Here is a 1153433-nt window from a genome sequence, read left to right as displayed (position 1 = left end):
TTAAACATATTAGAATAGTAAAAGAGGATTGTTCGTGAAATAGTATATTTGCTCTTGATTTATAACTTTTTCATACGGAAAAAAATAAAATATTATTCAAGTTTTAAACTTTGCACTCTGCAAATATGTTGCCCTCTGGGCAATGGGACTAATGTGAAATGTGGACTATTGTGGACTAATGGGAAATGCTGCACTGTTAGCGGCGCTGAAAACTTACGATTCGATTCTAATATCGAATGATTTCGATATCTTTATGTCGCTACGTAACCACCCTGGGTGCTAATGGGAGCTTAGTTGGACTTGAATTGAAAGTAGAACCATTCACCTAAGCGACCACGAAACTATGGATTCGATACTAATATCGACCCGTTTCTAGCATTTTTGATATGTATCCAGACAGTACTCTTTTTCCAGACTGTAAGAAATATAGTTAAAATTGCTCTAGATATATCAAAATTATGTTGAAATACACACATAAATCCACTTTTATATTCTGTATAAATAGAGAGTGAGCGAGCGAGCGAGCGAGAGAGGGCGACTGAAGGCATCACCACTTCCACATTGCAAAAGCATATATTAGGAATTGAATTGAAAATCTATGTAAAGACTTTCTGCTGTGGCATGCTTCATAAGGACAATTCCAGTCTGCTCACGTGACCTTTGGGGTTCATGAATTTTTTTGTGAGCGTTCCGACTTTGGATTCTCTGTTTATACCTTCTGTTTATGCATCGAATAACTTTTCAAGAACATAAATGACATTCTGTATTATGAATGTTGAGAATTACCCTCTATATGACAAATAGCTGCAAATAAATACACTACATGATTTATTTATTGCTATTGAACGAGTTTCTTAAGTTGTATTTACATCCTCATATATAATACCGACCTACTGTGAAAATTATCTCAGATGTTATATTTTAAACATAATAATTACTATGTTCTGCAATGATTATGTTATATATATACAACTTATGTATTCTAATGTAATTATTTTATATAATTTTTCATGCATTGCGGAAATATAATTTTAAAAAAAAGACTAATCTAGACGGGATTCGAACTCTCAACCTTATGATTTGAAATCCGACAGCTTACCAATGAGCTAGCACAAGGACTTCTAGAACTATGCTTCTAGCGATGTATAACGGATCTCAAGATAATTATGACATTCATATCCATTACAAACGCTGTTTCTGTTCTACTTTGACTTTTATTTTAGTACTCAGGCGATAATTATGTTCTATTTCTTAACTTTGAGCATTCTTTTACATATGGAAAGATTCTTTAACGTATTTAAATGTTCCATTACGTATGGAGAGCTAAATGACAAACAAGCATGTGCTGACATTAAAAAAAAAAAAGGTTTCGAAATATTGTATCATTAAGTATTTCAATCAATGTTGCTTTTTTAAACACTTGGTAACAAGTCTTATTATATTTAAAAGAAGAAAAACAAATCTGCAAACTTTTTCCCGATTGCAAAGGCTGGCTTGGAGGTTCGAACCTGGCTTACTTTTTCCCGAAGATACCCGAAGCTGGACTTAGAAAATTATTGCCTCAAAACACCAGTAAAGAATGCGCTCAACCTTTTTGAGACAAGGTGTACAATGTTCCATGAAAATCGGACATATAAGGAGAGTTATGGTTAACATCCATATATCCATATTAGGTAGTGTAAATACTTTTTTTTTACTATGTACAAAGCAAAGGTATTACTTCTACTAACTTTCCAAATCTTCTAGCATTTACTAACAAATGTCGATACCACTTCTTTTTTGCTGTCAACCTTTAATTCACATCCACTAAACAGGAACCTTCCTCTATCTCAAAATCTATTTCAATAACGAAAGCCACATCTAACTTTACTATACATCTAAAGTAGCAATGGTCATACTTGGACCTTCAACTTAGAATATCCTCAGCACAAACTAGAATATACAGACCGCAAACTCAGCAAAAAACTGGAAACTTGGTGACAGTAGCGCCTCTAACACGCGACGACGGAACTAACCAATCGATCTGACGTCACCTATGTAGAAATTTCGAAAGTAACCACAGAATAGATTTTCCCTCCTTTAGCTCCATTTGGGGAACGGCTTTTTCTGTTGACATACTTTGCGGAACTTAGATATTTTCAAAGTGAACTCTTTTAAAAAAAATTGTATTAATTAAAAAAGGCTGGAAAGGGACGTCCAGTCCAGAGACAGTACAAGAAAAAGTGAACGCTTATTTGATCTTTCTGCACTACATCTAACACTGAGATGCGAAGCAGACTAAAACAATCCGCCGGTTATTATGACAATTCATGACGTCACGTTCCAAGACCGATGGCAGCGCCATCCACACACGACGACACTGATCCCGTCCACCGAGAGCGTTGATTGGTTCTTTCTCTGTGCAAACGATCCAAACTGATTTCAATAGCGCATATCTGTATATATTCCAGTCGATGGCCCTCAATCCCTTTTGCCTCATATCCAACATACTAAACACTTCAACCACTTGTCTTCTCTACTCTTGTGAGGAATAATAATTATTGGAAGTCGCCAAGCCAACTTATTGCTAAAAGCCAAGTCGATTTATTGATAAAAATTGTTATAATGTAAAATTGATTTTTCTAAATGGCCCGTTTAAGATGGACGAATGGCCGGTTAAAAGTAGATTTGCTTCTTATTATTTAATATTATTTTAGGAGATAAGCGACGCCATGACGCCAAACATAATTAAAGTGTGCTAAATGTCTTCATAATTATATGAAACTATAAATTGATCTAAAGTAAAATTGATTAAAATTAAAATAGTAATAAAAAAATTAGAGCAAAGCTCTCTTATATAAGCTTGTTGGTCGCCATCTTGATTCTTCCCTTCAGCTACTTATAGTTCTATTCCAACATCAAGACCTATACACATTATTTGTATTACATACCAGTGCCATACCATGGAAAATCAGCGCCCAGGGCGAGAGTATACGACGGCACCCCCATACATACATTCCAATGTAATTTTTCCTTTCTTTTGCCCCTTTTTCTCCCGATTTTTCGCCCCCTTACTTCGGCGCCCGGGGCCGTCGCTCCGCTCGTCCCCCCACTGCACGGCCCTGTTTCATACTAACATCACTATTTTGTTCTTACAATTTCCCAGCACTTTGTTCGATACTTATAAACAATGCCCAAGCGTAACTCACTAAACCCTAATATTCCATAGTTTAGTTCTTTTTATTTCTCTGTTTAAATAAAGAGTTTTTGTGTTTTATACGTTCATACCCAAAACCAAAGTTATAAGATACAGACCCAACTATTAACATGGAATCTAAAACAACGATCAGGGCTTGAATCTGGCGCAGATGACGGATACGCAGACCATCAGGCAAGATCAGTGCTCACTGTATAGGTCATTCCTTGCTTCACTACCTCAGCTGCAAGAAATCTGAATCGTAGGGCCATATCACCAGCCCCGGCATGTTATCATAAACTGGAGTGAATTTACGATCTTCTCTTTAACTAATGTCAACTCAAAGCAATACCAGTTAAACTATTGAAGAAACAAAATACAGTACTATATTTTCGTAAAAGAAAATAGCACATCTTACCAATTTTTGTCTATTCTTCTAACCGGAAGAAAGCAAATACTCCCATATCGAGTTCTTAAAGTTGTAGGGATGATCTTGAAACCCAGTATGTCTTCTTAAGAAGCCTAATCACTGCGAAATTAAAATACTGCTAATTTTAAAATAATTATGTGATATCTTCAAATAGATAAAAGATAATCGAAACGTGGAACAAGAGTGCCCCAGACAATATTATTTTGCATGTGGTACCGTTATCACGAGTCATCTAGTAACTTTCCGTTTGTACTATTTATAAACGCGAAAATAAATGCCGATTTTCTAAATGGCTGAAAATCGAAAGTAGATAAGTGAGTCGTGATAACGGTGTCACATGTAAAATAATATTGTCTAGCGAGCATCTTGTTCCACTTTTCGATTATATTTTATCTATTTGAAGGTATTACATAGGTACTGTAAAATTAGCGGTATTTTAATTTCGCCGTGATGGAGCCTCTACAGAAGTCATCGTCAAGCATTTTTTTTTTCTTTCAGTTGTTGAAAGGTAGAGATAATTTACCATTCATTCATTTTTCATTGATTTCATTGCTAAGTTGTAAGAATTATGGGAAGGCCTGAACAAATTGTACGCTATATTGCATCAAAATCGAATATTTTTCGAAAGTTATTTTTGATCATCCTTTTAAACTGTATGTCAAGAATGAAAGAGTGAATTTGCCCCCCTCTCATTTGAAAACGTAGTTACACGATAATTTTCGTAATACAGAGACTCACACTGTAACCAATAACCGTGAAAATAAGTGCCTCCTACCATAAAAAATATACGGTTTACCGTTTTTCTAAAATAATGGTAGGAGACCGTTTTCCTGTCAGATGCTTGTGTCGGGCATGCGCATTGGGGAGAAAAAGCACATGTTCGAAGCGAGGACTGATGGCGCGTAGGTTCGGATGTGTTGTGCTTTGTTTTGTTTTGTTTCTTTCTTTTGTTTGTTTAGTGTGTGGTTTTCTGGTGTGATATATACAATAGGCCTACCACTGTTGAAGATATCCTGGAAATTCAACATTAAGCAAGGTAATGTATGGGAAAGCATCATGTTAATATTTGAACTTTGTTCGGTGACAAACAAAACTTTAGTTGGCTATCGTGGCAAGCAGATCGCTCTAAAGTGCAACGATTCGAAACCAAGAAGCTGCTGGATGTATAAAGTCTTATGATAATGTAGCCAACTACGAGTGGTTTGTGAAGCTAGAATTAGAATCACAATGTTGAAATACTTAAAAAAAAAAAAAAAAAAAAAAAAAAAAAAAACTTTTAGGAAAAGTGTTTCGTAGTTTACCGTAACAGCATTACATAAATTGTGTTGCATCAAGTGGAAATATCATGTTACAGAAACAAAAGTATACTGTCACTCATGTGTGCCCGAAGGAGGTGCAGGGGGTCGCTCCTCTAGCTAGTGAAAACGTATTAAATTTCTTAATACAAATAAAAAATATCAGGGTATATAGTAACCAGGGAGTTGAGTCCCCTAAAATTTTAATCGGGCGCCCATGCTGTCATTATTTTTTCTGGATAAATAAATTATTAGATTTGAAACATATTTATGTAAATGTTTTTATCTTTATTTTTGTTCTGAGTACCTATAATCTGTTCTGGTGTCTTGTTAATACATTTGAGCGTTTAATAGTCTAAATATGCAAAAGTTCGATACTCTGGAAGTTGGGTGACTTTTTTTTTTTTTTTTTTTTGCATTGATGCCACTGTTTCATAATTATGCAAACACGTACTTATTAATTTGAGATAGTGGATACTGGATACTGTAGGCAGTGTTGTGAGAAGTCATATGGTTTTACACTTGTTTAGTCGTACTTCTGGTCATTCTAAGCTATGTTGTCGAGTGCCTGCTTGGTTATCTGAAACCGTAATAATGCGACTAATCGAATGAATCGCTGATTAGAATATTTGAGGTCTATTAGTCTACTGGTACTCATAGCGAAAATACATGCAATAAAGCTAGTCTTAACACTGTAACAGAATATCGATTTATGAATATCTTAAAAGGGCATGGATTTTTGTTCCAACTACATCTTCAAAGCGTGCGAAAACTCAGCTATAAAATTCAAGTTTTTTTTTTTTTGTATGTGATATCGAATCCTCTTTTGGTGTTTTGTTCAATACATGACAAAATTAGTAATTTTGAAAAGAAAAAGCAATGTATGTTCAAGATGATATCAGAACAAGGGTTCGATATTACAAACTAATTAATTTCAACTTTTATTCTTATGGATATTATGCACGTCGTAGGTGCAACGCTTCTTTCGTTCACTTTTGTTTTCTTTAATTAAGTAGTCTTTAACAGCAGTGGACCAGTGTGCACTCTAGTTGCATCCATCCAGCAAAAATTATTGCTAGCCAGTGTGTGTACTGATACAGTTTCCAGCAACTCGATGAAAATTGGGTCATTGACCAGCAAGAATTCCTACTGGATCTAGCAAGAGGGCACAGGTGTGTTATTACCGTAAATCTTGTACAGTAATAACACACCTGTGCTTTTTTTTAAAAAAAAACGACCCCTAAATATTACGGTAAATTACCGTAAAATATACGGTACCAAATTTGTTTCTAAACACGGTCAATATTATTTTGCTTCTAAATATACGGTCTGCCGTTTTTATGAAAAAACGGTGGTCCGTAAAATTTAGGGTAATCGGATGGCAGCGAGAGTTGACGGTAATCGGTCAGTAAATTTAAGGCGAAATTTTTTACAGTGCACTTTAATATTCGGCCACCCCATATTCTTGTCATTTATGTCAAAGGACGCATTAATGTAAATACATAGGAATTGGTAAGCGATGACAGGGAACAACTATCATGTCTCGTGTATTATTCCGTAATGTGTAAAAATTGTAAATGCAAACTATGCCTAACTAACCCCTATGTTTCTACAAAGTGCCTTCATATCATGCCACTTTAATATTCGGCCACTAAAGTGACTTGATGATCTTACTGCTGTATCTCCAGTTTACAGAACAATATGATTGGGAGAAGGAACGTCGTATGTAGAACTCATTTCTCGTCTTCGTGTTAGAAAGTGTAAATGAGTATTGGCTTCGCAGTATAACACTTCCAATGGAGCGAAAAAGTTGTAACACAACGTTTGAGCAGCGTCAGCTGGTCATTTTTCGTCATAAAAGGGGAATTCCAATAGGTATATTGCCCGTCTTTTGAATATACCACGAAGTACAGTCGGTGATATTTTGCGACGTTATAAGAACGAACACAGGATAGAATCCGTGAAGTAGGAGGGTCGGCCTAGCAAGCTAAATGAACGAGACAAACGTGTGATTGTGAGAAAAGTTAAGAAAAACCCAAAGTTAAATGCACCGAAGATTGCAGCGGAATGGTTGTAAAGGTGTGGAAAGGATGTACACCTAGACACTGTTCGGAAAGTACTGAGACACGAAGATATCGCGGAAAGGTAGCTAGAAAGAAACCATTTGTCAACAAAGTGAGCAGAAAGAAACGGCTTCAGTTCGCTAAAATCAATGTGCAAAAGGAATCAGAATGATGGAATGACGTTATTTTAGCTGAGGAAAGCAAATTCAACATTTTAAAGTCAGATAGCAGGGTTCCAGTGTGGCGAAAGGCAAATGAAGAACTAAGGAAACTGAATTTACAAACAACAGTCAAATATGTTGATGGTAACATAATTGTTTGGGGGTGCATATCTGCTGTCAGTGTGGATGAACTCAGGTTTATAAATGCTAAAATGACAAAAGAACAATACCTGAGCATTCTAAAAGAGACTTTACACAAGAGTGCAGACAAATTTGGAATCCGCGAGACTTTTAAATTTTATCAGGACAAGGACCCAAAACATAAGGCGTATGTTGTACGTGAGTGGCTCCTGCACAACTGCCCCAAAGTCATCGAAACTTCACCACAAAGTCCGGACCTCAATCCCATTGAAAATTTGTGGGATGAACTCGACGCTAGAGTTCGGAAAGTGGCGGTAACATTAAAGTAGGAACTTAGGAGAAGTTTAACAGAAGAATGGGCTAATATTGATCCTGAATATACCGCAAAAATAACTGGAAATGTGCAAAATCACTTGAAGGAGGTGTTACGCAATAAAGGGTACCCAACTAGGTATTAAAACCTTTTCCTTGCATCGAAGAAGGCGACAGGAAGGTTCCACATTACGTGGTGGCCGAATATTAAAGTGATTGTAATTTTTGTGTTTAAGAAATGTTCTGATTTTTGTACGTTAGAGTTACAATTTTATAGTTTAATTTTTGTAAAAAGTTGCAGAAAATATAGAGGTTTCTCATAGCATAAACAACATTATCACTCTACTTTACTGTAGTTCATAATATAAGATAAAACGCCAATACAATGTGGTGGCCGAATATTAAAGTGAGTCTCTGTATATAATTTTGATGTAATATGGCGCATATTTTTATTGAGGCTTCTCTATCATTCACTGTGTGATATTAACAACAGTCATTTGTGGAAGCGTCAATTCCTTCTTCCCTTAGTTAAACACTATTTATCTTCTGCAATAAAATTTATAAATGTGTACAAGATCAGATTTTTCCTCGGTTCCCTTGTGTACTGAAGTAATATTTTTCTGACAACGTAATTGTATTAGTGCTTGCATGTGGTTACAGCCGCTCGAAGACCCCTCAGCTCTTAATTGCACCATATAACTCTATTTTCGCACTATCTAGTGTTTTAATTAAAAAGCCATTATTTGGTGACTCAAGATGGAGGCCTATGAAATTGCTGATGTCGGTATTTAGAAAAAAGGAAGAAAGAAAAAGAAATCTTAAAAAAACAATATGAAGTTGGAGGTGGTTGAAATTTTCCTGCCATCGAAGATTCCTATTTCCACATCACAAGACAAGCCATATTGATCCTTATTGATTTCTACTTGCTAGGATCTAAGGAACAAACAACTGTCGAGAAATCACCCTTAACCCTCTGCGACTTCTTCTCTCTCTCTCTCTCTCTCTCTCTCTGTGTCTGTCTCTCTCTCTCTCTGTCTCTCTTTCAAAACACACACATATACACACTATATATATGGGGTGATTCAGGAGGAATGTCACATTTTGTGAGGTGATTCTACACGTGAAAATAAACCGAAAAATCCTATGAACATGTGTACGATTTTCAATCGTTACGGAACTGGAGCGAGTTGAAGACTACATACATCCATGAATGATTATGAAGATAAATGTGAATATTACTTACCGAAGTGCTGTGTAGGCGGTGTGGTGGACAGAATAATGGTTAGACACATGACTGATCCATCCTATAGGATGTGTGGGGTTCAACAAATGGCAGCACTGTGACGTCGCATCGAGGTAACACCTGCAAGCGTATCCAGTGTGCAATCGTAGGTTGGATCAGCGAGCAGTCGTGAGGCCGTATGCGTGTCGTGGTTGAGTGTTGTTTAATTAAGTAAGTCCACTGTATCCGTAAATACCAACATGCCGCATAGGTTCATACATGCAGAATACGCAGACATGTTGTTTGTGTACGAATACTGTAATGGCAGTGCCGGTGCGGCTGTGACAGAATACCAGAGACGTTTCCCTGATCGACGAACCTCCTGTGTCAGGGTAGTTCCCAGGGTTTTTCAAACATTACGTGAACCCGGAACACTACCCAGTGTATACGTAACATCAGAGAGGACGTCCAGTCAGTTGAGGAAAGGGAAGACACTATTGCAATGGTACAACGGAGTCCTACCACCAGTATACGTCGCTTAGCCGTCAGCTCGATATAGAGATCTGCACGGGCTCGAGCCGACATAGCATATATCACTTCGGGCCTTTTCGGGCCTAACTTTGTAAATATACTGCACAACGATATATATAGCACCGTTATTTCTGGAGAACTTTTAAAGCACAACTACGAAATTAAATCTCTTATTGCTGTAATTAAAAATACAATTTTACGTTAATTATTAAGTTTCTGTAATTCGGGCTCATTTGATTATCACATGAACTCGGGCCGGGCTCGAGCCTAAATGTTAAAACATACTTCGGACTCGGATCGGGCCTCACATGCTAAATTCACGGGCCGGACCAGGCCCGGACTAAAAATTCTGGCCCATGCAGACCTCTAGCTCGATATTCCACAAACGCGAGTGTGGTGTACATTATATTCTGAGGGCTTATACGAATTCCATGTGCAACCCGTGCAACATCTGCATCTAGGTGACACAATAAGCAGACAATTTTGTGAATGGTTGGTTGTATACAGAGATGTCGTGCAATACACCTTATTTACAGATTAGGCTACATTTACACGCGATGGTATCATGAACATCCGCAATTCTCATACATGGGCGAAGGAGAACCTACATGATACTATAGGGAAAGAAAATTTCAAGTTAGGTTCTCAGTGAACGTCTGGTGTGGTACGATTGATGACCTGGTGATAAAGACTTGTGTTCCTGCCGAATCGCATGACAGCCGCAGAATACGCACACTTCCTGATAGAAGACCTACCTGCACGTTTGGAAGACGTAACATCAGAGCAACGACGGGACACTATTATTTGCTGCACAAGAATCACATGTCATTGTAATTTAATTTATTTTAACTTCATGAGGGCGTTTGGCTAATTCCGGGTGGTAAGTCCTCCCGGAAGTGTATCTGGAAGAAACAATGCAAGGGGATCATTTTGTTCAGATCTAACGATTAATATATATCTTTTTTTTTTGGGGGGGGGGGATATTTCTTCGCGCTAAACTTGTAAGACTATCGCTTTTGTGAGGTTTAAAACAAACATGAAAACAGAAATTGACATGCAGGTTTTGGGAAAAATTCGAGAGAGAGGAGGTGAATGTTCGCAAAGGGTTCTCAAAATATTGTAGAGGTCAGTGCCACCTGCATCCCGGGATGGTTTGATAAAAAGGAAAAAAAAGTTGTCACTGAATAAGTAGCAATTCGTACCTCGTATTTCATACTAATACCTGGGGGCGCGGTGGCGTTCACCTCCGGTGCTTGGGGTCCCTGGTTCGATCCCAGCTCGCGCCGTGTGGACTTTGTGGTGGACAAACACCATGCTCATGGGTTTTCTAGGGGTTCTCCCGTTTCCTCCCACTTTCTTCATTCTACCATTTCATTCATTTCTCATCATCACCGTCTCCTTTAGCCTAGCCGGCATAATCGTGGGACGTAAAACTTAAAGATTTCATTTCATTTTTTTTCATACTAATACCAAAATAAAAAAAAAGTGCTTCTACTTTTAAATGTTGAATTATATATGACATTCTCTACCACTCAAGGAGGAACACCAGTGAAAAGTTCAAGGATCGACTCGATCTCCGTGTAATGTATAAAAAGTGATTCGTTCACAATGTTGGCGACCGATCGTGACGTCAGTTTTCGCTGATAATCCGCCTGATCACGTGCTCACGTGGCTGCTTGTTTGCCCTCCGCTCTTCTATGACGTCAGACGTGTACAGTCTGAAAAAAAATGGTCCTTTATATATTTTTCACACTGTCTGGAATATAACGTTACTTCCCTTCTTACGAAGAGGAGAAATTTGGCGAGGTTATGCTATTGAAAAATTGCACGTCAGAAGAAAAAATAAAAGAAGAAATAAAAAATCAGACCGGTACGTAAATGAAAAGAATCTTCTAAATTGATTACTTCTTACCAGATATCAGGATATATGCAAGATTTAGGACGCAGGTTGAAGGATAATTTTTCATTGAAAATGGCGCAATCGAAATTTAATTAATATATGTATACCATAATGATGTTTTTTAAAAAAAAACGGCAAAAAGTTCCGAAACAATAAAAATTTGTGTACAAAGCATGATACCTTTATTTCGTCAAAATCAACCTCGGTTTCCTTTACTATTACTTTCAGGAAGCAGTAGCTCAGTGGTGAAGTGTTCATCTCTGGCACGTGGGGTCCCTGGTTCGACCTCAGCTCGTACCAAGTAGCTTTGGGTGAGGGTTTCTCTGATTCTCCCGTTTTCTTTCACTTTCTTTATTCTACCATTTTATTCTTTTCTCATCATCACCGGCTGCTACGCGGCATAACCACGCGACACAAAACTGAAAAATTTTATTTCTACTACTATTTTGGGGGGGTAGGGAGGGTAGGGATTGAACCCAAGCTGTGATGGCTACAGGGATGAACCGGCGAGAAATTTCCTTCGGAACTCAGATAGTCCTCCTGGGCTTATCCGTGCTTGACGTAAGATTACGGATATTATCGCAGTACTACTTTTACCCCGATTTATTGAAAATCCTTGTGAGGAAATATTCTTAAATCAACACTCTGTGGAAACAGTTGCGGGGAGATGGGCAATGTGGTTATTAGATTCTAAGAGCGCACTGAGGAAAAAATGTATGTATCGTAATCGTACGTAAAAATGTAAGTTACATTTGTAAATTCTGTAGTTTTTGGACTTAGTGTACAACCTAATATAACATCCTGTAGCAAACTTATAACTGAAAACATATGTTTAGTACGTACTTTCCGTATAAGTGTTCCGAATAAACGTTCTTTCCGTACGAAAGAACTGTATATAGACGGTCAGATGGACATATATAATATATAGCTGGCGTATGTAAAATACAGATCTATGTAATATAAGCAGGCCCGTGTTTATATATTGTGCGTCCCTGTGCTCTAAATAATTTGCCGCTCCCGCACAACGTTATATTTCAAACAAGGATACAAGTCGTGATTTGGTAAACATAGTAGCTCTTGTTGAGTAGCAGACCCGCAACCAGAGGGGGGCTAGGAGGGGCCTGCCACCCTAAACTTTTCATGGGCCCTCCACACCTTAACACAAAATGCTATTATTAATACAAAAAACACAATTTAGCTATTTGTAAGAGAATTTTTAATGACTTGGCCCCCCTAACATATTCATGTCCCTCCCCCCCCCCGAAATCTCTCTGGCTGGTTGCAGGCCTGATGAATAGTAGTTTAGGTATCACAAGTTACAAAAGTTACAACGTAATTTTAAATGGCCTAATTCTCTCAATGATGCCTACGATGTGGTATTCTGCCCGAAGGTAGGTGACCATTGGTGGACGTCACTGTAAGACATCAATAACTATTGGTGATAACTGATAAGAAAAATAATTTTTACATTATTCATCGTCAGTAATGGTTTTTATCATATATTAATAACACAATAAGCTGTCTATCTGACTGTAGCGCTTTTCAACTCGAGAACCATAAGAGAAACATGAAATTTTAATATGTTTTAAAGCTCTCAGAGAAATGATCCAAATGACCTGTTCCAGGTATCTAGGTCATACCTGAGCTGAGATATGGGGTGCAAAGTCCAGATAAGAATAACATGGGGGCATTTTAAAAATAATCAAAAACGACCTATATTAGAGTTGGATAGGCTACATAGTTTTTGGGGTCGCTGAGATGAATAGTAACAGTTTTAATCCAATCCAACTTCAAGGTCATACTCCACTCTTCAGGGAGGTGGCGAGATTTTAAAAGGAATTGAAAACGGAAGATATTAGTGTTGAATTCATAGTTTTCGAGGTCGCTGAGTTTAACGGTATCAGTTTTCATGGTGTTTATCTTCACCCCTTGGGGTGGTATTAGGAGAGAATGAACTAATAAAAATAATCAGACAATCTAGCTAATTAGTAACTACTGCAATTAAAGCGAATTAAACACATTAACATATTTTATCGCGCTTGCGCGGGACTCTGCGGGTTGCTACTTTTAAATATTACTTTATTGTGAATCTTTAAAAAATCTGCCGTCTAAATTCTGCCGCCCGATGTGCTCGAGCACAGAATAGCACTTACCTAAATGCGGGCCCGAATATAAGGAAGATTGTTTAGATGTCATGCATCCTGCAGCGACATGATGGAGCATCTAAGCAGGAAAAAAGCAGTACATGTTTATCATATGGATAACATACGCTCCGTACAGATTTCCGTAGTAAACATACTTCTCGTTCAACTCAACCTTAAGTTGGTGGGCAAACATGGAAATTTTAAAAACTTTTCTCTCCGTTGGGAGAGCTGTTTTATACTTTGATAAGGTCTCTTCTTCGTAACTGCATCTAGATATTGTGTCCTTGGACCTGCTCTTCCTGGTTTTCCTTCTGCCTTTCCCTCTTATCAACACGGTAAGCCAATCGGAGCGCCGAATAAGATGGCCAAGCATGCTGTTCCTTCTTTTTCCTATTATCTTCATGACCTGTCCTCCTTCATTAGCTTCCTTTAATACGTCTTCATTCCTTTTCCTTTCGCTCCGTGATATGTGCAGCATTCTGCGCCAACACTACATTTCAAATGCTTCCAGCTTGGTTCAGCTTCTCTCAATGTCTATGTCTCTGATCCGTAAAACGCCACGCTCCATCCAGGGTCTTAATAAATCGTTTACGAACGTCCAACGACATATTTCTTGATGTTAGCAGTCCTCTTCTCCTATTAAATGCTTGTTTAGCCTGCTCTATTCTGGAACTTACGTCTTTTTCACTTCTTCGTCCGAGGATATTAGACTTCCTAAATAGATAAACGTCTTAACGTCTTCGATTTTCTCTCGATCTAGCCATACGATTTCCTCTTTCTGTCCTGCTCTTGTGCACTTAATCACTTTGGTTTTCTTCTTATTTATCTTCATTTTGCCTGTTTTTCGCAGTTTATCGTTCAAGTTTGAAAGCACTTCCTGTAATCCTTTTCGTTCTCCGCTATCAGTGCTATGTCATCAGTAAACCTTATTGTGCTGAAAACCTGACCATTTACTTTTACGCCTTTCTTGTTTTTATCAAAGAATTCTTTCATGACCTCTCCTATATAGACGTTGAACAGGAGAGGTGAAAGTCCATACCCTTGCTTTACTCCTTTACTTATTCCTGCTTCCTTCTGCTCTCTTTAACAGCTGTCTGGTTCCTGTAAAGCTGGTATATTATTCTTGTCTCTGTAATCTACTTTCAGATTCTTCAACGCTCTGAACATGATATTCTAATCTACGTTGTCAAAAGCTTTCTCTATATCTACAAATGCTACCACAGTTGATTTGTTTATTCTGATGTGCTGTTCCATGATCAACCGTAGACTCAGTATTGCTTCCCTTGTTCCCCTCTTTTCTCCTGAATCCAAACTGGTCCTCTGATAGCCGTTCTTCGATTTTCCCTTCTATTCGTTGTGCGATAATTTTATACAGTATTTTTGATGCATAGGAAAGCAATCTTAACGCTTTGTTGAAGCGAGTAGGCTTCAAGCGACTAGGCTTTTGTTGCCCATTGGTCCAGGGAGAGGGCGAATACTAAGAAAAGATGGGCAGTGCGAATGGAACATTTTATCATTTCTGAGGGAAATTTTATTTAAGTTCCTAATATCACTGGCTCACAATTGCTACCCACTGCTTAATGCTCACTTTGTTAATGTCTATAAGTCAATTTGCCATTCGTCAACATTTTCGTTTCTAGCCTGAGTCTTTTATTTATTTATTTATTTATAATGACGTTTGTTTTCACTTTTCAATAGAACTTTGTTTTTTTTTATGTAATAATAATGGCCGACGATAAGAAATTAAGTGGAGCATTTTATCGGAAAAGAAAGCTACAAAACTTGAAAGAAGATGAGAGGCAAGCGAAGGCTCTAAAAAGTTCCTTTGGACTTCTGGACAAAATTTTGGAAGTGATAATCATGCGAATATTGAGGTGGGTGAGTTTTCAATACAAGTTACTGCTAACTTGGCATCTACGAGTCAACAAACTCTTGTTAAATTAAAATAGAATGGATAGGGGCTATTTGAGTGAAATTTAATGTATTCAAAATTTGTTTGAATAGAATTAATTTTCACGTAGTATATGCGTATATAACTGGAAAGGGTAACTGTAATCGAAAGGTGATTAGGATTATAAATAACTTTTTTCTTCAGTGTTACCTTCCTTGCTTTGGTAGCTGCGAAAGTCTCAACTATAATATTTCCGAATGGATGCTATTTCATTTTTGATAGAAAGAATGGCCAGATTCGTGAGTCTTTCTTGACTCGTTGTGAAGCGCAAGTATGATTTTATCAGCTTCGTTTTCCTGAAAGAGCTTTCACATGATGTGACAGATACGAGCAGTAAAAATCTGAAGAGCGGTAGCCAAACTTTTGTAAACTTCAAGACTCATTGAAGATACATATTTCGGTATGCCTTGTCGGGAAAGGTCAAGTTGTTCTCTAGCTTTCTGAGCACACTTAGTGAACGGATTATATCCTTACAATCCTGAAATAATTCTACGTCATGCAGATCATTCGAGTAGAACAAAGCCAAATCAGAGCAACATGCTTTTAGTCTTTCCTCCCTCTCATCATCTAGCTACTGCACAAAGTTGGCCATAGAACACAAGAATCCAAATCTGTCTTTCAGGTTATGCATCTGAGTAAAATGGTCATACATTTTTGTCCCTCTCCTTCTCTTGTTTTCTTATTGGATGTTTTCTTCATTCTAAATTTGTGGGCTGAAGTGTAAATTTATACGCCAAAGAGCAAGAGCAAAAATGGGGGAAACCAGCTAAGCAAAGGGATTTTGCTCGCTGAAAATTCGACTTGTAAAGCACAAAAGAAAAAAAGACAGAAGGAAAACAAGTGAATTAGCGACTATAGCTTATGCACCAAAGACTTTTTAGTTAGCAACAGAATCCTAGTACCATAATAAAGCATTATGTACGTTGATCCCTTATTTCTACCCTTCTTTTGAACTGATAAATGAATAAACAACTAAATAGTGATATTTTAGGAAGCAGGCTAGTAAACGGGACCCCATTATTTGGATCATAAGACCTTACAATGTAAGCAACACAATATACTTCGACCTTTTATTATAGTTTAATCCACACTCAGCTTTTTTCTTTAAATTTATCTGAGGTTATTGAATGTAGTGAAACTTTTATTTTATTCATATTTTAATCCACTACCTTTTTCCTTTATTTTTTGGGGGGGAAGCCTAACAGAGTGAAACTTTTATTTTATTTATTTTTCACCTACATTCAGTTTTTTTTTTTTTAATTTGTTGGGGGCCCAAGAGAATGAAACGTTTATTATTACTTCACTTATATTCAGCCTTTTCCTTTAAATTTCTTTGGGGGCCCTCAAGAGGGTGAAACGTCTACTTTATCTATTTTTCACCTATATTCAGAATTTTTTTTCTTTTAAATTTCTTTGGAAACCTCCAAGATAATGAACTTTTATTTTCTTTATTTTTAATCTACATTGTTTCTTCTTTAAATTTCTTTGCGGGTTACGAAGAGAGTGGGCCCGAGCCATAGCTTGTTCAGCTTATACGGAAATCCGGCACTGATTAGCTTTAATAGACATATATTTCTGTTGTTTCATCCGTTATTTGGTGTAATATTGATTGACAATTAATTGCGTTTACTTTTAGGGAAGGTGTGGATTATAAACTTTGACGGCTCATGCTAACAAGGTTCCTTAGCAATTAATTGTATCTTTTACCTACCGTCGGGGGCCCTCACACAGTGGGACCCGGGGCGGGGGAACCGCTCGCCCCGCCCTTACGCCGCCACTGGTCGGATAATTATCTTCTTGAACGAAATAATCCGCTTACGCAGCCTATAACACCAGACGATATCACTACAAGTCTACAAAAGAAACGCAATACTGCACCTGGCTTTGACTGCATCACATATGTACTTATCAAGCATGCGCCTCCTTCTTTTCTTCCATTCCTCAGCCAACTTTATACTTTCATCCTTCGTACTGGTTTCTTTCCACTTGATTGGAAATACTCAAAGGTGCTTCTATTTCCTAAGCCCCAAAAACACCCATCAGATGTTCAGTCGTATCGACCAATTCATTTAACTAGCTGCCTCTGTAAAATCTTGGAGCGGATTCTTGTTCGTCGACTCCATGACCATATCCGACGTTACAATCTTCTGCCTATCCATCAAGCTGCTTTCCGGCCTCATTTCAGTACTATAGATCAGTTATTACGGCCGTTTATAACCAATATAACCGGGGTTTTCCTTCTTGTTTAGTCACTTTTGATCTCGAGAAAGCATTTGATAAAGTTTGGCATCCTGGGCTTATTTATAAACTACATCAATATATATTACCTCTTTCCTATATACGCTTGATCAATTCCTTCTTAACAGGACGTCTGGCATACATATCCAGAAACAGCACTCTTTCCCATCCAATCTTCTTACACTCTGGAGTTCCTCAAGGTTCGTCTTTGTCACCTCTCCTCTATCTCTTATACGTGGATAATCTCAGATTACCAGCGAACATTCAAATTTATCAAGTTGCTGACGACACAGCTTTTCTCTCAACAGCCTGTACTATTCAGCAAATTAAACGGCTTATGCAACTTGCTATTGATAAATTTGTCGACTGGTGTAATATATGGATACTAAGTATTAACTCTGCGAAGACACAATCACTTGTATTTTTAGCACCAGGACAACGCTCCAGTGTACGTAACCCGACTTTGCTACCACTCCATGTAGAGCATACTCCAGTTCCGGTTCATACGACTCTGACTTACCTTGGTATCGTCTTTGACAGTAAACTATCTTGGATCCCACATCTTAAGAAGGTTGTCACCCAGGCTCAAAATAGACTTAATTTGCTGAAACGGCTAGTTGGCACAAGGTGGGGCTTACACCATCTACGGTACTACATACCTACAAAGCCTTCATGCGAAGTACCTTAACTTATGGTCACACGGCTTGGGTCTCTGCATCTGATAAATATTATAAAAAATTGTGTATCATGGAGAGACATGCCTTACGATTAGCGTATAGAATCAGGCTACCAAGTCCAACTAGGCTCCTGTACAATCTTATTGATTTTCCGTCCTTACTTCAACACTTGGAGCAGCTTCGAATCCGGTACATTACTACTCGGTTTGAGTTACATCATACTATGCTACTGGACATCATACGCTACGATAGAGACAACGATGCACCACCACGATACATCGACTCTCCGCTGTAACATTATATGACTCTATATCACCTCCAATTGGATCCTACCACTAGAGACCCCGAGATATTTGCCATATATCACCCACGTCATCTATCACCTCATGTTTATCCATCATAAGCACAGTGATTACCAACTAATATGGGCCTCCCCTGTCTACATCAGTTCCTGAATGGCCCCAGGAACAGAAGATAACTGCATCTGTCTACTAACCTAACCTCGTGATGTGGCATCTACTGCAATTCATTCATTATCATTTCATCATATTGTCCTTTCAGTTGCTATGTTATGTATTCCTTTTATATTCCTTTTATGCACCTATTACCTTTTGTTATTATTATTAGTTTAATTATCATTCCCCTGGTTAATAATTATCAGTCTTAAATTTATGGTATAAATGAATAAAGAAAAATTCCATAGACCCAATATAATATTACGGAGTCCAAAATGTTCATGAATCACTCCCCCGAAGAAACGGCAAAACTCTCTAACTGGGTAAACGAAAAAAAAAAAAAAAAAAAAAAAAGCGTTTTTAAACCTTTCGGAGCATTTTAATAGATACTTGTTATTAAATTTAATTACTCCTTGTAAGAACTCACTAAATCGCATACCATATATTTTAATACAATAAACCAGTGTACAGAATATATTTAAAACACAATTATTGTCTCTAAATGTAACTTTATTTTTAGTTTGACAATATATATACATACGTACAATAATTCACTGGGCAAAACTACATTGTAATGTACAAGAGAAGAAAAAGTATAAACCAAACCTGTTTTAATATGTTTTAATTCAAAAGAAAAAAGTGATATATAAGATATGCGCTCTTGGGTACATAGCTTAAAACTCAAAGTCTTATCTTGCACCTCCAACTTCCGCTCCTGTTCAGGTTATGCACCACGCAGTTCTACATGATATTTCAGTTCTCCCTGGAACCATTCTCAAGCGCAGGTATGACCTGTATCGGATTGGCCAAGTTGAGGGACCTTGGCGCGGGTCCTTAAAGGCCCCCCCATATACTGTCTTTATAGCTCCCCAGAGGCTTTCCAGAGGAGAACCTGGAGAGGGGAGATGGGTAGTATAAATGAACGGTGTATTATAGGGAGCTAGCTTGTTTACCAGCGGGGTCTGAGGTAGAGGGGGGAAAATTTCAACATTCTTTCTGCCTGACTCTTGCGACACTCCCTTACCTCCTTCTATATGTCAGCGTTGCTAGGGATAGAAAATTGTCACGTGAATGTCATTCTGAAGAGTTAGTGTGAGTTGGTTATTTGTTGAGTGCTGTTGTGGTTGCGGTTTTATTGCTTATTAGTCATTTGACAATAGCTTCACAGCGTAAGAGAGGGCAAACTATACACAGCGAAGCTAGAGAAGTAATAAGGAAGGTCATAGTGCAGTGCAACGAAGAAGCGAGGGAGAAAAAACTGAAGCATTTGTTATCACAACTTAATTTACGTGTGTCCACGTATACAGGGATCTTTGTTTAATGTGTCCAAGTATACAGGGATCTCTGTTCAAAATGTGATAAACATACAGAAAGAGGGACTGGACGATGGTGAATCATCACTCACCACTCCAGGTAAAAAAAAAAAAAAAAACGACCTAAAGCGGAACAGTATAACTTCCATTGTGATGAATTTGACAGGTGCGTTATACGTGATATTATACAAGACCTCTATTTGCGGAAGAAAATTATTCCAAGTGTACCAAAGTTATTGTCAGTCATCAAACAAAAAATTGATTTCCCGTGGAAGGTTCACACTTTACGACGGTTGCTTCACAGTATGGGGTTTCAATGGAAAAGATGTAAGAGTAATAGGAAGATTCTCATCGAATGTCCAAATATTGTGAATTGGAGGGGAAGGTATTTGAGGGCCATTAGAAATTACAGGTCACAAAACAGAAATATCGTTTACATAGACGAAAGTTGGGTAGACAACAATCTGACGTTTGCGAAATGCCGGCAGAGTGAAACTTTGCACGGTGTGTCTTCAAACCCAAGTTCTTCGAACAGGTTAATTTTAGTGGATGCTGGAGCAAGTAGTGGGTTTATTGATGGGGCAAGTTTAACTTTTAGAGCAGGAAGGACTTCTGGGAACTACCACGGACAAATGAACTCACTTAATTTTGAGAAATGGGTTACGGAAAAACTTGTCCCGAATCTTCCTAAAGAAAGTGTCATTGTTCTTGGTAATGCTACCTACAACAACATACAAATTAACAAGCCACCATCAAAGTACGCTGTAAAACAGGAGATGATAAACTGGCTTCAAGACATCCAAGTTCCCTTTTCCCAAAATATGAAGAAGTTTGAACTACATCAGCTGACAGAACAACATAAGCCATAGGAGAAAGTATATCGCATTGATGAATTATTGAAGATCAATGGTCATACCGTACTTCGTCTTCCGCCTTACATGTGTGAACTTAATATCATCGAACTAGTTTGGGCAAAAATCAAAAGAATTGTTTGGGAAAATAATCCAACAGGGGATTTGCCTTTGACTAGATTGGAGGAAGTGACCAGAGATGCTCTGAAATCTGTGACACCGGAGGATTGGGAGGAGTACAACAAACACGTGATTAGAATGAAGCAGCAGTTCTGGGAGAAAGATGGATTAATAGAGGATACCATAGATAATTTTGTAATTGGACTTGGTGGTATTGACAGTGATGATGATGATGATATAAGCGAAGAGGGCGAGAATTCGTTTTCAGATTCTGAACTAGCTCAGCGCATATCTGATAGTGATGATTAAGAGACCGGATGTTAGACAAAATGCCTATTCTTTAGTATTAAAAATATAATCAAAAATAATGTTTTGAAGTTTAAATGGGAGGTTATAGTTTCAATGTAAGCCAATTTTATTTTGCCTATTTCGGCCATTCCTGCCTAATTAATTGCTTTTAGTACCTAATGTTGCCTATTTTATGAATTTTCTTCAAAATAAGACTTTATTGGGAGAAAGTATATAATTTAGAATTTCAAGAAAGGATTCTGCCTCTTCCGAGAAATATAAGTGTTGTTTATAGTGACAAGATGACGTAAAACTTTGGACTGATAAAATGCTGTAAAAGTTTGGACTGCTGTGTGTACTGATAAATATATAAAATTTGGACTGTTATGTATAATGAAAAAGTGCAGTAGAGAATGTAAACCTATTTACCAAATATACACGGAATATATGTCAAGCTTCGTTTTCATATATACAGTAAAAGAAGATATTAACAGGTATGTTTCTATATTCTTTGAACATTATCTATGACTGGAATTTATTTTTTAATTGTATTGAGTATTTATCTTCATTATTTTGAGTTACATTTTAGTGCCTATTTAGTAAATTTTAAGTGCCTATTTCCCTACCTGATTTTCAGGTTTTTAATGCCTAAACATCTGGTCTCTAGTGATAATGATTAATCGAACGTAAACATAACACATACCGGTATATTTTTCATTGCACTTATAAACTGTTAAGTGTTAATAGGAAATTATGTATGTAATTTATTTATTTCAAGTGTTATATATAAGCTCTGTGATTAGGTTGTAAATAGATGTATTATACAAAGACAATGCTATTTTAGAGCCAACAAAATATCTTTGAAAGAGCGAAATATTCTTAGATATTATTATTAATAAGAATTAAAAATATTTATTATTATTATTTATTATTATTATTATTAATAATAATAATAAGAATTAACGCTCTAAACGAGCTTAGAAGCTTCTAAATTAGGACCTACACTTTTTCTTGCATAAAGTGGGATTTGAACCATTCCATTCAGCTGTCCCCAGCGGAATTGACCCCTTTATGTTGGAATCGGAGACTAAAATGCTAGACCACTCCGCCACGCGGGTGGTTATAAAATATAGAAGTAAGTAATATGCAAAATGTACCCAAATACGGTAACTGCTTATGCAAATTTGTAAATGACGAGTAAAAAAAATCTTTCGATAGAGATTGCGTGATTTGCATAAACTCTTTGAATTGAGTACTAGGTGAATTTTTTGACAACGAATTGGCAACCCTGCCCAGGACCGTCGAGAGACCATTTCGTGGTAACGGAGGTAGGGCACCTGACTATCAACTCTGAATTCCTCAGCCTCGCATTACAGAGTGGCTAATTGAGAAAGCGTTTTTGATGCGTTACCCTCTGTAGCGAACGCGGCCAAGGTGGCTATTCAGTAATTTTACTTTTGCCAGAGTTGTAAATCATAGTGTGAGCCAGTCAGGGTTCCCGGGTCTTTTTGCCAGGTCCAGGTCGTCTATACTAGCAGAGTTCCAATACTCTGCACAAACCATCTTCCAAGCAGCTGTTTCTTCCAAGCAGTTGCCCTTGCCTGGCAACACGTCTTTCCTTTTTGTCCTTTCTTTTGAAATCTTTTAAACAGCAGGCAGTCTATTGTTCTGAAACGCACCAAATACGCTCGAGCTGACGTTTTCTCCGCGTTCTGTTTCTTTCGCGTTTGAGATTAGCCACCTACATTTAAATAAATGGTCATCGTATTCCAAGCATACGCATGAGCAATAAATACGCTTTGCGATCGCCTCAAGTAGCCGGGTACTTAAAGCCAGCTCCCTAAAATATGCATGAGACAACAGGTGAAAGCGAATAAGCGCACGGGGCCAATATGGACTAGAGGGGGGGAGGTCTTTGCAAAGTACGAAGTTTTCCTGGCTGACGGGACCGTACTGATATGAGCAAGGGAAGCTCGAGAAGATTTCTTTCGGAAAGACGAACTTGCGATCGCGAAAATTCGACCAAGGCCTACAGGTCCAGCGCCTCGTGATCCCTGTGGGGGCCCTCGGGCCAAGTAGCCAACGTGGCCAGTCCAGCACTGGTGTCACTCAAATCGGAATCTATTTATTATTACAATCTATATCATTCCACAACCTGTAAATAGAAAAATTGGCACCGAGTAGTCTGTGGTACACACTTGTCAATTCTCTTCAACACTTCTGAATTTTTATGCACACAAACTTGTTGTCTAAACTTCTTTTACTACTTCCTTATGTTCAGCCGCTGTCAGTTGCTTTAACCTGTTTTAGGGCTTGCAAACTTGCAGAATCAATATCACTTAACCCCTTATGCACTCAGAGCGCTAAAATTGTCAACTGATTTATTTTTTTATACTTGAAAACTCTTATGTACAATATTTATACTTGAGCATTTACACCTTTGTTCCTATAATTAACCATCTTACCCCAGTTGATCAGAATTTTAACATTCTTGTTTTATTATGTATTTGTTTGTTTTGTTTTCTAATACTGCACTAATTGTAAATTCCTTTTCTTTTATTCCAGAAAACGACATTTTGTGGAATAAAAGAAAACGGAATTACCAACAGTGCAGCTATTAAAAAACAAAACACAAAATTAAAAAGATAACAAAAGAAAACACGACGGCTGTAGTTCAAATCGTAGCAGCACTCTAGGGAATGAATTAGAACGGTCCAGCCCTACCTACTTTCCTTAAAAAAACGCATTTTCTTTCATCCATTTCGATTTTTTTAAGTTGTGTATTAATTATTGGGAAAATAATATAAAGCTAGAGAGCACGGTGGTTTAATGGTACAATGTTCACCTCTAATGTGAAGGGTCCCTTATTTGATCCCAAGTCATCTGAGTTTGTAGTGGACAACATCCTGTATATGTGGTTTTTTTTCGAGGTTTTTCCGTCTCCTTCCACATTCAAGTTCCACTATACTTCCGTAATCATTCTCTTTCATTACTCATCTACCTCCTTTAGCCTAAAGGGCATAACCATGAGACGTTAAAGATTTTTCATTTTAATATAAAGCTAATCTGACATTAATAAAGTAAATTAAAACTTACTTAAAATACCCTGTCAATCAACATGCTTTACTCAGTTTGACATTTCCGCCCCCAAAACAAAATTCTCGCTTTATTACTGGTATTAAGGGCACTATGTGATTTTCTGGTAGAAGTTCTCTTAACTAAGTGAAAAATTAGATACGTCATTCTGATGATCAGTGAATAAACCGAAAAAATGAAATGATATCTTTGAGTTTTACGTCCCACGGATATGCCGGTTAGGCTAAAGGAGACGGTAATGATGAGAAATGTATGAAATAGTGGAATGAAGAAAGTGGGAGGAAACTGGAGAACCCCGAAGAAACCCACGCACACGGTGTTTGTCCACCACAAAGTTTACTTGGCAGGGGCTTGGATCGAACCCGGGACCCCAAGCACCAGAGGTGAACGCTCTACCATTGAGCCACTGCGGCCCCAGTGAATAAACCGACTGCAATACACAACTGATAGCTAATAGGTTGAAACTTAACATAGACACAAAGGTCCAATACCAGCACTCCTTCTCAAGTACACAGAAAATATACAACACTACGTTGTTGGGATTCAAGATTCATTTCTATGAAGTAAATAAAAACATTCGCGAAAAGCCTTAGTTTCTCATGGAAGATAAATATTTATTTCTCCTGTAAAAGCTTTCTTTACCTTTAAATGATTTTCCATCCCATATTCTGTGCATACTTTAAAAGGCTTTTATAGGTAATGTACTGTACTTCTTCACGAATACAAGTACAAAATTGGCAGAAGTTTTCACTCTGATCCACGGAAGCCTAACGGTTAGTAATTCCAACTAGAATCACCCGGGCAGAAATGGTTAACAGTTCGAATTTACGGACGGCTCAACCATTTCGCCAAATATACTTAACTGCTGCAAGGCTACAACAGGAATCCAAACTCCGATCGTGTACGTATTAATAGTTACCTTCGTTTGGCATAAAGTTCATCGAATCAGAGTATGATCTATTGCGTTCTGCCGCCTTGAGCTCTTTCACAATTGAAGACCTAGGAGAATAAAGAGAAGTCAAATTCCTCAAGTTTATCAATGGTAAGTTTCAAGTTTGGAACCCGATAACATTTAACCAGACGAATAATACCTGAGGTGTGACTTACAGAACAGAGAGTACATTACTTTTTCTTGAACAAATCAGAAAGAGGGAGTTATACAAAGGAGGTGGAACATACGTGAATATTTTGATCCAAACTTCTACTGTAACAGAAGAAGAAGAAGGAGGAGGAGGAGGAGGTAAATCCGCGTACCACTATTGTTTCTTCTAGTCAATTTCGTCGACACTTCATGCACTGTTGTTAAGTTTTCATTCGCTATGATCAGTATGACTGACTTCCGATTCTTGCGAGCCAAACACTTTTAATACTGAAGATTGCACAGTTCTTTCTTCATCTTGTCGGTTTACACTTTATATCCCACAAACTACATCACTCAGATTACATACATATTGTCTGCTATTTTTTACGTTATCGTTTGACTTTGTCTCTCTTTTTCCCCAGCGTTCTTTTTAGCATGTTGCTTTCTTTGTTGAAATACCCTTTGGTTCCAATTGAATTATAGTTCTCTAGGATAAAGCCGTCAACTGGGGTTAGGGTTGCAAATCACTGAACCCAAAAATCCGTTCTTCTCCTCTCTGGCTTCACAGCTAGTTGAAATTTTGCGTCTCTTTTAAATCCCGAGACTATATAACCTACATTTAAAGGTGGAATCCGAACCACTGCAATGCGTTCAAATTTTTCAAGGTTCTCCCCCGGAAATCCAACCTAGAACCCAGCGAAAAACAAGCGTGCCTAGCCACTAGAGCAGCGAGGAGGGCTGACCGGATTTGAGTTTACAATAAGGTACTAACAATGTCTGTATTCATATACAAGGTTACAATACTCCGGTATACAAAGCCATTCATTGACAAGAGAGTTAAATATGTATCTGTATATTGCTTTTGAAATGCCGCTCTCTAGTCCTTCTTTAGAAAAAGTAAGTCGGAGACTTTTATCTAAATCATCACTAGATTGAGGCACCTGGCACAACACATTTTCCTTATCTTTAAGTCGCTTTTCTCGAATAGCTTTCTTCGTTTCTCGCAGTATCCACAACAAATCTTCGCCTGGGTTATCCGTTAGCTTACTACACAGCTCCTGGACGAACCAAGAACCTAAAGAGACGGGAAAAAACAAAACTTGTAGAAATAAATACAATAATATTACAAAAACCGAGCCTTAAATTTGATGTAGTACTTATACACTGGAGATAAAAATATTACGTACTTAATCTTGTATTCGAAGAGAAAAAGCGATGCTACATTGTTAACAAGTTTGTTATTTTAAGATGAAGCCTGGGCAGGCGAGTTAGTCATTTCAGAAAGATTTTTAAATATTTCTTCTTATATTACAACACACAAAGTTAATCTCTTACGCCTACAGAAAATAGGTCTAATATAGCGTGTACAGGGTGTCTACTAAAATTTCAAAATGAAATCTCGTGACTTTTTCGTGATCTTTTCTTTACCAAGCCATAAAATTTTTAACATTCTCAAGAGCGAATTTGGATGCGAATTAGGCTGAATTTTCATGCATGTGATACAAGCGTGCTTTGCTTGCGATTTGGTAGTTTCTAAAGCCAACCATAGACATTTCTGGTGGTGAATTTTCACGTTTTATAGAACAAAATGTTCCAGTCTATACTTATATTTGTACAGGGGAAAAAAAAGTGACCCAAAAGCTAAATTTCGTGACTTTTTCTTGACTTTCATGACCGTTTTCTAATTTCGTTGACTTTTTCGGGACTTTCGTGACCGATAGACACCCTGGTGTAAATATTACCCAACCTTCAAGAAAGTGAAACACCTCAGTCACTTATAACGTATTTAGCATAAGGCTATGTTTAGGGAGAAAGACTTCAAGGAATGAAAGCGTTAACAATTATGCAGCGCAGTTGATGATCCTAATGAAGTTACCAGAGTGCAATGAGAATTTACAGTGATTCTTTTTCTCCTCGGATAAAAGGTAAAATGTTATTTCCAGAAGTAAATATGCATCAAATAACCACTATTAGCATACAGTTCTTATGTTTCAGCGTAGCGCCGAACAACATAACTCTGAACATATACCAGATTAGTGTAAGCCAGTGGCGGCTCTTAAGGTTAAGCAGATGGATAATATACGAGGAGTGATCGGAAAGTAAGGTTACAAAACCTGCAGTGAAACATGTATATATTATTTAATACAGCCAATAGATAGTACATGCATTAGGTTATTTTTCAACGTAGTCTCCATATTAGTTGAGGGACTTGTCGCATCGTGTGATGAGTGAAGATTCCCTCCTAGTAAAAAAAATCTTGTTCTTGGCGTGCTCAGCCACGTTGTCACAAAGTGTTTCACCTTCTCGTCTGAAGCGAAGCGAAGCGGCTGCCTCCTAGTAGGGATGGCCACATTTTTTCGAAAACAAATAACGAAAAACGAAAAACGAAAAATTTTTCGAAAAACGAAAAACGAAATTTTTTTTGAAAAACGAAAAATTTTTCGAAAAAACGAAAAGCGAAAAACGAAAAATGAAATTTCCGAAAATCGAAAAACAGATTTTTCGAAAAAGGCCATCCCTACCTCCTAGATGCCCCTTTAAGTGCGGGAACAGATCAAAGTCGCTTGGAGCGTGATCCGGGTTGTAGGACGGGTGGTCGATGGTGTCCCAGCGAAACTGCTTTTAACAGTGTGATGGTCTTCTTGCTGCGCTCCTCATCGGTGACGTTTTCTCTACCAGCTGCAAACTTTCGACACCATTCTGCAACATGCTAACGAGACATTACAGTCTCTCCGTAAACCTCTACCTACTGCCGGTGAATTTCAGCCGCGGTTACATGTTTCGCCCACAGAAATCTTATAACTGAGCAGACTTACTTCATGAAAGCAGTTTTCGAAACGAGTCGCCATTTGTGTTTCTCTACAACTAGCGCCGTAGGTGGCGGGTGGCTGAAACTCTGCATAGTTGCCAACTCCATGTATTAAAATTACCGCACAAGCCTCATTCCTCCGTAACAGACGAAACTCCAGAAATGTCGGAATTGTAATCTTAGTTTCTGATCCTTTCTCGTAAAGAAAATAATCTTTACCTAAAATACTGACTCTTGTATATGCCCTTCTGGAGCTGTACGAAGCATTCTTCCCTTAGCTTGCACAACAAAATTTAAATTATTACCAATGTGACTGTCCTAAAAGATTCGAAAATGTTACATGTACACTCACAGCTGAAAGCCTCTTGAAATTACATATGAAAGTCCAATAACCATTTACAAAACTGTACCCTCATAAATCAGTTTTACGTGACAAAAGGTTATAGCACATAACATAAATTTACGGCTGTTTCCAGTGGCGTATTTAGGATTTTGTTTGGGAGGCTATACACAACACGGGGAAGCAGAGGGGGCAACTGCCCACCTGAGTTTGAGAATTAAATATATTTTAATAGATTGTCTACTAATATACTAGAGAAAAAACGTGAAACTCGTATGTCGGTGGAGGATCTTATTCCCCCCCTAGGGCAACTCTGAAATGACGCTCCTGCAAACACACGTTAAATATTTGTAATCTCGTTTCAACTTAACTGATTTCGTTTTAGAAAAAATGGAAATATTCAGTTTTATCTGTGTACGCTTTTCTCTGAAAGAAAATGCTGATAAGTTGAAGTTGAAATATACTGATTGCAGTTTTAATGGCAAGAATTGCCAACTGGTGAATCTTAAGTGATATGATACACAAATTTAGCAGTGAATCTAACCTTTTATTCTATTCATAGAAGAAAAAAAGAAGCATCCTCTTGGCCTACCTTATTTCTCGGGCTACTTATTTTCCCTCTTGATTTTCTTTAATTCAAACATTTACCTTTCTTTATAACTAAACGATGTAAATAAAGTCCCGTTTTATTGATACCCGTGCAAGTTGGTGTGGAACACCAGTTTCGCTTATCAGCTCCTCTTAGTTTCGGTGTCACTGACAATGGACGACTTGAATCACAACTAACAACGGTTGAAAATATGATAGGAGAAACGAAAGAAAGTATCAACTAAGAAAAAGAAACAGAAGAGTAGGATGGACGAAAGAAAGAAAAAAAAAAAGAATGTAGTTCTTACAACTAACAAATTTATTTCGGAGGGGCTTGAGCCCGATAGCTCCCTTCTAAATACGCTACTGGCGGTTTCACCAATTAAATTAACTAATTAGGCCTGTTTCGTTTAAAACTTAATTTAGTATTTTCTAATACAATTCTTAAATCATCGACCTAGTATCATATAAATATACATAAAATATGAACATTTACTTAAGTATTTTCATTACATAAATCAACAATAACCAATAAATTTAAACAGTCATTCAAATGGTCTGAACCTTCAATATGAGGTAGCGCAGTTGTAACTGAAATGAAATCTTTGAGTTTTACGTCCAACGGTTATGTCGTGTGGGCTAAAGGAGATGGTAATGATGAGAGATGAATGAAATGGTGGAATGAAGAGTGGGAGGAAACGGGAGAACCTCGAGGAAACCTACACACACGGAGTTCGTCCATCACAAAGCCCACTTGGCGCGAGCTGGGATCGAACCACGAATCTCACGCACCAGAGATGAGCGCTCTACCACTGAGCCACCGCGGCCCTCTGCGCTTGTAATTAAAATGAAGGGTAAGGGGAAAAAACAAAGAATGTCCATGTGTGTGCTTTATCGGGTACTTTGTCCTATCTGTTGGTGACTTTTGGTTCTATTTGACTGTATATGTATGCATGCGTAGATGTAAAAGTATCCATGTAAAAAAAAAAAAAGGACAAAAGATTTGACTAACCCTATACTTTTTTACGTGGTTTTCAATATTAAAGGGCCATTTTCTCGAAAATACAGTTTTGAGACATTCCTTCTTTTTTCCCCTTACCCTTCAATATAAATATATTGGATCACCCCGTAAAGCTGTTGCTTTAGGTAATATGGTTATGCAAAAGCCTATTCTTAAACTAAAAAAAAAAAAAAAGACATTGAAGTGTTAGAGCAGTGTTCAAATAAAAATAATACTTGGCTTTTCAGTGAAAAAAAAATATATTGGCCCATCTCTCAAGAATTCATACGAAAGAGAGCAGTATGCGTTTATAGTCGCATAAGCACTGCAACTACATCCAGTACCACTGAGAATAGGGTCATATTTATTAACACGAAGAAGCAAATTTATATCTACATCACTTATATCTTGTAATATTGGTGATAAGTGGTTGCAGTCGCTTGACTCAATTCTTTTGTTCGCTTATGAGTAGACTTCGGATCGATATGCACTAAAATACGGCAAAATATGCATGCAAATATGCGCTAAAAATCACGAAAATATGCACTGAAAATATGCAAATATGCACTAAAAATTGTAAATATGCAGCAATCAAAAGCTAAAATTAAATGAGGAATTTTATCTTTAGAGAATAAAGCTGTATTACTTGAACTACATGTATTTGTGTATAACTATGATGCATTCATGTTACAATATACAACTATGCAGTTTTCGGTGTTTTCTAGCGAAAACTTGCATTTACGGTGTTTTCTAGCGAAAACTTGCATTTATCAGTTAAAACATTAGTGTACATCGAAAATGATCCTTCCGTGTCACGGGTCGTTAAGGGACAGTATTTCAAAGAAGCAATGTTACTTGCTGTTAAATCTGAAGTTCGTGCGTCGTTGTTCCCAGGAACACTTTAGTCACATTAGACAAGAATTTTATGCCAGAATTTTTCGCGTCTATTGAATGTGTGTTTCGAAGAAATGCTTGTCCGATTGGTCTTGGGGGCGTCTGCTTCGTTATTGAATCAAACAGCTTAAATGCACTGCAAAGTCCTAATCATCGCTCTTCTAATCTCGTTATGAACTGAAATGAGTATTGATAAACGCAAGGTCGCTTTAATGTTTTCAGCTCCGCAAGCGTCCAAAGCTTCTTAAATAAATTTGGTTTCTTTGGGTTCAAATAGCTCACAACAGTCAGTATGTGAAATTAAAATACTTCTACTTTATATACATATATACAGGCGCGGATCCAAGGGGAGGGCTATAGGGGCTATAGCCCCCCCTTGACGCTCAGATATACACTGGATAAAATGGGCTTCAATCCTGCTTTACACTAGATAAAGCGGCAAACTACGGTTAGCCCCTCCCTTGATCATATCCTGGATCCGCCACTGCATATATATATATATATACAGGCGGGCCCCCATTGACGCTTAGGTATAAACTGGATAAAATGTATTTCAATCTGCTTTACACTGGATAAAGCTGTAAACTATGGTTTAGCCCCTCCCTTGATCATATCCTGGATCCGCCATTGTTTTACAAATAATGCGCCAAGTATCGGTGAATAAAGAATAAATATACTCAGAAAAGTAAATAAACATTTCTGGCATAAGCACATAATAAAACCTGCCTAACGAAATTGAACAGGACTCGAAAATATTTCCGTTAAAGGTTTCAAAGATAATCAAGATAGTTCTATGCTTAGAAAGATAAATAAGATACATACATATAATGGACATAGTGAGATAAAATAAAATGTTGAATATAGGCCTAACGTATTCAATTATATTATTTTTTTTATGATTCGAATTAATACACATAAAACTTACAGTAAACAAACAAACAAAAACAGCCTACATACGGTTTCAAAGGCCAAGACAAAAAGTAGTTGCTATGCCCTTTTCAGCGCTCCTCCCTCTACTTTTGGCTCCCTTTTGATCTATTGTATATATTAGAGCAGCTAGAGAACGCGTTATTGGTATTTGGAGATAACTATGTAAATTGTACTTCGTTCAAAATCTCGCACGGTATCTTAGATTTTTTTCTGGGGGTAGCAAGCATTAATACGCGTATTTGGGTCCCCTACAAGAAGTTGCTTTTCTAATTCTTGGGCCCCCTCTTTCCATTTTTCTTTTACTCTTTATGGACCCCTCGGAGTCTGTGGGCCCTCCCGCACGACAAGGTCTGCGGGGCCATTAGTTAAGCCCCTGGGCCCGTTCCGTACATAAATTAGTTAAGTAGACAATATTGACAAATCTCAAAGCCATACGAATAAATATTATTTCTAGGGTCCCTAATTGTAGACATTTCTTACTGAAATGGGCCCACGACTCATTTTTGTTTTTTTTACCTTTTGTGTGTTGTTTTGTTTATGTAATGTAGTAAACTTGTTTGATGCTTTATTTATAATTTCATATTCGTATCGTATATAGAGTAAGAAAATTTTGTCTCAAAATGGGCCCCCTCGAACGGCGGGGAGCTTTCCTGGAGGGGCAGTTTTCCCCCTTCCCCCCACAAGTTACGGCCCTGCTAGGACCTTACATGGTGGTGGACTAAAGAGTAAATGTGTAGGGTAACAAGTAAAGTAAGACCTTTACAGACAACATAGTTCATATACTTAACTTCTTAGAGAATGTCTAAAAAAAATTTTAAACATTGCATTACGGAACTTGAAAATTTCCGTTAAAAAGTGTATTTTAACATCCGTTGTTCTTAACACAGGTTTCTCCTAATCAAGAGAATTTAACACATTTTATTTTACCTTTAAATTAAATGGGATCGTGAAATATTTCCGTTTAAAATAAATTTCCGTTGAATAAGGGGCCTATTGAAGGCAATTTTTACTGTATTAAAAGCCTTTGTTAAAAACCCTTACGTTCTTGTTTAAAAGAAAATAAATCCACTTGAAATTACTTTTTGTATCCAATTTTCTTCTACCGTAACATTGTTCGTCTCAAACAGCAATAATTTACAATGTATAATATGGATACTTTAAATAGAATAAAGTGATTTGAGCAAGGAATAAATGGGAAGAAGGTGAAGTTATCGAAAACATAACAGAAGACTTAGTAGGGAATTTACGTTTCGAGAGACAGAGGTGTGTATGAAAGCAACACAAGCTTACATTTTAATACTCTCATATTTAGAGCACATTTTTAAAAAGGTTGTTTATTTCTTCCCGAAATACATTTTTCAACGGTTTCTTTGGGATGAAGTCTTCAAGTATGCAAAAAGAAAGCTACATCTAGGCTGTTTCATAGTTGCATTAACTTCTTACCAGACTTGAAACTGAAAATATAAGAAGGAAAAAAAAAAAGCGTTGCTAAGGTTTGAACTTTTGCTGTCGAACAAAATAGAAATGTCCTTTTATGAAACAAACTTACTTTGAAAGTATTATTTGGTCCAGGAATTAATTCGTGCGGGTGGACAAGAGATGGCGCAACGAACGGAGCGTCCCACAGTTCCGTGTATCCACACATGTGTTGCAAACCCCTGTCATCGCGTATCGTTCGTAGTATAGGGCAGTGGATTAAAGCGTCAACAACACCAGTTTGTAGTTAAGTGAACATGGCGCAATTTGTGCCTGATAAAGTGTTTTTGCGGGGTGTCCTGCTGCATTACTTTAACATGCAGAAAAGTGCGACTGAAAGTCATCGTATTTTGGTGGAAGTGTATGGTGACCATGCTCTAGCTGAGCGAACGTGTCAGAAGTGGTTTGCACGGTTTAGAAGTGGTGATTTTGGCTTGGCAGACCAAGAGCGAGCTGGACAGCCAAAAAAATTTCAAGACGAAGAATTGACAGCATTGCTCGAGCAGGATTCGTGTCAAACGCAGGAACAACTTGCAGCAGCATTAGGCGTTGATCAAACAACAGTCTCCAAACGCTTGAAAGCCATGGGAATGATTCAAAAGATGTCACATTGGGTTCCACATGAATTGAAAGACAGAGACGTTAAAAGACGAAAATCCATTTGCGAATTGCTGCTTCAACGACAGCGCAGAAAGGGGTTTCTGCATCGAATTATTACGGGTGATGAGAAGTGGATCCATTACGAGAACCCTAAACGAAAAAAGGCCTGGGTGAAACCAGGTGAACCAGGTCCATCACAACCAAAACGAGATATTCACTGTGCAAAGGTTATGCTGTGCATATGGTGGGATATGAAATGTGTGGTGTACTATGAGCTGCTGCAACCGGGTGAAACTATGAATGGAGAACGTTATCGACGACAATTAATGCGTTTGAAGCAAGCTCTGGCCAGAACACGACCAGAATGGGAGAACAGGCATGATAAACTTATTGTTCAACATGATAACGCTCGCCCACATGTCGCAAAACCGGTCAAAACCTATTTAGAAATTGTCGGATGGGAAGTTTTACCCCACCCGCTGTATTCACCAGACGTTGCTCCTTCGGACTACTACTTGTTCGATTTGATGAACAACGATTTGATTGGACAGCGGTTTACTTCTTCAGAAGATATCGAAACATGGGTCTCTGACTGGATCGCTTCCAAGGATGAGGACTTCTTTCGCCACGGAATCCGTACATTGCCTGACAGATGGGCGAAAGTGGTGGCTAGCGATGGACAATATTTTTCTTAAGGTATTTATGTATTTTGTGTTTGTACTACAGCTTCAATGTGTGCGTACCAACCGCACGAATTAATTCCTAGACCAAATACTTGTTTGCAAAATATATTTTCATCTTGAATTGTTGACGCCTGTCAACTTTAATTCATTGCTTCAGAAGATAACTTCTAGAAGATTTTTCGGCCCCATTTAGTTGTAGTGCGACACCTTTGTCCATTTTTTGTCAATTTTTGCCAATTTTTGTCCACCGAAAAAAACATTTGTACTATTTAAATTAACAAAAGAAGGCCATTTACGAATTTCGATCACTTCGACCACTTGTAGTGCGACATCATCAAATTTGAATTTTAGCTAGCTCAGGAATTTTGTCCACCCATGAAAACAATTGTATCATTTAAATTAACAAAGGAAGACTATTTAAAAGTTTCGACCACTTCGATCACCTGTAGTGAGACATCTTCAAAATTGAATTTTAACTAGTTAACAAGGAACGGACATGAAAGTGCCATTCGGACATCCGAATCAACCCTAGTTTATTCGGTAAACATAAAGATATGTTCATGCACAAAAAATTACGTGCCATAGACAAAGGAGTAAGTCCCTGTGGCCCATTAACCCTGTTGGTATAAAGAAAATCGAAGTGAAATAGCTATTGCATCAACACTATTCATTGGAAAACGATTTTTTATAGTTCATTCTCTTCAGCATAAGACAAGCTTTCCAGAGGTGCAATGTATTGGGGCCCATAATGCATTTGAACAGGTGAGAGAATATTGCGGAAATCCCCTCCAGAAATCCCTCCCATCAACTTTGGACCCCTCTGGAGTGGCCCCGGATAAAAGTAGACAATCTAAATGTATCTCGAAAAATAGTATAGGGAATAAGAAATGTGTGTACCACGTTTTGTATTGATAGACAGAATAGGTATGAGGGAGAAGTGTGTATTGTTATACTTGTATACTTGTATAATTCGATCACATGTAGTGCGACATTTTCAAATTTGAATTTTAACTAGCTGAGAATGTTGTCCACCCAAGGAAAAAATGTACCATTCAAATAAACGAGAGAGGGCCATTTAAATTTTCGGCCACTTCGATAACCTGTAGTGCGACATCCTCAAATTTGAATTTTAACTAGCTCAGAATTTTTTCCATGTTTGTCTACCCAAGAAAAAAAAATTGTACCATTCAAATAAACTAGGGAGGTCCATTTCAAAATTTCAGCCACTTTGATCACCCATAGTGCGACATTTTCAAATTTGAATTTTAATTAGCTCAGAATTTTGCCCAATTTCCTTACATTTTTATACCATAAAAAAATGCATCTTCAAAACAAAAGAGGGACATTTCAAAACGTTGGCCGCGTCAATAATCAGTAGTGTGACATCTTTAAATTGGAATTCTAACTAGTTTAGAATTTTCCCTATTTTTTGTAGATTTTTGTACCATCAAGATAGCTGAAATTCGAATTTGAAAATGTCTCACTACAAGTAATTTCAGTGGCCAAATTTTAAATGACCGTCCCTGGTTTATTTCAATGGTTCAGAATTTATTCTTAGTGATACAAAAATGTTTTAAAATTCGACACAATTCTGAGCTAATTAAAATTTCAATTTTAAAATGTCACACTACAGGTGATTGAAGTGGCCGAAATTTTGAAATGGTCCTCCCTCATTTATTTGAATAGTACAAATTTCTTTCCTGGGTGAACAAAAATTGGACAAAATTCTGAGCTAGTTAAAATTCGAATTTGAAGATGTCGCACTACAACTAAATGGACCCAGATTTTTCTTTTGGCATGCCACAAGACCACACAATTTCAAATCCACACACACACACACCACAGTAGCAACTTCTGAGATGGATGACATGGAATTTTGTTGTGGGTGATTTGACACCGTTATTTATATCTTCTTCCAAAAAGGTGACAGTCACGCATCATTGCCAGGAGGATGAATCACTCACCCTTTCGTTATTCTCCTTTCACATGACCTTGGAAGATATTCTAAACCGACAACAATCAACCATTTTAAGATCTTGACTCTATATTAGAAGCTTGAAATTCCATTTATGAGGAAAATTGTTGGACGTTAAAAACTATCAATTTGATCGTTCCTTTAGATATGCATTTATATGCAGTAACGACATAAACATGCACTAACCTCTGAAATATGCAAATATATGCACTATAAAACTCTGCTATTTTACCCCAAAACGCCTGAAACGGATTTCTGTTTAAAGAGCATATCAATATCACATCCGGAAAAAAACATGCAAATATGCAAAAATCCGAAGTCTACTTATGAGTAAGAGATGGAGGAGAGGGACGAAAGAGGTGAATGAATGGTTTACAAAGCACAAAAACAAACAAATATGTACTTAATGGTATATATATATATATATATATATATTCTATACAAACGCGTGAAACGAATGGTATATTTTAAAGTCTAGTACAAAGAAGAACAACGGTGTAAATTTATTTACAATTATAAAATGTTTTAACGACTAATAAGTTTGTGAGAAAGAGTATAGATTTAGAATACGGAAATACATTTAGGAAATCACGAATAAAATCAATCTAGGGAAAATTATTTCTAAAAGCGCCATATCTCTAAGTGATAAGGTAGAAATAAAAATAATTAATATAAACGTCATCATCATGTAATACACCACAAGAAGCAATTAGACGCAATATAAACTCCCTAACGTGCAAATTGACAAACTGTCGGCACAAGGAAAACGGTAAAAACACATGATTTTTTAAAAAGAAAAAAAAACTTTTGTTAATTCTATTGGGACATCTACTTTCCTTATTTCCACTCTTGATAACGGAAATGAACAATATTAATGTCTACAACATTACAAAAGAAAGGAGAAAAAAGCAAGCGTTTGGAAATTTTCAATCCGGACCATCAGTGGATATATTCTCTATCCAGTCAGATCTTTTCGTATATTCCCTATCAACTAAAAAAAAAAAAAAAAAAAAAAAAAAAAAAAAAAAAAAAGTACAGTAACAAAACATTCAATTATGAATGGTTCAGCATATATTCTAAACAACTGTTAAACATTAACCCTGTTCACGTATGCAATGCTATGATACTTATATTAATGAATCAAAAAAAAAAATTCAGAATTATTTAAGGTTAATAAGGATAATATCTGATTATGAACAAGATGAGTTTATTTGTTTTGTCTTTTTTTCTTTTTCTATCTCTCTGTTTTATAGTTTCATTGATTAGACATATTTAAAAAGTAACATAGGCTTAAACATTTCATTCACTCTAATGTTTGCAATTCCGAAATATTTCATCACGGTTTTCGCTTTGCATTTAGGTCCTTTAGGTATTTAGGCTACTTGTTGTTTAGAAAATAAAAGGCTATCACCATGGCAACAAAAAAAGTGTGACGTCACACTATTTCAGTCTATTCGAACTGTTTTCACGAGAGCAGCGTGAGTGTTTTTTAAGGTGTTCCGAGTTCACTTCTAATCCTCGTGTAAAACCTTAAGTACTATGCATTGTTATCTTACTAGATTGCAAGTGTACGTAGAGAATGTGGTAGTGCTTTCGTTTTAAGAGATGAGACTGTTAGAAGTAGATTAAGGTTCATATGAAACAAGAAGGAATAAGCTTTTACAGGCTCGGATTGGCCAGGGCAGGAGGGCAGGGATCCCTGCTGAGGCACTCTCTAGTGATATTTTATATATTATATATATAGAATTCTCGCAGATATAGGAATACAAATAGAAACTGGATCCAGTTGGCTAAGGATAGAAGTCAGTGGAGAGCTTTTCTGAACGCGGCATTGAACCTCCGGGTTCCATAGGCCATAGTTTGTAGTTAGTTAGTTATATATGAATACTGAATAACATGGAAAGTAAGATAAAAACATGTCTGCTATGTTTGATCATAATTACTCGTAATTTGTTCCATTCCCAGAGTTTGGTAGCCCCCAGCATTGAATGTAGTCTTGGGCTCCCATTATTGGAATGAAACTAACAGTATTATAAAGTCTTGTTTGGGCCTTTCGTTTGTGGCCTAGTGAGAATATATTTCAACAATATGAAGAATGGTGCCCCAGCATCATATTGTTTAAATGTGTATTGGGGTCCCATGAATGCTGAAATGAGACTGACTTTTATAAAGCTCTGCTGGGGCCCTCTGTTAGTCATTTGAAAAGTTATTACAACCCCATAAAGAAACAGAACAAGTCCCTACCCTGGGACCCCATTATCATGTGTAAATGAAGCTGATAGCTTTACGAAGAAAAGACACCCCTTCCCCATCGCATCTTCATCCCTCAATGTGAGGCTCCTACATGCTACATGGGAAGGAAAGATGGGGCCCTCCAAGTGAGGCTCTTGCCGAGCCCTATATACCCATGTCCGAGACTGAGCTTTTAGTATCCAAGAAATTAATACAACAAATCCTGTAATGTACGTACTACCAGGACTAAAGACAAGAACGTAGCGACTTTTAATGATTTGGAATGGAATTACTTCCACAGCAGAGTCATCAAATATCAGCGCTTTGGTAGCAGTTGGACGCTCAGTAGAGTATTGGGGAGTCATCCTACTATCCCATCTACTATAGCAGATGGAAGCCTTGTCAAAGAAAAATGGATAGGCCAGTTCAACTGGAAACGATTACAAAACTTAAAAAGATATATCCTTAGTAAATAAAGCGTACCTTTGTCTTGATGCCTCATTGATGCAAATCCTTCAGTTGTAGATCTGAAAACTAAGAAATCACTGTATTCCGGATACCCTGCTTCTCTGCTTCCACCTGATTTTCTGTGCAAGCCATCAGACACAAGCTGATTGTCCGTACGTACTGCAAGAAATAATGTTGTTAACTTTGTAGGTTCCCTAAAATACTCTAAAAGCTACAAGTATGTACTGCATATGTCTATACTAAGCTCAATGAATATCTTACATATACTCTTCCAATTAACTTGAATTTTATCAATTATCGAATGGCTGAAGTCGCCGGCATCGGATTTCTACACAGAAGGTCTACAAAAGCTTTGTCAAAAATATCTGGAGCTTCATCCTAACTATGTAGAAATATTTTTAAGGTATCTAATTGTATAGAATCAACAATAAATTTGTTTCCTTATATTTTCACCTTTACAATAACCAAACTTAAAAAAAAAAAAAAAAAAAAAAAAAAAGCCATGCAGATCCACGACCAAGCAGCACTGGAACAATTTCCCTAATCCCTAAACGACAACCACTATTTCACGTTGTCCTTTTCTAACCATAATCACCTTCCTTGGTGAGGACGCCACATAAACGTCTCTAGACCGATCTATACATTAAACAGTCTGCAGTATCTCTACTTCAAAAGCTCTCAGCCTCACCACATCAAACGTGTTGTACCATATGCCGTCACCATTTGGGGATCTGTCCTTTAACAGCTTCTCTCATTAGTACCCTCCAACCGGGATTTAGCTCTCAATCTTATTGACTGATTGAGAGTTTAATTGATTGAGACGTCAGCGGGGAGGCTGTCTGTTTCCGTCATGATCCTTCAATCTTATAAACAAATACCATCCCAGTTTCCATTCCCCCCCCAAAAAAAAAAAAAAAAAAAAAATCCATCTTGCTTATCTCGTACTCACCCCACATGAAACCACAAAGGTTTTCTCAACTTAACCTAAAACTGTTTTCTGAAGATAACACACACTTTCTATTACTCCAATAGCTGCGATTCTTTCAACTTCATTTACATTCTTCAAGCGGTCCCATCATCCCAGCTTCTATGTTAGCGAAAGTCTTAATTTCTATTTCAATCCGCATTACTAACTAATCCTTCAGCAGCACCCAAGTTTCCCACCTACTTATCCCATACAGAGATGGCCATTTTTTGTAATCGGTGCTCACTCGAGCTAATGTTCTGGCTCGCTATCCATTTATAGAACTCGCATTCACACAAGTTATTTTTCTCTTTTCTTTTCTTTGTTTTGCTCTATCTCCCCACCTTCAATCTGTTCTATAGTGGAGGGCACAAAAACAGGTTTTTCGGTTTCAAGTTTTTACGAAGCCCAAAACCAGTTGTTTAAAACTTACGAAAAAAACTGTTTTACAAAATATGTTCGGTTTTCTATCAAAAACTGGTTTCTGTTTGAAAACTGAACCAGTTTTTGAAAAACCGAAACCAGTTTTGATGAATAATTAAACCAATTTTGGAGAAAACCAAAATTTCAGTTTTCAGTTTTTGTAGAACCGATTTCTAATTAAAAAAAAAAAAAAAAAAAAAGTTTTGTCCAATCCTTCTGTCTACACTATCGTGTGAATCTGCAGTAAGGCCTGCCTGGAGGCTTCATAGCTGCTGTACTCTTGTTCAATTGTTTCTTGATTTTTCTTCCTAATTCCTTCCCTCCGCTATCTGATGAAGCGTTTGGCGAAAGCACTTATAGTGTAGTTTCTAAATGTTTGGGATTATGTCCCCTCTATCCTCTGATAAATAATTAATTTTCTATTTTATATGAAAAAGATGTATCCCAAATAGGGACTGGAAAACTAATTACTTACCAGAAAACGAATATTTTATTTGTTTTTTGGAGAATTCCTTCTCTACTTTAGATTCACATTCGTATTTCCGTTTGCCAGTCATTAGACTTCAGACTGTGAAATATCTACGATTTGTTGCGGCTTCTCTAATCTTCAAAAGCTTAATGTAATGCTTTAACAAAGGTTCACTTTTAAATTCTGTTAACATAACCAACTTAATTTATAAACAAGGGGGCCGCGGTGGTTCAATGGTAGAGCGTTCGTCTCTGATGACTGGGGTTTCTGGTTCGATCCCAACTGGCGCCAAGTAAACTTTGTAATGGACAAACATTGTGTGCGTGAATTTCCTCAGGATTCTTCCGTTTCCTCCCACTTTTTTCATTCCACCATTTCACTCATTTCTCATCATCACCGTCTCCTTTAGCCTTTAGCATAACGTGGGACGTAAAACTAGATTATTTCATTTTATTTTTTATTATAAATATACAGTATAGAATGAGGATAGGATAAAAAAAATCTGAAGTTACCCTAATGGGGACTCGGTTCCCAGCTAGCAGAGTTGCGGTGTAGGAAATAAAATACACTATTCGTGTCGCCACTAGTTCAATTGATTTTAATAACTTCTCCGCAAAAGTAGAAATTCGGGTCCTCGCCAGTACCGCGTCCAGATTTTTTCTTTCATTTCATCTGTATTTAAAAAGAAATCTAACTCTGAAGCTTAAGAAATCTAAAGGTTTATCACTGTAGGAACAAAACTCGACACAGGATCCTATCTATACCAAGTAAATCCTATGAACATTATTACTTCTCCCCTAAGATCTGTCTTTATATTTCTTTATAACTGCACGTTCCGCCCATTTTAGATTATCTCGGTTTTATTGTCCGTAAAACTGAAAAAAAAAATTGATAAAAGCATATGTGTAGAGTGTGACGTCGTATAGATATGAGGTATGGACACTAGAAGATTAATGAAGAGCGGAAGATTTAGAAATTTGATGCTATAGAAGCATGTAACTTCATCCATCTTGACTCTGGAATTATTACTTAAATAATTAATACTTTTCTGTCCAGAGTATATACTTAATTATTAAAAGTAAAATAAGTCATAACAATTTCAATAAGTTAACGTTACCTTCATCAGACGTTAACTACATAAAGAAAAGCAAAATAGAAAAGGAAAAAAGGAAAGGAAGGAGAAAAGAGAAAAAGAAAGAGCAGGAGAAAATGGCCCGGGATACAGAATAGTGGAGAAAATACAGAGATGCCGAAGATCTTATTAAGAAAAGGAAGTGTGAACACATACAGAAAAGGAGAACCTAGAATTCTTGAAGTGGTTAAGAAAATTAGAGATACGAAGAAAAACATAAATGAAGATGAAGGAGTAGTGTATGAAGTGAAAATGAAGATGAAGGAGTAGTGTACGAAGTGAAGTGTGAAAATTGTAGTATGATATACAATGGAGAAACAGCAATAAGCTTTAAAAAAAGAATAAAACAACATTGGGACGATATGGGACTTAAATGAGAGGATAACGCTACACACAAACATGTGAAAGAAACAGGACATGATATAGATTGTGAAGGGGTTCATGGTCTAGAAAAGAGAATAGAACAATAATAAGAAACTGGAAAGAAGTACGAATGATTAAGAGAGGAAGAAGTGAAAGATTAATGAACTGGGCAAATGGACTTCAAATATATGAACTATAAGATAGATTGTTAGAAAGAATGGGAGGATAAAAATCATGGATATATTAAAAAAAAAAAGTTATACTAAAAATTTAAAATGAAACAGTAGATTATAACAATACCTGATTGTTGCAAGTATGTTTGTTGAAAATTAGATGGGTGGATAAAAAATGTTGGAAAAGATAGAAGAAAATTAGAATTATACTGGAAACTATTCCGAAAAGAGGAAATGAGATGACTATACACATTATGAAGCATATCTAGAGGAAGACCAGGATTGAAATATACGGACCAAATAATAAACATACAGGGAAGAAACCAATTAATACATTGCTTGCCCAAGCAGGAGATTAGTGACGTTAATAACTGATCTCTCCACAAGGAAAATAAGACAGAGAAAGAAGGGACAAAAGAAAAAAGAAAAAAAAAGTTAATAAATAAACTAATCGGAAATCTTCAGTGGAGTAATTCCGAGCTCTGGGAGGACATTCTCTTTTGGACTACACCCTGAACTCACTACTGATTTACAATGACTGGATGGTATCTGGTATATATTTACTTCTCAAGTCCCCGCATCCTCTAACAGGTGTCCTACTATTTCGGACAGATACAATTCTCTGACTTTTTCAGGCTTCCCAGACCAACTGAGAAAATTTTCTGCATTGTATTTTAGTGAAATGTAGAACACGAATTAGCACTTAACATAGCATTTTTCCATTAGTAAATATTTTAAAAAAATAAAATAAAATAAATAAATAAATAAATAAATAAATGATTCCGGGAATGCTGTAGTCTATGAATAACGTAATTACTCTTGAATTAAAAAAAAAAAAAAAAATTGAAATAAATTTTGGTTTTTCATATTTCGCCGTAATTTCCCTTTACCCACCCTCTTGTGTACAGATGAAACACAGTAACATAAACTTTCATTTAGTGATTAAGCTGAAAAATATTCATATAAAGGAAATTCAAAAATTAAACCAAATCCAGTGCTTTTGATTCTTTTCGCATTGTTGCAATCTTGTGGACACAAATGATATATTTAACGAGGAGATCAGGGAGTACTAGGTCCAAATACAAGGAACGTCACTCTCCTTCCATACGTTCCTGCCATATAATGACTTCTGCTGCAGCAGAACATTAATTTGAAAGATTTTAATTATATTTTACTATTCTAGTTATAAAATTTAATTACTGAATATTTTCCCATATCAATCTATCTAAACTTTCAGAAAATTTAGAAAATTCCTTGGCTTTTCCAAAAATTGGAAATTCCCTGAATTTTCTAAGATTCCCACGTTTTCCAGGCTAGTAGACACGATGTCCAACTTTTACCATTCATTCGTTAGTTCATCGATTCCCTATGGATGGATGTAAGGATGACTATTCAATTCACAAAAAATATGTTCTGTGGGTGTCGGACATAATGTCAAACATAGAGAATCGCACGTTCTTCGAACCATTCCAGAGCTAAAATCTCGTCTAAGCTCAGAATGAAACTACTACGGAAGCTCTAATATACAAAATTTTAAATAAATATTAGGTAATATACTATTTTCATAGTTTCATCTTTCTAATGTAGGATACATACGCCTGATGCACTTATTTTACACTTAATTGTAAAAAAGATACACTAGAAGATCCAGACATTAGTACTCTTCAAAAAACCAACTAAGTAAATTAGTATACGTATATAAAAGCAATGTTTCTTCTCTTAACGACGTACAAATAAGACATTTTAGAGCTGTACAAAAATTTTATGTGCATGTTACGTACAGCGGAAGCGCTACAAGTGTTACACATAAACGAAAAGGAAGTTACCTATCATGTATGTATATTGAACATCAAGCACGGTGTATTACAAGTTCGATCATTTTGCTCGGCCACGCAATAGCAGAAACCAATTGTAGACTGATTATAAATTCCGTGCTAAGTGCCAAAATGAAAATATTGAGCAAAAACCCCATATTTTACGTTACAACTAATGGGACATACACCCACGCGCATTCTTTCGGGGATTATTTGAACTACTTCCGCAATGAATATTATTCCCTGTTCAGCGTAAGCTCTGTATCCTTCCGCTTGTCACAAATACGATTAGCTAGTGATGTATCACTCCCCGCGGGAAGGAGCAAATTATACACGTGCATTTTGACAATACTGTCTCGTGTTGTCCAGCAGCAGCAGAAAAGAAAGAAAAAATCGAAAGATTAAAAAAAAAAAAAAATAGTATCTGAATTTCGCTCGTAAATAATTGTTGCTTAGTGAGTAAAGGTTTCCCTTGTTGGTGTTTCACCACAACACTCGCGGAACCGGGTTCATCCTAGCCCACTGGCGGATCCACGTGGGGGGCGGAGGGGGCGATCGCCCCCCCCAAAGGTGTTTTTTTTTTTTTTTTACTTTCAGCATTTATTGTTTAGAAATATAAATATGGTCTTTTCCCGACCGATCCAATCTGTGTGAAAAGCCTAGCAGAGTCTAATCAAAATGTGTGGTACTTAATAGTACTTAAAGTTGAATCTGAACCATTATAGTGCGTTCGATGCATATTTACTGGGAATCAAACCATAGAACCTCATGCGTCAAAGATCAAAGGTAGTTTTGCTAGCTACTAGATCAACAAAGAGAGCAGTGACTTGGGATTCAACACGGAAACATTAGGAAGGGATCAGGTATTCATTGTGACTTTTAAAGGCATTTCATCTTTCCTTGTGAAATAACATAAGCTAGCTGTTATTGTAATTCATACCTTTACGGTATATAAAAGACGAAGTCCTGAGTGAATAAATAATCTTCGCACAGGCCAAACCGCTTAAGCTAGAAACTTGAAATTCGGACAATAGAAAAGATTTGTGACGTAGGGTATCACTAAGAAATGATTTTTTTGGAAATTCGAAGAAAGGAAGGGGCAATGGAGTGGAAATTATTTTAATAAAGTGGCCATCTCTCCGAATCCCTTAAGGTTAGGGACTTGAAATTTGATATTTGGATTTCTCATTTAAAATTATTTGACACGCGTTTCAAGGTTTTTTGATATTTTAATAAAATGGGGAGAAAAGGAGGTGGAAAGAAAAGGGACGGGGATTACAATTATTATAATATGATATCACTAACTAAGAATCTTTGAAGGTTAGAAACATGGAATTAGCCAAAAACAAGAAAGGACGTAGATTTGATTTTGTGCTGTAATTTCTACAGAGATGGACTACAAGGTGACTAAGACCGTTCTGTGAATTTACACCCGTTGTGGTTTTTGCCCATAATTATTTTCAACGTGTGGGTACTCCCCGAAAGTCATGAGTCTGTGTCTACAGTTGAACTCCTTGGATGTATCTGAATCGCAAAGTGAATCAAGAAAGATGAACGAACTTTTCTAAATTTTTAAATGAAACAAAAGGGCACAACTACAATCGAAAAAAAAATGTGTGTGTGTATAGTATATTTTTAATAAACAGTTATATATTATGCATATGATATTTGTTTTGTTTGTTTAACGTTTCACGGTTGTGCCAGGACGGCTAAAGGAGACGTGGACTAATTATAATGGAATCCGAATCACTTTTTTTTCGTTTAACTGTACTCCCACCAGGAATCGAACCCGGGACCACGTGCACCAAAGGTAAGCGTGTTAGCCTTTAGGCCAAACGGAGTTCATATTATATCTGAGATGAAAGAAAACCAAGTTATACGTACTTTATTCTCCATTGGTAATTTCGTTTAATGGTGAAATTTTTCAATATTAAATTTTAATTTGCATTTTTTCAAATATCTGATATTGTCAAATAATATCACCAGTCGGTATGTTAAAAGAAGTATGGTTTGTGCGCAGTAATGAACGGAAACATCATTTTGATTTTACATTTCTGATCTTTCGTTCATTTTATTGTAGGCTTTGCTAATCTTTCAGAGGGTTTCATTTTTTTACTATTTATGTGTTATAATGGCTTATATTGTGATTCTATATAATTTTAATTCATATTTTAATTCATGTAAAATTTATACACATTTCGTGCTAGATTGACAAATTTTTTGTTGCGTTTGTATAAGAGAACACTTAGTATTGATATTTTTGTTATTACATTATTTACAGTACTTTATTGAATAAATTATTCACTTACCTTCGTAGTAACTAGCAATTTATATGGTTAAGGAGTGCTGCAATATATTATATTTATATAGGATTTATATTTACAATTCATTTCTTTATATGTTACTGCTGTTATTTGACTTCAAACCGTCGCTCTGGGTTCCTGTTAGTAGTACAATAGTGTTTAAATGCAGTGAGGATTAGTATTATGCATTCGGAAGTGTACCTATTTCATTCTCCTGTACTTGGTCTGTGCCCTTGTGTGAGCAGGCTAGTTCTTTTAAGGGAGAAACCATAACATTCTTTTGTCGGGGAAAAACCACGAAATTCGTGTTCGGGGCAATCGCCAAGAGGAATAATCATGGTGCCATTAATACATCATTGGAGTTCAGTTTGAATATTATATTTTTTCTTTACAATTTTCAATCTGCTGAATTATATCCTGATATAAATAGAAATGAAAGCAATATGTAAAGATTGCTAACCTATGTTTTGGCCCACTTAGAACACTGTGTATCATACACTACTGAACATCACTTTATAATTAATTATTGTATTATTTTTAAGCTACCAAGAAATGTATAAAAATATCATAATGTCTTTCGTAATTTGTTATCATTTTGTATTATTCTTTATACTTGTATACTGTTATCTATTTCTGCATAGACCGATTTCTTTCTTTTTTTTTCAACTGTTGTCCCGCAATTGTTATTCAAAATATAAATGATTTGACCAAATTGTACACTCTTTCGTTAAAATGAATTCCATCGTCAATACAATATTTTGTTTTGTACAAGTACTGTGGAAGACAGCGCATCTGATACATGGCTATGACTATCTCTGAAGTTAATCATGACACCGCCACACCTCCGAAACGGAAGTGCATATTTAATTTAAATCTACGGAAAGAATATACTTTCATTTAAAGAAAACTTACAAATTCGGGTCCCAAATGAAATCTGGGAATCAGGTTTACATAGGCACGTAGCCAGGATTTCATGAAGGGAAGGGGGTCCGTGACATGAAATACTGTGGTCATCACACTAGGGGCTAGATCATTCTAAACTATTTTACTGTAACATATATTGGTTCGTTTATCCAGGATTTCGTAACAGGGGGGGGGGGGGGTAAGGGGAGCGAGACATAAAATTCTGAAGGCCCAAAAGCTCGATCAATCTAAACTACTATTAACAAATATTGGTTAGTTAGGACAATAAAATGAGGATATGTTGGTAAGTATTTTAATAACAAACTATGAAGAAATCTCGAGTAAAATAAAAAACGTATTGAAAAAGATTTTACAATATTTACATTCTGCCTCTTGTAAAGTATTTTAATATATGCGTTCCTTCCTCTGTTGAATCAACTGTTAACAACTTTTTTCCACATGAAATTTTGTTTTTATTATTCCGTCAACTACTGTCTGTTCCAAATGACAGGTTAAAGGAGCAATAGAAAATTGTTTTTGAAAGAACATGTTTGATACTGCAAGGATGCGATGACGAAAAATTATAATAAAAAAAATGTCCACGCTGTTACACAACGGCACTATGCTTTCGGAAACTTGAAATCTCCCTGACTAGTAGCAGAAATTCTGAGAAGTCCGTAATTTTTCTAGAAATTTCAAATTCCCTGACTCTTCCAGGTTATCTCGCCTAGCTCGCCACCATGTATTGTAAGTAATACAAATCTCCTCAAAAGAAAGAGTAACCAAAAGCTTGCTGTAGCTTTTTATTTTTAACGCTAATCCTTCTTTTTCTCATTTCATTTTGTTTCATCCTTCCTTAATTTTTTTCATTTCTAGTCTCGAAGGGAGATCCGGATCCCCCGGACCCCCCTGGCTACGTGCCTCGGTTTACACCCCCCCTACAGCCCCGGATTCATTAGCGTCCCATTCTTGCAAATTAAAATTATAGTAATTTTACACTCATTTTCCAGAAAGCAAACCGCCCCCTCCAAACGATCCTTCTGGATCCGCTAGTGTCCTAGCCATTTTTCAAACTTTAAAAGCAGAACACCCGTCCACAGTTGAGTTGGCACCATAATTACTGCGCATGCTTAGTGTTTATTTCTATTGTTTCATTAGCCACACTCGATTGCAGTATTATTAGATAATCCGTGTTATATTTTTGTCATTTATAATAATATAGTAGTTTTATATGAAGCTTCATAGCAAAAGTAATAATCAAATCATATGAACTATTTTGCGGAGGAGTACAAGCGTCGGTAGGACAACAGCAAATCAGCGAGATTTAGTTTCACGTGGCTTTGTTTATCGCAATTTAGAGCTTACGCCGAACAATGTTTAGATACCCCTTTTTCACTGAGTAGTGTTAGGCACATAAGATACATTTTTACGTTAAAGCGAACTTTTCCATTTTTAGCACTTAGCACGGATTTTATATTCTGCCTACAATTTATGCTGTGTTCTTTAGCAGGTTGTATGTGTATATATAGTAGACTAGTGCTATTGAACCATTTTTCCTCGCGTACCCGTAGACACAGTTCATCATCCAATTGTGTACCCCCTGAAGTTGTTTAAAAGAAATCAAATCGAAATGAACTTATTAAACTTAATACACATGTTCTATGATTAAAAAGGGGGACAAATAGAGATCCAACATAAGGACAATCACTGTGCCAATCAAAAGATTATTTACAGGGGGATAAAGTACACATTCGAAAAAATGAACATGGGAAATTTCAAAACATATGGGAGACATTCAATTCTACTGAAGGGATTTTACCGTCATCCTCCCTGATAATTGCACACTGAGAACAATGTTAAAAAATCAAAAAGTAAAAGTAACTTCAGAATTTAACTACACGTATTTTCATCACTATGATCATTCAATAAATGTTGGGAATATGCTTATTTTGTAGGATTACGTACCCCTAGAAACATCTTTGCGTACCCCCGGTTGAATAGCATTGTAGTAGACAACAGAGCATCTTCGCAGGTATGAATTTATTTGAATTTTGCTACGTGATAGCATCACTGGACAAGCACTATCGTGTTACGAATTATTATTATTTTAGAAAAGGTAATGGTGGGGAGAAAAAATGTAACCTTGATTAATAGGCTGCCTTTATAACCTGAACGAAAAGAAAAAGAGAACCAACAGTGGGAGAGATAATGCCGTAACATCAGACTTGAAGATTTCAGTAATTAAGCCTGTTTTCTATAATCTAAGATTTTATAATACATACTCTTAATATACCTTGTTCATTGACTCCTCCATATAGTGTTGTAAATAGAAAAAAAACCGTTCGTATTTTTTCAGAAATGTACGTTTTTTTTTAGAAAAAATACACTGCCTCTCGTTTTTTTCTAAATTTCGTTTTTTTTCAAATAGTCATTTGTAATGCATCTTACGTCTATTTAAGTATGAAATATTTTATGTAGGTGTAATCACCGTAAAATGCAACATAAATTAAACGCTAGATACTGATACGCTGCAAATATTTTACAATTTACATGAATACCATACCTACTAACAATTCGGGTTTCAGCAGTTTTCATCAATATCAACTAAGAAATAAAAGTAGAAATGAAATTTTGTTTTTTCGTGAAAGCAGGCCTTTAATAAATACGAAAATAATGTCACGAACAGTATAAAATTCAAATAACTTGTCTAAAGGTAAAAACTAATACTAATTTGCCTAATAGTATTTTTCTAACTCTCATATATAAATAATTTGTCGACTAGATATATATATGATATGCAGAGCTGGCTCTACCATATATGCAACACGTGCATTTGCGTGGAGCGGCAAGTTTGGAGGGTACGGCAAAATCTGTCATAAGTATATTATTTAAATTAGATATTTCTTGTTGGAAACAGACTTCACGGTGATCGTAGTTACATTTACTAAGCTGACCTTTTTGAATACTACATTCATAAATTATGTGTAGGTTGCATTAGTTTAAGATCACATGGACAACGCTCAAGCAAATGGTCCAATAAATCCAAGCATACATTGCTTGATTGTTGTCAAATGCAAGAATTCAATTCTCGAATAGTAGCGAATATCTGTTTCATTTAGTAAGTTATTACAGTTTTGATATGACAACTAGTCATGTTTTTATCAGAAACAAGTTCCTTATAATTGAAGATAGAAACAAGTTAAAAAAAAAAAAAAAAAATAACAGATGTAGAAGAAAAATCACGAAATAAAGATGAAAGAGCTAGTTGCACTGGAATTGCAAACTGATACATTGAGATTGAAGCTCGATATTGAATTCTATAAAAAGGATTACCATCTTTCCTCTGCAGGTGTGTTTGCTTTATCTTTCACTAACATAATAGATTAATATTGAAAGAAAAAGCAGACACAACGGGATTGCGTTTTTAGTAAATATTTAAGCCTTTCTGAGTGCAACTGCACTTACCCTCCCCTTCGTTGTTCATGCTGGAGTACCATACTTAAAATCATAACTTTTAAGATTTGTTCTTTCTGGAGAAAGGGGGAGGCGGTAAATTATGCCATTGCACGGGGCGACAAATTGCCTAGGGTCGGCTCTGATGATATGTATATACAAAACATGAATATAGGATGACACAATTTGAAGTAGTGCAGGGTGTTTCAAAATTAATATTAGGGTTTTGAAACTTTGTAGTATCTATTACAATTAACTTACAATTATAAATATTATATCAAATGGAAGAGCAACTCAAACAGTTTTGTACGCACGCATGCACATGCATTGTTTCTTCTGTCTGGCGTTAGAAAGAGGAAGTAGCAAAGATAGAGACTAGAGAGCAGAAAGCTTTTTGTGTTTTAATAAAGACTGAATCTGTAGTTACAGTGCAACCGTCTCTGTGAAGAATATTAAGGAGACGCTTGCAACTACGTCCTTATCGTTTGCAGTTGTTACAGGTCTAAAGCCTACAGATTACGGTTTATGTGCCAATTTCGCAGTGAAATATTGCTGCATAGCAATGAAGATTTCCTGGATAGTGTCGTCTTCAGTGATAAATCGATATTTCACCTAAGAGCTAATGTGAACGCTCATAATGTTTGTACCTGGCGGTCAGCAAATCCTCAGGAGATGGTACAGTTGAAACGAGATTCCCCTAAATTGAATGTGTTTTGTGCCATATGACGGAAAGTTTATGGGCCTTTCTCGCCTATCGACTAGATGTGCGTCGTGTGGCGAATGAATCTCACATCGAACACTTGTAGCAAAGACTGTTTGAGGTGCTCTTTTACTTGATGCATTGCTTATAATTAGAAAAATGTAATGTAAATGTAATAAAAATGTAATCTGTAATGTAATGTACGTAAAATGTAATAAGTACTACGAAGACTTAAAACCCTGATATTCATTTTGAAACACCCTGCATTTCTCACCAACAGTGTTGGAACTAAGATGTAAAAAGGAGAGAAAATTTTCCTTATAAAGTTATTGTTTACAACAACGATATTATTATTAGTCGAGACTATAACTACAACAACAACAACACGGATTAGTAGTCAAAAAATGTAATCAAATACACTCGGTGGCCCAGTTGGCCAAAGTGGCACACACGGGTGTGTCAGTTTTTTAATCCGCTCCTGTGTGGACACTAATTAAGATATCGGGAAATTATTCTTGCCAAATATGGTTGGACCATAGTTTATCATATTAATTTCATTTTCTTCTGGTGTCGAATTTCCTTCTCAAATTTCACCCCAGTCAAAAATTCGAGAATTTTCTAATTTCGAATTTCCTTTACTTCTTTTTTTTTTCTGTAGCTTCCTTCGTTAAAGAAAGACCTCCTTAAGACTTGCCCGGTAGATACCTCGGATGCATACCTAACTGTTGACATCAATTGGACTGGCCTGCGCGCAGTGTTGCCAGTTAGGGAAATTAAAATTTCCCTAAATTTGGGCAAAAACTTCGAAATTTTTGTTTATAAATCAGTAACCTATACTTCCGAGTGCAAGTCAACTTACGCCAATCGAACATTTGTCCTTACTTACCAAACCCAAGTACAGATCGTTACAATGGGGTAATTAGGGGGCGCACGAAAAATTCGTATTTAGGTTCTAACCCTTGATTTCTCTAGTTTTTCCCTACTTTTCTGTTTACCGTAATATATTTTTGGTAATTAGAAGCTTTGTTCCTTAAATATCGCCATAATACTTGTAGGATATATTAGTGATGTGCCAATGTTTAATTTAAGATAGTTTGCGTCTGTCTGATAGCATGTTGCCAGCCACAGAAATTTTTAATTCCAGATTTTAGGGGGAAATTTTGGGAAAATTATGTGTTTTGTCTCTATTATTTCCCTCTTGTTGGCTATATCGGAACAAACGTACCAGTATATGAAAGTATCGTCTTTGCCCTACACAACGCACTATAGAAAGTTTCAATAGGATAATTAGGGGAAGTACAGTTGAGGTTTACAGTAGACTTTGTTCTGTAATTAGAAAGATAACTTGTGATTTTTTTAAAGGTAGAATGAGATATTTTTATTGACATGCTTACTTTATTAGATATCATCACAATACTTGTAGGATATATTAGAGGGATACCAAAGTTTATTTTAAGATAGTTTATGTCTGTCTGATAGCAGTGTTGCTAGCTACAAAAAATTTTAATTCCAGTTTTTAGGGTCAAATTTTGGAAAAAAATCCCTTTTTTCTATTATTTCCCTCTTGTTGGCTACATTCGAACAAACGTACCAGTGTCTAAAAAGCCTCGTCCTTAGCCTACACAGCGCACCATAAAAAGTTTCACTAGAATAATTAGGGGAAGCACAATTGAGGTTTATAATAAACTATGTTCTGGAAATGGTAAGAACATGGTAAATTTTTAAGGTAGAATGAGATATTTTTTTAAAAAAATTATGCTTACTTTTTAGATATTGCCATGATACTTGTAGGATATATTCTTGGAGTACTAAGGTTTATTTTCAGATAGTTTTCGTCTGTCTGATGGCAGTATTTCCAGCCAAAACAATTAATTCCGATTTTAGGAGAAAAATTCGGAAAATTTCTCTTTTCCCCTCTATTATTACCCTCTTGCTAGCTACATTAAAACAAGCGTACCACTATCTGAAAGCTTCCTCCTTGCCCTACAGAACGCACCATAAAAAGTTTCAATGGGATAATTATAGAAGCTGTAGCTCCGACATATCTGTTGATTTTTGCTTCTGAGGGGTAAAAAGTGTCAAAATTTCATGTGTATGATGACAGAGAATTTTTTTCTTTTCCTCTTTGAATGGATGCCAGCGAGTTCAGGATTTCACTATACCTTGTCAACATACCAAAGAAATTTTTAGGTGACTTGAACCCATATAGCAGCAGTGGTGCTAGATACAAAAAATTTTGAAATTCGGTTAGGGAATTTTTTGTAAATTTTCACCCTTACTTTTCCCTCAATAATTTCCCACCCGTTGGCAACACTGCAATGCAACTTACACCAAAACATAGCCACATCCATTTTCTAAAAAACAAGGCCTTAACCATATCAATCGAATGAATGGTGTTTGAGCAATAAGTCACTAACTGAAAATGTAGGAAAACGCCAAAAATGATTTGTAAGTTACGAGGGCTTCGACTCAAGTTCTGTTGATTATTTTAATAATCTGCAGCATAAATCAATAAATAATAGTTGCCAGAAAAAAAACAGACATTTGAAAAAAAAACATGAAAAAGAACGGTTTTTTTTATTGAAAAAAAAACTTCACAGAAAAAAAAACCGTTTTTTTTACAACACTACCTCCATATATCACAAAAAGAGGACCAATCACAGCGTTAATCGCGAAACGAGACTACCTAATATTCCGAATGCTTTGTGCATTAATCTACAATTCTGCGATGTATGTATGTAGGTTTCCCACTTATTTGGTAAGCACGAATTCCCTGACTTTTCCAAGTTTTTCAGATCACGATTTACAAGTTTCCAGGTTTATAAAATATAATGTTAAAAAAACAACTATAGTTTCCCCAACCATCGGTTTCTACGAGGCGCACACCAAAAATACGTGCCGTTTTGTTCTTTTTTTTTTTTTCATTTCAGGAAAGCACCTGCGACATCAGAGACCTTCATCCTTCGTCTCTAAGTAGTGCAGGTTTTGTTCACTAGGTGGCAGCAGTTTAGTCAGCTGAACGAAGACTGTGTTTCTAATAGTGCCAGGGGATATGGAATTTTTCGGTTCAAGAGCAACGGGTAATTGTGAAATTCCTCACTGCAGTTGGATGTTGTGCTGCTGATATAAACCGTCAATTGAAGGGTGTGTGTGTCATGATAGTGCTCTTGCAGAAAACATTGTTAGTAAATGGGTGCGTTGAGTTCAAAGCAGGGCGAACGAGTAAGAAAATGAGGAGAGGTTGGACGTCAAAAACAGCATCAATTGACGGTAACATTGCCCGTGTTGAAAATTTCATCATGGAAGATAGGCGTGTTACCCTGCAGGAGACTTGTGATACACTGGGGCTAACAATAAGAACAGCAGAAAGAATAATTACAAACAAACTTGGTCTAAGGACAGTTTCTACTCGCTGGGATCCACGAATGCTTAATGACGATCAAAACAAGGCAAGGGTTCGATCAAATATTGCAAATCTGACACGCTTCAGAAAACAGGTATGCAATTCTTGGAAAGTGCTGTGACTATGAATGAATCACAGATTCCATTATTCAAAATCAGAAACAAAAAGGCATTCGATGCAGTAGAAACACACATTCTTCCCCCTCCCCCTCCAAAAAAATTGTAAGGTAGCATCCAATGAGAAGGTGCTGTGATACTGTCCTCGGAGTGATATTGTCCCACCCTGTTCTGAAGGGTCATACAATAACAGGTGAGTATTTTCGTACACTTTTGGATACAGACTTTTGCCAAAATTGACTGAGAAACGACCAGAAATGGGAAATACCAATTTCATCCTCCACATGGACAATGCACCACCACAACGTGCTAATGATATGGCCTCATTCTTCGCTGACCACGATATTGAACTTCTGCCACACCCACCCTACTCACCAAATTTAGCCCCCAGTGACTTCTGGTTGCTCCTAAACCTCAAGGATTCTCTTTGTAGGTGTCATCTTCCAATAGATTATCCCTGGAAAGTGTTATTTTCCGATGTCTGAAATGTACCCCCAAAGATATTTATCCCACATACACAAAATGGACGGGGGGATGACAATTGTGAAGAGACAATTGTGGACAATCAATAAACAGAGGGAGTTTGTTAAAAGTAGACACAGGTTAGTTCCCTGTATTTCCTTGTTCTTGGAAATTAGAACGAAACGCACGTATTTTTTGGTGTGAATCTCATATATACAGTGTGAATGAGTGTTGATGTAACTAGAGGTTTTTGCAAAACAAATTTAACCCCTACCTAAAAGCCGGATAAGGCAAAAAGAAAAATGAGTTCTACGAATTCATAAACTATATACGTACTTACCTTGCTCAAACGTTAATTCTTGTTCCTCGTCTTTGCGTGGAAAAGCTATGAAGTCAATAGATTTGATGTTTGTTTCCAAGCTAGCTGCACCATCGGGTTGAACTCCATCTGGTTGAACTTCAACACATACAGCTGAAAACAGATAAAACTGATTAACAAAGTGTGCTGTATAAAAACACGATAGTTACTAGGATATACATAATTTTGGAGAAATAAAATTTCCAATTTTGCCTGGTTTTCCAAACCAAAATGTCAATAATTACGATCTGATCTCCCTTGCAAACAGACTGATTAATATTCACTAAAGAAAGTTAGTGTATATGGCTAATTAAACGTTAAGTTCGTAAAGTGAGGCTGTGTCTTAACTGCTAAAATATAAGACACAAATCAATTGCACGTTTACCGTACTGCGTTAACGAGAGAAATGGAACTTGTCTTCTTAAAGTTCTCGATCTGATCTTTCACATTCTATTTCTTTTAAGACAACATATATTACACCTTTTTCTTTAACATTTTAACAACCACGTCATGAAGTTTCATCGGAACTGTTCTGATTCAAATATAGATAAACAAAAAAGAAAACGAACTAATGGTTTGGGACAGAAATTAATTCATGAATAATGGTTCGTAATAATAATACGAGGAAAGGCCAAAAGCTTCTTACCCTCACAATGATAGAGACACGCTAGGAATCCTCAATTTGGTCCACAGACGCGTCCTTCTCTGAATACGCATCTCATATTGCCGTACACATGACGCATCTGACGATCAATCCGTTAATACCACCACTAAAGTCTACGAAGTTGGAGACAAACCAGGTTTCCTCCGCATTAATTATCTCATCATTCGCCCCCCTCCCTTATTTTTCTTGATATTTTGGGCGAGAAAGTAACTGGATGGAGCCGGAACATAGGTAAAAGAATCGTAGCCTCAATAGCGCACAAAAGTAAGTCTTTCTGCTGCTCGGTGCATTATCCACTAAAAGCAACATACCTTGTCTCTTTTCTTTGATAAGATCCCGTAACTTTCGCAGCAGTTTATTATTATTATTATTATTATTATTATTATTATTATTATTATTATTATTATTATTTTTATTTATTTAAAGTCAAGATCATATCTTTATGGTCCAAATGGACAGACAACATGAGCTTCCTGGAGGAAATGCTGCATTTTAGCCTTTTTAAGCGGGAAACGAAGTATCTTTTCACATTTTACTCATTTCTTCGGTTTCAGAGACAAATAGGTGCATCTAGCATTCATCCGTAGTCACCAATCTGTTTACGAAAGCATCCTTGTCCTTGTGGTACAAGTTCAAAAATGCTTTGTATACATTACACACGTTGCTGATTTTGAAAAGATGTCAATAGCCTGATCATACCGGAAGATATCCTAACTATATTGATTTAAAATAAAGGGTACTTCCGGTTGACGTAGGAAGTTGAAATTTGACAATATTGTAGCTTTCCGGGACTAACCCACAGGAATATTGCCAAAAGGGAATATTTTTAATTTGTAAGAGGTCAACAGGGGGGGGGGGGATGAAGAAATTCTCCAATTTTTTTTTCTTTACCTATAATCTCGTAGGTATTTGGAATAAAAACTTGAACTTCGGCATGCTTGTACGTTTGCTATAGGATTTATTTAACAAAATCACTAAAAGTAAAAATTTTCAACTTTAGAGGGGTTTTATGGGGAACTGAAAAATCTCACCCATGTTATTTATATGGAAGACCTTTTACACCCCAAAATTATTGGGTATTTTCTATAGGGCTACAATGACGAAATTTGACATGATCGTAGCTTTTCAAGACTAACCGACAGGATAATTGCCAAAAGTGAATATTTTTAATTTTTAGGAAATCTAAAGGGACGATAAAGAAATTCCCCATGTTACTTAAATAGGCTATTTTTGGACCTATTATCCCAAAATTTAGGTACTTGAAATTGGAATAAAAACTTGAAATTCGGTATGCTTGTACGTTTTCATTAGCGTTGCGTAAGTAAATCGCGTAAGTAAATCACCAAAAATAAAAATTTCCAACTTTACAGTGGTTTTATAGAGGACTCAAAAATATTTCCCATGTTATTTGTATGGGACATCTTCTACACTCAAAAATGTTTAGGCACTTTCGGCAGGATCACAACGACGAAATTTGGCATCATTATAGCCTTCCAGTACTAACCCACAGGAAAATTGCCAAAAGTGAATATTTTTAGTTTTTAAGGGATCTCAAGGGGAGATGAAGAAATTCCCATGTTATTTAAATGGGCGTCTTCTTTGGATTCTCATGTTATTTAAATGGACGTCTTCTTTGGATTCTCATGTTATTTAGATGGGAGTTTTCTGGAGATACAAAATCTTATCTTTTAGATAACTGAATTAGGAATAGAAGCTTGAAACTCCGTAGAATTGTGGGTTTAAAAGGAACAAGACCGCAGGCCGAACAAGCGCGGGGGACTGTGGGCGGAGCCCCCAACTAGCCGAAGGCTAATGTATATACATATATAATAAGATACAGAATCATGTCAACTCTGGATTTTCATCCAATCAATTACTCTTCTTTTTAGACACGATCAACACATACTGACAATACTTTTTATCTTTGAAAGAATTATTTGTTATTATTTATGGATTATTCGTTATTATTCATATTTTTTAAATTTAATTGGTAGGGAAAAAATTCAAACATCTGAAAGTAAATTTCAACGATTCTTTTATTTAGGAGTCGGGGAGCTTATGAGCCAAATCACGGCGAACTCCACTGATGGCGGGAACCTTCCCTCCACTCGTCGAGAATCGTGTGACGTCTTCCAACTTGACTTTCACACGGCGAGTGAAGTTAACCGTGACTTACAGCATGAGGCAGCACGGAAATACAGGAGGTTTTTTCAATATTTTTTCTTGTTGATATTTTGTTGTAGAGAAGAGTATGGATTGGCGCTATGATTCTATTATTTGTACTTTATTATTTCACACTTTGTAACACATAGAAATAATGCTTTGAAAACGTTAACAAATTATTTAACATTATCATAACAAATTTTTATATAAAATAGAAACCGTGTACGTATCTTTGCAGATTTACTTGAGTGTTTTCAGCTTCCTTGTTGTGTCTCCTGCCTTCACTGACAAAAAGTCATTGCGTTTTTTCTTGTAGTTGGATAATAAGATGTTGCTCAACACACCAATAAATTTACTTGCGATTTTGCTCACTTCACAACCACAAACACTACATTTATCTGCAAAAATTGCGCTAGTAGCCTCGTCTGCATTAATTCTCCTAACTATTAAACTACATAACAGTTTGTGTTGCTTCTCACAAGTTTGAAGGAAGGAATGTTCATAGTTTTGGGACACAAGCGAACTCATTATCTTGAAAGCAGTTTTCCCAACACTTAGAAGAAAATCGGATGGAACTGATCATCCTCCTCGGTTGATGTTTTCAAAGTACCCGTCGCGTTGTTTTTCTTCAACAACAAGCTCTGAACACTGCGCGCAAGTTAATCTTGTATTAAGTTTAAATGCTGCGTATCCACAAACATATAGCAGTGCCGACTGATCAACTTCTTGTACTTCAACAGCATCAATGTCTTTATATGAATCGTTTATAATCTTGTCTGTATCTTCCAGTTCTTCACAAAAGACGTCGCTAATCAACTTAATGGAATCAAAATTCAGCTTTATCATACCATATTTTGCAGACTTTATTTCCAGCACATTCTTCGCTCTGGTTTTTCTTTCGGCTTCTAATATTTGGATGACGTTAACATTATAATTTCCCCCGCTAAATTGTCTGTACATCCTAAAACGTTTTTCTAACTTATCTGTTTGAAATTTCCCAGGTAAGACATAGTTTGCTTTCAAAATTGTCAAAGAAAAACTTTATTATACTTAAAAGACATTTCGTGCTCTGAATTAAAGCTTTCCCTGTATCATTGGTCAAAGAGCCTCCCCTCAGATGTGCACATTGTTTCAACCAATTACTGACCCATGTGATCAAATAATCAAGGAATTGCAATCGATCATCATCAACAGAGCAAAATGGATAAGCAAATTTAATTCTACGAAAACCACAACCACTACTTTTTGTGTTCACAATGGACCACCATTTCCAAATAATGTCAATGAACTCTGCTGTATCTTGAAAACCGAAGGTAGTCATTGCTGCCCTAGTGCTTTTATCGAACACATTTAATGCAAATGATACCTGCTGCTCTCCAGATTAGTACGACACACCGTTTTATAGTTTAATTTAAACCCTTTCTTCAAAATGTTATCTTTTTCATTCTTATAAACTGTTCTCAGATTATTAAATTCAGCCCTCTTCAAAGATTCTACATTACAGGTTTCAGTTTTAGATGGAAACTCAGGAAACATGGAAGTCTTACAATGGTCCTTCTGGTTTATCCAATTGTTTCTAACATTCTTTAGTATATGAACAGTGTCATACATATAGTAGGTTGGGTGGTCAATATTTGGGACGAACAAAGTGCATTCATCGTCTGAATCTTCAGCTAATATTGAAAACATATTCTGATTGATCTTGTTATTGTCAGAAATAACACATAACACTTTAAAATTGCATTTTTCTAACATACATATAACTCGTTTAGTAATATCGGCCATTTGTGATCCTGAGATTGTTTTTACTGGGTGTAAAGAGACTACATGTTCAAAGGAAGAGAATGCGGAAGATACCAAATAAGTTAAAACAGTCTTAGCTTCTGTAAGATCATCATGATTCTGTGCAAAACCAGTTATGTTTCCAGACCTGTAGTCTATTCCCTCATGAACATATATTTCGTTCAATTGTAAAATAACCCATCTTTCTAATTCCGTTAATGTTTTCCCGATAGTCTTCATGAAATTGTTCTCGCTTTTGGAATTTGGAGAAATGTGCAATGACGCTGTGAGTCTTTGCAAATATTTAGGATGCAGTAATGTTAGAAGTTTGTTTGCTCTTAAAGCTTCATAACACTTTCTAGATCGCATGTAAATTACGAAAGCCGTGAGAATCATGCGAGGGTAGTAGTTTTTCTTCGAACTGAAAAGCAAGGAAATTTGTTCCGATAAAAATTCCAATCGTTCGGCTAGAGTTTCGCCATCTTTTAATAAAGTGTCTTTTAAATTTTGAATCTTGGATTTTAAACCTTTTACCACTAATTCTATAGAAGGAAGTTCACTTTTGTCAAGGAAATTATTCATTATTTGCTTCAAAGAGCTCCATTTCTTAAACAACAACTCCGATCCAAGAATACCACCTAATTCTTGATAACTAATTGGATTATCATTCAAATATGCAGAAACCTTTAAATCCCTTTTTATGTTTAAATAAAACTCAATTGTCATAGAAATGAAATTTACAGCGTACACAACAAGTTTATCATTCAAGATTTTGTACCCATCAGCATTACTTTCGTACTGCAGCTTTGACAGCTTGTTACCAATTCCCTCCACTAATTGTTCGTAAGTTAATATTGTATCTTCTATTGACTGTTTTCTTAAGACCTCGTTTTCAGCTAATTGTTTTCTTTCTTCAATTACTAAAGCTCTGTTATCGGGATGTTTTCTTTTTAAAGATTTTTTTTTTTTAAGATATGAAGGAAGACTACTAAAAATAGTCGGCACAGACCCAGCTTTCAAACGTGGTTTGTCATATACAAAATGCTGCAACTCACCTTTGGAATCAACGTAAGAAATTTCACGTAAAATGCTGTCAGCTTCAAAATGTTTGACACACACAACACTTGACACGGAAGGACTCCAGTTTTTTCGTGGAATATTACGGACCCACACTTCACGTAACGCATCCTCTTTAGGAAATGAAAAACACGACACGTATTCACAAACAACGCCTTTTATAGAGTAATTACTTTTGCAGCCAGAACACAACATCTTCCCGGTATTTTTGGAGTGGTCAGTGAACCAAATATATCTGATCCCTGCCCGCGTGACTTATGCTGCTCGACCGGTGACGTGACACCTCCCTCTACCAAGGTTCCCGCCTTCAGTGGAGTTCGCCATGGCCAAATCAATCATGTCGAGATTCTACTTTTGTTTAAATTTTCAAAGCAAGTAGTCTTCTATACAACTGGATAATCGAATATACAAGGTTGCTCAAAAGTAGGAATGCCCTGCCTTGATCAAGTATAACATTCTAGTTCATGAGTTTATTTGCTTCGGCTTTTCCGAACTTAAGAAATGTCATAACACATTAAGAACAAATAATAAAGAAACTAAGTTTACCTGATGGATAACAATAAAAGATGATATAAAATGCGATGAGCTGATCAGAACGGTACTGTGTACTTACTTTTGGGCCACCCTGTATAGAGTATTCATATAATCAAAATTTAGTATGCATTTACAGTGTGTAAGTATTACGTATAGTGTCGATTGTAATTAATATATGTATTATTTGCAACAAATTGTTATGGACTATTGGGAAAACACACACATACAGCATTAGCAGTGGAGCAGATTCGGACAAAGAAAAAAAGAAAAAGAAAGAAAAAAGATAGTAGAACCAGTGATATGCTGATCACATGCAGTGGCGTACGCAGAATTTCGTTTTGTTTTAGAACAAGCATGATTTTTGTAATTATATCTTAATAAAGCAAATGTTTAGTTTTCGTTATCATCTTCCTCAACCGGCGTTTAAATTCCAAAACTCCCCATGTTATTTAAACTTTTTAGTCCTTCAGAATTTCACGCCAAGGAATTTAGTTTTTATTTTCACTTAAAAACTATAGTCAAGGATGGTAATTTTAACCTTAAAACAGAGTAATAAGATTGCATAATCGTTACAAGCTAGTAATATCAATCAAAAGTCAATTTCCTTAGCTTTCCAAAGAGTGTACCTTCTCGCAGCTTCACTACTAAAGGTTTTTATAGCTCGTTGTTACGTATTATACATTCTTTTATTTTTGCTAACATCTGAAAAAACTTATTACATCTATGGAACTAAACAATTTTGCCATAAATGAAGGCTATCTCTGGACTCTACACAACGTATTGTTCAAATCAAATAGCGTTGATACTAAACGCTTTTGTAAAATTTGAAGTTTTAAAATAGAATGACCCTTCCCAATTCCGATAATAAGATAAGAAATCTATATAATGACCCTTCCCAATTCCGATAATAAGATAAGAAATCTATATAATGACCCTTCCCAATTCCGATAATAAGATAAGAAATCTATATAATCATATATGCAAATTTTACACAAGACACATCTATTTACCTATCAGCTGCGGAAACTATTGAGTCTCCCGTCAGCAAGTAAACAAAATTTTTTTAAGATGTCAATACAGGTAACATAACTTACCTCGCTGCATACGTAAGCTATGGCACGCTTGAATGAAGATTAACTTTGGTTTAGCACAAAATTTTTCCTGTGCAAATCCTTCCTTCACTGTATTTATATCAACTTCTTCCCATTTACTACTATATATTGCATCTGAAATGTATTTACAATTTTTTTTTAAAAAAAGGAAACAAAACAATTTAACAATTATGGAGTTTCTAGTAATTTATCTATTTATGGTATACACCTGATAGATTTGACTGTTTGACACTGTAAGAACTCGAACTGTCTTCTATCTGAAAAAAAAATAAGTATGCTGTTAAAATTCGAATAGTGAACAATAATTTGAATAACGAATAATTATTCGAACACACGGTGGCTTTGTGGTGGACAAACACCGTGTTTGGGGTTTTCTCGGGGTTCTCCCACTTTCTTCATTCCTGTATTGCATTCATTTCTCATCACCGTCTCCGTTAGCTTAGCCGGCATAACTGTGGGACGTAAAACTGAAATATTTCCTCTCATTTCATTCCATTTCAATAACTCGAACAATTGTTCGATAACGAAATAATTATTCGAATATTCGTAATTTTAACAGCGCTAATTTTAAGTAGCATTGTAATCGTAATTACTTTTGGTATTCATGTTATCCTTAATTCTAACTTTCAACTACCATCCCTCATTCCAGCCTCTAAAAATTCGATTTTTTTTTTTTTTTTTTTTAAATAGCCACAATCAAACCTCTGCTCTACAAGCTTAAGAGACCTCATCACGGCGAAATTAAAAATTGCTAATTTTACAGTAATTATGTGATATCATGCAAAATAATATTGTCTAGCGCACTCTTGTTCCACATTTTGATTATCTACGTATTTGAAGATATCACATAATTACTGTAAAACTAGCTGTATTTTAATTTTGCGGTGATTAAGCCTCTTAATACTTTCGCGTAGGCAATATTCAGCAATTGGAATAGAAATCGTCTTCAAAGAAAAGTCAGATAAGACATGTAGTAATGGAGTTACTCTTTAGTCTAATACATTACATACTTCATTGTTATAGAAGTGCTGTCTTATCTTGTCTGAGTTCAGTCCATTTACTTAACGTAGCTAAATGACACCACTGTTAGTAAAACACAGGTAGGATGGCTTGTTTTTAGTTTGGTTTAAGAGGACATTTGCAAGACTGGAAAACAGGTAGTTGGAAACTGGGGAAAAAATAGCTTTAGGGAATGATGCACGCAAGACTCGAGTACTTATTAATGAGGACTACGGATAATATGCATGTAATAACTGCATACTTATACATTTGGATTAGGGATACAATGTGTACACCACCTATTTAATAACTAGGTTTAGGAATGTTATCAGTCGCAGCCCCACAGGCAAAAGGGAAGTCACATTTGCAGTGGTGACGAAACTGGCTTTATCCCACCCCACCTCCTTCTGGCTTTGAGGCGTCCAGTGACTTTTCACCTTAAAGATACTCTTTAAATTCTAATGTGATACACAAATATTACAGAAAAAAAAATAATGAATTTGACATTTCATAATTATACACTGAGTATATCTCTTACGCACAGATATACTGAACTTAATTTTAATTACTTTATTCAAACTATTCAAGAAGTGATTGGCAACACTGCTTTACGTAGTTCTTTCACTTGAATTTCTCTTCAATTCTGTAACAATCATTCGGATACATATTCATTAACATACATACTTATTAGAAGTGTAATTTGAAATGAATACAAAAAACTACGTAATGTGAAAATTTAACTAACTTTACATCTCATATATTTATACTTATTAATTTCTACAATAGGGACACGATAATATTTTTTTCATGGTGTATTGATATTGAATTATGCATTCGGTTTTGATAGCTTTCAAAGCAAACGTGTAATCATTAACCATTCATTTTCAGCATTAAGACATTGACCGACTGTTTAAGAGCCTGACTTGTTTCTTTTGAAGGAGTGTTGTAAGTGAAAGGAAATAATGAAATGCTACCTGACACGATCATAGATAATGTTATTCTACAACAGAAAATATGAAACGTGAAGAATTTTCAGTGTTGGCATCTACAGAAATTACAATGTTGCCAGAATAACATTTCCCCCAAAATCTAAGTTAAGGTAGCGACTAGAGGAACGAACTCAACTGCACTTTATTACGTATCATGTTGTGTTGGAATCTTGTGAACTACTTTTTAAATAATACTTGTATTTCGTTTGTAATAAAATAGTTTTAACATACAGTTATTAAAATTAATTAATAATGTTATTTAAGTAGTAGTTCACATCATACCAACACAACATGATACGTAATCAAATACAGTTGAGTTCGTTCCTCTAGTTGTTGCCTTAACTTAGATTTTGGGGGAAATGTAATTCTGGCAACTCTGTTATTTCTATGGATTGCAACACTGAAAATTCACCAGGTTCATATTTTCTGTTGTAGAATAACACTTTCTATGATTGTTCCTTTCACTTATGAAAAAAAAAAAAGCACAAGTAAAATGGTAAATTTTGTATTATTTTTAGTATGTCACGCTCTTAAACCTACCTTGCATGAGTTGACAATTGACTATTCTCTACTTATTGTTATTATTACTTATTAGAGCTGCAAGTGTAACATATTAATTTGAATTACAAGTGTAACACTCACTTGTTCGTCTGTAGTTTTACATATTTGCTTTCATAGTAACATTTCAGAGGTAAATCAATTTAAAATGCAGTTTAAGAATATTCATCCGTTTCTTAAACGCTTGAAAAAAAAAGTTACGTAAACATACATCAGGTGTTCTTAAGCTCTGAAATTGTAAAGCACATAAACAAACTTTTTTTTATATTATTATTATTATTGTTATTATTATTATTTCTTTCATAACAATTAGAATATGAGCATCGCAAAGCAAATAATTTTTCGAACCTACTGCGGAGTCCTCTCGTTCTTGAAACAACATGTGTTACGTTTTTTTTTTTTTTTTTTTTTTCTGGGAGAAGCAGAACAAACTTACAACGATAACGTTTGTGTATATCCAGCTTTAGGGCAAAAAGTGCTTTTAAACGTTACATTAGCTAGAAGAAAAGAAAAAATATAAAGTTTAAAATATACTGATTAATATCGATTTGTTTGTTGATTATTTCAAGTTTGTATGTTCATTTTTTGTAACTTACTGATCGTTATGGCAACGAATCACGGTACCTATGTACTTGTTTATTTATTATAATGAAGAGGTAACAAATCAGAAGACCGAGCTACAAGGTTGCATATAAAGTTTGCTGTTGTCTATAAGATAAATATTTATAATACAATATATTGAATACTAAAGCTACACCAGTCAATGTTTACTCATTTATACAGTAAATAGCGTAGAATAGTATGAATATTATTTCATGCGTGAAATTAACGAACTGAGCCAATATCAGGTTATAAACTCCTCTATTTCCATCGTGTGGAGCACGCTAAGCGGAGCATTCAGTTCCGTCTGGCGCAAGAAGATAGACAGCGAAGTTTCAGTCATTGAAAAAAAAAAAGTGATAGCATTGTACGCAAGAACAACGCCAAGCCAGAACACATTATAACCGTCACCAGGTTATAGAAGCATTTTTGTGGACGCTCTGTATATTTTGGAAAGACAGTAATTATTTTTTTTTTTCGATTTTTTTTCGACTTCTTTCTTCGGTGGGAATTGCTTCTTCCCCACGTAATTGAACAAAGAAGTCTTTCATCGTTTTCTCATATATATATTTATATAGATAGATAGATAGATAGATAGATAGATAGATAGATAGATAGATAGATACATAGATACATAGATAGATATATCTAAAACGTTACTTTGTGGTGAGAACATTTTAGTAAGCGACCAAGCTTCTCAGTGTTTCTCTCTGACTTATTAATATGCAAAAACTACGTTCTATGGTTATTTGGAACTGAATTAAGTGTATCCTCCAATCATTTATGGAAATACTGCGAGCGACCCAGAGCACACACCAGGTGTCTTGAGCACCAGGGCGACGCCAGCCACATCGCTTTAGTAGTTCGTTATCTGAATGTTCCCATAGTCAATTTATCGCAATGTCTTGTGCGTCGTGGCCAGTGGACTAAAATTAATGTCAATTTTTTTTTTTTATGTTCTATTTGCGTGTACATACAGGCGATTTAACTTGAGTGCTTTTGAGAATGAACTGCCAACATTGATCAGTCGATCAGTGCAGCTCGTATCTCGGACCTCGAAGTTCGATGAGTCTTACTCCGGAATTGTGAATACCAACCACGCACATTGCATCGGGCATAATGTTGTGCTAAGGGGCATACGTTATTTAGCTAGCCCCAATCAGTGAAATCCAAGATTCACACACCTTGTGCGTATAAGTTATAAACGCGCCCTCCAACATTATCACTCCACTTTGGAGACTACCTATTTTTACTGAGGGTTAACGTCGACATTTGAGAATTGTTTGGAGCAGCAACTATATTACTTCGTGGGATTATCCAGGCGACATTTCCCCAGTACTAATCCCCCAAGTGATTTAGTGGTGTGAGAAAAGCATATCTAGTGGAATCATAATCATAATCTTTTCTAGTGATATATAAAAGTGATAAAGGACTATAGTATAATGAAAAAGCAAAGTGTGATTTTATTAATGAAAATAATTATACATATTCAGTGTTGAGTGTTGTGAATGTTTTTCTAATTTGTTATTTTTTTAAAATAGTATTTTAATAAATAAGAAGTGGCACTTAATCCAGTGTGTTTTTGTTGTATGTATGAACGATGTTTATGTGCGTTGTGGTCTGAGTTACCGTCTGATCGTCCGTGAGGTTTCCGAGACGAGACATCCGAACCTCTCGGTGCCTAATGCTCATCTCGTTATTGAGACCGGCGGGCAATTCAGAAACGATTCTGTAATCCCTTTTTGGAGATGCCCTTCCATGTCTTATCCAGGTAAGTCTAGATCTCCGGAAAACACTCATTGGCAGGACAACGGAGAACAGACCCCGGAAAGCAGTTACCTAAATAAATTAACGCACGAACAGCGACTGGACCAGGCGATTACAAATACATTGATGCCCGAATAGCGACTCGATACCTGGTCGATTACAACATGAACATATAGGGTTAACATGATACATCATGACTTACGCTATACTGCAAAATATCTATGGAAATTAATGAGGTTGCACACTCCATATGAAATTAACTTTTATTATTTTTAGTTATAAAAATGACACTTATAAAACCAATTTCCATACGTATATAATTAATCACAACACAAGCTTCCAACACAAGTGAAATGAAATTTTACTTAACATCCCACAGTTATGTTTTTTAGGCTAAAGGAGATGAATGATTAATGAAAGTGAATGATTGTGAACTAAATCTTTTGTGTTCTGCCATCAAGAAACGAACCCGGGACCACGTAAGACGCGCCAACCATTAGATCAGTAGTGAGGATTTCTAGCAAGGTATATGATTACGTCTGGAAAATACATGTAAATTAAAAATTAGTTTAAAACTTTTATATATAATATAACTTAAGACAGAAAGGTCTATCTTTTCGAATTTTATAATATCGGAACACTAGCATTACTGTTACTAATTTGTAAAGACTTTTTTACCAGCCCCCGTAAAACTGATAAAACCATCGCCTCTCTAACCTCAATCTGGCTAGTTTCACTGCACACAAGCATACCCCATCTACATCCTCCAATTGGATCAAAATTTGCACCAGATGTGTGTCTATAGAGGAAATACTGATCTCAGTTTGAGGGTTCCATCACACCGGTTACCATCGAGGAAATAACGCGAAGAGCTCCATAGTCATCAGACAAAATGAGAAGTGAGTTGGGTGCGAATCCGTTGTGTGGATCACAATCTATGTCTAATATGTCAAGTCCATCAGTGGTGTGGCAGAGCGTTCCCATAGTAGATGTGATCCCACGACACACCTGGGCAGAAGAATCGCTCGAAACGCCCTAAGTGACAGGACGGCGAATACTAGTGCAAATCAAAGTCTGCATAGTTCTTCATGTAAGTGTTGCTTTTGTACTATTAGCTCTCATCCAGAGCCGTATTTATGCATGAGCCAACATAGGTTATGTTCAGTGGCGGTAAGTTTTGAAGGGTGGGAAATTTTCACGGACCAGTTTCATTTTCATATTCCAGCTCTCAAAATTTCATAAATTTATTATACACGGACATATGGACATGATAAGGGACTTCTACAGTTGTAAATACCCATGTAAGAATCTGTTTCGCTAGAAAAAGATAATGAATATTACTTTGAAACTAAATTGTTAACTATATTTTTCTTCCACTGTTCACTATCAGAATTAGTATTTTCAACGCCTGTCAACCCAACCCCCAGTATAGGAAATGTAAGAGTGTTTCATTGTTGTGACTAGGGGTGCTCAAAGATAGGTTTAAGGGCGCAAATTATACACTCATGAGTTTTTTCTGGGGGGAGGGGATATAACTGTCCACTGAAAAATGACACTGTCGAACTTTAATTACACCATAAATATGTTTTTAAGAAAACTGAATTGAATAAAATTTAGTCTATAAAGCAAGTTATCTTAGATTATACCATAATGATGCTTTTTATGAACGCTAAATTGAATAAAATTTAGTCTAGAAAGCAATTTGGAGACTGCGTCCAAGCACTTTGCGAGGAAGGTGCTAGTTGTGTCAAAGTTGATATTATTACTCTTGAGCATAGCACTTTGAATATTCTAGCTCGTTAAGTGTAAGCTTACAAACAGTTATCCAGATGTGACTGATAATTCTCTCTTGTACAAATTTAGTAGCTGAGTATAGAAAACAAGTATTACTCTTCAATCAATCAATCAATAAATAAATAAATAAATAAATAAATAAATAAATAAATAAATAAATAAATAAATAAATAAAAACAAAGAAGAAAAGAAAAGAAAAAAGAGCAAAAATTACTTAATGTGTCTAATGCTTATCACTTTCACTTAAATATTGATTATTCATTTCACTACTTCATATTGACAAGGAACATACTTTTAATGTCTCGGAACGACAAAAATGTTAATAAGGTCCTGCTCATACCCCTCACCGACAAGAACGCCTTCGCTGTGTCAGAAAAAACTACAATGTCGAGGCGATGGTATTCAGCGATAAGTTGTTTCTGTTTCTGACACGGTAACGGGCATCTGTATGTCCACAGACATGCAGATGAAAGGAAAAATTCAGCGTACTCACATTTGCCATACAGAACATTCTGCTTGCTTCATGATCTTCGTTCAGGGAAGCATGGCTAGTAAGTCATACATGCGTGACTTTGTTAACCTTATCGTCTAGCTTTATTTGGAAACTTTACGGGACCCCATTCCATTAGGGCAACTCAGCGTGTTGTACTCGATATACGCCTTCTACACTGACTTCTAGGTCTCTGAATCTAATCACCATCAAGCACGTGTAGCACGTAGTAGAACGGCACCTGTACACCAATCGAACTCCGGAACGACCATCGGCCAGCTACAATTTATCACTCCATGCTCTACAGTGAGCATGGAATATAATCCTTAGACATTCAACATCTGTACGATCGGCTACCTAACCGAAGAGATGCTTATATTGCCGCTCGGAATGGTTACACGTGCCGGTAAGGTGAAGTATGTTTTCGAATACCCTGTATAACATGTTCGGGATGTCCCCACGGGTCTTAGGTTGGGTGGTATTGATCCACACCTTCCATCACATGTGTGGCATATAAACACAGCCGATTGTTCCGCTGAAAGACAAGTGTTATATGTGAACACAAGATCTGGATGAGGACGACAGATGTGGTTTATAAGCCCCATTTGCGCTTGTGAAGTAAGTCATTCAATATCCAATCATAGACTTGGATTCCCTTTAGCGCGTCGGGGGGCGCGGTGGCTCAGTGGTAGAGCGTTCACCTCCGGTGCTTGAGGTCCCTGGTTCGATCCCAGCTCGCGCCGTGTGAACTTTTGATGGACAAACACCGTACTTGAGGTTCTCCCGTTTCCTCCCACTTTCTTCATTCCACCATTTCATTCATTCCTCATCATCACCGTCTCCTTTAGCCTAACCGGCATAACCGTGGGACGTAATAAAGATTTCATTTCATTTTTTTCCCTTTAGCGCGTCCAACTTTTCGTCTCCGAAGAAAGACTGATAGCCATTCCTAAAGGGCTAATGCGTTTCCACCAGTTTGTGTGTTACATAAGCAACAAACGTACAATATATTATCATATATATGTATACTTACGCATGAGGAGAATACTTAAAAGAGAAAACAAGAAACGAAATATACCTACCTTCTACTCCATGTGACAAAAGACACAGAACAAAATATGAATACTTATTTCCATCTATTCTTTCCGGAATCCTTAGAATCTCTTCTTCCGTAGCATTTTCTATGATCTTAATTTCACATCCTAACATAGTGAACGTCTCATCAAGTGTATCTCGGTCAATATCAGTGCCAAATCGGTTTACCCATTTCCTTATCTCAGCCGGTGAATTAATATTAACCGGTACTCCACTCCCATTACTGGATTTAACTAACTCCTGAAATACAAACAGCATCAGAATTTAAACTAGGAAAGAAAAAAAAGAAATGTTTAATATTACAGATAATAATTTGTATTTAGAAAGTACCTAAAAATATACTAACTGATACAATGAGATGCATATGTACTAACAGTAAATAAAAATTTTTATACGTTAAAACATCCGAAAGACAAAACCTACATACGGTTTCGAGGCACGTAGAGAGTTTTCAAGAGATAATTAGAGAAATACTTCTCATCTACATATAATGAAAACAGCGTGTATATTCTGCTATAACTAGATTATCAGAAATTCTACTTGTTGGGTTTTATGTATTTTAGTAACTTTTTCTTTAAGTTAGTTATTATTGGAACATAAGATCTGGTAACACTGAAAAGAGAGAAGTAGGTGTGTGTGTTCGATGGCGGTGTGCAAGGCCATGAAAGCGGACTTGTGGCGGCACCGAATTGTTTTGTGCAAAATTGAAGCTAATTGTAACATCATTTCAAATATAGTCCACATTTTTTATATAATGACTTCTGTCATTTAGAACCAAAAACCAGAGCGAAACATGATCCATATCGGGCCTGATCTTGTAATGTGGGGTGTAGTGAAGAATGAACTCGTCCAGTCTTTGTTTGCGGAATGGCGGGAGAGTGATTGTTTTAGTGACTGTGGTGTAGTTTGACTTCTTGTAGCGGCAAACATAAATACATTGGTGTTTGTGTAAAATTAGGTGTCAACATGGAAAAGTTACGTGCGATGAAAACAGTAATAAAACGCGGAATTACATAGTTAAAGAACAAGGTTGGTGATACGTCATTAAGCCAAGTAGCCATTCAGTGCTACATTGACAAAGCTAAAGAACTTACTGCTGAATGTAAAGAATTATTCATAGAATTTGCAGTCATAGCTAAAGAAGAAGAACTTGCAGCTTTGGAAAATGAGATCAGTGAAATGAAGGAGACTTTAGACCAAATTAGTGAAACGTTACTAGAGTGAAAGGCTAGTTCGCAACAGCATTCTCAGAATAATTCAAGTAGTTCACTCCCCATTCTGAAGTGCGGTTACCGAAGTTGGACTTGCCCAAATTCAATTGTGTATTAAGAGAATGGACAACATTTAGTGATTTATTCATAGCAGCAGTGCACAAAAACTCTGCGCAAAAACTGCAGTATTTAAAATCATCAGTAGATGGTGAGGTTAGCATATTAATTCATAAAATTAGCATTTCACATGCAATTATACCAATGCTTGAGACGTTTTAGTTCAACGTTATGACAACAAACGTATGCTAGTGAATAACGCAATTGGACGGCTGCTGAGTCAAGAAAGGGTGGACAAAGAATCCAGTGTGCAATTAAGGAAGTTACTCGATACAACAAATGAATGTGTGCGTGCTTTAAAGGTTTTAAAAATTCCAGTTGAAGCTTGGGATGCAATATTAGACTATATTGTGGTGGACAAGCTGGATTCCAAGACATGAGAATCGTGGAAATTGTCATTGGAAGGATAGGAGATGACAACATTGACTGAACTCTCAAATCATCTCGAGAAAAGATCCAGAGCATTATTAGCACAAGAAGCAGCTTCGTCTATCCCCTCTCCCAAAGTGAAAGGCAGTACAACAGGAAAACAGCAGTTTTAACACAAGAAATCCACCAGTTCGTTTCATACTGAATATACGTTTTTATATAACGACTTCTGTCGTTTAAAACCTAAAACCAGAGCGAAACACTACTTAACGGAGATAGAGCAGAAAATTAAGAAAATATAAATAAAAATATTAATACATTGGCAGTGTGTATTAATAAATGAGTTATTGGGAAAGTACTTGAGAACAAAATCTTGAGGCGAATATTCGAACCCAAGAGGGACGGGAACAGGAATGACGGAAACTTCATAACGAGGAAATAGCACTATTTATACGGTTTACCAAAAAACGTTCAAGTTATCAAATCTAGAAGACTCAGGTGGACAGATCATGCAGCTAGAATGAAAAGAAAGCAGAAATGCTTTCAAAAATTTTAACTGGAAACCCAGTCGGAAAAAGACCATTAGGAAGATCTAGGCACAGATGGGAGAACAATATTGAGATGGATTTCGCTGATACAGGAATACAAAGTAGAAACTGGATTCAGTTGGCTGAAAACAGAAGTCAATGGAGAGCTTTTATGAATGCGGCACAAAGTTCCCCCGAGAATTATAAGACGTAGAGTGATTGGGAAAAGACAAAAGAATGAACGAACTATTTTCAAACATTACAGAAAGGCTGCAAACGGAAATAGTTTCATAATATTGGAAATGGTTTCATACATTATTTAAATGGCTATGGTCCATATAGAATATACTTAAAAAGAATTGGGTTAACTGCTGTAGAGTCATGCTCATGTGGGAAGTTATTGCAAATACCTGAACATTTAGTCCTATTTCTGTAACTCTTTAAGTTTAAACTAACAATACACGAATTAAGGAGCATACTGCACAGTAAAATATTCTTTGAAAATAATTAAGACGAAGAAAATACTAATGAGATGAATGGAATACATATTACCAATAAATTTCTGTATTCCTAAGGAAATACCATCTAATATTTCAGAAGCTTCATCGAGCTTCCATTATCAAGGACAGTTGAGGCTCGTAACATATCCAGAAAAAAGGTCTTCACACGCTTAAAGCTTCGTCTTCAGTGGATATCTTCAATTTTTTAAGTCTTATATTAAACTGGCAACTTCTTTAGATAGCTTCCTTTATTTTTGGGAGGTCACCCTGTGTATACATTTCCCTCTTTGTTGATCAATTAAGCTTAGAGTAAGTGCACTTAACACTAAAAGATCATACCCAGTGTTGCCTTAAAAAAAAAAAAAAAAAATTCCAAACCGCTTTTCGGCTTACATTCGAGAGAAAATTGTCCTCCTTTTGGACTTGGAATAGCAGAATGAAAGTTCCACCCACTTCACTCCAACAAAAATAGTATATTCGCTTATTCGGAAATCACGACTGTTCCGTTTCATTATGAAGTTGGGTGGTCCGGTCAGTAAATTTCTTAAATTGGGATACTCCCGCCTTAGCCACCAGGAAGATTTCCCGTTATTGCTTTGCATGTAAAATTTTACGGTCAACGTATCATAATCAGTACACCAAAAGTTGGCCCAAAACGCTAAAAGTGAGGTATTAAATTACAAATTTAGTATGTACGTATCATTTAATAAAATTACAACTGAAAGTTCAATCCAAGCTAATGTTGGAAGCTACGTAGGCAGTCGATAAATTTTGCCAATGTCTTTCAACATATTTAAGGAATCTTGGTTTCTTTATAAAACAACAGGCATTCAGGTAAGAAGAAATATATAATTTGGTTTCGTTTCGTATGTTGAGGCTTAACATCCTTATGTAATACCGAGGTTATCAGGGAGAAGACTTTCTTTTAAATTGACATCCGAATCGCTACTTGGTTTACACTTGAAAGAAGGGTTATGGTTCGACCGAGAATTGAACATGGGACGCCTTGATTAAAAGGTGAAAAGGATATAAAACTAATACAGATGGTTTGATATGTGGAAAGCCACCATGAAGTTCACACGATTTAAAGCATTTTTTTTTTTTTTTTAACATTTGGTTTAAACCACCTTAATTTGAACCAGCCAACCCTAATCATACTATTACAATTTATTCTCTTGAATATAAATGGAAGTAATTCTGTACAGATCTTTACAAATCCTTCGGTCTCCCACCTCATGTGCTATGGAACTGGTACAATATGAATTCCATAGAGTTTTATTTTTACTGATAAATGCACTTAATCTTAGTTTAATTCAAAAAATTGGGAAACGTACACAGGGTAGCCCCCCAAAATGAGGTAAGCTGTCGAAAGAAGTTACCAGGTTAAAAATCAGACACACTATTTTAGAAGAAATTGAGGATGTCCACGCAGTACGAAGCTTTAAGCAAGTGAAGACCTTTTCCTATGTTATAAGCCTCTAAGGTCCTTGATAACAGGAACTTAATCTAAAATCCTATATTATCAATGGACTCAACTTTATTTTTGTCACCAAAGTGTATTTGGAAAGTGTTAAAACTACATTTTTAATCTAATTTTATTTAAATTTAACCTCTAGAAAAGTTATAATTATTCTTTTCACTATCGGGAACTTCAAACTTGAAAAAATCACAACTGAATAAAGAAAACTCAAACCAACCAACAAACAGACAAACAAACAAAAAACTCACTGGACCACCAAGATCTGCCGATGTTGCCCCCTTCCGCCCTTCCTCTTATGAGCGTTTCTGCTAGGCAGAGACCTTTAAGTAGAATAAGAGGGTGGGAGATCCCTGCACTCTCGCTAAATCCAGTCGTCAAAACTTTTTTTTTTTTTCATTCATTCATTTATTGTTATTACTAAGATAGTGTTAGTAATAATTAGGGCCCGGACGTTAAGGAAAAATCCTCTTTTTTACGATGCCCGAAGACGAGGCTTAAAATAATATATTATATTTATTTTGTGTCATTGTAGGCCACAAAATAGTGGATTTTATAAGTTCTTTTTTGCCTTTTTCGGCGTTTTTTTATTGGTCGCTTTAAAGTTTTTTATAAGTCTTAACGTCTTTTTTTAGACTTCATCTTTCGACAATAAATTTATTGGCCATTAACACCCATTAGAACCCGCCCTACCTCCTAAATCACTATAATAAAATGTAAACCATAGGTTATAACCAGGAAAGGGACAACAAATCTCTGCCAAGGTGAACATTTTGAAAGGAGCTGCTCCAATAAAAGGCCAAATAAAATTTATTTTCGTACATCTTGCTAGTCAAGGCTGCCGAATTCACGTCCGGCAAAGACATAATTTTGTTCTTTATCTACAATTTAAAGCATAAAATATTCAATTTTTTTTTATTAAACGCGAACGGATACACAGATCAATTATAATTTCAGAGTGTTACTGCCCAATGTGATGTCCTGGCCTTCTCCAAACGTGTCCGGCTTCTAGTTTCCTTCAAAAGGGTTCAAAATGTAGGATTTAACTTGGACAACAGGAACAATATAACAAAAATGCAAATTGAACGACAAAGCAAAGCATCTCCTTGATGAAGTTTCTTTCAGCTGTATATTGTATAGTACCAGAAGCTTGAATTTTTTGAGTATTACATTCATTAAATATATAATTCTAAGTAACTTGGGTCTTATTTTTACGTCCTTTTTTCCATATTTTTAGGGCTTTTTATAAGCCCTTTTTTGGGTAATTTTTAGGTCTTCAACTTGCGAGCCCTAGTAATAATACAGCAACAATGTTTAAAATTTTAAATTCATATTTGAAATTCTGAAGCACAGAAAAGTGAGTGTTACCAATTAGTAAGTTGTCATGAACCATGTAAGCATCTGTCAAAAAAAAAATCTTTCAGTTTTATGTCCCATGGTTATGCCAGCTAGGCTAAAGGACATGGTGATGATGAGAAATGAATGAAACGGTGGAATGAAGAAAGTGGGAAGAAACGGGAGAACCCCGAGAAAACCCACGCACACGGTGTTTGTTCACTTGGCGCGAGCTGGGATCGAACTAAGGACCTCATGCACCAGAGGTGAACGCTCTATAACTGAGCCACCCTGGCCCCCTCCAAGAAATTGAAGATCTTAGATTAGTCAAAAGATTATTTTCTCAGAAAGACATTGTTCCCGAGCACTACATAGGACATTTAATGGACTGTATTGTACACAGGAACTTGCGATCAATTTCTGTTACTGTATATGACATTTGTAATGGGTCATGTGAAATCAACCAAGCCCAAAATCTCATGGTGTCAAATTTCGATGAAACTTGGTGTACATGTAGGACCCTATGAGAGATGATCATGCACCAAATTGTAGTCCTGTACCTCCTGTAGTTACAGAGTACTGGGTGGTAAAAATGGACAAATTTGATGTTATTTGTAGAATCTTGTTAGCTTCAATTGGTCATATCTCCCGTAAATATTGAGCTAGAGAGAAAAATAATATACTATTTTGAAGAGGAAAGAATAGGCTACAAGATATGTAAGGAACATTTATTTGAAAATCAAATATCATTTTGCGGGAAATCCCGGGAAAATTTTGGATCAGTGATATCTCAGAAAGTGCCCATTTGATTTCCTTGAAATTAGTTACCAAGCAAGCCCCATATGTCTGGCATAAATGTGCAAATGTCAACTTGGGCCAAAAATGGACCTGGAATCTACATTGATTTTCGTGTGACCACGCCGGAAGAGACACCTGGGGTGTCAATGTGGCAACTTGCCAATTTGTCAATACTGAAGTGAAGTAAGGTATAAGAAATATTTAGATATTACTGACCTGCTGGAAGTGATCAAAAGTCAGTGGTGCCTGTGTTGAAGCAGTCGACTGGCTTCTTTCATCTCTTTGTTGCTGAGCGTATATGTACGGCCAGTTGCAGTTATGGGATCAACAGGAGAGATGATGTCACAATCAGGCAGTGGGAGCACATCTGGTATATCTGGATATACAAAGGAAGGTGCTGATCCACAAGACCTCAGAAAACACAACTTTACTGTTTTATGTGTCTCATCAACTTCCAGAACATAAGCAAGCCACCAGAAGCTACCATAGGTGCACGTAACAAAGATCCTGATTCTATCGATGGTAATGCCAGCTTGTGAGCCATCGCTGCAATTGCTAACTCTTCATTAAAGTCTGGTTTAGAAGAATATTGCCTCATTGCGACCTTTCGATGAGACACAGGAACCACAGAGTGAAATTTACGGGTTCCAGAAATCTGTCGAACTGCATCAAATCTGTCCTTTAGGAAGGTGGCTTCCTCTTTATGTTCCCCCTCTGTGCAGTACACATTTAGAAGCCTTGAATCCTTGCTGTTATTCGTGGCCTAGTTGTACAATTAGCATGGAGTCATGATCTGATTTGTTACAGACTTTGAAGGCTTGCTTTTACACCATTCCTTTTCAGTGCACTTCCAACACCATCACAACTCCCTTGCAATATGTAATTGCAAAGAAATGCCATTCACATACCACACCATAGTCGTGGGAATGCAAACAAATATTAATAAAGTTTTTCGGGTCCTTGTATTGAGATGCAGCTCCATCAGAGAAGTAATACACTTTTGATACATTGTGAAACTTGTCGTTCAGGATTTCACATATTTAGGTCAATGCATTGTACTACGATTGGTAATGAAGTGTGCACGGGATTACTGAATCACAGATTGCACCCGAAAAACATTGCTGCTAGATCAGTTACGCCTTACTTTACCAGTACTGACAAACTGGCAAGTTGCCACATTGGCACCCCAGGTGTCTCTCCCGATGTGGTCACACGAAAATCACTGTAGACTCCAGACCCATTCTTGACCCAAGTTGACATTTGGCACATTTATGTTGGATATATGGGGCTACCGTGGTATCTAATTTCAAGGATATCAAATGGGCACTTTCTGAGATATCACACTGATCCAAAATTTTCTCGCGACTTCCCGGAAAATGATATTTGATTTTCAAATAAATGTTCCTGACATATCTTATAGCCTATTCTTTTCTCTTCAAAATGGTATATTATTTTTCTCTCTAGCTCAATATTTACGGGAGATATGACCAATTGAGACTAACAAGGTTCTATAAAAAAACATCAAATTTGTCCATTTTTTTACCACAATGTACTCTGAAGCTACAGGGGATACAGAGCTAAAATTTGGTGAATGATCATCTCTCATAAGGTCCTATATGTACATCAAGTTTCATCAGATTCTGAGACGACGTTTTTTTTTTTTTTTTCCCTGAAAATTTGGTTGAATTCACATGGAATGGCTCTAATTAAATCTATGGTGTCTCTATTAAATCTATATGCATTAAATAATACTTCCAGTTATCACGTACAGACATATAATGCAATATAAATAGAACAATTTTAAGATAATCTAAACCTTTCATTAATTCAACACCCCTCTCTTTTAAGAAATTGTCGGATTAGCGTATTTTTAAGTTCCTCGAAATGATTGCAAATATATATGAGGTGTTCCGGGTAGTACGGGTGAACTCTTAACATATTGAGTGAATGTTGAGTTTGTCCTAACTACCCGGAACACCTCATATAATGCAGGGCCTTAGAGGTAAGTAATTACAATCTAGAGTATACAGGATGAATCTGATGCCCTGAGGTTTATCACTGGCAAAGTCTGAGATCTGCAGTGATGAACCTTCAAACTCCTTGAGCTATTAAGTTGATGATGATATAAACTGATACCTATTACCCACGAGAAGCACTGGATGGTCCGTTATCAACATGCAATTGGATGAAATGTAGTCAATATATCGATTCCCTTTATTAAAAGCAGACTTTCAGTTAGTCTCACAACGTAGTGCTTTACGACAAAACAACTAACTAACTAACTCTATGGCCTATGGAACACGGAGGGTTAATGCCGCGTTCACAACATCTCTCCATTGACTTCTGTCCTTAGTCGACTGGATTCAGTTTCTACTTTAATTCCTATCTCTGCGAGATCCATCTTAATATTGTCCCCCCCCCCCCAATCTGCGCCTTGGTCTTCCTAATGATCGTTTTCCGATTGGTCTTCCAGTCAAGACTTTAAAAGCGTTCCTACTTTCTTCCATCCTGGCTACATGACCTGCTCATCTGAGCCTCCTAGATTTGATGACCCTAACAATGTCTGGTAAACAGTATAAATTATGTAGTTCCTCGTTATGAAGTTTCCATCATTCCCCATTCCCGTTTCTCTTGGGTCCGAATATTCGTCTCCGGATGCTATTATCAAATACCTTCAGTCTACGTTCTTCCCTCAGAGTAAGCGTTGCAACTATACACAACAACAGGCATGATTATCGTTATATATATCTTAAGCTTCAAATTCCTCGACAGAATTCGCGAAGACAAAAGATTTTGAACTGAATAATAACACGAATTCCCTGCTTTTAGTCGAAATTTAATTTCTTCGTGAATGACAAATCAACTGTCTGTCAATCAAAATTAAATCAAATTTCATAAATAAAACTTACTATAAAAATATCTCTGTCAAAATTCTTTTGGTTTACGATCACACACAATCCTGGTTTGTTTCCATTCACAGTATTATATTGAGCCAATGCTCCACGCAAAGCAGGACGTCCTTTGTCATTTGTTTTTGTCATTTCTTCTAAAACCAATGTCAGGGCACTGAATCCCATGTTTTTTAAATGTTGAATAATAGGATTTAACTGAATGTTTCCCGACAATGAAATAAGCTTAATATTATGCCAGTACAGCAGATTCATTTCCAACTGCTTATTTTTCCAATAGTGAACATCATTGTTGCTGGTAGAAGATAAGTCGTTGCAAACAAGCTCCAGCAACTTGCTCGTGTCACTCTTCGTTAGTGATTCACTTATGATGTACAAAGCCTTTTTCACTGGGTTAATATATTTAGCTTTGTCCGGGGCATCACAATTCAAGAAACTTCTTAATCTTTGGTCTTTATGGTCATAACCGAGCTTCTTAACCTCTCGGTTATTCTGAATTATAAGAAGTGCCTCTAACAACATTTTTTCCCACTGTTTGGGCTTTTCCTCGCTATACCAGTGCCATAGGAGGTCATTCTTACATGAATCTCCCCAAAAGGTTTTCAACGAACGATAAGCTTTATTGTCATTCTTGTAGAGTAAAAACACAAGAGAAACTTTATCCATATCACTTAATCTACTCGCTATGTCACGAAGTTTGGCTAAAACTTGTGCCTCATTACTGTTAAGGGATGCAAATGAATCCACATGATATGCACTGTTATTCATTGTTGTATTTTCAAGTGTGTGTCTTGATAACTTGAAGAATCAGAACATGCAGCCCTGTAACGAAAATGAGAAAAGCATTAGTACATATTTTCACAATCAGAGAACAATTAACAAACTGATACATTTCGTACATTCCGTGCAGCAATAATAAAGTTTATTTAATAAATAAATAAATAAACTATGTTAAATTTTAGGTAGTAATAAAAATAGCATGAGTACAGCTAGAAAGAAACACATTCACTTGAAGTAACGAGGCTACAACATTTCGTTTCTCAGCAAGAACGCAAATAGAAATAGGACCTAACGTTATGATAAAAACAGGCACTTGAACCTAATTCCTTTAAAAGTTGCCTGTTAAACTGCTCTTTTCTCTAAAGTATTCGATTAATATTTCTTTTCCGTATTTTTGTGTTACTAAGTGCATGTACTAACTACATGCTGTTAGCTGTTGTACCAAGCAGTCTAAAATATAGTAAGCCCTTTGCACACGAGATGGCGTTACTGTAGTGTTGTTATATGCCCCAATTTCCGAGATCATACCGGAATTGACATCTGCGTCCCGGCGTCAAGAAAATACATTCTGGGAAACGCATAAATCTCTGATTCTCGGCAAACAAGAGAAAAATATTTTTTCTTAACTTCTTTCTTTTCTTTTTTCTTTAATAATTTCACTTTATGGATATAGAAACACAAAAACACAGGAAACACAAAAGGGTGAAATAAACTAACAAATCCATACCAATATTTATTATATTGTCAGTATTTCTCTTTGCATTCGTCTCGAGATCAGAAATTGACATTTAAAGTTTGTTTTATGTTATAATAGCACCTTCCACGGATTTCCTTTGAATTTCTGGAGCCGCTGTGTCTGATAAGTATACACATGTTTACGTTTAGAAGATTGAAACAGCAAACACCTTGATTAGATTTCCAATGATATCGGAAATGCAAAAATTGAAAACATTCAAAAACTTTGATAAAAAGAAAACTAGGAGAGAGAAATTTAATACTTTGTGTTGTCACATGTTCTACAACGAACTTGTATTTTACCTTTATTTATTTATTTATTTCAGCAGTTCTGTAGTCAGTAGGTGCGGAATGGTGATTGTTAACATAGTTATAAGTGTTGTTCCCTGGAGTCTGTAGCGTGAGAGTCCTATGAGTAATAACTAAATAATGTTTGTATTCGTTCATTTATATCAATACATCGCGTTTTCTGAGGTTAAATACTTTTATCTTTCTTACATCAGCGCAAGGAAGTGAATAATGTAACTCTGACCCTTTCATTTCGCGTATTTCAAAGATGAAAGGATATGTCTCGCGGTTTCACTTTCGAAATATAGCATCCCTACTTTCCTGCCCCAAATGTCAGGACATTCGAATCAAAGTGGGTCAGTTCCCAACGTCATTTGATAGATGATGGTTGAGGCTAATAGTTGTGGAAAACAGTGTAGCAATTATTATAATCACACATAAGGTACTGCACCGTGAAACCGAGTTAACTTTCAGCAAAACTGTGCTACATTTTTACAATTTTGTTTCGATAAAGGTGTAAATGCTACGCAGGTCTATAAAGAAATTTGTGCTGTTTATGGGCAAGATACATTATTAAAAGTAACAGTCAAAAGTTGGTTCAGTCGTTTTTGTTCTGGAAATTTCGAAGTCCTAGGTTTTCCTTATAGTCGGCAACCAATCACAGCAAAAATGGACAAGAGATGAGCAGAGCAGAGTGAAAAGGGAATGAACTGAATCAAATAAAACGCGGTGTCTATGTTACGTCACTGTTGCCAGAATCAAGGTTCAATGCAGGTTTGTATTTATGAATAAAAAACGATTCTTTATTTTTTTATTTTTTTTTTTTTTGGTTGGTTTTTGTTTTTGCTGAACCTATTACCTTAACCTGTTTTATATTGTGTGAATGTTGTTTTAAATGAAGCGCCAAACCCCCAACACGCCTTCTTGGGACTTTTTTTTTAATTGTCTAACGTGTATCTTAACACGCGTGTTAATATTGCGTTTCGTTTGGACGCGGTAAATACCTGGCTTATTTAATGGATCAACAAAATAGCTTTTAAATCCAGTGAGATATTTTTGTAGACTTTTGGGGTGAATACTTGAGGCAGATATGTTATGCTTTGCAAGTATACGTTGAATTTTTGTTGATAGTTGTGGAAAATAAGGAATTACCGTTGTGGAAAATAAGGTTTTTGACTCTTTGGAAGTTACCGTTTTGGGGACTTGCAACGATCTACGTGTTTGATTAAACCATTTTTGTAAAATACATAGCTTATAACCGTTTTCTTGTCCTATTTTATATAAAAACTGTATTTCTTCATTGAGATCTTTTTGACGGTCACAAATTAATAATGCTCTGCGAAAGAAATTCTTCCAAATATTGGCCTTGCACAGTGGCGGATGAGCTGACTGTTGATGTATGTAAGTAGTGCCTGCATTAGGTTTTCGATATACTTTTGTTATAAATTTATTATGTGCTCGGGTAATTAATATCTAATATATTTAAATGTATCCTGCTGTAAAATAGAAGTTTCAATCAGGTTTAAAACAATATTGGACAATATTGGGGATAATGTGTTACCCATGGCTAAGCCATCATTCTGAGAGAAGTAATGATCTTCAAATTGGAATATATTGGTTGTTAAACAAACCTCAAGTAATTGTAATAAAAAATTAGTTTCATATGTAGATGTGCCATTTTGTAATAACCAGGATTTGCGCCATTTTGTATTAAACTTTTTAAAGTCATGCAAGATTCACTCTATTTCTCCAAACTTTTTAAAATGGAAAGTATTTGATTTTAATCAGTCTTTACGCAATATTGTTTACAATGCACAGATAGAGCACTAAATCAGATTATTAGGTTAAAATACCTTTTAGTAAATAGGCTCAATAATGACTGCTATCAAATGTAGATGTCTTTTAACTTTTCGTACTGACCCGTTATACGCACATATTTTACAGAACAGATTACATGTTAGACTACGAATGGAGTACAAAATTAAACTTGCACGCTTAAAAAAGAAAATCATTCGTCTAGGTGGTACTCTTGTTTTCAATAAACGCAAACCAACAAAAATAGATTCTGATTCACCTGTAGAATTATTTGTTAATCTTGCCGATATTGATATACATAAGAAATTCTATCAGATTTTCAGGTTAGGTTTAAAATTTAGTTACCTTCCGCTTTCCATTCCATTGGAGGAGATAATTTGTTCAGTAGAAAAAGCCATAGACCTTGCACCTGATATTCATTTCACGCAATCTATTAGAAATGAATGCTTGGCTAATATCAATACTTTTTTTATACTCGCACAAAAAGGTAGGTCCACATCCAAAATCCAGATATGTACAAGGGCTTATTACGCAATTTAGAAAATTTCTTAATAAACACGAAATCTGGTGTTTAAAGGCTGATAAAGGAAACCAATATGTCGTTATGTTAAAACAAAGATATGCTTCCGGTATTTTAAAAATAGCAGAAAAATGTAATTTTGTTTCATTTCCCCGTAATCCATTGCCACAGGTTATTAAGACGGTACAGTCGACAATTGATTCTTCTCCACTTTTAACTGACATCGAAAAAGATATGATTAAAATACATGCACCTAGTCTTCCCAATATTTATGGTCTTCCGAAGGTGCACAAGCCTGACATTCCCCTTCGCCCGATCATATCAGGTTTCAATCATCCAGTTTATTTACTATCTAAATGGTTATATAAAAACTTAATAGTTACAATAGTGGTTTCAAATATGTTGTGAAAAACAGTCTGGACGTTAAACAACAATTGTCATCATTTGTAAATGGCAATACCATTTTACTTCCATAGACGTTGTTGGTATGTATCCGTCCATATCACTGGAACTTACTATCAATAGCACTCGATCCTGGTTATTACAAAATGGCGCATCTACATATGAAACTAATTTTTTATTACAATTACTTGAAGTTTGTTTAACAACCAATATATTCCAATTTGAAGATCATTACTTCTCTCAGAATGATGGCTTAGCCATGGGTAACACATTATCCCCAATATTGTCCAATATTGTTTTAAATCAAATTGAAACTTCTATTTTACAGCAGGATACATTTAAATATATTAGATATTGATTACCCGAGCACATAATAAATCTATAACAAAAGTATATCGAAAACCTAAAGCAGGCACTACTTACATACATCAACAGTCAGCTCATCCGCCACTCTACAAGGCCAATATTTGGAAGAATTTCTTTCGAGGAGCATTATTAATTTGTGACCGTCAAAAAGATCTTAATGAAGAATTACAGTTTATATAAAATAGGACAAGAAAACGGTTATAAGCTATGTATTTTACAAAAATGGTTTAATCAAACACGTAGATCGTTGCAAGTCCCCAAAACGGTAACTTCCAAAGAGTCAAAAATTTGGATTGGAATTCCTTATTTTCCACAACTATCAACAAAAATTCAACGTATTCTTGCAAAGCATAACATATCTGCTTCAAGTGTTCCCCCCAAAAGTTTACAAAATCATCTCACTGGATTTAAAAGCTATTTTGTTGATCCATTAAATAAGCCAGGTATTTACCGCGTCCAAACGAAACGCAATATTAACATGTGTGTTAAGGTGCACGTTAGACAATTTAAAAAAAAGTCCCAAGAAGGCATGTTGGGTTTGGCGCTTCATTTAAAACAACATTCACACAATATAAAACAGGTTAAGGTAATAGGTTCAGCAAAAAAAAAAAAAAAAAAAAAAAAAAAAAAAAAAAGGGAAATTAACTTTATTCATAAATACAAACCTGCATTGAACCTTGATACTGGCAACACTGAACGAACATGGGTACCTACCTTTTATGCATACTTTGAATCTGGCAACAGTGACGTAACACAGACACTGCGTTCTCTTTGATTCAGTTCATTCCTTTTCCACTCTGCTGTGCTCATTTCAGAATCCATTTTGTACGTTACTTTTATTTAGTGGTATGTATTCCTTGTTTTACTCCTTTTATCTCCTTTCCCTTTTAATCCTTTTCATCTTGCCACTGGGGAAGAAACCAGCTGTGAGTTCCGAAACTCGTCAAAAATGTGTTTAAACTTTCCAAGGGAGGATTCATTGGTAAGTAGCCAATTTTTTGTTAATTTAATAAATTTTAGTTTAGTTGATCATCATCTTACAAATGTCCATCGACGGGAACGCAAGTGTAACGCTCGGAAACTGCATGAAAGGCGTCTGACAAATCAAAGTTAGTGATGCGTTGTTACATTGGACAAGGCGTGGTATATCTTTTCGGTTACGGCAAACCAAGATCCATCATATACACATACAAAGGCACGAAATGGATGCAAGTATGGAAAGAGCCTTTCCTGAAAGGATACACGGTGTTTCTCGGCTACTGTCACGGCAACTGAAGATTCGCAAGAAACATCTCCTCGAAATACCATCAGAAGAAGATCCTGGGGCCGATCTAGGAGCAAGAGAACTATCAGAAATGTACGGAAACGAGATCAACATGATCAGCATCCATCAAGATAAAGTTTCATTATATACCTCACTATCATCCCTCGCATTCCATTAGGATACGAAAAAGGCTACTGGAATACAAGCCATACCTTTCAACGAAATACCTGTAAAGTCTCCAGACTCAGTTTAATAAATCTGGACTGCTTAAAAGGCCTTTGGGCAAAAGACGTGTGAGAACTGTGAGAGGAATTGAACAAGAACTCCCCTAGTTGTTCTCCAACGTTCCCGGGCCATCGTTCGGCAACAGGGGAGACACATGGAATACTGCAGGACCTGACACATGAATTTTCGTAAATTTGGTAAGTACAATTTGATCATACATATATACGGAACAGCCTCTGTAATTTACAACATATTCCTTAGGTTCCATGCGTAATTAAGCGTACTGAAGTTTACTAATCTTCCAGTCTCAGGTCGAAGTGCCATTATAGAGAGAATACAGGAAAAGATACACAATATTTATACAGTGTCCGAAGAACCGAAAAGAAAGCTAAGCAAATGTAGATAAATGATTAGATAACAAAAACACTAGTAATACAACTGACGAAAGGTACCAACAAACTAATCATTCGTAATTGTTGAACACGATAAATTCAATAAGTTGCTGTACATTTTACGAACAGCTTATCTTCCCGCGACAGGAGCTGATATTGGTGGCTCTTTACCAAAAACGTTGTCTTCACAAGAAAAAAGTAAATGTTTAGAAAAACTTGAAAGTAAAACTTTCAGCATTGGTCTTGATGGGGAGGGAGGAGGGGAGTCAAATATTCATAAACTTATAAGGTGTGTAAATCAGAACGGCTACAAAAAAAAAAAAAAAAAAAAAAAATCACAAAAGAAAATTCCCTGACTTTCCAGAATATTTTTAGAAATTTTCCCTGATAAGACTATGTAATTAGTCAAACAGGCTCTCCCACGTTGAAAGAAAAACAAGACCACGGAAACATAACAATGATACATATACCGTACCGTATGTATATATTTATCCCTAACGAGAAAAATACATAATATAACAACAAATACAACGTATTTTATTATAAAATTACAGAACACTGTCACACTTACTTAATAAAAATTCCTACACAAACCAAAAAATTAAAAGTTTTCCCTGAAACTAGATGGTAGCTTTAATCATATGATGAAAGTTTCGTCAAATATGAAAGGAAGAAGTCCCAGTGAAATACTTATGAAAAAAAAAAAAAAGTAGATGCATGTACATAAAAGTGACTTCGGTAGCGACATATCTTTAGGAAAAAAGCAATAGTATTAAATGCGGTGATCAATTTCGTTTCTTTAAATGATTTATTTTCTCATCCATCAATATTGTGGACATATTCCCATTATTTTAATCTTATTAGCTTTAACCTCGTTTAGAATTATCTTCTTTACTTTCTTGTCTTAGGTTCCTTTTTGTTTCTTTGTCTATTCCTCTCGTCGTTGATTTATTGCCTCTGTAATACAAGTATGAGCATTTCGTGTATAAGAGATTTGCATGGATTTGCTCCAGTATAGTTTCTTAAGACCACCAGAAGCATCTACTGAAACATACACAAGTCTGCATGCTACTAAAGTACTTTTAAATTATTTGCTACACATTTCGCATTAAGTGGCCCCGCGTAGCGTAGTCGCGAACGCTCTCGCCTTCGCTGCGAGCGGTCCCGGGTTCGATTCCCAGTGTGGGCACTCGGTCTAAAAAAGTGTAAAAAGCTTTTTCATGCCAGCTATCCTGAATGAGGTGTTCCTGGGTTTTCTTCATTCACGCCAGGCATGCCGAGATGGTACCTAACACATAGGTCCCAGGCCACTTCCTTCCTTCCCTTTCCCCGGATAGTGTGCTCGCTGTGCTCTGAGACGTCATTCCTCATATGTGACGGGTTTACATGGCCATAGATGCCGAAAGCCCAGAAATATAAATGCTAACATTCCGCATTCATTGAAAATCCTCTTCCTAGATTTGAATGTCCATGAGAAAAAATCAAGACCATTTTAACAAAACTTCTTAAATCATCGTAGACAAGAATTCAAATTCTTTAGCCAAAAGTCATCTAAACGCTGACCAGTTCTAGAATACTGAATCATAATTGTCTTACAATTTGGATTCGAACAAAAAATATCACTGAGCTCATCACAACTCTATCTGCCCTATTACCACCTAACCAATTATTTTTAACTAGTTTAACTAAAAGAGACGTCATGCGATTCACTCGAACATCAGATTTTTGATTTTCCAGAAACATTAGGATCCAAACACAAAAGAGCTTTAGTCAATTTACACTTTCAGATGACTTCTCCATAAGTTTAAGAACAAATTTCTGCAGGCACTTTCCGTAATTTCGAAGAAAACTTAACTTGTTCAAACTTCTTGGTTGACATTTTGTCGGCACTGGATATACCACCAATGTCAACGTTTCTTTCACAGAAAAGTTTTCTTCGTTTTTCGCATTAACTCGTATACATGAACTCGAAGACCGAAAAAACTTCTGATTTTACACATTTTTGCATTACTTTAAAAAAAAAAAAAAAAAAAAAAAAAAAATTAACAAAAAATTGGCTACTTACCAATGAATCCTTCCTTGGAAAGTTTAAACACTTTTTTGACGTTTCGGAACTCACAGCTGGTTCCTTCCTCAGTGGCAAGGTGAAAAGGATTAAAGCGAAAAGGGGATAAAAGGAATAACACAAAGGAATACATACCACTAAAATCAAGTAACGTACAAAATGGATCCAGAAATGAGCAGAACAGAGTGAAAAAGGAATGAACTGAATCAAAGAAAACGCGATGTCTATGTTACGTCACTGTTGCCAGATTCAAAGTATGCATCAAAGGTAGGTATCCATGTTCGACCAGTATCAAGGTTCAATGCAAGTTTGTTTTTATGAATAAAGAACGATTCTTTATTTTTATTTTTTTTTTTTTTAACCTATTACCTTAATCTGTTTTATATGGTGTGAATGTTGTTTTAAATGAAGCGCCAAACCCGACATGCCTTCTCCTTGAGACTTTTTTGATTGTCTAACATGTTCTTTAACACGCGTGTTAATATTGCGTTTCGTTTGGCCAATATATGAGGAGTCACATTCGCATTGGGCGTGGTAGATACCAGACTTACTTAACGGATCAACAAAGTAGCTTTTAAATCCAGTGAGATGTTTTTGTAAACTTTTGGGTGGAATACTTGAAGCAGATATGTTATGCTTTGCAAGTATACGTTGATTTTTCGTTGATAGTTGTGGAAAATAGGGAATTCCAATCTAAGTTTTTAACTCTTTGGAAGTTACCGTTTTGGGGACTTGCAATGATCTACGTGTTTGATTAAACCATTTTTGTAAAATACACAGCTTATAACCGTTTTCTTGTCCTATTTTATATAAAATTGTATTTCTTCATTGAGATATTTTTGACGGTCACAAATTAATAATGCTCTACGAAAGAAGTTCGTCCAAATATTGGCCTTGTACAGTGGCGGATGAGCTGACTGTTGATGTACGTAAGTAATGCCTGCATTAGGTTTTCGATATACTTTTGTTATATATTTATTATGTGATCGGGTAATCAATGAGTCTAAAAATGGAAGACAGTTATCAGATTCGCGTTCAAGGGCGAACTTCAGCCTAGGATGCTGATTGTTGAATTGTTCAAATATTTGTTAAGTGTATTTTCGTCACGAACAAGTAGTAGAATGTCATCAGCATAACGGTAATATCTAATATATTTAAAACTTCTCACAGAATGATGGCCTAGCCTAGGGTAACACATTACCCCCAATATTGTCCAACATTGTTTTAAATCAGATTGAAATTTCTATTTTACGGCAAGATACTTTGTAAAGAAATGAACTGAAGAGAACGTAGGTCTGAAGTTTAATATGGAAAGATTCCTATTTCTGAAAGAAGTAATTTTAAAAATGTATGTTTAGGAACAAGCAATTTATCTTCCGACATGCTAGACACGATCTGCAAACTTTCTTATCATTCCTGACACCTTGAATGTACAGCAGTTGATACGGATAAATGTCAATGGATCTCTGAGCAACACTATTATTTTCAAGCTAACACAGGAAAAAACTGGAATGGATGTAAATGTGTCAAATGTGTCTATTGAAGGTAGTTTTAATTGGTGTTATAAATTATTATCCCTGTAAGTTCAGCCATCCTATGTCTCCAAAGATGGCTCAGATTAAATAAACTCAATGATCTACAAATTTAAGAATTAACCAAAATGTTCGATGTATGCTTATTGAATAATTTCATTACACTTGAGGACTATATCTATTCACAAAAAGAAGGATTAGCCACTGGGAAGTGTCTTATCGTTGGAACTCACAAATATAGTGTTAAACCATTTCAAGACTAACATTTTAGAAAACACTGAACTAAAATGCATTACGTGCTTTCGTTTCGCAGATGACAAAACTGAAGATCAGCTTAATCATCTAGGCAAATTAGATGGTATTCACACTAGGATAAAATTAACAATTGAAAACGAAAGCAATTTTCTTTTTTACATTATTTTTTTTACAGAAAATTCAATGAATCCCAATCTAAAGTACACAGGAAACCTTTAGCAAGCAATATATTCATAAAAAGGAATCCACGGCACTAGCGGAAGACAAAAGCTAACGTAGACTATGGTTTAACATGTTTAATAAGGATTTTAGATTGGTAACTCTTCAGGAAAATTTGAAAGAACTAATTGGAGTTTTAAAGCTAAGGTTTATCAATGGGTATAGTTCAGTTACGATGGTAATATATGAACAAAAACCACGCTATATTATAACTATGAAGGAAAATAGGTCAGGAAAAATTCGTAAACAAGACATCTCCCAGTGGGTTTCATTTCCTTTCTATCCGAGGATATCACACTAACTGAAGGAAATAGGAAAAAAATTCTTTTAAGTTCGTTTTAAGCAGGGTTGGACCCACCTGAAAAAACCCACTTTAAAACCCACCTGGCCTATTTGACCTATTTGTTAGTATATTATTGGTACAACTAAGGTGATCACATTGTAAGTGATTTTTATCAAATTTTAGACTTTCCTTGGGCGAATTAGAGGCTTTCACGTTAAGGTATACAACAACATTCAACATAACACCTTTATAAAGTTCTGAATAAATAAAAAAACTCACCAAATGAATTTAAAAAAAAAAAAAAATTAGCTTGAGATAGATATAGAACAAATTAATGTATGGATTATGCTTATAGCCTATTTGAAGCAAAATAAGCAGTTTTGTACTTTAGAAAATATTTTCCGTGAATAGTGTGCTCGTCGACTCGGCGACACCGAGGGACATTATGCTCATATGTTTGACGGGTTTAAGGTCATAGGTGCCGGTACTAATAGTGCATATGTAAATGCATTAGTAAAACTATTAGTATTATTTCTTACCTTTGATGCAAAACACATGTTTCTTCAACTAAAATTTGGTTTTCCAACAATAACGGTTTAGTTCAGTCATTAGTTGCTACTCTTCAAATAAGCATTCCGTAGAATCAACACTAGCAAAAGCGTAAAAATTCTTGTCAAATTTAAGAAGCTTAATGCTCGGGGTTCCGAAGACTATGTAACGCTTACTATTTCAAGTGCTGAGTTCAAATTTCCGTACTAGTGGAAGTTTTGATGTAAACGCCGTGAAAGAAGTGCTCGGGAAATCCCCGAGTTAAACGCAGAAGGATCGGAAATGAGTTTATTCAACAATAAAACTATTTAATTTACGCTTAAGCCTGCCATATGTCCCGTAAAAAACGGTACAGTCCCGTTTTTTCACCCGTGTCCCGCGTCCCCGTAAATTTAGTCGGGACAGGAAAATGTCCCGTATTTTAACTCCGTTCCATTTCTGCTACCAATATCAACTTATTCGAAAAGTGAAAAACAAAAAATTCTGACATTGGCTGGGAATCCTGTAATTAGTGCATGAACAGTACGCTGTTGCATGTAAGTTTCGAGGAAGTTATTACACCACCCTGTTCGACTTGATAGCGAGCGAAAGTTTAATGCTACTTTTTTCATTGCACTTGATGGAAACTCGGATACTCTCCGGGACATTAAAAATAAATAAATAAATAAATAAAAAAAAGGGGGGGAGGTTGAGTATTTCTACATTTACAAACACAGGGAAGATGACTGACCTTTTCTCCAGCAATACATTAGATAAGTTAACGAGAGTTATAACCTTTTCCAGAGGCTAGAAGCACAGAATTGTGCTTCGGTCCAGGTCTTAGAAAAATGTAAATCTGGTCCTGACAATTACACACGACATAAGGAGAAAAATTAGCTTTTCATCAGATTAAACTGACGAACGTAATTTTGGCAAATACAGCCATGTAAATAAATATTGCTAAACGCGCGAAGAATATTGAAGGTAGATTGTACCACTAATTTAAATAATTTGCATATTGTTTTCCTGTAAAGCATTTTTATAGCACATCTTAAGTTTTTAGGCATCTTCAGTCTGTACAATTAATTGCAGCGTACGAACAGAGAAAAGCAGCTGCTACTTAGTGAACTTTCGCTTATTATATTATTTAAAAAAAAAATGAAATCTTTTAGTTTTAGTCTCACGGTTATGCCTGCTATGCTCAAAGTGACGGTGATGATGAGAAATGAATGAAATGACGGAATGAAGAAAGTGGGAGGAAACGTGAAAATCCCGAGAAAACCCACGCACAAGATGTTCGTCCACCACAAAGCTCACTTGACGCAAGCTGAGATCGAACTAGGAACCCCATGCACAAAAGGTGAACGCTCTACCACTGAGCCACCGCGGCGTATTATACTTTTGTTCATAACCATACTACAGTTCATTGCATTGTGTTGGAAAGTTGAGGGAGGGGGGATCTGAGGTGTCCCGTATTCTCATGGAGAAAATATGGCAGATTTATTTACGCTTTAAGATGTTAATTTCATATAAGACATTTTGAAATATTTATTTATTTCATACAACATGAATTGTGTCTTTATTTTAAATTAATAGACCCCTTTTGGTATTCATATTTGGCGAACGTCAGTCAGGCTTCTGGATGGCTTGATCTACATTTGTTCGTTTGTCTGCCGAGCTCCTTCATGGCTATGCGGTTAGTGTACGCGTCTTCGGCATGAGATCCGGGTTGCTTTCCAGAGGGAGCTCATGTGTTTCGGATTCCACATCAATCAGTAGGTATCATCTCATATAGCCTCGCTGCTGAAAGGGATGTTAAACACAAAATCAACTCAACTCGTTTGTCTGCCTTTACCACACACACTACAGGGTACAACTTTCGGCCTTTTAAGTTAAAATTTTCAGAGTACAAGCACGAGCCACTCTAAATTTCCTGTATAGATTTTGGCAGCAGACCAACGTAAAATATCAAAATGGCGGCCATTTTTTCAAAACAGCGAGTATCCACGCTACGAAGCGCAATTTTCAGTCTTTTAAGTTGAAATTTTGACGGTGGAAGCACGAGATATGCTAAATTTGCTGTATAAATTTTATCGGCGATCGAATGTGAAATTTCAAAATGGCGGCCATTTTTTTAAACAGCATTGAGTAGAGAATTGTTGCAACTTGTGACAATGACAATCTTGAAATATACATCATATTTTAACACTTTTACCCCAAAGACATTGAAAAAAACCGATTAAACCCGAAAATACCCGAAAAACCCATATGGGCCTAGATGGGTTGGGTTTTTTTCAAAAAAGCCCGGGTTTTTTCAAACCCTGGTTTTAAGCCCCCAGAAACTTAGAGAAATCTTTAAGTCAATACAAAAAATTATTTTGTGGACACAATTAGCCTAAGTGGTATGTATCAGGCTTATTGCGCTTGTGACGCTTTCTATATTGGAATGATGACAAGAGCCACTACGAAGCACACTAGAGAGTCTCGCGAGAACAAAGAAGCTGTTTCGGGCCTATTTGAACACCTTCAAACTACAAAACATTCAGTACGAAAGGTAAAGATGTTACGTCGGGCCACCAAAAACACCGAAAGGAACGTATTTTAAAACTTATTAGGACTAAAAAACTCACTTCTAAATACCGGAAAGGGAAATCTTGAAAAGGACTGGGATACGATTATTACAAATTACATTAATAAAAACAAAATATAAGACTGATACTTTTCAAAACATACAGGAACACAAATTGCGGGTTAAATTTGTATATAAATTGGCAACAGTGTTAAATATGGGAACATTGCACATACAAGGATTTAAACTTACGCAGTGTTGGAAAACAAGGAATGCAAAAGAACACAAGACTACACATTAATAAAATATTAAAAAAAAAAGTATAGAATAGTGACATTTAGGGTTAGTATACTCACTATTACAATATTAAGAGTTTGTGCGTATTTTCACACCACTGTTTGTTATAACATAAACATATAAATTACAAGATAGAGGATATTCTTAAGTCTTAAGCCAGAAGAAGAGTAGAAGAACACTGGAAATATTTAGATTAGTTTTTGATATATATTACAAAGCGTTTCATGTGCTCAATTACCTATTTCCGACAACGAAAACTATCGCAAAAGTAAACTAATTTTCCACACCAGAAAGCGAACAGAGAACAGGCCATTTCTGAGGGAACATCATTTACACGGGTGAAAGAAGTCAATCATTGCAAATGCGTAGTTTCACGATTCTTGAAGATGCCTTACTGTTATTGATAAGCAGAAGCTTGTTACTTAAGATTTACACTTAACGTTAAATTATCAATTTAACATCCTGCAAACGAGAAAGTGGTTAGTGAGTTAATAACGTAAGAATGAAAATAATGTGAATGGGGGAGGAAACGGGAGAACTCTGAGAAAATACACTCATTTGGTATTTATTTATTTATTTATTTATTACAAAACCCACATCGCGCACCCATGATTTGAACGTGGGAACTTTACTGCCATAAGTGAGAGCTCTACCGACTAGACCACAGAATTTGTGTTTATAAGTCATGAGTATCCATCAGCAGGGTTAAAGGTGTGAATTACGCGGTCATGAGACTTTCTGCGAGCACAATTTTTCATTGAAAATGACGCAATCGAGCTTTAATTATACCATAATGATACTTTTAAGAACGGCAAAAGGTTCTGATTCTGAATTAAATTTACTCTTCAAAGCAAGTTATTTTGGTTTTGTCACAATCATTTCCGATCTTTTCAATTTTTTATTTATTTATTGATTTTTATTTATTTATTTATTTATGTTTTATTTTTTATTTATTTATTTATTTATTTATTTTGCTTTTTCATTTTTTATTTTTTAAGGGAGAATGAATTATAAATTTAGGAGAGGGATTGTATTTAAGCACTTGAGAAGGGATGAATACTTCTGGTTTAAATTAGCATCACCATGCGAAAGTATTTCACATCCACATAACACCTTAAACATGATTGATTACTTAGATAAGTCTCCTTCATTCAATGTAACACGTGAAAATGAACCGTCAGCATGAAAGTGCCTGTCTGCTTTCCTTACTTCCACCAAAACAGAAGGATTTTGGTGAAAAACAAAATAGAGAACAGCAACATATAAACATGACGAAGATCCCATTTACGGTTATTTTCAACAGTAAAGGAATGAAAACGTATGTAAGAAATGCATATCATGAAACTTTGTTACTTCCACAGTGTACTGGAAATAAATTAATAAAATTACTATTTTAGGACTATCTGAATCGCAAATTCTAACAGCCCCACTTTTATTTTCTTTCAGTTCACTGCGAATTGCCATATAAAGAAATCCAGAATTTGTTACGTAATTTTGAAGAGGGGTGTCAGCACGGGAGTTCCCATGCGTAATACACTCTTCAAACCTCAGATCAGTTCTTGTGGCCCCCTATAAAAATTTGCATTCCCGTTACCAAAAAATAAATAAATAAAAACTCACACGTTTGGTACGAAAGAATCTGGTTTTATAAAACTGGAGAATGATTACATACGTAACTACAAATTTATAATTGATAGATGAAATGAAATCTTCAAGTCCCACGATTATGCCGGCTAGGCTAAAGGAGACGGTGATGATGAGAAATGAATGAAATGAAGAAAGTGGTAGGAAACAGGAGAACTCTTAGAAAATCAACACACACGGTATTTGTCCAGTACAAAGGTCGCTTGGCGCGAGCTGGGATCGAACCAAAGACCCTACGCACCAGAGGTGAACGCTCTACCACTGAGTCATCATGGCCCCCAGCAATTGACATATATTGTATTATAAGCACAAAAGTAGGAAGTGCACTTTGATAGGTGTAGATGTATCTCATATTTAAGGATCCAGGGTCTGCAAAAATTAGCACGGCTATCCACTGAATATTGATCCAATGCATATGCTGATCTACAACTTTATCAGCAATTTTCATCAACGCATAAGCACTTCAGATATAAATATCCTACGAATTAAAATACATTACAATGAAAACACAGAAGCTCGAATACGAGCATCCAAATGCCAAAATCGCTTCATTTGAGCGATAAGTTAAGTTCACTTAATGCAGAACAAAAAACTCCAATAAAATCGAAACTAATGCAAACGAGACTGAGAGAGAAAATTGAATTACATGTGCCTCGAAAATGAATTTGCCTTTGCATTGTTATCCCCTTGATGTCTGTGGGTGATTCACTAATATATTCCACTACTCAAGCGAAAAACAAAAGAATGTCCACAGTTACAGAACATAAGTTTGTTGTACAAATAATAATAATAATAATAATAATAATAATAATAATAATAATAATAATAATAATAATAATAATAATAATAATAACTGCATCTGAAACTGTCATAAAATTTTCGTTTTTAAATGTCTTTAAATTTAATTGTTAGCAAATATAAATTCCCTAATTCTTAGCAAAATTTTGTATTTCCCGAATTTCTAAAATTTCTTGACATTTCCTGGTTTTTCAGGTTTGTCACCACCTTGGCAATTATTTGTTGTGATATGGAATAGTTTCTCTATAAAAACAGAATATACAGCAGGGTACTCGCACATTTCGGAAAATCTTTATGAGTTAGCAGAAAAACCTATTCACAAAATAGCCTTCTGACTAATAGTGGAATATGTGGTAAAAATGTGAAGAGAGAAAGAAAAGAAAAAACTAAGGATCGGAGGATCTTGAAGCTCTTACATAAGGATGTTCTATTTATTTCTTTCATTTGCTGTCTATAGATACTGCAACACAAATTGTGAAAGAACAAGTTATTTCCATAATTAAAAATATTTTAGAAACAATCACCTTGTAGCATCTAAATACGGCAAAGAAGATGGTCATTCATTTCATATTCCCACACAAGTACGCTAAAACACAATATTGGACTTCCTAAATACGTATTTCAAATTTTGGCGACGACACGTTAAGATCGTCGGTCGAAAACAAGACAAAACGATACAATAGAAAGTAAATAACTTAAATGTTAAAAGGAATTCAGAACAATGGTTCAAGTTCTCAAGCCGATCTCTGTTGTTCTTAAAATAATTCAAAAAAATGAAATATGTACGTGTCTTTACGAAGCGTTAAAAGACAAGACTGCACGACGAGGACATTATTTATATTAAAAAAAAAAAAAAGAAAAAAAAAGAAAGTAAGATAATAGCAAACATTAACGCTGACCGATTTCTTGGCCTGCCCTTTGAATCCCAAACAGCAATCATTCAATTTAAATGAAGAAAATGATTTAACCTTGAAATTCGCAGAAAAAGTTTCTGGTACTTCTTTCGTGTGTGAGTGTGTGTGTGTGTGTAAGAGAGAGAGAGAGAGAGAGAGAATTGAGTTTCAAGCAAAGCCTTCCCTAGCGTGGTATTCACTGACGAAGATTAACAAGATGTATCAGCTATTCAAGAATGGATATCACCAGAATATATGCTTGACAGTAGTGTATAAAAAGATTATGCAATTATTTACGGTTTCTGTTTAGCTTAAAAGTTGAAATAATATTTTCCTCTTTGGGTTTAGTACAACCTAATATAAATGAAACCATTAAGGCACTGAAAGGGTCCCTTTCAAGCATCTTAATCAATACACAAGAAGGTATATTTTTAAATATTTTGTTTATTAACTGAATATAATTTATATGTAGATCATAACTCTCTCATAATGAATATATCAGCATTTCTTGCTTTAAAATTGTAAAATAATTCAACTAAACTTGCATATCACATGAACTGCACATGAACACAAAATATTTGATTTCAAATTAGGCTACGTTGGGTACGACGATGATGATAACATGCAATATGTAAGATTTCTAGTAATTGGTAGAAGTTTCACATATTACGTAGGCAGAGTTACGAACGAACAGCCTTTATTTTCTAATCAAGAATGATCATTTGTTTCTTTCTTCTCTTCTCAAATATAGCTTTCAATTTTCTGACTGCCTATTACAATGTTCCAATTACGGTGAAAAGGCTAGGTACATGAATTACCACGATATGTACAAAAAATTGTAATCATTGAATGTTAAATAGATTTAGCTTTCTCTGTAAGTTTCCTGTACAATATGAAATTATTAAATCCAGTAAAATGTCGAAATTCTTGGCCCATGCACTTTATATATTTAGTTTAAACTTGCATAATTAAAATTCTGCCATCACGTAGTAAGATATAAGTTTTAGACTTACAGTCAATGAGCTTCCCAGAACAGTCAGAAATACTGTACTATATTTCTGTTTTATGTAAAATTAATTTGTTTAAAATCGACCAATCATGATATGACCATGTTGCCTTTGACCAACAAGTTCCTTGCTCACGATATAAAATAGATTCGCGAGAAAGCATCTAATTTCGCGAATTTTAAGAAACTTTCTAATTGCAACAAAACAACCATCTGCGAAAAAGAATTTTGTTGCTTTCCTCATTCGATATATTGGTATATCTCAGAAATTGTCAGTTAAACCTCCTTCACTAGAGACGACTTGTACAAACAAAAACTAAAAATAAATAAATTAAACTAAGCAATCAAAAACCAATCTACAATTAACAATTTACAGTACGTAATGAACACATACGATACAGAAATTAAAATAAAACTGACCTTCAAGCACTCAATATTATTGTTTGTTGTCTGAAAATAAAATACAAACTTACGGTGATATCTCATACAGCAATTACGCAGCATCCATTACACTAGACTTTTCAAACCGAAAATTCATCACTAATTACAATAAAGGCTACGACTTGAAAATTATGTGTACTGTGAACATTATATTACTCCCATTTGGACATGTAAACTTCAGATCACCTTAAAAGAAAAATTGTCCTCTAATATCTCAGAAAATTGTGTTCTATTAGCTAAAGTATTGGCTAAAATTGTATCCTATCAGCTAATATCCATTTTTAAAAAGTATATTAGGCCTATCGGTAAAATTGATGCCAACTCCCTGGCCACCGGGGAACACAGCTTCTCGTGAAATCAGTGACGTCAAACAGTGATGAGCCTGATCCGAGGAAAGATGGATGCCGGTTCGCACTCACTAGATGGTGTTGGTATTGTGATGTCCACCTAGCACTGTGAGGGCAACTGGAGAGCTACTTGAAAGAAAGAAGTCGCGAACTCTGATCTATAAGGACAACATTAACAGCGAGAGAGACTGATATAGTGACCACACATTTCCCCACAGGCAGTAGTACCACAAGCCGCCTGTACGCCCTGGTCCCCTAAGGGCTGTTACACCAAGAGTCTAATTTACTCACACCGAGTGACTATAAACTTAAATTAAATGCAAGTTTTAATAAAATTATTTGTGAAACTCAGGACGTGCTCCCTTACTTCACAACACAACAACTTAGTCTAGGAATAGTGGCCATCCCAGCGCCCTAACCATCCATGGTATCATCCTGCCTCCGTACGCTTTTGCTTCAGGGTTTGCCCAAGTGGGCCTAGCCCAAAAAACCCGGTGGTATTTTTCGGGTTGGACCCACCTGAAAAAAAAAAAACACTTTAAAACCCACCTGGGTTTTTGACCTATTTGTTAGTATATTATTGATACAACTAAGGTGATCACATTGTAAGTGATTTTTTATCAGATTTTAGACTTTCCTTGGGCGAATTAGAGGCTTTCACGTTAAGGTATACAACAACATTCAACATAACACCTTTATAAAGTTCTGAATGCACTAAATGAATTAAAAAAAAAAAAAAAAACTTAGCTTAAGATAGTTATAGAACAAATTAATGTATTGCTTATGCTTATAGCCTATTTCAAGTAAAATAAGCAATTTTGTACTTTAGAAAATATTTTCCGTGAATAGTGTGCTCATCGACTCGGCGACACCGAGGGACATTATGTTCATATGTTTGACGGGTTTAAGGTCATAGGTGCCGGTACTAATAGTACATATGTAAATGCATTAGTAAAACTATTAGTATTATTTCTTACCTTTGATGCAAAACACATGTTTCTTCAACTAAAATTTGGTTTTCCAACAATAACGGTTTAGTTCAGTCATTAGTTGCTACTCTTCAAATAAGCATTCTGTAGAATCAACACTAGCAAACGCGTAAAAATTCTTGTCAAATTTAAGAAGCTTAATGCTCGGGGTTCCGAAGACTATGTAACGCTTACTATTTCAAGTGCTGAGTTCAAATTTCCGTACTAGTGGAAGTTTTGATGTAAACGCCGTGAAAGAAGTGCTCGGGAAATCCCCGAGTTAAACGCAGAAGGATCGGAAATGAGTTTATTCAACAATAAAACTATTTAATTTACGCTTAAGCCTGCCATATGTCCCGTAAAAAACGGTACAGTCCCGTTTTTTCACCCGAGTGTCCCGCGTCCCCGTAAATTTAGTCGGGACAGGAAAATGTCCCGTATTTTAACTCCGTTCCATTTCTGCTACCAATATCAACTTATTCGAAAAGTGAAAAACAAAAAATTCTGACATTGGCTGGGAATCCTGTAATTAGTGCATGAACAGTACGCTGTTGCATGTAAGTTTCGAGGAAGTTATTACACCACCCTGTTCGACTTGATAGCGAGCGAAAGTTTAATGCTACTTTTTTCATTGCACTTGATGGAAACTCGGATACTCTCCGGGACATTAAAAAAAAATAAATAAATAAATAAATAAATAAATAAAGGGGGGGAGGTTGAGTATTTCTACATTTACAAACACAGGGAAGATGACTGACCTTTTCTCCAGCAATACATTAGATAAGTTAACGAGAGTTATAACCTTTTCCAGAGGCTAGAAGCACAGAATTGTGCTTCGGTCCAGGTCTTAGAAAAATGTAAATCTGGTCCTGACAATTACACACGACATAAGGAGAAAAATTAGCTTTTCATCAGATTAAACTGACGAACGTAATTTTGGCAAATACAGCCATGTAAATAAATATTGCTAAACGCGCGAAGAATATTGAAGGTAGATTGTACCACTAATTTAAATAATTTGCATATTGTTTTCCTGTAAAGCATTTTTATAGCACATCTTAAGTTTTTAGGCATCTTCAGTCTGTACAATTAATTGCAGCGTACGAACAGAGAAAAGCAGCTGCTGCTTAGTGAACTTTCGCTTATTATATTATTTAAAAAAAAAATGAAATCTTTTAGTTTTAGTCTCACGGTTATGCCTGCTATGCTCAAAGTGACGGTGATGATGAGAAATGAATGAAATGACGGAATGAAGAAAGTGGGAGGAAACGTGAAAATCCCGAGAAAACCCACGCACAAGATGTTCGTCCACCACAAAGCTCACTTGACGCAAGCTGAGATCGAACTAGGAACCCCATGCACAAAAGGTGAACGCTCTACCACTGAGCCACCGCGGCGTATTATACTTTTGTTCATAACCATACTACAGTTCATTGCATTGTGTTGGAAAGTTGAGGGAGGGGGGATCTGAGGTGTCCCGTATTCTCATGGAGAAAATATGGCAGATTTATTTACGCTTTAAGATGTTAATTTCATATAAGACATTTTGAAATATTTATTTATTTCATACAACATGAATTGTGTCTTTATTTTAAATTAATAGACCCCTTTTGGTATTCATATTTGGCGAACGTCAGTCAGGCTTCTGGATGGCTTGATCTACATTTGTTCGTTTGTCTGCCGAGCTCCTTCATGGCTATGCGGTTAGTGTACGCGTCTTCGGCATGAGATCCGGGTTGCTTTCCAGAGGGAGCTCATGTGTTTCGGATTCCACATCAATCAGTAGGTATCATCTCATATAGCCTCGCTGCTGAAAGGGATGTTAAACACAAAATCAACTCAACTCGTTTGTCTGCCTTTACCACACACACTACAGGGTACAACTTTCGGCCTTTTAAGTTAAAATTTTCAGAGTACAAGCACGAGCCACTCTAAATTTCCTGTATAGATTTTGGCAGCAGACCAACGTAAAATATCAAAATGGCGGCCATTTTTTCAAAACAGCGAGTATCCACGCTACGAAGCGCAATTTTCAGTCTTTTAAGTTGAAATTTTGACGGTGGAAGCACGAGATATGCTAAATTTGCTGTATAAATTTTATCGGCGATCGAATGTGAAATTTCAAAATGGCGGCCATTTTTTTAAAACAGCATTGAGTAGAGAATTGTTGCAACTTGTGACAATGACAATCTTGAAATATAAATCATATTTTAACACTTTTACCCCAAAGACATTGAAAAAAACCGATTAAACCCGAAAAACCCATATGGGCCTAGATGGGTTGGGTTTTTTCAAAAAAGCCCGGGTTTTTTCAAACCCTGGTTTTAAGCCCCCAGAAACTTAGAGAAATCTTTAAGTCAATACAAAAAATTATTTTGTGGACACAATTAGCCTAAGTGGTATGTATCAGGCTTATTGCGCTTGTGACGCTTTCTATATTGGAATGATGACAAGAGCCACTACGAAGCACACTAGAGAGTCTCGCGAGAACAAAGAAGCTGTTTCGGGCCTATTTGAACACCTTCAAACTGCAAAACATTCAGTACGAAAGGTAAAGATGTTACGTCGGGCCACCAAAAACACCGAAAGGAACGTATTTTAAAACTTATTAGGACTAAAAAACTCACTTCTAAATACCGGAAAGGGAAATCTTGAAAAGGACTGGGATACGATTATTACAAATTACATTAATAAAAACAAAATATAAGACTGATACTTTTCAAAACATACAGGAACACAAATTGCGGGTTAAATTTGTATATAAATTGGCAACAGTGTTAAATATGGGAACATTGCACATACAAGGATTTAAACTTACGCAGTGTTGGAAAACAAGGAATGCAAAAGAACACAAGACTACACATTAATAAAATATTAAAAAAAAAAGTATAGAATAGTGACATTTAGGGTTAGTATACTCACTATTACAATATTAAGAGTTTGTGCGTATTTTCACACCACTGTTTGTTATAACATAAACATATAAATTACAAGATAGAGGATATTCTTAAGTCTTAAGCCAGAAGAAGAGTAGAAGAACACTGGAAATATTTAGATTAGTTTTTGATATATATTACAAAGCGTTTCATGTGCTCAATTACCTATTTCCGACAACGAAAACTATCGCAAAAGTAAACTAATTTTCCACACCAGAAAGCGAACAGAGAACAGGCCATTTCTGAGGGAACATCATTTACACGGGTGAAAGAAGTCAATCATTGCAAATGCGTAGTTTCACGATTCTTGAAGATGCCTTACTGTTATTGATAAGCAGAAGCTTGTTGCTTAAGATTTACACTTAACGTTAAATTATCAATTTAACATCCTGCAAACGAGAAAGTGGTTAGTGAGTTAATAACGTAAGAATGAAAATAATGTGAATGGGGGAGGAAACGGGAGAACTCTGAGAAAATACACTCATTTGGTATTTATTTATTTATTTATTTATTACAAAACCCACATCGCGCACCCATGATTTGAACGTGGGAACTTTACTGCCATAAGTGAGAGCTCTACCGACTAGACCACAGAATTTGTGTTTATAAGTCATGAGTATCCATCAGCAGGGTTAAAGGTGTGAATTACGCGGTCATGAGACTTTCTGCGAGCACAATTTTTCATTGAAAATGACGCAATCGAGCTTTAATTATACCATAATGATACTTTTAAGAACGGCCAAAGGTTCTGATTCTGAATTAAATTTACTCTTCAAAGCAAGTTATTTTGGTTTTGTCACAATCATTTCCGATCTTTTCAATTTTTTATTTATTTATTGATTTTTATTTATTTATTTATTTATGTTTTATTTTTTATTTATTTATTTATTTATTTTTGCTTTTTCATTTTTTATTTTTTTAAGGGAGAAAGAATTATAAATTTAGGAGACGGATTGTATTTAAGCACTTGAGAAGGGATGAATACTTCTGGTTTAAATTAGCATCACCATGCGAAAGTATTTCACATCCACATAACACCTTAAACATGATTGATTACTTAGATAAGTCTCCTTCATTCAATGTAACACGTGAAAATGAACCGTCAGCATGAAAGTGCCTGTCTGCTTTCCTTACTTCCACCAAAACAGAAGGATTTTGGTGAAAAACAAAATAGAGAACAGCAACATATAAACATGACGAAGATCCCATTTACGGTTATTTTCAACAGTAAAGGAATGAAAACGTATGTAAGAAATGCATATCATGAAACTTTGTTACTTCCACAGTGTACTGGAAATAAATTAATAAAATTACTATTTTAGGACTATCTGAATCGCAAATTCTAACAGCCCCACTTTTATTTTCTTTCAGTTCACTGCGAATTGCTATATAAAGAAATCCAGAATTTGTTACGTAATTTTGAAGAGGGGTGTCAGCACGGGAGTTCCCATGCGTAATACACCCTTCAAACCTCAGATCAGTTCTTGTGGCCCCCTATAAAAATTTGCATTCCCGTTACCAAAAAATAAATAAATAAAAACTCACACGTTTGGTACGAAAGAATCTGGTTTTATAAAACTGGAGAATGATTACATACGTAACTACAAATTTATAATTGATAGATGAAATGAAATCTTCAAGTCCCACGATTATGCCGGCTAGGCTAAAGGAGACGATGATGATGAGAAATGAATGAAATGAAGAAAGTGGTAGGAAACGGGAGAACTCTTAGAAAATCAACACACACGGTATTTGTCCAGTACAAAGGTCGCTTGGCGCGAGCTGGGATCGAACCAAGGACCCTACGCACCAGAGGTGAACGCTCTACCACTGAGTCATCATGGCCCCCAGCAATTGACATATATTGTATTATAAGCACAAAAGTAGGAAGTGCACTTTGATAGGTGTAGATGTATCTCATATTTAAGGATCCAGGGTCTGCAAAAATTAGCACGGCTATCCACTGAATATTGATCCAATGCATATGCTGATCTACAACTTTATCAGCAATTTTCATCAACGCATAAGCACTTCAGATATAAATATCCTACGAATTAAAATACATTACAATGAAAACACAGAAGCTCGAATACGAGCATCCAAATGCCAAAATCGCTTCATTTGAGCGATAAGTTAAGTTCACTTAATGCAGAACAAAAAACTCCAATAAAATCGAAACTAATGCAAACGAGACTGAGAGAGAAAATTGAATTACATGTGCCTCGAAAATGAATTTGCCTTTGCATTGTTATCCCCTTGATGTCTGTGGGTGATTCACTAATATATTCCACTACTCAAGCGAAAAACAAAAGAATGTCCACAGTTACAGAACATAAGTTTGTTGTACAAATAATAATAATAATAATAATAATAATAATAATAATAATAATAATAATAATAATAATAATAATAATAATAATAACTGCATCTGAAACTGTCATAAAATTTTCGTTTTTAAATGTCTTTAAATTTAATTGTTAGCAAATATAAATTCCCTGATTCTTAGCAAAATTTTGTATTTCCCGAATTTCTAAAATTCCTTGACATTTCCTGGTTTTTCAGGTTTGTCACCACCTTGGCAATTATTTGTTGTGATATGGAATAGTTTCTCTATAAAAACAGAATATACAGCAGGGTACTCGCACATTTCGGAAAATCTTTATGAGTTAGCAGAAAAACCTATTCACAAAATAGCCTTCTGACTAATAGTGGAATATGTGGTAAAAATGTGAAGAGAGAAAGAAAAGAAAAAACTAAGGATCGGAGGATCTTGAAGCTCTTACATAAGGATGTTCTATTTATTTCTTTCATTTGCTGTCTACAGATACTGCAACACAAATTGTGAAAGAACAAGTTATTTCCATAATTAAAAATATTTTAGAAACAATCACCTTGTAGCATCTAAATACGGCAAAGAAGATGGTCATTCATTTCATATTCCCACACAAGTACGCTGAAACACAATATTGGACTTCCTAAATACGTATTTCAAATTTTGGCGACGACACGTTAAGATCGTCGATCGAAAACAAGACAAAACGATACAATAGAAAGTAAATAACTTAAATGTTAAAAGGAATTCAGAACAATGGTTCAAATTCTCAAGCCGATCTCTGTTGTTCTTAAAATAATTCAAAAAAATGAAATATGTACGTGTCTTTACGAAGCGTTAAAAGACAAGACTGCACGACGAGGACATTATTTATATTTAAAAAAAAAAGAAAAAGAAAAAAAAAAGAAAGTAAGATAATAGCAAACATTAACGCTGACCGATTTCTTGGCCTGCCCTTTGAATCCCAAACAGCAATCATTTAATTTAAATGAAGAAAATGATTTAACCTTGAAATTCGCAGAAAAAGTTTCTGGTACTTCTTTCGTGTGTGAGTGTGCGTGTGTGTGTGAGAGAGAGAGAGAGAGAATTGAGTTTCAAGCAAAGCCTTCCCTAGCGTGGTATTCACTGACGAAGATTAACAAGATGTATCAGCTATTCAAGGATGGATATCACCAGAATATATGCTTGACAGTAGTGTATAAAAAGATTATGCAATTATTTACGGTTTCTGTTTAGCTTAAAAGTTGAAATAATATTTTCCTCTTTGGGTTTAGTACAACCTAATATAAATGAAACCATTAAGGCACTGAAAGGGTCCCTTTCAAGCATCTTAATCAATACACAAGAAGGTATATTTTTAAATATTTTGTTTATTAACTGAATATAATTTATATGTAGATCATAACTCTCTCATAATGAATATATCAGCATTTCTTGCTTTAAAATTGTAAAATAATTCAACTAAACTTGCATATCACATGAACTGCACATGAACACAAAATATTTGATTTCAAATTAGGCTACGTTGGGTACGACGATGATGATAACATGCAATATGTAAGATTTCTAGTAATTGGTAGAAGTTTCACATATTACGTAGGCAGAGTTACGAACGAACAGCCTTTATTTTCTAATCAAGAATGATCATTTGTTTCTTTCTTCTCTTCTCAAATATAGCTTTCAATTTTCTGACTGCCTATTACAATGTTCCAATTACGGTGAAAAGGCTAGCTACATGAATTACCACGACATGTACAAAAAATTGTAATCATTGAATGTTAAATAGATTTAGCTTTCTCTGTAAGTTTCCTGTACAATATGAAATTATTAAATCCAGTAAAATGTCGAAATTCTTGGCCCATGCACTTTATATATTTAGTTTAAACTTGCATAATTAAAATTCTGCCATCACGTAGTAAGATATAAGTTTTAGACTTACAGTCAATGAGCTTCCCAGAACAGTCAGAAATACTGTACTATATTTCTGTTTTATGTAAAATTAATTTGTTTAAAATCGACCAATCATGATATGACCATGTTGCCTTTGACCAACAAGTTCCTTGCTCACGATATAAAATAGATTCGCGAGAAAGCATCTAATTTCGCGAATTTTAAGAAACTTTCTAATTGCAACAAAACAACCATCTGCGGTAACGATTACCTTACTTTTTATCTTAAAAAGAATTTTGTTGCTTTCCTCATTCGATATATTGGTATATCTCAGAAATTGTCAGTTAAACCTCCTTCACTAGAGACGACTTGTACAAACAAAAACTAAAAATAAATAAATTAAACTAAGCAATCAAAAACCAATCTACAATTAACAATTTACAGTACGTAATGAACACATACGATACAGAAATTAAAATAAAACTGACCTTCTAGCACTCAATATTATTGTTTGTTGTCTGAAAATAAAATACAAATTTACGGTGATATCTCATACAGCAATTACGCAGCATCCATTACACTAGATTTTTCAAACCGAAAATTCATCACTAATTACAATAAAGGCTACGACTTGAAAATTATGTGTACTGTGAACATTATATTACTCCCATTTGGACATGTAAACTTCAGATCACCTTAAAAGAAAAATTGTCCTCTAATATCTCAGAAAATTGTGTTCTATTAGCTAAAGTATTGGCTAAAATTGTATCCTATCAGCTAATATCCATTTTTAAAAAGTATATTAGGCCTATCGGTAAAATTGATGGCAACTCTCTGGCCACCGGGGAACACAGCTTCTCGTGAAATCAGCGACGTCAAACAGTGATGAGCCTGATCCGAGGAAAGATGGATGCCGGTTCGCACTCACTAGATGGTGTTGGTATTGTGATGTCCACCTAGCACTGTGAGGGCAACTGGAGAGCTACTTGAAAGAAAGAAGTCGCGAACTCTGATCTATAAGGACAGCATTAACAGCGAGAGAGACTGATATAGTGACCACACATTTCCCCACAGGCAGTAGTACCACAAGCCGCCTGTACGCCCTGGTCCCCTAAGGGCTGTTACACCAAGAGTCTAATTTACTCACACCGAGTGACTATAAACTTAAATTAAATGCAAGTTTTAATAAAATTATTTGTGAAACTCAGGACGTGCTCCCTTACTTCACAACACAACAACTTAGTCTAGGAATAGTGGCCATCCCAGCGCCCTAACCATCCATGGTATCATCCTGCCTCCGTACGCTTTTGCTTCAGGGTTTGCCCAAGTGGGCCTAGCCCAAAAAACCCGGTGTTTTTTTTCGGGTTGGACCCACCTGAAAAAAAAAACACTTTAAAACCCACCTGGGTTTTTGACCTATTTGTTAGTATATTATTGATACAACTAAGGTGATCACATTGTAAGTGATTTTTTATCAGATTTTAGACTTTCCTTGGGCGAATTAGAGGCTTTCACGTTAAGGTATACAACAACATTCAACATAACACATTTATAAAGTTCTGAATGCACTAAATGAATTAAAAAAAAAAAAAAAAAACTTAGCTTAAGATAGTTATAGAACAAATTAATGTATTGCTTATGCTTATAGCCTATTTCAAGTAAAATAAGCAATTTTGTACTTTAGAAAATATTTTCCGTGAATAGTGTGCTCGTCGACTCGGCGACACCGAGGGACATTATGCTCATATGTTTGACGGGTTTAAGGTCATAGGTGCCGGTACTAATAGTACATATGTAAATGCATTAGTAAAACTATTAGTATTATTTCTTACCTTTGATGCAAAACACATGTTTCTTCAACTAAAATTTGGTTTTCCAACAATAACGGTTTAGTTCAGTCATTAGTTGCTACTCTTCAAATAAGCATTCTGTAGAATCAACACTAGCAAAAGCGTAAAAATTCTTGTCAAATTTAAGAAGCTTAATGCTCGGGGTTCCGAAGACTATGTAACGCTTACTATTTCAAGTGCTGAGTTCAAATTTCCGTACTAGTGGAAGTTTTGATGTACACGCCGTGAAAGAAGTGCTCGGGAAATTCCCTAATTAAACGCAGAAGGATCGGAAATGAATACAACAATAAAACTATTTATTTTACATATTTTACACTTAAGCCTGCCATACTCCTGCAAAAAACGAGTGTGTCCCGTTTTTTGGCCCGAGTGTCCCGCGTCCCCGTAAATTTAGTCGGGACAGGAAAATGTCCCGTATTTTAACTCCGTTCGATTTCTGCTATCAACATCAGCTTATTCGAAAAGTGAAAAACAAAAAATTCTGACATTGGCTGGGAATCCTATAATTAGTGAATGAACAGTACGCTGTTGCATGTAACAGTTTCGAGGAAGTTATAACACCACCCTGTTCGACTTGATAGCGAACGAAATTTGCAATGCTTAGAAAAATGTAAATCCGGTCCTGACAAATACACACGACACAAGGAGAAAAATCAGCTTTTCATTAGATTAAACTGACGAATGTAATTTTGGCAGATACAGCCATGTAAATAAATATTGCTAAACGCGCGAAAAATATTGGTAGTAGATTTTACCACTGATTTAAATAATTTGCATATTGTTTTCCTGTAAAGCATTTTTATAGCACATCGTAAGTTTTTGGGCATCCTCAGTCTATACAATTATACGTTATATAATTTATACGTTACGTTTCATTCCTTAGGTAAAGTTAATTTTAGGGAAACACAACCACAACGTAGTGACTGTTGTATATAAAACTATTATTCGTGCTAAAAACATGCACTAACCTGTGCTGGGTAGTAACTACAAGCGAGATTTCTATCTATCCCGGTTAAGGACAAGGCGAAGTTGGTGGGGCCGAGAGGTATAAAATATGCACAACCTGTGGTCACTAAAAGTACACTATGTACTACAATCATATAAGAATTAAGAGTTGCGTAAATAAAATTTTTGGGTTTTAAAAATACACCCTATCTTCTGAGCAAGATACGCAAACAGTGGAGATATACATGTAAGCAAAGATAAATGTGAAAAACCCGAACCACTGTCTGCTAGCTGGTCACCACAAACAAAACTTTTACCTATTCCCATTCAGAGCAGGCTCAAGGTGGTGAACTCGCGAGGGGACTGCGTTGGTAAGGAGCAAACGCAAAGTGATCGTCGGTATCCGCGTATAACCAAGTGAAAAAAAAAAAAAAAAAAAAAACCGTTAACAACCTGTGCTACGTTATCATTCTAGGCTAGCTTTGGAGCAGACGATACAGAAGTTTCCTTATGGAAGAATGCATAAACGGTGTTGACTTATGTTGTGACGTTATAAATCTGTATGTAGTTGGTGGATATCATACTAGTAAAGGTTCATAACAGGTTTTTAGTGCGTTTGTATCAATTTTTACATAAAAGCGCTGCATTTATAATCATACTTGTTAAGTTCTACTAAAATTAGTGCAGATTAAGAATATATTCTCCACATTTTGGAAAATTTACAGATAAAATTTGTTAATTCCGAAAGAAATAATCACACACCACGAATTTCTTTATATAGACTGCCAATTAGTAACACATATAAACCATGTATTTTTGTTTATAAGTCTAGTGCTATTAGTATAAAACTAGGCCTCTTACAAGTTATACAACGGTTGAATTAAGGGGTTATGTTTAGATTTGGGGGCCAAATTGAATTAAGGGGTTATGTTTAGATTTGGGGGCCAAAACTATGTAAAATATAAACAGAAGACATACAGGAGAAATGAGTTAATGTAACATAAGGCTAATTGATTCGTGTATAATATATGTAAACCTAACCTAACTAAACTTAATCTAATGTGAACACAAAAAACAGAAAAATACATGTTTTTATTGCCCTATGATAACCTAATTAAAAAAAAAAAAAAAAAAAAAAAAAAGGATGGCCCTTCAAAACTAAACATATGCCGAATTAATTATTTTAAATATGAAAGAGAAGAGGATTGATTGTATTAGGTATTAATTTCCGCCAACGAAGTAGCGCTGCACAGCGTACAAAACATGATTTTATGTTTATAAGTGTAGCGTTTCTAGTGTGACACAATTTAGGGACTCGTATTGGTTCGAAACCTACATTACGGTACATGTAAATGCAATATACAATCATAACCAAACCTAGCCTATTGCACTCTTTTATCCTGTGACCTAATTTTTCTACCCATCTAATTTAATTAACCTAAACTCACCTACCCTACTAACCTAGTTCTTAATTGTAATAACAACATAGTATAGGTTATGCAAGTTTATCACATGACTAATAGTTTTTATGGCAATTTAGTTTGTTAGCATATTATCAATCAGTAAACAATTATTCGGGCATGCCGCCACGAAGATTAGTGTCAAGAGTATTATTTACAGCATGAATAGCGACAAGGTGCCGCATGGCTTTGTGGTTGACTGTCCACCTTTAATTCGTGGGGTCACTCGTTCGATCCCAGAGCGCGTCAAATGAGCTTTGTAGTAGACAAACAACGTATGCGTGGATTTTGTCAGAACTCTTCTGTTTTCTCCCACTCCACCCCCCATTATCATACATCTTATTATCACCATCTCCCTTAGCTTCCATGTAATAACGTGAGATGCAAACTTAAAAAAGAACAGTGATGAAAAGTGGCATCCACATATCTAATCCGTACATTAAACGGAGGAATGCTACACCCCGTAGAAAAAAAAAAAAAACGTTTCTTAACACTACAAAGAACAGATTTAGTAAAAAAGACAGTATCCATGCAATGAACTCATATTTGGACCCGTATTGTAAAAATGAAATCTTTTAGTTTTACGCCCCATGCCGACTAGGCTAAAGGAGACGGTGATGGCAATAAATAGGTGCTGGTGTAGTTTTGGAACACCACAGTTTGGAAGATTTAAAGGTAAAATTCAATACCCTGCACGATAAGACATCAAATACAAAGTAATACACCTGTATTTTAGGTTTACAAGTGCAGGGTTAATAGTGTAAAATCAATACAAGTTCTTTACAACGGATTAAAAAGTAAGTGCATATGAAAAATGGTCCTATTAGATGCCATTTTGCACCAGCGGTATATTTCTGCACACTATACAGAACGTGTGCTTTATGTATACAAGTTAGGAGTTACTAGTATGAAACCATGTCAAGTGCCATTGAAACTCGTATCATAAAACCCGTTTTTTGACTACCCTCGCTTACGCGCATACACAACATCGCCGACGTGCCTACTCTCTTCGGACACATCCCCGCTCTGCCAAACGGTCTCACCAGCTTCGCCCTGCCCTTACTCAGTTAGAGACCATTTGTGCTTTTTATTGGTTACCTACCATAGATTGTTTTTCGTTTTTGGACTAGCTTTTGGCTTCACTCGAGCAGACGGCTCTACCAAAAACAAAATTTATAGGTAAAATACGATGTCACTTTTCGTAAAAGAAGAGGAGTGTGAATATAAGTAATTTCAATCAGTGGATATCATATTGAAATATATTTTGAATGGTAGTGAACGTATTCTAAGTGTAACTAGTTACTGAAGCGGAAGAATACAAGACAACGAAGAAGGTGGAAATAAACGGCGGGAATGTTCTGTTCATGTTAGCAATGGACGTTTGCGATGGATGTAATGCTAATATACGGTTCTATTATAAAAAATTGAGCGATAAAGAACGTAATATTATAAAGTTTTTGCAGCGTCATAGCATGTTGAAACGTAATTATTAACTGTGCAAAGTGTGGAAAAGAAGTAAAATTTCAGAGGAGAGGCAATACGTAAACTTTTTACTGTTGTAAAGGTAAGAAAGGAAGTGTAACACACCTGTATCAGCTGTAAAAGGTACTTTTTTTTTAAGGATCGAAGTTAACTGTAGAGATAATATTGGCATTTATAATACATTGGAGCATTTTGCCATATCCAAGATATGAAATAGTAGGAAATGAACTGGATATAACCTCATCAACTGCTAGTGACTGGACCTCGCATTGTAGGGAAGTGTGTGTGGACTGGCCATTTCGAAATTCGCAGGTATGTATTTTTCCACTATCCTCGTTTATGCGTATCCCCCACCGTCGCTGACGCGACTGCTCCCTACGGAGGCACCCCGTCATTCCGCTCGGCCCCTCTGCTGCGCTCCTGCCCTGACTCGGTTAGATAACATTCGTGCTTTAAGTGGCCACCTAGCACAAGTTGGTTCGTAGTTTATACATTAGCTCATCATTTAGTGTATGCTCTGCAAGAAACCGCAAAATGCAATAAATGTGTGAAAATTTGGTAGATCCCTCTGCTCGAGTAATGCCCTAGATTTTAAGCCACATATTTGGAAGCCGTATTTAAACGCAAATCGTAAAAAAAAAAAAAAAAAAAAAAAAAATCATGAATTTTAGGAATTATTTCAGCTGGCTTCCTTGAATTTCATATATGCCAAGTGAGAAATTTTCATGTCGCCCAATGAAAATCTTATAGGAGACAATTTTGCAACAATTCTTTCTAGTGGTGCGCCAAAAGTAAATCAATACGGAGCAATGATAGAATGAATCAAGTGGGAGAAAAAGGGAGAAGCCCGAGGAAACCCACGCGCTGGACTCGTATTGTAAATCTGCACAAAGATTTCGATTCCCCCCCCCCCTTTTTTTTTATTTAAGTTACACTGAAAACATTTGTGTTTATTAATATTGCATACGTCTCTCTTTCATTTTAGAAATTGGAAGTTCATGGAAGTACATAGTACAGTGAGCATACAGGAGACAATTTTTAAAGAGGAACCTATTTGTGTACATTACTTTCTGATAACAGCTCGTCAATTTGGACGTCTTTCATTACTATATGTAAAATAAGGGTGTAATTAGTATAAAAACAAAATCTATAGTAAATTACTGCACTTACCAAATTCCTTGTCATGCAACTCCACCCTGATCGTGTAAGTCGGGGAAATATTATCAGTGTGCGCAGTACATGAAGTGTGCACATAAATGTTACTAACCATATTTTCGATTTCCAAATAATGATCATTGTTCATTTTTTTTTTTAATCTATACAATTCAAATTGTTTGTCGTATGCAAGTTCTGATTGTCAGTGTCACTATATTACAAATTATAACTAAATTTATTGGGATAAAATACTATCTTCTAATACCATAAAACTCTAATTTAATTGGAAAATACCTATTTTTTTCTAGCCACTCTTGCACAAGCAAGCCAGAGAGGAAAGGCAAGTGGAGAACATTAAGCATTATCATTTCAAATTATTACAAGTGGAGAACATTGAGTATTAACATTAGCATTTTAAATTATTGATCCTTTCAGTAAGATCTTCGTATATTATTTTCGGAAAAGCTGTGAGCATTCGTACGTGCAGCTCTGAATTTAGTCGCACAGTATGACGTTTCTGCATCTGCACGAAAATAAGTACGAAAGTTTCCAAACATCTTTATTTATTACGCTAGACCCTAGCCATAGGAGCTACATATGTGGATCTGATTGGTTGAGGTTATCCTTTTCTCGCCACGTAGCATATATATAGCAGAAATCAAACGTTTGCTGGAGTCGGTCCTTGTGACCGAGCGCGCTAATGCACGAGCTAGTAATAATAACCGCTTTTGACGTGGGTTTAAACCAGGCCTAAAGTCTTTTTTTACTTTAAAATAATCATAACACTTTTTTCATTAAAATAAGATGAAAATAATACTCAAAAAAGTGATTTACTTACGTTACACGTTCAGTTTTGCTATACGAATCCATAATATAAGTAGTAGTAGTAGTAGTAGTAGTAGTAGTAGAAGAAGAAGAAGAAGAAGAAGAAGAAGTAGGAGGAGGAGAAGGAAGAGGAGTAGGAATGCGTTAGAAGCCCCGCAGGGCTAGTTTTGTTCCACCTTGACCCCATGATATAAATTTAACCTGAGCTGAATCTTCAATTTTCTTCTTCTTCAATTTCAACAAAGTGACAATTTCCTTCTATTACTATGATACACAATACATGCACCAAAACATTTGGATAATCGCAAACTGCAACCAATCTGAAACGTTGTTTAGTTCCTACGGCTAGGGTAGAGCGTGAAAAAATATGCGTTTCCTATTTGGATCAGCAGTATTGGAAGCTCACCAAAACATTAGCAAGTGCTACCAAGCTGTGAGAAAACAGCATGCATAACGACATTAGGCTAAATAAACGGCCAAAAAATTTTCTTATGTTCTCAAATTTCCTGCATGTGTACTACAGATTCACAATATTAAAATATGTTCGTGTAAGTTGCTCTATGGTTTGTTGAGCTTTATAAGATAATAGAGTTCAGTCTTATACATGTAGTCAGTGAAAAGCATTTTATTTTTGAGAATCCAATTTTCATCCTACCCGTTGTGGTATGAAGCGTTGTCAATCAACAAGACAGAGTTAGGGGGCAAATTTGAGAAAAGCTGTTCTTTGATCCAGCCATTGTAATTTGTGGCAATCATTACTCTGTGATAGTCGTTGGTTTGATTGGACTTGAATATCTGCAGAGCATTGCCTTTATCACTGCCTATATGCACAATAATAAGGTATTGTCCCGCAATGCCTTATTATTGTGCCAACATCTAACGCTGTCCCTTGGATGTTGGAGCTTTGAGACCCTGTATGCTACTGCACACCATGCTTTGTGCGTTGTGTGATAACTGTGTAGGCCTATATATGTTTCGTCAGTGTAAACAATGGGAAACTTTCGAGACGGAATCGGGTGATGACTCGCAAATAAGCAATTCGTGCACACTACGGATATCAGTCCTTTCAATAACAAGTTGCTTATCAGTTTGTGACTTTTCCATCGAAATCCGAGTTTTTTTTTTTTTTTAGTTTTTAACAAACTGGGCTCATATCCCTTGTATATTTTCCCGCAATTTTACAAGAACAGACTTCAGTGTAAAATACACACGCTTTTACCCGCTTACTCAGATCCTCACTTCGCTTTTCTCAGACAAATACTGCCTACAGCATTTTTCACTGTGCACAACTCGTCACGTGACAGAATTTCTTCTCCCATGTTCCGACTCTCTGACTAGCTTCTCGCCAGAAGTCACAGCTATTTCGAAAATAATCTGCCTATACGAAAAATATGGGAGGTGGACTGATTCGCGAGGTAAATTTCCTGTGTCACCTCCTCTTTAGGGCACCTCTAAAATCTAATAACGAAAATAAGAAGATAAATTTTCCGCAAGTAATTCCATTAGACTAGTGTTCTGGATTAATAGTTACACAAAATAATTTGCGAACCTTCTAATCATTATTGGTAATAACGTTCAAGGTACGTATAAGATTGGTTAATGGAATAGAGTAATAACGTACTAAACGTTAACACTACTGTACACACGCATTATTTCTCCGCGAGATATATTCGTTCTCAATCGTAGGGGATCATGTGTTTGTTGTACAGGATCAAATAAAAAATACGTGTGCGGTTTCCGTATAATTTCCTCGAAGACGCCAACGAGTTGTTTGCTTTCACGAGGCATAATTTGTCTCGCAAAATATCCAATTTGAAACTTACCACGAGTATTCTTAAATACCACCTTATAATGTGCATTTTAACTAATATCTCGAACATCCGCCTTTTTGGAAATAAATTTTGAACAATAAATATTACGGTTAATTTCTTATCGTGAGCGTACTTTGTAAATAATTTGGCCACATCGTCATTTGTTTCTGGCATTAAATCATCTAATATGAGTAACGAATTTTCACTTATATAAAAAGTAATTATTTCCGGTAATCCTTTCCAAAAACGTATTTTTGCATCAACGTCCAAGTTTGGTATGACTGCGCCATAAACCAGACGATTTCTTTAAAGAAAACATTAAACATATCATGATTAATCAATTGACAAAGTGAGTTTTACCAGCACGTGAAGGACCTGCGACGAAAATAGTGGAGGGGTGTTGAAAACGTAACACCTTCGTTGCAAATGACACCATGTGATAGAATCTCTGTTTTTTATTCCCAAAAAAACGAGTATGTGGACAATCAATTATGAGATATATAGCCATACGGAACAGTAACACTTTTTGATACGATAGTCACTATGTCAGCGTCTATTTGTCTGCATTTACTGGTCGTCATTCGATGTGTCTTTCGTTCTCTTCGAGAAAAGATGCGCAAATCTGGTTTCCGAACAATTTTGAATGGCATTTCAATTACAGTTTCTTCCCGATTCCCCCTCACTGAATCATAAAATCTATCAAAATTAATTTTATCACTCGTTCTGTGATTTAATGTTATTCCACGAACTTTGTATACATATTTCATTTCCCCGCTAAAATTGCGTAAAGCGTAGGCATGATTCTTTGCACCTAATGCTATTACTTTACGTATTTCCCAACTCTCGGGAACATCATTTGTTAACCCACCCAAATAAGAACTTAATTTTAATGGAAGTTGTTCATCTTTTCTTTGTATAAACATGATACTGTCTGTATCGCAATAGATTACATTCTGCTGTCCAACACTTGTTAGTAGGTCATACAACCACAGTCGTGCCCATGATGTTATGAGTGCCGCTAGGGCAACGTTTGAGAATGTCAATGGGATGTTTTTACTCTCACAGTCTTTATATTGGATAATTAGATGATTTTCACCAACTGCTATTACAGCTTGAATTTCATATTTTGGATCTGTTAAAATTTTCAAAAAATCCTCTGCTGTGTCAACAATTGTGCACTGAGGCATGACTGTTCTTTAACCCCATTTTCCGTACAGCGAATTCAAAAACAGTTTCGCTGTACTTCCCAATTCTATATTGTATTCTATGTTTACATAATTTAACTGTATCCCCTCATGCCTGAAATATTCTTCAATATATTCTTCCTGCTCTTCTTTTGTATTGCATCGCCAGGAAAGCCTCAAGATTCTTGTTTCATTTGTAAAAAGCATTTCATGTATGAGCCAAACAATCCTTCACAAACACCTCTTTCCGGGACTAATAAATCAAATTCCTATATTTCTTGAATTTCAATTAGATCATACTCATTCTCTAATGCTTTGTGTAATTCGGGGTACATAACTTACCGGTAACGATACGTTCAATATCTATGTGCGTACATTCGTCATCATTTTGTTCGTCCATGCACGATTTACATAATCCAAAGGTATCCCTTCCGAAACATAAGGGACGATTGGGAAATATAAATCGGAGGGTGGAAGACCCCTGCACTTTACAAGCTCATGAATGTTTCGCACATTTGGGAAAATTAGGGCCATTGTGTACTTAGGTGCATTCACAGGCATGCCTGGTTTACACATTGTTGAGAGGTATAACGAAGTAACATCCAGATAGCAGACGTATTCGTCCTCTGCACAGTCTACATATAACTTAAAATTTTCTTCTGCCTCCTTGATACGCAGACTTCGGAACGAGAGGATCACGAATATGTTTGCACTGTTGTTCGAGGATATCATGTATATTTTTATCACGCTATACCATTGCATCCCATTGACATTCCCAGATTTCTATTAAATTATAACCTTTTTCAGATAGTTGCTGCAGTGCACTGTTTGTTCGTATCTCTTCTTAAAAGTGTTGTACGCGCCATTTTCTTTGCGTAAAATGTTATTTCTATTATCTTCAAGCACAATTTACAAGCATGCCAGTAACATCCCATAAACTAGTATATAGTGTTTGTTTTGCGTTAAAACCATCGACTTTATGTCTCCCAAATCGTTCCTCCAACGCATTATTCGATGTAACAATAAATCTCTTTGTTAACTGTTCCATATATTTCAACCACTTTAATGCTTTAATACTCTGTTATTGAGTAAGTTGAAATACGTTTCGAGGAATAACTGCAATTATGTTTTCGATCAAATGATGACACCGGTACGTCAACATTCCTAGACGGCGATCGTTGTGCTAGAAATAAAACATTCAATGCCATTCGTTTTCTCTTTAATCATGGGGGTAAATTTAATCACTACCTAGGCCACATACGCACATCGATCCAGCAGTACTCCAACAAATCTTTCTGAAAATCAAAAATATCACCACCCCGTACTCGCTCTACATGCCACAGCATTAGTTCTGCGCTCTCTGCCGTAAAACGCCAGTCAGGGTCATAATAATGCAATGCCGGCCATTCTCCGACAATTTTGATGTTCCTCTGTATTAAAGAGGTATAGAAAATCACCCTTTTCCAATTCATCATTCAATCGTAATGTTTTCGGTAATCTGGATAATTTTATACCATGATAAAGAAATGTGTCGCGAAAATAAAATCGATTAGTGATACTAATTTGAAATATCGTTAAGCACACTGCATAAGCACATAAGGAACATATTTTTTGCTTCTCAATAAGTGTCAGAACACAAAATAAACCATCATATCGCGAATTATTGTGAGAAAGTTCCACAATGATCTGATACTCTGGCCTTTCGATAAGTACATGTTCAATAAACGCCTCCATGGTTGTAAAAGAAAACATACGGTTCCCGGTTATTTTATCTCCGCACTTAAAACACAAACTTTCTACTCCAGCATTTATGCAGTGGAAACATACATTTAAACAACAACACAAATTTACGGCATGCTCCCGTTCATCTTTCTCATTTGGTGCTAAAAGCATTGTTTCCACATCTAATATGATGCACACAAACCGTTCAGTGCGTTTTAGGTTACACTTTTAACGAAACATCGATGTCCAACAGTCACGTGCACCTTACAAAGACTGCAATAGTAGTCGCCGCATACATGCGGTGATTTTCTTTTTCACATATCGTACGCCACATGAGTTACATATTTTCACGTAATCACATGTGGATTTCTTAACATTATTCAGTGCTAAATGATGATTAAAACAAGTGCCTTCAGCAAGTTCCTATTACATTGTGTGCAATGTACTAGTTTCGTATTGTTTTCCTTAATATGAAAATGTTCACAGTACGAACATCTCATCAGACATTGATGAGTCGCACGTGTTGCATAAAGTCCTTCCAAGCACGAAAAGCAGAAGTTTCTCCTGGCCATAAATGAATTGATATTCTTAATTGGTTGGAAATGGCCGACAGTATCCCATCTTTGATACAATATCTTCTTCTCCGTACTTATTCCTGGGTAGCGTACCGCAGGTGTTCTTCAATCATCCGGTAGTTCATATACTACAATTTGGTAATACTTTTTCAATAAATAATTTTGAAAAGCAACTACATCTTCCAAATCAAATCTGTTTCCGCTAAACGTACATTTTTGCGTCCTTACATAATTTCTCTGCTTTATTCTGCCATGTTTTTCGCATAGGCGGGGTCATATTATGTAAAGCCTGCTTACTTTCTTCATGTCAATATACTGTGGATTTTGGCTGGCAAAAGAAATCGCTAACATTTGTGGCCACTTCATGATACTCATGTCTGCATACTTTCTTACTACTGCGCACTTAGGTACACCCTGTCCGTGTAATCCGTTGACTATGTCAAACCGAATTTCTATTTGATACCCTAAAAGAAATGATTCGTTGCTATTTAGTACGTTCTCCACCGTTCTAAGAACCACATCGGAATTCAAGTCTTGACGTTTTCGCCAACAAACAAACACTTTCTTATTCAGAAGATCTCTGTCGGAATTTATCCTTAGTAGTAGTCCCCGACGTTCGCCCGAATGACTCATCCTCACTCTCTTTTACGACCAGGATTTTTGAACTTCGTTCCCTTTTACGGCTAAGATGAATGCTTTGGTACCTCGATTCTGATTGGCTGAGAGAGATCACGTGACGTTAGGCCCCGCCCACGCGGGAAATTCAAATTTTCCAGGTCACGTGGTATGACGTCATGAGTCACCCTGCGGGGAAATCCCTCACCAGGGATTTTTGAAATTTGTTCCCTTTTACGGGTAAGATGTGTGTTTCTGATTGGTTGACAGCTGTCACATGATCTTAGACCCTGCGATATTTGAAAATTCGTTCCCTTTTACGGGTAACATAAATCCTTTGGTACCACGATGCTGATTGGCTGATAGAGGTCACGTGATCTTAGGCTCAGGGATTTTTTAAAATTCGTTCCCTTTTATGGGTAAGATGAGTGGTTTGGTACCTTGAATTTGATTGGTTGATAGCGGTCACATGATCTTAGACCCTGGGATTTTGAAATTTGGGTATCCTCTTTGATGAGTACTTTGGTACTACGATACTGATTGGCTGATAGAGGTTACATGATCTTAGACCCGCTACACGGTGAACAGGTCGCATGGTATGACGTCATGTTTTACCCTTGCGGGGAAATCCATCACTAATTCGTTTCCTTTTACGGGTAAGATAAGTGCTTTGGTACCTTGATTCTGATTGGATGATAGAGATCACGTGATTTTAGGTCCTAGGATTTTTGAAATTTCTGGGATTAAAAATTTCGAACTAAAATAATTGAAACAAAATTTTGTCGAACTAAAACATTTTTTAAAAACAAAAGTTTCGAACTAAAGATGTAAATCACATCTAAAAATTTTCAAATCAAACTTTTATCGAACTAAACTTTTAAAATTTTCGAACTAGAAATTTAAACCAAGTTTTAGAAAAATCCTAAGAAATGTTTCTCCAGGAATCGAACTCAGGTCTTTCAAACCAAAGATGTGTATGCTAACCGCTTAGCTATGAATGAATTCGGTTTTAATCGTGCTTGGTGGGTTTCGAACCATGGTTCTTGAAAATGTTAAATTTAACGTCCCCAGCGAAAAACGATGGTGATGAGAAATGATAGGACGAAACAGGAGAAAACATGTTCCCTTTTAGAGGTACAAAATTGTCAAATTATAAACGTAAGCAATACGTTGTACCACGTGTTTGGTCTTTTGGCCCAATTTATCCTCTTGGATGAGGCCCTATTACCTTATATAGTTATATGGACGTATACAGTTGTTCATTACCTTTCATAAGATATGGGTATATTTGTGCACCCCTTTAAATTTGGGTGGAGTACTTTGGCCCACCCCCTTCAAGTTTGGAAATTGCCCAATTTAAACATTTGGTATAATAGTATAGGACCCTAATATATATTATGATATCCCTTTTAGGGGCACAAAATTACCAAATTTTACTACAACCACGTATTTGGTATTTTGGCTCATTTTATCACCTTGGATGAGGACCTATTACCTTATATGGTTATATGGTCATGTATAGGGGTCTATTCCCTATCATAAGACATAGGTACATTTGTGCACCCCTTGAAATTTTTGGGAATGGTACCTTGGCCCACCCCTTAAGTTTTAGAAATTGCCCACTTTAAACATTTGGTATAATAGTACTGGACCCTAATATATATTACTATAAATTTGGGTGGTCCACCTCGTTCCCTTTTAGGGGTCATTTTGTTCCGCTTTAGGGGTGAACATGGATACCGTACATGTGTTGCAATCGTCCCGAGTTCGATTCTTGGTGCTAGTTTCAGGAAAATGTTGAATTTAACGTCTCCGCAAAACGATGATGATGAGAAGTGATAGGACGAAACATGAACTTACTTGATTGAGGATTGAAGCAGGGACCTCACACATTAGTGACAAACGCGGATGGGATGATGTGATTTTGGACCTCTCGTTTCCGTTCATGGATTAAATAAAAAGATGACTCTTTGCTTAAATCTGATTAGTTCCTTGTTCGAGCGATTTTTAAACGCTCTGCGTTTGTTGATCAGTAAGCGCTTCATTGATGGAAACAATGTTGCCAGATTTTGAAAATCTAAACTGCTCCGATTCTTTTTCGAAACGGTTCCGCTGAGTGCAACAATTTTCAAAACTAAAAATTTTGAAAACTAAAAATTTTCAAACTTAAAAAATTAAACTTTTCAAAAAAAATTTTCGAACTAAAAAATTTCAAATAAAAAATTTAAACAAAAATTTTCAAACTAAAAGATTTCAAATAAAATTTTGAAACAAATTTTGAAAAATCTAAAATTTTTAAAACTAAAAAATAAAATCAAACTTTCTGGAACGAAATTTTTTAAACTTAAAATTTTCGAACTCGAACCGAATTTGAAAACTAAAAAACTTTTCGAACCAAGTTTTCAAACAATTTTTTTTCGAACTCAGAAAGTTTCAAACTTAAAACTTGCAAATCAAAATTTCAAACTAAAAAGTTTTCGATCTAAAATTTTGAACTAAAAATATTCGAACTCAAAGTTCTCACTAAAAATTTTCGAACTCAGAAAGTTTTAAAATCAAAATTTGAAACTCAAGTTTCGAATTAAAAATATTTTCGAACCACAATTATCAAACTCAAACTTTTCGAAAATCTTAACAGAGATTGAAAGTGATCACTCGTTTCGCGAGCCGTAACTTTTAGTAATGTAACATAGTTTACGGTTTAAGATTTATATTGTCTTGAGAACGATTGAGTTCGTTTATGTAATGAACCCGTTGGCCAGCCATAGCCTGATTTCACATCGTAGCTCATGAAAGCAATCTTGTTGTAGTTGTGTAACCGTGACCATTTTTTTTTCTGGACATAGCCTGTACGATCACCAGGAATGAAATACTACTTAGTTTAGCGATCATTAAGACGTGAAATAAGATGAAATCTGAACCATCAAATGTTAAGACATCCTGCGATAGAACAAACAAAAATATATGTTTCCTTACCTGGAGTCGAACCCCGGATCGATTAGAACTTTAAGAAAGGGACATATTTCGTTTAGCACAGCGATTCATATCTTATGAGCTGGGAACTCGGACCTCAAAATCGACGTCTGCTTAGTTGTTAAAAGCAATGAACCAATTTTCCATTGACATTGCCAAACACTTTAAAATATTAAGTCAGCTTCTGTCATATTGAAATTGCATTAAAAAAAATCATATGCGAAGGCGAAGATGACGAAAGAGAGGAGCGACTTCTTGCACAAGTTTCGTAACGAAATGAATTTCATTACTTCAGTATCATAGTTTCTTTGTCATAGATGAAGAATGCAGAATTTGCAGTTTTTCTTTATAACATCATTCAGCTCTGTCATATTGCATTCTCTCTCTTTAAATTGTGTTACTGTTGCGTAGTTACTAAGATATCAGTCCCGTGCTTGTAACATTGAACTTGTCTTTTACTGCAATAGTGATTACCGTGTTACCTAGTGATGCTATAATGTTGCATTGAATCCAATTTTTCTGGTGCAAGAGGTTTTCAGTTCGATTCCTTTAGAGTGCTTCCCGTCGTTCTTATAGGATTATCATGTTACTTATTTCATGAAAGATCGTGCTAGTAGTGAATGATGCTACATTGAATTCAATTTACTATGGTGGAAGAGCTTCCCTCATAAGATTGTAAATGAAGAAAGAAAAAAAAACTGTTACGACACCATGGTTCGGCTTTCCTTGTGTAAAAGAAATGAACGATTTATCGTTTTGATCTCATATTTTTTTGTACCGTGGTGCTGTAATTCGAGTGATTTGTATTAAATAACATTCACAAGAAAGATCGATTCCGGCTGGAAAACATTTTCATAAAAGTGAACAAGTGCATCTAATGCGAAAAGGATTCTAGTTTGATCCTGCTGACGTTCACTATTTTAAGTGGAGTTTTTATACGATAAAAGTACTGCACGAACAGTCTGTGCCTACTGCTAAAACTGAATTACATTTTCATTGAAATCAACATAAGTAATATAATTGTATTTAAAAATGTAATCAGTATGTACTGTAATAAACAACATTGTGTGTTTGTGTGTGTGTGTGTGTGTGCGTGATGTTAGTCTAAACAACAGTCTTTTTCATGAATGGTTTTTAAATTATTGTTGTGGTATTTGCTCTTCGAGAAAAAGCTGAGGCCTGCAAAATGATCTTCCTCAACTCAGTGACCTTGCTTGTTTCATGTTAAGTGTATCATTATCTGTTTTACGTCGTGATGACTCAATGACAGAGGTGTGTAAGGTCGCTGGTTCGATCTTAGCTAACGTCAAGTTGCTTTGTAGTGAACAAAAAGCCGTGTGCGTGAGTTTTCTCTGGGTTCTCCCCACTATATTTAATCCATCATTACATTTATTTCTCATCATCATCGTCTTCTTTAGCCTAGTTAACATAAGCGTAAGACGTAAAACTCAAAGATTTAATTTCATTTCTCTGAATTACCACGAGTGTTTTTTGTTCTCTTGACAGTATCGAGGACGTAAATCTTGTGTTCCTAGACTGCATAAGACGTGAACGATAAAATCTGAACCACCATAAATGTTTTATGTTGACTTAACAATATCGAGGCTGTATAGGACGTGGACCTACAGTTCAAAGTGAAATGCGAATCATCATAAATGTAGCTATAAACACCAAATATTTGTTTCTATTTTACGAATATCTACTGCAAATTCTGCATTCTTCATCTATGACAAAGAAACTATGATACTGAAGTAATGAAATTCATTTCGTTACGAAACTTGTGCAAGAAGTCGCTCCTCTCTTTCGTCATCTTCGCCTTCGCATATGATTTTTTTTAATGCAATTTCAATATGACAGAAGCTGACTTAATATTTTAAAGTGTTTGGCAATGTCAATGGAAAATTGGTTCATTGCTTTTAACAACTAAGCAGACGTCGATTTTGAGGTCCGAGTTCCCAGCTCATAAGATATGAATCGCTGTGCTAAACGAAATATGTCCCTTTCTTAAAGTTCTAATCGATCCGGGGTTCGACTCCAGGTAAGGAAACATATATTTTTGTTTGTTCTATCGCAGGATGTCTTAACATTTGATGGTTCAGATTTCATCTTATTTCACGTCTTAATGATCGCTAAACTAAGTAGTATTTCATTCCTGGTGATCGTACAGGCTATGTCCAGAAAAAAAAATGGTCACGGTTACACAACTACAACAAGATTGCTTTCATGAGCTACGATGTGAAATCAGGCTATGGCTGGCCAACGGGTTCATTACATAAACGAACTCAATCGTTCTCAAGACAATATAAATCTTAAACCGTAAACTATGTTACATTACTAAAAGTTACGGCTCGCGAAACGAGTGATCACTTTCAATCTCTGTTAAGATTTTCGAAAAGTTTGAGTTTGATAATTGTGGTTCGAAAATATTTTTAATTCGAAACTTGAGTTTCAAATTTTGATTTTAAAACTTTCTGAGTTCGAAAATTTTTAGTGAGAACTTTGAGTTCGAATTTTTTTAGTTCAAAATTTTAGATCGAAAACTTTTTAGTTTGAAATTTTGATTTGCAAGTTTTAAGTTTGAAACTTTCTGAGTTCGAAAAAAAATTGTTTGAAAACTTGGTTCGAAAAGTTTTTTAGTTTTCAAATTCGGTTCGAGTTCGAAAATTTTAAGTTTAAAAAATTTCGTTCCAGAAAGTTTGATTTTATTTTTTAGTTTTAAAAATTTTAGATTTTTCAAAATTTGTTTCAAAATTTTATTTGAAATCTTTTAGTTTGAAAATTTTTGTTTAAATTTTTTATTTGAAATTTTTTAGTTCGAAAATTTTTTTTGAAAAGTTTAATTTTTTAAGTTTGAAAATTTTTAGTTTTCAAAATTTTTAGTTTTGAAAATTGTTGCACTCAGCGGAACCGTTTCGAAAAAGAATCGGAGCAGTTTAGATTTTCAAAATCTGGCAACATTGTTTCCATCAATGAAGCGCTTACTGATCAACAAACGCAGAGCGTTTAAAAATCGCTCGAACAAGGAACTAATCAGATTTAAGCAAAGAGTCATCTTTTTATTTAATCCATGAACGGAAACGAGAGGTCCAAAATCACATCATCCCATCCGCGTTTGTCACTAATGTGTGAGGTCCCTGCTTCAATCCTCAATCAAGTAAGTTCATGTTTCGTCCTATCACTTCTCATCATCATCGTTTTGCGGAGACGTTAAATTCAACATTTTCCTGAAACTAGCACCAAGAATCGAACTCGGGACGATTGCAACACATGTACGGTATCCATGTTCACCCCTAAAGCGGAACAAAATGACCCCTAAAAGGGAACGAGGTGGACCACCCAAATTTATAGTAATATATATTAGGGTCCAGTACTATTATACCAAATGTTTAAAGTGGGCAATTTCTAAAACTTAAGGGGTGGGCCAAGGTACCATTCCCAAAAATTTCAAGGGGTGCACAAATGTACCTATGTCTTATGATAGGGAATAGACCCCTATACATGACCATATAACCATATAAGGTAATAGGTCCTCATCCAAGGTGATAAAATGAGCCAAAATACCAAATACGTGGTTGTAGTAAAATTTGGTAATTTTGTGCCCCTAAAAGGGATATCATAATATATATTAGGGTCCTATACTATTATACCAAATGTTTAAATTGGGCAATTTCCAAACTTGAAGGGGGTGGGCCAAAGTACTCCACCCAAATTTAAAGGGGTGCACAAATATACCCATATCTTATGAAAGGTAATGAACAACTGTATACGTCCATATAACTATATAAGGTAATAGGGCCTCATCCAAGAGGATAAATTGGGCCAAAAGACCAAACACGTGGTACAACGTATTGCTTACGTTTATAATTTGACAATTTTGTACCTCTAAAAGGGAACATGTTTTCTCCTGTTTCGTCCTATCATTTCTCATCACCATCGTTTTTCGCTGGGGACGTTAAATTTAACATTTTCAAGAACCATGGTTCGAAACCCACCAAGCACGATTAAAACCGAATTCATTCATAGCTAAGCGGTTAGCATACACATCTTTGGTTTGAAAGACCTGAGTTCGATTCCTGGAGAAACATTTCTTAGGATTTTTCTAAAACTTGGTTTAAATTTCTAGTTCGAAAATTTTAAAAGTTTAGTTCGATAAAAGTTTGATTTGAAAATTTTTAGATGTGATTTACATCTTTAGTTCGAAACTTTTGTTTTTAAAAAATGTTTTAGTTCGACAAAATTTTGTTTCAATTATTTTAGTTCGAAATTTTTTTTGGGTTCGAAAATTTTTTGTTTGAAACTTTTTTGTTTCAAAATTTTTAGTTCGAAAATTTTTTGTTTGAAAATTTTTGTTTAAAATTTTTTAGTTTTGAAATTTTTTTAGTTCGAAAAAATTTTTAGTTTAAAATTTCTTGCACTCTGCGGAACCGTTTCGAAAAGAATCGGAGCAGTTTAGGTAAGAAAAAATCTGGCAACACTGTTTCCATTAATGAATCGCTTACTGAGCAATAAATCGCTTAAACTCACAACAATGTGTTATAGGAAATCTACAAGAGACAAGAATGGGCCCCTTTTTCACCATTGTTCACTTGAGAGACATAGGCTACTAATTCAAGAACAGGATCTCCATACGTAAACATATAAGGTCTCTCCATCAAGGTAAGAAAGCTTGTAATCATCTTATCTGTCAAAGAGAACGATAATATTTAATGTAAACTTCAGTACAATATCATGATACCAAAAAATGTTATTTAAGAGGAGGTTGAACCCTTCATGGGAACTTTAAGGTACCAAAAAGGATAACCATAAAAGAGAACAAAATTCTAAAATCCCGGTCGAGGGTGATCACTGTCATAGCACTCTGAATTTCTAGCATTGGGGTGAGGGAAAGATTATGTGACTTCTATCCTCCAATCAAAATTGAGGTACCAAAACATTCATCTTATCCATAAAATGAAACAAATGAGTGAGGGGTATTCCCATGTAATCTGTTCACCGTGTGATGGGTCTAAAATCATGTGACTTCTATCTTCCAATCAGTATCGTAATACCAAACCCAGAGCCTAAGATCACGTGACCTCTATCAACCCATCAGCATCGTGGTACCAAAGCATTTATGTTATCCATAAAAGGGAACGAATTTCAAATATCCCAGGGTCTAAGATCACGTAACATCTGTCAACCAATCAGAATCATGTATCAGAGCACTCATCTTACCCGTAAAAGGGAACGAATTTTTTTTAAATCCCAGAAATTTCAAAAATCCTAGGACCTAAAATCACGTGATCTCTATCATCCAATCAGAATCAAGGTACCAAAGCACTTATCTTACCCGTAAAAGGAAACGAATTAGTGATGGATTTCCCCGCAAGGGTAAAACATGACGTCATACCATGCGACCTGTTCACCGTGTAGCGGGTCTAAGATCATGTAACCTCTATCAGCCAATCAGTATCGTAGTACCAAAGTACTCATCAAAGAGGATACCCAAATTTCAAAATCCCAGGGTCTAAGATCATGTGACCGCTATCAACCAATCAAATTCAAGGTACCAAACCACTCATCTTACCCATAAAAGGGAACGAATTTTAAAAAATCCCTGAGCCTAAGATCACGTGACCTCTATCAGCCAATCAGCATCGTGGTACCAAAGGATTTATGTTACCCGTAAAAGGGAACGAATTTTCAAATATCGCAGGGTCTAAGATCATGTGACAGCTGTCAACCAATCAGAAACACACATCTTACCCGTAAAAGGGAACAAATTTCAAAAATCCCTGGTGAGGGATTTCCCCGCAGGGTGACTCATGACGTCATACCACGTGACCTGGAAAATTTGAATTTCCCGCGTGGGCGGGGCCTAACGTCACGTGATCTCTCTCAGCCAATCAGAATCGAGGTACCAAAGCATTCATCTTAGCCGTAAAAGGGAACGAAGTTCAAAAATCCTGGTCGTAAAAGAGAGTGAGGATGAGTCATTCGGGCGAACGTCGGGGACTACTACTTCCTTAAACCTACAAAATGGTGGGTTCGTGTATCTTTCAGAACGGTAGAGAGCGCGTAATCCATCATGCACGTAATATAATCCATGGGATTTGTTGTTACATGTTGCACCGTTCGTTTTACAACAATTTCAACCCCTTTCATATTAAATGTGGGAACTCTTTCAAATTTCCCCCCACAATTTCAAACATATTACACTCTGTTTCATTCCCTCCATGCCATAGCAATGGGGGGTGCTGAGAAGTTGTGGACCGCATATCTTCTGCAAAATATGAATTATTCAGGCGATCCATACGCGCATTTTCTTCCTCAATTACTTGCAATTTCTACCAGAACATCTCTGTAAAGTCAGTTTCGTTATTTCTTTCGGAATTTTGAATTTCTAATGGTTCGTCCAAATTAATTTCATCTAATAGTGCCCAATCAATATGTAATGAGTCATCATCATTATGTACGGATTGAGCATTTTACCGATTTCCCGTAAATGAAAAAACTTAGATACACTTTTATCACTAGCACGTTCTGTCTCTACTCGGAGGCCATATGATTTAAATATGACATAAATGCCGCATCATACAATCGTTCTTCACGGAAGAAACCGTGATTAAAGAATTTTATAATGTCAGCTGGTGAGCACACATTATTCAATACGTGTTGATTATTGTTAAAAATATAAGTACAATAGCGATAGTAGATCACTTACGATTTCGGGAGACCCAATGTACCCTGCCGATTCCAGATCAACTACCTGCTTCCATGTATGTAAGAGACGATCAGCACTATCTAAGCCTCTTAGTCTTCCCTCGAAAATTGCTTCGTCAACATCGTTAACATCTTCAAGGTAAAACTCCATTTCTCTAAAATACAAGACGAGAAGTGCAATCAATATATGTATACAATGAATAAAAACCTGAAAACGAACGAAATTTTGAAAATAATAATAATAATAATAATAATAATAATAATAATAATAATAATAATAATAATAATAATACCGAATGTTAGTTTATCTCTTGTTTAATTAATGACCCAGTTGTCGCTCTCTGCTTTTTTCTCGCTTCTATCAGTTTCTGTTTGCTTCAGCACCTAAAAGAACGAAAAACAACAAATGCAATTTGTTGCTTACCATCTACGACTTCAAATTACAAAAAATATAATATTCTGAGTAGCACTAACGTTCCCATCCATATTGACTTTGCATGTGAGAGCGACAAATTCGATTCCTGGCGTAGATTCTGCTGACTCCCTGTCCAATATAAGTTTGTTCTTTATAATTACAAATAAGTAAAAAGTTCACACTGCAAGTGAAAAACTTTAGCGTACGGTTCTCTATGTGAAAGAGCCCTGGTTCAATCCCCACTGAGTCTGCAGACTCCCAGTTCAATATAAGTTTGTTCTTACACAGTAAAGTTTATAACATTTATAAGTGAAAAGTTCACTGAACAAAAGAATTAGCGTACGGTTCTCCACCTAAGAAAACCTTGGTTCGATTCACGGTAAACCTGTTAACTATCTGTTCAATATAAGTTTGTTCTTGCGCAGTAAAGTTTATCCCATTTATAAGTGAAAACTCCGCAGTGCAAGCAAAAGTTTTGGCGTACGGTTTTCCCCATGGGTGTATTCTGGTTCGAGTCCCGGTGCAATGAATAATGTTGATTCCCTGTAGCCTCTATATTATATTACACTATAACTTTGTTAATTTATAATTACATATAAGTACACCGAGTGATATGGTATTCGATGCCGGAAAATCCGCAATCAATTCCCGGTAAAAGCAAACACTTCCGTCCCCTTATACTCCCGACAATTACAATATATTTTACATGTATTTCATTTACAATGTCACTTCCTATATAAAAATGAACAAGTATAAAATAAGAAAACTACAAAGTTAGTACTTACCAATCTTCCAGTGTCTGCTAGTAGTAAACTAATCTCTTCTTTCAAAAGTTAACACTTGTTCTTCATACGTTCTTCTTCGTAAGCGCACAGATCATGCAAATCATTTATATAACTCTAATAACCTTGAGAGCAACCTCGAAAATTCTAGAATCTTCTTTCAACTTAGTTTTCCCCATTCCAACGACCAACAAACATCCGCTGCCATGCTGAGAAAGCGATGCGAGATGTCATGCATATAAATTCAACAAAAATATATTAACTTCTTGAACGTACGTGATCTGCATATTTTATTTCTAAATGGAATTTATATTCTGTTTGTCAAATTAGCATTTCTTAACCATTCTAACAGCGGAAGTCATTCATTATACGTCAAACACATTATTCATTTTTCACAAAGCAATATCCACCCTTCTTAATATATGCTAAGAATCTACACAGAAAAATAATTATGAACTATCAACATATTTCAGTATCCAACAGAGCCGCTTCTTTTGTTTTCATTCTAACATCATAATTCAATGTGTTCAACAACTTAGTGTGTCTATAGAATATGTACAACGGATGTATAACTCATTCATATCGTTCTTTTGTTTGCAAAGTGTCATATCTCTAAAAATTCATTTTTAAGTTCAGACCAGCCCCGAATTCCCGTTCAGGAGCTCTATACTGCTCTTTAATAGTCATATCTAAGTTCCTAAATATAACTCTGGAGTAAGCAGTTTGATATTTGTCGTATCTCAATTCTAGAGAATTAAATTTATCTCGAACTGCCGTAACTCAAGATACGACAGTTTGCAAAAAGAATATGGTAAGTTTCTATTGTTCACACAGAGTCGTATCTCAAAGGACTTTCTATTTGTGTGCAAGTGTGTTCACCTTAATGCGTAATTTCTTTTAATATGTTGTTTAAGCTACCAGGAAATATTTATGTGCCTTCACAACTGGTCCCTGTGATCAAGCTAGCTCGTTGAGATCAGCCTTTTGAGGTAGTCGAATTACGGCATTGTGACTTCCTTAACTTCAAGTAGCTCTTCAAAGAACTTAGAATTCTACAAATTCAAGAATCCGAGATGGAAGTAATACTAATGACGTAAACTGGAAGAACATGATGAACATGAGTTTTGAAGAGGTCATCGACGACCAGCGACGCAACTACGCTAGTTTGGCTAGTTTTCGTCCGGGACAAGAACTCGCCTTAGCGCCTCTCCCTGACCAACGAAATCAAGACGCTCCTCGACTATACCTGATATTGGCATCACACAGTAATTCTCCTATTCCATTTTTTTCTTGAAATGGTAAAGCTTGATTTCAAAATTGCAGTCTTAATTGGCTACATTTACATATTATTTTATGTGACATTTCCAATTCCTCAAAGGTGTTACAAATAGGAGTAAACACATTTCTGTAATTTGATTTTTTCTCAAATACAATTCAATTAATTATATTTAGGCTTGATTGTAAAAAGTGTATTATTATAATTATGTAATAAAATATGTTAGAATATAACAATTTATAACGTGTGTGTGTCGTGTTAATGTATCGCCAAATTAAAAATCCATATCACCAACTTAGTTAACAAAACAATGGAATTATATAAGCACATACTGAAATACAACTCCCGTGACATACATTCGAATGAAATTTATTAGTAATGATTATAAGGATTATATCCAAAGCTAAATGCTACAAGTATTTTCCTTCTACACTTATGATTCAGGTTATTTATAAAAACGTAAATTTATCACCAAATTAGGTTCCTTTACCCTACTCACATTTATATACCACCGTTTAACTACTATAGCTAGGCATTAGCTGAGACAGCAACGTGGTCAATAACGTGCAACAGCGCAAATTCAACTAATAGGTATCTAATTTTTCAGATCTCAACATTAAAAAATACTGAAACAAGAATTGAACTAGTATCGAGCATGTTAATTATAGTGTTCATTGCGAATAGGATTATTCAACAAATAAAGTTTTTATTGTAATATACAAAACTAATAAGTATTGTGAATTTGTATTGTATCTAGTTAATCATAAATACTGTCACAAAGTTTGGAGTGGCACTGTACGCATCCGGAGTGGCACAATGCTGCCATCTGTATATAAAGCGGAAGATGCATGTAATGTGTGTTTGACTGTTCATGACATACGTTGATATTGTACTGAGTTCTGATGGAGTGGGGCGATTTCGAAAATCATGTAGCAGTAATTGCACTACACGAGGTCGGGAAGACAGCAAATGAGATTTTCAACCTCCTAAAACCCCTACAAATCAGCAAGAGATTCGTGTATCGCTCCACACAACGATACACCGAGATTGGAACGGGAGCTGACCGCGCAAGGAGTGGCAGACCACGAACGGTACGAACCCCGCAGGTCCAGAAAGCAGTCGCAGCAAGAATTCGAAGAAATCCTGTTCGAACACAAAGTGTGATTGCTGCTGAGATGAATCATCAGCAGAAATTCCATGTCTCGTGTGCTCAGGATTGACCTACATCTACGGGCGTATAAGAGGCGGACTGGTCACTTTCTGAGCCAAACATTAATGTCGCAGAGGTCCTTAAATCAAAGAGACTGTTGCAGCATTACGCCAACAATCTGCACAGAAAGATTCTGTTCACTGGACGAAAAGGTGTTCACAATTGAGCAGGCCTACAGTGCCCAGAATGACCGTGTGTTTGCCACGTCATCTACTGCAGCTGCTGAGGCAGCTCCAAGAGTTCAGAGGGCACATCATCCTGCCTCAGTGATGGTTTCGTGGGGAGTGAGCTACTCAGGCACAATCCAGCTGCATTTTTGCGAAAAAGGTGTTAAAACATCTGCTAAGGTGTACCAGGACACAGTGCTAACACCTATAGTGAAACCACTGTCTCCTACCATGTTCCCTGGAGAAAGGCGAACCTTCCAGCAGGATTCCGCTCCAGGCCACAAAGCGAAAACAAACCAGGACTGACTGGCACCGAACGTTCCCGACTTCATTTCCACCGCTGATTAACCTTCTAGCAGCCAGGACCTTAGCACTTTCGATCCTGGACAATTTCAGCTTTAATTTTCCCCTTGTCCTGGGGTTTTTTGAGAGTTAGAAAAAATTGCTGAAAACTTAATTATCCAGATAGAAAAATGAAATTTGGTTTCTTGAAAGAATAACCATTTGTCATGTAGAACAAAATTTAAATGCTTTGTGCACAGGAGGGTAGTGTGATGATGTTATACTTTTAAAGGACATTTTGCTAATCTTCCAATATACGTGTAACGTGGAATAATGTCATTCTTTTAAACCATACATAAAATATCCAAATGGAGCTAGGTTTGGATAGCGGAATGCTGAATACGTGCTAACAAAATAACATTCAACTGGGGAAGAGTAATGTCTCTGCAAAGAGAAAATATAAAGTTTTTTTTTTTTCAAAGCACCCTCGAGAGGTTTCTTTGCAATTCGTTGAGATGCGTACCTGTTCTTTTCATTTACGATACCTAGCATCATAGTCAAAAAATAAAGAAAAGAAATCAATGAGATATGCATGAACAGTAAGTGCTTGGGAGAGATTGAAACCGAGGCCGTGTCCAAAAGTGCATAGTGCACACTTCGAGGATGCACACTCGAAGTCTACAAATGGAGTGCACACTAAATAGTGTACACTTCGTAAAATTAGCTTTTGATCAGCACTTGGTTACAGCGCCTCGTTGTGGTGGAATATGGAAAATTGATGACAAAAGAAGGGAGAATTTCGCGTGCTAGAAAAAATTAGCATGCTTTTTTTTTCTTTAAATGAATGACTTTCCAGTTATATTAAAGATAAATAAAGCGTACAGATTGACTATATGGGGTAACCATAAAGTGATTTAAGAGTTTTTTTCATGTATGCCAACAGCTTCAGCTTTGCCGTGCCTGCAAATATTTGTCATTTTGGGTATTTCACGCGCAGATTAACAAGAGCGGAGCTTAAATGCAATACATATATAATATATGTGTGCGTTGTCTTATGTGCACAATAAACTCGTAACAGCATAAAAAACACTAAAATATTGGCGATATTCTACTTTATTAGGCATGCTTGCGGAGGGAATATTTAATAATCTCCCGAAAGAAGAGTAGCACTGGTGATTAGGGCGCTGAAGACACTTTTGCGAATTAGTTTAGGAATTTTATTGCAACTGAAAATAGGCAACGTACAAGAGCGTTAGGACACCGAGGGGAGCGGTATTTACAATAATGTAGCACAAAACTACTTTGGGAGAGGGTTGATACTGAGTATATTTGCTTCCTGTACGGTAGATTACACAACAATGACAGTATAATTATTGTAGTTCTACTGTATTCTTTCAGTTCAGGCATACTGATTGAACTCTTTCTACCATATTGCGCTAATATTGAAGTTCCTTAGATGTTATTCTTTCTCTGTGAATTTATTGATTTTACCTGGAAATCATCGAAATAGTGTCTCCGTATTCTTAATCTACAGCAAAAGTTAACACATAGAAGGATGACAAGGAAAGAAATGGTAAAGTTGAACAACATGAGGACCAAAATTACAGGAAAAAGCTATTATGTCGCTATGAAATACCAATTTATAAGGATAATGCATACTCAGGGCGGATAACCCTAATTAAAGTAGTATGGTAAAAATAACAAAAAAAGTGAGATTACTATCTTATAAGCGTGCTTGAATGGAGTTCTGTATATTGTATACACTTCAACATTTACGTGCATTTTACTACGCTTTCGGCGCCCTACATCTTCTTGAAATATACTCTCCTACATGCTTCCCACTGCGAAAATGGTTATTCAGTAACGAAACAAATCCCCTGCCCCAAATATAAACGTAAAATAAACTACTAAAAATATAATAAGAATTTTATGAAAATTAAGAGACGGTTTTATGAAAAAATACAGTATGTAATGTAATGGCTCTCATTGTTCAACTATACGGAAGAAATTATTTGTTCATAATCTTTTAATACTGGGTACAGTAATGGGATTATATGAATTAAGAGGAAGGCAAGTCTTTACTTTGGACATTTCTTTCAATGAATCGTTCAATGAACCGATTCGTAACGAAGACGGAAAAGAAAGTGCTCTGCGGGGTTCCAACCAGCCTTCACTCGCTAACACTCGCTCGTCAATATTATGTGAATTAAATATTATACTTTGGTACAAAAAGGAACCAACCTAGCTACTACCTTATATACAGTATATGGGTGAAGAGGCAAGTTCTTAAAACCGGAACCGAGAGATCAAATCGCTAAACCGAAGAATAAAAAAAAATGAAATGGCCATAGTAAAGACTTACCAGGAGTAATTTGTGAAATCTTTGATAAATGTGGAGAAAGGAATTTTTGATCTGTATTTCACTTTTCGGTACCTGTCAAAAAATACACAATGTACGGTAATTGGTATATTACAGTCTCTCTCAAGTGCAAGGAAATATGGTATCGTTGAAAGGAATTCGTTTAGAATCAAAACTATAAAATTAGGCTTATGTGTCTATGAATTAACATTTGCGGCTGCGGCTGTAGCTGTAACTATAGAGAAATGAATAATCTATGTATACTATGCTAGAACTTAATATATTCATACACCATTAAAATTTGTAATTTACGTGCAAATAGCCGCATTACCGATAGTGCAACTATTTCAATTAAGCTACATAAACCATGTAATATTTAAGCACAAATGTCTTTATAGCATTATTAAAGAAACTATTTGTTTGTTTTCCCTATACTATTTTAAATTCTATTGCATACTCAAAGAACATAACGTAAATACATTTGTTATTTGCGTAATATTTTTATATTCGACTTGTAAAAGCACTAACTTGTATGTTTATCAAGTAAATTATTATAAAATCAGTCCACAAATATATTTACTTAAACAAAAATATTAAGAATATGCCTATTAAATTGTATTAGGTCATTCTACGAGAAATCGCCATATTAAGCACACAAGTATACTAACGTAGTGTACATCCTCGCACACTACGCACTATGCACTCGCACACTTGTGAACTTGGACCTTTTGACGCACACTAGGTGACGTCACTTCCGGAAATAAGCGTACTTCAAATGTGCACTTGTATCTTTTGGACACGGCCCGAGAATTGCACAAAATTCAGGTCATTAAGATGCTGCTAATTTTCCGTCCATTCTAATTCTTCATCTGTATTGCGAGTCGTTTTCCTTTCTTTACTGGAGGCAAAATCATTTCTTCCATTCGCTTATCAATAACAAATTTCGTCAGAAAAATAATCTGCTTGTTTTTCGTACGTAACAGTGTCCGGAATCATTTATTATCTCAACAATTTCCTCTTTCGACAGGTGTGACAGTTGCTAACGCTATGTACTAGAAACATGTAACTCCATTGAATGCGAAAGAACAATACGCTCAAGATAAAACCTCGCAGCAAACTCATCCTTCCTTCTTTAGCTTAGAGAGAAAGAGGAGCAAAATGCATCGCACTTGTTATGAAAGAAGAGAAAACCTAGTTGGCTCCTAAAATAATTTATTTATTTTGTTCTTCTTCCAAAATAGGTTTATGACATGTTTTCCTGGACACACGATATAATAAATTCTACACGACAATAGGACACATATAAACAAGAGAAATAAAGTGTGCATGAAACACTGAAACATAAACAAGAAAATAGAGAACATGTCAAAATAATTCTTCCTCTAATTTCTTAGTCTTGCCCAAGCGAAAACAAAACAACACTCAATACTGATGTGTTGATCAATCGTTACAGTTCTCGTAAACCACGTGCTTATATGCAACCACGTGATTTCTGCAGGACTGTGCTACCAGAATATGATAGACAAGGGGGAACATTTCGAAAAATGATTCGTGTGTCAGGTGTACAACATATCAATGTAAAACATGACCAAAATAACTTAATAATACCTTGGTGTTAATACTCTCTGTTATTCACATCCAAACTTGTGAGAGTATTTATGATATAACTAAGTATATGAAAATAAAAAATAGCGTATTCTTAAGAGTTATAACCTGAAAAAAAAAATCAAAATTAACCCAGAGAGTAGCATGTCGCCTAATTTGAAATTTTAGTAGCGAGGGTACTTAAAAAATCGCTCAATCTGCTACTTGTGGCCCAATCTGGCAACACTTTTGTTTATATTGCTGACGAAGAACAGCGAGCAGTGATGCCAACCTGTGGAAAAAATGCCATATCGTGGGAGTTTTTGACCTTTTCTCGGAAAGGGAAAATAAGCAGCATATTATATGAAGGATAAGGGGAAAAAGAAGGAATGTCACAAAAGTGCATTTTCGAGAAAACGGCGTTTTAATATTGAAAACCGCGTAAAAAGAATAGGGTTAGTCAAATCTTTTGCTTTTTTTACATGGACATTTCTACGCATGCACAGCATATACAGTAAAATAGCATATACAGCATATACAATAAAATAGTACCATAGAATCACCACCAAATGGTACAAAGCACTCGATAAAGCACACACATGGACATTCTTGTTTTTTCCCCTCACCCTTCATATGGGATTTTTCGATAGGGTGACCAGATTTTTTTTAATCCAAAAGAGTATATCGAAAAAAAATTAACAGTAAATATGAAGACAAGATGAATTACAGTATTTTATCCAATGCACATGAAAATGAGTTAAATACTTAAAACAGTTTTACTCACCATCATTCATACTTCTGCGACAATCTTGCTTTCTTGAGTAAGTTAATGTCATCCTTTATTGCCAGTCTGAACTCTTCACAGGTCATGCTTATGTTGAACTTCACTTTCATCACTTGTTCCAGTGTCGACACTGCGAGTTGACTTTTTCCTCACTCCAGTAAGTGTTAATAGCACTGAAGAGCCTCTCACAATCAACGTTAGTGCTCGGTAAAGTAAACAAGAGTTGCACGAGTGGCACAATCACTTTTAAATTTGACCCAGCCCGCACTAAAACTTTGTACACTATTTTCCATTTGCCCATCACTGTCTGTCTTTTCTCTCCCCATTGTTCAAGGTGTTCTTTAACACATCTTAATATTGCACAGTAAGTGTCAAAAATATCATTATCACTGAATTCCAACGAACTGCTCACATGTTTTACCTGTTCATAGAAATATGCAAACGACTCCTGAAATTCTTCATAGGTAACTGATGTGTCAAGTAGTAAATGTTTCATCTTGTTTACTTCTCCGAAAAAACGTTGCTACCACATCTTTATGTTATCACTTCAAAGTAAAACCTTCTTGACACTGAGTAGGCATATTCCTCTTTTATATTCCCTTCTTTTACAAGTTTCGTAAGTAAATTTCTAGCAGAAAACGAAAAAAAGTTTTGTTCAATTCTATCTTTGTATTTCCTCAGAAGTTCAAAATATTCAACAGAAACTTCAGTCGCAGTTATATCCTCCCTCTCAGGGGCGGATCCAGGACCGACTTCTGGGGGGGGGCGGTGGGTTGTCATACTGCTACTTTTAAGGGCTCCAAACTTTGGGATGGATTTTATTTATATATATAAAATAAGAAAGTTTCCTCTTCTGGTGGGGGGTCGCCCCTATCGCCCCCCCTGGATCCGCCCCTGCTCCCTCTCAATTTTGTAATTGCTTCAGTGAACAAGCTTAGCTGAGCATGCAGGAAATACAGCCACAACTCACTTGTTTCGTCTCGAAAAAAAATGACTATAGCTATTGGAGCATTTTCATCACTCAAAAAGTACCCCTTAAGTGGTTCATACTGACGTATAATTTTTTCTACACACGGAAGCAGAGACAAGAATCTCGTCTTTGAGTGATACAAAAGTCCCTCATAATGACAGCCAATGAACTCACAAAAGTTTTTCAAACTTTCTGTCCTTACAGTAAAAATACTGAAATGGTTGTATATTTTAAAAACCAAATTCTCAATATCGATCGGTATTACTCTCGAACACGCCACAGAAATTCCATTGTGAAGGATATGAGCCCCACACCCGATAGGCAAAACATTTTTCTTCAACCTGCACTCTAGTTCACTATGCACATTTCCTGTTGTTTTATTTTTTATGCTTCCAAAATTTACAGGTGCATTATCAGCTACAAAACCGATGACCTTATTTTCCAAACAAAACTGACGTAATGGACGCATTAATACGTTCGACACAGTTTCCGAAGTTTGATTTGATAGCGTATGCTATGAATTTTTAGAAGACATGCATTTACATTAATATCAGTATCTACTTCACAGTACCGCACTAAAACAGGCATGAATTTGGTTGCTTTACGATTGGAAGCATCACAAGCAACAACAACGAAAGGAGCCATTTTAACACTATTACTTAAAATATTTTCTGACCACACTCCCACCACATTTGTTAACAAAGCCTCCGTTTTCGTTCTCGCATATGCAAATTTTTTATTCACTGTTGATTTCAAAAGTTTGCTAGTGCAGTCCATGCTTCTAAAAGAGTGGTTATGTTTAACATTATGGTATGACCACACAAGTTCTAGTCGAATTAAATCTTGCTCTTCTGAGGATTCTGTGGTGAAAAAACTATCCAACTTACCTGCTTCGGAAGTTGATGAGTATTCAGTGTGCGACTTAGATTTTATATGTTGTTCTATATCATATTTTCCTTTATTTTTTTTAAAATAGAGAACTCGTTCTTACATACCGTGCACCATGCTTTGTAAACATCGTTACTGCGGGCCCTTTTAATGCAAGGATAGCTTATTTCAAACGCTTGATTATACTGACATTTTCCTCGAGACATTGTTAATAAATACATCCTTCTAATCTTCGAATAATTGATTGAGTGTACGTACGCACGTTAATTAGAATAATAATCACTGCGCGATTCCCATTACCAAGAACTGACTCACTTTGAAGGGAAAACAAAACCCCGTGCCATGAACTGTAGGAATACCAGATATAAATTCCGAAAATATAAATCATTCCAGGTACTCAATCAATTTAATTAACAATTTAATAATTAAAACGTTGAAAGTTTGGATAAATCTATCACTTTAATTTTGCCGTCTTTACTATAGTTTTAGTAGTAACTAATAAAAACAGTTTAGTTATTATTTTTTTTCTTTTGGGAAAATGCATTAAACGTTAAATGAAATTGAAAATACCACAAAAGAGTATAATTCGATATTTTTAGGAAGAAAAAAGAGTATAGAGTATATGAACCTCGAAAAGAGTATAATACTCTTAAAAAGAGTATGTCTGGTCACCCTATTTTTCGAGAAGTTAGAAATTTACGGCTTATTCATTTAGATATTCTAAAAAGTGACTAGCACAAAAAAAATAATTTTTAATATTACAGCATACTTTCAATTAGTGTAACGTGGGAAATTTACACGTAAAATAGGATTTTTGTCTCTCGACATGGGATTTCATATTGTTTCAGGTTGGCATCACTGAGAGCTAGTGGTGTGGTGGTCCCGTGAGGAGGTCCGTGGAAAGCCGGTGTGAATAGTAGAGAAGGCGATATTTGCAATTTAACGTAACTACAACATTTTGTATTGAACGAAGATACAGAATAGAGAAAGGTATGATTTGAATGTAATTGAACATTAGTCACGAAAAAATTAATTCCATGAATATGTTTAAAAATTGTTGGTGCATTAGATTTGTTCGGCGCATGTCTAACCTTTGCCCTTGTACACATAACTATAATTAACTCAAAACAGGGTTATAGTTAAGGAGCCGTACTTCCCATTTAGGGAAGGACGAGAAACGCCATATTTTCAGGAGTTATTCATTGACTATCTAGGATGTTAAAAAGTAGGTAATAGACTGAGTTCTTGCCCTTGTACTTAGGGTGTTTAGGTAGTGCAACAGTAAGATGTATCCTCGTGCACGGGAGATGAGAAGTAGCTGTTCTTAACTATTACCCAAAACAGGGCCTATGTTTAGCAGAAGGGGTCCAGCTCTTTTCTCTAAAAAATGTTACAATTTTGGTAATTTCTGCTCACATTCGGTTAGTTTGGGGTAGGGTTGGTTAGTTTAAGTTAGGTTTGGCTAGTTTAGGTTACGTTAGGTTAGTTTAGTTTGTTATATTAGTGTAAGAATCCCGCATAATTTTCCAAAAAATGATAGAATTTCGCTTATTTCTACTAATATTACGTTACTTTAGGTTAGTTCAGGTTAGCTTACGTTGGCTTATGTTAGGTTAGATTTGGTTACGTCTAAGTACTTGTATCACTCATTTCTCCTGTAAATTTTGCGTTTTTTACGTGCTTCTGGACCCCTTGTACTAAACATACCCCCAAAACAGTATTAATGACAGCATTATGTAAGATGTGGATACGACCTTTTCACTATAACAGGTTCTGGCGGCGAGTGACTTGCATATATTGACGCTTCTAATCTCCTTTCAAGACAATGTAGCAAATCAGTGTTTAGATAATCTGCATTACTTGAGAAGACGGTTCTACCTGTTTGACACATTACATATATATTCAGGTTAGGTGAGAACTTGGTATTTCTTTTAGCAAAGCATCCACTAAACGAGAAGCTCCATTACTACTTGCAGATTGACTTCAGGAGGGCTCAGTATAAATAAAATGTTGACGTGTGGCATAAAAACTACAGTGCATAAAACGCTAGTCAACTTGTGCTTGGTGTCCACTAAGGGCCACGAATGTTATCAAACCGAGTCAGAGCAGGAGCGCAGCATAGGGGTTCGAGCGGAAGCGAAGAGGTTCGTTCGTACGGAACAGGCGCGTCAGCGACGTTGGATGTAGGCATAAACGAGCACAGTAATTACTTATATCACACTCTCATTCGTTCACTAAAAATGTTTCACATCGTATTTTCCTGAAGTTTTCTATTTGATCTGCTCGAGTGATCCCAAGTAATCTTACAATTTATATATTCGGCAATACCAATTTTAATTGCTAATCATTTCCCCCTAAAAATAACTACTACGAATTTACTAGTCTTCTTTACAATCAAAATGTATTGACTATTCTCCACTGTACTTCCTCATTTTTCACCGGAAAAGGGCTACTCTCGCACCTAGCAACTAACAAACACAATTTCATAACGCTTTCCATATATAGGAAGGGCATTACTGCTGTATCGCCGGACCACACGAAAATCAAAATTAAAAGAAAAGGAACTGTAAGTCTTATTTACTTTCTCCTTTAAAGTACTAGGTTGTGAACCTGGTTCACTTGGTAGTGATTATTGCTTGAAATACAGTGTAGTCATAGGCCTATGACATAAAAGTATTTATGTACCGTTAGCACTTTCTCATCGGTACCGGATACCGATACTGAAACGGCCGATACCTTTGGACACATTTCTTATATATTGTCAGGAATTTTCAGAATAATGAAATAATAAACATTGTAATAGCTTATATTGGATATAAGGCCAAAATTTGACAGACAAAAAGCAGAATTTCATATTAGGTTCAACACACACACACATACACAAATATTTCCACTAAATTTATCCAGTTCACATAAAATGAAGTGAAAAGCAGCAAGTACTTATATAGTGTAAACTTCATTCTGAGTCAGTGATTGATATTGACTGATAATGTACTTTGATAGTTACATTGTATTACTAGTCTGTATTACATACATATAATGCAAATGGATACTGCCGTAACAAATTTTTATTGTTTACTAAAATTATGCGGGAAACCGGGTGTTGCTGCGTATACTATTAAAAAATAAGAGTTATTTCAGCGAAATCGAAAACGATGAAACTATTAACTTTAAAACTAATTGATTTTAACCAGTAAGTAGGAGAAAATAATGACAGGGTGAGCGTCTTGTGGGTTGCTTCCATAGCATTTTCTTTTTAATCGAAACCTCTGTCTCGTTTGGGATTCAAATTACGGGTCTGGTATCGTGACCATGGACACCCGAAGGGGTATCGCAGGGTGAGACTCCCCTGGCTCACGAAAATGTGTACGTACTATAGCAAACCACGTATATTAAATACCAGACATAATATAGCAACCATGGAATGGGTTCCCCTAGAAAAGTTTCTTCTTGCGCCCATGATAGTGACTGAGGACCTTTGGCTTACCTTCGTCACTATTTTGGCATCGAGGTACTAGAAATATCAGTTAAATACGAGTAGTGCAAATCAAAGGCGTACACATGCATAAAGAAATTACTTTAAAAAGAAACCAATGAAACATAAGTGTCACTGTTTATATTAAACAAATTGAAAATCGTTGGTAAATATCGGCGTCCATTTGCCGATACCGATATATTGGTACATCCCTAAAAAAGAAACTAGATCATAAAACACAAACCAATTTGTCCTACGTGGACACTAAAAAGCACGAATGCTATATAACCGAGCGCAAGAAGGAAATGGTGGCCTAGCAGTAGCGAGAGGGTGCGTCCGTAGAGAGCGGGCGTGTCAGCGGCGGTGGGTATACGCATAAACGAGGATAGTGGAAAAACACTTCTTCATAAAATGCATGTCTTGTGTTATCCACACTTTTTGGGGAGATACTAAATTCCATCCAAAGAAGTACCACAATGTACTAAATTAAGTTTCGTTAGATGTTCCTCTTGTTTTCTGTAGTTTCAATTCGCTTCTACACTTGAGCCATTCCATGTGAAATCGAGCAAATTTTCAAGAGAAAAGACCTCGTCGTCTCAGAATTTGGTGAAACTTGGTGTACATGAAGATCCCTATGAGAGATGTTCATGCACCAAATTCTAGCCCTGTACCCCATGTAGTTTCAGAGTACAGGATGGTAAAAATTGGCAAATTTGATGTTTATGTAGAACTTCGTTAGCTTCAATTGGTTATTTCTCCCGTAAATATTGAACCAGAGTGATTAATAATATACCATTTTGAAGAGGAAAGAATAGGCTGCAAGATATGTCAGGAACATTTATTTGAAAATCAAATATCATTTTGCGGGAAATACCGGGAAAATTTTGGATCAGTGATATCTCAGAAAGTGCCCATTTGATTTCCTTGAAATTAGATACCAAGGTAGCCCCCATATGTGTGGCGTAAATGTGCCGAATGTCAACTTGGGCCAAGAATTGTACTGGAGCCTACAGCGATTTTCGTGTGACCATGTCGGGTGAGACCTGAAGTGACAATTTGCCAGTACTGGTCAGTAAGGTGTTACTGACCTAGCAGCAATGTTTTTTGTTGTGCAATCTTTAATTCGGTAATCCTGTGGAATGTTTGGAACATTCCATTATCAATCGTAGTACATTGCATTGACCTAAATATGCGAACATTCTGGAAGGTTCTCGAATCATCTGGAACATTCTAGAATGTTCTAGAAACGTCTAGAACATTTTGGAAGGATTGTTATCTGTATAAAAGCAGAGAACATTGACACTGCATGCCAGTAAGCTCTTAGCTTAAGGTTGGACAAGTCTAGCTGCAAGTGCCAATATAGTGTTCAAGCTTAGCTAGTGAGATCACAGTGAGTATACAGCAGATTACCGAGTTCAGTAGTGGAAAGTCCCGTGAGCCAGGTGCAGCATTACCTGTAACTGTGTGCAGTCTCCGTAGATGATTTCACTATGTCAGCGATGACACGCCTCTACAGTGCCAATCCATTTGGTAGTCATAGCAGTAAGGTGAGGGTTGGACTTTGAAGTTCATTTTTTCATGTTTTCGGCAGCCTATAACTCCGAAAGGAGTATTTGTGCACCCAGGTTAGTTTATACTTTTTGTCTTATCTTGGTGTCACGAATCACCTCCCAGACGTTGTCGGTGTTGTTTCGAAACACTATATATATATATATATATATATATATAAATCAGTGCTTCTGTTCATTCGTTAGTTTGGAAAATAATGTGTGTTCAAAATGTTTATCAATTCCAATCCAACAAAGAATTACATTGTTGTTGTTCGTTCAAGTTTAGTATCTCTTTTTAACGTTGAGACTATATAATATGTGCCAGGGTGGATTGATTTAAATCAGTCTGATTTAAATCACGATTTTAATCAAGATTTAAATCACTTGATTTTTTCAATAAAAATCGTTGATTTAAATCAAATTCCGAAATGAATTAATTTAAAGTGAAAGTAAGTAAAATCCCATTTTTGTTCTGTTATTTCGATTATGGAAGATAATCATAATACAATGAGACTCAAATGTATGTAAGCACAGTATGAAAACGAGTATCATGTAGAGAACGATCAGGGAAAATCCCGTTTGAACGGGTAACGGGTGAACCCTGCTTTCTTCTCTTTGTAACACAAGGTTTTAAAATTTCTATTCCAAAGGGGAAATCACCATGGACATTTAAGATGAAAACTCATTTAAGATGTCCACGTCTATTTGTTTGTTTCCAGATAATAGGGCCGTATTTAGAGGGGTCCGATCCCCTCTCCGAAACAAAAAAAAAAAAATAGATTTTAAAATTTTGGGCGAAATTTATGTACTAAATACATAGGAGTTCCTCGGGATCGTAATACGACAAATTTTGGATGCATTAAAATATCGAATAATACTTTTGATAAAGTGGATACTTGACCCCATTGCAGAACATGCCGCGGTCTGCGATGTGATCGCAGAAAATTTGTCGTGCCCGTGCAGGAAAAATTGTCAGAGGAAATAGCCAACAGAAAAGTATAAAAACGTGCCTGCTATGTACAGATGTCTTAAATGCACGGACAACTCGCATTTTAACTGTTTTTCACGTCACATAAAGCATATTTTTAACAATCACAAGTGTTTCTTCTTCTGGAACTGATCATCTTGATTTTTTTATTTTGGAATTCCTGTAGAAAATTTTTGACTTACAAAAACTCATCGCATAAAGACAAAGAAAGTTCTGCCATCGGCTAATATATAGGATCAGAAAACTATATTCTCGAAGAAATTAAATATAGACTAAAAGCAGGGAATTCGTGTTATTATTCAGTTCAAAATCTCTTATCGTCGCGAATTCTGTCGAGGAATTTCAAGCTTTAAAATATATAAAACGATAATTATGCCTGTTATGCTGTATGGTTGTGAAACATGGTCGCTTACGCTGAGGGAAGAACGCAGACTGAAAGTATTTGAGAATAAAATCCTGAAACGAATATTCGGAACCAAAAGGAACGGTAATGAGGAATGGCGAAATCTTCATGATGAGGAACTGCATAATTTATACCGTTCACCAAAACATTGTTAGGGTCATCAAATCTTGGAGGCTCAGGTGGGCAGAGCATGTAGCGAGAGTGGAAGAAAGTAGGAACGTTTTCAGTTTTAACTGGAAGTACAATCGGAAAACGACCATTAGGAAGACCTAGGCGCACATGGGAGGACAATATTAAGATGGATCTCGCAGAAATAAGAATACAAAATAGAAACTGGATTCAGTTGACTAAGGATAAAAGTCAGGAGAGCTTTTGTGAACATGGCATTGAACTTCCTATAGGTCATAGAGTGAGTTAATTAATTTTAGGCGAAATTTATATACTTTATATTAATTAATTTTAGGCGAAATTTATATACTTTATATGTATTTCGTGCCGCTAGCTAGTTCCAATTGCTTAAAAATATGCCCCTGCCAAATACCAGTAACTTTCGTGAAAAGAAAAGTGTCATTTGATATACATTGCTGTACTTTTTCCTTAATGCTTAAGAAACATTGTTTGGGATTGAAATAGGTTAACGATTGGGAATTAATTCAAAATTAAAACCCCATACTTTCACTTAAATGGCATAATTAACATTTAATACTAATTCCTAATGTTTTTTTCTTCAGTTCACGACTTGCATTATGCAAAGAAAAAGGTTTGATTTAAATCAAAAAAATCAACAAAAATGATTTTTTTGAAAAAAAATCATTATTTTTTTACACCCTGATATGCGCACCTACAGTTTAGATGGGATCCGAACCACCATAATACGTTCAAAGAACGACATGCATGAGACTTCAAATCTCTAATAGTATCACTGAGTATAATTTCATTTTCCACTAGAGTCCTTAAAAATTTTATTTCTATCATTCAGATTACAGAGTGTCTATCGGTCACAAAAGTCACGAAATCAGAAAACGGTCATAAAAGTCACGAAATTTAGCTTTTCGGTCACTTTTTTTTTCTGTACAAATATAAGTGGAAACCGGAAAATTTTGTTCTATGAGACGTCAAAATTCACCGCCAAAAATTTCCATAGTCCGCTTTAGACGCTACCAAATCGCTCGCATATCACGGTCCTATCGCATGCATTATAATAAGGCCTAACTCCTACCCAGGTTCTCTCTTGAGATTGTCCTTCAGATAGCATCATTGAGCAGTAATGATGCAAATCGCATCGCATCGCAGAAACCACTTGCTAGTAACCAATTTATTCAACTGTGAAAAGATACCAAGTTTTTATCGCCGTGGGGAAGAGCCTTTGACAGTAGATAAGGTAAAGATAAGTGCTAAAGAATATAGGTACTGTTACTAGTTTTTGAATGTTATGGTTTGGTAAAGAAAGGGTCACGAAAAAGATTTTATTTTAGAATTTTAGTAGATGCTCTGGATTAGCAGCGTTTCTCTGCTCCTGTAAATATTAATAATAGATACGTAGCAGGAATAGTTTCTAAAGGATCCTGGAACAAAAACCTATCTTCTGCACCACTACAACCACTGCTGTATAATCCTTAATATTATGCATTTATATTGAGGGGTGTGAGAGATGTCGAACCTCGTGATAGTGGTCCTTACAACCTCAATTCATTTATGGCTCTTCCTTCAGATCAACAATGTTTAGAACATGATGTTTAAAAGAAATGCGTATGCTCGATGCATTGATTGAATGTATTTTATTTTCTTTCACGCTTACCAAAGAGCCAGAACAGACCCTGCATTGTGTGACGTATTTGGAATATGGATCATGTTTCAAAATATTCTTCTTTTCTCATATAAAGTACATTTGTGGAATCACTTACGTAGTGTACGCTTCTTTTCGAAGGTGGGTGATTTTTTTTCTTTTTTCTTAAAAAAAAATCTCAAACCTACAAATGTCATACTTCCGCTGTCTATAAGTAAATGAATCATGTCTCTTAACAAATTTCACGAATACGTTTTTTTCAGTTTGTTTGTTATCGTAACAACAGTACTGACCTGAATAAAGTAACTCTTAGACACAAGTTTATATCCAGATGATTATTAAGTTCATTATACTACATATAGAATTTTTTCTCATTAAATTTGGAAAATAAACCATTGTGTGTATGACATATATTCAAATGAAATGCGATTAAGACATTAGAGTTCGAGTATGGCTTGGGATAATTCTTTCCGTAAAATCATTTTTGTTATATAGGATATCATAACATACTGCAAAGGTCTGGGGGGAGGAAGGGGTATAAAGTAAGCAAGGAAGGGCATGCCTGAAGTGGAGCGATTTGGGGCTGAACACTGTGGCGTAACTAAAGTCTTGGAGGGCCCTCTCGCAGAGAGCGTGGAGCGGGGCCCCTTCTCTACGTCCTACTTCACGATTTGGGAGCCCCTGATGGCTTGAGGGCCCCGCAATGCGGGGTCTGCGGGGCCCTTATTTACGCCCCTGGCTGAACACTTAGTATAGTTGTGATATGGCATCTTTGCCAATGAAATTTCGACAAATTTTTTGTCCGAAAATTGATTTCCTGTAAAGGTATAAATTTTTTGGCGTTGATCAAAAATTGTAAAGAACTTTAGGAGGTATTAAAGAACTCTTATTTAAAATACAAGAAATAGCAGTGGTGAGATCAAGTGTGCTAACCACACATCACCTCACTAAAAACTCTCTTGCGGGCTAGACCACTTCGTGGGGCATGGCATCATGTATTTGTTAGACAACACAGTTTTTGATTCTGTCTGGTAGCTTGAAAACTCATACACGTGAGATATACTTAAGTTGAGTCAAAGTTCAACAATGTATTTTGATTACTGGTTGTTGGGTTATCTATATGATAACAAGATACTGAAGGTTCAGAAGGGGCATCGGAAGTTCAGCTTGACCTTGTTCTGTTATTTTATTATATTTTTAAGTAAAGAAAAATATGTGAACCTTGTTTGAATAGTTAATTAAAAATCTATGTTATTTCTTTTTACTATTAATGTACACATTTAATGTCAGCAATTGGTTCGTAAGTGATTAGAATATAAAACTTTTATATATATATATATATATATATATATATATATATACAGGGTTTTCATAAAGTCTGGACGGATTTAATTCGCTCATAATTTACATAAAAATGCTCATATTGAAATCAAATAAAGTGCAAACGGTAGCGGAAGGATTAAATTTTTACCTGTAATCTGCACCAGCTCAGTTCATTCACCGCCACACCTCCAACTGGGCGCCATTTACGTCCACACATTCGCGTAGGCGGCGCTGGAATCCACTCACAGCGTTCCGCCGTGTTTGATCCGAAATGCCAGCCACAGACGCCCTGATTTTGTCCTTTAAGTTCTCCAAACCACTTGGCTTCTTTGCATAAACTTCCGTTTTCACATGACCCCAAAGCCAGAAGTCGCAGGGGGTAAGGTCGGGTAAAACAACAATGGATGGAATTTGGTAAGAAATTGACCCTTGCCCTTCCTCTCCCTCTCTCAACGTCTTTAGAGTTGTCGCTTATCTAACAGTGTTGACAACTAAAAATTTAATCCTTCCGCTACCGTTTGCACTTTATTTGATTTCATTATGAACATTTTTATGAAAATTATAAGCAAATTAAATCCGTCCAGACTTTATGAAAACCCTGTGTATATATATATAACTATATTATCTTTTTTATAACTCTACAGGGTGTTTTAAAACAACACCGACAACGTTTGGGAGGTGATTCCTGACACCAAGATAAGACAACGTGGGTGCACAAACGCTTCCTTTCGGAGTTATAGGCTGCCGAAAACGTGAAAAAACGAACTTTAAAGGCCCATAGCTTCAGAACTATGGGACCTACCGCAATCGAGTCAAAACTTCACTTAGGAACTACTATGTGTCCTATCCAAATATCCAAGCTTCAGAATCCTGCGGTAATTTCGTAACCATTTTTATAGAGGTAGTTGGTGATACTTCCAATTAAATGCCCGTAGAAAAATTGTTGCGTGAATACCTTAGAATTCTGAAACATGTATTTTTCGATAACGCACATATTAGCTCCTAAGTGAAGTCCTGACCCAACTACGGTAGGTCTCATAGTTTGGGAGCTATGGACATTTTGGGTTCATGTTTTCGGCAGCCTATAACCCCGAAAGGAAGTATTTGTGCTCCCGGGATGGTCTGTACTTTTTGCCTTATCTTGGTGTCAAGAATCACTTCCCAAACGTTGTCGGTGTTGTTTTGAAACACCCTGTATATACTTGTAGAACACAGAAATATCGTACATTATTTTCAAAAAGAGGCATTACTCTATTTACTGATAGATGTTATGAGATGCATCTTAAGTAAATAAAATGACAAAGCTTATTTTTGCACCTGTAATTCTGTTCTTGTATTTTGTTAATATTTCTATTTGCTCTGGAGTAATATTCGCATTTTTTTCCTCTTTCTCTCAGGCTGGAATCCCTATAATACCAAAATCTGAACATTTTTCTGGTCAAATTTTTGGTACTAATAGAAAAAATTATTGAAATACGAATAGAGATTTGTACATAGTTCTAAATATTTAAATTTCATTTAGTACAGGAAGTAAGTATACATGCTTTCATAGTGACAAGTAAAACTGAACATCAAGAAATAACATTTGATTTCAAATCTGTTACTGGAAATAGCAGTTCTTATTCGTGTGTTAGTGGACGGATAATAATGGAATATGAAGTGCACAGTGAATGTTTCAAAAAATCTAATGGAGTCGGGGAATTCGGAGTTCATTTTCTTCAAAGGATTTATATAAGCAGACAACGGTAGTATTATACGAGTTCCAGCCTGCAAATAATAAATAATAATAATAATAATAAATAAATAAATAAAAATAAAGTTAAAGAAATAAAAAGAAAAAAATGGGCGAGTCGAAATATCAACATAAATTAACAGAAGAGGATCACTTGTGCAAAAGTAAGTTTTGTCATTTTATTAAAGGAAACGGTCGTTTACAATGCAGCTGTAATGAAACGTTATCGTGCCCGAACTTACTATGTTTACATAAAATTGTATTTTCATTTATGCTTAATTATACTTCTAATTTTTTTTCCACCTTGAAATTCAATCCTGCAAACTAATTTATAATTATACGTTACAGATTGATTCAAAATATACATTGTTCATAAAATTCTGAGGCTTTCAATTGTTTGCATCAAATTCTGAAAATGTACAAGTTTGTGTAATTAAAAGGAGTGAAGGAAATATTTGAGAGCTCTTTTCCTTCGCTATGTAAGATTCTAATGTAGAAATAATTTAGTTCTCATGTGAAGGTAACGTTATATGGAATGTATAAACACACATTTTCATCTGTGGATGTTAGATTAAACTGATAAAAGTTCTTTTGAGATGAGCAGTACCTTCAACAAGTTTTATTAAACAATTTTGGTAAACACCACAATTTTTTATTAGCATATCTCTAATTTTGTAGGCCTGTATAATGTAGTCTATATAATGAATAGCATTATAATGATGTGAAATGTACTCACTTATGGCGTATTCAATGTGAAATTATTACATATTAAATATAATGGTTGTTCAACCATCACGATTTTTTAAAAATATTTTCACCAAACGTTACCTTACTACTGGTGTACTAAGAAAGATTTTTTTTTTTTCATTTGCCGTCACATTGGATTTAGACTCATTTTTCTTCATTCCTGCGTGTGAAAACTAAGGTTTGCAACAGTTATTGAGTTTTTTTTTTTTTTTTTTTTTGTAAAACAATAAAACCCAAAAAAATCCACTTCCAAAGATATACTTCAAAACTTAGATTGAAATAATAAACTTAATGTGATTTTAGGTAAAATACTTTGTTCATCCGTGTTTCTTAGTACATGCCTATGAAATGAAATGAAATCTTTCAGTTTTACGTTCCATGGTATATTTCTAGAATTGGCTTAAAATATGTATTTATTAAGAGACCATCATCAGAATAGAATACCAATGAAATACTTTTTTTTTTTTAACCTATAATTTCATATTTTAGGTACTTAAAATTGGAATTAGGTAACAGCTATGAATTAGGTATGCTTCTACGTTTCCGTTAGTGTTAATCAAGTAAATCATCAAAAATAAAAATTTCCATGTTTAGAGTGGTTTTATGGAGAACTGAAAAATCTTTCTCATGTTATTTATATGGGACATCTTCTACACCCCAAAATTATTGGGCACTTCGGGACAAACTCACAGAAAAATTGCCAAAGGTGAATATTTTTGATTTTTAAGGGATCTAAAGGAGGAATGAAGAAATTCTCCATGTTATTAAAACGGACCTTTTTTGGGGGGGAGGGGGGGAGACCTATAATCTCATATTTTAGGTGCTTGGAATTGGAATAAAAACGTGAAATTCACTAAACTTGTACGTTTTCGTTAGCATTACCCAAGAAAATCACCAAAAATAAAAATTTCCAACTTTAGAGTGTTTTTATGGGGAACTGAGAAATCTTTCTCATGTTATTTATATGGGACATCTTCTACACGCCAAAATGTTTAGGCACTTCCGGCAGGATTAGAATAATGAACTTTGGTACGATTCTGACCTTCTTTGACTAACTTACAGGAAAATTGCCAAAAGTGAATATTTTTAGTTTTTAAGGGGTCTAAAGAGCGATGAAGAAATTCCCATGTTATTTAATTGGGTGTTTTCTTGGGAGACAAAATATTATTTTTAGGTACTTGAAATAGGAAAATAAACTTGAAATTCGGTAGGATTGTGAGTTCAAGAAGTGCGAAGCAGTAGGCCGAACAAACAAGGGGGTCTGGAAGCAGAGCTCCCAGCTAGCCTAAAGCTAGTCTATTTATATAAAAAGTGAAAAGGATCTTGTTTGTAATCGCATCAGAGGAAAACGGTTAAATCATTTGGAATGAAGTTTTGGATATAATTATCACCTATCTCGAACTGGGTTTTTAATCGTATTACTTTTGATTAAAATGCGTATTCTAAGGGGGAGAGTGGAGGGTCAAAATCTAAGCGAAAAATTGAGTATTTCACGATACTGCCAAGTTAGGAAGATGAAACTTAGTATATAAAACTCCTTATTTAAAAGTAAGTGAAACCTTGCTCCATGGTTTTGGAGAATTCTCATTTTAAGGGAGGAAGTAGGACATTCTCTATGATTTCTTTCTTTACATTAAAAGCGATGATGCCTGTTTCTAAACGCAAAACTGTTAAATAAATCGAAATGAATTTTTGAACATTATTAATGCATACCTTGAGCACTTTTTTTTATGTTAGTTTATTCAAGGGCGTATCCTAAGAAGATTCAAAATTTATGTAAAAAAATATAGTATATCAAAGCCCACCAAGTTAGGAAGATGTAACTCGGTACACATAAACTTCTTATAAAAAATAAGTGGGCACATGTTCAAGCATTTTTGAACATTTTCATTTTAAGAGGAAAGTGGAAATCCTTTCTCCATTGAAAGCGATGATCCCTGTTGTGATCGCATCACGTAAAACTGTTGAATAGTTTGAAGTGAGTTTGGAACATAGTATCTACTTTGAGTTGTTTTTTTTTAATTTATTTATTTATTATTATTATGTTACTTTGATTAACCCTTTGGGGATCTTATCGTACATTTTGTACGATACGCATTTTTCATCGTACATTGCGTTATTTCTCTTCTATTTGAGCTTTTTCGTCCGTTTTTTTTTTTTTTTTTTTTTTTTTTTTTTTTTTTTTTTTTTTTTTTTCAAGTCCAGATACATTGTAGAAGACATTACGTATGGTTTCAGACCGTCCTGCGTCCAGACATAGGAGGTGATGACGTCATAATTTTGAAATAGAAATTTTCCCTTATGAAGCCTATGTTCATTATTTTTTGACGGGCTTATTTTTTCACGTAGAAGATTGAAATTTTGCACAAATATTCAGTCCACCGAGTAGTATTTACCAGATTTTTTGTTCTGATGTCAGTGCTAAAACAGGGGGGGACCAGAGGGGCAAAGGGTTGAAAAAAGGGATATTTTTACCCAAAAACTCCCGTTTTTCAGGATTTTTCCGCCTCACATACATGATGGGGACACGTGAGTCATACCGTCTGAAAGGCAGTTCCATTCTGAAGAGAATGACGGTCGAATCATTATCCTAGGGTAATTAGGGACGTCTCAGGGATTTTTTGAAAAATATACTTCTATATAGGGAAAAATGGGACATGGTGGGTATATATATATATATATATTTTTTTTTTTTTTTTGGTGGGCTTACTTTTGTACCTAGAAGATTGAAACTGTGCATACATATTCAGCCCACCTAGTAGTATTTCTCAGATTTTTTTCAGATCTCTGCATTAAAACAAGGGGGGTCCAGAAGGGGAAAAAATTGAAAAAAGGGATTTTTAGACAAAAATCCCGTTTTTCATGATTTTCCCGCCTCACATACATGATAGAGACACGTGAGTCATACTGTCTGAAAGGCCGTTCCATTCTGAAGAGAATGACGGTCGAATTATTATTCTAGGGTAATTAGGGACGTCTCAGTAAATTTTTTTCAAAATATATTTCTGTATAGGGTAACATGGGGAATTTTCTGATTTTTTTTTTTTTTTTGGCGGGCTTATTTTTGCACCTAGAAGATTGAAATTGTGCACAAACATTCAGTTCACCGAGTAGCATTTAACAGATTTTTTTTTCAGATTTCTGCGTTAAAACAGGGGGATCCAGAGGGGCTAAAAGTTGAAAAAAAAAAGAAATTTAGACCAAAAAAATCCTTTTTTTCTGAAATTTCCCGCCTTAGATACATGATGGAGACATGTGAATGGTACCGCCTGAAAGGCAGTTCTATTCAGAAGAGAATATGTGCTACACATGTCCCTAGGGTAATTAGGGATGTGTCAGGAAATATTTTCCCTGAGATCATAGTGTTTTGTGGTAATTTGGGGAATTGTGGGAATTTTTGATAAAATTTCTCCCGCCCTTACTATTCAAGATAGAAACTTGAAATTTGGTACACGCATTTAGTTTACCAAGTACTATTTATCAGATTTTTTAGAGGTCTCTACGTTCACAAAGGGGAGGGCCAGGGGGGCCCAAAGTTGGACAAAAAATATTTCCCCCTCAAAATTTTCCCTTCGACATCAATTTTCCCTCTCCTGGTATATGGTATGGGCATGCAAGTGGTACCATTTGAAAGCCAGCTCTATTCTGAAGAGAATGAGGTATGAACCATGATCCTAGCATAAATAGTGACGATGCAGTAGCTGCTTAACTGAAAGTCTAAAAAATAGTCCAAAAAGCCAAGATCTAAAGGGTTAAACGGTTCATTCTAGTTGAAGTAGAAGAGGTCGAAAATTTCAGACAAAATTACAATATTTCATGAGTTCGCCAAGTTAAGAAGATGAAATTCGTTATATAAACTCATTAAAAATAAGAGGACACTTCACTCACTGTTTTTGAACATTTCCATTTTAAGGGAAGAAGAAGAGTTTTTTTTTTTTTTTTTTTTTTTTTTTCATTTTCATTTTCGCGTCACGGGGAAATGGCTGAACAGTTTGAAATGAGTTTTTGAACATAGTGGCTATCTCAAATTGGGGTTTTATCATGTAACTTTTACTTAAAGTCGTATCCTAAGGGAGAAAGGTATTCAAAGTTCATGTCGATAATAAAATACCTTAGTTTATTATTATTATTATTACGGTATCATTGATTTGCGTATCCAACAGAGGAGAGGAGGCTCAGACATTTTCTTTGAACCTAATTCTCTCTATGTAAAGAACAGACATTTCAGCTAGTCTGAAGTAAAAATTCTACATTCCCTTTGTTTTTGTAGTACATACTTGCGTATTAGTGTAAAGAAATAATAAAATATATTTCTCTGTGTGTCAGTTAATTACAAATCGAGAACGCTTCACTTAAAAAAAAAAATTACGAAAGATATACCTCTATTTTCTCAATACTAATTGCAATCAGATCGTGAAACTCTCGAATCTTTCTTCTGTGTTTGGTGGAGTGTGTGACATATAGTACAATTGTCGTATGTTACAAAGGTCTTTTAATCGTAAAATCTATTCGAAGAAAGTAAAGTAGAAATGGAAAGAAAAAAAATCAATTTTCAGTATTTCAGTTTACATTCAGAATTCAAATCCCTGAGCCAGACGTCTTGACTGAAGATTCCTTTAATTTTCTCAAAACACGCCAGGCGAATACTGGGATAGTAACATTTCAAAAATAATATCCATTCAATAGAGGTTTTTTACATTTCTGGCTCCTGAATTTAAGGCATTATCCCAGTATTTGCCTGGTGTGTTTTGAGGGAAACTAAGAGAATATTCAGTCTGGCTCACAAATTTGAATTTTGAGTGTAATAAGGGGATTCTAGTCCTATATTTTATAGAATATATTACATATATATTCTTATAATATAGGTGCCAGACGTGTGTTACCATGGCCTTACAAGGGAATTCCATAGTAGAACATGAATGCTTAAATGGTATTTTAAGTAGGAATGTGGCTTTAAATATACGTACAAAATTTATGAAAACCCAATATTGCCCAATAAATCCCACTGGGCTTGACTTTTTTTTTTTTTTTTTTTTTTTAATCCTTCGGTTTTACACAACTCTGGTTTGCAATAGTATAGGTAAACAGGCTGATGCACAGGTACTACCAGAGATATAAAGTTGCGGTTTGTACACCTTGTCTCAAAAAGGTTGAGCGCATTCTTTATTGGTGTTTTGAGGCAAAAATTTTCTAAGTCCAGCTTCGGGTATCTTCGGGAAAAAGTAAGCCAGGTTCGAACCTCCAAGCCAGCCTTTGCAATCGGGAAAAAGTTTGCAGATGTGTTTTTCTTCTTTTAAATATAATAAGACTTGTTACCAAGTGTTTAAAAAAGCAACATTGATTGAAATACTTAATGATACAATATTTCGAAACCTTGCACATGCTTGTTTGTCATTTAGCTCTCTATACGTAATGGAGCATTTAAATACGTTAAAGAATCTTTCCATATGTAAAAGAATGCTCAAAGTTAAGAAATAGAACATAATTATCGCCTGAGTACTAAAATAAAAGTCAAAGTAGAACAGAAACAGCGTTTGTCATGGATATGAATGTCATAATTATCTTGAGATCCGTTATACATCGCTAGAAGCTTAGTTCTAGAAGTCCTTGTGTTAGCTCATTGGTAAGCTGTTGGATTTCAAACTATAAGGTTGTGAGTTCGAATCCCATCTGGGTCAATACTTTTTTTTAAATTATATTTTCCTCAATGCATGAAAAATTATATAAAATAATTATATTAAAATACATAAGTTGTTTATATATAACATAACAATTGCAGAACATAGTAATTATTATGTTTAAAATATAACATCTGAGATAATTTTCACAGTAGGTCGGTATTATATATGAGGATGTAAATACAAGTTAAGAAACTCGTTCAATAGCAATAAATAAATCATGTAGTGTATTTATTTGCAGCTATTTGTCATATAGAGAGTAATTCTCAACATTCATAATATAGAATGTCATTTATGTTCTTGAAAAGTTATTCGATGCATAAACAGAGGGTATAAACAGAGAATCCAAAGTCGGAACGCTCGCAAAAAAATTCATGAACCCCAAAGGTCACGTGAGCAGACTGGAATTGTCCTTATGAAGCATGCCACAGCAGAAAGTCTTTACATAGATTTTCAATTCAATTCCTGATATATGCTTTTGCAATGTGGAAGTTGTGATGCCTTGAGTCGCCCTCTCTCGCTCGCTCGCTCGCTCACTCTCTCTCTATTTATACAGAATATAAAAGTGGATTTATGTGTGTGTTTCAACATAATTCTGATATATCTAGAGCAATTTTAACTATATTTCTTACAGTCTGGAAAAAGAGTACTGTCGGGATACATATCAAAAATGCTAGAAACGGGTCGATATTATTATTGAATCCATAGTTTCGTGGTCGCTTAGGTGAATAGCTCTACTTTCAATTCAAGTCCAATTAAGCTCCCATTAGCACCCAGGGTGGTTACGTAGCGACATAAAGATATCGAAATCAACCGATATTAGAATCGAATCATAAGTTTTCAGCGCCGCTAACAGTGCAGCATTTCCCATTAGTCCACATTAGTTCCATTGCCTAGAGGGCAACATATTTGCAGAGTGCAAATTTTAAAACTTGAATAATATTTTAATTTTTTCCCTATGAAAAAGTTAAAAATCATGAGCAAATATACTATTTCACGAACAATCCTCTTTTACTATTCTAATATGTTTAATAATAGCGTAAGAAATGTAATAGTAATTCAGAACATGTTTCACAGTTGTTATTTTTTCTTACATAGTTGTAGCTGTAGCATGTAGTGAGTGGAATTTAACTGTAATAAATTCACTAATTAACCATATTCGAATTAAGTTTTATTTTTAAGTTCGGAATGAAGAGGCGGAGAAATATGGAGTTATTGGGGGCACCGAGCTTTTCTACATTTTATTTTCAAGATCTCCATTTTTCTTTTGTCATTTGTTCCTAATAAAAAAAGTTCAGTCACTTTTGGATTGTCATAGGATAGTAGGAGTTGGATTTTGGGATGCAGCCTGTGAGATTCTAGAGGAGCTAACTGCTTGAAAAAATATTTTTGAATCATCTGTAACATATGAAATAAGGATATGTATCATAAAAAATTGAAAGTAACTATGTCTGCGTAATCATCACGGTCAAATTGCAAAGTCAAATGAATTGACGTTTGGTATATAATCAGGCTCCAATCCCAACTGGGAAGTTGTCATACGCGTGTCACTTTCATTATAATACATATCCTTAGGGGGAGTAGAAGTCCGAATTTTTGCGAAAAATTTAGTATCTCACAAGCCGTTCAACTGAGAGCTGAAATTCAGCATATAACTCTTTATTAAAAATAAAGAGAATATGCCCTGGCATTTTTTTAAATTGTCTTTTATGAGCGGGGGGACGGGGGTGCATTTTCTATATATTGGAAATTGGTAGTGGGTTGATTTGTAAAAATAATCGAAAACGATTGATATTAGTTGAGAAAAAAATTGAGTAATGCAAACTAAAGTTCTTTTTGAATTTTATACCCACTGCTTTCTATTTATAATTGGTGAAGCTGGTGTTTAATATATGGAGCGTTCCGAGCATAAGGCAATCAAGCCATAAAGTTAGAGAAAAATGGCCATAAAATTTGTATTCTAAACTTAATTACATGGGCATTTCCAATTAGTACGGCATGCTTAATTATATAGAAAATTAGTTTCTCTCTCTCTCTCTCTCTCTCTCTCTTTTTTTTTTTTTTTTTTTTTTTACGTTGGTCTACTTTTCCTTGATTCGAAACTTTTAAATTTCACCCTATTTTCTACTGAAATGTGTCTGTAAGGCAACGAAGAAATAATTACATATGGTAAATTTAAATTCATTTTAATTCGGAAGATGAGAAACACTTTGCCATTATATATCGTAAAGGTCAGACCCACCAGTATTGTAACAAAGAGGTGCTTGAGCCAATGATGGTAGAAATTCAAACTCCGATAAGTGATAATTTCACAGTCTTGTTTTATTACAAGTGTAATCTCTTTAGTCAATGGAGAGGAGGACGTGGGTCATCGGTCAGAGTTGATGTCGATGGGTTTTGGTGGGTCGGAGTTGGTCGCAATGGTTCAGAGTGGTTCATAGTTGGTGGTGGGTCACAGTGGATCACGATGGTTGATGGGTCAGAGTGGGCAAATGGGTCATTTGGGTGGTGGGTCATAGTGGGTCATGGTGGGTCGTGGATCAAATTTTCATTGACCCACACCATCTCTGGTTAAAATTGTACTAAAGATAAGAGGCACCGAAGATGCATGTCGGCTATTATGCTCAAATTTTGCGCATGGATAGTACTCCACCAGAAAGCAATAAATCTGAAACGGTTCACGGTATGACCTCCTAGAACTCGAGATGTAGGGGTTTGTCTGATTGGCTAAATTAAGACGTAAATGATTTATCCTTCAACAACCAAGCTTTTTATGATCGTTTCCGTGGGGAAGTCAGAAGAACACGTGCCTAGTAATCGTAATATTGATAGTTCGCGTCCACCCCGGGGTATTTGTTTTGTGTTTTTTTGTTTCACCTAAATATAAACAAATCACACATATAGGCATTTTAACATATTTTGGGAGAGTAATTTTGTGGTTCGTTGGCGTTTCATCGCGTCTCTGCCGCTGGTAGTAAAGTTTTCAATATGGAACTTGGTCCATCACGGATCGTCGCTGCGGGGCCACCAATTTCTGGCGAGAGGTTAATAGTTGACCATCTGTAGTCCACCGACGCTTACAGCTTAGGGTAATGAACGATGTCCTTGCCTTGTAAACTTCATGACTACCGACGTCGGCAGTCAACTAGCTTTTAGTATTCCTTTACTAACCATCTATCGTTCATGTTTGTACACGGTGTTGTCATAATAATAATAATAATAATAATAATAATAATAATTATTATTATTATTATTATTATTATTATTATTATTATTATTATTATTATTATTATTATTATTTGTAGTAACAGTAGTATAATTGATGATAGAATAATTATTGTCTATGTATTGTCTAGGTAGGACTACACACAGGATTTGGCTCGTTTTGGTTCGACTTGACTCCGAGTCGAGTTGGAAGATATTTTTCGCGCCGAGTCCAAGAGTAGACCTCAAAGATGTCTGTTTCGAGTCGAGTCGAGTTTCAAAGAAAAGTCGTTCGTGCCCATCCCTACTAATGAGAGCTTAATCGGAGTTAAGCGAAATTGAAGGTCTCATTATTTATCTAAGCGACCCCGAAAACTATGAATCTAATATCGATCATTTTCTAGCAATCTTTAATATGTATCCCCCTCCCATTCACCATAGGTAACCCGACAGCACTCTTTTTGAAACTATAAGAAATGTGGTTAAAATTACTCTAGGCCAGTGGTTCTCAATCTAATTCCTATCACGATCCCCTTTTATCACACGCTCTTGCCAGCGACCCTTTTATAATTTGTTTTATAATAAGCTTGTGTGGGATTTTTAACATACCTATTTCTATAATAGTAGAATCCATTTTTTTTTTTTGTTTATAGTGAACAGTGCCATGGAAAATCATTGCCTGGGGCGAGAGTATAGTACGATGTCACCGTATATATGAGTGACGTCGACAGACTAGCTACGAAGCGCCACCATGGTTGGCACGAAGCTCAATAACATTTTCAAAATAAACCCTACCTTTCCTTAATTTTGAGCACATTTTATTACGTTTTTCCTTCTATTTTACACATGTGCACATGCACTTTCCTAACTTGAGTAACACACTTCCTCCGAAATGTGTGGCCCCTCTTTTCGGCGCCCGGCACTGACAGTGGATACAGTAACTGTAATATCTATATTCCCAACGACGAAGGTGCTGGTTCAAGATGGATGTTAAACTCCTTCATTGAAGAGGCCATTAACGTATCCGATCTAAGCCCACAACTTCTTGACCAAATAATAGAATGATCATGCGACAAGTCTTTGCAACTGGTTTTCTGTAACGAAGACTTGGACAAGTTCTGCCTGATGAGGAGAGAAGAATATCTTGGTCTGGTAATTGCTGCTTTAAAAGTAATAATTCCATTTGCTATATCATACTTGTGCGAAAGTGTTTTTTTTTTTATGGTAAACATTAAAACAAAGATAAGAAATCGCTTATCAGTTGAAAACGGCTTGATAATATTCGTCATGAAGATTGAACCGGGCATTGCTGCACTAGTGAAATTACACCATGCTTAGGTATCTCATTAGGTTTTAATTTTAATTGTATTTCAATGTGCAGGTTTTGTTTCATGTGTATTTTTCTAGTATTTCTATATACAGTTCTCATTAGTTTTATATCATACCTCTTTGATTTAAATTCATTTTTAAACAACTCTACTAACTAACTAACTCTATAGCCTATGGAACCCGGAGGTTCAATGCCGCGTTCACAAAAGCTCTACACTGACTTCTATCCTTAGCCAATTGGATCCAGTTTCTACTTTGTATTCTTATCTCAGCGAGATCCATCTTAATATTGTCCTCCCATCTGCCCCTAGGTCTTCCTAATGGTCGTTTTCCGTTCGGTCTTCCAGTCAAGACTTTCAAAGCGTTTCTACTTTCTTCCATTCTAGCTACCTGACCTGCCCACCTAAGCCTCCTAGACTTGACGACCCTAACAATGTTGGGTAACCGTATAAATTATGTAGTTCCTCGTTATGAAGTTTCCGCCATTCCCCATTCCCGTTCCTCTTGGGTCCGAATATTCGTCTAAGGATCTTGTTCTCAAATACTTTCAGTCTATGTTCTTCCCTCAGAGTAAGCGACCATGTTTCGCAACCATACAGAACAACAGGCATGATTATCGTTTTGTATATTTTAAGCTTCAAATTTCTCGACAGAATTCGCGACGACAAGAGACTTTGAACCGAATAGTAACACGAATTCTACACCCTTTGAAAATGTCCAGTAGACTTATTTTTTATTGTTCTTTACAGTGTGTATAAAAAATAAAAGTATGTTTATCAGAACAAAATTAAAAATAATATTTAAAAATAATTTCTGGTATTAGATTCTAACTATATTTGTCTCTTCCGTCTATCTTCGCGATCCCCTAGGGGCCGCGACTCCCAGGTTGAGAAACCCTGCTCTAGGGATACATGAGTTATGATGGAACATACATACATACACTTTTATATGTATAAATGCAGATAAGAGAGAGTTGAGAGAGAGCGATTAAGGAATTACCGCTCTCAATCTCTTCCCTTTACTTTTGCGATTCGTGAATTTCTTATGTGACAGTTTGGGGCTAGCTAGTTTTTTGTCTTGAACCACGATCCGATTTTCGATATGCTCTACCTAAATGCTGTAATGCGAATATTGAGAAGTTATCTGCGATGAAAGTAGCTGCAAATAAATGCATTACATAACTTATTTATTGCTATTACACGATTTTTTAAATTTGTATTCAATATTCACACATAACACACCGACGTTCTGTGAATACCTCAGATGTTATATTTTAAAGATAAGAATTACTTATGTTGTGAAATGACATGAATATATATATTCAACTGATATATACAACTGATGATATGAATATATATATTCAACTCATATATACAACTGATGATATGAAAATATATATACAACTGATGAATTGTAATGTAACTATTTTACATACTTTTCATGCATTGAGGAAAGTAGAATATCATAAAGGAATCTCACCTGAACGGGTATCGAACTCACGATTTAAACGCTCGGTGGTGTACCACTGAGCTAATATGACCGCTTTTCGGAAGCTGCTTCTGAAATATAACTGAGCTCATACGTAAATGCTCTTTTCCGTATGGAAATCACAATGACGAAACGAGAGTGTGAATACATAGTCTCGAAATATTGTATCATTAAGTATTTCAATCAATGTTACTTTTTTCTACACTTTATACCATTTCAACATGTCTTATTATATTTAACAGAAGGAAAAACATATCTGTACATCTTTTCCCGATTACTAAGGTTGGCTTTGGAGGTTCGAACCAGCAGCTTTAGTTTACTGTTTTCCGAAGACACTCGAAGTTGGACTTCGAAAGTGTTCGTCTCAAAACAGCTATAATCATATCGCTCAATCTGTTTGGTATATGGTATATGTTTTTATACGTGTAAAGTCAGTATAACAATTCATTCTTTAAACAGCTTTTCGTATATATTAATATTCCTTTATAAAAACTGTTTTTATTATTATTATTACGGCGCACCATTTTCAGATTTCTTTCGCGAGTCGTTGACCAAGTCGTTCGCCACCAGCGTTGCCAGACTCACAGCTCGGAATTATTCCAAAACCTGATCGAACTTATGCTAGATTCGGTCAAATTATGCTAGATCCTCATAATTACTAATTCAGGAGTTTAAAAAAAAAAAAAAAAACAAAGTTGAGATACGATAACGTAACTTCAAATACACAGAGAGCAAGAATGCATGGATAGAACTCAATACTTCACGCACCAAAATTTTAACTCAACTAAATTACTGCAGTCGTTGCCAAACTCAATGGCGTATATATCGTATAAATGAATGCAAAGTTTTTGTTTACATATTTTGAAAGAAAATTACTTCGCAGCATAAGCGGAGTTGGGAATCGTCTGCTGGGGGAGGGGCAGATTTTTGGTCGGTCTCGGAGCTGTCATTTCAGGAATAAATATGATCATGAAGTCAGAAGTAAAGATGGTGAAGTTGTCAAAAAGTTGGGGGGAGAATGGCCCCCATAGCTCCGCCCATGCCTCGGAGTTAAAGGATTAGAAAACCCTGGGTGGAGCCACAAAAAAAAAAAAAAAGCCCAAAGCCGTTCCGAACTTACTTAGGAAAATAAGACTGCCTGTATGGTTTACCGAGTGTATGAATCAATGGAAGAGGATACATTTCTGCCGTTCTTTTTCTTCCCACGACCAACTTCTCCAGGTTTTACGGCTTTTTGATAACTTGCTGAAATTGTGCTAGATTTGGGCAGGATGCTAAAAGCAAGATGCTAGGTGCTAGAGACATGCAAATTATGCTAGATCTAGCATCATTATGCTAGATCTGGCAACGCTGTTCCCCACAATAGGCGTGTCGTGCAAGTAACCAATCACACGTCAGGTACTAGCTTTTACCTATTGCTTTCTTCTCACAGCTCAGAACATTGGTAACTATGGATAGACGTACAGCAGTAATTACTTTATGGGAGTTGGAAGGTTATTCTGCAACTGCAGCTAGCAGGCGAGTAGGTGTCCCGGCCTCTACAGGAAGGCAATGAATTCGGAAATATGGTGCTACAGGTCAGACTGGTAATTTACGATCTCCTGGTCGTCCGCATGTGTCAACCAAAGCCCAAGATGCGAGATTAGTAAATGAAGCCCGGTTAGACCCACTAAGGACGTCTAGACAGATAAGGGAAGCTTCTCTCTTTCCTGGTAGTAAGCATACAGCTCTGCGAAGGCTTCGTCATGCTGGGTTACGTGGCCGTGTTGCTGCCGTGAAGGAAAAACTCTCAGACGACCACAAAATTTACCGTCTCGCGTTTGCACAGGCGAATGTGGGTCTCAATTGGGAAAACGTAGTTTTCTCAGATGAATCCATATTCACAACATCAAAGGAGGGACGCCGTTTCGTGTATCGTCCGAGAGGCACCCGATATGACCATGGATATGTGGCTGCTTGCAATCGCAGTGGCCATGTATCTATTTTATGTTGGGGTTGGATTTCCAGTCGCGGAGCAGGACAGCTTCATAGAATTGAAGGACATCTGGACAATGCTCAGTACTTAGACATTATCAGTAATATCAAGGTGCCATCTGTTTCAGCCTGATGGTGTAATTCAGTTCCAGCAATACCAGTCGCCAATACATAATTCCCGTGTGGTTCAGGAATGGTTCGCAGGGCACCCTGAGATTGATTTAATCGACTGGCCGCCTCGTGGAGCAGACCTCAATCTCATGGAAAATATGTGAGCAGAAGTGAAGCGTACTCTAAGGGAAAGTTGGCCTGAGGCAGATCCACCAAGAACTCAGGATGACCTGTGGCATCTTGTTTCCGAAGCATGGCTGGAGGTAGGGGAAGGAGATAGATTTGTCACCCATGTAATAGATTCCATGCCCAGAAGAATGGAGCGTGTAATAAATTCAGAAGGGTCTTGGACACAATATTAATGACCCCGCCTTAACTCCCGAAAACAGCCCTTTTCAGGGCTACCTAAACGCTTCTGAAAATATTTCTAGAAGTAAACCACTCCTTGTATCCGATTTCTGTGCAATCCTACTAACAAAAGAATGATAATTAGCTGTAGGCTTTGAACTCAAGACCTCTTCAGTGGCAAGTCCGTACTCTACCAGTGAGCTAACATGAACACGCAAACCTAACCTGAAGAAATACGACTTTCAATTTCTGGTATTCGATGACAATGATGCTCATATACTTTGCAAATGTTGTATTCAACTTGGGATATTCTGCAACACACACACACACATAAACAAAGCGAAAGAGAGAGAGAGAGAGAGAGAGAGAGAGAGAGAGAGAGATGAATACACAAAAGCATATTCAACGTATTCGAATGAGACTCTAAGTAACGACATTCCGTTCTAAAGAGAATTTGTGTTTCTTCCCGTGACGTTAAGGGGATCGGGAAAAGCTATGTGTCTTGAAGCAGGATACGACTTTGGATACTCTGTTTATACACTTTCTATATCCGTAGGAATATACTGTATTTCACGAATATAAATAACATACTGTAATGAGAATATTGAGAAGTTAAATCTGTATGACAAATAGCTGCAAATAAATACACTACATAACTTATTTATTGCTATTAAACGATTTTCCTAACGTGTATTTAACATTCTCATATATAATAACGACCTACTGTGAAAATTATCTCAGATGTTATATTTTAAACATAATAATTACTATGTTCTGCAATTATTATGTTATATATAAACAACTTATGTATTTTAATATAATTATTTTATATAATTTTTCATGCATTGCGGAAAATATAATTTTAAAAAAGTATTGATCCAGATGGGATTCGAACTCACAACCTTATAATTTGAAATCCAACAGCTTACCAATGAGCTAACACAAGGACTTCTAGAACTAAGCTTCTAGCGATGTATAACGGATCTCAAGATAATTATGACATTCATATCCATGACAAACGCTGTTTCTGTTCTACTTTGACTTTTATTTTAGTACTCAGGCGATAATTATGTTCTATTTCTTAACTTTGAGCATTCTTTTACATATGGAAAGATTCTTTAACGTATTTAAATGCTCCATTACGTATAGAGAGCTAAATGACAAACAAGCATGTGCAAGGTTTCGAAATATTGTATCATTAAGTATTTCAATCAATGTTGCTTTTTTAAACACTTGGTAACAAGTCTTATTATATTTAAAAGAAGAAAAACACATCTGCAAACTTTTTCCCGATTGCAAAGGCTGGCTTGGAGGTTCGAACCTGGCTTACTTTTTCCCGAAGATACCCGAAGCTGGACTTAGAAAATTTTTGCCTCAAAACACCAATAAAGAATGCGCTCAACCTTTTTGAGACAAGGTGTACTACTTTAAAACAGAGATATTGGTCTTTCATGAAACATACATAAAGGCAGGTTGATGTTTTGGTTAAAGGGATTTTGAGGATCTCGAATGCAGCCATCAAAAGTACAGAATTTACCAATTTTGAAACACTGTAAAAACAGAAGTACTTGAAATAATAGGATGGTATTTTCAGCACAAGAACTATGGCTAAAAGGTTACTAAGCTGTGCCCTTGGGTTTAAAATTAAAATCTTACTTTGTTGCCCTAACTCCCAATTGTGTTTTAAGTCATTATCCTTACAATATTTCAGTCCTCTTTGGAAACATCTTCAAGTGCAGACGTGATGCTAGCCGAAAATCTATATGTGCAAACAAACCTGTTGCCTCAGAAGTGGTGAACAGAATTGACAAAAGCGTTCCACAGAATACTTGGTGCCGATTTTTCTATTTACGGGTTTTGAATGATATAATAATGTATTAAAAAAATAGATCACGTCTGCACTTGAAGATGATTCCAGAGAGAGTTGAAATATTGTGAGGATAATGACTTAAACATGGATGAAAGTTTGGGGTACAAGGTGAGATTTTGACTTATAGTTAAGATGATTTTCAGAAACTGTTAAATATGGCTGGAGTTGAAAGTATCTCAATTTTATTTTCGTAATGGAAGTGAACGATTAGTGGAATTAAAGTGTAGTAGTACACAGGAGAACTCAGGGACAGTGTGTTGTCCATCATGAATTCTCAAGACCAAGGATCAAACCAGGGACCTCTTGCACCAGGTGAGCGCTCTGTCAGTGAACCACCATGCTGCCGTGCTGAGTACATATGTAGATTGTTGTTTGTACTGTAAATATTTGCTTCATGTAACTAATATTCGTAATCAATGTGTGTTTTCTACTTTCAGATGCCGGAGATAACAGAGGTATCAAGTAACAGATGTTTTGGAGGCTACCAAAAAGTGTTCTCACATGAGAGGTACTCATTATACGTTATTTTAAGATTTCACGACGCAAATTCAACATTTCTGTCTATAGTTTTGAAGTAGTATGTCGTGTATTTTTAATTCTAAACCGACAATCGCGTAAATGGTCTTATTGCTAGCCTCCTCAGCGTTCCTTCCCGCCAAGTGAACTTTGTGGTGGACAAACACCGTGTGCGAGGGTTTTCTCGGGGTTCTCCCGTTTCCTACCACTTTCTTCATTCCACCATTTCATTCATCCCTCGTCATCACCGTCTCCTTTAGCCTAACCGCCATAACCGTGGGACGTAAAACTTCAAGATTTCATTTTTCCTCAGCGTTCCTGAAATACCGAAATTCAGTACGTGAAAACATCCAATTTACCATAAAAGCAGAAAAAGGTCAGCGTTTCCGTTCGTGAACGTTTTAGTTTACAAGTCAGAAGGTGACAAATTTGAACATAGGTTTACAGGAAACCAATGCACAGAGATTTATATGTCAACCCCAGTTCACATCATCATCCGGGTCATGAATAAGCCGTTCTTTGAACATTTATCCATAGACCACTTCGGATCTGTGATGAAAGGCACATCAATACTGAAGTTTGCCTCATCAAACAAACGCTGTAAAACAATGTTATAGTGCAACACAAGTCAATAGAACAAATCAACATCATCATCAACAAATATAGTCAAAAATCAGCACAGGATAAGAACAGCAGCCTGGGACTAGAAAAAGATTAAGTAAATTCCAAAATAGCGATCTTACTATATGTTCAAGGGACGAGTAACAGAATTGTAAAAGTACTGAAGAAATACAACATAAAACCAGCAGCAAAATACAGAACAAACTGCGAACAGCAAAAGATCGAACAATTCACAGGTTGCCCGGAGTTAACAAAATCGGTTGTGTATTGGTTAAACAGGTAGAATCTCACAAACCAGGATAAATTAACACATTTCAGATTTAAAGAAGCGTGAAATTGAAAGATTCAGTGTGGTCGAACAGTCCATCCAACAGTGTTGTTATTATTATTATTATTATTATTATTATTATTATTATTCCTTTTGGCAGGTCCTGGGACTAATGAGAGGGTTTTTTTTCTTTCAATTTCAGATTTGGGCCTGGAAATGTTTCTTCCACGTTTTTCGATCTTTAGCTTCCTCTTTTAACTCCCAATATTCCATTTTTCAAATCAAGAGTTGTGTTCTTCCTACTCTTCGCTTTCCTTCCATCTTTCCTTCTATGGTGGTATGAAGAAGACAATTTCTTCGCAAGATGTGTTTAATCCAGTTGGCCTTCCTACGACGGATGCTGACTTGAAATGTCCTCTTCTCTACTATCCGTTTTTAAACATCTTCATTTGTTCCTCACCACATTTCGAAGCTACCAAATACAATTTGACAATACGGAAGTACTCTATAAGTGCAGTGATTACCCTTAAAGGATAATTAATGAAGCTATTAAAAACATCCCAACAACTTCAATAGCGAATCGAGATATCAGCTGAACTCTATCTAGAACACTCTTTTCAGAGGCATCCCGGAAGCCAATCAGATGACGCATCAAATACCAGTCTGTAAAATTTGCCTACAGGTCCAATCAATCAAAGGGCACCAAACGGTAGTGACCACATACATATACCAGTCCCAGTTTTCCACCTTTATACTGATCCTGAGGAGGGTAACAATAAGAACAGCGAAACGATCGTCAAAATGTTTAAAGAACAGCAAAAAAATGATGATGCATTTCCTGAAAACTATACCAAAGAGAAAAGATGTACTTATTGTTTAGTTTGAATTTCTATTGCAAGCAAGTTTCTCGTCTAAGTAACTGAGTTAGATGCGTATTCTTTAAGATTGGAAAGAGATCGCTAATACACCAAATATTTCACCAAGTAATTAGCCAGAGACATTTTAGTATTGCTCAGGGAGATATACCAGAATTGTTAGCCGTAACGAAACAACAGGTAGTCGACTGGTGCCAAATTATATGTCGAAGTTAATAGAGAGATTAGTGTTTCTTTATGGTTATTTTTAGTGTGATTTACTTTTTACCTAACTATACAAGCGAAGGAAACAGTGAATTAATTTTTAACATTTGTTGCAAGAGATCGTATGCTATATGATGGAGTTAATGCAGATATGACCAAAATATTTCACTTTCCAAATACCATTGCATCATTTTGTACAGTGGTTATTTATATATGAAGGAATTGAAAACCTCCAGGAGACATTTAGAGGTTATGAACCCCGTGGTGACGTCATCAAAATGGTTGCCATGTTGAGAGACATAGATCCACTTAAATGATCATATCTCCATGAAATTTTGACGTTTCATTACACCATTTCTAAGATCTTGAACTAGGCTACAAAAAAAAATTCAGTATTTTTTTTAAACATAAGCGATTGAGAAGTTATTCAGGCGAAAATTTGGAAGTAGGTAGTGTATTTGTGAGCATTTCAGAAAAACGCTCTCTAAAACGATTTTAACGACAGTTTTTGCAACATTTGCGCAACGTGTATTTTTAGAGAGTAGACCCTGCTGAACATGAATTGGAATGTTTCCAAATATAATTTGGCTCTCGTCTGATTGAAATCCAATCTAGCGGCCAAAGTGGATGCTGCATAAATTTGGTTGTGAAAATAGGTACAAATATTTTCTTTTGATATATCATTTCCTATATTTTCGGGGTCAATAAATCCATCTGTGACCTCCGAATTACAATCCGACCACTAGAAGTGGCTCGAACTACCATGAAAGCCAAGATGGTGGCCCAATTCAATGAGAAGTAAAAGTGCTGTATATTAGAGTGTAAGGTAGCGTTTTCTTGTTTTCGGATAAGTATAGTACGTCCGCTATCCTGGTATACAGTTGCTGTCCGATGCCGACACCCCGCGGGTGGTGTAGGATGTCACCAAACTCAGTATGGGGGCTTATTTATGGTTGGTCGAAGGTAAGTCAGTGAGGATGACAGATCTGTTGTTGCCACATTTTCCCTTTTGTATTATTTCTAGAGGTCTTTTTCTTAAAATAAATAAAAAAAAAAACATTAAAACATAATACCTAAGAGTTTTTATACGAGGAAACGGTTGCAAAACTGCTAATATATAGAGAAGTGATTAGCGATTGATAATAATAATTATTATCCATATTTAAGTATTACGTTTGTCCTACAGATTCCCTAAGTAGGTTTTAAATGAGCACATATGATTCTTTTATTAACTAGTGAAACCGTAATGACTTTAAGGAACAAGCAATTGGAATTGTGCAAAACCAGGAAATTAACCTTCATAATTATAACAAAAGCACAATAACATGAATTCACGCAGATGTTCATTTCTAATTTATATTTCAGCCAAATGCTACTGCAATTTTTTTATTTTATATTTTTTCATTAGTTCCTAGAGTTTTTCCTAGTGTTGCTTTAATTCTACGTCTTTCCTACACGGCTAATTAAGCGTAATTTATTGTTAGGATATATAGTATTAGACTAGTGTTGCTCCCGAGATGAGAAATATCTTATAAATTCGAGACGAGATTAGAAATATGACCTTTCTCGTCTCATATTCGAGACTAGAATCGAGACGAGACGATAAATTTCACGAGTCTGGCTGGCACCTCTAGTTTATCCCAGTCTTAGTTCTCAAATTTTGTTTTATTGATACATGAATCATAACATAAAATCATAAGTTGATAGAATGATTGTACGAACACAGTATAGAACATTTATCATTTTTATAAAGAGACGCAAGTCTTACGCCATATACTCCAATGATAAATATGGTTTGAGTGTTACTCTACTGGATGTAATAGAGGAATAATATCAAAGAAAGAACCTGTTCCTGAGTCCATATATATAAAACATTTCTCGCTATTCCTTACTGTTTTTGTTCAGTGGCGAAATGTTGAAACCAAAAATCGTTAATTTGGATCATTTCCAGTTTGAATACAGGATTAAGGAAGGGTATAGAATCTATTCTTGGGACGCTGAATAGATTGCAAAAGAAGTGCTTCTCAATATCTTTTCCAGTTCTTGCTCTATGAAAATTATTATTGAAACCTGAAATACTATAGATTGAACTACTTCAGATTTCGATAGACTGTTGCAGGTTGCGATTATATATATATACTCCTGAGATCATGAATCGATTGCAGAAGAATGTTCCTCGCTGTCTTTTACTATTTTTGTTCTATGGCGATAAATATTGAAACCCGAAATGATTATTTTTAATTACTTCTGCTTTGAATAGAGGGTTAATGGAGAAGCAAGGACCTACTTCTGCGGTGCTGAATCGATTGCAAAATCCGCATCTCGATATCTCCTATTGTTTTGACTGTGACAACTGACGACAGACGAATGGACGGACAAACCCGTTCTGTAAGACTTCCGACACTTATGTATAGCATAGTTTGAAAATCTAAAAAATCAGGTCATAAATTTTGTATGTGAATTTACAAAATGAAACGAGACGAGGACATCTTTTTCGAAACTAGAGGAAAAAAATTCTTCGAGAAGAGACGAGATGTGACTTACATAATTGAGATAAGGAAACCCTATTTCTCGTGTCGACTCGTGAACGCCACTATATCAGACGTATTTCTTATTATATTGGTAATAGTATTCGAACTGTGTTACACAATAGGCTTCAGTGTTTATCAAGATTGGAGAGTGCGTCTATTACAGTACGTTCATTAGGTTTTCCTACAGTCAATAGTTGCTGTTTATATAACGCTTATATTCTATTGATATAGTATATAATCAGTGTTCAAGGGAGACATTTATGCTTATTGTGTTACATTGCTCTAGTTTCCAGGAAATTGTTTACTTTATCTGAGTTACGGGGAAGTAAAAGAAAAGTGTGTTGTGATTTGTATTTTAATAAATGACCAAAAAAAAAAAAAGGAAGAAGGAAAAATAGTCACTGACCATCCCTTTCTTGACAATTTGAAAAGACATAAGGCAACGTCATAGAAGCATTGATGGACCGGTTTTACCAGCGGGAGAGTTGTCCGCTGACGTTATTTGAGTGCTGTTTTGCGGTTTTTGGGTAAAAGGGACCATGCCTTTGAGTTTCTCAAACTGTATAAGAGGATAGTGAACAGAGTATACCTCCGAAGAATTTCAGATAAATGCTTACCCAGATAAGTAGGGAGGAAAGGAAAATGGTGCTTGACACCTACTACTTTGACCTATTACTATAATCTCTCTTTTAATTCCTCGCCTCTCTCAGTTGAAGCGTTCCCTCCTTTTTTTAAGTGTCTGAGACTGTTTTCACAGTTTTCTAGTAATTTTATTTATGAAAGAACAAGAGAGAGAGATTATTTTCAACGAAATTAACATTATTGTTCATCTTGAGAGTGGGTGAAAAATAACTAGATATTAAAAAACTTATAAATTCTGTAATATTGATTGCTATTGATTGGAAAAAACATGTGTATATCCTTCGTTAATAAGAAAACAAAAGAATACGTTTATCTCAGCACCTGTGTTGTTAACCAGCTTCCTCAGAAGGCCAGGAATACAATTGATACTTTTCTGAAGGAAGTGAATTTGGAATGTTTGTAATAACTTCTTGAATTCCTCCACTGAGCAAGGTTTGGATTTGTACACCTCTTCCTTAGTGCAGCCTTGCCTTACCTCCTTCACCTCCAAAAATGTGAGATCTGATCTTCTTGCAGGCCAGTAGCGATCTGAGCTCGCTTAGAAACAGATAAGCCGTCCACAATGTTTGTTTACATTCCGCATGCTGTTTCCAGCGATCAACGGTTGAATTAAGTAAAGCAGGCAGTGTGAAATCTTAATGTAATACTTTATATTATGTCACTGTTTCCAACTGAAATCAATAATATAATTTTTATAGAGTATTTATAGAGACGGTTCATATTTTTCAACCACCGGTATTTTGTTGCTTATGTTATCGCATACAAAGATCTGATTTTAAAGATTCTTATTATGAAACTCAAATATGAACCGTCTTAGATTAAGTACTGACCTTGCATCCAAAATATTATTTCTTCTTATTATATAATTTCGAAGTAACTTCTCTCTTGCTTTTACTACATTTCTTAATTATTCATGCATATGTGGGACATTCTTGAAATATCAGAACACAGAATCTGCCAGAAAATCATTATCATTTAGCTTGTAGATGTTTACTTATGGACTTATGTTCTTGAAAACTGAGGTTTAAACTACTTAAGTGGTGTAGAAACAACTAGTTATAGAAAGAGCTATGTTCTTTTAACATAACGTGGCATAATGAGTGTTACTTACATAAAAACATTTTCCCCTATCCACACTTAGCATGCTGAAAAACATAACAAAATTTCATATTATTATCCTGTTAATTTTCGGAATTAAAATTTAAAAAAGAAAAGAAAATCTATGTTCAAATATCAGTATCCTATAACGTCCATTAGCAAGTGTGAACCATCTTACCTTATATTACGAAGTAGTTGAACTTCAATCACACAGTTTCAGTGTGCACAGACACCTTTGTCATTGACTTCTAAATGTGCTAAAGAGAAGACTTATATGAAAGTTTCTGCTTTCGTTTGGAATCTTCATATATGTCTTCAATTTATCAGTTATCGATAACGGTGCCAGTGCACACCGAAACTGTGATTGAAGTTTAACAGCTTCGTAATATAAGGTAAGACGGTTCATATTTGAGTTTCCCAGTAACTTAGTTTATTTTTCGTGTATTGTAAGTTTAGTTGTCTGTTTTTGACCGAAGTTGTAATCATAGAATAGCAGACAACAGTAAAATTTATCATTGTCCATTAGGTCCTGTGGGGGAGGGGTATTTCTTTCCTTTCGTCTTACGTTGGAAGGAAAATCCCGTCCACTACTGCCAATACTTGATTGATAGATGTTTATTTGTATTTTTTAAATTTTATTTATTTTATTTTATTTTTTAACTTTATTTTTCAGCAAAGAACTAAAATGTAAAATGAACTTCGCAGTTTATCTGCCACCACAGGCAGAGGATCAAAAAGTTCCTGTCATCTACTGGTTGTCTGGTCTTACATGTACGGAACAAAACTTTATTCAGAAAGCTGGAGCGCAACGCTATGCTGCAGAGAATGGCGTAATGATCGTTGGCCCAGATACAAGTCCACGTAAGTTTTCTGTTTAGTGGATTTTTGTTTCACACAGTAAGGGAGTGATGATTGGGTGGAATGCTGTTTTTTTACTATTTGTGAAGGTCTTATATAAAAGATTTCATATCGATCTACTAATTAGTATATTATATGGAATAAAGCGGTATTCAAGATTTTTTTTTTTTTTCACGTTGTAATTTGACCAGGCAGTAAGCATACACTTATATACTTGAACGGAGAAATCAGACAACTATTTTAAATACACAGGTCTTTGTGTTTTGTAGTACATTTTTAAATACTAGACTGCTTTCAAGTCCAAATTTTGATATGTTCTGTTTTTTCGTTATAAAAAAGTGGTGAAGAAATTTACGTTCTATGGATTACCTTTTAATACAGCAACATCATGTGACCTATTAATGATATATATATATATATATATATATATATATATATATATATATATATATATATATAGATAGATAGATAGATAGATAGATAGATAGATAGATAGATAGGGTGTCTCATAAGTCCGCTTTACATAGGCCATCTCGGTAATTATTGAAGATACAAAAAAAAATTATAAGAGCAGTGTTATTGGAAAGTATATGTTTTCAATCTAAAATGTTGGAATTTTCGGAATTAGACAAACCGTTTGGGATCTACACTGGTATAGCGCCCAATGGTAAAGAAAAATGCTACGTTGCCATGTTTTTGTTGGACAACAATGAAAAAAAGGCTGTGTGGTTTGAAGTATCCTGGATCAAGGAAAATAGAAGGGATGGCCACAATGAAGGATATGAAGAAGGATCACACGCAACGTCTACCCAAGGCAGTGGCGTGATAATCAGAACGGGAGGGACAGGTACCAAAAAGAAATTGAATTGAATTTATTCACGGCAAACTGGTATTAATTGCTTAGAAATGTCAACGAGATGAGATAAGAGGACAATTGAATAAAATTAGAAAGGGCCTAAGTGCCAAAACTCAAAAACCAGAGAAAAGTCGATAAACATGAGTTATCGTCATACAAGTTAAACGGGAACTGAGACCATGTGGGTACTTTCAAACAGAAGCAGCAACTTTTAAGCTATAAACTCTTTACAAACTTATTCTGCTTGGTACTAAGACAACTTTGAACGATACAGTTCAATTATACTTATTGCGACACTTAGATCCTGTCTCATTTTTCAATTGTCTCGTCCAGAAACAGATGCGCCAGTTTCATAACGAGTTGAAACAAGACAGACAAGTTTCTCGTACCCAGCCGCTGGTGTAGGGATAGCGTGCCTGCCTGCCACACTGCATTTGGGTCGGTCCAACTTGGCACGAAACCTGCTCTGACAGGCTATACTGACTAAGGTTTCTCCTGATTCTTGTTCTTCTGGGTGCATGCCGGGATCGTCCTTCTTTCACGCCAGGCCACTTCCTTTTCCAGTTCTAGACTCACCTAAAGGGTTGATGTGACCTTGGAGTAGAGGCCTGATCTCTCCTTGTGTTATTTCCTTAAACAAACAAGTTTCTCGGCTAGTGAGTATCATTATTTATTTGCAGGTCTCGGCTCGGCTCGTAAACTTGTTGTTGCGTCATCTCATTTCGTTGAACGATTGTCTTGTGTCGTATAAGAATTTTCGAAACGAGAAGAGACACGAGAATGTTCTGGTCTCGTGAGCAATACTACTTACGGTATGTTATTGGAAAGGGATTAAAAATGTAGAAGCCATAGCTATTTGAGATGTACCACCCCAGCATTTGTCTGACGGGTGACACTGGCACACTATCCTTCTTCCTTTGGCAAGTGAATGACATCAAGAGAATGCAAGTCATGCAAGGGGTACCAGTGCTCGTCATCTACTTGTTAAATAAATGAAGGAACATAAAAAGGGCACTGATTCAAAAAAACACTGTTACGTAATTTTAAAGGAGACTGAATTCACCTCAGCGTCTACGGACACGAGAGCGCTTAAAAGTGAACCAATGTCCTGACCGAGGTTTGAACCATTACCGCATGAATAGCCTTTATCATAATCGGACGCCTTATCGACTGAGCTACAGCGAACTGTATAGGAGCTGAGAAATAGTCGAAATGAAATAAATTAAGAAAGGAAAAGGAAATGCCTGAATTGGGACACAGTAAATATTCGAATGTCCGCTATTTCATGGGAAATTCCGTTGAAGGTAGACATAGGTAGGAGGGGAGGAATCAGTCAAATATTGCAGAAAGCGCCGCTGAGTGATTTTCGTAAATGAGCATAGTACCATGATACGCCTATCTTGCCTGAGTGACAGTGTCTCACGTAATCAAGCACGAGCAACACGCCCCTCATCTTTCACTTCCCGTTTAGTTCTGTTTGTGCCGTTGGGTTTTGTTTGTTGCATTCAAGTGGAGTGTTTAATTTGGGGTCCGTACGTCTCCGTGTGTATGAAGAATAGTGACTTTGTATTCACCTGCAAATAAAGTGGAAATGGTCCATCACGTATAAGGCTTGAGTATACATGAGGCTGCGGAACAGTTTCATTACCACCATCCACTCTCCCATTGTCATCACATACTATGATTGACAAGTTATTGACACGCTTCTAGGATACTGGCAGTGTCTTGGGCCGACCTCTCTCTGGCAGACCGCAATTCGCAAGCGACGATGGCAAATTATGTGATGTTCTAGCTAAAGTTACGTGCAGTCCAACGCGATCGATACAAAAGGTGGCTTAAGAAAGAAATACTAGCAGAGTGTATGTCCAAAGAATTCTGCTCAAGCATAATTTTCATCCCTTCAAGGTGCATGAGTTGTATGGAGATGATGCAGACCGACGACATAAATTCTGTGAATAGTTTACACGCACACAACATAAACAACCGGCTAACATCATGATTTCCGACGAGGTCACATTTCATCTTAATGGAACTGTTAACAAACATAACTACTTATATTGGGCAAACAGCAGCTCTCATGTTGCCGAAGTTTCCCATAATCAAGTTGACTCTCGTACAAATGCATTACTTACCATGTGCAATTCACGGTAATGTTCTGGTGGGTTCTGTGTTCCTAGAGGTGAGATAACAGGTGAAACCTATCAAAACCTGCTACAAGCAATACGTAGTGGAACCTTATTTGGACAACTTGCCTCTCGCAAACCACCAGCTCATTTACTGCCAACACGAAGCACGGTGCATCACCTCACTTCAGTGTCAATATTCGACAATGGATGGATGCAGCAGTTCGTGGACATCGGATCGGGCATCGACGTCTTATGGAATGGCCACAAAGGTCGCCTGATTTAACACTTTTTTGTGGGGCCACTTAAAATCCATTGTTTACAGGGATCGCCCGCGTACAATTGCTGCTCTACAACAAAATATTCGCTAGGCGTGCGCTGCTATTACCACTGAGACTGCAACGGGTTAGGGCCAGTTTGCGACATTGTATGACAATTTGAGAAATGAAAAAATGAAATCTTTGAGTTTTACGTCCCACGGTTATGCCGGTTAGACTAAAGGAGACGGTGATAATGAGATATGAGTGAAATGGTGGAATGAAGAAAGTGGGAGGAAACGGGAGAACCCCGAGAAAACCCACGAGCACGGTGTTTGTCCACCACAAAGTTCACTTGGCAGGGGCTGGGATCGAACCCGGGACCCCAAGCACCAGAGGTGAACGCTCTACCACAGCCACCGCGCCCCCCTGTATGACAATTTGTGAACAACAAGATGGACATTACTTCGAACATCTACACTGAGCACAGTTGCAGCATTGTTTTATCTGTTTCAGGACCTTCTAACAGGTAGATGAGTAGAAGTGAATAGGTGCGGTATCCCTTGTGTGAGAGTCGCAGTCCTTTCTCCTCATATAATTCGTTTGTCAAAGGAACAAGATTGGTATGTCATTGTTGTCCATCAGACGAATGTTGGGATGCCGATAAACTTTATGTATTTATTTTATTTAATTGTTCAAGGGAATGACACAAGAAGAGATTGGGCCTCCACTCCGAGATTACATCGCCCCTTTAGGTGAGTCTAGGACTGGAGAAGGAAGCAGCTCTGTCCTGAGACAAGGGACCATCCTCGCATGCACCCGGGGAACTGAGGAAAATCAGGAAAAACCTTAGTCAGGATCTCCCGTCGAAGCAGGGTTCGTGCTTACGGTTTGGCCTACCCAAATGCCGTGTGGCAGATAAGCACTCTACCCCTACACCAGCGGCTGAGTACGAGATAATTAATCTGTCTCGTTTGAACTCGTGTGGAAACGTGGCGATACTGGCGCTTCTGTTTCAAGACAAGACAACAATTGAATAATGAGACAGGATCTAAGTGCCGCAACAAATAGAATTGAATTGTATCATTCAAAGTTGTCTTATTACCGAGCAGAATACATTTGTAAAGAGTTCATAGCATAAAAGTTGCTGTTTCTGTTTTAAAGCACTCACATGGTCTCAGTACGCATTTAACTTGTATTGCTGTAAGTCACGTTTATCGACTTTTCTCTGGTTTTTGACTTTCGGAAAATAGGACCGTTCTAATTTTATTCAATTGTCCTCTTATCTCATCTCGTTGACATTTCTAAGCAATTAATACCAGTTTGCCGTGAATAAATTCAATACAATTTCTTTCTGGTACCTGCCCCCTTTCCCGTTCTGTTTGTCACGGCACTGCCTTGGATAGACGTTGCATGTGATCCTTCTTCATATCCTTCTTGTGGCCGTCCCTTCATTCTCCTTGATCCAGGATACTTCAAACCACACACACTTTTCTCCATTGTTGTCCAACAAAGACGGCAACGTTGTATTTTTCTTTACTATTGGGCGCCATACCAGTGTAGAGCTCAAACGGTTGGTCCTATTCCGAAAATTCCAACATTTTAGATTGAAAACATATACTTTCCAATAACATTGCTCTCTTATCATTTTTTCATATCTTCAATACTTACCGAACTGGCCTGTGTGTATATATATAATCACAGGCAGTGGCATATTTAGGGAGGACTATCGGCAAGCTCTCCTCCCGTCGAAAATAAATTCGTTAGTTTTTCGCATTTCACGTAGAACCATAATCGTTCTTAATCTTTTCTAAGAATTTCATTGACTTTCCATTTTCTTAGACTCTTTGTTCGGAAATAATACTCTATTTATCAGATTTCATTTCATGAAAGAACTGTTTTTTTTTCTTTCTTTCTTTCTTTCGTCCATTCTATTCTTCTGTTTCTTAGTTGTTATTTTCTTTCGTCTCTTCTACAGGGTGTCTATCGGTCACGAATGTCACGAAAAAGTCACGAAATCAGAAAACGGTCATGAAAGTCACGAAAAAGTCACGAAATTTAGCTTTTGGGTCACGATTTTTTTAACTACAAATGTAAGTAGATTTGAAAATTTCGTTCTATAAAACGTGAAAATTTACCACCAAAATGTCTATGGTCGGCTTTAGACGCTACCAAATCGCAAGCAAAGTACGTTTCTATCGCATGGATGAAAATTCGGCCTAATTCGCACCCAAATTTGCTCTTGAAAATGTTAGGAAATTCTATGATTTGGTGAAGAAAAGGTCACGAAATTTCATTTTGGAATTTTAGTAGACACCCTGTTCTATCATACTTTCGACGATTTTCTTTTACTTTCTTCTTTTTTAGTTTAACGTCTCACGATTATGCCCTTTAGGCTAAAGAAAACAGATTATTGCTTGAATGTATCTTTGATTTTAAATTAGGGGGCACGGTAACTAAGTGGTAGAGCGCTTACCTTTGATGCATGGTGTCCATCATTCGATTCCCGGGCAAGTAAGTTTGTGGTGGATAACATCGTGTCCGTGGGTTTTACGGGGGTACTCCCGTTTCCTCCCACATTCCCGTTCCAACAATTATTCCATCATCATTTACTTGCCTTAATTATAGTATTCCTTAGCTTAGAGGGTATAATCGTGCGTCGTTGAACTGAACTATTTTCATTTTTTCAATGTTCAAGAAAAATCGAAACACCCGCCCGCCATATATAAAATGTACAATATCATAGAATTTTGAATGCACAGAATAGGTCAGCAGCTGAAATTCGCCGTCGAATTATACAGATCATGAGAGCCTCAATGGTACAGAGATGAATGCGATTGTTTAACGAAGCATGAACCATGTAGTAGGACATCGTCACAGGCGGCATCATTCTTCGATATAAGGATACAAAATATAGTCCCTCGTTGTGTTAAACATCTTAACAGGGATCGCAAATGTGTTGAAACTTAGTCGAAGGACTATACTTCAATGAACTTTTGTGTGTTCTGTCCCATTACATTTTTGTTTTAATTGGCCAATGAAACTTGCTTTCTGGATGACCCCTGACTTCTTCTTCTTCTTCTTCTTCTTCTTATTATTATTATTATTATTATTATTATTATTATTATTATTATTATTATTATTATTATTATTATTTTGGTTGTTAAAGGTGGCTGCAATATAGAAGGTGAAGAGGACAGTTGGGATTTTGGAACGGGAGCTGGATTCTATGTAGATGCAACGCAAGAGAAATGGAAGCAAAATTACCGAATGTATTCGTACGTTACGAAGGAGCTTCCAACTGTTATTAATTCAAATTTTCCAGCGCTACCAGATAGACAGTCCATTATGGGACATAGGTAAGTTGATGTTTCCGTAAACGCAATACCCAGTCAGTGTTTAAAAAAAAAAAAAATCAATGTTTATCTTAACACAAACGATTTCAAGGCGAAGCTTCTCCTTCTTCAGTTTGTAGTATTTCACTAAGCTCCCAGACTTACATGTATTTTCCACTCTGTAAAAAAACATAGCTTGAATAAAAATAACCATATAACATTTTATTCCATACTTTCAAGTAATGTAGGACGAAAAAGTTCAAATTGTACATCTTGAAGAGCCGGTACCAGGTAGAACAGTGTTTAATTACTGTTTTATTACTGGAAGGTACGAAGACAAGGACTATTATTATTATTATTATTATTATTATTATTATTATTATTATTATTATTATTATTATTATTATTATTATTATTATTATTATTATTATTATTATTATTGAAATACATACTTAGTATTCATCTAATCGTGCGAACCTAACCGAAGCCTGAAGAAAATGTATGAATGGTTGTTTGAAGCACCGGGCCATAATTGCATTACTTAGAAGGAAGACTCTGTGAGATTCCAATTGTAATACTGTGAATATACCCTGTTGCTCCGTAGTCTGTCGTATTCTGGAAACTTAAATTTTAAATTGGAATGAAAGATTTATTGATTTAATTCAATTTTAAATACCAAACTTTCAGTTGTTGTTGTATCAAGACAGTGAAGAATTTATAAAATCTGTTAATTCATTCAACAACTGTTGTAAACTTAAGAAATAAAACAACAAATGAAGTCCTTTCTTTGCTGCTGCACTCCACAAGATACGAGCACGCAGTCCTCTTAAGTTATTGTACAATCCGCGGCAAAAAACCTGCAACATGAGCATATAAGTTTATTGTGAAATGACGAGGTCTTTTGCTCCAAAATAAGTGTGTACGGGAGGAGGCCGAGGTTTATACTGGCGTGATTCGTTCCATTTAGTCGTTATGCTCATTCCCTGTGCTGTTAGGCGTAGTTTCACAATAAACTTACAACCTCATGTTGCAGGTTTTTTGCCGCGAATTGTACATTATGACGTCACTTCCTTCACTCAAACATAACGAGCTGTTTCAAAGAATCGGAAGGATTATGTGACCTGTCGACGGACACCTTATTTTTGGGTTGTGTTCGGGAGAAAGTGGCAATCTCCGGGTTGAAGTGCAAAAGAAGGACTACATCGAAGTTCACCGTGGCTAAAACGAACCTAATGCAATGTGTGCGTAAAGAACGAAGTTTACCCACGCCATCCTACCAACCATAGCACCTTGCCGATGACTCTAGCAGTTGCTAGTTTGAATTACATTGTGATGAATCCATGCAACTAGATAAGCTACCAATTTTGTAAGCCATTCGTCCAGCCGAAACTCGGGACATCTCCGACTAATGTCAACAAGGAACCTCAAGGAGGGACTAGGAGTTAGCTCATTTCGAAGAGGTACTTTGCCTCGAAAACCTGTCCTTAAGCGAATTCCTTCTTTCTCATCCTTTCTTATCCTTTCACCATTCTAATTTGTTTTTATATATTTTCTAAGACTAATGTTTTGTTTAAACATATTTCCCAGTACCAGCTAGAAGTCTTAGGCAAGAGTTCATCAGTTCAGTTACTGCCTCCAAACATCCCCTTGCATTAAGTATAATTGAGTCTTGAAGGCTAACAACCCCAGACATGCGCAATACATTTCCAGGGTATGGCTTTGGGTGGTATTGTGTCGCACACCGTGCCACATCTTTCAAGTGTACGAGGGGATTAAAAATCCGAAAATTGTATTATTTTTATGTAAGCAAGGAAAACTACAGTGGAAGTGACGCATTGCAATGAAATGGTCAAATAATGGGGAGATGGAATACCGGGATCCTGAATTTGGAATCTGAACATGAAGGAGCCGAGAATGCAGTGCCAGAAAGGGAAGTGATTATGTATTTTAGGAATCACAATAGTGAGGTTATTATAATTATTAGACTTGTAGCATACCATCATCGAATACTTCTGGCTACACTTGTGTCTGCGTGATAGATTCTTTTTTAATTTTAATAATATACAGGGTTTTTACAAATGATTCATCGGGTATTGTTTGAATGTATTTCACAAAGTATTACATACAAAATAGTGATTGATACATCATTTGAAAAAGCACATTTTTAAGTTTCTTACACATCATTACAAATGTTCTGTGCGCGCTCCTCGTGTTATGCGGTAGTCAAGCTCAGCTCATACACGTTCGAGCATGTCCCTGTCAATGTTTGCTAGCGCAGCAGTGATGCGATCCTTGAGTTCAGCCAATGTTGTCGGCAAAGGTGGTACGTACACATTGTCTTTCACATATCCCCACAGAAAAAAAAAATCACAAACTGTAAGATCGGGAGATCTTGGGGGCCACCTTAAGAGCACATTGCCCAACCCACCAGTTCGCCATTTTGCAAGCTGTTATTACCCTGCCACCTGGCGAGTCACAACGGAACGTGTAATGACATAAACAAAACTTTAAAGTATGCTCTTTCGATTTGTTAGTACAAATAGGTGGGCATTAAATATTTGAAGTTATAAGACTTTAAAATCTGATGAATCATTTGTAATAACCTTGTACTTTTACGCCTAATATGATATATACAAAGAGTGTATTATCCCCACGTTAACACCATCTGAATGCATTTCTGTTCCATTCAGCTATTTTTTTCGTCTTTGTTCTCCATACTTACAGTCCAAACTATTATAGTTTTTCTGCTTCGTTCTTTCTTTTATCCTCGTGAGACACAAGACTCCATACGAAACGTTTTATGATTCCGTTCCTTAATTCTTCGATTAAGATCAGACAATATGCAACATACTCAAGAATTTTAACAATCATTTCCGTGCACTTTCAAGCTTTCGACTTTCCTCTAGAGTCTTGTTCACAGAGGATAAAAATACAAACTAAAGTGATTAAAAACATCAAAGTAAATATAAAGAAACGGACTAAATCTACTTACTTTGACGGGCTCAAGTTGTGTGTTTGCACTTCACTGCCATTTGATGTGTGACAGGCAGCAATCAACAATGTGTGTCTGCACTGCTTGAACCTTCTGAGTTCATTCCTTCTTATTTCCTTTATGCTTTTATCACTTGTACCCCTATTGTATTCTATATTTTACCCTACTTCCAACAAGGCTCTAGAGGAGAGAGGTGAAAGCTTGAAGGTACAATCCGCGGCAAAAAACCTGCAACATGAGGATGTAAGTTTATTGTGAAACTACGCCTAACAGCACAGGGAATGAACATAACGTCTAAGTGGAACGAATCACGCCAGGATAAGCCTCGGCCTCCTCCCGTGCACAGTTATTTTGGAGCAAAAGATTTCGTCATTTCACAATAAACTTATATGCTCATGTTGCAGGTTTTTTGCCGCGGATTGTACAAGGAATTTTCACAAATCCAAATTTAAAGTAAATAAAATGATTCAACCAAATAACAAGTACATAGATAAATAAAAATACTGGGAATCGTGGGACATTCAATTCAAAATAGTAATATTTGAAAAAGTACTGGACCAAATACAATTTAGCAAAGACCATAACTTTATAGTTTGCAAGACCGTATAATTATCTGTAACTCTTCGGTAACTGTCTCAAACATCCACACTCAAATAACAAAGTAATTTGAAGGGTGATGGGGAAAAGTTGAGGCAAAGAGTGGTGCGAAAAGGTTCGTATTCATGTACTACAATAAAAAAAAGGATTACTCTGTTAATTTATAACTATGGAGCTAGTGTATGTTTGTGACTTTCTTATTTCGCTATCCGTACAAGTTATTAACTTTAAAGTCGCAGCTTTATGGTCAAGTCGATTATATCACTGAGTTTGTTATATGCCGAAAAATTGTATTAGATATTAAAAAAAAAGGTGGCCAGAAAGTCCTTTTACAGCTCCAGTGTACTCCTTGAAATTCCAAGTTCTTCAGAATACTTTCTGGTCAACTTGCTGGGTGAACGCAACACGGATGTACTAACTTCTGCAATTATTTCCTTGAGGAGGATCAGAACAAGAGGCATCCAAAACACTTCCCAGTCAAAAAGCTTTCTGACCAAAGTCTGACGACTTAGTGGCTTCTTACCGAATATTTCACGAAACCTATCCATTACGTGTAGTATATTTTCGTTGTTGTGCTTCCATAAACGGACACTTGCACACTTGCCAGTAAACGCTCCTCCAAAGTGAAGTCACTGGTGTATCTGCTATTGTTCACTAAACACGGAAAGGTGAGATAATAAACTGGTCAACGCATTCACGTGGCAATTAACGTGAGGAGCACTATTGCCATATCAGTGATCAGGATGAAATGTTCAAATTTTAAATATCTTAACATCTTACATTATTACCCGCATTTAGTTCAGATGTAAATGGACTTTCAGGCCACCCTGTAGTATCAATACTTACAGCACATGCTAAACCAAAATGGCACGGATATAAGTTTGAATTTGCCTATTATAAATTTAAATTTTAAACAGTTTAAATTGTTATGAATAATTAACTGTATTGGAGCCAGACATATTACACTTTATTTTCATGTTATAAAATTGGCTATAATATAAACATTAAATAGTAAAGTTTGTATTAAATATAAATATGAGTCTTAAACTCTAGCTTATCCGACTTATCAGTACTTATCCGGTTGTCATGTTGTTAGTGTGTCATTTTTGCTCCGTTTGTGAATTTAGTGAGATGATAGAGAATATCTTTGTGGAATAATAGTTGGAAGGATATTTTAATCATGTAGATTTAGAGCACTACAAGGGGATAAATACAACATAGTGGAAATATGTAATTTTTCTTTCTATGTTTAATATTGATTAGGCAGTCTTGTATGAATTAGCGTTACATACTATTTTAAGCGGTTTTTTGTAAATATGTAGATCTCCTTGTAAGTGTTTCGCACGCTTTCTAAATGCTAAGGTAAGTAACCTCTCGAAGTCCACCGTCAACAGCACTGTCCTCATTATAACTAATTAAATTGAGGAGTTTGAAATTGAGTAAGGGTAAAAGGGTTTGAGGATGTGTTTGTTGAAAATGTCCATCGCTGTTTTTGGGGACTTCATAGTGTAGTTGTTAAAGCGTTGAATTCACGTCCGCGTGGTCCTGGGTTCGATTTTCGGCCGGTGCATCTAGTTTTCGGCGTCCATCCAGCATCAAGAGGCAAGCTGGGAGTCGCGTGAATTAAAGACGTGAGAACCACTAGGTCCAGAACGCTCTTGATACTGCTGTTAGAGATAGAGCGACGTAACGCACTGACCATGTGTCCATTGTTTGGCTGGGCGCAGTTCAGGCAGTCGCGAGCAGATAGCGTTGGTGCACCTTAGGCCCAAAAAGGGTTATCATGCCAGTGGTAAGTAGTCCATCGCTATTTAGGTGAAACTAGAATAAGCAAGCCATATTTCTATACGTATAATCCTTCAGATCATTTTTAAGTACCTTACTGAACTAAGCTTTGCTGTGTATTCAGCCAAAAGTAAGTTTTCATTATTGATGCGTCATGTCTCATAGTCGTTTTAAATTTCACTTTTCTAGGCGCTCTCTACCTACCACTTGCGAACTCTTGTGTTTCCATAATAAAAACATACTGATAGTGCACTAAAGAGCATCATCGAACCCGAAATTCACTCACAGTTTATCAGTGTTTGCGTTTGCAATGGCCTTATCGTGTATGTGAATCGTGGCATAAGTATATTCTTAATTTGGCATAAGTCAAATTTTCAGTATGTTTTTAGCTAGGAATTACGACTGTAGAACTGTTACTAAGAAAGTATTCTTGGCGCAAATTGTACACCCATTTCATTTGTAGGCGGTTAGTTCTGTAATCTAAGTAATCTTTGTAACAAAATGCTGTTTACAAAAGCAGACCGTTTAATCGTCGAATTGAGAATCGCTTAAACGTTGAGTTTCGTTTGTCAGTGGCATGACAATAAAAATATATAAAATATCAACGTATTTTAGATCTGGCGACGAAGCGCGTACTTCTGTAATTCAAGGAGAGTTTTCTTTTTATGTAATTATTTATTTACATAGTACAAGATTTCACGCTGCCCACACATTTAACTGAATTATAGAAGATGGTCGTAACTTCTAAAAGGTTGAAAAATAGTATTAAAGAGACTGTTTCTGAATGTGCACGATTGGAATGTGCGAAAAGGTAGTAAAAAGTATAAAAATTCTCACAATATAACAATTAGTATAGTTACAAATGAAGACTAACAAATTAATTGATATACTTACAGTATGGGTGGACATGGTGCTTTGATATGTGCTTTAAAGAATCCAGGCAAGTACTTGTCTGTATCAGCATTCGCCCCTATTTGTCATCCGACAAGCTGTGCGTGGGGAAAGAAGGCTTTTGGAGGATACTTGGGAACTGAGAACCCTGATGGCTGGAAGGACTATGATGCTACGGAACTAGTCAAGAAATACAACGGACCTCCTCTGGAAATATTAATTGATCAGGTAAAAACTTTCAATATTTCACGATAGGATGTAATTTCCTAAAGTAGTTTCATATATATTGTCGCATGCCATATGTAATAGTTTCCCTAAGAGACTAGCATCTGACATAGTCGGTTTTTGGCGTGCACACTGTATAAATCTAACTTAAGGCCATTAGTAATTTAATTTTCAGTAATTTCAGTTCATAGCGCATCATGAAGAATTTCTACTCATAGACAGAAGATAAATATGTAGTTTATTCCGAATAACATAAAATAATGTAAATGTAATCCTTATGTTCCCAATTGCACTTTGTTTTTTAATCTTTAGTGTGTAAATTCGAGTAGTTTAGAGTTCATTTCGTAGATTTAATGTTCAGATTATATGACTGAGTAGGTGGGAGACGTATAACTCTATGGCCTATAGAACCCAGAGGTTCAATGCCACATTCACAAAAGCTCTCCATTGACTTCTTTAGTCAACTGGATTCAGTTTCTACTTTGTATTTTTATCCTGTGAGATCCATCTTAATATTGTCCTCCCATCTGCGCCTATATTTTCTTAGTGGCTGTTTTCCAATTGGATTTCCAGTTAAAACTTTGTAAGTGTTCCTACTTCCTTCCAATTTGGCTTCATGACCTGCCCACCTGAGCGTCCTAGATTTGATGGTCGTAACACTCTTTGGTAAACGGTATAAATTAGGTAGGTCCTCGTTATAAAGCTTCTCCCATTCCCATTCTTTTTGGATGTGAATACTCGCCTCAGGATTTTATTCGTAAATACTTGTAGTGTACGTTCTTCTTTTAGAATAAGTTACTATGTTTTGTAACCATACAGCACAACGGGTATGATTGTCGTTTTATATATTTTAAGCTTCAAATTCCTTAACTGGATTCGCGAAGACAAGATTTTCAGCTGAATAATAACACGAATTCCTTGTTTTCAGTCTGCATATAATTTCTTCATGAATAGGTTTCGATCTGTTAATATTAATCCTAGATATTTGAAAGTATACACTTTATCAAAAGTATTATTTGATATTTTAACGCATCCATAATTCGCCGTATTACGATCCCGGTGCACTTCCATGTATTTAGTTTCTCTGCATTTACTTCTAAATCCATGTCCCTGCAAGCGTTTAATAAGACCTCAGCATTTCTTTCTATTCTCCTATGATCCCCTATTAAATTTACATCATCATCATCAGCGTATGCCATAACAGCGTGAATACCATTCAGTTCTAGGTCCTGGTTGCTGTCTTTGACTTTCCTTATAGCGTACTCCAGGACAAAGTTTAATAATAATGGCGACAACGCATCGTCTTGTTTCAGGTCAATCTCGACGTGAAAGCTCGTAGACAAGAAATTTCCCAACCGAACTTTGCTTTGGGATGCATTTAAATATATATTAATTAATCTAAGTACCTTTTTCGGTATTCCAAATTCTGTAAAAATGATGTACATTGTTTCCCTTCAAACCGACTCGTAGGTCTTTCTAAAATAGCTTATAATTGATGTACCGGAGTATTGTGTTTTCATTTCTTTTCGAGTATTTGTCGAACGGTAAATATATGGTCGATAGTTGATCGATTTCGTCTAAATCCGCACTGATAATCACCAATAATTTCATCTGTGTATGAGGTCAATCTTGATAACAATGTTTGAGAGGATTTTATAGCATATTGACAGAAGAGAAATGCCTCGTCAGTTTTGTCCCTTTCTTGTGAATTGGAACAATGATTGATTCTTTTAACACTTGTAGCAATTCCTTCTTGTTCCAGATAAGGAGAATGATTTTATTTATCTTGTTCAGCAATTTTTCCCCTCCAGCTGAAATTAACTCAGCCGGCATTTCGTCTACACCCGAACTTTAATTTCTTTATAGCGATATCTACTTCTATTCGGTTAGGTTCTGGAATATAATGGTTTTGCTGTGTGCATTTCCCTTTCTCCACGAACATTGGTTTTTGACTGCTTGTTAAGCAAATCGTCAAAGAAATCTTTACATCTATTTAAGATGCTGTCTGTATCAATGAGAACTCTTCCGTCGGCTTTCTTTAATATATAAGCGCAAGGTTGATATCCTTTCTTAAATTTGTTGATCCCCTTATACATGTCCCGAATGTTTTTGTTTTTACTATTATCTTCAAAATCCTTAATTTTAGCTTTCAAAAATCGCGTTTCTTTGTTCTGATGGTTTTCGAAGTTTTCCACCTGATGATTGCGAAATTTTGTGTAGTTATTTCATTTTGTAGCCAACGCAATTTCGCCTGTTCTCTCTTCTCTGTTAGTTTAATGCATTTCTGGTCGAACCATGGTTTGTTCCTACGTATTTCCGCGTTCCCCAGTTTTTCTTTTGCTAAAATTTTAATGGTATCTCTGATGTTAATCCAAGTATCCTCAACATTAGTGCACTCCGAATCTTCTAACACCGAGAATCTGTTCGAAACTTCAATCTGGTATTCCCTTCTTACCTGGCTCTCCTCTAATTTTTCAGATGGTGAATATTTCCTTTATTCAACGATAATCTCCCTCTCATTGTGCCTGCTACCAGTAGTGATCAGTGTCACAGTCAGGTGACACGAACATCAGTTATGCTAGATTGTCTTCTATCTACTAAAACATGATCAATTTGATTGTGTTTTTCCATCTGGTGAGGCCCAAGTACATTTATGAACGTCGCGATGTGGGAATTTTTGTACTCTTCACAACGTTTTTGGATGTTGGAAAGTTCACGAGTCTAACACCGTTGTCATTACTTTCCTTATCCATACTTTTGTTCCCTATAATCGGTTTTGAAATATCCTCTCGTCCTCCTTCGCATTGAAATCCCCTAATAGAATTTTCATATGGTATCGTGGAAGTTCCATATCTTCGTAAAAACTGTCTTTTATATCGTTATCTTTATCTTCTGTTGAGGCGTGTACATTTAAAACAATAATATTAGACCACTTAACCTTAAGAGTAATAAAAGAATGTCTATCATTAACAAACTGAACTCGTTAATTCCTAATATTATTCGTTTGTGAGCGAAAAACCCTGTTCCTAATTGGTGATTTTTATTTCCTTCCCCGTAAAAGAACATAAAATTTCCGTCCACCCCCACCCCACCCAACTTCCTGAACTTCTACTAGGTCCGTCCTATATTTCTCTAATTCAGTCGTTACGGATTTTAACGCGCGTGCCGTATTAAGATTTATAATATTCCATGTTCCAAATCTCATGTTCATTTTATTTTGGTGAGATCGTTCTAATTTATCAGTCCTGGTCCGATGTTGGTCCTGGTGAATGTTTTTGAACAGTTATTTATTTATTTATTTATTTATTACAAGAAGAGGTTGTTAGCCTCACACCAAACCCTAAGCTGGAGGACCACTCCTTGTTGTCTGTCCGCGACTGCTTATTCAATATATTCGCAGCTAACCTCTATATCTAGAGGTCTTCTCGATCCGCAACCTGAGGGCGCGCCATGCTGTGGTGACAGAAACCCACATTTCACGGTTTCTGTTCCAGAACACTGTTCCGTACGCATCCCAGCTGAAGGTGTTAGTTTTTTGCTGTCATGATGTTTCTACTGCATTGATTGCTGCTTCCTCATCGGATCATGATAGTGGAGCCAGGTCTCATCCAGTAACAAGCCTAGGCATGAAATCTTCGGGATTATGATGTTGCAGAAGCTCCCTACACACGACTTTGTTTTTGCTCTGCAGACAAAAGTTTTGGAACCAATCTTCTACTGATCTTCCCCAATTGTAAGTAGTTGTGCACGATGCGCTGCAGGGTTTTTCTGGTTAGTCTTGTGGCAGCCTCCATTTCAGAGAATGTAATACATTTGTTTTCTCGAATGGTCCTCTTTACCGCGGTAATGATGACTGATGTTATCACTGTCACTTTGTTCCAGAACTGCTTCTCTTTTTTGTCGAGATGCTATCTAATTTTCAGCCTTCTTCCCAGTTGTTCATTGTTTCCAGCGACGGTGCATATTCTCCACAGTCTGCCACAAATCGCGTGTGGATTTCAGCAGCGTCCATGCCCTCTTTTCACAGGAACCAGAATCACTTTTAATGTTGTCCGTTAGTTGCGTTCACAGAGTTGCAAGAAATGGGCTGCAGATGGCGCTGCTGTTGTCTGAGTTGCCAGTGACGGTCTCAGCTGATAGAGGTCCTAGATGCCTGTGACTGCCTTGCTAATTTCTGTGGTCCATTGCACCTCAACGAGAAAAAAAATGTGAATCATTATATTACGCCCACCATATATGTATGTGCTTTGTTAGAAGGGTGGATGCGGCCGCCCTAGCTTTTCAGTATATAAAGAACGAGATGCTTCGCTCTAGGAACATTTTTTTGTAGAATTTTGAGAGGCAATTAGGTTTCTTCTTTTGGGTTCCGTGTAAGGGATGGGGCTCTCTGATACAGCAAACAGTCAAAGGATGACCAGTTTTCAGTAGGATGCTTGTAACATAGGATGGTTTAGGTGAATGGACAAGTGAGTCCATTGGAATTATTTTAACGTTTCCCTTCAAGAAACGCCTTTCTGACTTAAAGAAAGAACTGTATGTTTCTACCTTGGTAGGTGTAGCCTTATATACTTGTTTTAGCTAAGATGATTTTGAAATGTTCGTATTAACGTCTATTCTGGATGTTACATTTTTATATAGATTCTGGTCTTGGATGAGATCAGAGGTTAGATCTCTTGCTTTGGAATCCCGGGATCCCTTTGATGTCTAGACGTTTGAAGCCAGACGGATCGAGTTCGAGTTTTGGTTCCACTCTCAAGTAGGAGAGGACTGGACCAGATTGTTGCTGTTTTTACTTTTGTGTCTGGATCTTGAATGGAGATCATACAGTCTTATTTTTGAAGCTATACGTAATACTGGCACACTTTATCCTTGTAAATATTAGATTACTTAGAATTGTTTTATGGTGTGTTGACTGTATTCCAGCATCACGCGAGTAGGAGTAGGCCAGGTGTCCTACACATGAAGATACATTTTAAGAAATTAATTACATTCACAACGCTTGTAAATGAATGTGTCTAGTGATGTCTACAGAACCTTGATCTTAGAGAAATTTAGTATTGAATTAGAGAAAGAACTTTTAGAAACCTTATTTAGGCGCATAAGGAGATATGGAAATATTGAGCGCAGGATAACAATAAAAGCAAAGTTTCCATGCTTTCTGCTTTAAAGATATTTATTAAGAGGAATTGATGAGTTTATTTGATTTAATGACAGATATGAACTTTGAACCTGCTAATTTGTAAGAATTCCATAGACTCTTATACTAGAAGTTTAAGGATTCCTTGTGGGTCAATAAGGGATGTTTGATGGCCTTCACACAGAGCCAGAATATTCCATTGCTCTGATTCACCTCTTTTAATGAGTTGGTTTTGAGTTTAACGTCCCTTTCAGCAGTGTGTCTATACGAGACGGGACCTACTGATTAACGTGGAATCCTAACCATATGAGCTCCCGTCGGCAATCGAACCCGGATCTCCCACACCAAAGGTGCGTATGCTAACCGCTTGCCACGAAGGAGCTCGATTTACCTCTTTTAATTAAGTGCAATATGCAATTTGGATGAGTACTGATATTAGGTACTATTGAATGTGTTTTATTCTCTATCTTTCTTGGAAGTAAGTTAAAGGAATAAGGGAAAAAAGGGATAGGAACTAATATTCAGAATAAGGATATTTATAAGAGATAACACTATTTTTGTTAGAGCATAGTGATGGCTAGTTCAGTAGACTTTTTTATTTATTTATTTATTTTAGATATATTGCACCACTAATGTTTATTATGTGTCCTGGGATTCCTGTTTTGATGCTTTGTTTCCTTTTTATAATTGGGATACTAGGAAAACAAGCAGTCTGTATGTCACCCTATCCTGGAATGTTATATAACATTGCTTAATTGATTTGTAATGTTGGTTGCAGACATACAAGAGGAACAACGAGAATTCCTTACAATAAACTACTAGTGTCATTGTGTCACTAGTAAACAATCACGCTGATAGATGTCACTACTTGCGAGATGTGTACAACAGTCCTTGAATAATTCACAGAGTAAACTAAAAAGTGCATGACTGGACCAGGACTCAAACCCAAGATCTTCGGCATACCATGCCGATGCGTTAACCACTACGCTACCCAGTCCACTCCCAGAACAGCCACTTTCCCAGTCTTCTGTGTTCTTCCATTCAGACCACATGGCTTGTACCACAACTTAGCTGTTATGCTTGGGCAATCCAGTGTCCATGGTCAGAATACCGTTAATGGTTGTATTATAATTATAGTAATAAAGGGAGGAAACAACTGATTGAAAAATTACGTAAAAATATGGCATGGAGTTTGGGGGTAGTTAGTGCGCAAACACAATCAATCAATTTTAATCTGAGTATGTAGCGGACTGAAGACTTGGGCGCAATAACTAGTTATTTCAGTAACCACTCCCATTCCATTCATCTGTCTGACACTAACTAAAGAATGCTGACTCGTAAAGATTTTTTACATGATTTTTACTTTAGTCGTTTTTTTCAACAAGACACTAATGTCAAAGCCACTGTTTTAACAATTGGTTACTACTCAAAACTTGAACATAAGAATTTTACATGAACAAAACAATAGAAGACTTTAATTATTTACAATTTGAAATCCTGCATGTTGCAAGTCTTCGTTCCACTTCACTTTAGTTGCCGATTACACACCGACAAACTACTTCAATTTTGATCTATAAGCATAACCAGAAAATTGAGTTACCTGTTCAATTTAATAGTAGGAGTCTCCGGATACATAAAAGTGTTGATTTAAAATGACAATGCAAACCGACATACAAGACCAAATTATTACCTTAAAGCGTAGTTTGTTTTTTCCTCGGGTATATTTCGCTTGCACAAATGCTGGGAACATCTTCGCAACTCCATTTTTTAGAAGTTTTAATTAATACTACCTTGTTACATCTTGGCTACAATAAATTTCTGGAAGGTGACCCGAGGATGTTTGTAGCATTTGTGCAAAACAAATTATAACCGAAAAAAGGAAATTACGTTATTCCTTTAGGAAATACAGTAAACCCTCCATTTAACAGAATAATTAGGGTAAAAAAATGTCCGTAAAGTCGCGAATTGTTATGAGCAGTGCTTAAAATAGGATATTACATGGAAATTGAATGTGAAATGTAAATGTAAAATATTTAATACTATATTAATAATGATAATTAAAAAAAAAAAAATCATTGCAACTGTGTATTTAGAAGGAGAAAAAATACCTCAAGCTTCTTTTAGTTGTTTTTCCGTTGAATGTTCTTTCGTAATAATCAAAGATCTAATCTGCTTGAAATGTTCATAATAAACCAACACACTCTGATCTAAAAATCTGTCTAGCATGTGATGATGTCCATATGGACTCTTGCTTCTGATAATTACAACCAGACACGATTGATTCTACTTCATCATCAGCTTCATTCTCATCATCCTCCTTTATACCATTTTCTACTATCTCTTCCTGGCTAATAGTTTGGTAGCTTGGATCACCCTTGTCCATGTTTTGCACTGTTCAGTAGCAACTACTTCTGTACGGCTACCGTTGATTCGAGCTCCGTTAAATCGTCGGTTTACTGTAATTTGATTCTTTCCTTTTCAAGCATAGAGTATGGGTAAAAATGCATTCATTGACGTAGTATGGCAAGAAGTAACGAGGGACGTTTTTAAAGTAAGGTTCGTTTTATATTTAAAAAGAAAAAAAAAACTATTAAACATTTCGAGTATATTATACTTTTATGAGATTCTACAGCTACTTTTCAGTTAATTTCCGGTCATGTTGAAACATTCGTCTTATCGAGAGACAAATTCTTGCAAACTCAAGTCATAAAAGTTTTCCGCCTAAGAGGCCAACTTTTTTCAATACAATTTTGTAGAGGACAGGACGTGTTGCTTGCGAAAAATTGTCGAAAAGCATGAAAATGGTGAGTCGTCTGTTTTCACAAATCATGCTCTCTGCCGCACATACAAGAGGGATAGCTCGAACCAGTTCACCATCACCATTCTTTTGTCCTTCCTTAACCCTTTCAGATCCAATGTCCATTCCAATGGATATTTACTTTATCATGTTATTTCTATTTTTGTACTGGTATAGTTGAGAACATTTGGTACCGTAGGTACTAGATTTTACTATTAATTGTTTACAACTTGCCATGTGATGATTCCCTTTTCGATTCTCTAAAATAGAGAAATATTTCCTTCAACGATTAAAATAAAATCAAGTCTGGAAGTGTTAAACAGTCTGAGCCATGAACTTTGATCCAAACATTATGATAGATAGCATACATCTCGCAGATTTGGCGATAAATTTTTGCCAGTGTCACATTTTTTGGAGTCAGGAATCAAATTACAGATCTTATTTTACAGGTGACAGACCGCTTGATCATATTGTACTCTTCCATCACTCACTACAAAATTCTCACGCTGCCGACAATATTCCAAATGTCGTCTATTTACACGCAAAGAATGCCGGGAGACACTGTGCATACGCGAAATTACGAATGCTCGCGCTTTACTTAGATATTGCCAAACGGACCTTATTTTAAAAGCGTCTATCCTAACGAACTGCTTTGTATCCTGTATTCAGTTTTATATATACTGTATATATATAAAGTAATATATTCTTTTTTAGGGCAAGGAAGATCAGTTTCTGAAGGATGGACAGCTTCTGCCAAATGACTTTGTGACTGCGTGTGCTGATGCTAAGATGCCAGTGATTTTACAAATGCAGGAAGGATATGACCACAGTTACTACTTTATTGCTTCTTTCATAGGAAAGCACATAGAACACCATATGAGATACTTGAAAGCTTAAATGAATTAAGTGCCAATACTAAGAACAAACAAAAAAAAAAAAAATGTATATTTTTGTATACAAACAATTGGTTATTAAAGTTGAAATTATTTGCAAATCATAAATCTGGTATTAATAAACTGTTAGCTTCCAAGGGAATTTTAAGAGTATCACAAACATAGGATGTGTAATTCTATTTTTCAGCGAAGCGGAATTACCTCTAGAAATAGAAAGGAAAACGATATTGTTTGTGGTCACATCACGTGAAAACTGTTGAACCGGTTGAAATTAATTTTAAAACAAAATACTTACGTCGAACTGATTGATCCCCATCCACTTTTAAGGGATTGGGAGGGGACAGATTCTTAAAATTAATTACGTAATAGGATGCATACGTAGCGTTAATTTCTCGTCGACATTTTGGGTGCTTTAATTAGTATAATTTCAATTTTTAATTTACAATTTCAGTAGCTTTTTTTTTTTTTCTCATTCGAAAAATGAAAATGAAATCTTTGAGTTTTACGTCCTACGTTATGCCGGTTAGGATAAAGGAGACGGTGATGATGAGAAATGAATGAAATGGTGGAATGAAGAAAGTGGGAGGAAACGGGAGAACCCCGAGGAAACCCACGCACACGGTGTTTGTCCACCACAAAGTTCACTTGGCGGGAGCAGAGTTGAACCCGGGACCCCATCGCTCTACCACTGAGCCACCGCGGCCCCTTTTCCTCATTCGAATTAACATTGTCTGTCTCATCACGGGGGGAAAAGGCTGAATTTTTGAACATAGTACGTAAATCGAATTGAGTTTTTTCGGATCAAAAGATCCAATATATTTCAATAAAAAAATGTTCTTCGACGCCTTACATCTGGAGAACTACATATAGTGTAGCCAAACCCAAACTATCACTTAACTCAGTATGATGTGCTTATTCTGTAGAAAATACGAAAACTCAATTTAGGTGCCGTTCAAAAATTTTGTGGCCCCTGATCCAAAAACATTATTGGCCAAGATCGCAATCTTTTGATACATGTTTTTGGATCATTCTTAAAATTCTTGTTATTATGTTACTTTGAAAAGTATCCTGGGGTTACTTTCGAAAAAAAAAAAAAAAAAAAAAAAAACACTATACCCTTTCAAATTAATATTTGAACATAGCACTTGAAATGCCCGTTCTTTCACGGGAAGATTTGGTTTATGAAAAAAGTATACTTAAACTCCCTTAGAATTTATATTTGAATCTAAATAAAATGATATAAATAATCCAACTAGACTCAAATGCTATGTTCAAACATTTATACATGAACTTTTCAGAAAAATTCAGACCGTTCTCGCGAAAATAAAAACCTTGCGCATATTTGGGACTCAAGTATACCAATAATTTCGATCAAGTATTATATTTGCTACGTTCATTCGTAATGTGCATAATTCTAAATACATTATATAATCATTAGGTTCGTCATTCGGAGAAGTGCAAGGAAATACTATTTCATTTTTTAACTTCCCACAAAAAGCAAAGTTATCGTTAGGAAATTAGGAAGGAGAGTTTGCAATTTACAATCCAAAGTAATAAATGGTATTTTTCATCTATGCAGTAGCGGTTACAGTTCATAATTTCGTATCAAAATGGCATAAGTAATTTAAAACTTTGAGTGATAGTTACCTTGAACGACTATGTGAGTTTGAAAACAGTGCATATTTTCGTTTTTAATTTTCAGTTTAGCTGGAAGAGTAAGTATGCAGTTGAATGTGTCATTTAAAGACGGGAAACATTCCAGTTTTTGTTAAAATGATGCATTATAGCTAATATCTACATATTCAAAAGACGCATCCATTAGGTAATAAGCTATACAACCATTAGGTGTTGAGAAGTATTGTATGGCATAATAAAGTTAAAACATATATAAGGGCAGCAGGAAGTTCGTTTTTATTTCCTCAAAATCAGCTAAACGGAATGTTTCCCTTCTTCAAATGATACGTTCAGTTTTAAGTGGGAAACTACATTCTTTGTATGTTCATTACTTGTGGTAGTGCAGAATGGTATCAAACGTCAGGAAATGTGAATAAAAATCACAGTAATAACTTCTAAGTCACTGGGGAAGACAGGAGGCTTTGTCGAAACTGTTTGACATTAGTTTATGGAAACTTATTTAATAGTTCCTGGTTACTAAGTATTAGATATTATGAGTCATTTTATTTCATTAAGTAGTTATAAACACTACAACGTCCTCATTGTTACTACTCCTGTTCTCGTGGAAAGGAAAGCCAGTCACAAGACAGAATCAATGAAAATACGCAAAATTGCAGTGTAGTCTCTCTCTTTCATGTCCTCGTACGTATTAGTGTGTTCAACAATGTCTGTTACATTAATTTGAATGAAAGGTGTGTTTTGTGGCGTAACAATAAAATTCGTCCAGAAGATACTTTAAAAAAATCATGATCAGAAAACAAATAAAACATGAACGTAGCACAACATCGGTACTACAAACAAATTGTAACATTCAAAACAAGAAAAGACAGAAGAAACGGTATCACAGAACATGAAATCTGTCTTAAAATGCTTCGGGATTCAGTTTGTTTCTCTTCTTCACTGAATGATTTTGTTTCTTCTTCTGTATGCATAAAAAAAGAACGAGTTCGAACTTGGACATGTGCGTTTGTAGGAAGAATTGACAAAATCAGTTTGCTTTGCGAATCTGTTCGCCATATTATCAATCCTAACATAATTTAAATCAGAAAGTTGCAGCACTACTCCCAGAAGGCTACAGTCGGTCCAGTCACTGAGTGGCGCGTGGTCTGCGCGAGGGCTGAAGCCAAGGGGGAGGGGACTGCCCCTAAATTTTCCTTGACCCCCAGACCACAATGCGTCATTATGTTAATACAAAATTTGTGCCACGCTAACAGAAATGTCTGGAGGTTCATGGTAACTACGTCGAAAAATAGCCAAGGTATGTACTTGTATATCAATCACAATAAATTTCTTCTATCATTTTCTTGTTTTTTAAAACAATATCGTCCTTTTTTTTATTTTTTTACATGCGTTTCATGCCATTAACAACTCTATAATATGGTGTAAGTTATTTTTCTAGATAAGTCGTTTTCTTCTAGAAAAATATAAAAAGATTTACTCTTAGGAGGTAAGTTTTTTTTTTTAGACAATTCTCAAAACCGACTGAGACAATTTTGTTTATATTTCATGAATAAATATTTCATTAACAGCCATAGAATACAGCATAAGTCATTTTTGAAACAAATCTACGAAGGGTAGATTAGTCTTGGAGGTGAATTGTTTACGGACGAGTTTTCAGAAAGTAGTAGTTTATTCTTGAGGACGATTTTCTCAAGAACTGAAATGATTTTGTTTTTTATTTTAAAATATCATATTTCGTTAACAACACTATAATGTGATATTATAGAGGAGCCAGCAAGAGAAGGTCTCTGACAGCTCGCAGTGACTTTGCCACTACTCATGTGTCAAAGCTTTTTTCGGCACATCTATAGGGGTAATTTAATTAATGGTGCAAGACTGACCGTGGTTGGTAACATTAATACCAGAGTAAGGGCTGCATTTTCCCTCCGTATATGGTAAGAAACTTCAGAGACCATCTCTTGTTGGCCCTGCTATAGCAGTTTCATCCGAACGTACTCCACGTGGGGTAGTTTCGGTGGCGTATTTAGGATTTTGTTTCGGGGGGGAGGTATGCACAACACGTGAATAAGCACTTATATTTTTTTTTTCCTTTTGAGTGCTGACAAATTTTAACGAAATTGTGCTATACCAAATTTATTTCGGAAGAGGGGTGCTTGAGCCCGATAGGCCCCCTCCCCAAATACGCCACTAGTTTACTCTTTAAGTGAGTTTTATTCAAACTATTTTTCTCAAAAATTACTCAGCCAATTTTGTTCATATTTCATATATAAATAGCAGTAATCCAAAATTTCTACTGGAGCTCTTCCTTCTGAGAAAAACAAGGAGAATTCTATTTTTGGGGTGAAAATTTTCGGGCGATTTCATCAAAAACTACTGAAGCCATTTTGTTTACATTTTATATAAATAAATACTTATGCCCCCTCTAACCTTCAATATACTTCAGTACAAGCTGGACTCCTAGCTGCTCGAAGAGCAAAAGAAAAAAGGAATAAATATAGCAATCTACTCGATAACTATTGCTTCGTTGCAATAGCAATTGAGTCTAGCGGTTCTTGGGAAGAAGGCAGCCTCAAATTTATAAATGAAATCGGCCACCGTCTATCAATTAAATCAGGTGATACTTGAGCAAAATCTTTCCTGATTTAACGCATTAGCATAGCCATTCAACGTGGGAACGTGTCGGCTATTATGGGAACGTTACCCACCGGTAAAGAGCTAGAAGAGGTCTTTCTTCTGTGATTGCAGAGCAGGGAGGTTTTGAGTAAAAACAAATCATTGGTGCAACAATTTATGTAACAACCGAGCAAGGAGTATGGAGAGACAGCTCACAGTCCATAAGTTTATATGAAAAATTACGGCAGAACGCTGTACCCTACATAACATGACCTGTTGGAGCCATTGAAAGCAGAAGATTGAGTATTACCTGCCAAACAATATGGAAACACGCCAGCTGTGGTTTCTTGCAAAATATCTCCGATCATGTTAAACGGGTAACAATTCGAGGAGTCATGTATGTTAGGACGCTTTCTGAGGCCAGCTAAGCGAAACAAGAGACACGTAGAACAGGCGAATAAGAAAGTAAAGAGACAGAGAAGAGTTTAAGCGTTCTTGATGTTAGTAAAATTGTAAATCATGAAACATTTTGCAAAAAGTTGTAAATATCTTATTGTTACATTATATGTTAAATTTAATAAATACTTGATTAACAACTCTATGATGTGGTGTAAACTTTTTTATTTTCTGGAGATATCCACAGGGATAGTTTATTCTTACGGGTACGGTTTTCTCAAATAGCTCAGCCGATTTTGTTCATGTTTCACAAGTAACCGTATAAAAAGAAAATTAATAGTTCCATTCTACTAAAACGCTGAACTATTTACAATAAATAAAATTCCATTATAGGAAGCCTCTCAAGCATCCACCCTTATGCCCTAATGAACCACTACCACTGAAGACTTGTTCATACCTTTCAACTATTCACCCATCACCCAATAGACCTCGGTATGCTTGCTACAAACAGGACAGACACACACCTTGCAAACTATCTCCGGGAATTGATCAATGACGCTGCAGATAGTCATGTCAATATATAACGAAGACATTACTGTACACTTTGATTTGGACGAGGAAGTCATGCCATCACCGACTCTGGAGAAGTGGATGAAACTTACGAGGAATATGTGTGAAGGAGAACATGTGGGCCCTTCAGTGATATGAGTTTTGTTGGTGAGTCTGTTGAAGAGGAATAAAAGAGGAAAGCAGTTGAATTATGGAAGACTGGAAAAGAGATTGTCGTTACAATACGTTATGCAACATTACAAGAGAGTAACGTCCCGAAGACAGTCGTACCATTGGGAAAAGCAAGTCTCTTCAGGTGGAACACGCAAAGACAATTGCGTGAAGTGTCGCTCGTCATGCTACAGAGCTTTCAAACCGCAGTAGGTGCACATTTACAGCTACATGACGTAGATCTGCAGCGGTGGGCTTTCCAGGGAAGTCAGGAGTATAACCTCATTCACGGCTTCATTTACGGCCTCAAAACGTGGTTGTAGGCATTTAAGCAGGAGCACAATATTGTTCCACGTAGTGACCAAACTTACAGCACAGCTGTTTTCCAACATTAGCCAACGTGTATCTCTAACGGTATAACTAGTTATGGGCTTAACAGGTGTATATATATATATATATATATATATATATATATATAAAGTATGTCCTACTTTTGATTCCTTTAATCACTGCAGTAGTTTCAAGCAAATTGTTTTGTGCGTCGCTAGTTATGGCCTTGCTAAAAGATGTCATATTGCCCTATGTTTGCATTTTAGGGTGATGTTTACCCCCTTTCGCCCCCCACGCTGACCGACATAAAAGAACACGTATGTCTTATTTTTGATTCCTTTATTCACTCCAGGAATTTCCAGCAAATTTGCACTGTGCGTTGAGGTTATGGCATTGCTAAAATGTGTCATATTGCCCTATGTTCGCACTGTAGGAGGGTGTTTACCCCTTTCATCCTCCACGTTGGCCGATATAAAAAATACCTATGTCCTACTTTTGATTCCTTTGTTTACTCCAGTAGTTTCAAGCAAATTTGTGCGTTGCTAGTTATAGCCTTGCTAAAAGATGTCATATTGCCCTATGTTTGCATTTTAGAGGGTGTTTACCCCTTTCATCGCCCACGTTGGACGATATAAAGAAAAATGCAGGTCAAAGAACTCTTTATTCTAAATGATAATTTCACCTAAAAATAAAAAGATAAAAGTTCCTACTTTGATCCGATTATCGGTAAATATGATCACACGCAACCGAAAGCTGCAGAGGTGGTCAGAAATACAACGCAGGTAGGTTGTATAATTTCTGAGAAGTCTCTCCGAACAATAGGATAATGGCGGTTTGTTTCCTTCTGCATAAAAGGTTAACAATTTAACTAGTACGGAATATACCCTAGCCTAATGCACGGGTGATGAAAAGTAGAAGCTGTTTCAGCAAAGGGGGGCAAGTAGATGAATAAGCAATGCAACCATAGTCTAAGTTGAACCGAACACTATTGCAATAGAAAAATACGGTTAGCACAGGGGCGGATCCAGGACGGACTTCTGGGGGGGGGGGAAGTCGGTAGTAATACTGCTACTTAGAGCTACTTTTAAGAGCTCCAAACTTTTTATGGATGGTTTTATTTATATATAAAATTGTATATAAATTATATATAATTATATATATTATATATAATTATATATATTATATATAATTATATAATATATATAATTACATATAAAATTATATATATAGAGAGAAAATTTCCTCTTCTTGGGGGGAGCGATCGCCCCCCCCCCCTGGATCCGCCCCTGGGTTAGCATCCCAGATATGATGGAAAAGTACACGAAGCAAGTTCCGAGGATGGAGACAAGAGTACTTAGTATTCCGAATGAGTGGTGTCAACGTTAAGAAACGACCAAATGTAAAATCAAATGAGTGAAAACAGCTGCAGGTTATTAAAAAATAATGTATTTTTCTATAAGAAACCAACAATGGATATTTTCAAATCATTGCATGAAAACAACGTAAGTATGCTACACTATATTACAATGTGTTAAATTGAATATGTAACATTATTCAATGAATGCATACATATAATTTATATGCATTCACTTTTTGGTTTCAACCTTACACAAATTCTGAGAGAAGTGTGATAAAGTAAATTCCGTATATAAGAGAAGGAAATTTCACTTATTATAATTTTAACAAAAAGTATGCAACGTATATAGTAACAATATCAGGACGAAATCAGATACGCTTAAGGGTGCCCATGTTGTGGTTTCCAAGGGAGGGAAGTATAAGCGACATTTCAAATGTAGTCTCAAATTTTGCGGTAACTATTCTAAAATATCTATTGGGTTTTCGATCTTCCGAAGCACAATTTCCTCTAAAGGGGGGGGGGGCAATCGCCCCACCTTGCACCCCCTGATGGGCGCCCTTGGATATGCTAATCTGTATTCGACAAGGAGAAGTCATTAAAAACAAACAAGATTCATAGAACTTCTTCGCAGTTAAATGTTAACGTTTTTGTCTTTTGTGATAAGAAGTAGAATTTGGTTTCGGTTGAAGAATTTATTATCTATCTATTAAAATGCTACAATAGCAATTAAAAGCGCCCGAGCTCCAACGTATAACTATGGCTTTCAAATCTTTTATTTACGGTTATGTGTGATTTCACGTTTAACAGAGACAAACATTTTAAGTACGAGTACTTTGAATAAATCAGTTAACTAGATCTTTTTCATAAAGTTTATGATATAAAATTGTTGTTCAAAGCCTCTGTATTTTAATAAGCCTTCTCCAAAATCAATGTACATGAATTGTGCTTCCATCTTCCGAGTTCTTTTAAACTGTATGTTGTGGAAATTTATATGTTTGTGGCCAATCCTTTCGACAATGAGATCTCGGAAACTATAGACTCTAGAAAGATGACGTTTTCACTGATCGACTGGAAATTTTGCGTAGATTGTCCAGTTCTAATTGAATATTTTAAAAACATGGCCGTTATTTCTTTATTACATTTTTTAGGGTACGCATGGAAGCGTTAAAATTTTAAAAAAAAAAACTAAAGCACCATATCCTACGCGTTATGCCTTCCAACACCACGCTGTTGTATATAGGGGTTGCATATGTCTCAGGCGTTTATTTCATGACCAAATAATAATGAAAAAGGCACGATAACCGTTTCTCCAATTTAACCAGTAAGATGAATCTTTATTTTTGGAGTGATTTGCCCAATGAACACCATATATAACTGCGATTATAATTAATTGCGTATGTAATGTATTTGCTTATTACATACTTCGTGCAAGAAGAAAGAAAACACTGGTCATGCATGAATTAGAAACTCCAACCGGAAGTAGGCTGAAATCTTGCAAGCGGTGCGAAATATTCAGGTCCCCTTTATGATACGCCTTGCCGATTTTTTTTTTTAAATCAAGACTTTTTTCACTTGTGTGTGTAAAGGGACATGTACAGATGTGAGGAATGAGAAGGATATTTATGCTCATATGCGAATGATGCGCTGTGTAGAAAGCGCAGGTTCAGCTAGTTAAATATATAATTGTAGAATATATTGTACTTAGTGTAATATATGAATTTGGAAAGTTATCCTTTATTCTGAATAGAAGCGTTAAAGTCAATCCTTGATGCTACATAGGAAAGTTGAAGTCAGTCCTTGATGCTGAATAGGAATGTAAAAGTCAATACATGATGCTGAATAGGAACGTTCAAGTCAGCGAAGAAACTTCGATGTAGCTTTGACTCTTCCATCAACCAAACGGAGTTTCCATCAGCACCTTTCTACAAGTAAACAGCTAACAAAATGAATCTTCAATCAACAAAATAGAGATTAAAATATCAAAATGACAAGCTACAAGGGCGCCGATTTCTCTGTAAATTTGGGGGGGGGGGGAATTCAGATACAAAAGGTATATATATGAAGATTTCAAGACAAATTGCACTCAAATTATGCCAAATATTGTATATTCATAAATACAATAGGGGGACCCACATGAGCTTTTGGGGGGCCGGGCCCTCTTGACCCCTCCAGGATCGGCGCCCTTGCCAAGCTATACTCTTATCTCAACGTTGGGAGATTTTTCTCCAACATAACTCGAAAGTCCGACTGAAGAGTAATAAAACAAATAGACACCTCACGGAGAAGTCTTGCACCTCACGTGAATATTATTTACGTGTTACCCCTAAAACAGAAAATAATTATGCAAAACTTCTTCATAGAAATTCTCACTCTGAATGATTTTGTATCGGCAATTTTTTCATTCGTAACAGTAAAAGGTAAGAAGCTATGATTAAAAGTTATCTATTTCTGTGTTATAATGCATTTTATTTTAGAAGAACGTCTCGTTTACAAAGAACTCTTGCAAATCATTTACTAACAATAAGTTTGAAAAGATCGTGTAATGAGTTCCTGTCACCACGCATGGCGCGTCCTCAGGTTGCGGATCGAGGAGAAGGCCTCTAGACATAACGGTTAGCTGCGAATATACTTACAAGGAACAGACATTAACGTGTCATCCGGACATCCTAATCAAACCAAGTCCACTCCATAAACAACAAAAAAATGAGGTGCAATGGACAACGGAGTAAATCCTGGGACCCATTAACCCTGTTATTATAAAGAAAATGGTCGATTCGCAGTGAAATAGCTATTGCATCAACGCTGTTCATTGGAAAGTCATGGTTTATAGTTCATTCTCTTCAGCATAACGTATTTGAACAGGGAAATGCCGGAAAATTTCCTTCAGAAATCCCTTCCATCAAATTTGGCCCCCTCTGGAATGGCCCCAGGTAATAGCACACAATCCAAACGAATCTCGAAAAATACTATAGGGGATAAAAAAAAAAAAAAAAAACAATGGGACAATTCTCATACAGATAGCATTTTGAAGAGATGGAAAGATTTATTTGACGATTTGCTTAATACGTAGCCAAAAACTAATGTTCTAGAGCCTAACTGAACAGAAGTAGAAATCGGTATAAAGAAGTTAAAGAAACACAAATCTCAAGTGTAGACGACACTCCGGCTGAGTTAATTTTAGCTGGAGGCGAAAAATTGTGGAACAAATTACACAAACTAATTTTTCTTATCGGGAACAAGGAGGAATTGCCACAAGAGTGGAAAGAATCCATCATTGTTCCAATTCACAAGAAAGGCGACAAAACTGACTATAATGATTATCGAGGCATTTCTCTTCTGTCAAAATCCTATAAAATCCTTTCAAACATTCTATTAGGAAGATTGACCCATACGCAACTGAAATTATTGGAGATTATCCGTGCAAATTTAGGTGAAATCGATCAACTTTCGACCAAATATTTACCATTCGACAAATACTCGAAAAGAAATGAAAATACAATACTCCGGTACATCAATTATATTTTAGAGAGAAATGCGACTCGGTTAGAAGGGAAACATTGTACATTTTTACAGAATTTTTAATACCGTAAAAGCTAGTTAGATTAATTAAGATGTATTTAAAGTTTGAGTAGGAAAATTCTTGTCCACTAGCTTTCACGTCGAGAACGATCTGAAACAAAGAGATGCGTTGTCGCCATTATTATTAAACTTTGTTCTGGAATACACTGTATGGAAAATCAAAGACAGGAACTAGGGCCTAGAGCTGAATAATAATAACCAGATTATGGCGTACGCTGATGATGTAAATATAGGCCTAATAGGGGATGATAGACGAACAATAGAAAAAAATGCAGAGATCTTATTAAACGTCTGCAGGAACATGGGTTTAGAAGTTAAAGTAGAGAAAACTAAATACATGGAATTTCGTCAGGACCATAATACTGCATATTATGGCTGTGTTAAAATATTAAATAATACTTTCGACAAAATGGATACTTTCAAATATCTAGGATCAATATTAACAGACGAAACCCATGTTCACGAAGAAATTAAATGTCAAGTAAAAGCAGGGAATTCGTTCTATTATTCAGTTCAAAATCTCTTATCGTCGCGAATTCTGTCGAGGAATTTGAAGCTTAAAATATATAAAACGATAATCATGTATAAAAAGATAATCTGTTGTGCGGTATGTATGCTTACTCTGAGGGAAGAGCATAGACTGAAAGTACTTCAGAACAAGATGGTGAGAGGAATATTCAGATGCAAGAAAAACAGAAATGGGGAATGGCGGAAACTTCATAACGAGGAACTGCTCGTAAGTCATCAGGCCTTTTGCAGAGTCATTTTGACGTATCATTAAAGCCATACTAAGCAGGCATGTAGTATGGCTTTAATCCCCGAAATTTTCTTAAAGATAAAAAATAAGAAGAGGTAAAACACTAATAAAAGAAAGTAGGGTAAGATAAATTAAGAAAAGAAAAAAAACAGATACATTCTAAATATTAAACTTAGACATTTAAGGGTCAGTTTTCAGTACCTACCTATGGCCTACTTTGAGTTACTATCTGGCATACCAACATACTAGACATGGTCTAGAATATTACCTTGAATAAGGCTATGGTTGATTCCTTCCCTTTTCCCTATCTCGCCCTGGACCAAAGATGCTTGAGAAACGTAAAAATAAATATTTCTCCATATATGAAGGGTAAGGGGAAAAAACAAGGAATGTCCATGTATGTGCTTTTTCTTGTGCTTTGTCCTATCTGTTGGTAACTCTTGGTACTATTTGACTGTATATGCCTTGCATACGTAGAGGTAAAAATGTCCATGTAAAAAGGGGCAAAAGATGTAACTAACCCTATTCTTCTTACGCGGTTTTCAATATTAAATCGCAGTTTTCTCGAAAATGCAGTTTTGTGACATTCCTTCTTTTTTCCCCTTACCCTTCATATGAGATAATCATTTTCCACATAAAACAATGTTTCTTTTTTAATTTTATTATTATTATTATTATTATTATTATTATTATTATTATTATTATTATTATTATTATTATTATTATTATTATTATTATTATTATTATTATTATTATTTTAGAAAGAATATTTGACAACTTACTAGTTACGAGGAAGTCTAGCAGAACTAGGAATAGTGTAGCTTTTTCTTCTTTTTTGCAAGTAAAAGAGGATATCCTTAATAGTAGAAAGACGAGCGGCAAATTGTAAAAATAGTCTCATCAACTATCGGAACTGCTTTTATTGTCGAAATTTTTGTTTCCCGTTTTAAAAAGTAGACGGCTCCTTTTGTAAAAGAAGAAAGAGCTGAAAACTAAGTCTGGACTTCAAGAGGGAGAACACGAAAATGCCTCTCATCTGGTTTCGTTTCGCTAGTGAACATGAACTTTAACCCTTTGGGGAACCTATGGTACAATTTGTACCATATGCACTTTTCATGGTACATTGCGTTATTTTTCTTCTATTTGAGCTTTTTCGTCCGGTTTTTTTTTCCAAGTCCAGGGGCCTTGTAGAAGACATTACGTATGGTTTCAGACCGTCCTGCGTCCAGACATAGGAGGTGATGACGTCATAAGTCAAAAATTTATTTTCTAAGCCTATGTTCAATATTTTTTGGCGGGCTTATTTTCTACGTAGAAGATTGAAATTTTTCACAAACATTCAGTTCACCGAGTAGTATTTACCAGATTTTTTGTTCTGATGTCAGTGCCAAAACAGGGGGGAACCAGAGGAGAAAAGGGGTAAAAATAGGGATTTTTTACCCCCAAAATCCCGTTTCTCGTCATTTTCCCGCCTCACATATAAGATAGGACCACGTGAGTCATGCCGTCTGAAAGGCCGTTCTATTCTGAAGAGAATGACGGTCGAATTATTATTCTAGGGTAATTAGGGACGTCTCAGGGATTTTTTGAAAAATTTACTTCTATATAGGGAAATATGGGACATTGTCGGTATATATATTTTTTGGCGGGCTTATTTTTGAACGTAGAAGATTGAAATTTTGCACAAACATTCAGTCCACCGAGTACTATTTACCAGATTTTTTGTTCCGATGTCAGTGCTAAAACAGGGGGGGGAACCAGAGGGGCAAAGGGGTAAAAATAGGGATTTTTTACCCCAAAAATCCCGTTTTTCGTCATTTTCCCGCCAAAAAAACATGATAGGACCACGTTAGTCATACCGTCTGAAAGGCCGTTCCATTCTGAAGAGAACGACGGTCGAATTATTATTCTAGGGTAATTAGGGCCGTCTCAGTGAATTTTTATCCAAATATACTTCTGTATAGGGTAAAAGTGGGGCAAAGTAGGGACATTTTCTCTGGCAGGCCTATTTTTTCACGTAGAAGATTGAAATTTTGCACAAACATTCAGTCCACCGAGTAGTATTTACCAGAAGTTTTTTTCCGATTTCTGCGTAAAAACAGGGGGGGTCCAGAGGGACAAAGTTGAAAAAAGGGAAATTTTGCCCCCAAAAATCCCTTTTGTCAGGAATTTCCCGCCTTAGATACATGATGGAGACATATGAATGGTACCGCCTGAAAGACAGTTCTATTCTGAAGAGAATGATTGGCGGATTATAGTCCTAGGGTAATTAGGGATGTCTCAGAAATTTTTTTCCCTGAGATCATAGTGTTTTATGGTATTTTGGGGCACTGTGGGAATTTTTGTTAAAAATTCTCCCGCCCTTACTATTCAAGATAGAAACTTGAAATTTGGCCCACACATTCAGTATACTAAGTACTATTTCTCAGATTTTTTTAGATGGCTACGATCACACAGGGGGGGGGGGCCAGGGGGGGCCAAAGTTCGAGAAAAAAAATTTCCCTCCGAAATTTTCACTTTGACATTTTTTCCCCGCTTCTGGTATATGGTATGAGCACGCAAGTGGTATCATTTGAAAGCCAGCTCTATTCTGAAGAGAATGAGGTATGAACCATGATCCTAGGATAAATAGTGACGATACAGTAGCTGCTTGACTGAAAGTCTAAAAAATAGCCCAAAAAGCCAGGATCCCCAAAGGGTTAAAGGAAACAAAGCGATAGTTGTAGGAAATGAGAAATTATTAGTATAATTAAAGGAATGTGCCGGTCCAAGTCTACTCCTGTTGGTATTTTGTGCAACTGGACAAGTGGATGTTTCCCATCATTTCTTCAGGAAGTATTTAGTATATAATAATAATAATAATAATAATAATAATAATAATAATAATAATAATAATAATAATAATAATAATAATAATAATAATAATAATAATAATATTATTATTATTATTATTATTATTATTATTATTATTATTATTATTATTATTATTATTATAAGAATGTACTTTCAGCAAATATTAACTATTTCATTGCCATCTTCATTAACAAATTTTAGGAATCCAAAGTGTTTTACCACTTACAAATGTTTTTTTTAAATTATTTTCTTAAAATAAATCACCCAAAATTCATTGCAATATGTTTTATAATGAATTCTGTTTTTTCTAATAACAATAGAATACGGTTAGATAATAATAATAGCATGTAAAATTTTAGTCAGATAGTTTATTTCAAAGGCGAATAAGAATGCTGTTTCCTACGTGATGTAACTTGCGCCTTAACAATACGTACTGTTTTTTTTTTTTTGCCAGTGTTGCCAATTTGGGGGAAAGTCCCTAAATCTAGGGAATTCGCCATCCAGGATAGTGACAAAAACAACTTGTCCTAAAATAAGTACTATTAGCTCGAATCATTTCAGATATATATATTTTTTTCCTTTTGCTTATTTCAATCAGTGCAGATGTCGACGAGCTGGAAAAGTACATAACATTTATCTCTATATTACCACTTTGGTTGCTGTTATCTCTTACCTTCTGACGGGGATCAACTCCAGCTTTTAATGTCCTTTAGTTTACAGAGCTTTCGTTTAGAGGCATAAATGATACATTACCGATATTATCTGTAGAAGCGTGAGTATAATGAAGTAAGATTTTTTCTAGACCTTTAATTTTGTTCTTTTTTCTAAACTCATTTTTGATTTCGTTGAAGCAAAATTGAAGACTTTGAAAAAAAAAAAAAAAAAAAAAAACGTTAAGTCCAAAAAGTGAAAGTGTAGAGGAGATAGCTTCACAAGGATTTCTCTTCATCCGATTTTCTTCAAACTTGGCACATATATACTGGACCAAAAATAAATCGACCCGTATTTTTCCCCTTTCTTTCGGAAAATAGGTTAAGGGGGCAAAGGGCCCCCTTGATTAAAAGGGACACCTTAAAGAAACGAAACTCTGCCGATGCAAAGATTACTTCAAAGTAGGAAATACGGATTTTGCCATTTTTGCGAGAAACGGGTTGCAGGGGGCAATAGCCCTCTTCGAAATGACAAAAGGACTCCGCACAATCCTTATGGAAATTGGATATCAGTGGAATTTCTTGAAACCGTGATATGTTGTGGATGTTGTGTTATTAAGAAAAGTCTCAATGGACACAACCACAAATCACTGACCGTATGGTCACTACAGGGAAACTTTTTTGAAAACAGCCGAAGATAACGACATTTTGGATCTCGGTAAAAGTTACTAAAACCGTGATATGTTGTAGACATTGTGATCCTGAGAAAAAGTCTGAATGGGAATATCCACCAATCACTGACCATTTGGCCACTACAGGGCCACTTTTTTGAAAGCAACCGAAGATAGTGATATTCTGGATTTCGATGAAAATGACTAACACTGTGATATGTTGCAGATGATGTGATCTTGAGAAAAAGTCTCAATAGGTACAACCACAATCACTGACTAGCCACTACAGGGTCTGTTTTTTGCAAACAGAAGGTAACGGTATTCTGGATTTCGGTGGAATTGCCTGAAACCGTGATGTTGTGACCCTGAGGAAAAGTTTTAATGGGCGCAACTACCACTCACTGATCGTTTGGCCACTACAAGGCCACTTTTATGAAAGTAACCGAAGATAGTGATGTTCTAGATTTCGGTGAAAATGACTGAAACTATATGTTTTAGATATTGTGATCCTGAGAAAAGTTCTTAAGGGGCATAACCACTAATCAGTGACCATTTGGCCACTTCGAGGCCACCTTTTTGAAAGCAGTCGAGCCGAAGATAGTGATATTCTGGATTTCAGTGAAAATGATCGAAACCGTGAGATGATGTAGATATTGTCATCCTGAGAAAAAGACTCAATGGACACAACCACAAATCACTAATCGTTTGGTCACAACAGGGCTTCTTTCTTGAAAACAGCCGAGTATAACGATGCTCTGGATTTCGGTAAGATTGACTAAAACTAAGATATGTTGAAGATCTCATCATGAGAAAAAGTCTTAATAGACACAACCATCGAATTATGATCGTTTGGTTACTACAGGTCCAGATTTTATAAATAAGTCGGGTATAACGATATTTTTTATTTCGGTGTAAATGAATGAAACTTTTATGTTGTAGATGTCATGATCCGGAGAAACATTGTCTAGGGCTTTCCAGTGTTTTTCTTTGTTCCGCAAGATGAACATCTGAAAGTTGTCTGTGCTTAAATGATGTTGGCAACTACTCTTCCCATCCCTTTTTTCGCGTTGTGGGATCGGACTTTTCAGGGTTTTATACAATTCTACCAAAATCTCAGAGTATCCTTACCTTCTGATGTTTTTTTTTTTAAAGTGGCCAAACGGTTAGTGATTTGTGGTTGTGCCCATTGAGAGTTTTTCTCAGATACACCATATCTACAACATAATACGGTTTTAAGCAATTCCACTGAATTCCAATTTCCATAAGGATTGTGCGGAATCCTTTGCCATTTCGAAGGGAGCCCTTTTCTCGCAAAAACGACAAAACCCGTATTTCCTACTTTGAACTCATCTTTGCATTGGCAGAGTTTCCTTTTTTTTAATGTGGCCCTTTTAATCAAGGGAACTCTTTTTTGAAAAGGGGCCCTTTGCCCCCTCAATCTATTTTTCGAAAGAAACAAAAAAAAAAATACATGTCGATTTATTTTCGGTCTAGTATATACGTGCCAAGTTTGAAGAAAATCGGATGAAAAGAAACACTTGTGAAGCTATCTCCTCTACACTTTCACTCTTTGGACTTAACTTGTTTTTGCCCCAAAGTCTTCAATTGATCATAAAGTTAAAAATATTTAAAAGTGAAATTATTGTTAGTTATATATGAGTCTTTCATATACGTTCATGTAAATAGTACTATAGCTTGAATTGATCACGTATTTGAAAGAGGCAAAATTCCACAATATATATATATATATATATATATATATATATATATATATATATATATATATATATATATATATATATAGCGACTTTTCACCCAAAATTGGAGCCATTTCATCTCCTATTTAGCGACTTTTTGTAACAACTTTTGGCAACACTGTTTTTTGCTGAATATTCGGAGGGGAGTCCTGTGAACTCTCTCGCACTAAGGAGACATGTAAATTCCAGCAATTAATAACTGGTAGACAAACGGATCCACTATATGGCGCAAACAATACATTGAGACTTTTCTCGAACATTCCTGAAAATACAAGAGCTACCTCTAGAAAAAGTTTGTTTGAAGCAGTATAAAATGCGGTTCCCTTAGCTCTTCACTAGTGATTCAAAAGAAGAAGTGAAGTAATGTTTTTTTTTTAAAGAAGAGCGTACGTCCCCTGTGCCTATGCATTATCTGCCCATAAAATGAAGAGAATAGATAGTTTCTTTAAACCAGTGTCGAAGAAAATAGCTACAGATGAAAGTGAAGACAGTAAGAAAGAAAGAGAAACAGAGATTGTTGTGTGTGAAGTCGTTGTTAGTGATTCAACGGTAAAATCCAAGGATCTTATAAAATAGAGGATCTGCCCTTACAACAAAATCTTGAAGCCATACGTCACAGTTTCACCACCCCTACTCTGCCCACTCCGCCCAATAAGACTGCAATATTTTGAGCCAACAATCATGGCGGAAGCAAAAGTAGCCAATCAGACGATGGCGGAAGCAAAAGTAGCCAATCAGACGATGGCGAAAACAAGTAGCCAATCAGACTTGACGATGCTCGTTTTTTTTTTGGCTTCATTAATTTAATAGGATAAAGATACATATCGGCAGATCCTCTATTTTATATAAGTAAAAAAGTTTGTAAACAGAACGCTGCAGCCTAGCTACTGCGCACCTAATCCTACATTTCCCCACTCCCTTCTCCGCGACGATGATGTTTTGTAGTGTTGCAATCTGCAGGGAGCGGAATGGTCTGAGGATTTCCTACGACATTTGAGTGTAAAAGCTGTATATTGACTGTGCCAGTTCGTACCAATGAAAAAATAATAATAAAAACAGAAATTTTCCTTTCAGAAGGCGTGAAGGGATCGCCCCGTCGGAAAGCTCACTGCTTACAGTGTATCCATGAGGTAGTCTGCACGGGCCCGGCCCGTGAATTAATAATATGAGGCCCGACCCGAGTTAAAAATATGTTTTAGCATTTAGGCCAGGCCCCATGTGATAATCAAATGAGCCCCAAATACGCCCGAATTACAAAAACTTAACAATTAAGACAAAAGTGTATTTTTTTATTTGCAACAATTAAATGTTTAATTTTGCAGTTTAAAAGCTTTCATGATTCAGAGACTACAAGGAAATAAAGGATATCCTTTACATTTAGTTAACTATGAATTCTCTTAAAAATAGAAGTCATTATATAAATTCTCATATAATATAAACTGACATTGTCTTGAAGAAAAAACCAAGACACGTTGTTCCCAATGCTCTTGTTCCTTTAATTCAGTGTAAGAAGCAGTATTTTCACTCAAACAAGCTAAGCATATTTATTTCTGTTACTTTTAGTTTTTTTCTCTCTCTCTCTATTACACAGCTTTTCTCTCAATTGCACAGTGATTTTAAGTGTGGGCGTCTCAAGTTACAAAGGACCCCGCACTTTTCTTATGGAAAGTGGCTTTCGGCTAATGTTGTTGAAACTTCGCTGGTTGATAGTTCTTAACATGTGGATCAAAAGTCTCAATGGGCACAAAGACCGAAATCCACTCCTTCCCCCCAAAAACCGCCTCCAAGTAGCTGGGGGGATTAAACTGATTTCAGCATGTAAAACAATTTGTTGTTTTAATCAACTCAACTAGGAGCCCAAACAACCACATGTTAGACTATCAAGCTACCCCACTTGACACCGCCCTTTGCCCCCCACATACACCCCCCCGCGAATTACCTTACGGATGTTCCATATTACTGTAGTTTATAGTTGCGCGTATGTGTTGAAATACCTACAGTTTTGGTCTCACCGACGATATAATGGGTTTCACGTATCGCTGATTACGAATCTGAGGTGAGAGTTCTAGAATTCAAGATGGAGGATCAATATGGCGGATCAAAAACACGAAACTCCTGAATGTAGCCACAAATAGCTGTTTACTAGGGTATTTTGGGTCGTTGGTTACGAATCTGAGGTCAAAATTCTTGAATTTAAGATTGCAGATTCAATATGGTGGATAAAAACGTCGAAGCCACAAATCGTAGTAGACTAGAGTGGTTTTAGATCGCTGTTTAAGTACGCAACATTCCTTGATACTTCAGCCACCATGTAGAATTATTCTGCACCCTTGCCCTTTACCAAAACCCACCACAGACATCTTAATGCTGAACGGTGTTAAAATAATACATCAATTATCTGTTCATTATTTTCATCATTTCGGTTTGCAGCATGTAATGTGGTACTTAGCAATGAGTCATCGGGATATCTAATATTCTGTAAATGTCGTGCATGGCCTAAATACCACAAGACACTTGCAACGTGCGCATATGTACCTAATGTACGAGCACCGCTTTGACATGTACAGTTGTAACCTTGAATAACATTTTGATCATAATCCTGGCCATTGTGTTAGTAGACAGAGGATACCGCGATGCAATTCCTTTACTGGAATTTTTAGGAATTGATCATAGAATGCCCGCACTCCTACTACCACGTGAAAGACAACTATCAACAGAAGATGCGAATACTTCTCGACTAGTTACTAAAAGTCGATGGATAGTCGAGGCAAGAAACCGGCATCTAAGATCTGTTTTTAAGTTTCTAGCACAAACGTTGAATCTGCAACATGCAAAGAAACTGAATAGTTTCTATCGCATAGCTGGAGCTATTTTGAACAGATACCATGCCGTTATTTTCATGCAAGATGCAACCATTGAATTAGCTAGTTTCTTTGCATGTTGCAGATTCAACGCTTGTGCTAGAAACTCATGCCGAACGTAGTTAAAGCAAGAGTGGAGGTAGATAATCTTATTAGAAGGGTACCGCTGAATGATCAAGGCCTAACTGATTTCTCTGTACTTAACTTAAACTACTTACGAGATTTCACTGTAGGCACATATCAAGTAGATCTCTCATCCTCTTACGTCCAAGATAAACTAATACGAGATAAGGATGAGCAATTCCAGCTTGACGAAAACGTAACTGAACCGGGATTCCTGCGCATACGTCTCTACTCAAGGTTCCGCAATGCAACTAAGCATCAAAGTTTCATAGCATATGTAGCCAATGATGAAGATGACCAGGATTATGATCAAAATGTTATTCAAGGTTACTACTGTACATGTCAAAGCGGTGCTCGTACATTAGGTACATGTGCGCACGTTGCAAGTGTCTTGTGGTATTTAGGCCATGCACGACATTTACAGAATATTAGATATCCCGATGACTCATTGCTAAGTACCACATTACATGCTGCAAACCGAAATGATGAAAATAATGAACAGATAATTGATGAATTATTTTAACACCGTTCAGCATTAAGATATCTGTGGTGGGTTTTGGTAAAGGGCAAGGGTGCAGAATAATTCTACATGGTGGCTGAAGTATCAAGGAATGTTGCGTACTTAAACAGCGATCTAAAACCACTCTAGTCTACTACGATTTGTGGCTTCGACGTTTTTATCCACCATATTGGATCTGCAATCTTAAATTCAAGAATTTTGACCTCAGATTCGTAACCAACGACCCAAAATACCCTAGTAAACAGCTATTTGTGGCTACATTCAGGAGTTTCGTGTTTTTGATCCGCCATATTGATCCTCCATCTTGAATTCTAGAACTCTCACCTCAGATTCGTAATCAGCGATACGTGAAACCCATTATATCGTCGGTGAGACCAAAACTGTAGGTATTTCAACACATACGCGCAACTATAAACTACAGTAATATGGAACATCCGTAAGGTAATTCGCGGGGGGGTGTATGTGGGGGGCAAAGGGCGGTGTCAAGTGGGGTAGCTTGATAGTCTAACATGTGGTTGTTTGGGCTCCTTGTTGAGTTGATTAAAACAACAAATTGTTTTACATGCTGAAATCAGTTCAATCCCCTCAGCTAATTGGAGGCGGTTTTTGGGGGGGAAGGAATGGATTTCGGTCTTTGTGTCCATTGAGACTTTTGATCCACATGTTAAGAACTATCAACCAGCGAAGTTTCAACAACATTAGCCGAAAGCCACTTTCCATAAGAAAAGTGCGGGGTCCTTTAGGTGTGCGTAAAAAGTTCTCCAGAAAATATCGTTGTATTATGTCCAGAGAAATATTATTGTTTATTTAAAAATTTACGGCCCGGGCCCAGCCCTAGGCCCGAGCTCGTGCAGACCTCTACCATGAGGTTGCTTACCTACTAAAAAAAAAAAAAAAAAAAAAGTAAGATTCGGACTTTAAACATTTTAGCAGGTGATATTTGTTATAACATAAGTTTGCTGAGTTAGTATCACTGGAACTTACAAAGCCAGACCAGTGGAAGGAAGAGTAGTGGGGAGGACGGCGGAATACGAAGTGCTCCGCAGCGATCTGCGCATCTTGGTTTGAAACTTGTCGAGTTATAACATCCTTGGTAAAATCTGTCTGTGATTGAAGCCGAAGTGGTAATAGAGAAAACTGTATCTGAGAAACGGTGTGAAGTGTACGCAACGATAAGTAAAAATACAGAAGCTGTAGTGAGTGTTAATTTCCCAGACATCGGCGAAGTTTCGGACTATGTCTTTAATTCGAATCCAACAAATCCCCCACTGACAGATCAACAAAGAAAAAATGTGTTGACTAATGTGCTTGTACCTGATACATCTTTCATTTTCCCGACTCGCTGTTATGGAAAAAAGAAATTGCGTTTTCAGAAAGACTGGATGATAAAAGGGGAATGGCTAGTATTTTCTCCTGTGAAATGTGGAGCCCACTGTAAATACTGTGTCATATTCTCGTCAGAATATGCAGGAAAAGGCCTGCATCAGAAATTTGGAAGTTTGGTATCAAAACCTTTCGACAATTGGAAAGGCGCAACTGAAAGATTTAGAGAACATTCTAGTCGAAATTCCATCAGTTTTCAACATTGGCAGCAGAAAATCTTCTAAAGATCATGACTCAAAAATAGAGGATGTTGCTACGCAACTGAGTGAACAAAGAAGAAAGGGGGGGGGGGCAGAGCGGCTTTGAGAGCTTTAGTGGAAACTGTAATTTTCTGTGAACAGGAGTTGCCTTTACGAGGTGACAAAGACAGTGGTCCCTTATCTCTAGAAAAATCGCTTCATAAGGATGGGAAATTTCGGGCATTGTTGCGATTTAGAGCACCTTATGATGAAACTTTGCTAAAACATGTAATAAACAGTCCCAAGAATGCAACTTACTTAAGTCCTGAAATTCAAAATGAGATAATAGAAGTTTGTGGAAAGCTCATACATCAACAAATAGTAAATCGAATAAATCAAAACAAATATTTCGCCATTTTAGGAGATGAAGCATTGGATGAAGCTGAATTTGGCACTTTCTCATTCTTTATCAGTTCCTAACGTGAGAAACGCCATCAGTGTTGTGAAGGAAGTGTGCAATCTCTTTAGCTTTAGCGAAGGAAAAACTGAAAGTAAATATAGAAAAAACTTACATCAAAGAGCAAGAAAAAACGACTCGTCAGTATTGTGAGACAAGATTCACACAACGTCACGACTCATTGAATGTATTTTGAGAGCTGTTTGAACCAATAGTTGTGACCTTGAGAGATTTATCTATGACCCACCGAACTGTGGCACAAACTGCGTCGACACTTTTGGCTGCTATAGGGAAAGGTTATTTTTTGGTGTCCATGGAAACGTGTGAGCTGATTTTTAGTTTTATTTATCGGTCTAGTTTTATCATTATCGGCCTATCTTCAAAATCCGAACCTTGATTTGGCATCTGCTGTTCAATATGCTGAACAAGTAACAAAGAGACTGGAAAAAGTGCGAGAAAATGCTGACTCACAGCTCGTGCTGTTTTCAAATCTTGTTCCAAATTAGTAAAGGAAATATTCGGAAGGGAAATCCAGGCCCCTCGGGTGATTGGCGAACAAATGAGAAGGTGAAATCCACAAAGCTGTTCTCCAGAAGAGTATTTTAGAAGATCAATATTTTTTTTACCATGTTTTGATGATTTAATCTCTGGACTCAAAGAAAGATTTTCTGATAACAAAGATATATTATCTTCTCTAGAGATTCTGTTTCCAAAAAATGCTGATGAAAGAAAGCTGCAAGACTTTTCAAATATTGAATTCTATTGGGTAACTTTTGTTTCTGAACCTGTCATCAAAGCAGAGTACAGCCTATGGTGTGAAAATTGGCGAGCAGAACCAAACAAACCTCTCGATATAATGGATGTATTGGATGCATATGATCCAGCCTTCTTTGCGTCAATCAGCAAGCTGTTCCGAATTTTCGCTTGCTTGCCCGTTTCAACAGCATCAGTAGAAAGATCCTTTTCTTCATTGAAAAAAATCAAATCATATCTCCGAAACAAGATGGGTGGTGAACGACTTACAGGACTTGCATTGTTATCCGTTCATTCCCAGTTATCGCCTGATGTTGAAAAGGTGATTGATGTGATGGCTAGCAGTGGACAGAGGAAAATACTTCTTTAACTCTACTACTATTGTAATCTTTTGAGTAACACTAAATATCAGGGGGTTACCTGAGACGTTCAAGTGCATTTAAATATATATATATATATATATATATATATATATATATATATATATATATATATATATATATATATATATATATATATATATATATATATATATATATATATATATATATATATATATATTGATTTACATTTTCACAGTATTATATTTTGTAGTACTTAGTTTCATACATATTAGACTCTAATTGGTGAATGTATGGTTTATAAAATAGTAAAAAAAAAAAAATATATATACACTGTTTTTAATGCAGAATAAAGCTCTTTGTGCAGTTAATTTATGAATTATATATACAGTGAAACCTGTCTATGTTGGCCACCATCGGTTCCATCGAAAAGTGGCCAACTTATAGAAATAAGTGTGATTTGTGTATTTTTAGAATAGGATTTCTAGTATTACTTGATTGTAAAATTTTAATAAGCAGTGGCACGACAGCTACTTATAAATAACGTATATAGAGTAATCATAAAAATATACAGTACTAGAAAATATTACTATAGTACACCCTGCATTCCAAAAGAAACCGAACGTTTAAAAAAAAAACAAAAGAGCAATGTACATTTGGGAACAAATCATTTTTATTAATCAATGTATTCCCCTTCTGCATCGATACACATATTTGCACGCTCCAACAAGTTGTCAAACGACTTCTCCATGTCCTTTATTGGAATGGTCTTTAGGACGGCGGTCGTCGCCTTCTCAATGGCATCAGTCGATGCGTGCCACTTTCCTTTCATCGCCAAATGCAGTTTCGGGAAGAGATAGAAATCGCACGGAGCGAGATCTGGTGAATAGGGCGGATGATGCAACCGAATAATGTGATTTTTGACCAAAAATTCAGTTACAAGTCGCGAACGATGTGATGGTGCATTATCGTCCAAAAGAGTCCAACTGCCGATTTCGCGATATTCGGGCCGAATACGACGAATTTTTGCCAGCAAACGCTTCATGACGCCCAAGTAAAACTCTCCAGTGACTGTCTGCCCGGGCTGAACAAATTCTTTGTGGATAATTCCTTTTGAATCGTAAAAACAAATCAGCATCACCTTAACTTTTGACTTCACCAAGCGACTTTTTTTGGGTGTTCCTTCATCCGGCGCTCTCCATTCAGCACTTTGCCGCTTTGTTTCGGGCTCATATTCAAAACACAACGTCTCGTCACCAGTTACAATCGATTTCAAGAAGTTTCGATCCTGCCGAGCACTTTTAACGATGTCTGCAATGCGCAATTCGATCAACTTTTTGGTCTTCGATGAGTTTGTGTGGTACAAACCGCGAATTAACCTTCTTAAGGCCCAAAACTTCGGTCAAAATGCGGTATGCGGTTGTTTGAGGAATGCCTAATTCCATTTCAATAACTTTCACCGACGATTTTTTGTTATGTTTGATGAATTCACGCACTTTTTCGATGTTTTCTTCCGATAATCCGGTTCTGGGACGGCCTGATCTTTCGTCATCATCCAGCGTCTCTCTACCCGATTTGAATCTTCTGAACCACTCGTAAACTTGCGTACGGGATAGACACTCATCACCATATGCATTTTGTAGCATTTGGTGCGTTTCACTAAAAGTTTTACCCAGTTTAACACAAAACTCAATTGCAGCTCGTTGTTTGAAACTCATTTTCCGACCGATGTACACAACACACTGACAGTTGAAACGCAATAACTTTGTTGCCGTGCATCCAAATGTCATGACATTTATACTAGTTGTCAATGAGGGACTACGCCATCTACCGGTAAAATATTACAACAGATGGCACTAGTGGTACTATTTGTTTTCAAAAGTTCGGTTTCTTTTGGAATGGCGGGTGTATTGCGAAGTAACTGTGTATTGGAAGTGGAGTGACTGTGTATTAGAAGTAACTGTAAATTTAATTCATTAAATTCGATTATTATTAAATCACTTTATTAACGAAAGAATCATGAACTCTTGAAAACTTATAGAAAGAAAACTTTGATTACAACTGTACATTCTCAGACAGTTTTTGTAAACGCATATTTGTTAATAAACTCGACTAGTTTCCTGATTGCCTTTCCGCATACCTTCACGCATAGCCTGATACTTCCCGATTCATTGAACTCCAAAGTCATCATTCTTCAGCCACACAAAACCAAGAGGAACACAACAACAAGGGGTATTCGACACACGATTAGGATAGGTGCAGGATCGACGAGAGAAGCGGATCGCACCGTTGGAGGACCACCGACTCCAAGTCAAGAGTACCATTCTGTTGGTTTATCACCGTAGACTTATTAAGCTTCAGCAGACTAGTAGAATGAAGGTGTAGGAGGACATCATCGTAAAGACGTATTATCGACGCCCCTTGCAGATCAACAGGATAGAGATCCAGATGTTGACTGTCTCCAGCTTATCCAGGCTCTTCCAGGGGAAAACCATTCATCGTTCCAGATGACTAGGACGACGCCAGCTTCATTGGATTTGTCAGGCTAGTGCTCATCCTTTATCTTTTAATCTAACCTTTCTCTCTCTCTCTCACCTATTCCCTACTAGTCATTTTTCAAATTAGAAGCATTTGAATTTCATTAAATTCAACCACAATTTTACAGTTAAGTACCGTGTTGTGCATCAGTCCCATCCCCATTTGGTTGCATTTATTTATTACGTATTCTGAGCTATAACTGATGACACAGCACCGGCTCAGTATGCAAGAGCGCCGATTTCTCTGTAAATTTGGGGAGGGGCCCATTCAGGTGCAGAAGGTATATATATATATATATATATATATATATATATATATATATATATATATATATATATATATATATATATATATATATATATATATATATATATATATATATATATGAAGATTTTAAGACAAATTGCACTCAAATTATACCAAATATTATATACTCATAAATAAAATATGGACCACATGAGCTTTGGGGGTCCCGGGCCCTCTCGGTCCCCCCCAGGATCGGTGCTCTTGATAGTATGTTTAATATATATGCATACTTTCTCTTCCTGAATACTAGTCTGGTACATTGGATTATCCGGATTGAAAACACCATAACACAAACAACCATGAAATAGAAGTGTATGTACGCAGTTTATTGAAATTGATAGTATAGCACACTGAGTTATTCAGATTGTAAACAAGAAAAGCTAAGTTATAAATTGAGAAATTCATATGCAATTTATATAACTTCTTTTCAGTTGTTACTGAATGGTGGTTCATTCTAGACGTGCTTGTTTTATTCTTTTTGGCAGATATTCACATTCTAATATTGTAGTTAACTACCTCTTGTTAATGAGCTAGAAGTGTTTCCCTCCGAGCAAAAGATGTTTTGAGAAAATCTTGAGGGAATTCGTATCTCAAAACCTTCGCTACCTTTTGACATGCAGTCAGGTGCCAATAAATGACAATTGAGCTTTAACCTTCAGAATTTTCCGGAACTACTAAGGCTTCCCACTGATGAAAGGAGCCGATATAGCTAATGATTTTACCAAAACAGACAGGGTAAACAAATACGTACAACCATTTCCTGATTTCCTGTACGTGCTTTTTCTTATTCACATATTCCTTCACCACCCTTTTATGAGGGTAGTGTTCTGGCCATTGATCTCCAAGAACAAATCGTGCGAATCTATGTTTCTTTGTGTCCAGTCACAAATACAGAACATCTGCCTCTCATATGGGAATTCGAAAGAGTTAAGAAAAATAACAAAACTGTATTTTGCGTGGCCAAGATACGCAGGTAAACTTATCATTATCATCATAGGGTAAACATTGCTTCAGTGTGGCCAACTTCCAAGATAGACAGGTGGCCAACTTATAGAGTAGTAAGTAACGAATGTCTTATGGGAAAATGCAGGTTCAAGAAGAACTAGGCCAAGGATAAGCAGGTGGCCAACTTAGAGAGGTGGCCAAGTTGACATGTTTCACTGTGTATATATATATTGGGCCTTATGCACAGTCGTCCTGACGCGTGATTAGTGTCATACTAGAAAGTTCGACTATAGTGGTTTTCAAAGCTAAACCAAGTTTTCTTATCAGCAGTAAAACTGTCATATGGTTGTTAGCGGTCACGTGCTGTTTGTCAACCAGTTGGATGTTGCCAGTATTACAAAAGCTTAGCCGCTCTCCCTGTTGCCAGGGTAAACAATGAAGTCTCGAACTATTCTTTCTGAGTGTTGCAAACCAATAAGCAGATACATAAAACCAGAATAAGCATTTAAAATAGGGATAAAATACGTATAGGTCATTCAACAAGTAATTTTCTCTCCTATTAATATAATAATAATAATAATATGATAGTTTTTACGTCCGAGCCGTTTCGGGCTACTGTGCATTTTCGGTAATGCTCGGAAAATAGAATAGATCCTGGACCGCACGTTGGACCGATATTGTATTTTTACCCGTATGAATCGGGTTTGCCCGATTGAACCGTATGAATAGGGATGACCTGATAATCCCGTGTGTCATTATTGTAAATGATGTGTTGTTTCACTTTATTATCATAACACAAATGGTTCTAATTATCATGTACGAACTCATAACGAGTCTATCGGTTCAAACGGTCCAAATAGGTCAAACACGGGTCAAACGGGTTTATCAGGTCTAAGGATCGAGTAAACCAAACGCAATGGGTATCGGGCGGGTACAGGTTACCCGAAAAGTTCAAGCACTAATTATAGGTTAAAGTCAATACTTAAGAGCTCTAATTGTTTGCATTCACTTTTTTTTTTTAGTTAACCGACCAACGAACTTGCGGATACATAAATATAAATGCTCAAATCTAAATTATTGCATTATATTATTGCAATGAGCATCAACGTGATTTACTATTAGGAGTTACCCGTGATGCACTAATGTTAGTCTTTTATAAATAGCATTATTATTATTATTATTATTATTATTATTATTATTATTATTATTATTATTATTCGACAGACCATCTGTCTATAATGACAATTTAAAACTTTTTTCTTTAAAAAAAGAAATGATTAAAACCATTCTATTAAGTACCTAAATCCTCACATGTATTAATGTATGCAGGTTAATATAGGATAACCAAATCGTCTACTAGAAAAAACGGGACACCTTTTATTTCTTGATAGGTTGCTCCCCTAAATATATTTTTAAGTCTCTCTGTCCTCTCTCTCTCTCTTTTTGAATCTTTTTTGTTCTAAGACCTATTGAAAAGGTTGTGGAATTAATTAGATAAGTAAGTATCAGCAGCTAACAAAAAATGAAATATTTGAAAACATTACTAAAAATATATGAAGGCTCAAATGTGTCACCGACAGGATTTATAATTACTCTCAGCTTCGGATTCCAACTCCTTTTATTTGCATTTTCTTACTTTTAAACATTATTTCATTTACAACTAGTTTTCTTTTTTACTTTCATTTTTATAGTTCTGTACCTTTATTCCCCTTTCGTAGTATGTTACATCTTAGTCAAATCACGGAAACACTGTACTGTACTGTTGACAGCGCCTCAATCTTCTACCGCAGAAAAAAGAGAGTAAAAACAGGTTACATTTGTTCTCCATAAGACTTTCAGCCCCTTGTACTTCGTCTGCGGAGTAGGGAGGCCTAAGAGGGAAATCAATGGAACCACTACATCCAATACCGCAAATGTCGTAATGACGTTGCTCAGCAATTAGACATATCCAATATACACAAACCTTAGAAAATAATATAAATTAGGAAATTTTAGCGATTCGAAAGGTTTTTTTGTACCCAATGTTAGTAAATACGGAACATTTTGGCGTCCCGGGAGAATTTATCGGGACACCGGAAATGGTAGTGAAAAAACGGGACAATCCCGTTTTTACGGGACGGTTGGTCACCCTAGGTTAATATCTGAGTAATACTTCTATCATTATTAATTTCCTGTGTATAGTATCCTAATTTGTAGTTTGTCCAGTTTTTATACACGTGAAGAATCAGATTAGAAAGAAACTGATCAATTATATATTGACCTGTATAACTATATCTTAAAGTTAGAAATAATATACTTACAAGCAGAGCAGATAAACAGACAGAATTTTTATTAAGCCTATTACTAATATTACATATTATTATTAGCAATAATAATAATGATAACTAAATTCCTAGTGCAACAGCCTTTACAAGGCCTGGACTTATGGCACTCATTTCTGTGGGGTAATGTGTTTAGAAATCTGCACGGACTCGGGCTACTATGATAACCGTAATGGGGTTAGCCATACTGAGAGCTTTATACAGTTCTACCTGAGTTGGTGCGGCAACGCCGAAATCTAGTTACAATGAAGGATTTATGGTAGGGACAAGTAAACCCTTAGTACTAGGCTAGTCGACAAAGCGTTACCCCCCACAGTGAACGCGGCCTAAGTGGCTACACGGTAATTTTAGTTTCACCAAAGTTGTAAATCATACTATGAGCCAGTCAGGGTTTCCAGGTCTTTTCTTTTCATTTCCCGCGCCAGAAGTGGTAGACCTGGATTCGATTCTAGGCAGGAGCTTATGTGGTTAGGGTCCCACGTTTAGCTGTAGTTCACGTCTGATGTAGCCTCGCTGATATAGTCGAAAGAGACGAAGCAAGAGGCATTTTTTTTAAAGATATCCTCTGTATCGAAAACAAATATTAGACCACAATCAATAAATTCCATTTACACTACTTTATACTTTACTAGCTATGCACGTGCCTTTGGAGAATGGGGTTCCGGATTCGAATCCTGTGGGAAATAATTGAAAAGTTTCAGCGCATAAAGGTAGTTTAGATTCCACCTTAAACTGTAGGTTTACATCTTGTATAGCTTCGGTGCTGAAAGGACCGCTAAATTCCAAGCCACCAAGTATAAAATTTACATCATGATATTTTTAACCAATTCTCTGGTTTAATCTTTTAATTTTTTTCCCTTTCATGATTTTGGCTTCTTCTGAAATTCCTACTCTCTACCAATTTTAGCACCTTATTTTCAGTTTCAGAACAAAGTTGATAAAACACGAGCAGTTACAGTTAAAATAAATAAATAAAATAAAATAAAATAAACATATCTTTCCCAGGAATATTTCTAAGCTGCATGGAATGAAATGTCTGGAAACTGAAACATTATGTGTTTGTTTTACAAAACTAAGTTTCGAAATAATTTGGCAACGTAGTTTTTCGGTCATTTCAAAGACTGGAAAGAGAATAAGATGTATTGAATCCCAATTTAAAATTATGGTCTTTGCTGTTTAAAACATTTTCGATATACCTAAGTACCAAACTATTAGAGGTGGCATTTTCCGCCTTTCTACTGTGCACACATCTATGGCTTAGACCATCTAAGGGCAATTGTTTCATCATCCACCCCATAAAATAACGCATAGGCGACCCTGGCCCTTTCGGACTGTTGCGCCTTAAGGTTTGGTATATATTAGGTATATTGGAAGTTGGCACAACTTTAACAAAGTATTTATTATTATTATTATTATTATTATTATTATTATTATTATTATTATTATTATTATTATTATTATTATTATTATTATTATTATTATTATTATTATTCATAGTGAACATCAATTTGGCTCGATGTAGCTCTACTTAACAGTATTAAATGAAATCATAAAATAAAAATATTCTTACCTTCTTCATTCTGAGAATTCCGTTCCATTCCCTCCCAGTCTGGAACAAATATCGCAGCCACTTCTCTCCACATTTTTATTTTTAAGTCACGATTCATGTAGTTCGGATCTCTTAAATCATATAGGCATGGCCTATATGATTTTTCGATTATAAACGCCTCTGTGTTAAACACACTAACCATGACTGGATATGTACACAGGACACGTTTTCAAACACAACTGAAAATTTCTCTTTGTGATTACACTTGTGGTTATCTGTTTGGGGGTGGAGTTCGAGCTTTTGAGATAGAGGCTCAAATTCAAGTTATTTCGTTGTTTCATCTTTTGCCTAAAGCCAAATATTTTGCTTATAGATTACCATGGCACCAGCAAACTGTCAATCAAGTGTATCACGAGAAATCACCCTATTGTGTTACATAGATTTTTCTGTGATTAGCTAATTTTTCGGAATTTCCTTCTATTTTTGTGAATTTTCTTTTGTTATACACACACATACATTATAATAGCAGAGTTCCAATCTCTGCACAAAGCGTCTTCCAAGCAGCTGTTTCTTGCTACAATCCCCTTGCCTGGCAACACGTCTTTCCTTTCTGTCATTCCTTTTGAAATCTTTTAAACAGCAGGCGGTCTATTGTTCCGACCCGCACCAAATACGCTGGAGCCGGCGTTTTCTCAGCAATTTTATTGCTTTCGCGTTCATGTTTAGCCGCTCAGATTTAAATACATGGTCAGCGTATTTCAAACTTACGCATGAGCAATAAATGCGCTTTGCGATCGCTACAAATAGCCGGGGTCTTAGATCTTGACCTTCGAGGAAAAAATTGGTTGTTTTGTCGCGATGTATAACATATGTTTCCTGCAGTAGTCAGGCCTTTAGTATAACGCTAATCATACGTCAAAACGACTGTGCATAAGGCCCATTCCTTTTAACTTGATTGCCCCCTCCCCGAAAAAATTCTGGCTACGTGCTTGTGCTTGATACTAAGGATTTGATTAACGCACGGCTATCAGAAATGTACTCAGAATCTCTGTTTAACACGTAGTAGTTAAATAAGTTAATCACATGTAACTAATTAATTCAGAGCAGAGGGTATCCTGATTTAGTCACGGTTTAACACAATAAACACAATATGAGAATACAAAAGCAATTAATTACTTGTCTTCCTTACCTTTCACCTCATTGGGCTCTTTATGAAGTAGCTATGAAGCCGAGTCCTCTACAATTTCAGAACTGTTTCTTAAAGTGAACAGTGAGAGATGAGTAGAAAATTTCTAGTTTTCTGAGGGGTACATACAACTGATCGATAAATTATCTTCCCTTATAATTACAACATAATCCTTCTATTGTCGCTAATATTATAATTGACTTCTACTCATTCCCCGCAAGTATAGCCCTCAGAAACGAGTAAGTTAATTATAATTAGATTTCGTAACTATTTATTGGTCGTTTTGATTTCAAACCACAAAGAAAACATGTCAAATTTCGTATTGTATATACTTTAATTTTTACAGACTACGCATGCGCATGCAGACTAGATTTTCGTAGCTGCCACCCACATTTATTTTTCTCATTCGATATATTGGGGTTAGATTACTTAATCATGCCCAAATCAACTTATTAGGTTAAATCCAAGCAGACTGAATACTAAAAAGTATACTATCCTTAGTACATAGCTAATGCGACACTAGCTAATCGTGTGACTAACACTTGTTTAACAAATTATCTCTGAATACCGCCCATTAAGTCTAGGAGGCTCAGGTGGGCAATTGCTCGTGTAGCCAGCAGGGGCGGATCCGGGGGGGCAATCTTCCCCTCCCCAAAAGAGGAGAATTTCTTATTTTATATATAAATAAAACCCAACCCAGAATTTGGAACTCTTAAAAGTAGCTCTAAGTGGTAGTACTACAACCCACCGCCCCCCCCAGAAGTCCGTCCTGGATCCGCACTGGTAGCCAAAATGGAAGAAAGTAGGTAGGCTTTCAAAGTTTCAACTGGAAGTCCAATTGGAAAACGATCATTAGGAAGACCAGGAGCAGATGGGAGGACAATATTAAGATGGATCTAACAGAAATAGGAATACAACGTAGAAACTGGATCCAGTTGGCTAAGAACAAAAGTCAATGGAGAACTTTTGTATGTATAGCATTGAACCTCCGGGTTCCATAAGCCATAGAGTTAATTAGGTTTTAAATAGTTACGTTCTAAAAGATCTCAATATTGTAAACGTTATAGCATGGTCTAAAATCTATAGGATGCTCACACAATCACTGAAAAGTCAATATTGAATTCCAATAAAACAGCTGATATACAGAAAAGAATTATATTTCTGGGCTTTCGGTATTTATAGCCATGCTAACTCGCCACATATGACGGGTGACGTCTCTCGGCGAAGACACTACCCTGGGAATTATGGAGGAAGAAACAAAACAGCTTGTTTCCATTATGTCAGGTATCATACCGATATTTGCCTGGTGTGAATGAGGAAAACCGTACTTAAGAGAGTTGATCTGAAAAAAAAAAGTTTTGTACTTTTTCGACCAAGCGTCCACACTGGGAATCGAACCCGGGACCGTTCACACAAAGGCGTGAGCGTTAATGACTACGCTACGCGGAATATCGAGCAAAAAATTGATTATGCGAAATGCGACGACCCTCTTCTCTCCTGACAGGATACCTCGTCAGACTTAGCTAACCTTACTTTATGAGAAAGGAAAATAATGCTAACGTACGGTTTACTTGTACTCCCGATATATTTAATTCTATTTCCCACTATATCTAACGGGGGATAGAACTGTGTGACGCCAACTCTGCGAGGAATTTTTACTTAACTCATACAGTTTATTACTGGTATTTCTTAAGATATAGCACGCTATTGTTACCGTTTTCGAGTTCAAACAATTCTCTTAATAAACATTGTATTTATTAGATTCATAAGATTGCAGTGAAACAAATTAGTGTTGTATATTTTGTCTTTCTCCATTTGATTCTCCCCATATCTCAAGAAAGATAGAAAAAAGACAAAAAATATTGTTTATTTGATATTGTTACTTTCCTTGCAGGTTTCTTTCGTATGAATCATTTAGAGAGATTGAGTTACGAGAGACGTAGATACCACATCTGATAGAAACGGAAGACCTTGCAAGTAACTTACTCACAAGCCATACACCAAATGATTTTGCTTGTATATAATTAATGAGTTAGTGGAGTGCGATTGAAACGTCTGACTGACGCGTGTCACTTAGCAAAAGAAAACAAAGCAAAAAAAGACAGGCAAACTAAAACCTAGACTCCTAGAAACCTAGTTAGTCACAGTAGTCGCCGAATGCAGCTATATAATTTTGCCATCGCTTAAGGAAATATTAGATTCCATTATAAAGGAAGTCTGGGGGATGAATAGATTCCATTATAAAGGAAGTCTCGAGTTGAATTGACTTTGAGTTTAACGTACCTTTCATCAGCGAGGCTATATGAGACGGAACCTGCTGATTAACGTGGGAGTTTGAACTACATGAGCTCCTGCCGGGAATCGGACCCGGGTCTCCCATGACAAAAGCACGTACGCTAACCACTTAGCCACGAAGAGGCTCAAAGGAAGTCTAGAGTACGATTAGATTCCATTATAAAAGAAGTCTGAAGTATGAGTAGATTCAGTTATAAAGGAAGTCTGGATTATGATTAGGTTCCATTATAACGGAAGTCTGGAGTACGATTAAATTCCATTATAAAGGAAGTCTGCAGTACGATTAGATTTCATTATAAAGGAAGTCTGGAGGCAACGCTGCAACTCACAATGAGTCTACGCTGTCCTCCGAATGACATGGGGGGCGTGTATTGTCGTCGAACGCAAGAACGACATGTTTGCTTACCATTGCTGGATGCTTGCGAACATGTTTATTAGAGTGCATGTTATATAATTCAGAACTACAGTACAACCTTCTGTAGTGATGTTTCCTCTGATGGAGAAAGACGTGATGAACCATCATATACCCACTTTCTTTGATTGGAAGGTAGTTTCGAAAACCGTCTTGGAGGTTGATAGTGATCCAACAACAATTTCCTTAACTTACTACAATTGTTGCAGCAATTCCATTTTCCATAAAAGTGAAATTCCAATGCGAGAAACCTTCTCGATTATACCGGGAGGGGGAATTTACAAGACAACCGTACGGTAAATATTTACTATTCGAGTCTGAATGCATTGTTGATATTTTCCGCGGCTAGATGTTCAGCATATTCCAGTTTGAACACGTATAGGAAAATCATTGACAATTGTGTGTTCTCCGTGATGAACTTTCACAGGCATTGTTCAACAACTTGCTGCTTCCTAACTGACTGATCACATTGACTGATCACACAGTCTGCTTATCTTAAACTTGTACGGAGTTTGTGAGTTGTATGCATTATGTCAGTTCATTCATTAAAAGCGTTACACGGAGTGGTGTTATACAAAACAAAGAATTGGACATTTCTATCACACCAATCAAATACATGTATTTGAGTATAAGTAATAATTAAATTAATGCGTTTAGAATAAACAGTAGGCTATATAGATATATCTTTGGTGCTTACAGAGTTATGTCAACTTGGTTTGAAAATTAATGTTTGTTTCTAACCAATTTTATTTATATATCGTGTGCTTGTGCTTATTAACTAAATACTATTAATCGATTCTCTAGTTTACCTGCCACCTAGGTCAGAGAATGTGCTTAGATGATGTATATGACAAGGCAAGTAGATAAAGCAGTGAAATGATTATAAAACTACAATACTGTTACCGTATATACAAGGTGTTTCAAAACAACACCGACAACGTTTGGGAGGTGATTCATGACACCAAGATAAGACAAAAAGTATAGACCATCCGGGGTGCATGAGTGCTTCCTTTCGCAGTTATAGGCTGACGAAAATATGAAAAAATGAACTTTAAAGGCCCATAGCTCCAAAACTATGGGACCTACCGTAGTCGGGTTCTATAAAAATTGCTTTGTGAGTACCTTAGGACTCTGAAACATGTATTTTTGGATAGGGCACATTCTAGTTCCTAAGTGAAGTCTTGACCCGACCACGGTAGATCCCATAGTTTTAGAGCTATGGACCTTTAAAGTTCATTTTTTCAAGTTTTCGGCAGCTTATAATTCTGAAAGGAAGCATTTACCCAGGATGGTCTATACTTTTTGTCTTATCTTGGTGTCAGGAGTCATCTCCAAACGTTGTCGGTGTTGTTTTGAAACACCTTGTATATACCAGCTGAACCTGTGCTCTCTACACAGCACATCATTCACATATGAGCATGAATCTCCTTGTCATTCTTCACATCATCCGTACATATTCCTTTACGGACTTACGTGAAAGAAATCTTGATAAAAATCGGCAAGGTATGTGACACTATATGATATATATACATGAAACATCTTGCCTTCCTAAGCAAAACCTGAAGTGACCAGGTGCTCCTCCAGGAATGCATTAAGTGTAAAGCACATAACGTTTCTCACGTATGACCTCTGCAAATTATCATGCTTTCTAATGCATTATGATGCGGTAATAGAATTGTTATATAGACAATATTTTTCGTGTTATACAAACTAACTACCAGTGGGAGTCAAATACTCTCCCGTTCTCCACACATCACATTATTCACTTAAGAATCACTGTTTTAGGAAATAAGGTTTAGATTAATTAATAGTGTAAGGTTTCCTGTCAGAAACCTCTAATATATATATATATATATATATATATATATATATATATATATATATATATATATATATATATATATATATATATATATATATATATATATATATATGCGTGTCTACGACTCTTCTAGCATAGCATTTTTTCGCAGCAGTTTCTTCATCGACAATTAACAAACTGAGTCAGACAATACTGAAAAGAATCAGTTCCTTTTTAATCACAAAAGGAGGTTCCGAAAAAAAAAATCTATCTTAGTTCAAGGGTTAAGAGGGAATGGACATATTTGCGCCCATCCATAAAAATAAAACACATGAATTGCCATAGTCTGTTTTGAATCATTCACAGTCGTTCCCAATAAGATTAACTACAGCAGGAAATCTCTGGTTAATACCACCCATTTCTAGCCGCAATTGGCATCAAAGTGACGATAAGTTAATTTCGATAAATGATTAGCAGGTAGTTCCTAAACCTGCAAGTTAAACATAGAAAAAGAAATGGGGAATAAAAATAAAGATATTCCTTCGTTGTTTTGGTTTCATTCAGATGAAAAATATTTGAGGAAAAATTGTTAACAGAAGAAAGTGGAAAACAAGAGTAAAGACTTGTAGCATGATACTACGTCACAGCAATGTCTGATGTTTGATAAGTTAGAGTAGTTCAGAAGATTTGCTTGAGTTAGACATGATTAGGGTGTTAAAATAAGAGTTTACTTTGCAATTGCAAATTGTCGGAATACTTTTACAAAAGTGATTAAAGCGGAAAAAAGACAATTATGTTAATTTTGGTGAGGAAAATATGCAAACAAAGAAACCAAAAAAACAACGAAGAAAATTCTAAACAAGATATTAATTCAGAAAAAGACTCGGAAAATGTTTTAGAAAAGTGGCTAGAACGAAAAAAGGACGAAAATGGTGTTAAGAAAATGTGCAAAAACACCAATCGAGAAACAACAAAGAAATATCGAATATAGCAGTACTTTAGAAAAATATGTAAATATTCTTCTTCTTCTTCTTCTTATTATTATTATTATTATTATTAATGATAGTAATAATAATAAAACTGATCTTTTCGGCGCAACAAACGCAGGGTTGCCATATTTTAAAATTAGAAAAGGGGGGATTGTAAACCATAAGTACTGATGTGAGCTTGTGAATTTCAAATACTGATTTGGGATCCTTCGGACTATTTTTTTTAGTGATTTCTTTATTGAGTAACGCTTCCAATGTACATTTCTAACGGAACTAAAGTAAAGCAAATTTTGTTTTTGCCCTTAATGTTTTATTAAGTTCAACAAACGTGAGTCTCGAATTGTAAAGTAAGTATTACAGTACGATATCTATAATTGTAAGATATCTGTATGGTAAGTTTTCAACAACAAAAATAACATATGGCAGATATTGTTCATACGGTTTTCTCTCTAAGAAACACACAATAATATCTAAATTTTTATCATAAGAAAGGTAAAACATATTTAGGAGTCTTGGTCCATCTCTTATAAAATTTCTAATCACTTTTAAAGATTGCTACTTGAAATCGTACTAACGTACAATATGACCACGATTTCACAATGTATGGAATACAGCATAAACATTTTAAAAAGAAAAAATATTAATAATAAATCAAAGCTAAACAAAATGCTAAGGATACCGTAAGTCAATTTGCAATCATTTCTGAATATATAAAGAATACTAGTACACATAGAGTAGGTAAGAACAGACTTGTTCAGCTGAACTGGACAAAATGATTATCAAAGAAATACGCACCCATAAGATCACACATTAGTATTCATGGATTGAATCAAAATGTGTATGATTATGCCTCTTTTTTAAACATATTTTTCACTCTTTATAACTTTCTTTTTAAAAAATCTTGATTGCATGACATTACAAAATTCTACGCATGATACGTCTTTCATATTGTATCTTGTGTTTTCTCCAATTCAAAAAAAAAAAGTGTTTTTTCGTGATTAAGAGATGATTAAGCGGGGAACGAATATAGGATCTGAAAATAGGGTGGTACCCGCTAAAATCGGGCAATATGGCAACCATATAAAAACGCATATATCAACACTAGCCCCCCAAACGAAAATCCTGGCTACGCCATTGATTAACGGTCTCGAGTACTGCCTGTATCATCCTTGTTTTAAGTCTCTGATTTCTGTGAAGCTATTTTTCTGTTTTCTTTGAAATAAGCTAGATTTTATTTTACTGACTTCTTCCGTAAATCTAGTTCTCTGAAAATAACTTCCAGTTCCATAATTCTCTGGAAAAAATTACTTCATGCACAAATTTCATATCACTTATAGACTATTAAATTTGGTTAATACATATTATAATAATGTGTCTCAGAATTTAAGGAACATTAAGACGAAGGAACATTTAGATAGATTTGAAGAAGAAATCAGTAAAATCAATTTTTTAAACTTCCAATTAATTTCTAAGAAGAAAAAAGTTCTCTGTAAAAAAATGGTCTAAAAAACGAAGATAATACAGGTGTTCAACATTTAATCAGTTATCAAAACTAAATATAAGAGTGACTCTAAATGTCAGACATTCTTTGTTGCTATTTGTATCATATATGTACCAAAATTAATGTACAAGGGGCATGACGAGAGGCTTTTGGTACTGAAATTCAAATAGCGTTGCCGTATTGAAACGTATCACGTGTAAAATTGTATGTACCCTTTAGTGGTAGAAGGTATAACTGCAAGGTTGTAGATTTGTTTATTGGATGCAATGATCTTTTATTATTTTAAGGACGCTTAACGCAGCTTTCAGTCATGCACTAAGCTGCAACAAAAAGTTCGAAAGTATCCAAACTTTTAATTCAGAGTCATTACAAGTATTCAATCTTTATGGTTATGCCCCGGAAATGAAGCAGCAATCCACAATGGAAGCCTACATCCTCTCCAAGGCCGAAAAAAGCTCGACAAGTTCGAACTAACATCAAGTCGATGTGATCATTTTTTTCGACATCCGAGGAATTGTGCATAAGGAATTTGCTGCACCTGTCAGAATGTCAACGGGAAGTTTTGCTGCGAGATTTTCAAGAGATTGACAGAAGATGTATGGCTCAAACGGCCAGAGTCGTAGCAAACGAAAGACTAGTTGCTGACACATGACAAGCACCCACGCACACCTCGCTCGTTGTGAGGGAATTCCTGGCCAAAAACAATATGGCGTTGAAAGGGCGACATTTTGAGTCCATTGAACACACCCAAGTGGAGTTACCCAAGAGTTCATAACACCTTTCACCCAGCGGATTTCCAGGGGTGCTTCCAAAAGTGTAAACGCTGAAATCATTGCATACATGCCGGAGGAGAAAACTTTGAAGATGACGGAGGTCCTCAGCGAATCACACTACGCACGGAATTGGGGAAAAAGAAAGGCAGGAGCTTGTTTCCATTATGTTAGGTACCTTATCGACATTTGCCCGGTGTGAATGAGGAAAGCGGTACTAAGGAGATCTGATCTGAAAAATATATATATACTTATATACTTTTCCGACTGAGTATCCTCACTGGGAATCAAATCCGGGACTGTTCACACCAAAGGCGTAAGCGTTAGTGCTACAATACGGCGGATATATAGAAAAAAAATGATAGTGCGAAATGCGACGAACCTCTTCCTCCTCTGGCAGGACACTTTGTTGCATTTGGCTAACCTTACTTTATGAGAAAGAAAACAATGATAGCGTAGAATTTACTTGTACCCCCGACATATTTAACTTTATTCTCCACTATAACAATGAATAGAGCTGAGTGATGCCAACTCTGCGCGGAAATTTTACTTAACTGATACAGTTTATTACTGGTATTTTGTTACCATATAGAGCTTATTATTATCGCTTTCGAGTTTAAACAATTCACTTGATAAACATTGTACTTACTAGATTCATATGATTCCAATGAAAGAAATTATTATATATTCTGTGTCTTTCCAATTTAATTTTCCCCATATCTCAAGAAAAATGGAAAACAGACAAAAATCATTGTTTATTTGATATTATTTCCTTGCAGTTCTCTCTCGTATGAATTATTTAGAGGATAGATACAACATCTGATTGAGACGGCAGATCTTGCAAGCAAGTAAGTTACTTTAAACTTACTCACAAGCCATACAACAAATGATTTTGCTTCTATATGACTAGTAGGTTAGTGGAGTGCGATTGAAACGTCTGACTGTCGAGTGTCACTTAACAAACCAAAAAAGACAGAAAAACTAGAACACCTAGTTAGTCACAGACAGTAGTCGCCTTTGCCATATCTCAAAGAACGATTAGATTCCATTATAAAGGAAGCCTGGAGGATGATTAGATTCATTATAAACGAAGTCTGGAGGACGATTAGATTCAATTATAAAGGAAGTTTGGAGGCAACGCTATAACTCATGAGGAGTCTGCGCCGTCCTCCGAGCGACATGTTGGCGTGTATTATCGTGTAATGTGAGAACATGTTTGTTGACTATTGCTGGCTACTTGCGAACAAGTTCACAGTAAATGTCATAAAATTCAAAACTACAAGCGTCTATAGTGGTGTTTCCTCTGATGGAGAAAGACATGAGTGACCATCATATATCTCTACTCAACAATTTCTTCGATTGGAAAAGTGGTTTTGAAACCGTTCTGGAGTTTGATCGCGATCCAACCACTGTTCTACACACTTACAATTGATATAACAATTCCGTTTTTCATAAAAAGTGAAATCCCAGTACAGGAAACTTTGATCCGTGACAAAAGTTTACAAAACAACGATACGGTGTGTTTATTTACTATTCGAGCCTACATCCATTGTTGGTAGAAGTTCAGCATATTCCAGTTTGAACCCGTATAGGAAAATCACTGACAATTGTATGTTCTCCGTGATGAACTTTCAGAGGCATTGTTCAACAACTTGGTGTTTCGTAACAGACCGATCACACAGTCTGCTTACCTTAAACTTGTACGGGGTTTGTGAGTTGTATGCATTACGTCAGACCATTCATTGGAAGCGTTACACAGACTGGTGTTATACAAGACGAACAATTGGACATTTCTATCACATCAATCAAATATTTAAGTAATAATTACATTAATACGTTTAGAATAAACAATGGGCTATATACAGGGGTGCCCACAGAGGGGGGCTATGACGCAAAGTGCATCATTGAAATATTGGGGGGGTTAAAATCTATATAAATATGTTTGAGGGGGTGTAAAAGTTAATTGAAAAGATTTTTTCATGGAAGAACACCTACGGATAGACAATTGGGGGGTGCGTCATGGACATAAGGGGGGTGGGCACCACTGCTATATAGATATATCTTTGGTACAGTACTTACAGAGTTATGTCGACTTGTTTTGAAAATTAATATCGTGTGCTTGAACTTATTAATTAAATACTATTAATCGTTTCTCTAGTTTACCTGCCACCTTGGTCAGAGAATGTGCTTAGACGATATATATGACGAGGCAAGTTAATAAAGCAGTGAAATGATTATACAGCTACGTACAATACTGCTACCATATTATATATATATATATATATATATATATATATATATATATATATATATATATATATATACTAGCTGAACCTGTGCTCTCTGCACAGCGCATGATTCACATGAGCATGAATATCCTTGTCATTCTTCACAACATCCGTACATGTCCCTTTACAGACTCAAGTGAAAGATGTCGATAAAAATTGGCAAGGGAAGTGAAACTATATGATGTATATACATGAAATATCTTGGCTTCCCAAGCAAAACCTGAAGTGACGCTCCTCCAGGAATGCATTAAGTCTACAGCAAATAACGTCTTTCATGTATGACCTATAGACAATGTATTTCTTCTTATTCAGATTAACTATCAATGGGAGTTAAATACCCTCCTGTTCTCCACACATCACGTTACTCAATTAAGAATCACTGTTTTAGGAAATAAGGTTTAGATTAATTAATAGAGTGAGCTACCCTGCCAGAAACATCGACAAAAAGTATATGTAGGCGTATCTACAACCCTTCAAGCCTTCAACTCTTCAAACTTAGTATTTTATCACTGCAATTTCTTCATCGATAATTAACAGAGAATCGCTGTTTTACGAAATAACGTTTAGATTAGTTAATAGTATGACGTTCCAGGTCCAGAAACCTCTACAAAGAGTAAATATAGACATATCTTCAACATCAAAGCTTCAACTCTTCAAGCATAGCATTTCATCACTGAAGTTCATTTATTGAGGATTAACAGAGAATCACTGTTCTAGGAAAAAAGGTTTAAATTAATTGACACTGTAAGATTTCTCTCCCAGAAACCTCTACAAAAAGTATATATAGGCGTATCTACAACCCTTCAAGCATAGCATTTTATCACTGAAATTTATTTATTAAGAATTAACAGAGAATCACTGTTTTAGGAAATAAGGTTTAGATTAATTAATAGTGTAATGTTCTCTGCCAGAAACCTCTACAAAAAGTATATGTAGGCGTATCTAGAACTCCTCCATCATCAAAGTAGTGATGAGCGCAGGAATCTTGGTCTTGTAGTTTTTGCAAGAGTCTTGCGTGCAAGACCAATACCAAGACAAGACCAGGGATCCCGATGCAAGAACACGACCATACCTGTAAGACGAAGATCAAACCAAGACTTGCGAAAAGTCTTGCACAAGTACCGGTACTACTTGAATTCTTTTATAGAATGTAAATGGGGACAATAATTACATCTTTCACTTGGAGTTTTTGGCTTTACTAAAAATGCCACTGGAATGAATGTTTTTAGTAGTTTATGCAATACATGTGAGTCGATCTGCCCCTGTAGCATATAGGTACAGTATATCGTTGTCTGAATCGGTTGTTCGTGTTTTCGGTAGTTATTACTCGTTTTAAAGCCATACAGGTCATTCTAATCAGTTTGTTGCACACAAAGAAATGTGTCATTGGTGCTAGATTACGATGCATTCCTGCGTTTTTTAAACAATGAGGATTACTTATCGGGAAATCAGACACTATTCTATATGTGTGTTACCTGGAGGAAACTTAAACCTTTAACCTTCGAGCTGGTAAAGTTTTGTCGGCTCATCCTGGGATAAATATAGGAAAAGAGGGATTTGCTTTTCACCCTTCAGTTGCTTTTCCTCAGGCAATCTGCTGACGAAACGCCACAAACGTCCAGTAATAAGAAATTTACAAAATAAAAAAAACGCAAGTGGGGAGCGCAAAAAGTAAATTTCATGCGTACTTCGAAGGTGAAGGAAATGGGGAGCATCCCTATGGGTTATGCAAATTATGCAAAATATCGGAGAATAAAGTGACAATAAAAATGAAAAACAAACAATACAGGGCTGAAAAATACAACTTTTATCAGTGCATAAGAACGAAGCGCAGGAACTATTTCCATTAAAGTAGCATGAAACTCGAAATATTCCAGATTTCTTTAAACTTGGTTTGATTATAATCAATAATATATTAATTTTCCAACATTGCTAAACATATCATCATCATTATCATAGCTATTCTACCATTATTGGCAGGTCACTTGCTGGAACTGAGAAGCTTCGATGCACGGTGGTTCAGCTAGTTTCTTTGTCTTAACACAGCAATTTTCTGTTTTATTAATAGCTTCCTTCAATAGTCTCCTTCGCCTCTCCTTCCCTTTCCTTCCACCAGTCTCTCATAATAGTTCCTCCTCAACCAATCGCCCAACAACTTCCCTCCTTCCCCTCTGAATTAAATCTAAAATTCTTGTTTTCTCCCCTACTACTACTATTTCTAACACATCTGGAAATCTAACTGTTCATCAAAATGTTGCAAAAATAGTAGCGTCAGTGTGTCATGAAAATGTTTTCTGCGTGATAGATAGCGGATCTTCAATAAATTTGGTTAGCCGACCATTTTCGAATAAACTTAAGGAAAAATGTAACTCAAAATCGGTCTGTTAACGTTTCAATTTCTGGAAATGACAATTAAGGAATTAATGCAAATATTTTTTGTGAAACGTAAAAAAAATGTGGACTTGTTTGCAGTTGTGGATCTAATCGAATTTAACCTGTTAATTGCTACACTTTCCTTCACGGACACCAAATTATGTAGACTATGCGAAGAAATTGGTACATTTTCTTCAAGAAAATATTGCAGTAAATTTAATATACTCCGAGATGTCTTGTGAAAGCAACTTCTGTGTCCCAGTTTTCAATTTCAGGAATGGCCAGGAAGGACCCTTGTCAAAATGCTCAACCGGCAGTGGTCTTCATGGGAGACACAATCCTAAATTTCAAAATGAATTTCATTGCGGAAGTCTAGCAGGAGAGCTGCGGATGCTGATGTGGGAGGAAATTGAGGTTGTCTCAGATCGTTGGTTGTTTTCTATGCAGAAGCTGGTTCCAGTGGAGTAGGTCAACAGGGTGTTCCGTCTACGTCCAAGCAAGCTGTTGAGAGTTTCCTCCTCCTCTGGTTCAGATGGAGAATGAGGAAAAAGGTAAAGTTGATATATTAACAAACTTGTACGCACCAAAACTTGAAGTTTATGTTGAGAATCTTATTTCTAGGTATCCTGATGTCATTACAGACAGGTTGGAAAAATTAAAGATAAGAAATTGAAATTCAGTTAGAAGATAAGTCCTTCGGTAATTCAACAATATTCTTTTGCTAAACATAAATTACAAGAACTAGAAAAATTCATGAACAAAGTGATAGATAGGGGTCTGGTAGAGGAAGTACATTGTTCGCCATATTTCTTAGTAGTTAATAATGATAAAACGGCTCGTAATTAATTACCCGCAGGTGAATATGAAAGTAATGGTTGCAGGGTTTTCAACTCCTAATGTAGAAGCGTCAATAGCTAATATAGGGTGTCAAGATCTACTCAAAGCTGGATTTAAAAATGATATTAATTAAAAATGCTAAAGAATCACAAAAGTATACGGTATTTGCCACTCCTACCAGGCTCTTAGCATTTAGAACTATGCCTATGGGTTTTGTAATTCTGGGTTTGCGCTAACTAGAGTACTCAATAAGATTATATATATCAGATTCAAATAATCACCAATTAAATCCTTATATATATAAAGGGTATAATTGATGATTATTTGAATCTTTTTATGGATGATATTTGTATTTACAGAAATGATATTGAAACACAAAGTTCTTGAAAAGGTTTTTGCTAGATTAAAGGAATAAATATTTCACCTAGGAAAACATTTTTGTTCAAAAGAAAAATAAAGTATCCGGGGTATGAATTTGAGGATAGTAATATAAGAATAGATCTTAAGAGAGTAGAAATAATTAAAAATATCTAAACCCAGGAACAGAAGAGCATTGGCTAGGATAATTGGTTTTGTTTCCTATTATTTAAAATTTATTCCTGGATATTCAGAATATTTGGTCCCTTTGTATAAATTAAAATCCGAAAAGGTTCCTTTTGACTAGGGTAAAAATGATTTATTTTGTAATATTAAAGAAGCCATTTTGGAATACGTGATTTTAGAAGTTCCAGATTTTAGAGAACCATTTCTAATTCATTGCGATAGTAACTGTAAAAATTACAGCGCTATTTTATCACAATATGATGATAAAGGTAAACTACTGTCAGTTTATTTTTGGTCTAAAGCAATACCAGAGAGTCAATGATCAAAAAAAGACATTTGAACTAGAGGCTAGAGCCCTTTGTCTAGCACTTTTTAAATTTGATATGTATTTATTTTTTAAAAAATACTGTTTTCTCAGATAATTCCAGCCTCACATTGATTTTACGCAACCACAAGCATCAGCGCAAATATTGGTACCTTATTGAACGTATAAGTACAAGTTTGACGTAATTTATTTGCGCTCGCGCCATAACCCCCTCGAAGTTTTAAGTCGTATTTATCAGTATACAGAGTTTACTTCTCCATCTGAAAATATAGATGAAATTGAGTAATTTGAAAGCAGAGGTTCATGTATCTATCTTTAGTTTGTGGCAAGAGCCGTTGGTAAATGAACGAGAACAAAAGTATCAACGAGAAGATTCTAAATTAATAGAAATGATAGAAAAGTGTGAAACTGTTAGAAATTTTTCTTAGAAATAATGTTTTGTTAAAACAGACTAAAGATCGGGTTAATAAAGGTTCAAGAAATGTTGTTCCGAAATCAATGATTAAAACAGTAATTAAATATCATCATGATGAAGTAGTGGGGGAAGGTAACAGTGAAACTTCTTGCACGATAGCCAAGCTGGCGGCAAAGTTTACATGGACAAACATGATCCAAGATATAAGAAATTATGTCCATAATGCCGTATTTATTAAAATCCAATGATAGAAATACTCCTAAATATGGAGAGTATTATTCGAGATAAGTCACTTATCCATATCATACTTATTATTTGGACACCTTAGGCCCACTTCCTAGCAGCAAAAGATTTAAATATATCCTTGTACTAGTTCATGCTGCTAAAGTTGTCCATGATCAAGGACATTTCATGTCAAGTACCTTTAAGAACTTCCTTTTTAGTAGAGGCATACAGAATGTCACAACATCTAGTTATCCACCTATTTCTAACTTGGTGGAAAGACAGAATAAAGTTATTCGTCTCATTTTGCGATCATATATTAATCAGAATCAAACTAAGTGGGTTGACTATTCGTCAAGTTCAGTATACCATGAATATCAGGATAAATTCTGAAACTAGGAAGACACCTAGTGAAGTTTTCTTGGGAAGAAAAATGTTCAATCCCTTAGACGTTATTTGGATGTTAGATTTAGGCATTGTTGAATCCTCTACTAATAAGGAAGAGTTTAGTAAAACTATAACAGCAAATATAGAAAAGGCGTGGCTTACAAAAGAAAAGTTGTATAATAAAAAAAGAGTTCCTTATACTCTTCCTGTTGGAGACCCTGTTCTTGTAAAAATAATAATGAAAGTTTCATTGGATAAGAAGTTCAACTCGAAACTAGCCTTGCAATACTCGGGGCCGTTTCGTATTCTAAGCTTCCCTACTAAAAATACTGTCTGGTTGAAAACCGAAAATCTGTTGAAAAACCGACCAAGAAATTAAAGCGTCATGTAGTGTTTGTTAAAAAGTTCTATCCTCCCAGGACTTCAGATGATGGAGTTAATTGAAAATTAAGGTTAAAATTGTAAAGAAATAATCATTTTTATAAAGATAATGAGTTTCGTAAGTCAAAATAGAGAACCTGTATATAAAGTGTATATATAAGTAGTCCAGTTCCAAAACGGCTCTTGTCTATTTACTGCAAATCCCAGAAAACTTACAAAAATGTAGGATCTGAATGTTTTGTAGAACTGGAAAAACTTCAGTGTTCATGTGAAAAAGTTAAACATCGTCAAATATTTCCAGTTCTTCAAGACGCATCGATCCTGGTTTTTCTTTGTTTTCTGGGATTTGATGTAAATGGACAAGAGCAGTTTTGGAACTGGACGACTTATATTGCTACATATTTTTGTGTAATTTTTTGTCAGAAAACAGTTTGTCGTTTTGTACATTATGCAGGATTGTCTTGTGTTCAAGATATGCCATGTTCTCAACGATTATCATGTTGTAACCAGTCGTATTGTCCTTGTTGTCTGCATGTAAATTCAAAGAGCAAACGAAGAGATCAACATTGGAGATCCCCTGATAAATGGATTGTTAAAGAATGCCTCAATGTGAAGAGAAGAATAAATATTTATAAAAACTTGTCCAGGCCTAGGAAAACACCAAGTAAGAAAATTCAATTCTTTTCATATTTGACTGATTACTAAAAAAGCATGAACTTTAAATTTTTGATCAACTCAAATTCACAAAGTGAAGAACTTTAAAATTGTATTTAATGGGGGAGGCACATTAATGTGTAACGTGAATTTTCGTTCCAGCATGATTGTAACAGTAACTGCTCGCCTTCATTAATTGGTTCGCGTTTTTAACACCAGGGTTAGCTGTTTTGGCCTTGACTATCTCGTCACTGATTACTTCGCAGTCTGCTGGCTGAATTGTAAACTTCGAGTAGCGTCTGTTTACAACTCAGTTGGTGTGACAGGTAAGGATAGGGAAGATTAGCTTTTTCCTTTTCCTTTAGAAATTACTTTAAAATGAGTTAAATTCAGCGGTGGTATTCAGCCTGTTCCGACCGGCTCGCTAGAACCGGTTGTTAAATATTTCGAGCTCGCAGAACCGTTTGTTATAACCAGACAAAGTAAATTTTACCGAGTTATACCCAGGAACAGTAAATTTTAGTTTAACTATTTTTGTTTGTAAAAATACTCACAGCTAAAGGGTTAAACAAATGATTCCGCAGAACAAAGTATAAGCGGTTTAAGTTTATTTCTTAATCTCAAATGCTCAGATATCAAGAACGAAAACTGGGATCACATGAGTTTAGTGATGAGGGTGATTTTCGTATATTTGAAACGCATACACATTATCAACACTTGCTGATCCATGCTATATTAAGGCCTTTCCAATACTTTTTGACAACCATCTGTTGGGTAATTTGTTTCCTAGATATTTGCAGTAGTACCTAATTTTGTCAAACCATCTTGTATTAGAATGCTGTGTAGGTCACTTCTTGTCACTTGTGATATCCAGTGAAAAAATTGCTTTTATCTACCTTGTACGGTTTGTTTCCTAAGAGAATTTTATATCTATTTATCTACCTATCCATCTACTCGCTCTCTCTCTTTCTCTCTCTCTCTCTCTCTCTGTGTATATAATTTGTTGTTACCCTTGGTGAGACGTGAATTTACCTCACAGACTATGTTAAAGGGTCTTTTCTAGTAAGATAGTGAAATCGGCCCTTGATCCAATTTGGGTCGCTATTGACCCAAAACGTTACCCTTGACCTAAAAATACCTTAAAAAAATTGAACCTCTACCTTCTCCCTTACCGAATTATCGTATCATACATGCTCAAAATTGAATATTTTTAATTTTGGTGTGGGTGGTCGAAAAATTTCGAAAGTTTCGCAGATGATAGATACTATCTAGATGTAAATGTGCATTATTTTTTCAAAACAATGATTTGCGTATTTTCTTTTTTTCTTTTCTTTTCTTTTTTCTTTGCATGTTGAAAATTTCAAAAATTTGTAGAAAAAAATTTTAGTGGGGACACGTTACTGAGTTTTTAGTTAAAAAAACTGTTATACCTTTAGGTACAACATATATTTTTTCGGAGCCTAAAAGTGATGGCAACATTGTTAGAAAGAAGTAAAATTGAAAACAAACGTGTTTTCGCACAGTTTTTCCACCATTTTAGGGCCCTTAAAGTGAGATCCCCTTCAAACAATCCTTTGCCAAAGTTCACAATTTTCCTTTCTCTTGCGTCCTTTCTGCTTCTGTCGTTTTTCGGCTGCTTCGATTGTGTCAATTTCGGAACAGAAACACCAAACATATCTCCGTAACTGTGTTTCCACTTCAACCGACTTTTGCACGACAAAGTTACACACAGCTCGCGGTAGAAAGCGCCAGTGTGTGCGGTCAGTGAAGCAAGGACTGAATAGATACGAGGATCCGACGTAAGGTATATGTAACTTTGTTGTGCAAGAGTCGGTTGAAGTGGAAACACTGTAACGGAGATATATTTGTTGTTTCTATTCCGAAATGGACACAATCAAAGCAGCCGAAGAACGACAGATGCGGAAGGGATGCAAGAGAAAGGAAAATTTTGAACTCTGGCAAAGGATTGTTTGAAGGGGCCCTCACCTTGAGGGCCCTAAAATGGCAGAAAAACTATGCGAAAAATGTTTGTTTCCAGTTTTATTTCTTTTTTGACAATGTTGCCATCATTTTCAGGCCCCGGAAAATATATGTTGTACCTAAAGGTATAACAATTTTTTAACTAAAAAATCAGGAACGTGTCGCCCCCCAATTGTTTCTACATTTTTTTTTCAAATTTTCAACACGTAAAAAAAATAAAGAAAATACGCATTGATGGTTTTGAAAAAATGCACATTTACATCTAGATAGTATCTTCAGTCTGCGAAACTTTCAAAATTTTTCACCAACTCCACCAAAATTTAAAAATATTCAATTTTGAGCATGTATGATACGATAATTCGGTAAGGGGAGGGGGTATGGGGTCAAATTTTTTCAGGTAGTTTTAGGTCAAGGGTAACCTTTTGGGTTAATAGCAACCCAATTTGGATCAAGGGCCGATTTCACTATCTTACTAGGAATGACAATTTCGTGCCATTTCATAAGGCCTATTGACGCCAAGGACCGAAGCATGTTCTTCTGCCAGTGCGCAGATAGTTTCCCAAAGGGTACATGATTAGGGCCTGCTTCCGGTACAGGAGCAAATGCGTCTCCGAAAAGTGGAGAAAGACGACAAAATTACCGCTGCGTACTACCAGACTCGTGTTCTGACAGAAACTTACTGAAATTCCAGTATTGTACAAACAAGGCGTGAACCAGGTTAAACTGTATCAAGAGAAGGCATCCAGCCACACGGCGAAAACACCGATGGAATTCTATCAACGTATGGAATAAGAAACTGGAATTTCGGCGATTCCCTTCTCTGACATCCCTGTCAAAGAGTCCAGATGACAGCCCAATGGACTATTGTGCTTTCGGACTCCTCAAGCGGCACCTATCCCATCGTCTAGTCTGCACCGCCCGAGGAAAGAGATGCGATACCTATGGTCCAGCTGCAACGCAGTCTCCTCAAATGCAAACTTCGATGCCGGGCAATAGCCAGTAGAGGTGGCCTGCAGATCGAACACAACCGGTGGTGGAAACACAGCACTTCCTAGGTAAATTGCACATTCAAATTTGGCTCAATATAAATGAATCGACCTCTGTAATACAATTAGGAATGATAATTTTCGGATATAAGGTTTAATTTTATTTAAGCAGAATAGTGTTGTTTGTCAGAGATATACGTAGTTGTTTATAATCGCATTGTTTTTTAAGAAACTTATGGGATCAGCAACTTCAAACTTGTAACGTGTCTCTGTATAATTATGGTTATCATGTTTTAAATTTCACGGTACACTATATGTCATGGAATTTACAAGAGTTGAAATGAAAGGTATCTTCTAAATTTGGCCTTACCATGTGTTTTATCTATTTTCATAGGCAATGACATGAAGTATCACATGCGCTTTATATAATAATGGGTAAAAAAAGTATACCTGTTATAAATAGGTTATAGCAGTTTAATTTATTTGCAAATAATACACCTAGTTGTTAATTATTGAACTTGAAAATCAATTTATTAACTAAAACAAATCCTTACATCACATATTTTCTTTCACATATTTTCAACAATATGCACTCAAAACAAATACGTATGATTACGTTTTAAAATCATATTCGAACTCGAAAACAACAAAGTTTTAAATTAGTAAGTTAAATACTTTTTTTTCTTCATTTGCAGGAAAATACTCTTAATCTTCAGTGTATTCAAATGGTTCTGGAGGCTCAGGTTCATCATCCTCTTGAGTTTTAGGACCGAGAGCTGCAAAGGAAAGTTTTCCATATTAATAGGAAGTTAATCTATATATACATTAAGAAAAACTGAGAATAAAGAATTTAATATTATATATTAATATTAATTTAAGTTACAATTTAATCATTAATTTAACTTACAATACCACCTCTATTGAAAGTTAATAAAAATCTAGTGAAACCATTACTTCACTATTGACAAACTCCCTCTCTCAAAGAATCACTTTTCAGAGGTGAATAGTTCTATATAGAATTGAATTTTTGTTTTTCATGTATACCTGAAACACTACTATTTAAGTAATGGCTACATTATACAGAATTAGTTAACTGGTTAGAATCTAGAAAGATCTACTATCAAAAGAATTGCTATTTCTGAGGCCAAAGTGTATTTTGGCTGTTTTCCAACTTGAATTGATTTCTTTTTCTATAATTTCACTACAAATGGCCATGATATCAACATTATCTGGAAATGTTTCCTGCTAAAATTATTAATTTTTTGTGTATTGTTTTCTACGATATTAGGTAATAAAATGAAAACGTCACATTTTCGACAACAATAATTGATATTATATATAGATGCATGCATGTGTGTGGCTGTATAACCAGTGTTCATGCACAATTAAACAGAAGTTAAAGAAGATACCCTACAATTTTTACATAGAGACTTTCAGTTGAACAGGTACAATAATTTAAGCCTTCAATTTTCAAAAACTTTAAGACTATCTAATTTCCTTCCTCTCGCAATAGTAACTTAGAGAAAAACTACACGTGCTCAGGATAAATATTGTCACAAAACTACACAAAGGACACTAACATAAGCTTCAATTATTATCCAGTCAATGTCACAATCTTGTTTTCGTCAAATTGTGATATTGGTATTTCAGATTCTAGCTTCCGATTTTATAACATCAAACAACTTATATTTCATATAAATAGGAATTCCCCCTCAAGGAGCGTTACTTCTTCCTTATTTTCCCCATAGCAGTAAAGCTAAACAACCTATGCAAAATCTTTTTCGAAAAATTCTCAATTTTATAAGTTTTCTTGTTCAAAGTTACATTAACCAAACTTAGAATTTAGGCAATACGTTTAATTCATAACAATAGTAATATTGAATACTACAAGACTGGAGAAGAAAATTGATAATATCGATATTCAAAAAAGGAAATAGGCGGAAGTGCAACAACTACAGAGTAGTGACCCTGATGCTGCAGACACGTCGAAAGAATGATAAAAGAGAAGGAAGGTGGATTTAAAAAAGAAGGAGCAGAGTGGACGTATTTTGCAGTGAGACAACTGATATGGAAATGCGAATATGGAAAGGTGATTCTAGTATGCATAGATTTAGAGAATGCGTATAACAGAATACGTAGAAGTGGAATGTGGAAAGCAATGACAAGGATGGTAAAAGCAGTATATGGAGACGAGAGCTGCGTGAGAATAAAGGAAGGAAAAGACTGACTGGTTTGAAGTAAGAACGGAACTGAGGCAAGGAAGTGTGGGAAAAGGAGAAAGGACGTGGCTATACTCGGATGACATTATGCTGATTCGAGAAAGCAGAGGAAGAAGTACGGTCAAGAGGGATAAGTGGAATAATAAACTGGAAGAATGAGACCTTAAGATAAGCAGGGGAAAAAAGCAAGGTAATGACGATAAGTAGGAAGAAGACGAGTTAGAAGCAAATATAGGAGGTTAAAAATTAAGAGTAGTAAGTGAGTATAACTATCTGAAAAGTATAACAGACAGAGAAGGAGAGAATGGGAGAAGAATACAGCAGACATAAGGGCTGTACGGCGTAAGAGACATGCGGAACGTAATGCAAGAAGGTCGTGTATATAAGTATGTATTGGGTTGGCAACTAAGTTCCCGCCGTTCTTTTTAAATTGGAAAAATCTGTATGATATTAAATACTTTTGGCACGAAGTTGCACATCATTCGAAAGAGAATATATTGTTCTACCTAAATATATGTTTCGTTGTTACTATGATACACTTTCTTGTTATTTACAGATCATTAACATGGAATGTTAAGTTGAGAATAATGAGTATTTTCGACACCACCTCCTTTTTGCCTTTAATCAAGGTTCTAAGGCCGCAGAAGCTGCTCGCAAAATTTGTGCTGTGTGTGGAGTGGGTGCTATAGCTGAAAGAAACGCACGTGATTGCTATGCAAAGTTCAAAAAAAGGATATTTTGAGCTCAAAGACGCACCTCGTTCTGGCTGTCCAGTTGAGTTCGATGAAGAGCGATTGAACCACCTTTTGCATGAAAATCCGCGTCAAACAACAAGGGAACTGGCAGAGACAATGGATTGCTCCCACACTACTGTAGAGAAGCATCTTCACTCGATTGGCAAAGTTCAGAAGTGTGGAGCATGGCTGCCTCACACTAAGTGTCACCAACAAAAATCAACGAGCCACAATCTCCGCTGGTTTGCTTGCTCGTCACTGTGCAACCCATGGACACAAGGAACGATTTCTTCAGCGAATCGTTACTGGCGATGAAAAATGGTGCCTCTACATGAATGTGAAGCAGCGTAAGGAATGGCGTAGCCCCGGTAAACAAGCGACTCCACGCGCGAAACAGGACGTTCATCCGCGTAAAACGATGTTGTGCGTATGGTCGGACTAGGAAGGAATTCTCCATTTCGAATTGCTTGAAAGGATTGCGTATGGTGGGACTTCGAAGGTATTGAAAAACTTGTTGAACGTTGTAAACAACAAAGGAGAATACATTCTTGATTAACTACTTGTATATGCTTATTGAAAAATAACCTTTTAACTAACATTATTCAAAACGGCGGGAACTTAGTTGCCAACCCAATATATACCAATCCTCACATACGAATCGGAGACCCGGACAATGACGGGAAAAGACCGCAGAATACAGCCAGAAGAAATGAAATTTCTGAGAGGAATAGAAGGAAAAAGGAAAAGAGGTAGACTAAGAAATGATAAAATAAGGGGGGGAGGTGATAATGTAAAGTGTAGAAGAACGAATTGGAAGGAGACAGTACGATGGTTCACTAAAGTGAAAAGAATGGAGATGCAAAGGATAATACGAAAAGAGTTAGAAACCAAAGAAAAGGGAAGAACACCGAACAAAAGGCTACGAAAGACATGGCTGCTGAAAGCGAAGGCACGCATAGGAGAAAGAGCGAGATGGTAGGTTGTGATCCAGACGGCAGCCGGAAAAGAGAAAGAAAAAGAAGAACACTGAATCAAATTAACTAACCTGCAACTGGTTCTACCAACTCCTCTTGGGCTCCTTGTTTCGTGTGTTGCATCATGATGATTCCGCCAATTGTGATGTCCTTTAAGGGCTTGTAATTACTCTCATCTGTTAGACGAATCACCTTCAGCTATAAAATAAAAGAAAACAATGGTTTTAGTGTACACGATTCAATGAAGATCACTACAGGTTCTACAAACAATTAAAATTACCTAAATTTGCTTACGTTCATTGCTGGTCTATAATACGCTAATTATCCTAACGCTATTAAATACTACAGAGAAGCATGTGCTTAACGAAATCCCATGAAGCCATACTTCATTTCTGATTCTGCTTAATATAAATTACAAGGGGGACTTGAACAATATTGTAAACTAGTCGGGCCAGATAGGTATTGTAGCTGCTGTCTTTGGCCACTTACATAGGGTCGATGTTCCTGATAAGTCATCTCCATAAAGCCTTGCCCAAGAAATCTTCCCCTATTAGGTTTTTCTTCCTGGCGTCATTCCTAATCACGTCTATTTCTTTCTTTCTTAACCTCCCTCTACTCTCTTCACATCCATTTCCATAGGAATCACTCTTCTGACAACATAGCTGTTTGTTTCTCTCATTAGATGGCCATACCACTGTAGTCATTTTTATTGGATCTTCTTAGATATCTCTACAATCTTGGTTGTTTCCCTTACTTTTTCATTCCTCACTGTCTCTTCTTGTTATCCCACACATCTAACGTAGCATTCTCATTTCAGTAACATTTAACCTCTTCATATGCTTTACTGGCCATGTTCCTGCCAGGGGCGAATCCAGGGAGGCGACCGCACCCCCAGAAGAGGAAACTCTTATTTTATAAATGTATATATATATATAAAACCCATCCCAAAGTTTGGAGCCCTTAAAAGTAGCAGTATGACAACCCACCGCCCCTTCCGCCAGAAGTCGGTCCTGGATCCGCCCCTGATTCCTGCTGGCATGGGTAAATCATTCCTGTCCTATATACTGTTTCGTAAACCACCCCTTAATTATTTTACCGTGATTCTGCGGTCTCACAGAGTGCCAAATACTTTTTTCTAATTTCGCCATCCTTTTTGCAGTCTGTAAGTTATTTTCACGTCCAAATCACCATGCTTGATAACATACGAACCTAAATATTTAAAATTCTTTACTTCATTCAATCTTTCTTCTTATAACCTTACTTCCTCATTTTCTTCTTTGTTAAACTTGAGATATTAGTTTTCTTTCTACTGTTTTTAAGCCTCTACCTTCCAAGACTTTCTTCAACTTTCTATTTTCCTCACAGCTTCTTCCTTGTTTGTATTACATAGCACAATATCATCGGCAAAAATCATACACCAGAGAGCTTCGTCTCTCGCATCTTCAGTTATAACATCCATGACAATGTTGAAGAGGTACGGCTTAAGGCTGAACCTTAGTGTAATCCATCCCGAACAGGCATTTGGCGTGCTAATCGCCCCACTACTCGTAGCTTTTGTATCCGTATCTTGGATTATTTTTATGTATTTCTCTGGCACTGCTTTTCTCTTCAGACATCTTCACACTTCCTGACATGGTACTTTATCGTAAGCCTTTCCCAAATCAATAGATGCAACAATCCCTTTTGTTTTTTCCGATGCTTTTCCATAGTTCGTCTTAGCATAAAAATTGCGTCCGTTCCTGGTATAGAAGCAAATTATTCTTCTATTGATGTTTCCTCCTTAATAAATTTTCATAAAATCTTTATCGTATGTGACATTAGTACACAGTCCATTTTGTTTAGTATTTTATATTTATTACATTTCCTTTGTTATAATTATTACGCTGCATTGAACTAGATACACTGACCATTATGTATACGATTTTATATACGTATTTCTAGGCATTACCGGCATCTATTGTCTTAAGCTTGTCACGTATGCAGGATGACGTCCTTCAGCGAGCACACTATCTGCGGAAAGGAGAAATCGGTCTGGGACCTATATGGAAGAGGTCCATCGAGGCATTCGCCTGGTGTGAATGAGGAAAACCTCACTCAGGATGGCTAGCCTGACAAAGCTGTTACACCTTTTCGACCGAGTGTCACCACCGGGAATCGAACCCGGGACTGTAGCCGACTTAAATAGAAAATTAAAGTAATAAATGTTTGGAAATATAATTCTCACTGAATACACAGAATGTCAACAGAAAAATACTATTAATTGCACACTGATTTCGCAAACTTAATAAACGAATAACTGAATGAAATAGTTTCTACAAGTTCGAGGATCACAACGGATAATAGGTGTTGGAAACAGAGGTTTCTTCCTACTTTATGTCTATCCGTTAAGGTTTGTCTACCTACTGTGTATTTACATATATTTTATAGAAGGTTCCTGCAACAATAAATGTCGACAAAAAAGGAAAATCAACCAGACATAATTGCACAATGTAGGCACAAAACAATTTATATTATTCAGGGTGAGAATATTCTTCTTTGAACAGGTTCAGCTTAATTCAACTATTAAACAGAATTTCATATGATAATTCACGGAACCATAAAGATTTTCTACAAACAACAGTTTCCATTACGAATACGTTTTATTGTTTTTAACAGTTTGTAAAAAAGATTGATCTTTTCATCTACATCTATTAACGAAGATCATACCAGAATTACTCATTTGGCTTACCGAGTCTTTAAGATCTTATAGAACTGTCAGTTGAACAATTAACAGATTTTTTACACATCTTTTCGATTTGCATATATTTAGTATTATATTAACATCTAAATTTTCCACTTCAGATGGACTGGAGTGAGGACGGTCAAAAGACGAAATTTCTACACTCCTTTCTTTGCTTTGTAGACATGGGTAACGGGTATCAAGTAAACTAAGTGAAATCTTTATTTTATGCCATAACTATAAAAGAACTCCAATGATTAGTGTGGAAAGAAATCGGGAAATCCACGGATACAATCATCACATCCTCACATGGAACAGGGCCAAACGTAAGATATGTCACATTGGAGGTGTTTTAGTACTACTTATACTACCCTTATAGTAATTACTATTTCTCCCCTATTTAAATGCAAAATCGAAACAGGTGTCAGCAAAGAATCTCTCAGTGAACAATGTTAACAACTTAGGAAAAACAAAAGTAAAATACAAGCGCTAAAAATTAGTATTCGCTGTCGTCGTGACACACACAGTAGTAATTTGTAGTTAACTTTTCTTTAACGTTTTATGATTCGACTATGTGCAGATGTGTGCTGACGTCATTTTATGTATCATACACACACGTTAAGAGTTAGTTTACTCGATCATTTATTTTTAGTACAAATTTTGTAGAAATTCTATAGAAAATGTCAACTATGTGATAAATACATAAGAAAACCTTCACAATTTGCGCCTCATATTAAAACTTAAAGGACAATACAGGGTATATTCTAGAAGTCCCGCAGCATAAACAAGATTACAGTATTTGTTCTGTGTTTTTCATTGAGTTCCACACGTATTTGTCAATTACAAACAGTTGAGCACACGGGGAACATAATCTGAGTCAATTACTTCGCACACGTTCTTGATCCTTTCGATTTTCTTCAAAAATCGTTTTACGATGATATGGAATTGTTGTTGTTCGAGATGGCGACGACTGAACACTCTGGCAATATCTGGTGTGAGTAATCTTAACACTCACAAAACCAAGGATGTTATAAAATAGAGGATCTGCCCATACGTATCTTCAACATATGAACTCAAGGAAGCCAGAAAACAACCGAGCATTGTCTGAGCTGGCACGTCTGATTGGCTACTCTCGTTTCCACCATGATAGTTGGCTCGAAATATTGCGATCTTAGTGGCGCGGAGTGGGCAGAGTAGGTGTGACAAAGCTGTGACGTATGGCTTCACGATTTTGTTGTATGGGCAGATCCTCTATTTTATAACATCCTTGCACAAAACAGTATTATTTCTACACGTTCGTTCTGCGATAACATCATTCACTACAACAAAAGAACTTTTTTTTTTTTTTTTTTAACATTTTGTTTATGATGCAGAAATACGTATTGTATCGTAATATGGGAAGTTGGGTAATTCAGTCAGTTTGCACTTGTTCACCCAAACCGATTCTTAAATTTCTTAGGTGACCAGAACCGGTTGTTAAAGTAGTCTTTCTACTTCTAGATCCAGTACTTACGAAAAAAAAAATCTCCAGTGCTATTTTAAGAATCAATATACAAAGTACGAATGCTGTATGACTTAATCCTAGTTACTGTTAAGTATACTAGTATCACTGGAATAAATTATACCAATATAAAAAAATACATAATAATATATATCATACAATGATCATATTAATACTGTCAACTTACTATACTAATCATAGAACCAAGTGTTAAATACTAATCACAGAACCAGTTATTGGAAACTATTGTTAAATATTACTCATACATTATAATGATTCGAATGCCACCATTAAGTACTGGGGATCCGAAATGTTAAATACAACAGAAGTCGAAGGAAACAATTAACTGTTAATTTCATAACACGAATACAGAAGTAATGAAATCATGAAGAAGAAATAGTAGCTTACTTACAAAAAAAAAAAAAAAAAAAAAAAAAAAAAAAAAAAAAAAAAAAAATTAAAACCTACTCCCAAAACATCCAAATGCCCTGTTATCTCTAAGACTTACTTGTTGCTTCATAACCCTCGCTGGGTTGCTCAGAATTTCGAAGTTAGGCTCATCCTTTTCTTCTTCTTTCTTCTTATCTGCTTTCTTATCTTTCTCGTCCTTCTCTTTTTCTTTCTCTTTTGATTCCTTCTCATCTTTATCCTTATCCTTATCTTTTGATTCTTTTTCTTTGTCCTTCTTTTCCTTATCTTTATCCTTACTTTCTTCCTTTGGTTCATCCTACGAAAAAAAAAATATCAAATGAAATTCGGAATTAGCTTAATATTGACAACCAAAATTTAAATTTAGTTATTAACTGTACTTACAAGCAATGATGTAATTCACCCGGTTCGGCCGAATTGGTTACGATTTTTCAAGTTTTCATAACCGTCTGTTAACATTGTCTAACTCTAAATCCAGTAGTTACGAAAATTAATTCTCTAGAGCCTTTCTGATTCAAGTGTGCCCTCGGAAAATATGTGACACACACTTGGGCCTCACCACCGCCGCCCTTTTAAGGAAGAAACCTTTCCTTTGCTTTGGAGAAAGAAGTGAATGGCTTCGGTTGTGTTGTCAATTTGTCATTCAGACGTTTGGTCTTGGCGAATGAAGATCGTAGGCTACTTAGAATAGCTGCTAACAAGATAGTGCACAGAGGAGCCCGTGAAATAATTCGGAATATTTTAAAGTAGCAACTCTGTCCGTATACAATTACTGAATAATCTCGGCCACAGCAACTTGTCTCGCTTTTGAGGGAGGTGCGGGAAAAGACATTAATAGCAGCGCAACCAGGGGCACACTTGAAATAAAGAGGCTCTAACACTATTTTTGAGAATGAATATACAAAATGCCAATGTAAACATGCTACATGACTTAATCCTAGTTACTATTACATAATCATACAGTAATGCTTAGACAATTTACAATACTGTGTGCCTACTATAGAAGCAGCTAAACGAATTGAATGACCACTGCCTATAGGCTGGGTTCGATTGACAATTTAATCTGGATAATGGCAATACTCTGAAAAGAACGCAGTTTCCAAAGTATTCCCTTTATACTCCGCTCTAATATCATATGAATATTAGAAGGGTCAGCAAATTAACAGTTACGAAACTCTCTGAATGATTTCCTTGGCTTTCTCAGTCTGAACATTTGTGTTAAATTATTTGTTGACATAATACAGGTTAATGTTGAAATGTGCTCGAAATTTGAATGATTCTTTATAGTTTATAGCAATCATCTATCCTTTACATGTTCTCCTGACAATAAATTTCAGAAAATTATCTTAATTTTGGCATAGGATTCAATAACGTCAGTTATTCACTATGTTAAAAAAAAAAAAAAAACTCTTATCGCTGCGATTAAAAGAAGAAAACAAAAGGAATGAAGGTCAGGAAATAATTACTTACAAAAATGGAAGTTAGAAAATAATTTCCAGTCAGACAATTCAATTAGTGGACGTTTTATTTGTTACTTACAAATTACAGCTCTTCTTTACTCACCCCACTTTTTATTTATTTATTTATTTTACAGTGCGGTCAAGTTTAGCCTCAATTTTATCTCCCCATAAACTTGCCCGAACGTGATTGCAATCGATGAAATTGGGGCTCCAAGGCAATGCTTTATTGGCCGCATTCTTTTGGCAAATAATGTAAGACAATGAACAATATCAAAAAGATAGAAAGTTAACCAGATAGCATCTACAAAACGCTATTATATGAACTAATAATTATTTTCCAGGTCTTTTTTATGGTGTACAAATTTGGGTGCTTAACAATTATGCTCTATAAGAAAATGTTTCTAAACGGTCTAAAATTAATAAGACAAAAGATAAACAAAAACTATGAAAATAATTTGAGAATAAAACGGTGGATGGGATGATTGAGGCTAGGACAAATGTAGAAATCTGAGCAAAGAAAGTAGAATAAAAAGTTAGTTTTTAGTCTTTAGGTAGAGTTACTAACGAAAGTATGAAATATAAACGATAAATAAAAAGCAACGTGAGAAATGATGAAATATCTTTAAGATGATTGTGGTGGTGGTGATGAAAAGCACACCACGTGTGTCACTGAATGAAGAGCTATAAAAGGGAGTTAAATGCTGAGTATTGCATTCTACGGAGCAGAAACATGGACACTACCAAAAGTAAACAAAAAATACTGTACTTAAGTTCTCTGACATTTGTACGTTGAGGAGAATGGAAAAACTTAGCTGATTGGAACGATAAACCATTAAAGGGCATCAGGAATAATAGGAGTGAAAGAACATATGTTAGGACATAGTTGGAGAAGTTGCACTTTAAGTAACGTTATAGAAGGTATGATGGAAAACAAACAAGCAGGACAGAGAAATGTAAAATTAATGGATACTATTAATGATATAATTCCTACATCAAGACGAGGTTTCCTAAGGATCACAGTATATATAAACTTCGTAGCAAGTGATCTACGAGTGATGGAAAAAAATTATAATTATACTGCTAGGAATACTATGATTAATTGTACTGGTAGAGGTAGAAACCCGATCCGCTAGTTCAAGTAGCTTCCCACTTATCTCACGATTTTGAGTAAATTTAGTTGATGTCTACAACTTTTTCATTCTAGTCGCCCCTCTCAATTTTTAATGTCAGAGACGTCCATGATATACAATATTGATTACTAGTGATGGTGACAATTTACGCTTTATTAAGTACTAGGACATTACGATAATCAATAACCTTACCGAATCATGAATAATATTCCTAATATCCTATAAGCTATAACATTCTACGTATGTGTTTGGAATACACTAAGAATACCCATTCCTACGGGTCATGCAGAGAATTTGTAAAATTTCGTATCTCCAGATGAATTACATTAGACATTTTTGGTGGCCCAAATACGCCAAACTGTTGATACTGACGGAAGCTGATAAACTAAAAATGTATATTATAGGAACAAAACAAAAAGGAAAATACTAAACCACTAATACGAAAATCGAATTCATGATTTAAATAGCCTAGTTGTAAATACTTTTTTCTGCGAGTAGTGATTTGTATATGTTTTGTATATGTATGTATGTATTAGTTGTTTACTATTTTCCTGTTTGCATTACCCTATGGTATTTACCTTCCTACAGTATTTACTTTACATAATCATTCCACTCCCGCTGACGTCAGCAGTTTGGCTGCTAAAAATATCTAAACCACTGAAGAACTTTCAAATGTAATCCACCTACAGAATTATCGAAAGTATGTAATTTTGCATTAAGAATAGACTAATGCTCTCATAAATACGTTTTTATATATATGGGATGTTATTTGACATATAAGTTTCTTCATTTAGGAATGAAAAAGGTGTGTCCAGCAATTTTTTGCTACAAGACTCAACTCTGTCTAGATTATATTGATATATATTGCCATGACGTTGCAATTACAATTAGCTCGTGCTCTCACATTATCAATTTACGAAAAAAAAGTTAGTCTGCTAATGTATTTGAAGATAAATCAAATTGGTTTGGAAGTCTCGGGTTCCAACTCCCCCCTTTTTCCTTGTAGCTACACACACAACTTGGAAACTTGTTCGGGCATATGCAGGTCCATATTCAGGTAAGTGCTATTCTGTGCTCGAGCACAGGGCGGAAGAATTTAGGGGCGGCAAAATTTTGGATTTTTTTTCGAAGATTCACAATAAAGTAATATTTAAAACTAGTAGTCCCGTGCAAGCGCGAGAAAATATGTTAATGTGTTTAATTCGTTCTAATTACAATAGTTACTAATTAGCTAGCTTATCTGATTATTTTTAAAAAATCATCCTCTCCCACCCTCACCCCAAGGGGAGGATGAATTTGAACACCATGAAAACTGATACTGTTGAACTCAACGACTTCGAAAACTATTAATTCAATACTAATATCTGTCGTTTTCGATTACTTTTAAAATCTCGCCCCCTCCTTGAGAGTGGAGTATGACCTTGAATCTGAATTGGATTAAAACTTTCATTATTCATCTCAGCGACTCCAAAATTATAATTCAACTCTTAGTATTGGTAGTTTTCGATTTTTTAAAAATGCTCCATGTTATTCTTATGGGGACTTTCCACCCCATATCTCAGCTGAAGTGTGACGTACGGACTTGGAAGAGCTCATTTAGATAATTTGTCTGAGAGCTTTGAGACATATTACAATTTCATGTTTCTATCTAATATGGTTCTCGAGTTGAAAACCGTTACAGACAGACTGCTTATTGTATTATTAAACCATTACTGACAGAGAATAATGTAAACAATTATTTTTCTTATCAGTTATCACCAATAATTATCTGTTTTTTAATTCCTTATTTTACTATTACAATGATATGAGTAAATATTTAAGAAATTCAATCATAAGACAAGTGAAATTATGAAATATAAAAATGATATAACGGTTGATTAAGAATCAATAGAATACATTTTGTCCGGACAGTAAATCAATCCGATATTGAGAGAATGGGTAGGTGGTTAAAGCTCGTTGTCTTGTAATCAAGGAATCCCGAGTTCGATTTCTGATGGGGGGACAAGTGGTTCGGAACCCAAATTAAGCTCTAGGTCCCGTCCTCAGTACATCATCATCATCCTATGGAAGGCAATGGCAAACTACCATGAGTTCACCTTGCCCAGGGACCTTCGGATCAAACATCTACCTTCGGGCAGAATACCACATCATAATCATCACTGACAGAATTAGGCCATTTAAAATTACACTGTAACTTTTGTAACTTGTAATACCTAAACTACTACTCAACAAGAGCTGGTATGTCTGCAAAATTACGACTTGTTTCCTTGTTTGAGACATAGGTTTGTACGGGGGTACGGCAAATTATTTAGAGCACAGGGGCGCACAATATATAAATACGGGCCTGGGCGTATGAGAATTATTTAGCTCTCTATACGGATCTTCCGTAGCAGCTTTTCTACAATAGGAATCTTACATACTAGAGAAAAAAGGCTACTGCATGTTTTTTTTTTTTAATCTATCTTTTATGAACTATTCACAAACAACTAACTATAATTAATTTAGATTTCACGTCTTACCACGTCCATCTTTTCCTCTCGTCGAACGTCTCGTCGCTTAGATCTGGCAGCAATACTAAGAACAGCAGTGGTCACCTTTTCTCGTTCTTCTCGCTTCTTCTCCTCCAAAGGCGCAGGGTAGGCGAACGTAGAGGGCTTGGCGTTGCTCTTGAATTCCAACTTCGGCATCTAAAACAAAGGGCAAAATAGCATTTACTAAATAAAAAAGTAACTAAAATTTACATACTTTATGAATATATCTTGCACGCAGATGATTATTGGTTCAGAAGTACGTAATAAGAAACGGAGTGTTTCAAAAAGTATGTTTTATACAACTTTAGTTAACTTTCATCGAAATATTCTTAGTACGACGTGCAATAAAATTAGTTTTTTTTTGTTTCTTTTTTAAAAAAATAGTCATTTTCATTTGAGAGTCGCTAAATAAGGTTACGAAAAGCGGGTGAAATACTGATTGCATTGCATGATGCAAGAACGAGAATATTGACAGAGCATTGGAAAATAATCAGAGGCCTTCTAAATGTAAACATAGGAAAGAAACAAATGTTAGTGGTACGATAAACCAAAGAGGAGTATTAGGAAAAAGAAATAATACTGAAGTTAGAAAGACGAACTGGTTATGACGTACTTTATCAAGAAAATTTTGTTCTAAAGAATTAGATGGAAGGTATGAAAGAAGAAGAAAATAAGAGGAAGAAAAGAAGAAAATTGTATTCTAAAGTATGTGATAGAAGACAAATATACTACAATTGCTGGATGTATGACAATAGATAACTACTTAAGCATTTTTTTTTTTTAAACAGACACTCCCCTCGATCTCTATTATGACTCGTACATTGCAAATTTTGATACATAGTGCACATTGCGAAGGAGGGGGAAAGACACCTCTAGTGTTTTACACTAACGAAAAATATTAGTAAAGACACATTATTAAAACAAAAAAAGTTCAAAGTTTAATCTGGAAATATATCAAAGAGGTTTTGTATGCATGTTTATAACTTTACAAGATACTTGAAGCTAATTTATTGCAGTTATCCTAGCTAGAAATAAAAACTCATTAGAAGTACATGCCCATTAGAAAAAAAAAATAATGATAAAGAAAGGATATATTCATCATTTTCTCATGAGTAAGTTAATCTTACAGCTTTGTTAAAAAAAAGTAGCGATAATGGCTGCTATTAAAATCACTGGTTCTTTATGGTGGTCATGCAGATCTAAAATGAATACGTAAAAAGTCGCTGTATGTAGCAAAGAGTAGGTTTCAAAGGCAAGCAAACGATCTTTTTTGGCTGGGTGAATATATATTTCTTCATTACGAAGAAATATAAACAAACTTAATGGCTAATTTTACACGTTAAAACTGACACTTATAAAAAGGAGGCAAGAGGAGGGAGAACATTTTAAAACATGAAAATGATGCAGTTAAAAACAGATCTTGAGATTGATTTACCAGCTTGTTGGTTATAAAATGGAAATAAAAGTTTTTGTTACTTCTGCTCCTATCTTGAGCTTTACATTGTACGAAAAAATCTAACATAGACATAACTAACGAAACTATTAATGAGTAACATATATTGTCCTCCCGAGATCTTTTATTGTGGGGTGTTCTGTAGACAAAATTAAAATAAGGACGCTACAAAACTCAGGTTTGAGATAAGTAAGGTTTAATTAGGAACAATCTGTGGAGAAATGACCACATATAAATTGCACTAGAAATAAGTAAACTTTACGAGACTTAATTTTAAAAGAATACCAATACGATATGAAAAATCTGGTAGTTCGACTAATAAAGACACAAACGCCGACCTTCTAATTGCTGGACAAATGTTATACCACTTAGTTACCTTTCGGTCTCTCTCCTCACCAAACCATAAAAATTACTTTTTTTAAAAAAAAACAACATTCATCAACTTCAACACAAGCGTCAAACACAGAATAAAAAAGTGCTACGAAGTAGAAAATAAAAGCTTAAAAAGTAAAAATAATAAAAGCTTAAAAAGTAGAAAATAAAGCTTAAAAAGTAGAAAATAGTAAATGCTTAAGTAGAAAATAAAAGCTTACAAAGCAGAAAACAACAAAATCTTTAAAAGCAGAAAATGAGGAAAGCTCTTCTTCTTCTTCTACTACTACTACTACTACTACTACTAATAATAATAATAATAATAATAATAATAACTAGGAGTGCAATGGATGTACCCGATTGCAATGAAATGAGCTGAGCGAGCTTAAACTACGTAATCATTCCTCGCCATTATGCAATAATAAATGTCATTTTTAATTGTTGACAAAAAATCGCGTGAAAACTTTTTCCCCATGTTAAGTCTATGAAAGTGTTTTTCGGTCATTATTCCTCGATGGTACATCGGATTTTTGATTTCGACCTATGTTGTCACTCAGCACGACATACTCTATCAGCGTGCTAAGTTTGGTTGAGATCGGCCAAACGATCTAGGAGGAAGCGTTTTTCGGTCGTTATTCCTCGATGGTACATCGGATTTATGATTTCGACCTATGTTGTCACTCAGCACGACATACTCTATCAGCGTGCTAAGTTTGGTTGAGATCGGCCAAACGATCTAGGAGGAAGCGTTTTTCGGTCATTATTCCTCGATGATACATCGGATTTTTGATTTCGACCTATGTTGTCACTCAGCACGACATACTCTATCAGCGTGCTAAGTTTGGTTGAGATCGGCCAAACGATCTAGGAGGAAGCGTTTTTCGGTCATTATTCCTCGATGGTACATCGGATTTTTGATTTCGACCTATGTTCTCACTCAGCACGACATACTCTATCAGCGTGCTAAGTTTGGTTGAAATCGGCCAAACGGTGTAGGAGGAGTTCGCGGACAACCAAACGGCTAACCCGAGTATAAGAGCTTCGCTTCGCTCAGCTCAATAATAGTAGAGGAAATAATTTATATTATTATTATTAACAAAAACTTGTGAAGTCTGTTCCAAGCTAATTATTGCCTGATATTAAATTAATTTCGATGATAATTTTATGATGCATTCATTTGTTTGGCTTTGCGTATAGACTTCATTTTTTTTAAACAGATAATGGTAATGAACTATTTCCTGATTTTAAGTGAATTATTATTTTCTGCTTTCTATCGTTTTGTTAATTTCGGTCAATATTATATATATATATATATATATATATATATATATATATATATATATATATATATATATATATATATATATATATATATATATATATATATATATATGAAGTTTTCTGCGTTTTAGTATGTTTTAGAAGTCGGTTATTTTTCTTTTAAGTTTATTCAATGTTTCCACTTTTTCGTTACCCCAGCAGTTTCTACACACAGTGTGAAGACCATCAGCTGTTTATAGGAGTTTCCAATGAGTGTCATCAGATTCTGATAAAATTTATATGAAACCCGCGAAAACGCATACTCTTTGAGACTAAAGAAAAATAATCAAAATCGTATATTTATGCGTGAATATAAACACAAGGAAGTTGGTTAATTATGATATTAACACTGTCAGCACTTGAAGACAGCTCATTATATCATCAATACCCTGATCTCATTGGCCGCACATTTAATAGCTTCCATATACTACTGATCTAAGCTTATTTAACAAAAACTAATCCGCTTCAACTTGGAACGAAGGGGTCTGTGTCAAATATAAAAGTAGGAGGGGAGAAAATAGAACAAGTGAATAGTTTTCGATATCTGGGTAGTATTCTTAGTAATAACATGAAGTGCGAACGTGAAATAAAAGCAAGGATAGGAATGGCGAAAGAAGCCTTTAGGAGGAAGAAAATTCTGTTTTGTGGGACCTTGAATAAAGAGTTGAGAAAAAGACTCATAAAATGCTTCGTGTGGAGTGTTGTACTGTATGGCGCGGAAACGTGGACATTACGTAAAGGTGATGAAAATCGACTGGAAGCCTTCGAAATGTGGGTGTGAAGAAGAATGGAAAAAATTAGTTGGGTCGAGCGGAAAACGAATGAGAGAGTGTTAGAAATGGTGGGTGAGAAAAGAACACTTTTAGATATGATTAGGAAGAGGAAGAGTAACTGGTTGGGACATTGCCTAAGAAGAGATTGTATCATGAGGGATGATGTAGAGGGTATGGTGTCGGGAAAGAGAGGCAGAATACCTATGATGATGATGAATCCGCTTCAATACATTCATTAACTGTTCTTTCTCAGTCACCCGTTTCATATTTTTCCTTCTGTGATGTCTTCTATCACAGTCTTCAGAATATATGTTCTCAATGCCCTAGTCCAGAGACTCTCAAACCATGCATCAGGACAATATTTGGTGGGTCGTGAAGTTATCGCATTAAACTTTCAAGTTACTTTAAGAGCTTTACAACATGCCATTAGGAATACTCCATTATCATATTAAAAAAAAAAAAAAAAAGAATCCAAATAGCTTGTGATAACTTAGACATGCTAAACCAAAGTAGACACGAGATAATTTCGAAGACTGTTACGGTACTGGTGATGAGACATCCATATCATTTTATGACTACATTTGTCAGAAAACCGTGTACATATTCATGGAAATGATGTAACAATAAGTGTGATAAACAAAAAGAACTGAAGGAAGTCATGTACGCTGTTCTTTCGTAGTACTGTCTATTGCATGGATATGCAACTCGCAACAGGGATGGGCCAATCACAGAGTACTTACTGGCATCGAGGGCCTCATCGTACACTAACATCACTACGGATGGCGACATTTTTTTTTTTTTTCGAAAAACGGTTAATTTTCGTAAAACCAACTGAATTCATTTCATTTGTTAGAACTTCCAAACTACACTATACTATGCATACGTATAGAAAGTCTTACACAATGGTTATGTTCATCTGTCTGTCTATCCATCCGTTCGTCTGTCGACAGGCGTCAGAGAAAGCAGTATGAAATATCGAGAAGAGCAGTTTTGCAACACGAATAGATTCATTTAACCCATTTGACTTTTATTTAATCTAGAAGTGGTAGAAATCTATCGCTTTCTGTTACATTGTTGATCACCACAAAACACAAACGGTAATATATAGAGACCCAGAATCAATCCAGTGTCCCAAGAACATATTAAATGTTCGCCCTTATTACACTTCCAGCTTAAGCTATCAGAGTGTCTATGGAGTTTTATTTTCAAAATTCTAGTATATTTCCAGCATATTCAGTATAACTATCAGCAACATTCCCGTACCTAATACAATGATTTTTTTTAAAAGTTCTTTAGGAATAATCACTTTCTCGATTTCAGGTTTGTAATTGTTTTACCATCAAAAGAATATTTTATTTTTAATAAATTTAGTTACTCTTGATTTTTTTAAATATAACTTTTTAACATTTTAAAAAGGGCCTCCCAACTCCCCTCACAGCTCTCCACTCTACCCATTGCTTTAAATGTCTAATTACAAAATTAACACAACTCTTGCTTTGGAAAAATTTACAATCTTAATGGATACAAAATTGTTTCTAACACTATTAAAACAATTACAAAAAAAAAAAAAAAAAAAACATTGTTGACAAATTATGTTTCATGATTTTTCCTGTACGTGAATTAAAATTCCAGTGTATTTCCAGTACCAAAATTAAATTCCAGTATAATTCAAGTATTTCCAATATTAGTAGACACCCTGGCTATGCATAAGTGTCGGAAGTCTTATAGAACAGCTTTGTCCGTCCGTCCGTCTGTCGACTGGTATCAGAGCAAAAACAGTAACAGATATTGAGAAGCCGTTTCTTGCAGTCGATTCAGAGCCCCTCAAAGAGGTTTTGTCTTCTCCATTCAAGCCGGAAGTGATTTAAATACCCTTTTCTGCTTTCAACTTCTATCGCTATAGAACGAAAAGGGTAATAGATAGCGAAAAGCGATTTATTACAAACAATTTAGCGTCTTAACACAACATATAACCATCCAAAACCAGAAATTGTTTACATTTACTATTACAGTATTTCCGGTTTCAATACTGAATTACATAAAGCAAAAACAGTAAGAGATATCGAGATGTAGATTTTTGCAATCGATTCAACTTCCAAAACATAGCTCTATTTTTTCTATTAATCCTCTATTCAAATCGGAAGTTCTTCAAATTAACCATTTTCGGTTTCAACATTAATTGATATAGAACAAACAGTAATAGATACCCTCAAGATTTTTTTTTTCGATCGAATCGATACAGCATCTCAAGAGCATATCATTACAACCAACAATACTATCGAAACCGAAAGTAGCTGAATTTACTAGTACAGTGAAACCTCTACTAACGGACACCTCTATAAAGCGGACACCTCCCATAACGGACATAGTTTGTAATCCCCAAAAACTGTAATAGAAAAAAACATATTGGAAAACCCTCTCTAAAGCGGACACTCTCTAGTACGGACACGGACAGTCTTTCTTGTCTTTTATAGGTATTATTTACCTCCGCATTACGGACACTTTCTCTAGAAACAAGTTGAAAAGTGCAGTAAAAATACACTTTTAGTAATTCATACGTATGTCACCAAGGAAGAACATGTGGGTGTCACAACATTTTGCCTCCTCAACTGTCTGTTCAGCAACCCCGAGGAAGGGTCTCTGTTTCACAACACCCTTATATCATTTGCTTGCATTCCACTCCCACCCAACCTGCTTCAGAAACAAAAGTGATTGACAATTGCCCACTGTTTGGAATGACACATCATTCTACCGTCCCACTGGAGTCTCTAACCAAACAGAAGACAAGTTTGGTATTTTTGACCACGGGTCTTTTTATAAAAGTCATTGCTGGACTGCAATTAACTCACAGATTAAAGCAACACACCGAAAACGTAGTAAGTAGCGATAAATGTAAAGGGCAGAGAACTATAACATCTTATTCCCATGTTGTGCCTCCAATTGAATGGCGCAAGATAATGCAGGTACAGTAACATTTTGGTAATATTCATAAATACGAGATTCATGCAAAAAAAATTTTCTAATTGCATATTACCTTGTTTATTAATTTATGTAAGAAAATATTGAAATCTCTCTAAGGCGGACACCTCTCTATAGCGGACAATTTTTGATTCCCCACGGCTGTCCGCTTTACAGAGGTTTCACTGTATATTGGTTTCAATATTGATTTTTATAAAGCGAAAACTAAGAGAAATCGTGCTGCGGTTTTTCGCGATCGACTAAGCGTCCTAAGAACAAGTTCTACCATTGACCTCTATTCACACCAGAAGTGGTTCAAATTAACGATTACAAGTTTCAACATTTAGCGTCACAAAACAAAATTGTTCATTGATAGGAGAAGTGGTTCTCCTACAATCGATTCAGTGTCTCAAGAGGATATACCATTACAATTTGCAACATTTCACAAAGGCAGAAGCGGTTGAAGTTCATTACTATTTTTGATTTTATAGGTAATACTAATTTCCATAGAGTAAAATTGGTGAGAGATATCGAGATGTTTTTTTCAAATTAACCATTTCCACTTTTAACATTTGTCGCGATAAAACAAAAATTGTAATGGCTAGCGACAACCTATTTTCTGCAATCGATTCAGGGTTTTAAGAGATTATATTTCCATAACCTGCACCACTCTTCTGAAACCGGAAATACTTGAAATTTACTCAAACAAAAACTATAGAAGATATCGAGAAGAGGTTTTCTGTAATCGATTCAGCGTTCTAAGAATAGATTCCATCTCCTCCCTTAATCCTCTATTCAAGCCGGAAGAGGTTTAAATTAGCCATTCCTGCTTTCAATCTTGAGCGACATAGAACAAAAATGGTAAGAGGTAGCTAATAATGGCTTTTTGATACAGATTCAGCATCCGAGGAACAGATTCTACCTTTGATCTTATTGCAACCAGGAGTTTTAGTTGTGCTACTTGTTAGTTTGAGTATTCAATTCGCATAGATTGGAAGTCAACCGTAATTTTACACTGTGAAACGAAACTTATTGTTAAACAAGTTCTCGACTAAAACAAAAGGGGGAGATCACAACTCCCGGTTTCAGTATTGATCACCATAGAATAAGCATGGTAATAGCGACAAGCATGAATTCAGTACCTTGGGAATACACTATCTCTAAGTTTTATACTCTGGTAGAAATTTACTACCACTTCTAATTTCAAAATGATAAGAGATAACGAGATATAATTTTTGATATGAATCCACGATCCGAAGACTGTTATCTCGATCTGTATCCCTCTATGTAAACCGGAAATGGTGAGCAACTACCATTTCCAGTTTCATAGTAAAGAAAACACGATAGCCGGAAGCAGTTTTTGATATGGATTCTGTATCACAATGGTAATTTCTATCTCTAAGTTTAATGCAACCGAAAGTGATAAATACTTACTAAATCACCGGTTACAATATTGATTCTCATAGAACGAGAGAGATACTAAGAAGCGACAAACGTTTCTTTCAAATACACAACTTCATAATCCCAAGAAAGGATTTCAAGCCCTGCCCACTGGTCTAGTAGTTAGCGCGTATTCTTTTGATGCACAGGGTTCCGAGTGGGGAAAGCACTGAACTGTTACGGTGGTTCGGATTCCACTTTAAAATGTAGGTCCACGTCTTGTACAGTCTCGCTTGATACTGAAAACAGACGCTAAACTTCAACAAACCACCAAATAAAAAAAATCATCTTAGTAGTATTCTTCTACTGAAATTAGTAGCAGTAAAAACCAATACGAAAACGAAGACCCACCTGTTTAAAATTTGAATTCTCGTTTGATGAGATTATTGTAGTTAGATACTTAGTTCTCTGTCCTACCGTATGTAAAACATCTTTAGAACAAATCAACCAACTTGTTTCGGATACTGAGTTAGTTATAGAAAATAACAGAAATGCGGGGATCTTAGTGAAGAGTCTTTAGTGAGTAGAGGAGTCTGTACATCAATATTTCGTGCTGAGCTCGCACGCGTACCAGCCTCGTCAAAGTCTATGACCAATGACCATATAAACTTTTTCCAATATCGGATCAGTTTAACGCGTTTTAATGAAATTCCTTGATTTTATTAAGTTCAAACCCAAATTTTCTGGACAATATTTTGAGAACCAAAAGCTCATATTTCATAATATTAACCATGTATACTAAACGCGTTAAAGTGTACAACTGTACAAATTTAAGTCACGATTAAATTACTTCTGTCGATAATGTGCGTTATATCGACGGAAATCCTTTTGTTATTTAATGATCAAACCTAATTTTGATAGTCAATAACTCAAATGTTTGCTCACCTTAATATTACGTATACAAAGGTAACCAAAAAAAAAAAAAAAAAAAGTTCTGTCGCTTTTTCTGGAGGTCTGTGCTCCATTGGCCCTCACACCGCGAGTTCAATGAGAATGGAGATAAGGTGAAATCAGTTGTTGGTGTAGGAATATACAACATACTACCTGGTTGTCGCAGTTCAGTTACACCGTGAACTTGCGTAAGGACAGAGTGAACATGGGACCTCCACAGAACGTCATAAGGGCGTGCATGATGTACGAGTTCAAACTGGCGTCAAACGCCGCTGCAGCAGGGCAGAAGATATGCCAGGCCTTTGGTGAGGGTGTCGTGGCTACTCTGACAGTGCAGCGGTGGTTTAACAAAATTAAGGACGGTGAAGAAACACTCGAAGACTTATCACGTGCCGGAAGACCAACACATGTACAAAATCAAGATCTTCAGGCAGCAATTGAGGCGAAAGGAACTGGGACTATAATTCAGTGTGAGTGGAGAAACCATTTTGCAGCACTTCCATCAACTTGGGAAGCCCTACAAGTTGGGTTGATCGGTCCCACATGATTTGACTCCGGGCCAGAATGCAACGCGAGCAAACACCTGTTTCTTTGCTATCTCGTCTGAGGAAGGGGCCATTTCTGAACAGGGTGTTGACATGTGATACAAAGTGGATCCTGTATGAAGCTCCACGGCGCCGTCATAATTGGTTAGCATCTCACAAACCGATTCCAAAACAGACGAAACCAGCACTGCACCAGAAGAAGGTCTTCTGAGTGTTTGATGGACTATTGCGGCATTGTGTATCGGGAACTGCTACCAGCTGGTCAGAGAATTAATGTAACTGTATTGTCAGCAGTTGAACCGTGTTCAAGAAAAACTCAAAACTCTGGAGCCAGCATTTCTGAATCGCAAAGAGGTCCTCCTGTTACAGGACAACGCTAACAAGTAAGTCCCACGTGGCTAGGATAACCCGGGACACCATTTACATCTTGGATGGGAAAAACTATTACATCCGCCATACTCCCCGGACACTGCACCGTCCGATTATCACCTGTCCCATTCCTTGGACAATCACCTTAGAGAACGCCAGTTCAAATCCCTACTAGAGGTGCAAAATGCAGTTGATACCTTCTTCGCTTCACGACACACCAAGTTTACCGCGATGTTATACATGGCCTTCCAAAATGTTGGCTGAAGTTCGTCGATGCTGATGGAGACTATTTTTGATCTTCCAGGTATGTCTTAGGTTACATACCGATGTTTGAAGGTGTTGGGTGAAAAAGCGACAGATCTTTCTTGGTTGCCCTTATAGTTACTAAGCTCGTCAAGATCTACCACCTTGCCAAGTTTGTTAAAAATTGGATGAGTTCCATCTTTCGCGCTTTAATGAAATTTCTTGATTTCACTTATTTCAAACCTAACATTGATAACTAATAGCTCAAGAACAAAAAGTCTATACACCATAATATTTTATACTGAGCTTCCATGCATACCAAGCTTGTCAATATTTACGATCCTACAAACTTTCGTCAAGATCATTTGAGTTTAATCAAATGCGTCTTAGCGAAATTTCTTGATATCACTAACTTAAAACACAAATTTGATTAGCAATAACTCTGGAACCAAAGTCCCAAACACCATAATATTTAATATGCGTACTCAATACATCGCGGTTCATAACCATATTAATTTTAGTAGTGACTGGATGAGTTTCGTCAATAGTAGGCATCATACACTATCCTTTCATTAAATCCAAATCCAAGGGGGCACGGTGGCTAAGCGGTAGAACGCTTACCTCTTGTGTATGGGGTCCCCGGCCAAGTAAGTTCGTGGCAGACAACATCGTGTCCGTGGGTTTCCTCGTGGTACTCCCGTTTCCTCTCACATTATCATTCCGCTAATATTCGAAAATTTTTCGAAAAATGAAAAATCATCGAGAAACTAAGAACCATCGCAAAACAAAAAAACATCGAAAAACGGATTTTTTTTTTGAAAAACAGAAAACGAAAAATGAAATTTCCGAAAAAAGTCATCCGTAAATATCATAGGGACACCAAATCTGTTACAACTGTAACCAACATATTTACTTACTAAAGAAGATTTTTAAAAAACTGTTTATTTATTACTTTAATGGCAAACTTGATCCTTTATGTTCTGGACTTGTCTCTCAATGTTTGGTGGTACACTGGATGTTCCAGCGAGAAGAATATTTTCAAGGTAGTCAATAGTTATCCAGGAAAAAAAATGAGTTCAGTTTAAGGGACTACGTAAGAAATATATTTTTAATAATGGCTCAGGTGGGCCGGATGAAAGAATTCAATGGGCCGGAAGTGAGCCGTGGGCCGGCTGTTGCACATGGCTGGTCTATTGCCTACTTTAGCATAATCTGCTTCGATTCCTATGTTTACAAAACGACAGTGAAGAAAACGCATTCTTCCGTATTTATTCTTAAAAGCTTTCTAGTAAAGTGATCAAAAACTATAAATTTAATAATAATAAAACTTAAATTAACAAATTTAGACATGAATAATAAATGATTAATCTTAACGTGTCAGATTTATAATCCTGAAATGGACAATGCTTGCAACATTGAGTGCGCTACAAAAGCAACAGATTGTTACGGCTAACTCGTATGCAACGGTAAACCTGAAAATTCGACGTTTACTTTTCCATCATGGCAATGCTCCTTCTCACCCCGCGAAGTAAACAGTTTTTAGAAGCAATCATGTTAAAGTAACTGACCATTCCTCACACTCACCTATTTTGCATATATAATTGTATTTAATTAATTAATACTCTTAAAATACATTTGAGAAGACAACAGCTTCATCCATTGGATTTTTAAAGACAATTTACCGAACTCTTGGAAACTGCAACGATTAGTTTTTCAATAGTATTCTCAGAGAACAATGGTCTGGGCTTTTGACGTGTTGAAAGAGATTTCGTAAATGCATTACAAGAGACGCATAGTTTGAGGGTGTTAAAAAAAAATAATGGGAGTTATTCCCGTATCAAATACATTTCGCTATTAGCGCAGTATCTTTCACTCTTCCTATTATACTACTGAATACGGAAGGAGAATAAAATGAAACGTGCTAAGACAGCTTAGCAACTATAATATTGTACAGCAAGTAAGTTCACATATAAACATTTCTTATCGTTGTTATACAAAAGTTTCGCGAAGTTTTTCTTCACAGCACAGGAGAAAATTTGTTCACGATGAAAAATAAAAAGCAATTTAACTTCTTTTTCTGCTGTGCTTTCCTTGATCTTTGTGCAAACTTATGAAAATCTGAGAACGGGATGCATTATCTCTACACAAGAACTTAAGCAGCATAGAAATGCAGCGAAAGCCTAGATGAAACAGCGACTACGAAGAGAAAGAGACTTACAGTATCGAACGTGAGGAAACTTCCTGACAGCCTACTCAAAGCCTTTTATTAACAGCGTACACGTCTCTCTAGTATTTCATCTAACGGTAAGAAGGGGCGGAGGTAGGGATATCTAGTCAACAGAACTATTAACACCTCCGCTGACTCTCAGATATCAACGCTTCAAGAATTCACTCAGTCCTAGAACCAACAGCATTAGAGAGAGGAAAGGACTCATGAAGTCAGATATTGCACTTTAAGTAATTCATTTTCAACGCACACTGAGAACTACTTGCATCCAATCTTATTACCAGAGAGGTTCTAAAGAGGCACCTAACAATTAAATGAAATAATTTAAATTTTATATCCATATACAGGGTGTTGGGAAACAAAACTGACGAATTTTGCGAAAGGATTCCCCACATAAAAGCATGAAATAAAATTATAGACCAAAGTGGGTGCATAAATGCATGATTTCTGAATATAGCCCGCCAAAAATTTATCGGAAGGCATAGACAGCCAGATAATTATGCTCCTAAAGACATGCACGACACGGTGGAAATATAACCCTCTGTTATTTGGTTCTCAGCATCAATGCCAGAAACAATAGATAAACCACGAACGAAACTTCAAGATACACTGTACTTTTAATTCTACTTTTTAATACCAGATTGATTACGATTTGATCTACTTTTGAGCGTAAAGCTGCAAGGAGAAAATGGTTTACTTCATTTCGAATTACACAACGCTGTCAAGCAATTCGTAAGGATTCTCTTGTTTATCAGCTTTTCCTGCTCGAAAAGTAAAATCATATTTACTGCACGAACAGTTAAATGATAGATGAATACGTAAGAGCTTATAAAGCTGTCCAGTATTGATACTAGACTCTACCGTACCGTCGCTTATTCTTGTTTGTCTATACTGAAACAGTGTTTCCCAGTATCAGGGAGTTTAGAAATTGCCAAAACTAAAAATACCAGTAACATTGTGGAATCCTATTTAACACAAGGTGGTCGAATTCACATCACAAAGTTCGAACACACACACTACCGCTCCAAAGTTTACGAACATTCCGGATTTGAATTACAATCTGCAGCAGATGTGGACCTATTATTTTGGGAAGAGAACTCTGCCACCATGTGCAGAAACACTCTTGTCTAAATCATAAAATTTGGTGACAGTTGGATCGGGATTTGAGAGAGACTGCAGAGATACTACAGTAAAAAGTACTAATTTATCACTACAAGGTAGACTCCCTACTGAATACAAGAATTAAGGTATTAAGTGAGTTTTGTGCCTTTAGCTAGTAGCTCGTGAAAATGTGGGATGTGAGTTCCCTCAAGAGCGTGCTCTTCTCATGATTGCAACCAAATTTTAAACATTGCTAGTGTAACATTATCAATCTGTGCTCGAGTTTGATTTCTCTAAGGCTGCCCATGAGACAAAAGCTGACAAGGGAACCTTCCGAAAATGATAGTTGCAGTGAAAGATATGGCCTGTGCCAATTGAAAGAGCTGTAACAGAGATGAGCATTCCCAAAAAATTAGCTGCCCATAGCAATAGGTTCAAGAAATATAAGGGGTGGAAGTTCGGGAAACAGCAAGGTTGGACAAGGGGGAAAAGTGCAAATTCCACAAAAAAAGGCGGGCACGGCAAAATACAATGCTGACAAGTGATGTATAGAAAGAGACTTGCCACAATAGGGAACAAATGGAGGCCACCAGTGGGGTTAACAGTGTTGTCAACTGCAATGAAAAGTACATGTTTTGCAAAGAACACTATATGAAGTGAGTGCAATATTCAGTGTCAACCTGTCATGTAGAACATAAGATATGACGTGTATAATCGGTGGTACAATCTAACAAAAGAAAATAGAAAAACAGAAGTACGAAAAATACTGAAAAGACGAAGTTGGCCATAATGCGCCACATTTGATCACGAGCTGTGCATATTAGAATGAACAAAACAAGAAGCACCAAATTTGCAGGAAACCGACGTACCTAGAGTCGAAAAGAAAAACGAGTTCCAAAGTTGGCAGCACTGGCCATTAACATCCAGACAAGTCTAATATAGTTAGACCACTCGCTTCACAAAAAGAAAATTCCGGCAACAGGCATCACCCGGAATGTATCAATGCTAGAGTGATTGAGGCAATGCCAAGTCGGGGAACATGAAATGGTTGGGTTGAGCCAACAACCTATAATAGAAGTAAACATACAGAAGGAATATACAGGGTGTCCCACCAAACTTTGTGACCTGAAAGATTCGAGAAACGAACAAAAATGTGACGGATCCAGTTGTGCAGGAATGTACCAATGTCAGGGGATGATAAATCTGTAAGAAGCAAGTGCCCCCAGGATCCCCATCATAGGGCCCCAGGAGCCAACTTCAAACTTTCAGATGGCAACAGGGGCCGAGTGGTACCTCTCTCGATAGATCATGGAATGTGCAACAACCCATATAGGAAACATTTGCTATATGAAGCATGTTTTTCAAAATGGCCGCCACAAATATATGTTGTGTCTTAACATGGCATCGAACATTGTGATCTCAAATTGCTGCGAAGCGAAAAGAGATGTTGCAAATCCAATTGCACAGGAATGTACTCATGTCGAGGGCCAAGAAAACTTTGTAAGAAGCAAGTCCCCAGGGTCCGCATCATAAGGCTCGAGGGGTCAACCGCAACATTTCAAATGGGAACAGGGGGCGGATGATATTTCTCTGGATAGATACAACACCGCCTATAAGAAACATTTGCCATGTGAAGCACGGGTTTCAAAATGGCCGCCAAAAATGCACGTTGTTCTTGTCACCGAGCAGATGTTTTTGGAGGCCATTTTGAAATCTCATATAGTAAATATTTCTGATATGTGTTGTTGCATATTCCATGATTTATCGAAAGAAATATAACTCGACCGATGGTGCTATTTGAAAGTTTGAAGTTGGTCCCTGGGACCCTATGATGGGGGACTTGGGGGCACTTGCGTCTCACAGAAGTTTCTCGCCCGCTGACATGGATACATTCCTGCACAACTGGATGTGTCACATTTTTTTCGCTTTGAAACTATTTCAGTCGCAGAGTTAGGTGGGACACACTGAATACATCATATAGGCGGTGATAGTACTGCAGCCAGCAACACACAGCAGATCAAGCCTTTGATTATGTTTACTTTCTACTGGTGTGGATATGTGGTAGAAAGACCACCAAAGGTTCCGACACCTCTAGAGTACTGTTTTGAGACATTCACAGGCGATCATTGTACCATGTATGACGGATTGGCAGTATTCCACTGTGCTCGCTGCAAATGTATCTTCTGTTTGGACCATTGTCTCATCGAACAATTGCACGTACAATGTGGACGAGCATGTACAAATGATGCGAAGGTTAATGGCTCTTGTCGGAATTTTCTTTTTGTGAAGCGAGTGGCCTAACTATATTAAAATTGTCTGGATTTTCATGGCCAGTGCTGCTAACTTTGGAACTCGTTTTTCTTTTTGACTCTAGGTACGTCGGTTTCCTGCATAGTTGGTGCTTCTTGTTTTGTTCATTCTAATATGCACAGCTCGTGATCAAATGTGGCGCATTATGGCCAACTTCGTCTTTTCAGTATTTTTCGTACTTCTGTTTTTTCTATTTTCTTTTGTTAGATTGTACCACTGATTTTACACGTCATATCTTATGTTCTACATGACACTAAATATTGCACTCACTACATATAGTGCTCTTTGCAAAACATGTACTTTTCATTGCAGTTGACAACACTGTTAACCCCACTGGTGGCCTTCATTTGTTCCCTATTGTGGCAAGTCTCTTTCTATACATCACTTGTCAGCATTGTATTTTGCCGTGCCCCCCTTTTTTGCGGAATTTGCACTTTTTCCCCTTGTCCAATCTTGCTGTTTCCCGAACTTCCACCCCTTATATTTCTTGAACCTATTGCTATGGGCAGCTAATTTTTTGGGAATGCTCATCTCTGTTACAGCTCTTTCAATTGGCATAGGCCACATCTTTCACTGCAACTATCATTTTCGGAAGGTTCCCTTGTGAGACTATTGTTTCGAGAAGTGTTGTGAAAGTGTGTGTGTTTCTACTGGAAGAGTTATGTCTCTACTTATGTGTACTAAAGTTGCCTACATGACAAGAGTTGTGGCTGTCTCCTCTCTAAAAGGTATCATGAAAGTGATGTCTTGTTTCGGAGAGTGTGGGTTGCCTACGTGATAAGAGTTGTGGCTCTCTCCCGTCTATAGTTTAGAAGGTATAACGTCGGCCTCCCGCGCTTGGACCTGCTCGTCACTGAAGGTGTGGTGAGAGGGTAGCCAATCACCACCAACCGCCTACTGCGCTCAGCGAGCCACGAGTAACTAAGGTGTCACTTCTCATAAACGTCACCACAACTTTTCGTGGGAAGCCAACTACGTTATCCCTTCCGTACTTTATGAAAGTCTATCTGTTTCTATTGGAAGACATCTCTCTCGTCACGAAAATTTTGTCTAGTGTCGTGTGCGACTCTATAGATTCTCCGTAAAGATAGTTTCCACCAGTATGCGAAAATAAAGTTAACGCTATCTAACAAATGTCTACAATGTACATACAAGCTCTGGTTTAACAGCACACGAAAGATAGCAGGTAGTCAGACGACTGCATATTGTTGGGTCATCCAGTCAACGTGGAAAGCACTGAGAATAGAAACTCTGGACCATATGTACAAAAAATCCCATACTAACCATTTGGCTACAGTTATAATATCAAGTTTTAATACCATGAAAGCATGAGAACGGGTTGAACTAGCTGCAATTAATACTGTAATGATTTTCAGTGCTGTGCTTCTGACAAGCAGACAGGACATTAAATAAATAAAAGTTTATACAGAAATTACGATAATTAAGATATCAGAATCAACCAACACAAATAAAACACAGCTGACTACTCAATAATTACTATTAAAATATTACTTAATAATTACTGTACCAAATACAAACTCATTTAGGCCAAAGTATTAATTTCAACAAACTTTACACGAATAAACTAGGGCTTTACCATTAAAGCAAGAGTGCATGTGCAACGGAAGAGGGGAATGATTTTATCTTAGTTTTGTTCTAAAAATCCAATTTATTTGCAGTTCTCTCCTAATTAAATGACAGCGTGGTCCCAATTACAATAATTAACTTCAAAAGCAATGAATGAGAAACTTATGAACTGTGATATCAACTCAACTTTAAATTGAATCTACTTATCTGAATCTATTTTCTCCTACACTGAGCTGTCATTAAAGACTTTTTTTAAATGACTTTAAAATCAATTAAATCTCGTAGCATAACGAAATAATTGTTAAATTTAAACTTGTTCCACTAGGAAATGTCACCTACCCTTCTCAGTGGCGTAGATTTAGGTAACATCTCATATAGTTGAGGAATCTAAAAATTAGTACATAAGACATAATTCAAAGTCTTGATGGAACAAACATTTGGGACAATTTCTAGGTTTTAAGGGAACGGAGTAGGAAGAAGGGAGCAATTTCTATAATATTTTAACTTCAGATTTTATGGTCATAAAATGTCCAATGTGAGAATTCCGTCTAACCTTTTGAAGTGAATTTTTAAACATGCCTACAAATAGGTGGGACGGCGTGAGTTTTTATCATTTGATTGAAGTACGTGCACTATGGAGGGAAAGAAGCTGTGCAAAGAACGGGCGTACATATAGACCTAGATATACACACCCAAGAGAATCTTGGGTTTTAACGCCCGCCCCCTTGTTCAAGATATTAAGAATAAATAAACATTTACCATATAAAAAACGTACATGGAAATCCTAAAACGATATGAACTTGGAAGATTGAATTTTCCCTAGGAAATTTCTCGTACGCCACTGTATTTGATACTTTAACACCTTGACTGCCACCATATCTGTTGACGTCATCACATCTGTACCACAGTGATAATTTGTAATACTTTGTTTTCGTCTTTGTTTTAGCCGCATAAATGTATAATTTTCTTTGTGTATGGTTTTTGCATATACGGCATATGCGGCATGGACATTAAATTTTGACTTCAACGCCATATGTATGTAATTACATACACACTTATAGAACGAACGCGAAAAAAAGTGCAATATACTGTTTATGTATGGAAAATCATGCACGTGGCACTGCACTGAAGAGATGTGTGTATGGAATTACAAACAGATGGCAGTCTATGTGTTAAGGTTTATAATTATTAAAGCTCGTTTACCAGCCACATGAGCGCTATTAAAGCCAAACATCGCAGCGAGCAACATCAGTGTGTGTTGCAGATAAAAAGATTAGTTTCTTGCCAAGTATTCATGCGCACACAATTTCAGTTTTGTATTGTATTCAGCTTCCAAAAGTTTAACTAACACAATTAACAGATACGTGCTGAGTTAGAATTGATAAAAACTGAATTGTCATCGAAGGGAAGTATAAATGTGAAATGAATTTTATATTTTATATATATATATATATATATATATATATATATATATATATATATATATATATATATAGAGAGAGAGAGAGAGAGAGAGAGAGAGAGAGAGAGAGAGCATAGGAGTAAGATGAAAACATGCTGCAACTATATAAATGGTGAAAACAACTTACATTTAATGAAAGGAGGGGAAAGGACGATGTAGGAGACCAAGTGTTGGCAGTGTACTCGTAGTCATTGATCCAACAGTAGTATGCCTGCAAGACCATCCCGTACAATATTGATATTTACAGGGTTTGTTCGTAAAGTAATGAGACTGGCCGCTGCGCGCTCCCCTGTAGGGTGCTTTTGGTGGGGAGTCGAAGCTAAGCAACGCACCGTAGTGCAGTGACGTCCGAGCTCTGACGCAGTGAGGATTACGCGTGGCGGAAAACTTTTTTTTTTTGAGTTTTTGTCATGGCAGAAAACGAAAAATTGAGCATTCGCTGGAGCAGCGCTACGCGATTAAATTTTGCTTTCACCTGGACAAAACTACTTCCAAGACGTTTGACTTGGTCAAGGAGGTTTACAAAGACGCTCTGTGAAGGACCCAGGTATTCCGGTGGTTTAGTGAGTTCAAGAACGGCGAGACCGTCGAAGATCTGGAGCGATCTGGACCCTTCAACGAGTGGTTTAGGTAAAAATGTGGCCAAAGTGAAAAATTAGTGGACTCTGATCGTGAAACATGAAACTCCGTGAGTGTCGAAACATGAAAAGGTCGCCGCTTCGACAATGTTGCCATTATCCAACGGGATGTTACAGAATCTCTGAAAGAGGTTATGGCAGACTTCCAGGGAGCCTTTGCAACGTGGGAATCGCGTTGGCAGCGGTGTATCGACGCCCAAGGAGACTATTTTGAAGGATCTTAACAATATGTACAGACTGGATCAATAAATTGTTTTTAGAAGACTCGGTCTCATTACTTTACGGAAAAACCCTGTATATTTGCCTGTCACCATTATCTCTTGATGATGACGTCAGGTTTTCTCTCAGCTCCTTCCTTTTCTTCGTAGTTTACTGAGAAGGAGAAATAAACTGTGACATCACAGAACATTCAGTTGGGAATAACTGACTTACAGCGTTAATTGGTATGCATAATAATAGGGACTGAGAACTTACCTTGAGTTGCGCATTAAGTCCAATTAAGCAAGTTGGTGTGAAAGCCAGAGCAAGGCAATGAGACAATGGGAACCAGTACCAATACTGAGTAAATACCAGAACGCCTACCACTGACAGCATTGAGGTATGCCCAGTGCGGGACTGAAGAGTTACTGTCACATTTCTACCGCCTGAAATAGAAAAAAAAATCCTTGTTAGAACGTCTTTCATACAATGGCCAACAAAACAGAACTACTAAAATCGTCACTCACATGCTACAGACTATGAACTTCGTCAGATCTAATGATTTCTACCTTCATTCTGCTGAAACTGAAATAGGCAAGCGGAGGAAAATTGTTTGCAAGCGATACGTTCCTTGTACTGGCTGCGAGATGCGTAAGAACGGAGCATGGAACTTGTAAGTATCTAAAGATGAAACTATTTAATTTTCAATTCTACAAAAATGAATTTAAAAAAAATAAAAACACTTTTATCAACTATATATGGGTTTTACGACCTACGGTTTTGCCCTCCAAGTTAAAGGAGACGGACGATAAATTAAAATGAATAATTATGAAATAACTGGTACAATAAAAATATGAAAACAAACGTGAAAACCCCAAGAGGGACTTCTCGCATCAGAAATGAGGATTTTGGTGCTGACCCAGCATCGTTGCGGTTGATTTGAATCAGAAGTAGTAAAATGCATGCCATATAAAGAAAAGCTGGAAATTATGCTAGCAGTCGTCGGTGCAACAACCATAAATCACTCGAATGAAAACGTGGGTTATTTCGTCGTACAATGCCGTTCACTGTTGCCTCGGTTCCTGCGGTTGCACTTATAGTCTTCACAGTGGCATAAATAAAGGATTGCAGGCCCCTGCCAAACTTTTACCCTGGCCTTTACTATAAACCTGGATCTTTTGTTGAAATATGTGTTGATCAAAAGGGTGAAATGAGATCAGAGACAAATCTAAAAGTAGGCCTAATTAAAATGTTCTTTGTTGAACTCTAATGAGAAAGTTAAGTAAGTAAGAGAGAGAGTGTGTGTGTGTGTGTGTGTGTGTGAGAGAGAGAGAGAGAGTACTCAGTATGTTAAATAAACATTTCCTATAAGACAACACGTAAGAGCTTGTAACTTTGAATAACCTCAAGCACGTGTTAGAACGGAAATCAAATTATCTTGTGTTGAAAACTTATCTTCATTAATTTCTGTAAATATTACGGAAAGTTTCGTTCAAGTTCCTTAGCTCCACTTTGTCGTTACTCCCGGAGAAGCCTTTATGAAAGAAGTTGCTGAAATGTCTTTAATTGGCCAAGAATTCTTCCGAAATTACTTTCTAACAAGAAATAGTTGGCTTCCATCACAAACAAGAATGGAACATTATATAAGAACTAATTTGAGGCCAGTTATTGCAGCCTGTTCAGTAAAAAAGTAAAGAGTTGTTCCCGTATCCAAGGAATCCAGACAATGATACTTATACATGTCTCTGTACCATTTCTTCTTCTTTAATGGCTTCGCCTAAAAGATATTTCACGCAAATAAAACATGTAATGATTTTTTTTTTTTTTTTTTTTGCAACAAGTCGAAAACACCTTCCCGGTAAACACCCTTCTTTAAGAAAATTTTCTATTATGTATGTGCTGATGGACACATTACGTGCTACATTTAAATTTAGACCTATGCCAATGCGGCGGTAGATTCTTAGCGTCGCGGTAGTATTATTACCTGAAGGACACCCATGCTGAATTCATCTACAATAAATGGAGTAGTCAAACAAAGTCCTGGGAGACGCAAGCAGTTCTTCCAGTAGTTAGCGCGGCAACCGATTAACGGTTCGAAACAATGCACGAACTCATTACGGTCAGCGCTAACGAGTGATATTTTCTTGTATAGTGTATTTGCCATGGTCCTAAAAAGTTAATTTTTATTCAAGTATTCTTATTATTCGTTAATACTTTACCTTACAATTCAGTGCATTGACTGTTAAAATCATTTGAGTTTGTGGTACCAAGAACGAATTAATCCAGTTTCTATTATTTTAAAAGAGAGAAAGAGAAAGAGAGAGAGAGAGAGAGAGAGAGAGAGAGAGAGAGAGAGAGAGAGAGAGAGAGAGAGAGAGGAGAGAAAATCTTGCCTTGGAACTCGAACAGGAAAAGGCCCCATCATGGCGAAATTGAAATACTGCTAATTTTACAGTAATTATGTGATATTTTCAAATACTATCTTTCTAATTTCATGAATATAATCGAGGAATATTTAAAATATGCAAGAACATGCGAACTGGTACATTATTACCCAATTCTCTTTAATTTGTCTAAGTTATTAGCAGCAATAATTCACTCATTTCTTGCGGCGACATTTTTTTCATAGTCTTGACTTCGATAAAGTTAGTTTATATTTTATATATATAGAAAGCGACAGAAATAAGAAGAAATCTATATAGTTACCCGAAAGAAACCCGGATTTTAATGCAAATGCAAAAAACTTAGTCTAATTAATTTTAGGCATTTAGGCTATAATATAGGCAACAGAGTGAAATAAGCAAAACAGGAAAATTAATGTTTCTAGCACACACCTTCTAAATGAGCTTTTCATTTTGGGCATATATCTAATTATGATTAGGAATTAGATTTCTAGGCTGTCGGCATTTAAGGACATTTACCCCGTCACGTATATGAGGGATGACGTCCCTCGGCGATTACAGTATCTGATGAAAGGGAAGCAAGCGGCCTGTGACCTGTATGTTACGTAGCGTTGCGGTATTTCCCTGATATGAGTGAGGAAAACCCAGGAAAACCTCAGCCAGGGTGGGGCTGGTCTGAAAAAGCTTTTACACTGTTTCGATCGAGTGTCCCCACTGGCAACGAACTCGGGACCGCTCACATAAAGACGAATCATACATCTAATAAATAGGCATTTTGCCAAACATCCGGTCTCCACATAAAACATTTATTTTCTAAATAAAGATTACTGTTTAATGAGGAAGTGAATGTGATTTGTGTTTACTTATACTTTGACTTAAGGTACCAAAAATATTTGTTTACACGAATGAATTATGTATGCAATTTACATACGAACAGAGTTAAATTTTACAAAAGAAGTTTGCCGCAACAATTACATCTATAGATATTACTTTAATGCTAGTTCATGATGTCACGTAACTGTATAATAGCTACGGGAATAGATACGTACGCTTCTCTAACAGTTTTAATACTTGTAGTGAGAGCTTTGGACAGTAATACTCTAGTCACTGAAGCAAGCAGTCGAGTAGGAGTAAGGGAGAGAACGCTTAGAAAATCCTAATTACAGTTTCTACCAACGCACGAATCAACTCCTCCGAAAATGAGATCAAGGCATAATCCACGAGTTTATCCGTTAACTGAGACTCAAGTACGGTGATAATACGCTGTAAAGACCTGCTCTTCATCTCTTTAAATGCGGAGCTTTTAATGAAAACGTCCGAACTCTGCCCATAGAATATGGTACATAGTTACCGCTTTTGCATTTAACGCTTACATTAAAACGCAACGAAACAATAAATAAGCACTTCGTTGATCTTGAAATAACAAAATCTGCTCCCACTAACTATTTTTAACAAAAGATAGGGAAAATAAATATTTCTATGAAAGGTCGTTTTCTCACTTGTATTTCTAGCATGAGAAACTCTCACCTTTAAAGCTGAATCTAATCTAACGCTAACTCGTTCAAAATACAAAAGATTAGTAATATTTGTAGATAGAAATTTTTAGCACCAAAGAAGTTAAGAGTATGAAAATAAATATTTGTAGAAAGGTATGAAACGGAAGATCATAATATACCACTGTACAGAGATTTTCCTTTGCATTAATGGTTGATAGAAAATAGAAAGAAATCCAGTTTAACAATTACTCGAATTCACTTATGACGCAACTTTCACAAAGACCTCCACACAGTCAAGCAGACAGCTGGATAATTTTGTAGTCACAACATATCTGTTTCCATCGCTGCTATTTCTTGGTTCTTAAACCATCGTAGTTTTCTAACTTTTGATTCAAATAATTTTCTAACTAGGTCTGAACTTCGAAAGTTCTGTGTTTCAAACGAGAGTCAATGCGAGACTATGTTTGACTATATTGGTATCCAAATTTATGCCATTATAAATAACCCAACACCATCCCTATCGAAATTTGAATTTTAACTAAATATCAAAAGCACGTTTTCCTTTCATTTGTCAGGTCCTGTTAGCCTAGACATATTGTAGCCTATTGACCGAGTTGGGCGAAGGTCTGTTGCTAGTCGGACATAAAGACTTTTGAGCAAATACATTTATGGTGTCTTTGAGAAACAGTCATTTAAAATCGGCACTGAAATCTGGATTGCCATACGTTAAGACAATTACACAATACATGGGTGTACTGTTGGATTGCACAACAGGATGGGGGAAATTAGTAAGTGCTTGTTACGTCATCATTTTGCGGTTATGTTTAGATATTACTCAAAGTACTTTCGACATCACTTCACTAAGTGTGTTGTTAGTTTCACGGCAATGTTTCATAGAGTTGATCTTAAGTTTCGCCCAATTTTGCACCTCAAAAGTCATTGCATAATATAAGAGTAAGTGTTAATGTTTAACTCTGTACCTAAAAAAAAAAAGCTACTAGGAACACAATTCTTTAATGAAATATTTTAATATAAGTTTGGGTTTTCATATTTCCAATAATGATAATCTCAAGCAACCGTTTAAAAATAATAATGAAAACAATGCTTTTATATAAAGTGCATAGGATAGGAAAAAATGAAGAAATGGGACAAAGATTAAAAGCATTGGGACTAAGACTACTAGCATGTGAGGTCTTTCTATGAGGATTAAAGTTTTATGGATTTTAGAGACGTCACTTACATATTAATATTAAACCATGCCCAATGCTTTCAGTCCTAGTTCCATTTCTTTATTTTAAGCAACAAATATAATTTTACTGCATTTTATAAAACCATTGTTTGAAAGTTTTTTTTTTTCAGTTACTACTTACATTTCAGTTTTTATTCAATATGATGTAATTTTCAAACTTCCTTACCTTGAAAATATACAGGATTTTAGTCTAAAAGCGAATTAATGAAGTAGATTCTAGTTTTGAATTAATGGCGACATATAATATAAGAATCTCGAACCAAAGTGAACTACTCTGACATTCATTGTAGTATTGCTTAATTAATTGACGTTGCCTATGCATGTACGCAAACTAAGTACACTTAATAACGTACTTAATTTTACATTAAAACGATAAGCTCGAGCGAAAAAAGTTGTTTTCTCATCGGGTTTACAAGAAAAATTTAAGGTGCAAGATTTGATTCAAACAGAAAATAACCTAATAAAAGCATTGTAAACTAATAATAATAGTAATCATCTGGGTTTAAGCACTGTACTTACAACTGATCACTTACGGAATTTATTTCAAAGATTAAATTAACAATGAGATAAGCTTACAGTGAAAGTATTTCCGAAATAACTACTTTGCATTACAATATTTCCCATTATACAAACTTTGCTTTCTATAAACTTAAATTTGACTTAAACTACTCGCTGAACAAAACAATATGTTTATTGTAAAAAATATTATCGTGTAATACAGGGTGCGGCACGTAAAACCGGCCCGTAAAGCGAACACATAAAATGAAATGTAATGTATTGAATATGACTACTCACCTTCACAGCAGGTGCTGAAAGTGTCCTCCGCCCACTTCAACACACATGTGAGCACGATTGAGGAGATTCATATATACCCTTCTCATCATGCAAGGGTGCCTGGTGGATTGCGTGTGGATTTTCTGTCGACCAATACCGGTTGTTTTGGGAATTTACGTACCCAGACAGGTGGAACCACGCCTCGTCACTCATGATGAGCATTACTGGATCCAAGAAACCACTGGCAACATTGCTCAACAGCCATGAACAGAAATGCACCCTCTTCTGCAGGTCAGGCTCCTTCAGTTCTTGCACAACACTTATCCGGTACGGTTTTAACTTCAGTCCCCTTAAAACACGTCTGCAACTTCTCTCACTCGCACGAACCTGTTGACTCAATCTCCTGGTTGACTTTCGAGGACTTCTTGTTATTATCTCCTCCACCTGCATCTTTAATTCAGGTGTGCAGACATATGGTCGTCTGTTCCTGGGAGCATTTTGAACCGATCCTGTACGCCGCCATTTTTTCAATCAATTCCTGAATGGTGCTTTTTGCTGGCACAGAACGTCCTGGAAATTTCTCCCGAAACAAATTCTTTGTTTTCACAAAAGATCCAGTGAGAATGAACCCTTCAACAATGGCAACACGCTCGGGTATCGAATACGGCATTATCACACACTGACACTCACCCAGCCTAACACAACGAGGCCTTTTTCTCAACTGGTTTCGACAAGTTTCACTGGCTGCGGCTGCACGTGACTGCTGCAGGTCACGTAAGTCGACCCGACCTCGACACGCCATCTCTTGGTAAAAAGGTAGATTATTTAAGTGTTGCCAAAAACACAATATACCAGAATATTACGACGGTTTTACGTGCCGCACCCTGTAGTTTCGCCAACTATTCACTTGGCTTCATCAGACACTATCTTATATGATAATATTTGACGAAGTCAAGTGGATAGTTTGCGAAACTGCTACATATTAATAATTTTTACAATAAACTATTTTGGTATTTTAATAGTAAAAGTATTCGTTTAATTAGTTTCTAACATTTGAAAAAATAACTTATTCTTTCCATTACAGCACTGATACGATCTGACTCAAATTTAATCTTACAGAAAGAAGTTTTACACTATCATTTTTCAATCTGTTTTGTTCCTCGGACGCAATTAACTAAAGACCATAACGATCCGAATACTTAAAATGTCTTACCTGCATCAATAATACCCTGGGCAAGAATAGCACCAAATTTGGCCATAACATCTTCATGTTTGTCCACCACTACTTTAGAATATAAGGCTCGGAAATCCTTCACCTGCAAAATAACGAAAACAATTTACTGAGTCAAGAGATTCAAATTATATCTTGGAAACAACAATCATGGCTTCAAGCCGCTTACAATCAAACAGTGATTGGTCGGTTGGAGTTTAGGAACCCATTCACCACATAAGAAGTGGATCTACAGTTTAAGGTGATGTGTCCAAATCTCAATGATCTCCCACCGGAAATCGAATCCAGGACCCCCATGCACCAAAGGAGAAGGCGCACTAACCACTAGACCAGCGTGAAGACTGTATCAATGTATGTAATTCTATAGAGAACACAAAGTACTAGTGTATGAACTAAACAATATTTTTGAAATAGTTTTTTTTTTGTTCTTTCGTAGTTTGTCAGCTACTTCAATGAAATCACAATTTAATTGAAGACTTACTCTTTCAAAGCGAGGACTATATTGACAACACAAACTGTTCCACTAAGTATTATTTTCTAAATTCTACATAATTATGTAAATAACTTTTTAAGATTATATGCACTTTCGCAAAATTAAAAAAAAAAAAATTGAAAAAGTGATAAGCACACAAACATCGAAGTTGAAAAAGGTATAACCTCTAAAAGTCAGCAAAATATTGCCTCGTCAATTATCAGTTCATCTTCCCTATCTTATTTGACTGTTTTAGTCGCAACTTGTGAGATTTGCTGTATGTTAGTCAGAATGTTCCAAATTTCCCCACATTTTATTATTTATTTTACCTGATATTAGTATTGCCTCGCCTCGAATTTCGAGACGAGATGAGATAAACATTTTCGAGACTAGAAAGTTTTAAGTCTCATCTCGCCTCGTGAGCATCCCTATAGCTATGTGGACAACCTGTCTGTGGGTTTTATTGAAATTCTTTCAATTTTCTCCACTCCTCTAATTCTTCCGCAATACTCCTTATTTCTAATTGTCATTCCAAGCCCTGCATGCAATAGGGCATAACAGGGCGTAAATAGATTTTAATATTATTGAAAATCCACAAACAAGTTATGTAGAAAAATAATCATATCATAATATAATTAAAAAATTGTCAGTCACAATTATAAGTGGACTCTGAATCACAGAACTTACTGTTAATTGAAAATCCTGCACGTCGCTATTTAGTGTGGACATTTTTTATTTCTATTGACAGCTTTTCGAATACTTTGAACAACAAAATTTTAAATTTACAGGAAATATGGAAAAAAATACCGAAATTTTCCCACATTCTAATTCGTATTAATGAACTTCTATAGGATTAACTACGATAAGAATCATAAGCACGATAAAATAAAAATACCTGTAAAATATCAGTGAATAAACTTACAGTAATAGTGCTTTCAATATTCTAAAATGCGGGTAATAATAAGTGTGTCAGATGAACGATGGCAGACGAAATCAAAAATATCATATATGGAAATGTTAGGAATTACAGTAAGACCAATCATCATCTCATCTATAGTTATTATCACTCAACTGGAACTGGATCAATGCAAAACATCTTTTAACGAACTTTCAAAAATCACTAATTCTAGAGACCTGTCACATGGTCAAGTTCTTTGGAGAAACCTTTTTCCAATAATCTACATTTGTCAGACACGAGCGTCAGGTTATTAAGTTAAAACAGATATAAACCGAGATACAGCAATAATAAGTTCCATGTGCACACCACGAATAGGAGTTTGGTTAGAATGAGGTGACATTTTCTCAATTAATATTGAAACTGGACGTGGTAGTAGATTTCTATTACTTCCAGATATAAGAGAAAGGTTAGAGTGGAGATGGAATACTGCTTAATTGATTGCAGAAAATCACTTCTTGCTGTCTACTACCGTTTTCACTCTACAAAGATCAACGTTAAAAGGGGAAGTGGTTGATTTCTTTCATTTCAGGTTTGAATTGACGGTTACGAGAGAAGTTGGTACCTATCTTTAGAGTGCTAAATCGAATATCCCCATCAACGAATCTACTCCGGAATTATTGGATTTCTACCACTCCTAGTGGATAGATCACCCCCATCAACGACCACTATTCCTGGAATGCTTGATTTCTACCACTTTCAGTGGTAGATCACCCCCATCAACGAACTCTATTCCTGGAATGTTTGATTTCTACCACTTTCAGTGGTAGATCACCCCCATCAACGAACTCTATTCTGGAAATGTTTGATTTTTACTGTTTCCACAGGATAGATCACCCCCATCAACGAACTCTATTCCTGGAAACGTTTGATTTCTACAGACCACCCTCATCAACGAACTCTATTCCTGGAAACGTTTGATTTCTACAGACCACCCTCATCAACGAACTCTATTCCTGGAAATGTTTGATTTCAACCATTTCCAGTAGATAGATCATTCCACTAACGAACTCTATTCCTGGAAACGTTTGATTTCTACAGACCACCCTCATCAACGAACTCTATTCCTGGAAATGTTTGATTTCAACCATTTCCAGTAGATAGATCATTCCACCAACGAACTCTATTCCTGGAAACGTTTGATTTCTACAGATCACCCTCATCAACGAACTCTATTCCTGGAAACGTTTGATTTCTACAGACCACCCTCATCAACGAACTCTATTCCTGGAAATGTTTGATTTCAACCATTTCCAGTAGATAGATCATTCCACCAACGAACTCTATTCCTGGAAACGTTTGATTTCTACAGACCACCCTCATCAACGAACTTTATTCCTGGAAATGTTTGATTTCAACCATTTCCAGTAGATAGATCACCCCATCAACGAACACTATTCCTGGAAATGTTTGATTTCAACCACTTCCAGTGGATAGCTCACCCCCATCAACGAACACTATTCCTGGAATGTTTGATTTCAACCATTTCCAGTAGATAGATCATTCCACCAACGAACTCTATTCCTGGAAACGTTTGATTTCTACAGACCACCCTCATCAACGAACTCTATTCCTGGAAATGTTTGATTTCAACCATTTCCAGTAGATAGATCACCCTCATCAACGAACACTATTCCTGGAATGTTTGATTTCAACCATTTCCAGTAGATAGATCACCCCCACCAACGAACTCTATTCCTGGAAATGTTTGATTTCTACAGACCACCCTCATCAACGAACTCTATTCCTAACTTCTACATCCTTACTAAAATTGACCCACCATGAAGTTCTTGAGGATTCTTTGTACCCCAGACGGGCGGATACAAGGATAGACATGGTTTTGTCTCCAGGACGACGGATACACGGACAAACATTGTAAATATATTTCTATAAAAGAGTTTTGGTAAATCAAACTACTACTTCTTCTTAATAATAATAATAGTAGTAATAGTATCCAATCTTTAGCTCATATCTTTACGTAAATTCATTAAAATAATTGTCATATACAATAATATTCGCTTAAAAATAATTAATAGAGCTCGTAAACTGAGACGAAGTGGTTCATTATATTTTCATCGTAACACATCCAAAATTTGTGAATTGTCACCAACAGACTACAACATTTTTATGGTCTAATTATATCAGAAACTTACACTAGAACAAAACTGAGATAAATTAATCCCGTGAGCGCAAAGACTTCTACATTTCATTACATACGAGTAATGTTTTAATCCCACGAATACCAAAATGATTTTAAAGAACACATAATAAATATTGCAAAAGTATTTTATATCAAATTTTAATTTAAAATAATTGGCTTCACTAATCTTTAATTAATAATTATTAAGTTACTTGTGTATCCATTACGTCCTTTCCTCCTTTTTTTTCCCCCTGAGAATCCTCCCACTGGCTCAATTAACTTTTTTTTTTCTTTAACGTTTGTACTACCATTATTTAGTCGAACGCACCAATACGGATTGGTATCTCAATCCTTCAATTCCAAAAATACCAAGAAAAAAAAAATACGGATTCAGAGCCAACATAGCTCCTACATATATTTTACACTGTAAAATTAAGATCGCATGTTCGTTATATCGTACTTGGATAATTTCTATGTATAACTGAATGAAGATACGTCATAGTTTGGTACATTCGTCTGTGAAGTTCCTCTAGTTTATGAATGGTTCCAATATAAAACAATGTATTAAAGAAACAAGTGTTACATGACGGTAGAATTACGAACTATAGGGATTCAATATTCAGCTGTTTCGAGGATAAAGTCAGAGATAGAACCTATTCTTAAAACGATGAATCAATAATATCATTATATATATATAGGTATATATAGGGTCGGATCCATAATTTTCTGAGGGGGTGCACCAATAACTACCAGCACATTTGAATTAGATTTGAATTCTTTTGAATGCTATTCGGCATCTGTGATGTGAATGAGGAATCGCCCTGGAAATGCTAAGTGTCTGCTCTAGGTGGATTCTTTTCTTTCAACTTTTAGAAAATTGACTTTGCAAAACTTCCCTTTGTTTCAAGCCGAAACGGAAACAACACAACAGAAATTTTCTGAAAGTGGTCCTGTTTTCACTGCTAGCTTCTCACTTTAGGTAATGTTTTTTTACAACGAAGCGGGAGAGGGGCGCATGCACCTTTGCATCCCCCTAAATCCGGCCATATATATATATATAACCTCTCCCTCGGTTTACAGGTCTCTTGCGGGTTTTATTTTATGGGAATAAATTCTGAAGCCGAAAGCTGTAGTGGATTTCTAATTTCTGGCATCAATAATAGAATAGCAGCTGAGATACAATCTAATCTATTATTAAAACCATGAATCCACGTTTAAAAAAAAAGAAGAAAAGTATTCTGGCTGTCTTTTAGTGTCATCCTCTATGATATTCATTTCTAACTGAATGCTTTACGACATCACAGTTGCTGTTTTCCTCAGTAAACCATATGCAGAAGTAGGAAGAAAACCCTCGCGTGGAAAAACAGCAATGATGACATGCAAACAAGAACATCGATAGATTTGTCAATGGTTTTGAAGACATACTACACGTGGATTCATGGCTACGCAATAAACTGCCAATGCTTGCTTTATTCCATTCTCGTACTCCACCCCTCCCCTCCTTTGCTCTAGTGTTTTTTCTTATCTTTTGACTATAAAAGCATGCTCCTACGTCATACATCGGACAGTTGGTAATGACTGCTCTATGGAAATCAATATCGAAATCGGAAATGGTAGAAGGTTTCTACCGCTTCCGATTTTATTAGACATATGCATTTCAGAGGAGAGAGAGAGCATAGGACAAGATGAGACCTATTTTTGAAAATGCTGCATACATGTACGAGTTGCGTGATAATATTCGGCAGAAGCTGACGGTAGATGTGCTTCTTCATCAAACAATGCCCTTAGCCTAGTCATCGCAATGACAACTATTTGCGATTACGGCTACAGATTGGTCCCTCATATTCCATATCTTTCCAAAGCTCAAAAAGAAGTTAGAAGGATTCATTTTGACACTATATGATGACATCATGCATGCCGTAGATGCAATTTTACACTCCTTCGACAAATCATTTTTTACTAGCGGCATTAACTTACGTGAACATTATCATCATCATCATCATCATCATAGGTATTCTGCCTTTACTGGCAGGTCACTTGTAGCAGCTGAGAAGCTTCCATGCTCCACGGTCCTCCGCTAACGTCTTCGTCTTTACGTATGATCTTTCTGTTTTTATATCATCCATTAATTGTAGTCTCCTTAACCCTCTCCCTCTGTTTCCTGCCACCATATCCTCTAGGACGCCTCTCATGATACAATTTCTTCTTAGGCAATGTCCCAACCAGTTCCTCTTCCTAATAATATCTAAAAGTGTTCTTTCTCCCCCATCATTTCTAACACCCTCTTATTCGTTTTCCGTTCCACCCAACTAATTCTTTTCATGCTTCTCCACACCCACATTTCGGAGGCTTCCAGTCGTTTTCATTACTTTTACGTAATCTCCTCGTTTCCGCCCCATACAGTACAACACTCCACACAAAGCATTTTATGAGTCTTTTTCTCAACTCTTTATTCAAGGTCCCACAAAACAGACTTTTCTTCCTTCTAAAGGCTTCTTTCGCCATTCCTATCCTTGCTTTTATTTCACGCTCGCACTTAATGTCATTAGTAAGAATACTACCCAGATATCGAAAGCTATTCACTTGTTCTATTTTATCCTCTCCCACTTTTATATCTGACACAGACCTCTTCGTTCCAATCACCATGGCTTTTGTCTAACATTTATTTTCATCCCATATTCTTCAAAGCCTATCAACAGGTTTTCTAACATTTTATTGATTTCCCTTTCAGATTCTGCAACAAGTGCCATATCGTCTGCAAATCTTATGCATCTAATCATTCTACCTCCTACCGAAATGCCGAAATACTTGAACATAGATGGGTAAAATGTGTTGACTAATCAGGAAACTATACTGAAAACTAATACTATCCATAAACTCTCTTCTGCTGCTTCCTTTATAGTTATCTATCTATCTATCTATCTATCTATCTATATCTATAATATATATATATATATATATATATATATATATATATATATATATATATATATATATATTTGAGAAAATTTGAAGATTTAAGAACCATAAAGCAAAACAAAACAATAAGCTATTAATCTTCAACACTGAAGATATATCCTTCCGCTTTTACATTAAAATATGATGACACACTGTCAAGGTCATAATACTGTTTAAGAAGACCGCAAATACGTACTGCAACCACATACAATACTACGAGGGAAATATATACTGCACTCCTTATGCTATAGACCACCTTTGAGGTTACTTCCAAAGCACATTTGTTGAGGACAACACCGAGACATTAATGTCATGTGCATGTGCTAGACATTTGTCATTCTTAATCAAGTCTTGCAGTAACGCAGAAGTAGCCACGCAACTTTTTTCAAGTTGTCTTAACAATATATGACCATGGGAAAGCACAATATGTGGCGGTAGTCGTACAACAGAAACGACTAAAATAAAACACGTAAACTTGCTGTACAAATACGGATAATATGGGTGGTGTATGTTCGAGGTAGGGAAGGAAAGTAAAAATGAAATGAAATCTTTAAGCTTCACGTCCCACGGTTATGCCGGTTAGGCTAAAGGAGATGGTGAAGATGAGAAATGAATGAAATGGTGGAATGAAAGAAGTGGGAGGAAACGGGAGAACCCCGAGAAAACCCACGAGCACGATGTTTGTCCACCACAAAGTCCACAAGGCGCGAGCTGGGATCGAACCAGGGACCCTAAGCAACGGAGGTGAACGCTCCACCGCTCTCCCCCTTGTTATCTCCCTCCTTTAGGCATACTTGCAATAATCTGTTCATTGTCGGAAAGCTTACTTCCTTACCTTTCGAATGAGTTATAATTTTCGTCTTTACATCACTTACAGGTGTGCTATACGCAATTAACTGAAACTCAATACATTTCTGGGGTTGCAAAAGATCCTTCCTACCTATGTCGGAAACCAGGGGAACAGACCATATGTTTACATAAACTTTTAGGTCTAGTATGACCTCCCCTAGCACTTTCTAAAATATATGTATTTTCTCACCGGACACTACTATATATATATAGGCCCGTAGCCAGCCCAAAAATGTAGGGGGGGGGGCCCGATCCAACAATATGATAGTTCATCACCATATTATAGTTCTTTTGCAAGCCTACTGTAAAACTTTTAAGGGGCCAGCAAAACTTTAGGGGGGCCCGGCCCCCCTCGACCCCCCTGGATACGGGCCTATATATATATAATGTGTGTGTGTGTTTTCTTGACCTGTCGATGGTGCATCTCGAAATGTCATTTGTAACTCCAAATTTAATTGTAAATTTACGTATAAATTGTGCATACGTAGAGTAAGTTTTTGATAAACGCCTCCATTTCTTTTATAGCTCAAATAACTATCATTGTTCCAGTTAATTTACTTCACAAAAAAATTATCCACTTGACATTGGTATTGTTTAGTAGACAGTAATTAAACGTTGGAACTACACTTCCTTGTACAATTCATTTCCAGTGACTTTTCAACTTGAAAATGCGAAACAACTATTCACTTTAAAACTTAACCAATTACAATCACATCAAGCATAATAAACAGTATTAGTTAACAAAACCTAATTTTCACTAACGTTCATTGTTTCCCTCTATTACTTTTTTCTTTGTAACTATTCTCTCTTCTCTGGAATTATCTTGACTTTTAAATCAAACTTCTGCGAAATTAGCTGAGTAATCGAAATTCGATACTGATATAAACTATACTGAGTCATGCAACAGACAATGAAGTTTGGAGGTTTCAATGGCCGTCAATTAATTTGTCAAAATAATCAGAGAGCGATGTCCAAACAATCGATTTTATTGATTTCCTTTTTTATCATTATTATTATCATCATCATCTCATCCTATCACGACTAATCTGATTACGTGAGCTAATTAAAACATATAAATCTTCTTTTGTCCATCTAAATAAAAAGCTACTAACATTTGCTGAAACAAAAAAGGAAATTCTAAAACTGACATTTCTGTTCTTCCTCTACTTAAATGGATTTCCGTTCATGCTTTCCGCGTAGTTCATCAAAGTTCAATTGTTGATGGGAGTACGTATTACTTACGATCCAAAACTTCTATTGCATAATATGGATAAAGAATCTCGATTTAACATGGACCATTAACGCTTTTCATTACATGTATCTGGGCTATGAAGATTTTTTTGAAAAAAAAAAAAATGACGTTCAGTGTAAACGACAGATACGTGAAATGAAAAAGAAATAAAATATTTCGGTTTAAAGTCCCACGTTTATACCTCTTTAGGCTAAAAGGGACGGATGATTAAGGCAAGTAAATGATGATGGAAGAACTGGTGCAATGAGAAAGTTGGGGGAAATGGGGGAACCCCGGGAAAACACACTGATACAATGTTGACCACCATAAACCTAGCCGGGAATCGAGCCAGGGATCCAATGCATCAGGGATAAGCTATCTACCATTAATCCACCGTGCCCTCCTAAGGCAGATACGCATATTAATGCAGCTGTACCAATGGAAGCTTCAAAAGGCATATTAAAATGGACAAGTTTTGCCGATAGATGTCACAACAGTCTTTGTATCTCTCTCATGTATTTTTTTACCTTTCACGAAAATTCAAGATTTCTCTTACAAATTTCAACTTGGAGATTTCAAATTTTTAGAGAAGGAACTTCATAACCTATCGAAGGCAACAATCCGTGCCGATTTTTTATTTAAAATTTTCTTCATTGTTGAAATGGCTTGTTTATTGAAAGGGATATCCAAACCTTTAACAATATAACTCTTTCAACAATGAAGAAAATTCAAAATAAGAAATCGGCACGGATTGTTGCCTTCGATAGGTTATGAAGTTCCTTCTCCAAAAGTTTGAAGTCTCTAGGTCGAAATTTGTAAGAGAAATTGTAAATTTTTGTGAAAGGTAAAAAATACATGACAGAGATGCGAAGACTGTAGTGACATCTATTGGCAAAACTTGTTTCTTTACACCAACCTTAAGGCAAGTAAATGAGGGAAAAATCGGTGGACTGAGAAATTTGGAGGAAACGGGAGTACCCTGAGAAAACCCACGGACACGATGATGTCCACCACAAACTTATTTGGCCGGGATCGAACCAGGAACACCACGCACTAGAGGTAAGCACTCTACCACTGAGCCACCGTGCCCCCAAGGGCATATTGAAGTTATAATTTATATATTAATAACTGATTTCCGTATGGAGTTTGATTAATATTTTATAATTTAGTAATATAATAATCTTCCGTGCCAAAAGGGCGTACGCTAACCAACAGCGACGACAAAGTTACTGAGAAACTATAGTTCTTTTTAAATGGTTGTATCAAAAGTCAGATATAATCAATGTACGTGTATTTTGTACAAGCAATTTCACAACACAAAATTCTTACGATCTCAAAAATTGAGGGGGATGTAAAAATAATATATAAGCAAGTAATAGTCTCACATGTACACAACGTGGAGGAGTTAGGTAGAATATTGTAATATCCTATGTGATGTCGTAAACAAGCAATTCTACGCATCAATGTTTACAAACACCACCACATGGTTCAGCAAGAGGATCTCCCACCAGAGGGACCTATAATCACATGCAGACGACGGCTTCTGGCCCCTCCCACGGAGCAGAAGACGACACCGGAGCAGCACCACCACCACCGCCACCCAAAGGACCCTATAAATTGGATGGACGAAGGCAACTCGACACTAGTTTTCTGGTGACCCTCCTACTGTCTGCTTCGGGACTTTAGGAGTAACCTAACCCCAGGGCCTCTAGTCTGCTTCGGGACTACGCCTATCCTTTCTCCTGGCTTAGCCTGCTTCGGGGCTCTGACTGGGAATCCCAACCTCAGCCTCTTTGCCTGCTTTGGGGCTCTGTTGGCCATCTAACCTACCCACTGCTTGCTTCGGAGCTTTAGGCACCTAAAATCCACTCCTCTTTGCCTGCTTCGGGGCTCTGCTGGAAATCCTGTCTGCGACCTTACGGTCAAAGACCACCTATAACTCATCTTGATTCTAGAGAGATCAATTACTATAGTATTTTGTAAAAATACTTTTATAAAGGAAAAGTTTTATAATAAAACTGGTAGTGGGAGTCGATTCCGGACGCTCTTTTTATTAAATGCTCTACCCAAAATCCTATATGAGACAAATTTTACAATATTTAAAGTTGACTGAATAATATGAAATTAACATGACGTCTACGTATACATACTTGGGTTATATACTGTATATCAATGAGCAGTTCACCTGTAATAACCAATGATAGAATTTTTGGTGAGTATACGCTAAAACAGTTTTCAAACCTGTAGCGTATACATAGCGTTTACTCAACAGCGGCGAATTTCAAGTTCCCATGCTGATTTTTACAACAGTATCTCTCCATCCCTCTTTTGACCGCATTTGCGGGATTGCAATGTCTTAACATCCACTGTGTCTGTTCTTTGTTCCCAATACTATGGCTAATATGAAATGGATGTCAGGCAATGTAAGAATGAGGAAGTTCACCTTGGGAACAAGGAATCGAGTACTAACAATGTACAGTATTTGGAACTGTGGCAATTAAGACTCCACGTGGAGTTGACAAGCCACCGTCAATTATTTGAAATGAGCATTCTGGTCGGATATTTAGTTATGTTTTCGGAAGTGTTTTCCGAAAGATCCCTCCGACAATGACTTATTTATGACACAAACCATCATACTTAGAAGGCGGCATTTATATACGAACCGCAGTTCCATTGAAGAAACGAACTATAGTCACGCTCTATATGATAAAGGAAACGGATGGTTAATGAAAATATTATAAAAAAATTGGATAATAAGAATGTGGGACGAAACGCGAGAACCCCGAGAAAGCCCAAGGACATGATGTTGTCCACCACAAATTCACGTAACCCAGGATTGAACCAGGGACCCGTCGCACCATAGGTGAGAGATCTACTGCTAAACCACCGCATAAAGAACGTAACATCATAGGTTTGACCAGTAATGCTACAACTGAAAATAAGACACGACTTTATAATTTGACTTACGTAACGCTGTTCAAATCCAAATGGTAGCGTTACTAGAGGATTCCATTGTGAAGGCTAGTAACCAGCCGTGTAATAGATTTGTCCTTTTTTGCAATATAGAAATTATGACCTTGTCATATTGTCACTTGGGTTAAGCAACCGTGGATATGTGAAAACCCACTTGGTCATTATTGTGTTTGCTATAGAAGTGATCAGAAATGCTGATAACATTTGTATGAAATCTTAGAACCGCTACCACCTTTCAATGCAAATGAAGTTTCCCGCTGAATATTGTATATACACACATGTACTCGCACTTTGTTAAGTAACATATTTTCAAACAGGTTTTATTATTAGGAATATCCAGCTGGGACTTAAATTGAATATTATACGTTATTACAGACTGTAAAACACTTTCCCTTTCATCACAGCTGTCAACACAAGGGAACATTTAGCCATGTACCTCATCTCCACTACAATCCTTTGAACATCACTCTTTCCTCCTAGCACATGTGTTAGTTATAAAATTTACACAGGAATTAATGTAATTAAAAACAATAATTCACCAATTAAAAAGGCTTTAATTACAGTGTAAAGAAACAATTTTCACTTTTGCAGTATTTAAAACATGAACAAACAAGTTGTTTATACTTTTTTGTCAACACTGCTAAATTAATTCAAAATTACCTTTAAAATACTAGTAATTTGCTAAGTTATTCTAGTTAGAACGAATAATGTAGAAAGAGTCTACCAACACTGCCTATCTCATGCATAGGTCTACATGTTAGTCTGACGTCCCTCAAAGTTCACCCTTCACATCCGAACTGGCCCTCACTAAGGTTGGGAACGAGACAAAACAGAATTTTCGAGACGCGACAGCCTGAAGTCTCGTCTCATGCGAAACACCAGTCCACATTCTCCGCTCACCTTCATTCTCCACTTTCAAGCTAGCCCTTCACTCTTGGAGGATATAGTGGCTCAAGACCAAATGCTTCTCTTTGGTGTGAGGGGGATTCTAGTTTCGTTTGAATATTCCAGCATATAAAACAGTGACGACCAAGTTCTTTGCACTATACGGCCACAACTCTTGTTCAATTTTGAGGAACCAATTTGGGAACACTTTTGCAATTGTGATAGGGAAACAAAACGGAAGTACTAACTCATGCAACTGTACAAAAATGAGATCTTATAGTTTAACGTCTCACTATTATACCATTTAGACTAAGGGAGACGATGATTAAAGCAAATGAATTATTATGGAATTAGAAGAATGAGAAAGTGGAAGGAAATGGGAATACCCCGAGAAAATCCACGGACACGATGTTGTCCACCACTATCTCACTTGGCCGGGATCGAACCAAGGATCCCATGCACTAGAGGTAAGCGTTCTACCACTTTTTTAAAAGTTAATTGATTCACCGAACAAGTAACAGTAACTTAATTTCCTTATTTTACTATATTTTTACTTCACTGTACAGTCTACAATTTTTCCACTAACTTTCTTAACGACAGGGATACGAACACAAACATCGAGGACAGTTAAAATTTCAAAGGCTCTCTCACCGGTGATCGAACCTAGGACCCCGTACACTAAAGGCGCACGTGCTAGCCACTAGACCAGCGGGGAGGGCACCACTGAGGAACCGTGCTCCTATCTCATGCAGCGTTGTTTCCGGTTTCCGCGGATTTTGAAAAAGAAATGGCAATCTCGGTTTCCCTAAATCTTCTACAAGAGGTTAAAGAACGGGAATCAAAGTTTTAAAATAAGCAGAAAAAATTCGATTACACAAATTATAAGAAATAGAACAAAATGATCATGTGCAATCTTGTTCCTCATAAAAGGTTACATCTAATCACACATAGCGAGTATTAGAGCGCACATGTTGAAATCGGAAGTGGACGGGGAACCAGTGACCCTACAATAAAGTCTATTATGAATTACTAAAGAACAAGAATTGGTTCCTCAGTACATCACCATATTTATTTATTATATTTATTTTTTTTTTTTAACATTTAGGATTTAGGATTTTAGATTTTTGAGCTTTCGGCATCGAAGGCCATTTCGCCCGTCACGTACATGAGGGATGACGTCTCTCGGCGAGCACACTATCCGGGGAAAGGGAAGGAAGGAAGCGGCCTTAGAAGTTAGGTACCACACCGGCATTTTCTTGGTGTGAATGAGGAAAACCCAGGAAAACCTCATTAAGGATGGCTGGCTGAAAGATTTTTCACTTTTTCCACCGAATGCCTCCACCGGGAATCGACCCCGACTGCTCATACAGAAGGCGAGAGCGTTAGCAGCTACGCTAAGTGGGTCCACTATTTTTAACATGTTTTGTTTATTTATTGTATTTTTTTTATCATTGAGAGTGCAACGTGAAAGAAAAAACAAAAACATTATTCAGAGCCCCACCTCTGGTTTCCAGTAAATTCCCAAGTAAACGCTGTGCCATCCATTGTACATTTTGTTTTTTAAATCTATATAGACTTTTATAGTCATGTACATCAGAGTCTCTTCGAACTTTGTACACTTTTCTTCTTTGCTACAAATTCATGAATTCAGCCACTTCGACCCACTCTAACACACTGTGAAACAAGTAAACTAGGTACTGAGGTGGTTCACAAAATTTGGAGATTAATCTCAGCTAGTTGAGATTATACTCAACTTTATGCATACGAAAAGTGAGAAATCACAGTTTGATTCATCAGTTCCGAGTATTTAGTCAGGTACCTGAGATTAAACTCAAATGACGTCACGTTGTCTTGCTTTTTATGCAAACAACCTTGAGATTAATCTCAAAATCTTGAGCAAAGAGTAAGATCTCACTTTTATGCATATCATCCATTGTCTTAACTCACTTACCGAACTCGTCTTTGATTTCGCACTGTCAGGGAGAGAGCGAAGGCAGCCTTCGGAGGTCAAGCATGTTTTGTTCAACGGAGGGGTTGAGAACAAACACAAAATGAAATGAAATATTTGTTTTACGTTCCACGATTATACCGGCTAGGCTAAAGGAGATTGTGTGGTGATGATAAATGGATTGAATGGTGGAAGGAATAAAGTGTGAGGAAACGGGAGAACCCCGAGAAAACCCACGTACATGGTGTTTCTCCACCACAAAGTTCACTTGCCGTAGTTTGTGATCGAACCAGGGATCCCACGCACCAGAGGTGAACTGAAAGCAATGTGCTATCTCCACAAGCGACCAAAATTCAGATAATGATAATTTATCACTACTGTATATCTTAAAAGACACATATTGGTAGTGGTATATTGATAGTTGTATATTGGTCTTCTGTATTCGCCGTATTAGGTTCCGCTTTTAAGATAAATCTGTTCTGTCCACATATCACAAATAATAATACATTTGAACATTTTTGCCGAGTTACACGTTAATAATATGGTACGTCAATTCTTATTACAACGATATGCCTAAAGGAACACGATCCTTACCAATTTAATGCTGGTAATTAACAGCCTTCTGGCTTAAAATGAAACACTAGACACAGATGTCGAGCTTAAGAATGATTTCTTTGCTTCATCATTGATATAGTGTTGTGTACCTGATTAAACTGTGAATGTAAAATGAAATAAAATCTTTCTGTTTAACAACCCACGATTATTCTCTTTAGGCTAAGGGAGACTATGATTAAGGTAAGTGAATGATGAAGGAAGAATTGGTGGAATAAGAAAGTGGGAGGAAACGGGAGTACTCCGAGAAAACCTAGGGACACGATGTTGTGCACCATAAATTTACTTGGCCGGGGACTGAACCAAGGACCCCACGCACCAGAGATAAGCGCTTTACCACTGAGTCACCGTGCCTCTCACGCATGTGAATCTAATGTGTTAGGACCGCGGTGGCTCAGTAGTAGAGCGTTCACCTCTGGTGCATGGGGCTTTGGTTTGCGCCAAGTGAGCTTTGAGATGGACAAACACCGTGTGTGAGAGTTTTTCTCGGGGTTACCCCGTTTCCGTTCACTTTCTTCATTCCATCACTTCATTCATTTCTTATCATCACCGTCTCCTTTAACCTAGCCGGCATAATTGTGGAACGTAAAACAAAACAGAAGGTTTCTTTTTTCTTATTTTTTATTTATTTATTTAACAATCACCAGATACAGCTCAGAAGCCATTTTACACTGGATATCTAACAATAGCAATAACAATGGAAAGAATTCGAGGAGGTATCGGACAGGGCCTGTTTAATAGGTACCATCCCGGCATTTGCCTGGTAGGACTGAGGGAAACCCTGGAAAACCTCAATCAGGATGGTCGGCAGCGGGATTCGAACGCACGACCTCCCGAATGCGAAGCCAACGCTCTACCACTTGAGCTACTTCGCTCGGTATTTTTTGTAATGTGTTGGCAAGGACATAATTTTCTCTCATACTGACTCCTTATGGCACTTCTGGATAGCTTCTTTTTTCGAACCTCAGATGTCGATGAATCGAGTTTGTTGGAATCACTACTTTTCCAGTCAAACTTACGTTTTTGAGTTGGTGCTACTCTCAACATAACTCAAAGGTAAAGGAATGTCAAGGTAGATTATGTAAGAAGTATCTTTTCAATATAACGATCAGATGGGCTGGATGAAAGGGTTCCGTGAGCCAGGACTAGCCCGGGAGGCTGACTGTTGCCCATGGCTAATATACATCGGCTACGGCGTTTTTTTTTTTTTGTTTTTTTTTAAACCTCCTTTGGCTCCACCCGGCAACATTTCGTTGTTCCTCCATTACACACACTCCATTTCTATTCATATTATCTTGACTGATTACTCACACTCTAATTACCCTTCAGTAACAACAACAATAATATATATATATATATATATATATATATATATATATATATATATATATATATATATATATATATATATAAAACCTAGTTTTGAACCATGGATACCTCTGCAATTATTATTATTATTATTATTATTATTATTATTATTATTATTACAATACAAAGTTACAGAACTTCGCATTACTTTAATTTAGTAATAATAGCTTCTAGGACAATTTTCACAATTTATACAAAAAAAAAAAAATGATGATGATGATGGTGGTGTGTGAATGTTTAACAGGAGTTCGCATAATTAACTTTCAGAATGCTTCTCCTACGACTTGTATAAAATGCTCACAGCAAGCGCTCACTCATTTAACTTTTTAAAAATAATGAAAACATTTAAATAATGACATTTTCCACGTTTACTAACCTTTAGAATTTATTCAACGGCTTCTGTATGTTCAACAGAAATTTCAACGGAGACAGCCGACTTTTAAGACAATCACAACACTCAAATTTGGCCGCAGAGAAGTTGGAAGACGAAAGTTTAACACCCAACGAAACACTCATTCCGCAGCCATTGAGGTTAGACGGAGAAAATGAAAAGTTCTAGTTTGCTTTTGTCGACCGGAACAATAGTTGTAGTTGCAAGTTTAATGAAGGTCGCCACTGAGAAAACGAACAAAATATACATGAGAACAGTTATAAAGCAATTTTGGATATGACAATGGGTTATTATTTTTTTAAGTGATAAAATAGCTTGTTAAAAACTTCGCTTAACAGATGCTGTTCTGGGATAGGGACACCATCTTTTTTGTACGTGGCACAGTACTGAAATGTCGTCCGTATGCTCAATACTGAACAACAACAAATAAATAAAAACGAAAAATTTGGAAAGAGGATTGTATCTACAAAATGCAAATAAACGAAATGATGTTTCTAGATAGGCCTGTCTGTCTCCTCCTCTCTTCCTAAGAAAGGAATGAAACTTTCTTCTTATACTTTCTAATTTAAGAATTTCATACTTTCTCGATTTACAGTAATTTTCAGCTTCCTTCACGTTATTTCCGAAAAACAAAGCGAACAGAGTTTGATGTCCCTTACCAGCGATGACGCTATTTGAGCTGGAGAGACATATAGAGAATGATCTCCACATAAACACAGTATAATCCTAATAGATTAGAAATTGCAATTTTTCAGCATGGATATTAAAGACTGTCTTGCGTATATTTGACTATGCGATTCGTTTCCCTTGCACCGCAGATTGTTACTCGCCTGAATTGGTCACCCACGCCCGTCAATGTAGTCTGTTTCCGTTATCTCGCTGGATCGAAAATCCCATCCAAACAGACGCTTTCTGGGCATCATAGACGCACACACTTGTATGACCAACATGCATGGAAGATTTGTTTCATCATGCATGTTGGACTAATTTTTTGCCCACACACGTACCAACTTGCTGTCCACCTAACGACCTTCGCATTACGGAGGAAACAGTCACGTGATTTCTTCCGCTGCCTTAATTGGCGGACATAAATATAAAACAACCAACTTACATGAACGAGCAGATACACGGTAAACATGCATGAAGAACGGCAAAACCATCATGCATCTTTATCTTTATAGAACATTCTGAAAACTTTCAACATGCATGAACGAGGCCATACACGATCAACTTGCCTGTGGTTTTATAACTTTTCATGCATGTTGGAAGACTTCTTCATGCATGTGTCTGCGTGTATGGGCCCCTGATGAGAACGTTATACAGGGTGTTTCAAAACAACACCGACAACGTTTAGGTGATTCCTGACACGGAGATAAAACAAAAAGTATAGACAAACCTGGGTGTACAAATGCTTCCTTTCGGAGTTATAGGCTGCCGAAAACATGAAAAAATGAACTTTAAAGGTCCATAGCTTCAAAACTATGGGACCTACCGTAGTCGGGTCAAGGTTTCACTTAGGAACTAGTATATGCCCTATCCAAATATTCATGTTTCCGAATCCTGAGGTACTCACACAACAATTTTTATAGAGGAAGCTACATGCATATAATTTGAAGTACTCACCGACTACCTCTATAAAAACTGTTGTTGAATTACAGCAGGATTCTGAAACATGGATATTTGGATAGAGCACATACTAATTCCTAAGTGAAACCTTGACCCGACTACGGTAGGTCCCATAGTTTTGCAGCTATGGACCTTTAAAGTTTTTTTTTTCTGTTTTCGGCAGCCTATAACTCCGAAAGAAAGCATTTGCGCGCCCAGGTTAGTCTATGCTTTTTGTCCTATCTTGGTGTCAGGAATCACCTCCCAAACGTTGTCGGTGTTGTTTTGAAAACACCCTGCATAACTTTTCCCTGTGTTTGTGTTTTCTTGATGGGTTAAAAATGACGCTAAAACTGAACTGCTTTTCGGGGGGTTGTGTTCTAACACTTTACTACGCAAAGTTTAGTATTTCAATGACCAGAAAGCAGTGTACAAGCAAGGGTTATGCCACTAGCTCGACTTCGATCAAGAACATGGATCAGCAATATGATTCCGTGGCTCCAGCGTTCGGTTCTCGAACGAAGGAAACGAGAACATTGCCGTGCACACAATGAACCACAGACTAGAATACATACAGACGAGCAACTTCCTATATGCGCTATTGAAATCAGTTTGGATCGTCTGCACAGCGAAAGAACCAATCAACGCTCTCGGTGGACGGGATCAGGGTCGTAGTGTGTGGATGGCGCTGCCATCGGTCTTCGAACGTGACGTCATGGGTTACCATAGTAACCGGCGAATTGTTTTCGTCTGCTTCGCATCTCAGTGTTAGATGTATTGCAGAACGATGAGGCAAGCTAATGTTTACTTTTTCTTGTACTGTCTCTGGACTGGACGTCCCATTCCAGCTTTTTTATATTAATAGAATTTTCTTCCTTAAAGAGTTCACTTTGAAAGCAGTGTTTACACTAAGAACACCCCTGATAGATTTACATTCTAAATGAAGGAAATAACTGATTTCATCCTTATCACGTATATTTAATGTGACATACAATCGATTATTTCCTCCAGTTATCAGATATAGCAGTGAAATTAAACCGTTTATCCATAAAATAATCTGATTACTACTATCCAATATTACGATTGTGTAACAAAATGGAAGAAAGATAAGAAAAAGAAAAATAATCTAGTCTGTGGTTACTTTCAAAATTTCCACGTAGGTGACCACATCGACTAGTTAGTTCCATCGTCGTGTGTTAGAAGTGCTACTGTCGCCAAGTTTTCAGTTTTTCGCTGGGTTTGCGGTCTGTATATTCTAGTCTGTGCAATGAACCAGCAGCATGCAAGGAAAACGTCGCAGAATGGCTATATACCGAAGAGACCTCACGATTGAGGTCGAGGTTTAAGTCGCGGTCGTTACCTCGATGTCTAGGTCTACACTGACGTGAGAAAAAAAAATGTAGGTGGCGTACTTAGAAAGGTAGGTTAGATACGTATTTCCTGTAGTTTTTGGACTTAACGTACAGCAGACGTATAACTGAAAACGCATGTTTTATAATACTTTCCGTATAAGTGTATCATCTATACGTACTTTCCGCATGAAACAATATAGGCGGTCAGGATCTCACATACAAAGGGACGTATATAACATAGCTGAACAATGTAACATAAGTATATCCATGTGATATACGGAAAACTGTTAGATGTCAGACATCCTGCAACGACATGATGTAACACTTAAGGGCAGTGTGTACGTGGCATATGGATAACTAATGCTCCATGCTGATTTCTGTAGTAAGCAAGAGGATTCTGTATATTTGTACAATATACCGATGTCCGGAGAACGGATTTTTCTCAGTGTAGATGGATGAAGGGCGCACATAACGAGGAGGTCGTACCCTCGCTGTAAGTTCTCACTTTGAGTAGAAACATTACTGTGACATTACTGTGTGAAATTATTCCGTCAGTGCATCACAATCATTGCGAAACCGGATTTTGAAATTGAAAGGACCAAACAGTTTATAAATTGGGATGGACGCGAGACGAGATATAAGAAATGCCAAAGTCTCATCTCTGGTTTCGCAAAAATATTCGAGTCTAATAGCTTGTCCATCTCTATAAATAAATCAAAGACTTTTACATTATTTTTTTCAATTTTATGAGAAGAAATGCCCTCCTTCAGCACTCAGGCGAGAAATCATTTCCGAGTAAAATTAAAAACCAAGTATGTCTTCAGGTTTCGAGGTGGAGTGGTATTAACTTCAGTAGGGTAAGTTTCGTTACTGAAATTCCATTATTCGACGTTTCCTTTCTATGGATACGTGCCTGTCTTTACAGGTATTTCTTTACCTTATATCTGTAACGAATTTAGAAGAAACCCTTTTTTATTAATCTCGGAATTGAGGGGGGAGGCGTGGAGGTTTTTTTCAGGATAGATATGATTAACAGCAGCTTCTTTTTTTCTTTAGAAATTCCACAATTTACGAACTTCAGCCCGAAAGCCCCCTCCCTGTAACCGCCACGGCCTTATATAATAAGGTACAGTATAATTCTCAAATAAATATGAATAACTTGTCTGACATTCCCATTTCAGTGCTATTTTCTTCCATTCTCTATTTAAAACGTGTCTACTATGATCTTGATTGTTTCTTATCCCATATAGCTGGAACATTCTCAGTAGTTTTATTAATGTCTTTCATAATCAAATTTAATAGTGCAGCAAAACCTTTTGAGCATACACACACACAATCCTCTGCAGACGAAATTCGAAACAAACGAAGACTTTATTCCGTGCAGCGCTTCAGGGAGATCCAATAAGAACACGAACCACAGCGATGCTTCCGCTGAACATCGATGTAAAAACTCACTTGTTTATCATCACGACCACTAATTCATCCTCGCGGTCGACCTCTAGGTCGCGATGTAGTGTACATCTTCGATATGCGCTTACCCATTTGAATCCATGTATTTATGCCTGTATCGAGGGTGCGACCACGACTTAACCCTCGACCTCGATCACGAGGTCTCTTCGGTATGTTCCTACCTTAAGATATTCCACTGGACAGAGGGTACAAATTATTCTAACTTAAAATTTGAGAAACACAGTTCTAGAGATATTGTAGAGGACTAAAACAGACGACACCCACACGGATATTTAGTATACCACGGAACGGCTGCGTACGTGATTACCAAATTCTGAAAAACTGGTATTGTGGACGAAGGGGGACGTACTGATGGTTAGAGACTGTCAGCAATGAGGACATGGTGCCGACGGTAGAATTACTTGCAGAGAGGTGTACCTGAATCGCAGACGAGTTAGGAATATACCATACCATTGTAGTTCAGCTGCTCTGTGCAATCGGTAAGGTGTCATAATTGGACTCATGTGCATCACATGAGTTACACTGGCCAGTAAGGATCGCGTTTCGAGGAGTCCAGTTTCGTGAGGATATGGAATAGCCGGGGAAGATTCCTGCATCCGAATGTCACTTCTGATGAACAAATCGATCGACTACGACAATTGAAACCAATCGAACAAAGTGACTGATCGTGATGAATGAACACGTTGTTTCCCAAAACCTCCACTCCACACTCAGAAGCTGTTGATGATGATGCGCAACGTTACAGTGCTGAACTCCATTAATGCACCATTACAATGTTTACAATTATCCAGCAATAGTCACCAATGGTGATACTGAAAAAAGAGCTCTTAGCTTTCCCCTTCTTTTTTGAGGTTTACCCTTGCACCGCCCCTGTTCTACATCACTGGTGCACTATATTAGAATCTAAGGATGAAAATAAGTAATGATTTTTTTAAAAAATCTGATCTTGATCCGACACTTCGTTCTCGACCAATGGCTCTTTTACCGGTCTTTGATCCGACATTCTGTTCTCGAGTTACGGCTGATTTTGTATTGTTTCGAAAAAATTTCGACACCATAGAAACGAAAGCAAGTATTTCTGCAACTAGGTTAGTCTATACTTTTTGTCTTATTACGGTGTCAGGAATCACCTTTGAAAAGATTCTGAAGTTTTCTGCACACCCTATATTGCATATACGGTATATCTTAAAGCGAAAAATAATAATCTAAAAGGTTGAGTGATAAACAGTGACACTATTTATCACGTTGTTTTCTCCGTCATGTGACCTCTTGTTCAATTTAACAACTGTCCATGTCACTTTGATGCTTGAGAAGAGAGTTTGGAACAACGTTAGACTTAAGCTAAATGGAACACACCACAACCAAGAGGGAATCTGTATTCATGTAATTTTTAAAGCACATCATGGAAGTAGCCCTTCGACAGATTACTTAATGGGAACTGCTACATGTGGAGCACAGGATGCGAAAGCGAACAGACAACATATTACTAGTATCAGAAAGTGTCAATGGCCACACGCTTATTTATTATTCATTGCAACAGCATTTGAGGATTGAAACATTTTCGTGATCTATATTGTCCTTACAACTTTAACTACAACGAACTTTTCTATTATCTAAGTTCATACATGACCCATTTTTCATCCAAACAGATGCGGCACGACGAAGTGCTCAAAAGCGACAGTTTGATGGCCTGCGGTTATGCCTTTTAGGCTAAACAAGGTTGGTAACAAATGCGGCTGAGTGATAGACAAATTAATGGAATGATAATGGTAAAACGCTCTCCTGTGGTGTAAAGAGTCCCTGATTCGACCATAGACAATGTGAATGTGTGATGGACAATCTCTTCTTCGTGGATTTTGTTGTGCTCTCTCGATTATTCCCATTATTATGTCATCATGTTCCCAGTTCGAGAATATAATTACTGTTGTGATAAGGAGATTACTAATTACATTATTATTATTATTATTATTATTATTATTATTATTTAGTAGTAGTAGTAGTATTATGATGAATATTCCGCCTGTCGGAAAATCCTGGGACTAATAAGATTTGTTTTCTCTTCTTTCTTAGGTTTTGGTCTGCAAATACGTATTTCTTCCAGGTTTCTCGATTTCAGCTTCCTCTTTCAATTCCCAATATTTTCTTCTATTTTTCAAATCATCGATTGGTTGTGTCTTTCCTACTCCTCTCTTTCCTTTTATCTCTCCTTCTATGGCATTATAAAGATAAGTTCTTTGCAAGGTGTGTCCAATCCAATTGGCCTTCTTACGAAGACTGGTTAGTCATTATACCTACTTGAATAGGTATAAGTCTACTTTTTAACAGTAGCATGCAAGACACACCGCCAATGAAATATAATAATCTGTATGAGAAAGAAGTATCTAGTCCTGATTTTTTTTTGGGGGGGGGGGGGACGAACTTCTTTCCCGAAAAGGACTCTGGAGCTGTACGGGAGATATTTCTTGGTGTGAGATAATTGTGGGAAAATTGGTTTCCAATTTTATCAGAAAATATATGTTGCGGCACAACGAAAACAACTGTTGATCAATACTATTCATGCAGACTAATCTTGACTCAACTTCATTCATTCCATATCCTAGCTTTCCTCGCTGGTCTAGTGGCTAGTGCGTGCGTCTTTGATGCACGTAGTCTCTCGGGTTCAAGTCACAAAAAATTAATTTCACACACATCTATGTTCATTAATCATTCGTCTCTCTAGCCCAGAGGGAATAACTATACGACATTAAACTAAAAAAAATCATTATTATTATTATTCTTATTTTTATTAATACAGGTATAATATGGTAATGATAATATAGGTTGTTCAGTCTACATTTGGCCAATTTCGACTTACCTAAAAATTTAGAAGAATCCATGGCGCCAGGTCCGTAAGTGTTCGATGTCTTTCCCTTGGTTTCTAACAATAGCTCGACAGCGTAATTTCCACTGTAATAAGTTTCTCTGAAGAACTGGGAGGGGAATCTTGTCCCATTCCCTTTGCACAGCTTTCCAAAGTCCTTCCTCAGTTGTCACACGCCGTTTTCCCAAAACCCACTTCAGCAATCCAAATCCACAATAATCCATAGGAATTGCATCTGGACATTTAACAGGTACCTCATTGAAAGTTACCACCTGTATACCACTTGCCTCCTCCATCTCCCTGTAGAATGCGAGGGAAGATCGTGAGATATGTGATGAGGCCTTGTCCATGTGAATGTGCACCAGATTGCCGTTATTTCCGTACATTGTTGGAATCTCATGCTCGTAGATCGGCCGCATGATCTGCTCCTGAAAATACTGCGAATTTATTTTGCAGTTCTTCGCCATCCTACGAATCTTCAGTTTACCTCGGTAACAGTAGCCAGTAACGACCATGAACTCTTTTGGGAAGGATTCTTTACAGACACGGACCCACCTTCTGAAGTTCTTGGCGCCTTTCTCTTGGTACATGATGGCTCTCGGTTTGCCGCAGTCGGAAAGGTAAATCCATGCTTCATCGAGCGTTACGACGTACATCCACCTTTGTTTTGCCAGATGCCGTTCGTACAGCTTCCGGGCGTTACACTTTCGTTCCTTTTGATGGGTATCCGTGAGAAGATGGCCGCGAGCTTTCATGACTTTTTCCAGCTTGAGTTGGGGTAACGTCCGGCTCACAGTCCCCAAAGACACGTCAAGACTATTAGCCATACACCTTTGTGTTGGCGGATTTTCTTGCATTGCCATTTTGCGAAGTTTCCTCTGCATGGTGGAGGTGGCCTTGGTGCATTTCCGCTTCCTAGGCAACTTCGTTGGTGATCCAAATGGTGGAGCTCCGTTTCCCTTGTACTTTTTAATAACATTTTTTATTCCACTTAAACTGATGTTGCAACCATTCTTCTTGCACTGTTTTCTAATGACAGAAACACTAAAGTGGGCGTCATAAAGAGCCGCAACATAGCCTTCCCAAAACCGGCTTAGTTTGGGCGGCATTTTGGTCACCGAGGGGAAACCCGCACACTTGGAAACAAATTTAACACAACACACAACAATGGTCCTGTTTTGTGCGTTATTGTCATCCGCGCGGGAAAACAACTCCGTTTCCACGAAGCCACTGCACAACACTGCAGGACGCCACGAGCCAGGTCGGGTGAGTCCATTCTGCCCGGGAGGGGGAAGGAACGAAATCGGCCAAACGTAGGCTGAACAACTTCTGTATTAATAATGAATACATGTAGATAATCTGAAGACCAGGGCCGTAACTTGTAGGGGAACAGGAGGGGCAACTGCTCACCCCTCAGGGAAGCTCCCAACCGTTCGAGGGGGGCTCATTTTAAGACAACATTTTCTTACTCCATATACGATAGAACATTAAATTATAAATGAAGCAGGCACGTAGCCAGGATTTCGCAATAGGGGGGGTCCGGACGAAATACTGTGGTTGTCACACCAGGGGCTCGATCATTTTAAACTATTTTACTGGCAACATATATTCGTTCGTTTAGCAGGATTTCGTAATTGGGGGGGGGGGGTGCTGACATGAAATATTGTGGTTACACACCAGGAGATCAATGAATCTAAACTATTTTACTGGCAACATATTCATATTGGTTTGTTAGGATAATAAAATGAGGATATGTTAGTAATTATTTTAATAAAAATCTATAAAGAAATCTTGAGTAAGAATACAAAAAATGTTGAAAAAGATATAGTCTACCGAGGTCATTCGAACTCGGTTCTACTTGTCTTCCTTCTTCTTCTTTTTCTTATCTTCGTTTAATGCCGTCAAGGATAATAACGAAATCTCTTTCGGGAGTAAAGACATACTATAAAATGGATTAGTGTTGCCGCGAAATTCAAAATGGCACATATTATTGTTGATTCTGGGCATTTCTTAAGTTCTTCCTGAGAGTCTATCTTATCCAACCGATTTGTTGATCGTCATTTGTAGTTCATAGGATTAGCATGGAGATAGATGGAATTCGGAATGCTCCATTACAATAATATTCATTTTTAACTTGACTCATCCGTTTCTTCCACACAAAGCTCCTCATAAGAAAGAGTAACCAAACGCTTTCTGTAGCTTTATATTTTTGACGATGATTCATCTTTTTCTCGTTTCTTTTTGTTTCATCCTTCATTAAAATTTTTAATTTCTGGATCCGAAGGGGGGTCCGGACCCCCCGGACCCACCCCTTGGCTACGTGCCTGAATGAAGCAACAAACAGGTTCACTACATTACATAAACGAAACAGCACACAAAAGGTAAATAAAACAAAAGTGAGTTGTGGGCCTATTTCAGTAAAAAATGTCTACTATTAGGGGCCCTAGAAATAATATTTATTTGTATGGCTCTGAGATTTGTCAATATTGTCCCTTAACTTGTCATGTATGGAACGGGCCCAGGGGCGTAACTAACGGCCCCGCAGATCTTGCCGTGCGAGAGGGCCCACAGGCTCCGGGGGCCCATAAAGAGTAAAAGAAAGATGGAAAGGGCCCAAAAATTAGAAAAACAACTTTTCTACGGAGCCCAAATACGCGTATTAATTCTTGCCCCCCCCCCCAAAAAAAAGACTAAGTAATGGCGCTGCTGAAGACCTAATTGAAAGTACCCGATACAAGAACAGGTAGTCAATAAATGGTTGTGAGACTCCTATGTAGACAGCGAGGACTTAAGAAATCATGCATCACACCTGTTCTTAAGTGGATGGTTTCCTTCCTCACTGATTACAAACTTCCTTCTGGGAACAAGAGCTAATTGAACACTGGAACAAATAAAGTATACTTATTGTATAAGACAATCCTATCAATGCCTGGCACATGTTGATTTCACTGCAACCAACAAGAACCCGTAGAATAAAGTAGTCATGATAACTACAAACATTTTTTCTTTAAAATATAAAGAACACTGATTAATATTATTATATGTACCTGTATGTATATTTGTAGAAAAGCGGAACTCGACTAATAATTAGCCGGAAAAAACTGAAGGAAATCTTACCTTGGGACATAATGCTTCTGTTTGTTGCACAAGAATCATAGCTGAGGCGATGAGTGCTCCCTGGCGAACGAAATTCACAGGATCATTCGTCATTGGATCAAGCAATGCAATAGCTTCCTGTAAAATAAATAAATAAATAAATAATATAGTTAACAGTTGCGCATAATGAAAGAAAGAAAGTTAAACAGATTAAATATTGCGATTATTCAATATCAAAATTTAGTATACGATGGTGCATTGTAAAGTTCGTACCGAAGCAATTATTTTGTTTGTATACATTGCCTGCGTATCTATATCCGTTGGTAGATTCTAGTCATTGTGTAAATTCCATTTCTTTATTGTTTCAAGTAAGGAGTTTGTAAGGTACTAAGTCATCAGAACTGACGGAAATTTATGACATGAAGAAAATCGAGCATCGAGCTGTCATTAAGTACCTGCATAAAAAGGGTTTAACAACACAGAAAATTCATCTGAACATGGTAGAGGCATTAAGAGTCTTCATCCCGGCGAAATTAAAATACCGCTAATTTTACAGTAATTGTGTAATATCTTCAAATAGATAAAAGAAAATCGAAATGTGGAACAAGGGCGCCCTAGACAATATTATTTTACATGAGAAACCGTTATCACGACTTACTTATCTGCTTTCGATTTCGAGCCATTTTGAAATTCGGCATTTATTTTCGCGTTTCTAAACGGCTGAAAACGGAAAGCTACTAGGTGACTTGCGGTAACGGTACCTCATGCAAAATAATATTGTCTAGGGCGCTCTTGCTCCATATTTCAACTATCTTTTATCTATTTGAAGATATCACATAATTACTGTAAAATTAGCTGTATTTTAATTTCGCCGGGATGAAGACTCTTAAGAGATTCTGCGCCCCTGTATTCCGTAGTGAAAAAGTGGGCAGCTGAATTTAAGCGTGGGAGAAACAGCATTGAAGATGACAGCCGCAGTGGCAGGTCTTCATCGACCCCTACAAAAAATGTTAGTCAAATTTGTGACCTGATTTTGAATGACCGCAGAATTAAAATCCGAGATATACTTAACCGAGACTGTGGGTTTTTCCTATGAGCGAGCATACGACATTATCGTAAACAAATGAGGGTTTTCTAAGGTGTACGCGAGATGGGTATCCAAATTGCTTTCAGTTGAACACAAACGCAATCGACTCACCCCTTCCCATGATTATTTGGAACTGTTTAAAAGTGATCCGGCGGAATTTATTTGCAGATTTGTGACTAAGCACGAGACATGGGTACACCATCATGCACCGGAATCAAAACAGCAAACGAAACAATGAAAATGACCTGGATCTCCTGTCTCAAAAAGCAAGGCAAGCAAGTTTTGTGAAGAAACAAGGTTATGGCATCAATGTTTTGGGATACTAGGGGCATTATCCTGATTGATTTCTTGGAAAAGGGAAAGACTGTCGATTGAGAATGCTACAACACCCTACTGTGACGTTTGCATGAGGAAATCAGAATTAAAAACCCAAAAATGATGCGAAGAAAGGTGTTCTTTCACCAGGAAAATGTACGCGTTCCCACATCCCTTGCACCTATGGCAGAAATTCATTCTTGTGGGTTCGAACTGTTTCCGCACCCGCCCTATTCGCCTGATCTGGTCCTCTCGGACTTTCACTTGTTTAGAAATCTGATTTTTTTTGTTTTTTAAGGAGGGGGTCAGGAATTTTTTTTCGGATGCAGAGGTGAAAAGTGCTATACTCGAATATTTTGCAGGGCTCGAGGAATCATTTTTTAAAAGTGGTAACAGAAGCGTTACCGGAGAGGTGGCGTAGAAAACGTGGGGATTACGTGGAAAAATATTTTCTAATTTGGTAGGTTAGGTCACCAACTTTACATCCACCTTCCCTGCATTACTACATGGATTGAAACAAAAGAAAAAAATCAGACAAATGTACAAGATAATTTGCGTATTTCAACACCTGTTTAAAACTGGGTGATTACATTATATAGGATAGTGATTTGTTAACTTTATAATTAATACACGAATCAGACGTTTACTTCGCAAATGATGGCCTGGCTTCGGTCTCCAGTAGAGGCGAGATTTCCAAGGAATCGCCTAGTCTCTGTCAAAATCAGGAAATCCTGACAGAAAAAATGGTAGATAAGTGGCAGACAATAGTATTGACAATATTCTGTCCGTGGGTTTTGTGTGTGTATTCACCTTGTTCCTAGCACATTATCATTCAACCAATTTTTTCATACTCACCCACTTTCATTACTCATCCGTCTCCTTTAGCCTAATCCGTAAGCAGACACAGTGAAGTATAACGTACACTCATGTCCAAAATGATTGTCACATATCTATAACTGTCTTCTTGTAATATAATTTGATAATGATTTTGCAGGGTACTTTTAATACTGATACTATATGTATAATTGGGAAATGTATATTTGTGGTAAATTTCATAAGAAAAGAATTATAAATACGAAAATTATAATGAGTAAAACAAAATGTTGCTAAATGAACAAGAAAGTTTTATTTTCGTTTTATTGTTCTTATTTACTGCTCTTTTGACATGAAATTTGCCACATACATGTCTTTGCCGATTATACACATACTAACATTATAAGAAATATCGGATGAATTTGTTATCAAATTATATTCCTACAATAACACATTTATAGATATTCGACAATCATTTTGAACATGAGTGTACACCCACTGTTAGTCTTTACAATGTGCTAACATTGTTTATTTAGGGTTTCAACTGTCACTCGAGGTATTTGTTCATTGTTCTTTGTCAAGTGAGCTTATGCAGTCGAATGTGTTTCATACACATTCAAGTAGAAAATATTTTTGTTTATTTCAAGTGGATGTGAACTGGGAACATAATGACATTACATGAAAATGTCACTAATTTGAAAGTTACAAGAAATTCATTGCAGCTGACAATCCTGGGTTTATCAGTATCATTAGACATTAATATTTAAGTAATATGCTGTATATTATAATACTAATGTGCATCAACATTATGTTAAAATACTACTGTAGTTCAAAAATCCTCATAATACATAGAATTCTCTGGCAACCCTAAATACTGGACATATTTTATGTACGACAGTACGTATGATTACTATTATTGCATTACTAGTTTATAAATGGTTTGCATGCGATTGCTACCCTACACGGAAATAAACACGTGGGGTATGATATTCTCAATGCGCCTACTGATGTTAAGCAAATTGACGCGCCTGCTTAAGGACTAAAGGGCATAATTCGCTCTCACTTCCTATTTATGAAACGAAAACCTCAACTAGAGCGTTAATTGAAACTCAACAACTTATAATTATTAGAAAGCAATAACTGAGGCAAGGGCGAAAGCGAAAGAGCATCCTGGACGCTATGCTTCCTAGCTGCACCACTGCTTTGAGTGAGGAGGCACACCGCAAGTTTCAAAATGGTTCGTCTGTGCATCAGCTGCCTTTTATCCACCTCCTCTTCACCTCTTTTCAAAGTGCTGCCAGAGTCAAGGCAGAGAGAGAGAAGGGAATGGGGAACGTTCTGGAATCGATTTGTACTTGTGAAGGGAACCGGTACCCAAGCGAAGGGAGGCAGAAAGGTCATAAGGGAAACCGAGAACTCCATGACTCCAGGCAAACGCTCCAACAGGAAGATGCAAATTTCAAAGGAATAGTGAGATTCGTTCCAAACTTTTTTTTTCACTGTATAACGTTGCAAATCAACTGATACATGAGAGAAAACACTTCATTTCTTTGGCAAATGTGTTCCTTTTCTTTTATTAAAAGAAACAAACGAAGAACTCGGATGACGATCAACACCGAAATCAGGAGCTTAAAAGGGTGTAAAAAAAATGACAGATGGTATGTTGATGTGACATATCATCAGACGAGTTAGATTAGTTGGTTGGACTTTGGCGTCCCTTTTCAGTCCTAAGGCTACACGAGACGTGGACCTATAGTTTGATATCAAATCAGAACCATCGTAATCAGTTTAAATTTCAAGGTCCTCTCACCGGGAATCGAACCCGGAAGCCTGTACACAAAAGACGTGCGGAGGACTCACGGGAGTTCGGATTAAACTATTGTGGCCAGTATTCAAAATGCTGAATTGGGCAATATCACAACTTCCATTAATGCACAACAAGATTATTTTCTTTAGTTTAACGTTGCTTTTCAGCAAGACTATGAAACTCTGACTTACAGGTTAACGTGTGATCCGACCCGCATCAAGCTCCAACTGGGAACCGAACCTAGCTCTGCAGCATCAAAGACAGTATGCTAACCACTTAGCCACAATACTTTTCAACTCAATCGAAGAGCCTTTGGACAGGCGTTGACAACAAATCTTGTTCATATTTTTAGGTTATAACGTCTGCGGATAATGAACAAACAAGCTTCGTAATCTTGCTTGTTACATAACTCTCAGTCAAAATATAAATGCAAATTTGCGCAGCTCTTACTCTTTCCTGATTTTAATGTGGGCTAAAATAGTAATAACAATCATCGTAAGTATCCTGCTCTTACTCGCAGGTCACTTGTCGCAACCGAGAAACTTCCATGCTCCACGGTCCTCCGGTAACCTCTTCGTCTTCACGTACGATTTTTCTACTTTTATATAATCCATTAATTGTAGCCTCCTTCGCTCCTTTCCCCTCTATCCTTCCTAGGATAGGTGCTGACTGCCACAGCCAATTATTGGTGCTGACTGCCACGACTGTCGCTGATTGCAAATATGAAGGTGCTGACTGCCACGACGGCGTGCTGACTGCCACGAGCCTGGGAGAAACTGTATTTTGAAAGAGAGGAATTAATCCCTCATACTAAATTTATGATTATTAATTAATTTAGTAGGGATTAATTTAGTAATCATCACAGCAAATCTATATGGCATCCTATAAGTAAAAAAGTTGCTCACTAAGTGGAACAACATACACTTGGATGTTTATAAAGGGATTGTTTTTTCTGTTATATGTACAATTTGCACATTTCATTGTTTATATTAATTGTTTTATTGTATTATTTAATGGATATGATGGTCTGAAGCCAGCTGACAAGGGAAGTTTGGGAGAAGCACTCGCCTGCAGAGAAATAAGCATGCCATTTGAAGGACCAATTCATGCTGATTACGACAGGTAATAAAACTCCTGTACGTTGAGAACTGTTCGAGATATTCAGCTTGGAAATTTGTATGAGAAAATGAGTGGATGCACGTTTCAATGCGTTAAGTATTCTCACCCATGGCGAAGCCTCATGGTTTGAACTTGCTATTGCGTGATCACTGGGGTCCATTCACAGACAAATTGTCCATTACAAGTTGCATGACGGATGGCAAAGACCTAATGGTTGAGAAGATACCAAGAATTGCACACGATTTGTGCAACCATTTGATGTGTTTTGATTCCGATCAATCAAAGATTATGGCAGGAGATTTGTATATACATAGTATGAATCTTCTTTATCTGGACGTTATAATGTACCAACGAAACAATCAAATAAAGTTCGTGTCCATACGAATCACTTCCGATCACCGCGATACATGGGATTGTTTCAGTTTGAGTTCTGCAAGGCAGGTTACGAACAAATTATAGGCCTATAACTTTTGAATCCACCTGTCGAATTTGCTTTTTGCTTTGGTTCTGCGAACTGTTCTCTTGACGGATGTAACACAATTGCACATATAAAATGTTCATGGTGCAAGGGAGTATTTTGCCTGCGTCATTTCTTCATAAAACAGAAGAACAACAGTGATCAATTTTCATCTCTAACCTATGATTATTGTGAACAATGTAATGACTAATTGTATCTAACAAACCCGTTAGTTATTGCGAAACACTTTTTTCTGTTACTTCCGATAGCTTTCAATTCGTATGTCAATATTCGTTACAAATTATGTTGTACTTAACGCGTATAAATGCGTATATCCTCATTTTCTCATATAAACTTCCAAGTTGAATATCTCGAACCGTTCTCAACCGTACAGGAATTTTATTAGCTTGTTATAATCAGCATGAATTGGGACTTCAAATGGCATGCTTAGTTTCTCTGCAGGCAAGTGCTTTCTCCTGAACTTCTCTTGTGAGGTACAACCAGCAGTGCTTTTTTGATGGAACTTTCAAGAGCTGCTCGAAACAATTTGCACAGCTGTACACAGTTCATAGAGAGTTCTACTGAGAACACATAAATCGTACCAATTTTATACGCACCGCTCTCTGACAAAACTGAAAGTACACTCATGTCCAAAATTATTGTCGTATAACTGTCTTCTTGTACTAAGAATATAATTTGATAATTTTGCAGAGTACTTTTAATACTTATATTATGTGTATAATCAGGAAATTTATATTTGTGATAAATTTCATAGGAAAAGAATTATAAATACGAAACTCATAATAAGTAAAACAAAATGTAACTAAATGGACAAGAAAATTTTATTTTCGTTTTATTGTTCTTATTTACTGCTCTTTTGACATGAAATTTACCACATACCTGTCTTTTCCGATTATACACATACTAACATTATAAGAAATACCGGGCGAATTCGTTATCAAATTATATTACTAGAACAACATATTTATAATCATGTGATAATAATTTTGGACATGAATATACATACAGAGACCTGTTTACCTTTGTTAGGTGTTGGTCTGAACAACACGATCCTAAGGATCATCTAGTTTCTTTAATGCTTCTTGGCGTCCGGTAATATTACGTCTAGCAACTTTCTCTCAGGCTCGTGGCAGTCAGCACGCCATCGTGGTAGTCAGCACCTTGATATTGGCAATCAGCGCCAGTCGTGGCAATCAGCACCAATAATTGGCTGTGGCAGTCAGCACCTCACCCTTTCCTACCACCTATCATCTAGCACGTCTCTCATGATACAATTTCTTCTTAGGCAATGTCCCAACCAGTTTCTCTTCCTCTTCTTAATAACATCTGAAACTGTTCTTTCCTCCCCCATCAATTTGTTTAAAATAAAAATACTCACAAGTCCTCGAAACTAGATATTTCCAATGTTTGCCGATTGCTTGTTTTTTCTCTAGTAGATGTTCAGCACAAAATTTTACAGGAAATCGGCAATTCCAACACTACAAGATTTTCGTAAACATCTATAAGAACTTGAAAGCCCTTACAATAGTCTATATCCTAAGATATAACGTTAGAAGTTTCCCCAAAGTCTCTAACTGGTCTTTTCTTCTTTACACAATAACTACCGACTTTAATACATCCAACACTGGGAATCATTAGCCTCCTTTTTCGTTCCACTAAATACATTCTACATATTACTCAGAATACAGTTTCTTTGCAAATAATTCATGACTACCTCATTTTCATCTCACTAACAAAGTGTGTCTGGGTTCAATATCCGCTGGGAAGAATTTTCGACGCTAATGCAACACGCGAGATAATTGAAGAACCACTGGTCCAGAAAACCTAAGGCAGTCTCTCATCACATCACCATAACTTTGCATCTGAATGAATTCTGGCTGTTAATGTTACTTCCTTGTTTTAGTTTTTAATGTCCCCAGTACGCAGCCAAAGTCCACTGGGAAGGAGCTTTTGACCTTTTTAAGATTGGGACACTTCCATTCCACTCATAGCTATCTTTCTTGGTATTGCAATTTTTCACAAACAGCAGTGTATATTAAATGTTTCTTATATAACGAACATACCATGTAGTTATTATTTTATCTTCTAATTCCAGAGTACAGCAATTTTAAAATTTAGAAGTCTTAATTAAATTTACGGACGTCTGCTTCGATATATTTGTAAAATGCTTGTTAACATCTGTGTGTACATAAAAACATCAATAAATGTGCATTATGCATCGTTCCACATCAACTGAATATCGCTTTGTGTAATGCCTCGTCCCTACTTAAAATGGAAAACAAAAATTCTGTTGGATATGATTAGGTCATCACGAGTTAATCAAGTTCGTTTAGCCTGAGCTCATTAACCGTATGTGAAAAAATAATTATTTTTCTCGTTATTATTATATAATTTATTTTTTGTTCCCAATTGCAGATGTCCACCTTAATTACAATTTCGTTTGTCAATATATTGATTTCTCTTTTTGAAACATACTTTTACGTTTGTATTTCACTCCACGTTTTCAATGCCACCGTTCTTGACATATTCGGTTGCTCGTTAACAATAAACCAGTGACATCGTGTTCGTGAGTTTTCTCGAGGTAACCCCATTTCCTTCCATATCGTCATTCCACCAATTATTCCATTATTTACTTGCCTTTATCATCCCTCTCCCTTAGACTAAAGGACATCATCACGGGACGTTACGCTGAAAGAGTTCATTTTAGTAAAATCAGTGGTTAATTTTATTCAGCCAACTAAAACAACACTTCGGTTCCGTTACTATTTTCGAAGATGCAGTGATCCTATGTACGACATGGCTACTTGCAACAATGTTGACTAGCGATTCTGAAGTCTGGAAAGGTCACAATTCAACATCATGCGTCGCATAGGCGCACTATGTGGTAGGGTCCACAGAGTCCGAATCCGGACACTACCAAAACTTCGTAAAAAAATGTTTTCCGTCCCCGGTTATGCCAGCTAGGCTAAAGGAGACGGTAATGATGAGAAATGAATGCAAGAGTGGAATGAATAAAGTGGGAGGAAACGGGAGAACTCCGTGAAAATAGCCCCACACAGTGTTTGATCATCACAAAGCTCACTTGGAGCGAGCTGGGATCGAACCAAGTACCCCATACACCAGAGATGAAACCCTACTGATTGAGTTTTCTGTAGAACTACATCTCCCGAATCCTGAAGTATAGTTCTCTCTTTACTTCTGGTAGATCTATAGAAGAATCTTTCTGCTTTTAAGACGAATTTATTTACCTTACCTACCCACCCTAATTAAAGAATTTAGGTAGATATTCTTTTCAAATGCTTTTCCTATTTAGAGGAACACACGAAATAGGAGTGAGGATAGAGTTTGATTTAATGAGTCAATACATTTAGAAATTAAGGTGGGCAGTGGCAAGGGCGCCGATTCTGGGGGCCAAGGGGGCCCGGGTCCCCCCAAAGCTCATGTGGGCTCCCATGTATTTTTATGAACATGAATTTTTATACGCATTTGTTATTGTTATACGTATTGTAATATATATTTTTTATGAATGCCCCCCCCCCAAAGTTACAGAGAAATCGGCGCCCTTGGGCAGAGAGGACGCTTTTATGAAGGCTAACCCTTCTGTCTACCACAGGCCCTATTAATTAGAGACTTCTTAAACTTAGAGAGATCTTAAGAGAATTTAGAGAGGAGAATACAATGTAAGTAACTCTCATTCATTTACTTTAAAGTTTTACACAGAATTAATCTATTTTTCTGAATAAAAGATTATTAGAGGTAAATTGTTCGTTATGATTTTATATGCAAAGTAAGAACCTGAAGTTTTACAAAACCTACTAATGAAGTTATTAAGTTTGTGTGTAAAAAAAGAAAAGTAATGAAAATTAGTAATGAAACAATTACTACTTCTTACATAGCCTGAATATATAATTTTTATACATTCTGTTCTTAAAGTGTGTTTGTCAGATTTCTTGGTCCAATAGAGACTGTTATAATCTGTACGCACAGACCAGAGAAAACTCTATATTATATAGAGCCTAGGAAAGTAATAAGCTTTTCCTTAAATAAATTTCTTTTGACTATATACATATATAAGTTATAATGTGTGTGTGTTGTGGATTATTTAGATAAGCATTTATTGCAACTTAAGAACATTTTAAAGAATTCTTATCGAAAACTTCGATCATATTGTTTCTACTGTAAAATCTTCTATATAGCATGGAATTACTTAGTGACTTTTATGGGTACTACTTCATGAATTGTCCTCCGTTCCATTTGGGTCTCCTCTGGGGATTCTATCAAGAGATCATCCTCCTGAAAACACTATCAACGGTACGAGAGCTATTTTCTCCAGAGACCTCAATAAGGAAAAAAAAAAAAAAAAAGAATTGTTTTCTCAACTTTCATTTTCGAGGAAATCATCGATCGATACTACATTAAAAAGTAAAATACATCAATTGGATACGGAAACACTAGGAGCCTTGTTTTCTTGGATACCTGATCGGATCACTTTAAGTCAAATTTTATGTTCTTAATGTAGGCCTATTAGTAAAACGTGGGTCAGAAATGACTTATTTACTAGTCAAGTTGAACGTTCAAACGTTCTTGCTTTGCAGCTGAAAGACCCTGAGCTGGATTGATTACTGGATTAATGGATATTTAATAGAGACGATAGCGTCACTTTAAAGTCAATGGCCGGCATATTCTGCACTTTAAATATTTAAAATGAAAATCCTAAAAGAAGTGAAGTTCAAGTATTCGTCAAGATAATAAAACATGAAAACCCTAACAGAATAAGTAATGAAATTTAGAATGTATAACTAGAAAATAAGCAGAAATAATCGCAATAATAGTCAGATAAAACAGGAAAAATTAAAAAGAAAACTTCACGGCACTTTAAGAGTCTTCATCCCGGCGAAATTAAAATATCGCTAATTTTACAGTAATTATGTGATATCTTCAAATAGATAAAAGATAATTGAAATTTGGAACAAGAGCACCCTAGACAATATTATTTTGCGTGAGGTACCTTTATCACAAGTCACTTAGTGGCTTTATGTTTTCAGCTGTTTAGAAACGCGAAAATAAATGCCGATTTTCAAAATGGATCGAAATCGAAATCAGATAAGTGAGTCGTGATAACGGTTTCTCATGTAAAATGATATTGTCTAGGGCGCTCTTGTTCCACATTTCGATGATCGTTTATCTATTTGGTGGGGTGCTGACTGCCACAGCCAATTATTGGTGCTGATTGCCACGACTGGCGCTAATTGCCAATATCAAGGTGCTGACTGCCACGATGGCGTGCTGACTGCCACGAACCTGAGAGAAAGTTGCTAGGCGTAACATTACCGGACGCCAAGAAGCATGAAAGAAACTAGATGATCCTTAGGATCGTGTTGTTCAGACCAACACCTAACAAAGGTAAACAGGTCTCTGTATGTACACTCATGTCCAAAATTATTGTCACACGATTATAAATATGTTGTTCTAGTAATATAATTTGATAACGAAGTCGCCCGGTATTTCTTATAATGTTAGTATGTGTATAATCAGCAAAGACATGTATGTGGTAAATTTCATGTCAAAAGAGCAGTAAATAAGAACAATAAAACGAAAATAAAATTTTCTTGTCCATTTAGTTACATTTTATTTTACTCATTATGATTTTCGTATTTATAATTCTTTTCCTATGAAATCTATCACAAATATAAATTTCCTGATTATACACATAATATAAGTTTTAAAAGTACTCTGCAAAATTATCAAATTATATTCTTACAAGAAGATAGTTATAGATATGCGACAATAATTTTTGACATGAGTGTACTTTTAGTTTTGTCAGGGAGCGGTGCGTACAAAATTGGTACGATTTATGTATTCTCACTTGAACTCCCTATGTCAGAATGAACTGTGTACAGCTGCGCAAATTGTTTCGAGCAGCTCTTGAAAGTTCCATCAAAAAAGCACTGCTGGCTGTACCTCACAAGAGAAGTTCAGGAGAAAGCACTCGCCTGCAGAGAAACTAAGCATGCCATTTGAAGTCCCAATTTATGTTGATTATAACAAGCTAATAAAATTCCTGTACGGTTGAGAACGGTTCGAGATATTCAACTTGGAAGTTTATATGAGAAAATGAGGATATGCGCATTTATACGCGAGTACAACATAATTAGTAACGAATATTGACATACGAATTGAAAGCTATCGGAAGTAACAGAAAAAAAGTGTTTCGCAATAACTAACGGGTTTGTTAGATACAATTGGTCATTACATTGTTCACAATAATCATAGGTTAGAGATAAAAATTGATCACTGTTGTTCTTCTGTTTTATGAAGAAATGACGCAGGCAAAATACTCCCTTGCACCATGAACATTTTATATGTGCAATTGTGTTGCATCCGGCAAGAGAACAGTTCGCAGAACTAAAGCAAAAAGCAAATTCGACAAGTAATTCAAAAGTTATAGGCCTCCTTGCAGAACGCAAACTGAAACAATCCTATGTATCGCGGTGATCGGAAGTGATTCGTATGGACACGAACTTTATTTGATTGTTTCGTTGGTACATTATAACGTCCAGATGAAGAAGATTCATATTATGTACAAATCTCCTGCTATAATCTTTGATTGATCGGAATCAAAACACATCAAATGGTTGCACAAATCGTGTGCAATTCTTTGGTATCTACTCAACCATTAGGTCTTTGTCATCCGTCATGCAACTTGTAATGGACAATTTGTCTGTGAATGGACCCCAGTGATCAAGCAATAGCAATTTCAAACCATCAGGCTTCGCCATGGGTGAGAATACTTAACGTATTGAAACGTGCGTCCACTCATTTTCTCATATAAATTTCCAAGCTGAATATCTCGAACAGTTCTCAACGTACAGGAGTTTTATTACCTGTTGTAATCAGCATGAATTGGTCCTTCAAATGACATGCCTATTTCTCTGCAGGCGAGTGCTTCTCCCAAACTTCCCTTGTCAGCTGGCTTCAGACCATCATATCCATTAAATAATACAATAAAACAATTAATATAAACAATGAAATGTGCAAATTGTACATATAACAGAAAAGACAATCCCTTTATAAACATCCAAGTGTATGTCATTCCACTTAGTGAACAACTTTGTAACTTATAGGATGCCACATAGATTTGCTGTGATGATTACTAAATTAATCCCTACTAAATTAATTAATTAATCATAAATTTAGTGTGAGGGATTAATTCCTCTCTTTCCAAATACAGTTCCTCCCAGGCTCGTGGCAGTCAGCACCTTCATATCTGCAATCAGCGACAGTCGTGGCAGTCAGCACCAATAATTGGCTGTGGCAGTCAGCACCCGTGGCAGTCAGCACCTATCCATCTATTTGAAGGTATCACATAATTACTGTAAAATTAGCGGTATTTTAATTTCGCCGGGATGAAGACTCTTAACTATTCCAATCTCATAAACCAGTGGGCGGCAAACTGTGAAGCCTCTGAGCTGCCGTACCGTTTTTACTACTACGACAACCAAAAGAACTACCAACTTTAAAAAATCTTACATTTGTTTATTACCTATACATTTACATATCTAGTAAATATGAAATCAAGTAAATGTCTAGTATACACATAATATATGCGTATATAATCAACTGTGAGATGAAGCTGACAGTGGCAGTTGCGCGGGAGAAACAAGCAGTTGTCGTCAGCGCCCCCTGTCGTTAGTGTCCGCTCAGTGGAGGAATCAAGGTTAGCTAACCGGAGCGTTAACGCGATCTATCGAAAATGTCCCCGAGAACTACTAGTAGCTCGCAAACGACAGTTTGGCAATCGCTGTCATAAACAAAGGTGAGAATACGGTCACTAGAGACTGCATTAATCCCTAAAACCTCATCAAGATTTTTAAGTAGTCCTAAACATTCTTTAAGATTTCTCGATTGGAATCCAGAGGCTAGAAAGTATATGCTTTTCCAGCATTTTCTCCTGAGTTTACGCAAGAATGGTACTTCTAAACTGGAACACTTTTGTTTTCTCTCTCTCTCTCTTTTCAAAAGTATTTCGGGTTTCACTTTAAATGTTTCCAATGTAAAATGCGCTGACAGTAGTATCCAGAACACTGTTAATGAACAGATGCTTTCATCGGAAATTGTGTATTTAAACTGAACTAATTTTGATACAATGTAATTCAAACACTTTTAGACAATACAGCATGGTAGTCATATCTGCTGTATGTAAAACTCGAGTAAAATGTGGCTATAACCAAGGGCACCGATTTCTCTGTAACTTGGAAGGGGGGGGGGGCATTCAGATGTGTGTTTGGTTGCAGAGAATAGTCTAAGAAGGCATATATGAGGATTTTAAGACAAATTGAATTCAAATTATGCAAAATATTGTATATTCATGAAAAATACATATAACAGTGCATATAACAATAAAAAGTACATATTCATAAAAATACATGGACTCCACATTAACATTGGGGGGCCCGGGCTCCCCAGCCCCCAGAATCGGCGCTCTTGGCTGTAACGGATGTCAGTATAACGAAATGTTCAAAATTGCGAAATTATTTTTAGTCCTCTTACCTTTCCCTTATTTCACAAATGATGAGACATTTTATTTTAACGAGTTTAGAACTTTCGGTATAACGAATGAAAGTTTGATCTCTTTTGCCTACATATAAATTTACTGTTCAAAAGAGAATTGAAAGTAATCCTGTTCCTCAGATAATACAATAAATGTATGCGATCGGTTGAGAAGAACAACGATTTGAAAGAAATCAACAACCGTTATTCCACTAAATGGTACGAATTTTCCAACAATCTTTGGGCATCTTCCAATGCAAGAAGTGACATTCTTGGATAATACACTGAGATTATTGGTTAAGAAGGAGCGCGAAGTTTAAAATGAACCAATAAACGTACCGATTTTATGTCTCTGCATTACCATTTCGTTTATTCAAGTTACATCTTGCACTTTCGCATCACGTGTTCATTTTTGTGATGGGCAAAAAGGTTTACTTCGTTCAACAGTTCACTCACTGAAATAAATTCGTTAATTTGAATTCTTCAGCGGTTCATTTATTTTTTTACAGTCGGGAGAGGAACTGCGAATTTGAAACCTGAGTTCTTGAAAACTGATTTATTTGATTGTAAGAAAGTTTTACTATAACAAATCAAGTTCGGAGGTCCCCAAAATTTCTGTTATAGTGGTAGTTTACTGTATTAATGTTGCTAATATAGAGATTTATACAACGAAATTCCCTATGAATATCATTTTAACCTTTAGTGCAGGAGTTTCGGGTTATATTCTCGAGAACATGCTTACATCCCATATAGATCCACGTCTCATATAGCTTCGATGCTGAAATTTCATGTAAAATACCAATTTCTATTGGAAAATATATTGTGTTTCTTGAATTTTATGTTACAAGGCTATTCCCTTTAAGGAGGGAACTACGAGAAATGAATGTTAATAATGCAAAGTAAAGGGACAATATGTAACGACAACGCATTGATCGGGATTCGAACCCAAGAGGGAAAGATCTTTTAAACCCTAGCCTAATTCCTTAGATCACCGACCATGAAGCCGACACAATGGATTCTGAGATATTACAAGGAAATCAGTTCAGGAAAATTAACAAAAGCTTTCAACAGTGTTGTGGAGAAAATTATCAGTTTCCATTTGAGAGAGTTAAAAGCGTCATAATCTATCGAACAGAACACTTACATCGTGAGACAGCTCTCGTAAGACCTACAACAAATCAATACAAGCAGTTAAAATGAACAAGAGAATTACCAGTACCCAAATAGCAAACACTTAAATGTAGGATTTCAACTTAAGTTAACATCAGTAGTAAATATATATTCAGTATAGCTTAATGGGGAGAACGAGGGGCAGAGAAGCAATGGAATAGGATATTCCCTTAATGGGTTAACGCAGTTTTAGAGGAAATCACAATCTCCCGTCACTCCAAGGAACACGAGAAAACCACAACCGCAGCTGCGGCTGCAACAGAGAACATAAATATACCTCGTAAAAAACTAATAGCACGACATTAAATAGAGGACGTAAAAAAATTCGCGACGCTTGAGCGAAAATTCAATATCGGATAATGGTTACAGAGTTACAAATGAGTCAAACATTGCCGCATTAACACAAACAGAAAAAAGAAATCATGAAAACTCAATCACAATTTATTCAAAGAAATGCATACAGAAGTTGATAACCAAAGGAAATTGTTGAAAAGCGAATCCAAACATTTTGCGACTTTACTTAGGAAATTACCATTTCACACACGAAGACTAGCAGAAGGAAACTACACCAGTTATATATAAGCAGTCCTCTAATGTTGAAATATTCCTAATCTTTCTTTAACAAGCTTTCCTCTAGCGCTGAAGACTTAGGAAATATCTATAATGCATAGATTGTTATTGATGATCACTGTTAAGGATTCTGATATCACAAACACGTAACTAGCCAGAAATTGAGAGAATTTTATGCATTACGTCCTTTAGCTGAAGTTTTCATCTTAAGTTTACCTGGCTTAGCTAGCACCTTCAGTACGGTTCATCCACTAGTTTGTGGTCCTCCCTAGTTTTTCTGCCCCTATACGTTCTATTATGTCCCTTGTACACATTTTTTCACAAATTTGTTCTAATCATTATGTTTTCTTTTTTCCATCATAGTCTACTATTGTTCTTTGATTCAGCAATTTCCATTGTGCTAAATGTACACGTATTTCTGTAACCTATATTTATTTATCGCTGAACAAAACATATGTTTAACTGTTTTATACCAAACCGGTATTTCTAGCTTATTCACGATTTTTGAGAAAAGGATCTGTAAAGAATGTGGCTAGATACAAGTAGGCCCTACTGCAACAAATAAATAGCTCAAACTTTTAATTCTTCCAGTATTTTTCTTCAGGATTTTTCTTGTATTAAAACTCTTTCCTCAGTATGTTTTTAAAGTCTGATGTCCCATGGTTATGCACTGAGACTAACAAAGGAAGTTCGGGAGAAAGCACTCACCTGCAGAGAAACTAAGCATGCCATTTGAAAGATCAATTCATGCTGAATACAACAAGCTAATAACATTCCTGTACGGTTGAGAACTTTTCACGAAATTCAACGTTAAATGCACGATTGCGCTTTCTAGCGACCTATCATTATTATGCAGTTTTGATGGTTTGAACTTGCTACTACTTGATCAATGGGGTCCATTCACAGACGAATTGTCCATTACAAGTTGGATGACAGATGGCAAAGACGTAATAGTTGAGATTATACCAAAGAACTGCACACAACTTGTAAAACCATTTGATGTGGTTAGATTCAGACCAATCAAAGACTATGGCAGGAGATTTGTAGAATACACAGTATGAAACTTCTTCATCCGCACGTTATGATGTACCAAGGAAATAATCAAATAAAGTTTGTGTCCATGCTAATGAATCAGTTCCGATCGCCGCGATACATTGGATTGTTTCCGTTTGCGTTGCACAAGGCAGGCTACCGAACAAATTATATACCTTTCGAATCACCTGTCGAATTTGCTTTTCACTTTGCTTATGCGAACTGTTCTCTTGACGGATGCAACGCAATTGCACATATAAAATTTTTATGGTGCAAGGAAGTCTTTTGCCTGAGTCATTTCTTCATAGTACAGAACAACAACAGTGATTAATTTTCATGTCCAATCTGTCATTATTGTGAACAGTATAATGACTAATTTTAACTAACAAACCCGTTAATTATTGCAAAACAGTTTTTTTCTCTTACCTCCGATAGATTTCAATTCGTATGTCAATATTTGTTGCTAATATTATACTTAACGTGTTTAAAATGCGCATATACTCATTTTTTTTAAATATAAACTTCCAAGTTGAATATCTCGAACAGTTCTCAACCGTACATAAATTTTATTAGCTTGTTGTAATCAGCATGAATTGGGCCTTCAAATGCAATGCTTAGTTTCTCTGTAGGCGAGTGCTTTCTCCCGAACTTTTCTTGTAAGGGAGACTGAGATGATGGGATAGATGATAATGGTTAAATAAGGAAAGTAGGAGAAAACGAGAGAACCCCGAAATCCACAGAGGTCAGTGGGCCTTTCTTGGGGTTCTCCAGTTTCCTCCCACATTCTCTTTCCATCAACTTCTTTCTTAGTTATCCACTTTCATTAATTGTCGTTTCCTTTAGCCTACAGAGCACATCAGTCAGAGATAAAACTGAAATATTTCATTTTATGAAGAACAATTACTATTGATTAAGCTACTAGCATGTAAATAAAAACATCCTTAGGAAATTACGTTTTAATGCAATCTAATTTACATGTATATCTGTATACTTCGTACTACACGAGTTAATTTTTCGGCACCTACCACATTTAACTTAAATACGTGAAGTCGAAACTACAGGCCATGTATCATAACTGCAGAGCTACAGCCAGAATATTCCTTAAATATTAAATGTAACACGTTTCCAAAGCAAGTTCCTCCTCAATTTAGTTGATTATATCTTCCCATGTGCAATATCTTCGAAAACAAATAAATAAATAAATAAACCATGTAATTTAGCTTCCAGTCCTGGTCTCCAATCCGTTTAGTCCTTTTATGTCTTAAGATAAATAAAAAAAACTAAGCTTGCGAAAGAAATTTCCAGACGGAAACTTGGAGCAAAATATAAAACAGATATTGATGCTTCACAAACAGTTCCTTTTACACATACTCTTTCTGTTGTATATATCATAAAATCAACAATCAAGGAAGATGTTTCTTTATTGTTTACTGATAAAACACTGACTCTTCCGGAATATAAGAAAAGGAAATAGTAAGAACATAAAGTGGAAACATGACAAACGATGTAAAGCAATACCCAACATAGTTAAAACGCAATTGCAGATATTAGAAATTTATGCAAATAAAAACCATAGTATGAATATTAACACTCTCAAGAGTAAACTCCCTTTTGGATTCTTCCCAGGGAAATAAATTACACCATATAATGGCTGTTACTCATATATCCATATACAGGGAGAATTAGAGGGCCGCGGTGGCTCAGTGGTAGAGCGTTCACCTCTGGTGCATGGGGGTCTCTGGTTTGATCCCTGCTCGCGTCAAGTGAACTTTGTGGTGGACAAACGAACGTGGTTAGCATAGCCGGCATACCCGTGGTGGGACGTAAAACTCAAAGATTTCATTTCATTACATGAAGGATCATTTATCTTGATACGCCCTTGTAACTTTTAAACTAATGGATACAAAAACGCTGAAATTTCGTTTGCTGTAATGCTAATAGCAGCAGGGGGACGTTGTTTGACATGCTCTTCAATACCACTAGATTAACAGTGTTGCCAACCCAACAGTTTTATTTTGTGAAATAGCACTATGTCAGATTAATACATATTTTAAATCTACGTGTAAATCGAAAACTTACAATTCTACACTTATTATGAACTAAGGATGCTACAGTATCACAAACATCGAAAAACAAGCTATTTTTGAAGTGTTCTATAACAGTAATTACGTAAGTGATGGATGGAGTAATGCAATTTTGAGTTAATACCGGTACTTCATATGATTTCGTGTGATCTACCGAACGCTTCCCCTTCTCATCAACTCACTGTCTCAGGAATGAATCCTCCGTCGACTATTGTTCTTACAACAATCAGCAGATCTCGTAACATTAAAATCAAATAAGATTCCATCGTTAACGTCAAAACGCAAATTTTGAGATATGCTTGTTGGCTATTTCAACGACAATATTTGTAATGTACCACGAGCTTGTGTTTATAAACAATCACACGTGATCCTGCTTATAAACAACAACCCCATATACCGTGTTTACTCGCATAATAGTCGCACCTTAAGTTTGAAGTAAAAACATTCGCTACAAAAATTTCCCCGCATAAAAGTTGCACGAGTCCGAGCAAAAGAGCTTTTTGTGTTTATAGATACGTAACATCGTTACCTATCTCTCAACAGAGATCAGGCATTTACTCCCACCCTCCATTCTGTGCGCCTCCTCCACGTATAACTCATCTCAGTATCGCAGAAGTTTACAACAATCTCGTCTGCTCTGGCATTCCTTCGTATTGCTTCGAGGGTTTCAAACATCTGGTTGTTATTCCAAAAAGCATTTCTGACTGGCGGAGAGCCTCTGGTGCCAAAGCGATACAAACTACCTTCGTTGCTACGCAACTTTCAGTTCATTGATGTTCATCATTACGGTAGCTGGAAGGGAGCGTAGCCTGGCCATTGCGTGTTCGAATGCAACTTACGGGAGCGGAGGCTATATTTTTATTTTTTTTTTATGTTGGCAATGCTATATGTATCAAAATTCGAGTTTTGATCGTACTGATAATTGAATGACAGCTTTCCTCGCGTAATAGTCGCAGTTGGATTTTCACATTAAAAAAATTGGTACAAAAGTGCGACTATTACGCGAGTAAGAGTACTACACTTCATGTTGGATTACTACAAGAAGCAGACGACGGATCACCAGCACCGCCTACAAAATCACATGACGACATGGGAGCAGAAGTGCCACCGCCGTCCGGAACGCCTATATAAGGAATAGGGATGCGCTCGAGTCGAGACATGTCTCGAATCTCGACTCGACTCGAATTCGAGTCGAGACACACTTTGTAAAATTCGAGACGAGTCGAGACAAACGTATTTCTCGACTCGAATTTTCGAGTCGAGACACGAGTCGAGTCGAGACGGCTCTTAAAAATCTCGACTCGACTCGAATGTCTCGAAAATCTTTCTATAATTTTTAATATTATTTTGAAACAGCCTTCTCGACTCGAATTCCAATTCCAGCTTTTATACCTTCAGAAAGGTACAGAACGCATAAAATTAATAGTTAATCTTTAAAGATCAAGATTTAATTTTCAGCTCAATTCAGTTAATTAGAACTAATAGTTAATGTCGTTGTATTTGGTTGTACTGCAAATATAATAATAATAATAATAATAATAATTGATTATCTAGTTTGTATAAAACTATTATCCGTAGTCTAAATCTAGTTTGTATAAAACTATTGCGATAAAGTGAACTTCATAAATTCTCTGAATGAGCAGTTGGTAGTCTATAGTAATTTAGCATAGTTATAATTATTGTGTTTTCGTTCCCATGAACGCAATAGGGTTACGTAACTTCTGGATTAGTCGCTTGCACAACTATTCTGAGGCTTTACTTTGTTGCAGCTTATCACGAGCTACGGATAATATATAATGTAACATTTGTTGTAAATCACATATTATGATACGAAACTATTTTACATAGTATATCTTATCTAATATAAATAAAATAAAGATTTGTTTGTGTGTTTGTCTGTCTGTTTGTGTGCGACCTGCGGACCAGACGAGTGGACCGAGAGTTCCCAAAATTTGGTCACGGGTACCTTAGTCCAGGCCCCAGATCAAGACGAAGCGTTTTTTTTTAATTTCGAACCAGGGGGGTCTCGGGGGGGGGACGTTTACTGGGACCGACCTGGGGACCAGACAAGTTGACCGAGAGTTACCGAATTTTGGTCACGGATACCTTGGTCCAGGTCCCAGTCTAAGGCGAAGCGTTTTTGTCAAAATTGGAACCAGGGGGTCTCAGGGGGGCGTTTAGCGAGACATGTAGCAAAAGTAATCCAAATTGATCGACATTAGTGTCAAAACCATAATTTTCACGGTCGCTGAGATCAATGGTGACACTTCCATCAGCGATGGCTTGCAAATTCAGCTACTACTGTATGCGGGCCGGGTGTCAGCGGGTGAGGAATACCGAGACATGTATAAATAGCCCATATTGATTGATACTAGTGTCAAATCCATAGTTTTCGCGGTCACTGAAATGAATGGTGATACTTCCACAGGTGTTGACTTCCAAATACAGCCCCCATGCGAAGAATGGGTATATTAAGCTAGTATTACAATAAATGGACTGCTTGGATGCCAAGAACTAGTACAGATAAGTATCATTCACTTCTATGAATAGGTATTTTTTAAAAGGATTTTTGTAAACACTAAGTTATAAAACAATGAACTACATACAGTAGTTATGGTTTTGGTTCCCAACATGGATTGTTCATGAGATATTGAACTCCAACTTTCACTCCTGGAAAATTTCAATTTTGGAGTTAGGCCACTAGGCATCAAAGCAGTTCACTGTAAGATAAATACATTCCGCACATTAGTAACATAGTTGTTCAGGGGCCTTCGATTTCCATCCTCTCAAATGAAAGCTGAACGATTGCTTGATACATGCTGACTATATAGGAGAAATAGTGTATTAAGTTTTCGAGCTTTGGTGCGTATCCGTATTTACACTCTGATATAACTTTAAGTTCACACTCAAATCGAGCTAATTGTTTAATGCATTTCGAAAGCTTTTGTTTTTGTGCAGCTCATTAAGGAAAATCTATTTCATAATCTTAACATTTATGTACTAGGAAACTATGAACGTAAAGTGGACTCGACCTAGCCCCGTGGCCGCTGTGACTCAGTGGCACAGCTCTCACCCTTGGTGTGTGAGGACTCTGATTCTATGTGTGTGTGTGAACTCCGCGGCTAGTGTACGCGTCTTTGCCGTGGAAGACTCGGGCTCAATTCCCGGCGCGAGCTCATGTAGTTCGGATTCCACGTTAATCAGTAGGTTTACATTTCATATATCCTCGCTGCTGAAAGAGACGGTAAAGTCAAAATCAACTCAACAAAATATATGTGTGTGTGCTTATGTGAATTTCCTCGTGGCTGTATGGTTAACACATACGCCTTGATCGCGGGAGACTCTGGTTCGATTTACGGTGGAAGCTCATGAAGTTGTTACCGGTATCCCACTTTAAACTGTAGATCCATACCTCATATAACCATAGATATACTATGGTACAGAGTAAAACAGGCATAGAAATTTAAGCTTTTTAGGCTAATTTAATCTTACATATAATGCATCTAGCTTGGCCTAGTTATAATGGAGGAAATGCTATCATTGCAACACTCTGAGAATAGAAAATGTTCGTCAGGTATTACTATCCCCCCTCTCCAGCAGAATGAAAACCCTGACTAAAACTCAATATATATATATATAACTATTTTGTGTAATGTAACAAACAGTGGCGGATAGTATTCATGTTTCCTTGCAGAGGTTCTTACGAGGGTTCGCTTCCATCTTCCTTTCCCCAAAAACTAAAATAAATTAAAAAATTGCTATTACTTGTTAATCTTGTACAAAGGACGCGGATTAAAATCCCAGTGTAACACCCCTTCACATTTAGATTTTTCCCCTGGAAGAAAACCAGTTATTATTGTTTCTTGATTTCTCAGTCTCACCTACATAAACATACGAATAGAATTACAGGATAGGACATGTTTAGAGTGCTTGCACGTGACATCTAACTATGTTTCTCATCAAATGTGTCACAGATGAAAATTTCCGTTTGTACTGCCTCTATTTTCTGGTACATATGTTTCATTTATGTTATGTTGCTAAAATTCGTTAGGAAACAAGTACAGACTGCGCCTGTGTGCCTGACAAAAGAAGGTTGCGGACCAAAGATAGCCGTTCTTTACCTAAGGTCGTTACACAGCAGGATTTCATTCAGTCAGAGGGAAAAGAAAAAATAATTTAAGGTTTCTACATTTGTTTTGAACTGCAATATACTTCTTCCTTTTATTTTAAGAACCATTTCCTTCTCATTTGTCTGCATCAGAAAAAAAATGCAAAAAATCACTAGAATGTGCCTATTTACCCAAAGTACGTACTAGATCACTAGTTCAATAGTAAAATCACTAAATCTAGTACGAAATCATAAATGTGGCATCCCTGGGTTGGAGCGAAAATAATGGTTGGAGTAAAAACTAGTCCGTATTTCTACTGCGTTCTGTTGTTGAATTCACAGAAATGTTCAAAAATAAATTCAAGAAGTAAAACACGATCCTACAAAAGACTGTTTACTTGCTCACTGGTTTTCGTATTGTGAACTGAAACTCAAGTGCGCAGTCATGTTGAATACTTCTGTCCCTTTCTACTTTACAACTTGAGGTGGGATGAGGGTCAGAATAGATCTAGTGATATACCGCTAAAAGAAGTACTTCAGTACAGAGTCGGAAGCGGTAGTATTGTTTATACTACTTACAACGTTACCCCCCACATAAAATATAAATTCACCCTTTCTCCCTTCCCTTTTTCGAATACAATGAACCGACTCTTTTGCTGAAGAAAGATGCTAAAAGAAAATTGAAACATCTGTGTCTAAACTTTCTTTGAAGCGCAGTCTTTTGTATTTGTAAGGTTTTGCGAGTGTTTTCGAGATAGCCAAATCTTTTACCATGGACTCCTGCTGCGAACGGACCGTGAGTAAACACCCGATCTCGCTGTGCTCAATTTCTCTCGCACACGTGAAATGGTTTGTTGTTTCCAAAACAAATAGGAAGTTACCTTGTGCTTTTGCATTTCTGCACGCACACAGGTACCATTCTTGTTTTAATGATCAGAAGTAATATCAAAACCATCCGATATATATGATACGAAATAGCTAACAGAGGGTGGCAAAGATAAAAGTAGGCCTATACCAAGTTTTCCGCGTGGTACCATTATGGAGAATAAATACCATATTTGATAAAGTCACGTAGATGCGCTTAAACCTATTCCATCTATCCTTATAACTTTTCTGGTCTCATCAATTTCTCAGGAGAATACGTACAACATATGTCCAAATTCCATATATACTCTTTCTAAACTAATGAGTAAACTCATTAAGAACACCAACTGATATCAATAAACAGTAAAGAAAACAATACTTTATACTTCTGTCATTTGGTACACATCTCTATGAAGCATAGCTTGTTTCTTTTCGAAATAGCTCCTTTGTGTCACAGCTGTGGTTAGTTTTGTTTTGTGTTAGGATGAAAGAGAGAAATGCAATATTTGCTTCGCGGTGAAGTTATATATATTATTAAGATGAGCGGTGATAAGCGAGGTTTAACAAAGAGTGCCTTTCGGATGCACAATTTAACGGGTAGTTGCAGTCCGTGTTGAGAATCGAACCAAAGCTATGTAAGACATGTTATAATAAATCCAAAAGGTGTGTTGTATCGGTGCAGTACCAGTTTTTCACGTTTTTCAAAATGTTCCAAAACCCAAAGAATAATCTTTAATTTCTGATATTTTAGTCGTCACAAATTACAATTTTATAATGTAGTCAATGTTTATAATTACTGGGCAGTTGGGCGTTTAAACTAATGACATCATAATAAAGTCAAAACCATAATTTTGAGTTGAATAGATTCTGAGTTTAACGTCCCGTTCAGCAGCGAGGCTATGTGAGACGTGGACCTACTGATTAACGTGGAATCCGAACCACATGAACTCCTACCGGGAATCAAGCCCAGGTTTCCCACGCCAAAGGCAAGTATGCTAACTGTTAGCCACGAAGGAGCTCCACCATAATTTTAGTGGGCGATAAGGAATATCTCGCCACTGCTTTTACAATAAATAAAATTTTATAAGTATTAAAGAATAGTGGTAAGAGATTTTATAATAGCTCTTTTATTTATGAGATATGAGTATTTTGAAAAAAAAAAAACAACTAAAGAATAGGTTGGCGGAATCTCAAAAGACTCGTAAAATAAACTTTCCTATAAATACATACGCACCTTACTCACCTTTTATAATTGCCTCAAGTGAGTTTAAAGATTTTTAAACACTAGTGTGAAACCGGGCTCTGCCGTTGCGATCGATTTACAGGTCTTGAGACGAAAGTAAGAAGGGACACACAGTAAGTAAAAACAATTAATATGCCTGTAACTTTCCCCCAAATGAGTGTATCTTAAAACTAACCTCACCATTATTTTTCTAATTAAATTCTAGCCCGAAATTATGTATCATATTACCCTATTCCCATTTTGAAAACTTGACCTTAATTCAAAATGGCGGATTTCAAGATGGCTGCCATCAAGGTCATATCTACCATACGACTTCCCCCCCCAGGACTTATATGTATCCACATGGTTTTTCTTCACTTTTCTTCATTAACTCTCCGTTTACAAAGGGTAGTAAGGGACTTCTGTAGTAATCTCTAATAACCACATCACAATTCTTAAAAGTTATTAAAAAAAATAGAAAACATGCACCATGGCAAAAATTTGTCATCACAAGTAATGATGCATACATGCCTTCTATCAGCAAAAAAAGTTTCATTGAAATTGGAGCCGGACATTTGAGTGGGATGTGATTGAACGTGACGTCAGAACACATCGCCCCCCTTCCCGGAATTTACGGGAATTAGGTGACCTGAGTGAGCACATGTGCTGCCAGCTCTCTCCAGCGACCTATCAAGGATCATTGCGTGTATGCCAAGACGTGTCGCCGTTTTTATCCATGCCAAAAGTTGACATACTGACAATTAGGTAGGTAGTCATGATGGTCTGGCTGATGTGTGCGTATATTTTAACTCGTACATTTTGTCTCGACTCGAATTTCGAGACGTCTCGACTCGAATTCGAGTCGAGTCGAGACAGAGACTGTCGAGTCGAGACACGAGTCGAGATAGAAACATATTTTCGAGTCGAGACAACATTTTCTCGAGACGAGTCGAGACAGGCTTAAATCTCGACTCGACTCGACTCGACTCGAATGCATCCCTAATAAGGAAGAAGATTCAATAGACAGGCACCAAAAGAAAAAAAAACGGCAATGAAGGTGCGACAGTTGTCCTTCGACATCCCAAAATCACATGCGTTCACTTCAAATGCCATCCTCTACTTCTCTGTATGTAAGTATACAACACTATTTTCTTCAGTTTTCCTAAATAAAATATTTTAATAATAAACCAATCAGAATTTATCATATTGAACAAGGCTAAATGAAGATCTGAGCATATTCAAATCCATTAAAAGAAACTGTTACTTAGGGATGCGCTCGAGTCGAGACATGTCTCGAATCTCGACTCGACTCGACTCGAATTCGAGTCGAGACACACTTTGTAAAATTCGAGACGAGTCGAGACAAACGTATTTCTCGACTCGAATTTTCGAGTCGAGACACGAGTCGAGTCGAGACGGCTCTTAAAAATCTCGACTCGACTCGAATGTCTCGAAAATCTTTCTATAATTTTTAATATTATTTAGAAGAAAGTATTCACTCAGAAACAGGGTTGAAACCAATTCCAGCTTTTATTCCTTCAGAAAGGTACAGAACGCATAAAATTAATAGTTAATCTTTAAAGATCAAGATTTAATTTTCAGCTCAATTCAGTTAATTAGAATTAATAGTTAATGTCGTTGTATTTGGTTTCACTGCAAATATAATGATAATAATAATAATAATTGATTATCTAGTTTGTATAAAACTATTATCCGTAGTCTAAATCTAGTTTGTATAAAACTATTGCGATAAAGTGAACTTCATAAATTCTCTGAATGAGCAGTTGGTAGTCTATAGTAATTTAGCATAGTTATAATTATTGTGTTTTCGTTCCCATGAACGCAATAGGGTTACGTAACTTCTGGATTAGTCGCTTGCCCAACTATTCTGACAAGTAAACCTTACGTTTGGGTGAATCGAGTTGCTGACTGAGACACATATGAGAAAGTAGTACTAAATGTGGTCAGTATTTCAGTGAAGTTGTAGGTGCGAAGCTCCAGGGGTTTAGGAGATACAGCTACCAGAACATCACATGGAAGTACAGAATAGTCTTCATACAGTTGGAGGTAAAAGCTCTGTAAGACCTCTTGTAACGACAAAAGGTGAATAACAAATATATGGATATATATTAGGACTAGGGGGAAGTCATATAGTAAGGGTATACCTGACTCCGGCCATCTTGAAATCCGCCATTTTGAATTAAAGTTATTTTTTTAAAATAGGAATAGGGTCATGTGATACATGATTTAAGGCGCAAATTTAATCAGAAGAACAATGGTCACGTTAATTTTGAGTTACGCACAATTGCTAAAAAGTTACAGGGAAATTAAGTATTATTGCAGCATATGTATTAGTCCTTTACCCCACCTTGTACATTTTGTTTTAATGATAATAATTAAATAAAAAGCAGGTGGATAAATATTAGGTCTATGGTAAGAGTTGCCTTGATGGTGGCCATGTTCAAATCCGACATTTTGAAGCAGACAAAATTTTTAAACAAAACGCATAACAGTGATACCTTATTAATAGCAAATTTTACCATAACTCCAACGGTATAACCATTTTTACTTTATCATTAACCAGCACAAAATTAAATGGATCGCTCCTTGCGACTATTGCTTTGACGGAATTGTTAACGACAGATATGTCAAGTGTAACTCGATTGCCTTTGTCAGGTGTGCTCATTGTGAGCAGAGCATTTGTGCAAGTGATGCACTCTTTTCTGAACTACATATTGATTGTATTAATTGAGGACTTTTCTGGAAGAAAGACCCTAGTTCAATTATGAATCTATTCCTCTTTGGTCATTTTTCCTTAAATTAGCAACTTGTGAATGCGATAACAAATGCTGGTTCATGATAAAACAAAAATGGTTATACCGTAAGAGTTTTGGTAAAATTTGCTATTAATAAGGTGTCAATGTTATGCGTTTTGTTTAAAACTTTTGTCTGCTTCAAAATGGCGGATTTGAACATGGCCGCCATCAAGGCAACTCTTACCATAGACCTAATATTTATCCACCTGCTTTTTATTTAATTATTATCATTAAAATAAAATTTACAAGGTGGGGTAAAGCACTAATACATATGCTGCAACAATACTTAATTTCCCTGCAACTTTTTACCAATTGTGCGTAACTCAAAATTGACGTGACCATTGTTCTTCTGATTAAATTTGCACCTTAAATCATGTATCACATGACCCTATTCCTATTTTAAAAAATTAACCTTAATTCAAAATGGCGGATTTCAAGATGGCCGCCGTCAGGTATACCCTTACTATATGACTTCCCCCTAGTCCTAATATATACCCATATATTTGTTATTCACCTTTTGTTGTTACAAGAGGTCTTACAGAGCTTTTACCTCCAACTGTATGAAGACTATTCTGTACTTCCATGTGATGTTCTGGTAGCTGTATCTCCTAAACCCCTGGAGCTTCGCACCTACAACTTCATTGAAATACTAACCACATTTAGTACTACTTTCTCATATGTGTCTCAGTCAGCAACTCGATTCACCCAAACGTAAGGTTTACTTGTGAGGCTTTAATATGTTGCATCATATCACGAGCTACGGATAATATATAATGTAACATTTGTTGTACATCACATATTATGATACGAGACTATTTTACATAGTATATCTTATCTAATATAAATAAAATAAAGAGTTTGTTTGTGTGTTTGTCTGTCTGTCTGTGTGCGACCTGGGGACCAGACGAGTGGACCGAGAGTTCCCAAAATTTAGTCACGGGTACCTTGGTCCAGGCCCCAGATCAAGACGAAGCGTTTTTTTAAAATTTGGAACCAGGGGGGTCTCGGGGGGGGGGACGTTTACTGGGACCGACCTGGGGACCAGACAAGTTGACCGAGAGTTACCGAATTTTGGTCACGGATACCTTGGTCCAGGTCCCAGTCTAAGGCGAAGCGTTTTTGTCAAAATTGGAACCAGGGGGTCTCAGGGGGGCGTTTAGCGAGACATGTAGCAAAAGTAATCCAAATTGATCGACATTAGTGTCAAAACCATAATTTTCACGGTCGCTGAGATCAATGGTGACACTTCCATCAGCGATGGCTTGCAAATTCAGCTACTACTGTATGCGGGCCGGGTGTCAGCGGGTGAGGAATACCGAGACATGTATAAATAGCCCATATTGATTGATACTAGTGTCAAATCCATAGTTTTCGCGGTCACTGAAATGAATGGTGATACTTCCACAGGTGTTGACTTCCAAATACAGCCCCCATGCGAAGAATGGGTATATTAAGCTAGTATTACAATAAATGAACTGCTTGGATGCCAAGAACTAGTACAGATAAGTACCATTCACTTCTATGAATAGGTATTTTTTAAAAGGATTTTTGTAAACACTAAGTTATAAAACAATGAACTACATACAGTAGTTATGGTTTTGGTTCCCAACATAAAAGAAATATGGATTGTTCATTAGATATTGAACTTCAACTTTCACTCCTGGAAAATTTCAGTTTTGGAGTTAGGCCACTAGGCATCAAAGCAGTTCACTGTAAGATAAATACATTCCGCACATTAGTAACATAGTTGTTCAGGGGCCTTCGATTTCCATCCTCTCAAATGAAAGCTGAACGATTGCTTGATACATGCTGACTATATAGGAGAAATAGTGTATTAAGTTTTCGAGCTTTGGTGCGTATCCGTATTTACACTCTGATATAACTTTAAGTTCACACTCAAATCGAGCTAATTGTTTAATGCATTTCGAAAGCTTTTGTTTTTATGCAGCTCATTAAGGAAAATCTATTACATAATCGTAACATTTATGTACTAAGAAACTATGAACGTAAAGTGGACTCGACCTAGCCCCGTGGCCGCTGTGACTCAGTGACACAGCTCTCACCCTTGGTGTGTGAGGACTCTGATTCTGTGTGTGTGTGTGAACTCCGCGGCTAGTGTACGCGTCTTTGCCGTGGAAGACTCGGGTTTAATTCCCGGCGCGAGCTCATGTAGTTCGGATTCCACGTTAATCAGTAGGTCTACATTTCATATATCCTCGCTGCTGAAAGAGACGGTAAAGTCAAAATCAACCCAACAATATATATGTGTGTGTGCTTATGTGAATTTCCTCGTGGCTATATGGTTAACACATACGCCTTGATCGCGGGAGACTCTGGTTCAATTTACGGTGGAAGCTCATGAAGTTGTTACCGGTATCCCACTTTAAACTGTAGATCCATGCCTCATATAACCATAGATATAATATATATGCCTTTGATACACTTATTTTCATACTTGGAAGCCATCGAAAATTTCCGGACACAGAGTCCCGTAGACCGAAAATGAGAAACATGGCTACAGAGTAAAACAGCCATAGAAATTTAAGCTTTTTAGGCTAACTTAATCCTTACATATAATGCAACTAGCTTGGCCAAGTTATAATGGAGGAAATGCTATCATTGCAACACTCTGAGAATAGAAAATGTTCGTCAGGTATTACTATCCCCCCTCTCCTGCAGAATGAAAACCCTGACTAAAACTCAATGTGTAATGTAACAAACAGTGGCGGATAGTATTCATGTTTCCTTGCAGAGGTCCTTACGACGGTTCGCTTCCATCTTCCTCTCCCCAAGAACTAAAATAAATTAAAAAATTGCTATTACTTGTTAATCTTGTACAAAGGACGCAATTAAAGTCCCAGTGTAACACCCCTTCACATTTAGATTTTTCCCCTGGAAGAAAACCAGTTATTATTGTTTCTTGATTTCTCAGTCTCACCTACATAAACATACGAATAGAATTACAGGATAGGACATGTTTAGAGTGCTTGCACGTGACATCTAACTATGTTTCTCATCAAATGTGTCACAGATGAAAATTTCCGTTTGTACTGCCTCTATTTTCTGGTACATATGTTTCATTTATGTTATGTTGCTAAAATTCGTTAGGAAACAAGTACAGACTGCGCTTGTGTGCCTGACAAAACGTAAATGTACTGGATAATTATTTCTTCACTCTTCTAGAAAAGAAAAGTAACCCATCTCATGTCGGCTAACAAAAGGAGGTAGCGGACCAAAGATAGCCGTTGTTTACCTAAGGTCGTTACACAGCAGGGGTTTCATTCAGTCAGAGGGAAAAGAAAAAATAATTTAAGGTTTCTACATTTGTTTTGAAGTGCAATATACTTCTTCCTTTTATTTTAAGAACCATTTCCTTCTCATTTGTCTGCATCAGAAAAAAATGCAAAAAAAATCACTAGAATGTGCCTATTTACCCAAAGTACGTACTAGATCACTAGTTCAATAGTAAAATCACTAAATCTAGTACGAAATCATATGTGTGGCATCCCTGGGTTGGAGCGAAAGTAATGGTTGGAGTAAAAACTAGTCCGTATTTCTACTGCGTTCTGTTGTTGAATTCACAGAAATGTTCAAAAATAAATTCAAGAAGTAAAACACGATCCTACAAAAGACTGTTTACTTGCTCACTGGTTTTAGTATTGCGAACTGAAACTCAAGTGCGCAGTCATGTTGAATACTTCTCTCCCTTTCTACTTTACAACTTGAGGTGGGATGAGGGTCAGGATAGATCTAGTGATATACCGCTAAAGGAAGTGCTTCAGTACAGAGTCCGAAGCGGTATGTATTCTTTATACTACTTATAACGTTACCCCCCCACACACACACATAAAATATAAATTCACCATTTCTCCCTTCCCTTTTTCGAATACAATGAACCGACTCTTTTGCTGAAGAAAGATGCTAAAAGAAAATTGAAACATTTGTGTCTAAACTTTCTTTGAAGCGCAGTCTTTTGTATTTGTAAGGTTTTGCGAGTGTTTTCAAGATAGTCAAATCTTTTACCATGGACTCCTCCTGCGAACTGACCGTGAGTAAACACCCGATCTCGCTGTGCTCAATTTCTCTCGCACACATGAAATGGGTTTGTTGTTTCCAAAACAAATAGGAAGTTACCTTGTGCTTTTGCATTTCTGCACGCACACAGGTACCATTGTTGTTTTAATGATCAGAAGAAATATCAAAACCATCCGATTTATATGATACAAAACAGCTAACAGAGGGAGGCAAAGATAAAAGTAGGCCTATACCAAGTTTTCCGCGTGGTACCATTATGGAGAATAAATATTTGATAAAGTCACGTAGATGCGCTTAAACCTATTCCATCTATCCTTATAATTTTTCTGGTCTCATCAATTTCTCAGGAGAATACGTACAACATATGTCCAAATTCCATATATACTCTTTCTAAACTAATGAGTAAACTCATTAAGAACACCAACTGATATCAATAAACAGGAAAGAAAACAATACTTTATACTTCTATCATTTGGTACACATCTCTATGAAGCACGGCTTGTTTCTTTTCGAAATAGCTTCTTCGTGTCACAGCTGTGGTTTGTTTTGTTTTGTGTTAGGATGAAAGAGAGAAATGCAACATTTGCTTCGCGGTGAAGTTATATATATTATTAAGATGAGCGGTGATAAGCGAGGATTAACAAAGAGTGCCTTTCGGATGCACAATTTAACGGGTAGTTGCAGTCCGTGTTGAGAATCGAACCAAAGCTATGTAAGACATGTTAATATTGAGCTCTTTTGTGGTAAAAGTGAACTTCAGAAACACACAAAAGACTTGAAACATCAAGTTAATGTAAAGCAATTGAAAAATGGCCTACCTATCGCTGCATCTTTTCTGTGGCTAGGAACATGCAGTGTGTAGCAACAAGAATCGTGTTAAGGACTTTTTTTTTTCGAACATAACATTCCCTTCCACACCATAAAAGACAATATAATGTTTGTTAAAAGAAAGTGCACATAATATTTTTAAATTTTGTTTGTGATCCTATCATGCATAATTATAAATAATGCCTTTCATACTACGAGAATGAGTTCAACTATACGTCATGGCCTCTCTAAAGCGGGGCCGCGGTGGCTCAGTGGTAGATCGTTCACCTCTGGTGCTTGGGGACCCTGGTTCGATCCCAGCTCGCACCAAGTGAACTTTGTGGTGGACAAACACCGTGTGCGTGGGTTTCCTCGGGGTTCTTCCGTTCCTCCCACTTTCTTCATTCCACGATTTCACTAATTTCTCATCATCACCCCTCTCCTTTAGCCTAACCGGCATAATCGTGGGACGTAAAACTCAAAGATTTCACTTCATTTTTTCCCTCGAAAGCGATATCTTTCAAAATTATTTATTGTTAGATATTGTAAATTTACGGTATCTATTTTAGTGGACGGGAAATTTTGCATCTAATCGGATAATTTCATGGCTTCTAACAGGAATTCGCAGTTACGAAATTTGCATCACTGTCTTTTGAAAGGATGCCTAGAAAAAACACTACTAGAAAATAACTGAAAACACAAAATGGATTTGATAGCCAAATTCACGTCATCTTGGTGCGTCATCATTTTTCTTTAAAGATTTATATTTAGTATTAGATTAGAGTTTAGTGTCCCTTTCAGCATCAAGGCTATATGAGACGTGAACTTACAAATTAACGTGGGTTCAGAACCACAGGAGTTCCCATCGGAAATCGAACCTAGGTATTCCGCACCAAAGACGCGTACGCTAATCATATGGACAAGGGTGTTCGATATTTAGTCATGTGTACATAAAGTTGTGAAATTGCGCTTGTATAATGGAATGCAATTCCTTCTACTGACATAAACCTTCACAATACTTAGCTGGACAAAGTATCTTTAAAAAGAAAATGTCACTCTTTATGTTTCAGTTCCTGGTTCGACTGAAGGATGGAACTAATTGCAATGAGCGTTTTTGGATCCTACTTTGTGTAGTTGATTCATCATAAACTTGGTATTTGATACGGATATGAACAATTACACTTATTTGGTGTTTATTTCTAAATAATAAGTCCTAATACAACTTCATAAAGTTGTAATTCTTCTTTAGTTTGTATCACTTTACACAATGACAAATTCAAAAGGTGTGTTGTATCGGTGCAGTGCCAGTTTTTCACGTTTTTCAGAATGTTCCAAAACCCAAAGAATAATCTTTAATTTCTGATATTTTAGTCGTCACAAATTACAATTTTATAATGTAGTCAATGTTTATAATTACTGGGCAGTTGGGCGTTTAAACTAATGACATCATAATAAAGTCAAAACCATAATTTTGAGTTGAATTGATTCTGAGTTTAACATCCCGTTCAGCAGCGAGGCTATGTGAGACGTGGACCTACTGATTAACGTGGAATCCGAACCACATGAACTCCCACCGGGAGTCAAGCCCAGGTTTCCCACGCCAAAGGCAAGTATGCTAACCGTTAGCCACGAAGAAGCTCCACCATAATTTTAGTGGGCGATAAGAAATATCTCGCCAGTGCTTTTACAATAAATAAAATTTTATAAGTATTAAAGAATAGTGGTAAGAGATTTTATAATAGCTCTTTTATTTATGAGATATGAGTATTTTGAAAAAAAAAAAAAAAACAACTAAAGAATAGGTTGGCGGAACCACAAAAGACTCGTAAAATAAACTTTCTTATAAATACATACACACCTTACTCACCTTTTATAATTGCTATGATTACGTTCTCCATAAAAACAGAAATTCTCTTTTAGTGATACTTTACACAAGATCATGAAGTGGGTTCAAATTTAATTAAAGGCAAAATACAATACAATAATCCTCAAATATTGCCTCAAGTGAGTTTAAAGATTTCTAAACACTAGTGCGAAACCGGGCTCTGCCGTTGCGATCGATTTACAGGTCTTGAGACGAAAGTAAGAAGGGACTTACGCATACAGTAAGTAAAAACAATTAATATGCCTGTAACTTTCCCCCAAATGGGTGTATCTTAAAACTAACCTCACCATTATTTTTCTAATTAAATTCTAGCTCGAAATTATGTATCATATTACCCTATTCCCATTTTGAAAACTTGACCTTAATTCAAAATGGCGGATTTCAAGATGGCTGCCATCAAGGTCATATCTACCATACGACTTCCCCCCAGGACTTATATGTATCCACATGGTTTTTCTTCACTTTTCTTCATTAACGCTCCGTTTACAAAGGGTAGTAAGGGACTTCTGTAGTAATCTCTAATAACCACATCACAACTCTTAAAAGTTATTAAAAAAAAAAAAATAGAAAACATGCACCATGGCAAAAATTTGTCATCACAAGTAATGATGCATACATGCCTTCTATCAGCAAAAAAAGTTTCATTGAAATTGGAGCCGGACATTTGAGTGGGATGTGATTGAACGTGACGTCAGAACACATCGCCCCCCTTCCCGGAATTTACGGGAATTAGGTGAGCTGAGTGAGCACATGTGGTGCCAGCTCTCTCCAGCGACCTATCAAGGATCATTGCGTGTATGCCAAGACGAGTCGCCGTTTTTATCCATGCCAAAAGTCGACATACTGACAATTAGGTAGGTAGTCATGATGGTCTGGCTGATGTGTGCGTATATTTTAACTCGTACATTTTGTCTCGACTCGAATTTCGAGACGTCTCGACTCGAATTCGAGTCGAGTCGAGACAGAGACTGTCGAGTCGAGACACGAGTCGAGACAGAAACATATTTTCGAGTCGAGACACGAGTCGAGACAGAAACATATTTTCGAGTCGAGACACGAGTCGAGACAACATTTTCTCGAGACGAGTCGAGACAGGCTTAAATCTCGACTCGACTCGACTCGAATGCATCCCTACTGTTACTGTTTCTTAGATCGTAATAACAACATATACATGTGTAAGAGACAGTTTTTAAACAAAATATTAAGCATAAAGAATCTTCGTTTGCAAATTTGAGAGAATTTTGGAAAACAGTCTGACAGTAATTCTTAACAAATTAACAACTCTTCTGCACGCAAGAAACGAAATGTCGAAAACAGAAGAATCTGACTTGCAATTAACCATTCATTTGGATTCTGTAAAGTTGATAATTAAATTTTTTGGCACAAAAGGAAGGGAGGAGAAAAAGGGGTGTAAGCCAATAGTAAAAGGAGAATATTATCGCCTGAAGAAGAAATGATGAAAAGGACAAGAATACCTTTAATGAAAAACAAATACGGAAGGAAAGGAGGATGAAAGAAGAGGATGCGTGGATTTATTCAATGCTATATTGTAATTCCTTGGGAATGGATAGCTTCTTGAAAGTAGAGAATTTGTTTTGTTTAGAAAAAAATGTCGTTCCCTTTTTCGTACAGAAATAGACAAATTCCAGTATATTTTAATCCGGTGACGTTTCAATTCAACATCTGCGGAGGAAAATTTTAGACTATTTATTTATCTCTGAAAGCGAAATGGAAATTCTTTATTACATGCAAGGTCAGGAAGAGAGTGAGACTGAATCTGATTAAGCCAGAGCTGTAACAAGGGAAAAGAGAAAAGACTGAGAACCTACTTCGAGCACAGTCTTCAATAGAGGCGCTTGAAAAAGGCACGCAATGCATCCAAAAAGGAGCATTCATTAGGAAACGTAAGGTGTATAGGGAAAAATAACACGTACTTGTCTCTATTGACTAGTTAGTTTTAGTTTAATAATTGTGGTGTGACAGAATTGTTTGTTGTTATAGGACCTAAAAATGAAATGAAATGAAATCTTTGAGTTTTACGTCCCACGGTTATGCCGGTTAGGCTAAAGGAGACGGTGATGATGAGAAATGAATGAAATGGTGGAATGAAGAAAGTGGTAGGAAACGGGAGAACCACGAGAAAACCCACGAGCACGGTGTTTGTCCACCACAAAGTCCACACGGCGCGAGCTGGGATCGAACCAGGGACCCCAAGCACCGGAGGTGAACGCTCTACCACTGAGCCCCCGTATAGGGACCTAAGTCACAGCCTAGAATCACTATATCATGCTGTATATAAAACCAAATCAAACCACTTGGCGTAACAGCCTCTTGTGGGCCTGAGCCGCTCCAACGCCATCTGCTAGCGACCGGCTGAACTACGTCCAGCCTTGCAACGAACACGTGGTCTGCAGGCGTATCAAGAGCTTTCTAGATCTAGTGGCCGTCACGTGTTTTATTCACAAGACTCTCCAGTTTGCCTCACGACGCTAGGTGGACGCGAAAATTGGGAAGCGCCGGCCGGGAATTGAACCCGGACCAACGTTCTAACAACTAGACTACGGTTTCCCTTATCTTGCTGTATACATATAATACAAAATAACTGTCCGCTACGCTAATTACTACAGTACTATGCAAACCTCAAAACATTTAAGTCTTATGGGTTGCATAGATATCTAGACAAAATATTTATATATTTGTAATAGACGTGCTGAAGGTTTCGGGGGCGGGGGGGGGACAACAATCTAAAACCAAAGCTACTCACCGGAAGCTCATATTGTGAAACTGTTTCAAGTTTGAAAATTTCTATTATTTTTTTTAAAGTTATTTTTATCTAATAATGTTGATATCCAGATTATAATGCGAAAGATTTCACTTAAGAAAACAATCGAAAATAGCAAATCCATTACAATCAATTCTAGTGTTCCTAGTGCACGAGCAACTAGAATACAAGAGTTTGCCGTGTTAACAGCGAAGTTGATCAAAAGAAGCATGTTCTTCACTTCTTCCTCCACTGATCACTCTGAACTTTTAATTTAATCTAATGTTAACTGTAGGTCCATGTTTCACATAGCGATGCTAAACGCAAAACCAATCTGACTGCTGTTCAAACTATTGATTAAATTGAAATATGAGAACTTCGAGCATTTGTGTTTTTCAAGTATCTTCAGTACATTTAACGTCACCATGGTTCATATGACAAGAAACCTTTATATTATTAATATTCTACAGTATTATTAATGCAAAGGGGGTTAAAAAAAAAAACCAATATACCAATCAATAGATTTTGTTGATCTGAAAACAATATGGGAAGGATAAATTCTCATGGGTACTTTCCGAGAAAAACTAATTTTTGTGGCGCTAGAAATTACAAGAAGGGGCGGGGCGAACGTATGGTTAGAGGGAGAGAAAATCGAAGATGTTAAGACGTTCCCCTATTTAGGAAGTCTAATATCCTCGGACGAAAGAAGTGAAAAAGACGTTAGTTTAAGACAGCACACGCTACACAAGCATTCAATAGGAAAAGAGGACTGCTAACATCAAGAAATGTTTCGTTGAACGTTCGAAAACGATTTATGAAGGCCCTGGTATGGAGCGTAACGCTTTACGTATCAGAGACGTGGACATCCTAGCTGGAAGCATTTGAAATGTGGTGTTGGCGCAGACTGCTGCACATATCATGGACCAAAAGGAAAAGGAATGAAGACGTACTAAACAAAATTAATGAAGGACGACAGGTCAAGAAGGTAATAAGAAAAAGAAGAAACAGCATGCTTGGCCATCTTATTCGGCACTCCGATTGCATCACCGTGCTGTTAAGGGAAAGACAGACGGAAAACCAGGAAGAGGAAGACCAAGGATAGAATATTTAGATGCAGTTACGAAGAAGAGGGCTTATCAGAGTATAAAATAGCTCTTCCAAGGGACATAAAAGTTTGAAATTTCCACGTTGCCCACCAACCAATGGATGAGGTGAGAAAGATGAAGAAATTACGTCACGTAATTGTGTAATAATTGATTGTTTTATTCAACTGGACAGATTATTTCTTTAGCAGATTGTACATTTTGTTGTTTGTCTTCCTCCACCAGTAACCAACATGCTTATAAGTGACACATGTACTACTTTCAACACACGTTAATATTTCCTGAGTGGCCCAAAAGTAGGTATACAGTAGCGTACTGCATTTTATATCATTTCTTATTTTGTTATCCATCAGGTAGACTTAGTTCCTTTATTATTTGTTCTTAATGTGTTTTTACTTATATCTTAAGCTCGGAAGAGCCGAAGCAAATAAACCCATAAACTAGAATATTATACTTGATCAATGCAGGGGTGTATACCTGCTTTTGGGCCACCCTGTATATATTTTTAAAAAATCTATTCGTACGATTTTTGTTTTGAATCCCCTGATCAGGTAAAACAAAATGAAAATAGCGACATCAGCATAAACCTCGGTTCAAAGTTCCGAGTTGATACATTTCATTACCACTTAGAGTGTGATCAATAAGTTTCATCTGTACCATGAAACCAAATACATACTAGTAACATCCAATTTATCACCTGAGTTCACACCTTCTCCATTATCTCAAGGATTAGATAACTCCTAAGTGTGAATTTCCTATTGGACGGTAAGAATTGGACGAAGAATTGTGTATACGTACGAATAGCGGTTGGCAAATATGCTGTCTTATTAGCAAGTTACTAGATATGATTAATACTATGAAACTACTATATATACACACACATCGTACTGCCTCATTGCTACGGTCATCGAAAAGGAAATAAAATTCAAAGTCAAATAATTGTTCTTAGAAATAAGTCTCTGATAAAAAAATAAAAAAATGAGAGAACTTCACAAACTGTAAGCCGCGGCGCCATGATGTGTCTCGGCTGGCTAATAGGTGGTACCACAAAATACAGAGTGGCCCAAAAGTAGGTATATAGTATCGTACTGATCAGCTCATTGCATTTTATATCATTTCATATTGTTATCCATAAGGTACATTTGGTTTCTTTAGTTTTGTTCTTAATGTGTTTTTACTTACATCTTAAGCTCGGAAGAGCCAAATCAAATAAACCCATAAACTAAAATGTTATACTATTGATCAATGCCGGGGTGTATACCTACTTTTGGTCCATCCTGTATATAGAAAGTTTCACTGAAATAATACTTTCAGTGGGAAGATTTCACTTAAACAAAAAACAGCCGCATCGTCCCACTAATTACGAAGTGTGCGATGATATGTTTGTTGCTTCACTCTTTTTAATTGTTTCTGAATTTAAAAACACAAGTTTCATTATTCATATATACTATTTATGTATTAACACTGTCGAGAAAAAAAAAACAACTATTACCTGCTAGTTTTTAAAGGAAGTCGTTGGGCTGAGGTAAGAGGCATGGGGTACAGCAGAGCCACTCGCCAGGCGGTGACAAGGATCTCACTCAATCAATCAGTGTGATACTTGTGCGTATCGGAGTTTATTTAACAGGAGCCAGACTGTAATGGCCAGATGGCTGGGAAATACAACCTCTGAAACAGCGTAACTTGTTGGGGGTTTACGAGCTGGCATAGTTAGTGGCTTCGAAAGGTGGGAAAAGAACGGTGAAATGAACATATTAAACCACAAATGCACAGGGCGGCCACACCTCATGAAAAATGCCCGAGTCGTAAATTCTCGAGGATGGTATAATATTGTGCAACACGAAATCTGTCCTTTACATGAAAGTATGTTTTACTTATATATTTTTGCACGAGAAAATCGAATCTGTAATTATTTTTTGTGTATCACCTACCAATTTTGTGAAAAATTGAAAAGTTTGAAATTTTGTACTGTGAAATAGCGTATTTTTACGAGTGGTGATGAAATATAATTAATGATTGGTTTGGTATTGAAATTTAGCATACTTTTTCAGCAGCGAGGCTATATGAGACGTGGTCCTACAGTTTAGGGTGGAATCCGAGCAATCGTGTCGTTCAATATTCTCTTACCAGGAATCGAACCCGAGATCCCATGCACCGAAGGCTCACGTGCTACCCACTAGACCAACGGGGAGGGCAAAAATGTGCTTAAGATAAAAATTGTTGCATATGTAGTATACCTTAAAATATACTCTCATTGAAAAATCATCCAAGCGACAATTTTTCTTCGTTACAGAAGGAATAGCCCTACGCTGTTTAAAGAGCGATTCTCCTCATCCCCCAATTTTCTCCTACCATATAAGAGTCCTTTTCTGTGTTATAATAGGGAGCACTAGTTTCTCATATTTTTCTTTACTCTTTTATCTTCATTTCAGGTAGTAGCCCATTAATATCTAATAATAAACAGGTTCAGATTTGTGTTATCTACATCTGGTGCCATAAGTTCTAGCATTTGAGTAATTTTTGGTTCGATTGTATTGTTATTTGCTGAGTGGTGTTTCGTTAGGAGTGATGGATTTGCCGCGTTGTATATTTTTGTGGTACTGTATATTGTGCATCTGGGTTTTAAGAAAATATTGAATAAATGAACACCTTTAGTTAAGAAGGCTTATGAACTATACTTTAGCTGTAGGGTTGGAGACTAGGGTAAGTCTTGGGCCCCGCATGTGTTGCACTACGTGTTCCAGGAATTTGAGAAACTGGCTGCAAGGAAAACGTAGTTCTATGAAATTTGCTGTTCCTATGATTTGGAGCGAACAAATAGATCATGCACTAACTTACTTTTGCTTGACAGATGTAAAGGACTTTTCCTCTAAACATCAGATTCAGTACTCTAATTTAAAGCCAGCTATTCAACCAGTTCCCCACAGTGAACATCTTCCAGTACCTAAAGCTCCAGAACATTACACTATTGATTCAGAAGATGACACCTCAGGCGTTCCTAGCAACGGGAAAAGTGTAGACTTTCACCCATCTACATCCCAGTCAACGTCACCTTACTTGATCACACAAGAAGAGCTTAACCATCTTATACGAGACTTAAATCTTCCTAAAAGAAAAGCGTTGGACTCCAGGCTTCAAGGTTGGAATCTCTTAGCTCAAGATATTAAAATCAATTTGTTTATAAAACGACAAAGTCATTTTGAAGACTAGTTTGTTGAAAACGGAGGCAGGAGGCACTGTTTATTGCAAAGATGTAGATGGCTTATTTCAGTCTTTGGAACATGAACATAGTCCCACCGACTGGCACTTATTGACAGCTCGAAACTAAGTCTGAAGGTAGTGCTTCTCTATATTGGAAATGTTCACCCATCTGTTTCTGTAGCATACACGGCTCATACAAAGGACATATGAAGTTATGAGTGAAATATTGGACTTCATTGAATATAAAAAATTCAAATGGCATGTAATGAGACTTAAAAGTTATTGGTATTCTCACAGGAATGCAACAGGGACACCCGAGTACTGATGTTTCTTTTTTTTATGTGAATGGGACACCGTGACAAAGTAAACCATTAAGTCCTTAAATACTGGCCTCAAAGACAAGATTTCATTCCTTGCACAAAAAACATATCTCGTAAACCGATTGTGAACCCCCAAGATGTATTTTTGCCACCATTACATATCAAACTTGGGTTGATGACGATTTTTGTTAAAGCACTAAATAGAGAAGGTATTGCTTTCACGCACCTTAAGGAGAAATCCCCAAACTTAAGGATGAGTGTTGGTCCACAGATTGAAACACTCATGCAGGATGAAGATTTTGAAACTAAATTCTCTGAAATTGAGAAATTAGCTTGGCTGTTATTTAAACCGGTATGTTGAAGATTTGTTGGAAATGTAAAAGCTGAAAATTATGAAGCTATTATTAGTGACATGATGCGGAGTTTTCAACTCATGGGATGCAACATATCATTAAAATTACACTTTTTGCACTTACATCTTGACTTTTTCCTTAAAACTTCGGCATAGTAAGTGAAGAACACGGAGAACGGTTTCATCAGGACACTGTCATATGTGAAAAGCGTTAGAGTGGAAAATGGACAAAGTATCTTGCTGAATATTGCTGGTCTATTCTCAGAGAGATTCCAGAAAATGTCTACAAGCATAAGCGACCAAAGAAAGTATTTTAAAGTGTAAGTCAACAAAATTCAATGTTAGTACAATACGCCTTCTCAGCCTGCATTAGATAGTAAATATACGTAAATATGTACATTTCGGATAATGTGTTCTGGTCTGCCCAACAAAAACGTGACGTGATGGAACATTTTGGTTTTCACCAATGAATTCAGCACTTGTAATTTAGTTAAAATCATAATTTCATTTGAAGGACAAAAAAAGTTTAAATTTGTTGCACAGTGTAACAGGATAGGGCGCGAACTGTGGCACAATCAAGGGCAGACTTTAACAGTGGATAAAGCATGAGTGTGTCTCACCACACAGTTTGTCATACATTGCCAGATACCAACCTCTGCCATACGTGTATTTCTGTTAACCGCACATCATCTCAATGGGTTGGGCACATGTCTATCGTCACTGGACCGTACAATAGTAACAACCTTGCATGTTCCAATGAATCGCTATACTGTCTTCATCATATAGATTGCCGTCAGAACCCGTCGTCTTCCAGGGGAATAGACGCTCGAGACGAGCAAAGGAGGATGACGACATGCTGGTGATGGATCCATCATGATTTTGAGAACCCTTGTATGGTCTCCCATGGGTCCTGCAGTGCGTGTGGAGGACATTTAGCTATTGGCAGGTTATTGCTGATCACGTACACTCATCAATGTCTGGCATATTTCTAGCTACGAATTGCATTTTTTTAGCAGGTCAAGGATTCCTCGTCACAAGGCTAAAGTTGTGCTGCAATGATGTGAGGAATACAATAATGATTTCAATTGCTACAATGGTCCCCAAACTCACCCGATCTTAACCCAGTTGAACACCTCAGGCATGTCAATGAACGTCAGATCTGAGCTTATCGAAACCTTCGTGGAATTTGGAGGAATTCAGTGGCTTATATGGTGCAGATGCGGTGCACCGTAACTCCAACAGCCTACCAAAGTTTCATTGCTTCTATGGCAAACCGTAATTCTGATTTTCTGTGAGCCAAAAGGTGGACATACCAAACATTACGTTAGGTGGTCATAATGTTCTAGTTCGTCAGTGTATATGTACGTATATACTGTATCTTGGGTACGCTTTTATTCTGACTAGGGGGTTCTAGATAAACCGTTGCACAATAAGGACGCCGAGGAATTGAGGCTGTTAATTTTAATGGTAAACTGTTTGCAAATACTGTACTATACTGATTAGTAAGGTGTGTGTTTTAAGATCTCAAACAAGGTTAAATGTACTGCAATTGTACAATAAGTTTAAGTTTGATCCCTATAGTCTTTCGAAAACTTTTACAGAGGTATCAAAGAGAGAATTTCCCTATACATTGTACACTGTAATAATAATAATACGCGTTGCAATTTGTTTGCCAACTCCCAATGTAAGTAGCTTTACTAAGCTAAAACAAAATACACGTTTGTATAACAATATTAAGTCAAATTTATTTTATTTTATTACTATTTTATATACATTGTATAACTGAAACACATTTTGACAAACACATTTAACTACATTCAAAGAAGAAACCAATGAAATCGCATTAATTCAATTTCATTACAAAGATAGAAGTTTATTTTCCATATAAATCATTGGGTTAAAACAAATATGACAAGTACTCAATAGCCTTAAGGCTAGTTTGAAAAAATAAAACTGCTATACAGTAAAAAGAATCACTTACTTCACGTTATAATTTCACCCGATAGATGTCAACCTCTGTAGGATATTTGCAGCTATTTAATGGCGCAAATTTACCTGTGTTTTAATAGTAGAAAATGGGATATGATTAGCTATCGTTAAAGTCCCGTTACACATTAAGATATTAACAGATTGACTCAATTAACAAAATCGGCTGAGATAATCGATTTAGCTATATATTAAAAAAAAAAAAAAAAAGGAGAGAGAGAGAGAGAGAGAGAGAGAGATTTCTTTCAAGAGTTTTCGTTGGAATAACGGACTACGGACTATTACAATACAATTTGAAAAGACCCATTTGCGTGATCCTAATAAAAAGTATACGAGAGCCCCGAGATGCATAACTTTAAAACATGGTAAATGGATATAAATTCCATCAGATGCTACCTAAATATATGCGATACCAAAACTGCCATTTCCCAAATCTCGCAGGAGTAATGCAGGTTATCCTGCTGTACCAATCGGGGAGCTATTAATCTGTGCCCACAGGCTACATATGAAACATCAATATTCTGTGAACAGAACACAAGGTTTCTCTAACTACGAAAACAACCAACAGATTTTCAGTGTACCTTACTGATTTCCATAATGGGTTAGATATTTGTTCACCATTAACCCTTATTGATCATTCTGAAACAAGGAAAACTCAAGAGCAAATTTACAACTGATGCGACAAGTACGTAGCGCTGTCTTAAGTGATGTAGTATATGTGCATGGGCGTCTCTGGTATGTAAAAATTAAAGGAGACAACTAGAACGTAGAATACTTTTTAGAGCCAAACTTATTCATCAAAGGGGCCGCAGTGGCTTAGTGGTAGAGTGCTCTCCACTGGGACATGGTGTCCTTGGATCGATCCCAGCTCGCGCCTAGTGCGTTTTGTGGTGGACAAACAGAGTGCGTGGGTTTTCTCGAGGTTCTCCCGTTTCCTCCCACTTTATTCATTCCACTATTTCATTCATTTCCCATTATCGCCGTCTTCTTTAGTCTAGCCATCTAACCGTTGGACGTAAAACTTGAAGATTTGATTTCATTTTTATTCATTAAAATCGTAAGGCAAATGCGAAGCTACATTAACTCGCGGGATCGGATTTCTACCTCTTCCAGAACAATCAATTATAATTTTCTTTCATCACTGATACGTCACTTGCTACATATTTGCATTCAAAACTTTCTACATACTATGGTCCCTACGGAAATTAGTTTTTATCTTATAATTCCTATATCAAAACGATCTATTAATTTTATATTTCTCTGCTTTCTTTCTTCCGTCATACCTTCTCATACGCCACTTAAAGTACAATCTGGGTCCGCGGTGGCTCAGTGATAAAGCATTTACTTCTGGTGAACGGGGTCCTTGTTCGATCGCAGATCGCGCCAAGTGGTGAACAAACATCGTGTTCGTTGGTTTCCTCGGAGTTCCCCGTTTCCTCCCACTTTCTTCATTCCACCATTTCCTTCATTTCTCATCATTACCGTCTCCTTTAGCCTAGTCAGCATAACCGTGGGACGTAAAATTTAAAGATTTCATTTCATTTTCAAAGTACAATCTCTTCTCCAACAACGTCCAGGGCTTGCTAACTTAACATAATGTGCGTTATTTTTAATTCGTTATTTGTTACCATACCTATATGATAACAAAAACTAAGACTAAATGAATAACGTTACTGCGTTAAATACCGTTTTAGCTGTTACCGACACAATTACGGTACTTATTAAAAATAACGTTATTGCCAGGCGAAGAGAGCATTTCGTTATTAAGATTGGGTTAGTACTGTAATAAAGTTAATATATGGTACCGTAATAGGTCTCATAAAAATGATAACGTTAAAGACATAACTGTTTAACTTAATATCATTGCATTTAATTGCAGTAAATGTATTCGTTATTTGTTACCGTTCCTATATCCTAACAAATAACGAAACCAATTCAGTAACGTTATTGCCACGAGTATTATTTCAAATGTTACTCTCACAATTACGGTACTTATTAAAAATAACGTTATTGGCAGGAGGAGAGAGCATTTCGTTATTAAGGTTGGGTTACTGCTGCAATCAAATTAATGTATGGTAACGTAATAGGTTTCATTAAAATGATAACGTTAAAGACATAACTGTTTAACTTAATATCATTGCATTTAATTGCAGTAAATATATTCGTTATTTGTTACCGTTCGTATATCGTAACAAATAACGAAACCAATTCAGTAACGTTATTGCTACGGGTATCATTTCAAATGTTACTCTCACAATCACGGTACTTATTACAACTAACGTTATTGGCAGGCGAAGAGAGCATTTCGTTACTAACGTTGAGTTATGCTGCAGTAACGTTAAAGTATGATAACGTAATAAGTTGCAACAAAATTATAATGTTAAAGACATAACTGTTTAACTTAATATCATTGTATTTAATTGCATCAAATATATTCGTTATTTGTTACACTTCCTGTATCGTAACGAAAAACGAAACCAATTTAGTAACGTTATTGTCATAGGTATAATTTCAAACGTTACTCTCACATTTACGGTACTTATTAAAAATAACGTTATTAGCAGGCGAAGAAAGCATTTCGTTGTTGAGGTTATCGTACCAACGGTGCCGACTTTCCAAAACTTATGTGGGTGCATATCAATGGCAGGACTTGTTATGCGTTTTCAGGGGAGTCTCGATATTTTTTCATTGATTTCCTTTTAGTTAAAAGATTTTCTGAACACTGTCATAAAGGGCTGTGGTGTGATAAAATAAAACATATCGGTACTATAAGGACAAGTTGGGGCTGCCTTAACACGTCTGATTTAAACGCAAGAGAAACGGGTTCAAACCCGGGTCCAAGGTTAAGGATAAGTTACTGTAATGAATATCTCAACATATGTAATCGTACCATTAAGTGTATACTTTAAAATAACTTATATGATGCACAATGATCGCAAGAGGCAATGATATTATCACCACGTTACTAAAAGAAAACACCACATTCATACATATTAAAGTGAAAAAATCTTCATAAAAACAAATAATTTTAATGGTATTGCAGAAAGAACTGTATAAGGGTTTTGTTATGAACATAAACTACAAAATAACTGACTTACAGTAAATGCATGCCGAAGATACCTTGCGATCGAAATCGAGATTTAAGTCGCGGTCGCTACCTCGATGTTTAGGTCGCGATGATGAAAGGCGCACATAGCGAGGAGATCGCACCCTCGCTGTTAAGTTCTCAGTTTAAGGGAAAATATTGCTGTGACGCATGTGAAATTATTCCGTCAGTGCACAAAAATCACTGCAAAACCAGAGTTTGAAATTGGAAACACCAAACAGTTTATAAATAGGGATGAACGCGAGACGGGATATGAGAAATACCAAAGTCTCGTCTGTTGTTTCGCAAAAATATTTGAGTCTCACCTCTTGTTCATCTCTATCAATATTCTAAATCAAAGACTTTTACATTTTATTCAATTTTCTGTGAAGAAAATGTCCTCTTTCAGCACTCAGGCGAGAAGTCGTTTCCCAGTAAAATTTAATAAATAAATAAATCAGGTATGTCTTCAGATTTTGGGGTGGAGGTGGTATTAACTGCAGCAAATGAAATTTCAGCACTGCAATTCCATTATTCGACATTTCCTCCCAATGGATACGTGCCCGTCTTTACAGGTATTTCTTTGCCTTACGTCAATAACGAATTTAGAAGAAACCCTTTTTATTCATCTCGGAATTGGGGGAGGGCGTGGAGTTTTTAAGCATAGATATTATTTACAATAGCTTCTTAGCAACTGAAATGGGAATGTCAGATAAGTTATTTATTTGAGAATTATACTGTAGGTTATTATTATATAAGGCACTATATACGTTTAATCCCTTCGGGATCCTATGGTACAATTTGTACCATATGCACTTTTCATGGTACATTGCGTTATTTCTCTTCTATTTGAGCTTTTTCGTCCGGGTTCTTTTTTTTCCAAGTTCAGAGGTCTTGCAGAAGACATTACGTATGGTTTCAGACCGTCTTGCGTCCAGACATAGGAGGTGATGACGTCATAAGTCAAAAATTTATTTTCTCATTTTCTAAGTGTATGTTCAATATTTTTTGGCGGGCTTATTTTTCTACGTAGAAGATTGAAATTTTGCACAAATATTCAGTCCACGGAGTAGTATGTACCAGATTTTTTGTTCCGATGTCAGTGCTAAAACAGGGGGGGAACCAGAGGGGCGAAGGGGTAAAAATAGGGATTTTTACCCCAAAAATCCCGTTTTTCGTCATTTTCCCGCCTTACATACATGATAGGACCACGTGAGTCATACCGTCTGAAAGGCAGTTCCATTCTGAAGAGAACGACGATTGAATTATTATCCTAGGGTAATTAGGGATGTCTCAGGGAATTTTTAAAAAATATACTTCTATATAGGGTAATATGGGGCATTGTCGGTGTATATATTTTTTGGCGGACTTATTTTTGAACGTAGAAGACTGAAATTTTGCACAAGCATTCAGTCCACGGAGTAGTATTTACCAGATTTTTTGTTCCGATGTCAGTGCTAAAACAGGGGGAAACCAGAGGGGCAAAAAGGTAAAAATAGGGATTTTTTACCCAAAAAATCCCGTTTTTCATCATTTTCCCGCCTTACATACATGATAGGACCACGTGAGTCATACCGTCTGAAAGTCAGTTCCATTCTGAAGAGAACGACGGTCGAATTATTATTCTAGGGTAATTAGGGCCGTCTCAGTGAATTTTTATCCAAATATACGAGGGTCGTTCAGAAAGTAAGGAACGATTGCGTATTGGGCGCGGCTCCGACCCCCTACCACTGCGATCGCATGCGTGGCAGTAGCTCCTTCCTTTATCTCAGTGTGAGCCGAGTCTCAATGCTGTGCGGTCACGCTACTTGTTTTTACAGCGATTCAAAATGGCGGCGCCAATCGAAAATCCCGCCAAATGTGAAGTACGGAGTGTCATTCGTTTTCTGAAGGCGCAAAAAAGTTAAGCCTGTTGAAATTTATAGGCAAATAAAGAATGTTTATGGCGATAGTGCAATGAACGAGTCATCACTGAGGAAATGGTGCATTGTGTTTAATCAAGAAAGAATCAGCGTGCATGATGAAAATTGGAGTGGCAGTCCATCGCTTGTTACGGAAGAACTGAAGGGAAAATCTTTTGTCATTCTTCTTATAGTCCTGACTTGGTACCAAGTGATTCTCACTTATTCCCGACAATTTTGGGTAGAAAACAGTTCGCAAACGATGAAGAACTCAAGCAAGCACTGACAGCCTGGTTGAAATCTTTGGCGGCAGATGAGTATAATATCGGCATTAAAAAACTGGTCCCACATTATAACAAGTATCTCTACAACTATGGCGATTATATAGAAAAGCAAAGTAGAGTCCTGTGGCTTTGTAAATGAAGTTTTGTGTTGATATCTTTTGTTTTTATTTAATAATACTAAAACGTTCTTTACTTTCTGAACGACCCTCGTACTTCTGTATAGGGTAAAAGTGGGGCATGGTAGGGATTTTTTTTCTGGCGGGCCTATTTTTTCACATAGAAGATTGAAATTTTGCACAAACATTCAGTCCACCGAGTAGTATTTACCAGAAGTTTTTCCGATTTCTGCGTAAAAACAGGGGGGTCCAGAGGGGCAAAAGTTGAAAAAAGGGAAAATTTGCCCCCAAAAATCCCTTTTTCAGGAATTTCCCGCCTTAGATACATGATGGAGACATATGAATGGTACCGCCTGAAAGACAGTTCTATTCTGAAGAGAATGATTGGCGGATTATAGTCCTAGGGTAATTAGGGATGTCTCAGGAATTTTTTCCCTGAGATCAGTGTTTTATGGTACTTAGGGGCATTGTGGGAATTTTTGATAAAAATTCTCCCGCCCTTACTATTCAAGATAGAAACTTGAAATTTGGCACACACATTCAGTATACCAAGTACTAATTATCAGATTTTTTTGATGGCTACGATCACACAGGGGGGTCCAGGGGGGCCAAAGTTCAAGAAACAATTTTTCCCTCCAAAATTTTCACTTTGACATTTTCCCCCGTTTCTGGTATATGGTATGAGCATGCAAGTGGTACCATTCGAAAGCCAGCTCTATTCTGAAGAGAATGAGGTATGAACCATGATCCTAGGATAAATAGTGAGGATACAGTAGCTGCTTGACTGAAAGTCTAAAAAATAGCCCAAAAAGCCAGGATCCGGAAAGGGTTAATACTCGAAATGGGGGCGGCGTGGAGTTTTTAAGCATAGATATGATTAACAGTAGCTTCTTTTTTTCTTTAAAAATTCTACAATTTATGGACTTCAGTCCGAAAACCCCCTTCCTGTGACCGCCACTGCCTTATATAATAATAAGCTACAATATAATTCTCAAATAAATAACTTATCTGACATTCCCATTTCAGTTGCTATTTTCTTCCATTCTGTATTTAAAACGTGCCTATTATGAAGTTGTTTGTATTTCTTATTCCATATTGCTGGAACATTATTAGTTCTATTAATATATCTTTCATAGGGCCAATCCTACCATCTTCTGATATCTGTCTGATATAAATATCCTCCTGACATTTTTCCGATAAGTGTTCTACAATGTCCTGATAACAATCAGGTGGTTGATAAACCCTTTCGGCTGGTTGGTACTTTGACAGGAAGTTCAATTGCCTGTTAACAGCTATCAGCTACTTGTTAGTTGTCGTGTAGTGAATCATGGACGAAATCGAAGAATTGTTGATGTTGTCCGAGGACGATGAGGAGATTGTTCGATATATAGCGAGGCCTAGAAGACCATTTTAGCTCGAATATATGCCAATTTATAACGATAAGTAGTACCCGTTGGCTACAAGTGCCCGCACATAAGCGCCATGTAATTTGTATAGTTAGAAGATGAAGAAATATATTCTATATAAAATATAGAATTTAATTATTGAAATTGAATGATCTATAAAATAATATCTAATTTATAATTATATTAATTTATAATTAATAAAATAATAATATATTAATTTATAATTAATAAAATAATAATATAAAATGAATGATCTAATTTACATATTTTTAGAGGTGGAATATCAAATAAATGAATTAATTAAAAGCTCAGATTATGTTATTACGTGTAGTCAGTGGCGGCGATTGGATGTTAAAAGTGGGGGGGCAAGACATGATCTGAATATTTATATATCAATGTTAGTTTCCCTGGTTGATGCTAACCTTTTTTGACGAAAGGTTGCATAACTAATAGGATACTATCTTTTTCAGTTAAAATACCGTATATCGTACTTCACATTTTATTAAGGAAATTGACAAAAGCAACGCAAGTAGATACTAGTCTTTGTACAGTCACGAAAGACAGTATTCTTCAGGTGACTAAATTTCTTTTCCTAATAACTCACAATAAATTAACCTATTAGAGTACTGACTTTGGCAAGCTGTCAAGTTATAACTATTCTAAGGATAACAACAAAAAGATCCAAATTAATTCATTTGTTCCCGAGTTATTGGCAAAAGAAAATTTGTTAACTGTCAAATATTTTCTTTTCCGTGTGTACTCTTAAACAACGAAGGTGTAAGAAGAGATTTGATTTCTTGCTTATGAACACCTTAAAATTCTGTCTGGAAAATTGTGTGATCGGATTATTTAGTAACAAATTTGCAAAACAAATAAATAGAAAGGATAATATTAATCATAGTAATGAATAACGAGGTTTGTTTTGCAAAAGTTATATTGAACTTGGGATTAATGAACAGTTTATAATTTTAATTAAACACATGCTATTAAATGTATGTTATTACTCTTTGAAAGACAGTAAATATTACAAGCATATGACACGACATTTAAAGAAGTACTTTTGCAGCTTCCCGAAACATGTTAAAATGAAAATGAAATCTTTCAGTTTTACGTCCCACAGTTATACCGGCCAGGCTAAAGGAGACGGTGATGAAAAGAAATGAATGAAATGGTCGATTGAAGAAAGTGGGAGGAAACGGAAGAGAAAACTCACGCAGGCGGTGTTTGTCCATCACAAAGTTCACTTGGCTTGAACGGAGATCGAAATAAGGATCCCACACACCGAAGATGAACGCTCTACTACTGAGCCACCGCGGCCCTTCCGAAACATATTCGTTGCTATTAGGTGCAGTTTTCACTTTCTTGGGATACATCAAAACTCAACAATACTTAAAATCACTCCATACTGCAGTTATACAAAATAATCCTAAAACCTAGAATTATGTTAAATTCACTGAATTTAATTGTATATGCACTCGTACACCCCTAAACACACCACTTCACTCGTATTTACACTGCAAAACAATGGAAAAGGTAGAAGTTGCTTCTTATGACTCTGTTTTTAATCCTTAGTATTAGAAAGACGAAAAGACATTTTAGGTATTGTCAATTTTTGTTCATTTAAAGAATAAATTTATAAGAGATGTTTTTCTGTGTGTGCGCGTGTGTGTGTGAAATGTTATCTCAATTAGTTTCAAAGCGGCTGACTAACATATCGAGCCCTTGTAAGAAGAAACTAAAGTACACTGGAATTGCGCTCCAATACATTAATTTTTGTGCCATTATCCGTGGCAATCACAATGCAGTTCTTGTAGCTTCCTTAATTCCACGGGGAGACAATCAATACGTACTCACACAACAGCAGATATTATATGGCATCATTTTTTCCTATGAACCAGTAATACATACAATAACTTTACATTTCCAAATGAAACTAGATATATACATTAATGGGTCACTTCAAAAAAGTGGGGGGACAACTGCCCCCTTTGCCCCCCTAATCGCCGCCCATGCGTGTAGTATTATAAAATGGAGTGTAATATATAACGAAAATGGAGTGTAATATATAACGAGTGTAATATATAACGTTATATATTTTAGTAATGCTTCTTAGGTTGTAAGGACGAACAGCAATATTTCTATGTATATAATACCAATGCATATGTAAGTGTAGCCTAAAAAGTGTTTATTACTTAAGTCTGTGTTTGTCTTTACGATAGTGTACCCCTGGACAATAACGTGCATAAGAAAAAATACCGGTACTCATTTCTGTTTCCCATGTTTTCAATAGGATAATTTAAACAAGCATACTGAAAACGCACTTGACGTTTCAATTGTTTTCTGTATGAGCAACAGAAAACCAACCAATCAAATGGGCCGTTAAAACCTTGATTCGGGTTAACTATCTGACAGAGTATATATCAGGCACAGTATATTGTAGAACGAACCACGGGTTAAAGTAACTGACAACTTCCTGATATCTAATTCTGACTGATAGTAATCAGAAAGAATATCATGATATTGTAGGACTGGCCCTAATCAAATATAATAGTGCAGCAAAACCTTGAGCATAGACACACTCAATCCGCTACAGACGAACTTCTAAACAAATGAAGACTTTATTCCGTGCAGCGCTTCAGGGAGAACCAATGAAAATACGAGCCACAGTAATGCTTCCGCTGAACATCGATGTCAAAACAAACTCAGTTGTTCATCATCGCGACCACTAATTCACCCTCGCGGTCGACCTCTAGGTCGTCATGTAGCGTACGTCATCGGCATGCGCTTACCAATTTGAATCCATGTTTATGTGCTAGTATCGAGGGTGCGACCGCGACTTAAACCTCGACGTCGATCGCAAGGTTTCTTCGGCATGTCCTGCCCTTAAGTGTGCTGTTTGGTTGCCTTTGCACAAACACATTTGAAACAAACAATTATGTTTTAGAGGTTAGAAATTTTAACTTCCATCTCAATGTTTTAATTGCTTATTATTTTTTGGTAATGGCAATCAAGTGAGAAATGTTTATTTTATTTTATTTCTATCAAATTAAAAATCTCGTGGCTGCGGCTCGCCCATAAGATTATTTGTGTGGGTGCTAGAGCCTCGGAGCACCCACGTAGTCGGCGCACATGTATCGTACAGTTGCAATAACTTATTGAATGCTAACTTAATAGATTGGATTATAATTTAAAAGACAGAACTTTTAAACGTAATATAATTTCATTAAAATATACGGTACGTTATTACCATTTCCATTTGTATAAAAAAATAATGTTATTGACAGAAAAAAAAACAGCATTTCGTTACTACGATTAAGAATCAATTGCGTACAGTTGCATTAATGTTATTGAATATTAGTGTGGTAAGTCGTAAAGAAGAAGACTTGCTAAAAAGAAAATGAAAATAAAATATTTGAATTTTACGTCCCATACTTATGCCGGATAGGATAAAGTGCATGACGATGATAAGAATAAATGAAGTGATTGAAGAAAGTGGGAAGAGACGTGATAACCCTAAGAAAAACCACACACATTGTGTTTGTCCTCCATAAAGCCACTTGGCGCAAGCTGGCATCGAACCGGAAACCCCACGTTGCATTGGTGAACGCTCTACGACTGAACTACCGCGGCCTCATTCCTTTTTCATGCACGACTAATATCCTTTATGTAATTAAAGAAAAGTATATTAAAACTTAACCAATATCCAGTATTTGTTAAATTTACGAATACGTTCTCCCAAAGGGACAGAGTATTGGAATTCCATCCATAGACGCTTCAGAAAATGTTAAGCACGGAAATTGAAGAAATTTTGATGAATTATTATCCTAACTCGTAAATGTTACAGGAAAGTGAACTATTTCAATTTTGAATCCAAACGATTAAATTATAAACAGCGTTTTACTTCTTCTGGGCACTTACTTGTCTTTTGTGCGGGACGCCTGGGGTTGATTTCCGCCATGAGCTCATGTGATTTGGATCCTACGTAGGACACATCACACAAAGTTTTGACAGTAAAAATTACATTAAACTCCAGACATGTAAGCTTGTTTTAATCACTCTTCAATGTCATATTTTCCATTGTTTATGATTGGTTAATTGATTGGTCTGGAGTTTACCCGTATTAAGCACTGAAGCTATGTGAGACGTGGTTCTATAGTTTACGTAGAATTATGAGGACTTGATTTTCTGCCAGGAATCAAATCCTGCTCTCCCACACCAAAGGTTTGTACAGTAATCATATAGCCACGAAAATATGAAGTGTAGTACTTTAAAATTTGTGCCTGCTTACGATGGAGGGCGTTTGTTTTTAAACAATAGCATAAAAAATAATAGAAAAAAACAAAGCACTCGGACTTCAGATCCATCAATTGCAACAGCACTATGAAACCTTTCAAGTAAAGTTATCTTCCAGTGTAGTTTACCAACAACAGTTCATCCAATGAATTTACGTTTATGTGAAAAAATATGAAACATTTTGGTTCACTGCTATTTCAATTCTATAAATATAGATGTGAAGGTCTTTCAGGCAGGTGAAGTTTACGTAAGGATTACTCCAGTAACGCCTCATTTTCTTCTTCATAACTAACTGACTTGACGAATTCTGTGGCCTATGGAACCCGGAGATTCGAAGCCGTATTCAAAAAAGCTCTTCATTGAGTTCTGTCTTTAGCCAATTGTCCTTTGTACTCCTATTTCTGTGAGATCCATCTTAATTTTGTCCTTCCACATACACCTAGGTCTTCCTAATGGTCTTTTCCTGATTTGCTTTCCAATTAATATCTTTAAAGTGGTTCTACTTTCTTCCATTCTCGCTACATGACCTGCCCACCTGAACTTCCTAGCCTTAATGACTCTAACAATGTTAGGTAAATGGTATAAATTTTGTTAATCGTTATGAAGTTTCCGCCATTCACCATTTTCATCCCTCTTGGTCCGAATATTCGCCACAGGATTTTATTTTGGAATATTTCAGTCTGCGTTCTTTCCTCACAGTAATTGAGCAAGTTTTGCAACCATACAGTCCAAGAGGCATAATAACTGTTTTATATATTTTAAGCTTCAACTTGTTTTTCTTTTTAGAGAATTCACGAAGACAAAAGAGTTTGGACTGAATTCAATGCTTTCAATCGACATTTAACTTCTTCACGGATATGATTCTGGTCTGATAATGTGGATCCTAGATATTTGAAAAGGTCTACTATGTCGAAAGTTTTGTTTGATATTTTAACGTATCCATTACTTGAGTATTGTGATCACGGTGCATTTTCATGTATTTAGTTTTATTCTGTATTTACTTCTAAGTCCATATCCCTGCAGGCATTTAATAAAAGCTCTGCATGTCTTTCAATTGTCCTCACATTATCTCCTATCAGTTTGACATGATCAGCATAAGCCATAACCTGCTGAATGCCATTAAGCTCTAACCCCCGCCAAGTGAACTTTGTGGTGGACAAACACCGTATGCGTGGGTTTTCTCGGGGTTCTCCCGTTTCCTCCCACTTTCTTCATTCCACCATTTCATTCATTATTCATCATCACCGTCTCCTTTAGCCTAACTGGCATAACCGTGGGACGTAAAACTCAAAGATTTCATTTCATTTTTTCATTAAGCTCTAAGGCCTTGTTGCTATATTTAATTTTCCTTATAGCATATTCCAGAACAAATTTGAATAATAATTGTTTTAGTCCCTCTCTCATTATTTCCTCCCTCTCTCAGTGCATCTCATTGTTTTAGTCCCTTCTGTATGTGAAAGATCATGGCAAAATATTTTCCTACCCGGACTTTTCTTTGAGTTTTATTTAAACATATCTTTACTAATCTAATTAGCTATTTTGGTATATGCCGAGTTCGGTAAGAATATTGTACAATATTTCCCAAGTCGTAGGCCTATCTAAAATCAATAAGCTGATGTACCCGAGTGTTGTATTCCCATTGCTTTTCGAACATAAAGAAATGGGAATTAATTCCTTTTCTTCTTTACAAAGTTATAAACTAACTATACGAAAGCAACTAGTTTCCTGTGAAATTCGATCTTGAATGCGTATCCATTAGGGATGGCCAGATCCGGATCCGAGATTTCGGATCTTGGATCCGGATCCGAAAATCCGAATCTTGGATCCGGATCCGAAAATCAGGATCTTGGATCCGGATCCGAAAAAACGGATCTTAGATCCGGATTCGAAAATCAGGATCTTAGATCCGGATCCGAAATTTCGGATCTTGGATCCGGATTCGGGAAACCGAATCTTGGTTCCGGATCCGAAAATCCGGATCCGAAATTTTGGATCTTGGATCCGGACCTGAAAAACCGGATCTTGGATTCGGATTCGAAACTCCGTGTCAGAAAATTCGGGTGTTCCGAATCAGCAAAATTTTCGAAATTATTGACAAAGTGATTTTCATTCCTATGCTTAAAATAAGATTTTAAGACACTTTTGGTATCTGATCGTGTGACAGCCTTGCGTTCTCTTCATTCTGTTGATATTTGGTTTTCGTGCCTTAATATGTCACAATTACTCCAAATTTGATTGAGTAAAACTGTCGAGTTAGGTGAGAGCAATCTCACTGTCAGATTCGATTCTAGTGGAAATACTTGACCGAAAAGGTAGTAAATCTTTTTTAAAGCGGTCGTCCTCATGGAAATTTGTCCTTTGTTTTCTGTAACACTAGTCAAATGCTGGGATGAAACCTTAGTCTCAAGCCCAAGCTTCTTCATTAGACTCAGGCTGCTTACTTTTCTAATTCTTTCTGAGTTATTGTGGTCACTGAATGAGGCCATTTCCTAGTCGTGATGGGCTAGGCCATTGCTAATAGAACAGCCCATAAAATATAGATCAAATCAAATTAAGGAGCAACTACCTTTTCTTGCTCTTGATGAGCTTTTTTTTCTTTCTTTAAAAATACGTTTCTCTGTGACCGTACCACTCCAGTTAGAATTAAGAATTGTACTAGAGATGAAGTTCTAAATGGCAATTAATGTATCAAAATCAATGTATTAATGTACTGTATGTGTATACAAAATACCATATGGAGCCTCGAGCAGTAACATGTATCTTTGTAATTAGTAATCCACTACTATTAACTCTGCATAGGTTGTATAAGGAGCTATATCATTCATGTAAACACACAGGCGGATGCAGGGGGAGGGCGAAAAGTCGGAGGGTGGTGGCTCAGTGGTAGAGCGTTCACCTCCGGTGCTTGGGGTCCCTGGTTCGATCCCAGCTCGCGCGTGTGGACTTTGTGGTGGACAAACACCGTGCTCGTGGGTTTTCTCGGGGTTTTCCGTTTCCTCCCACTTTCTTCATTTCATTTATTCCTCATAATCACCGTCTCCTTTAGCCTAACCGGCATAAGCGTAGGACATAGAACTCAAGGATTTCATTTCATAACGAATTTTTGTTCAAATAAGAAGTTTCATTTCTCTAACATTCCAGGATTCCGAGATATAAAAGTCTTTTCTCCCCGCCCCTTTTCTTCCCCTCTAAGACATACATAAAAAAACGCTTAAGTACATACCTAATTATTTCAAATGTAAAGTCCAAATACCAAATTCTATGCTCCTAACCTTCAGAGGTTCCCAGATATCGACATGTTATTATAAAAATTACAATCCCCACCCTCTTTCCTTTCCATCTCTTTTCTTTTCCTTTTTACTAAAATGTCAAAAAACACTGAAGCATATGTCAAATTATTTTCAATGAGAAATGCAAATACCAAATTTCAAGTCTCTAACCTTAAAAGATTGAACATATTAATACAATAATTGTAATCCATACTTAATTTTCTTCTTGCCCTTTTTCTTCCCTTCTGGGCCACATATATAAAAAAACGTTGAAACACGTATCTAATTATTTTAAGTGAGAAGTCCAAATACCAAATTCCATGTTTCTAATCCTTTAAGTTTCCGAGATATAGGCATATTATTATACTAATTGCAATAATTGCAATTACCACCCCTTCTTTTACTTTCTACATCTTCCCTGCCCCTTCTAATTTAAATATCAAAAAACACTTAAACAAGTATCAAATTATTTTCACAGAGAAACCCAAATACCAAATTTGAAGTATCTAACGTCAAGAATCATCAATATTTTCCACCCCATTTCCCCCCTTCCTCGTCGAATTTCCCAAAGTTTTTCCTTAGTGGTATCCTACGTCACAAAGCCTATAAACTGTCCAAATTTCAAGTTTGTAGCTTAAGCGATTTGGCCTGTACGGTGATCTATCACTCACTCACTCAGTCACTCAGGACTTTGCCCTTTATATAGAGAGAGATTTAAGATTTTATGGGAAAGCCATGGATTTTGTCCTAAGGCCGCCAGTGTCTTAGAAATGTAATAGCTTTGCTATAAACTTTAAGCAATCAACTGACTGATCCGCGTCTATATGTATTATGTAAAATACCGCTTATGATATTTATTTTGCTCGTAATAAAAAAAAAATAGAAATGATGGCGAATATTCAGACATCCATGATTTTAGCGTAATGCTGCAGGAGTTCAGATCATTGAATTAATCATAAGAGCCGACTGTATAAGATAGACTACATTAAATTCCAATGTGGCACAAAGAAAATATGCAACATTACTATGCAGTTTTTCAACGTTATAACTCAGTCTGAAAATATTATCATAGGTCTCACAAACAATCGAATTTTAATCCTAACTCGATTAATATAAGGCAGATCTATACAACTACTGACTTGAGATGAAAGTGGCATACTTGTAGTACGTTTAAAGATATAGGCCTACTAAAGGCTAAATGATGGGGTGTGCGCAACAGTGGTCTAATCCCGAAAAATGTGAAAATGAGATTTTGATGTAATCTTTTGTCATTTAAATTGAATTGTCTTCCCACAGAGTTAGATAAAATTCACCTAGTAAATTTTATACATATGGATATTTTAGTTCTGGTTCTCAATCTAAGGCCTAAAATATTCAAAACAGGAGTCGAAATCTGAACTTCGAAATTTCGGGTGTGGATCCAGGAACCGGATATCCGGATCCAAGATCCAAAACTTCGGATCCGGATCCAAGATCCAAAACTTCGGATCCGGATCCAAGTTCCGAAATTCCTAATCCGGATCCAAGATCCGGATATCCTGATCCGGATCCAAGATCCGAAATTCTGGATCCTTATCCAAGATCCGGATATTCTGATCCGGATCCAAGATCCGAAATTCCGGATCCGGATCCAAGATCCGAAATTTCGGATCCGTATCCGAGATCCGGATCTTATAGAATCCGGATATTCGAGATCCGGATTCGTCTGGCCATCACTAGCTATCCATAGATTTGTTTCTGCTGCCAATAATGCCAACTGTCACTGCAATGCCTACACGACCTCGCATCAACAACACAGGACATAGTCGCGGATTGATCGTGCGACACTTATTGCCCGTGTTCATCGGGGCTACAGGTACGCGGTCAGTTCCGCATTTAGAACCTCGGCGACCCCTTCCCCGAACAAATATGCTGGCACCCACCCCCTTCCTTTGATTCCAAATTATTTGAAGGGGCGTGGAGACCATTCCTGGTATAGGAAAAGAAGCGTGTTGTATCGTTACTGAGGAGATGCGGGGTGCTTCTTTGTTAATGTAGATGACTGTTTTTGTATTTATTACAACATAGATTTGAAGGGCACTGGCTTCTATCTAACGTAAAAGATCCTTAATTTGCTCTTTTTAAGTTTGTAACTCAAAGTGTTTTGGAAAAGGTTATAACTACTAAATTTCACGCCCTTAAAAGAGTTTGCGCTCTAGGCACGAACTTATTTGGCCTAATGGGAATTGCGGCCCTGTATATAATGCTATATTTATTGATAAATTTTATTGCAGAACAATATCACGAAGTAAAACAAGGGAAAACGAAATACTGTAGACCTTAAAGTCATGAAGAATGCTATTCAAACAGTTTCATATCACCTGATACAAAACATACATATCTAAAAGATAGTCATGCAAAAAGTAATGCAAAATTTGCAATAAGGTGTGTAATGTAAAATGTTTACAAAAAGCCGAATTGTTTCTTTTCTTATAATTCCGCCTACATGAAGTGAGTGATCCAAGGTACATTATGTTGTGATCACTGGTACAGCCACTTCCTTAAGACCCTGGACCTAAGAAAGAAACATTTCTCCATTCTAACGGTAAGATGAATCTCTATTATTTTGAGCGTGTTGTTTAATATCATATATTAATGGCATTGGAACTCTTTGCGTCTTTAATGTATTATCTAAACACTTACTGATGATGTAGTGAGTCAATGCCCTTTATAAGTTAAGGTTGACAGAGGACGCTTTTAGTGAGGGCTAACCCTTCTGTCTGCCACATGCACATAATTAGAGAAACCTTAGCTTTATAAAGTGTACTAAAACTAGAAGAATAAAGGCCAACATACACTAGCGTATTTTCAGCGCGCATTTTCGGTCCGTAAAATGATGTCGTAAATTTCGGTCCGTAAGTTGGCCCATACACCTAGCGTAAAAATAGGCACGTAAAAGAAGAAGAAAAAGAAGCGGTCATTTTTCGCTCTTCCTCTTGCCTGTTGTTTGAGCACGCGGTCGTTTTCCAGTTTGCTCAAGTTGTTTGAAGAGGACGCATATATCTTCTAAGTGCAGGTCCTACAAACATTATGCTATTAAGGAAACGAATAAAAAGAAAGAACAACAGAATAGATTTGGATAGGAAGTGATATTCAAATGTAGGAGTTTTTTTTGTTTCTTTTTCGTTGTATCGGAATGTGAAATTCCCATAGAATGTTTTAAGAAAGTTAAATCAGATTAAAAAAAGAAAAAGGAAGAAAGAAAAACAAAAGCTAAATGCATGATTTTGCGAAAGCAGTATTCAATTTAATAAATTTTCTCACTAAATTTGTTAGACTTCTCGAACCAATAAATAAATCTACTCTCTTGGCGTAACATCTCATGGAACCAGGGCTTACCATCCAGCTTGTGCCACTCATGTCTTTAGGGCAGGGTGCGAATCCCGGGCCGGAATTTCCTTGTGTTTTGTTTTAATCCCTTCCAAAAGCAACAAATTGAAACATTGATCGCTCACAAAGCAATCAACTATCTTCTGTTAGGAACTATTTTATTCCTCTTCAAATATACACAACCTAATTTGCGCACTGCTTTTGGATAATATATGCTCAGCACATCTGCTGCTCTTGTAGAATCTAGTCCTTAATGAAAGGGTCAAGTAAAAGAAGGAAAGTCAACCGTCTCCAAGTACAAACAAACCAAGTTTTAATTTCGAAGTGTGACTTGACAAACTATTTAAAAGTTACAAAGAATATCTAGAATAATTAAAATTTAATATTTAGAAAACGAATTAACACTTGATCTGAGGTACAACATAACCAAATGAAAACAATATCAATTGTATTGTTGTACTTTACTAATATGAAAGGTGGCAACTAATTCACTCACCGGTTTTCTTTCACGATCTTTGAAGCGTAGCATTTGTTCTAACAATGACGATATTAATGCACCATGCTATATTACATTGGATAGTACATTTGATCATAATAATAAGTTGCTTGGAAGTTAAAATATCTTTTTAAGATAAAAAATACTTTACCTTAAATACAACTAATTTTTAAATATATAAGTGCTTGTGCTATCTCTTATCCGTTTAGCAACTGTAGAATAGATTGCTTTACATTTAGAATAGTTCTCATCAGAGTCGTAACTAAGTTTGGGGGCCAGCGGGGCGGTTGCCCCGGGCGCTGATAGCAAGAGGGTGCCGAAGGGGCAAGAAGAAAGGAAAGTATTGGAAATGAAAATAGATTTGTTAAAAATTTTCTTGCTCGCTACGCCCGCAATCCAAACGTTTCAATAAGTCAGAACAAGTTTTTACTTATTACTTAAAAAAATATATATATATATATTTCTTAACGACGATGTGACATACATGCTGCCAAGTAATGACTTACAGTGTAAACAAGAGCGTTTTCAAAATCAGAAACGGTCACAGTCTTGAAGACGTACGAATTACGCATTTTGATGATGATGAGTTTGGTTAGTTAATCACGTTTTTCTACCCAATCGTTTTAATCACGACGGTGAGAATAAAGGTATGAAAAATGACAGGAGTGAAGAGACACACAAGTTGCTGTTCGCGCTGGAATATTAAAAATGAAGGTAAACAAGGGGAATAATAACGTTCTTGAATTTGAAACAGTTGTAGAATAGGGGCTTAATGGGTCAGAACTTTACCCCACGAATTTCGTCTTTTTCAAAGACTGATCGCCACCAGTGTTTTATTATTATATTATTATTATTATTATTATTATTATTATTATTATTATTATTATTATTATTATTATTTCATTGGCATATGAAATGTTTCCAATTTAAAGGAATTTATTGGGATCATTTTTGCATTAACTACTTGTATCGCCAGGATTCTTTTTTGTGCTTACGTATCTAGTTGTGATTTTTTTATTTATCTACATACCTACAAAATACACACACACATTATATATATATATATATATATATATATATATATATATATATATATATATATATATATATATATATATGTGTGTGTGTGTGTGTGTGTGTGTGTGTGTGTGTGTGTATTTTAATGTTTATTAATAAAAGTAACCTTAAATTCAAAATAATTTTCGGTCATTAAGAAATTAATTATTATAATTTTTAACATACACTGTGATCAAAAGTATCCGGATACCCGGATGAAAATGACTTACATGTTCGTAGCGCCCTCCATCGGTACTGCTGGAATTCAATATGGTGTTGGCCCACCTTTAGCCTTGATGACAGCTTCCACTCTCCAGGCATACTTTCAATCAGGTGCTGGAAGTTTTCTTGGGGAATGGCAGCCCATTCTTCACGGAGTGCTGAACTGAGGATAGGTATCGATGTAGGTCGGTGAGGCCTGGCACAGTCGGCGTTCCAAAACATTCCAAAGGTGTTCTATAGGATTCAAGTCAGGATTCTGTGCAGGCCAGTCCATCACAGGTATGTTGTGCTCGTGTAACCACTCCGCCACAGGCCATGCAGTATGAACAGGTGCTCGATCGTGTTGAAAGATGCAATCGCCATCCCCGAATTGCTCTTCAACAGTGGGAAGCAAGAAGGTGCTTAAAACATCAATGTAGGTCTGCGCTTTGAGAGTGCCACGCAAAACAAGGGGTGCAAGCCCACTCCAAGAAAAACACGACCACACAATAACATCACCACCTCCGAATTTTACTGTTGGTACTACACATGCTGACAGATGACGTTTACCGGGCATTCGCCATACCCACACCCTGCCATCGGATCGCCACGTTGTGTATCGTGATTCGGCACTCCACACAACGTTTTTTCACTGTTCAATCGTCCAATGTTTACTCTCCTTACACCAAGCGAGGTATTTACCTGCATGATGTGTGGCTTATGAGCAGCCACTCGACCATGAAACCCAAGTTTTTTCTCACCTCATGCCTAACTGTCATAGTACTTGTAGTGGATCCTGATGCAGTTTGGAATTCCTGTGTGGTGGTCTGGATAGATGTCTGTCTATTCTCTCTTCAACTCTCTTCAACTGTCGACGGTCTCTGTCAGTCAACAGACGAGGTCGGCCTGTACGCTTTTGTGCTGTACGTGTCCTTTCACCTTTCTACTCAATTATCAGATCAGACACAGTGGACCTAGGGATGTTTAGGAGTGTGGAAATCTCGCGTACAGCCTTCTGACACAAGTGACACCCAATCACTTTACCACGTTCGAAGTCCGTGAGTCCAGCGGAGCGCTCCATTTTGCTTTCTCACGATGTCTAATGACTACTGAGATCGCTGATAATGAGTACCTGGCAGTAGGTGGCAGTACAATGTACCTAATATGAAAAACGTATGTTTTGGGGAGTGTCCGGATACTTTTGATCACATAGTGTATGTAGTAGCCACACTACATTTTGAATTTCAAGTACAAACATTAAACATATTATTTACCTCCATCGATCAATATTAAGAAATTCCCAAAAAAGGTCCCTTCAGAGCTTCCGTTACATTTCACAAAATATTTTTACCGTAAAGCAATCAAAATTAAAATCTTCTTTATGTGCTCACATACAGAATATCATAAAATTACAAAAGTTTACAATTATTACTGGAAATTGATGTTGTTACCCATTTCGAACATTTTTTAAATCACATAATTTCTAACGTATTAAAATTTCATAACGTAAATAGTTGTAAATTTTCATAATTGTTCTCAAAGTGGATTTGTGTACAGCAAAGGCAGTTTTGTAAGTTTAACAAAAAGTCCAAAATAAGCCTCTTGAAAACAACTTTTATTTGTAAAAGAATAGAGAATGATCACTTTTGGCTGTTGTAATAGTCTGTGCAAGCAGCATAATAAAAATTCAACGTAGCATAACAACAGCTGTTTCTTTTATTTGTAAAAAAAAAAAAAAAAAAAAAAGGAAGCTTGATAAGGTGAGTGTAGGGGCGCCGAATTCTACTTTGCCCCTGGCGCCGAAATCTCTACCAACGGCTCTGTTTTTCATCCACCTTCTAAACATTTGTATTGTTTACTAACATTTATCGATTCGACTGTGATATTCCTCATATAAATATATATATATAATTTTTCGAACTTTTAATATTCCCCTTCACCGGACGCAAATTCTTATTAATTAATACACTGAGAAAAGTCTGTTATTCGGACAGCGGTATATTGTACAAATATACAGAATCATTATGTTTACTACAGAAATCTGCACGGAACATACGTTATCCATATGCTACAGACTTTCCCCGCTTAGATGTTACATCATTTCGTTGCAGGATGTATATCTAACAGTCTTCCATATATCACATACGTATACGTATGTTACATACGCCAGTTGTATGCTACATGCGTATATCTGTATGTGAAAGTATGTATAAAATGTACTTTTTTCAGTTATACATTTGCTGTACGTTAAGTCCTAAAACTACATTATTTACACATGTAACCTACGTTTTTACGTACGCTACATACATTTTTCTCAGTGTATAATTTCACAATACGCCCTCTGTCCGCCTCTAATGTTAATGTATAAGATATATGAAATTTACAGCATTCAATGTAGGGTCTACTGAAAACCTTGTGACACAGTAAGCAGACACTTTTAATCGATGAAACCAACTTTTAAATTAAAAAAAATGATTGATTCTAATGACTGGACCAAACCACATGTTCAAATTAAATATAACAAATTTAGTGTTTTTTTTAAAAAAGGTCATTTATTTAATTGTAAACAAAATGGCCAATGTAATGACTATTAGTGAATAGTGAATATTCTACGTTTGAACGCATCGTTTGATGATTAACAGTTAATGAAAATATAATGAAACTAATTGTAGATCTGAAGTGAAGTGATTCAAATAAAAGCGTATAGATTTAATTAAATACTACTAAAATTATTCCTCAACAAAGTCTTAAAATTCACTTAAATTAGGAATATTATTAACAAGTTTGCTGTCCATCGGCGATTAGGGGCGTGGAGGTAATTGCTGCCCCCACTTTTTTGGCTTTACACTATAGCCTAATTACATGCCCCCTTACTATTAGTAGTATTTTGTCCCCCTTTCTAGTGTTCATACCCAATTGCCGTCACTGGTACTTTCCATTACTAGCGAATAGATCTGTGGTTTTGCGCAACTACAATTGATTACGGAAAGTAAGATAAATTTAACGCTTTATTAAAATTATTATAGTTATTTAGTATACTAAATATTAAATTTGTCTAAAAGAAAGATGTTTGCACGTGTATGTTATATGGGAACATAAAAAACTGCAAATAATAAAATGTGGAGTTGTTACAAATGATTATAGCTGTTTCATGAATTTGGCGTAGCTATGATATTTGGCATATTATCACGAAGCTTTACCGTAATATAGACCTTAATTTGTTTAATTTCGAACTATAGTAGTCAAATTCCGTTCAAACATTAGCTATTCACAACTCTCTATTCTCCAATTCAACTCAGATTAGGTTATTTTCAAACAAAGTTAAACTATTCTGAACGACTGGTTTGTTTAAATTTTACTACATGTTGGTACAAACATCCAACTGCTTATTAAAATTAACTGAGAGCTACCCAATCTTAGTTTAGATTTTTTTTCAAAAGAAGTTTAAACTGTTAACTCATTAAAGATACTTTGAACCAAATCCATTCGTTCGTTTAAATTTATTATTATTATTATTATTATTATTATTATTATTATTATTATTATTATTATTATTATTATTATTATTATTATTATTATTATTATTATTACATTTGTTTCACAAATTATGAACCAATGTTTTGAAGCAATCTAAGTCGGAAGAGTTTCCATTTACTGGTTCAGAAAATAAACAGATTTGTTTTATTTAAAATTTTCATTTTTCTCAGTGTAAAGAGCCCGTTGTATTGTATGTTTTTAATACTCATAGTTCTTATATTCATTACATAAGGCATATTTCACTGTAAGAAAGCGTAGTTATAAGGGATTAAGCAGAAAGTAAAAAGAAAAATGTAAACAAACTTGTATGTTATACGAAAATGAAAACAGTTAAATATCAATTAATTTCGAAATTTAATTAGTAGTAAAAATGACGCTAAAATAATACACTATTAAGTAAGAAGAAAAATAGTACATTATTAAGTCAATTATTATATAAATTCTCCTGACAGGATGGACATGCTACTTATAAAGATAGTAAAACGATTTAGTTGAGTTGATTTTGAGTTTAACGTCCCTTTCACCAGCGAGGCTATATGAGACGAGACCTACTGATTAACGTGGAATCCGAACCACATGAACTCCCACCGGGAAGCAAACCCGGCTCTCCCACGCCAAAGACACGTATGCTAACCGTTTAGTCACAGAGGAGCTCAGTAAAATGATTGAGTTGTTCGTGAAAGAAATTATTTAAGTGTCAGACATTCATTGTTATTTAATATTTTGTGATAATAGACCTTAAGTTAACGTTTATCTTGGGAGAATTGATAGTAACCACAGCACAAAGGTTGAGAAATACTTTAATGGCATACTACGAGTTAACATGAACTATTATGAGTGTAATCCTATTTCCTGCAAATGGGTGTCATTTCAATTTTGGCGTTAGGTATGTTCTGTTTTGAGTCTACATAAGCTTTTCAAATAAGTGTTGGCACAGTCCCCATCATGACGAGATATAATAAAATGTTGAAAAATATTCAATATAGCTGGTACCCTGGATTGAACTTGAACTTTTAAGGCTGAAAAGCAAGCACACTAAAACGAGCGGTACAATGATTGTGCTATTTAGACTTAATATTGAGCACTAATGGCGAAATAGGATTATTAGGTCTATTAAATTTAAATATATGTACAATCTGAGGTTTGAAATAATTCACAAAGAAAGAAACACTAGCCTATGTATTGTGGTTTATCACATTTTCTTTTTCACGAATAATGTTAAGATCACGTGAAAAAAAAAATAATGACTTTCTGAACCTATTTTCTTACAAGTTCTTGTAAAATTGAGAAGGTACTTAAAATAACAATCAGCAGATGGTCGAAATAGCAAAAAAATTTCTTCGAATTTCGATAGTCAAACGCAATTTTTTGCTGTTTTATCAGGCAGATATCGAAATAGTATCTTGTTGAAGTATCTTGGGACTAATTGTCAAATATTAAATTTAATGTTAAATTCGTAGTCGAAAGACATCATGTTCGATTGGATTGGGTTTGACTTGAGCGACCTCTTAGTTAGCGAGGCTATATGAGAAGTGAGATCCAAACTGCGTGAGCTTCTGCCGAGAATCGAACAGGATGTCCTGCGCCGGAGAAGCTTGCACTGACCATATAACCACGGAGGAGCTCTCATCATTTGCGAATTCTGATTCTGAAGTATTGGATTTAAATACCTTTTTCTCTATGCACTGAAAATTAATTATGAATTTTAATTAAGAAATAAGGTCTCGTTTTGTGCAATAGAAAATATTAATTTAGCCGAAATCATGTATTGTATAGAAAGACTGAAACTAGATTGGAATGATTATTTCTGGTCTACCAGCAAACCTCAGCAACGATTCGCGAGGACAACACAAGAACAGCTTTTCTCTTCTGAAAACAATAAGACCAGACCAGGGAGAAGGCCGTGGAAAGGGCAAGAGACCACCTGCTGCTCGAAAACCCTTTCATCTGAGCCGTTTTTACGCGCCGTATTTACGCTCGAAGTTAAAAGCAGCCAGACTTTTCAAGCGTATAAAAATTCGGTACGTAAACGTACGCCAGGTCCCATACACTAACGTATTGACAGCTGCTAACAAGACTAGCGCATGAAATTTTATGGCTACGGCGGAAAAATACGTCAGTGTATGGTTGGCCTTAGAGAAGAGGATACCCAACAGGTATTTCTCATGCGCTTTCAAAGATAGATATTTCATAGAATTATCAACTTTTTCTAAATAAACTTTTAATAGAGGTAACTCATGTGTTATGATTTCATATGTAGATAAGATCCTGAGTTATAAACCTGTTTATTAAGTTAATTACCCTAGAAATTGCTTATTTTGTTTTAAGATACGAGTCTGAATATAATTTATTATATTCTATTTTATTTTTTAATGTTTGTCGAAAATTTTGTGATAGAGACACGAATAGCTATAGCTCACAATCTGACGGATTTCAGCGTTACATATAATAAGTAACTTGAATCATTTATTATAATTTTTTTTCCCACAAACATCATGCTCACTCTTTTTTTCACTTTTGTGTTAATTCTTTGCTTCACAAACGAGATTCAACTCAGGTCACGGCGAATGATTGGAAGCTAAATCTCTTGCAATGTTTGAATACATTTTTCGAAGAAATCAAATGCTCCGTTTTAGTCATAATATCTTACAAGGTTGAATTCACGTTTAATATACACCGTGATCAAAAGTACCCGAACACCTGTCTGAAAATGACTTAAAGTTTGTGGCGCTCTGCATCGGTACTGCTGGAATTCAATATGGTGTTGACCCACCCTTAGCCTTGATTACGGCTTCCACTCTCGCAGGCATACTTTCAATCAGGTGCTGGAAGGTTTCTTGGGGAATGGCAGCCCATTCTTTACGGAGTGCTGAACTGAGGAGAGGTATCGATGTAGGTCGGTGAGGCCTGGCACGAAGTCGGCTTCCAAAACATTCCAAAGGTGTTCTATAGGATTTAAGACAGGACTCTGTGCAGGCCAGTCCATTACAGGAATGTTACGGCCGTGTAACCACTCCACCACAGGCCGTGCAGTATGAACAGGTGCTCGATAGTGTTGAAAGATGCAATCGCCATCCCAGAATTTCTCTTCAACAGTGGGAAGCAAGAAGGTGCTTAAAACATCAATGTAGGCTTGCACTGTGAAAGTGCCACGCAAAACAACGAGGAGTGCAAGCCTCCTCCAAGAAAAACACGACCACACCATAACACCACCACCTCAGAATTTTACTGTTGGCACTACACACGCTGACAGATGACGTTCACCGGGCATTCACCATACCCACATACTGCCATCAGATCGCCACATTGTGTACCGTGATTCGTCACTCCACACAACGTTTTTCCACTGTTCAATTGTCCAATGTTTACGCCCCTTACACCAAACGAGGCGTCGTTTGACATTTACCTGCGTGATGTGTGTGGCTTATGAGCAGCCCTCGACCATGAAATACAAGTTTTTTCACCTCACGCCTAACTGTCATAGTACTTGGAGTGGATCCTGATGCAGTTTGGAATTCCTGTGTGATGGTCTGGATAGATGTCTGCCTATTACACTTTACGACCCTCTTCAACTGTCGGCGGTCTGTGTCAGTCAACAGACGAGGTCCGCCTGTACGCTTTTGTGCTGTACGTGTCCCTTCACGTTTCCGCTTCACTATCACATCAGACACAGTGGACCTAGGGATGTTTAGGAGTGTGGAAATCTCGCATGCAGACTTCTGACACAAGTGACACCCAATCACCTGACCACGTTCGAAGTCCGTGAGTTCCGCGGAGCGCCCATTCTGCTTTCTCACGATGTCTAATGACTACTGAGGTCGCTGATAATGACTACATGGCAGTAGGTAGCAGCACAATGCACCTAATATAAAAACGTATGTTTTTCGGGGTGTCCGGATACTTTTGATCACATAGTGTAGCTTCTGATACGAAATGGACGCAAGACACTAGTCCAACCAACCAATCTTGAAAAGCCCTGGCCTACGACCCTATTTCGTGTACTCCCTTAACTAGGAGATGCACTAGAAGGATATCTATCTAAAAATTTATTATAGGGATAGGTAGGTAAGGAGAATGAGTTCGCCTTATAGTAACGAAAGATCCTTAAATAGATCTGGGATGTAAAGGTTAGGTAAGAACCATACTCCCTGAATTAGGAGATGTGATTTTAAAAAATCTAAAAGCTCTATCAGTAGCCTCTTACGAGTCCACTTCGAGGGATCGAACCCAGGAATCTGTGTTCAGAGTATTCATAAAAAACCTATTGTGTCCTGCAAGAGGAACAAATTACCTTATAACCGACCAAAACCGTATACAGCTTCAGTTTTGAACACGTACTCAAAAATTCTAGTATCAGGGAATTGTTAATCTAAATGCCATATCCACCTAAATATGGAATGTAGCATTTCAAGGATCAAATCCTGTCCCTATTTTACGGGGCCTAATTCCCTAGCAACATTCTGTTTCTTGAATTAGTATAAGAATTATTTTTCTATATCCCTTCTTCTCACAGAACCTCATTTTAGTCCAAGAAAGAAGTCCCTTAAAAATGAAAACCTACTAGAAGTTAGAACCTAATATAGCTCATGCCTTCTGCCCTATTTAAGACTCGGAGAACCTAACGAGTCTAAGCAAGACCTCCGTAATACTCCCCCTTCATTTACTTGAAGTATGATATTCTCTTACGGGTAGAAAAAAGCTCCCACTCGGCTCACCGAACCGAGTCCTTCCTATAGACTACATTTTTGAAAACTGTTCGAAGTCTCCCCCAAGACTGACGGTCAACTGACACCCTTCCCTGTAAAAATCTTCCGTTTATATAGGAATGCTATCATATCATAAGCTATGTAGAAAAAACGAGTGGTAGGGAGGAGGGTGTTCTACCAAAAAGAAGCTTTCTCTGAACACTTTAAATATGTTATTCTCTGAAACAGAGTTGCTATCTAACTATTCTTTTTACTAGAGGTATTCTTTGTAATAGCAGAAAATAGAAATAATATAAATATACATAGTAAATACAACAATTACATTTACATACAATTAATAATAACAATAATTAATCACCAATGACCAGATCTGGATTTCTTAACCTAATAATAATAATAACTTAAAATATATAAATCAATACCAATATACTGATATAAAACAATATATAAATTAAAAGCATTATTTAAACATAAAAACCAGCAAGTGACCCAAAAGTGTCACTTGCAATGAGGAAAAGTCAAGTGGTTTCGAGTAATACGCTAACACTAATTTATTTCTGAGCTGTGATTTGTGTCATGTTCTTTTAACTTCACCCCGAGACTGAGAACACTTTAATGTAACTATTTTTCATCTCATTTCCTTTCAAATTGTGTTTTACAAGTTGCAAATATAAAATACACTAGCTGAAAACAGATATAACTATTAGTTCAAAAGCTACAAGGAAAGCAAGGTTTTGGGCGAAATAACTTGTGAGCGTTTGCCAAAAGATGAAATAAAGGTAACAGAATGAAATGAAATATTTGAGTTTTAAATTCTATGGTTATGCCGGGTAGGCTAAAAGAAACGGTGATGATGAGAGAATGAATAAAATAGTGGAATGAAATTGTGGTATTATCCTTCGTTCAGTTCTCAAAACAGAAATTACTGGAAATCCGAGTGGGTTTTTCGGAGCTCTTAATGTCAATGTCCTATTACTATCTATTTACAACACTGTCTCAAGTAAAATCAGATTCTTTGGAAAACCTGCCATGTTGTTCACATCACTTCAAAACAAATAAATTCACAACTTTACTACACGCACAAATTACTCAAATGAGTAATAGTTCAATTTAATATTTAGTAGACACTGAGTTCAATGCAATGGCGAAGCCAGCGGGAGGGTCATGGAGTCTGTTTACCACCTCCCGGAAATTGTAAAAAGCTGTTAAAATAAAGCCTTAAATTCCGTTTCCAGTGTAAATATTGCTGAAAGTTTCTAGGGGAGAACCCCCGGACCCCCGAAAGATTTAAGTCATTACAATAAAGCCGAAAATTGCGTTTCGAATCCACACACTGCCAAAAAAAATTTCCTGGAGGACTCCCGAACCCCCTCCGAAACCTGGCAACGCTGCTGGGTTCAATGACAATTTATGCATTAGGTTTCACGTCAGTTAAACTGTTGTCCTAGGATTTGAGTTATTCCTTTCACTGGGCATGAGTACAATCAAATGTGTTTACAACACGAAAACGCACACGAGTGACACTTTTTTTTTTAATTTTGTGACACAAACAAATGTAAATCTGTCGACGCGACGGGTGTACTTCAGTATCGTTCTGCACATAACTTACATTAGCTCCCTCTTTCAATTATTTTTGTTGATTAGTAAGGTTAGCGAGGAAGCAAGAAATGTAGGGCGAAACCTAAATTTAAAACTCTCTATAACGTAAGTAATAGCAGCCCCGGATTCAATTTATTTATTTATATATTTATTTACTTATATATTTTTACATATAGTTTCAGTAATAAGCTTTAAAGCACTGACAACACATAGACTACAGTATCTACAAATTTCAAGTTTCAAAAATATGCAGAGATAAAACAACACAATCGTTACTAACTCACATATCCTGAAAACGAAAATGCAATCCGTTTTTTCGTACCGATATCACCCTCAGATTTTCTGCTATGATAATTATGATGATTAACTGCTGCCAGCAAGGACGCCCATGTTGTAGTTTCCAAGGGGGGGGACGTATATGGACATTTCAAATTTTGTTGTAACTATTTTAAAAATTCAATTAAGTTTTCGATATTCTGAAGTACGATTTCTTCTAGCGGGCGAGCGCCCCACGTTGCCCCCCTAATGTGCGACCTTGGCTGACAGGAGTAAATGTAATTTGAGATTTAAAGTAAAAAGTTGTTAATAAGATAAATTCTAAGTTTTAATTAAAGAAATACATGTGTGTGATACTAAACATTCAAACACATAATTTACAAATGTATGTGTAAACGTATTCATATATGCAATAACGTATTCATATACAGGATGTTCCAGGAAAAACCTCAAAACTTCGCTTATGTTGAGTGAGTTGATTTTGAGTTTAACGTCCTGTTAAGCAGCGAGGCTATATGAGACATGGACCTACTGAGTAACGTGGAATCCGAACCACGTGAGCTCCCAACGGGAATGGAATCCGGGTCTCCCACGCCAAAGGTGCATACGCTAACCGCTTAGCCACGAAGGAGCTCTAACTTCGCATGTGTGTTAAGAACTTCAATGCTAGAAAAAATCAGCAACTTTGATCGAAAACGCTTAATTACGGAGATAGGGATAATAAAAGGGCAAGGAGGATGACTGATTCCAGTAATTACTTTTTAATTAGCTCTCTCCGTAATTAAGGGTTTACAACCAAAGTGGCAGAGAAACATTTTTTCTTGTAGAAACACTGCAGAATACTCCCTGGACGTAATATCTATTTTTACAACAAAAGTTGTAAGCGTAAAAAAATAAAGAAACTACTATAGCATTTAATTCAGAAAATTTTTGCTTATGCCCGGTAACTTAATACAAACTATTCATTTACTTGTTAGGGAGAGGCCATACCCTCCCTTGTGGAGTCCACGGATGTACATGTATTGCAATACGTATGTTGTGTACTTGAAAACCGAGAGTAGCAGTGCCGTCTTAACGGTACCATGACCACTTGGCCGGGGCCCCGCGAGCAAAATGCCATGTATTAAGTACATGTACTAGGAACAAAATTTAGTCATAGGGACCACAACACACTTGTTTACTCTGCGGCCCAATACGTTGTTAAAACGTTACTAGAGAGTAGGTTAGACTGGAGGGTAGAGTAGACGGCAATAGCACGGGGCACCCTTAGGCGCAGGGCCCGGTTAGGAGCAATCGGTCCAATCGGCTTAAAGCCGGCCCTGACTATTGTTAATAATAGATTTTTCTATTTTGCTTCGATTCACAGAAAGTACTGTCTAGAAGTGAAACGTAAAATATTATTGTGCTATCATATGATTTTATATCCCGGTAATTGCACCGGAATAATTGCACCTGTCTCGCTACTGTTACTCAACTTTGCATGTTGCTGATAAGACGTAGCTTGAAATTTGGCAGCACCCAATCGTTCTAAGAGAGGTAGCCCTTGCTTGCTTGCTGTTCTGTGTTGTCTTGCCTTCAGGCGATCGAGCAGAATGTTTCGAGTGTTGTTTACCACTACCGAGAAAAAGGAAACGTTACACGAAGGGAACAAAAAAAAACTATCTATCCTTTGGAGTTAGTATTGGACAGGGAGCTAGCACATGAAAAAATCACGTCATGAGGTACAAATTGTTTCACCCCTATATCTGGTGCAGGTCGGCGGGAACGTAAGAAAAAGTCTTGCGCGTCAAACCGGGTGCTTTTGGTTACAGTAAGACCCCGAAGGTTTGAAAAAGGGCCAAACTTTATGTCATGTAAGGTACAAGAAAAGTTCTCTCGCCGTCTTGTTCCTTTCCATGTGTCAATCACCAAAAGACTTCGTAAGACGAAAAAATTATAGGCCAAATCCCCTTCAGACAAGAGTTTTGAGAAAAGGGCTAAAAATTACGTCATAAGATAAAAGAAAAAACTTAACGGGGTTTGGTGTGGAAGGATATCGTAATGTAAATAAAAACTGATGACAAGTTGCGAAGTCATATTCATCATTTCTATTCGCGCCTTCTGTATTTCGCGTCATGTCTCATGGGCATGTATGCTTTCACCCTATGTTAAAAAATGTCAGTTTACTCTTGCCCTTATCAACAATGTTCTTATAATAGTGCCACCTTATCAGTAAGTCGCCCTTGATATCTTACAAAGAGAGTGTGTAGACAGAAGTTTGCGATGATTATATTTACTGAATGTTTGTAAGGACAAAACATATTATACTTTAAAATGATATGACTACTTAAAAATATTACATGTAAAAAACATGTATGTGTTCAGAAACACTCACAGAAGCCTTGGACCGGAACTGATAACTTTGCACGTCCCTAGCAAAAGAAAATGGACATGAGATTTCGAACATGGAATATTAGAAGTCTTTCTAGGGCAGGCGCATTAAAATACGTAACGAATGAGCTAGAGGAATACAGGATGGACCTAGTAGGAGTTCATTAAGTTAGGTTGGAAGGAAATGGATCTGTGAATTCCGGAAATTTTATGTTCTTTTACGGGGAAGGAAATAAAATTCACCAATTAGGAACAGGGTTTTTCGTTCACAAACGAAGAGTATCAGCAACTAAGCGCGTTGAATTTATTACTAATAGACTTTCTTTTATTACTCTTAAGGGTCGCTGGTGTGATATTATTCTTTTAAATGTACAGTCACCAGCAAAAGTATCTCCCTCCTAAGTGTTCTAATTCCATTCCTTGGGGTCCAGATAATTTGCACTTTGTAAAACGCCTGGACAGATGCAACCCAACTTACACGAAACTTTTCTGTACACTAACAGCAATTACTAGCGCTGATCCAGGTGTCTATGCAGGTATCCCCTGAAATGGACAACTAGGCCGTACCTTGGGTCTGGGAGAGAAGGCTGCGTGGTACCCTAACACGCTAAAAAAGAGTGGGTAGCTGATGTGTCCAAGAGTGTCGGCGGATCCAGCGCCCTACCGGGAAGATGATGTAGGTACTGCCCTCAAGGAGAGTGTAATGCGTTCTCTTGGGTCCGAGATGGGATACTTAGTATCCTAACTCATACTCGTACCTCAGGAGCGCTGAGGAAGTGAGCAATACACGGCCCTACTAGAGGAGCCGCCGCTCTTAAATGGCCATTGTCTTTAAAGGTAGACAGTCTACATCAGACATTGGGTCTGGTAATATACGGTGTACCTCTACCGTAATTAGAGGTGGTTCCGTATTGTTCGAACGGCCCTAAGGAAGGAAGGGTGTGGGTGTCCCTTCTAATGGTGAGTTATACGTACCATTGGGATTCGGACAAGTAGCTTAGCTAAAACGTGTACGTGGTACCTAAACACGTAAAAGATAGGTAGCCCCGTATTGTTTGAGCGGGCCTACCAGGGGAGACACGGCTCCCAAATGACAATGTCTGCCTTTCAGCAAACGGTCTACATCAGTCATTGGTTTTGGTAATGTACGGTGTACCTCTACCGTAATTAGAGGAAGTCCAGTATTGCTTGGACGACCCTACCGGGGGGGGGTTTCGGATTCTTGCCTGCGGGGAGACCAAACGGAGGTGGGGAGGGCCCAATCCCAGGAATCTGGGTAACGGTTTTGATCCTGCTAAAGGGAGGAAATTCTGTGGGTATGGGCTGGCACCAAACTCAAATGGTGACTTAACACGTACCATTTGGTCCGGGATGAGATACGGGAGTATCTTGACGTGTGCGTGGTACCTCTACACGACAAGGCGGTTGCCAGTTGAACGAGGCAGGCAGGGCCGGCATTGAACAAGCCCCCTCGGGCATTGCCTGGGGCCCCGGATTTGGTTGGACTCTGTCGGGCTGTGGTCATACCGTGGGATTCGGTAGCTTGTGGGATCCAATCCCAGGAATCTGGGTAACGGTGAACACGGGCGGGAGGTGAGCTTGCCTTATAACGCTCGGGCGCCATGCCTGCAGAGCATAGTAGAACTGATTCGCTAGCAGTCTGCCTCAACCAGTAGGTCAACTGGTAGGCACTCAGGACTTCGGTTTGGCCGCGCAGTGGGCGTATCCCACTCCCTCAGGGAATGGGGGTTACATCGTTTAGGCGAGTCAGAATTAGGGGACAAATTCTGACGGTGCAGCATGTGCACGAGCATTCAATAGCGTATTGAGGAACTACGGGCGGGGTGCGATACATTTGAGCGGTACCCGTCCATCAATTAGACCGAACGGTCGCGGGTATGCTCTCCATGCATGCAACTAAGCGTAGACCAGTAGACCGCTAGCATCAAAGTGTACTTTTCACCTTACATTTCATTGTAATCTTTCTCTTTCATAGTGATTCGGATCCCAGTTTACACTCCTATATAGATTCGAAGCTGACATAGAACATAAAAATGGTATCACTCAATTTCGTTTTTCAAATGCATCAATATTTTGTGACACTGCTGACATTTTGTTATGTTATACTATCTGTCTTATGCATTTAAACTAAATTCATACTACTTTATTACCATCTGTTGCCACATATCAAACTTCTCCATTGTACATTTTCAGCAGACGTAGGTGCAATAACGTGCAACACTGCACCACTACACTTCACTGTTATGTTTAGTGTTAAAAGTGCATTTTAAATCTGTGCACATTTGTATATGGTGCTATTTCAAATAAAATATTTTATGCTGAGTTGGCAACACTGCTTCACCTATGGCAACATTGCTTATGGTTTTCGATAGGGCATTTTGTTCTCATTATATTGTGCAATTTTTGTTTTGAATGCTTTAACGGTTTTCAAGATATTTACTTTAAACGTACGAAATTCTATAATACAATATTTTGGATATTCAAATTTTGAAGCCCCTAGCGTCTATCCTTCTGGTCCATAGCACCTTAAATTTTGCTAATGTTCATTTCTGATGATTCTCTATCAGATGTACTATGGGGCAATCAGATTTTAGTGACAACTTGTGGGACCCTCCCGTCTGAGTATGTATTGAAATTGAAATTGAAACATTTGAAAAAAATGGACCTATCGGGGACTTGAGCGAGGGTTCACAGAATAGAAGTTCAATATGCTAACCACATACCTACCGCTTCACTTTCGCCATCCATCCACACTATTAGCCAGTTATAATCGTTGCATGTAAGACTATACACACGATCCTAATGCTCGTATAAAGAGACGTTCTTTATGTGAACGTCACAATCACTTACTCGAGATTTTCTTTAACTCAAAAACAAGTTATATAGATCTCCGTCAATGAGAAAAATATCACAAAACGTTCTTCAAGTTGACGCTACGTCATCGTTTTCAACGATGGTCTCGATTTATATTACATTTCATCACCTTAACTTCTGATTTCCAAAGAAGGAAACACGGCAGACATTAGTTTAGCACTCTTTTAATTGTATCAACTCGTGTGGAAATAGAAAGTTATATTTTTGTCTTCCGTAACTACTAGTTTATTTTATATTCGTATGATGAATTTGGTGAAGTGTAGCCGCTGGCAATAGCCGAGTAGCCCACAAAAATAATAAAAATTAAAAAAAAGCCTCGGGATTTCGGCTTCGGATCATGAGCCGCAATCCACTAGGTGTTCGAATCCCTCTGAAAAGCAAGGTCGGAATTTTAACTGTCCTCGATATTTCTGTGTTCGTGTCCCTGTCGTGTTTGGAATACATCGAAAGGACATGAGGTGCCCCTGGCGAACAATCATATTTAATGTAGAAATCGCCCTTCTCTTACCAATAACAATCACCATCAATAACACTAATACATTGGAACGAATTTTAAAAAAATAAAAGGTGTGAAAGCAGGGTACTATATGCAGCGATCTGGGTTCGAAATCCCGTCATGGCAACTATTTTTCTTTATTGGAAGGAATTGTTTTCGTAATTGGGATTGTATTTCTGTTATTCCTTTATTATTATTATTATTATTATTATTATTATTATTATTATTATTATTATTATTATTATTATTATTATGTAAATGAATGAATCCCAAAGTAAAGTCCGGATAGGATTTTTTTCCATGAGCTTTTATGTGGAGAATGGCCTGAAACAAGGAGATGCATTGTCTCCATTATTATTCAACTTTGTCCTGGAATACGCTATAAGAAAAATCAAAGAGAGCAACCAGGGCCCAGAGTTGAATGATATTCACCAGGTTACCAGGGTGCGCGGTCGGTGACTCTGAAGATATTTCAACAGTCCAAAGGCGCAACAATCTATTGGGCTGGCATCTGAGCTTTCCACAGGAATGTATTCAAAAAGAATAACACAAATTCTCAATTACTTTGCCATCACCTGATAAAACCGTAGCAATGTTCTGATGGTATTAGTCGAAGTCTTGTCTATATGGAACATCACCTGATTCGCGCTCATTCCATACAATTATGGGATCTATTTCCAATAGATAGGTGTTGAAATAGACCCTCGGAAGTATCTAGCATTCACATTCACGTTTTTGTCTATCTTGTGTATCATCAACTTATCCTCACATCTGAATCCCGCAACAACCATGATGCCACGAGAAAAACTGTCCCTACACTCACCAATAAAGTTGTTGTGTCTTTTACAGTCAATGTTACGGTATATGATTGCCGGAATGAGAGCACCAGCAGTGAGATGGACATATGGATAATCCACTGTGACAACTCTCTTCCATTTGGAATTTTCCAGGTACTTTGAACTTGCGTACGTACGAAAACTTAGCATGGAAAAGGACCATTACCTAATCTGCCCATACTGGTTGTTTTTCGACGACATTTGATAACACTCACGCACTTAGAAGGTCACACACAACACCGCTTCTGCCAACAGACCCATAGTTCCAGTATGATACACCAGGTAACAGCACCGAATCGAATATGGTCGGATATAAGCAAACGACCTAGTGTATAGTTTTTTCTTTTTTCATGGACGATGAGCTACTTTCCCAGCAAGTTTAGTGCAGATTCGGCCAGTAGTTACCGAGAAATAAAACATCATACCTGGTAGTAACCTATACCCCATGCCGTAAACGTTGCCAACAGCTAGTGGCCCACTTGCCAGTAAATGTCGATCATCGATATAGCGACGCGTCGAAGGATTGCCGCTAGTGTGCCACTGGCGGCAGGGTTTCGTCGGGTCGAAAGAGATATCTATAGTCGGGGTATTGAAATTATCACCCGGTGAGGCTGAAGGAGACGGTAATAATGAGAGATGGGTGATATGGCGGAATGAAGAAAGTGGGAGGAAACAGGAGAACCCCGAGAAAACCCACGAACACAGTGCTTGTCCACCACAAAGACCACACGGCGTGAGCAATCTTGAGATGAGTGCGTATAATTATATGAATTTAAATGGCAACTGTCACCGATCATTTGAAAGTGAATATGGGAGAATCATGAGATAAAGTAAATAGACGCGCGTTATTTTGTTATAAAATTGGATGGCGAGCGAATTTTATCTGATCGCAAACGGTTATCGTCGAATATGCACGGTTACAGTAGCACACTGATTAGCAAAATTAAAAAGATCTCAAGTATTTATCCCTTTACATGCAACGTTTTCTTCATCGCCTCAGTGGCCAAGTCGGAAGCGCACGTGCCTAATAATAGAAAATTCGGTAGTTCGCGCCCATCTTGGGGTGATTTTTTAAAACTTTTAAAATTGATTTTTAGACTCACCTTAATGTAAATAAATTACGCATATAGACGATTTAACATATTTTTTGGGGGGGGAGTTGTTTTGTTGTTCATTGGCGTTTCGTCGCGTCTCTGGCACTAGTGGGTCGCTGGTGGTATAATTTTCAAAATGGAAGTGGAGTCACCGCGCATTGAAGCTGCGGGGCCGCCAATCTTTGGCGAGATGTCGCTAGTTCCCATCGGTGGTCCACCGACGCTTACGACATGTAGCAAGCTCATGCATACTTACACCTGCATTTGATAATACACACAAACGTACAGCGGGGGACACTTCTAAATGGTACAGCCATATGGAGATTTACGTCTAAGGTGTACCATTTAGAAGTGTCCCCCGCTGTACAATCATTATTGTATACATTTTATGCCCTTGCAGGGGTAAAAGTGTGGGGGAACGCGGGAGGACGACGTCCCTCCGCTTCCAGGAATTATCCGTGGCGTCCCCCATTTTCTAATAATATTACAATGGGCAAAGATAGGCACAGGGGACGGCGTGACGTCATGTGTCCCCCTACCTTTTCAGATCCGCTTTTACCCCTGTGGCCTTGTATATACATGAAAAGCTACTTTTCTCTCTTTAGTTTATTGTTCTTGTTCGCAATATTTTACCATATGCCATAGTATCGATATTTTTTTTTTACAGAAACAATATTCTAGGGGGGCATACTTAGTATTCCGGGGGGCACTGTTGGTAGTATTCTATTTATTATTGTATTATAGATGTATTATTTTGGTCTCCTCCAGGGGGGGCGGTGCTCCCCAAAAACATGTCTGGAACAAACACTGATAACGATATTACAAAATATTTAGCCAGTATTTTAATGATGCCTTTTTAGTAGTAACAACAATTTTATACAGTCGTCTCGGTTTTTTTTGGAGGGGGGGGGGGGATAATTTTAAGTTCTAGAGGAGAACTAATTAAAAATGTGGAAAGTATCCATGTACCTTATGCAACCCATACCTTCGTATACTGTGTGTAAAGAAACCGTCAGTATACTTTAAGAGAATTGTATCTTTCTTCTTTACTGCTATACATTAATTTTGAAGTATTGAAATATAAAGCTTCTCCATATACAAGAATTATTACTAATAATATTTTGATTAGATAAATATTCATATTTATTCAATTATTAAAATATTAGGATTAATCTAGAGGTTCTTACCTTTCCATGAACTAAATATTTAAAGACACACTTTTATTAAGCCAACGTAGTTTACATTTGAAGTTTTAGAAAAGGCAGTGCAATTCTTTGTGGGGATGGATTATATCAAATTTTGATACAATTTCTTACATGGAAAAGTTCCAGTTCACGAGGATTTTTCATGAATATTAACACAAGTGAACTTAATGAGCTGATTTTGAGTTTAACGTCCTGTTCAGCAGCGATGCTATATGAGACGTGGACCTACTGATTAACGTTGAATCCAACCCACATGAGCTCCCGCTGGAATCGAACCCGGGTCTCCCACGCCAAAAGCGCGTAAGCACAAGTGAACTTAAGCGACATGGTATAAGCTGTCCTAATTTAGTACAAATTCGTTCCATACTTGAGAATTATCTTTCAAGTTTGCAATTACCTATAGGACACACACTTAATATGGCAGCTAGATGTCTTAGTGTAGGAAACCGTCCCCAATATTATCCGCTTGAAGTTTGCGTAACATTTCACTCAACTTCATATTCTTCTCTGCACACTTCTTTAAAATTTAATGAAAACACTTATATTCAGGTACACACTCCTCAAAATTCAAAGAAAGAAAATCACACAAAGATTTGAGTTCTTGTATTGCGTTATCCATAGGCATAATAGAAATGGATTTTAGGATTTAGATTTCTGTGCTTTCGGCATCAATGCATTTAGCTCGTCACGTTTGAGGGATTTCGTCCCTCGTCGAGCACACTATCCAACTAAAGGGAAGGAAGGAAGTGGCCTGAGTCATATAAGTTAGGTACCACCCTGGCATTTGCCTCATGTGAATGAGGAAAACCTCATTTTCGACCGAGTGTCCCCACCAGGAATCGAACCCGAAACCGCTCGCACCGAAGGCGAGAGTTAGCGACTACGCTACACGGGGCCACTCCATAAGCATAATGTCACCACAGTTGAACACTTGGGACGATAAAGAAACTTTTCGAACGGTATCCCCAAATCTATCAAAATTTTCTAACAATGTTATCACATATGGTCGCACAACTTCATTATGGAGCTTATCATAGTCTTCAAAATCTACCTTCAGGAATGCTTACAGACTTTCTTCCATCACTTTCTTGTGATACCTATGAAATGCTTCCAAATAATTCGATTAGTCACTCATAATTATCCTTCAAACGAGAGGTTGCTACTGACACTTTCATCAGTAAACCACTAACAGTAAGTTTTTCGGATTATAATATTGAATACATAAAAATGGTACCATGAAAACATATGTGACTTTTTGGGGAATATGGAAAAGGACATTGACTGAAACCTCGCAAATTGGAAAAACATAAACTGAACGTTAAATTTGAAACTAGCTATATATACAAGGTGTTTCTAAAAAACACTGACAACTTTTGGGAGGTGATTCCTGACACCAAGATAAGACAAAAAGTATAGACCAACCTGAGTTCACAAATACATACTTTCGGAGCTAGAGGCTGTCAAAGGCAGTGTTGGGCAAAATCAATTGAAATCAATTGCAATTGATCAATCAATTGAAAGTAATTGCTCTGAAAATCAATTGCAATTGATTTCAATTGCAATTGATTTCAATTTGTAATTGACAATTAATTCAATTGCAATTGAATTCAATCATAAAATTTGCAATTAAATTTTCGTCAATTGTTAATTGTTAATTGGTCACCAGGCAATTGAAACTTTTAATTGTTAATTGTCAATTGCAAAGGGTGCAATTGAAACATTTAATTGTTAATTGCAATTGACAATTGAAACTTGTAATTGTTAATTGTAATTGTTAATTGCAATTGAAATCAGCAATTAAAACTGAAGATAAGAAGATGTGTGTGTATTGTGTTGTCCACTTGTTACTGTTTTACATATTTCAAATAAGGTACTTATAAGAAATGCTGGATACCTACCATCCTTCCCCCCCCCATGGGAAGAAAGCCGGGAAACTAAGTTTTTTAAAAATATATTATGTTTATGGTTCTATCCCCCTCGAAAGAACTCTATATGCCCGTCATGCATACAATAGGAATGGGCACCAACGAGTTCGAGCGAGTTTTCTTTAAAACTCGACTCGACTCGAAGCAGACATCTTTGAGCTCGACTTGAGATATCGGCTCGAAAAATTTCCCCCAACTCGACTCGAATTCGGATCGAGTTTCCAGTCGAGTCGAGCCAATTCGAGTTAAATTCTTTGTGTTACTATCTTCAAGTATCATACATAGACAATATAATTATCAATGATACTACTACTACTACTATAATTAATTATCATTATAACACCGTGTACCTGTATAAACATGGAATATAGGCGGTTTGTATCGGAATACTAAAAATTAGTTGACTATCGATCTCGGTCGTCAAGAAATCTTCAGGAGGCAAGGACATCGGTCACGAGGTTCTTGGTTTGAGTTCAGGAGGAGCAAGTATTCGGGCTCGAGCCAAAAATTATTAAAAGTTATGGGACTCCAGCCAAATATGTTCAAAACTGCTCGACCCGGGTTTAGGGTTGTCAACAGCTCAAGCGGCTCGCTCACAGCTTATTCACTTATCGAGCCGAACCGAGAAGTGAGCCGAGCCAACAGCTCATCCAACCGAGCCAGCTCGAGCCGATGCTCACACGAGCCGAGCCGAACCGAGCTGATTGCTTACCCCAACCGAGCCGGTTCGAGCCATCGGCTCAGTTAAGCTGACTCGAACCCAGCCTATGGACTCGTTTCAACGGAGCCGGTTCAAGCCATTGGCTCAATTGAGCCCAGTCGATGGGTAATCCCAACCAAGCCAGTTCAAGCTGTACGCTCAGTTGAACCGATCCGAGTCGGTTGACATCACTATTCCGGTTGGGCTTCTACTTTGGCTAAAAAATTGGACCGTGCAGTTCTCAGCCTTGATGGTAAGAATTACAAAAAATGATATGAAATCTTTAGTTTTACGTTCCACGATTATGCCGGTTAGGCTAAAGGAGACGGTGATGATAGGAAATGAATGAAATGAAGAAAGTGGGAGGAAACGGGAGAACCCCGAGAAAATCCACGAGCACGGTGTTGTCCACCACAAAGTACAAACTGCGCGAGCTGGGATCGAACCAGGGACCTCAAGCACCGGAGGTGAACGCTCTACCACTGACCCCCCGCGCCAACTGGTAAGAACTACAGTATATACTTATATTGGTGCTCACGGCGTCATTAACTTGTTCCGCCACCAACGAATTTCAAGGTACTTTGTTTTGCATCTTTTGTGCGTGTTTTGTGTCGCTTTATGCGCCTATTCCCACATTTTGTGCATCACCGGAAGTGGGTCAAAATGGGCCTACAAATATGGCGGAACAAGTTATTGCTCTTCCGCCACCAATGAATTTCGAGATCGTTTCCTTCACATCGTTTTGTGCCGTTTTGTGCGTCTACTTCCGTTTTGACGTCGTGGGATGTGGGTTAAAATGAGTCCCCAAGGTGCGACGAAAACGATCAAGTTCCGCCACTATTAAATCTCGAGGTCGTTAATTTCACATCGCGTACCCTTTTGTTCGTCTATTTCGACGTTTTGTGCGTCACTGGAAGATGGTCAAAATGGGCCTGGAAGGTGGGACGAAAATGACCCACTGCTCCGCCACTACCGAATTTCGAAGTCCTTCCTTTTGTATCGACTACTGAATTTTCGTGTTGTTTCGTGCCCCCATTTCCACGTTTCATGCGTCACCAGAAGTGGGTCAAAATGGGCTTCCAAGATAGGACGAAAATGACCCACTGTTCCGCCACTATCGAATTTCGAGTTCGTTAATTTCACATCGCGTACCCTTTTGTGCGCCTATTTCGACGTTTTGTGCGTCACTGGAAGACAGTCAAAATGGGTCTCGAAGGTGGGATGAAAATGACCAAGAGTTCCGCCAGTACTGAATTTCGATATCCTTCCTTTTGCATCGACTAGTGGATTTTCGTGCCCTTATTTCCACGTTTTATGCGTCACCTGAAGTGGGTCAAAATGGGCTTCCAAGATGGGACGAAAATGACCAAGAGTTCCGCTACTATCGAATTTCGAGGTCGTTAATTTCACATCGCATACCCTTTTGTGCGCGTATTTCGACGTTTTGTGCGTCACTGGAAGACGGTCAAAATGGGCCTCGAAGGTGGGACGAAAATGACCCACTGCTCCGCCACTGTACCTACCGAATTTCGTGGTCCTTCCTTTCGCGTCGACTAGTGAATGTTTCGTGCCCTTATTTTCACGTTTTGCGCGTTACCAGAAGTGTGTGAAAATGGACCTCCAAAGTGTGACCAAAATGACCCATTGTTCCGACACTGTCGAATTTCTAGGTCGTTTCCTTCGCATCGTTTAGTGATTATTTTTTAAAAAGTTTTCTGTGCCTACTTCCTCGTCTTGTGCGTCACCGGAAGTGAGTTAAACGGGCCTTTTAAAGTGGGAGTTAAATGGCTCACTATTCCGCCACTATCGAATTTCGGGGTTGGTTCTTTCGCATCATTTAGTGTGTATTTTGTACCGTTCTGTTCGCCTACTTCCACGTTTTGAGCATCACCAGAAATGCGTCAAAATGGTCCATCAATGTGTGAGAAAATAGAGCCATTGTTCCGCCACTATCGAATTTGGGGGGTCGTTTCTTTCGCATAGTACAGTGCCTGCTTTGTACCGTTTTGTGCTCCTATTTCCACTTTAGTGCTTCTATTTCCACTTTAGTGCGACAACAAAAATGGGTCAAAATGGCCTACAAGTATAGCGGAATAACTTAATGCTGTTCCGTCACCATCAAATGAGGTCGTTTCCTTCACATTTTTTATACATGATTTGTGTCGCTTTGTGCATCAGTGGGAGAGGGTCAAAATGGACCTTGAAAGTGGAATGAATATGTCTTTCTCTGCCATATTTGTAGGTCGCCTTTGACCCACTTTCGTTGGTCTACAAAACGTGAAAGTATGCGCAGAAACGGTATAAATATGCGCACTAAACAATGTGAAAAAAGCGACCTTGATACTGGTGGGAGAGTGGATCAGTTTTCTTCCCACATTGAATGCCCATTTAGACCCACTACCATTGAATCACAAAACGTGGAAATAGGCTTACAAAACGGTAGAAAACACGCACAAGACGATGTGAAGGAAACGACCTCGAAATCGTTCCTGACGGAACAACATTAACTTGTTCCGCCATATTTGTGTTTTCATTGGGAAGGCCGATGGGGGCTTAATTTGAACGTAAACACTATCGGGGGTGTCACTATAGGTCTGAGCAACCCCGATAAATATGGATTCGACACAAATTCTAGTACTTTTACATGTCCCGGTGAACGCCCCCTCAGACCCCCTTGGTTCGTATTGTGAAAAAATCTCCTCTGGCCCCCACCAACCCCCAACTAATACCGCGAAAACTATGAATGTGACACTAACATCTGCCATTTTCTACTACTTTTTACATATGCCGGTAAAAGTCCCTATAATCCTCTGGTTCCAATTTTGAAAAAAAAAAAACAATGCCTCTGGCCCGCAGCCGATGGGGGCTGTATTTGGAAGTCAACGCCTGTGGAAGTATCACCTTTCATCTCAGCGACAGCGAAAACTATGGATTTGACACTAATATCGGTCACTTTCCATTATTTTTACATGTCTCGCAATTCCCCACCCCCGGTGACTCCCGGCCCGCATACAATGGTGGCTAAATTTGAAAATCATCGCTAATGAAAGTATCACCATTGATCTCAGCCACCGCGAAAACTACGGATTTTACATCGGTCATTATGGATTATATTTACATGTCTCGTGATTCCCGTTATAATGCCCCCGTTTCTTATCTGATGGGGGCTAAATGTGAAAGTAAACGCGGTCTTGAGTTTCACTAATGAGCTCAGCTATCCCGAAAACTATGAATTTGACATTAATATCGGTCAATTTCGATTATTTTTTTACATGTCTCGGAATTTCCCCCTCTGGTGACCCAAGGCCCGCATACAACGGTGGATCTATTTGAAAGTAATCGCTAGTGGTAGTGTCACCATTGATATCAGCAACCGCGAAAACTATGGATTTGACACTAATATCGGCATTTTGGATTACATGTACGTTTCGGCATCCCCCCCCCCCCCGTTGACCCACGGCCCGTAGCCGGATACGGTGAATTTGGAAGTTAATGCGATCGGAGTTTCACCATTGATCTCAGCGACCGCGAAAACTATGAAATCGATACTGATATCGGTCATTTTCTACTCGAAAAAGCTTTGCCTTGGTGTGGGACCTGGACCAAGGTATCTTTGACCAAAATTTGGTAACTCTCGGTCGACTTGTCTGGTCCCCAGGCCGGTACCGGTAAACGTCCCCTGGAGACCCCCTAGTAAGGAATTTTAAAAAAAGCTCTTCGTCTTGGTCTGGGGCCTAGACCAAGCTACCCGTGACCAAATTTTGAAAAGTTTCGGTCCACTCGTCTCGTCCACAGGTCGCACAAAGATAGACAGATAGACACACGAACAAACTCTATTTTATTTATATTAGAAAGGTGAGATCCGCCGTTATTGTATTAGTGCGGTGCTTGAGCTATTGATCGTGAAAATTCAAACTCCGATGAGTGATAATTTTATAGGCTTGTTTTATTACAAGTTTAAACTCTTTAGTCAGTAGAGAAAAGGGCGTGAATCATAGGTCAGAGTTGATGACAATGGGTTTTGGTGGGTCTGTGGGTCGCAGTGGGTAAGAGTGGTTTATGGTGGGTGGTGGGTCAGAGTGGGTCACGGTGGGTCGTGAGTCACGACGGGTGGTGAGTCAATTGGTCGTGGCTAAAGTTTCATTGCCCCCCGCCCTCTCTGAACTACAGTGTTGAAAATTAATCAGTGAAAATCAATTGCAATTGATCAATCAATTGAAAGTAATTGCTGTGGAAATCAATTGCAATTGAATCAATTGCCAATTAATTTCAATTGCAATTGAACTACAGAATTCAATTGCAATTACTTTCCACTGCAATTACTTTCAATCAATTGATCAATTGCAATTGATTCTCCTTTTTTAATGGCCAACTGCAATTAACAATTAACCATTACTTATTTCAATTGTTAATTGCAATTAACAATTAAATTTACAGATTAATTGTTAATTGTTAATTCAATTGAAATTTGCCCAACACTGGTCAAAGGCATGAAAAATGAACTTTAAAGGTCCATAGCTCCAAAACTAGGGGCTTACCCTAGTCGGGTCAAGACTTCACTTAGGAAATGAAAAATGAAATCTTACGTCCCACAGTTATGCCGGTTAGGCTAAAGGAGACGGTGATGATGAGTAATGAGTGAAATGGTGGAATGAAGAAAGTGGGAGGAAACGAGAGAACCCCGAGATAACCCACGCACACGGTGTTTGTCCACCACAAAGTTCACTTGGCGGGGGCTGGGATCGAACCCGGAACCCCTAGCACCAGAGGTGAACGCTCTACCACTGAGCTACCGCGGCCCCAGACTTCACTTAGGAACTAATATGTGTCATATCCAAACATCAATGTTTCAAAATCCTAAAATACTCATGCAACATTTTTTATAGAGGGTGTTTGGCTATGGGCATATAATTTGAAGTACTTACCAACTATCTCTCTAAAAATTGTTGAGGTAGTACCGCAAATTATGAAACATCGATATTTGGATAGGGCAGATACTAGTTCATAAGTGAAGTCCTGACCCGACTAGGGTACTTCCCATTGTTTTGGAGGATTATTTTTTCATGTTTTCGGCAGCCTATAACTTCGAAAGGAATCATTTTTGGACACATTTTCGTCTATATTTTTTGTCTTATCTTGGTGTTAGGAATCACCTCCCAAACCTTGAAAGTGTTGTTTTAAAATACGCGGGGGGAGGGGAATTCTACAACTTTGGAGAGGACATTTTCCCCTTCTCACATGCCTCGATAAAACACTCATAACAAAAAACATTTTGTTCCGGTAATTATTAGTTATGATACCGTTAAGTTAGAAAGTCCTGGGAATAAGCTATACAATAATAACGTTATTGGAATGTACTATATTTCAGTTGATCTTTTCTTAACGTTATTTAGTGATAGCAAAAAGTATTTCATTTTTTCTAATTCGTCGCTATATAGTTATCTGAAAAGTATAGTAACATTATTGTTTCATAACAAATATAAAAGTTATAAATGGTACACCTTGTCTCAAAAAGGTTGAGCGCATTCTTTACTGGTGTTTTGAGGCAATAATTTTCTAAGTCCAGCTTCGGGTATCTTCGGGAAAAAGTAAGCCAGGTTCGAACCTCCAAGCCAGCCTTTGCAATCGGGAAAAAGTTTGCAGATGTGTTTTTCTTCTTTTAAATATAATAAGACTTGTTACCAAGTGTTTAAAAAAGCAACATTGATTGAAATACTTAATGATACAATATTTCGAAACCTTTTTTTTTTTTTTTTTTTTTTTTTTTTAATGTCAGCACATGCTTGTTTGCCATTTAGCTCTCCATACGTAATGGAACATTTAAATACATTAAAGAATCTTTCCATATGTAAAAGATTGCTCAAAGTTAAGAAATAGAACATAATTATCGCCTGAGTACTAAAATAAAAGTCAAAGTAGAACAGAAACAGCGTTTGTAATGGATATGAATGTCATAATTATCTTGAGATCCGTTATACATCGCTAGAAGCATAATTCTAGAAGTCCTTGTGCTAGCTCATTGGTAAGCTGTCGGTTTTCAAATCATAAGGTTGAGAGTTCGAATCCCGTTTAGGTTGATCCTTTTTTTTTAAATTATATTTTCCGCAATGCATGAAAAATTATATAAAATAATTACATTAGAATACATAAGTTGTGTATATATAACATAATCATTGCAGAACATAGTAATTATTATGTTTAAAATATAACATCTGAGATAATTTTCACAGTAGGTCGGTATTATATATGAGGATGTAAATACAACTTAAGAAACTCGTTCAATAGCAATAAATAAATCATGTAGTGTATTTATTTGCAGCTATTTGTCATATAGAGGGTAATTCTCAACATTCATAATACAGAATGTCATTTATGTTCTTGAAAAGTTATTCGATGCATAAACAGAAGGTATAAACAGAGAATCCAAAGTCGGAACGCTCACAAAAAAATTCATGAACCCCAAAGGTCACGTGAGTAGACTGGAATTGTCCTTATGAAGCATGCCACAGCAGAAAGTCTTTACATAGATTTTCAATTCAATTCCTGATATATGCTTTTGCAATGTGGAAATGGTGATGCCTTCAGTCGCTCTCTCTCGCTCGCTCGCTCGCTCATTCTCTATTTATACAGAATATAAAAGTGGATTTATGTGTGTATTTCAACATAATTCTGATATATCTAGAGCAATTTTAACTATATTTCTTACAGTCTGGAAAAAGAGTACTGTCGGGATACATATAAAAAATGCTAGAAACGGGTCGATATTAGTATCGAATCCATAGTTTCGTGGTCGCTTAGGTGAATGTTTCTACTTTCAATTCAAGTCCAACTAAGCTCCCATTAGCACCCAGGGTGGTTACGTAGCGACATAAAGATATCGAAATCATTCGATATTAGAATCGAATCGTAAGTTTTCAGCGCCGCTAACAGTGCAGCATTTCCCATTAGTCCACAATAGTCCACATTTCACATTAGTCCCATTGCCTAGAGGGCAACATATTTGCAGAGTGCAAAGTTTAAAACTTGAATAATATTTTATTTTTTTCCGTATGAAAAAGTTATAAATCAAGAGAAAATATACTATTTCACGAACAATCCTCTTTTACTATTCTAATATGTTTAATAATAGCGTAAGAAATCTAATAGTAATTCAGAACATGTTTCACAGTTGTTATTTTTTGTTACATAGTTGTAGCTGTAGCATGTAGTGAGTGGAATTTAACTGTAATAAATTCACTAATTAACCATATTCGAATTAAGTTTTATTTTTAAGTTCGGGATGAAGGGGCGGAGAAATATGTAGTTATTGGGGGCACCGAGCTTTTCTACATTTTACTTTCAAGATCTCCATTTTTCTTTTGTCATTTGCTCCTAATAAAAACAGTTCAGTCACTTTTGGATTGTCATAGGATAGTAGGAGTTGGATTTTGGAATGCAGCCTGTGAGATTCTAGAGGAGCTAACTGCTTGAAAAAGTATTTTTGAATCATCTGTAACATATGAAATAAGGATATGTATCATAAAAAATTGAAAGTAACTATGTCTGCGTAATCATCACGGTCAAATTGCAAAGTCAAATAAATTGACGTTTGGTATATAATCAGGCTCCAATCCCAACTGGGAAGTTATCATACGCGTGTCACTTTCATTATAATACATATCCTTAGGGGGAGTAGAAGTCCGAATTTTTGCGAAAAATTGAGTTGAGTTGAGTTGAGTTTAGCGTCCCTTTCAGCAACGAGGCTATATGAGACGTGGACCTACTGATTAACGTGGAATCCGAACCACATGAGCGAAAAATTGAGTATCTCACAAGCCGTTCAACTGAGAGCTGAAATTCAGCATATAACTCTTTATTAAAAATAAAGAGAATATGTCCTGGCATTTTTTAAAATTATCTTTTATGAGCGGGGGGACGGGGGTGCATTTTCTATATATTGGAAATTGGTAGTGGGTTGATTTGTAAAAATAATCGAAAACGATTGATATTAGTTGAGAAACAGATTGAGTAATGCAAATTAAAGTTCTTTTTGAATTTTATACCCACTGCTTTCTATTTATAATTGCTGAAGCTGGTGTTTAATATATGGAGCGTTCCGAGCATAAGGCAATCAAGCCATAAAGTTAGAGAAAAATGGCCATAAAATTTGTATTCTAAACTTAATTACATGGGCATTTTCAATTAGTACGGCATGCTTAATTATATAGAAAATTAGTTTCTCTCTCTCTCTCTCTCTCTCTCTCTCTGTTTTTTTTACGTTGGTCTACTTTTCCTTGATTTGAAACTTTCAAATTTCACCCTATTTTCTACTGAAATGTGTCTGTAAGGCAACAAAGAAATAATTATATATGATAAATTTAAATTCATTTTAATTTGGAAGATGAGAAACACTTTGCCATTATATATCGTAAAGGTCAGACCCACCAGTATTGTAACAGAGAGGTGCTTGAGCCATTAACGGTAGAAATTCAAACTCCGATAAGTGATAATTTCACAGTCTTGTTTTATTACAAGTGTAACCTCTTTAGCCAATGGAGAGGAGGACGTGGGCCATCGGTCAGAGTTGATGTCGATGGGTTTTGGTGGGTCGGAGTTGGTCACAATGGTTCAGAGTGGTTCATAGTTGGTGGTGGGCCAGAGTGGATCACGATGGTTGATAGATCAGAGTGGGCCAATGGGGCATTTGGGTGGTGGGTGATAGTGGGTCATGGTGGGTCGTGGATCAAATTTTCATTGACCCACACCATCTCTGGTTAAAATTGTACTAAAGATAAGAGGCACCGAAGATGCATGTCGGCTATTATGCTCAAATTTTGCTCATGGATAGTACTCCACCAGGAAGCAATAAATCTGAAACGGTTCACGGTATCACCTTCTAGAACTCGAGATGTAGGGGTTTGTCTGATTGGCTAAATTAAGACGTCAATGATTTATCCTTCAACAACCAAGCTTTTTATGATCGTTTCCGTGGGGAAGTCAGAAGAACACGTGCCTAGTAATCGTAATATTGATAGTTTGCGTCCACCCCGGGTATTTGTTTTGTGTTTTTTGATTCACCTAAATATAAACAAATCACACATATAGGCATTTTGACATATTTTGGGAGAGTAATTTTGTGGTTCGTTGGCGTTTCATCGCGTCTCTGCTGCTGGTAGTAAAGTTTTCAAAATGAAACTTGGGCCACCACGGATCGTCGCTGCGGGGCCACCAATTTCTGGCGAGAGGTCAATAGTTGACCATCTGTAGTCCACCGACGCTTACAGCTTAGAGTGATGAACGATGTCTTTGCCTTGTAGAGTTCATGACTACCGACGTCGGCAGTCAACTAGCTTTTAGTATTCCTTTACTAACCATCTATTGTTCATGTTTGTACACGGTGTTGTCATAATAATAATAATAATAATAATAATAATAATAATAATAATAATAATAATAATAATAATAATAATAATAATAATAATAATAATAATAATAATAATAATTATTATTATTATTATTATTATTATTATTATTATTATTATTATTGTTATCATTATTGTTATTATTATTATTATTATTATTATTATTATTATTATTATTATTATTATTATTATTATTATTATTATTTGTAGTAATAGTAGTATAATTGATGATAGAATAATTATTGTCTATGTATTGTCCAGGTAGGACTACACACAGGATTTTGCTCGTTTTGGTTCGACTTGACTCTAATCCGAGTCGAGTTGGAAGATATTTTTCGCGCCGAGTCCAAGAGTAGACCTCAAAGATGTCTGTTTCGAGTCGAGTCGAGTTTCAAAGAAAAGTCGTTCGTGCCCATCCCTACTAATGAGAGCTTAATCGGAGTTAAGCGAAATTGAAAGTCTCACTATTTATCTAAGCGACCCCGAAAACTATGAATCTAATATCGATCATTTTCTACCAATCTTTTATATGTATCCCCCTCCCATTCACCATAGGTAACCCGACAACACTCTTTTCGAAACTATAAGAAATGTGGTTAAAATTACTCTAGGCCAGTGGTTCTCAATCTAATTCCTATCACGATCCCCTTTTATCACACGCTCTTGCCAGCGACCCTTTTATAATTTGTTTTATAATAAGCTTGTGTGGGATTTTTAACATGCCTATTTCTATAATAGTAGAATCCATTTTTTTGTTTATAGTGAACAGTGCCATGGAAAATCAGCGCCCGGGGCGAGAGTATAGTACGATGTCACCGTATATATGAGTGACGTCGACAGACTAGCTACGAAGCGCCACCATGGTTGGCACGAAGCTCAATAACATTTTCAAAATAAACCCTACCTTTCCTTAATTTTGAGCACATTTTATTAGTTTTTTCCTTCTATTTTACCCATGTACACATGCACTTTCCTAACATGAGTAACACACTTCCTCCGAAATGTGTGGCCCCTTTTTTCGGCGCCCGGCACTGACAGTGGATACAGTAACTGTAATATCAATATTCCCAACGACGAAGGTGCTGGTTCAAGATGGATGTTAAACTCCTTCATTGAAGAGGCCATTAACGTATCCGATCTAAGCCCACAACTTCTTGACCAAATAATAGAATGATCATGCGACAAGTCTTTGCAACTGGTTTTTTGTAACGAAGACTTGGACAAGTTCTGCCTGATGAGGAGAGAAGAATATCCTGGTCTGGGGATTGCTGCTTTAAAAGTAATAATTCCATTTGCTATATCGTACTTGTGCGAAAGTGTGTTTTTTATGGTAAACATTAAAACAAAGATAAGAAATCGCTTATCAGTTGAAAGTGGCTTGATAATGTTCGTCATGAAGATTGAACCGGACATTGCTGAACTAGTGAAATTACACCATGCTTAGGTGTCTCATTAGGTTTTAATTTTAATTGTATTTCAATGTGCAGGTTTTGTTGCATGTGTATTTTTCTAGTATTTCTATATACAGTTCTCATTAGTTTTATATCATACCTCTTTGATTTAAATTCATTTTTAAACAACTCTACTAACTAACTAACTCTATGGCCTATGGAACCCGGAGGTTCAATGCAGCGTTCACAAAAGCTCTACACTGACTTCTATCCTTAGCCAATTGGATCCAGTTTCTACTTTGTATTCGTATCTCAGCGAAGTCCATCTAATATTGTCCTCCCATCTGCGCCTAGGTCTTCCTAATGGTCGTTTTCCGATTGGTCTTCCAGTCAAGATTTTGAAAGCGTTTCTACTTTCTTCCATTCTAGCTACATGACCTGTCCACCTAAGCCTTCTAGACTTGACGACCCTAACAATGTTGGGTAAACCGTATAAATTATGTAGTTCCTCGTTATGAAGTTTCCGCCATTCCCCATTCCCGTTCCTCTTGGGTCCGAATATTCGTCTAAGGATCTTGTTCTCAAATACTTTCAGTCTATGTTCTTCCCTCAAAGTAAGCGACCATGTTTCGCAACCATACAGAACAACAGGCATGATTATCGTTTTGTATATTTTAAGCTTCAAATTTCGCGACAGAATTCGCGACGACAAGACTTTGAACCGAATAGTAACACGAATTCTACACCCTTTGAAAATGTTCAGTAGACTTATTTTTTATTGTTCTTTACAGTGTGTATAAAAAACAAAAGTATGCCTACCAGAACAAAATTAAAAATAATATTTAAAAATAATTTCTGGTATTAGATTCTAACTATATTTATCTCTTCCGCCTATCTTCGCGATCCCCTAGGGGCCGCGACTCCCAGGTTGAGAAACCCTGCCCTAGGCATACATGAGTTATGTTGGAACATACATACATACACTTTTATGTGTATAAATGCAGATAAGAGAGAGTTGAGAGAGAGCGATTAAGGAATTACCGCTCTCAATCTCTTCACTTTACTTTTGCGATTCGCGAATTTCTTACGTGACAGTTTGGGGCTAGCTAGTTTTTTGTCTTGGACCACGATCCGATTTTCGATATGCTCTACCTAAATGCTGTAATGCGAATATTGAGAAGTTATCTGTGATGAAAGTAGCTGCAAATAAATACATTACATAACTTATTTATTGCTATTACACGATTTTTTAAATTTGTATTCAATATTCACACATAACACACCGACGTTCTGTCAATACCTCAGATGTTATATTTTAAAGATAAGAATTACTTATGTCGTGAAATGATATGAATATATATATTCAATTGATATATACAACTGATGATATGAATATATATATTCAACTGATATATACAACTGATGAATTGTAATGTAACTATTTTACATAATTTTCATGCATTGAGGAAAGTAGAATATCATAAAAGAATTTCACCTGAACGGGTATCGAACTCACGATTTAAACGCTCGGTGGTGTACCACTGAGCTAACATGACCGCTTTTCGGAAGCTGCTTCTGAAATATAACTGAGCTCATACGTAAATGCTCTTTTCCGTATGGAAATCACAATGACGAAACGAGAGTGTGAATACATAGTCTCGAAATATTGTATCATTAAGTATTTCAATGTTACTTTTTTCTACACTTAATACCATTTCAACATGTCTTATTATATTTAACAGAAGGAAAAACATATCTGTACATCGTTTCCCGATTACTAAGGTTGGCTTTGGAGGTTCGAACCAGCAGCTTTAGTTTACTGTTTTCCGAAGATACCCGAAGTTGGACTTCGAAAGAGTTTGTCTCAAAACAGCTATCATCATATCGCTCAATCTGTTTGGTATATGTTTTTATACGTGTAAAGTCAGTATAACAATTCATTCTTTAAACAGCTTTTCGTATGTATTAATATTCCTTTATAAAAACTGTTTTTGATATTATTATTACGGCACACCATTTTCAGATTTCTTTCGCGAGTCGTTGACCAAGTCGTTCCCCACCAGCGTTGCCAGACTCACAGCTCGGAATTATTCCAAAACCTGATCGAACTTATGCTAGATTCGGTCAAATTATGGTAGATCCTCATAATTACTAATTCAGGAGTTTAAAAAAACGAAGTTGAGATACGATAACATAACTTAAAATACACAGAGAGCAAGAATGCAATACTTCACGCACCAAAATTTTAACTCAGCTAAATTAATGCAGTCGTTGCCAGACTCAATGGCGTATATATCGTATAAATGAATGCAAAGTTTTTGTTTACATATTTTGAAAGAAAATTACTTCGCAGCATAAGGGGAGTTGGGAATCGTCTGCTAGGGGGGGGGCGGCAGATTTTTGGTCGGTCTCGGAGCTGTCATTTCAGGAATAAATATGATCATGAAGTCAGAAATAAAGATGGCGAAGTTGTCAAAAAGTTGGGGGGAGAATGGCCCCCATGGCTCCGCCCATGCCTCGGAGTTAAAGGATTAGAAAACCCTGGGTGGAGCCACAAAAAATCCCAAAGACGTTTCGAACTTACTTCGGAAAATAAGACTGCCTGTATGGTTTACCGACTGTATGAATCAATGGAAGAGGATACATTTCTGCCGTTCTTTTTCTTCCCACGACCAACTTCTTTCTCATCTCCAGGTTTTACGGCTTTCTGATAAACTTGCTGAAATTGTGCTAGATTTGGGCAGGATGCTAAAAGCAAGATGCTAGACATGCAAATTATGCTAGATCTAGCATCATTATGCTAGATCTGGCAACGCTGTTCCCCACAATAGGCGTGTCGTGCAAGTAACCAATCACACGTCAGGTACTAGCTTTTACCTATTGCTTCCTTCTCACAGCTCAGAACATTGGTAACTATGGATAGACGTACAGCAGTAATTACTTTATGGGAGTTGGAAGGTTATTCTGCAACTGCAGCTAGCAGGCGAGTAGGTGACCCGGCCTCTACAGGAAGGCGATGGATTCGGAAATATGGTGCTACAGGTCAGACTGATAATTTACGATCTCCTGGTCGTCCGCATGTGTCAACCGAAGCCCAAGATGCGAGATTAGTAAACGAAGCCCGGTTGGACCCACTAAGGACGTCTAGACAGCTAAGGGAAGTTTCTCTCTTTCCTGGTAGAAAGCATACAGCTCTGCGAAGGCTTCGTCATGCTAGGTTACGTGGCCGTGTTGCTGCCGTGAAGGAAAAACTCTCAGACGACCACAAAATTTACCGTCTCGCGTTTGCACAGGCGAATGTGGGTCTCAATTGGGAAAACGTAGTTTTCTCAGATGAATCCATATTCACAACATCAAAGGAGGGACGCCGTTTTGTGTATCGTCCGAGAGTCACCCGATATGACCATGGATATGTGGCTGCTTGCAATCGCAGTGGCCATGTATCTATTTTATGTTGGGGTTGGATTTCCAGTCGCGGAGCAGGACAGCTTCATAGAATTGAAGGACATCTGGACAATGCTCAGTACTTAGACATTATCAGTAATATCATGGTGCTATCTGTACGAGTATTTCAGCCTGATGGTGTAATTCAGTTCCAGCAATACCAGTCGCCAATACATACTTCCCGTGTGATTCAGGAATGGTTCGCAGGGCATCCTGAGATTGATTTAATCGACTGGCCGCTCGTGGAGCAGACCTCAATCTCATGGAAAATATGTGGGCAGAAGTGAAGCGTACTCTAAGGGAAAGTTGGCCTGAGGCAGATCCACCAAGAACTCAGGATGACCTGTGGCATCTTGTTTCCGAAGCATGGCTGGAGGTAGGGGAAGGAGATAGATTTGTCACCCATGTAATAGATTCCATGCCCAGAAGAATGGAGCGTGTAATAAATTCAGAAGGGTCTTGGACACAATATTAATGTCCCCGCCTTAACTCCCGAAAACAGCCCTTTTCAGGGCTACCTAAACGCTTCTGAAAATATTTCTAGAAATAAACCACTCCTTGTATCCGATTTCTGTGCAATCCTACTAACAAAAGAATGATTACTAGCTGTAGGCTTTGAACTCAAGACCTCTTTATTGTCAAGTCCGTACTCTACCAGTGAGCTAACATGAACACGCAAACCCAACCTGAAGAAACACGACTTTCAATTTCTGGTATTCGATGACAATGATGCTCATATACTTGGCAAATGTTGTATTCAACTTGGGATATTCCGCAACACACACACACACACATACATAAACAAAGCGAAAGAGAGAGAGAGAGAGAGAGAGAGAGATGAATACACAAAAGCATATTCAACGTATTCGAATGAGACTCTAAGTAACGACATTCCGTTCTAAAGAGAGTTTGTGTTTCTTCCCGTGACGTTAAGGGGATCGGGAAAAGTTATGTGTCTTGAAGCAGGATACGACTTTGGATACTCTGTTTATACACTTTCTATATCAGTAGGAATATATTGTATTTCACGAATGTAAATGACATGCTGTAATGAGAATATTGAGAAGTTACATCTGTATGACAAATAGATGCAAATAAATACACTACATAACTTATTTATTGCTATTGAACAAGTTTCTTAAGTTGTATTTACATCCTCATATATAATACCGACCTACTGTGAAAATTATCTCAGATGTTATATTTTAAACATAATAATTACTATGTTCTGCAATGATTATGTTATATATATACACAACTTATGTATTCTAATGTAATTATTTTATATAATTTTTCATGCATTGCGGAAAATATAATTTTAAAAAAAAGATCAACCTAAACGGGATTCGAACTCTCAACCTTATGATTTGAAATCCGACAGCTTACCAATGAGCTAGCACAAGGACTTCTAGAATTATGCTTCTAGCGATGTATAACGGATCTCAAGATAATTATGACATTCATATCCATTACAAACGCTGTTTCTGTTCTACTTTGACTTTTATTTTAGTACTCAGGCGATAATTATGTTCTATTTCTTAACTTTGAGCATTCTTTTACATATGGAAAGATTCTTTAACGTATTTAAATGTTCCATTACGTATGGAGAGCTAAATGACAAACAAGCATGTGCTGACATTAAAAAAAAAAAAGTTTCGAAATATTGTATCATTAAGTATTTCAATCAATGTTGCTTTTTTAAACACTTGGTAACAAGTCTTATTATATTTAAAAGAAGAAAAACAAATCTGCAAACTTTTTCCCGATTGCAAAGGCTGGCTTGGAGGTTCGAACCTGGCTTACTTTTTCCCGAAGATACCCGAAGCTGGACTTAGAAAATTTTTGCCTCAAAACACCAATAAAGAATGCGCTCAACCTTTTTGAGACAAGGTGTACATAACGAAAAATTTAATAAATATATTGTTATATTTGGCTGGATTTATATCTTTTTCGTCATTTTAACGTTAAGTTAAATGAGCAAGCCTTGTGAATAACCTATAAAATAATAACGTTATTACAATATACTATATTCCTATCAAGCTTTTCATAAGGTTATTTAGTGGTAACAGAAAGCACAATGATCCTGCAATCCGTTACTCTATAGTTATCTGATAAGTATAGTAACACAATTGTTCCGAAGCAAATATATAAAGTTACAATTGGTACATAACAAAACATTTAACAAATATATTGCTATACTTGGCTGGATTTCCATCTTTTTCGTTATTTTAACGTTAAGTTAAATCAGCAAGCCTTGGGAATAACGTATAAAGTAATAACGTTATTACAATATACTATATTCCTATCAATCTTTTCATAAAGTTATTTAGTGGTAACAGAAAGTAGATTGATCATGTAATTCGTTACTCTATAGTTATCTGATAAGTATAGTAACATAATTGTTTCGAAGCAAATATATAAAGTTACAATTGGTACATAACAAAATATTTAACAAATATATTGCTATACTTGGCTGTACTTCCATCTTTTTCGTTACTTTAAAGTTAAGTTAAATCAGCAAGCCTTGGGATTAACGTATAAAGTAATAACGTTATTACAATATACTATATACCTATCAATCTCTTCATAAAGTTATTTAGTGATAAACAGAAAGTAGTTTGCTCCTTTAAGACGGTACCATTATAGTTATTTGATAAGTATAGTAACATTAGTGTTTCGTAACAAATATATGAATTTACAATTGGTACATAATATAATGTGTTAACAAATATATTACGTTACTTCCGTCTATTTCGTTATGTTATAGTTATGTTAAGTTAGCAAGCCCTGACAACGTCTTAACATCTTTCTCATTATTTTACATTATATTCTTTCATCTTTATTGGTTTATCGTTCCAATAGCTAAGTTTTTCCATTTTATTACATATACAAATTTCGGAAAACCCAAGTACAATACTTTTGCCGTCTCTTCGTAGTATTTACGTTTCTGATTTGTACAGCGCAATATTCAGCCTTTAACTACCACTACTACTTCATTTTTTGTAACTTTTTATTCAGTAATTAACATGCGCTTCTCATCATAATTACCACAATAATCTTAAAGATATTTAACCATTTCTCATATTAGTTTTTTTTATACATTTCATATAATTCCACTCTCACACGGGAAGGTCCCACAAGTTGTCGCTCAAATCTGATTGCCATATAGCAGATGTGATCAAGAGAAATGGAAATGAGCAAAATTTAAGATGCTATGGATCAGAAGGATAGGACCTGTGGGACTTCAAAATTTGAATATTCAAAAAATTATATCTTGGAATTATGTACGTGTAAATATCTTGAAAACAATTAAAGCAAATCAAAACAAAAGTTGCACAATATAATGATGATAAAATGTCATATCGAAAACCACAGTGTTGCCATAGGTGAAGCAGTGTTGCCAACTCAACACAGAAATATTTTGTTTGAAATAGCGCGATATACAAGTGTGCACAGATTTAAAATGCACTATTATCATACAGAACAGTGAAGTGTAGTGGTGCAGTGATGCACACTGTTGCAGCTACATGTGCTGAGACGTAAGAGGGGAAATCGTCTCCAAATATGATATTTTCTATCTAAAGTGAAGAATTTTTTTTTTAAAATCGGATGGGCCGTTGGGGCTGTAGGCCTACACTCTTTATGCGCTCAATGTTAAATGAAAATGCAACATTGCGTTAATAGAGGGGCTGGCGAGGGGAGGGCGGAGCGGGAGGTGGATAAAGTTTGTAAGAATATGATGAATGCCTGAAATGGGGGCTGGCCATCGACACGTTAGTGTAAAAGACACTAACTTCATTCACTTATGTTGTGGGTCTAGGTATATGGCAACGATGCATTTTCATTTAACATTGACGCATAAAGAGTGTACAGCCCAAACGGCTTGTCCGATTTAAAAAATTCATTCACTTTATATTGAAAACCTCATCTTTGGAGGTTTACCCTGTTATATTTTATTGTAACTCTGATAGTAACAGAGGCACCTTATGTCAGGGAACTTTTGTATATTCCCTTAGTTTGGCTTTCATCTACTTTATTCGATAAAACTAATTGCATCTTCGTTCTTTGTCTCTTTCCAAATCATAACTGTTCAAATTTATTGCCAGTACAACTTCTTTCATATTTGAAGCTGAATTTTTGCTGCGTGCGATCTGAAACTAAGATACCGCTGGAAAAGCATTTTAGTACATCAATATACAATACGCAGCCCGATTCGAACGAAATTTGCAGCATAGGTTGCGAGTCTGTTTAGACTTTCATTGCACACAATATTCAGTGAAAAGTAATAATGGTTATTCACAACTGAATGCTGTATGACGTTGGAGCACGCTTTTACGTTTGGAAGTTGCACCAAGAGAAACAGAGTAAAGGAAGGAAGGGAGCAAGACCGGAAAATGAACTACAAAAGGGCAGTATGCAAGCAGTCATAATAAGAGAGCGAAATGCGTTTTTTAAAGATCTTTTTCTTTTAATCTAGGATTTAGGAATTAGATTTCTGCACTTTCGGCTTTTATGACTATGTCACCAAGTCACGAATGAGAGAGAACATTCCTCGGCAATCACACTATCCGAGGACAGGGGAAGGGAACGGAAGGAAGAAGAAAGGGTTGGGGAAGGGAGGAAGCGGCCTGGGATCTATATGCTAAGTAACATCTGTCTGGTGTGAATAAGGAAAACCCAGAAAAACTTCACTCAGGATGGCTGATCTGAAAGTTTTTTTTTTTTTTTTTTTTTACATTTTTTTAACCGTGTGTCCCCAACGACAATCGACTCCGGTACCGCTTCCACTAAAATGAGTTTTTTTTTTTTTTTAATCAATCCAGTTCTAAGAATCGGTTTAGCTTTCTTAATCGTCGATTCAAACAGAAAGTGGCAGAAATAAATCAATTTTGATTTTAACGTTGATCGCTACAGAGCAACAGAGTATAAGATAATCATAAATGATTTTCTGGAATCAATTAAGTGTCCCAAGAATATACTCAATTTCCACTCCGATCTTTTTACTAAAACATATACTACTAGATCTGACTTCAATGTTAAACAAGAAATATCATGTAATACAAACACAACTCCTTCACGTGGTGTACACGTGACATTACTACTTGTTTATCTTTTATTGTCTTTGAATTAATCACTCAAATTGAAGTAAGAAAAAAAAAGTGACGATCTTACATAAAATGCTTAAGCTAAGAAATTGTACATTCGTCCTTTCTTGGTTGCAGAATCTATTGTCACGACATTGCTTTTCTCGCATTTGATACGACGTCCGGGATTCAACTCCAGCCGTTCATTTTGTCTATGTTAAACCCATATAGATTCGTTGATTGGAATAGATCATTTCCACCTCGACAATCTATGACGTAGAAGCAGGGTTTTATGATCAGAGCAAGAACCGACAGAACAGGTTCAGCACAGAAGAGGAATGAACGGGGTAGATGGACTGGAATAAAACAGCTGCAGGCAATGTTGTAGTGACCGCGATGAATCGTGAAGCCTGGACTCTACACATGTGACGCATCGGATGAATTCGGTACGACTCGTGAAACTGCCTTCCGAACCCACACTTGAGAAAAAGTGAAAGAGCAGAAGTGTACCAACAACATTGCCGAAGTTGGAAGATATGGTACGTGAGAGACAAAAACACTTAAAGAACTGTAAGACGAACACTATTCATTAATCGAATTAAATGGTATCAATAATAATAGCAAAAATATAAAACAAAAATAATAACAAAACGAAACTTTTCAGCAATGTGACAACACCGCACGCTCAGGAGATGTTCTCCGTACAGCGCGAAAGACGACACTGGCAAAATATGTGTGCGGTTGACGACCGGGACACGCCCTCGCGTTCTATTGGGTGGTGAAATCTGTAGACCTAGGTCAAGCTTCACGACTCCTTCCGACCACTATAGCTTAGTCATGAATTCACGAGTAGTATATCTGCAAAACCATCGACCACACTTTGTGACTACTGTCTTCCATCAACGCTACATTTGATGTCGTTCTCTTGCTCTCTCTATATAGTTTACTGAGAATACGAAAAGCAAACTGTGACGTAACAGAACAACCAATTGCAAATTATTTGAATAGATGTTAAACTCCCAGTAAAAGAACAAAGTATCTAATAAATTTCGACAATGAATTAGACAAAACATCAAAAGGAAATAATTACTCCAGCTACAGTCATTTTAACAAGAGCACAAAGTACTCCACTTTACGATGAATTTAGCAACAGAAACTTGAAATTAATGTCTCAAAGGGGGGAAGAAAATGACAAAAATAAAGCTCTGTGTTTTCGGTACATGTCTCAGAACTCTTTATTTGTAGGAACTAGAGTACATTGGTGACCAGACGAAAACTAATTAAACGAGTCTTTTGTCGACAGATGGTTTTCTAAGAAACGAAAACTCCATTCTGAAAGAAGAAAAGTTATTAAACACAGATTTCAGACCTATTTCCTTCTTTTATTTATTTTGATAGAACAACAAAAGATTAATAATACTTTGACAAGGAAAATGAAACAATCATTAAAACGGAATATTAAACGTTGCTCATAAGCAATCCCGGAAATAAATTATTTATTTTTACCGGAATCATTGATTTCATTTCATTGCTATATTGAGATTTCCTGCTCTTCCTCTTCTTTTTAACGCAGTCTTTCTTCATTACTATTTTTTAATAAGAACAATAGAGAAGTAATTGTTTCTACATACTGGAAGAAATGCCAATCTAAATAGCAGTTGATTTTCCAGCTATATTACTAACTGACAAAACAGAAAACACTAAAATTCGTGCTCTCCTGACTATACACATCCTTTTGGTGAACAGGGGCTCGGATTCGATTGCGTGTGCGAGTATCACAGTGACTGAGAAGCCACTTCAAACTGTTGCTCCCTCGTTGCTTATAGGGTTAACGTACGTGTCTTCGGCGCGGTGACGTGACCCGGGTCGATTCCTGGCGAGGGCTTACGTGGTTCAGATTCCATGTTAAACTGTAGGTTCACGTTTCATATAGATGAACAGGACACTAAACCCCGACTCAGTAGTAGTGGCCCCGTTATGGCCGACCGAGTCAGCAAAAATTTTCTCGATTCTGATTGGCTGAGAGAGGTCACGTGACGTTAGGCCCCGCCCACGCGGGAAATTCAAATTTTCAGGTCACGTGGTATGACGTCATGAGTCACCCTGCGGGGAAATCCCTCACTAATTTGTTCCCTTTTACGGGTAAGATGTGTGATTCTGATTGGTTGATAGCTGTCACGTGATTTTAGACCCTGCGATATTTGAAAATTCGTTCCCTTTTACGGGTAAGATGAATCCTTTGGTACCCCAATGCTGATTGGTTGATAGAGGTCACGTGATCTTAAGCCCTGGGATTTTTAAAATTCGTTCCCTTTTTATGGGTAAGATGAGTCCTTTGGTACCTCGATGCTGATTGGCCGACAGAGGTCACATGATCTTAGACCCACCACACAGTGAACAGGTTACATGGGAAAACCCCTTACTTATTTGTTTTATTTTATGTGTAAGATGCGTGTTTTGGTACCTCAATTTTGATTGGTGGATAGAAGTCACATGATCTTACCCCACCCCACCCCACCCCCCAGTCCATGAGGGAAATACAGAGCGATATGACGGCGATCCATCCTAGACCGGGATTTTTTTTTAATGGTTATGCGTAAAGTTCCCATGAAGGGTTCAACCTCCTCCTTAAATAACCCTTTTTTGGTATCATGATATTGTACTGAAGTTTACCTTAAATATTATCGTTCTCTTTGACAGATAAGATGATTACCAGCTTTTTTACCTTGATGGAGATCCTGTCCTTGAATTAGTAGTCTATGTCTCTGGAAGTAACAATGGTGAAAGAGAGGTGTCGCTTGTAGATTTCTTATAACACATTGTTGTGAGTTTAAGCGATTTTTTAAACGCTCAGTAAGCGCTTCATTAATGGAAACAGCGTTGCCAGATTTTTTTCTACCTAAACTGCTCCGATTCTTTTCGAAACGGTTCCGCAGAGTACAAGAAATTTTAAACTAAAAAATTTTTCGAACTAAAAAAATTTTGTAACTAAAAAAATTTTAAACAAAAATTTTCGAACTAAAAAATTTGAAACAAAAATTTTAAAAAAATTCGAACTAAAAAATTTAAACTAAAAACTTTCGAACTAAATTTTCAAATCAAAAAATTTTCGAACCCAAAAAAAATTCGAACTAAAAAAATTAAAAATTTTTCGAAAAATATTTTAAACTAAAAACTTTCGAACTAAATTTTCAAATCAAAATTTTTCGAACTAAAAATTTTTAAAAAATTTCGAACCAATTTTAAAAACAAGTTTCGAACTAAAGATGTAAACCACATTTGAAAATTTTCAAATTAAAAATTTTTTCGAACTAAATTAAAAATCAAATTTTGGACACTAAAAAATTCTTTAATTATTTTTTCGAACAAAATCATGTAAACCAAATCTTGAATATATTTTTCACCTTAAATTTTCAAGATTACCATGATTTGAAAATAAGTGTTCAGGGTTTCAAGAAATAATAAAACATATTTTTTTTTCAACTTGTTGTATTTAACGAAAGGTATGTGGTCTTCCTATACATGTTTATTAACATAATAAATACAGGATCTAGTTAATGAATATATTGGACGCGTCATCATCTTCGAATCTTGTAGCCGTATCCTGTAAAGAAAAAAGAAGAAACGACGGATTAATTTAAGAATTTCTTTTTTTCTGAAACAATAAAAATGAGTCAATATTGATAAGAGAGAAATAAAACTTACTCGTAAATGATGGATCTGTTTAGGTTCATCTTCCTCCTCGGGTACAGGATCACTGCATTTTTTTTTTCACCGATGGATGTTCATGAACTCTTCTGGGTACTGCATTTTTCTTGGTGTTGCTCCTTTATGGTCAAGGTTCCTCCTTCGGTACGAGATGACTACATTTCTTCCACTGATGGTTGTGTTGATGGTTTATGAACTCTTGTGGGTACTTCATTTTCTTCTTGGTGTTGCTGCTTTGTGGTTAAGGAGTGGAAAAAAGGAAAAGGAAAAAAAGAAATGGCGGCCTTATTGGGTATTTACAGTTTTTTCTTCTTTATCTTCTTTTTCCAGTTCCATCTTCTGTTTTTTAACGTACCCGTACGGAACCGTATCATAAGAATTGAATTCTTTAAATCGACGTTTTGTGTACTGGATACTGTACATTTTTTCTTCTTTGCGTGTGACGATGGTATGGTCTTTGGTCCTGCATATCTTATGGGGGATAGTGATGGTGACTTGTCCACGGCATTGATTTGTAATCATTTCTTTTAGCGTATTGAAATTTAATTGTTGTCCTGCATTGTAATTTAATGTAAATCCTCTAATTTTGCATATGTAACTGGTGACGTTGGTATCCGGATTGTATATTTCTAGGCTGTAATTTTTTGGTCCTCCACTGACAAATGTCTTGATGTATGCTCGTGGTCCATAAGACTCCATCTCGTCCGATAAGCATCCCAAGTACGTTGAAGGTTCAATGGTTGGCTCTCCAGGCTTCTCCGTAAATATTACAGAATCCGTGTCGAAATATAAAACACGTTCCTGCAACATTTCCAGGTACTTGTACAGTTCCAGACGTGCCTGACATGTTGTAAATGCACCTAACACGACATTGGTGTTTCGGTTTTGAACAGGCACATGTTCATTGTACTGCCAGAACGCATACAACATCGTATCATTGATGGGTACAATTTGATGGAGTTTAATGTCGGGGGAAGTGAGTTTTTCATAAAATTCTTCCGGCCGATCAATAATTGTGGTCTGGCTAAAGTTTGATCTTTGCGAAAGTTTTCCCCAAAGAGCATTAAGACAAAGCTTAGATAAACTTCTTCGTGTAGGATTATTTTCAATTTTGGACGGATCCAATGCAATACCTTCACGCTCCAGGACGGTTTGTATGAATTTTGATTTGTCTTCTTCGGTCACACAGGAACTGGGCCAGCCAGACGCTTCCATTTTTGATTTTAAAAATGTATTGATATATTCCGTGAACAAGCCACCTGTTTTCGTGATGGGATCATATTGTTCAATGTCATAATCCCAAATTTCAAAAATTTCCACTGGTTGATATCCCAATTCTACTGCTTTCTGGATTTCATATGATACCCATGTTCCAGTGAGGCATCGCTCCTGATCGTTGTGTGTACACGTTGCTGTAGGGTCTGGGTTCATTTCTTCGGCACACGCAGCACACAGTGGAAAGAGTAGTTTCTTGTTACATCGGTAAGGCAGGAGACCATGATAAAGATGGCGACTTGGTAATATCGTCATTTTGATTAGACCATTGACTTTATTTATTGGTGGTATATTTTCATCACCCTGTAGATAAATTCGTGGATGGCCTACAGGGTATTTAGCACACTTATTTACATAAGGATAAAGCGAGACAATATCGAAATATTTTATTACTTCCCCCGCTTTTTCGTCGACTTGGTGGTACAATTTCACGCAATTGGTCCTTCCTCCAAAAAAGCTATCTCTTGGATTTAATGGTCTGCGGTTCATGTACGGGTGATTCTTCAGATACGTCGCCATTGCAGGATTTTGTTTTAAGAACTGATTAAATTCGCACTCCCACATTTCATGTACAATGTACCCCAATTCACGCAGTCTTGCATTTTTTCTTTGCGTTCGTTCATAACGGAATTCCATGGTGTCTTCTGGATTGCTGTAGATGGGCTGATTACGGCCTGTAGTAAAACATACTTTACACCCGTGGTAAAAGCAGCCGGCATGCTCGTAGACGTGCTCCTCTAACGTCTCAGGATCTTGGTAGTAACCATCAACATGGAATCCCGCAATAAACACTTCTTTTTGTCGGGCCGCATGTAAGATTTGTTTTTCTTCGGTTTTTTCAATGTAGGCCAGCCATTGCATTGCAGCGATCGATTGGGTACTTCTCCATCGATAGCCATGTGCCGGTAGAATTCCAATGATGTTGGGTTTAAGGAAATTCCGGCGGAATACTAAATTGGAAGCACTGGCAATCGTGATCGTCTCCAAGAAGGGATTCACTTTGGTTTCTGTTTCAAATGACGTCATAAACGAAACGCATGCTTGTCGCAGTACATTGACATCTTGAATACAATACTTGAGAATTTCTTTCTGAAAATCAAACGTGTCATTACGATGATCGTTGTACCACTGCATGAACTTGTTTCTGTCTTCGACGGCCATTTCATTTGCACCATAATACTTCGTTTCTGGAAGTGGTCCAATATACGATTGATTCTCCTTGGTGTTGAAGAAATGCGGGAAGTAGCCTTTGGTTGCGGGTAAATTGAACGCTTTTGACAATTTACTTAATGCCATAGGTAGGAAGTTCAATGAGTCAATGAACGTCAGATTATTCAACGTTAAACTCAGTATCTTGGTCCCATTTAATATGACGTCAGGTCTCCATTGACATTGTTCGACCATAGCCTTTAGGATGAAATGTCCATCGTAGCCCTTAGCGTTGTGCGCGACACAGAAAATCCTATTTATATTGGGACGACGTTCCCGCAAGTACTGGAGAAAATTATAAACTGGATCCTCTCCTTGGAAAATATGCTGGCGCTGACCACACGTACTGCAAGACTGCTGGATATTATTGTTTTCAACACATGCGTAACATACTTGTTCTGCAACCAATAAATTTGGAATGTGTACATACGTATTATCGCCAATATTCGTGTCCTGCATAGATTCTATACCATAGAATATCAATAAGGCTTTCTTTGCGTGCATGAGTGAAGGAACACCTGGTTTCAAGCATTGGCGATCAGGAAGCATAAAACATTGATGGGATCCTGGAACAATCTTCTTACAAACATTGCAAAAGATCTCATTGCAATCATGATGTCGTTGTCCAGTATGCACAAAAGAATATACTCTGTAACATCTAGTACATTGCTTCACCATTTTGCATATAGGTTCCCCTTGATGATATACAATATTACGATGATTGTTAAAACATTCTTCGCCGTAAAATTGCCGATTGCAGTCGTTGCATAATATCGGCGTTTGATTCTTGTCGCATAGAGGTCTCTGTAGACATTTGGAGCACGTTACAGGACAATTGTTTACATGTCTGTTACGATGATCATACTTTTTATGGCACGCCTCACAGTAGAACTTGGTTGCAAAACAAGCAGTTAAAGATTGGATGATGTCAAAATGGCCAGCCAAACAAATTAAATTTATGGGAGTGCGATTTTCATCGTTGGGCCCCTCGTACATGATGTCACGGCCTGAGAAACTGGTATACACAGTAATTTTATATTCTTTAAGGTATGCCTGGAATTGTCGTATTTCATTTACACTGGCACCATGATCCAAAGTGACTCCTGCATTTGAACATAACGCATTCACTTCATCGTCCACAATACATTTCGATTGACGTTTATACTGCTTATGTCGTTTCATATCTACATTCTTGTATTTTTTCAGGCCAATAGCAATAACAATGGCGTACGCCAGGCACCTTGAGTCTTGATTTTTTACTCGTACAATCCCTCGTTTGCAACGTAACAATTCTTCATTTTGAAGTATTCCTTGTGCTAAACGATCTCCATATCCGTATCCTCTTGGAATATCCACACGATGAAAATGAACGGTGAATGGTTCGTGCAGGAGAAATGCATTGTTACTTTGTAACACTCTTTCGAATGAGGCCCACATCGTTTCCAGTGTCAAGTTTCGTGCTTGGCGAAAACTCACCCAAAACGGTTTATTCGTGTTACGTGGTGATATTACTGATAAACCAACCATCGCCTCATCGTCGACATTGGCTAACAAATGGTCCAGCATTGCTTGGAAACTGTTATGTACATACTGTATGATATCGGTTCCTACGGGCGGTGCGTTGAATTGAATTTCGAGCATTCTGCCCTCGATGTTAAATCGTCTATAATGGCGAGTGATTTCATTGCGAACAATAAAACCCGATTCGGCCATGGTTAAAAATGAAAACAAACAAACAGGTACGGTAAAACAAATATGTAATGTGGGGAAAAAAGGAATTGAGCAGCGTGAATTTACTACAAAAGAAAAGAAGAAAGAAAAATCTTAATCACCTGATAACATTCATGATAAATTCTTAACTAAACAATTCATGTAAAGGTCCTGAGTTTGATTCCCTGGCGGTGGCGTTCAGAATCTCATTATGAAAGCACATGTACTAGAAATCAAAGTTTTTTTAAAAAATAATTATGTTACTGAAATGAGTGTTTTATTGCTGTCAAACTCGAGAGCATTACATCAGCATGTAACTGACCTACCATTCTATAGTGATAAAAAGAATGCATGAAATGAATGAATGTTTCATCAGTGCTGAGATGTTAGAAAGCACGCGTAAGCATTTTTTTTCCCACTCACAACGACCTTTAAATGATGCGTTTGCAAGTTGAAGAGATTCATCAAGCATTAACGATACACATACGTAATTGTCGAAACAAAATCTGTATAGCGTATTTTTTTTTTATTGTGACTAAGCGGTTAGCGTACATGGTTCGGACGTGGAAGGTCCTGGTTCAAGCCTCGGTGGGTTTGCTTTCCACGTCGGGGTCGATGTCAAGCCTTTTCTGTAATTTAATATTCTCACACGTTATCATACATTCTTTTCAAAACTAAGCTAAATGGTTGACGTGCACACCTCATAATACATAAACGTACATAAATCGTCTATAATGACGAGTGATTTCATTGCGAACAGTAAAACCCGATTGGACCATGATTAAAAAATGAAAACAACAAACAGGTACGGTAAAACAAATATGTAATGGGAAAAAAGGAATTGAGCAGCGTGAATTTGAGTTGATTTTTTGATTTTTTAGTTTAGCGTCCCTTTCAGCAGCGAGGCTATATGAGACGTGGACCTACTGATTAACGTGGAATCCGAACCACATGAGCTCCCCGCCGGGAATCGAACCCTGGTCTCCCACGCCAAAGGCGCGTATGCTAACCGCTTAGTCCAGGAAATCATAACATTCATGATAAATTCTTAACTAAGCAATTCATGTAAAGGTCCTGAGTTTGATTCCCTGGCGGTGACGTTCAGAATCTCATTATGAAAACACATGTACTAGAAATCAAAGTTTTTTTTTTAAATAATTATGTTACTGAAATGTGTGTTTTATTGCTGTCAAACTCGAAACCATTACATCAGCATGTAACTGACCTACCATTCTATAGTGATAAAAAGAATGCATGAATGAATGAATGTTTCAACAGTACTGAGATGTGATAAAGCACGCGTAAGCATTTTTTTCCACTCACAACGACCTTTAAATGATGCGTTTGCAAGTTGAAGAGATTCATCAACCATTAACGTTACACATACGTAATTGTCAAAACAAAATCTGTATAGCGTAAAACTTTTAACCACATATTCATACACTCGTGGCTAAGCGGTTAGCGTACATGCTTTTAACGTGAAAGGCCCTGGTTCAATCCTCGGTGGGGGTTTGCTTTCCACATCGGATCGCTGTCAAACCTTTTCTGAAATTTAATATTCTCACGCGTTATCATACATTCTTTTCAAAACTAAGCTAAATGGTTGACGTACACGCCTCTGGCCCTGGTTCAATCCCGGGCGGTTGCTCGAATATCACGTTAAACTGAAGGGGCCGCTAATGCTTTCAAAGGGTATCGAACCATATTATTCTCAGGCATAGTTTTAGAAATTTTGTAATGCATTCTTTTCAAAACTAAGCGCACACATTTTTCTGGCCATGGTTCAATTCCCGACGGGTGCTCGCTGAAGGGACGCTAAACCATATCATTTATCGTGCTTAGTTTTAATGTGTGGGGTTCCTGATTCGTACTCCCACTTTCCCATTCCACTAATTTCTTCATAGTCTAAATATTTCGTACTAAAAGTAAAACAGTGTATTCGTGATCCACCCCCACAAATATAAAATAAAAATGATTTTGGAATCTTGGGTGACAAATAAAATCTCACTGAACTTACCTCAAATTCAATGAACAAAAAGTCGGTGCAATGAAGCTTCTTAAATAAAGACACTTTTAAAAGGAGATCTTCTTCACACGATAGTTGAGAGCGATGTAGGATTTGAAAAATGAAATTTAGATTTTTATTTAGGTCGTTGTGAAAACGACGTCACCGTCAACCAATCAGAAACGAGGAAATTTATAAAATGACATCACAACGAACCAATCAAAACGCTCGCTGCTCTTGTCATGAATCACGAACGAAAACGATGTGTAACAATCGATCGTGACGTCATTCAAGTTTCTCAATAGTTACAACATCTAGTATCACAGTTCTGATCCCAAATGCTTTCTGTCAGGATCATGTCACTACTTGTCGTAACTGTGACGACATTTCATTTTCCTCATATTCCATACGAGAATGTCAATGTTTGCTTTTTTTTCCATGAATCATGCTGACACGTTCGTAGTAAAACTAAAGTAATGCGATTCGCTGACGTTTGCATTTTTTCAATCATATGTACTTCTATGTCGTCACACAAAGAAGTCTATCATCATTTTATTTTAATCCACGAACGGAAGCGTTACACTGTCAGATTTATTTTCTTAAAGTATATGTGTATCCTTTTCAAGAACCATGGTTCGAAACCCACCAAGCACGATTAAAACCGAATTCATTCATAGCTAAGCGGTTAGGATACACATCTTTGGTTTGAAAGACCTGAGTTCGATTCCTGGAGAAACATTTCTTAGGATTTTTCTAAAACTTGGTTTCAATTTCTAGTTCGAAAATTTTAAAAGTTTAGTTCGATAAAAAGTTTGATTTGAGAAGTGTTACACTGTCAGATTTATTTTCTTAAAGTATATGTGTATCCTTTTCAAGGACCATGGTTCGAAACCCACCAAGATCGATTAAAACCGAATTCATTTAAGCGGTTAGCATACACATCTTTGGTTTGAAAGACCTGAGTTCGATTCCTGGAGAAACATTTCTTAGGATTTTTCTAAAACTTGGTTTCAATTTCTAGTTCGAAAATTTTAAAAGTTTAGTTCGATAAAAAGTTTGATTTGAAAATTTTTAGATGTGATTTACATCTTTAGTTCGAAACTTTTGTTTTTAAAAATGTTTTAGTTCGACAAAATTTTGTTTCAATTTTTTAGTTCGAAATTTTTTTGGGTTCGAAAATTTTTTGTTTGAAACTTTTTTGTTTCAAAATTTTTTAGTTCAAAATTTTTTTTGGGTTCGAAAATTTTTTGTTTGAAACTTTTTTGTTTCAAAATTTTTTGTTTGAAAATTTTTGTTTAAAATTTTTTTAGTTACAAAATTTTTTTAGTTCGAAAAATTTTTTAGTTTAAAATTTCTTGTACTCTGCGGAACCGTTTCGAAAAGAATCGGAGCAGTTTAGGTAGAAAAAAATCTGGCAACGCTGTTTCCATTAATGAAGCGCTTACTGAGCGTTTAAAAAATCGCTTAAACTCACAACAATGTGTTATAAGAAATCTACAAGCGACACCTCTCTTTCACCATTGTTACTTCCAGAGACATAAACTACTAATTCAAGGACAGGATCTCCATCAAGGTAAAAAAGCTGGTAATCATCTTATCTGTCAAAGAGAACGATAATATTTAAGGTAAACTTCAGTACAATATCATGATACCAAAAAAGGGTTATTTAAGGAGGAGGTTGAACCCTTCATGGGAACTTTACGCATAACCATTAAAAAAAAATCCCGGTCTAGGATGGATCGCCGTCATATCGCTCTGTATTTCCCTCATGGACTGGGGGGGTGGGGTGGTGTGGGGTAAGATCATGTGACTTCTATCCACCAATCAAAATTGAGGTACCAAAACACGCATCTTACACATAAAATAAAACAAATAAGTAAGGGGTTTTCCCATGTAACCTGTTCACTGTGTGGTGGGTCTAAGATCATGTGACCTCTGTCGGCCAATCAGCATCGAGGTACCAAAGGACTCATCTTACCCATAAAAAGGGAACGAATTTTAAAAATCCCAGGGCTTAAGATCACGTGACCTCTATCAACCAATCAGCATTGGGGTACCAAAGGATTCATCTTACCCGTAAAAGGGAACGAATTTTCAAATATCGCAGGGTCTAAAATCACGTGACAGCTATCAACCAATCAGAATCACACATCTTACCCGTAAAAGGGAACAAATTAGTGAGGGATTTCCCCGCAGGGTGACTCATGACGTCATACCACGTGACCTGAAAATTTGAATTTCCCGCGTGGGCGGGGCCTAACGTCACGTGACCTCTCTCAGCCAATCAGAATCGAGAAAATTTTTGCTGACTCGGTCGGCCATAACGGGGCCACTACTACTGACTCAACTAATCGATTTCAAAATGTGGTCTCATTAGCTACAGCTTCACTGCTCATAAAATGACAAATATAAAGTAAATCAATCAAGCTAAGGTTCTAGTAACATGACAAGAATTATGGCAAATATACTGCACTGATACGGTGTGTGTCCCTATTGCCATCTGCCGCGAACTGTCGTTTACTATGACAAAGCAATATGTCGTCTTCCCGATTACGAATTACTATTTTCTCATGTTCGACATAAACATGTTATTGATTTTTCGTATTTAGATTAAATGAAAACTACATGTTATTTGAGACAAGAATATTAACATTTATTGACTTTTTCGCCTTCCAAATTATGCTTTACATAAGTAGCCTATAAAAAGTAATACAGGGTCGGACAAAAAACCTTCCGTATTTTTCGATAACGCTTTGTGAGTTGTGGGGATACGGCTGTAGATGGGGTATCGATTGATAGCGGTATACGTGCCGTTTTCAGTAGTTGCAAGCGATAGTCCCCTGCTAACCGACGTAATTCGGGGACAATTTGGGATTTTCTCGAAATCTTTGAAGAATGAAACGTTCTTCGCGTGCTTTTAATTTACATTCCTTTGGTCTCCTCGGTAAATTCCTCGTTGAACCGTGCTTTCTGAATTTTTGTACTATGTACTGTACAGTGGAGTGCGAGCTTTTAACAGTACAAAGAATTCCCCTCAATGCCAAGATTATAATTACCTCATCTAGGTCAGAAGTCAGCTCCTGCTCACCCATTTTGATCCGTGTTCGAAGGAAAGCACGCGCTGGCATATTTTCGAAACACACACAGCCCTAACCATAAGACATTGTAAGCGGGTTACGTTTGGCAACATCGCACGGAAACAAATGAATGCTGAATTGCATTCTAACCCGTTCCTACTACTACTACGGATCTGTATAGTACAAGGGAAAACTTGTTTTAATGAAAGAAGTTTAATGAAATTTTTTAAAACATAATCGGTTAAATCACTTTTTGAATATTATGTTTAATCTTATTTTAACGAAAGAAGTGTTATAAAAGTTTTTTAAAAATAATAATAAAAAACTTTCCTTAGGCACGGTTTGAACCCACGCCAACAACGATTTTCCTCACTAGCATGTTGCGCTAGCTCACTCGGCTACGAGGGCCGACAGCATCTGGCGTTTACTTTGTGCTATGTGTAGGTGATGTGATGTCACCAACAGGATCGCGATACAAACGTCATTTATTTTTCCTACATTGTTGCCAAGCGTAACCCGTTTACAATGCTTTATGACTAGAGTTCGGTGTATTTCGAAAATACGCAACGCGCAAGGGCACCCGTGTTGTGGTTTCTAAGGGGACAAATATAAGCGAGGTTTCAAATATAGTTTCAAATTTTGCTATAACTAATGTAAAAATTCTATTGGGCTTTCGATATTCCCAAGTACGATTTCATCTTGGGGGGGGGGAGGGCGAGTGCCCCACCTTGCCTCCCTGATGGTCGCCCTTGGCCACGCGCTGCACCTACCACTAGCACAAGAGTCACCTACCACTCACACTGATTCAATACAAAACGAAGAATACTCGTGAATAATAATATTATTTACAATTAACAAGACACGTCATATTAATGTACGAATAGAAATGGTGCATGAAAACGTAAGTGTTTTTCTTTAATTATTGCTATTGGATAGTTTTTAAAACTATTTTGGATTGGCTTTTAAATTGAAATGTGTGAGCAAAACCTCCTTTACTCTTACACACATAGTAGATATATAAATAATAAACGTAAAATACGCATATGTTTCATTATTTTCTCGAAAATTCAGGTGTACGAATAAGAATGTTATAAACTTAACTCTTGCAACTGGAAGTTATAGGGCTACTAATTCCAGTTTCAGTATCGAACTTGCAGTTTGGAAATCTACCGCGGTTTCTCAACGTAAAACGAACCTCACTTGTCATATTTAAATTACGTAAGCACTGCTGAATATTTTTCTTCTATTTCCTCATCTTTAAAACGAGTATTACCATTAATTTTTCGAATTTAAATTATATGAGGACTATTGCACGTTTTTCATCTATTTTCTTATGTTTGTTGCACTGAAAAATAGCAAACCTCTTCCAAGAAGCAAACACTCACTTCACACTCACTTCATTGCTAAACACAATAAACAAACTCTTGGAATTACCTACATAGAAAGAACATTGAGAATGTAAACATGATCGTTTTAAAAAATTAGGATGATTTATTTTTACATGAATATCTAAATAACGTTGTTTTCTAATGGCAAATTGTTTTCACTTTTTTAATTTCAGCGAAATACATAATGAAATATGCCAGTAAAACGTTTTCGTTGAACACTCAAATTGAGTTCCTATCCGTTATATTAAAGTTGTAATTAAAAAAAAAAAAAACGATGACTACTGTTTGTTCTATTCTATGTATCGCAGGGCAAATAATGAGAAAAACTTACGGCAATAAATACTAAATACAATATTTCCCGCTAAATAAACAATTCGCATAAATATGTTTATTATCTTTACCAAGGAACCGTAGGCAAAATGTACAGCAGAACGTTTTATAAAATAAAGGTAAAAGCAAAAGTATTGGATCGAGAGACGCTCCAGTTCTATAACTCTTATGTTTTTGTGTCACTTTTCTTCTAGCGGAGACAAATCGAGAAAGTCACAGAGGAAATTACGATTTGAAGCCTCATGGAGTATCGAACTCAGCCCACTTTCTTTTTATTTTCCTTAAGATTCGGTCTGGAAGCGGGTGAATTCCGCTACGAAGTTTCATATGATAAAGTGACATTCTTACACGGAAAAGAAATCAATATTGAGTATTATATTTTCTTTCGTTTTCCAGTACGAAGCTGCAAGATCACAAGAAACGAACACAATTTTTATCAATCTCTGAAATCATGCTCTTTTATCATACGCTATTTTCTTTCACACAGCACGTAGCGTGTGAAAGTATAGTTTTTTCAGCACATAGCATATATTGAAATCATATGCCATTTTCAAAAGAAAATTTTCGTTGCTAAATTCATACCATATTAGAGGTAGACCTAAATGTAATGTACTACAACATTAAAAAATATCTTTCTCAGATGCATAAGATCATAATATATACATATAAGTTGTTTCCGATCTTGATGATGAAATTACACACCTTAAGCAGCACCACCAAGCAGGAAGAGAAGGAAACTGCCAGTCGTGTGGGCACCATGAACCATTGACTGTGCGTGACAGGTGTGGTAAGTTCATATTGGGACAAATACCGTCTAAAATAATTGCTTATTGGGAGGGCCATTTAAGTGCACTTTCCGACGTGAACTACAGTTATAGTGCCATTTTCAAACCTTGCAAAGAGTGTGGATTCACTGTCCAAAAATGGCAAATCACAGTTGTTGAAAGGGCGTGTGATGATTCCTGTGGGGTAGAACCCTCGGCCTGCCATTAGCCGCACACGAGCTAGAATTCGCAAAGTCGGGGGTCACCATGGAGAATTCACCCACACAAAGGAGTATAGCGAACCGGCTACAGACATCACTAAAAATAATGCGCACATTCATTAACTGCGATTTGAGGTTGGTAAATTGACGGAAGGGGCGTGTTCATAACGCATCCAGGAACGTTGCTAAAACACATCCAGAAACGTTGCACCAACTGTCGAAAGCTGTATGAGAGGTACCTGGCCGGTGAAAAGTGGAAGTTTTTTTTTTGTAACACTGGACGAGGCGTACGTTTATCTGGGTAACTGTCACAAGTCACGTGCAATTTTTCTCGACTGATAGATGCGAGGGGCTTTCAAAGATGGTTCGCTGAATGCAAGGAAAGTTTTGGCATGTTTCATGATCATTGCTGGATACTCGTACCAGGGCAAGCTGACCATACATCGTGTAGCCAAAAGATACGAAGGTAAATTCGGAATATTATCACGCTAACGTCCTGATATCCGTTTATCGACATGTGGCGTTCTCCATCTCTACGGGAAGGACAAGAATCATGTGTAAGTGCATCAAGACACACACATCTCGCTCAACCCGTCTCTTCCTCCAACAAATGGCAGCGAAAACTGGAATTCGTGCCATTCCACTCTCAAACATTTTAGTGAAGTCCTGTGATGCATCACTGATGGACTTTTGCGCTTTAGGCCTACTGAAAGCTTGTCTCACAGGAGACCCCGTACCGTTAAAGGGGTATTGAAAGCCTTTCAGGAGGAGTGCTTGCGGCTTGACACGACTATACTGCATGCCCATCTCCTACAGTGGAAACTTCGCTGTTGGGTAATTGCTCAGATGCAGAACCACCAAACAGAGCACTCTCGATGGTGGCGACATGGTTTCTCTTAAGGTAAGTGCACTTTGAAAATCGTCACCATAGATCGGAAACAACCTTATATATATATATATATATATATATATATATATATATATATATATATATATATATATATATATATATATATATATATATATATATATATATGAATTTAGCCACCATAAGGTCATAACAGACTCCCTTGTTTTAATAATAATAATAATAATAATAATAATAATAATAATAATAATAATAATAATAATAATAATAAAAGAATTGGCAAGCCTATGCTAAGATCCACAACGAAAACAAGAACGATTACATGAGTAATTTTCGATTACGATTACGAACATTCATTAAGAGCATATAGATAAATTTTATTTGTGAGCATTGTTGCAGATCAATTTTGTGTGTTTATGGATATTCCACATTTGTCTCAACGTGATGAAAAGCGTGAGCTAACGTGGGGTCCCAAACTTTACTGTTTATATTCAAATATTTTAAGTCTTAATATCTAACCAAGTCATTATATATAAAGGCTATTAAAAAAGAATTAACCGAATTCATGCAGCTATATTTTGCCAAGGAAAAGTACTTCAAACTTCCAACCCTGTAAAGAGTATTCTACTGATAATTAAATTTTATTTTCTGTTTTTCAAGTGTTCAATATGGCCACCACTTGCAATCAAGGTAATAAGAGAATATTACTCCTAAACGCGTGACTGCATATACGATCAACTGAGTTGACCGATGTTGTTGTTAATCCATTGTCTTTAAACTGACGAAAGCATCGTCTAATGTTCTTTGTAGAGGTCGACAGAGAAACTGAATGACCTTCAAATAGCAGCATGCTGCAACGTCACAACCGAACCGGTTTTCGTGAATTTGAGAATGCAGAACATTTTAGTTACCCTACCGACATTCCGGGCGCAAACCAGAAACCAAGCGTTGAAGTGGAACGACAAATCTAAATTTAGCTCTGTTGCACTGCTGATGACTAGTCTAAAGTTAGAAACCTGCCTTTTCAAATAGTTAGTGACTTATTTCGTGGTGCTGCTTGTGGACTATAAAATAGAGCTTTGAAATAATTACATTCTTTTTGAATAACCCTGTATATTATCCGTTTCAATGCTAAACAATGTTTTTTTTTTTTAATCAAAACATTCAAACTAAACGAATTTAAGACGAAAATGCATTATCTAATAAATACTACTATTACTATTAGTAATAATAAACTGCCTTCCTTGTTTCAGTGCAACTACAATGCAACTTTATATTTTGCTGACGTATCGAATTTTTCTTTGCAACTAAAGCTCCAAAACACTTCCGCAGTGAACAGCATAGATCCATCTATCTTGGAAACTAGGTATCTAGTTTCCGAGTCGAAAAACGGCAGCATTATAAACGTAAGAAAACACAAAGTCTATATAAACTAAAATAAAGTGTTAGTCGTTTATCCTAGTTGCGAGACACCCAAGTATATCTCAAGCTGAGTACCGTAAGTTTACGATCTGACCTAACAGCACTTTCCTCTTTTATATGACCTCGTATCTCAAGCCAACGTTGTTTACAGGGGGGAGAGGGGGATACAATGGATGGGAGTTGGTAGAGAAAATCGAAATCTATCTAAACTGACAAGTCTTGGGGCAGGTAATCCCCCATGATCCTCCCGCACAGAGATTGAAGACCCCGCGTCACTGTTTCTATTATGGTAAGGTTGGTTCCTCTTTCACGTATGGCTGGATGGAAAGCACGAGACGAGCTTGTTCTTGCAGAACAGAAGTTAGATGAGCCAAGGACATGAAAAGATTGTTCTATTTTCCTCCAGTCGCTTACACAAGTGGCTGTATGTATGTGTTTGGCGATCGAAGAGGTAGTCATCGCCTTTAGAACAGAGCAAACTCATCTTACGCTAGTTTCAAATAATAATGAAAATCTACTGTAGCTATAGCGTCAATATATTATTGTCTACGAGTCATATCAGATATTCAGTTGTTACACTACTGAAGGGTATTTTGTTTCATTACCTTAAATACTAGTTGTTGCGTCCATTATATTATTATTATTGACTTTCCCCAACAACCACGCGAAGTACAATACCATATATTTTATACAATTATTCAAGAACGTCGTGAAACGTACCATGTAGATAGCGACATCCAATAGCATCAGGCTGGTAATATCGAACGTAGCGACATCTAACAGTTACTATTTATTAATAGGAATTCGCGTAACGCGCCGAAACGTTTGCAGTTTACTATACTCGCCGCGACCTTATCCTGATAGCCGCGATACGCAACTTCAATTCGGGCGACTCCGCGCATGTTATATAGTTCTTCACGTTACACACGTAAAACATTACTTAGGAGATCAATTCAAAGAGCTAATTGAGTTCAAGTATATAAAAATGTTAATACAGAAACAATATTTAAAATAAAAGGTACTAGATTTATTAGTAACGGGTTATGAAAATGACGTCACGACTCAGAATCGGAAAGAGAGAAGGAAAGAAAAGAGTGAAAAGCCGGTAGCTAAGATGCGAGTCTCTTGCAAGTGTTGCAAGATTATAAACTTGAAAAATCTTATATCAAAAACAGAAGACCAGTAAAATTAGTTAATTGATCAATGTTAGAAATCGTCCACAATGGATAGGAAATGGCTTAATATTTTTATATGATATATAAATTAAATAGAGTTGCTACCCCGTAAGAAACTTCTATGCCTGATAAATGAAACAAAAGAAAGAACGGGACACACATGTAATTTCTGCAATTTTTGTGCAGAGAGTAACACTGCTCTGACAAATATCGTCTTCGCGCGTATGTTAGTGTGGGTACGTGGGTGTAGTGAAACTGAAACCATGGAGAGTGTTAAGCGCGAAATTGAAATCATGAATAAATCCGAATTATTTTCTCAGTATTATCGCAAACACGAGGAAAGAGTAAATTGTCAACGATGTGTACTCTCGACTAAGAGAAAAATATGCAGACAAAACTGTTGAAGAAATTGTTGATACGATTGTTGCCGGTTCGCAGTTGGTTTACGCATTGCTAACGTAGAGTTATGTGCTTTGAGGGGAAAAAATCGTATTTTTGATTTATTATGTGGGAGGGTGGCTGCTTGTGTGTTTCTGTTTATTATTGGCCTTTTCCAGGTAGATATATGAGAATAACTTCATTTCTTTTCCTTTCTTACCTTAATCAATTGAAATGAATAATCAAAATAGTTTTAATGCTCTCGAGTTTTAATTGTGAGGATTGCAAATATATCACGTGTGAATTTCCAATACATTTATTACTCATGAATTATTAAAACTAAATAAACCAAGAAACATTTTTGGTTTAGCGGCAGGAGAAATCACCGCTCCGCGCATATCAGCTGAGATCCAGAGCAGCGCCAGTTGAGACCCTGGCGAATGAGAACCCAACCAAAACACACACACACACACACAACATACAAAGGCTTCCCTGCGAAAAGGTTCGCGCGCCAACATGTGCTAATGCGCTTGTGATTCGGCTCTCAAGTTAACATTGCGTTTAGTATATAAGCATTCTCACTGTGCCCCTTGTGTTTTGACAACCAACATTACAAATATCTTAAGCTAGGTTGCATAACACACCAGGATGGCGTGACGTTTTATTTTTATAATTAGATAATACTATCAAAAGTGTCGTCATACTAGCGTTCCCTTGTCGGTACATGTATTAATAATATTGATAGTGTATTTGAAAATCAAGAACATTACATAAAACAGACTCCCGTTCATTTCATTTTTCGAACAATATTTTACTCTCCTCGAAAACCGGTAAATATCGTGGAAAAATCAGTTTTGAATATGCTGTTTGGATAATTGGAAATAATACTATACAAGAATTTTTAGTGTTAGACAGATTGCAAACAGAAGAATGGAGTTTCAACTGGTTTTCAGTTATCAGAGGCATCCGTAAGGAAGAATGACAAAATTACAATCCATCTGATGGTGATTATGATGATGATGCAGATGACAACGGCAATGAAGTAGTTAAACAACATGTGCTAATCTCATCTCAAGCTTCCGAAATAGCGGAAAGAACTATTCGTGGCTAATCGGTTAGTTTACAGGCTTTTTGGCATGGGAGACCCGGGTTCGATTCCCGGCCGGAGTTCATGTGGTTCGGATTCCACGTTAATAATTAGGTCTCATCTCATATAGCCTCGCTGAACTCTATTAACTCAACGAAATGGTTCAAAGTTTGAAGGATTTTTTTTATTATTATTGAATGACAACCAGATGTAATAATAACGTACTCCACGCAATAAATGAAATTGAAGATTTTGTTGACCTTATAAAAACAATCGAATCAAACAAAACTAAGATCACGAACTTGAAGTGAAAGCAGATAATTAAGAGGGATACTCGAGTATATTGGAAGCTCCTTCGTGGCCAAGCGGTTAGCGTACGCGCCTTTTGCACGGATGATCCGGGTTCTATTCCCGGCGCGAGCTCATGTGGTTCCGATTCCACGTTAATCAGTAGATTTCGTCTCGTATAGCCTCGCTGATAAAAGGGACATTAAACTCAAAATCAACTCAACTCAACTCGAGTATATTTGTTTGTGTTACTAATTCAGTGTATATGATACTGTACTTAAAAGTATGTTTCCATGATATTGTGGCTTATTTATGTCCGAATAATGTCCCTTGTCCCTTCGCGGTATTATATCACACAAATAATATGCTTCCTTAAAGGTAAAATCTTTGCATTTTTTAAAAAAAAATCTAGACTAATATTGTTCATTGAGTTTAGGTACTTAACAATACATATTTTTGGAAAATACATTTTTTTTGTCTTTCTTTGGACTTTACTCCCCGTACTATTATATATATATAAGAATCCGACAAAACAAAAGCTACACGTTTTTCTTACTATGGATGTCAGTCTAAGTGAATATGAGCGATCTCACTAAGCCTAATGTGTTAAAAGTTATTTCGTATATTCTGGGTTCGAGACCACTGTATTTTTTTCCAGAGTGTGAACACGAATAAATCTGAATTATATTTAAAATATTCAATATTGGTATCATGATGAAGAAATAATGTCACACCGGAAATCGGAACGTGATTATTCTAGTTCGAGTAGTGGAGATCATTAATCCATTTTGAAATGATGCAATACTATTCTACAGTTGATATGATTTCGTTTATCAGGTCTGTGAAGCGAGTAATGGTGTTCACAAGACGAGACGGAAAATAAGGTTTCCTGGTCTCGTTGTAAAAAATTCATAAAAGTTCGTCTCGATTTTCGAAGAATTCTTTCTCGTCTCGTTTCGTACATTTATGTACAAAATTTATGCCGTGATTCTTTTCTTAATTCCATCTAGGCCTACAAGTTATCAGAATCCTTCCGCGTGATGAGAGGTCTACGAAGATGTCAAACAACATTTAAACCATACTTATTATTAGAGTATATTATGTAGACTCATCCATCTAAACATATTGATAAATGCTCTTCAACCGTGTTCTTACTAGGGATGGGCAAAGCCGGTTTTTATAAAAACCGAAAAACCGACATTTCGGTTTTTTCCAAAACCGGTTTCGGTGAAAATTTTTGGAAAACACAAAAAACTATTTCTGTGGAAATGGATTCGGTTTCCGGAGAACAACGAAACACCATTCTGGTCAAAAATAGAACAAATTTAGGAAAAAAACCGGAATCGGTTTTGAAGAAAACCGAAACCGGATCAGGTGTGAAAAAACGAACAGGTTTCGGTGAAAAGCCGAAAACCGGTTTTTGAAAATTTTCGGGGACCGTTTTCGGTTTTTTGAAACCGAAAACCGAAAAACCGGTTTTTGTGCCCACCACTAGTTCTTACCATCACTTTATCAATGTACAGTTTTAACGTTATGAATCGTATAACACAAAAAGTATGTTTGAGATCTATGGGTAAACTAGTGTTGGCCATGAGACTCCCAACATTTCTAGTCTCGTGTCGAAAACGAGACAAGAACTTCCATGTTTCGTCTTACCTTGTATGCAATATTAGAAGCAAGAACAGATTCGGGTGATCCGGATAAAATTCTTTACCCAAGAGACCCACACTTTGATGGATCTCATACGGTCTCTCATCTCTGGGATAATATGATATATGAACTTTGCAAATATGAAAAAAAAACACTGAATTACTCGCATACTACAGCATTCACTTACCCTACAATAATATCCTCACTTGCCTTCGACCTTATTATAAATATATAATTCCGTAGAATAAGAAAATGGACATACAGTAGCTGTCCTTAATAAAGAAAGAAAAAAATCTGGAAAACATTTATTGTAACAGAGTTATGTTTCTGTTAATTTTTGTTTGTTTGTTCTTGTTTGCTTCTCTGACAATATGTTGAGTCCGTCGTAACTCAAAACTTTCCAACTACTTCTGAAGTACGTGTTGAACAAACTTTCAGGCTCATAAAAGATCACTTTATGATCTCCCGACTTCACAGACAATGATTTTTACGAACACTTTTCTACAGAATATTTTTTAAGCTGTACACCAGGTACATACCCCGTCACGTCACGTACTACTGTAATTTTCAAACTTACAGTTATTGCTGTTAAGCCTTTGACATGATAATTTTCCTCCCTAAGGAGAGCTTGACTAGATTCACTTTAGTAAATAAATTACAAAGCTGTACAATACTATATTAAGGTGAACGTCACGCAGATTGTACCTTTTGATATAAAACTGTTTCGAAGATCACTGTAATAATCTCCTCGGCCTTGTTATCCTACATCATATATTTAAAAACAGAGCATGAAAAATGTTCTTTCGGCACAGATTTCACTTTTAAAATGCAGAGAGACAATGAAGAACTTTTGTAATTAGATGACGTATGTTCTCTGGGTAATGTGGCGTGGTCAGCACCATCCTAGCTGTTCCCAACATTACAACTTTTAGTCGTTTTGGCCCATGGCTCCCCATTTATTATTCTTAAGCGGAACAATGCCAAACTCTTAAGGATATGCCGAAAATCGAGTCTGTATCCAGGGTCGTTCCGGGTATTTGCAGGGCCTTGGACGAAAATAAATTGCGGAGTGAATGATGTAGCTGAAAATTTTACATTCAGCATGAATGAATTAATTTGTTGCACTTTAATTTTCCGACTATCTGAGTGCAGTTGATAAACCCGTTAATAATATACACTCGTAAAAATATTTTATAAAATGATAGTTTCACCATCTACATATTTTGAATTCCTATAATGAATTTGAATAGTAAACTTGTTACTTTTGTTAATCTTTCTTCCTGTGACGCGAAGCCTGGGAAGATACTTCACTTGCCCCACCCACGGGACAACCCTGCTTGAATCACATACATCAAAGCCGAAAATGTTAGTCAATAAGACCTCACGAAGTTGTAAGGTATAAAAATATAAATACCAAAATATCACTGTTTCCATTATGTCCACACGATGTCAAAACAGACTGAAAAATTAGTCTAAAATTGGCTAAATTCAGAACAAACAGCCATATTTCATTTGTACAGAAAAAAAAAAAGAAGTCATGTATCTGAGTTGATGTTTGAGTTTCATGCATAAACACTATTTTATGTGTGAATCCTTTCAGCAAGCCGCGATACCGCAAGAACTGACTAAAACAATACTAGATACACTTTTGCATCACTTACCTTAAGGCCTGTTCCTGCACAAGCAATACCAAGTGCCATGGCTGCACCATAACGAACATGGGGGTTGTAGCTTTCAGCAAGAAGTGACACAACGCTAGGACATTGCTCTGGGGTTCTGTAACGAAAAATTGTTCAGTAGCTAATTAATTTATCTTTATTTTATTATTCTTCATCTACATATGGTTGTAAGAAGTATTTACATCAGTCATTCTAGAAACTGTTTTTTCCATGTATACTGTGAAGAATAAGCTTGAGAGTAAAATTATATGTTAACTAACCAGTCCACTTGAATGTAAATACAAAATCCAGCTTATATTTAGAATATTTCAATACATGTAACTGAAGAATAATAATGAGTACAAGGCACAGATTCACCTTGAGGATATGCATTCATACAACAATATACATTTTTTTTCAAGAAGACGCAATAATAGTGTTATCTGTTGTGTAGAATTAATCTACACATGTTCGACATCATTCTGCATTAGACTTAACCTTATTAAATTAAACTTTTCAAACTTTTGTTAATTTAGTGACCTGTAACGTCGGGTCCTGTCACCACGGCACTGCCTGTCCTCAGATTGCGGTTTGAGAAGGTCTCTAGATATAGAGGTTAGCTGCGAACATACTGAATAAGCAGTCGTTGAAAGACAAGGGATGTCCTTCACTTTGGAAATTTGGTTTGAGGCTAACAACCTCATCCTATATATATATATATATATATATATATATATATATATATATATATATATATATATATATATATATATATATATTTTTTTTTTTAAAGTAACTCGTTCAGAAACATTCACAAAAGTCTCGAACCAGGACTTATAACTTAGCACCATCCCACAGTAAATTGGATATGAGGTTTGGAACATGAAATATAAGAAATCTTTATAGGGCAAGTGCATTAAAAATCCTTACGAAGTGAGAGAAATATGAAGAAGGGAGAGACGCAAGACCGGATATTTTACTTTTTTTATGAAGAAAATAAAAATCACCATTAGAAAAGGTTTTTTCGTTCACAAGCGAATAATATCAGCAACTAAACGGGTTGAATTTGTTTTTCATAGAATCTCTCATTACTTTTAAGAGTCGGTGCTGCCATATTACTGTTCTGAATGTACATTTTCCAACATAAGATAAGGATGACTATACAAAGGACAGTTTTTAAGAAAACTAGAACTTGAATTCCTCAATAAGTTGTCAAAATATAATGTGCCTGGAAAAAGTGAAATGCAAAGAGCAAAACTACATGTTTCAGAGCTTAACCGAACAGAAATAGAAATTGCTGTAAAGAAATTAAAGAAACCCAAATCTCGGTGTAGATGGAATTTCTGCTGAGTTAGTTTCGGCTAAAGAGGAAAAGGTGTGCAACGAGATACACTCATTCTCCTCATCTGGAACAAGGAGGAATTGCTCAAACAGTGCAAAGAATCAATTATTGTTCCAATTGACAAGAAAGGCAATCAAGTTGATTGTAATAACTATCGAGGCATTTCTCTTTTGACAACATCCTATAAAATTCTCTCAAACATATTGTTAGGAAGATTGATCTTATACGCAGATAAACTTTATCAGTGCGGATTTAGGCGAAATCGATGAACTATTAACCAGATATTTACCATTAGTCAGATACTCGAAAAAAAAAAAAATGGGAATACAATACTGCGGGACATCTTAGTGATTTCACAAAGGCCTACGACCCTGTTAAGGGTAAACATTATATAAACATCCTTACCGAACCTGGAATATCGAAGAAGCTGGTTACATTAATTAAGATGATTTAAATTAATTCCAAAGTAAAATCCGTGTACGAAAATATTTGTCCACGATCCCTCACGTCGAGAATGTTCCGAAACAAGGAGATGCACATTGTCTCCATTATTATTCAATTTTGTAGTAGAATACGCTATAAAAATAAATAAATCGAAGATAACAACCACAACCAAGAGCTGAATGGCCCTCACCAGGTTGCACCTTATGCTAATGATGTACATCTAATGGGGGATGATATAAGGACAATAGAAAGAAATGCAGAGGTATTATTAAATGTCTGTAGAGATATGGAGTTAGAAATAAATGTAGAGGAAACTAAATACATGCAAGTTCACCATGACCGTCATAATGCAATTTATGGATACGTTAAAATATCGAATAATACTTTCGACAAAGTAGACAGGTATTTCAAAATACTTAGGATCAACATTAATAGACCAAAACAACATCCATGAAGAAATTAAATATTGACTAAAAGAAAGGAATTCGTGAGATTATACAGTTCAAAATCTTTTGTCGTCGTGAATTCTGTCGAGCAATGTGAAATTTAAAATATATAAAACGGTAATTATGCCTGTTGTACTATACGGTTGTGAAACATGGTCGCATATTTTAAAGGGCAGAACGCAGACTGAAAGTGTTTGAAAATAAAATCTTAAAGCGAATATTTGAACCCAAGATGGACGGGAATGGGAAATAGCGGAAACTTCATAACGAGGAACTGCATAATACATACAGCTTACCTGACATTGTTAGGGTTAAGTCCAGGAGGCTCGGGCGGGTAGGTAATGTAGCCAGAATGGAAGAAAGTGGAAAAGCTTTCAAAATTTTAACTGCAAAACTAAGCGATTAAAAAAAAAAGACCTGTAGGAAGATCTACGCGCAGTTAAGACGAAATATTAAGATGAATCTAGCAGAAATAGGAATACTGCATAAAACTGCATCCAATTGGCTAAGGAAAGAGCTTTTGTGAATGTGGTATTGAATCTTCGTGTTCCAGAGGCCATAGAGTGAGTGAGTGTAGCCAAATCTACCACATTTACATTTTAGACTTTACTTGCATTACGAAGTCTTTCGAGTTAAGTCCAGAAAATTATTTCGCATGCTTATTTCTTCCTTCTTCGAGACAACATTCCTTAAGGTATTGCCCTCATGATGAAAGAAACAATAAAGAAAAGAAGAAAACCGAAAACCTGCTTTGAGATTTCGTTCCAATCGCAGAGATTTGTGTTCCTTTACCATCTGCTGACAGAGTGAGTGGGAGAGACCAATTTACCTATCTGCATAGCCTGCTTATTTGAGAGGAAACTGTTGGCGCGGGTCGTGAATATCAAAACGACTGGAGTTTGAAGAAAACATTGGATTGAAGAAGAAGAGCGAAGGAAGTCATCTAAAAATGAAATGTTAACGGATGAAAGTAAAATAAAAAGAAGAAAGTACAATAATAGAGAAAGAAGCATCGCAAGAACGGAAAATTTATTGAAGCAAGAATGAAAGTTTTAATCTTCGAAAGTGCATTTCAAGTAAATTGCCAATTGGGCTGGAAAAAAATTTAATAAATTGTCTTTTTTCTTTGTATCGAAGAAAAACTTTGGTACTATGTTTGAAACAATTCATCTGCTTCTTACTATACGATAATATAGATACTTTGATTCTAATACCGTCAATTTTGTAAAAAGAATATGTTTAATTTTGTGTTTTATAGATTAAGATATTTGATTATAAAATGGACAGAATGAAGGTAACGGAAAAAAACGAGAGAACCCACGTAAACATACTAACATGAGTATTATCACACGTTCTGAATCGAACCAGAGAAACTTTGCGTTGCACGAATTAACGCTCTTTATAAAGACTTTATATTAATGTACCAAATGTTTTCCACTTGTTGGATAAACTAGAGGTGCCTACAAGGGAAGATCATTACGCAAAATATATCACCGAACTTTTAGGGGTTTAAGACACTTAGGGCCGTATGCAGAGTCATTTTGACGTATGATTAGCGTCATACTAAAGGCCTAACTACTACAGGAAACGTACGTTAGTCGCACTCTTTGGTATGACGCTAATCACGTTTCAGAACGACTCTGCATAAGGTCCTTAATAGCTATTATATAGAAACTACAACTGCTACAAGAGAAACATACTTAAATTTATATCATAACAAGACAGAACTGTTCAAACTCTCACACTGAAACAGGAAATTAAATTTTAAGGAAAAGGAGGACGTCGGTAAGATATGATAATGTCTATGGGACTTATATTGTAATAAATATTAAATACGCGTACACAAATATGAACATATTTGAAATAACTGATTTTAAGATACGTTGCTTATTTATATATTTGGCTTCGATGCATTAACGGAATTGTGTATCAAGCTCAACATTTGTGGAATGTTTACATGTATACATGGCCCCAATCGCCCACCTCCCCCCCCCCAGAAGAGAAAACTTTCTTATTTTTATATATATAAATAAAACCCATCCCAAAGTTTGGAGCCCTTAAAAGTACCAGTATGACAACCCCCCCCCCCAGAAGTCGGTCCTGGATCCGCCCCTGCTCGGAAGGAAGCACATAGATTTAAAATATTTGAGAACAAGATCCTGAGACGAATATTCGGACCAAGAGGACGGGAATGGGGAAACTTCATAACAAGAAACTACATAATTTATACGGTTTACCAAACATTGTTGGAGTCATCAAGTGTAGGAGGTTCAGGTGGGCAGATCACGTAACCAGGATAGAAGAAAGTAGGAACGCTTTCAAAATCTTTATAAGTGGAAGACCAACCGGAAAACGACCATTAGGAAGATCTACGCGCAGATGGGAGAACAATATTAAGATGGATCTCGCAGAAATGGGGATACAAAGTAGAAACTGGATCCAGTTGGCTAAGGATAGAAGTCAATGGAGAGCTTTCGTGAACGCGGCATTGAACCGCCGGGTTCTATAGGCCACAGAGTTAGTTAATTAATGTGAGTGAGCTTGTTCAACAGATCATTATTTCGTTTTGTTATGACCCGAGTGACGAAACAAATATGGATAAATACTAGCAGAATACCTGTTGTTCGCACGGAGAGAATACGTTTTGTCTTAGACATAAAGGCATGAATTTGGATTTAAATGGTATTGGAAGTATCACTGTTCATCTCAACGGCTCCGAAAATGTGGATTCAACATTAAAATCAGTCATTTTCGATTATTTCTAAATATCTCCCTTCCTCTCCCCTAAGTTGCACCGTCAAATTGAAATGATAAAAATCATCCCTGGCCCGAACCTCATCTACGTGGTAAATTTGATCGAGATTTGTAGGGTATTTCAAGAGTTTTGAAGTCACAAGTGTCGCCACTTTCATTTCTCTCTCTCTCTCTCTCTCTCTCTCTCTCTCTCTATCTATCTATCTATCTATCTATCTATCTATCTATCTCCATCTATCTATCTATCTATCTATCTATCTAATATATATACACATTAAATTGTGTGGGAGAATTAAATAATTACTTAATCAAATGAAGCATCTCTACTGCATTATAAATACTATGTAGGAAGCAAAATAGTCAGGACATACTTTTTTTTTCAAAATTACCTGTTTAAACCATTGCTTCAAAACACATCAGCTGCTATTTCCCCGCTTTCAAACACACCAATCTCATTTCACCTCTTGATTCTTTAACCTTAGAATATATATATATATATATATATATATATATATATATATATATATATATATATATATATATATATATATATATACTTTGAACTTCATAGTTTACGTGATTCTCTTTCCCTAATCGAATTCTCACCTCTCAACCTCAACACTCAAGTGGCTCGATCTATGACATTGTGCAACTCTAATGCAAGCAACTGCACTGCTGACGCATTTCTACCTGTGATGGAAAATCTGATGCTCTTTAGTTTTTATTAAACGTTAACAACGTACCGATATATTAAGTTTAATTTTCCAGGGTCAACCCTTTAGAAATATATGATTATCGTAAGCATGCTGCATTTTACCTTATATACAGTATAAAACACTCTCTAGAAACAGAACTTCGTAGGAAAGAAGCACTAATGAATATTTTTTCAAGTTCGTTTATAGGGACAAGTTTTGTTGATAGATGTCACTACAGTTTTCGTATCTTTACCATGTATTTTTTACCTTCCACGAAAATTCACGATTTCTCTTACAACTTTCAACCTATAGACTTCAACCTACAGAAGGCAAGAATCCGTGCCGATTTTTTACTCTTCATTGTTCAAATGGATTTCCAAATCTTTAACAACGGCACTGTTTCAGCAATGAAAAAAATTCTACATAAAAATATCGGCACGGATTGTTGCCTTCGGTAAGTAATGAAGTTCCTCCTTGAAAAATTTGAATTCTCTAGGTGGGAATTCGATCGAGGAATTGTAAATTTTCGTGAAAGGTATTTTTTTTTTTTAAAGCCAGATATGAAAATTGTAGCAACATCTATCGGCAAAACTTGTCCCTATAAATCAACTTTAAAGCAAGAGACCAAGTTAAGAGTTCTATCCACTGCGTAGTTGTTTAAGCAGCCTGCGATTTTATTGTTCGTTTATTTACTCACTGTTTCTTTGGAGGTGGTAATTGCATTAGAGAACGGGAAATGGAAGTGGAAGTGGTAATGCAAAGGAAGGGAAAATTCCCTTGAGCACATGAAAATGCATTTCATTGGATTAAAAAAAAAGAAAAAAAAGAAAGTTTCAGCATCTATTTAAGCACTCTGTTTTCCGTTTTCCTGTTGCCAAGAAACCTTTCATAATAAATGAAAATTTTATATACCGCATAGCTATCTAATGTGCACTTACTAGGGAACCCTTAAAATAACTCATGAGTGCAAACTCTGCGGCACTTTAATGCAGATCTTACAGGATACAGGATACACAAAATATCCTGCAATGTATATGTATCGTTGTTATTGTCTTTATTTTTTTCTAAAGTAAAACGTTGTGCATCAATCTATGGGAGTATTAGTTTACATCTCTGGTGCTCTAGTTTTTTGGTTCAATTCTGGTTCACCAGAGCTTGTGAAAGACAGCTGTCGGTTGACCAATTTTATATTTATATTCTTAGTCTGCAACGAGGTTACGTAAAAAAAAAGAAGAAGAAATCTTTCAGTTTAACGTCCCATGATTATGTTAGGCTAAAACAGACGATGATTTAAGGCAAATGAATGATGGAAGAGCTGATAGAATGAGAATGTAGGAGGAAACCCCGAGAAAACCCACGGACACGATGTTGTCCACCACTATCTTACTTGGTCGAGAATCGAACCAGGGTTACATAAAAGGAGACTTACATGCTCTCTCTCTCTCTCTCTCTCTCTCTCTCTCTCTCTCACCAGCAATAGAACCCGGGCTCTCAGGCACCAAAGACACACGCTGTAGCCCCTAGACTTGTGAGAAGGGCTTTACAATGTAATATCAATAGGTCCTACTGTAACAATTATCTCGTTTTGTTTTACTACATTTATCCCATCAATCATTTAACCTCGTTAAGTAGTATTTAGATCAGTCGCTTCAAAATGGATGCTCCGTGACGTAACCGTTGCTGTTCTCATTCCAAAGCAATCCACACAGAGAGAAAAAGGAAGTCAGGAAATCTGGCGTTGAGAAAAGAAGGTGATATGATAAGAAAACAAAAACCACCATGGCGTAGTCTATGGTTTTCCGGATATGCTACACATGAATCCATGACTATTTGTACACTGACTTCACTAGTTTTGTTCCATTTTCCTACCTTGTGGATCTAATCGTTATCTCTGTCCCTTTCCTGATCATAAAAGCGAGCATCTACGTCATACAATAACCAGCTGGAAACTAAATTAAAAGCAATCTTTTACATACATGTTCAGAATAATCAAAAGGATATTAAGCATAAAACTCCTGTACTGATGTTATGGTCTACTTTATACATGTTAATAAGGTGCCAAGAACTATATGCCCCAGAGTAGTGCTGTCCATGAGAAAAGACGAAAAATAAGGTTTCTAAGGGTCGTTCTAGTCACGAGCGTCTCTGGCGGGGAGACGCGTCCCCCCAAAATATTTGACTACGAGATAAATGAATCAATGCTGAAAGTATTTAGATCTATATGGAAGAAGTAGAAACTTAGGTAGAACAAATTAAAGTAATGTCTGTTCTTCAACATTAGGTTAATGTGATTACAATGTCCGCCTGACGTGTCACTTTCAAAGAAGTACTTTTTTTTTTTAAGTTACACTTCTTGGTCAGTCAAAGTTGTCTCGGCTGCAGGCACACACTTTTTTCATTGCTTAACCAGCAATAATTGTTTCCATGACAAAGGGACACTGGAGAAGGGAAGGAAAGGATGTATACAAAGTTTATCTGCGAATTAAGAAGGGAAATTTACAAAGGCAGGGAAATATGCAATAGAAGCGAAGATGACAAGAGAAATTTAAAAAGATACAGAAATTTGAACATTATACAGTATATGAGAGTAAATTTCATGTGAATACTGTAGAAGGGCAGCAAGTGACAATATAGAAACTAAAGATAGAAATGAATGTTTAATGTGCGAATTGAGTTTGAGAAAAATGGAAAGAATATATTGAGGAACCGGATGACAGCAAGAATAAACTGAAAAATGAAGTAAACGAGGGACGGTTTATTGGACAAGTTCAAAAACTTACAGCGAAATGAAGAACAAAAAGGTAGATAATATACCTTTTGAGTTTATTAAGAATACAGAAGAAGAATGGAATTTAAAAATTAGAAACTCGTAATCAAATAAAGTGTTAATCGTAAGACTTCTTTCAAACAGTTAAGATTTTGTTAGCTAAAAAAATCGACATATATGAGGACTAAAACTACACTGCTGCAAATGCGTTTAAGAACACTGAGCAGGTGCTCACCGATAGGAATGTCAAGGTGAAGAAATTACCTAAAAATCATATTATATATAATTTTATTCGGGAAGTAGTCTACCAGTGATGGAGGAAAATTATGATGAATTGTGTTACTAAAGGTACAAAGAGCGGATACTATTAGTAAAGTAGATTCCAGTTTACTCATAATTTTGAGGTAACTTTAGTTGGGGTCTCCTAGCATTCTAGTCGTTCCCGTTCCCCCCCAACTTTATTATGTCAGACACACCGATGGTTTTAGTACATTTTATAGAAGTTTCGTCTCGTCTCGATTCTTGGAAAGGTTTTCTCGTCTCGTCTGGGTTTGTATATTCATGTATATATATATATATATATATATATATATATATATATATATATATATATATATATATATATATATATATATATATATATATATATATATATATCCTGATTTCTTTCTTAATTTCATCTTATCAGAATCTTTCCGCGTCACAAGAGGTTTACGAACAGAAAAATGAAATGAAATGAAATCTTTAGTTTTACATCCCACATTATGTCGGTTAGGCTAAAGGAGACAGTGTTGATGAGAAATGAATGAAAATGGTGGAATAAAGTGGGAGGAAACGGGAGAACCCCGAGAAAACACGACTACGGTGCTTGTCCACCACAAAGTCTACACGGCGCGATCTGGGATCGAACCAGGGACCCCAAGCACCGGAGGGGAACGCTCTATCACTGAGCCACCGCACCCCACGGTCTACTAACCGAGTGACATAACATTTAAACATTTACTATTGGAGGATATTGTATAATGACTTGGGTATGTTTAAATGTTGATAAATGTTCTTTATTATGTTTATACAATCGTTTTACCAATCTATAGTTTTTATGCTGTGAATCATGTAACACTAAAACCGTGTTTGACATCTGAGACTTCGGTGAACTAATGTTGCTCACGACTCTTAAAGAAATTTCTTTCTCGTCTCGTGAAATGACGAAAATGGTCATTTCAGGTCTCATCTCGAATTTAAAAAAAAAAAAAAAAAAGCTATTTCTCATTTCGACACTAGTCTGGTTTTAGAGACGAGCCATTCTCGACTCATGGGTAATACTAACCAAGACAAGTATTCTATGTATACACCCTTCTTTATTTAATAGGGGACGCGGTGGCTCAGTGGTAGAGCGTTCACCTCCGGTGCTTGGGGGTCCCTGGTTCGATCCCAGCTCGCGCCGTATTGACTTTGTGGTAGACAAACATCGTGGGTTTTCTCGGGGTTCTCCCGTTTCCTCCCACTTCATTCCACCATTTCACTCATTTCTCATTATCACCGTCTTCTTTAGCCTAACCGGCATAACCGTGGGACGTTAAAGATTTCATTTCATTTTTTCCTTCTTCATTTAGATTATATAACATGTAAGATTGATCAAGTTCGCCACAAGTTTCATTGGAGTATTTACAAGTAGTAATGATTTCACAACATTTTCTACGGAGGATAATTTCAGTACACTGAGGGTGGAAAGTAACGATCCTGGGGGAAGGGAATTTCATCACCCTTTGATTCTTCACTTATTACAAGTATGGTCGATTGGCGTATTTAAGGGGCTAGTGTGACAGTTCACACAAAAAACTGTCACAAGAAAGTGTTAAAATTATGTCAGAATTTAGTCAAAAATTTCACAGAATTTGAAGTAAGCAGCGTTCGCCTACTGACTAAATGTAATCATGCAATATATATTTGTAAATGAAATGAATCGATGAAATATTTCAGCTTAACGTCCCACGTATATGCCCTTTGAATTAAGGAAGACAGTGATAAGGGCAGCTGAATGAAACCGGAAGAATTGGTGGAATGAGAAAGTGGGAGGAAACAAGAGTATCTCGAGAAAATCCACGGACTCAATGTTGTCCACCACAAATTTACTTGGCCGGGGATCGAACCAACGACTCCACGGACAAGAGGTAAGTGTTTTACTGCTGAGCAACAGTGTACCTTTCACAATATGTACTTATATGTCTCTGTTGTAACAGTTTTGTAGAAAATACTTTGAGTTTTATAATTCAGTCGATAATAAGTTTATCTCTATGTTGAAAACGCATTTTTTTTCTGTTGTAATTTTCTACGAATCGCTGCTTAATAATGTTGTTACAGCCACGGAAGCCTGTGTAATGCTGATCAGATTTCGTTACTCAAAAGAAAAACAGTTAATTAGCAAATTTGTTCACGTGCTGAATATGTACATACCTACAGAGGATTCACAGATGATACATCTCGTGAGATACTAGCCGAGTTGATTAACTGCGATATTATGATCAATTTATTTAATCAGTGTGATGCTACTTTGAAGTTAAAAATGTAACTGCACTACATGCAACACGATTAACACTCACATCGTAATAACAGAACCTTAGTATTGTGGAAGGAACCATTCTCTTGAAGGTATTTTCGTTGGTAAAGAGTGCTGAAGAATCAAAACTGTTTTTAAATGGTTCCAGTGGACTTACTTATTAGACAATGAATGAGACAAGTCAGCTTTGGGATTCTGCCATAAATGTTCAAAATCGTTTGCCTGGCTCTCGAGTAGTAATGACGCCTCAGAGGGGGGAGCAAGAGGGTATCATCGGGATGGAACTGCCCCCAGATATATTGTACTGTAAGTAATATACTGTAAAATTATTATTTTCAGTATTAGAAAAAGTGCCCTCCCAAACATGTCTGTTCACTTCCCTCCCAAGAACCAAGAAATAAAAGCTCCGTTGTCACTGTTCTCGAGCTCAATAATATACGGCAAGCACTTGTGAGTATCAGCGCTACAAGTGTAGAGCAAGCTAGTTCCTGAATTCGTGTGAGTACGAACCCCAATGAGGTTAGTAGCAGAATCCCCAATGACGTTAATGAGCACAATCCCCAATGACGTTAATGAGCACAATCTCCAATGACGTTAATGAGCACAATCCTCAATGACGTTAGTGAGCACAATCCCCAAGGAGATTAGGAGTGAGCACAATCCCCAAGGAGATTAGGGGTGAGCGCAATCCCCAAGGAGATTAGGGGTGAGCGCAATCCCCAAGGAGATTAGGGGCGAGTGCAATCCCCAAGGAGATTAGGGGTAAGCGAATTCCCTAATGCGGTTAGTGAGCACAAGCGCTAGTGAGTACGAGTCTCACTGAAAACAGGCCGAGCCCTATAGAGGATAGTACATCCGAGCCCATACTGAGCGCAACATCAATGAGATAAATCAGTACGAAACTGAGGATAGTAAGTCCGAGCTCGAGCCAAAGCGAGTCTGATACAGCACACGTCTCATTGAGATGCGCGATCCAGTTTGAAAATGTCGGGCCTGAACTAGTGCGAGCCTGGGTAAACTCTGATTTCAGAACTGCCTCTCAGTTCTTCGAGTTAACCAACAGAATACGATATACAAAATGCAGCAGTAAGACCACCTCTATTTCGGAGAGGTACAGCTTCGAGTGGGGAGTGTACAGTGGTGAGGACCGTGTCGTCGAACAGAGGTGTACGTGTCGTGTTCAATGTACACTGTGGTGTGGTCGAGAAAACATCTTACTTTGTTGTTGAAGAGTTTATTTTTTTTTTTTTAAAAAAAAAAAAGACGAGTGGTCGGTAGCAACGCAGCGTGCATTTCGCCCTTTGTATCAATAATGGAAATGGAATTTACTGTTAAACATCCGACGATTATGGCCTTTAGGCTAATGGAGACGGATGATTAATCAAGTGATTGTGAAATAATTTATGGGATGAGAATGTGGAAGGAAACTGAAAAACTTGGAGAAAACCTTCGAACGGTGATGTCCATAACAAAACTCTTATGACGAGGAACTGAACCAGGGACCTCTCGCGCCAGAGGTGAACGCTTGGATTCTCCATTGAGCCACCGACGTATCAATAATGGAGGCCATAATTTGAGTGACGTCCGAAACACGTTAACCCGTAAGTAGTCACACCCCTTTTTTGTGACAGCAGTACTCACGCCCCCAAATTGATAGTTTTTTTTACAATAAAAATACTTTTTTAAAAAAATAATTAAGACGATGCAGCATAACTCGAGACATGTTTTTGAAAGTATTTGCTGCAATTAGATTTTTTTGTACTCTTTTTGAGATATTTTCTTATATTTTTTTCATCAGGACTTCTGGCCAGCAACACAAAATTTACTTGTTTGGGGTCTGTGTACACCCCGCGCCAGTATTTAAGGGTTAAATTAAAACGACATTCTTTATACTGGTGTTTTCCAGAAATAATAAATTAGGAAAAAGATCGGCTACCCTCTCTGATTTACAATTTATTAGCTTCCCAAATAGGCGAGTTCCTTCTGCCGTACCCTGTAGTTTTTAAATCGAACTACGCCAGCATTAAGAAGAAAAAAAATAATTAATTAAAATTCATACTTTGGAAACACGTTATTTAAGTGCTTTTCTTTGTGACCTACCACTAACGTTATACGACAAACTTTCTTTACAAGGAAACTATATTTGACTCAAGAGATGCCCAGACAACTAGCAGAACTCCAATCGCGTCTGTGAGAAATCATGCACATGAAATCATACGTAGTCGGCTCAGAATCTGAGCTAGCATGGCCACGTATGAATGCCAATTTACGCCATAAATTGCTGTTGCCCCGACAGAATAGTCTGTGAAATCCCCAAGGAAATACAACACAGTCCTTCGGGAGCACTCGGCAACGAGATAGCTTGTTTCACGTTTTGTATTGCGTCACAAAATAGACAGCACGGACAAATATCAGCCGTCATTTTATTTTGATCGTAGTGTTCTTTTCCTCTCATATTCAACTGATTGGATAGTATTCAAGACATATTGTCAAACAAAAGGATGGTACACTGAAAATATCCCCCGAAGCGTGACAGATATTGTATCATCCTCAGGGGAAAATGACATGATTTAACAGATTTTTTCACTAATTGGATAATGAAATAGTTGTTGAAATAAGGGAAATGGTAATAGACAAGTGGGATTCGTTTCGCATTGTGATATCACGAAAGAGTTTCAAACTATAAGGATTTTTTTTTTTAAATCGTAACTATGTAAATCACATTTAACAAATTTCATTGCTGCTTACAAACAAACAGTTGGTTAAAGTTATTTTTAAAAAGCTGTTTAGCAACTGAACTAATTCTTTTATTTAACCCTACATACACCAAGGGGTTACGCGTAAGACTGCACATCAAGGGAGAGTTACAATATGTCCATTAAAAAAAAATTGTCCCAAAAAATGTAATATTCTGTATAAACTAAGACGAGTAAAGGCACAAATATAGAAGAATATTACATCTTTGGGACAGAAAATAATAATTTATGTAGCAGACATGTTTTTTTCTTAAATTCTCACTTGGTGTGAGGCGTAATACGTAACCCATGATTTTAACTTTTAATATCATTCTGGAACTAGCAGGTCTCTTCTGTTTAGATGTACGACGCTGTGCGTCAGCTATACCCGTAGCGACACCTAGCGTCAGAATTTTTAATTTTAACTGGAAATAACGTCATGTACAATCACGAAAGAAAGTATTCTTCAGATAACAAAGTTCTTTCCTTAATAACTCAACAAGAAATTAACCTATTACAGTACCAATTTTGGCAAGCTATCAAATTATAACTATCCTATGAATAGCAACAAAAGAGATTCAAATTAATTCATTTGTTCCCGAGTTATTGGCAAAAGAAAATTTGTCAACTACTTTCTTTTCCATGTGTTCACTATGGTAACAAGGGAAGGTACTTTACGTCCACCACGAAAACTTATTAAAAAGAATGGGTTATTTTCTAGAAATTAAAAGTATTGAATGAAAGAAAATAAAATTTATATTATTTTTGACACAGAACCTGAGTTATGACATGATACTAAAGAAACATCCATAAAAAAAAATTCTTACACTAATAAAAGTGTGGACAATTTTTAACTCACCTTGTACGTACGGTTAATCAAGCTTTAAAAAAAAATATTTTCTGTGCAGTGCTCTTGTCTACCTAAATGACTAGCTTCCATGTTATCAATTTTGGTTGCTCGTGGAAGCACACATTAATCGGTGTTGACTCAACATAAAAGGAAAAACGGATAACTGCTTCAATTAATGACTAACAAAGTCAGAAATAACTGCGTTGGGAATAAGGATTTTACCACTTATTACAACTTAAATGTCCACAATCTGATTGGCAATAACCATTCATGTTGCATCACCACGGAGTTTATTTCTCATATACATTGCTCGTATTATGCCTCTTTCCTTCCGGCACAGATGTTATATAAGAAATGAACTTAAACTGCAGAGTTTAAACCCTATGAGTTACCATTCGGAATCGAACCCGGGGTCGGGATTGAAAAATTAAGTCCATCTTTTCATTTGAACTATTAATAAGGGAGAAGAGAGGATTGCCAAATAAACTATACACGTTCAAGATGCCTTGCGATATAGAAAAAAAAAATTGTATTCTTTAAACGCATATTAAAAGCGAAAGCTTTTTACGACATATTTAGTATATCTCCAGATCTGCACCGTTGTTTGGAATAGGACTATCGAATGATTTGGATGTGGGCTGTGACCACTCATGTACGCAGGAACGCAGAATATCACGTGTTACAAGATCGAAGGTTACATTAATGCGTTCTTGAACGTCATCGATACACCTCACCTCGCTCTGATGGAATTCCATAAAAGGATATCACACGAAGTTATATCAGGAGAAACGTGTGGCCATTCGTTTTCCTGTGGTGACATCATTTCAATTTATTGACAACTCGCGCCATCACTCGTCCGAATCGCAAATTAGTGCAGTTTTGCCAAATTCAGACAATTGCCCGTTAGTTTTCCTACAATGCGTAATGTACTTTTCAAGAAAAAAGCAAGAGCAAGTTGTACACATTATTTAGAGAGATGCTGTATATTATATAGTACAACCACTTGATTGCAAATTTACACGTTACACAGTATATTATGACATACGAGACAGAGAGGGCGGGGGGTTCTAGCATTTGATACAGAGGGGAATAAGGTAGATAACACAATTATTGTATTTCAGATGAAACTGCGAGAGAGGATCATAAAGGGACTTTGCGGAACACTCTACGAGATATAAAGGTGAGAGATTTTCTTGTCACAGCGAAATTACATTTTTAAGCTGCTACTTTTGATTGTTAATTACTATGCAACAATATAAATGTGGAGTATATAAACGAGTCCCTTCGAATGAGCAAGCGATATGCCTGCTATATAACGAGTTTATGTTTGAAACAAAATTAAAAAGATAGAGACAGTTGTTTTCTTTTCGAGGTAACGGTACACTCAGTGTTGTAAAAGGGACTTCAATATAATCCCGTTTAATTAGAAAATATTCATAGTTTTTTTATTATTTTTATTTTATTTTTTATTTATTTTTTTTTTTTTTTTTTATCTTTGGTCTCTCTCTCTACTTGGAAATTTCCTATTTTAATTTCTGGGATGATGCTCTTATCGTCAATTTATACAAAATTTAATCTCTCAACTTTCACTTTTATTTAACTTACGTGCTACATTTTTTTTCTTGATCTCTGAAAATACAGTGCGCACAATTCCGTTTTAAAAAATAGACTAGAGATTAAATCGGCCATTTTTTTTTTTAATAACAAGACCTTGGTTCGATTGTGTGTGGAAGCTCACATGGTTCGGATTCCAGCCAGTGACGTAACTAAGGAGGCGAGCAAAAGCAGCTTGTGTCCCGGGCCCCTGATTGGGGGACGCAAAATTGGACAAATATTTATTTTCATTATAAGGCAAGAAAAAAAGTTTTAGCAAACTAAAAATCATAAAAATAAAATACCTCAGAAACTTAAAAGGACAACAAAGACCCAACAACCTTAGGATCATATCCATAGAGCGTAAGTTAGCTTCAAGCTAACTTTTGAGGACATTGTAAAAACCTTTGCAGCCAAAAGAGTCCGCAAAGTTAAATGTTAGTTTCAGCTTTTCGTGTTTTCATTTAACTTCCATCGATTTAAGAGATTTGTAAAATGTTCGAATACAATACTCGACAGTAGGCTAACTTGATTGCCATAATTAAATATTCTATTCTAAAGCAACAGATTGTTCATTCATTATACGCATACGCTACGCACATCCCGATATAATTCCATAAACATTGTGATTTGCAGTTATTATGGTAATACTATATGTCAAGCATGCTACTCTCAAGTCAAACTAGCCTACTTGCGTCGCTGATTGCAGTAGCGACTGAAGTGAGATGACAGGTAATTTCAGTCTAAAAAAATATTTAGTGAAAACATTACATATTATAAATTTTCTTCGCACTTTTATTTCATTGATAAAGAAAAAACATCTCATTTTCAATTTGTAGAATGACTACATCGTCTGTGAGAGACTGGCAGCTCTGTAATTTAGATTTTCTCCTGGGGAGCAAGTATTAATACGCATATTTGGGCTCTAAAAAAGTTTTTTTTTTCTTATTCTTGGGCTCCATCTTTCTCTTACTTTTATAGACAACCGGAGCCTGTAGGCCCTCCAGCACGGCAAGGTCTGCGGGACCGTTAGTTACGCCCTGGGTCCGTTCCATACATGACAAATTAATTAAGGGGACAATATTGAAAAATCTCAAAGCCATACGAATAAATATTATTTCTAGGGCCCCTAATAGTAGACATATTTTACTAAAATGGGCCCACGACTCATTTTTGTTTTATTTATTTTTTGTGTGCTGTTTTGTTTCTAGTGAACCTGTTTGATGCTTCATTTATAATTTCATGTTCGCATCTTATATGGGGTAAGAAAATTTGTCTTAAAATGGGCTCCCGCGAACGGCGGGGAGCTTCACTGGGGGGCAGTTGCCCCTCCTGTCCCTTACAAGTTACGGCCCAGGAGACTGGCAACATTCTTACGTTGAGATACAACTCCTACCAATGAATGTAAAATATCCCTCATATTGAAAAAAAAAAAATCAATATGCTCAATGTATGAACAGAAATGAAAGTATTGTATAATAAGCATCAATATGAAAATAATAATAATAATAATAATAATAATAATAATAATAATAATAATAATAATAATAATAATAATAATTCGAGGTTAACAGATGTATTTTCCTAAGTGAATTACATCCCATGATTTTCCCTAGAAACTGACAATACTAAAAACAATCATGACAATAACAAATATTCTTGAGCAGGGATCTATTTCAATAGTTTATTTCTTTTCTCGCCAACTTACTCTATCACATTATCCAACAACTTTCAAGAAGGAAGAGTGACTGTTTAATTGACTTCTGTAATTAAAAAAAAAAAAAAAATCCAATATTTCACTCTACTGCTGTCTCCCTGGCCTGCACTTTCGCACATAGGAATAGTTGTAGGTATTAATTGGCCGACACCTTGTTCGTCACAGACTTCCAGTAGGCAATGACAATGCCTTGTAGATTCGCACACAAGTAGTGTGTCAGGAAACTCTGAAGGAATACATCTAACGTCTGTTTGATTCGAAGTTCAGAGATATTGTACAGTTCTGACATAGCAAGTCATTTCCGCTCTGACACGAAAAAAAAAAAGTTTTATATAAATTTTATTCTACTGACCGTGAGCTTTCTCGTGGCGCGGCGCAGGAAAGACTGGTTCGATTCCCAGTGGTAGCTCATGTAGTTCGGATCCCACATAAGCAGGTCCACGTCTAATATAGCTTCAGTGCTGAAAAAAAACCACTAAATCCCAAATGAATTAATCTACTCACATGTGTCTTTCTTTGTATTGCAGTTTCCATAAACAACAACGTATCTTTTTGAAAAAATAATTTTACAGCATATACGATGTAACAAGTACTGGAGAATAAGCTATCAATTCTGGCTATTGTATTCAATTTATGCAAAGTTTAAAAAGTTAAAGCACATGGTGAGAAATAAACAGAACGAATTTCATTGATTTCGTGTATTAGGTTTAAAATCAATAGGTCTAATATTTAAGCAACTGTTAAGTTGTATTGAAAATAGTCATACTACCATGCATAAAGAAACATTCAATGAAGGCTGACGTCATGCATTGAACGCATGTGATAGAAAGAGATTGGTTTTCGGCGGAGCAACAACCAGCTGAAAGCACGAGTTTCAATAGCCAGAACAAAGGAGGCGTTGTGTTCGAAAAGAAAGATAATTTTCTAGCGTATCGGGCTTACGATTAATGGTACCCCGGGGACAACTGATACAACTCAATGCACCGCTAGCGCTACCAACCGAGAATATAAGAAGAAATGCTGTTAAATAGCAAAAAATGGAGAACAGATAATGCTCAAGAGAAATCTGACTAGATAGTTTGTAAAAAAAAAAAAAAAAAAAAAAAAAAAAAAAAAAAAAAAAATCCTGCTTAAGTTTACAAAATACATACGGTGTAACCTAATTATTATAACAGAACTGTAAAGATACGAGGGGCATGCCGGAAGTTTTTAAACACTCTTTGAAAAATAAAGTTATTTTCATAAAACCTTTTACAATTTTTTAAAAATAGTCCCGATTCTTACGACACAAATATATTCTTAAATTAATTTTTTTTTATAAGAATAACAAAATTTTTATTATTATGCGCTGAGACAGTCTCCTCACTTCTTAGAAATGGGCGTCCTTGAAGATTTTTCGTGAGTTTTGGGAAGAAGGCAAAGTTAAATGGAGCAAAATCAGGAGAACACACCGGGTAGAATAAAGACTCCTTTCCTGCAGGAACTCCAACATTTTCGTTGCTCTACGTTGCATTGTCGTGATGAAGAAAATGAAACTTTCGGTGGGCAGATCTCGAAATTTTAAAGACACTCGGAAGGTAATAAGTAACGTATCACTCTGCTATCACTCTACGTCGATCATCTAATTGTATAATTGCTACATGGCTCGTCTTAGAGAGAGAGAAATGTCACCAAAATTTTACCCACGCTCCGTGCTCGTTTAACTTTCAAAAATGGAGTTTCATTTTGAAACCATCACATTATCCATTGCTGCTTTGTTTCGGGTCATAGTTCCACACGATTCATCACATGTGACGATATAATAAACGTCTTTACTTTGCCCCTACGAAAATCTTTTAAAGATACAGCGGCACCACTCTACGCAGTCATCGTTTTGCTCAGACGTAAGCACATGTGGGACCCAACGATTGCAATGTTTGGAAAGGCCAAATAATCTTTTATTCTGGCCTGTGCTCCAGTTGATCCAATCTTCACGGTTGACTGGATTGCCTCGTATATGATATGGCGATCCTCTTTCACAAGATTTCTTACTGCTGCATCATTTTCATCCGTAACTGCGTTACTAAAGCGCCCAGAGCGAGACTCATCTGTCAGGCTTCATCGGAAGCGTTTAAATTGCGCAAACCAATTAAAAACGGTTCCGCCTAAAAGTGCAAAATCCCTGAAACTCTTTTCTAAACAATCATAGCACTGCTCTTGCGTTAAACCATAATTAAAATCGTAAAAGATCAGCACGAAAAACATCGCTCGAGTTCCATTGTTGCTGACTGACAGGTTCAAAGTAGCCTATTCTTCCAGCCAGCGTTGCCAACCTCGAAGAACAAAATTATCGATTTTCCTCCTTAAAATTATCGTATATTAAAAAGATTATCGTATATTGGTTATAGGCGTGATATTGTATAAACAAGTATAATACTACTAATAATAGCAATAATATATAATAAACTTATCTAGTAATCTTCAGTTTCGAACTCCACTATCCTTATCATACCTAATTACGCAAAGTAATTACGCGATACGTAACTTCACTTGCCACAGAACGATTCTAACTTCTTTGTTTTTCACATCCAAACAAAGGCGCTAACATTCACGTGAGCGAATAATAGAGCCATCTATCATGAACAAATGATATTGCCACCTCCACGTAAATGTGATGGATGCAGGGTTACCATTTCTCAAATCGTTATTTATTTTGGCGAGAATGACTGTTAAAAATGTGTGTTTTATAATTGTTTATTGCACACCTACAATTTATTTGTACTACTATGAGCAAAATAAATGACGCGTCTCTTTATTTTGAAGTTTTTTCAAAATATCTCCGTTTTCTTTATATGTTCGAAATTTTGGAAGGTTTCCCCAGCAGGAAACGTTAATAACAAACTCGTTTTTAATATTTGTGTTAGATATTAGCTTAAAATAAATAAATTAGAAGCGAAAAACATTAAATCGACCGAAATTACGGGAATTACCAACTCTACTAAAGTGGGAAATTTTCAAGAACGCGAGGGAATTCTGCAGTTCAACACGAAGCAGCGACATCTATGTCATTGAGAGAAATGTGCATTAAATCTACAAACGAAACTTATAACGAAACATTTCTAATATGTCTTATTACGTGCATTATCTGCAAACTCCAAATATATGAATCTATACTAAGTATTAACATATAGATAGAGCATATAGTGGAAATTGCCTATGGAAAAGGACGAATTGGTAGCACAATCGTAATGAAAAATCATCTTTACCGTAGAACATGTTCAGTTTACGTAAGAAAACCAATAGCTCAGTTAGTTAAAGCAACGAATCTGTATGCCGGAGATAGCGGATTCGAACCCCACAGAGGTTCAACTGTCATTTTTATTAATGTGGTTCTTTTATTCATTTTTTATGTGCGAAAGAATCAAATTGTAACATATGTGTAAAACTCATGACGATATCAAAAAAAGAAAAAAATGTTGTCGCACTTGCATTAGTGTCCCTAATTTTGTTTGTAAACAGTTTCGTAATTATTTTCCCTGTGCTCACTGCTCACAATATGCTCGCTGGTGCATAATGAATGTTTCCCAGTAAACACCAATTCTAATTTGGAGATTTTTATAAAGTTTAACAATGCTTATCATTAAATAGTCTTCTATCTACTTTTTTTTGGACACTTTGATACCAGATTTCCCTATTAAATGTTTAATTTTCCGTAGATGTTTCATTACGGAAAACTTTTGAAGTGTATTTGTCTTGAATTGAAATTGTTTTGAATTTACCCCATGAGGTAAGTAGCCCGAAGGAGGAGAACTGAAGTAACTGATATTCTACGTAAAAGCAACCAATTTTAGATTGATGACGCTTCTTACCTTCAGCACATAATCTTTACGTTAGAGAGTCAGAGAGATAAATCCTTTTTTTCCTCCCCTTTGACCACTCATCTTAAAGCTCTACATGTAATGATTCGTGTCACATAATTTCGTCTCTCCAAAGATATTCATATAATAATAATAATAATAATAATAATAATAATAATAATAATAATTATTATTATTATTATTATTATTATTATTCCTGAATATGCCACCCTTACATAATGTAGTAACCTTAGACATCTTAGTTTAAAGTGATTTCTTTAGTAATAATTTGAGCAACCACGTAACAAAATTTAAACTGTAGGAGGGGCACGACGTTTTATTTTGCCCCTCTATTTTCAGCACCCTCCCAAAAGAAAGTATTTAATTTCTGATAAGCAGGGCAGACAAAATGAATAAGAAATATATTTAGAGCATCCTTTCCTCCGTGAGTGGAATATCACGTAGCATTTTTTATTCTACCGAAGATGACTCTAGGCGGTTATGATTAGGTAACAAAAGAAATACGTAATATATTTATAGCGTCCTTTGGCTGTAATATTACCGCTTCTTTATTTGTTCGAAGGCGCCCTACACAACCAAGGGTGACAAAAAGAATAGGAAAAGTGTCTAAAGATTATAAAACACTTTATATTTTGTCAGAAGCATGGCAGTGTATGCACAGCATTGCTTTCGTTAACAAGTGTTTCACCCTTGAGTTACTTATAAAATTAGCCAGAATAAACTTTTGCCGATCGTTGCTCTAGAGGGATTTGTCCAGGATGGTTTGGTGTCGGGCTAATAACGATGAGTATGTTTATTTACAACACCGTTAAAGAAATATCAAACTTTCTGAAAGGAACTTACTTAGGAAATATCAGATCCTCCTTATACTTAGCCAGAGCCCATTCTGAAATATTGCATCTGGTGTTCTGGGTGAAAGTTCTATGGGACTATTACAAAAATATATATTTCCGTTTCCACGCTGATGGTAGAATTTCTGAAACAGTTATTGAATTACGTTCGAAGCATTGGCGTAAATAGCGCCCCCACAACCCTGTGCCGTGGGCACCGCACAAGCTGCAAAGCCAAAAAATATATAGAAAGTACGCAGGGACGGACCGGGCCAAATTTTCACCTGGGCAAAGTGACTTTATGGCGCCCTCCCCCTCGTATTAGCCTATATTTTACTTTTTATCCTAGTGTTTTTAATAGTTTAAACCAATTTTTCAAAAAGACATTTATTACCTAGGAAAACTTCACAAAGAATATGGCCTGCTATAAACAATACGAACACCGCCCCCCAGCTTGGTCTAGTGGCTAGCACGCCTGCCTTCTGGGTACCGGGTCCAATTCCCGGTGGGTTACTGTTGAACGATAAACGTGGTTCGGATTTCACTATAATCAGTATCCACATCTCCTTTGGCCATTAAGGCATAACCGTGGAACGCTAAACACAAGCAAAGAAACAAGCAATACTTACTCCCCTCCACTCTTTATTCTACATGCCATCTCTCAATTTGTCGATACAGTCCCCTTTGTGCTATGAAACTCTCTTCTTCCATGGTGAAATGGAAAAAGATTATGTAATTGCCGCTACTTTACAAGAATATAAACCAAAAAAGTCAGTAGGAAACACATAAAATTTACTTTTTGAGGTTCGTTTTGGTGTCCCTCTGACTGGCGCCCCGGGCAGTCGCCCGGGTTGCCCCGCCCAAGGTCCGACCTTGAAAGTACTGACGCATAACTAAGGGCTGCGGACGTGAGGTTAACCTTCATGTTATGCCACTGGTGTTTGAAATGTTCAGTAACTGATCGGTTAGTAAAATAATTTCGACGGTTACTGATATTTAAAGTTTAGCTAAGACAAAGTTACCTACCCAAATACATTTGATATCGCGACGTTACAATTTGATTTTTCCTCACATAAAAAAGAGAAAAAACAATAGTAATAAAAACTCTTACTCGTATTAGACTCCAACTAACAACCTAATTCGTACAGACTAGTTGCTCTGACCAACTGAGTTTCGATTTCTTACGCAAAAGAAGTATGTTATATTACGAGGCATGCTTTTCATTATGATCGTGCTGTTAATTTCTTCTTTCGATAGGTAATTTACACTCTTTGCTTTACCTATATAAATAAATGTATGGATTCATATATTAAGTGTCTTTGAGTAATGTGTGTAATAATTTCGCGACAGATATACTTGCTTAAATGTATTGTATGCTATGATTTGCCCTGATTGTCTGTTCATATGGTGGGTGGAAAAAACACGTCAAAACTGTTTGAAGTAATACGAAAACAGCTTAAGAACAGGGACTGAACTGAATCATCACTCGATTGACCTTGAGGGCAAAAAACACCAAAGGGTAGCTATAAACAAAAGTTCAGCATGCATTTCTGTGGAGCTCTGTTCAATATCACGGTTCTCTGGCAAACACGTTTGTTCTTAGAGTATATATTACAAACCTAGCATTTCGATAGAGCGCAATGGCAGAGAAGCAAAGTAAAGGAATTCTTGCCCTTGTTAAGTTGGGGTACCACCATGTGCAATAAAAAATATCGCGTCTCCTTGAAGTGATACTTTATCGAAAATAACTCGTTTTCCTTTATATATTCGAGTTTCTGAGGGTTTCAAAATGAGGAAACATTACTGACAAACAAGGACGCATTTAGGGGTGGGTTCAGGGGGTCCGGACCTCCTCTGAAATCTCAACTTTTCTGTAAATTTAACCTAATTTTGGGGGTTATTTTTTAAAAAATATTATAATTTATCCTAATATTTAAGTCGGACCCCCAGATAACTTTGGACCCCTCACGAAATAAATTCCTGCATACGTGCCTGCTGACAAAAATATTTTCAATATATTCGTTAAATAATAAAGTAAAATAACTAAATTAGTAGCAAAAAGCTTCAACACGGTCCAGCTTTTGTCCACTGCCAATAATGTTAGAAGGAATATTAATAGCAAAAACTCCTAGTCAATGCTGAACCTTGGAACTTCATTCCGAACACAAGCATATTTTCGAAACACACTAAGGCCTAGCCAGAAAGCATTGTAAGCGAGTTACGTTTGGCAACATCGCACGGAAACAAATGAATGCTGAATTGCATTGTAACCCGTTTCTACTACTACTACTATTTTTACTACTAACTTTGCTATTGATCTATATAGTACAAGGGCAAACTTATTTTAATGAAAGAAGTTTAATGAAAATTTTTAAAAAATAATTGTTAAATCACTTTTTGACTATTATTTTAAATCTTTTTTTAAACGAAAGAAGTGTTATAACTTTTTTAAAATAATAAAAATTCTACTTAGGAAGGATTTGAACCCACGCCAAAACCAATCTTTCTTACTAGCATGCTGCGCACGCTCACTCAGCTACGACAGCCGACAGCATTTGGTGTTTACTTTGTGCTATATTCAGGTCATGACTCGTGATGTCACCAACAAGATCACGATATAGACGTCATTATTTTTCCTACATTGCAGAGTCCCCCGAGATTTGATCATTGTCTACTCGGACTGGAATTGTCATTTGGAACAAACACTTGAATACGAAGCCAAAAATTCCTTTAAAATAGACGAAAACTTCGAAAGTTTTAAGAATTTTAATATTCTTGCCTTTTCCCATAAGGGGGTCATAGCCTCTACACCGAAAAGCCCCCCGAGATTTGATCATTGACCACTCGGACTGAAATTCTCATTTGGAACCAAAACTTTAATATGAAGTAAAAAATTAAACTTTTTCATCAATTTGAACTGACTGGGTTCCGGTTAACCACACTATTATGTTTAGTTTAGTTAAGTGGTAATTTGTGACAGCTTCACATCATCAAAAGAATCCTTCACTTCACCGCTTCCCCCTCCTCAGGAATCCGTGCTGGATCAGCCACTAGAATGAATAGACACTTCTCCTATTCTTTTTGTCACCCTTGGTTGTGTAGGAGCTCCCTCGAACAAATAAAGAAGCGGTAATATAACAATCAAGGGGAGCTATGTATTAGGTATCTCTAGTTACCTACCCCTAACCGCACAGGGTTATCTTCGGTAGGATTAAAAATGCTATGTAATATTCCAATCATGAAGGGGGAGAGGGTGATATAAATATATTTCTTATTCATTTTGTCTGCTCTGCTTATCAGAAATTACATAACGTTGTCCCTGTTTGTCAGTAACGTTGTCCTTGTCTGTTGGGAGGGTACTGAAATGAGAGGGGCAAAAAAACGTCGTGCCGCCTCCCACATGGTTGCTCAAATTATTACAAAAGAAAGTATTTTAAACTAAGATGTCTAAGGTTACTACATTAGGTAAGTATGGCATATTCAGGATTATTATTATTATTATTATTATTATTATTATTATATGAATGTCTTTGGAGCACCGAAATTGTGTAAGACGAACCATGGTATGTAGAGGTTTAAGATGGGTGGTCATAGGGGAGGAAAAAACAGGATTTTTCTCCATCTGACTCTCTAACGTAAAGATTATGTGCTGAAGGTAAGAAGCATCATCATTCTACAATATGTTGCTTTTACGTAGAATATCAGCTACTTCAGTTCTCCTCCTTCGGCCTACTTACCTCATGTGCTAAATTCAAAACAATTTCAATTTAAAACAAATACATTGTAAAACTTTTCCGTAATTAAAGATCTAGGGAAAATTAAACATTTATCAAAGAAATCTGTTATCAAAATGTCCAAACAAGTAGATAGAAGATTATTTAATGATAAACATTGTGAAACTTTATAAAATTCTCCAAATTAGAATTAACGTTTACTGGAAAGCATTCGTTATACACCAGCGAGCATATTGTGAGCAGTGAGCACAGAGAAAATAATTACGAAACAGTTTGCAAACAAAAATTAGGGGCGCTAATCCAAGTGCGACAACATTTTTTCTTTTTTTGGTATCGTCATGAGTTTTACACATATGTTACAATTTGATTCTTTCCCACATAAAAAATGAATAAAAGAACCACATTAATAAAAATATAATAAAATTATAATAAAAGTGACAAATGCACGTCTATGGAGTTCGAACCAGCTACCTCCGGCATACAGACTCATTGCTTTAACTAGCTGAGCTATTTGTTTCCTTACAGCTGAATCTGTTCTACGGTAAAGATGATTTTTCATTACGATCGTGCTACCAATTCGTCCTTTTCCATAGGTAATTTCAACTATTTGCTCTATCTATACGTTAATACTTGGCATAGATTGATATATTTGAAGTTTGCAGATAATGCACGTAATAGGACATATTAGAAATGTTTCGTTAAAAGTTTCGTTTGTAGATTTAATCCACATTTCTCTCAATGACATAGATGTCGCTGCTTCGTGTTGAACTGCAGAATTCCCTCGCGTTCTTGAAAATTTCCCACTTTAGCAGAGTTGGTAATTCTCGTAATTTCGGTCGATTTAAGGTTTTTTGCTTCTAATTTATTTATTTTAAGCTAATATCTAACACAAATATTTAAAACGGGCTTGTTATTAACGTTTCCTGCTGGGGAAACCTTCCGAAATTTTTGAACATATAAAGAAAACTGAGATATTTTCAAAACACTTCAAAATAAAGAGAGGCGTCATTTATTTTGCTCATAGTAGTACATTCAAAAACTGCTAAAAATTGTACGTTCTAAAATTATCGTATATTCACCTATTATCGCAAGGGCATTATCGTATATTCTACTAAGGCTTAAATTATCGTATATCACGATACATTATCGTATGGTTGGCAATCCTGCTTCCAGCACTCTAAATTTTTAACAACACAAGCCTCCAGCCTTGCAGTTATACCTTTCACCACTAGGAGACATAGCTTTTACATGTGGCACGCTTCAGTATGGCAACACTATTTGAATTTAGTATATAAAAAGTTTCGGCATGCTCTTCCATATTCTTATCAATATTCGAACATTTCTTCGTTACTCGAATGAAAGTTGTGTTTGAATGTTTGAAAAATATACTGTTCTATAAAATTATCTCAATTTTTTGTACCGCTATATTCCAACAGTTACAAAATCGATGTAGGTAAGCACTCTTTAATTCGCACGTTCGAGACCACGGTCATGCCGGATTATCGAGCATCAATAAAATTTAATGGGAATACCAACGATCAGTGGCGTATTTAAGGAAAGTTCCTCGGCTTAAGCCCTCCCCGAAATTTTATTTACTATTTTAAAGTAAATGAAATATCTAAGAATTTTCACACTCCCAGGAATAAAGTTAGGGAAACCCCTCCCGAAACAAAATCGTATATATGGCACTGCCAACAATGAATCACTTTAGATTTTTTTAAAATGCAAACAATTAAAGGACGTTTTTTTTTGCGCGCGTTCTGAACGTTTGCAGACGATATACTGTAAATGTCCGACTGTACAATGTATTACATCAAGTTATAAACTACCGAAAAAGCCGCCACAGTCAACAAACGCCCGAATAAAAAAGAATTTAGAGCAGCTCGATTGTTGATGGATTACAGAACGTGCCGAATCACAGAATGAGATTAAAGAGCGCCCACTGAACCAAAAAAGTTCAAAATTATTTTGTGAAGTTTAGCACAATTTCATAATTATTTCTCTACAACTTAGTTCAAGAAGTTTCCCATTTACCTCTCCATGATGACAACACCGAAAATCCTGTGTGCTGCTGCTGAAAATTCAGCCTGTCATCACACAGTCCGAAGATACGTATCACTGTGAGCCATATTTTTTCCAGATACTAACAAAGTAACTGTCTAATCTAACTAAAGTAACTAATTTAAAATCATGTGGCCTACATTTTAAATTTTATTTATTTTGTACAGCTAATGCCAAGCAACTCTGTACTTTCAATCATAAAGAAATATTACATACGGAAATGTGTAACTGCCTGACCAGGGACACACGTAAAACTTTTTTCCAAGGATGCGTGAAAGACAGATACACTAACGCAATTGTTAACGCACACATGGGTGCACATCAGGCGCGCATCCAGAAATTTTTGTTGAGAGGTGTCCAAAAAGTTTTTTTTTTTGGGGGGGGAAGGTCCAATACGTTTGTGTAGTATTGAATCTGTGTTATTTTACATCCGAGAAGACGATAAGTAATTGTTAATATCTCTCACCTATAATCTCAGAAAAAATGATAGAACTATAATCTGTTTCACATAATCTGATAGGAAAAAGAAGAATCCCCCCCTCCCCACGCTCAAGTACAGGTGAATGTTGGTGTTCCGCCTTCCACTCGGGTTTGATAGCCAAAAGGAACAGCAGTGCTTTCTCAACATCATGTGCGAGCGAACTGTCGTAAGAATTTAGAGTTTACACGATTCTGTTTATTTGAAAAGCTTCCCTCCCTGTGAAGGTTAACAACTTGCCTTCCTCTTCTGCAGTGGTATAGTAAAATCGCTCAAATCGTCCCCACGCGGCTACAAAGGAAGCGGAACACCATTGAAGAAAACCACAATTCTATTTCTTTGTTACATGGGAGGGATAATTCAACAAGTCCTTCCAGTTGAGGGTGGCCTTCGAGTTGACCTGCTGAAAAAGAAAGCGATGTTGCAATTTTCACCCTCTTGCTTACTGATTCATCAGTAGTCTTCGCAGAAAAACAGGTTTATCTAGCTTTTCGTTACTTCTGTTTTCGTTGCATTCTCCTCCTTCCGTCTCCAAAAGAAATCAATCATTAGTTTCATGATATGTGCTTATTTTACTCTTAAATATAGTATATTGTTAATATTGTGTAACTTCATAAGGATAACGCTTGTACGAACAAAACATGGTTCGCCCATTTCCCTTCCTCGTCCCCCCACGTAAGGCATCAGTGCCGCAAAAGCCCGATGAGAATAAAATACAATCTTTCTTTGCCACCCCCAGAAATCCGTCCTTGACCGCCACTGTCCGTACTATTATATTGAATTATTTTAATGATTGTATTATTATTATTATTATTATTATTATTATTATTATTACATAATGTATCCATCGATAATATAAGTTTAGCGATGGCAACAACGTATCACTTCGACACCAAACACGTGCCGTTTATGGCTTATTTGGAGTGTTATTTATGAGGGCGGTTAGGGTAAATTTTCTGCTTGAGTACAAAGGAAGCCGGTTGGGGACCAATAGAACGTCTCGACTATAAGTATTGGGAGGTAGGAGAGTTTACTATCAGGTTGCCTGAAACAGACTTTAGATTATTTTTATAAGAATAGAAAAATAGTACAAATGTATAAAATCAAGTCTTTAGGCTACATCAGTACTTTCTCTGTTAAACAAGTAAGGGGTACGGGAGAGAAAGAAAGTGTGTTTGGACCCGATGTTGTTTCTTGAGTCACGAAGTTTTGGAGGGTCTGGACCCGGTGGTTACCCTAAGCCGATGCACCCCTGCTGTACATACTTGATATAAAACCACAATTATTTAAAAGCACATTCAGAACACAACTACAGCAAATATACAATAGTACTCTAGTATTTAATATAATAAACATTATAGCGTGTGAGTAAGCTAATCTAACATGTTTCGACATAATCTTGAAGAACTGAACACCCTTCAAAAATCAAAGTGGAGAGAGAGCTGTCCCAACATGCGGACGACTATGTGCTTCTGAAATAACGAAAAATAGTTATTGTTACCATTTTGATAGATAGAAATTATTCCACGATATTATCAGAGCTCAACGAAAAAAAAGTCCAACATCAATCGACTTGATATCAATCGACAGATCCTGCTAAGATGAACAAAAATATATTATATGAGAGTGAACGCAAATCCTCACGAATAATCTGAGAAAATCATTTTTTTCTAAACCTAACCGACTAATGTTGTATGATAACCGCACCACCTTATATGCCTACTATAGTATACACTAATCAACTTCTTTATTGTGACACTACGAACGCGACAGTACCAGGGACGCACCCACAAGGAAATCCACCGGGTCTGGACCCTATCAAAAAAAAAAAAAAAAAAAAACGTACATTTGCGCACTTTCTCAATAAAATTATACTTGTTTAACAGATAAATGATTGACGTAGCATGAAAATTTGGTCTTACGCTTCATCTGTAATCTTTCTCTTATAAAAGCAATGTAGTTCTATCATTTCTTTTCTAAAAATACGAGGGCTGTCTAAAAAGTATCCGACCTTTGGCCAGAAAAATAGTTGCGAATACCTGACAGATTTGGGACCCTAATCCCCTTCAAAGTAGGCCCCTTGTGCTTCCACACACTTAGCCCACCGATCCTTCCACTGCTGGAAACACCGCTGGAAGTCTTCTTTTGGAATGTTGTTCAGCTCCGTGGTCGTGTTCCGCATTATGTCTTCTCTACTCTCAAAACGGGATCCCTTCAGAGGCGTCTTCAATTTTGGAAACAACCAGAACTCACACGGAGCCAGGTCTGGAGAGTAGGGAGGTTGGCGAACCGTTGTAATTCCATGTTTGGCTAAGAACGTGTGGATCAATTGGGATGAATGTGCTGGGGCGTTGTCATGATGGACGTGCCAGTTCTTCGCTCTCCACATGTCTGGTCTTTTGCGCCGGACTGCGTCACGGAGTCGATTGAGAACATCTTGATAGTACTCCTTTGTCACTGTTTGTCCTTCCGGTGCGTACTCGTGATGCACAATTCCACGGGCATCGAAGAAAACAGTCAGCAACACCTTGATTTTGCTTCGCACCTGCCGCGCTTTCTTCGGCCTTGGAGAATCGGGATGCTTCCATTGAGACGATTGTTGTTTTGTTTCTGGGTCGTACCCGTACACCCATGACTCATCTCCAGTTATCACGGAATTCAGATACCCAGGATCAGTGTTGGTGGTGTCCAGAAGGTCCTGTGCAACGTCAAAACGGGTGTATTTTTGTTCCTGAGACAGCAACTTGGGTACAAATTTAGCAGCCACTCGTTTCATGTTCAAATCGTCATGCAAAATTGCATGTGCAGAATCTTTACTCACTCCAACATCATCTGCAATCTCCCGCACTGTCAAACGGCGATCTGCCATCACCAAATTTCGCACCCGCTCAACAACAGCTGCATTCCGAGCAGTTTGGGGCCTGCCGCTACGCTGCTCACTCTCGACTGATGTGCGGCCATCTTTGAATCGGTTGAACCATTGTTTAATTTGTGTTACACCCATCGCATCTTCTCCAAACACCTGCTGAATCTTACGAATTGTTTGGCTTTGAGAATCACCCAGCCTTTGACAGAATTTGATGCAGTATCTTTGCTCAATTCGTTCAGTCATCTTGCGAGAAACACTAAATCCGACGAACACTACCAACAGCACCTCACTTCGCGACCACCAGCTCACGACTGGCACACACGAACGCGGTGAAAAAATTCAAGCATGCGCATTAAGGTTCCTCCTTCCAAGCATGCGCATTAAGGTGCACGGTGGCGCCGCCTGAGAATCACTACTTTGCGTGAAAAAAAAGGTCGGATACTTTTTAGACAGGCCTTGTATATGTAGAAGTACTTTACAATTAGTTCTCGTCTTTTCGGGTACAGAATAATAACCGTTCAATAATACATCGTGGTCCGGAAGTGGGCATACCCCTAATTGGTGTTTTCTGACGGTTTAATGGACATTGTTACCTAGAGATGCTTAATGAGTGGCTGGTGCCTCAACTGGAAGAAAATGGTATCAAAGACACTGTTGTGATACAGCAGGATGGAGCACCAGCGTACTTTGCGATTCACGTGCGCAATTACCTGAATCAGACGTTTCCTGGTTGCTGAATTGGAAGAGGTTGTGCATCCTCACCAGCTCCCTTTGCCTGGCCTCTAAGAAGTCCCGATCTAACGACACTAGACAATGCTCTCTGGGGTTTCATAAAGCAACAAGTAAGAAACACTCGACCTCACACAACGCAGGAATTACGAGAACCTGTGGAACACGAGTTCACCCTTGTGACTCCAGAGTATCTCCGCAAAACATCTGCGAGAACTTGGCGCAGAATTCAGCTGTGTTACGACACGGAAGGTGATCATACCGACGTTTATGACTCTTAAGACTTCAAGGTAACTGTGTACAGACATTCTATCATAACTAACACTATACTGTTGAAACCAAGGATGTTATAAAATAGAGGATCTGCCCATACAACAAAATCGTGAAGCTCTACGTCATAGCTTCGCCACTCCTACTCTGCCCACTCCGCGCCACTAAGATCGCAATGTTTCGAGCCAACAATCATGGCATAAACGAGAGTAGCCAATCAGACGTGCCGACTCAGACGATGCTCGATTGTTTTTCGGCTTCACTGAGTTCATATGATCAAGATACGTATGGGCAGATCCTCTATTTTATAACATCCTTGGTTGAAACTAAAGGGGGGTACGCCCACTTCCGGACGTAGTGGCTTGTAGTATTGAACCCTACCCCAAAGTCTGGGTCCTTCCCTACAAAAACTTTCTGGGTGCTTGCGTGGACAGTACCTCTTGTTTCATGGGATATAACTCACAATTATGCTCTCTTTTCAAGTCCTAATTTCTGTTTAACTGTAATATTGTCTAAACGTTTGACATATATCGTTGATAAACCACATCGAGCTGAACAAACTGACATATTTCAAGATAAATTCCGATGCGCAGTTTTTGAGAAAATAAAGAATGACGTTTGTGGACTTAAAATTAAGTCGTTCCTTTGCCAATAGCAGATTTGTGTCTATTGATGTGTGTCTCTTCCTCACAATGATGGATAGTGGCCCCGCGTAGTCCATAACACTCTCACTTTTGGTGCGAGCGGTCGCGGGTTCGATTCTTAACGACGACACTCGATTGGAAAAGTGCAAAAGTTTCTTTTTAGATCAGCCAGTACCAGTAAGACGGTCGTTGGTTTTGTCTATTCCCACCGGACAAATGCCGGGATGGTACTTTCTAACATAATGGTTCCAGGCTGCTTTCTTTCTTTCCTATTCCTTTCTCCCCCTCTCTAAATTCCGTCGGGTAGAGAGAGAGCCGAGGGACGTCATCTCTCGTACGCGACGGCCTAACATGGCCATAGATTCCTGACGCCCAAAAATCTTAATTTCTACTGTTACTTCTAATATTCCTACCAGTACGCACTTGTAAACTTTCATATAAAGCAGTTGTTCCTAACCGTGCTTATCTGGCGTTTCTTTCGTAAACCTTGCACACTTCCAGTCCCTTTCCTTGCTGCTCGTTGGTCTGTTTCATTTGCGATTTCAGATGCAGCATTGCATTCTCAAGTCTTCAATAATAGTAACTAATTAACTCTATGGCCTATGGAACCCAGAGGTTCAATGTCGCGTTCACAGAAGATCTCACCGACTTCAATCCTTAGCCAACTGGATCCAGTTTCTATTTTGTATTTCTATTTATGAGATCCATCTTAATATTGTCCTCCCATCTGCGTCTAGGTCTTCCTAATGGTCGTTTTCCTATGGGTCTTCCAGTCAAGACTTTGAAAGCGTTTCTACTTTCTTCCATTCTAGCTACATGACCTGCCCACCTAAGCCTCCTAGACTTGACGACCCTAACAATGTTTGGTAAACCGTATAAATTATGTGGTTCCTCGTTATGAAGTTTCCGCCATTCCCCATTCCCGTTCCTCTTGGGTCCGAATATTCGTCTCAGGATCTTGTTCTCAAATACTTTCAGTCTACGTTCTTCCTTCAGAGTAAGCAACCATGTTCCGCAAGCATACAGAAGAACAGGCATGATTATTATTTTATGTATTTTAAGCTTCAAATTTCTCGACAAAATTCGCGACGACAAAAGATCTCAATAATAATAATAATAATAATAATAATAATAATAATAATAATAATAATAATAATAATAATAATAATAATAATAATAATAATAATAATAATAATAATAATAAAATAATAACAATAATAATAATAATAATAATAATAATAATAATAATAATAATAATAATAATAATAATAATAATAATAATAATAATAATTCCCACTAATTTATATTATTTCAGCAAAACTTCTGCACATCACTGTAGTGGAGTATAATGTTCAGTAATCCACGAGACAAGACTTCAGGGTGTTTCGTCTCGAAAATGTGCCGTGAAAGTACTCTTTCGAGTCGAATCTCATAACGAAAATTTGGTCCCGTGACGTCTCGTGGGCAACGCTAATTATTATTCGTATAAAGCCTTGTTTTTAATGGATCCACACATAGTTTTTACTCAATAATTACGTGTTTGCGTAGTATTTATTTCAACACTTCTTTGTTACAACATTCGTAAGATCTGTAATTACAAATGTAAGGAGGGCACGGTGAGTCAGTGGCAGAGTGTTTACCTCTGGTGCATGGGGTCCCTGGTTCGATCCCAGCTCGTGCCAGGTGGACTTTGTTGGTGATAAACACCGTGTTACTAGGTTTTCTCGGGATTCTACCGTTTCCTATAACTTTATTCATTCCAACATTGCATTCATTTTTCACCATCACAGTGTCTTTTAGCCTAGCAGACGGAAAACTGGAAGATTTCGTTTTCAGTTCATTACGAATGTTATTTACTTCTGCCAGTAGCCTGCGCCCTCAGGTTGGGAACCAGTGTTATAAAGCGTTTATTATATTCCGTAATATCCGAACTTTCTCCGGGCACACAAGCGGTTTTATCGTGACACACTATTTGAAAATGGCTGCTCCAATTATTTGACATCTACCATGAAGACCAGCTAATTATAAGAGGCTTACAATCTCCAGTTATAGAACTTCGCTTTACAACTGGAATGGTCAAGAAGTCTTGTCTTTTTCTGCTGTCACACATTTTAACATCACATTTCAAAACGGAAAGACGCAAGGGAGGGATTAGCTTTATTTGTTTGTTTCAATACAGCTGTTTCTTCATTGTCCTCTGGCTATAAAGAAAGAAGACGTAAAACGTATACTTTTTTCTCGTCTCTTTTTGGCGTCTCACACTGACAATGTAGCTTCCAGAAAAAAAAAAAATGCTACTTGTGCGACTGTCATAACTGAAATTAAAATCTCCAGCAGCTGTTTGAGAAGCCACAGGCGTCCACAGTATCCCCTCACACTGTGGATGGATAACAGCGACACCGGAACAACCAAGTTGTGTCCAAATGTGACATAAAAAAAAAAGTTATTTTAAAAGCAGGAGCGACTTCAAAAAGATTTATTCCAACTAACATTTGTAAAACACAACTTTTTGTTTACGTTTGTGGAAAAGAAAGAATGTCTGAAAACAAAGTCTGCAGCAGAACAGGCTGTTACGAAGAAATATTTTCAAAATCAGATTGCTCTTTCATATTTTCACTTGGAAGTGCCACTCCCACACACCATCATTTCAAGATCTCTGAAGGCACAATGAAGGGTAGTGATAGATCACAGCGACGTAAGAAAATACCAATAGCCCAGAGGCGCCCAGACAGGCGCAGGTTGGGCCCCATTAAATTTTTGGGAGAACAATTTTTCATTGAAAATTGCACAATGGAACTTCAATTATACGATAATGAAGCTTCCAAGTACGCTAATTGTGAAGGAGAACTTAACGTCAATAGCATTTTAAAATATTTTATTTTCACAGCAAAGAATAAATTCTCTATTGATTTAAATGATAAAATTGTGGTGGGAGGCGTAAGCAGATCTAGACTTTTTTTTTTTTTTTTTTTTTTTTTTTTTTTTTTTTTTTTTTTTTTTTTTAGGGAGAGCACATGCTATCAATTGAAGTAGCCTCCTGCGTATTTTACATGCAAATCACTTCTTTTTGGACGGGGAGAATCTGAACGCTAATTGGGGAGGGAAAAATCTGGGTAATTCTGGGAATGGTAAATTCGAGGATTGCATCCAAGCACTTGCGATGATGGGCACCTCTGTAACAGCCCGTCCATCAATAAATGTAACAAAATTTTGAAAAGGTAAACATTTTATGTGTAGTGTATTATATACTTTCCCATCCCCAAAATATGTATCCATAGTACGACGAAAGCTGGTTTGCAACGCGCGGAAGAACACTTGTGGACGGTAAAAATACGATAGCTAAAAACTTTCTCGTTGATAAGTAATCTAAATAGACTACACTTCTAATAATTAATTTTACAGAAAACGATAAGGTACAATGAAAATTATGTGAAAAAATATTGTACTGCCATCTGGTTTACGTATCTGTAAAATATATATCAGAACTCCAGGGGACACAAGTTATACACAGAAGTAAACTGCACTCGCAAGTGCAAATATTGATAATGTTGCAACAAAAAACAAATAAATTATATATTGCACAAACAAAATAACTATTGACTAACGGTAAGACATAGTTCTTTTAAGAACAAAGCTGGCAAAAAAAAAAAAAAAAAAAGTTTCGCTAGAAATAAATTTAAATTGGTAATAAATTCTGAATTTCGCTAGTAATAAATTCTGAATTTATTATTAATTATTATAGCCCGGATTTTCATTCACAAACCAACCCCGAGATATGCATGCAAATATGCACTAAAATATCAAAAATATGCATTAGAAATGTAACATACGTACTGAAATATACGCTAAGAGAATAAAATTTCAATTTCGTACAAAAATACCTTAATGATCTCTGTTGCAATCGAAAATTAATTTAACTAGGATTGTGATCAACAAACTCAACGCCTCTACATCTGCGTATACAAAGTGATTCAGATCTCTGAATACAATCTCGTTGTGTGCATATGTCGGTGACGTCGATTGGGATTGGGAAGGTTACTGTATGGCGTGCATTGACTACTGAGTGTGTCTAACACCCTTGTTACGTTATGCATGTGCCTTTTTTTTTTTTTTTTTTTTTTTTTTTTTTTTTTTTTTTTTTTTTTTTTTTTTTTTTTTTTGCAAAACTGGCGGATATGTAGGGTTGCGTATTCCGGTCTCTCAAAGGAGAAGAAAGAAAAGTCTGACTACAGGACCAGCCCGATAGGCAAACGAGGATTTGCGCAAAAGGAGAGGAAACGAGAAATACACAAACAAACATTCGCACAGTTGAGTTTCCGGTTTGCGTGATACAGTCTAGAGGTGTGTTCGGTAATGCCATAGTAGGACTCACATACGTACTAACAAAAGGATGCGCGCATTTGAGTAAGACTGATCACCATGTCATTCCTATTTAAAGTGCTCACGAGGATGACATGTAAGATTCATCTGGATGCTGAAAGGTACGGAAAAGAACCTGACAACATATATATTTACGAAGTAAACTGAAGCATGAGAATGGAACCTCTATACATGATCAGTTTGCTCCTACCAGAGAATACAATGCAAGTGCCTATGTCATTCCCACATGGGATAATTACTAAACAAGTCGGGAAAGGAAGACAACGGAGAACAAAACAAATTGTATAAGTGTATACAAAGCGGACAAAGGGCACGCATGGTATACATCAAAAGGGGGAATAAATCGTACACGGTACCATCAAGGCAACCGAAGTGCACTCTGAAATTTATATCCCAAATGCAAATTTTGAATAGTCCAAAGTCTTCCAAACACGAAGTATAAAAGCAGGTGACTGAACAAAATAACGAAAAAATGGATTCGCAAAGATGACATAAACGACCTAGGAGGTGGGGAATCGCATAAAGAAAGGGGGCACAGAACCGACCAAAAAAATGGGTTAAAAAAATGGATCACAGATTACGGCGTATGATGTGATTCGAAGTAAACAAAGTAACAAAACTCAAAGAAAAGAACAAATTCGAAACAGTGGCAAAAGTACGGTGTACTGAAGGAACTAGTAAATTTCGAAATGTTCAAAAGAACGTCAGTCTGAACAATTAAAAAATCGGAAGAATTGAAAATGAACGCGAAAAAAAATCAATCGAAATGAGTTTCAAAAAAATTGGGGTATGATCTGAATAGTTTCGTAACATCCACAAAGTATTTGAAAAGAGGAACAACCAAGAGTAAGCCTGAATACCCTCACTACGAAATGTGAACGATGTACCTCCATACTAACGTGGCTGAACGTGTTAGAAACGGTAAATTCCCTACGGTCATGTCGTATAACCTACGAGTAGGAAAACCTCCGAAAAATCCACGAGCTGAACCTGGTATAAGAATTGTCTAAATAAAATCACCCTACACGAGAATGACCAAGCATTCGAAAGTGTACAACTAGAGATGATCTAAAGACAAAAGTAACCGGCCATGTCGTTGAACAAAGTATGTTAACCTCTCATGGAAATGTTTTCAGCTGAACCTGTAGATAACGGAATTAAGAACCTATTCGAATAACCGCCATGTCGTTACGAAGAAAACCAGACCAAACCTAAGAAAGACTACGAATGTGGGTAAGAGAGAACACTCGAAATGGAACCTTGCTTGGCAAGCGGGAACGGTTTGGGAACGCCACAATGGGTGGGAATCCAAGGTTCACCTCCAAAACTGAAGGAACAGTTTGGGCTAGCATTGTGGTATCAAAGAAGGGTTATCTATTCACCACAGAATCAAGTCTTTCGAAGCCAATAAGAATAAAGGGGAATTTAGGAGGAACGGTCATGAACATTCTGAAAGATATTATTGTGCCTCTACATCGCGCGATTCCGCCATAGGATGTGATTCATTATAAGTCTTCATAACTTGAAGAAGGTCGACAGTGATGGAACGAATGCGAATAAATGCATAGACCAACAAACCTGCTAGAATGGCTATGAAAATGAACACCAATGATAAAGCGGGATAAGTAACGATCGTAGCGTTGGACCAAGTTGGTAATTGACTATTAACTGACAAGGTACTAAGTTCGTAACTTAAAAGATCCAATTTCACTGTAAACTCGTCAAAATTAGCAGAAAAGTTGAAATTCGGCATTACAACAGGAATGACGGTATGATTAACGTCCAAGGGGGTTCTCGATTCTAAAAGAAAAGAACCAGCCATAAGGGTAGTAAAATTGTCATAAGGGAGGAATTGGGTCAAACCGTGTATTGCTGACATGTTCGTATAAAACGGTCTATTGTGAGAGCGTTTAATAAGGTGTACATCCAACAGAGATGTAAACAACAAACCAGCCAAGGTATAGCGATACTGCGCGGACAGCGGGACTGAGAAAGAACTACCATGACTAACTATGAAGACAATTACACAAACAAGCAAGATGACATGCTTCATGATGATAAGAAGGTTATTCACCTAAAGCAAGTAAAAGTCTACACGTCTGCACGTAACTCAGCTGAAGCTGACACGACAAAACGAGAGAATTGCAGGATATGGGTTAGACAGCATGAATATGGCATAGTAAACAAACGCGATAAAACTTATGCTAACTATAATGGTCTGTCTATGGATAACGTATTAAACATGGTCCTTAATTCAGTGAAAACCTGGAGAAGTACAGACACCACAAAAATAGTATGTACGCGGACGTCGAACTCGAGACGAGTCATCGCACAAAACCACGCTTAGGGCGTAAGGGCGACAACGACCAAAAAGTTGAGCGGGTTCGGACTCGTGCCCTGGCGGGGAAGGAACGGGGAACCCCGGCCACAAAATCCAAGAGCATTGGGAGTGCGTCGTTCTAGTAAAAGAAACACTCTGATGTGCAGCCATAAACAAGTCGAATATCCATAAAGGCGAAGAGCCGTAAAAGTATACTAAAGACCCTAGGTACGAATGGCATTACAAAAGGAAGGTGCATACAAAGCACGGGTACCACGTTGTGGATAAATCGGGTTCAGCATCACGTTGTTTGTCCGCAGGACCACTACGGGAAAAGCGGGTTTCGGGCAATACGTTGTGAGCCTGGGGCCACAAGGGTACGAGCGGGGTGCGGCACCACGTTGTGAGGGAAGGACCACGGGTTCAATTCCTAGCGGTAGAAGTGAGGTTGTCGGCACCACGGTTCGTGTAAATCGGGTTTCAGTACCACGTTGTATATAGACCGGGTTTCGGCTTCACGTTGTGTGCCGGTGGCCTCGAGGGTGCGAACGGGTTTCGGCACCACGTTGTGAGCCAGCGGCCACAAGTGTACGAGCGGGTTTCGGCACCACGTTGTGAGCCAGTGGCCACAAGTGTACGAGCGGGTTTCGGCACCACGGTTCGTGTAAGTCGGGTTTCGGCACCACGTTGTGTGCCAGTGGCCACAAGGGTGCGAGCGGGTTTCGGCACCACGTTGTGTGCATATGCTCCTGAGTCTTACCTGGTCTCAGGGCACAGCGCACATTAAACGTTCTTGTCTAGATGAGGTTTCCGTACCTTCAACCTAGAACGTATCTTCATTTTTAAGTTATTGGGAGAGCATTCTGGGTGAATGAAAAGGTACACAGTTTCGAGGAGGAAATGTGCGAGCAGAAAGGAAATATTCATTCACAGCAAAGGCAATGTGTGAGGCTTTAATGCGAGTGCCTTTGTTTCTTAAAACGAATCTAATTTGAAATTTAATTCCCGATAGATTTTTGGGTTGGTGTTGGATTGGAAACAACACAGCCTACAAGGAAACATTCAGATATGAGAGCAGGATGGAGAATGTATGTATAGAAACTGCAACTGACTCGGATTTGCCAATAAATGAATACTACTTACGGCTTTGGTTCCAACCATTCCAGTTCGTAGTAGTCTGTATTAACACACACACTAGCACATCACTAATACACAGTTCCTGAAGGTTGTTAAGTGACACTAGTCCGAAAAATGAGGTGGGAAGGTTTTTAGTCCATCAAGCATCTAGATTGATTGGAGATTAACTCTGGGCGACGACCACTTATGAATCTGGACTCCAGCATCGTAGATTGCTAGGCAATTATCTCTTCCTTCTTTTGGGTATGGACGAAGTTTTCGATGATTTTCCCTCTTTTGGGAGGACCACGAGGGTGTATTCTAAGGATCTGAAGTACCCTAAAAGTCTATGATAGTCCTTTTATCATTTTAGGTATTTTCTTCTTCAGATTCGTATATGTTTGGATAACAAAATAACACAAAGCGGAGTAGCTCGCGCACAGAGGTGTTGCGAGTTTGAAATACCGAGGTAAAAAGCTTAGTATTACAAGTCCTTGCTTCTATTTGTAAGTTCGCTCGGCGTTGTTCGAAGGATCTGGCGTCCCTATCTCAGCAAATCAATTGCCTGTGATGAGAACGTTCTCTTCAGTGTGTTTCCATCTTATGTCTGCAGTTTCGTTGTGTGTTTTTTTTTTCTATTCTGCTCTATCTGCATGTTTGCTTCCGGCTAATGTTGAATTATTGCAAGCTAATTGCATGAGACGCGAAAAGAAATCGTTTCTATGCAATGTAAAATTAAATTTAGAATAATCGCGTATCTTTATTTCCTTTTTACTCTTTTCTGATTTATTTTGTATTCCTTTTAGAAATTACAAATTAGATCTGTTTTACGATCTACTTTCTTGTGATATATACTCTGAAATATGCTAGTATGCAGCAATAACATTTTGAAATATGCAGTATTCTGCAAAGTTAACGAAATATGCATGCACACGAAATTCACTCAAAATGTGCACTTATATGCGCTATCATATGCGTCTCAAGCGCATCCTTACAAGTCCGTCGGAAGGGGAAAAAAATACCTTCCATAAGTTTCTGTATGTTACTATGATCATGCATTTTGCATATAAATCCGGGCTCTAATCATTATTATTGAAGATTTAAGAATTCTATGCTGTATATGAAATCGCAGAATGGGTGAGATTAACGAACGGCAAAGTGGACGGGCTTGCAGCATGCAGGGTTCATAAAAGGAGATGCCATATAAACAAAGGTTCGGAACCACTGTTCTAGAATCCTGTTAGGAACCACTAAGTATCAAAACAAGTAAAAAGGTATGGCCATGTTTTGTACAACGTAAACGCACATTATAAAATAACTATCGTTATGAATGTCAATTAAGCACATTGATAAGTAATGATTGGAATTATAGATAAATACAAATCAACACATGGCGCAGAGGGACGAGGGAAAGAAGATTAGTGATATGAGTCTATCACCGACAGAAACAAACAGCAAACATGTTGACACTAATAAAATCGTAGTTTTCAAAATCGCAAGATAGCATTAAAATAATAACTTCACAAAAGAGTAAACAAAAAAAGCTTATAATCCAATTGACAGAACTGCGTGTTTTGACACTGATAACCCGTTTGCTGCAATAGTGTACGTGAATTCGAAATTAACAGCACAACACTAAGCTACTTATCTACTATCTGTCATATGTGGAATGTTTCAGCGGAACATTTCATGTTCGATCCTATCATTTCAATGTTATGAATAAATTTTGTTGTACAGCCTACGACCACGAAATTTGCTAGTTCTTTTATAGATGTCTGCACAGAATGTCTTCCCATCGAAACAAAATTCTAAATACATCATTGTATGAGGATCGTTAGAATAAAGTTTTTTTTTTTTTCTGATTAATTGTAAGTTACACCAAAAGTTTAAAATTTCCAGGTGTAGAAGTAGATTTCCTTGTGCTGCATCTCTTTTGTTTATTTATTTTAAATTTAACCTCCATTCTTAGTACGAAACTACATGAGAGAAGCTGATCTACTGTACAGTTTAACTTGGCAACTGAATCACATATTTCCACTGGCAATTGAATTCAGATCTTTCATCCCTAAGGACCATTTTATGCTCACGGCTGCGGTAACGGTTACTCAACGGCCGCGTTTTCTAACTACATCGAGTACTTCTATCCACGACGGAGCAGATCTGTAGCTGCTGCGGTTTGAAAATTCAATCAGTACTTACGATCCGCGGTGGTTGGGCGGTTTCTAATTACATTATATCATCGGGATCTTATATACACAGTGGTTCGTTTCACTGACCTCTCGTAGCGCTGCCAACTGCCACAGCCAACAGCTGGCGCACGGGCAGTCTCGGCCCACTGAACCCTTTTATCCGGTCCGTGCCTCAGTGGTAGAGCGTTCACCTATGGTGCTTGGGGTCCCGGGTTCGATCTCAGCCCCCGCCAAGTGAACTTTGTGGTGTACGAACACCGTGAGCGTGGGTTTCCTCGAGGTTCTCCCGTTTCCTCCCACTTTCTTCATTCCACCATTCATAACTCATCACAGTCTCCTTTAGCCTAACCGGCATAATCGTGGGACGTAAAACTCAAAGATTTCACTTCATTTCAGACGGACTTACTAACACTGGCAATCCCATAAGGCTTACTGGTGTGATCCTAATAATACGTGAGAACAGTAAATTACCTGCAAAGTTGGAAAATACATTTAAGTCTTCAAAAGATAACAGGAGTCTACACTCTACCAATTACAAGAACAACAAAGAAAAATCTAAGTGAACCTTCACATCTGCGACAACACAGAACTCACCCACACTGTCAAGCAATTTATGTCATTTTTCTTTCGAACTGCAGCAGTCTTTCCCCCTGACTATTATGCAACCACGAGGCAGCCTGTAACGTAGGTTGCGTGATCAGAATATATATACACAAACTCCGTTCATCCATTTAATACTTACCGAACAAGAATGGACCAGCCACTACACTCGCTAACTTTTACGCACAATGGAAGAATCTAATAGACCATTTTTCATTGCAGATCGATAATGATTGACGTTTCTCTTAACTCTGGTTGTTTCGAAAGCTTCGCGTGTCCCAAACTGATGAAAGAAATCAACAATGGTTCGAGGTTCAAGCACACATCAAGAAGAAAGCAATGTTTCATTACTCCATGCTGGAAATTCCCGGCTCAGTGGTAAAGCATTGAGAAGAACCCAGGAGGGTGATTCTATTCTAGGCAAAGTTAGTATATGATAAACATATAGTATATATGAGTTTTCTTGAGATTTTTCTCTTTTCTCCTACTACCTTCATTTATCGTCAAATTTTCTTTAGTATAGCACAAAAATACACATTGACATTTAATAGTAACATTAAGAATATGAAGAAAAATTACGGTCCATGTGTAAGAAACAGCATCTTTTAGATCGTACTTCCACTGCCTCCACATATTTTTGCCAACGAGGGAGAAGACGTTGAATATCGTCGGCTGTGTGTGATCCGTCAATCTGTACCATCTGTCACCGCCTTCTCCATCAGCAAAGATGTGTGGACGCCACAAATGATTATTTAAAGGACTGTTTGTTACGAGTACGCACATACCGCACATTCTTTGTTCATTTGTCTATCTTTGTGTTCATTTGCGTATATTGAAACAGCGTTTCCAGGTAGGAAAGCCAATATATCTGTAAATCTTTCGAAAAGTATGTATAAAAATTCGTATTTTTATTAAAATACCTTGAAAATTTATTTGTATTTACCTCACCTTTCTGCTAATTCTTCAACACAGTAGGGTTATTTAAAAGTAAAGCAAGTAAAATACGAAGCATGTTCTTTTTTTAAAGTAAGTACCGTTTTGAAATAATTTTAAAAAAGTATAATGAAAGTATACTGTTCATAACGATTTTACTGTTACATGGAAGCCTGTACCTTATCATATGATAAATCTATGAATACCATTCTCACGGAAGTCTGCCGCCTGATTTGATAACCACTGTCCCTTCCTGCCCCAAAACACAGTACACATTATTTTGCCGGGCTGAAATGGTTTGCCTCAACTTCACTTTCTTGAGTGATGTTGAATACGTCATTCCATGGGTTATTGATTCCATTCAATGGGTAGTTTAAGCCACCCATGTAACGTCACTTGTGACAATTTTGCTTAAAAACATGATTACATTCCTCACTGTACTACTCAAGAAAAGTCAATCCACTGGCTAATCGTTTGGTTTTGTACACCTCAGTCAATATTTTCGGTACTCAGCGTGAGTGCAATTTTCCATAATTTAAGCGTTGAGTCACAATTTCATAAAGAACACTTCTTGAAATTTGAGGAAACTTATCAGATAACGACGAAATCGTAAAGCGACTGTGCTCATCCACGTTTTCATCAACTTTCTGCACCCAATCTTCAGTAATGACAGAAGGTCGCCCACTTCGTTCCTCATCATTAATATTCGTGCGGCCATCTTTAAAATCTCTAATCCATTTCCGTGCCATTCGATCGCTCATAATATTTTCTCCATATATACACTTCATTAATCTGGCGATAAATCACAGCTCATATTCCACAGTCGACGGAGGCATTTCAACTACTCACAATTTACAAATAAACGTAAACACAGTCGAATATTTCTGTAATGGCGTATGTGACTGCCAATGGATATAGGTACACAGCGCGCAACCATGGGCGCCCGAAGAAACTTTTCTAAGGGTCGGGCTCAAGTCCCTGGTTGCTGTATTACGTTTGCTATTTTTTTTTTATTTGAAGAAAATCGTAAGAAATTTAATACAATTTCGTGAGCCAGGCGGGCTCGGGCGCCCATGGCGCGATTCAATCAATCCTCTTTGGCGTGGATAGCGGGATGCTGATCGCAGCGCTGCAGCGGCCAAATTTCAAAACGGTACTTGACTGGAACAAAGCGCTCGGTGTCAAATATAGAAGTAAGAAGGGAAAAAATACAGCAGGTGCCTAGTCTTCGATACCTGGGTAGTAATATTTGTGCTGATATGAAATGCGAACTTGAAATAAAAGCAAAGATAAGAATGGCGAAAGCAGCCATTAGGGGGAAGAAAAGAATTTTGTAGGTCCTTGGATAAAGTGTTCAGAAAAGTCTCATAAAATGCTCCGTGTGAAGTATTGTATTGTATGGGGCAGAAACACGGATATTACACAAAAATGATGAAAAAAGACTTGAAGTTTTAGAAATGTGGGTGTGGAGAAGAATGGAGAGAATTAGCTGAGCTGAGCAGAAAACAAATGAGAGGATGTTAGAAATAGTGGGGGGAAAAGAACAATTTAAAACATTGTTAAGAAGAGGAAGAGAAACTGGTTGAGACTTGGCTAAGAAGGAACTGTAACATGAGGGACGTATGGTGGCAGGAAAGAGAGGGAGGGGCGAAGAAGACTACAATTAATGGATGATATGAAAACAGAAAAATCGTACGTGCAGACAAAGAGGTTATTGGAAGACTCTGGAGCCTTTTCAGATGCGCCGCATGACCGGCAGAATACCTATGGTGATGATGTATTAGTTTTGAAAGTTTAACGATGTACAGATAAAATTGTAGACTTGGCAACGCTGTATTGAAGCTTGATCAAGTAATGAATTCGTTGTAGACATCCCTCAATTGCTCCTTGCTGTTAGCTCCTGTACACAAGTGGGAACCTGTTTGAAGCACTGAAAAACACCTTAACACTTTCAAACTTGGCCCGATTCTATCTCGGCAATACTGTAGCAATTCCACCAAAGAATACTACTTAATATTGTTGTATTCATTTTAAAATTAAATATTTAAAGATTTATTTGTCACGTATTTCACACGCCTACCTTTTTCCTACTACTTGATACACATCTTCTAAAAAAATGCAGTAAACTGACAGGAACTTGGAATTTACTATATAAGCTAAAAATCGAAAGGATCAATATATCCTTCAAACGCAGTAATGGATTTAGGTTGCGGTAGCTTTTTTGACGCTGTAGTGCAAGTGGTAAGACTTACGAAATGATCCTCGTATAATCTTGTATTTAAAATTGTGTGAATGATTTCCCTGATCTCACATCTGCTCATATCTGAAGGAATACTATCTATCAAGCTCTATTCGTTCCGCGCGTCTCTTTTCATAAAGGCGTGACATTACCACACATATCTCTCTTACTGTGTTCAGGTCACAGACCAACAACTAAACAAATAAAGTGAAGTTCATATTAAGACGGTAGTGGCGAACAATATGGTAGGGAAAATTTAGACTAAACCAAGTAGAAAATGGTTAGAGAAATAGTTTTTATGTTTCAATCTGCTGACTTTTTGCAGATAAATGCTAGAATATTGTAGATCATAAGTAGCCTACGAGAGAAACTCATCCTTCAGGTTCCTAATATTTACGCCACTGGTGGTGAAAGCAAGTGATTATATTGCACTAATGTTACGGGTGCGGTGATTTCGTCATCGCCCTGTGCCTTATCTTTCCTTCTAAATATACTACTAAAGATATGCTACATTGACTTGATCCCTAGCCTTCCGTTGCAAGCGCTGCTATCGGCTGAAGGAATTCCAATCCCTTTCTCTCGCTTAGCAACAGCTGAACCCTTATTGGCTCAACGCGTGGGTGTGTGAGCTTTAGTTCGCATTTTTGCCACGGCTCAAGACATTTTGGCAGCACAATAGCAGTGCATTTAGGATTTTCTTTCGGGGGAGAGGGCTATGCACAACATGGGGAAACAGGGGGGGGGGGCAAATGCTCACCTGAGTTTGATAATTAAATATATTTTAATTTATGCATACATTGAAGTTTTAGTGGCAAGAATTGCAGACTGGTGGAGATTATGTGATATGACACAAAAATTTAGCACTGACTAACCTTTTGTTTATTCATAGAAGAAAAAGGAAGCATCCTCTTGGCCTACCTAATTTCCCGGGCTACTTATCCCCCCCCCTCTTGATTTTCTTTTAATTCAAACATTTACTTTTCTTTATAACTACAGGATATAAATATTCATTTGCTATAATAGCTGAAGTCCCGTTATGCTGATATCTCCGCAAGTTGGTGTGGAATACGAGTTTCGCTTATGAGCTTCTCTTATATAGTTTTGGTGTTATTGACGACGGCCGACTTGAATCATAACAAACAACGGTCGAAATTGTTTGATAGGAGAAACGAAAGAAAGTAAGAACTAAGGGAAAGAAACAGAAGAGCAGAATGGACGAAAGAAAAACTCAGTTCTTACATGGAATGAAATTCCACAAATACAGTATTATTTCTGAACAAACAGCATAAGAAATTCTTAGAAATGGTAAGAAGGATTATTGTTGTACGTGGAATGCGAAAAAATAACAAATTAATTCCGACGGGGGGAAGACGCTTGAGCCCGATAGCTCTCCTAAATACGCCACTGACTATTAGTATAAAGACTTTCATCTTTTCGCATATTTTTATAACTGAGCAATGAGACGACGTCAAAAGTATTCCATTTGAACAAATACATTTTTTAAAAGTTATATAACAATACTCATTTTTTGGATTAATATACCATATTCGTCCATATACATATTGTACCAAACCAAGATTTTCTGCTCCTTCAGGCAGAAAAGGAGACAAAAGTGAAACTGAAAAATAGCAATAATAATAAAAACTGGAAATAGCAGAACTTTCACCATTAATAAAGTTGGATGCAACTCTTTTCTTTAGCAAACTATTATCGAACGCTTTTGCAATGTTCAGTGAAGTGAACGCATAACTCAATGTTTTTCTTTTGATATTAAAAAGGGATTGTTCAAAAGTTATGAACTCCCTCTCTTTATGTTTTCTGCAACACTGAAGAACAAATAAAATTACCGCAACAAGCAAAAACTTCGGTTCTAATACTCAATTAAAAGTGTATGGAAAAAGAGGAACACAAAGATCTTTTCAGATGCACCTAGCTATAATTCTGGAATTATTTTAGAGCAAATACCTTGCCAAGAAGTTCTCTCTGACCTGGCTCAGTATTTGTTTAACTTCGGTGAACCAAAATCAATAACTATTGAAAACTTGCTAAAGAACGCTGCCAAGTTACATGTACACATTTAAAAGAAATAGAATAAAAAAGAAATACAATGAAATATTAGTTTTGTCTAGAAACAAGTATTTCTTTCACGCTATTTTTATTACGTGAATTTTCTGTAAGTTTAGAGTCAAATGCTGCAACTTAAATTTCATAGAATTCTATACTAACTGGAGTTTTGAAAAGTTTGTAGCTACAGACACGGAAACCCGATGACACTGCAATATTTTCACACAATTTTTATTCTAATTTACAATTCATTGTAAAACTAATTAAGCATTACTTCAATAAACGACTGTTGTTTTACTGCTGGTTCTAGACATTTACGCGGCGTCTTTAATGGGAGTAGTTACATATTTTGCGTTATACCCTTTTGGAATAATTTTGAATAAACTGTTGTTAAGTCTTGTAAAATATTCTTAGAAAATAAAAAGCTCATAATTGAACTACGTAATACGAGGGGGAGTCCGAAAAATAAGTTTTCCCCAGGAATGCGAACAGCAATGGCGGAAACAAGATAGCTGTTGCACGCGCAACAACACACCCAGGCACAAGTGGATATCGTTCGACCGCGATCCTGCAGATGTCGCCGTCGCAAAACGGAGACGTCTCTGTCTGAGCCTGGTAACTATGGAGATTTGGATAGAAGGCACAGTTTGACGTGGTCAGAGGAGAAAGAGCGAGCGGCTGTCCGCTATGAGTGGGCATGTGGCGTACCGGGAGCAAAAATCCATAACCGCCTCGTGGAAAGCTATGGGCCTGATGTGATGACGGAGCAAATGACATCGCCAATTCAGTGAGAGGCGGCAGCAACTGCTGGACACACCAAGACCTGGAAGGACACCCAATAACTTCCATCTGTTTCCGGCTTTGAGAAGACCCTCGGCGACAGACGCTTTGGAAGCAATATTGAAGTCACAGGTGTTCAACTCATCTTCCGTATGCAAAACCCTGATTTTTTCTTTTGGAAAGGTTTCTGAAGCTTATAGAACGGTATGACAAATGTCTCAATGTAAGTAGTACTTATGTGGAAAAATAAAGTACTGTACATCTGATCTTTAACGTCACATGCTATTTTTCGTCTTGCATCCCCACCTCTGTCCACAGTCGACTGGGGAAACTTATTTTCGGACTCTTTCTCGTATTTCCATGTTAAGGAAGTTAGGAGTAAAGAATTGATTGCAGAATATTGAATGAAGACTAGATAATAAATAATAGTCATTTAAAAAACTTTACAAACGGTGATATTTTAATACAGGGTGTTTCAAAATGAATATCGGGGGTTTAAGCTTTGTAGTATTTATTACATTTAACGTACAATTATAAATGATACATCAAATGAAAAAGCAACTCAAACAGTTTCTGCTACATGTATTCAAAGTAAGCACCATTCGTCACACGGCATACATCGAGTCGATAGGCGAGAAAAGCCCATGAACTTTCCGCCGGGATATGGCACAAAATATATTCAATTTAGGGGAGTCTCGTTGCAACTGTACCATCTCGTGGGGATGTACCGATCCCTAGATGTGAACATTATGAGTGTTTATATCGCCATATGTCGATTCATCACTGAAGACGATACAATCCAGAAAAATCTTCATCTTTATGCAGTAACATTTCATTTGCAAAGTTAGCATGTACGCTTTAGAGCTTGTAGCAACTGCAAACAATAAGGATGTAGTTGTAAGCGTCACCGTGAAATTATGTAACTACAGATTCAGTCTTTGCAAAATTTGAAACACAAAAGGCTTTCTGTTCACTAGTCGCCATCTTTGTTGCTAGCGCTTTTTAACGGCAAACAGAGGAAACAGTACATACGAATGCGTGCGTTTGCTCTTTCATTTGATGTAAGTTAATTGTAATAAATACTGCAAAGCCTTAAAACCCAGATATTCATTTTCAAACAGCCTATACACTAAAAGGTGTATTATAAAGAGTGTCCCGGGAGAAAGTGTCAATACTTCGGGAAATTGTAGTGTGAGCCTAAGCAAAAGAAGTTCATACGAACATGAACAGAAGTTCAACGGTTTTAGAGCTACATGTTGTGACCAGTTTGACTTTATGTTGCTCATTGTTCATTCTATAGTTACTCTACGGAGGTCACATACAGCGCATTTGAAAGGAATCTCCTTTCTAACGGAATGCAGCATGTGGCAGTGATATCTTTGGAACGGGAGATACGAGGAGCGTCCAATAAGTTATCTCCCTAGACAGGAAGGAAGAGGCGGAGCATAATGACGCCTAACATGAACACAAGGCCAATGTATGGAACCCCGCTGAGCAATTTGAGATCAGTCAGAGAACGCAGTGACCGTGAGCCTGAGTGTTTATGTTACACTGCGTAGCGAATGTTTGTGTGATGCCGCGAACAATGCATTTGCAGAAGTTGGAGCACCGCTCGGTCATCAAGTTTCTCACTTGTGACTATTTCGTTTTCCGAGACTTCAAGAAACACCTGCTGGGACAACGTTTTTCGTCGGACAATGAGGTTCAACAGACTGTTTCACAGTGGTTTGCACGCCATAACAAAGACTATTTTTTCCTGGGATTTCTTCGCTGTCCACAAAGTGACGACGGTGCATAGGACTCCATGGGGACTACATCGAAAAACAGTGATGATCAGGTGAGCCCATCTGCATTCCTTTTTAAGTAGATAAGTTATTGTACACCCCTCGTATATTATTTCTAACTGCCCGCTTTCTGATGCAGGATTTGAGAAACGACAGTAAAATATAAATAGAACAAAGGAGGAGGGTATTTGATTTCATTTTGATTTTAGCGTCCCTTTCAGCAGCAAGACTATATGAGACATGGACCTACAGCAAAGAAGACAACTAGAACAGAATAACTGGAGTAGGAGAACTGATCGCAGTAGCGTATGTGTAGAGCTATCAACTACACTATCGATGATGCTGTTTGCGTGTCACCACTGGCTTCATGAATTCTGTGTTTCCTGTTCAATCCTTGTCCTATTCGTGCGATCTACGGAAAATAGCATCAAACTGTGACATCACAGAGCACACAGTTGGAAATTAATGATCTAAATGATTCATGAGTGAGGTGTCGTGTATTGTGATTTGTAAGAATCTTAACAATTTGTATTCTTCTCTAAATACAATAACGAATCAAAAGCGAAAATCCCATCTTGACTATTGCGCGGAAAGAATAAATCACATTAAAACTCAGGATAAAGTTCCTCTTCATTTTTATATTGGACAACTATGCCTGTTGCGGGTGCCCATTACTCGGGTTTACTTCATCTTATATAATATTATGCTCTAATTTACAATTATATAATATTTCAATATCACTGTCGTTAATATTTTTTTTTCCTTTTTGTAAGGAACTCCTACTCTAACACGATTTCCAAACAAACCCCTTAACTAACGTTTGATTAACAATAAAATTAGCGCAATTAATTTTGGACAGTTAATTTCTTCTCCACAACAAGTACCTTGAAAAGAGTAAAAATTACAATAATTAGTACGAGGGTACTTTTCGACTATACGAACACAATTCTTAAAAATTGTTTTCCACCGACTCTCAGAAGCCGTATAAAACGTAAAGACAGAAACATTAGAAAAGCCTATTGTTTTCAACATTTATATTCACATGTAGGAGGTTAGTTGGTCGATAACCGATTAGAAAAGAAAAAATACTAATTGAAACGAAATGAAGTTGTAAGGGAAATTTTAATTATATACAAAGCTAGAAATTGCTGGATGTATACCAACAGAGCAATATGTATAACATCAAAAGAAAATGCTAACTCTCGTTTATATATATATATATATATATATATATATATATATATATATATATATATATATATATATATACAGGGCGTTTCAAAACAACACCGACAACATTTGGCGGTCAGTTATAAAAAGAAATAACTAAACCTCAAAAGTGCCAAATATTCATTAAGATGCATATACAAATCCCCCGCTTGATCTAGCTAGTGGTTAACGTGTAAGACTTCGGTACACGTGGTCCGGGTTTAATTCCCAATGTGAGTGCATTTTGGCGTTCACCCAGTGTCGTAACCATAGTGCTCTCAAACGGGTTGGGTTACGGGTCGGGTCAGTTCGGGTCAGCTTGGGTCGAGTCAACCAGGTCAGGTCAATCAGATCGGATCACGGTTCGGGTCAGTTGGGTCGGGTCGGTCTTCAACCCGATCCGACCCGACCCGTTGAGAGCACTAGTTCTTATTAACTTTTACATGAAATTAAGAAGAAAAATCAGGGTATATATGTTGTGCATAAATTCATTAAACCGAGTCGAGAAAGAATTCTTTGAGAATCGAGTCAAGACAAGAAGTCGACTAAAACTTACAAGACGGGACGAGAAAACCTTTTCCTTGTCTCGTGGCTAACACTATTAACAAATCTTTTTTAAAATGAAGAAAAAAATCCGAATTCAGGAATTTAAGGTTTGGTCAGCTGATAATTTGTATAAGACATTCGGGAAAAATCTAACGTTTTGTAGTGCTGCAATGAACCAACAGCTTCCAAGGTCTAATCCAAATAAACAGTCCGAAGAGAATAATGGGAATCACATGTCCATGCTACTAGAATGAATAAAAAGAAAACGCAACGGAACACAATCGACATGACGTCAGTGATGTACACAGGATCCATCAAAAGAAGAGTTCTATACATTGATCTCCTTTGATCTCTTTTTTTTTTCCGGCTGGAAAGAAAACAAGTAATAAGAATGTGAACATCCGCTCAGATTACAAAAGCAAAGAAATCACAAAAGCCAACAGAACAAGATACAAAGTAGCAGAAGTTTCGAAATGAATGTCTGCTGGAGTTTCACAAGCGCAGTCAGTATAATCTCTTTCTTTAGATCTCATGACACTGTTTCTTTCATTCAGAGTATCTGGAACAGTCTCTACCGGAAATATATAGTCTACAAACAAAGGACGAAGTGAATCAAACATCATATACTATCAAACAAACATTATATGATGCATTATTTAATGCATGTGATACAAAGGTGGTTATTATATCTAAGATACTGGTAAACTTTTTGTTGCTTCTATATTGCAGTTGTCGTAAGTGCCTTTTGCCTTTTTAAGGCGTGAAATTCTTAGTCACTGCCGAAGTTTTGAATGTATTGACACTAGAAGAAATGTCCAAATATTAGCCACCCCAAAGCTCAAAAAACTGACCGCGAGCCCTGTAAGTTGATGAGGAGCTAATCTTGGTTTGGGGTGGCTACATGAATAGTTACACACCCGATAACACCACATTTCGATTCATCCTCCAACCGTATCCTAAGAGGGAAAGAGTTCAAATACTTTTGGTGTGTGGAGTCCCTGGTTCTATCTCAGCCAGAGTCAGCATAACTTCATTGTGAACAAACACCGTGTGCGTGGGTTTTCTCGGGTTCGCCCGTTTCGTACCACTTTCTTCATTCCACCATTATAATCAATCTCACCATCACTGTCTTCCTTGGCCTCGGTACATAATCGTGGGACGTTAAACCAAATATATTCTCCCTGTGCAAAGAAGGGTCATTTCAGCTAGTCGGAAATACTACATGAGGTTGATTTTCTTTAATGCAATGATATCCTGAGCTAGCTTATTGAAAGAGACTAATATTACGTGCAAGTAACAGCAAGTAAAGTAATGAAAAGATGGAAGAAATGTGAGAGCTTTACGAAAACCCAACGACACGATCTTGTCCACTATGAACTCGAATGGACTGTAAGAGAACCAAGAAACCTTTGCACCAGAGGTGTTCATTCTGAAGACTATATGAAACGTTGTCGACAACTTAAAGTTGGATTCAAACCATGTGAAGCTTCACAAAGAATGGAACTTCAATACACTACAATAAGGACTCTTTTCTTTTGGCTTATCCTCGTAGAAAATCAATTTACATTTTTTTAATGTTCCATCCATTTTAGGCGAAAATTACGTGCCGTATTCGTAATTATTTCCGTGATATAATAACGCTTCAATTAGGATTTTAGGAGCAGTGAGAGGCTAACAAAACCAGGTCAAGAGTCACATACACATAATGACACGTGCTCTGCTGACACCAAAGCATATAATTTCAACATTACCCCTCACTCCCTTAACTCTTGACTCCAATTACCGTATTACCCATTTTCTCCTCAAACATGATGCGTGCTGCTCTTCAATTAGATAACAACTCAATGAATGCCCATCACATTAAAGTTTTTTTAACTCACAATTCCTTTCAGGTTTACTGAAAAGAAAAGCATAAGTATCTACCACGAGGAACTTTCAAAATTAACAGTGGGTTAAAAGAAATTTTGTAAAAAAAAATTGCACACTGGATAACCTGTTATCATGATCTGTGTAACTTATGTGTATCACGTATCTAGAGATGAATGCATATAGGACACAACAGCTGTTTTCGTCACATCTGCTGTCTGAAGACTGGAGAGCACTAAACTGGAATAGTGCATTGAATTGCTCAGCGTCAAACACAGATATCCTCTTCAAAGGATTTTCATGTCTCCAGCGGTCACAGACACAAAGACGAAACCAGAAGTAGGAAACAATATTCAACAAAACAACTGTATACAAATGTATATATACCTATTTTAAAATGATATTATCCGTTTTTATCAGCGTTATGTTGCAATGCTTTCTGCTCAAATCAACAAAAGGCCCAAAAGAGGGTGAATGAAATGAACAACTAACTATCTGTACGCTTGCTACCTTTTGGGATGGTTCAAGCACAGTGCCCTGACGACTATATGTTTAATAAATAACCATTATCTTGGTATAATATAACGCATGAAGCTTGTTTTGTTTCTATTCTCTTTGTTGTTCTCATCATCCTTCGTGATGACCTAGTTGTGCTTTGTATTATCGTTTGATGTTCTCTTGTAGAGAAACGACGTAATTTCCATCCTGAAACATTTTCTAAATCAACATTTCCTTCGTCCCGTATAGCTCTCCCGACTCCCTCATAGCCATCCACTTTCCGATTACCGAGTGGTTGAAACAGAAATTTTGGCAAACTATTTCAATGCATCAATATCTTTTACTTGCTACGTACAGCCATATTGTAGGACTGTTAATAGAATATTTATTTATAAAAATATGAGCAAAGTCGAGGGAACTACATTGCCATGAAGCCAAGAATAATATTTTATCTAGTCTCAGATTTCGGAGGGAGGATCTGGATCAATATAGGAGGGAGACAAAATTCATAACGTTTTAAAGTTTTGTTACAGTCATAAGATAAAACACTCAGTAAGATAAAGAAAAATAAATTGTGAAAATAACTTCTAGCTACTTTACACAACCCATGTCTTATACGCATTATAACTAGCTCTTTACTGTATTTGAAAATTTGTAGTTAAAATCATACTTACAATACGTAAAGATGTAGTCTACTACGTGAGATTTGTACAGTCAAGTACAAAAATCCTGGAAAATGTTACTCTCAAATTTTCTTCAAATTAAGAAAGAAAAGCGCTATTATATATATATTAGAAAATCCTATCTATATATTCCTATCTATCTATTAAAATGCTACAGTAGCAACGAAAGCGCCTAAGCTCCAACCTATAAACTTTGATTTCAAACCTTTGATTTACGGTTATTTGTGATTTCACGTTTAACAGAAACAAATATTTTAAATTATGTGTACTTCAAATAAATTATTTAGGACCTAAACCTTTTTCATATAAAGTTTACTTTTTAAATTATTGTTCAAAGCCTTTGTATTTTAATAAGCCTTTTCCAAAATCAATGCAAATGAATTGTGCTGCCATCTTTGGAGTTTGTTTAAATCATACGTTTGTGGGCTTTTATATGCTTGTGGCCAATCCTTTCGACAATGAGATCTCGAAAACCACGAGTGCTAGAAACGTGCCGCTTCCACTGGTCGATTGCAAATTTTGTGTAAATTGTTCAGTTCTAATTGAATATTTAAAAAACATGGCCGCTATTTCTTCATTACATTTTTTAGGGGTACATTGGAAGTGTTGAAATTAAAGAAGAAAAAAACTACAGCATCATATCCTACACATTATACATTTCAACACCATATAATAGTATGCAGGGGTTGCATACCTATCTAGCGTTTGTTTCTTGGCCAAATGATGATGAAAAACGAAGGATAACCATTTCTCCATTCTAACAGTACCGTAAGTTGAATCTTTATTTTTGGAGTGTTTTGCCCAATGAGCACCATATATCACTGACATTATAATTAATTGTGTGTGTAATGTATTTGCTTACTACATACTGCAGGCAAGAAGAAAGAAAACACTGAAACCGCTTGGGATAGGTCCTATAGTTTCTAAGGCAGGGCGTTTCGAAACACGATTTTTCGAATTTTCGGCGGCTCATAACTCTGAAAGACGTTTTTCGACCTATGTTTATCAGAACTTTTTTCTTTCATTTCATATAAGGAATCACTTCCCAAAGTTTTTCGGTGGAGTTATCTACCACCCTATATATATATATATATATATATATATATATATATATATATATATATATATATATATATAGATAGATAGATATAAAAGATAGATAGATATAGAGAGAGGAGGAAGTGTTCTACGTCGAACAGCGAGACGATACGGCGAGCTGGAATTATGATGTTGCTACGTCTCGAGTCTGTGCAATGTAGCGGTCAAAAACTATACAGCTTAATGAACTAGAAGACTATGAAAGAATTTTCTTTTTTAAATATGTGCATGCTAAAGAGTACCTTATTTGTGTTGTATTTTGTATTGTGTTTAACTTACTATACTACGTATCAATATCAAACGCATTTTATTTACTGTATTATGGCTAATTCCTTATGTGCGTGTGTATGTATTGTACCGTATGTCCAATAAAATAATAAATACAATAATAATGAATAATCTAATAATGAGAAATAATAAATAAACAACAATAATACTGTACATTTTTTTATGTGTCCATCCGTATTAACCGAGTTTTTGCTTATCCGAGTTAGATCCGGTCCACATTAGCTCGGATAATCGGGATTCTACTGTGTTAAACATCGTATACTTCAAGACACTCTATGTAAAATAAAATACTCCAAGCATTAGACCTCTTTTGTCACAAACGCACATCACCACACTTATTACCATCTATCTTTCCGTCGTGCTTATACACACTGCTTCCTGTTCAACCTCTTAGAAAATACAACATTTTGAAGGGAGGTGAGGTGAGGTGATTTTGAGTTTTACGTCCCGTTCAGCAGCGAGGCTATATGAGACGTGGACTTTCTGATTAACGTGGAATCCGAACCACATGATATCCCGCCGGGAATCGAACCCGGGTCTCCCACGCCAAAGGTGCGTACGCTAACCGCTTAGCCACGGAGCAGCTCCATTTTGAAGGGAATTTTAGCATCTATTTTCTTCAAACCACAAGGGAAAATGGGAACTATACAATAAGCATAAAGAAAAGGAAGAATAATTTGACGAAAATATAAAAAATTTCTAACAAAAGGCTCAAAAGTTAAGAATATACTCAACAAGAATTTTAGGAAAACCAAAAAAATAAAAAATAAAAAGGATCAAAAGATCACATGAGTTTTTAGATCAGGGGCCACAAAAGTTTTGAACCGAAACTAAATCGAGTTTTCGTATTTTCTACGTAATAAGCATGTCATACTGAATTAACAGATAGTTTGGGTTTGGCTACATTATGTAGTTCTCCAGATATAAGGCCTACAAGAAAATTTTTGTTGAAATATTTGGATCTTTTGGGCCAATTGAATTGGGGGCTACAACATTTTTGAACAGCTCCGACAGTGGCGGATCTAGTCCAGGGCCGGGGATCCTAGGCCCCCCAGTTTTTTTGACTGACAAAAATAATTTAAGATATTATATATATTTTTGAAAGTTTATAGTAAACTCATGATATGCCTATCATAGTCTGGGTTCTGGCTGGTCCCTCCAGTTTTAACTTTCTAGATCCGCCACTGAGCTCCTAAATCGAGTTTTCGTATTTTCTACGAAATAAGTACATCAATACTGAGTTAACTGATAGTTTGGGTTCGGCTACACTATATGTAGTTCTCCAGACAAGGCCTACAAGAAAATTTTTGATTGAAATATGTTGGGTCTTTTGATCCAAAAATGGGAAAATTGTAAGTGAAATTTTAAGGTCATACAGAAACAAAAATATACCTATATGCTGTGGCGTATTTACGATTTTGTTTCGGGAGGGGGCTTTGCTAACTTTCGGGGGTGGGGGGATTTGCCTGAAAATGTGAAAATTCTGCAAGATATTTCATATATTTTACTATAGCAAGATTTCGGGGGGTTAAGCCCGGAAGTCTCGCCTAAATACGCCCCTAAATATGCCTATATGTTACATCTATACTTCAAAATTTGGTGAGATTTTCAACTTTGAGGGAATTTTCTTTTTCTTTTCTTTCTTTCTTTTTTTTCTTTTTTTTTTTTTTTATACATACATTGACAAAACACTGTTCATGAGGGAGCTCGGAATTTCCCCCAGTTGTAAATTACTATGTTTTATATTTATATTAAACAGTGACAATTCGGGAGGGGAGATGATGAGCGAGTAAAGAGGGCTTAAGCTACTAGCAAATATAACGAAATTAAAATACTCTACAAAATTACCAGAAGTGAGTATAGAAGGATATACAATGTACAACACTGACTTGGAAAATACCTTAACGACAAGAGTAAATTATTAAAAATTTGTGATTCAACGCCGCATCTGAAATCGCGAAAAGGTTCAGACGAAAAGCATATGAACAACAAGCGGGAAGGACCAACGACGAAGTATGCAAAGTTTATGATGGGGACGCCAGGAAAATTAGGTTGGGAACCTCTGGTTTAGAGAGTAACTATTTCAATTACTAATCCATGTCTGCTGCAGTGACATGTTTTATCCGTCGTTGTCTAGCACGGACAGAAAACTCCTCTGGGATCTATCTACAAGAATTACACAATTATATGCATACAAACCAACACGTTAAACATGAAAACTATGATAGAACTGGAGTAAAATAAAAAAAAAAAAATCGGTTGAGCTTTGGTGTTATTCAGAAGCCACAAAACTTCGTGGAAGTTCGCAGAATTGTCCACCGGGGGGCCATTAAGCATTGTCGAAGAATTCCACTCAGGGTGAGAGTTTCTCACTAGACTTTGAATTACTTGGATGTCATCCAAACGGAAGATGGGTCCAAACAGCGATTTTTACATTCTAATACCGTGTTTAAAAAAGGAATAATTTTAAATATTACGTTGTTAAGCTCGTTTGGATTACATTATTTGCACCGCATATTTCAATCGCGACCTTCTTTGACTTTTTAACTTTTTTTTTTTTTTTTAAAAAAAAAGTGGAGGTTTTAAATTCAACTTATATTATCTGTTTTGAATATGATTATGCATAACTTCAACTCAGGTGTACCAATTTTGATTATTTTTTGTTTCTTTGTTTGAAAGAGTAGGCCTAAGTTCCCGGCGATCCCATTTTCTTTAGAATTTTATCTTTGAAGTTAGATATGAAAATCGGATCGTGAGTTAATTACGGCAAAGTAACATGGTTATAGGCAACCATACAATCTTTAACGTGATTATGGTTGCATAATACCACAGGGTTTGTACTACAAAGTTTTAGAACACTTTCCTAGTACATTATATTGTCTATGGGTTACATATGTGAAGTCGGTTAATATTAAAAAAATAAATAAATAAATAAATAATTACTTATTTCTGTCGTTCTCTCCATAGCCAATAGCATGTTACCTTCATGGTTCATAATGTCCCCACTAATCTAATCTCTTCACAACTTCAAACAGTCTTCGATATAATTATTTTTTTCTTATTACTTTCATTACACACACATTCGTTACTTCATCCATTTGTTTAATATTTAACATTCTTTCTTCAACAGCACTCGATTTTGAAGACTTCCATTCTCAGTTTTTCTTCCGTGAAGTATGTCACGGCAATGAAACTCATTTCTGTTGTTTATTACCCTGATCATAGTAAAAGCTGCCGGCATTATTACATTGTTTTTTTATAGTAAAAGTTGAACCCAGATATTTCCTTGCAGCATATTAGATCAGATCGCATGTGCGTGAATTCAGTCCCTGTACTATAACTGATTTAAAAAAGTATAATGGAGCAACTGGAGCTGAGCTTTTCACGTTTGAGTATATTATCACACAACGAAAACAACTCACACCTGAAATTAAGGCTTAAAGATCTGTGAAGTTAATCCAACAACCAATCGAAACTCGCTGAATGACAAACAAATGTTTCTATCAGACTCCTTGGATCCAATTCCGAAAGTTAAAATCTTCCTCACACTGGAGGGTTAACAAATAAGAAGAGAGTTTTCTGATCCCAGGTTTAAACCTTCTTTGAGCAAGATACTGTGAAAAAAAATTTTTTACTATATTAAGACATATTCAAAAATCTCTTTCTGTCCTGAAAACATGAGTGAGTGCATGACCCCCTTGATGAAATTCTGTGAAGGCCACTGTGTACACATATACACACATCGCCATTCTGCCATAGTTCATAAACTGTAGTTAACCTGTAGTTCCGAAAAGTCAGTCTCTCACGTCCTTTAGACTAAAAAAAAACAAATGGTAAATAAAAGCGAATGATTGTGAAATTTCTGTGCTCTCCCATCAAGAATCGAACCAGGAACCACGTGCATCAAAGGCACACGCGCTATCTATTAACAAAAGGGGGCTGTGAAAAGATATTAACTTAGGAGCCTGAACGTCCTTTGATGAAATTGTGTACGCCACTGATTGTAAATATCAGTACTTTATAACATATATATATAATTTGCTACCTTCCTTCTTTCACGAGATCGGAATGATATGATCTTAGTACTTCTGAAATCTGGATAATTGTTATTCAGCTTGAGAAATAAGTGTGACTTGTATTCAGAGTTCAAGGTTTCGATTTTTTTCTTCTTTCAGTACATTATTTCAATACATGTTGGATATTACAGCGTTTTTTTCCCGCTCTCTCTTCAATTTCCTCTGCAATATATGTTCTCTCGTATTTCAGTCAACAGTTCAACTTAAAGCAGAAAATAGTATACTCTACTTCGTAGTCAATTTATTAAAAAAAAAAAATGGTAAAAAAGATTCTATCAGACGTAATTCACATCGAACAAATTAACGCTCAATTAGAAAGAAATGAAATATTTGCTACGTAGTTTATTTTCCTTCTTAACGTACAGTTATATTATTTAAAAAAAAAAAAAAAAAACTCTCTTTTCAAATCTTTCGTGTCTTCATTTCTCGGTAAGACTGCTTCAAACTTGAATTATATTTTTTTCATCTCCCTGAATCCCTTCCTACATTCATATAAATGAATCAAAGCATATCATAAAGGTAAAAATATGTAGATACCTTTTCGTTTATTTTTTTCTTATAAAACGATGGCAGTACCTTTATTCATCTTTATCTGCTGTTTTGTACAGTCATGTTGAAGAGAAACTTCGGTTATTCGTGTTTCTTGAAAATTTCTATCTCGTATATTCTCATTCATAGTAGTAATTTAGGTACACAAAGGCATATTTCCTCTTACTTTTTCAAATATCTTAGTTTAAGTAGAACTATTGATTTCTTTTCTTCGACTAAAAATATAAAGCTTTTTAAATGAAGGTAGGAATGTAGGACTTGAACGCGACTATAAATATCGTACACAGATTTTACAAGGTCGCCACTTTTAATATAACACAGGAAGTCTGTAAAGCCTTAAGCTGTATCCAAGCACTGGACGAAATGAGATTATGTGTACTAAGATAACAATGTTAACCTTTAAGAGGGTAAGCAACTATAACGATACTATATATATTCTAAGCTAACCCTCTTGAAGCACTAGTAACTATATATAGTAACTTTGGTTTAAATGCATTATCCACATAAGTTTCCACAGTCTCTTTGAAAATCTATTTTACGTGTCTCATTTACTAGCAAATATATCCATCCCTCTTACTGTTTTCATTATTTTCAGCTGAAATAAATTTATGCGTGTGTCAAATCCAAACAGGAATATTTTCTTAGTGCTAGTTGCAAACTTTTGGGAAGGAGTACTGTTTCCTTCAACGTAGTCTGTCTATTTGATTTCAAAACCATCCCTACTTTTATTGCGAAGGGGGTAAAGGAGAAAGGGAAAGTTAGCAGGCCCGGACTGGCCCAGGTGGCTAGATGGCAATCTCCGCCCAGACAGGGGCCCAAATCAAAAGGGGGCCTACTGAAAATTTAAAGAAAGAGAGGAGGTCAGGAAGAAGAGAAAAAATCTGCAAAACGCGTGCGACAACTAATATTCTTGTGAACAGTCGCGGCAGCAATCTGCATACATCAAGCTCTTTCAGCGTTTCATTAGAATTTTGTTGCGACTCACGCCCCCTTTAAGATAAGAATGGGCAATGCCAGCTTCAGATAAATGGTGCAACAAAAAACAACAGTGAAATCGAACACGCTTCCTACGCGGAATATAAAAGGGGGTCGAAAGTAGAGTGGCCTGACAATACAATTCTTGAGAGTTTAGTTTCTTGGCCCAGGAAAAATAATGTTTTGTGTCTTCTTGTATCCCCTTGTTCACGAATACTGAAATCACCAGTGCTGACTTTAATTTGACCGTAGTTCTTCATCAATAAATTACAAATTTCAGACATTCCAAGGCGAGATAAAAAATATGCTAATGATTAGTCTGTGTTATTCTCATAAGTATTGTTATATAACATATACCCTGATTTTATATTACGATCTTTATGGTATAATGTACGGGTGTAGCTACTAACTCATATGCCCAGAACTATGTATTTATGTATTTTTGTATTTTTGTGCGCGATTTTATTCATATTTTGACTGAATATTTCAAATGGGGCGTACATAAAAGAAATATGCTTTATTTGCTCCTAATATTTACATTCCCGGATTTTCGGAGTTGGTCGTTAACGACGCAGTAAGCAGGTAGGTCGTTGGCATAGAGTTTGTAACTAATTTAGTTGTGAACAGTTTCGAGTTTTAGAACATTTATCAACAAAGAATACAACACTTAGTTGTATACATTGTCTTATTTTGAAGAAAATGCATAGAATAGGCAACATTGGGCACTAAAGCAATTATTTAGGCAATAGGCAAAATAAAATTGCCTTAGATTGAAACTATAACCCCTCATAGAAACTTTAAAATGTTATTTTTGATTATATCTTTAATATTAAAGAATAGGCATTTTGCCTAACATCCGGTCTAGTTATGACAATTGCAACCGTTCTTGTTAATCATCTTATAGGCCTGTGTTGTATAAAATTCAGGATTAATATATTATATCGAGGATAAAAATTAGCCGAAGTCTTAAGTGAGAATAAGCACAATATTTGTTGTATGAATCTCCGGATATAAACAGAATGAACGATACAATACAGGAAATAAGGCATAAGACTGCAACATGCAACTGCTGAAGAGGAAATTAACCAATAAGGGTACAACAATTAAGATTTATAAAACAATGATAACGCTTGTAATAACATATGGGGCAGAAGTATGGACCATGACGAAGCGAAAGAGAACGTGCTCCGAATATTGGAAAGAATCGTAAGAAAAATCTACGAACCTGTGAAAGATTGTGATGAACGGAGAAGAGAACTAATGAAGAAATAGATGGGAAATCAAGATATAGTCGAATTCATTGAGGCTCAACGGTTAAGATGGTTTGGCCATATGGAGAGAATGACGAATGACATACTGCCGAAGAAAGTCCTGCACGAAAGATTATATGCAGGAAGAGAAACATCTAAGTTGTAATGGATGGACAATGTAAGGAGGGATCTGGAGCAGGTGAAGATAAAAGGATGAGCTAAGAAATTGAAGAACTGTGACGAATGGAGGCTAAGGTAAGGTAATCTCCGAATATTCAATGCGAACTTCGAAGAAGCCATCATATTAGAATTAAGAGAAGCATTTTAATTAATGCAGGTGAATGGTTGCTTACATATACAGAGGCGGATCCAAGGGGGGTATAGCCTTGACGCTCAGGTTTACACTGGATAAAACTGCAAACTATGATTTAGCCCCTAGTATATACAGGGTGGTAGGAAACTCCACTGAAAAACTTTTGGAGGCGGTTCCTTATACGAAATGAAAGAAAAAAGTTCTAATAAACATGGGTCGAAAAAGTCTCCTTTCAGAGTTATGAACTACCGAAAATTCGAAATATCATGTTTCAAAACATCCTGGCTTAGAAACCATAGGGCCTATCCCAAGCGGTTTAAGGAATTACACAGGAACTGGTACGCTCTATCTAAACATCCATGTTTCAGAATTCACCGGTACCAGCGAAACGAACGCACCACCAGTACCTAAAGGAGTATCCCTATACTTCAACTTCCTTTTCACAGTTCCTTTCACCGATAACGGAAGATGGTAAAACATGGACATTTAGATAGAGAACATACTAGTTCCTGTGTAATTCCTTAAACCGCTTGGGATAGGTCCTATAGTTTTTAAGTTAAGGAGTTTTGATAAATGATTTTTCGAATTTTCAATGGATCATAACTCTGAAAAGAGGCATTTTTCGGCCCATGTTTATTAGAACTTTTTTCTTTCATTTCGTACAAGGAATCGCCTTCCAAAGTTTGTCGGTGGAGTTACCTACCACCCTGTATATATGAAGAAGTACTTATAGTGGAAGGTGCAGAACTTAGGCCTTGTTTGTGAATATAACAGTGATGATGAAGTACTGTTGACAGTTGAAATGTGTGCATCTTTAGTTTAAAGGACGTGGATGAGAACAGGTTATTCATTAATGGTGAACCTCCTGCTAATAGGAAAGTTAGAACAATTTAAGTTTATTTTATACATTAGTAGCTGGCTAGTGAAGATACTTCTGTGGATATATGGACTTGCCACTAGCAGAGACACAGGACTAATAATGCTGTAGAAGGATAGAATAATAAAATAAATGTATTCTTCGGTAGACCCTATTCAAAGGTTCAAGACTTGATTATCTGCCTCAAGTCGGAAGCAAAAGCACGAACGTGAGGTTTATCAGAATGGAACAACCGAAAAGGGATCAAAAGAAAGAAACGACACACACAGATGGATGAGAGGATTGACAATCATTCAGAAGTACGAAGTTACTGGTGACTTTAGAAAATGCCTGAGAGCTTTGGCTCATATTCAAAAGCTTAATTAATGCACGATCTGTGGTGAAATTGATAACTCATATGATCTCATTATTCATATATAGTTCATAATAACAGTAAGATATTATAAAGGAACACGAAGTGTGAATCATGGGCGGAGTTATGGGGGAAGGGCATTGTCCTCAACTTTGACAAAAATAAATAAAAACGCCACATATAAGATGACCACCTACCAAGACCTGTTTCGGAAGTATTCCATAGGTCCGAGACCGATCAAAAAAGTCTGCCTCCCAACAGACAATTCCTAACTCCGCCCATGATTTGCATTAACACTGATTTTAAACACACCTTGGTGTGCATCAACGGGCGGTTCTGACCATTTTGCCAATCTAAAGTCTAGGAAAAAGTATGAGAGAAATCGGTATTTTATCATTAATGTTGCTATGTCAATATACAAATAACGTTAAAAAAAAAATCGGAATATTAAATATTTTGATACTTTCAAGTTGATCGCAATTGCTACTTGAATCTTCAGATTAAGTCAGACTACTTCCTTGCTGATTGCAGTTGTTGCAACACAAAATTACAGAGAAAAAAGAAAATAGTACTTACAATTTCAGCCATCCTCAATTAGGATACGCCTGCTTCAATGAGAAAATCATAACCTTTTATAAATCATTAATCTATTCTGCGTATGCTTTTTATTTCATGCCTCTAGACCAGGGTTTCTCAACCTGGGGGTCGCGAGAGGGTTTCATCGAGGTCGCGAAGATAAGCGGAAGAGATAAATATAATTAAAATCTAACACCGGAAAATATTTTTAAATATTATTTTGAATTTTGTTCTGATAGGCACACTTTTATTTTTATGCATATTATTAAGAACAACAAAAAATCGGTCTACTAAACATTTTCACCACGTTCAGAGTTGTTTAAAGATCAATTTAAATGAAACAGGTACGATGTGAAACTGCCTATTGAAATACCAGAAAAATGCAAATGCAACAAAACATGCATATTCAACTACAATTAAAATTGAAAGCTAATGAGATACCTGAGCATGATGTGAACTGACCAAATTTAGTTTTAAGCCATTCGTTTTTAGGTCTGTAACAATTATATACAAAAAATGAATTCTTCTATTATAGAAACAGATGGATATCGTCTATTAAAGCATTACTATTAAAAATCCCATTCAAGCTTATTACAACCTAGAAATACGGGGGTCGCTGGCAAGAGGATGTAATAAATTGGGTGTCATGATAGGAATTAGGTTGAGAACCACTGCTCTAGACTAGACTAATTAGGAAAATAGCTACTACTTATTTAAAAATAACTCTATGAATACTGTATTTCGCTTAGAAAGTTGCTTGGGCTCCAAGAAGGGCTACATGGAGGAACGGACTTCGACTCCTAAAGATTAATACAATTGCTAGTTTTAGTTTTCTGCTAAATAACTGACCACACAGATAAGTAGCGATTCTTTAAACTGGGTGTAAATACGTTTGTAATAAGTTTGTTACGCCACGAAACCAATATCACAAATGCTGAAAATGCAGATCAAACTGTTTCAAATATTGGTATGTGTCGAATCACATTGTGAAATACTTAGCAGAATGTGCCCTTCAAAATTCTTCAGATTCATCAAATTCAGATTAAACTGTAGGTCTGAATCTCATTCAGCCTGGGTGCTAAAGTGGAACCAACCAGTATGAAGTGAACTTGGAAAGTCTCTATAAGAAAAAGCTGCGGAGAAGGAAACCGAGTACATAACTTTATAGATATATTCAATGAGAAGACCATACTGTAACAAGTTAAGACAAAGACATTCGTTCACTTGAAAACAAAAATCAAACAAACAAAAAAGTTAGTATTGCTATGGTCTGCATGACTTACTTAACATACTTTTTCTTCGAGTTTCAGTGGAAAGTAGATTTTTTGTTCTGAAGGCAATAGCTCAAACAGACAAATACAGCAGTGTATATTTCATTATTCGCAAGATTTCCATAGTGAAGCATTACTATTGCAAAATCTCTGCAAACTTCTTTAGGAAGATAATTTATGGGATCCAGTCAATCAGTTAAGAGAGAGAAAAAAGAAAGAACTGCAGACAAGCACCTGAACTGTCTGGCAGACTCAGAAAGACAATCAATGATCATTATTCCACTTGCAAATCCTCATTAAGAAGGTTAATTATTCTTACTTGAAGAGACAAACTGCGAAACAGAACAAGTATTCGATGGAAACCCATCTCCCTTGATGACAAATGAAGCAGTTGAGAGAATGATCCCATACAAAATGAAGAAAAAAAAATTACAGGCATTTTGCCAATGTTAACAAGGATGGAAAGAAAAATCATTGGAATGCACGGCTGAGACTGTAAATCTCCGCCAAGTGATATAGCTTTTATATAACGAGGCTTCCCAAACACTGAACAAGAACCATTCATAGTTCGAGAGAAAGAGAAATATGGGTTATGAATCCCAAAACGTACAAGCTATCAAGAGACCTTTATGCACGGAAATATAATGTAACATTATATAGGTTCACACTGACTACTACTGAGTATCACTTGCCGTAATGAAAATTCATGGTATTAATTAGATGTTACATTTTGACGTACTTTTCATCATATTTTAAAACTATTTTCTATTGGGAGAACGATCGTACTCTACAAAATTTGAAGGGAAAAAAAGTAAAAACAGAAAAGAAAAAAAGTACAAAAAATCGTGATGATAATGTAAGCCGAATGTAAAGAAAACTCCGGAGATATGTGAGCACAGGTGGTCGTGATATCCCTAGGTAAATGCGTTAAGAAGGCCCTGAAAGGCATCTCTTAAGAAAACTCAAGGCATAATGTCGCCCATCAGAAATGGACACGACTTGGAATTAGGTCTTAATCAGTAAGTGTTCCACTTCTGAACCGCAACAATACCTTAATACAAACTTTGTAAGTTAAATAAATGTCTTTACCATTTAAAATTATATAAGTTAGCCTCAAAGCATAATTGTGGTTTAACTTAGAAATTCCATTTCAGTTTTTTTTTTTTTTTTCATACACGATCATATTTACATGACATAGGTTACAGAGCCAGCAACATTTTAAGAAAGAACTAAGCGGGATTTTTTTTTTTTATTTCCAGGAACTTTTTTGTAATGATGATAAAAATACATTTTTTTTAATGTAGCTAAGCTACTTTTCATTGATAACAAGAAACACAAGAACATATCTGAAATGGAATCTAAGATTATATATATATTTGGTCTAGGAATTAATTCGTGCGGTTGGTACGCACACATTGAAGCTGTAGTACAAACACAAAATACATAAATACCTTAAGAAAAATATTGTCCATCGCTAGCCACCACTTTCGCCCATCTGTCAGGCAATGTACGGATTCCGTGGCGAAAGAAGTCCTCATCCTTGGAAGCGATCCAGTCAGAGACCCATGTTTCGATATCTTCTGAAGAAGTAAACCGCTGTCCAATCAAATCGTTGTTCATGCAATCGAACAAGTAGTAGTCCGAAGGAGCAACGTCTGGTGAATACGGCGGGTGGGATAAAACTTCCCATCCGACATTTTCTAAATAGGTTTTGACCGGTTTTGCGACATGTGGGCGAGCGTTATCATGTTGAACAATAAGTTTATCATGTCTGTTCTCCCATTCTGGTCGTGTTCTGGCCAGAGCTTGCTTCAAACGCATTAATTGTCGTCGGTAACGTTCTCCATTCATAGTTTCACCCGGTTGCAGCAGCTCATAGTACACCACACCTTTCATATCCCACCATATGCACAGCATAACCTTTGCACAGTGAATATCTCGTTTTGGTTGTGATGGACCTGGTTCACCTGGTTTCACCCAGGCCTTTTTTCGTTTAGGATTCTCGTAATGGATCCACTTCTCATCACCCGTAATAATTCGATGCAGAAACCCCTTTCTGCTCTGTCGTTGAAGCAGCAATTCGCAAATGTTTTTTCGTCTTTCAACGTCTCTGTCTTTCAATTCATGTGGAACCCAATGTGACATCTTTTGAATCATTCCCATGGCTTTCAAGCGTTTGGAGACTGTTGTTTGATCAACGCCTAATGCTGCTGCAAGTTGTTCCTGCGTTTGACACGAATCCTGCTCGAGCAATGCTGTCAATTCTTCGTCTTGAATTTTTTTTGGTTGTCCAGCTCGCTCTTGGTCTGCCAAGCCGAAATCACCACTTCTAAACCGTGCAAACCACTTCTGACACGTTCGCTCAGCTAGAGCATGGTCACCATACACTTCCACCAAAATACGATGACTTTCAGTCGCACTTTTCTGCATGTTAAAGTAATGCAGCAGGACACCCCGCAAAAACACTTTATCAGGCACAAATTGCGCCATGTTCACTTAACTACAAAGTGGTGTTGTTGACGCTTTAATCCACTGCCCTATACTACGAACGATACGCGATGACAGGGGTTTGCAACACATGTGTGGATACACGGAACTGTGGGACGCTCCGTTCGTTGCGCCATCTCTTGTCCACCCGCACGAATTAATTCCTAGACCAAATATATATATATATATATATATATATATATATATATATATATATATATATATTACTGACAACGTTTGCGTGTTACTTGCCACGGTGTTACTTGCCACTGTTGGAATTTCGTGTTACTTGCCACGGTTACCTTATCGCATATTTATCTGTCTGTGACAGCGTGTCCGTTGCCACGCACCTGCATCTAGATTTGACCTTGAGGGGGTGGGAGTAATTTCCCAAGCAATTTTCAAAGCAAGGCAAATACCTGAAACGCAAGAAACAAAGCAAATTTCTGATTTAAGGCTCCGTCATACAAGCGAGAAAACTTAAAACCGAGGAACAGGGGTAAAAAGGGCGTGATTTTTGAGATGTTATTTGCGTGGCTTTTACCACTGACGTAGCAGATACGTCACGAGATTGACAGATTCTCTCAAGCCAAAATCCCTTGCACCGCCGCAATGGTCAGAATCCGAGTCAGGAAATAGTCCGTACATTCTACACGTTGAAGCCAACGGCTCAGCTGACGAGAAAGTCTTGGACTTGGGGGTGAAACAAACTATTCGTGTGGGGCGAGTGCTGCGGAAATTGTGGTGTGGACGAGAATACGTGAAATCCCGGCGAAGACCTCTTTTGTCCTGTGTGCTCGCAATATCTGCTTCGAAATGCAACGGGCAGGGTGAGGGAGAAGTTGGCACTTGCTTGCAGGGGGTAATGCTGAAAACCTGTTTGGCTCGAACATAGAAGCATCAAGTGCCCATCAGCCAACAAATCCATCCATATAGCGCGCCATAGACGCACGCACTTGCATTACCAACATGTATGAAAGGTTTCTTTCATCATACATCTTGAAAGAATTTTTTGCCCACACACGTACCAACGTGCTGTCCAACATACTGAAAGTAGTTTGAGAAATGTGGAGGACGAGGAAACGCGCCCTTTTTCTTTCTGCAACTGCACGACCTTGGCATGCGACGGAGGAGAGAGACACGTGATTTCTTCCGCTGTCGTGATTGGCGGACCTAAATATAAAACAGCCACCTTGCATGAACGAGCCCATACACGGTAAACATGCACGCAGAACGGCAAAAACATCGAACATGTTTTCAGAAGAATTTGAAAACTTTTAACATGAATGAACGAGGCCATACACGATCAACTTGCCTGTGGTTTTATCATTTTTCATACAAGTCGGGCTGTTTCTTCAGGCATGTGTTTACGTGTATGGGCTGCTTATGACACGATTGCCATGGGGCATAGAAGAGCCATTTCGAATTGTTCAAAGTATGCGAAGAGAAAAGAAGGGTGAGGGCAGCCCCCTGCAAGATAATACCGAAGACTTTCTGACGACCCATAATCAACATTCTCCGTAGCAGAATGGTAGATAATTTAATTATAACTAGGGCAAGTATATATGGGGAACAAAACAAAATACATTAGCTGTTCATATAATGAGAAAAATAACTTGACTTTCATCGTAAAAGTATTTTTGGCATTCTTGCTGTTTGCCGTTTTAGAACTTTTCTGCACATTTTTCGCGCTTTTCAGTTTATTATTATTATTATTAAGAAGAAGAAGAACGCGACTACAGTTTCCCTACTGTTTTTCCACAAGTCGATATAACATTCGCACTATATAAAAATTGCACTACAGTTAGGGTGACCAATCGTCCCGTAAAAACGGGATTGTCCCGTTTTTTCACTACCATTCCCGGTGTCCCGAAAACTTCCCCCGGGACACCAAAATGTACCGTATTTAGGTACATTGCGTACAAGAAACCTTCCGAATCGCTAAAATTTCCTAATTTATATTATTATTTTCTAAGCTATATGATTATATTGGAATATGTCTAATTACTGAGCAACGTCATTACGACGTTTGCAATATTGGATGTGGTGGTTGCACTGTTTTCCCTCCTAGGCCTCCCCGCTCCGCAGACGACAGCGCAAGGGGCTGAAAGTCTTATGGAGAACAAATGTAACCTGTTTTTACTCTGTTTCGGGCGGTGAAAGATTGAGGAGCTGTCATCAGTACAGTACAGTGTTTCCGTGATTTGACTAAGATGTAACATACTTCCATTTACGAAAGGTGACCAGAAGTATAGAACTATAAAAGTGAAAGTAAAAAAGAAAACTAGTTGTAAATGAAATAATGTTTAAAAGTAAGACAATGCAAATAAAAGGAGTTGGAATCCGATGCTGAGAGTAATTATAAATCCTGTTGATGATAGATTTGAGCGCTCATATATTTTTAGTAATGTTTTCAAATATTTCATTTTTTGTTAGCTGAAAAAGTGTAAATTTGCCCTTTTTTGTGAGAGATTCAAAATGAGAGAGAGAGAACGGAGAGGCTAAAAAATATATTTAGGGGAGCAACCTATCCAGAAATAAAAGGTGTCCCGTTTTTTCTAGTTGACGATTTGGTCACCCTAACTACAGTTCAACAATGACCTCTCGTGTGAACCTATAATTTTGTTTCGCTTTATCAAACATATCATAAAAGTATTGCGTAGGTATAATTTTACGTTACAAGGAGACGTACTTTAATTCAAACTTATTTTGACGTACTTTAATTCAAATATTTGTAGTAAATCTCAGCTAAGGTACAGTGAAAATAGCATATTTTAGAATAATATTTGACGTCATAATATATTTTAAGGCTCTTTCAGTGCATTTTCCACGTTTATGACAAGCATTTTTTACGCGTTTTTTGTTTATCGTATTTTTTAAAAAGCGAGTCGTAATTATAGCAAATATCTGAGCTCTAATTACAAAAAAGACTGCTATATCTGTGAATAATGTGTAAATGCATACAATCGCCAAAAATTCATGAAATGGAAACCACTGTGTTACACACTTTATTCAGTATGTGCAATGGTTGCGTTTCCGAAACCTTAGGATTCATCTCTTATAGGGTTCATACACGGTCCACGGTTTGTGCAAACAGTTTGACCGTGTATGGAGCTGTATGAACTGTTTGCGCAAACGTTTGTGCAAACATTTTCCACATCGAACTCGTTCGAAAATTGTTGATTCCTATTGTTGAATAAATTTCGATAAAGTTCAATAAATTCTCTCCAGAATTGTTGATTCCTATTCATTGACGCTATAGCGCAAGAAATAAGCGTCTGTGCATTAGGCCTCTTACTCGGAAATAAAGCTCGTGTTTGTACAAACATGCCCATACACGGTCCACGTGTTTGCGCAAACATCATGTTTGTGTAAACAATTTTTGAACGAGTTCGATGTGGAAAAAGTTTGCACCAATGTTTGCGCAAACAGTTCATACAGCACCATACACGGTCAAATTATTTGCACAAACAGCCTTGTTTGCACAAACCGTGGACCGTGTATGGGCCCTATAGGTAGGAGACCTTATGTAGAAACGCTTATTTCTCGCGCTGTGGCGTTAATGAATAGGATTCAAGAATTCTGGCAAGAATTTATTGAACTTTATCGAAATTTACCAGAACTGTGGAAGGTAAAGAGTGAAGATTATAAAAACAGGAATCTGAAAAATGCGGCCTCACACGTTTCTATAACAATTTGTCCAAGCGTCTGGGGTGCAATGGCTGTTTCAAATTTAAGTTCTCGTACGTGTTTCCGCATGCAAGATAATGCAAAGTGTCAAAGAACTCGCTCGCGAGATACTGCATCTTTCATATTTGTATCCTGTTCTCGAATAAGAGGAGTACCCATTTCCAATATTTCACCAAATATAGTTGAATCCATTCGTAAATAAGACCACAGTCGAACTTATCTCAAGCTCGACAACAACCATGTAGCCAAGGGGGATTTAAGGGGGTCAGAATCCCTCCTTCGAGTCCAGAAATGAAAAAAAATAAGGGAAGATTAAACAAAATGAAATTAGAAAAAAAGGATCAGCGTTAAAAATAAACTACAGGAAGCTTTTGGTTACTTTTTCTCATGAGGAAATTTGTATTGCTTGCAATACATGGTGGCGAGGTGAGCGAGATATCCTGGAAGAGACAGGGAATTTGTAATTTCTATAAAAGTTACGGAATTGTCAGAATTTCTGCTACTAGTCAGGGAGATTTCAAGCTTCCGAAAGCATAGTGCCGTTGTGTAATTGCGTGGACATTTTTTAAAATCATAATTTTTCATCGCATCCTTACAGTATCAAACATGTTATTTCAAAAACAATTTTCTACTGCTCTTTTGATATGTTATTTGGAACAGACAGTAGTTGACGAATAATAAAAACAAAAATTTATGTGGAAAGAAAGTTCTGTTAACATTTGATTCAACAGAGAAAGGAACGCAAATATAGTTGAGTTGAGTTTAGTTTATCGTCCCTTTCAGCAGCAAGGCTATATGATACGTGGACCTACTGATTAACGTGGAATCCGAACCACATGAGCTCCCGCAGGGAAACGAAGGAACGCAAATATTGTAAAATACTTTACAAGACATTATTGAGTATGTACTGTTTATAATAGTACTTTGTACTTATATGTACTTTACTGAATATGTACTTTTTATAATAGTTGAGATCGTAATGTAAGGAAAATTGTTATATTTGAATAAACAGAAGAAGGGCGTAAATAGTTTATAATTTTTTTTCACTACGTTTTTTTATTATTATTTTGCTCGAAATTTCTTCATAGTTTGTTATTAAATACTTGACAACATATCCTCATTTTATTGTCCTAACAAACCGATATATGTTGATACTAAAGCACTTTAGATTGATCGAGCTCCTGGTCCTTCAGAATTTCAAGTCACGCCCCCGTTACGAAATCCTTGCTAAACGAACCAATATATGTTCCAGTAAAAAAGTTTAGAATGATCGAGCCCCTGACCACCGTATTTCACACGTCAAAAAATGTTACACCTGTCACACAATACACACAATAATGCTGCTTTCCCTTGCCAGCAGACGTCGCATGCGGATCTTCCCTCGCGAACTACTTTATTGTATCCCTCCGAATTCTACTGTGGGTGGGGCTTAGGCCCTGTCGAACTTTAAGCACAAGATGTCGCTACAGTGCAGAGAAACTTTACGCTGTTACAAGGGTTTCGTTTTCCACGTACAGTATCGATATATCAAAACTGACTTTACAAGTTATAGTGCGAATGTCAAGTGCAAAGATCAATGCACATTTCCTTCAAAACGGATTTTTATTAGCATGTGGGGTTCTGGAGATAATTGCATGTGAAAATGACGTTTATTCCCCATTTTTATACCAAATTTACTCATTAAGGATGAAAATTTTTAAATTTTTGTTCTGAAGGATATGTGCCGACATGTTTTGTGAAGAATATAAAAAAAACTCCATAGTTCTATCTTTAGTCGTAACTGAGAAAAATGTTCAAAACGGAAGGTCTGTTCTGCGCGTTTTTGTGGAGGTATGGAGTCCTCTTAAGAAATAGGAACCTTGTTACAGAAGCGTCATTTCAAATTTTGCTTGGGGGGGGGGTAAGATCCCTTGAAATAAGTAAAATTTCGCGTTTTTCACTGATTTGCTACTATTCTGTTGATAAAATCTATATAAATCTCAAACGCAGGGGGGCAAATGCCCCCTGCCCCCCTAAATGACGCCCCTGCCTTATTACATTTATGCGTGTCACAAAACTCACAAAACTCGCACGAAATACAAGAAACAAAACAAGATTCTGATGAAAGGAGTATTCTTGCAAATCTACACAAACAATTGAAGTTCTTCAGTAATTCGAGCGCTCATTTTGCCGCCTGAAAGCATGGAAGAAACGCAATGATTTATATATTACATCACATTCGATCCATACTCCTAGGTGGTTCCAATATGAACCTTGTCACTTGCGCGTCGCACGTCATAATGATTATAAGTGGGGTTTGTGGTGGACAAACACCGTGTAGATGGGTTTTCCCATTTCCTCCCACTTTCTTCATCTTGCCATTTTATTCATTCATATCATCACCGTCTCCTTTAGCCTACCCGTCATAACCGTGTAACAAAACTCCAAGGTTTCATTTCATTTTCATTTCAAAATGTAATAGACTCCTGTGTAAATACCTGTGTTATTTTTTTTCTTGGCTGGGAAGCTCATTCCAGTTTCTTACAATAGCGAAACACACTTTCTCCCACAATTTCTTCTCTTAATTTATATCTGAATATTCTTGCAAACTTTTCTTTTTATATAACGCTGGGTGTTTCTCTATTTCCTCAATTTTTCATTGTCTTTACCACTAATTAAAGAGATACATGTATTAGCTTCCATTGCGAACACTTCTTTTCATACTCTACACACGGAGCGAACTGTAATGTGAAAAAACTTGTAGAAAAAATCTTTTTTTTTTTTATCTTTATGCTTGGATGTACCTCGGCAACTTTTTTTTCGCCGTCGCCGCAGTGAGCGGACTCTCATAAGACTTAATGCATTTTTAGATGTTGCCCAACTGTTTCGTCGCCAAGCTGTTGCCTTAGGCCTACCGTTCACTGGCAACATTTTGTCGGGCAACTATTTTGTTGCTCTGGCTAAATGCATTGAGTCTTATGGGAGTCCGCTCACTGAGACGACGGCGACAGAAAAGTTGCCGAGGTGTTGCTAAGCAGGGTAACAGCAGGGCAACAGCTCGGCGACGGAACAGTTGCGCAACATCTAAAATGCATTGAATCTTATGGGAGTCCCTCACTGAGGCAACGGCAACAGAAAAGCTGCCGAGATATCTCCAAGTAGAAAGGTAAAATATAAATGTTTTCTACAAGTTTATTCACGTAACAGTTCGTTCCGTGTGTAGCGCGTGAAAAGAAGTGTTCGCAATGGAAACTAATACATTCTTTGATTAGTGACTAGCATGTCTTTAATTAGTGATAAAGTCTATGAAAAATTAATTGAGGAAATAGAGAAACGCACAACATTAAAGAAGAAATATATATAAAGAAGAAATTGTGGAAGGAAGTGTGTTTCGCTGTTATAAGAAACTAGAATGAGCTTTCCAGCCAAGAAAAAAATAACACAGGTATTTACACAGGAGTCTATTACATTTTGAAATGAAAATGAAATCAACACAGTTAAATTACTCCCACCCCTTCAAGGTCAAATCTAGATGTAGATGCGTGGCAACGGACACGCTGTCATAGATAGATAAATATGCGATAAGGTAACTGTGGCAAGTAACACGAAATTCCAATAGTGGCAAGTAACACCGTGGCAAGTAACACGCAACGCTGACAACAAGGAAAAGAACATCTGTGAAACTGAGTTGAACTTTTTTTTTCTACTTACAACAACGAAACAAAACAAAAATCTAAAATAAGCTCAACTACTTTTCATGGATTACGAGAAACAAAAGTGTCTTTTTGAAATGGAGCTGATCTAAATTTAATTGATACCTAGAAAATGTTTTTTATACGAAATGATATATTAAAGAAATATAAAACATTAAAGACAATGGGCCTTATGCAGAGTCGTTTTGACGTATTATTAGCGTCATACTAAAGGCCTGACTACTGCAGGAAACATATATTAGTCGAACTCTTTAGTTTGGCACTAATCACGCGTCAGAATGACTCTGCATAAGGCCCAAAGTATTTTATATGACTATTAGAAGGTGACGAAATTAATGTATTCAAAGTATGGAAATCTTATACAAAAATATCACGAAAAATGTCTTGCAAAATTTGAAGGAGATCCATTCAGTATATACAAAAGCATTATATCCAATAACAAAAAGTGGCATTCCATTACCGTAACGCGTTATTATCTTATATAAATTCACATTATCTTATATAATACAATCCAGCTACCGACTTGTTAATACCACTCAAGAAAATAATATCTTAATAATAATAATAATAATAATAATAATAATAATAATAATATGCAGAAGGTTCTGTAGTCATTTACCACTGAACCCAAAGTATACCGATAACAATAAATTCAAGAATGAAGTACTGAATTTAATTTACTTATTTCTGTAGATAAATCTTATTACGAGTAAATACTATTCCAGAATATCCATAAAATAAAGTTAACTATTAATCTACACTTTTGTATTTATTTTTTGTTGCTATTGTTTTGGTATTTAGTGAAATTTGTGTGCGCGTTTTTTATAAATATACGTACATTTATTTTTTGTGTTTTGCAATTAGATATACTAATACTTCTTACTAACTATTATGTATAAAAAGAATAATATACTAAATATGTTTAATAGCGCATCTCTAATAATATTTGTAGAAAATATCAGTTGTTTTGTTATAAATAAATATATATAGTTAGTATTCAATTGTTTCTCTTCACCTCTAACGCGGAGTTTCTTAATCTATCGGTCGGACCTCTGGAGGGATCGAGAGAGGAATACATGGCTGTCGCGGAGGGTGGTGAAAAATATAAATGGTATTACAATTTTAGTAGCGAAAAAATACGTTTTAAGATTATTTTGAATTTGAATATAGTTGTTCTCGGGTAATCAGTCAGGTGAATTCTACATCGTCCATCGTTTCGAAAACCGACAACATTGTTCTAGTCTTCAGGGTGAAGTATGATACACAATTCAATTCAATTCAAGTCAAGTCAGTTTCCACTCTCACACGTAGGTGGGGGTGGAAGGGTGTCTAGCTTCAGCTACTTTACCCAGAGTTAAATAAAAATTTGTATTTGTGTGTGTTGGACAATTAGAAAAAACGACATCTTATATGTAGTGGCCTGGACTGTGGGTCTGAATGTAAATTGATGGTGAATGTGTGTGCTTCACCTATTTTGTCAAAATCCATGGAGATTGCCAGACTGAAGCTCCGGCATTGAGTTCAAAAACAGGTGTGTGTTTTGTTTCTGGTTATGATTGATGGTTTATGTGGGATGATGAGTTCTTCTTTGGACTGTATGTATTATGGATGATTGTGTATGAGTAATGTATATGTCGCCATGCGTAGATGTTAAGATGTTAATTTCTTCCTTGAGAATCTGTTTGGAAGCGCGTTGAATGTTCCTAATCAATGTTGGACGCTGGTCTGGAGCAGTGGTCAGAAGCCACCCATGTCATAATCTTATGTGTAACAGTTTGAATTGCTTCCTGAAGAATGTGGCGATTGGTTGAGTGTCAAGAGCAGGCTCTTCTCTGATTGGCTGGTTTGTATCCTCTTGTTGTGTTGCTATTGGAGACTCCACCAACTGGAACTGATCCTGATAAGAGGCGGTGTCACTATGGGTTGATGGTAGTTTGGCAGTTATGATGTTAGGAAACCGTTTGTAGGCTGTTTGAGTGGGTCTTCTTGGGCAACTGCTATGACCGGTTCTATGGTCAATAGTCTTGCACGTAGCACAAAACTTTGGATGGATGGGCCTGTCGCACTGTTCTTCATGACTCTCGCCACACCTGTAGCAAATCTTCTGATTAACACAAAAATTAGTTGGATGATCATACTGATAATTCCAACATGGTTGTGGTCTTGCTGTGGCTTTGGATGCTTCAACCTTGAAGTGCGTCTGGGATAACTGGATTCCACTCTTGATGAGATGATTGAACTGCACAGGATTTGTAGAAAAAAGACGAACCAGAGGTACAGGACCATTCTTGTTCTGGATGCGGGTGATGCTGACGAAGTCAACTGCTTGTTTTGTAAGTTCAATCTTGATGCGTGGTATTGAGAGCTGCGTGTCCAAACCTTTTATGACGCATGTGTATGTGGTAAGACTGATATTCTTCTTTGTTTGTGAGTTAGTCTTGATTGTGTGATTAGTGTCCGAGTTTTTCGTTGTGGACTGTTGTGTGTTTGTTGGCTGAGATAGATGAGTATTCTTCTTTGTTGGCGGTTATGATACTGGTTGTGCTATTTCAGTGTTCTTCTTTGGTGGTGCTGATGTTCGATCTTTGTGAGTGATGTCAATATTCTTCTTGGTGTGGCAATTTGGTGAAGGTCTAGTTTGTGTGCGCTCTTCATGTGAAACAAATATAACTGCTGTATTGGGAGATCAACTGGCAGAGTCCGGTGGTGAGTCAATTTTTCTTGTTTCTGGTTTTGTATTAGATGACAGAGAATGTATTTTGTCGTCTTCTTGTGATCGCAAGATGATGATCTTGGCACTAGGTCCAAAGTCTCGTTCTTGGAAATTCTGAAGGAATGCATCTTTGGTAGGTGTTTCTTGAAATCTAAGGATGAGATGTTTCTTGTTTTGAGTTACGCCTCCTAAAATGATACAGTTCTTTCCTATTCTCTCCCGAATAATATTTCCCGTGGTGACGTTATCTTGCAGAAACTTATCATCAGGACTGATGATTGCAATTCTGCGTTCTTCTTCAAAAGGATTCCGTTCTCTGTTCTTCCTGGAACGTGTTCTACGCATGGTGTATGTAAATGACTGTATGAGTGATGTATTAAAATGAACTAAGTGAGTTTATGGAGGGGGTGGGAAGTCTGTAATTGCTGTGAGAGTGGTAAGGCACCACTCGTTTCGAAGGAATCTCCTTTGGCACGTCTCACTCCTACGTCTCTCTCTGTTTGAATCTGAATTGAGTATGAAACATCAAAAACAGAAACAGAAAAGTTAAAAATAAGGACGCCCCTCGGGAAAGCCCGCGTCCTGGATAGTAAGTAAGGCATCAACCAACATTCTACATGCCTCTCCCCCATGCACTTAGTATACTAAAGCTGCTTTCGGTTGGTGTCTCTCGCGGTTTCTATCTATTCGGTAGACATTTACACACGTGTCTGTTATTAAAGCGTAAGATAGAAAGAAAGAAGGGTAAATTAGAAGATAGGAAAGCGCGAAAGAAGATTTATTGTTTTGATAGAGGGATAAAAAACCTCGAAGAGAGGAAGAAAACCCCTGTATCGGTCATGCTGCATGCAATAGAATTTACATGGCAAAACCACATCAGAAGGGTGGCAAAAATCCATGTAAACAAGTCTGTAGTAATAAATTAAGTTAAATAACCTATGTGTAGTAGTGATTTTTTAATCTGTGTAGTCTGTAGTTGGGAGGTGTTTTGTTAGTGGGACTTCTTGTTACTTTTTGAGCATGCAATTTGGCCGTTCTCGTGGTCCATTATCTGTGCTTTCGGTCATCATCGGTCTGCAGGCTGCAGCTACTTCTTCACCATGCATTCTTCTCCGCTGCTACTTCTGCATGTTATTTGACGCCTAACTTCCGTTTGCCTCTGTTTGTTTGCGTCAGTGGTTGTGGCTGGTTTTGCGTTAGCCGTTTGTTTTATTTTCTGGGCATATGTTGGCCTTGTTATGTGAAGCTTTCCGCTTGTCGTGAGAGCGTTAATGGTTTTTCCAAAGATCTTGGTGGTTGTTTGTATAGCGTCCAGTATCCTCTGATGATTGTGTACAGGTGCGGAGATGGTTAGAACTGAAGTAATTCATGTTATAATCTTGTTGGTTGCTGTTTCTATTGCTTCTTGCATGTGGTCCTGTGCTGGCTGTGGAGAAAACTGCTGCTCTGTATCTGGTTGTGCTGGTTCATGTTGTATGGTGTTGTGGCTCTGAACAGGGCCGCTGGGTTGGTTTTCCTCCTCGTATGTAAAGGCTGTGAATTTTTGTTGTTTGGTAGCCATTGGTCTGGATGGACAACTGCTGCTTCCTGTTCTGTGGGTCGTTGACTTACTAGTTGCGCAGAAGCTCTTATTTATGGGATTTTTGCATTCTTCTTTATGTGGATTTCCACACCGGAAGCATACACGTTGCGCTGTGCATTGCAGGCGGCGATGCCCATACTGGTAAGTTCCAGCAGGGCATCGGTCTGGGTTGCAGTTTTGAGTTATCTATTTTATGTCTTCCTTGCGCTTTGAGTCCATGTGTAGAGAGGCGGTTTACATCTTCTGGGTGTTTAGAGAACAGTTTGAGCATCGGTGCTGGTCCCTTAGCTGTTTGGATCCGGATTAAGCTTGTGAAGCGGATGTTTTCATTCAATAGCGCCTTCTGGATTTGTGAAATATCCGTTTATGTGGATACTCCTTTGATCACACAAGTATATGTGGATTTTTTGCTGTGGTTTTCTCCTGTCTTCTATGTGGTTGCGTTCTGGGGTTTGGTTTTGGTTTTCCTTCTTTCCTTTTTTGTTTTTCCTTGTCACTTCCTGGAAGTAATCCTCTTGGTTCTGGTTTCTTTGCATGTCTTTTTGTTGATTCATCTTTTCTCTTGGTTTAGTAGCTGTTTTTTCTGGGTGTGCGTTCCCCTGGTCCTCATAAGAGCCATTTGATTCACTAGTATGGGGTTTCAACACCTGTGTGTGTTGGTTTTTCACCTGTGTGCTTGTTTGGTCCTCATAAGAGCCAGAGCGTTGGTTTTTCACCTGTATGTGCTGTGGTTTCTCTTCCTGTGCAGTTTCAACTGGTTTTGTTTCTGGTATTGGAGGAGTTTCTCTATGTTCGATGTTCTGCTTGTCCACTATTCTTGAGAGCGATCCGAAGGTTGTGGAAGGGTCTGCATCCCTAAAGATCTTCAGGAAAATGTCTCTTGCAACTTCTGTTTTGAAGTACACTTATAATCTTGATCCTGGATGTGTTCTATCTGGAACTGGCTGTGGTGCATCTCCCTCTCTATGATTCTGTATATGTTTCGTTCAGTATATAATCTGTAGACCTTGCTAATAGTCACAGGAGGGAACTTCCTGAACTCATCTGCTTCTAGCTGGGTCTCTTCGTCATCTTCAGGTGGTTGTCTTGTTGGCGTCTTCTTCGGCATGGCTCTAAAAAGGGCCGAACTTCTAGTTTTGAGTTATGGTATAGAGCTTGTCGGGGATAGGTTTTCTCTAATTTAGTGTCAGTGCCTCTCTATGCTATCCCGAAGAGATAATATTGCGTTCCCGTCAGCCGACTGTCGCCAAAGGCTGTTCAACCTATATGGCCAGCGCGAAGCTTGACTCACAATAGGGGGTCCAGCCGACGGAAAACAATGCTTATTTCTTCAGGAAGCGGTGTGTGTAGGTGTGTTGTAGAATTTTATCTTTATTAAGCACGTAAAACTCTTCTCTAATAGTACTCTTTAAAGAGCAGATTCTTTTTTTACTCGTGAGCACACCTTCGTTAACACCGCAAGGTCTCCCGGTGTGTCACAGCGTCTTCTTCAGCAAAGCACATCATCCTGTACAATTCTTCTTTGCAAGGCAGGAATCTTCTCGATGAGCAATCTCCCACAGACTCTCTCCTGCTGGCAGGAAGGGGGCAGAATTTGATTGGTCAATTACGACGTCCAATCAGCGTCAGTTTATGGCCTCAATTGTGATTGGCTGATTGTCCGAGAACAAATATAGGCCTATTCATCACGATACCAGGAAAGATTCAGTTCTTATTCTGAATTTCTTATTGATAAACAATTTTATTTCCATATTTATTTTTTCTTAAAAGTATATCACACAAAATTTTAAACAAATATGGAACAGTTTAAAAAAAAAAACAAGTGGAATTAAAAAAGGAACGAAACTGCCGTAAAACTATATACTGAAATACAAGAAAAATGCAATTGCAATGAACATTTAACATCAAAATATTTACAGTTCAAAATGAAGAATAGTGTGAAACCATAGTCAGGTGTGATGTCACTAGTTCGGCAATATTCGGTTCAATTTTCGTGCAGCTTATCACAAACCGAATATTACTTACGGAGATCTCTGGCAAAATGACTGACAAAGGGGAGAGGAATCGTGATATAAAAAAGTTGAGAAAGTCTGCTCCAAGGTGTTAGCGCTTTGCCATGAATCTAGTTTTTGTGAGGTTCTTCCAACCAGTTTCTGCCTAATTCCTCATTCACACTGTCTTATGATCACAAGATTACTATGAACTTCTTCGATATGACTTATCAATTACTAAAATAAAAATCCACTCATTAAAATACATTACTCTTCTGAGAATTACACCACACAGTTCCAATTCCCAAAACCGTTTAACACCGATTCACAGTATAGCAACCTACTTCACACAGCATGTGATAAAGTTCAAAACTTTCATCCGTAGAGCTCCCTCATGGGTAAGCGGTTAGTGTACGCGCCTTTGGCGTGGGAGGCCGTGCTTAGATTCCCGGCGGGAGCTCATGTGGTTCGGATTGCACGTTAATCAGTAGGTTCCATTCTCATATTACTTTGCTGTTGAAAGGAAGGTTTAAACTCAAAATCAACTGAACTTCCATCCGTAACCCAAAACTACTCCCAACACTATCTTTTTAACAGCACAAACATTATTGAATTTTATTTAGTGGTACGCGCAATTCCAAAATTCATTTTGTTCTTAGTTCATCATATCTTTCTTGTCTTTATCACTGCCATACTGACACCTCCCTTAATACAGAAATAATTATTTGGCAAAACATACATTTCGAATGGAGTTAGTCATTATCTGACAATTGTAATTTTGACTATACAGTAACTTGCCACGAGAAAAAAAAAATCACGTGTCTATGGTATTGTGCTTTACAACGTTATTTAAATCTCGAGATTAAGGAAGATGGGGCTTGAGTGGGGCTTGAAGCACTTGAAAGTTACATCCAAAGCTTTAAACTTCCAGCAAAGTTTCAACTTTTAAACAAAAATGCTGCGTAAGTAGACATTGTGTACTTAACATATTTTACGATTCTTAGAGACGCTGTATACAGAAGTTGTATTATACCAGGGATGCAAATAAGCAACAAAATTTTACTAGCCCAAGAAAAAAAAGCTACTAGCCCATACCCCACAATAGAAATCATTTACTTACCTTCGGTGTGATATTAAATACTTGCCCGCACTAATGAACCACTCGTCCCGGGCGAGCGGTTATTTGCATCCCTGTATGCAGCCCCGAGGAGCTCTACATTATGCACGTTGCTGTCAATAACCTTCTAAATTGATTTTCGTAAACAAACTCGAAGCAATTAAAGTTTCTAAAACATTCGTGAAATAATACTCAGTAGTATTTCTACATGTACTAACTTACAACGAAAATACAAAAGTGAGATGTAGCAAAGGAGCGAACTTCAAGCTGCTTTAGCTAATAAGTATGTAGCAATTAAAAAAATCATTTGTAGCTAATTTACAGTAATTGATTTCTCACTGTGCTTATTTACCCAACCTACATAAATTGAGAAGCTAATTCTGGAAGCCATGAACTTCAGAAAGGCGAATCACTGCTAGCCTTGTGTCAATACCACAAGAGTAAATCATGCAATCCACTTGTGTCATTTGCATCAGCAGAGCTTTTGTAGGCCATATAATAAGATAATTTGCAATGGAACTTCCACTCCTGAAGCCTGAACGCTACTAAGACCGATCAAGCAATACTGCAACTTTTACTCATCTCAAACTGAAAAGTGTTTGGAAATATGAAGAAGGAAGTACGAATTACTCAACGTTGATTTAAAATGAAATCTTTCAGTTTAACGCCCCAAGATTAAGCCCTTTAGGCTACGGGAGACTATAATTACGGCAAGTGAATAATGAAAAGAATTGGTGGAATGAGAATATGGGAGGAAACGAGAGTACCCGAGAAAAAACAGACAATGTTGTCCACCACATGGCCGGGGATCGAACCAGGGACCCAACGCACTAACGCACATTGCCCTCTCAACGTTGATTCAGTTAATAGCTGTACTCACATTTTCATAGTTTCCCTACTTACAACAGAGCAGTCACAAAAGAACTCACGAACACGATATAAAAAACAAGTATTTGTACAGCCATCAGGAGAAAAAAAAATGTATCCTCGAACATTTTTGATTTCTTTTGTCAGCAACTTTCTGAACAAACTGACTAATTAAAATACAGTACTCATTATTTATATAGGAAGTTAAGTTTTCTTCCACGGCAAAGAAAATTGAATTAAAATTTAACTATTAGTTACACAATTACTCAGAAAATGGGTATAATATGCTTATTCATTCTTGGTCAGAGATCCCTGATCGTTGATATTTGACTTATTTATCTTCATGGTATACAGACAAAATCTTGCGGCCGAAATAGCGCAACCCAAAAACTTGCGGAACAGAAACTCGCTTGGCCGAAATCTCTCCTGTTTTCCTCTTCTGCTTTCTCCTCTTTATTATCATTAATGTGATGTGACAATGAGTCACCGTTCATCTTATTTTAAACCATGGGCCTGTTTATGTGAGGTCTAAAGAAACGTATGATCCGCAGCGTTTCGGCTTGACCGTGAAACATGGCGATGATAGCGGATCTGTGATTATGTGGGTCGCACTATCTTGGTTTACAGCACGTTCTGTACTGGCGCTCCCTGATCGCGTTACTGCCCGTGCTTATATTTGCCAGGTGACTATGTGTACCCTATGGTCGAGATGGCATTTCTTGTCAATGACGCCATTTTCCAGGTTGATAATGCAGTCATTCACTCGCACAGCTGGAACTGTTGCGGCGTGGGTTGCGGAACATCGGGAAAACACTTAATCGTTCAACTTCCGGACCTGAACATAATGGAACGTCTGTGATCGGTTTTGAACACACGAATCCGGTGCAATTCCAGCCTTTATCCTCTCTCACGAAACAGACTGATGCACTGCACACGGACGACCCCGATGATAACATTCCACGACGCAGAGCTGTTTTGAGAGTGGAAGTTACTCTAACTCCATATTAATCTCGTAGGTTTTACTTTCTTCATGTGTTTTCATTATACTAATACATATCTATACATATTAATTACGTATTCAAACAAACAAACGTTTTTCGTCAAAAGTTATAACATATCTGGAAGTGTTATTTTATATACACGGTGGTGCAGGGCCAACTGACACATTTCAAAGTTCAATATCGCGCAGGCACGATAGCGTTGAGTGGGTTACAGATGGGGGATTGGAAGAGAATAGGATGCCATTTTATAAGAGTACCATAACAGTTACCATGGACAACGATGGGAAGTTGAACAATGTGTTTTCTGTGTTCGTACTTATTACGAAACGCAGTCAAAGTGCAAAGATTTTTCAGACATTTTATTGCCACCGCTAAAGGTCCATTGTAACTATTGCAGTATTCTTATGAAATGGCATCCTATCCATTTTCCATTCCCCAGCCGCAATTTACTCCAAGCTATCACGTCTGCGCAATATTCAACTTTGAAATGTATCAGTCTGCTCCGCGCAACCCTGTATAACAAATGCATAGTAATAGTAATAACAATTCTGATTGAACTAGGTCTTTCACAATAAAATTCAGTAATAAGCATGTTTCTGTGTGGATGAACCTTCGGGTTCAGTAAGCCATTAGAGTTAACTGCGATAATGTAGCATTTCAGACGTTTGTAATAATAAGTGTAATTATTAACTTTTTACTAAACAAATAGTATATACGATAAAAGCCTTCGCTGTAACTGCACTGTATTGCACAGGACTTCTGTATCTTGATATTCGCCACGTGGAATTCAAGAGTCCAACCTAGGGTAAAATCGCAGACGAGAACGAAAATAGAATTTCTGCGTGGAAAGGATTTGTAGATAGCTCATCATGATACACAAATAGGAGATGTGAACTTTGATTTTTGACCTGAAGCTATGAAGCCCTGCAAGTGTAGTGACTGAATATAACGTCGGAGTAATAATGAGTTGCCACAGAAGCCGTATCTATACAAGGGAACGAAGGAAATATCCATCAACGTAATATGATACAAGTAAGCCTACTTTGTCTCTCGGTGTACGGGACGAAAAAAAAGGATATTAAAAAAAAAAAAAAATACTGGACATAGCTCAACGAAATACTATACATCTATAAAACATGTTCTAAATAGATTATGGCATGTAGATGTTTGATTATACCGCATTACAAATCTCTATCAAGAATATATACAGAATATATTATCGTTTTCCAACCTTTTATTCGAGAAAAAATAAACACATGATAATTGAGTGAACACAGAAAATTTTCACTCAAGATCAAATGCTCATAACCATTCGGACGCTCATGAAAATTCCATTGTAATCAAATCGTAGGGACAAAAGGTCATTATACATTATATACTTGTATATTTTGATTTCATTTTCAGTTTGGTGTCCCTTTCAGCAGTGAGGCTATGAGACATAGACCTACAGCATAACGTGGGAACCGAACCACATGAACTCCCCCTCCGAGAATAAAATCCGGATCTCCCACGCCAAAGGTTAGTTCACTAACCGCTTAGCCACGAGTGATCTTATTTAAATAACGCTTGAAAAATCAATATCAATTAGAACTTAAGCTTGGTTTTTGGTTTATTGCGTTTAATCTTCTAATTTTATTTTAAATAACTAATTTACACCCATTGATTTCATTTTGTCTTAAGAACTTGTGGTAATTTCTTTCTTAAATGTCAATAAATGATGTGTAACTGTTAGGGTTTAAAGAGATTCAATGGCCCTTTATTTTCTAAGTAACTAGTAACTGCCCCTATTTTTCGTTCTTCCACTTGCGTCTTTTATATAGAATTTGTCTGAACTCGCGTGAAATTCGAACGGGTATCCTAGTAAACGTTTATTACCAATCCCTTCTCTTCTAATTTAGATCAAGTGTGTTTGTATATAGTCTATTATAGTGGTATCCAGAATATGATCAAGGGAGGGGCTAAACCATAGTTTTCCGCTTTATCCAGTGTAAAGCAAGATTGAAGCCCATTTTATCCAGTGTATACCTAAGCGTCAAGGCGGGGGAGCTATAGCCCCCTTGGATCCGCGCATGCATATCATATATATATATATATATATATATATATATATATATATATATATATATATTATAGAGGACATCCTAGTCTAAAACGAGGTTCACGTGGTAGAGGGTTCGATTCCCGATTGGTGATTCCGAATTTTCTGCGTCCATCCAGCATTATGAGCAAACCGGGGATTCACGTGAACAAAAGAAGTGACGTCCACTAGGTTTATAAAGCTCCTGTTAGAGACAGGGCAACGCAGCTCGCTGACTACGTGTTCGTTGCTAGGCTGGACGTAATTCAGCCAGTCGCTAACAGATGACGCTGGAGCGGCTCAGGACTACAAAAAAGGGCTGTTACAGCAACAAACAAACCAAAGTACTGTGCATCAAAAACATATTCATATGATGTAGACTTTACCTTTAAAGCAGCTTATTATTTGCGTGATCGAATACCGCAAACTAACAAACGACATTGACTCCACATAATTCAAATTACGAGCACAATAGAAAATATATTTACGTACCAAATTTCACAAAATTAAATCCCCACGTTAAGCGGGTTTGTATATCCAGGCTCCTAACTATGAAAACATTTACGCTCACTCCAACCTCAATCATTTCACGAATTCAACCTGTTTTACGTATGTTATCAGGACATAATATCGATTGTGATTTATTCTAAAAACACTTTTATACATTGCAAGAGCTGTAACGTCCAAATATTTACTGAGAACTCATAGTCGTATCGGAATAAACAAAAGCGAGTATGGAACAGTAAACTGCTTTCACAAAAGGCAAAAGAAGATGTGCAAAGGCATACAAAACGGTCGAGTGGTTTGGGTCGATACACTATCAATCACGAGTTTGTGTGTTCAAACCCGGTAGCAAGTTGTTTCTTTTTTAAGTGTCTTCCTATTTTCATCCGGAGGCTGAAAATATTTCTTTGAGTAACTCATTGAAAACTTCTTCTGTTTCAAATTCGATTAGAACGGAACATTATATGAATTGCGAATCTTAAATCCATAGCTTTAAAAAAAAAAAAAAAAAAAAATGAAGTATACTTACTACTCTATTATCCTCTGATTTGTAACGAAAAACTATTTATAAACAGTGGTGACTTCAGAAAATTATCATCGGGAGGAATTTCAATATGCGGGTGGAGGGCAAACATCGGTAGTCCACATTGAGCACGATCGAATATATGGTCTTGAAGGCGGAAATTTCTTAGCTCGAAAGGGGTCTCAAATTCTCCGTCAAATCACGTCCTGAAAGTATCATTGCTTAAAAGCTTTTCGTAGCAAATATAATATTACACTTGTTTCTCGTTTTACATTTAGAATTGGTAAAATCATAACTTACAGAGGATTATAATAAAAGCATAAAAATTACAATACCAATCATGTATAAATTATCCTGTAAGATTAAAACTCAAATATTTGTTTTCGGATTGCACTTAGAAGTAAGTCCTCTCTATATAATCCTGATTGGAAAGCCATGTATAACTCTAATTAATTAATCAATATTTATACAAATATTTTTTTTATTTTACTATTTTTACTATTCAATATTATATACACTTCATTTCCAAAATCAAAATCTCGAAAATGTATATTGTACGAGTGCAGATTCGGAAATAAATGATTATTTATCATATATATTGGTCTCTATTCGAAATTCTATTTAATCGAATCCGACAAGAACACAGACAGAAACATTGAGAACAGGTGAAAAAAAGAGAGAAAAAGGTGCTGTACGCGGCGGAGACTCGAACTTAGTTCGAATAGTGTTTTATAAGTCGAACGCCTTAGACCACTCGGCTATGGTAACAACTAGTGACTGTAGCAAAGGCTTCGAGTAGTAGTTCTTATTACAGAATAACGTTTTCTATTGCCTAAAATTTAAACCTAATTTACTTTGATATAATATATCTATTAATTTGTTTCATGAACACGTTTTTGTTACTTTGATGAATGATGTATGTTGTTGATATCAGTAAGTACGCCAGAAATTTTTACTTGGGGGGGTGTTCAAAAGAAAGGGGGGGGTGCTTTCAAAATAGTGATATAATTTTTAAACTCAAACAAGAAAACAGTATATTTTGTTACGCAACTATTGTAATACTACTACTACTACTACTAATACTAATACTAATACTACTACTACTAATACTACTACTACTCCCACTACTACTACTACTACAAATAATAATAATATCAGCTCTTCGCAGTGGTAGGTTCAATAAAGTAAGTTCACACATTTGAGCATTTATTATTATTATTAAACTAAGTACTACAGTGAAACCTCTCAAAACGGACATGTGGAACCGATTACTTGTCCGTAAATGAGAGGTGTCCCTAAAAGGAAGGGTTCTCTCTTATAACACTACACCACACGTATTTATGGCATGGAAGAATAAGAAAGTTTGTCCTCTTATGAAGATGTCCACTATTGAGAGATGCCCATTAAGAAAGGTTTCACTGTATTGGGAATTAACCTCCACTATTTTACCCAATAATTACATGTAAATTGATTACATACGAATTATTGTAATTATTTTGCAAAATTCTGCTATTATTTCAATTTATTCACCCCCAGCAAGTTTTAGTGGGTGATTTTTTCCAAAATATTAATTGGGAAAAAATTCCTTTGTCCCATGCTGAAATCACATTCGTTTAGTAATTAATACTGTACATAGTTCCAATTTCATTAGTTTAATATTCTAACCCTGTTGTTAACGTTAATTGTTGTAATATTATTTGATCTCTTAATCTCCGTTCCTGCCCCTTCTTGGCTACGTTATTCGCTCTGAATATCTTTCATAAGAAAATTATTCATTGATTTAGTTGTTTTCAAGAAATCCAGTTTTTCAATTTACAAATATTTCGTATCTTTCTGTTTTGTCTTCTTTAATATACTCTAATTTTAATAATCCCAGGGCTCATAGTGGTCTGGTCTCTTGTAAATAGTGGAAAAGTGACCAAAAATGGCCAAAAGCACAGGAAAAAGTGACCAAAATCTCATCATGCCCCTTTTTTCCTTTGGCAATTTCTCCATCCCCTCTCTCTTTGTTTGTTGTTTTGTTTCTTCTTTGTGAGCTTCCTCCTTTCTTAGGTTTTCACAGTATGCTTTGTAGTTACGGTAAGCAGACTTAGCAAATGTAAAAAGCTTCTGAGTAAGTGGAACCAGTTCTGGCCTATTTCTGAATTTCTTCATCCCAGACATTATATTTAACTTCGGATTAAGAATTCTCAAAAACGTGAAATATTCAAATTTATCACCTACTCTTAAGAAGAACATATAAGAAGCATAGCACAAGACGAACATGATGAACCACACAAACACACACACAGAACGTTGAGCGGAGCGTTAACTATTACGAGAGAAAACTAAAAGACTATTATGATAGAAGAAAGAATAGACACAGAAGGGTTCTCAACCCCACCTTGAGAGCTTAAGCATCCACCACCCGTCCACTGTGCTTTAGAAAGAATAAAAGCTGAAGTGAGAATAAAGCTGACTGTTTCACATTCGGCAATATTCTTATTTATTTATTTCAATTCAAGTACTGAAGATTTCAGAAGAGTAATGAGTAACAAGTTTCTGTCTTTTTTCCATTTGTTTTTAAATTTTTCTTAGAAAACTGCCAATGCAAAACATAAATCACACCAAAAAGTCACTTTACCTCTCAAAAAAGTAACTTTTAATGACAAATTTGAAAAAAAAAAGTAACTTTTAGTGACCAACTTGAAAAAAGTAAATTTTAGTTTAAAAAGTGACTTGCCATGAGCCCTACTCCGCTCAATTCCGCTCAGTGAATAAAAATATACTTCACAAAAAATTAAGCTAGCGCCAAATGCGTTCCTGCATAACACTAGACTCAGTCTAAAATATATATAATTCTTACTTCGATCGATCTCTTCATTTCTAAAAACGTTTTGACTACACCCTTCTAACGTCTGTCCGTTGATACACCACTTGCAGAGCAGGCTCGAAACCAGCCACAGGGCTTTGGGGGCTATGAATATGTTAGGAGGGGCCAAGTCATTAAACATTCTCTTACAAATATCTAAATTGTGCATTTTGTATTGAGGTCTGGAGGGGACATGAAAAATTTAAGGAGGGCCGCCCTCCCTAGCTCCCCTCTGGTTGTGAACCTGATGCAGAGTAGCACTTACCAACTGAATCTGGTATAAGCTTATTACTATATTGTCACATTTTTCCTTATTGAGGAGGTAGGTGAATGACCGCTCAACACGTTGTCAATTTCAGTCATTTGCATCTGTTCATCAAAGAAAGTGGTTTACATGGTAATCTAGCCCAACCTGTGTATTATCCACGATTCCATTTCTTACCTTTCTGCTTACCTTCACGGATCCCGTGAGCTATAGCAAGAAATCTGTTATAATCGTTTCACAGCCTGAATATTACCTAGGTATAATCCAAATAAATATAAATATTATTATTATATGATATTTATAATATCATATAATCAATCTAAAAAAAATATATTATTATTTATATGTTATTCTGTCGTCAGTATATAAATTAAATTACAATAAAATATTGAATATTTTGTACTTCAAAATATTGGGGAGGGACGCGTCCCCTCGTCCCCCCCCCGCCAGAGATGCCCATGGGTCGTGTGGTTCTCGAAGCCGTACATGAGAACGAGGTCGCTTCGTATTTTGAAGTGAAATAAATAAATAAGAATATTGCCTTCTTTCCTAAACGCTAAACCTTTTTTTAATTTGATGTACTAAATAACTTATATGATACTGATTGATACAATTGGATTTGGGGGAGTATTCCTTTTCCATCCAGGAGTGTGTGTGTAAAGAAATTTGGAGGGGTGTTAGGGGGGTGTTGATTACTCCCTGGTTGATATAGATTCTATTACACGTTCTTTCGTAAATATTATAGAAAGTATCAGGGTTATTTATGATCTTTCATGGAAATTGACTGGCGCATGCGCAGTACACAGACAGTTCAATTGGAAGGCGAGGAAGGAAACGCTAACACACTGTTAGAATCAGTGTTGTCAGATGGCGGGAAATTTCCCGCAAAACGGGAAATTCTTAGGATTGGCGGGAATGCGGGAAATTATGCTTGAAAATGGGAAATTCTGTCAACTTTCTTTACATGCCGTCCCTTTCTCAGTCCTCGTCTTCATCTCTTTGCACATGAAATACTATATGGATTGGAAGCGTCTTTGAAGGCCAAAAGAACCAAAACATCAAGAAAGGTTTATAAACCGATCCAAATGGAACTGAGTGTTAATCGCGCCAATATCCATTTTCTGCGTTAAGAAAGGAGGGAGGTTTACGGCCTTTTGCTTAGTATATTTGTTACGACTAGTCATTCACGCAATGTTAGAGTGAAATGAGAGAAAAGAGGAAAGAATATTATGTTTGAAAGTAGCACACACACACACAATATATATATTTCTCTCTATACCAAATAAATTACTGATAGAAAATAGAAGAATGGCCCATAATAGATTTCTCCTCCCGCAGGAAAACATGTACTTCTCATTGATTATTCATAATTATTTGATTTTAATTTGAAATTATTAATATAATGATTAATTAGTTTATCATTAATGATTAATTAAATAATTAACGATTAATATTCTTTCATGGCGGGAAATTTTGCAAGCGATCGGGAAATTTTAAGGCTTTGGGCGGGAAGTCTGTTATTCTGAATCTGACAACACTGGTTAGAATGTTTCCCTCACAAGCAGTAGTTCCCAACTGAGGGACGACGGGACGCACTTCCTCCTCCTGGGGTGGCGTGAAGGGTTTACGAAGTCCCTTCGTTGTGTTATATTTCTTGAATGATTATGCACAATATACAGTCACATCTTCTACACATTTGGAAGTGATAAATCGTAGTATAAATAAATCGTCCTCCACACACAGTGATTGTTACTTTTCCAAGATTATAAACTGGAACACTTTTTATTTCAATAGAATATAAAAGTTTCCATGGGAGGGGTTACAACCCCCTGGGTCTTTGATATGTCACCGCCTAAACTGTAACTTTCAAGTTAGAATCGAAAAATGGAGACATGTGACCTACTAAATATATATATTTTAGTTCATTATACATTTTCATAAATAAAATATCCACAATTACAATGACAGTAAATGCTATGTAATTATTGTAAATGTTTGTACTTTCATTTTCCCTCTTTCTTCTCAACTGAGCTTGAAAAATGTAAAAATGGGGGGTTAAGAATTTTAAATATTACGTATATTTTAGCGTATTACGAAATTATAATTCCGGCAGGATCACAAACAGAAACGTCAAGAAGAGGTAAAACCAAATTGTACTGTGGTGGGATTCGAACTACTCTTGAATGGTGCCTCAGAATCTCTAGTCGAATGCCTTAGTCCACTCGGCTAATGTCACAAGTTGAAAATATAGTAAGCGTGTTTCGTGTTCAATCTTTTGTTACAGTATGAAATTTATTTTGTATTCTCTGAAGTTTAAGCCTAGTAATTTATTTTGTATTCTCTGAAGTTTGGCCTGATGTAATAGTCTGTTGAAATTGTTTTATGTTTACGGTATTCTTTACTTTGACGAATGATGTTGTTAATATAGGTTCTATTACGTATTCGTTCATAAATATTACAACAATTGTCAGGATTATTTATGATCTTTTATGAAAACTGACTGGTGCATGCGCAGTAGAAACAGAAAGATGCACTTTACCGACATTTGTCATACACGCCAGAACGCAAATTTGTAACAGGTTCTGAAAATGCCTCGCTCTAAAGGTTGTGGAGAACTGTCTGTTGCTCTGAGAGGAGAAATCATAGGCCGAGCAAAAATGGGACAAACTGTGCCTCAGATTGCTAGAGATCTGGGATGTGACAAGAAAACGGTCAAGAAATGGGTTCAGCGACATGAAGAAGGTGGTGAATGGTTCAGGTCTCGGTCAAGAAGTGGAAGGCCAAAAGTGACAACTGCAGCTCAAGATCAAGCTTTAGTTACAGAAGTAATCAACAGACCTCTACGCCACACGTCAATCCTCTTGGACAAAGCCAGAGAATATAACTGTTCTCACGAAACAATAAGAAGAAGATTATTGGGGGCTGGTCTACACTGTTCAAGACCCGCTAGGAAGACTCTCCTGACTGAAACTCACAAGGCCAGACGAATGGAATGGGCACAGAATAACATAACCCAACCTCAGTCATATTGGGACTTAGTCATCTGGACCGACGAGAAGGTTTTCAAGTCTAACCAACAAGGCAGAGTTATATTGTATAGACAGCGCGGAACCAGGTATGCTGAACAAAATATTATCAGAACTTCTTGTTCAGGACGAATATCAGTACACTTTTGGGGATACTGGTCCTGGAGATTTGGTTGCGGTGCCTGAGAGAATGAACAGCAGTGTTTACATTAATATCCTCGAAAATACGTTGTTACCGTCCTTAGAAAGAAACTTCCCCGAACAGAAAGAATATATATTTATGCATGATAACAGTGCTGTTCACACTTCCCGGCAAACACGAGAGTGGCTAAGTGAACATCCAGAGTTAATTTGTATTGAGTGGCCCCCTCTATCCCCAGATTTGAACCCAATTGAACATCTGTGGGCCTACATGGTGCAAGAATGGGAAGAGGGACGTGAAGGCAGAGACCAAACGTTTCTTGAAAATCATGTTATGGAACTGTGGCAACATTTTCGTGACACACCGTAGTATTGCTCGAGACTTGTATCTAGTATCCCCTCCAGACTTCAAGAAGTTATTGACTCTGGAGGTGATTACACGAAGTACTAGTGTGTTATTTTTTGTGTAAACATTTATTTAAGTTTCATTTACTTATTATATTTTTTCAAGAGCAATACTTTCATTCTTCATTCTTTTCCTTTGCTTGTTTACTTATTAGTTCGTTAAAACGTTAAGGAAGAGTAGTATATCTTCAAAAAGTATTTGTGAATTTACTTTGAACGTTTCTAAGAATACATTTACTTTTTTTTCTTACTCTATATCATGCCCAATATTACTTTCATTTCAGTTAATTAATAACTTTATTTCACATCTCGGATAAAAGTATTATTGTCTTTTTAACGATGTTTTTCCTTTTGATTGTGTAATTTCTAGTTTCATTGAATTATCTCAATTCGAATGAATAAATCACATTTTGTTTATTGTCCCTTCCTTAGCTAGGTTCGAATTCGAGAACAATGTGGTGTAATTTACGTTCTTTATTCTTCATATTGTGCAGTAATGACAATATTAATTATTTTTCATGAGTCCAGTTGATCAGTGAGAACTTGGACAAACATTAACCTGGTGATTCTTTACGCAATGACAAGCGTAAAATTAATTTTAGCTGTTCTTTATACTTCACAGCGATGAAACATTCTAACAGTGTGTTAGCGTTTCCTTCCTCGCCTTCCAATTGAACTGTGTGTACTGCGCATGCGCCAGTCAATTTCCATGAAAGATCATAAATAACCCTGATACTTTCTATAATATTTACGAAAGAACGTGTAATAGAATCTATATCAACAACATACATCATTCATCAAAGTAACGAAAACGTGTTCATGAAACAAATTAATAGATATATTATATCAAAGTAAATTAGGTTTAAATTTTAGGCAATATAAAACGTTATTCTGTAATAGGAACTACTACTCGAAGCCTTTGCTGCAATCACTAGTTGTTACCATAGCCGAGTGGTCTAAGGCGTTCGGTTTATAAAGCACCATTCGAACTAACGTAAGTTCGAGTCTTCGCCGGGTATGGCACCTTTTTCTCCCTTTTTTTCACCTGTTCTCAATATTTCTGTCTGTGTTCTTGTCGGATTCGATTAAATAGAATTTCGAATAGAGACCAATATATATGATAAATAATCATTTATTTCCGAATCTGCACTCGTACAATATACATTTTCGAGATTTTGATTTTGGAAATGAAGTGTATATAATATTGAATAGTAAAAATAGTAAAATAAAAAATATTTGTATAAATAATGATTAATTAATTAGAGTTATACATGGCTTTTCCAATCAGGATTATATAGAGAGGACTTACTTCTAAGTGCAATCCGAAAACAAATATTTGAGTTTTAATCTTACAGGATAATTTATACATGATTGGTATTGTAATTTTTATGCTTTTATTATAATCCTCTGTGAGTTATGATTTTACCAATTCTAAATGTAAAACGAGAAACAAGTGTAATATTATATTTGCTACGAAAAGCTTTTAAGCAATGATACTTTCAGGACGTGATTTGACGGAGAATTTGAGACCCCTTTCGAGCTAAGAAATTTCCGCCTTCAAGACCATATATTCGATCGTGCTCAATGTGGACTACCGATGTTTGCCCTCCACCCGCATATTGAAATTCCTCCCGATGATAATTTTCTGAAGTCACCACTGTTTATAAATAGTTTTTCGTTACAAATCAGAGGATAATGGAGTAGTGAGTATACTTCATTTTTTTTTTTTTTAAGCTATGGATTTAAGATTCGCAATTCATATAATGTTCCGTTCTAATCGAATTTGAAACAGAAGAAGTTTTCAATGAGTTACTCAAAGAAATATTTTCAGCCTCCGGATGAAAATAGGAAGACACTTAAAAAAGAAACAACTTGCTACCGGGTTTGAACACACAAACTCGTGATTGATAGTGTATCGACCCAAACCACTCGACCATTTTGTATGCCTTTGCACATCTTCTTTTGCCTTTTGTGAAAGCAGTTTACTGTTCCATATTTGCTTTTGTTTATTCCGATACGACTATGAGTTCTCAGTAAATATTTGGACGTTACAGCTCTTGCAATGTATAAAAGTGTTTTTAGAATAAATCACAATCGATATTATGTCCTGATAACATACGTAAAACAGGTTGAATTCGTGAAATGATTGAGGTTGGAGTGAGCGTAAATGTTTTCATAGTTAGGAGCCTGGATATGCAAACCCGCTTAACGTGGGGATTTAATTTTGTGAAATTTGGTACAACTCTACAACATACATTGAATAGCCCAAACAATTAAACACCTGTAACAATTTGAATATTCTGTTCTCACTTTTAAGAAGTCGTAAATCTCATTTGCTTAAATTTGATTGTTTTTGTACGGTCAATAAATCTTGAATTTCTGTATTGCGTGGAACACGATATTAATAACATTTGGTTGACTTTATCAGTAATTCATCTTAAATTTTCAACCAATTCTGAAACAAGATGAGATTGACACACGTTCTCTATCTTCACTTCTTCCCCAACTCACGTTCATCATTACATACATTTTCTATTTATCTTTTTTATTACTCTTCCCTATGACTGCATTTGGATAACTGAAAACACGTTAAAATTGTATTTCTCTGTTTACATCTGTCCAACATTAAAAATTTTCAACTGTATTTACTTCGAATTATCCAAAACAAAGGTTCAAAAGTTCGATTTCTCCACGATTTTTTTCTATTGTTTTCAATACAGTTTACAAGGGGAATGGACTTCTGTTCGAATTATCCAAGTTCGAATTAACGAGACTCCACTATATATATATATATATATAGATGCAAAAAAGCCGGCTTTTTTGAATCGATGGTTTTTTTCACATAAAAAGCCGGCTTTTTTGGGAAAAAAACGAGAATTTTGGAAATTTTGGCTTTTTTCAACTTCATGATTTTTCTATCTAAATAGCTTTCTTATAGTATATTCTATAGTTAGATAAAAATTCCATGACCTGAATGTGATATTTCGCTCTGAAATTCACCATCAAGATGGATGGAGCACATGTTTTACGAATTAAAGCTAACATGAAGAATGTAGTATTTGAGGGTAATTTTAGAGGCTATTTAACTTTATTTTAACTTTTGAGTTATCGACATCTTTTTTCTTCTCTAGTTTGTCATCCGTGTTTCATTTCTAAGAGCTTTTAGTACTCTAGCTTCTAGCGCAAAAGTTAAACTTGCCCGTTTTTCTATTTATCCCTCAAAGCGTACGTTTTTCAATATATCCGTCAAACCGTACTTCCACATTTCTGTTATACTGTAGCTGTGAAGTGATTTAGCAATAATTTTCCGGACACAACCTTGAATACCAATTTATACAAATAATCAGTAGCGGATTTAGAAAAGTACTTTAGAAGGGTTTTTTCTGATTGTTTCGTTTCCTAAAAAATCCTAATTTTATTTGGGAAGTGCTTGAAGTTTATGAGTACAGGCATAACTAATATTTCGTTTCGTTTATATGTTTAGCAATAATCTTACGGATACAACTTTAAAAATCATTTTATACTGAGAATCAGTGGCGGATTTAGAAAAGTATTTTGGGAAGGGTTTCTTACTAATGTTTAGTTTTTTTAAACATTCGTAATTTTTATTTGACGGTAGCTTAAAGTTTATGAGTAAAGGCATAAATAATAGATATTTCGTTTGTTGCAGACATTCCGTAACTTTGGGGAACGGGCTTCAGTCCGAAAGACCGCCCCTCTAACCTTCGCAAAACCGTCACTGCTGGTAATTAGTAATAATAACGATTTAAAAACAATAAAAAAGGAAGTCGCCCAACTCACAGTACACGCACTATTTCTACATTCACAGATGGAATGAAGAAAAGCTTTGTCAGAATGGTCGAATGCTGGTTGAATCCCGGACTTCCCGATAGAAGCGCAAAAGCTAATCACTCAGCCATGTTTGTTGTGCAGTTGTATTTAGCTTAACTTAAATATATTCCGTAGTCTTTTTTTTTTGGGGGGGGAGTTCCGTAATGATATGTTGAATCCCTCTTGTTAAAAATTCAGAAAACTTGAGGATTGGGTAAACTGTGATGGTGGTTCTATAAAACTTAACTGTAGAATTTCAAGAATATACAGAACCAAAAGCTCTAGATGTGCAGCCTTTAAGTGTATCATATAAATCTAAGTATTTCTCTCATGTTTTATTTTAATTTTATTTTGTTTCAAAAAAAGGGTGTGGAATATTTTAAAGTAAAAATACTACATACTATTTTGCTAGTTATTTGTGTATTCTTTAAAAAGAAGTGTTTACTTTTATGGTTGGCTGATTTACACCAACTTTTTTTTTTAATAACTGGTTTAAACCACAAAAATAAAAAGAATGAAAAATGCGAATCGTGTGAACTTCATCGTAACGTTTCCAGATATCAAACCACCTGCAATAGTTTTATTTCCCTTTCACCTTTTAATCAAGGTGTCCCATGTTCAATTCTCGGTCGAACCACAATCCTTCTTTCATGCGTAACCCAAGTAGCGGTTCGGATGTCAGTTTAAGCGAAAGTCTTCTCCTTGATAACCTCGGTATTTCGTAAGGATGTTAAGCCTAAATATACGAAACAAACCAAATTGTATATTTCTACATGCCTAAATGCGTGTTGTTTTATAAAGAAGCCAATATTGCTTAAATATATTGATAGAAATTGGCAAAATTTATCGATTGCCTACGTAGCTTCCAACATTAGCTTGGATTGGACTTTCAATGATATCTACGTACCGGTACTAAATTTGTAATTTAATACCTCAGTTTTAGCGTACTGATTATGGTACGTTGACCTTTAAATTTTACATGCAAAGCAATAACAGGATTTTCCCGTTATTGTCTTACATTTCAAGTAATGACGGGATTTTCCCAATGGCTAGGGCGGGAGATTCTCAACTTAAGAAATTTACTGACCGCACTTCTTTAAGCTTATGGGAGTTCTTCCGGCATAACCCCGCTGTTGCATAATAACATCAAGGCGAAACAAACTTAGGCTATTTCTGTGAATATGTAATATAAATACATAAAGCAAAAAATCTAAGTCAAAAAAGCCTGGTTTAAACCAAAAAAGCCTGGTTTAAACATCCCCCAAAAAACGGGTTTTTGGCATATTCAAAAACAACCACGGTTCTTGCCAACTCTGCTTACTTTTGTATATAGGAGGTTAAAAAATTCTTATTATATACATTGGTTAATCCTGTGGAATTCATAATGTAAATATGTTGAAGAAAAATTGTTTGAAATATTTTTTCGAAATTCATAGTTTATTTTCGATGTTTTATATTATTATCAACATCAACCACTAATTAAATGAATTTTTGTGTTATAGAGAAGCGATACAAAGTCTGTTTTATCAATTTAAAGCAGTATTTTGAAAAAAGCCCAAAATTTCCGAAGCAAAAAAGCAAAGCAGAAAAAACCGAGTTTTTTTTCCAAAAAAGCCGGTTTTTTTCCGAGCCCTTGCATCTATCTATCTATCTATCTATCTATCTATCTATCTATCTATATATATATATATATATATATATATATATATATATATATATATATATATATATATATATATATATATATATATATATATATATAAACGCTGCAACATATACGCTGTTCAAATTTCAAGTTACTAGTTTAAGATGTCTAGCCTAGGTGTTGATCAGACACTCAGTAAGGACCTCTTTCATATATGAAAAGATTAATCGTGGGGTCAATCTCACACAATTTACTAACAAAAGAGACAGGTAAAAATATTATCTTAGATTTACTATTTTAAGTAATCCAATTATTTATCAAAACACGATTCATTTAACCAAACATACGCAACACTACCTAAGTATTTGCTCAATGCTGTCCTATCTAACGCATTTTATGTACTGTTATCTGTAACAGTATCAGAAGAACTTGAGGAAGAACTGTTTTGGATCAATTCCTTTAAGAAAATAATTTACTTAACCGAACATGATTATCGTAAAACTGCACCTCAATCGGTTTAAACCTGTTTCCTGTAAAGTTCTGGGTTAACTCTGTTTACCATAGTGAATAATTACGTCTTTTTTTTTTTAAATATATATCAACGTAATTTTTCATTTCAAGCTTTCGACGAATAACCTTTTCGTTACAGTATTATAGGCAAAGTACACGGAGAGCTGTGAGAAGAGCAACAGAGTGTAAAGGAAGGAGAAGCAAAATCCCCGAAGCGGGGCTCAAAGACGAGATCTTCTGGTGTGACATCTTCTCCATTTCAGTCGACGCATACTAAAATCAAGCGAAATGGAAAAAAAAAAAGAGCAGATTTTGATCAAAGATAACTCCGTCAAAATTCGATTGAAAATACCAAATGGGAAATCAAACGAGATCAAATGGACTTCAAAAGAGTTTGCGAACGACACTTCCTACAGAACAGGGGTTCCAACTTGCAGGAAATAAAAATAAACCAGCTTTACATAAGCTTAGTAAAATTGATATTGGAATTCGAATTCTCTCTCATGCAAAACGAACTGCTACTTAACTTCTTTATTGATATGTAAAAGAGGAAGTTGTGAGTGTTTAAGACGAAATTAAGAACTTTAAAAACCACGATTCTCCACATACATATATCATGCTACAGACTGTACGTTACGTAATAAGTTGATAATTACCTCAAATAATTAAAACTCTCGCCTAGTAATCAAGTGGACTTGAGTTCGAATCCCATAATCACTTTTCCTGAGAACTCAATCACACTATGCAAATACTGGAGTGGCATCTCTAAGTCAGATCTCAATTCCACTAGGTGAATGATGGAATGGTATCTAAGTTGTCAGACCAAAGATACTATTCCAGCATTTGCCTAGTGAAGTCCCAAAACTCAAATGCTGGAATACCTAAATTATGTCGAAGACCTCCTCCAAACTATACAACGGGTAAAATTATACCTTACCGAGCGAAGTAGCTCAAGTGGTAGAACGTTGGCTTCGCATTCGGGAGGTCGCGGGTTCGAATCCCGCTGCCGACCATCCTGACTGGGGTTTTCCTCAGTTCTACTAGGCAAATGCCGGGATGTTACCTACTAAACAGGCCGACACCTTCCCAAATCCTTTCCATTGTTGTTGTTGTTGATAGATATCCATGGCCTCTGAGCTGTATCTGGTGGTTGTTAAATAAATAAATAAATAAATAATGTGAAAAACATCAGTCCCACTACGAAACTATTTGAATGGTACATAACTAATGTGAGAGATCTCAGTCCACCAATTCAAATGTTGGAATAAGTAATGTCAGATACATGTTTCACAATGCGAATGCTGGAATGGTACCTAATTTATGCCACAGACTTCAGTCGTATTAAGCAAATGCTGGAGTGATACCTAAGTTATGTAGTGCAAGCCGACTTTCTTTTTAAAAAATCCAGTACGGTATGTTTTTGCTTGGGGATTCCGGTGCAAAGACATCTGTCTATACCTGGAGCTAAACAAACTCTAAACTGTCTTACTTCGTCGTCATGTCGGCCTTTCTTACCAGTTAAGGTAGGCCTATAGCTAAATTTACAGTCTGATACCTTCCTTTTAGCAGCGTTTCTCGAACTTCAAGTGGGGACTACTTGTATAAGTTAGAAATGTTTTACAGATCATTCTACTATTGTCCCCTTCAAAGCAAATTCTTATTCTTTTGGTGTGTGAGGGACAGATAGCTAGATAGAGTTTTGAGCATATAACACTATACCAGTATATTTTTAAAATAACATTAATAAAGTTACCTTTATTTGATATTGGTATTAACAGAAAATAATACGCATTAATTTTTAAAAAATAACTGAAAGGGTATCAAAATATTTTATGAAAGTACCTCTACATAAGATATTAGAATTCGCATATCTTTACATTATTATATTTTGTATTATTTGCATTAATATGATCTATACTTGTTTGACATTCTTAATTATAGTATAAGATACGAAATTCACTTATTTTTTTCTTTTTTTAGCTTATGCTTAATCTAAGGGGATCCAAAAGGCGTTCCTTAAAAAGTACAGTTTGAGAAACGCTGACTTATACAGTCGCTGACAAAAAATAAAGCACACAGAAGGAAAAGGAAATGAAACGTTACGGGTTGCAAAGACATACAACTTTACTGTAATGACTACAATATCAGATCAATTCGACGAGTTCGGCTGTAGAGTGTAATACGTATTGCATATCAGTAAATTGTTGATCCCCTCGGACACAGATACATGCGTTAATGAGGCTTGAAACTGAGTCACAGAGACCGTATCGTTGCTTAGGGCAAGTCAATCAATAGCTGCTATAACTGTGCCTCTAAATCTTGCTGATAGCCAGTGACACAGAAAAAAAATGAAATGAAATCTTTTAGTTTTACGTCCCACGTTTATGCCGGTTATGCTAAAGGAGACGGTGATTATGAGAAATGAATGAAATGGTGGAATGTAGAAAGTGGGAGGAAACGGGAGAACCCCGAGGAAACCCACGCACACGGTATTTGTCCACCACAAAGTTCACTTGGCGGGGTCTGGGATCGAACCCGGGACTCCAAGCATCAGAGGTGAATGCTCTACCATTGAGCCACCGCGGCACCACCTAGTGACACAGAGTTGGCGTCCGAACAGGTTCCAAATGTGTTCAATTGGAGAGAGAGAGATAAGCTGGCCTTACTGGCCAGGGAAGAATCAACATGACGTAGACAGTCCATAAAGGCATCTGCCGTGTGTTACCGAGCGTTGTTTTGTTAAAAGATTGCAACAGCGTGCTCTGGAGAAGGGATAAAACATGCAGACGCAGAATCTCGCCCACATATCGCTATGCAGTCAAGGTTCCGCGAATTATTAAGAAATGACCGAAAGTCACATGAAGTGGCTAACCATATCATGACACCAGGAGAACGCCGGCATGCCGTTCTACAAACTACAATATTGCTTGAATGTGACCTCTCTCTCTCTCCAGTGCCGCCACATACGCACTGTCGTAACGCAGAATCGAAACTCATCACTGAATATGATCCGTTGCCATTTATGAGGATTCCATGCTGCCCAAGTGCGACAGCACTCAATATGCTGTCGTTTATGCACTAGCGTTAATGGCAACATACGAACGGGACGGTGCACCCGCAATCCAGCTGATATTAGTAGTCGAGACAGCGTGCGGAATGACAGAGGGTGTTGTACGATTCCACTACTTGCGTCCGGGGATATACTAAGTCATAGGGTTACGTAATGATTTGCACACAATGCTACGATCCTCCCATATTGTGGGCTGTTGTGGCCAACCGGAAGCTTCAAGTCATGTGTTGCTGCCTTCACGTATCCACTAGCCCCAACATCGGGCCACAATGACATATAGTACCCCACATGTCTGGCAATCGTACGAAATGCCCATTCAGCCTTGTGCAACTCTACGACGCGGACCTTTACGAATATTGTCAAATGTTGGTAATGATGCCTAATGTAGTGACGAGGCATTGTATTTCTTGACCTTCCTGCACTGTGCTGACTCAGTCTTTCATATTTCATAACTGACTGACACGGCCAGGGGCGATTTTCTTACTGCTCACATTATTGCCCTTGCGACGTTCTCGATCTTTGAAACTCAAATCACTCTCCATAATGCTTCATATATACCTAACTACAACTGAAGTGGACGATTCCTTTTTGGTACTTCAATTGTTTTGTCAATAACTAGTGTCGAATTCTAGTTTATTTATTAAGAAGCAAGGGCAATGAAAGCCAGCATGTGCTAACTACGCATCATTGAAATTAAAGGTCGTCTATAACCCTGTAGACCTGCATCATTCGAGTTCATACGGAAGTTCATAAATACCACATCTAGTTCTTTTATAGCATTGGCGCAGAAACAGCGAAAGAAGAGTAAATTTGCTTTAGAACGTTTAAACAATAGGGAAAGAACTGTCTTAGCAACATTTGGCCAAAATATAGGAATTATTTATGTGAAATTAAATTATTGTATGTTGTTATCGAAAGAATAAGACACTTCGTCAACTTCGAAATGAAAATTCACCGTTTCTTGACGGCATGACAGATTCAACATTTTAATAACAAGTAACTAAGTATTACTTCAACTCTGTAATGACGAAGTTAATACTTAAAAAAAAAAAAGTCATTACTTCTTTTATCTATTTGGTTTTTATTTCATTTTATACTAGTCTGTGATATATAAAAATATATTTATTATTTTATGTTCCCACGTGATGATGATATAATCAAGGATTAAAAAAAAAAGAATAATTTTTTCGTAGCAAAGCAGAAATGTAATCATAAAAACTGAAATATATCGTACATTTTGAAGCATATGCATTACTTGATTTCTCCACGAGATGGCAGATCTGTGCACTTCGAGAGCGCTGAACGGCAGTTATTTCAAAATGGAGCTAAGATTCAGAAATGTTCCAACCGGTAAAGCTACAGTGTGATCAGGTTTTTATCGTCAAAATAACATAAACCACCTGCAATTTATTGTGAAACCTATCAGACGCATGCCATTCACAAGCATGCAAGCGATGTGCAAAGTTCAAGGCAGGGCAAATAAGTATGTTTCACGAAACTACGCACATGCAACACATAGGTGAATGTTGACAGCATAAATGAAGTGATTCAGTGGGGCCTGCGGGCAGCGATTCAAAGTATATCGGATTAAATGGATATTTTATATTGTCTGAGTTGAGTTGATTTTGAGTTTAAGGTCCCTTTCAGCAGAGAGGCTATATAAGACGCGACCTACTGATTAACATGGAATCCGAACCACATGAGCTCCCGCTGACACACAGTGTGTTGGGTGTCACAAAGTGTCAGTGACAAAGGTCTTGAGACAGCTCAAATGAAGAACCAAAAGTCATGCTGACTTAAGCATTTGCTTCGGTACGAGGGGAATGAAAATGCATTTCTAGACCGCATTGTTCCAGGTGACGAATCATAGGTGTTTCATTACACGCCGGAATGAAAGCACCGGAGTATGGTGTGAAAAACACAAAACTATACCACAGAAAAAATCAAGGTAACTCCATAAACGGCCACGAACAAAATTGTAAATGCTGCTGCATACTTATGCCACATTAGATCGACTACGAGCTGCTCTCCGCCAAACATGTACCACAAAGTCTTTGATGATTACCTCATTCTGCATGACAATGTGGGTCCCCATGTTGCTGTGGGAAATATCCGATACATCCAGTGTACAGTGCAAACCATGCATCAGACTTCACATTTTCGAACCAATAAAAGAATATCTAGTTGGCCAACGCCTCTGTGGCTACAGTGAGGTCATCACGGACGTGAGTCAATGGTCTAGCGCCCAGCCAAATGAATTCTATTGCCTGAACATCGAAAAATTAGTGACAAATGTTTTAATGTCAATGGCTGCTATATTCAGAAAAGTACAGAAATATTCACGTTACAGATTTTGTTCATACATTTCTGTTCTGCTGTGAAAAATATACTCAATTACTTATTAAATTTCCCTCACTGTTGGCTTATTACTTTCCCCATTCTCCAAATGCCGGTATGTATCTACGTGTATATGAAATAATTATGCGGTAGTAGAAACTTCTATTGAACGTTCTTCTTATCATCCCGCTGTTCTTCAGTCGCCTACTTTTGAAAGCGATATATCTATCATGTTTATACTGAACATGCTCCTATACAGAATTCACGATGAACAACAACTTCTGGGACAGTTAGGCACGGGCTTCAAAGGTTTGCACAATTGTCACGTAGATCGCGTTAATTAAACTAAACCAACATGGCTACTATTAGGACTAAGACTGAATATGTTATTTATTCCGGAAAACATATTTGTTCCAGTATTTTAAAAACAAATTTACAAAATCTGAAGTTATACTGATATTATAGAATACTATTTGAGAAGTATAGTTTCTTAATATTGTCCACCCATCTGCGCCTAGGTCTTCCTAATGGTCGTTTCCCGATTGGTCTTCCAGTCAAGACTTTCCAGTGGTCGTTTCCCGATTGGTCTTCCAGTCAAGACTTTCCAGTGGTCGTTTCCCGATTGGTCTTCCAGTCAAGACTTTCCAGTGGTCGTTTTCCGATTGGAATACAAAGTAGAAACTGGATGCAGTTAGCTAAGGATAGAAGTCAGTGGAGAGCTTTTGTGAACGCGGCATTGAACCTCCGGGTTCCATAGGCCATAGAGTTAGTTAGTTTAAAAGTATAGTTTCACCCGTATTAACGGTAGTGTGACAATTCCATCAAATACATCAGGGCTGCACATTACTGTCCAAATAAGGCTGTGCATATGAATTAACTGTGATGGTATATATATCAAGTTTACGAGAAATTTACATTCTTTCAAAACGACGAAGAGAAAGGATGTAACGTAAAGTGTGCTAAACACAGTAAAGAGGATTACGCGAAATTTAATTTCGGTCGGTAGATATCAACCACTGGAGGACGTTTGCTGCATCTAACGGCGCGATGTATAACTTCTAGCATTCTAGAATTGTGCACCCTTGTTTCAATAGTAGAAAATGGAATATGGATTAGCCACCGCCAAAGTCACCGTAAACCGAGAACAGGTTAACGCATTGACTCCATTATGGATCACGACCGAGGTATTTGTTCTAGCTCTTTATTGCAAAACAAACAAACAAACAAATAAATAAATAAATTCCTTTCGTTCAAGTGTTAACGTGTTTAGTAACGTACGAACGTAATTCACCGTTACAAGTGAAGATGTTAACAAATTAACTCCACTAACGATCCTGGTTCAGATAATCTCTCTAGCTATCTATTGCAACAAACACAATTCAAATACTTGCTTTCTTTCAAATGTTCTTGTGTCGAGTAACGTACGAACGTAAGTCACCGTCATTCGTCAAGATGTCACCGGGTTAACTCCACTAATGATCTGGGTCGCGATAATCGTTCTAGCTGTTTATTGAAAAAATAAATAAATAAAATATATAAAAAAAATCAAAAATTCGCTTTCGTTCAAGCGCTACGTATGGACTAAAAGGCGTATAACTAGCATTACAATTTTATCAGGCCCACATGCATCCCAATGAAATTCGTTAGTTGAGTCAATTCCATTCAAATATTTCCTCAATTGCCTTACAATCGCAGCTGAATATCAATCAGTTTGTGGCTCATGAAAACTGAACTTAGAACTTCGCATAATAACCTTAAGCGTTTAGCCACTCCCCTTCGCGGAGAGCACATATTCCACGGACACATGTCATAAATTATTACAAAACGGATAATGCATCCTAAAGCCAAATTTTACACAGTCACTCCTATTTTAAAAATTTAAGCAGAAGTTTTTCTTTATATTTTATATATTACTCTAGATTTTTTTAAACAATAAAATGCAGGTGGCAACCTTGTTATCAATCCTAGCACTCGATCTATCTATTCCTTTTAGTATGCTTCCTTTGTGGTTCCTACTTCAGTGATGAAGGAAGAGAAAATATTATATATTCGTCTGACTTTTCCAGAAAAAGGAAGACCGTCAAAACAGTCACTGTTGCGTTTGCTGAAAATCAATAAAACCTTATGGAACGCGAAAAAAAAAATGCCTAAAGAGTGGCAACTCATGCACATGTACTTGAAACACTCGAAAATCTACTTTTAAATACCTATTCAATCTACGAGACACTATCCTATTTTAAATCTTTTAAAATAACGAAGTGTTGGTGGGTCTGGTAACACAGTATATTAAAAGAAAGTTGAAATAATATTAACAACTTTCTACACAATTTCATTTGTCATTGAAATTAACATGGTGACATGTTCTAAAAATTTACAATGGATGGGAATATGTCACGATGTAAGGGGACGTAAGATTACGAGCACGCCGAATCACTGGTTTAAAGAAGACAGCAGATCGTTGAAACACTTCAGAAAATACTAGTCCAAAGTGGATAGCATCAGGTAAACCTTTTCGTAGTAATTACATGAGTAAAGTATAAACTCTACATATGAGAATGGTATATTTACAATAAGCACAAAAGCAACTTAACACTTCCAAGGCTGTTTAATTTCTCCAACTCCTGATTGACTGAGTGGACTAGTTGGGACGTGTGTGTAATATATTGTGTAAATGCATTTTTAAAGCAGGGTGATGTGTCCACTAGGAAGTTTTAGCTAGGGGCTGGCTAAACCGGTTTTTATAAAAAACAGAAATCGGTTTCAAGAGAAACGACATTTCGGTTTTCGCTTAAACCGGTTTGGTTTCCTCACCAGAGTAGAGTTTCGTTCTCCGAAAACCGGATCCGTGTATAATAAAAGCAAACATATTGGTTTTTAAGCATATGGATTTTGGTTTGCACTTCCTTTTTATGATGAGAATTACACATGTTTTTGAGCTTCTTTCATTTGTGTTCTCGACGCAAGTTACAATGCCGTTTTTGGAAAACCTGAAACCAGTTTCGATAACCGGTTATGGAGAAAACCGAAATTGGTTCCGGTAAAAAAAACTGAACCGGGTTTTGAAGAAAATCGATAACCGGTTTCGGTGAAAAACTGCTTTTTGAAAATTTTCAAAAACCGGTTTCGGTTTTCCTAAAAACCGAAAAACCGGTTTTGTGCTACCTAAGCTTGTTACCACTATTTTAACTAGTACAATTATGCATCTCCTATTTTTTATATTTTATTTTACTTTTTAATTACTTATTTTACGTAGCTAGCGTACTTTGCGTTGCAACACTGCTATTGCAATATTAATTTAAGAGAAATGAAACATTTTAATAAAAACAAAACTGTAATTTATGCAACTAATATAAGACCACCCCAAGGGAAAATATGTTTTATAATAAAGAGTGAATACACTATATAAAGCATAAGTCAATAAAACGTAAAATAGAACTAACAAAATAGTTTAACCCAAAAGTCTTGAATGTAAACAACACCGAAGGAATAATACTTTAATTGAAATTTTTTTTATTACATATATTAACCCTCGACTACCAACGGGGAGTTACTTTGTGCCCACCTCAGTATATATTTTTTTTAAATAACTCCTCTAACTGTTTCTTTAAAATTGTAAGGAAATATGATATTACTCAATCATTTTGCTAAAGCATAACCTTACGGTCGTTCAAATTGAATGTACGTGTGTACGGTTGAATGTACGGTTGCTCAAATTGAATGTCTCATAAAACTTGCTATTTTAAGTTGGTGGGCACAAAGTACCCCCCGTTGGTAGGAGATGATGTGACTGACATTTAGTAGTGTCACTCCTAAATAACAGCATAACAAATAGCTGTTAGTTTCATCCTTTGTACTATTTACTTCAGTCCCTGTAGATTTTTGAGAGTTTCTAATGAATTTCTTTTGGGAGATGGGCAAAAAATATTCCCCTTCCCTTGGTAGTCCGCGTTACAAAAAATACCTAGGTAGAGCGAGTGTTAATACGGCACGATACTTAAAAAAAAGTGTTTTCACATGCTTAAATCGATAAGATGTCAGGCATGGAAAATTTAAGTTACATTATAAAAGGATTAAATATTTTAAAACATACGCCGTAACAAGCATTGCATCCATTGTAAAATTTAATGGAATAACTTATCACTCAAACTTTTAATAGAACGATTGAATATCTTTAAATAAAAACAAACAGTCTTTCACTATAAAACAGTACATGAAAGAGATTTAAGATACGGACTAGTTTAGAGAGAGCAATCCTTTATTTGATCTTTACCAAAGGCCTCGTATGCAATCATCACAATTTTTATACTCATTTTTTTTTTTTTTAATTAACAAATTCATTACATTTTCACTTTCGTTAACTGATCCTTGTAAAATTATTTTGGCAGATCATAGCTTGAATTGTTCTATTTAAATAATCCATTTGCTAATTTAATTACTTTGTCTTACACGAGGTATTTTGTGTTATCCTTTATTATATTATTATTAAAGTTCATTTATTACTAACGTTTTGAACAAAGAACATACTTCTCTTAAAAGAAAAGTGTAAAGGAACGCTAATACCCAACACATGACACAAATTAGTATATTTTGTAGGTAATAATTCAATCAAATTCAAAAGATCAATATTAAAACTTTGATCATAAACAAATTGAATCGTTAGTCAGGGAATAATCAGTGCAGCTCTTGATTATTTTTTAAAAAAAATTCATTGTTAAGAGCATTTAATTTTAATTTTCAGAATATTGCTTCCAATAACTAAACACTTAATAACGAAAATCTATATTGTAAGAAGGAAGGATAAATAGGATATAAATAAAAATGAGAGACTACGTTTGTGACTTAATAACTCTTGAACTACCCGACCGGTCTCCACCAAATATTCAAAATAGTTGAGATTCAGGTCTGGGATGGTTTTTATCATATCACTTTGATGGTGGAGAGGGAGATATATATAAAAATGGTCAAAAATGACCGATATTAGTGTTGAATTCATACTCTTCAGGGTCACTGAGATGAACAGTGACACTTTCGACGCCGTTTAAATCCAATTTCAGTCCCGCAACTTTGGGTATATATTATATATATATATATATATATATATATATATATATATATATATATATATATATATATATATATATGATCGAAAATTACAAATATCAGAGAGCTCTTCAGTAATAGTAAAAAGTGACTGACTAACGGAACATATTAGTAATTTTTCTTAACTCAGCGAAGCGGGTAATTGACGCTAGTATACAATAAGAGAGCACGGATTATTCCCTGATTAATGATTCATTTTGTTATTGGGCAAGTTTGAATAGTGCTGTCTCGAATTTAATTGAATTACATTGAAGGTTGTTGCAAACTACAAAACATATTCAAAACACACGGAGTGGCCCCGTTAAGCGAAGTCACTAAAGCTCTCGCCTTTGGTACGAACGTTTCCGAGTTCGATTCCCGGTGGAGAGACTTCTTTTTGTAACAGCTTTATTAGGCCAGCTATCCTGGGTGAGGTTTTCCTCATTTACACCAGGCAAATGCCGGAATGGTACAATTTCCAGACCGCTACCTTCCTTCTCCCTTCTTCGGATAATGTGCTCGCCTAGGGACCTCTCCCTCATATTTTGACGGCTTAAAGCCCCAGAAATATGTATAAATCAGGGATGCACATGAGCAACAACATTTTACTAGCCCAAGGAAAAACGCTACTAGGTCACATCCCACAATAGGAATCATTCACTTACCTTTGAAATAAATAATAGTAATACAGTAAACCCTCGTTAACACGAATTCCAAGGGACTGAAAAATCAGGAGTTCGTGTTAAAAAAAAATCGTGTTAACCGGGGACCCAAATTTTATTATTCGAATACATTTTCTCCATGCATACGCACTACAGTATACAGACTATACATACCACTATAGTATATTATGTATATCATAGAAAACACTAGAGATTTGTATCGAGACGAGACTGAGTAGTCTCGGTCTCGTCTCTGTTCCAAATTCGAGACGAGACCAAGACTATTCTCCGTCTTGATACCATCCACAGAATTGTATCGAGACGAGACAGAGTTTCGGTCTCGTCTCGATTTCGAAAAGCACGGCTCAGTCTCAAATTCGAGTTGAGATCGAGATTAGTTTCGGTCTCAGTACAGTCCTCTGAAAAGTGAAAACACTACAGTAAGCTTGTTATCCTATCTTCGAAAATTTAAAAAAAAAAAAAAAAGTTTCCACGCAGAAAATCCAGGTCAGGTTATAAAATTGATAACTCCGCTAGCAGGTTGGGTACCGCTAGTAATGGAAAGGTATTTATAACTGCTGTCACCAGTTTGGAGTTACAGGGTAGAGAAGAGGTTTTGTCTTGAGCTGTCGCCAGCAGGTCGTCTGCCATGCCAAGCACCTGCATGTTCAGCGCTTGACGGAGGACAGAATCAACACCTCATAAGGGAGGAAAGATACCCGTTTCTGTTTTTTCTCTTATTTACAAGGCAATTTTCGTCTGTATAAATACTATATGGCAAAAAAACTGATCTGGAGTGAAATCTGAAATAAGATAAATGATCTGAAAAAAACAAACAAACAAAGGACTGAAAGTTCGTGTTAAATGAAAACCTTTACTGACTCAAGGGACTAAAAATTAGTTCGTAATTTGTGCTAACCGAAATTCGTGTTAACCGATAAAACTTCCTATAAGATAAAGTACAGCGATGCCGGGACCGAAATTTTGTTCGTCCTAACCGAGTGTTCGGTTTAAGCGAGTTCGTGTTAACGAGGTTAAACTGTATTATAAACTCGCACACACCGATGAACCACTCGCCCCGGGTGACTGGTTATTTGCATCCCTGGTATAAATAAATACAACGAAAGAATAACGTGTTGTCATCTATTGGCGGTAGTTGAGTCTTTACACTCGTCTTAACGTATTTTTAAACTGAACATTTCTCTTGCCTCCGTAGAAGCATTTATAAGATAAATATTAAATGCATTTTTATATAATAGTTTTAAAATAATATTAAAAGCATTATGAAGAGGACTATCTTACTATGGCTGTGCCATATTCCAGCATATCTAATAATATTTTCAAACGGTCAAAAAAATGATAGAAAAAAATGTACAGATATTTTGGTATCCAAATATCAATATTTTTCGATGTTTCGGTATTCAACATTTCTTTTTTTTTTTTTAATATATAAAAATCTGGGTACTGCATAATCGTATCCGTTCCAGCAGCAAACAAATTTCTTCAACGAAACAGCTGCCTTTTAATCGCAAGAAACAAACAATACTATGGTTTAACTTACGGCCAGTCAAATTGACGATCTCTTAAGGTAATATTAAGAAAAGGTGTTCGTTCCTCTTATCGGTCTTTCTTACAGGCATAACCCCATTCTCAATCTTTATTTTATAGTATGTAATACCCTTAACACCCAAGAAATTTAACATGCCACAAAGAAATCTGTAAAAAAAGGATTTTTAGTCGAAAACTAGTTAAGTTGTAAAAAGAAGTATTAATCCTAATTTATAATCAGAATACAGTAAGTTTACCAAATTAATTTGAATCAAAGAAAAGGAGGGGGACTGAAACTTCCAGAAAACACTAATTGTATTGCAAAGCAAATTCTTGTATCAGCACCTAACCAGGCAGAAATTCTAATTACTTTACTAATGCTCAGGATTTGTCTGTATCTCTTTCCATTAACGCAGCCACACGTATTCAAAACCTTGTTTAACTTTTGGAATACATCCTTTAACGGAACTTCAAACAACTAGTCTCTGTGAGTATATCCTATCATTAACGTTACTAGCTAATTTCCTCTTATAATATATTGTCAATTATTAGTAAAGTAACTTTTCACTCATTTAGAGATATGAATATACATTGTCAGAACGTTAGCTCCCGGACAGTGGAGTAATTAACGCGTTCCCCTTTCGATATATACAGGATCGAAAAATCTAGTCTGCATTTGAATTGAGTTTGTATGGTCAGATAATTCTTTAGCCTTATTACCTTCGAAAATCAATATTCGAAAAAGAAATCTGTAAGTCTGTTTAATTAAATAATTTTCAAGCTATTTTTCTAGTATCGTAGGCTTATAACTCACTTAAGAAGAAAAAGAAGAAAACCTAATGACAATGAAAATAAACCTGGCGTTATTCAAACTTCACCCAGACATGACATAAGATCAAACTAGGGGGAAAGAAAACCATTGGCGTAACTACTATGACGCAATGCAAAGGGACAACTTCCCAAGAGTGCCCCTAACCCTAGCTTCTCGCTGGGCTGAATCGACATTAGTGCTGTCGAAATCGGTTTTTGAAAAAACCGAAAACCGGTTTTTGAAAAAAGTGAAATTTCATAAAACCGAAATGTCGGTTTTGAAAACCGCATTTGCGGTTTTGGTTTTGAAAACCGCTTTTTCGGTTTCGGTTTTGAAAACCGCATTTGCGGTTTTTAGTTTTCAGAAAACCGGTTTTCTCAAAAACCAAAAACTGCAAATGTCACAAAAATTCAACAGCACTAATCGACATCCTTTTCAGTTCTAGTTGGTAACGTACGATAGTTTTGAATATTAAGTAATAATAATAAAATAAAATGAAGTAAATAGTAAATGTTTGCTTTTATAATTTTCGGACTTCGGTGATTAGAAAATTTGATATGGACTGTACTATTTCCTTCTATTATTTTCCTGCCATGTAATAGTGATTGCATGCATTTAACCCATCATTCACAGACCTAACGAAATTTGGTTATACAGTAATTATGTTACCTACCATTCCACAGAGGAAATGCTGCTGATGGAAGTCTTACGTATTCCCTTGCTGGCAGGAGGGGGTGAGGGGAGCAAAAATGTAGTTACGCCTTTGAAAAAATGAAGCCAACTGGAAAAGTAATACAAACGATCAAATCTGAAGCAAGAAACATGTCCCGCATAGCGAAGTCGTCATTACTTGAACGAATCCACAAATGTACGAAATTTCAATTTCATAGCACAGTAACTTGAAAAATGCGAATTTGAATGCCAAGCGACTTCATATTTAACCACAAGAAGGAAACTCCTATCGATGCAACGGGGTTGTGGCATTCCAACAGCGGAAAACGCGGTAAAGAATCCATCTCATTTGAATATATTTCTATAATGTACTATTCGTGTGCGACCTTTCATTTTACCATTTACTCACGCACATAGCCAAACTATCTTAAATGTTTATATGTAATTACTGTTACTATAAATAGCAAGACAAATTTCTCGTTCTACTCTCGCTTTAATCCAACTCAGAGGTTCATCTACACTCTTTAAAATCGATAAATGGGGGCAACTTGGAGGATTAAAGTAGGCCATTGTGGTGTTACGTCCATGAATGAAGAAATCAAGAAACTGGACATACCCTGGGACCTGACCATTCATGCCATATATGTATACTGTGTACAAGTTTAAAACACTTTTGCAGATGAAGTTTAAAGTTTGATGAGCAAATAATTAGTGTGTATTTAATTATAAACAAAGCAAATCTTTTATTTATGGAAAGTTAATTGAATTCTTTATTAGGGTCTATAAGAACTATCTGTGTATACTTCCAGATTAAAATAATCGATTTCAACAATTTACGGCATCCTACTTTCCTGATTGAAGTATTTGGACACAACTTCCAATCAGCTATTACATTGGTATACGATTCTTAAAACGACCACTGAACTATTGGCAGAGAAAGGACAAACAACCGAGTGGCACTATAAGAAATCGAAGTCGCACGTACGCAGGAAAATAACGTTATTTTTCGATTATATTGGATCTACACGATATGTTTACGGAAATTGTGAGTAGTGAGGTGCTACATTTACTGTAGATCAATATATCAATTGCACGATGAGATCGATCAACATCTGTGATCTAACGAGAGATTTATTTTCCGTCACGGTAATGATAGGTCCCATGGAATACATAAAATACACAAGTCGCACTCAGAAATTTTCATTCACATGTTTTTGCTCCTCCAACCTACTGATCTAATTTATCCACATGCGCTTTGTGTGTATTTGCGAAGGGGCACGCAGTTTCGGACAGATCAAGCAACTGTTCAGCATTAACAGCTTTCATACATCCACAATACATGTGCGAAAGATGCATTCTGTCTCAATATCATGTAATAGGCTATTGCAGAAGTACTGAGGTACGATTTATTTCCTTTCATCAAGCTCCAAGTTTGACTTAAATTTTATATGAATAGTCTGAAATGGCATATCAAACACCACGTACTACTTCTCTGTCCTCTTCACGGCCATATTCTTCAGTATTTAGTAGTCCGATTTGCTAGTGATGCATCGCATCCACTTTTACAGTTGGAGGAACACGTTATGATGTACCTCTTGATAAGTATGGATCATGCTAGAAACATGCAACAGGGAAGTGAAAAAGCTTTCAAAAACAACTGTTTCCTTACAATTCCTTCAGCAACCTATTTAGCAAAAGTTGCTTTTAACCACTCCGTAAAAGTGTTGCTATGTCTCTTTACTGTTCCATTAAACATACTGATTGTAGTATTACTGGGATGTTCCTATTTTTGTTATCATCACTTACAACAGTCTTAGTTTTACATGGTTACTAGGTGAAATGCCCGTTTTTCGCATGGGAAGAATAATGTTTAGGCAAAATATTAAAGATGAACGGAATAAAATAAATAACGACGATCAGCCTGGTCGTTTAAAGAAAATATTTGAATCTATCCCCCCCGCGTAGGATGCGCATTTCAATGAAAATATGACCCTATTGTTCAGGTAGCCAACATTGTTTCACTCTACCAGGTGTTGCCTAGCCTGTTAGGTGCCTCTTCCACCCCGCACCCTAGAGATGTCTTTCCCCCCTCCCCAGCATTTTTAGAAAAAGATTTTAAGTCATACGTGTGCTGAAGTTTGTTGAAATTACTTTAGGTGATTCGAGTTCGCTGGTCCAACTATCCATCAATCCACATTATATACAGTGGCGCAATCAGCTATGAGCTCGGGGAGCCAATCCCCCTCCGAAACTAACCTGGCCTATCTTATACAGCAGCGCTGCAGACTAATTTTGGTGAAATTTCCAAACTATCGTTATTGCTTGTCATTTGCCGAGTACCTTTAAAAATATGCACACACACACATACACATGCACCATGCGTGAAGAGTGCTCCTAATCTTCACTGATGCATGAGATATCACGTGCGAAATATCGTTTTAATATTGTGAATTTGATTTTTTACTTTCAGGCTTTTTAGCATGTTAATAATAGGAATAACTATATTTCTTTTAAGGGGAGAATTCAAACTTTCAATTTTGTCCATATCACATGGTGCACATCGTTTGCAGACTACTGTACTTAGGTAGTCTTGGCCCCTCCTGAAATAAAATTCTGGTTGCGCCACTGATTATGTGTAACAGTAATACTTTTATTTCTGAATTAATCTGTGGAAAAGTACGTTAGTCAGAGCTCAGCAGCAAATCAATGTCCTTTAGTTACACGTGGTTCTGTCCGTGGTAAGTTAGAAGTAACGCGGAAGAGGGAATGGAGTTACTCTAATGGTGAACAACCGGTCTATTATCTTACGAATTACATCGTGCTCGGTGAGTGCATCAACATTTCATAGGACCTACGATACTCCAATATTGTCAAGATGATGATACTAATAGCAACGAAGAATTATATTTGTCGGCTACCTTCATGTGTATTTGAGTTCAAGTATTTTCAATGCAAGAGATTTTTTCCATGTTACAACTCAGTTTTTTTTTTTTTTTTTTTTTTTTTTTTTTTTTTTAAGAGTAGTTTAGCCATTCTAGTGATCACTGATCAAAAAAAGTATTTACTTGGTTTCCAATCTTCTCGTATTTATTACATTTTATTTGTCCGCATCAAATTTTTCTTTCAAGACGAAAGAGAATAAAGCGATATTGGAATAAACTGACGAATCCATCCCATTATTTGCATTGTGCCGCGGTGATATGAAACACTTCAGAACGTCGAGAAATTCTGAGAATTATAAATCATCGTTTATATTTTTGACTTCTTATATTCTTCACCCAGAACTGAGTTAAGATTGTACAATCCGCGGCAAAAAAACCTGCAACATGAGCATATAAGTTTATTGTGAAATGACGAAGTCTTTTGCTCCAAAATAAGTGTGCACGGGAAGAGACCGAGGTTTATCCTGGCGTGATTCGTTCCACTTAGACGTTATGTTCATTCCCTGTGCTGTTAGGCGTAGTTTCACAATAAAATTACATCCTCATGTTGCAGGTTTTTTTTTGCCGCGGATTGTACAATTTATTACTTCAAAGAAAATTCCTTGAAACTATATTACAATGGTCAAATTCTTGTCTGAAGTACTTTGACAGAATTTGTTATTAACGTTTGAACGCTGGACGTTATCTACTTACCGTGTAATTTCTGATTTTCTGGATTCCTCCCACTCTCTTCGAATAGCTCTGGATTGGAAAATTGGAGAGAGAGAGAGAAACAGAGACGAGGATCACACCAATCAATAGATTGCAGTAGATAATACAATGTTTGCCTCATAACAGAGAATCTGAGCTCTTCATATAGAGAGAGGCTTCAGTATAGAACAAGTATGCTATCCACCGATCTCGGAGGTGAGCATCAGTTTTCTCAACTCCTGAACTCTCAAGTAAAAAGGTACAACAATGAAAAAAAAATCTCTACCCATGAGTGGGGGCGAGTACTCTCTCCGCACCTCATTCAATGTTAAACTTACATAATTTCTAGCTCTTCATTAACACTCAATCTCAACCGCATGCCACTCTCAGCTTCACTTTAACATTATCCTCCGACTAATTGACATTATATAAAGTCAGAGCACTTTGTATCGGAGGAATAATAATTGAGATAACGAGTGGCTCCTACTTGTGTAACGAAGTGTTATGATTATTTTAGTTTAACGTCCCACGATTACGCTCCGAGGCTAACGGAGACGATTATGATGATAATGAATGTAACGACTGTAATGAAAGTGGAAGGAAACGGACAAACCCGGAGAAAACACACACATATACAGCTGAGTCACCTGAAGCCCCGTAAGAAGGCTATAATTTGACAATTTTTGTATGCATAGTACTTCTAATCCTAATTCTCAACCTATTGTCTAATCTAGGCCTTAAGTTTCCATTTTGCCCATATAGGAATGAAAGTGGCTATCCTATCCTGTTTTTAATGGCTTATTGACCCCGCCTAGCTAAGTTAAGGACAATAGAACCTTCCCTTGGAAGAATACACACTGTGAATGCCAAATCAATCAATTTCAACAATTTTCATTTTTCTGATTACATATTACATACATACACGCACATACATTACTTATATACCACCAAATATAGTTATCTTTATACCTTAGAGCTTAGACGATGGGTTGAGATACGGCCAATAGTTACCGAGAAATAAATTACCATATACATACATACACATATATATCGGGTGTTCTAAAAAATGGCACCCACGACCACAGAGCACTATTCTAAAAGTTAAAATAAAGCGACAAATATATATAATTTTATCTCTTTCGGTCCTCGTTTGGATACACCAAGTGATTGTGGCAACGTCGCAAATATAGAACCGCAGATTAGATCTACCAACCCATCAACTAGCTACCTCGATTCTTTCCAGATGGCAGTTAAAGTCGATAACCGTTGACGCTATTTACTATTAACAATCAATGTAACCGTTTAATGGATTCGTAGAGCAAGTTAATGGTTCCAAGTTAATCTGCAACGTTGCCACATAGTGAAATTTTTTTTCCCCATAGCAGCTGAAGTAGGTCTCGAAGGGTATGCCATTATATTGCATTTTCGCTTAATTTTGACATGAAAAATAGAACTTTGTTGTCCGTGGGTGCCATTTTTAGAACACCAGATTATATATATATACCTGAATTGGAACTATAAGCTTCGTATGCTTACGCCGCGAGTTAAAACGTAACTTTCATCTGTTCTACACTAATAGTACAAAATTTGTAATTTTATGAAATTGAACTGGGATCTCACTAGTCAGTCTAACCATGATCTACTGTGTATGGTTATATAACACTTTTACTAAGGGAAGTTCTTTTTCCTTTTTTCTTTTCTTATTTTTATTTCTTTTTAAATTATGTACGGAGAAGCACCTCCACAGTCAGAAGCTATGATACATTTTCTACCGGATAAATTCAACAATATGTTGTAGACTTCTGTTATAGAGCTGACTTGACTTAGTAAATAAACTTCAAACCCGTATAATAATCTGGCCCTTCGTCGTCTGCTTGGTAGCAATGTGGCATGCTATTTCATTAAAGAAATTAAAATTAATTATTGACAAACATTTCATTTGAAATGTAAATGCAGTTACTCGTCTTTTTCTAAAGGAGCGAGACAGAAACAAAGCATTAAAACGAAGCCAAATTAATCACAGAATCCGTAAAGCACTCTGGCAACGTTTTCGCAAGATATTCCGTGTCGCTGATCTCTGGGAAGATGGAGAAATCAATTTCATTAAAATTCGTGTTTTCATTGAATTTCGTCACTTTTTTGTTTGTTTGTTTGTTATTTCTTATCTAAATGATCGAGTTTAAAGTGTATAGCTTTAAAAGAACAGGACGAACTCTGCCACGCAGAGCTTCATCGTGTCTGAATGTTTTGTGGTTTCGTTTTGGATATGGGAGACCAAGTTCTATTTTTGAAAGGTGTGATATAAATGGGTTCTTCAAGTGATTCAAAACTTCCTCCACGACGTGATGGTTTAATTGGGGAACAAGCAGAAAGAATTTATACGAAGTCATATGGCATTTGGATGATATGTTTTAATTTTTGACCAGAAATTATCCGGTGAACATTGTTTCAAACACTTGCAGAACTTGTGATTTGAAATGCGCCCGAGGACATCAATCTTTTTTTTGTTTAATCTAATTTGACGGAACATTTTGTAACTACCATTATTGATTAGTTGTAAATACTGCATTTGGCAATGATTGATGAATCCAATAGTCATTCAACTTTTATATTGGAATAAAAGTCTTTGGTGCTTGCATATAAAATAAATACTCTTTACTTACTTATTTTGAAATACGTACGTATGTGAAGAAGAGCTGAGGTGATATAGTCGGTCATGCCCTACCAACCGGAGAGCCCGAGGGGCAATTCGCAAAAGAACCCTCGGTTTGGTTATCAATGACATGCACTCGCAGATACAGAATTTTTATTATATACATTAAGGAAAGTACAACATTACATTACCTTTCAACATATTCACCATTGAAATTGAGGCGCTTGTCATAACGTGTTACAAAGTTTGAAATTCCTTCTGAAAAAAAAAAAAAAAGCGCCTGAGAATGAACAACACACACACACACACACAAAAAAAAACCCTCCCGCTAACTGCATTGTAAAGCGCATTGTCATTGTCGAAACGGTGCGACGCAAACCACTGTTTCATGTGTATCTGAAGAGGTGGTAGAGACCTGCACGGGCCGGGCCCGGCCCGAGGCCCAAAGCCCGGCCCGGCCCGCGGGCCGGGCTTGGGCGGGCCGACTCTGCTATTTCTTTGGGTCGGGCCGGGCTTGGGCGGGCCGACACTGTTGTTTCTTTGGGCCGGGCCGGGCTTGGGCTGGCCGACACTGATTTCTCTTCAGGTCCGGCCAGGCTGGGGCCGATCAATTGCAATTCTTTAATAATTATTGACTTTCGTTAAACGATAATTGGAATAAAGCCAAACGTTGAAGAAGTGTGTCCGTGAAAAATGTTACAAAGAATTCAATAGCTATTTACAGTTTGTGTTGTTTAGCGGCTTCACTTTCACTATAGAGAATTGCAGGCATTATGCGGTAAATTGAGCTTTGACCTTGACCTTCACTGAACTCGGGAATGTTTTGCCTGTCGCTAAACAATATTGCCATCTTCACTTTATGCTAAAAAGGGAATGGAGTTTCTGTTCTCTGGATGACAGGCAAAGGTCTAGGAGGCAATGGTACCATTCGGGAGGCAAACAACAGGTTGTGAACCAGAGTTTAGAAAATGTTTCTGAGGATTAGGTCAAATTTAGTACTAAATTTTGAGAAAGATTGGGGCTCGAGCTATTTTTTTAAAAAAAATTATCGGGCCGGGGTCGGGCCAAAAACTTTTAAAATTTATCGGGCCCGGGCCGGGCTTGGGCCAAGAATTTAAAAAAACTTATCGGGCCGGGCCGGGCTCGGGCCGAAAATCTGCAAAACTTTTCGGGCCCGGGCTGGGCCGGGCCTAGGTACGTTCGGGCTGGATTGGGCTCGGGCCGAAAAATTCGGCCCGTGCAGGTCTCTAAGAGGTGGTAGTCGCTCTATGCCAAATTTGGGTTATACGGAGGATTATCGAAAACATCCCAGCGGTAGCCTCGACTCATTGCAATGCATCTCAGGAGTTCACCCAACCTCTGTAGAGCGGGTACTTGAGAAACATGAAGGGGGCAGGGAGCCAGAAGATGGTGTTGACTAAATGTAGAATCTTACTTTCTTTGCACCTCCCCATCTAGGCGACTGACTATGGGCACGGTTTTCATTTCAATTTCGTCCCATTTTCATTTATTGCTCAATAGTAAATTACTAACTGAACCTGTGCTCTCTACACAGCACAGCATTCACATATGGACATGAATCTCCTTGTCATTCCCAACAATATCTGTACATATACCTTTATAGATACAAGTGAAGGACGTCCTGATAAAAATCGGCAAGGGGTACCATAAAGGGGAGATTTTTCAATTATTTTTTCAATATCTCGCACCGTTTGCAAGATTTGAGCCTATTTCCGGCTGGAGTTTCTAATTCATGTATGATCAGTGTTTTCTTTCTTTTTGCATGCAACATGTAGGCGTAATACGCAAATACATTACACACACAATTAATTATCATGTCAGTGATATATAGTGTTAATTGGGTAAAACACTCCTAAACAATAAAGATTCATCTTAGACTGGGGAATAGGCTATCCTTCGTTTTTCATTATAATTTGGGCATGAAACAAACGCCTGAGAGATATACTACTCCCTATACAATTATGTGGTGTTGGATGTATAGCTCGTAGAATATGATGATTTTTTTTTTTAAAAAAATCAGCACTTTCAATGTACTTTCAAATATGTAATAAAGAAATAACGACCACGTTTTTTTAAATATTCGATTAGATTTGAACAATCTACACAAAATTTGCAATCGATCAGTGAAAACGGCATCTTTTTAGAGTCCCGAGAGCCCCGAGAACTCTCTGTCAAAAGGATTGGGCACAAATATAAACGTCTACAAGCATATAAACTTTTCTTGACCACAAACGTATAAACCTAATATTTTAATATATAGATTGGCCACAAACATATAAACGTCCACAAACATATGAACTTTTCTTGACCACGAATACATAAACCTAGCATTTTAATATACAAATTACTCAAGTCATAGCCAATATTCGTTGGCTGGATTGCAGTTTAGCGTTTCATTTGGCATCAAGCTATATGAAACGCGAATCTACTGTTGAACATGGAATCCGACATGATCTTCCACCAAGAATCGAACCCGAATATCCTGGCCAAACACACGTACGCTAAAGATATAGCCACGAAGGAGTTCAATCTATAATGGCATATCAATAACACAGATACTCGTACTTTGTATGAAGTCGAATAGACATATTTATATAGAGAAAATGAAAGACGGGAATAAAACGTTGAGGCGGCTCAGTCACTGTAAAGTTTTATCGTATTGCGTACCTTTACGTATCTGAAGAATAGTTTAAATGTATGTACTGTAATAGATACGGCAAAGGAATTTGTGAGAAACTCACGCTATTTTACAATTTCTACACACTTTCACTTGGTTGTGCGGAGGAGCTCTACAGTGGAAGTAGATCAACGTCAAGATTAATGTACAGAAAGCACATGATGCATTGCACATTACAGCTTTATATTTGCTGAATTTAAGATGAACAACTACACCTAATGAAATAAACTTAAAGCTTGAAACTAATTAGTGAAGGACTCGAGTGGGGTTACAAAAATATTCTGCCTGCAGAAACCAGAGCCGAGCACATTGAAATAGACTTTAGTAGATTGGAATGTATCTCTAATTCACGACATACATATTTCATTCAAAACGAATGAACATGGAAGGAATATTAAAGTGTTACAGTCGAACTGGATATATATATAAAAGAAAACTTTATTCCTTACTTTTAAGGGAACCGTTACCCCATATAATAAGCTCCTATGCTCCCAGCTGAAAAGTTTCTTAAAACAGTTTGAACTACTTTTTTGTTCCGAACTTCTTTTCCCTATCTTATTAGAGACAAAATATTATTCTATACTTTTCAATTCTTTTTTTCTCTCTCTCTTTCTTTTTACCTTACTGTTCTCTATCTTTTTGTGGAAACTTAAATTCCCCGAAAAGAAGATTGTCTTTGATGCATTTAAACACACTTTCGCAACTCTCTCTTTTCCTTCCAGCTGTTCTATTTTCCTGCCAAACACTTTCGCTTCTTTCAACTTCTACCTCATTTGCTTCACAAAAATTGAGAAAACTTCTATTACAATGTCTGTAGACCGTACATCTGTTTCCTTCTTTCCTTGTTTTAACTAGAATTTACACCCTTTGTAAGGAAAACTCTCAATGTCTTAACTCACGACAGCTTCAAAAACAAAACGAAGCACACAAATTTCGAAACACAACTTCTCCACTGCGCTTTAAAATCAGGAAGAACAATGCAGTTAAAATTTTTACATTAAGTAACATCGAGCAAGTTTCTTCACTAAATTTTGTATGTAAACAAATGCATATACGCAGAATGGCATTTGTAATACACGCAACATAGTAAGGGTTCTAATTCATCTTCTTCTCAAGCAAAATTCAGTGACGTAACTAAAGGGGGTGGAGCTTGTGCCAGATTGGGGGCCAAAAAACTGGGCAAATATTTATTTTCACTATAAGGCAAGGAAAGGAGTTTTAGCAAACAAGATCATTAAAAAATTACCTCACAAACAACAGGACAACAATGGACTCCCCAACCTTAGATCATATCCAGACAGAATTAATTAACTGCAAAGCTATCTTTTGAGAACATTGTAGCCAAAAAGAGTCCACAGAGTTAAATTTTACTTTCAGCTTTTTGTGTTTTCATTTAACTTACATCGATTTAGGAGATTTGTAAAATGTACGAATATAATAGTCGAAACAACAGCAGCTTGAGTGTTTGTCATAATTAAATATTCTGTTCTAAAGCAACAGACTGTTGATCCATTCTAAACATACGCACATCCCGATATAATTTCAAAAGCATTGTGACTTGAAGTTACTCTGATAAGACTATAAGAATATGTAAGCATGCTACTGACAGATTATTTGGCAATCAAATACTAATTAGTTTCGTAGTTTTTCTTGTACTAAAAACCAAATTAAGTATTGCAATATTGAAAGCAAGCTTGACCACTTGAAGAAAAAATGGAATAGGAGAATTACCATTATGTGATGCCAATACAGTGAAACCTGTCTATGTTGGCCACCATCGGTTCCATCGAAAAGTGGCCAACTTAGACAGGTGGCCAACTTACAGAAAATAAGTGTGATTTGTGTATTTTTAGAATAGGATTTCTAGTATTACTCGATTGTAAAATTTTAATAAGCAGTGGCGCGACAGCTACTTATAAATAATGTATATAGAATAATCATAAAAATATACAGTACTAGAAAATATTACTATAGTGTGCAAGAGCGCAATTTCTCTGTAAATTTGGGGGGGGGGGGCATTCAGATGCAAAAGGTATATATATATATATATATATATATGAAGATTTTAAGACAAATTGCACTCAAATTATACCAAATATTGTATATTCATAAATGAAATAGGGGCCACATTAGCTTTGGGGGCCCGGGCCCCCTCGGTCCTCTCAGGATCGGCGTTCTTGATAGTATGTTTAATATATATGCATACCTTTCTCTTCCTGAAAACTAGTCTGGTACATTGGATTATTCGGATTGAAAACACAATAACACAAACAACCATGAAATAGAAGCGTATGTACGCAGTTTATTGAAATTGATATTATAGCACACTGAGTTATTCAGATTGAAAACAAGAAAAACTAAGTTATAAATTGAGAAATTCATATGCAATTTATATGACTTCTTTTCAGTTGTTACTGAATGGTGGTTCATTCTAGACATATTTGCTTTATTCTTTTTGGCAGATATACACATTCTAATATTGTAGTTAACTACCTCTTGTTAATGAGCTAGAAGTGTTTCCCTCGGAGCAGATGTTTTGAGAAAATCTTGAGGGAATTGATATCTCAAAACCTCCGCTACCTTTTGACATGCAGTCAGGTGCCAATAAATGACAATTGAGCTTTAACCTTGAGAATTTTCCGGAATTACTAAAGCTTCCCACTGATGAAAGGAGCCGATATAGCTAATGGTTTTACCAAAACAGACAGGATAAACGAATACGTACAACTATTTCCTGAATTCCTGTACGTGCTTTTTCTTATTCACACCTTCCTTCACCACCCTTTTATGAGGGTAGTGTTCTGGCCATTGACCTACAAGAACAAATCGTGCGAATCTATGCTTCTTTATGTCCAGTCACAAATACAGAACATCTGCCTCTCATATGAGAATTGGAAAGAGTTAAGAAAAATAACAAAACTGTGTTTTTCGTGGCCAAGATACGCAGGTAAATTTACCATTATCATCATAGGGTAAACATTGCTTCAGTGTGGCCAACTTCCAAGATAGACAGGTGGCCAACTTACAGAGTAGTAAGTAACGAATGTCTTATGGGAAAATGCAGGTTCAAGACTAACCAGGCCAAGATAAGCAGGTGGCCAACTTAGAAAGGTGGCCAAGTTCACAGGTTTCACTGTATTAGGTGTAATCGGGGAGTGTTTTGGTTTGGTTGCTCGGGAGGGGAGGGGCGCTAAGGCGAGGTCTTGCCCCGGGCGACAACTAACCTAGTTGCGTAGCTGTTTAAATTATCAAAACCGTAGTACAAAGGTTAAATTATATTATTGAAATCACAACTGAAAAATCAATATGAAATTAGACAGAGATAAGGATCCCGCACATCTGTGAAGTTTTCAGAGAACAGACATAAATGTGAAATCAGGCTAGAAGAGCTTTTCTACAAAACTTACGACAATAATTAGATAAAAGTAGTAGTTCTGAGTGAGTGACAACTTATCCTAGAAGGTTGAAACTTGGACGTGCGACATAAGGTACCACTAAGGAAAGATTTTGGAAATTCAACAACGAAAAGGGGAAATATGAGTGATAATTATTATATTAAAATTAATTCCCATATTTCGGTATCGCTAGAGGTTAAAGACAAAATTTGGTATATGAATTTTTCATTTAAAATAACGAGATACGTCTTTTGAGTTTTTTTTTTTTTTTTAATATTTGCTCTAGAAGACAAGAAAAGGGGTGATAAGATAAAGTGTAGAGGTTGCAATTATTATGCTATACTAAAATGTTCGTATCTTTCAATTTCTTAAATTAGAGACATGAACCTTGGTGTTTGGACTTGTGATCTGAAATACGTACTTAAACACGTCACAGAATTCTTAAAGATTTTATCTAGAAAAAAAAGTGAGTATTCTTTCCTAAAATACAGGGTGGCTCATAATTATGTATAATGATGTTTGACTGGCTGAATGTTTGTAATTCTGGACAAAAAGTTTCGATTTGGCAACACTGTGTAGCCTAAGAGTGAGGATGACATAAGATAGACCACTGCTACACTAAGCCATACCAATACGAGAGTGGCTGAACGAAACATTCCAGAACCACTGGATCGGTCGACGTGGGCTCTGTGGAATGGCCTATTTGATCTCCCGATCTGCCACCAATTGACGTTTTCTTACGAGGTGTTTGAAAGGACAAAGTGTATCAACATCACATACAAGCAGCTTGACAGACCCGTACTGGCAGTGGCGTGTTTAAGAGGCGGGCTATCGGGCTCAATCCACCTCCGAAATAAGTTTTTATTATATGCACAACTTTATTAAAATTTGTCGGCGCCTAAAAGATAAAAAACATAACTGTTTATTCACGTGTTGTGCATAGTCCTCCCCGAAACAAAATCCTAAATACGCCACTGCATACTGGTATCCTGTGGAACTCTTCTGCGATAGCTTCCCGTAATCCGTCCAAGTTGTATGACAACATTGCTCATCATCTCCAGGTATGTATCGATTTGCATGGTGCGTTGGTGGACCATGCCATGGAGGACAGAGATTAAAATTCTTGCAAGGAATGGTATGAGAGTAATGCAGGGGCGGTTCCAGGACAGACTTCTGGGGGGGTTGTAATACTGCTAATTAGAGCTACTTTTAAGAGCTCCAAACTCTGGGATAGGTTTTATTTCTATATAAAATAAAGTTTCCTCTTCTGAGGGGATCGCCCCCGTTGGATCCGCCACTGGAGTAATGTGTTTATGTTCAAGTTATGTTGTTAGTTTCTTCACCGCAGTCTTTGAAACATCATATAGATAATTATGGGCCACTCTGCACTCATACGAAACACTCAAATTTATGCGAGACTTCGTGTTACACTTTTTTTTTTTTTTTTTTTTAACGAAAGATACAGAAGGAAGAACGTACAATATTGCCCGCAGTAACACGTCGGGACATTTGCTACTTCACAATAATTATAATGGCAAAACATTAACAATTACTTACAATTTGTTTGAGAGAAATATCTTTAAAGAGGAAGTAAATAATAATAATAATAATAATAATAATAATAATAATAATAATAATAATAATAATAATACAGGGGTGCCCACAAGGGGGGGCTATGACGCAAACTTCGTCATTGAAATATTTGGGGGGGGGTAAAAATCTATATAAATATGTTTGAAAGGGTGTAAAAATTAATCGAAAAGTTTTTTTTTCATGGAAGAACACCTACGGATAGGCAATTGAGGGGGGATGCGTCATGTTCATGAGGGGGGGGGGGCACCACTGAATAATAGAAACTAAACGTTTACTATACAAAAGACAATATAATTTACTTTATAAATGAAAAAAAAAATCATTTTCGGTTTAAGAACCCAAAGGCAGTATCGTCGATAGTGAACATTAATGAATAATTTTCCAAGTTTAGTTCAAGGAAAAAGAGCTTACCTACTGTTTTGACGTCTGAAAAACAATTCTACGAAGACATGATTGAATGAAATAAAAGGGATTGGACTTAGCAGATAGAAACAGTACACGTGCAGTCACCTGGTTTCTGAGTAAATAGAAATTCATCCAGAAATCTATATGGAAACTCTCAATGAGTTTTTACATGTTTCAATTTCTTTCTTCTTCTTTTTTTTTAATTCTACTTGTATTTGACTTTAATTCCGAAAATTACACTCATACATACACAAAAACATTCAGATAACGTTGAAACACTATTTCAGTTATATCTTTGCCCAACTGTTTTCTAACGAATCAATAAATTATGAATACTGGATGGAATACCATAGGAACTAACAGTTGTTACACAGGCCCGTAGCCAGCCTCGAAATTTAGGGGGGGCTAAATGTAAATTAGGGTGGGCACACACACACACACACAAACACACACACACACACACACACACACACATATATATATATATATATATATATATATATATATATATATATATATATATATATATATATATATATATATATATATATTATGTCTGTCTCTGTGTGTGATGATGAAGGAATTACTATTAAAATTTACCCATATAGCGTTAGTACAATTGTACCTGAAAGCTAGAATACTATGTGTTTCCTTTTTATTTATTTGTTATGGCAACAAAATATTTCTTCCGTTTTCTCATCCTCAAGGAAATAAAAAAATATTTAAAAAAAAAATAGTTGGCCGAACAAACCAATCATTAAAATTTCCAAAGAATTAGTACAGGAAATACGTTTTTAAATTTTTGATGGACTGAAAAAATATTTGTGAAACTCGAAAACATCTAGAGAGTAATGAGATTTAATACTATCTTCAAAGAGATTCTACAGAGAAGGGTCTCAAAATCTTACACCAATATTTTGAAATACATGTGGCCTAAACAAATATATGCATATTGGAAAAATGAAATTAACATCTTACCTGTATTATTATTTACATGTCGTTAGATACGAAACTTTATATTTCTTCAAATATTACGCGCTTTATTTTACACTTGTACTTCTAAACATTTTTTGATCATTTTTTATAGTGATGTTCGAAAGAAATAATGATATGTTTATGGGTTTTGCTATCTACAAATTTATAAATTTTATAAGATTAAGAAACACAAACACAACACGCATATATACACTTCTTATGTTGGCACACTATAGTATAAATAGAAACAAGTTGAACATTTGAACAATCACTAACAACACAATGACAGTCTCCTTGTTTTGGATGCTACCAATCTTAGAACAATTGTGTCCAGATCGAGATTTCTGGTGATGTTGTAACTCAACAAAACAAGATCGGCACGGTGCAGTTAATGTACAACTCCTTTTGAAAAAATGCCCTAACAAAGAAGGAATTCCTCTCACCTGAAGTAGTCCTATATAACGGTTGACCGGCTTCAGGGCAGAAATTTAGTAAAGAAAATATTCAAATTTACAAACGTAGGTATAATTTCTAATTGCTTTCTTTTTAGTAACTGAAAAAATACATTTTGGATAACAGCTGTGAGTTCCATTTTATCACAACACATTTCAATTTTCAGACGTCGCGGACCCCGTAGCCAGGTCACGCGGACCCCCGGGGTCCGCGGACTTCAGTTTAAAAACCACTGCTCTAGACTCTTTGGAACATACTATCAACAATCATTTAGGACGATTGCTACTAAAGTCATGTTTAAGTAAAAATAATTGTTATGTTTTGGTACTCGAGCATTCAAATAAAAAATAACTCCAAAAACGTTCTCTGTTCTAGCACAGTTACCTTCTTTCTCGAAACGAAATTGATAAGAGAAGTAACAATTCATTAAGTTTTCTTTGTATAGTACAATTCATATCAAAGTATACATTAATTTTTTCTTTACATTGTACAAATAAGAATTCGAGATCAGTTGCTTTCGTAGGTACTAGAAAAGTTTAAGTTAAGAACTAATGATTTAAACAGCTATTTACTTATTTCTATTGAATATATCTCTTCTTCAAAATGAAACTACATTAACAAATTGTTACTTTTGTGGCCTACCCCGTAGCCTCATGGGTACAGCGCTCGCCTTTGGCGCGTGTGGTTTCGGGTTCAAACCGTACTGCGAGTCCTCGGATTCAAACCGATAGTGATTTGGATGTTACTTTAAGCTATAGGTCCCGTGTCTACATAGCCTCCCTGCTGAAGAGGGACGCTAAACTCCCCAACGCGCCCTGTTTTAAGTCAAAGGTCAAATTTCAAATTTATAAAGCATTATACATATTATCATCATCTAATAAGGTTCAATTTTTAATAGAAAATTCTGTTTTTCCTATAAGTGCAACTACTACCTCCGTTTAGTCCGCTACATTTTTTGTTTACGTACCAGAAGATTGCAAGGTATTCTTTTACAAAATAGTAACTTTGGATGATTAGGCTTACGTCTGATGATCTGCATGAACATTTGATTCTGGCACCAAAGATTGGCAACAATTATTAAATTATTTTAATAAAGTATCTAATAATTCATCGCCGAGAAAGATTAAGTGAATCGAACTTATTTTTAGTTTAAAGATATATTAAAAGTATTACTTATCTATTCCAAGTTATTTAACAAATAGTCAAGTTGCTGATACACTACAATTCTCATTCTTCAAGTCAACTTCAGTGCATCTTCAGAAACCAGCATCGATCAACTTTCAATTACAACCATGTTCAACTCATAACACAACAAGAGTAAACACAATTCAGAAAAGGAAACTTTTCTTACTGCGTTATCACGTGACATAAAACGTAGTCAAAATCCCCCCTCTCTCCATGTCCAATATACACAAAACAAACCCATACACCTGTATGATGATTAGAGCGAAGCAGTTGCGACCCCCTGTTGAGGGATGCTGTCTTTTCAATCTCTCGCATATTGACCGAAAGCCAATGACTCACAGCAAAAGGATGTTTTCAGTTGCAAATTCCCAGAAGGACAGGAAGAAGTAAACTCTTCGTCCGCAGATTAAGGTAAAACTATGTTGTTTCTGAACACAAATGCATATTTACCGATAGAATAACCATAAATTATTTTTCTTCTGCAGCGAGGGTCGTTTGCACATGAAGCATTAAAAAAAAAAAAGTATCACGCTGAAAGAAATATTAGCAATTCAAAGAAGCGTAGCGCATAAATAGACCAATACTTTAAATGAGGATAATAAAAGTAAATTTTAAGTTAGCACTTTAAAGTACATTTGGAACTACATTTTCTTCCAACATTTCAGTCAGTGTTCGAATTAAAAATTCGAACGAGAGGGAGATGCTTATGTATTTTTGCTGTAAATGTAGAAGGCGAAAATTTATCCCAGAAATGGATGTTATGTTACTTCTGTGATACGAGCCGGACATACATTTTTACCGAAGAGGAATTTCCCCGGCATCCCCCGTTAATTCGAACTATGACTTTAGTTAGGGGCTGCAAAAAATTTAGGGGGGGGCTGAGCCCGCCCTAGCCCCCCCTTGACTACGGGCCTGTTGGTACAGTCTGATTCAAACAATCTTACTCACCCACCTTGCCTTGGAAGTCCATATTGTGGCAACTGTTTGCAAGAAATGTTATTCTTTTGGTTCTAAATATAATAATAATAATAATAATAATAATAATAATAATAATAATAATAATAATAATAATAATAATAATAATAATAATAATAATAATAATAATAATAATAAATAAAATGTATGTTTCATTTTATTCGAACTGTAGGTTAAGAGTACAGTCTCTAGCAGAAGAATTGGGTTAATCATTTTAAACTTTAATATGTCTTGGTTTTATTACGAGAATAAGTGTAGAGAGTTTCAAAACGATGTTACATTAATGAAACTCTACTTCTCTTTTGTAAGATCGCAATTAGAATATGCGAATCTCTCTTGATCAGCAAGAACACTAAAACACACATATATCATGAAAGGATAGGATCAAAATTCTTCAAATTACTTGCTTATTAAAAAAAAAAAAAAAAGGCATTTATGCAAAATATGAGTCATATTTAAATATCGTACAAAACTTCAATATGCATACATTGAAACAACGGAGAGAACATACGGATCTTTTATTTTTACACAAATTACTACATGGTGAAATTGATTGTTCCAATCTTACTTCAAAGGTTCAATTACATTTTCCGTCAGGTAAAACCTGCGTAGGAAATAGCAGTACATTTTATTGCAAAAAGGCAAGAACAAATATCCTCGCTAAGTCTCCTATATCGAGGATGAGTGCTTCCTACAATGCAATTGAAAGAATATCTGCTATAGATGTTTTTTGAATGTCGGAGACAGTATATAAGAATAGATTTGAAAATGTATGTGATAATGAAAATGTATCTTGTTAAAATATATATATATATATATATATATATATATATATATATATATATAACTGTGGGTAAACATTTCTAAGGAATAACACTGTAACTGGGCCCAGAGCCTGTTGTGTTGAATAAATAAATAACTAAATATGAGGTTAAACTAAAACCTGTTGAATGCAATGGAATGTGTACTAACCATCAAGATTTGCTAAGGTACCAGGTGTATCAAAAGTCCGGGGTCGTAGCCCAACTCTGTTACGGTAGAAATATGAAAACAAATGGAAACTTGTTGGAAATAGGTGGTCTGTTCAGTATTAACATCAAATAATTTATTAACATACTTTACTTTTACATATAATAATTCAGTGACAGTTCGTGAAGTCTAAAACTGGAAGGGTACACCCAAAATATAGGTATACATTTTAGGATAGAGGCAAAATTTAAGCAAACATTATCGGTTTTCTGTATTTCAGCACTAGTCTTCTCTTTTTGACTAAATGCAAGCATTGAAAAATGTCAATTAATGTATTCTTATGTTATAATTCCAGTTCTTTTTGGATAATGAAGGCGCTCGTTACTGTGTGATCTATAAAAGAAAAGAACTGCGTCTGATATAGTATAAATTTTTTTAAAAAATATTTTGGGTATTACCTAGAATGTATGGAATATTTTCAAGTTTCAGGCAAACTTGAATTCAATACTTTTGAATTTCAGAACTAATGACAATGTACTTCACAAGTGTTGAAACTTAAGCTTAATAAAAGGAACAGGTGAAGGACACGTTCTCCTAACTTTCTTGCACAAATTTCTGGCGCTACCGATGTCCTGACTATATGCAATATTTCAATCTTCTAATTTCAGCACCGCTTAAGTTCTTTGTCTAAGGCTACCAGACGTCTCGATTTAATCGGGATAATCGTTTCAATCCTAGTCCCGACTCTTTTTCAACTGAAGTCGGGACACGAACTTTTCCTTATTTTTTTCTTAAATAGTCAGTTATTTTGTTTATACACAGTTGCTGCTATTTTTTCTTACAAAAACTTTAAGATTCATATCGAATAATTTAACTGATAAATTACCATGTGCTCTTAAGGGGGCAGACTACTAAATATTTTTCAAAAGATAAGAAATTTTCTTTTGCCCGTTTCTCGTAAGTGAAAAGAGATAATGAAGTGTAACTTACCTCAATACTAGATAATGTTATTCTACACCCGAAAATATGAATCGGAAGAATTTTCAGTGTTGTTATCCATAGAAATTACTGTGTGACCAGAATTTGAATTACCCACAAATCTAAGTTGAGGCAGCGATTAGAAAAATGAACCCAACGGGCATTGATGAGCTATCATATTGTCTTTGTTCCTTGTTAACTACTTTTTAAATAATATTTGTATTTATTTTGTAATAACACATAAGTTATTACAGAATAAATAAGTTACTGCAAAATAAATGCAAATATTATTTAAGAAGTAGTTAACAAGGAACAAAGGCAATATGATAAGTCATCAATTACCGTTGAGTTCATTTTTCTAATCGCTGCCTTAACTTAGATTTTTGGGTAATTCAAATTCTGGTCACACAGTAATTTCTATGGATAGCAACACTGAAAATTCTTCCGATTCGTATTTTCGGGTGCAGAATAACATTATCTACTATTGTGGTATGTTACATTTCATTATCTCTTTTCACTTACGAGAAACGGGCAAAAGAAAAATTCTTAGCTTTTGAAAAATATTTAGTCGTTTGCCCCCTTAATTTTCTATCATTAAGTTGGAAGTTGTTACAAAAATGTTCCGGTTTGCAATATGAAAATACGGTGGCCTTATGTTTACCATATAAGTAACATGGCACTAACATTGGTATCTCAAGACATTACTTGACGACGTTTTGTGCGTATCTTATTTTGCACCCTTCTAAAGGATTACGTGTTAAGCCACGCAAATTCCAAACACGTACCAACAATAGACATTTTAAAAAGAACTTAGCACAGGTTCATCCCTCAGAAAAAGTAAAACTCAGACTGAAAACCAAATACGCACATAACAAAAATGCCGCTTAAATAGACAAAATATAAAGATGCATTTGAAATAATCATAGTAAAGTAAATTCAAATGTGTGTCACACAATTGACTATAACACGAAGGAAGTTGCCATTGTTGAGTAGTCAAGTGAGTAATGGCCAACCTTGTCCATGCACCTCCAACACTAGTTGCAAAAGACACCAATGATTCACGCAGTTCACCAGAGCATGAAGAGGAAACACAGAAATTCAATTCAGCAATTCTCCTACGTAGCATTCAATGGTGGCACTTCATTGTGATCAGATAAAACTGCAGTATGTGTTGGGTAATAATGAACTTCAAAATGAAAAATAATATGCACATAAATTAGGTAATATCCATATTTATTCCATATTTTCAGGAAGGATATTATGAAGTCACAATCAGTTTCATTAAAAAAGTAAAAACGCAAACTTCACGAAACATTATTTATTACTACATATCTCCGGCCTTTTCTAAATTATATGCTTAGTGAGTCATTCTGCGTCCCCTGCGAAAATATACATACTTCTGCGTAGGAATCGATATTATATATCAGCCATATATCTTAATATGGTTGAAAATCTTATAAGAGACATTTTGATCAAAACTTAATGTAAGTTCTTAAATGAAACAAGGGTTGGCAAGGTACTTTCTGGTTAGGGTTTCTTTCGTAAATACGTGTTTCTAATCTTAGGAAATTTCAAAAGAATGGCCATCTTATTATAACAATTGCAATCACTATCCTTTCTTCTTCGCTTCTAAGGGAAACATTAAAAAACATGTCTCTTTAATTATTTTAAATGAAAAGTCGAAATGCCAAATATTAAGTCTTTGAGCTTAAAGGATTTCGAGATATGACCATCGTACTATCTTAAATGAAAGTCCATACATCAAATTTTATGTTTCTACTATTCAGCGATTCGGAGGTATGGACATTTTGCTACAATAATTGCCACTCCAATCCCCCCCCCCCTTTCCTCGTCTAATTTTCAAAAATCCTTAGTGGTACCTTACCAACCAGAATGATATTTCTTTTTTATTTACGCCATTCTTCACTCTATTCCTAATAAATTCCTACTATCCACTGTCAAAATTTCAAATTTCTAGTTTAAGCGGTTTGACCTGAACGTTATCCGCGACTCATGTAACTCACTCACTCAGGACAACTTATTTTATATACAGAGATGACATGAAATGAAACTTCTAGTATTACTACCACGTTTGCGCCTTTAGACTAAAGGAGACGGATGAATTAATAAAAGTGGGTGGTTATGGAATAATTTGTGGAATGAAAATATGGAAGGAAATGGGATAACCCCAATTAACACACGGACATCATGATGTTCAGCACAAATACACGTAGCCGGGATTGAACAAGGGACTTCTCGCACGAGAGGTGAGAACTCTAGCACTGAGTCACTGTGCTCCCTATACATAAATCAAATATTCTAATATGATGTGAGTAGGCAAATCTAACATGTTTTGATATGTATTTCGAAGAACTGAACCCTCTTCGAAGAACCAGGAAGAGGGAATTGCCAACCCTCGTTCTATCCTGCGGTAAAGGTTTGCACGGACCGAAATTTTTAGCCCGGGCCCGGCCCGTGAATTTATAATGTGAAGTCCGACCCGAATCCGAAATATGTTTTAGCATTTAGGCCCGAGCTCCTGTGATAATCAAATGAGCCCGAATTACAGAAATCTTCTAATTTACGCAAAATTGTATTTTTATTTACAGCAATTAGAAGTTTAATTTTGCAGTTGTGCTTTAAAAATTGTCCAAACATCTAATAAGTATCGTTGTACAGTACATTTACAAAGTTAGGCCCGAAATGGCCCGAAAAATATGATGGTATATTTAAAAATTTACGGCCCGAGCCCGGTCAGAGCCCGAAGTGATATATGGTTTGTAGGCACGAGTCCGGCCCGCGGGCTCAGCCCGAGCCCGTGCAGACCTCTATCCTGAGGGCAGCCATAGCTGTAGCAATGAGCAATAAACGACTGAGTGGAAACAATAATTCCTTGTGGACGAAGGGACAGATCGAGAGAAGTGGGAACGAAGTTGACTCGGCCTTGACAACATTTTATTTAATAATATTTAGTAGATATAAGTAGTATTGTTCACAAGTCGAGGTTAGCAGCTGACTTGTCTTGAAAAAAACACTTCTGTTCGAAGAGCTGTCCCGTCTCGTCTTTCGTTACGCAAATTTTGTCTCGTCTCTTGAGCAATACTAAATAGAGGCAGTTTCTGCATTGTCCGCGAAGATTTGCTTTTACAAAAAGTTGTAGGAAACATATTAACAAGCCTCAGATTGCTAACTGAAATATGTGAACGTCCACCAAAGACTGAACCCGGGGATCCCGCACGAAAGCCGAGATTAACCACTTTGACGCGTCAGAGACCCTAAAGAACATTTCAGTAATATCGAAATACTGTAACTATACACAAGCGCGCACCCAGAAACTTTTGTTGGGGGGAGGGATTCAATACTGCAAGCCACTATGTCTATATAATATTGAACTCGTCTTATTCTGCACCCGAAAAGAGGATAAGTAATTGGAAAAATATTTCCATTTATATTTTCAGAGAAAAATATCAAGTTTTCATGCTGCATCAATCATTTCCGTTTTAAACAAGTATAGTTTTATAGAGAAAGTAGCCAAATGTGTGTTGAGTTAGGAAGTTTGACGGGGGTCCGGATCCGCTGGATCCCCCGTGGGTACGCCCCTGACCGTACATCACTTTTCAGAAGTAAATACGTAACACTAATTAGATTAATAAAGAAATATTATAGAGATCGAATGACTACACGTAGATATTCACAGGTTATTTTCTATCTCTTTAATTTTTACCTTGATGGTTCGTGTTCTTCCCTGATGTTAATCGCTTATTTAGTCGTTCTAGATTAAGCACATGGGAACATTTTGCTTTTTCGTTCTATGCAGTATTGTTCTGAGAAAATTTTCCTATTGTAACGATTTTCCTAATATGCATAGTTCTCTCTAACAACGCCATAGTATTGTCCTATGCGACAACAGGTGGCAATTAGGTGCATTGTCTCAACAATAACCAGCAATCAGTTGAAAGCATTTTACCTGATTGACTTACAGTGTGAATGCAATGGTATCTAGTGAGAGGTGGAATTTGCATTTCATTTGCATTACTTCATTCCACATATAACCGGTTCTTGAACTGAGCACATAGTTATCATATATTTTATACGAACATATTTATATTAATTTCTCAGTTACAAAAACTTTTCTTATCTATTAACGAGTTCTTAAGTCTTATTGAACTTGCATTTATTTACAAAATTATCTTCACTCACATTTTTAATATTCCAACACAAATACTAAAGATACTTTGTTAATACGCACGCGACAAAATTTCATTCTACTAAACTTAATATTCGAGTAAATGTAACGATTACAGGTGTATTATAGAACTTGACTATTTATATCCAGCAGTAAACTGCCATCATGCATTCAACCATGGACTGACCTTATTACACTTGACAATGTCTGAAAGGGAGGACGAGAAATTGAAACCTGCATGTGTTAAAATGAACCGTACATAAGAAGCGAACAATTGTAATAATGACTTTTTTCTTTTTCTGTGGAGCTGAAGAAACACACAATTTGTTTCAGTTAGAGCAGTGGTTCTCAACCTAATTCCTATTATGACCCCCATTTATCACATCCCCTTGCCAGCGACCCCCTTATAATTTCTAGTTTGTAATAAGTTTGTGTGGGATTTATAATATAATTACCTATTTCAATATACAGTTCTTATTAGTTTCATATCATATCTCTTTCATTAAGAAAAAGAAAAATGATTTTCAAGCAACTCTGCACCTGTTGAAAATGTTTAGTAGACCCATTTTTGTTGTTCTTAACAGTATGTATAAAAATAAAAATATGCCTATCAGAACAAAATTCAAAATATTTTAAAATATTTTCCGGTATTAGATTCTAATTCTAATTATATTTACCTCTTCCGCATATCTTCGCAACCCCTAGGGGTCGCTACCTCTACGATGAGAAACCTTAAGACGAACGGATGATTTTTAGTGATGTAGCTAAGAAAAGATTAGAAGGTATTTACTTGATGAAAATAAAAGTACGTGCAAAATGAATAGGCTTAAATTTTGTAACAGCCTACTTTCCGTCTCACCCATACCACTAAAAAGAAACGTTTTATACCAGAACCAGCTCTTATTCATATTTCCTGATCTCTTAGTACAGGTTGGTACTCCCAAATGTTTGTTATGTACTATAGAGTAAATTTTAAAAAGCTAGTACAGAAAAGGAATTTCAAGAATAAAAATATCGCATACATTTTAAGATAAAATATAAATGTACAGATTTTGCAGGAAACATAAAACGATGTGCACTGTACACTACAAACACATACAATTTTTAAAAAACAAAACATTAACATGAAATGTCAGCCTAATTTAGAAGAAAAAAAGATAAACTTATTTTTTACTGTTGGGTAATAAATGATCACACAAATACGAAAACATGCCCCTAAGATAAAAGAGTCAACATTTACAGTTTTAATTGTTTAAAAGCCATTGATAAGTGACCACTTCATGTCATAACTTCTGTTTTGCATGCGGCACTTAGGAGGATCGAATTAAACGTCCCCGTATAACGTCTTGAGCGGGCATGAATCAATGAAAACGATCCATGACCTACTCTGTTCCATGACCCACTCTGATCCACCAAAACCCATCGCCATCAAGTCTGATCCATGATCCACATTCTCCTCTCCACTGACTAAAGAGTTTGCACTCGTAATAAAACACGGCTGTGGCTGTGTAATTACCACTAAGTCGGAGTTGGAATTTCTATGGTCAACTGCTCACGTACCGCTCTGTTACAGTACCAACGAACCTGACCTTTACGATATAACATGGTAAAGTGTTTGTCATGACCCACATTACGATGAATTTCAATCATATATAATTATTTCCTTATTGAATTACAGATACTTTTCAGTAGAAAATAGGATGGAATTTGGAAGTCTTAAATCGAGGTAAAGTAGGCCAACGTAAAGGAAAAGAAACCGTGTAAAATTCGACTGTCTTGAAAACCAAGTAGTACCTAGTAAGTCATACTGCTATTATTACAATTACAAATATCAATATCCAAAAGTGTCAGAAAATTCTTTTTTCACTTAAGATATATTCATCTCAGGTAAGTAAATACCTAGGTAGAAATAAATGAAAAAGGAAGAAAAACTGAGGGCTTGAAAGTAAAACGTACACAAATTCCCCATTGTTCAAAATATGCTGTCTACAATGCACTGAGCAGATTGGATCGTAGTGAGTCAGAGTGAGTCATTGTGTGTCACAATAGGTGGTGCGCCGCAGTAGGTCACGTCCTGTTGACCCACGATCCACCCACAGATCTTGACCCACTTCATCTCTGGCCTTGACATAATCGGCTTTTTATGAAGGCGTTAAAAGTCAAGTAGACCGTTCTGAAATATATTAGTCCTCATTTTACTAAGGAGATTCTCTTTTTGAATTAGACCAGATAGTCGGTAGTCTACTGTACCTACTTCCATTCAGGCCCGTATCCAGGGGATCTAGGGAGGGTGGGCCCCCCTAAATTTTCGCCGGCCCCCCTAAAATTTTCACGGTAGGCTTGCAAATGAACTATAATATGGTGATGAACTATAATATGGTTGGATCGGGTCCCCCCTAACTTCGGCCGGGCCTCCCCTACATTTTTGGGCTGGCTATCGGCCTGCTTCCATTTATCCTTTTAGGTCACTTTACTCAGAAGTTCATTAAGAGTAATGTGAAAATAAAATAAATAAATAAATAAATAATCTTTTGACAAAAATTCAATACGCACATTTTATTACCGGTACTACGATTTCAGAACTTTCATTAAATATATTATATATTCTTAATTGTGACTGAAATAACATGCTGTTTCTGTACCTTATTATCTGTGTTGTAGTTTATTATCTTCCCGACTTGAGAAAACACTGTTTGTAATAATTACTGGAAGCCTTTACTAGCTTTCTGCAAGACATGTAATAAGTTCTTTTCGGAAATGTATTTCTTGGAAAGCGCTCTGAGATTGTTTCTCTCTCTCTCTCTCTCTCGACCCAAGAAACCATCCACGGTAAGAAAATAGCACATATTTTAGATATGTTATTTATCTATTCCATTTCCGTTAAACCTTGTATCTTCTTAACCTAACAGTTGGACTCAAAAATGTATTTAAATGCTTCCACTCCCAACGAATCATTCTACAAAATATGTTCACATATTTAAGAATCACTCTGTATATGCATCCGACCTTACTTTCTCTTTAAAAGTTTTAATTCTTTAAATATCACAGAGTTATAATAATTTAAATTATTAATTTAATGTATATATATATATATATATATATATATATATATATATATATATATATATATATATATATATATATATATATATATATATATATATATATATATATATATAATAGAATTTATGATTGAAACTTTCTCGCCAATTTTCCAACCGTATCAAATGCACGAGGATTATAGCGTGCAAGGAATCGAAGCTACGGATCCACCCGCGAGACTAACGATTTTCCTGTGTATCTAATTTTGAGAGACCTATTATTGTTCTTGTTATCACGGGTAGTATTAAGTGTCATAGCTGAACAAGTACTGAAAGATAATCAGGTCCTCCACTGAGAAATGCGTCAAAGCCAGCCACTACATCTCCCAATTAACACAGCTCGAGATGGAATACTTCAGAGTCTGTTATTAAAGCTGTGAGAGCACTGCATCTGTAACTAACTACTCATTAAGGCTTGTCTGTCATTTATTTTTTGCTCACACATTCAGTTCGCTTCAGCTGTGAATTGTACATTATCATTAGATCCGAAGTTAGGTAGATCACCTGTACTGTTTCTATGTGGTCAAACTAATTGTTACGTGCCTGAAGAATAGATTAAAATCAAGTTTTGTGACCTAGAAATCAATCTAAAATTAGAATGTATATTGTGATTTACTTGTTTCTGATAAGAGATTCCTTGCAGTAGACCGAAAATATCGATATCTACTAATGAAATACAAAACAGTTGAGAATACTTGAAGAGCATTGCCAGGACCAACTTAAAAACAATTAATTTCTTCAAAATTATTGAATCAATAACTAATGACTTAGTAATTATTAAATCAATAACTGCTTTGGTATTGAATTAGTATTGGTGTTGCTCAACACCAATATCATCTCTCTATGACTTACGGTTCCCGAGTAGTATGACTCCTTAAGTCGAAATCGGAATTTTTTTGGGCCAATATATCGAGAACGGTAAGAGTGATGCGAAAAATGCCATCATTTCTTTAGATAGTTTTTGATGCTCCATCGAATAGAGGGCTCAAAATTGAAAAATTCGAAAATCTTTCTCTTTCTCTCTCTCTCTCTCTCTCTCTCTCTCACTCACTCACTCACTCACTCTCTCACACACACACAGTGAGAGAGAGAGAGAGAGAGAATTCAGTAACGAACTCTTTAAAGATCGTTGAAAATACATAATGTTATTTGCACAGGTCAACATAAAAATACTAGTACAAAAGTTGACAAATGAAGCTTTCCTTGTGTCGTGATGCAAATATTGGGTATCAACCTCAAGTGTGGTATACTCGATTCAACGTTTCGATAATAGAAATAGTTCTCATCTTCACCATTAGTATGATGAGATATCTCTGAAGATGAGCAGGTGTTCTCGAAACGCTGAATGAACACATTACAGGTGGAACACTAACGGGTTGATATCCTGAGAACAGCCATTTGCAAGAAACTAGTATACTCAGAATGATCCTTCTCAGTGTTCATTGAAAATGAGGTAGCGAAAAAACCCTACAAAACACACAAGAATTTCTACTAAGGCAAAATAACGAAATATTCCTTTGTTCGTTCATTTATTTTACTACATCTTCACTAATACACTATCTCTGACGTCTAGAGTTAGTATAAATTAGGGATCGGACATCCAAATTTGAGATTACAATTTTGCACAGACGAAGGCAATTCAAAAGATTTTCAATTATTTTCAAACAGAAACTATGGATCGCACTTATCACCAACAGAAACGTCCTGTCATACTAGCTCATAATTAATTGTATTGGTTAAGAGGATCGTACTTGAATACGGTTACCAGATTTTTCAAAAGAAGAAAAGGAAGATTTTAGGATTTCTAGGGAGAATAAGAAGATATGAGATATTCAGAATGTACACTCATGTCCAAAATGATTGTTGCATATCTATAACTGTCTTCTTGTAAGAATGTAATTTGATAATGATTTTGCAGGGTACTTTTAATGCTGATACTATGTGTATAATCGGGAAATGTATATTTGTGGTAAATTCCATAGGAAAAGAATTATAAATACGAAAATTAGAATGGGTAAAACAAAATGTTGCTAAATGGACAAGAAAGTTTTATCTTCGTTTTATTGTTCTTATTTACTGCTCTTTACATGAAATTTGCCACACATGTCTTTGCTGATTATGTACATACTAACATTATAAGAAATACTGGTCGAATTTGTTATCAAATTATATTCCTACAACAACGTATTTATAGACATGCGACAATAATTTTGGACATGGGTGTACATATAATAAACATATATACGGTTTCATAAGGTAACGTAGAATAACTGAAATTGGAAATTTGTGTAATTTCAATAATAAAAAATACTGCAAGACAAAAAAGTATATTACACTTGCTGGTGGGAGCTCATGAGGTTTGGTTTCCACGTTAAGCCATAGGTCCTCGTCTCACACAGCCTCGTTGATGAAAGACACGCTAAACTCAAATCCAACCAACTATGTTTCACAAATCCTTGTTGTGTTTTAATTGTATTTTAACGAAGATTTTCAATCTCTTCACAGTACCACATCTTTTCTTGTGAGTACGTTCAAAAAATCCTTGCAGGACGTATCGAACTTCACAGTCACTTGCAATACAGCTTTTATTAGCTCACAACTGCTTCTGTTCACGACATCATTATATCATGATTGTTGGAAACTACGATATGATCGAGACAATGTTGACAGATGAGAATGCTAACATGCTAAAGCCAAACTATTCTTAAACCTAACACTGGGATGCATTTTAAATAGGAGATAAAAACGTAACCTCTTGCATTTTCTCTATAAATACTAAGCTACATCGTTGGGGGGTTGCCTTGTTCACAGTGTGTGAGAAATCAGATCATATCTGGCGTCAGTAGCGTCTTCTCTGGGTGTGCAAGTCGTGTGTTAACGCCCAACGAAAAATTAAGAAAAGAGTATTTTAATTTAATTAAACGATCGTGATAAATAGGGACTGTTTTCACTTGTCAACGGGACAAAATCAACTGTTGAAGTGCGAAAGAACCGAGAAAAGCTACACGATCTCCGTTATGTTTTGAGGAGGCACCTCTGCGAGTAAGTCGTTGGCCACGCTTTGGCTATATTTTCGCCGCTTTAGAAGACTCATACTGCGCATGCGCTTCGTGTTTCCCACCTCATGCTTCTATGATCCAAGGCGTTGGAAAAGAATTCAACGCCGTGAGATTTCTGCTTCTCTCAAACCGTTGCCAAATCTGTAGATTTATCGGTGGATGTACAGATTTTTTAAATAACAATGCAGAATGCAATTTTGTGTGTGTGTGATCTACGGACTATTTTTTTTATTGTTAAACATCGTTCAATTAATAAGTTAAAGGTGCAATCGACTTCTTACTAAAATACGTGTAAGGAACACGGTGAAAAGAAACATCATTATTTTCTCGATCCAATAAAATTGTGTTCGAAGGGTCAATTGATGAAAAAAAAAAAAAAAAAAAAAAACCTACGCTGAGCTACAGAACGGTTTTCCATTCTGCCTTTTCCTTTCCCTAATTTTCATTCACTTAGGTTAGTGACTCATCCGCAAGACTTACGGTTTCGGGCCCCCTATTACTGTCTTCGAGTGCTTGGTAAAAGGTTTTATTTTTCCTTTCTTTAAAACAGTTTTTTCTTTTGTCTCTGAATGCCGCAAAAATATTTTTTTTCACTTGCTACATTTTGAGATTATTTATTAAATAGGCCTATTATATTGAAATTGGTATGTAGCCGAGAAAAGTTCGATTCAGGAGAATCATTACTTTTTTTTTTTTTTTTTTTTTTTTTTTTTACTACAAAGCTATACATATATTGTAGGGTAGATTGTAGATATTTTGGCTTTCTGATTTGGCAATGCTGGGTGTCCCCTTGTCTTTCGCGTTTACGAGTGTAGTGGTTTCAGCTTTTTAAGATGTCTAGTGAAAGTGTAATTCAAAAACTATTAAAAAGTCCTTTTTCATTAGTTTCTTATAATGAGAAAAAACAAATAATTGACCGTGGTCGACCGTGTCCTAATCTCACGATGTCAACTCTTGCGAAGGGCAAAAGTGATGCTGGTTTTGAGAGACATTTTTGAATGGAGTTGTACGACATGTCAGACTGGCTTTGTGGGTGTAGTGTAGTGAATAGATTTTACTGTTGGACATGTTTGCTATTTTCAACTAAGAAAAATGTGTGGAATCATCAAGGATACGAGGATTTGAACCATCTTAATACTGCAGTGAAGAAGCATGGTGTCTGAAATGCATCTTTCTAGCTTTTTTAAATTTAATACCTTCATTGCAACTCCAACAAGAATAGACGTTCTTTTGGATTCTCAACGAAGGGCTGACATTGAGTTGCACAACGAAAAACTAAAGAAAAATAGGGAAATATTAAAGAGGTTGATTAATCCCGTCTACTATTTAGCAAAGCAGAAGCTACCATTCAGATCTCATAATGAGCAAGCAGCGTCTCTGAACAAGGGAAATTATGTTGAATTTCTTATTGCAAGTGCAGAGTTTGTTTCCACATTAAAAGAACACTTACAGACTTCTTCAGTTTTCCGTGGAACTTCAGCAAGCATTCAGAATGATTTGATAAATTCTGTTGCCGATGTACTGAGAGACGAAATTTACCGCGAAATTCAGAACACAGAGTTCGTAGCTATTATGCTTGACGAAACTTCAGATGTAAGCAATAAATCGCAACTGTCAACTGTTTTACGATATTTTTCGGCGACGGAGAAAAAAAAAATCGTAGAACGATTTCTTGGATTTCATGACATGAGTGCTGATAAAACTGCAGCGGCGCTTTTCAATCATGTTAATGAAATAATGAATACCTATAAATGCGCGGACAAACTAATTGCCCAGACATACGATGGGTCTTCGGTGATGAGCGGCCATCTCAATGGCCTTCAAAGGAAAGTGTTGGAAAAGTATCCTAAAGCTCTCTTTACGCATTGCTATGCTCATGTAATGAATTTAGTTTTGCAACAGTCATTGGAATGCAACAAAGAGCTTAAAACATTTTTTTGCGGTCTTAAATCATTGCCTGCCTTTTTTTCTCATTCCCCAAAGAGGTTGCACGAACTTTCTGCTTTCATGTCAAAAAAAGCTACCATCATTATCTTGTACTCGATGGAATTTTACCTCTAGACTTATTCATACGGTCAGTGAAAACAGAGAATCATTGATTATGTTTTTTGATCATGTTAGTGAAAGTGGAGACTTCGACAATTTAACTGCAATGACAGGCAGAGGATTTGCTAGCTTCCTAAGGAATTTTGAAAATATATTTTTAATAAAGGTTTTGTCCAATTTACTTGCTTTCTCAGATATATTGTTCAATATACTCCAGTCTAGGGATGTTGATATTTTATACTGCAATAATAAAATTACTGAATTTCAAAACCAACTGCAAAGGGAAAAAGAGAATTTTGAAATAGTCTGGTCTTCTGTTGATAGAGATGTAGGGGACGAAGAAGTGATTCAGATAAAAAGAAGGAGATTAAATGATGAATCACAGAAGGATCATTGCCGGAGACTGTACTTTAAAATCATTGACAACATCAGTAATCAGATTACAATTAGACTTGCGTCTTTCGAAAAATTGCAGTATTTTGATCTCCTAAACCCATCTAAACTGAAGTTCTTCAACAAACGAGAAAACTTTCCTCGCGATTTGTTAAAAAAGCTGCAGGTAGTTTATGGTGATGTTTTTAATTTGTCCAAACTACAAAATGAACTACATGTTTGGTACGCTTCCAATGAGGAATCAAATAAAACCCCCATTGAAATCATTCAATATTTGATGGATATGAATCTGGTGAGTGGATTCACGGAGATTTATAAGTTAGCTATGCTGATTGCAACAGTACCTTCCACAACATCATCTGTCGAGAGATCGTTTTCGTCACTGAAAAGGATCCACACGTTCTGCCGCGCTACTCAGACCGAGCACCGAATGACGAATTTAAGCCTCATTTCCATTGAAAGAGAACTATTATCCAAGTTACGAGAGGGAGATAAATCCAAAGTCTATGATGCAGTGATCCAGAGGTTTCTACGTAAAGAAAGACGACTCGAGCTGGAATTCAAGTAATTGTAAGTAAATTGATTTTGATTTTGATTTTCAGTTTCATATTTTGCTTTTTTTTGATCTTCAGCTTCATATTTTGAAGGTATATTTTCCTTATATAATTATTCTCATTAAATGTATTGCTTACGTAATAACATCCTCCTTGATTCATCTTTATAATTTCCAGACTAAATTGTTACAAGAAAATTGCTACCGTCAAATGGGGTGAATAGAAACATGGGGGTGAATAGAAACAAAACTCCCAGATTAGTTTTGGATTTATCTGGACGATAAATTAATCAAGAAAACTGAAATTTCTTATCATAGTCTTATACGGCTAAAGTGTTCAGGGCAGAGACAAAATGTTTTACTGAGTTGGGAACACTGAGGTAGACGGCAGTAGCATTAATGTGTTACTGAAATCTTACACGGTATTTTAGCGCTCCTTAAACTTTCTTGGTAAGTATGACATTTTCATATTTGTTGCATTTGAACATATGCCTATTTTGTAGTTTGTTGTTTCATTTACTGACGTTCATAGTAAAAGTTTTCCTTTTGTAAATTATTTTTAATCAAAATTTAACTTTACTGGGTTATTGTTATAATTTTTAATTAGTGGGGTGAATAGAAACACTTCTTGGGGAATTCTTAAAATTCCTCAAGGAGTAGAAAATTCTTGAGGAGCAGAAAAAAGGACCTGATAGGAATGTATCAACCATCTCTAAGAACAAATTTCCAAGTCTTCTGAAAAAAAAAAAGTGTGAAACTGAAGGAGGAAAATATCAGGGCTGGATTTGAAAAGTGTGGAATTTTTCCCCTTTGTCGAGACCAAATACTGAGGATGTTGCCAAGAAAAGACAATGAACGAGAAGAAACAGAACAGCAAAAGTCATCTCAGACTCTAAACCGTTCCCTTATGGTTCTTCTCAGGAGCATGAGAGAAGATGAAAAAATTAAATAAGGGAAGAAGAGAGTACGAATAGATGTTTCTGGTAAGAGTTTTGGTTTGTTTTTTGAAAATGATACATTTTCATCAAATCACAACGAAACTCAACCTACCTTTGTATTGTCGGAAGAGGAGAAAGACAACACTCCAGAAGACAACATTCCAGACGATCACGAACTAGATGATGGTTTTCTAAAGCTGGTGATTTTGCTGTGGTAAAATGAGAAGCTAAAACTCGATGAGACTATTCAGCACCCAAGTGCGAAAATGGGAACATGATGCATATGTAGGAGTATTTTATAAGAGAGCACATAAACAATGAAATTTTCAGAACGAAACTGTTGGGTTTTATTAGGAGTTCGTCAGCACGCTTTAAGTATATGATAACTTTCGGGCCCCTTCGTGGCTAAGCGGTTAGCGTACGCGCCTTTGGCGTGGGAGACCCGGGTTCGATTCCCGGCGGGAGCTCATGTAGTTCTGATTCTACGTTAAACAGTAGGTCCACGTCTCATATAGCCTCGCTGCTGAACGGGACGTAAACCTCAAAATCAACTCAACTCATGATAAGTTTCCCTGATGATTTCAGTGGTTTAAATCTTATTCAAATATCATCAAAACTATATGGTCGTTTATACCTATATTGTGCATTGTATTGTTTTATAAGTTTGTAACTTATGTAATACTGGTCTTATTGAACTAATATCTTGCAGGTATCAAATAAATAGTCCGTTTCAACAAATACGCTGTTTCTTTTTTACCTTTCCAATAGTATAAAAGAAACAACAATGAAAATAAAGTAATTGTTTCTATTCACCCCATGGGTAGGGGTGAATAGAAACATTAAGAAAAATCAAGGTGAAGAAAAGTGGAGTTGATAAATTAATATGACGTTTACTGAAATTCATTAGCATATTAAGACCTTTCTTTTGGAATAATCTGATACGCGAAATCTTTAACATTACCAGACTTATATTCTCATATAGCCAAAAATGTGTTTCTATTCACCCCATTTGACGGTATTTATAGGTTGTAGGCATTGGTATAACTAGGACATTTTGCTGGGGATGGCCATTTTCCCTTACTTTCGAAAATTGCAAGAACTTACAGGTACAGACTATAATCAAGAAATCGATGGGTGGGCAAAGTATAGTCACCATATGTCGAATGCAAACGCTAATAAAATAGTTATGCGTAAATTGAGGATAACTTATCACATTATTTTCGATCAGTAAAAAAAAATGTGGGTCGGCCCAACTTTGCTCCTGGGGAGAGGGGGTCCCCTCTAGTTTCGCCTATGGTTGTGAGGATTAATATATTTTTTCTTTCTTGCCAACGCCCTAACATCTACCTCACGAGACGCCACTGTCTGGCGTACGTGTGTAAAGTCGGTCTAATCAAGAAAATGAAAAACTGACATTTTGGCAAGGCTTATAAGAAATTCTGCAGCTTTGTGTTAGTCAGCTAAGTTGTAATCTTCATATCTAAGCGAGATATGGAACTGTGCAGATGCAAAGAAATGGGCAAAGTAAAGATTTTGCGTGTGTAAAGACGGTAACGTCTGAAAAACGCGACTTGTCAGACTTTGCACTATTCTTAATTCGTGTGCGTAGTAAGTTAAGTCCAGATTGAATGACTTGTCCGATTTTAGACCTGATTTTGTGGTATCCAGAATGTCCAAATGCGGTTAAGTTGATTGATATACTGCATGAAACTTGATATTATTCCTTCTGTCAATGAAAACTTTTATTTTAATAGTGCGTATATAAGAGTATTGTACTATATTTGGATGTGGTGCTAGATATATATTTGTATTACAAGCAGAAACAATAGTAATAATACAACAATAAGATCGTGTAGTTTTCTTTAGATTAAAAAAATAAAAGCAAAGCTCAAACAAAATGTCTGTTCCTTTACATACTTTGTTTTCTTTCTTAGAGCTGGCTTCTGAGTGGCAAAACAGAAGAAAATTCTAGCTTCAAGAATTGCTAATAAAGCCACCGTCAATACAACAGAAATCTTTCATTCGAAACATTATTTAATCATAATATGGTTATTTCGGAAAACTGATTTATTTCCTTCTCTATATGAAATTCGTAACACACTTCTCATCAGCAGTTGTTAGAAATGCTTTGCAAAAGTAAGATAACTGTCGCGTTAAGTACAAAACGCAACGTAGAAGATTCTTTTCATGATATTCAGCAATTAGATAATGTTATGATGCCAGTGATAAATATTACCTTTTTAACCCAAACGACTGTTCAGAAACTCTTTCGGATTTAGATGAAAACGTGGGAGATAGAAAGGTAACGAGAGAAAGGAAAAATGATGGAATAAAAAGATGGAATCAACGTGTATTCATTTAATTTTTTCATTTATATCAGTTTGTATTACATATTGTCTGTTACAATGGTGTATTGCGTGATTTACAATTGCGCATTATATCCCTCAAGTTTCTAAGCTATATGTTACAAAAAAAAATGTATTTGCAAAGGCTAGAGTTATACAGTGAGATAAATAGTGTAAACAATTTAGAATATTAGAAGAGTAGGAATCTACAAGTGCAAGTTTACAAATATTGTGATAGGTCTTAAATACGATGTGCAGCTTCCTCCTAAAACATAGCGATTGTTTATATTATTCGTGAGTTCAGTGACGTCAAAGTTTCAATGCATTATTTTTTCACTTCATGTTATATTACCGAAGAAGTTCCGAATTTTGCAAGGAATAACGGTATGTGCAGTTAGAACTTAATTAGAGGAAATCATTTAAGAACGTATTTTACTTATGTCAAAATATAAACAAGTTCGTAGCAATATATAGATCCACAATTCATAGTTCAAAAGATACGCCCGTAATAAAATTAATTGTGGAGAATTCAGTAAGTTTTATAAAGTTTTTTTTATTATTATATTATTATTATTATTATTATTATTATTATTATTATTGCTTAAGTATCATTTTGAATGTTGTTGAAAGAAAATTTATATAAAAGAACTACGGTTATGCTCTTCATATAATCGAAATATACTTAAGTAAATCGATAAAATCAAACAAAAGCGGTAACATAGATTACATTCCGTATACCGTACCTCAAAGCTTGTGTAAAGTAAGACAAGTCATATTATTTTTCGTGTACGGTCGGATAAGTTGAGACATTAAGTTGAAGCAGATTTTTTAAATTATTGTCTAAATACCGAAATAACTTTCAAATTGTTTAGATCTAGATGTAAAATCGTTAATCTTTTATCAAAGTAGCAAAAAAATTAATAAAATTATTATGACCTCATTTAAAGATTTACTGCAATTTTTCAAACTTTCACATTCATTTTCTTAGTGCTTTTCCTGACTTACCCACTTCACACACACACACACACACACACACACACACGCCAGGGCACACCTGCGCCAGTACTCTTGGTTGGCCTTTAAAGTATATTCTGCTAGCACTCACGTGAAAGTTTTAATCCAATAGACGTGTTATTGGTTTTATCGTGAAGGTGACGTTAGTTGTCAGTCAGCCCATGAAATGAGATCATTGCTATTTGGCGGGTAGTTGAAGTGCTTATTTGCCAAAGGCAAACAAATGTGTTAGTGATTTGAGTGGTGTGGCGTTTTGCTGTTTCCTATTGTACTATTACAGGGCGGCTATTTGAAGCGATCGCAACGCGTTTTTATTACTCATGCGCACGCTTGGAATATGCTGACCATGTATTTAAATGTAGATGGCTAATCACAAACGCGAAAGCAATAAAACGCGGGGAAAACGTCAGCTCGAGCGTATTTGGTGCGTTTCGGAACAATAATCACCTGCTGTTTAAAAGATGTCAAAAGGAAGGGGGGGAAAAAAGGAAAGACGTGTTGCCAGGCAAGGGGATTTTAGCAAGAAACAGCTGCTTTGAAGATGCTCTGTGCAGAGTACTGGAACTCTGCTATTATAGACCTGGACTTGGCAAAAAAGACCTGGAAACCCTGACTGGCTCACAGTATAACTCTGGCAAATGTAAAGTTACCAAATAGCCACCTTGCTCGCGTTCGCTCTACGGGGTAACGCTTCGAAAACGCATCCTCAAATAGCCACAGACTAACTCTCAACCGTGGCGTGGCAACAACGCGTTGCAGATGGATCCATCCTTTTGCCAAGAAGAAATAAATGTACTGCTAGCCGGTACACGTTAATTTGTTCCAGTCATTCGACAAGTATGTGGGCTCGCGGCGCTACTGTCCTTGCTGTGACAGGCCCCTTCCTCTGTTTGCAATAATAATAATACTAATAATAATCCGGCAACTTCATTGTCACACTGTGTATAAAGCATAGATACGAGGCAATTCTCTCACACACACACACACACACACACACACACACACACACACACACACACACGAAAGTATCCGATAGGTGCATTTTTGAATTGAACTATATTCACGTTTACACGGATAGCTCTCTGTGTGATTAGTCTATTATTTATTATTCCACTCTCTGCCCCCTCGCCCCCCAAAAAGGAGCTGTTCAAGCGCAGAGCAAACTATTAAAATTTAACCTTCACTTTCCTTACAGAGCCTTCCATTCATTCAGAAATTCGTATAAAAATTACATTTACTGTTACACCAAAATCACTATTAAATGCATTCTTTCTTTACATTGATAAAACATACAAATGAATACACAATTCTACATTTCCCAAATAATAATAATAATAATAATAATAATAATAATAATAATAATAATAATAATAATAATAATCCTCATCATCATCATGAAGTAACGAAAAATTCCAAAAGGGAAAACACAAAAGAAACTATATAAGTAACGTAAAAGTTGCGAATGTTCCACCAAGTTATTAAGTTTCAGAAGAATGAGTTTGCAAAAACGAGAGTATTGTCGACACGAAATAGGAAGAAGCAAAGTAAATCTTCTCGAATCCGAGAACCCATATGTTGTTAACAATCACATACAGATACATTTGCTATATGCCGATTGGAATCAGAGAAGGGTCTGACCTAGTTTTGCCACATTTTGAACATCCAGCTCGGCAAGAAGAGGGGGATGAGGGTGGAATGAAAGCATCAGGAGAGAGAAAGAAACCAGGAAAGTTCATTAAGAAATTTCTTTTCCAATATTTCTGATAGAAAGGATCGAATCCCTGAAGAATACTGCTTCCATGATGCGAAACGAAAAGAAGTTCCATAAACGAAAAAAAAACTCCACAATTTAAAAAAAAGAAAAAAAAGGAGTTGGATAGGTGTTTATGGTGTATAAAAAAGAAAGTTTTCCAAATGCAATCACTGAAAAACATGGAGTATGGATGGATGGAGTTGAATCGAAGTAGATGCTACAGCTCTTTCATCCCGCTTTAACGTAATCCAATCCTAAAAACATGCGTCGTGGAAAATATTTTTCAGGTTATAAATTGGACTTCCATACTGAAGCTTATGCAAAAACATAGGGGAAAAGAAGACAGGAGAAACAGCCGATAGTTTCTTTATGAATATTCAACTCAAAGTTTAACTTTCATGAGCTACCACGATACATTTATGGCTTACAAAGTTCATTGTACCGGTTACTTATTCACAATTTTTGGATAAGAAGAGTATAAAATAGTAAAAGAGAACACAATTAAAATTACTTATTTAAAAGCGAGAAAGTTTTCTCCAACTGGTTCCCATTTGATTCGAATTAAAACTTAATATTTAAGGGCTCAAATTCATAGCAAAACTAAAAATTGCTCATTTGTACATTTGCGTACATACAAAATGGAGTTGTAAGGGGATCGTGAGGGGTTAAAAGTAACGGTAACAACGAAAATGATGTAGAGAATATTTTTATGGTGAGATATTGCACTAAAAGCATTGGTCACTTTACCTAAGTTTCAGACCTAATGACTTTATGGATATTAGGAAAATGGTTTGTTCGCACCTAATGGGGAAAATTTTTATACAGGGAATGTATTCTATCATCTCCACTTACTAATCCTACAGCTTTAGCCAAACATGAAAAAAAAAAAAAAAAAATGTAATGAAATGCGGAAAATCATGAACTACAGCATACAAGCAAAATTTATTTTGTACTCTCTCAACTCGCTATTTAAACCGGAAGTAGCTGATTTGTCTCCTTACCCATATTATAGACTGAAATAGTGATTACGTCATTTCCTCTCCGTTACCATGGTGATAGCCATTTTATTTTCTATACAGACGTGAGTGTGAAGTAAATGAGGTGTTGTGTAATTTCACGTACATAATGTGTTACGGAACTTAACTATTTGTGCAAGCAATGCAGTAAAGATGGAAATATGCTAATAGAATAAGAATCTTTTACGTCTTAGGGGGTCGTAAATGTTCTAAAAGAAAAAGATAATATGCTTGTAGCTACAACATGCAGCTACACTGCGATTTCTTATGTTAAAATATACTAGGTTTACATTCGCATCTGAACAGGTATTTCATCTTCCATTATATGTATGACCTTAACAGGGCCGGATTTAGCATTTTGGCGCCCCTAGGCCCAATAATTTTTTCCGCTCCCTAGTCTGGTCAAAGTTACTTTCCTAAAAACCTTTATTAAAAAAATTATATCAGGCCTATATGTTAATCGCTTAAACACCACTACACGATGCAATTTTATCATTGCAAGTTTAAGGAATTTACTTGGTTCTGGGCTTAACAAAATACCGTTAATGTATTAACAAAAGATTGGTGAACTTTACCAACAATTATTTGTTCCAATGAACTTCAAAATCAGAATGCTTTATTAGCCTGATTTTTTAATAAATTCAAAAAATATGTTAAGTTATGGCTATTTATTTTTATTTCTAGATATTTTTTAATTTTTTTTCTCGGCCGTGCGTCCCCTGGGAGCTTGCGCCCATAGGCCCGGGCCTATTGGGAAATCCGGCCCTGGACCTTAAAAATATACGTATTAAAGGTGCAACGAGAAAAATCTAGTCATGAGTGGTTCTGCACATATTTTTAAACAACTGTTAAAACAGCAATTCTTTATGTTTGGAATACTGTATATAATAGCCATACCACTGAGTGAAAAATTATCCATAATTAAACTAACTTACAATGAATAAGGTGGATGCACTTTGACAAATATTGTAATATCAAAATGAAAAAAAATAAACAAAGTACGATATCAAAAAGAACATTTTATAGGGAATGTAAACTTACGCTGATTTCATTTTAATACTTGTCAATACATAATTTTCTCTCTATGAAACATATTACTAACCTAGTTGCTTTCTTCCATCATCTTTTTTCTGCTTCATTCATGGGAAATCTAAAAACACAATTACAAGTGTCTCTTTCGCTATAATGTTTACAATCAGGTACATAGCACATCATTTTTGCGTTATTTCTCAGCCTTAATTCGCGTTTGTATACAAAATAAAATTGTCATCACCATGGAAACGAAAAGGATGTGAGGTCACACTATATCAGTCTATTGAAACCGGAACTGAAAATTCTATCACATTTAGTTATACAGAATATTGGACCACTATAATTTGGAATTCTACCGCAGTTTTTCAATGTGAAATGGGACCCACATGTTAGTAGTTTCATCTGTTTTGGTTAAATTTAAGAACATTTTTAAAAATCTACGATTGCACTCAATGAAACACGAGAAACTGAACAGTGGATTGTGAAAACAAGTACTTTCTCCAAGCAATATTAAATAGAATGAATATGAATAACATATTCAACATTTGAATTTGCAATGTTCTCGTTTCGCCTGAAATTTGAGAGAGGTGTAAAATGATGGAGAGAGGCAGAAAGCCGATAATCCATTAAGGAACGTCGTTACCGTTTATCGCCAATTTGGAGCTAACATCGATCTTTCGTAATTAATAGCTATGAGGTGAGAGCTCCGAAAAAAAATTACGTTCATATATTTCTCAACAGACACTAAAAGCATTCAACATGTTTTAATACAAAAATGTGTACGTATTCTGCGTCAGAATATGAATTTTTCTCAAACATCTCTTCCAGAACAACTTACGCAGTAGGCCTATATAATAAATAACTATTCTACTATTTTTTTTTTTACAATACTTTTGTTAAGTTACTTTTCTGTTTGTTTGTTAGGGTCATATTTTTCAACTTAAATTTCATGCATTTTCACAAAATTTTCACTGAAGCTTACAGCATTTCCCTAAAATTAATAAAATAACATACAAACAAATCTATCTGTTTGAGTGAGGGTTCCAATTACGTTGGACGCATAATACAAAAGAGTTGCGAGTGAATGCATGTTTCGAAGAACAAACTGTGAGCGACAATTATAGATTCCAATTTACAAGATTTACATTATAATTAAGGTAAAAAGAGAAAATAAACTCCTGGTGATACATAACTCACAAAGGAAATAAATGAACAGTTTCACGTCCCACGGCTATACCCTGTAGTAGGCTAAAGAGACGGATTCACTTTCGTGAATGACTGTGAACAAACTGGTGGAATGAAAATATGGGCGGAAACTACACAACCTCGAAAAAACTCACGGTCACGATATTGCCAACCACACATGAAACTGGATTGAATCATGGACCTTTCACACTAGAAGTGAGCGCTCTACCATTGAGTCATGTGCTTCCATTCTGGACCGGAGTTCGCAATGTCTCAATTCAATTATAGCCTAATGATGGTGGGCAACAACGTAAAATAAGAAAAAAAAATTACATGAAATCTTTCAGTTTTACGTCCCACGATTATGCCGGTTAAGCTAAAGGAGATTGTGATTATGAGAAATGAATGAAGTGGTGGAATGGAGAAAGTGGGAGGAAACGGGAGAAATCCGAGACAACCCACGAGCACGGTGTTTGTCCACCCCCAAGTCCACACGGCGCGAGCTGGGATCGAACCGGGGATCCCAAGCACCGGAGGTGAACAGTACCAATGATCCACCGCACCCTCTTGTAAAATAAGAAATTAGCTGGAATCGAACCAAAAACCAGGAACACTAATCCAGAATAATTTGTTGACACAAAATGCCATTTAGTATATAGCAACTAATACTTATAATATTTTCAGACATGGACGTCCGTAGCAAGGGACGGACAAGGGAGGGCATCTGGAAAAAAATCCTGCAGGCGTTTCTGTTTGTAGAACAAATTGAGAAAAAGAAATATGAGAATTCGAGATGTATAATGTAGCTTAAATAAAAGTCCATCTACATGCTCGATGTTAACAATTAATTCCACCGCTTTATCCTCCATTGCATTTTAACGTTCTTTGGGACAATGTGACTGAAACGCAAATTTGGATTCTGAATGTCTCATTTTGTACATCTTTCCCTTCTCTCTCCCTTTTCTGTCTAAAACAAAACCGACGTTCAAATGAACGAACACTTAAAATACTACTATTTCGATGGCTCCCACGGCGAAAAGAGTGAACGCTTTATTTACTCAGATGATGGGCACAGAATCTGCGGTAATTTCACAGATCTCGCCTAAAGCACGGAAAGAAGTGAGGCCAAGGGACAGAGATGCTTCTATTGTTCTGTTAACCATCAGGTCTATTGTTAAACTGAAATGCTTGGCAACGAAGAGCTAATACTCCACATACCCACAAGCGGGAGCACAGAGCAAAACCCAGGTTGAAGTTAAATAAGCGAAAAGAAATCAGTCGGTTGAAGGGAACGCATCGAAGAGAGATACGGGAAGATTTAGATATGGATTTAGGGAAAAACATAGCCTAAAGTACGAAGAAATACGTGTAGTCGGATACAAAAGCTACGAACATTTACATTTTCCTTTCTTTCTTTCTATCGCTACTTCCAATTGATGAAAAAGATAGATTGCCCAAAAGGTCTTTCGGTAAATATAGATAATCCAATTCAACTCTCTGGAGATTACGAAAAGATCAGTGTTAAATGTAAAGAAAATACAGCTTTCTTTTTCTAGATATTCTTAAATATTTCATAAATTAAAGCTCAAAAGAAGGAAAAAAAATACTTTTCTCGATAATATTCTTCAAGCAACACTAAATTACTTGGATTCAGCTTCGAATTTATGAAGTTACTAGCTGAAATACCCATTCTTCGAATGGGAGGCTGTATTTGGAAATCAACGCCTGTGGGAGTATCGCCATTCATCTCAACGACCGCGAAAACTATGAATTCGACACTAATATCGGTCATTTTCTATTACTTTTACATGTTCCGGTAAACGTGCCCCCTGAAACCCCCCTTCTGGTTCGAATTATTTAAAAAAAAACGCTTCGTCTTGATCTGGGGCCTGGACCAAGGTACCCGTGACCAAAATTTGGTAACTCGGTCCACTCGTCTGGTCCCCAGGCCACACACAAACAAACTTTTTTTTTTAAAAAAAATATTAGATTTATATTTGATTATATAGGGTGTCTCAAAAGTGCCCTGACATAAGGTAGCTCTGCTATTATCATAGTTACAACAAAATGTAAGAGGGAAAACCATCTCCAAATACCTGTATGATGTTTTCAATCTAAAGTGAAGATTTTTTTTTTTTTTTAAATCCGACGAGCCATTTGGGCTGTACACTTTTTATGAGCCCAGAGTTAAATGAAAATGCGATGTTGCCATTTACCTGGACGCACACAACGTAAGTGAATGAAGTTACTGTCTTGTACGGTAACGTGTCAATGGCCAGCCCCTATTTCAAACATGCTCCCAGTCACCATACTCTTACAAACTTTATTCATCTCCCGCCCCACCCTCCCCTCCCCCAGCCCAGGCGCATCATTTAGGAGGGCAGGGACGGGCAACTGACCCCTTGAGTGAGATTTATATAGATTTTATCAATAAAATAGCAGTAAATCAATGAAAAACGCGAAATTTTACTTATATTAAGGGGTTTTCCCCCTAAACAAAATCTGAAATAACGCTCCTGCCCCAGCCCCTCTATTAATGGCAATGCTGCACTTTCATTTAACATTGGATGCATAAAGAGTGTACTGCCCAAACGGCTCGTCCGATTTAAAAAATCCGTTCACCTTAGATTGAAAATATCATATTTGGAGACTGTTTCCCCTCTTACATTTTGTTGTAACTCAAATAACAACAGTTACCCTACGTCAAGGGACTTTAGAGACACCCTGTATCTATGATTCACATACATGATTTACAATCTGCAAAATAAGACATTCTTAGCATTGCTATGGATAGGGACGGGAAGGAGTGAAATGTAAAATAATTGTAAATTATCGACATTAGTATCTAATCCATATTTGTCGGTGTCATGAGAAGAACAATAACACTCCCAATGCCGTTTAAGCCCAAGTTTAGCCCCGTCGGCATCGAGGTGAGAAGGGTGTGAAAAAAGCATCCTAAAGGAGAAAAACGGTTCAAATATATCCTTCAAACATTTTCCATAAAGTTATTCTTCCTGTGCTAAGGCCAGGTATTTCAGCTAGGTATGATGTAACGAAAGAAATACAACAAAGTTTTCTTCTTCTTGTTTAAATCTTAAGTTTGGGCATACACAGACGAGAGCAAGTGTGCGTCAAATGGAATAATTTACCTTGGAGCTTTCCGGTTCTAAAGGAAGAGATAATACGAATAAGTCAACTTTACAGAGAGAGACAGAGACATTGATTAATAGTCATTCTGGGTTTTTGCCACTGCAGAAGTTGAGCCCTCCGCCTGCATCCTCTTTCCAGCACACGCAAAAATTGTGCCGTCAAAAAATTTTCAAGCGATCATCTGGAAGTGACTAATGATTTTTCTCGTTCACTATCCTTAATAGAAGGAAGATTAAGAACAACACCTTATACGTTATTGCCACCGGCACCATATAAGGAGGCATCAAAGTCTTTAAAAAGATTATAAGGACTTGTTTTGTTTCGGTGGAAGGTAGCTCACTACCTTCAGATAACATGTTTGTGCCATCAATTTATAAAAAAAAATCTCTTCAGAAGAAAGTAGTTGACTTCTATTCTTGACAACTCAAATATATGAATATGAGGTGGGATTACGAGTTTAAGGTTAGAGGATCTAAGATGATTAACAATTATTATGTGTGACATTTTGTATACTTTTTCCTTACTACATATCAATTAGGGTTACCATATGATAAAACTTTAGAAGTAAGAAATCACATTTTTAATTTCACAAAAAGATTATATTTATCGACATTTTTTTATATATAAAAAGACATGTCCGAGTAAAAGAGGACGTCTGATATTCTTCACAACATTTCAAATTAGCAATTTTATGTCATATTCAGTGACATCTAAATCTACGCATGTTCTTGTAGTATAAGGCTAACAAATATGTGATCTCGACATGCTGTATCGTCTTCTTTGTGTGCTATTTGCAAACTCCACTCAGTCGTACTAAGCAGTAAAAGTGACCGAACTCATTAGGTCGGAAGTAAGGCTAACGTTCAATGAGCCCAAGTTCGAAATCATAATCTGAGAGTGAGGTCGAGTAAGCGTTATGTCAAAATAGTTTTGTGAATGTAAGATCAAACTGATAACGTGAGTGAGATGTTGACTTGATATGATCGTGAGGTTAAATTGATGATGTGAGATTGATGACGTGTGAGATCGACTGAGCGTGATGTCAGATTGGTTATGTGAGCGTGAGACCGAGTGATTGATGTTGAACTGATTATGTAAGTAGGATGTCAAAATAATAATGTGAGTGTGAGATCGAGTGAACGTGATATCGGATTGATAGCGTGAGCATGAGTTTAGTCCAAAGTGGGCACCTCTACTAAGCAATGCTGTCTTCCCGGAACGCGCTTCGTTTTCTATTAGATAAGTAACAATTTCAGTACAACGTACATTGCTTTTACTCTAAAAGTCGAGTTTGATTACTATGAAAATCTCTTCGAACATATCCAGAATAAGTGTTTCACTACATGTGGATTCTAAGTCACCACGGCTCAAGACAAACTTGGATTCATCGGACCATAAGATATTCAGCAATGATTATCATTATGTTTCAACATTTCGAAAACTGTTGAACATACTTCTTGTCGGCTCGCTTCCATGTCTTTTTCGTTCATCCCATCCATGTTTAAATTCGATGATCGATGTTTTCTGATATATTAGGGACTCCGACATATAAGTATATTCATGACTTTTCTGGTTATTTGCAGAATCGCAATGAGTTGTCTCCAGTCTATATATTCTCTGAATTTAGCACCGATGAGTACGTTGGTACTAAGAACTCTAAAATCAAAAACAATCATTAGAAGAAAATAATTTTATACTGTGGAGTTAATGATACATAACTACCTACTATTAGCATTTGTCGTAACGCGCCACAAGCTTTTGAGTGCCTGTGTCAAAGAATTCTGCCGAAAGGACTGGAACCATATAAGGTGGCAGAAATTGTGGAACCAGGATGCCACAACAGTCTGCAATTTAGTTGTGCTGTCGAAACATTGCCCGGCCAGAAATCGCTTCAGGAACCGCTACCTCCCCAGCGTATGACCTGTTGCTTGGTTTCTGGCGTCACGCAGGACACCTATATTTCGTCCCCGGTGACGATGTGAGCGAGGAACTGGTCATTCCTTGTGGTAACGCGCCAGGAAGGACAAAGCGGACATTAGACGTTTCTTCCTGTGCTCCACTGTCAGTTATTTCGGAACCCATTGTGCCCACAACTTGCAAAATTGCAGTCGTTGGGCAACGACCTCGTGCTGCAGGAAACGGGAAATCTGCGAAAACTGATGTGAGAGTTCGGACATTGTGACCTGCCAGCTCTACAGAATTACTTGCTGCACACTTTCCACCCATTCAGGCGTAATCATGGATGACGCGGCCACTACGATGTTCGTCGTGCACATTGGTGCAGTCTGTTGTGTGGAGTGTCTGCACAATTTTCTGACCATACCTTTATTCACGACATCCGTCTAAATACTTCACACAACTGTCGGTGGAACTCTGACGCCGACAGCTTCTTACTGTGGAGAAACCTGGTGGCCGCGCGTACCTCGCACCTGGGGAAAGGTGGTATTCCCGCAGTCATTTAAACTATACCGTATTCTGTCACCACTGACTCCACACGATTACGATCACACCAGGTTATGCTATGTACTCCTACTCTATTACTGCGTAAGCGTGTCCCACTCTCATCGCTTGTGCCATCCTGCTGTACCTTCGGAACTCGATTTCTGGATGAGCTTATATTTACACTGTACTTATGACCCTATTAGCCTACAGGAGATGCATCCCAATTCTGTTCACATCAGTATTTGAAAATGATTGTAATTATCATTCAGGTATCGACGATCATATCTCGTTAATATTCAGTTAGATGCCTTTTTTCACTTAGTCGTTTCACACAGCACTCCTTAGAAGCACAGCAAAGGCTAACGAACAAAGTGTCCGCAGATACTCACAAATTGGATGTGGGTTAGTTTTCTGTCTCAACCACGTGGTCCTTTATAATTCTTTGTCAATATCATGGATTTCAAATTGTACATATGCAATTTCAACAGCTTCATAGAACTAATATTTTCCTGAAGTGACAAAGAAGGATTTGATCGAGTTATGACATGAGCTTTACTTTGTACTGATTTTTAACTGGAGAAAAAATACCTTTCATCCAACTTTTGCAACTTTTACACAATAAAAACTTATTTTAAAGGTTTCCTAAACATGTTCTTAAGTTTACACATATACTTCTGGAGTTCATACGTATGAAAAACTATTGTACATCATGAAAAATCTGCAAATAGGTACAGCCAAAAATGCCTATTTCGAACTAACTTCACTCGAACTCACGCTCACTAGATCTCTCACTCATTTTTTTTTTTCGAAATCACACTCACTCAAACTCATGCTTACAACTTCTAACTCATGTCTTAACTTCTACATCATACTCGCATCATTTGGACATCACGTTCACATCGCCAACCTAACACCACACTCATTTGACCTCACACTTACAAAATAATTTCAACATCATACTGACTCGACTTCACGATCAACTACCCATTGAATATTACGCTCACTCGACCTCACGATCACATCATTCTGACTCACGCTCACATCATGATTTGGAATTCGCGCTCACTCAACCTTACGCTCAATTCGTGACGTTGAAATGGAGTGAGCGTGAGTTCCACACTCATGAGCGTCTACCTCATGAGTTCAGGTACCTTTGAGTCCGGCTGACTTTCACGTGCTAACTTTCCCGGTTTAACGTCACTTTGCAACACAGAGCTTATATGAAAACACACAAATCTCTACCTGAAATTCTTTACACACCGTTGTACTGCTTTGTTTTCAAACTATTCACTTGCTTTTTGAGGGGAAGGTGGTGGCTAGAAAAAACGTGAAAATATCTGTTTACTAAATGTAAACTTACATGAATCTTTAACAATGAACACCAGCAGTATTTGTAAAATCTCGTCATACATTGTGAAAGAACACCAGGAAACAATACTACTAAACTCTGATCTACTTCTCCAGATAGTACACGCAATGAATCTAATTTAACGATGCAATTTCCTCCGATATCAATGAATAATCACATTCATACCACGTATAAAATAGTCCAATATTAATAGGCACACACAATCAACCCCACTGAGGAAATTATTACGGTTAATTAAGCTGGCAAATTACTACATACGTTACCGAAAACAAAAATACATCAGCGACCGTTTACCAATACATACAGACCACATTTTGTCCATTTATTTTACAAGTGTCCACGCACAAAACTGTTTGTTTTCACAAAAGTAAATAAACATGATATTCTAATTATATATATATATATATATATATATATATATATATATATATATATATATATATATATATATATATATATATATACACACGAGAACTTCCTCGTGGCTAAGTGATTATTACAGGCATTTTTCAGAGGGAGAAATGGATACAATTCCTAGAAGAGCTCATGGGATTTGGATCCCACGTTAAGCTGTAGGTTCACGTCTCATATAGTCTCGGTGCTAAAAACGATATTAAACAATCAAATAAACTAACTAATTTCCTTTAAGAAATAGGCTCTTTTCTCACACACACTCGGTGCCGGAAAACGGGCGTCAAACTAAAGCCGTACCAGTACCGTATAATTAAAGTATGTCACGACTTGTAATTTACGTAAGGGTCCTCATCAATCCAAATTGTTTTCACGTTTTTAGAAACAACGAGGAAACAAGAAAATAATAGTAAAATGCCTTTCTACAATTCTTTGAACTTTAAAAATCGTGATCCGTAACCTGGTATGAACTGGGCAGACCTGGTGAGACTCGGAGACAACAAAGATCATCATCACGCACAGAAATTATGTGTAAGGGTACTAGGTAATATAATTCTAACTCTTCTCATTAAATTTATTATTTCATTTTACTCTTGTAGTGAGTATCTGTGTGTGTGTGTGTGTGTGTGTGTGTGTGTGTGTGTGTGTGTGTGTGTGTGTGTGTGTGTGTGTCAAAGTACTGCACTGAAAGATAACTGCAAGGTCTATCAAGTATAAACATGTAAGAATCACACAAAAGCTATATTTTTCTCTTATAAGGGATCGTCAAAATTTTATCAAGCGAACCTGTAAAGCTAATGTAGAGAAGCCACTGGACTCAGTGATTTATGACATTTTTTTGTAGTCTGTGTTCAAAAGTACTACATCAGTTTTCAGTATCTTGAAATGGCTGGAACTTTAAACTAATAAAAAAGAAATAATTGGATTGCGTATATTTGAAATAATCAATATATGATATCTTTATTAAGAATTTATCAACATCGGGAATCAACACGTAAACGTAAACATAAAGAATTCGAGTAGTGGGCACCATTAATCCACTACAAAATTCTGAAATAACACAGTTAAGATCATATTTCGGCTGCTTCTGAGTCATTGAGTCAGTGGCGTAATTAAGGGCTTGGGGCCCACCCCTTCTCTACGTCCTACATCACGATTTGGGGCACCGTGATGGCTTCGCCCCCCCCCCCCCCGCAATGCGGGGTAAACGGGCCCTTATTTACGCCCTTGCATTGAGTCTGTCCAGATCTGTCTGAGTCACTTGATCAGATCGGGTGTCAAAAGTGAGACCCAGAACTGGGTGACCTGGACAAAAGTCGGGACTCAAGTGGTTTGTGCAATCACTGGTTTGGGAATACAAGATGTCAAAGTTTTAATTCAATTTTTTTCTATCGAATGGAATTCCTCCCTATTACATTTACATTACCGTCCTGTACGCGTGTTGTGCACTAGCGAAGAACATACTAACCGATCAACCCGCCCCTTTTAACGGAAGTTCTCCCTGTATGTAAAGAAGCAAAACGCAACCAAGCTAGTACAAATTAATAAAAGCAATAAGTAAATACATTAATTAATAGATATTCCAGGCCTAGTACAAATTGCATATCAGATCCTTTTTATATGTAATTTAACGCATACTCTTCAGTTTAATGTCAGCGTGTTGAACTAAAAGAAAGTACTTCTTTACCAGTCATGTAATGGTTGTAAGGTTTACTGAACCAAAATTAGTGTTGAAATATTAAGTCGTATAAGTACTATCTGCACTCGATAACACGTCCCGAATTTGTAATTGTTGTATTCACAATAGTATTATAAAAATATTCGAATATAATGTTAGTCGGATATTTTTTCTTTGATATGACATTTTTCAATTTAATGTCCCATGATTATACCCTTTAGGCTAAGGGAGACGATGATTAAGGCAAGTGAATGATGAAAGAATTGGTGGAATGTGAATGTGGGAGGAAACGGGAGTACCCGAGAAAACCCACGAACACGATGTTGTCCAGTACAAACTTACTTGACCGGCCGGAGATCGAACCAGGGTCAAGTATTCTTTTGCTATTAATCGAATATCCGTTAATATATTTCAAAAAAAGGAAGAATAATAAAATCAGTCATTTCGAAAAGGCCATATTTCCACCAAAGTAAACTGTTGAGGAGAAAGGAAGAAAGGATTTTGGATTACAAACTCGACGTGTACAATGGTGTCGATTGTCGATGCTATTGAGCAATAATGTGGGATATGTAACACAATGTGACCACACAATTGGGCTTTTCACAGGAATGCGCGTTTCTTCGCTTACGTCTCGAATTTGTACTAAAATGAAAATGTGGTGGGGATAGACATATGGCCCTTTCGCAATGACTGATTTAATTATATTTGGCATGAATTTTAAACCCTCTTTAAGATAGGGATTGTCTTCAAAATGTCATGATAAAAAATACAGTTCAATGTCCGTACTAACTATGAGAATATATATATATATATATATATATATATATATATATATATATATATATATATATATATATATATATATAAATCAAACGGTCCAGATCACTTTCATTTTTATTTATACAGAATATCTAACTATAGTCATTCATGAGAATAAACACTAAAACATATGTTGTTTCTTACTGGGTGTGTTCATTTTCAATTTCTGCTCAAAATTAACATTGATACTTACTGTATATTACCTAATGCTGATCATTTGCTACTAATTGAGAGCGTAAATTGTGATCATGAAAGTGAAGCTCCTGGAGTAATAGCTAATATTGACACATTTATCTCGTCTCCTAATACCACATATTCTGCCGTATATTAATCTATTACTAGCAGTGATTTAATCGAATTAAAAGAAAAAAAGTGTGTAAATGAAACGATTAACAAGCAATGCAAATTACCAGGTAATCTTAGTTCAATTTGTAGAACGAAGAAGAAAGACGAGAAAATATGTAAACCAAACGCAGCTTCAAAGCTGATGTTACATATTTGGATTGAAGTAGAACAGATAGGATAATTGTTTTAATCACAAAAAATCACAATTTTTACTTTCGCAATTACCTTCAATCTTTGACGTAGCTTCGCATAGTCGCTCATAGCGTGGAAGACATCGGTTTGTTTCTCCAGATTTTGATCTCATCTAAAGAACTACTGTTCACACCAATAAAAAATGCTCACGCTTCACAAAAGCTCTCCATTGACTTCTATCCTTAGCCAACTGGATCCAGTTTCTACTTTGTACTCCTATTTCTGCGAGATCCATCATCATATTGTCCTTCCATCTGCGTCTAGGTCTTTCTAATGATCGTTTTCCGATTAGATTTTTAGTTGAAACTCTGAAAGCGTGCCTGGCTACTTGACTTGCCCACTTCATCTTTTAGATTCGATGACTAACAATGTTTGGCAAACGATTTAAATTATGTAGTTTCTCCTTATGAAGTTTCCGCCAATCACCATTCCCGTTCCTCTTGGGTCTGAAAATTCGTCTTAGAACTTTGTTCTTAAATACTTTCAGTCTACGTTCTTCCCTTAGAGTAAGCGAAATTTTTAACTGTGTTTTTATATTTAGTTCAAAACACCGAATCGAATGGAACTATTTTTTCAATATTGGACCACGAGAATCTGTAAATGTAAACATTCTAACTTTGAGAACACTTTTTTCGCGACCCGACGGATATAGTTTTAAACGTTCCATTACATTCAGCATCCTCGAATTAGTATAAAATATGAAATTATATAGATATTTATCCACGTGTGGGCAGTTTTATAAACATTAGTACGGGCAATAGCTCTATCTCCTTTGTACTTGAGCAACAGTTTTGTTTCCTTTATAGTTTAACAAGACTAGAAGAGACGTGTGGAACCAAACTTTACGTTTCGATAAGTCTCGATAATGGAAAGACACGAAATCGAAGGAAACTAATTTTATTCTCTCTCAACATAGTTTTATTTTAAAATTAACATACATTAAACGTTGCAACAGAAGTTAAAACTTCATGTCATATGTTATATTGCGTTTACGTCCAGTTTCAATTCTCACTACAGTTTGCACGACTTAATTTAAGCTACTTGCCGCGCAAAAGACGGACCTGTTTACCATGCGCTATTGCAATCTCATCGCTGTAGACAGAGCTACAAGCAACATTCTAACAGAACGCAGCACATCACCACTTACCTCGCTGATTACTTTTGAAATCATTCGCAGTCGAATGCCAGATGAGAGCTGATTTTTTTTCAGCACATTACGTCACTTACACAAATGGTTCTCAACTTTCTCGAGCCTACCCCCTGCTTGGGTGAACATAGTTGTTCTAAAAGCCCTCCGTCGGCTTAACCCAATCCACTCATGCATAAGATTGAACATAAGACTTTTTATGGACATTTTCCAGGAGCAGGGCCACTTGACCATCGGCACCGCACGCAGAAATTGAAATCTATTTTGGCTTCTTTCATATCTCATCTCACCACTCCATACAATCGACTGCAATGGACAAAATAGCACTATATGCTAGACGTCTCTGTGCCTGAGCGCAGAGTAGTTTTATTTTGTTGTTGTTGTTGTTGAACGAAGCAATCTGAGAACCAGAAAAGGGCTTCAATTCTTAAAATCAGCTTTGAAGAATATCTGTATCATACCGATATACGCCTAACTGAAAGAAAACTTTCTTTCTATACTTTGCTTACATTAGCCATCTTTTTCCTTATATATTTTCCACGAAAAAATGCATTTTTATTTTTAAAAAAATGTTTGCCTTTTTCAGTTTTCAAAAGAAAGAGACCAACAAGCGATTTTTTCACCAACTTTTTTAAAGCTATAATAACCGAATTTTTAAGTCGGTTGGATATCATTACAAAATTGGTATAAAACAGGATATAAATGCAGCAATAATATAAGTTTTATTAAGTTGCTGATCAAAACAAATACTGAAAAATTGCTGAAGAATATCGAGAAATTAGAGAAAGGTGTCAACCGGGCTTTTCCCTATCCCTCAGAATCGTTAAATCTGTAGTTGCTTATTGGAAAATAATAATTGTTATTATTTGTAAAATGCATAATTACTTTAATCCAATAATAAAGTATGAGGTCATGAAATCTCAAGTACCCCATAAGTAGCCTACTGCTCCTTTTGTTCCAGCGCCCCCTTCGGAAACGAGAATGCCCCATCGAGGACGTCAACACCCACGTTGAGAATCTCCCCTGACTTAGCAATGACAGTCAAAAGCCTATTGTATCAGCATACATAGCCTATACGTGTTTCAGCAGGAACTACACAGTAGGTCAATGACGCAAGTGCTTTTGATAGGAAATGAGCCAAGTTGCACCTCGCGATCTATAATATTAGGTAGGAATTCGAAGCTGTGTGGAGAAGGGAAGAGTATATCTCTTTCAACTGGTTCGAATTCGAACACATGTATCTTTGAGTTTTTATTTTCCCATTGAATTACGGTGATACAAATGTTTTCTAATTGTTCTTATTTCCACATTCTTTTCTTTATTTCCTTTACAAACTGTATTCTTTTACCTACAGGTTACAATACAATACGTTAAGTTTTTAAACAGCAGGCGACAATAGAAAGTTTTACTCCTTAATATATTGTATAAGTTATTATAATCTTGTAAGAAAGTGGCACAAGTTGAAGGAACATCCCTGGAGTTGTTTCTCAAGTCTTACAATTTGATCGATAAATGATGCCGCTACAACGGACAATAACATAGCAAATGTAGGTCTATCGATATCCAAAGGTTTCCTCTTAAAAGAAAAAAGGGAAATCTAAGAAAAATAAATCTTCATTCTTTGGAAAATGATGGGTGTTTGTCGGTGTGGACAGTGACGTAGAACCCCCAGGAAGTGTCCAAATCAACAAGAAAATAGATGAATGGCCTCAGCTCTTTTTCTACGGCTAAGCTTCACTACGATCCATCGATTAGTCAACTGCGGCTTCAGTATCGACAGCTCGTCCAACCGGAAAAACTAGTTTACTCCGCAAACACCTTTCAACCTTTCGACAAATGCCGCGAACGACTATCTCTATTTACCGCCTGCTTCTTCAGTTTGAAGGAATTTTAAGTGTTCACTGTGTACTAAATATGCGTTGATGCAGTTTCCCAGTTTCGAAATAATTCAAAATTCAATGTACGGAAACAGAAAGTAAAGTTGTGCGTTGTTTACAATAGAATACAGACACAAAATAATCCGAAATACATTAAGAACCGACATTTTTATTTAACTATGGTTACTCTCTATAAATACCCATCGAAAACAACACATCCAACAGTGTTGAGTACGTGTACCCATCGGTTATTTGTTTTCTGGCCTACTGATTTATATGAGACTTATTTTTCTGTTCAGATTTCGCATGGATCAATGAAAACTTGACCCACGAGCCACTAAAACACACCCAGCGTGATCCATGACACCCACTGTGACCCACCACACACCAAAACCCACCATCGTCAACTCTGACGCATGATCCATGCCCTCCTCCCTACTGACTGAAGAGTTTACACTTGTATTAAAAGAAGGCTGTGAAATGTCAATAATTAGAGTTTTAATTTCTACGGTCAACTGCTCAAGTACGCTCTGTTATACGCTGTGGATTTGACCTTTACGATATAAAATGGTAATGTGTTTCTCATGGGCCATATTACGATTAATTTCAATTTAATCATCATAAATAATTATTTCCTTGTTGACTTGCAGATACTTTTCAGTGGAAAATAGAATGAAAATTTGAAAGTCTCAAATCAAAGTAAAGTAGGCCATGACAAAAAAAAGTAAAATTCGATTGTGTCTGAAAAGCCAAGTAGTAACTTCTATTGCTATTATTACTATTATAAATATCAATATCCAAAAGTACCTGAAGTTCTTTTTCCACTTACAGTCGCTCACATTAATATTCGGTTTTTATTAGGAATTGCCAAAAACAAATTGGATTTGGATAATAAACGGTCAAGTCAACGTAGGGCTAATTTGTAAGGCAAAAGATACGTGGATAAATATTGAACTCTAAAAGAAAAAAAAAAAATGTGGCACGAAATGCTAATCAATGCTTGGTATCAGGATGTGAAACAGATAATGGACCAAAAATACCTCCCATTAATATTCGGTTTCGATAACCCCAACGGTGTTTACTCGTTTCTGTACTATGTAGAGGGCATAGTATGGTGACAATACATGTACTGCAGATGACAGCAGAAGAAAGGTCATGGCAGAGGTGCATAAGCAGCACTGAACTTTGTGAATGTAAGCAGCACTAGTGAACGAGCACTAGTTACACTTTTGTAGCGTCTTAAAATGTGTGCTGCAATAGAAATCTCCGCCAAGTGCGAGGTGCGAGCTGTTATACGTTTTCTTACGGCTAAACAATATTCGACAGCATCGAGAACTTAGTAGCGTGTAAGGACCAAATGTGATGAGTGAAGTTATTCATGAATGGGTTCGTTCATTTAAAACTGAATGAAAAAACATTTATGATGAAGAGAGGACTGGCAGGCCATCAGTGTCACTGATGAATTCGTCCAGAAAATTGATGGAAAAGTTCGTGAAAATCCATGTTTCATGATCTCGGAGCTTTCAGATAAATTTCTAAAAAAAAATCCAAGACTACCGTCTATGACGTAGTGACACAGAGGTTGTGATACAGGAAGTATTGTGGTTCAAGGCACAGGCGGGAGATCTCTATGCTGAGGGAATTTCTAAGCTAGTGCAGAGATATGAAAAGTGCTTGAATGTTTATGGAAACTATGTAGAAAAACAGAGCAAACTAGTTGTTTTCAGATGTATATAAATTATTCTTATTTACTTTGGTGTTTCTTTCTTAACCAATCGGGGGTTAGTTTCCGAACGGCCCTCGTATTATACATAAGGCAGCAGTATGTCACACTTTTAAAAAAGTTTTTGTCCGAAAATAAGACAGTGAAGACTTGTTTATATCAAGAAAATACAAAAACTTACACAAGCTAGTACAAGCTTTCCCTGTCTTAGCTTGAATCATTTAACCAAATTATTTAGCACTTACAAACGCATTTGTACATAAGGGAACACACAAAACAGTAAAGAACTCCATAATTACGTCACCTGAAATTTCGTGGTTCAGTGGATCTGTGTTATAGAATTCGAATAATAAATTCATGTAATTTAACATTACGTAAATTATAACCGAATCAATTTCTGATTTAATTCTTAGACTTTATGATTCCATACTGTTATGACTGTAAAGATTGGATAACATTCTACAAGTTATTTTTAAGTGCAACGTACCCATAAACTCCTCCAGTGCTAAGTCAGTAAACTGAATATGTATATTATTTTCATATTGAACAGAAAGCAGACGAATGACAATACGCATCTTGAAGACAGAATAAATACAAGATGGAAATTTGAAAACAAACAACTTTGGAGTATTAAATTCCTTCAGAACAATCTGAGTGCAACTACTTGGTTAAGAATGTAAGACGACCAACTGTGCGACTAGATGCGTACGAAGTTTCCTTATGTCTTTGTCCCCTACTGGGGATATGAAATATAAAGGAAAGTCATGCATTTCACACTTTACAGAGGAATTCCAGATTTTGCACATACCGTACATTCAAACACACACACAATTCCCATTTCATGAAAGGAATCATGTTAGAGTATATTCTTTTCCGCAGGGACTGTCGCATCTCAGCTGAAAACCTTTCCGCGACCTGTGGCTTCGAGCAAGAACTCTCCCTTTACCTTGCTCAATAAATTATTTAAAGGATAATTTCATTAGAAGACGAAGTTTGAATTCTGTATTTTACCTCAATGAATCTTCTCCAACTGCACAGAATTTCAAACGCGAAAAAATCGCTCAACTTCTGAAGACAGGTCATGCATTTTACCACAGGGAGACATGCCTGCTCAAAGCAGTTAACAACAACTACTACTACCACTACTACTACTAGCGTATCAGCAAAACATCTTTTATATATAAAGAATCATACTAAACAACCGATAGGGGCCGCGGTGATTCAGTGGTAGAGCATTCATCTCTGGTCCGTGGGGTCCGTGGTTTGATTCCTGCTCACGCCAAGTGAACTTTGTGGTGGACAAACACAGTGTGAGAGGGGTTTTTCGAGGTTCTCACGTTTTCTCTCACTTTCTTCATTCTACCGTTTCACTCATTTCTCATCACTATCATCTCCTTTACCCTAACCGGCATAACCGTGGGACGTAAAACAAAGATTTCATCTCTTAAACGACCGGTATCTTTAGAGAATACGAAAACAAAGTACTTCAATAGTTTCTTACCAAGGGCGCGCAATCTTGTTACACAGAATAGGTTTTCTACGTTGCAGAAGTACTTTTCCTCATGCATATGTTGCAATCATATACAGTTGACAGACTTTTTAAACTTTTTTTTTTTTTTAATCAGAACTAAAATTCCTGTCTTTATAGCCTGATTTTCTAGACCAGAGATTGCTACCTCATATCTGAACTGAGTCATTTCAAACTGAATGGTCTGTGAAGTCAAAGTTTGTTTGTAGTCTTCTCAACAAACCACACGAAAAGAACAAGGTGCAAAAAGAAAATATGGCATTGGAAAAGAACATTGGCGAATTAAGAAAAAACGGTAGCGTTGTCGATGGTTTTACAATCATACTAATCATGGATCCACGATTATTTGTGCACTAACAACACATCAGTATTTAGGTATTTTATAGCCCTAAGCCCCAAGAAGCGTCCCCCTCTCTTATTTGTCAGTATAGCCCTGAACAATACATACGCATCTGCATACACTGAGCAAACGGCTGGGCTACAGCCTACAAAACTAAATGCGCGAATTACACTGGCAGCCAATTAGCAAAAACCTCAGTAATTCCCTCCCCTTCTTTACTTTATTGTTTCTGTCTGCCATTTATCTCGTGAAAGTGTAGTTCAACGTCATACATCAGCCAATACGAGTCGCTCACTGTTTCAAATATTATCATAAATAATTTAGTTTAATTATTGGACGAAATACAGAATATTGGTCTGAAAATAAGAGTGGTTTGAGGTAAAGGGAAATAGGAGAATTTCTTCTTCGCCTTTGTAATTCATCACCTTATGAGAGAGAATGGTTTAATAAGGAACTTCGAAGGGAATTCCAACTAGTGGAAATGAAAATGAAATTGTGACATTATTTTGCGAGACTCATAAACATCATCCTGAAGTGGTACATTTTATGACATTCTTGTATCATCTCCTAGAAGTTCATTTTTCAGTATTGAGCTATTAAATGAGTTAATTAAGCGAGTCAGATAAACTAAACTAAAACAAAAACAGAATTTCGTAAACGATGGTGAGAAAACACAAAACAGAAGAAATTTTAAAATTAAGTTTTGAGAAGAACTATCTCCATGTAAACTTTTGCACACAGAAGCATACACGATAGGCATATGTATGGAAATGAAGTGAAAACCATTATCATTTAAATTGACAAAGCACTCGCTTGCTCTTGCTTTCGCCTCTCCCTTCCCTTCGCTCTCGTCAAAACAAATTCTCAATTTCTCATCCCACGCAATCAATACTCTTGAACGAAAGCACCATCCAGAACTCACAACTTTCAAGAGTTCGTGGCTTTTATGAAACCATTCATATCACAATTTAACTTACAGGGTATTTATAAAAGAACTATGTAGATTTTATAGATGAATAAAACAGCTGTTCACATTTGAGGTGCGCTACCTACAATTAACTTACGCATATTGGAAACCCAAGAATAAACTTTCTAGGGACATGGGTTTAGAAGTAAATGCAAAGAAAACTAAATACATGGAAGTGCGTCGAGATTGTAATATGCCGATGCATTAAAACATCGAAAAATATTTTTGAAAAAGTGGAAACTTTCAAATATCTAGGATCAATGTTAACAGACAAAAACTAAATTCTCAAAAAATACATATATATAATATAAAATAAAATAATAAATAAATAAATGTCGACTGAAAGCAGATAATTCGTGTTATTATTCAGTTCAAAGTATTTTATCGTCGCGAATTCTGTCGATTTTGAAGCTTAAAATATGTAAAACGATAATCATGCCTGTTGTTCTGTATGGTTCCGAAAACATGGTCGCTTACTCTGAGAGAAGAACATAGACTGAACGTATTTGAGAACAAGATCCTGAGATGAATATTCGGACCCAAGAGGAACGGGAATGGAGAATGGCGGAAACTTCATAACCAGGAACTACATAATTTATATCGTTTACCAAACATTGTTAGGGTCATCAAGTCTAGGAGGCTCAGGTGGGCAGATCATGTAGCCAGGATGGAAGAAAGTAGAAACGCTTTCAAAGTTTTAACTGAAAGACCAATCGGAAAACGACCAATTGAAAGACGTAGGCGCAGATGGGAAGACAATATTAAGATGGATCTCGAAGAAATAGAAATACAAAGTAAAAACTGGATCAATTTCGCTAAGGACAGAAGTCAGTGAAGAGGTTTTGTGAACTCGGCATTGAATCTCCGTGTTACATAGGCCATAGAGTTAGCAGAAGTTCGAGTGTATAAAAACACCTTTTGCCCTGTAGTCAACCCGTTCTCTACCTAGATATATATGACGCAGTGCTGTTGTTTGGATGTTTGGTAAAACCTTAAACAACCAACAATTTTCTTATTGTCGTGAACTGCATCTACAGCCTAAATCATTTTTTGAAGTATATTAAGAAACAACAGTTGTTGTTTACGACGCTTAATCGATTAATTTTGAAAGTCCTGTGATTATACTTTGGGATTGGGATAGATTTTGATTTAATCATTAGTTGAAGCAGAATTTTACAATTTCAAATTTTCCCAAATTCCGCGAAGCGCTATATAAGAAATTGTATGTTATTTCTACTCCACACAGATTTTCGCTGAATCCAGATAAATTTGTACTATTTAAAATTCAAGATATTTTCCGACTTTCACGTTATAGAACGTTTCTACTGAATACAGACTTCGTCATACACTGGTTTCAATGTACGAAGGCAAGCGATATCAGAAATTCGGGAACTTATTTATATCGAAATATAAAACACAACAAATGTTATATCCAATGATAATGCTCAACTTTCATGATATAATAGGCTATACGAAGTACAGTGGAGTACCGATTAACCAAGATTCCGTGTTATCCGAACATAATCCAAACGAACAAACAAAAATTTAAAAACTAGTCCGGTTACAATGACAAGCAGTCTGCAGATATGTTTCAGAAAAAAAAGAAAGAAAAAGTAACGACCCCGCCGGACGTTTTTACCAAGGATCTTATAAAATAGAGGATCTGCCCTTACAACAAAATCTTGAAGCCATACGTCACAGTTTCGCCACTCCTACTCTGCCCACTCCGCCCAATAAGATCGCAATGTTTTGAGCCAACAATCATGGCGGAAACGAAAGTAGCCAATCAGACGATGGCAGATACGAGAGTAGCCAATCAGACGTGCCGATGCTCGGTTGTTTTTTGGCTTCATCGATTTAATAGGATGAAGATACATATGGGCAGATCCTCTATTTATAACATCCTTATGGTTTTTACACTTAAGCGAGCGAGCTTTAATTCTTGCACGTCTTGAGTTTTAGTTTGACGGCAGGCTACATCGAACAGTAAGACAACATGACACCAGCCAGGGTTGCCAACTTTTCTTAAGAAAAAATCGGGACGGGAGAATCGGTATTGGGTCCCCTTCCCCCTCCCCGGAGACGATTACAAGTACGGTGAGTATTGTATACAATGCAAATAATCAGCTAAAAACACGAACCTGAATGAATGCAGCACCTTTTTATTTTCCTGCTTGATATATATATCATAATCGGCTGAATTATCAACTCAAAACAATTATTATAAATTAAAGACGAGCTGCTATTTTTTCATGAGTCAAATTAAAAGAAATTTGTTAAATTGATTCTACACATAAAACTGTGCGTGTAAAAGAATAAGTTATACCTTTGTAAAAATGGCCCAGCAAAATATTAACTTTGAAAATGGATAAATCGGGAGAATATGCGTCCTGACTAGTGTCGGGTCGGGACGCGGGCCAAATAAGTCAGAAACCGGTACAGTTCCGACAGAATCGGGACGGTTGGCAACCCTGGCACTAGCTGACATTTTGATATTGCGACGTCTGCGCAATATAGAGGCCAACTTAATGAAGAAGACGACTATGAAATACTTTTTTTTTTAATGTGTGTGTATGCTAAACAGTGCCTTATTTGTATTGTGTTTTACTTATGTACCTATCACTATCAGACCGCATTTTATTTACTGTATTATAGCTAATTCGTTATGTATTATGCATGTATAATAATATGTACCGGTACTGTACTGTATGTCCAATAAAATAATAGATATAGTAATAATAAATAATGTGATAAAGAGAAAAGTCAATAAACAACAATAATAAATACTGTAGAAAATTATCTATGTATCCATCCGTGTTAATCGAGTTTTTGCTTATCCGAGGTAGATCCGGTCCACATTAGCTCGAATAATTGGTACTCTACTATATATTCAAGTTACAACACCTCAGATTTTTTTCTGATAACTGGCAACAGAAACGTGCTGTTTGTTTTAAAATACGCGTGCACTCGTTGTCAATGCGTGACAGAGACAGCAAGTACCGTACGGCACCAGAACTCCAGCGGCAGCGGTGAAATGAAATCTTAAGCGGTGAAAGTTTAACGTCCCACGGTTATGCCGGTTGGGCTAAAGGAGACGGTGATGATGAGAGATGAGTGAAATGGTGGAATGAAGAAAGTGGGAGGAAACGGGAGAGCCCCGAGAAAACCCACGAGCACGGTGTTTGTCCACCACAAAGTCCACACGGCGCGAGCTGGGATCGAACCAGGGACCCCAAGCACCAGAGGTGAACGCTCTACCACTGAGCCACCGCGCCCCCCGCGGCAGCGGTGAGTATGATGTCTGTTTTCGATACGATACTTGTCGTTTTCACCATTTGCATGGTGTGACACCGCTTGAAATTTATCTCCAGTTGAATGAGACATGTGATGATGCTGCCATGGATGTGTCTAATGTGCAAGGTGACCAAAATTTTCACTTGCGAAAACGGGACGCATACGAATCGGCTACGGGGGGGGGGGGGGGGGTACCTGACTTCCAGATTGCATTTTGGGACTCAGCAGTATTCTCAATTTACAAAATACACAAGTGAGAGTGATAACACACCATTTCTAACTTTGCGTGTACCACACAACAAATAATGGTTCCCGATTGCAAGTTCTACCCAACAATTCTTTTAACTAGTTGAACACTAAGAATTCTCACTCAATTCTCACTTGAACCACGAACACTCAATTCCCATTTGAAAATTCAGAAGTTCACGGCTGAAGCTTGGCAACGAGTGTTGGTACGGAAGGAAGAATTTGCATTGACGATTTATATTTTGAATAATAATTACGGGACACCTAGATCATTTTTACTTAAAAACGGGACATTTAGGCGTCCCGTTCGAGAATCAGAAAAAAACGGGACAACGGTTGGAAAAAAAGGGACTGTCCCGGCTAAAACGGGACGTCTGGTCACCTTGCTAATGTGCCTTCGTGGGTGGAACACTTCACAGGCACCAGAACGTCGTGTGACAACAAGACAAGACAATCTCGGCCTCGCAAAGCCGGTCCGACGTTATGATAGAACAAATGGAGGAAGTTGTTTTGGAGGATCGCCGAATGAGTGTGGAACATATCACCTCAAAAGTTGGCATTTCCGAGGGATATGTGCACACTGTCATCAAACCGGCTTTTGCGAGGTCGAAATTGTTTGTCTGTTGTCATACGACGTTCTGCCTTTTTTGAACTGTCGCACCCACAAATGCACACTGGATGACGTCTTACTCAATTGGCGATGACTTTCAAGTGGTGCCACACCACGCAAATGGAGAAAAATGACTGATTAAACGCTGTTCTTGTAATGAAAATGTCGCTATTTTACGAGTCAAAAATAGTCATATTTCTCACCGCTGCCGCTAGAGCTGTGTGTATCGTACGGAGTTACCATTCCTGTCGCGCATCGATAACGAGTGTTCGCGTATTTTAAAGCAAACAGCAGGTAAAAAAAAAAAAAAAAAAAAAAGGTGTTATAGGCATGACCTGAATTCATCTCGTACTTGTAATTTCACTTTTAAACCCTACTAGCAGCGTTCACCCCGCTTCGCTTAAACCCTATAAAGTAGTCAGCACTTGAAACTATTATTGTAGGTTTCACTCATCCTGCTTGTTGACGACTTATTTAGCATATTTGTCCTTGCTTTAGTACAGTAAAAAAAATGTTCTCTAAAGATGGGTTGCCACGTTAGAAGAACTTGTAGCTGTCATATTATATATATAAAACGAAACCCGACCATATTTCACCATGTACACAGTCTTGAAAGGGCCATAAAACATTTTCTTCCATCTTGCAAGAGTTGAACGGTGTGCAACTTTCTGGGACGTCTTGCTTGCTACCTGCTATCGCCCTCCCGCTCACATAAAGGAGAAACCAGTTTCGCCGTTTCCCAAAACAACGGATTCTTTTGGTCAGGGAGAGGGGGTGCGCCAAAATATACGTTTTTAGTGAGGAGGTTCACTGTTTGTCCACTAGAGTGCAGTGCTGCATGGGTGGTGATATCTTTCTTGCTTACAAGAAGTAGTACAATCTAAACAGTAGATAGAAAGATCGGGTAGCAAGGTCTTGTTTATGACAGCTACAAGATTCATGTAAAATGGAAACGTACATGGTCTCCTTTTTTATGCGATGCGTTTATTTGAAAGCTCAAAAGCAGTTCGTTGCAGTCTAGTTTCCATACAAGTATATCATGACATGTAAGTTCTTTGCTTAAGGCTTAGAGTTTGAGAATTTTAATGAAATTTCTAGTTAATGAAAACAGTTTTTAGGCATGGAACAAATTTTCATTCGCATATACATGAAGTACTTTAAAACTTTGGAATGAAGTTTATAGTGAAAGTAGGTTGGATACAATGTTTGAAGTGTCAAGGTTTACTAAACTCTCTACTAATTCTCAGAATGAATGTGGGACCGGGATCAGTAGTGAGCGCTCACCTCTGGTGCGTGAGGTCCCTAGTTCGATTCTAGCTCGCGCTTAGCGGGCTTTGTGGAAGACAAACGCCGTGAAGGTTTTTTTTTAAAAATATTCTTCTGTTTCCTTCCACTTTCTTCTTATCACCACTTCATTCATTATCATCACCACGCTTTCCTTTAGCCTTGGTGCATAATCGTTGGACGTTAAACTAAAAAATAAATGAATAAACTACTAATGTGCTCTTCATTTATTATGTTCTCAATGTGAGCTTCAACTGTATATTTACGGGGGTACGGTGTCTTAATAGCAAAGCGTTCACCTGGTGTGTGAGGTCCGTTCGATCCCATTTCGCGCTAATTAGGCTTTGTGGTGGACAAACAGCGTGTTCGTGGGTTTTCTCGTAATTTTCTCATTTCCTGCCACTTTATTCATTCCACCATTGCATTCATTTATCATCATCACAGTCTCTTTTAGTCTAGCCGGCATAAACGTCGGACGTAAAATTTAAAAATTTATTTTCATTTTCAATTGTTAATTTTGTCATATATTTCATCTAAATCATAATTTTGTACGCAATAATAATAATAATAATAATAATAATAATAATAATAATAATAATAATAATAATAATAATAATCCCAACGTAGAAGGAAAACTAATCTACACCCTGAATCACTATTTTTCGTACCATCCAAGATGTTTCTTGATGATAACTAGCATTCCAATAATGAAAACAACACCCGGCATTTCCTTCAACATCATTGTTGGCGAAACAGTCGTTTGTTGCAGAAATGGAGGAACAGAAAACATCGCGTGTGATTGTATCCATTGATTTTCTTCTACAACGACCAAAACACAAAAGGTCTCAACTATTGGCTCATATCTTGCACAATTGGATTCTGGGAATCGTTCCTCGGGAGACGACCATCACCCAATGGTTTGCTCATCAGAGGATATAACAAATGAAAAAATGAACACAACAGGCCTTATTCTTTGTGGCAATTTCACATAGAAAGGAAGGATCTAGTTCGTTTCACGCCAGGTTATCACGTAAAATGATACCCCATCTTTTATTTATTTATTTTAGTTTGTAGTTTTCTCGTTCCACGTCACGAGAATATACTCATCCTTACTTATGGTCAGTGATGTTGACTGTCTACAAAAAGCTAAAAGAAATCAACACATGCAAGTTGGAAAAAGGATAAAAAGAGAGCGCCATCACTACTGTCATTCCACATACATGTACCAATATAAGCACAATTTCATAATAATTTTAGTTTTTTTTCTTTGTTCCGTTAGTTTTACAAGTTTGGACGCTGTTTCAAAAACTTCGTACTCTGTAGTTATCTTGTAAATTGCAGAATACTATGAAAACCCACCAGTAGGCGTTAATTCAGGTTTCCTTGAAGAGAAAGTTTGTAGACCGATATATTATATTACATAATTAGCTTCAGGTATTAAATTAGTATATTAGCCTACTATATACTAAATCTATGGTAAGGACGGGGCAGATGGACGATTGGGGCAGACGGACAGGAGTTAAGAAATATAGTAATAGGAAATATGCTAACCTGGCAACAGTGAGTTGAGTCGTGTGTGGTGTTTGGTTATAGTTCGTGCTTCACATCGCAGGAGTAGAATTCACTGAATATAGTATGTGTACAGCACTATTGCGAAGAAATCGGCAACAATTGCACAGAAGTAAGTGTCCCAAAACGTGATTTCTAAAAACTCAACTTCAAAAATTAAATATTTGACAAGGAAGGAAAATTGCTAAACATTCGCGGGAAGAGCAGCAGACAATAGACTGATAGTCACACGCATCAGAGTAAATGAATGTTGTGTGCCATCTATTGAATAGGGTTACAAATATTTGAAACCAATGTGTGTGCGGGGCAGACGGACACGCAATTAGCGGGGCAAACGGACAGTGACATAAATGATTAGTATGAAGTAGAAAAACAATATTTCTGTGTATATATATTACTTAAGAAGTTTGTTATTAGTACTACCATTTCTTCCAAAGATGGTACGTTATCGATCTCGCACAATACACAGATGCAAATAGGAAAATGAGTCCATAGCCGTTGCTATTAGAGCCGTACGTGAAGACAAGATGCCTCTATCAACTGTATCGACAACTTTCAATGTCCCTCGTAATACACTACGACGTCGCGTTATGTCATCGCACAGAATCCGAAAGTTTGGAAATCATACAACATTCTCAGCACAGCAGAAAATGAATTAGAAAGCATCTACTTGCCTTGGACGAAATGGGATTTGGGTTAACTCTACGCGAATTACAAAGTTGTCGTACAACTTTGCTGTTGAGGACAAATACAAACACATAGCTATTCAATAATGATGCAAAAATGGCTGGTAAAGATTGGGAGCATGGTTTCGTACAACGTCACAAAACACTTAGTGGTTGTGTGGCGCAATCATTGTCCTATGCTGCAGCTAGAAGCTTAACTCGTTCAAACGATATCTCGAGGGAGAAGATTGGGTAATGTGTACAGGTTGTTTTTTCTGGTTCCATGTATAATGTGATCCAAATAGTCGTAATGCACACTTTGTACGCATTCATTGTAACAGTGTTAGTAGTTTATAAACTGTAACTGTAACTGTCCGTTTGCCCCACCCCATGGGGCATATGGACATCTTGCACCCTTGTATACTAATTGTTCAATATATCATTGACTAATTGACAAACTGATTTCTTTGTTATACTTTTACTTTGTACAAAGCTTACTGGTTTGTAAGAAATATCTTGAGTTCTCTTCGATCATTCGTATTCATACAAGCAACATAAAACTGCTTAGCATGTCCGTTTGCCCCGTCTTTACCATATACTGATTAAAAAATACATCGGACTCAGGGAATCTTCCCCCTTAAATGACCCTGAAATAAAACAATTAGGTCTTCGTTAAATGAAATGAAATTAAGTTTTAAGCCCCATGGTTATGCCGACTAGGCTAAAGAACACTCTGATGATGAGAATTGAATGAAATGGTGGAATAAAGAAAGTAAGAGGAAACGGGAGAACCCTGAGAAAACCCATGCACACGATGTTTGTCCACTACAAAGCTCACTTGGCGCGAAATGGGATCGAATCAAGGACCTCATGCACCAGAGGTATCAGCTTCCTGAATTTACAATAGCGCTGATCTTGGGGTTCGTGGGAGCCCAGCACTCGAAAGTTTGCTTGGGTCCTCTTGATTTGAATGCATTTCCTGCGATTTTTGCTTTAGTCCTCATGATCTGGATACGTTTACTGATATTTTTGCTTGGTTACCTGACAACCGAACACACATGCCTAAAAGCCATTCCTACCCCTCAAAACCAAAGTTACAAATCAGCATCTCTACCTACTGAAAGTTTTGGATTTTGTCTTCACAACTAATTTAAGGCGTGAGACTTCTATATGAAATTCGATTATATACTTTTGTAGAGATCTCAGGGCAACAATTAGAGAATTAACAATTTGAGCGGTTTGCTATTTTTCCAGTTGCTTACTCCTGGTAGCTGGTACTGTTTTTCGATTTCCAAACTATAAAGTGTCGGAAGTTTTATAGTTACACAGTTTAGAACGGCTCTGCCCGTCTGTCGACATGTATCAGAACGGAAACTGTAAGATTTATCTAGATGCGGTGTTTTGCAGTCGATTCAGCGTCTCAAGAATAGGTTTTATTACCCTCGTTAACGTTCTATTCAAACCGAAAGTCCTTCAAATTAGTCATTTTCGGCTTCAACATTTATCGCCTTAGAACAGAAATGGTAATAGATAGCGATAAGATATTTCCTGCAATCAATTCATTGTCTCAAGAGAGTATATCGTCACAACCAAAAGTGATTAAATTTTACTATTACATCCGGTTTCAATACTGATTTCCACAGAGCAGAAACGGTAGGAGATATTGAGATGTTAATTTTTGCGATCGATTCATTGTGCCATGAATAGGTTCCATCTCTTCCCATAACCTTCTATTGAATCCGGAAGTGTTTGAAATTAATCATTTCCGGTTTCAGAATTTATGCTATAGAAAATAATAATAGATTGGAACAATCGGATTTCTGCAATCAATTTAGGTCTCAAGAATAGGTTCTATCTCCTCCGCTGACATTCTACTCAAACCGGAAGTGGTTCGAATTAGTCATTTCCGGTTTCAACGTTTATCGCACACAACGAAAACGGTAAGAGATAGCGAGAAGTTTTTTCTTTTAAACGATTCAGCGTCTGAAGGCAAGGTAACATTATCTTGAACACTCTACCAAAACTAGAAGTGGTTGAAATTTACTATTACTTCCGGTTTCAATTCCGATTTCCACAGAGTAAAAACGGTAAGAGATATCGATATGTGCTTTTGCAACTGATTCAGCATCCAAGGATAGGCTCCATATCTTTTGTTAACTCACTATTCAGACCGGAAATGTTTTAAATTAACAATTTCTGGTTTAACCATTTATCGTCATAGAACAAAATGATATTAGATAGCGAGGAACATTTTTTGCAAATGATTCAGGGTTTCAGAAGAACATACTATCACAACTCACAACATTTTGCCAAAATGAAAAGTGAAAGTTGAAATTCAGTACTACTTCCGGCTTTAATACTGATTTCCGGAGCAAAACGGTAAGCGATATCGAGATGCAGTTTTCTGCAATCTATTCAGTTTTCCAAAAGTAGGTTCTATCTTCTTCATCATTATTCAATCCGATTAAATAACGATTAATCCGAATTAACGATTTCCAACTGCAACCTTTATTGCTATAGAACAAAAACAGTACGGCACAGTGAGTAGTGAGTAAATGGCTTTTTGATACGGATTCAGCGTCCGAGGAACATGATATTTGATCTTATTAATCTATTGCAACCCATAGTTATGGATGTTGGCCTAAATCATTCTTTTGTCTTGTTTTGAATCTTGAAACCGTTATATGTTTTGAAAAGATTCGAGGTGCAGTCAAAAAGTAAATTCCGAAGAATCATTTTATTAGAGTTTAGTGATACGAAGTACTTTTCAACATATGCATCATTCTTGATAGATTTGTCGTAACGCGATACAAGCTTTCGTATGCCTGTGTCAAAGAATTTGGCCGCCAAAGAATGGAATCAGGATGTCAGAACCATCTACAACTCAGCTGCGCCATCGAAATGTTGTTCGGTCAGAAATCGCTTCAGGTAGCAGAACATGTAGTAATAGAGATGCAAGGGCTCGGAAAAAAAAACGTCTTTTTTGAAAAAAAAAAAACGGTTTTTTCTGCTTCGTTTTTTTTTGCTTGGGAAATTTTGGGCTTTTTTGAAAATTCTGCTTTAAATTGATAAACCAGATTTTGTTTCGCTTCTCTACAACACAAAAAGTCATTTAATTAGTGGTTGATGCCGATAATAATATAAAATCTCGAAAATAAACCATGAATTTCGAAAAGATATTTCAAACAGTTTTACTTCTCAACATATTTACATTATGAATTCCAAAGGATTAACCAATGTATATAATAAGATTTTTTTTTAACCTCCTACATACAAAAGTAAGCAGGGTTGGCAAGAGCCATGGTTGTTTTTGAAAATGCCAAAAACCCGTTTTTTGGGGGGAGTTTAAACTAGGCTTTTTGGGTTTAAACTAGGTTTTTTGGGGGTTTAGATATTTTGCTTTATGTATTTATATTACATATTGACAGAAATAAGTTTGTTTCGCCTTGGTGTTATTATGCAACAACGGGGTTATGCTGGAAGAGGTCACATAAGCTTAAAGAAGTCCGGTCAGTAAATTTCTTAAATTGAAAAACTCCCGCCCTAGCCATCGGGAAAATCCCATCATTACTCTAAATGTAAAACAATAACGGAAAAAATCCTGTTATTGCTTTGCATGTAAAATGTAAAGGTCAACGTATCATAATGAGTACGCTAAAACTGAGGTATTAAATTACAAATTTAGTGCGTACATATCATTGAAAGTACAATCCAAGCTAATGTTAGAAGCTACGTAGGCAATCGATAAATTTTGTCAATTTATATCAGTATATTTAAGCAACCTTGGCTTCTTTATAAAACAACAGGCATTCAGGCATGCAGAAATATACAATTTAGTTTCGTTTCGTATGTTCAGGCTTAACATCCTTACGTAATACCGAGGTTATCAAGGAGAAGACTTTCGCTTAAAGTGACATCCGAACCGCTACTTTGTTTACGCATGAAAGAAGGGTTGTGGTTCGACCGAGAATTGAACATGGGACACCTTGATTAAAAGGTGAAAAGGAAATAAAACTAATGCCAACCCAGCCTACTAATGTAAACCAGCCAACCCTAAAAGTAAATCCTTCTTTTAAAAAAATACTTAAATAAGTAGCAAAATTCTATGTAGTATTTTTACTTCAAAATATTCCATACCCTCTTTTTGGAACAAAATAAAATAAAACATAAGAAAAATACTTAGATTTATATGATACACTTAAAGGCTGCACACCTAGAGCTTTTGGTTTTGTATATTCTTGAAATTCTACAGTTTTATATAAGCACCATCACGGTTTATTCAGTCCTCAAGTTTTCTGTACTTTTAACAAGAGGAATTGAACATGAAGGGTTTGAGATAAGAACATGGTAACCCATAATTTTACTATTTTAAGAAATTAGAAATTTTCTGCTGCACAATCCATTTTGAAAGTCGGAAAGCTGATTTTTCACATAAGTCTATACATGAGGGATTAAACGAAGCGGTATGCGTTGCTGCCTATCTGATGCTGCGTAACTCAGCAATTGAAAATTTGTTAGTTACCATGTTCTTGGCTCACACCCTTCATATCATTATGGAACTCTCCCCACCCCACCAACACACACACACAAGAAAAAAAGGACTACGGAATATATTTAAGCTAAGATAAATACAACTGCACAACAAACATGATTGACTGGAGCTTTTGCGCTTCTATCGAGAAGTCCGGAATTCAACTCAGCATTCGACCATTCTGACAAAACTTTTCTTCATTCCATCTATGAAGTAGAAATAGTGCGTGTACTGTGAGTTGGCTGACTTCATTTCTTATTGTTTTTAAATCGTTATTATTACTAATTACCAGCAGTGACGGTTTTGCGAGGGTTAGGGGGGGCAGTCTTTCGGACTGAAGCCTGTTCCCCAAAATTACGGAATGTCTAAAACAAACAAAATATCTATTAGTTATGCCTTTACTCATAAACTTTAAGCTACCGTCAAATAAAAATTACGAATGTTTAGAAAAACTAAACATTAGTAAGAAAAAAAACCCTCCCAAAATACTTTTCTAAATCCGCCACTGATTCTCAGTATAAAATGATCTTCAAGGTTGTCTCCGGAAGATTATCGCTAAATATATAAACGAAACGAAATACAGTATGAGTTATGCCTGTACTCATAAACTTCAAGCTCCTCCCAAATAAAATTAGGAGATTTTAGAAAATGAAACAATCAGAGAAACCCGTCCCAAAGTACGTTTCTAAATCCGTTACTGATTATTTGTATAAATTAGTATTCAAGGTTGTATCCGGAAAATTATTGCTAAATCGTTGCACAGCTACAGTATAACAGAAATGTGGAAGTACGGTTAGACGAATATATTGAAAAACGTACGCTTTGACGGATATATAGAAAAACGTAAGTTTAACTTCTGCGTTAGAAGCTAGAGTACTAAGCTCTTAGAAATGAAACAGACGACAAACCGAAATGATATCGAGAAGAAAAAATATCGATAACTCAAAAGTTAAATAGCCTCTAAAATTGCCCTCAAATACTACATTCTTCATGTTAGCTTTAATTCGTAAAACATGTGCTCCATCCATCTTGATAGTGAATTTTAGAGCGAAATATGGCATTTAGGTCATGGAATTCTTATCTAAGTATAGAATATACTATAAGAAAGCTATTTAGATAGAAAAATCAAGAAAATGAAAAAAGCCAAAATTTCCAAAATTCTCTTTTTTTTTTTCAAAAAGCCGGCTTTTTATGTGAAAAAAACCATCGATTCAAAAAAAGCCGGCTTTTTTGCATCTCTATGTAGTAATCGCTGAGCAGGAGATCGGGAATGTAGAACGAGATCAAGTAGGGCACCAATGTTCCGTCCTGATGACGATGCGACTGAAAAACTGGTAACCTCCCTGGTGGTAACACAACAAGAATGTCGAAGGGAACGCTAGGTGCTTCTTCTTGTGCTACTATGTCAGTTTTGGAACCCATCTTGCACATAACTTACGAAACAGAGGTCGTTAAGTGACAGTCTGATGCAGCACGGAACGGGAGATATGCGAAAATTGACATTAGAATACAGACATTAGAATATGAATCGACGCTTCTGCAAAATTACTTGCTCCACACACTCCCCTGACTTTACGATTTTTGTGTAAATTTATCCTAGTTTTAGGGTAGATTATACAAATTTTAATATAATGTATCCTCATACTGAATTTGGTTTCCTTAGAAATAAATTTTTTGCGTAAGTGCCTGCTTTCCTCTAATTCAGGCGTAACATGGACGGTCGGCCACTGGGGTGTTCGTTGTGGGTATTGCTGCGGTCTGCTGTGAATTGTCTGCACAATCTTCTGACCATGCCTTTAACTCACGACATCCGACCGACACTCTTCTCAACAACTGCCAGAGGGTATATGACGCCGACAGCATCTTGGCGTGGAGAAACTTGATTACCGCATCGCACCATGCACTCGGCGGAAGATTATATGCGCGCAGCGATGTTTACCGTACTAGTTCTTTCACCACTGAATCACAACTGCGTTCGCGTCAGGTTTTATGAGTACATGTTCCTCCTTTACTCCTGCGCAATCGCACCCCCTTTGACCACTCGTGCACTTTCGGAACTTACTTTAGATTTATCTCGTGTATGCTGAACAATTTATTGATTTTAAAGATGTTTACTAGGGTTTGGTCCATTAACACAAATCTACTTTACAGCAAGTTCAAATTATTGCTCACTGCTCACACACAAAAACTATAAAATCATGTTCAATTTTAACATATTCGTTTTTACTGATCGATTAAATAATAATAATAATAATAATAATAATAATAATAATACCACATATTTATATTTATTCGTTTTAAATTACCTAGAAATCTTGAGTAGGAAAAACAAAATGTCAAACACATAGCGTCTGTAGCATTTGCTAAAAATAAATTGTAAATGGTTATTATAAATCGTGCTTTATTCATAATTTCACAGTTTACTTCTGTCAGTAGCTTGTCTTTCCCTTGCTCGCACTTCACGCCCCCAGGTTGGGAACCACTAATCTATTATAGCTATAATATAGTGCAAGGATTTCAATTTTGTTAAGTTATATTAAACATTTTCATACAGAGAATAACTTTTGTTGTGCCTTTTACTATTCAGAATAATTTCCTCTCATAAGTATGTTGTGTGGTATATGTACCGTAGTAACGAGAACGTTTCTTAATGATACGGTTCTGAATTAGGTCGCCTAGACAGCGATCTTGCATGCAATGATAATCTTCTATGTGTATTTGCTCTCCTTTACCACCACTCCATTTATTTAATAATCTACCTAGGTATATACTACTGTATATCATAGTCTCCACTATCATGCTCAAGCCTAGGACGCAAATTATACATAAGCATAAGTCCAAATAGAAAGTTTCCTACGTTTGTATGAATATAACAGTAACATCACGTAGAGTTTTAGACGCCGAAACTATCTAAAGGCAGATCACGTCTTATTGATACAGCTAACTTGGAAATGGCGATCATGTCATGTAAGTGGACGAAAAATGTTTCGAGTTTTATTTCACGAGGATGGAGACACCGTAGCAATTGAAATTTATTGACAACTTAAAAGTAGTGTTATAACGGTGTAACATGTGCGGGAATAGCGTCATAAAATGACATAATGGCCGAGTAATTATAACAAAATGAGTGTCCATACCTCAAGAAGTGGCAATGCTTTAAAACTTAAGTAGTGCCAGTAGAAGCTGGAGAATACGTGAACAATTACAATACCTTCCTTATAACAAATAGCATACAATGAATATTTGTGACAAGAAATGAAAGTCTGATCATTTGTTTATTTATAGTCAACACACAAGATTATCTGGTTTCATGTCTCTTCTACGTTCATTCACAAGTAGGTTTATTTTATTTATTTATTTATTTTTTTAAAGCTTTAAGGAAACAAAATTAAGTTGTAAACCTATAGAAAGATAAGGATTGAATGGCTGGGACTACGACAATAGAAACTTCGACCTGGGATCAGAAACACTATTCACGGATCTAGGACTCTCGTGTTCACCTGATTGGAATCGCAATATGGACTTAATTTTTTAATGTGCACTGGGAACACGGATCTAGAAACCAAAATTAACCAACATGTATTATAATATTTCTCAATTAAATTTTGGTTCTTAATGTAACACGTATTGTACGAGGCGCATCCAAAGAGTAAGTTCATCCTTCACTTCTGCGCAAGCGCGTCCTGCTCTGATAATCGTGCCACGGCATTTCGCAACACGTACCCATAATTCAGTGCGACCGCAGTTGTGTGGAGTAAGTGGTGAGAGAACTGTGGTACAATAAACATGGTGCGCGCGCACAGTCTCTCCCCGAGTGCGAAGCACGTGCCCTAATGGATAAGCCAAGTAATTTTGTCACTTCTGCTTTCAACTTACGTGCAAGGCTCTAAGAGCTACACTATCGGATCCAAATAATGTGTCTACTACGTAAAGAAAGCAAAGGTCGGTGGATGTTTCACTTTGTTTTTTTTTTTTATGTAAATACGTTTCCTTGCCTTCCTGATCTTTGGTCCATTTGCTCTTCGAGTTTCTTCCTTCGAAGCTCTAAACAGAAATTGCTCTTTTATTATATTTATGAGTTAATGCAATACACGACAAATGTAATATCTACATATAGCTTTTCCCATGCAACCCATGAAAACAATAATGTAGTCGGAGGAACTGGCGGGAATAGCTCATGTTTAACCCATCCATTAGGATTCTCTACGCTAAGAAGTTGTTCCAAAACAACTTATGTTGAGCACAAGACGAATTGTCTCGAGTCCGCTTTGACCTTCCTTCTGCGTTACCGCCTGGAAAGTGACCAGTTCCTCAATCACATCGTCATCGGGAACGAAATATGGGTGTCCTACGTGACACTAGAAACCACGCAATAGTCTATGCACTGGCGACATAGCGGTTCGGTTCCTGAAGTGATTTCTGGTCGGACAATGTTTCGACAGCACGGCTGAGTAGCAGACGATTGTGACATTCTCATTCCATTCATTGGCAGCAACATTCTTTGACACAGAAACACAGAAATTGGTATCGTGTTACGACAAATGCCTCAACAAGGACAGTACATGTGTGGAAAATGTTGAAAAATAGGTAATTACGTATCACTAACTTTACAGCAAAAAAACACATTTTCTTCTTATGTTAGTCTTTCATTCTACAGCCCACCGGAACTTACTTTCCGGATGCACATCGAATGTCTACTTAACAAAAAAGCATTGGAAGTACTCACGTTTTCTGGATCTCCTATGAATAAGAAATGAACCTGATAGAATAGAAGAGATGGTAAGGAAGAAAAAACATAGGTAAAAAAAATCAACCTACGTTGCCTTGCAAAATTAAATTGTAAACAAGTAGCAAGTAAGAGTCTCAACAAGTCAAATTATTTTTTTTTTTTAATTTAGTAACTGTACAACAAAATATAACAAAAAATTATGATTATATTATCTTAGATGTTAGGAAATAAACTTAATACTACAGGAAGCAGCGAGCTGAGAGAGCGAGAGAGAGTTTAATCCATATACCAAAATATAAAGAAATGTAAATAAAATAATATATTGTTACAATCCAATAAAGAAGATTATATACCGGTATTTCATACAACTGAGCTCAGGGAACGAAGTTGTTACGACTTCATCTTGCGTTCCATTGAACAACGATATAATCTCAATTTTGCGCAGCAGCGTTTATGGATTTAACGGGAAGTTTAAAGATCCTTGCAAAATAGTGTTCCAATGCGTTATTCCCTAACATTGCGATTGTACTAGAAGCATGAATAGTCACTACTAAGTAACTGGACAGTGAAAAGAATACTTTCGCTGCTATCTAGTGGATAAAAGCAGAAAATACGAACAAGTCAAAAAGTGAAAAATATAGCCATTAAATTCTAAATAACGACACGAGATGGCACCACTAAACCACCAATCGGAATAAATAAGTAATATTAAAAACACGTTCCTAGGGGGAGCCGCATATTGAACACAGTATAGGAAAGCCAAGCCGAAGCGCAGTACAGGCAGGATGCAGGATACTGTGAACAATTGGAACAAAGTCTCATGCCGCACACTCCCCCAAGCACGTGCTAGAGACAAAGGCCTCCCCAACACTGTGATTGACTTAGATTTAGATGGTCAATGCACTCAGGCCTCCTTCTCCGCATTTTCTCGTGCCTCCCTCTCCCTCAGCTTGGCTACCCCATCCTCTGCTCCACAAGCGGCTACCCTAGCAGTAGCATCAGTGCTGAGCACCTGTGGCAAGTGACTCGCAATTCATTTTCTTTTCAGTAAGGCATTTACTTAACAAAATTCACTGCTTCGAACTCGCTTACTTCAAGTTGGTTGGACGACATTCTTTCTAAGTGGACAAATGATCTCAAAATTGTAAAATCTTCCACAGCAATAAAAATGTCGTCAATTTATTTGGAAAAGACAGCAAAAGGTAATGTGAATATTCACCATACAATACAGTCACTCGTTATATGCAATATTGCACGTGATACCTTAGCCGTAATTTCCGAGGTAAGCAGGGCCAGATTCAAGTTCCCTTTCCTTTCTCCAGATAGCTACAGGCTTGAGTTGGACTCTACCGAGTTGCGACTAGGGATGGGCAAAACCGGTTTTTATAAAAACCGAAACCCGAAAAACCGACATTTCGGTTTTCTCCAAAACCGGTTCGGTTTACACCGAAACTGGTTTCGCTGAAAACTTTTCGAAAACAAAACTATTTCTGTGGAAATGGATTCGATTTCCGGAGAACAACGAAACACCATTCTGGTCAGAAATGGAACAAATTTAAAAAAAACTGAATCGGTTTTGAAGAAAACCGAAACCGGATCATGTGGAAAAACCGAACCGGTTTTGGAGAAAACTGATAACCGGTTTCGGAGAAAACCGAACCGGTTTTGAAGAACACCGAAACCGGTTTTTTGAAAATTTTCAAAACCGGTTTTGGTTTTCCTAAAAACCGAAAAACCGGTTTTTGTGCCCACCACTAGATGCGACCAAGAAGTGGGATAATGCTCCTCACGAGACGAGAAATGAGATTTTCTTGTCTCGATTCATAAATTTTGTAGTCTCGTTTCAATTCTCGAAATCTTTCGTACAAAATTTATGCCTTGATAATTTTCTTAATTTCATCTAGAAGTAATCACGATCATTGCACGTTACAATGGGTCCACCAAGGGTGTGATATAACACATGTAAACCATATATATATATATATATATATATATATATATATATATATATATATATATATATATATATATATATATATTATTGAAGTAGATTGTATAATAACTTGTGTATCTTTAAAGTTGATACGTAAATACTCTTCACTGAGTTAATACAATCATTTAACCGATTTTTAAAAATTATTATACACAATTAATCATGTGCCACTAAATGAGTGTTTCAAATTTCAGACCTGTGTGAACTAGTGATATTTACGAGAATAGTGAAATGTCTTGATTCTAATACAGAAAACAAGACGATAATTGTCGCATTTATAGTCTCGTCTCGAATTTCTCGTCTTGTGGATGATAGATGGGTTCCAGGTACCTGAAGGTACAACTGATAGATGGGTTCCAGCACATCCTATTATCCTTTAGAAGGGTTCTACATATCATCACAAGATTTAGCAATAAACCTGTTTAGTGACACGACGGTATAATCCTGCAAACATTGAAGTACCCATCCCAACACAGGTTAAAGTGTTAACTCCAATTATTTTGGTTACTAATTACTTTCAATACATAGATGTTTTTCTATATATACTTCAACTTCATATAAAGATAACGTTCGAAACTTTGTTTACTGCATTATACGTAAAATTTTCCTTTCCCTTGTAAAAAGGGCTTTGCACACTTATTGTGCAAACTGATATATAGCTGTGCCACTTTCTCGTCATCGTAACAGCTATTGTACGAAACGGTTATAAATTCCTGTATTTCTTTGATATGTCTATGTTAGTAGTTTGCAATAAAAACTACAAGAAACACTCACTGACAGAAAAAATAATTCATATTATGCATATCTTCATTAGATGCACTTTGTACAATATATACGACACATGTACGAAGTAAGTAAATAAATGAATATAAGAAATAAAAAAGGTCTATCCGGTTGCAATGATGTGAACAGATTTTGAGGAAGATGGCTGAAATTCAGCTTAAATGTAGAAAAGAATATGTAGATTTTATATTCCGAAATGCAAATTGTCCCAAAATGAATGGAACATAGTACATTATCACGAAACATAAATATTAAAGTCAATTGAAAAAAAATCAATGAAAAGAATTGTCATCCACATACCCCAAAGACAATAATAAGAAGATGACTAATTGACAGCTTACTGCAAAGACATAATGAATAGCTTAAAAACGACGTAAGGTAAATATGGATAGAACATAAAAGCTAGATCATTGTCAAAAGTCCAGTTGTTTGAATAAAATCTATAATAATTATAAGGTATATGCATCTTCTGCGAATTACCCAGGGCGCCCCACGAGGAGGTTAGTGCTTGAAATATCTCATATTTGGATTTGGAATCTCAAGACTCAATTTAGTACGCAACGTGACTTTTGACTTGATTATGTGACACAGTCTGATCCTTATGGCAAACTGGAAAGGCCCGTTATCGTATCTATATATCTAAAAATGACATGTAGGTTCTAAGTCGCGCTTACATGACAAAACAGTACACCGTTCGAAATCAATTTTTTAAACATAATTAGGACTTGAGTTAAGCGGGAGTTTATCATGTCACTTTTGATAATAGAAACTGTTCACAAGTTGAGATAAATTATCATTAAATTGCCTAATGAATAGGATGAAATACTTAAATATCTGGAATGTTAGATAACTACACGACATAGCGAGATACTGTAAACGGTTGCAGACTCCACGGGGCTGATATTACAGCCTACCTTTTTTTTTTTATTTATTTATTTATCTTCTCTACCTGTTTTCTACCTTTGTACGCCGAAAACAGGAATTTATTTCCAGATCGAATTTTGTTTTATTTAGCTGTTCCAGCGAAGCGAATTGAACGAACCTAATCAAAATATAAAAGTAACATATAAGGGATAACCCAATATACTATCGAATAGAACAGTAACGATCATTCGAATATACTTTTAAATATTCGTCCCTCCCTATTTAGCTGTATTTATTTTGACATGAAAAACAAGATTTACATTATATTTAAGTTAACGACGTGTGACTATGTACATATTTCCTATCTTACTATAGTTTTAAAACGAACTTTCGTTTTCATAAAACACTCTGGAAACCACGTGAAGGAGTACGCCAGTCATCTTTTATTTTACATACATGGAAGATGGATTTAACGTCCTTTTTAAAGGAAGCATGGCTTTTATGTCCGTACAGCAAAAATGCCTTTAAGCTTTAACATATATTTCGGAAAGCAAAGGAAGGTAAGGAAGAATAATACCCAACTTCTATCAAAAACTTTTCCTCTTAAGGCGAAAGTGTAAGTGTGTTTGAAGGAGATGGCTTTGGATTCAGCTTTATCCAGGACCTCACGCGGTTTCCCTTCGTTTTCTTAAAGATTTATAGTGTGTTATTTCTGCCTGGAGTGGTTCCAAAAATATATAACACTACGGGTTTCCTTTGGCTAGCTCTTCATTTGCTAGAAGTAGAGGAAATGCAATGCCACTACCTAACGCTGCCACAACGACGTTACAAGTCCACTTACATTTATTATACTGCTTTATGAGCACTGTTAGCACTTCACTTTTTAATGAATCACTTGTTTGCTTCTCAGATTGCAGTAAATAAACACCTTTCCTTCATTTCATTATCATCCTAAGTATTCTGTCACCATTAACAAATCACTTGCTGCAAACAGACACTTCCGTACATTATAGTTCCCAGCTAATATTTATAATAAGACTGTTACAATATTTTGAATGTAATTTCGTACCGATTTTCTTTCTCGCATATGATCTCGCTACACAAACTAGCAGTCGGTTTTAGTTACACAGTCAGTTCGATATTAAGGCATACGATTACTACATAGCGTTTAGTAATTGCCACTTTTCAAATTCATTGGAATAAAGATACAAAATTTCTTGTATGTTTATCCTTATCATCAGGGATCGGAAAAAAATGCCGAACATCATGCCGCCATGGCGACTGGAAATAATAAGTCTGGCGCCTAGTTTTATTAAGTTACTATTCCCATTACCTACCACTAGTTCTGATTTTTATGTGCCTGGATGGATTAAAAGCTGAAACTAACAAATTCGTTAAGATCGAAGTTTCCAATTTACATTGAATCTCAACATGAATGGCTCATCATTAGAGGACTTTGATTTATCAAAAAAATGAAATGAAACGATATGAAATATTTCAGTTTAACGTCTCACGATTTTGTCCTTTAGACTCAAGGAGACTATGATTAAGGCAAGTGAATGATGAAAGAACTAGTGGAATAAGAAAGTAGGAGGAAACAGGAGTACAATGCTGTCCACCACACACTTACTTGGCTGGGGATCGAACCAGGGATCCCATACACCAGAGGTAAACGCTCTACCACTGAGCTACCGTGCCCCCTTTGATTTATCGAGAGAAGTGAACAACTGATACTTCAGTTTTCAAACTCCAACACATGGACAACACACATACTGCTGCTTTGTAAAGCTTATTCAGTAAAATTGCCTCAAATGCAGTTATCTTTGTGGGATTCCACAAAGACTGAGGTAAGCTTATATATATATATATATATATATATATATATATATATATATATATATACCCCTATAACTCGAGGCCAAAACATGCAGGCTTACGTATCAAATTGGATTTGCATTAGTGTGGTGACCTAGCTTTTAGAATTGGCGATTTGGTCACAACAAATTTTTTTCGGGTCCAGACTCCTATTAGACTTATACCATACTTACACGATAGACTTAAACTTATATAAGCACGTAGACTTATACGATTGTGTTGATAGCCTGTCCATACCTTACTCCGCACTATAATTCTGGAACGGATGCGAAGTTTTAAAATTATTATTATTATTATTCGCAAGAGAGAACTAGAGCAATGATCTCAGCCGAGTTCATTAATGGAATCAATCTGTTGACGAATTAACGGATAACGGCAACTTTAACTGGTTATCGATAGTCCATATCTTATACACATGTAAGCGAATCTTTGAATTCTGTTTTGTGCAAAAAAGTAGCCAGAGCAACTACCTCGACCGATGTCGTTAACTGAGCCAATCCGTTAACATACTAACGAATAACATCAAGTTTAACGGTGACTATCTATACCCCATACCACTTATTCTACACATGTAAGCGAATTTTTGAATTCTATTTTTAGCAATAGATAGCTAGTGATTATGAAGCCAAGTTCGACTTCGTTAATGGTGTTAATACGTTAACATCTTAATTGGTAACGGTGACATTAATGGTAGCTATCCATATCCCATCAGAGTTTATTACTACATATAACATACAAAAGATAGGTCTAAAAATGCAAGCACTATTTTAAAAATCATGTTTCTGATTCTGAACTCAATATTCTCTCTTGATAAATTGATCTATGCATAAAAGTATTTTCATAGCATATAAAAGAGTTTATTACTACAGTCGCTAATGAAAAAAATGATCATATAAAAGTATGAGCCACTTCTGGAGTCCTTGGGATGATACTGAATTAATGAGAGAGTCCAATGCCAATTTCCGCTTTCAAAGCTCCGATTCTTCTAATTTCTCCTTCCTTCGAGAGAGAAAGAGAGCTGTAAAATACGAGAAGTGAAACAAAAAACTGGATAACCTCATTCTTTCCCCTTCTTGTGCCATATGTTTTGTCGATTATTCGCTAGTTTTCTTTTCCTTCTCTTAAAAAAAAAAATCTACTAACACTTAAATTTGGAGGAAATCTTTTTCGACTTTGGGTTCTCTTGATAACGACTTGGCCATTATTCTGCATTATCTGAACCATTTCCACCAAATGGGAACCATTGACAAAGTTTCAATCTTGGACTGAGGATGCTGAAGCTATTGGGTGCCACTTTAATGCCTGTGGAATACCCAACTTTTTGAATACTGTAATTTAAACCCGTTTATAGGCTCTGAGAAGGAAGAGACAAGGCAATCGGAAACACTTTTAAGCTAAATTGTTCCTACTTCACAAAGCCAAAAGAGGATTTAGAATACTTTCGATGGTTCCGTTCAAATTGCCAGTTTTTAATAGTTCATATTATTACAGATTTGTAAAACTAGGATGAACGAGAAACCACAGAACCTCATCCTCTCATTATATATATATATATATATATATATATATATATATATATATATATATATATATATATACAAAGAACCTATTGTCCCCACGAGACGGTGTCTCAATGGTAGAGCGCTTCTCTCTTTTGCGTGGGATCCCTCGTTCGATCCCCGGCCCATGTAATGGACAACATCGTGTCCGTGGGTTTTCTCGGGGTACTCCCATTTTATCTCAGTTTATTATTCCAACAATTCTTCTATCTTAATTCTCTTGTTTTAATCGTCTTTACTGTCTTGTTTTAAGCCTCAAGGGCATAATAGTGGGACGTTAAACAAAGATTTCCTTCCATCTCACTTTCTTAATATAGCGGTTAGCGTACGCGCCTTTGGCGTGGGAAATTCGGGGTTCGATTCCCGGCAGGAGCTCATGTGGTTTGGATTCCACGTTAATCAGTAGGTCCACGCCTCATATAGCCTCGCTGCTGAACGGGACGTTAAACTTAAATTCAACTCAACTCACCTTCTTAATAGATAGCGTGGATATAGTACAGAACAAATTTTATGTTTTACAAAAGAAATATCGGTATTTTCGAAAACTACACATGAGTATTTACACTGATTCATGTCATTTAGTTCAGCTTGAATGGTATGTTTCATTTCTGGATATCCCCTCCCCGGTTAAGTGTTAACAATACAAGTTAAACAACTTGTTTTCCCCTCATTTAAACAAACCATATAAAATTACGTTGATGGGACACCGTAGTTTGTCTAGTGGTTATTGTACACACGTCCGAATGGTTCAGGTTCGATTCCCGGTTGATGCTTCCCTATTTTCGGTGTCCAACGTCGTGAGGTAAACTAGGGAGTCGTGTAAATTAAAGTCGTGACGGCCACTAGGTCTAGAAAGCTCTTGATACGCCTATCAGAGACAGAGCAACGCAGCGCGCTGAACACGTCTTCGTTTCTAGACTCGACGTAGTTCAGCCGATTGCTAACAGATGGGGTTGAAGCGGCTCAGACCCACAAAAGGGCTGTTACGCCAAGTGGTTTGCTTTTGGTTTTACATAAAATTACGCTAAAGTTATAGTGGAACTACTGGCGTCAGTTACAAGTTTCGAGCACGCAGCTTGCAGGCTTTTTCTTCCTAGAGAATTGTTGAATTAGCTTCCTGTAGTACCATAATACTTTTAGAAATCCATACATTGATCAAAAGATTTAAATTAGAAGAGAAATATACACTAAAATCTCAGTTTCTAATTACGCTGTGAATATATAAGTCAAATGAGAGATTCAGAAGTATAGGACATGACATTTTCCGTCTAATTTCTTCGTAATTAAACAGAAACGTATACTTCTGTGTACAAAAGACAGGGAAATACGACGGTGAAAAAAAAAAATCACAAGTGAACAGAGTGACGTATTTATTATCAGGTTCCCTGAAAGCACCCTGTCGCGATAAATGTAATGGGAGCTGAGTGTGAGCTATTAAGATGAGCCGAAGGAAAGCTGAAATACAATTTCAGGGAAGATGTGAAGCAATCTCAATCTCTCGAAGCCACTTTCATTGGTTCCAGGGCATTCCGTGGAGATCAATTACTTCTCCTATTACAAGAACCCCCTGGGGCTCAAACCACAACACCCCCAACGTCCTCATTAATTAATATTGCGCAGAAGATCTATTTAGCTCCTGGCCAAGCCATCTTGCCTACTTTCCATATAACGTATTGCACACAAACTCCCTTCCTTTTCTTTACTTAGAATGAGAAGACGGAGAAACAGTGCTCTTGCTCTTCGTATGAGTTTCAATGAATTCACTCAGGTTCATAGTGTGAACGAAATATTTTATTATCTGGATTTGGTTTCAAAATATACGGAAATCCCAAGAAGAAAAAGAATGCAATGTGGTAAATAGTTAGCATACTTTTATTCGACGCAGGTTCGATTTCCGGTGGAAGCTCATGTGGTTCGGATTCTAAATTAAACTGTAGATTCACGTTTTAAACAACATCGGTGCTCAAACGAATACAGAACTCCAAATCTAACCTGCCCAGGAAGAGAAACCAAGAACATTACGAGGAACTAATGTTAAAAAAAAAAAAGTTTAAAAGATGTTTCTTCTGTATGTCCTATTTCTCCAAACCACTCAAGCAAAAGCGGAGTTCGGGGGTGGCGAATGGGGCAACCGCTTCAGACCCCATGTTTAGGGGGGAGCGTGTTCTGGACAAGTTTCGTCCAAGAAATAGATCAGGCTTTCTACTGATCTCTAGAAATCTATTTCCAGACTTTCCCTGTCCTTCGGCAGGAAAGTCCCTTACTTTCATGACAGGTGTCGGATGACATTGACATATAAATAAGGAATAAATAACGGTGAATATTTATATGATGAGTACATTCATTCCATACAGACAAATAATAATCAATTGCTCATACGTGCATTGCACTTACCACCCATAAAACGTTCCATAGTGTGATCATTAATGGTTGGCTAAGCTGAAATTGGTGTACAATTAATGTTAGACAAAAAAATATATTTTATAAAATTTCCCTGATTTCCTGTCTTTCTTCCCTGAACTTCCCTGACCTGCGCCATTTTCTCTGAATTTTCCCTGACTTCCCTGATCAGTAGGAATCCTATGTAACCATTTGTTCGCGAACTCCTCTTAACTGCGCCGATATTGATTATTTTTGGTACATGAATGTACTTTGGCCTAACTTATATTTTTAGCACAATTTCGGCAAGGGTGTAAGAAGTGAGGGGCGTGACACGCAAAAATGTTTGACGACTAACTTTTCCTAGACCGCTGTATTAATTTTAATGATTTTTGGTACATAAGTAGATTCTGGCATAACTTAGGTTTCAGTACAGATTCCGGAAGAAAAAGGAGAAGGTATGTAATAATAATAATAATAATAATAATAATAATAATAATAAACGTTCGATATACATGTCCAATCCATGAGGTGAAGTGCGACACTGCCGATGCCGTTTAATCTAAATTCATCCTTCATGCATACCCTAAGGGGGTGAAAGAGGTTCAAATATTTTACGTAAACCTATTCTTCCCGTGCGAGGAACAAAGCATTTTAGCTGGTGTATATATATATATATACACAACACACAATCAAGTCTTTGCTTAAGAGAAGCCTCCTGATATGACGGTATCTACACAATGTAACTTACTCTGCAACTAAATTAAAACACCGGAAGGAAATTCATCTACGCAGCAGTAACAGAACTTAATGTTTACTCACTTCCTTTGAATAGGTGCATCTGTGTATGTTCACACGACGAGATCTAGTAGTCCAAATAACCATGAATATTCACTTACCTGAAAAAAGAAAAGAAAGATATCATTACCATATGCATACAACATAAGCAGGCAATTCCCTTCAAAAGATAACGAGCTGTTAACCTAGCACATACATATGTATATAAACAAGACATATACAGTAGATCCTTCATAAATCAACGTAATATCAAAGAGTGTTCTATCCTCTCCTTAGTTCTCTATACACTGCTTAACTGAGGTGAGTAACAACAAACAATATGAATTTTTGAATGTAGACCTTTAACACAGGTTGACGCCCAAAAGCTCAGCAACTTCGGGACCTGATGACTGCTGGATTTTGGATGATATACAGGTGTTTCAAAACAACATTGACAACGTTTGGGAGGTGATGCCTGACACCAAGACAAAAAGTACAGACCAACTTCGGTGCACAAATGCTTGCTTTCGGAGTTACAGGCTGCCGAAAACATGGAAAAAATGAACTTTAAATCCATGTTTCAGAATCCTGGGGTACTTTCGCAAAAACTTTTATAGAGAAGTAGCTGGTGAATACTTCAAATTATATGCCCGTAGCCAAACTCCCTCTATAAAAATTGTTGCGTGAGTACGTTAGGATTCTCAAACACGGATTTTTGAATAGGGCACATATTAGTTCCTAAATTAAGTCTTGACCTGACTACGATAGGTCCCATAGTTTTTGACCTATGGATCTTTAAAGTTTATTTTTTCCATGTTTTCGGCAGCCTATAACTCTGAATGGAAGCATTTGTGCACTTAAGTTGGTCGTATTTTGGTGTCAGGAATAACCTCCTAATCGTTGTCGGTGTTGTTTTGAAACACCCTGTATATTCTGTACAAAGTATATATTGAACTGAAAATGACTACCTACATAATACTTAAAAGAAAATTTAAAAAATCAAACGCAATTTTGAGTTCATAACTAAATAAAACAGTTCTACAGAACAAGAAATGACTAGGAATGACCGCTTACAGCTGCAATCAAGACCCATCAACTGTAATTTCCGGTCGCCAGGTCGCCATTGGCGACTAAAAATTTAAAGCTGACGAGCATTGTTCAGTAAGAATGGTTTCTGCCTGAACTCACAGAACATACAATTAGTTTATTGTGTGTTTCTGCCTGAACACACAATTAGTTTATTTTGCACGAAAATAATTGTTACTAAGTGAGAGAAAACACGGAACGTGAAGTCTTCACAATGGACATGGAAAGTGAAGCCTTTACAACGTTGTGAAAAAGTGAACCTTGTCTTAGCAGAGTGGGCAGAATATAAACTTTTGTTTTCTTCATTGGTGTTGAATCAGACAATGAAGAAGAATACTTCATTACGAGATCCCCAAATTTGCTTCCAATTGTCACATTGTGTGCAGTTTTACCTTTGAGTACTGCTTCCTGTGAGAGAGGTTTCATAGGTCCCAACAGAGTTACGACTGCCTACAGGAATTCACTGAAGACTTACACACTGGATGATGTGCTGATGATTTCCATCAACGGCCCTTCACTTAAGGACTTTGATCCGAAAACTGCAATTGACAACTGGTACTTCAGTGCAAAGAGAGAACGTTACACAAACGTGAAGTGTTAAAGTAAGAATTTTTTTTAACATGTATATGAATTGTCCAATTCAAAATTGATTATCCTGAATCTAATTGTCTAGCTTTGAAATTTTATGTCTTGATATAGGGTACCTTTTTGTCAAACCAAAGGCCGTGGGGAGGGGAGGGGATCTCTCATAATTTGTACGTGAGAGATACTGGCGACCATCATTTTTGAATTGGCGAGTGCGTCTGACTGAAATTTTGTGCCCTGCTATAGGGTGATCAAAACGTAAGTGGCACCTCCAGAAAGAAGAACAGTGAAGTGCCAACGCGGTAAATCGGAAAATGCGCCCCGAAATCCAAGCCGGAACTCTGAAGGAACCGATTATCGATAGTTTGATTTTAGAATATAAATTTGTATAAAATGCTATTAGATGAACTCACATGATGAAATTTCTACATAACGGACACAAACGGGACTTACCTATCTGTCACTAAATGAGAAATGTCCGTTACAGAGCGGTTTTACAAATTAAGGTTACTCACAGCTTAAACGATATTTGTATACACCAAATACATTAGTTGTTTGATTTGATTTGATTTTGAGTTCAGCGCCCCTTTCAGCAGCAAGGCTATACGACGTGTACCTACAGCTTTAAACATGAGATCCCGCCGGGAATCTAACCCGGGTCTCCGACGTCAAGGGCGCGTTACGCTAACGCTTAGCCACGACGGAGCTTTAAATACATTAGTTGTAAATGTAAATATAAGCTAATATCGAAATATTGTGCTTAGTATTCGAATTTCTGAGGGATAAAAGGGATATCTGCCTCTGTAAAGAAACAAAAATATCGCTGGAGTATGTGTCAATATGGGCAGGTACTGCATATATTAAAAAATATACTGTAATTTTCTTCGTGTGTGTCATCCCATAATATTGAAAATACCTTTACTCATATACTGATTGTACTAAAACAAACGGAATAAAAACATGCAACAGAATTATTAAATACTGGAAATGTATATAGAGTTCACCAATCAGGATGGTTTTCAATGAGATGTCTTTCTATTGCACTGCATCGGAGATTTACTTTCAAACTGCAAAAAAGTATTTTCCGTGCTAAATACGATTGAATTGAGAATAACTTCTGTCGATTAAGATGCTGCTAAAACTTTGGGGGGCAAGACAGGCCGTATCGGTAAAAGGAAGAATTGTGCTGAGTAACAACACAAAAGAATCTGTTCGCATTATGGCAGTGTCCGTTAAAGAGGTTTCGCTGTAGTTGTATTTAAGGTCTTTCATATTATTCCGTGAAAAAACAATGTCTGAATATGATAACGTCATGATAAACTGAATATCAAAATTTTTGGTCGAAAATAAAGATCTGGACACTATTGTTATCTAATTTAATATTATTTTGTAGACTAACTGGCTACTTCATACAAATTGTAATATTCTTTAGTAACTGTAGGACAATTCGTTGTCGGAAAAAAATGTTAAAATTTATTTTTAAGACGGTCCGAATGATGACAAGACCTATTGTATTGAAGGGAACTTTCGATTCCTCGTGAACCTTTTGCACCAAAATGTAACCCCATAGGCCCATGGGAGCCAGTACACATTATCCCCATGAAAATTTGCTATGTTGTTCAGTGTGTATTTTTAATGCAGATTTACTAAAACTCAACGAACTCTCAAAAGATTTTTCATCCCACCCCAAAAACAATATGCTACGATCGGAATAATTTATTTGAATAGTGCTGATATTTTAGGTTGATATCAGCACAAAGTTGATGAAGTTTATCAAGTTCATTAAACTGGAATACAATATATAATATCTGATAAGTGTACTGACGATTTTGTTGGCATCAACCAATACTCTATACGAAATTTTCATTTCTATCGCAGAATTATACGTCGTCGCGCCATATCCCCCAAATGTTGACTCGAATCTCCTTCTTCGTCTGAGAAATGGTTAGTTTGTCACAGCAGACGCGAAACTATACTTTACTTCAAAAGACTCCGAAAGAAAGACACAATATTACTTAAAATACTACACGAAAGCCGCGAGATTACTTCAAAAGACTGGAAACAAATAAGTTTAGCAATGTCTGGTAACAGTCAATTTTTACGAACGCACTATTTACGAACTGTTTTCACTAATATTTCCCCATATTTGTGTATTACATTGTAGTTATATTTACACAACTTATAACAAATTGTTTATTCATATAACTATCCAAGACTCGCAATGTATGAATATGTTGTAGGTCTTACATCAATGCCAACTAAATTAGAGTGAAAAATGTAGACAGTTGGGGATGCTCTTTGCAAATAACATGTGATTATGTATTATTTTAGTTTCATAAATTGGTTTATTTTCTTATGGGAAAGTCGCTTCACATCACAAAATATCCTTAACTCTCGAAAGGCGGCAAATGTGCTCATCTGAAATCAACGTTCAATGCAAAGAGATTTAATTCGTTTTGCTGTTCTAAATCTTTTTCCTCAGCTGCGGAAGCTTTTTTCGGATTGCTGTTCTCCATTGTTTCTATCTTGTATCATTTCCATTGTGACACTTACTTGACCACATCGTTCTTCACACAATCTCTCCACTTCTTTTTTGGTTGGCTTTGCGCTCGTTTTCCATTCACTTCTACAGCATCAATTCAGTGAGTTTCGTATTCCAAACGACGTCTTCTTACATGTCCAAACTACTGAAGTCTACATTATTGCAGTTTTTCTACTACTAGTTTCACCTTTATTGTTCCTCGAATCATTTCATTGGTAATTCTAGCTTTCCGAGTCACTACTCATTCACTGTAGCATCTCCGTAACATACAACTTCTGTTCCTCTGTCTTCTTCGTCGTACAACATTCCACTCCATATTATATTAGTAGGTATTCTGTGTGGGAGTAGGTACAGTCAAAGGTACATGGTTTTAGTTTTCTCAACTATATTTTAATGTTACAAATTTATCAACAGTTTATAAATACTATGTACAGTGACTTCCTAAAAATGAGATCAAATAAGATGTTTCTCTAAAGATCGTTGTTGAGTTTGATAAAATGAGTGTCCGGAAGACTAGCTCTCAACAGCCGGAGAGAGGTTGAGTGAGGAAGCATGTCCTGACCCACAAGAACCGGGAGACGGACTCTCAGCCCACAGCAGGTGGAAAAGGTACGGAAGTTTCTATGGCTCACAACAGCCAGAGAAGGTAAAAAAAAAGTTCTCTAGCCCACAGCAGCCGGAGAAAAAGTACTCTAGCCCACAACAGCCGAAGAGGATAAAAAAAAAGTCCTCTAGCCCACAGCAGCCGGAGAGGGTAAAAAAAAGTCCTCTAGCCCACAGCAGCTGGAGAGGGTAAAAAAAGTCCTCTAGCCCACAACAGCCGAAGAGGGTAAAAAAATGTCCTCTAGCCCACAGCAGCAGGAGAAAAAGTCATCTAGCCCACAGCAGCCGGAGAGGGTAAAAAAAAAGTCCTCTAGCCCACAGCAGCCGGAGAGGGTAAAAAAAAGTCCTCTAGCCCGCAGCAGCCGGAGAGGGTAAAAAATTCCTCTAGCCCACAGCAGCCGGAGAGGGTAAAAAATTCCTCTAGCCTACAGCAGCCGGAGAGGGTAAAAAAAGGTCCTCTAGCCCACAGCAGCCGGAAAAAGTAGGTGAGGCTGAGATACAACAGCGTTTTTTTACATCATCTTGGTGGGTAGTGGTGGCACTGGTTTTCCTCTTCAGGCGCATGTCTATGTCATGATAACACAAGGTGTAATCTCCTTGTGTTGTTTATTTCATGTACGTGGAGCTGGTGATCATATGGAGGGAATATTACAATATAATATGACAGGTCTCACTACTGTCTTTTAAACCTTTCCTATAAGGCATATTGGTACCCTACGGTCACACAATACTCCTGCCGCTCCTTTCCATTTTGGCTAGCAGCTGATCTTTTTTCGTCAGATGATTTAATCATAAATAAATCAATTAGAATGAAAAAAAAACAGTGTAAACTTAATTTAATCTTAGATCTGAATGTTGCTTTTTCATGGACGAGTAGTACCTGTACAGTTTCCACAGTATTACGTAGGGCGTGCAAGTTGGGTTTAGACTGAATATTATTTTTTAGTAACGAGAGAGAATCTGAAGAAATAGATTAAGAGGTTCACAAGACAAACTTGAAACAACGTCTGACACAGAAAAAAAAATCTCTAACGTTTTCAACAACACAAGAAGAAAAACACAAACAGCTTATGTTAGTCTTTTCCACTTTTTTAATTTCTCTATCTCAGCTACTGTCAAGGTTGAGCGAACTATTATTTTTTTTTCTATATCATCTCTAACTCTCCTTTATTTTTCACGGTTTCCCACTAACTCTTAAAGACTTTTCACCCCATACATTCTCCTACTAAAAAAAGGAAAAAAAAAATCTGCCTCATTGCTAAGAAAGAGCAAAGTTTCCTAACGTGACGCAAAGTTCTCAGTTTCAATAAAAGAAAAGAATCTCAACACTTCTTCCTTGAGAAGACGGGCATGGCATGGTGTTGCCATGGAAACTCAAGAGGTTAAGAAAGAAAGAAAGAAAAAAAAACGATACGGAATTAACATTTCAGACGGCCTTATTATTTTCTTCCTTTCTTCTCTTTTTTTAAGAGCAAAGTGGCTGCTCTTTCATGCAAAGAAATTTTCACCCAAAACAAGTAAACAAAGTCCAACATAGTGGAAGTAGCATTTTTTTGTGCCGCTACTGAAGGAAGTCACATCCAGGAAGTAGAATGAGAGTCTATGAGAGTTGCTCCCTTGTCTCTGAACTCAACAAGAAAAATTGAATTCAATCGAAGTTTTCGAAAACTAAACTAAAGAGGTTCTGAAGAGGTTTCTTATTGGTATTCAATGAAATGAATCGTATTGATTTACGTTGCAGACATTTCCAAGGATTATTTCGTTTCTGATAAATTTCACTGCTCCTCCAAATATAAACATTACCTGATACACAGTATTTTGTATTTTTTTTCTATTTGTTGGCGAGCGAATCAAATCGTAGCTACCGATATATCGGTGGCTACGGTCAAATTGAGCATCAACACGAAACTATACGAAGTTATACTAACGCTTATCTCGTAACGGCTTCACCTTTGGTGCCGGAAAAGCCAGGTGTGTATAGTTCGGAAATATGGAAATGAAATCCCTCGGTTATGATCTAGCCTAAAGGAGACAGTGGTGATGAGAAACGAATTAAATGAGAAATGAATAAAATGGAAGGAAACGGCAGAATCCCGAGAAAACCCACGAACACGGTGTTGGTCCACCACGAAGTTCACTTGGCGCGAGCTGGGATTGAACCAGGGATCCTACGCACCACAGGTGAACGCTCTACTACTGAGCTACCATGTCCCTCTACGTAGTCCGGATCACACGACTAAAAAGCCAACGAAATTTGTACGTTAATGCGCAAAATAGAATATGAAGTTATATTACTACTGACCTGACGATAATTTCACCCAGTTGCTGAATACTATTTCACCACTCCTTTAGTACACATGCATGAGTATGGAATAAACAATCCGCGGTTACCTGCACTTGTATTTCAATAGGCTATAGAATAAATAAATATTTACGAAAGAGTTTGGACTTAAAATAAATTTCTATGATGTTTAGTACAGCAACCCACATTATGCTTTTTTTTTTCTTAAATTATGCTTTATTATTAATTTTATAAAACCAGTTACTTTCAAATTTAATGAATTTTCTACTTAATGCACTGTAGAGAAAGATACTTTACTCGAGTCTTTTTTTTTTATCACTTGTGTGCGCCTTAGAGGTGCATATTGACAATAATTATACATGTTTTCTTTTTCTTCTTCTAAAGTATAGATAACACATACATTAAAGCACTTTTGCCCTGAATACTAAATAAAATAAACGAGATAAATACATGTTATCGTTGCATAGAATTGTTCGTCACACACATATACAAACATAACAGAAGATAAAATATTTTGCATTTGACAACATTGCTTATTTTTTTGTGCGCAATCCTGTAGATTATGATAGCTTGTCAACGACTTATCAAATAAAACTGATAAAAGCAGAAAAGAGTGCGCAATTTCATTGCAGCCATGGTCTAGATGTTACCGCGCAATGACGCCACATACCAAAATGATAATGCACTCATTCTCACACCTAGAGCTGTTGTGGCGTGGTTTGAGGAACATTCGAATGAAGTTAAACACTAGCTCTAGCCCACCCACCACTGAATATAATTAAACATCAGTGATTCCTTTTGAAGAGAGAAATTTGGTGCATATTCCCGCGGGCTTCTCTTTGCAACCAACATCTAATGTAGAGGGAAAATTGTCGCCACTATCGTGAGCTAACTCCACGTCGTTGTCATCTCGATACTAACAATCTTTTGAGTGTTGCAGAACTTCTAAACCTTTATTACCTCTATGAAGTAACTTCAAATCAGTCGACTTCAATCAACAAACACCCCTGTGTTGTAGGGCTTATAAGTTTTCATCACTGTCACCCACCCGACTTTGACTTTGCCAACACTTTCTTGTAATGCGGAATGTAACATATAGGTCCCAGGCAGCTTCCTTCCTTCCCCAATCCTTTCTTGTTTCCTTCCCTTTCCTCGGATACTGTGATCGCCGAGGGAAGTCACTCCATATACGTGACGGGATAACAACAAGTGCGCGGATCCTGGGGGGCCCAGGCCCCCCAAACCTCATGTGGGCCCTCTTACTGTATTTATGAATATACAATATTTCGCATAATTTGAATGCAATTTGTCTTAAAGTCCTCATATCTATACCTTCTGCATCTGAATGCCCCCCGCAAATTTACAGAGAAATCTGCGCCCTTGGCTAACATGGCCACAGATGCCCAAACACACAAATTTAATTCCTAAATCTGTTTGTCAGGTAAACCGCTAGTGAAATTCCATAAATATTTGTGGACCTTGAACGCCCGATTTTGCAACCAGCTACTGGGCAATGCTTTCACGAATTGTTTTATTCTAACTCTCTTCTTAGGCGCTTGATTCTATTTTTTGCGACTGTCCAATGTGTCTAGTTGGTCCACATTTTGCAACCTACGAGCCTTTGAGCCGTCTAATCTTCCTTCAGTTTGATTATTTTGTATCTAAATTTTTTGCGTGCTTCACGATCACCGCTATTATATGAGAATATTAAAGATCAGAAAATTTCTCGTTTACCTAAAATGTAATCTTCCCTGCGTCAAACAACTAAATTATTTATCAAGTATTCTGCCTTTTAGCACGTCCTGGGATTAATGAGGCTTGGAAATGTTTCTTCCACGTTTCTCGATCTTCAGCTTCCTCTTTTATTCCCAATATTTTCTTTTATTCTTCAAATCATCGTCTCAATAAACCTATTTCAATTTTCAACATTTTAGTATTGTTTACATTATTTAAAGACAAGACACCTCTCAAAATTCTAAACATTATTTTCTCCGTTGGCTAAGCTTACGAACATAGCACCCATCTCGATGGGAGTCTACCGATAAGTACGACACCTTCCTTCAAGATACGGACGATATTCTTCATCCTGGGTGCTTCGTCCACGAGACTGCTCACCTGTCTTCTGGAGTTGTGAGTACAGCTCACAGATGACGAGAAGAACCCTAGCAGAAGTAGTGTAGGGCTTGTCCACTTTTCGCACGGGAGTTTCAAATGACACCACGGAATAGCACACATACAACTTTACTCGGAGCAGCAGACGACATCTAAGTATAGACCACACCTCAAAAACCGAAAATGGACTTGACCGTGTCGTTGACCTTTCCCCGCTCCCCCTGTTTTAGGGTTCTCGTTGAGCTGTACGTCTAGAGAATTGCCGTCTGGGGATCTTGTTTTTTCGTTCGCTCGACGCTGCTTACCGTCCTTCGACACTGTAATCTCAGAGATTGTGTTATCCTTTTAAAAGGCTCTACCACAGCTTCTCCTGTACTTCTTCCGCTCGGCGCATAAGTGTTTTGTCAATGGTCGTCGTATTCGAGTTCGAACAGGAATGCGTGTGAAATTTTCTATTGTGTGCTACCATCAGGAGTCGAATGAAACGAGTCTCGGGGGTTACGATTTTAGTCCGTGAACAGATCAGAGAAAACAAAGGAGACGATCCAGTAGGAGTGATTTCTCAGGTGAGTTAGCAAATTCATTAGTTTCATAGCTATTCTGTATGATGATGTCGTCATATTACTTTTGTTCAGTACGACCATTTTTGTTGTTAATTGAGAGGCTCGCTTTCTCAATCGGCCTTTTTCTTTCATTCGTATTATTCTGCGCTTTTTATCAGGTCTTAGTTTTCGCCTGTTAAATTGTTTACACGATCTATATATAAAATTCACTTTTATTGACGGATTACAATCTTGTATTTTGGAACCCCCTTCGTTGTTGGTACTGGCGTTATTACTAATTTATTGTTTGTAAAGTACCTCCAAGAAATAATTAGCAAAGAGATCCGCTTGAAATTCTCTATTCTCTGTTCTTTGAAGACAGTGGCGTCATTTAGGGGCGCAGGAAGGGGAATTTGCCCCCCCCTGAGTTTGAGATTTATATATACTTCATCAATAGAATAGTAGTAAGTCAGTGAAAAACGCGAAATTTTACTTATATCAAGGGGTCTTGCCCCCCCCCCAAGCCAAATCTGAAATGACGCTACTGTTTCAAGACACCCTACTGCTAAAAACTGAAGATGCTGATGGAGTGGCGGCCTCCGGGTCAAATAGTCCGCGAGTTACACTACCTCTTTGGACAGTTTGATCTTGCACTTACGGTCGATCACGGAATATACACGCGCCTGCTGTTTAGGATTGTGAAAACATTACAAGACTTACGGCTCACCCTCGTGTATGCTTTGAGGTAAGAAATGGTACTTAGGACTGACATAGGAAAAAAATTAGACGACCATGGTCTTTCCGTAATTCCTTCCAAAACACACACAATGAGAATATAGTACTATAAATACATAATAAGGATAAAAGCATGTTGCATGTGCCCCTTGAAATTTTTCGTTTAAGTCAATGATTGTCTGAAAACTAATATCTGAAGTTTCTTTCTTTTCTTTTTCTTCTTTTTTCTTTATTGAGAAGGTACCTTGAGACTTGTCATTTTCTGCCTGGAGTTTTGACGCGTATTCTGATATTATTAAGTAAACGAAAGGAAAACAAGAAAATTAAGATGAAAATCAAAATCCAACGAAATAACCTAATTACAATTGACTGCTAGACGCCGAAACTCTAATCCGCACTGGCTTACACAATTTTCTTCGTCTTCTGTTGTTCGAGATGCTAATACAATTTATTTTCTATGTTCTTCTTTTCTTATTATCAACATCAACATCGACGTTCAACTTACTTCATAAAAAAAGCTATTCTTTTGAAAATAGCTTAAGGCAGGACGAGGCGGAAAAAAAAGTTCCGTACGCATGAAAGATTGAAGGAAACCAACATTGCTGTACGCAACAACGAGTTCTATTTAAGTTATTTATTGTATTTGGAAGTTCTGATGATTGATACCAGTATACAGTAATACCAGTTAAGGGATACCATCAACCAATAATTCTTCCTTCTGAGACGAAGTAAACTCCTGCTTTTTTTTTGCCGTCATGACGACTCGAAATGTCAAAGTTTCGTCTGACTCTCCTTTAGGTAAAACTTATCCATCTGAACCAAGAAAACATATACAAAAATTATTTAGCCAAAGCACCAGATAGCTAGAAAGGTCCTGAACTGATCTGCAGTTTTGAATTGATCCGCGTTACGACTATCGTAATTTAAAAATAGAAATATACACTAATTAGAGATAACCAACAAACGTAAAGTAAAATTTTAATAACATTAAGAGAATAAAGATGTTTACCTTCCAAGATGTTTATAGCAACGACAAAACTGGAGACCAGTAGCATTCATGTAACTGAGAACTTAAATCTGAAACTGGATGGTTGCTTTCATTACTACAACCTACTAACCAAATGTATATTGTACAAAATTTAAAAACAGACGACATTAAACACACGCTTTTTCATTATTCATATTTTTGGAACTTCTCGCTGCATCATGAACAGTCCTATTTTCTAGTCCCGTTTTGTAGAAATATTGACGGTTATTTTAAAGTTATGACACAAGGTCTCATTCCGAACCAACTTTCGCAAAAACTGTGAAGGTAACGCAATAGAAAACTTGAAAGAAAAAATATAACTGCTATTATTGCAAACTATAAAACGCGTTCACGCAAACCGGTATTAAATAGGCTCCACAAATTTCAACCACATGTTCTATTGGCATTCAGTTTTTATCATCTGATCATAAATATTTCATTGCACTAACTACTTGTTCATCATAAGCATTACTGATTGGTGTAACGAGAATATACCGAATTATTTTGAACAGATTTGGTGTAGTGTCTGTTTTCTAAGAAAACGCACTCCAGAATTAACACCAATTAATTCTTCTAATCAAGTGTTACATTTTATAATTTCCAAAACAAACACTCATTCCACAGTTAATTTCCATCGAAAGTAATTTTTATCTTCACCTCTAAAAAAGGCGCTATATAATAAAAACAATGCTGTGCACGCGATAATGTAAATGCAACAAGTTAAATCTCTCAGTCTTTTTGATACAACAAAAATTGTATCATTATAATTGTAAGTTACTACAACATATAAGACAAAACAGCGTAGATAATTATTAATAGACAATATTTAACGCGATTTAGTTCGTTGGCTAGTAGACCCGTAGAATGATCTTCGAACCCGGGCATTCCGGGTGGCGCTCGAGTTCTGGCAACCTTGATCGGGTTGACTGATTAATTGAAACTAAATATTCCTTCAGTACTGAGGCTATACAAGACGAGACTTGGTGCTTAGAAGTACGATTCAGACTTCTGTCGGATTTTGAAGAAGTTTTGTGTCCTCACTGGGGGACAGGCCCGTATCCAGGGGGGTCTAGGGGGCCCTAAATTTTTGCTGGCCCCCTAAAAGTTTTACAGTAGGCTTGGAAAAGAACTATAATATGGTGATGAACTATCATATGGTTGGATCGGCCCCCCCTAACTTCAGCCGGGCCCCCCTAAGTTTTTGGTCTGGCTACGGGCCTGCTGGGGGATCAAATCTATGACTACACATTAACCATTTTTCCAAGAAGGGCTACAATAATATCTATGTTACGACCTAAGCGTTCACTAATTTCTGTCTACTACCGAAAAACCCATGTTTATCATTAGAGATGCAAGGACTGGGAAAAAAATCCAGCTTTTTTTTTTTAAGTTTCTCTGTAGCTTTTTTGCCTGGAAAATTTTGAGCTTATTAAATATTTAAATTTTAGTACAGTTATAATAGTACATTCTACTTTTATTTTTCTATTATAACATTAAAAAAAAAAACATTTTAAATACTGCATTCTGAAGAGAAAATTCTGAAAAATGTAAGAATGAAAGAATATCGCCCTTCAATGGAAAAAAAAAAAAAAAAAAAAAAGAAAATCTGAACGCAGTGAGTTTTCGTTCCAATGAATTGTTTATGGAGTTACTAGATTAATGTTCAACGATAAAACTGTTTTAGAAAAAAATGCAATAAATGTTCTAACAGTATAGTAGATTCCGTGGATCAAAATTATCGTCTACGATTTATAAATAATCTTCATTGTAACTATATTGTACATTAACGCTGCTAAAATTCGAGAAGAATATTTAACCCTTTGGGGACTTTCGGTACAGATCTGTATCATGGTATCGACCTTCGGAATTTGCTTTATAAATCTGTAGTAAAGCTTTTCACATTGGGTTTTTTGCATTCATTCAAGCGGGGAAGTATCAAAGAATATGTTTCATGGGCATTTTGCAGTCACGCGTGCGATACCTAGGGGCAGTGACTTGACGAACATGGACGAAGGAAAAAAGAAACAGGTAAATTTTAGTTTCTCTTTAAAAAATCCTGACAACATCGCTATTAATTCTAGAGTCATGGTCCGCACCTTGTTGTGTTTGTAATGAAGGAATGTTTCCAACGGTGCTACTCAAATTTGCCTATTATGTAACAGAAGAGGGAATATCCCGCCCAAACTGGAAAAAAGGGGATTTTTCAGATATTTTACGTTTTTGGGGATTCCTCTCTTCAGGTATACAATAGGGACATGTGAGTGGTACCGTTTAAAACCTAGCATCATTCAGAACAAAAGCAAGGTACGAACCATAATCGTAAACAGACATTTTTTCAAAAAAAAAAAAAAAAAAAAAAATCTGAATTTTCCCCCTATTACACTTTTTTAGTCAATGTGTTTAATAAAGTAGCTACAGTGTCATCCCTATTTGTCGTAGGATCATGGTTCGTACTTCATTCTGTTCGTAATAATGAAACGTTTCCAACGGTACCACGACCGTTGCGCTGTCATGTACCTGAGATACGAAGGGAATTTTTGAAGCTTTGAATTTCCCGCTACTTCTTTATAAATTTTGGGCGGGAATTCCCCCCCCCCCTCAGGTACACGATAAGGACATGCAAGTGGTACGATTAGAAACGCTGCTTCATTACGGACAAAGTTAGGTACAAGTCATAATACTAAAATAAATAATCTTTGTGCTAGAGCTGCTTTACTTAATTTCTTCTTTCTTTCCCCACTTTTGGGTAATAATTACTAATGCATTGTTATTCAATAAGCTCTAGCTTCAAGAGTGTTCATTGTAGGATCATGGTTCGTACCTCATTTTGTTTGTAATGAAGCAAAGTTTCAAACTGTACCTTTCACGTGGCGTTAGCACGTACCTGGGGGAGCAAATTCCTGAAAAGTTACATTTTCCTGACAAAAAACACCTTTTCCCCAATTTAAGCGGGATTCTTCTACTTCTGATACATAATAGGGAAGTTTAAGTGGTACAGTTGGAAACATTGCTTCATTACGAATACAATGAGGTAAGAACTATAATCTTATGATAAAGAGTCCTGACACTAGAACTTATTGAATAACAATAGTAGTTATTAGGAAAAAATGGGTCGGGGAAAAACAGTAAAGGATTTTAGCACCAAGACTATTTACCCCAGGATCATAGTTCATACCTCGTTTTGTTCGGAATGAAGTTTTTTTTTTTTTTTTTTTTTTGGTAACATTCGCATGTCCGTGTCGTGTACCGGAGGGGAGAAATTCGCAGGAAACGGGGCGTTTTTTTAAAAATCTTTTTTCCTCACTTTGGGCGGTAATTTTCTTGCCTTAGGCACACATTAGGGAAATTTGGCTGGTACAGTTTGAAACACTGCTTCATTCCGAACAAAACGAGGTATGAACCATAGTCCTACGAGAAATAGTCTCGACGAAATACCTGCTTGACTAAAAATCTAAAATTTACATTTAAAAAATGGAAGTCTCAAAAGGGTTAAACCGCTTTCCACAATTTCCTATTTCAAAAATCTTGACACCACATAACAGTAAACAAAGAAAGAATTTTGTAAATAACTAAGTTAAACTAACATCATACCCAAAATAGCGTTTAAGACTTTACTTTCGTAAAGTGAACTCTCTTAAGCTCAGAATAAAATGTCACCTGAGAAGAGATGATGATGAAGGCAAGAGTTATACAAAGACAAAAAGTGGTTTTATATCTATTTCTTGGTTTATGGAAAGTTTTCCTTGTTTTCCAGATTGCATTTAGGCAATCAGTAAAACATATGTATGAAATGTATGACTTTCGGGTGCTGGTAACATATTTAGGCAACCAAAACAATACTTGGGATATGTAGGTTGCATACCTACGCTTGCAGGTAACAATTGCAATCCTAGTCTCAAAACTAATCAAGGTAAAATGAAGTGAAATCTTTCACTTTAACGTCCCACGATTATGCACGTTAGGCTACGGAAGACAATGATTAAAGCAAGTGAATGATGACGGAAAAATTCGTGGAAGGAAACGGGAGTACCCTGAGAAAAGTCACGGACACGATGTTGTACACCACAAACTTACTTGGCCGGGATCGAACCAGGGACCCCACGCACAAGACGTAAGCGCTTTACCATTGAGTTACCGTGCCCCCTCCAATCAAGACAGACAGTCGCCGACTGATAATAGGACTTACAAGAACTGGATGTTGTAAGCACACTTTCTTAGTTGTAAAATCCATTACAGGGAAACGTAAATGGTACTTAAATTTAAAGTGTCACAGAAAGTCAAAAAGTGAAAATTTCCGTTATGTTCCCCTACAAATCTGCTCTCTCTCAAAAACTGCTTTTTTTTTTGCATCTCCAGTTACTATATATTTAAAATTTTCCCAAGAATACAGGGTAAGAAAAGTATATTTATGTATTCTTATTTCTAGGGACACACTAAAAATAAATAAATAAAAACTCCTAGTTCACACTGGATAATATATAGTGTCAGTTAATTATAAGAACACTTGGGCAACTGAAGTATGAAACGCAAATGAGGAATGACGAACACATTCACACCTGCATCACCCAAGACCTTTAATTCAGCGACTTAAATATGCTTTCAACCCTAAAAGAGGTTTCTCAAAATGAACACAAACTGGAAGTTACAATTCATTCACACGATAATTTTACAAGACATTCTAACATACAAACTAACTATTAAACAAGAGACATAGAAACACTCTGCTCAACGATATAACGTAACTCCTTAAGCGTACACAGTAACTACAAGGCAATTTAAGTGAGCGGACAATTTATTAGAAGCAGTGGAAATTTACAGTTATTGTCAAACATTACGAGTACACAGGAAATAATGTTGAAACTTCCTAATGAGACAAGTTTATGGTACGAGAGTTAAGAAGATTTTTCCAAATCTAATCCATTACATTAGTCTAAAATATTCACGCGCCAAAATTTATGAGTACACACCACCACAATCCGATTATGCGCTTGTGTCTAATGAATTACTTGAGATAAAATAGACACTGAAGGATTCTGTTACTCTTAGAATTGGACTACTATCCCATAAAGGAAGTCGGTCGACAATCACGTATTATGAGGAAATATACCAAATACAACACCTCTGTGTTTTGTATAGTGAAATCAGAAATTAAGATATGCTACCTTTTATTTCAGTAAAATGCAAAAATTCATTTCCATTTTCACAAAAATAAGTACTCACTTTAAGTAGACTGTTAGTTGATAGCATTGGAGTTTAGCGTCCCTTGCAACACCAAGCTTATCTGAGCCGAGGGCCTAAAGCTTAATGTAGAATCCGAACGACATGATCTCCCGCCTGGAAACGAGCTTGGGTCCTCATCATAGATGTTTATGTTCAATACGTTTAGGTAAAGAGACCAGCCAGAACAGTAATAACACTTACCTAATATCCGGTATGAGGACAGTAGCAATGCAGTTTGCCATGGAAATAACAAGACCTTGGTAGGTGGCTGGAGATATGGTGCACCACATCTGCAAACACAAGTCACTTAATAATTCCGTGATGAGCACGGATCTGACATTCAACGACATCCCAAACCCTTAGTAAGACCACATGAGTTTGGGGATCATTGTAGCAACTGAAATACACCAGCTTGCTTCTCGAACCACTGCAGCACAACGCTGTGTATCAAGGAGCGTTGTTCTACTGAAAGACTGCAATCCCAGATGGCAATATGTCCGACATGAATGGGTATACGTGATCAGCAATGAGCTGTGATAGCTAATAGAAGTATAGTCATAGTGTCTTCCACACGCACTGCCGGGACCATGGATGACCATGTGAAGATTTCCCAATCATGATCCCACTACCGATCTATTATCATTCTACTTTGCACGTATCGAGCATTTGTTCCCCTGGAAGATGACAAATTCTGATCCGGCCATCGATGTGATGAAGGCAGTATCATGATTCATCGAACCATGCAACGTTGTGCTCTTGCTATGCGGTTCAATGATGATGGGCACGTGGCCATTCCAGTTATCGATGATGCCGTGATTAACATGGTTCAAGTATGGGACATCGGCCCATATCTAAATGTACGGTGAACTGTGTGCTCAGATACACTCGTGCTTTGGCCACTGTATTGCATTGACTGATATTAGCTGAGAATGAACTGTATCATGATGAATGTACTAGAAGGTTTGGTGGCTGTTAAAAAGAAGGAAGGAGCGAAAAAAGTCATAGTTGATGGACGATAATAGAAGAGAAAATTCCTACGTGGAGATTAAGAAGTTAGCTGAAGACTATGGTGCATGGAAGCTTTGATTAAGGCAAGTGATCTGTCAATGACAGTAAAATACTTATGATGGTCATAATGATGATCTAGACGTTTCAGTTTCAACGGTAGCACAAGCATGATTCCTTCACTACACTTAGACTGACTTTATTCTCCATTCCTAATTTGCAGACAAACGAAAATATAGTAATTCACTTGCAGTGTTTTTATTTAATAATGAATGTTACAGATGTCAGGTTTGTGTTCAGCACAGAGAACAATCTTGAAGTTTGCACAGCGAACCAAGTTGGACGATTCCCTTAATTCATACCGCGATATAATCATTTACAAACATCCTGTACAGAATCCATCTTATTACAAGCTTATTGCAAGAACGAGCAGAACAACACAAAGAAATGAAAATGAGAAGATAATTTATGAAGGTTTGACGTACACTTAAAGACACTCGAATTCCTTTCGCCCATCCGAATGACTACGAAGGATTCAGTGGACGATAAACGCCAGACTGATCATCTGAGCATACATTAACAGTGATTTAGTGTTAGTTAGGCCACGTCCGTAAACATATAAGTCAAGCTGCACAAACATAAGCCGACAAAAAGGAAATCTACTCTGGTGTTTTTCACCGGAACATGAAATCTTGGCTTTCGTACAAGACAACGGTTTAAAGCTGATTCTGAAAGAACGAACAGAAAAAAAAAAAAATGTTAACGACGAAGACGAATGCTGGCTGGAAACGAAGGAAAGGATGAAGATTTCTGTCAGCACTTGTTGAGAGGTGCCAACTCCTATTAAGAAAAGTTCTCAACCTTTAATTTAATACCACATTTCAGTCGAGGAGAGTTGTAGCTCCAAGGACTGTAGGAGAGTATCAGGCTTAACACATATTTCTCAGAAATTGTGAACGTTTTGTATCTGTCAAATTAAGAAAGTTAGATGTCATATATTCACCGTGGAAAGAACAAACACCAAGAATACCGTGTTAGAGGAGTTTTTAAAGTAATATACCTTAGTATTGGAATCAAGGGCTTAATTTAACCATGAGTTCCAAGAACTAGACAATCAGAAAGTTCAGATTCAAAAGCTAGTAGCGATTAACCAGAATGAGAATTATATAGGGTAAGTCAAAAAATCCCTTACTAACCCTTATAAAATTAATGAGGTGACACCCCATTATATTGGTAAAATAGGGGAAAGTGCTATCTGGGACCGAAACTAAGAGAAGAATGAGTTGTTCTAACACGTCCATGTAACACACTGCAATTAAGGTGCCAGGGATAACAAATGGGCTGAGGATACGTGTACCCCAGATCCCTACCCACGCCATAATTATTGCAGTACCAATGGACGCTTGGCTGACGTAGCACTCCAGTAGTGATCTGCGTGTGCTACGCTATGGAGACAACAAATAATGGGAGGATTGCTGTAGCTCTACCTTCGTCAGCGGCAATTTTGGGCCTACTTGATCGTGGCCAGTCATCGACTATACCCGTCAGTACTTGTGGCACTGCAACGTGCGTAAGTGAGGTATGTTGAGGATGCCTTTTACTGAAAGCACGATGCGGTCGGCTTTGGTTAATTGCATGGTTCAGCACCTGGAAATATGAGAAATTTGAGTTTCATGTGCTTATAACTTCAAAGTCATTACAGTAATGTTAAATCTGACTACATTATTGAGTTTCTCTTAAAATTCTAGCCCTGTTTCATATATATCACATGAACCCCTTCCCCTTTAAGCTTTTTGAATAAGATTCAAAATGGTTAATATTGTTTTTAGGAGGTCGCCATGTCAAAATAAGTGACGTGGAAGTTGTGTTATTCCTTCAACAATGGATTTCAACATACATTTGTAGCATCACATACGGTACATAAGTGGACTCTCTCTTAACCTGTCGTTAGCTTAACTGCCCATCTTCCATAAAACAAAACATTTTAGTTATCAGTTGCGATCGGTGCTCCATAACCATATAGTGCACAACAAGTCCAAATCTTGTTTCTCTTAGCTCCGTAAATGTGTTTATAGAATATACAGGGTGAGGTATAAGTCGGTTAACACTCTTGTAGCACACGAACGACTTGGCGGCCATGGCGGCCATCTTGGATTCAACTTTGGACTTTTAAATGGGAAGGCATGTGGGGTATTATTTGACACGGGCTCGATCTGAGGAAAACAGTGGTACAGTTCATTTTCACCTACCGTTATTGGTTAAGAAGTTATTGCGTCCGAAAGAATGAAAACCTGGCATTACAGTATGTTTTTCTTTGTTGTTCCAGGTGATGTAAGATGTCGCTAATAATCCTAGAACAAATCGAGATCATGGAAAAGAGTGGTAGACAATCTGCCAGGCATAAGCAAGGGTGATTGCGGCTGAGTTTAATGCATCCCACTCAAAAAGAAAGAACATCTCGCACGTTGCAGTGTTCAAGTTGTAGAAGTAGTTCCATGAGACGGGATCAGTGCACGACAAGGATTGCTCTGGACGCCCACGGACCGAACTGCCGACGACACGGCGACAGAAGTGTTGGCTGCTGTTGTGAAAAGCCCAAAACGCAGTTCTTTGTATGGATCAATAACAGGAATCAGTCAAACGATCAGTGCTACGGGTGCTGGATGTTGACAAGTGGCACTCATACAAGCTGCAACTCCAGTAGCGGTTAACAGAGGATGACCTAGACAGGCGAGTGCAGTTTGCTGAATGGGCCACAGAAAGGTGTGAGGAATATCCCATGCTCCCACAACATGTTCTTTTCACTGATGCGGCATTATTTTACAGAATACAGTACTGTAACCGTACATCACTCAGTATTGTAGTCTCAATAATGTTTTTTTTTTTCAGTTTTGTATTTTTCTTCAATAAATACACATATACTGTAGGTAAGTGAGTGGTTTGTTTCTAGTCTGGTGTACTTTATTTAAGTAAAGCTTTTCATTTAACTGAGTATCACTGGAGCAGCTTATAATTGAAACTTCTGATTTTAGTAAGTTAAATTTATTGAATAATACTTTTTTTTTTTTTTTTGATCAAAACATTCAATATAGTTCAGGCAAAAATTTTCTTGTACGCCTCATATCACGAAAGCTACATATAGTGTAGCCTAACCCAAAATATCACTTCAACTCAGTATAATGTGCTTATTTCGTATATATATATATATATATATATATATATATATATATATATATATATATATATATATATATATATATATATATATATATATATATATATACAGTGAAACCTGTCTTCGGCGGAATCGAGCGGGACTCGCAAAAATTTCCATTAAAGACAGGTTTCCGCTTAATGGAGATAGACCTTTCCGTTAAAAAAATATATATGCTTATAACGGACATAATGAGAAAATATATTGATGTACGCAACTTATTCAATTACAGCACTTTTTCCTTCTACGGATTAATACCCAAAAAAAACTTAAACACAAAATATGTTGTGCACACTTTCCTTTATTTTTCCCAATAGTCAAGCAGGATTTTTTGCATACATTGCTACTACTTGGCTGCGGTATACTTCAGGACACAGAAAAGCTTTCTCTGGAATTTTGAAAGTCCTCTGAACTCTTTCCTCCTTGTTTTCACGACACGTGATGGAGATATATAACTTCTGCTTTACCTCAATTCCTTTTTTCCAGAACTTTGTTTTGTCAGTTTTCTTCTCATTTTTGTTGGTTGTCGCTAGTTGCTACACAAGCGTAACAGAAGTACGCCTACAAAGAAGACTGACAGCTGACATGCTACGTAGGACTAGCGAAAAATTGTGGGAGCTGAATATGAGTAGTGATTGACGAAGGTCAACACTGCCCATAAAGATTTAACAAAAGAACGAAGTATTTATCGCAGACAGTATCCGCCTTATGCAGAGTCGTTTTGACATATGATTAGCCGCATACTAAAAGCCAGACTACTGCAGGAAACATATGTTAGTCCAACTCTTTAGTATGACACTAATCACGCATCAAAACGACTCTGCATAAGGCCCTATATGTTTACCCTCTCACAGGATGTTTAAAAATTTTCTAAACGATGTATTCTGAAACTCAGAATTTTCCGTTAAAGGTTTATTTTGCTTTCCGTTGTCCGCATAACACAGTTTCCGCTTAATGAAGGGACTTTTACATGTCTTTTACTCCAAAATCCATGGGACCATGAAATATTTCCCTTTAAGACAGTTTTCCGTTTAATAAAGGGTCCGTTGAAGGCAGGTTTTACTGTATATATAATATATATATATATATATATATATATATATATATATATATATATATATATATATATATATATATAAACCTCTATTTAGAGGCAATTCAAAATTGTGACCCATGATCCAAAAAATCCAATATATTTCATTCAATCAAACATTTTCTTGTACGCCTCATAGTGTAGCCTAACCCAAAATATCGCTTAACTCAGTATAATGTGCTTATCCCGTAAAAAAAAAAAAAGAAAAAAAAATACGAAAACTCGATTTAGGGGCCGTTCAAAAATTTTGTGGCCCCTGACTCAAAATCAAATCATTAGCCAAGATCGCAACCGTTTGATCCATTTTCTGGATTATTCCTAAAATTCTTGTTAACAATTATAAAGACGCTATACAAGATAGAGGCTATGAAATTATGATTTTCATTTGAACCGACTCTAGCGTTATCCGACCAGAGCACGGTCTCGTAGTGATCGGATAACAAAATTTACTCTACGTGACAAATATGCTATGGAGGGGAGCAAGACAATTATGATCCGAATATTCTTACTAATAAAAGTGATTCAAATGACAAAAAAGTTTGAGAAACACTGGATTAAAAGCATGATAATTTTACTTTTTGAAATTTAAAGTGTATATTGTAGAAAAACTGCCTGTTAAAAATACGATATAAACCTTTTGGTGCGGCAAACAAACTGATTATTTGGCATTACAAGTTCTTTTCAGTTCGATACCTCATTACCAGTGGTATGAAACATGAATTTCCAATACTCCATTCCTGTGCAGCAACGTGTAGTATTCTTCGTCCTTCATGGTCACTTTCATCTTTGAATTTCCATCATATAGACCGACACCCGTTCACTTAGATGGACACATGCTGGTGCGTAGCGTATTCACGGCACAATAATCATCGGCCGCTTTATAACAAACATCACTGAACCGTTGCCTGCAACAACAGGAAGCTTCACAACAAAAGACATATTTCACAGTTACACAAATACTCGAATTTACTACTACATTCGCCCCTAAACAGTTATTACTTTCTTTATTCATCCGTCGCTGTTCATTTGCATACAACGAATAAACTACAATTGATTGAAGCAAGCTCTTTCATTAATGGAATAAAATTTACTTTGAAATTTGCACGCAAATCTATTTATTCAATCATTCAACAGTTAAAAAAAAAAAAAAAAAAAAAAAAAAAAAACCTTACTCTCTCATTTTCAAACGCTGGATCATACTATTTTGATGCATCATGGAAGTTACGATCTATTGCAATTTTCCACTCGGCCCTCTAATACAGACTGAAAAGTAAGATATAATACAAAACTACGAGGGCTGATCAGCAAAGACAGGTTGATTATTGTACCGCAGTTTCCTTTGTTGCCGAATGCCGGCACGTTTGATAGTTGAAAGAGTTATGTTTCATGTGTTGTGTTTGGAAGTAATCCGCTGTTTTAGACAGTTTCCATTTCGCCTCACAAAGTGCTGTGTATATGCATACAATGAAGGTTACACGAGAAGAACAATATGGAACAATAAAGTTTTGTTTTCGCTTGAACCATACAGCTTCTGAAACATACGAAAAGCTCAAGCAAACTTGTTCTGGAGTCAACAGTCGTGGCACCCAACGGGCACAAACACGGGACATATGGAAGTGATCGTGCATTATTGAAAAAATACTAGCATATGAAATTCAAAACACTTTACTTAATTTACGTAATGTTAGCCTTCGATTCCCACGGACAATCACAGCAGTAATATTGATGTTTCTTTCTGTCACAGCAGAGGCCGAAGCACCAGGTCCACCATGCTTAACGCATGAAACTCGTCCTTCTTTGAATTCTTTGAACCACCGAAACACTGTTGCTCGAGATAATGCACTTTCACCGTAAGCTTGCTTGAGCTTTTCATATGTTTTAGAAGCTGTATGGTTCAAGCGAAAACAAAACTTTATTGCTCCATACGTTTTTCTCGTGTAACCTCCATTGTATGCATATACACAGCACGTTGTGAGGTGGAATGGAAGCACTGTCTATACGCTACATGAGTCTTGTAGCTACCATAAAAAAAAAAAAAAAAAAAAAAAAAAAAAAATCTTGGAACCCTACCATATTTCTCCAGGTAAACATAGTCTTGAAAGGGTCATACAACATTCTTTTCCATCCTGCAAAGAGTTGAACCATGTACAACTTTCTGGGTCGTATTGCTTGCTACCTGCTATCGCCCTCCCGCTGACCTAAAGGAAAAACCAGTTTCGCCGCTTCCGAAACAAAAAATTCTTTTGAACACAATACACGTTTTTAATGAGGTTCACTATTTGTCCACTAGAGTGCAGTGCTGCATGGGTGGAGATACCTTTCTTGCTTTCAAGAAGTTGTAATATGTAAACAGTAAATAGAAAGATCGGGTTGCAAGATTTCTTATGACAGCTACAAGATTCATGTAAAATGGAAACCTACCAAAAAACACAGCGGATTACTTCTAACCTACCGATACGACAATGCTGCACCTAGTGAGAGTATACATGAAACACAACTCTTTCAACTATCAAACGTACCGGCATTCGGCAAGAAAGGAAACTGCGGTACAATAATCAGTCTTAGTCTTTGCTGATCAGCCCTCGTACATAACACTATAACTAACAATGATCTTTTAAAATGAGTTGTACAAAACTATCTAATTGAAAATTTATATTTCTATACTGTAATATTTCTTGTAAATAGGCTGAAGTTTACTCGAAAACTTATATGCCCCGGATACCAATGGGGGAGAAGTGCATACAGTCAGTGTTATGCATGCATTTTTTTTTTTTTTTTTAATAGGGGTTCTAATGTAGCTACTATCATACCACTGCTTGGGGATTTCAGTGTGATTTCTGACTAGATTTAAATATGACGCAGATAGGTTAAATAAGTTACACACAGTTGCAACGTGTTATATTAAACATATCTGGAAGTTTTTCTCAACTAGAAGTGCAATACAAGTTCCTTCAGAGTAGATTCTACGAAACGGACTTATTCCATTTGCGCTCATAAAACTTTCACGCAAGTAAAAAGAGTGAAGTAATCTATGCTGCATATCAGAGCGAGATCATCACGAAAGACAAGATAAGTTACCAAAGAAAGAAACGAACCATTACGTGAGTTTCTAATCCGATCTGCTGAAATCCCAATAGATTTATACTTATATGCAGAGAAAGAAATGAAGTTCCGAACAGTTTACGATTTGAGATATAAAACTTAATATTATTACTCTCAATTTTAATTCAATCGATAAATCTACCATCTTAGGAAGTTTTTTTTTTTTTTAAATTTTTAAAAATGTGCAACTTTGTGCGTCTTGTATGAAAATAAACGAAGTTTGAAGAGCTAAAACTTTCCACGACAATAATGTTACTAAGTTTTGTTTATTGGAACACTAGATCAGGGTGGTCTAGATAAAGTTTATCAAATTACCTGAAAGATTGTTTGAATCCAGAAAAAAAGGACGCATTTTTTTTATATACATCCATAGACAAATTAAATTCCACAAAAGCATGGAAGATATCTTAGAATTCAGTAATGATCTGCTCATGACAACGCAGCAGCGCACAGCGGGAAAGAATATGAAGATAAAGAACCACAAACATTTTGCCCTCTTTTACGGAAACTAGCGGAGAAAAATAAGCTAAAGAAAAAAACTACTCACAATTACTTTTTTTCTTGTTTATTTTCTCTGACTATTGTTCAATTGAAACGTCAATGTTCTCTTCAGCCTTCTTTCAACAGAACCGTCCTACTTCCACGAAGACAGTCTTTGAGATTCTTTGGAAAACGTTACAATACCGACTACCACAAAGACTAGCCCTTACTCTATCTCTGCCATTATTCCGCTTTTCTTTCATCCGCAGTTAAATGACAAACTTTCTACAGAACAGAATAAAGAGTACTTAAAAGACTGGAGTGTTTCTACAGCAAGATTACTTTTGGAGGAGACGAAAAAATAAAAGAGCACTTCTTATCTAAGAATCCACCAGGAAGTAGTTCCTTGCAACGTCTGTAAAAGATAATCATAACTTATAAACATGCATAACAATATGCAGAGAGCTTACCGCAACGAATTTACACGCAATGTTTGTAGAAATTTCGTAGATGTGAAATGTCGAGGTGTATTGCGGGTGTTCACGTTCTTCCACAATCTTTATATTATTATTATTATTGTTGTTATTATTATTTAGTAGTCAGGAAAACTACTCTTTACGGAAGGCCCATTGAAAAAAAAAAAAAAAAAAAACTTCCGGTCACATCGGTAAATTTTATCGCAACACGTTCAGACAATATATATATATTTCTTAATCTAATGTGGTAATTTTTGTACACAGGTTACTTAGTTTATAACGATAAATTTTATCAACGTAAAACTTCTCAAAAGCTGCCACTCTTAGGAGCGAACCAAGGACCGGTAAACCCGAAGCGCCAAAACGAGCCTCAAAAAGTAAATTTTATAACTTTTTCTCTACTATTTTTGGTTTATATTCTTGTAAAGTAGCGTTGTTTAATTTGTTGCAAATTTTCAGTAATAGTGGAGGTGAGGTGATTTTGAGTTTTACGTCCCGTTCAGCAGCGAGGCTATATGAGACGTGGACCTACTGATTAACGTGGAATCCGAACCACATGAGCTCCCGCCGGGAATCGAACCCGGGTCTCCCACGCCAAAGGCGCGTACGCTAACCGCTTAGCCACGAAGGAGCTCCCTCAGTAATAGTGGAATTTAACTTTTTATTTAGTTTTTCTTAAGTTTATTATGCTATTAATCCAGGGGTGTAGCAATGGTGGGCCCATCGGGACCAGGCCCCCTTAACTGATTTCCTGCCCCTCCCCCAATGACCAGCTTAATAAATAATTTACGGTAAAATGTATGGAAAAATGCTATTTTACTATACCGATCGAAAAATAGTATGGTATCTCTTCCTTATACCGATCGGAAAATAATATGGTATTCTTTTTTGTGACAGCAGATTACACAATTTACTGCGATTTATATTCGACAATTTGAAGACAAACGTTTTAACAACGTACTATAAATACTACCATTAAACAATTAGTAAGTACATTATACTTTTTATATGCTGTAAGTAGTGTTTTAAAAAAAACATTTTTTTATCAGATGGAAAATTTGGTGAAAAATAACGTTTTTATTGTTTTTCAGTTGGATTTCATTCACTCTTTTTAATGTTACTTGGTGTAAAACAGGAAGTGAGATATTGCTTTAATAAATTATTAGTGTTTTTTTATTCACGAATAATAAATAAAGATTTTTATCAGGAAATCTTAAAGAAATTAAGTGCAATTTCAAAGAAAATCAGTTTTATGAATAAAGGTAACCAAGAATGTTCTGTCCATTTTTGTGGAGGTCTGTGATCCATTGGCCCTCACACCGTGAGTTGAATGCGAATGGAGATAAGGCGAAGATCAGTTGTTGGTGTGGGCATATCGTGGGCGTATATACACTACCTGGTTGTGATAGTTGTTACACCGTGAACTTGCGTAAGGAAGAGTGAACATGGGACCTCCACAGAGCGTCGTAAGAGCGTGTATGCTGTACGAGTTCAAACTAGGGTCAAACGCCATGCAGTGGGGCGGAAGATACGACAGGCCTTTGGTGAGGGTATCGTGACTACGTAAACAGTGTAGCGGTGGCTTAACGAGTTTAAGGACGGTGACGAAACACGAAGACGCACCACGTGCCGTGAAGACCAACACATGTAGAAAATGAATACCTTCAGGCAGCAATTAAGGCGAACAGTGGCCAGATAGTGAGGAACTGGGACCAGGCCCGTGCTGGCCCACCGGGACACCGGGACGTGTCCCGGTGCGCCCTCCGAAACATCACAGTATAAATAAAGGTACAAGTTTTTAGTAATAAATTCTTATAGTTTTATTGGTAAAGAACCAATGAAAGATGCAGTACGCCCTTTACATTAGGCGCCCTTGCTAGTCCACATCAAATATGAACGATTTTATTTACTCTTCTGTATACCACGGTTCTGTACAATAAATACATACAGTTACTATTGGTAAAGAACCCGTGAAAGGTACCGTGCGCCTTTTACATAAGGCGCCCTACGATCACACATCACATTATAGATAAGTGGTTTTAGTTATCCTGTGTACCAGCTTTAGATAATAAATTCAAATAGTGATTGTTAATAAAGAAGCTGTAAAGAATATAAGGCGCCCTTTACATAAGATAACCTGCGAAATATCACATTTTTTAAATTGTATTCTTCTGTATTTCAGTTTTGTATTATAAATTCATACAGTTGCTATTGGCAGAGAACAGGTAAAGAGTACAAAAATATTATAAAGTTATGTAGGTATAAACAACGCGATACATCAAGAATAGTTCGGATAGTCAAACGTATGATGCATTCATGAAATACTACACTGACACTAGTCTCTATTTTACGATTTTTACGGCATCGAAGGTTTCACAGTCTTAATATGCATCCATATATCCGAGCATATTGATTGTTCCTGTGTGTTTTAAATCAGTGTTCGGATAATCAGTACCTATTGTAATTCTGAAATATAGCTACTTATATATTAATTTCCGTAAAATGTGGTCTTCCTGTCACTACGGCACGGCGCGTCCTCAGGTTGTGGATCGAGGAGAGGGACTCTGGGATATAGAGGTTAGCTGAGAATATACCGAATAAACAGTCGCGGACAGACAAGGGGTGATCCTCCAGCTTGGGGATTTGGTGTGAAGTTAGGAACTCATCCTGTAAAAATAAGACTTGTTCAGATAACTTGGCACGAACTCAGCAAAGTAAAATCAACATGAGAATTGGAACATGGAAGATAAGAAGTCTCTATAGGGCAGGCGCGTTAAAATGTGTAACGAATGAGTTTAGTAATAGAAGATGGACCTAGTGGGATATCAGGAAGTTAGATGAGAAGGAAACGGAGGAGTCAAGTCGGGAAATGTTACGTTCTTTTACGGGGAACAAATTAAAAATTACCAATTAGGATCAGGGCTTTTCGTTCACAAACGAATACGTAATATCAGCAATTACATGGGTTGAATTTGTTAATGATAGATTTTCTTTTACTTCTCTTAAGGGTCGGTGGTGTAATATTATTGTTTTAAATGCACCGTACATGCCCAACAGAAAATAAGGATGACAATTAAAAAAAGTTTTTATGAAATAATAGAACGGGTATTTGATCATCTGCAATCCATATGAAAATTCTGTTAGGCGGTTTCAATGCGAAGGTACGACGAGAGGGTATTTTCAAACCGATTATAGGGGATAAATGTCTGCATAAAGAAGGTCGTGATAACGGCGTTAGACTCTTGAACTTTGCAACATCCAGAAACCTTATCGTGATGATTACAAAATTCCCACATCGCGACGTTCATAAATATACTTGGACCTCACCAGACGGAAAAACACATAATCAAATCAATCACGTTTTAGTAGATAGAAGAAAACAGTCTAGCACAACTGATGTTCGGTCGTTCAGAAGAGATGATTATGAAAATAAGAGAGAGACTATCGTTGAATAAAGGAAGTATTCAATATCTGAAAACGGAGCGGTTTAATTTAAAGAAATTAGAGGAGAGTCAGGTGAGAGGGGAGACAGATTGAAGTGTCGAATAGATTCTCAGTTTTAGAAGGTTCGGAGTGCACTAGTGTTCAGGATACTTGATTGATATTAGAGAAAACATTAAGATTTCAGCAAAAGAAATATTGGGACACACAGAAATACGTAGGAACAAAGCAAGGTTCAACCAGGAATGCATTAAAGTAGCAGAGAAGAGAAAACAGAAGAAACAGCGTTGGCTAAAAATTCCGAACGAAATGACTACATAAAATTTCACTGTCATCTGGCGGTAAATTTCCAAAACTTTTAGAACAAAGAAACGCGATTTTTGAAAGCTAAAATTAATTAACTTGAAGATAATAGTAAAAAATAAAAACATTCCGGACATGTATAAATGCATCAACGGACTTAAGAAAGGCTATCAATTTCGTGCTTATATATTAAAGAAAGCTAAAGGAACAGTTCTCACTGATCAGAATAGCATCTTAAATAGATGGAAAGATTTCTTTGACGATTTGCTTAACATATAGACAAAAACTAATGTTCGTGGAGAAAGTGAAATGCACACTGCATAACCGTATATTCCAGAACCTAACAACACAGAAATAGAAATCGCTATTAGAAAACTAAAGAAACACACCTCTCTGGGTGTAAACGAAATTCTGGCTGACTTAATTTTAGCTGGAGGGGAAAAATTGTACAGCAAGACACACAAACTCATTCTCCTTATCTGGAACAAGGAGGAATTACCACAAGAGTGAAAATAATCAATCATTGTTCCAGTTCAGAAGAAAAGCAACAAAACCGATTTAATAATTATTGTAGCATTTCTCTTCTGTCAACTTCCAATAAACTTTCTTACACTTCTATTAGCAAGATTGACTCCATACACAGATGAAATTATTGGAGATTATCAGAACGGATGTAGGTAAAATCGATCAACTATCTACCAGATATTTACTATTCAACTAATACTTGAAAAGAAATGCGAATACAATATTCTGGCACATCAATTATTGACTTTAGACTAGGGTAGGATGGAAACATTGTACAACATGCTTCCAGAATTTGCAATACCGACAAAGGTAGTTTAATTAAGATATGTTTAAATGAATCCCAAAGTAAGGTACGAGTAGAGAAATTCTTGTTCACGAGCTTTCACGTTGAGAATGGCCTGAAAGGAGATGTGTTGTCGCCATTATTATTTAACTTTGTTCTGGAGAATACGATAAGGAAAATCAAAGACAGGAATCAGGTCCTAGAGCTGAATTGAATTTACCAGGTTATGGCGTATGCTTATGATGTAAATTTAATAGGGTATGATAGAACAATAGAAAGGAATGTAGAAATCTTAATTAACGCTTGCACGGATATAGGCTTAAAAATAAACTCAGAGAAAACTAAATAAATGGAAGTTTGTCGGGATCGTAATACTGCATTTTATGCATGCGTTAAAATACCAAATAATATTTTCTTTCGACAAAGTGGATACTTTCATATATCTAGAATCATTATTAACAGACCAAAACCCATAAAAAAATTGATGTCAACTGAAACCAGGGGTTTCGTGTTATTATTCAGTTAAAAATCTTTTGTTGTCGCGAATTCTGTTGAGGAATTTATAGCTTAAAATATAAAACGATAATCATGCCTGTTGTGCTGTATGGTTGCGAAACACTGTCACTGACTCTGAAGGAAAATCGCAGACTGATAGTATTTGCAAAAAGTTTCCTAAACCAATATTCAAACTCCAAGAGGAACGGGAATGTGGAATTGCGGAAACTCCATAACGATGAACTGCATAATTCTATACCGTTTACAAAAACATTGTTAGGGTCATCAAGTCTAGGAGGCACAAATTAGCTATTTACGTTAATACTAAAACAAATTTGGTGGTGATTTTGATATAGAAAGGCATCCATACTTTCTTTCAAAGTATATATATATATATATATATATATATATATATATATATATATATATATATATATATATATATATATATATATATATATATATATATTCCCGTTCCTATGGGCGCCCTTTTAGTTGACTTGACCACCGCCCTCATTAGTATCCCAGCACGGCCCTGAGTGGGACAACAATTCAGTGTGAGTGGAGAAACCATTCGGCAGCACCTGAATCAACTGGAGAACCACTACAAGTTGGGTCGATGGATCCCACATGATTTGACTTACGGCCAGAAGGCAACGCGAGCTAACACCTGTGTTTCTTTGCTGTTTCGTCTGAGAAAGGTGCTATTTCTGAACATGGTATTGACATGTAATGAGAAGTGGCTTCTGTAGGAAGCTTCAGGGCGACGTTATCATTGGTTAGCATCCCATTAACCGGTTCCAACACAGCCGAAACCAGCCTGCACCAGAAGAAGATCCTCCTGTGTGTTTAGTGGACTGTTTGCGGCATCATGCATCGGGAACTACTACCAGCTGGTCAGAGCATCAATGCAACTTTGTAGTCAGAAGTTGAGCATGTACAAGAAAAACTTAAAACTTTTGAATCGCAAAGAGGTCTTCCTGTCACAGGCCAACGCTACGTGGCTAGGATAACCTGGGACACCATTCTATGCTTTGGATGGGAAACACTATTGCATCCGCCATACTCCCCGGACATTGCATCGTCCAATTATTACCTGTTTAATTCGTTGAACAATCACTTTATAGGACGCCAGTTCAAATCCCTAGTAGAGGTGCAAAATGCACTTGATACCTTCTTCGCTTCATGGCCCACGCAGTTCTACCGCAATAGAATCCATGGCCTCGCAGAACGTTAAGAGAAGGTCGTCGATGCTGATGGGGACAATTTTTGATCTTCCAGGTACGTCTTAGTCCCAGGTGACATATCGATGTTCGAAGGTTGGGGTGAGAAAGCGATAGAACTTTCTTGGTTACCTTTATAGATAGGTTCTTTGTACAAGAGCTTAAATTGAAATAGTTATGCTCAAAGTCAGCGTTTCCCAACCTTTTCCAACTTGCGGCACACTACGGGTGTTACTTGGATTCTCGCGGCACACTTATACACATCAGATATCATTATTTGTAAATATAAAACACAGTGGTATTTTTTCTGTGATTACTGATCCTCATAGAGAAGAAAGCTCTATCATTGTTTTTCCCCCCGTTGTAAATCATTATGCTTATTTTTCATTCTAATTTAAAAATAGAAAACAATTGCAATGAAATATTGGACTCAGGTTTTAAAAAATACGCTCTCTTTCTAAAATATGTATCCAACCTTTTACTAAGAAGGAAGATCACTAAATAACGAACGAACAAACAAATCTCTTACTTTTAAAACACAAATGTAGGTAATTTGTCAAAATGATTGAATGTTATTTTAAATTTTCAAGTTACAAAATACTCTGCAACAATAAGGAAGCAATAATGGCCATAACAATGATAAATACTTTTTTCAACATTAGAAATGCACAGAATAGTAATCCGGTATGAAACAAAATTGTAGATTCATAGTAGTGGTTCATAGTAATGTGAAATACAAATATATATTTTTGCTACGTTTTGCAATTTGATTGCTATAAAATTAATAATTTTGTTTCGATTCCTTGCGGCACACCAGGGGCCCATTCACGGCACACCAGTGTGCCGCGGCACACCGGTTGGGAAACGCTGCTCAAAGTTATAATGTTTGATCCGGGATAGTAGTTCTTGGTTACACATAATAAAAACTCCCTGGAATATAGTTTATGTAGAAAAATCTAAATAATAATAATAATAATAATAATAATAATAATAATAATAATAATAATAATAATAATAATGATACGCGAATAAAAATAATAAATATAATTATAATAACAATAAGCTAAAAAAACAGTGTTTTTAGTTTTCCGGAAGGAGACCAAAATTTTCCGGTTTTTCAGGCCTCAAAAACACTAGATGCAAGGGTAATAATAAATTCATCACCATAAAACAATGGATTGCTGCGCAGAAGTCAGCGAAAAGAAGTACAAAAACATTAGATGCAAACAATTTTATTTTGTTTTGCACATTGTAGCTGGCCCCCTTCAAAAAGGACGGCCCCCTTCTGTCTAAACCTGCTGGCTACACCCCTGTATTAATCATACCTGAGGCCAAAAGTTGCAAAATTAGGAAAACAATTTGTGTAAATTACTCTAGATTTTAAGGCACTGTTTTTATGGAAGAAAAAGACATGGACGCTTTCTCATAAAATTCGCTAAATTGATTTGATATGGTTTACTTATTTGTCAAACTTACGAACTTGATAAAACCTGTTATTGCGCTTTAACCTTGTGTGTTCAGCTTTCGTACAAATTCATGAGGCACGTTTTATGAATGCTACGGACTTCAACTACTAGGACCTACATAAAAAGGGTTGTTTATATTGCTGTGCGATGTGTGAAATGTATTTATTGGTATTTCACGCAATTAAAATAGATTGTTACATAGTCACATATATGGTAGAATGACCCCTCATGTTATTGATATAACAAAACAGCAGAAATCATGTCACTATTAGTAGTATTCAATAAATGCTGTTCGATATTGTTTTTGTTTATACATATCGGTATATAATAATAATAAATACAATTTAATTGATATACCATATATACCACGCACACACACACACACACACACACACACACACACATATTATATATATATATATATATATATATATATATATATATATATATATATATATATATATATATATATATATATATATATAAAGTACTAAATACACCTGTATCATGTATTCGAGTATTAATTTTTCTTCTTGAAAAATGGGTTTTAAAATCACTGTAATAAAATGTAAAATAATAGGCTAGGACAAGGGGGCGCCAAAAAGTCACTTTGCCCGGGTGAAAATTTTGCCTTGGTCCGCCACTGTTTTTGTTTCTTTAGTATACGGTCTTATGGTAGTTTAAAACATAAATATACGTCGACAGATTGCAAGATTTTCAAATGGTGCTCTTCGCTAAGCTGACCCTTCCACTTCTGTGAATTTTACGTTAGTGAATAATTTCAAGTTAATAAAAAAAAATAAATAAAGCGTAGGAAGTGAACTAGATAGTATTACACAGCTACATTAATATATGTTTCCAGACCTTTTCTTCTGGCTCAGAAATTAAAACGCGTAGATTATATATCTATAATTGTTGGACACTCAAATTTCTGCAGCATTTTGCAGTTATTATCCGGCTGACTTCCTATACTTTTTAAGTTCGTCATTGTATTTAAGTTAAAAGTGAGACTGAACTTACAGTTAGAAAAGATCCTTAAAATAATGCAGGAAGTTCTCTTTGAGAATTCTGATTGTATCGGTAACCAAAGATGTAACTATGTGTATCATACAGCCAAGTCGAAGAAACGGAAACATGTAATCCCACGACGCGACGACACGAACATTGTAATGCAAGCGGTTGTCTGTGCTCTACAATGCTTCGATGGCAGCGAAACTGGCTTGTTGCCCTTCTCTTGAACACGCCGAACAAAAAATAAATAAATACATAAAATCTATACGAATTGAATTTCATAACTTCAAAGCAGGGGCGTCATTTAGGGGGGGGGGGGCGGGAAGGGGCAATTTCCCCCCAAGAGTTTGAGGAATACATATACTTTAATCGATTGTCTACTATATGTAGTACAAAATGTGAAAGTCTTATCTCGATGGTGCTCTTGCCCTCCCCTCAAGCGAAGTCTGAAATGACGCCCCTGCTTCAAAGGGCTTTTGAACTTCGACGGCCCTCACACCAGGGCCGTGCCGTGAAGGGGGGGCGAGCGGGGCGGCGGCCACGGGCGCCGAAGTAAGATGGGCGAAAAATTCGGGGGAAAGTAAAAAAGATACGAAAAATTGTTTGGAATATATGTATGGGGCGCCGTCAAATACTCTCGCCCCGGGCGCTGATTTTCCACGGCACGGCCCTGCCTCACACCAACACCACTGGTATTTCCAAGTGTACGAAACTTCCTTACGCTAGCACCGAAGTCCCTACTTACAAATCCTCGCAGGAACTCTACGCCAAATTAAGATGATAAAGTTCTCATGCTTTACACATACATTTTAGGTCGTTGGCGATCGGAGTTGAAAGCATGAGTAAGACAGTAGTAAGAACTGGTGATGTAGTTCTTATGAAACATATACGGTATAAACTTCCAGTGCAAACAAGAGGATGATTGAAAAGAGAATCCTCTGAACATGTGGGTCTGGTCAACGATCTCTTTCAAATCTATTAGAAAACAGCCACTGACATTAACCAGGCGTCTCTGACAAAGTATTCTGGCCCTTCTACAGTTTACTAGGAGAAAATTTATTTTATTTATCATTAGAATCAACAGAAACCTCACTGAATGGCGGCCTCAATTTAGTTACTACAAACTTAGTTATGTATGAAGCTCAGACACCAATTCATTCTTTGATAATTGTAGAACAATTTAGAAACCATGCGATACCTGATTGTTACCACACTTGTAAGTACAAATAATTAAGACTACTGGCCACAAAAATACCTACAATTGTAAGATTGAAGTATAATTTAATTCAAACTAGTTGAAACGGGGAGAATAGGTTTATGGGAAGTATTTGGAACTATCTTCCCTTAAGATATACAGTGTCCAGTGGCGTATTTAGGAAAGGCTTCCGGGCTTAAGCCCCCTCGAAATCTTACTTACTATAGTAAAGTATATGAAATATCTTGCAGAATTTTCACATTTTCAGGCAAAGCCTCCCCCCGAAAATTAGCAAAGCCCTCCGAAACAACATCGTAAATACGCCACTGACAGTGCCGTAACGTAAGACTCGATCCCCCTTATGCAAACAGCATACAGTGGGGTCATTTTTCCACGTTTCTATTGAAAAGACAATATGAAGTATTTGCCGATTATTGCAACTTTCAAAAAGGACTTACTGTTGCCACAATGGATTGTGAAATTTATCACTATGGATTGGAAACCACCACTGTACAGTGCTTTCAAAAGTCATATCTATATCAGTCGACCAGTTCCAAATCGGCTTTTGTCCATTTACGAAAACATTTACAAAATATCCACTTTGGCCTACAAGGTAATGATCAGAGAAAATATCAGTCTTGAGATAGCTCTTTGCGTTCTTCAAGCTATTCCGATACCTGTCCTAAATCATGACATAGTTTAGCTGAATATCTTTCGCCGTAGTGGAATATATTTCCTAAATCACATCGATGGGGGAGTTAATTCACTCCCTCATTCTCGACTTATTTAAAATGAAGCATTGGAGATTATTAAGAAGCCTCACAAAATTATATCCGAATTCAATCAAAATGGGTTTTTTAAACTAAAGTCATCGTGGAACTTTTTTTTTTTTTTTTTTTTTTTTTAATGTGGAATAAATGCACTCCATTATTCTTCACTGATTTTCACTACATTCTGTGGAGATCACAGGAAAACTAAAGGAAATATTCGTCTTACTATTTCAAAATCAAATCTGTTCTCTTTTACGAAAAATATTGTGAAACACATTTCTAAATGAGAGGGTGGAAACTCACTCTTTCATTTTTCACGAACTTAATCCCACATAATGAGGCGATTGAGAATACTCAAAGAAAATTTCTTGTAATAAAGTTTGGTAACACTGACTCAAATTAGTTGCTGCCGCATAGATCGGCGAGATTACAGTTATTCATTAACCTATAATCTGTATGGGAAATCAGTGAATGTTGTGGTGTGGTTTTCTTGATTGATAGCAAGAAGCTAACTCACTCACTCACTCTATGGCCTATGGAACCCGAAGGTTCAATGCCGCGTTCACAAAAGCTCTCCACTGACTTCTATACTTAGCCAATTGGATCCAGTTTCTACTTTGTATTCCTATCTCTGTGAGATCCATCTTAATATTGTTCTCCCATCTGCGCCTAGATCTTCCTAATGTTCGTTTTCCGATTGGTCTTCCAGTCAAGACTTTGAAAGCGTTTCTACTTTCTTCCATTCTAGCTACATGACCTGCCCACCTAAGCCTCCTAGATTTGATGACCCTAACAATGTTGGGTAAACCCTATAAATTATATAGTTCTTCGTTATGAAGTTTCCGCCATTCTCCATTCCCGTTCCTCTTGGGTCTAAATATTCGTCTCAGGATCTTGTTCACAAATACTTTCAGTCTATGTTCTTCCCTCAGAGTAAGCGACCACGTTTCGCAACCATACAGAACAACAGGCATGATTATCGTTTTATATATTTTAAGCTTCAAATTCCTCGACAGAATTCGCGACGACAAGAGTTTTTGAACCGAATAGTAACACGAATTCCCTGCTTTTAGTCGACATTTAATTTCTCCGTGAATATGATTTTCGTCTGTTAATATTGATCCTAGATATTTGAAAGTATCCACTTTATCAAAAGTATTATTTAATATTTTAACGTATCCACACTTTGCTGTATTATGGTCCCAACGCACTTCCATGTATTTAGTTGTCTCTGCATTTACTTCTAAACCCATGTCCCTGCAAGCGTTTAATAAGATCTCTGCATTTCCTTTCATTGTTCTCCTATCATTCCCTATTAAATTTACATCATCAGCATATGCCATAACCTGGTGAATACCGTTCAACTCTAGGCCCTGGTTGCTATCTTTGATTTTCCTTATAGCGTATTCCAGAACAAATTTGATTAGTAATGGCGACAACGCATCTCCTTGTTTCACGCCATTTTCGACGTGCAAGCTCGTGGACAAAAATTTTCCTACCCGGACTTAACTTTGGGATTCATTTAAACATATTTTAATTAATCTAATTAGCTTTTTCGGTATTCCAAGTTCTGTAAGAACGTTGTATAATGTTTCTCTCCTAACCGAGTCGTAGGCCTTCCTAAAATCAATAAATAGTTGATGTGATAGCACGAAGATATGAAACAATCCTTAACGTAATACAATGCTGAAAACGGAACAATTGGATTAATAATAATAATAATAATAATAATGAATCATTTACTACAGTTTGGTTGTTCGTTTATCGTTCTGTTTTTAATTTTCTTTCTTGCTCAAGGGGGTTTAAAACCTGAAAACTTCCCCTGCGTACGCCACTCGTAACAACTACGAGGAGTGATCAGAATGTAAAGTTAAAAAGTCTGCAGTGAAAGGTGTATATATTATTTCATACAACTAATACAGCCAACAAATAGTACATACTAATTATCGACTTAGTCTCCATATTTTTCGACATGGCTATTCTTCAACAATAGTCTCCATACTGGTTGAGGGAGTTATCACATCGTGGGATGAGTTTGAAGATTCCCTCCTGGAAAAATCCTGTCCTTGCGTGTTCAGCCACGTTGTCATCAAGTGTTTCACCTCTTTGTCTCAAGCGAAGCGACGGCCTCCAAGTGCAGGAACAGGTGGAAGTCGTTTGGAGTGAGGTCTGGGCTGTAGGGAGGAAAGTCGATGCTGTCCTAGCCAAACTGCTTCAACAGCGTGGTCGGCCATAGTGGTCCTCGTCGGTGACGTTTTTTCTATCAGCCGTAGACTTTCGATATCATTCTGCGACACACTGACGAGACATTGCACTCTCTCTGTAAACTACTATTAGCTCCTGGCGAATTTCAGCCACGGTTACATGTTTCGTTCATAGAAATCGAATAATTGAGCGGACTTCTTCACGAGACCATTAAAAAAAAAAAAAATCGCCATTTGTGTTTACCTACAATTAGCTCCGAAGTGGCAGGTAGCTGAAACTTTACCAGTTGCCAACTCCATGTATTACAATTACCGCACAGCACACACTTCATTCCTCCATAACAGAAGCAACTCCAGAAATATCGGCCTGGTAACCTTAGTTTCTGATCCTTCCTCGTATTACCTCCGGTTCTTGGGGTCCCTGGTTTGACTTTGGACTTTGTGGTGAACAAGCACCATGCTCATGGGTTTTCTCGGGGTTCTCCCGTTTCCTCCCACTTTCTTCATTTCACCATTTCATTCATTTCTCATCATCACCGTCTCCTTTAGCCTAACCGGCATAATCGTGGGACGTAAAACTTAAAAGATTAAAGATTCCTTCCTCGTATTAATGGATACTGCGCTGCACGACATCACAACACTTCCGTTTTCCTTTTCTAAATTTGAGATGAAGTTTAGAAACGAACTCACGATCTGCCCACCAGAGATGAGCATTGTTGTCAATTAAATAACATAATAATACCATTTACCATTTAAACTTAACGTAGAAATTTCTGCAGTAGTAGTCACAGATATAACTGTTACAAGTCTAAAGTAATACCGAATGTGTTGACATTCACATTTGACAGAACAGGCAAACACGAATTAATAAAAACCATAACCCTCCAAGCACTGAGCCTTAACCTTCATTTGAAAAGCTAATGCAGTAACATATGAAAAACATATTCAGAAACTGTATTAAGAAAACGAAGATCTAGAATTCGTGGTATACAAACTTCCAGAGAAGAAGGATATAAACTAGGTGCCTCGAGGCATCTCAACGTTAAGCTGTTATAATAACTACCGTTAAGATTACATAAGCATCAGAAGTTAAACCACCAACTTCAGGGACACCATAAAGGTGTACCACAACCATTAATATCCACACACCACTTGGCACAAGGGAGATAAAACGTAGGCAAACCTCATTACACAAGCAGAAGTCACAAGAACTTACAGAAAGGGAAGAAGCAAAAGTCAAGAACTCAACACAGCTTTCGGTTTTTTAATATTTTTTTTTCCCACTAGGAGAGCTTGTTACCTTCCATGCATTATTCTCCTTTATGCACCACAGCCACAAACATTCTACGGAATCATAAACACCACAAACACTGAATACTGTACAAGCTTCCATGTCAAGTCATAAGATTCAAGTTAAAGCATATAGGAACAATCATTTTAAATATTTCATGCAGATCCTCTTTCGAAAGAGGAACGGGGCGTTTAATTCTTTCATTTTTCTCTTCAAGGAAATTACTTCTTCCTAGCATAACTGTATACACGTATGAGAAATTAAGTGTATGTAAATCACTATGATTTTTAATTTAAATAAAAATGAAATCTTTACGTTTTATATCCCACAGTTATGCCGGCTAGACTAATGATGTGAAATGAATGAAATGTATTGTGAAATGAATGAAATGGTGAAATGAAGAAAGTGGAAGGAATCGGAAGAGCTCCGAGAAAACCGATGCACATGGTGTTTGTCTACCAGAAAACTCACTTGGTGCAAGCTGGGATCGAAGCAAGGACCCCATGCACCATAGGTGAACGCTCTACCACTGGATTCTTAATTCAGTTAACAGTACAGAAACATACAAATAATAATATGTTATACACTAAAAGTTTAATGTTATTTTTAGTAGAAATGTGTAGCTCATCACTTGATCTTTTCTAATTCACGGTACAGCATATACATTTAGGGGCGATTAATTAAAGAAATGAAGTCAACAGACAGCTTAAAATACTTATTGATGTAAACCAATTTGTGAGCATAAGGAAGATCTAAGTAATCTCCAACTCACTCTATATACTTATATTTTCAATTTGGAAGAAAGAACACAGTAATATAAATATGGCTAGCACGTTTGCAGCTTCTCTCAAAAAGTTATTCGAGCAATAATGCTAAAGTTCTTCCGTGAGACATGCAATGATTTAGGGCAGTTTTTCCCAACTGGTGGTCCGCGAAACCCTAGGGGTCCGTGAAACTGTTTACATTTTACAATGTATAAAAGATGTAAATAACTAAATATTGCCTTGGATTCTCTGTATGTTACATGCTTATCACATAAGTAAAGATACGCAACCTATCTCAATAACTACTATGTAGATACTCAAAGGACGTTGGGAAAGGTCACAACCATTGATCGCTTATGATACTCATAAAAAGTTAAAAAAAAAAAAAAAAACTTTGAGTTTTACAACCCACGGTTATGCCGGGCAGGCTAAAGGAGACGGTGATAATGAGAAATGAATGAAATGAAGAAAGTGGGAGGAAACAGGAGAACCCCGACAAAACCCAGGCACCCGGTGTTTGTCGACCACAAAGTTTACTTGGCAGGAGTATGGCTTGAACCCGGGACCCCATACATCAGAGGTGAACGCTCTACCACTGAGCCACCGCGGTTCCTAAAAGGTAAAAGTGTTCATAAAAGCTATTATATCGTACATCTCCGTAAGATGTATGTGAAAAATATGGTCCTTCATGAATCATTATATTTCTAGTTTCTGTAAAGACTAGACTTAATAAGCTTATTAACAAGAATTCGTGTAACATGGTTCATAAAGCGTTTCATACTAAAAGTATCGTAGGTTCGAAAAAAAAAAAAAAAAACTAAACTCGCAGACTACCAAACAGCCATGCTTTGTTCCCGGGGTTTTTCATGTGACTTGCTAACATCTTTAACGAAATAAATACATAAAAATAGAAAAAAAATAAAAAGAAAGAACAGACTTTATTTAGTTCTCTGAAAACCTTCAATGTACTGTCACTTACCTGAATGTTGTACCTGGTGCCAAGGGCCACACATTCGCGAAAGTGTAATCGTGCTGGAAGAGCTAAATCATATTTGAATAATTGAAAAAAAAAAAAAAAAAAACTGCTAGTATCATGGAAGGTGGTGCTGATGTAACTTGACAATGACATGAATCCTTCCCAAGTTGCTTATTCCGGTAAGCTCTAGTGACATTTGTAGGTGTCGAAAAATCATTTTCACATCTAAAGCGAATTTTTTCTGACAAGAAACAAAGTCTTTCGCTTGAAAATCTTAAGAAGTTGTCTGATAATTTCAGAGAACAAAAATATGAAATAACTTTCTTAAGTGAAAATAAAATACTAGTGTAGTGTAAAACTTCATTTTGGTACTCTTTGTGCTTCGGATGCTTTCTAACGCAACTGAGTGTGAATCAAGTAGGATAGTGATCATTTTATTTCATTGTTACTACCGAAGAATCATTAATGGATTGTTGGGTGTAGTCCTTCAGGGATTGAGCAATTTGCAAGTTCTTAGAAATTTTGCATTTAAATATTAAATTGAAAAATGAAACATTTTATTTTTTCGGATTCATAATTTTTATCTGATTAGTAAACTACTGGCAATTATAGTTTTCAAATATTTTAGTACCTTTTTTTTTCTTTTTTCAAAAGCCTTTGTTCGTTTTATTTTGCTGTCTTTGGATTTTTATTTCTCAACTTCCCAGCCATTTAGAGCTTTTTATTTTGACATTAATCTAAGCATAAAAAAGTGTCTTTGCTCACAAAAAAAGGACATAAACGTGTCATCCGGACATCCGAATCAAACCTAGTCCATTCGATAAACATAAAGATAGGTGGCATAGACAACGGAGTAAGTCGCTGCGGCCCGTTAACCCTGTTATTAGAAAGAAAATAGTTGACTCCCAGTGAAATAGGTATTGCATCGACACTGTTCATTGGATTTTATGGTTTATATGTGGAAAATGAACTATAAACCATAACTTTCCAATGAACAGTGTTGATGCAATAGCTATTTCACTGCGAGTCTACGATTTTCTTTATACTAACAGGGTTAATGGGCCCCAGGGACTTACTCCGTTGTCCATGCCACCTAATTTTTTGTGCATGAACATATCTTTGTTATGTTTACCGAATGGACTAAGTTTGATCTGGATGTCTGAATGACAGGTTCATGTCCATTCCTTGTCAGAACGCAAAGGTAAAACGGACAAAAAGACACGAAAACTACTATAAAACCAGATTAGCACTGCGTATTTATTATGGGATTTTAAAGCATGTGGGTTATTATGGGGTCAAAATAATAAAGAATCTCAATTTTGTTCTGGCGATTATTTGTCCCGAAAGGGTAATCATACTTTATTGCTAGATGTATAAACAGTAAGTGTTTAGATGAACAATCAATCAAATTTTTGTCATTTCACGTATATCCGCATTTTTATCCACCACATGCATAGAAACTAAAAATATATCTGCAAGAAGGTATACTGATGTGGGTATCTACGCTTTATCCACATCTGTGGAGACCTCAACTATAATTAATATGAGTCCCTGTTTATATATAAATTCAGTTGAGAAAAATTAACGAAACCTGTATTCCATGAATTTAAAGGGATATTACTTTTGACTAACCAAGTTTGACCGGAGGAGAAGGCGGGACCCCCCAATCAAAAATTTTAAATAGCGAAGAGGAAGAAGTAATAAACTGTTTGAAAAGTCTTTTCAAAGTAAACACTATTACATCTGGATGAAACTACAACGGTGAATCTGTTTATCTATTTTCAAAAATATGCTTGTATGTCAGTTCGGACCGAGGCAACAGAGACGCCAGTTATACCAAAATGCCTGCCTTGCAAAGATCATGCGAAAATTAATTGCTTAACTTCCTTTCCTAATCAAAAATTGAGTTAGTAACCTTTCTCCCATCAAACGTCTCAGCGAAGGATTATGTTTGAATTTTATTAACTCAAAAGTATTAGGTAGTATCAAAAAAGGCAACCAACTCCATGCTGCGCATTCTCATAGTCTTTTTCGACATTAACAGGATACTAATGCAATAATTTATTCCCACGCAGTGATGTCAACCTGAAAAATCAGAATAGAACATTTCGAGAGGCAAAATGGGTGCAAGGTGACTCAGCCTACACTGCGAACATATTCGACCACTTGAAACTTTAGTTGTCTTTTTTTTTTTTTTTTTTTTTTAATAGACCTATATATGTTCAAAAAATAAGCACCCAAGAATGTGAGATGATAAGTCAAGTTAGCCCCAGAAATTATCTCGTTCTCCTCCTTATTTTAGTGTTCTTTCTACAAGGTTGGCTCACCAAAAACAAAATTGGAATTTATGTAGATGAACGTAGCACACTTGGGGGAACTAAGATAATTTCCGACCTTGAGTTCGAAGGTAAATACTGCTTCAATTGAGTACCAATAATTAAACACTTTCAATAATATATATGGCATTGTGCTCAGTGGCGGATTCCAGGACGGACTTCTATGGGGGGGGGGTGTGTAATACTGCTACTTAGAGCTACTTTTAAAAGCGGGTTTTATTTATATATTAAAAAGTTTCCTCTTCTGGGGGGGGACAATCGCCCCGATCCCCCCCTTGGATCCGCTTCTGATTGTGCTATCACATTGCAAACATAATACAGAACATACTAATTTTGCTTGGAAAAGAAATATATAAACATCAAGAAATATTTAAACAAACAAGAAAACTGAAATCAAATGACTGGATTCTTTTATTATTATGTCAAACAAGTGTTCTTTTTTACCGAAACTTTGGTAACTTTCAATAGAGGAAGTTAAATATAACGGTAAAAAAAAAAAAAAATACTTTCTGAGCCATTGCAAGAAAGAATCAGTTTCAAAACAGAACAGGGTTGTTACTCAACCAGAAATGAAACGATTGTCTTACTTTGTCACAAAGTACAAAGTAAAAGAATGATATCTACAGAAAGCGAAGGAGTAAATTTCTACTTCATTGGCTAGTAGCCAGAACCCCAGTGAATAGACATACTGGCAGAAGCTTTTCACTAACCAAACAAAAGGATACCGGGTCTTGATGTTAAAAAGTGAGTTCGATAAGTTGACAATACTCGTAACCTTATTTCTAAAGAACGTATTTTAGTAGCAATAATTTCACGATAACAGAATTATGAATTCACACGGTGAATATTCTAAAGCTACTTTATAAGAGCTGTAATAGTAAACTGTACACAAACCAACATTCAATACACTCCAGTGGCGTATTTACGATTTTGTTTCGAGGGGCGCTAACTTTTTTCCTGGAAATGTGAAAATTCTGCAAGATATTTACTTTAATATAGTAAATAAAATTTCGAGGGGAGGGGGGCTTAAGTCCGGAAGCTCCCCCTCCTAAATACGTCACTGACTACATCAGATCTTTAATGTTCTTTTATAAAAAATGATGCTCCCCAAGTACATTCACTCAACCACAAATGTGTATTGAAATGTTTTCACTGTGCGTAAGAAATCATTGACGCTGCATTTTATTAAGATGCAATATTTACGGGAAAACTAGATTTATAATCTTTTATAGAAACTTAACGTTGTCTGACTGTAATGCGTTCAACATCGTTTTTTCATTCAATTCTCGAAGGATATGAGCATGAGCAATACCTATCTTATATATAAAAGAGAACGCACAAATCCTTTGTTACCTCATCACGCTAATACGGCTGAACCAATTTCTTTTATTTTTGGGGGGTTATTAGGATTTGGACCCTAGATGGTTTTTATCATATCACTTTAATTTTTAATTACCAGTGTCTTGAGATAATTGACCATTCAAGTGTCCATAACGTACAAATCCTTTGTTAGTTCATCATAGGTAAAAATAAACGTATTTATATGCAACCCGCATGACCGTGTCACTCGGCGGGTTAACATAAATGACAGGCGATATAATGTTAACATTTACTGCAATCTACTATGGTTTTTATCATATCACTTGAAAGCGAAAAAGTAAAAATTATCTAAGTAACAAAGTTTATTGCGTTCCGGGGTGACCGCAGCGAAGCGGGGCGGGTTAACATAAATGACAGGCGATATAATGTTAACATTTACTGCAATCTTCTATGGTTTTTATCATATCACTTGAAAGCGAAAAAGTAAAAATTATCTAAGTAACAAAGTTTATTGCGTTCCGGGGTGACCGCAGCGAAGCGGGGTGAACGCTGCTAGTACTTGATAAATGAAGTCATTACGAATATCATCAATTTAGGGATTCTACCATTCTGGCTGGCCTCTTGCTGAAAACAAACTTCCATGCACTACATTCTCCATTAATTTTTTAACGTACGAGTTAAAATACCTGCCTCAGCTCGAACCATCAATTTAATCATCATCATCCCATCCCACTGAACGTTGTTTCGACCATCAGAACACGACCTATTCTTGGTGTATAAAGTTTGCTTAGTTATCGTTGATATTTTATTGTATCCATTCTTTTTTATCAACACTTCAATAATTCTTTATCATTGCAACCACTTCATATTCTCAATTCTTCTTAATACCCAAATTTCGAAATCGCAGAATAGTTCTCGTTGCCTTATCGTAATATTCACATTTCTACTGTGTACAATGAAATATATATACTATTGTAACTATATTTTCCCCTCGAAATTACCCGATTTTCATAGAACATAATAAAAGTTAACTACGCCTTTCTGTTTCGGATCGAACTTGCGAATAAAGGGCTAATTAAGAAACTTTTAAGGGTAACTTTTATATCATATAGCCTACGATTCCTTTGAGACTTGAGAATTAGTCTTATTGGTTGGGATTGAACTCGGTCAGGAGAAAGCGACAAAGTCCGTAACTAAGTGTTCACAATGAATAAATTTAGATATTTTTATGCTATACAAATTGAAAGGATTTCACTGACCATACAGTATTCGGATACGATTGACGTGATATACCGATGATGACCGGAAATTTATGTAATTACTATTATTTAAATTACGTATTTAAAATGCTGAGAATAGCATTTGCCAAATATAGCACTACAATTTACAAGGTAAGTAATACATTTGTACCCAATACCTGTGAAAAGTATAAATTCAATGTCAGGCAACGTATGTAAGCACGATAATAAACAAGATTACATTGGTCAAAATATCAAAATAGGCTATCAATATAAAGTATCCATAATAGAGAATCGCGTGTCAATATGCTGGCTACAATAGCTAAACCACGAAAATAAAAAAAGTTTATCTTAATCTCTAGCATTCTGTTTGTAATTAGATGTATTAAGTAATTTACTTATAATACCATTATATAGGGTTATTCAAAAAGTGGGCCAGGTTTGATACATCAAATTATGAATTTCATTTCTTCATAACACACTGACAAAATTCATAAACATGTTCACCACACATTTCGATTTCAGGTATGGTGAATGATGCCGGGCATATGACCTCCATTACTGAGTTGGAATGCAATAACTCTGTTCGTGAAATTTACAATGACTGCCTGACAAATTTCCATTTGTAGTGAGAAGAAAACGTTTAAATCCTACATTACTATCGGCCACACTGTCCATATGCCCTGCAGTATCTTTAATTCACGAATGGAATGAGGTTTATTGTTATACACCAATGATTTAAGAGTACATTAAAGAAAGAAGTCACAAGGAGTTAAGTCGCATGACCTCGGTCAGCATTACGCGAAATGAGACGATCCGGGAACCGCTCTTGGAGTAATTGGATTGTTTCGTTGTGCTATAGTAAACTGCTCCATGGCTAGCCGCCGACTGAAGAAATGAGAGAAATTCAGACTAAGGCGACAATCGGAATGTTTGTGGGTAGAGCAACAATACAAAACAATGCCGGTAACTGAGAAACAAAAATTTGCTAGACGATTGCTTTCTCAATAACCTTTTATTTATATACTATTTATATACAATAAGTTTGCTTTACTTATTTCGTGACCTGATACTCTGTATGAGACTGTATTTACTAGATACGGACTGTATAATTTATTTTCTAATATAGAATCTAAACGTCTCGCTTGTTTTCTTTTCATTGTGATAACACATCTAGGTTAAAGAGGTCTAATAATTTCTTGTTCTCACAATAATACTGACAATAATACTAAATGTAACCCAAAATACACAAACTAATTACAAATCCTTTGTCATATTTGTTTTATTAATGTTTCAACACTTTGCAGATGAAATGTTTTTTCCTACTAGACAGGATTTTTAGTGCATTTTTCCAAAACTCATAAAAAAAAGATTCTCTTAATTTGTTTTTATTTTAAAGACAAGTCTGAAAACTACAAAACTTGCTATAAAAATGTAAAATAAAAGGAAAGGTAACCGTTGAGCGACTCCTGGATGTTAGTTCCATGAGAGACAGAGCTCACAACTCGTAAAAAATGTGCTAACACGCATTCGAAAATTGAGGTTTTGGTCTCACATGAGTTTTGTATAGTCTTATGTAATAATAATAATAATAATAATAATAATAATAATAATAATAATAATAATAATAATAATAATAATAATAATAATAATAATAATAATAATAATAATAATAAAGTATATTATGAACACACAAGGTCTGGCAAATGCGATATTCTTAACTGGTTGATGCATTGTAAACGCGTTAAAATTGGAACATTATTTATGCATTTTATGACAATGAATCGAAAAATCAAAGTAGACATACGATCATTCACAATTTATTTTCGCTATCAGTAAATTTCGTTTAAAAAAAAAAAGTTTACAAATAATCACCTCTGCTTTACCTTTCAACATTGTCAGATAAGATTCATTTAAAAAAAGATTTGAACAGCTCTTATGACGCATGTAATATATATTATTATAGCGAAATATAAAACAGTAGTTTACACACTTCATTGAATCCATAATGTTCAATGATCGCCTACCCCTCGAGGCTTTAATTTAATTTTCAACCATTACTAAGCTCTCAACGGTTTTGAAGTTCTATGAAACCCTCCTGTCAGAAACAATTTTTATATCCTGATTTTAACTTTTATTTCACACAGTCACACCACTAACTCAAAACTTCCAATAGTAGAAGACAAAGCAAACAAGCCTCACAATGTTATTTGTACGTTCTCTGGTATTGATTATTGGGAGAAAAAATGTAGGTTTATAGCTAATATTTGAAATTTAATCAACGATGTTTCAAGCTTATACACAAACATGGGGAATATCAATTGTAATAAAAATATTAGTTTCAAATAGATTGAAATCGTCTAAACACGAAAAAAAAAATACACATGAACAAGTAATTAATTGTCCACTCGTGGAATCTATAATTTGAAGATATTTAATTAAATTTAATTTACACAAATAGAATAGAAAGTATATATATATATATATATATATATATATATATATATATATATATATAAGAACAACTGAAAATGTGTGAGTATGTAGCTTCATTTCGGAAGCCATACGACACTTGGGAATTCTGTATGATGATTATGAAAACTCTTCAAAACTTTAGCAACAGTAAAAGAACGCCTGGGCGAAGATATATTGGGTATTATTGCATCACTATTGTTGATCTTCAATACTTTCACTTTGTAACAGAAATCCAAACCTAATGCTTATTATACGTGTACTCTAGATTCTAGACAAGCTCCCAATTCTTCCTCTTTTTTTATCTGCCTTCCGACACTCCGTAAGAAAATACGGCAAACTTCAAGCCCTTTCGTTGGCCTAGTAAAAAAATAACCTGTAATATATCCCGACTAGCGAATGGGTGCAGACGGCCAGTTTTGTAAAAAAGTAAACAGCAACGTTACCAACCGGTTAACTTTTAATTAATCTATCACAGTTCCTATTGTTGTGTTTGTAATAAACCACTCCACGTTCAAGTTAAGACGACTACAGTTTCAAAGTTTCGCAAGTTATTCCCGGAACATTTTAAGCCATACGTTATAAAGTATACACAGGTTCGATATTCATTTGGTAATAATTTGTTAAGAAATTGACCTCCGTGTTCTCTCTATAGCAAAGAGAACTGAATTAAACTGGTCGATTCGACTCGTTCTGAAGTTACTGACGTGAGTACGTGTGAATATAGCAGTGATAAAACAATCATACACAATCAATCACAGGGGCCGCGGTGGCCCAGTGGTAGAGCGTTCACCCTGGTGCTTGGGGTCCTAGGTTCGATCCCAGCCCCGCCAAGTGAACTTTGTGGTGGACAAACACCGTGTGCGTGGGTTTTCTCGGGGTTCTCCCGTTTCCTCCCACTTTCTTCATTCCACCATTTCATTCATTACTGATCATCACCGTCTCCTTTAGCCTAACCGGCTAACCGTGGGACGTAAAACAAATTTCATTTCATTTCATTTCACAAACAATCACAGTGTTCGGAAAGAAATCAAGTGGTCGCTTGTTACAACAATTCATGAAGAGGATGGATGCTAGTGTTTAAAATACCTAAGTTGAGTACTTTTTTTTAAAAGGAAAGAAAGAAAGAAAGAAAACAGCTACACATTTTCAGTATGTAGCACATTTTAATACTCTGACTTGAAATAAATATCGCGACTTATTAAAGACGAATTACCTTTGATTAAACTCTATCTGTGGATAGCAATACAGGGCTTTTCGGAGAGAGACGACAAAGAAGGATGTGGCAGGTTTAATTAAACAAGACCCTCTGCTTTCAGGATAACTTCAGTCCTTTCAAGTCAATCGACAAATGCCATTAAGAAGATATTCGATAGAAAAACGTATAATCGTTACTACATTTAGCAAGATAGACACAAAGATAACAATAGGATCCCAAATTCTAAAATTACATTGTGCGTGAAAACGGTAAAATTAGTTCCTTGTCACCTGAGTGCTGAGAACCAAAGATAAATTTAGACGAAGTCCAAGGGAAAATTTTGCCCTCAAATAAAAGTTGTGAATTTATTATATACTGAAGCAATATTACAACACCCACACACGCTCATGTTTTATTAAATATTTTAATTCCAACTATACCAAGGGCTGGATTTCGATGATAATACTTAAAAAAAAACTAATCAAATTTTAGAAGTCAATCCAGAAAAACAACCTTAACATCCCATAACCTTTTAAAAAGTGAAGAAAATTCTTCTTCATCTCTCTTTCTGCCCCAAAGGATTCACATTTCCACGAAAACATGAACATTTTGAGTTTAACGTCCCATGCTTGTGTTTCAATTTAACGTCCTCAAGTTGTCTTTTGGTTAAAAGAGTCGAATGATTCATGAAAGTGAATAATTGTAAATTTCTTTTTTGTTCTACCATCAGGAATCGAACAGGGGAATATATGCGCTAAAGGCATATATGCTAACCACTAATATTTAGTTCATTTCAATTTCTTGCATTAGATCTAATATTTTAAGAACAGGGACATAAACATAGAAACATCGAGGGCAGTTAACATTTCAAAGGCTCTCCCACTGAGAATTGAACCCGGGACCACGTACACCAACGGTGCAAGCGTTGGTCATTGGACTTGTGGGGGGAAAGAAGCTACCACTAGACCAGCGGAGAGAACTTTCACATGGTTCGAGTGAAAAAAAGTATTTTAATTCTCTCCTGGCTGAAACTCGCGGAAATAATTTGTTTCAACCAATAAACATCCACTTAATTACCTTGATTTAAACTTACAATATGTTGTATGTTGTGGTAAAGCCTCGTCTAAGGTAATTTCATGGATTCAATAACCGACCATGTGGTAATATTTTGGCAATTTCTTATACATAGAAGAGGATAAGCAGGACCACTCAAAGGGTAAAGCCGGATAAGGCGGTGAAAAGTGCTCTTACACGGACTGCTGTGATATTTATACCAAAGGTACCTCATATTCAAAGATAACTTTGGTCAGAAAATCAACTTTAAATTTCTTCGAAATTCGAGGTTATTGTTGAAAATTCCAAAATAAAAAAAATGTTCATATCTCGGAAATGACTTAAGTTCGGACAATGAAACAAAATATGAATACACTTTGCTAAGAGGGCCTTCCCGAAAATAAGAAACAGTGTATTTCGCCCTTCAAATTTCTAGGGAAAAGTGCGTCGAAAATATTTGAATTCGAATATGTTTGCTTTATGTTTGAGTGACCACCAAGTTTGAGTGAGTGATTCAGCCTTTGTTATTTTTGTACAATGCATGAACTGACAAATATTTTCCGCTACGGTGTCCAGGAATGCTGTTTTAACTGATCAGAAAATAGGAATCTAGTGGCGAAATGATACGGGGTAATGTGTAGTACTTTATTTTCGTACCATCGATAGCAGCAAGGGGAAGATGATACTGTCCCGCGAAAAACATGCATTAAATTATTTGACAGATAGTATAAAGCCACCGTATGTGGCAGGCTGTCATTACTTTGAAGGTTGTCGGACAACATAACGAGTGTAAGCGCGTGTTTGACATTGCCTTGCAGGATAACACATGTCCCCACACATGCAAGGCAAGTAGCGTACTTTATTCGGTTTACGTTTTTTTACTCTGATTTCTCAAGTCTCTTGACACAAACCCTATCGCGCATGTGAGGGGAATGGCAGTCCAGTGTCTCTCACCTTCTGGTTTATTGATGATACGAGAAGCCAACTGTGACGTCGATGACGTCACGGAGAATACGTGGGGAAATGGTTGATATGAAATTTAGGAATTGGCTGGAGTTACATCTTACATGTGATGAGAGCAACTGTGTTAAAGACTGTTCTAATGGAGAAGTGAAAATTTGTATAGTTACTTGTTGTGGCGCAGCACTTTCAATATAGAGGGCTTGTAAAAACTGCTTACTTGCGAATATGACCATAAACGGAATCTCTTTCCTTTCTTGACTTCTCTTGACAAACCAATACAGTTGAAGTGGGCGAAGTCAAAATCGAAACGCAGAACAAGAACAAAAAGCAAAACCTTGTGTTGGTCTTGTGTAGGAGGAGACAGCAATTTCTGATCGCCAATAAATTCTTTGACAGATAGAGCCTGAATGAAATATATTGCCGATATATTCTCACCGTACGGTTACTACAGCTAAACGACCGTATAATTTAGAAAATACTCAATAACATATGGCCACAGTCTCTTAGAATTTCCTTCTTTTCTTACGAAAAATTCATGCCACTTTCCCTTTTATATATGCAATATTTCAAATACTTTTTTTTTTTTATTAACATTATTTCAGTTAACCTTGAGTTCTCTTGAGTTTCAATATTCAAAAAAGCATTTCTTGCTGATTGTATCTATTTAAAATCTTTCATTTGCAGCTACACCCACATTGCATATCTTTCATTTAAGATCTACTGAATGTTTTAAAATATTGACTACCAAATTGAGTTATCCGGAAAGCATAAAAATACACAAACAAATTACGTGAGAGCCCGTAAATTTTAATACATGGCCTTACTCGCTCACTGCCAGGCATTCTTATGACGAGACTAAATGATTTCCGCAAAAATACTTATTGAAGTTACGTATGGATAATACGGTACGCTGCTCATTTTTAAATTTTACGATGACGTATAAACCCCGACCATGGTGGAAAGACTACATATTTCACTAGCATATCAACATATCATTGCTACTACTACAGTGTGTCTGTAAAGTTGCGCAACCCAAAGTTTCATTGAGTATATCTTTTGAACCAAGAACGATAACGACATAAGACTTGAAATAAATATAAGCTTGTTTTATGTATTTTTGAGATCACGACCAATGTTGGAATTTGTAACGTTTTTGTGTAGTGACAAAATTAAGTACCGAATGTGTAAAATAGAAAACGTACAAAATGAAGAAAATGAATATTCAGTTACAGAAAACTGATTTCCTGCGGGTGAATCTCTGTGTATATGTGCATCAACATTTATACATTGGTGCAAAAATATGACAAAGTTCATGCAGTGTTGTCATGCAAAAAGGCTGTTTAATACAAGTCTCTTTTTTTTTTTTTTTTTTTTTTGAGAACTGTTGTCTTAAAAATTACTACAACAGGTGTGTTTTAGGTTAATTAATGACAAGTTTTTATGCCAGCTGCCAGGTGCGTATTTTTTTATCGCAGATTTTTACGATAAAACTCAGGTTATTGTAGGGTACACTGACGAATATTTGCAGTTTTTCATGAGGCGTAGCCGATATTACCCCAGATTAATTTAAATCAGTAAACATAGTACCGTAAATCCCCCATCCTCCCTTTATCATTTGCCACAAATCGCATAAAAATAGGACTTCAGTTAGAAAGTCTAAACCCAAATGAAACCCGTGAGTTTTTTGAAAAAAAAAAAATCACCCTGTAGAATAGCTACAAAGTTTGGAATCAGTGGCGGTTTAATTTTCTGATTACAAGCGACATGTGACAAAAGTTACAGGAATATAACACCTCGTTCCCATATGTAGAAGTTTCTCTATACAAGTCGTAAATCATCAAGCAATAAGAATCGACTCATAATTGATGTGGTCTTGCGACAACACGTAAGAAAACCCATGCAGATATAAATCTTTATTGGCACAGAGAGAAGTGCTAGACAAATACAATACAAGAAATTCAATCAGTTCCATGAACAATACAACTGGAAAATTATTTCTGAAAATCTCGAAACGAGATTGAATGAAGAAAATATAATGGCAGACTAACGGCAACTGCAGTGACCAAAACCCCAACGGTTAAGAATAAGAAAGATCTGCGAAATTACGTGTAAAACCCCTTTACAGTAATGTCATTCCTGGCGCATTGTATAGTAAATTTTGAAACCTGAAAGCGGTAAGATATCCTGACTGAAATTTTTCGAATATCTTTCTTAGCGACACCACAAAGAATGCTTTATAGTACCTTCAATATGATTTTAAGTTTAACGTCCCTTTCAGCAGTGAGGCTATACGAGACGGGACCTACTGATTAAAGTAGAATCCGAACCATATGAGTTCCCACCGGGAATGGAACTCGGGCCTCCCACGCCAAAAGCGTACGCACTTGGCGTGGGATACCCGGATTCGTTTGTAGACGTTAGCCGGGCTCCACTGAAAAAATTATTCCTTTCCGTTGTTAGTGATTCCAGTGTAAAATGGAACTTTGATTGTAAAGCTATAAAGAAACAAATGTGTAAAGCATGGGAATTGGAACGCGTTAATTGTAGAGGAAGGTCACCAAAGCACGCACTTAATATTCATCTTGAAAAAAACTCCAAAAATAATGAAGCAAAAATTATATAAATTGAATACAATTTTAATTTAAGGTTATGCTACATTGTAAGACATGGAAAACTACTACTAATTGTAGATATGGACATATACGTTAAAAAATTAAAAACAATGCGCACTCTTAACAACCACTGTTCCAAAGAGTGCGTTTCGTGGTCCCTTAGAAGACGCACTCAACACCTATCATACTTGAAACCCAAATCCCCTTTGTAAGACGAACACTGATCATGTCACCATCGTTCACAATTACTGCACTGAATCCGGTCCTCGTCAATTGGTTCCTCATACAATTCGTGATATTAGGCTTGAAATTTGGTTGATCTCAGCTGCAGTTTTCTCTGTTGAAGTGAATGGTTCATTGAGATGATGAAAAAGTTCTCTCTTTGACTTAACATTTCCTTTAATTCGTTTGCTCTGAAGGACCTTGTGAAATGGAGCACTAGTAACAATTTCAGATCGACGTTTGGTACGTGCAGTTTGTCGTATTTCTTTTATTTCGGAAGAGGAATCATGTATCTCGGATGAACAGACGTATTTGATGTTGCGGCTTCTGTACGTGTAAGACGTTTCCCTTTCTTTATGGTAATCGGAGCCATGTCTCGCTCAACATCTTCCTTCGAAACACTTCCAAGATTTTCATTTTGATCATTTCCTTCGTTCATTTCCTCACTACTTAGGACGTCGTCGCCATACCATGAAAGGCAATAGCAAACTACTATGGATTCACCATGCCTGGAGATTCTCGGGCAGAGCAGAAGATGATCATCACTATCATTGTAATTTAAGAAATTCTGTAAATTGAAAATACTACTTATAGAAGATTTACAGTTGGTGCTTGAATCGAAGACAAACTATTGCAAATAATTCTACAACCCATTAAAACATTCTGTTACATTACGCTTTCTTAAACTAACTAACTACAGAGTATAACCATATAGTCTGTATGATGAATGCCGCTACCCACACACACTCTTAATGACATTATCTCCAGGAGTACGCGCGCGCTCTTTAGTAACTCATTAATGCGCAATCTTTGGGAAACAGCAGTCAATTCGAGTGAAATTCATCCAGGTGGTTGCACATGCAAGACCCCCGAAACTAAGCCATGGTAAACAATTCTATCTACATTCATGTTTTCCACCATGCAACAAAGGTACTGTAGTTAGCTATTATATCAGAAAATGTCCGTAACTAAGAGTACTAAAATATTGCATCAAGAATTCAAAAAAGTCATTTTTATCTGTATTTTCTGTTTGGAGTCTTCGTATCAACACACACAAAGACGCAGCGTAATTGGCGCTGCGCGCTCTTATGGCGTGAGTAACCCTCTGGTAACCCTCCTCTACTAGCAGAAGAGTCCGTTATTTCCACGGGAAGAATACGGTTAATGCGAAAGAATGCAAACATGCAACTTGAAACACATCAAGAAAGATTAGGTTGCCTACCTCACACTTTCCTAAGAATTTCTTGTCTGAGTTTTAATTTTAGATGATGTTTTATTTCAATGTAACGATATACGATATATAAGACGTGGACTGCCGTACATGTTGATCAGAACTTTTCAAACAATGGTACCGTGTCCCAGCGTTTCGCCTAACCAATTATCTCGAAGAGTTACGACAAATAAAAAAGATCTGTATCCACAATTTTAGGTGAAATACGGAATTTTCTTTGCCTAATCCTTTTTACGCATAAAAAAGTCAGTCACGGAAATAAAACTGAAGAAAAATTACAAAAGACAATATCCTATCATGTCGAGAATTGAGAAAATTATCTTACATATATTATTTGACGCCCTCGCTCAATATTTTTGATTTTTGAAGGTAAAGGATAAAGCTATTAGGTTTCTATAATGAAACAATTTTATTTCCAATGATTTTATTACATAAAATGAATCAACGATGTTGTGGGTTCTTGAATTTCTTTCTTTCTGCAGTATAACCATTACCTGTAGTCAAATAATTACAACTACAATAGCACAACATACTATGTTTCAACATCGAGAATCTTTTACATAGGAAAAAACATATCGTTTCTGATTGGTCGAAAAACCTATTAAAAGTTAATTTTCTCATAAAACCAAGGATTCAAATATATTTTGGAACTGCTCACTTCTGATTGGCTGAAAGGCTAATTAAAATGTGAGCTCTAAGAAAATAAGTTACCTTAGGCGAAACGAAATTAGGCAAAACAAAGCCTTACTTCGCCAAAAGTGATACACACACATCGTATCATTTATCTGTCATATTTGTATGAGATAATTGGTTAGGCGAAACGAGTAATAAGTTAAACAATGCAAGATTGTGTAACTCTTCCTGGACGCAAATGACAATAATTTCCTACGTACAGTTCTATCATTTCCAATCGCAATAAATTCAGCTCCGATTTTGTTACGATATCTTCATTACTACTTAAGATAACAAAATATCGCCTACAGTAGGGACCAAAACACCCTGTACTTCATCTGCATCAAACTTCAACCGTGACCAACAGGACGAAAAATACCGCAGCAAGTATAAGAAAGCAAAAAATAAGTAATTTCAAGACTCCTGTACTCTCTTCTCAAAGATACAAGTAACTGCATCTCAAGTTGAGTCACTAACAAATACTGCGACGCCCGGAAACCAATTATGACTTGCTAAGAGGTATGAAAGCTTCCTTTGGCTACAAAAGGCTTCCGGACAATCTCCTATCTGTCAAGTAAAACGCACCAGACGTTGTGACACAAAACGACTAAGTACAAAAGCTCTTTGATAGTACTTACCGCTGCGCCAGAATAACCAATCAGAAACTAGAACTTACCTGAAAGAAGGAAAATAATAATATATGTTAGAGGTTAAGAAACAAATAAAGACAAGTTGATTCGACAATATCTTTACAGTTTCACCACGTCGTGTTTTTGTAATCATTTGCATTAAATCACCGATTTCAGCCTCGTGGGTGTATCGTGAAATTTAAAAGTAAAATGTATGCCGTACACAAGGGCGCCGATTTTTCTGTAAATTTGGGAGGGCCCATTCAGATGCAGAAGGTATATGAGGATTTTAAGACAAATTACATTCAAATTATGCCAAATACTGTACATTCATAAATACAATAGGGGCCCCACATGAGTTTTGCCCCATCCCCGTGTCGGCTCCCTCTAGAATATGAACCTTACTATTTATTTATTTTACCTCGATGTCTTTGATAATACAGTATAACCTCGTTAACACGAACTCGCTTAAGCCGAACACTCGGTTAGGACGAACAAAATTTCGGTCCCGGCATCGCTGTACGTTATCTTATAGGAAGTTTTATCGGTTAACACGAATTTCGGTTAGCACGAATTACGAACTAATTTTTAGTCTCTTGAGTCAGTAAATGTTTTCGTTTAACACGAACTTTCAATCCTTAGTTTTTTCCAGATTATTTTTCTTATTTTAGATTTCACTCCAGAGCAGTTTTTGTCATACAGTATTTATACAGACGAAAATTGCCTTGTAAATAAGAGAAAAACCAGAAACGGGTATCTTTCCTCTCTTATGAGGTGTTGATTCTGTCCTCCGTCAAGCGCTGAACATGCAGGTGCTTGGCAGACGAGCTGGTGACAGCTCGAGACAAAACGTCTTCTCTCCCCTGTAACTCCAAACTGGGGACAGCAGTCATAAATACCTTTTCGTTACTAGCGATGCCGAACCTGCTAGCGGAGTTGTCAATTTTATAACTTGACCTTGATTTTCGAAAATAGGATAATAAGCTTACTGTAGTGTTTTCACTTTTCAGAGGACGGTACCGAGACCGAGCCGTGCTTTTCGAAATCGAGACGAGACCGAAACTCTCAGTCTCGTCTCGAATTTGGAACCGAGACGAGACCGAGACTACTCAGTCTCGTCTCGATACCATCTCTAGTGTTTTCCTAATATACTGTCGTGGCATGTATAGTCTGTATACTGTAGTGCGTATGTATGGAGAAAATGTATTCGAATAATAAAATGTGGGTCCCCGGTTAACACGAATTTTTTTAACACGAACTCCTGATTTTTCAGTCCCTTGGAATTCGTGTTAACGAGGGTTTACTGTAAATGAAATCAAGTTGGAGGTCCTTGTGTAAGCTACGTATAAAATCGATTATACAGTACTCAACCTAAGTGTGTTGCGATACCGTGGACGATATGACGCTAGTCAAAAGAGACTGGAGAATTCCTGCGTTTCCATTAACATATAGTGTTTGAATGAAAGAGATTACTGGCAACATTTATTTGTGTGTCCATCCGTCTCCGTATAACAGTGAAAAGTTCTTCAGAAACTGCTATGCAGGTCGTCGAACTAGTGACAAGCACACTATGCTTGCGCGACTATGCATATACACCCTTTTCAGCAGTAATACGAACTCAAGAGATTACACCAACTTGTATGCGTAGGAGGTTAAAATAATACTGGCAACACAATCGTTGGGTATGGTCAGAAATATGCGCTAAGGAAAATTTCGTAGCTTTTGGGACAGGGGGTAAGAGATAGAATTTCCTCCATAGGCCACCTCTTGAAATCATCATTAGTTCACGTAACTACGAAAATATAAAACAAGGAAACTAGTAATGTAATGGAATATAAAGAATTGTTAACTCCTTTCTAAGTCTGTGTGCTCCACCAGGGATTGAATCATGGATCATGTACGCTATGTTGCCAAAAGTCACTGGACACCCGGTACTATAAGTTCGAAAGGCACCACATGTGTAACTAATAGAACGTCAGGTTTTCTTTTGCTTGAATTACAGAGTCTACCTTTTTGGTAGGCTAACCACTAAGTTCTGGTACACTGTTGGCGAAACTGTGTTACATTCCTCCTATAGCACGGTAACAGTGCATGTTTGGTTGTTGGTCGAGTAAGTCGATACGCAACCGACGCTCCAATTCATCCCACAGATGTTCCATAGAGTACAGATTGGGTCTTCGCGCCGGCCAGACAATCACTTCTACCTGATTATTGTAAAACCATGACTCAATGGCGCATACTGTATGAAAAGGAGCATTAGTGTCGATAAAGAAAAGAAACTGTTCCAAACTGTTTCCATAGTGTCGAAAAATGCCCTCGTACACACCAGAAGCCATCGATCCGTCATAGTGTTGCCACGAGACGAGACATTTCTCGTGTCTCGTCTCGTCTCGTCTCGAAACGAGACGAGACACGAGACGAGACAGAACCTTTTAGACGAGACACGAGACGAGATAGGCTACTTGTCCCGTCTCGAAAACGAGACGAGACACGAGACGAGACGGGATGTCTCTTGAAATGTCCCGTCTCGTCTCGTGTCTCGAAAATGAAAACGCTGGCGGAAATGGCCAAGATTGAAATTGCCAATAGTCATATAGATTGCAAAAGGAGAAGACATGTTTGTGAGAAAACATGTTGAAAGCCTTCATAGAAAAGTGTCCTCTGTCTATTGAATGAAACAATCGTGATACATGAGCTTCCAGGAATATCATCCTTAATGTCTTGTCCCCAATTCCCCTTGCTGTAAACTGAGGAATTCTCATTTTTTTCATTTCTGGCTGAAATGATGACAAACAACATCAAAGACAGGGAAGATTTTTACAAGGTCAAGAAACCGAACTACCACGTCCATCTATTCAATTTGAAAACTGGATAAGGTCTACACTCATTACAGGCTGTAGTTGAAAGTTCTGGCTGAGGAAGAGAACAGAACACACCACACTTGTCTTTATTCTCTGGTGGCGGTATTCTTTTTGCTATATGAACCGAAAACGGCAATTGAAGTATGTCATCTTGCAACTAAAATTTTGTCTTCTCTCTCTCTCTCTCTCTCTCTCTCTCTCTCTCTCACACACACACACACACAAACACACATACACATAAAAACACACTTTTACCATTTTACCAATCGCTCGCTTATTATACAGCAGTCATGTTGTAAAATTCACCTCTTTGTTTGCAAGGCGGTCGAAGGACAAAAAAAAAAAAAAAAAAAAAAAAAAGCAAAGATATTATCGACGAACCCTTCAAATTGGTTGCTTTCGGCAAATTTACGATACTAACAATAACACTTTAAGTGAAGAGGTTTTACAGGGGGACCTTCGTTTTGTTACGCGGAAATGTTTGATCTGACCTCTGCGAAATTGCCCTCTGTTTCCATGTTCAGAGGAGGGGAATACTTCCCTTTCCTAGTGAATAATATTCATTAGGACCTAAATTATCTTCAATTAAAGAACATTTGGTATAATATTCATGGGACTCCGTTGAAAGTAGAAAACATCATGAGAATGATCAAAATTCGAACATTGAAGAACATAATTAACAGAAAAGAAATAGGATACCCATAATTTTAAACCTGCCATAAAATGTATATCCTATATTTTTACTAATTTCTTACTCCCATGAAAGTATCCTGGGGAGGATATTCTCTCCAATTTTTTCAGACTGAAATCCTTTTATCCCGTACGATTTCGCCCCCTGACACAATACGAAAAAACAAATGCTGTTAAAATCCATACACATGACCCTTCCGGGACTCAACCCGGGGCCTTCAAGCCGATGGTCTATCGCCGCAGACCGCTCGGCTTGGTATGAAGATGTACGTTGTATGATTGCGAATAGATCACGACAATATAAGAAACTTTAATCCAAAATGGCCACCCAAAAATCAACTACTTTTTTAGACCACTAGCTAATCTGGCTGTACTGTCATGACTTTGTTACACAAACGGGGCAACCACCATATAGTGGCACACACCCCGCGGTTATGGGAACAGATTTGTACCATGGAGGTGAAGACTGGCCCCAAGCATTCTTTGGTCCGATGTGTTTTTCATTTACCATTACTAAGGCACTTTAAGTAGAGCTTACTGTGCAGCAACATATAACATTTCAATCAAATACTTTCCATTACTCAATAAAATTATTTGGTTCCGAGCTTTTTTTTTTTTAAAAAAAAAGAATAATTGCAACAAATCTAAATATGCTAAAATGGAAAGTAGCTTTTGGATTGGTATGGAAACCTAAAGGCTGGAATATATGAAATCAAAGTGTACACATATATCTATCTCTCTATTTATCTATATATCTTTCCATCTCTCTCTCTCTCTCTCTCTCTCTCTCTCTCTCTATATATATATATATATATATATATATATATATATATATATATATATATATATATATATATATATATATATATATACAGACACTATAAAGCAAGTGGGCTGACGATAATGTCGGGGATGGTGACACCTTTATATCGAACTTTGCTTGTCGTGTAAACATTATTTGACATTAGTGTCTTCATCTTCGACGTACCTATGAGCAATTTACTGTATTCGTGTATTGAAACTGGTGAAACAAATTACAATGTTTCAGAATGTTAAAAAAAAAAAAAAAAAAAAAAAAACAGGATCGAGAAGCCTCAGACAACTAACAGCAGAGATATATTATCTTGTAAACTATTTTTACTTGCCTCGTGAGCTTATTTGAATTTATTTTTAAGACCTTGAGGCAACTTTGGCCCACCCCGAATGGATGTTGATGGGAAAATTAGTGGAATGAAGAAAGTGGTAGGATACTAGACAACTTCGAGAAAACACACACATACGAAAAATGAAATGAAATGAAATGAAATCTTTGAGTTTTACGTCCCACGGTTATGCCGGTTAGGCTAAAGCAGACGGTGATGATGAATAATGAATGAAATGGTGGAATGAAGAAAGTGGGAGGAAACGGGAGAACCCCGAGAAAACCCACGCACACGGTGTTTGTCCACCACAAAGTTCAATTGGCGGGGGCTGGGATCGAACCCGAGACTCCAAGCACCAGAGGTGAACGCTCTACCACTGACTTACCGCGGCCCCCACACACATTCGACGTTTGTCCACCACAAAGCTCACATGGCACTAACCGAGATCGAACCGACTACCACATACACCAGAGCCAGGCTTAATGGTGTAGCTACCGTGACATTTGTTGTCTTGTGTGTTCTGGGTAATACTTTTAACTTAGTTGTATCTTGATTAGCATGGTGCAGTCTGCTACATTTTACTTTCGTTCCCATGGTATGCTGCTATATTTTTTACGAGACAAGACGAGACAAAACGAGACGAGACGAGACGGGACAGAACCTCTCGAGACGAGACACGAGACGGGACGAGCACATTTTTTCGAGACGAGACACGCTTTACACGAGACGAGACGAGACAGCCTAAAGTCTCGTCTCGTCTCGTGGCAACACTAATCCGTCAATTAAAATTAACGGTCCCATACCAAACCAGGAGACAGAGCCCCAAACCACGACATTACACAACCAAATTTAATGGTTGACGCAATACACTCCGGTAAATACCATTCGGCAGATCCATACACACTCATCAGAGTGCCAGAGCATGTATCGTCTTCATCACTCCACATTATATTCTTCCACTACTCCAAAGTTTAATTACAATGCTTTTTGCACCATTGCAAATGCTTCTGGCCATTCGTGCGTGTGATTGTGGGCTTCCTGGCGGCAGCACAAATGAAAACCAAGTGCTCTCACCTCTCAACAGACAATCTTGTCACTGGCATGTGTACCTGAGCTGAGACTGAAATCTACTGTAACCTCTGAAAAAGATGTCGGCAGGTTGTTTTGCACAACATACTGCAGGGTTCTCCAGTCTTGTTCCCTTAGCAAACACACTTTAGCCCGCTGTATAATCTACAAAACTGCATGTCTCATATTGTGCGTTGATTTTTAAAGTCTTGAAAAAATATGATTGCTGAAGGATTAATAAGATTTAAGTACTCACCCTTTGAAAATAAGAAACAATAATAAATTAGTTACTTTCATGTCAAATAAACTTACAATTCATATCATAAATGATAATGTTTACTGCATCATATTTAAATCTATAAAGTGAACAAACACTTAGATATTTAGATAGTGACAACTACCCAACAATTCTAACCCCAAGTCTACACTTTGCACACACTAGTCAATTCAGGCAATGCACACAAAATTGTCTACAAAAACAGTAAACTACATCTATGTGGGTCGTTCAATATATGTTTCCCTAAGCTGTAAATAAATAAATAAATAAATAAAATAAAGATACATTTGTAAGCTAAGCATTGTGTAGGTAGGTCCTTCCTCACATCTCCACATAATTCCAATTGAGATTCAGGCATTTATCTCATCGTTGCACCAGTTTGTCCAAACCTTTTACAAAAATTAGGGCTCTGGCTATTCAACACTCTCCTCACATTCCGCTTCACTTTTGACCAGATCGCTTATGTCGAACATCAACTTATCTTCAGGGAAACGTAATTCGACATAAGTGAATTGATCTCTTCTTCCTGACGATAATGCTCACCCCTACTCAGCATACAAAGAAGACGCAACCGTTCCTACTTTAATACTTCAATCTTGTCTCACTCTCCATATAGCCTCAATTTAACGCCGAGTTATTTCCATATTTTTCCGGTGTTCTGCATGGTGAACAGATGAAGTGATACGGAATGTGAGAAGAGTGCTTAATAGCCAGAGCCCTGATTTTTGGCAAAGAGTTTGGGCAAATTGATGCAACAGTGAGAAATGCCTGAATTTCAATGAGGAGTACGTGAAGAGGTGAGGAAGGATCCACCTACACATGTATGTATAGCTTACAAACGTAAATATTTTACAGTTTATAGGGAAATTTATATATTGAACGACCCACGTATTTATTCTTAATGTTCAACGAAACGCGTTTTCGGAATTGCGACAGTATCCAGTAACATTAATCACTGGAGAAGAGTTTGAACGTTGTGACACTTACTATGAAAAGCTCGCCACAATTTCCACCAGTGGTTAATTCCACGCATGTGGCTGGAAAACTGGGTTAGGAAACATTTCCGCATAACCCACATCTGTTCTCCATATTTACCTCGGGGAGAGAGAGGTAAAAGAGTAAACTGGAGGAAATTACCTCAAGAGAGAAATACAGAATTGTAAACAATGCACCTACAGATCTTCTTTTTAGAAGAAAGGAGACACTGCAATAGATAGAATCAACATGGGGATGCTACATAAACGCTTATCTTCCTTGAAACCTACTACACACACATTTTTTCTTTAATCAGTAATGCATAGTCAACAAAAGGAAAAAAAAAAAAAAAGAGCATTGTCCTATGAACATTACTACACATGCAAATAATGTTAAAATACAAGTCTTAGAATGTAACTTAGCAACCTGTACGACACATCACCAATTCTACATATTATATGTTATCTGAAACCTTATTAATAGTAGAATCCCTCTCTTATATATAATGGATACAATAACTTTCCTGAAAGCAAATGGATTAAAACCAAATTTGTTCAGTCAGCAATTAGATTCTAATTACATTTATTTCTTCTGCTTATTTTTGCCACCCCCATGAAATCCTTTCGCGACCCCCAGGTTGAGAAACGCTGCTATAGAAATCAAGGAATAATATAATTTCTCTGCCTAACTTTCTAGTGCATACAAAGGAAATTAGTAATATTTTTGACAGGACCACTCCGACAATCAATGTTTATGAAGTGGTCTTCGGTCATACTCAGTTCAAAGTATGACATTACAATAGACTTGAAGACGTGTTCTTTGATAAAGGGAGACGTATTTACAACTCAAACTGTTATACTACGCATTTTCCACAAAGACTCAGAAGAAACATATATGAACTAATGCTGTTAAAATTATTCCATAGTTTTTCTAATGTTATTCGAGCATTTATTTTTAATATTTGAACAATGATTCATTATTCGAAGAATCCAGTGTTCGAATAATGAATTATTCGAATTTTAACAGCACTCATATGAACCAACTAGTTAGTGTTAGAATAGAGGAAGAAATGACTGGGGAGGGTGCAACTGGAAGGGAAATTCGACCGAGATGTTTATTCACACTAACGTTATTTATTATCTATCTGTGTTGACAAGGGTCACAAATCACTTTTGTCTAGATCATTTAAAAAATTTAAGTTTTGGGTCTCGCTTTTCAGACTCAACGTCTAAAGTACAAGTTTCATTTCCGCCCCCTATCCCTCTATTGCAACCGAAACCTACCATTTCCTGTTTATAGTATATAGTCTCCATAGTTTGGAAGTCAAACGCAGCGTTTATGTGAAATGCAACTTTTATTTTATCCAGATTAAACGTGCCTGTTATTCACGAACTAAAATTGTAGAATGAATGTCAACAGACCGAAGTGTCTAACATAACGTGCATATTTGTATTTCAAATGTCAGTTTAATCAGTCTTTCAAGCATTCATTGTATAAATTTGTCTACTTATACGGAGTATATGACAACATAACACTTTCTTCGTACATGGATACCGAATGATTTTTAAAAACGAAAGAAAAACCGGAATGCTCCGTAATCAGACAATTACCGTAATTACAAGAGGAAAGCGCGCTACCACTGAGCCATTGTGTTTTCCTCCGATTGCAGTAGAAGCAGCTTACTTTTGGGATGTTTGTCTATAATAATAACTAGATAACGGATTTTAAGGTGCAGCACTTTTACTAAAAATGTAGTTGTTAAACAACCAAAGTTCAAAATATGTATTTTCGGGCACAAAACGAACTGAAGTGAACGCACTTTGTTGCACCTTTTTTGCTAAGTTAAGAGAATTTCCCTTTTTTAATACTTTTTTTTACCCTTCAGCACCTTTATTGTCCCTTTTTTTCTATTTCTTTTTAAAATTTGGACAGAACAATATATTTTATTTTCAATCTGGTTTACACATCATATTCCATAAATTTAGACGCAATCTTGACGGATTTGCTAGGAACAAATTTGAACTGAATTTGCGAAACAATCCGGACGTAGAAACCTTTGCAACGCCAACTGAACTTCCTGTCCATGTGCTTACAAGATATGCTCCACTGGTTTCCGTTGATGTCGAGCGAAGTTTCTCCATATACAAGGGTCTCCTGAGCTCCAAGCGATAGAAACTAACATTCGAAAACGTATAAATGTTGTGCATAATTGAGTATAACCAGTTTCTGAAAACCCAATAGTAGACTATGTAACGGTTTCTCAAGCCACAATATTACTAAATTAATATTAAAAAACATTGAGTTGGTTTTAACCATAATTTTATTACAAGAATATTGAATGTTGTACAATTTTGAGATTAAATAAAACAATTTTGCAATTTATGTCAAATGTTTAAAGCCAAGTTTTTAACAATATCTGCTGGTGTAATGAATAAAGAATGTTCACGTAACTGTATACTATAACACTTAATAAAGTTATCGTAGTAGCACCTTTTTTCCCATTTTTTGAATGATTTTTCAGCACCTTTTATTTCCTTTCTCCTACCGCATTTCTTAGGGATGCGCACGAGACAAGATTTATGGCTGTCTCGTCTCGAAAATGTGGTGTAAAAGTGATGTCTCGACTCGAAAAATGTATATTTTTCTATTGGAAGAGCCACGTCTCGACTCGAATTTTGTCAGGAAAATCCTGTCTCGACTCGTCTCGTGCGCATCTCTAGCATTTCAGCAACTTAAAATCTATGTCCCTAATAATCACTATTGAAACTGGCACCAGAAGTGGATTCTATTGGATTTTACGTTCTCTAATTAGCACGAAAAGAGAACTTTAACCACGTGTGGGCACTTTTCCGCCATTTGTATGAGCAGATTCTTATATATATAGTATTTTGAAGTATTGAACTTCACAAGCGTGGACGACTGTTTCCCATAAAAATAAACAAATAATGTTGGATTGACGCTAACTAAAACTTGGTACAGAAAATACGTAAAAATGCTCATTTTTAGAACAGTGTATGCAGCAACATTAATTTCACTCTTCGAAAGATGATTTTTCGTGCACCCGACACATTACATTTATACTTCCTCCGATAATACCGAAGCTTTATCTTCACAAATCAAGCAAAAAGTGCTAAATATGTGGAATACAGTAATACAAAGTGCATAAAAACGACGTGAGGATGCATTTCAGTAGACAAAGAAGTAATTACGAAATAACTAGCAGATATATTGTTTGAACAAGACAAAGGCGTAATAATGAAAGTAAATTACAATGATAAAAGAGCATGAAAACTACAAACAAAAGCTGCCTATTAATCACATTATAGTCGACTTTTTTCACTAAAAAAAGTGCAAATAATATCGAACAACCAAACCCTGTTTCACTAATTTCCTCAACACCACAGAATGGGAAATATATGCCAACATGGACTTCCATTAATTAAACAATGAACTATTAAAAAACAACCAAAGTTTAGTTTTGAAAGAAATAGACAGATGCAGAAAATAATGTAAGTTAAATAAACCATAGTTACGGTACAGTACAGTAGTATTTAAGATTTTGCCCAGCGAAGGGAAGAGGGGAATAAATTTTCCACCGACATAACAGTTTCAAGTTTTGTTTTTTAATAGTACATTAGTATACAATTTATTTTAAGAGTACGTGTTTCTCGAACTCAGGGAAGGAGGACATTTGCCCTTGTACTTCCAAAATAACGTCCCTGCTATAGTATATTTTGGCGTAGTCTCTCGTTGTCTAAGATTAGGGTTACGTCCCGTTTTGAGAGAATTTAGGATTTAGATTTCAGACCTTTCGGCATCTATGGTAATGCTAGCCCGCCACCTATGAGGGATGACGTCCCTTGGTGATCACAGTATCCGAGGAAATGGAAGGAAGCGACCTGGGACCTAAGTTAGGTGCCATCCCGGCATTTGGCTTATGTAAATGAGAAAAACCCAGGAAAATTTTACTCAAGATGCCTGACCTGAAAAAGCTTTTACGCCTTATCAAGTCCCAACCGGGAATCGAACCCGGGACACCATTTTTCAGTCATGAGTTGACTGAGTCCTGGTTTGAAGGTTCTTGTCCTGATGTCCCATCAGTTTGCAATTTGTCTATTTTCAGACGTAGCAATGCGCGCGGATTACGTGGGTGCTCTGGGGCTCCGGCACCCACACAAATAATCTTGTGGGTGCGGCGCACCCGCAAATTTTGTTTGGACCCGGGTTTGAACCCACTTCTATTGCGTTTAAGACAGCCGTGTTACGGACTGAGTTAGGGCAGCCTCAACTTATCTTAAAAGTACCGGTATTTATCACAGCATAGTCCTTTGACAGTGTTCATAAGATTTTAACTAAAAATAAATCACGCCATTGATACGCACCCACATACATTTTCGAAAGTCGGCCCTGTTGGTCGTAGCAGTTTTCACGTATATTATATATATATATATATATATATATATATATATATATATATATATATATATATATATATATATATATATATATATATATATATATATTAGGGATGGCCAAAATTTTCCGGAATCCGGATTCCGGAAATTTTGTTTTCCGGAATCGGAAAATTTACTTTCCGGAATTCGGAAAAATTCGGGATTTCGGAAAAATTCCGGATTTCGGAAAAATTCCGGAATCCAGAAAAATTCCGGATTTCGGAAAAATTCCGGAATCCAGAAAAATTCCGGATTTCGGAAAAAATCCGGAATTCGGAAAAATTCCGGAATTCGGAAAAATTCCGGAATTCGGAAAAATTCCGGATTTCGGAAAAATTCCGGATTTCGGAAAAATTCCGGATTTCGGAAAAATTCCGGAATTCAGAAAAAATCCGGAATTCGGAAAAATTCCGGAATTCAGAAAAAATCCGGAATTCGGAAAAAATCCGGATTTCGGAAAAATTCCGACATTCGGAAAAAATCCGGAATTTTTCCGAAATCAGGAATTTTTCCGATTTTACTTTCCGGATTCCGGAAAGTAAAAATTCTGGAATTGGCCATCCCTAGCTAGTAGCTGTTAAAAGAGAAACACAATAATGAATATATATACTGTATTAGTTTCTTGTAGTTGGATTTGTCTTTATCACTTACGTAGACAATTGCTACTGCAGTTATTTACTGTTTTATAAGGGTCTTATTTTCACACACAAAAAAGTCGCCGGTATGTCTCAAACATTATCGCGTTCCCACCTACAGCTACTCCAAAGCACTGCAAACTACTTTGTAACCAGGCGAAAGGCAGTGGAGGAAAAGAAATCTCAACAAATATTCTAATAACATTCGCTTATTGTCAACATACCTACAGTGAGCGCAGAAAGTGTTCGTACACCGTGCATACTTTATATTGAAAACAGCTAGCATGAGAACGGGAGGTGGAATATATATATATAACCAGAATTAAGACTACACATTCATACATTTTATTTCTATATACAAGAGAAAGGCCAAACAAACACAATCACTGTTTTGTTCAGAAGAAAAGAGAGAATTCCTTTTTTGTAAACGCAAAATGTCACCGTACACTTATGCTTGAATTAGTGCTTATAAAGTATATTACGTTATTTAATATTTTGTAGGATTACCCTGTGCGTTAATGATTGTAGTCTTCGTGGCATTGATTTCACCTGTAGTAGTTCGTAGTTCTGTAGCTTCGGGACTGATTATGTCCCATTCTTCTTGAATAGCTTTTCTTAGGCCTTCTTTAGTAGAGACAGGGCCGGCGCGAGAGAGGGTCGAGCCGTGCCACCGCCCAGAGCGGCAAGTCTAATGGGCGACAAAATTTGAAAAAGAAAAGAATACTATCAAAATATAATGCTTCGTAATAGGCTCACATGGAAAAATAAGATTGTGTTAACCTGAGAATGTAATTGAACTTACTTCACTCACATTCAAGAAATACTCTCTCAGGAAATTCAGAGCATTTCTCCTCGTTTTCAATTATCAAACTACTAGCCACAGGTATCTCGTTCAATATTTCCCTTGCAGCAGTGTAGATAGGATTTTGAGCTAGAGTGCATAAGATTATCACGGTGTCTTTTTATATTTTTTTTTATTCAATAACGTTCTAACGCTCCGCTCCAAGTATGCAAAAGGTACACTCCCACTTGAGACAGGCCGTTCTAGCCTGTAGCATTCAGGGGCGGATCCAGGACGGACTTCTGGGGGGCGGTGGGTTGTAATACTGCTACTTAGAGCTACTTTTAAGAGCGTCAAAAAATAAACTATATATTTTATTTATATATAAAATAAAAAAGTTTCCTCTTCTGGGGGGGGGAGATCGCCCGATCGCCCCCCCCCCTGGGTTCGCCCCTGGTAGCATCTAGAGACATTTAGGTTCTAATAGCGAGTTTTTGACCAATTTACAAATTGTTCATTCCGAATATAGTAAATCGTACAGCGTATTATTTCTTGAGAAATGTTTCATTTTTTGTATAGCTAAAAAAAAGTTTATGACTTTTTTTTTCTGCGTCAGTTCAACGTTGGGCCATACTAAAGGAACATATTAGTAGTCTCACTTTAAAATCATAATCCACCACAAGGTGGGAGAGCCGAATTGATGCTCTGACTCAGTTATCAAATATAGGAAGTTTATGATGCCTTACTTCAAATAAGTAATGACAATAGAACCGATAGAATGGTCGTCCACGATGCTCTGTGTATAGCAAACCAGCTGAGTTACTTTTCTTTCCTTTACTCACTCGTTGTCTGATATGACTTTAAAGCATTGATTCTCATGTGTTGGATGCAGTAGGATTTCTTGAAAATATATCTGGGTACTTTGAGAGGAGCAGAAATTATGCAAAGTTTAAATCTTACTTAGTTGATACGATGGACTTGGCATCAGCATTAGATACGGGTGATCCACTGATACGTAATACAGTGCAAGCTCGAAGTCGAAAGAAGAGACAGTTTCAGTACGAGGCAGAGGATGAAGCTACTGAAAACATCCACAAACAAGATACAAGATCGATTTTTATTACAAAGTTCTAGAAGTGATTGTGTTAGCTTTTAAGAGAAAGATTTGAGCAACTTAAACATCACAGCGAATATTTCAATTTTCTTTGCGATATAAGTAATCGTAAAGATATAGCCTACCACCTGAACTTTTTGTCTGAAAAGTGTACTAAACTTACCACCATTTTAACACACGAAGAATTGAAAGATATTAACCCCAGTGATTTGAAAGACAAACTGAAAGTGTTATCCACTATAATTAAGCCTGTGAAAGTTCACAAAATAATAATAATAATAATAATAATAATAATAATAATAATAATAATAATAATAATAATAATAATAATAATAATAATAATAATAATAATAATTAAGGAACATGACTTTGCTCCCAATGTTAGTATTGCACGTAGAATTTTGTTAATCTTGCCTGTAACAGTGGCAAGTGGAGAAAGAAGTTTTTGGAAACTTAAGTTTATTAGAAACTATCTACACTCTTCTATGTCTGAAACACGCTTGAGTGGTCTAGCGACGATATCAATAGAACACAAATTGGCTAAAACATTGGACTACGTGATGTGATAAAGGAATTTGCTCATATCAAAGCAAGAAAAGTTTCTTTCAATTAAGATATGTTAAATTTATGTATGTCTATTGTGTTTTAGTACATTATAAGGCTTAAGCTAATCACTTACATTTACCATAATATCTGATTTACTGTATTATCTTCTTGCTCCATACTCTGTTGAAAACGCCTTTTGATATAAAATAAGCCTAAAAATTAAAATTCTTAGTCATGATTAAAGTATATTTTTAAAATTTTATTTTCTGTATGCGCTGCTCTATATTACAGATATACAGCGAAATCGAGCATACTGAATATTGTGTCAGTATAGAGTCGTTTAAATATTACGTGAACATTCCAGAAAGGTAGTTTTTTTTTGTTTACTTTTCCATTTTATACATGTTTTTAAATGACACTTGAACGTTATCTGTCAAAATAAGGTTTGCGGATTAAAGGGGCGGCATGTGAAAGCACCGCCCAAGGCGGCAAAATTGCTAGCGCCGGCCCTGAGTAGAGAAGCTGTGCCTTCTGATTGTTGTCTCCAGAACAGACCATAGATGTTCTATGGGGTTCATGTCTGGGGATTGGGGAGGTGTGCGAAGCTGTTTCAAGGTATTATAGAGTAGCCACAATCGAGTATTTTCCGCTGTATGTTTGGAGTCGTTGTCTTGCTGAACAATAAATTGTTTTCAAGAACCATCTTCTGCGCACTAGTATGGAGATTTTCCTTTAATATGTTAATATACACTTTGTGGATCATCACTCCATCGATAAGGTGGAGACGACCCACCCCTGAGGCACTCATACAACCCCAGACGAGCACGGACCCTCCTCCGTGTCTTACTTTAGGGACGAGATTTTGAGGATTCATCTCTGTATTCACCTTGCGCCATACAATACGCCTCCCATTGGACTCGATAAAGTTAAATTTACTTTCGTCCGAAAATGTGACCCTATTCCAGAAAGAAGCCTGATCCCTTATCTTTATACTCTTTTTCAAACTTTAGTCTCTTTATACGATTTGTCTTGTTCACCCAGAACATTTTCCTGGCTATCCAACCATGATACCTTGGAAATATTCCGCACTGTACTGGCTGATACTTTAACACCGCGTGTTTCCAGATCCGTTGCCAATTGCACAGCACTATTTTTTGGAACCTTTTTTCTTTCCCTAATAATGTAACGTTTATCTTGTTCGCTCAACAGTCTTGGTCTTCCAGTTTTTTTTTTTTTTTTTTTTTTTCGCACAGTGATAGAAACATTATACATCGCAATTATTGTTTGTACTGTTGTACGAGGCCTGTCTGCAAGGTTTGCTATCTTTCTCAAAGACTTACCCTTCTTATGCAATTTAATAATTACTTTTCTTGTCTCCTCATTTGTTTCTGTTCGGTTGCTTCCCACTTTGACAGCCCAACGTGCAGTTTTTTCACTTCTATTCACAACTAAACTCATTCTGTTACTCGTCATGCTATACAGAGGTGTATATTCAGGTGAATACTAGTGAACCCCAGTTGTGGTATCTTTGTTTCGTATTCGTACGTCAGGTGTACGATCACTTTTTGCGTTTACTCTATACACTTTCTACGGAATTTATTTACTTTCTGACCATTAAACTTGTCTTTGTGGTTCTTTATTGATACATTCATAAAGCTTAGTTTTCATTATTCACATTGTGTGTGTTATTACACTTCTTAAATTTTCTGTTTCTTTTTCGCAGGCATTCTCGTTTCAATAGCATAGGTGTACGAACACTTTCTGCGCTCACTGTATGTACAGTAAATACAAATTTATAATTTTTGACTTTACGAAGTGTACAATGTAATTGTTCAATAATTAACATAAGCAGGCATTCATTAATTTATATTAATATAATAATTAATAAAACTAATAAGCGGGTGATTGATGACTCAGTGGTAGAGTTTTCATCTATGGTATTCTAACCCAGGACATGTGGGTTTTCGATGGCTAATTTTGTGTTCGAAAATTTTCCCGGTGGAAGGCCTACCTTTCTTATATTTGTTCCATCATCACTCATTAACGAATTTAGATTATCAAAACTCTATAGCCATATATTCATTCTGTCCGTCAGTGAAGCAAACAGTCTCAAGAACTATCTGATGGATTACCAATCAATTTTGGCCATGATGTACAGAGTCAATAGTTAAGAATCGAGTTCCCTGATGAATGTAATATTCAAACCGGAAGCGGTAGAAATCAACCATTTCCGGTTTTAACGTTAATCATTATATAGTAAATATGGTAATAGATAGCGAGAAGCGGTTTCCAGTATTCGACATATATATAACATTCATGTAGATAGAATGTTACCCAATTTGTGCATCTGCTGAAAATAATGAGCTTAGGTATTTAGAGAGCATTTTCCGCTTTAGAAAATGTGTGCTTGGTAAAGAATGTAGAGAATTAGCTGAGTCAGGCATGTAGCTAGAATATGGTAATAGGAAGGGGGGGGGTCTGTCACGAAATACTGTGGTTATTTACCAGGGGCTCAATCATTCTAAACTATTTTATTGGCAACATATATTGGTTCGTTTAGCCAAGATTTCTAAATGGGGGGATGATATGAAATACTGTGGTTACACACCAGAGGCTCGATCAATCTAAATATTTTACTGACAACATACCCATATTGATTGGTTAGGACAATAAAATGAGGATATATTAGTAAGTATTTTAATAAGAAGCTATGAAGAAATCTCGAGTAAAAGAATATAAAAAAGTATTGAAAAAGATATAGTTTTCCGAGGTCATTCGAACGGTGTCGAGAATTTTGCGTCTGGGAAATTTGCGCCCTACCTCAAGAACAGGGAAAATTGCGCCTGCGATGTACCTCCACCGGGAAGTTGAGCCCTGCGAAATAAAAGAACCTATTGGAGCTTACGCATTTGCTCGGAGGGGCTGACATTACAGCATAAACAATCCTTCCCCACAACCATGCCATTTGTGATTTATTTTCATTGTGGCTATATAAGGGGAGAATAAACTTCAATATAAGCCAAAAGAACACAACGGATCAAAGCAATCACTGCTTCTTCCAGAGATGATTTTGGGGGAACACTGGCCTCCCCAGAGTTCTCAGAGTGCCCCCTCGGAGGAGATCAAAATAATACGTCTATAATATAATAATAAATAGAATAGTACCAGCAGTGACCCCCCTCCGGAATACTAAGTGTGCCCCCCGGAACATTTTTTTCTGAAAGAACAACTGAACGCAATTGTGTGTTTGAATTCCAGCAAGTAAACACACTGTACATAGTTTTCTTGATAATATTACTGAACTGATTTTACATTCACTTTACATTTTCTTTTCTATATTTTGTGTCCTGAAAAGCCAAACAACTCGCAAGGATTGTGAACAGAGATATCTGGGTAGAGCCAAACAACCTTTTGTAGATTAAATTATACTCTTTGATTATATTAATAATTATATATCAGTCATTTATACTTTTTTGTAAATTTTGTAGTATAATGAAAAATTGTATTTGTATGGATTGCCCTTTAGTGAACTAAAATTGTATTTTTTTCATTTGTTCGGAATATTATAACGGATGGAGTAACTCACTGAGACGATGATAGGCAAGCCTAGTTCAAGTGTGAGTGGAAGTTACTTTACACAATACAAAAATAAGTTGAATTGTAGGGCGCTAACATCCCAGTGCAAATATATAGCCGGCGCATTTTCCCCTCTTTTTGGGGTAGGGCGCAAACATCCCAGTGCAAATATATTGCGAGCGCATTTTTTCCTATTTTTGTGGTAGGGCGCAAATTTCCTGGGCGCAAAATTCTCTCGTCAAGGAAAATATAATGTCCGTGAAGTTGACAAGCCACTTATGTCAGACTCCAATTTCGACTTTAAACGTCGCTAGTGCTACGTTAGTGTTCGATAGTGACGCAAATCGTTAGTACTCCACAGATAACGTGTGCTTTTTAAATAATGGATATAGGTCTTCTAACTGCATGCCAACACGCCCCTTCTAAGAATCATCTCAAAAATGAGGTTAACCGTTAGAGCAAGTAAGTGCTCATTAGAGCCATTAACATTAATGCCTCCATCGTACGGCCCTATGAGTAATGATAATAGCACGCTCTTTGCTAGTCTCAATGCGTCCCTATATTCTCGCGAACATTCTGACGTGCCCAAGTTAGTTACTTTTTTTTTTTTTTTTTTGCAACTATTGTTTATCTGTTATTGTTTATTGCTAGTCTGCAGAGTAGTCCTTACATTAATATGCCATTGTCCTTGATAATCATTGCGTATTTACAAGCAGTTTGTTATTACTGTTAGAAGATATCAAAAAACAACAGATAAAATCTACTACTTAACGGTTCACATTTTTCTTTTACAGTACATAAACGATTGATAATAATAATAATAATATTAATAATAATAATAATAATAATAATAATAATAATAATAATAATAATAATAATAATAATAATAATAATAAGACTATTCCAGCATAAAAGTTATCAATTGCATCCCACTGGCAACAAGAGACGCATATTTTAACTTCACAAAAATTAGTTTCTCACGATTTTCTGGAAAACTACGTATGATAACATCTTCATTATGTCAAGTTGTTTATCTCAGTGTGATATATGTCTTACCTCTGGACAATATCACAGTAAAACAAAAATTAAATATTAGAAGTACATCGTACTTTTGGACTACATCTCATTAACCATGGGAAGATTGAGTAGTGTATACTTTAGGATGTAAGTTTCAGCTTAATTTGCATCATACATTCTTAGGATTACAAAAAGGAAATTTGTTCGTTTGCGTTTGAACAAAATTCTTAGGATTACAAAAAGAAAAAATAATTTTTCCGAATTCCGGAATTTTTCCGAAATCCGGATTTTTTCCGAAATCCGGATTTTTTCCGAAATCCGGATTTTTTCCGAAATCCGGATTTTTTCCGAAATCCGGAATTTTTCTAAATTCCGGATTTTTTCCGAATTCCGGATTTTTTCCGAATTCCGGATTTTTTCCGAAATCCGGATTTTTTCTAAATTCCGGAATTTTTCCGAATTCCGGAATTTTTCCGAAATCCGGAATTTTTCCGAAATCCGGAATTTTTCCGAATTCCGGAATTTTTCCGAAATCCGGATTTTTTCTACATTCCGGAATTTTTCCGAATTCCGGATTTTTTCCGAAATCCGGAATTTTTCCGAATTCCGGAATTTTCCGATTTTACTTTCCGGATTCCGGAAAGTAAAAATTCCGGAATTGGCCATCCCTAATATATATATATATATATATACAAGGGCGGATCTAAGGGGGGGTACGGGGCTATAGCCCCCCCCTTGACGCTCAGATTTACACTGGATAAAATGGGCTTCAATTCATCTTTACACTGGATAAAACGGCAAATTATGGTTTAGCCCCTCCCTTGATCATATCCTGGATCCGCCACTGTATATATATATATATATATATATATATATATATATATATATATATATATATATATATATATATATATATATATGGTTTCAAATTCGAGACGAGATGATAAATTTCTCGAATCTCGCGGCCAACACTAGTTTACCCAAGTCTTTAGTTTCGAAGACTCATTTTGGCCGTAGTGTGTTACATGATTCACAGTACAAAAATTATAAACTGATAAAGTGATTCTACGGACATAAGAGTATTTAAAGATACACAAGTCCTTACACAATATTCTGCAATAATAAATATGGTTTTAATGTTGTTATATTAACAGCGTGATTTAAGATTTTACTTGGTGCGATGGCTAGTTGTTAGCAGATTTTCAGGTTTTTCATTGGAATATTATTAGTTCTATCTTATGGGTTAAAATGCATATAAATGTCAAATTTAGGGGGCAATTGCCCCTTCAAGGAATCCCAATTGGCGTTCCTGTGCTACGAGCGCAAGAGTCTTGGTCTTGCAGTTTTTGCAAGAGTCTTGCATACAAGACCAAGACCAAGACCAGGAATCCCGATGCAAGACCAAGACCAAGACCATATCTGCAAGACCAAGACCAAGACTCTTGCGCAAGAGTCTTGCACAAATACCGACACGACTTGAATTTTTTATATAGAATGTAAAAAAGGAGGAGACTGATTTCTTGGCTTCAGTAAAAATGCTGCTGGAGTGAATGTGTTCCCAGTAGTTTATGCAATCCGTGTGAGTCGATCTGCCCTGTAACATATAGCTACAGTATGTCGTTTTCTGAATTAGTTATTCGCGTATTCTGCAGATATTGCTCGTTTTCGAGCCACACATGTGTCATCTTGCGTTATGTGAGCTTTTTTGATGGACAAACACTGTGTGCGTAGATTTTCTGAGCGTTTTTCTGTTTCCTCCTACTTTCTTCATTCCACCATTTTAGTCCTTTCTCTTCATTACAGTCTCCCTTCCCCTTGATGCATAATCGCGGGACGTTAAACTAGATACATTTCATTTCAAAGCATTTAGTGGTGTTCTTCTTCCAAAACTAAAGAGAAATGTAGTATTAAACATCGATAATACCATTCACCATAGGTGTCGACTACATGGGTATGGCCTTGGTTCCGAGACTCAAGCATCCGTTGGAAATTTTTAATGTGTTCTCATAAAATTAATATCGAAATAACATTTTCATGACATTGACAAGAACTTAGTGCATGTAATCGCAAGTCTGATTTCATGGACGGATGCTTGTACGTTGAATAATTTAGCCTCCTCAGGTATGCGGCACATCGAGGATTAAGTGATATAATATTATACTACAACAATAAATCTATATTATAAAATTGAAAGTAACTATTTTTGTGATTACTACTCTCTTGAACCACCCGAACGATCTCGATCAAATTTTCAACATAGATAAGGTTTGGGCCTGGGAGTGTTTTCATCATTTCACTTTCACGGTAAAACTTAGGGTACGGGATATAACGAAATACTTTGGATAGAGTAATAATGACCTGTACCTTGGGCAGAAAGTGCTCATACATGTGCACTATACTTCATAGAATGTTAATTTAATAATAACAGAAGAAGAATGTTTTTAAGATATGAAAAAGATTATTATGGGATGGTTGTTGCTATGTACATGTTTATAGATACCTAGTCAGCAAGTTTGTGTGCTTGACAGTTTTAAGGAAAAGATATTATAAAGTATATCAACTAATAAACCATTTTTAGCACCGTTCATAGACGTTATCATTCTTATTAAAAAGGTGAGATTAATAGTATATAATTATTGAAGCTAATTTTTACATGCAAAGAAATACTACCACTCGAAATTTGTATATCTTACTTAGCCGAACCAGGTTAACGACTATTCTTGATAAATCGTTGTAAAAATTTTGATTTACCAAACCCGGGATATACTGTAAATTCTCATCCCGAAGCATAGTAGGAGTGAATTTACTCTTTTAGTTAATGAATACAAATTTGACCGTATTGAGAAGTGGTAAAATAATTGTAAGAAAAATGGTCAACGAAACAACGGAGCATGAATCAAATAATAGTGACAACGGTGAAACTAGTGTAACACCAGGATTGACTACTGAGATAAAGCAGACCATAGAACAGAAGTCTGATGAATCTAACAAGCAATATGAAGAATTAAGTAGACGAATGGAACAGAAGTTTGACGAATCTAACAAGCAATATGAAGAATTAAGTAGACGGATAGAACAGAAGTCAGATGAAACGAGACAGACAATTGTCCAGGTGGTGAATGACATATCCTCACAGTTCGAGGAAAAGTTAAAAAGAATATCCGATGATTGTCAGGAGAAGCACAATCACCAAAACCAAGAAATCAGTGCTGTAAAAAAAGATTTAGAAGTAATAGAATCTTCCGTTCAACAGCAAAAGATCCAGGTCATCAACAATTCAAACAACATACGTGTAAATACGCAATTGTTAGCTACTATACAGGAAGAGATTAGAACGCTACAGGTTAAGGACAACACATACCGTAATAACTTGGGTAGTGATCGCTTGGAGTTTCCCCACTCACCAGTGATGAACTCACCTTCGCCGGGGTCTGATGAGGATATTATATTGGACGAAATACATCCGAAGAGTACAGATGGGCGAAACATAGATGGTGTAACAACACATCACGTAATGGATAGGAACTATCACTCAACAAGTACACGGAATGATAAAGGAAGGTAAAATTAAGTGTTAAGATGAGTGAAATACGAGCTATGAGTAAATTCAGTGGTAAGTGTAACGAGAATGCTACTTCTTTCTTAGAGAAATTCCAGGATGAGTGCAATATTATGTGTATAGATAGATCACAATATATGAAATTAATCCCTCATGTATTACTCCCACCTTGTTCATTATGGTTTAAAGCAGTACGTGATCACATCAGTACTTATGAAGAATTCAAAGCGGCACTAATCGCAAATTATGAAAATGACTTTTTGCTGGCAAATAGAGATGCCACCATTAGAAATCAACACTTCAATCCTCGATTGCATAAATCTGTTGTAGAGTTTGTTGTAAATACATACAACGAATTAAAGGTCGTTAATCCATTGCAATCGGAATCGAGAATAATAGCATCGATTCGAAATTTGCTTCCATTTAAGTTACAACAGATCTTATTTTCCACCCAGTGTATGAGTTTCAACCATTTATTAATGCTTGTCCAATGCTATGAAACTCAATACCATGCTATGAATCAACAAGCAGGAATGGGTAAAAATAAGAATAATTCAGATCATTTTGTGCCAGTTCGGAATTTGAATATCCGAAGTGTGAACAATACGGAACATAACCTAAGCCGAGTAAATTCTAGCAGTCAAAACGAGCAAAATAGGCAAAGTTATGTAGGGAATCCGCCTAACCTAATTAATCGTAGCAATCCATATGTTAGATCATATAATCAAAATAGGTTTAAAAATAGACGTAATGTATGGCGAAATTCCAGGAATACAGCGAACTACGTGGATAGACGTAATTGGAGGTCAAGAGATGGCACTTCATATCAAAATCAGAATCACGACGTAATACATGTACAAAATAGTACAGAACCTAATCACGATTGTGCAGTACAATGTACTTTATTAGATTCATATGCAAGTATGAATGTAACCTGATTACCGTTAATGAAATTAGGTTAAATTCATATCAGTTATAGATTTTCATGAACATTTATTTTATTTTTATTCAATTTAATTCTCATTAATCAATGATAATTCTCAAATGTTTTTAATATATGTAAGAATTATAATTCGATTCATAAATGATTAAAAGCAAAGGTTATTTATATTAGATTGATTTGTGTTGAAAACTTAACTGTCAAAGATTATGTTAAGAATAAGATCCATTCTATAAAACTAATTATTCGACGACTGTTTTTATGAGCTATCCGATATATTATTCGAACAAGATTCTTCTTTATTATGACTTCTTAGTGCTACAATGTATACATTATAATACAACATCTAACTTTTTTGTTATTTAATGCGCCCTAAAAGATCAAACATTATTTGTAACTCATGTTTGTTCCTTTACGATTTTGAATTCGCACCCTCGTTAATTATATTAAAAAGCGACGATGTTTTGATAATAATGAAATAAATATAATTAATATAATAAAAGATAAGTATTGATGAAGCATAAGATTTGTTGTAAATGTATCTATATATATGAAATGTAATGAAGATATATATACGAGGTGTGATCAAAATATAAAGAACATATGTAATGTAAGAACACTATTGTAAACGGACCAGTGGTTCTTGAAGATAAAAGCCAAGCTTACTTATGACTTTTATATTCAGTCCATTTGTCGGGCGACATTTTATATAACGAAATACTTTGGATAGAGTAATAATGACCTGTACCTTGGGCAGAAAGTGCTCATACATGTGCACTATACTTCATAGAATGTTAATTTAATAATAACAGAAGAAGAATGTTTTTAAGATATGAAAAAGATTATTATGGGATGGTTGTTGCTATGTACATGTTTATAGATACCTAGTCAGCAAGTTTGTGTGCTTGACAGTTTTAAGGAAAAGATATTATAAAGTATATCAACTAATAAACCATTTTTAGCACCGTTCATAGACGTTATCATTCTTATTAAAAAGGTGAGATTAATAGTATATAATTATTGAAGCTAATTTTTACATGCAAAGAAATACTACCACTCGAAATTTGTATATCTTACTTAGCCGAACCAGGTTAACGACTATTCTTGATAAGTCGTAGGGAGAAGGGGGAGTTATAAAATAATAAATAAAACTTATTAACTTAATAACTCTTGAACCAAACGACCAATCTCGATCAATTTTTAACATAGGTGAGGTTCAAGCCTGGAATGTTATCTGTCAGTTCACATTGACGAAGCAACGAAGGGAAGGAGGCATATACATGAAATAAATAAAACGTTTGAAACATCCGACCGATCTTGATCAAACGTTCAATATAGATGAAGTTCAGGCCTGGAGCGACTTTTATAATTGTACTTTGATGGTGCAACGTAGGCGAGGATGAGGAGGGAGATATATGTAAAAAAACTAAAAATATAAGTGACTGTCATTGTGACTTCATTACTCTTGATCCAGCCGATCGATCTCAAGCAAATTTTCAACATAGATGAGGTTCGGAATTGTGGTGGTTTTAATCAAATCACTTTGACGGTAGAGCTTCGGGGAGGGGATGGAAAATACACAAAAAATGAATAAAATTTAATAACTCTTGAACCACTCGACCGAACTCGATCTCATTTTCAACATAGATGAGGATGGGACCTCAGATGGTTTCTGTCATATCACTTTGACAGTGCAGTTTAGGGGAGGGGGAGAGGAAAGATTTAAAAATGATCGAAAATGACCGAAATTACAATGGAATCTATAGTTTTGGGGGTCGCTGAGCTAAACAGTGACACTTCCGATGCTATTTAGATTCAAATTGAGCCCCGTAACTTAGCGGGGGGAAGGGAAGAGATATAAAAATGATCGAAAATGACTAATATTAGTGTCGAATCCATAGTTTTCGAGGTCACTGAGTTGAATACTGACCTTCCGATACCGTTTACGACCAAATTCCGTCTCGTAACTTGGGGAGAGAGAGATACATAATAATGATAAAAAAAATGATCAAATATTAGTGTCGAATCCTTAGTTTTCGGCGTCGCTAAGGTGAACACTGATACTTCCTATCCTATTTAAATGCAAATTCAGCACCGCAACTTGGGGGAGGAAGGAGATATATATAAAAATTATCGAAAATGACTATTATCAATGTCGAACTCATGGTTATCGAGGTCATTGGGATGAACAATGACACTTCCGATGTCATGCCTCGCAACATGGGGGGAGGAGGATATATATAAGTTTATTGAAAATTACCGATATTAGTGCCGAATCCATAGTTTTTGGTGTCTCTGAGACGAACAGTGACACTTCTGATGCCGTTTAAATCCAAATCCAGTCCCAAAACTTGGGGAGAAGGAGGGGAGAGAAATATAAAAATAATCGAAAATGATCGATATCAGAGAGCGCTTTACTGACAGTAAAAAGTGACTGGCTAACGAAATGTATTACTATTTATTTATTTATTTATTTATTTATTTATTTTTTTTTTTTTTTTTTAGTTTAACCCAATGAAGTGGGTAATTGATGCTAGTAATCCAAATTCACAAGTGAGACTTCAAATAACTTGAAGTTTGATGCCGTTATTTTGTATTTCTAACACAAGTCGAAAATATTCATATAAATTGAGTTTATACAAGACATAGACAGTTGAGTCATTTTTAGTTTTCACTCAAATTATTCTAATATATGAAGAGGTTTTATTATAATAATTATTATTTTAATTTTTTCTCTCTTTTTTTTGGTCAATGTTTCTAAACATGTCATCATCATCATCATCATCATCATCATAGCTATTCTGCCATTATTGGCAGGCTACTTGCTGTAACTGAGAAGGTTCGACGCGCGGTGCTCCTCAGCTAGTCTCTTCGTCTTGACGTTTCAATTTTCTGTTTTAATGCCTTCCTTCAACCACAGTTTTCTTTCATGCATCTCAAGGGTATCCTCCCCAGTTTGGGAACCAATGGAGTGTTGGATCTGTTAAAAAATATAAACAGATTGCGAAACGTTGTGATTTAGGCATATCTTATAAGTAGTGAAGTATGGGCGCTCATTAAAATATAAAAGGTCATCACCTATGTTGTACACCACCATCATACTTACACCAAGTTAATCTATAATACATTTAGAAACATACATTGTATTTTCGTTACTATTGGCGCAATGTAGAGTTTATTATCCCTTATATCCATAGTAAAATTTACCTATGAAAAGCTTGAGATTTCTTAAATGCAAGACTTGCAAGACTCTTGCATGCAAGACCAAGACTGGGTGAACAAGACCAAGACCAAGGATTCCAGTGCAAGACCAAGACCAAGACCGGATGTGCAAGACCAAGACCACCCCGGTCTTGGTCTTGCATTTGCTCATCACTAGCTACATCGCACCACTCGTGGATCTCTTGAACGTGGAAGAATACTGATACGGTGACGATGAGAAATGAATGAAATTGTGGAAGGAAACTGGAAAACCCGGAGAAAACCCACACACACGACGTTTCTCCACCAAAAAGACCATTTGGCGTGAGCTAGGATCGAACCAGAGACCCAACGCACCAAGGGTGAACGCTCTACCATTGAGCCACCGCGGCCCTACAATGTTAAATATATCACAAAGATATACTGGATGTTATACAACACACGCCAACTTCAGAACAGTATGGTTGTATAACGAAGTAGGATATAAAGTTAGTCAAGAACAATCAATTTTACAGTCAAACAAATTATAGCAAAAACATTACGAGAAAACATTGTAATATCATTGGGCTTACGCAATTATACACATTTCACAGCTCTAGTTAGTATGTAAGAGAGTAAAATTTAAGTTACAAATTTGAATCTTACAAACAAGTTACAAGTAACTTCTTTGAATCTTACAAAGAAGTTACAAACAAACAAAAAAGAATCCTAATTAAAAGGATTGTAATAAGAGTAAGTGTAAAATGTACACAATATGAAAGGTAAGTTAGGGAATAAGGCATTGACTAGCTCTTCATTAAGTACCGGGAACTTCGCTTCCAGTTAAATCTGTCACTGTTAACCTCACGAGACCTTTGACATGTTACTTTCAGCTGAAAATTGCGTTTTACCGGTATTAGACGAATATGTATCATTCGGAGAAATTTCATTTATTAGTTAAAAAATTAGCTACTTCTCATGGAATTAATGGTCGAAAATTCGTGGTAACTAAAACTGAAGTTACCTTAGGGGCAAGAAGGTTTTCAAACTGTCACCGGAGATGTAAAGCTGAAGAATAACTTCAACTCCCACAACGAACACAAATTGGAAATTCACGAGAGAACACCTTATTTCTCTTGATAACCTTCTGGTGAAGAATTAACCAATATTCCGTTATAATTACAACGGATAATTGCCGAATATGAAATAGTGAATCAGGATATAAGAAGGTGATTTAAAAAAAATCTATGTAGTCTATAAAAGACAGAGAAAAAGAGAGAAACAGAATGGGAAAATATAGCGAAGAAACAATTTCAGATGTTCTCAGTCAGCGAGAAATTATTTACTTTCTCTACTTCATATTACTAATTTTTAACAAAACTTTTCTACACTAATTTCAAATTTAAAATATTCCATCACAAACGTTAGGGAACGAAGTGAAAGTTTGGAAAGAATTTACTTTTTAATAGCTAATTTACTTTTTTTTTTTAATTTACATGTCAAATCGTCCAACTTACAAATAACTTTCTTTTATATACTGTATATGAGACGTTCCGGGTTCAAGGGCGAATTCAAAAAATAGTTTTGTATTCTTTTCCCTCTTTCAAGTGACGATAGCACATAAGACTTTAAAGCAAGGTTTCCATAAGACTCTCCATTTTTTTTTTAAATCAAAAGATCCATTATATTTAAGTCAAAAATTTTCCTGTAGGCCTTATATCTGGAGAACTATATATAATGTAGCAAAACCCACACTATCACTTCTCAGGATGATGCGTTTATCCTGTAAAATAATAATAATAATAATAATAATGATAATAATAATAATAATAATATAATAATAATAATAATAATAATAATAATAAATAAATAAATAAAAACTCTTTGTGGCCCCTAATCCAAAAACTGGTTATTGCCCAAGATCGCAATCTTTTGATACATTTTTCTATCACTCCTAAAATTCTTGGCCAAGATCGCAGTCTTTTGATCAATTTCCTTGGATCATTACTAAAATTATTGTTAAATTTATTAATTTTGTTCCTACCCCAAAAATAAAGGTAGTTTATTGAAAGGTTTATTTTTTTTAATGCGATTTTCTCAAAAACGGCGATTTCGCTTATATTTCATATATATCAAAATTTTATTAATAACCCTATATGCCGATATAAATCATTTCTCGGAAAAAGATCCCAAACAGGTAGTTTACACTTAAGCATGAGTTCCTACATGACTTGCTAGTTAGTTGATTTTATACAGTCCGCAGCAAAAAACCTGCAACATAAGCATGTAAATTTATTGTGAAAAGACGAAATCTTTTGCTCCGAAAAAAGGTTTTTTTTTTTTTTTTTTTTTTTTTAACGAGGTCTTCCAGAAACGCTTTATCATGTTGTTCATGCTCCACAAATAAAGTTTCAGTAATAACTGCAGAGTAGCATGAATTAGTTTTAAGAAACTGGAGCAAGAAACTGTACCTTTTATTTTTTTAAAATAAAATATACGGCAGCAACCCCACATGCACGCAGATAAATCGTGTTTGTCCCTATTACCTGTTCTCTCAGCGCTCGAATTCTTTTTCTCCTGAAACCCATGTTTATAAAGGAAAAAAACTTCCAATTTCTTGAAATAAAAAAATCGATCTTTTCTTTTTTTTTTTTAAGATGAAAACGAAATACATTAAAATCTGGAAGGCATTTGACCTAAAATACAGAAGATATGATTAAATATGATAAAAGTGAAATAAGATTTGGGACACGCTATTTTCAGCAGGGGTAAAAGTGAGGGGGAGCGCGGGGAGACGCTGTCCGCCTGCTTCCAGAAAATATCCGTGGCGTTCCCCCACTATCTAATAAAATTACAATGGGCAAAGATAGGCAGAGGGCGGTGTAACGTCATGCATTCCCCTACCTTTCCAGACCCACTTTTACCCCTGATTTTCAGATGAAAACTGCATATCTAAAACCTGTTACATAGTACGTATGATCTAGAGCGCCATTCTATCCAAATTTTGTCTATTTTTAATTGCAGTAATCATGGATTAGATCTTCCATTGCAAGAAGTAGCACGAAAATGCGAACCTTTGTGTGACGTGCGGGCCATAGTGAAAGACGTTTGAAACATCAACCTGGATTCTGCAAAACGATAGACAATATACGCACGCCGACATTGTTCTTGAACCCTGTAAAACTATCAACAAAAGTAATCCTAAACATTTATTGCCTGTTTGTCCTACTCGCTGGTGTGTTAAGCGAAAATCTCTAATTAGATTTCAATCTACTACAAACGAATTCAAATCACGTTCGAAAAGAATAATCAGTAATACAAGTGGTCCAAACGATGATCAAAAAGTAATTCTAAAGGGACATTTGAAAAGAATGAACAAATTCGGAATGATATTTTCTCTGGTAGACAGTATACGTGCTTTTGTACCTTGCGGACAACTGGCGAAAGTGCTTCAAAATTCTGAAGCTTCTGCTTCTGGAGCTAAAAGAGCAGCAACACTCTGAGAAACCTACGAACGGACAGTGCATTTGAAAACATCTATAAGGAAGCAAAGGAAAATGCAGACATACTACACTTAAAATTGCCCACTTCATCAAGATCAAAGAGAACACCAATTAGGTTGGAGGAGACTGATAATCCTTCTATAGCAGCTACCCTAGAACCTGTATCAGATCTTCGAAAAATGTACTTCGAAATCATTGACTCTGTTGAATGAAGTGCAGTGTCGTTTCAATCAGCCAGGCCTCAAACAACTCATAAAACTCTAGAAGATACTTTCTGGAGGAGCTATATGTGCTGGTGGGCCTCTCTCAGGAGGATATTTGAAGCAGGAATTGGGAGTTCACTTGTCGGATTTTAACCTGGATAGATTATGAGCTCAGCTCAGGCTGCTTCCACCCACTTTGAGACGACTGAGTCGCTGATGACCATCAGAATATTAAAAACTATTAGTGCTGAAACCCCAACTGTTCGCAGTCTTCTCGACCAAGTTGTTCGTCTAGGGACTTTCGTTCTCACTATGCCAGCTTCTTGAGCATTTGCGAAAGATCATTCAGCTATTTGCGTACAGGGGCGTCATTTAGGGGAGGCAGGGAGGGGCATTTGCCCCCCCTGAGTGAGATTTATATAGATTTTATCAATAGATAGTAGTAAGTCAGTGAAAAACGCGAAATTTTACATATATCAAGGGGTCTTGCCCCCCCAAGCCAAATCTGAAATGATGCTACTGTTTGCGCAGTCTAAAGACATATTTGAGGACGTCCATGACGCAGGAAAGATTGGCTCATCTGTTGTTGTTGCATATGTGTAGCGACCAGAATTAAACACCATTGCAAGAGAATTCATATCAAAGACAAGCGAAAGAAAAGATACTATTGGTCAATTTTGAAAAGAAATAAATGTAGAATTACGTAAGTGAAAATATTATGCGTATTATAACCAATTATTTAGATTACAAAAGAGCACTTAAAATTCAATATAAACTTGAATTATTTCTTATTAATTGTGTCGTAATTTATTAGTGTGAAGTGAATATAATGAGATTAGGAAGAGAGGTGAATGTAATAACAAACTGGATATACTGAAGTAAGTGTAGTAAAAATACAAATAATTCTGGATAATTAGTGTAATTGAATTTTCTATATAAATTTTATGAAGTCTTTAGTGAAAATTCCATTTTTCCATTTCTGGTACGAAGTCAAGTAGGTAGAAAAATATTTTTCTTATTTTTTTACTTAATTATGTAGCCTGTTTTATAATGTACAAGTTACTTTCTACTACTAGGTGCTACAAAGTTTGTAGTTCTAAATAGCAATTTCTAATATTACAGTGTACTGCAACACCAGAACTGGATTTTTAAAAATATAATTTTAATTTCCTCATTTCCAAGTGATTTAAGTAGCTTTAAGATTCTTTAATAGCGTCTGTGTGATCATGTCCAATACAGTTCAAAATATGTACCAGTATATAAAATGGTAAAATTTGCACTTACAGTCAGTCATTGTGAGCAGTACAAATTTTACAATTTTATATGTTTTTAATTTTGATTTCAGTGGTTGAAAATTTCTGCACCAGACCAAAATCCAGCACAAAACTGACACGGGATTAATTAATCTAAAGATGTAAACTAAGATGCCTCTAATAGATGGAAATTTCACTCTCACGAAACTGTTTACAGCTTCATTATTATTATTATTATTATTATTATTATTATTATTATTATTAAATCAAATCAAATTATTGTTACATTACAAACATATATTCGTATTATCTTACCTATGTTACATTCCCGTGTCTATTTTCTAGACAGCAGTTTGACCCCCCAGCTGAAAAATACTTCCGACGCCACTGTAAACAACTGTGTTATACCGGTAACATAAAAAGGTGATTTTTAGGAAAGAAATTTTAAAATATTTATTCTGTGTCTGGGCACCGTATCTTTGATGGGTTATTTTAAGGCTTGTCCGTATTTTGGATCAAAAGAATTATGGCAACCTTAGCTAGAAACAGACAATCCCCCATATCTTGACAGATTTTTTTTTTTTTTTTAATGTTGAAAAAGTACAAACAAGAATTCCCAGACTAAATACGTAAATCCATTGTAAATAAAGAAATAAAAATACAAAGACAGCTTCACTGCGCTAGAAAATCACGGTGCTCTAAATACTTTAAACGTTAGTTATCTGGAACACATCGAGAGACAAATCGTATTATTTACGATTATACGTACGGAAGGGAGCAAGAACACGTTATCAACCGCAGTTCTCACATCAGTCATGAGAATTCACCAGAGGTTAATCCTGTAAGCATCATCTGACAGATAACAATATTTGAAAAGGCTACAAAGTTAGGTACTACAATCACGATGAACTTTATCTCAATTTAACTGAAGTGCGATATATGTGTTTCATATATACACCTTTCCACTACTGACAAGCGTAACAATAACTGAAGCGAAGGGAACGGAAGACTGACACAATATTGCTATATGAGAACACCCTTTTTCAACACTGATTAAGACCACTGATATTGACCACAACAGGACAACTGAGTCGAGGTTAAGTACTGTAAGCAATAAAACAATCTTGTATCTCACACATTCAATCGAGCACATACTAAATGATTACTTCTCCAACGCTGTGACTGACACACACACGACTTCTCAAAGGTGAAATCAAGAGATATGTGGTCAGCTTCTTCAGCTCAATGAACTCCCCTTACTTTCATTGGGTTATAGTGATCGTAAGGAGTCGTGAAGCTTGACCTAGATTTCCCAATTTCACCGCCCAACGCGAGTGTGTTTTCCGGTTTTCAACCCCCGCCACGAAAATTTGTCAGTGTCGTCTCTCGCACTATACGAAGATCATTTCCTGTTATTATATTTCTGCTATTATTATTGTTACCGTTTAATTCGAATAATTGTTTGTGTTCGTGTTATAGTTCCTAGTGTTTTTTTTTCGGTCGTTTGCCATACCCTGTATGTTTGGCAACGTTGTTGGTGCATTTCTGCTGTTTCACTTTTTCTCAAGTGTGCGTTCGGAAGACAGCTCCACGAATCGTACCGAGTTCTTCTGATCCATCATACGTGAGGAAAAGCAGTTCTATGATTTGCGTAGAGCCCTCACAGTCGGAGCCTGGTCAGTAAATGGAAATTCGTTGATGCTGAAGGAGCAGGCCCTATCCACAGGAGGTCTAGGGGAGCGGCCCCGTAAATTTTTACTGGCTCCTAAAATTTTCCCGATAGGCTTCCCCCCCTCCATTTTTGGGCTGGCTATGAGCCTGTGAAGGAGTCCTATGTGGCAAGTGAGCGAACTTCTAGTGTATTCTGTTCTTCTACGCGGATGGTCTGCTTTCGTCCGATTCTATTGATCCTGAACATTTAGCTTTTATATATTATTATCAAGATACCGCGGAGTCTCCTTATGATGATTTAATGGAATGGCCTGGGACGAAACTATCCCCGGAGCTACGTAATTCCCCGGATCACATCTCCGATTGCGCTCAAAGTGGGTTACCAGTATTTTCGCAGTACTACTGTCACCCTCCGAGTATTGAAAGTTTCCTCTGGAGGGAATATTTCCTGAAAACAACTGCTTTTCGTTGTCGTGAGACTGTTGATTGAATTTTTATTGCAGAATATGAGATCGATTGGACGTAAGCATTTCTGTGGTTAATGTTTGTGTGGGTCTAGATATTGTGGATACGCCAACGTTATACATTTTTCATTATTGAAGGCAAACAATCATTAAACCAAATTTTGCCTCAAAGCGACACCTAGAGAAATCTGCTACAATAATTATTGGAAAATGATTACATCATTCATTTACAATACAGAAGAAGGAACACGGCATGTACACAACTAATTCAGGTACCATTCATCACTATGTACCGCGCATGTGTAAAATATTTTGAATCTCCTTCGAATGTAATCTGATCGCAATACCGGCTACTCAAGATTCAAATTAAATATCTCTTTAGTTCGGGTGGCTGTATACTTTTTGCCAACGAGGGAATAGGAGACTTAAGCCTACAGCTACTTCCCACCGGGAATGGAATCCGGGTCTTCAAGCAAAAGATGCGTACTAGAGACCGGATGTTTAGGCATTAAAAACCTGGAAAATAGGCAAATAGACACGTAAAGGCACTAAAGTATAACTCGAAATAATGAAGATAAATATTCAATACAATTAAAAAGTAAATATGTCATAGATAATGTTCAAAGAATATAAAGACAAACCTATTTGTTAATATCTTCTTTTACTGTAGATATAAAAACGAGCTTGACATTATTCCATGTATACTTGGAAAATACATTCTCTACAGCACTTTATCACTACACATAACAGTCCCAATTTTATACACTTATCAGTACACAAACCAGTCCGAAGTTTCAGAGTAGTTTATCATTATACATAGCAGTTCAAAGTTTTACATCTTTTAACTACAAACAACGCTTATATTTCTCGGAAGAGGCAGAATCCTTTTTTGAAATACTAAATCATATTTTCCCCAATAAAGTCTTATTCTGACGAAAATCTAGGCACAGACTAGGCAGCATTAGGCACTGAAGTAATTATTTCGGCACAAGTGGGCAAAACAGGTACAATAAGATTGGCTTAAATTGAAATTTTAACCCCCCATATAAATTTTAAAATGTTATATTTAATCATATCTTTAATATTAAAGAATAGGCATTTTGCCTAAGATCCGGTCTCTACTAATAACATTGCCAGGGCTTTGTAAATCCATTAAAAAAATAATCATTAGTGATGAATCGCTCATATAAAGAGAACTAGACTGCGAGTTTGATTCCCGATCGTGCGAATACTAAACGAAAACTTCGTTCGTCAGTCTTCTCGATGTGCTCTTATTTTCTGCTACTTTAAAATCATTCTCTGGTATTAATCGTCGCCTTTATCCTACAAGCAAGAAATGGGTGACCATAATCTAAATGAATTATTCATTCAGTCTGAACAACTGAACCACGTAGCATTCCTACGAATATGATGAATATACGAAGAAGCTTTGTTGACCGTCACAAGGACGAAAAATATCCTAAAAGCCTGGCTCCCAGCTACATATTAAATACGTACTTTCGGTTTTCAGATTTTGTTTTTGGTAGACTGGAACTGGAAAGCTCAAAATATTAAAATTATCAATGGAAAGAGAGAAGAGTGGGAGAGACGGTGGACATTTTCAACATGTCACACACATAAAATAGAGAATTTGATTCAATAGCCTCTGAAAGACAGTTTGAAGGTTATTTGCGGTTGAGTAAACTCCACACAGTGTGACAGAGCTTGGAAACAGAGACGTTTGGATATGGCAGCTTAATCCGAAAGCGGAGAGACATGAACGTGCTTCAGCCTTTCCCCGCTGAACACATACAAAGGAAAACGAAAATGTTGCCTACACACGATTCTGGTGGAAGCTGTTACAAGAGGATGAAAAAATAAAAATCCACCTACAAAAATTCTCGTGGCCGACAAAGTAGACGGTTCAGCGAGCAATATGTAATTTGGCTTTTTTTCTTGTGTGTATGTGTGTGATAAAATCATTTAGGTTCAAATTTAGAACGCAATATATATATATATGACTTGAAAGTCATCATATACCTTGAGAAGAACTGTAGCGGAAAACTAACAATTTCCAGCTACCTTTATAGGAACAAGTGAATCAAACAGCGTTTCCTATAAAAAGTTAAGAAAGTAAAAGTACAAAACCGTGATAATTATAGAAAACAATCAACCCCATGCACTGACATTATCAACCTCATGAGATTCAAACTTACCTCAATCTCACTGAATTTTCCATCAAATATGCCCGAACTTATGAGGTAGGTGTTCACAAACAAGAAACCCATGCCTCCCCGACTAAAGTTCAAGAAGAGAGCGTTCAGTTAATAGAGCATGATGTCGAAATGATGTTCCTATGTGTTTGAGTAAGCGTGGTGTTTAAACGATGCTGTACGCGTGAGGCCGAGTGAGCTTAATGTCAAAATGATGTGATCATGAGGTTGAGTGAGCGTAATGTCGAATGAATGTTTTGAGTGTTGAGCCGAGTAAATGATGTTGAAAGGATATGAGCATGGTGTCGAAGCAATATTCTAAGCGAGTACGACGTTGAATTGATGGCGTGATGAGACTGAGCCAGATTAAGTCAAAGTGGGCACCTTTGGGTCAGACTGAGAGGTGGAACCAAAAGACTTGTGAGGTGAATGATAATTACTTTCTAAGCAAAGAAGTGGCCAAGTATGTCAATCAATATTGTTAAATTCTTATGCTTAAAGTCCTTTCCCCTGAGATAATGATTTACGCAGAAGGCCCTGGGTTCGATTTCCAGTGAGAGCTTCAAACACACTACAGTGGTTCAGGTTCTATATTAAACTGTACCTGTTGTCCTAATATCGCTGCTGCTGACAAAGGGCGTAAATATGAAATCAAATAAGATTTAATGATTAATTTTTTCCTAGCAGAAGGACAAAGAGTACTGGTTTCTCGTATGTTAGCAGGATGTAATTGAGTTTTCACATAGCAGGCATACATAAACTCTAGCAAAAATCTGATTTTGTACAATTTAATGTTGCCGCTCCGTTGTAGAACACATGAGTAACTAATTTACTACGTTATATTTACTTCATAAATGATATAATTACATCTATGTGCAACATACAGTATAGTATAATTTAGTTTACTCAAATGCAATTTATGTCCTTTGCAAAGACATTCGTAATATTGTATTTGAAAATATGTTTTTGTTCTTTATTAACTTTATTGTTTGTATTCTATAGTGTAACACATGAATACATTGGAAAAAAATAACAATATAAGAAGATATTATTATCGTAATATATAACAGGCAGGACATTTCCGTCCTAGGAAGGCTACAGTATCGTCTTACCGGAAGCCAAACGCCCGGAGATTTAATTATTAAGCCTCAAATCCACAATTAGGATTCTTGCGAGCGACCTAGGGATGCGCACGAGTCGAGTCGAGATTTGAGCCTGTCTCGATTAGTCTCGAGAAAATTTGTCTCAACTCGAAAATATGTTTCTGTCTCGAAATTCGAGTCGAGACAAAATATAAGAGTTAAAATACACGCACACATCAGCTTGAACATTATGACTACCTACCTAATTGTCAGTATGTCCACCTTTGGCACGGGTAACAATGGCGACGAGTCTTGGCATAGACGCAATGATTCTTGGTAGGTCGCTGGAGAGAGTTGGCACATGTACACACACAGGTCACCTAATTCCCGTAAATTCCGGGGAGGGAACGATGCGCTCTGACGTCCTGTTCAAACTGATCCTAGATGTCTTCGATTGGGTTCAGATTCGGCGAGTTGGAGGGGGGGGGGCAGCACCACTTGGAATTCGCCCCTGTGTTCCTCGAACCAGTCCATCACACTTCTTGGCTTTGTGACATTGTGCATTATCTTGTCGAAAAAATGCCATTACCGTTGGAAATCATAGTCGTCATGAAGGGGTGTACGTAGTCTGCAAGCAGTGTGCGATACGCCTCGGCCGTCATGGTGCCTTGCTCGAGCTCCACTAGTATCATGGATGGTCACATGAATGTTCCTCACAGCCAGGGCCGTACCGTAGGGGGGAGCGGGGCGATGGCCCCGGGCGCTGAAGTAAAGGGGGCGAAAAATTCGGGAGAAAAATATAGGAAAAATTTGCTTGGAATATATGTATGGGGGCGCCATCGTATACTCTCGCCCCGGGCGCTGATTTTCCACGGCATGGCCCTGCCCACAGCATAATTAAGCCGCCACCAGCTTGTCTCCGTCCCGGAGTACAAGTGTCAAGGAGCTGTTCTCTTGGAACACGACGGATTCGCACCCTCCCATTGTCACGATGAAGGTATCGGGATTCATCGGACAATGCAACGCTCTATCACTGCGCCAAGGTCCAGTAGCGATGGTCACGTGCCCATTTCAGTCGTAGTTGCCGATGTCGTGGTGTAAACATTCGCACATAATTTCCACAACAAACATAATTTCCACAAAATATATATTTGTGTAGACTAGCATAGTTACTCTATTATTGTTATGCAAGAAAGTTGTACTGTATTTCCCGTTAAATTTTCAATTACCACGTGTAAAGTTAAAAATTTTGGTTTATTTGCAGAAATATTCCTTAATCGCTGCAGCTTCAAATTTACTTGCATTGATACTATATAGAAACCAGAAAAAAAAAAACTTTTAGGACAATAACGGCCATATTTTAATATGGAAACGATAAGTAAAAAGGAAATAACTATTATCTAGAAATTGACGAAAAGAACGAAGTTCCCACCTTACTTCTGTAATAAGATATTACTAAGTGTTACATTGGTCTCTTCATCTGGACGCTATATTGAATCCAAAATGGCGGACTTACTGACCATATTCAGGTCATCTGACTAAATGTTTTGCTCTAAGAACCTTAAGCAAGTATCAGAAGTCAAATAGATGAGACATGTGAGTGCACATGAAACCGTTATAGCAGGCATCTCAGAATAATGTGCCAAAAATTGCACATCTAGTATCACGAAAATTCGATTAGCTCCCTTACTTTTAAAGATAGACCGACATAAGTTGCATCGTTTGAAATCTACGATTATGCTTTATCACGCTTATTTCGAGGCATTTTTTAATATCTCGGTTAGTTTCTAAGTTATATGCAAATAAACATTATTGTAAAATGAGAATAACTATATATTTTCCATAATGTACGCCATTTTTTAATATTAATGCAATACATAGAATGATGCAAACTTGTATTCGTTAGTCTATACTAGTATCTTGAAACTGGCACAAGAATTAAGTTTCCACCCAGCTTAATTCTGTGAGTAGATACTGTCATTTAAATGTAAGTCGATGTTTCGGTCTGGTCGCCATATTGAATCCAAGATGGCGGATTTTCCCAAGGTGGGATAAGATGGGAATTTTCAGGATATATTCTGGAAAGCATACTGAACCTAACTGAAGTGGTTACGCTTTATTATTTTTGTCCAGGTTCAAGCCTAAATGCACTGGATTATTTACTACATATCCTCAATGGAGCTCGCGTTCGCCAATCTTAATGATGATCACACTAGTCAAGATTCGCACTAGTTCGAGCTTGAGCTTGAGATTCACTGTGAAATTCTCTTTAGCTCGGTCTCGTGCTCATTAACCTCGCTGGACTAGAGCTTACTAACGGCTTGGGCTCGATCCTCAATGAGGCTTGGACTCGCTAGTTATCCAGAAATAGTGAGCATCAGATCCTGCGGCATAGAAGGAAAGAATTATGTTCTTGGAAAAGTAATAATTTATTATTTCTAATTCATTCTTAAAATTCCAAATATTTAGACATGATTCTGGAAGTCATTTTACGATTATATACTATTAATGTCATGGTCTGCACTCACAAGATGATGATATTATCATTGATATAATATATAAAAAAGACAAAGTTGGCACAAACTAATTTATTCATCTTGGATAAAGAATTCTCATTTACATCATTGGATCCGCAATTTACTCTCGTCTCAAGCTCTGCAAATCGACCGCAACGGCAGAGCCCGGTTTCACACTAATGTTTAGAAATCGTTCAACTCACTTGAGGCAATATTTGTGGATTATTGTATTTTGCGTTTAATTAAACTGGAATCCACTTCATGATCTTGTGTAAAGTATCAGTAAATTAGAATTTCTGTTTCTATGGAGAACGTAAGCATAGCAATTATAAAAGATGAGTAAGGTACGTATGTATTTATAAGAAAGTTTGTTCTACGAATCTTTTGTGGTTCCGCCAACCTATTCTTTAGTTGTTTTTTTTTAACACTCGTATCTCATAGATCAAAGAGCTATTATAAAATCTCTTACCACTATTCTTTAATACTTATAACATTTTATTTATTTTAAAAGTACTCGTGAGATATTTTTTATCGCCTACTAAAATTATGGTTTTGACTCCATTATGATGTCATTAGTTTAGACGCCCAAGTGGCCAATAATTATAAACATTGATTACATTATGAAAACGTAATTTGTAATGACTAAAATATCGGAAATTAAAGATTATTCTTTGGCTTTTGGAAAATTTTGAAAAACGTGAAAAACTGGTACTGCACCGATACAACACACTTAACCTTTTGGATTTGTCATTGTGTAAAGTGATACAAACTAAAGAAGAACTACAAAATTGTAATTCGTATCCTAGTACGTCCTTTACATGGTTTCTATCATTTAGTATACACATACCACAACTAATTTGCTGTCATTACTTTGCTATCATACCTATTTGCTTACTTAAATGTTAACTTGTGTGTTCAAAATATTTCGGTTGATCTCTGTTCGCTTGGACTAATATAAACAATTTACGAGTATGTTTCACTGGCTACAGAAAACAATGATAAGAGCGAAAATATGGTAAAACAATATTGTTAATGTGTTGGGTATTTCGATAATAGCACTGGAAATTTTTGCGATCCTAGTATTGAATTCAATACAAAATTTATATATTTTTTACTTGGAAAATGTTATCTCCTGGGTAAATATCTTCGATCCTTTCCCCTCTCCAAACGCATTCGCTATCGAATCTACAACGAACTTGCAGACCAGATACTCTACAAAATCGTGGTATTATTACGCGCATGATGTTTCTTAAGTACGAATAAAATTAGCTTCGTAAGGTCAGTTGGTGATTCAAACATGAGGAAATTAATTAGTTTATTATCTCCGGCTGCAAACAATGGTCATCTACGTAAAGGTACTACATAAAACTACTTCAAAACTGCCTTCATGTGCTTATACTTTTAGCATACATTACAACTTTTAAAATAACTGGAAAATTTGGATGTATACTGACGTTCATAGATACTGATTGTGTTGTGCTGCTAAATAAAGTAATATTAGTTACATATTTAATTGGTTTGGTGAATTCAATGAATTGACTTTATTACTGCGCAATATTTCAGTTAATACATGTTAGATACTTTGTTGTATAATCTTGCAAATTAGTACTCGAATATACTGTATTCAAGTAACTGATTACAAACAAATAGACAAATCGTATACTTTTCGAAGAAAGCTTTAGTTCTATTACTTTTTTGTTCTTCGTTTTATTAGCAACGTCATTTACACTTAAAAAAAAAGCATCGTACGTCTCTGAGCAGTTTCCGTACTAAGCGCCGAAGACAGTTTCTCCTGAATTGACAGACGACGTATAAACATGGCGGTCATTATTTTATGCGCACAAGAAACAGATAGAAATCCAATCGCAAATTTCGACTAGTTAAGGGTCTTCATCCCGGTGAAATTAAAATACCGCTAATTTTACAGTAATTATGTGATATCTTCAAATAGATAAATATAGTTGAAATATGGAACAAGAGCGCCCTAGACAATATTATTTTGCGTGACTTACCGTTATCACAAGTCACCTAGTGGCTTTCCGTTTTCAGCTGTTTAGAAACGCGAAAATAAATGCCAATTTTCAAAATGGCTCGAAATCGAAAGCAGATAAGTGAGTCGTGATAACGGTTTCTCATGTAAAATAATATTGTCTAGGGCGCTCTTGTTCCACATTTCGATTATCTTTTATCTATTTGAAGATTTCACATAATTACTGTAAAATTAGTGGTATTGTAATTTCGCCGGGATGAAGACTCTTAAAGAGTCAACGCGTGAGCGAAAGGAAGTGCTTTCCGTGATCAGCTAGCACTGAAGTGCTTTATAGGGCAATATTATTATTATAAATCAGTGGAAAATGTCCGCTGCCTGTACGGATCACTTGAAGGCAAAATGATATACAGCAAATAAGAGCCTTTAACAAGTGTTGACAGTGTTCGACTTCTCTTTTGTCTCTGTATAACACGAACACTGTCTATGCCAAACATACACTTAAAATTCTCACTCACATATTAATTATGCATTCAAATTAGATATGGGAATATAGAATTCGCAGATTCACGATTTCCATTAAGACCATGCTAGTAAGCGAGAATGATACACAAGATACATGGTACGAGAACATAAAGCACTATAACAGGTACGCGAATTATCAAAACAGAAAATAACGAATATATTATTTTGCTTTTACTTATAATTTTACGCAAGTGGAAAAACTATTCAATTACCGCTAAACACTAATTGCAAGAAACTGACAACTATGAATGCAGGATTAGCCACAGTTATAGTTAATAGCTAAACTACGTTTTCATTGGCCAAACACCATGTGAAGATGGCTAAACGGACAACACTAGTCATTAACCTAGTATTTCGGAAATCTCGGTTATATTAAAAGTCTCTAATTGTTTGAATAACGCATGCGACTACCTATAAGTATGGAATATTTCTAATCACTTCATATACAATACACGATAGTTACTGTGCAACGCTGATAAGGCAGTCGTGCTAAACTATCTTCAGATTTTGATTTCATAAAATGAAGCCTGGTTCTTTCACATTATTTTATCCAAAGCTGCTCACAAAAACAACGTAATGAAAACAGCAATAACAGATGCATTATTATTATTACTAGCTTCACATGTGATGTCATGTGGAAAGACTTTAATGATCTGCTATAAAATATGGGATGTTTGGAGAAGACAAGCAAAATCAGTGTCCGGAAACGGCGCACATGTTCGCTTTTCCGGCACAAAGATGCAACACCCACGTCGAATCACTAGCATCTAATGACAGTGGTTTTAATTAAAGGCAGGAAGAGACATTGAAAATACTTGAAGAGAGGCAGGGTCTTTCTCATACAACTCTGATAAAAGAGTGAGAGAGAGAGAGAAATGTTGTTGGTAAGTGGAAAACTGAAAACAACAAGTTAAACATAAGCAACAAGCAAGATACTGAACTTTTGGTCAATACACCAAACCAAATGCTGCAGTGAAAAATTCTTACCTCGTAACAGACTATATTTTTTCAATTCTCAGGCTGGTCGCAGTCTTTTTCTTTTAGGTTTCTTTCATAGGTACCAAGTCTGAAGTTCGCCTATTCAAATTTCAAACCCAAGCCTATCTTTTTATAGAGTACAGCAGTACAGTAATTTACTGTTCTAGCTGTTTTACAGTTAATTATTTTCAAAGTATATGGCTCCAACACAATCGTGATACCTAAAGCAAACAACAATCGTTCATGAACCTCCTGCATTATTTCACAGAAGTTTTTCGGTTACAAAGTTAATACAGCTGTTCTCGTTAGATAACTGTAGTTTATAGAAGAAACAGTAGACTGCCAGGTCTATGCAGATACAATATATTATTTGCTTCTTGCACAGCGTAGTTTGTTCAGCGAGCAGTGTTTTCTTCTAAATTATAAAGAATTGATTTTAACGTCCTTTTCAGCAGCGAGGCTATATGAGATGGGACCTACTGATTAATGTGGAATCCGAATCACATGAGCTCCCGCCGGGAATCGAATCCGGGTCTCCGACGCCAAAGGCGCGTACGCTAACCGCTTAGCCACGAAGGAGCTCTAACACTAGTTAACAAAGGTTTTGTTACATAAAAGGAAATACCTGTTCTTAAAGGAACTTTTTGCGCTGAATTCGAATATGCACTCGGTTTTTCTCCATCACGTTGGATTTTTTTGTAACAGAGGGATTTTCGGGAAAATCCCTCAAAAATTTCCCTTTTCGTTTATTTTACACCCCAAGATCTTGTCCCGTTGCATATACTAACATAGAAATTATACCTAAGTATACTTTGATTCATATTTAACAAACCCTCCAAGTTTCGTAATAATCGCTTTATTCTTTCTAGAGAAATAAATATGTTTGTATGTATACTGTGTGTACTGTTTATTGCACCTTATAGTAATGCTTTCAGATCTCTTAAGTTGAGGTAAAACGTTTTGCTTTATTACCACAAACACATATATAAAATATAATACAATATAATTTACAAGTGTGACAATTTACAATAAACAATAATACAAATGTACCAAAAGGTCATGAAAAGACAATCAAAACTATCACAATATATGAAACTTCCATTGGGTTACAAAAACGTACACTACTTCCTTCTTTTGTAACAAATGTTGCATTCTCTAACAAGACCCCAACAATAGTCCCCCATCATTGAGGGATCCCATCGTCCCTGGTACCTTTTCTCCATTGCCATTATATCTTGGTGGAATCTTTCCCCCTGTTCGTCGCTGAGAGCACCTAGGTTAGCAGGAAAGAAGCTGAGGTGGGAGTGCAAAAAGTGGATTTTTAAAGACATCCTACAACCCAACTCTTTGTATTTCTGTATCATGTCCTGTACGATTTCTGTGTAACCCTCAGCTTTGTTATTGCCCAGAAAGTTGCGCACAACACACTTAAATGCTGTCCAGGCAGCTAGCTCAGCACTGTTTAACTTGCTGTCAAAGCTATCATCAAGCATTAATTTCCTAATTTGGGGACCAATAAACACTCCCGGTGAAATCTTACCATCACTCAGGTTAGGGAACTTATCTTGCAAATACTTGAAACCTTCACCAGATGTGTCCATGGCTTTGACAAAGTTTTTCATAAGTCCTAACTTGATATGAAGTGGCGGTAGTAATATCTTATTAGGATCTACCAAAGGAGCGTATTTGACGTTGCATTCTCCAGGTACGTAATTCACTCTAGGTTCCCATTCCTTCACTTCATAATGTTTGTCATCAGCTCGGCTATCCCATAAACATAAAAAACATTGGTACTTCGTGTAACCGCACTGCAGTCCTAATAAAATACCAACTACCTTGAGATCACAACATATTTGCCAACAATGGTCATTGTAATTTATAAGATTTAGCAAAGTTGACATGGTGTCATAGGATTCCTTAATCTTTACTGAGTGCGCAAGTGGTATAGAAGGTTTTTTTATTTTCATTATGTAAAAGGACAGCTTTAAGGCTGACCTTTGACGCGTCGATAAATAACCTCCATTCTTTTGGAACGTAAGGAATTCCTAGCTACGCCATCAACCCATTTATATCCGTACATACGCACACATTATCTTGCATTGAGAAATAGCTTGAAAATTGAACATGCCTTTTCCTGTACACTGATATGTTCGTTTCTGCATCCAATAAGTTCCACTGCTGGAGCCTTGATCCCAGAAGTTCCGCCTCTTGTTATGTCAGGTGCAAATCACGGACTAGGTCATTAAGTTCACATTGCCGGATGAAATGTGGCTCGCGAACACAGTCAGGGATGAACGTTGGATCCTTGGATGTACATGTTGATGTCGATGGTTCATCAAGGTCATGATCATCATCAGAGTCTTTTCGCCATATCTCTTCCCAGTTGGTAGGGGGCTCGGGAAGTGGAAGTTCTTTTGCATTCTGTTACATTTAATAACAAATATTGATAACCATTTCATGAACAAAACGAAAAAACTTGGAGAATTGTATATATATGTATTAAGATATACATATACTGTAAGTTTAAAAAAAATATACGTTGGAAGTACATTCTATTTTTATACACGTTTCTAATTTACAGAGAGCAATACAAGTGTGTTGTTGACTATTGTAAATATTCATTTTTATGTCTGTGTTTGTAGTAATAAAGCAAATCGTTTTTACCCCAACTCAGGAGATCTGAAAGCATTACTATCAGGTGCAATAAACAGTGCACACAGTATACATACAAATATATTTATTTCTCTAGAAAGAACAAAGCGATTATTACGAAACTTGGAGGGTTTATTAAATATAAATTAAGGTATACTTAGGTATAATTTCTATGTTACTATATGTAAGGGGACAGGAGCTAGGGGAATAAAATATCTGAAAAAGGGAAATTTTTGAGGGAATTTCCCGAAAATCCCTGTTACGGGAAAACTGTACGTGATGGAGAGAAACCGAGTGCATATCCGAATTCAGCGCAAAAAGTTCCTTTAAGATCAGGTGATTTTTCTCATGTAACAAACAAAAAGTTTAAATTTGTTAACTAGTGTAATTTACAAAGAGAATACAGTGAAACCTCCCTTAGGGAACAACTCCATAATATGGATTTCTTTTGTTTGTTTGTTCCGACAATATAGGGTAACTGTCCCAATAATTGACAGTGTACCAGTAATTGACACTGTCGTCTTTTTTCCGACGCAACAAGACTGCGGGACTAAGTACAAGCAAATGCTGCCACCTTTTCTTCCTTTCCAGTGTTGTTAATCCCACACCACTGTTAATATTTGCCTCTAAGTAGTAGTTCTCCAAAGAAAACAGAAAATCGATGGACAGTGCAAAATAGTACTATAATAGCTATATTAGCGAAAGAAATAAACATGTTTATCCAGGTGGAAACTTATAAATCTGCTTGATAAGTTGGTAGAAAATTATATGGTTCATTAGAATAAGATATTAGGAGATGTCAATTACTGGTACAATGATCAACTTTTCGTACACATATTGTAAAAAATAATAATTATTAGTCTATTATTTTTATGATGGTCTATATAGATGAAGGAAGGATGCCTTCGTACCTCTACGAGAGATCAGTAAGCCAGGCTCATTTAAAGGGTGAAGAAACTTGCAATTTGTCAAACACTATTCTTATACTGTCAATTATTGGGACAGTTACCCTATATACGCGTATATTATATATATATATATATATATATATATATATATATATATATATATATATATATATATATATATATATATATATATATATATATATATATATATATATATATATTCATTTTTAAGAGACAAAACCCTCCCTTTTACGGAAACACAAATGCACATGGACGTTCTTCTCCCCCCCCCCCCCAAAAAAAAAACTTTTCAGTAATTTCTTCATTACGGACAGGAACTATTGTTTGTTTATATGTATTTAAAAGAAAATATTTTCTGCAACTAAATATATCTCGGGTACAGTACAGTAGACATAAAATCCCTTTTCCAAAATGTCTTTGTCGTGTCAGTGATCTAATGAATCACCACATGCAACAGTTGCAAGTTCAGCTTGAAATTACTATTTTCTCTGACTACGACAAACTGCTCTTTCATGGGAATACTGAAAACCTTCTATGAGTAAAAACAACCATGAAGAGCCAATCATACAGCCAAGAATTCTATTTTGCAACTCCTGTTATCCCTGACAAATCCATTATTCTTTCTCTGGGTGCTTGCATCTACCTCTGTAACTTGAAAAATAAAGTAAAAACTGTCGTTTATCTTACAATATGATTTCAACAAGGGCTATTTCTCCCCGATCCGAAAATCTCCCTCCCTAACACTTCGAACACTGAGTACGCTATTTCGATATTAACCTATATTTAACATTACATACAAACAGAGCCGGACTGGATAGTAATTGGCCCCGGCAGCTGACATATTGTGTTGGCCCCGAATTCTCAATCCTCCAACCACCACTACCCCAACTACCCACTGTTTTCCCCACGACAAATGCACACTATTATATTAGATAAAGCCACTATTCTTTAGTAGCCACACCGTACATTATACCATAGAGATCATAATATAAAATCAGGGTATATGTTATGTAACAATATTTGTGAGAATGACAGACAGTAATTATTAGCATATTGTTTTTTCCCATCTCGCCCTGGGATGGCTGAAATTCGTAATTTGTTAATAAAGAACTACGGACAAATTAATGTAAAGTTATCGCTGGTGGTTTCAGTATTCGTGAACAGGGGTACAATAAACTGGAAAGGAACGCCCACTGCACGTAGCTCGAAATATTTTTATGGGAGGGGGGGAATATACCTTCCAGAACAAGCACGACAAAATCTTCTTGTAAGAATATTAGTATCAGGAAGCCCTTGTGGTCCACGAGCTATGTCAAGTACCCAGACTGTGTATTTATGCAAATCGTGTGCACATACAGGGTGGTCGTAATGGAATTATCTACTTATGGTTGCGTCATGATAAAAAGATCAGGAAATAAATTATCAATAGTAAATCTTAATATTTCTACCAGAAATTGTGTAATGAATTTTCATTTCGATTTACGTGATTTTATTCCAAATTTGTGTGGCCTTCTCTTTTTTTTATTAAAATTTTTATTTGGCTCCTTTCTGGGCGGCAATCGCCGCCAGCCACCTGGGCCAGTCCGGGCCTATGTACAAAAATGAATTGCCATTGCGCAATCACCATGAAATTTTGCACCACCTGACTGGAAGTATGCCTACGAAAATTGAGACTCTCATAAAGGAAAAGCATCGCCCGCTTCTGTATTAGAAGCGACTACACGAGATGGAGCCATGATCAAATTTCGACTGCAATTTCAAGTGACTGTCACGATACTTTTGAATATATAATGCATGTGTGCAGAAGAGATGGGTTGGAAGCTAATGTATTTTTGGACAGGTGGGTTGTGTATTTGGATCTATATAGAAGACTCAATATTTCAGTACACGAAAAAATACTGTTTGTTTATGTGCCAGCTATTTTTATATTCTAGTTTCTGAAAGGAATTCTACACATTCCTTATTCTCTTAACGAAGCATCACATCATCATCTTCTTCCTCTCTCTCTCTCTCTCTCCCACACACAATGTTAATATGGTTCAAAATTGCACAGATAACTAACGAAAAAAAAGGGGGGAAATCCGGAATGAACGCAACACAACACTAATGGCTGAGGCATCTAACCTTGCAAATGTTATAAATACCCCACACGAATAAGAATTTTTCCTTTGGTTTGTTCCACTTAGTTGAACTGAATGAAATCAAACCCAAATAATACAGGCGTGCTTTGATTGCCAAGAACATAAACACATACTGAAAATTTTACCACAACCCGTATGAATAAAGGAAATTAGAATACTGTAATGAATAGGGAAGTTGAGCATCCACTTATATATAAACTCGCCTTAAGATTTGCTGTAGTTGTTTCTCAGAAATTTGGAGTCCAGATGGTTTATTTTATTCGTAACTTACAAAGTGTACACATTGAGACATGAAACGAAACACGAACGCATGAGGTTTTTAAATACGAATATCTTCCACCTTCAGATGAGGGAAAGAAGGATGAAAGGTTAAAAGGGAGAAACCTGGAAAAATCATACTTGTGCTCTTGGTAATAGATGTCTCTACTATCTGTAACACTCAGGTTGGATTATTTAAAGTATAATGTTTCTTTAAACACAAAGACTATAAAAATAATAGGGTACTGGGCCTAGAAATGAAATGAAATTAATTTTTGAGCTTTACGTCACACGATTATGCCGGTTAGGCTAAAGGAGACGGGAGAACCCCGACAAAAGCCACGCACACTGTGTTTGTCCACCACAAAGTTCACTTGGCGGGAGCAGAATTGAACCCGATAACCCAAACACCAGAGATGAACGCTCTACCACTGAGCCACCGCGACCCGTACTGGCCCTAGAGTTTAATGTAAATTCAGATATTGGCAACCACCGAAAATTGAACTATATTCTCCCGTAGCAACACTATTGGTCCTCAACGGGCCGCGGTGGCTCAGTGGTAGAGCGTTCACCTCTGGTGCTTGGGGTCCCGGGTTCGATCCCAGCCCCCGCCAAGTGAACTTTGTGGTGGACAAACACCGTATGCGTGGGTTTTCTCGGGGTTCTCCCGTTTCCTCCCACTTTCTTCATTCCATCATTTCATTCATTACTCATCATCACCGTCTCCTTTAGCCTAACCGGCATAACCGTGGGACGTAAAACTCAAAGATTTCATTTCATTTTCACTATTGATCCTCAGACTCGCTGCCGAAACTCCAATTTTTGGAGTTGCCAAATTCGATGAAGTAGAAGATTCACGGAGAAAATTGCAAGATATGAAATACGTCTTTAGGCTAATAATATATTATGTATTTTTAAGCGCATGAGTTAGCTTTCGGTTAAGTTTTGCTTTATAGATACTAATTTCGTTAGCACATCTTTGTATAACGTTTATCTATTACATGGGCTTGAGTACTCAAACCTCGCAACTTCTAACAACATGCCAAATAAATAAATATAATTCTAACATAGTTCATTTATAAACTTTGCTCAAGTTTTAAAAATGTGCTTCCTTCATGAAGGTTATGATTTAAATTTCGGAAGTAAATTTTATTCTTGTAACTTGCTTTTTTTCTTTTTTTTTTTTTCCTTTTTTTGTCAGTTACATATTGTAGAGATACGATACGATATACAATATAGAAATACGATCCAAATGCGATATTTCCAATCTAAAGTGAAGGAATTTTTCAAATCGGACGAGCCGTTTGGGCTGTACACTCCTATATTTTCTATATATTGGTGTTTTTTTTTTCTTTCTTTTGATATATCTAATGTATGCACGTGGTTAAGTGCTTGGAGAAGGCTGCAGAGCCTTAACTTCGCCACGTAAAAGAAGTCATAAATAAATAAATAAATGTTAAATGAAAATGCAACGTTGCCACTTACCTGGACCCACAATGTAAGTGAATGAAGTTACTGTCTTTTACGCTAACGTGTCAATGACCAGCTCCCATGTGAGACAGTAACTTCATTCAGTTATGTTGTGGGTCCAGGTAAATAGCAACGTTGCATTTTCATTTAACATTGGGCGCATAAAGAGTATACAGCCCAAACCACTCGTTCGATTAAAAAATAAATAAAAATCCTTCACTTTAAATCGAAAACATCATATTCAGAGTTCGCTTTTCCTCTTACGTTTTGTTGTAACTCTGATAATGACACAGTTACCCTTTGTCAGGGGACTTTTGAGATCCCGTGTATATATGCTCAACTGAATGATGCACAGTGAGTGCATACATTTTCCGTGTTATTTCGTAACATTCTGGACCACATGGAGTATTGTTTACCAGATGAAAAATAAGGTTTTTTGGGAATGTTCTATTTATTTACATCTTAACTGAAAGACCATTTCTCTCGTGACCCCATGGATGGATATGTTGAAAAGTAGTTTCATTGGATTCAGTGCCTCAAATTACTACAAAATATTAATTAGAAATGTATATCCAAGTGTGGACACTTGTTATCAGGGACATGAACGTTAGTTCTATATGCCCAGATTTTTCTCTACAAGTTACCAGAGTCCTTCCGCATCACGAGAGATCCAATATGGTATGAAAATATTTAAATCATAATTGTTATTGGAGCACATTGTGTGATAACTTGTGTGTATTTAAACGTATATAAATGCTCTTCATTGTGTTTGTACAGTCCGCAGCAAAAAACCCTGCAACATGAGCATGTAAGTTTATTATGAAACTACTATACGCCTAACAGCCCAGGGAATCAACATAAAGTCTAAGTGGCACGAATCACGCAGGATAAACTTCGGCGTTCTCCCCTGCAAACTTATTTTGGAGCAAAAGACTTCGTCGTTTCACAATAAACTTACATGTTCATGGTGCAGTTTTTTTTCTGCGGACTGTACAATCATTATATCAATTCGTAGTTTATATACTATGAATCAGGTAATACTGAAAAAAGTGTCCCCCTCACAACACAGGGTCGGACATCGAAGACTTGGGTGAATTAGTGTTGTCCATAAGAATCATGAAAATTATTGTCGCATTTCATTCTCGTGTCGAAAACGAGACTAGAACTGTCATGTTTCTCGTCTCGAATTTAAAAGATACTTCTCGTCTTGTTTTTAGATACGAGACGAGGAATTTCTTGTCTTAATGGCAATACTAAACGGAGACGAAGGTAACTTCGAAAATTACCTTATGATTGAAAAGTGTCTGCCTTCATCGGGATCCTATGTCTCAAAGGCACACTAGTTAACTATTTCGCTACACGTAAGTACTACTGTACACAGAAAGCGAGGAAATTACTTAAGTTTTTAAACTTTATCGCAGCACACACACAAAAGAACAAATCCACACAATCTGGAATATTTAAACCACTATCGAGATGTGCAAAATTAACATGAGATCTAGAAACATAACCACTTACATTTTCTTCTTGTTAAAAAAAAAAAAAAAATATGCGATAAAACTAGAAATTGAGTGGTTGCAGTCAGCAGCGTAGCCAGGATGTGTGTTTGGGGGGGGAGTGCTGTTATAGGTACATATAGAAAAATTACAAACAAAAAATATATAAACATAAAAATATATATAAAAAATACAAACATCAAAGTACCGAAGTACATTGTCGGACCTCTTTGGGGGGCGGCCACTCTGGGCCCCCTTCCCTACGCCACTGGTTGGAGTAATGAGCCTTTCTATTTCAAGTATGCCCCGATGGCGCTACTGTCGATATGTGTTTTACAATATCTCTCTTCAAAGAGGGGGGGGGGACAAGTTCCTGCGGCCGAGATATTCCAGTTTTGGATGCGGAAGCGTTGCCACAATGAATTATTTTATGGATTTCGCTCTGCTCTTTCTCGTTAGCCATCCTAAGTATCGTACGATTTTCACTCATCAACACCAAACGACTGAATGACAAATTGGCAACACAGCCGATGTCATTCACTTCCTTCGTAAGAGGGTGGCGGGGGTGGGGCTGAAGAATTTCACATATTTTCCGAGGGCACACTTGAAACAGAAAAGGTTCTAGGTAAATCAATATTATTATTCATACATAGTGTGCCTACTCAGTTTTCAGACTAGCAATATTGTGAGACAGTAAAGCTAGCCGCACATTGACCAGAGGGCAGGACAGCCAAGCCGAGGCACCATACAGGCAGCAGACTGTGGACAAGGGAATAAAGTCTCGTACCCAAACTCACTCGGGCACATGCTAGAGCAACACCTCCTCAACGCTTACAGCGATATATCCCTATTATAATTAATCTGTACCTATATTATCAACATTGATCAGAGGCGCAATAATTAAGCATATAGCTTAGATATATAGTTAAAAGAAAAAAACATTGTTATTGACATGACATGTTGTCATAAAAAAAAAGATTATTATGGACGTATACACGAAATGGACGAATATAGATGGAATATGTTTGTGTAAATAAAAGGAATAAATCGATGTTAGTTGGTATGTATAATGTTATGACATATTAATCTGAAGTTGATAGGTTTATTGTAATAACTTGATATATCTGCGAATTAGGGCTAAAGTGTTTATTCGCTTTATCTGGTGCCGTAGACCCGGGACTATACCGAAAACCTTTAGTTCCGAAGGATAGTAAGAACGGAGTTTATGTGCATATTTTACCTTTTATGAGTTTCACTACTTTGAGAAGTGGAAAGAAAATCCAAAGAACTGGAATTATGCAGGATTCGGAGATTGAAGAAGTGCCCAGTACTTTAGTTGAAACCATGTCTGGAAATGCCGTAACTGTGTCCGAACGTTCCCATTCTAATCTTATTGATATGATTAGTCAACTACTAGATGCTAAATACGAACAACAAAATAAAAAGCTAGAACAGATACAGAAATGGAATGATGAGAAGCTGGAGCATATGAAGAAATCGAATGATGAGAAGCTGGAGCATATGAAGAAATCAAATGATGAAAAGTTCGAGCAAATATTGACCCAACACAAGTCTCTTGCAGATAGAGTTCAGGGTATCCATGAAAATTTCGATCGGTTACAGCATAATTTGAAAGAGGACTTGCAAGTGTTGATTGAAAAAGTGAATGGTACTGGTGTGAATATGAAAGTAGAACCGGAAGAAGGTCAGAAGAAGGTCGATGGACGAAATGAAAATATTGAAGAACAGGATGTAAACGAAACAACTGAACCTGTGGTGAATTGGGATGCGGAAGATGCTGCAATTAAAGAAGAACCATCATCTCCGGCCAAGGAGACCACCACCACTACTACTACAGACGTATTCAAAATTGAAGTGAATACAGGCGTATTCAAAATTGAAGTGAAAGGTCTGCCGAGATTATACAGGTTAGGGGAATTGAAGAAATTGTTGACAGACGATTTGAAGTTGGGAAGCCATACTATTAGGTCACCGAAAAGAGCGAGTTCTTGGATTTATTTGATCTTCAAAACTGAAGAAGACCAACAGAAGGCAGTAAAGACCTTGAATGGATACAGTTGGAAGAAGCGAGTTCTTTCAGCCGAAGTTGCCGGAACTGATCAACGTAAGCGAAAATTGGAAAAGTCTGATGATAAGGATTCTAAAAAGGCGAAAGTTGAGTTACTTGTAGAAGATAGAATAAAACAGGCTACAATACCTTTGTGGGATGTTACTTATGGAGAACAGTTGAAGAAGAAGACTGAAGAAATAAAATCTTCACTCACGCGAGTGACGGATTTGCTGCTGAGAAGAAATCTGGATTTAGCAGGTTGGACAGAAGAAAGAAAAGAGAAGAATAAAGGACTTGCAGATTTTCTGAGGCGTTTGCCTATAGGAAAAATTAAGGATGATTTGAAAGATTATTATCTCCAAAACAGAGAAGGAAACAGCTTGAATGTAACATCGCTCTATTTCCAGATCTTCACTGAAAAGGAAGAAGGTGAGAAACCTCCACCTCTGCAGCTGTTAGAATATGTGAAAGAAACTATCTGTGACATGAGTTTCCGATTATCTCCAGATTCTGATTTTCAAGTGAATACCTCGGGAGCCGAGCAGCTTTATACTTCCATCGCGGAAATGGTTGAAGTTGACGAAGAAACTTCCTTGATAGATGTGTGTTGTGCCGCTGGAGGAATTGGATTTACTCTTGCTAAGAAATGTACTCAAATTCTTGGCATAGAAATGTCCAACCAGTCAGTTGAAGATACAAGAGCCAATGTTGTAAAGAATGTCATCACAAATAGGGAGTATTTTGTTGGACGAGCTGAAGGTATTTTGCCCACCGTAGTGGAGAAAGTAGCTGGAAAGAAGATACTTGTTATTGTAGATTCACCTAGAGTTGGGCTTCATCAGAAGTTTCAGCGATGTAGTGAAAAGGTAGAACAAGAACAGGAAAATAAGTATCAGATTAAAGTTGGAAATGGCTGAAACTAGTTGAAACTTTAGTCAACCCTGATATGTTAACTAAATTAAATTTGGATAACAATTCTTAATTTATTCTCTCAGATGTTACGAGTTGTGTTGTGAATACTTCATTTGGACTTTATATTTCTGTAACATGTTATGATGTGATTCATTTATTTTATCTTTGTACTAACTTTCAGTGTTATGTTTATCTTTATTTTACCTTACGTGTTCAAAAGATATTTGATTGTGTTAAATTGAAATCCATGACATCGATCTTAAATTGAAGCTTCTATATGTAATTGTTGCCTTCTGATCTTGTTGACGTGTGAGATGATGACGATCTTAATTATAAATAATGTTATTTGTATATGAATGTTATCGCTCGATGTAAAAAGGAACAATTAACTAGTAACTCTGCGTAAGTCATCAGTTAGTTATAATTTTGAATAGACCCATAAATAATATTTTTAATGAATCGACGTTTTATGATATGTAATTAGTAATAAAAGAAAAATGTTATTATAAATGAATTGATATATATATATATATGGAGAAAGAAGAGAAAAGAAAAATATCTATATTGATGTAATAATAATAATTAATACGAGGATTGATGTAATAATAATTAGTACGAGGGCTATTCAAAAAGTGAGTGTTTTGAAAATATCCAGGGTTCTTTCCTTCACTGTAATACTGTTACGGAATTCCCGTTCTGGGCGACATTTACAGCGATATATCCCTATTATAATTAATCTGTACCTATATTATCAACATTGATCAGAGGCGCAATAATTAAGCATATAGCTTAGATATATAGTTAAAAGAAAAAACATTGTTATTGACATGACATGTTGTCATAAAAAAAAAAGATTATTATGGACGTATACACGAAATGGACGAATATAGATGGAATATGTTTGTGTAAATAAAAGGAATAAATCGATGTTAGTTGGTATGTATAATGTTATGACATATTAATCTGAAGTTGATAGGTTTATTGTAATAACTTGATATATCTGCGAATTAGGGCTAAAGTGTTTATTCGCTTTACGCTGTGATTGAGACACACAGTGAATGGACTCCGGACCGTCACTCGCATCCTTCCCTGGTTAATGTGCGGCTAGCCTAAGTACTGTCATCTGGCTTTGATACAGTATTATGTAGTGTTACACGCTGTGAAATTGGCGCCTGTTTCGGTATAATATTGAGTTACAGCTTTTATTATTATTATTATTAGTAGTAGTACCATTGTTTTGTACCTTTGTCATAGATTTGACAACAGAACGATGAGTGGCGATTCGCATCATGTCGTGATAGAATAAAAATGGCCGACAAGAACAAATACTTTTTCAAGAAGATAATAACAGGTGACGAATTAATGTTTCATACGTACTATGCGACCACGAATAAGGCTCGACTGAAGACAATATTTAGGAAAGTATTATTTAGGAAATATTATTTCTGAAGGACAAACGTAATTCGCTTTTTAAAAAGTTGCCACGATTGAGGCCAGACTGGTTGAATCTGGTGATTGTTCCCTGTAGCAAGATGATGTTCCAAGCCACAAACCTTGTTGTCAACAGTTTTTTTTTTTTTTTTTTTTAGCCCAATAACTCACCTTGTTCGTGAGATTTGGCCACTGGTTGACTACTTTTACTATCCAAAATTAAAGACCCATTTCAAAGGATAATATTTTGACTCCATTTTGAAAATTCAAGAAGCTGTCAGGAGATACCTAAACGTCATCCCTAAAGATTTCTACAGTACATCTAGCAACTATACTAGATTTGTCCACGAGACGAGACAGACAATATAAATTACACGATATAACTTTCACGACACTTTTCAAGATGAGACAATCAACTCTTGTGCCGTGACTAAACCACTTCTGTGCCACTAAGTGTGTTTGCTTAGAAGGGAGTACGCCAAGGACTACCCGAAACTTATTTTATTTATACCTTTTATTAAGTCAGTTTAAAAACTTTGTAAACACCGAAGACATCATCATCATCATAGGTATTCTGCCTTTAGTGGCAGGTCACTTGCCGCAGCTGTGAAGCTTCCATGCTCCACGGTCCTCCGCTAACCTTTTCGTCTTCGCGTATGATCTTTCTGTTTTAATATCGTCCATTAATTGTAGTCTCCTTCGCCCCCTCCCTCTCTTTCCCGCCACCATACCCTCTAGGATGTCCCTCATGATGCAATCTCTTCTTAGGCAATGTCCCAACCAGTTTCTCTTCCTCTTCCTAATAATATCTAAAAGTGTTCTTTTCTCACCCACCATTTCTAACACACTCTCATTCGTTTTCCGCTCGACCCAACTAACTCTTTCCATTCTTCTCCACACCCACATTTCGAAGGCTTCCAGTCGATTTTCGTCACCCTTACGCAATGTCCACGTTTCCGCCCCATACAGCACAACACTCCACACGAAGCATTTTGTGAGTCTTTTTCTCAACTCTTTGTTCAAGGTCCCACAAAACAGACTTTTCTTTCTTTTAAAGGCTTCTTTCGCCATTCCTATCCTTGCTTTTATTTCACGTTCGCATTTCATGTCATTACTAAGAACACTACCCAGGTATCGAAAACTATTCACTTGTTCTATTTTCTCCCCTCCTACTTTTATATTTGACACAGACCCCTTTGTTCCAATCACCACACCGAAGACAAGAACAGAATAATCATTTCTATTTTACACATACAAATGAACTATCGACCAATATGAAGCAAGAGGACTGATTTCTGAGAAATAATTTTATTTTTAATTCTTTACAATTCCCTCTAACATCTTACGGTTTGAAGATATTCTTGCAGAACCGTGGAAGAAATTTAGTTAAACGTCCAGGAAACACGAGACATGAAATCAAATTTTGTTACAGTTCTTCGGCAAATGCTCTCTCTGTAAATCTTCAGTGAAAGATGAATCGTTGTATTTGCTATGCTTCGTATTTCCGATGCCTTAAAATCAATAGCATTGACCTCATCACCCTCAAAAATTAGATTAGTTATCCTTCTCACAGCAACAAAAATCTTCATAATTGAATTTCTCAACCCCAAAAATCAAATGCGTTTGCTTTCACTGCACAGAATGAACTTTGGCAGTTGAAAACAATGCTCTTTCGAGGTTGATTCTATTTTCGCAGCTGATTCCATTTCATCGGGTCTAATTGCAATCTTATGGCTGAATGCCTGCTAACTACATTTGTTTTACAGGAAAAAGAAGGAAGGGTGTAAATGGCGAACAGTTTAGCTGTATTACCAAGACTTTGGACTACTGCACCTGATCTCATTTATACAGTGATTTGAAATCTCAAAACTCCAGTTGAAATGGACTGAAAACTTGGTTAAACATTCTCATTATACTGAAGATGCAGGGTGGTCAACATAAATGAATAACCGCGAAGAGCCTGATAGAATCAAAAGTGCGAAAACTGACTCTTCTCCCAATAATAGACTAATAATAAATCCCCGGACAAGATACTGTGCACCACAAACTTTCATAATATGGAATTGAACCGCGGAAGAATTTAGATGTACCGGCAACAATATGCTACACAAGGAAAAGAAAATTATGAATGTAAAAACTAAATAGATTAGGACAAGAAAGTCAGAAAAAATTAAAGAAACAAAAAGTGAATTATGTTTCGTATTATGAAACTACAGTGTAATTTCTAAAAACGGATTCAATACCGAAACCGGAAGACATACAATCTAGCACTTCCGGTTTCAATAGATGCATAAGCGCGAACACGTGACCTGTTCTTGGGACGCTGAATTCATATTCTTCCAACTTCTTACCTGTATAGTCGAATGCATTACCATTGCTCTTGATCTACGTCATTAAGCATGAAATTGAAACAATCATCCAATTTCTATTGCTTCTCTGTATTCACATGGGGAATTGTAAGTTGCTGAGTACCATACTTCGTTAGATATTCATGAAATAAATTTTACATGTTATCTTACGGAGACTGAGAAACCAGTGGGAAAAGGTATAAGATCCCCTTAACAGAGTAATAGATTTTAGCTTCAAAGGCCAATTCAGCCAAAATGTGGAAAACTAAATAATAATTAAAAAAAAAAAAAAACTGACGGTACAGTCAGAAACAATATTAAGTATACTCTATGGGTTGGATCTATCATTTCTTATTCTGAGTTTACAAAGCTGATCATTATGTGTCGAAGTTCTCTTAATTCGTGTAGAACATCCTGACTTTATCTTGTTCTTGACTTCACAGTTTGCTCGTCTCCTTCTTAGTAAACCACACAGAGAGGGAAACACAGGTAGCAGGTCTTACTCTGATATAAAATAATGGTAACAGATAAACATAACGTAATCGATGGGTTTTCCACACATACTACTTGTAGATTCATGGCTATACCCATCTTTTTAAAACCTGTTTATTCCCTACTACGTCATCCCCTCCCTTACGACTTCTAAAATGTAAAATCAAGATCTTACGTCATACATCGATCAATTGGAAACAATTGTTCTATAGGAATCCATTACTGGAACCGAAGATGCGTAAATCTACTAGCGCTTGCGGTCATCAACAGGCACGTACGCTGGAATATAGTGGGAAAGTGAGGTTCAAATTTAACACGAGTACAAATTACAATTAAAATTTGTAAAATCACCTTTAAAACTAGAACAAATTTACGGAAAAATTGAGAATTCGGGAATGTCCGGACCCCCACGATTCATCTCGTGCTTATGTCTCCGATCATCATAGTAAAGAATTACTTTCCTTCAAATTCCATCACAAATATTCCATTGATGCACAAAAGATACAGTTTAGCTATGATGTCATATAAAAAGCTTGAATTTACATAATCTGAAATCAGTTTGAAACAATTATCTATCAATAAACTTCTGTTATTCGAAATGGGACAATGCGTTGCTTTTGGTAGACAAGTATCCGAATACAAGGTTTTATTATTTAAAAAATATCCTATTTATGATAGGAATAGCTATCATCTTGAGATGTGAAATTTCAACTTCTTCCACAATAGTCTCCCTGAGATTGCACACACCTGTTCCCCGCAATCCCGCTATTGTTAGAAGTAGTTGTTAATTCTCTCTTCCGGAAAGAAGCACTGGAGATAGTCTCGCGCGGCATATTTTCCCGCGACTAGATTTCTTTGAGCAGCATTTCCAGCTTATTATGTGGTTGGGAAAAGCTGGTGTCTAGCAATTGGAAAGAACACGTGATACGTTGAAGGTGTTCTTGAGAAATAACTCTAATATAATCAGTAGCTCTGGTGAAAAGAAGAAACATATCACAATTCTATAATTGTAGTAATATGATACGACGATCTGTAACATGATTTCCAAACAACGTAAGTAAAGGTATCTGAAATGCATACATCACATGCACATATGTCAGACGTTAGTTTTCCTTAACCGAACAATAGAAATAATAAAAGATCAGAAGGAGCGCTGTATGGGATTAGGAAACCTGATAAACGAGACGAATATTATATTTAGTCAAGAAAGCTTGCGTAAGCTCTTGCGAGTATATTCCACAGACAAAAATTCCTTCACAACATGGAGTGATCAAACTGTTTTTAGACTCTAATCTCAACCATTCTTGGCAGCGACAATGACAAAATGATCCTACATGACATATAGCCTTACTTCATCGATCATTTACCCTTTCATCTCGTACACTTAGACTACCACCATAAGAAAATCTTTTGAGCCTCCCACGCCATAAACAAGTGAGTTGTAAAACCAATATATATTACTCTTGTGTAACAAAAAAAGTGTATATTCTCCTTATAAACCAATTTTTCCTCAGGCCGCTAGTGCTTTATTATAGCAGCAGGCCGACTAAATGAACTACCATAAGAAATTGGTGATCGGTGTGCACACGCCGTGGGCAGCTCGGTCAGAGCAGCAACATCTGTGTGTGCCCACATGATGGGGTACTCGGCGCCCTGTTATAATAGAGGGGTACCCCATGGTGTGGGCAACACGGCAATCTAAGTGTTAAAGGCCTACAACAACGTGATTTGCTTTCTACTATGCGTCTGGCCGTATTATCAACAAATATTTTAAGTAACTGTACTCTTACTAGATGCATAGTGACCACATTATCACGAAAGCCTAAATTACACTAAGTGAAAATAACTTCATGTTCATACTCCTGAGCAAAACGTAGCCTGAAACTACAGATGGTGATCAGAAAAATGGAAACACCTGTAGTTGGCAACACGTCAGATGTATGGGTTGGCAGTGGTGTCGTGGTGCCCGCAGCGCCGGACCGCTGGTGGTGGTGTGTTAGGTCGGTCTCCATACTACGTCAGGCGCAGTGGAACAGCAGTGTCCAGTGGCTGCAGCAGACGGAGGTACTGTAAAATGGGAGACCTCTCAGATTTTCAAAGAGGGCAAATTGTTGGTGCGCGGTTATGTGGAGTGAGTGTGACGGCAGTGGCTACTGTGTTAGGTGTGTCGCGTGGGACAGTGTCGAAGGTAATGACGGCCTACACAACACACGGGAAAACAACATCGGAGAAGCGGAACAGTAGGCGGAAGAAAATCATGAGTGACACGTCACGCCGGGTATTAAAGCACATTGTCACGCAGAACCGTCGTGCCACTGCGGAGCAAGTGACGGAGGAACTCAATCAGCACCTCCCCCACCCTGTTTCGACAATCACAGTCCGCCGCGAATTACATGACATGAACTTACAGGGTCGTGTTGCACGGGCCAAACTGCTCATCAGGGACCATAACGCTTTCGCACGCCGCAAATGGTGCCGCGACCATGCAACTTGGACCGTTGAGGACTGCAAACGTGTGATATGGTCGGATGAGTCATCCTTCACCCTATTCCCAACCACGGGCCGTGTTTGTGTGTGGAGAACGCCCAAAGAAGCTTATGATCTGCAGTGTCTCCGCCCAACTGTGAAACATGGCGGCGGCTTGGTGATACTGTGGGCCGCAATATCATGGTTTTCATTGGGTCCTGTGGTCACACTTAGCGGACGAATCACTGCCAACGATTATGTCGCAATTTTAGGAGACCACTTGCATCCTATGGTCCGGATGTTGTTCCCGGACAATGATGCCATCTTCCAGGATGATAATGCACCCATTCACACAGCTGGCGTTGTTGCAGCGTGGTTTGAGGAACATCGGGATGAAGTTCAACACCTTCCCTGGCCCGCCAATCCCTACATCTCAACATAATTGAACATCTGTGGTCCGTCTTGGAAACACGACTCCGGCGACGACTTCCACCTCCATCCTCTCTCACAGAACTGGCCGATGCCCTGCACGAGGAATGGCGTAAAATTCCACTTGCTGCCATTCACGACCTCTATGCCTCCATCCCACGTCGCATCAAGGCTGTTCTGAAGGTGAAAGGTGGCCCGACACCATATTAATCTGGTAAGTTGCAATTTCGTTCAGGTGTTTCCATTTTTCTGATCACCATCTGTATATTCTCAATGCCCACCCTCTCACCTGAAACTAAGTAGTTAAATATAACATGGCGAACTCAAAATGACCGCTGTGATGCACACTACTCTTAGCTGGTGTACCTCCAACCCTATTACTCACATCATCCTTTGTCATTCCCGATTTTGAATTAAAAGGATGCTGTTGGATTTTGCCTTACTCTGTGGTAAAATACAGTGTTACAATTGCAAAAAGTGTTCCAGTTATAAATTAAAATTTATCGGTATTGTAGATAGAGTTACCTGTTTACTTCACTACTTTCGTAGTCCGTCATACTTCATCCATCTCTACATCTTTGTTCAACATATTACATAAAGCATTTTCTACGTCGCTGTAACAGATAAAGGGATACTTATGAACGGTGAAAGTGCATCATTGCTTAGTAATTTCTACAAATTAAAAACTTAATTTGATTACGTAGCGTTACTGACGACTCTGCAATATTCCGATGCTCCTGAAAAGCTAATTTATCAGCCCATGAATGCTTCGTGAAACAATGACATGCCTCGCACGCAAAGATGTAATGTTGGATGAATGCCTGATGACTGTCACGCAATAACATTCTCTACGAGTAGGGATGAAAGTAGCTCTACGATAATTTGGGCGGGTTCCTTGCTGAGATGATGGACAACTTCTGAAAGTCTGAAGGAAGTGTGCTATTACTAATGTCTACCAAAATCAAGATAAAACCAATATATTCTGCACGAATAACGAGAACTTAGATATACAATGACCAACTTTGTTCCTTCAGATTTTTATTTAGTTTTCCACATTTTGTCTGAATTGGCTTTTGAATTTAAAATCTATTACTCTATTAAGCAACTAAATTCATTAAAAAGAAAACACGACTAAACGAATTGGCAAGACTTAAAGCCGTGTCTAACGTTTCCGGCTTAAATGATTCCTCTGTACACAACAACATGGTGAATTTCGTCGCGATAAACCACGAAAACTATCTGTCATATGCAATTAAAAATTAATCCAAATGCTAAACCGACCTCAATACTATATGTTCACTTTATTATTATTTATTATTAAACTAGCTTTCATAGTTCGTTAATATTACTCATGATAAACAAGTAGGTAGCACTAAAGACAACATAAATATATACACAGATGCAGATATTGAACAATATATGGCTTTCCCTTTATCCTGTGCACTCGGCAATAAGACAGGAGGAATAGTAACTGGAAAGAGTTGGGGGAGGCAAGACTGATGGCTATCAGAAATCATACAATGTTATCTTCCTACAAATATTTGTAATTGTAACAGTCCTGTCACATGGAGGTGTATTTTCTCTATTTAGGCTACTTTTCGATTATTTTCTGATACTCGTTATTTTAATTCACAAAAGTATCTATCGATCTGAAGCACATCTTCTTTGTGTAACATCGAACTGGCATTTGTTTGTCTATTCATCAGTTTGACTGATCTAAATTATTTTCGGCACTATAGGTCTTCGGCCTGAAATTTATTTTATATAATAGTTTTTGTGAAGCGGACGAGGATAGGCGAAGAGGGAACGCAGAACTTCAAGCATAATCGACACAAACTATTTGCTCGATTTGAACAATTTTCGTATATATATATATATATATATATATATATATATATATATATATATATATATATATATATATATATATATATATATATATAGTGGCGGATCTAAGGGGGCGCTATGTGTACACTGGATAAAATTGGATTCAATCCTGCTTTACACTGGATAAAACGGCAAACTATGGTTTAGCCCCTCCCTTGATCATATCCTGGATCCGCCACTGTATATATATGCAACTGACCCAGAAGGTTCTTGATGCAATATCTTAACTATTAATTATTTAATTCCCATCTCCCACTACACTGATAGCTGCTCCCACTATACTAATTTTAAAGCTCCTGTGTAAATGAGAGACGACATAACATTTTTTTTTTAAAATATTATTTTTTTCAGTTCTTACGGATAGTGAGGAATTCAGTTTGCAAAATATTTAGTAATAACGAAGCCAACCGTCTCTGTTTTCCGAGTCTGGGTCATGGAACCTAGTCCCAGTTGAATCACATATTGCTGTACAGACCCAGCATCATAAGCTAATTGGGGAATTACCTGAATAATAATAACAATAACAATAAAGTAGCAGACTTTTGTTTAGAAAGTCAGGAACAATGATGCCTGGGAACTAATGCAGATACCATGTTTCACCCACATGAACTGTCATCTGGCCAGCCGCAGCCATTCATGAACTATAATGCCAGAAAATTTGGGTTAATAGTACAGGTCTTCCTTCTACTCACGTCTAGTGATGAGCAAATGCAAGACCGGGAAAAAAGAAGAGTTTTAGATATTGTTTAGAGGAGGAAGAGGAACTGGTTGGGATATTGTCTGAGGAGGAACTATTTTATGAGCGACGCGCTAGAGGGTATGGTGGAAGGAAAGAGAGCGAAGGAGACTGTAGTTGAAGAAAGGTATTAAAACAGAAAATTGCTACGTAAAGACGAAAAGACTACCTGAGGACCACCGTACCTCGAAGCTTCTCAGTTGCAGCAAGTAACCTGCCGATAATGGTAGAATAGCTGATGATGAGAAATAACTGAAATGGTGGAATGAAGAAAGTAGGAGGAAACGGAAAAGCTCCGAAAAAAAAAACATGCCCACGGTGTTGTCTACCAAAAAAAGCTCACATGGCTCAATATGACATGTGTGGCTTGAAAACGAGCAATGCCTTCAGAAAATGCGAACAACCAATTCAGAAAAGACATACTGTAGCTATATGCTACAGGGGCAGATCGACTCACACGGCTTACATAAACTACTGGGAACACATTTACTCCAGCGGCATTTTTACTGAAGCCAAGAAATTTAAGTAAAAGATGTAATGACTTTCCCCCTTCTTTATTACATTCTATAAAAAATTTAGTAGTACCGGTACTTGTGCAAGACTTGCGCAAGTCTTGGTCTTGCATCGGGATACCTGGTCTTGGTCTTGCATCGGGATACCTGGTCTTGGTCTTGCTGCCACTGTCAATATTAGTGAAATATATAAACAACGAAGAGGAAAGCTGTAGCGTTGCTCCCGACAATATGAGTGCAATAAATATATGCATAAATTTTGGCCCCGCGCCAAATTCGAAAAAAGGGATTTGTACGCGATTAGATCTAGTGAAGGTTATTTGTTTACAAAATTTGGTAGCTCCAGGCCACTCGTTTCTATGCAAAAAGCTGATGACACTGATAGAACACACACACACAAATTACAGATTTTATATTATTATATATATACAGATGAGGCGCACGGGAATGTGAGATTTTGAAAATGCTATAATGTTTTTATATATATTCTTACGTAATTCTGGACAGAAGGTAATTGTAATATCATTTACATAAAAACAAAAATAACTCACATGTCCTCTAAGTGGCATCCCTCTCCAAGGTAACATGCTTGCATTCGCGAATGGACGTTCCACTATGCTGCCAATCCAAAGCCCATGCGTTTTAACCTTACAGGGCAGAGAGAAGCAAAGAGCCATGTTTTAAAGAATTTTCAAATCGTAGAAAAATATTTTTTAATTAGCATATTCGAATGTTGCCCTAGCAGGAAAAGTACAAGTGAATATACTAGTATTAATAATAACATAAATCTGGATGAAATTTGAAAAGTAGTTTTAATACAAATTTCGAAGGAAATATGTCATCTTATTATATGAAGAAGTTCTATCACTTCCCAGATGTTCGACACAGAATACGCAACACTCAAAAGTAGTCGACCCTTTAGTCACCCACAATTTGTCCGCCTCTGAAAGGTCCATTCACACACATTAAAAACGTTATGTTAAAGAAATCGTGCTTATAACTATTTTCTGCTTTTGTAGATCAGAATCACCTACATCGTAATTCAAGTATCGACTAGTCAGCGACATTGCAATATAAATATAGAATAGAGTCAGCTACATTATAATTCACGTAACAAGCAGTCAGCTACATTTGTAACTCATATATCGATAAGTCAGTTATATCGTAATTTAAGTATCACGCAGTGAGCGATATTATAATTGAAGTATCTAGCAGAGTAAGCTAGAATGTGATACAAGTATTAAGCAGTCAGGTACATTGTAACTCAATTATCTATCAGTACTATCAGTCTATAAGCACAGCCAGGCAATATGTGCAGATCATACTCAAGAAATTTCAGTCTACAAGCCTGACTACCTTTCTGAAGTCAATATAGCATGACAAGCGATTCATCACTCTCGAAAAGAGTAGAAGGCCATCTAGCCATAGGGCTACATTCTGTAGTGGAAGCCCTAATTTTAGCCCTTGTATGATGAAATCCAAACTCCAAAATTTCTTGAAAACGTATTTGTTGCTGCGTTCTAATGAACTGCCTTAAGAGCCTGCCTTACTAAAAATAATACGAAATTTACCATTTTCTTTTCCTTGATTATTCATCAGTGAAAGGAGATAGATAATGAAATGCAAGTTACCACAATCATAGATAATGCTATTCTACAACAGAAAATATGAACCTGAAGAATGTTCAGTGTAGCCATCCAAAGAAATAACAGTGTTGCCAGAAAAACAATTTCCCTAAAATCTAAGTTAAGACAGCGAGTAGAGGAATGAACTCAACTGCATTTGATTACGTATCATGTTGTTTTGGTTTCCTGTGAACTACTTTTTAATTAACATTATTATTTAGTTTTAATAACTGTATGTTAAAACTATTTTGTTTATTACAAACTAAATACAACTATTATTTAAAAAGTAGTTCACAGGAAACCAAAACAACATGATACGTAATCAAATGCAGTTGAGTTCATTCCTCTACTCGCTGTCTTAACTTAGATTTTAGGGAAATTGTTTTTCTGGCAACACTGTTATTTCTATGGATGGCTACACTGAACATTCTTCAGGTTCATATTTTCTGCTGTAGAATAGCATTACCTATTATTGTGGTGACTTGCATTTCATTATCTCCTTTTACTGATGAATAAACAAGCAAAAGAAAAATGGTAAATTTCGTATTATTTTTAGTAAGGCAGGCTCTTAAGTACCCTTCAAGTTTTCTTTAGTCTCCTTATTGCTCATTCGTGTGAGTTATTTTGTATCCTGTTTGAGAGTCTAATTTCTTCTTTACGCTAATGTGCACTACGGTATCTTGTACGAGTTTTTCCTTATTGTGAATGCTTATGTGACATTTCAATGGAGAACTAGTAAAAGTTAAGCAAATCAAGACTTAAAAATCTATATATATAAAAGAGAACGTACAAAATCCTTTGTCCGCTCATCACGCTAATACGGCTGAACCAATTTCTTTCATTTTTGGGGGGTTATTAGGATTTGGACCCTAGATGGTTTTTATCATATCACTTTAATTTTTAATTACCAGTGTCTTGAGATAATTGACCATTCAAGTGTCCATAACGTACAAATCCTTTGTTATTAGTTCATCATAGGTAAAAATAAACGTATTTATATGCAACCCGCATGACCGTGTCACTCGGCGGGTTAACATAAATGACAGGCGATATACAGCGGAAAATAGCTTGAATCTTCTGTTTAAAATTTTTTAATTGATTTGCTTATTTTTACAGACACTTTTACAATATGCCAGCACCGGGATGACCGCAGCGAAGCGGGGCGGGTTAACATAAATGACAGGCGATATAATGTTAAGATTTACTGCAATCTTCTATGGTTTTTATCATATCACTTGAAAGCGAAAAAGTAAAAATTATCTAAGTAACAAAGTTTATTGCGTTCCGGGGTGACCGCAGCGAAGCGGGGTGAACGCTGCTAGTAAATAAATAAATAAATAAATAAATAAAGAGTGCGTGTACGTGTGTATATATAGTTTAACATTCTTGAGTAATTTGTCGTTATAAATTCAGTTTCAGAGTGATTTTAAGTGTGGTATTCTTGTAAAATTTACGTTACTGCTGAGTAGATATTGTTGGCTTGTATCTTACGTATTTGTGCTAGTTACTGTTCATATAAAAGGGTATGTATGAGGGGGAGTAGGAACCACATTCATTTCCACCCCCACAGTAAACTCAGAACAAAGACATTTGTTTAGGAAAGACCAGTCTTGTTTGTGAATCTAATACGAAGAGCTGTAGTTTTGGAGAAACTTACCTGGAGCACCACTATTTCTTCTTTAGGTTTCTATATAAGGTTCTTCTAGTAACTGGGATCCCTGCGGCGTTAAGTCTCTAGTAAAGAAAGTAAATTAAATGCTCATTCAACACAGAATAGTCATTTTTACTTTGCTCGTGTTTCACCACAAGATAGATTGTAGAGAACGACACAGACCACCACTTCACCAGAACAGGGAAATGTTTCTGAAAGTACAGCTTCAGAACCTAGTAACTTGTATTAAGAGCGACAGTCGCGTACAACCTAAACTGTACGTTTTTAAGTGAAAGTATATTTACACCTATGTAAATATACTTTTACTAGGGTTGCACACCAAAACAAGACAATTTCGTGAGAATATTAGAGTAGACAGAGATATTTCAATACAGATATACATTTTTCGAGATTCATGCCGTTTTGACAACGAATTCTCGAGATGCGACAACTTTAACTCGGATCAGACAGATGCGCAGCCATACTCTTCACTGAAATGAACTGTCCTGCAGGTCAATAAAGGTTAGGGATATACTGGAAAGAACAATCAAACTAAAATGCAAATATTGTGAGAAGAGGATACATTAACATAAGGTACTGCAGAAGGGGGCAACATTGGCTTAGTGGTAGAATACTCATCTTTATTGCGAGGAGTATTTGGTCCGATCCCCGGCCACCTGAGTTTGTTTTGTACTGGATACAATTGTGGTCGTGGTGTTTTCTCGAGCACAATTGTACTAGTTCGGTTTTCTGTGGGTTCTGTTTCCTCCCACTTTCTCACCCCCACCAGTTTTTTCATAATCTTTCACCTTCATTAATCATGCGTCTTCTTTACCCTAAAAGAAATAACAATTAACTTTTGAAGTACACGTAGTACTTATATAATATGAAAACAGTTCAGTTTACTTGTCTCGTCCTGTCCTTTTATAATTCGGTGTCCTAACTAACATATATTAGAAATTCGTTCATTAAATATGTGAGAGGTGGCAGATAGCTCGTTGGTACAGTACTAATCTCTTGTTTGAGGGGTCAGTGGATCGATAGGAGGTCATATGAGTTTGTGATGGATAACATCGTATCGGCACATCTCCAGTTTTCTTTCGCCATCGTATCTGTCTCCATTATACTAAAGAACATAATCATGGGACGTAAAGCTACAGATTTAATTTCATTTACCTGCCGATGAGAGAAAACATCCTTCCCCTTTGATTGACAACAGTTGTTTAAACCTATTCTTCCAAAGTTGAATTAATATAACAATAGCAATTATTTTTCCCCAGGACGACGTTATTTTTGTCAAAAGCTTCCACTCTATGGTTCCAGCGAATCCTTTCGCTAAGTAGAAAACAGAGAACATAACCCACAGAAAGATCATCATATCTTTTCCCTCCTGTGCGGCGCACAGATAATCTACGCTGATCGAGAGCATTTATATACAGTATATACATCCACCCGCTAAAGAAAATGAAATCAGTAATTTTAAGAAGGAAGGAAAATAAATTATATATAATGAATTCCTCTCCTCCGATTTACGTAAGTAAAGCATTCCGTAAACCTTTACGTAACTGGAATTTGTAAGCTACTGAAATGTATCATTTACAATTGCAATCTTTCGTTTCATATATGTATATTATTTACACCGTTGAAATATATAATTATATTAACGTAAAATTGACATACAACCATATTACAATTTTAAAGAATTACCACGAACTGTGTATTGAAGTAAATTAGGGGATTACTGAACAATTAAGCCAAGTTATGACTGTACATTGGCATTTCAAATATACACGTAGAAACAAATATTTCATTTAATGGTCAGTACACATCAATGAGTATTAAAACATTGTTCAGAATGTAACACAATATAAGAAGCAGAATATTCATGTATGATATTCCTCTTTTCCAGAAACAATGATCTTCGAATTCCAGAGATGCAGAATCCTGGTTCAGGACGCCATCTTTCTCTAAAATATTTACAACAGTACTTATATGCACTTTTTTTAAGTCAGCTGATTAATATACTAATTTTGAAAGTGAATGTTAATACTTCTGTAATATTGTTCCCATCTGTTTATCCATCGGATTTTCTTTCCACTTGGAAATTAAACATTTGTAAATTTTCGTATTGGTCGTCTTCTTTACTGCAACTGTAATTTATTAAAAACTCCCACCATTCTAACGGTATGATAGATTTTGTATTTCTAATAATCGCTATTAATATGTTTCATTGTCGTTCATGCTACCAATTGCTTTATCTCTTGGCAGAAAAAAATAATATAACGTTACAATCGCGTTTGCTTGAACGCTATGTAAGAATCGAGAATTAAAAACTTTATCAATACTGCATTTGACAAGTTATGTTTCTATAGCATGCTATAAAAGTCGTATCTGGAAAGAATTAAAATGAATGATAGGGAACATTTGGTTAATAATTTCTCATGTGCAAAGGAGGAACAATCCGGGCTGTTCCTCAACCAACACTTGCACCTGTCTACTCTAATTGCTAGAATTCAATGGTGCGCTATAAACATCTAAATTTACCCGAATGAATTCTGCGAATAATGCATTTGATATATATTAAAAAAAAAAAAAAAAAAAATGGAGGCGAGTGAAGCTGTTGGTTTTAGTAACTAACATCCTACTGTTTCAGTCAGACCAACTCATTCACATATCCAATGTCGATAGGCTTCAAGTATCACGCATGAAGTTTTAAACGCACATATACTCTCTCTCTTTCTCATTGGTTAAAAGTGTTATTTAAAAGAGAGAGAAAATCGTCAAAGCTCTTACACATGCACAATTATTATAGCTGCAATGTTTCATATTCTTGAATTGCAGAAACCCTAGACCAAGCGTAACAAAACGCTTTCGCAACTACTGGCCAGGCTATTAACAAGCACTGGTGCAAATCTCGAGGAGATGAGGGGGACATGTGCCTCAATCTTAGAACTGGGGAGTGGACTGTCCTCCCAATACTCCAATTTAAAATGTGTTTTTTGAGGAAAAATGTAATGATTTCTGTAAAATGTAATGTAATAATATACAACTGATTCACGTCAGAAATCAGATTCATCTGCCGTAATATGTCTGATCCGATCCCTTCCCCCCCCAGAATAAGCCTTAAATCTGCCCGCCTCCCAATGTTGAAGACAACTCTCCTCCCCTGATCCTCAACTTCATAAATGTTTTGAACATCGCTTTAAAAAAAATGGGAACGATCTTAACCCCTCCCCCCCCCAATGCTGAAGACAGATTCGCGCAGATGTTGACAAGTGTAATCAAAGCAAAGAGTGCGAAACCTTTCCCAGTTTCCTTCAACAAAGAAAGAAAACAGGCTGGACAGTGCTTGATAATATAAATGTACAACTTTCTAAACAAACATCGTAAAACTGGTTGACATTAGAAAGACTGACTGATGTACCTTCTTGAGCTACTCTAAAATGTGAATTTTTGTCAACTCAATGAATTTTTCACATGAAGCTTCACATTAAACCCATTAAAACCCCTGGCGCTTTCTACTATGGCAGGTGGATGGTACAGGTTACTTATATGATAAAGATGTTCTTCCTCTGGAAGCAGCTGAAACTAACTGTGAGTGAATTAAATCAGTCTCTTTGTCAGTCTTCTGTACTGGCATGAGAAAGCAATCGCTGCTCACGCTCCGAAAAATGATTTGAACTTTATATTCTTTTCAGTGGTATTACTCGCAGGATATAGTGGGATTTGCCTTTCTTGACGAACCAGTCTCTTACCAGGACCAGGCAGGAAAACGATCAAAAAGGTTGGAGAGGAAGAACTTATCTCTGACAGTTCTCCACGACTGAACCACCGAGAAAATGAGGATCTTCGATGCGATACTTCCAAATGGCCAAGAGAAGTCTCTTACCTTTCTCGTGATATACCCGTCAACATGGGAGGATAAAGCTACATACCAGGAATTTAAGAACGCTGTCAACGTCATGGCAGTTGTCAACGACATTGCTGAGCGTTCGATCGCTCTTGCTACTAATTTTAACAATTGTCTAACGAAGCAATGTTGACGAGTCGCAGAAACACTACCTTGTAAAGTTTATTGCAAAGCATCGTAAAGATATGCCATATGTTCAGAAGTCTTTGTTTGACGTGAAATATTATAAGTGCGACATGTTCATTTGCTACTTGCACTGCAGATTCATTTAATACAGGTTTTTGCGTTTCTACTTTTGTACTGACATAAACATTTCCCTTACGGGGAAAAACGATTTTTTGCATACAGACAACGCAGAAAATTAGTGATTTGTTTCGTATCGAAGCGTTGTGTATCTGCATATAAGCTGTTTCAAAATTACTTTGAAGATAAAATCATTTGGGGGAGGCCCTAATTTTTAGACTAGGAAGACAAAATTTCATAAGTGAACTCTTTATAGTAAGTGGTCAAATTTAAGATTGCCTTAATTAGAATAAACACTTTTGCAAAATTGAACCACCCTAATAGTATATATATATGAGAGAGGAGTTCCCATGCCTGCCCAAGTTCATGACGCACCCCATGAATTTTCGTCACATATGAGCAGCTTGCGTGAACATAATGGTAAGCGTCCCTCCAGTGAAATTGAGTTATTAGGTGGAATGGGTTGGGATTGATCCACAGAACAGTATACGGTAGTTTAATTTCATAGCTGTACCTTCAGTTGGAGAGGAAGCTTGCTTGGTGTCATTGCACCACAGTGCATGGGAACATTGGATCTTCTTATGTAGTTTACTCGAAAGTTAGAAAATTTGACACACCATTATGTTTCCCCAAGGTTCTTATATACAAAAGTAATTTTTTTTTTGAAAATTACACGAATAAGTAACGAAAGTAATTGGAAACTTATAAACTAAGAAATTCTCCAATCTTCAATCTCAATAAGTGAACTGCACTGATATGAATATATATATATATATATAAAATCACGAATTCAACATAGTTATTGCACAAATGTGAATTACTTTTTACTGCAGCATTCAGATTGCTCATGGTATCAACAGATTTTCAGGACTGTTTCAAAATCAAAAATTTGGCAAGTAAGTAAACAACTGAAGTGACAGATGTTAAAGTGGAATCTCCGGTTTGATCAGTGTCACATCCTCACTGAAGCTCTGTTTTTGAATGGTACAACTGTCATCTTCCTTGTGAACCTTGAATTCTGGAAATTTTAAACTGCCATATATACCCAAAAGCAAATTCATGATCTTCGGAAAAGATCCCACTTCATGGTAATTTAAGAGCTTCAAGACAGATATTTTAAATACTGGGTCCAAATTTTACGAAATAATTTAATACCAAGAATTTTAGTAAAGCTCGCGATTGCTCATGTTTGCATAATACTGATGTACAAATAATTTCCATTAAAATTAGTGGCGTAGCCACAAACTGATTAAAGGCGCAAAAATTTCTCAGACACGCACAGACTACGAGTTCATTACTTTCAGCCATTTTAGTTACACGGTATTGAAATACGGTACTGATTAAATTAGCTAACAGGCAGAAGGATGTACTAGACTAAACTTGCTTTCGCCACAGCCCATAAACAGTTAAGGCCGGCCGGATTGCGCTCGTTCAATTGGGTGATGCGTGGCCAGGGCACTGTCATACAAGCTCTAGTAGTTCTATTTTTCTGGACTGGAGTTCGATGCATATTAGTTATGGTTGCTCTCCAATAACGCTAAATCAACACTGGAAAAATTTTTTTCTCCCACCGGTACTATGGGACTATGCACAACAAAGTTGCGCGCGTATAAAAATTAGGCTAAATAGAACCTATGCATTAAAAAAAAAAAGGTACACCGACTTTTCCTTCCAATACTTTCTATTCGCATCCACAGATGGTGAATTTTGAAACATATGCTAAGACCGCAAAAAGACTAAGAACATAGCATATATAACTAATCTGGTAAATTTTCTGTAGTGTTAAATATAGAGCTTCTGAATATGACTGCACAATACTTGTTCTTTTGCGATAATTTAAAAAAAAAAAAAGAAAAGAAAAAACGTAACATCAGGTTCACGAATTAACAAGCTGCATGTAGGGATCTAAACATCATTTTCGGTATCACTGTACTGTACTATGCGGAGTGAAGTCGAGTCAGTTCCGCTTCTATTTACACCACTGATTCAAATCAGAAATCTGCGACTATCTGCAACTATGTCACGCCTATTTCAAAACAAGTAAACTTTAAAATTTTGGCTGAAGGAAAAACTTACCTTGACATATTTTTGTAAGTCGAAAGAGAACATTCTAACTACAGATGTGAGACAAATTACACAAGTCGTCTTACCTGAAATGAAAAGAATAAAAATAACATCAGTTAGTTTTCGCCTTTTGGTATTAATATCTGTGAATAATATTACTAGTAAAATGTATACTTTTATTTAGCATAGGTAGAAATTTAAAAATCAGTAGGCTATACAAGGTGTTTCAAAACAACACCGACGACGTATAGGAAGTGATTCCTGACACCAAGATAAAACGAAAAGCATAGACCAACCTGGATGCACAAATGCTTCCTTTCGCAGTTATAGGCTGCCGAAAAAAAAAAAAAAAAAAAAAAAAAGAGCTCCAAAAGTATGGGACCTACCGCAGTCGGATCAAGACTTCACTTAGGAACTAATATGTGTCTTATCCAAAAATCCATGCATGTTTCAGAATCCCGCGGCACTTCCGCAACAATTTTTATACACGTAGTTCGTGAGTGCTTCAAATTACATGCCCGTAACCGAACTACCTCTATAAAAATTGTTGTGTGAGTACCTTAGGATTCTGAAACCTATATTGTTGGATAGCGCACATATTGATTCCTAAGTGAAGTCTTGACCCGACTACGGTAGGTCTCATAGTTTTGGAACTATGGACCTTTATAATTCATTTTTCCATGTTTTTGGTGAAAGGCAGCATTTGTGCAGCCAGATTGGTCTATATTTTTCGTCTTATCTTGGTGTCAGGAATCACCTCCCAAACGTTGTCGGTGTTGTTTTGAAACACCCTGTATACAATCATATGCTACATTTATGTTGTGGCCAATTTCTTTCAACAATGAGATCTTGAAAACCGCAAGTTCTATCAATGTGCAGGTATCGCTGGTTACCCTAAATTTTGCGCGGATTTGTCACTTTTCATTGAAATTTAAAAAAAAAAAAACTTTCCCTCATTTTTCTACTAAACATTTCGGTGGTCGTGCTGAACCCATGAGATTCAACAGTCGCTAGGGCATAGCAAAGGTTAATTAAATATTTAGGCAGCCAGTATAATATCTGGTTGCCTAAGTATCAGGCAAACAGAAGTGCAGCTATGTACAGCGGGTTGACGGACATTGTAGGCGTTTTGCTTTTATCCGAATGGCAAAGTAGGCTACTGCACGCTGGGAACTTCAAAGCATTGTAGAGTTGCAATGAGGCATTCTCGAATATGCACTTATAAGAAAAATCCATTTCAAATTATTTATAATTTCTCTAAGTTTGCCCCAAACTCAATTCAACATCTATATATTGAAATGCTACTTTATATGTTTACTTATTGCAGTTAACTTATTCCGTCCTTAACCTGTGTCTGTAAAGGGATATTTAGAGACAAGTGAAGAAGTAGGAGGGAGGTTCATGCTCATATTACAATGATGAACTGTATAGACACTGCAGGTTCAGCTAGTATCAATTTAAAACTGTCTCGAAGCTGATATGACCTATAAGAACATTTTGCTTGTTATTGCATTCAGCGGAAAGACGCAATATTCAGTTTTACATAGAAAATTATAAATCTTTAAAGTTAAAAATGAAATGAAATCTTTGAGTTTAACGTCCCACGCTATGTCATTTACGCTAAGCGAGACGATGGTTAAGGCAAATAAATGATGGAAGAATTGGTGGAATGAAAAGTAGTGGGAAACGGGAGTATTCCAGGAAAACCCACGGACATAATGTTGTACACTTGAGGATCGAACAAAGAACCCCACTCACCCGACGCAAGCACTATCACCAAGCCACCGAACCCCCTCTTCAAAGTAAAGATTCATATTAAACTATGTATATTAAAACTTATGAAGGTATCATCAAGTGAATAATTTTGATGACACGGAACCTCAAACGAATGATTTTACGTAAAACCGTTGAACATCCTTGGATTCTACAAGTGAACTGCATATTATATATATATATATATATATATATATATATATATATATCCAGTGGACTCTTTAATTCGAAGTCCAAGGGGACACGAAAAAACTTCGAATTATCCAAAATTCGAATTATCCAACAACATTCATTTTCACATATATAACAACAAACAAACCAAAGTACTGTGCATCAAAAATATATTCATATGGAGTAGACTTTACCTTTAAAGCAGCTTATTATTTGCGTGATCGAATACCGCAAACTAACAAACGACATTGACTCCATATAATTCAAACTACGTGTACAATGGAAAATATATTTACGTACAACACTACAACATACATTGAATAGCCCAAACAATTAAACACCAGTAACAATTTGAATATTCTGTTCTCACTCTTAAGAAGTCGTAAACCTCATTTGCTTAAATTTGATTGTTTTTGTACGGTCAATAAATCTTGAATGTCATGTATTGCGTGAAATACGATATTAATAACATTTGGTTGACTTTATCAATAATTCATCAAGTTTCAACCAATTCTGAAACAAGATTAGATTGGCACACATTCTCTATCTTTACTTCTTCCCCAACTCACCTTCATCTTTATCATTACATAGATTTTCTATTTATCTTTTGTATTACTCTTCTCTATGGCTGTATCTGGATAACTGAAAACACGTTAAAACTGTATTTCTCTGTTTACATCTGTCCAACATTAAAAATGTTCAACTGTATTTACATCGAATTATCCAAAACATAGGTTCAAAGTTCGATTTATCCACGATACTTTACTATTGTTTTCAATACAGTTTTCAAGGGGAATGGACTTCGGTTCGAATTAACGAGACTCCACTGATATATATATATATATATATATATATATATATATATATATATATATATATATATATATATATATATATATATATATATATTTAAATGGAGAGAGAGAGAAACTTAGGCAGTGACTAAATAAGCGTGTTAACCAACAGCTACCAAAAGCACATTCGTGGTGTGTTTAGACACTACTTAACTCTAGACTGTTTCTGCAAACTATTCTGTGTATCGTACACGATAAATAACTACAGTGCTTCAGAAGCTGCAATTCCAGTGTCGTATACAAGATAAACACCAAGTTTTCCCAGCTTCTAAAGCAGAACCTGCTAAAGGGTAAAACAAACTTGGCCGAGAATGTGCAAAAATATAGCAGAAGTTGTGAGTTGGGAATGCATAATTTATACAGTTCTGTGAGAGTCTGATAAAATACAATAAATACAAAACGACACCTTTCTGTAGCTAGTGGAACAAAAGTATCGAATTTAAACGATATAAACAAATCTTGCGTTTGTCAATGCTAACTGATTAAGTAAGTAAGTAATTTGTAAGATTTTACCATTTAAGCAAATAGGAGTACCAATGTGTTTCGCAGTTTTGGTCATTAAACTGTACATTTCATTTAATAAATTAATTTTGAATTCTTTAATACATGGACAAGTAAATATTGCAATGTTCCATACCCTCATGAGTACGCAACTACTATAAGTATATACTTCAAACACGAACAAGTGTAATAATAATAATTTTAAAAAAGCAGACGACGGACGACTGATACAAAGAAGGATCAGAAGAAAACTGGAGATGGCCGACCTCCTCTCACGGACCTCCCCTGCAAGAGGATGTCTATCTAAAGAAGACTGCAAAAGGACGAAGACATCAGTCAACACTTAACAGCTGATCAATATTCTATGACAAGCTTTCTCCTGGGGCCGCAGTGGGCTATGGAGCCCCTTTAAACCTATATCTGGAGGCTGCAAAGTGCAAAAATTGCTAAACTCTGAAAATATTTAGTGATTTACACTTTGAAACTTTGAAAACTTGTTATAGAGATTTATTTTGTAAATAAAATGGGTGAAGAACTTTATATCCCGGACTTTTATTAGACTCTACCGAGCAAAACATTGCAATACGTAACCTTGGACAACCTATTCTATCGTCTAATACTACGAGAGACATTGCTCAGTACTTAAACTCTGATAAAATTCTATTCTATTCTCATTCTTTCTTTCTTTCTTTCTCTCTCTCTCTCTCTCTCTCTCTACACTTTGGAAACGTTCATTGTGTCAGAGAGAGAAAGTTTTTCTAATTTAATAGAGTTTAACGTAAATTTTCAGCACCCATCGTACACGAGACGATACCCATTGTTAAACTGAGTCCTGAATAACCACTTCTAAATGTGTGTGCCTTTGGTGTACAGGGTCTAGGAGAGAATTGCAATTTGAACAGTTTACGGAATCCACCTTAAACTGAAGATCCATATCTCGTATAGCCTCGGTACGGTGTTTTCCCGTTCTGCCTAAAGGCCCTCAAGCACTTTGTAGAAAATGCTTAGAATGTAGAATGCACTATGTAGAATGATCTTATCTTTAGGCAGAACGAGAATTCCCGTTCTGCCTAATCTTTTGAGATGGGAATTCTGTGCAGGAAGAGATTTTTTCTAGGGATTTTTTCTTTAGTAATTTTAACAGATTCTGTAAGAAGAATAACAATTTCGTCAGGTTTCATCATAAATTTTAGATGTTATTCTACTTGTTCTCGAAAAGTAACTAGGATACAGTTCTGTTATTAGCAGTGTTATTTACATCTACTTTCGTCAAGATGAATATGATTCTTTAATACCTGCAAGAAAATGAAATTGGTTGATTCATTTCAAGAAAGCCGTTTGACATTGTAACTGAAACGAACATAAGATGAACTAACTTCGATCTAATATCAAGACATTTCACAACAATTTTATTCGGGTTTTCGGTAGTTTATCTCCAGCGTGCTAAGGTTTTCTGTACTTCAAAGGTGCTACACTTCACATCCTCAAGACATGTTTGGCCATATATTAAACAAATGCAAGGGGATGCATACGGCGACCTTCCCCCTCAAAAGAGCCTTTTCTTCTACATCACAACCCCTTTTTCGGCATCACCTGATCAGGTGATTTGTCTTCTATACATGATTCTATACTACACGCAATATGTCATATATACTTATATTATCAATGTAAATACTAGCAATACCAAATACCACATATTGTCAATATAGTCAATACGATTTAAAACGATATTTCATCTTCATCACTGTTCTAAATGCAAAAAGTGTACAACCGCATCTACGTAAGCCACCAAGTCTATTACACGCGATTCCAGCCTTCCATCTTCAAAAGTATCAAACTGAAATAAAATCTTATAAGTCCCTTTCTCTCCTTGATTATCTGATCTTTTGATTTGATTAAAACTCTAGAAATACATACACGTATTTCAAATGTGGTATTAATATTTTGAGTATGGTATTGATATTTACAGAAGACAAATCAGCTGATAAGGTGATGCCGAAAAATGAGTTGTAATTTAGAAGACTAAGATTCTTTCTTAAGGACAGCCTTATGCTCCTCTTGCATTATTTGATTAATATATGACCAAACATATCCTGAGAATGTAAACTGTAGTACCTTTTAAATATTGCGAGCCTTAGCATGATGGGAATAGATTACTGGAATTCCGAATGAATTTTTGTTGTGAAATGACGTGATATTTGACCGAAGTAAGTTTGTTTCGTGTTCGTTTCAATTACAAAGATGAACGGCTTTCTTACAACTTACTTAGCCAATCAATTTTCCATTTCCCTGTAGGTATTTAAAAAAGTTCATTCATCTTTAATAAAGTAGATCTGATTAACTCTGCTAATAACAAAACTGTATCCTAATCATTTTTCCGAGAAGAACAAGTAGAATAACATCTAAATTTATGATGAAACTTGAAGAAATAGTTATTCTCCTTACAGAATCTGTTAGACTTACTAAACAGATTATTACAAATTCATGACAAAATCCAAGAGGACAAAACCAAAGAAAATTCTGACAAAACGGACAAACTTCAAGGGACAAAATCACAGCCGCAGACTAATAAAAGGATAATTATTTTTGTTCAACTGTCATGAATCTGAAGTGTTATCTGTAATTCTTCACTTTATTGAAATAACATTATTTCAAATACTGAAATCCCGATAAAACATGTAAGACTGTTATATTAAGTATATATTTCACATTTTGATCTTTGCTAAAAAAAAAAAAAAAAAAAAAAAAAAAGTTTTTCACAAAATAAATAAATATTTATACAACACTAAAAATAAAAGACTGCTATATGCTGATTCATAAGGATGGAGATGTAAAAAAAAAATTCAAATAACATGACAGTTACTTTACGTAATTAAAATGAACAGTCTTACAGTAATATGCTATATTAAAAATTAATTAAATGTACAATGAATAGGAGTACCCAGTATTATTTGTATAATAAATAGGAGTACCCAGAACTTTTCGTATGGATGGGTGGGTGTGGAAGGAGTTAAAGCCAAGCTACCCTTTTGTTATAAGTTTTTTTTGTTTTTACTTTTTTTATTGGGTTTTCAGCATTTAAAAAAGTTATTTCAGTAAATTAAGAAATTACGCATAACGCTCCCTTTTGGAATCATAGGTCAGAGGTTCTATACTACTGTGTCACGACACACTGAAGTGTCGCGAAATTTTAGAATTTGAAAATCATGAAGAATTTAATAATAATTAGTTAAAATCTGCTTTGAGACAGACTGCACCAGTCAACGCCTCCAGCGGCATCATCAGTACAATATAGTCATTACATTATAAAAACTTAAAAGGTTAAATAATTTATATTATTATTATTAATATTAATAATAATAATAAATAATAATAATATCAAACAAATGTGTTGCTATGTCCTGGACGTTCAGTAAGTGTGACGTCAATCAAAAAAGGTTGAGGACAACTGTTCTACGTAATGTGCAGTATTAAACTAAACACGAACGCCATCTACAATAATTGAGGAGTTTGATACAATAAGGAAGTAAGTCTGAAACATGCAGTTGGAGAAAAACGGTGTTTTTTTCTTACATAAAACAATGTAATATGCAGTATTTTATTCCGATATTGAATTGAAATGTTACCAGGAGGCTAAACAAGCATGGCAAAAGGCACAAATGCGTTTGACGCAAAAAGAGCGTGAGGGAATTGCGAACACAATTAGCACAGTTACTTGCGATTTTTTTAAAACTTCATTGCAAAACAGAAAGAAGAAACTAGAAGAATCCGCATTTTTTTTTTAAAAAAAAAAAGATTACCAGAGTGGCACCTTTTAGAATCAAAAGATGAGTAAGATATGCAATCAAAATGATTTCACACGGACATAAAAAAAAAAAAAAATCTGGATGATGAATCATTAGCACATGTAATGCAAATAGAAGCAGTGACAAATAACTACCTCAACACATGCAAGTTTGCAATCTCAGTTCCCTTGTCTCCTGCCATTAACGACCTGATTTATGACCTCTGTAGACGCCAAGTATCCTGGATCAACTATGTTCCGCTACGTGAGTTAAACATGACATTATCACGAAGCAACTGGAAACAACAACGTATTAACATTGGAAAAACAAAATAAAATGTCAGAGAGGTGTCGTCCTTTTTCCACTAACACTTCAGTACAATTCCCAAAACAGCTGACGTATTCACAAATATTGAAGGGTTACACTCATCCTAAACAACATTATCGTTACCATTGCAGAGAGAACTCTGCAGTCACTGGCAGATCACAATTTGTCACCTGGGAAGTACTCAGGTATAACTACTGTCTCCTGTCAACTACGGTTTTACGTAAGGATTTAAAGATTGTTCACAATTTGTATCCCTTTTCTTCCTGTTTTTTTCTTCTTTCTTTTTATCGTGCTTCCCTATAGAGTTTCTTTTGAAAAACTATCCTTACCAGTTTGTTCTTCTCTTTTCATGACAATGCTTTAATTACATTGTTTTTCTGTTTGTTTGTCTTTTAGTGTCAAATTTTGCAACTTAAATTTTAGGCACTTCTATACTAACTAGAGCTCCCAAATTTCGTAGAGGTACCTAAAGTTCGGCTCAAAATTCTTGATGTCTGTCGAAAGCCAATGATGTGCAGGTGCGACGTTGTCGAATTTCGCTTCCTTTTGTACAGGCATAACGCGAAACATTTACGAGAGAAATTAAGATATTGAAAAACAAATTCGTTCTTACACACTTATTAAACGTTGTAGTGACATATATTCTAAGGACATATACCTTTGAAATTGCATTCTTCTAATCAAGGAAGAAAGCTATTAGACAACGTCGCCCAACTCGCATTGGATATTGTGGAAAGGAGGACACACCCTAAACGTCAGGAGGTTTGAGCCTGACTGTAATCCCGATTACAATCTTTTTACGTAATTTTCGGTTTAGCTTATCATTTTACTCCAAAATTAATTATCAGACTTCCAGCCTATGCTATGCATAAGTGTAGGAAGTATTATAGAACGGCATTGTCCGTCCGTCTGTTGACAGTTAACGGAGTACAAATGGCAAGAGATAGCAAGTTTTTATAATTGATTCAGCGACCTCAAGAATAACCCCTCTCCGGCTACTCTCTACTCAGACAGGAAGTGGTCCAAATTAGTCATTTCAGGTTTGAAAGTTTATCGCTATAGAACGAAAACGGTAACAACGACAAGCGGATTTTTGGAAAAGATTAAACGTCTCAAGTCAACGTGTCATGATCATCCTGAACACTCTACCAAAAACGGTAACAGATACCGAGATGAGGCTTTTTGCAATGCATTCATTATCAAGAATAGGTCCATTTTCTTCATCAACACTATACTCAAACCAGAAGTAGTTCAAATTAGCCATTTACGGTTTTAACAATTATCGCCACAGAACAAAAATGGTAAAAGATACCGGATAACGGTTTTCTGCAAGCGTTTCAAGAGTATCAAAAGAGCATACCATGACAACCCTCAACACTCTACCAATACCGGAAATGTTTGAAATGTATTACTAGTTCCGGTTCCAATACTGTTTTCCATATAACAAAAATTGTAAGACATATGGATATGCATTTTTTGCAATTGATTCAGCGTCAAGAATAATTCCATCTCCGTTCCTACTCTATTCAAACCAGAAGTGGTTCAAATTAAGCACTTTTAGTTTCAACATTTATCGCCACAGAACAAAATCGTATGAGACAGCGACAAACTGTTCTCTACAAATGATTTAGAGTCTCAAGAGCACATACGATTACAATTCGCAACACTCTACAAAACCGCAACTGCTTGAAACTTACTACTTCTTCTGATTTCAGTACTGATTCCCTTAGACCAAAAACGATAAGAGATATCGAGATGCAATTTTTTAAATCGATTGAGCTTCCCAAGAGTTTGTTCAATCTCCTCCCTTAAACATCTATTCACTCCGTAATTGGTTCAAATTCACGATTTCCGGTTTCAACCTTTATTGTCAAAGAACAAAAACAGTTTAGGTATAGCGAGTAATGGATTTTAAATATGGGTTCACTTCACCGTCCCAGGAATAAATTCTGCCTTTGACCTTAATCTATTGCAACCAGTAGTTATAGATGTACTAGTTCAAGTTTGAGAATTGAATTCCTTAGTTTGGAAATGTACCGTAGTTTCGCACTATGAGACGAAACACACTTGTTAATATTTAATTATCGAGAGTGCCTGCAGTTTACATAACCCAAACTCCCACAGCAGTATGGTTGGATGCAGACGAGTAGGTATTCTGACTACATATCAAATGTGAGCATTTCACGTTTCTAAGTTCTAGCAAAAAAAAAAAAAAAAAAAAAAAAAAAAAAAGTTTTGTAAAACATTCATAGAAAACAAACTCTCACACTACACTCGTGTAGTATTTAAACTTAGGAATGTTACGAGGAAATATTACAGGATATTGAATAATGATTTTAAAAAATAACAATTTAAATATGCTTTTTTAAATAAAAGGCACCATAAAGGAAACTTTGTGGGATAAAATGAAGTAGCGTTTTATAAAAGCATTGTTGTTTGTAAAAGTTTTTTTTTCTGTTATTTAGTTTTCTTCTTTTTTTTTTTTTTTTTTTTTCCTATTTCGTTAACTTAAAACTGGCACACCATAGGTAGTTGAATGTGAAAAATGGCAATGCTGAGAAAGATACGTGTGAAATCAAATGTCAGTTACACCACAAATTCGTTATACGGTATAACTATAGAGAAATAATATCAGTAATATACAACCTCTAAACTTTATGGCGTAAGGTCAACACGCGCAGCAATCACAGCTCTGTCGACGTGTAGCAAACATGATATGTTCTGTCTAATCGTCTGCCACGCTATTTGCATACGAAGCCACAAGACATCAACTAGTATGTCTGCTGAAGCAGTGTAATGAATGACGCGCCGTCCAACCATATCTCGATAGAAGGAATGACAAACGAATGTGCAGGGCAAGGCAAGCACCAGTACCCATCGTTCCTCGAAGGAAGCTTGCACATTACGGAATACATGTGGCCAGGCATTAGTTTACTAAACTATGGGATCCAAAGTTGTCTAAAGGAAATGTATGACCTCGACATTTAGACGGTTCCCTGATGTAGCACATGAGGTGGTCCTCAACGCACATAGGTGAGCATTATCCAATGACGCTCCATATTATCATCACACCCAGTGTGCGAATTAGATAATCTATATTGGGGGGGGGGGATAAAATTAGGCCAAAGGACATAGTCTGAAGGTTCAAATTTCAAAATGAGACAATAAATGCCTTACCCCCATATTATATATATATATATATATATATATATATATATATATATATATATATATATATATATATATATATATATATGTGTGTGTGTGTGTGTGTGTGTGTGTGTGTGTGTGACATCTGTAATAAATAAGAGATTTATTAATTTAATAAATCTACCGACAATAACTATGCACATATATATTGTCTGACATACACACACACCCACTAAACCTTTCTGAACGTGTTTTAATTTTGTACTCATTCTTGTCCCCGTAGCTCTCTAAGGTTTATTTAGTTAATAATTCGGCTCGAGCGATAGCCATGATCACAAGCATATGTTAATTTTTCCACTCATATTGAAAGCTTCCACTTTGCATTAATACATACAGGTTGCGAAAAGAAACCTACTTCAGTCTTGTGAAAACCACTAAAATTATCAGTTAAACCGGACATTTTTTTTTTTTTTTTAAAGAAAATCTAGATATTAGCCTATCAAATAAGAAATGGATTGTTGCTGGTCCCGATTTCTCACATCAAGGTCAAATCGAAGGCCAAATATTTAAAATCTCTCAATTCAAATTTCGAGCTTGTGCTTCTACTTCCCGCTAAAGCTGTGCTCATCACGACTTTTTTTCTCCAAATATCGATTCCGTGATGGGCACAGAAAGTCAACACTTAAAAATTACTTTACTGTTAGTTTGAAGATGAGTTGATTCACTATGGGCTACGTTATTCAAATAAAGTAAAACATTACACTGAAGTTTTTCAGACAACATTATTTGCGTGGACAGCAAACTGTACAGCGAAAAGATGGAAAAATGAAGGGTTAACTTTTAAAAAACCCGCTCCAGTTGAAATGCTTATACAGACACGGACAATGACATGGAGAACCAGTCGTATTAACAAATGCTGAAACAAATGAATTATTCGCTTATTCACCTAAAATTCACCTTCATTAACATGTCTGCCCACTAGGAGCGTATCCCCCAGCTTGTACGTTAACATGTACTTACGAGAGAGTACCTATATCTCAGATTTTGAGTACAGTTTCAAAAGTTCATTTCCGTAAACTGTAAAAGCAGTGATTACTATGCTAATTATCACAAATTAAATGCAACTTTTGAGTTGCATACACACAACCTTCTAGGGAATGAAGACCATGTGCTAACAAAGAGCACACTGGAAAATGAAATAACATGTTATAACAAAAATTAAAATAAGATGATAATCGATACAAATATAGAGGATGAATATGACATATCCGAACTTCGCCAAGTATGGTAGAAGAAGTTATTTGTTTACTTCTTCTTGGCCAACCGCTAAGAACATTTATAAATCTATATGTAGCTTTGTTATACGCAATTAGTACATTCAAATTCACAAAGGATGACGAACTGAAGGGTACGAAGGTACAGTTGCAAGTAACAACCGTAGTCATAATAATATAATTCTACTAAACAACGTTGAAAATAGTGGGTAATTAGGTGGTAAGTAGAAATGACCAAAACTGAACAGTTTACATCGATCATTTCGAAATACAGCTAGAATATTAAATTTACAAGAAATAACAAAAATCAGTGAAATTTGGAGTTATACTAAGCATAGTTTGAGGGGGAAAGCGAGCATCCCCGGTGGGGATACTTCAGCTGACTTCTTTGGGGGGGTACAAAATGTGATTGAGGGGGAAAATCCCCCTCATCCCCCCCGGTAATTCGCACCCTGATCACACCTACCGTTCGGCCGCTATGACGAATGAAGCACGCTGGCGGATAGTGAATTTCACGATAGTGCTTAGTGCACATACAGCAATCACTGCAGAACAGGTTGAAGTGGAATTCCTTTGCAAATACAAGGGTCTGACATTCAACACGCCGGTGATGATATTTATGCACTTAGCATGTGTGTGTGATTTTGAGTTTTTGTTTTAAAGTCAAACCTGTATCTTATCCAGTGCTTAGCAGATACACTCGGCGTTAAGTCCACGCCCGTTACAGTGCTCCAGTGAACATTGTGGACGATGTCACGATATTGTATAGTCCGTACCAGCTATGCAGACAAGGTGTTTGTCGTTCTATACACTGCCCACTGCCCGATCGTTTTCGCTTCTTCATGATCCACTATTCAAGGGTGTGTAAATCACCGTCTTGGGGTACCACTCCAGGCACCGAACCAAGAGTCCTACTGGGACAACATATGTGCCATTTCACTGAAATTGTAATAATTTGTGTCATATACCTTGCCGCAGAAATATGGAGTTAGGATGCAATCCCGTAATTTTTTTTTTGTGTGTGTGTGTGTGTGTGTGTTGTAATTTTCACATACAGCAGTGTATTTATTCTTCTTGTATATGCTTGCATATTTTTAATCACCATTATCATATTATTGCACTTCAACGAGAAACAATGGCAATAGACAGTCAAGGAGGAACGTTTTGCAAATTATTAGTAGTTACTATATTGTACGTCTGTTGCCAAAAGAACGAACTTCGTATAGTTTTGTTTTAGCTATTATCGGGAGGAAAATGCATGTCGCATTGTGGTAATTCCTACTTTCTCTATGGTATCATTCCAGTGTGAATTCGATCCATTTCATTGAAATTCATGTATAGCTCACGAAATTATAGAAATAAAATATTTGTAATGTTTATTTATTTATTTTTGACGATAGGCGTTAAGGGTTCTGAAATGGCTTGTTCGCAGGGACCTACCGCTTTACTGAGAGACTTATAAATTTAAGCATAACAGTTCGCAAGTTTGACTTCAGTACGAGTAGTTCAAGATTCGATTCCTGGTGAAAATCAAGTGTTCATTTGTAAATGAAATGAAAACGAACTCTGAGTTTAACGTCTCACAATTATGCTCTTTAGCCTAAGATTCAAGACAATGATTAAGGCAACTGAATTACGATAGAGGAACTAATGGAATGAGAAAGTGGGAGGAAACTGGAGTACCCCGAGGAAACCACGGAAAGATGTTGCTCACCACAAACTTTTCCAGGGATCAAACCAGGGACCCCACGCACCAGAGGTAAGCATTCTACCACTGAGCCACCGTGCCTCCTCAGTGTTCGTTTGTTCTCAACGGAAAAATTGAAAACTGAATTAGCTTTGAGTCCCTTTTAGCAGCGGGGCTATATGAAACGCGTACCTGCAGTTTAACATGGGATGTAAACTAGATTAGCTCCCGCCGGAATCGAACTTAGGTGTCCCTGCATTAACCATATAGCCACGAGTGAACGCTCTTAACGCAAAAAGTACAACAAAAATATTTAAAATACAACGCAGGATCCAAACCTGCTAAGTCGAATCTTAACATCAACTGATCTTAATATCGAGAGTACAGAGAATAGACAGCTACGGAAGAAAAGCAATTCGTTTGACTATTACTAGCAGAATTCGAACCGCAATTCTGAACATCCAAGTTGACTTACAGCTCTCACATCAATATGAAAAATCTAAGTTAAGATGAAAAATCTGGGTTAAATAAACAGTTGAAAGACATTCGTAGCATTTTTCATAACTTCAAAAAAGGTCTGATATGAATTAACTTATGATTCCTTCGTCAAACCGTTCTTAAATCTATGAACCATAGCACGTACGCAAAATACAACTTCGAAACAGATACACGAAGCAAGTGAACAAATGTGAGCCATCAACTAAAAGTGACATTTATAATCAAATCGTTAGAACACACCTACCTACGTAAACCATGTATTATAGTTCAACTACTGAAAACTACGCGAAAATCCTGGATCCTATATAGACAGCAAAAGACTCGTTAAGTGTGCCACATGTGGCCAATATGATTCCAGTTACATCAATACCGAAGTTGTAAATAACCAAGGGAATCGCATCTGCAAGAAATTTCGTTTTATTACAAATTCTATAAATTATGTTAAGCTGTTGGCAAAATGACAGGTCAAATATATTTCGTAACTTAAAGAAAGTTTATGATTGCTAAACAGGCAAAAATAATAATATTTACACTGGATGCACCATGCAACGTGGATGGGAGAGGCAGACAGAAATATGTTCGTAAGACAACGCAAAAGCACAGATTTCAAGGTCATGAAAGAATTAGAGCAATAAGGATGTCTCCAGATGATAACACACATTGGGGCTACGGTAGACGAGTTAAAGATGCTCAACCGGGTCGACGCATATGTAACGGTACTGTGTAATTTTTATATAATAACTTGTATTTACGGGTAAAATGTGCTTTTAAAATATGCACAAGCTGTTCAAAAGGAAGACGACGAAAATATAAAGAGAAATAGATGTAATTTCTGTTATTATGATTGATGTTATGTTGTGATAGTGATATGACATGTTTTGTAAGTTGTCATAGCAGGGAAAAACATTATATTATATTATATTATATTATATTATATTATATTATATTATATATATATATATATATATATATATATATATATATATATATATATATATATATATATAATCCATCTTGTAATATATACATGTACAATATTTAAAAGTGTGTCAATGTTTAATTTATTACGTACTACAATAAACAAAGTAATACCTAAATGAAGTGTTTAGATGGATTTTGATAAAACAGTAACCTATATTATGTAAATATACGAACTGAGGGCTATAACAATATATACAATATGCAGAACAAGCATTAAGCTAATTACAAACTGGTGATTTTCATAGTAATACATATTTAGTCGTCGTTATATATAGACTACACTGGAGTTTGCTACCTTTTAATCCAAGTAACTCGAGTAACTCCGAGTAACTCGATCTCGAATATTTTAATATGTATGGTGTTAAAATTACCTGAATAATCGTTTAAGTGTTCAAATTTTAGGATTATTAGCATACATGTACAAATGAACACGTTCCAACTAGTTGAACACCGGAATCCAGACATAGGTGACTGAATGCTTCCCAATTAAGTACCCAAGAATATATGACATGATTCAAGGGCAAACAAAAGGGTTTCCACCCGAGCAACACTATTGAAACATTGATTGTGAACACTCGAAATCTGTGAATTTCATTTCAATTATATTTTCAATTGAGATAACGAACAACTTCCTCAAATTTTGAATACTGGCTTTCACAGATCTGACCGATTCCGCCCTCCAGTTTCTCTACCACGCATCGTGGGGTGCCTGGACAGAAAGACGCTTTCTGCCACCCTCAGTGCAACCAGGATGGTGGATCTTTATGCGAGCGCACGAACACAAACACATACCTCCAGTAACCGATTTTTTGTTTAAGATCGCGAAAGTTTCTGCGTTTTTTTTTTGCATAACAAGTAAGAACGTCTATAGTGGTATCGCAAGAGACTAGAGACTTGTGGTATGTAATAATATTCTTTTGTTCCTCAGGCACAGAATGGCCATTTGCTGTCCGTGGGTGTATAGTTGAGCGCTAAAATGCAGCGTGTGTTAGCAGTCGCCGGATATGATTCACACATGGCATTCCAAAGTATGAGCGCAATAAGCTACACATTCACTTGCCTCTGGTTTCCATTCAGGAGTATGACTAGAGTATTCGTGATGCAGTCAATGACGAGTCCTCCGACCTATCTCGATGGTTTGCCGGTATCCCATTTTCCAGCAGGGCAACACGCAGTCTCACAACCGAGAGTGCTCTCTTCGGTATAAGCCTTTCATTCTGGACTGTTACGTCTAAAGATGTAAACCATGAGAATGTGAGAAGGCGGAGACCGCCAGCCGGGCTTCGGCATCACCCATCAATCCAGTTATGAAAATATTTATAGCAAGCACGTTGTTTTAACTCTTCACATTTCGGCAAGCACCAAGTTTTAAGGAGAAAGTATGAAAAATGCAGTGCAACATTCGAAGACACTATTTTCATCTGATAAGTAAGACTAAACATAACGAGAATTTACAAAAAGAGATGATTTTTAGGAACTACACCTGGGAATTTTATTCGCGAGTAAATACCATATTTAGCACACACCTTGGAGTTTAGCAAGGGATATTTCTTAACATATTTCTCCCCACTAGAAAAACGAATCACAGTGCGTGTGCATAGCAAGCATACTTGCTAGCCAATTGACTACTTCCGCTCTCTAAGCTGAAATGTTGCAAATACCGCAATTCTCTAAACTGCAATTTTATGTTTCAAAGAAGAAACCCCCATTTTAGCTCAATAAACTCGAGTTTTATCATAACAAAAAGAAAAGCGTATCTAGAAAAAGAAAGAAGTAGGAACTGTCATTACTTACCTTTCTAAAATCGTGTTTTGTGATTATCTTTCCAACTTCTCGGTCTAGCTAAGGTTCCTTTCTTCGATGCTGTACATTTAACACTTATTTCCCAGTTCTAGCAATGTGTTTCGACAACCTTATCAGCTGCTATTTGCATAATACTCAGTTGCGAGTGCATATTGTGGATTTCTCTATACCAGTGACTATTCACTACGTCTGGTTTGTTTTCTTTCTAATACTCTTCCTTACTAGTTTCTTTTTAAGGAAAAGGAATGTTAAAGCCGATAGTTGCTTACGGTTAGCGTGAAATAAATGTATTTATATTCTTTCAGAATGATCACGGAACTAATAAATCCGTAAAGGTAATGTACAGGGAGTCCATAAAGTCCTGCAGGAAAGTAAAACTCACCGTTACGTTTAAGTGTATAAATTTTTGGGGTTGGAAGAAAGGAAGTTTAAAGTTTTGTTCTGGCCATAATGCTCGATGACGTTTGCGCTGGTAATCACGTGACTTAAGATGGCGTCTATTAAAGAAAAGGCACAATATGTTTTGTGGTTTGCGGAATTAAAATCTTGGGTTTCAGTGCGGAGAAAGTTCCAAACTACGTATGGGAAAACACCCCCAGCAGAAACAAGTATCAAGAGGTGGTACGAGAAGTTCAAAGAAACGGGAAGTGTGTCAGATTTACCACGCAGTGGAAGGTCAGGAACGAGTGACGATGTGATTGACACGTTGCAGGACAGCGTAGCCAGGAATCCAATGAAGTCGCTTAAACGTAGGTCATTGGAACTGGGAATACTGAAGTCAACGTTACACAAGATCATACGCAAGAATTTGAAGGTTTGGCCCCATAAGTTAAAATTTGTGCACGAGCTGATAGAGGAAGACTGTGACATGAGAATGGAATTCTGTGAGTCAATGCTTACCCGCTTACAAGAAGATGGTGACCTTCTGTCTCGATTTCTGTTTTCAGATGAAACCACATTTCATGTGTTGGGAAAAGTGAAAAGGCACAACTGCCGAATTTGGGGGGTTGAAAATCCACGTGAATTCGAGGAGCACAAGCGGGGTAGTCCCAACGTCAATGTGTGGTGTGCTGTTTCAATGGACCACATTATCGGCCCTTTTTTCTTTGAGGAAGAGACGGTAAATGGTAACAATTATCTGAACATGCTACAGACATTCCTTTTGCCAGAACTTAGTAGGTTAGGCATCCTTAATGAGGTCCACATGCAACAGGATGGGGCATCGTCGCACTATGCCCTTCAAGTTCGACAGTTTCTTAACGAAGAATTTAAGGAGAGATGCATTGGCCGAAGAGGACCCACACCTTGGCCTGCAAGATCACCAGATTTGTCGTCTTGTGATTACTGGCTGTGGGGACACGTGTAGAGCAAGGTATATTCGCAAAAGCCAGCTAATCTGCACAATCTCAAGAACAAAATAACTTATGTGATTTTGAACATTCCAGACGAGCACCGCCAACGAGCAATTCTTGGTTTCCCAAAAAGACTGCAAGAGTGTTTGGACGTGAATGGTCACAATGGTCACAATTGTAGGTTTGGCAATTAACCTTAACTAGCTGAAACCAAACTTTGAACCTTTCTGTAAGTACACCAAAATGTATTTGTTAATACATTACCGGTACGTAGTTTCCAAGTTATAGAGTTTTACTTTCCTGCAGGACTTTATGGAGTCGCGTGAAGTTGGCCCAACCACATCGTAGAAATACAAAAAATTTTATGTCAAGATTTAGATTTAGTGCTAATTAGTGCTCAAGACCGCAGAATTAGTGCTCAATTGGTTTTCGAGATATATTGATTATTAAGATGGTTGGGCCAACTTCACGCTTTCTAAAAGTTGTTTCAAAATTCAAATTAAACGGTATAAATAATTAGTGCTTAATTAGTGCTCTTCATCCCACATGGTCCCAGAATTAGTGCTCAATAAATAAGGGTATACGGGGCATATGTATTTTTGGGGTATATGTGAGTTGGCCCAACCACTTCGAAAGAAATCAAAAACTTTCATGTCACGAATTAGTGCTTAATTAGTGCTTTCAATACCGCATGGTCCCAGAATTAGTGCTCAATTTATTCTCGAGATATATTGATTATTAAGATGGTTGGGCCAACTTCACGCTTTCTAAAAGTTGTTTCAAAATTCAAATTAAACGGTATAAATAATTAGTGCTTAATTAGTGCTCTTCATCCCACATGGTCCCAGAATTAGTGCTCAATAAATAAGGGTATACGGGGCATATGTATTTTTGGGGCAAATGTGAGTTGGTCCAATCACTTCGAAAGAAATCAAAAATTTTCATGTCACGAATTAGTGCTTAATTAGTGCTTTCAATCCCGCATGGTCCCAGAATTAGTGCTCAATTTATTCTCGAGATATATTGATTATTAAGATGGTTGGGCCAACTTCACGCATTCTAAAAGTTGTTTCAAAACTCAAATTAAACGGTATAGGTAATTAGTGCTTAATTAGTGCTCTTCATCCCACATGGTCCCAGAATTAGTGCTCAATAAATAAGGGTATACGGGACATATGTATTTTTGGGGTAAATGTGAGTTGGCCCAACCACTTCGAAAGAAATCGAAAATTTTCATGTCACGAATTAGTGCTTAATTAGTGCTTTCAATCCCGCATGGTCCCAGAATTAGTGCTCAATTTATTCTCGAGATATATTGATTATTAAGATGGTTGGGCCAACTTCACGCTTTCTAAAAGTTGTTTCAAAATTCAAATTAAACGGTATAAATAATTAGTGCTTAATTAGTGCTCTTCATCCCACATGGTCCCAGAATTAGTGCTCAATAAATAAGGGTATACGGGGCATATGTATTTCTGGGGTAAATGTGAGTTGGCCCAACCACTTCGAAAGAAATCAAAAATTTTCATGTCACGAATTAGTGCTTAATTAGTGCTTTCAATCCCGCATGGTCCCAGAATTAGTGCTCAATTTATTCTCGAGATATATTGATTATTAAGATGGTTGGGCCAACTTCACGCTTTCTAAAAGTTGTTTCAAAATTCAAATTAAACGGTACAAATAATTAGTGCTTAATTAGTGCTCTTCATCCCACATGGTCCCAGAATTAGTGCTCAATAAATAAGGGTATACGGGGCATATGTATTTTTGGGGTAAATGTGAGTTGGCCCAACCACTTCGAAAGAAATCAAAAATTTTCATGTCACGAATTAGTGCTTAATTAGTGCTTTCAATCCCGCATGGTCCCAGAATTAGTGCTCAATTTATTCTCGAGATATATTGATTATTAAGATGGTTGGGCCAACTTCACGCTTTCTAAAAGTTGTTTCAAAATTCAAATTAAACGGTATAAATAATTAGTGCTTAATTAGTGCTCTTCATCCCACATGGTCCCAGAATTAGTGCTCAATAAATAAGGGTATACGGGGCATATGTATTTTTGGGGCAAATGTGAGTTGGTCCAATCACTTCGAAAGAAATCAAAAATTTTCATGTCACGAATTAGTGCTTAATTAGTGCTTTCAATCCCGCATGGTCCCAGAATTAGTGCTCAATTTATTCTCGAGATATATTGATTATTAAGATGGTTGGGCCAACTTCACGCATTCTAAAAGTTGTTTCAAAACTCAAATTAAACGGTATAGGTAATTAGTGCTTAATTAGTGCTCTTCATCCCACATGGTCCCAGAATTAGTGCTCAATAAATAAGGGTATACGGGGCATATGTATTTTTGGGGTAAATGTGAGTTGGCCCAACCACTTCGAAAGAAATCGAAAATTTTCATGTCACGAATTAGTGCTTAATTAGTGCTTTCAATCCCGCATGGTCCCAGAATTAGTGCTCAATTTATTCTCGAGATATATTGATTATTAAGATGGTTGGGCCAACTTCACGCTTTCTAAAAGTTGTTTCAAAATTCAAATTAAACGGTATAAATAATTAGTGCTTAATTAGTGCTCTTCATCCCACATGGTCCCAGAATTAGTGCTCAATAAATAAGGGTATACGGGGCATATGTATTTTTGGGGCAAATGTGAGTTGGTCCAACCACTTCGAAAGAAATCAAAAATTTTCATGTCACGAATTAGTGCTTAATTAGTGCTTTCAATCCCGCATGGTCCCAGAATTAGTGCTCAATTTATTCTCGAGAGATATTGATTATTAAGATGGTTGGGCCAACTTCACGCTTTCTAAAAGTTGTTTCAAAACTCAAATTAAACGGTATAGGTAATTAGTGCTTAATTAGTGCTCTTCATCCCACATGATCCCAGAATTAGTGCTCAATAAATAAGGGTATACGGGGCTTATGTATTTTTGGGGTAAATGTGAGTTGGCCCAACAACTTCGAAAGAAATCAAAAATTTTCATGTCACGAATTAGTGCTTAATTAGTGCTTTCAATCCCGCATGGTCCCAGAATTAGTGCTCAATTTATTCTCGAGATATATTGATTATTAAGATGGTTGGGCCAACTTCACGCTTTCTAAAAGTTGTTTCAAAATTCAAATTAAACGGTATAAATAATTAGTGCTTAATTAGTGCTCTTCATCCCACATGGTCCCAGAATTAGTGCTCAATAAATATGGGTATACGGGGCATATGTATTTTTGGGGTAAATGTGAGTTGGCCCAACCACTTCGAAAGAAATCAAAAATTTTCAAGTCACGAATTAGTGCTTAATTAGTGCTTTCAATCCCGCATGGTCCCAGAATTAGTGCTCAATTTATTCTCGAGATATATTGATTATTAAGATGGTTGGGCCAACTTCACGCTTTCTAAAAGTTGTTTCAAAATTCAAATTAAACGGTACAAATAATTAGTGCTTAATTAGTGCTCTTCATCCCACATGGTCCCAGAATTAGTGCTCAATAAATAAGGGTATACGGGGCTTATGTATTTTTGGGGTAAATGTGAGTTGGCCCAACCACTTCGAAAGAAATCAAAAATTTTCATGTCACGAATTAGTGCTTAATTAGTGCTTTCAATCCCGCATGGTCCCAGAATTAGTGCTCAATTTATTCTCGAGATATATTGATTATTAAGATGGTTGGGCCAACTTCACGCTTTCTAAAAGTTGTTTCAAAATTCAAATTAAACGGTATAAATAATTAGTGCTTAATTAGTGCTCTTCATCCCACATGGTCCCAGAATTAGTGCTCAATTAATAAGGGTATACGGGGCATATGTATTTTTGGGGTAAATGTGAGTTGGCCCAACCACTTCGAAAGAAATCAAAAATTTTCATGTCACGAATTAGTGCTTAATTAGTGCTTTCAATCCCGCATGGTCCCAGAATTAGTGCTCAATTTATTCTCGAGATATATTGATTATTAAGATGGTTGGGCCAACTTCACGCTTTCTAAAAGTTGTTTCAAAATTCAAATTAAACGGTATAGATAATTAGTGCTTAATTAGTGCTCTTCATCCCACATGGTCCCAGAATTAGTGCTCAATAAATAAGGGTATACGGGGCATATGTATTTTTGGGGTAAATGTGAGTTGGCCCAACCACTTCGAAAGAAATCAAAAATTTTCATGTCACGAATTATTGCTTAATTAGTGCTTTCAATCCCGCATGGTCCCAGAATTAGTGCTCAATTTATTCTCGAGATATATTGATTATTAAGATGGTTGGGCCAACTTCACGCTTTCTAAAAGTTGTTTCAAAATTCAAATTAAACGGTATAGGTAATTAGTGCTTAATTAGTGCTCTTCATCCCACATGGTCCCAGAATTAGTGCTCAATAAATAAGGGTATACGGGGCATATGTATTTTTGGGGTAAATGTGAGTTGGCCCAACCACTTCGAAAGAAATCAAAAATTTTCATGTCACGAATTAGTGCTTAATTAGTGCTTTCAATCCCGCATGGTCCCAGAATTAGTGCTCAATTTATTCTCGAGATATATTGATTATTAAGATGGTTGGGCCAACTTCACGCTTTCTAAAAGTTGTTTCAAAATTCAAATTAAACGGTATAAATAATTAGTGCTTAATTAGTGCTCTTCATCCCACATGGTCCCAGAATTAGTGCTCAATAAATAAGGGTATACGGGGCATATGTATTTTTGGGGTAAATGTGAGTTGGCCCAACCACTTCGAAAGAAATCAAAAATTTTCATGTCACGAATTAGTGCTTTCAATCCCGCATGGTCCCAGAATTAGTGCTCAATTTATTCTCGAGATATATTGATTATTAAGATGGTTGGGCCAACTTCACGCTTTCTAAAAGTTGTTTCAAAACTCAAATTAAACGGTATAGGTAATTAGTGCTTAATTAGTGCTCTTCATCCCACATGGTCCCAGAATTAGTGCTCAATAAATAAGGGTATACGGGGCATATGTATTTTTGGGGTAAATGTGAGTTGGCCCAACCACTTCGAAAGAAATCAAAAATTTTCATGTCACGAATTAGTGCTTAATTAGTGCTTTCAATCCCGCATGGTCCCAGAATTAGTGCTCAATTTATTCTCGAGATATATTGATTATTAAGATGGTTGGGCCAACTTCACGCTTTCTAAAAGTTGTTTCAAAATTCAAATTAAACGGTATAAATAATTAGTGCTTAATTAGTGCTCTTCATCCCACATGGTCCCAGAATTAGTGCTCAATAAATAAGGGTATACGGGGCATATGTATTTTTGGGGTAAATGTGAAGTGGCCCAACAACTTCGAAAGAAATCAAAAATTTTCATGTCACGAATTAGTGCTTAATTAGTGCTTTCAATCCCGCATGGTCCCAGAATTAGTGCTCAATTTATTCTCGAGATATATTGATTATTAAGATGGTTGGGCCAACTTCACGCTTTCTAAAAGTTGTTTCAAAATTCAAATTAAACGGTATAAATAATTAGTGCTTAATTAGTGCTCTTCATCCCACATGGTCCCAGAATTAGTGCTCAATAAATAAGGGTATACGGGGCATATGTATTTTTGGGGTAAATGTGAGTTGGCCCAACCACTTCGAAAGAAATCAAAAATTTTCATGTCACGAATTAGTGCTTAATTAGTGCTTTCAATCCCGCATGGTCCCAGAATTAGTGCTCAATTTATTCTCGAGATATATTGATTATTAAGATGGTTGGGCCAACTTCACGCTTTCTAAAAGTTGTTTCAAAATTCAAATTAAACGGTATAAATAATTAGTGCTTAATTAGTGCTCTTCATCCCACATGGTCCCAGAATTAGTGCTCAATAAATAAGGGTATACGGGGCATATGTATTTTTGGGGCAAATGTGAGTTGGTCCAATCACTTCGAAAGAAATCAAAAATTTTCATGTCACGAATTAGTGCTTAATTAGTGCTTTCAATCCCGCATGGTCCCAGAATTAGTGCTCAATTTATTCTCGAGATATATTGATTATTAAGATGGTTGGGCCAACTTCACGCATTCTAAAAGTTGTTTCAAAACTCAAATTAAACGGTATAGGTAATTAGTGCTTAATTAGTGCTCTTCATCCCACATGGTCCCAGAATTAGTGCTCAATAAATAAGGGTATACGGGGCATATGTATTTTTGGGGTAAATGTGAGTTGGCCCAACCACTTCGAAAGAAATCGAAAATTTTCATGTCACGAATTAGTGCTTATTTAGTGCTTTCAATCCCGCATGGTCCCAGAATTAGTGCTCAATTTATTCTCGAGATATATTGATTATTAAGATGGTTGGGCCAACTTCACGCTTTCTAAAAGTTGTTTCAAAATTCAAATTAAACGGTATAAATAATTAGTGCTTAATTAGTGCTCTTCATCCCACATGGTCCCAGAATTAGTGCTCAATAAATAAGGGTATACGGGGCATATGTATTTCTGGGGTAAATGTGAGCTGGCCCAACCACTTCGAAAGAAATCAAAAATTTTCATGTCATGAATTAGTGCTTAATTAGTGCTTTCAATCCCGCATGGTCCCAGAATTAGTGCTCAATTTATTCTCGAGATATATTGATTATTAAGATGGTTGGGCCAACTTCACGCTTTCTAAAAGTTGTTTCAAAATTCAAATTAAACGGTACAAATAATTAGTGCTTAATTAGTGCTCTTCATCCCACATGGTCCCAGAATTAGTGCTCAATAAATAAGGGTATACGGGGCATATGTATTTTTGGGGTAAATGTGAGTTGGCCCAACCACTTCGAAAGAAATCAAAAACTTTCATGTCACGAATTAGTGCTTAATTAGTGCTTTCAATCCCGCATGGTCCCAGAATTAGTGCTCAATTTATTCTCGAGATATATTGATTATTAAGATGGTTGGGCCAACTTCACGCTTTCTAAAAGTTGTTTCAAAATTCAAATTAAACGGTATAAATAATTAGTGCTTAATTAGTGCTCTTCATCCCACATGGTCCCAGAATTAGTGCTCAATAAATATGGGTATACGGGGCATATGTATTTTTGGGGTAAATGTGAGTTGGCCCAACCACTTCGAAAGAAATCAAAAATTTTCAAGTCACGAATTAGTGCTTAATTAGTGCTTTCAATCCCGCATGGTCCCAGAATTAGTGCTCAATTTATTCTCGAGATATATTGATTATTAAGATGGTTGGGCCAACTTCACGCTTTCTAAAAGTTGTTTCAAAATTCAAATTAAACGGTACAAATAATTAGTGCTTAATTAGTGCTCTTCATCCCACATGGTCCCAGAATTAGTGCTCAATAAATAAGGGTATACGGGGCATATGTATTTTTGGGGTAAATGAGAGTTGGCTTAACCACTTCGAAAGAAATCAAAAATTTTCATGTCACGAATTAGTGCTTTCAATCCCGCATGGTCCCAGAATTAGTACTCAATTTATTCTCGAGATATATTGATTATTAAGATGGTTGGGCCAACTTCACGCTTTCTAAAAGTTGTTTCAAAATTCAAATTAAACGGTATAAATAATTAGTGCTTAATTAGTGCTCTTCATCCCACATGGTCCCAGAATTAGTGCTCAATAAATAAGGGTATACGGGGCATATGTATTTTTGGGGTAAATGTGAGTTGGCCCAACCACTTCGAAAGAAATCAAAAATTTTCATGTCACGAATTAGTGCTTAATTAGTGCTTTCAATCCCGCATGGTCCCAGAATTAGTGCTCAATTTATTCTCGAGATATATTGATTATTAAGATGGTTGGGCCAACTTCACGCTTTCTAAAAGTTGTTTCAAAATTCAAATTAAACGGTATAGATAATTAGTGCTCTTCATCCCACATGGTCCCAGAATTAGTGCTCAATAAATAAGGGTATACGGGGCATATGTATTTTTGGGGTAAATGTGAGTTGGCCCAACCACTTCGAAAGAAATCAAAAATTTTCATGTCACGAATTAGTGCTTTCAATCCCGCATGGTCCCAGAATTAGTGCTCAATTTATTCTCGAGATATATTGATTATTAAGATGGTTGGGCCAACTTCACGCTTTCTAAAAGTTGTTTCAAAATTCAAATTAAACGGTATAGGTAATTAGTGCTTAATTAGTGCTCTTCATCCCACATGGTCCCAGAATTAGTGCTCAATAAATAAGGGTATACGGGGCATATGTATTTTTGGGGTAAATGTGAGTTGGCCCAACAACTTCGAAAGAAATCAAAAATTTTCATGTCACGAATTAGTGCTTAATTAGTGCTTTCAATCCCGCATGGTCCCAGAATTAGTGCTCAATTTATTCTCGAGATATATTGATTATTAAGATGGTTGGGCCAACTTCACGCTTTCTAAAAGTTGTTTCAAAATTCAAATTAAACGGTATAAATAATTAGTGCTTAATTAGTGCTCTTCATCCCACATGGTCCCAGAATTAGTGCTCAATAAATAAGGGTATACGGGGCATATGTATTTTTGGGGTAAATGTGAAGTGGCCCAACAACTTCGAAAGAAATCAAAAATTTTCATGTCACGAATTAGTGCTTAATTAGTGCTTTCAATCCCGCATGGTCCCAGAATTAGTGCTCAATTTATTCTCGAGATATATTGATTATTAAGATGGTTGGGCCAACTTCAAGCTTTCTAAAAGTTGTTTCAAAATTCAAATTAAACGGTATAAATAATTAGTGCTTAATTAGTGCTCTTCATCCCACATGGTCCCAGAATTAGTGCTCAATAAATAAGGGTATACGGGGCATATGTATTTTTGGGGTAAATGTGAGTTGGCCCAACCACTTCGAAAGAAATCAAAAATTTTCATGTCACGAATTAGTGCTTTCAATCCCGCATGGTCCCAGAATTAGTGCTCAATTTATTCTCGAGATATATTGATTATTAAGATGGTTGGGCCAACTTCACGCTTTCTAAAAGTTGTTTCAAAATTCAAATTAAACGGTATAAATAATTAGTGCTTAATTAGTGCTCTTCATCCCACATGGTCCCAGAATTAGTGCTCAATAAATAAGGGTATACGGGGCATATGTATTTTTGGGGTAAATGTGAGTTGGCCCAACCACTTCGAAAGAAATCAAAAATTTTCATGTCACGAATTAGTGCTTAATTAGTGCTTTCAATCCCGCATGGTCCCAGAATTAGTGCTCAATTTATTCTCGAGATATATTGATTATTAAGATGGTTGGGCCAACTTCACGCTTTCTAAAAGTTGTTTCAAAATTCAAATTAAACGGTATAGATAATTAGTGCTCTTCATCCCACATGGTCCCAGAATTAGTGCTCAATAAATAAGGGTATACGGGGCATATGTATTTTTGGGGCAAATGTGAGTTGGTCCAATCACTTCGAAAGAAATCAAAAATTTTCATGTCACGAATTAGTGCTTAATTAGTGCTTTCAATCCCGCATGGTCCCAGAATTAGTGCTCAATTTATTCTCGAGATATATTGATTATTAAGATGGTTGGGCCAACTTCACGCATTCTAAAAGTTGTTTCAAAACTCAAATTAAACGGTATAGGTAATTAGTGCTTAATTAGTGCTCTTCATCCCACATGGTCCCAGAATTAGTGCTCAATAAATAAGGGTATACGGGGCATATGTATTTTTGGGGTAAATGTGAGTTGGCCCAACCACTTCGAAAGAAATCGAAAATTTTCATGTCACGAATTAGTGCTTAATTAGTGCTTTCAATCCCGCATGGTCCCAGAATTAGTGCTCAATTTATTCTCGAGATATATTGATTATTAAGATGGTTGGGCCAACTTCACGCTTTCTAAAAGTTGTTTCAAAATTCAAATTAAACGGTATAAATAATTAGTGCTTAATTAGTGCTCTTCATCCCACATGGTCCCAGAATTAGTGCTCAATAAATAAGGGTATACGGGGCATATGTATTTTTGGGGCAAATGTGAGTTGGTCCAACCACTTCGAAAGAAATCAAAAATTTTCATGTCACGAATTAGTGCTTAATTAGTGCTTTCAATCCCGCATGGTCCCAGAATTAGTGCTCAATTTATTCTCGAGATATATTGATTATTAAGATGGTTGGGCCAACTTCACGCTTTCTAAAAGTTGTTTCAAAACTCAAATTAAACGGTATAGGTAATTAGTGCTTAATTAGTGCTCTTCATCCCACATGATCCCAGAATTAGTGCTCAATAAATAAGGGTATACGGGGCTTTTGTATTTTTGGGGTAAATGTGAGTTGGCCCAACAACTTCGAAAGAAATCAAAAATTTTCATGTCACGAATTAGTGCTTAATTAGTGCTTTCAATCCCGCATGGTCCCAGAATTAGTGCTCAATTTATTCTCGAGATATATTGATTATTAAGATGGTTGGGCCAACTTCACGCTTTCTAAAAGTTGTTTCAAAATTCAAATTAAACGGTATAAATAATTAGTGCTTAATTAGTGCTCTTCATCCCACATGGTCCCAGAATTAGTGCTCAATAAATAAGGGTATACGGGGCATATGTATTTTTGGGGTAAATGTGAGTTGGCCCAACCACTTCGAAAGAAATCAAAAATTTTCATGTCACGAATTAGTGCTTAATTAGTGCTTTCAATCCCGCATGGTCCCAGAATAAGTGCTCAATTTATTCTCGAGATATATTGATTATTAAGATGGTTGGGCCAACTTCACGCTTTCTAAAAGTTGTTTCAAAATTCAAATTAAACGGTATAAATAATTAGTGCTTAATTAGTGCTCTTCATCCCACATGGTCCCAGAATTAGTGCTCAATAAATAAGGGTATACGGGGCATATGTATTTTTGGGGCAAATGTGAGTTGGTCCAACCACTTCGAAAGAAATCAAAAATTTTCATGTCACGAATTAGTGCTTAATTAGTGCTTTCAATCCCGCATGGTCCCAGAATTAGTGCTCAATTTATTCTCGAGATATATTGATTATTAAGATGGTTGGGCCAACTTCACGCTTTCTAAAAGTTGTTTCAAAATTCAAATTAAACTGGATAAGTAATTAGTGCTCTTCATCCTACATGGTCCCAGAATTAGTGCCAAATAAATATGTGTACACGGGGCATATGTGCGTTTGTTGTAAATGTGAATTTTGCCCAACTACTTACTGTTAGAAAAGAATAAAAATTTCTCATGTCAGCAATTAGTACCTGATTTTTGCTCTCAATCCCGCGAGGTCCCAGACTTTTTGTTTTATAAGTAAGTACATATGCGACATATTTATTTTTGTGGTATATATGACGTTGTCCTAAGCAGTTACAAGAAAATGGAAATTTTCCCGTTAAGAGTTATTGTTTGATTAGTGTATTCAATCCCACATTATGCCAGAATGCTCAATAAAGAAGGGTACCGGTATACTGCTTATATGTACGTTTGGGGTGAATGTGAAATTGACCCATCCGCTTAGAAGAAAATGAAAAATTTTCGCATCAGGTTTTAGTGCCTAATTTGTGCTTTCAATCCCGCATTGTACCATAATTTGTGTTCTATAAATGGGATCATAAGTGTCACATTTATATTTGGGGTAAATTTGAAGTTGACTGAACCAGTTACAAGAAAATTAAAATTTGGCACGGCAGGTGTTAATGTCTAATTAGTGCTTTTTGTCCCAGATAGACCGAGAGTTAGATCTTAACAAATAAAGGCTTGGAGGGCATATTTATAGTTTCGACATATGCGTATGTTACCAGCCAATTTTGGAAAAAAATAATGTAAGTTTTTCTCAGGATTTAGTATTTTTTTTTAGAAGTCTTCATTTAACGTCCTTAGAATTAGTGCTCAGGAAGTAAGAGTTTATCTGGCATATTTATGGTTTGGATTTACGTAAAATTAACCCCACTGTTGTTAGGATGTAGTACTGATTTGGACCGAGGTGCTTTGCTCAAATAATGAGGTTGTAATCGTAATAGCTTTGTTTAAAGTATTGATTTGTAAGTTGTTTATGCAAGTTGTCGTGTTTTACGAGGCATCAAAATAATTTACACTTCACTTTACATACGAGAATTTATAGTTTCACTCCAGGTTTATTTCTTGATGGCTACTGACCGAATCTCAATGATTTGTAGGGCAAGTAGCTCATCGTCTGGGGGATGAATCTCGGTGTCCATTTAGTAGTAGTGCGACATCTTCAAATTTGGATTTAAGTAGCTCAGAATTTTGTTCAGTTTTTGTACCTTTTTGTACCAAAAAGAAAAGATTTTGTATCATTCAAATAAACGAGGGAGGACTATTTCTAAATATTGGCCACTTCGATAACTTTCAGTGCAACGTCTTCCACTTCGAAATTTTACTTGGTTAGAATTTTGTACTATTTTTGTGCCTTTTCATTTCACGAAGAAACAAAATGAGACCATTTAAACAAACAAGGAACAGCCATTTCAAAATTTTTAGGGCCGATTTATTGTAGTGCGACATCTTCAAATTTGAATTTTAACTAGCTCATATCTTTGTACTAATTTTGTACCTTTTTGTAGCAAGCATAACAATTGTGCCATTGAAATAAAGGTGGGAGGGCCATTTCAAAATTTGGACTGCATTTAGTTCTAGTGCGACATCTTCAAATTCAAATTTGTTTCTTTGTGGAACGAAAAGTTACAAAAATAGTACAAAATTTTGGTCTAGTAAAAGTTCGATTTTGAAGACGTCGCACTGAAGATGATCGAAGTGGCCAAAATTTTGAAATTTTAATGATGTATACATTTCCTAAATTTTCGGGAACTCCTACTTTTTCCTATCAAAAACTTATCAATTATTTCCTGATATTAAGGTACTTTTCAGTAATTTATCCTACTTTCCCTGATAAGAATCAAATTTTCTAACATTTCCTGTAGGAACTCCGTAGACAAATTAATAGTAAAAAGTTCTGAGCCAGTCAAAATTCATGTTTCAGATGTCATACTACAACTAAATGTACTCAAAAAGTTTTGGATTGGCCTCCCTTCGTTTATGTAAATGGAACAGTTTTTTTCTTGGTGGTACAAGAAGCTACAGGAATAGTACAAAATTCTAAGCTAGTTAAAATTAGAATTTGAAAATGTCGCGCTACAACTAAATTCACCCACAAATTTTGAAATGGCCCTTCCTCGTTTACTTGAATGGTATCATTTTGTTTTTTGTGAAACGAAGAGGTACAAAAATAGTGCAAAATTTTGGGCTAGTAAAATTTCGAATTTGAAGGCGTTGCACCGAAGGTGATCGAAGTGGCGAATATTTTGAAATAGTCCTCCCTCATTTTTTGAATGATACAGTTTTGTTTTTTTGGTGGTACGAAAAGGTATAAAGATTGGACAAACTTCTGAGCTAGTTAAAATTCGAATTTGAAGAGATCACACTATAGGTGATCGAAATAGCCCAAATTTTGTAATAAGCCTCCTTTGTTAACTTGAATGTTACAAAATTTTTTGTTGATTGTAAAAAAATTGTACAAAATTATGAACTAGTGAAATTTGAATTTGAAGATGTTGCACTACAACCAAATGCAACCCCAAAATCTTAAAATGAGACACCTTTTCGTTTATTTGAATGGTACAATTTTTTTCTTGGTGGTACAAAAAGGTACAAAAATTGGAAAAAATTCTGAGCTAGTTAAAATTCAAGTTTGAAAATGTCGCACTACATTTGATCGAAGTGGTTCAAATTTTTAAGAGAGCTTCCTTTCTTATCTGAATAGTACATTTTTTTCTTGCTTGCACAAAAATATCCAAAAAATGGACAAAGTTTTGAGCTAGTTAAAATTCGAATTTGAAGATGTCGCACTACGTTTGATCGAAGTGGCTCAAATTTTTTAATGAGCCCCCTTTGTTTATTTGAATGGTACAGTTTTTCTTGGTTGTACGAAAATGTACAAATAATAGACAAAATGCTGAGGTAGGTAAAATTCAAATTTGAAGATGTCCCACTACAACTAAATATTCTTTAAATCTTGGTATATTTGATAGCTGAACTCGGCCAGACAGAGGTTTGGCTCGACAGGATAGGAGGTGTTCCATAGCTTTGCACGTCGGGAGCTTCTGAGTTCGGTTCCTCACAGGTTGATACATCTTATATTTATCTGGTTGTTTCACTTTTATTTTTATGATGTTGTTCTAAAAGTAAATGTTGTTAAATTTTGTGTTGCTCACAACTGTGTAGCATAACAGGGAAATTTTTGTTGGGAAGGTTTCGATAATACAAGACACTATGTATATCTAGTATCTAATGGGTATTATTCAACAGCCGAAAACAAAAATATAAATAATTTTTAAATACTAACAGTTATACTTTCACGAAAATTGATAAAATTAGATTGTTTTTATCAGAAGAGAAATAGTACAGATGATGAGTAAGGTCAAATCTTTAGCCTATATCAAGGATTTATCTGCTAAGCACGTATAATTTTATTAAGAAATTGTGCAAATGTACACAGTATGTTGGAAAAATAACGTAACTCTTCAAATTAAACAAAATAAATTAAGTATTTTACCAATTGTACTTTTTTTAATTCAAAATACATCCCTTCCGCATCAATACACCGCTGGGCACGTTCAACCAACGCTAGCATAGTTTTTAATGCCCTTTCTTGGAAGCGCCTCAATGAAAGTCGTCACGGCAGACTGGAAGTGTGTAACATTGTCATAAAAGGTTCCTTTTATAGCCAATTTTAATTTTGGGAATAAGGAATAATCACACAGTGATAATCAAGCGAATACGGAGAATGCAGAAGCAAAGTCACGAACTGCGACATAAAGACCAACTGCCTGGTGCTTGACACTCGGACCTTACGCGAACGATTTGCTTCCACAAACGCTCCATAACACCCAGATAATATTCACCATTAACGGTTTGACCATGTGGAACGAATTTCCGAAGCATAATACATTCGGAATCATAAAAATAAATCAAAATGAAAAAATTAAATGAAATTTTTTAGTTTTACGTCCCACGATTATGCCGGTTAGGCTAAAGGAGACGGTGATGATGAGAAATGTATGAAATGGTGGAATGAAGTGGAAGGAAACGGGAGAACCAAGAGGAAACTCACGCACACGGTGCTTGTCCACCACAAAGTTCACTTGGGGAAAGCAGGGTTTGAACCGAGGACCCCATGCATCAGAGGTAAACATTCTACCAATGAGCCACCATAGCCCCAAAAAATACGCGTGTCCAGTTAGAAAAACCACCAACACTAAAACGACCGGAACATATCTCAGAATTATGGGCTATTTATGGGCTAATTAGTTGCTCTAATCCCAATTTTTGGGCTCCTACTGTTTAGCGGGAAATCGGATTCAAAATGGGCGAGTCTTGCTTGATATCAAGCTAGAATCCACCATATGGTTACAATGGTCCGATCGAAGAAATTCAAACGGGAGAATTATGGGCTATTTATGGGCTAATTAGTTGCTCTAATCCCAATTTTTGGGCTCCTACTGTTTAGCGGGAAATCGGATTCAAAATGGGTGAGTCTTGCTTGATATCAAGCTAGAATCCACCATATGGTTACAATGGTCCGATCGAAGAAATTCAAACGGGAGAATTATGGGCTATTTATGGGCTAATTAGTTGCTCTAATCCCAATTTTGGGCTCCTATTATTTAGCGGGAAATCGGATTCAAAATGGGCGAGTCTAGCTTGATATCAAGCTAGAACCCCCCACATGGTTACAATGGTCCGATCGAGAAAATTCAAACGCCAGAATTATGGGCTAATTAGTTGCTCTAATCTCAATTTTTGGGCTCCTACTGTTTAGTGGGAAATCGGATTCAAAATGGGCGAGTCTAGCTTGATATCAAGCTAGAACCCCCCATATGGTTACAATGGTCCGATCGAAAAAATCAAACGCCAGAATTATGGGCTATTTATGGGCTAATTAGTTGCTCCAATCCCAATTTTTGGGCTCCTACTGTTTAGTGGGAAATCGGATTCAAAATGGGCGAGTCTAGCTTGATATCAAGCTAGAACCCCCTATATGGTTACAATGGCCCGATCGAAAAAATTCAAACGCCAGAATTATGGGCTATTTATGGGCTAATTAGTTGCTCTAATCCCAATTTTTGGGCTCCTACTCTTTAGTGGGAAATCGGAATCAAAATGAGCGAGTCTTGCTCGACATCAAGCTAGAACCACCCATACTGTTACAGTTACAATTGGTCCGATCGAAAAAATTCAAACGCCAGATGTATGGGCTATTTATGGGCTAATTAGTTGCTCTAATCTCAATTTTTGGGCTCCTACTGTTTAGCGGGAAATCGGATTCAAAATGGGCGAGTCTAGCTTGTCATCAAGCTAAAAGAAAAGACGTACGGTTACAATTGTCTGATCCTAAAAATTCAAACGCTAGAATTATGGGCTAATTAGTTGCTCTAATCCTGATTTTTAGTCTCCTACTTTTAAGCGGGAAATCGGAATCAAAATGGGCGAGTCTATCTTGACAGGAAGTAAGAACCCTTCTTACGGTTAGACGTCTCGAATCGAAGAAAACCAAACGTCAGAAATATGGGCTATTTATGGGCTAATTGATGCTGTAATTTCGAGTTTGGGGCTGCTACCTTTTAGCAGGAATTCTTTATCAAATTGTAAGATTTGGCTTAACTTCTAGCAATAAACCTAGGGCTATAATACTCCGATGAAAAGAATCAAAACGTCGGAATTATGGGTTATTTGCATGCTAAATTGTTGCTCTAATGTCGAGTTTTTTCTTCTATCGTTAGCAAGAAATCTCATGCAAGATTGATATTGATTTTTAGATAAGGTCGTATGATACTTTCAAAGTTGCAGTGAGAAAACATCGATGTTCATTAACTGAAAATTGATTTATTTGCACTCTCTGCAAATGTAAATCTATATCTCTACTAGTAAATCCATGAATTCTTTTTTCACGTGTTTATCATCATTATGTTTGGAAGTAAGTAGTGTATATATAGAATTTATATGGTGAAATATCATTATTTTTTAAATAAATTTTTTGTGCAAGAGAAATGCCTCTTCGCCGTTGTTGGGGGCACAGTGGCACAGAGGTAGAGCGTTTACCGATTGTGCGTGTGATCCCTGGTTCGATCCCAGATCGCGCCAAGGGATCTTTGTGGTTGACAAACAACATGTGTTTAGATTTTATCGGGGCTCTCCCATTTCCTCCCACTTTATTCATAATGAATATAATGAACATAAAAACGTGAAAAGACAATTCATGGATTTACTAGTAGAGATATATATTTGCATTCGCTGAGAATGCAAATAAATCAATTTTCAGTTAATAGACATCGACGTTTCCACACTGCAACTTTGAAATTATCATCCCATGTTATCTAGAAATCAATACAAAATTGCATGAGATTTCATGCGAACGATAGAAGAACCAAAATCGACAATAGAGTAACTAACCAGCACACAAATAACCCATAATTCCGGCATTTTAATTATTTGATCGAAGTGTTATAGCACTAGGTTTGTAGCTAGAAGTTAAGCCGAATCCCACAACTTGATGAAGAATTCTTGCTAAACGGTAACACCTCCAAACTCGGAATTAGAGCAATAATTAGCCCATAATTCCGGCGTTTGAGTTTTGTTGGATCGGAGCAACGTTACCGCATGGGTGGTTCTAGCTTGATATCAAGCTGGACTCGCCCATTTTGAATTCGATTTCCCGCTAAACAGTGGGAGCCCAAAAATTGGGAGTAGAGCAACTAATTAGGCCATAAATAGCCCATAGTTCTGCCGTTTGAATATTTTTGATCGGACCATTATAAACATATGGGGGTTCTAGCTTGATATCAAGCTAGACTCGCCCATTTTGAATCCGATTTCGCGTTAAACAGTAGAAGCCCAAAAATTGGGATTAGAGCAACTAATTAGCCCATAAATAGCCCATAATTCTGGCGTTTGAATTTTTTCGGTCGGACCACTATAACCGTAACCATATGGTGGGTTCTAGCTTGATGTCGAGCAAGACTCGCCCATTTTGATTCCTATTTCCCGCTAAATAGTAGGAGCCCAAAAATTGGGATTAGAGCAACTAATTAGCCCATAAATAGCCCATAATTCTGGCGTTTGATTTTTTCGATCGGACCATTGTAACCATATGGGGGGTTCTAGCTTGATATCAAGCTAGACTCGCCCATTTTGAATTCGATTTCTCGCTAAACAGTAGGAGCCCAAAAATTGGGATTAGAGCAACTAATTAGCCCATAAATAGCCCATAATTCTGTGATATGTTCCGGTCGTTTTAGTGTTGGCGGTTGGTCTAACTAGACACGCGTTCAAAAAATAAATCAACATTGTCTTCTCACGTGACTTTTGAAAACGCAATTTTTTTCACATTCGGACAACTTGGGGACTTCTAAGTAGCACTTTAGAGTTTTATTTGCGAGTCGTACTTGAAGCATGAAGTCTCGTCAGCAGTTACAATCGATTTCAGGAATGTTCTGTTCCATCCGGCTGTTTTAATCAGGTCCTTGCAATGTTCAACGCGAGCAATTAAGGTGTGCGGAACAAATCGAGCACAGACTTTTTGTTTCTTTAAAGCCTTTGGTAAAATTTCGTGAACCATGTCTTTTGTTGTATTTAATTCCTCCGCCATCCATCTCACAGTCAAATTCGCATCGTATACGATCATTTTTCGCACTTGTTCCACCAGATTTTTGTTTTCCGGTCTGCCTGGTTTTGGGTCGTCTTCCAAGGACTCACGACCGTCCCGAAATCGCGTATACCTCTCGAACACAAGTATACGAGATAAACACTGATCGCCATACACTTGTTTCATCATTTCCGATATTTGTCTAAATGATTTACGTAGCTTGAAACAAAATTTAATATTGGCTTTTTGCTCCATCGTGTTTTTGTAACAAGGTGACACCAGATACACTCACTTTTCTTGCTATAACTTGACACTGTTAATCGGTTCTCATGATTGCAGTTTTGTTGAGCAGATAAGTTGCTTCAATAGATGGAGTTAGTGGTTATCTGTAAAGAAAAAGTTCCGTTACCTTTCCTTCATATTGTATATTAAGTTACGAAGTTTGGGGGAGGTCCGGACCCGGTAGACCCTCCGTAAGCGCGCCCTTGCAGTGTATTGTCTGTCTTTCTCAAGTTACATGTTTTCAATTGGTGACTTTGGTGAATGAAATATGATAATTTAACATTTTCCTAACTCTCCGTCGTAAAGATGGGGTGTATGACTTATAGTTGTAACTACTAGATGACTCCACGGGTTAGAAAGCAAAAAAACAAAAACAATCAATAATATAATAGTAAAATCATATAATAGCAATATTATATCCCAACTCATTAAAAATGTGGTAAAAATATAGCCAAAGCTATTTGAGGTGATGGGGTGCAATACACCCCACCTTTCAGTGGCGTTGCGAGAACCTACCTTTATAACGGAGGGTTAATTCTGGGGTAAAATGTTTTATGTAAATTTTTGTCTAATCATCTGTAAACAAACAAAATGCAAATATGATTAAGACTATTTTATGTGTGGTACTGTATTATTGTGTGTGTGAAGACGTACTAAAGGAACTTAATGAAGGACGACAGATCGTGAAGATAATAGGAAAAAGAAGAAACAATATGCTTGGCCATCTTATTCGGCAATCCGATTGGATCATCCTGTGGATAGTGCGAAAGGAAAAAGGAAAACGAGGAAGACCAAGGAATCTAGATGCAGTTACGACCTTATCAAAGTATTAAAACAGCTCTCGTAAGGGAGAGAAAAGTTTTAAAATTTCCATGTTGCCCACCAATCTATGGTCGAGGCAAGAAAGAAGAGAACACTGTATTATTAAAAAAAAATAATCTTTTTTATTACTTTTATAATTAATTTTCGTTATTAGATACTGAATTATAACATGAATTTGGGTATACTTTTTATGTAGAATAATGAAAATGATCTACTTCGTTTTATGAAAATTTATTGTATTATAAGAATTGGAACATTTGCATTCTGAAGTATGTCTGGTAACATAAAATATAACCAATATTAAGGAGTTTTTTTCTAGTGTTATTGCACTGCTAATATTACACTTACTGTATAAGTTATGATCGTTCATATATTCTATTATGTTATAAAAATCTATTTTTTTCTACTAGTCTCTAGTGTCTATGTTTCTTTTCATTTTCTTCCACTGTCAGACATCATATTACAGTAATTTTCCTTTCATCCTTTTTACTGTAAGCTGAAAATTAAGCAAACTTCTGATAATGTTGCATTCATTTTTCAATACTGTTAGCGTTTCAAGCGTTTCAAATAAAGAAACGTAGCAAAACCAAATCCAATTGTTGGAGCAATGGAAGCAAGGTGATCAGACGTCCCGTTTTAGCCGGGACAGTCCCTTTTTTCCAACCGTTGTCCCGTTTTTTCTGATTCTCGAACGGGACGCCTAAATGTCCCGTTTTTAAGTAAAAATGACCTAGGTGTCCCGTAATTATTATTCAAAATATAAATCGTCAATGCAAATTCTACTCTCTTCCGTACCAACACTCATTGGGAAGGTTCAGCCGTGTCTAGAACTTCTGGATTTTCAAATGTGAGTTGAGTGTTCGTGGTTCAAGTGGAAATTGAATGGGAATTCTGAATGTTCAACTAGTTAAAACAATTGTTGGGTAGAACTTACAATCGGGAACCATTATTCGTTGTGTGGTACACGTGAAGTTAGAAACGGTGTGTTATCACTCTTACTTGTGTATTTTGTAAATTGAGAACACTGCTGAGTCCCAAAATGCAATCTGGAAGTCAGATATCCCCCCCCCCCCCCACGTAGCCGATTCGTATGCGTCCCGTTTTCTCAAGTGAAAATTCTGGTCACCTTGAATGGAAGGCATGTAGTAACAATATTGTTTTACTTAATGTAAGTCATGGAGTCCTTCTCCTTTCCAAATACCTCATACTTAAAAACTAATTAGCGTTTAGATGTCAAATGGTGATGATTCTTATGCTGCAAATGCATAACAGAATGTAACTGTAATCAGAACAAAATACTATTTCTAATGCAATTGCAAGTGAACTGTTGGCAGACGTAATTGTTTTTGCAGGGGAGGGGGAGAAAAAATTAAATGAAGATAAAATGTCGTTAAACTGCTTTTGATTTAATAGTACATTCTTGAGCTGAAAAACGCTGACTAAGATAGCAAAGGTGCCGATGTAGATAATTGTTTCTAGTTTGATTTGAGTTTAGCGTCACTTTCAGCAGCAAGACTATATGAGACGTGGACATATAACTTAACGTTGAATCCGAACCACATAAGTTCCCGCCGGGAATCGATCCCGAGCATCCCGCGCCAAACGCTGTTGCTCATTGTTATTAACTATCCTCACGTATTAAGTTGAACTATCCGATTCTTATTGTAGGCACTTCTATTGGACGTGACACGTGTTCTTAAAGGCGTCAAACGCATAGCCCTAAATCCAGGCGCACACCCAAAAATTTTGTTGGGAGGGGTCCAAAGTTTTCGGATCTAATACACGAGGCACTATATCTAGCATTGAGTCGGTGTTATTATAAAATCCTAAAGACAATAAGTAATTTTTAAGTGTTGGTAACCAAATTCTTATATAAAAAATATGTAACTTAATGCAGAGGTGTTCATTCTCGCAAGGGTAACCCTCTTGAGACCATCCTCATTCTCAAATTTCTTTGCCCACAATGACGCGAGTGAGGGGGTACACGAGGGCGAGGACAAGCTTCGAGAGGGAGGGCGAGATTGCACGAGGGAGAGAACAAATTCACAACACAAGGACATGGGCGAGGAAGGGCCCCAGACAACTTCCTTCGCGAGGGTGAGGGTGAACGAGTGTGAGGGCCACTGCGAGGAAGAGAATACGCAAGGACGAAGACAAGTTTCCGTACCCCAAACAGAGTGAGGGCAATGAATAAATTTCCTCGCGAGGGAAAGGGTCAACTGCACTGCGAGGACTGAGAAAGGTCGCAGTACATCATCTATGGGTACATGTTTTTTTTTTTTTATAAGAAAAGAGATACTACAAAAGAAATGTATGAAACAATCTTTAGGTTACAAAAATATTTTCTATATCTTTAGGAATATTTTCTATAGGAATAAGTATAGCTTAATTAAGAAACTTCAATTATAACCCAATTCTAAATATCATCCGTATACCCTTATTTATTGAGCACTAATTCTGGGACCATGTGGGATGAAGAGCACTAATTAAGCACTAATTATTAATACCGTTTAATTTGAATTTTGAAACAACTTTTAGAAAGCGTGAAGTTGGCCCAACCATCTTAATAATCAATATATCTCGAGAATAAATTGAGTACTAATTCTGGGACCATGCGGGATTGAAAGCACTAATTCGTGACATGAAAATTTTTGATTTCTTTCGAAGTGGTTAAGCCAACTCTCATTTACCCCAAAAATACATATGCCCCGTATACCCTTATTTATTGAGCACTAATTCTAGGACCATGTGGGATGAAGAGCACTAATTAAGCACTAATTATTTATACCGTTTAATTTGAATTTTGAAACAACTTTTAGAAAGCGTGAAGTTGGCCCAACCATCTTAATAATCAATATATCTCGAGAATAAATTGAGCACTAATTCTGGGACCATGCGGGATTGAAAGCACTAATTAAGCACTAATTCGTGACATGAAAATTTTTGATTTCTTTCGAAGTGGTTGGGCCAACTCACATTTACCCCAAAAATACATATGCCCCGTATACCCTTATTTATTGAGCACTAATTCTGGGACCATGTGGGATGAAGAGCACTAATTAAGCACTAATTATTTATACTGTTTAATATGAATTTGAAACAACTTTTAGAAAGTGTGAAGTTGGCCCAACCATCTTAATAATCAATATATCTCGAGAATAAATTGAGCACTAATTCTGGGACCATGCGGGATTGAAAGCACTAATTAAGCACTAATTCGTGACATGAAAATTTTTGATTTCTTTCGAAGTGGTTGGGCCAACTCACATTTAACCCAAAAAAACATATGCCCCGTATACCCTTATTTATTGAGCACTAATTCTGGGACCATGTGGGATGAAGAGCACTAATTAAGCACTAATTATTTATACCGTTTAATTTGAATTTTGAAACAACTTTTAGAAAGCGTGAAGTTGGCCCAACCATCTTAATAATCAATATATCTCGAGAATAAATTGAGCACTAATTCTGGGACCATGCGGGATTGAAAGCACTAATTAAGCACTAATTCGTGACATGAAAATTTTTGATTTCTTTCGAAGTGGTTGGGCCAACTCACATTTACCCCAAAAATACATATGCTCCGTATACCCTTATTTATTGAGCACCAATTCTGGGAACATGTGGGATGAAGAGCACTAATTAAGCACTAATTACCTATACCGTTTAATTTGAATTTTGAAACAACTTTTAGAAAGCGTGAAGTTGGCCCAACCATCTTAATAATCAATATATCTCGAGAATAAATTGAGCACTAATTCTGGGACCATGCGGGATTGAAAGCACTAATTAAGCACTAATTCGTGACATGAAAATTTTTGATTTCATTCGAAGTGGTTGGGCCAACTCACATTTACCCCAAAAATACATATGCCCCGTATACCCTTATTTATTGAGCACTAATTCTGGGACCATGTGGGATGAAGAGCACTAATTAAGCACTAATTATTTATACCGTTTAATTTGAATTTTGAAACAACTTTTAGAAAGCGTGAAGTTGGCCCAACCATCTTAATAATCAATATATCTCGAGAATAAATTGAGCACTAATTCTGGGACCATGCGGGATTGAAAGCACTAATTAAGCACTAATTCGTGACATGAAAATTTTTGATTTCTTTCGAAGTGGTTGGGCCAACTCACATTTACCCCAAAAATACATATGCCCCGTATACCCTTATTTATTGAGCACTAATTCTGGAACCATGTGGGATGAAGAGCACTAATTAAACACTAACTATTTATACCGTTTAATTTGAATTTTGAAACAACTTTTAGAAAGCGTGAAGTTGACCCAACCATCTTAATAATCAATATATCTCGAGAATAAATTGAGCACTAATTCTGGGACCATGCGGGATTGAAAGCACTAATTAAGCACTAATTCGTGACATGAAAATTTTTGATTTCTTTCGAAGTGGTTGGGCCAACTCACATTTACCCCAAAAATACATATGCCCCGTATACCCTTATTTATTGAGCACTAATTCTGGGACCATGTGGGATGAAGAGCACTAATTAAACACTAACTATTTATATCGTTTAATTTGAATTTTGAAACAACTTTTAGAAAGCGTGAAGTTGGCCCAACCATCTTAATAATCAATATATCTCGAGAATAAATTGAGCACTAATTCTGGGACCATGCGGGATTGAAAGCACTAATTAAGCACTAATTCGTGACATGAAAATTTTTGATTTCTTTCGAAGTGGTTGGGCCAACTCACATTTACCCCAAAAATACATATGCCCCGTATACCCTTATTTATTGAGCACTAATTCTGGGACCATGTGGGATGAAGAGCACTAATTAAGCACTAATTATTTATACCGTTTAATTTGAATTTTGAAACAACTTTTAGAAAGCGTGAAGTTGGCCCAACCATCTTAATAATCAATATATCTCGAGAATAAATTGAGCACTAATTCTGGGACCATGCGGGATTGAAAGCACTAATTAAGCACTAATTCGTGACATGAAAATTTTTGATTTCTTTCGAAGTGGTTGGGCCAACTCACATTTACCCCAAAAATACATATGCCCCGTATACCCTTATTTATTGAGCACTAATTCTGGGACCATGTGGGATGAAGAGCACTAATTAAGCACTAATTATTTATACCGTTTAATTTGAATTTTGAAACAACTTTTAGAAAGCGTGAAGTTGGCCCAACCATCTTAATAATCAATATATCTCGAGAATAAATTGAGCACTAATTCTGGGACCATGCGGGATTGAAAGCACTAATTAAGCACTAATTCGTGACATGAAAATTTTTGATTTCTTTCGAAGTGGTTGGGCCAACTCACATTTACCCCAAAAATACATATGCCCCGTATACCCTTATTTATTGAGCACTAATTCTGGGACCATGTGGGATGAAGAGCACTAATTAAGCACTAATTATTTATAATGTTTAATATGAATTTGAAACAACTTTTAGAAAGTGTGAAGTTGGCCCAACCATCTTAATAATCAATATATCTCGAGAATAAATTGAGCACTAATTCTGGGACCATGCGGGATTGAAAGCACTAATTAAGCACTAATTCGTGACATGAAAATTTTTGATTTCTTTCGAAGTGGTTGGGCCAACTCACATTTACCCCAAAAATACATATGCCCCGTATACCCTTATTTATTGAGCACTAATTCTGGGACCATGTGGGATGAAGAGCACTAATTAAGCACTAATTATTTATACCGTTTAATTTGAATTTTGAAACAACTTTTAGAAAGCGTGAAGTTGGCCCAACCATCTTAATAATCAATATATCTCGAGAATAAATTGAGCACTAATTCTGGGACCATGCGGGATTGAAAGCACTAATTAAGCACTAATTCGTGACATGAAAATTTTTGATTTCTTTCGAAGTGGTTGGGCCAACTCACATTTACCCCAAAAATACATATGCCCCGTATACCCTTATTTATTGAGCACTAATTCTGGAACCATGTGGGATGAAGAGCACTAATTAAACACTAACTATTTATACCGTTTAATTTGAATTTTGAAACAACTTTTAGAAAGCGTGAAGTTGGCCCAACCATCTTAATAATCAATATATCTCGAGAATAAATTGAGCACTAATTCTGGGACCATGCGGGATTGAAAGCACTAATTAAGCACTAATTCGTGACATGAAAATTTTTGATTTCTTTCGAAGTGGTTGGGCCAACTCACATTTACCCCAAAAATACATATGCCCCGTATACCCTTATTTATTGAGCACTAATTCTGGGACCATGTGGGATGAAGAGCACTAATTAAACACTAACTATTTATATCGTTTAATTTGAATTTTGAAACAACTTTTAGAAAGCGTGAAGTTGGCCCAACCATCTTAATAATCAATATATCTCGAGAATAAATTGAGCACTAATTCTGGGACCATGCGGGATTGAAAGCACTAATTAAGCACTAATTCGTGACATGAAAATTTTTGATTTCTTTCGAAGTGGTTGGGCCAACTCACATTTACCCCAAAAATACATATGCCCCGTATACCCTTATTTATTGAGCACTAATTCTGGGACCATGTGGGATGAAGAGCACTAATTAAGCACTAATTATTTATACCGTTTAATTTGAATTTTGAAACAACTTTTAGAAAGCGTGAAGTTGGCCCAACCATCTTAATAATCAATATATCTCGAGAATAAATTGAGCACTAATTCTGGGACCATGCGGGATTGAAAGCACTAATTAAGCACTAATTCGTGACTTGAAAATTTTTGATTTCTTTCGAAGTGGTTGGGCCAACTCACATTTACCCCAAAAATACATATGCCCCGTATACCCATATTTATTGAGCACTAATTCTGGGACCATGTGGGATGAAGAGCACTAATTATTTATACCGTTTAATTTGAATTTTGAAACAACTTTTAGAAAGCGTGAAGTTGGCCCAACCATCTTAATAATCAATATATCTCGAGAATAAATTGAGCACTAATTCTGGTACCATGCGGGATTGAAAGCACTAATTAAGCACTAATTCGTGACATGAAAATTTTTGATTTCTTTCGAAGTGGTTGGGCCAACTCACATTTACCCCAAAAATACATATGCCCCGTATACCCTTATTTATTGAGCACTAATTCTGGGACCATGTGGGATGAAGAGCACTAATTAAGCACTAATTATTTATACCGTTTAATTTGAATTTTGAAACAACTTTTAGAAAGCGTGAAGTTGGCCCAACCATCTTAATAATCAATATATCTCGAGAATAAATTGAGCACTAATTCTGGGACCATGCGGGATTGAAAGCACTAATTAAGCACTAATTCGTGACATGAAAATTTTTGATTTCTTTCGAAGTGGTTGGGCCAACTCACATTTACCCCAAAAATACATATGCCCCGTATACCCTTATTTATTGAGCACTAATTCTGGGACCATGTGGGATGAAGAGCACTAATTAAGCACTAATTATTTATACCGTTTAATTTGAATTTTGAAACAACTTTTAGAAAGCGTGAAGTTGGCCCAACCATCTTAATAATCAATATATCTCGAGAATAAATTGAGCACTAATTCTGGGACCATGCGGGATTGAAAGCACTAATTAAGCACTAATTCGTGACATGAAAATTTTTGATTTCTTTCGAAGTGGTTGGGCCAACTCACATTTACCCCAAAAATACATATGCCCCGTATACCCTTATTTATTGAGCACTAATTCTGGAACCATGTGGGATGAAGAGCACTAATTAAACACTAACTATTTATACCGTTTAATTTGAATTTTGAAACAACTTTTAGAAAGCGTGAAGTTGGCCCAACCATCTTAATAATCAATATATCTCGAGAATAAATTGAGCACTAATTCTGGGACCATGCGGGATTGAAAGCACTAATTAAGCACTAATTCGTGACATGAAAATTTTTGATTTCTTTCGAAGTGGTTGGGCCAACTCACATTTACCCCAAAAATACATATGCCCCGTATACCCTTATTTATTGAGCACTAATTCTGGGACCATGTGGGATGAAGAGCACTAATTAAACACTAACTATTTATATCGTTTAATTTGAATTTTGAAACAACTTTTAGAAAGCGTGAAGTTGGCCCAACCATCTTAATAATCAATATATCTCGAGAATAAATTGAGCACTAATTCTGGGACCATGCGGGATTGAAAGCACTAATTAAGCACTAATTCGTGACATGAAAATTTTTGATTTCTTTCGAAGTGGTTGGGCCAACTCACATTTACCCCAAAAATACATATGCCCCGTATACCCTTATTTATTGAGCACTAATTCTGGGACCATGTGGGATGAAGAGCACTAATTAAGCACTAATTATTTATACCGTTTAATTTGAATTTTGAAACAACTTTTAGAAAGCGTGAAGTTGGCCCAACCATCTTAATAATCAATATATCTCGAGAATAAATTGAGCACTAATTCTGGGACCATGCGGGATTGAAAGCACTAATTAAGCACTAATTCGTGACATGAAAATTTTTGATTTCTTTCGAAGTGGTTGGGCCAACTCACATTTACCCCAAAAATACATATGCCCCGTATACCCTTATTTATTGAGCACTAATTCTGGGACCATGTGGGATGAAGAGCACTAATTATTTATACCGTTTAATTTGAATTTTGAAACAACTTTTAGAAAGCGTGAAGTTGGCCCAACCATCTTAATAATCAATATATCTCGAGAATAAATTGAGCACTAATTCTGGTACCATGCGGGATTGAAAGCACTAATTAAGCACTAATTCGTGACATGAAAATTTTTGATTTCTTTCGAAGTGGTTGGGCCAACTCACATTTACCCCAAAAATACATATGCCCCGTATACCCTTATTTATTGAGCACTAATTCTGGGACCATGTGGGATGAAGAGCACTAATTAAGCACTAATTATTTATACCGTTTAATTTGAATTTTGAAACAACTTTTAGAAAGCGTGAAGTTGGCCCAACCATCTTAATAATCAATATATCTCGAGAATAAATTGAGCACTAATTCTGGGACCATGCGGGATTGAAAGCACTAATTAAGCACTAATTCGTGACATGAAAATTTTTGATTTCTTTCGAAGTGGTTGGGCCAACTCACATTTACCCCAAAAATACATATGCCCCGTATACCCTTATTTATTGAGCACTAATTCTGGGACCATGTGGGATGAAGAGCACTAATTAAGCACTAATTATTTATACCGTTTAATTTGAATTTTGAAACAACTTTTAGAAAGCGTGAAGTTGGCCCAACCATCTTAATAATCAATATATCTCGAGAATAAATTGAGCACTAATTCTGGGACCATGCGGGATTGAAAGCACTAATTAAGCACTAATTCGTGACATGAAAATTTTTGATTTCTTTCGAAGTGGTTGGGCCAACTCACATTTACCCCAAAAATACATATGCCCCGTATACCCTTATTTATTGAGCACTAATTCTGGGACCATGTGGGATGAAGAGCACTAATTAAGCACTAATTATTTATACCGTTTAATTTGAATTTTGAAACAACTTTTAGAAAGCGTGAAGTTGGCCCAACCATCTTAATAATCAATATATCTCGAGAATAAATTGAGCACTAATTCTGGGACCATGCGGGATTGAAAGCACTAATTAAGCACTAATTCGTGACATGAAAATTTTTGATTTCTTTCGAAGTGGTTGGGCCAACTCACATTTACCCCAAAAATACATATGCCCCGTATACCCTTATTTATTGAGCACTAATTCTGGGACCATGTGGGATGAAGAGCACTAATTAAGCACTAATTATTTATACCGTTTAATTTGAATTTTGAAACAACTTTTAGAAAGCGTGAAGTTGGCCCAACCATCTTAATAATCAATATATCTCGAGAATAAATTGAGCACTAATTCTGGGACCATGCGGGATTGAAAGCACTAATTAAGCACTAATTCGTGACATGAAAATTTTTGATTTCTTTCGAAGTGGTTGGGCCAACTCACATTTACCCCAAAAATACATATGCCCCGTATACCCTTATTTATTGAGCACTAATTCTGGGACCATGTGGGATGAAGAGCACTAATTAAGCACTAATTATTTATACCGTTTAATTTGAATTTTGAAACAACTTTTAGAAAGCGTGAAGTTGGCCCAACCATCTTAATAATCAATATATCTCGAGAATAAATTGAGCACTAATTCTGGGACCATGCGGGATTGAAAGCACTAATTAAGCACTAATTCGTGACATGAAAATTTTTGATTTCTTTCGAAGTGGTTGGGCCAACTCACATTTACCCCAAAAATACATATGCCCCGTATACCCTTATTTATTGAGCACTAATTCTGGGACCATGTGGGATGAAGAGCACTAATTAAGCACTAATTATTTATACCGTTTAATTTGAATTTTGAAACAACTTTTAGAAAGCGTGAAGTTGGCCCAACCATCTTAATAATCAATATATCTCGAGAATAAATTGAGCACTAATTCTGGGACCATGCGGGATTGAAAGCACTAATTAAGCACTAATTCGTGACATGAAAATTTTTGATTTCTTTCGAAGTGGTTGGGCCAACTCACATTTACCCCAAAACTACATATGCCCCGTATACCCTTATTTATTGAGCACTAATTCTGGGACCATGTGGGATGAAGAGCACTAATTAAGCACTAATTATTTATACCGTTTAATTTGAATTTTGAAACAACTTTTAGAAAGCGTGAAGTTGGCCCAACCATCTTAATAATCAATATATCTCGAGAATAAATTGAGCACTAATTCTGGGACCATGCGGGATTGAAAGCACTAATTAAGCACTAATTCGTGACATGAAAATTTTTGATTTCTTTCGAAGTGGTTGGGCCAACTCACATTTACCCCAAAAATACATATGCCCTGTATACCCTTATTTATTGAGCACTAATTCTGGGACCATGTGGGATGAAGAGCACTAATTAAGCACTAATTATTTATACCGTTTAATTTGAATTTTGAAACAACTTTTAGAAAGCGTGAAGTTGGCCCAACCATCTTAATAATCACTATATCTCGAGAATAAATTGAGCACTAATTCTGCGATCTTGAGCACTAATTAGCACTAATTAAGCACTAAATCTTGACATAAATTTTTTTGTATTTCTACGATGTGGTTGGGCCAACTTCACGCGCTGACTACTTTATGGACTCCCTGTATTATCTACGTACCATAGAGGAGAATGATCAAAACTGGTGTTTGTTTCCTTTTCATTGATCGCCAATTAACAACTGCATACAATGTTGTGTATGAACACGAAGTAATTTCTAATTTTCAGTAATTTATTTTACAATCCTAAAACCCATAGAATGATGTTCATTTTTTTTTTTTTTTTTTTTTACTTAACACAAATTATCGTACATTATTGTCCTCAAAAGCCATAATATCTATTTGCTTCGACTCACAATTCAACTTCTGAATCACCACAGTATGTATTCAACAAATTGTTTCTTGTCCCAATGCTACTCTCAACAAACATGCGTTTTTGGTATGCAGTTATATGTAAAGAAGCATTTTTTAAAAATGTTTTTCAGTGGTAAAACTTTAGGAGATGCTAACACAGATTGCCGTGGAATGTGAGCAACATACATTCATGATCTGGAATCCAATCTGAGATTCCTACACGAAAGAAATAACGTAACCCACGTAATTATGATAGAGACTGAACTATCAGTCTGTGTTCGTAACTTTAACTCCTAACTTTTACACCCATACAATGCAGCTGAAAGATTTTTTTTTTTTTTTTACAGCTTATTACAGACTAGATATATCAGATTACAAAAAAAAGAAGAAGAAGAAGACAAAAATGAGTTCTCTGAATGTAAATGATGAGAACACATTTCAAATGTCCTAGAAGGGAAGTAAGACTGGTATCCACGTGGGAGGAAAATGACTTTTTCTTTCAAAAACAATCGAATTCCGCGAACCGTTCCCCACCCTAATCTCTGTCAATGGATAGCGTGAGGGAGTTTACGACAAATTAAAGCCATCAACATTGTTCGGCGAAATCCGCCTGTGCTACCAATTGCACTTATTCTGCTCAACTGTGCGTGTGGACCAGAGAGAAGGGGCAGGCCTTGCTCTCTATATATACAACAGATTCTCTTCCTGTCAAACATGGGATTCTACGCAGAGTTGCTATCTAATATTACATAAATTTCTCTAAGAAGTATCCACATGAACAGCTAAACTTGTATTTCTCTTTAGATGCATGTAGCTAAGGTTTTATGTATAACCAGTGGCGTATTTAGGATTTTGTTTCGGGGAGGGCTTCGTTAACTTTCGGGGGGGCTTTGCCTGAAAATGTGAAAATTCTGCAAGATATTTCATATATTTTTACTATAGTAAGTAAGATTTCGGGGGGGCTTAAGCCCGGAAGCCCTCCCCCTAAATACGCCACTGTGTATAACCATAGGTTGATACTCTCGTACACCAGAATAGTTCCTCGAATACTCATATGAATATGGCCCTGGATTCGCTTCCCGTGCAAATGTAGCTATTGACCAGGAGGGACTTCTCAATTTATAGTTCATTTCAAAACATAACATCCTGGTAGATTAAAGGAGATGGATAATTAACCCTTAAGTACTCGCGCAGGGTGTTCACAGACCCCCAACCAGGTAACTTTTGTGTTGCTAGTCAGAAATCCTGATGAAAAAATATATAAAAATGTCTCAAAACGAGTTCAAAAAATCTAATTGCACCAAATACTTCTAAAAAGATGTTTAGATTTATGCTACATTGTCTTAATTATTTAAAAAAAATATATTTTTATTGTAATAAAACTAATATCAATTTGGGGATCTACTGGACCCCCCCTCGCGAGTACTAGTGTTACAAAAAGGGCGCGAGTACTTACGGGTTAATGAAATTGAATGCCTGTAGAATAATTGCTCGAATAAGAATGTGGAAGAACATATGAAAATCCCAAGAGAACTCACTGTCCACCACAAACTCTCATGTCGTGGGAAGCTTCTTTATGGCTATAAGATTAGAAGCTGCGCCTGTGGTATGAGAGACCTGAGTTCCATTCCCGGTGCGAGCTTAGCGTAACGAGAAATCCGAATCACATGTAGGTCCGCGTTCCATGTAGCTTCGGTGCTGAAAGGGACGCTACCCTCCAAATCAAGCAATCCAATCAATCAATCAATCAATCACATGGCGTGGGATCGAAACAAATGCCACTTACATCAGAGGTGATCGCTATACCACTGAGCTAGTATGTCTTTTCCGTCTCAAAGCAATTCATAGAAATAGCACGTGTATAAAAAGTAATCTCTAATTCAATATTTACTGTAATGGTATATTTTTTTTCCCGCGTCTTGAGATTGAGTTCAACATTTGGCCCAGAAACTAAAACACTAAAGAACTGGACATGTAGTTCTCCATGTATTTTATTTCCCACAAAACTGAAAGTTAGATAAGAAATCTGTTTTTATCTATCAGCATTTCGTTATGTCTCATTACGATGATAAAACTACTTTATGGATCCCAAAAAATATCACGACACGTCTTCACATGGTGCAAGATTTTATTTTTATGACATGTCATCACATGGTAGAAGATTTTATCATTAAAAAAAAAAAAAAAATCCCAAAAGAGAGAGAATGAAATTTAACCATACTATTTTAATACTTTCTTTTAGAATTGCCCGTGAGACGAGAATTGAGGCAATCTCGTAAGTATATATCGTGAAACTGATGTGTTGCCTCGAAAAATGTATCAGATTGTATTCAAAGAGCTATCTAATCACTAAAATTCTGTTTAGCTCAAGCTTCCGTCTTTTAAACGAACGAATACGAATGTCATTCACTTGTAGGGATTGGGAGTGAGATAGGGAGGTAAAGAAAGAAAGTAGTAGATTTGGCTTAGTAAAGAAAAAATAATTATTAAAAATATGCTTTCTTTAGAATATAACAAATAAATCGTATTAACAAGCAGACTATTCTATTTTCATGAAAGTTAGTTTTTAAAAAATAGTTAAACATGAGTAGAGAAAATCATGAACACTCTCCTCTAAAAATAATCAATTTATATATATATATATATATATATATATATATATATATATATATATATATATATATATATATTTCCATATATTTCATTCACATGTACACTAATGTTCGAAATTATTTTCGCATGTCTACAAGTATGTTGTTGTTGTAATATAATTTGATAACGAATTCGCCCGGTATTTCTTATAATGTTAGTATGTATATAATGGGCAAAGACACATATGTAGCAAATTTCATGTCAAAAGAGTAGTAAGTAAGAACGATAAAACGAAAATAAAACTTTCTTGTTCATTTAGCAACATTTTGTTTTACTCATTCTAATATTGGTTTCTTTTCCTATGAAATTTACCACAAATATTCATTTCCCGATTATACACATAGTATCAGTATTAAAAGTACCCTGCAAAATCATTATCAAATTATATTCTTACAAGAAGACAATTATAGATATGCGACAATCATTTTGGACACGAGTCTCTGTACATCAATTTTATCTAAAAATACACTTTGTTTATTGTTACGTATATATTTGTATTGTAACAACAAAGCAATTTTTGCCTCATTATTTACATTAAAATTTAACTGAAATATTGTTAAAACCGACGGCCTCATTCAAACTTGTAACATTCAAAGTTAATTAAAATTAGAAATTAGACAACAATAAGATCCCACTTTGCATTAAGTCCGCTGGCAAAACTACAAAATATTACATTCCTTGAACAGTGCACAATTTACATTTTACAGATTATTAAAATATAATTATTCACTAATACACGTTATTGTGATAAGCCTCACAACAGCATCCTCAAACCTTCGTCGAGATTACAAACAAAAGATCTCCAGTTCCTTACCAGAGGGTAGCGTTCCCAAAACTGATGCAACGTTCCCTCTTTGTACTGCCATGCTGATGCGTTGCAGTAGAAATGAGGTTGCTCTAGCATCTCCTGACGATAAATGAATGCGATGACCAACTTCTTTTATAAAGTTAAGGCCTTCGGGACCCCATGAACCACCCGATTCGACAGCTATAGCGACAAAATGATATTTGTCGAGTAAATTGCTATATTTCCTGCGCTTTTCTGTTTCCCGGCGAGCAGCCACGTTGCCAGCTTGTGCTGAGGAAGAATGTATATTTGAAGGGGCGAAGATGTCGGAACAAGTAAAATCCCATAGAAGTGCTTTTCCTTTCTTCCACGGTATTAGAGTCATACCATCTGGCCTCTTGCCGTCTGCACGACTGCATCCCAACGGTTCACATATAGAAGGAACTCCTGCTGAAATTAGTGCCCTCATGATAATGTCGTTGACGCTGGAGTGGCGTGAATGTCTGCCCGCACTATTGGCACAGGAGAGTCCATGAAGGCCCTTCTTGTCTACGACACTTCTACAGGCAGGACATCTGTGTTGCTCGCAAACATCTGCTCCCAAACGCAGTGCACTGGCAATTCGAAAACTGTCATTGGGAAGATGTAATCCTAAAGAAGGTGACGGGATAGCATGGAGCCAAGCGCCTGCTTCTGGAGATTATGTAGCTAGAAGTCTGGCCTTATCTTCTGGGTTATCGGATGACTGAAGCAGAGCTGAAAAGTGATGATTTATAAGAGGATCGTCCCAAGAGGATTGTAGTCCTCTCTTATCAAGGTCAGGGGGATCTGATCCCACTATAGATGACCACTTAGCAATGCTATCGTTGACATCCGAATCCGATACTAGGCTAAGATCTTGTTGGAGAATGGTCTCGATCAATGTATATGAAAGCGCTTCCCTTGCTTTTCTTTTGTCATGCATGCATTTTTTTATATTAAGTTTATTTTTTTAATTTATTTTGTTTGTAATTTAAAAAGAAACTATGTTTTCTTTTATATATTTTTTCAAATGTTCTGTGAAAAATAGTGAAAATCTTAAATTTTGTTCGAACCTGTCACGGTAACTGCTGCGTATCAGATAAATCTTGCTTCACTCAACCTAATATGGTAAAGTTGGGGCAAACGGACAGGGGGGCAAACGGACATGTACTAAGAAAATTAGTTGCTACAAAAATACAGAGTTTCCAATCCTGAGTCAGCCATAGTGTGTGAGCAGTGACAGTTGTGTAGAAAACAGGTGCACAGCAAGAAACTAAAAAAAGTCTGTGTTGTAGTGTACAAGAGCAAAAGAAGAGAAGAACTAGAAGAAAGGTAAGTTGTACAGAGTACGGTTATATAATTAATATATTGTATCTTAAGCTATAAGTACGTAAACACAAGGCAACAGGTGAAGTGCTTTATAGTTAGCGTACAACGCGGGAAGAAGTAACCATGCACAACAACTCCCGCAAGTATCTGCTACCTGTTGAGGAAAATCATAAGTACATGCTTAGGTCATTGATGTGGGGCAAACGGACATAAGCTTTGAGGGGCAGACGGACAGCTGTATTTTCCGTTATTTTCCAAGGAGAAAACTAGGCGTTTGTCAGGAAAATACCTGTAGCTTGTAAGTATATCATTTGAAATAACGAAGCAATATATTTAGGAACATTTTGATTTCGTTACAGAAATGGTTCGTCAACGAGAACGAAATACAGAGAGATGCAAGTGGGATGAAAATGCAATGTTAGCTGCCGTACAAGCTGTGAGGAAAGATAAGATGCCTCTTTCAACTGCTGCCAAAACGTTCAACGTGCCTCGTAATTCAATAAGAAGACGAGTGTTCGCGAAGGACGCTATTCCTAAATTTGGGCAACATACAATGTTTTCGAATGACATAGAGAGCCAGTTAGAAAAGCATCTCCTTGAATTAGACAACATTGGTTATGGGTTAACTATTGAAGAATTGAGAAGGCTCGTGTACAGATTTGCTGTAGTGAATAATTATAATCACCCATTTAATAGTGACACTCAAATGGCTGGAAGAGACTGGGTTAGGGGTTTCCTGTCGCGGCACAAGCAACTTAGTCTTCGGGTGGCAGAGGGCCTATCATTTGCAAGAGCAAGACATGTAACTAGAGAGAATGTGCAACACTTTTATGACAACCTCTCTAATTTGATGGAGCGATATAACTTAGTGAATGAACCAGGCAAAATATTTAATTGTGATGAGACTGGTCTTCAGCTAATATACAAACCAAAAAAACAAATTTCTAAATGTGGGAAACGCGACGTCATATGTCAAACAACAGGGGAGAAGGGGGAAACTGTTAGTGTAATGGCGTGTGTGTCAGCAGCTGGTCAGTATGTTCCACCATTTGTAATCTTTAAAGGACAAAGAATGAAAGAGGACATCTTGATGCACGTGCCTCCTGGTAGCAAAGTAGTACTATCGGAGAGTGGATATATGAAGTGGGAAAAATTTTCGCAATTCATAGATCATTTTATTCACCATAAACCACCTGGGGATGTTATTCTTATACTAGATGGACATAGATCGCACTCGACAGATGTAACAACCCTAGAAAAGGCTGTTGCAAACAAAATTCATATGCTTTGTCTTCCTCCCCACAGTTCACATGTACTTCAACCATTGGATGTGTCTTTTTTTTGCACCTTTGAAATCATATTATAATGACGCATGCCGTACTCATGTGCGACGATTTCCTGGGAAGGGAATAAGCAAAACTTCGTTTGGAGCAATTTTAACGGAAGCATGGAATCGTGCGGCAACAGTTGGAAATGCTTCACATGGATTCACGAGTTGTGGAATATTTCCTTTCAACCCCAACAAACTTTCGGATCATGTATTCGCCCCGTCAACCGTTTATTCTACACCAGTCTCCGCTGCAGAAGCAAATACAACCATACATCCTGCACCACTAACTGCTACACAGGCTACACCAGTGTCTACATCACCCACAGCTACACAGGCTAATGCAGCGTTGGATCCAACACCATCGTCTTCAAGCCATGATCATACAACGATGCATCTTCACTCAACTCCACCTTCGGCATCTTCATCCGTCTGTACCGACCAATCCTTTGCGGATCAATCAAGATTAGAAGGAGTTACTTTCGCATCACTGAGTCCTCTTCCTAGTACTTCAGGCACATCTGCAACAGGTAGGGTACGTCGCACAGGATCATCAAGAATCTTGACTGATCAGAATAATATACGTGACCTTAGAGAAAAGAAACGAAAAACTGTCTCTTCCAAGTCATCGATGAAGAAGAAATCTAAAGTGGAGGTGGACTTACGCAACATTTGTTGTGCGTGCAGAAAAGCATATACCGAAGGTGAAAACTGGGTCCAATGTACCACATGTTCGTTTTGGTTTCATGTAAACTGTTTTACTGACGGTGATGATCCTTTTTTTGCATGTAATCAGTGTAAAATAGATTCTGATGATTAGATATGATGATGTCCGTTTGCCCCAGCACTACTGTCCTTCTGCCCCTTATATGAGGGGCATACGGACACTTTGAACCACTAGGTATTTTTGGTAATTCTTTGAAATTGACATGTCCTAAATTATATGTTCCAGTGTCAATGTATACCTCTATGATGTAAGTTTACTTTGCTTTGTGTTTTCCATTTTAATTGTTTCAAATATATATGATATAACTGAAAATATGCTTATGGTGTCCGTTTGCCCCAGCTTTACCATAACTATTCTCAAAACCATTTTTAAAAAATATTTTATGAAAAGTTATGAAAATTTGAATTTTTTTTTCGAACCTGTAATGTTAACAGCTATCTACTAGATAATCCTGCTTTACTCAGGCTAATAACTTTTCAAAATCAAATTATTTTTTAAACGTCTCATAAAAAATCGTGAAAATCTTAAAAAGTTTGTTGTAATTTTTAATGTAAATCGATGTAACAGATAATCCTGCTTTACTCAGGCTGACTGTTTCCAAAATCAAAACTTTTTTTTTTTCAAAATGTTCTATGAAAACTCGTGAAAATCTGATATTTTGTTCGAACTTTTATTGTTTACCGCTGTCTACTAGATAATTCTGCCTCACTCATGCTGATAACTATTATCAAAATCAAAACTTTAAAAATATATACATACATAAAAATATATAAAAGCAACAATAAAATATTGTGTTGAGGCCCAATTCATGACATTCGGCAAAATTTCTATCATTATATGATCTTCGGAAATGAGTTAAACTGAGGTTGCAAGATCTGAGGACATAGGTTAAAAAAAAAAAAAAAAAAAACTTAATACAAGAGGTTTTTTTACTGCTTACGTTAGTATTTGCAGGGTTGAAAGATCGTCAGTATTTTTCGGGCTATGAAAATATGACAAGTATGTGGTTTGAAAATCAGATAAGTAGTACCGTATTTGTTTATTAAAAAAAAAAAAAAAAATTGCAATTCATGCCATACACCATTTTGAAGTTATACTTCCAAGCCGTGTCTAAAACTGTCGGGAGTTCAAGAAGTCCTGGTATGTAATAGTTGGCGTAAAAGAACATTTGGTTTAGCAATAAAAGTTTACAGGTTACCACAAAACTCATCAAATGAAACATTCAATATTTACGTGGTGCACAGGCAAACAGTTAAGTCAACCGCAATGTTTTCTGCTTCTCCTCAATACAAACGAACACCGTGTTGCACACATGTGACAAATCTAAAAACTGACTAATGAGGGTGTAAAAGAGAATAGGATCAACGTGGAGTAACATATTTTTGTATGTTTTTTTTTTTACGTTGTAAGAAGCAACGAGAAGAAATAAATATATCAGTATTTGTAACAAACATCATATTTACAATAGTATTAAAATAGTTAACGCTAACAACACCTGCTGTGTTTAGCTTTCTTGTAATTATTTCCCATTAAAAAGATAATAACTTGCTGCTCCTTATAACACAGGGATAATAGCATTTGAGTCGAGCTGGGAGTTTTAATTTGGATAACTAACTATTCACGAGTTGAGGTAACTGGTTCAAAACGTTTCATATGTGTGGAGTGATTTTGCATAATGGAAGAGTATTCGCTAATTACTCCCAATTTAAACACTGCAGGTTTTAGAAGTCCACAAAATATAGATTCTGTCTTTCATAACCTCGGTGTTCAATAAGAATATCAAGCAAAAATTACCTCATCTCTCTCAGAACACCATTTATTCTCAAACGTACCGTAAGGAGAAACTGTTTTACCTTTCTAAAAAATATCTCCAAATCGACTTTTCTGTTTTCCACATTACTTTTCCAACATTTCATCATTGCTTTTCTGTTCGAACCAGATGATTATTTTCACATTCAAAATCTAAGTAAATCTTTTTGTCTCTCATTGTTTAAATCCGAACAATACTATGTAGCAAAACATTCTCACTCTTTCTTATTTTATTTGGAGAATTGTTCATAGTTGCTTTAGCAATTCATATACTCACTTTAATTTATCATTCAAAATTCCTCACTTTAATATGAGGGCTGTTCAATAAAGAACGACGAGTTTCATCTACAGTACATTCATTTATTCATTTTAATATTTGTGGTGATCTTCAAAACAGCCTCATTTGAGTAATGCACTTGTTCCTGCGTTTCCCCTGATCGTCAGTGATATGCTGGAAGCCTTTTCAAAAAGTAGTATCTACGAAGTCCTGACTCCTTGGTTTAATAATGAAATGCGAAGGCATTTCTTCAAAGTAGGTAACAGAAAGACGCCACACATTGTCAATTCTGGACAATACGGGGGTAATTACGAAAGTTTTTAGATACGCATTGTTGTGGCACAGTATTTGAATTCCAACAATTGCGTTCGGTAGTGGTATCCAGAGCGAAGAAGCGAAGCAAGTTTCAACTAGCCTCGCTTATCGGCGTGGCCGTATCGCCTTCACTTGTTTGTTGATGTGAGCAGTATTCGGCTGTCTAGAATGGAGCTCGAAAGGGAACAGTCTCGGGCAATGATCCTTTACGATTTCAAAAGTGGTTTGAACGAGACACAAAGCCTTGACCGTTTGCAGGGGGCATTTGGGGACCTTGCTCCTTCCCGTGCTACAATTTTTCGGTGGTTTGGTGAATTCAGAAGAGGCTTAACATCGCTTAAAGAGAGCTGGACGTCCGACAACAGCTGCGACAGATGAAAACATTGCGCTGTGGAACAAATGATTCGAGAAAATCCTCGAACACCTTTCAAGGACATTGAATCTACAGTGAACATTGGATCGCCAGCAGTAACAAAAATTCTTCATGATCATCTTCGGCTCAGGAAGGTTTCATCTCGTTGGTTGCCTCACACTGACTGAACAGCAGAGGCGCATGCGTGTGGAATGGTGTGAAGAAATGCTTGCAAAATTTGATGGAGGCAATTCTCGACGCGTCTCTGACATTGTTACTGGTGATGAGACTTGGATCTATCAATCTGACCCTGAAAATAAACGCAGATTTTTGGGCCAGACGATTAACTGTGCTCAGGTCAAATCTTTCCACACTTTCTCGAGTCACGGCGCCCTTAGATTACCACGATTTTATGATGATGCCCCAAGTCAGAAGATAAGCGTACTGAAGATGAATACGTACGCGGGGTGTTCCTAAAAACTTACAGAGAAGCCAAATTTATCTGCCTAACTTCTTGAACCACTTGGTCCCAATAATTTTGAGGCTAGGACGTTTTTAATCATGATGATTCGCATTTTCGGCGGTTGATAACTGAAAGGAAGAGTTTTTCCGATCCATGTTTCTTAGAACTTTTTATTTCATTTGAAATACGAAATTCACCCCCTAAATTTGACACGGAGTTCATTTACACCCTGCATACTCTACTAGGGAATTATGTAAAGTTGGCTTCTCTAAGTTGTCTTTTATGATCATATTTTAGAGTATGTATTTTCTTAATTTAGTCCATAATAATCATAGGAGGATCCCGCGCGCAGCACAGGCCCGAACTGCTTAATAAAGTAGTAATTTACGACAGCTTCAGATCATTGGAGGAATCTTAGACCGCCCCCAGAATCCATCCTGGATCCGTCCCTGATATTATCACTATATTTACATGTCTGATTATGTGTTTCAGTGTATATACTGAAGCCACCGTTCATCTGGAAATTTGTTAGCTGCTGTTGAGATAATGAAAACCGTCAACAAAAAAGTGGTTGATGAAATAAAGGTAACATTATTTGAAGGTGAACATGGTGCATACATCAATAGCGCCAAATCAATAAATTACTTTCCTCTCCCGCCTGCTGTTTAATTTACTGACATTCAGTAACTAAACAAAATGTTAAATAAAAAAGACACTTCCAAAAAGGCAATTAGCTCAAGTTGTTGAGTAGCTCCCCCACCAAAATCTAATTTCTCGTAATTCCATTCAATCAGGGTGCTTTAAGTTGCTACGTGTCATGCATGATAATTGATTTTAAAACTCACCAGAGAAACTAGAAACAGAAAATGCATCGTCCGTGTTACAAAATTCTGCTCAACTGTTACTCGTACTGTCTAAAGCGTTGTGCGTAATCTAAGTGAATGAATTAATGTCATGGCGTGTAGTCTAAGCGAATGAAACGAAAGCTATGACGATATGTTGCCATATGATAAACGGGTGTAGCTAAGCAGACCCACTTCAGCGTGAGAAAGTGAACAGGTGGCGGGTAGATTGATGCGAATGTGTACAAAGACATGGCAACACCGCAGTCATTCATTTGCTAACAGTGATTAAAGGGAACTTCGAGCGCCCCCTTCAAACACTATTAAGTTTGTCTTACGCTTTAGTTTTAGTTCACTAAGCGTAAGAGTGAAGCGTTTAGAGTAATAGAGACTGAATGGTAATGTCGTTTCTGTCTCATATTTGGAAGATTTAAATTTTCCTGATTATACCTTAAAACAATGGAAAGTGCGTCATTGTTAGAAGTGTGTGTGTGTAAGGGGCGGATCCAGGGGAGGCGATCACCCCCCTCCTCCCGAGAAGAGGAAACTTTCTTATTTTATATATATAATTAAAACCCATCCCAGAGTTTGGAACCTTTAAAAGTAGCTCTAAGTAGCAGTATTACAACCCACCGCCCCCCAGAAGTCCGTCCTCGATCCGTCCCTGGTATGTGTCACCGTCAGATGAACACAAATACAAACAGACACAGTCTGTAAATTAACAGTATTCTTTTTAACATGCACAGTACATAAATTCTAGTTTAGTTTAGAGTAAGATTTCCTAGCCACCCAAGAGATTATAAAGAATATTAGCCTACTAGCTACTAAAACCAAAGTTATAGAAAAATCTAAAGAATTGAAGATGGTTTAACTATAATATACTTCTTGTGGCTCTGTAATGTGTTCTTCGCTGCTGTGTGAGCTTTAAAATGTGTTCTTCCTGGTTGCATTCGTCTTGTGGGCTCAGTGCTGTGTTTTTCTTTGTACGTAATTAGTTGTGGGAAGTAGGTGCTATTTATGGTTTTGGTATGTGTGCTGAGGTACACGGTGGCTCAGTGGTAGACCGCTTACCTCTGGTGCAAGAGGTCCTTGGTTCGATCCCCGGCCAAGTGTTTCTCGTAGACTTCATCATGTCAGTGGGGTTTTACCGGAATACTCCCGTTTCCTCCCACATTCTCATTCTACCAATTCTTCTCTCATTCACTCGCCTTAAACCATCCGTTTCCCTTAGTCTCACAGACATGGTCGTGGGATGTTAAACTGAAAGATTTAATTTCATTTCACTTGGTATGTGTATTGTTCTTTGTATGTGTTCCTCATTGGAGCTGGCTATTATTGTTTATTATGGTGCATTATTCTTATTTCGGTTATGGGGCCGCGGTGGCTCAGTGGTAGAGCGTTCACCTCTGGTGCTTGGGGTCCCGGGTTCGATCCCAGCCCCCGCCAAGTGAACTTTGTGGTGGACAAACACCGTGTGCGTGGGTTTTCTCGGGGTTCTCTCGTTTCCTCCCACTTTCTTCATTCCACCATTTCATTCATCACTCATCATCACCGTCTCCTTTAGCCGGCCTAACCGGCATAACTGTGGGACGTAAAACTCAAAGATTCTTATTTCGGATATTTATTTCATTTTCTTATTTCGGTTATTGCTGTGTTGTTCTGTGTAAGTTTTCGCTGCATCCGTAAGAGTTGAGTTGATTTTGAGTTTAACGTCCCGCTCAGCAGCGAGGCTATATGAGACGTGGACCTACTGATTAACGTGGAATCCGAACCACATGAGCTCCCGCCGGGAATCGAACCAGGGTCTCCCACGCCAAAGGCGCGTACGCTAACCGCTTAGCCACGGATGAGCTCATGCATCCGTAAGAACGTGAAACTCAACCAATAGTGGGATTTACTAACATGATATACTGTTTATTTGTGGAAAGATGTTTGTTGTGATGCTATATTGTGTTTACTACAATTGTCTATTGCTTTGATGAAAATCGTGTTAATCCTTATAGGATTATCTTTGGATCTATCTTGAATGCAGTTTCTATACTGTTAATGCAGGGATGCAACTAAGCAACAAAATTTTACTTGCCCTAGAAAAAAGCTACTAGCCCACATCTAACAACATAAATCATTTACTTACGTTCGGTATGATATTAAATACTCGCCCGCATCGATGAACCACTCGCCCGGGGCGAGTGGTTATTTGCATCCCTGTGTTAATGGTCGATAGGAACAATATTTCATTCATGTATGTTCTTTATCCCCTAGAAACTATAAAATATCGGGTTACTGATTTTTTTTTCTGTTTTGGCTATTTCATTGATATTATTGCAGCTAAATAGTTGGTGTCCATTTATCAAAATGGATTGTATAAGTAATATGTAGATTAGGTTTCTGATTATGATATCCAGAGAGACATTCTACGGAGTTTAAAAGTTTAATCATTACCGGGTTAGCCGTACTTTTGATAATTTTGAATAGTTTGTTGCGATTCAGTCTTATATAGTGTAATTCCTAGATATTTGGTAGTAGGTTGTAGGAACATATGTTGATTGTAGATTGTTATATAAATTCTTAATGGTACCATTACCACTGTGATAGAATAATACAATCTGATTGTTTCATTTAGGATAAGGAATTGCTATACACACTAACGTTTACACTGTTTGATCTTGTTTATTTAGTCGAGTCAATGTTAAGGCTTATTGTATGCCTTTTGTTCAATATGTGGTATCATCCCCAAAAGTATTGGTTTACAGAGTGTCCTATAGTAGTGCCTTGGGGCACTCTTTTTTTCAGTTTTTATTTCTTCTGAGAGTACTGATTAATTTTGACTTTAATGGATCTTCCATTAATTAGGATTAGGATTTATATTTCTGGGTTTTCGGCAAGAAAGTTTAATGTCCATCGCGTAATGGTTGTGGTCAGTTGTAATGTATGAAGCTTGGTGGTTAGACCACTCTACAATGTTTTAAAATACAATGTCCGTTTCATGTGGGCTGAGTTCGGGACCACTATATTCAACAGGGTTCGCACCCGCTCATGCCTGCGCTCACTAACCTTCTGGCCCACAATCCACCTACAGGGATCACCCTCAATTTCCAATTGAGCCAGAGAACCAGTTTTGAGAATTTCTGTATTTGACACATCGAACAGCAAACAGTAAGCAGTCCTAACGTGGAAGAGCAATTGCTCTCTATCTATAGGTCGATTAGGGTATTTGGCAACATCTGACACTTCAGGAAAGAGGAGAACCACAAATGTAGATACAGTGAAAGCTAATGTGGACCAACACCTTGTGTGCGAACTTTCTAGACTAGTTTTGTTTCTTTACATTTCATAATTTCATCACTCGTAAGTACTACAGAGTTCACACGTAACTTTTTAGCATCAGAGTGGAAGACCAGGGTTCGATTGCCGGGCTATTGTCATTCGGATTTTGGTTTAATTTAGCCAGGATATGCGAGGCGTGGGCCTAGAGCTTAACGTGGAATCCGAACCACATGAGTTCTCACCGAAAATCGAAACCGAGTTTCCTGCACCAAAGACGCGTACGCTAATCGCAGAATCACAAAGAGGTCTTATGTGGTTCCGATCCGATGTTAAACCTTTAGAATTACATTTTATATAGCCTTCGCGCCAACGCCAAATCAACTAACCAATCAAGTATTTCATTAGGCATCGGATTCCATGTTAGTAGGTCTACGTCTTATATAGCCTGACTGCTGAACGGGACGTTAAACTTAAAAAAAAAAAAAATCTAGGAAGACAATATATTGGATTCTGACATTTGATATTTCAAAGAAACAAAGAAGGAGAAAGATGAAAAAGTTCACCACGGCCTTCTAGAACCTTCTGACCAGGATGAAGCCGGGTAGACAGGGCAATTATGTCTACACGCGTATGGGGACTAAATTGAAGAAATCGCGGAGATAATAATTAACGTGGTTTCTTCAATGACAGTTGCTTCATTGAAGACCGTGAAAAGGCGGCAATCCGTATCACAGAAGCAGCGCAAGAGACTAGGAGCTTGCAACATTTCATCTTGTATGTTCAAATCAAGTTTCGGCAGATGGAGTCTGCGCGGCACGTGATGTTAAATGAGCGGCGCGCGAGGGCACAATCCCACTGACGACAGTTAACATTCTCGGTTGCTAGTGTTACAACAATCGCACATAAGGTGATTCACAAAAACCGGTTTCCGACACGCGGTCTGTCTTCGCGCGAAATCACGTGTATTGTTTTACACATATAAAAGAATACAGAATAACCGAATGTGCTGTTACATAAATATAAAAAAATAATTACATAAATAGCATGCGTGTGGAAAATAATTTAAAAAAATATTATCAAGAAATGTGATGCTTTTTGTGTTTTGTGGATAAGAAAATAAATTTCTAGTCTTTTTTTTTTTTTTCAAATGTGAAGTGAATGTGAGTGAAACATGGTGATTAACATGAATCGCTAAATGGAAGACGTGAAGATCAACGCGTCGTCAATTAGCACAAATGTGTTGTGTAGGTTTGTGATTGGGTCACAGGATCACGACGAAAGATGTCCCGATTGGCCACTAGAGAATGCCCACGGTGGCCTAGACTGTACCCTCACTCTTGACGATGATACACTACCAACAAATACAAGTACACACACGTCTCAAAATGCGGTAATACACACATGCACGGCAAACTTGCCGCTATGCAAAACATGCCCCCTCATTCCTGACCTACAGTTTCACTGGCAAGATTTTTTGAGCCAGGTGTGGCCTGATGGATTGTCTTTTTGGACCAAACTTCCACAAGCCGTGTTCGATGCGCTTAACTTAACGGAATGCACGCGGGAAATGTCTTTGCAATGTCCCAAACAACAATGTAACAATGAAAACTCCACAACAACGGTGCTAGAAGATTTTGTTTCTCTATGTGACAACGTCACAGAGACCTTCTTGTGTGTACTTCAACCACAACCATGCAGTGATCTCACAGACTACTTAGATCCCGAGACTAACTTATCAGCAACGGTGTTGTGGACAGAGGGGACCATTAACAGCAGCACGAATATAAGTAATTTAACGGGACCGATTTTGCCCAACGGAGGAACTGTGGACCCATCGTATGACTGGTCATTTTTATTTGTAGTGGTGTTTATCATTGCCGGCGGGATCGGCAATATCCTCGTGTGTCTGGCGGTCTGTCTTGAAAGGCGACTTCAAAATCTCACCAATTACTTTCTGCTATCACTGGCCATTGCGGATCTTCTAGTTAGCCTATTCGTCATGCCTTTAGGTGCTATACCAGGCTTTCTAGGTGAGTCCTCGCCTTATTATGAAATAAAGTTTACCCCTACTACCTTCAATATTTTAAATCTTACTATTTAAAAAAGAAGTGGAAATGTGTATTAACAAAAAAATGCGATGTGTGTGTGTATATATACTTGCTGTATATTGTTACAAAATAGTTATCTATCTTGTTTCTTAATTATTGACTGATTTTGAGTTTCGACCTAAGATCTGACAGGCACCATTTATTTTATTTGATCTGAGTTTACAGAATCCGGGGATCTTCCAGTGTGCAACTCTACCATTTTTAATAATATACTTTCTAAACTTAATCTAAAATACTTTGCACAATACACTTGCTGAATTAATCTAAATGGTGCACTGGAACATATGCATTATTCATCTCTCAGACTCTTCGCTACGTAATAGTAATAATGATAAAGCAGTAAATAAAAATGAAACAAAGGTCCCACGTTTATACTTTTCAGACTAAAGGAGACGGGCGTTTAATGAAAGTGAATGATTACACAAAATTAGTGGAGTGAGAATGTGGAAGGAAACGAGAAAACCTACGAATACAGTGTTGTCCACCAAAGAATCTCATGCCCTGGGATGAACAAGAGCCCCCTCGCACCAGAAATGATAAAGCAGAGAAGAAAAAAATATGAAATCAAGATGAAGCTCTCTCTAAAGTGGCCTGGTATGTAGTTACTTCTTTTCACAAACAACTTTCTTGCATGCTCTGCTAAATTTTGAATGACATCAATAGGTAAAAATACTACGGGATGGATATAACCTCCATTTATAACAGAGATTTCCAACTCCCCGTCCTTGTAATGATTCGTTCGAGGCAAGGCTGTATAGGACAAAATCTTTAAAGTGAGATCTGAAACAATCTAGTTGGATGCTCTCATTACGAATCGAACCCGGAACCTCGTACACCAAAATTTAACCATACGGCCATGAATAAGATCTTTTGTCTGTGATGGAAACACACCGATATAAACTGAGCAAGACTAGCGAATTACACTTTATAAATGGAAACTAGAGAACCACGGGAACATACGAGAAAATCCGAAACTTCATTTCCTCGGGAACGAAGTAAAATACGCAAACTGCCTCCAGAAATTAGGGTAACCATTTGACAAAACTTTAAAAAGCGAAAACATTTATAGATTTCAGACAAAGATTTATAGTACTTAGCAAATCTCTTAATAGAGGCACGGTGGCTTAGCAGTAGAGCGTACGTCTCTGATTTTACAATCTCCGATTTGATTCCAGGCCATGAAAGTTTGTGGGGAAATATCCTTGTCGGTGGATTTTCTCGGCGTTTTCCGGTTTCCTTCTACATTCTTATCCAATCCATTTTTTAATAATTTACTTTCATTAAATCATCCGTCTTTAGCTAAAGGGCACAATTGTGGAACGTTAATTAAAAAAAAAAAAAATCTTAATGGTAAAGCCGAGGAATTATGAGATACTAAACTTTCACCTAGCGATCACTGAAATATTTTCTTTCCCTGGCGCTTACAGCTACGTGTATTGCATTTCCTTCGAAATTGAAAATTGCAACAATAATATATATTAGCAATTACTGACCCCCACACATATCTATTCATATAAATGCAAAAGAGGACATGTCAGGGCAGAAAACGTCTGGCAACCCTACCAGGAACAGGATCGCCTGGTAATATTAACGTGACACTCACTGCGGTTTGTCCAACAATTTTAAAATTAACACACTGTTAAAGTTAATTACCATAATGTCAAGGGGGTTTCGATTTCCTAATATCTGGACGTTAAACTGAAAGATTTTAATAAGTTTGTCATTTTACAAAATTCTTAGTTACACAGCTCTCAAGCGTATTTAGTACTTGTGACAAGGGGCTTACTATATTAGAGTTCACTAAACACAGATATTTCAGTTTCGTCCAAAATTAACTTTAACATCGATGCTGTTGTGCAATCGCTAACTGATTTTAGTATAAAGTGACTCTATTCAACATTGATTATGTTCACAACTCTGAACCTTTCTCTCTTCCTTATGGAATACTCAAGAAACCTACTATTAGGATTAGATTTCTGGACTTTCGGCATCTGTGGCCATGTTAGCCCGTCACGTAAGCGTTACTCGGTGATGACACTATCTAAGGAAAGGGAAGGAAGGAAGCGGGTTGGGACATGTATGTTAGGTAAATGAAGGAAACCTCACTAAGGATGGCTGGCTTGAAAAACCTTTTACACTTTTCCGACCGAGTGTCCCCACCGGGAGTCGATCCCAGGAAGGACCCATTATTAACGTGGCTTCGAACCACGACTGAGTTGAGAGTCCGGTGAAGTTGGTGAGTGCACAAATATCATGGAAGATCAATACTTACAAGGTACGCTGCTCTTCATCGTATTTTGTATCTAAGAAAGTTGGCTTACAGAATTACGCTACCGATTCCGCTCTTACAACATCGGAATTTAACATGTTTTATATTACTAAACCTTATAATACAAACCAATCATAAGAAAGAAAAATATAAATCTCTAGAATTTAATTATTCGCCGCTTCTAAACTCAAACGTAGAAATTTTGCTTCATTTTAAGCAGGTTTTCCATCTAACCCCTCACTATAATGTTGGGTAGGCCTATATTAGTAAAATGAAGAAGTCACGTTTAAGATTTAGGAATTAGAATTCTGGGCTTTCGGCATCTATGGTCATGTTAGCCCGTTACGTATGAAGGATGGCGTCCTTCGGCAATCGAATTATCCGAGGAAAGAAAAGGAAGACAGGATTGGGGAAGGAAAAAAACGGCCTGGGACCACCCAGGCATTTGTCTGGTGTGAATAAGGAAAACCTCACTCAGGATGGGAGGACGAAAAAAAAACTTTCTCCACAGTGTCCCCACTGGAAATCAAACCCGGGAACGCTGACACCAAGACGACAGCGTTAGTGACTATGCTACGCAGGATCACGTTACGTTTAAAAGTTGTGTCAGCAATAAACATTATTGGGAACTGTAGTGCCCTCTGAAATTGACAGTGTTTTCAAACTTATATTTATAAATCGACAGGCATGCAGAAAAAATTGTCACTAAGCGGAATTCATTTTTTTTTTTTTTAAGTTTTCATTTATAAAATGACATTTATGACCATGTTATGACTTATCAGTTATATAAAAATTTCATACGCCATTGATAAGAAAATATTTCTAACATCTTTATCGTTTTACACTTATCTTTTTAATGACTCACACAAACGACATTGCAAACTAATTTACACCATCTCAACACATCAACTTAAAAAAGAAATACCGAAGTGTGCAGCATAATTTTGTTACATTGTTAAGAATCAGGGTTGGTAAAAACCATGGTAAGTGGGTTTGAATAAATTTCCTTTATTTAGATTTCATATGGATAGAAATATATTTGTTTGGCCTTAACGGCTTTAGGCAACAACGGGGTTGGGAAGGATGGGGCCTACAGCTTAAAAGTGGGATCGGAACCAACAGTCTATCTGCACCCGAGAAACTGTCCTCTATCTGAACTTAAACGCAGGACCCCTTGGTTACAAAAGCAACTAGTCGACCGACTTATCCACGGACAACACATGATAGAAATAAACTGCACTGATCCTGCATACTTCTTAATAATTTTAAGTGTCACCTCAGGACAAAAGTACACTATTAAATAGGGAATTAGATACAAAGAATTCCTGCAAAGAATTAGATGCATTATTAAACAAATGGACAATTTCAACAGATTACACAGTACACAAGATCTAATTTATTTATCCCAAGTTAGTTCAGCGAGTCATGCATACATCGATTTAATTCAATTTGTATATCAATAAAAGAGTGAATTACGATTTGAGTTTAGTATGGCTCTGCATCATTCATACATATACATAGGGCCGGATTTAGAAGGGGGCATCGGTGCACCTGCAGCCCTCTTCATTATAAACATACGCTATCTAGAACGAGAAGCTAGCAGTGAAAATAGCAACATTTTCATAAGGATTCTGTACGATACAAGTGTCCATCATATTCAAAGAGTCCATGACCAAAGAAATTCCTGAGCTAAAGCAGCAAACTATGTATGTAAAATTATATTGATACAAAGCGCCTGTGGCTCAGTTGGTAAAGTGTTGGCTTTGCATTCGGAAAGTCGTGAATTCGATTCCCGAGACCAGGCACTGAGAATTTCCAGGGCAACTCCTCATTCACATTACATACTCCTAAAGGCATTTTAAAAATTCAAATATGCTGGTAGTTTTTGGTGCATCCCCGTTGGAAAATTCTGGATCCGATCCTGCATATATATATATCTGCAGAAAATACTTCCAAATTTCAATTCGTCACTTACATTACGTTTCCTGTATTTTTTTCGGGGGGGGGGTTACTTTTTTTTAAAGAAACCACTTGGTTTAAACAAGCCAACCCTGCGAAAATTAAAAAAAAAAACTGACTGGGTGCACCCGTAAAAGACGCAAGCATATTCCATGTTTACGCACAAGGATGAGACGCTGATAAGATGGATGATAATGGTAGAACACTTAAGTGGGAGGAAACGGGAGAGCCTCACGAAAACCCACGCACAAGGTATTTGTCCACCACAATACCCACTCAGTGGAAGCTGGGGTCATTAGTATTAAAATAAGGAGATGAACGCTACGGAATTACGATACAGATTATGCGCTAGCAGCAATTAATTATAGTAATGCACCGTAATTATCAAAACAGACACAAATACCTAATAAAAAACTGCATTAAAACAAAATCGTGCACGCCCATTTAATTTTGTGCGGAAATGCCTTTGTGCTTACTAAACTACTAATTCTATTTCGCATTAAGAAACAATGGGTTCATGGCTACGATAACAATAGCTCACCACTAGATTCCATCTGTATCAACCTAATTCATTAAAGATATTATTTACAATTACAAGGGTCTTCAAATAACATGTCACTCGTTCTCAAGAGAGCTCTCTGTTTTATGCAATCGGGTTTGTGCTATGTTGACAATTGTAGATTGGTAATAGTGTGCTTTGTACTAACTTTTCTCACTATTGTGAATATTGTCAATATCAGACGAGCTGCCCAGAAATATTCTATCAGCATATTAATTGCTTACTTTGGTAAGTAGTGGAAAACCTATGAACACATGTGCAAACTGTGCTTCTACGTCAACTGACTGTCGTATCTCCCTACGATTGTTTTATACAGTACAACCTGTTAAGTTAGTTAGCTCTCGAACTTGAACTGTTTAACTTTAGGCTGCCATTATAAAGTAATCAAATACTTCATATAGTTTGGAATTGGGTTTCCGGTAAGAGCGCAAAATGAGTTGATAAAATGTAAAATGAAAAGAAATCTAACATTCTACAGTCATGCCCTTAGGTACAATGAAAAAAAAAATGATTGTGAAAGAAATGTGGAACCAAAATATGGGAAGCAAGGTAAAGATTCCGAGCAAACTCACGAACACGATGTTTTCCATCACAAGCTCACACAACTTGAGTCGAACCAGAGATCCCTCGCACTAGAGATAACCACTCTTCCATGGAGCCATCGTTCCCCGACGGAATCATATTATTTGTACCAGAAATAAACAAGGTTTTGGAATTAAATCACTGTAACGCTCTACCATTGGAGTTACAGTGCTCTCATATTTATACAGAGGCGTACACCCAGAATTTTTTTGTTGGGACGGGTCTAAGCTTTCGGGGTCCAATACTATAGGCCACTATGTTTTTGTAGTATTCAACGGGACTATTCTGAACCTGAAAAGACGATAAATAATTGCAAAAATACTTCCCCCTTTATTTTCAGAAAAAAATGACAGGATTGTTTTTATGAGAGAAAGAGTACAGATAAAGTGCAAGATCAAATTTTTTCATGCTACATCAATCATTTCCCTGTTAAACAAGTATAATTTTATTGACAAAGTGAACAAATGCATGTTGAGTTAAGAAGTTTATTTTTTTTTTGGGGGGGGGGAGGAGGTCCAGACCTGATGGACCTTTTGTGGGTGCGCACCCACATTCTAACCTATCTTTGATATAGTTAAAGGAAACTGAAAACAATAATTGAACACACCAGCGGCGTCATTTTCTGTTTAATTTTAGGGGAAGGATTCAGGTATTGCATGTTTCATTGTCATATATCCAAGCAAAAGTCCAAGTAAGGACATGCAAATCCTGGGGGAACCTAAGCTAACTTTGGGTAAGCCTTGCCCCCCCCCCCCCACACGATTGGCGCCCATGAACACAAGACTTACAGCACTATCAACTAAAATCCATGTACTTTTTTTTTTCATTTGGTTTAATGTTCCATGATTATGCACCGAGTCTAAGGGAAACTGATTATGAGACGGATCATAATGTTGAAATGACGAAAGTGGGAGGAAACGAGAGAATTATGCAAATGGTGTTTGTCCACAACAAGGTTCACTTGGCGGGAGCTTTGAATGAATCAGGGATTCCAGTGCCAGATGTGGGCGCTCAACCACTGAGCTACCGCCTCCCCCCCCCTCTACACTAATGTTGGGTTCTTGTAAAGTATGACTAGCTCACTCGCTTTTATTGCATCAATAAGGATATTAAATTACCTACGTGTGTTCAAATTTGTACTGAAGCCAAAATCGTTCAAGTATCCGTTTAATTTCTTTAATTACTTCTTATGGAAATGTTTATTTATTTGAATAACATCAATGTTTCTAAAAAATACCAGAAGCAACTGGCATCACTCTGCAATAGTAACTTCGCTATTACACAAGGGCGTAAAACTTACACAACATTATATATATTCCGCTCGGTCTAAATGACATTATTAAAACCGAATGAACATTATCAGTCTTTCCTCTTGAAAGAATTAATACACGATCTATAAATTTCTGTTGACATTCATCTACTGCACGGGAAGTTAAGAGCCATGAGATGTTCGGACGCCAAATGGTCAGAAACAACCATTTATGAGAGGAGAATCACAGAGACAAGCATCCAACCCACCTACTACTCACAGAGGAAATGAAATGTTCTCGTAATACTTGAATTGTAGGCAATGAATCATTTCCATCCATGTTACCATTCATACAGTAGGTTATTTTTCATTTCTCCATGAATTACTACGTCGGAAACATGTATTCTTTCAAGCTCTTAGCGAATCGCACAATGTGAAAAAATATTCCTATTTGACCACAGCCTACATTGATGGAACTTGCAATCTAGCGCTCTTGAAAGCAAGATAGTGTGGTGGGGAATGGTCTATAGTGTACGAATTGAAGTAGCATGATAGCTGTGTACCCACTTACTGCACCGAGCTCATGTGGTTCGGATTCCACGTTAATCAGTAGGTCCACGTCTCATATAGCCTCGCTGCTGAACGGGACGTAAAACTCAAAAATCAATCAATCAACCACTTACTGCACCGGATTCAAGACCGAGTTGTGATTCGGATCCCACATTAATAATACAGTAGATTCTGGCTTTCATAAGCTTCGTGTTGCATAGGGACATGAAGGAAACTTTCACCTCATTTTACAGCTCGCTAGCCACATACATTCATAGCATTCCGCTCGCTAGCATTCCGTGAAATACATTCATATCCCTCATGGGTAAATGGTTAGCGTTCTGGCCTTGCTTGGGGGAGATCCTGGTTCAACTTCCCGTAAAATACGGATCCCACGTTAAACTGTCACTAACCTGGGACAAACTGTAAACGACCCGAGGGGAACGATAGCTCAGTGGTAGAGTGCTTACCTCTGGTGCGTGGGGTCCCTGGATCGATCCCCGGCCAAGTACTCCCGTTTCCTCCCACATTCTCATTCTACAAAATCTTCCACAATCATTCACTTGCCTTAATCATCGTCTCCCTTGGCCTAAAGAATATAATCGTGAGATGTTAAACTCAGAAATTTCATTTTATTTTTCATTTTCTAAACGATCTATCTATCTATCTGTGGGTATAAAATTAACTGAACAAAGCAATTAAGAAACATGCAACAAGCACATAATTTTCCCATAATAATGTTGATTACGATTGATTTTTTTTTTTTTTTTTTTTTTTTTGAGATAATGAAAAACATTCTTGAGTCTCACACGGCCAAATGACCAACAAATGTCCACAATGTCAGTCAAACGTTCCATTTTATATTCATTTCTTGTAATAAAGTCGTTTTCCCAACTTTAATTTTTTTTACTTGTAACTGCTTAAAATGATAAGTTTAAATAAATTTTGTTTAAAAAATTGTCAAATTTGAAATTTTTTAACATATAAATTGTTTAAAAAACAACTTAGGGCTGAAAAATTACAGTAAATGTGTCTTTAGAGACCAAATGAGTGTATGTGTACTTTGTACGCCACGCGCCCTATTACGTAACTTTTCCTTATGCGCCCTATTAAGGGTTAACAAATGCTTAGTAGTAAATTCTCGTATTTTATTAACTATTCCTCAATGTTTAAGTTACAAATTTTACATGAATAGTATTTGCTTAAGATCTTAAGTATGTTCATATATATATATATATATATATATATATATATATATATATATATATATATATATATATATATATATATATATATATATATACAAACAATTTAGATAATTTCAGTATTACACCGCCAAACCCAAATAGTATTTCAAGTAATTTGTTTCATAATCGATATTGGTTAATTACATACAATATTAATTCCAATATCATTGTGCCATGCATAAATTGCCATTCGTTGATTTGTAAACATTCTGAATGTGGTATTGGTATTATTTGCATTGATCAATTTACTTCATATGTAAAAACAAAATCTTTAATTGTTCTCATTTTATAACCAGGATTAGCCATTGTATCTGACCACCATGATTACTCAAATAATCCATTCACTATATACTAATTTTCACATTCATGTTTATTTACTTTCTTCGCGAGGTAAAAAAAAAAAAAAAATCATTTTTTCCCCCTTTCTCTCAATTTCACGCAATCTCAACTAGAAACACTTCTGAGGCATGCTCATAGTTAATGAACATGCATATTACGCCGGTTCACATATCTCAACTTCATAATAGTATTGACAGATTTAACTACAACTTCAAGTCTCATGATAAGTTCTCAACGTCGGTGCTGTCTGTCCTCAGATACAAAGATGACTGGCTTCGCGAAAAATACGGTACAGATACTGAGAGGGCGAGAAAGCAACGAGTCGGACAGGGGGATCTATAATTTGAAAATCACTGTTGCTATGGACATTTCATATTATGCGTATAAGCACATATGAATTTAATTATAACTTGAAATGAAAACATTAAAAATAAAAGTGCTCCTTTAGTTGATCACAGGAGAAAGACGTAGCGTCTCAGCATCGTTGGGATAACTTTAGTTCAGTCAACCTTACACGAGCTTTGAGAGGTAATTACCATCAAAGATACTCAAGATATGCGAATCTTTTTATGTATCATTCCACTGAAACCATGTAAATCTTTCAGGGAAACTTATTTTTATTTTCTTTATTAAATAGATCTTTTTTCAGGAGCGCCACAAATGAGAGGGCGCACAAGATAGAGATCTGCACGGGCCGGGCTAGGGCGGGCCGACTCTGCTATTTCTTTGGGCTGGGGTCGGGCTTGGGCGGGTCGACTCTGCTATTTCTTTGGGCCGGGCCGGGCTTGGGCGGGCCGACACTGATTTCTCTTCAGGTCCGGCCGGGCTGGGGCCGATCAATTGCAATTCTTTAATAATTACTGACTTTCGTTAAACGATAATTGGAATAAAGCCAAACGTTGAAGAAGTGTATCCGTGAAAAATGTTAGAAAGAATGCACTAGCTATTTACAGTTTATGTTGCTTAGCGGCTCCACTTTCACTATAGAGGATTGCAGGCATTATGCGGTAAATTGAGCTCTGACCTTGACCTTCACTGAACTCAAAATATAACAAGGAGTGGGAATGTTTTGCCTGTCGCTAAACAATATTGCTATCTTCACTTTATGCTAAAATCAATTAAGTTAATTTTTTGTTAAAAGGAATGAAGTTTTTGTTCTCTCGATGACAGGCTAAGTTCTAGGAGGCAATGGTACCATTCGGGAGGCAAGCGTCAGGTTATGAACCAGAGTTTAGAAAACGTTTGAGGGTTAGGTCAAATTTAGTACTAAATTTTGAGAAAGATTGGGGCTAGAGCTATTTTTTTTTTCAATTATCGGGCCGGGGTCGGGCCAAAAACTTCTAAAATGTATCGGGCCCGGGCCGGGCTTGGGCCAAGAATTTTAAAAAACTTATCGGGCCGGGCCGGGCTCGTGCCGAAAATATCCAAAACTTTTCGGACCCGGGCTGGGCTGGGCTGGGCCGGGCCTAGCTACGTTCGGGCTGGATTGGGCTCGGGCCGAAAAATTCGGCCCGTGCAGGTCTCTAGCACAAGGCATGCCCGGTTGACCAACAGGTCAGTTCACCCCTACTCAGATGTCCACCCCAGACGTTTCACAATTCAGGGCCTCTTTTCATTTCATATATCACTGTCGATCTATTTCTCTCTTCATTAGCCCGCTAAATGGAATAATAATAATAATAATTAATAATAATAATAAAATGATCGATGTAGAGAGAATGACACCGAGGGCTACCTCTCATGACTTGCCGGTCAATTAGTAAATCGCGGTCTACGCATTGACCATTTCTGGTGTTGTGATTGTGTGTATATTCAACTCAAGATAACGAATTTACAAGGGTACAAAAGTTTACGCTCTGTTCTCTCCGCTTTCGAACTTATCCACTTAAAATATTCGATTTCAAAGTACTGATAGTGAAGATGACCAAGGTTGGGAATTTACCGTATATAATCAAGGCAACTTCATAAGGTTACAAACATGAACTTTCGGTCTGCATATTATACGATATGGATGTAGTGGGAGTATCTAAAGAAAAAAAAATATTTTGTTATATGGGATAGAGACTGACCTTTGTAACCCTTTACTAGCTAGACTTCTTTCCAATACACGTTGGTTTCAAAAGTAAATTTTCTTCTTTCTTTTTTCTTTACTTTTGTGCGTGTGTGTTCAATGAACTCGTAGAAATAATTCCCCCGCTTCATCCCATCTCTTGCATTATTATTATTATTATTATTATTATTATTATTATTATTATTATTATTATTATTATTTAATTTGACAACGATCTAAAGCAGCGTTTCTGAAACTTTTTTCAATTGTGGACAACTTTTATTAGTTTAAAAATATTTTACGAATTCCTCAACTCCCCGGTACCTTCCTTCGAAAGCAAATTTTCCTAAACGTTTTGAGTTTACATCAGATGACCTATCCTTATACTTTAAAAGCAGTATTAATTAAAATTATGTTTCATGTTATTCTGGAATGCTTCTTAAGTTTGTCACTCTATCTTTATGGAGAGGTTTTGTGGGTCGCTTGTCTCTTGGATCCAGTCAAGAATGATTTTCATTGTATATTGGATACACATCTGAGATAGCAATTACGAAAAAATGGGGACAAACGAGAATCCTAAATTAAAACTTCTTTATCCCTCTTTTCAACATAAATGCGCGAAGATGAGGTCTGTTCAAGTATTGGGACGACCTCGCGAGTTTTAACATTTGTGTTATACTCTGCTCAGTGAAAATTAACTTACATTAAAATGACATGGGAAAATTAAGCTACTATAAGAACTTAACGAGAGAAAATATATATGTATGTATATACACAAGGAGAGCAAACTGAAATTTTCTCCCCATCAAAATTCAATTAAAACGAATCCTAGCTAATGACAACCTCGTAAATATTTCCACTCTGGAAATCGGCAGCAGTGAACGAATGGTACGTACTCCAAGGGCCAAAATAAATAGAGAAATCGACGTGCTCTACAAAAGCGATGACAACTGCCAAAATAATCATAGAAAAAAAGAGAGAGAGAGAGAGAGAGAGAGAGAAGCATCAATGAAAGGCAGTTTAGAAACTACCAGCAATGCTAAACAGAACAAGTGATGGCTGCCAAGGCACAGCAAGGCGTAATTATAAATATAATAAGGAGGTTTTCTGTTTTTTTATTCGAAGCATATTATATATATATATATATATATATATATATATATATATATATATATATATTCAAGGACACGGGAACAGCTTGCAGATCTGACATGCACCCAAAGACCGGATATTGCTTGCTGGCATCCATTCGTTTTGGTGTCAATGCAGTAATATTACATATTCATCATCCATGTATATACAGGGTGGATCATTAATCTTGACACGTCCTTGTAACTTTTAAACTAATGGACAAAAAACGCTCAAATTGTATACCATGCTAATATTAGCAGGGGGAGATTGTTTGGCTTACTCGGTGATAACACAAGGTTAACAGTCTTGCTAACCCAACATAAAGTTGTGTTTTTTCTCAAATGGCACTAAGTAAAGTAATTACATATTTCAAATTACATGCAAATGAATACATACAGCACCAAACTTGTCATGTAATGTTGTAAACTAAGGAGGCTACAGTATCAAAACACCGGAAAACAACCAAATGTTTTCGACAACAGTAATACGACAAGTGAGTTGGATGGGATAATACACACCTAAAACACCTTGATGTCGAATATTACGGTTATCATATGACGTATTTTAAACAAATAGAAATAAATGATTTTATTCATAACTTTGCGTAAGCTATACAGCCAGCGTGTCAAAGGGAATTTCCCCTCATCCACCTTTTAATTCGCACACTGTCCACAGATATAGACACGAAGCGTCAAGAACATTTTTTATACAACGACTGTGGTAACAATAATATAACTCGTGATATCAATATATTTACGGGAAAAGTTACATTGTGTTGCAAGTTAACATGGAACACTGGAAGGTTTTACAACTTATTTGAACATTTCTATTGTTTTATGCATTATAAACATATGGTGAATTAATATCTTACGTGTAGTTACAAAGGCTACTTTATTGGTTAAAGCAAAAAAACAGAAAAAAATGACCCGAGCGGGAATCGAACCTGGGACGTGAGCCGTAGATGTTTCTCACTCTACCACGCCGTCCCTTGATAACTTAACATGTCGTATCATATATGCGGCGAGACGAAAACTTTAAGACGTTTTTACTCCGCTAGCTATTTTGGCTATTGCTTCTCCCAGTTTGTAGTATTAACACTTTAAATGTGCACTACTACCTCGCGAAAGATGGTCCCGAACTTCATTTACCAAAGTCTGCTTTTTCCTTGTTAACTAAAATCAATTTTGGGACAGACTGTATCAGTAAACGCCTCCAGCTGCAGAAACTGTGGTCAGTGTTACACAGAGTTACAACTTTCTAGAAACTTACAAGTTTACACTATAATAATTTATAATATTATTAACAAAACATTAAACAAGTGTGGCGCGATGTCGTGGCGTGTAATAAAGCGTGCAGTCAGTCTTAAAAAAAAAATGGTTGAGAACCACTGGTCTAGTGTACTTTGGCATTCTCTGTAAAATAATATTAATCACTTGCGATTTGTTTAGCAGGTTTCCTTGACAATATGCTACACAATAACGTTTTACTCCTACTTTAGCATTTTCCGTTATCTTTCAAATCGTACGTTTGTATATATATATAAAATTTATTTATTTATTTATTTATTTATTTATTTATTAGAGTACCAGTTTTAAAAGTTCTATCCTTGTACATTATTTATTTACTAGCAGAATACTCGTTCTTCGCATGGGGGAGAACACATGTTTTGGACATAAAGGGCTGAACTTAAACTGCATCAGAAGCGTCACTGTTCACCTCAGTGACTCCGAAAATTATGGATTCGACATTAATATCGATCATTTTCGATCACTTTTATACATTTCGCCCTCCCCAAGTTACGGGGCTGAATTTGGATTTAAATGGCATCGGAAGTGTCATTGCTCATCTCAGCGATGCAGGAAACTATGGACTAGACACTAATATCGATAATTTTTTTTAGTATCTACTGCAAGTTGAACCGTGAAAGTGGTGATTAAAAAAAAAAAAAAAATCCCAAACTCGAACGTCATTTATGTTGAAAATTTGATCGAGATCGGTCGGGTGGTTCAAAAGTTATGAAGTCACAAACATAGTCACTTTATGAATAATAATGAAAACTGTTTCTGCCACAGTTAACCTGTATTGCCATCATAAGCATAATTGAAGGGTAGCCACACCTCATAGAACAGTATAAAACTGCTGGACTACAGACCCTGAAGCAAAATATCCCAATTACGCCAATTATTGTCATCTATTTCGACAAATCAACTATTGTAACTGTAACGGGGATGGAGGCAGCCTAGGACGTACGTTAGGTAACATCTCGATCCCGGAATTCGCATGGTGTGAATGAGGAAACCCAAGGAGAAACCTCCCATAGGATGATTGGCCTAGAAAAGCTCTTATACCTTTTCGACCGAGTGCCAACACCGCGAATGGAAACCGGAGCCGATGTTGATCAATTATGTGATATATTGTTGATATAATTATTAAAATTGCCAACTCTGAAAGAAAAAAATTACCGGCACATGCTCGCAAGGACTAGAAAATTACCGTACTTTCCTGGTAGCTACGTTTTGATCGTACAAGTAACGAACCATTGTATGAATACGATGATTACCGTAAAATTTGTATCATTATACAAACGAGCGACACATCAATAAGTGTTGCCAATAATACCTTTACCAACAGAACTATTTTACGTTACATATCCCGTGCCTTTCGATGTCGTACTGTCAATATTTTAACTTTCATTTAATAGTATCAAATAAAAATTAAAATACCAGTCGATCTATCTATCTATCTAGCAGGTTAAGGAGCCTGTACCGGTCTTATTTTGAATACCAATATTTTCTACTCTACCGGTAAAATATCGTCAGTTGGAAACCCTAACGGTTTCGTATAATTTGAATTAACGATAGCTTAAATCTGGGAGTACACGTTAAAATGGAAAAACATCGTTAGGGAGAGTAAAAAAATTGACGTAAATCATTATTGTCATTACGAGGTTTCTTTCATCGATTTTTCATGCACACAATTTCTTTCAGATTAATACATAACTTTATTCTCGTCAGGCGCATGGTAAATAAAACAAAACAATCAACATCAAACGAGTAAAACTTTATATCGTTACTGCCGTCTTATGCAATATTATTAACCCTTATAGAATATTACCCAAGTTCGTAATTTTGCCACTTTGATTATCTCAATGGGCGGCGTCAGAATTGAACAGTCAACCATTTGACGTCATACTTCTCAATAGATGGTTGACAACTTCCGGAGATGGTTATACAGAAGGAACTAAATGAATTATGTAAACGTTCATCTCTAGATTCCATTTCCCTTCCCCGCCACGTTTCATAAAACGACATGGATTTATTACATTGCTCTCTCACATCCATCTGCCGCTTTTACTACAAAGTGCCCAAGTGGATTACGAGGCGTTTTGACAGTGAACACGAAATTTCTTGATGACCTGTTCAATCTTGTTAGCCAAAGCACATTATATGCAATTAATTGCTCAAGTGCGCACAGCTTACACGTTACGCGTTCGTTACCGAGAAAATCGATAGAAACAGAATACCTCTGAAGACATTCAAACCACTACAGATGTAGGTGTTATTTCTTTAGCAAGCGACCTAAATTTATTAGGAATTCAGAATACTTGAACTTCAAAGCAAAGCAGATACAAAGAAAATTCTACCGTGACATGACAATGTTGTAATGTTGAGAACTTCGTCAATACCTGTATCAAGCATGATTAATTTAACCACCACTAAAGCCAGGACTTCAAATACCATTATGTCTCTTATATTGATAATTATGTTAATCATATATCTTTATGATGCAGTTCTGTTGAGTGAACTCGCAAGATATAAATGGTAAAAGCTAAAAGTAAGGATTGCTGTCCTTTCAAACTTTGAACGGACAAGGGAAGTCTTACAAGGGGACTATTCCAATTTGGTGAATGCAATCGCTGAAAATGATTGCTAGCACTGGATTCAGCACCACAAGAAACAGAGGGTGTCTAGTGGCAGACCGTATACAGGGTGGGAGATAAATGAGGGCAAAGTGCAAAGGTAGAACGTAGAAAATCTATAGAAATGCCATGTTAATTTTGGAACGCATACAGGGGCTGAGGTCAAATGTTGGATATGAGTGGTTATAAGAAGAGTCACCAGTGTTACAACTGGAACGGTTTGTTGGAACCAGAGCCCTGAATGGGATAGGTGTCTTGGTAGAGTCAGCAGCAAAAAACCTGCAACATGAGCATGTAAGTTTATTGTGAAACTACACCTAACAGCCCAGGGAGTCAATATAACGTCTAAGTGGCACGAATTACGCCAGGAGAAACCCTTGGCAAACTTACATGCTCATGTTGCAGGTTTTTTGCTGCGGACTGTTCAAGGTTTCATGTCAACATTCATCCAGTGGAACTACTCATTCCGTTACACGTTGCAAACATTCTTCTTGATGTTCCAGGATTCGATTCTGTTGCAAACATTCTTCTTGATGTTCCAGGATTCGATTCTATCTCTTTCTACCCCTCGTGCATACAACGTGCTCATTGACCATAATACAGGGTTTCTAGTTTCTCATTCACGTCATCTTTACGACAGTATTGATACATTGTCATAGCATGGAACATCTCCTGTTACAGAGGTCTCAAACTGAATTAGCCACTACTGACTTCAATAGACGGTATGCATCAAGAGCAATTATGTCACATGATCTGTTTCCCGTATATTCTTCTCGCGCGAAGTCCCACATGGCGGCTTTCCAGATGTTCTCCATGATTCACATTACACCTATTCAGTGGAGCTCTACATGCATTCCTCATATCCAACATTTGACTTCAATCCCTCTACTCGTTTCAAAGTTAACATGACATTTCTAGACATTTTCGACGTCCTATCTTCGCACTTTGTTCCCATTTATCTCCCACTCTGTATACAGTTTGCCAATAAACACCTTCATTTTCTCTGTTTCTTTTGGTGCTGAATCCAGTGCTAGCAACCCTTTTCAGCAATTGAATTCACCAAATCGGAATGGTCCCTTGTTAGTTCTCATTGTTTCTGTGTTACATGTTCCTGTTTTATATTATATTATATAACTTCCTTCTTTCCTGACAATTTTCAGATTTCACCTCCTTGTACACTCATCACATTTCCCATCTCCTAACTCCTCTGTCCTCACATTTTCTTTTGTATATTTCTTTCCCAACTCTGCCCCTTTTTCATTCGTAATTTATCGTTTTAACTTTTACACATCTTTCACGCGTTTAAAAAATCCGTATAATTTATCACACTTCAAGTTTCTGAATCATTAAGAGGTATAAGAACAGGAAAATGATCATGCAAATGTGATCAGTTAGTCTTCTTTTTGCAGAAGTTATGATCTCATCTTTTCTCATGTATTTGTATTCCATTATACGACTCAAAAATCTATCAGATAAGTAGGCCCCACGACGAAATCAATGAGGCATTCGAGGACCACTTTGTCCAACGTTAAGTGTCCTACTGACTCTCCGCAGGGAGAAGCAACTGCTGTCGTCTCGAGATCTAATCTAATACCTCCCGCGCTGAATGTGAGAGGAAAAAAAATGGAGATAGAAAACCACCAATTCACAAGGGAGGGAGTGTCGTTCGGTCAAGATACGCTCGAGAGGTGATTAATCGGCTTGGTGAACCACCACGTGATAGAAAAGGTAATGCAAGGACGAGTGGTTTTCTCAGACAAAGACTGGTTGCTTGAGTTGCTGACAATAGATAAATTATCCTTTGGAATAAGATGCATCCACAGAAACCCTCACACAGCTCTTTTTCTTTCCTTACGATTCCACGTTACTTAATCTTCAATGAAGTAACGCTAGATGCACAAAAGATGAGTAATACCGGTGTATTAAGTTAAAGTTAAATTTAACTTCATAATGTAACTGTGTGTTCAAGTTATATAACACAGCACTTCCCAACCTGCTGTCCGCAAGACAATCTTAGAGGGTCCACAAGCCAATCTAGACACACAAAGTGGTCAGAAATACATCATTTTAAGTTTAATGATTGAATTAATAATGGCACGTCAATTTGCGTGAGAAGTGATATTCGACCTACAAGAAGCTGCCTATACTCCAACGGTTTTTTGACAGCCAAAAAGTGTGAAGGGATTGGGGACTGATGTACGTATTTGTAAAATATCTTCAAACTAAAATCTCCTTTCACGCAATAGGTGACTCGAAAAGGAAAGAGGAAATGAGAAATTCTTGCTCGACATTCTTCATGTCAAAAAGCCTTCACTACGCTATTTCCTATGGTACATACATTATTTCCCCTTCCCTGCTGCACCCTTAACATATAGCTTGCTATTGTTAACAAGTGCGAAAAGTGCTGTTTCCCCCACCGCAAAGAAAAATAAAAACACCCATATATAACATGAGGAAGAAATATAAATACTAACCGTATATATTGCAAGGGGTCCTTCACATGTAGACTCTAAAAGGGAGGCGCAGTGTAGGAAAAATGAGGGAAGGCTGACAGCTACTATAAAACAAAACAGTTGAACATAGAATTGAAACTTCGAAGAAACGAAAGCTCAGCATGGACTATACACCAAACCAGAAGCCAGTTTTCCAACAGATCTGTCTTTTCCTGAGAGTGCTGGCTTCGCATTCGGGAGGTTGTGGGTTCGATTCCCGCTTCCGACTATCCTAACAGGAGTTTTCCAGTTTGTCTTAGCCCTACCAGGCAAATTCCGGGATGGTACTTACTAAACATGACCTCGCCAATACCTTCCCAAATCCTTTCCAGTGTTATTGTTGTTAAATATCCAGTACAAAATGGCCTCTGAGCAGTACCTGGTATTATTAAATAAATAAATAATAGAAAATAATTATTGTTTTCCTTCTTTGAGGAATATAGCTCCATAAAAAATCGACCTCAGGAGTTTTTGTGCTTTATGACCTTATATAATACCGAGGTTATGAAGGAAAATCCTAACGTGGGCCAGTGCAGTTGGAGGGTGCACAGACCATCATGAAAGATAAACCCTCAAAGTACCATAATACGAGTATCTCGCCTCCAAACACGAAACGGAAACTTGGATATCCCATAAAAGCGATGAAAATCCATCGGAAGAATTAGAACTGTTAACTTGTACAAGAATGGAAAAAATAGCTAAGTGAAAGAAAAAAATAAGGAAGGGCTCATGAAAGTTGCGGAGAGAAGAGCAATAGGGAAGGCAGTATTTCTTTTTAAAGGACAATTATTAGGAAGAACTCAAGATAAAACTATCTTAGTAAGAATGTAATAGAAAATATAGTAAAAAACGTGAAAACGGAAGGGATGCATACTACTATTAACGAATGATATTACAAATAATTCCTCTTCCTCTTTGGTCTCATATGACTAGTGCACGAGCCTTTGATGCATAAGGTCCTGGGTTCAATTTCCGGTGAGGGAGTATTGAAACTTGGACGCATTGCTGTATTCGGATTCCACTTTAAACTACGTCCAGGTCTAATATCAGGACCTTGGAACAGAAAGGGCGAATCCTGAAATCGAGGTGTTACGAAATCAAGCTGAAAGTTTTGCAAGTGCATTAAGATAGCAAAGGCGAATTTTTGTTTTTAGCTTGAAGCTGAAAACTACGGTCAAAGCAGGGCAAAACGTGGTATCAATATTGTCCAGACCTGTCCGATGCGAGAAAATAAAAATCAATTTTTCGGGTTCCCCCTTTCTCTTCCACGGTCCTGATATAATCTTGGTGCAGGAAAGCGACGCTCAACTTCAACAAAATAACAACGAAGAAAGCGAGTTTTTACCTAAAAACATATTTACCAGTTATCAATGATAAAATACTTCTGGTATACTCTTGGAGAAATATGGTGCCCTGTGTTGAACAGGAATGAGTACCGGTGCCCTGCTATTCTTTATATCTACATGTGAAATACAATCAGCGAGAGTTCTTGCCAGTGTTGCCAACAACCTGTGAAGAAAATAGGCTAGATGGGCTTTAGAAATAAGCTTTTTACGCAAAAATGGCTAGATTTTAAACTGCTAACCTATAACACACATTATAGGTTTTAAACCCCTTTTTTGTGTGTAAGATTAGAAATGAGTTATAGTAAAATTTGAAATGTTGAATTTTATTCGCTGAAGACTAACAAGCGCCATACATGACTAAATTACAATAAAATCCACCAACAACTCATCTGAGTTGTGGACATCAACAGCCATAATAATTATTAGTCGAATTGAAATAAGTCATCATCGATAATACTGCAGCCAGCCGAGGCGCTGGAACTGGACACACCATCATTGGATTATGGATTGGTTGTGTTTGTGTTGACTACCACTGTCCCAATTTCCTTCTGTCGGCAGGTGATAGTTCTTACAAATATTTCTCTCTCCGTACACCCACATGAATCATCAAGATCGTAATGAGAGTTTTCAAGCTAATTAGATATCATATTTGTTTCCTTTAATATCTAAACAAAGACAATCTCTGTGGCTTGAAGAACCGAACAGTTTACTAAATTTGTATTTGAAAACTTTCATTTTTGTAATAAAATGGGAAAATTAAAAATAATTAAAAAGTAGCAAACGGGGCCGTTACCGGAGCGACATTATGAAAAACTAGTGTTTGTTGCGTAATAGAACAAAATCTATCTAGAGAAATCAATTAATACGATAATATAATATTAATATAATGGCAAATGGGATAATTAAAAAAAATATTTAAAAAACTATTTTTAGAATTAATTTAATGGCTAATAAAAAACAAAAATGGCAAAGGAGTTCGTAAAATAAGCTATATTTAAGGCTATAAGCATGTCGTAAATTTATATGGCTAAGTGCCTCTTCAAATAGGCTACATTTAGCCAAAAAAGAGGATAAATTGGCATCATTGGTTCTTGCTACCCCTCCTTTTCTAATAAAAAATAAATCGCCTTCATATCTATCTATTAAATGGCTACAAAAGCTGTTAAAGCGCCTGAACTCCAAACTCTAACTTTGGATTTCAAAGCTTTGATTTACGGTTATTTTGATTTACAGTTATTTGTGATTTCATGTTTAAGAAGGACAATATTTTAAAGTATGTATACTTTAAATAAATTATTTAAATACATCTTTTTCTTTATAAAGTTTGTTTTAAAACTATTGTTCAAAGCCTTTGTATTTTAATAAGCCTTCTACAAAATCAATGAAATTGAATTGTGCTGCCATCTTTGGAGTTCTTTAAAACTATACGTTTGTGAACGCTTATATGTTTGTGACCAATCCTTTCAACAATAAGATCTCGGATACTGCAGACTCTAGAAAGATCACGTTTTCACTGATCGATTACAAATTTTGCGTAGATTGTCCAGTTCTAATTGATTAAAAAAAAAAACGGCCATTGTCTTTATTACATTTTTACGGGTACACTGGAAGTGTTGAAATTTAAAAAAAAATAAAAAGGTAAAGCATCATATCCTATGCATTATACATTCCAACACTACATATTTGCATATAGGGGTTGCATATCCCTCAGGCATTTTCTTCATGGCCAAATTATAATGAAAAATGATAAACGTTTCCCCAGTCTAAGTTGAATCTTTATTGTCTGGAGTGTTTTGCCCAATGAACACTATATATCACTGACATTATAATTGATGTGTAATGTATTAGCTTATTTTAAAATATATAAAACTATAATCACGCCTATTGTTCTGTATGGTTGCGAAACATGGTCGCTTACCCGGAATGAAGAACATAGATTGAAAGTATTTGAGAACAAACTCCTGAAACGAATATTCGGATCCAAGAGAAACGGGAATAGAGAATGGCGGAAACTTCATAACGAGGAACTACATAATTTATACGGTTTATCCAACATTGTTAGGGTCATCAAATCTAGGAGGCCCAGGTGGGCAGGTCATGTAGCCAGGACGGAAGAAAGAAGGAACGCTTTCAAAATCTTAACTGGAAGACTAGCCGGAAAACGACCATTAGGAAGACGGCGCAGATGGGAGGACAATATTAAGACAAATCTCGCAGAAATAGGAATACAAAGCACAAACTGGATCCAATTGGCTAAGGATAGAAGTTAGTGGAGATCTCTTGTGAAAGCGGCATTGAACCTCCTGGTTCCATAGGCCATAGAGTGAGTTAGTTTATGTATTTGCTTACTACATACCGGCGATTGTTTCATGGCCAAATGATAATGAAAAACGAAGGATAACCATTTCTGCAGTCTAAGATGAATTGGTGTGTTTTGTCCAATAAACACCATATATCACTCACATTATCATTAATTGTGTGTGTGTACTGTATTGTCTTATTACATATTGTATACAAGGAGAAATAAAATACTGATCATACATGAATTTGAACCTCCATACCGGAAGTAGGCTCAAATCTTGCATACAGTGCGAGATATTGAGAAAAATAACTGAAAAATCTCCCTTTTATGGTACCTCTTGCCGATTTCAATTAAGACGACCTTTACCTATGTCTGTAAAGGGACATGTACAGATGTGAGGAATGACAAGGAGACTCACGTTTATATGTGAATGATGTGTGCTGTGTAGAGAGTGCAGGTTCAGCTAGTTAATAATTATTATTTTAACATAGCCTTTACTTCCACGTACGCTTCTTTATAACTTATCAACAATGTTGTTATGGAATAGCTTTTGCAAGTAATTCGTTGAGAATTTTCAGAAAATTTCTGTAGTATGAATATTAGAAAAGTCTACACATATCTTATTTTTCAACTTGCTATTTAAAGAAAAAAAAAACTACTATGAAGGATTGTTTTTTAACGGCAACAGTATATCTAAGTGTTGTCAAATGACGAGTGCGCGAAAACTCCATCTAATAGCTGCAAACGACCATGAACAAAACATTTGCTCTTTTTATAGCCGAATTTCGCAGTGTCAAACGATACATTTTTACGATGCAATATTTTTATTTTCTTTTTACACAAGCAAGTAAATCAAGGGAATAAAACAATGCGTTTGACGTTTTAACAACGGCCTGTATTATGTACTCGACACAATTGAAGATGTTGATGCGAGAATAACATAACTTCAATTTTTCTCTCTTTTTCCGCCTTAAAAATTAGGTTTTTGGGAACAATCTTATATTTAGCCACTATTAAACAAAACTAAAACGCAGTTTATTTATTTAAATATGTATGCAGCTATGTATCAGCATTTTGTTGGTAAAAACTGTATGGAATCGCAGTTTTTAATAGAAAATCGCACGAATAATACCAAATGAAAAGTTGGTACGATCATATTTTGCTATCCATTTATGATCTAAGTTACCACGAAAGTAAATTATTTTTGTGAGAAGAAAATGAAATGACATCTTTCAGTTTTACGTCCCTTGGTTATGTGGTGTAGGCTAAAGGAAACAGTGATGATACGAAAGTGGGAGGAAATAGGACAACCCGAAGAAAACCCACTTACAAGGTTTTTGTGACAAAAACATACTGCACCGTCCTTCCTTGATAACAGAATATTTCTGTTTTTATTTTGCATGCAGTATAGTTAAGTGGAAAGGGTATCCATGAAAATATCGTTCAGTTTTACGTCCAACGATTTTGCCTTATAGGCTGAAGGATTATGAGAATGAATAGGGAAAGAGGGAGGGAATTCACACTCCAACTCTGAGAAAACTCACGCACAAGGTGGACTGTGCGAGCTGGAATAGAGCTAGAGATCCCAAGTACTAGAGGTAAACGCTGTACCACTGAACCACTGGGAGCTTGAACTTTGCTAGTAGTTGTTCAAGATTTCAAGTGTTACACTTTGTGGCGATACGTCTTTATATCTTTAGGGTTCTCAACAACACAGATCAATCCACACGGACTCAGCATATTCTTGAAGACTGGCCGTAGAATTAACAATAAAAATATTAGACATTCACCTTTGCTACTTCAAATACATGAGCTACGCTCCTGCTTTAACGAAATGAAATATTGTTTCAATCCACAACAATATCATAAGGAGTATATATATACATACCGAGTGTGTTAAAAGTCAAGGGCCATAGCCTGTGTTCTGAATAAAAATACGAAAAAGTGTAAAGGGAGGAAACCTGTTGTAAATCCGTGATTTTCAATGCAAAATCATGGAATCTTTTTCAACCGCACCAGTCGTTTGGGCTCTACATGGTAAGGTTCTCTACGTTAAACGAGAAAGCAACGCTGCCAGTTCAGTAGGCTATTTGATTACAAAAGTAGGATTCAGTTAGGAGCGTTATAATAATAATTATAATAACGTGCTGGACTCGCGTCGCATTTGACTTCCGTATGAGTTAAAAAAAATGGATGACGTGTTAAATTAACTTGCGAAGACCTTTGAATAAAAACAAAAGTTCACTCTACGGGTTGCGCATTTTGACTTCTTTGTTTCTTGACGTCATTACGGGATCAACACTGTACAAAATTAAATAAATAATATAAATTCGATGTTGGTACATTCAAGGCTAGCTACCATCTTACACAAAGTGCAGAACCATAACGTTAGTAATTTCATTTACTAGATAATATAATTACTTTTTCTGCTTTTTATCATCATATTTATTTTATACAAAAATTGATTGTTTTCTATGTTCTAAATACTGGCAACTGAATTGTCAAATTCTAAAATAGGAATTTCCTATTTTTTTGCACACACACATTATATAGAACTGTAACTAGAGCAAAACAGTTTTATTAAAAAAAAAAAAAAAAAAAGTTCGTTGTATCTCTAGTTCAGTTCGGAAAGTCAAGAGCTACAAACACACACACATTCGCGTAACTTACACATCCACACAAATGCATAAATAATATGTTGAATGCTCTCACTTCACATACGGAAGTTAAAAGGCGAAGCAAAACAAAGGGAATCGGGATAGTGCGAGTAGAAACGTTGAAACTCCGCCGGAACATTTTATACATTAATACTTGATACATAGTTTCCTGACGATAGTCCGGAGTCACAATTCTAAAGAAAATGTATTACTTCCGACCGCTGTTATCTTCCTTTTAGCACAGTAATAAGCACACACAAATATTGCACAAACAAGCATTACAGGCCTATATGAAGCTGCTGTAAGATATTTCTTTTTGGAAGTTCGCTTTCTACACAAAGATAAAAAGGTAGTATTTCTTCAATTTTGTTCGCAGTTGCCCAATCGAAAAATTCGATCACTATGACTTACCGCTTTACCAACCCGTATGTTGAACACGCAGAGAAGAAAATCCACTTGATCTTACCTTTATCCAATTGATCAGAACTGTCATTATCCACCTCCTAGGTACAGACAATGAGGAATAATTATATATTGTCATCAAGTATTTTTCTTTATTTCATTTCTTAAGCATTTTTCTACAGAGAGTTTAAAGTCCCGTTCAGCAGCAAGACTATATGAGACGTGGACCTACTGATTAACGTGGACTCCGAACCACTTGAAGCCCTACAGTAGAAATTGGACCCTTAACCAAAACAGACATACATGAAGGAACTTTTAACAACCAACCATCATCGATTATTTTGTACTGATAAGACTCAACGTAATTTAGACTATAAACAAAGTTGGTATTAGTATCTAAGGGCGGATCCAGGGGGGGCTATAGGGGCTGTAGCCACAACCCCCTTGACGCTCAGATATACACTGGATAAAATGGGCTTCAATCCTGGTTTACACTAGATAAAACGGCAAACTATGGTTTAGCCCCTCCCTTGATCATATCCTGGATCCGCCACTGTTAGTATCTATTACTTACTAGCGACAATTACCCGCTTCGCTGGGTTAAAATAAGAAAAAATAGTGTTTCTGTAATCAATCACTTTTACTATTACTGGCGCGCTCTCCAATATCTGTCGTTTTCGATCATTTATATATATATATCTCCCCCCTCCCCGAAGTTGCTGGGCTGAATTTGGATTTAAGCGGCATCGGAAGTTGTACTATTCATCTCAAAGACCCAGAAAACTATGGATTCGGCATTAATATAAGTCATTTTCGATCATTTTTATATCTCCCCCTCCCCTACGTTGTACCGTCACAGTGAAGTGATGAAAACCTTTCCAGGCCCGAATCTCATCTATGTTGAAAATTTGATCGAGAAACATAGTCACTTTCATTTTTATTTATATAGATTTATTTTTTTATTTATTTGTTTGTTTGGAGAAAGACAAAACTATTCAGGCATTACTTTTTTTGAAGCGAGGAAAACGAATATTTCCTAATGCCTGGTGAAGAACTAAGCCAAGACCCCGTGATTAAGAAGCAAACTTTTACCTACGACACAATAAGCAGTAGCCTGATATGGATATTCGTGAATACCTATAACAATAACCAAAAGTTCTTTTTTTATTATTAAAATTAAACGTTCCACGTTTATGCACTAAGGCTAAGGGAGACTGTGATGATTGCGTTGGATCATGGGCTCTAATAGTGAAATGACAAAAATAGGACGAAATGGAATAATCTCGAGAAAAGCCACGCACACGGTGTTTGCCCAGCACAAAGCCAACTTGATGGGACCTAGAATCGAACTAGGGATCTCACGCGAAAGAGTGCCGGTTAACACTCTACCACTGAGTCACTGAGGTCCCAACCTCCAGTTTTATGGTTCTAATATCCCGAAAAACCGAGTATACTACATTTGAAGTGATAAGCCAAACCAAATGCAAATTACTACTAGCGTTAGCTTTAAAACTTATTTTGTCTAAGAGACAGAAAATAACTGTTAACCTTGTTTATCATGCTCGTGTTCTTATGACTCATGTTCAACATAAAACTGTACATGCCTTTTAAAGTTATTAGCGGTGGATCAAAGGCGCAAACAAACCTAATTGCTATGAGCTTTTCATAATATTAGGCGACGTTCTTTGCATAGATAATTAATAGCAATTTCAAATTCAATTTAGACAACCAGTTACAAATAACCAGATTTTAATTTAGATCAAGGCAGCACTTGACACTAATTTTTCCTAATAAGGCTTTCTATACCATATTGTCTACTAAAGCTCTTATAACACATTTAAGATTGTGTTTAATATTACTAGCATACACGAATGAGTATACAGACATGTTATTAGGGACCCTACATTAGTAATAGTGTTGTAAAAAAACGGTTTTTTTTCTGTGAAGTTTTTTTTCAATAAAAAACATCGTTCTTTTTCATGTTTTTTTTTCAAATGTCTGTTTTTTTTCTGGCAACTATTATTTATTGATTTATGTTGCAGATTATTGAAATAATCAAAAGAACTTGAGTCGAAGCCCTCGTAACTTACAAATCGTTTGTTTCTTTGTACCTATACGATCAAAATTATGTGATTATTCCTTTCGGACCCAGGTCATTTTTGGAGTTTTCCTACATTTTCAGTTAGTGACTTATTGCTCAAAAACCATTTATTCGATTGATATGGTTAAGGCCTTGTTTTTTAGAAAATGGATGTGGCTATGTTTTGGTGTATGTTGCATTGCAGTGTTGCTAATGGGTGGGAAAGTATTGAGGGAAATGTAAGGGTGAAAATTTACAAAAAATTCCCTAACCGAATTTCAAATTTTTTTTGTATCTAGCACCACTGCTGCTATATGGGTTCAAGTCACCTAAAAATTTCTTTGGTATGTTGACAAGGTACAGTGAAATCCTGAACTCGCTGGCTTCAATTCAAAGAGGGAAAGAAAAAAATTCTCTGTCATCATACACACGAAATTTTGACACTTTTTACGCCTCAGAAACAAAAATCAACAGATATGTCGGAGCTACAGCTTCTCTAATTATCCCATTGAAATTTTTTATGGTGCGTTCTGTAGGGCAAAGAGGAAGCTTTCAGATAGTGGTACGTTTGTTTCAATGTAGTTAGCAAGAGGGTAATAATAGAAGGGAAAAGAGAAATTTTCCGAATTTTTCACCTAAAATCGGAATAATTGTTTTGGCTGGAAACACTGCCATCAGACAGACGAAAACTATCTGAAAATAAGCCTTAGTACTCCAAGAATATATCCTACAAGTATCATGGCAATATCTAACAAAGTAAGCATTTTTTTTAAAAAAACAAATATCTCATTCTACCTCAGAAATTTATCATTTTCTTACCATTTTCAGAACATAGTTTATTATAAACCTCAATTGTACTTCCTCTAATTATTCTAGTAAAATTTTTTATGGTGCGCTGTGTAGGCTAAGGACGAGGCTTTTTAGACACTGGTACGTTTGTTCGAATGTGGCCAACAAGAGGGAAATAATAGAAAAAAGGGATTTTTTAAAAAAATTTGACGCTAAAATCTGGAATTAAATTTTTCTGTAGCTGGCAACACTGCTATCAGACACACACACAAACTATCTTAAACTTTGGTATCCCTCTAATATATCCTACAAGCATTGTGATGATATCTAATAAAGTAAGCATGTCAATAAAAATATCTCATTCTACCTTAAAAAAATCACAAGTTATCTTTCCAATTAGAGAACAAAGTCTACTGTAAACCTCAACTGTACTTCCCGTAATTATCCTATTGAAACTTTCTATATTGCGTTGTGTAGGGCAAAGACGATACTTTTAAATACTGGTATAGCCAACAAGAGGGAAATAATAGAGACAAAACACATAATTTTCCCAAACTTTCACCCTAAAATCTGGAATTAAAAATTTTCTGTAGCTGGCAACATGCTTCCAGACAGACGCAAACTATCTTAAATTAAACATTGGCACACCACTAATATATCCTACAAGTATTATGGCTATATTTAATGGACAAAGCTTCTAATTACCAAAAATATATTACGGTAAACAGAAAAGTAGGGAAAAACTAGAGAAATCAAGGGTTACAACCTAAATACGAATTTTTCGTGCGCCCCCTAATTATCCTATTGTAACGATCTGTACTTGCGTTTGGTAAGTAAGGACAAATGTTCAATTGGCGTAAGTTGACTTGCACTCGGACGTATAGGTACGAATTTATAAACAAAAATTTCGAATTTTTGTCCAAATTTAGGGAAATTTTAATTTCCCTAACTGGCAACACTGCGCGCAGGCCAGTCCAATTGATGTCAACAGTTAGGTATGCATTCGAAGTATCTACCGGGCAAGTCTTAAGGAGGTCTTTCTACAACGAAGGAAGCTCCAGGAAAAAAAGAAGTAAAGGAAATTCGAAAATTCTCGAATTTTTGACTGGGGTGAAATTTGAGAAGGAAATTCGACACCAGAAGAAAAAGAAATTAATATGGTAAACTATGGTCCAACCATATTTGGCAAGAATAATATCCCGATATCTTAATTAGTGTCCACACAGGAGCGGATTGAAAAAGTGACACACCCGTGTGTGCCACTTTGGGCAACTGGGCAACCGAATGTACATTTGATTACATTTTTTGACTACTAATCCCTGTTGTTGTTGTTGTAGTTATAGTCTCGACTAATAATAATATCGTTGTTGTAAACAATAACTTTATAAGGAAAATTTTCTCTCCTTTTACATCTTAGTTCCAACACTGTTGGTGAGAAATGCAGGGTGTTTCAAAATGAATATCAGGGTTTTAAGTCCTCGTAGTACTTATTACATTTTGCGTACAATTATAAGCAATGCATCAAGTAAAAGAGCTCCTCAAACAGTCTATGCTACAAGTGTTCGATGTGAGATTCATTCGTCACACGACGCACATCTAGTCGATAGGCGAGAAAGGCCCATAAACTTTCCGCCATATGGCACAAAACACATTCAATTTAGGGGAATCTCGTTTCAACTGTACCATCTCCTGAGGATTTGCTGCTGACCGCCAGGTACAAACATTATGAGTGTTCACATTAGCTCTTAGGTGAAATGTCGATTTATCACTGAAGACGACACGATCCAGAAAATCTTCATTGTTATGCAGCAATATTTCACTTGCAAAATTGGCACGTAAACCGTAATCTGTAGGCTTTAGACCTGTAACAACTGCAAACGATAAGGACATAGTTGCAAGCGTATCTTTAGTATTCTTCACCCAGACGGTTGCTCTGTAACTACAGATTCAGTCTTTATTTAAACACAAAAAGCTTTCTGCTCTCTAGTCTCCATCTTTGCTACTTGCTCTTTCTAACGACAGACAGAAGAAAGAATGCATGTGCATGCGTGCGTACAAAACTGTTTGAGTTGCTCTTCCATTTGATATAATATTTATAATTGTAAGTTAATTGTAATAGATACTACAAAGTTTCAAAAACCTAATATTCATTTTGAAACACCCTGCATTACTTCAAATTGTGTCATCCTATAGTCATGTTTTGTATATACATATCATCAGAGCCGGCCCTAGGCAATTTGTCGCCCCGTGTAATGGCATAATTTGCCGCCTCCCCCTTTCTCCAGAAAGAACAAATCTTAAAAGATATGATTTTAAGTATGGTACTCCAGCATAAACAACGAAGGGGAGGGTAAGTGCAGTTGCACTCAGAAAGGCTTAAATACTTACTAAAAACGCAATCCCGTTGTGTCTGTTTTTATTTTAAATATTAATCTATTATGTTAGTGAAAGATAAAGCAAACACACCTGCAGAGGAAAGATGGTAATCCTTTTTATAGAATTCAATATCGAGCTTCAATCTCAATGTATCAGCTTGCAATTCCAGTGCAAGTAGCTCTTTCATCTTTATTTCTTGATTTTTCTTCTACATCTGTTAACATCTTTTTTTTTTTTAAAAAAAAAACTTGTTTCTATCTTCAATGATAAGGAACCTGTTTCTGATAAAAACATGACTAGTTGTCATATCAAAACTGTGATAACTTACTAAACGAAAAAGATATTCGCTACTATTCGAGAATTGAATTCTTGCATTTGACAACAATCAAGCAATTTATGCTTGGATTTATTCGATCATTTGCTTTAGCATTGTCCATGTGATCTTAAACTAATGCAACCTAAACATAATTTATGAATGTAGTATTCAAATAGAAGATCAGCTTAGTAAATGTAACTACCATCATCGTGAAGTCTGTTTCCAACAAGAAATATCTAATATAAATAATAGTCTATACTTATGACAGATTTTGCCGTACCCTCCAAACTTGCCGCTCCACGCAAATGCACGTATTGCATATATGATAGAGTCGGCTCTGCATATCATATATATCTAGTCGACAAATTATTTATATATGAGAGAGAAAAATGCTATAAGGCAAATTAGTATTAGTTTTTACCTTTAGACAAGTTATTTGAATTTTACACTGTTCGTGGCATTATTTTCGTACTTATTAAAGGCCTGCTTTCACGAAAAAACAAAATTTCATTTCTACTTTTATTTTTTAGTTGATATTGATGAAAACTGCTGAAACCCGAATTGTTAGTAGGTATGGTATTCATGTAAATTGTAAAATATTTGCAGCGTATCAGTATCTAGCGTTTATGTTGCATTTTACGGTGATTACACCTACATAAAAATATTTCATACTTAAATAGACGTAAGATGCATAACAAATGACTATTTGAAAAAAAACGAAATTTAGAAAAAAAAACGAGAGGCAATGTATTTTTTCTAAAAAAAACGTACATTTCTGAAAAAATACGAACGGTTTTTTTTTTCTATTTACAACACTAATTAGAAATAAAGAAAAAAGACTCACAATGTTAAAAGCACGTGAGGATACTGATGAATTAAATACAGCTAAGTTGTCATGTTTCCTTTAGAAATTTTCACTTGCAAAACACAGTAATTTCACAAAAACAATAATTGCCTACACATCACGCAAAGAGTACGAATTGAGACAGGTTTTGGTGTTCTAACAGTATTATGTTTGATCCTAAATTAATTTTGCTTACATTTCGAAAATATTTTAAGCTGCTAAAACTATAATTGGTGATATTTACAAAAGCATTTCAAAAACAAATGTCATATCAGCGTCGTTCAGATACTTTGATTACAAAGGAATGACACTAAGCAGCATTTGGGAGACCGTAATGAATCTTGCTGCATTATGTGAGCCGAAAATTAACATGCTAGTTGTAAAACAGCCGCCTCGATGAATGAAGGATTTAAAAACAATGTGTGAAAAAGAAACGGAAACGGCAATTAAGCGGTTTGTAATCACTATACGAGAGCAGAAATAACAAATTGCTTTCTGTATATACTATTATCACTGAAGGTAGGAAACACGAAACAACACTAAAAGCACGAATAGGAATGGCAGAATAGCATTGAGAAGAAAGAAAGTACAATTTTGTGAATTTCTTAATAACGAGTTACCAAGTAAAAGTGTTACGTGTACACCACGTGAAGAAATTTGGGTGGAATACTGAATGTGGCAATGCTATGCAACCAACATAACGCCTAGTGCAGCTGGGTTGCATACTATCAAGGGATAACCCCTTGTGAGAATAAATGGAGGGTTATAAACGAACTCGATCCCTAACTTTTGACCTTCTACACGTTGGCCAAAACTGATGATTATTTATCAAATAATTCTTGAGTTATTGTGTCTTCCGGGCGGACATACACAGACAGACACGTGTATGTGTAAGAGTTTTGTTTGGTAAACCAAATTATTTAAAAATCGAATGTCATATATGGAATATTGTATACTACAAGGCAGAAACACGGATATCACAAGAGAGCGACTGAAGACGATTAACCCTGCGTTACTCGCGCACAGTCTTACGTTCCGTGCGTAGGTTTTTTTAAAGTTAATTCGTCGTTATAAGTTGGTAACACGTGTGGACAGTCCGTATAGCTTCCGTTTCTAGCTCTCCAAGTCCAGGGCAGCGAAGATAAACCTTCGTCGTGAACTGCAAATGAGAGTTCGAAGAGCAATGGAGTTCCACATCATCAGCAACCTGCAATTGTTGAAGGTAATGCTGCAAGATGCTCGTTTTGGTCGTGGAATCAGAACACAAAAACCAGATTTACAAGTGCCAGATACAAGAAATACATCTGTGGAGAGCATACAGGCCCAAAAGCTATGTTTTTTGATACGTTATTTCCAGTAAATGTTTTTTTTTTTTTTTTTTTAGTTAGATATTTAGTTACAAGTTTTTAGTAGAAATTATTAAGTGCAGCTATTATTGTAGGCATGTAATTACGTAAAACATGTAATTACCACTAGTATACTTGCTACTGTATGTAATATTGAAGTTTTCCGTAAATTTCAACGTTTCCTTTTCATTATAACCCAATTTTAGCAATAAAAAGAAAGCACGGTCTCTCAGTCCGTGCGCGAGCATTATTGTAACTTTTATAGCGCGGGTAACGCAGGGTTAAAAGCTTTTCAAATATAAGCGTGGAGATGAATGGAGAAAATTATCAGTAAAAAGAAAAACGCTAAAAATAACTACATTAGAAAATACTAACTTGCTGAGGCCTAGTCTTTACTAGTATAAATATTTTCAAGGATTCTGGGACTTACCTACGTAATTAATTGTCATACACGCTATCTACAATAAAACTTCTTCCTTTAACGACGCCTTGACAACGCTAACTCCTCTAAGGAAATGTTTAACGTTTAACATATTTTGAATCTATAACAGGACACAGAAGAGCAAGGCGATTACCTCTTGTGTTTATATATAACGATAGTTTCTACGTAATAAATTGCCTTGATTACACTTCTTTAATACAAGAAGAAATTAAGTGGCCATCACAGAAAGCGATGGTATATGCACGATAACACTGGGTGAGGTATATTTCCATGGCTACTATGACGTTAAAATTTACATGAATTTATTTAATATTACTTTCTATTAAAAGACACTGCCAGTTTCCTCTTCTTCAAAAGCTGAAACCACCTTAGAAATGTGAAATAAAATACTTGTCACAAAACAAAAAGGGAAACACCGAAGCGCCCATAAATGAAGTGGCTTGAACGAAGTCTCAAGAGTTCTCGACAAATACTTCAGCAACTGATGTCGCATAACACGGAAAAACAATGCAATAAAAGCATGTGAGTGTCAAGGTTCTTGGTAATTTATCGAATTTCAAACTAGTGTAAGTTACTTTTCCTTTATTTTAAACATGAAGACATGATTTAAAAAAATGATCATTTCTTTAAAGGCCATATTTCTCATAACCTGTAGCACACCTTAAATATTCTGGCTTGAACTCAAGATCTTAAACCGCCAAATATATATAACTAATTTGATTTTGATTCCGCTTATGGATAAGAGAAAAGGACCTTGCAAGGAATGATGGATCAAGCATTACATACTTTCCGCCATCATCATTTGTTTCCGATTGGTTTCAAAGATATTCAAAACTTACAAATGGTTTAACTTTGCATTATCCTTTAAACATTATAATAAATGTGTTTCGGATTTCCACATCATTTTTTTTTTTTTTAACTGCATCTTTTTACATGTCTAATAACACATTTCTGACTCTTGCGAGCACGAAAGTACAGTTTTTGTTGATCATGTAAATACATATTTGAACCATACTTTTAGCTTTAAGGTATATTTGGATCCGAAGTAATATAAACAAATATTTTTAGTTATAAATTAGGTGAATTTCACATATTCTTATGGATTGGGAATGACGTTATTCGGAACTTCCTCTCGGATAAATATTTAGCCTTATGTAACGGATTTGAAGGAATACTAATTCTGTTCAGTGTTGAAGGATAACCGCACTTGACTGGCGTAGCATCAACCATCTAAAAGAAAAATCATCAATTCAACCTCGCTCTCTCTTTCTCCTCCCGTACAATGATACATAAATTCCAGGTTGTGTTGTATGAATTCCAATATATGAAGAATTATTGACATTCAATTTTGTCCGAGTATCTGGCATCACTGAATACATTCATAACATACCTAACTCCTCTAGCAGTGTAAAGTTGTGTAGTTTATTTAGGTCATATCTTACCATTTTTAGAGCATTTTTATGCACATTTTCAAAGCTTCTGGATAATAGAATGCCGAATATTAATTAGAAAATAAATGTGAATTATATACCACCATACACATTTTACCTGGCGGTTAGAGGAACTGAAAATACAACTTTTGAAACCTTGTACTTTTCCTGTTACCGGAAGAGACGACACTACCTGATTCGTTCATTAATAGTTTTTTTTTTTTTTTTTTTTTTTTTTAATTAGCTTATGTGTAATACGCCCTTACCACGTTTTCTTGGGGTTCTTCCACTTTCATTAATATTTAGATAATCATTCGTTCAGAAATCCATTTCTCTCTTCAAAGAGGAAATTCTAAACAATTCTAACCAATTGAATTCTGCACTTTTATACACTTGAAACTTTCTCCCCCTCAAAAATCAATATCTACAGTCCGGTTGGTTGGGTGATAAAACGCTGGTTTGCGATGCTCACCCAATATGGTACTGTCATAGCGTGTAAGTGAGATGTGTTGTGATGTTGCTGAAACTTTGACACCTGTTATTCATTAGAAAACAGTGCAATATGTGTTAGAACTGTACAAGTTGCAGCGACAACTTCATGATGAGTATCGACACCTTTAAAATAATAATAATAATAATAATAATAATAATAATAAATAATCGTATTGATTTTTTTTGTTTAGTTTGTAATGAAAACATTTCTTAACACTATTGTAAAACACTTTTATATTTCAGTATATTTCAATTTTATATTACATAATATTTCAGACACGACTCTGGTTCGATCGCGAACTATGAGAGTTTGTGATTGATCAGAATATTCTCGAGATTTCTCCTCGAGTTGTTTTATAAGAATTCATTTGCAACGAATTTTTCCTGTTTTTAGCATACAAGGCATAAGCGTGGTGCGTTAAGAGACCTAATCACTGCGAAATTAAAATACCTGCTAATTTTACAGTAATTATGTGATATCTTCAAATAGATAAAAAATAATCGAAAAGTGGAAAAAGAGCGCCCTAGACAATATTATTTTGCATGAGGTACCGTTATCACGAGTCACCTAGTAGCTTTTCGTTTCCAGCCATTTAGAAACGTGGAAATAAATGCCGACTTTCTAAATGGCTGGAAATCGAAAGCAGATAAGGATGTAGTGATAACAGTATTTCATGTAAAATAATATTGTGTCTGGGGAACTCTTGTTGCACATTTCGATTATCTTTTATCTATTTGAAGGTATCACATCATTACTGTAAAATTAGCGGTATTTTAATTTCGTGGTGGTGGGGCCTCTTAAAAGAAATCACCTATAAATTTTGCAATTTCTTTTTCATGTTGGTTGTACAAATGTTGAATGTTCAATATATTTCATGCACTTGAAGCTTGTTTGGCAGAACTAGTATTTGTCATCTAACGTCAGTTATTAAACCGTGAAACACTATAGTTGTGATTTTCATTCGGAAAGGACGTATCAGAGTCCTGAGAATTCACTTCGACGTTACTAGAATTTTGACATGCATACTATCTTGAAATGAATTACATAACTGAACTGTTTAATCCTCTCATGTTCACCGTCAATTCTTCGATCTAATCATTAATAATAAAAACTAATAAAGCACTAAGAGATGCTAGATAGCTACGAAATGCAAAGTGAGCTCATCACGAAATGGTTGATGGAAACTGAGGATTGCAGAAAATTTAATGATTTACAAACCTTGATGCTTTATTTTCTTTTGGCTAAATACCAATCCAGTGAGCCGGAAGATCGATAACTGCAGCACAGTAGTACATGTGTGAATTTAGTACTACACGCAATACACACTTTTCCCTTGGATCTTCTTTTCCTTCCTTCCTCTCTCTCTCTCTCTCTCTCTCTCTCTCTCTCTCTCTCTCTCTCTCTCACACACACACACACACACAACATATACATAAAATATATATACACTACTTATACCGAACAAATGTAGATCGAATCACCCTAGGAGCCTCAGTAACATTCACCAAATATGAACACCAAATATATTAATTTAAAACAAAGATATAATTCATGTTTTATAAAACCAATGTTTCGAAATGTATTATACGAAAAATTTTTTCCAGCGTAAAATGGATGGTTTTATTGTTGAAGTTCACTTCCGATATTTTCTGCGTTCAATTACGGGAATTTCCCGAGCACTTGTTGCAAGCACTGGCGTCGTTACCTTTTTAAATCTGGGGGGGGGAGGGTGAGGAAGATGAATCAAAATGAAAATCCTCTTTCCGATAAAAGTTATATATACATAAAGTTGTCTTAGTTTCTTTAAGTATATTTGACTAAAATCTGAGGGAACGCGTCCCCCGAGCCCCCGCCCCCGTTAACGACGCCCCTGTTGCAAGATTTCTTTCCAGAAAATTAATTTAAAACAATTAACAGATATAATTCATATTGTACAAAGTAAATGTTTCAAAATGTCTTAAATGAAATTAAATATCTTCCAGCGTAAAATAAATAGTTTAATTCTTGAAGTGTTCACTTTCAATTTCTTTTTTTTTCTTTTTTTTTTTCTTTCGAAAATGCAATTTTCTTTACCGTATATTGAAACTTCCACTAGTACAGAAGTCAGCACTGGAAATAGTAATCGTTACGTAGTGTTCGGAACTCAGCATTAAACTTCTTAAATGACAAGAATTTTTATGCTGTTGCTTGTGTTGATTCTACAGAATGATTATTTGAAGAGTAGAAACAAATAACTGAACTAAACTGTTGTTGTTGGACAACCAAATTTTACTGAAGAATACTTGTGTTACCATCAAAGGTAATCAAAAATAATGCTAATAGTTTTACGAATGCACTACATATTTACTGGTAATACCTGCACGTATAGCTTTAAACCCATCAAACGTATATATATAATATACACTACTTATACCCGCACCCTGCTTATATACATTATATGAAAAATAACTAAAAATTACCAAAGTTGGGCCAAAGTTTGTCTACTACAGTGCATATAAAAATAATTATCCTTCTATTACTTTCCAATTATAATTCTTCAAGTTACCGTATGCTCTCAAAGGCTTCAATATGCATGGTATTAGGTTCGGTTCCGGGTGGAGCAGAAAATTTGTTCGAGTTTAGTCCTATGATGTAAGAGTCTACTAGGATTACGCATAAGCCCACCGGCTGCCAAATTTCGTGTTTACATGACTCAACGGCGCTTCACCTCTCGATATCAGTTTTTGTTTTTACCCAACCTAGATTTTTCCCCTCACTTTAATACTTATACCATATAACTGAATTGTTAATGACACATGATTTACTAAAAATAAACAAAATCTTAGAGCAACTTCCAAAAAAAAAAAAAAAAAAAGTCTGTCTTCCAGTAAACTACTTTTATTTTTTGTCGGCACAAAGAAAATTTTAACTCATATAACAGAACGGCTAATTAGTGTGAATCTCCCCCTCCAAATCCTCAATTTTAGATTGAAAACCACCTATTATCAACAACTTTCCTCTCTTTCCATTTTCTCGTATCTTTATTCTTAATGGAGTTGGTGTATGGCCCCAGACTTTTGATACACCCGGTATATAAAGGAGTTATGGTGAATCGAGCTCCTTAAAAATAGAAAAAATAAAAAAAGTGAACATGAAAATCATAACTTTCTGAATGCTATATAGCTTAAACATAGAGCTTAAACATAGAGCTTCAACGAGACGAAAACAGCTTAAAATACACGAACAAAAATAATCAAGCCGGTCAAAGACATGCTCTGCTGTACTTATTGTATTTAAAGTCTGGTTACTCGCAAGTGAAACATCATATTCACGCACATACACACAGAAAGAAAATGTATTTTTAGAACGGAAGAAAAAAAATCTGACATTATGACAAGTGTTGGACACAGTCGGGAGTCCACGCCACACAGATGAACTCAAAGAGACATTTGATTCTAAATTTTCTTCACATCTTAGTCGTATGAATATGAAAGCTCTTGTACGTATTTGTGCACACCAGAGACTTCAAAGCTACTACTTCCCTTCCATACACATAAACAATTTATGGTTTATTAGCATTATATAATACACAAGCATTATACACAATGCGAAACAAGAACCGCTGACAGAAGTGTGCATATTCTGTCTTTACATCTTAAACGTACAAATAATAGGAAATTACTTGCAGCTGAAATACCTAGAAAATGCGGGTACCCATATAAAAAGGAAGATTTAAAAATTCAATAATATCGTGGGATGCTTTACTCTAGACATACTGAAACGGAAGATCTGCAGCAGCATCAACGAGTGCCACCTTCACTGCATATCTTGAGTTTTATGTAGGTTAACGAGCTATACCAACATTATTTTTCTGTGTACATTTAAACGTATGGTGCTTCCGTGGGCGCGTCCGGGGTTCGATACGATTCCAGCTTGGAACACAGAATCTTCAACGTTGATATAGCATCGTAGGGAGACATGGGAGCTACCTGAATTTGGAGTAACCGATCTCTAATTTTGAAAACCAAAACAATCACCATGGAAGCCGAATTTACTTTGTAAAAGTCACATCATAATACATGCTAGATTCCTATTTGGTGCCAAGAAGAATATATTCATAATGCAAAGGACAAATGTGCGTTATGCATATGAACAATAACAACCTAAACTTAACAAATTGGTAATCAATTATGGATAACTGAATACCTTTTTTGTGGATGCAACTACTTCAGCCATTCGCTAAACGATTGGCAGTTCTATTCTAATTCGTTGAAGCGTCGATGTTCCACTCTTTCGGTAGCAACGCAAAAGCGGTAAGATTACAAATTGTACAATTACAAAGAGATTGTACTCATAATACTGTTGTTCATGGGACGAGAAAAAGTTGTCTAGTCTCGTAAAAGTCTTGTTCGATTCTCGAAGAATTCATTTTCGCAGTCTCTTTTCAACTCTCGGACGCTTTTCTCGCAGTTTTGTAAATTCTGTATAAAATTCACACCCTGTTTTTTTTTTTTTTCCCCTCAATTCCATCTAGAAGTTATCAGAATCCTTTTGCATATTGAAGTATATTGTGTAATGTCTTGTATATCTTTAAACGTCGATCAATGCTCTTAGTTTTTATACTACGAATCATGTGGCCCACGAGGATCGAGTAATTTCTCGCCTCAAATGCAAGACGAGAAATTTTCTGGTACACATTTTTCTAATTTGTGTTGTTCTCGAAACAACTTACTTTTATTTCCACTTAGTAGGTTCCGTTAGGATTAGGAATTAGTTTCTGGGCTTTCGGTATCTATGGCCATATTAACCCGTAACGTATGAGCGATAGTATTCCTCGGCGATCACATTGTCCTGGAAGCTGGAGAGGAAGAATGGGGAAGCAAGTAGATTGGGACCATTATATGATGTACCATTCCGGTATTTGTCTGGTGTAGATGAGGAAAACCCAGAGAAACTTCACTCAAGATGGCTTTTACAATTTTTCGACTGAGTGTGCCCATCGGGGATCGAACACAGGACTGCTGCCAACAAAAGCGAGAGCGTTCGCGACTACACTGCCCGGGGCCATTTACTACAGTCCGTATTTGAGGGTATATCTTATTAATTCAGTTAAGGGTACAAATTCCACTTTTGGAAGTAATTGTATCATGTTAACTTCAAATAGTATCTGTAGATCATGACATCTGTTGAGGAAAAATAGTTCAAACGCAAAGTCTCCGTGCATGTGGAAATAGCAATAGTTCTTATTTGCTTCTACTTTTTTTTGGTCGCTATATGTTCCATGTTACGCCAAGTAAAACGACATGAAAGAAAAGACTTAATTAAAAGCTTTGAGCTTAATAAATTCGGATTAATTTTCCTCATTCAATATATACAAGAAGGAAAGGAATGAAATTAAATTTAGAGATTAAGCAACTATCTCTTCAATAATCTGCTTACTGTAAAGTTTGTTGATATTTAACAAAGGAAAATTCCACAAACGTTAACAACGAAGCATATATAAAGTTATTACACACTACATGTAATATTCAGCTTACCTGAAAAATCCATTAATTCCAGCTTATGAGAAAAACAAATCTTTGGTGACAACACATTGTTCCATTAGCTACTCTTGAATGTAGCGATCTCGCAGACTTCACAAAATGAAGATCAAGTAATTTACATTACAGAAAATAAGAGAGGAAAAAAAAACTTTACATTAAAACCACAAATACAGGGTGTTCAAAAAGGCTTGAGCACGTACTCTATAATTTGTTAAAAGTTTCATTTCCCATTGATGCAAAAGCGGGCATAGTGAAGAGAAAAGTAACAAAGCGAGTGAACACAGTTGAGTATGTGTATATTTGTCAATATATGAAAAATTAATGTGGCTTACGAGACGAGGAATAAAAATTTCTCGTCTCAATATATATACTCCCGATTCCCGAAAGATTCTTTTTAGTCCCGTATCATTTTGTAAATTTCTGAAATGTAAATTTATTTTCGACTAAGGAATAACATTCACTTATTCCTATTTACACTGAGAAAAATCCGTTCTCCGAACAGCGGTATATCGTACAAATATACGGAATCTTCTTGCTTACTACAGAAATCAGTACGGAGCATATGTTATCCGTGTGCTACATAGGCACTACCCTTAGATGTTACATCATGCCGTTGCAGCTTGTCTGATATCTAACTTTCTTCGTTATATTACGTACATATATGTATGTATGTTACCTTCGTCAGCTCTTATGTTACATACGTCCATTTGTATGCGAGATCCTGACCGCCTATATTGTTTCATACGGAAAGTACATATAGATGGAACACTTATAAAGAAAGTATTATAAAACACGCGTTTTCAGTTATACGTCTGCAGTACGTTAAGTCCAAAAACTACAGGAATTACGCATGTAACCTACCTTTTTAAGTATGCCACCTACATTTTTTCAGTGTATGCCGTGTAGGAATAAGTTTTAAACAATTAGCATTAGTCAAAAAGAATACAAATCACCGAGGTCTGTTAACCAATGTTCACACTCAAACGAACATAATGTCCTTCAGAGCACATAACTACTACAGTAGTAACTTATTCTAATAAGACAAATTTTCGGATCGTATACAAAATGTGAAGATAATGATTAAACTTTTGACATTTTACAAATATAAGTATTGTTTCCAATGAAAATCATGCAATTTCTCGTCTTGTCTCGTCTCGACCTGACACACTGCGAAGAGTTAGTCAATATTATTACATGTAAAATGTACAGTTACTATATGTATTGTGTTGCCTTTCATCCTATCTATCGAAATCTGTATAATTATAATTATTATTCTGGTAGATGGAAGTAATACGTTTTTACCCTAGTGCCTGTACATAGAATTAGTTCCGTTCAGTTGAGTGTGTAACGGCGAGATGATAGTCCCGCTGTTATGTAGTACGTTATAAGGCAGAATTTTGCGTAAGCGGTTTTGTGTTGGTGTTCGTGCTTGTACAGTTGATTTGAGAACCAATAAAAGCTATTAAATAAGAGTAAACCTTTTTGTTAGTGTAAAGTTTTAAAGGAAAGAATTCTAGCCAAGACACATTGGGGTTATTTTTGTGGAATAACCTGAATACTCAGATACACCGGAGAACAATTTCAAACTGCCAGATAAAGTCGGTCGAAATTCTCTGAGACTTTATTTATTTATTTATTTATTTCGAGTATCTTCGCTCGTTTTGACTTTTATTAAAACAGACTCTCGATTCAATCCGATTTCGAAGATTTTTTTCTTTAATAAGAGAAATAATATTATTATTAGAAATAATACTGAATACTCTGAAATAATATTTGATTAAATGATGGTTTGGTCAAACTAGTTATTGCGTCACAGCCTTCGATCCTCTACACTACACATTACAATCTTGCTTAATTAAAAGGTGTAATTGTTTACTTGTCCTACTAATAAACAGAAAAGCACGTTCATATTCACTATCATCTTTATCCATTTTCAAATATAACTAAATTGAAACAATGCTATTAAATCGTTAAAGATAGTTTTAAATCTGGAAATTCCCTGCATGTTAGTGGCATCTATTGGTATCAGGCAGACAGGTAACATAGGTAGCAACATCTATTAGCCTCACTGTGTACTATTACGAACTAGCGTTACTCATAGACTGGCATGTTTTTGCATTATTTAGATATATTCCCTCGCACAGTAAACGATTCATTCCAATAATTGGCTTCTAATGTTCAGCAGTTTTAGCTGCAACACTTATACAAATTTAGAATATACGAAAAATGGTTGTATTCATTAAGTACTTATTCCTTTAAAAACTACATTTTACGTTCCTATATTTATTTCTCTGGTAAGAAGTAAAACAGGACACAGTGAACAAATACCGAATTATTTCCTAAACTTATTTAAGCATAGAAGAAAAGATAATCTTACATTTGTATCTTAAATTTATACATACGCTGTTCTATGTCTTATTTTGCCTTCTCCCTGTCCTTTCTTTCTTTTGAACTATTTTAACTACCTCTGTATAATAAATCTTGACTCGAATATCAGAATAACTAAATCTGCACTTTATCCAGTAACCCTATTTGAAATGTTTATTTGTGCTGCACTCAAGGGTTTAATGGAAACTCTATGCTTTGCGAAAGCAATCAATCTTTCTACTATAGTATCGTAGAGAATCAGCCATAACACAGAAGTAAAAATAGAAATGCATTATGACGCAAACATATATTATCTTCAAGTAATCAAATTTCATTCCCAAGGACTCAAGGATCTATTACCTTCGTTAGCAGTTAAAAAGAAACGGAAATAGCTATTTTCAGTTAATATATATTCCAATGCATTGTTTCCAAAAGAACCTTCGATATGCAAAGGTTTCGATTTCGATATTTCGAATTATGTTATTTCATAAATGAGGAAATGAATTCTAGGGCCATCTGAACAATTTACTTTTCTATTAATTTATTTGCTAATTGAATTGAACGTGCTTCTAAGTACTTTCTTCAATGCTACCACGTAGTAAATTGATGAATTGGTTGGTTAAAACAGTTTTATGCTATTATAGTAGATACAAATATATAAGGCTATATTGTTTCATGAATAACTAGAACTAAATTCATTAGTTATAAGAAAAACAATACATAATCCAAACACAATTTCCATATTATATATATAAACAAGAAAATAATAGAAGAAATATATTGTGATTGATATACACGTACATACTTTGGCTATTTTTCGACGTAGACACCATGAACCTGTAGACATTTCTGGTATGCACTCCATCTACCAGACTGAAGCTTTCGTATATACTCTGTGTGAAAATCTTCCGCTTGAGTGCAGTTTAGGCTGATGTATTGGGCAATTCACTGTTATTGAAACTCTTCGATGCAAGCCACTTTCAAATGTGAAGGAAGACAAAGAAATCGTTGGGGTCAAGGCCGGTGCTATAAGGGGGATGACTGAATAGTTCCCATCGACATCTTTGAATAATCTTAACAGTTGAGAAGCCGTCTGTAGCATATTATATATATATATATAGATAGATAGATAGATAGATAGATAGATAGGGTGTTTCAAAACAACACCGACAACGTTTGGGAGGGGATTTCTGATACAAAGATAAGACAAAAAGCATAGACCAACCTGGGTGCACAAATACTTCCTTTCTAAGTTATAGGCTGCCGAAAACATGAAAAATGAAGTTTAAAGGTCCATAGCTCCAATACTATGGGACCTACCGTAGTCGGCTCAAGACTTGACTTAGGAACTGGTATGTGTCCTATCCAAATATTCATCTTTCAGAATCCTGCGGTACTTCTGCAACAACTTTCATAGAGGTAGTTGGTGAGTACTTCAAATTATATGCCCGTGCCAAACTCCTTCTATAAAAATTGTTGCCTGAGTGCCTTAGGATTCTGAAACTTAAACTTTTGGATAGGGTACACATTAATGCTTAAGTGAAGTATTGACCCGACTACCGTACGTCCAATAATTTTGAAGACATGGATCTTTAAACTTAATTTTTCATGTTTTCGGTAGCTTATAACTCCGAAAAGGAAGCATTTGTGCACCCAGGTTGGTCTATACTTTTTGTCTTACCTTGGTGTCAGAAATCATCTCCCAAACGTTGTCGGTATTTTGAAACACCCTGTATATTATGAATCATGTAGCACTAAAACTGTGTTTGAGATCTAAAACTTGCGTTACCAAGTGTTTCCCACGAGACGCCTCGACTCTTGTCTCTTGGGCAGCAATATGAGGGAAGGGAAAAGCTGAAATTTAAATTGAACAAATAGTACGAAAGAGATAACATGATTTACAAATATGATTCTCATCAACTGTTGATATGTTAATATTCCATTATCTGTCATTAATGCTTCTAGACATCGATACTCAATCTAGATATTCGGAGAGTAAAGCTATTCAAAGTAGGGTTTGAAAAAAAAAACGGGTTTTTTGAAAAAGCCCAACCCACCTGGGCCCATATGTTTTTTTTTTTTCGAGTACTTTGTTTTTTTTTTTTTTTTTTTTTTCGAAATATTTCTATCTTTTGGGGTAAAAGTGTTAAACCGTGATTTATATTTCAAGATTATCGTTGTCACAACTTGCGACAATTCTCTATTCACTGCTGTTTGGAAAAAATGGCCGTTATTTTGAAATTTTACGTTTGATCGCCGCCAAAATGTATACAGCTAATTTAGAGTGCCTCGTGCTTCTACTCTGAAAATTTCAACGTAAAGGACCGAAAACTGCGCTTTGTAGCGTGGAAACCCGCTGTTTTTTTTTTTTTTTTTAAGTGGCCGCCACTTTGAAATTTTACGTTGGTATGCCGCCAATATCTATACAGGAAAATTAGTGTGTCTCGTGCGTGTACCCTGAAAATTTAAACTTAAAAGACGGAAAGTGGTACCCTGTTGTATGTGCAGTATAGACAGACGAACGAACAAATGTAGATCGAATCACCCAGGAGCCTCAGTAACATTCACCAAATATGAACATCAAATATATTAATTTAAAACAAAGATATAATTCATGTTTTATGAAACCAATATTTCGAAATATTTTCCAGCGTAAAATGAATGGTTTTATTGTTGAAGTTCATTTCCGATATTTTGTGCGTTCAATTACGGGAATTTCCCGAGCACTTGTTGCAAGCACTGGCGTCGTTACCTTTTTAAATCTAGGGGGAGGAAGATGAATCAAAATGAAAATACTCTTTCTGACAAACGTTATATATACACAAAGTTGTCTTAGTTTCTTTACGTGTATTTGACTAAAATTTGAGGGAACGCGTCCCCCGAGCCCCCCGTTAACAACGCTCCTGTTGCAAGACTTCTTTGCAGAATTTAAAACAATTAACATATATAATTCATACTAGCAGCGTTCACCCCGCTTCGCTGCGGTCACCCCGGAACGCAATAAACGTTGTTACTTAGATAATTTTTACTTTTTCGCTTTCAAGTGATATGATAAAAACCATAGAAGATTGCAGTAAATGTTAACATTATATCGCCTGTCATTTATGTTAACCCGCCCCGCTTCGCTGCGGTCACCCCGGAACGCAATAAACTTTGTTACTTAGATAATTTTTACTTTTTCGCTTTCAAGTGATATGATAAAAACCATAGTAGATTGCACTAAATGTTAACATTATATCGCCTGTCATTTATGTTAACCCGCCGAGTGACACGGTCATGCGGGTTGCATATAAATACGTTTATTTTTACCTATGATGAACTAACAAAGGATTTGTACGTTATGGACACTTGAATGGTCAATTATCTCAAGACACTGGTAATTAAAAATTAAAGTGATATGATAAAAACCATCTAGGGTCCAAATCCTAATAACCCCCCAAAAATGAAAGAAATTGGTTCAGCCGTATTAGCGTGATGAGGGAACAAAGGATTTGTGCGTTCTCTTTTATATATATAGATTGTATAAAGTAAATGCTTCAAAATGTCTTAAATGAAATTAAATATCTTCCAGCGTAAAATAAATAGTTTAATTCTTGAAGTATTCACTTCCGATTTCTTTTGCCTTTTTTTTTTTTTTTCTTTCCTTCGAAAATGCAGCTTTCTTTACCGTATATTGAAACTTCTACTAGTACAGAAGTTTGAATTCAGCACTGGAAATAGTAATCGTTACGTAGTGTTCGGAACTCTGAGCATTAAACTTCTTAAATTTGACAAGAATTTTTACGCTGTTGCTTGTGTTGATTCTACAGAATGCTTATTTGAAGAGTAGCAACAAATAACTGAACTAAACTGTTGTTGTTGGACAACCAAATTTTACTGAAGAATACTTGTGTTACCATCAAAGGTAATCAAAAATAATGCTAATAGTTTTACGAATGCACTACATATTTACTGGTAATACCTGCACCTATGGCCTTAAACCCATCAAACGTATGAGAGATAACGTCCCTCGACATCGCCGAGCACACTATTCACAGAAAGTATTTTCTAAAATATAAAATTGCATATTTTACTTCAAATAGGCCATACATTAATTTGTTTTACAATTATCTAAAGCTAAGTTTTTTTTTTTTTAATTCATTCTATGCATTCAGAACTTTATAAAGGTATGTTGAATGTTGTTGTATCCCTTAACGTGAAAGCATCTAACTTGTCCAAGGAAAGTCCAAAATCTGATAAAAATCACTTTCAATGTGATCACCTTTGTTATACAAATAATATACTAACAAAAAGCTCAAAAACCCAGGTGGGTTTTAAGGTGTTTTTTTTTCAGGTGGGTCCAACCTGAAAAAAACCCGGTGGGTTTTTTCGGGTTTGACCCACTTGGGCAAACCCTGATTCATAGCAAATAGCTTTATTATCTGGTAGGGAACAATAGTATTCACAATATTAAGTTCTCTTTTGAACAAGTACCAACAACACATGACACAGGCCTCAGAACACAAGAAAATTAAAATTCTAGTCTTCTTTGGAAGCACAATGTTTCCGGCGAAACCAGAACAATGGTGGATAAAAAAAAAAAGTACATTTACCGGAACGTAACTCACTGCCAAAGCTAGTACCAACAATGTGTTCGCACAATGTCTCTTGTACTGATGTTCTCTTCCTTCATTTCCCTCCTTCTCTGTTCCAGCTATCATATACGGGAAAACTTCATCTGATGGTTCCTTAGGGACAGAACAGCCAGAAGTTCCCTCCTTCGCCCCGCTTGTGCCCGAAGTCCTCTACCTTTTGTGATGACTGTCGTTACCTTAACAATTTTCATTCCATATGGAACTTCAGCGATGCTCCATCACGCACGCACACTATACGAAACACGCACAAGGAAACAAGGAAATACTGCACAACGAAATACTGCAGCATACGTGGATGGAAAACAAACTTTTTCTCTCAATCCCGAAATGAGTGTGTAAACAGAAATCTCAAAAGGATTTCCTAAACAGGAAAAATGAATTTTACTAATTCACAAAGTGACGGAAACATAACCGTTTACAGTTCACTACTAGCATTGTTAGATAAAAACATATCTTAGGTCATATTTATAGTGCGACTGCTATTTGTTGTACCCACACGCCATTTACGGTATTTAAATGAAATCTTTAGTTTGTCTCGTATTACGCCTTAGTAACTAAGTTCAACTATATAGATGTGAATGATGGAAAAAATAGTGAAACGAACCAAGTACGAAGACATGTGACCAGGGGAAAGAGGTCCACTCACAAATTCTCATGGTCTAAAACTGAATTACGATAAATATACTGCACTGGACCAGTATGTCCCACTGTATGATATTAATGTATGCAGTGGCGTATTTAAGGGGGCTTCCGGGTTTAAGCCCTCTCTAAACTTTATTTAAGTAAATGAAATATCTTGCAGAATTTTCACATTTCCAGAAATAAAGTTAGCAAAGCCCCCCCCCCCAAACAAAATCGTAAGTACGCCACTGAATGTATGTAATCAATTTCCGTAGATCAGTACTTTTCAACCTGTGGTAGGAGAACCACTAGTGGTATGCAAGCCGCTTATGGTAGTGCGTAGTTGTAAATACAAATACAAATAATAATAATAATAATAATAATAATAATAATAATAATAAAACACGTTCTTTTAGAGAAAACTTATGAGTCACTGCTCTATATTTAAAAAAGTAAAAAGATAAAATGTAATAAAATGTTTGCAGAAACAAACAGAAAACAAAACGATGCTTAAAGTGTGCTGAGGTTAGTCTGTACCGTAGATTTGGACAAAGTGAAAACAGGAATGAAATTTGAAACTACAGCCCCTATATTCCGTGTAACTTGTTTAATGATCAAATAGAAGTATGTGTACACCAAGGGAAGCCGATTGATCTGTGAGGCGTGAAACTTTTTCAATTCTGAAACCGGAAGTTGTAGTAGATTTCAACCACTTCGATTTTAGTAGGAAGATTTAAGCCTTTAATTGACAAGCATTGCTAGCATTACATTTAAAATACTTAGTTTGCTTTTATGGTTGAACCATGTCTTCCTGATCATAATTTCGTAATTTTTAAAATATTTTTGTACTTTGGTTACCAAAAACAGGATGTTTATTTCAAACCAACAATGCCATAAAATAGGTCTTATGTGTAGCTACTGAACAGCATTGCCCTATTATGGTCAAATATCATAAGAATACTCTCACAGTAATTAGCAACAATTTCGTTGAAATATTTTTCTACAGAGCAAGAACCCATAAATTAAAAAAAAAAAAAATGAAAAAAAAAAACACTCGCGGAACGTAAAAGAAAGCTTCTACAATACCAAATTTAACTGTCCCCTGTTGATGAAAATTAGAAGTATATAAAGAAGCGACCCGCAAATCATGTATATGAATATTGTATGAAAGCAATAATGTCAATTAAATAATCACTGAAGTTATGATTCGTGCAGATAACGCAAGAGAATGCAATGTTGCTTGAGAGCAATATTATCAAATAAAGGGATAAGAGCGGAGAGAGAACGTATTCTTGGGATGGTTAATCCTACGTACGGCTCAAAGTTTTATTATTATTATTATTATTATTATTATTATTATTATTATTATTATTATTATTATTATTATTATTTAAGAAAGAGAAAGACAGATTATCCAAAGAAAATTCTGGGCACTTCGAACCCGTAAGTGGTTTCGTTGAAGACAGAATATATAAATCTAGGGCTGCGGTGGTTCTGTAGTAGAGTGTTCATTTCTGGTATGTGGGGTCCTTCGTTCGATCCCAGCTCACGACAAGTGAGCCTTATGGTGGACAAACATTATGTGCGTGTGTTTTCTTGGGGTTCTCTCAGTTTCTTCATTCCACAATTTGATTCACTATCATAATCACAGTTTCATTCCGTACACGGCATAAACATGGGACGTAAAACTGAAAAATTTAATTTAATTTCAGAAGACACATCTAATTTGTAATGCAGTGAAACATAACTGTTTACTTTCAAAATCATTATCTGGTTTAAATTAGGCTACACATCTTGTACATGAGCGATACGCAGTAGTATGTGACACACAAAAGAATCAACACATAATTCAAAGTAAAGATTATTTAAAGTAAACTGCACACAGTAGAAACAAACATACATGGCAAAGGCAAAAACGAAACAGGCCATAGCTGTCACTTGAATAGTCATGCCTCCGCCACTACAAAGTGGACAGAAACCACAGTCGCCGAGAGCGAAGAGCTACCAAACCTATGTCAACAGCGTGTAAGCCATTCAAGGTCTTGTAGGACAGAATTGTTTCCCTGGTGTCTGCGGGCACTGCGCCAGCCCCTCTTTTCTTCTTGCAACGGAAGACACAACAGTGCTCATGTCACTTGGCTTACGAAGACTGCAGGAGCTCTTCAGCTTCACAGCTACAAATAATGATGTGGTCACCAACGGAAACATTTCAACTATTACCACCATTGACCATTTAGAAGTTTGGAATTTCAACTATTACTCGTAATAACTGTGTTTTAACCATTCATTAGTGCGGGCAAGTTCTTTGAAAATAATATTAAGCAAAAATATAGACTCGCATTTCATATTGGGGGGCTCGGAGGTAGAGCCTTCACCTACGGTGCGTGCGGTCCCTGGTTCGATTGCCGGCCAAGTAAATTTGTGGTGGACAACATCGTATCAATGGGTTTTCTCGGAGTATTCCCGTTTCTCCCTACAGCGAAAATAAACTACCGCTAATTTTAGAAATTTTCTGTAATGCCTTCAAAACAAATAAAAATATTCGAAAAGCAAAAATGTAGTGAACTAGACAATACGATTACGCGCGTGATACCTTTACCACAATTCACTCATCTGCTTTTGGTATGCCGCTATTTACTGAACCCCCCCCCCAAAAAAAAAAAAAAAAACTTAAATCTATCTACAGTTCCAAATTGAAAGCAGATAGATGTGTTGTGATAACGGTATCACATGCAAAATCGTATTATCTAGTTTACAACGTTTCTGCTTTTCGAATATTTTTACTTGTTTTGAAGATATTACAGAAATACTCTAAAATTAGCAGTAGTTTAATTTCGCTGTAGTGAAGACCCTTAATCATCGTTTTTCTTTGTCTAAAGAGTATAACGTTGGACGTTAAACCTAAAAGATTTCGCACCTCATACTAAATGTGATCTTCGATCTGACGGATATTATCAGTGATTTATATACGAATATTCGTATGACGCAATGATCAATCATTCTGTAGGTTTCTGAACAGCTAACTAACCATTTCGGTAAGTGAACAAGCCGGCTATTTACTATCTTGCAAGAGGTGGAATAGCACTTACCCAAGTTGAAATGCATTACTAAAAATCAGAAGTTCCATCCAACTTTCAAAATTACTCCTAAATAGGTTCTTCCACAGCATTAATTAGCTTTTCTTATATATGACAGCAACATCAGTCTCCAGTCAACAACTGTGACACGAACTCTTCACTGAAGATTCATTCAAGATAGTTTGCGTCCTACCATTGTCTACTTTTTAGAATCTTAGGCAATGCCTCCACTACAACCGAATATGAATCGAATTCTCAGCACGTCTGAAGGAACTGCTGTACTTTCAATGCTTTCGACCTGCAAGTAAATCGAATGTAAATACACGTTCTTTTTTATGAGAACATCACTGAATTCAACGATATTCATGCTAATGAAGACAGATCTCAGTTAAAAGTTGAACCTGTGATTACGAACGTGATACACCATTCTAATTTAGAGCCACATTTTATTTACGTTCTTATTTTATATTATATGTATCAATTTCTTTTAAATTATTCATTGCAACTTTGGAAAATTCAAGATTGCTAATAAATCAATTTCTTTCTGGTGAAGTTAAAAATATTAACGTTTTATCGCACTGCCGAGAGCGTAAGGCAGTAGCATAGGCAGGAATGTATTTCGGAGGGCCCAAACTCAATATGAGGGTATTTTATATTAAAAATTCCTAAACTTGCCCCTAAAATTAGGCTGAATTTACACAAAAGTCCCTGGCGTAAGGTAAAAATTTTACGAAATAGATCTTTAAAAGAGGCACGTTAATAAAGTAATTCGCATTTGCAAAACTTAGGGCTCATGGACTGTACATGAGGAGGTAGTTCGCAATCGCAGTCGCAATGTCTTACAGTGGAAGCGCGGTCTTAATGACTGCATAATACATGAAATGCATCATAGCATCTACATGCTTCATCAGATATAGTAGGAGAATCTGAATATAATTAACACATTTCAGACTTGGACAGCTGCTCCTCTAATAACACATGTGACACTTTTTTTTCTTTTTTAACTCCCTTACAAAACCTATAACTCTTCTATGAATACTTGTGATAAGAAAGGGCGCCGATTTCTCTGTAAATTTGAGGGGGGGGGGGACATTCAGGTGCAGAAGGTAAGACAAATTGCACTCCAATTATGCCAAATATTGTATATTCACAAATACAATATGGGGCCCATATGAGCTTTGGGGGGGCGGGCCCTCTCGGCCCCCCAGGATCGGCGCCCTTGGTGATAAGCTATGCTAACAGTTATACGACTCAGAACTGAAGCATTCTCTACAATGAAATCACAATGTTGTGGTCGACTTTTTTTGTTTTGTATCAAAGATGTGACTTTCAACGAAACATTTGAATTATTGCCAATTTATTCTCTTGAATCACAATGTTCTCTGGATATCGAATAATAACGGAAATATATTAGCACCTTAAGACAAACAAGATACATTTACAAAGAGAGATCATAAATTTATCCTGCTTATTCCGCACCCAGAAACCTACATCTTCATTTCAACTCGAAAAACATTTATTTAAGCTTTTGTTCTACATTTTATAGCGAGATGTATTATTTTACATGTCGTACTGCTTATTATGTATGTTGTGACTCGACAAATTGTCTCTAGCTCTTAACATTACATATTGTTGGAGTCAGGTGAATTCATTTGCCACGAAAGCTTTGGAAAGACATAGGTAGGCGTAATCTTCATATTGTGCGCACAGTCTGCAGCTTTAAAGGATGAATAAAAGGCATAAATTAATGGTTTTTACTTTAATTCAATGCTAAAATTGTTTGAGAAACAAACAACAGCGCGTCAACACTAAAAAGTAATTCAAAGAATCCCAGAAACCGAGAAGCTCGAATAAACAAAAAACTTCCCGAGATGAAAACAGCAGTCAAGGCAAAACTCGCTATCATTTGTTATCTGCACAATCCGATTACACAGACGCAAATAATTCGATTCAGACAAAGAAAGCTACTACAAAAGCAAAGAAACGCGAAGATTTAATTAAGAAAATGTCGAAGTAACGGAAAGCAATGTGAAGAGACAAGTAGATATATAGAACAAATGGAGATGTATTGGTAATTTCTGCTTCAGAACTGCCATCTTCCTTCAAACCGTAAGGCACAACAGACAACTAAAAATGCAAAAAAAAACACGAAAACTACATACGATAAAAAAAAAACACATTTGGGTTGCACCTTGGGAAATCAAGTTAAGGTTACATATGACATTATTAGTGATGGATTTGTACTTTAACTAATTACAACATTAGGTATATGTTTCGAAAACATCTAGTACAATGTTTAGATTTGCGAGCAATAATTTATTTACGTTGACTAATATCGATTTTACCAGTGAAGTCCTATTTTCAGTTATCTGACTTTATCGCAAGATTAGTAACTTTATTCGATTGCTGCTAAATCGAATAGATCTAACCAGATCACTGCATTCTATTTAATTATTTGAAACAAAACTGAATTCTGCGTGTCGACTTGTGTTCCTCCGGTCGATTCGAAGTCAACCGGCAATTTCAGATACGTGTAAGAAGATAACTATTGGAGCAATATGCACTGTTATAATAGAATTATTCATTTTGGCGACTTCACGATATCTGGTGATAAGAACTTGCGTTCTACTTTACTGTTTCCCCACAGAAGTTTTCCGTGTTGTGTGTTTTCATTAGGAGATCTGACCATGGCAGTCGATCAGATCGAATAGATCCCAGGAAAGAGAACCTTGTCCGATTCAGTTGAAAGTCAATTTGTCGTTTTCGCTCGATGAGTGATAGAGTCAAAGCTTTGTTTACACAGTTGACTGAGCCGAATGTGACGTTTAGTTCAACTGAATCGATCAGAAATAAGTGAAAATACCTCTTTAGGTATAAGAAAATTTTCTTAATGTTAAGTGATGTTTTATGAGAATTAACGAATGGTTTAAACTTGAGACTTTCAAATGAAACAATGTCTTTTCATTTAATGTTTGATATTCTCACTTTTGATGCCAATGGAAATCTAATAACGGATCACGTGTATGGCGAAAGAATTAGTTAATGATTCGGATACTCAATGTTAGGCAGGGCGTTTGCACCTGTAGCACTTCAAATATGGAACTGTTACCTGAGATGGAGAAAAACATTTAACGATTAGGAACACAGTTTCAAATCTTTCGCAATGGCTGAGTGTTTGATCTCGGAGACCTCGAATACAGACATCTATTTGGCAATGTTCATCGACACAATACTGGAAAGCCTCATTTTATAATTTATTTATTATTTACAATATTCTAGTTGTTAATAATGCAAGTCGACATAGGATAATAGTTGCAGTTGCTGATTGTTTTAATTTTGTTCATCATGTATGTTCAGCGACAATGATAGGTCTAATGAAGCTTGAACTATACTCTATTCTTAAAAGTGTGTACCACCTGATTTGGAACTCCTACGCCGGCTGTTATATAGTTCCTACAGGTATTTAGCACTGTACGGATGATTGACACTCAAACAACCAACGCCATTCCAAAACAAATAGAGCTAAAACTCAACAGGTCGTTCACATGTCAATTAAAACTGCAGAGCAACAACACTCAATGAATTGCATGCACCTCTTTTACTATATGCACGGGCAAATAATATTACATGAACTAACAACTGCCATGTTACGGCCAGGGTTTCCTGTGCAATATTGAATTTTCTTCATTGGTTAAATATTTCTTACCTTCCCCCAAACATATACACACTAAAAGATACGGGACACCATACTGAACATTTTACTCACCCAAATATTACTGAACTACTCATAAAATATGAACAAAATTACTTGAGTACTTTCTTGAGACTTTCCGAAGACACCTAACCCGTAAAAGTAACCTGCACCGTCCGGATTTTTTCCCCCCTAAAAATGCTAATATAACATGTATAGTTGTCAATGAAACATCGAGTTATGATAGATAATGAGCATTGCTAGAGCCGTTCTCGAGAAATTATTATTTTCACCCTAACTATTCTTATGTTTTTGAGGTGGGGAAAAATAAAGAATCTGACAGAGAAAGTTCAAAATTTATATAGGAATATGAAACATAACGAATATAGATACATTTGGACGGACGAATACACATTCAAAAATAAGTTTTCGGTACGTAGGGGCTATGAAACATACCTAAATTCGTTTAAATCTCTTATTTGATTTTTGCACGAATAGCCTATCATATTTTTTTCTCTTATCTTCGCTAAAAAAAAAAAAAAAATCCATTGAACGTTAAGTCGAAAATGGAACTCAAACTGACAGCAGAGCATGTATGGAACAGGTGAACTCTTTTCTGGTAACTGCACAAATACAAGTACTGACAGCACCAATAATGTACAGAGATGCATCTTAAAATTATATATATATATATATATATATATATATATATATATATATATATAGTTCATACTAAAGATGCGTAAAGTTCCAACTAAATTATAACTGAATCACTGTTACATCACTATGCCTTATCAACATACATTAGACAGCGATCCATTCTACTTATGAACTATACTCTCATAGAACACCACATCTCACAATACACTGTAAGTTATATTTATCTGCCATTGATGAACTTGGAGCACCTTCCCGCTATTTTTGTTTCGTGAAAGTCCCTGCGCGTAATGTTGGAAGGGAAATTAACAGCAAGAAAAATTAGCATTTTAAATGTAGGCGCCTCGTATACAATTACAACCAACATGATTGACGTGCAAACAACCGACGCGATTCCAAAACAAATACGAGCTAAAATGCAACAGGTCGTTCACATGTCAATTATTACTGCACAGCAACAGCGCTCAATGAATTATATACACTTCTTTCACCATATGCACGGTCGAATAATATTACATGAAATAAACAACTGATACTTGCAAATTACCAAACAGTACAAAATCCGTATAGTTTTTAAGGATAGAAAATAAAGTTCATTTCGAGAACCTTAATGTTTACAACAAAGATAATTTTGTCAATTTTCGTGTATAGTCGCTTAAATATTTACCCATTTTATTAGGCTAAAGAGCTGCTAATCGAACTATACGAAATAAAATATGGAAGAATGCGTCGTTACTGACAATGAGAACTTGCAGCAATTAAAGGAAACGAAGATAACTCTCAGAAATGATAATGTTCAAACAAAAAAACTATCTCCGTATACCGTCGCGTTCTTCAAGCATACTCCAATTGTATCTCGTGGAATATGCGGAGGTGGTTATTTTCGTATGTAAAACTGTGTTTCTAATGAAAAGCATAAGTTTTAGTTGAGAATTTGAGAAAGTATATTTTATGTCATTTGCAATCAATGACTATTATTTTTTCTTTAATTTTCTTATTGGAGTATCAAGAAAAGTTGAGATGACAAAAAATATAGTGACCTAACCAAAATGCCTACGATGTATCGTTTTATTTATATCCAGTCCGATCACCGCATGAAATGTTAAGTCATATATAGAAAAGAAAAGCGGTAAAGAAAGGGAACGACTATGAAAGAACTACTGGAATGTGAATATAAGAAGAAACGAGGGAACCTCGAGAAAATCCATGAATATGATGATGTCCACCCAAACTCACATGGCCTAGGATCGAACCAGAAATAACAGACACCAGAGGTGAGAGTTCTAGCACTGACTCCATAAGTAAAAAAATGAAATGAAATATTTGAGTTTTACGTCCTACGGTTATGCCGGTTAGGCTAAAGGAGACTGTGATGATGAGTAATGAATGAAACGGTGAAATGAAGAAAGTGGGAGGAAACGGGAGAACCCCGAGAAAACGCACGCACACGGTGTTTGTCCACCACAAAGTTCACTTGGCGGGGGCTGGGATCGAACGCGGGACACCAAGCACCAGAGGTGAACGCTCTACCACTGAGCCACCGCGGCCCCACTCCATTAAGTGCATATGTCTACTAAGGTATAATTAAAGAATTGTTTAATTTGATGGAAAGTTATTTGTAACACATGCTACAAACATATATTACCATATAAAAGAAGTGGGTGGCTCATCATCGCCCAGGTCATACTACTAAAACGTAGAAACGTGGAATTTACAGAAAGTCATTAAAATTACACTTTCTGTTTATTACAAAATAAATGCATCTATTATTTAGTCTGCCCCCCTTAAGAACTCCAGTAATTAGTGCATTACTCCAGCAGATTTTTTTCTTGTACGGTGATTCTTAAACGAGCTGAATTTTCATAGCATTTTCAAGTTTTCGAAACTTTCATTTTATATGACAATGTTAAAAAAATCAGTGCATAACATGGTGCTATGTAATTTTGTAAAATTCTGCTGAAAACTGAGAAACTACACTGCCTATACATTTGCTTTTGGCAGTATTTTGGAAAACGTTGAAAAAAAAAAAAAAAAACTAACTGTAAAATTCAACGTAAATCTTAACAAGAGAATTATAAAATTGGTGTATTCTATTATAAATCTCACTAACTGTACTATTTCCTTAATTAGTAGATAGCGCTGGATGTAAAATCTTCTACAATCTGCGGCTGTAAAGCCTCTTAACTGCACAATAACAAAAACCTGCTTATTTACACAAATAGCGGACATACGAACAGAAACTATTATATTAGTCCAATCAACTAACTCCGTTGTCTATGAAACCCGAAGGTTCAATGTCACATTCACAAAAGCTCTCCATTGACTTCCGTCCGAAGTCAACTGGATTTAGTTTCTGCAATCAACCAACATTTTATTAAAAGTGTATTTGAAACAGAAACCAAGTTTAGTCTATAGTGTCAACAGGTATTTTAAGTAGGCTCTCTAATATCAAGGAATTCCTGACTAGGTTGGCCGCATTTCTGAAGGTAAATATAAAAATGTGATTACTAAGTGAAGAAGTAAAGCACCCACTTCTGGTGCGTGGGAGCCCTGGTTCTATCCCAGCTTGGGTCAAGTAGGCTTTGTGGTGGACACACACCGTGTGGATGAGTTTTCTCGGGGTTCACCCGTTTCCTTTCATTATCTTCATTCCACCACCAGATCATCACCATCACTTACATTAGACTCAAAGTGTAATCGTGAGAAGTTAAAATAATAATAACCTCTCTATCTCTCTCTTCACTAATTTCAGATGTCACTCGCTGCTCAGATCAGTTTTTCTCAAATACATCATTCGTAGTATCATTCGTACTCAAATACAACACGCTCATACTTAAATATAATAAAATGCACCTCTTCCTTCGAAGACCGTAACACTATCATATTGTTTACACCTCTCGCATAACAACAATTGACACATTTGTTTACATCATACATAAATAGGGTGACCAGATTTTTTTAAATCCAAAAGAGTATATCCAAAAAATTGACAGTAAGTATGAAGACAAGATGAATTACAGTATTTTATCCAATGCGCATGCAAATGAGTTAAATACTTAAAACAGTTTTACTCACCATCATTCATACTTCTGCGACGATCTTGCTTTCTTGAGTAAGTTAATGTCATCCTTTATTGCCAGTCTGAACTCTTCGTAGGTCATGCTTACATTGAACTTTACTTTCATCACTTGTTCCAGTGTCGACACTGTGAGTTGACTTTTTTCCTCGCTCCAGTAAGTGTTAATAGCACTGAAGAGCCTCTCACAGTCAACATTAGTGCCCGGTAAACAAGAATTGCACGAGTGGCACAATCACTTTTAAATTTGACCCAGCCCGCACTAAATCTTTGTACACTATTTTCCATTTGCCCATCATTGTCTCTCTTTTCTCTCCCCATTGTTCAAGGTGTTCTTTAACACATCTGGATATTGCACAGTAAGTGTCAAAAATATCATTATCACTTAATTCCAACGAACTGTCTACATGTTTTACCTGCTCATAGAAATATGCAAACGACTTCTGAAATTCTTCATAGGTAACTGATGTGTCAAGTAGTAAATGTTTCAGCGTGTTTACTTCTCCGAAAAAATGTTGTGACCACATCTCTAAGTATGTTATAACTTCAAAACCTTCTTGACACTGAGTAGGCATATTCCTCTTTTATATTAACTTCTTTTACAAGTTTCGTAAGTAAATTTCTAGCAGAAAACGGAAAAAAAGTGTTGTTCAATTCTATCTTTGTATTTCCTCAGAAGTTCAATATATTCAACAGAAACTTCAGTCGCTGTTATATCCTCCCTCTCAATTTTTGTAATTGTTTCAGTGAACAAGATTAGCTGAGCATGCAGGAAATACAGCCACAACTCACTTGTTTCGTCTCGAAAGAAATTGACTATAGCTATTGGTGCATTTTCATCACTCAAAAAGTATCCCTTAAGTGGTTCATACTGACGTATAATTTTTTCTACACACGGAAGCAGAGACAAGAATCTCGTCTTTGAGTGATACAAAATACCCTCATAATGACAGCCAATGAACTCACAAAAGTTTTTCAAATTTTCTGTCCTTACAGTAAAAAATACTGAAATGGTTGTATATTTTAAAAACCAAATTCTCGACATCGATCAGTATTACTCTCGAACACACCACAGAAATTCAATTGTGAAGGATATGAGCCCCACATCCGATAGGCAAAACATATTTTTTTTTCAACCTGCATTCTAGTTCGCTATGCAAGTTTCCTGTTTTATTTTTTATGCTTCCAAAATTTACTGGTGCATTATCAGCTACAAAACCGATTACCTTATTTTCCAAACAAAACTGACGTAATGTACCCATTAATACGTTCGACACAGTTTCCGAGGTTTCATTTGATATGCTATGAATTTTTAGAAGACATGTTTTTACATTAATATCAGTATCTACTTCACAGTACCGTACTAAAATAGGGATGAGTTTGGTTGCTTTACGATTGGAAGCATCACAAGCAACAACAAAGAAAGGAGCCTTTTTAACACTCCCACCACATTTGTTAACAAAGCCTCCGTTTTCGTTCTCGCACATGCAAATTTTTTATTCACTGTTGATTTCATGCTTCTAAAAGAGTGGTTATGTTTAAGATTATGGTATGACTACACAAGTGCTAGTCGATTAAATCTAGCTCTTCTGAAGATTCTGTGGTGAAAAAAACTATCCAACTAACCTGCTTCGGACGTTGATAAGCATTCAGTGTGCGACTTAGATTTTATATGTTGTTCTATATCATATTTCCCTTTATTTTTTTTTTATAGAGAACTCCTTCTTACATACTGTGCACCATGTTTTGTAAACATCGTTACTGCGGGTCCTTTTAACGCAAGGATAGCTTATTTCAAACGCTTGATTATACTGACATTTTCCTCGCGTCATTGTGAATAAAATAAATCCTTCCAATCCTCGAATAATATAATTGATTGAATGTACGTATGCACGTTAATTAGAATAATAATCACTGCTGATTCCCACTACCAAGAACTGACTCACTTTAAAGGGAAATCAAAACCCCGTGCCATGAACTGTAGGAATATCATATAAATTCCGAAAATATAAATCTTTCCAGGTACTCAATCAATTTAATTAACAATTTAATAATTAAAAGCTTGAAAGTATGGATAAATCTATCACTTTAATTTTGCCGTCTTTAGTATAGTATTAGTACTAACGAATAAAAACAGTTTAGTTATATTATTTTTTTTTCTTTTGCAAATTATATTATTATTTTTTTCTTTTGCAAAAATAAAATCTGGCAATTCTACAATGCAACGAGGACGAAAAACGCAGCACAGCGCAGCGGGTCTGCTACTACGAAGTACTAAGAAGTGTTGTCAACGTCCAAGTTTTTACAGAAAATAAATGCAATTTTCAATGGGAAAATGCATTAAAGGTTAAATGAATTTGAAAATACCACAAAAGAGTATAATTCGATATTTTTGGGAAGAAAAATGAGTATAGAGTATATGAACCTCAAAAAGAGTATAATACTCTTAAAAAGAGTATAATACTCTTAAAAAGAGTATGTCTGGTCACCCTATACATAAATTATTTTTGCCTACGTAACCTTTTCCACTCCAAAATATACATTAATACTGTCCACTCCCTACAAATAGTTGCTTTCACCGTAATGAAGAAACGCCGTGGCTCAGAAGTAATGTGCTGTGAACAGGGCCGGATTTCCCAATAGGCCCGGGCCTATGGGCGCAAGCTCCCAGGGGGCGCACGGCCGAGAAAAAAAATTTTAAAAAATCTAGAAATAAAAATAAATAGCCATAACTTAACAAATTTTTTGAATTGATTACAAAAAATCAGGCTAATAAAGCATTCTGATTTTGAAGTTCATTGGAACAAATAATTGTTGGTAAAGAAACTATTTTTCAGCATTATGCATCAACTTCGTTACAACATTGATCTCAAATACGGGAGAACTGGCTGTTTTTTTTTTTTTTTTTTTACTTATTTACTTATTTTTTACTAGTTTTTTTTTATTTATTTGCCCAAATGGCTAAATTGAACAAAACCAAAGTTATTCACCAATCTTTTGTTAATAAATTAACAGTATTTTGTTAAGCCCAGAACCAAGTAAATTCCTCAAAAAACTTGCAATGATAAAATTGCATCGTGGAGTGGTGTTTAAGCAATTAACATATAGGCCTGATGTAATTTTTTAATAAAGGTTTTTAGGAAAGTAACTTTAACCAGACTAGGGGCGGAAAAAATTATTGGGCCTAGGGGTGCCAAAATGCTAAATCCGGCCCTAGCTGTGAAAAGAACCCTTTACTTGGCTCGTGACATTTTGCGAATAACACAAGCAAACATTCGATCTTACTTGTACTCACTCTCAACCTCATAGAGGAAAACGTGAAAACCTTACGTCCATCACACTTTAACCTCTGTTTATTGTACTGACAATGGATATACTCATTGCGGTTAATTTCCTCTGGAAAAAGCGTTTAGAACGGCTGAAATGGATGTCACATCATCAATAGAATTAGAAATAGGCCTTAATATTTAGCAACAAAGTTGCAAGAAAAATCTGCAAAGAGTTTTACCATACTTCCACTTCATCAAAGATGTATCGTCAATAAAACACTGCAGGAGCCATTTTTTTTTTTTTTTTTATTATTTTACAAGTTACTTCTCCTGAATCCAATAAATCAATATAGCTCTCCCTCTCTTTAGGCCTAAAAATTGGGAAGAAAAAAGTCTATCTACAGCAGTAGCAATATTGGTACGTAGCTGTCAGAAACATTTTACGAATCCAACCTTTCAAGATTCACTTCTAAAGAATGAGAAGGGAAGTAGAAGTGCTTTTTCGAACGAAAAAATAATAATAAAAAAAATCAATGGGAAATTGCCGACAAATTACTCTTAAGACATATGTTGACGGTTTGACAAGTATATATACAGGGGGTAAAAGTTGCGTTGAAGAATTAAATGAGAAAACAAACAAAAGAAACGTGTCATTCAATCAACATTTTTTAACTTTAAAAAAAAGAAAGAAAACTAAATTCTTGTAACAAACGAGGCAGAACACTTGATGATAAATCACACTAGGTTTCCCTTGTTTGCATAGCCTCCACATTCAATTTGCCTTGTCATGCTAATTATTATGAAATCTTACTAGCAGAAGAAATTCCTTCATTTATCATTCGGTGATTACACGTTATTTTTTTTCCTTAATTATTTAAAAAATAAAACTCTGCAAAAATGTTTGCTTCATGGAATACAACAACAACACATCAAGTTACTCAGAATTTAAATCAGATGTCATAATTAAATTATTACTGCATCTGTAGAGAAAAGAAGAGCCGTTCATTATACGCAATTCACGAACATGTCAACACATGAGATAGAGGTAACGCTCTTCCTATTAAACGAACAAATTATGTTTGCTTGTATTTAATTTTCTCCTTATTTGTAACACCTAACTTAATTTACATAACGAAGGCTTAACTGGTTTAGAGCTATCAACTCAATCTGAAAAAAAAAAAAAAAAAAAAAAAAAATCCTCCCACGAAAAATATTACGAGTTGAAAAAGAAAGATTTGGATGAGAAGGAGTCATACAGGGATATAATGACCTCCTCTCAAAGGTTTATCGCTGCAGAAGTTGGCACGTATATCTTAGGTATCTAAAGAATTTATTCAGATTTTTTTATTGCTTTTACACAAAGTCTCGGAATCTTCATGTCCTACTTTCAAAGATCAGTACAACTTACGGCCCCACAGTAAGACGAATACGAACATGCTATGTTGTAGCAAAAGCATGGCCACCCGAAGGGGAGGGGAGGGTGGGGCCCGGGCCCCCTCTGGCTCACGAAAATGTAAACAAAATATAGCAAACTAAGTATATTAAATACAGCCTAATATAGCAACCATAGGAAATTTTCTTCGGGCGCCCTTGAGCAGAAGGGATGCAATTTTACTAACAATGGAGCGTTGGACACCCAGCACCGCTGGTGCTATATGTTTGGTGTTACAAATTGCTTTGTATCGTCTATTAGTTGCCACAATATCTATTTCGTATACTGTTGTATAATATTACTGTGGGAAATATACTAGAAACTTGGCGGACCTTGGTATTACCTTCTTATCTTCACGGTTTGCCTACATATTTTTTCCTACAAGGCTTCACAAACTTCACAAGCAGAACTCTATAATCCTTAAGATAACTCTATAAACCCTAATCCCTAATATAAATTGTGTATCGCTAGTCGGACGGCTTAAGTTCAATCACTGGTGAAAACAGTATTTATTCTCCCTTTCTCCAATCGCCTAATACGATCTAAAGGGTTCACCCAACCTCTGCCAATTGTGTGCCCAGAAAAACTTGAGGGGTAAGGGCAGCTTGAGTATCGTGCTACCTACATGCTACATGCCGAGATTAACGAAGTATGAACTACCCGTCAGACATAGAATCTCTCAAATTGTTATATCTTAATTTCAGCCTCTTCTCGTTACCGAACAAGTTTCATATTGTTACTTACGCTTCTGTAGTTTTTTTTTTTTTTTTTAAATTTATTGTATATTAGTCGCAAAGTCTTACCAAACTAATTAACGTTTTCGTATTTTTTTCCTCGTTGACTATCTTCCTATTCGATACGTTTAAATGTTTATGTATTATTATTATTATTATTATTATTATTATTATTATTATTATTATTATTATAGATAAAGCCGTTTTTATTGATGTTTCCACTAACATAGTCTCGTCTTGTCACCATGTATTCTGTCTGTCTAATTTACTTCTAGATAAATTTCTTCACATGCGTCACGAAGATATTCACATTTTTTCACTAATCGTATTTCGTGTATTTTTGGGGGTGTAGGTTGACGTCTGTATGTAGCACCGAGGTTATGATGGACGGGACATGCTATTACCATGGGTTTCGAACCTTGACCAGGATTTGGATCCAGTGCAGTTGATGGGTGCATAGGTCACCAAGCAAGATCAACCCTCACAGTATAGTGCATTTCTCACCATAATATCTCGCCTCCTCCAAGAATGCTGGATTACACGAACGGCCCAGACACTGACCCTACATCGTCTCATACCAAATCTACATTGTGCGCAGATAAACTTATCTGGTTTAGAACACGGAATGTTAATCTTCTGTTGCTTTACTCGCTGGTCTATTGGGTACTGCGCGCAGGCCTGTGGTGCATCGAGTCCCGGGTTCGATTTCCGGTGGTAGAGCCTTGAAATTTGAAGGCATTGTGGTTTGGATTCCACTTTGAACTGTAGGCCCATGTCTCATAGCCTGTATGTTGAAAAGGACACTGAACGCCAAACAACCAAAATCTTCTGTTGGTATTTATACAATCTGAAGTCAACAAATAACGGGCATAAAGAAAGCTCCTTCCTTACAGTTTGAAATCTTGAATGGATAATATTAATTCCATCACGATTCTGGGAGACAAGTCATCTCGGTAAGAAATTAAAGCTTTAAGCAGAAATTGAGCGTGAATTAATTGGAAACTAAGAGACGAGAGAGAGAAAGAGACAGACAGCGAGATTAGGAAAGAAGGAAGGACTGTTGGTGTAATTAGCAGACACGAGTGGAATGAAACCACACGCAATGAACTGAACACCCGACAATGACATCCAACTCTAACTTCCTCTTACTCATTTTAGCAAAACTCATGAGTAGGAGGGAAGCAAGAGAAAGCAATATGGAAAAAGAAAGAGCGAAAAGGCAATGTCGAAATTAAATCTGGAATCTAGCTGGAAATGTGCCACCACATTTAAGTATTATATACATACATACATACATATGTATGCACTATATATAATCACAAATCATTAGGTTAAATGTGGATCCACAAGTATTAAGTAACTAATTAATATAATTAACCACTGGAAATCATTATTTAATTATATACAGTAGTCATTCTTTTCTATTTATTACGCAGGGATGCAAATACCCACTCGCCCAATCGACCGGGGCGAGTGGTTCATTGGCGCGGGCGAGTATTTAATATAATACCGAAGATAACTAAATGACTTCTATTGTGGGATGTGGACTAGTAGCTTTTTTCTTGGGCTAGTAAAATTGTGTTGCTTATTTGCATCCCTGTATTACAGTGATGTAATAAACCAGAAACAACATAAATGCGAAAGCCATACTCCACTACGTTCACTTGATGAAAACCCGGAGGCATTATTATTTGATTCAGTTAGAAAGAATATATATGGTAGCATTACTATATATAAGGAAGAGAGCAATATTATATGTGTAAACGAAAGTTGAACTAAATACCGTAAAATTAAAAAATAAAAGACAAATTCTGACCAAAGCATATATTATCTAATTATCTTTTTTTATTGTGTCAGATGAAGGCAAAGATACTTTGCAGAAACTGTAACGCTATTATTTATTAGATACTATAGGCCTATGCTTTAGTCAGAATTTGTCTTTTATTTTATACAAGAAGTTCCAAAGATAAAACGATTAGTATGAGCGGTAGTGATGAGCGCAAGAGTCTTGGTCTTGCAGTTTTTGCAAGAGTCTTGCATGCAAGACCAAGACCAAGACCAAGACCAGGAATCCCGATGCAAGACCAAGACCAAGACCAAGACCATACCTGCAAGACCAAGACCAAGACCAAGACTCTTGCGCAAGAGTCTTGCACAAGTACCGGCTCGGTGGTAGAGCAGTCACGTGTGGTTATACGGGTCCCTGGTTGGATTCTAGCTTGCGCCATGGGAACTTTTTGGTGGACAAACACCGTGTGCGTGGGTTTTCTCGGGTTTTTGATGTTTCCTCCTACTTTCTTCATTCCACCATTTCATTCATTTCTCATCATTACCGTCTCCCTTAGCCTCGATGCATAATCGTGGGACGTTAAACTAGATATTTCGTTTCGTTTCAAAACATATTAATGGTGCTTTTCTTCCAAAACTAAAGAGAAATGTAATATTGAAGATTGGTAATACCATAGGTGTCGACTACCTGGGTATGGCCTTGGCTCCGAGACGCAAGCATCCATTGGAAACTTTTAATGTGTGCTCATAAAATTAATATCAAAATAACATTTTCATGACTGACAAAAACTTAGTACATGTGACCACAAGTTTGATTTGACTGGAGGATGCTTATACGTTGAATAATTGTTTATCAATATAACTTTTAGCCTCCTTAGGTATACGACAAATTGAGGATTGAGCGATATAACATTATACTACAACAATAAATTTATACTATAAAGTTGAAAGTGACTGTTTTTGTGACTCCTAATCTCCTGAACCACCCGACCGATTTCGATCAAATTTTCAACATAGATGAAATTTGGGCCTGGAACTGTTTTTATCATTTCACTTTGACTTAGGGAGGGAGAAGGGGGAGTTATAAATTAATAAATAAAACTTAATAACTTGAACCAAACCAGCAATCTCGATCAAATTTTTAACATAGATGAGGTTCAAGCCTGGAATGTTATATATCAGTTCACTTTGACGGAGCAACGTAGGTGAGGGGGAGAGGAAGGGTATATATATATATATATATATATATATATATATATATATATATATATATATATATATATATATATATATATATATATAACTTAACTCTTGAACCGTACGACCGAACTCGATCTTATTTTCAACATAGATGAGGATCGGACCTGAGATGGTTTCTGTCATATCACTGACGGTGCAGTTTAGGGCTGAGGGAGAGGAAAGATATTTAAAAATGATCGAAAATGACCGACATTAAAATGGAATCTATAGTTTTGCAGATGGTTGAAATAAACAATAATACTTCCGGTGCTGCTTAAATCAAAATTCAGCCCCGTAGCTTGGCGGAGGGGAGGGAGATATATAAAAATGATCGAAAATGACGAATATTAGTGTCGAATCCATAGTTTTCGAGGTCGCTGAGTTGAATACTGAGACTTCCTATACCGTTTACGACCAAATTCAGCCTCGTAACTTGGGGGAGAGTGAGATACGTAATAATGATCAAAAATGACCATATATTAGTGCCGAATCCATAGTTTTCAGGATGGACACTTGTGATGCCGTTTAAATTCAAATTTAGCCCCGCAACTTGGGGAGGAGGAGGAGGAGAGAGAAACATAAAAATAATCGAAAATGACCGATATTAGAGAGTGCTTAACTAATACTAAAAAAAAGTGATTGACTAACGAATTATATCATCATTATTATTTTAGTTTAGCCCAACGAAGTGGGTACTTGATGCTAGTAATCCATATTCACAAGTGAGACTTCAAATAACTTGGAGTTTGATGCCGTTATTTTGTATTTCTAATACAGGTTAACAGTATTTATATAAATTGAGTTTACACAAAATACATAGACAGTTGAGTCGTTTTCAGTTTTCACTCAAATTATTCTAAAACATTAAAAGGTTTGATTATAATAATAATTATTTTAATTTTCTCTCACTCTTTTTTTGGTCAATATTACTAAAATATCATCATCATCATAATAGCTATTCTGCCATTATTGGCAGGTTATTTGCTTCAACACACGACGTTCGACGTTCGGTGGTCCTCAGCTAGTCTCTTCGTCTTGACGTAGCAATTTTCTGTTTTAATACCTTGCTTCAACTAGTCTGCTTCGCTCCCTTCTTCTCTTTCCTTCCACAATACTCTCTAGCACGTCTCTCTTAATACCAGGGGCGGATCCAGGGGGGGAGGGCGATCGGGGCGATCGCCCCCCCCAGAAGAGGAAACTTTCTTGTTTTATATATATAAATGAAACCCATTCCAAAGTTTGGAGCCCTTAAAAGTAGTAGTATGACAACCCACCGCCCCCCCCCCAGAAGTCGGTCCTGGATCCGCCCCTGCTTAATACAGTTCCTCCTCAGCCAATATCTTAACCAGTTCCTCTTTCTCCTCTTAACAATATCTAAAATTCTTCTTTTTTGCTCCTACTGCTAATATTTCTAACACCACCTCATTCGTTTTCGTACAACACAGCTAATTATCTTCTTTTTTCTCCATGCCCATGCTTCGAAAGTCTGCAATTTTTTAATCGCTTTTGCGTAATGTGAATGTTTTTGCCCCATAGAGTGCATATTTTAATCAGTAAAACAAAATCTCAGTATTTAATTGGAAGTTTGTTTAATACAAGGATTAGCTAATTGTGGCTGAAAAGAAAAATCTGGCGCCTTTAGAGTGTAAAAATAATCTTGCAATTCATGGTATTTCAATAATCTGTGCCGCCTGATTTTCTTTCATGCGTCTCAGGGGTAGCCTCCCCAGTTTGGGAACCAGTGGAGTGTTGGATCTTTTAAAAATATAAACAGATTATGAAACGTTGTGATTTAGGCATATCTTATAAGTAGTGAAATAGTGGGCACCCATTAAAACAATAAAGGTAATCGACTATGTTGTACACTATCATCATACTTACACAACATTAAATTATATTACATTTAGAAACATACATTGTATTTCCGTTACTACTGGTGCATTGTAGAGTTTATTATCCCTTATATCCATAGTAAAATTTACCAATGAAAAGCTTGAAATTTCTTAAATGCAAGACTTGCAAGACTCTTGCATGCAAGACCAAGACCAAGACTCGATGTGCAAGACCAAGACCAAGACCACCCCGGTCTTGGTCTTGGTCTTGCATTTGCTCATCACTAATGAGCGGTATCCAGTAAAATTATTATATATATATATATATATATATATATATATATATAATATTCTAATTAACCAATATTACACAAAGTGAGATACGTAATAGTTAATCAGTCTAATATTAAAACAAAAATAATGAACGAAAATATGCGAACAGTCAGGACATATGATAATTTGAGGGTCTGATCAATTGTTAAGTTTAAGTAAAAATTAGGACTTTCGAATTCTCGGGATAAAAAAGTACCATATAGCTCAGGCATTTGCAACTGAATATTTGTCATATCACCGTTCTTAGTAAACTAGACGGAGAGGGGAAGGAGCATACGCATAACGTGACGTTGATTTTTGTAATAAAATAATAAGACCGTGGTGACTGGCGAATAATCACATAGGTAGCATAGTTGACGGTTCAGATTTAGGACTACGCGTACACTGCCAATTCCACGATCCTACATCATTTCCTCATCTCTTTTGTTCTAGTTTCCGGTGGGAGCTCATGTGGTTCGGATTCCACGTTAATCGGTAGGTTCCTTCTTATATAGCCTTGCTGCTGGAAGGGACGTTCAACTCCAAATCAGCTCTTTTCGTCTAGTCCTAGTGCTTCTCGCCACGATTTCTCTGATTGTAAAACTGTGCTCCTACGTTATACATTGGTCATCTGTAAATGGTTGATTTAGCTCCTGAATGACTAACGATTTTCACTATTAAATCTAGACTGACTCTATTAAATCTGCGGTTTTCATTTTAAATTCGATAGCCAATGACACAAGTTTGTAGTGAATAACATTGTATTCTGAGGCTTTTCCGAAATTCTTCCGTTTCATCATTCCATTATCATAATTCTTCCATTATTCAGTTGCATTATCATCTGTCTTATTTTACCAAAAGAACATAATCGTAGGAAGTTGAACTAAATATTTGTTTTACTAAGAAATAAATACACTGATTTATGAATTGTGGGTATGTGTACCAAATTAATTCCTACTAATAAGGAACATGTCTATACACAGCAACTCTTGCAAGTTTCTGCGTATACAGTACATATGCTTATATGATTACGACACCATTTGCTGTCATGTGGGAAGATAAATATATTCCTTTTACTTTGCCACATTCTGTATGGATCTATACATTACATTACACACACACACACACACACACACACACACACACACATTCGTACATAGAAACATACACATGAACACATCTTATTGCGAATAACACGATACACTTGTTTCAACACGTTCAATTTAGCTTCCCCCTTTTCATTTGGATAATACTGTGCGACGTGTCCCCATAAACATCTTATTTAACAGCAAATGAATGCTTCATTCCATTTGTTAACCTGGCTTCTTCATTCTCTCTTTAGCTAATGGAACACACGGTGCTCACAGATAGATTGTATTCCTTGTTACAGAATATATTATCACTCACTAATTACGCAATTACCTAGATAATTACAGATACACATGGACGAGAAATTGACCTACCGGTAAGTTCGGGTCAATGCAGCTTGTTACATACTTTTAAAAGACTCCCGTTCAATCAGATGTTGGTTTCTCATGGATACAAACATTAGATTAGAACAATGCTCTCAACGAACCTGGGTGGATTTCAATTAGGATAATGGAAATGGAAATCTTCCCCCGAGAGCACTGTCAAATTTCACTCAAGGACAACAAGATGATAATGTATGGTAAACAACTAGCGTTGTTTCATCTGCAACAGATATTTGGATTCCTTAACTTAGCTAGCGTACCAATGACGCCAGAAAGTCAAATTAAAACTTATGTTTCGAGCACGAGAAACTGAGAATATCCATCTCACAGGCTCTATAACAACACAATCACTCGTTATGTATCCAACATATACCACACACAGCCTCCTCGTTTCTAATTACTTATAGTATCATGCCAGAAACTATTCTTTCTTTCCTCTTCTTAAAAGAAGTCATTCAAATGTAAATAGTAAAAATTAGTAGCCTAACAGTGAATGTGTTTGTCTTTGATACTTGCGGTTTCGGATTCGATTCCCGGTGGGATACAGAGCCAGACTAACATACTCTGGCGTCCTACTCAATACCCTCTGACCCCCCCCCCCCCCAAGAAAAGCAACGCAATATATATGCATTGATAGATTAGAGTTTAGCGTCTCTTTCAGCAGCATGGCTATATGAGACGTGCTCCTACAATTTAGCATGGGATTCGATGCACATGATGTCTCGCCGGAATCAGTGTAATGTAATTTCAAATATATTTCTACTTATTGAATTGCTGTTGTCCATTCTAGTATACACAAAGAAAATTATATATTTAGATCTTTGGTTTGAAAAGATTAGAAATTTAAAAATGAGATGGATAGAGAATACAATAATTATAAGTATAAAAATGAAGGAAGTGAGAGACAGAAAGGAAGCAGATAATATTTATATGAAAGAATTCTTTCTCGCTTTTGGTCAAATGTTTCAATTAAACATGCTGCACCAGACTCCAGCTTACTCAGGTCAACCATAAATCTGTGCCTGGACACGGAAGTTTAGGTGTTAATCTAGCATCGTCAAACAACTTGTGAGCCACTTGAACTTAAAGTTAATAAACTATGCATGAAAACGCTAGAAACAGTGGCCTACAAAGCCAATGTGAATCACTTGGTTAACAGATCTTTCCATGTACTGTGAATTACAAGAAAAACATATAATTAGAACCATTATATTGAACTAATTCAGTTTAATTCCTTATCAAATTTAGTTTCGTATTATTGTATTACATCATATCTCTTTATTCGTACTTGAAACAAACTTTCCTACTTTCTTGGATGATACTGTTTTACAACACACTTCCATATGTGGGATGTTGAAAAACAAAAATTCGACCTTCCTTTTAAAAGCTTCTACCTTGTCCTTCTAAGAGAGATTGCAGGTAAGATTTAAAATTTACTTAATTGTAACCTAAAAAAAGCGTAGAGTGGGACACAATTTATACTCTGTAATTCAGTTTTCTTGAACACGACTTCACATTCAACACTATCATCCCTGGGGACCGCGGTGGCTCAGTGGTAGAGCGTTCACCTCTGGTGCATGGGGTCCCGGGTTCGATCCCGGCCCCCGCCAAGTAAACTTTGTGGTGGACAAACACTGCGTGCGTGGGTTTCCTCGGGGTTCTTCTGTTTCCCCCCACTTTCTTAATTTCACCATTTCATTCATTTCTCATCATCACCATCTCTTTTAGCCTAACCGGCATAACCGTGGGAAGTAAAACTCAAAGATTTCATTTCATTTTCACTATCATCCCTTTTCAGTTTCGTATTAGTTATGGTTTCCTATAGGCCTATACATTATCATTTTGTCATTAGGTATATATTTAACTCTAAATCTATTACACATATTTAACACCTAGAGCTTTTTCGTGGCTAAGCGGTTAGCGCACGCGCCTTTGGCGTGGGAGATCCGGCTTCGATTCCCAACGGGAGCTTGTATGGTTCAGATTCCACTTTAATCAGTAGGTCCCGTCTCATAGCCTCGCTGCTGAAAGGGACGTTAAACTTAAAATCAACTCAACTCATTTAACACTTAACTGTGTTAGCGAGGTATATAAATACACTAAGACCTCTATTCCACTTTTTTTTTTTTTTTTTTTTTTTTTTTTTTTTTTTTTTTTTTTTTAAACAAACAATGTTAGGGGTTAATTTTGTTAAGTTGTTTTCGAAAGTAATTGTATCTTGGGTCTGGACTAGTGTTGTTAAAATTCCAACAATTGATTCTACGAAGATTTGTTATTCCAATAATAATTACTAGAACGGGTAATAAATAATCTGAAAATTGAAAATGAATATTTGGATATTCGAACAACAGAAAAATATTCGAAGACGAATATTTGAATACCACTTTTTTCTTTTTAAATATATGAATAACATATGTTTCACAAAACTTCATTTTGAAATTTTCACTGCAAATTTTACAATTAACAAATTAATAACTATATTGTGCACTATGACAATAATGTTCTTAAAATGTTGGTAATTACTTCTAATTTTCTTACAGGATACTGGCCATTCGGCGTAGCCTGGTGCAACGTGTACGTAACGTGTGACGTCCTAGCGTGCTCGTCCTCCATCATGCATATGTGCTTCATCAGTCTTGGAAGGTACCTTGGCATTCGGAACCCTCTCCAAACCCGCCACCCATCGAAACGATTAGTTGGTTTCAAAATTGTGTTAGTGTGGCTTCTTGCTATGGTTATTTCCAGTTCGATCACAGTGTTGGGGATTACTAACCCGAAAAATATAATGCCCGAACCACATTTGTGTGTGATCAAGAATCGTGAGTTCTTCATTTTTGGTTCAGTATTTGCCTTCTATATCCCTATGGTGATTATGGTTGTGTCATATGCCCTCACAGTGCATCTTTTACGGAAGAAAGCCCAGTTTTGTGCTGATCATCCAGAAAGTCAGTTCCGTGTGGGTGGACGATTTTCCGCGACGAAACACAGGACCCATCATTTGTATCGAGCTGCTGGTGGTTCTGGGAGTAGTTCCGAGGGTTCTACCCGAAGTCATCATCACCATCACCAAGCGCTTCTGTCGTCAAGAAATGGACTCGACGCAGAAGGTGCTCCAGTGCCATACCTCAACGGTGGATGCAGCGGTAGAGGACGGTGCGATCAAGGGACGCAAACACCAGAATCTATCGCTCGGGAAACGAGAAACTTTAAGCTGAAAGCTCTTCGGTTGCAGCTCAATGTTGGACCTTCCAGTCTTAATCTAAGGTAAGCATATTCGTTTACAACGGTTTCACAAATATCCGTTAAGTAGCTGACTCACTGAAGTAATAGTTTTATACAATTTTAGAAGATTCATTCCGTAAAATGGGTGATACAACTATGATCTATAATAAAAGAAGTTAGTGAAACTGTCGATTCTCGCAATCGACATTTCTATATTAATTTTAACGAGAGTTGGAGAAAAGGATAGTAGGCAGTGATGTAATGCTAATATTTTAGGTGGGTATACGCTTCATCCTTTGTTTATATATATATATATATATATATATATATATATATATATATATATATATATATATATATATATATATATATATATATCGGGTATTTCATACTTCCTATTACAGCGCGTGGGAATTGAAATTAGACACCAAAACAAGCACCAAAGAAAGTGTATTACACCGAAGTCGAAAGCGGCGCCCTTTTCGAGTTACCAGTGCAGGAAAGTGCAGAAAATTTAACGTTGAGCATTAATAGCTTAAAGACTAATAGTTTTAGAAGAAGCTGTAGTATGATGAATTTCATGGGAAACCATACTTGTATTTTCAAAAGATGGCAAATTCGGGAAATTACGCAAGACTTAATTAAACCTTACTCCATTTAATCCACAATTATCTATGAGACCTTGACTTAATTTATGAAATTCCGTATCTATTTCCTCGATACTCTTAAACTTGGTATTTCCTGAGAATACAGGTGCGGTTTCTTTTGAAATTAACCACAACGCTTCCTCTAGTACTTATTAGTCTTTGCGCTATTAAGATTCGAACAAGCAGGCTATGTATATGAAGTAACAAAAATAAAAATCTGGATGGAGAGGTACATTTTGGAGAATAGTTATCAAATCATTTAATCTATCAACCAGAGACTAGGAAAAAGATTACTTACAGTATCATAGGTTAATTTAGGATCTTATTTAGCTCTCTGCTTAAGTGTTCTGAGGAAAATCCGTTCTCCGAACAGCGGTATATTGTACAAATATACGAAATCCTCTTGCTTACTACAGAAATCAGTACGGAGCATACGTTATCCGTATGCTACATAGGCACTGCCCTTACATGTTACATCATGCCGTTGCAGGATGTTTGATATCTAACAGTCTTCCTTATATTACATACATATATGTATGTTATCTTCGTTAGCTATATGTTATATACGTCCATTTGTATGTGAAATCCTCATCACCTATATTGTTTCATATGGAAAGTACGTATAGATGGTTATGCAGAAAGTACTATAACACATGTGTTTCAAGTTATACGTTTGCTGTACGTTAAGTCAAAAAATTACATGATTTAAAAATTTAACATATGATTTTACGTACCCATCTAAAACATTAGTCCAATAATTTCTTTCGGATCGAGGCTAAAGTTCCCGTAGAAGCAATTCAAAAAGAAAAAATCACAAACGATAATCTTACCGAGCGAAGTAGCTCAATTGCTAGAGCGTTCGCCTCGCATTCGGGAGATCGTGGGTTCGATTCTCACTGCCGACCATCCTGACTGGGGTTTTCCTCAGTCCTACCATAAAAATCCCGGGATAGTACCTACTAAACAGGCCGTGGCCGATACCTTCCCAAATACTTTCCATTGTTATTCGTATTGTTGTTAGGGTCTAGGTATCCAGTATAAAATGGACTCTTAGTTGTATCTGGTGATTGTTAAATAACATAAAATAAAAATATACACACCCAAAAAAAACGAAAAATAGATAAAAACAAAGTCTTTTGTAAAAAAAAAAAAAAAAATAAAATTGTAAACTAAAAAATGCGAGCTTTTCCACTTTTAAAATATGAATTTGAATTTTTAAGGTGTTTTAGAAATTAAAACCGAGGAAGCAAATAATAATAATTAAAAAAAAACACACACACATACAAGTCTAGCTCTTCTAGGTAGATTACAATTTCCGTGATCAGACATTTTCTGAGATATTGAAAGGTGTTCCATCACTGCTTATTAAATTGTTAAACCTTGAGCACACTGTTAGATAAAAGGATTTGAAAAGGACGTTATCCGAACTTATAAGCTGATGTACTATTCTAGCATTCACTTAATCTGTCAAAGAAAAGCTTGCAAAGAAGAGTGAGGATGGCCACCTATCAATTTTTTAAAAATAGAATTACTCACACAGCTGTTTCAAGCTAAATTTAAACCTGGACCGTTCACACAGGTGTAAATTCTTATAATAATAATAATAATAATAATAATAATAATAATAATAATAATAATAATAATAATCATTATTATCATAGTAGTAAATCAGTGAAGAAGGTGTGGAAACCCCTTTGCAGATCAGGTATCTTGACAGGTTTTTCTTCATTCGCACCACGCAAATATCGGAATAGTGCCTAACTTATAGACCCCAATTAGTCTCCTTTGCTCTGTCTTTAACGAAGGACCTTATTCCTCTGACATCGTCATCAAGCCGGAGGTGCCATTACAACCTTTATAATGTGAAATCAATAAATTATTAAATAAGTATACTTACGTCTTTTCTGAAGTAGTAGCTTGCAAATTAACATGTTCTTGGATTTTTCTTCCTTATTTCTCGATATCTTTGCTTTAACATTTTCGTCAACGGAATTTACACAGCTATTGTCTCTTTTACTTTCTAACCAATTTTCTAACACCTCCTTGGACATCTTGCAAATTGCGAAGCAACTCTTAATTCGTCAACCCAAAAGGAAATGAAATGTTCAAATTTGCTACGACATGCTCATACGCTAGGTCTTTCTGGACTTTTGTTTTCCACCTCTTTCTGTTAACAGATTTTCTTCAAATATTTTTTATCTGAACGAACACGAAACAACCGTTTTACCTCGTCTTTTGTTGTTGTTTTGCCCAGTAGGTTGCGAAAAAACTACTGCTAGTACTAGCTGCTGAGTATTTATGAAAATCAGTCGCCATTTTCTTTGATGTCAATTGCGGCTACAAATGAGCAGTACTAATCTGAAGTCCGCTGTCGTATTTGATGGTGTTGGGAACGACGGTGAAAGCTTCAACTAGACTGACGATAGGTCACGTTGTTTTGTTATTTTTGTGAGGGCTAACGATTTCTTCGCGTTAATATATTCATTAATTTCCTCGTAAACCTTGAACTAAAGTAAAGACTCATTTTTTTCAGAACCTTCTTACACGATTGAAAAGGAACTGGTTCCATCCCGTACTGTCTTGCTCAAATTGTATCCAATAGATAGACTTTGAATTTGGATACAAAGAGGGTGTGAAAGCTGTGTTCATTGCTATGTCAAAACAAAACTACTTCAATGTCACCACCTGGATATACGCCCTACTCCTTACCCTCCTCACTACTCAACTCTATCTCCCACTGAATTGTAGAAACAAAAGAGTTTCTAGGAGTTTCCCAGAAAAACGTTTAGAATCAGCTTGGCTTTATTTTATTATAGTAACAGAGGTCAGCTTTCAGAAGGTAAGGACGGCGCATGTGACATGTTGAGGAAAAACCACTGCAGGCTCAAGTGAGGTTTTCCATTATAGAAGAGATTCTCAGAAAACTCTATTCCCATAGCCCGAAAACGCAAACATGTTTTAAAAATTGAGACATCATTCGCGACCACAACCTGACGACCAGCTGTTTTTTTTATTTTGTTTGTTTGTTTGTTTTGAAATACAGTATATGAAAAGTAGAAGTTTTTTTTTTTTTTTTTTTTTCAATTAAGTCAGTATACTATGAATCGAATGTAGCGTATACCCACGTACTTCGTGAATTTTAGGTGGCTATACGATAGTTTCCAAAACTCAGAGGTGGGTATACGCCTTATACCCGCGTATACCCTCCATTACATCCCTGATAGTAGGTGTTTTTATTCTATACAAACACACGGATAATAACTCTTGTAATGTAGTACTGTGTTAGGTGCGACAAGGTTCATTATGAAATTTTTAAAAGAAGAATGTTATGTTTTGTAAAGAACAATTATTGCGCTTATTCATTTTCATCTCTCACGCCCAGCTAGAAACAAATTTAAAACATGATTTGCTTGAAGCTAGGAAATGTACTTAACAAAAACATATGTTTATATTGATCATTTTTAAAAATCAAATCGTAACCAAACAGATGCAAGCTATTTTATTCGCACACTTCCTTATAGGATTATGTTTGTATTTCTAAAACATAATATCAAACTATCAAAAACTTAGAACAACAACATGCACAGTATAAACAAATCATACATAAAAATAAACTACCTAAACGAGTAGTAATACACACTCCGTACCACTTCATTTCTACCAAAAATATACTACAGAATAATAGCTTAAAGCATGTTTTAACAATCATAACTTCTACCAAAATATGCTATATATTATATTATATGAGATAAAATCATGGAGATGTCATAAGTGAGAATAAACAAATTATGGATTGTCAACATAGATTTATACCTGCTAAAAAAAAAAAAAAAAAAAAAAAAAAAAACCTTTTAATTGGTGTTAGAGAAAGACAGAATATTCGAAGTAATACATAAAAAACTGACTTTTAAAAAAAATGTTCAAAACTAAATTCTGCAACTGTTGATTTCTATGTGGGCTGTATTATATTAATGTTCGCAAGCACCAGGTTGAAAACGTCTATTTGATAGTATGCATTTCCATCTTCTACGTAACACACAACAGTGATATTATATATGTTAACCAAAAGGTAAACATCCCCATCGGTTATTTTTCTTTGAAATTATCAAATGTGTCTTTTTCCTCCCATCTAATAATAGTCTAAACGAAATTCAAACCAAACTCCCATATCAGGGAAATATTTCACTTTCAAATCATTATTTACAGAGACAGACCCAGGAGTATTACTGTGAAATGTGTGTATTTTCCTCGTTTCATCACACTGATATAAAGTAATACAGAAATTTCTAGCAACTACAGCTAATTAACTTCTGTACAATTAGCAGCACGCATTAGATATGTTGCCAAGCTGTTCAACAAAGCCTAAAAACTCACTTTATGCGAAATATCAAATCATACATTTTCAGAGCGTTTTTATAGTCATAAGGGTTAGTCATACGTCTTGCAATATTTCTACAAATCAAACAGCAGGCGCGCGTATACGCCATGATAGATCTGAGCACGTACACAGTCAAACTGACCCAAAAGCTGGTGTGGTAAGTGGACTATTTAACATGGACGCCGCCATTCTGCCGTTACCTTCAGTTAATTTTTAGTACAGTGGCGATAAGTGCTCAACAACGTCTATACATGAACTATTACCGTATGAGTTCGAACCCGAACTTAACGCTGTGGTATCAACTCAAAACATTTACCATACGAAAAGGGAAGATGCAGTGAGGCAAAGTACACTAACTCGTTTGGTTTCAAAACTTTCGGGCAGGTTTTTAAAATGTCGAAGGTTAGCTAAGGTCCAAGCTGTTCCAGGGTAACAGGTTCTAAGGTAATGCGACACGCCGTTCAGGAAAATTCACCCACCAGCAAAAGACTATTATCAAACTAACAAGACATATTCCAGTCAATTGTAGTGTCATTTCCACGAACTCAGGAAAACCATCAGAATCTAATGCACTATGCAAGTTGACCCCAGTGATAGACGGAATAGATGGGAGGGGAAAGCTTGTATACCAATATACTATTTCCCATCATACCTATTTTGTCTAGTAATATAAAACCTGGTACACACATTTCTTATCCTCTATAGTATTTTTCGAGATACATTTGGATTCTGTGTTTTTACCCAGGGCACTCCAGAGGAGTCCAAAGTTGATGGGAGGGATTTCTGGACGCAATTTTCCCGACATTCTCCCAATTTTTACTGTTCAAGTACGTTATGGTCCTCAATACATAGCACCTCTGGAAAACGTGATTCATGCTGAAGAGAATGAACTATATATAAACCATGACTTTCCAATGACAGTGTAGATGCAATAGTTACTTCACTGCAAGTCTAGGATTTTCTCTAGACTAACAGGGTTAATGGACCACATGGACTTACTTCGTTGTCCATGGCACCTAATTTTTTGTGCATGAACATATCTTTGTTTTTGTTATGTTTGTCGAATAGACTAAGTTTGATTCGGATGTCCGGATGGCAGGTTCATGTCGGTTCTTTGTTAGTTTGCATTTCGATGAAAGCATACAATTTTATTTTCAAATACTGAATTCTCCAAATGTATACATGCCAGGGCGTCTGGCAGTGGTAATCTGTTCGACAGGTGTGGGGGGGAGGGGGAATCGTAAAAAAAAAAAAAAAAAAAAAAAAAAACATACCTTAGACACCGACCGCACGGACTGAGTGAAGTTAAAACGGCGAGTGAGGTAGGTGCCGTTTTAATTTACGTTGAAATAAAATACCCATACATTTTCTATTTGATTCGCTTTTAAAATTTAATAGAATATTTCGACCTATTTGAAGAATATCATCTTAGCTATGGCTACAATTAGTAAGAAAACTCGGGAAATCACGAAACGTCAGAAATGTGGATTACACAATAGAAGTTGAAAAGCTATGGAAAGTGTCAGTATAAGTAACTGACATACTTAGTGCACCGATATTATATATATATATATATATTCGTTTTACAGAGTTTCTCCCCTAGTAATCCTATATACAATTCATAAGGATACAACTATAGTCTACGGGCCTAGGCCATAAAACTCCTCAATAGCTGATAATGTTTATACCATAATTGTGTGTATGATCACGCATAACTTATACATATATGTGCATATTCATATATAATTTCCGTAATGCGCAGACCGTACATGTTTTGTAGGTTGATCAATTTTATAGGAGGTCAATGTCCCACCTTTAGTTTAGGTATCTAACTAAACTACTGGGGGTAACGAAAAACCGTAAGCAGGAAAATAACTTAAAAAGGGAAATAAAAGGAAAATAAGACGACTTCAAGAACACTATAAAAAGAGAGAAAATGAAAACAAACAATATAAACTGATACCAACAAAAGAGCTGATTTTTTTTAAAAAAAAAAAGCAATAAAAGCGAAAAAGTAGAAAACAATGAAAGTACTGAGAGCAGAAAATAATAAGTGCTTAAAAGCTTAAAATAACTTATTACCATTACCTATAACAAAATTTGAAGTTTGTGTTAAGGCAAACAAATTAATGCCTAATATACAATTACTTTCAATGGTAATTTTAGGAAGCATTAATTTGTTTGGCTCGGCTTCGTACAGATTTCATATATATATATATATATATATATATATATATATATATATATATATATACAGAGAGAGAGAGCGAGAGAATGATAAATTTTCAGCTTTTATGCGCTCATTATTATTTTCTGCTTTTAGCGGTTTTATTTTCTACTTTCTTGCACTTGTGTTGAATTCTTTTTCTTTTTTGGGGGGGAGGGGTATTACATTGTGTGTAAAACTAGCTAGTAAAAAAAAAAAATATTGAAATGTGATGATTTTTCTGTTACTGTTCTTGTAATCACCGTGGTTATCAAAAACATGACCTATTAACGTGGGCTTTGAACCACGACTGGGGCTTGAACCCGGCGTAGTTGGAGGGTATATCAATCCTCCATCATACAAGATTAGCCGTCACAGTATATGCAATTCTCCACCACACTACTTCGCCTTCAAAAGAGCTGGAGTACATGACCACAGTCAGAGACCTTGACGTATCTCGTTCCTGAAACACTAGTTCTCTGTAGTAAAATGTACATATTATTAACACTTACAGATTAAAAAAAAAAAAAAATAGCCAGGGCTCAGGAATTGGTATAGAAATACAAGTATGACGCAGAAAATACACTAACTGTAAATTAAAAACGAATCGACCTACCATTTAAACAAAGACAGCAAAAGCGTCAATAACCAGATCCATTAATAAAGTGACGACACGGAAGCCACTGCCAAAGTTATTCTGGACATTTTGTTGGCAGGTAAGAGCTGTGAATCATCTAGTGCCTGGGAATATCTTCACACCTTCTCCTTCAACAAGATAATGTCCACCTGTTCTAATCTGACTTTACCTAGGTGGTAATAGTCCATAGGAATTATCTGAACAATTTTGTACGAAAGTATATATTTATACAGATTTCTAGGTATTACGGGCATCTATGACTTTAAGCCCGTCATGTATGAAGAATGACGTCCTAAGGCAAACACTCTGAGGAAGGAAGCGGCCTGGGACTTGTATGTTAATGAGGAAAGCTCAACAACAACCGCATTTAGGATTACTTACCTGAAAAAAAAAACACTAACACCTTTCCGACCGAGTGTCTCCGACGGGAATCGAACCCGCGACCTGCACGTGTACATACACAATGATATTAGTAAGCAAAATCAGAGATACTCCTGACTATATATAAAACAATAAAAAAATATTTGTGCTGAATACCTACACATTCGTGTACATAATCGAAACATATACCTCATACACCGGGACACCGTAGTCCAGTGGTTAGAGAGTTCGATTCATGTCCGCATGGTCCCGGATTCGATTCCCGGTCGTCCACCCAGCGTCGTGAAGCAAACTGGGGAGTCACGTGAATAAAAGACGTGACGGCGCGGCGTGCTGACCACATGTTCGTCGCTAGGCTGGACGTAGTTCCACCTGTCGCTAACAGATGGCGTGGGGCGGTTCAGACCCACACATTGGACCGTTACCCCACGTGGTTTTGTTTGGTATACCCCATACCCATTCGACATTGTCATTTTTTTAAAAATGGTTAAAGGAAAGGGATACGAAATACCTGCATATAAAGAAGTAATAATACCCAAAAGGAACTACAAGCCACGTGTATTTAGATCAGAGGAATAAGATAGCAATATTATATAAAATTTATGCCGGGGTGGTTGTGAATTCATCCCGGGCAGTGTTTCAAGTAGAGCAATAAAAGGAAATACAGATTTCTTACATCTTAACCCGTTCTACTGACTAGCGCGTGCGAATTTGAAGCACGCAATCCCGAGTTCGATTCCCGGTAGAAGATCCTTGAAAGTTGAACACATTACGGTGGATCAAATTCCACTTTGAACTGTAGGTTCAAGACTCATATAGACTCGGTGCTGAAAATGGAACTAGTAAACAGTTCACTATTTCTTTAAATACGTACGAGTACACTGCGTTTTTCTATATAATTTCAGAACGAACGCAAAGGAACATTGCATAAACCTGGACTGAGACTTAGCACACCTTTTCAGTTTATTATATATATATATATATATATATATATATATATATATATATATATATATATATATATATATATATATCACAAATTTAGTAATCTACAAGAGTGTTCTCTTTAGAGTTGTAGTTTATCTCCACAACCAAAACGGTTAAAGATTGATTTTCTTGGAGTGGGGAGTATGACTATTTCCTGCATTGCTCTGTATCATTTTTCAACGTCATTCAATGCCAGTAACAACTGGTATTTGTTAATTGTTGTTCAGCGGCAGAAGGGAAAAAAAAAAAAAATAATGATGAAACACACTGATGCAAGTGCATACTTGTTTATCAACTTCGATGTATATTTACTGTTGCACTTCGATATGTAGTTTTTTGAAAAGTTAATGGTAAGCCCGGGAGAAATTGCGAGAGACTAAATACGTAGTTAGAAAATTATCGAGTTAATTGCGAAGGTCCTGGGTTCGATGAAATTTCATACTATTCGGAATCCACGGTAAAATGAGGTCAATGTCTCATGTATCTTTTGTTTTAGGGAGGGGGCGGAGGACACGGAAACAGACAAGTAAATAGATTCAGAACAAAATGGTGAATTTTTATTATGCTGTCAGATGCTTGTTATCTTGAAATAGAAGTTCTTCATGTACTTCCTATATCGCTCTTTATAATGGCATAAGGTAATACACTAAGTTTAAACTATGTAACAAACAAATACACTAAAAATTAGCACGTAATTTGTACTATGAACAAAGGAAATTCAACTAGATGCAAACCCGTATCCAGGGGGAGGTCTAGGGAGCTGTCCCCCTAAATTTTTACTGGTCCCCTCAAATTTTCACGGTAGGTTTGCAAATGAACTATAATATGGTGATGAACTATAATATGGTTAGATCGGGTGCCCCACAAAATAGACTAGCGTTTCCCAACCGCTGTGCCGCGGCACACTGATGTGCCGTGAATGGGTCGCTGGTGTGCCGCGAGGAATCGAAACAAAATAATTAATTTTATAGCAATCAAACTGCAAAACGTAGGGGAAAATGTATATTTGTATTTCATATTACTATCAACCTCTACTATGAATCTACAATTATAAGTTCCATACCGGGTTAGTGTTCTGTACATTTCTAATGTTGAAAAACGTATTTTTTACCATTGTTATGACCATTATTGCTTCTTTATTGTTGCAGACTATTTCGTAAGTTGAAAATTTAAAATATCATTCAATCCTTTCGACAAATTACCTACATTTGTGTTTTAAAAGTAAAAAAGATTTGTTTGTTCGTTCGTTATTTAGTGATCTTCCTTCTTAGTAAAAGGTTGGATACAGTTTTTTAAAAAGAAAGCGTATTTTAAAAAAACCTGAATCCAATATTTCATTGCAACTGTTTTCTATTTTTAAATTAGAATGAAAAATAAGCATAATGATTCATCACGGGGGGGGGGGGGGGAACCAGTGATAGAGCTTTCTTCTCTGTGAGTAGTGCTCTCAAACGGGTCGGGTTGACCCGACCCGACCCGTGACCCGACCCGACCCGAGTCGGGTCGGGTCAGCTCGGGTCGGGTTACGGGTCGGGTCGGGTCAGGTCAACTCGGGTCGGGTTATCGGGTCGGGTCAGTCGGGTCAGTTCGGGTCGGGTTGTCGGGTCAGGCTACTCGGGTCGGGTTGTCGGGTCGGGTCAGTCGGGTCAGCTCGGGTCGGGTTGTCGGGTCGGGTTATTCGGGTCGGGTTGTCGGGTCGGGTCAATCGGGTCAGCTCGGGTCGGGTTGTCGGGTCGGGTTATTCGGGTCGGGTTGTCGGGTCGGGTCAATCGGGTCGGGTTGTCGGGTCGGGTTATTCGGGTCGGGTTGTCGGGTCGGGTCAATCGGGTCAGCTCGGGTCGGGTTGTCGGGTCGGGTTATTCGGGTCGGGTTGTCGGGTCGGGTTATCGGGTCGGGTTGTCGGGTCGGGTTATCGGGTCGGGTTATCGGGTCGGGTTGTCGGGTCGGGTTATCGGGTCGGGTTGTCGGGTCGGGTTAGTCGGGTCAGTTCACTTTGGTCAACTGAGTTTAGGTTGAGTTTAAACTCGGCTGGAGTCGAAAGCTGCTGTTTTTCACTAGCTGCCTAATTAAAAATAGCAATTTTCAATTGATTTTATAGAAACCATAAATCTATTTTGAACACTTGCAGCTAGTGTTTTTATGATAAATGCTTATTTTTCTACTTGTGTGTACTTTAATTTTTAAATGTGGAAGATTGATTTTACCAATCGACTGTAATATTAATATCTACGCCAATATGGAGTCTGGATTTAGAAGAAAACTAGAAGTTGGTTTAAGCAACGCCAAAAGAGATATTGGATATGGACGACCAAGCCCAAGCAGGGCCGCGGTGGCTCAGTGGTAGAGAATTCATCTCTGGTGCATGGTGTCCAGTAGCGTAGCTAGAGTTTTTTCAGGGGGGGCAATGAAGGGCCCAAGAGGATTTTGAGGGGGACATCTCCAATATATATATATATATATATATATATATATATATATATATATATATATGTGTGTGTGTGTGTGTGTATTTAAGGTGAATGTTTCCATCTTTATTGTTCATGATTTTACTGTTTGAAAAACAGTGAAAATATAAGAATTTAGTACCTCAAACAACTAGGATTCATTAATGCAATTGATTTCTAATATAAGTAAATAGTTATTTAATCATGGCGTTTAAAATATGTGTAGCTGGTTGACTTAAGTGGAAGCAAATACACTTTTACAGGTAAAGAAAATAACTTATAGGTTCATGCCTCTACTTGAAGAGGATCTTTCTATTCGTGTGGGCAGCAGCAAACATATCCACAACTTGTTAAAGATCTAACGATTTAGCAATTTTCTTCTCAATATAAAGTAACACTAAGTTTTTCAACCTATCATGAGTCATTGAATTGCGTATACAAGTCTTTAATCTTTTCAAAGAAGAGAATGATCTTTCACATGTAGCACTAGAAACTGATATAATCACAGAAATGATACCTAGCTTGTAGGTTTCTAGGAATGCGTTTTTGTAGACACAAAGAAGATCAACGAAATTCGTTAAGGAACCAGCTTTCGTTTTCTTCTCGTCTTCATACAACTTAATTGTTAGAGCAACCCACATTATGCTTTATTTCTTGTTTAATTATGCTTTTTTTTAAATTATGCTTTATTGTTAATTTCAATGATTATTTTACATTAATCGTGTATAATGTATATTTATTATACATTAAATATTCTAAATATCTTGATCTATTTATTGATATTTTTTTGCAACTAGTTTCTCTCATATTTAATGAACTTTCTACTTAATTCATTGTAAAGAGATGTGCTTTGCTCGAATAAATTTTTTCTATCATTTGTGTGCGCCTTACAGGTACATATATACAGAAAGGGAAAGTAAAAGATGCCACCAAAAAGTACAGAAAGTGCAGTGCAGTGTTAAGTTCAAAAAGTAAACATAACAATACAGTGACGACGCCAGAAGGGGGCAAGGGGGGCGAGCGCCCCCATAGTAGCTACTTTTGCCCCCCTGACTGCCACTTAGACTGCCCCTCCAGACTCGTACAATCTTTAAACATTCTTCACGTAGTATTTTATATCAGTATCATAACCAATCTCATTGACAAATTGTAGTCTACTTTCCATGAATTTACTATGTGGCAGATTAATCCTCAAGCTTTCTTCTTTGAGCGTCTGGGTATGCACGCATATTTCTGTTTTCTAATTTAGCCCCTTTTGAGGTAAATTTTAGTTATACTTCTTTCTTATGATTTTTAATAATTGTGCCTAGCGAACAATAGTAGATTTGGTCGACTTGTTTTCTTCTCATTGGATCAACTTCGATTGGAAACAAAAGAAAGGTAAAATCAGTTACGTAACTTGTTTGTATTTATCCAGGTTTGAAGTTTTCAGTTTCATATTTTGTTTTATTTAAAACTTCTTTTTTCTGAAACATTATTCTCGGCTTCCAATATTCAGAGGATGTGCTTATAACAGCTTAGTTTGCAACTACCAGGGCTTAATTTTTTGAAGAAGATAAAAAGAGTTGTGTTTTCCCTTCCTGCAAATGATAATAATAAAGTTATGGAAGAAATTGATTCCCAATAAAATGTATTGTCAGAGTGCTGATCTTTAGTTAGTAATTGGTTTATACTAGTGCTCCTTTACTTATTTTGTTTCAAAGTACTGACGTGACGTCTACCAGAATTGACTAGGAACTGCTGAAAAATTCGTAGCCCAACCCGGAAGGAGTGCACGTGGATTGGTGAAGTTTTACTTCTTCTTCTCTTCCCCCGAGAGTCAATATACTACCTTGTACAGTGCTCCAGCTTTTGCAGAAAAGTTAAAAAAAAATCTAGATTTCCTCGCAGCACTGTTCGTAGCATTACCCCTATCAGATCTAAAATGGCGTCTTTCAAGTGTTATTTAAGTTTGAGAAATAAGTACACGTAATAGTTAGACGGAGCTAAATCTGCGGAATAAGAATGATGATCTAGACATTGAAATCCTAGATTATGCAATGTCAGTTATGTTCGCAGGGGCTTGATGGACAGGTGTACTCTCCTGAAGGAACAGAATTCCTTTCTTTTCATTTTCCGCAGCGTTGAACTTTGAATTTTTCTTACAGTTTTGTAAGTAATGTATAGATTCTGGATTAAATATCTGACCATTGAGGAGGTAGTCTACCACTCCATACTTATACCAGAAGAATGTTCCAAACAGTTTCTCAACCTACTTCTGTGTCTTGAACTTTTTGGGGCGATGGAGAAATGAGTGCTATTACTCCATTGACTGTTGTTCCGATTCAGGATCATAGTGGTACAACCATATTTCATCTATGGTTACTATTCGTCAGCGAAATTGATCAGCATTACGGTCAAACTGGGAGAAGACTTCTCTTAATGCCGTTACCCTTTTATTCTCCTGACATATATTTTGGGAACCCATTATGCCGAGAACTTGCGCATACCCAAGCCATTCTGAATTATGCTACCGACGAGTTCCAAAGAAATGCCCAGAATCTCTGACACAAGTTTTGCTGAGAAGGTAAAAACTGAGAAAGCGGGGTGCACACCTCAGACTATAATAAATATATCGTGAGTTTACTATACACTTTAAAAACTATATAAATAATAGCTTAAATTATTTTTGTCACACAAAAACTGGGGTGGCCTAGGCCCTCCGGCCCCGGGCTATATCCACCATTGGCTGAAATGCTGCAATTTTCAAGAATAATGTCACAAATTGCATCCATGATTCCAGGAAGAGTCATTGCTTTTAATCATCCTGGATGTAAAGCATAATTTGTTGAGAAATTGCTACGTTTATAATAAGCCACTTACTTCTTCACCACTATATATAACGGAGGAGAGTCCCGTGGTGTTTCACTGATTTCCTAATTAATTTACTTCGGTGACTTTCCTTGGTGGAACAAAAATGTTATAACAGTAAGGATCTGGATGTTCGTGATATTATCTGTTTGGGCACACATAATCACTTCAGAGGCCTGAGAAACAATAAGAATGTCATTATTAATATGAAACTTTATATTTGTATATACAGAGATATGTTTTTCTAAACTAGGTTTCATTTTTCTACCTAGTACCTACACTCCTTCTGGATTGGACTACGACATTTTCAGCAGCTCCTCGTAAATTCTCTCTCTGGCTATATATATATATATATATATATATATATATATATATATATATATATATATATATATATATATATATAGAGAGAGAGAGAGAGAGAGAGAGAGAGAGAGAGAGAGAGAGAGACGTAGCATATAGACGAATGTGTTACTTGTAGCATACGCGAAAGTAATTCAATTTATGTTTAGGCTTCAAAATTTTCATTGAAAAATATTTCATGTGCAGACGTTACTTATTTGTTAGTTACAAATTTTATTTGAAATAAGTTTAATTTATAATCATATAGATCTAACATAAAAACAGCAACGAAATACACAATGTAATGTAAAATAAGTCAAACGTAATAAATATGTCATTTTTGGTATGGCAAATAGCCCCCCCCCGAAAATATATCTGCCCCTCCTTTGCCCCCCTAAGAACTTAAAGCTGGCGTCGTCACTGTAACAATATAGTATGGAGTTCTTGCATACTATTCATTGTTGGCAGAAAATTTTTTTCTTTTACTTTTTTTCTTTTCTCCACATCAAAGGATTTCACCGAAAAGTTTACAGAAATGAAAATAAGATTTTCATTGTTGCATTGTTATGTTCTCAATGATTTTGCATTGTAAATATTGGCTTTAAAAATATTAACACAGTATGTTAAACTTTCAGTTAAAGAGAATTTTCCAAGAATTGTGCTATATATTTTAAACTAGCAGCGTTCACCCCGCTTCGCTGCGGTCACCCCGGAACGCAATAAACTTTGTTACTTAGATAATTTTTACTTTTTCGCTTTCAAATTGCAAGCGCCTGTCATTTATGTTAACCCGCCGAGTCACGTGGTCATGCGGGTTGCATATACATACGTTTATTTTTACCTATGATGAACTATGGAGACTTGAATGGTCCATTATCTCAAGACACTGGTAATTAAAAATTAAAGTGATATGATAAAAACCATCTAGGGTCCAAATCCTAACAACCCCCCAAAAATGAAAGAAATCGGTTCAGCCGTATTAGCGTGATGAGTTCACAAAGGATTTGTACGTTCTCTTTTATATATATAGATTATGCTTTATGCTTTATTTTCTAAAATTATGCTTTTAAAACTAGTTTCCCAATGTGAGTGCATTTTGGCGTTCACCCAGTGTCGTGACCATAGTGCTCTCAAACGGGTCGGGTTGACCCGACCCGACCCGTGACCCGACCCGACTCGGATCGGGTCAGTTCGGGTCGGGTCGGGTCAACTCGGGTCGGGTTGTCGGGTCGGGTCAGTCGGGTCGGGTTGTCGGGTCGGGTCAGTCGGGTCGGGTTGTCGGGTCGGGTCAGTCGGGTCAACTCGGGTCGGGTTGTCGGGTCGGGTCAGTCGGGTCGGGTTGTCGGGTCGGGTCAGTCGGGTCAGCTCGGGTCGGGTTGTCGGGTCGGGTTATTCGGGTCGGGTTGTCGGGTCGGGTCAATCGGGTCAGCTCGGGTCGGGTTGTCGGGTCGGGTTATTCGGGTCGGGTTGTCGGGTCGGGTCAACCGGGTCAGCTCGGGTCGGGTTATCGGGTCAGGTCAATCAGATCGGATCACGGTTCGGGTCAGTCGGGTCGGGTCGGGTCATCGGGTCGGGTCAGTCAATTCGGGTCACGGGTCGGGTCGGGTCGGTCTTCAACCCGACCCGACCCGACCCGTTGAGAGCACTATCTGTGAGAAGATCAGTAATCACAGAAAAATACCACTGTGTTTTATATTTACAAATAATAATATCTATAAGTGTGCCGCGAGAATCCAATTAACACCCGTAGTGTGCCGCAAGTTGAAAAAGGTTGGGAAACGCTGAAATAGACTTTTCTTTTTCCAAAAGGCTTCTTTCACCGTTTCTATCCTTGCTTTTATTTCTCTGCAGAAAAAAAAACTAAAACGTGCAGGGTCTATCCTTTAATTATTGATTCAATTTATTTTTGAGTCAAGTTTCAACATCTATCGCTTGAATTTCACTTAGTTATTATCAATATCTTTACTCCGTTGCGTATACATTCTAAAGACAGCCATTCGACCAATAACGGCACTTCAGCTGCCAATAGATGTTACCATGGACTGTATTAACAGTCGGACAGGCTTAATCAGAGATCTCCCAGCTTGCAAGCCCGGCTCTCGGGTACAATAGGCCTCTAGCTCAATAAATGATCGCAAGCCTGTGTATAAGCCCTTTAAGTGGATATAGAGTCAGAGCTCCAGTCCGGGCAAGCATGAGTTTCAATGAGCTCTGGCTGCATCCTGTGACTAGGGATGGCCGAAAATTTTCGGATCCGGATATCCCGGATCCAGTGAGATCCGGATCCGGATATTGCCGTATCCGGACCTAGATCCGGATCTCGGATCCGAACCTCAGATCCGGATCTCAAATCCGGATCCGAAATTCGGATCTCGGATCTGGGTCCGGATCTCGGATCTGGATCCGAATCTCAGATATTGATTCGTATCCAAACCTACATCTGAAATTGTGATGATAAAATTGAATATCTAAAATTCGTCAAAACTTTTTTCGGATTCACTAATATAGTAGGATGCTGTGCTTTTAAATGTTTCTATAACACGTTTGTGCTACATTTGTTCTTTATGTTATTTTAACCTTGCAATATTTACTTTCTTATATAAACTTTCTTATTTTCTCATATACAAATGAAATATCTTTTAGATAAGACCCTTCTAATCGCAGGAATACTGGACAAAACAAACTCTTTATTAATAGTAGTTTCTGACTCACTAGAATCCAACCATCAACAAATCTTTCACTTCGAAGGTACAACAAAAAATATAGACTGGTTGGCGTGGAACAACAGTAGATCTTTAAACATACACACGAGAATTTCAGGAGAGCGATATGGTTGTGTAGTATTATTAGTATTAATAAAAGTGTTCGTTGTACGACTTTATTACCTAACTTATGGCTTGCCCTTCTGGGTCAGGAGTTTGTTGAAGGAGTAAATATAAAAGAGATTTCTGTTATTTCTTCTTCACCCTTCAGGTTTCTTTAATCATACATTGCAGGACGTAACCAAAACATATCCATGCATCGTATCATTGAAGCGTTTTGTGTTTTGTATATTAGTGTTCAAAAATATTTAACATATTCGCATTTGTTCATGTGATCTCAGGTTCAATTCTCGGTGGAACATACATGAGAACATTGAAAGCTGAAACAATATGAAAATAGTATTTAAAAGTCAGGAAATTAATATTAAAACTTTAGCCATCTATTGTGACTGTAAGGCTATAGCCTAGTTAAATTAACCCACACGTTTCGTGAAGATATATTAAGTCGTTATTGTTTATTTACTATAAGCTACCAGATACATCCTCAGAGGCCACTTTACACTGTAATAATCAACAGATGAAAACATTGGGAAAGGAATGGAAGGAAGGTCTCCAGAGCCTTAGATCAAGGTACTAACCTAGCATTTGCCCAGTATAACTGAGGAACAACCCTGGAAAATCCTCAGTCAGGATAGCTGGTCTCCGAATTCGAACTCGGTATAATCCAATTGCGAAGCAAGAATCCTAACAAGTAGCCTGAGCTCACTCCGTATTATTATTATTATTTAATTAACGTAATGTTCTAAAATTAGTGCAAATTAAACCCTACTTTCTTTATTGCTGATGATATAGTTAATAAGCCTACATGAGACATCAGTCTCCCATTACATAGGCCTTGCTCAAGAAAGAATACCAGAACTGGAATTCAGGAAGCGGGGGTGAAGAGATTAATGAGGATGAGGAAACTATGTGCGATGCAAAAACTGAGAAATTATGACTTCTTCACAGATATATTCACTTACATACGTCAATTAATATTTCTCTGATACAGGGCACTCTACTTTCTATAGTGGCAGGGAAATGGCCCGCTTTTGTAAACGAACACATTAAGCACGTGCATATAGGCACAATATCCGTGCAAAGAAACATAGGTAAAACTAGAAAAAAAAAATAGGGAAAGCGATAGTGATAAAACGCTATTCAGCTTAAAAAAAAAAAAAGCTGAAAATAACTTAGAGCTACGAAAGACGCGAGGCGAATTTTATTGAAATGATTGTTTTTCCTTAGTGATTAGCTGTGCTAACTATGAACATGAATTAAAAAGAAAACAAGTAGCTAGCTCTGAGTTTCGCAAACTGGTTGAAAAGAAAATATTGGATAAAATTTAATAATAAAGAAGGCATTTATGATAATTTAAACAAATTAAATTCTTGGCACGACAGTCCTTTGGTTCCTACCATCGGGCTTACGTTCATTTGAAGCGGGATTTGAATGCAAGACATTTACAGTAAAAGGATCCACAGCCTAATGCCGCAGACCACTCGACTATGGCTGTCGGGTTTTCTCGGCTAATCTGTAGCACATTTACAGTAACTGATTATTTTAAAAGTTGCTCCTAAATACTGACAATCTAAGTTTTATGTATCAAATATTTCCTGCGATAATACCATACACTCTCCGACTTCTATAGACGAAAAGCTATAGTTACCCACATTATCTAATACAGAAATAAGTTCTGATTCTCTAATAGCTGCTGATGGTGATAGTCAAGGTTCACTTAAGCATGATCCCAAACCCAAACTGAGATATTGATGTCACTGGAACGCCTGAAAAGTCATTGTGGGTAAGTGAATTGCCCACTTGTCAGGATGAAGGGCGATGGTGATGTGAAATGCAGGGCTGTCAGAGGTACTACTTATAATAATTGGATTTGTAATATTCTATGTTGCCGTAAACCCTCTTCAAGAGGATAACTGTTAATTTTAGCTTTGAAAATGTTACATAAAGAGTTTTATTGCTATCATTAGGTTGCATATAAATCTCTTTATTCCGGAATTATCGGATTTATTTTACCGCTTAACTTTCACATCTCTTCTGATTTACGAATATTTAAATCACGATTATCCCCTTAAGGTCAATTAGTGATATTTTAACTTATTTCGAACCAACTATGTATATGGCTAGTCTTGTTATATGGGAATAATTGAGACTAGAAGCAGTCTACAGGCTACGTTCAAAAGAATCTTGTCCGACCTCCTGATAAACCACGTCTTTCAGCAAGGTGAATTGTGGCAATCCGATACTAACATGAGGAAATCTTCCGGTTCAAGTGAAAGCTTCCATAAGAATCAGCACCCTAATCAGTGGTATGTGCCTTGCTAATTTTTCTCCAATGTGAAAGTACCTAATTTTATTGTTAAAAATGAAAAGGTTTTTATTTCAAACAAGTTGTCATTACAGTTTTCATATCTGAACACAACACTCATGAAAAGTCATGTTAAAGCGCGACTTACTCCTGAAAAAGAATATTTATCTGTTTTTAATTTCTCGTGTTCCTCAAACTACATGCGAAATTAGTGCAAGTGCCTATCGCTCGCATTACCTAGGTACAAACGCAATGGCGTATTTAGGGGAGAGGCTTCTGGGCTTAAGCTCCCCCCCGAAATCTTACTTACTATAGTAAACTATATGAAATATCTTGCAGAATTTTCACATTTTCAGGCAAAGCCTCCCCCCGAAAAAAAAATCGTAAATACGCCACTGTACAAACGGCTACGATCTTGGTACTAGCACATGTTTCGGTTTCCAGATCTCAAATATTTATATTTCAGCCTGATTCTATGTATGAATCCGAAATTTCAAATCTAGATAAGAGGCACCAAAATTCATAGTTTATTCTCGGTGCTCATATTGTGATTTACTAAATAATTATTAAATCTAATTTTAGGGTATACATTTGATATTTTGAGCAGACTGAGCAAGATAAATTTACGTAAAAAGTAGTCAATACTTGTCTTAACTGTTTGTTTTCTTAACTGTCAATGAAATAGGTGCATTGAGGAATTTTAAATATTCATCTCGGTCCTGCAACCGAGTGGAACTAGATTCGACATTTGAGCTCTCATCCGGATCATTTTTTTCTTAAGTAAGCCAAACATTTGATCTTTAGAGTAGAATGAAGGAAACAAATAGACTTGTCAATATTCGTCTTAATTTTCTGTTCTCTTCTTCACTGTCAGGACTTCGTGAAATTACTTTCGGCGAATTTTAGATATTCATGTTTATCATAATTTGGATGGGATGTGGGTTTGGATAAGAATCAAGATCCGAGATCCGGATCCAGATCCGAGATCCGAATCCACATCCGAGATTCGAGATCCGGATCCAGATCCTAGATCCGGATCCAGCCAGATCCGGATCCGGCCATCCCTACCTGTGACCACGACAATTCGTTTCGAGCGCAATAATTGGAAGTTTAATATCAAATTTATCAACTGCGATAATCAAGCTATTTCTGTATTCTACCTAAAAGTATTTCTAACGTACAATCGAAATACATTTATCTAATATGCTATTTATTGTATTTATTTCTTAAATGTAAAAGCAAAGAAAAGACGTAATTTTGTATTTTAATGCTGGTGCTCTCTTTGCAGGTTTCTGGCGGGACGAAAGAGGCGATCCTTGGCTGCTAATGCAGTCGCTACAGAGCAGAAAGCTTCTAAAGTCCTTGGACTGGTCTTTTTCACCTTCGTTCTCTGCTGGGCTCCATTCTTTGTGCTAAACATATTTTTTGCTGCGTGTCCTGAGTGCGAAGTTTCAGACAGAGTGGTGGATGTATGCCTTTGGCTTGGTTACGTTTCCTCCACCATCAATCCCGTTATCTACACAATATTTAACAAGACTTTTCGTGCAGCTTTCATTCGGCTTCTCAAGTGCAAGTGCCATGGGAGCTCTCGACCAGCTCGATATAGATCCGTGAGTGAACATTTTTCCAGTATCCCACCAGGATCGACATCACGAACTCCTACGTCTATAGGAATCACACCTTCTACATCATCTTACGTCATCAAGACTCCCAATTATCCAAATTCATTCGATATACAAGATTGTTGATAAAATATTCTGAACATACCGAATTATAACTTCGAAAAAAAAAAAACCTGATATTTATGTAAATGACGGGTGGTGGTGGTGGTGCAAGTCCAAAAATAACTGAAAATATTTGTTTTAGGTGGTTTAGTTAGCACATTTCAGGTATATTAAAAAGAAAAAATAACTATGAACTATTAGCTACTCTGACAACCACGACATTTCGAAAATACCATTAAATGTACCAATAGTCATCCCTTTAAGGGGAATTTTATTTTACTAAATGATCATATACAATTTCTAATTATGATTATTTATAGAGCGTAATTAGAAGAAAGACAGTACTAAGGGCACATATGTAATATTTTTAGTTGCGAGATTAAATTGTAAACTCACTTTGTAAAGAATTTTTCATCAATACATGTAAAATTCCAGGCGTCCGCTTCTCTTGTCCCTCTGCAATATTAGTTCTCATATATAAGAGCATTTTCAATCATCTACACACATCCTCGTATTAATACATCAGCCAAAGGTGATGAGAGAGAGGTTTAAGTTTACTGTGAAGTGATTTATATAATTTATTAATTATTATTTATTATTTGCGTGAGTGGTCTCACTTGCTTAAAAAAAAATCATTCACATACCGGACCTATATCAAGCAGAGATTTTGACAGTGACTATTGGATCTCGCGTTTTACATTTTTGTTCACAGCCTGTTTGCTGAGAAGCTACGGTTTACTTACTTAATATATAGCTACGTGGCTGACTAATGGCATAGTTACCTCATATGTGCGGTTTAAAAAAAAAAAGTATTTACTGAAACACGTTTTTGTTTGCGATTTTTTTTTCTTTTTCAGAATAATAAACAAAACAAAAGCAGCTTAATGGTTTTACTGATTTCCAGGTAGGCAAAAAACTTTCCCATATTCTGCCGGGACGGATATGTAACACAAATGAAAAGCGATGACCTATACGATCGTTCGAAAGTATAATACTACCCACTGGAATACAACCCACATCCACATATACATAATTAAAAACTCTTGTCTCGCTCAAAACGAAATTATTTCACTCAATAGGCGATATTTACTTTTGCAAAGTTCTCATCAGTTCAATAACTTGTTGCAGTCAAATGTCAACTCCACATGGAATAATGGAAAATCGCATAACAATGCTACTATTTATACCTGTAAACTTCATTTTCATTCGACTGACTGAAAGAGCGTATTTTCGGATATGAAATTGATTAATTAAAATTAATTAAAAATAACTTTTAACTCGACTAAAGTTTTTCTGCAGCACCGAAACTATATAGTATAAGAAATTATATACTACTACTACTGCTTCGAACCACTACTCAAGTACCCCCACCAGAGATCGAGGCAGGAACTGCTGCTCAGAAGGCATACGTGTCAAGCCATGACTGTAGTCTGTTGTAATTGTAAAAAGAACTCATAACATAAAAGGAGCTGAAATATAATTTTCCAGGCGATTATACAGTTAGACTATATTCGTGAGTTGAAATTATATAGCTAAATTTTAATACATTATTTTATAGATGTAATATTTGTTATACTGAGTGTGCATCTTCATTAAACGCAAACTACTGCTGCTTTGTTCACAAATACTGAACAATATGAAGAAATTATCTATCGTGTTAGTCTCGAAGAATTTAGCTTAAGTTTACAACCGTTCTAGCTAATCTGTTTTAATGTTGTAATATATCGATATTACGTTACCGCAAGTCATATACAACCAATATATTTATATCATATGACGATCCTGACTTTATATTACAATTTTTATCTGGTTGTTGATATCCTATTACTCGACCAACTTTACAGTGCCATTATTAACTGAGACTGTAAGCCATAAATTTACCACAGATAAGAGGCAAGCGTTGAAAACTAAGAAATGTGGTGGTTTTACTGCAGTGTAGCCAATACTCTTTCAAAGTAGCAGCACTGTAAATGTTATCAAGGAACCTCGTATCTATTTTGCTTATTAAAGGAATAATTTAATGTGATTAATATCTACGTAAGGAAGGCATTATGGGAAAGGTACGAACGATAACGTGAGATAAATATTACTCACGACAGAACAGTAAAACCGACAATTAAATTTCTATTGTGCATTAAGTGATTTTATGTGATATTTTAGTTAGGTTTCATTAGGTACTAAAAACAAGTCGACATGTAAATCACAGGAATAACGGCTATCAAAGACTAATAAAATAAATCTGAAGTTTATAAAAACTTCCCTAGTCTCCCTAACATATAATTTTAAATCAAGTTATGAACTGAAATATATATAAAAAATGTATATATTATTTGAAACTCAATAAATTTATATTAAATTTATTGCCATTAGTAAACATTTTTTCGAACTCTGGTACCTACAGTATTTTCTGGATTTATTTATCCGGGAGAATTCTTTTCATAACCCCTTGAATTCACTCGTGCTTCAGCACTCGTGAAACAAAATACTGTATATTACTTACGGAAAGTTTTGATGTATATTCGACTGTAACTTAGATTTAATTAAGATCCAGATTAAGAAGTCAAGCTTAGGCCACTTCATACATACTAGACTAAATACATTGACTGGTAAATTCAGACATTTCCACTTACCCTTTAGAAAAGTAGTAATTTTTTCCTTACGTAATTATCAGTGGATAATATATTCTGAGGAAAGACACCTTGGACTCTTATTTTCCCGAATTAACTTTTACCCACATCATAATGTAAAAAATACTTCAGATACTTTTCAGATGTTCTTTTTGTCTTGTACTATGCGTAGGATAGTTTCTAACCACTAGTACAACAGAACTTTGGTCATTACACAGACTGCCACATATTAATTACGGTTTAATTTGTTGGTAACACAGCTGCCTACATTTTAATTTTCGGTCGCTGATACTCCTTACACGATCGAGTAACACTAACTCTAAGCATCAAAATGAAGATGCTTGGTCTCTTACCCAAATTCACATTTTGTTTTGAGAAATACGCTTAAAGCAGGGGAAAATGTAACGTTTATTTTGGTTGGCGTACAAAGCAATTTTTTTTTCTTTGCTTCTTGCTATGGTAATCCTCCATGATCGAATGTCAAAGAGAGATTTGGATTATTGATAGTAAAGATACACTGCAAACCCGCACAACTGCACTTCTATGTCAAGATCAATTACCAGCATAATAAAAGAAAAAAAGCACACACGTTTACAGAAACCATGTATCTTTTATCTCAAAGTACGTTTTCCACAATAAATCCAGTAATGGTCGTGTCCATGTAACGACACGGGAAGTTTTTTTTAATGCATTTTTTTTAAAGTATTTCTTTGAAATGAACTAGCTCTATTCTCAACTTTGTCTAATTATCTGCATATTGAGCATTTCTGCAATTTTGTTTGTAGATAGGTAGGTCGATTTTACTCTGTATTGTAACCAAATAATTCCCAAACCACATCCACTTTATTATAATCCTGCGTTCGCTTACGCAATACGTATCTAAATTTCTCAGTACAAATAATGCTTCTGCTTCAAGTTTGAGCGTTTGACACCAAAAAGAATTAAATCACTTGAGATGTGTTCGCGATGTAGTGGATTACATAAACATGCTGAACACAACAGCTTCAGTCAAATAGATGAAAGGACTGCATATTATTTTCACAATTAATTTTTTTTACGTATATATAACGTACTTATGTCTTATCGTACTATGTACTTATGTTGACATTATCTATTGGCGCGAAAAGTTCAAATTTAAATCTCAGGCACTATAGCCGTAATTCAAGGTTTCAAAAGGCATGTACAAATGACAAATATATAAATGACTTTCCAGTAACAAACTAACAGGTACTGAAACCTGCTATGGTACGCGACAGCCAAATTGACGTTTGGTGTGAACCAATAACCTTGTAATGGACTACAGCAAAGCCTCCGCTGAAAAATTTGCTTTCAGTGGGGGTACATTGCGACATGCTGATAATGTTCTCGTCTAAGGCTGTACAACACGTCAGCCGAATCGAATTCCTATATTACAAGTATTATCAACGTTGCTGGAAGCGGAATGCTAGATGTTACAGCAGAACTCACGGTGAACGTCAATGTGGCTGCCATACATATTAATACTATACGGAAATAGTTGTTTAAGACAAAAGGTAATGTATGGTAATTGTCTGTAGTGCTCCTGGTAAAAGTTATTCAAATAACCGAACATTGAATGATTCGACATTTAACAGTAAAATTTGTTTTCTTCGTTTATTGCACAACCACCAATTCCTGTGAAAAAGACTGCGAAATCCAGCAAAAGTACTACTACTGAAAATTCACAAGAGTATTATCAATGATTTTTAAAAGAAAGAAAGCAGAGAAAGGAATATAATAAAAACTTTTCCGATAAATGGACAAGTTCTTTAAAAAATATATAGTGTGATTTCTATAATCTTGCGCTAACATATGCGTACAAAAAAAAATAACGACTAATGTTTAACAATACAAATCAAAACTAGTAAAGACAATTATGACGCACAAATTTCTCCATATTCATCAACAGATCCTACTCTAGTCTTTTATCAAATGTTGTATATTATATATATATATATAAACAGAAGAGTATTTTATTTTTTATTTATTGTAATTTGTTTTTGTTCTGATTTTTTAAACGTATTGTTGCTTCCTTAAGTGTTACATCTAACATATACAAAACACATGACAAGAACTGCTGAGTGAATGAATTACAAAATATTAGTATTTAATCACTTATTTCTTTATATTGTAACATATTGTGTCTCACAACAAAAACTATGTCTCCAGTTCTTGTGATAAAATCTGCAAGTTAATCTCAACAGTTACAACTTGTAGTTTTCTCAAAACAGTTACTACAAGAGTATAAAACATCATGACACCGAGAATATAAGTTTTAAAAAATAATGTACTTAATAGAACTCTTAATGTGCTAAATAATTTAATTTGTGAATTGTTACAGAATATTGTGATAATTTAAGTTTAATAAAATTGTGACATATTAATTGAGTTGTGATTTTGAGACTTCTTTAGGCCTGTTTTATCCACACGGTTATGGTAGCGGACGTGGACCCGGTGTGTTTTTGAATTATAATTAGTCAAATCAGTTTTGGTCTGAAAATCCGACCTTGGTAGTTACGATTAGTAACGGTTGTGTGCAAGGATCTTATAAAATAGAGGATCTGCCCATATGTATCTTCATCCTATTAAATAATGAAGCCAAAAGCAACCGAGCATCGGTACGTCTGATTGGCTACTTTTGTTTTTGCCATGTTTGTTGGCGCAAAACATTGCAATCCTATTGGGTGGAGTGGGCAGAGTAGGGGTGGCGAAACTGTGACGTATGGCTTCAAGATTTTGTTGTAAGGGCAGATCCTCTATTTTATAAGAGCCTTGGTTGTGTGGTTATATCTACAACGGTTCGGTTCGCCAATCGCCCGCAGAGTTGCCAATCCGCATGGTCATATCCACAGGTTGTTACTTATTAATATCTGAAGTGGACGAATCTAAACGTCAGGGACATCAATACAGAATGTTACAAACTGCAATGAGTTGGTCAGTAACACTTGACGTGCTGTCTCCACTCCCCCTGTAGATAGCGTTCGCAGAAAAACGTAAAGGACACTATCAGATCTGCGGCAGTCAACCGATCACTACCGCAAACGCGTGGAATAGACCGGCCTTACTGTTAATTAATAAATTATTACACAACTGAACTGTAAATTTAAGAGAAAAGTCAAACTAAGTTTTTTTTTGAAAATTCATTGCGCGATAACTGCTTCTCCTTGACAACGATTTTTATATATATAATTTCTAATTTAATTATGGAAATGTATCCTTAATTAGGCCGGAAAATCGATAGTTACTAGTCTACTGTAATGAATCAGGTGATTATAAAATCAGAAGAAAGAAAAAATGAAAAACAATATAAATGAAATTCTAAAATACACTTTCTTAAACGAAGTTCATCAACAAACATTTATTATATTTAGGGAAAAACATAGTAAATGTTTATAAAGCTGTATTGTAGAATGACACAGCTTGCATTTCTTGGCGTTTAAAATTAATAATGTACTACAACAGAGTTGAGTTGATTTTAACGTCCCGTTCAGCAGCGAGGCTATATGAGACGTGGACCTACTGATTAACGTGGAATCCGAATCACATGAGCTCCCGCCGGGAATCGAACCCGGGTCTCCCACGCCAAAGGCGCGTACGCTAACCGCTTAGCCACTAAGGAGTACTATAACAGATTAAGACGTGTAACCAACAGTTAGCTTCCTCGATTTTGATGTGTGTAGTCCTCGGTTTGACTTTTAGTAGAGATCTAATCTTCGTTCGCAAATTATCATCATCGAATATAAAACTGAAAACGAATAAAATAGAACAGATGATGTTCATCAAAACATTAACAGGAGAAATATCTTTCTTGACTTGCTTGAATATCCATTTCATCCGGACAAGGTGTTTTATATCTGGAAGTGCCTGCCTCAGCTCTTCTTCCCCAATCTTCCGCGATGATTATTTTTGAATAGCCCACACTCGAAGTTACAGTTCAACTGAGGGCAGTCATCTGCAGAACAGCAGGTTTCTGTCAGGATCTTGTGCGAACATTTAACACCTGCTTCTGACACTTATCTGCTTACTATTTCACTGATGAAGTATTATATTCAATAGCTGATTTGTATTTTCCAGAACTCAGGAAGAAAATTTTTCTGTGATAGATAGTGCAATACAGAAATTTTGTTAAATTTCATGTCTTTAATAATTTTCTTCTTTCTTTTATACAAATACTAGCTAAAATACGAGTTCTTTGCACGAGAAGAATAGTACTGTATTATGGTAAATATTTGAAAACTATACGTGTAAACTCCTTTCCCTCTCCAATTTAGGACGCGTAATTTGAATCGAAATGAAATAATGAGAATACTCAACTCAACCTAAACGTTAACTACGTTTCAAACATTCATTTCAAGCTGTGCAAACGTCATTCTTGAGAGAAAAAGAAATCCCCCTTTGGATGCTTATTTCAATATTAAAGTGCAATAATAAAAACCGGGTCAATCCAAGTGCTAACCATGTTCAAATACATAACTTTTGCCAGTTTATGAATATATTTTTTGTCAGTGATATGAATTGAAACAGTTATAGGAAAATTCTCCTTTAGAAGCGGAAAACTGTGGAACAGGTGTCCAATTATTTTCAATAAGGAGTTTATATACCAGGTTTCCCCAGCTATACTCCAGTTTAGCCATACATTTTGAGTTTCCTTAGGACTGACATTTTAGTCTAGATAGCACATTGATACCTCCCAACATGGAGTTATCATGTTAGGGAATTTTTGTACACCCTGTATAATATCGTATAGCAATGACAGATAAGAGGTATAAGTTGTAGTGGTGCAATATTGAGATTTATTTCTTTTGGTAATGTTAGATGGTAGGATTAGGCTAGGAAGTGTTTAGAATAGGTTAGGATTAATTTTGCATTTATTATTACATATATATTGTTCATTTCTGCCTTGATTTCTTACATTTTTTTAAAAGATTTTTAACATATTTCTTTTCATTTTTATCAGTAGAACGCCTTTCCTATCTCAAAACATCCTGAAAGCTCTCCCAGAAATTTCTTCAAAATTTTAATTTAAAAATATTATTCATAAAAATTCTTCAATTTTCAGCCATCTTGATAGAAATTCGTCAAAATTACTCAATTTTAAGTCCATCATCTTCAATCTTGTCTTATATGACGTCAGTAGCACAGATTTACGAAATTATCAATAATTGGTCGCTTTTCTTTGAAGTATAATGTAATTTGCTCAGTAGCCGATCTTCGTATTATTACGTCACATTGTTATTGTGTGGAATGGCGTCAGTTTTCAGGAGAGCAGTAGCTAGATACTGCCTGTCGATTCTTTAAACAAATAAAGTGGTTAAAACGCTATTGCAGAACAGAGTTATGCGAAATTAGTTTTAAAAGGTTATTCAGTTGAAAATTTTGCGATTTACTAGCTCAGTTGGGGGAACGGAGTGAGCTGTGTAAAAATTTGGTGAGGCAGCTTCTTGTTGATTTCGCCAGCATGGCGAATGCTGACATGATCTGAATTTTTGAAGTTTAGAATTTTAAATGTTTTGAAAGAACGGCAAAGGTTTATCTTTAGGTAAACCTGTTCAATCTCAAATACACTTTATTCTGAGTGGTGTGAAATGTTTTCCTGGAGGACTGAAATGGTAAACTGGGGAAAAAATGAGGATGAAAGTTTCTGATTGGTGAGCATAACGTCGTGTGTTGATTTATAAAGGGACAGTAGTTCAGATTTCAAATGGTGTGATTATTCTTCGCTTGTGGATAACTGTAAGTAAGATTTTGGTTTTAATCTTGAGTGAACTAAGTGTCAAGAGCTCGAAACCTGCATTGGAGATATTTATTTTTAACCTTCAAAATTGATCGAGTTAGACACAGTGTCATAATGGTGTTGCGTTCATAACCCTTTCCGTTCCCAAAGGATCTACCTAATTACTCAAACAATATGTGCCGGCTTAAGTTTATTTAGAAAAGGGGGAAACAGGTTAAGGTTCTCTTGAGATGTATGTAACAAAGATTAAAGTTTCGAGCCTATTAATGCGAGCTGCAGTATACAGGTATGGAATTTAGATTTGTTTTATTGATGAAAATACTAAATACAAATGAATGAAGGCACCTATGTGTAAACAAAGCAAACAGTTTAAAATATATAATATGGAAGTTAATGTGATGTGTGTGGAAAATAAAAAGAATGCCATGTGTGTATGTGAATTTTAAAAATGCTTGGTCATAAGTGGTGACACGTACTTTGGTACAGATTAACAATAGGAGCGTAAAGAGAACGTACCGTTGCTCCCTATCTTATGTAAACAATCTTGTAAGAATACTATGCAGCTTCCTTGAAACAAGTAAAGGCTTAGCTTGAATAAAACCTGTTTTATTTCGTATTTTCAAAGAAGTGGTACAGTAGAATAATAAATTTCATTTGGTTGTTATAGTACAGCTCCATCAGTATTTGCACAATAATTCGTCTTCCTATCCATCGTGCTAACAAATCACTGAAGGGATATGACATAAAGGGAATCACTGAAGGGACACTTTTAGGGCAGGTCTTTTGAGTTTCGATTCTTTCTCCCACGACTATGGAGTGCATCTCTAGTTGCGAGCTATTCTTTTGTGATGGCCACATAGACTTGTAGCTGGTTAAACGGGTGATATACTCAAACGCACCTTGATCCCGAGAAAGTGAACATCTGAGAATAACAGTAGATACAATCGCAGACATTGCGGTACATTACACATACTAATTATTTAGTACTATATATATATATATATATATATATATATATATATATATATATATATATATATATATATATATATGTGTGTGTGTGTGTGTGTATGTATGTATGTGTTACAACATGAATAAATCAGATCCATTCAACTATTAACCATTTAAAAATATTTTAAATGAATACAGGATAAACTTAGGAACATTCTGTTTTATAAATAATAAGTAACTATATTAATTTATCTTTCATATTCCACACCACAAGTAGAAGAACGGAAAAGTGTTCCGAGAAGTTCTATCTGGTCTGTTTAGAAAATATTTATGGTGCTTGTGTTGCATATTATTAGCTACCGAATGCAAATTCAACCAACTTTCTTATTGCCACTAAAACTGCCAAGTGAACATTATGATTATGTGTAAACAGTTAATGAATCATATGATGTCAGTTGCCATCGTTACAAAGGGTTAGCCACTTCCTGTTGTCACCGAAGACACCAGAAAACTTGATTTGCTTTTCCTTCGAATAATGTCACCCGTAAAGTTTCATTCGAATTAAACTTCTCACCAGTTTACATTTTGAAAACAAAATAGGACGTTTTTTTTTTTTTTTTTTTTTTTTTTTTAAGTTTGGAACACATGTCGCAGATTATACGTATAAGAAATATAAGGATCAGTGGCGTAGGCCTACCCCACCTTGAGGAAGGTATGGAAAAACAAGCATTTACTATATTATATACACGAAAAAAATCATAAGTTTCCTAGAAAAAATATGACATAGTTCTTTAACCCTTGATGAAATTCTGTGTACGCTACTAACAAGGACATGTTTTGAAACTATTATTCCAGCTGAGGAATACATATCCTAATTATTTCATATTATTACAACATACACAAGCTGAAAATGTTCAAAACTTTTTCTATTTCATTTTCACATGGTGCTGGAGTTCAATATTCTCCAATTTTAATATCGTATGCAAATAGAGAGCTCATCCGATTCTTGTATTTCTCAAATGTTCTCGCCGTAATTCACAAAGGAAAATATTAAGCTATTTCTAAAAGGAAACTAGCCATGACAGGATGTTAATTAAATGATATGATAAGCTACTTCCTATATATATATATTTTACATTTCAACTATGAATAAGTAGGTTATACACACGACTAAATATGTGAATCATTCACTTCTTATAATTTAACTCAATGGTTACCTCAACTTGGTCTGAATGTTGGTGGAAACATTATTTAAGGGCGTAAATGGGAGGTAAAATTAAAGGATATATATCTTTTCAACTTAAGCAATCAGTGCAAAAATTTGTTGTTAAGGTAAATACAAATTAATAAAAATAACAAAATACATTTATACACAAATAATTATTTGGAATAATTCTTACTAATATACAGAAGTGTGTGTGTGTAATCATATTTTCACAAATAAAGGAGTTACCTAAAACCACCAAATTTTGTGCACACAGAGTTCACCAAATTGAATCACGAACGAAGCCGTATTTTCGATTTTCGACTCGAGAGGGGAAGGATATTCGCGGTCATATACTGTATTCTGCGGGTTCAAAACGTATACAGAGTATCTCAGGAGCCCTTTATAAGTAATACAATCCAAACAACTAGTGTATTGCTGGTTATATGCTTATCAGCCCGTGACAAGAACGGGGACTTTCTTTTACTCGTAGAATAAGAAAGATACATTAATATACGGATTGTTGTGCTGATTAACCTACTGTTCCCTACCATTAGCAAATTTTGCAATCGAATGTTGTTCAATCTTTCCATCTCTAAATCCTTCCTTTTGATATTTACCTAGTATATTACCTTCATAATACTTTCTCGCAGCGACATCACAATTACAAAATTTAGTCCTTTTCCTTCTATAGCCCTCATTGCTGGTCTACTGGTTAGCATGTAAACCTTTGTTACAAGTGCTCCCGGGTTCGATTCATGGTGAGAGAGAATTACATAACTTATTCTTTACAGTAGTTGAATTTCATATTAAACTTTGTAAGTCCACGTCTCATAAAAGCTTAGTTATTGAAACGGACGCTAAACTTTTTTTAAATCCTTCTATTATGATTTATTCCATATTTTCGTTCATTTCCACTGTTGTGTGAGTAATGGTTCGTGTATATACCTACGTAAATATAATTGCTCAATAATAGAAGAAAAATAAAATTCTATATTTGTCATATGGTATCATGCGGTTTTTTGAATTTCCTCGCATTATTGAAAATTAAATATTGAAAACTGTTAATCTTGAGGAAATTTTTACGCGTGGGATGAATGGTACATATTAAATACACAACAGCACATAATGCTAATGCAGAAATTGGAGGGGAGAAAATAAGACAGATGACTAGTTCAGGTTAAAGATACAAAGTATGAACGGTAAACCGTAATCAGGATAGATTTTTTTTAAAAAAAGAAGGAAAGAAAGCAAAAGTATGTATGTTGTGGAGGGAAACAAAATCATGAAAAGTATGGTAGTCTAGTGAATGGAACACAAATGTAGACATATGAAAGGGATGAAGAAAGAAGGTTACAAGCATTAGGAACAGTTACGAAGAAATAATCCAATGAATATAAAGAAAGATTACAATGATAATACATATTAATATTGTGCTGCCAAAATGTCTTGAGCCGTGGCAAAAATGCGAACTAAAGCTCACACCCTCACACACCCACGCGTTGAGCCAATAAGGATTCAGGTGTTGCTAAGCGAGAGAAAGCGAGTGGAATACCTTCAGCCGATAGCAGCGCTTGCAACGGAAGACTAGGGATCAAGTCAATGTGGTATATTTATACATCTTATTAAATTTTAAGCACCAAATTGTTTAATTAGCAAAACGTTTCCTCAGCAACGATGTTTTAAACAAAGTAATTTTAGTATGTAAAACGTTCAGGTGCGGAGTATTAGGCAATATTAAAGCGAGTTTCAACGATAAAATTCTGATATTACTGCACAACATGGCCAACTTTTCAATTTGTGGATACTAACATGACAATTTTTGCAAAATATTTATGATGACCACATGGTTATGTGATACTGAAGCACCGGGAAGAATAAGCTTACGGAAAATAATTGAAAGGTAAATTTGGAACATCCTTTCCCATATAGGATACGTATAAGAAATGAAATAATAAAAACCTAGTTAGACCCAAGTACACTAACTATACGGTATTTGTTAAGTCTTATATTATATAGTAATATTTTTTAAGAACTGGAAACACTGTTTCTACGAAATTTAAATTTCATTTGTTATTCAAGATGGAAAGTGTTGAAGAGAGACGGTGCATAAGGCACGAGGCATGAACATTTCTTCCATAATTTTAAAGTTAAGTTTGTTATTTAAGTGCAATGAACACAGTGCAGTTATTATATGTACTTTGAGGTTTATTTTAAGTGTTAGTTGAAAACAGCGATTGGTAAGGTACAATAAAAACTAAAAACAAGTATTGAAGTTTCCATTGTTAGAAGACAGTCCATTACCAGTTAAGTAAATCGCGAACATTTAAGAACATAAGCAAAAACAGTATTCAAAATTCGTATCAAGAGGAGGACATAGTGAATCCTTAACAGAGCGCTTACTTCTAGTGCAAGAGTTTCTGGTTCAATAACATACCATGTCAGTTCGTGGGCAATGTCATGTTCGAGGATTTATTCCTCCCACATTTCCATTCCACGAATTCTTTCATAATCATGCGCTCTTAGAGCATGAAGGGAGTAAGTGGGGCATTAAACTAGATACTTAATTTCATTTCAAATATTTCAAGCGATACAGTCACCCTTTTAACCTTTTTAACTTTAGGATACACAATTCACTCAAAGTATAACGATAAAAACTCAGGTCGACGCAAAAAGCTAACGATTTTCAAATAAATGATTTTAAACGGTTCAATTGTTTCATTACCTTCGTCATTTTATAAATACAAAATCAGAAATTAAATTATTATTATACTGTACAGGGTGGCCCTTAATTATGTAGCCAATGTTTGATTGACTGTAGTATTAGTAATTCTAGACAAAATGAGTTTCGATATGGCAACACTGTGTAGCGTGAGAGTGGAGATAACAGTCACTGAACTTAGAACCCTTAGTACAGTTGCTCTCAACCTTTTTTGGTTGACGTCGCCCTTTACTAAACGTCCAGCACATTGCGACACAATTGTTTGACATATTTATTATAAATAATAATACCTATTATATTAGTGAAACTAATTAGTTTTTATAATGACTTCATATAGCACTGAGCCAGGGGCGGATCCAGGGGAGGGCGATCGCCCCCCCAGGAGAGGAAACTTTCTTATATTATATAAATAAAACCCATCCCAAAGTTTGGAGCCCTTAAAAGTAGCAGCATGACAACCCACCGCCCCCGCCCAGAAGTCGATCCTGGATCCGCCCCTGCACTGAGCATTATTGCTACCGCTGGAGGTGTTGACTGGTACAGCCTGTCTCGATTTTAACTAATTATTATTAAATTCTTCATGATTTTTAAATTCTAAAATTTCGCAACACATCTTACGGGGCTGCATGACACGCCAGTGTGTCGCGACACATTGGTTGAAAACCACTGTGCCCTAGTGTATACCAGACAAGATGGCAGAACGGTTGTCTCTGGAGCAGCGTGTGCGTTGTGTATTCTACAAGAAACAATTACGCGGTTTCGAGACAGAGGATGGCAGTCGAGTTTGGAAGAAATGGCTCCTCTATGTTAATAATCGTCAAAGTGTATCAACATCATATACTCAATTTGGCCGAACTACGAGAAGCTATCACAGAAGAGTTCCACAGAATACCAGTACGGATCTGCTTGTGACAACGTTGTTCCTCGTCTCCAGGCATGTATCAAATTAAATGGTGCATTTATGGGCCATGTCATGGAGAACAAAAGATTAAAGAAACGTATGAGAACAATGTGTTTGTCAAATTTTATATTTATGTTATATTAATAGTTTCTTTACCACAGTCTTTGAAACATCATATAGATAATTATGGGCCACTATGTACAATAAAAGTTGTCTCCCCTCTGTTCCTTCCTTTAGAAACGGAATTTTCAAAAACGCTTGGAACATGTGTCTAGTAATTTTACTAAAAACGTCGTAAGATACACTATTTCTGGCATAAAATTTGAACCTATTCTTTCAGAGAGACATTTTAAAAATTCTAAATAAGAAACGGTGTCTTTCCTGTAGTTATCTAGAAGTACGCCAAGTGAACGGTGGATTTGTATAGAAACAAACAGTTTTATCTATCAGATTACTGATTTCATCATGATGGTGAAGGGAGAGACGTAGGCCGCAAAATTAAGATTTTGCTATCCTGATGTTACTTGCTCAGTGTTGGACGACGCAACATAACTAGAAACCTCTCTATTTAATATGAGATTTTAGTTGTAGTTTACCATATGAGAACCTGTGTGGTATAAATTAGGAAATGTGTTGTCTTTGTTATAAGGAATAGCTTTTTAGAAATGTATGCGAGTCAGGTGTATCTGCAAGAGATCAATCCTGTTCTCTTCACTCTTCTGGACACAAGGGGTTTGCAACTAAAGAACCTTAAAACGAAAACTGCATGGAAAAGATAGCTTTAGAGGTGGTCGCTATTCAACTAATAATCCACCCTTTCCATTATCTCTTAAAAATAACCCTATCTTATTATATGGATATTCCCTTCCTTTCTTCTATTCGTCATTGAATTCTACTACCTATCGAATAGATTAGGAAAGAAGCTATTGAAAACAAGGACAATGAATAGCATCCGTGTTCTTCTACATAATCTCCGATCACAATTTTCTAAAACAGGAAACTGATATGTGCATTACGTAAATGAATTTATGGATGCGAAGAGAGAGAGAGAGAGAGGAGAAATTTGCAATTTGGTCGAGTAATGGGTTACGGAAGATCATTCCTTATAAGTCAACCTTGCGTTTAAAAAAAAGTACTTGAAAGTCGTTCCTTAAATAAGTTGTAGGATCCTTACTTCAAATTGCCCGATATAGAAGTGATGTATATGCACATTTTTACGAACAAAGAAAAGAAAGAGAAAACAAGTAAGGCATAAAAGGGGAGAAGACGAGATAGGAAAACTGAATTAAGAAACTATTGGTATTATACGAGTAACAATGGATCACGAGAAGCGAATCTGTGAAGCCATCGAGGACACCATCGATGCTGGGGTCTTTTCTTCAACGCCACCTTTTTTTAAGATTTCTGTCCGCTCTTTGTTCTCTCCGTGTGGTTTACTGAGAACAGGAAGCATATGTCATGTCAGGGAGAATCTTTTGGAAATGACTATCGATACTTATAACTAAATGCAGTACTAATGTGTAAAATTCTGAAGTATGAGGTACAACTTGCAAGCAAGAAGTTCTCAGATTTATAAAGCAAGAAGTTCTCAGTCTGTGGGTAACGCTAATTCCTAATAGTTGACAATCACCGCTCCGCTACGTTCCTGCCTGCCTGAGTTTATTTGAAAATGTATGGTGATGATGTGAACATCAACGTGCTTTGGCGTTTATTACTAAAACGAATCTCAAATCATTTTTACGGTAACATTTCCTCGGTAAATTACGGCTCAAATTGTGATTCTGTCACACCAGTTAAAAAAAAAAAAAAAAAAAAGTAGTTAGACATAAATGTTGGAGATAAAAGTGGGCCAAAAGTGCTTACAAATATGAGAATATCCGGTATGTAGTTACTGAAGATAGTATGTGCAAATAAAATACAGAATAATAATGGATGTATAAGTTGTTCTCTACGATATGAGTTATTATGAATATCTTGTGAACAAGGGCGCCCATCAGGGGAGCAAGGTGGGGCGCTTGCCCCCCCTAAGAGAAAATTGTACTTGGAAATATCGAAAACCCACTTCCAATGATGATATTTAATTTAGGTCATTCAATTTACAAAAAAACAACTTTCTTTTGGGTTGGCAACACTGTTCACCCGGAGATGTTCTTCAATACACAGGCAGATATCGTCCTTTCTCTAGTTGCCTCGTGCAAAGTTTCGTTTTCAGTCTGTTTTAGTTTCTCCGTTATTACGGTTGGAAATTCTAAATTATATTATAATGTGGAAACGTCATTTCATGACTTTGTCGTCAAGTCGGCACGGGTTAATGTTCTCGTAGAGAGCTGCTATTTCACTAATGCTTTTTTACGATCACATAGAATACATTTGGGGGAGGGGGTGCGTATCGCAACACGAAATTACCCAATATAAGGGACACTCTAATATTATAATATATATATCGCTCTCCCTGCTGATCTAGTGGTTATCGAGATCCTGAACATATATAATAAGTTTATCCCCGGAATACCCTGCATCTTTACTTACAAAAATGATTAACGGCAAAGATTGTTTTAAAACATTTTTCCGCTTGTATGTTGTGGGGTCCTCTTTCAGCAGGAACTAACAGTGATCTCTCATCATGGACGGGTCCCATTTCCCTTTACAAGTTTTCCCATTTGCAAAATATTCTGGTGAAACCGCTCACCCTGTTCATTGCTTATAGCAGCTAATTTTTCAGAGAAACAACTCAAATAGAAATGCAAACAGTTGCATTTTAAAACACATATATCACTCTTGTGCCTCGCAATTTTTCAAGAAGGTTCTGTACCAGCATCGATGACGAAACCAAACTTGGCAGAAAACTGTGGAATATCAAGAAACAAGCATAAGCAAAATTTAAAGTGCTTTCGTCCATAAAGACGGCCGCAGTGGCCAAAAACCTGATTGATCAGAATAAGCCATAACAATGTGTTTCAAGTTTGAAAATTTCAATTTATTTGTAAAACAGGTGAAGGGATGAAAAAAAAAAAAAAAAAAAACATTAACCGACATCGGGAGGAAGTAGACATCTATTTGAGGGTATGCTTATCATGGTCACCATCTTGTATCTCGCTCGACCTTTCTAAATAGGAAGTGGATCATGTAATATATAAAATTGGGCTAGAAGTTTACAAGACATAATGAAATGCACCTCGATATGAATTCGTTGGTTCAGAGATTTCTTAACAGCTGTATCTTTTTGAAAAGAAGTCAAGTCAGGAAAATCTAATGTATGCTAGTAAGAACATCGTAGGTACCTACTTATGAAAGGTATAATCAGCTTGAAATCGTTATGGACTGCAGACAAAATGAAACTGTGATGAGACGACCACAAACATTAAGGAACTGATGGAAGATGGATGACATATTTTCCATTGGCTTATTCGAGTTAGAAGACAAATCTTTATAAGCAGCCACCCATTCAGTACGCACTAGTATACATTCGGTTTTCCTGCCTTTTTTGTTTTCAAAAATAAATAAAATACTTGTGAAATAAAATAAAAACAAAATTACATCTACGGGATTTTTCGCAGGAGAGGTCAAAGTTTGTCCTCTGGTTTTGTGTTTTTAATATTGCTATAAGAAGAGAAAGGATATGCAAAGAAGACGCACTCAGGCTGATTTATTTGATACCATCTCGGTATTCACGGTAGTATAAGATGACATAATCAGTAAGAACGCCAGAAACTTTTACTTAGTGGAGTGTTCAAAATAAAAGCGGGTGTGCGCCCAGAATAATGATATACATTTTTACACAAACTCAAAGAAAACGATATTTTTACGTCCAGGGATATGCAAAATTTTCTCTGCACATAATATCTATTTTTACAACACTAGTTGTAAAGGTAAAAAAGAAACTACTGCATCATTAAATTCAGAAAATAATTGCTTATGCCCCGAAACTATTCATTTACATGTTAGGGAGTGGCCATACCCTCCCTCGTGGAGTCCATGGATATCACCAGTATTGCAATATGTTTTTGTGAGTACTTGATAACGAGAGTAGCAGCCATCTTAACGGTACCATCGCCACTTGCCCGGGAGTACCGCAAGCATTGGGGGCCCTATAAGCAGAATGGCATGTATTACTGTGTTAGGAGCAAACTTTAGTCATAGGGACCACAACAAACTTTTTTGCTCTGGGATCTAATATGCTGTTAAAACGGCACTAGATAGTAGAGTAGACGAGATTAGCGCGGGGCCCGATTGGGAGCAATTGGTCCAATCGACTTAAGGCCGGCCCTGTGTGTACTAACACAAAAATAATTATATATATATATATGTTCCGCTTTCTCGACAAGCAGTGTTACATTCCTCTGTGCAGATTTACTGGCCCTAATCATTATGGCAATAAATATAGCATTTTATTGACAAGTCTTTTAGTTTCCATCGTAGATCAAGTTCTATCGCATTATGGACATTTTGTTAATGTAAACTGAACTATGGGCCTATCGTTTTCTATGGGCGAAATATTTATTTAATAATCGCAAAGAATACAAAGAAAATTTATAGAAACCAAACAGGTTTCAAAACGGACATAAAAAAGATATAAGTAATGGCAAAAGGGAAAGTTAGTTTTTAAACAAACAAAATATAAACAGTAAAAGAATAAGTTATTAATCTGTAAGTAGTAGTTGTTTACTAGCGTACTAAATTTGTTTAGGAACTCTTTCGGGAGGATATTATGTTTCTCGAATTCCAATTTCAGTGTGTCGAGAATTGTGTGACATTTTACTTGTCAAAACATCTTATACAGGAATTTCAATAAGCACCCACACAACACTGTTGCGGTTCTCACGGTATCTGTTGTGGATGCAATGGCGAACATTTCCCAGATCCATCTCCTGGAAGCTGTAGAAGCTGTTACGGCAACTAACTGCGAGTTTCATTGAATCATGTCATCCACTGTGGATGTGATCACTTGTTCAGAACGTCAAAAGGTAATAAATGCCTTTTCTCTCCAGTGTCTGTTCCTTATTGCATGCGGATGTGACTTTGTTCTCATACCTACCGCACCCTGCAGTTTTGAATGCAGTTGAAACAAAAAGATTTAACAAAACATTTTGACTCAGTGGTATCTTACATTCTACACAAGTTTTACGAGCTTGTTTGATTAAATATTAATGGTCCCTCATAAAATATTATACGTTCTGTGCTTCTCAAGGAGTTATATTTTGATAGTCCTTGTAGTTATCTTTCACTGCAATGACTGACAGAGGCACGCACAAAGAAATATAAATTATAGATTCAGTGATGAGAGAATACAGAATAGTTTCCGAGAATTATTAGCAGCCTCATACATACTCTCCATGTATATAACGAGGGTTCGTTCTTTGGGTCTGATGGGTCATGGATCGCGGAGCTCGTGACCCGTTCTACCACTGCTATTAAGTATCTTCCTAATATATGCCTAATATATTTGGTTATTATTGTTATTAAACTAATCAGACAATAAGTTGAAGAGCTGTCAATCTGAATATTAATTTTCAGTTTTTTAGTATGGAGGCAATCAAAATAAAACAAAACGAAATATTGCTAAAAGCCTGAATTTTCCATTAGATAGGTCTAAATATGTACTATACAAACAAAATCGAGAAATCAACTTGTGAATGCATCATTTGGTTAGAAGCAATGAGAGTAGCCTATTCTTCACATGATGTTCTTTCACTTCGGTTGACTTATCTAAAGATATCCAAAATAGAGAACCCAGACTATTTTTCTTCGTCGTACCATGCGTGCATTGGAAACTTTCACCCTCTTTTCTTTCCGCGGAGAATGTGCGCCTGTTAAGAACAGTGGAATCTGTGTTCCTGTTCTTCTGCCTCTTCCCACAGATAAAGGAAACCAACTGATGGTGTACATACATCTGTGGCTGCTGAAGTTTATTCGACCAGAAAGAGAAGATTTTGAAAGGACGAAAAAGCGAAGCGTTCTCACTGGAAAGAACAAGAATGGAAGAAAATGGGGAATCGCGTCTGCACATACAAAACAGGAAAACCCTACTTTATAAGAAATGCGCCCACATTGCCTTTTATATTGTTCTACTGAAAACCTAAATCACAGTTATACAATTCTGGATGTACGCAGTTAAGGATTACATGATGTTAAAGAACATTTAGACACAATGGTTGACTACTTGCAAGTGCATTTTGTTTCAATAAGTTTCTTTTACATACAAGAACTGAAACCTGGTAGGGTTAGTTTACATGGTTTCGGGTTAGAGTCAGGATGCTGCCACAGAGATTTTGGAGCTACCTCATTATCAAGGATGCACTGCGGAGCTTATAGAATTAAGATACATCGATGCCAGTATCGACAATATCGAAACTTACATAAGAATCGATTTGCTGACCACAATTCATATAAATAAAAGCCAAGTGACCAGTTACACCTCACTGCCAGGTAGTATAGTTTTATCAGTAGTTATATACATTCTTACAAGAGGAAATCTTTTCAAATTTAAATTCTCAACATCTCCAATAGTGTAGAAGATATTAGAACAAGATTTGTACAAGACAAAGTATTGCAGAAACAACAGAAACTTCAACATACCTTGTTAGACTTTCGGACCAATCGTGATACAGTGATCGGAAAAAAATTCTACAAACATGATGGCACTGACATAAACCAGTCAAAAAGACTTCTTTCTTACCTGAAATTAAAACAAAACGAAAGGAACATCAGTTACAATTCTCAAGCAACGTCCAAGAATTTAAACTTAATTAATTCATATAAAAATTTGATAGCATTACCAACAAAATGTTGTGCTCCTTATTATAGTATACCAAAAGGTCATTAAATTAATTAAATTGAGTCAGTTCTCAAGGTTGTGTGAACTTTTAAAGAGTTATGGAACAACTTCATAATCAGAACTGGAGTGTGTGTTCAATTTTATGAAAATTATTAACACTTAAAGATGCTTTAATGAGTCCTCAGTTCTGTTCAAGTACGACAAACTGCAACCTCCTATCAAGTACTTTCGAGGACATACCTAACCCGAAACAAACTGCTTTTACTCCAATGACTTGGCCGAATGTATTTGATTGATGAGGTATAATTTATTATTTATTTATGTATTCAAATTAATATAGCCTACTTTCATTATGACAACAGAAGATCGTGAATTGCCTAAACCTATCTGCCGCACAAAAGACAGAATACAAGCAGAGAGATTCAACAGTCCCAAAACCTAGGGATCCAAAAGTCAAAACAGGTTTAATACACTGATTGCAAAATGTGTTAATGTGCTCTGTTCTATTGAAGTACACAGTCAACGCATCTGACTCATTCAGTTTGCACAGTGTGCAATGTCTAGGCAATAATCTGAGAAAATTTATTAATAATATATTGTTGCAAATGGCAAACGACCGTAATCATTTTCTGACAAACAGTTGTCTTCCTGTAGTCCAAAGATATAAAATGATCGCGTTAGCTTCGAGGAGCGTAAAGCCATTCCGCGGACCCACCCAGCCACTGAAGCACGCATGCAGAGTAGTGCAGAGAGGGCACTGTCTTGCTGAAAGAGGATGGGAATGCACCATCTTGTTCAGCCCTAGGGGAATGATAATGTCTTGGAGTACGGCAAAAGCATGTCTCTATGGTTAAGGTACGTCGACGAAAATGGACATTTATTTTCAATACCACGTCCTATATCATACCATAATTCTGTTTTTAATACCACGTCCTATATCAGACCATAATTATTTCAACACACTGTGTTTCAATTAGATTTGTATTACTTTAAAACTATAAATTTCAGCCAGTGACTTCACTAGTGGTGAAAAGTTCGCCTCATCAGTGAAAAAGATATCACACAAAGTCGGGATCTTAACGGAGGTTTAATCTTCCCAATCATCCTCAATGAGATCATGTAGGTGCTGTAACTTGTTGCGCTACATAATGAGAACCATATTGGCCTGACTGGCTCCCACTCTACTAATAAAGTACAAAGATCATATGTGCATTCCACACCGTTGCCATCACCAAGATCAACGTTGCCTTATCTGTTACCGTGTGTGGTTAGCGATTCCTGGACTGATCTGCTACATTTGTCTTCTAGATTTTCGATATCTGCTTGGCTACTGGGTCACATAAATAGCAATTTTATCCACATGCCTCCTGTGGTAATCAACTGCGATATTTCTCCAACTACACGGCCCTGCCCAGAAGTTATCTTTATGTTAATTTCTCATCAATGCCACTATCCCCTTTTACCATCAGCAAATTGGTCTCTTAATGATAGAACATAAAAGCCTATGTCGGAAGGACTTTTGTACAGAGTCGCCGTTCTTCCAGTCGTACCAACATGACTTTCTGTGCTAGCACTCGAGTTCATGCTGTTTCCACCAGGAGAACTTTCTGAAGGATGTTGTACGTTCTATCATTAAAGTTCAGTTCAGACAGACTAATAATTTTAATAATTTTACAATTTCGATATGTACACTCATGTCCAAAATGATTGTCGCATATCTATAGCTATCTTTTTGTAAGAATATAACATGATTATGATTTTGCAGGGTACTTTTAATACTGATACTATGTGTATAATCGGGAAATTTATATTTGTGGCAAATTTCATAGGAAAAGAATTATAAATACGAAAATTAGAATGAGTACAACAAAATGTTGCTAAATAGACAAGAAAGTTTTATTGTTCTTATTTACTGTTCTTTTGATATGAAATTTTGCCACATACATGTCTTTGCCGATTATACACATACTAACATTATAAAAAATACCTGGCGAATTCATTATCAAACTATATTTCTACAACATATTTATAGACATGCGACAATAATTATGGACATGGGTGTACATCAAATGCTGTGATATGGGTTATTTGATTACACCTATCCAGAAAATATTCCCTTAAGGTGGATCTCTAGGTGTTTCCAGTGCCATGCTAAACGGTGTTAGAATAGTGTGGCGTTGCCAGATAGTGTCGAGTGTACTGATACCAAGATAATAAAGGGAGTAATCATGGAAATCTGCTTGGATACTTAATGGAGAAATTAGTTTTCGACCCTTACCGCAATTACGCTTCTCGAACTGCAACGCTAGAATCCAAGAATTTTCTTATTGTGACTACTACAGTAAACGTATAAATTTGGCAACAACGCATTATGGCGTTCTGCGCAAGTTTCGCCTCAAAATCTATTTCCTTAAATGTAAATTAATATTTAAATAAAATATGAAACAAAACACGAAAAACGGTCAAACAATACATCTATTTCGTGAGAAGATCGTTACTTTAAAATATTTTACACATACCAATAAATATTTCATAAAATTGAGCACTTCTAGTAAGATCTAACAGCAAGTGCCATCTCGTGTGCTCATTGTAAAACAAATCAAATATTTTCTTTTATTTATTACATTTTTCGATATTAGGAGAGACAACCAAATGAATCAGTATCTTGTGCTGTAGCTGAAACATTACTCTATGTTATAGTACAATATTTATAATATGTAACGTTTCATTGCGCAGTAATTAAGGCAATGAGCTAAAATATGTACTGACTTCCGGGTGGTGATCCACCTTAATATCTCATTGATTAAAAGCTTAACAGATGTCGAAAGGAGGATAGATTTTAATCCTCACTCTATACATAGCAGTGTTAATATTCTATTCTGATATTGTTCTTTGCATCGTGTTCTCATGATTACCTCAGTTACAAAGCAGGGTTGTTTTGTTTTGAAAAAAAAAATAAAAATAATAAAATCTATTATCTGTTGCCGGAACAAAAAAAAAACTACATTGTGTTTCATTATTACATAATCAGATATTAATAGGCCTGCATTCAAATAATTTTATATTTAGTGGTAATTCGTATATTCTTAGAGCATATACTCCAGATTAATTTATTAATTACAACTGCTATGCAATGTTTGCCACATAACAGTTACATATATTTTTTTTTAATTCTGAACTTAAATACAGGATTAATACGGTAGGTATGTAGTACAGCTTAAAGTGTGTTTTATTTATAAGATACATTAAAATGTTCAGTTTGTTATGGCTAGTGCTAGGAAATTATTTTCAAACTAGTTTTGTGTCAGTCCACTTTTCTTTACAGTAAGGCCTATTTGTTTCTCCCTTATTTATTACGTTCTCTGTTAAGTCATTTCCTTTAGATGTTTTCATAGAGATGGATATTTCTTACGTTAACTAAAAATATATTTAAAACTAAAGTTTAAAAGTAATCACTGCTTTACGTTACACCACAGTATGCACCGTCATGTTGCGTGCTTGTGTAGTGACGAAAGGCTTGATGGGGAAATATTTTAACAACACATCTTTCTTCAACATGCATGACCGTGTGACAAGCTTGTTTGATTAACACTAATATAAATTATTATAGTGTAGGCCTATATGTTTACATAACGCAGTGATTAAGTAGTACTGAAGATTGTTGTTCCCCTTGGAGGAGTTGGCTGGTACAGTCTGTCTCAATATTGATTTTAACTGATTATAAAACGCTTCATCATGATTTTTAAATTCTAAAATTTGGTGACATCCTATGGGGCTGCGCGACATACCGCTTGGGAAAAACAATTCCACTGCCTTAATAGGCGGAATTGGTTTTTGAGCCTGTTCATATTGACTACCGACTTTTTAATTTTTTTTTTAAAGCGCCATCTGTCAATTTTGTCAAAAACTCCAGCCAACGATTCACCTTCAAACGTGTCACTTTGTTCAAGTCAACGAGATGCATCGATTATTGTGTGTTTCATCTTTGGACCACTTTTCCCCTATTAACTGCTAACATTATTGCAGAATTATGTTAGTACAGTCCACGAACACAACACAGTTACGAACTAGTATTGTGACACGAATTACGAATTCGTGGTAAATGGCCGCAGATACCGAAAGCCCAAAAATCTAAATAATAGGAATTACAAATTATGATTACAATCCTGCGCTTATGCTTCGAGGCTAAGGAAGACTATGACTTTGATAGCTAATGAAAGAAATGACGGGATGAAGAAAGTGAAAGGAAATGGGAGAATAGGGATGCGCACAAGACAAGATTGTGGCTGTCTCGTCTCGAAAATGTATATTTCTCTATTGGAAGAGACAGGTCTCGACTCGAATTTTGTCAGGAAAATCCTGTCTCGACTCATCTCGTGCGCATCCCTACGGGAGAACACCGAGAGATCTCATGCCCAAAGTATTTGCTCACTAATGACAGAGTTTTGTTTATATGGTAATAATGATTTGGATTGTTTTTTTTTTAAGCCAAGGTTGAGAGCATGGTGGCTCAACGGTAGAGCGCTTACCTTTGGTGCGTGAGGTTCCTGGTTCGATCCCAGACCAAGTAAGTTTAGCGTGTCCGTATGTTATCTCGCGGTACTCCCATTTCCCCGCACATTCTCATTTCACCAATTCTTCCATCATCATTTACTTGCTTTAATTATCGTCTGCCATAGCTCAAAGGCATAATCGTCGGAGGTTAAACTAAAAGAATTTATTTCATTTCATTTTTACGCCAAAAAATAAGTTAATTAATTACTAAGTGGAAATAAGCACAAATTAAGGATGTATAATGTGTGGACAACAGATTCAAACACAATTTCCGCTAGATGCTCTCAAAAAGCTTTTTTATCATATGCATTGTCGAGATCGCGATTTTCTTATTGCATGATTTATCATGTCCTGAGATTATGGATTGTACGGAAGAAGAGAAAAAAGAAAAGTCCGGATATAAAAAGAAAAGGGGAGGAGACGACGTTATGTCCTTGTTCAGCGTATAGTGCATTCAGTCCACGACATGATGCTAGAAAAAAAAAAAAAAATGCGAGAGAAAGGTTCTTACACGTTTCTGTTGAAAAACGGAAAAGCTCTTTTCTTGCATCCACTTTTCACATGAAATTTATGAACGGCAATTTGCGTATGTCCCAACTCAGCCTTCTTCATTTGTCTGGTACTAAAGTCGCACACCAAGGGAGTACTTTTATCGCCTAAGGAAGCAGTCGCTACGTCCATCTTTCCTCTCTTCTCTAATGTCAAGAACACACGGGCCACTAAATACCACAGCTTAACATACAGCCAGCCACATTACATCGCACCCCAGGGTACGTAATAATGACTATGAAAGAGTAACAACTGAAAGCAAGAACACAGAATACACAAGCAATTGTAAAACATCATAGTTCAGTTTAAAAGTCCTAGTTGGAATTTCATATGTTAAGAGCATGTTATAATGCAAAGCTTTGTTACATACAATGGCAGTACGTATTATAATTTCAGTTACGGTTAAGCAAAAATGTGCTGTCTCAAAACAAACTTTCCACAAACTAACAAAAGATAAGCAATTCAAACATGCTACAAGAAAGAGAATCAACTACGAAATCATGTTCTACAACTAAGCTTACATTGCTTCCTCAGCATTCCATTTAAACTACTTAATTACGCAACAATTCAAGGTTAAAATTTCACTCCGGGCACATTATACTATACACAAATATGAAATGAAACAAGAGTGAATTTCTCTGTTTCTAACAAATGGAAAGTGAAATAAAATCTGTTGAATACTTGATTGTTTTTAGTTGATCTATTTTTAGCTTATTGATTTGTTTTGGGAATTAGTTTTCAATTTTCTTTGAATGAACTCCAACATTAACGATACTTACGTTTCCTACAAAACTATTTACGAATGTAGCACTTTGGTTTAGTTTCGAAGCGTAGTGTGTAAAGAAAGCATTGGGAGTGTAAAGCCACCGTAAGCACGTTTTATGAGATACTCAATTTATTTAGTTATTTATCGGGGAAATTGTTACGACGCTAACAAATTAACAGAGCTACAAAACAAATACTTATTTTTTTTTCTTTCTTTCAAATCTCTCATTGCACTCACTTTCTGTGCCTATTTTTCAAACAAAACTACAGTTATGCTTTTTTTTTCCTCGTTTAGCCCGACATTTACCACAGTTATGAATTCCGAGTTAATTAGTTTTGACTCTGCTTCTTCTGTGTATTGGGTTGACTAGCTTGATCCAAATGATGTAAGTACTGCACGCGATTCCCGTAGTCCTTGGTACCTTTTTATGCAGTACTGGATATGGCGGGATGAATTCATTCTTCCACTATCCCAAAGGATGGTGTATCGGGATGTTCATTCTTCCACTATCACAAAGGATTGTGTATCGGGATGTTCAGTCTTCTTCAGAACTTCAGTGACTGCTGGCACATCACATCATCAATGTAGTTACGTGTAATTGGTCAATTCGAGTATCTCTGGCATGTCCGGTAGTATAGTATAATTTAGTACTCGCTGTAAGGGTAGTTTGGTTGTTGTAGCTACATGACTCGAGGCAGGGTGGGTACCGCAGTGGTTCTCAACATGGGTGTTAACCCTTTCAGGGGGCGTTCTCCTTTCTAAAGAAAGCCCTAAAACGAAAAAGAGGGATTGGGGAGCCATATACTATTTAGAGAGCGTTTAAGATTTGTTAACTTGTTAGACTCTTTATTGTTGGACGAAAGTTATTACAGTATATGCATTTTTCTTTTCTTTTCATTTTTTTAAATGTAGATTTTAAGAACTTTAATCTTTTCTCGTTGTTAGTTTGCTTCGTGGAAGTCTCGCGTTCCGTCTTGTGCATGGGTGGATTTGGTTAAAGAACGGACGTTCAGAACAATCGAATTCACCAAGATGGCACTAGGCTCGGAAAGATTGAGAACCACTGCTGCACTGCAATGCTGCTCTGACGATCACGTTATAGACCCGTACTCTGGCCTTATGTGTGAAGAGTCGTGAGCAAAGTAATGACTAGATCCTTGTAGTTTACCTTTAGCCATTAGGCGCTTTGATGCTCCGGTTTTAATTATAATCTCCTTAGAGCAAAAATTGTAATAGGTAGTGAGAAATTGCTTATTCACTGGATTCAATGTCTCAAGAAAAAGGTTTTATCTCCAATTGTATTCCTCTATTGTAACTGGATCTACCATTCTGGTTCTAATACTAAATTCAGATAATTTTACAACGTTAATCGAAAACCTACAGTTTTTTCTTCCTCCTAGAAAGCCAAAAAATAATTTAAATGAATTTTAATACAAAAGTATCGATGTTACACTACTATACTGCTATGTTACAACACTTCTCTTTAAGAGAATGCAGGAGCCGCAGCTCGTGGCATCAGATGAAAGCACTGACTCCTTTTCTTCTAAAGCCTTGTTCGTTGCTCCCTTTCACTCTATTTTACGGCAGTACCGTAATTTTCTTTACGCGAAGAAAATATTGCTGGAATGCATCGTCGTTTTTTGATAGCAACCAACGAGTAAGACCCGCTCTTGTTTCCATTTTCAAGGTAGTGAAAGCTTACTAAGTAATGGAATAAAACTAGCAACGTCAACTACACTACAAATAATATGTGAATTCTCCATATTCATTTCTGTTATTAATAATCGATTTTCTTTGTTTAATTTCCATTAGAAGATTTAACAAGTACTACACCATCTCTCTCGCCCAAGAAAATGAGATCTTGCTGAGTGCAGCGGTAAAATCAATGTGAAAGTAACTGAAGTGATGGACAAGAATATACTTAATCACGATTCCTCTGAGGAAGACTGGCATGTAGGAAACCTAACGAATTTTCAAAATGAAATAGTAATTTGAAAATTTTGAAAGGAAAAGTTTTTGAAACACATTTGACTGAATTATGTATTAAAAAAAAAAAAAAAAAGCTCGCCTAGATCAACATCAATTACGATCTCATCAATCTTTATATTACACACACAATTATATATATATATATATATATATATATATATATATATATATATATATATATATATATATATATATATATATATATATGTCTTAAGCTTTCCGCATAAAAAGTCACTTAAAGCCAGTGGCGGATCCAGAGGGGCGATCGCCCCCCCAGAAGAGGAAACTTTCTTATTTTATACAGGGTGTAAAGAAAGGTTGTTTACAACGCTTGGGAGGTGATTCTACATATGAAAACAAGTAAAAATGTCTATGTAACAATGTTTATCTCGGCCTCCTAACCGAGTTGCGAACGTCCAAAAGGGTGGGAAAATGAACTTTGAAGACTAATTCTGGCAAAACGACAAGAGATAGAAGGGCGGTGTTAGGCAGCCCACACAGACTCTCAACATGGACTATCCAAAGATACTAAGATTAGATGTGTACAAGGCGAGCGCAAGGGACATACATCCTCTCACCTCACTTTGCCCTCATAACGTCCGCGGCATGCTTGGCATCCTTTGGGGAATCCCTTGTGCTCGCCTTGTACACATCTAATCTTAGTATCTTTGGATAGTCCATGTTGAGAGTCTGTGTGGGCCGCCTAACTCCGCCCTTCTATCTCTTGTCGTTTTGCCAGAATTAGTCTTCAAAGTTCATTTTCCCACCCTTTTGGACGTCCGTAACTCAGTTAGGAGGCCGAGATGGACATTGTGTTGCACAGACATTTTTACTTGTTTTCATCTGTAGAATCACCTCCCAAGCGTTGTAAACCTTTCTTTACACCTTGTATATATAAATAAAACCCATCCTAAAGATTGAAGCTGTTAAAAGTAGCTCTAAGTAGCAGTATGACAACCGACCGCTCCCCCCAGAAGTCGGTCCTGGATCCGCCCCTGCTTAAAGCTACATTTTGTATACTGAACTCCATCATATCTAACCGCGTACAAAGCAGTTTTTTTCGACTTTCAGCTCGGGGAATTATCAGGGGGTCAAAATGTATGCTCGTTTCTCGTGATTTTTAAGAACGCCTTCTACGTATAAGACCAACATTACTATTGCTTGATTATGATTATGTGAACGTATGTAACAGCAGAGGATAAACTCAGGCAATGGAATAAGGATATTCTTTTCCTTCTTTTTATCCAGGTTCTGAATTAAGACTCAGCATTTACGGGTGCTTACAGCTACTACTAGTACATAAAATAATGTGCGTGTCTGTCGTAATATTTTCGTATAGAAAGGAGAGTTACCTACAGCCACCAAATTTTAGATATACAACGTGATTTTCAGAAGATCTAATCGCGTAAAAAGTCCTTTTATTTTGACTCCAGGGGTTTGGGGACTCAAAATCTATACAAAAATTACCTATAGTGAATCATAGTGCCTGTGAGATAGGAAACTCAATCGTTTCTACAGTGTTTCAAGTTTCTACAGTTATTATTATTATTATTATTATTATTTTTTTACATTAACCTTATTCTTCCCATGAGAAATTTGCATGCCAAATGACAAGAATCGAAGGTAATTTTAAAGACATTGTTCATCGTTATGTATTTACGCACTTCTTTCCTTTCAAGAATTTGGCATAAACATTTATCCCACACGAAGAACGGGCACTTCTGCTAGTAATTATATAAAGCTGAATGTTTGTACATTTGTCTGCTATACAAATCTACACTATTGGCTTGGCACACGCTTAGCTTAGCATACCTCTACGTAATCATAGAAAAGAAACCGTAGGATAATTGGAATTTTTATAATGCATATCCTAAGGCGAGTAGAAAGTTCAAAATTTACGTCAAAAATAGGATATCTCTCGAATCCCTGAAGTTAGGTAGATAAATTCGATATATAAACTGAGGAGTTTGATGTATTAAGGGCGTAAGCGAGTTTACGCCCTTTTTGCATCAAACGCATTTGTGGCTTTTGCCATGCTTGTTTTGCCTCGTGGTAACATTTCAATTCAATATCGGAATAAAATGCTGCATATTACATTATTTTATGTAAGGCAAAAACACTACTTAAATTTTCAACATCGTTTTTCTCCAACTACATGTTTCAGACTTACGCCCTTACTGCATCGAACTCCTCAATTTTATCATTTCATCTCAATTAAAATACGGACCCTAAGGAGAAAAATGGGGCTTCAAATATACTACATAGCAAATACGCGCGCGTTTTTTATGAACTCATTTTTTTCACACGAAGAACATGTGTTTCAGCTAGACTTGTTTGATGTGAACGGGTATTTTAGTTTCTTTCTTGTAATTTGTTTGCTGAGAAGCTATGATTTATCTATCTAATACACTTTTAAGTACCAATAGGGGTAGCTGACTATTGGCACACGTACCTATATTTATGGTACTGCTGCTGAAATTTTAAGGTGTAAAATGAAATGTCATTTAACATATTACGAAACTTAACATCGATACGTCTCCTCGCTACTAATACACTGTTACAGGATACTATGTTTGTTACAGCCCAGCCCAACACGCATCAGTAATAAATCATAAATTGTTGAATTGTACAGCAACTGCTGTGCAGTTGTCTACTGTGTATTTTAATGGCCCAGATGCTACTTATTAATGTAAACAAGTCACAAAACAGTGTCTTGGTGATCCGTGTAGTCGCAGATTCTACACGTGCACACACACATACACTCTTCAGTTTTTGTATTATTATTTAAAAAAAAAAAAAAAAAACTAAGGATTTATGTTTATATGTAATAATTGTAAGGTCTTATTTGCAAAATTCAAGCAGAAAAATTACAGATATTTGATTTGAATCAGTATTCGGGAAGCTTCTTTCAAGAATGAATATGAACTCATCTCTTCAGATGTCCTTTCCTTAAAACGCAACCAATTCTGTTCCTTAAAACCAAGCAATTATTCCTACTACTGTTCCTTAGCTTTATTTTCTAAAATAATTCCAATCATATTCAAAAACTACACAAATTTCACTGGAACTAAATTATAAGTATTTCATAGTAAATTAATTTTCTACTTTTACGTTCCACGTTATGATTACGTGTTGTTTGCCACGGCATTGTTCTCCCTGGATTATCTTGTATCACAATCGTGAAGATTTATACAAAATCGACTCATAACCTAAGGGTTGCCAGATAAGCATATTATAACAATAAAATCTTTCATATTTATAAACAGAATACATACAATACGAACTGTCCCAAGCACGTTATTGGGTTATTGCGCTATCGGCTGTTAACGCCACAGTTAAATTTATTCAAGGTGAGTTCAAGCACTCAATTTGTTTGCCTAGAAACCCTCCAAATGCATTTTCAAAATTGATATGGCGTACAATTTGTTTATGTTCGACTGTGTAGCCAACATTAAATCTAGACATATCATCAGAACTAACAATAAGGGGGGGGGGGTAGTAATCCCGACAAATGGGGACCCAAACCTTCCGGAGGGGGCGCGACATATATATTTTTAAATATTTCATAACCTTTCTAGAGATCAAATTAAAATGAGATTTAAAAATCTGGATTTAGCGATTTTTTAAATACCTTGATGAGAGGAGGAAAATTTAGTCTATTGGTAATCAAAAGTTTAGTGACTTTTGTATTGTTACTGGTCTATTTTCATGTCCACACAAAAAGTTCCCTAGTGCATGAGCAGTTAGCGTACGCGCTTGTGGTGTAGGAGATCCGAGTCCGATTCTTGGCGGGAGCTCATGTGGTTCGGATTCCACTTTAAACCGTAGGCTCACGTCTCATATAGCCTCGATCCTGAACGGGACGCTAAAACTGAAAATCAAATCAGTCCCACAGATTAGTCCCCTTTCAGCAACGATTACATTACCGACTCCAGTGTTGCCGTGGATGCCCGAGCCTTTTTGTTGTAGAAAAGCGCTAAATGTATGCCTTATTCCGAAAGAAGAGTGGAAACATTAAAATAATGAATGAATATAAATTAAAATATTATCAGTTATAAGAATCGTAAAACATGAAAGCTTTGTGGGTCGCAGAAAATGGTTTGGCAGGCCGCCATTTGGACTGCCCCCTGATATAAATGTAAGAAATTGAATCACACATTTGATAAAATTGAATCACACATTTGATACTGAACCACTTCCAGAAGAAATCAGAAAAGAACAATTTAAAATATTGGCTTTTTGATGTAATCGTACACAAGATCGTATCTCAGGTGGATTTTCGGTGTGCGGAAATGAGAAATATTTGCCTGACTTTTCAAGCAATTCTCAGAGTAAACACTGTGGATGACAGTGACACAATCAATAAATTAGTTACAATCTATTCTGGTGACTTGAGTTATAATTTTGTCAAAGAGAAACAAGTGTATAAGTCAGTCTCTGTACAGCTACTTTCTCGGATCTTCACAATGAAATTTATAAATTGAAGTTATATTTGTGTTTCCTGAACTTTACAAGGCCTCGGAATTTCCTCGCGAGAAGTGAATTTTGTGGTGGACAAATACCGTGTGCCTGAGTTTTCTCGGAGTTGTTGTTCTTCCTACTTTCTTCATTTTTTCATTCATTATCATCATTACCATATTTTTAGCTTACACTGCATAAGCGTAGAACGTAAAATTGAAATTGAATGCAGAACATTATATAACAGGAGAATATATTAAAACTCTGTTAAAAGAGAAAATGCAATTATATCAATTTAAAAGCTGCTGTGTCATTAATAATATTTTATATTTACTTGTTTGGAACTTAATGTTCTCTTTCAGCAGCTAGTCTTATGAAATCTCTCTCGTTCCAAAGGCGAGAACATTTACCACTTCTTCCAGAGGATCAAAAACAGAGGTGCCTGGCAACCCTCCCTCTTACTCCAGGTGTGTGTGAATTTTCACGATAATGAGATATCATAAGATCGAGATGCAAATACTATGGCAAAATCGAGGCAAACGACACGAAAATCGAGTCGTGGCAAACAACACGCCACCCATGATTAATAAAGGTGAATGATTATGGAATAATTAGTAGCATGATCATGTGGAAGGAATCGGGAGGAACCCAAGGAACCCAAGAAAACCCACGAATATTACGCTGTTCATCACACTTGGCCTGGGATTCAATCCAGGATTGATGTAAAGAAACAATAACTATCACTAACAACGCTGCCGACTTTCCAAAATTTATGTGGGTCCATATCAACGGCGGGACGTGTTATGTTTTTCAGTGGAGTCTCGATATTTTTTGATTCATTTCCTTTTAGGGCCGCGGTGGCTCAGTGGTAGAGCGTTCACCTCTGGTGCTTGGGGTCCCGGGTTCGATCCCAGAACCCGCCAAGTGAACTTTGTGGTGGACAAACACCGTGTGCGTGGGTTTTCTCGGGGTTCTCCCGTTTCCTCCCACTTTCTTCATTCCACCATTTCATTCATTACTCATCATCACCGTCTCCTTTAGCCTAACCGGCATAACCGTGGGACGTAAAACTCACAGATTTCATTTCATTTCATTTTTCATTTCCTTTTAGTTAAAATCTTCTATGAACACTGTCATAAAAAGCTGTGCTTCATTCTATTCACTCCATTCTATCCTTTTTATTGTGGGGACTGCCTTTGACCAGGAGAGCGATGGGCAAGGAAGGGGTGAGTGTGTTGCTTGATTGCTTTGCACTAACACGTTTGAAATGAACAATTACGTTTTAAAAGGTTAGAAATTTCAACTTCTATCTCAATATTTTAATTGCTATTTTTTTTTTCGTAATGGCAAGTGACAAATATTTGTTATCTTGTTTCTATCAAACTAAAAATCTTGTGGGTGCGCCGAATCCACAAGATTATTTGTGTGGGTGCTGGAGCCCCGGAGCACCCACGTAGTCGGCAACCACGCACGGTAACGTACGCGCTTAGCCTTGTCTGAATCTTTCAATTCAATTACGAAAATCGATACAGCCTCAAGTGCAGAAATTCCAACACTTAACGTTTGTGATACACCCATATCTTGAGTCATGATTCAATGAAATAACGGCGAAGTAGTTCAGTGCGAAGGTCCTTTCCCAGTATTTAAATAGGCCTACTATCCTCTGCTATGACAAAGTTAGCCAACAGAATAGATGGGTACGCGTCTTTGGCGTGAGAGACTCGGGTTCGATTCCCGGCGGGAGCTCATGTGGTTCGGATTCCACGTTAATCAGTAGGTCCATTTTTCATATAGCCTCGCTGCTGAACGGGACGTTAAACCCAAAATCAACTCAACCAACAGAATAGATACAATAGATTCAATAGAATAGATACAATAACTACTACAGAGCATCACAATATAGTTTATAATATTTTGAGATTACTGTATTCAGAAAATAGGGACATTCTAAATACTCCAGAGTTTGTCTTTTGTTCTCTGTTCTGTTGTCCGTGCTGTTTGTTTCGAAACGCCTACTAGCAACAGTAAAGTTTCTATTCTTTCCTCTCTTTGGAGCTCCCTCGTGGCTAAGCGGTTAGCGTACGCGCCTTTGGCGTGGGAGACCCGGGTTCAATTCTCGGCGGGAGCTCATGTGGTTCGGATTCCACGTTAATCAGTAGGTCCACGTCTCATATAGCTTCGCTGCTGAAAGGGACGCTAAACTAAAATCAACTCAACTCTTTCCTCTCTTATAAGAATGTACCGGCATTTCTTGTGTCGGTATCAGAGCGTTAATTCACGTTGAAATCTACTTTTTTTTAGTAACAAAAGGCGTCCCGACACAATACATCCCTCTTTCAATTTCACAGTCTGACCATAACCCGGCAAAGGCTACCTTATGGTCTGGAAACAGCATGTAAACCAGAGGAACAATTCCAGTCTTACCAACCTCAGACCACGGCCGAGGTATCACTTGCACTACCAGAATCAGTGGCTCGTGTAAACCGCACATTCCGTGGTGGGACAGAACTCCCTCGATATCAAAAACTTCGTTTCAAGGATAATATTCCTTACCGGTTTTCTGGTTTTATGTTAGATGTTAATATACTATTTGACTAATATTATATCAGGGGGGCAATTGCCACAGTCCCTCTCAAATGACGCCCTTCAGCTGGCTTGTCATGCATTATGAAATAGATTGTCAAAAAAGAACCTAATTTAAATATATTCCTTGAGATCCATTCCAAGACTGTGTGATGACAACGCAATTGAGGGAACTAAGCAATTAGCGCACTGGACGCACTATATTAAAAATTTAAATTTAACTTGGTAAGTTACTAACAATAGCAACGACACTACTCTGCACCGTCAACTGTTTTACCACATAGATAAAGAGAGAAATCAAGGGACTACATTTGCAAAGATTTTTCGTTTCTTGTCAAGATATATGGCGCGAACGTGACTCACCGTATCAATGAATAGTCATTTGTCACTTCACCGTTCAACGGCTAAGAACAAACATAACAATACTTTCTCACTTCATATCAGACGCTTGACAAATTGCCTAATCTTGAGCCAAGTACTAGGAAGGGAGACTTATCACAATGCAAAAATTTCGACTACAAAAATGTGCTAACTTTCCAGACAGCTTGCGCCTACACCACACTCAGTATATCAAGAAGGTGAAATAGTCTTCTGGGCCACAAATAAAGAAAAAAAGTCATTTTCCTAATAAAAAGTTAGCAAAAGTTAAAGTTAGCAAATACATGAAATCTTACCTAATATTATAAATAGTTCTTTAATAAAAAAAAAAAAAAAAAAAATGGAAGGAACAAAAAGAAATCCGGGTGATAGATGGATAACTTACTTCTTTTCCTTCACTTAGCATTCCCTCTCACCCTGCAAACAGTTTTACTATGTTCTGGAGACATATTGCTCGCGCTACGGATTTTCAGAACAAAAGTCAAATGAATGTGTTAACTTAAATCTCACTGGGGGCTTGTTCATTTTCATCAAAATTTGTTATCGAACATGGGAGTCCTGTACGAGGCAAATCTGCGTGTTTCTGGAAACCGCACAGGCAATAGAAGTCCTTACAATTTTGTAAATACGTGAATTATATCATTCATATTTTCTCGGAGTAAACTGAGAGCCGCAGAAATATGAGTCAAGGGCCGAGAAATAAAGTACAATATTCAAGGAAGCAGAGCTGAACCTGTTTCTAGCCAAGCCGGGTCGCTCACCAAATATGGTTCAGATCCAGCCAGTAGTTACCGAGAAATAAAGTAACACGCATACACCTGAAGTACAACTATCAGCTTATGAATGCTTACGCCAGGGGCTAAGAACCAAGCAAAAATTCCGAAAACATGGCGTCTCAAAATATACTAAGTGTAAGAAGTGTAGCGACATATTTTTGTTAGGTGACATTTACACAAGGACGTAGAGATGATTACGAATATAACACTAAGTCTATCCAAATATTTATACGTCAAGCTCAAAATAATTATTAATAATCATTAATACAATATTTTATTAATATAAGATTTATTTTATAACACACTGTATAAACATGAAACAAGCAATATTAACTTTTCAAGTTCAGACCCTACAAAACATTGTGAAAGCTATTCTTCAGCGCATGAGAATGGGCGCAGATACGATTACATCATCATCGCCACCCAGCGGAAGAAACTATTAAGAGCAAACGCCCAAATTCAAACAAAAAAAACGAAGGCAGCGTACGCAGGAATTTATTTCGGAAGGGGAAGGTCCAAACTCAATATAAGGGTATTTTATATTAAAATTCCTAAAATTGCCCCTAAATTAGTCTAAATTTACACAAAAGTCGAAATTTCGGGGGGTCCGGACCCCTAGGACCCACCCCCTGCGTACGTCCCACGAAGCCAATTATGGTTAACCTTCGTGAAGTTTCGCCACACGTGAACGACAGTCGAAACATAACGTTTACAACAGGAAGTGTGAGCTTTGTTCTAGCTTCTTCGTGGAGTAAGCTTTACATCGAAAAAATACAATAATGTCTTAATATAGCGATTATTTGCCGAAGTACGAACGAACAGCCTTGAGCAAAAGCAAAGCAGAAGGACATACGAAAAATTTACCACTTTGTCAATGTAATAAGTTGTAAGCGTATCCCCTTCCCCCCCCCGGAAACCATTATGATATTTTACAGTGCTTATCTACATACCAAATGATAAAAAATTGCCGGGACACACTTGATCAAAGGTTATAAACCCCTGCCGTGAAGTCACCAAAATGGCCGCTGTATCGAAAGATATAATGATCATATCTCTATTATCATTGTTATGTTTTAATATATCATTTGAAAGACCTTCATCTGAGGTACAAAAAAGGTTCAATAACATATTTTCTAACACGAACGGTTATGAAGTTATAGCTGCGAAATTTTAGAAGTGAATGATATACTGGTGAACATTTCTGGAAACGCTCTCTAAAACGATGTTAACGGCTTTTTTTTTTCGACACCAGGGGGATGTTTATTTTATTACAATTATTATTTGAGAGATAATACGGCCCTGGTGAATATGAACGTTCCTACGTCGAATTTCGCTTTCTTGTGGCCGAAATCCAAGATGTTGGCTAAAATAGCTGCTTCATTGTTTTAAAATAGCTATAAAATACTGCAGTGTGTCATATAATTTCCTTGGTTTTCGGAGTCAAGAAATCCATTTGTGACCTCTGGATAACAATTCGACCACCGGGAGTGACCCCAACCCACCATCAAAGCCAAAATGGTGACCAGAATATATTCCAAGAAAAATTTCATAAACATGGTCCGATTAAATATACCGTATGTTCTGATAGCTAAGAATCCCTCCCCCCCCCATTGTTTGAGATTGAAACTATGATTCCATCTATAAAAGAAAACGTAAATATCTGACCAAAAGAATACATTTTTTAAAATGGCTGATTTCTATGGCCATTACATGTCGTAAATCTTCCTTTAGACACATTCTATTCTGATACATTTTCTGTAAGAGAAATGAACATGCTCACTGTTTAAAATTACGTAATGCATGGCTAGAACACGTGTGCAAATTCAAACAGCGTACTTAATAACCAGAAATAATGCTTGCTGAGTTCAAACATCTCGTTCTTCTTTGGCAGAAGGATAAACGAATTGACCACATATTTAACTTGTTCTCTACACATCATAAACAATAGACATTTTAATGCAAGGAATTCCAGAAAACAAACATTTGTTTAGCGGATGGAAGCCACAAGTAAATATCTATCTATGTATTATCTCCCCCTTCCAACCACCAATAAAAAGCTACTGGAAGCATATGCAGAGAGCAATTAAGCTTTATGAACATCTATCATGTTGATTTTCTCATAAATTGATATTTTACTCTAGATCAATTTTGTATGTATGGAATCTAAATACAAAAGCTAAGCCGGACACGGAACTAAACTTAACTTCAGATCACACTAGGAACTTCCTGCAAAGCTGGAGGCTTAAACTGGAAAGATTAAATAAAGTAGGGAGCTACTCTCACGTCCGTTACTCCACACGATAACTGTTGAGCGAAAACGAATTTTTGAATTTCGCTTGTTATAATAGACAGCTAGAGCAATTATATTAGCCTAGTTTGTTAATAGAGTCAATCCGTTCACACCTTCACGGGTAACAGTGACTTTAATGGTGGCTATTCATATTCTATTTAAAACTTAACAAACCCTAGCTTCTATGCAACCTGTACAGTAGTTAAGCAATTTTGGTTGCCTATAATAAATGGATATACAAAAATCGTTATGATTATGCATATCCCATAATGGAATCACTTGATCCAACTTACTCTTTTTATCATAGCTTATTTTGAAGGTATTTTCTTAGAGAAAGAGAACCAACACCCACAAAGAATACATATAGGCACGAAAGATGACTGCCACAGAACAGTTTGGAATTACTTCTTGAACACTTTAAAAATAATTTGTGAGCGTTCAGACTGCATGAAACTTTTGTTTAGTTCATCCTTATTACCCGGAATGACCCCAAATAAAAATCTATTGTAACTTTGTAAAGAAAAAAAAATTCTATAAACATAATACTAAACGGGTACGTGGATGATGTGTAGTAGGCATATTCGCTTTCATAGCCATTATTTGTGGCTTTTCAGAATGAAGCTTGTTACATGTAGCTCGTACGTCAAAAAGCTTCCCATTTGCCAAAACCGAAATTTCATGTTCCTACGAGGAATCAAAATAGGATGGCAGGCTACGTTGCGACATAAACGATGGCAAACATAAGACAAAATGTACCATATTGATCAGTTGTCAAACTAGAAAATGAAGTCAACTGCCCAATCATAGCGGGAGTTATTCATTAACCGACTACTAGACCCACAGTGATAAGACTAAACTATTTCTTGCCTTATACTGAACAATTATTTGGAAGTCCAAGCAATGATTCCAAAAATAACATAGGAACTTTGCAACTGCTTAAAACTGTTAAAATCGTTCTCTTCCTCTCAATATTTCAAAAATACACTGGCCGAGGGAAAAGAGAAGCCCAATACTTCAAGGAGTAATATTTTATATACGAGTGTAATAAATGTAGTCGAAATACATGTCGTCAGCGCCGAGGAATTTGCTGCTTAAAATGGCATTCGAACCACTATCTAACCGTAAGACAAGTACTCCCACCGGCGTACTGTGGTGAAAGAGGGTTGTGGTGCATAAAGAATATACCTCCATTAACTCTTGCCTGCATAGCTTACATCTTATCCTAACTTACAAACACGCACCCGAGATTTGAACTCTCCCGTGGTTACACAGTTGGCTAACACGCACGCCTTCGGTACGGAACACCTAAATTCGAATCCAGGCGCAAGAACACGTGAATCCAATTCCACGTTAAGCTGTAAATCGACGTCTCATAAGCCTCGATGCTGAACAGGATGTTAAAACTAAAGTTAATCAATACTCGAGAGTTTTTTCTTAAATCATTTTTAGTTGAGTTTCACCAGCTTCTTCGGCAAATTTATATAGGTATCTGTATTATTTTCACCAAACGGGTTTCTCCCCTCAAAATTCTTTGTCCCTGTCTCCAATGGACACTCAAGCTGACCTCTGCTGCAGAAACTGCTATTTTACAATTGGAGCTCATTCTGCTCGTCTTCGAAGAGCCTTCTCGTGCTCACTAATCTCAATAAGAAGCATGTTACTACAGACACGCACCAGCTGGAATTGGGGCTTCCTGGCATCAATAAGGGTCGCGTTTGCGCTCAATTACCCCATTCGGCTTATGCTCAATAATCTCACAGGAATTTATTTCGGGAGGGGTCTAAAGCGTTTCAGGGGGGTCCAAATACAATTTGGAGCTAAATTATATGAAAATTTCTAAAATTGCCCCTAAAAGTAGACTACATTTACAAAAATATGTCGGGATTAGGGGGGTCCGGACCCCCCAGGACCCACCCCCTGCGTACGCCCCTGCTCGCAAGCTCGATATCTACTTATAACGTTCGTCAACATACGTACTCTCAACTATTCAGCTCGACGCCGACAGCTGGATTCGCAAGTTTGCATTCTCCTGCTTCCCTGTAATGTGATCTCGGCACGACTACAGCGATTACTGAACTTACTCATCTAAAATTCAACGTATTGGTGATGGAATTAAATCTCGGCCCCACAGCTTTAATCTGGAGTGCTTCCACATTTTTTTTTTCTTTTTCTTTTCAACTTTCGAAAGCTTATAAGGTTCCTGTGAACTCCCCCTTGTCCGAGCACTTCGCCTTTTCGCCACCAGATGCTCACTTTTTCATTTAGCAATCACTGCTGGCACCTCTACTGGAAAGAACTGAAAGATCGTACCGCTCAGTTTGAATGTGTCCAGGATATCCACACTTGAAGTGGGCGGGGAGAGGAATCCAATAGTTTTTTTTTTTTTTTCGTGCACCTGCAGTCAGTCAGAGTCTATTTATACAAGCCGTGTTGTTCAGCCGCAGGGCAAAACCTCAACCATTGATGAGTAACATAAATCTTTTCTTTTTGCAGGTAGGAATAGAGTTTTTGTACGAAAAACGGAAATTAGGTTGCAGAGAACGTCATTCGCATCGCGTTGACAAATTATTTTTCGTACGTTTATCACATGAAACTCTTTTCTTTTTTTGATTATTACCAGAATATGAGATAAAAAGAACCTAAATGGTTTTTTGTATACAGAAAACAAACAAACAATACTAATATTTTCTTACATATCAGTATTATATGATTTTTTTCTGAAGTGTATGATGCATGAAAAATGGACAAAATGAATTTTGACTTTTCTATTTGTCCCTATCCTTCTGAGTAGAGAGAATGATGTGGCGCAACTAAAGGGCCTGCAGGGCCCGCAACATTGAGAGGCCCAGAACAGAAAGAGGCCCATTTCAGTTTCGAAGTTAAACTTTATATTTTTACCTATGAAGACGGTAACACCTGAGCGATTATTTAGTAAATTAAATGCCAACAAAACTTTTACTGACTAGCGAAAACATTATGACCACTCGCTACTTTTTGAATGAAATCATCGGGCTGAGATAAGAGCTACAAGGCATAACACAACCGCGCGCCAAACACGACAAGAATCTCACTCGATTAGTCAGTGTGATGCTTGTGCCTTGAATGGGGAAGGACGACGATATATCAGGGTGACTAAGTGGCTGGGAGCTTCATTTCGGAAACAACGCGACTTGTCGAGTTTTCGCGATCTGCCGTGCTTATGTATTTCAAAGATGGGAAAAGAACAGTGAAACCAGCATCGAACCAAACAACAAAAAGTGGGATGACCACACCTCATTAAAAATGTCGGATGTCGTAGACTCTCAAATTTGGTATAGCAGAATAGACGAAAACTATAGCACAATATAATAATAATAATAATAATAATAATAATAATAATAATAATAATAATAATAATAATAATAATAATAATGCGCATTTTTTGCATATGAGCAAGTTGTGACTCACTAGATAGAACATAGAAAGTCAAAACTGTTCTCTGTAAATTTTACGTGACTCATGAATGTGGAAAGAGGGGGTCCGTTTAACATTTTTGCGGGGAGGCCCATTCGTCCTTACTTACGCTACTGAGGGAATGTAAGGTAAAATAATAACACCAATATATATATATAATCCTGGCGCAACAGTCCCTTGTGATCTGAGCCTGCAGCGGGCTTATGTTAGTAGTAAGCACAACCACACCCAACGTCGCCGGCTGTCTAGATTGAAGTCCGCTATCTTTTAGTTTCCCAACTTTTCTCTCGATATTTGGTCAACACAGAAATGTTTGAGTGCCACACCGGGAATTAATCCCTGGACGATGCACACCGTATCACTTTCGCTAATCATTTGGTAAAATTCAGGTTAGGGTGGTACTGAATTAATTTTGGAATATGCCATTTCTCATAAGGTAAAGTTCAAAAGTATTGTGACATAATTAAAAAGCTCATTATCAACCACGTATTCTTGCCTCTAATATCTCTAAAAGTTTTCGAGTTATGTGTCAAAAATGGTTGAAACACTTGAAGTTAGTTTACTAACTTGAAGAAGATAGTGGACTTATACATACATGATTAGAATTGTTCCATTTTTTACTTTTATTCTTCTTTCTCGTAGAGAAATACAAAAGCATAATTTCAACCATTTTGGTACATTTTTCATAATTTGAAGCACGAACAGCCGGTTTCTTTCCTTACGTTTTGAACTTGGGATTTATATTCTCCTTGTCACTTATCGTGAAAGTCATATAATAACATGGGTCCCAAAGCTAGAATATCTTATGCGACAGAGGTAATGCCAATTTTTGTCATTTCATCTCTCAAGATCTGTTAAATTTGACATTTATTGAATGATATCGGTTTTATAATACGAATAAATTTTTCGCAATAAGGTGCGTATAGTGGTCGTAAGAAATGACAAAAGCTACCACTGACCTTTATAGTTTGACTCGTGCTTTTTCGATCATGGTATTCCCCTTAAATTTTGAAAGGACAGTATCATTTTAATTATCTTAACCTATTTTCCTAAAGCATCTCATTCGTACGCTAAAAGAAAGATTTCTATTTTTTATGTATAAGAATTCAGGGGATGCAAATTTATTCAAAATTCCTTTACAATTAAAGACGCCTAAACAGATATTCCTTCGAGATTTCTGTATTTTGAAAACAATTCACGATTTCAGTTCTTTGTATTTACTTGTTTCCATGTTTATTTATATCAATGCTGTATGATCAGTTCCCAGAATTATTTTAGTTCCCCGGTAAATCCATTTATAACAAGCTCCAAATACTGCTACAATTTTAATGTGGTTTCAGAAGAATCTACATATCTCATCCTTTTGTTACTCTCTATATATTCATCTACTACGTAAACAAACATCAGTGAAAGAAAGAGGCTCAGAGCTAACATGTGCTCCGTGAGGAACGTTGTCATACCTTGCACTGATATATGTAGAGAGTCTAGTGTTGCCACGAGACGAAACGAGACAAGACGAGACTTCTGGCTGTGTCGTCTCGTCTAGTATCGAATGGTTCTGTCTCGTCTCGTGGCAACACCAGAAAGGCTGAGGCTCACAAAAGAGCTGTCAAACCAAGTGGTTAAAATTATAACTTTTAACCAAGTTTGGTTAACAGAGCACAACACACAACACGACTGCAATCTTCCAGCAACGACTGCTTAGTTTCGACTGAACCCGTAATTACTTCGATAGGAACATTTGTCAATACCGTCAGTACAGACGAAAGGCAAGATTTTCCCATTTATTCTGATATCCTTTTTTCAGAACCCCTGGCGCCACTTCAACAAATAAGGACGCCTATGTAACTTTCCCATTTAAAAAATGGTTTATCTTCGAATAACATCATAAAAGGATAAAAAAGATAAATTTTATTGTCAAATCAGAATCTTTTCAAAACTCAGTATCGAGAAAGGCTGACACGTTTCTGTCTTGGTTCGGAACGAGAAAGACCATGAAACAATAGTTAGTTACTGATAAAATTGCCACTTCTACTTGTACTTCTATTAAAGGATTTTTATACGTAGATATCTCCACCAGCCCCCGGAACAAAATCTCCTGAAACACTGATCTCAATGAACGCTTTACATTGTATTTGAATCTGGAGGACTATCACAAAATAATTAAACTTGAATCGTTTGAAAAATGGAAGTGAAAGCTGTTTGTAAGAATCATTTTTAAAAAATGCTTTAGGTATTCCCTGTTCTTTGTAGGATTTGAAACATTGAATCATTTGGATCATTTGAAATAATAAAAGATGGTATAGATTTCGAAGGCAAATAATTTATTCCGAGTTAATAAATTTTTAAGCAAATTCAGAAACTGTGTTTGTATTTTTCGAGACACGAGACGAAACATTTCACGAAACGTTTCGTATTGTATCGTGTCTCGCTTCAAAGAGTCCTGTCTCGTCTCGTTGGAACACTAAGAGAGTCTTACGCATTCTCTTTCCAACAAAATGAGCTAGAAGCTTGAAAAGCACATTCAGTCAATTGTTATCATAGAATATACTATGGGCATAGCCGCTGATGTGTAGAAGGTGACACAGGCGGAATTTGTTTTTGGCGAGTTGGAGCCGTGGGGCTCTATTAATTTGATTGGAAACATTGGTTCAAAAATATTTTACATTTAGCATACATACATATACACATATCATACGTACACACACACATACGTACATGTGTGTTACATATACTTTAATTAATGTGTGGACCTTAGGACAAGGTCCGGTTCGCCCACCCAAAAACCGCCTCTGGGAGGTGGATTGGAAGCGCACCCCTGAAACATAGAATTATGCTAATCGTAATCTTCTGAGATAGACTACCCCCCGAGGAATAAGTAAATAAATAAAAATAGTTTATTAATGTTTATCTTCCGTATACGATTAATTGAAACATTTTAGTGTCTCAACAATGAGAGCCATATACAGGTGATCCTGCGTTCCTGGCGGAACTTCCCTAGTTGCGGACAAAATTTCATACTATAAACTCTTTTCGGCTCTCTGCCCCACGGTAGTTTTTTTATCTATTATCTACTCCCTTGGAGTAACTGTTGCTCTGTATTTTCACGGGCTTGCAACCGTCAGAATGAATATCTTGGCTGCCTTCCCAGCTACCCATTCAGCATGCAATAGATACATGCAATAACAATCAAATCCCACACAAACTACTCTAACCATCAAATATTTTAACATGGAAAGTTCTTTTACGCAACGTATTTCGTTTGTTTAAAATGGAATAGACCTAAATACATCTTTTTTTTTATGTTCTTCTGGAGATTCGATAGCGAGACCGCTCACATCAAAAAATGAGAGAATTAGTGCTCTGACAATCTGGTAGAAATACAACATGCCATATGTACATTACTGTGATTACATTGCTATTTATTCAATGATTATTTTGCTTAGAGTTTTCTTACTCTCCAGGGTACTCTTCAAGGATATACAATTACTCTTCACTTATGTCGCGAAAAAATATTCAGCTTGCAAATTTATTTCGAGAACTTCTCATTCCCTAATACATGTTTATACTCTCAATTTGTGCGTACAACCGAGAAACTTAGGTGTCTGCTGTGAAACACAGGTCAGTTATATGGGAGGGGCTTTTAGAGTGCAGCTCTAGGAACACTGTGGGCTTTTAGAGTGTAATTCTAAGAACGCTGTAGGGGGCCATCCCGCTCCACCTGAGACAAAAAAAAAAAGAAAAAAGAAAAGAAAGAAAAGAAAGAAAGAAAGAAAAAAGAAAAGAAAGAATGAAATCTGGCAGCACACAACTAATTCACACTGGTTACAAAGCAGGCACAACAAAGTTCTGAATGAAATATGTTTATTTTTTTGCACTATTCCATTTTCCGAACAATAACATTTACCGATGACTTGTTAGCCCCTCCACCACAGCCACCATGAAAACAAATTCAATCGGAATTTGGCCAGCTCGTTTGATCACGAATAATTATCGTTTGATCCCAACGCATACTGACGTATTACACACAATTTGGCTAGGGCTTGTTAGCCCTTGATAATCGACATGTACCATTCAATAGACATTTCAATCGTAAATAGGTAAGCAAAGTTTCGTTAGTTTCTGGTAGAAAGTATGACAGATAAAGTTGATTGTTTATTTAACAATGGTGGCCTCTAACAATGAAACTAACAACAACAACTGAAATCGACAAGTACTATTTCATAGATAACTCAGTGGTAATCCGATGAGTGTGCCAAGTTTGGTCAGTTTCTGGTACAAAATATAGCAAAGTTGATTCTTTGTTTAACGATGGTGGCCTTCCACAATGAAACTAACAATATGTGGAATCAACACGTACTATTTCCTAGATATTTCAATCTTAAATGGGTGTGCAAAGTTTGGTTAGTTTGTGGTAGAAAGTATGTAAGATAAAGTTGATTGTATATTTAACAAAGAAAAAATCCAATGATTGTTTATTTAACAATGGTGATCTTCAACAATGAAACAAAAACAATATGTGAAATCGACACATACCATTCCATAGATATTTCAATCTTAAATGGGTATGCAAAATTTGGCCAGTTTCTGCTAAAAAGTATGGCTGATAAAGATGATTATTATCGTTTATTTAATAATGATTGTTTATTTAATAATGGTTTCCTCTAACAAGAAAACTAACAACAATATGTGAAATCGACACGTACCATTCCATAGACATCTTAATCGCAAATGAGTGTGCCAAGTTTGGTTAGTTTGTGGTAAAAAGTATGGCAGGTAAAGTTGTTTGTTTATTTAACAATTTAGAAATCCATTGATTGTGTATTCAACAATGGCGGTCTTCAGCAACGAAACTAACAGCAATACATGAAATCGACACGTAGCATTCCCTAGATATTTAAAACTTAAATTTGTGTGCAAAATTTGGTCAGTTTCTGGTAGAACGTATGGCAAAGTTGATTGTTTATTTAACAATGGTAGCCTATAACAATGAAACTAACAACAATTTGTGAAATCGGCAGGTACCATTCCCTAGATATCTCAGTTGTAATCCGATGGGTATGCCAAGTTTGATCAGTTGGTGGTAGAAAGTGTGGCAGATAAAGTTGATTGTATATTTAACAATGGTGGCCTTCAACAATGAAACTAACAACACTATGTGGAATCCACACGTACCATTCCCTAGATATCTCAATCTTAAATGGGTGTGCGAAGTTTCTTCACTTTCTGGTAGAAAGTACGGCAGATAAAGTTGATTGTTTACTTAACAATGGTGGCCTCTAACAATGAAACTAACAACAATGTGTGAAATCGGCACGAACCATTCCATTGATATCTCAATCGTAAATGAGTGTGCCAAGTTTGGTTAATTTGTGGCAGAAAATATGACAGATAAAGTTTACTGTATATTTAATAATGGAGAAATCCAACGATTGTGTATTTAACAATGGTGGTCTTCAACAATGAAACTAACAACAATATGTGGAATCCACACGTACCATTCCCTAGATATTTCAATCTTAAATGGGTTATTATTATTTTTTAGTTTAGCGTCCCGTTCAGCAGCGAGGCTATATGAGACGTGGACCTACTGATTAACGTGGAATCCGAACCACATGAGCTCCCGCCGGGAATTGAACAATCTTAAATGGGTGTGCCAAGTTTGGCCAGTTTGTGGTAGAAAGTATGGCAGATAAAGTTGATTGTTCATTTAACAATGGTGGCCTCTAACAATGAAACTATCAACAATATGTGAAATCGACCCATATCGTTCCATAGATATCTTAATCTTAAATGAGTCCGCAAATTTTGGTTAGGTTGTTGTAGAAAGTGTGGCAGAAAAACCTGATTGTTTCTTTAACAATGGTGGCCTTCAACAAAGAAACTAACAACAATATGTGAAATCGACACATACCATTCCCTAGATATTTCAATCTTAAATGGGTGTGCAAAGTTTGGTCAGTTTCTGTTAAAAAGTGTGGCACATAAAGTTGATTTTTTTATTTAACAATGGTGGCCTCTAACAATGAAACTAACAAAAATAAGTGAAATCGACATGTACCGTTCCATAGATATCTCAATCGTAAATGAGTGCGCCAAATTTGATTAGTTTGTGGTAGAAAGAGTGTAAGATAAAGTTGATTGTTTTTGTAACAATTTAGAAATCCAAAGATTGTTTATTTAACAATGGTGGCCTTCAACAATGAAAGAACAACAATATGTGAAATCGACACATACCATTCCATAGATATCTCAATCGTAAATGAGTGTGGAAAGTTTGCTTAGTTTGTGGTAGAAAGTATGACAGATAAAGTTAATCGTTTATTTAACAATAGAGAAATCCAACGAATGTTTACTTAACAATGGTGATCTTCAACAATGAAACTAACAACAATATGAGAAAACGACACATATCTTTCCCTAGATATTTTAATCTTAAACGTGTGTGCAAGGTTTGGCCAGTTTCTGGTAGGAAGTATGGCAGATAAAGTTGATTGTTTATTTAACAATGGTGGCCTATAACAATGAAACTAACAACAATATGTGAAATGGACTGGTACCATTCAGTAGATATCTCTGTGCTAATCCGATGGGCGTGCCAAGTTTGGTCAGTTTGTGGTAGAAAGTGTGGCAGATAAAGTTGACTGTTTATTTAACAATGGTGGCCTCTAACAATGAAACTAACAACAATATGAGAAAACGACACATATCTTTCCCTAGATATTTTAATCTTAAACGTGTGTGCAAGGTTTGGCCAGTTTCTGGTAGGAAGTATGGCAGATAAAGTTGATTGTTTATTTAACAATGGTGGCCTATAACAATGAAACTAACAACAATATGTGAAATGGACTGGTACCATTCAGTAGATATCTCTGTGCTAATCCGATGGGCGTGCCAAGTTTGGTCAGTTTCTGGTAGAAAGTACGGCAGATAACGTTGATTGTTTACTTAACAATGGTGGCCTCTAACAATGAAACTAACAACAATATGTGGAATCCACACGTACCATTCCCTAGATATTTCAATCTTAAATGGGTGTGCAAAGTTTGGTCAGTTTCTGGTAGAAAGTACGGCAGATAACGTTGATTGTTTACTTAACAATGGTGGCCTCTAACAATGAAACTAATAACAATATGTGAAATCGACACGTACCATTCCCTAGATTTTGTAACGTCCATTAACCAGATTATATCCGTTTTTGCTTAATTTTTGAACTGTTTATTTTATATTTGATTGTTTTAATTTTATTAGTTGTATATGTTAACATTGGTGACGGTGGCGCCATCTATCGTTTTAGACACAAACTGTTTGGACGTTCTGAATAACCATAAGCTCTTTGAAGTCTCATTCTTCAACCGTGCTTACTACAGTATTTTCCTTTTATTCATTACTAGCTGATTTTTTTTTGTACGGGAAGAATAAATAAGCTACTGGAAAGTATTTGAGCCCTTTCCCTCCTCAGGATATGCACTTTAATAAAGCAGTGATGATAAAAATCCGTACCCTTCCTATCCCCGATTTTCACTCTCATACCGATGAAGCTGAAGTTCGACTTAAACCCGTTGGGAGTACCACTATTCATCTCAGCAACCCATACATCTATGGATTGGACACTAATATCGGTCGTCTTCTATTATTTTTACACATCACCCCGTCTCACTCCAATACCAACAGAAGATGAATCGGAACTTCAACTGCATCGGGAGTGTCGCTATTTATTTCAGGCCCCAGAAGCTATGGATTCGATACTAATATCGGTTATTTCCAAGTATTTTTACATGTCAACCCACTCTGTCTCCCCCTTGTCAACAATGCGCTGTAAACCTGTTTGTTTAGTGCCTAATCATGTGTCAAAAATAATCAAACTCGGTACAGTGCTTAAATGTCGAACATTGGAAAATTCATTTTTATTTATATAAGTATGAAATAATGTTGGAACTTTGCGCAGCCGTATCTCCCTTCCCACACACAAACATCCTGAATACAAAATTCAATAACCTGCCTTTAAAAACATTGTAAGAAGTACCAGTTTCAAACAACAAACTTCATTTCCATATCTGTGTGGCTTATTATGGAAAGCGAACGATCAAATGATTAAGTGCAGAAAAAGTGGACCTTTCAACTTCAACCTTTCTCAGCAAGTGAGCAAAATGTTCTCGTTGTAGATCCAGCCACCTTACTTGTATCGACCTTGGGAGGCCTGTTGTAGCTTCCAATTTTTATGCCTCATTTAGAGAAATGTTGGACCACAAAGTACTCTGCCAAACCACCAAACATTCTAAGCTGAAGAGTTGTAGCAAGAACTTAATTCCGTCCTTAAATTGGACACAAACAAACCTTCCCTCGCTCCCTTTCGCCCAATGCTTTAATGGATGGGATTTAATTTGGGTCTCTGCCAACATTGTTTTGTTAAAGGGAAAAAAAAGTCTCTTCCACTTCTTTTGAACTCAGAAAGAAAAATATTACTATAAGAAGAAGAAAGACATGGCCCTTGACAATGATGTAACTGGAATTGTAATGTATGACGTCGGGACAAATGATATGTCGGAAGCGTCGGGACAAATGATATGTGCTGAATGAAGATTCGCAACAATAATTTGCGCAACTTCCCAAGTGCAAATGACGGGACAAAAACAAACAGATAAATATGTCAATCAATGGTAATCAATTGACGGATATAACAGGTCCGTAGATCAAAATATTGTGCACAAGGCTCCAACGAGATTTTTCTTCAATTACAGTAGGAAAAAAATAAAGATATAAGGACACAACAACTTTTTTTACAAGTAATTTTCAGTTATAAAACTAGTACAAAAATTAGAAGCAATGAAAGAAGAAATTAAAATCTTATCTATGGTAAACTGAGGTGAGAGAGAAGTGCAAATCGTCCACAGATGACAGCAAGTTCTCTCCATTTGTTAAATGTAATTCAGGAAGGAATAATATTCAAAATACAGCGTGTTTACACATGAATAGTGATTTTTTAAAAAACAATAATGAATCTATTTATTACCTTACATGGGTAAAACCTATATCTAATCAGTGGCAACTGTCAAAAGTTTCTGATGCATTAATCAGAATCCTTCAATATGCGCACCCTTTGTCACACGTCTACACGGTCAGCGACGCAACTATGTCATCAACATTGGGGGTGACGGGTAAGACCGTTCCCATATATTTGCGATGTCCAAAATATTTATGGGGCTGAAGAACAATGTTGTGGAGGATCAGAGGAGCAGAGTTGTCTTCAACGTTGGAGGCGGGCAGATTTGAGGCTTATTATGGGGGACATCAATTTTATCTCGCGTTCCTTTGTGGCAGTCGGAAAAAATCAAATTTCTCCCCAAAAACACATTTCAAATCGGATTATTGGAGGGGGGATAGTCCCCTCAGTTCCTCAGTCCCCTCATCCCCCTGAAATTTGCGCCAGTGTACACGGTAATCAAATTCTTCCCATACTCAGTGTACATCTTCCGCCGTGATGATCTGCAGTGAATACGTTATCCAACGCACAAACTTCCTTAAGGAACACGGGAATTAGCGGTACACAAACTCTGTTTTTAAACAAACCTTATATTAGTTGTGAATTAAGGAAATAATGGAAGAATAATCTTACAGTAATTTACTTTACTCAACTGTAATCAGAGGCGATCTTAAAATTCAATAATGTACTAACCTGTGGAACAAACTGTCCATACATACTTAGTTTTATTATTATTATTATTATTATTTACTACATAAGTCTTTTTACTCCGAATCTTCATTCAAAACTATTTTTTCTAAATCAAATATAAACAGAAAACTTCCAATCACAATAACTGAATAGCGCAATCACAAAAACATATTGGCAGATTGTTCCTTGAACACTTACGAGACGAGACAAGGTTGGGGCTATATAGTCTTGAAAAAGTATTCTGAAAATGATTTCTCGGTTTGGAAAAAGCAACTGTTTCTATAAGAAGCGATCTGTTTCATTTCAACTCTTGTGTAACCCTAAGTTCCCTCAATGTCTTCTTCGTGCGGGTGCCGGTGCTTATAACTGCAACTAATTTACAACGCTGATTACGGAAGTATGAAGTTTGGTTAGTTTAAGCTTACATGCAGGAAATCTGTGATACACCGGGGCTAACAATGGGATCAGTAGAACGAATAATTACAAACGCACTGGGCCTATGGGGAGTTTCTTCTCGTTGGGTTCCACAAATACTTAATAACAATCAAAAAGAGAGAAGTATTCGATCGATCAGGTGTTGCAAATTAACACTTTCACAAGACAGGGAAGCAATTTCTTGAAAAGTGTTGTGACAATGGATGAGTCACAGATTCACCAACCCTCCAGAAAATTTCGCCAAGTGGCATGCAATGAGAAAGTGTTGTACGCTATCTTCTGATTCCCACACTGTTTCGAAGGTCATTTAATTATGGGCCAGTATTTTCGTACACTTGTGGACACAAATTTTTTTTTGCAAAAATTGCCTGATATAAACGACCACAAATGGAAATTTCGCCCTCCACATGGACAATGCACCGCCCCACCGTGCTGATGATGTGACATCATTCCTGGCTGACCACGGTACTGAACTTCTACCACATCCAGTTTACTTACTAGATTTACCCAAGACTTCTGTTTGTTCTCAAACTTCAATGATTCTCTTCGTGGACGTCATTTTGCCATCAAATCATCCCTGGGAAGTGCTATTTTCCGGTATCTGAAACATATCCCTACAAATGACTGTCACATGCTACACAAAATAGAAGGAGCGATGGCAACTGTGTATCGATAAAGAGGGAGAGAATGTTGAGAAATCGGTACAAGTTAGTTCCCTGTATTAGCTTGTTCTTGGAAAATAGAACGAAACGGTTGCTGTGCACCTCGTATAGAAAAGTAATGGAATGAAATTGAAAGAATGAGAAGAGACTATACGAATATATCCCCTAATATTTTTATAGTTCAGCGTATATTCGAAATAAATCAGAGGTGTAATGGAGGGTATAAGGGTTGATATACCCTATATTTTTGATAACGATTGAGCGTATTTCTACCAAAAATTGTACCAATAATCACTGCACATATGGCAACCCCCTGTTCCGGCAGCAAAACTTCATAAGACATATCCCATCGTCGATTCAGGTTACCATACCTCTACCTACAGATATATTAATAAACTAATAAAACTGAACATGCATAAGCAGTTGAAGAAAAGGGAAAAAGACAATCTTGAAAGAGACAAGGAAAATGAAATGATTTAAACGAAAAGAACACGAATCTAGGATATCTATTCGAATTAGTCCCAGAAGCGACAGTCCTATTAGCGACAGGAACTGTTATCTGTCCTATGAGCGACCGATTCATTTACATTGAGATGATGGAAGATGATATGATTCCATCTCGTGAAATATGTTTGCCTCTGGCGTTATTAGCGCCCGAACAACCTTGGTATGAAATATGTACGTGCCAGTGATACTGTTCGTTAAATATATTTTTCCTCTACACTGTGAGTGCAAATAAAACATTTTAATTTTGAGTTAGATTTGACATATCAAATAACTAAACGAGACAACAGGGATATTTTCATTAAAAATATATTCCTATGTAATTATTGAAAATCCAGTTGTAATATCCCCTTTCTTCAAAAGCTCTGTTTTCTGTACTTAATTTGATTCAAATCTAATTACTCACTAAGCACAGTAATATATTTTATTTTGAAAAACTTAAACGTGTAACAGTTGTAACATTCCAACTATCTACTTTTTAGACTTCCTAAGACTCTATGAATAAAATGAAAAAAATGTCAATGATAAAAGAGAGGTTTTGAGATCCCTTACAGCTGATTGGCAATTCTCAGCCAATCCCACCAATTACAATGCGGTTCACTCTAAACAATCCAAAAGGTAAACAAACTCTTTAAACTACCTTCCCCCCCTATTGTGAGCTACTAAAACGTAAACTAATTGCTTGATTTGCTTTCCTCCCTTGTTTTGACATACATAAAAACTTGTTGTGTAGCAATCTGAAATAATCCCTTATAACTAGACGAACTGTTAAGTCCTGCGAGAGATTTATAACTTGTGTAATAATTTCTTCGAATACACCGTGTTTTTTAGATTTCTTTGATATCCTCAAATGGTGAACAGCTTTTTTCTATGGGCACCCGGTAGGAAGGCAGAGGTCGCCCTCCCCCCCCCCCTGGCTCACAAAAATGTACACGTAATATAGCAAGCCACGTATATTAAATACCAGATATACCAGACGTGATACAGCAAAAATGGAAATACCCCTCCCTAGAAAATTTTCTTCGGGCGCCTCTACCTCTTTCTGATTTCTTTCTTATGCCATAAACATATTCAATCTAAACTTATGCTCCGTATCATTTTAACATGATTTTTTAAAATTATATTAGAATCATAGACAAAGGGGGAACTACTCTAAATATTTAGTTTTCCCCTTGATATATTCATAGAAATTAATTCAAAATATAATATTAGGAAAAACGTACAATAATGTAATGTAATGAGAGTATTTTCACGTATTAAATTCAGGTAGAGCGAAATTTTTCATAGTACATTTTGTTAGGTTCTAAATCACATTAGCATGAAACAAGTTAAAGAAGAGAGAACCTTATCTTCTTCCATTATCATAGTATGAACGAATCGGTAACTCATAGGGCAGTTAACACATCGAATCGGTCGCACATAGGACAGTTAACAGTTCCTGTCGCTAATAGGACTGTCGCAAGTGGGAAGACACCATCTATTCCAGAGATGATTCTGTTCGGATCGGAACTTTCCAAGATAAAACATCGTTCTGGAAAAAGAACAACGCTAAGAGCTATGAAAACTTGTTTTTAAAGTTATTGAAGCAATTAAGTTCTAAAGAATAAATACAATTTTCAGTTCATAGTTCTAATTAGTAGCTTTTATTGCTATATTTTAAACACCATCTGTGGGTCATTTCTACAAAATGTTCAAAGCATATATATACACTGCTGCCCAAGCACTCGTTGTTCATTTGGGTTTCTATGGCGAAATTATTTAATAGGATCGCTGAATATTTTGAAGAGTGAACAGATTAAAAACAAAAAAGAAAAATGAAACTGATCCAAACCATGTTTTCTTCTTGTTGTTTTAACGACAAACATGTAGATTTAATATGTAGTGAAAGGAAAAATTAAAGCCAGCCTCTAAAAAAAAAAAAAAAAAAAAAAAAAAAAAAAAACTGGGCAATACTAATTTCCTGAAATCGGTTTGCTACGAAACGTAGCTAAAATAGTATTAATAATTGCCATCTGTAAGAAATTAATCCTAGATACTTACGGAACTCCATTTCTATTACACACTTGATGCATTTTTCGAGAACTTTCCGAGTAAAAATAATAATAATAATAATCAGATTACGTGCCACATTCACCAAACTGGTAACACTGATGCTGATAAATACAGTTAATCTGTGCTGAATGGAGAAACCATTTCAACTCAATTTTACAAAGAAACTAGATACCTCAGTTAAGAAAATATTTCAAATGAAAGAAGGAACATTTTGGTTATGGTCATAAAGAAACATATTTTAAAATGTATATTTCTAAAAGTAAAAACATATGTACTATTCTTCTGTGTGTAAACAAGGTTTTACTTGTTGTTCTTCCCTTTTTTTTTTTTTTTTTTTTTTTTTTTAATGAATTACCGTGTTTTGTAATATTTAAGCTTCGGTTACAACTATCTTGTTCACCTCAATCATAGGTTGGTGGTAACATGGAAATTTTGAAACTTTTTCTTCCTTGGAACAACTGTTTTATACTTTGATATGGCATCATCTTCGTATCTATATCTAGATATTGTTTCCTTAGTCGTCGTCTTGCTGGTTTTCCTTCTGCCTTTCCCTCTATCAGCACGGTGATCCAATCGTAATGCCAATAAGATGGCCAAGCATGCTGTTTCTTCTTTTTCCTATTATCTTCATAATATGTCGTCCTTCATTAGCTTCCTTTGGTACGTTTTCATTTCTTTTCTTTCGGTCCATGATATGTGCAGCATTCTGCGCCAACACCACATTTCAAATGCTTCCAGCTCGGATATTTCAAGCTTTTCTCAATGTCCACGTCTCTGATCCGCAAAGCGCCACGCTCCATACCATGGTCTTAATAAATCGTTTAGAACGTCCAACGACACACTTCTTGATGTTAGTAGTCTTCTTTTCCTATTGAATGCTTGTTTGGCCTGTGCTATTCTGGAACTTACATCTTTTTCACTTCTTCAGTTCGAGGGTATTAGACTTCCTAAGTAGAGGAACGTCCTAACGTCTTAGATTTTCTCTCACTTTAGCCATACATTTGCCCCTTCTTGTCCTACTTTTGTGCACTTTATTACTTTGTTTTTCTTATTTATCTTCATTTTGCATTTTTTTTTCAGTTTATCGTTCAGGTTTGAAAGCACTTCTTGTAAATCCTTTTCGTTCTCCGCTATCAGTGCTACATCAGCAAACCTTACTGTGCTGAAACCCTGGCCATTTACTTTCAGCCTTTCTCGTTTTTATCAAAGAATTCTTTCATAGCTGCTTCTATATAGACGTTGAACAGGAGAGGTGAAAGTCCGCATTCTTGCCTTACTCCTTTACTTATTCTTGTTTCCTTCTGATCTCTTCCCATAACAATTATCTGGTTCCTGTAAAGTTAGTATATTATTCTTCTGTCTCTGTAATCCACTTTCTAATTCTTCAACTCTCTGAACATGATATTTCAATCTACGTTGTCAAAAGCTTTTTCTATTTCTACAAATGCTATCACAATTGGTTTGTTTTTTCTTGATCCATGATCAACCGTAGACTCAGTATTGCTTCTTTTGTTCCCCTTTGTCTGGTATTTTGTTGCTTATTTAATAGATCATACGAAGAATATTATCTGGTAATCCCCATACATTGTTTTCACCAAGTTACAAATAAAAATGTATCCGAAGTTGCTAACATGATCCCGTAATTCAGCTTTTCCGTGGTAATTGGTTAGTTGGAGTGGAGTTTAGTGTCCCTTTTAGCATTGAGACTATATGAGACTTAAGCCTAGAGCTTAATATGAAACCGAGCCAGAAGAGCTCTTGCCGGGAATCAAACCCGCTTCTTCCACGCCGAAGACGCGTACGCTAACCGTAAAGCCATGAGGAGCTCTCTCCTGAAAGCGAGATAATATCCAGGATATGATAAAGGAAGGGGCTAGACCATAGTTTGCTGCTTTATCCAGTGTAAAGAAAGGATTGAAGCCATTTTATCCTGTGTATACCTGAGCGTCAAGGGGAGGGGCTATAGCTCCTATAGCTTTCCCCTTGGATCCGCCCCTGCATCTGTATTTTATATTTATTGTTATATATATATATATATATATATATATATATATATATATATATATATATATTTATTGTTAAGGTACTTAAGTTCAAAACTAAGTAATGCTACGATATATTATATTTTTAAAAGTAATTAAGTAATTCAACTTAATCTTATTTACATTATCTCTTGTGTTTGTTAAAATTTATCATCTTACAAAAGGTTTTAAAAAAATATGCCATGAAGTTTATTCACGACTCTCTGTTTTTGTTATAAAACAAAATACTGCAAGCTAGTATATTACATCAAGAAAACTTACATAACAAGACTGTTAAATAACTGTCACTAAATCAGCATTTTAACTTCAAAATTATATCAGCAAATATTTGTAATATTGTAAAATCTTTGTACTCATTTTTCCCAGTAATTTCATAGATTGGCAAAATTTAAATCATCTAAAATTTTGTGTCCTGAAAATTTTAAAGGTTTTTGCCAGCAGAATGTTCTTTCTCAACTGAGGTTTCACGTGCCTGCTGAGACCGCTGCCGTCTAAAAAACTTGTTTGAAATCTGCAATCTCACATTTTCGGTTATATAAAATGTTTCCTTCAAAATCTAGTGTAGTAGAGAAAAAAAAAAAGAACAAAAACGTTATTCGAGTCACTAAAGTAAAATCTCGGAATAACTCCTGAGTATAGTTAAATCGTTTTACACGTTACATCTTTAAAGTATTACGCGCCTCGCAGCATGCAACATATAAATTATAATCTCAATATTATTTAAGTTTAAGTAGTGTTTAAAAAATTCAAAAAAAAAAGGCATTTATTGTTATGTGCACTAACCAACAAACTTAATAATTCTTGAGAACATTTTATATCAGCCGAAGACTAAGCTGTGGATAAGGATCTTCTAACGCCGAGGAACCTGCGGCGCAACCGGTATAACATTCTTATTTTGGCCAAATTCCTTTATCATTATCCTTCACAAATTCCAAATAGTTAAACATAACCAATCTAAATTTCTCAAAACCTTAATTGTATACAAACCTGTTTCTAATAAATCAAATTAACATAAACACAAGAACTTTACTATTTCTCATATCAGCTTTAATAATCAACTCTCTAATTAAAATTTGCCTGCAATTTATACAATTTCTGCTCAAGTTTTAAAAGAATATTTAAAAAGTTCAAATATTTCTCTAATTTAATCTGATTTTTACTCAATTACTACAATCCCCATACACAAATAAAATTAAAGTAAGCCAGGCTAACAATAATATATATATATATATATATATATATATATATATATATATATATATATATATATATATATATATATATATATATATATATATATATATATATATATATATATATATAGATATAGATAGATAGATAGATGGTGAAACACACACACACAGAGATTTGAGAATCATGTCTTCTTTCTCTGGCTTTATAGCCCATTAGAATGTTAATTACAGCTTAAAGACATTTCTTTTTTAAATACAATTCCAAGTGATTACATGAATGAAGCGAACAGAGAATTTAACTGATGAGCGTAAGGATGAAAGGGAAAACAGACAGAGATGAATGGATTAACAAAAAATTGGTAGATGTTAGCATCGTAAAACGCTTTCTATGCAAACTTTCTCCTTCCTTTTTATTTGCTTGAACTTTTAATATTAGCATATAAAGTGGTAGTGCAAAATGTTGTTTTCACAATGAAGTTATCGATCACATGTATGGGTTACGACGACAAAATGACATGCCATCTTACCCACCACCCTCAATTCTACTCACTCACACAATATCTCGCTTTATCTTCTGTATTACACGGCGAAAGGTTCGCTGGAAATTTATGGCTAATATCTGATGATTTACAGCAACTATGTGAAATAACGGGGCGACAGCAATGTAAATGGAATCATATACAATCCGCGGTTTAAAAAAAAGGAACAAAGAAATGAAGAATAGAGGTGGTGTGCAGGTTACAGAACAACGAAATGAACCAGTGGTTGCGTGTATGTGGAGAGAACTGGGAAGATTCACACATGGCGTTGAGCATCACCCATCGCTATTCATTTCAAACAAACTTCACCCTGCCTGTTTCATGAGAAAGAGTACTACAGTCTACAGTCGGGATTCACATACAAACAGTTATGCACAGTACGTAAACCAATGGTCCTCATTCTTTCTTCCTTTACGACACACTTTACTTATCCAACACGACATTGCAACACTTGTATGAATTTTAAATATTATAAATTATAGTAGTGTAAGATTATAAATTGGTAGAAAGTAGTGACCCTTTGTAGTATTGAGCATTGTTGACTGCTGAGCTAGAGGCACTGACTGGTAACGTCTGTTTCAAAACTGGTTTTTAACTTATAAATACTTACTGAATTTTAAATTCTAAAATTTCGCAGCACATCCTAAGGGACTGTGCAATACAGAGTCCGCCAGAAAAATGTATACACTGCTTAAGAAAAAAATCTATATATCGTACTTCTTAATTTCACTTAATTATTGTTCAAACATGTGTTACAAACCTTAAAGTAAGCATACATTACAAAATGTTTACATTAGATGTTCAAAATATTGGCCATTGGAGGCAAAACATCTAACAGAACGACGAGCGGCCGCTGCAGTTATAATGGTACAGAATGTATCAATGAAGACCGATGAACATGTCTTTGTAATCTTCTGGCGAAGGTTCTTGAGCATGCGCGGTTTACTTTGATATACTTCGTCTTTCACAGTTATCTACAAGAAGTCCATGGGGGGTAAGATCTGGCGAACGAGAAGGTAACCTAATAAAACACTTCAAAACATACTTACGCTGTTTGAACGTCAAGCGTGCTCCTGCCATTTTCTTGTGACTACCCGTGCTGACAGTACCGACATCTGTTGACCGAAAAACCGTACTACTTAATAATTTTAACTGAAAACAATTGACAATGCCGCCATCTGTTGGCGAAAAAACTATACAACATACTTAAATATCAGAATTGTCAATGCCAATATCCTGATAAAGGATGACAGAGTGTATACATTTTTTTGGCGGTTCGGAACGGTTACGTAAATTATAATTACTTTTCTGAGCAACACTACACTAAATATAGTGTATCAATGGCTTATGTTCATTAGCTTCTTATCTGAAAAGATCTGTAGTTCTATTACAACGGTGCGTTGTATATTTATATATTTAGTACTTGTAAATCCTTACTTTAGGGTAACTTTAGGGGGTAAGATGTTTTAATATATGTACTAGACTGATTATGCCATTCGAAGAAGAAAAAGAAAAAGATATAAGTAAAATATTATTATCTAAGATCGATATAAAAGGATGTTCATATGTCTGTATATGTTTTAAATAATAAGGTTTTGGAGACGTTGTCAGGTCAACAGATATAGAAAACAAGATACAAATAAATGGAAAGGATTGCATAGAAGTTGTCGTCATTTTTAATGGCTCGAGTTAATAATTAAAAGGAACCAGTTTATCGTTGTACTATAAACCATTCGTTTAAATGGAAAACCCACCAAAACTACAATTTGCTAATTTTCCGTTTTCCTTTCCTACGGAATTACTAACTCTCTATGATTTTAGAACACAGTAACAAGATTTTTCTTGTTACAATGCGACAGCAAGGATAGGATTAACTGTTAATTTACAAGACATCTTGAGTGCAATATTTTCGAAGCAGAAAAGAGTTCCTTAAGATCTTGCTTCTCTAACTTTCTGTAAAATCTCTGTTTTCTGAAAGGGATAATTTTTCGGGCCCAACAACAGAATGTCAATGCGCAAGTACTTTACGGTACCGGTATACCAAAGCAGCACTACGCTTGCGGTCTCAAAAACCAGTCTTGCTTATTCGAAGCAGATATAATACTGGAAAAGATACTTGCTAGAAAAGAAGAATATAAGAAAGTGTCGCTTCCCTTCACCTACTCCAGTACAGAGAAAGATCAGTCACCACATTTGCTCATGTCAATCACCAACGCCAAGGAAGAGCACCGACCTCCAATGTGTCCATAACAATCCCATAATGTATTCATTCGTGATGCTGAACTGTTTTCTGTCATTAATAACCACATCCACTCTGTTCGCGTCTGTTTGTGTGCCCAAAAGAATTGGTTTGTTTGACAGCTCAATTTCCCAGCAGAAATAAGAGCAAGGGAAAACGCTCAGACGGACCAAGGTTATTTCGTATAAATATTTTCAAGAATTCACGTCAACGGTGCTGATTTTACTTCTGTGCTCTACACACTGTTTAGTCAAGTGAAGAAACGAATGAGATATTAGCATGACGCCCACGTGAAAATGCCAATTTACATCCTTGATGCTCACAGTAATTGCTTTTGAAATTGTTTTTACAGTTAAATATCGACATCTCTATCGGACCAGAAAGTAATTGTTTGCCAAAAAAATGTCTTCTATCACTAAATTATTTTACGCGTAACTATGAATCTGTTTTAATTTGCAGAAAAGCAAAACCAAAGAATATAAAATATACTACATTTCTTAACAAGAAGTAAGCTGGATTATTTTGTCCCAAGGAGATAATCAATCCTATAATAATAATAATAATAATAATAATAATAAGAAGAAGAAGAAGAAGAAGAAGAAAAAGAAAAAAGAAAAAAGAAAGAAAGAAAGAAGCTCTATGACATAATAGTTTTGGGTACCTACGCCTTTATTTTATTTTATTTTATTTATTTATTTATTTTTTTTTTTTGCCAATTAATCTATAAATGTAATTATGTTTTATTTGAAATGAATTCGGATTTAAATATGTGATTTTACTTACTTCACTACAATCTAGTTAATGTCCTTACTTTTCTATATGAACAAGCAAAATTAATAAATTTAACATTACTTAAATTTGAACATTAAATGTTACAGTTAAATCTAACAAGTAGCAGCACCACATGTATTTTTCGTAGAAAGATATTAGAGTGGGGATGGAATATATTCTTAGGAGGCAAAAAAAAAAAAAAAAACAGCTTCTTGCTATTTGTTAGTTTTCACTCTATAGTGATTAACATGACAACCGGAAACGATTGGTTTATACCACTTCCGGCCTGAATATCGCTCCCAACAACGAATTCCATTCAAGATATTCAAACTCGTTAATACAGCCAAAGTTTCATCACCGCAGAAATAAACCTTTTTCTAATCGGATCCTAGTCTCTGCCTAGGTGATAGTTATTTTTTTCAACTTCTGAATATGCTGCTTTTATTGTGCTGCCACGCTTCAATTTGAGTTTAGCGTTGCTTTCAGCAGCGAGGCTACATGAGACTTGAATTTACAGCTTAACGTGGCACCCGAACCCCACCATCGTCTCTCGTGCCGAATTCTTACGTTTCTCGCGGTTTAACACACACAACAAGCTACTAGTTATTACGAATATTATTAGCTCTGGCATTTAACATTTGTTGAGATATAAATCAGCTTACCACTGCTAACTCCTCACGTATCAGAAAATGTACTATAATGAAATATACATTCAATACGATTGTGTATTTCTTATGTGTTTATAAGTAATAGAATTTATTTCATTAGTAATTCGTGAATCAATCATTCAAATATTATTTTATAACTTCTCTAATAATACGTAAAAGTTTCAGAATACAGTAGAGTCCTGGTAATCCGAATAGGTCCAGGAGGAAAATTTTATTTATTTAGTTATTTTTGTAGCGAAAATACGCAGTTTTAAGAAATTCATCAGTAGCGTCATTTCAGATTTTGCTTGGGGGGGGGGGGCAAGACCCTTTGATATAAGTAAAATTTCGCGTTTTTCACTGATATACTACTATTCTATTGATAAAATCTATATACATCTCAAACTCAGTGAGGCAATTGCCCCCTACCCCACCTAAATGATGCCCCTGATGATTACAGGCATAATGTCAAAGCTGCCTCGCTTTCAATGGATGAAATGTCTTGAGTAATGCTTATAAAGGTAGACTAGACAAAATATGTAGGAACGGCAGACTAGATCAGTATTCTTTACGTCTTCCATGGTCTTTTAAAAAAAAAAAATACTTTGGCAGACTTAATTAACACCATTCCCAGTAATTCTGTATACAAAACTCAAATTGGTACTTGTGATATTTGACTCAGTTTGGTCTGCTACTATCCAATTATTATCAGACCCTATTGTTGTTATTAAAATTTAATTTTGAAATTATATCTGCCATTTTCAACAGTATTTTAGAATAAAAGTAGGACTGCTGATTACTTATTAGTTCTGATTTGTGAATAAAACTTTAATTATCTATTATTCTTGACTTGCGAGTAAAACAAATGTAATTGATGTGTTGTATTCACTCACTTCCTACAAGAACCTCAATCAGTTTAAATAGCTTATCAAAGAACAGCAAACAGCTTACTGGCAGTGAAATTAGCGTAACATTTAGCTGAGTTGTCTTACATAGTATATGTCCACAGGACAAGACTTGAGCATTCCGCAAGTTCCAGAATTGTCTAAGACACAGGAACTCGCAGCAGAAATCTAAAAATCAACGGGATTTCATCTGGATTTAAATGGGAAGTGACTGTTAGAAAAAAATAATGGGATGTTGAAAAGTCCTCCAATGATTTTTCAACATAAAGCCCAGAAATGTTTCACAGAAAGTCCCGGTTCTGGGAAACACCATGAATATTCTAAGACTAACATCCCTCCAAAGTCCAAAGGATGTCTATGTTGTATATGTAGGATCCAGAGATGGAATATGTCAAACTTTTTGAGTGAGTTAGTGGGTCGTGAGTCAACAGGTTGTGACCCAGTGCAACCCACCACCACCGTGACAACCTATGACCCACTCTGTTCAGTGGATTGTAGACAGCATCTTCTGAACACTGGTGAATTTGCCTACGTTTTAGTTTCAAGAGCTGCATTTCTCTTCCTTTTTACTAACCAAGATGAGTATATCTAACACGTGTAAGTATTAAAAAAAACAGGCACTTTTAGATATTGATATTTGTAATTGCAATAATAGCAGTAGGACTTAATTACTACTTAGCTTTTGAGAGACTGTTGAATTTTACACTTTTTTCTTTTACGTCTGCCTCCTTTACCTTGACTTGAGCCTTTCAAATTTCATGGGTCATGGTGGGCCATGGGTCAAATTTCCACTGACCCATGCTATAGACTGAAATAGTGTGACGTCACATCCGTCTCGTTGCTATGGTGGTCGTAGGTTTATTTTCTAAACAACATGGCCTAAATCCTAAGTACAAAGCGAAAACAGTAACGCGTTAACTTCCGGATTGCAAACATTAGAGTAAAAGCAGCACTTATATATGTTTAAAAATATTCAATGAATGAAACTACGAAAAGATAGAGAAAGCAAGCAATTAGGTAAATAATCTGTTAAAATATGTAAAGCGTTGAAAGTGAAATGTTTCCCCTGATATCGTGGATTTTGTGTAGCCTATTTATATATTTGGATGTTACGTTAAGTGTCAATATACTTAGCTTATTTATTAGGTATATTGTATATTAAATTGAAACAATGGTGGAAAATTTTTATTTAGTACCATCAATATCACACATTATATTACAAACGTTTAGGTTTACAGAAATAGTGTTTAAAACTTATGCTGAACCATACATAATTGGATGTTTTCTTGTTGTACTATCAGTATATATTTTTAAAGTAAGTGGGAAATACAAGGACAGATCCTATGCATGTTAACCGATCAAAAATTGGTCCTGATAGAAAATTCTCAGAACAAATATGTTTGTTCTATTTTCACTGTGCCGACAGCTCATCAGTCTGTTCCATAGTTTTTACATTGGGTATAGTTGCTTTTGTTCATTATGCATTGCGTGGTAATGGCGCTGGCATCGCTATTGCAATTTCTATCTTATCAGATTACCTAGAGATGTGGCCCCTGTAGAAAAAGGTTCCTTATGTGTTACTTCGTTAATTGCTAAATTTAATCATAAATTTTCTAAGTAGTGGACCCACATTCTTAATCTATATTTTTTCCTGCCAACTTTATTTTGTACTCAAAATATTCTAAAATCATTATTAACTGTGTGTTCTTATTAACAGTATACTTCATAGTATTCCTATCGGTTCATGTTTGTTTAGAAAAAAACATGGCGATCACTATGGTAACGAAGAGGAAATGACGACATCACTATTCCAGTCTATTTCTGGTGGGGACATCGACATAGGTACACTAATCGCTTTCAAGACTGGGCTGTGCTCATAAAATAGTCCAAAAAAGACTGGAGTATTTTTCGTACTATAAAATATCAAACAGAACTACATATACGGTAGATCTAAATCTTAAGTGAAGTGAAATCGTACTCTAAGAACGTGTATGTGCATTAAGCGAGTGGTTATCATTTGATTTACCTTCTCACACGTGCATAACTAGCCTCTTCTGAATTGATAGGTTTTTGATCTACCGTGTGAATTAAATTCGCCCTATGGAAACGATACACACACCGTATTGGAAGCTATGTCACTTTAGAAACAATTCGTATATGTATATACTGTCCTACAAATGTTTTCCTTTTAAATTTTTTTGTTGTTCGTTTGTCAGCTTGCATCAAAAGCACTCTCACATATTAACAAACGCACTGTAGCTTTCAAGGGTCACGCCATATATGCTTTTGGTTTCATGCTTCAGTTAGTTGATCGTCTGTACAATAGACAGCCCGATCAATGCATTTTTAGTTTCACAAAGCAAACAGTTATTTTTTTTTCTTTTTTAAAAAACGAATATTGGTTTGACAAGATAAAGAAGAAACGCGGGTGTTTTGATACGCTTTGATAATTTAAAACTAGTACTGTTTATAAGCTGCATATTGAAGTATTAATTTCATTTTAGAATATGTGGACTATAGTTCAATTAAATATTAACCTGTGCATAATTTACTGATATTAAATTCTATTGATAAAAACAATAATAGACTTGGTTTCGATGAAGGCGTAGATCTCATCACACACACACACTCACATATATATATTGTATAATTTTAAATAGACTGTAACTGTAGAAAACCTGAACATAGAAAGTTTATTGAATTATTCAAAATCCTCCATCCTTACTTAATTGCGTCCTGGTCATTAGTGCATAGGATTGCTGGAAGTCTTTCTGTGGAATGCAGTTGCAAACCTAGGATTTAGGAAATAGATTTCTGCCGGAGGATGAGACAACACAGATCACTTCTGAAACAATAAGATCTTGCACAAGCGTTGTCTTGTGACTTGGGGCATTGTCATGCGTTGCAGTAACAGTTTCAATACCTGAAGTTAAAATAAGGCATCTGTCCTGTAGGCACAAATTCCTTATGCACAACGCCCTTACTACCGGAAAAAAAAAAGAGCAAAAGCTTGATATTAGATTTTGACTTTTTTTTTTTTTTTTTACTTACTTACTTACTTAGGACACTACCATTCTGCACTCTGGCGTTTTGTCGACGGCTCATATTGAAAAATCTATGCCTCATCCACAGTAACGATATTCAGGAAAAAGTTAGGGTTCCTATTGGCGGTAACAATCAGTTCTTTGCAGTGATTAACCCTGTGCCTTTGTTGGTAATGTGTTAAGGAATGAGGCTCAGACCTTTCTTTTGTTCATAAAATTGTTATATTCCTGCTATACGATGGGGTATCCTAAAGTTTTAATCATCACCAGGAACTTATTAAAATACGATGATGAAATATTGTCAGTGTCATGTTAGCTCCAAATGACTTTTTTTTTTTTTTTGAGCGTGCCAATAGTGACAAAAGTGCAAGACGGATAAGACTGAGGCTCGCAGTGTGATAAAGTTCCTGCATTTCAAGGCTAATAATGCCAGACAATTTCGTGGCGAGATGAAGGATGTATGGCGATGATTGTCTATCCCAGCGTTTCCCAACCTTTTTCAACTTGCGGCACACTACGGGTGTAAATTGAATTCTCGCGGCACTTTCATTAAGATATTATTATTATTATTATTATTATTATTATTATTATTATTTGTAAACATAAAACACCTTGGTAATTTTTTCTGTGATTACTGATATCTTTTTCACAGACAAGAAGGTTAGATCACTGGTTTCCATCCATGGTAAATTATGCTTATTTTTCATTCTAATTTAAAAATAGAAAACAATTACAATGAAATATGACTCAGGTTTATAAAAATACACATTCTCTTCGAAAATTGTATCCAACCTTTCACTAAGAAAGAAGATTACTAAATAACGAACGAATAAACAAATCTCTTGTAAAACACAAATGAGGATAATTTGTATGCAGGTTTGCTTTCTGGAAATGATTGAATAATATTTTAAAATTTCAAGTTACGAAATAGTCTGCAACAATAATGGTGATAACAATTGTAACAAATACCTTTTTAACATTAAAAGTGTACAGAAAAGTAACACAGTATGGACCTTAAAATTATAGATTCATAGTAGACGCCCTAAGTAATGTGAAACACAAATATACATTTTTCTTCACAAATATAATGTGACACAATGTATTGCAATTTGACTGCAACAGAATTAATAATTATGTTTCTATCTCCTCGCGGCACACCAGTGTGCCGCGGCACACCGGTTGGGAAACGCTGGTCTATCCTATGACGCGATTGTAAAGTGGAAACTGAAATTCCAAACTGGTCATATGGCCGTGAGAGGAGGGGGAAGGACCTCTCATAATTTGTACGTGGGAGATACTGACGACAATCATATATATATCATTGGGAGCTAATTTTCTTAACATCGCGTACATAAGAACCAAACATAACATTAACAAAATTTCATAATCTTATCTTAATAATTTCCTGTGATAATTAAAACCTTACGACACCCTCTCGCAAACGAACAGTAGTAGCGTGTAGTGAATACTCTTACGCCAATGTTGTTATAAATCAATCTATAAAAGCAATGTATCGGCATGAAGTCCACAAAGCGTTATGATTAGCCAAGCGGCTTAGTTGATACAGTCAGCATATTGGGTCCCCTTGCACTTAATTTTATTTAAGACGAAGTTTAAAAGCTACAATGAACGGCAAGCCAGTAGTTGTAGCTTCTCATACCAGATTGCTACCTCTTAATTTATATAGCTTCCCAACTGCGTCACTAGAATAGATAAAAATAAGGGATGGGCAAAACTGGTTTTATAAAAACCGGAAACAGGTTTTGTAGAAAAACCGTTTCAGTTTTCTCCAAACCGTGTTTTTACAGAAAACAAACCGGTTTTGATAGGAAATCGAGCTAGTTTTCAAAAACCTGTTTCTGTGCCCACCACTTGTAAATACAAAACTAAAGTGCTCAAAGTCAGAGCAATGGAAACAAAATGCATGTATGTTAACCATTCGACCACACGAAAACATTACAAATCACATAACAATCGGTCTCTTGAAGTCTATTGTACTGGGTGCGTGATCCATCGGGCCACTTAATAAACACAGCTGCGCGTATATGCTTTCAGTTTCTGTCAAAGGAAGATCCACAAAATTAATTCTTACTAAATTTGAGCTCAGGGACTCTTCATAGAACATTCTATATATTTCAAGAATTTAAATTAGTATACGGATAAAGTCATCACTAGCTTGCGACGTGAAAACCATTATCATAAAAAGATAATTTAAAATAAAAATACCTCGCATTTTATGAATTTTTTTTCTGAAATTAAAAGATGACTTTGTCTTTTAACTTTCTACATTTGTTCTGTAATCAATTTCAGTATTTTCTTTTTTCTTTAAAAAAAAAAGTTTCGTTCTTTTTCACCTTCTTGTTACAGCTTAACTTACAAAATTCTCAGCATTAGATGCAACATATAGAGCGATATTATTCGGCAAGCTAATATACTTCCGTTATATTGTTTCCGCAAGAAGATAAGGCATGTAGGCTAATATTTGTTCACAGCGGGTAAATAAGACACAGTAACACCGGATAAGTTAAATGGAATATTCAACATACCAGAACATTTTAATTTTAGAAAAATAATTACAGAAGGGAGGGGGAAAACTTCTAATCTCAACCGCAATACAGAATACTTCATAATTTCATGCGAGTTTTATAAATCGATAAAGCAATATTCGAGCAAGAGAGAGCGAGCAAAAACACTGCAAATAAAAGGAACAACTATACGTTTCTATCATAGCAAGAGTTATGATGTAATTCTGGATTTTCGTGTTGGAGAATAGTAGTCTCTGCAACATGATGTTTCGATTGATTGCAATCAAGTTTAGCGTCCCTCTCAGGAGGAAGCTATATGAGTGGGAGACCTCTACTTCAACGTAGGATCCGAACCACATGAGTTCCGCCAGAAATTGTAACGTTAATTCTGTCGTCAGCTACATTACATATTCCCTGATTCTAAATGTTTATGCAATACAAAAGATTATCTAGAATAACAACACAGTTATGCGCTTCAAATATATATAAGTACACTATGAACCACTTTTTAAAAAATGCCCTTCGGCTGCTATTGTTGATTCCTTAGTCATATTCATTAAACCTTTACGAAAATGTGCATAATTCTCATGAAACTTCGCTTTTATAAGTTTAACATCGATTTGTTTGCAAAAACAAATAACGCTATGAAATGTATTAGACTTTGCATTTAAATTGATTAAAGGAGTTTGGTAGTAAGTTCCTCAACTCCCCTATTATAACATCAAAAGAGTAGGCTGCTTAAATACATAACTTGGATACATAGATATCAGGAGCGCCCGAAGAATATTTTTAGGGGGTCATCTATATTGTTGCTATATTACGGCTGAACGAGACAAACTACAATCCAGTGTTTCTCTCTATTTCTCCTGATCGAAGAAGTACGTTTTCAGGTCACACATCGTCCAATTAGAAATCGCTAGATGTTAAAAGGAGTTCGTTTTAAAAGTTTAACCTACATATTATACCTAGTATCACACAGATGCATTAATTGACAAAATAATACAAGAGTGCATGGGCGCCCACAGAGGTGGCAATTGCCCCCTCTGGATTTTTCGAAAAGGTTCACTTAGAGGCTCTTCTAGTGACAAAAGTTTGCTTTTAAAATCAATATTCAAGTAAATGATTAGAAGTAAAAATAAATAAATAAATAAAATAAAAAAAATAATCCAAGATTTCAACCTATTCCCCTCTCCCTGTGATGTTTTATTTTTTCGCTGACGATTATATTCAGCCTGAATACAATGGCAAAGCATTTTGAATGATAGTACCCGTCAGTTAATTGAAAAGATAATTTCGTTGTTTGTTGTTGCTTTTGCAGACTTGATGCTGATAACAACGAAGTTTTTGTAGTAGTAGTTGTTGTTGGGTTTCATTCTAGCAATTATAATGTTCAAAAACTGATATCTAAGCTAGACTTTCAATAATACCATTTTCAAATATAAGGCGGCTTCGATTTTCAAGACCAGCCGAAATGACAAAATTTTAGTGATTTTTATCTTTACAAATAATAATAATAACAACAATAAAGTACTGGACATAACTAGGCCTTGCAGCCTTATATTTGAAGCTTCATTTTAATCTGCACCACATTTTTAAACACTAACACGACCAGCTACGATTACGAAGGGTGCCGATCTTGCATAAGTTAATGAAGATACCCTATGTGCTAAAATAATTGATCAGTTTGACGTGAAGGATTACTGTATGTGCACGCGTCTCTTAAGGTGATTATGTGAGAGAGTAGGGAATATATATATCTGTGTGTGTGTGTGTCTTGCCCCCTTGAAAAAATCCTGCGGGCGCCAATGCAAGAGTGGTATCAAACATTCAAAGAAAACAGCTCACTACGTGTCGCAAAACGAATCGCCAGTGGAGCCACTGCGTGAGAGTTAACATCAGGGAAGAATCGTTCTACAAAGAATTATCGCAAGCAGCTAAACGGATGCACTACGTGAAAGACCTGTCGACAAAGAATCATGCATGCAGTTATGAACATGTGTGGCTACATTATTGGATTAACATGTCACTTTACCAATGATCAGCATCAAACTTGTTCTGTCAGTACTGGCAGGTCACTTGCTGCAAACTGAGAAACCTCCACGCACAACTCTATCCTCATGTAATAAATCCCATTTTAGCTGCGCATATCAATCGTAGCCTCTTTTGCCCCTTCCTACTCTTCCTTTCACTGGTATTACTGCCGATTGCACCAGCATTCGTTCTACAGATGGCTGAAACAAACTGATGTGTATATACTAAGTTACATGAAACCCTAAGAATGATAATCTAATTGATGTACTGAGATGGAAACAAGAAGTAGGGTATTCATCTTCTTAGATTTTCATCTTGATTCCAGTGAATAATTATTTTTCGATTAGAATTGTCTTACTATATTACAAAAAAGAGAACCGCATGATTAGAAGATTTTACTTAGGAAACTGTAATCGGTCCGCATGTTTCTTCTTTTAATATAACTACAAGGTAACTATAAACAGTTCTTGCCACAGTCTTGCCGTTTATGGCGTCCCATTAATCATGTGCTCACAAAGAAATGAAATGACGCACGTGCCTGGGCTGCCTGCCAAGCAATCGAGATTAAGCTGGCCATCGACCTACGGTAATACAGGCGCGTTGCGAGTGCACGGCAATCATAGCTCGTCCACGGTCGAAGAGAAATGGAGGTATCGAAGCAGTTTGTTCACGTGTCTAACTTTAAAGTGGGCCTGTCAGCTGCCTCATATGCCAGGTTGCCAGGCATTTGGGGAGAATAAACGAGAACGAACGCATCGCGAGGCAATGATTCCAGACATTCCGTTCGGAAGCTATGACCGTTTCGGGTGAACCTCGCAGTAGACGACCATATATATGTTTTGGGTGACGAGACCCTGAAAGTAGCCATTGAGAATACAGTGGTCTAACGTGTGATGAACTTGTAGAAAGGTTCCACGTTTTCGCTGAAACAGTCAGATTGCACCTGCATAGGTTAGGAAAGTCATTCAAGTAAGTGGGTACCCTACACATTGTCGGCAGCCAACCACGAACAAGTGACAGTCCTTCCTTACTCTCGGCACCTTAGTACACCCATCTTTCATACTCGCTCACTGCTGATGAAATCTGGGTTCTCTATGACACTCCCAACGAAACTACAAAATTGACTGTTACCACGTGACCCCGTTCCTCACACCTCAAGACCACCTCTACATCCACAAAAAGTGCACTATGCCGTGCCACATGTGCCGTTCTATCACTGCTCTAGAACGGCAAGAAGTGTTACCTCTTTGTATGGTCGACAAATGGTGCATTATGAGTTCCTTCCATCTTGTCAGACCATCGCTGCCGACCTCTACTCTCAATAGTTGCAAAGGGTGCACTATGCATTGGGGCACAAGGAACCGGCATTGATGAATCACAAGGATATGATTGTAATGCACGACAATGCCAAGCCACATGTGGCAAAAAAGAACCAGGAGACGCTTCAGCAACTTGGCTGGGAGACAATGTGTATGCACCATATTCACCGGAGCTTGCGCCAACAGATTACTACAAGTTTTATTCTCTCGATAACCACCGTGGTAGGAGATATTTCGCAAATGAAGGATACTTGCGGAAGGCACTCATGGACTTCTTTGTATCTATGACTGCCGAATTTTATCACCAAGTTATTGTGCAGCTGTAGAACATTGACAAAAGATGTTGGATACTGATGGAGATTACTTCGAAACCTAAAAGGTACGTACCGCCCACTGCATTGCTCTTTGTTTATCACTGCTCTAGAACGGCAAGAAGTTTTTTTGGCTACCTTTTACTTTATCAGGTGATTCTAAATAACGATGAAATCTCACATTAATTTGTCGGATTTTCTGTATGTAGAGGGGGAACATTTCTTCCACGCTTACTGCAAACAAATGGTCACAACAGAGAAAACCAAGTCTTTCCTTCTAAACGGAACAGATTTTTGTCTCTAAATAACGTAAGGTGTTTCATTCTACTATTTCTTTTCTTTCTTGTATGGGTGTTAGTACGGGATTGCTCAGCCCGCATCACTAAAGATAAAATCTTGTGAAAACTAATCCTGCAGTTCCTGTGTACATACTTTGAGGCAACAGAAGAGTTAGCGATTACAGAATAAATCCGAAAAGTTTTTCGAATAGAATGGATATATATATAATGCATTAACAACTGCTTTTACTTATTAGATGAAAGGATTAGGAATGAGATTTCTGGGCTTTCGACATCTATGGCCATGCTAACCTGTTACGCGTGGTGGATAACGTCCGTCGGCAATCGTACTACCCGAAATGACGGGAGAAGGAAGGAAGCGGTCTGGAACCTTTTTATGTTAGGTAACATCCCAGCATTTGTCTATTGTGAATGAGGAAATCAAAGAAAAGTCTCACTTAGGATGGTTCACCTGAAAGAGCTTTTACACTTTTTCGACCGAGTGTCCCTACCGGAAATCGGACCTAGGACCGCTGGCACGAAAGACATGAGCGTTAGCGACTACGCTACGCGGGGCCATTTATTAGGTAGAAAGACTTTTCAAAAGAGCTCTATTTTTTGCTTCTAGAAGTGTAAAGGTGAATTAAATTACTGACTACCGCTAATAAATGGTAGCAGCTTATATCTAACTTTCAGAAGTGTCTTTTGAAAGAAGTGACATCATTAATAATCCAACCAAATTAAAAATCCAATCACCAATAACATTCAAACTTGAATATATATTCAGAGGATAATCAGTAGAATGGATTTCTTCCATTTTTCTCTACTCTTCTCAAGAAGACTGTACTCCAGAATTAAAGATGATCCTCAGAAAGACAGATGATAAGATTCTGTTGCAAGTAGGTCTACAAGCCAACAATATCTGGTGTACCTCACACTATTTTTCTGCAAGTACGTCTTGATGTTTGCACTTTGTGCGTGTTTAGAGGATCGAGATGATGAATAGCACACAGTATTCATTCCATTTGATCATGATAATCCAGCTCTTACCACATCTCACCTAGTTCACTGCAAGTTTAGAAACTTCAATCAACAAACCCATATCATTTTTAAGATTCCATTTCATCAAGTAAATTTCAGCTAGAAATATCATTACCTCACCTTAGTAGGATGATAAACAGACGTCTTTGACTTGATTTGATTCATGCAGTTTTTAATTGTTCCGTTCATTGTTGTGAACACTTAATTTTATTCTTGAGAATACTGTTTCCAATAATGTACCACTCTCGAAATGACAGAAAGAAGATATTAAAACAAAGTGAGCGGATTGTTATCTGATAAAATATTGATTCAATTTGTTTCTGGGTATAGTTTCGAAATCAATCTCTTGATTGTGTCTGAATTCTTGCCAATATTGTCGTAGATAGGAACAACGTGCTACCATCTATTGGTAAGTAGGCTACCTTTAGACTCCTCCTCAATGAATACGTTGTATAAGTTACGGAAGTACCTAAATCTTATGGCGTCACATAGTTCTTAAAACTGACAGCTTATGCGTACTTCGGTCATTTCTCGCACAGAGAGACGCGCCGAATTAGCCAGAGCGCCGGATTATATACTCCGAGCACTTAAAATTTTTGTATTTATATCATGTAATATGTTGTACTCTCAAGGAACATCATCTTAGTGTTCCAAGCCGATTGAGGTCAAATTTGGTAGGCAGATATTTGAGTTTAACGTCTCTTTCAGCAGCGAAGCTATGTGAGACGTGGACGTACTGATTAACGTGGAATCCGAGCCACATGAACTCCCGCCGGGAATCGAACCTGGGTCTCCAACGCCAAAGGCGCGTATACTAACCGCTTAGCCACGGAGGAGCTCAGGCAGATATTTGATATGAAATAAGAGAGTACATTTTTTTAACAGTTCTGAGAGGAAAATACTGTTCTTGAGAGACAAAAGACCCGCCCAAAAGTGTGAAAATCAACGTCAAGAGTGCAGGAAGAAGTAGATCGAACGGAATGAAAATGGCAAATAGATATTTATAGTAGACGTAAAATAAGGGAACATATATTTCGTATTTTTTTCGACAAAACTATTGGGTGGAGCAGAAAGCACTCCACCAAACTTACGAGCATTAAATGTCGAAATTGGTAATGAAGGTACTAGAGAAGTACCTGAAGTACACGAAGGGTTTTAACGAAATTGTGCATAGAGACAGTACGCATAAAATACGATTTTTTTTTTTAATCTTCTGCGGAGAAACGTTATTCGGGGGCACGAGCTGTCGCCGGAAGAATGTGGCAGCCAGTGTCCAAAAATAAAGACAGGAAGGAAGTAAAGAAGCACAGATATGGTTTGTAGTGCAGTATACACACGTAGGCATAAACCCTGTAATTACTGTAATGCAACAAGAGTTTTAGTTGCCGTTACTCATTCTCCGCTCCCTTTACGTAATCTACCAAAAGCAGTCCTATGGTGTAAAATTAAAATTAATTTAAAACTTCTTGCGGTCAGTTGGAGGGCTACTTGCTCCAGCCTCACTACGCTGCTATATATTCACACAGGTAATTTCATTCGCTTTAGTAGCCCTATAGTTCTTCCTGCGTTCTTGGAGTCGACTTCAAAATTTTAGCGAAGCCTTTTGCCCTGAAGGACAGTTTTTTCTCTTTCTTTCTTTTTCCTTTTTATTATTATTATTATTATTTTTATTTTTATTTATTTATTTTTTTTTTTTTGCAGAAAATAACAAACAGTTTTCATTTATTTTATACATAAGTCTCTGCACATAGCTTCGTTGCAATCCTGCCTTTAATTTGGATACTTCTTAACTACCTTCATTACCAATTTTGACATTTCGTGGTCGTAAGTTTGGAGGGCATTCTGCCCCATCTAACTGTTTTGTCAATGAAAATACGGGATAATTTTCCTTATAATATGTGTATTATATGTGTGAGCAATTTCATTCGTTTCGGTCTATTTTCTTCTGTGCTCTTGGGATGGATTTTCAAGTTTAGGAACGGGGGTTTTGCCCCTAAGAACAGTTTTTCCGCAGAAAATAATACTATAAAAAAACAGATTCACTTATTTCATGTTTAGTATCTACACGCCAAATTGATCCTAATCAGGTTGGATCAGCACAGTGATGTTTTTTGTGAGCAGCAATGACTTTCTGATATCGTTTTTATCTTGGACAGATCTAGCATCTTGTCTTCTGATAGTGACGAACTATCTTTAATTGATACCACATTTGGAAACGCTTTTCGTCACTTTACTCTTTTAGTTTGTTCGACGTCACAAGTTACCATTCACCAGGTCTACGCATTAAAATAATAATAATAATAATAATAATAATAATAATTGTCAATAAACAGCAACGCGTTACAACTACGTAAAGCTCATACAGCCGAGGAGATTGGAACCTTCTGTCGAAAGGAATCCCCTCCGCTGCACTGGTAATCATTCCTCAACGGAGTTAAATCAAACGTCTATTATTTTGAAAACATTTTCAACTACGGCATTAAGAGAGATTTTTCTCTGTGACAGTGAAAAATAAACGGAGATTGGGCTCAGACTGTTAATTTATACTAATTTTCACTTACTGCCAATCAGATTCAGTGCTCCTCAAAAGAAAATAAATTAGAATGAATCACTCCGCTCGCTAGGGAGAAATTCTCTCTTCTAAATATTTTGCCATTGACGCTTTGGATCCTACTCGCGATGTATATCATTAATTTGAGTGAAAATTACGGAGAGAGAGCAGGGGCAAGACATGTTCGTATTTTTAACTGAACGTAGTAAACTATTTTTTTTTCTTTTCGTTTTCCTTTACGTCATCCAGAGAAAATTTGTCTGCACAAGAATCTTCACTATTGTTCTGCCAAGTTCTCTAAATATTAAGAATGTCTTTGTGCAGCGCTTTCTAAACTTCTTGGAATAGCAACCTAATTTTTGAAGGGCTTTTCAGAAGCAGCGTGATTCATAGGTTTTCAAGACTAAGTACAAAGATTAAGTACATCACAGGAATACTTGAAAGCTCACGTTTGTTCAGCTGTTTCAAAAGCTAGACTTGGAATAATGCAAAGGTTGCTCATGCACAGGCTTTCTATTAAATTCAACAGACTTCTACCATAGATATCTTCATTTCCGAAGAAAATTTTCCTATCTGCATTGTGCATAAATGAGTTGTCCCTGTGAACATTGTTATAATTTAAATTTTTGATAATATGTATTTGCTAGTATTCTTTATATTATTGTATGTTGTGGTTATTTTACGTGTTTGTGTAAAATAAGTCATGGTAGTATGTCTGTAACTAACCAAATAAATAAATAAACAAACATTAATATACAAAATGTACTAATTTTGTCTTTATACTGGCGTTTTAACTCGACAGACCATGTTCTTCAAGATGAAATCAACAAACAAATCGATTACTACAATGAACCAGTGTCGTACGCAGAATTTCATTAAGAGTCTTCATCCCGGGGAAATTAAAATACCGCTAATTTTACAGTAATTATGTGATATAGTAGTAATCGCCCCACTTGGTCTCACTTTTTGGCCCCTGGGTCCCTGCCTCAGGACCCATGGTCCCTGGCCCAGGGTCAATGACCTAGGGGTACCATGGCCCACCCCCTAAAATTTGGCAGGGGTACATAGGACCACCCCCAGGACCCATGGTCCCTGGCCCGTGTCAATGACCTAGGGGTACTTAGGACCACCCCTCTAGATTTTGGCAGGGGTACATAGGACCACCCCCCCTTAAATTTTGGAAATTGCCAAATCTAAAAATTGGGTATGGTAGCCTAGGACCATAGTATGTACCTCTATCAGTATTGGATGTCTATGTCGTTCCCTTTCATGGGTAAAAAATTGCCAAAAAATCAAATTTCGGGGGTTTTTGACCTAATTTATCCCCTTTGATGAGGTATTATTACCCTATATGGTTATATGGGCGTATACAGGGATTCATTCCCTTTCATAAGACATGGGTATATTAATGCACCCCTTGAAATTTTTGGGAGGGGTACTTTGGCCCACCCCTTCAATTTTGGAAATTGCCCAATTTCAACATTGGGTATTATAGTACAGGACCCTAATATGTATTATGATAAATTTGGGTGGTCCACCTCGTTCCCTTCTAGGGGTACAAAATTGCCAAAATATAAACGTAAGCAATACGTTATACCATGTGTTTGGTTTTTGGTCGATTTTATCCCCTTTGATGAGGTTATTATCCTATATAGTTATATGGTCATGTATAGGGGTCCATTACCTTTCATAAGATATGGGTATATTTGTGCACTCCTTTAAAAATTTGGGAGGGGTACTTTTGGCCCACCCCTTAAATTTTGGAAATTGCTCATTTTATATATTTGGTATTATAGTACGGGACCCTAACATGTATTATAATAAATTTGGGTGGTCCACTTCGTTCCCTTTTAGGGGTACAAAATTGCCAAATTTTAGTACAACCACGTGTTTGGTTTTTGGTTATTTTATTCCCTTGGATGAGGTCCTATTACCTTATATGTTTGTATACAGGTGTTTATTTCCTATTGTAAGACGTAGGTACATTTGTGCACCCCGGCAGGAGTGCCTTGGCCCACCCCTTAAATTTTGGAAATTGCTCAATTTAAACATTTGGTATAATAGTATAGAACCCTAATATAGATCACTATAAATTTCGGTGGTCTATCTCGTTCCCTTTTAGGGGTACAAAATTGCCAAAATATAAACGTAAGCATTACGTTGTACCACGTGTTTGGTTTTTGACCTAATTCATTTCCTTGGATGAGATCCTATTACCTTATATGGTTATATGACCATGTATAGGAGTCCATTCCCTATTATGAAACATAAGTACATATGTGCACCCCCGGGAATGGTACCTTGGCCAGCCCCCTTAAGTTTTTAGAAATTGCCAAATTTAAACATTTGGTATCATAGTACTGGACCCTAATATATATTACTACAAAATTTGGGTGGTCCACCTCGTTCCCTTTTAGGGGGCATTTTGTTCCGCTTTAGGAGTGAACCTTGCAATCGTCCCGAGTTTGATTCTTGGAAATGTTGAATTTAACGTCCCCGCGAAAACGGTGAGAGATGATAGGACGAAACATGAACTTACTTGACTGAGGATTGAAGCAGTGACCTCATACAGTAGAGAGACAAGCGCTGAGCCATCGTACACGTGTGTTGATTACTATGCAATAGTCCCGAGTTTGATTCTTGGTGCTAGTTTCAGGAAATGTTAACGTCCCACTTGAAACGATGATGAGAAATGAGAAATGAGTAAGCATCATAAACTTACTTGCTTGCGGATTGAAGCAGAGAACTCACACATCAGAAAAAAAAAAAAACGCTGAGCCACCGTACTCCATTCAGTGCGAGCAGTTTTGCGTATGAAAAGAACATGAACAGATTATGTTACATTACTACACATTTCTGCTTGATGTTACGCATAGAAGCTTGTTATTGTGAAATTGCAGAATCTGCTTTTACTACATCAGCATTTTTTCTCAGCTGACGGACTTTTAAAAGCTCAACTTTACATTTATGTCAAAGACAGTTTCGTAACATATCGATGAGTGTTACATTTTTTCAATCAAGTTTAAGAAAAATGAATCACATTTTAGATGTGTTAATTTGAATGTCGTAAGAAACTAACGAGTCAACGGTATGATGTCATTATCAAAATTGCGATACTAGATATCGTAACGATTGATGTGTAAGGAGAAAAAACGTGAATAATGTCACAACCAATCAGATTGCTTCTTACATCACGTTTCGGCTCATGATGAAAGCTGTGTTTTCATTGGTTCTCCGTGATGTCATTGATTCATTTTCCTCGTTTCTGATTGGCTGATAGTGATGTCACTTTATAGTTGAACACGTTTTAGACCTAAATAAATTTCTTAATTTCATTTTGAAGTTCTACTTCCACGAAGATCTTGAATGAACGTAGGTGTACCTCTAGTGACAGCGTGACTTTACTCCGTTCCTTGAATTTGAGGTAAGTATCGACTGCGTTTTCTTAACATCAATGGAGTGTTTTTTTGCATGAGGATAACATTGTTATCATTGTTTTATTTTAACACGAAATATTTAGCAAATGGAAGAATAACTTGACCGGGGATCGAATTAGGAATCCCACACATTAGAAGTAAGCACAAGAAATTTGTTGATTTTGGTTTAGCGTCCCTTCAGTAGTGGGGTGCTAGGAATACAGCTTAATGTTGAATCTGAGCGCATACTGGGTGTTGAACCCGGGCCACATCCCACACATTAGAAGTAAGCACGAGAAATTTGTTGATTTTGGTTTTAGCGTCCCTTCAGTAGTGGGGCTAGGAATACAGCTTAATGTTGAATCTGATCGCATACTGTGTGTTGAACCCGGGCCAGAGTTGCGTAACGCTAACCACTTAGCTCAGTTTCTGAAAGTAAACAAAGAAACTACGCACGAATTTGTTCCCTACAACGTGAGACGTGGACTTGCAGTTTAATGTGGGATCTGATCTCCCGCCGAGTCTTTCTTGCCTTAGCTCGAGAAAAGCAAGCGCATGAGATTTTGTTTTCGTTTCATGTTCGTCATATGTTTTAAAGTTCAGTGTCATAGGAAAAAATGCTTACTACAATGATTCTTTCAGCACAGTTAGAAAAACAATTTCATTCATTCTTTTTTATCACTACAGAAACTTAGGTCATTTACATGTTGATGTTGGTCCGGGTTTGATTTCCAGTATGACGACAATAAAAATTTTAACAGTAAAACTATTTGAGATATGATCATTCTTTTAGGATTGATCGTGTAGTCATTTTGATAATGTAGTGATCTCTGAATTCAATTTTAATTCGTGCTTTTTTTCTCTTTTCGTTTTAGATATTTGTTTTTCTTTGCCTATTCCTTTTTTTGCTTACCTTACCTTTTTTCCCTATTTGAATATGGCTACTTCTGGCTTTACTGTCTTGCGAGAAATCAATAGACATTATCGGCGTTTTAATCTTGAAGGACGAATGCTGGAAATTCAAATTAATGCTCCGACCAGTGGCACCGATATTGTGGAGTGGGTTCAGGCCTCCTTTCAACAGATGTTGGATTATTTATTGGAAAACGTCGACGAATCATCGATGGTTGGATTATCGATTTTATCCCACGATGAGAAGAACAAGCCATTTTATCTATCTTTCCGGCATGCAAGTAATTTGACACTGGAGACTTTATGGGCATCCTTTGATCGCATCCTTCAAAGTAACGATAGTTTTCTCATGAACGAACCGTTCATTGTCCATTTTCATCATGTGGATGTGCCCCGTGGATTTGGATTGGTGCGTCGAGGTCTTTTATCAAACGACGAATTATTAAAGTGCAAGAAAGGCATTTTACGTGTAAAAAACACCGACAAGAAATGTTTAGCGTATGCGATTGTGATTGCTATTGGCCTAAAGAAATATAAGGATACAAATAAAAAAGTTTACGATCAATATCACAACCAGAGAAAGTGTGTTGTTATTCCAGCCGTACATGAACTTTTGTCCAGATCATCAGTGAATTTAGAGCATGGGGGATCCGTGGAAGAATTACGACAATTGCAACGCTACTTGACAAATTATAAACTTACCGTATACACTAGCTTTTCAGGAGAAGATATTCTGTATGAAGGGCCTGGTGGCGAAGACAAAATTCCAATCAATTTAATGTGCATCAATTCTCATTATGACATCATCACGTCATTAACGTCGGTTTTTTCTACTAAGTACTATTGTGCTGCATGCCATAAAAAATATGATCATCGTATTGCACACGTCAAGAACTGTTCGGCCATGTGTGAAAAATGTTTGCAGAAACCGCCATGCAGTAAGACCAATACGGAGAAGCAGTGCCTAGAATGCAATCGTGAATTTTATGGTGAAACATGCTATACAAATCATCTGACTGTACCATACCATAAAGGCCAACCAATATGCAAGATGGTGAAACAGTGTTCCAAATGTCTACGCATTTATTCGTTTGTCCATACAGGGGAAAGAAAACATGATTGTACTGATTATTTTTGTAATGTGTGCCATAAACACGTTACGTCTACCCACCAATGCTACATGAAGCCTGATACGACTCAATTAAAGCCTGGAGTTCCATCAGTGTTACATGCCAAGAAGGCTATGATTGTCTTCTATGATATCGAAGCCACACAGGATACTTTCTTCGATGAAGACACGTTCATTCATAAGCCCAATTTACTGGTGGCCCAACAAGTATGTTACAACTGTGTTCAAGATGAGGATATACATCATCCGTGTGAAGTTTGTGGACAGCGAGAACATATGTTTCAAGATGATCCGATCAATGCCTTTCTTGCGTATTTACGTCAACCACGACCCAACATCAAACTTATTGTATCTTTGGCACATAATTGTAAGGGATATGATGGTCATTTTATTCTTAAATCTTTAGTGGAAGAACATGAATTGAAACCTACTTTGATCTTGAACGGAGCAAAAATTTTAAGCATGAAAGTGAATCACTTATCGTTTATTGACTCCTTAAATTTCATGCCAATGGCTTTAAGTAAATTATCCAAGGCATTTCATTTACCAGCGACCAAAGGATATTTTCCACACTTTTTTAATACTGCTGCAAATCAAACGTATGTGGGAAAATTACCGGACATCCATTATTATGGTGCAGATGAAATGAAAGTGGATGAACGAGAAAAATTCATGACATGGTATAACGAACACCAGAACGATACGTTTATTTTCCAAAAAGAATTGGTGAACTATTGTATCCAGGACGTCAACGTACTTCGATTGGCTTGTATATCTTTCATGACCACTTTTGAACAAGAAACTCACGTCAATCCTTTCCTGGAGGCTATCACTTTGGCGAGTGCGTGCAATTTAGTATTTCGACGAAATTTCTTAAAACCTAATACTATTAGCATTCTCCCTGCACGAGGATACCGTCACAGAAACAATCAGTCACGGATTGCTTTGCAGTGGCTTGCCTACATGGAGGAAAAAGAGGGTCATTCAATTCAACATGCTGCGAGAGGAAAAGAAGTTTATGTTGCTGGTTTTCATCTGGACGGTTGCTACAAAGATCCTGACACTAAAGAGAAACACGTGTATGAATTTGAAGGGTGCAGATTCCACGGCTGTCCTCTATGTGTCCCTACAGGCCGTGATCAACCCATTTATGAGAACTCCGAAGAAACAATGAACTATCGCTACGAGAGAACACAGCGTAAAATGAAATTATTACGATCCATGGGATATAAAATACATGAAATGTGGGAATGTGAATTTCGTCAAGTGTTAAAATCCAATCCAGCATTGGCCTCTTCTTTAAGCACACATCCTTATACTAATAAGACACCATTAAATCCAAGAGACAGCTTCTATGGTGGCCGTGTTAATGCCATTAAATTGTACCACGTCGCAAATGAAAATGAAGGCGAAGAAATAAAATTCTTGGATATCGTCTCCCTGTATCCTTATGTGAATAAATGTGGACGGTATCCAATAGGGCATCCACGAATATATCTACAGGGAGATCCAGAAATGCCCGACATTCAAGATGTCAACGGATTGGTCAAGTTGAAGATCTTGCCTAGCAGAAATGTGTTTCATCCAGTGCTGCCATTTCGCTCAAATAAGAAGTTGTTGTTTCCACTTTGTGCTGCCTGTGCCACAGCATTAAATCAAGATTCTGAATGTACACATTCGGACAGTGAACGAAGTCTAACAGGAACGTGGGTGTCCTATGAAATTCAAAAAGCCATTGCACTTGGGTATCAAGTCATTGAAATTTACGAAATTTGGGATTACGACATCACCGTATATGATCCAGAAACCAAGACTGGTGGATTATTCAGCGAATACATTAACACATTTTTGAAATCTAAGCTGGAAGCTTCTGGTTGGCCTGCCAATTGCGTCACCGAAGAAGAAAAGCAGCAGTATATCCAAGTGGTACAACAACGGGAAGGCATAACTTTAGATGCAGCAAATATAATGACAAATTCAGCACGTCGTAGTCTTGCAAAGCTCTGTTTGAATGCCTTCTGGGGACGACTCGCTATAAGAGACAATTTCAGCCAAACGACCATCATTAACGACCCCAAAGAACTGTATCAAAAATTAACTGCTCCAGACATAAAAGTCAACCAAATTTTACCTGTTAACGATTCGATGTTATACCTTTATTGGCAGTATGAAGATGATGTTCCAGTACAAAATCACAATGCTAATGTTGTCCTTGGAGCATTTACAACGTGTCAAGCTCGTCTGGAACTCTACAAATATTTAGAACTGCTGCAAGAAAGAGTATTATATTTCGATACAGATTCCGTGATATTCACGCAGCGACCATCACAGCCCACAATAGAACCAGAAGTATTTCTTGGTTCAATGTCAAATGAACTGGAATCAATTGGACCAAAAGCATACATTAAAAAATTCGTGTCTGGTGGCCCAAAACAGTACGCCTTGGAAATCTACAACCCCGACACGAAATCAACCAGTTATGTATGCAAAATTCGTGGATTCACACTCAATTATACTGCAAGTCAAAAGCTAAATTTCAATAGTCTGGAGCAAATGATCATAAATCAATCCAGTGAAAAAATCTCCATTAGCACGCCGCACAAAATTTACAGAACCCACGATCATCATCTTGTCACAAAACCTGAAGAAAAGAAGTACAGTTTCAACTATAAAAAACGCCGATTAATACCAGACACATACGAGACATTGCCCTATGGGTATAAAAAAGCCAGAACAGAATAACAGCCATATTTTTCCCTAATCCCACCAACATCACCTCCCAAAGACGGGGCAAAGAATCAACGCAACACGGGACATGCTTCAACGAGGCCACAGCGGAAACAAAACTCAGATGACATCACCTTGCAGAAACCCGTGGAGAAAAAAAAAAGGAATTCAGGTACGTCACATTTGCGTTTCTTTTCTCACCTCACTCTCTCTTGATCAGTTAGTTCGATGTTAATAATCTGTTTTTCTTCTTTCACAGGAAACAAAATAAATATTACCATGTATATTCATATGTTTTATTTTCTCTTTACAGAATTTGTACCCGTCACGGACACGTCTTCCTTTGAAGAAAAAAGAAATTCTGTATTCTATTTCACATGCTAAAAATAAATGTACAAAAACATGATTCTGTGTTTTTATTTCACATCCTAAAATCAAATTCTTTTTCCTGTACTGCGATTTCAATTTCTTTTTTCTGAATCAGTTTACCGGTAAAATAAATCAATGTTTTACGAAAAAAAATCAAACTAAATTTTTGTTTCAGAAAATTTTTTGTGTACGAAAAAAAAACTGATTCAGAAAATTTTTGTGTACGAAAAAAAAAATGTTTTCAGAAAAATTTTTTGTGTACGAAAACAAAATTCTGTTTCAGAAATTTTTTTGTGTGTACAAAACAAAAACTTTCAGAAAAAATTTTTATGTACAAACAAAATTCTGTTTCAGAAAAAAATTTTATGTACAAACAAAATTCTGTTTCAGAAAATTTTTTGTGTGCAAAACAAAAATCAGTTTTCGTCACGAAACTGCTCCGACTAAATGAATCGATTCATTCTGATAGTGTTGGCAACACTGGAAAAATTTCGGTAAGTATCGCTCAGACCCTGAGTTACAGCGAACACAACTAGATTCGAACCAGCAACCTTACATGTCTGATTCATCTCTAAATACAGCCAACTAAACAATAAGATTGTGTGTATACGTCAATGCTAGCACTGAGTCAACAAGGTTTTCTTCAAGGTCAAAGTTGCACACGAAGTAAAAAAGATGACAACGCAGATCTTCTATCTTTCTATATGAAACATAAACCTAGTATAAACTGCTCGCACTGAAATGTGTAATGTAACATAATCTGCTCGTCTTCTTTTCATACGCGAAACTGTTCGCACTGAATGGAGTACGGCGGCTCAGCGCTTCAATCCACAACGAAGTAAGTTCATGTTTCCTCCTATCATTTTTCATCATCGTTTCAAGGGGACGTTAAACTCAACATTTCTTAAACTAACACACACACACACAAAAAAATCGAACTCGGGACCATGACATAGTAATCAACAAACTCAACTTCTCAATCGAGTATGGTGACTCAGCTCTTATTTCTGATGTGTGAGATCTCTGCTTCAATCCGCAAGCAAGTAAGTTAATGATGTTTTCTCATTTCTCATCATCGTTTCAAGTGGGACGTTAAATTTTTCTAACACTAGCACCAAGAATCAAACTCGAGACCATTGCATAGTAATCAACACACGTGTACGATGGCTCAGTGCTTGTCTCTACTGTATGAGGTCACTGCTTCAATCCTCAGTCAAGTAAGTTCATGTTTCGTCCTATCATCTCTCACCGTTTTCGCGGGGACGTTAAATTCAACATTTCCAAGAATCAAACTCGGGACGATTGCAAGGTTCACTCCTAAAGCGGAACAAAATGCCCCCTAAAAGGGAACGAGGTGGACCACCCAAATTTTGTAGTAATATATATTAGGGTCCAGTACTATGATACCAAATGTTTAAATTTGACAATTTCTAAAAACTTAAGGGGCGGGCCAAGGTACCATTCCCGGGGGTGCACATATGTACTTATGTTTCATAATAGGGAATGGACTCCTATACATGGTCATATAACCATATAAGGTAATAGGATCTCATCCAAGGAAATGAATTAGGTCAAAAACCAAACACGTGGTACAACGTAATGCTTACGTTTATATTTTGGCAATTTTGTACCCCTAAAAGGGAACGAGATAGACCACCGAAATTTATAGTGATCTATATTAGGGTTCTATACTATTATACCAAATGTTTAAATTGGGCAATTTCCAAAATTTAAGGGGTGGGCCAAGGCACTCCTGCCGGGGTGCACAAATGTACCTATGTCTTACAATAGGAAATAAACACCTGTATACACCCATATAAGGTAATAGGACCTCATCCAAGGGAATAAAATAACCAAAAACCAAACACGTGGTTGTACTAAAATTTGGCAATTTTGTACCCCTAAAAGGGAACGAAGTGGACCACCCAAATTTATTATAATACATGTTAGGGTCCCGTACTATAATACCAAATATATAAAATGAGCAATTTCCAAAATTTAAGGGGTGGGCCAAAAGTACCCCTCCCGGAGTGCACAAATATACCCATATCTTATGAAAGGTAATGGACTCCTATACATGACCATATAACTATATATATAGGATAATAACCTCATCAAAGGGGATAAAATCGACCAAAAACCAAACACGTGGTACTACGTATTGCTTACGTTTATATTTTGGCAATTTTGTACCCCTAGAAGGGAACGAGGTGGACCACCCAAATTTATCATAATACATATTAGGGTCCTGTACTATAATACCCAATGTTTAAATTGGGCAATTTCCAAAATTGAAGGGGTGGGCCAAAGTACCCCTCCCAAAAATTTCAAGGGGTGCATTAATATACCCATGTCTTATAAAAGGGAATGAATCCCTGTATACGCCCATATAACCATATAGGGTAATAATACCTCATCCAAGGGGATAAATTAGGTCAAAAACCTCCGAAATTTGAATTTTTGGCAATTTTTTACTCATAAAAGGGAACGACATAGACACCCAATACTGATAGAGGTACATACTGTGGTCCTAGGCTACCACACCCAATTTTTAGATTTGGCAATTTCCAAAATTTAAGGAGGGGGTGGTCCTATGTACCCCTGCCAAAATCTAGAGGGGTGGTCCTAAGTACCCCTAGGTCATTGACACGGGCCAGGGACCATGGGTCCTGGGGGTGGTCCTATGTACCCCTGCCAAATTTTAGGGGGTGGGCCATGGTACCCCTAGGTCATTGACCCTGAGCCAGGGACCATGGGTCCTGAGGCAGGGACCCAGGGGCCAAAAAGTGAGACCAAGTGGGGCGATTACTACTGATATCTTCAAATAGATAAAAGATAATCGAAATGTGGAACAAGAGCGCCCTAGACAATATTATTTTACATGAGAAACCGTTATTACGACTCACTTATCTGCTTTCGATTTCGATCCATTTTGAAAATCGGCATTTATTTTCGAGTTTCTAAACAGCTGAAAACGGAAAGCCACTAGGTGACTTGTGATAACGGTACTTCACGCAAAATTTGAAGATATCACATAATTACTGTAAAATTAGCGGTATTTTAATTTCGCCGGGATGAAGACTCTTAAGGAGATTCAAATGCTTAAAGTCATGTACTTTGAGATCAAGTGTGATGTATATACATATAATTAGATATATATACATAGTGAATATTAATTTTTCCATTCTGTCTTGCTCTAGGGAGGGGGTTAACCCTAATTAAACTCTGTCGTACGCCGCAGCGCATCCTTTGAAGCATTTCCAATGCTATGAGCATTTTAATGTACTGTTATGTGTTTTATTACATTTGAAGATCCAAAATTTTCCTTTAACGCAAGAACATGCTTTGTGTGTATGCACTCACTTCCTAGTAGAGATGCAAGGTCTCGTAAAGAAAAAGTCAAAGCAAGTGATATGTAAAATAATAATAATAATAAACAAAACTACTTATATTAGTGATATTAGTTTTCGGGGTTGCTAAGTTAATTCATGATTTTTCCGATGCCGTTCAAGTCCAAGCTCAGCCTCCAATAGAAATAAGGCTCTCTTGTGCCCCTAGACTTGTGTGAGAAGGGAGAACGTGCCAATAATAATAATTTATAGCGAAGATGAATAGTAACACACTTGATGCCGTTTTTAAGTCCACGTTCAACCCTCATTAGCACCCGTAAGATGTGGGAAAGGGTGATACGAAAAAATAAACGAGCGATATTAGTATCGAATCAATAGTTCTCGAGGACAATGGGATGAACTGTGGCACTTCCCGATACCGTTGATATCCAAATTTGACCACATCGGCACAAGAATGGAAAAAGCTGAAAAATGGAATGTCCAAGTATTCATGATTGAGAACGGGATGGTCTGTTTAAAATGACTTTTGGAACACAACAACCCACCTTATGCTCAGTTTTTAATCACATCGATTTAATTTAAAAAAAAAAAACATATTCTACGTGTAGGGTGTTTCACAATTTATCCCAAAAGTAAAATATCTTATGTTTTTTTACCATTACACCTTCATCGAAATGTGTATTATGTGGGGAACGAAACTCAAATATTTTCCACTACTTATTCTCCTCATGCAAAGAGCGGCATTTCAGTTAGTAAACAAATAAAAATGAATAAGACCTATTCGTCAGCGCATTCACTGCTAATAGTTGGCGAAACATGTTTGGTCCGGAAGACCTGAGTGCGATTCCCCATGGAAGCTCATTTGGTTCGAATCCCACTTTAAGCTGTAGATCAACATCTCACATAGCATCAATGCTGATAGGAACTCTTAACCAAAATATAGAATTCTTTACGTCAAATCTGAAGAAAGATGTTTTCGAATTTCTATAGATTTTGCTCAGTATGAACACGATAATATTATCTTGAAGACCCCAGACATGTAAACATCCTAAAATTAAACTTATAAAGATCTATATTTTGATATCGATATATATAAGATATATATAAAGATCTCGACGCAAATGTTCTTAAAACGAAGCTTCTCAGCAACCTGTTCATCGCCTTTAATGCGTCTCCTTATTCTGTGGAAGTATCTACTTTTCTCAGAGAGATGTTCTTTCTACATAATGATACCAGAAATAACGTGAGCGAAGTGAGGTGTATTTTTACTAGTGGATATCATTAACTTTCGTAGCCATTAAAACAGTTCCGAGTCGACGCCCCAAGACGAAATCTCATCCTGGGTCAGGGACACATGGGCATTATTCCATCAGTGAGTTGCGAAACCATTGCTGTAATCGGATTAATCTCGATCTATGTTGTAAATCAAGGAAGAAGGTGGTGTAGCAACGACGAAGACCTTAAAGGCCAATTCTGTTATCTGGATTCACTTTGGGCTGCATTCCGCGTCTTCTGTTCTATCAGGATTACATCCACAAACGCCATGCTCTCTTATCCCTTCTTTCTGTACTCTTACCCTCTAGCATCATTTCTGTTTCCCCAACAAGCTAGAGAGAGCACACAGCAGAGAAGACGATGCATTAATTTCTAATACTGACATACAGAAGGTTGGAGAGACCAAAACGCATCCTATAACAACACTAAATTTCCCACAGGACCTTCTTACGTTGAAGTTAATCGAAGTTTACCCGACTCTCTCAAATTACAAATGTCGATTTCAATTTTAGGTTTAGATACACACAATGTTTCAAGTCCTTCTACAAAGCATCACAGCACTTAATTGTTCCCATAAAATGTACATAACAATGACATCGTTTACCTTTCTTTAACACAGTGAACACTGTGTTTGCCACAGTTTCCTTTATTAAAAATGCCTAACTATAGAAAAAAAGAGAGTAATTTGAATAATAAAAACCAATCAGAATAAGTATCTTACTTAACCTCAACCGAGCACTGGCATCAAAACGGGTTCCACAGCAAAATACCGAGATTATGCAAAATTATCCATGGGTCGTGACTCATTGGTGGGCCCTGAGAAATAAAATGGAATTTCTAGTTTTGTATCCCATGAAAATGGCTAGCATACAATTAGAGAGAACGGACGCTTAATTAACACGTTCGCTGCGGAAGGCGTCGATTAGTGTCTTTGCTCCATGACAATCATCTTCCCGCCAATATCCTTTCCACACGGCATCAAAAAGTGATAGCACTTATGGCAGACACCTTTCATAAATTACGTTAAGCATACATAAATTTCTTATGAAATCAATATCCACTTCAGAAACAATGTAAAAATAACAGTTAAAAAATTGAAGTGCACTTGACAAGAGGTATATAAAAATGAAATGAAACCTTGAAGTTTTACGTCCTACGTTTATGCCGGCTAGGCTAAAGGAAACAGTGATGAGTAATGAAAATGGAGAGAAAGTGGGAGGAAACGGGAGAACCCCGAGAAAACCCACGCGCACGGTGTTTGTATACCACAAAGCTCACTTGGCGCGAGCTGGGATCGAACCAAGTACCCCATGCACCAGAGGTGAACGTTCTACCACTGAGCCATCGCGGCGCCAAGGGGTGTATAATTAACGTCGCGAACGTGTTAAAATATATGAATGTGAAAGAATTGGTGAGGCGAGAAGCTGGGAAGAACGGGAGAACCCCAAGAAAATCCCCGGACGCGATATCGTTGGCCTGGGCTCGAACAAGGGATCCCTTGATCAGAATTGAGCGCTACAACCCTGAGTCACCATGCCTCCGCTTTTTCTAAAATTCCCTGTGGGAGACCCGGGTTCGATTCCCGGCGGGAGCTCATGTGGTTCGGATTCCACGTTAATCAGTAGGTCCACGTCTCATATAGCCTCGCTGCTGAAAGGGACGCTAAACTAAAATCAACTCAACTCTAAAATTCCCTGATTTTTAGGAAACATCCCATATTCAGAATTTGTAAGATGATAATAATGATACTGTACAAGCGTTTTAACACATGATATCTGTGGATGTCTTTCGAAGTTTAATCAAATTAAGTAGTACTATGGTTTCTTCTCAATGTATGTCATTACTTACTGTTGAAATGAAGCATGATGTACCAAATATTCTCCAAGTTGAAATATTAATTTAAAATACTCTTATGCTCTGCAAACGACAACTGTGTGCTGGCCATTTTCATTCACTATTTTTACATGTCATTTTCCTGTAAGCCTTACGCTGAAAACTGTGGACTTCACTAGAGTGGTCTTGATTAAATTTTGAAATACTCAATTGTATACTCCTTAGGATGACTTCGATGGGGAAATGCAGTTAAAGTTGATTTTTAGAAGAGGTCGGAGAGTACAAAAAAAAAACTAAATTCTACAGTGCTCGCTATTTTAATTCTTACTTTCGTCTCAGCGATGGTCCTGACGATTAAGAACAGCACACTCTACCTACTTTCCATTCACAAATATACAACACCAGAGGTCGAAGAAAACCAGATCACTCGATCGTCTGAAACCAACAAATTGCTTAGTGTTGATGTGTGAATGACACAAAATATAGCATCTTTCTGCATTCCTTCATTCTAACTTCTCTTTGAGGAACAAATAAATGAAGGGTAGAAGTTAAATGGCATTAACTAAGGTTGGCCACTAATTTAAACATGTAACATGAAATTAACTTTATAGAACAGTACATCTCACAGATGACGAGAAGAACCCTAAAACAGGAGTAGCGGGGAAAGGTCAACGACACGGTCAAGTTCATTTTCGGTTTTTGAGGTGTGGTCTATACTTAGATGTCGTCTGCTGCTCCGGGTAAAGTTATATGTGTGCTATTCCTGGTGTCATTTGAAACCCCCGTGCGAAAAGTGGGGAAGCCCATACCTACGTCACACTACTTCTGCTAGGGTTCTTCTCGTCATCTGTGAGCTGTACACTACTAAACATTAAAAAAAAAATCTTAGTTACTATTTTCAAAGATACGTGGTAGTATAAAACAGGGGCGGATCCAGGACCGACTTCTGGGGGAAGGGGTCATACTGCTACTTTTAAGGGCTCCAAACTTTGGGATGGGTTTTATATAAAATAAGAAAGTTTCCTCTTCTGGGGGGGGGGGCGATTGCCCCGATCACGCCCCCTGGATCCGCCCCTGGTATAAAAATACGTACTGAATGACAAATTAAAAAGATCATATTAATTTTATTATTTAAATATGATTTGATATTGATAATTGCAACTTTCTTTTGGTAATAGTATACTTGTCTACGTGCACTGCCGCAGAAGAAAAGTTTGCCACTGAACCCAATCCAGGATAAAGATTGTTGTCACACTCACCTGCCTGAGATCTACCTTCATACAATATTTCTCTCTCTTTAGTAGCGTTTGGGTTTTGCGATCAAATACATCTCTGAGGTAATGAAGAACAAAATCTACTATTAACTGGACTTCCAATCAAGAACCAGACTTTAATATAGTGCAGTTGCTGGGTGCACAGACCATTATGTAAGATGAAGCTTCACAGTAATATCTCACTACAACATCTGGCCTCCCAGAGAGCCGAATTACGGGACTATACAACCGGTCCCGCTTATATTCTTCTTGGTCTACCCAAATTATTATGGATTATTTAATGCTTGTTGTTATCAAGAAGTAGGCATGGGATGTACAGTTTTCTGTTTGACATGGGTGTTGAAGATCGTACCTTTGGGAGAATGACAAAGAGGGTAGAACATCAGCCAAATCTTGAGAAAGGAGGGTAACAACTACCGGTACGTTAAGTGGATTGGGGAGGCACATAAAAGAAACAGAAGAAAAATGCTTAGTTATGTATGTTTACAGGAGCTAAACTTCGGAAGACTAAGGTTCGACTTCAACTTTACTTATCATCATTTCAGTAATGATTTTTAGTTAGTTGTTTGGAGTTAAGCGTTTCTTCTAAACACCGAGGCTACATGAGACGTGGATCTACAGTTTAACTTCAATAACGAAGTTGAAGGGCCATCAAATGCATTAGATCACAGTCAACCAAAGGTGTCCACAAACGGGTATTAGCAGGGCGCAGGTTGTTTTCATATTTCTTTTAAAGAGAAGCAAGTTTTGATTGAAAATGAAATAATCGAACTTTAATTACACTTTAATGATACTTTTGAGGAGAACTTAACATCAGTAACATTTTCAAATAATTAATTATCCCACCAAAGAATGAATTATCTTTTGATTGAAAGGGTAGAAGTGTGGCGGGATGCGTAAGCGGATATAGATTGATTTTTTTTTTTATTTTTTAAGAAAGGGCACAGACTACCAAGTAAAGTAGCCTCCTTTGCATGTGACTTGCAACTCATTTTATTTGGGAGGGAAGAGGTCTCCTGTACTACATTTTTCGGGGAATACGAAATTCGGGGAGGAGGGGATTGCGCTTAAGCTTGTGGTGAGCGGAAGCGAGCACTTCTGCTGTCAATTCAGATGTTCAAATGTTATTTGGAGGGTAAACGTTCAATATAATCTATATATATAAAAGAGAACGTACAAATCCTTTGTCCGCTCATCACGCTAATACGGCTGAACCAATTTCTTTTATTTTTGGGGGGTTATTAGGATTTGGACCCTAGATGGTTTTTATCATATCACTTTAATTTTCAATTACCAGTGTCTTGAGATAATTGACCATTCAGGTGTCCATTACGTACAAATCCTTTGTTAGTTCATCATAGGTATAAAAATAAACGTATTTATATGCAACCCGCATGACCGTGTCACTCGGCGGGTTAACATAAATGACAGGCGTTATAATGGTTTTTATCATATCACTTGAAAGCGAAAAAGTAAAAATTATCTAAGTAACAAAGTTTATTGCGTTCGGGGGTGACCGCAGCGAAGCGGGGCGGGTTAACATAAATGACAGGCGATATAATGTTAACATTTACTGCAATCTTCTATGGTTTTTATCATATCACTTGAAAGCGAAAAAGTAAAAATTATCTAAGTAACAAAGTTTATTGCGTTCCGGGGTGACCGCAGCGAAGCGGGGTGAACGCTGCTAGTTATACTATAGAGATGTTAGTGTGAAACTGTTTTTCAAATAGTATTGCGAATATATGTATTTAGAGATAAATAGATAGATAGATAGAGACAGATCGACGTGTAACTTCAACCAAAACTGGAAGTTTCTCAATGGTTCCTACAGACTTGTAATCACCACTAGCTTATTCTGTTGTTTTTTTCGAGCTTGCACAATCTCATTTGTTTCCTTTCTTCCTCGAAGAAGACATTTAATATATTCTACAGTTTTCTTGTTATATAGTAAGAAATATTCGTTCTTTCAGTTCAACCGCGATATTCACAAGCTCTCAGAGGTACCTGAAAGCTCGGACAAGAAGATCGTCAGAAAATTATAATGGAGGAAAGAAAATTGTCACACAGAAGTCCAGAACATACAGGATGTCTTCGTAAATTTAGAGGATGAACACACAATAAAGAGACGACTTCTACTTTCTTTGCCGTCTAAGTTCTCAGTAAAAGCTTGGATTTGGAGGTTCCCGTGGACAGAATACACCATATCCCCCCCCCCTTCCCAGTTCTTCGAGTATGATAGTTCTGCTCTTGTTCCCCTTGTTTACGGAGAGAAGAGTGGAACCTTGTCAGCGATAACTTTACATTTCTTTCTTACCATGTGCCAAGCTTACAAAAGCCAACTAAATTGACGCAAGAACACTCCTCAATTGTACCTATAACCGAAAAAAGAAAATTGGACCTGTCTCCATTCTCTCTCAAAACAAAAAAATATTAAGGTAAATTCTATTACGTTATAGCGCAGGAAGAGCAATAGTCTAACAGACGGCTTTCAATAGAATGACGTGTCGTCAGTTTATTAGAGCACATGGAAACCGAATATTCCTAAACACGTATTAAGAATATCACGGAGAAATTAAAATGCCCCTATTATTTTACATGAGATACCGTTATCATGACTCACTTATTTGCTTTCGATTTCCAGACATTTAGAAAATCGTCATTTATTTTCGCGTTTCTATATGACTGTAAATGGAAAACTACTAGGTGACTCGTGATAACGATACCTCATGCAAAATAATATTGTCTAGGGCGCTCTTGTTCCACATTTCGATTCTCTTTTATTTATTTGAAGATATCACATAATTACTGTAAAATTAGTGGTATTTTAATTTTGCAGTGATTAGGCCTCTTAAGCTACAGATAGGCGTAGACAAAAATATTAAATGTGGAGGAATGTCACAAATATAATAATACTAATCTAGTTCCTAATGTTTCGTAGAATGCATGCTCACTTCTTGCTACCACTGTTCCCTTTCAATATAAACATGTCCCCAATCCCTTCTTCATATTCAGATTTAACATACAAGATCCCAGCGTTTCGGCTCCCCATCATTTCGTTCGTTTCACTGAAATGCGTCAGTTCGATTCTAGTTTTCCCCTCTTTCCATAGAAATTATGGAGTATTTGACCTTTTACATACCCATATCCACTTAAAATATCTTGTGGAGCGGTGTTCGACACAATATGTCCCTCCAAAATATATGTATGGAAATATATGTATTACAGTAGGAATCTCAACGAAGTCTTCCTTGTACTTAATGGGAATATGACCCGATGCTTCAAACAACCAACCATTTATATATTTTCTTCAAACTTTGATTAGGTTTGTACGAATAGATGAACACTCAAATCACTAGAAATGGCATACAATTATCTTTAATTCCAATAATAATAATAATAATAATAATAATAATAATAATAATAATAATAATAATAATAATAATAATAATAAACGTTATTCTACTTTAATTATAAAATGCGTTTAAAAATCTACAATTTGTTATTTTATTTTTTGGCTATTAAAAATACTACAATATCGTTGTCTTAAAACTGTAAACTTTAATAAAATTATATATACTGTAAAGTGTATGTATATTTTATTTTGCATATTTACATTTTTAGGTACTATTCTAATGTACATTGTACTAAAATGCAATAAAACACGCTAATATTTATACATTCAGATCAGAACTAAAGTTTCCTACTCAGGATAAAAAAAAAAGCTCATCGTATTCTGAAAACATGTCTATTTTCGTGTTATGGAGGTTTGTTTTCCGCTTATATAACTCACGCAACCGCACAATAGTTTGAATGCGAAATCTCAGAAAGTTGATCGGCTTGTATCCGACCGATTTAGTTACATTGCTGTCACCTGTATAATTGTGCTTGAAACAAGGGCGTCGGTGACATAAGGTGTATCAGCTTGCTCCTTAAAATAACAAGGGAGAGATTGAAACAAAGGTATATATGTTCAAAACACTTCAAATTTGCATAACATAGAGGACAATTTCTCTGGTTGCTAAATATATTGACTCCAAGTAAAAAATTGTAACAGTGGTATTCTGCCATTATTAGCAGCAATGTGAAGTTAAGAAGATTCCATTTCCAAAGGAGGAAGCACTTTCAAAAAATGGGTATGAACCCCCTTTTCCCACCGGAAGAACTTTCAATACTCCGAGGGTGAAAAGTGCAATATGATAAGTGTTCAAAGACAACTACAAACATATTCTCACCCTTCTCATCCGCAGGTATGACTCATTAGCGAACCCTGAAATGTTATAATAATTAAAAAAAAAAAAAAAACGTGAAAAACAACTGAAGGTACTGTAACACTTAGGGATTTATTAGGTAAGCTAATGAGCTTTATATGATTGTAATGTTCGTAAGCATGTATGTCCGTTACTTTGCACGACAATTCTTGAACGAAAGAGAAGTTTTGAATTTTTTTCAGTAGATAGCTAGAGTGATTATCTGGGCCGAGTTTATTAATGGAATCAATCCGTTAATCTTAACAGGTAACGGTGACTTAACTATCCGTCCATTGCTTTATACGCTAACTCTTAAACGAAAGTTAATTTCTGAATTGTTGTCTGTGGTATATAATTAGCAGCAGTTGCCTCGGCCGAATTCGTTAACGAAGCCAATCCGTTAAATAGGGATGCGTTCGAGTCGAGTCGAGACAGGATTTTCCTGACAAAATTCGAGTCGAGACACAGCTCTTACAATAGAAAAGTATATATTTTTCGAGTCGAGACATCACTTTCACAGCACATTTTCGAGTCGAGACAGTCTCAAATCTTGTCTCGTGCGCATCCCTACCGTTAAAATCTTAACGGGTAACGGTGGTTATCAATATTCCATACATGTAAGTTTTGCGTGATTCTCTATACTGTCTCTAGCACACTTTATATTTCTAATACAGAGGAAGTCTTGAGTTTTGGTAAGAGGGGTTGTCAGTATAAAAATTCCTTTATATTGTCAATTACGGGAACAAACGTAAATAATGATAATGAATTTTCAGCAAAAGCTGAGTTAACCTTGTGCTAGGAAACACTAGGAGAGGGAGAGTTTTTCCATAGAGCCAACCTCCTGAAATTTTGCCATCTTTGCTTTTCTTCTTTTCACCACACATTTTGGAAGGTCTTTCAAGATATAATCTCTTCTGGAGCATCGCCCTAACTAGTTTCTTTTCTTCCTTTAATATCTGAAGCATTGCCCTAACCAGTTTCTTTTCCTCCTCTAACTAATACTAATAAATGTCCCACATGTTGCAGGCAATATTTTGAGTTCATTTTCCTACATCTTTCACACAGAATTCATAAGCACTCAAAATCTCACACGAAATTCGATCGCCTCATATGGACATCTAACAGAACTACCCCAACTCCTTTTTCCTCCCCATATAGACCATTAATATATATATATATATATATATATATATATATATATATATATATATATATATATATATATATATATATATATATATATATATATATGTTAAATGAAAAGTCGCTGCACTTAAAGGAATAAGAGTCTTCACTACAGCGAATTTAAACTACCGCTAATTTTAGATTTTTTTCCTATAATATCTTCAAAACAAATAAAAATATTCGAAAAGCAGAAACGTAGTGAACTAAATAATACGATTTTGCATGTGATACCATTACCACAATTCACCTATCTGCTTTTGGAATGCCGCTATTTACAGACCTTGCAAAAATTTGTAAATGTATCTACAGTTGCAAATTAAAAGCAGATAGATGAGTTGTGATAACCGTATCACATGCAAAATTGTATTGTCTAGTTCAATACGTTTCTGTTTTTCGAATATTTTTTTTATTTGTTTTGAAGATATTACACACACACACAAAAAAACGGTAGTTTAATTTCGCTATAGTGAAGACCTTTAAGAGATATGGACACTTATTATAACTACAACCCCCATCCTTCCTTTTGTGTCGAATTTTCAAAAACTCTTTGTGGTACCTTACGTTTTCTTAGAGCTTCGAAATGTGGAAATACAGAGATCTTCGAAATGTGGTGCTGGAGGAAGACGGAGAAGATAAAATGAACAGAGAGTATAACCAACGAAGATATTTTAAAACGAGTGGGAGAGATTTAGGATTTAAGACTTAGATTTCTGGCCTTTCGGCATTTATGACCATTTAGGCCGTAACGTAAGGGGGATGACGTCCCTCGGCCAGCACACTATCCGTAGAAAGGGAAGGAAGAAAGCGGCCTGGAACCTGTAAGTTATATACCCCTCCGGCATTTTCCTGGTGTGAATTAGGTAAACGCAAGAAAACCTCATTCAGAATGGCTGCCCTGAAAAAGCTTTTTACACTTTTTCGACCGAGTGCCGAGTGGGAGAGAAGAGGACGCTCTTATCCTATCCTTCATAGAAAGACCAATTACACTGGACACATCTTGCGAACAAATTGTATTTTTCATACTATCGTAGAGGGAAAGATGGTTAGAAAGCGAGACGTAGGAACAAGACAACTTATCGAAGATTTGAAAAATAGAAGAAAATACTGAAAGTTAGAGGAGGAAGCTGAAGATCGAGAAACCTGGAAGAAATATTTCCAGACTAATCTAAAAAGGAATCTTCTATTAGTTCCACGTCCTGCCAACAAGCAGAATATTTAATAATAATAATAATAATAATAATAATAATAATAATAATAATAATAATAATAATAATAATAATAATAATAATAATACCGTACGACACAAATCCTATGTACTATCCCAATTTCAAGTTCTTGCTTAAACAGTTTGGCCTAGGCGTTGATCAGTCCGTAAGGACTTCTGTTATATACAAATACTATTCTCAATATTTGGTCATCATTCTCCATTCTTCTCTACACCCACCTTCCTAGTGCATCCACTCGATATTCGGTGCTCTTCTGTAACATCCCCTTTTCAGCTTCAGCTTCACATGGTATAATATTTCAACCGAAACGTTTGACAAGTAGTTTTGCAAACACTATTTAGCGACGCTTTAAATATGCGATTGTTCTTCCAACATATATTTCTTGTTGTTATCTCTATACTAACTTTTACTTTCCCTCTGCCTTTCAATTTTTACTAAAAACATACTAAAGAGATACTCTCTCTTTTCTCTACCAGATCTTCCAACTTGCATACTTATCACAGGTTCCTCTCATTCAATCACAACTGATTTTGTATTTATTTTTATCTCATCTTCATAAACTTAATACGGAGAAGACATTTTTATCATGATATATCGAGGCACCTACGATGTGTAGGTACAATACATCGGACGGAAAATAGACAGAATATCCGTAAGTTTAGTTGAAAACCCTCTGCATATAAAGTTTTCCAAAAAAGTGGATTGATAATATTCAGGTAGATGATACAAAGAAAATTTTATTGTATTGGACTGCTACAGGAAATCATCCAAGAGCAAACTTTAGTTTGTGAGGCTTAAAACTTTTCGTTACTTAAATACTAAGAGTTAGCTATTGCTTCCAGGGCTACTGCAGACTGGGTGACGTGATGATCTACTGCACTCCAGCTCTTGAAGGTGAGATTATGTGATGGTGAACGCCCAATATTCCGAAGATTTATCTTACATGATGGTGTGTTCACCCGTCCATGGCACCGGAGTTCATGTTCATACTAGATTCCATCTTCATTATTTTGGTATTGCATAGGGGCGTACATGCAATAATAATAATAATAATAATAATAATAATAATAATAATAATAATAATAATAATAATAATAATAATAATAAATAACAAGTAGTAGTAATAATAGTAAAAAACAATGAACAGTACTGTATTGCTGAAAATGTCAGTCGATTTGTTTTGAGTTTCTATTACTTCGGACTGAAGAATGAGTTATAGTTGAGTCAATTCTCATAGCATAATCGGAAATTGTCAATGTAATTAACGTTGAACGGGAATATTCTCTTGGGAAATACAGCTCGGAAGTAATAAATGACAGTCATCCCATAGGAAAGAAATTATTGCATTAATGGATTCGTCGCCTGTGAATTTCCAACTACAGTAATTCCAAAAGAACAAGTATTCATATTTTGCGAACCAGAAAGCTCCCAAAACAACTAATTTCAAGCTATTAGCTCTTGTAATCGTGTAAAAAAATGAATTAGTGATTTTAACAGGTGTAGATGTTTCATAGATTCTACACGCCGAAAAGAAAATAGTATCTGTCAGTCTGTTCTGATATATGTACAAAAAAAATGACGCGAATTGTCTTTTTATTCCTAAATAAAAAAGAGACCGGAGAGTAAAAACTGAAAATTGTGTATTTCTTGAAAACAGATCTAACAATTCTGTTTGTATCTCGCTAATCAATATTTAATTAATCTCTAATATGGTTTAAATTATTTCTCTGAAATATTATATTATATATATAATATACTCAAAAACAGCCCGAAAGGTTTTGTTCATATCTCATGGATGTTTTATGAACATCTCTAAAATATGGCACAAGTAGTTTCTTCTTCATAAAACATTGAACGGACTAGTTCATTCTCTGGAGTGAGTTTCTTTTTGAGCGATGTTCTTCATACGCAGATAACTCAGTACTAACTGCAGTCAGGGCCGGATTTAAGATTGGCGAAGCTCGAAGCTATTGAAGGTAATGGAGCCCTTTGTATGTTCAGTTGTGCGACCAGTCCATGCAGACTCTATATACAGAAATGAATAAATTATTGATATTTTAGTAGGGAGCACGCTAGCAGAAGAGGCCCCATTATTTACATCATAGAAGTCTACACAACTCAATGTTGTTATAACGATATGTACGTTTTATTTATTTATTTATATATTTTGGAAATATACACCCAATTCTTTTTTTTCCTTCAATTTTTTGACCCCCAAAAAAGTGGAGCCCTAAGCTATAGCTTGTTTAGCTTATACGCAAGTCCGGCACTGATGGCAGCACAAGAATTCAATTTAAGAAACTAGAGCAAGAAGATTTCGTGCGGTGGTCCATGCCTTTTAGCTATGTACGTGATTTTATGCAGTATCACCAAGCTAATTTTAACTAAAGTGATTCTTTTAGTTTCATACGAACCGAAAAAGGACAAAGTTTTCCTTACACCCACATTTACAGAATTAAACAAAATGTCACATTAGTTATATTTTCCGAGAACTATAGCAACCAATGCAACCTTGCTGAAACCAGAAAGGAATTTTCCTCAAATACAACAGCTCACAGCAACAAGACACACGAAGGTACAAAAATAAATACTTGCTGCTATCCGCACACAACTCCATTCTCACCTTTCTGCGATTTCTCAATCATTATTTAATATCCCACGCAGATTCTCCTGTAACTTACACAACTCAAAGAGAAAAAATTCTCGCAAAAATGTTTACTCCTACCCACACCTCAACGAAGCAAGACCACGTTCGTAATTCTCTGAATATTTTTCCTTTTATTGGAGTTGGAATTCCAACGGAATAGTGTAGTCCCAACGTTAGTTTCACTATTCTATTCTTGAAGTGCTACATTAGATTAAAGAGTCAACACTAAAATACAGTAGCGATCCTGGTCTGCAGAAGCAACAATTGCAATATCAAAAGTATGTGGGTACGCACGAGGGTTCTTGAATTTTATTTAAATAACATTCGAAAATATGAAGAGAAAAGTCTCTCCAAACTATTTGCATATTTATTGACTTGAGTACATTCTCTAATATTGATTTAATATAAAGGCTATTTGCTTTTTTCTTTTTTTTAATGTACAACCACTTAATGTACGTTTATACACTATTTATATACAAAGCTTCCAGACCGATGTTATTGGAGATATACAATATAAAGCATGTGCTGTAAAACATGAATGACGGTGTTACGGAAAAAGAAAAAAAATGAAATCTTTAAGTTTTACGTCCCACGGTTATGCCGGTTAGGCTAAAGGAGACGGTGATGATGAGAGATGAGTGAAATGGTGGAATGAAGAAAGTGGGAGGAAACGGGAGAACCCCGAGGAAACCCACGACCACGGTGTTTGTCCACCACAAAGTTCACTTGGCGGGGGCTGGGATCGAACCCGGGACCCCAAGCACCAGAGGTGAACGCTCTACCACTGAGCCACGCGCCCCCCACGGAAAAAGAAGAAAACAAGAAAATTTCATATACTCATGCAGGAAAAGTTAAACAAAAATTATTTAATTTATTAAACCATTTGTTATTTAAAATGGAAGCTCACTCTTCGATCTTTCCGAGTTGCATTTTTTTCTGTTTCCTTCTGACTGAAATCTGGAATGCTGCTCACCAAGTCTCTCTGAATAGAACGCATCGCTACCGCAAACATTTCCCGCTTTATTTTCTTTAGGGTAGAGAAACACTTCTCTCCTCTGATAACTGGCATTTTGTTAACATTTCTTTGTATGAATATAAAGAACAAAAATCCAATTTTTAGTGACCATGTATTTTGTAAGCTGCTTTACAGTAAAGGAGTACGAAATCTAATATTTTTTTTCTTCGAAAATAAAAAATGAAATTTTTAGTTGAACGTCCCAGACATAGCCTTCAGGCTGAAGTCACGATGCAAGAGCGATGATTATTGAAAGTGAAGGATTGTGAGATTATTTTTTGTGCTCTACAACCAAAAATCGAACATGGGACCGTATGCGTCAAAGGCACAAGAACTAGGCATTAGACCAGCGGTAGGTGTTTTTCCGCTCCCCCTTCGTTGCAAATATACACTATATAAATAGAGAAACTAGCAGTGAAAATAGGAATACTTTCAGAAATTTTTTGTTGTGTTCGGGCTTAAAACAAGGCGAAGTTTTTCAAAAATCAATAGTTTAACTCTATTTTCTAAAAGTTTAAAGAAAAGGATTTCCTGAGAGCAGACACTTAGCATTTTCAGGGCGATTCCTCATTTACACCACAAATGTCTAGATATTTAAAAAAAATCATTCAACTCAAATGTACTAGTATTAATGGTGCATTTCCCCTCAGAAAATCCTGGATCCGATCCTGACCATGAATAAATATTATACATATATTTATATTTGTAAGCAGTAAGTGTATATTTGAAGCTAGGAAAAAAGAATGAACCGCGATGGCAAGCCACTATCAATGTTCATTTGATTTGATTTGATTATTCATTCTGAACATATGTCTTACTAGATTTGATTTTAACGCCCCGGTCAGCAGCGAGGCCAAATGAGACGTGGACCTACTGACTGACGTGGAATACGAATCACATGAGCTCTCGCCGGGGATCGAACCCGGGTCAAAATGTCACAAGTAGGCACCACTTTTATAAGAATGTCTGTCTCAAAAGTAATTATGAGTATAATGTATACAAACAATGTTATGAACATATATTAATTAGTGCTGTCCACGATACGAGACGAGAAATGAAGTTATATCGTCTCGCTTTGTAGAACTCTCGACTAGTCTCGATCTTGTAAAACTTTTCTAGTTTCGTCTCCTTTTGTACTAAATCATTAGTCCTTCACGACCCCAAGATCTCCACAAAGGGTGTATAGTATTTATTTAATGGGGCGAAGGTGCTCTTTAAGAACGGTTGAAGCATCTCGGAGGAGTACTCACAAGTAAACCTTACGTTTGGGTGAATCGAGTTGCTGACTGAGACACATATGAGAAAGTAGTACTAAATGTGGTCAGTATTTCAGTGAAGTTATAGGTGCGAAGCTCCAGGGGTTTAGGAGATACAGCTACCAGAACATCTCATGGAAGTACAAAATAGTCTTGATACAGTTGGAGGTAAAAGCTCTGTAAGACCTCTTGAAACGACAAAAGGTGAATAACAAATATATGGGTACATATTAGGACTAGGGGGAAGTCCTATAGTAAGGGTATACCTGACGGCGGCCATCTTGAAATCCGCCATTTTGAATTAACGTTAAGTTTTTAAAATAGGAATAGGGTCATGTGATACATGATTTAAGGCGCAAATTTAATCAGAAGAACAATGGTGACGTTAATTTTGATTTACGCGCAATTGGTAAAAAGTTACAGGAAAATTAAATATTGTTGCAGCATATGTATTAGTCCTTTACCCCACCTTGTAAATTTTGTGTTAATGATAATAATTAAATATAAAGCAGGTGGATAAATATTAGGTCTATGGTAAGAGTTGCCTTGATGGCGGCCATGTTCAAGTCCGCCATTTTGAATCAGACAAAAGTTTTAAACAAAACGCATAACATTGACACCTTATTAATAGCAAATTTTACCATAACTCCAACGGTATAACCATTTTTGCTTTATCATTAACCAGCACAAAATTACGACTACTGCTTTGACGGAATTGTTAACGACAAATGTGTCAAGTGTAACTCGATTGCCTTTGTCAGGTGTGCTCACTGTGAGCAGAGCATTTGTGCAAGCCATGCACTCTTTTCTGAACTACATATTGATTGTACTAATTGAAAACTTTTCTGGAAGAAAGACCCAAGTTCAATTATGACTCAATTCCACTTGGTCGTTTTTCCTTAAATTAGCAACTTGTTTATGCAATAACAAATGCTGGTTAATGATAAAGCAAAAATGGTTATACCGTTGGATTTATGGTAGAATTTGCTATTAATAAGGTGTCAATGTTATGCGTTTTGTTTAAAACTTTTGTCTGATTCAAAATGGCGGACTTGAACATGGCCACCATCAAGGCAACTCTTACCATAGACCTAATATTTATCCACCTGCTTTATATTTAATTATTATCATTAACACAAAATTTACAAGGTGGGGTAAAGGACTAATACATATGCTGCAACAATATTTAATTTTCCTGTAACTTTTTACCAATTGCGCGTAAATCAAAATTAACGTCACCATTATTCTTCTGATTAAATTTGCGCCTTAAATCATGTATCACATGACCCTATTCCTATTTTAAAAACTTAACGTTAATTCAAAATGGCGGATTTCAAGATGGCCGCCGTCAGGTATACCCATACTACATGACTTCCCCCTAGTCCTAATATGTACCCATATATTTGTTATTCACCTTTTGTCCTTACAAGAGGTCTTACAGAGCTTTTACCTCCAACTGTATGAAGACTATTCTGTACTTCCATGTGATGTTCTGGTAGCTGTATCTCCTGAATCCCTGGAGCTTCGCACCTACAACTTCACTGAAATACTGACCACATCTAGTACTACTTTCTCATATGTGTCTCAGTCAGCAACTCGATTCACCCAAACGTAAGGTTTACTTGTCAGAGAAACGAACGCCTAAATCGAGTAAAGAGTCTTCAATCCCGGCGAAATTAAAATACCGCTAAATTTACAGTAATTATGTGATATCTTCAAATAGATAAAAGATAATCGAAATGTGGAACAAGACCTCCCCAGAAAATATTATTCTGCTTGAGATACCGTTATCATGACTCATTTATCTGCTTTCGATTTCTAGATATTTACAAAATCGGCATTTATTTTCGCGTTTCTAAATAACTGCAAACGGAAAGCTGCTAGTGACTCGTGATAACGGTACCTCATGTAAAATAACATCGTCTAGGGAGGTCTTGATCCTCTTTTCGATTATCTTTTCATCTATTTGATCACATAATTCTGTAGAATTAGCGGTATTTTAATTTCGCAGTGATAGGGACTCTTAATCAAATTTGACATGATAGCTCGAAAAAATCGTAAGGAGTCGCACGGTCAGATCGGACATTGAGGAATAATCACCGAAAACGGAATGCCCACAGACAATATTGGAAAATAATTTGGCGTGCGAATTCTCATTGTAAAGAATGGAAAATAGAATTTTTATGCATTAGAAATAAGGCGAAGCTCTTTTCGTTTCGTTCTGCGAACACAATTTTTCAAAGCCACTAATCTTTTCGCTCATGTGCCAAATTCAATTATTTGCATGTCGTGTTCGTTCACAAAACAATTGATGCACTAAAAAAAAAAAATCGGAGAATAATTAAGATCAATTGCTTTGCTCCGAATTTGCAATTAATGCATACCTACTTATTAGAGTATGGGACATGCGTATCTTGAAACGTTGATTAATACTCTTCGTTATGCTCGTAGAATGATTGTGTGAATCTATAGTTCTACACTACGAATAAATGTAACACAAACCGTGTGTGAGATCTAAGACTTGGGAGAACAAGTTGGCCCACGAGACTCCAGAAATTTCGTGTTTCTTGTCTCCCACCCATTTTGAAAATATATTTTGTCTCGCAACAAATCTAATGTTAATACACCTGCATACTAATAATTTTACAATTGTGGGAGGCAAAGTAAAACATACTTACATACAGTATATATATAACTTCCGAACTTCAAGATTCTCAGCTATACTGTGAGATACGCAAATCTCTCAAATTTGATTTCTTTTTTAAGACTAACCTTTATACATCGGGCAGAGATTTGAACGAAATCGAGGACTCGCACGTTGTCGGCCTGCTGACCTTCCTAACTATCACAGTCATAATTCATACATCGTTGGAAAATTTATGGAACACAGATTCCAACGAGGTAACATTTGTGCAGACTTATTTAGTGAAAAGATATCTTGTCTTATATGGAACCGTCCAGAAAATAAATGTACTTTTACCTCAAAAACAGATTCACAAAATTGGCTAACTTTTCTCCTCCTCTACTCCCCCCTATATAAGCAACAAGTAACTTTTGCAGGATATTGGTGTATAGTGGACTACTTCATTGTTTCATATACCAATTTTTATGACTATAGTCCCAAGTGGGGACCCCCCAAAAAAAAACTGATGCAAAAGAAAGAAAAAAAAGAACTCTACCCTTCCCTCTCCGCCGTGGAACCACCCACATACATAAAATGCATATCGGTGGCAAGCTTCATTCTTCAGAAACACACTGATATCGAAGTTATCTACCTAGCTTAACTAAACGCTAAGCTATTGAACTTTAAAGCCTTGACGCAGCGGTTGCGTCATTCGGCGTTTAATGGCTAATGCTCAATCTAAGACCACAGTTTCAAGAAAAATGTAATAGAAGATAAACTCTTTGAAGAAGTATGTTGCCTCCAAGAACCAAAAGTGGTATAGACGTGGAACCGAGAACTGGCAGGAAACTGGCTGCAGATAGTCCAATACACAAGGCTATATTTTGAGTATTAAACCTTCTTTCATTGTATCGTAATAAATGCAGGTATGTTGTGTAAGACACGATTCATCCTTGTAAACTACTTAAGTGCACATTCTGTATTACGGTGATATAATTATTGCTCTTCATTTCATTGCTTTCAAACTTTCTAGCCTCCTTGTAAATGAGTAACGCTTTTACTCAATCCACATGAAAGCATCGAAAAACGTGGAGCACTGTCAACTTTAGGTTTTCGCATTTCGATGCTTTTCGCTCTGACGACAAAGCTAACAAGGCGACATAGCGACGCAGCTCTTGACGGCTCATTTATTCAGTCTGGCCAACATTTTTGTTGCCTGGTGACACTATCCTCCAGAGGAAAAATCTTATCATGACTTGGAACTTCCCCGTGACTCCTTCTTCGCTTAGACTTAATTGGACTGAAAACTTTGTTAGGAAGTGTCGTGGGCAGGAGGACAGCGAGGGACGAACATCACTCCGGGTTAACTCTGGAAGCCTTCTTACTCAATGCTAAGAGTCTCAACGAAGGAGGCGTTGCATTAATAGACTTCTAAAGTTGTACTTCATTACGTCTGCGTTTATTACAACAGCAAAAATCCAATTTCAAGGTAATATAGTAATAAGAAAGAACTTGAAATATTTAATATCTACTGCAGTCTCAAAATACATTTATGTGATCTTACGAGAGAGAAAAACCTATATATGGTTGATATTCTTACATATTATATATATATATATATATATATATATATATATATATATATATATATATATATATATATATATATATATATATATATATATATATATATATATATATATATATATATATATCTATTAGCATCATACTTAATTAACTTTATTTCAAAGATAATTTCACTGACAACCCGCACTATCACCTTGAAGAATATTTAACAATACTTCATATTCAAACTTAAATAAGAACAAATTACTGTAAACTTGATTCCATTTAAACTTGAGATTCTTTTAAACTTACAATTAAAAGTGTAGATTTGAGTTAATTTGTATTTGATATTCGTAATATACGATGCTAATTTTTGTTTGATAAATGAAATTTTGCGTTCCTTTTCAGCACTGAGGCTATATGAGACGTGGACCTATAGTTTAAGGTGAAGTCCGAATCATCGTAATATGTTCAAATTGCAATGCTCTTTAATCGGTTATAGAACCCGGGACCTTGTGCACTAAAGGTGCGCGCACCAGTCACTATAAGAGCGAGGAGAGTCATGTACCTTTTTGTGAGGAGGTATTATTGGAGCTTCGAATATTTACATTAATTAATTCATAAGAGTTCGTTTTAAGTTCCAATGTTACTATGAACCAGATGTTTCAGAAACTTTTTAAATGTTGGGATGGGACCAATGACGCTTTGGAATTTCTTGATGATGATAATTTCATTTTCGAGGGAAAAAAAAAAGAGAGAGAGAGAAGGATGAATATGAATTGAGACGAGGAATTTTAAAAAGATTAGTTTCTAAGTGATGTACATAAAGAATATGTGGGTTACCTAGGAAAGATATGTAGGGCATACAGTTTCTACGGTATATGTATTAAAGTTTTAAATAATAATATTTCATGAGCAACGTCCGGACATTTTAGCTCATTGAAGTATATGATGCTCAACATTTTAATAAACAAACAAAATCAATAACTCACTCACTCACTCACTCACTCACTCAGAATCCTCGCTTGGTTTACTGGCTGGCACACTTGACCTGTTGGTATGGTCCCGGGTTCGATTCACGGAGGGGGTATAGTAATGGTTCGGATTCCACTATAATCAGTGGGTCCACGTCAATTATTGCCTAGCAGGTATAATCGTGGGACGTTACACTAAATCAAACCAAATCAATCTCTCTCTCTCTCTCTGGTCCTTTTGAGCACTGAAGCTACATGATACATTGACCTACAGCTTAGCGTGGGATGTGAACCCGGGTCTCTTGTGCCAAAGATGCATCACTAACCATATAGTCACGAGGGAGCTCTTTGATTCACAGAAGTATACAACCCAAAACTGTACTCAGTATGAGATTACTATGGTTTATACAAAGATTTCAGTTGTTTTCCAATGGTAGATGAATACAACTTTTATTTTTTTATTTTTTTTATTTACTTATTTATTTGTTTTATTATTATTATTATTATATTTTATTTATTTATTTATTTATTTATTTGTCGCAACAAGAATTCGAGAACTGTAAATACTCTTCTACGTCTCAAATTAATCTTGGCTGCCCATGGAACATTATCACGAAAGATAAATTGAAGATATCGTAATGCAGCAACTTTTAAACGCAATAATTCTACGGTTTATAATAGGTGAAGCAATCGTTGATATATCTATAATAATAATAATAATAATAATAATAATAATAATAATAATAATAATAATAATAATAATAATAATAATAGTAATAATAATAATAATAATAATAATAATAATAATAATAATAATAATAATAATAAGAAGAAGAAGAAGAAGAAGAAGAAAACGGGAGAGATGCATTGAGATTTGTGTGAACTTAATTGGAGACGCATTGATAGTTTTTTGGAGGATAGTCTTGCTCCAAGAAACTGTAACAGAGTATTGATTCTGCATGAACTCGCACAAAAGTTCATTCATCATCACCATAAAATTAAGATTGGAGGTGTGGATATTTTTCTCAAGGTTGTTAATATACTATGCGAAAAAATGGTGCTAGTATCCTTTCTTGACAATTGAGGAGTTTGATGTAATAAGGGCGTAAGCGAGTTTACGCCCTTTTGCATCAAACGCATTTGTGGCTTTTGCCATGCTTGTTTAGCCTCCTGGTAACATTTCAATTCAATATCGGAATAAAATGCTGTATATTACATTGTTTTATGTAAAAAAAGAAAAAAAAGAAAAAAACAGTTCTCAAATCGTTTTTCTCAAACTGCGTGTTTGAGACTTACGCCCTCATTGCATCAAACTCCTCAATTATTCTACTGGTCAATTCTACAATTATTCTAATACACTTGTGTCTGGCTTTGATGTGTGATTCCACGTTAATACTGTAGTGTTAAGTCTGGAATAAATAACCCAAATTTACAGAATTATTAGAAAAGGTAAAGACATTAGGAGTAAGATTATGTGAACACGGCGGATAAGAAAGTGCTTCGATATTACTCTTGAAAATCAAATATTTAACTTAACGTCCCACGTTTATGTACCGAAGGTAAGGGAGACGGTGATGAGAATTGAATGAAATGGTGGAATGAAGAAAGTGGGAGAAAACGAGAAATCCCCAAGAAAACCCACGCACACAGTGTTTCTCCACCACAAAGCTCACTTGGTGCAAACTGAGATCGAACCAGAGACCCCACGATATTACTCTTATCCTATAATTTTTTTTTACCATAATCCCGGGACAACCAGATGGTTCACTGCTCTCGCAGAAAATCATGACTATGAGACGGGGGATTTTTATGCCTCTGCAGGAAGCAATCGCTCAGCCAAACTGATAACGCATCCACTACCCAGTGAATATCTTTTCATTAATACGCGAGTAGATAGAAATTAATATCACAAAATGGCATGATGAACTTTTCATTTGGAAGGACCTGATCGAATATCTTAGTTGAAAACCATAAGGATGTTTTGTGGCTAGTGCTATCACTTTTATTTAATGTAGAGGAGGAATAAAGGTTTCGTCAATTGTCTTAAACAAAAGACCACTAACTACTTTTCCTTGTCAGAAAGCTAGTAAAATCTATGGGAGATCTTCACATCTTATAGATACCAAGAGATCAAACGTGAATTGTTGTTGGACAACTGCAAACGATGTCATACCCCCCCCCTCCTCGGTTAATCCGCCAATTTATTTTATTCATTTTTATTTATTTTATTTAACAATCACCAGATACAGCTCAGAGGCCATTTTACACTGGATATTTAACAACAACAACAATAACAAAGGAAAGGGTTTGGGAAGGTATCGGCCAGGGCCTGTTTAGTAGGTACCACCCCGGCATTTGCCTGGTAGGACTAAGTAAAACCCTGGAAAATCTCAGTCAGGATGGTCGGCAGTGGGAATCGAACCCGCGACCTCCCGAATGCGAAGCCAACGCTCTACCACTTGAGCTATTTCGCTCGGTAAGAATTTAGGCAAAATCTTAAATAACATTGAGTGTTCCCCCTCATGTCCTGGGTTTGGGACTGTATCTTGAGAGTTCCACCCGTCCAGTGATAAAGTGGTCACCTATTATTTTAAGCTTCAAATAGCGAGTTTGAAGTATTAACTTTTCCTAACTGTGAATATTAATTTTCAGAGCAAGCTCGGAAACATATATTTTTTTTTTTAATGTATTTTATCTGCATCCAGCATAGGTTGCCAATAAGCCTGAAAATATGCAAATACAAATAGATATCACAAAAAATACAGCAGACACCAAGAGGAATTCTCGCAGCAAATTAAAGTTTGAAGAGACCTGGAAGAACTAATTAAACACAGAGCTGCATCCTTCTTCCCCCAGTAATTTATTTTAGAGTCTGTCTCTACATCGGACAGTTTCGAGCGTAATTACAACAAAATCTACGTTCGGATATAAGTTATATATTGGAGATAATGAAAGGTAATCAATAACTGTTTCTTTTCCTCCTCTAATTCATGTAAGACTTCTCATTTTGTCTCAAATTTTAGATTTTAATATTTTATTGCTAGTTAAAAGTAGTGCAAACAAGCCAAAAATTCACTAAAATCATACTGATATTGTATTTTACAACAAACATATTGTTTTGCTCACTGAGTAATTTAAATCAAATATACGTATATTAAAAGCACACGCTTTAGTCACTTTTTTCTGTATGCTTAAACAGACAAATATATCAATCAATAAATGAATCCTGATACCTATCTCCCAATGATAATACCGGAAGCCGTGGCAGCTCAGTGGTAGAATGTTCACCTCTGGTGCATGGGATCCTTGGTTTGATCCCAGCTCGCGCCAAGTGAACTTTGTGGTGGACAAACACCGTATGAGTGTGTTTTCTCACGGTTCTCCTGTTTCCTCCCACTTTCTTCATTCCATCATTACATTCATTTCTCATCATCATCGTCTCCTTTAGCCTAGCCGGCATAACCGTGGGATGTAAAACTTCCAATTTTATTTTTCCAATGATACTTATCAATAAATTAATGCTCATGACCCCAGGGAAGGCGTTACCTTCTACGGCCTGCCCATCTTCAAGTGGAAAGAAACTGCACATTAATGAAACTAAAAGCAATGCCTGGACAACGGAAAACACTAAAATCACAGTTTTCCAGGTTGGATCCAGAAACTTAAAGGAAATAAGTTGAAGAAAATTAATACATAATAATAATAATAATAATAATAATAATAATAATTTAAATTGGGTTCTTCAAGAAGTACCGAAACACTTCAAGAGATGGCATTACGTGAGTAATGTACACCAGTGCCACCTATGGTCAGGCATGACGACTAAAACGGGAAGATACTTCACGTGCTGCACTTCAAAATACGTAAGCGATCGCACTAACTAATGTACAGCACGAGGTTCGCGGACCACTGAATCGGAATTCAACGTGTGTGAGTGAAATTAATCGAGGATAATTGTTCGCAAGTATAGAGGCAGCAGAAGAAGTTTGGTACTTCTAAAATAATCTTCACCTTACGATTTTATTATTCACACAGACTGTATTTTGACTATATTGCCAGCAGTTCTATATTGCAGAAACCTTACGTAGGTAGGCCTGCTTGTAATTCCATTCATAACCTTCAAGTTCTTAAAAATAATATTATATATCACATCCCTTATATTTTTAAAGTTTCCCTCGTATGCCATTTACCTTGTTTACAAATTCTTGGGCTCAGTACTTCCAAAATTAAATAAAGAAAACGATTATTCGATTTGCTTTCGTACAAGTACACTTTCATAGCATGGCTGTTAATGTTCAGACGGCCTTTTGTGTTAAGATATACGCATACAATTAGCGAATACTCCTACGTGTTACCGTGGCCTATATTTTGCATTATTCCTTCTGCTCCTTTTGTATAGAATTCGTCTGAAGTCAAAGTTTCGCACAAAATTCGAATGTCTCGTGATAGCATCTTAGGAAAGCACCTCCACTTTTTTTCTTCCATTCTACATCAAATATCTAAAAACGACAAACACGAGTTTAATAATTTTTTTTTTATGAAAATTATCATTATATGCACTTTTTACTTACATTCAAATTTGTAATGTGATGAGATTTTTTTTTCTAAACTCGTTTCTTTCTATGTTTTTTCTTTTCTTTTCTTTCTTTCTTTCTTTTTCTTTCTTTTCTTTTCTTTTTTTTTTTTTTGAAATATCACGCTTCTGTGAAGGGAGTACTTTCGATCGACGGCAGGAGAGAAGAAAGGATTATGCTCGTTTTTTGATGTACGAGGGCCATTCGGAAAGTAACCTCTAATTGGTTATAAAAAGATTATATAGGCCTACATCTGAAAACTATTTCTTTGCTCTATTTTTCAATATAGTTTCCATACACATTCAAGCACTTATCTCTGCAGTAGCTTAGAAATTCCATCAGCATAAAAATCTGCTGCCTGTGCTTTGAGTCACAGTACTTCCTGTAACCCAGTGGTGCCCACCCCCCCTCATGTCCATGACGCACCCCCCTCAATTATCTATCCGTAGGTGTTCTTCCATGAAAAAAAGAACTTTTCGATTAATTTTTACACCCTCTCAAACATTTATATAGATTTTTACCCCCCCCCAAATATTTCAATGACGCAGTTTGCGTCATAGCCCCCCCTTGTGGGCACCCCTGTGTAACCTAACCTCTGTGTCACTACATCAGATAACACAGTCCTGGAAATTTGTGGTAATTTATCGGAAAGCTCCGAGATTGTGAAACGTCGATTTTCATGAAGTGTTCCATCAATTTTCTGAACGAGTTCATCAATGACCACTGATGCCCTGCTACACCTCTCTTCCCTCATCACACTTGGTTCATACACGGTGCAAAGCTGTCCATCAACAGCTGCTGCCGAATATTGTTTGGCCGTAAGAAAACGTGTAACAGCTCGCACCTCGGATTGGCGGGGTTTTCTATTGCAGAACACATTTTGAGATGCTACAAAAATGGAACTAGTGATCAGACAACCTTTACTCTACTACGGCCGGATGCAGACTGATCTACCACGCACATCTGTGCAAATATGATAGCTGCCCCCAATACTTTACGTACAATGACCAATTGGAGGTTACTGTAGGAACCTCGTATATGACTTTCGATCGCAAAATAAAAAATTTAGTTTTACCACATTCGGTTCTTTCAAGTATTTTGGCCTTAAAAAAAAAAAAAAAAAAAAAAAAAAGTGTATTGAAACATTTCTTCTATCAAAGACAGAATAAGAAACATTGCTTGAAAATTGCAACAATAACTACCATTTCATTTACAACTATGGACTGAATTTCGATTACTTCCCCTTTTCTATCTGTCTTTCTGCCTATAAGTCTCTAATCTTAAGGGATTCCGAGATATGGACATCATATTATAAACACTGCAATCCCACCCCTCTTTCTTCCGATCCTTTAGTTTCCAATAAATTAAAAAAAAAAAAAAAAAACTGAAACACTGTTAAATTAGTTTAGCGTAAATGTAAAGATTTGATTATCAACAACAGATGGTAGCACGCATTCTCTATATTTGCACTGTATTTTGTAAGGTGCGATAATGTTCAAAATAACTGAATCAACTCCAAGATATGAATAGTCAATCTTTGTCCAGAGAGAAATTGGATCAATAATTAGGGAATAATTCGTGCACTTTTTCATTACTTTGTTTTATTCATTGTACAAGATACTCAATTCAATCTTCACAAGCATGCTTCCAACAATAAAACTATCAATAATGAACAAATGATCACAGATGTACATGATATGTTCTCTAGTTATTGATTCAGTTTATCTTTAGAGAAAGTCTGAATATTTTACTTTTGAATTTGATTGATTTTTTGGGAATATTATCACTCTCTACAAAATACACTTGAAAGCTTTGAATATTTTATCTTTTGAATTAGATTTAATTGCTGTAAATATTGTCACTCTCTACAAAATACTGGAAAGGTTTGGATATTTTATCTCTTGAATTTGACTAAATCGTTGAGAATATCGTCGCTCTCTACAATATAATCTTAAATGGACACCTAAGTAACGGAACACTGTACAACTCTGACGTTACAACAACGTGGGAAAACAATATGTCATAAATATTAGGACATACATCACGGAAGAAATCTACTGGTAGGATGAAACTGCGTGGCGTGAGGTCTGCACAAGATACAACCTCCTTTCAGACCTTTTAATTTTTTTTATTTTCATCTTTTAATAAATCGAGGATGCAACGATTGCGATGAAATTAGAAAAGCTAGTCAGTTTTCTAGCGTCAATCAAATGACTAATAATATTTTAATACTACACCCAACGAGTTATGGGCATTGCCTGCTAAACCACCGGTTCTTGTTCCATTCTAATAATAGTCACGTTAAAAAATATCTTACCAGTGACGACGCCAGCTTTAATTTCCTGGGAGAGGGGCAGCTATTTTTTGCATACCGAAAAGGATAGTTTCATATAACATGACTCACATTACAGTACTACGTATCTAGGGGGCGCCCACACCCCTCCTGTGCTATGAGCTATCGCTTCCCTTATAATAAGTCCTTGAATAACTGGATAAATACAATATGGAATTTGGGGTAGTTGGTGGGTAAACTCACAATAAAGAAATAAAATTTGTTAAATGTAAACGATTGGAGATTTCTAATTAGCCACGATTTTAACCTATACCATGCAGCGGGCTAAACAACTAGAACACAATGTTCAAAGTGATGAACAGATGCATCCTATGCTAGTCAAATAATTACTGAATTTAAAGAAACGAAATAAAGCAAATTGTACATATTTTTTTTTTTCCAGTATATCTGGAGACATTTTATATAATTTGAAGTTTTGAGGTTAGAAGGTCAATTTGGATTCCGGAAAGGAAAAGGCACCAGAGATGCTATTGGATTGATGAGAATTACATAAGAAAAATTCTTGATGTAAAGGAAGAGTTGTGTTTGTGCTTCATCGTCTGGCGAAAAGCTTTGGACCGCGTCAATTGGACGAAACTTCTGAAAATACTTACACGAAATCTGAGTCAACTGGAGAGATCGACGACTCATTCAAAACCTGTACGTAGGACAACGAGTGAAGCTGCGCTTGAATGAAGGAGAAACCAATAGTGTGGAGATTGGAAGAGGAGTCAGACAAGCATGTAGTATGTCGCCCCAATTATTCAACGTTTACAGTGAATGTTTAGTAAAGGAAGCATTAATGGGAATTGGAGATTTCAAGATTGGAGGGCAGATCATTAACAAGATCAGGTTATTCAGACGATACATTTATAATAGCTAAAACCGAAGGAGGACTATAGGAGATGATTGACAAAATAGTTGACAGTGGAAAACGGTAAGGAATGGAAATTAACATCGAAAAGTTGAAGGTCATTATAATATCCCGTGGAAACATGTCCTTACGGATCAGAGTAGAACAAAGAGACCTTGAACAGGTCGATAATTTCAAGTATATTGTTAGCTAAAGAAGCATTCAACAAGGAAAGATCACTCTTAACTAGCAGTGGTAAAGTGCTATATATGGAGCACTGGACTGTACGGTTCAGAGACTAGGACATTACAGTAAGTTAAAGAAATATTTAGAGAGCTTCGAAATGTGGTGTTGGAGAAAAATGGAGAAGATAAAATGGACAGTGAGAGCAACAAACGAAGATGTTTTAAATGGAATAGGAGAGAAGAGGGCACTTGAAGCCACCATCCTTCGTAGGAAGGCCAATTGGATTGGACATATCTTGCGAAGAAATTGTCTTCTTCACACCGCCATAGAAGAAAAAAATGTAAGAGAAGCGTGGAATAGGAAGAACACAACTGATCGAGGATTTGAAAAATAAAAGAAAATATTGGGAGTTAAAAGAGGAAGCTGAAGATCGAGAAACGCAAAAGAAACATTTCCAGGCCCACATTTAAAATTGAAAAAAATCCTCATTAATCCCAGGACCTGCCAAAAGGCAGAATAATAATTCTAATAATAATAATAATTCTAATTCTAATAATAATAATAATAATAATAATAATAATAATAATAATAATAATAATAATAAATTTTAACGTATAAAGGTTAATATAATAGCCTCCAAAATTTTAAAATAAGAAACCAATCGATGTTATCACAAATAGTTTGAGAATAATGCGTATTCGTTAAGTGACGATTCAATTTTTGTCTATATTTTCGACTGAATTACTTTATCTCGCAAGTACAAAACGACTAATCAATTGCTGATAACCTTCGAGCGGGATAATCTAAAATAGACGTTGCTTTTCTAGTACGTAACGACACTTTGCGGCAGTTGCTGTAACTAAAATTTTCCTGCATCAATCCGGTAGCGACACACGTGGTGAGATCTGTAACTAAATACTCAGCTATCTGGCAATTAGTATTGAGCAATATCGCACTTCATACAAAACCGAATTTACCCCGTTGGTAGTAATATCTTAATTAAAACTGGCAGGAGACAATTTAACGAAAGTATCCATAGGTAGGAATGTTATGACGCAAATTACGTCACTAAAATTATAGGGAGATCGGAAAGAAAGTTAAAGTGTGCAAGGCAATTAGCAACTTGTATAATACATATATAATTTATACAAATTGAAAATATAAATACGTATCTCCAGTGTTCCTTCCAGAAAAAACGTTCTGGCGAGTCACAAATTTTTAGACGGTACTATTCTATTTATTATTACAGACGTACTATTTTGGTCTCTTCTGAGGGGGCACTCTCACAGCTCCGGACGGGCAGTGTCCCCCAACAAGTCTAGAAGAAACACTATGTATCTCCCCCTCATTGCAATCTAGCAATCCCGAACATAACACATCCGTCCCCTTGGTCTAGTGGCTAGCGTGTGTGACTGATGCACATCAGTGATGACACTAGGAGGTAAGACGCGTGCCTCCGGTGGCATCGTGCCCTCCTGACTGCCACCAGACAAGCTGTACTGTAATATAGATCAAGTAACAAAACTATTATTTTTGGTATACTAATAAAAAAAAATGCTGCCCCAAAAGACCTCTACCCAGGGGCGTCATTTCAGACTTCGCTTTTGGGGGGGGGCAAGAGCACCACCAAAATAAGACTTTCCCGTTTTCTACTAGTATATTAGTAAACAATCAAAGTATATGTATTCCTCAAACTCTTGGGGTGGGCAATTGCCCCCTCCTAAATGACGCCCCTGCCTCTACCCCTCCGCCTGCCCTCCCAAGAAATTAAAGTTGGTGTTGTGACTGGTACACTTAATCCCGGATTCGATTCCTAGTGAGAGCGCACAAAAAAATAATTTCACAATCCTTCACCTTCATTACTCATCTATCTCCTTTACCCTAAAGAACATACTCGTTGGACGTTAAACTTTTAAAAAAGAAAGAAAAAAGAAAAGATAAAGAAAGAAAAATAGCGCTATTAGACTTTCAAACCCTGCTATGCTTGATAGGTCTTATAGGCAGTGGTGCCCATCCCCTTCATGTCCATGACGCACCCCCTCAATTGTCTATCTTGATTGTTCTTCCATGAAACAAAAATCTTTTCGATTAATTTTTACACCCCCTCAAACATATTTATATAGATTTTTAACCCTCCCAAATATTTCAATGACGCAGTTTGTGTCATAGCCCCCCTTTGTGGGCACCCCTGTTATAGATTGAAAATTGTCCAGCCAAAATGGTAACGAAGCGACAAAAGTTTTATGTTTAGGATGTTTATCTATTGCCTATGCCTAACGATGTTAAATCAAAACAAAATTCTGGATCAGAACCTGAGACTACGCACATTAACTTTTTGTTCACAAAGGTGTCCTTTACGACACTAACAAAACAAGAAACGAAAAGGATATACCTTCACATCCTATATGTGTATCTATGTGTGACTGAGACTGAAAAAAGTAATGTTACCGTTATGGAACTACAGTAGACTTTCAAATGAAAACTGAATATTGAAACTTGAAGTAATATATTTGTAACTTCCAGTTGCAGTACAAGAATAAGGTCAGACATGAAATCTGTTCTCCCAATGCTGAATCCACATTAAAAATAGTTTTTCACTATATCTTACAATTATTATTCTGTAAGGTACTCTATATTGAAATTGGAAATTGTAGTGGCATTTACTGCTCCCGCTCTCGGTAGGATTAGGGATGCGCACGAGACAAGATTTGAGACTGTCTCGTCTCGAAAATGTGCTGTAAAAGTGATGTCTCGACTCGAAAAATATATATTTTTCTATTGGAGGAACTGTGTCTCGACTCGACTCGAACGCATCCCTAGGGAGGATAAACGGAGACAAAACCAGGTGCGCATTCAGAAATGTTTATTGGGAGGGGTCTAATACTACAAACCACTACATCCGTGTAGTATTGAATGGATACTATTCTGCACCTGCAGAAACTATAAGTAACTGGAAAATACTTCCACCTATATGTTCAAAAAAAAAAAAAAAAAAAAAAGAATATATATATATATATATATATATATATATATATATATATATATATATATATATATATATATATTATATAGAACTATATTGTTTTTTATAAGAGAAAAAGTATAGATGAAGTGTAAGATCAAATTTTTACGCTCTATCAATAATTTCTCTGTTAAACATGTATAGTTTTATTGAAAAGTGTACAAGTGTGTGTTGATTTGGAAGTATTTGGGAGGGGGGGGTCCGTACTCAAAGATTAAATCTATTCTTCGATCGTGAATCCATTATCAAAAGCAGTTTTTCGACTCCTCTTACCATTTTTCGCCCTTTACGAATGAATATTGATACCAGAAATAGCAGGGATTTCTACTACTTCTGATTTGAGGACCAATATAAGGTTGGAGACTGAATCTACTCTTGGGACGCTGAATCGATCACAACAATCCGTTCCTTGCTATCTATTACCGTTTTTAATCTATGTTGATCAACGTTGAAAATGAAATGAAATGAAATCTTTCAAGTTTTACGTCCCACGATTATGCCGGTTAGGCTAAATGAGACGGTGATGATGAGTAATGAATGAAATGGTGGAATGAAGAAAGTGGGAGGAAACGGGAGAACCCCGAGAAAACCCACGCACACGGTGTTTGTCCGCCACAAGGTTCACTTGACGGGGGACGGGAGAACCCCAAGCACCAGAGGTGAACGCTCTACCACTGAGCCACCGCGGCCCCATTGATCAACGTTGAAAGCGGAAATGTTTATTTCTATCATATGAAGTTTGAAAAGAGAACTATTGTGTTACTCTCGGGACACTGAATGGATTTTTAAAAATGCTTTTTGCAATCAAATAACATTTTCGTTTTGGTATTCTTCGACAGGCATACAGACTGACATTGCCGTTCTACAAGAGTTTCCGTAACAATAACAGAAAACGGTATATGAAACTCATTTTTACTTTTTTTCCCCTCACCGACAAGAACATCCTTATTTTCTTTCGTACGTGATCCCTATACTTCGTATGCAACCGTTCTGCTCGCATATAAATTACATGTAATATTGAAAACACGTACAAAAATGCTCAAGAGATCCTCTGGGAATCGACGAGACAAAAACGAGACGGAACTTACTCTGGCCCTGCCTCGTTGCCCATCAGTTGCAATCGAGTTGAACAGGCGGTAGCGAGAGAATCCATTGCATTATCTCACGGCAGAGCGACCTCGCTACACAAGCCTCAAGAGACCCACTATAACGCAAGCGAAGGTCAAGAGATTTACAGCATGACCTCTATAAGGAGAAAAAGAATGGAAAATGTTCTCAACATTTAACGAATCGGTCACTAACCGTCACGCCAATGCTAACAATTTATAAAAGAAATCTTCATTATTTATTATTACTGTTACACCGTTTGTAAAGGACTTTTCTCCACGTACTCTATCTTCTGCTAAATTTTGTCTTGTTCTATTTAATACTGACCCTTAATTGTAGTCGTTTCTCTACTTTGTTTCACTTCCCTACATCACTAATTTCCAATTTGTCGATCTATAACGTTGGAGAACTTTTACATTATATATATCAAAATGAAAGTGGCCATGTTTGTGACTTATTAACTCTTGAACCACCCGATCGATCTCGGTCAAATTTTCAACATAGATTAGGTTCAGGCCTGGAATGGTTTTGATTATTTCATTTTGACAGTGTAACTTAGTGTATGTGTGTGTGTGTGTGTGGAGGGGGGGAGATATAAAAATGATGGAAAATAACGGAAATTAGTGTCGAATCCATAGTTTTCGGGGTCGCTGAGATAAACAGACACTTTCGATGCCATTTAAATCCAAATTAAGCCCCCCATTAGTACTCCAAAGGGTGGGTGGGGGTGGAGATGTAAAAATAATTGAAAATGACTGATATTCAATTATTGTCGAATTTATAGTTTTTGTGGTCCCTAAGTTGATGTTAACAGTTTTCGTGCCCTTTATGTCCAAAATGAAACGTATTCTCACCGTGCGAAGAACGGACATTCTGCTAGAATTACATATATAAGCAAATACAATGAGGATGGTGATGGGCAGTGACGTATGCGGGGTCGGTCTCTACGCCTGACTTTTTGTAAATTTAGTCTAATTTTAGAGATGAATTTACAAATGTTAATATAATTTATCTGCATGTTGAATTTGGACACTTCTGGAATAATAGTACGCTATTACCTATGTTATATGCATATTTATTTATAGTTGAAACGCTAGTTTTTTTTTCTTTTAGCATATTTTGGGTGGAAAAGAAGTTATATATCAGAAACACGTCGGTTTGCAATGAAACTTTACACACCACTTCACTAATGAGCTTTTGTTTATAATATCCAGATATAACTAAATGAAAGCATGAATATCAAAGAAAAGAACTAAAAGCGACCTGTGATCGAGTGCTTGCAAACAGAGGGTTGCCAAACTCCGAAGATACATAGCAGGCTGCAGTTTACGTATAAAGAGGACTCAATTGACTATGGTAATATCAGAATACAGATGAAGTTCCGGGTATTCCAAACTTCAGAGGCGGATAAACATCGAAGTACAACCGCAGAGGTGGAAGAAAACCGAGAAATATTGCATGAGCGAATTAAAGAGGACCATTGTGTAACAACACAGGAGTTATGAGAAATGATTAGTAACGGGCAAAATGCTAAGTATGCATTAATTGATGGTTTGAAGGAAGCTATTCAACAGAAAAAAAAATACATTCCACCGAACAGTATTGTCCTGCACAGCGACAAAACCCATCCTCACACAAAGAGCATCACAGGCCACTGACCAAATGGTGCTGTCAATAATGTTCCAAACTGTCCTGATTTAGACCAATCTTCCTTCTATTTGTTTGTCCTACTCGAAAGCAATCTCCCTGGATGTGGAACACACAAAAATCACTGACAATATTCCCAACTCCCAATAAAAAGTAAATGATTTTAGGATTGAGTTAAATTATAGCAGAAATGTATCGAAAACAAACGACAATGTTTTGAACATCCTCAATAGATAACAAACATACAGTAGCGTCGGCTTGTGCAGTTTGCAAGAGCACGTGAACCACCAAATATCATGCACGGTTTGTTGTTCCTTAAGATATTTAATAATATTTAGAATATTGAGGTGAGGTGATTTTGAGTTTAACGTCCCGTTCAGCAGCTAATTTAGAATATTATTATATTGTCGTTTCGTCTCTATTCTCCGCTTGCTTTGCCCCCTGCATGTATGCATTCCACCATCACACCAGCACGTTCAAAACAGCAGCGAGCGTGATAGACTGCTCCGTGTGTAGTACAGAAGGAAAACGCGGGCAGCTGAGGGGAGGAACTGTGGCCTCCTGACGTTCAACAAACCAACATTTGAACGAGCAGCGTTGAGAGCTATTCTTGCCTTTTTTCCTGTAATGAGGCGCTCTAAACAGAATCAAAGAATGAACTTCTGCGTTGACAGCTATTGTTGACTAATTTCCAGTAATGTGGCGCTTTAAACAGAATCAAAGAATGATTTGCAATTTAAAATAAAAGAATATAGTAGTAGTATATGTAACTCATTCTTTCAATCAGTTATCTATATTTCTCTTTATCTCAATTTTTTTGTAATGAAAATGCACTAATGGAACAAACAAAATTACGGCTTTCCAAAATCGTACCGATCGGAATGGGAGATTTAGAACCCTTCCCCAGAGATTCTTAAGTTAACGCAGAACAAAATGAAATTTTAATTTACTTTCAAGACTCCATTTTAAATACCTATAATCTCTGATTTTCCTTTAAGGTGCGGTTTTCCTGCCTAAATAAACTGATTGTAAGAAAAGCGAATAGCTTGTCAAAACATATTGTACTTGCTAACATTGCTACAATAGTAAAATCTTACCTTATGTGTTTTGGGAATCTGAAGGAAATGTTGGAACTGATTTTTCAATCTCAACATTCATCTTTAATACATGCAAAATAGAAAAGTATTCGTTTATGATTGGGTATATATATATATATATAAAATGGTTACTTCATTGATTTATATCGTTTTTCTTATTAATTTCGGAAATTGAAAGAATTCTGGAATTCGAATTTTCTAACGACTGTGAACTACCGAAAAACTATGCCACGAGACGCCACTGCCAACATACGTATATATTTACTTACAAACTTTCTATTTTTTTTCCTTTTTTACTTCCCCACCCCCATACCAAAGGAAGCATTATTTTCGAGGATGATCTTTATACAAGTTAAGTATATATGATTTGTATAAGTTTTCACCGATACGGATAAACCGTGACTGTGTTCATGGGAACATTGTGATCAATAATATACAGGAGGTGAATAAATTTAAATACATTGACGCAGTTGTAACAAATAAAAAGGAAGTCAACGAGGAAATAAGAATGATTAATGGTGGGAAGTGCACGTCGATATATTCTGAAAAAAGTTTTTCATCGCCGTGGCTATTACTGTAGAAAGTAAAAGTGAAAAAAAAAAGTTATTAAAGCATAATTTTGCCTATTAAATTATATGAATGAGAAAGGTGCTCCGAAGAACATACACTGAGTGAAGAATTTCCAAAAAAAATTGTAAAAAATTGATGAAGTATTCATAATAATGCAAGACCAGGGCCAGATTTACCACTAAGTCTGGGCCTAGCGGCGCACGTTGGGCGAAACTTTTAATAAGCAAGACGACAAAAAATTGCAAAACATAATAATAATAATAATAATAATAATAATAATAATAAACATGATTAAAGTAAGAGTAAACGCTCTCCAAGAGAGAATTCTTTTAACAAGTCTACTGACTTCAATCACTGGTGGTTGAAGTTCAGTAGAATTTTACCTTTATATTTACAGCAGACAGTTACGTAGAGGCTGGCGCGTAACGCTGTTGTACTGGTCCGCGGCGCATGCCCGTCTTCCATACACTCTATCATCATACAAACTTTATTAAAGTGTATTTTTAAAATGTTGAAACAAAGCTATGCATAAAATTAAAAAAAAAAAATAAAAACTTTCTGTTACGTTAAAATTTTGTACGTCGAGATAAGGGCGGAAAACATATTTCGTCCTAGGATCTCAAAACATTAAATCTGGCCCTGTACGTGACCATGTCGTCATCTCCTATGATAGGACTTCGCGACAAGTCGCGGAACCATTTGTGCAGCAATACCAACATTCATAGAAACGCTTCAAATTAAGCATCTTATATTACCGTTATAGTTATCGACAAGCTCGTAGGATCGCCACCACGAAATATTTGCTTCACTCATTAAATACTGGCTCTACCGCAATCATTTGCAATTGGTTGTTTTGTGACATCACGCATGTTGGTTATAGTCTCGCTAAATCACGGAAAAAGTAATCGGTTGGGCTTGACTTATAGCGTTTCTTTATCGATGCTATACGAGACGTGGAATTACAGTTTTGCGGGATTTCGAACCATATGAACTCCTGCCGAGAATCGAAACCAGGTCTTCCACACCAAAGGCGTATATACTAATCAAGGACGTACGCAAGGGGGTGGGTCCTGGGGGTCCGGATCCTCCCCGAAATTTCGACTTTTGTATAAATTTAGCCTAACTGGAGGGGCAATTTTAGGAATTTTAATTTAAAATACCCTCCCGAATTGAGTTAAGACCCCTTCCGAAATAAATTCCTGCATACGCTACTGACACTAAGTCTGTGGTTATTTGAGATTGCGTTTTCGAAGCGTTACCTCCTAGAGCGAACGCGACCAAGGTGGCTATTTGGTAACTTTACTTTTGCCAGAGTTATGAATCATACTGTGAGCCAGTCAGAGTTTCCAGGTCTATAATAGCAGAGTTCCAGTACTCTGCACAAAGTATCTTCAAAGCAGCTGTTTCTTGCTAAAATTACCTTGCCTGGCAGCACGTCTTTCCTTTTCCCTTCCTTTTGACATCTTTTAAACAGCAGGCAGTCTATTGTTCCGAAAAGCACAAAACACGCTCGAGCTAACATTTTCTCCGCGTTTTTATTGCTTTCGCGTATGTGATTAGCCATCCACATTTAAATACATGGTCAGCGTATTCCAAGTGTACGCATGAGCAATAAAAACGTGTTGCGATCGCTTCGAATAGCCGCCCTGTAACCATATAAACATTTAAAGCGTTAACGCTACGATTGCTCTACTGAGCTGACGCTAACGACAGGGGGTGCTGACCACAACGCTTGATTGTTTCACCCGCGCAACTGCCATTGTCAGCCTCGTCTCACAGTTGATTGTATACCCATGGAGTTGTACATGTTATGTTTTTCGTGTGTGTATTAGACATTTGCTAACTTGGATAGTTTGATTTCATAGGAAATAAACAAATATTTTCTTGTTCTCCTCAACCATAAGTTGGTGGGCAACATGGAAATTTTAAAACCTCTTTCTCCCTTGAGACGAGAGAGCTGCTTTATAGTCTCATAAGGTATCTTCTTCGTAACTGCATCTACATATTCTATCCTTGGTTTTCCTCTTCCTGGTTTTCTTCTTTGTCTTTCCGTTAACAACACGCTGATCCATTCGGAGTGTCGAATAAGATGGTCAAACATGCCGTTTCTTCTTTTTCCTAATATCTTCATGACCCGTCGTCCTTAATTAGTAGAGCACGGATTTATATGCAAAGTGCATGTTTATAGTAACATGCAGAAGCGTATGGAAAGTGAATTTTTCTTTCCTACGGACTTGTAAGGATTCGTTTGAGAAGCATATAAGTGCATATTTTGAGTGAATTTCGATGTGCATTACTGAAACTCCAATATCCCTTCGAGCTATCGTGGAGTGGTGCAACATGTTTGGGGTAGATATTGACGCTTACCGTGAAAGATGACCGTTATTTTGACAAATGCTGAGATCGTTGCTCGTGTGTTCGGACCCATAAAACAGAACGACGACGACGGTATTACTGGGATAACGAGGTTAACGCTGTACCGCAATAATGTTTAGCAGAGGTTGGGCGGTTAATTTTTCGAAGGCGATTTTAGGGGGATGCAAAGTTGCACGTGCACCCCCTTTTGTTGTAAATATACACTACCTAAAGCGAGAAGCTAGAAGTAAAAATAATAACACTTTCCGAAAATTTCTGCTGTCATGTTTCCTTTTGGCCTTAAAAGAAAGCGAAGTTTTACAAAATCAATAGTTTATGTCAATTTTCTGAAGGTTGAAGGAAAATAATTCAATGAGAGCAGACATTTAACATTTCCAGGGCAATTCTTCATTCGCACCACAGATGCCTAAAGGCATTTTAAAAAACATCAAATTTAATTCAAATGTACTGGTAGTTATTGGTGCATCCCCTGTCAGAAAATCATGGATCCGGCCTTGTATATTATATAATGTGTGTGTGTGTGTGCTACGCCACGCCAAATGTTTAAATAAGAGAGGTGATTACGTCCAAAAGTACGCTATTTATGGAACATTTGTGTACAAACAAACATCTTCTAGGTTTTCCCTGTTTTAAAATTTAAAGAAAAGCAGGTCGATAAAGGTGAGCAAGAAAGTTATGTTGCTTTTTGTGAAGGTCTGTGTTCAATTGGCCCTCACACCGTGAGTTCAATGCGACTGGAGATAAGGCGAAGGTCAGTTGTTGGTGTGGGAATACCTAATATACTACCTGGCTGTGGCAGTTCAGTTACACCGTGAACTTGCGTAAGGACAGAGAGAACATGGGACCTCCACAGAGCGTCATTAGGGTGTGTATGTTGTACCAGTTCAAACTGCGGTCAAACGCTGCTGCAGCGGGACGGAAGATATGCCAGGCCTTTGGTGAGGGTGTTATGACTACGCGGCAGTGCAGCGTAAGACCAATACATGTACAAAATGAAGATCTTCAGGCAGTAATTGAGGTGAACATTGGCTAGACATGTGAGGAACTGGACTACAATTTAGTGTGAGTGGAGAAACCATAAGGCAACGCGAGCAGGTACTTGTGTTTCTCGGTTGTCTCGTCTGAGAAAGGAGCCATTTCTCGACAAGGTGTTGACACGTGATATGAAGAGAGTCCTGTACGAAGCTCCAAGGTGCCGTCATCATTGGTTAGCATCACATGAACCGGTTCCGAAACAGCCGAAACCAGCACTCCACCAGAATAAGGCTTTCCTGTATGTTTGGTGGACTGCTCGCGGCATTGTGTATTGGGAACTGCTACCAGCTGATCAGAGCATCAAAGCAACTGTGTACTGTCAGCAGTTCAGCCGTGTTCAAGAAAAACTCAAAACTCTGGACGCAAAGGGGTCCTCCTGTTACAGGACAACGCTAAGCCCCATGTGACTAGGATGACCCGGGACACCTTTCTACACTTTGGATGGGGAACACTATTGCATCCGCCATACTCCCCGGACATTGCACCGTCCGATTATCACCTGTTCCATTCCTTGGACAATCAAATTAGAGGACGCTAGTTCAAATCCCTAGTTGAGGTGCAAAAGGTAATTAATACCTCTTCGCTTCACTGCTTACCAAGTTCTATCGCGAAGGAATCCATGCCCTTCCAGAATGTTGGCAGAAGGTCGTCGATGCTGATGAAAAAGCGACAGAGCTCTCTTAGTTACCTTTATATTACTATATATATATATATATATATATATATATATATATATATATATATATATATATACATATATAGGCGGATCCAGGATATGTTGCAGCTTTATCCAGTGTAAAGAAGGATTGAATCCCATTTTATCCAGTGTATACCTGAGCGTCAGGGGGTGGGGGATATTGCCCTTATAGGCCTCCTTGGATTCGCGCTTATATATACACATGAGGAACATTCAAATGAAACCTGGTCAGTGCGTCTAATTTTGCCTTACATGTAAGGTGACACCACGTAACTGCGTTATGGTGGTAGTGTTGTAAAAAAACGGTTTTTTTTCTGTGAAGTTTTTTTTAATAAAAAACATCGTTCTTTTTCATGTTTTTTTTTCAAATCTCTGTTTTTTTTTCTGGCGACTATTATTTATTGATTTACGTCGCAGATTATTGAAATAATCAACAGAACTTGAGTAGAAGCCCTGGTAACTTACAAATCTTTTGTTTATTTGCACCTATATACTAGCAAAATTGTGTGATTATTCCTTTCGGTCCCAGGTCATTTTTGGTGTTTTCCTACATTTCCAGTTAGTGACTTATTGCTCAAAAACCATTCATTCGATTGATATGGTTAAGGCCTTGTTTTTTAGAAAATGGATGTGGCTATTTTTTGGTGTAACTTGCATTGCAGTGTTGCCAATGGGTGGGAAATTATTGAGGGAAATGTAGGGGTGAAAATTTACAAAAAATTCACTAACTGAATTTCAAAATTTTTTGTATCTAGTACCACTGCTGCTATATGGGTTTAAGTCGTTTTAAAAAATCTTTGGTGTGTTGACAAGGTACAGTGAAATCCTGAAATTGCTTGCTTCCATCCAAAGAGGGAAAGAAAAAATTCTGTCATACACGAAATTTTGACACTTTTTACGCCATACACAAGCAAAAATCAAATATGCCGGGGCTACAGCTTCTTTAATTATGCTATTGAAACTTTTTATGGTGCGTTCTGTAGGGAAAAGAGGAAGCTTTCAGGTAGTGGTACGTTTGTTTCAATGTAGTCAGCAAGAGGGTAATAATAGAGGGGAAAAGGGAAATTTTCCGAATTTTTCACCTAAAAGCGGGAATTAATTGTTTTGGCTGGAAACACTGCCATCAGACAGACGAAAACTATCTGAAAATAGCCCTTAGTACTCCAAGAATATATCCTACAAGTATCATGGCGATATATAACAAAGTAAGCATGAATTTGTTTTAAAAATCTCATTCTACCTCAGAAATTCACCATTTTCTTACCACTTACAGAACATGGTTTATTATAAACCTCAACTGTACTTTCCCTAATTATTCTAGTGAAACTTTTTATGGTGCGCTGTGTAGGCTAAGGATGAGGCTGTTAGACACTGGTACGTTTGTTCGAATGTAGCCAACAAGAAGGAAATAATAGAAATAAAAAAGGGATTTTTTCCAAAATTTGACCTAAAATCTGGAATTAAAATTTTCTGTAGCTGGCAACACTACTATCAAACACACACAAACTATCTTAAAATAAGCTTTGGTATCCCTCTAATATATCTTACAAGTATTGTGACGATATCTAATAAAGTAAGCATGTCAATAAAAAATACCTCATTCTACCTTTAAAAAAATCACAGTAATCTTCCCAATTAGAGAACAAGGTCTACTGTACTTCCCCTAATTATCCTATTGAAACTTTCTATAATGCGTTGTGTAGAGCAAAGACGAGACTTCCAGATACTGGTACGTTTGGTCCGATATAGCCAACAAGAGGGAAATAATAGAGACAAAACAGATATTTTTTTCAAAATTTCCCCCTAAAATCTGGAATTAAAATATTCTGTAGCTGGTAACACTGCTACCAGATAGACGCAAACTATCTAAAATTAAATATTGGTATACGACGATATTTAAGGAACAAAACTTCTAATTACCAAAAATATATTACTGTAAACAGAAAAGTAGGGAGAAACTAGAAAAATCAAGGGTTAGAACCTAAATACGAATTTTTCGTGCGTTCCCTAATTACCCCATTGTAACGATCTGTACTTGCGTTTGTTAAGTAAGGACAAATGTTCGATTGGCGTAAGTTGACTTGCACTCAGACGTATAGGTACGGATTTATAAACAAAAATTTCTAATTTTTTCCCCAAATTTAGGAAAATTTTATTTTCCCTAATTGGCAACACTGCGCGTAGGCCCGTCTAATTGATGTCAACAGTTAGGTATCCATCCGAAGTATCTACCTGGCAAGTATAAGGAGGTCTTTCTACAACGAAGGAAGCTACAGGGAAAAAAGAAGTAAAGGAAATACGAAATTAGAAAATTCTCGAATTTTTTACTGGGGCGAAATTTGAGAAGGAAATTCGACACCAGAAGAAAAAAATAATATGATAAACTATAGTCAACCATATTTTGCAGGAATAATATCCCGATATCTTAATTAGTGTCCACACAGGAGCGGATTAAACAAATGACACACCCGTGTGTGCCACTTTGGCTACCTGGGCCACCGAGTATTTGATTACATTTTTTTGACTACTAACTCGTGTTATTGTTGTAGTTATAGTCTCGACCATGGGTGCCCATCCCCCCAAAGCTGATGGCGCACTCCCCCCCAAAACTAATAATCTCTTCCCTCCTCAAAACTCAAGTCCTCTAAAAACAATAATTTAAAAGATTTCGCTCCTCAAGATTAAAAAAAAAAAAAAAAAAAATCGCATCGTGTTCCAATGTTAATCTGACGGCAGCAAAATTACTTATTCGACATTAGAGTAAAATTCTTCCCCAATTTTTTTTATTCCCCCCAATTTTTTTCTCGATGGCACAACTTGCTTCATCCCTCCTGTGGGCGACCCTTCTCTCTTAAAACGAACCAACCTTTCCTTTCATACGGCTACTTGCGCGGTACTTCATTCATCGAATATCATAGCAGGGGGTACGGGGGTTAACCCCGGAAAATTTTTGAAAATTAGCTTCTCAAAATCGTGTTTTAATGCTATTCCGACAGTAAAATTGCTAGTTCGAAAGTAGAGTAAAATCCCCCCCAAAATTTCTCTCAATGGCGCAGCTTGCGCCATACATCCCCCCTGTGGGCGGCCCTGGTCTCGACTAATAATAATATAGTTGTTGTAAACAATAATATAGTTGTTGTAAACAATAACTTTATAAGGAAAATTTTCTCTCCTTTTTACATCTTAGTTCCAACACTGTTGGTGAGAAATGCAGGGTGTTTCAAAATGAATTTTGGGGTTTTAAATCTTCGTAGTACTTATTACATTTTACGTACAATTATAAGCAATGCATCAAGTAAAAGAGCACCTCAAACAATCTTTGCTACAAGTGTTCAATGTGAGATTCATTTGTCACACGGCACACATCTAGTCGATAGGCGAGAAAGGCCCATAAACTTTCCGCCATATGGCACAAAACACATTCAATTTAGGGGTCTCATTTCAAGTGTACCATCTCCTGAGAATTTGATGACGGCCAGATACAAACATTATGAGTGTTTACATTAGATCTTAGGTGAAATGTCTATTTATCACTGAAGACTACACGATCCAGAAAATCTTCATTGTTATGCAGCAATATTTCACTTGCGAAATTGGCACGTAAACCGTAGTCTGTAGGCTTTAGACCTGTAGCAACTGCAAACGATAAGGACGTAGTTGCAAGCGTCTCCTTAATATTCTTCACACAGACCGTTGCACTGTACAGATTCAGTCTTTATTAAAACACAAAAAAACTTTCTGCTCTCTAGTCTACATCTTTTCTGTTTGCTCTTTCTAACGGCAGACAGAAGAAACAATGCATGTACATGCGTGCGTACAAAACTGTTTGAGTTGCTCTTTCATTTGATATAATATTTATAATTGTAAGTTAATTGTAATAGATACTACAAAGTTTCAAAACCCAAATATTAATTTTGAAACACCCTGCATTACTTCAAATTGTGTCATCCTATATTCATGTCTTTTATATACATGTCATCAGGGCCGGTCCTAGTCAATTTGTCGCCCCATGTAATGGCATAATTTGCCGCCTCCCTCTTTCTCCAGAAAGAACAAATCTTAAAAGTTATGATTTTAAGTATGCTACTCCAGCATGAACAACAAAGGTGAGGGTAAGTGCAGTTGCGCTCAGAAAGGCTTAAATACTTACTAAAAATGCAATCCCGTTGTGTCTTTTTTTTTTTTAAAAAAAAAAATATATTAATCTATTACGTTAGTGAAAGATAAAGCAAACACACCTGCAGAGGAAAAATGGTAATCCTTTTTATAGAATTCACTATCGAGCTTCGATCTCAATGTATCAGTTTGCAATTCCAGTGCAACTAGCTCTTTTATCTTTATTTCTTAATTTCCCTTCAATATCTGTTAACATTTTTTAAAAAAACTTGTTTCTATCTTCAATGAAAAGGAACTTGTTTCTGACAAAAACAAGACTAGTTATCATATCAAAACTGTGATAACTTACTAACTGGAACAGATATCCACTACTATTCGAGAACTGAATTCTCGCATTTGGCAACAATCAAGCAATTTGTGCTGGGATTTTTTTTTAACCATTTGCTTTAGCATTGTCCATGTGGCCTTGACAAATGCAAACTAAACATAATTTATGAATGTAGTATTCAAATAGAAGGTCAGCTTAGTAAATGTAACTACCATCATCATGAAGTCTGTTTCCAACAAGAAATATTTAATTTAAATAATATACTTATGACAGATTTTACCGGACCATCCAAACTTGCCGCTCCACGCAAATGCACTTGTTGCATATATGGTAGAGCCGGCTCTGCATATCATATATATCTAGTCGACAAATTATTTATATATGACATTTAGAAAAATACTATTAGGCAAATTAGTATTAGTTTTTACCTTTAGACAAGTTATTTGAATTTTATACTGTTCGTGACATTATTTTCGTACTTATTAAAGGCCTGCTTTCACGAAAAAACAAAATTTCATTTCTACTTTTATTTCTTAGTTGATATTGATGAAAACTGCTGAAACCCGAATTGTTAATAGCTATGGCATTCATGTAAATTGTAAAATATTTGTAGCGTATTAGTATCTAGCGTTTAATTTATGTTGCATTTTACGGTAATTATACCTACATAAAAATATTTATTACTTAAACAGACGTAAGATGTATTAGAAATGACTATTTGAAAAAAAACGAAATTTAGAAAAAAAAAACGAGAGGCAATGTTTTTTTTTCTAAAAAAAAAAAACGAACATTTCTGAAAAAATACGAACGGTTTTTTTTTCTATTTACAACACTATATGGTGGTGCTATTGATTGGAAGAGACTGACGCGTGCGCACTGTTTGACGTTGCATAGAGGCAGTGTGGTTTCACGCCGAAGAGAATGTGGTCCACTACCGAACATGAAGGCGAGTAAGCAGGAACAATGAGGAGTGATTCGATTTTTGGCGGCAGAGGAAGTTGGAGGTTGTGAAATGTATTGACGGATGAAGGCTGTGTACGGTGAGTACAGTCTGAGTCGTGCAAGTGTTGTTGAATGACACAAAAGATTCCTTGAGGGGCGCGAGTCACTGGAAGACGATGCTCATCCTGGACAAGCTTTTCGTGTCATCACACCGGAAATGATGCAGAAGTGATTGCTTTAGTCTTGGACAACCGCAGAATCACCGTGGATGAGATCCATCGGTTACTGGGTATTAGCGGGACACCGCCCACACCATAATGCATCAACAATTGAACTTTCGAAAAATTTGTGCGCAGTGGGTTCCCCACCAACCGACCGCCGAACAGCGCAATACTCGAATGGCGCTGTCTTTGAGTTATCTGCAACGTTATCATGAGGAGGGATACGGCTTTCTGTTGCGTATTGACACAGGGGACGAAATATGGTGTCACCATTTTGAACCGGAAAGCAATCACCAGAGCAAGCAGTGGAAACCTGCGACGTCACCACCTTCAAAGGAATCAAAGGCCGTGCACACCAGCTCTGGTAAGATCATGATACCTTCCTTTTTGACCACAAGGGCCCACTGCTTGTGGAGTTTATGGAACGGGGTACCACCATCAATGCCCAGCGTTATCAAGCCACTTTACAGAGCCTTAGACGAGCCATCAAGTCGAAACGCCCATGCATGTTGTCTAATGGCGTTATCCTCCTGCCCGCCTACACACACACACATGATATCGCCCGCCTACACACGGCTAATACAATGAAGATGACATTGAAGCAGTTTTGCGTGGGAAACGCTGGAACATCCACCGTACAGTCCCGACCTTTTACCGTGTGATTTTCATGTGTTTGGACCTCTAAAACAAGCTATTCGCGGACATCGATTCGGCCCAGGCCCAAGGGCGCCGATTCTGGGAGGGCCGAGCGGGCCTGGACTACCGAAAGTTCATGTGGGCCCCCTCGGATTGTATTGATGAATATACAGTATTTATTTGAATTCAATTTGTCTTAAAATCCTCATATATGCCTTCTGCATCTGGATGCCCTCCCCCCAAATTTACCGAGAAATCGGCGCCTTTGTCCACGCCTGGATCCAACAGCAGCCTACTAGCTTCTTCAAGGATGGAATCGACCGACTAATGTCGCAATGGGATAAATGTGCCGACAGTTTGGGCGACTATTTTTGAGTATGTGTACTGTGTATAACTACATTTTTTGAGTTAATACAATCGTTACCGTTACTTTACACTAGTGACCGGGTTTCATTTGAATTCCCCTTATAATATATATATGTTTTATAGTTTTAAAGAGGTTCCATCTCCAAATTTATTTCTCTATTACAACTAAAATTATTATAGCACTTCTGGCTCAAGTATACATTCCATAGAAAGGAAATAATAATTACAGGCATCAGATTATATAAAGTGAATTTACGATCCCAAGAACAAATTTCATCTAAGCTATTGGTCTGTTCTAGTGAAACCGAAGTATTAACAACTAGTACAAATTCCGCTTATAATACTGATTTGTATAGAGCAAAAACTGCAACGGCAGATATTAAAAAAAAGATGATTAAAAGAACTATTTCTGGTACGTATTTAGAATCTAAAGATGTTCCATCTCTGACTACTTCTACTGCAACAGAAAGTGATAGACGTACTATTTCCAATTTCAATATTGAACCCCATAGTTCGGAAGTCTACCGTAGTGTCAGCGTAAAACGAAACGTACTTGTTGTAAGTTGTAATTTTACTTTTCATGTAAGGAAAACATGATCAACCAATCACTTAAGGTTGGTTTAAAGGGACAAGTTTTGCCGATAGATGGCACTACAGTCTTCGTATCTCTCCCATATATTTTTTTACCTTTCACGAAAATTCACGATTTCTCTTACAAATTTCAACCTAGAGACTTCAAATTTTTAGAAAAGGAACTTCATAATCTATCGAAGGCAATAATCCGTGCCGATTTTTTATTTAAAATTTTGTTCATTGTTGAAATTGCTTGATTGTTGAAATGGTTATCTAAATCTTTAACAATGGAACTGTTTCAACAATAAAGAAAACTCTAAATAAAAAATCGGCACGGATTGTTCCCTTTGATAGGTTATGAAGTTCCTTCTCTAAAAATTTGAACTCTCTAGGTTGAAATTTGTAAAAGAAATTGTAAATTTTCGTGAAAGGTAAAAAATACATGCGAGAGATACGAAGATTGTAGTGACATCTATCGGCAAAACTTGTCCCTTTACACTAACCTTAAAAACATACTGTACCATGAACATACAAAGAAGTCTGGAATTATGAAGAAAATACGTGCATGTGAGAGTGTCTCCACCAACAACCATCTCTACTTTGAGAGAAATAATTCCGCTGGATTGTAAGATGTAGAAGCATCTCTCTGTCCTATAACATTAACGAGAAAATAACTTTGCAGTGAACTTAATTATCTACCAAGTAACGCACGATATACATCGTCGCCTCGAGGAGAAATAAAGGCAAAATTAACATGTTTCGCAACTAAACTCTTTGCTTGCTAGCAGCATATTAAAATAATGTACTGGAAATTCCCATCAGTGTATTTCGAAAGACAAAATTAGTCTCTTGCGAACACCTTTGAACCCGAGTATGTATTTCGAACATGTAAACTTTAGTCAAAGCATTTTATATTGTACACTAATCACGTAATAGAATTTCATTAAAGCAACAACTAATGTCACAACCTGAACAGAAGATATTTTTAATGGCTTCAAGGTAAATACATTTAATATGTATTACTTTACATGGAAACTACAGCTGCACCAAGAAACTATAACGCCTACACTTTGATTTTCTCTTCACTGAGAATATAACAGTTTATAAAAATCAATATTTAAGTATTAAAACACGAGCACTGTTAGTTAAACCAACCTGAGCGCATATAGATATTCTTTAAAGAAAAACTGTTGTATGCACAAAAACGGAAGAACTCTAGGTGAGCAACATTCACCTGTGACCGATGACACTTTCGTTTAGAATTCCAAGTTAGTATCTTTGCGAGACAAACGGTGACTTGTATAGCTTAAACGAGAAAGGACCAATCCATTTGCATCAGAAGCGGAACGCATACAGTTCCTTTGTAGCAAAAGAGAAGTCATTACATACATAGCAAACAGTGATGTAAAATGCCCGGGGTATTTATTTCAGTGGGTAAATACCCGGGTATTTACCCAAAATGGGTATTATCAATCAAGTTTCAATTATCAACACTTGGATTTCCTGCTGCTTTTTTTTTTCAGCTCCAACGGGAGTGCAAGTTACTAACAACAGATATTTTCTCTCTGATTTCAGACTGAATCTGGTATTTCGCCTATTACGTAATGCAGTACTGAATGCGTAGCAATCTACATCCATCATACTTTAAATACTTCATACTTCATCATCCATCATACTTTACATTCCCCTTATTACCCCTAGTGGAAAGGTCATGGCTATGTTAACCCCATGAATTCTTCGTACAGTGTGCTCCTGACTGTGTCCAACTACCTACTCGCTAGGATTCCAACAGGGGACAAAACCAACCTTCGCGTTGTTCATTCTCAAAGATACATATAAAATTTGGTTTACACAGTGTTTATTTTTTCTTTCTTTCTTAAAAAAAAAAAAAAAAAAGTTTTAAGTGGTACAGTTTGTTTGATAAACAAACACAATTACAATTATGTTTGTCTATTACAGGCCTAACTGTACAATATAGGCCTAACTGCTAATTGAAGAAGTGTGGCGAAGCTTCTATCATTCGACTAAATCAACATTATTGTGTACGTCCCTCTATCTATTCTACGATGACTCTCGTAAAAGTTACCAGATTTGAAGGAAATTTGGTATGTGCCTTTCTTCAACTTGCAAAACTAACTTTACTGTTTGGAGTTGCAATCTGTAAAATAGGATAAAATCTATCCTCATATTGTTAGTAGTACATACAAGACAATTTTCTAATAGAAAAAAAAAGTAAAATTTATGCGATTATGACGAAACTTAGTGTATAGTTTCTTTATGGAATTTTGAACATCTCCACAGCTTGAAAATCCGACAAGAGTAAAAGGTTCAATTCACCAGCAACCCCTGAGTTCAAAAATATGTTCCATGATAATTTATTTAGAGAAAATGATTCTCGTGTATATATTGTACTTTTTTCTTTCTTTTAAAGTTTCCCCCTGCGTGGAATTAAAATCAGTTAAGAATAAACCGTGGATCTACCCTTCCTCCACCAGTTCCTTAGAGCCTTACGATAACTTTGATAAAACTTATTCGGTGTTGATAATAATTGCTTACATTTTCCATGATTTTTATTCAATAATCGCCCGTGATTATGATTAAACTCAGTCAAGAATGAGCAGTGAATTTAGTCCCTTAATATGGTATAGATTCTGCCCCATTCATTAAAAATAAGATCCACGATATCATTCGTGTTTTTGTCATTTCCAACCATGTTAACGAAGAATTAAGAAGTTTTTGATACGAAGCCTAATCAGTTTTAAGTTCGAAATAGATTTGATAAATGCAAAACCAAAACCAGTTTCTGAAAGTTTTCGGAAACCAATCTTGTTTTTTCTAAAACCGAAAAGATGGATTTTATGCTCACCACTACCTTGTAACATTTATATTTAAAATCCGATACAATCTTTTGAGGTAAGGTTACGGCAATGAAACAGTCAACAGGAACTGTTATCATGTAAAGAGACATAAATAAGTGAAATTTCATAACACAGGTCTAGTAAGTACTATATCCAGATAAATTTCAGAAAATGCTTTATATCTGTGCTATGTGAATCTAGTTGATCTGTGTCCTTTTCAGTTGAATATAAAATAACTTTTTTAAAGCGTTGTAGCAGTCTACTTCATAGTATGTATATATATATATATATATATATATATATATATATATATATATATATATATATATATATATATATATATTATAATCAATTATGAAAAGAAAGTTTCTTATTTGTTTAAAAAACGATAAATACATATAAAAAGATGCTATTTTCTCGATTTTTTCGTAAAATCCCATTTCCAAGTTTATTGATTACCTTTACACGGAGAAAAAGCGCTCCCCCTTTTTTTCCCTCGAATTGACAAACTGAAGTGGTTAGCACAGAACTTTGGTACTCAAAACGTTTCTAGTTCCCTTTTTTTTATCCTGTATCTTTCGTGTTTTGTAGGAAAATTTACAGCGGTTATACCAGAGAGGAAAGAAAATTACAACATTTCTGGCGTCCAAAGTCTTCCACTCCGACGAAACAATTAAGTTGTCTTGTTGTAGCTACTGCCAAGTTTTTTTTTTCTTTCTTTCTTTCTTTCTTTCTTTTCCTTTTCTTATTATTTTTTGATGACTTTTTTTCTCTATGTGTCATTTATTTTCGATGCATTTACAGGATTACAGTTTACGAGGGTATACTCTCTAGTAGATTCTTTCTTCCTTTCTTTCTCTCTTCCTCCCTCCCTCCCTCACACACACACACCCACACACACACAATTTTTTTCATACAATATTTCTCTTTGAAGAACTTTCGAGTTAACATCGGGTATAAAATTCAAAGTATTTCGTCGAGTACGCCCAGTATTATTGTAATGATAAATGAGAAAATTCTCAGTTCTTTATGCTGTTAGTCGTGGTAAATCTTAACACTACATATCACGCTAAATGGTGTCGTCACCTGTTTGACGAAAGAATAAAATCTTTACGTCCTACGGTTATGTCGGCTAGGCTAAAGGAGACTGTGATTATGAAAAATGAATGAAATTGTAGAATGGAGAAAGTGGGAGGAAACGTAAGAACCCCGAGAAAATTCAAGCACACGGAGTTTGTCCACCACAAAGCTCACTTGGTGTGAGCTAGGTTCAAACTCAAGATCCCATGCACCAGAGATGAACGCTCATTCACTCAGCCACTGCGGCATCTACCTGCCTGACGCCAATAGATGTCGCCCATGTGCAGAAAATTTGTTAAATGTATATTATTACTTGAGCCACTTGAAGTTTGTGGCGGACAAACACCGTGTGCGTGGGTTTTCTCGCGGTTCTCCCGTTTCCTTCCCATTTCTTCATTCCATCATTTCCTTCATTCCTCATCATCACTGTCTCCTTTTGCATTATCGGTATCTCCGTAGGATGTAAAACTTAAAAGATTTTATATAATTTGCCACTTTTCTTTTAGTTTAATGTTCCATGATCATGACCTTGAGGAAGACAGATGAATAAAAAAGGAAGGAAGGAAGGTAGGTAGGTAGTATGTATGTATGTATGTATGTTCTCCCACCAGAAATCGGAACCCAAGGCCACATGCACCAACGGCACAGACACTAGCCACTAGACCATCGTAGGATCTCTCTCAATTTAATTGGAAATTAAAATAGTACAAAGATCGTAGCCATTAGATTCGAGCCTTCATACTCCTTTATTTATGTACGAGGCCTGTCCAGAAAGTAAGTACCGTTTCGTTTGAACGCTACTGGAGTGCTAGTGTCTGCGCTCCGCGCTAGTTTCACTGGTTTACTGCCTCTCCAGTGACGCCAGTACGGTTGAGTGGTTACGATTGTATTGTGTCCTGTGGTTATTTACAAGGTTTAAAACAACTGTCGAACCCGCCGACTGTCAGATTCGTTCTGTTATCCGGTTTTTTGAATGCAACGAACGTTAAGCAGGCCGAAATTCATCGTCAAACGCAATGAGGGTATGAAGGTGGGTGAAGCAGTTCAATGAAGGACGGACAAATGTCCACGACGAACCACGAAGTGGGCATCCTTCTGTTGTGACTGATGAGTTCGTGACGAAAGTGGATGAGAAAATTCGTGAATATCGTTGCGCCGCCTGACTAGCACTTGTTCCTGCACCTGAAGCGCGAGCTCCACGGTAAGCGCTTTGAAAGTGACGACGTCGGAAAAAAAAAAAAGCTGTGGAATTAAGGTTGTCTTCACTGGCGAGATGTTTCTTTGAGGAAAGTTCGGACAAGTTCGACACCCACTGTCACAAGTGGTTGAACGTTGGTGGAAAGTACGTCTAACAATTGTTGAAGGTGTGTTCTTTCATATAAAAATAAATTTTGCTTGAACAAACCTGTTTTAGTATTTTCTCTTGAAAACGGTACTTACTTTCCGATCAGAGCTCGTACCTCTACAGTAATATATTGTGCCGATTTAATTGCAGCTTAAAAACTGTTCTTTTCAATTTCATTATTTCAAAATATATAGCAATGATACAGAATATGAACGCGCTTTGGTGTTTATTATTGAACAAGGGTGGTAACCATATTTAGATTTGAGTATTAGTTACATGGATGGTGGGCAAATTCAAAGAAACAAAAAGTTAACTATAAACAATCAAGACTTTTATTTACGCACGATCTTAATTTATGATGTAAAGATGGTCGAAGGTTCGGGCGTAACAACTAGTTTTGTATACTGTAATATACACTAATGAATATATATATATATATATATATATATATATATATATATATATATATATATATATATATATATATATATATGAACTGGATTTTAAAAAGCACTAAAAAGATGGTAATAAAAGTACTAAAAAGGGGAGCGCTTAAAAGCAGAAAACAATTTATCACTATCACCTATGCCGAATAAATTAATGCATAATATAAAATTACTTCGACGGTAATTCTATCAAGCATTAATTTGAATTGGTACAACTTCAATGTTTTTTTTTATAGATAATAGTAATAAGTTATCTTCTGCATTTAAGCGCTTTATTATTATTATTATTATTATTATTATTATTATTATTATTATTATTATTATTATTATTATTATTATTATTATTATTATTATTAGATAGGACCTTTCTTAGGAATACCCCATTACATTAGTGAAAACTGGATCAAAGTATCACCTAGTCTAAAAAGTAGTGTGTCTTGCGCACCAAATGGCGTTAGTGTCTAAGATCGCAGATTACCCGAGTCGCAGTGGACCTGACCTAACATCAGTGGCGTATTTACGATTTTGTTTCGGGGGGGGGGGGGCTTTGGTAACTTTATTCCTAGAAATGTGAAAATTCTACAAGATGTTCCATTTCTTTTAGTGTAGTAAATAAAATTTCGGAGATGGGGCTTAAACCCGGAAGCCCCCCCTTAAATACGCCACTGTCTAACATGATTTGATAACTGAAGTTAATACATGTGCAATTGTAATTCTCATAGCCAGACTCAGGTAGTGCGCCGAGAGGATACTAACTTTCCGCAAAACTTTGCCACATTTTACAATTTTAGTTCAATAAAGTTACAAATGCTGTGTAGGCTCCTGAAGAAATTTGAACTACAATATGAAGTCCGTTCAATCCTACATGGATGTAGTGTGTTATAGTATTGGACCCCCAAACCTTGGATCCCTCTCAACAAGAATTTCTAGGTGATCGCCTAGACTTGCTCTTGAGTTTGGCGTCGCCTGGAGCTATAGCTTAACGTGGGAATCGAATTACACGAGGTCCAGCTGGGAATCGAACCCAGGTGTTCCGCTGGCAACATCACGTACACTATCCACATATGAACCTGTGAGTTTAATATACCGAAAAAAAAAATATGACGCTAAAAAGTATATTACTTTATGATTTGTGTACTATGCACATAAAAAAAATACTGCTGAGTAGCGAACTCCTAGCGTTAATACTCACGTATCTTGTGATTTTCAAAAACACCAAAACTTGTGCAGCCTTCTCGAATTTAGATAACTATAGCAATAATAAAAGAATGGTTGTCTTTCGTAGAAATCAGTCTCCGACCCAACAACAAATTTCTACTTGGAATTTCTAATGCACCATTTACTCAACTTGTAAGTATGGAATTATTTTGTGATTTGTCCAATTTCGAAATAACTACGTACCACAAAGCCCTGCAATTAATTAGGAAATATCAATTTTGCCAACATTAAATTTAATTACTCGATTCCAACACAGTCAAAAGAGAAATGCGTTTTCTATGCCTTCACTCACACCTAATACTATTGTTTATTTTAACTTACAACGTATTAATTAACGAGTTCTTTTGTTTTATGTATCATCAATATTTAAGTATGTTATCTATGCAAACTATCATTAAATATAATGTAAATCGAATATTTCATATATACATATAAATTTAATTGCATATTTAAGCTCTGATTACTAGGTCATATACCAATGGAATTTGTATAAATGTATTGCATTGACTTACAGGGTGAGTTGCAGAAAGAATGCTTAAATATCTAACATTTTCCACATTGAAATTTCTAGTAGTATACGTGTCTCTGTTAAAATATACATACAACAATAGATACGATCTGATCTGCTAAGTTAACAGCTTTCTTTTTTGCATATACAGTACATAGACTCTGTTAGATAGTTAAAAGGATCACGCACTTCAAGTTTAAATTTTGTCTGTTGCATGTTAAATGATCCTAAACCATATTCATGAAGGAATTAAATGTCGACTAAAAGCAAGGAATTCGTGTTATTACTAAGTTTAAAATCTTTCGTTGTTGCGAATTCTGTCAAGAAATTTGGGCTTAAAATATATAAAACGATAATCATGCCTGCTGTACTGTATAGTTGTGGAACATGGTTGCCTACTCTGAGGAAAGAACGTAACGTAGATTCAAAATATTTGAGGTGATTATCCTGACACCAATATTCGAACTCAAGAAAAACTGAAATGAGGAATGGCGGAAACTTCTTAACGAAGAACTGCATAATTTATATCGTTTACCAAACATTGTTAGGGTCATCAAGTCTAGGAGACGCCGGTGGGCAGGTCATACAGCCAGAATGGAAAAAAGTAAGAACGCTTTCAAAGTTTTAAATGGAAAACAAATCGGAGAATGATCAATAGGAAGATGTAGCGGCAGATAGGAGGACAACATTAGGATAGACTCGCAGAAAGAGGAATACAAAATAAAAACTGGATCTAGTTAGCTAAGGATAGAAGTCAATGGACAGATTTTGTGAACGTGGCTTGAACCTCAGAGCTTTATATACCATAGGAATTAGATGTTATATAATGGAGAAAATTTGCTGGCATGTAACGACGCGATGTGTAAGTTCCAGTATCCTTCTATAAATTAGATAATGTATAGATACGGTTAAACTCACCGTTACAAGTTAAGATGTTAACGGGCTAACTCCACTATCGAATTCGGCCAAGATAATCGATCTACCTATCAACTGAAAATAAATAAACAAATCGCTTTAGTTCAAGAGAGCAGCTGCAGCCGGTGTGTCCGGAAAGTAAGTATAGTTTCGTTTGAACGCCACCGCAGCTAGGTCGGCGTTCTGCATTAGTTTCACTGGTTCATTGCCTCTCCACTGACGCTAGTTTGGTTGAGTTATGGCTAGTGTACTGTGTCCTGTGATCGTTTACAATTTTTAAAACAATTGCTCAACTCACCGATTGTGAGATTCGTTCTATTATCCGGTTTTTAAATACAAGAAACGTTAAGCCGCTCGAAATTCATCATCAAATTGTCGGGACTTACGGTGAACATGCAATGAGTGATGGAATCTTGCCATGGTGGGTGAGGCAGTTCAATGAAGCGCGAACAAATGTCACCGACGAACCACGAAGCGGGCGGTCTTCTATTGTGACTGATGAGTTTTTGAGGAAAGTGAATGAGAAAATTCGTGAGAAGAGACGGCGCACGCACAATGACAATGCTTTCAGATGAGTTTCCTCAAGTTTCGAGAACTGTTTTGCATGAGATTGTAACCGACCGCTTAGGTTATAGTTGTCTTCACTGGCGGAATGTTTCTTTGAGGAAGTTTGGTCAGGTTGGTCAACCGCTATGAGAAGTGTTTGAACGTTGGTGGAAACTACGTCGAAAACTAGTTTAAGGCGTGCTCTTTCATATAAAAGTAAATTTGCCTTGAATAAACCTGTTTTAGTATGTTTTTTTAAAACCGTTCTTGCTTACTTGGCACGCCTCGCACACACATAGTAACAACACTTCTGGTAGCTCTCACTTACGTGATCCTATAGAACAATGTTCCGTAAGAATAAAGTTATAAGTTATTGCTAACGAACGACAGACGTTTGAACGCCAATAAATTTAGTAGAATGGAAAGGTGCGCGATCTATCCAAGTTTGACCGAAGGCAGGTTGTATTGGCCCGGAGACTCGGCACGAGAATTTTGGAAACTGTAGGACTTGTCGGGTGTTTGAGGAGTGCTGTGCTGTCTTCAACAAGTGGGGAAACCAAGGGGAAACGACGTCCAAACGTTGAGGGGTTGGGCGTCTCCCATTTCATTACAGATGTCGGACATCGTAGACTGGGCAGACCGGTAAAACAGGACAAGCAGCGAACTGTGGCGGATCAAACATCAGACTTTAATGCTGGGCGAAGTGCGCGTGTGTCTGAACACACAGTGCACAGAAGACTCCAAACGGGCCTCCGCCTCCGTAGCTCACGACGCATCCATGTGCAAATGTTAACACCACGACATCGGCAACTACGACTGAAATGAACACGTGACCACCGCCACTGGATCTTGTCGCAGTAGCGGGTTTGCATTGTCTGATGAATCCCGATACCTTCTTCATCATGACGATGGGAAGGTGGGAATCCGTCGTGTTCCAAGGAAATAGCTCCTTGACATCTGTACTACGGGACGGAGAGAAGTTGACGGCGGCTTAATTATGCTCTGGCATGTGTCTAGGGGAGCTCGAGCAAGGCACCATGACGGCCGAGGCATATCGCATACTGCTTGAAGACTACGTGCACCCATTCATGACGATCATGTTTCCCAACGGTAGTGGCATTTCTCGACAAGATAATGCAACATGTCACAAGGCCGGGAGTGTGATAGAGTGGTTCCAGGAACAAAGGGGCGAATTCGCATTGATGTGCTGGCCCCCCAACTCGCCGGATTTGAATCGAACATATCCGGTATGTGACAATGTGACGTCAAAGCGAATCGCCCTTCCCCGGAATTTACAGGAATTAGGTGATCTGTGTGTGTGCACATGCGGTGCCAACTCTCTCCAGCGACTGCCAAGACACGTCGCCGTTGTTATCCGTGCCAAAGGTGGACATACTAACAATTAGGTAGGTAGTCATAATGTTCTGTCTGATGTGTGCGTATATTTTAACTCTTATATTTTGTCTCGTCTCGAATTCGAGTCGAGACAACATTTTCTCGAGACAAGCTTAAATCTGTCTCGCATCCCTAGCCGGCGACAAGTTGTGGATATACCATTACGACTGGAAACGAAGTGTCAGTCGATGAGGTACGCCAACCACACTCCTCCAGCAAAAAAATTCAAAGTTGTCCAATCTGGTGGGAAACCGTTGTTCACATTCTGCCTCATCTTGCCTATAGTCGGATCTTGTGTCCTTCGAATTTTGGCTCTTCCTCAAATTTAAGGACCAACGCTACATTTGTGATGCGGAGGTGGAAGCAGCAGTTTGGCAATGGTGTCGCCAGCAGTCACAACAATTCTCCGGCCGACGGCATGAAAAACCTTGTTTGGCGTTGGCGCAAGTGTGTTGCCCGTAATTTGGACTATGTTTAAAAAATGATGCCACCATTTGTAGCTGGCATTGCAAGCTTTCTACTGATACCTGTATCGGTGCTGTCCAACACAAAAGTATCACCTAGGAGGCATTACTTTCCCAATCATCCTCGTATTTTAGTACCCATACTGTGTAGTGCCCTAGTTTTTTTGATCGTATACTTCAGTATCAATTTAATTTTAATAGCTAATGTAGCAAACATCATCACATAGCAACAACTCGTACGTTGACGAAAGATGTGTTTCTCTTAATTTTATCCAAAACTATGCCTGAGAATTTACACTCATCCATATCATTTTAGTAAATGCAGCACTCTATTGCATTTTTATTCTCACTCAGCGGTTCCAGCAAAATTTCACGATTCTGACTGGCTGATAGAGGCCGCGTGGTCTTAGGACGTGGGAAATTCAAAATTAGCCACGCCCTCAGGTCACGTGGTAAGACGTCATGAGGTTAGAGGGTTTTAGGCCCCGTCCTCGCAGATAATTCAAAAATTCCTGTCATAAAAGAGGGTGAGGGACTAATTTTAAATTAACTGCGAGGGTGAAGCCTAAAACCGTGTGACCTCATGACGTCATACCACGTGACCTGCGTGTGGCTAATTTTAAATTTCCCGCAAGGGTGGGGCCTAAGACCACGTGACCTTCAACCAATCAGAATCGCTAAATTTTGCTGAGGTACCTGAGTGAGAATAATCGAAAGTGCGTTAGGGTGCTGCAATTACTACTATCATTTTATTCGGCTTAATGAGATCTATTGATTTTCATTTGGTAAATGCTAATAACATTGCAGAATTAAGAAGATTACAATAAATCCATACCAAGTGTTTTATTTTTCCTTGTACACATTCCTGGACTTTTATTTTTCTTTCTTTCTTTCTCTCAACGTTTTCACCGATTTCCCGAAAACTCCCAATGGCAACATCAAGTGTAAAGTTACTGCACTGACCTTTCGAACCCTCTAATTCGCTGTCTAAAATAAATTCGCCAAAGAAAGAAAGAAAGAAAAAAAAAAAAAGGAATTATGTGAGCGCAGGTCCCTAGTGAAACAGCAGCGTGAGATAAGGACCGATAATCCAATCCGTCCTCCTGAACTTTATGCATAATATCCAAATTGCAACACTTAGAAAGATTGGTAATTATATTTTCTTCTTTCTTTAAGTTAATTGATAAACGAAATCGTAAGTTTCTTGCATTACTCTCGAGTATATTACAAGAGCACGAGGTTTCTTGAGAGCCAACTGAGCAGAGAATGTCTTGCGGTAAAAAAATGTTCCCAACTAAGATATTAAAAAAGAAAAAGTGAATACAGTGTACTAGTGCCTTCCTATTTCAAGTGTACCCCTGCTGGCACTGCTGTCGATGTCTATATTCCCGTACCTTCCTCGAAAGAGTAAGGGAGACATTCCATGTGAAGTTAACCAATGAAACGACAAAATCTGACCTGACCATCTCAGATTTTTGTAAAAATTGGTGCACAGCTTTATTACAATGGGAGATGAAAAAATCCCAAATATTACCTCTCTCCTCCTGAAAGTGTCTCCATACAGGGTGTTCAAAAATGTTAAAAAGGCATTTTTTCAGTCACAGTGATTATTAAAAATTGTCATAAAATGGTTAATATGTACACTAGAGACATGAAACAAACACCATTGGAAAGCTTAAAGACTGCTCTACAAGTTGTACTATATTGAAAAAACCTGTAAAATAAAAAACATCACTTCAAAAATATAAATTAAAATTTGAATTTCGTATAGAAATGTCCCTGCAAAATTGTTCAAAATTGTCCAGATTGTAGACTCATGTGTGTACTAAAACACCACAAAGTTTCATTCTGGACACTCAATGGGATCTGATTCAAAATTCAACATAAACCAAACATCGCACGATATTGACCATGTGAATATCTGGGTTCAGATCGATAACCATTTGCCTGTAGCTGTTTACTTGCAGCATCAAAGGAATTTATATTCAATTTCATTTGTTTCTTGATATATTCATTTGAATTTACACAATTATCCACCTTTCGAGTTATTTAGAGAGGTATTATATTTCCGAATAGTACTCAATATAGGTCATTATTCTTGTTAGTCAGTATGGATGTTTCTAAATTTATATTGGCTACATTGATACATGTTATTTTCATTCTTTTGTTTCAGGATTACTGTTACAGAACTTATGAAAGGTGAGATATATTTCCCTCCTTTTCACAATATTTGTATCAAATGTGTTATGAAACACAGTGACACCGTTCACAAAAACTTCCAACACTATCAGCACAAACAATTACTCAATAAATTCTTTTTCATATTTCAATTATGCACTTCCACATGTCTGTGACAGCAATTCTGAAACAAAGGAATGAAAATAACTTGTATCAGTGTGGCCAATGTAAATTTAGAAACATCCATACAGACTAACAAGAATAATGACCTGTATTGAGTACTGTCCGGAAACGTAATACCTCCCTAAATAACTCGAAAGGTGGATAATTATGTAAATTCAAATGAATACATCAAGAAACAAATGAAATTGAATATAAATTCCTTTGATGCTGCAGGTAAATAGCTACAGGCAAGTGGTTATCGATCTGAACCCAGATATTCACATGGTCAATATCGTGCAATGTTTGGTTTATGTTGAACTTTGAATTGGATCCCATTGAGTGCCCAGAATGAAACTTTGTGATGTTTTAGTACACATATGAGTCTACAATCTGGACAATTTTGAACAATTTTGCAGGGACATTTCTATACGAAATTCAAATTTTAATTTATATTTTTGAAGTGTTTTTTTTTTTTTTTATTTTACAGGTTTTTTCAATATAGTACAACTTGTAGAGCAGTCTTTAAGCTTTCCAATGGTGTTTGTTTCATGTCTCTAGTGTACATATATAACCATTTTATGACAATTTTTAATAATCACTGTGACTGAAAAAATGCCTTTTTAACATTTTTGAACACCCTGTATGGAGACACTTTCAGGAGGAGAGAGGTAATATTTGGGATTTTTTCATCTCCCATTGTAATAAAGCTGTGCACCAGTTTTTACAAAAATCTGAGATGGTCAAGTCTGGTGACGGTGATTTGACATGGAATGTCCCAAGGACAAGTTGCTCTGGCCGTGACCTTTCAATTGTTGGATGTGGAAACGTTGCCACATGAATTATTTCACGGGCCTCGCTGTGCATTGTTTTGTTAGCCATTCTAAGTCGCCTACGAGCTTCACTCGTCAAGACCAAACGACTGAATAGCAAATTAACAACACAGTCAAGGTTATTCACTTCTTTCCCCTAAGCAAAGGGAGGGTTTCCTCTGTAAGAGCGTTGCGAGGGCGTGGCCCAAGTACGTTTCATATATTTTCCGAGGGCACACTTGAAATAGGAAAAGCTCTAGTTGATTGATTGAGCTTAATGAGGGCGTCAGCATCAATGATATTTGTTCCCATCACGTACTGTACTAGTTGCATGGTAGATGTCTTTCAATTCTGCGTATCATTTTATTCATAAATTAGTATGCTTTCGATTGTTCGATATCTGTACAAAAATGTTAAAACAGTTTTAGAGAAAGTTTTTTTTTTTTTTTAATCACCTCTACTGGAATTTTAGCCGCTATAACTCTTAATCACTCTTAATCATACGTGTTACGTAAAAAGGTTACTGAATCATTTTTGTAGCTTAATTCAAGATTTTCCAAATTGTGTATTGAACCATGGCAATAACATGAGATAATTATTTAAACGGTCTTATGTCTCTCTACACAGCGGCCAGTTTGGTGTCACCACAAAGGTTCATGATCTACGATCAATTGTCTCCTGGCGTTTTTTTTTTTACCTATTCATTTATATATACACCTGATTTTACCTAGAATTTACACATATTTTTGTACTACTACGTTTCACAACTTGTGTATTGAAAGTGCCGGGAGGAAATACTACGAAATTATCACTAAGCTATTGTTGCACCCATTATATATATATTTTTTTTTCGAAACACCCTGTTAACGCATACTATTAAAGAAAGATTAGGATTCATTCCAAATGAAGGATGACCTCCCACACAGCACGTATGCTGTTACGTTATTGTGTTTAACATAGACTCAGTATGTGCATAGACAACTACGACATAAGTGGGGTATCAATTACTGAATGCTAAGCCAACAGAAACTATTTAGTAGTACACGTTTACAGCAACAACACAATGTGAGATTCCTCTTATGTAAATTCAATGTTCTGGTCAGACATCAAACGAAGGGATTACTATACTTTACATTTAAAAAATGTGATCATGTTCAGTAGAATGAAAATAGACAATATGTTATATACTGAAATCAGAGAATGCTTTTAAGTCCCCTACAACTTTTCCATAACCAAATTAGAGAAAATGAATTATATTGCGCTCCTAAGGCGTACTCCCTATGGCATACACTAGTATTCATCAATTAATACGAAACAATAACACGTTCCAACTTCGGTCATTCCTTCACCAAAAGCATGGGCGGAGTCACGGGGGGCATGGGGGCATGTCCCCAACTTTTCGACAAAAAATAAAAATGCCAACTATAAGAGGCCACCTACCAAGATCTCAGAGACCGACCAAAAGGTCTGCTCCCTGCCTCTCCCCCCCAGCAGACAATCCCTAGCTCCGCCTATGACCCAAAGTGTATCAAGACAATTAGGCACGTTAAAGTAAGTTAAAGCAGACATAATAATCGGACATGTGGAATAGTGTTCTATTATATGGAGAGTTAGAATATACAGTAATTCGTAGTTAATTTCAACTTTTTTTTTTTTAAGTTTACCATGGTTTCAAGTCCGGCAAAATTTTGTTTTATATTTATTCTTTTTAGTTCTGTTTCTTTATTACATTATATTTGGCTCATATTATGTATTTTATAGATCAATAAGTTTGGCGAACCTGTAAAGATTACGATTGTAAAATGCGTTATGTGGAGGTTTGGTGTAATGAAATACGGGATGGTATACGAAAACGTATCCCTGTCGAGCACACACATGTTCTTACTATGTCATTGCACTAGATAGTACACTATGTAAAAATCAGGCATGACTTCCCGAATTTTAAGATGATTTTTCAGCGACCCGAATTATGCCTAAGAGGGGCGTATTCTGGCGAATTATCTAAAACACTTATAAAATATGCTCCTGACATTTGTGAATTTCGATCCATGATTTGCATATATGACTACTGCTGGATCAATATGGTTCTATCACTATTGTGACCTCTCTCTCTCTCTCTCTCTCTCTCTCTCTCTCTCTCTCTCTGTGTGTGTGTGTGTGTGTGTGTGTGTGTGTGTGTGTGTGTGTTTGTTTGCAGCACTGAGAACCGATCAAAGAATGTCGTTGATTATTTCAATGATTCATGACTTATGTTCAATAAACCGCCGTCAAGCTGATTCAACGTGTTTTCGTTGCATCTCCTCTTCTTCTTTTTTGTATAAATTTTCATTCACGAATGTCTGTGTTTCTTTCTATTATTCTTAATAAATTGTTTCATGTATAAATTTGGGTATAAAGACCCGCAGATTTGCACATGTTCGATAAAAAGTATGTCTCGCTTTTAGGCTTACCAACAGGGGAAAACCCTAGTAACCCTATGTACTCGATGGGTCTGGTTTTCCGAGAGCCACAAATTCATCTAAGAATATGTGCTATGAACGGTGATCTACTTGTACTTAAAAATTATGTCTTGTATGATTGTAGTTTTCCCACCCGAGATGATTTTTTTTTTTCAGATACTTGGTTTAACGTCACCAACAGGGCTTCGACGTATATAGATAGATACTTTTAATTGAAACTTCAATGTCAAAGAAGAATTATGAAAATTACTAAGTACACGATCTGTTTTCTTAACCTCTAAGGAGACGGCATAAAAAATTGCATTTTCATATATATATATACTACTAAGAAATTACACAAATGATAACGCTCAAAATCGAAATATGATTACAGTCCTTGCCCCATTGTAAAAGAACTACAATGAAACAATAGTTTTCAAGTTGCGAATAAATCGACAAAATAATTTTAAAATCTGCAAGTTTCTTCCATCCTTCCGGCATAAATTGGTATCAACCTGGCAGACAGCTCTTGTAGCAACACTAACTTGACTATGTATTATTAAGAATTGTCTTATCACTAAAAACCCATTTAACTACAAAATTTTTATCATCTATAAGCATACAAGAAAAATCTATACGACGATTATCATTATAACCATTCAGTTTTAAAAAATCTGCATACATTCCATGTAAGTAACGCGAATTTTCAAATAAATATGTCAAACCTTACTGTATTAAAACAATATACATGGATAGGATAATATTTAAATTATCATCAAGATATTCATACAGAATAACTCACCAATGCAGAATTCCGGAGGGAAGTATTAAAGAATGTACGAAGTAAACTAATCGAATATCACATACCTGTAACATAAAATAAAAACTACATTAATACCAACGTAATCGAATATAGGGATAGGGTAAATAAAACAAATACTTTTAAAAACAATGTTTTAGAAAATACACTAAAAAGATTTTTCTGTTTTCTATATTATATATTAGTAAAGATACTAGGAGTAAAAGCATTGGACATTCCCTAAAGTTAAGCCCTCGCACGCAATGCTCTTAGTCTATTCAATATCCTCCGAACAATTCTTTACGTAATTCCTTAACTTGAAAATGGTACATGATTTCAATGCGTAAGCCGACAAATTGTAAGTTTAAAAGACTGAACAACAGTACATTCAAAGTGTTTTTTTTTTTGTGTGTGTGTGTGTGTGTGTGTGTGTGTGAAACGATACTAAAAACGCGAATGCGCACATTTATTGATATGACGTCAAGAGAACGCCTAGTATTCTGCAACCAACCACACTTCCAAGAACTTGGGTTGTATAAGCAAAGTTAATAAATAAATAAATAAATAAATAAATAAAGTTTTATAGTACAAAATAAGATCCAGGAAAATTATATAAAAATGTGATATTGTGATACGATATCTTCTACAGCTGTATTTAGTATGGAAGTGAAAGGAATTTACGTTGCAAGATCTGACTAACAAACAGAAAAGTAAGCTAATAAAAGCGTTCTAATAAATAAACAAGAAATTACAAATTACGCAAAACAAATAAGTACACTAAATCGAATTTGAATCATTCTCTTATTTATCACATTTACCAAGGTGTCCCGTAAGTTTTCCACCATGATCTCAGAGTATATTTGGAAACATTTGTGGTTAATAGGTGCATAACCGATATATCAATGTCAAGAGGAATCCTTCCCTTGGCAGATATCCTTTAAAAATGATCATTTTTCGTCTCTTTCCAGATGGTCTTCTAATCTGAAATATGGAGCAGCAAAGAACACTTATTCGCTCCTGTTGTATAATTTCCAACTAAGACAATGAGTTTTAACTGGAAAACTTAGGTGTGGTAAAAAGGCAACATCCAGTGAGTTATGGACTCAGTACGCCAGGTTGTGGAGGCGAATCCGACAACCACTGCCCGTATGTTAGTTGCCGAGGTGGGTACCTCAAAATCAACCATACAAAGGATATTGGCTACCGTTAACAAGGCACACAGACGATGTCGGATTGTTCCTAATGATCTCACTCCTTAGTAGGTACAACGAAAAATGGAAGTGTGGAAACTACTATTGAACAACCCCGCGGATCAGCGTCATTAAACAAATTGTGACATCACACAAGAAATGCGTTCACTACAGGATTCCAGACATCAGTACTCAATGGTTGGACCCGTAACCAAGATGCAGCAACTGTGGTGAACCAAGGTGATTGGAATTTTCCTCAGGACAAAAATAGTGGTGGAGTTTTCTGGGTAAAAACAACATACAAAGACAGAATAAACCCTTCCCACCCAAAAGAATCTCCAAAAATATACTTAAAAACTTGGCATTGAAATGATAACCTTAATATGATAATTAGTTTTTTTGAATCGTATTTCTTAGTACACGATTAATTTCTGAACTGGCTTTAAGTATCAGAAGCAGATCTTCAGTCAGAGTACAATACCATTGAAAAAAAGTTTCGGAATCATGCATAACGAATTTAGTTCGCGTTCGATCAAATTCGTTGTAACTAGGGATGGCCAATTCCGGAATTTTTACTTTCCGGAATCCGGAAAGTAAAATCGGAAAATTTCGGATTTCGGAAAAAATCCGGAATTCGGAAAAATTCCGGAATTTAGAAAAATTCCGGAATTCGGAAAAAATCCGGAATTCGGAAAAAATCCGGAATTTAGAAAAAATCCGGAATTCGGAAAAATTCCGGATTTCGGAAAAATTCCGGATTTCGGAAAAATTCCGGATTTCGGAAAAATTCCGGATTTCGGAAAAATTCCGGAATTCGGAAAAAATATTTTTTCTTTTTGTAATCCTAAGAATTTTGTTCAAACGCAAACGAACAAATTTCCTTTTTGTAATCCTAAGAATGTATGATGCAAGTTAAGCTGAAACTTACATCCTAAAGTATACACTACTCAATCTTCCCATGGTTAATGAGATGTAGTCCAAAAGTACGATGTACTTCTAATATTTAATTTTTGTTTTACCGTGATATTGTCCAGAGGTAAGACATATATCACACTGAGATAAACAACTTGACATAATGAAGATGTTATCATACGTAGTTTTCCAGAAAATCGTGAGAAACTAATTTTTGTGAAGTTAAAATATGCGTCGCTTGTTGCCAGTGGGATGCAATTGATAACTTTTATGCTGGAATAGTCTTATTATTATTATTATTATTATTATTATTATTATTATTATTATTATTATTATTATTATTATTATTATTAATCGTTTATGTACTGTAAAAGAAAAATGTGAACCGTTAAGTAGTAGATTTTATCTGTTGTTTTTTGATATCTTCTAACAGTAATAACAAACTGCTTGTAAATACGCAATGATTATCAAGGACAATGGCATATTAATGTAAGGACTACTCTGCAGACTAGCAATAAACAATAACAGATAAACAATAGTTGCAAAAAAAAAAAAAAAAAAAAAAAAGTAACTAACTTGGGCACGTAAGAATGTTCGCGAGAATATAGGGACGCATTGAGACTAGCAAAGAGCGTGCTATTATCATTACTCAAAGGGCCGTACGATGGAGGCATTAATGTTAATGGCACTAATGAGCACTTACTTGCTCTAACGGTTAACCTCATTTTTGAGATGATTCTTAGAAGTGGACGTGTTGGCATGCAGTTAGAAGACCTATATCCATTATTTAAAAAGCACACGTTATCTGTGAAGTACTAACGATTTGCGTCACTATCGAACACTAACGTAGCACTAGCGACGTTTAAAGTCGAAATGGAGTCTGACATAAGTGGCTTGTCAACTTCACGGACATTATATTTTCCTTGAATGAGAGAATTTTGCGCCCAGGAAATTTGCGCCCTACCACAAAAGTAGGAAAAAATGCGCTCGCAATATATTTGCACTGGGATGTTTGCGCCCTACCCCAAAAAGAGGGGAAAATGCGCCGGCTATATATTTGCACTGGGATGTTAGCGCCCTACAATTCAACTTATTTTTGTATTGTGTAAAGTAACTTCCCCTCACACTTGAACTAGGCTTGCCTATCATCGTCTCAGTGAGTTACTCCATCCGTTATAATATTCCGAACAAATGAAAAAAATACAAGTTTAGTTCACTAAAGGGCAATCCATACAAATACAATTTTTCATTATACTACAAAATTTACAAAAAAGTATAAATGACTGATATATAATTATTAATATAATCAAAGAGTATAATTTAATCTACAAAAGGCTGTTTGGCTCTACCCAGATATCTCTGTTCACAATCCTTGCGAGTTGTTTGGCTTTTCAGGACACAAAATATAGAAAAGAAAATGTAAAGTGAATGTAAAATCAGTTCAGTAATATTATCAAGAAAACTATGTACAGTGTGTTTACTTGCTGGAATTCAAACACAATTGCGTTCAGTCGTTCTTTTAGAAAAAAAAATTTCCGGGGGGCACACTTAGTATTCCGGAGGGGGGTCACTGCTGGTACTATTCTATTTATTATTATATTATAGACGTATTATTTTGGTCTCCTCCGAGGGGGCACTCTGAGAGCTCTGGGGAGGCCAGTTTTCCCCCAAAATCATCTCTGGAAGAAGCAGTGATTGCGTTGATCCGTTGTGTTCTTTTGGCTTATATTGAAGTTTATTCTCCCCTTATATAGCCACAATGAAAATAAATCACAAATGGCATGGTTGTGGGGGGAGGATTGTTTATACTGTAATGTCAGCCCCTCCGAGCAAATGCGTAAGCTCCAATAGGTTCTTTTATTTCGCAGGGCTCAACTTCCCGGTGGAGGTACATCGCAGGCGCAATTTTCCCTGTTCTTGAGGTAGGGCGCAAATTTCCCAGACGCAAAATTCTCGACACCGTTCGAATGACCTCGGAAAACTATATCTTTTTCAATACTTTTTTATATTCTTTTACTCGAGATTTCCTCATAGCTTCTTATTAAAATGCTTACTAATATATCCTCATTTTATTGTTCTAACCAATCAATATGGGTATGTTGTCAGTAAAATATTTAGATTGATCGAGCCTCTGGTGTGTAACCACAGTATTTCATATCATTCCCCCATTAGAAATCTTGGCTAAACGAACCAATATATGTTGCCAATAAAATAGTTTAGAATGATTGAGCCCCTGGTAAATAACTACAGTATTTCGTGACAGACCCCCCCCCCTTCCTATTACCATATTCTAGCTACATGTCTGACTCAGCTAATTCTCTACATTCTTTACCAAGCACACATTTTCTAAAGCGGAAAATGCTCTCTAAATACCTAAGCTCATTATTTTCAGCAGATGCACAAATTGGGTAACATTCTATCTACATGAATGTTATATATATATGTCGATTACTGGAAACCGCTTCTCGCTATCTATTACCATATTTACTATATAATGATTAACGTTAAAACCGGAAATGCTTGATTTGTACCGCTTCCGGTTTGAATATTACATTTATCAGGGAACTCGATTCTTAACTATTGACTCTGTACATCATGGCCAAAATTGATTGGTAATCCACCAGATAGTTCTTGAGACTGTTTGCTTCACTGACGGACAGAATGAATATATGGCTATAGAGTTTTGATAAACTAAATTCGTTAATGAGTGATGATGGAACAAATATAAGAAACGTAGGCCTTCCACCGGGAAAATTTTCAAACACAAAATTAGCCATCGAAAACCCACATGTCCTGGGTTAGAATACTATAGATGAAAACTCTACCACTGAGTCATCAATCACCCGCTTATTAGTTTTATTAATTATTATATTAATATAAATTAATGAATGCCTGCTTATGTTAATTATTGAACAATTACATTGTACACTTCGTAAAGTCAAAATTATAAATTTGTATTTACTGTACATACAGTGAGCGCAGAAAGTGTTCGTACACCTATGCTATTGAAACGAGAATGCCTGCGAAAAAGAAACAGAAAATTTAAGAAGTGTAATAACACACACAATATGAATAATGAAAACTAAGCTTTATGAATATATCAATAAAGAACCACAAAGACAAGTATAATGGTCAGAATGTAAATAAATTCCGTAGAAAGTGTATAGAGTAGACGCAAAAAGTGATCGTACACCTGACGTACGAATACGAAACAAAGATACCACAACTGGGGTTCACTAGTATTCACCTGAGTATACACCTCTGTATAGCATGACGAGTAACAGAATGAGTTTAGTTGTGAATAGAAGTGAAAAAACTGCACGGTGGGCTGTCAAAGTGGGAAGCAACCGAACAGAAACAAATGAGGAGACAAGAAAAGTAATTATTAAATTGCATAAGAAGGGTAAGTCTTTGAGAAAGATAGCAAACCTTGCAGACAGGCCTCGTTCAACAGTACAAACAATAATTGCGATGTATAATGTTTCTATCACTGTGCGAAAAAAAAAAAAAAAAAAAAAAAAAAAAAAAAAAAACTGGAAGACCAAGAGTGTTGAGTGAACAAGATAAACGTTACATTATTAGGGAAAGAAAAAAGGTTCCAAAAAATAGTGCTGTGCAATTGGCAACGGATCTGGAAACACGCGGTGTTAAAGTATCAGCCAGTACAGTGCGGAATATTTGCAAGGTATCATGGTCGGATAGCCAGGAAAATGTTCTGGGTGAACAAGACAAATCGTATAAAGAGACTAAAGTTTGAAAAAGAGTATAAAGATAAGGGATCAGGCTTCTTTCTGGAATAGGGTCATATTTTCGGACGAAAGTAAATTTAACTTTATCGAGTCCAATGGGAGGCGTATTGTATGGCGCAAGGTGAATACAGAGATGAATCCTCAAAATCTCGTCCCTAAAGTAAGACACGGAGGAGGGTCCGTGCTCGTCTGGGGTTGTATGAGTGCCTCAGGAGTGGGTCGTCTCCACCTTATCGATGGAGTGATGATCCACAAAGTGTATATTAACATATTAAAGGAAAATCTCCATACTAGTGCGCAGAAGATGGTTCTTGAAAACAATTTATTGTTCAGCAAGACAACGACTCCAAACATACAGCGGAAAATACTCGATTGTGGCTACTCTATAATACCTTGAAACAGCTTCGCACACCTCCCCAATCCCCAGATATGAACCCCATAGAACATCTATGGTCTGTTCTGGGGACAACAATCAGAAGGCACAGCTTCTCTACTCAGGGCCGGCGCTAGCAATTTTGCCGCCTTGGGCGGTGCTTTCACATGCCGCCCCTTTAATCCGCAAACCTTATTTTGACAGATAACGTTCAAGTGTCATTTAAAAACATGTATAAAATGGAAAAGTAAAAAAAAAAAAAAAAAAAAAAAAAGAACTACCTTTCTGGAATGTTTACGTAATATTTAAACGACTCTATACTGACACAATATTCAGTATGCTCGATTTCGCTGTATATCTGTAATATAGAGCAGCGCATACAGAAAATAAAATTTTAAAAATATACTTTAATCATGACTAAGAATTTTAATTTTTAGGCTTATTTTATATCAAAAGGCGTTTTCAACAGAGTATGGAGCAAGAAGATAATACAGTAAATCAGATATTATGATAAATGTAAGTGATTAGCCTAAGCCTTATAATGTACTGAAACACAATAGACATACATAAATTTAACATACCTTAATTGAAAGAAACTTTTCTTGCTTTGATATGAGCAAATCCCTTTATCACATCACGTAGTCCAATGTTTTAGCCAATTTGTGTTCTATTGATATCGTCGCTAGACCACTCAAGCGTGTTTCAGACATAGAAGAGTGTAGATAGTTTCTAATAAACTTAAGTTTCCAAAAACTTCTTTCTCCACTTGCCACTGTTACAGGCAAGATTAACAAAATTCTACGTGCAATACTAACATTGGGAGCAAAATCATGTTCCTAATTTTTTTTTTTTTTTTTTTTTTTTTTTTTTTTTTTTTTTTTTTTGTGAACTTTCACAGGCTTAATTATAGTGGATAACACTTTCAGTTTGTCTTTCAAATCACTGGGGTTAATATCCTTCAATTCTTCGTGTGTTAAAATGATGGTAAGTTTAGTACACTTTTCAGACAAAAAGTTCAGGTGGTAGGCTATATCTTTACGATTACTTATATCGCAAAGAAAATTGAAATACTCGCTGTGATGTTTAAGTTGCTCAAATCTTTCTCTTAAAAGCTAACACAATCACTTCTAGAACTTTGTAATAAAAATCGATCTTGTATCTTGTTTGTGGATGTTTTCAGTAGCTTCATCCTCTGCCTCGTACTGAAACTGTCTCTTCTTTCGACTTCGAGCTTGCACTTTATTACGTATCAGTGGATCACCCGTATCTAATGCTGATGCCAAGTCCATCGTATCAACTAACAAGTAAACCTTACGTTTGGGTGAATCGAGTTGCTGACTGAGACACATATGAAAAAGTAGTACTAAATGTTGTCAGTATTTCAGTGAAGTTTTAGGTGCGAAGCTCCAGGGGTTTAGGAGATACAGCTACCAGAACATCACATGGAAGTACAGAATAGTCTTCATACAGTTGGAGGTAAACGCTCTGTAAGACCTTTTGTAACGACAAAAGATGAATAACAAATATATGGGTACATATTAGGACTAGGGGGAAGTCATATAGTAAAGGTATACCTGACGGCGGCCATCTTGAAATCCGCCATTTTGAATTAAGGTTAAGTTTTTAAAATAGGAATAGGGTCATGTGATACATGATTTAAGACGCAAATTTATTCAGAAGAATAATGGTTACGTTAATTTTGATTTACGCGCAATTGGTAAAAAGTTACAGGAAAATTAAATATTGTTGCTGCATATGTATTAGTCCTTTACCCCACCTTGTAAATTTTGTGTTAATGATAATAACTAAATAACAAGCAGATGGATAAATATTAGGTCCATGGTAAGAGTTGCCTTGATGGCGGCCATGTTCTAATCCGCCATTTTGAATCAGACAAAAGTTTTAAACAAAACGCATAACAGTGACGCCTTATTAATAGCAAATTTTACCTTAACTCCAACGGTATAACCATTTTTGCTTTATCATTAACCAGCACAAAATTAAATGGATCGCTCCTTACGACTACTGCTTTGACGGAATTGTTAACGACAAATGTGTCAAGTGTAACTCGATTGCCTTTGTCAGGTGCAGAGCATTTGTGCAAGTCATGCACTCTTTTCTGAACTACATATTGATTGTACTAATTGAGGACTTTTCTGGAAGAAAGACCCAAGTTCAATTATGACTCGATTCCACTTTGGTCATTTTTTCTTACATTAGCACTTGTTTATGCGATAACAAGTGCTGGTTAATGATAAAGGAAAAATGGTAATACAGTTGGATTTATGGTAAAAATTGCTATTAATAAGGTGTCACTGTTATGCGTTTTGTTTAAAACTTTTGTCTGATTCAAAATGGCGGATTTGAATATGGCCGCCATCAAGGCAACTCTTACCATATATCTAATATTTATCCATCTGCTTTTTATTTAATTATTATCATTAAAACAAAATTTATAAGGTGGGGTAATGGACTAATACATATGCAGCAACAATATTTAATTTCCCTGTAACTTTTTACCAATTGCGCGTAAATCAAAATTAACGTCACCATTGTTCTTCTGATTAAATTTGCGCCTTAAATCATGTATCACATGACCCTATTCCTATTTTAAAAACTTAACCTTAATTCAAAATGGCGGATTTTAAGATGGCCGCCGTTAGGTATACCCTTACTATATGACTTTCCCCTAGTCCTAATATGTACCCATATATTTGTTATTCATCTTTTGTTGTTACAAGAGGTCTTACAGAGCGTTTACCTCCAATTGTATGAAGACTATTCTGTACTTCCATGTGATGTTCTGGTAGCTGTATCTCCTAAACCCCTGGAGCTTCGCACCTAAAACTTCACTGAAATACTGACCACATTTAGTACTACTTTCTCATATGTGTCTCAATCAGCAACTCGATTCACCCAAACGTAAGGTTTACTTGTAAGTAAGATTTAAACTTTGCATAATTTCTGCTCCTCTCAAAGTACCCAGATATATTTTCAAGAAATCCTACTGCATCCAACACATGAGAATCAATGCTTTAAAGTCATATCAGACAACGAGTGAGTAAAGGAAAGAAAAGTAACTAAGCTGGTTTGCTATACACAGAGCATCGTGGACGACCATTCTATCGGTTCTATTGTCATTACTTATTTGAAGTAAGGCATCATAAACTTCCTATATTTGATAACTGAGTCAGAGCATCAATTCGGCTCTACCACCTTGTGGTGGATTATGATTTTAAAGTGAGACTACTAATATGTTCCTTTAGTATGGCCTAACGTTGAACTGACGCAGAAAAAAAAGTCATAAACTTTTTTTAGCTATACAAAAAATGAGACATTTCTCAAGAAATAATACGCTGTACGATTTACTATATTCGGAATGAACAATTTGTAAATTGGTCAAAAACTCGCTATTAGAACCTAAATGTTTCTAGATGCTACCAGGGGCGGATCCAGGGGGGGGCGATCGGGCGATCGCCCCCCCCAGAAGAGGAAACTTTTTTATTTTATATATAAATAAAATATATAGTTTATTTTTTGACGCTCTTAAAAGTAGCTCTAAGTAGCAGTATTACAACCCACCGCCCCCCCCCCCAGAAGTCCGTCCTGGATCCGCCCCTGGATGCTACAGGCTAGAACGGCCTGTCTCAAGTGGAAGTGTACCTTTTGCATACTTGGAGCGGAGCGTTAGAACATTATTGAATAGAAAAAAAATATAAAAAGACACCGTGATAATCTTATGCACTCTAGCTCAAAATCCTATCTACACTGCTGCAAGGGAAATATTGAACGAGATACCTGTGGCTAGTAGTTTGATAATTGAAAACGCGGAGGAATGCTCTGAATTTCCTGAGAGAGTATTTTCTTGAATGTGAGTAAAGTAAGTTCAATTACATTCTCAGGTTAACACAATCTTATTTTTCCATGTGAGCCTATTACGAAGTATTATATTTTGATAGTATTCTTTTCTTTTTGCCGCCCATTAGACTTGCCGCTCTGGGCGGTGGCACGGCTCGACCCTCTCTCGCGCCGGCCCTGTCTCTACTAAAGAAGGCCTAAGAAAAGCTATTCAAGAAGAATGGGACATAATCAGTCCCGAAGCTACAGAACTACGAACTACTACAGGTGAAATCAATGCCACGAAGACTACAGACAATCATTAACGCACAGGGTAATCCCACAAAATATTAAATAACGTAATATACTTTATAAGCATTAATTCAAGCATAAGTGTATGGTGACTTTTTGCGTTTACAAAAAAGGAATTCTCTCTTTTCTTCTGAACAAAACAATGATTGTATTTGGTTGGCCTTTCTCTTGTATATAGAAATAAAATGTATGAATGTGTAGTCTTTATTCTGGTTATGTATATATATTTTCCACCTCCCGTTCTCATGCTAGCTGTTTTCAATATAAAGTATGCACGGTGTACGAACACTTTCTGCGCTCACTGTAGGTATGTTGACAATAAGCGAATGCTATTAGAATATTTGTTGAGATTTCTTTTCCTTCACTGCCTTTCGCCTGGTTAAAAAGTAGTTTGCAGTACTTTGGAGCAGCTGCAGGTGGGAACGCGATAATGTTTGAGACATACCGGCGACTTTTTTGTGTGTGAAAATAAGACCTTCCTCATAAAACAGTAAATAACTGCAGTAGCAATTGTCTACGTAAGTGATAAAGACATATCCAACTACAAGAAACTAATACAGTATATATATTCATTATTGTGTTTCTCTTTTAACAGCTACTAGCTAGGGATGGCCAATTCCAGAATTTTTACTTTCCGGAATCCGGAAAGTAAAATCGGAAAAATTCCGATTTTTTTCTAAATTCCGGATTTTTTCCGGAATCCGGAATTTTTCCGAAATCCGGAATTTTTCCGAAATCCGGAATTTTTCCGAAATCCGGATTTTTTCCGAATTCCGGAATTTTTCCGAATTCCGGAATTTTTCCGAATTTCGGATTTTTTCCGAATTCCGGAATTTTTCTGGATTCCGGAATTTTTCCGAATTCCGGATTTTTTCTGGATTCCGGAATTTTTCCGAATTCCGGATATTTTTCCGAATTCCGGATTTTTTTCCGAAATCCGGATTTTTCTGAATTCCGGAATTTTTCCGAATTCCGGAATTTTTCCGAATTCCGGAATTTTTCCGAAATCCGGAATTTTTCTGAATTCCGGAATTTTTCCGAATTCCGGAAAGTAAATTTTCCGATTCCGGAAAACAAAATTTTCGGAATCCGGATTCCGGAAAATTTTGGCCATCCCTAGTTGTAACGGTATTCAACTCAAATCTGGGACAAAAAGAAATGGGACTACGTTCCCTTTGTTTCGTAGTACATACTCGGGTATCAGTACGAGTACAAGCAAATAAAATGTCTTTCTCCATGTATCAGTTAATTACAAATCAAAAATACTTCACTTAACACTACATTTCGATAATTAAACACATACAAAGACACGACAGACTTCACTTAAATAGGGAATTACCACAGATCTACCTCTATTTTCTTAACACTATGCCAGGATAATTACACATATAAAAACGAAAAATAGGTAAGAGATCGGGAAACTTTCGAGTTCGTCTTGAGAAGCAGGAGGAATATGTGGCGTACAGTACGATTATCTCGTCTTACGAATGTTCTTTGATCGTAAAATATATTGTGAGAAAGCAAGTATACGTACAATATTTAACAAAACCCAATTTTTTCAAATAAAAGTCATGGGACTATTTTATGTATTTTTTTTTTTTTACAACCTTGGTTTGACCACATTCATGCTTAGTGTATGGTGGAATTTTAAAGGTTCCATGCACTGGGAACTTGTTCCTCGTGGTCGTGCCGTGAACGTTGAGTGGTATTGTGAGCAACTGGAACGCAAGTATCAAGCTGTACCACAAAAATATCCACATTTAATCAACTTCAAACGTCAATTCCTGCTGTATGTCTAGTATTATCCAAAAACATTCCGTAACCTTAAAGATTTTGAACTGTTACGACATCCAGTGTACACTCCTGACTTAGCACCTTCAGATCACTTGTTTCGTGCAATGGGGCACTTCCTACTTCGCAAAGCATTAACCTACGATGATGTGCGTGTAGGGTACAAATGTTTCTCAACCCGAAAGTTCAAAGAGTAGTATGGACAAATATTGGTACCACAAGTTACAAATATTGGTACCGGTATGAATGACGGAAACTTTATATCGAAGAACTACGTGATTTATACGATTTACCAAACATTGTTAGGTCATCAAGTTTAGGAGGCTCACGTGGGCAGGCCATGTAGCCAGGAGGGAAGAAAGAACTAGAAGACCAATCGGAAAACGACTATACACGACGACTTGGTGCAGATGGGAGGACGATATTAAGATTGAACTCGCAGAAAGAGGAATATAAAGTAGAAACTGGATCCAGTTGGCTAAGGATAAAGTCAGTGGAGAGCTTTTGTAAGCGAGGTATTGAACCTCCGAGTTTCATAGGCCACAAAATGAGTGAGTTATAGGTATAGGCATATACTACAGATACTACAGAGCACAATGGTTTGTACTTTGCAGAGTAAAGTATCTTCAGATGGCATTTAGATTCTTCCCAAACAAGTTTCATGGCTCCAGAACAGAGTATCCTGTTTTTGTCCACCTAGGTAAATTGTGATCAAGGTAGAAAACAACGAGCCCTGCGGGGCTTCTAACCCCCTTCGCTCGCTGTCTCTCGCTCAGCTATATTTTATAAAGTACCACTGGAGATCTTATATGTGCAAGATTGGGGGGAAAACTAAAGCTACCCATCTCTTCTACACTGTCCTCTTGCGTTTTCATTTTCCACATGGTGTGTGGCGGGAAATCTATGGTATAGCCTGGTAAGAATGGCTGTATACTTTTTTTTCAACGTATCTTCCTCACATCCGTAATAAGAGAAAGATTTTGCAATTCCATTACAGAATAGCAGAGCATTAAACTACTGAAACACTGTGGAAAACCACAAAAGATGATACAAAAAAGCACATAGAAATAAAAGCATCACATCTTGTGTGATTCAGAAGATATTCCATAAGCCCATACCACTTATACTTCATATGTTCTAGAAGTATTCGATTTTTTTTTTTTTTTTAGGAACAAAAAAAGTTTGGGATAAAGTCCAATAACTCGAGATGATTGTTTAATACCGATAAACGCCTATCGCTTAAGCACCTCTCTCTATTATGCATTCAATGCGTCGTTTATTACGCTATAACTCTGCAGCTCAATAATTTTGTGGCTTTGGTAAACGCTTGCAGCAGTTGGTTGAAGTAGTGCTTCGAAAAATGAAAGCTCGCAACCGTCTAGCAATAGGTGTAAATGAGTTTCTACCAACGAACCCACACTTACTAACTTCCAAACGTTCCATCTATTTCTTCTTCCTCCAATTCCCGTCACAAACACAAACAAAACATTTTCACACACAAAGTGTCTCATAAGGTTTAAATTCATGTTTCTAAACCCAATTACGTAATCAAACTGGATATGATAGTTTTTAAAGCATTTGACTAAGTGACATTTTTTCTCGTACTTCTGGTAGATAAATCAACAAGATTTGCAAATATTAGCTGACAAGATCAAACAGCCGTATGCTTACTTTACGCATTTTGTGTGTGGGCTGCGGTAACAGTAGAATTTTCCTTAGTTACTGAAACTCAAACAGTACGTTAAAAAAAATGAACAGGTGGCCACTGTCTTTTATTTAGTGTTACTGGGTTCTAAATAGTGACATCGTAAACATACAACTAAGTTAACATTTCTGTTTGGGGTGGGAGAGTGGATTTAGGAATTAGATTTCTGGGCTTTCGGTACCTAGGGCCATATTAGCCCGTCATGTAGAAGAGATGACTTCCCTTGGCGATCACACTACCCGGGGAAAACAAAGGAAGGAAGCCGGCGGAGATCTATATGTTAGGTATCATCCCGGCATTTGCCTGTGGGAATGAGGAAAAACACACTTGGGATGGCTGGCCTGAAAAAGTTCACACTTTTTCGACCGAGTGCCCCCACCGGGAATCGAACCTGGGACCGCTTGCACCAAAGACGAGAGCGATAGCGACTACATTACGCAAGACCACGTGGGGAAGGTGGAGACAGGAGAATGCGAACCCTTACTCTCACACATTTTACCTAGTATTGTTAAAATTTAATTAATTCATTGTTCGAATTACAGATTCTTCGAATACTCTTTAACCGGATATTCCAATGGAATAAGTTATTTAAATAATTATTCAGATTACAAATAATTGAGGAGTTTGATGTAATAAGGGCGTAAGCGAGTTTACACCCTTTTTGCGTGAAGCGCATCTGTGTCTTTTGCCACGCTTGTTTACATTACTGGTAACATTTCAAGATCGGAATAAAATGCTGCACATTACATTGCTTTATATAAGAAAAAAAAGATACATTTTCAACATAGTTTTTCTTCAACTGCATTTTTCAGACTTACGCCCTTATTGCATCAAACTCTTCAATTATTTTGCTCTTATTCGAAATTTCGAAAATTTGTTTTCAATACTCGTACCTGAAAAGTTGTTCGAATACGAATTATTCGAATTATTCTCACAAAATTTATTTCAATCTCAAGAAACATGATTAATACTTAATCCTCAAAAGGAAACGCATGTAATGTTTAATGAAAATTGGACTCCCCTTTCCAATGGATAGTTACTGTAATTTATATATTTCCTTGAAGTTGCAAGGAATGCATGGACTTACTGGTATTATCGATCAACTTCACTCCTAATTAATCTATATTAATAGAAAATGAAAGTAATATTGGTTGTGATCGCATCACGGCTGAAATGTCATTTAATATATACATAGACAGGGTGTTTCAAAACAACACCGACGAAGTTTGGGAGGTGATTCCTGACACCAAGACAAGATAAAAGGTATTGACAACCTGAGCGCAGAAATCCGTCATCTCGGAGTTACAGGCAGCCGAAAACATGGAAGCATTAAAAGTCTGTAGCTCCAAAACTATAGGAGCTACTGTAGTCGGGTTAAAATTTCACTTAGGAACTAATATGTGTGCTATCTAAAAATACATGTTTCAGAATCGTAAGGTACTCACGCAACATTTTTAATAGAAAGTGTTTGGTTACGGGCATATGATTTCAAGTACTCGCCAACTACCTCTATAAAAATTGTTGCGGAAGTACCTTACGATCCTGAAACATGGACAGTTGGATAAGGCACCTACTAGTTCCTAAGTGAAGTCTTGACCCGACTACAGTAGGTCCCATATTATTGGAGTTTTGGATCTTAAAGTATGGACGAACCTGGGTGCAGAAATCCGTCATTTCGGAGTTATAGGCTGCCGAAAAAAATATATAAAAATGAACTTTAGTCTTATTTTGTTGTCACGAATTGTCTCCCAAACGTTGTCGTTATTGCTTTGGAACACCCTGTATATAGATACGAGAGAACATATTTTGAAGGAAGAACTGTTACTCTTCGCACCACATCCTCCACGGCTGGCCATTTGAAGGTTTATCCCAGGATTTTGTCTCACATCAATCAGATTATGGGACAATCCTTTTAGACCTACTTGTATTAGTACATACAGGCCCTGAGCGACATCCTATCAATTATCCCCGCGTCACTGCTAATGCTTTTAGCAAAATATCATAATGAATGGATCTTAAGCCTGTATTACAATGGCAAACTTACAATCATTTCATACATAGCAACAAATATAATTTGCAAATTAAAAAAGAATCTCAAATCCAACTGGTTCACGACAGAACAAAACATGAAGATTGCCTATTTATTTTTGAGTTCTTCCGAAGTCATTCTTTTCCAACTTCTGTATTAATGCTGAATTATAAATGCATGGAATGAAGAAAGAAGAAAGAGTTAATATCGTTAGCTTTCTATGTAAATTAACAATGAAAAGGCAACGTCTACAATTACGACTTATATAAGAACGTAGTTGTCAAGATGCTAACTACTCTAAAAATTCACTTGAATATTCCGGCAGAGAAACTGCCAAAACATAAAATGACTGACCATGAAGACTAATTCATTAAACAACTAGCAACATGACCTTATACAACACACGCTAATAAATAATAACGAGAACTTCTCATTTTCCATACCATGACCAAGTTAACTTGCCAAGAAACTACGATTCAGAGTGTAACGATGTACGAAAGGATTATTGCATTCGCTAATAACGTATTCCAAAATGACATGACATGAACGCTGCTACGCAGACATTTTCAGACAATTTCAAAATAACAGAACTAAGAAAAGGACTAATGTTGTGGACACTAAAACTCCCTCCTTCGCTACGAACTAACGTATGATCATTTATTGTATGCAAGTGTATCAAAATCACAATAATATTGCTACAATATTTAATCCAGGAATGCAAATAAGCAACAAAATTTTACTAGCCCAAGAAAAAAGCTATTAGTCTACATCCCACAATAGAAATAATTTACTTACCTTCGGTATGATATTAAATACTCGCCCGCACCGATGAACCACTCGCCACGGGCGAGTGGTTATTTGAATCCGTGATTTAATCAGAAACCTCAGTGATCCCGAAAACTACGAATTCGACATTAATACAGATTTTTTATTACTATTGTTGTAAGTCACAGCTCCACTCTTTCCTAGGAATGATAGAGTGTCTTTACCCTCACTTTGATCTGAGCTTCAACTTAAAAGGAATAGAGCACCGAAACTATCACCAATCAACTTAAGGACCCCGAAAACTAAGGATTCGACATTAATATCGGTTGTTTTCTATTATTTTTACATTATCATTTCATTCTCCACCCAAAAGTGTTAATGCGGCTGAACCTGAACTTAAAGTCATCTGGGGTGCCAGTATTTATCTAAGCGACCTCGAAAACTACGGATTGGACACTAATATTGGTAGTTTTCGATAATTTATGCATCTCTTCCTCCCCTTCCGCTAGAGGGGTTTTTACTCCCACTGGGGCTGAGTTTGGACTTAAGTGGCATCGGGACTGCCAGCAAATAACTTAGTGACGTTGAAAACTATTGATTCGACACTAGTATCGGTAATTTTCTATTATTTTATACGTCACCCTGCCCTAAATTTTTTCTGAGATTGTAAATTAATTGTGTATCAAGATTCGTTGAAATAACTCCATGCCTTTCAGAGTAATGGTGGAACATACATGAACACACACACACACACACACACACACATACATACATACGAGTATCTTTATATATAGATGTTATGAGCAATCGGTATTGCCCTGTCAGAAAATAAACTAAATAGAGTAAATAAAGAACGCCTTTGGCGTTGCCTTTGTTACAAAATAAGGAAATGAGCAAAATAAATAACGTCTTCGGCTTTGCTCTTTTAAGTTCCCGTGCCAGCACACACACCCGCTCTTGTCTACGCTTGTGCTTAAATGATATCTGGATTGGTACTCAATACCTAAAGCAACTCTGGAAACACATTAACCGACAATAGACCTCGATGAAGTCGACAGTAATATCAGCAATTTTGAACACTATATTTTTACCCATTCTCACCGCCCATACCAATTAGGGCTGAATTTGGACTTAAATGGCAGCTGAAGTGTGACTATTCATCTCAGCGACCCGGAAAACTATGAATCACACTAATATTGATAGTTTTAGATTATTTCTGCATCACGCCCATCAGCCAATAAGGGAGTTAGTGGTTCTGGACGTGAACTTAAACGGCATCGGAAGTGTCACTACTCATCTCAACGGTCCCCAAAACTAAGGATAAACACAGGGGTGTCATTTAAGGAGGGCAGGAGGGGGCAATTGCCCCCCCCCAAGAGTTTGAGGAATACATATGCTTTAATAGATTGTCTACTAATATACTAGTACAGAATGTAAGATTCTTGTGTCAGTGGTGCTCTTGCCCCTCCCAAGCGAAATCTGAAATGACGCCCCTGGGTAAACACAAATGGTGATAATTTTACATGCTCCCCATTCCCGGGCGCTAGAGGGTCTTACCTCCACTGGGAACTAAATCTAAACTTTAAAACCATCGAGACTGTCACCAACCAAATCAGGGATGCCAAAAACTATGGAGTGAACACTAATGTACGTTGTTTTCAATTATTCTTACATGTCACAATTTCAACCCCCCCCCCCCATCGGTATTAATGGAGGTTGAAATTGGATTTAAACGGTAACGGGATTTTCACGATTCATCTCAGCGTCACCGAAAACTGAGTTCGACTCTAATGTCGACTGGTTATTTTCGATATGTTTTTGTTACACCCCTACTTCCCCTAGGCGTACCAGGGGGTCTTGTCCCCACATTACTCTTTTCCAGGCTTTAAGTTATGTGTTTACCAAATTTGGTTAAAATTGCTCCAGGCATTCCAAGAGATACGTTGAAACACACACGTACATACACATAGATCCTTTTTTTAAATATATAATAAATATAACATACACAAATCTGTCTGGTAACAAGTATGATCCTCGATTCTTAAGTCACTCCATGACAAATGAATATGCACAAGCATGTCAAATATTTGTCCTTAATTTATATATGATACCTACCTTCTATGAGGCAGTTGTCTTTAACATTTGTTGTAGGGAATAATTGATACTGTGTTAGATGCATTCTAGAATTAAAAAGAACTAAGATTGCAATCAAAGATTGCTTTAACGATTTGAGGGCTATCACTTTTTTTTTCTTTTCTTTGTTAGGGTGCAAGTTGGGAATGAAATTACCCAGTGTCTGGTGATGACTTGTGTTCCTTACGTAAGCAACGCTAATTGTGAACACAGATCACGAAATGCTCTCGCTGAGTGGGTGGAGAGATTCAAGCTCGTTGTATCCCATTGGATCAGACATGCGTACTTAAAACAACTGGAATGTCATTTGGACGGAAAAAAATGAAAGAGAAAGAAATAAAATAAAAAACAAGACTATCAATGTCATTTGCACGGAAAATATGAAAGGAGAAGAATGAAAGAATTCCAGACTATCTAAGCTTACATCCAGACAAAAGTGCGAGGATCTCTCTTGTACTGATAATATATTAGAACTTCGACTCAGCGAATTACAACATACATGGAATGAAATTACAAATTGCATTCTTTTTTTCAAGACTTTTCACATTTCGACATACACGAGTCGCAAAAAACAGAATACGATATCGGTATTCAAATGAACAAAACTACAAAATTTTCCAACTGACATGATAGTGTATGAAAGCAGTGAGGCCCGCAACATTCGAAATTGGTTTCCAACGGTAAAGTGCTGAAGGAGTATTCTATTGGTTACTGTTCTTACTTCAAAACTGCGAGATCCTAATTCCAAATCCGGTACCCAGTTACCCTGATGGAAGTTTTCCCGGATGACTTTTCGTTTCCACAACGCGAATGCTGGCATGACTCCTTTAAATATATACCCTGGTCTACTTCAAGCATAAATTGATCTCACAGATTGGATCTAGAAGTCTGGTAAAAATATTGATCCTCATATGTAGCACAGGTGGTCAACCCTTTTACGTTTGAGAGCTACTTTTCATTTCAGAAATCACTAGCCGTCTATTTATCTATTCAATATAGCCCACCGTAGGCTATACTTTTCACAACTTGCCGGCTGATTATTACATAGTGATCGACGCATTGATCACACTACTCCTGATATAAATAAATTAAATCAACGATGTACGCTGCCTTTCACAGGAAAATGACTGAACATTTTAAATATATTCTTCAACATAGCCCTTTGGTCAAGCTTCAATTCTGTTATTTCAGTTCGATAACCAACTAGGCTATCCACAACTTGTATTAAATGCTGCAGACCCCATGGGGTACTATGTTTATATATAAGATGAAGAGTAATGGCAACATTGAAAGAATATAACAGGTGTTCTTCGTATAAATCCAGGTACAAATTAACAAAGTCAGTAAGTACGCCAGAAATTTTTACTTGGGGGTCGTGTTCAAAATAAAAGGGGGGTGTTCTCAGAATAGTGATATAATTTTTAAACAAACTCAAACAAGAAAACAGTATATTTTGTTACGCAACTATTGCAACACTACTACTACTACTACTACTACTACTAATAATAATAATAATAATAATAATAATAATAATATCAGCTCTTCGCACTGGTAGGTTCAATAAAGTAAGTTCACACATTTCAGCATTTATTATTATTATGAAACTAAGTAATACAGTGAAATCTCTCAAAATGGACATCGGTGGAACACCATTATTTGCCCGTAAATGAGGGGTGTCCCTAAAAGGAAGGGTTCTCTTTTCACCCCAGCAAGTTTTAGTGGGTGATTTTTTTCAAAAATATTAATTAGGAAAAATTCCCTCGTCCCATGATGAAATCACATTCGTTTAGTAATTTATACCGTACATAGTTCCTATTTCATTATTTTAATATTCTAACGCTGTTGTTAACGTTAATTGTTGTAATATTATTTGATCTCTTAATGTCCGTTCCTGCCCCTTCCTGGCTGCGTTATTGGCTCTGAATATCTTTCATAGGAAAATTATTCATTGATTTAGTTGTTTTCCAGAAATCCAGTTTTTCAATTTACAAATATTTTGTATCTTTCTGTTTTGTCTTCTTTAATATACCCTAATTTTTAAAATCCCAGGGCTCAGTGGTCTGGTCTCTTGTAAATACTTGAAAAGTGACCAAAAATGGGCAAAGCACACGAAAAAGTGACCAAAATTTCATCATGCCCCTTTTTTGTTTTGTCAATTTCTCCATCACCTCTCTCTCTTTGTTTGTTTTGTTTCTTCTTCCCTTCTTCTTTTTGAGCTTCCTCCTTTCTTAGGTTTTCAGAGTAAGCTTTGTAGTTATGTGGTAAGCAGACTTAGCACATGTAAAAAGCTCCTGAATAAGTGGAACCAGTTCTGGCCTATTTCCGAATTTCTTCGTCTCAGACATTATCGTTCCTCTCAAAAAAGTATCTTTTAGTGACAAATTTGAAAAAAAGTAACTTTTAGTGACCAACTTAAAAAAAAAGTAAATTCTAGTTAAAAAAGTGACTCGTTATGAGCTCTGTTCCACTCAATTTACGTGAACAAAAATATACTTTACAAAAATTAAGCTAGCGCCAAATGCGTTCCTGCATAACACTAGACTCAGTCTAATATATATATATATATATATATATATATATATATATATATATATATATATATATATATATATATATATATATATATATATATAATTCGATCGATCTACTCATTTCTAAAAACGTTTTGGCTACACCCTTCTAACGTCCGTCCGTTGATACACCACTTACAGAGCAGGCTCAAAACCAGCCACAGAGCTTTGGGGAGCCACGAATATGTTAGAAGGGGCCAAGTCATTAAAAATTTTATTTTCAAATATCTAAATTGTGCATGTTGTATTGAGGTCTGGAGGGGACATGAAAAATTAAGGGAGAGCCGGGCCCTCCATAGCCCCCTCTGGTTGCGAGCCTGTTACAGAGTAGTACTTACCAACTGAATCTGGTATAGGCTTATTACTATATTGTCACATTTTTCCTTGTTGAGGAGGAGGTAGGTGAATGACCTCTCAAGACGTTGCCAATTTCAGTCATCTGCATCTGTACATCAATCTCTTTTCTCGGAAACGACCGCGGAGCCCAGGAGGGTAGGTATAAAGCGGGTCTGTTTTGTCAATTGTTTTGATCGAAACACCGCCCGAAACAATGAGGTCATGTGGTTCTTGAAGCCCGTACATGAGAACGAGGTCGTTTCATATTTTGAAGTGAAATAAATAAGAATATTGCCTTCTTTCCTAAACGCTAAACCTTTTTTAACTTGATGTAATAAATAACCTATATGATACTGATTGATACAATTGGATTTGGGGGAGTATTCCTTTTCCATCCAGGGGTGTGTGTAAAGAAATTTGGAGGGGTGTTAGGGGGGTGTTGGGGGGGGTGTAGATTACTCCCTGAACAAAGTAGTCACTTCCCATCTCGATCATTTGACTCACATGTGGGACGATGTCCTACACGTCAGCGCGTCAATTTTTGTCTTCCCCGCAGGGACCGCCATATGGCACGAATGTTGGTTTGTTTTGCGTTGTAGTGCTTCCTTCATTTTGGTGAAAAGGTCGTCACGGAAGTCCCTGAAAATATTGTTATGCAATGTGCCCATGTCTCACTTCAATATTTATTTACGCACGCGGTTTGCCTTTCCGAAACACATTGTTATGACATTTCCACCTTCCTTCTTTTACTTTACGGAATTGCTGTGTTTGGATGAACAGCACACAGTAGTTAATCGCAGCACATTCCCTGATTAGCTGCAGGAATCTTGTAATGCTGAGATGCAGCCTTCTGACGTAAGAGCAATGTTGTCGCTGCTTTTATCCAATACCAATACGCCTTTTTGAATCGTTCGCCACCGTTTTATCGCTATACACTGATTGACATTTCGTGAGCTTCTTTGGCACTTTTCTCCAGTTTAGAACAAAACTTAACGTTGACGCATGACAGACAATCTTAACACGTCCTCACTCTTCAGCCTCGGGAAGCGAACTAACGTGCAGTATTCGTAGGTTTCCTTAAGAAAATTGCCCTTGTTTGTTTAGTGTCCAATTCCTATGATAGAAGTTATGTAATAAGATTAAAGGAAGTACCAATCACAATCTGTTTTATTCATTTGTTTCTATTTTTTAATTTTTTTTTCTATTTGTTTTAAACAAAAAAAAATGCACCCCAAATACACGTACCCAACAATAGGTACAAATTACACTACTTTGAACTCTCTCTCTCTCTCTCTCTCTCTCTCTCTCTCTCTCTCACACACACACACACACACACACACACACACACACACGAACACACAAAATTACTATAATATTTGTTCATTTGTAAAGAACAAAGAAAAATTTAAGCATTTATATTGGTCAGTCAGTCAGCGCGAGAATTTCCCTAGATTTTCAAGTTTAATCGTAGAAATTCCCTTTTCCTAACATTTACCTATGAAATTTCCCTAGATTACGGAATTTCCCTCAAACTACGAACACTGCTAACATGTTACAACTCGTTCAAACTTGACACTGACTATACCAAAGATTTAGGATACCGGGCTTACTCGTTGAAATAGATATACAACATAGATAGATGGTACTGTGCAACTACATTCACTGTACAGTCATGTCGAAAATGATTAATATATCTATAGCTGTCTTGTTGTGCGAATATAATTTGATAATGATTTTGCAGGGTCTTTTAATACTGATACTATGTGCATAATCGGGTGTATATTTGTGGTAAATTTCAAAGAAAAATAATTATAAATACGAAAATTAGAGACAAAATGTTGCTAAATGGACAAGAAAGTTTTTTCTTTTCGTTATATTGCTCTTATTTATTGCTCTTTAGACATGCAGTTTACCACATACATGTCTTTTCCGATTATACACATACTAACATTATAAGAAATACCGGGCGAAATAGTTATCAAATTATATTCCTACAACAACATATTTATAGACATGCGACAATCATTTTGGACATGACTGTACTTTTTGATCATATATATCGCAACGAAGCAGGCTGAGGGTCGGTGGCAAACAAATACCATTTTATAGAAAAGTGGAAAACTTTCGTTTATTTAAATATGTTATAGAATCTGTTAATATGTCGATATTTATCCTAAAATCTCGGTTGATTGATTGGGATTTAACATCCCTTTTCAGCATTAAAACTATGAAACGAGACTAATTGTTTAAAGTGTAATCAAAACTAGGAATGCGCATGCGACAAGAAAAGAATTATCTAGTCTCGAAAATGTCTCGTGTAAATGATGCCATCTTGTGCGTAACCCTAATCAGAACCCCAGCAAAAGTATCTCCACGAGAATCGAATCTGAGGCACACAGAAAGCAAAACCATTAGCTATTTGGTCGTGACAGGGCACAATATTGTGGTACGCTTGAGAAAGTGTGCTGCGAATGGCAGGGATATGTGAAGTATGTTTTGCATTAAGATAAGAGTTGTCAGACACACGAAATAAATACAAATCAAGGGTTTTGTACAGCAAAGAGAACAATCTAAGTATTCGCCTACACATTCTCCTACAATTATTTCAGCTGATTCAAACGTAGATGTCCTCCACACGAAGGACTAGAACAGCTCCGTAATTCTCACTAATTAAACCATAATTTCTTCAACCAACAGCACAACCCACACGATGTGTTTATCTTTAAAATTACTGCTGCCTGGATTCGCGGAAAATTCATTTCAGTCTCAAGAATCTTCCGAATCGTGGAAGTTGGAAAGAAGAGGCCTCCTCGTATTATTTCCACAACCTCAAGCAGTTGATAAGGCACGTCTGAGTTTCCCTATTTTCTACCCCGATGTCTTCTGTCAGCATAATTAATGTAACGAGTGCATCTCTTGCAGGAATTCCTGTTTTTTCCAGTCGCTCAAGGACCATGGCTACCACCAGCTTTCAACATTTATCACTAGTCGCTCTTGCTCTCCAGTTGAAGGAAATAACAGCAACTTTTCAATGTTCACTTCGTTATAATTAACTCCTTAAAAGATAAGGTGAATATTAGAAATTGATCAATGGAGAAAAGAACTGACTCACACAAACCAAATTAATTTAACATAATAATATTCAAAATTTTCACATAAGAAACATTTGGGCTTACTTTCATATCGAGGGAAAACAAGCCTTCAAATCGCTGAAAAAGACTTCACTAGTGTCCTCAAAATATATGGAAACTTTCAATGAATATACAATTATAAACTACACTGAGAAAAAAAAAATGTAGGTGGCGTACTTAAAAAGATAGGTTACATGCGTAATTCTTGTAGTTTTTGGACTTAACGTACAGCAGACGTACTATAACTGAAAACGCATGTTTTATAATACTTTCTGTATAAGTGTTTCATCTATATTGTACTTTCCGTATGAAACAATGTAGGCGATCAGGATCTCACATACAAATGGAAGTATATAACATATAGCTGACGTAGGTAACATAAGTATATACATGTGGTCAGGGACGTACGCAGGGGGTGGGTCCTGGGGGTCCGGACCTCCCCCGAAATTCCAACTTTTGTGTAAATTTAGCCTAATTTTAGGGACAAGTTTAGGAATTTCAATATAAAATACCCTGATATTGAGGTTGCACCCCTCCCGAAATAAATTCCTGCGTACGCTACTGCATGTGGTATACGGAAAACTGTTAGATGTCAGACATCCTGCAACGGCATGATTTAACACCTAAGGGCAGTGCCTATGTAGCATACGAATAACGTATGCTCCGTACTGATTTCTGTAGTAAGCAAGAGGATACCGTATATTTGTACAATATACCGCTGTCCGGAGAACGGATTTTTCTCTGTGTAAGCAGAGGCGTGTATAAGGGAGGATTTCGGGGTTTAACTCTTCACTTGAGGGTCATTGCAAAAGTCGTGGCAACTATTTTTTTTTCTCGAAAAAATGGTAACGAATTTTAAAAAATCTGAAATACGTAAGTAGAAGGTTAGTTCATATGTAAACATTACATGGAGGGAAATGGATGAACACACACACCACCATAAAGATATAGCACGAGAAAAAAGTCGGAGTATACAAGAATAAAAACTACGGATGTATTCAAGAAAACGTCTGAAAAAAAGTCAAGAATAAATGTTTACAATGTAAACTACTCGAGTACAACAGATCTTATAACGAAGTTTTTCTGTTGAAAGGAACTACGGCCTTAAATTCTTTAATGACATCTTCAAAATTTATATTCATATAAATCGACTTTTTAACAGAAAAAATGATACAGCTTCAAAGACTGAAAAAAAAAAAAACTAGATATTCAAAACTGAATGCATTTTTGAAGAGAAATTGAAGAGCAGAGCAAATGTGAGTGCAGTTGCTTACGAGGCATTACGTGGTCGCTTATGCTTACAAGACAAAGGTTCAGACTATGTAGTCTCGAAAAGATGTGTAGGAGCATGGTGGCTTACACGTTAGTGGTAGAGTGCTTACATCTGGTGGTTGGGGTCCTTGTTCGATCAACGGTCAAATTTGTGATGGATAAGACCCTGTCGGTGGGTTTTCTCGGAGTACTCCCGTTCCCACCTACTTTCTCATTCCACCAAGTCTTCCATCATAGGCTTTCTTAGTTTAATGGGCATAATCGTTGGACATTAAACTGAAAGATTTCATTTTTTCGAATAGATCTGAGAGTTATATCTCATTTTGGAAATTGCTTCTATTGGAAGATCTTTTCGTCTCATCTCGTGGTGCAACACTCACCAAAAAGATTTCTCTTGTGCCTGTTCGGCAGACCCGGGTTCGATTCCTAGAGGAAGCTCATGTGGTTCGGATCCCACGTTAAGTCGTAGGTCACGGTTCTTACATTCTTGGTGTTGAACGAGAAAACTGAACTCCAAATCAACCAACCAACCTAAACCGAAAAATACACACTTTAAGCGGATTTTATTAAACATAAGAGCAAAATATGTAATTAGATTTTTAAAAAATACATTCAACTCATCTTTTGTTTCCAGTGTTTACTTTACTTTTTTTTAAAAGGCAAATGTTAATATTACAGCAAATATTTAGCAGGTGTACGATGAAAAGAATAGGTATCCTTGGTGACCTTTCTTCTTTCGTGCTGAAACAAGAGGGGGAGAAAAGTCATGTTTCTGCTTGTATTGATTCAGCCTCTTCCTTTCTTGCACATGACTTTGCGTGGACTCGTATGCTGGAATACTAATGTTGTATTAGGTGACCTAGGAATAATTTAAAGAACATGCATCTGTTTCATTGGACATTATGATTGCAGACTTTCGGAATGAACGTGGTCAAGATGATGATGATAAGCTCACAGTTTTATGGTAATCACACGGCTAAGAATAATCCTAATAAAAGAAGAAAAATATGGCTTATATTTTTTTTTTTTTCGCTTTGAACAGAACTGCATTATAAATTGTCTTAAACCATATTCTGAAAAGCTTTCAGGGAGTTCACTGAAATATTGAAGTTATTTGCTTTTCTTCAACTTTAAGTTAACGTATGAAGATACTGAACACCAAAATACATTTTATTGACAACGTTCCAGGTAGTAACTAAAATCATTCCATGGTAAACAATAAGAACGAAGCCTGGAAGGAATCTTCAAAGACGTTTGCTTAAGTTCGTCTCTGAAAGAAACCTCTTCTGTAAGTAACGTCTAAGAAAGTAAAGCCTCGTGAGACTGAAAGAGCAGTTGGAAAAGCTGCAAGGATGGTCGACTAAGGAATGAGATTTTGGACTTTCTGGCTGCAAAGCCAGAACCTAACTGCTCACCTGCAGCAGCTAAGAATTACGACGATATAGTACTTGGAAAATACTATAAAACAAAATGAACACCGCATGTCTATACCCTATCGTTATTTGGTATCTTGCTGCTTGAGGTATTATTTCTTGATCGGCAGTCAAGTTACACAACAATGGTATCTCAAATTTTGATATTGACCATTGTTTTACCATGACTTCAAAAACTATAAATTACAGCGAAAAGCATACTAACAATTTATTTCAAGATTGGCCAAGAATTTTGGCACTTTGAAATGAAGGAGTTAAGACATGTAGCCAAATATTTGTATGAAATTAACATAGTACTGAACTAGGTATTCAGCTCTCAAGGTGGTGCTGCATTCCTCCCATATCCTTACATCCGGAGGCTACTCCTCCATTTGGGCCCCACTCTGGCTCTAGTTCAGCAATCATGTCACGGTAGTACTACAATGAAATGGAAAGTAACTACTACGACTTCTGCCTGAACTAAGTTAGAAAACGAGTTGTATCTCTTAGTTTACAATGCATGGTTGACCTACCATTTAATATACGCAGGTTCGACTTCTCAATGTCTGTTCCCATGAAAAGAATATAGAAGAAATCTCCGCTGGTCCGACGGATACATATATATACGTATATGACCGGATCCAGGATTTTCTGGCACCAATAACTACCGAAATCACTAATCATACTGAAACTTTTCAAAGTGACATGTGACAATTCTTTATCCCTGACAATGCATAGTATGGATGGGGCATTTTAAAGAAGATTGCTTTTTCTCTTGGTTTCTATTTTCTTCCCTATTTGAGATATGTTACTATTGTTTTGCTTGGTAATTCTTTTCCTTCAACCTAAAGAAAATCGACTTAACTATTGCTTTTGCAACACGATCCTTTTCTTTTAACATCCAAACGGAAACATGACAGTGGAAAATTTCGGAAAGTGTTGCTAATTTCAGTGTTAGTTTCTCATTTTAGATGGTGTACGTTTAAAACGAGGAGGTGCATGTACACCGGTACACCTCCCTAAATCCGGCCCTATATATATATATATATATATATATATATATATATATATATATATATATATATATATATGTGTGTGTGTGTGTGTGTGTGTGTGTGTGTGCGTAAAGACTAGTTGTTTTGCCAAAAATTATTTTATGAAGTAGTACAACGAATTTAATGATCCTATATCGATACGTTTCTTTAAACAATATCTAATTATTCGGTGATAGGCATTCAACGACATTACATCGGTAAGAAAATACAAGAAAACTTACCTAATGCACTAATTGCTGTATGAAGGTTTCTGAAGTTCTATGAAACTTCTCACCCTTAGCTTAATTTAATATTTTTGCCGATGTGATTTTCGTCAACACCTTCCATTCAAATTAATACTATTCTCGATATTGCACATTTGTTTGTCAAGGTTCAGCCAAGGGTGTAGCCACAGAAGGTCCCAACGCGACCAGGCCTCCCAAATGATTTCCTGGACCCCCCAAATGACCAGCTTGTAAAATATCATCGTAAGATTACCTCTCTTCAGTCATTTAAAAATAGCAAGTTTACATATAATTAATAATTTACGGTAAATTATTTACCGATTCTTACCGATCGAAAAATAGTATGGTATTTCTTCCGTGTAAGGAATGACCAATTGAACAGCTTGCTACCTCATCTGCTGAAAATCAGTCTTATGTAGATAGGTTCTGTGTACAAGGGCTTAAACTTGAAATAGTTATGCACAAAGGTATAGTGTTTGGTCCAGGGCAGTAGTTCTTTCTTAAGCATAATAAAAATTACCTGGTACAAAATATTTATAGAGAAAAAAAAAAAACTTTTAACAAAACAGTGTTTTTGGTTTTCTGGACGGAAACCAAAATTTTCTGCTTTTCTTCAGGCCTTACAATCACTAGCTGTAACACATTTTTTTGGCTTTGTACATTGTAGCTCCCCCTCACAAATGACGGGCCCCTCCTAGATAAACCTGCTAGTTACACCCCTGGGTTCAGCACTTCTTTCCAGCACCGAAGCTGTACGAGGTGTGCACCAACAAAAACATTGTATAGTGGTTTTCAAAGCTAAACCAAGTTTTCTTACCAGCAGTAAAACTGTCATATGGTTGTTAGCAGCCACGTGCGGTTTGTCAACCAGTTGAATGTTGCCGGTATTACAAAAGCTTAGCCGCCCTCCCTGTCGCCAGGGTAAACAATGAAGTCTCGAACTATTATTTTTGAGTGTTGCAAACCAATAAGCAGATACATAAAACCAGAATAACCATTTAAAATAGGGATAAAATACGTACAGGTCATTCAACAAGTAATTTTCTCTCCTATTAATATAATAATAATAATAATATGATAGTTTTTACGTCCGAGCCGTTTCGGGCTACAGTGCATTTGCGGTAATGCCCGGAAAATAGAATAGAAACTGGACCGCACGTTGGACCGATATTGTATTTTTACCCGTATGAATCGGGTTTGCCCGATTGAACCGTATGAATAGGGATGACCTGATAATCCCGTTTTTTATGACAACACGCTTAGTCTGTCATTATGATAAATGATGTGTTGTTTCACTTTATTATCATAACACAAATTGTTCTAATTATCATGTACGAACTCATAACGAGTCTATCGGTACAAACGGTCCAAACAGGACAAACACGGGTCAAACGGGTTTATCAGGTCTAAGGATCGAGTATACCAAACGCAATGGGTATCGGGCGGGTACGGTTTACCCGAAAAGTTCAAGCACTAATTATAGGTTAAAGTCAATACTTAAGAGCTCTAATTGTTTGCATTCACTTTTTTCTTTTTTCTTTCTTTTTTTAGGTAGCCGACCAACGAACTTGGGGATACATAAATATAAATGCTCAAATCTAAATTATTGCATTATATTATTATTAATAATATTAATATTATTAATATTATTATTATTATTAGACCTATTATTATTTGTTTATGCCCTTCATGCAACTTAGAATCAATCTCTCATAAAGTACTATATCAGACCTGATTGAACATTATTTTGAAAATTCTCACATAAATAGATAAAATAAGCATTTGGAACTTAACACTTCAAGAGTTCAAAACATGTCCTCGTTTTCGTTTCCCTCAGTTTCTGAGGACGATTGATCTATCTCGATGACAACATGATCTTTGTCTCCATCAAAAATATTTTGCAAGACATGATAACTTTGTTCAATGTCCTGGGAAAACATTATTATTATTATTATTATTATTATTATTATTATTATTAGACAGGCCATCTGTCTATAATGACTATTTAAAACTTTTTTTTTAAAAAAAGAAATGATTAAAAAGCATTCTATTAAGTACCTAAATCCTCATATGTATTAATATATGCAGGTTAATATCTGAGTAATAAAGCTATCATTATTAATTTCCTGTGTATAGTATCCTAATTTGTAGTTTGTCCAGTTTTTATATACGTGACGAATCACATTAGAAAGAAATTGATCAATTATATATTGATCTGTATAACTATATCTTAAAGTTAGAAATAATATACTTACAAGCAGAGCACATAAACAGGCAGGATCTTTATTAAGCCTATTACTAATATTAATATTATTATTAGCAATAATAATAATGATAACTAAATTCCTGGCGCAACAGCCTTTAGAAGGCCTGGACTTATGGCACTCATTTCTATGGGGTAATGTGTTTAGAGGTCTGCACGGACTCGGGCTACTATGATAACCGTAATGGGGTTAGCCATACTGAGAACTTTATACAGTTTACCTGAGTTGGAGCGGCAACGCCGGAATCTAATTACAATGAAGGATTTATGGTAGGGACAAGTAAACCCTTAGATCTTGACCTTCGAGGAAAAAATTGGTTATGTTTTGTCGCGAGCTATATCCAAACCACTGTAATGCGTTCAAAGTTTTCGCAGCAGAAATCGAACCTGAAACCACGTTCACCAAAGCATATGCGCTAACCACTATACCAACAGGGAGGTCATATAATATTGACAGAAATAAAAATCTTAAGACTAATAGCATGTTACCAGTTTACTACGCAAGGCAGACTTTAAGGAACATCAATTATAGTAGCAGACATAAAATCATTGTTGAAGTAATTTAAGCTAATAAATACTCGGAAAGAGTGTACTTTCCTCATCCACAGATTCTTTCTTCATAGTCTCTAAAGTAACAGCAGGAACAATTTCTTCACAGGTTCTGAAATAACAGCAAAAACGATCTTGACTTTTGACACGCCACTACCTCTCACGTCTTAAGAGTAAGAAACAACAAAAAGTTCTTGTTTTCTTCAAGACACAAACAACACGAACATTATCATCAAGAGAGTCTATATATAAAGTAGATCCGTGAGAAAACAAACGTGTGAAGCGTAACGCATTTTTAGGGGTTGAAGAAATCTAACAGAGAAATCAAGAAGAGAGTTCTAGCCTTTTATTCTCCAGGACGTGACGGCAGCAACGAGCTTCATCTCTGGCAATGAATATTCAAATCGCTAAGCCGATATTTGTTTAACTTGTTTCCAACTAATGCCACAAAAGGCTTTTAAAAAACGAAAGAAAAACCCTCCCGAAAGCAGGAACTTATGTCGAAACTTAAGTCAAAACAAATTCCTTTCCAAGGCAACAGAGTTAACTCCTGAAACTTTCGTTTCTTCCATTACTATTAAAATACAAATGTTTTCTAAATTTAGAAAATAGGTAACTACAAATGGGTTCCAATAAATATACATAATAACCAAGATAGTACACTATGTAGACCAGCCTGAAGAACATGGATGATTAATGACATACTGCTATTGCTACGATACGTATAAGACAAAATTATTCTGGATCATCTAAGGAAGCAGAACAAGTTACACGACGCAGAATTATCGACTTAGTCATTATTATCTAAAAACGTTTTTAATGATTTTTTTTACTTCTTTTCTTTAATATCCTACGAGATAAAGCGAAAGCTAGCTTCTGTAGATAAATCTGACAAGTTTAACCCTATAGGATATACAGTATAAAAAAAGAAGTAAAGCAAAATTTCGGGGGTGGATTCTTTATGGGTAGGCAAGTAAAGAAAGTTCGTATGACTATATGTTGGGAAATGTATCGTTACAGAGTTACGACCATAGAGCCACCTGACGGTGTGAATAATCAGGTTCTGGACGCCCCTCAATGTGATTCAATTTAAAGCTCAACAGCTCAGCTCCCAATTAAGCTAGGAGGATAATTTTGGTATCAATGTTTTCCTGAAGGATGAAGCTTTCCAGTGATCTGCATTTTCACAAGTGGGACGCATACTCAAGGGCAAGTTATCCAATGTATCCGGAATGTGGGTTTTCAGGAAGTCTCGGTAGGTCTTTCCCCTGAGCCTCTGCGGAAGTATGCATGGGCCTAGTAAAGTGTCACCGACAATACCACACCACACACTGAGTGAGAGTATACTATGGCTGATGTTTCCTGGGACTATTCGCATAAGGATTATCGTCCTCTCATACATGAACATTATGGTAATTGAAGGGATACGTACTGATTGCCACAGCCAATTATTGGTGCTGATTGCCCGATTGGCGCTGATTGCCAATATCAAGGTGTTCATTGCCACGACGGCGTGCTGACTGCCACAAGCCTGAGAGAAGCTGTATTTGGAAAGAGTGGAACCTTTATAGTTTAGTATCAGGGAGTATCGACATACGCTTGGATGTTTATAAAGGGATTGTCTTTTTCTGTTGTACGTACAATTTGCACATTTCGTTGTTTTATTAATTGTTTTATTGCATTATTTAATGGATCGAGTATTGTAAAACAAATTAGTATGTATTTATTCACCATAATAATGTATTTAAATCTCGCAAATCTTTAATAATTTTTGTATTAAGAGAAACGAAAACTCAAGATTTGTGTTACACCATTTGGGAGTTTAAAATGGAGTTTACAAAGCCTGAGAGAGGAAAACTCGTTTCCTGTATCATTTCCAAAGACAGAATCGAGACGGTATTATATCGGCAAGGCAAATTATTTTTATTTTTATTCTCAATATTTCTTACTTTTTCTAATTTGTTTCAAACATGTTTGAGAAAATTTAGAACAAAATCACTCTTGAAAAGCCTAGCAGACCATTGGAATTGACCAAAGACTTGTTCTGGAAAAGGGTAACAGTCCAATGGTATTGTGGATAGTGTGTGTTGTCTGAATATTTTTTTAAATATGTTGTTTGAATATGTCCCTTGTTTCAACTATATTTCCGACATTTTAGTATTTTTTGTTTCTTCTTTTCAGTTGTGTGTAAAAAGAACGACATTGCACCAAGTCTGCTGAGTAATCAAACTTGCACGCCGGACCTTGCAGCTTGCGCAAGTGAAAAAACGACTTGCAAACTTTAAGAAAACGGCCCGAGAGGGTTTGCTAACACCTGTGTCTGAAATTTTCAGAGAAGAGGTGTCTGTTCCTATAAACCAGAGTGGATCTTGTTAATAAAATTCCACTGTATAGTCAAAGTAAGGGCTATTTAAAGAATGCTAGGAGGACAGTTCTTGTCATAATCTAAAACAATTCCACATCTAAAGAACTAGATTTTCCGGAGGATCTTTTTCGCTTCGAAGATGGAACTTCCTTTCTGCAATACGGTAGATTGGAACAGGATAAACTGATTTTGTGTTTTGGATATGATAGTCTGAAGTCAGCGCTGAGGGACCGTCAGCAGTGGTTTTTTGATGGAACTTTCAAGAGCTGCTCGAAACAATTTGTGCAGGTATACGCAGTTCATGCTGACATAGGGAGTTTAATTGAGAACACATCAATCGTACTAATTTTGTACGCACTGCTCCCTGACAAAATTGAAACTACTGTACATACAGAGAGCTGTTTAAGCTTGTTAGAAGTTGGTCTGAGCAACACGATCCTAGTGTGCTGAAAATGGACTTCGAAAGTGCAGATATCAATGCATTAAATTCTGTATTTCCAAATTTAGAGGTCTCTGGTTGCAACTTTCACTTTAACCGAAGAATTTGGCGGAAAGTGCAGGATATAGGATTGGTTGGTGACTACCTGCACAATGAAGAAGTTTGGGATACATACATACATTAGAGTAATCTAAGTCAGTATATATATGAGGCATTTTTGTAATGATTTTTCTTTTTCTTTTTTTTTTTCTTTTTTTTCCTTGACGATGTGTGTACTGAAACAAGTGGGATGGACGACTTCCGTACTGAAGGAAGCAAATGACAAGGCCGCATGTAAGTATGAATTAAATATGGTGTCTTAAGGTTCATTAAGTTTCTTTCATGCTCCTTGGCTTCCGGTAATGATACATCTAGCAACTTTCTATCAGGCTCGTGGCAGTCAGCAGGCCGTAGTGGCAATCAGCACCAATAATTGGCCGCGGCAATCAGCACCCCGCCTTCTCGTGTAAACTGAACCTTGCGGATGCGAAAATGAGATTAACGGCACACTGCTGGAGGCATCACTAGCAAAGGCGTACTCGTGGCAAATAGTCGCCTGCTAACAAAGACTGCACTCGCTGCAGGTGATACAAATACAGATTCGCTCGACGACATATACGCCATATCTACATGTGGTTTACACGTAGGAAGGCAGATACTAAAATTACCTTCCTAGCTTAATTAGGACTGAGCTATTGGGGTTTAAATTGGGTCACATTGAGGGGGCATCCAGAATGTGACTATTCACACGTCAGACGGTTTAATGGACGTAACTCTATAACGATGCATTTCCCGACATATGACTATATGAACTTTTTTACTTGTCTACCCATAAGAAATTCAGCCCTGAAATTTTACCATATCTGTTTGTTACATCTTGCATATTATCCTTACGTATGTAAACAGTAAACTGTAAGAATCAAGTTGAATTATAATTTGGCAAAGGAGACGAGAACCTGAAAAACCGGAATACAATTTAAAAAATAAAAGTACTCCCTCTTTTCTATGTACAATGGATAACGACAAATGCTAGTTATTGATGGAAAATGTTTTTGAAAGAGACACTAGCTTTGAGGGGGGACGGTTTATATACTGTAACTTCGGAATGTTGATTATAAGGCTAGTTACCATCCATTTTTGGGAAGTTACGTTTAGTATGTCTATGTAGGTAAATCATATATCAACAAGTTATACCAGATGTATATTAAAACATATTTGTATTTGAAGCTTATTATATAATATAGTCATTACGTATAATCGAACTCATGGCTTTGGCGTCGAATGAGAGTATGCTAACCACATTTTAGACTGAATAGGAAAGTTTAACTTACTTAGATTGCATAAATCCAGCTAACTGGGTCGTTTGCTTGATTTTCTGAATTATATTCATACAGACAGAGGATGTTCGATTAATTTCGGAGATATAATAATAGGTGAACAGATATAATCTTTAACTATCACAAAGAAACGTGTTTCCAGTCATCTGTATTCACATATTAATTTCGGCAAATTTAACATGTGCACAGCTATGATCTTTTGTTACCACAAAAACGTGTTTTCACAGTCATACTGTAGGTAACATCAGTTAAAACTAACTCCCTCGTGGCTGTGTTAGCGCACGCGCCTTTTGTCCGGAAAATTAGTGTTCGATTTCCTGTGGGAGTTCATGTGGCTCGGATCCTACGTTAAATTATAGGTCAACGTCTCACATAGCCATACTGCTCAACAGCTAATCAACCAACCTAGTTCAGATGTCACAGTCCTTCAATTGCAAGGATTTCGGAACGTGTACCGCGATTAGATTGCACAGTGATGTTCTGCTCATCCTGTACAGCAACGTGTTATTATTTCCTTACGTTGCTAAGTTTGAAACTAAAGCACAAAACAACTTCGAAAATTAAACTTTAAATGATTAATTTTACATTTTTCTTTGAAATATCGTACAAACCATAATAAAATTTAAAATAACTAACTTCACCGCAAACTGTTACGTTAATTCAACGTTTTCTTTTTTTCTCTCTCTCTTCTGTTCTTGAAAACAACGAAAAGTCATTTTGCTAATTCGTTATCCGATTCCTTTCGTTCGAAGAAGCTCACAAAAGACACTGTAGACTCAATTATAATGCTAACAAGGTGAATTAAATTGCTGCAAGGGACAACTCTACTAACAAGAAAGTCGGCGATAAAGTAAGCTCCCTTAAATTTGCCATAAACGTTTAAAGCCATCTGCTTCTCGTTTATTATTTAAAATAATAATAATAATAATAATAATAGTAATAAAATAAAAAATAAAGGCAACATTTTATAATACTGTATGCCGCATATAATAAAGAAAGTTTACTAGGGATTAAAGACAGTATACAAGAAATACATTACACTGCATCAGTCGTCGCATAAATATTGCAAATTTCTGTTTCTTGGGTTTACGTATATTGGTTAAATAGAAAGCAATATTAAGACAAACTATTGTAGCAAACAGCTCAGTTCTCTTTGCTACCAGAATCCATATTTGTAGATGCTGTCTCTTTCGTTCGTTTGGCAATCTAAAAAGTTTGACAGTCTTCATTTTGCTGGGTAAATTTATTTATTCATTTATTTACTTGTATTGTAAGTTATATGAAAACATACTAAGTATTTAATAACAGATTATACATATTGTTTAATTTCTACCAACAGTGAGACACACACTAATTATAAAATTCTATTCCAGCAGAATAACATTATCGATTATTGTTGGGAAAGTGTTAGGGTCAAAATCTGTTATGAATTTGTGCACATGCCCTTGTTATAAAAGGAAGTAGAAAAAGAAATACAACGCTGAGACATTCCAGAAGTTTGTGGAATGTAGCTTGTAATAGACAATGTGCCCTTGAAATTAGTTTTATACTGATAGTGTTTCTTGTGACACTGATTAATAGTTAAATACATAGTAAAAAGTATAACGCTGTGTTTAGTCGATATTATATAATTAATTTTTAGCATTGCTGTAGTTTAACAGAAAGAATGACATACCTTTCCAGAGATAGCGTAGGTCAATGAAAACTTAACCCATGACCCACTGGCCCACCACCCACCAAAATCTATCATCAACTCTGACCCATAATCCACGCCCTCCTCTCCACTGACTAAAGAGTTTATGCTTCTAATAAAACAAGGCTGTGAAATTATCACTAATCGGAGTACGAATTTCTAGTCAAGCACCGCTCCGTTACAGTATCGGTGGATCTGACCTTTATGATATAAACATTTTCTCAAAGGCCATATTACGATGAATTTCAATTTCATTATCACACATAATTATTTTCTTGTTGAATTACAGATTGGCTCAATGGTAGAACCCTTACCTCTGATGCGTGGAGTCCCAGGTTCGATCCCCACCTAAGTTTGTGGTGGACAACATCGTGTCCGTAGTTCTCTCGGGGCACTCCCATTTTCTCATTCCAAAAATTATTCCATCATCATTCATTTGCCTTGATCATAGTCTCTCTTAGCATAACAGGGCATAGTCGTGGGACGTTAACAAATATTTCATTTCATTTGAACTACGGATACCTTGAAGTGGAAAACAGGTTGAAATTTCAGTCTCAAATCAGGATAAGGTAGGCCAACGTAATGGAAGAAAGAAAAAAAACTAAAATTCGACTGTCTCGAAAGCCAAGCAGTTAAGTCCTATTGTAATAATTACAATTACAAATATAAATATTCAAGAGTGCCTACAGTTCTTTTTTCAGTCAAATATACTCCTCTCAGGTAAGTTAAGTAGAAACAAATGGAAAAGAAAAAAAAAAATGGAGGCACGGAAAGTAAAATGTAGACAAATTCACCAGTGTTCAGAAGATGCTGTCTACAATGTACTGAGTGAGCCGAGTGGGTCATAGTGCATCGGTGGGTCACATCCTGTTGACCCACGGCCCCCTGACCAACACCATCTCTCATTTTTGCACCACAATTTTTTTCAGGAATAAGAATTTACCATGAAGCAGGTCATTTTGTTCAGCACAATGTCATCTATCGACTGATATGTGTTTCATCTTTTTGACTGATATCATGGCTGAAGAAAAAATTAATCAATTTTGGGTGATACATATCTAATTATATTATGTTATGTTGTTTTGCTTGTATCATAATGAACGGCTTGATTTCGGAGTGGTTCTTAACCGATGTGTCGCAACACACTGGTTTGTTACGCAGTCCTGTAACGTGTGTCGCGAAATTTTAGAATTGAAATATCTAATATCATGAAGAATTTACTAATAATAAATTAAAATCGAGACATGGTACAGTCAACAGCAAAAAAAGTCTGCAATATGAGCATGTAAGTTTGTGAAAAGACGAAGTCTTTTGCTCCAAAATAAGTGTGCAGGGGAGGACGTCGAGGTTTCTCCTGACGCGATTCGTGCCACTTAGACGTTGTGTTGATTCTCTGCGCTGTTAAACGTAGTTTCACAATAAACTTACATGCTCATGTTGCAGGTTTTTTTTTTTTTTTTTTTCTGCGAACTGTACCAGTTAACACCTCCAGCGGTAGCAATGATGCTCAATAGTATATAGTCATTATAAAAACTAATTTGTTCCACTATTATAATAGGTATTATTATTATTTAAAATAAAAATATCAAACAAGTGTGTTGCGATGACCCGGGCTTCAGTAAAGTGTGTTGTCAGTCCAAGAAAGGCTGAGAACCACTGGATTAGGGTACACTTCATCCAGTATCAGTTTCATCTTAATAGATAACATTGTAAAGTTCAGTTTTAAGTTCACAAATGAATCGCTTTATATCGTTTTCTCGAAAACTACGTATAAGAATTCACACTCATCATATTCTGTTCAGCTTAATGAGATTTATCGATAGGCCACGTTCCACTCTTGCGACATATTTTCCGTTAAAGCCAGGGTTGCCATATTTTCCGTGTCCGTATCGTACAAGGCATGAAATAGGAAAATGTCCGTATTTGACAGTTTTTAGAGCTGCCCGAAAAATTTTCGAGTCGGGAATCGTTAAAATTTCGCACGAAAAGAAATGTGTTTTCGTCATATAACTTATGTTTTAGTAACTATTAGTGAAGTAGAGGTTATGTTTTTGAAAAGTGTCATATTTTTCCATTCCAGGGTGTTTTTTTTTTTTTTTGGTTAAATTTAATACACGTAATTTACTGGCATGATTTGATTTGTGTTAATAAAAAAAATATAAAACATGTTAGGTCCAATAGTAGATCTATTTTAAGTACTACAGTAAACAATTGTGTGAACCGAAAAAGGTGATTTTTCGGTAAGAAATTTCAAAATATTTGGTGTGTGTTTAGGCATCATATCTTTGAAAGGTCGTCATTTTAAGATCTGTCCGTATTTTGAATCAAAAGTTATGGCAACTCTAATTACAGCCTAATAATATGACTGGATTAGTTTACTAGCATGCAGATTCACAAAATAAATGAATATTAATTAGCAACTATTATTTACCGAAAACCCAATAATATCCACATTCAAAGTAAATGTGAATAATCGACGTGACGTTAAGTCAAAAATCCCCATTTTGTATCTCATCTCAATAACAATATCACCAATAAGAAGAGAAAAAAAACTACATGATGTAGAAAAGCAATCTTTTCTTTGTTAGTTACGACCGAAATTACATCACATAGTGACAATGTAATATAATAGAAATCGCATCTCAGCTGGATGAACTTTCAAAATACACATCACATCTGCATCTCATATTGAATATCAAATTTCTTTGATCGTAAATAATAACTAAAGTGGAAGTGGTTTGATCCTGTTTTGTATAACCATTATACTATTGTGTATTACGAGCAAACATTGTCCTCTACACGCATTAAATAGTGTTACCACTATATTCTCGTTCCTTCCGCATCACATATAACTACTCATCTACATTTGATATCCATTAGAGTCAAACAACACATCTTTTATTTGTGAAAAGTCACAGCAGAAAGAAAAACATTTTTATGTTTAGAAATCATTAACAGTCACTGCGTTATTTGAATCAAGATCAGAATACAAATTCATATGGAAATAAAGAATTCATGTAACACACAACGAACCCAAGACAACAATCAGGCTAACAAATCAAAAGCAGAGTTTCAAAATATTGTATAACTCTGACATCCCACATCCCATTTACAAACACAGTGTTTTTTAAAAAATTATTATTATTTCTTAAAAACACAACTATCCATCATTACGATGCCAACATAAATGCAAGTAATAATTTGTCTTCATTGGCTTTCTTTGATAGAATTTTAAATCTAAAATTTAACTTTGGACCTAAACCATAGATATTTCTATCGGAAATCAAGCACGAGTCTTTACACGGGAGATTACAGCTTCATTCCCGATGGAAGTCAATCTTGTCAGTGTCGTCCATCTTCTAAGGCTAAGATGTTGTTGGATCGCCGCTAAGTTTAGTTTTGTTTACTTTTGTTCTTATTGTTATTGTCGTTGTTTCATATTTTCTTATTGTTATGGTTACCGTTTAATTCCAATAACTGTTGATATTCATGTTTTTAGTTTTAGTTCTTTAAGTTTTTTTTTTTTTTTTTCGTTTGCCATGTCTAAGTTTGGTAGCATTGCTGGTGCACTTCTATCGTTAATTTTTCTTAAGTGTGCGTTCGAAAGAAGTGTGACAACCTAGCAAAAATATTTCGTACTAACCTATGCAGAAAAAAGTACTAGATCTGAAAAAAAAGTAATAACATTTTATCTGGGACCTGTAAGTAGGTACCACCCCGACATTTGCCTGGTGTGAATGAGAAAAATCCAGAAAACCCTCATTTACGGTGGGTGGCCTGAAACAGCGTTTTACACTTTTTCGACCGAGTGCCCCACCGGGAATCGAACCCGGAACTGCTTGCACAAAAGGCGAAAGCTACGCGGGGCCACTAACAGCAGCGGAAAGACATCTTATTGTCTATCAACAAATTTTCTTAACTATACAAGACATACTCAAACTCCAAAACGTATTTGCATATACATACTTCTTAATTTATTTGTATATTTAACGTCCCACAATGTTGCCCGTAGACAGACGGATGATTATTGAAAAAGAATGGTTGTGGTAGAATTGTTGTAATGGGAGAGTGGAACAAAAAGAGGAAAATCCACTGAAAACCCACAGACACGATATTAACCACCAAATTCCCATGGGCTGGGATTCAACCAGGGATCGCTCGTATCAGAGGTGAGAGCGATAACAATGAGTTACCGTGCCCATCTTTTTATTTTGTTCTTTCCTGAGGTATGTTCAGTGATCATTTACATCCATCGTGTATAAATAGTATCCAACGAAAATAAGCGCGAAGGAAAAACAAAAACAGGAATAGAAATGACAAAATAAGCCTTTAGGAAGAAAATCGTACAACAAACGAAGAGAGAGAATAAAACTCAAATGTTATGCATGGTGTTTTTTTTTTTTTTTTTTTTTTTTTTTTTTAACTTTAGGCAGCACAAACATGAACATTCCGACAAATGAGGAAAAATTAAAATAGGTTTTCGAACTTCGCGTGTAGAGAATAACAAAGAAAATACACTAGATCGAAATGCAGGCATGGAAGGGAATAAAAGAACACTATATGACGTAAAACGGGAACATGAACTGGTTATAAGTACTATATTCTAAGAGGAGAATATGTGTTGTGGAAGGGAAAAGGAGGAAGGGAGAAAAAACAATTGACACAAGATATTAAAGCGGACTAACTGCTATGCCCAAACTGAGGACTGCAACACATGTAAACTTTTCAATTAATGAGAAAATATTTGTAATGTTGCTGAGTACATATATAAACCCATGCGTTATTTGATACATTGAAGCTACATGAGCTTAGAACCCGCAGCTTAACGTGAATCACAAAGTATCACCGGGAATCGAACAAAGATCTCCTACATATATGGTGAGGAAAGTAGCAATTCTCTACGAAAGAGGTATTATTATTTTAGAAAGAAAAAAATGTGTTTTAAAACTACTAAAAATTTTATTTATTTTATTTTTTTAAAATCAAAAATTCATATTCTTAGGTCTATCAATCATTCTATCTTTTGATTTCAAACAATCATACAAATTAAATCTTGTAATTCTGCAAACAGAATGATCACTGAATGTCCAAAAAGTTTTTCTTAGATACTGTAAGGTTCCGCATGTCCCCATAACATGCAATAACCATGTGTGCAAACACGTGTTAATAGTAAACAAAAACATCGCAGACGACGGACCCGAAGAGGAGTCGCCCACATTCACCAGCAGTCGGCAAGACGAAGATCACCGATGGCAGCCGACACTCCAGGATAAAAGAGAGCAGCACGCATCTTCGAGCATCAATCTGCCCAGGTTGATCGAACCACCAAAACCCCTCTCACGACGCTTGGTCACCGGATTCCTTTCTTTATCTTACCCAATATATTAGAGGAACTACTTATTGTATAATTTTGTATTCAGGAAGTGGGAAAGTCCAAATTCCCGTGTACAGTAATTGCTCTACCTCCATAAACTGAAAGAATTTTACAATATACATCATTCCCGTGTACAGTAAGACTGGTTTGTGCATTGACCTAAAGGCTACATCATTCAATATACAAATACTGCTCACCTTAGCTTTGAAACTACGTCCAACTGAATGCTAGTTTCACCAATATGTATCATCATCTTCATCAAACACATTAGCTGTTTATTATCGAAACTGTAATACAGATTAATAATAAGTGCTTGGTTTTGTCAGATTTTATTTTTATTTAAGGAAGAATAAATCTGTTATTGATAAAATATTATTAATGCTAATTCAAAGGTTGATGGAGGTAGCTCTCAGATTTCATTTTAATAACAGCATCAATTACAATACATTATATGGTATACCGTACGTCGTGACGACTGCACCTAATTAGACGACTGCATTGTCTACAATAATCTACAAATTTAATCATTTCTATTGTTTCATTAGTCATAGTTCATGTAGTTACGCTTGTCTCGCTGGTTGCTACGATAAATACATGTAAAAACATCTAAAATATTTCTCTTTATTATTTAACCATAATAATTGATTTACTACAAATTTCTCATGTTATTAATTTCTGATCCCTACAAAATATTAACGAGCTACAATAGCTGAGCTGATAACTCTAAACCGCATATTAAAACATTAGTGTCATACTAAAGAGTTCGGATAACATGTTTTCAGCAGTAGTCGGTCCTTTAGTATGATGCTAATCATACGTCAAAACAACCCTGCATAAGGCCCAATAAATCTATCCACTGATACCATTCACAAAATGACCTTAAGAGGCCTTATCACTGGGAAATTAAAATAGCGCTAATTTTACATTTATTATGTGATATCTTCAAACATATAAAAGGAGAATCAAAATGTGGAAGAAGATCGCCCTAGACGATATTATTTTGCATGAGGTACCGTTATCACGAGTCACCTAGTAGCTTTTCGTTTGCAGCCACGTAGAAACGCGAAAATAAAGCCGATTTCCTAAATGGCTGGAAATCGAAAGCAGATAAGTGAGTCATGATAACGATATCTCAAGTAAAATAATATTGTCTAGGAAGCTCTTGTTCTACTTTTCGATTATCTTTAATCTATTTGAAGATATCACATAATTACTGTAAAATTAGCGGTGTCTTAATTTCGCCGTGATGGGGTCTCTTAAACCATCATCATAATATGTAACACACAAAATATATAAGGTGTACAGCTTTGCTTCCGCCGTTTTCGATAGCGTGGCAACAACGGTAAGTAGCGGTCGAAATAAACAGATCGCAGACGTCAGGCAGTTAGCTTGGACCTCTGTCAACATAACCCCATTCAAGCATTAGTCGATTTGTGTGGGCATCGTAAAGTTGTTCTCGATTGAAAATGTCAGGTCGACGGCCAAACCGAATATTCATGGCTCCAAGATCATGCTCTGCATTTGGTGGGACCAGCTCGGCGTCGTGTACTATGAGATGTTAAAACCAAGTGCAACAATCAAAGGTGATCGTTATCGAACGCAATTAATGCGTTTGAGCCGAGCATTAAAGGACAAGCGGCCGCAATACAACGAGAGGTACGACAAAGTGCTTGTGCAGCACGACAACGCTCGACCCCACGTTGCAAAAGTGGTCAAAACGTACTTGGAAACGTTAAGATGGGAAGTCCTACTCCACCCGCCGTACTCTCCAGATATCGCTCCCTCTGATTATCACCTGTTTCGATCAATGGCGCATGACCTGGCTGACCAACACTTCCAGTCTTATGAAGAAGTAAAAAAGTGGATCGATTCGTGTATAGTCTCCAAAGATGAAATATTTTTTCGACGCGGCATTCGTACGCTGCCCGAAAGATGGGAGAAGGTAGTGGCCAGCGATGGTCAATACTTTGAATAATGCCTGGATAAGCAATTTGTTTCATTAAAGCGTCATATTTTGGGGGAAAAACGGCAGAAGCAAAGTTGCACACCTTGTATTTTAATTCCTACATTACCAGCTGCTAGGTACGGTATAAAAATGTGGAGACCTTCAACACAAATTTTATTTTTTAATGCGATATTCCAGATATTTTTTAAAAAATCACTATCCCGTAATACGCCAAAAAAGAAAAAGAAAGTGTAGCTCGCTGTTCGAAAATTCCCGTTTTAAATGCGGCTCTAATATTTATTTTCATGTAGGCCTACTCGTATGTAAAATAATAATCTATAATATGGCATTATTCATTTTTCTTGCAGTCTTCTATTACGTGAATTTCTAAGTGTTCAATTAAGCTTGTACTCAATATGCTGCATGTGATTACAAGATTGAATTCGACTCTGTTCCTACGACAACGAATCTTACATGAACGAGAAAGCTAGTGCGGCGAACCTACTTCTTTCATTGTTTTCATATTTGAATAGCCTTTGAAAAAGAAGAAAAATGGCAAAAAAAAGCCACCTCATCTCAATGAAATATACAGATGTCAAACTAGGTAGACTATACAGTCGAGACATGCTGATTTTTCTGTGCCACGAAGAACAAAATCTGTATCTCTACAGACATTTTTCGTTTTTCCGTTTTATATTCAGTCGAGTGGATTGGATGCTCACTGCTCGTTCGATTTTCCATTCTGAGAGGCGAAAGTTAAACATCGTACTCGTAAAAACGAGAGTCATCCAGATCTAATTCCAATCGCTGAGTAAATCCCCTGAAGGTATTTCCAATTATGTTCATGGTTTTTCCATCTCTTTTGTTTTCTACATAACAACCATTCGCATAGTTAAACTCTGAGCACTACACACACAAATGAAGAATCGAAATACAAGCTCTGCAGAGCAAATACTTCAAATTACACAAATGTATAAAATCACGATCTCCGTCAAACCTGTTATTTGAAACCTTTAACAATGACACGTATTTTTTAATGCGATGCCACGAAAACTTCGTAGGATAAAAGAGACTTTATTAATTACAAGAAAACTCAATTCCTCCAATTTACACATTACAAGTCTCCACTACATTTTCCTATTATTTTTTCTGCGTTACTCAACGTCAACGAATTCGTTTAGTACTTATGCTATTAAATGTACCATTAATTCTTAGCAGGGCTTTCTCATTAGCACTTTCAAATTAGCACTTTTCAACAATTTTAACTTTCAAAATATGTCAAGCTTACGTTTACTGAATTTCGAATTTTCGGGTGTAAGAAATGTTTTGAACTATCATTTGTTTATATTTTCACATAAATACCTTAAAACTGACGAGTTTTTAAAAACGTACATTTTACCTCACTGTTTCATTTCTTTTAATTCCGTTTCTTTTTAAGCAATCCAGCCTACATTCTCTCTTTGAATGGAATTGATTTTGAGTTTAACGTCCCGTTCAGCAGCGAGGCTATATGAAACGTGGACCTACTGATTAACGTGAAATCCGAACCACTTGAGCTCCCGCCGGGAATCGAACACGGGTCTCCCGCGCCAAAGGCGCGTACTACCTTCTTTCTTGTTACTCAATATTGCCTATGATATATAGCACACAAAAAAAATTATAAAACTCACTCCATACTTTATATGCTCTACGCTGATAGATAAAACAGTTACGTGAAAATAAATGAACTTTTAGTTTCTACTGTATTTGTATCACGCGTATTCATTAGCATAAATGAAGACTCCTGGGAAGGAAGGCCGAATTCAACATCGGATGATGATCTTTTATTTTCGAGTGACGATAAAATATAAGATTTTAAACTTTTATTTTCGAGTGACGATAAAATATAAGATTTTAAACTTGAGGTTTTTATAAGATTCTCAGGGGAGGAAGTTTGAATGTTCTTCGTACTCCAACAAATAAGGATAGTTTACAAACGGACGACTTTTCTTTTAAATGCGATTTTATCGAAAACAGCTCTAACGATTTTATTCATATTTCATACATCAGTATTTCATTAAGAACTCTATACAATGATAGAAGAATGTCTTTAGTAAAAATCAACAAGGAATAGTTTACTCTTGGGGTGATTTCTTTCCGGACAATTTTCGAGGAGACAAATTTTTTTTTTTTTCTGGTTTTCGATACGGGACGATAAATTTCTCGATCCTTGTGGGTAACACTAGTACATCTTGAACAGTGTTTTAGTGTTACACAATTCATAGTATAAAAATTAAAAATTGATAAAGTTACGTTCAAGTTGTATAAGAGCATCTGTCAATATTTGAAGATACGCAAACCATTACACAATATATATCAATAATAAATATGGTTTAAATAAATGTTTTTATATCACACACTTCGTAGACCTCTTGTGATACAGAAGGATTTTGGTAACTTCTACATGGAATTAAGACAAAATCAGCGTATAAATTCACAAATCGAGACAATGAAACTTATCGAGGTTAGAATTATTCAAGAATAGAGACTATACAACCTTATTTCATGTCTCGTCTTGTTTTGTGGGAAACAAATCTTCAGAAGCACTGCCTATGAACGGAGAAATATTTTCATAAGCACCTCTGTGGAACAGTGGCGTAGCCAGGGAAGTAACCTTGGCTCAATCCCTTCCTTCGAGCAGTGATACTGAAAATAATTATACTTATATGCAATATGTTTTATTTGTGATTATGATCTTACGTTATTTTTTTATAATTTATCACAAAAAACAAATATCGTAGAGCCTTTTTTTTAAAAAAAAAAATACTTACTTCTCACAAGATTATATCCTTCGTAAGACTTAATCAAACTAGTTATGTACTGTACTTCTTGAGTTCTTTTTCTGTAACCTTATGCATCAAAATTTACCATTTGAAGGCGCGAATAGTAAGGATTTTTCTTTTTCTTTTACAATAGATGATATTTAAAAAATATACAGGGCACGAAATTTCAGGTTTAGTCCCCATTTTTCCTCGCACAGATCTAATTTGTGCAAATGCCTATACTATACAATGTATGTGAGTGTATGTATGTATGTATGAGGCCCTCCTGATGAGTTTTTAGCTACACTACTGTGGACTCTTACCTTAATTCAATATAGTCTTCGGAACATACTAGATTTCATCTTTCCATGGCATTACTCTGAATCGGGCCAGGATTTTTTTCTTCTTTTTTGTCTTTCTCGTATACTTGAATCTTCTCGATTTAGGTGAAGCTGATTTCTACAACAACTTTAGTTAACACTAAAGATGAATAAACTGACACCAAAACATTCCAGGTCTGCGACAATCCGATTTCTATGAAATATTTTTATCCCTAAGTGAAAGACTTTGAGCACTCCGACGGTACTAGTATTTCATAAAGGAACAAATAACTAAATAAATGTTCAATACACTGTTTGTAATTATTACAAAAGAAACTGTTCAATCCTTTGATACCCACATATCTTGATAGTCGGAGGATGCATGCGAAAGAAAATTATAAAAATTTGATGTCAATCAGCAAGACGACAACGACCTTCACTAATGACTGTACTGCAAGATTGGTCAAAAAAGTCTTATTTTTATATGTTTAAATTCTTTCTTACTTTTTTTTTTAACCATGAACATAGAAAAAAGAGAAGGATGAAGTAAGTTGATTGATGAATGAAAGCTGAGTATTTTTTCTCGTTTCCTTTTATCCGAAGAATAATCAATCGTTCGTTAGTCCTTTGAGTTACTTTTGATAGCCTATTTCATGAGTAAGAAATTTATCATCTCTCATATAGACACAAAAGAAATTTTAAAATGCTTTCTCTTTCTTTCTTTCTTTTCTTTAAAATAAAAATCAATGTCCAACCTGTATATAAGATTTTTGCCTTACAAACTGAAGTTTTCATGTTACATACAGGGTGTATCAAGAAAAGTCTATGTAACATATCGATCTCGGAGTAAATTAAAAATGCGGTTGATATACCACCCGAAGATCAATAGCTCTTCCGATTTATCAACTTTACAACAAACGTTCTGCAGTTTAATCACTGATTTCACACCACGACACCACTTTACAGAAAATTTTGCTACAGTGTACTCAAAATGTGTTCAACTGTAAGGACGATTCGTTTGAGTAATTTCTGTGACGGTCCACGTGTGCTTTCTCACGGAATTTCAGGTGCATGCTTTGGTGTAAGATGTGTGTGTCCTTGCTGACTTTTATCTGTTATAGCACAGATTCAGGTGAGTCAATCTCATTCATTACTGATTTACAATCGTTGTTCGGAAAACAAATCTGTTTAAACAAACATTTTTAAACATAGGGTAGAAGAGGAGAATTGGGAGGTATGTTTTTGTCAACATTTCCCCCCTTCCCCCTCACAGGTTATAGGTGTTTTTGTACGTTGCAGGTTCTTCTGCACCTATTGTGCTAGTGATAAGCTTTCGGCATCTTTACTTTTGATGCTGCAACATTTTTATTTTTGTTGGTGTGATTTCCACCCAATTACCCCCAAAGGGGTAATTGGGTTCAAAATGATTAAAACCATTACCAGTGCACATAAACCCGTGGGGGTGATTGGGTGTAAATGAAGAGAACTCAAGCTTTCATTTGGTGTATGTAACTTGTATTCCACTTAAACGCAAATTGTCTTATGTGGCCTAGGAAAAAAAAATCATACCTTTGTCTACGCAAAATAAGGAATAACTTATTTCTAAATTTCAAAGATATTTGAATGCCTTTTCAAGTCTTCCAGTTATTGTTTATACCATAGTATACATGGACCGTCACAGAAATTACCATAGTATATTGTCCTGTGAACTTAATCCAAAATGTATCACATACGAAAAAAAAAAAAAACTATAAGCCGTCAAAACTTTGGCTGAAAACGTAAAGAAATTTTTTAAAAAGAGAGAGAGAGAGAGAAAACAGGCTCTGTCATTCACACAAACATAGGAGAAGGTAATAAGACTAACGCTAAATAACTATAAAATATTACAATAGAACATGTGTAGGAGCTCTGGATTGACAAACAGGTTCTATTTACAGTATCAGCACTATTGGCATACGCAACGACCACTCGAGGCTTAAATTGAACAAAATAGCTTAACGGGATGATCTACCTTTTCTCGGCACAAAAATTTTTATATTGGACTTTATGGGGAGAAGATGGCTACCGAATTTCCTCAGTTTCTAAGGAACTAGGTATCTCTAAAGGGAAAGAAAAATTTTGCAGCATTCTACAGAAGTTTATTAACAAGTTGAAATACTTAAATTGTATATTTGTCTGCTAGTTTAGCAGAAATAAATTATTAAAAAATAAATAAATTAGTTTCTTTTTATAAAATACAAATTATAATATGTCTAACTTTGGAACCAATTATGGTAGAAAGATCAACTTTTTTTTTGTTTTATTCCTTGAAAAGAAACGACTCTAATAGTTTTAATC

General features: G+C 36.5%; 7 protein-coding genes and 1 long non-coding RNA gene across 10 annotated transcripts; 5 read left to right on the top strand and 3 right to left on the bottom strand.

The window, feature by feature from the left end:
* Nucleotides 1-20777: 20777 nt before the first annotated feature.
* On the bottom strand, nt 20778-116170 carry LOC145693562 (caspase-8-like). 2 transcript variants are annotated; one of them, XM_081769653.1, is made up of 7 exons: nt 116040-116170; nt 81343-82164; nt 72087-72339; nt 63790-63921; nt 56458-56589; nt 39455-39598; nt 20778-26519 (listed from the first exon to the last, which is right to left on the bottom strand). In XM_081769653.1, exons 2-7 carry the CDS (start codon nt 82108-82110, stop codon nt 26212-26214), a joined length of 1737 nt encoding a protein of 578 aa, XP_081625779.1. In that variant the 5' UTR covers nt 82111-82164; nt 116040-116170; the 3' UTR covers nt 20778-26211. The 2 variants fall into 2 exon arrangements, with proteins under 2 accessions (XP_081625779.1, XP_081625780.1); XM_081769654.1 differs by lacking the exon at nt 81343-82164 and having other exon boundaries at nt 116040-116120.
* Nucleotides 116171-143982: 27812 nt separating this feature from the next.
* On the top strand, nt 143983-200763 carry LOC145693561 (S-formylglutathione hydrolase). 2 transcript variants are annotated; one of them, XM_081769651.1, is made up of 7 exons: nt 144001-144138; nt 151368-151491; nt 171592-171662; nt 178583-178770; nt 185173-185362; nt 191609-191831; nt 200477-200763. In XM_081769651.1, the coding sequence occupies exons 2-7, from the start codon at nt 151414-151416 to the stop codon at nt 200657-200659; spliced, it is 933 nt and encodes a 310-aa protein (XP_081625777.1). In that variant the 5' UTR covers nt 144001-144138; nt 151368-151413; the 3' UTR covers nt 200660-200763. The 2 variants fall into 2 exon arrangements, with proteins under 2 accessions (XP_081625778.1, XP_081625777.1); XM_081769652.1 differs by lacking the exon at nt 151368-151491 and having other exon boundaries at nt 143983-144138.
* Nucleotides 200764-253096: 52333 nt separating this feature from the next.
* Nucleotides 253097-1009727, bottom strand: LOC145693559 (26S proteasome non-ATPase regulatory subunit 1-like). The gene is made up of 10 exons (XM_081769649.1): nt 1009697-1009727; nt 969553-969652; nt 449632-449746; nt 320517-320633; nt 293313-293415; nt 286455-286624; nt 266280-266447; nt 261250-261468; nt 256593-256719; nt 253097-253370 (listed from the first exon to the last, which is right to left on the bottom strand). Exons 1-10 carry the CDS (start codon nt 1009725-1009727, stop codon nt 253300-253302), a joined length of 1221 nt encoding a protein of 406 aa, XP_081625775.1. The 3' UTR covers nt 253097-253299.
* LOC145692007 (uncharacterized) lies at nt 428893-432423 on the bottom strand. The gene is made up of 2 exons (XM_081767307.1): nt 429121-432423; nt 428893-429019 (listed from the first exon to the last, which is right to left on the bottom strand). Exon 1 carries the CDS (start codon nt 432283-432285, stop codon nt 429409-429411), a length of 2877 nt encoding a protein of 958 aa, XP_081623433.1. The 5' UTR covers nt 432286-432423; the 3' UTR covers nt 428893-429019; nt 429121-429408.
* LOC145693560 (uncharacterized) lies at nt 664102-675297 on the top strand. Its single transcript, XR_014132806.1, has 2 exons — nt 664102-664403; nt 674693-675297. It is a non-coding gene; the product is annotated as an uncharacterized LOC145693560 (long non-coding RNA).
* 5-HT2A (5-hydroxytryptamine receptor 2A) lies at nt 851523-954452 on the top strand. The gene is made up of 3 exons (XM_081769648.1): nt 851523-852905; nt 926415-927138; nt 948384-954452. Exons 1-3 carry the CDS (start codon nt 852071-852073, stop codon nt 948841-948843), a joined length of 2019 nt encoding a protein of 672 aa, XP_081625774.1. The 5' UTR covers nt 851523-852070; the 3' UTR covers nt 948844-954452.
* Nucleotides 1009728-1029670: 19943 nt separating the features above from the next.
* On the top strand, nt 1029671-1032056 carry LOC145692554 (uncharacterized). Its single transcript, XM_081767863.1, has 3 exons — nt 1029671-1029733; nt 1030601-1032014; nt 1032053-1032056. Exons 2-3 carry the CDS (start codon nt 1030663-1030665, stop codon nt 1032054-1032056), a joined length of 1356 nt encoding a protein of 451 aa, XP_081623989.1. The 5' UTR covers nt 1029671-1029733; nt 1030601-1030662.
* Nucleotides 1032057-1033708: 1652 nt separating this feature from the next.
* On the top strand, nt 1033709-1034849 carry LOC145692006 (uncharacterized). Its single transcript, XM_081767306.1, has 2 exons — nt 1033709-1034665; nt 1034807-1034849. Exon 1 carries the CDS (start codon nt 1033735-1033737, stop codon nt 1034506-1034508), a length of 774 nt encoding a protein of 257 aa, XP_081623432.1. The 5' UTR covers nt 1033709-1033734; the 3' UTR covers nt 1034509-1034665; nt 1034807-1034849.
* The last annotated feature ends 118584 nt before the right edge of the window (nt 1034850-1153433 follow it).

The sequence above is a fragment of the Thermobia domestica genome, chromosome 8, assembly GCF_964235325.1.
Source record: "Thermobia domestica chromosome 8, izTheDome1.hap1.1, whole genome shotgun sequence".
In the NCBI taxonomy this organism is placed as follows: Eukaryota; Metazoa; Arthropoda; class Insecta; order Zygentoma; family Lepismatidae; genus Thermobia; species Thermobia domestica.
The sequence above is the reverse complement of the archived record's forward strand: the minus strand, read 5'-3'. Positions and strand labels throughout refer to the sequence as shown.

Coding starts and splice junctions, on each gene's coding strand:
- LOC145693562 (XM_081769653.1), bottom strand. CDS start 82,110: ATGAATAACAGTGCATATCATGTGGATTCATTTGCATCCCTTAACAGT. Junction 63,922..72,086: donor TTTGTCACATGGAGTAGAAG/GTAGGTATATTT, acceptor AATACATTTCAG/ATGCAATATATAGTAGTAAA. Junction 26,520..39,454: donor AATGAGGCATCAAGACAAAG/GTACGCTTTATT, acceptor CCGTCTCTTTAG/GTTCTTGGTTCGTCCAGGAG.
- LOC145693561 (XM_081769651.1), top strand. CDS start 151,414: ATGTTTCAAAATATTCTTCTTTTCTCATATAAAGTACATTTGTGGAAT. Junction 151,492..171,591: donor GTGTACGCTTCTTTTCGAAG/GTGGGTGATTTT, acceptor TTCTACTTTCAG/ATGCCGGAGATAACAGAGGT. Junction 191,832..200,476: donor TGGAAATATTAATTGATCAG/GTAAAAACTTTC, acceptor ATTCTTTTTTAG/GGCAAGGAAGATCAGTTTCT.
- LOC145692007 (XM_081767307.1), bottom strand. CDS start 432,285: ATGGTGAAGCAATGTACTAGATGTTACAGAGTATATTCTTTTGTGCAT.
- 5-HT2A (XM_081769648.1), top strand. CDS start 852,071: ATGGAAGACGTGAAGATCAACGCGTCGTCAATTAGCACAAATGTGTTG. Junction 852,906..926,414: donor TGCTATACCAGGCTTTCTAG/GTGAGTCCTCGC, acceptor ATTTTCTTACAG/GATACTGGCCATTCGGCGTA. Junction 927,139..948,383: donor CCTTCCAGTCTTAATCTAAG/GTAAGCATATTC, acceptor CTCTCTTTGCAG/GTTTCTGGCGGGACGAAAGA.
- LOC145693559 (XM_081769649.1), bottom strand. CDS start 1,009,727: ATGGCAGGAGCACGCTTGACGTTCAAACAGC. Junction 969,653..1,009,696: donor ACGCTTGACGTTCAAACAGC/GTAAGTATGTTT, acceptor TTTTAATTTCAG/GTAAGAAAGAAGTCTTTTTG. Junction 286,625..293,312: donor CCAGGGTATTATTGATGCAG/GTAAGACATTTT, acceptor TTTCTATTTCAG/GCGGTAGAAATGTGACAGTA.
- LOC145692554 (XM_081767863.1), top strand. CDS start 1,030,663: ATGGCTACTTCTGGCTTTACTGTCTTGCGAGAAATCAATAGACATTAT.
- LOC145692006 (XM_081767306.1), top strand. CDS start 1,033,735: ATGACAAATTCAGCACGTCGTAGTCTTGCAAAGCTCTGTTTGAATGCC.